A 1153433-nucleotide genomic window follows, 5' to 3' on the forward strand; every position below is an offset into this window, starting at 1 on the left:
TTCCCACAGCTCAGTTCCTTTGTCTCCTCAGGTACTTTCAGCAGTCTTTCTTCTTGGGCAGGAAGGCAGTGGAGAGGAGGGCTGTTTTCCTTACTCCCCAGCCTTAAATAGAATGTGCATAAGGCTTCCCGCTTTTGTTTCCACTGGAAAAGTACCAACAGTGTCCAAGGTGGCACTTTTTACCAGGTGACATTATCACCTGACCTTGTAGTGTTAAAGCAACTATGAAACCAGATTTATTTGCAATGTCCACAGGAAGGAACTCCTGGAAGATGGGCGATCTACATCCTTGACTCATTGTCTTTTTCCTAATGGCCCATTAAGGCTGATTGCTTATTGTCTGGTGGGCATCTCCAAGTATACACACAGTTGTTGTCAAGGCTGATTCACTACTCTGGCACTTTGAGTGCAGAAAGTGGGGGCCCACAAGGACTCTAAAATTAATACCTGCCATTCCAGGCTTGTATTAAACTCCCAAGGTTACAGCTTTTTTTTCTTTTTTTCTTTTTTTTAAACCTTGGATTGGTAGATGCTGCCACCACCCAAGTGCAAAACTCCTTTGAGATCCCAGGAAGGTGCACTTGGGAATTCCTTCCTGTGGGGTACCCTCAAGCTCTTTCACCCCCCTCTGGGGAAGAGCTGAGAAAGAAGAAAAAAAAAAATAGCTGTTGCCACCAGCTAATTAAACAACATGTGCACAAACCTCTTAAGACACAAAAATCCAATTCTGTTCTTTAAAAAGGTAAATTTTATTAATAAAAAAAGAAAATACATCTGGGAATTTAGGCTTTTGCTAGATTTTTAAAAAAGCACCACAAGGATTAAGCATCAAGAATAGCTCTCTTGCAGTCCAGCTTAAAGGTTACAAGCAAAACAAAAGCACTTGGGATTAGCACAGAGGTGTCTACAAGCCATAACGAAATAAAAGGGATAAATCTAATTGTGTCTTCCTAGACATTTCCTGATCTACTTACATATCTGGGGTTTTAGATAAGTAGTTTCTAGGTATGATACCAATGTTTTATCATACCTGGCCCAAGCTTCTCACAGCATAACTGGTCCCTGTCTGCCTCTCCCTGAGAACAGACGGACAAAAGGGGAATCTTGTTTCAATTTTAAAAAGTTATAGCCTTCCCATTGGCTCTTTTGCCCAGGTGCCCACTCACTTCCTCTTACCTATGCATAGCAGTGAGACTTTTTAACCCTTTACAGGTAGAGCAATTAGAGAACAGCTCCTAAGAGGGATTTTATAGCTACTGGTTGGTTGGGCATCTGTGATGTTGTGCAGTCTATATGGTTTTATAAAAACATGATGATAAGTGAATATAATGTAACTGGGATATGCTTCGTGCAAAAGGTCTCTTGTAAGGTATCATTACAAAGCTCATAATCTACTGAGTGTGATCATCCTATTTGTAGAAATGTATCACTCTTGTAACTAAAACTAGAAATATAAAACATAACTCTGAGGGCCTATTGTAATAATGTAAGGTATGGGCCATTAATTATGGTTTGGAATCTTGATGACTCCCATTAACCAGGACCATTGTCTGCAGATGGCTGTGCTTACCTGTTAGTCTTCCTGTACATGTGTGTGCTGGCAAGTGGGCAGTGAAGTTTTGCAGTGACATGTGATCATGTCACCTGAACTGTAATCTATCTTTAACCTGGTGCTTTTCCAGTGAGGAGGGGTGGAAACCCAGAGGGACAAAGGGTTCCCGCCTTATGCAAAAGATATATAAAGGGGTGGAGAGAACAAAGGGGGAGAGGAGCCATCATGAAGAATCCCCTAGCTATCACCTGAGCTGGAACAAGAGCTGTACCAGGGGAAAGAACTGTGCCCAGGCCTGGAAGGTGTCCAGTCTGAGAAAAAAACTTACTGAAGCATCTCTGAGGGTGAGATTATCTGTGTTCAATTTGATTAGGCATAGATTTGTGTATTTTAGTTTATTTTGCTTGGTGACTTACTTTGTTCTGTCTGTTACTACTTGGAACCACTTAAATCCTACTGTCTGTATTTAATAAAATCACTTTTTATTTAGTAATTTACTCAGAGTATGTATTAATACCTGGGGGGAGCAAACAGCTGTGCATATCTCTCTATCAGTGTTATAGAGGGCGAACAATTTATGAGTTTGCCCTGCATAAGCTTTATGCAGGGTAAAACGGATTTATTTGGATTTAGACCCCTTTGGGAATTGGGCATCTGAGTGCTAAAGACAAGCACACTTCTGTGAGCTGTTTTCAGGTAACTTGCAGCTTCAGGGCAAGTGATTCAGACCCTGGGTCTGTGTTGGAGCAGACGGGAGTGTCTGGCTCAGCAAGACAGGGTGCTGGAGTCCTGAGCTGGCAGGGAAAACAGGAGCAGAGGTAGTCTTTGCACATCAGGTGGCAGCTCCCAAGGGGGTTTCTGTGATCCAACCCATCACAGCATCCACAAAAGGAAGCTCTCCCTTCATTTATCACAGTTGTAATTTTACATAGTCAATATTCCTAACTTCAGATACAGAAATGATACATGCATACAAATTGGATAATTACATTCAGTAAATAACCTTTCCGATTATACCGACAAGGCCCATCTTGCATAAAATATCTCAGTTATGCCATATCCATATCATAAGAATATTTCCATAAGGACTATGGGGGGTAATGTCACAGGACCAACTTCTGTTTGTGAAAGAGACAAGCTTTCAAGTTTCACAGAGTTCTCCTTTAGCTCTGTATAGCTTGAAAGCTTGTCTGTTTCATCAACAGAAAGTGGTCTAATAAAAAATACTACCTCAGCTGCTTTGTCTCTAATAGCGTGGGTCCAACACTTTACAACATCACTACAACTAATATAAGTTGTACATAGAGCCCCAAATAATCACACACAATAATCTCTGATTTTTCAGAGAACATAGCATTTTATAACGTCATATGTTCAAGCACAACTCCCGTTGACTTCATTTACAACTGAGAGTGCTCAGTGCTTCTGCAACTTAGATTCCAGGTTTCATGTGAGGCACCCAGAAAATGAGTGCACAATTAGAGACCACCTGTGAAGTAATAAAGTGATCATCAAGGGGTTAACTGCATTACTCAGAGTACTATGGGTTGGAGTCAGACTCCACCATTCTCATACTTCCTGTTTAGTTAGTGGGAGTTTCACCCACCACCACTTTGTTACATAGTTGAATAAAGCAGCATGTTCTTCTCAGCTTGCACTACTGAAAGCAGTGTGCATCTTGTGCACTGAGTGGTCCCTTTACAAAATACAAAAAGTTTGGTTTTAATTAATTCCCAAGCATCACACAGGAACTCTATGGAAAAGTCGGGGAGAGAGTCTAGTTTTCTGAAGGGCATTAAACTGCCTAAGCCACAAGACCATTCTTTTTTCTCTGCGGCTCCTTGCCTTATTAACTACACACCTCCAATGTCTGCAACGAAGGAGGCAGGGGTCCTATAGATCTAGACTCCTTCACTACATAACCCTGGTTCATCCCCAGAGCACCATCCATCCTGTCAGGCAACCTTAATTATAGGCAGCACTACTTGTTCTGCCTATAATAACCATCTGAAGCCAAAGACTCTATAACTTGGATATTTCTAAGGTGCCTATCATATTGGTACCTAAGCACTGCCAACTTTTTTCGCAGCCAGCAGACCAAATTCAGTGATGAATGAAGCCTGGTGTCCACCTGAGGCACATTGCGCATATGCTAATAAGAAGAGTAGGTTTTAACTTTTCACAGTGAGAACCTTTACTACTTAATTCACCTTAATCATAAAGTGCAAATGTTTTTCTGAGCTGTTGTGCTCATCATAGCAAATAAAACTAACCCTTTAAAACAGGTAGGTACCAGGCACCAGTTTCTTATTTTCTGCCCTGATTTACACCCCTGGTTGCCACACATGGCTCAGTGGGCTTGTAATGGGTATAACTCAGCATGCAGTTTCAACAATGCTTCAACAATGGGACTGGAGTCATAAATCAGCCAAGTCTCATTTGAACAGAGGCTCTTGTTTTGGATTATTTAAAGCAGTTTTTAAAGGTCTTTCCCACTGGTGAGAAAGAATGTGCTGCATTCTTGAAGGGACCTTTAAAATCTCACTCAATGCTGCACTGTTTAGAACTCTCCCTCCTTCAAAATGCTACCAGCTTGAGAGACTGCCCTGGAGATACGTGGATACAGAAGAAAAAAAATCATGTCCCTTTTCCCTAAATAAAAGTTTTCAGCTACTCCAGCCTTGCAAGTGCGAGTCCATCTTCCTCCCCAGCTGAGGCTCGCTCCCTCTCTTGCATGCTGCAGCCCTGATTGCTGCTTTCTGCTCCAGGTACCTCCCCCTCCTCCTTTTGTTTTAGTGTCAGGCAGCAGTGGAGTTTCCTGTTGACACCGGAATATTGTGAATGGGCAGGAAAAGCAAACGCCACCTTCTTTCATTTTCCTTTAACTTTCCCTCCCCTCCCCAACCTGGCTGTGTGGGTGCGCCTCTCTCTCCTCCCAACCTGCGTCCGGCTGAGCCTTGCTGGGGAAGGGAGGCGAGGAAAAGGCCCAAAGAGGATCCTCCACGCCTAGGCTTAAACTTCAGAGAAGAGGGAGGCGGAGTGAAAAGGCGAGAGATTTGCAGGGAGTTGCCGGCCGGCTGCCGGGGCAGACGAGAGAAGAGGTGCAGGTGCAGAGTGGGGCGGCTCGAAAGGGCAGCTCTGCCCCGGGGACTACAGCGTGCCCCCCCCCCCCCAGCGCTGGGGCGTTCGCTGCTCACTCACTGAGCGAGACAAAGAACCCCCCGGTCGCGCGCTCTCTGCGCTTGGGCATGGGGGTGCCTGCTTTCTAAATGCCCCCTCCTGCACCCCTCGCTGATGGCTGAAGCCTGGAGGCTGGAGGACGAGGAAGAGGAGCTGAGGGAGTTCAGCAGAAGGCACAGAAGGCGGAACCTGAACTCTGCAGCAGGTAAGCAGGAGGCTTTCAGTTGAATGTGGGGGCAAAGCCATGAACCCCCGGCGTGCAGTTCAGTCTATGTACCACTCTCACTAGCGAGTGGTGCACACGATACGAGTGGGGCTATGTTCGCTAATAACAAGGGGGCGAGGGGTCAGTTTAAGTAGATTAATGTGTTAATCTGTGTTTGACCGTTACTTAACAAATGGGATTTTTTCCTTAAAGTTATGTTTAAAATCCTGCCTGGAAATGGAGGTATTTTTAAAGGGGTGGAGGAGAGCAGGAAGGGGAGTCAGGGCAAGGTACAGTCACTTAACTGTTGTTAACTTGATAGGCTCAACTGAATGCTTATCTCCTTGATGAATCAAAGGATAGTCATTAATATTAAAATAGAAGGTGCAATGTCCAGCTTCCAACAGCTTAACTCCCAGAGTGCTGTTTGCCTAAGTTGGATGGTTAAATATAAATTGTATTGATCAATTCTTAAAATGCCCTAAGGATCACCACCCTAACAAGCAAACCCCACATTGCTTGTTGCCAGTGTGAAGCCCTGGTTTCTGCTGCTTGTTGTGCAGTGGAACTCCCCAGGGGTGCAAGGGTCTGCCAGCCTGGGGTTGGAGGCCTAAGTGTCAACCATGTGTTTAATGCTGTACCAGACACAACATTACAAACAGCCTGTGCCCTGCAGAGTTTACAGTCCCAGAGAAGATGGGGTGCATTGGGAGACTCAGGTGAGGGAACTTTTTTATTGACTCATTTCTTGTAGGCATCACAGGAGAAATGAGTTGTAGGCTTTCTCTATACATAAAAGCTTTATCACTTTAACTAATGTAGATAGTTATACCGGTATAAATGTGTTTATATCAGTATAGTTTATTCCTATATGGGAAGGGGAACAAACTACATCAGCGTAAGGCACCTTTAGGAGGTGATTTAAGAAGATATTTACATGACAACAGGGCTTGGCAAACAGGGATTAGGAGTTGGTGGTGTGGAAGAAAGAGACAAGTGGGATGACATATTTGGAAGGCTGAGGAGAAAGGTTGAGAGAATGTGATGAGACAAGGGGTCAGTGATTAGGCTACAATGGATTTATGTAGATCCTTGAAGACAAGGATAAGTTTTTGTTTCATATGGTGGGCCAAGGGAGCCAACACAGCCCTGTTATAAAGTATCCCTGTAGCTTCTAATTCAATCATTACTTAAAGATCACTTGTGATGAGCAACTTTTGCTAGTCCTTGAGGCGGCTGCTGTATTATTTGTCTCTTCTTTTCATATACAATCCACTTTGTGCTGAAACAACTTCCTAAAAGCCCAGTTCCAGGGGTAATATCACATTAAGAAACATATCTTTAAAAACCAGCTAAACAAAAATGTTACCTTTGTTTCTAATAATTTTTTTTATTAAAATTGAAAGAACTTTTAAAATCAGTGTTTACTTTATTATGTTTGTTTACTTTCTGCATTTCTCTCAATGTAGACAATGGAAACTGTCTAGTCATTTTCACTTGACAAAACCAGCTATAAACAGTTTTTAGGCCTTGATCCAGCAAGTCATTCTTTGTAGAAGGAATAATTATGTATATTTTAAAACTTTCCATTGGATTTTTTTTTTAAACTAGTAGAAAACATTTATGTTGATCTTAGATTTTGTGAAATTGTGTGTGTTTTCTCATTCTGGAGCTAAATTTGATCCCAGAGTTCACTTTAAGGTATAAAATGATTATACAAAAAATAAAGGGCTGAATTCTCTGTTGCCTTGTACTTTGTATAGTTGCTTATACTGGTGCAAAGGGAGTGTAAATTGCTACTGTCTGTTTTTAGTGGTGTGCTGAACCTACATTTTACTAGTGGAAATGACTACATGCATTGACTCAGGCCGTGTCTACACTAGGAGCAGTTTACCGCTACAGAAATACCTTGGATCAGTGATACTCAGACTGTGGCTCTCAAGCCGCAAGTGGCTCTTTAATGTGTCTCCTGCTCTTTGCAGCACATGATATCAAAACACTCTGATTTAATTATTAATAAATCTAAGTTATTAATTAATCAGGATGCTTTTACTGTGTTATCAACCAGTTAAGTTATCAACTTGCACTAAGTTATTAATGTACTTGCTGTGAGAATAATATATAAAAACTAAATATTTCCCCTGTCATTCACACCACTGTAGCTCTTTTGGGTAACGTTGATCGCTAATTTGTCTCCTGAACCCTGAGGTCTGAGTATCACTGCCTTATACTATGCCAGCAAAGTATTCCTAGTGTGGGTGCAGCTATCCTGGCAAAGCTGCAGTTTGTATACTTACAAAACAACAGAAAATATTTCCATCGATAAGACAGCATAGGCAAAGTAAGAAAAATGCCGGCATAGTAAAACCACTGCCTACAAATGAAATAAGTTATATGATAAAAGCACAGCTTTGCCAATATAGCTGTGTTTACACTACGGACTTCTGCTGGTACAGCTGTGTTGGCCAGGGACATAGTTATGCTGGGAGAAGTCTAGACATATCCTGAGGCCCAGTATTTTTAAAGACGTGTTTGAGAAAATCACTTGAGCTGTATGTAGAGAGTTTTCTTCTCCTCCCACCTCCCAATTTTTATATTTTTTTGGATTAAAAAATTAACTGTGCCTTACAGGCAAAAGGTCTAATGATGGAAATAATCATGTAAGTAAGGGTGAAACAAACAATGGGAATATTTTAAATTGAGAAATAGGGTAGTAAGTTATGCTGTATCTATTAATTTGAAACTTTACATTTTGTTGAAAGCAATATAGGCAACTTGTGGTCTGCAACATTAACTGTGATGGATATGCATAGGCCACAGTTATAAAATAAAAATTCAGTTCATACATGGAAATACAGATTTGTGAATGAGCACTACCTCAATCCCAGTGTGGTTCACTTATAAGTAGTGTTGAGAACCTAGAGACGTGGACCACACAATGGAGCCTATATCTCATTGAAATTCAATGGGACTTAAGTGCCTAAGTGCCTGACTCGTTTTTGAAAATGGGACTATGAACTCCTGAAAATCTCTTAGGAACACCTGAAGATCCCTAGTTCTTATTGGAATGAAGCAAATTAGAAGTTTCTAGGCTAAGCCATTTTAGTGATGTGTCACAAAGTAACATTAAAGAATTAAAAATGTAACTTCCCCTCCTCCATTTTTAAACCCATGTCAGAAACTATTTCTCCAATTCACCTAGTGTTTTGCCAAAAAATTATCCTCTCACACACAAGACATATATATGACAAAAGAATTGCACAGGGCCATATTTTGTGAGAAATTTGAAGGGTGGAGGGAGGACAGGAGACAAAAATCAGCAAAACTTGTTAAAACCTGAACTATAGAGGATACCATCTCTGTAAAACACAAGAAGAAATACAGAGAGGGATGAGTTTATTGCACATGCCAGGGATTCCTTGCATCCTTCAGTGCCCCCTCAGGTTCCCATCCCCCACTGGAGTTGCAGCGATCAGAGCCTCATTTGCCCCCAATTGCTTGCCAGGGGTTGTGTGCATACCCCTATTGGCTGCCATTCCCCCCCCCACCCCCCCATTATTATTCATCTTTCTGTCTGGGAAACAAATAATTCAGCATGTGAATATTTTAAACTATTGGGAGGATTAGCAGAGATGAGCAGGGGTATAGTTATGTTGGAAGGTGTTAATGGATGCCATCAACCAGTTCTTTGATCTATAGACAATTGCAGAGGCTGTGCTAAAGAGCTTGAAGCTATGGCTGTGCTAAAAAGCTGGCGTGGGCTTCATGTGTGCCCCATTTTGCCTATTTTAATTTTCTGATTTCCCCAAAAATCAAAAGGATTCTGGCCATAGATGCCTAAAACATTCCCTGAAATTTTGGAATTGATTGGATTGGATGTGGCATTCAATGTTAGCGTGTTACAGACAAACAACAAAGTGTCATCAAGTTGACTGTAAGGCCTTCATGAGATCAGCCAGTAAACTCTGAAGACAAAAAATTTATCAAATGCTTTACTTATGAATCATATATTAGATTTTATTTCTTAAAAAGAGGTAGGGCCAGTTTCTGCACTCATTTGTACTAGTGTAAAACTGGAGTCACTGCTGAGATCACAGTTGATTGGTAGTGCCCACTCAAAGCTTTGTCTACACATACCAACCTAATTTCCTTCTTTGAAGGGATTACTGGCCTAGTGGATAGAGGGGAAGCAGTAGACATGATGCATCTTGATTTTAGTCAAGTTTTTGACATAGTCCCACATGACATTCTCATAAGCAATTAGGGAAATGTGGTCTAGATTAAACTACTATAAGGCAGTGGTTTTCAAACTGCAGGTTGCGACCCAGTACTGGGTCACAGAATGCAAGGCACTGCATCGTGGTGGCTCCGGTCAGTGCCGCTGACCTGGCTGCCAAAAGTCTGTCGGTGGTGCTGCCCGGCTAAAGCAGGCTAGTCCCTACCTCTTCTGACACTGTGCAGCACTCCGGAAATGGCCAGCAGGTCCAGCTGCTACGCGGGGGGCCATGGGGCTGCCCCAGCCCTGAACCCCCTCCTGCACCCCAAGCCCTCATCCCTGGCCCCAGCCCAGAGCCTGCACTTCCAGCCCAGGGCCCTGACCCCCTCCTGCACCCCAACCTCCTGCCCCAGTCCAGAGCCCCCTCCCACATTCTGAAACCCTCATTTCTGGCCCCACCCCACAGCCCTCACCCCAACCCTCTGCCCCAGCCCTTAGCCCCTCCCACACCCTAAACCCCTCATCCCCTGCTCCGTTGGGTTGTGGGCATCAACAATTTTCTTCAACTGGGTTGCCAGAAAAAAAGTCTGAAAACTTGCTATAAGTTGGATGTACAACTGGTTGAAAAATCCTTCTCAAGTAGTAGTTATCAATGCTACACTTGTTAAACTGAGAGGGTGTTTCTATTGAAGTGGGGTTAGTCTAGGGTCAGTACTATTCAGTATTTTCTTTCATGACTTAGAGTGGAGAGTATGCTTATAAAATTTGCAGATGACACCAAGCTGAGAGGGATAGCTAGCACTTTTGGAGGCCAGGATTAGCATTCAAAATGACCTTGACAAAGTGGAGAATTGGTCTGAATGCAACAAGATGAAATTCTATAAAGATAAGTGCTAAGCACTACATCTAAAGAAGGAAAATGAAATGCACAACTGCAAACTGGTGAATAACTGGTTAGGTGGTGGTACTATTGAAAAGGATCTGGGGGATTTTAGTGGATCACAAATTGAATATGAGTCAGTAATGTTAGGGTTACCATATTTTAATTTTTAAAAAGGAGGACACTCCATGGAGCCCTGGCCCTGCCCCAACTCCACCCCTTTCCCGCCCCAGCCCCGCCCCAACTCTGCCCCCTCCCCTGAATGCTCCGCCCCCTGCTCCTCCCCCTCCCCTGCTTCCCGCGAATCAAATGTTTGCGGGAAGCCTGAAACAGGGAGACAGCAGGTAAGCTGGGGCTGGGGCGGGGTGTGGCACGGCCCAGTCCAGCCCACCTGGCCGAGTGGCTCTCTCCGGTGGCCGGCTGGCTGGCCCAGCCCAAGAGGCTCTGGACCCGGCGTCTCCCACCCGGCTCGGCTCGGGGCCTGGGGTGCCGCCCCCGGCCGAGCACCCGCGCCCCCGGCCGAGCACCGCGCCGCCGGCCCCCTGCCGAGCACCGCGCCGGGCCCTCCCTCCCTATTTTCCCGGACATGTCTGGCTTTTTGGGATTTCCCCCCGGACGGGGATTTGAGGCCCAAGAAGCCGGACATGTCAGGGAAAATCCGGACGTATGGTAACCCTAGTAATGTGAGGCAGTTGCAAAAAAGGCTAATAACATTCTGGGGTATATTAACAGGAGTGTTGTATGTAAGGCCCTGGAGGTAGTTGTCACTCTGTATTCAGCATGGATGAAGGCCTCAGCTGAAATACTGTGTCTACTTCGAGTCACTACACTTTAGCAAAGATATGGAGAGAGTCCAGAGAACAATAAAAATGATAAATGATTTAGAAAACTTGACTTATGAGTAAAGTTTAAAAAAACTGGGCATGTTTGGTCTTGAGAAAAGAAGACTGAGGGGGAACCTGATAACAGTCTTCAAATTTGTGAAGGGCTGTTAGAAGGAGGACAGAGATCAATTGTCTCCCTGTCCACTGAAGATAAAACAAGAAGTAATGCGATTAATCTGCAGCAAGGGAGATTTAGGTTAGACATTAAGAAAAACTTTCTATCAGGGTAGTTAAACTCTGGAATAGGCTTCCAAGGGAGGTTGTGAAATCGCCATGACTGAAGGTTTTTAAAAACAGAGTGGACGAACACCTGTCAGGTATGGTCTAAGTTTACCTGGTCCTGCCTTAACATGGGGGGCTGCACTTGATGGCTTCTTGCGGCCTCTTCCAGCCCTACATTTCTATGATTCTATAGTCTTTGTACTGATGTAACTCATAGTAAAACAAAAACGGGCAACAAAAAAAATCATACCACACCAAAAGAGTTACACTAATACTACAAACTCTTTTGGTTAGCACAGTGTGATTCTCTTCCCCCCCCCCCCGGTTTTTGTTTTACCAAAAGAGTTATACTGGTGTAACTCCTAATGTGGACACAGTTATAGCTTATTAGCCTTTCTGTAAGGGAATAAGCTGTACTGGTAAAAATGCATCTGAACTAGGGGTTGTACAACTTTTACTATCCTATTATAGTTAAAGTAGTACAAGTTTTATATGTACATAGATGTTCTTTTTGGAAGGTAATTCCCATTATCACACTTTTTGAATGTAGACTCCATTCTACCTAATTTTCTATTATTTTTTGGCTTCCGGGATTTAGAAACGACTAATAGCTTTCTAACAAGATATAGGGTATCATGTCTCCTAAGCACTATAGGTAGGGCCCTACCAAATTCACCATTCACTTTGGTCAGTTTCATGATTTCAGATGTACATCTGAAATTTCACAGTGTTGTAACCGTGGGGGTCCTGATCCAAAATGGGATGGGGGGGGGGGGTAAGGTCCCAAAGCTGTTGCAGGATTGCCATACTCTGTGCTGCCTTCAAAGCCCAGTTCTGAAAGCAGCAACTGCGGAGTTTCCTGCAACTGGTGAAGGCTTCCAGAGTGGAAATAGGTCCAGTCTCCCCAGTGCTGCTGGGAGCACCCCAAGCGGGGCTCCTAGCTGATAGTCAGGGCCAGTGGTGGATTAATGCATGGGCCCATGGGCATGGGCTCGGGCCCAGGGACCCTGGACAATTTGAAAAATGGGTGCTCAGCCCTGGCAGGAGCCACAGGGTGGAAGCCCTGAGCCCCAGCAGGCGCTGTGGGGGCTGACACCCCGAGCTCAGGTGCCCTGAGCCCCGGCAGGAGCCGCAGGGGCTGAAGCCCCAAACCCGGGCAGGAGCCACAGAGGAGGGGGAGAGATGGTGGCAGAAGCCCCGGAACTTGAGCATCCGGAGTCCGGGCAGGAGTGGGAGTGGGAGGAGGAGGAAGGATCTGTGGGTAGGTGGCAGCAGCCCCCAGCCCAGGCACCGCCAGCCCCAGGAAGAGCCGCGGGGAGTGGCAGCCTGGGTCCCAGCTCTGGGGCTACTGCAGCAAAGAAGCGCAAATGGTACACCCTTACTTCTGCATGAAACGGACCAAAGTGAACGGTGAATTTGGTAGGGCCCTATCTATAGTGCTTTCAGATTAGTTTTACATCTATATCAGAAAATGAATGATTGTTTGGTTATTTCATTTACCAAAGGTAAGTGAAGCAGATATTTGTGAAGTCATTTGGAGGAGAACTATCTCCAATTCAACAGGTTATTAATATTTGGAGGATTTTCTTGCCATGCTGTATTAGGAGAAGAACATCACCAGACAGACGTTTAATTTGTTTTATTTAACTAAAACAACAACGTTATGTATTCTGGATTTTTTTCTTCAACAGTAAACATAATATTTTAACAAAACAAGCATATGAATTTTTGAATTTAGTTAATGACAGGTTTCAGGGTAGCAGCCATGTTAGTCTGTATCCTCAAAAAGAACAGGAGTACTTGTGGCACCTTAGAGACGAACAAATTTATTAGAGCATAAGCTTTCGTGGGCTACAACCCACTTCTTCGGATGCATATAGAGTGAAACATATATTGAGGAGAAATATATACACACATACAGAGAGCATGAACAGGTGGGAGTTGTCTTACCAACTCTGAGAGGCCAATTAAGTAAGTGAAAAAAACTTTTGAAGTGATAATCAAGGTAGCTCAGTACAGACAGTTTGATAAGAAGCAAGTGTGAGAATACTTACAAGGGGAGATAGATTCAATGTTTGTAATGGCTCAGCCATTCCCAGTCCTTATTTAATCCTGAGTTGATTGTGTCTAGTTTGCATATCAATTCCAGCTCAGCAGTCTCTCGTTGGAGTCTGTTTTTGAAGTTTTTCTGTTTTAAGATAGCCACCCGCAGATCTGTCATAGAATGACCAGACAGGTTAAAGTGTTCTCCCACTGGTTTTTGAGTATTATGATTCCTTATGTCAGATTTGTGTCCATTCATTCTTTTGCGTAGAGACTGTCCGGTTTGGTCAATGTACATGGCAGAGGGGCATTGCTGGCACATGATGGCATATATCACATTGGTAGATGTGCAGGTGAACGAGCCCCTGATGGTATGGCTGATGTGATTAGGCCCTATGATGATGTCACTTGAATAGATATGTGGACAGAGTTGACATCGGGCTTTGTTACAAGGATAGGTTCCTGGGTCAGTGTTTTTGTTCAGTGATGTGTGGTTACTGGTGAGAATTTGCTTTAGGTTGGGGGGTTGTCTGTAAGCGAGGACAGGTCTGTCTCCCAAGATCTGTGAGAGTAAAGGATCATCTTTCAGGATAGGTTGTAGATCTCTGATGATGCGCTGGAGAGGTTTTAGTTGGGGGCTGAGGGTGACAGCTAGTGGTGTTCTGTTATTTTCTTTGTTGGCCCTGTCTTGTAGGAGGCGACTTCTGGGTACTCGTCTGGCTCTGTCAATCTGTTTTTTCACTTCAGCAGGTGGGTATTGTAGTTTTAAGAATGCTTGATAGAGATCTTGTAGGTGCTTGTCTCTATCTGAGGGATTAGAGCAAATGCGGTTATATCTTAGAGCTTGGCTGTAGACAATGGACCGTGTGGTGTGTCCTGGATGGAAGCTGGAAGCATGTAGGTAAGTGTAGCGGTCAGTAGGTGTCCGGTATAGGGTGGTATTTATGTGACTATCGTTTATTAGCACAGTAGTGTCCAGGAAATGGACCGCTTGTGTGGATTGATCTAGGCTGAGGTTGATGGTGGGATGGAAATTATTGAAATCATGGTGGAATTCCTCAAGGGCTTCTTTTCCATGGGTCCAGATGATGAAGATGTCATCAATGTAGCGCAAGTAGAGTAGGGGCATTAGGGGACGAGAGCTAAGGAAGCATTGTTCTAAGTCAGCCATAAAAATGTTGGCATATTGTGGGGCCATGCGGGTACCCATAGCAGTGCCGCTGACTTGAAGGTATATATTGTCCCCAAATGTGAAATAGTTGTGGGTGAGGACAAAGTCACAGAGTTCAGCCACCAGGTTAGCTGTGACATTATCGGGGATACTGTTCCTGATAGCTTGTAGTCCATCTTTGTGTGGAATGTTGGTGTAGAGGGCTTCTACGTCCATAGTGGCCAGGATGGTGTTTTCTGGAAGATCACCGATGGATTGTAGTTTCCTCAGGAAGTCAGTGGTGTCTCGAAGATAGCTAGGAGTGCTGGTAGCGTAGGGTCTGAGGAGAGAGTCTACATAACCAGACAAGCCTGATGTTAGGGTGCCCATGCCTGAGATGATGGGGCGTCCAGGATTTCCAGGTTTATGGATCTTGGGTAGCAAATAGAAACAGAAAAACTTCAAAAACAGACTCCAACGAGAGACTGCTGAGCTGGAATTGATATGCAAACTAGACACAATCAACAAAGGATTGAATAAGGACTGGGAATGGCTGAGCCATTACAAACATTGAATCTATCTCCCCTTGTAAGTATTCTCACACTTGCTTCTTATCAAATTGTCTGTACTGAGCTACCTTGATTATCACTTCAAAAGTTTTTTTCTCTTACTTAATTGGCCTCTCAGAGTTGGTAAGACAACTCCCACCTGTTCATGCTCTCTGTATGTGTGTATATATTTCTCCTCAATATATGTTTCACTCTATATGCATCCGAAGAAGTGGGTTGTAGCCCACGAAAGCTTATGCTCTAATAAATTTGTTAGTCTCTAAGGTGCCACAAGTACTCCTGTTCTTTTTGAATTTAGTTAAACATTCAAGTTTTTTAAAATCAGGTTTGTTTTAGTTAAAATTGTTTTTAACTAAAATAGTTAAATGAAATATTGGCAAACAAACAAACAAACGACTGTCATCCAGGTCAACATGAGAAACTTAAAATATTGGTTTCTGCAGCTAACTCAGTTGTCTTCACCTTCATTTTCCTGTTTGTCCATAATCTGGAAAAGAAAAACAAGCTTTCCTGCTTTTTCGGGTCCCAAACTATTTCTCAATTTGGAATGAATTAGTCCAAAGGAAGAAAATATTCATTCTGCACCAGCAGAAGAAGCAACTGCTGTAAAAAGTGAAATTATCACTTCAACAGTCTCTGAATCCAAGTGGTTAAGTTCACTATGTGACTTTTTTTAAAACATCATCAGCAAACATATATTTCTTGAATAGTTCACCCTTAGCTCTAAACTTTATTATAGTTGGCATAATGGAGGGATGATTGCTGGATGTCCATGTCATAGCCAACTCCTCTTCTTCAGCAGTTCAGGTTTGACCCTGGTACCGAGTACTGAGAGTATTTGCAAGAAAATGAACTGGAGATAATACTTGTCCCACTCGTTTTTTTTAATGCTTGTAATTTAACCCTGTCATTGCATATTTCTCTTTTTAAGATCTCACTCAGTTCCTTCCAAATTTCAACAGCATCAGCAATCGAACAGCTATTTCCCTGCATTTTGTTCAAGGCTACAGAAATTGGCTTCAGGGTACTCAGCATGTGTTCAACATTTCTCTTAAGTCCAATGTTGAGAAATTTGGCTGTAGGGTGACCAGATGTCCCGATTTTATAGGGACAGTCCCAATTTTGGGGTCTTTTTCTTATGTAGGCTCCTATTACCCCCCCACCCCCGTCCCGATTTTTCACACTTGCTGTCTGGTGACCCTATCTGGCTGTGACAGTGCCATCTATTTTTTCATGATTTTGTCCACACACTGTCATCAGATTAGGCCAGTTCTTGATATAGTGCTCAAAACAGTCCACTACTGAGTTCCATCGCACGTCTTGTGGGAGAGTTAGCTTGGTTCCTCCCACTTTTTTCAGAGCAGTTGCTGCATAGTGATTGTTACGGAAGTATTTTGCAATTTCAACAACATTTGCCTTTATTTCTGAAACACTGAAGTCTTTGGCTAGGAGGTGCATCAAGAGAGCACTGCAACCGTATGTTATTAGCTTGGGACTCTCTTCTAAATAATTTCTTCTCATCTTGGATACATTTGCAGCATTGTCTGTGACCAAGCTGCGTACTAGATATTTGAATTTTTTTTCACAGTTTGTTATAGCTTTTACTGCTACTTCTTGTAAGCATTCTGTGATGTGTGCATTTCCTGATGTATCAATTGTTTCTGTAAGGAAGACATCCCCTTCTTCTGTTGTCACACAAGCACATACAACAGGATCATTGTGGACATTGCTCCACCCATCAAGTCTCAGGTTAACAATTTCACCCTCTAGACCTTTTGCACACTGCTCAATTTCTCTTTCATACACTTTATCCAGCAATTTGCCTGTGACATCTGCTCTGTTGGATGGACTGAAGTGTGGGTTCTCAATCATGCGGAAAGGAGAGTTTGTTGCATAAACAAACTGGGCAATTTTTTTCATCAAATACCTCTTTTTTGTAATCTGCTGGTTGTTATCACATACTTACCTATAGTTGTTTCTGGATGAAGGAGATTTTTTTTTCCTTTTTGCTAGAGGTGATATACTGTGGCTATATAACATACATGATGTGACTGAAACACTATCATAGGCAGATAGCCATCATTTTCTATAGTTTCAGAGTTATCTTGAAGGTGGTTAGTCTTCAGAATCCTGTATGTTGAGGATGGATTCTCCTAAACAAAATAAGTCGTTGCAGTTATTTAATTATTATTACTATACTGCTCATTTAGTATTACTCATTGCATTCTCTGTATCAGAGGGGTAGCCGTGTTAGTCTGGATCTGTAAAAAAGCAACAACGAGTCCTGTGGCACCTTATAGACTAACAGACATATTGGAGCATAAGCTTTTGTGGGTGAATACCCACTTCGTCAGACGCAGTGGGTATTCACCCGCGAAAGCTTATGCTCCAATACGCCTGTTAGTCTATAAGGTGCCACAGTACTCTTTGTTGCTTATTGCATTCACTGACACTCAGTACTACTTTAAAGGTGAAATTGTAAAAGGAAGATCAGCCTATTTCAGCTATTTATTTTTTTATCACAACTGCATCTAAAATGATAGTACTATAGAGTAACAACTATATTTTTTGCTCAAACATGAGAATTCAAGAATAGTCCAGAAGAAAGATAGGCAGTCCTTAAGAAAGAAGTATGAAATAGAAAAGTTTACTAACCTGAAGATACTGCATGTTCAGACATGTTCCTTTCATCATCTTCAATGCCGCTTCCTCCTGAGAAGGAACACGTCTCATGATGTTGTTTCATCCAGTCAACCAGGCCTTGCATTTCTTTGTTGCACTGTTTGCATTTTGCATGCATGTCTGTCTTACCCACAAGTAGAGGAACTTCATTAAAATATTCCCAAACTGGGTCTCTCTTATGGCCTGCTCCCATTATAGATTTTCCCTTCTAGTGAGAGAATGGTAAGGTAGATCTCAAATCAATGAAGGCTACACTCAGAAAGACCTCAAGACTTCTGGAATATGCTGCTCCAACAGTTTCACTTTTGTTTCTACTGCCTGTCCCTCCCTTCTCACGTTTATCTCCAGATTTCTTCTTGTCCAGATCTATTCCACCCCCAACAATCTTGTATACATTGAACTTTTTGAAACTTTGCACTGTTAGAAAAAGGTAAGGGATTGACTCTGTGTACACAAATCTGCAGCGGGACAATAGGGTTGAAGACTGTTATTTCTCACCTCTATATATCATTTATTTATTTATTTATTTTAAACCATTTTTGCTGTTAACAAGCATGTTATCTCTGGAGACACAAATCCATAGTTTGAGAACTGCAAAACTAAGCATCTATGATGGTCTCTTCTAGACTGAGCACTGAGTCTCATTGGGTAGATAGAAAGATTAACCTAAATAATCTATACAGAAGCCCCTGGAACCCCATAAGATTGGGTCCCTAATTCATAAACTATTGGCACTCATTTACAAATCTTTTCTTAAACATTACATGAATATATTGTCTCATACTATAGAATTAGAATTTATAATCCCTATTCCATGATGAGATATCTTTGAGCTATAATGTATCTTAATTAAAACTATCTTTAGGTTTTTTCCTCAAAAAGCATTTTATCGAAAAAAATCAGATTTAAATAAAAAAAATCCATTTTTAAAAAAATCATTGATTTTTATCCACCCTGCTTAATACACAGGCTTCCCCTTTAAGCCTGGGATCATTCTCCTCAATTCGTGTCTTTTGTCTTCCCAGCATTCTTGTTGCTTATCGCATAGGTGGGGGAGGAGAAAGGCAAAGGTATGATGCCACTACCCTCTATTTTATGTCCACTGAGCACACTCAGTCCATGTGCCTGAAAAACACTAGCCCAGACATAGAATCATAGAATATCAGGGTTGGAAGGGACCTCATGAGGTCATCTAGTCCAACCCCCTTCTCAAAGTAGGACCAATCCCCAACTAAATCATCCCAGACAGGGCTTTGACAAGCCTGACCATAAAAACCTCTAAGGAAGGAGATTTCACCACCTCCCTAGGTAACCTATTCCAGTGCTTCAGCACCCTCCTAGTAAAAAGCAACAGAGGGTCCTTTGGCACCTTTAAGACTAACAGAAGTATTGGGAGGATAAGCTTTCGTGGGTAAGAACCTCACTTCTTGCATCTGAAGAAGTGAGGTTCTTACCCACGAAAGCTTATGCTCCCAATACTTCTGTTAGTCTTAAAGGTGCCACAGGACCCTTTGTTGCTTTTTACAGATTCAGACTAACACGGCTACCCCTCTGATACTTGACACCCTCCTAGTGAAAAAGTTTTCCCTAATATCCAACCTAAACCTCCCCCACTGCAAATTGAGACCATTACTCCTTGTTCTGTCATCTGCTACCACTGAGAACAGTCTAGATCCATCCTCTTTGGAACTCCCTTTCAGGTAGTTGTAAGCAGCTATCAAATCCGCCTTCATTCTTCTCTTCTGCAGACTAAACAATCCTAGTTCCCTCAGCCTCTCCTCATAAGCAGTGGCGTAGCCAGGTTCTAAGAGGAGGGGGAATAAAAAAGGCGCCCCCCCCTTGGCTTCTCCTCCGCCCGCTCCGCGCCCCCCCCCCCCGCCGGCTAGCTCCTTCAGCCGCGCCACACCGCCCCTTCCCACCCCCCCCATTGGCTCCTCTGGCCACGGCTGCGGGCCGCGCTGTCCCCCCCCCGCCCCCCGCTCCTCCGGCCTCTCCCCGTCCCTTCTTCGGGGCCGCACCGGAGCAAGTAAACCCTCCTGGTGCAGACCAGCTGGGGGGCGCATGGCAATGCTGGCTGGCTGCTGAGCGGGCCTGGAGACGGTGGCGCGGGGCCCTTGTTCTGGGGAAACTTGGGGAAAAGTTACCCCACCTGTTCGCCTGCGTCCTGGGAGCTGCTCCGCCACCCCACTCGCTCGTGAGTTACCGCCGGCGCCTGGCACTGCCCGCTGTGGGAGGGGGTAGTCCCCAAGGGCTGAGGCTGCTGGGGGTGGGGATGGGCGCTAGTGACCCCCCTCTGCCTGCCCGGGGTGGGCCTCGCTCAGTGCACACCGTGCTGGTGCTCTAGCTGCCAGGCTGGGTGGCCCCGTCCAGCAGGAGAGCCCGCAGCAGGCTCCGGCCGGGCGATGCCAAGAGGCTGAGGCTGGCCTGGGTGCCCCGCTAGAGGGGGACAGTGGCAGCCGCTTTGCCCCAGGCTGGGGACTGATCCGCTTCTCTGCCCTCCCCGCAGGGAGGTTTCGCCACTGAGTCCCCATTACCTCGCCCAGCAAGGAGAAGCTGGTAGTGCTCACTGCCTGGCTCTGGCAGAGGAGGAAGTGGCTGCGGCCCGCCACCCCCCATGGCTGCTGGCCGCGCTACTGGCTGCCATGCTGCCCCCCTCCCCTCCTCCGGCTGCACCTGCCGGCCATGCTGCAAGCCACCATGCTGTGCCCCCTCTCACTCCTCCGACCGCGGCTGCTGGCCACCATGCTTTGCTCCTCCGGCCGCGCCCACTGCCCCCCCATTGGCTGCCGCTGGCTGTGCTACGGCCTGCCATGCTGAGCCCCCCCAGCTCCTCCGGCTGTGCCGCTCCCTCCCCATGGCTCCTCTGGGCGTGCTGCACCCCTTGCCTGCAGGAGCCCAGCACCGGCCTGGCAAGCCAAGCTTCAGAGCTGAGCTTGGGCCCCACCCGCTGGCGCCATGGTAACCCCTAACTAAGGCGCTGCTTTTAGAAAATGTTCTGAGGGGAAGCGGCTGCTTCCCCTGTACCCCACTAGCTACGGTACTGCTCATAAGTCATGTGCTCCAACCACCTAATCGTTTTTGTTGCCCTCCGCTGGACTCTTTCCAATTTTTCCACATCCTTCTTGTAGTGTGGGGCCCAAAACTGGACACAGTACTCCAGATGAGGCCTCACCAATGTTGAATAGAGGGCAATGATCATATCCCTCGATCTGCTGGCAATGCCCCTACTTATACAGCCCAAAATGCCGTTAGCCTTCTTGGCAACAAGAGCACACTGTCTACTCGTATCCAGCTTCTCGTCCACTGTAACCCCCAGGTCCGTCTCTGCAGAACTGCTGCCTAGCCATTCGATCCCTAGTCTGTAGCAGTGCATGGGATTCTTCCGTCTTAAGTGCAGGACTCTGCATTTGTCCTTATTGAACCTCATCAGATTTCTTTTGGCCCAATTCTTTAATTTGTTTAGGTCCTTCTGTATCCTATCCCTACCCTCCAGCGTATCTACCACTCTTCCCAGTTTAGTGTCGTCTGCAAACTTGTCGATGGTGCAGTCCACACTATCCTCCAGATCATTGATGAAGATATTGAACAAAACCGGCCCCAGGACCGACCCTTGGGGCATGCCACTTGATACATGTCCAGGGGGCTTTGCTGACTCACAATGTAGAGCAATCCCTCATTGTGTTATGCTTGTGTAGCCCTCTTACCGCATTGTAAATCCCCTTGTTTACAACTCCCCAGCTGATTAATGGTCGCTTAACACCCTCTTGGGGTTCATCACCACTCTTGTTGTCACTGGGGAACTAGCAGTAGAGACTCTCAAACTTACAACATATTTCAGTAACAACCATACAGCAAAATCTCATAACTTCATACACACTAATGATCTACATATTTGGACAGAACGATGGGTTTCAGCAAATCATGACTTTTCATATGTTCTCTTACATGACATGTTTTCTATAAAATATATCATATTTTTGGGGCCTCAATCCTGTATGCTGCCCTTTGTGAGCCAGGGATTCACTTGCAGGGGACAGCACAAACATTGGGGCTTCATTTTGTTCAGCATTTTTTAGAATCAGCTTTTTATTCTGTGCTCACAAATCAGATAGCTAGAGATCTAAATGGCATCAGTTGGGCCTGACGTTATTTGTAACAGTAAAATTCTGCCCAGAATTGCAAAATTATAGAAACAAAATTGGAAACTAGGGTAAAGCCGCTTTTGAAATTAAAACCTTTGTGACTGAGTCTCTTGCTGCAAATGATGTTAAACAGAGCTTATTTACTTCTCAATGAGCCTATAACTTCAAGAAGTGTAGTGTTTTTTTTATTTTTATGCTACTTAGAAGTAGTACATTCCCTTGATGGTGTGTGTGTGTTTTATTATTATTTTTATTTTATTTTATTTTATTTTATTTTTAAATAAAGCTCAGTCTAGAAGTATGGTGGATGATGTTCTTTCTCTATTTTAAGCAGTAAATAAAATATGTTTAAAAACAACTGTACCATTTCCTGTTTCAACAAAGAATGAAAGGGAGAAGGGATTTGCATTAACTTCCTGAATGACAGCATTCCAGTTGTGGGGACTGGCCATGGAAAATCTGCCAATCAGAAGTGGGCTCTGGAGGAAAGCTCTGGTGCTGTTGTTTACATGTTCTTTGACTCTTTTTCTCCGCTGTTGCTGGCACATTCATGTTCATGTTGTACCAACTTGGAATGTCCTGTCGGTATATTCCTGTTAAATGGCTGCATAAATGGCAGGGAAACTGGGATCCCAGCAACAGATGGCAAGTAGACTAAGTGGGAACCCCTGCCCCTGAATAGCCACAGGTAAGGTGGTTACCTGGGAAATTTTAAGGATGGAATGAGCAAGTCTTTCTTTGTGTGTATGAGCAACTCCTTTTGTGGCTCCGGTTTGAGACATTACATTTGATTCTAGCTAGCAAACTGAGCAGGGTGGGGTGTGATGAAATGGAGAGCAAAGTATAGCAGAAATTTAACAGATGATGTGCTGCAGGGCTATGAGAATCAGAGCTGAGCACCTGTAAATTGAACATGAGTTGGATGTGGAAATAAGTGTAATATAATCAGTTTTACTGACAAACTTCAGCAAGATAGAATCAAATGCAAACCCATGCAGAAACAGGAGAGGGAAACACTTTTCCACCGTGCATTCATTACGCAAGATAATTGACACAAATATTTTCTGTTTGTCTGTGTTCTACCAGAGAGCAAATTGTTGCTCAAATACAAGATTTTAAATCTCAAAATACATTCCAAAATACATGTCAAATGGACAGGAGGATCTTCACAGATATCTGTGTTTCTTAGGGTTAGACAGGCTTTTTAGTAAACCAACAGTTTACTAATACAAATAAGGGAGCTTTGATCCTAAAGGGCGCACACAGAATGTAAGAGGCAAAATAACTGTGATGAGTAGGGATATAATCCATTAGAACATGCTTCTAATTATAAATTGGATCCCGTATTATAAATAAATCAAGAAAGTTCTAACTTTGGAATATGTGTATCTCAATAGTATGTGACTCTCATTTACTTTTCTTTCAAAGAGTTCAAGTATCTTTAGTATATTCAAGTCTATTAGATAAAATATTTGCCATGCTTGAATGATAATTCTAACTCTTTACTTTAGACAGGATAGCTCTATTTGTTTTTAATGTAATATATTCATTTTTTTGCATCATAAGAATATTTGAAAAGTAAAATAAGTGAAAATTTCGTATTTTAAAATTGCCTGTGGGTCTGTATAAGAAACAAATATATGCACTTTTCAGTACAATTTAGCTAAGTCCTTGACTGCACCTAATAGACTTTATTTAAATTTTGCTGCTCAATTTCATTAGACTTCCTCCGCGAATACTCCTCTGAATAAACAAAGCCCTGACTGAGAACATAAAAGAACTCCCCACCTAAAACTGCAAGGAAAGCAAAGAGTTAATGATAGAGCAGCACTGAATTCAGTGTATTTGCAGATGTTGCAACAACTGACGTTTGATTTTTTTCCCCCTCCATCCTGTCAGGGAACTCTGCCAGCTATGAATCATGGAATGATTTTTTTGCGCTGAGTAATCCGTGGTTTTTCTTTTTCTCTCCTCTCCCCACCCCCCCTTTTCGCTTTTCTTAAACTAAAGTCCTTTTCATTTTAGCAAGGAGCTTGATAAACCATAGATAAAAGAATAAGCATGCAAAAGGATGTGTTTTGAGGAGGGGAATTTAACAAACATTTCCAGTTATTTTATCTTTGCTCTGGCAAACCAATTAAATGCAGTCAAACAGTCCTGTAAAAGAAAGAATCCAGCTTCTATTTTTGAATAGTCCCTTTATAATATTTAATAGTATGGTGTGAAAGTTGTTTCAGATCTTTGTACAAGTGTTGCTACAGAACATTAACATTTTTGTGCTGATAATATGTTTCCTCTCTTCTCAGATCGCTCTGAAAGAAATAAACCAGACTATCGTTCCTCAGGGTAAGAACTCTATTCCTATGTTTATTTCTCAACTCCCTCCCTTTTTTTCCCCCCCTTTGATGGTGTGGGTTAGGGAGTTTAGCTAACCTACTCCTTCAGTAATAGCAAGAAAGCATTAAAATTCACTTTGGAATAAAATTAGCTATTTTATTTTTCTAATGGGCTAAAATCTTGATAGATTTAACAGGTTTTCCCTATTGTCTTTTGTACTTCAAACACAAAATTGCAAATGGCTTGTTTATGAAATACATACTGGGTTGTTTGATAAAACTATGACTTAAAGAAAGAAAGGCCACAGCAATAAATAGTTAATGCTGAAACAGTGACTTCAGCTTCCATAAGTTTCTGAGTGTTTGCTTCTGTGTCAGGAATAAGAACTCTCAGTTCAGACACATGAGCATCCAAATATTACCAGAGCTTAGATGCCAGCACACCTAAAAGTTAGTGAGCTGGAAAAGGATTATGGATATTACAGATTCATAGATTTCAAGGCCAGAAGGGACCATTGTGATCATCTAGTTTGACTTCCTGTATAACACTGGCTATAGAACTTTCCCAAAAATAATTCCTGGAGTATGTCTTTTAGAAAAACATCTAATCTTGATTTAAAAATTGCCAATGATGGAGAATTCACCACAACCCTTGGTCAATTGTTCCAATGGTTAATTACCCTAACTGTTAAATTCAGACTGGAAAGGAGGTGTAATTTTGTATCTGGCTTCAACTTCTAGCCACTGGATCATACTATAACTTTCTCTGCTAGATTGAACAACGCATTACTGCATATTTGCTCCCCATGTAGGTACAACAGACTGTAATCAAGTCACCCTTTAACCTTCTCTTTGTTAATCTAAATAGATTGAGCTCCTTATGACTGTCACTATAAGGCATGTTTTCTAATCCTTTAATCATTTTTGTGGCTCTTCTTAGAACCGTCTACATTTTATCAACATCCTTCTTATACAAAAGAACTCTCATTGATTCAGAATTCCCATTAGTGATAGGCAGGGATATGATTTTGTTATGGAGGTCATGATGGTCACAGAAATCATGATTTTGAATTAGGTCCATCTGTGCAGGGGCAGATGGGCCAAACTGGAGTGGCATTATGACCCTGTGCACTAGGTCACAACGCCAATCAAATTTGGCCTGTCTGACCCTTCATTTCCATCTCTGAAGGGGTGGACAGGCCAAACCTGAGCTGCGCTGCAACCTTGTGCAGTAGGCTGCAATGCCCAGAATGGGAAGCTAGGCCCAGCACTGTGAGACTGGAGCTGTTGTTACGGAGTGAATACAGTGTTGGCTCGCTCTCCAACTCCACCACCTAGGCCTCACCTTTCAGCACCTCCCATTCCAGGATCTGTCTTTCCATCACTTTAACCCACACCTGCTATGAAATTTATTTAAAAAGTTCTGTGCCCAAATTGTAGTCTTAGTGACAGGCCATAAACTCTCAAACCATTAGATTCTGATAAAACCCTGAAAAGTCTGATGCCCCTGAAGTTTATCTGAATCTTCTCTGATCACCATTTTCCTCTTTTCTCCCCCCCATCCATTTTCCATTGTTATCTTTGTCAGCTTTATTTTTTAAATTTCTGCCTACCACCTTATCTCCAACTCCCTCTCCGGAACTCCCTTTTGCTACCAGAGAGTAAATGGAGCAGTTGAGGATAATGACACTTGAAACAAAGCTAAATTCTTTTGAGCCTGTCAGCTACAACTGCTGTCTCGTGTCTCCTTCCTTCAGTTCTATTCTAGACCCTGTCCAATCTGGTGTCTGTCTCCCATGCTCCAATAATACAGTTCTTCCCTAAGTTTCTAATGATCTATTCTTTGCTAAATTTTTGGCAAGTTGTCTGTTCTCATCCTCCTTCACCAGTTGGTTGCTGAGGCCAGGACTTACTCCTAAGGCACGGACATGACACTGAACACAGTTTGTCCCAGTCTGCGTTGACTGTAAAGTTTTAGACGGCACCATGTCACCGAAGTCACTTGTCCACAGCTCTTTTCAAACGTGATAAATAGAACTTGTTGACATTTTTCTGACGGAACAGTTTTCCATCAGAAAATGCTAGTTTGATGGAATCAAAGTGTTTTGCTGTCAGGCAGGCTGGCTGGCTAAGCTTGCCTGCCTGCTTTGCTGATTTCCTGCTAGCCCACCTGCCAGCCAAGTAGGCTGGCAGGAAATCAGACATACTGTCTGTTCTGCCTGCTTCCTGGCTGCATGCCTAGTTGGCAAAAGGGTGGGGTTCCCAGATTGCTGTGGGCACTAAGCCAGGCAGGCTAGAAAGCTTTCCTGCTCCCAGCAGACAGGCAGGTGGGCTCTACAACTGTATGGGTGGCTTACTGACTGCCCACCTCACCAACATGACATATATCATTTGTATATTATACCAATTACAGCAGTAACTTTACCATTACTAATAGTCACTTTTTATTTTATAATTTAAAAATAATTCTTAAACCCTAATATAAAAATAATATAAATACAATATTATATTTTTGTAATATAAAAGCTGAAATATTTTGATTATATTATGACAGACATAGATTGGTATAGAAATTGAAACATTCTGATTTTTATATTCTGTTATAAATTTATAATATAGATAATGACATTAAAAATCATATCAGTAATGTTGGAATGAAATTATTTCAACCTTGTCAAAACAAAAATGTTTCTTTTTTTTCCTCAAATGAAATTTTGGAATTCCAGTTCTGAAGGATATTTTGAAGTTTTGGTTTTCTTGTTCCAATTTGGATTGAAGAAAAATTTGAAATGTTTGAATTTTGAACGGAATGGAAATTCCTAATGACTGGCCCTAATAAGAACATAAGAATGCCCATGTTGTCAGTCCAGTGGTCCATCTAGCCCATATCCTGTCTTCTGACAGTGGCTAATGCCAGGTGCTTCAGAGGGAATGAGTAGAACAGGTAATCATCAAGTGATCTATCCCCATGATATCCATCCATGATATAATCTTGTTTAAACCTGCCCTCATTTTGATGTTAACATCTTCAGAATTTTCACCTGCAAAACACAGATAAATTAACTGTTTTAATTGCCCACCCATCTCCATCTTTCAGTTTTAAATTCTTCTCCCATTTTCTGTGTGGTTATGTGTTTTCCTTTGTATGCATTTTAATTCAGATCTGATGAACAGCAGCCATTTTCCACAATGATCACATAAACATTGATAGAATTAGAGACTTTCCATAAAATTTGCTGTTTTCCCCCAAAACAATATAAGACCTTGAGTGCACTGTGGTTTAAGCTGCTTTAGAAACTACATCTCAGTTTTATGAGAAGTTTCTAATATTGTAAGAAAAACTGCTTTTGCTCGAGCTAGTTGGGAAACTCCTGCTAACCTACTCCTGTCATTCCAGACACAGTCCGATTCCCAATGATATCGACATACCCTCTGACTCCCTCTCCACTTCATTAGTTACCATGCCACTTTTCCTCCTACTCTTCCTTTCGAGATAAGGCCTACAGAAAAAGAGGGACGTTTTTGTAAGGACCGTGTTTTTAGCCAGGCTATTCTGCCTCTTCCTTTGTGCCTGTTTTAGTCCCACTAGTCCAGCTGGCATGCTGTACCAGTTAGTGTAAAGGGCTGGGGAGAATTCTCCTGACCTACAAACTGAGGAAAGCAGACATAGGCTGTCTTCTAAGGACCTCCCTCACAGGCTCTGGTATAAGGGATGAAGCTAGGGATAGGCAGGGCCACAGCACATGGTATTGTGGTGACTCAGGGCAGTAGTGTGGCTATAATATGGACATCTCTTTGGGGCTGTCTGAGTTTTGTGGCCCCCAGAGCCCTTTGGGAGGGCAAAAAGGTGGCTTCTTAGTCACTTATTTCCTTTCCTTCCCTTCCCCTGGGCTGCAAGTTCTGTGATGCATCTCTTAGGACTGCAACACAAAATCTCACCCAGAGAGTCTTTGCTGGTGGACTGAGAATTAAATAGTTTGTTTAAAAAGACAGCAGGGATTGGAAGGGGAAGTGGTCCACAAATGGTTGCCTTTTAGTTCCCCAGAACAAAATGTTTGACAGTAGCTGGTCAAACCAGAATCCATTATAATCCCCAAATTTCAAAACTTGTAAAACTGGTTGTTTTATAAATACCTTGGTTGATGACTTGCTGAAATTTTAATTGCTATAGATAAACTTTTTAAAAAAGATGCTACATGTGCTAGAAAATAAATATGCTATTTTAAAACACTGTTTTGAATACCTCTTCAAGTCCTTAAGGTTCACATTTAATTATTTTCTGCAGCAGAAATAAGGCCCCTAACATGAATCTTGGAGAACACATCAAGATGAGCAAGGAGGGCAGGGACAGACATTTCCTGTCTCCAACCAGAATCATAAGTAACATATTCAAATTTACTTCAGTGTCAGTAGTCAAGTCCACTTTAAAAGCAAACACAAAACACAGTGGAATTGCTCAGGTCTAGTGTAGATTGCCCAAAATGAATAGAGTATGTTGTTCTGTAAAAAAAACTGTGGATAAAAATTAGGCACTTGGACCCAGTCTAATACACACATGTTAAGCATATTAGTTAAAAGCCTGACCTCAATTTTTCCTGGATCAGATTCAGTTATTAATTTTGTGTCCTTGTAAAACTTGCTTTTTTTGTTAATTTTTAGTTTTTAACGTGATTTTTCAGGAACAATTATTGATTAGAGAAAGCACTGAAGACTGAAACTAAGTTTAGATTTAATAGTGAGTATGTTGGATATTTATATAGATTCTTAGAAAGATATATTTACCTGGTCATCAGTGAGCACCCTAGTGCCATTCACTGCCTCTTGGATTCAGCAGTTATCTTACTGTTCTCCTTAAAAGCTGTAATACAAAATGCAAACACACACGTCCTTGATTTTAAGCACATGAGCAGCTTCACTGATGGGACTGCTCATGTATTTCTAGGTAAGTTTGTGTCTAAGTGTTTGTAGGATCAGGGTTTAAGGGCCCATGCACAGTGGACCGGCAACTGAGTAAAGGAACAGTGCCCATACACAGCTCCAGCTAAACCTAGAGTAGAACATAGTTTTAGAACTTCTAACACATCTTGACTGCATTCACAATGGCTGGTGTGTAAGAAACTGGTTTAGATGGAACTGTTTAAACTGCATTTTAATACCATTACCTAAACGCATATGATGAAGCCATAGATTATCCAGGGATGGTTCTTGATTTTGTGGAATCATCCAGTACTAGATGTGATTTGGTATGGATAGGAACAGAATCAGATCTTGGATATGGGGGACGTACTGGCGGAAGTAGTGTTTGGAGGAAATGATATTGGAATCTGGGAGACTGCTAGGAACGCAGTGAAATTGTGGCAAGAATATGGAAAAGACTTTTCAAGGATGAAGATGGATAGCAGGAGGTGGTGCTGAGTATACACAAAATGACCATGTTCATTTATGGCAGTCATTTTTGCAATTCTATATCTAGCTTTTTGAGCTTGAAAACTGGTACACTAGATCTCAAGATCTTATCTATTTTGAAAGACAGTATTGCAGCTGAAACATGAGAGAAATGGTGACATGAAAGGAAATTTGAAGGAGGATACTTGAGAATGTAGGGGCTTTTTTGTCAGACAGTTTTAAAAAACTTTTTAAAAACACATTTAACTCCAATGCCTAATGAACACTTGGGAGAACAGATTTTTGTTAGTTATTCGTTCTCCCCACCATTCCATCCCAATCTCCTCAGTTACAGTCTCAGAGCTCATAGCATACATTACTGAGATATTCAGGAAAACAGGAAAATATGAATTGACATTCTTAATAGTTCTTAGGTAAAAAATGGGAAAATACTCCTTTTTTCCTCCTTTTTGACAAAAACCTTTCATGCCATCTTTATTCATCATAAAGAATTTTTTTAAAAGGAAGAGCTTAAAAAAACAAATCTCTCGTGAGTCATCTTTGAGCTGGAGCAGTTTTAGAAAAATTTACAATGCTATTAGAAAAAGAGGGCTTCCATTCTTCCCTAACCACCATATTTTTCTCTCCATTTTTAAGGAGAGTTTTTCTCGCATATCTTTAATTCTGGATAAAATTGTTCCGAAATATCAAGTCTCTTCTCTAAATCTCTCAGACTGTAGCAGTTAGATAATAGCACATTATCATTCTGCTCTGCATTAATAAGCAACAGATAAAATAGTTAAATCTACAGCATATCAACCGTTCTTATAACAGAAAACCACAGTACTAGAACACTGTTATAAGTCAGTGTCTCCTGCTTTGAAAATAACCATATGCACTTTGCCTTAAAATGGATGTAGTTGCAAGAGATTAAGGATGAGCAAATCAAATAGTAAATTATTTTGTCTGAATTACTGTAAATATTGGACATATTTGGCCAGAAAATGACTTCTTCCTCACTCCCTCCCTATCTCTATCTTTGGAGGATGCCCAGCTGGAGGGCCTATGGCTGATCCCTTGGTCATTCCGGGTGCATTCAATTGGTCACCTCCCCAATCTTGCATGTGGGAGTGGCTAGCAAGGTAGGTCTGCTCATCCCAACAGTGAGGAGCTATCGTATGGGGAAGCAGGTCATTTGCGTGTTCCACTTTCGGCAGAGGATGTACCTGAAAGACTCCATCAGTTACAGAAAGCTGACCCCTCCCACTAAAGATGGCCAGGCTAGGATGAGATCGGGTACCTCAGGGCCTGTGGTTTTACTAATTCAGTTTTCTGCTTTATTTCCTAAATATTAGTATCCTCAAAGATCCTACTATTCATTCTCTGTATCCAAATAATGAGCAGTTTGCCAATTGCTAAAGGAAATCATTATCTTTTGATGACTTTCCACTCCATTGAAATGATCTTTTATTATATTCCTTTAACTGCTAAACTTCAGGAAATATTGAAACAGATGTCTTTTATATTGGTAATGATGATCTGTAATTATTGTGGTATCTTGAGATTAAGGGCCAGTTTGTCACTTGGGTAATTCCATTGACTTTGATGGAATTTTCCCTGATAATATACCATTGTAAGCAATATCAGATTTAGGCCAAAAAGAAACAAACTCCCTATGTTTACTGTCTGTATTATTTTTGCTTTGAAAATGTAAAGCATTTAGATGGTAATTAACAGCTGATTCTGGGCATCCACATATTTATAATTAATCCCTGAACATGGATAAATCTGCTGGAAAAAATGGATTAATTTTCTCTCATTTTCTTGTAGGGCAAGGGATAGGGATTAGAAATTCCTTTAAGTGTAATCTTGTAATATGATATAACTCTTCCTTGTAATTATTTTGCTTTCAGTCTTCACTCCTATGAGAATGAGTTCTAATCAGTTTCATTTGACTCAGGGAGTCAAAGGGAGAACTTTTTAATTAACTGTCCCAGAGGGAAAAACTGGCTGGTCAAATGGTGTGAAGAGATTTTACCATGGAGCAAGGGTTTGATGACCTGCAGCTGCCTCATATAGCATCCAATTTTTAAAGTGAGGGTAACAAACCATTGGAACAACCCACCTAGAGATGTGGCAGATTCTCCATTACTTCTGTTTCTAAATCTAGACAATATCTTTCCAGAAGACAAGCTATAGCTCAAAAAGAAGTTATAGGTTAAATACACAAATTACTGGGTGAGTTGTATGACCTGTGCTATTCAGGAGGTTAGATTAGATTATAATAACTAAAGCTACAATTTTGTCATGAAAAGTTTTAGTTAATTTAATGACCTAGGAATAGGGGAAAAAAACCATTGTCCTAGAAGAATCATGGCCCAGGAAGGGTGGGAGGTCGAAGAGTTCACTCACCCTGCAGTGGTGTCTGCTTCCTGCTGGGTTGGCCCCATTTCCCTGCTCCAGGCATTGTGACCCCATGTACTAGGTCTCAGCACCACTCAAATTGGGCCTTTCTGTCTCTAACTAAGAAGGGATGGACCCACCAAATCTGAGTGGCACTGCAACCTTCTGGGCCAAGTCACAGTGCCAGGGGTAGGGATCCAGGCCCACTTTGTGGGGGTCATGGACTTTGTTAAAATTCATGATTACCATGAAAACCATGACCTCTGCATCAAAGTCATAGTCTTAATCATAATAGTCCCTTTTAGCCTTCACATCCATGGATCTGTTGTGGGAAAATTTGCAAACAAAAAGTTGGGAAACAACTGGACATTCCCACAAGCTAATACTTTACATGTGAACAGTAGGAGGACTATCTGCTGGTACCAAAAACATGTTACAGTGGAGTCGCATCATAGGCGCATTTAACTTACGCGATTTTAACTATATGCGCTTGGCAAAACAAAACACAAAAGAGAAAAATAAAAATTTAAATACTGTACCTGTAGTGCAGGCGATTCCGCCTGCCATTCCACTCAATGAGCGTTTGACTATACGTGATTTTCGCCTTACGCGCTGACTTCAGAACCTAACCCCTGCGTAAGATGCGACTCCCCTGTACAGTCATTATGACCAATTCTAGGCAAACAAAGCTGTGACAGATTTAATTTAAAATGTGCGTGGACGATCAGAAGAGTGAGCACAACCTTCCTCTTGGTCCTTTGGAAAAAGATGCTTGAAGAGGTAAAACAAAGGGGGCCACAAGTTTCTTTTTCTCTCTTTCACAGCTGGTCAGTGAGACCTGAGATGAAAGTTAGGCCATGACTTCTAAGAATTGGTGTTTTGTATAGTGTTGTTTGTTTTAAATCCTGTTTTTATCTTTCCGTGTAACAAAGCTTTCCAGTTGCAATAGCAGCGTTTTATTTGTCTGTTTTAGAAATGTGGCTTTTATGTATGCTCCACTTTTGTTTTCTGTGCTTGTAAAACTGTACAATGAATTTATAATTTTCTGTTTCATATTTAAGGGTGTATTCCTTCAGTGCAGCTCTGAAGCACATTATCCACAAGAATACACATGTCCTTACATCTTTAGCTAGGCAGGCAGGAAACGACTCAAACCACAGGCCTGACAACACAGAGAAACTCTTCTCATTCTGAAGCAAGTTGGGAATACTGTACTTGTTCTTCGAGGGCTTGTTCATGTCCATTCCACATTAGATGTGCATGCGCCACATGCACGGACGTCAGAAACTTTTCCCCATAGTGGCTCCCATCGAGTTGGCAAGGGAGCCTCCCCGGAGTGGCGCCTCCACGCTCGTGCATATATACACCTGCCGACCTGACCCCCTTCAGTTCCTTCTTACTCTCCGTGGCCACTTTGGAACAACTCTTCTTTCGCTTGCGAGTGATCCCTTAGCGCAGTTATCTGTAGTTAATAGTTATCAGTAGTTAGCACTTCTTAATAGTAGATAGTTAAGCTTCCTTTGTTTTAGGTGCTTGGAAGTTTCCAGCACCAGCCCTGGGCTGCGGGGCATGCCTCAGGCCCAAGGGTTTAAAGCTTGTGCCATGGGCTGCAAGCCTATGCCGATGTCTCTGTTATTTGGGGGAAGTGCACCAGACTGAGTGCTGCAAGATCTGTAAGACCTTTAAGCCAAGAACCAAGAAAGAAAGAGACTTTTGTCTCAAGCAGTTGATCATGGAGGCTGTGCTGCAACCTGCGGCCTTGGACCATTCAGCTTCGGTGCCAATGTCCTCTGTGCAAAGTGCCCTGGCATCAGTCCGTGATCCGGTGCTGGTGGGGCACCGCAAGCATGCGGCACCAAGACAACAGGACAAGCCCCAGCACCGCTCGACCTCTCAGTACGGTCGAAGGGGCGGCCGAAAGGCTATAGAGGGCGCTCCCCACATAAGAAGGTGGCGCCTTCCAAGGGACCGAGCACTCAAAGGGGCAGTGCGGCCCCAGGACATACACCGGCACCGGTGGCTCCGGCGCCCCAGGGCCTGTCGAGCCCTGGACTAAGTGGGTTGAGTGCAGAAGAAGGGCTGGAAGACATCCTACAACAGCCCTCCACACCAGATACCTTTGAGAAGGCAAAAGACCTCAACGAGCTGTTGGCGGCAAGCCCCCTCCCTGGCAAGGAGCAGCCTCCGGCACCATCATCAAGGGTGCCATCCAGAGGCAAGCCGGCAATGGTGCGCAGCTCGAGGTCACCACCCCGGCACTGCTCCCGACACCAGTCCCGGTCGAGCTCAGCCTCCGTGGACTCCCAGCTACCTTTGACTCAGCGGGACTTGATGGCACCGGAACCAAACCAGCACACCGCATCGGCTCCTCCGGCGCACCGCTCCCCGGCACCGTCACTAAGCCGGCACCGAGGGGACATAAGGCTGCAATCCCCAGTCCCAGCAGAAGGTAGTGATCCTGGTCTCAAGAGCATCGGTACCGATCCCGGTCCTGGTTGGTGAGGAGCCGCTCTCCAGTTGGCACCGTGCCATGGCACCACCTTGGCCTTCGAAGTCGGCGTCCTCGGAATCCGAGGTCGACTCAGGCCACTCCAGCTATGCCCGCAGGGCCCCGGCTAGCAGGGAGCCCCAGACCGCATGGCATCCCCAATGGGGACCACCAGGACAATGGCCCTTTTGGACACCGTGGGTCTATCATCAGCAGCAAGGGACCTCCTCCAGAGCTTCGAGATCCGGCTATTCGGTGCAGACACTCCTCCGCGCCTGAGGAGGCTACGGTATCCAGGCTGCCAGATGCTTCTCTGGAACGCTGGCGAGCGGAAGCAGTACCGATCCCGGGGCCATCCTGGGACAATCAACCAGGCAGGGCTCGGATGTGCCCCTGGCCTATGATGAGGGGCAGGAAAAGCAGACGGAGGAAGCACAGCATCCTCATCATCCCCAGACAAAGCTGTGGCGGGCACGGCTGTGGTGGGACCTCCCCCGATTGACCACAGGGCACATCAGGAGTTGCTCTGCAGGGTCGCCCAGAACTTTGGCCTATAGGAGGAAGAAGTGGTGGAGCAGGAGGATCTGGACATCCTAAGCCCTGAAGGCCCCTCCAGAATTGCGCTCCTGCTCATAAAGACCATTCAGTCTAACTACAAGACGATCTGGCAAACTCCAGCCTCCAGCCCACCGACGGCAGGGGGGTGGAGAGGAAATACTTCGCTCCTTCCAAGGGATACGACTTCCTTTTTTCTCATCTGGCCCGCTGGTCGTCTCAGCTGTGAATGAATGGGAGCATCATGGCCAGCAAGCCCCGGCCCCAAAGGCCAAGGAGGCTAAACATTTGGACCTCTTCAGCAGGAAGGTCTACTCCTCTGGGGGCCTCCAATTACAGATTGCGAACTAGCAGGCGATCCTAAACAGGCACAATTTTAATGCCTGGGCAGCAGTTTTGAAATTTAAAGACTCATTTCCCCAGGGCTCTCAGCCTGAGTTTATGGCCTTCATAGAGGAGGGAAAAACAATCGCCAAGACCTCTTTACAGGCCTCTCTGGACTTGAAGAAGCAGCAGCCAGAACGGTCGCCTCAGGTGTGGTGATGAGCCGTTCGGCGTGGCTTCAGGCCTTCCGCCAGAGGACCAGAACATCACCCAGGACCTCCCCTTCGAAGCGTCTGGCCTCTTTTCCGACCAGATGGATGCCAGGCTGCATAGCCTTAAAGACTCCTGGGCAACCCTCAAGTCATTAGGCATGCACACCCTGGCAAATCAGAAGTAGGCATTCAAGCCCCAACTGTCACAGCAATGGCAGTACCAGCCTTGCCCTAGGCAGGAGCCTTACCACAGGAAGGGCAGAGACAACAGACGCAGGCGGAATAACGTGCCTAATCAACGCCTCTTGCTGTCTCCTTCACCTTTCTTGGAAGGTGGCAACTGATGTGCCAAAACTACCCCTGCTCCTGTTTCCCCTGTCAGCTCAGGACTCCAGCACCCTGTCTCGCTGAGCCAAACACTCCCGTCTGCTCCAGCACAGACCCAGGGTCTGAATTACTTGCCCCATAGCTGCAGGCTTACCTGAAAACAGCTCACAGAAGTGTGCTTGTCTTTAGCACTCAGATGCCCAATTCCCAAAGGGGTCTAAACCCAAATAAATCCGTTTTACCCTGTATAAAGCTTATACTCATAAATTTTTCGTCCTCTAGAACACTGATAGAGAAATATGCACAGTTGTTTGCTCCCCCAGGTATTAATACATACTCTGAGTTAATTAATAAGGAAAAAAGTGATTTTATTAAATACAGAAAGTAGGATTTAAGTGGTTCCAAGTAGTAACAGGCAGAACAAAGTAAGTCACCAAGCAAAATAAAATAAAATGCGCAAATCTATGTCTAATCAAACACTGAATACAGATAAGATCCTCACCAGTTCCAGAATGCTCCCTTTTACAGGCTAATCTCCTTTTAGCCAGCAATCACTCACACCCCCTGTAGTTACTGTCCTTTGTTCCAGTTTCCTTCTAGTATTCTGAGGGGTGGAGAGGCTCCTTCTTTAGCCAGCTGAAGACAAAATGGAGGGGTCTCTCACCGGTTTAAATAGACTTTCTCTTGTGGGTAGAGACCCCCCTCCTCCCTCCTATGCAAAGTCCAGCTCCAATATGGAGTTCTGGAGTCACCTGGGCAAGTCACATGTCCCTGCATGACTCAGTCTTTACAGGCTGAAGCCATTGCCCACATGGTATCTTGTCTGTCTCCAGGAAAACTTCTTATGTGGATTGGAGCATTCCAAGATGCATTGTTCCCGAAGTGCTTCCTGATTAGGTACTTAACCTTGTGAATTCCTTCCTAAAGAAATTGACCAAATGCCTCACAAAGCTTACTTAGAAACCAAGCAAGAATACAGCCCATATTCTTAACCTCAAGTAGAAAATGATATATGTGTACAAATAGGATGAATAGATATAGTAGACCATAACCTTTACGGAGATATGTTACATGGCACAGGCAGCACAAAACATATTCCAGTTATGTCATACATACATTTATAAGCACCCCCCCATAAAGCCTTATGGGGTACACTATCACAGCAATATGTTCCACTGACATTATGCCTCATTTAGCACAGCAATATTAATTTTCCTTCAATGGTTCTTATCCATCTCAGAGGGGGAAGTAGCTCACACACTTAGGGCAGGTCTACACTACCACCGCTGGTCGATCTAAGCTATACAACTTGACTTGTGTTAGTAGCATAACTCAAGTCGCCGTAGCTTGGATCTACTTACCGCGGGGTCCACACTACACAATGTTGATGGGAGACGCTCTCCCGCCGACATTGCTTCCACCTCTCATTGAAATGGAGTACAGAAATCAAATCTCCCATCATGATTGTGTCTTCACTAGACCCGCTAAATCGATGCTGCTGCATCGATTGCACCAATACCGATTTAGCTTTGGAGTGAAGACAAACCCTTAGTGAATGGCAACATGGTTCATGAGCTACATTCCCTGTAAGCTGCGTGGCCATGCAGCAGCCTATTAAGTGCCATGCAGGCACTCAGGGCTGTTTTGGGGAGAGAGACCTCTCCCTAAGCCTGGACCTGCCATGGATGGGGAAGAGGCACCCCTTTCCTGGCCCCAGCTGGCCCGGCCCAGCCCTGTCACGGTCGGGGGAGAGGCATCCTTCCCTGGCCGCAGTCAGGCCCTGGACCTGCTGTGGCCAGAGAGAGAGGTGTCCAGCTCCGGAACTGCCACGGTGGGGAGATGCGCACCCCTCCCCCAAGCCCAGGTGCTGCTCGGGGGAGTCCTCTCTCCCTGCCGTAGCCCTGGGGCAGCCTGCACCCCAAACTTCTCATCCCTGGCCCCACCCCAGAGCTCGCACCCCCAGCTGGAACCTGCACCCCAACCCTCTGCCCCAGCCCTGAGCCCCCTCCCACACTATGAACCCCTCAGCCCTACCCCTGCCACATGAATGTATTGGTGCACATAGCAAAATTTATTCCGCACATGCTTGGGAAAAATTAGAGCACTGTTCATGAGCCAGCTGGGGTGCCAGTGTTGTTTGATCTTGTGGATTTCGGGCTTATATGATATGATTCTTAAGCTGTGCCTGTTCTGCACTATGATTTTTGTCACACAGTTGGCAGGGAAGAGCTGTTGGAGGTTGATGGGAAAAGAGCAATTGATTTTGCCTGGATTATAATATATATAAAATATATAAAAAGAAACAAGCTACAAGCCAAACAAGCACCAAGATACATATAATAAATATAATCCAGGCAAAATTTTATATTTATACAAATCTGGATTTTTATACTTGTCCTGGGAAGGGACAGGCCCAGCCAGTGTTCCAGCTCTCTCTTTTTCCCCCCTGTACGTAGGAGTTTTGTTTAGAAAACAGTATCAGTCTCCTGCCATTGGCAAGGGGAGGGAAGATCTCTTGTCTGCTAGGTGGGCTTCCTCAATACTCTACACAGCCACTTTTACTGATGGGGCTGCTCTCTGGTCCCTAGCTGCACCTGCAGGCGTCACCAGGAGCAGAGAACAGCCCAGGCAATGAGAGCACCTGGGAGCATGCAGCCCAGCACCAAGCACAGGAGGAACATCAAAACCCCCAATTTCTCCCCAAGATAACAGTGGGAGTAGATGCTTGGAAGGGGTGTCAGGCAGAGGATGAGACACATAAGAGGCGGGAGGGAGCTCAGTGGTTTGAGCATTGGCCTGCTAAACCCAGGGTTGTGAGTTCAATCCTTGAGGGGGCCACTTAGGGATCTGGGACAAAAATCAGTACTTGGTCCTGCTAGTGAAGGCAGGGGGCTGGACTCAATGACCTTTTGGGGTCCCTTCCAGCTCTATGAGATAGGTATATCTCCATATATTATTATTTATTATTATTAAGACACATGGGGACAGAGAAGGAGAGCCATGGAGCTAGAAGGGGGAAATGAGAAATCATGATGGAGAAGAGGAAGAGTTGTGAGGGAACCATGGGGGAACAGGGAAAAGGGGATCACATTTTTTTCCCCAGTGGATGACTTTTGAAATAAGCCAGGATGTTACTGAGGGGATTTACATACACTGGAGTAAATTTTCTGACTTTTGTCCCCCCATCACCTTTCTGAAAGGAAAATCAAATAAAATCTAATAGAATGTGCACAGAACTGTCCAGCAACAGGGGCCTGGCCACCCTCTGGTCCCTGCTTATTAGGAGAATTGTCTGGTGAAAATGTTCATGATGGCAGCTGTAGTTCTAGGCAGGGCTGTTTCCTGGAAGACAGAGACATTTTCAGTCTACTAATGACAGCCCCCCTGCCCTCCCCCCCTTTTTAAATTCAGATTTGAAGGATTTTCATTTTTACTTCTGGAAAACTGCAGTCACTCTTAAAAACAACTGGAAGGATTTTTAGTCCCCACAACAAGCAACTCTGAGGCTGATGGAAGCTGATGTAGAGAATTGGAATGATCTGATTATAAATTGTGTATAATAATGAGCCAAATTAATCATGCCTGGGTGTAACTTCCAGCTGTCTCTTTTTATCTCTTTGTTTTGTGAAAACATTTTGGCAATGGAGAGAAAGTGAAAATCATCCAACAGATGGGGGAGGAGGGATAGAGGAGCATTGTTTCCAAAGATTTTATTTTTAGTGTTCTTATGGAAACAATAAATACCTCCAGAAAGAGCAGGAGGCCACTGTCACCAGCCAAGCAAGGAAGCCTAAGGGCCTAATGATGATTTTAGAACTGAACTGGCAGGTCTAGCTGGTTCTAAATTGCCATAATAAAGGAGGATAGTTCAGGTGATTCTTTGTTTGAAAGACTCTCTTACCAACATTATGGACAATGCCAAACTCCATGTTTGAGCAGGCATTTGATTTATCTTTTGAAGATTTTTATGGTTTGGAGACTTCTGTTCTGTTTCACTTAGGCTAAGGTTAGTCTTTGTATTTATGCTTCTTGTTTGGAATCTCAATTAAAGGGTTAGATTTGCTCTTGCTCTTAGCATATTACATTGCTTTCCATTGCCTCTGGTTTTGTTCTCTATAAGTGGAGGAGAGATTTTTTACTTTTTTTCTATTGTCTCCCCTTTGGTAAAATGCTTATTCAGCGTGCTATTCTATCACCGTGTATTGTCCTTTCTTGTGTTTACTGCAAACACTGTGAAATTAGCTTTTCTCTTTACCTAGCATCTGGTTCTGATAGGCTGAAGCCACTGATACAAGTAGCACCTCCAAGGCAGCTATAATTACCTTACATCCACTTGTATCTTTGGGGTGAATATTTCTATTCAGACCTTTCATAAACTGTCATTTTTCTTCTTTATTGGAATTGTGTATTGCCTTCTGTAAAACTTGTACAGATGTGTGTTCAGCTCTGATCTTGTGGCTCTGTGAGACAAGTTCTTGTTATGTTACATAAGATGGAGAGGGAAAATTGGCTGTCTTCCCATTCAGAGGCATTTTGTATAAAGTATGCCTCGTATTGTTTGGATTTAGGCTTTATCTATGCTGGGGATTTGCCCCAGTTTCAGCCGTCTGTGACAAGACACCGGTGCAGCTGCACCAATGCAAACCCCTAGTGTAGACAATGGTAAACTGCTATAAGATCTGATTTGCTCTGTTTCATCTTATCCTGGTTTCGAGAAGGGATAGGACTGAATTGTGCAAATAGTGGCTTTGCCTATTTACATTAAGGGGTAGCACTGATGCAGCCATACTGGCTGCTTGACACAGATGGCTTAAATTGGGGCAAATAGCAGTAGTTGGGGCAAATTCTCAGCACAGACAAGTCCTTAGTATGTATATGCAACAAGTATAGGATTTGACTCTGTCTACATGCAGGGGTGATGTTAGGCTACTCACAAATTCCCATTGCTAAAAGAGGCTGCCATCTGTTCTGAAATACAGACCTGAATACACCTGTCTCAGACACGAAGAAGAGCTCTGAGTAGCTCAAAAGCTTGTCTCTTTCACCTGCAGAAGTTGGTCCACTAAAATATATTACCCCACCCATCTTGTATCTCTAATATCCTGGGACCAAAACAGCTACAACAACACTGCAAACAAACTGAAATATGCAGGACATTCCTCATTTTCACAGATCTAACCTGCATCCCTCAAGCCTATCCATTAAGGCAGATAATCTCAAATTTTACTTTTATTTCACACCATGAAAGTGCATCAATATGTCAACAGAAATTTAGTGGCTGGAGAGTACCCCCAAAAGAAACTTCACTGAGTGCAGGGAAGGGTCAAGATCCTAAGGAATAAATATTTATTTAGACGTCTGCTATTTTTCTCTGCGTGTTTGTGATTTGAGCATGTTATGATTCTACTTTTCTTTTAAAAGGTAAACTCTGCAAGTTGTTTTTTTGGATTTTATTTTTATTTTATTTATCTAAATAATAAATAAAGCTTCATTGGATACATCATTTCCTATTTTGCCATTCATTATCAATTTGGCACAAAAACATGAAAGGACACAATTGTCATAGATATTGACTGCTAATGTTCAATAATGCACAAAACCCATTAGAAGGGAATAATGTTTTTATGCTTGTACTTTTTAGTGGATGTTTTTCATTGTTAGTAACAAGAAAAATCAATTGTAATGCAAAAAATGTTGTTTCCCCTTCATCTAGCCATTTAATTCTGTTTGAATTGCTAAAGTTTTGCATAAGAAGTATGGTGCAGTAATTGCAAAAATGAAATGGTAGCTATTATGTTGCAGTTGACAAAGAGAGGCACTGGTTTAAGGATGTGTTTTTAGCTCTAAACAGACAGTAAGAATAGTCTGCAGTATTCCCCTTGTTTATGTAGCTGAAGGGGGCTTAGATGACTTCTTGCTTTGTGTCTGTGCATACTGCTCACTGTGCAGAAGCCTGAAGCTCTGAGCAACGTTTTTAAAAACACTGTTTAAGCTATTTTTGATTTCTAAAAATACTATTTATTCACTTTTTAAAGCTGTTCCTGGGAAACTTGCATGTGGAATCTATTCTTTTACTGCTTTTTTCCCATAAGTTTATTGCCTTATTTTAGGGCTGCTCATAAATGCTTTAAAGTCCATGGAACAGTCAGCTGCAATACAAGCTTTCACACCACACCCCTACTGCTTTCAGTAACCGAGAAATTCAATCTTCATATCTCTCTGGTAAAATTGGTAAGAAGGGTACCAGTTCTGTTGGGTGGACACCTGTCCACAGTGAACTGGAGTGAAACCATCAACTACTTTCAAGATGGCTATCCAACACCTTTCAGTAAGTAAAGGTGTTTAGTTATTACTACCTGGGACAGATTTGAATTGGTTACCCAGATCTTTAGACTTCCCTTATCTACCTTTCCACCTTCCCACTTTTTGTGATGTTTGTTTAAAATGTGTCTGCCCTTCAGTGCTGGGACTTGTCTTTTAATATGGGTGTATAGTGTTCAGAATAATATGGGTTCTGATCCTGACTGGGGCTTCTGGAAATTACTGTAAAAGACATAATAATCCTGGAGATTACTAAATTAAAATCAAGAAGAAAATATCTATTAAAAAGCAATTAATATTCTTAAATGTCCTCTCTCTCTCTTTAAGTCCTGAATTTTACAGACTTTTTCTGGCCGACCTCATTCTCCAAACAGCTGAATTTTCATGTATGAGTAGCGAGCAGTGAATATAAACAGTTTTCAGGAATGCATTTCGACTTGGCTTTAAAAGTTTTGCAACTACAGTCGTTCATTTTTCTCCACTATGGAGATCATCTCTGATAATCATTTGGTGCATCTCTTAGGGTAAAGTGTCATTGCCCAATATACTGTGGGAGAAATGGCAGTGATTTGGGGGAATTATTGTAGGCAACTCTGGCATTTCTTTGGCAAAGCTCTGCATACAGTGTTGTCGTATCTGGAAAGATAGGTTTGGTGCAGGGTGGGGGAAATTTAGAATTTCTGTGCAGTGCACATTCTTTAGAGACTACTGTTAAAAGTTTGTGTTTCTCGTGTACTGTAGGGCGTAACTGAATGAGTCAGCAGTTACTTGGAGCAAGCTGTGATCGTATATGAATCATAGAATATCCGGGTTGGAAGGGACCTCAGGAGGTCATCTAGTCTAACCCCCTGCTCAAAGCAGGACCAATCCCCAGACAGATTTTTACCCCAGTTCCCTAAATGGCCCCCTCAAGGATTGAATTCACAGCCCTGGGTTTAGCAGGCCAATGCTCAAACCACTGAGCTATCCAGATAGTTTTGTTTTTGTAAGACTTCAACATGTTGAGAAATACTTTAAAATTAGTATTTCTACTACCTGGAAACTGTTTTTTAAAGCATATAAGCAACTAATTTGAGAGACTGTGTGTGTGTGTGTGTGTGTGTGTGTGTGTCTGTGTATATATATATATGTATATACATACACAACATTTTTGCTTGTTGGCTTACATTTACTATATGATAAGTTTTTTTGGGGGGGAAATGATTAGATAATAGGCTTCACCATATTAGAGTTAAAGGTGCATATGGACTAATAAATCTGCTATTTTACAGACCGTCCCAGTGAATTAATGTGAATGAGCTGAAGGAGAGTAAACATACAATTAAAAAAAATAGGAAACCAAAGTTTGTCTTATAAAGACTCATTTCCCTTTAGGAATACTACTCATTTACCTAAAAGTTAGAAGCTCCAGCTTTTTCATATTGATTTTTTGAGTGACACATTCTGAATATAGATTAAGTAGGTTTAGGGAGAGAGAGTCACTTGGGGTGGGATTTTCTAAAGGACTCTGCATTGGCCTAACTCTGCTGTCATTGAAGTGGATTGATTTTATTGGGAGCAGAGTTAGGCTAACATGCAGCACTTCAGAAAAGCCCACCCTTAAGATCAATTAAATGATAGGTAAGACTCCTTTAGGGCTTGTCTTCACTGCAGTGTTAGCTCAAGGTATAACTTGAGTGTTGTCCTTAACCTGACTCCCAGGCATACACAAAAATCTCTAGCTTGAGTTAAATGGTGCTTTAAACTTGAGCTCGCTGGCCCGTCACTGGTTATGGGTTGAAGCTGATTGCTGCTGATCTTGGAGCTAGTAATGCAGTTCGGACTCGTACTCTGTGCAGTTTGTGTGTTTTATAGTGTGACCAATCTTGTTTGAACTAGGTTAACTTGAGAGGAGCTAACTCAAGTGTAGATATCTTGAGCTAACATTGTAGTGAAGATAAGCCATTAAGCAAAGACTACTCTACAGACTTCTGCAAGCACAGCTGTCAGTGAGGGGTGTGAAGAGGCGTGATCCCTGACAGTCATAGCTGTGTTGGCAGAAGCCCCTAGTGTAGATGCAGTTACAGGAGTAAAAGCACAGTGTTATTGGTGTAAGCTGCATCCACAGCAAGAGTGCTTTACTACTCTAGTATACAATTTCCCATACCAGTAAAGTACATCCAGTATAGACGTGGCTTCTATAGCTCAGTGGTTTGAGCATTGAATGCCTGCTAAACCCAGCGTTGAGTTCAATCCTTGAAGGGGCCACTTAGGGATCTGGGGCAAAAATCTGTCTGGGGATTGGCCCTGCTTTGAGCAGGGGGTTGGACTAGATGGAAGGGACCTCAGGAGATCAACCCAGATATTCTATGATTATGATTACCAGCTTTGCCCATTACTTTGGGTTATGCTCATTTATTAGGGTTACTCCTTGGGGTGGGGGGAGGCAGGGTGTCTGTACTGCTTGTGTCACTTGTGTTCTCATATGGAACTCTACTTTTCCCTGCTGCAAGTTCCCTCCCAATGGAGCTATCCTGCAGGACCTAGGTTCCAGCCCCAGAATCAGACACACACACACATATTAACAGAGCTCCCAAGCTGACCCCTTATATGTCCTTGGACTCAGTAGCCTGGGTCGAGTAGCACTTCTAAGCTCTCACCCTCGTATGCCTTGGGACTCAGCAGGCAGGGTTGAACAGCACCTCCAATATGTCACCCTCATATGTCCCTGGTTCAGCACGTCTCTATCCCCATTTTCACGTTACAATTATTCTGTAGTAACAGAATAATTGATGAGCAAACCCCACAGGCTTTTTGGGCGCTGCAGGGATCTTTTAGCTTAGCTACAAGGAGCGTTGCTGCAGAGTGAATGAGGAAACTCAAAAAAAAAAACCAAAAAAAAAAACCAAAAAAAAAAAAACCACCACCACCCATGGGGAGTGGCGGGAGAGAGAAGCAACCAGCTTAATCATGAAAGTTATTTATTGCCAGGTAATAAGGGGACCCAAACAAACAAAACAGTTCTAATATTAAATCTAACCTAAATTTGATTATAAAAGTCAGGTTTACAAAACTATAACTGATCACATAAGTCAGGGTCAGAAGGCTGTACCTAGTGAGAGAGAGAGGAGGGTTCTCACCACTCCGTGAGGCTTGAATCGATCAGGGGTCCTAGATGGTGGTGGTATCTGAGGGTCTGGAGTGCTGGAAACAGGCAGAGCTCCCCGCATGATCAATCAGGAGAAGATGAAGTCCGAATGGAACTGATGCAGATTTTGGATCCAGATATCAGAACACTTACTTGAGCATGGGTGTGAGTTTTTGTAGACAAACAACAATGGTACAAGGGAGAACACTAGATTTGTTTATGTGTGAACAAGGGAGTATACCAAAGTTGTTTTGTTCAGGCTAGACCATGGGAGCTGATCATTCCTGGCTTTGGGTGGTGGTCCTTGGAGGGAGCTCACAATGCAGTTTGGGAGCTTCACTATTTTGGATACCAGTAAAGGATTTATTACTAGAATTGCTCTGATAACTACTGAGCTGGGTGTGTGAAGGCATGGGTTCATTAACATCTGGAGCATGCTTCCCTGCTTTTCTGGTCCTAGAGTTCCATGCAGTTCTTGCCTTGGAATCTCTGTTCTCCATTCTGTATGCTAATGGCGATGCCTCCTTGTCCCATCTTCAATGCAAATGAGGCTAGGGGAGTTTCCTTAACCCTGTCATCCTTATCCCAGGGGTTTAGGTGTGTCTCCCACTTGCTTTTTGTAAGTCTTTCTTCTGATGCAGATTTGGTTCAAGCAGAGGCTGGGGTGGGGGTAGGGATGGGGGTGGAGGTCTTTTGGGAGTCAGAGAGGCTGAGTACTTGGGTACTGCGCCCTGGTTCCCCAAGAACACAGAGCTGCTAGGTAACACTTGTAGATCCAGACCTATCGACTTTCCTGTGTGGGTCTCTTTGTTTATATCTAATCATAATGATTCAAAGCAAAATCCATTCAGCTTCTTGCCGGATTCCATTCAGCTACTTGTCCCTGGTCTGCACCACAAACTTATGATGGTATAACTACATTGCTCAGGGGTGGAAAATCCACCCCTGCCCCGAGCAACACTCACTATTATACCGATATAACTCCTGGTGGTGCTATGTTAATGGGAGGGCTTCTCCTGTCAACAGAGCTACCACCTCTTAGGAAGGAGGAGTGTCTGTGCCGATGGGAGCTCTCCCATCAGCGTAGGTAAAGTCTTCACTAAGTGCTACAGTGCTGTAAGTATAGACAAACCCGCAGTCTCATCTGAATGCACAGGGAAATATATGTCAAGATGACAGTATAGTGTAGTGGCTTCAAGGTGTTTTAGTTTATCCATGAAAATATTTATGAAAACAGTACTACAAGTAATTGGAGTAATGCACCATGCTGTCAGAAATAAACTTCATTCCATATCTTTTAGCTACATCAGTAGATCTTGCACAGTCATGTTGCCCTGCCTGTAAACAAGAGCCTGTGAATAGTATTAAATGGTAAATATTTCCCATCTGTTTTGCTATCTCAAAAGTGTTGGCTCTTCCCTTAGGATATTTTTTAACCTTTTGTTTCTTGTCATCTTAGCTATCTTGCACAGGCCAAATTTTCCTGTCAGTATCACCAGTCCAACTCAATGAAGTTAATGTGGTTTGTATTTACATGTACACATTTGCACTGTTGTAATTAACTTGACCTAGTATTTTTACACTATCGTCACCATGAATTCATATTTTAAATGATAGATGTGTATTAGGGTTATTAGGAACAGTAATTTTACACCAGTTTCTAAAGCATCTTGGTGTGATTTCAGATTATTCCTGCACAAGAAATGCCCTCTGGAATATCACAGAGAAGAGTGCAGTGTAAATACTTTGATCAGTAGTATAACTGTGCATCCTCTCCTCCTTCTTCGCCTGCTATTAGAAGGGCCAAACTCCAGGAATAACAGAGCCCTGCTTATCCAGTAGGAAAATGGTTGCTGTGTTGGAAGGATCGTTCCCTGATCTGCACTTGAAACTTGATAGGTATCCAATGCAGAGTGAGTAGTACTGGTATAATACTCCCATAGGCAGATTTTGGGGAGGGGTATGAGGGGCATTGCCCCCCGCCCCCAACTGCAAGCCTCAGGCAGGCAGCCTGAGTGTGCAATGTGATGAGTTCTGCAGAGGAGATCTGAGAGTGCAGCTCCCAACTTGCACCCCTGAGGAAGGGGGTCAGAATGTTGTTTATAAACCGAGTGATTAAGATAAGAAAGGGCTGTTAGGATGTTTCCTATAGTTAAATGATCTGTTCCAAGCTTGGTGAACTGCAAAAGGTAAGTAGCTAAATGATAAAAAGTAATTGTAGATTTTTCTACAGTTGTTTCAATTATTGTATTTAAGAGGTAGTAACAAAATTACTAATAGCTTTCTTTGAGAAGAAAACTGATTTTTTTTAGACAAAAGAAATGCAGTAGCTCTAATCTACCTGGATGTCAGTAAGGCCTTTGTTACAGTTACACACGAGAAATTATTAGTTAATTTGGAGAAGATGGGGGTTAATATGAGAACTAAAAGGTGGATAAGGAACTGATTAAAGGGGTGACTGCAACAGGTCATATTGAAACGTGAACTGTCAGGCTGGAGGGAGAATACTAGTGGAATTCCTCAGGGATCAGTCTTGGGCCCAATCTTATTTAACATTTTTATTACTGACCTTGGTACAAAAAGTGGAAGTATGCTAATAAAATTTGCAGATAACATAAAGTTGGGAGGTATTGCCAATATGGAGGAGGACGGGAATAGCATATAAGAAGATCTGGATGACCTTGTAAACTGGAGTAATAGAAATGGGATGAAATTTACCTGTGCAAAGTGCAAGGTCATGCATTTAGGGACTAATAAGAAGAATTTTTGCTATAAGCTGGAGACTTATCAGTTGGAAGTGACAGAGGGGGAGAAAGAGACTGGGGCCTATTGGTTGATCACAGGATGACTATCATGCGGCCATGAAAAAGGCTAATGTCGTCCTGGGGTGCATCAGGCGAGGTATTTCCAGTAGATCCAGGGAAGTGTTAGTACCATTATACAAGGCACTGGTGAGACCTCATCTGGAGTACTGTGTGTAATTCTGGTCTCCCATGTTTAAGAAAGAAGACTTCAAACTGGAACAGCTGCAGAGAAGAGCTACTAGAATGATCTGAGGAATGGAAAACCTACCTTATGAGAGGAGACTCCAAGATCTTGGCTTTTAGCCTAACCAAAAAAAAAAGGCTGAGGGGAGATATGATTGCCCTCTATAAATACATCAGAGGGATAAATAACAGGAAGAGAGAGGAATTATTTAAGTTAAGCACCAATGTGGACCCCAATACAAATGGATATAAACTGGCCATCTACAAGTTTAGGCTTGAAATTAGACAAAGATTTCTAACTATCAGAGGAGTGAAGTTCTGGAGCAGCCTCCCAAGGGAAGCAGTGTGTGTGGTGAGGAACTTCACTGGCTTCAAGACTGAGCTTGATAAGTTTATAGAGGGGATGGTATGACCCGACTGCCGACAGTGGTGTGTGGGTCCATCGCCTGTAGCAAAAATCCCCAACGGCTGGAGATGGGACACTGGATGGGCAGGGCTCTGAGTTGTTACTACAGAGAATTTTTTCCCAGGTATCTGCCTGGTGGGTCTTGCCCACATGCTCAGGGTCTAACTGATTGCCATATTTGGGGATGGAAACGAATTTTCCCCTGGGTCCGATTGGCAGAGACTCTGGGGTTTTTTGCCTTCCTCTGCAGCCTGGGGTATGAGTCACTTGCAGGTTTAAACTAGTGTAAATGGTGAATTTTCTGTAACTTGAAGTCTTTAAACCATGATTTGAGGACTTCAGTAACTTAACCAGAGGTTAGGGTCTGTTACAGGAGTGAGTGGGTGAGGTTCTGTGGCCTGCAAGTGCACGAGGTCAGACTAGATCAGGCCTGCACAACTCGTAAAGTGGCGAGGGCCATATTACTCCAAAGAAAACAGCTGAGGCCCGAACCCCCTTGGCCCCGCCAACCCCCCCCCCCCAGCGCCACCCAGCCACCCCCGAAACACAACACCCCCTCCCAGCGCCGCCCGCCCCACAGAAACAACCCCCCCTGCACTGCTGCCCAGCCCCCCCAAAACAACCCCCCCCAGCTCTGCCTGCCCCGTGGAAAAAAACCCTCCTTCCCCAGCATCACCCTGCTGAAACAGCAGTATTGAACCTTGGTAATATGTTATAGCTGGCCCCTAAGGTAGTATAATCAAGGTAAAAGAAAAATGTCTTTTTGCTAGAAGTAAAATAAGATCTTCCCCCCACTTTGTAATCAATTGCCCTGTTTGAATGAATGAGGTGTGAATGAAGAAGGCGTGGAAGGCAGCACCTCCAGACAGCTGCAACTCTTGGAGAGGGGATGGGAGCCAGACCAGATCAGTAGAACAGGTCAGCCACTGACTTGCTGCTCGCCTCCTCAGCCCCCCACCGCCCCAGCTCACCCACTCAGCCTCCCTCCCCCACCACCGACTCACCTGCCCCCCCGCCACTGCCCGCCCGCTTGTCTCCTCAGCCCCCCACCCCTCCAGCTTGCCTACTCACCCCCCGCGGGCCGCACAGTGAGCCCATGCGGGCCGCATGCGGCCCCCGGGCCGCATGTTGTGCAGGCCTGGACTAGATGATCACAATGGTCCTCTGTGACTTCAGTAAGTGTATCTGAGTAAGAATATGCATAACAATTTTAAACCTAACCAGTGTCCTTTAAGTGACTTGCCACAATATGTCAGACATGTTAGTATTAGAGCTGAGTGGGTCTGTGACGAAGTGGAACTGTTCTTAATGTTTCCTCTGAATACTGTGTGGGTGCCTCAGTTTCCCCTATGCATTTCTTAAGTCTCTAGGTGGTGGGATAAAAGCCACTGTGCATAAATCACTGACACTCTGTCTCCCTGGCAACAAATGGCCAGGGCCCTCCCCCCCGCCCCTGCAAGGAAATAGCTAAAGGTAAACAAAGAGATCAGTTGACCCCCTGGCCGGGAAAGAGACAAAGCCCAGAGAAGGAGGGGCTGGAGGGAGTTTTCTCTTTGGAGCTGGCTGGGGACTAGGAGTGAGGGCAGACGGGGGTGTCTGGCTTGCTGGGCCCCAGAATGGACCCGGCGGAGGGGTCCCGTTCACTGGACCGACAAGCTCTGTTTTAGACCGTGTTCCTGTCATCTAATAAACCTCTGTTTTACTGGCTGGCTGAGAGTCATGTCTGACTGCGAAGTGAGGGTGTGTGCAAAAACCTCTGGCTTCCCCAGGACCCCACCTGGGTGGACTTGCTGTGGGAAGTGCACGGAGGGGCATATGCCGAATGCTCCCAGGAGAAATCCAGGAGGTGAAGCCGTGTGAACTTCTTGCCCTGTAGACAGAATGCTCCATGGGAGAGGAGGCTCCCCAAAGTCCTGACTGGCTTTGTGGGGAGCAGTTCCAGAGCATCGCCTGGGGATTTCGTGACAACTGGTGGCAAAGGTGGGATGTACTGCACCCCGTGAATGGTGCTTCTTGCAGTAAGTGACTGGGGAGCAGTAAAACAAAGTGGGGATACCGAGGTCCAGGCGTGCTGAAGACTCAGAAAGGGATGGTTTCGGGGGCAATTAACTTCGGGGAGTGTGGGACCAGCGAGGAGGACTGTTGGAGTAACGGGGTCCCCCGGAGGACTGCAGCGAGCAATCTCAGGGGTGGAGGAGCTTGCCGCTCGACCCTGGCAGAGAGAAGGACTTTTGCAGTAACAGGGTTCCCCTGGGGATTTCAGCGAGCAGTCCCAGGGGTGGAGGAGTCTGCAGCTCAACCCTGGCAAAAAGGTGGTGACCTCGAAAAGGGCTGGCACACTAGGGGTTCTTCCTGGAAACCGTGGGGGAGCTAAGAGCATATGGGCCTCTTGAGTCCAAAGCAACTTAGGCCATCACTCCGCTGTTCCCATCACCATCTCCTCAAGAAGGACATTGTGATCCTGTGCAAAAAGAGAGGGTTACGCATTGGGAAGTTCATCAAGGCCCAGTTAATCGTGCAGCTGGAGGACAAGGACTGCTCTAAGGAGCAGATTCCTGACCAGATGGGGCTACAAGAGGATCTGGAAGCAGCAGGAGCAGTAGCCAGGCATCCCCAAGAGTCTGGTCCCCAACCAGATGGGGGTCTTCACAATCGGGTTCCCCATGGGGGGTCAGACACAGATGGGACTGGAGCTGAGTCCAAGAGAGTGAGAGGACTGAGAGAGAGCAAGAGCCCGAGAAAAAGCTGCAGGAGAAGCAGCAGCAGCATGGTCTGGCGATGGTGGAGCGGAGAGGCATAGGGGGCTCCTAAGTGTTTGCCTCTGCTGACCAACTTGAGCTCTGTTTTGCCTAGACTGAGCAGCTGGATTCAGCTCCTTTTCATCCAGATAGCTGCTTTGTCCAGACAAGGGGAAATCACAGTTGCTGCCTTTGATGAGAATTCCTAGGTAGCTTTATTACCCCATTTGCACTGGCAGATCCACACAAAAAGGCTGTAGTGTGATGGAGAATCTGAATTGGCATTTCTTATACTCAGCCTCACCTACATGTTGAAAAGAGCACTGGCGGGATTGAGACTAGCAGGACTCTGCTGGTTAGGGTGTTTGAGAAGGATGAAGAGTTGCCCATTACCACATTCTCAGAGACTAGTAGATGTAGCTTAATGCGATTCTGTCACATCACACAGATAAAATGGCAGACTCTTGCTGTCCATAGCATTGAAGACTTGCAATAGATCCAATTTTGATCACTTGGTCTCCAGGGCCGCAAATGTGATATCTTTGACCACCATTTAAATAATTTAAAAATGTTTATTTCAGATCTTCTGCTAACAATTACTACCTTTTTCTACAACTCAGTATGGAATGATGTCATTTTGAAAGTATTTGAAACATGTAAAGGTGGGTTGAAGTCCTCCAAGTATTTTTGAAGTGTTAAGTGAAAAATTATCATACTGCAATGCACAATTTGTTTTAAGTGGTGTGGCTCTTAAAGTAACTAAAAGACCTAATATATCCCTTGTACAATAAGAATGTATTATATCTTCACAGTATTGTCATCCCAAGCATTCAAAAATCATGTCTAAGGCCCCCTCCCCCCCCCCCAAAAATCATAAGATTTTAAAAATAGTAAACATTTAATACCCTTGATTTTTTCTTTCCTTTTTTTTTTTTAAACAACCATTACAGCTAGAAATAATTTGTTATAATGAAAGCTGAGACTTTGACATAATGACATGACTCCAGGAAATCGGGCTTTAAGAAAAACACCAGATAGTGTAAATATAATGATAAAATCATGAGAGTTAGGCTAGCGTCGACTTCCGGAGCATTGCACTGTGGGTAGCTATCCCACAGTTCCCGCAGTCTCCGCCGCTCATTGGAATTCTGGGTTGAGATCCCAATGCCTGATGATGCAAAAACAGTGTCGCGGGGGGTTCTGGGTACATGTCGTCAGACCCCTCCCCCTCCATCAGAGCAACGGCAGACAATCGATTCGTGCCTTTTTACCTGGGTTACCTGTGCAGACAACATACCACGGCAAGCATGGAGCCCGCTCAGCTCAGCTCACCGTCACCCTATGTCATCTGGGTGCCGGCAGACGTGGTACTGTATTGCTACACAGCAACAGCTCCTTACCTTTTGGCAGTGGATGGTGTATTATGACAGGTATTCATTGTCGTCGTACTCTTCAGTGACTTCGGTCAGAGGCACCTGGACAGATGTTTTGTTTCCTGGAGACTCAGTCCTGCCAGCAGTCCTATTGAGCTGTCTTGACGATGATGGCTAGCAGTCAGAATACAGCATTTTCTGCCAAGCACCCAGAAGATGCCGATGGCTATCAGTCATGCTGCACCGTCTGCTGCCAGCTTAAGATGTAAAAAATAGATGGACCAGATTTGTTCTGTATTCATTTGCTTCCCCCTCCCTCCGTGAAATCAACGGCCTGCTAAACCCAGGGTTTTGAGTTCAATGGGGGACCATTCTGTGTGACAGTTGTTTGTGTTTCTCCCTGATGCAAAGCCACCTTTGTTGATTTTAATTCCCTGTACCTGTAAGCCATATCGTCACTCGCCCCTCCCTCCCTCCGTCAGACAATAGTTTCGCGCCTTTTTTCAGCCCAGATGCCATAGCACTGGGATCATGGAGCCCACTCAGATCACCGCGGCAATTATGAGCACTATGAACACCACGCGCATTGTCCTGGAGTATATGCAGAGCCAGAACATGCCAAAGCAAAACCAGGTGAGGAGGCGATTGCAGCGATTGCAGCACGGCGACGAGAGTGATGAGGAAATTGACATGGACATAGACCTCTCACAAAATACAGGCCCCAGCAATGTGCAAATCATGGTGTTACTGGGGCAGGTTCATGCTGTGGAACACAGATTCTGGGCCCGGGAAACAAGCACAGACTGGTGGGACCGCATCGTGTTGCAGGTGTGGGACGATTCCCAGTGGCTGCGAAACTTTCGCATGCATAAGGGCACTTTCATGGAACTTTGTGACTTGCTTTCCCCTTCCCTGAAGCGCCAGTATACCAGGATGAGAGCAGCCCTCACAGTTGAGAAGCGAGTGGCGATAGCCCTGGGAAGCTTGCAACGCCAGACAGCTACCGGTCAGTCGGGAATCAATTTGGAGTGGGCAAATCTACTGTGGGGGCTGCTGTGATCCAAGTAGCCAACGCAATCAAAGACCTGCTGATATCAAGGGTAGTGACTCTGGGAAACGTGCAGGTCATAGTGGATGGTTTTGCTGCAATGGGGTTCCCAAACTGGTGGGGCGATAGACGGAACCCATATCCCTATCTTGTCACAGGAGCACCAAGCCACCGAGTACATAAACTGCAAGGGGTACTTTGCAATGCTGCTGCAAGCCCTGGTGGATCACAAGGGACGTTTCACTAACATCAATGTGGGATGGTCGGGAAAGGTACATGATGCTCGCGTCTTCAGGAACTCTGGTCTGTTTCAAAAGCTGGAGGAAGGGACTTACTTCCCGGACCAGAAAGTAACCATTAGGGATGTTGAAATGCCTATCGTTATCCTTGGGGACCCAGCCTACCCCTTAATGCCATGGCTCATGAAGCCGTACACAGGCAGCCTGGACAGTAGTCAGGACCTGTTCAACTATAGGCTGAGCAAGTGCCGAATGGTAGTGGAATGTGCATTTGGACGTTTAAAAGCGCGCTGGCGCAGTTTACTGACTCAGATAGACCTCAGTGAAGCCAATATTCCAATTGTTATTGCTGCGTGCTGTGCGCTCCACAATATCTGTGAGAGTAAGGGGGAGACATTTATGGCGGGGTGGGAGGTTGAGGAAAATTGCCTGGCTGCTGATTACGCGCAGCCAGACATCAGGGAAGAGTACAGCAGGGCACGGTGCACATCAGAGAAGCTTTGAAAACGAGTTTTGTGACTGGCCAGGCTACGGTGTGAAACTTCTGTTTGTTTCTCCTTGATGAACCCTCCCTCCTCCCCCCCCGGTTCACTCTACTTCCCTGTAAACTAACCATCCTCCCCTCCCCCCTTCGAGCACCGCTTGCAGAGGCAATAAAGTCATTGTTACTTCACATTCATGCATTCTTTATTAATTCATCACATAACTAGGGGGATAACTGCCAAGGTAGCCCGGGAGGGGTGGGGGAGGAGGGAAAGGACACACTGCAGTTTAAAACTTTAACACTTATTGAAGGCCAGCCTTCTGATGCTCGGGCAATCATCTGGGGTGGAGTGACTGGGTGGCTGGAGGCCCCCCCACTGCGTTCTTGGGCGTCTGGGTGAGGAGGCTATGGAACTTGGGGAGGAGGGCTGTTGGTTACACAGGGGCTGTAGCGGCGGTCTCTGCTCCTGTTGCCTTTCCTGCAGCTCAACCATACGCTGGAGCATATCAGTTTGATGCTCCAGCAGCCGGAGCATCGACTCTTGCCTTCTGTCAGCAAGCTGATGCCACCTATCCTCTTCAGCCCGCCACTTGCTCTCTTCAGCCCGCCACCTCTCCTCTCGTTCATATTGTGCTTTTTTGCACTCTGACATTGACTGCCTCCACGCATTCTGCTGTGCTCTGTCAGAGTGGGAGGACATCTGGAGCTCCAAGAACATATCATCCTGAGTCTGCCATTTTCTCCTTCTAATCTTCATTAGCCTCTGTGAAGGAGAAACATTTGCAGCTGGTGGAGGAGAAGGGAGAGGTGGTTAAAAAAGACACATTTCAGAGAACAATGGGTACACTCTTTCACGTTAAATTTTGCTGTTCACATTACACAGCACATGTGCTTTCGTTACAAGGTCGCATTTTTCCTCTTATATTGAGGGCCTGCCGGTTTGGTGTGAGAGATCACTCACGCAGTGCCAGACAACAGATTTCGGCTTGCAGGCAGCCATGGTAAACCACAGTCTTTTGGCTTTTTTAACCTTCTTAACATGTGGGAATGGTTTCAAACAGTAGTGCCCTCATTTCCCATACCAAGCACCCGTTGGGTTGGCCATTTAAAATGGGTTTGCAATGTAAAAGGAGGGGTTGTGGTTTCCGGGTTAACATGCAGCACAAACCCAACTAGCCCCCCCCCCCCACACCCAATTCTCTGGGATGATCACTTCACCCCTCCCTCCTACCGCGTGGCTAACAGCGGGGAACATTTCTGTTCATCGGAGCAGGAACGGGCACCTCTGAATGTCCCCTTAATAAAATCACCCCATTTCAACCAGGTGACCGTGAATGATATGACTCTCCTGAGTATAACAAAGAGAGATAAGGAATGGATGTTGTCTGCATGCCAGCAAACACCGGGACCATATGCTGCCATGCTTTGTTATGCAATGATTCCAGACTACATGCTACTGGCCTGGCGTGGTAAAGTGTCCTACCATGGCAGACGGGATAAGGCAGCCGTCCCCAGAAACCTTTTGCAAAGGCTTTGGGAGTACATGAAGGAGAACTTTCTTGAGATGTCCCTGGAGGATTTCCGCTCCATCTCCATACACGTTAACAGACTTTTCCAGTAGCTGTACTGGCCGCGATTGCCAGGGCAAATTAATCATTAAACACGCTTGCTTTTAAACCATGTGTAATATTTACAAAGGTACACTCACCCGAGGTCCCTTGTGTGCCCTCAGGGTCTGGGAGCACGCCTTGGGTGAGTTCGGGGGTTACTGGTTCCAGGTCCAGGGTGATAAACATATCCTGGCTGTTGGGGAAACCGGTTTCTCCGCTTCCTTGCTGTGAGCTATCTTCATTGTCTTCTTCATCATCTTCCTCGTACCCCGAAACTGCTTCCCTGTTGCGTGATTCTCCATTGATGGAGTCAAAGCACACGGTTGGGGTAGTGGTGGCTGCACCCCCTAGCATGGCATGCAGCTCCGCGTAGAAGCGGCATGTTTGCGGCTCTGCCCTGGACCTTTCGTTTGCCTCTCTGGCTTTGTGGTAGGCTTGCCTTAGCTCCTTAATTTTCACGCGGCACTGCTGTGTGTCCCTGTTATGGCCTCTGTCCTTCATGGCCTTTGAGACTTTTTCTAATATTTTGCCATTTCGTTTACTGCCATGGAGTTCAGCTAGCACTGATTCATCTCCCCATATGGCGAGCAGATCCCGTACCTCCCGTTCTGTCCATGCTGGAGCTCTTTTGCGATCCTGGGACTCCATCATGGTTACCTGTGCTGATGAGCTCTGCGTGGTCACCTGTGCTCTCCACATTGGGCAAACAGGAAATGAAATTCAAAAGTTCGCGGGGCTTTTCCTGTCTACCTGGTCAGTGCATCTGAGTTGAGAGTGCTGTCCAGAGTGGTCACAATGAAGCACTGTGGGATAGCTCCCGGAGGTCAATAATGTCAAATTCCGTCCACGCTACCCCAAATCCGACCTGCAAATGCCGATTTTAGCGCTAATCCCCTCGTCGGAGGTGGAGTAAAGAAGCCGTTTTAAAGGGCCCTTTAAGTCGGGGAAAAAAAGGACTTCATCGTATGGACGTGTCCAGGCTTAATTCAATTTAACGCTGCTAAATTCGACCTAAACTCGTAGTGTAGACCAGGCCTTAGTGACATTGATTTCAGTATATCCTTCAAGATAACGTTTTCTCACTTTTTGGCATGTCCAGAGTGGTCTATTAAGAGGACAATTAATTGGTTTTGTATGTGGAATGTTATTTGACGTGTCATTGTAGATCTGGGGTGAGATCTTCACTCCCACTTCAGTCTTGTGTACTGTGTGAAGAAGAGAGATAAAAAGCTCAGTTCCAATCCAACTCTGAGGACATCCATGCAAGCCCAGCGTAGGTGCTGTGCTAGGAAGGGACTTGTGGTGGGAGATGCCATGTCTGGGCAGGGCTGCAGTGTGCAGTGATGTGGAGTTTCCAGGCAGTGCTGTAGCTCGTAGGGAAGCCCTAGGAGCCTGCCATAACTTAAACAGCCCTGGGAGCCTAAGTTATGCATGGACCTTCTCCAGCACCTGGAATAGCCCAGGAATAGGTTGGTGCAAAGGTGACTTAAAGCAACCATGGAATAACTTTCTTCTATGGCCTTCCTGAATTTCTACCGTAAAATTTCACGGGATCTAGAATCTTAGTGTAGACTATGCTTCTGCTCCAGTAAGTGGCAGGACCATGTTACCAGTCCTCAGCAGTGGCGGATTTACCATGAAACACATTGTGCAGTGGCATGGGGCCCCTAACGATTGGGGGCCCCAAAATGCAGGACAAATCTGACAAATGACCGAATGTAGTAAGTGTTGCAAGTCGCAAAGCAGTCCAGGCTTTCTGCATTCTGCAAACTTATTTTGTGAACAGTGGAAATGTGGTTTTTTGAAGTAGTCTAGCAAAGAATTTTGTTTCACCATTTTTTCGCTGTCTTGGCAACAGCATAACAGCAACTAAGGGAAATCGTCATTTGCCAATGAAAGTCTGTCTGCTTGATCAATTATCCAATTGAACAAAAGCACCCTCCACCGCACTTCGCAACAATGCCTGTAATTTGTCACTAGTTCAAAATCCCATTTTTACAGAGCCCAATAAAAACACGGGATTAACTGTGTTAAACCTAATTGGGCGGTCCACGGCCCACACATGGCTATGCCCCTGCTCTTTCATACATTTATAATCTGCCTAAAATCAAGGTGAGTTTTTTAGCAATAATGAAGTGACACTATGAGTCTGGCAGTCAAAAATGCAAAAAAAGGAAGGCGAGGTAAGAAGACAAAGCTAAGTAAAAAGAGAGTTTATTATCTCATTTTAAAAAGCTTGAAGTATTGAATAGTGGACAGTCATCAAAAAGTATGGGCGCGGAAACATCTGAATTATCTGATCACTTGCCAAGTTGTGGGGATACCACAACTATTGCAAAAGTTGAACAAGTGGACTCTGAAGTGACAATGGAACTACAAAATATTGGTAATTTTGTCAAAGTAAGGGAAGAAACCTTCCCTGAAGACATTGCATTATGGCTAAAATCTGTTTAATTGAATATGATAGAATATTTTTCAGTAAATTAACTGGAAAATTTGAGAAAAGAGTAGAGGTTTGTGACAATGCGGTTCTGGTGGAACCCAACTGAGTGCCAACTCAGGACAAATTGCTCAAACAGGGCAGTTACAGCCCAAGGCTGGGGTTTTTCCACCTCTAAGGCAAACCAAACCAGCCAGACTAGGAGGACTTCGTTCTCACCCCCTGGCTAACCGCAAATCTCACAAGCAATCTCCTTAGACACCCCAGTTTCCCAGTATTACCACCAGTGCCACTCGTTATGGGGACAAATGGTTATGAATACCAATACCCCAGTAAAAGAAAAAGGTTCTCCCGATCCCAAAGGACCAAGCCCCAGACCCAGGTCAATATACAAATCAGATCTTATCCACAAATCACGCTGTTGCCAATCCTTTAGAATCTAAGATCTAAAGGTTTATTCATAAAAGGAAAAGGATAGAGATGAGAGTTAGAATTGGTTAAATGGAATCAATTACATACAGTAATGGCAAAGTTCTTGGTTCAGGCTTGCAGCAGCGATGGAATAAACTGCAGGTTCAAATCAAGTCTCTGGAACATCCCCCGCTGGGATGGGTCCTCAGTCCTTTGTTCAAAGCTTCAGCTTGTAGCAAAGTCCCTCCAGAGGTAAGAAGCAGGATTGAAGACAAGATGGAGATGAGGCATCAGCCTTATATAGTCTTTTCCAGGTGTAAGAACACCTTTGTTCTTACCGTGGAAAATTACAGCAAAATGGAGTCTGGAGTCACATGGGCCAGTCCCTGCATACTTTGCTGAGGTACAAGGCGTATCTGCCTTCTCTCAATGGGTCCATTGTATAGCTGATGGTCCTTTAATGGGCCATCAAGCAGGCTAGGCAGAGCTAACACCATGTTGTCTGGGATGTCACCCAGCAGCATAGCCTAAGTTTGCCATACAGACAGTATAGAGCCAATATTCATAACTTCAACTACAAAACTGATACACACATATAGACAGCATAATCATAACCAGTAAACCATAACCTTGTCTTAGACACCCCATTTGACCCCCTTTATACAAGATCTGGGTGCCACTACAGGACCTTGGTTGCAACAATGATCTATATGGTCCCAGATTATATCAATAACGTCACAAGGTTACAGGACAAAAGCAATTTATAGGTGTTCATGAGTCCCATTTTCTGAACATGAAGAAAAATGGGATGACAGAAATGAGAATTTGGTTGATTGGGGGGGGGGGGGGGGGGGAGAGAGACCGCTAAGGCAGTCAACTGTTTTATATTTGCAAATTATTCCCTGACCATAGTAAAGGAAAACAAACATTATTTGACGGGCACGCTAATTGGAGAAATGTTGCAAGACATATTGTTGATCATGAAACTTTCAAAGCTCACATTAATGCTATTTGTAAGTTCATTCAAAGGTGTAAGAATTGATTTGTGTTATCGGCTCAGTTTGAAAAGGAGTGTTCTTATTGGAGGAAAGTGCTGAGATGTGTTGTTGCCCCAGTCAAACTGCTGTCTTCTTTGGGACTACCTCTAAGAGGACATAATGAGTCGTCATTGTCAAATTGAAAAGGTAATTTTTTTAACCTGCCTTGAATATCTTAGTGATTTTGATGATTTTTCTCAAAAAAAAAATTGAAAAATTATCAGTATTGTGGCTCAGGAAAGAATATCTTTTTAACGCACCAAACCTACGATGAATTCATCACTATAATGACAGAGCGGCTCAGAAACCAATTCACTGATGAAATAAATGATGCCGAGTACTATTCCATAATGGTCGATTCAACACCAGATGCGAGTCATGTAGACCAATTAAGGTTATTTTTAAGATATGTGACTGGCAATGGTGAAGTTGTAGAGCAATTGCTTTGTTTTGTCCTGCTAAAATCCTGCACTTCTGAATGTTTTGGAAATAATTGTAAATTTAGGTTTGGACATCAAAAATTGCCATGGGAGAGCTTTGATAATGCCGCAAATATGGCAGGAAAATATTCAGGTCTACAGGCAAGACTAAACAATACAAGCCCCTCTCCTTTATTCACACCATGTTTCAGCCATTCCTTAAATTTAATCTGCAATGCTGCAGCTGAACCTTGTGAGGGAGCTACTCATTTTTTTAACTTCGTTCAAAATGTGTATGCCTCTTTTTCGGTTTCCATGCATTGGTGGAGTATGCTACAATCATGCTTGGAGCAGGCAAATGAAAAACATTTGACAGTCAAAAGAATTTGTGACACCAGGTGGTCTGCTCATCCAGATGCTGTTTTGGCTTTGAAAATGAGCTGTGATGATATAAAGAAAACCTTATTAGACATAGCCACATCAAATTCTGAAAAATTGCATGCAAAAACTGAAGTAAAATCTTTAACAGAAAAGTTTGAAAAGTACAATATATTGCTGTTTTTACTCTTTTGTGGAACTGTTTATTTCAAAGAATTAATGCCATCAGCAAATTGCTGCAAAAGGTTGATACAAATTTATTGAATGCTGCACAATTGTTAGCCTCAGTTAAAAGTTTTGTCATGGAAGTTCAAAATGGCTATAGCTTGGTGGAAGCAGAGGCACTAACATTAACAGAAAATATAGGTCCCTCTGATATATCTGATGAGAAGTGTAAAAAAATCAGGGAGTTATTTTTTGATTAAACTAGAGAGAATTAAATCAATTTAAAAGGGAAAGAGAAGATTATCGTTGAGATTGTCAGTGTTGTTTTTTGGCACAATAATAGTGCAATTGCAGAGTAGAGGTAAATCTCTAAAGAAAACTGATTTATTTTGTGTGTTTTTTGACAGAAGTATGGACAAAAATGCTAAAAGCCACTACAGTAAGAAATTAAGTAAATTCTACTTAGAGGACATAGAGACAAATCTTTTTGAAGATGAAGCAAAACATTTCATTCATTTTATTGAAAATGATGAGGTTTGTGCTTCAAGATCACCAGTTGATTTGTATAGACTTGTATGCGATGGTTTGCAGGCAACCTTTCCAAATGTAGAAACCATTCTGAAAATATTTTTAACAATACCTGTCACAAATGCTTCTGGTGTATATTCTTTTTCTGTATTGAAACGAGTTAAAAATTATTTGCGAAATACGATGAGTCAGGAACATTTGACAAGTTCGGCAATATTGACAATTGAAAGTGCCTCTTTACAAAATATTACTTATGATGACTTAATTGACGATTTTGTAAAGAAAAAGTGTAGAAAAAAGCTATCTGAATGATTTTTTTTTTTTCCAAATTGAATAAGTTTCTTCAGAGGAAGTTAACTTTTATTTTTCCATTCATGCATCATCTATACTTTTTATTTTTACATATTTTTCATGTTTGCGTAATGCAAATACAAACTTTCATCTAGACCAGAAGTTCTCAAACTGTGGTCCGAGAACTCCATTCAGGGGGACCAAAGAAAGGTTATTAATTTTTTTTTTTTTTTTTTTTTTTTTTTTTTTATATATATAAAGTGTTTTTACCCAAAGCACTTTACAATAGTTAGCTAATGGTACAAACAACATTTGGAAAGATCATTAAGTGGTCCACCGAGACCCTAAGCAATTTTCAAGTGGTCTCTGGGGAAAAAAAGTTAGACTCCAAAACAATCAAGGTATCACACTTTATTTTCATTTACTTCCTATTACTTATAATATAGGAGGAGGATGAAGAACAAAAGAATGAAAAATGGGGAGGAGATAAGGGAGAATGTTCTTTTTCTTGGTTGGGTTCTGGGGTGGGGGAAAAATGAAGCTGCGCACATGGCCCCACTAACTCTAAATCCACCACTGGTCCTCAGTCACCTTCTGGACAACTACTAAAGGTCACTTCCTCCATTTCTGAAACAAAAAATTGTCCCCCATACATTCCAAGAATTGATTGAAAAACTTGTGTTTTGCCAATTACTTTTCCAACAGATGTTTGGGTAGTTAAAATCTCCCATTACTGCCAGGTCTTATGCCAGTGCTCTGTCTACACTCACACCATTGGTATCACTTGTGGAGCTGCGATGGTGGAAAAGTCTTGTGTAAACTCAGCTGTTTGTATTAAAGATACTGTATTGAATATACTGTATTTGGTACAAATTAGTCTTTAGCTTTTAACATTAATATTGGTTTTCCCAGAGAATTCTCACTAAGAAGTTGGGCCTTATTTTTTATCTGTACTGTGTAAAACATTTTTGGCTTCAGAATAGGGTATTTAGTGAGTGATTTCAAGACTTTTGTGGCTTAATGTTTTGCCAGATTCTTAATATTATGTTCTTGAAGTTAATATATTACTTTAAAAACATGAATGTTCTCAAATTCTTCTGGATTGTGGGTGCAGAGTAGGGAACACTGTTATGTCTAGATTAAATAACTATCTCAGAAGGAAAGCATCAATGACCTTAGCCCTAGTAAGAAAACAAATGAGTTGCCAGAAAGAAACGGATTTGTCTGTCCTTGCATATTAACAAATTTCCAGTCATGGTTTTTCCCCTGTAAGCTGTTAATGAAAGCTGCAAACCCAGCTAAATGTGAAGATAAAATCGGTTTTTAAAGTAGCTGTTGAAAATGCTTAGCAAATGAAGTGCGGGATTTTATTGTTTGCATTTTTGCATATTTACAAGAATGTCCAGTTATAAAATGCTAAGTAATCTGATAATATATGAACTGTGATAATCTTCCAAAGTTTTCCAATCTGAGGTGACTAATCTGAACTTCAGCACACTATTCAGAAAACAATAGTTTATGTTCATCTTGCAGTTTTTGCATGACCTTAGATTTAAAATCATATACAATTTTTTTCATTAGAAGGCATTGGATGTGGGTAGATATACACCTCTACCCTGCTATAACATTACCCGCTATAACACGAATTCGGATATAATGCGTAAAGCAGCAGCTCCAGGTGGAGGGCGGGGCTGCACACTCTGGCGGATCAAAGCAAGTTCAATATAACGCGGTTTCACCTATAACACAGTAAGATTTTTTTGGCTCCTGAGGACAGCATTATATCAAGGTAGAGTTGTATTAGCAATTTGAAACAAATTTCTGTAGCCTAACAGATGCGGGGAAACATGAATCTTGTTGTAAGATGCGAAGTTGCCCTTTTTATTTTTGTAAAAGACAACCAGATGCTGTGCTGTGAGTTAGTGTGTGACAATGTACTTTCCACCTGGTATAGAAGCTCTGAATAATGTGAGCTACTTGTCTTTTTTCCCTGTGGATTAGTGATGTACTTAATTTTCTTTCTTCTCTTTATTAAGCCAAGGACCCCTGTCATCCATTAGAGCAGCAATCAAGAGAAGTAAGTCTATTTTGATTCTACTCTTGGGTATCTTAATTTCAAATTGCTGCATCTTCATTTCCAGCAAGTGGCTACTTTTTATGAGAAGATTAAATGACTAAACAAAGGTAAGTTTATAGAATCATTAATCATCTGACAGACTGTAACCGTTTTTTTGCTTTGCCTCATTTTAGACCAGGGGTGGGCAAACTTTTTGGCCTGAGGGCCACATCGGGGAATAGAAATTATATGGCGGGTCATGAATGCTAACAAAATTGGGGTTGGGGGTTCGGGCTATGGGGTGGGGCTGGGGATGAGGAGTTTGGGGTGTAGGAGGGTGCTCTGGGCTGGGATCGAGGGGTTTAGAGGGCGGGAGGGGGATCAGAGCTGGGGCAGGAGGTTGGGGGTGGGGAGAGGCTCAGGGGGTGCAGGGTCTGAGTGGCGCTTACCTCAAGCAGCTCCCAGAAGCAGTGGCATGTCCCTTCTCTGGCTCCTATGCAGAGGCACGGCCAGGTGGCTCTGCACACTACCCCATCCGCAGGCACCACCCCTGCAGCTCCCATCGGAGTGGGGCCGAGATGCGTGGTCCGGCCCCAACCCAGTGCCCTGACTGGGGCTGAGACGCTGGTGCATTCCTGACTCAGCACCCCAGCCGGAATAGAGCAGAGACAAGTGGTGTAGCCCTTGACCGTGTGCCCCGGCCGGAGCGGGGCCGAGCCGCATGGTCTGGTCCCAACCCAGCGCCCCGGTTGGAATGCCGGAGCGAGACCGAGCCGCGTGGTCCATCCCCCAATCCAGTGCCCCGGGTGAAGCGCCGGAGCGGGACTGAGCTGCATGGTCTGGCCCCAACCCAGCTGAAGCGCCGGAGCGGGGCTGAGCCACGTGGTGCGGCTTGCGGACGGCTTAAAATGGCTCGCAGGCCGTAGTTTGCCCACCCCTGTTTTAGACCATGTCTCCCAGTTGCTGCTGAGTTATTTCTTCTTGTAGAACACTAGCATTTCTCTTATCTGTGCATTTGTGCTGTGAACTGTGTATATCTGATTCTGAAGAATCTGGCTGTTAGTTGCCTACTTTAACTTGGTTGATTGGTTCGAGCATCTTCCTGTTTTCATTGAAGTCAGTGGCAAAACTTACATTGACTTTAATGGGAGCTGGGTTTGGACCCATGAATGTGGTTTCATTTTGGGGTAGAGATTTTGTTTTTAAGCCTTGGATGAAAGTCTAGTCTATGCCTCGCCTAACTTCTCTCTTTATCTTCTCTTATCCCACCCATAACGTTCTCAGATATTCACTTCAGTTGGAATCATCCAAAATAATGTTTTCATCCCCGTGTTTCATGTTTGTCTTTTGCCGACAGATTTCTGAAATGCCAGCTAATATCTTCTCTTCAGCTATATGTACACTAGTGTATTTTTTTCCTACCCAACTTCTCCACTGGCGCTATCACTGATCCATCTCCCCCTGTACTAGCCATCGTGGGATCTCTAGTATAGACAAGGCACGAGGTGCTGAGCAGCACTGTAAGCACTGTGTTGCTAACTGCTCAGAACAAGTCTTCATGATACTATGCTTAACACGCAGCACCTTGTATACACTGGTGCTGCCATCGTTATTCCCATTTTACAAATGAGGAATTGAGGGACTGAGATTGTGGATCATCCAAGGTCACGCAGGAAGTCTACTGGAGCCAGGAATTGAATCCAGATTGTCCACGCCCCAGTCCTTTGTTTTAGTTACAAAACCATCCACAAAAGCATTACACAATTATGGAGTAACATTTCACAAATCCTAGACATATAAAGGCAGTTATCCAGAGGTAGCACGTATAAAGGGCTTGGGGAGGTTAAGCCTCCCCCAAAATAAAAAAGGCTAGCCGTGCTGGGGGCAAATGCTGGACACAGCGTGGGTCACATCCTACCTATCTCTCCTGAGCTCTGCCCCTGCTCCGCCCTGAGGCCCCACCCCCAGTCTGCCTCATTGCCCCCTGCCTGCCTCTGGCGTGGTGCTCTGGCACTGCTCACCCACAGGCACATCTCCAGGCTGCCCACATCGCTGCGCTCTGCCAGGTGGGGATCCCAGAGCAGAATGCCAGTGGGGCTGTCTCAATGCGGCTGCCAGCACAGCCCATGGGCCTGTGCCCAGCTCCCCTTGGCAGTGACCTGGGAAGGCAGCACTTCCCTGTGCCCCTTGGTGGTGGGGAACTGAACGAGCCTTGCTGCCCTCCCCGCTGCAAGGGGAAGTGGTGGCAGCCGTGGACCTCCTGCCCCCCTACAAGCTCCCCAGGCAGCCATACACCTGAGCCGCCCTGCCCCCCCCTCCCCCGGCTGCAGCATGGGCTCTCCCCTTCCTCTACCAGGGCCTCACAGGGTGTGAATGGGAGGAAAGGACAGGACTGAGCCCTGGGGGGCATGGTGGAGCAGCAATGAGCCCTGGGTAGGGGGCAATAAGGAGCCTGGGTGGAGCCAGGGTGGTGGTGTTTGGGGCAGTAAGGAACTCAGGGAGTGGGAGGTGAGGGGCAGTGAGGAGCCCATGGGGGGCTAGAGGGTGCAGTGAGGCGCCCAGGGAGGGCAGTGAGGAGCAGGGGGCAGTGAGGAACCCTGCAGCACAGCATAAGGCCCAGCACCAGGCAACGGAGTGAGGATGGGACCTGGGGGAGGGTGGGGGGGGGAGAGAAGAGGCGGAGTGGGGGCAGGGGAAAGAGGCCAAGAAGGGGTGGGGCTTCACAGGAGTGGGGCTGTGGTCCGGGTGCTGGAGTCATCCCCCCCGCCCCTCCCCGCACACACTTCTAGGGAGTTTCTGGCATTCCATAGTCTTCCCTAAAGGAAAGACTTGTGCATCACCTATGGCAATTACATGTATAATTTCTCTCAGTGAGCAATCAAGCAAATACAATACAAATAATAAGTAATGATAATATAGTACTAGTATATGACCAGGTGTGTTAAAATATTCAGAGAGACTTATCCCATGATTTAAAAAGGGGTGAAACAGCCATTATATATTTATGTAGACAGACTATATAAAAACATAGTCACCTGGATGCCAACAATCTTAGTTATTGATAGTCCTGAATCAAAACTCTAGCTCTGACTGCTCCCCAACTCACTCTTACTGTACATTCTTGAGATTAATATTATCTACTGTAACAATATTTCCGTGATCGCATTAGAAACCTCTTTCTTTTAATGAATCTCAACTTCTGTGGTCTCATTAGCTTCCATTTGCAAGGCCTCATGACAGGTGTCAGCAAAGTTTACAACCTGAGGACAGTGGTTAAAATGTATTGAATCTGGGAGTTATCTCTCTCTGCTTTTAGCAGAGGAGTGGGGAGTCCTATTTCTCTCCTGCTGTCCCTGACTGTAGCTCTACCTGGGGAGATAAAAACATATAATTTCAAATGGCTAGGTAGCTCAGCAGAGTCCCTTCTTCCTGAGATTGATTTCCTTAGTAAAGTTAGGATGTCGCAAATTAGAGGACAAAGAGAAATAGTAGTAAGGGGTACAACCCCCAATTTCTTCCTCTCCATTACCACCATTTCCTAGCCTTAATTGCTCTACCAGCCAGGGCTCTATGTATTGTATGCTCAGCACAATAGGGCCCTTATTATGGTAGGGGCCTCCAGACACTATTATAATACAAACAAAAATAATAATAAAGCACATGGACTATGTAGAGAAATTCAGTATTTATATATAAAAATAAACATATGTGATTACCTGAACCGTAAAGAAACATTGGCTAATGAAAAGCCAGTCCAATATGTCCTCCAGTTTAAACAAAACAGATGTCTGAAAATAAGACTTTTGTCAGAGAAGGAAAAAACCAAACAGACTGTAAAAGTTTGTAATAATGAGATGGAGGAGAGTGGGGTTCATGCAAGGATGGGAAAGTGTACAGGTATAGCTGGAGCCAGGTATAGCAGCGGCTGGCACAGGAAGACGTTTTATGACTCATTTCACTGATGTCATCTGTTAGGCAAGAATATGGCTAGAGGTAAGAGGAGCAGTAGTAACTAGCATTGTAGACAGCAGGTTTTATAGCACACCTTTATTAATACCCTTTCGTGGGTGGGGTGAGGAAGCTGAGTGATTGGCAGCAGCTGCTGGTGGAATGTCCCTGTCTGGACAGGCCCTCCCACAATGGTAGGGCTGTAGCTAGATGAGCCAGAAGCTGATAGTTGCCCTTCTCTTTGTGGCAGCAGATGTACAGTTTGTGTTTTAAGCTCCTGGATTCATGCTTTGGCAACTTAGTTTATCCTCTGGCGTGATGTCTGCCATGAAAATTTCTTCATGCTGGTATCTGCAAGCAGTACTTTCCTGGAACACTTCAAGGTTTACCATCTATACCTCAAAAAGAACAGGAGTACTTGTGGCACCTTAGAGACTAACAGATTTATTAGAGCATAAGCTTTCGTGGACTACAGCCCACTTCTTCGGATGCATATAGAATGGAACATATATTGAGGAGATATATATACACACATATAGAGAGCATAAACAGGTGGGAGTTGTCTTACCAACTCTGAGAGGCCAATTAAGTAAGAGAAAAAAAACTTCAAAAGTTTCTATATGCATCCGAAGAAGTGGGCTGTAGTCCACGAAAGCTTATGCTCTAATAAATCTGTTAGTCTCTAAGGTGCCACAAGTACTCCTGTTCTTTTTGCGGATACAGACTAACACGGCTGCTACTCTGAAACCATCTATACCTCTGCATTAATATGACTAGCTGGTAGCTACAAGTGCCTAAGATTTCACTGACTTTCTTTCACAGATGCACTATTATATTCCAACTGCAATTAACTGAAACCCTAGGTTTGACCAAAATGTGGTTATGTTCCCTGGGGCTATTAACTGTCTGACTGGAGCATGCCTCCCATGTGGAGCTTCAGTTCTGCAGAGCAGCTATGTTCCGCATGATAGAGGCTCCTAAACTCTGGATGAGTGAAGTTTAGGAGTTTATTGAGGTGCTAGCTTCAGCACTCTGGTTTTAAAGAGCTTCATAACAACAAAGCTCCCAATTATCTGAACTTCTTGTTTTATTAAAATTATCCAGTAAGACCTTTGTGAAATCAGTTTCTGTCTATTTTTAACTTGTCTCTTCAACTTAGCTTTCCCAATAAGCACTTCTTATGGACACACAACCCTCTCTCTCTCAGAGAGAGAGAGAGTACTAACTATTCCAAATTACTCCTACAGGTAGGGGAAGGAACAGAGAGAGTATGGTTTATTTTTCTGTTTTAATTATCTGGAAGTGTTCAGATATTACAGTGATGGAGGACATATAAGTACCTAGACAGATATATAGTGACAATAATAATTTCTTAGAAATGCCAATGTATTGCATTTTATACTGGGCAGAGGGCAAGAATGTCTGACTCGTGGTGTGAAAGCACTAAGAGAATCTGCAGCTAAAATGATTAGTATATATCCTTACTGTTTAAAACAATTAGCATTATTTTAAAATTCATCATAATCACATTAACTAAGAACAGGAGTACTTGTGGCACCTTAGAGACTAACAAATTTATTAGAGCATAAGCTTTCGTGGACTACAGCCCACTTCTTCGGATGCATACCTATCCGCAAAAAGAACAGGAGTACTTGTGGCACCTTAGAGACTAACAAATTTATTAGAGCATAAGCTTTCGTGGACTAGAGCCCACTTCTTCGGATGCATAGCACGGCTGCTACTCTGAAACCTGACATTAGCTAAGGTTATTGAAAAATGTAATAGACAGAACTCATTTTTTGAAACTATAATTGCTAGGACTAAAATTGACTAAAAGAGTCTAAGCTGCACAGTTTGGACCTGGACTTCCCCCAATGTTTGGGGATGTTCATGTCTGAGGTTTTGGCTTCTCTAATTAAAAATGAAATTAGTTAATTATAATTAAAATTAGAAATTATAAAAATGGTGGAATCTGCCACAATAAAAAACAAATCAGTGTTTCATATATATTTTTAATGAAATAAAAAAAAATGGCCAAAACTGCAATTTCCTGGGAATTGAAAAATATGATTGTGATATTTATATAACAGTGGGGCTCAGTGGCCCAAACAGGATGGCAACTCTGAGCCCAGATTCTGTACAAACATAGACATAGCCTTTCCCCAAAGAGCTTTACATTCTGGCCTCATTTGAAAAAGAAACCTTCTTGTCAGAACAGGCTTATTACTTTTTATCCTATGTTGAAAATTTGCAATGTGATTCCATAGGTCCAATTGTGAAATATGTTTGATAGCCTTTTTAACTTTTCATCACTGAAAACAATAATCCATATGTGTGTCAAATCTAAAAGAAAAACAAACTAGTTAGCAAGAATATTATCTAAAGGGGAAAGGATGAGGGCAAAAACTCCAGTCATAAAGGAGTTAGAGTATATCATAACTCTATACAAAACACACAATGTACTCTCTTACCACTGCACATTCCGTTGGAATGAAAGAAATACAAAAATGCTGGTTGCAAGAAGGAAACTGAATGCAAATTTTGAAATCTAGAACTCTCAGAATTAATATTTATTTAAAATATATTATCATTTATATTGTACCTATTGCTATTGCAGATGAAGCATTAAAGAAAGTTGCATGCAGTACTGGAATAAAAAGCACATTGTGACAACTCATGGACAGTCACAGAAAGGAACAAATCCTCCTAAAGAGAAAGTTATGTCAAATCAGCCATAAAGATGTTTTTTTTCTTGAGAGCCATAAAATGGAAAGGGATAAAGGAGAACTCAGGTTTTTGTTCTGTTTTTCTCCAACCATAGCATATATAGTTATCATTAGTTTTTATTTATCTAATATTACTAATATATACCTGAGAAAGTGTCAGCATTTCTATGGCAATGGATGGCTCTGAGCTGAATTCAAGGTAACAACCATCTTACCCGTGAACATGCACACTGAAATGGAAACAGGTTCCCATTGATTTCCATGAGAAAGGCATTACGCTTTGAACTTAAAGCTGTCAGTATTTGAAATTCATAAATAGGATATTAGGGGACAAAAATAGGGGCATGCTTTTTAACGGTGACCCACAAAGGAAAAACAATTGGACTTATTGTGTCAAGTTATATTTTTCCTGCCCTTCTTTTTTTTTTTTAACATTTAGAAATTCAGGTCTTGTCTATCCTAAAATTTTCTCCAGTTATGCTAGTAGTATTGAAATGATGAGCTCATGAGAATTATAAGACTGGAAGCTGAGCGACTGAGAGGAGAAGGGAAGATGAAAACTTTATTTTTGTTAACATCTATTCAACTCCATCAACTAAAGAACGCTTCGGAGCAAGGATGTAATTGTTTTCACCTCTGCCCCTTCAGTGAAGGTGTGAGAGCTTACAATACAAATTCCTGAGACCAAAAGGTCCTTCTTTAAAAGCACAGAAAACTGTAGTTCTAAGGTTAAAAAATAGGCAGGAAAAACCAGAAACTCTTCCAGCATCATAAAGAAGCAAAAAAGGCCACAAGTCTAGTTGTTAAAAAATCCTTCGCAAGTAATTTAGTTTCACTGAAGTACAGAAGATTTTTTGGAGAGACTGAAAAAAACTCAGGGACTGCTTCTTTTCAAGAGGGACATTCAAGACATGCACCTACTTTTAAATATCTTTTTAATTAACTTATTTGTTAACATAATAGGAAGATGATGTGTAGGATTTGTACATTAAGATAAACAACACACACATCCTCACAATTCCACTCAGAGTAGTTCTCTGCTGGATTATCCCCTGGTCCATGTGCACTGCCACATACGCCCCAACTCCTGCTTCCTCTTTTTTCACCTCTAGGGCAAAAGGTCTTCAAGCCATTTTTTTTTTTTTTTTTTAACTAAAGAGAGGAAATAACATCTGTCTCATTGAACAAAACAACACAACTGGTCATGTAGCCTGGAGGATGCAATGAAACCAAGTTGACACTTTGAGTGGACTAGTCATATTATTCATCCCTCATTAATTTGTTTTCATTCCTAGTTCCCTTGCCTTTTCTATATATCTAAGTGTGAATAGGGCCCTCATCTCTTGAGTAATTAAAGTGAAGTAAACTCTCTGTTCCATCTCTGCTTGTAAGAGTAAATTCAACTAGGTAGAGCTTTTATTTATTGGTTTGGTTAGGTTAACCGTGTGTGTGTGTGTGTGTGTGTGTGTGTGTGTGTGTGTGTGAGAGAGAGAGAGAGAGAAAGAGAGGTCTATTGATAGAAAGCTAAGCTGAAAAAAGAGGGTTTCCATTTGCTTTTGAATGCAGTGTGAGCTGTGACAAGGTGGGTGAGGTACTATCTTTTATTGGACCAACTTCTGTTGGTGAGACAGACAAGCTTTTGAGCTTACACAGAGCTGTTCTATTTATTTGCAGGAGTGAGTTCCATAGTTTAGATCCAAGCCCCATGAAAATTCTTTCTCCTGCACTCATGAACGTCTCCCATTGGTTGAAAGTGTCATTTATTGTTCCAGTGGAATTTAGCTGTCAAGGGAATTCATGGTTATGGAGGGAGAATTGATCTTTTCAATAGTTGGGGCTAATCTTATGGAGGGCTTTGAATATTAGGGCATAGACCTTGAATAAGACTTTGTATCTCATAGGGATAAGGTCAGGCCAGGCATGTAAGGCCTGCTACTGGTTCCATGTAACCCAGTACAACCTTCTGCAGGTCGAGTGACTAAACTGGGAATCCTGATTGATGGGGTAATGCCAGATCCCTGGTGGAATGAAAAACAATATCCATAAAGAATAATTCCATCTGGTGCTACCACTTTGCATCTAGTTTTTGGTTTTACAAACCACCCAGTCCACGGTGGAGAAGATATCAGGTGATTGGCATCCGCTTCTTCAGGTAGTTCCTGCAGCTGTGCTTGCTTCCAAATATGTTGATCTCCAAGCCTTTGTGTCCAGTCAGTCCCACCAAGAGGGGGACTTTTTGTCCTAGGGCAAGCATCTGCTTCTTTATTTTCGCTGAGTATGTGCCAAAGTACAATGATCATCCTCTTCAAACTTGCTTGCTGGAATTTGAGGACAATGTGCCCTGGTATGTTAAATGACCTGGAGGAGGTCAGTGATCCTAGAAAGTATGCTATGATCGATAAAGAGCTGGAGAACGTTGACATTGATCTGACCACTCTCTCTGAAACCAGACTAGCTGACACAGGCTCTCTACGAAAGATTCATTACACCCTCTTCTGGCATAGAAAAAGCAAAGAAGAGTGCTCTGGTTATGGGGTGGTATTTGCAGTCAAAAACTCATTAGCATCCATCCCATTGCAACATCGGGACAAATTATATCACTAAGAATATCTATGACAGGTGGTTTTGCCAATATCATCATATATATGTCCAACGCTTTCTTCCATTTCTGAAGAGAAGGATTTGTTCTATAAGCACCTTGAAAGCATCAGTAAGCTACCATCAGGTAAGTGACTCTATCTGTTGGGATACTTCATTGTTAGGGTCAGCACAGATCATGAGATGTGGCTGCTAGGTTCTTGCCACCATAGAGTGGAAAAAATTAATTACAAATGGTTAGTTCTGTACCAACCAAGGAACATGCATTACCAACACTTACTTTCAATGCAGTCATCATCGAAAGGTCTTGTGGAGACGCTCCAGATCTGGACACTAGCACCAACTGAATTTAATTGTTAGTTGTAGAAAACACTTGCAGGATGTTCTCCATACTCGCGGTTTTCGTAGTGCAGACCATGACGCAGACCATGCACATGTATGCTGCAAAGTCAGGCTTTCACTACAGAAATTCCATCGTTCTAAACAAAGCTGTTGCACACAAATTAACATCAACAACACAAAAGACCAAGGAAGGTGTTTCCAATTCACTATGAATCTCAGGGAAACTATGTAATTGATCACCCCTTCCTGAATGCTGATGGAGTATTGAGCGCATTCTGGATGAATATCTTAGCTTTTGGTAAAAAGACTGCACAAGATAAGGACTGGTTTGCAGCATAATTTGAAGAAATACTCCTAGTCACTGAAATAAAATCCACAGTATACTTTCTCATCTAGCACCGAGAGTACACATCTCTATGCAAGATCAGATGGAAAACTCTTTGACATTGCTTGTCTAAAAGCAGAATTAGAACTTTTTTGCCAACAGCTCAGGGCTTGTTTCACATAGGCACTCCAGAAACTTTGCAATAGCTTTGTGTTAGCTTGTGATAAATTTGGTCTAACCATCAGTGATCAGTCTAAAGAAGACATTGATTATGGCACAAGGTGTGTCCTGAGCATGCTGATGTATAGTGACAAGACCTGGACCATCTACAGAAGGCACGAAAGAAGGCTAAACACTTTCCACACCTGCTATCTTAGTTTGATTTCACATACAAGTCCCTGATACCGAAGTATTTGAGAAAGCAAAATTGCCAAGTCTGATATTTATTCACTATTCTTAAATAGAGACATTTTTGTTGGTTTGGTCATCTATACTGGATGGATGATAGACACATTGCAAAGGACCTCCTGTATGGAGAACTTGTGGATGCTCCAAGGTCACTGGGCCATCGTAGGCTCAAGTTCAAGGAAGTTTGCAAGAGGGAGCTGAAAACTTTCAACATCTGCACTGCAAGCCCAGAAAAGGGAACTAGCAAAAGGCTACATTGGAGGACTGTGCTGCACCAGGAAGTCAGAGGCTGAGAGAGAGAAAAGTGAAGACCGAGCAAAGAGGAAAGTGCAGCAGACCTTAAGTGCCAGTAGTGCACCGGTTTCATCTTCTGGCCTTGCGCATCACTCCTACACAATCTGTTGCTCGAGAATTGGACTTTTTAGCCGTTCACAACACTGCAGTATGATACATAGTAACTGAACAGCTTTGGCACTTACACCATCATTTCTCAAGACAGACAGTTGCCAGCTATCTTCTAGCAAGGCAGTGCAATGAGTAGAACACTTATATTGCTAATACTTTTCACAAAGTGATCCCTCTATATCTGATCTCTTAGTCCTCATCCTCAAAGAAAACCTGCACAACACCTTCAAAAGATGAGCCTGGGAACTTAAATTCATAATTTTTCTAGATACTAAAAATTAAGGGCTGAACAGACACACTGGATTTATGGCTTATTACACCAATCTATAACCCCTTTACAGCCCCTTGCCTTATTTCCCCGCCTATACCCTCATGAGTGGAGAGGTTTAATGTGCCATTTCACCTTGAATGATCCCTTGAAATATGTAACTACTTATCCTAAACAATCTGTTCCACCTTGTATTTAGCTGCGACACTGAATACATTTCACAGACCTGAAGAAGAGCTCGGTGAAAGCTTCTCTCTCTCTCACTAATAGAGGTTGGTCCAATAAAGAGATGACTTTACCCACTTGCTTTCTGTAATATCCTGAGACCAACATGGTTATAACAACACTTATTGCAAATAGGTATCTCATACCAGTTGGAGAGATTTATCTCTTTTCTCTATTCTTAGTGAAAGGGAAAATCTAAGAAGGGAAATGTATATTTATGCATATATGGGGGTTAAAGGATAAGCTGGGAATGGATAGAATGCATATTACTGAAGAATCTGATTCAACTACTTGGGAGTTGGGTCAGACCATCAGTGTATAAAGTATATCCCATCTGTTTATAAAGTAAATAAAACAAGAGAGTTTATATCAAAACAGACACCAATCAATACATACCTAAAAAGAGCATTCAAACTATGAAATCAACAGTACAGAGGTCCTTTCTTTCTCAGTTTTCCTGTTCACAATTAAGATGACATCGCCAGGCAATAAGTAAATCCCCATTAAATTCAGTGTGAAAATAGAAATTTAAAAGTCAATTAAATTGCTTTGGATTTTTTAAAATTTTATTTTGAACTATCAGTTTTTATTTTTTTATTTTTATTTTTTAAACCTGAAATTTAAAATAAATAAATAAATTAAAAATAAATAAAATTTTGCACTATAATAAATTTGCACTATTCTTGTGTGACTAACACATATCCAATTAATCTTGTCTATTGACATATAGGATTGTTTTTTCTTCCTTGAGCCCTCTTTCTCTACTTTAACCCCTTCTTTTTTTCCTCTAGCACTCATGAATAGTGCACATCAAAAATGCCCCGTGGAAGAGGTATGTCTGTGACAAAACTATGCTGGGTTCTTTTCAAGCGGTGCTTTGCTGATTTCAGCTATCAGTCTATGATGGCATAATAATGGTGCAATTGTCAGCTTTTTGCACAATAAACTTTTTCTCCCTAAATCACATTTGCTATGCAAAGATTCAGCTGAGAGTTAATTTTTTTTTTTTTTTTATTTAACCACATTTTAAAAAGTTAGTGTGGCCTTTAAAAAAATATTTGAATGTAAATATTACAAAAATACAGGATTAGAGAGTGAGGATTTAATGAGCTTGTGAAAATCCAAAATGCAGTGGATATCAAAAATAAATGTAGTTAACTATTAGCCCAGAAATGGTCTCATTATTTGTGTGAATTAAATGCCCGAGAATTTAAACTCTGATAAATGGACATTGGATTAAATTTTTTAATAAGCAATGCTAAGTACATTTCTCCTGCACACAATTCTATTATATATTTACCCAGTAGACTGAAATAGTTTTTCAGGTAAATATCTTTTGTATTGGATTAGATTTTTAAAAAATAATTATTAAACCAAACCAAAAGTTTGAACTAACAAACATGTAAGGTGGTTTTTTTTTTTTTTTTTTTTTTTCTTTACACAAAGTCTAGGAAATAAATTGTCAAAAGACAAGGTTAAGGTTTATTACTCTGTTCTTAATTCATGGAGTGGTGAAAAACAAAAAGGCACAAAACTGTGTGTTAGGATGTGGTAGCTTTGCTTTCATTAATTTTCTTGCTTTTGTTAGTTTCTTTCACAGCTTTCATGTGGTTTTAAGCATAATCATATGTATTTAATATTGCGGTAACTGTTTTGGATCTTTTCCTTCTTTTCACTGCAAGTTGTCTGAATCACAAAACATGCCTTAAGGGATTCTTGAACTCCAGTGTATGTGTAAATATGTATATTCTGTGTCAATCTCAAAGTATTGCTAAAGAATAGCTTTAAAAAAAATTCTCTTGTGTTAAATACAAATAATTTTTATTTAACTATGGCCATTCTTAGAAATCTGTAGTTTATGATCAAATGCTATGTACAGTCAGTAATTTATGATAGCTTGGTGAGAATTTTAGTATCACTATCTTTATTTTGTTGCTGTACAAGTCCAGATTAACTTTGTTTTTCTTTCTTTTACTTTAATAGCTTCTCGGACTTCTTCTCATACCGAACATCAGAGAGATAGAAGGTATAACATGGTTATTTATATTTCAACCACATGTCATCCTAATAGTTGGCTTTAGAGTTTATTTTAACGGATCGTGTCAGGATCCTACTTTTGTTCTGTTCTTTTCTTTTCTTTTTTTTTTTCCTTTCTGATTTTTTCAGTGCGAAAACAGTAATGACTGGAACCAAAGAAATAAATACATTTTAAAAATAATGAGATTTTAAGAAGATGGATTTTTAAAAAAACTTATGGCCTCCACTTCTAGGTGATCATTTCAGGTTGAAAATACAAAGTTAAACACAAACACACACCCCTACAGCTGCTCAGAAAGGGAGCCCCAATTAACCTGTCATAACCTCTGGATGCTGACTTTCTATCCCTTCCTATCCTTTTTTAAAAGTACCCTTTAAACATATATTTGTGCATTTTCTGATAGCAAAATGACAGAAGAAGTTACCATAACAAATGGTCCATGTAGTCAGATATCCAGCATACTGCAATGGCCAAGAAAGGCATACAACTCATTAATACAGCAAAGTGTTCGCCAAGCTTTTCATTCTATGGACAGTTTCGCAATAGAGACATGTTCTGGATCCCACCCCCCTCCCAACACTGTTTGGTTCTCAAAATATTTTATTATGCAGACTATCTTGAAAGGTTCCACAGAGCACTGTTGTGCAATACTGAATATCAGTGCTGGGGGATAGGGAATACATCCTTTACTCTTGTAGGCAATTGATTTACAGTCAGAAGCATTATCATTATTTATGCTGTGGTAGCACCTAGAGTTTGGAATCAGGGACTGGGGCCCCATTGTGCTAAGCATTGTTCACAAATATAACAAAAGGGCAGGCTCTGCCCTACAGCGTTTGAGGCTTGATTACCCTTGCTTTAGCACTGGGGGGAGATTTTCCTAAAATTCTCCATGTAGACAAGCCTTTAGGTATCAAAGAATGAAACCAGGTAAGGCTTTCTAAATAAACACATTAAATTCCCCCCACCTTCTGCCACTTGTTAGTAGGTAGCCAGTGCAGTGTGGTAACAGTTAATATTATTATTAATTATGTTGAGAACTGTTCACTGCCAACTAGATATTCTGAAAAGTGTTTAAACTGTTTATTTAGGAGGCGCAGCATAAGTGAGCCTAGAATCACATGTGAACAACGGCATACACAAAAACAGAGAAAACAGCAGTAATTTGATCCATGTCCATAAATTAGAACAAATTAATTGGTTGAAAACTTCAGCTTCTTTTCCTCATGATTTCCTCAGATTTGGTCTTCACTCCAAATTACTTGTAATCTTTGTGAATTTTTAAACTCTGTGGGATTCAATATGAACAATTCTCCATGAATATTCAATATTCTCTATTCAAACTAAGGATAGTTCTAATTGGTCAGATATATCGCATAGTGGTGTTTTTGTTCTCTGATTAGATTAGTACACAAAAACTCCCAGCATGAAAACTCACTTGTGTAGCCTTCAATTAGCTTTCTGTGAGTATTCATGTTAGTTAAAACTCAGTCTTGTAAATGATCAAAGGAAATGAACACAAGTAGCACGGCTGAAGTAAATTCATTTAAAAAAATCAGCCTAAATATTCACAAAAAGTTTGTTGCAGTTTCAACATGTTCTACATGTGATGTTGTACCACAAAATAAAAAAAATCAATAAGTATGAATAAAAAAAATCATGACATGAATGTTGCAATTTGTTTTCTCACTGGGCTGAACAGGTGAAAAGGTACACATTTAGCCCCAATCCTTGCACTATCTTGGCTAAGACATCTTAATTTAAAAAAAATCATCTTAAATTTGTTTTGTTGCCTTGCATTATTTCTACACAGTAGTTAATAATAATGCTTTGCATTTATTAGTGCCTTTCATCAGAAGATTCCCAAACCACTTTATCCCACAAGGACACAGACAGCTTCTAGTAAAGTACTTAAGCACATGCCTACCTTGAAGTACATGAATAGCCTGTTGTAGTCAATAGAATTTCTCTTTTGCTTAGAGGTAGGAATGTACTTAAGTGCTCTGCTGAATGGGGACCCCGAGTGCTTGCTTCACTGGGACCAGAAAGGTTAAGTGACTGTATGAAATCATACAAGGCATCTTTGCAAAACAGAACTGGAACTACTAGGAAAACATATTATTTTAGTATTTATTTAAATCATTATTGTAAAACTTGCTAGCCAGTCGTTCCTTCCCTCTCCTGCAATCACCTTGTTTATGTTTCTTTGCAGACGTCCTGAGATCACAATAGTTGCTGCTGAGCCTCTCAGACCATCCTCCTGGTTTCCAGGTGGAAATGTCACTCCACAAGGATTAGGATTCCCTCCTCCTTCCCAGACTAACTGGAGGACAAATGAGCTTGTTCCAGCTGAGGTGAGCAGATAAGGGACGTATTTAGGTTACATGTGTAATTCATGTTAATTTTAAAGTGCAAAGAGGAACAATAACATCACCAGAACTCATTGTCCTCTTAAAAGAGAACTACTCTGTTTTTTTGTTTGTATTTTTGTTGTACATGTCAGTGTAGCATTTCTGAATTCATGTAAGGTTTTTTGTTTTTTTTTAATTTTCACATATGGACACATTAAATTTTTTACCTTTTTTCTTTTGTAGCTTCCACCATCTTATGAGCAGGTGATAAAAGAAATTAACCAAGTGCAAGTCAATACAACAAATAATAATGCTGCTGCTGCTGCTTCTAGATGCACTGCTACGTCTGCAACACAGACTGACTTTCCAGAGGAAATAATCAGCCATTTGCCAAGAAGTAATGTAAAAAACAACCTACCTACTCTCTGTGAATCTGAAATTGTTCAAGGTAAATGCTCTATGGACTTCATATTATCAAAGATTTTACAGATAGTGTTCTGGGGATGCTTTTAAAAATCAATTTAATCCTTTCTACATCCAATAAAAGTATTTCACTTATGGACTAGGTGCTGCTATGAATTACTGCATTTGCTTCTTACCTCTGATGACCTGATACTCCATTCTGGTCTGTGTCAAAAGTAAAAACGTGTTGTTCTTTAATATCACCCTAGACTATAATGCATTACAAGTATTTTTCCATTTTAGCTGTATTTGCAATCCTTTTTGGTCAGAGAATCTGAAAAAAATGAATGAAAAAACAGGGAGGTTGTAGGTCAGGACTGAGATGTATGCAAAGCTGGTTGGAGAAGCTGCTGTACTATTCCTTGTTCTAGCCACTGCTGGGAAACTCTCAATGTCATGAAACATTTTTTAAAATATTTTTCTTTATTTGATGGTGCTTTGAGTATGTTAAAATGAAAGTGCTGCAAGTCAGCAAAGTAATTTTGGACTCATTACTTGTAAATTCTATGCATTAGTGCAAAGATCAATTCTTTTCTAAAGTGTAATGTATTTTTGCCCCCTTGAAAAAGGGAGAATGACAAATGTAACACAAGAAACAGTGAGTTCTAAGTGGAAATAATTGGTGGATTTCCAGTTAGAATGGTTAGAGAGGCCAAATGACAAAGTAAATTTGTGTTCAAGATGTGTCAGAATACAATTTGAAAGCTTTTCTTTTCTGTCAGCAGTGCAAAGTCCTCTCAAACCTCCCAGACCTCTCTTAAATAGCAATCCTTCAGAAAATGAGGCTCCCTTAGTTGTCTCTGAAGTGTCTGAAGAATGGAAGTGCCAAGAAAATCCCAGTAATGTGACCGGTCCACTGCCAAAACCAAGATCAAAAGGCAATCTCAGACCTGTGGTCAGAGATATTCAAAGCAAATCACAAGACAATCAGGAAGAAGTGAGCCAGCCTCAAGCTGAAAGGGAGCCATCTCCAAGTCAGCCAGTGTCCCTCTTAGATAATAGCTTATTGGACAATCACATGGTGATGAACAGTATGAATACAGAAAAAAGCCAAAATAGTATTGGTTCAAGGATCAAAGCTTTTGAATCCCAAGCAAATTCTGATATCTCAGGATTATCAAAGAAACCAGAAATTGCTCCACGATCATTTGTCCCAAGACCAACTGTTTCTGCAAAGAAGCCAATAATAGCTCCAAAACCAGAGCTAGGGGCCAGGAGAGCTTCAGGAGAGTCGGGTTCATGGACAGAAAACACACAAAAAGATATATCCAGGAAATGGCACCCTCAACCTCAAGAAGCCAGAAGTAATGTCATAACCAAACCTGAATTGCCAAAGAAACCAAAACCTGGCCTTGTAAAAAGTACTAGTAATGATTTGCTTGATGCAAGGAATGGGTCAGCTTCAGAGAACAATGATGAACAGAAGAAATTCCCAGTTCCTGCTCCAAGGCCACTCGTTCCCAAAAAGTCTCTTTCTGTAGAAAGTCCTGCCCCTCATTTGACTTTACTAAAACCAATCATCACTGCTTCCAGTCTCTCGGTAGCTACCCAAGCAACAGCTTTCAAGTCCCTGAGAGAATCATCGGCTCCAACCAACCTCTCAACATGTACTTTGCAAAGTAAACCAGTTGGGGAAGGAGATCTTATCAGTTTTGATGATGACGTTTTGCCCCCTACTTCAGTTAGTGCAGTTCAAGAATGTACCAGTTCTGAAGCAGGTAAGAACAAGTGCAAGGAGATCAATTGTGAACATGGTTACAAATTTGCATGCACATGATATTGTACATATTTACAGTGGTATTGGTATATGTGTATGTAAAATTCTATGCTTGTCATTGTATTAAGCTTCATGTGAAATTACATGGACTCAGAGATCAATATGATTGACCAATAAGGTTCCTAGGCTGTGTAATTCTGAGAACAAGGCAGCTGGATTTATAACTTAATAGCTAAAATAATATACAATAAGCTCAATACTATACTCCAGATGCCACTTCCAGAATGCATCATGATCCTTCTCAGGTGCGGGAGACATCTTGCCTTATGCTACCTAAGCTATCTAGTACTAATATCTGAGCACCTGTGGTTCATAGCATCTAGCTCCTGGGCAGTTAAGTAATACATGTATAGATATTTATTCCCCATTATGTCAGCGAGAGAAGCATCAGTGTGCATTGTGTTTTGGAAAATCATGACCCAGCACACTAAAACACCGTGCACCATGAGTGGAGGAAATGAGTGCCATTATCATAGAATCATAGGAATGGAAGGGACCGTGAGAAGTCATCTAGTCCAGGTCCCTGCACTCATGGCAGGAATAAGTATTCTCTAGACCATCCCTGACAGGTGTTTGTCTAACTTGCTCTTTAAAATCTCCAATGATGGAGATTCCACAACCTCTCTAGGCAATTTATTCCAGTGCTTAACCACCTTGACAGTTAGGAACTTTTTCCTAATGTCCAACCTAAAACTCCCTTGCTGCAATTTAAGCCCATTGCTTCTTGTCCTATCCTAAGAGGTTAACAACAATAATTTTTCTTCTTCCTCCATGTAACAACCTTTTATGTACTTGAAAACTGTTATGTCCCCTCTCAGTCTACTCTTCTCCAGACTAAACAAACCCAATGTTTTCAATCTACTCTCACAGGTCATGTTTTCTAGACCTTTAATCATTTTTGTTGCTCTTCTCTGGACTTTCTCCAGATTGTCTACATCTTTCCTGAAATGTGGCACCCAGAACTAGACACAATACTCCAGTTGAGGCCTAATCAGTGTGGAGTGGAGCAAAGAATTACTTCCTGTGTCTTGCTTACAACACTCCTGCTAAGACATCCCAGAGTGATGTTTGCTTTTTTTACAACAGTATTACACTGTTGACCAATATTTAGATTGTGATCCACTATGACCCCCAGATCCCTTTCTGCAGTACTCCTTTTTAGGCAGTCATTTCCCATTTAGTATGTATGCAATTGATTGTTCCTTCCTAAGTGGAGTACTTTGCATTTGTCCTTTTTGAATTTCATCATTTCAGATCATTTTGAATTTTAATCCTATCCTTCAAAGCACTTGCAACACCTCCCAGATTGGTATCATCTGCAAACTTTATAAGTGTGCTCTCTGTGCCATTATCTAAATCACTTATGAAGAAACTGAACAAAACCAGAACTGATTCCTGCAGGACCCCACTTGATATGCCCTTCCAGCTTGACTGTGAACCACCGACTACTCTCTAGGAACAGTTTTCCAACCAGTTATGCCCCCACCTTATAGTAGCTCCATCTAAGTTCTATTTCCCTAATTTGTTTATGAAAGTCAAGATATGCAACATCTACCACTTCCCCACTATCCACAACATTTTGCCAACGTTAAAACAAAATGTTACATTTCAACCTGACAAATTTTGTTTCAACTTTCAGATGTTTTGAGAAAAGGAAGGAAAAGTAGTTGGACAAAACAGGTTGTGGTGGTGCTGCTGCCTCCCTTATCAGCTTTAAGCCCAGTGGGTAAGCACTTATCTGGGATGTGTGGCTATCCATTGTCATTTATAGTGGCAACTCAGTTAGGCTTGGTAGAATTTGGTGTTTTTTTTTTCCTTTATAATTTTGAGAGATAATATCAATATTTTTAAGCATTTCCCTCCTGATTTTTATTAATTTAAATTTTCACAGCTGTGCCAGATTGTGGGGTTTAAACTTCTTAAAAATGATTATTTATTTAAATGTTCATAACTGTGGGTTTGGCAGTGGGTGGGGTCAGACAATTATTTAAGGACGGTAGACATTGAGATAGACAAAGTTAAAACTGTTATAAAGTTATGACTGTTCAAATGCAAATTTTCAACATCATGTCAAAATATTCAAAATAAATATCCTTAATTTGAACTCCAATAAGTTCACAAGCAGAATTTTTCTAACTTTGCCTATCTGTAAATTTTGATGATTATTGATGGAAATTTTTTTGTCATTTTTTGATTGTGTACAGTGAAGTAGACATTTACCAATAAAAATCTAATCCAAGCCTATTTGTAGTCATTCATGATGACAATGGAGAGTCATTTGGCCAGAGATGGTGCCTGGTAATTAGGGAACTCACCTGGTATGTAGGAGATGCAAGGTCAAATCCCTGCTCTGATGACTATTTTATTTATTTTCAAGAGGAGAGACTAAGAGAGCCCCATGGCGGAATATTCTATAGTCTTTTGGCTAGGGCACTCACCTGCAATGCAGGAAACCCAAAGTCAAATTCCTTCTCCTCATCAGGCAAAGGGAAGAATTGCCCCGGGGTCTCCCACATCCCAGGTGAGTGCCCTAACCACTAGATTAAGGCTTATAAGGGAGGTGGTACCACCACCAGCAGCCACCACAAAAAGTTTTGACTTTTTCAGTTCAGTAGAAACCGTTTGGCAAACTTGACCAAATTTGCAAATAGTTTTGGTTGACCTGAAACTGCATGTTATAGCAAATAATCTATTTGTCAGAAAAATTTGAGGCACTTTTGAAAATCCCATTCGGCCCCTATCTGCATCTTTAGACACCTAACTATCTTTGAAAATATGTCCCTCAGAATTTAGACCATAGGCCCTGTTCCTGCAATAAATGGACCCTGGTGTCCACACAGAGCTCATCACAGAATTGGGAATTTAGATTGTAAATTCCATGCGGTGCAGTGACTGTCTTTCTATGTTTTTGTATAGTTCGTAGCACAATGCACCCTTCAATCCTTATGTGGGGGTTGGGAGGAATATATATATTGAAGGGTGCATTGTGCTAGGAACTATACAGAAACATCTATCAGTTATGTTTATGCACACTAATTAATATTACATTGCTTTTATTGCTAAATTTTTCTTTCTTTCTTGAACTTTGCTAACCTTACAAAAACGGGTTTGATAAGAATTCAAGCATGTGCTGATTTAAGCCTGTTCATGGGCCATATAGTACTGTAATAGCTGTTGCTAACATAAAATAACATATTGGAGACTTTTAAATAACAGTAAACAATTTACTTAACTTGTTTTTGATAAGACTGTACAGATAGCTGTTGCTGGCCTGCCTGCCTAGCTCCAAGTACAAGCCACGTCCTTCTGCTGATAAGGCTCATTACATACAACACTATGGGTAACTTTGGTTCCTACTTCAGAGTTCCAGCTATCATTACAATACCATCAGCTTTTAAGCAGAATTCCCAACTGCAGTGCATAAGGAGTGCCTCTTAAAAACAGATGATACAATAAAACCCATGATGAATGAAAAACATTTTTGAAAATGTGAATTTGGGAATGAGAGAGAGAGAGTGTATGAGAGAGAGAGAGAGAAGGGTCTAACACTTTTTAGCTGTTTGTTTCACTTAGCATTAAAAATGTTCAGCTATTTGGAAACGTATACATAAATAGTACATGGCTGTCACATTAAGTTTATATTTATTAATGGTAATGTGTTCTCATTATAACTTGTGCGTTGCATAATTGGATGGAATTTTGATTTACTACCTCTTCCTTTCTGTATTGACGTAATAACTCCAGGATGGATTTAGGAAGGAAACTGTAGAAATGCCTTGTATATTAAGTTCAGTACTGCTGATAGCAATACATGTATTTTCAGAACTGCTTTGAATCATTTGCTAACAGACTGCTTTTAAAAGAAGTGAAATAAGGCTGACCCAGCATTCTGTTGGCAATGAAATGTGCTGCAGTGTAGGTGATCAGCTCAGGATAGACAGAGCCCTTTTCTTCGTGGACTGATGGGGTCTGGAACACTGCAGAAGCAGTAGCATTCCCTGGGGGAAGAGAGAACTTTTGAATTACTTGAGAATTACTTCCCAGTCCACTCCAGGAAATGTAGTGGGACTGGAAATGACTGGCTCTGAATAGAGTTATGTTTAGCTCTTTTTGTCCGGAGGGATGTTGCTGCAGTGCAGAGCAGAGCATAAGACTTTTTTCCAAACACTCAAAGTAAAACTTGTACTTCAGAATATTTATATTTGTTTGTTTCCTTTAACCACTGGAGTCCAGCTGACAAGCAGTCAGACAGAATTCTTACATTTAAAGGTCCAGTACAAAGAAAACAGAAAAGACCAGTACTCACCTGCTTGTAACTGTTGTTCTTTGAGAGGTGGTGTTCACGTTCATTTCAATCAGGTGTGCACGCACCACGTGCACTGTCGTCGGAAACTTTTTCCCTTAGCAGCTCCTGTCGGGTCAGCCAGGGAGCCACCTGGAGTGGCACCCTCATGGCGCTCAATATGTGACCCTGCCGACCCAACCCCCCTTCAGTTCCTTCTTGCCGGCTACTCTGATAGAGGAGAAGAAGGGTATTGGAATGGACGTGAACAACACATCTTGAAGAACAACAGTTAAAAGAAGGTGAGTAACCATCTTTTCTTCTTCGAGTGCTTGTTCACGTCGATTCCAATCAGGTGACTCCCAAGCCCTCCACGGGGGTAGGGTCAGAGTTAAGGAATCAGTGACTGGAGCACTGCTCTACCGAGAGCTGCATCGTCTCTAGTGTGCTGTGTGATGGCATAGTGGGTGGTAAATGTGTGCACCGAGGACTAGATTGCCGCTCTGCAGATCTCTTGGATGGGCACCTGGGCCAAGAAAGCGGTGGATGAGGTTTGAGCTCGTGTCGAGTGGGCCGTTATAGCCAGGGCTGGGACCTTGGCGAGGTCATAACAGGTACTGATGCAGTCCGTAATCCAGGAAGAAATGCATTGTGAGGAGACCAGAAGCCTTTTCATCCAGTCTGCCACTGCTACAACAGCTGGTTTGACTTCCTGAAAGGTTTTGTGCACTCAGTGTAGAATGCTAGTGCTCTCCACACATGTAATGAGTGGTGGAACCTCTGCTCCTGTGCATTAGCATGTGGCTTGGGATAGAAAGCTGGTAGAAAAATGTCCTGTCTGAGGTGGAATTGGGATACCACCTTGGGCAGGAAAGCTGGGTGCGTTCTGAGCTGTACCTTATCCTTGTGGAGGACTGTGTAGGGGGGGTCGGAAGTTAGTGCTTTTAACTCCGGCACCCTCCTGGCCGATGTAATGGCAACCAGAAAGGCCATCTTCCACGAGAGAGACACAAGGGAACATGTAGCCAGTGGCTCGAATGGGGCTCCCATTAGTCTAGCTAGGACCAGGTTGAGGTCCCAAGTCGGTACCAGTGGGCAAGACTGAGGGTATAGCCATTCCATGCCCTTAAGGAAACGGCCCACCATAGGGTTGGCGAAGACTGAATGCCCCAACTCTCCCGGGTGGAATGCTGAGATGGCCGTGAGGTGCACCATGATGGATGATCCGGCCAGGCCTTGCTGCTTCATGTGCAGTAGATAGTTCAGGATGAATGATATAGATGCCTGAAGTGGGGATACACGACTGCGATCGCACCAGCATGAGAACCATTTCTATTTGGCCAGGTAGGTGGCCCTGGTAGCTTCCAGGCCATGAGATAGAGGGACTTGAGGTCTGGGTGACGGAGGCAACTGTGGTCCTGTGTAATCAGATCGGGAAGGAGCGGCAGCGTGATGGAAGTGCCCACTGACAGCTCCAGAAGCGTGGTATACAAGTGCTGGCATAGCCATGCTGGGGCAAGCAGAATTACCTCCACCTTGTCTCTGTGGATCTTGAGGAGAACCTTGTGAATGAGTGGTATCTGAGGGAAGGCATACATTAGACGGTTCCCCCAGTGCATCATGAACATGTCCGAGATTGATCCTGGGCTGTGTGCTTGGACACTTCCTGTTGCTCCTGGTGGTGAATAGGTCTACTCGGGGAAACCCCCACCTTTGGAAGATTGAATGTATGACGTCTGGACGGATGGACCACTCCTGACTGCGGAATGACCTGCTGAGGTGGTCCGCAAGCTTGTTGCATGCTCCCAGGAGATAGAACATCTCAAGGTGAATGGAGTGGGCTACACAAAAGTCCCAGAGGTGGAGAGCCTCCTGACGGAGAGGGGAGGAGCAGGCTCCGCCCTGCTTGTTTATGTAAAACATGGCAGTGGTGTTGTCGGTCAACACCGCCACACACTGACCTTGCAATATTGTATGGAAGGTCTGGCAGGCTAGTCTCACTGCTCGGAGTTCCTTTATATTGATGTGGAGCAGGATCTCAGATTGTGACCACATGCCCTGAGTCTGTAGGTCTCCTAGGTGAGCCCCCCAACCCTGGTCTGACGCATCTGTTACTAAGGTCATGGATGGTTGAGGGGTGGTGAATGGGATTCCTTTGCAGACCATGCGACGGTCCAACCACCAACCTAGCGTATATAAGACTCATAACAGTACTATTACTACTGAGTCTAAACTGTCTTCATCTGGGTGATAAGTTGAGGGAAGCCACACCTGGAATGGCCTGAGCCTCAGCCTGGTGTGCCTGACCACATAGGCGCATGCCGCCATGTGTCCCAGGAGGTTGAGGCATGTCCTTGCAGTAGTGGTGGGGTATTGTCTGAGAGTCTAAATTATGTATGACAGTGTTTGAAATCTGGACTCTGGTAGTATCGCTCTTGCCTGAACCAAGTCCAGCACCACCTCAATGAATTCTATTAGTTGGGTGGGTGACAATGTCGATTTGTCCACATTGAGGAGGAAACCTAGTCTCTGGAAGGTCTCTCTGACTAACCGGACCTGGGACTCCACCTGCTCCCTGGAGCGCCCTCGCAGCAGCCAGTCATTGAGGTAGGGATACACCTGCACCTGCCTCTTTCGGAGAAAAGCCACGACCATGGACATGCACTTGGTGAATACCTGGGAGGCTGTTAATAAACCGAATGGGAGTACCGTGAACTGATAATGTATGCGGTTGACAACAAACCCTGGAAGAGTCTGTGGGCTGGCCAGATGGCTATATGAAAGTACGCGTATTTTATGTTGAGGGCAGCATACCAATCCCCTGGATCCAGAGAAGGGATAATTGTGCTCAGGGAGACCATGCGGAACTTCAACTTTACCATGAACTGGTTGAGTCCTCGTGGGTCTAAGATGGGTCTGAGACCCCCCTTTGCCTTGGAGATTAGGAAATAACAGGAGTAGAATCCCTGGCCTCTTAGCTCCCGAGGAACTTCCTCCACTGCCCCTATGGTGAGGAGCAATTGCACCTTCTGGATAAGGAGTTGCTCATGAGAGGGGTCCCTGAAGAAGGACAGGGAAGGGGGGTGGGAGGGAGGGGAAGAGCAGAATTGGAGAGAATAGCCCACTTCTACTGTGCGAAAAACCCAGCAGCCTGATGTTATTTGGGACCATGCACAGTAGAAGTGGGATAGACAGTTCAAAAAACAGGGGGGGAATGATCCATGATAGTGGCTGGTACGCTATCCTTGGGCGTCCCTTCAAAACCCTTGCTTGGCTCCCGACGATGGCTTGATTGGGCCCTGCCCTTGGCCTGAGGGAAGGTTGGAGGGTCTTCACCTATTGTTCCTGCCCCTACGGCGGTATGTGTCCTGCCTCGGGTGGGGTTGGTGTTGCCTCTGCTGCTGTAGGGGCTGAGGCTTGAAGGGCTTTCTCTGGGTAGCAGGCATGTGCATCCCCAGAGATTTCATCATTGCCATTGAGTCTTTGAGGCTGTGAAGCCTCGAGTCTGTCTGGTTCAAAAACAGCCCTGTGCCTTCAAAGGGAAGATCCTGCAAGGTCTTCTGAACTTCCGGTGAAAGCCCGGAAGCTTAGAGCCAAGCTGTTCTCCTAATGACCACCCTCTAGGCTATGATACGTTCCGCAGAGTTGGTCGAGTCGACTGAGGCCTGCAGGAATGTCCTGGAGACTGCCTTTCCCTCCTCGATCAGAGCTGAGAACTCAGCCTTTGACTCAGTGGGGAGTAACTCCTTATATTTAGACATGGAGTTCAGCGAATTAAAATTATACCTGCTGAGGATAGCTGCTGGTTAGCTATCTTCAGCTGTAGACCCCCGGGGCATAAATTTTTCTGCCAAAGAGGTCCATCCATTTGGCCTTGGGAGTCGGTTCCTGTTGCCCCTGGCGCTCCTTTTCATTCATCGCTGAGACCACCAGGGAGCAAGGGTGTGGGTGGGAGAACAAGAATTCATAACCCTTGGAGGGAACAAAATATTTCCTTTCCACACCCCTGGCGGTGGGCAGAATGGAGTGTGGAGTCTGCCATAGAGTATTATAATTGTTGCCGATAGTTTTAATAACCAGCAACACCACTCTGGAAGGACCCTCCAGAACAAGACTGTCCACCACCAGGTTCTCTGACTCGATGACTTCCTCTGCCTGTAAGGCCCATATTATGGGCAGTGCAGCGGAGGAGGTCCTCGTAGGCCCTGTGGTCAATGGGCGGAGGACCTGAAGCTCATGCTCCTGCCATTGCCTCATCAGGCGAAGATGGCGAGGAGGCCAGTAGGGGTACTGGATCATCGTGGCCCACCATGTGCTCAGGTTGGTCCTGGGTAGCATTGGTGTCAAGTGGGTCGGCCTGATCAGATGTGACCTAGGTTGTGGGTGGGTCTGGGGACAGTTCCATTGTGACCTCTGTAGTATGAGGGGGCAGTCTGGATAGTGTCACCTCTGTAGTACGAGGGTTGGTTCTATCTGCCGTTGACCGTGCCGGATGATGCCCCAACGTAACATACCTAGAAACCCTGGAAAGGGTTGGTAAGCCTAGGGGGTCCAGAAGGGTCATTGTGCAGTGGGTGGCCATTGTGGTTGCTCAGTCAACCTGGCATGCCTCCAGCGCTTGTCTGACCTGTGCCTACTGTGCCGTGAATAGTAGGAGTCGGCCTCAGAGTCCAAGGATCCTGAGGGCGACGACCATGGCGGTGCTGACAATCCCTGCGCCGGTGGTCGGTGCCGAGAAGAGGAAGTCTGGGATCGGAGCCGTGTAGATGATCGGTGCTGGCTTTCCCACGACTTAGACCCAGTGCCGCGAGTCCGATGCTGGGGAATGGCTCCTGTGTTCCAGTACCATATCTCGGTGTCGGACGATAGAGGGCGACTGCGATCGGTGCCGACTCCTTGGTGCCAGAGACACAGAATGTCACGCTCCCTGCACTGTGCAATCTTGTAGCAGTGCCGGTGCCAGAGGTGTTGTGGTGATGTAGATTGGGAACGGTGCCATGAACAGTGCTGGTCTGGTGAGGAAGAGGGCCTCATCATTGCAGGTTTGTCTCTAGATGGCACCCGTCTAGGTGGTGCCAGAGGCTTATCTCAAACAGCAAGGGCTGAGGCGTAGAACTTTCTATCCGCTCCCTTGCAGCCTCAAAAGTATCTGAGGTGGAGGGGAGTTCCAAATCCTCCACCAAGCAGTGCCCTGCTGGAGAGTCGCTGGGTGCCGGACTCAACGGTGCCAACTGGGTCGCTGGAGTCAACAGCACGGGATCTTGCTGTTTGGAAGTTAAGTCTTTCCTCTGAGGCAGCAAAGTCTACCCAGATGGTCTCGCTCTCTGAAGAGAGTGCCCTCTATCCACCTTCTTATGACACTTACGGGGGACCGGGGATGTTGACCGATGCCAGGGCACCACACCATCCTGCGTCTTCAGTACCAAGGGGCTCTAGCCCCTTCCTCGGTACCGGTTCACCAACCAACACAGGGGCGCTCCACACTGACCTTGAGCCCAGGATTTGGCAGTCAGGTGCCACTGGACGGAGTGCAGCTTCCATTAATAGTTGCCTCAAACAGAAGTTGCATTCCTTTCTCGTCCTGGGTTTGAAAGCCTTCCAGATCTTACAGTGCTTGGACTGATGTGCCTTCCCTAGACACCTCAAGCACGAGTCGTGAGGGTTGCTGTTGGGCACAGGTTTCTTGCATACACCGCAAGATTTAAATCCTTGGCTTGAGGCATGCCCCAGAGCTCAAGGTAGGATGCGGGGAGAACGACCCACTCACCAAGACTATCCTAACTACTAAACAATAAACTAACTACAAAACAAAAGAAAAACTGTGTAGAACTAAGTAATGGCTAAGGGAACACTTGCAATCAAGCAAGCAAAACGCAGTTCCAACACCACCACGGACGGTAAGAAGGAACTGATGGGGGGTCAGGTTGGCAGAGTCATATATTGTGCGCTATGAGGGCGCCACTCCACGTGGCTCCCTGGCCGACCCGACAGGAGCTGCTAAGGGAAGTTTCTGACGACCGTGCATGCAACGCGCACGGACCTGATTGGAATCGACCTGAACAATCACTCAAAGAAGAATCATAGCTACATACATTACAGATTGCCCCACCGATCCAAGAGAAATTAAATAAATATTGAACCAGAAATCCTGTGTTAACACAGAGAATTGCCAGAAAAATTAACTCTCCACCAGAAAAGAAGATTACCACTCTGTTCACCTTTCTGATAGCTTACAGTCATCCTATGGATACATATGAAAAGAATACTAGGTTTAATTTTTCAAGGTGTTTTTTACAAACTCAAAAATTAAGTATAGAAGAACCAGACTTTAGTTGTCTGACTTCTCCCGTAGTCCGATGGTAATGATTTTGTTAATGTAGGAAGTAGGCTTGTTTGCTCACCCTACCTCTTATCTGCAGAAGACAAAAGGATTTGCCTGTGGTCTCACTTAACATCAGTGTAAATCAGGATTACCACCAGTGAAATCAGTAAAGTTGCCTAGGTGTTGGTGAGATCAGAATCATGCCCCTGTCTCTTGTTACTATTGGCAGCACTATGACATGACAAAGGATCCAAGAAAAGCACTTGCGTGGTAAAAAGTATGGTGACATATTGCACTAACATTAGGTGCTTTCCATGTTCCCATAGGAACAGCTTTAGGTTAGCAAGATGAATCCTCAGTAAAATGCTTTGTAAAGGCATGAAGAGCAGCTATAATCTGCTCCCAATTCCCCCGACCTTTGCATTTGTAATGAATAATGACATAGCAAAATGCCAGGGCTCCACACTTGTTGCTATGGCAACCCTAGAACAGAAGAAAGGGCTTTAGTAGGTGGTGCTTGGGACACAGCACTTACCACTTGTTTGTAAAAGAACAGTTTTACATCACAAATGATAATGTACCGAAACTTAATATTTCTGAAATGCAGCTAAAATATGCTTGTCTAGTGCTTAGACCTATGTATTAGCACTGAACAGATACATCACTGCTTTAGTTAGAGCCTGCTGCAAATATAACACAGCAAACTCTTCTACAGAAAGAGAGAGTCAAACACAAATGTAAGCACACATGATGAAACAGATTCTGTGGCATCACAGCAATTCAACTGGCTTGCTAAAAACTAATATAAACATTAATGAATTTATCCTCATAGCACCCCTGTGAGATAGAGGTGTTTAATCCCCATTTTGCCAGTGGGGAATTGAGGTACAGAAAGCTTAAAGCCCTGACTTTTAAGAGTGTTCAACACTTACGAAAAACAAGCCCCAAGCAACTTTCCCAAGGCCATATAGGAGGCAGAGCCTTGATTTCAACCCAAATCTCCTGAGTCCCAGTGCAGCCTAAACCTTCTTTGACCAGGGCCGGCCCACAACATTTTGGCACCTGAGGCGGGGAGCTCAAATGATGCCCTCGCTTGAGCTAAAACTTTGAAAGGTCTCAATTTTGCCTTCTTCCTGTTATACTCCTCTCCTGGTACTGCTCTGCTCTCCTACCCCAGTAAAGGAGAGATAACAACTTAAAATACCTTGTTCAAAAATTGTAAGTAACACTTAACTTTCAAACGCCTGAACAGCAAATGTAACTTTTCTTGTCTGCATAGTAAACACTGGCATTTTTATCTCTTTGAATAATGAAAGTGGTGCTTTCTGTGCCTTCTTGGTTGCAAAGATTTGAACTGCTTCCTGCTGAAGGTCCACAGTCTGGGCTCATGCTCTACTGAGATGGTTGCAAGGCCGATCAGCCTCTCCTGTGTCATTATGGAGCGTAGATGTGTTTTTATTTATCCGTTCTCCACTGGCAACTGTTACAGGAAGTGTTAGAAGTATGCGCAAAGCAACAAAAGCATTTGGAAAGAGGGTGGTCATCTTATTTGTGCACATACCGGTATATTCCAGGACAGCCTTTGGAGTTGATCCTGCTGAAATGTATCTTGAAAGGGCTTTCAGTTCATCACTTAAATCACTCGCATCAATATCGCAGATGTCATCATGTGTCAACACTGTCTCTAGTGTCCTCCATTGCTGGTGTAGGTCTTCTTCAGGTATAGTGAGGAGTTTTGGAATATCATACAACCTCCCAAATATATTGCTGTGTTCCTTGAGCTGCATGAAACGTTCTTCAGCTGACTGTATTGCATAATCTAGCACCTGGTTAAAGAATTCAACTTTTGAATTGTTGTTTGGGGTATCTTATGGGATTATCCTGTGCCTCGTAATCAAAATGTCATCTTCTTCAGTGACTCTTGTATTTTTGAATGGGTGGGAAAATAGCTTCAGTGTGAAGTTCCTCTGCCAACTTCTGTGCACTCTTCAGAACATTTTGAAATCCCTCATCTGACCAGTAAGACTGTAGGAATGACTTTGCTTTGTCCATTTGTTCCACTGCTCCAGATATATCAAGGTCAACACCTTGGAGTCTCTTGCTTACAACATTTATTTCAAACAGTATGTCATGCCACAACACTAAGTTGTGTATGTTTCTGGTGATTCCATTTCCCTCTGCCACTGTTCTTCCACAAACAGTTCCTGTCATAGCATTATCCTCCATAATGGCAACTATGGCATCATCCATCTTCCCAATTTGGTGTTTGATAGGTTTTATCGCCTCCACTCGACTTTCCCATCATGTGGCACTCAGTGGTTTCAGTGTCAGAGTGGATGTTCCCAGATGTTGCTTCAAAATTTGCAATCGATGAGTTGATACAGAGAAAAATACATAAATGCTTTGAATTGCATTAAAAAATTCATCAGTCTCACTAGGAGCTGATGCTGCATCACTAACCACCAAATTCAATGAATGAGAACTGCATGGGACAAAAAAAGCTCGAGGGTTTAACTCTCGGATCCTTGTCTGCACTCCTTTGTTCTTTCCTCTCATGTTGGCACTATTATCGTAGCCCTGACCTCTCATGTCAGCTATCGCAATTCCCGTATCTTCCAGCTTTTTAAGAAGCACATTTGTCATACCAGCTCTTGTAGTATCATCAATGTCAATAAATTCTAGAAAATGCTCTCTGACCATCACCATTGCAGGGACATTTTCACTAGGTTCTGTTGTTGTTACAAAACACACCATTAAAGTAATTTGTTTCATATGGCTGATGTCAGGTGTGCAGTCCAGAATAACAGAGTAATATCTTGCTGACTTCAGATCTGCCACAATCTTCTGTTTTGCCTTTTGTTGCCAGTAACTATGTGATCTCATTTTGAATTGTTTTTCCAAGGTAGTGGTGTGTGTACATTTCTTGGGTGGTGACTCTTCTTAGATGCTCCTGGAGTACAGCATCAAATTCAGCCATTAGCTCCACAATTTTAAGGAAGTTTCCATTGTTTGGCACATACAACTGATCTGAAGTGCCATGCAATGCTAGGTTTTGGGTAGCAAGCATTTTCACAAAGGCAATGAGCTTTTTCAGAACATTTTGCCAGTAAAGAGACTCTGCTGCAGTCTTCTCTTGATGCTGATCATCTATGGTGGCCTTTAACCTTAGTCTCATCTCAAGCTCCTTCCACCTATGGAATGCTCTCTGGTGATTTGCTGCCTTCTCATGGCATGCCAGATTTTCCCAGTCCTTTGTTCCTGTAGAACCCAATGCGGCTGGAACATTAGACTGGATGTGTTTGCAACAAAAACAGTATGCAGCATTCTGAGTTTTTGAGTACATAAGCCATGGCCTCTCCACTTTGTCACCATTGGGGATTTCACGCCAGTAATGTGTTGGATGGAATCTTCTATTTTCATTGTCTTTGGGGGACATGAAGTTTTTCACTTGCTGTGGCCCATGTAGTACAAGGAAGTCCCTCAGGCTTCTGCTCAAGTGGGTCCACAGTCCTGGATCATCTAGACTTAAGGATCTAAACTCAGCAGCAGCTGTTTCTTGTGCCTCCACCACACTCTCTCTGATCTACACTTTTCTTCAGGAATATGCATGGTTACATCCATTTGAGATGGAGATATGGATGCTGCAGTAGCTGCCAGGTCACCTGCACTCTGACTAACTGGAAGATCAGGCATCTCCTCACCACTCTCATCCTCACTGGGGCCGGAAGGCTCACTGTGAACATTTGTGTCTATGTATCTCAGCAGAGCTCCTTCCTGCTTAGATAGAAAAGCTTCCTTTGCTTTCTTTCTTTTTCTGAATGCTGCCCCAGAGGGGTGTTTTCTTCTTTCACTCATGACTGCTGTTCTGTGCCAGCTATAGTGGATCTCAACACTCAGTTGAAGGGGACAAATAAGCAGGCTGGTAGCAGGGCCTGAGTGAGGGAAGATATCAGCATCTTAAGGGCCTAACTGGCTCCTACTACTTCAGTTGACTGCGTGTTCTCCTCAAGTGTGTTCAAGGAAGCAGCAGGAAACAGGAAGCTCCCTGAGAAGCTGGTGTTAATCACTCCATACTCCTGGGGGTGCTAGAGCGGTACATAAGAGGCTCCTCCTCCTCTCTCTCCCTGCAGCTCCTGCTGCTTTCTGTTATTCCCTCTCACCTTTTCTCCTGCCTGCCTGTTATGTCTCTTGTGCCCTCCTTCCTCCAGCACAGCACTCCACCATCTCTGTGCATCTAGAGCAGAGAGAATACATATGCACCAGCAGCAGACACAATTTTCTAAATTCTGGGTCCTAATGGTGCCCTCCCCCCCTCCCCCCCACAGTCTGGCACCTGAGGTGTCCGCCTCAGTTCGCCTCATGGTAAGGCCAGCCCTGTCCTTGACAAGGCCTGTGTTTATATCCTAATGAAATGACTCAAGGTTCAGGAAGAGAGACAGGCCAAAAGTCAACCATTCAAAATGTGCAAGCATCTATTTTGAGTGTAGTTCTTAGTGTTAGTGCTTTAATAAAGGTTTGTGGTGTTTGGGTTTTTTAATGTTTTTCCAAGTTATGACCTGTGCATTTGTGACTTCATATAGTCAGAGGTTTCAGTAATCAGCAAGTTGGATTCTGCATTTCCATGTTTTACAACGACATAGGATGGAAATCCTAGCCCCATTTCACCCATAGCATGTATGTGGTGGTGTTCTCCTTTCTTCATCCTCTTGCACCCTCAGATGCATAAGGTGTCCAAAACTTTCCACCATTTACTTTTGTCTTGTGCTGGTCTTTTTCAGGCTTCTGAGTGTCATGTTGGTGGATTTCGCTTTTTCTCTATTGTTGTGCATAAAGTTTCCCTAGATTGCCCTCTTTTATTTTTCCCAGGTGGAAGTCGTGTTGGTGGCATCCTTAAAGCATGTCCTAAGTACGTCCATCGTCGTCATCTTACCATTTTTAATTATTTAGTTTCGTTTGCTTTAGTCAGAATTTTTGATGTTGCAAGAAACTCTTTCCATTTTATTCTGAAGCTCTTCCCTAAGCATTTACTTTGGAACGAGTTAAGGTTCTTATCAATTTCAGCTGTAGATTTCCATGCTTCTGCTTCATAAAAGAGACACAATGCTGGTATTAAAAATTTGTATTTTGGTATACAGTAGCCAATCATGCTACTTTTCCAAATCTTTTCAAGCTTTTGAAAATTGTGTAGCTTTTGATATTCATTGCTTGTCGTTACTGTACACCTCACTTCCTAGTTAGGTAAAATGATTTTCTTCTTCTAGCATTTCTCCAGCTACTCTGATGGATGCTTTCAGGACATTGATAGCGGTATATTTTGTCTTCCCCTTGTTGATAAACAAATCAGCTTGTTTTGCTGTGCCTACCAAAAGCTGGGACTTTTCTTCAATTACAGGATATGTTAAACTAAACAGAACAATGTCATCAGCAAAAACGAGTGCTTCATCATTTATCCATAAAATTCATTAGTTGTCTTCTCCATGACATAGTCAATGACCAGTGCAAACAATGGGGACATAATGCACCTTTGCCTTACTCCAATTATCACTGCAAACCATTGGTTGATGTTGTCACCATCTCTTACTACACACTTTGGTGTGTGTATGTGTTGCTGGTATAATATGTTTAGAAGGGGTTCTCAGACTTCATTGCACCATGACCCCCTTACTACACGATCCCAGGAGGAGGGACTGAGATCTGAGCCTGCTCAAGCCCACCATCCTAGTGGGAGGCCAATGCCGAAGCCTGAGCCCCACCACCCCAAGTAGGGGGGTCAAAACCGAAGCCCAAGGGCTTGTAACCTGAGCCCTGTCACCCACGGCTGAAGCCCTCGGGCTTCGGCCCCAGGCAGTGGGGCTCAGGCTTTAGCTTCGGCTCTGAGTGGTGGGGCTTGGGTTTGGGCTGGGGCTTCGGCCCTGGGCTGTGGGGCTGAGGTTTCGGCTTCTGCCCTGGGCCCCAGCAAGTCTAATGTCAGCCTTGGTGACCCTATTAAAACAAGGTTGCAACCCACAGTTTGAGAACTGCTGTGTTACAGCATCAGCATTGACACTGAATAGTCAGACAAGGAGACATGCCCCTTGTCTTGAAGGGCGTACAGATGACCAAGTAAAGCCTAATGCAAGTTTGTTTAAGATGGGGAAATAATGGAGTTGAGTTATCTAAAACACTTACTTAAATTAGAGACCTTCAAATGATTTTAGATAGAAATCCTTTATGCTACAGGGGTTTTATATGGAATGGAGTTGCTAATTATTTTATTTTTTGCCTTCCTGATAGGATGGTTAGATTCAGATCTTTTTCAAAAAATGTCTTCCCATTCACTAATTGAGATATTCCTGATACACCAGAGCTATATTTGGCCCATGCATTTTAAGAGGAATTGACTTGATTTGTAGACAGAAATAGCATATTGTACATCTGGAGAGGTTTCCCTTCATGAGCTCCATCACATTAGTGTATTTCCATTTTACAAGCATGGCTATTGCTGCATTTCATATTATGTCTATTTATCTCATAATTATAGTAGGAAAGTTCAATTTTGTCTGCAGGGAAAACAAAGAGCCACCATCTTCTTTCAGTCAGTCAAGCATGGACCCTTCTGTATTTTTGGGATGCGTGGTAACTATATGTGACCTGTGGCTTGGATATGGTCATCAGAGCAAAAGATAATTCAGACGATCTGTTAACAATTACATTTGAGTATTCTCTAAGTTACTGAAAAATATACAGTCTGGGACCTGTCTGCTATGAGACATTGCCTGGCTGCTTATTTTTAGTTGTTTCCTTGTAATAGGAGATTCGGCACTTCTATAAATGCTTCTAGCCTAGTATGGTCCAGACCTAGCCTTAGAAGATTGTAGCTTCCCTTAGTGAGTGTGAAAGTGAGAGTTCTTGTCTATTTCATCCTGCAGTTTATAAGAGGAGATCATCTTGGATCTGATTTTTAAGAAAGCACTGAAGCATGTTTTTAAGTCCCATTCACTTCAATGCTTTACTGAATTGGGGCCATAGGGTGTGTTCCTAGTATGCTTTCCTGAATAACTGGGCTGGCTGCTGGAAGTTTCTGTGTGGGCAGGGAAAGAAGAAATCCTCCTTTCCAGGCCACTGGTCCTGTGCCTACACAGCAACTAGATACCTGTAGCTGGCCTGTGCCAGCCAACTTAGGCTCGTGGGGCTTGGGTTGTGGGGCTGTTTCATTGCTGTGTAGACTTCTGAGCTCAGGCTGGAGTCCTTTGTGCTGGGACTCTCCCATCCCTCAGGGTCCTAGAGCCTGGGCTCCAGCCTGAGCCCAGAAGTCTACACAGCAATGAAACAGACCCACATCCCAAGTCAGCTGGCACGGGCCAGCCGCAGGTTTTTCTTTGTGTAGACATATCCAGAGTGACAGCAGATCAACTTTATAGCTGCCACTCCAGTCTTAGATCTGGAGTAGTCTCTGTAGCCCTACTGTCCCTCCTCTCCAGATCTGCACAGTGATGGATCAGCTGATCACCTCTCCTAACTAATCCCAAAATTCACAGAATGCAGAGCACCACAGGAAATTTTCTTACAGCTGGACTCCAGAGCATGCACATGTTACACACCCCTGTGTGAGCACCTGAAATCCTGCCTCCTGCACAGCTGATCTGCACTGGATTCCACTGTGGTTTTTACCTGCAACCATTGTGGGAAGAGGTGTGGGCAGAACATGCCCATAGCACCTATCATGGAGGATTGCAAAGCACAGTAAGAACAATGTATATTAGGGGTCACTCACCCACCAGTGAAAGGCTAGTGTGGACTATGCAGTCATTAGATGACAGGAATGGTTTTTAAAAACAAAAGCAAATAATTAACGTCTCCAAATCAAAATACAGGGGAAATTTGAGGTAGGCAGAATGTGATTAACCAAGCTGGAATTAGGCAGGACACCTATGTTAATACCTCAAATCTTGCAAATAGGGGGAATTTGTAATGTCTGAGTGGTCAGGCCCTTTTTATTTAACATATCCACCAAGCAGTATTTCCATTAGCACTGTACCACCTATCACCACACTAGCGTTGGTTCAGTATTGGTTCCATTCTGGTTGGAATTCTGTCTATTGAATCTCCAACCATATTTCCAGCAGCACCTAGGTTTATCCTTGAAAGTCTCCATTTAAGTGTGGATAGGCATGATTCTACTCAGGCTGTGAAGTGGTTTCACCGAGATGAGATTTTAATAAATCTCTCTGTGTTTTTGAAGAGGGTGGACTAATTCTAGAAGACCCAGATAGCCATCTTGATTTTTTGTGTCTCTTAGTCTAGTACCTTATTTAATATATAATCAAACATTTCAAGTAGACACAGTGCATACTTCTGTAACGGTAATGCATGTTATGATGCCAATAAATCAGCATTCCTAGGGCTATGATGTCATTCTTGGATGTATTGAGAGCACTATTTGCAGGATTTAGTCAAAACAGGGTGGCTTTTTCAAAATACATAATAAAAATTACATTTGCCACTTTCCTGGACCTACCTGTTTGGGGGTCCCCCCATTTTTGTTGAGATATCTGCCACATCTTTTACTTTTATTAGAAGAAAGGAACATAAAACAGATTGCTCATCTTATTGTCTCCTAGATATAAACTAACAATAACAGCTTCAGAAAGATAGCCACCATCTTCCCCTAAATAAAGGCAAATATCTGCTACATCATCCCTTTATTTTTTGGTGTGGAACAAAGATGGTAAAATGGGGCTGGATGAAATATGTCTGTCTCTTCTAAGCCAGTAGAACCAAGAGAAAATATATGTGGTAGTCAGATGCACACTGCATTTTCCCTAACTTAAGCACACATGTAGGGGAATATGTTATCAAAGGGAGGTTATAAAATAAACTGTTTTATTTGCAGTCACAAAAAAGTCAGACTCAGGAAATACAGGCTGTGAAAATAATATAAAAGGATTATTAAAGAAAAATGATAGTCATCTATTGATATTGATGTTATCTGTTATGAAGAATGCCCTAGAATATTAATTTACTTGAGTTGTTAGTGCATTTTTTATTTTCACACTTTTCTGAATCATGCTCAAACCATGCCCAATTGTTGTTAAATACCTTTTAAAAAAATCCATATGGTGTCAGTCCCATTACACAAAGCAGCATAGTAGTTTACCAGACAATTTTCACTAACACAACTCTGGGGAAAGAAATGACACAAACAAGTTAATGAGGTTTAAACTAATTATGAGGTGACAATAGTATTATTGAACATAAGATAATGAGTGGAAAATTCATGTTCCAATAAATGCTATTCTTAACCTTGTGACGAATACCACACAGATGAAGATTTAATGGTGACTTTTTCTCCAGGGCTACCTGTGTAGAACAGTCTCTCTAGAACAGCACTAAATATTGTTAAAGGGGGTGGAGAGAGAAAAATGGAAACTGTTGACAATAGGGGCTTGTTACAATCTACGTCCCCATCCAATAAAAATGTAGGCATGGGCTTTGCTTTAAGCAGATGAGTAATCCCATTTGACTTAACTCTGCATATATCTTTGCAGGATTGGGGTGTCAATATACAGCTTTTGAAAAATCCTTCTTAGTGACCTCAACAAAATGCCCATTTACAAAGACAGCTCAATGTGTGGATGTAGATATTTGTATGAAATCCACAGTACAAAACAGTATATATTGGGGGGAGGGGAGGGGGTTGAGTGACCTGTTCAGCTCTAATATATAAACTGGTTACACTACCATAGGGATATTCTCTAAGTGAAATTATCTTAATTGGGCCTATTTTTAATGGAATGATGTAGTTAGAATATACCTCCTCTCCCTCCCCATCCATAATCCAAATTTGAAATCATTTAAATGAAAACGTGATTTTTAACCAGACCATTCAGAGGCAAACACTGTATTTTTTTATGTTTAAAAACTCTGATTTAAATCTCCAAGTAGCAAATATTTCAGTTTCTTGGTAAATTGATTCTTTTTTTATAAGAAATGCTGTCCTCCCACAGTCTTTTATTAACGTAAATTCTGAACAGTTAACTTAAAGAAGTGATTTTATATTTTACCCCAGGGAGGTTGTCATTTTGTACAGAGTGCATTTCCTTTAATTCTATTTTGTCCTTTCTTGCCTTCAATGAAAAGAAGAAACTGGAGAATTTAAAGGGACACCCACTGTGATTCCTTATTTAAGTGCATCTGACATTCAATAACATCTTGTATAGCTAGCACATAACTGAAACGGCCACCACATGAGATCAGTGCTGATTTGCAGGGGCTTCTGTGTGAATGGTGGATGGGAGTCATGGTGAATTTATTGGTCAGAATACATCTCCTATTTCCATCTTACACAATTATGGTGCAGTAATTGTTGGCATCTTAATGTATGGGGATAGATACTGCCAGAGGAAGAAATAGTACTTGATAATATGGAGTGGATCTAAAATAGATACTTGTTCCTTGGCATGGAGGCAATAGGAGTCCTGCTGGAATAAGGAGTTATTTGTTTATCCCAATACATTTCTATGACCGCCTTCTGCATGGTATCTGAACAATTCATAAACCATAATCAATTAAGTGTTAACTTCCTATCAAGCATGGAAAGTAATCCCATTTTACAGATGGAGAAACGGGGGCCTAGAGAGGTTGAGTGATTTGCCCAGGGTCACCCAGGAATGTCTGTCACATAGCCAGGAATAGAACCCAGCTCTGACTCTAGTCTTATGTTTTAACCACAAGACAAGCCTTCCCCATTACTTCAGGATTATGATCTGTAAAAAAGCAACACAAATTTTAAGAAAAACCTAACTTAGCCACTTATTAAGAGATAGAGGGGGCACCAAAAGGGCTTTGTAACCAGAGCCTAATATTTGCAATGGAATATGTTGCTTGTTTTCGATAGGTCTTTTATCTTCTGTCTGATGACTTAGCTCTTTTACAGATACATTCACAGCTATGTATGCACATCAGAGCAACTGCTTTGGAACATGTTTCCCTAAAGCTGTACTGACTTCCCAAATCATTGTTATCCAGAGAAGCATATGCTGTTGGACTATGATTTGAATAGTCCTGGAAAGCATCTAGAACATGGTTTAAGTTAACTCATCTTTGAATCTCTTCTCAGTGCACATTTAGAAAAAAGTACATTATTTACTAAGGTCAGAGTAATCTGCTTTCATTAGCTCTGTATTTATTGTCTCTCAATACTGAGATGGTGATTTTTCCCATAGTCATGAAGTACACAAGTTGTTTAATAATGAATGAAGTGTCTGTCAAGGTGTGTGTTTAACAAATACACGCTAAATAAATTGTGTTTTTTCATTAGATCCCTTTCAATTCTCCTCCAAAACCGAGCCTGCAAAGGAACAGACAGTTCAACCAGCTATAGCACGAAAGCCTACTGTGATCAGAATCCCATCTAAACCAGGGAAATGTAAGTCCTTCACACTTTTATTTCTTAGCTGAAGTTTTCAGATAGTGTTCAATAAAGAAATCATTTTATCAGAATTCACGACTGAAATACTGAATTACCTACAGCTAGTTACATTAACAGCTAGAAAAATCTTAGCCAAAATAATTTCACCCCTGTCCGTATTAAACAGTGAAGTCATGTTTACATCTTTCTAGAAAATTGTAATTAAAGAATAGTTTAATACAAAGGTGCTAAATTTGTTTCTCTATCAAATGTAGACACTCCTATGGAAGCTCACAGCTTTTGTATTAAACTCTGTTAGTTTTCTAGAAAGATGTAAACATGACTTCATTGCTTAATATTGACAGGGATGAAATTATTTTGGCTCTAAAATCCACAGCTGTTCAAGTCCTGGCATTTTGCTGGTGTTTTTAGAAATTAAAAAAAAAAATAGCACCATAAACCTTGGATACGAAATGTGGCCTTTTGGTCCCATCTTGACCATTAACCACGTCTTCCATCTCCCAACCCATGCCACCAAGAGCTGACCCTGATTAGCTCTCACAAAGCTGGAAAGCTGCAGAGGAGAAGCATTAGATGTCTTGGTGTTGAAATCGTCTATCTATTGAGTGCTTTATTGCATGTTGCCAAGCTTCAGATTTAGTAAACTACAAATTTTCACCCTGGGTTGCTTCCCAAAACAGAGGAATCATCACATCCCTAGTAGATGCACCCAAAAATACAAGCAAAAGAGAGAAATAACCAAAGAGGCGATTATTAAAAGCATCTAAAAACCCACATACTTTTACACTATGTCAAATTTGTAGTAGCAGAGTGTCCTGCTGGTAGTGTTTTAGCCTCTACTTACATTTACATCACTACTTCTAGAAGAGTGTTTAATTTTCCATAGAAACTGTAGTTTTGTAGGTAAGAAATGCAGTGGAAATAGTTAGAAAAATACAGAGAAAAGTTGTAAAAAAAAAAAAAAAAAATCTATATCAAAATTTGTAAGAACCTTTTTGGTTTGCACAATCACATGTACCCTTGGCTGTAAGAGTCTATCTAATGAAGGCAGATAAGTGTGTTCAACCTTCCCAGTGTAATTCTCAGGTCTCGATTGTTAATATGCATATCCAGACATATTTTTTTTCTTTAGCTGCAAGACAAATAATAGTCTCTTGCTGCTCTCTAGTGGCAACTGAACTGCCCTCAAGGGGCTTCAGTCATGTTCTGTCAGTTGGTAGAGGGGTGTGAAGATCCACTCAGCGAGAGACTGCAACTGGGAAAGAGATGGGGATAAAGGGGTAAAGTGGGGTTCCCAGTAAGCAGAGTGGCCTGTGAAGCTCTTCAGATCCCAGAGTGGAGCCAACTATCCCTATTGTCAAATGTGAGCTGTTGCAAAACCTAAGGCTACATCCACACTGTGAGTTAGGAGTGTGATTTCCCCTGCTCATATACACATGCTCATACTAGCTCTCCTTGAGCTAGCATGAGTATAAGTAGTAGTATAGCCGAGTCTTCATTTAGTCACTCTAATTTAAGATTTCACGTGCCAGTAATACATTTTAACATTTTTAAAAGGTCTCTTTCTCTAAGTCTAGAATATATAACTAAACTATTACTGTATGTAAAGTAAATAAGTTTTTTAAAATGTTTTAAGAAGCTTCATTTAAAATTAAATTAAAATGTAGAGCCCCCCGGACCGGTGGCCAAGACCCAGGCAGTGTGAGTGCCACTGAAAATCGGCTCACGTGCTGCCTTCGGCACATCTGCCATAGGTTGCCTACCCCTGCCGTAGGCTGTCATGGGTTTCAGTCTGACTCAGTTGTAGCTACACAAAGGCCTTGTCGTCATAAGGAGATTGGGCTGGGCTAAACCTCGTTGGAGGGCCCTGCCACCAGAAAAGATCAGGCCACAGTAGTTCAAAGTGACCTCTGCCCCACTTGCTATGGAGGGAGATGGCTCCTGTAGGGAGCCAACACAGCACAACAAATGAATAGCGCTGTCAAAAAAAAGGAAAGGGTCAGGTGCTTAGGAACTTATTGATTCAGCACCTCCCTTCAGCAACTCCCAGTAACTGAGTTTCTGTGGAGGTCCAATTGGGAGTTAAAGCTGCTCCCCTCAAGTGTAAAACCTGAGAAGGAACAGAGATGAAAACTTCACCTGTCTTCTGATTTTTGAACTCTTAGGGTTGGCAATATTGTTTGTGGAAGGGATGTGAGCGGAAAACTAGGCCATCTGTATCTGTATCAGGATTTGAAGGAGGTGTGTAAAAATAAATCTCTAATGCTCTTTTTTAAATCAGTGAGGTATGTTAAGAAGAGATTTCTCTCTTGCAGTTAATCCTTCTTTTAGTCCCCATCACATTGGCTTAGATAAGCAAGAAAGCTTTATTAACTTACCTCTTCTTGGCTCAGTCTCCAAATACTCAGTGTCTAAGGGATGGAATCACCTTTGGGGTTTTTTGTTTGGTTTTTTTAAATTCCAATCCAGACTTTCAGGTCACTGAGATACAATTAAATGTTCTATGCTAAATAAAATAACTCCACATTCTCTCCTGAGAGCTCCCTTCATGCAGTGATCAGCTGATTCATAAGATAAGACTCTAGGCCTTCATTTGGATGGTAACATCTCACTTGGTCTTTTTAAAAATAATTTTGAACAATTTTAAATGTTTAGACTGTCTAGGCTGACAATAAGCATTTTTTACATGATTCTGAGCATGGGTAGAAGCCCAGCGGATTTAAAGAAGTGCCTCAGATTTTGTTAGGTACGTCATTTGAATACACAAATACCCTGTAAAATAGGTTGAAAAATGTCCCAGTCCATATAGACACATTACGGATAAGTATATTGGCAGAATTTATGCAAACGTTTAACAGATTTCAGTCAGAGTGTGCATTTAAAGCCAATGGTGTGGAATCGTTAAATTCTTTTTAGTGGCTTTTATTGATGGACTAGAGATGAACCCCTCCAAGCATACCTGCCTCTCTTCACTCCTGCTCTCTCTCTTCTACCACACTAGACTCTGTCCAGACTGCCCTAACCTCACTGTACTTGAACAACTGAGAGAAAAGCCAGTGTCCTTGGATTTAAAGGAAGATTAGTTACGCAATAAGGAAAGTACTCCTACAATGTTCCTCAAAATGGGGACATGTTCTATGCATCTCCTCAGTATTTTCCAGTACTCCTGCTCATATACTACCAGCACAGGCTAAGGGAGTTGTGTTCACCAAGAGGTGTTGGGGGATCCATTTTGATTGTTAATATCTATCTTTTTTACACTCCCTTTTGGTCCCTACAAAGAACTTACTAGATTTACAATTTAACACTTCTCCAGCTTTAAATGAAGTTCCACATATTCCTCCACCTCTTCCTGCTGAAAAACCAATTGGGAACACCTCTGGGATCGTTGCTGGAAAGCCTAGTAATGCCAAACAAACAAGGAAAGGGGTAAGTTGTATCTGTGTTACATCCTTTGGTTAGCAAAGCAAACGGTCTCTTGTAACAAATTGCTCATTGTGAAATAAGTCATTTGGGGGGTGAGGATGTTACTCACAATTATAAGGCATTTCATATGTTTTTCTTCCATATTTTATTTTTTAATCAGGCTACATCATTTAGGTTATTGTCAGTACTGGAAATCACTTGGTTGATTTAGATTTACACTTTGTTATGCTTTGATCGTGTTTATCTTTTGTTTTCTGTACTTTAGTAGTTGTAGTCATGCTCCCTTGGGTAAACTTTCAAAGCCTTGCAGAGGGCATTAAACTGATAGGACTGACATGGACAAATTTCCACACACCCCTCTGAAAATGCATCCTCTGTCTTCAGAAAGGAGGCACCTCTCTGTCTGTATGCCAGTCTGAGAGGAAAAAAATTGTTTCCGATGATAAAGGGGAACTTGACAGCACCCTTTTCTCACCTCTGGCTGCATTATATAGACAATTTCCACTAATTTATCCAGAGCCTGAGAACAATAGTTTATTCTCAAATGCCTCTCCTCTAATTTTCACTCATGATCAGTGACGTGCTAGTAGCAGGAGATACTAGTACGTCCCACAAAGCTGTGGAAATGGGGATTCTGCACACCCCACCAGCTGCGACCCCTTTCATTCAGATTTATTTGAGAAAAACTTTGAAAATGCAGGGAGAAAAAAGTCTAAATCTAGAGTCTTGATGGCAAAAATGGAAGAGAAATCAGCTAAAACAATGAGCAGAAAAGAGATGAAACCAAAAGGCCCATATCGACACTTTGCCTGAACAAGAAACAGCAGACAGAGCACCATCAGGCATGGAATTCCTGCATCCCTGTGAATGACTGCAAAGCATCATAGGCCATTATAGCAAAGATACAAACCCTCAAATTACAGAGATTTCTTTAGCACTGAGTAATCTGTCACAGGACGTGGCTTAGAAAGGCAAAATAAAAAGCAGTGTCTTGCCTTCTCTTTCCCTTGCTTTGATTCTCTTCTCCATTGTCATTGATTCAGAAATTTCTTATCTGCTCTCCTCCTCTAACCCCTCCACTTGCCTGAGACCCCCCATCCATCTCCTGATCTCCTTCATGCCTACTCTCATCCCCTCCCTTACTCTTCTCCTTAACCTCTCAATCACTTCTGGATGTTTCTCTTCACAATACAAGCATGGTTTAGACTCTCCTCTCTTTAAAAAAAAATAAAACCCCACCCTTGATCCCACTTGCCTCTCCAATTACTGCCCCCATACTCCCTTTCATCTCTAAGATCGTTGACTGCACTACTTACAATCACAGTCTGGAGCTCCTCTCCCCCAGTTCCTGCCTAGACTCTCTCCAATCCAGGTTCCGCGCCTTGCACTCCACTGAAACTGTTCTCACCAAAATTTCTAAACACTTCTTCCTAGCCAAGGCTCAAAACCAGTACTCCATCCTCATCCTTCTTGACCTACCAGCCACCTTCAACCAGGACCGGCTCCAGGGTTTTTGCCGCCCCAAGCGGTGGGGGGGGGGGAGGGGGGAAGAGAGCTGCGATCGCGATCGGCAGCACTTTGGCGGCAGCTCCACCGTGCCACTTTCTTCTTCGGCAGCAATTCGGCGGCAGGTCCTTCCCTCTGAGAGGGACCGAGGGACCCACCTCCGACATGCCGCCCCCTCCCCTTGACCGCCCCAAGCACCTGCTTGCTGAGCTGGTGCCTGGAGCCGGCTCTGCCTTCAACACAGTGAACCAGGTTCTTGATAATTTGTTCTCCCTTGGCTCCTGTGACTTGGTCTTCTCTTAATTGCTCCTTCAATGGATCCCCCCTCTGGCTTTCCATGAGGGCTCCATGGGGCTCTGTTCTTGGTTTCCTTCTCTTCTCTCTTTATACCTTATCTCTGGGTAATCTCCTCCACCAACACAAATTCAACTACCATTTCTATGCTGACAACTCAGAGTTAGCTCTCTACTCCAGATCTGTCTCCTGTCCAAACTAAAATCTTGGCCTGTCTCTCTGACATCTCCTCATGGATGTCTAGCTGCCAAGCTCAATATGGCTAAAACAGAGCTCTTAATCGCCCCCCACCCAGGCCCCCTTTCTTGATCACTGTGGGTAATACTACTATTCCGCCTGTCACTCAGGCCCATAACTTGGGTTGTCATCTTCAACTTGGACCTCTCTTGAGGTGCTCACATCCAGGCTATGTTTAAGTCTTGCAGATTCTTTCTGCATAATGTCTCTAAGATTCGGCCTTTCATATTCATCCACACAGCTAAAACTCTTGTCCAGGCTCTCACCATTTCACATCTCAATTGCTGCAACATCCTTCTTTCTGGCCTTGACAAATACAGTCTTGCACTGCTCATATCCATTCAGAATGCTGCTGCAAAATCACTTTCCTAGCCCATCGCTTTGACTGTGTCGTCCCTCTCTTTGCATCCCTCCTCAGGCACCCCCTTCTCTATCCTATCAAATCTAAGCTACTTGACTTTACTTTCAAGGCCCTTCACCACCTATCCCCACCCTACCTATTATCTCTCATTCAGTATTGAAAAGTCAACTCCTGCCTTCGATCAGGCCATGATGCTAGCCTCCATCACCCATTTGATAAATTTTCAAACAAGTACCTTTGTGCTTCTCTCATGCTGCCCCTCACACTTCGCAGTAGCTCCCCATAAACACCTGAAAAACTAACTCATTATCCTCCTTCAAATCCCTCCTTAAAACTCTCATTTTGCCTTGATATCTACAAAAAACTTTACAACGGTTAGGCTGACCATCATGCTGACCAATATTAATAGACTCATTGTTTCCTTGTATTCCCCATCTGTCTGCATCCCTCTCTTGTCTGTTGTCTTACGCTTAGATTGTAAGCTCTTTGGGGCAGAGACTGTGTCTTTATTATGTGTTTGTAAAACACCTAGCACAATGGGGTCCAGGTCCATGACTAGGGGTCCTACACACTATGGTAATACCAATAATTATTAAGAAGAAGAAATGCTTACCACCATGGATGACATGATCACCCCATTAGCTGCATGGCAAAGAGAGCCATTGTCTGAAAGATAATGTAGAAGAGTAAAGTAACTGCAAGAGACAACACAATTCTGATCTAGTCCATCCCCTGCCAGTGCAGGTTTCTTCCATACAATATTTTTTCTAGTGCATTGTTCAGTCGACTTTTTATATGTCTGCAGTGATGGTGCTCCCACCACATTTTTTGAGAGAGAAATATTATCCCTCAAGCTAAGAGTTACCATATTTACAATTTTCCTGATATTCAGCCTAAATTTTCCCCTTCTTAAATTCATCCCATGACTCCTGTTAATATATTCTTGTACAGCATTGCCCTAAAAAGTTCCTGTTGGTGGACTTCATTTGGCCTCTGATTTGAAGTTCTTCTCTGTTTAGTATAATTTAAATAAGAAAGGCATCTTTTTAACCAATAACCTGTTAATGTTTCTTACATAAACTGAAATCGCATTTTTGTGTTCTTGTAGGAATCTGAACATTCAGATCCAACAGGTACTTCTTGGACAGAGCCTGTGCTGCCCCCTAGGTGAGTAGAATTTCTAAGTAGCAATTTCAGGGGTCTGAGATTAGCTACTGGATTGCTTTGCTTAGTCGGTCTAGTATGCATACTTATCAACTGTATATTATTAAGACAGTAGGCTTGTGTAAGTTTTGCTTTTGATATCACTAATAATTAGGCATGCACCAATAGCCAACTAATGCACACCACATTGTGGCTAATTGGTATGGTGGAGAAGGGAGGCCTTTAGAAAGATTGCAACTCAGCTCTTCTCTTATTGTTTGACTGCCACTCTGTTCTCTCTCTGTTCTGTTCTCTCTCTCCTTCGCCCATAACTGAAAGCAGATAGAGCTGGAGACCATTCTCTGCTCCACAGAAAAGATCATCAACAGCTATCTTCACTTGCTCTTGTGGCTGGGCTTGGGCTGTGGGAGCAAAGAGGGGGCAGTTACCCTTGTTGCTGAAGAGGAAAGGTGCCAAGTCAGCTCTAAAGTTTAAATGCGTTATGTACAGCAGTGATTCTCAAAGCTGGTCTGCCGTTTGTTCAGGGAAAGCCCCTGGCGGGCCGGACTGGTTTGTTTACCTGCTGCGTCCGCAGGTTCGGCCGATTGCCGCTCCCACTGGCCACAATTCGCCACTCCAGGGGAGCACTGCGGGAAGTGGTGTGGGCCAAGGGATGTGCTGGCCACCCTTCCTGCAGCCCCCATTGGCCTGGAGCGGCAAACTGTGGCCAACGGGAGTGATTGGCTGAACCTGCAGACCCAGCAGGAAAACAAACTATCCCAGCCCGCCAGGGGCTTTCCCTGAACAAGCGGTGGACCGGTTTTGAGAACCACTGATGTACAGAACCTCCACTGTTTGCTTACTCTTCAGTCCCGAGACCCTAGTGGAACTGTGGGAGGAATTACAGCCTCCCTATCCCCTTCAGCAACAGGAAGAGGAATAGCACCCACAGGCAAAAGGAAGTAGGTCGGCGCAGGACCAAGGCTCCACTGACTGTCAGGGACAGATTGGTGGGTGGTAGAAAATCTGCTGATAAGCCCATGCCATCTAGGCACTGATATCTATGTATGGATTTTATAGTTGGTTGTGTACCAAAGCACAAAGTTTTACTGTATCACCCTCTCCCTCTTCCTATATCAGGAGGCTTGAGCTGATCGTGGAACTGAATTTACTCTGCTTAGGGTATCATGACAATAAAGCTCTATTTCTGTTATGAAAGTTTAAGTGAATCTCCTAATGTTGGAGTGATTATAAGAAGAGTTGCCTTGAGAGAAAATGAGATGACTCATTGTTTCTCTTTATATGTGTATCACTTTTTGCCTTTATTTAGTTTTAGATAACTCTTGACCTCTCCCTTATGTTCTTTGTGAACCCAGTAGATAGAAATTCTGTCCCCTCCCTTTCTGCTCAAGTTCACAGAAGACCTATGATTAATAACAACCCTGTGATTTTCCAGACATGAGATCTCTTAGGCTAGATATTTGATAATATCTCCTCACAAAAAGTGGACTGAAAATCTGGTTATTTTCGTGGTTCAGTTTTGAAACACTCCTAATTGTGTTTTTGTCATTTTAGATTAAAATGCTTATTTGGAGGGAGGTTAGGGATGGGGGGACAGAACATAGATGAACAGATTTCTCTTTTTCACTTTTGTTTTTAAAAAAAAAAAAAAAAAAAAAAAAAAAAGTGAGTTGAAGGGGGCTGTAGGAACATTAACTGGTGCTGAAATGACAGCTGGGTTTCTGAAGGAAAGGAATAAGGAGGTGAAGGTCCAAGAAGTTCTGAAAAAAGAAAGAAAGGATTAGAATAAATATTCAAAATAGTTGAGAAAAGATGTATATAACCATTTTCCTACTATGTTCACTTACTCTTTTAGAAGGCTTTTTTCATAATGGAATGATATCTGGCATAAATCCTCACAAAACTGTGTATTGACTAGAGCCCATATTGTAATAGCTATAAGGAACATGTGGTGGGTGCATTAATAAGCTTATTAATACTCTTCTCGAGTGGTTGAAGGCACTTGCTGAAAACACCAGATGCACAGGCCAAAAGCCTATTAATACATACCTTGTTGTGACTTATTGTTATTACGACCTTTTGAGAACTCATGCTAGTGAATACTTGTTTGTGTTGAACTAATGAACCTCTTATAAAATGCCAGAGTAAATTGTAGAGGAAACATGTAATATTGTGGTGTTTATAATATCTGGTCACTATATTCAAGGTTGCATAAAGATTATTTAAAAAAAAACACAACACACATCCTGTTTTTGGACAGTGTTTGTACCTATCCAGTTAGGGATACAAAGCTGAAATTTGACAGGAAAGCAGTCCTTATTTAGAAGAGAGGTACCTTTGAGTACACAAGTTATTGATTTGGCCACATTCTTAGCCTTTGAAAATCACACTCCGTGAATACACAGTACAGGCAGCACCATTTTTTAGCTCTTTTTTACCAGTGTTTGTAGTGGTACCTTTTCAAGCGTACAAGTTACTTAGAAGTCTGAGTCCTATAGACAGTCAATGGGACTTAGGGTCCTAAGTCACTTTGGGCACTTTTGAAAATTTATACTTAGAACTTAACCAGGAAGCCTGGACATTCTGAATGTAGCTTTCTGTACAGAATAATCTCATTTCACAAAAGTGGCAAATGGTTCTATTAATCTGATGATGCCTGTTATCCAAAGTAGGGTCTTGTCCCATCAGTTTAGCTGGTGGCATGATTCAGTTCACATGACAGGATGTTTCAGATAAGTGAAATCCCAAGAAATGAGCCAGACTGATTTCCTAAGTCCAGGAGATCCAGCAGGTCTTCAGCTAAAGCACCTCATTCAAAGCACTTCAGCTCTGGACAAAGCTCTTTAATGGTAGGTGGCCTGGCTGAAGTCTTACCTAGTTAGAGGGCCCTAGGGAAGCCAGCCAGCCAGCTCCCTGTAATTGGAACTGGCCAGCAGGATTTGAAATCTGCAGTCAAGGAACCCTACTGAGAAGGCTTCCTTGATTATTTAATTCCCCCAGTTATCCAAAGGTTTCAGGTGTTTCCAGAGAGCTTCAAATAATCCAGATTCTACTGTATTGTTCTTCCTGTTTCAATTAATCGTATTTCCCTATTGAATGCTGTGTGGCTGTCTCAGAGATATGGGGGATATACATGCTTGTTTAAAATGCACACTTCTTTGATCATTCAACCAATCTCTAGGCCTGTGGATGGAAAAATTGTACCAGCTCGACTGCCTCCACCTAAAGGCATTCCTGGAAGGCCACCTCCACCAAAACACTCTGGAACCAAGACCTCTTCCCAAAAGGACCCTGTTTGCCGATCCTCGTCTGACCTGACACTCCATAAAAAACATGACATGTTTGGAATGGGAGTCAAGAGAGCAAAGAGTCAAGTTTTAAAAAATCAAGACCCAGCATTACCGCCTCGACCTAAACCAGGGCACACTTTCTACAATAAATACATGGTGAGAGTAGAGATATTGTGCCTGGCTTTTGCATATAGGATAGAGCTGTTTCCAGTACAGAGTATAAGGTGATTTATTGTGAGGGAGGAGTCTGCTGCTTTTCACCTTCAGCATATTTCCGGGGGGGGAAGGGGGGTGTTTATATATAAAATAGCTCTGCCTCCTCCTTCTCCACAGTCTTTGGGTGTCTTGTGAACAAACCTTGGGTGCTAGGAGGAAATGGAAGCTACGCTGTGGGGTGAGCAAGGACTGAGATAAGGGAAAGGCCTCTTGTCCCCTCTGTGCACCCTTAGCTGGTTTTAAACTCTGACTTGAATTGTATAGGTGATATTTTTCAAAGGCACAAATGACAGTTAAGTGCTAAATACCCATTTCCTTTAATAAAACAACAACAAACCTTTGAAAATCTCTTCCTAAATTGTTTGTCCAGTGGCCAAAACACATAGGAGGGAAAGGTGGATGTATCTATATTGCGTTGCATCACTGTGCAGGCGCTTGTGTTCGTGCAGCATGAATTTCAGGTGTTTAGAGTGTGAGAGTTCATTTGATTTGTGAATAATTTGTCTGGATTTCTGTTTAAGCTGCCTGTGCCTCATGGAATTGCCAAGGAAGATTTCTCTCCTAGAAACCCTGGAGAACTCGGCTGCAAGGTAAAAGAAATTCATTCTCTCTCTCCCCCTCTCCCTCTCTGCAGGTACACACTAAATCATTAGTCTTTTATTATGTTAAAGCATCAACTGCCTTAAGCTTTAAAGGTTACACTCTGAAAAATGTAATATTGGTTTATTAAATCTCTTGGTTTCAAAAAATGTTGCCGTACCTTAAAGCATGGGGATGTTCTTGTGCTGCTGGAGCAGATCGACAGCAATTACTTCAAGTGCCAAAAGGGAGGGGAAACCGGCAAAGTGCACTTGTCTCATATGAAGATAATCACCCGCCTAGATGAGCATCTGACAAGCAAGCAAAAGGTAAACATTAAGAATTAATTAAATCTTTTTAGATGGTAAACTCGTCTGTGCAGGGATTGTGCCTTGCTATGCATTTGTACAGTGCTTAGCACGTTTCAGGGCACAACGGTGGTAATATGATTAATAATAAGAATAGCAACTCCAAGCTCTCAGCAGCACATTGATTTTATCAAACGTGTGCATTTCTTATTTAATACATATTAAGAATACATTTATTTCCAGTACATTGTAATTCACATTGCTCAGTTTTTGCACTGTGTTCATGTTACGTACTCTTTGTATTGCATTGAATTACATTCAAACAAAGCAATTATTCATCAGCCCTCACTTCATCAGCCAAGGTATCGAGTTGAAATCCTTCTACCAGTGGGTGGGAGGTAGATTAATATGCAGTTTTTGTGATATTTCCTCTATAAACTTACCCCAATCTACTCAGAAAAGCCAGTCTCCCAACATTTTTGGATCATCAGCTCAGACTGTGCTCTCTCTCTCTCTGTTGTGATAGCCCATACTATGGAATCTCCCCCCTACCCAGCCATGCTTTTCCAAGGCATGCTCCCCCCCAACTTCTATATATGCACATCCCTCCAGCAATGCACTGCTCCTTAACTAGTGAACCACTGATGGGCTACTAGCTGATGATCTCGCTCTGATGAATCTCAGGTAGGCTGAGGTAGTCTCAGTTTGCAATCCATGGCAAGATCACTATGTGAGGACCTGCACTGTGGAGGTATGACTGAGTAGGCAGGGCTAACATGGGGCTCATTGCTGAAAGGGCAGAATGGGGGCTCTCAGCTGGTGGACTAAGGTTTGCCAGCTTTGAATGCTGGAGGTCAGACTGTCACAATGGCTCCTTCTGGCCTTAAAATCTATGAAATTTATGAATGAATTTTTGATATCCCACTCTAATCGGTTTAGGGCTGATTTAGTGTGGACTTAAGGGCAAACCTTAAAATGGTTGAGAGTGACTAGTATGGAGACACTCAATCACTGGTGCTTCAAGTTGGTGCAATACAAACAACTGAAGCGCAACTAGTTGAATGCTGCACTGTAGACAAGCCCTGAGAAAATAAGTCAGAATGACTTCTGCTGACCCTGATTCAAGCACCTAGGGATGCTTAGCCAATCAGGAAACCAGCAGGAATATCATGACTACAGCTATTTGACTTTAACCATGCAACCAAGCCTAGATCAAAATTCATCAGAGTTTCAAAATGCACGAAAACATTTTGTCTGCCCTAGGGAAACTTCATTTTATATATATCTATATCTATATATTTTTTTCCCCCCACAACAGCTCTGAGCGTAATTGATATGATGTTTAATATGTGGACAGCTGATATCCCATCTATACTAGGGCACACAAAGTTGCTAAAATTTGTTCAGCCAAACTGATGTTTGAAAGAGTGAGAAATTTTTTAGAAAATTTTCCTAGTGTAGAAAAGAAACTAGTTAATGTAAAAATGCACCCCCAACTTAACCAAAATTTCACTGATATAATAATGTTCATGTGAAACCTCACATGTTCACAGAATCTGCAAACTCAAAAAACTGCAAATGTTGAAATTTAATATCTATGTTTAGTTTTACATTGAATATCATGCACAGCCCCAACCAAATCTTATCAGTAGAGTATCTTTATTTGCACTATAATGTAGAAAAACCTCTAGATTAACACTTCATGAGCCAAATATGTTATGGAGATGACATAGCTGATGTCCAAAAACAAAAAGGGGGGAAGATATAAGTGCCATCAACCAGCAAAGTGTGGTGCTCCAGAAGAAGGAAAAGTTACTGTGAGAGTCATTACTATGACAGAAAAGGGCTATAGAGGTTTTAAGGGGTATAAAGGAGGTACCATCAGAATAACATGGCAAAAGTCTTCAGATAGAGTGTGCTGCAAAACTCAAAATTGTTGTAATACAGTTGGATAAGAGGTAGTGAATATGAATAAACTGCATCATTTTTCCTCTCATTTAAATTGGTTCTACACCTGGGTGACTGCATTCAATGGAATTACTTTTGATTTAAACCAGTATAAGTGAGAGAAGAATCAGGCCCATTAATTTATGCGTAATAATAATTCCTTTCTTTAAAGGTGGCAGTTTGGAATCATATATGCATGATGGAATTGTATCCAAAAGCAAAAATATCTTTCAGAATCAATAATAGAATGTTCATGTTAATATCTTTCATAATTTCTAAATTGCTTGTGTTTTTTGTAAGGATTCAAACAATATTCAGAGGGTTTCTGACAAAAGTGCTCCTCATGCTGTAGTGCTGCATGATTTTCCAGCAGGTGAGTGCACATAAATAATACTAATAAGTGTATAGTTTGACTAATAGCGTAAAATGTGCTTCCAAAGCAGGGAAGAAAATAGTTAAAACTTTTCTTCTGTTCTTTGGAACACTGAGGTTTAAAGGGCATGTAGCATTTTGATTTTCACAGGAATTTGAAACGTGGTACAATTGCAGGGCCCAAGTTGCTAAGTTTGGATCCAAACTTACCCCGAATGTGTGCATGTTCTGTTTCATGGTTTTAGCTCAGAACAATTTTGAGTTAAAGCTTACATGTCAAACCGTATACCCATGTTAATAAAGACTTTTTAAAACTGATTCAACTTTTGGGTATGGTGTATATTTAATAAGCTTTTACTTAGAGAAATTCACTGCATTTGACACTGACTGTAACTGAAATGATGCTGTCTTACAGAACATGCTGATGATTTGGACCTCCATTCTGGAGAGACTGTTTATCTTCTGGAGAAAATAGATAATGAGTGGTACAGAGGAAAACTCGGGAATCGCACAGGGATATTTCCTGCCAACTTCATTAAAGTGATTGTATGTAGCCCATTTCCATTGAAATATAGTGTGTTCTACTCATGTTCGTGATCAAGGCCTAATTTACCTTCTCTCCTGTGCATTTTATACTTGTTAACTAGGTAAATTTTGCATCAGTGCACAGAAGAGAGATCAGGTTTTTGTGTGATATTAGAAATCTACTTAATCTTGCAACTCTGCCCAACCATTATTGGTATGATTCTCATGTTAATTTAAAGTCAAGTGAGAGAACTGCAGCTGTTACTTAAGAAATGCTCATAAATCACCCCGACCAGATTCTGTTCTGTTTCATCTGGGCAAATTCCCATGGGAGTTTCCCTGGTGTTACAGAGCATAAACGGCTACACATAAGCAAGAAGCTGCACTTAAGCTACACTTAAGCAAGAAGTTCCATCAAGGATTTGCATTAAATTGTTTGAGAGTATTGGGATGCCTTCAACCCTCCCAAGATGTGCACCCTGACATGGTATGTTGATATTGAAGTATGTTTTAGAAACTGCAGCAGACAATAAAAAAGCTCCCCAAAGAAAACAAATTAGAACTCCTAAAAGGAAGGATCACTTTATACAATAAAGGTAATCAAACCAGTGGTGAGGAAGTATTGAGGAGATAACACCACGGCTGCTAATTTGTACAGGATAGCCTGCTCAATGCAAAGAGACCTGGATAAGGGAATCTGAGACACAGGACATAACAGACACAGTTTTTCTAAGGACTTGTCTACACTTACAGCACTGAAGTGGCTGGGTCACTGTTGCACTTAGTGAAGATGCTACCTATGCCAACAAGAGAGCTTCTTCCATCAGCGTAGGTACTCCACCGCCCTGAGAGGTGGCAGTTATGTTGATGGGAGAAGCCCTTCTGTCGACATAGCGCTGTGTACACTGGGTGTTAGGTGGGTATAACTACGTTGCTCAGGGGATTTTCCATACCACCCAGGCCTGGTCTCCACTGGGGGGGAATCGATCTAAGTTATGCAACTTCAGCTACGTGAATAATGTAGCTGAAGTCTATGTATTTAGATTTACTCACTGCGGTGAGTTGACTGCTGATCCTTTCCGTCGACTCCGCCTGCACCTCTCGCTCCGGTGAAGTACGGGAGTCAACGGGAGAGCGCTCGGCAGTCGATTTATCGCATCTAGACTAGACGTGATAAATCGACCCCCGCTGGATCGATCGCTGCCCACTGATCCAGCGGGTAGTATAGACAAGTCCTCAGAGATGTACTTATACCAACATAGGTTTGTAGTGTAGACCAGGGCCTACTGATAGTAGCATAGAAACTTCCACTTCATTTATGTATCTTTTCAGTCATCCGGTGGATAAGTGTACTGTTCAAAGAAGTCAAGAGATCTGGATTCCATTCCCAGCCCTGCCATTGTCTCAATATGGGACCTAAGGCAAGCAATGTCACATTTCTGTGGGCTTACTTATGTGGATACTTAAGATGTGATTTTAAGCCAGTTTAGTTAAAATGGTGCCAAAGGCTTTGTGGACATGGTGATTTTGGTTTAGCTCAAGTCCATTAGGAATCAACTTTAACTAGTCCAAAATGTTCATACAGTGTTCCACCATGATCATACAGTTTTTTACACTGGTTTAACTAACTGGGGTTAAAATCACACCTCAAGTTACACATGCACAACTTACTTTTGGAACTGCTGCTACATTAATAACTTTAGGTATTTTCTAACCATCGTGAGGGAGTTGTACACAACAGACTCTGATTCCATTTTTTAACGGTTTAGGTCAGTGAGTTTTAATATGCTCAATACCATTACTGAATAATAAATATTGTCATAGTTAGGAATAGTGAGAATGGGTGGGGGTGTTACACCCACACAGGACTAATACTGAGATTTGTTAGGTAAATAGACTGCACCCTTCACCTTCTTCATGTTTCCAAACAAACATTATGTAATTCACAATTTGATTTCTATTGATGGCTAACTTTTAAAACAAAGTTTTATTCTGTTTTAAAACAGTGGAGTGAGCATCCTGGGCCAAATTCAGCACTGGTGTAAACATGCACAATCTTGTTTGAAACAAAATTATGTTAACATGAAATAGGTACCTTTTTAGTTTGTGTCAGTGAGGTCTAGTTGGAGCAGAGCACTCATGCTCCTCTAATTTGCACTGGGGCACTGTATAGACAAGTCCAAAGTCAGTGGAGCTGCGCCAGGCCTGCATTTGGCTCACTCTGTCAGACAATACTGGAATTGTTAGAAAACATACTGTGGGATCCAGTAGCTAATAAATAAGGGGGAAATGAACCTAGGAGCGTGTTCCTGAGCTGCTCTCATTTTAATTTTTTCTGTGTACCCAGGAATGATTCTTACATACTAATATTTAATTTTGAAAGTTTATTTTATTTTTAAAAATGAATTGAACTCTTTTAGCACTAAAATATTTTCTTTACAGATTGGCAATTTTAAAACAATCTGTTGGGAAGAAAGAACACTTTATAAAAAAAACAGTTAACAGAGATAATCAGCTCATTGGGGCCAGAGATTCAGTACTGATCCAAGGGCCAATTCTATCTCTAGCTCATAATGTTAAGCTGGATATCAGCATGAGGTCTAGGCATCAAATAATAATACTTAGCATCTATGGTACACTTCAAACATTAACTAATTAATCCCCGTGATGCCCTTGTCAGGTAGGCATTATCCCAAGGTAAAGCATGGCCCAATCCAGCACCCACAGATGTTCAATGAAAAGACTCCCATTGATTAGTGAGGGACTTGGGTCAGGCCCTCAGTGAGTAGTGACAGAACCAGGACTACAAACAAGGTCTTTTGACTCCCAATCTTATGTTTAGTCCACTAGGCCATGCTGCATATTTTGTAGCTCTCTTGTGTGATAAGAGATGAGATGATGACTGTGATGATATTTTTAAATAAAAACTTAAAACCATACACATGCAGGGTCCCTTAGTGCACAGTCTACAGCTCCAAATGGGATAAGGAAGAGGGCTTTTGGTGACACTTAATCTCTTTTTACATTCTGTCTTTGCATGCAGACTGAAGAACAATTTGAGATGTGTTAGTTTATTTGGGGGTACAGATGGCAAAATCTGGATGATCAAAGCCCGGAATGGATATTTCTAAACAGTAATCTTGACTATTGTGAATTGCACTAGCAGATAATAGATTGCAATATCAATTATGAGCCTGGAGCCAAAAGCAACAGTGTGTAGTAGCATCCAATTCCATTTTCTGTCAGTCAACAAAGAGGATTGTTGCTATTAAAACACACTGTTAGTAATGTAAATTATGAAACGTTGTTGTTTCTTTCCATAATGTTGAATAGCAATGATGATGGGCCCCTGGCATCAAAGAGTTAAGTGATTATGCCAAAACAGCACCCACCCACCCCCAATGTAGCCAATGATCAGAACATTCCAGTGATTATGTAGTGCCATGTGGATAGGGTGACCAGATAGCAAGTGTGAAAAATTGGGACGGGGTGAGAGATAATACATGTCTATATAAGACAAAGCCCCAAATATTGGGACTGTCCCTATAAAATCAGGACATCTGGTCACCCTATGTGTGGCACCTGCAGCTGAAACTGCAATGTAATTAACTAATTTGAATGGAGAATATTCTAATTTTGACATTAAATATGCTAAATTTATGCCACTATAATTTTAAGATTGATTGTGTATTGTTTTTTATTGTGTTTTGTTTTTTGGTCTTCTCATTATTAGATTGATGTTCCAGAGGAAGAGAACAGGAAAAAAGTATTGTTTTCATCACCATGTATTACGTGAGTTTCATACACATTGTTGCTCTCTTTTTCATCTTGACATATATGAAAAACAAATAAGCAGAAAGATTATGTTTACTTCAGATTTACAGAGGCATTAGCGTTAATTTAGTCAAACTCTGATGCACCAATATTTTAGTTTATGCTGTTTAATTTTTGCAAACTAGGAATATTTGAATAAGAATCTTTCCATTTTTAGTCTAATTCATATGAAATTAAGCACTAATTACTGTAAAATAGAACAAATATTCCTGAAAGATGACTAAAAACAATGCAATTTTATTTTTGGCTGGAATATAAACAACAGACTGAACTTCACGGATTTAAGAAATGGCAGCTGATATTGACTTTGAAATAAATCATTTTTGAAATCTGCTTTTTTGAGATACTGAGAAGAGCTGTTTCTAGGGCTTGATGCTGAGAGGGTCTGTGCACCTACCATTCCCATTAATTGTATGTGCTCAGCACCTCACATGATCAATTATTATAGACTTATTTTGATACAGAAAGACTATGAGAGGTAGTATCATTCCTGGTGCAAATGGATACAACTCGATTTCAGTTGCATTCCATAGTATCATTTTTGGACAGTGCTAGTTTGTTGACTTACATGATTGTTCACTTGCAAAGTAAAAAACAAAATGAAGCAGAGGTGGGTTACACAAAACCGTCTGAGCCTTTCCCTTAAAGGTAAAGTTAAAAAAAAAAAAAAATCTCAAATTAATAGTAGAACTATTCAAACTCCACTTTTCTGGTAGCTTTGAAAGTCACTAGAAAAGATCAACAGTAGCAATCTGATTTTAAAAGTCCCTCCATATCACCCTCTTAAAAAAACAACTACTAACTTTTAGCAAAATAAACTGAAAAATTTAGAATTAGGAAGAAGGGTGACCAATATGTGATCAGGGTTCAAATGATGTCACAGAAAGAGATGGGGAGTGGGCAGGGATTCCTTTTTACACCTGTGTGACAATCTGTTGGGGTTCCCAAAACTGTGAGTTTCTGTATTGCCCCTCTCAGACCCAGCGTAGCAGCAGCAAAGTTCCCACTTGCTATGTGTCAGCTCTCCGACACACTGGCTTGTGTGCCTTGCCAGCAAACTTTTTAGGATTCTGCCAGTCCAAACCCTGTCTCGCAGGTAACAATCAGTGAACCCCCTTCCCAAGTTCCTCAGAGACGTCTTTCTGCAACACTCACAAAAACAAGTTTGCTGGTCCTTTAACAAGACAGTACACAGTAGCTTATTACATTCAATGGGGCTAACCAACAGTCTATTTCAATCAAAGCATTGAGTTGGTGTATGGTATAAGCAAAACAGGTTTGTTAACAAAAGGACACAGATTTAAGTGATACCAAATATAAGGAATCAGGGTAGAAATGGTTACAAACAAAATAAAATATGATTCTAAGTCTAAAACTACTTAACATACTAGTGTCTTTTCTTCAAAGCGGTTTTTCTCACCATAGTCTTTCTTCTCGCATGGCTGGCTAGACCTTTAGCCAGGATTCAACACATGGAGCTGAAAGCGCTTGGTTTCTTTCATTCCTAAGGTGAAGGATAACTAAGGGGTTCACTCCCCTCCTTATAGTCCAGTAAACCTTTGAAATGTATTATTTTGAAGTGTATCCTCAGATAAAGTTCCTTTCCTCTGCTGGGTGTGGACACCATGCTGTCTGGTGTAGATTCTGTGCTGGTTCCTCCCTTGCTGGTGATTTTTAAAACGCAAATTATCCCATCCTGCAACCTCTGATACAAGTGACTAGCCCATTGAATTTGGCCACATCTGATCTGAGATGTTGGCCTCTTTCCTTTGTCTGGAGAAAACCTGTTTATGAATTCTCCCTGACATCCCTGGTTTAAACACATTTTAGTCACATATTTCCAGCACATCTTTACAGTTCTTTGTGGGTTAACTATATATTCATTGTGCAAGAATATTAATGATCAGTGAGTTATTAGTTTTCCAGTGATATATTACATGCCACCTTTTGGGAAAATAGCATGACAACAGAATGCAGTTTGGCATGGGGGAGCTCTTAGGGTCACAGCCTCCTTCACCCTGTATTTCTGGGGGTGGTACTAAATGATAAATAATTGGTGCATTCAGTGATTTAAATATTGCTACACAGCAACTTTATGTTCCAGTTAAATGAAAAAAAATGAATTCAGTGTGTAGTATCTTGCTGTAAATTGTAAAGCTGTCAGGGGCATTGATTTCCCCCCCCCCCCCTACATTAAGAGTTTATATTTTCTGAAATCCACCATGGAAAAATAAAGCTTGTCCCAATAGAGGAAAATTGTCTTCTCTGCTACAAAACATCATGCTGCATTTTCAAGGTTTTGGGGGAAGGTGGTGTGTGAATCTTGCTGTACTATTTAAACTAACATTTCACAGTGGCTCATCTGTCAAACAGACTAAATAAAAATGTGATTGCAGCCATTGCTGATGTGTGTCCCCCGCCCCGTCCCCTCCACTGAAGATTGACTACAGGCCGTCCAGCTATAAAAAAATATTTTAAAAGCCTATGTTGCTCAGATTTTTTTTTTTTTATGTGGCTTCAGCAGAATAAGACCGCATTACTTTCCCTTTTTTGTGTATTTCTTAACTTGGAAATATTCTATTGGCCAGCTTCTTAACTGTGCAAAATATGAGTGGGCAGGGTGGCTTCGAGTCAGCTTTCCAAACCTCTGATCCTGGGCAGGCCAGCCAGGAAAAGAGACCTGATGCAATTGAAAGCAGCTCTCCAGGACCAAGGTGCCAGCTAGGGATCAGCCACAGCACTGCCCATGCTGCCTCACTCCCTCCCACTCCTGGCATCCTACAGCCTGCTACTTCCCACTCGACATACACCCTACTGAGAGGCAGGGATTGGATATTGGAGAGCTAGGCCTATGGATAGTTTGTACCCATTTAGGGCAGCTTTCTGCCTGCTTTGTGCTGTCTCAGTACAACCTTTAGGCCCCCATTTTTAACCATCTTGGCCAGAAAGATATAAATATGGTGGATTTTGCTTCATGATCACTATTGTGGGTATCCTATGCAATTTGTTCTGGCTGTGTAATGCCCACAAGAAGTGAAATGACAAAAATATTAAAATTAATATGTAAAGCCAACTTATTCTTTTGTTTATGCAGGGGTCCGAGATGCGTAGCTCGGTTTGAATATATCGGAGATCAGAAAGATGAGCTAAGTTTTTCAGAAGGTGAAATTATTCTTCTTAAGGAATATGTAAATGAAGAATGGGCCAGTGGAGAGCTGAAAGGCACATCTGGAATTTTCCCCTTGAACTTTGTGGAAATTATTGAAGATCTGCCTGGATTAGGTACAATATATCAGCATTCTCTAAGTGTGTAACTGGAATAGAGTCAGTGTATACCATTTAGTATTGCATGTAAGTAGTATGACATAATGTATGAGGAGTTGAAAAGAAAAATGCACTTTATTTAGAAGGACTACTAAAAATGAGGAAAGGGATTAGTGAAGACGAGACAAAAATGAAAGAGGACAAACAAGTGAAAATTGAAAGGAAAATTAGCCTTTTGAAGAGAAGCCAGTTCTTGAATACAGTAAAAGCTGTGTTATCCAGCACTTTACTAGCTGAAACGCTCTATAAACTGGCAGTCCGGCTGGCACAGGACTGGCAGGCTCCCTACCTGGATCCGCATGGCTGCACGGAAGCAGCGACATGTCCCCGCTGCTCCTAGGCGGAGGAATGGTCACGAGGGGTTTGGAGTGCAGGAGGGGGCACGGGCCAAACTCTCTCCCTCTTAGTTAACTAGAATTTTTCACTTACCAGCACCTCGCATACCCCCAACATGCTGGATAAAAAAGTTTTTACTGTAATATGGTATCGCAAAATGCTGTTCTTGATTTTCACTTCCTCTCCAACATGTTGAACTCACATCATTTGAAATTCTGAAGAGCAAGAGCAACTATTTGAACCGTTTATACTTTATTATGTAGGTGTAGGAGCACCACTGAAGAACAAGAGGGAGAGTTCTGCTTGTCTTTCTCAGGTAGGCTATTGGAATTCAATACACTGAAGCCAAATTAACATGAGGTAAATTGCATAAGATACATTTTCATAGTGATGCATAGGGAGGATCAGCTACACAACCTTCATCGAAATTAATAGGCATTATTAAGCATCTTATTCTCAGTGCATTGTGTAAATAATTACTCATAGAAACCTCAATTGCAATTGATGAAATGATTCAGTTAGCAGGAAGTCATCAGACATAGTTCTTACTCTTATTTCCTTTGTTTAGGCAATTTCTATTGTTCAGTCTCTTGTGATTTGTTGAGCTACTGTAGTTTAGTTTAGTCTGCTTTTAATTTGTAATGGGCATTAGATAGTGTCTTTTGTTTCTGTTATCCCGCCACTAAATATGTTAAAAGGGGAGGCAGACAGTATGAGACAGGAGTAACCCACGTGAAAGTTTCTTAAATTGGATGATCATTGAAATGTTATTCTAAGCTACAACTGTATAGAGCACATATGGTATAATGGTTTACACAGGGGTAATTCATTTGTGGGAAGGGATTAATTCTTTGCTTAATTAAGGTCTGTGGCCCTGGTTATACATTCAGCACTCTATGCCCCCACAACTCACAGTGGAATACCTGCTGCTTTCAGCAGTAGTTTGGACAGCGATGGGATATATGGGCTGTATGTAATATCTAAAGTTAGCTCTTACTGGTTCAGTGCCTTCCTGTAACATTCATCATTGAATAAGAAAGTCAGCCACTATTCTCGCCCTTTGTTTATCTTCTTTCCCTCCCTTTGTGAATCTTCTCTGTTCTTTCTTCCACATTTCCTTCCCTATAGCAACTCCTATTTCCCAACCCAGTGGACTCTACTCCCATTTATCCTCTAGATGAAAAAAATGATCAGTGATTACATAGCTAATGGTGGGAGGAAATTTTTGTCATTGGGCTTTGAAGATGACACTTCAGTCAGATTAATAAGGGATAGAGCAATTTGCACTGAATCACTTACATACTGTTCCCATTTGCAAGGTTCTAGCCCTCATAGCTACAGAGAATTTATTTAATTTATGAAAACTTAGATTATGGACAATCTGAATATGCCAGGCAGGTCCTATCAATACATTATACAAGCCATGCATTTCATAGCCCTGGGTTAAAACAAAAGAGTAGGGGTCAGGGAGATCATGACGTTTAAATTCAGTTGAACCAGTTGATTGTGTGGCTTTGGTACGAATTACCCCTTCACTTTCCTGTGTTCCTGTTCATTCAGCAGAGCCTCCTTGAAAACCAGCTTCTGTGGCAGTGTGACACTTTCCTGTGTTGTTAATAAGTGACCAGGGGGACAAAACAACAACATTTTCAAAATCTCCTTTTCAGGCCTCTTGTAATTTCTCCCTTTTAGACATCTCTTAAAGTAAAACATGTGCACACAAAAGATCATATTCAAAATTTGCTTGACTCTCTTCCTTTCAAAGCACAGTGCTAAGAAAAGGATTGTGCACCTCTACAACCATCGTAAACTGTGGATTCACGATCTCCTCTGTACACTTTGCAAGTCAGGATTGTTATAAAACTCTCCCTCTCTTCCCCCCCCCCCCCCCCACCCCACCCCTTAACTTCAATACTCTAATGCAGGGGTTGACAACCTTTCAGAAGTGGTGTGCCTAGTCTTCATTATTTATTCACTCTAATTTAAGGTTTCGCGTGCCAGTAATACATTTTAACATTTTTAGAAGGTCTCTTTCTATAAGTCTATAATATATAAATAAGCTATTGTTGTATGTAAAGTAAATAAGGTTTTTAAAATGTTTAAAATAAAATTAAAATGCAGAGCCCCCCCCGGATGGGTGGCCAGGACCCGGGCGGTGCAAGTGCCACTGAAAATCAGCTCACGTGCTGCCTTTGGCACGCATGCCATAGGTTGCCTACCCCTGCTCTAATGTGTGTTAAACCAATTAAGCAAATATAATATTATGAAAAAAAAATAGATTGTATTCATGTGGGTTACCCTCCCTGTCTAAATCTATGGCTCCACCCAAGTCTCTGTTTTAAAATATACTTGACATTTCCTGCAAACAGGTCTTGTGTTTGTTTACTTTGACAGACTGATAGACAGTCTGGAGAGTGGTGTGAAGCGCTTCATGATTTTACAGCAGAAACCAATGAAGACTTATCCTTTAAAAAGGGAGACTACATCCAGATATTGGAGCATGTGGACTCAGAGTGGTGCAGAGGGAGACTGAATGATAGCGAAGGCATTTTCCCAGCAGTTTTTGTTCAGACCTGCTCCGGTACAGTATTTCTAGTGGAAGATAAATTCTCATTTCTTAACCCAAATCCCTGGTAACAAACACACTTATTTGAAGTGCTCATAATGACGATTGGTGCTCTAGTTCCTAGTGATGTAATTAGCTAGGTATATCTGTAACACTAAGCAATACTACAGTGACATGCCATTGTCTAGAAATCAGACTAGACCTTGAACCAACATTTCCCAAATAATGGCACAGAGCCAATTACTACAGCTGAAAAGATACCATTAGAGATGAGAACTTTGCTCTAATTTAAGTTTGCATTTGAAGCTGATCTTTGTATCAGTAAACAATATCCAGGTTTAATTACTGCTTGGAATGTTTAATGTGCCCTGTACTCTAAAGTAATACTAACATCCGACAGGAAAGCCAGGTTAGTTTTGGCCTGGGCTTTATCACCGAGGTAAAACCATTGTCTTCAAATTAAATCTGCAGTTACAGCTGTCCAATGCTATAGCCTTCAGTGGGGTTTCACAGGTGTAACTGAAGGCACTGAGCCAAGTTGGCAGCTGGTATGAATCAGTGTAGCTCCACTGAAGATTCGGCCCATAATTTGTGGACAGTGGAGTTGCATTGATGGCCCTGTCCAAAAAAACTAACTTACTCTATTCTGTTTAATTGAAGAAACATGAGCATGAAACCAGTCTAGTTCACTCTCTAAGAATGGAATTAGTTCTCTATGGCTAACAGTAGTCAAAAGCAGTACAATTTTAGTTTTTTTCCCACTCAATTAAATACCTGTGATTCAGAATATACAGAAAGTAAGGTGGCTTTATATAGTCAGTTTCAGAGTTTGATACTGTTACCTACTGATCCATTACTATATACATTACATGAGGGTGGTCAATTATTTTTTTGTCAAAGTCCAGGCTCCAGAAAAAATAAAAAATAATAATCATAATAAAAAGATTTCAGGGTCCATTCAAAAGCATCTGGAAGTCCAGATTTGGCCTGCAGTCCTCCTATTGAATATCCCTGCATTACATTTTCCAGTTAGGAAGAGAAAAGACCAGCTCCTCCCTGTAACACTTCAGTTAATGAGAAGGGTTGGGTAGGTAAGCAGTGGGATAAGCTCTTGACTCAATCTCTGAAATCCCCTTCCTATGAAATGAACTCATTTCTACTGCAGAGGAAATAATCTGTCTGTAAGGAATATCAACAGCAGATTTCAAGTGAAAGATGTTGAGTTTTTATAGTGGTAGAAGTTCATTTCTCAGTATGATTATTTTATTATATTATTGTGACCCATGCAACATGTAGGATTTATTGCAGTTGTGTTCCACACTATGAACTAATAATGCACTCTGTGAATGTAGGGAGAGAGAGTCCAAGCACTGAAAACCTCGTCTTGTTGGGGAATTCTCTTTAAAAATTGTTTTTATATTTTAAGCAAATATTTTGTAATCACTTGTGTGTTGTCGATATTCTACAGCTGGAGTAAAGACAGCACAGTCTCCAGGATGCAGGAAAGGAAAAGCCAAGGCTTTGTATGACTTCCAGGGAGAGAATGAGGATGAGCTCTCCTTCAAGGTAAATATCTTAGTCATTGCTGCTAGCTCACAGACCTCGAAAGAGATGGGGCAGCACTCTATTGAGAAGGCAGATTGTATGGAGCAGACCAACTTAGCTGGACCTCATCTACCTTAGAAACACAGCTAGAAAAGGAAAACTTTTACTGCTCTGGAAATAAGGCCAAATCCTTGGACAGAGTGGGGGAGTGAAAGGGGCACAAAGATGGCATAATGCCCACCTTTGAAATCTGCTGCCCTGTGTCAGTCCAGTTCCGTGGCATAAATTAGAGTAGGTTATCAACCAGCCCCAAGGGGTTGAAACAACAGCTCTGTGAATCCATGAAGGATAGGGAAGCCCCATCCATGCCAGAAATGCTTCTACGGTAGCAGTAGGGAGGTTGGCATAGGAGCAATTACAATGAATCTGCACTCCAGGAAGACTCGCTTTGCAGTGGCTGATCCTCCTTTGGCTGGTTATGTTGACCCCAGGCTGCCCAGCAAGAGTTACCACATTCAGATTTGAAAGTTACGAGGTCAATAAAGTAGCAGTTTATAAATGCCTCATATCAAACATCTACTCAGCCTCTGTAGTGCTTAGAGCTAGCATATCCACCTCTGCTAACAGTGCAAATATATAACTGTGCTAGTACTAGGAAAGCCCACATCCAGGTACTCTTCATCAACATTCCAGGAAGATCACTAGAATATTAGATGAACCTGAGACTCAGCAGCCAAGTGGTTATTTACTGAAAATGAATCAGTTGTTTCAGGACACTTGCAATACGTGGACTGACCACAATGTGTCTGTTCCCAAAGGGAAAAGTTGAAAATCTGCATGCTACAAAAGGGCTATTTTACAGTACGTCCTAGCAGGGTACATCATGAGGGTGTATCACTTAGTCAAACTAGGATTTGCTCCTGGATCTTTGTCTGTTTACTGGGGATCTTTCCAAAACGTTAACTTTTTGATGAGTGTGATAAATATAAATAGTAGCAACTATCGAAGTCCCAAGTGTTTGTCTGTACCTCTGTTAATGTGGATGTTTTTGTCTTTTCTATAACTTTACTGTGACTTCAGTCAGGGTACAGCTGTTCGGAAAGGAATGAAATATCTTGAATAAAGTCAGATCGTAGTTTTAGTTTGACAAATTGATCCTGTCACCTTGTCACACTTCTTAGAAAAAAGATAAAATGAAGTTTTCTGATCAAATAAGGCATGATAGAATTTATCCCACTGTGCCTAGGAAACAGAAGACGGGATGAAATATAGGAACGTAACAGTAGTAGGTTTCAGAGTAGCAGCCGTGTTAGTCTGTATCCGCAAAAAGAAGAACAGGAGTACTTGTGGCACCTTAGAGACTAACAAATTTATTAGAGCATAAGCTTTCGTGGACTACAGCCCACTTCTATAGGTTCCATTCTATATGCATCCGAAGAAGTGGGCTGTAGTCCACGAAAGCTTATGCTCTAATAAATTTGTTAGTCTCTAAGGTGCCACAAGTACTCCTGTTCTTCTTTTTGTAACAGTAGTAGTTGCAGCACCTACACCCTATGATGGTGGGCTCTTTAAAATACATTCAGTACAGTGTGTTTGGGTTTCCTGAGACGTTTTCACAGCACAGCATGCAGTTGTGACATAGAAAATCAAATGACATACTGCTTGCTGGGTATTCAGACAGACTATTTGAAGAGGTAAAAGATGTTAGCAAGAAGGAGTGGGTCTATAGTATATCAGAACCAATGACCTAGATACTGAGGGAACTTGAAACTTAAATTGGCAAGACCTGCATAAGACATTCAAAGCAAGATCAGATAAATAGTAATCTCAAAAATATTACCTTTTACTGTGACTAAAGCAGATCCTATATTGAGCACTTAAGTTTTATGTTCTTGGGAGACTACAGGAGCAGAGTATTCTAGAATAAAAGCAGAACCAATACACTGGAAGAAAGGACAGGACTATGAGAGAGAATTTTAGATTAAGCGTGGGGCAAAGCATGATGAAAATAGGAGCAAGGAATAGTAGATCAGACAGATAGTACTAATTTTAGTCCACTTCAGACAACCTGTTAAACTCCTCAGACCATTGTGCCCCACTTTTGGGAACCGTAATATGAAGAAAAGGAGTGAGTGTCAGGGATGGATAACAAGAACAATGGAGGTCAGACACTTAACTTGTAGCAAAGAGCTGAAAAGGAATTGTACTTACTAGGAAAAAAAAAAAACAGTTAAGGGAGAATATACTTCCCTGTTCCATGACATCAAAGAAGTTTAAGTGGCTCATCAGCATATACTCTGTTATATATATATATACACCAAAACTCAAGGGGCTAGATCCAAAAAGAAATGTAGGGACTTAACTGTAACTTTAGGTACCTGCATCAAAAAAATTAGATTTTCAAAATCCCTGCTCAGCTGCTATAACCTTGTTTCCAGGCACTTAAGTTTCCAGTGATAAAGTTCATTAGATGCCTAAAAATCCACTGCTAGCCAGGTACACAGTTGCTTCAGTCCAGGCACCTAGCTCATGCCTAAGCCCTGGTGGGATCTGCCAATTAGGCATTGCCCCACTTATCTTGCCTAAGGGGCCCAATGTGATAGACCTGCTCAGAGGCCTGCCTGATTTGGAGCATGAATTTGAACCTGCATCTCCCATTTCTCAGAACAGAACCCTAACTATGGGATATTTCGAGATAGGACTCGTCTGTGAAGATATTTTACTTCGTATAAATGTAAAGTTAGCAAGAGCTGCCAATATTGTATTTTTATTTTTCTCTATATAAATCAAAGTTTTATGGAGGTGAATTTTTGTTACTGCTTCTCCCTCTAATCCCATATCAAGCTATATTTGAGTAGAAAAGATTCATCATTGCTCATTTTCTTACAGGCAGGTGATATGATAACAGAGTTGGAACCTGTAGATGAAGACTGGATGAGTGGAGAAGTACAAGGCAAATCTGGAATATTTCCCAAGAATTTTGTTCAAGTTCTATAGATATCATAGGGATGGAGCCCAGTTCTGCTCACTAGGCATATGGAAGCAAATGCTTATCTAGCACAAAGGCACATTATACTTCAGCAAACAAAGAACTACCATCTTTGTTGTCACTTGAGTTATTACTTTGACTATCAAATATGATTTGCACTATATTGTCCAGAAAGAGAACCACATCATATATAACATATTAATTCCTGAAACACCAACATTTGCCGTGACAACAAAACTTAGTCATACTTTGTGAATGTTCCACATGAGCTAGCAAACAGAATTTCCACAGGATTTTTAATAGTTTCCAGCTAGGGAAATTAAATGTAGTACAATATCTTACAAATTAAGTGAACTGCATTCTAGTAGTTGACCTGATCTGGTATTTCATTTATCCTGCATACAATTTGCATAAATTAAGATTGTTTAATAGGCTTTTTAGAAATGCATTTATTTTGCAGATTTAAGTATTGTATGTTAAATATGTATACCACATTTTTGATTTTCAGATTTCACTACTGCTTGAGTTAATATCCTCATTAGCAATAAAAAGCAGTTGTTTTAGGATTGAGAGGATAAAGGTACCATTTATTATCTTGCGGAAAAATCAAGCCCTAACGTATGATCGACACCTTGTAGAGTTTGTCATTTCATATATGGGATACCAAAGTCTAACAAGCAGGAGGATCAAAAGGCTAAGAAAACTTCACTCACTTAATAGTTTCTCCATCTTTGAATGTAGGGCTGAGTGAACATGTGAAGTTCAAGGTTTTTGTACTTGTAGAGTTCATAAAACTGGAATGAACTCATCAATCTTTTTTACTGAAGAGTGATTACACCTGTCTGCCCCCCAACACATTTTTCTAGTTAAAGGGAAACCTGCTCTGTGTGCTAAGGAATAGATGAGAAGTCACCAACATTTAAAAACAAAAAAACCCTCACCTTTTGGTTGGTTCAAGCTAGTGCCCCAGGGAGAGTGTTTTCCTATTAGAAATTCTCTCTTTCCCTCTCTGATCCAGTCTCTGGGTTTGTCAATCTTCGTTTCTCTTACACAGAAACAAACCCACTTCCATTTCCATTTCAGTTTAACATTCAAACCTGACAGTGTTTGAAATTAGCAAGAGACGTTTACCTAGCCGTTCTATAAACCCCCAGCACGTTTCACGCCGGCTGCCATTCTTGTGTTTTGTTTTGTTTTTTTCACTGAAATAGTTCATTTTAATAGGAATATTTCACAGCCTTATGTCTATGAGTAAGAACAACTAATTGAGGTATCCACTAAAAGTTATTTTCTATAAATCAGCTAAATAACATATAAGATGTAGCATTGTAAATTATCTGTCAAGGCAGAAAGGTTAATTTCTCTTGGTGGCTGCTGCTAACAGGCACAAAGATTTATATTTTTTTAACAAAAACAATGCAAAATTATATAAGTTAAATTACAGAGACTAAATAAGTCTGATATTAGACATATTTCCAGATAAGAACAGTGCATTCTAAAAACCAACACTTTCCAGAATGTTTGACAATAGCTCCATATTAAACAAGTTAATTGTTAACCCACCTCCCATTCTGGGCCGATGTGTACTGTAAAAAAACAAAATCAAAACATTTAATCTTCATTATGCTGCAGTTTATTCTGTACATGTGCAACTGGCCTCTTTTGTAATCTCTGAAGAACAAGGCAACTGAACAAACTGCGTGTATATTATATCTGAGGATTAATATGTGCAGGTGGCAAATAAGGAAAGCTAGGCTTTTCAGAATCTCTTTCCATCAGAAAAGCATAGCATAGGGTAAAAGTCAGAGCATCAAGGTGTTGGTTCAGCATTGATCATTTAAAGTTTGGAGACCTTTTTATCAAGTTCCATCTTTAATATCTTGATTTAATTTTGAAGTCTAACACAGGCCTCTCTACTGCTATCTCTCATCTTATGATGATGATTTCCCCTGGGCTTATAGAAAGGATGTTCAGATACTATAGCAATGGACTATATAAAAACCCTAGTAAAATACAATAGACGTTAGCACTCAAAACTTGCCTTTTTAATTTTTAGTTCATGGACAAAAAGGAAGTTATTTTTATTTTATGTGCCCAAAAAGTAAATTCTAACTCCACTTAAGAATGATAAACCTATATGTACTCTCTTTTGGAAATGTCTTCTCTCCTTTCACTTGAAGAAAAAAAAACTAGTGTTGCTTTACCATATGGGTACCATGTCAAAGGTTTAAGCAAAATGGACTCCTTTCACCATGGCTCTGTGCCAATGCGATTGGTCAACCGCCTGTAAATATTTTGAATAGTAGAACTAGTAAAAATTTAAGAACTTCATAAAAAAAGACACTTACTCAGCTTGCTTCCTCCAAATGAGATACCTAAATCATTGAGGAGACAGATAAGGTATTAGTGTGCAATGTTTACTTACTTTTGACTTTGGGCTTGTCTACATGGGGGGGTAATGGGCTCCACAGTGCACTTCAGAAATCACATCCCTAATGTGCTGTGCATTAATTGGTCTGTGTAGACATTACTGGTGCTCTTTAATGCAGTGCTGTTTCAAACGGTGCTACATTAAACCATACTAGTGAACCTTTACCGTGCACCAGCAGGGTATACATGGAGACACTGATTTCTAAAGCACATTAACATGGGCATATCTCACACACCCCCACAGCTCACATTACCTTGCTGTGTAGACCCTTTCATTATGTCAGTTCTCTAAAGCTTTGATACAAATATTTTTGAATCAACAGTGCTGAATTTATAAATTTTTCCAAAAGAAAAAGGGTGTGTGAAGTTTTGGCTATATTGGCCTATTAATAATTTTTACCACTTTAATTTAACGCGTAACATCCATTACATTTCAAACTTTTTAAATAAACATCTGTTTAATTGAATAATCCTTGTATTTTATTTTGTAACTCTGAATACTAAATCAGGAAATATAGCAAACATAATACCACTTATGTATTATACTTAATGTTTAAGTCATAAAAGGATAAAATGGCTGGAAGCTGCAAATTCAGAACAATAGTGCCATCTAAGGGCTTTTTATATTATTGTAGCTTTGCCAGTTCAGAAAATCATCGCTTTAAATTTCAGTCCCTTGATCAAATTAATCTGCAAAAAATATCTGCTTTACTGTTAAACCTTTATGGTCACATATATTGTCTACACAGAAAAAACCTAAAATCTCTATTGATTACAAGGATGTAATTCAGCAGAAAGGGAAAATGAAAAGGGAAAATTCCTGTGAAAATCCTAAATTACATTTACAATTAATATGAAAGATTATGCTATCTTGAAATTCAACCAGGGACCTATGATTCATTAATATGATATAGAGTGGTTTTCCTAAGCTTAAGGCTGTTAGTGTTTTGTTAAATCATCCACAGTGAAAGTAGCATCTTTGTAACAGAACACATTTTTCCATGATTTTTATATATAGTACAAAATAAAAACTTTTACATTCTGCAAGTCCAAATTTGTCTCCAGAATTATGGTAACAGTATAAATTAAATTTGTATTTAACGAATAAATTTTTATATGTATGTCTGAGTCACATTTGAGTCTGTATTTACCTTTAACGCTCACTAATTCTGATTTAATGAAAGGACTGATATCTTTAAATACACAGATCTTATATCAATATTTCCATTAGGGATTTAAAAAAATAAATAAAAATAGTACACTGTATAAATGTGCCTTACACCAGTAGTCACCATTTTGGAAATAATTGCACCTTTGTCCTTCCATAGTCTGTTCAATAGACCAGGCCTCTAGCAATCACCTCTCTATTAGAAGTGTCACATGACTAAAGCTACAATTTTGTGTCAGAAGTCACAGAATCCATTACTTCTAAAGACCTCTGTGACTTCAGACCTGGCGGCTGGGACCTACAGGGTCGCACCACCTCCCGCAGCAGCAGGGAACTGTGAGGTATCCCCACCACAGCAGGGCAGGAGAACCCCTCCCCCCCCCCCGCCCCCCCGCAGCTTCTGCCACTGGGGAGGGCACAGGGGGACCCTGGAGCTCTGAGCCACCCCACCCCTTCCCATTTTATCACAGATATTTTTAATAAAAGTCAGGGACAGGTCACAGGCTTCTGTGAATTTTTCTTTATTGCCCATGACTTTTACTAAAAAATATCCATGACAAAACCTTAGCCTTACACGACTCTCTCCATCCAACCCAGGGATTTAAGCTGCAGTTCAAGGGCCTGCCAGCCTTTACATGTATAAGTTCTCTAATGCCTTAGTCCGAAAAACAAAATAATAAATTGTCTAAATGAATGCTAAGCTTACCAAATGTCACCCAGGTTCCACAGGGGAACGCTGATAGGTTCCGAAGTCCTTCAAACTTTTCAGCTGAGTTTGCCCTCTTGGTTAACAGTTTGTGTCAGTTTTTAGATCAAGTACTTCTCAGTCAATTTCAGCTGAGACCTTATATCAAAAGCCTCTCTCTATTTTCTGGGACTCAGCCAGAACCAGTATATGCAGTTCACCCAGCATTCAGTAGTTCTCCAGACTTGCTTACCTGTCCCAGGGTCTGTAATAATTACCCCCATCACACACTGATTTTAGTTCCTGGAGGGAGTTAGCAACCCATGGAGCTAGCATACAATCCCTGGCTCAGAGCTACAGGTAAATTTTATAAAGTTGAAACAATACTCTCAAAGATATTGCATGTGTCTATAGCACCTGTCACACCTGGATGGCTTATCTCCCTACCCGTAGAGGAATAAAGCTATAGTGCTAAAGCACTCTTATAGTGGTTTAACTGCATCTATACTATTGGGGTTGTACAACATTATCTGTACTGGTATAATTAAAACAGTACAACTTGAGACTCAGCAATCTCAGTTGTAGTTGGATTGTTGTAAATAGGTAAGAATAATCACTCTTACGTGCTTGAATACAACAGGTTAAAAAGGCTAATAATAGGAGAACTAGATGGTCCAGGAGATTGGTAACAGGATACAGTGTCTTTCACTAGAAACAACTGGAAATTACTATCACCTGAGAAGCCTATATAGAATGAATGGAGAAGTTTCACTCTAATTCCCAGTAAACAGGCAGCTCTAAAGCCATTACAATTAGCACCCTTGTTAGTAGCGCACATAGCAAGGATGGAAATGGTCAGGGCAATTGAACTAAACTTGAACCCCCACTTTCTGTTCTGTTTAGACAACTTTGGTCCCCAGGACTGCCAATCCAGCACCCTATGAACACTAAATTCATATTAACATTTTTATTTTGGAAAGAAAGGTAATCATTTCTATTTCATATAATTGACAAGACAACATCAAGTTCAGGGCTCTTATTAGATTACCTTGCAACCACTTCTTTGTAGTGGTATCTTTTAGACATTTTACCAGAATAGCCTGACTTTTGGAACACTTCAGATTTACTTTGAAGAGACCAGCCAGCACTCAAAATGTTTTGGTATTCCAGTAACTACATCCGGTATAAAGCCTGCAGAAATTCTGTAACAGTACCATCAGAATTCTCTGAACTTCCACCATGCAGCTGTTACGAATTGAGAACAATTCTTAAGATCTAATTTGGCAAATACCCTTGCTGCTGTCAAATAGTCAAGTACCCTGAACTCTTGCAGTTCCAACTCAATTTAATCCTGTTTCAGACAGACAGGTCTGAAGTCTATCCGTTCTGGTATCTGTAAGGTTACCCACCTACTCAAAAAATTTCGGCTGGCTCTGCTTTGTGCCACACAAAGAAATAAGCTTATTTTAACATTGCTATCATAACTAAAACAATACAGTTGGATGTCTCTTCCTGCTAAATGGCAATCTGGTTTCCCTAGCTTAAATATAATTGTTGCCCAAGTATTTAGTAAGAATGTTTCTACCAAGGATTGCAAATCAATTTACAGAGCAAACTCAACTCAATTATGTCACTTTGTAAGCTTTGTTTTCTCAGTCACAAAAATCATAGAAATGTAGGACTAGAAGGGACCTTGATAAGTCATCTAGTCCATCCCTTGCACTGTGGCAGGACTAAGTATTATCTAAATCATCCCTGGTTTCTCTAACCTGTTCTAAAAAAATCTTTGGTGATGGAAATTCCACAACTTCCTTAGATAGTTTTTTCCAGTGCTTAACTACCCTACCCTTATGTTAGGAGGAAGTTTTTCCTAATGTCTAACCTAAGTCTCCCTTGCTGCAATTTAAGCCCATTACTACTTGTCCTATCCAGAGTGTTAAGAACACTATCACCCGCCCTATTCATAACAACCTTATGTCCCCCCTTAGTCTTCTCATCTCCAGACTGAAAAAAATTGGGTTTGTTTAATCTTCCCTCATAGGTCATGTTTTCCAGACCTTTAATTATTTTTTGTTGCTCTTCTCTGGACTTTCTCCAATTTGTGGACATCTTTCCTGAAATTTGATGCCCAGAACTGGACACTGTACTCCAGGGGTCGGCAACCTTTCAGAAGTGGTGGGCCGAGTCTTCATTTATTCACTCTGATTTAAGGTTTTGCGTGCCAGTAATACATTTTAACATTTTTAGAAGGTCTCTTTCTATAAGTCTATAATATATAACTAAACTATTGTTATGTAAAGCAAATAGATGGTTAAGCTTCATTTAAAATTAAATTAAAACGCAGAGCCCTCCGGACCGGTGTCCAGGACCCGGGCAGTGTGAGTGCCACTGAAAATCAGTTTGCCTACCCCTGCTGTACTCTAATTGAGGTCTTATCAGTGCTCAGTAGAGTGGACGAATTAATTCTTGTGGTTACCTTTCCGCTCCTGCTAATACATCCCAGAATAATGTTCACTTTCTTTACAACAGTATTACATTGTTGTTGACTCATATTTAGTTTGTGATCCATTATAACCCCAGATCCTTTTCTGCAGTATGCATTCCTAGGCAGTCATTTCCCATTTTGTATTTGGCAGTTAATTATTCCTTCCTAAGTGTAGTATCTTGCATTTGTTCTTATGCATTTCATCCTATTTATTTCAGATCATTTCTCCGGTTTGCCAAACTCATTATGAATTCTAATCCTATTCTCCAAAGGGTTTGCAACCCCTTCCATCTTGGTATCATCCGCAAACTTTAAAAGCATACTCTTTGGCCTGGTCTACACTAGGAAATTAGGTCAATATAATTATGTCACTCGGGGGTGTGAAAAAATCCATACCACTGAACAATGCAGTTAAACCGATCTAACCCCCAGAGTAGACCGCACCCATTGACCTAGCTAATGTGACTCGGGAAGGTGGATTATCTATGCTGATGGAAGAAGCCCTCCGTTGGCATAGATAGTTTCTTCACTGAAGCACTACAGTGGTGCAGCTGTACCAGTGTGGCATTTTCAGTGTAGACCAGCCCTCAATGTTATCCAAATCATTTATGAAGATATTGAATAGAACCAGATGCAGGACAGAGCCTAGTAGGACCCCACTCAATATGAGCTTGATTGTGAACCATTGATAACTATTCTCTGAGTATGGTTTTCCAAACAGTTGTGCACCCACCTTATAGTATGTTTGTTGAGGCTTTTTTCCCTAGTTTGCTTATGAGAAGGTCTTGTGAGACAGTATCAAAAGCCTTACTAAAGTTGAGATATATGGCATCTGCTGCTTGCCCCCATCCACACAGCTTGTTACCTGTCAAAGAAGGATATTAGGTTGGTTTGACATATTCATGTTAACTGTTACTTATCACTTATCTTCTAGGTGCTTACAAATTGATTGTATTTGCTTCATTATCTTTCCAGGTATCAAAGTTAAGCTAACTGGTCTATAATTCCATGGGTTGTCTTTATTCCCCTTTTTATAGAGAGAAAGGTGTTCGCCCTTTTCCAGTCTTCTGGCATCTCTCCCATCATCCATGAGTTCTCAAAGATAATTGCTAATGGCTCAGCAATCTCTTCAGTCAGTTCCTTAAGTATTCTAGGATGTATTCAATCAGGCCCTGCCAATTTGAAGACATCTAACCCATCTCAGTAATTCTTAACTTGTTCTTTCCTTATTTTAGCCTCAGATCCTACCCCATTTACTCTGATGTTCACTACTTAGGCTTTCTGCACCTAGTACATGGAAGAGAGCAGAATGGGTCTACTGAGCAGTCGCTAGTTATTTCCTTCCATGCTTACTTTCCTCCATTCCTATTCAGAAATCCATTTTTATTCAGATCTACAGAAAGCCCTCAAAGGGTGGTAATAAAGTACTAGTACTACACTGCCAGAGATTTCAAATGAAGCATGAGTACTAGTGCCCAAGTCTGAAAGATTTATTTTGGAGGTGGGTATCAAAATGAGTATAATACTTGGAATAGTACCTTGATTCTTTTTACATAACTAGAATCAAAACAATACTTATGAAGTGGGGAACATATGCTATAGCCAATTTGGCTAAAGAAAACCTTAACTGGGGGCACTACTACCCATGAGTCTAACTACCAGGCGATTTTAGTAACCCTGCTATTGTAAACACTGAACAAAGACATCTTATACCTAAAAGAGTAATAATGCCACCTAATTCCAGAGCTGACTGTGATGGTCCAGTCGAGGTTGCAATCCAGACCAGTGGTTGTGTGACCACTTGCCCTGCAATCCTGGATGCCTTAGAATGCCTTGCTACTGCAGCTCTAAGCCTAGAATGTTCAGTCAGTAAGGAAGCATGGAGGTCACTTCTGAGCATCTGTGTGCTTAGATAGCTATGGTTCAACAGCTCCGATACCAGCAACCTGTCTTCAGCTGCACAACCTCTGGCTTCCACCAGCATTTATTACAAACAGCAAGATGATCCCTGTATGGGAAAACTGTTATGTTTTCTAACTGTATATTATGTTATGGTATCATTTTAAAAATTTGTTCACAATCGCCATTTTGAATTCTGTAAAGTTGTTGTTTGGGAGCCATGTTGGTCTCTGTTCTTGTTGGGCTTTTGGCGCCCTTTTTCTGTAAGGCAGGAAAAGATTGGTCATGTGATCCATCAATTCTGCCTGCAGACAAGAGAGTATGTAAGCTCCTCTCATAGGCTATAGGGTGCTGTCCATCATGGTGGCAGCCCGCATCTGCATCGGTCATCGTGAGCAGTCTCCGAGAGGCAACACATCAACTCATCCCTACTTACCTGAGATTGAGGGATTCTGGTCCAGCAGCCGATTTGATCCGTGTTCCTCCTGTGAACATTACCAGGCACAGTAGAATGTCCGGGTCGTCCACTGCACCAGAGCTGAGGCAATCAGTCGGACATGACCCTCCCTCCGTGATTGGCGTTTCATCTGTAAAGTATAGATTTCTTGACTGTTAGTCCATAACTTCACGCCCTTGATTACGAACCATTGGGTGTTCTTTACTTACCTGTACCTAATAAACTGTCTTTTCATTCATTCACCTTTAATCTTGTCCTTCTTCAGTTTCACTGAGACCATATCTGACAGACTCTAAATACGGGATAATCCGAACTTCCATCATTAGCAGTGATCCTTTAATACATCCCTTTAATTCCCTTTTTCCCTAACAATCCCCAACACACTCCCAGCCCTGAATTTTTTCCTAAACCGTGTGCCCCGCAGTGTTGAGGCCTCTCCTGGACAGCACAGAGAAATAATAAGGTTTGTTGTTTCTGTAAAAAGACAAAACCCACCAGTTTATCACTAACTGGAGTTAATACTCCAAGTTAAAGACACCACTAGATTGGTTTATAGTAAAATAATAATAAACAATTGTATTAACAAAAGAGCATGAATTAAATGAGTGAACTGAATGAGCTCAAGGAAATAAAGGTAGAACAACAAAACAAAACGTGCTTTCTTATGGCTAAGATTTAACAAACTACTGTCTCGTTTCAATGTAAAAAAATCCTTACCATGTGTTGTCAACAAAGTGACTCAAAATGGCTGACCACACCTTTGGCCAGGATCTCTTCACGGATAAAGAAAGGCTGGCTTCCCTTGTCTTCCCTAGTGAAAGATCTTAGATGCTAGTCGCCCCTTATGCTATAGTCCAGTTCCCAGAGACTCCAACCCCATCCTTGGGATGAAGGACCAATCTCAGCTTCTGAAAGCTCTTCCCTCCTGCATCTGTCCAGTGATGGATGCCTAAAATGGCTTTCTGTCCTTGCTTATTTCTCCCAAAGTTCCATGACCTTGATTCAATAGGCAGGAAGCCCTTGTGTGCGCTCAAGGGCTTAGACTGAGTTCCTTGTGTCTCACTATATTAAGAATAATTTCAATTTATGTCCATACCTTTGCATCAGCTGCTTGCACCTACATTATATAATTATATTAATAATGAGTTATGAGCTTTCTAGGACTGATTACATTATAGCTTTTAGATACAGATTATAAACAATAGTGAATTGGGGTACACTGAGCTGGTCAGGCCAGCTGGAATTCACTGCTAGATATCAGGGTGCCTCTTGCACTATGCCATTGGGCTGTTTCTTAATAACACACTGGACCTAAAATGCTCTTCCAATGGTCCCACTGCAAGTTACTCTTGAGACCATCAACTGAAGCATTCGTAAACAAAACCCCAAAAGAGGGCAAGGTGGAGAGATGGTTTCAGAGGTCAACGGGTCCTAACTTAAGGGCTTTTCTAGAGAATAATCTACACCTTGAATTGAGCCCAAAAATGAACTAGCAGTGACTAAGAAGCTTGTTACACAACTTCAAAACTTTTAATCACTCTGCCTGAAGGACAACTTGGGGAAGCTGCATGCTGTCCTAGATTTAATGAGTAGCCCCAAGTAAAATAAATTAGTTAGGTCTACCTAAAATAATGATAACCAGGGTGAGATTTATATCTGGAAGAAAGACATTAGGGAGAGCCCTGCTGCCCCAGCAATAGATTCTGACTGTTCTCCTGTGGCTCCTTGATTTCCAAATTTACAGTTGCATTTAAGAAACAAACAAACAAACAAACACTTACTATAGGCCACTTGTTAATTTTCAATTCCACTGTAGAATAGAGTTTTCTGAATGCAAAAGGACAAAACTGACAAGGAGATCTTCTAAGCTTCAACAAGGGGATGATGCGTTTCTAGTGGTGTCCTGCAGGGATCTGTTCTTGGCCCTCCACTATTTAACATTTTCATCAATCACCTGGAAGAAGAAAAAATAATTAATAAAGTTTGCAGATTACACAAGAATCGTGGGAGTGGTAAATAATTAAGAGACCAGGTCAGTGACCTGAGTCATTTTATAAGGGCATAAACTTTTTAATGCAGCTAAATGTAACATCTAGGAACAAAGAATGGAGGCCATACTTACAAAATAGGGGACTATCCTGGGAAGCACTGAATCTGAAAAGGACTTCGGGGTCATGCTGGATAGTTAGCTGAAAAGGAGCTCCCAGCGCAACACTGTGGCCAAAAGGGTTAATGTGATCCTTAGATGCATAAACAGGGGAATAGTAGAAGCAAATAGCAACTGTTATTTTACCACTGAACTGTGACCACTGTTGGAATCCTATGGCGAGTGCCTGTGTTCACAATTTAAGAAGGATGTTGATAAATTGGAGAGGGTTCAGAGAAGAGCCAAGGATTAGAAAACATGCCTTAGACTAAGTTCCTTGTGTCTCACTATATTTAGTTTATCAAAGAGAAGGTTAAAGGGGGTTCTGATCACAGTCTGTAAGTACCTACATGGGAAATAAATATTTGATTATAGGCTCTTCCAATTTAGCAGAGAAACGTAACAAATACAATGGCTGGAAATTGAAGCTTAACAAATTCAGTCTGCAAATAAGACAATTTTTTTTTTAAACAGTAAGGGCAGTTAACTGATAATTTTGATCAATTCTCCATCACAGGCAAGGTTTTCAGTCAAACTGGATGATTTTCTGAAAGATAATCTCTAGGCAAATAGGAATTATTTTGGGGAAGTTCTATGGCCTTTGTTAAACCGGTGGTCAGACTAGGTGATCACAGTGGTCACTTGGGGCCTTGAAATCAATGAAAGGGCATTGCAAACAATATCTTAAAATCAGAATTATGAATGACAGTGCCTTATAGAGTTATAGGGAAAGCATTAAACTGCCCACTGAGTTAGAATGTAGAGAAGTTCATATCTGTTGGATAGAGGAGCAACAGAGCAAGTGGAAACCTGTGAGGCGCATAGCAGTATGAGTGCTCATACTTTGCTATTTACATAACATGGAAGAGTTCCTTTGATTGCTTTTCTTGTCACAACACAAGAGCCCAGCAAACGGAAGATCCATCTCTGTTTACTTTCTACCACACAGCAGTGTTTACAAATAATGGGCAAAATTAATTCCTTTGTCAATCCTCCAGTTACTTCCTTAGAATTACAGCAGGAATTAAGTTTGGTCTAATGTTTGTACAGATTTTGGAGATCTAAGAGTGCTAATTTATCAATGACTATATTTAGGTTGTGCAAAAACCTCATGCAGGTCTGAATAACTATTATTAATGTAAAGTGTAGACCTGGCCTTAGATTCTCTGCTCATGTTACTTTGTTTCCATGTTTGGACGTTAACGCCTGTGTAGCATGGCCTCCATAGCACACTAGGTCTTGCATGAGGGAAATCTACATTTCCCCCAAAATCTGCATTTGTTCAGTGTCTGCCAAATCCAGTATTGGGCTTTCTCTAACTGCAATAGCACCTGCAATACTTATTTTTGGACAAACTGATCTTGGACCAGCAGGAATGCCAAAGTAAACAGCAGAAATTCAACAATGTTCATGTACTCAAGTATTTTGTAATTCCTAGAGGTCAGTTAAACTCAAATGTACAGTGTGTGTTATGAATCAGTATTTTTTTTTAAACAATAAAAGACACACCCTACTTTTGAGCCACTTTCATGATTGTTTAATTACACCGACATACCAAATAGGTCAATTGACAAAATGGGAGAATTATGATCAACTGAAAAATCACTCTCAACTCCTATAATGTGCCAACAAGTGATCATTTTATCAACTCAAGCGTAATCAAAATAGGGCACTTCACAGTAAGTATCCACTCATTCTTGAACCAAAACAGGTGAGAATTAGAACAGGTTTGATTATTTTTGGTGTAAGTTTAAGTGTAGACCAGCCTATGTCAAAGTCAGGAACACTCACTCATTGTATGAGACCAGTATAAAAACTGGTCATTAGAAAGGATTTGTACAGAACATCAGAATTAGATGTGAAATATTAGAATAGACAACTGTGGGCTAATAAGAGGGGGATAGTGACTTAGTCCAGTGAATGCAACTCATTTTTTATACTTAATGCAGAATACCACCCAGCTCTTATCTAGCACTTTTCCACATGGCACTTCAAAGGAGTTAAGCATCATTATCCCCATTTTACAGATAGGAAAATGGAAGCACAGGGGTGAAGTGACCAATCCGAGGTCACCTAGCAGCCCAGAGCTGAACGAAGAATAGAATCCAGGTCTCCTGAGTCCCAATCTATTTTTCTGTCTACTAGACCACACTGCCTCCTGAGACAGCTGGCCAGATCAACTGGGATATGAGATTTAGATTTACTATAATCCCAATGGCAAAGTATTTGCAAACCTCTATGCAGGTGTTTAGTTCCCAAGAAAGAGAACTTCTTCTTGGACATTTATGCCTCAGAATCATTTACATAATTATCAGGCTATCACAAGTGGTTGTTCTTGAACTTTCATAGGTGTGACCATATCCTTACAGGGTCTCCAGAGCCACTTTCCTTCCCCTTTGAAAACACAGCATGTCCCTCTGCCAACAAGTGGGCATTCATTTTCCCAGTAAGATCATAAGCAGCTAGGAACAAAAACCAGAAGCACATGCCTCACCACTGAGCCAGAGAGTAGGCTGTTGTCAATTCCACTTGGTTCTTAATGTAACTTTGCAGTATCCAATTGGTGGTAAACATATATGGGTTTGGTTTTAATTTAAAAAAATATATAGAGCTAAATATTAAACCAGATTAACATTTTAATATTACTGTAAAAAGAAGATATATGGCTTATTTGGGGGGGCTCATATGTGGATATTTATATGGTCACACTGAAGGACAATAGTTCAAATTTAGCACCTTGCATATTAAGATTGGTAGTCTAGTCTTCCAAACAGACCTACACGATCTTCAAAAAAATTTTTTTTAATTGGAACACAAGATTTGTAAACCAAACCTAACAACGGTCTGGCCCCCTCACAACTTTCAGTCAAAGCTGCTTGCAGTAGTAATTACGTAACTTGTAGACACATTTCACTAGGGAAAAACCCAGCCTCATTGAAGGAGTTATTTTTGGTGTGCCACTGCTATCAGTCAATTCTACTGTTTAAAACAAAGTACTGGAATTTAGAGCACTGTCCAGATAATAGTATAAGACTGAAGGATTTGGAAGAGCTCTTAAGAAATCATTTCACAGCCTTTACATATACCTAATGATAGAAAAAGCTAAAATAGTATCACTACATCATCCAAAAGAACAACAAAGAGCACAACTAATGAAGGTTTAAGGTTCACTTGTGGAGGTTGGAAGTTACTTTGCATCTTAGCTTTAAAGTATTTCTGCTTCAAATTTATTTCATATAATGGGAACTACACTGTATGGTATTTGTGAACTGACACTGCGACTAGTACAGTTTCTTGTAATAGGATAAAGTGAGAAATCTTTTGTACGCTCTTCCTTTGAAAATAGCTTAAAATTTGATTAAGAGTATGTTTCCACAATAACAGTTGTGTTAACACACATTTTGGGCATCAGACACCAAAACCATCTAGTGGAAAAAGTTACCATAAAGTAAAATATTACTAAAAGGATACATTTAGGATCTAAATAAGACCTTAAACAAGAGTCCCATCTACTCTGTGTAAACTTTTAAAGACTCCATGGAAATTCAAGTCCTCAGACAGCAACATTTCCTCCTTCCTCCCATAGCCACCCCACTGTACACCAGGTGGCTGGATGCTATTTCAGACTGCTTTGAGAAGAAAGGTGCTTTTAAGTGCAAGTTACTGCATGTGACCAATGTTACATATTCTGTATGTAGACACAATATAAGCCTCTTTTACTTCAGGATCTCATTAGAAAAGGTTTGGGTTTTAGATGCTCAATTCTTTGAAACTCAACCTGGTACTTTTAAACAACTTCTAAAAACGACCAGCAACCTATGTTATAAACATACAGCTAAGGGTAGCATAAAATCCCTCCTTACCCTGTAAAGGGTTAATCCCTCCTTTACCTGTAAAGGATTAAGAAGCTCAGATAACCTGGTTGGCACCTGACCAAAAGGACCAATAAGGGAAGGGAAGGGAAAGGAAAGAGTGTGAGTGAATGAGTGTTCTCCTTTGTTCTCTCAGGGTCAGCGAAGAACCAGGGCAGGAAAAAATACATCTTCCTAAGCCATATCTGAACTAAGCATCTAATATTACAGAAATAGTAAGTAATAGCAAGAAAATGCGTTAGATTATCGTTTGGTTTAGCTTGTGAATTTTCCCTGTGCTAAGAGAAGTTTATCCCTGTTTTTGTAACTTTAAAGTTTTGCCTAGAGGGGAAATCCTGTTTTGAATCTTTTTGTTACCCCGTAAAGTTAGTTATCTTCCATCCTGATTTTACAGATTTTATTTTATTTTTTTAAAACCTCATTGTTTTTTCAGTCCCAAAGACCCAGGGGGGTTGATCTGTGTTCACTTTGTAACCAATTGGTTAGGATATTATTCTCAAGCCTCCCCAGGAAAGGGGGTGTACGGACTTGGGGGGATATTTTGGGGGAGGTAGGGCTCCAAGTGGCCCTCCCTGAATGTTTGTTTATATCACTTGGTGGCGGCAGCAATATCAAGGGCAAGGAAGGAATTTGTGCCTTGGGGAAGTTTTTAACCTAAGCTGGTAGAAATAATCTTAGGGGGTCTTTACAGATGTGGGGACCCACATCTGTACCCTAAAGTTTAAAGCGGGAGGGAACTCTGACAACCTGCTTTCTTCTAACCATGATCAGTTAAGAGGCAGACTCCATACCAGCTCACATTTTTAGCATGTGAAACAATAGCAGTAAGTGGCATACCTAATAAGGGCAATAGGTATAAGTGTCCAGTATCTTATACCACATATGGTGTAAGTGTTTAGTATCACTGCATGAAACCAAATACTATTACTGCTGTATATTAAATTTTTTTATTTTTTGCATCCATTTTTGATTCTAGACAGACTCTTGCACAGGGGGCTCATATCCATCGGCTCGCTCTACTTTAGCGCCTGTCTCATCCCCCGAAGGTTTTCCAGTGCCACCACCTTCACCGTGCAGTTCCATCAGCTTGCCCACTAAAAAAAAGCACAATATTGCAATTGTTAAGGATTGAGTATTCTTTGTATTAAATTCCCTGTCATCTATACACTGCAAGTTAAACGTCCAAATCATTTAAATAGGCCTTTTCTATACATCAAAATTGTACCACAGCTAAATCAGTAAGACTTGCCCATTTAAGAGTACCCACACAAGGAGGCTGCACTGATCGTTAATTTTTTTGTATTTAGACAAAGACATGAGAGCAAATAGTGGTGTATGAGAGTTTTGTGTAATTGAATAAATTAAGTCTTTCAAATATGCCATTAATAACTCAGTCCTGCATTACATGGGAATGTCAGAAAGTGGGAAAGAGTATAATCATTCGTTGTCATATGGGACCGAAACATGTTGTCATCATTCATTCCCAAACCAAAACCAAACATTTAGTTGCTTCTTCTCAGCATTTTTATTTGGGTTCTTCAAGCAAAAACAAGAATATTCCAAAATGAAATATCATTTACAGGAATTCAGATTTGTTACTGAAGTCTCAGACTGTTAGGATAAGCCATTTATCAGTTTTAAGCATTCAAACATACAATGCTGCTTTCAGAAGGTTTCCTCAGTTCCACAATCACCAAATACATGCTTTGAAAAATATTGCTTTAACTTAACCTACCACTCAGTTAAATTCCACATTTAAGTAAAAATTAACTTACATTCAAACTTGGGCTTCTTAAGCATCTTCACTTTGCGGACATACACATCATGAAGAGGGTAGATGGATTGACAGGCTTTTTCTATGTCTTTGCCAATGCTGTCTGGGATCCTGAAAATAATCAAAGTTTTTCAGTATTTTTATAAAGTTCAAATTATTCAGTATTTAATATTCTCAACAGCAGTCCATCCCACCTTCCCTCCTGTGAGTTAAGAACTGGAGTCTTTATAAAACTAGACATTGCTGAAGTCTGCAGAAAGATCTGTGTGTCATGCAGTCTCTTCACAAATTCTCTTTTTAGATTTACATAATCAGAACAGTTTGGTGGATCTCAGATATGGTGCAGGTGGCAAAAGAGTATGCGTGGGGGGAACAGTATGTTAAGCTTCCCATAATTTTGTTAAATATTTGGTTCCCCAACAAAAGTAGTTGTTGAGCCCTCAACCAGGAATGAAAATGACTAAGGCTCCTGTTAAATTGTTTTACAAGATAGTAAGTTATTTAATTAGCAAATATTAATTAATTAGTACATCCAGATACTCTAGCAGTCAGATTCTTCATCTTACTGCCCACAGAGGTGCTTTAGAGCAGGGGTCTCAAACACGCTACATGCGGCCCACGAGGTAATTTTCTGCGGCCTGCAAGCTCCTCTCAGCCCCCCCCCAGCGTTTACCTAGAGCAGCTCCGGCCTGTGCAGGGAAGCGGCCGTAATGGGGGGGGGGGGGGGGGGGAGCACACTGGTGTGTTTGTTGATCTTGCATCAGGCACCGCCCCCAGCAGCTCCCATTGGCCGCGGTTCCCCATTCCCTGCCAATGGGAGATGCTGGGGGCGGTGCCTGAGGCAACAGCAATACACACATCCCGGAACAGCGCGGGGGCAGGGCAGGCTCCCTGAACCCCTCCTGCAGCCAAACCCCATGCCCCGAGCCCCTTGCCTCACCCTACACCCCAACCCCCTGCCACACCCCTCCTGCACCCCTCACCCCTCCTGCACCCCACACCCCAACGCACTGCCCTGAGCCCCCTCCTGCACCCCACACCCCTCCTGGGGGCAGGGAGAGGGCAGAGTTGGGGTGAGGATTTCGGGGAAGGGGTGGGAAGAGACAGGGCAGGGGCAGGGCCTCGTGGAAGGATTGGAGTGGGGGCAGGGCCAAGGGCGGCGAGAAGTGTCAGTAATGTGGCCCTCGGGCCAATGTACTAGTCCTCATGTGACCCTCGTGGTCACTTGAGTTTGAGACCCCTGCTTGAGAGTTGAGAGAGAGAAGAAAAAAAGCTAACCACAGAAATTTAAACTAGGGTAATACATGAATTGCTATTAAACCTATCTGACTCTGTAAACCAACACTTAAACTTAATTAAACCAGAGTAGAATGGCAACTGTTTCCTAAGTTAAAGCTTGATTAATAACAACCAAGACGTACAGCTTATTGACAACTTCTTTCAGGTCATTAGTCTGCACCTCCCTTGTCATGATTTCCATCATCTTCTTGCGAATTTGGCGGACCTGCTGGTGCTGGGCATATGAGGTCTTGCGAATCTGGTTATTGCGCTTCTTGGTAAAACCCACGCAAAAGAGGCGCAGTAGATAGCCATCGGTAGTTTTGACATCAACATGGGCTTCAATCATTGTCTAGAAAAGAAGTTATAGAATACATTTGTCCCTTCTAACATCACAGAAAGACACCACAATGCAAGTCACAGCTTCTAAGCATTTCCAGTCAGACCTTCCTTAAACAATACTCTAGTGTTGCTGTCACTTGACCCCAACATCAAGGTCCGAATAATTAGCCCCTAAATTATTATAAATTCTACCTAATATTGAAGTGTCAATAGCAGTTTAATTCCTAAACAGGATTTGGGAGGGCACTAACTGATGACACCAGCAGCATTTCTTACATCTGGCACCCTAATAATGAGCAGATTGAGTGAAGGAGAGAACTCAGTAACACTAGTACTAGCAGGGAGCACAAAGGTGTTGATTCTTATAATGCACCTCCTCCATCCCAGGTTGGGATTTTATATGCCATCCTTGCTATTAATGGTAAGTCTCTCCTTGCCAAGGGGTTTCCAAGTAACTTTCCGTTCCAACCCCCCTTCTCTTGTGTTGGCACTTCTACTGAACATCCCAACTCCCTGCCTCATAAGCAGGGGCAACTTGGAGCCAGTAAAATCCTAGCTTGCTTGTAGTCAACATCCATTAGTTAGTTTTACAAGCACACTAACATCCGCCAATTAGAATAAACACATTCGGTGGTTTCTTAAATTTGGGATAAGGATGATGTCTACATCCTATATATTGAAAGTCTGTATTTAAGTGTAACCTGAAAATAGTAACTATGATACGTGCAGCAAGGTGTTCTGTTCTCTTAAGGTGCCCTCCCAAACTCTGCCCTTCTCACTATAATAGAGGTCTCAGGGATTTGCTTCAAATAACCGTGTTGTAGCTGCCTCAGTGGAGCCAATGACTAACTACAACAAATATAAATAAGGCCTCAAACAGGTTTTGCTTTTTTTTTTTTTTTTTTTTTTTTTTTTAAGGCTAAGCTTGAAGTCCATGTGCTAGAAGTATGGTGTACAATTTCTGCAACTGTGTGGTTTGCAGGCAACAGCAACTGGTGCAGATGCTGGTCTTTAAAAATATGACCTGTAAGCTTTATCTTATTGGTTTTTAAAAAGAAAAAATAAGCAAACACCAACCAATGAACAAATACAATATTGGTTGGCCTGAACAAGGAAAAGATCAGCCAGCAAACAGCATCAAAGATCAAGTTATTTCATCTCAATTTTTAGAGGCAGTTTACTATCAAGGTAGAATTTTTGCAGCTTCACAGATACATATCATTACCACTTACCTGCCATTTTTTGACCATGGAGCACATCTTGTCACGGGTGAGGTCCATTCCATGGAAATTGGTCAGACAGTTTTTGCCCTGAACATCCTCTGTAATCAGCTTGAATTTACGGAAGGCAACTTCATCATTCTGCAGATCAGCAAGACTCACTTCAAACACACGGCCCTTAAGTCCATCAGAAGCAATTTCTATATGCATATGAAATGATATTTTTTTGTTAGAAATTAGGACTAGCTCAAGATTCTGAACCCTCATTTGATATTTATTTATAATATTAGAGCCCACATTAGACTAGACTTGAACACAAATTCATGTAAGTTTAGATCTAGAAAAATTTAGTCGGTTACTTTATTACAAAAAACTTCTCTGCAACAGTTGAAGTTAAAGTTGGTCAATGAACTAGTAAAGCATCAATACAAAGCAATGAAAGACACCATGCTGTGCCCCATATTTAAAATTCGAAAAATAAATTCTATGTTCAGGCCTGAATATTCAGTCTAGATTCAGCCAAACATTTTAAACAGGCATTCAGGTTGTTGGTGCGCTCAGTGCTGCAATACCTTTAGAAATCGGGGTCCAAGGTTTCGGGACAGTATGCATATAAAAACGTAAGAACTAGGTGAACTTCTTTTTTTAAACACATTAAAAAAAAACATATGCACTTGCAAAATAAGAGCTAAAGATATAAATGAGTAAGAACTGAAATTAGGAGCAGAGTACATGACAAGTCTAATTTCGACACTTAACAGCTATACCTCTGCCAATGCATGACTGTCCTTGCAGTAGGTTCTCTATGTCCACAGTTATCATGGGACATTATTCCATGATCTACTAGATTTCGCTTTTATGAATTGTAATAAGACCAAAGTTTCCCTTTCCTTAATTTTACTCCATCGCTCCTAATTATACCTATGCACCATGCTAAATAATTCATGTCCTCCTTTGAAATTTAAACCCTGAAACAAATGTAAAGATAACTCCCTCCTAATCATGTTGGCCAAGCTGCACACCCACCTATGTTTACATAATTGTTGTGCTTATCCAGATTCCATTGTTCACCTCTGAATAGTAGGGGTTCTCGAACTGGGGGTCAGGACTCCTCAGGGGGTCACGAGGTTATTGGGGGGGAGGGGTCATGAGCAGTCAGCCTCCACCCCAAACTCCACTTTGCCTCCAGCATTTATAATGGTATTAAATAGATTAAAAAGTGTTTTTAATTTGGGGGGGGGGGGGGGGGAATCACACTCAAGAGGCATGCTATTTGAAAGAGGTCACCAATACAAAAGTCTGAGAACCACTGCCTTACCTGAATATAGTATTCCAAGTGTGGTCTCACCTGATCATGTGAAAGATAACCACCTCCCTCTACTTCAGTGATTTTCAAACTTCTGTACTGGTGGATCCCTTTCACATAGCAAGCCTCTGTGTGCGACCCCCCTTTTAAATTAAAAACACTTCTTTACATATTTAACACCATTATAAATGCTGGAAGGAAAGTGAGGTTTGGGGTGGAGGCTGACAGCTCGCAACCCCCCATGTAATAATCTTGTGACCCCCTGAGGGGTCCCAACCCAGTTTGAGAACCCCAGTTCTACTCAGGGATGCCTCTAAACAACCAGTGCCCCCCCAAAATAGTGGTTTTGCTACCCTATTACAATGAAACCCCACATATAGAGATCTGTCCACTATGTCCTTCCCAAGATCTTTCTGCATCACTGCTTTACAGATCTTCCTCTCCTATAAAATATATTGATCATTTTTTGTCATTTCCCCCAGATGCTTTTAAATATCTTTAAGTAATTGCCACCCCAGAACTCTAATCTTTATTGGGTCTTCCTTTGCATTTCAGTCCCACAGATTATCCAATAACTTTCAATAGAGATCAGTTACTTCATCTTGCATAGACAAGAACCAAACCATACTCTGTATATGAAACTTGATTCTTTGTCTACTGAGGACAAAAGCCTTAGAGCTACCCAATAAACAGTGAGGTCAAACCACATTTTTTTAAGTTGTTATCCTATAATATTGCAAATCATGTTAGTTTAAGCAGGAACTGCTTACAATGGATACTGCATTACACGGTCATAAAAGACAGGACAAATCAGCAGATATCAATTGTTACCTCAACACATTAGATACTCACTGGTTCCTTGGGTCCTGGTGACGAGTGTCTTCCCAATGTTTCGGATATTAAACATTGCAGGTGCCTTGACATCGTACCAATCCTTCTTTGAGAAGGGATCGACCCTTAGTTTAAAAAAAATATATATATATTTCCACTCATTTTTCAGATTAAAACTGGCCTAAAATTTGGTCTACTTCCTCCATATTTTATCATGTGCAACAGAACTGTTGTAGAGTTACAACATACTTCAATTACCATAGGCTGCTGCAATTTATGCATTTCCAAATGAACTTGTTTTCTTATTATCAGCATAAGTTTGCAAATACCAATAAGTGATACAGACACTGGACCAACAGATAAGTAACTGACCCCTCCCAATGTACTGCTCAGCGTTAGCCCTCTAGGCCCTGCACGTTCACGGACAGAGTCAGAGACCAGGACCCAGCGCACAGTATCTAGCAGTGCGGCTCTGTCCCGGCTGCACTGGGATGGCGCCGGAGCTGGGGGTAAATCGGCAGCCGAGCTGAAGGGGCAACTAGACACAGCTCCGCACAGCACGTGGGGCAGAAGCAGTCCGGCTCCCTAACTCCCGTCTTCCCCTGAGATCCGCAGCCTGGTGCTGGGGGACTCCGTGCGGCCAGGCCCTGGCTCCCCCCCTCGGGCAGGGGGATTCACAGCAGAGCCAACCCCGCCCCTCCCGCAGCGCCCCGTCCCGTGCAGCGGGGGCCCGCGCGCTCTACAGCCCCCGCTCCAACCCCGGGTCTGGCCGCCGCCATGTCAACACCGCCACCACCGCTCCTTGCGCCGGCCGCCCCAATCCGCCCGGCATCCGGCGCATCCTGCGGGGCCGCAGCCCAGCAGCCCTCCTGGCGGGGCCCCCGGCACCCCTCGCCCCTGCCCGGCCTCGCTTACACTTTTTTCTTTGCGCCTTTCTTGCCGCCCTTGGTGAGGCGCTTGTTCTTGCCAACCGCCATGGTGCCGCCCTGGAGCCAAAGAGGCCGAAGCCCGCCAGCAACGCGAGAGTATACGAGAGAATGAGTCTCACGCGAGAACTCCGCCTACCGAACTCTCACGAGAAACCAGAGCGGAAGGGAAGGGGCAACGGGGGCGAGATCAGCTTCCTCAAGTTCCTGGACTGAACCAAATAGCGCGGCGGTGGGGGAGTCCAACGTAGGGAACAGAATGGGCTCACCCTAGTGATTCCTTACGAGTGAGCGCCGGGGCCATCCCCTGGACTCCGCCCCATCGCCCCTGGCGTTGTGGCTGACGCGGGCTGCAGCCCAGCGCGCTGGGGATGCGGCCCGCGTGGACAGCACTGCCAGCCCCGCCTGTGCGTCCCCCCGCACACGTAAAATACAGATCCAGAGAGCGAGGTTCAAGGTGCCTCGATTTTTGCGCTGCGGCTGCCCCGCATCCCCGGCGTGAGCGCTGCCAGTGGTGCTATTTGTTAGGGGGATTCTCCCCCTGCTGGAGCGCTCAGCCACGCGTTGGCCTGGCCCTCGCCCAGGAATTAATTCGGATCCCCACACCCTCCTTCAGCATTTCTCAGTCCACAGCTGCCTCCCGCTTACTTCTGTGCCCCCGCGTCCCTGTTAAAACAGCAAAGATCACAAAAATCATGGGAGGGGGAGGGAAAGGGAGGCGACGGAGGCACACAAGGTACGTATGACTGGCAGAGGTGGGAGGGAGGTTGGATAGAAGCCAGCTATGGTGAATCTGTAATGACTGAATGACAAGACATTCCTGTTTAACACATTATCGGGGCCAGATTAAGACTCCTTGGGCCGCTAGGCACATCCCCATATTGGACCCTGGGCAGGGGCCACCCACACAATAGCCATTCCTGGCAGGGGTCTTTCATGCAGCTGGGGTCAGCCCCAGAAAAGTGGACTCAGATGCCACCAACCTAAATAAAAGATTTGGGGGTCAGGAATGGCAGCATTGGGGCTCCCCACTGCTGCCATTCCTCTGAGGTGGCAGATGAAAACAGCCCCTTGGCCCCCAAATTCTTTATTTAGATTGGTAGGGGTGGGAGCCATGGTGGCCTCCTTGCACATCAGGTTTCAAATAGTTAAGAACCCATGGAAATGCAAAGGGCAGTTCACACCTCCCAAGGCTATTTTATCAGGCTTTCTACAACTGCTGCTATACAGTACACTCAGTTCATACTTCCAAGCTTTTCTTCACAACCATGACAGCTAGAAACATTTTAAAATGAAAGATTGGATCACATGACCCCTGAAGCCTTGGTGCACATATCTATACCTTAGCCTAGGCTGGGTAACACTTCAACATACTTTTTCATAGTATAAAAATTATTGTTGGTGTAATGTAGGACAAAGAAAACCCAATATTGACTTGATACTGATCTTTGGCCACCAAATAAAGGCCAGACTTTTAAATGGCCAGTTGTCATGGTATGTAGTATATAGCATGGTTTCAGAAAAGATAATCTCCATCTATGCTAGCCTAATGAGACCCAAATCAAGCTCCCGGATATGAGCACCACACTACCCCAGTCCACACAGACACAGAAAGCCTTGTTAAATACAGTTGTTGCAAGCAAGTACAGTTTCAACTGCCATGAGAAAGATGTTCAAGCTGTATTTCTCAGTAATTTACTTTCTCATTTACTAATTGTATTAGGACAACAGCATGTTTTTATTGCTTCACCACTTATTTCCACCCCCACCAGGAATCTCACACACACACACACACACACACACCCCTAAAAAAAAAAAAAAAAAAAAGTCAGTGGATTTCACCCCCACCCCACCCAGAAGGCCAGAGAATGTAGTCAGATGAGAGAGAGGCAGGGAGCTCTCATCTTCATTTCCCTTAGGGATCAGTCTAGAATAAGGGAAATCTTCATTCTTCTCCCCTGAAGGACAGGGCACCAGTGTTTAACAAGGGAATCTGCACTCTTCCTCCATGTGAGGGGGGTGGAGGGGAAGAGGAAGGTAGCTGGGAAGCCATACAGCAGAGATCTTTTTTTTTGTTCCCAGCAGAAAAGCTAGCTAGAGCTCCATCTCAGTGGTTCTTTCTTTTCTGTTCATGTGTTACTGATTAAAGTTACCTGAGGCTGCACTAGGGAAGCATCAAACTCCCACTCACACAAATAAAGAACAATGCACAACTCCTAGCCAAAATAAATTTCAGTCTTGGCCACCGTCCTGAGACTGTTGGCAGCTTTCTGCATCAAGTTCCAAAGATTATATTCACCTATCAAAAACTTCCTGCTCTCTCCTGCCTGCCCAGAATCTGTAAGAGGCCAGCATCCAAGTCTTGACAAGACTCCTCCATATATCTTAAGGCTGTCTGCCTTGCAACTCCTTCTCCAAATGGGATTGGAATCAATTTTTAAAGAAGGGGGATCTGCAGAGAAACAAGTGACTCACAGGAATGAAGAGGCAGTGGGAGCCCTGAGCAGGCCATCTGGAAAAGGAAGTCCCAGTCAGCCTCACACTATTGTTAATATAGGTTTGTCTACACTACACTGGTTCAGCTGAACCAGTAGGACTTAGTGAAGAGGTTACCTGCGCCAAGAGGAGAGTTTCTCCCATTGGTGTAGGTTCTCCACCTCCCTGAAAGACAGAAGCTACACCAAGCGACAGCACTATCTACACCTGGGGTTAGGTTGGTATAAATATTCCGCTCAGGGGTGTGGATTTTCCACCCGGAGTGATGTAGATACCAACATAAGTCTGTAGTATAAACCACGACAGGAGTCAGAATTTCAAAGGAGTACTGGTTTAACCCTGAGGCAGGAAGGAAGAATTAGATGGACAACCACAATGTATACCCAGTCTTTGACAGCTAAGAGCCTGCTACCCCCTCCCCCCCCCAAACTTTTTTTGGGAAAGTCCATTTATTTTAATTTAATTACTTTAATATTGGCAAGTAGCTCATCAAAGGGAGCTTTATGGGAACCTAGATGAAACATATCCCATTTGCAGGTGTCAACCAGAAACTGCAGGCAGATAGACAAGTGGGATTTTCTTGGAGCAGAAATTAATACTTATACGGCACTAATTAATAAACTTCTTTAAACTCTAAGTTCTCAACCATTAATGGAAACCAACCAATATAGAATTAAATGATATTTAATAATAGCCACTCTATACAAGAGGTTTACCTCATAACTATTCTCAATATTCCTATCCAGGACTGAATACATTGCCTCCTTGCCAGTATAGTCAACTCATAGGAAATCTATTATTGATGGAGCTTCTATAATTCAAAAACTCTCCCTTCTTTTCTTTATTATACTTTCATCTGATCCATGAAAATTCATGCCCTCAGGTGTTAGCTATCCAGTTGCAGTAAGTCCTGTGTTCTGCTTTAACTTATGCAGCCTACTTAGCACCACAGGGAAGAGTAAGCAAAGTCAGCAATATATAACTTAATATTAAAGGGCCCATGTATGCAAATGGTGATTTGTTGGAATGATTTCATCTGCCCTGCTGTGCTTTGCCCTCCCCCTCATACTAGAGATCTAGAGTGTCTGTGTATTCTTGAATGTTTAGGCATGTCCTGGTTTTGAACACACATCTTGGTGTCAGTTTTACAAAAAAAAAAAGTTTGTTCCCAGGTTTTGCCAACCCACCACCAGACTCTGCCTGAGGGACCCATGCACCAGCAGAGCCACTGAAATTAACAAGTTGGCAGAGCCCATATTTGAATCCAGGACTATTTTTAGTGGACTGTTTACATATTGCCATACTGCCTTTCCTTTTCCAAGATCTTCTAGTGAGCCCTTTCACTCCCGTCAAGCCAACTTCCCAACACCTAGGTCCTGATTCTTGGCTCTGCTATGGCTATGCTGCTAATCGCTCCAGGGAACAAAGCACCTGTAAAGCCAGTGAATCAGGCCCTAAGAAGATTATCCTTGTATAATGAGTGTCCCCAAGTGACAGATCCAGCAAAGCAGTTCAGTGACACTCCCCTCTCAGCATCAAGTGCAAGGAAAATTCCTTGGGAAAGAGAATGTGGCCAGGATAACCCTACATCCTAGCAATGCCCTGATTCTGGAATGGCTTCTTGGGGCCACAGGTTGGCAGGTTTAAATACAATTATTTTAAAACAGTTATACTTTGCTTGCGTTGGCCAGACAAAATATATTTAAACAGTTAGCAGGAGTTACCTTAAAGTGATTCTATTACTATAGTTCAAGTGTTACTGGAGTTGAGGCCTAGTGTTTTGGAAACATAAGCAATTGGTATCCACAGTTCCTCCGGCTGCAATTGAGTTAGTAGGTGACAATGCACCTAGCCAATGAGCTACCATATTAGTCTTTCAAGCAAAATGGTACTATAAAAGTATTACAGGTGAACTCTGCTTCTTTGATTCTCCCCAATCGAAACCTATGGAGAACCTTTCTAAATTAAAGGGCCTGATTCTCTACTGCTTTGCACCTTGGTTAGCTTTTTATTCCCACATTGCACAAGCATAAATAGCTGCACAAGATGCAAGCAGCACGCCATCGGACCCTAAGAGTTCTTATTGGTAAGCAGAGCTCACAGGGTCTTGTTTGGTTGTTGTGGGTTTTTTTGTTAGTATCCCCCTCCCCCCAAAATAATTGTCCATTTCTAGGAAATACCTGATATCAGCTGTATTGCTGTCTGCTTTAGGCATCACACAGTTCTCACATAGTTTCAGGCGCTTGCATAGGCGGTGCGAGTCCTCCATTTGGCGAGACTCACCCGTGAGTGATGGAAGCAACCTAGAAGTATGGGGGGGCACCCTCCAGCATCTGAGCTGTGGCCCTGCCTCCAAGGCCCTACCCCTGCTCTGCCTCTTCTCTCACCCAAGGCCCTTCCCTTGCTCCACCCCTTCCCGAGGGCCCCCCCCCCCACCTGCTGCTTGCTCCTATCCACCCCCTTAATGGAACGGGGAGGGGGGGGAGGAGAGGCACAGTTTCATCACTTATTCCTGTCTTAGGCTAGCGATTGGGGGCCAGGGAGAAGAGCGAACAGCAGGTGGGGGGAGGGAAGACTTGGGGAAGAGGGCAGAGACGAGTGAGTGGTGGGGGGGAGCCCTTGGGGGAAAAGACAGGGTAGGATGGGGCGCAGGCAGGGCCATGAGCCGGGTGCTGGTGCCCCCCCATTCCCCTGACTTCTATGGAGCTTGGCTTCCGGCACTACAAAGGCAGTGGCAGGCTAGCGTGCCTCTGGAGGGGTGACCTGCACCACAGCCGCGGCATTTCCCCCCTGCATGGCCAGACTTTTGGGGGGAGGTTTAGCCTCCCCTGGCCTCTTATATGTGCTGCTCATGGATCCTTGTTCAGTTTCCTGTGAGCTGATTCTGCATTCCACAGACATAACAAATGTGTGGAGGAGGGTAAGAGGTAAGAATAAGCTGAAGAAAACTGCATCCTCTTTGCTCATCCAGATAGTTTGGTATTTCAAAACCGTAAAAAGCCCTTCTAACCATGACTAAGGCCTGATCTACACTACACAGTTGGGTCGACGTAAGGCAGTTTATGTCGACCTAATTATGTCAGTGGACACACTCAGCCTTGCTCCCGCCAATGTAACTACCCTACTACACCACCATCATAGCTCCATCTCCACAAGAGGCATAGGGCTATATAGCTAGAGCGACTCAGCATCTGTGTAGACATGGTGTTACTTACATCAGCCAAGCTGGAGCCGTGAAATTGATAAGAAAGCTTGGCAGCTAGAACCTGGCTGTCCCTGGCTCTCCACTTCCAGCCAGGCTGTGGCCTGCGGGATCCACTCAGGGAGCTGAGAAGCCTGGACGGCTGCGCCCCCATTCCCAGCTGGGAGCTGAGAGCCCGGGGAACAGGTAGGCTCCCGACGGGAATTGCACTGAGTGGAGAGCCCTGGCTCTCAGCCCCCCACGCAGTCCCTCTTCAGTCAGTGGAAGCAACTGCAGTGGCTGTAAGTCAAACTAACATAGGTCAACTTAAGGCTGTAGTGTAGACTTGCCCTAAGTAGCAAATAGAACAATCAGAGACACTTCTAAGCATTACTGCTTATTGTTAAACCAGTATTACAGTAAGGTTTATGATCTCTGTGTATAGGGTGCTCTATTGCAAGTGTCATAAATAAAGTTACTTTCATTAGGAAACTAGCTGCAATCAGCTGGCTGGGTGGAAAAAGTGCCCATGGTAACAACAAAGATCCAGAGCATCTCCTCCCCTAAGGGAAAGGAGGAATGCTGGGGGACACTCTTAATGAATTGCCCTCCATGATGGTGAAGTTTGCCATCCCCACTGTGGAACGAGTTCAGGTATCTCCTCCAGAAAACATTCCACCAAGGTTGTGCAGGCCTTTGGAGAGCTGCAGGAAGTAAGCTCTCTGCCTCCACACTGGTTCTGGGGCATCTCCCCCTCCAGTTTTCTGGCACTACTCTTCCATTGCTCTACAGATCTTCCCCAGGCACTTTGACCCTGATAGTTGGTATCCTTGGGATTCTGTGCTAACCGTTTCTAGTAATTTTCCTGGGGCAGGTGAGAGCATAACACACATACCCCAGACTTACCTACTCCCAACCCAGAGCCACTCAGTCCCTGACCAGAGAATCTTCTGTAGGTTACCAGGAAGGTGGCCCCTCCCTGCATAGCACAGGTGGGTAAGCACAGGGAAGGCCCTTTCCACACAGCGCTCAAGGACACAATATTGCCCTTATGTACAGCATTTAATCAGCAGGTGTTTTCTTTTCAAATACACTTCCACAGTTGGTCATTCTTGTCTTTTTGGACTTCCAGCCTGAATAAAATGGTTGGAATTCTTTTTTAAACATAGTTCTTTCAAATTTAACCTTCCTCCCCTGATAATTTGCCAACATCTCTCTACAGTACAGTACTCTTTTTCTCCATACCCTGATCTCTTCTTGGGCCTAGTATTATTCGTTCTCGAAATCTCATTCTTGCATAGAAATCCTCCTCTCCCATAGTTTGTGTTGACTCCCTAACCTCTGAAGTTCATTCCTGCTACAGCAGTTAAATGTTGCTTTTTTAAAATAAAGTAACATTGTTCAGAAACCTTGTCTAATAAGTTTTAGTCCATGGTGAAATTTTAATTATAGACAAGATATGAATCTGTGAAAATAAGGTTCTTAATGGTAGTGCTTGCAGAACCTGAGCTAGAGTGGTGGGAGTGGTGTATAAATATACAAGAACCTTTTCTAAGGTTTTCTGGTTAGCACACTAACCAGTAGAAACCCTGGTTTGTTTAACATATACTTTTCAGCCCCCTGGATGCAAACCTAACTGCAATGATGGGCCTTCCTTTCTGTCTGTTTGTATTTTGCTTATTCACTGAAAAATAGTAAGATATTTCTTACTAATGTGAACAGGTCAGGATCCCTATCCCTCTCTCAACACAACACATGTAAATATGCATAAACACATACGACTTTCTCTGGTTTCCCTTTATTCTGACCTTAAGAACAGTTGAATATAAATCTTATCTGGTTGTTTCTAAAGCCTCCTGTCTGATAATTCAGCCCCAGTACCTCAGACAAAGGTGCGAATGAGACTCACCTGTCTGACTGACTGCCAGGGTGAGTCAACAGAAATAATAATATATGGAGATATACCTATCTCATAGAACTGGAAGGGACCCTGAAAGGTCATCAAGTCCAGCCCCCTGCCTTCACTAGCAGGACCAAATACTGATTTTGCCCTAGATCCCTAAGTGGCCCCCTCAAGGATTGAGCTCACAAGCCTGGGTTTAGTAGGCCAATGCTCAAACCACTGAGCTATCTAACTAGCTCCAGTGCAGAAGACCTCTGTAGAGGGTTCCAGAACTCAACATTCTGTGTACTTTAAAGAATGGGTACATGGCACATTCACTTGTGTTAGTATTATATGTGGCAGGTATTAATATTGATAGGATTTAGGAGTCAGATATATTGATACTGTGCATCTGTAATCTAGATACGTATTTCTCAACCTTTTTGATACCAGGGACCAGCTTGCTGCCTTCCAAAACTGGGCTAGGGATATCTCAGGGACTGGAGCTGGTTCACGAACTGGTCGTTGAGAAACACTGATCTAGATGGAAAGCAACATCTCAGATATAACTACAACCATCAAAAAATAAATGTTCAGGAAAGCCCCACAAGTAATTTGAGATAATTATAAAGGATCCTTCTGTCACTGCCATAGACTATTTAAGGTTCTCTCATCATAGTCTTCATTCCAAACCCTCATTTATTTAGTTGACTATGAGAATTTACTGTAGTGTGAATTTTGATATAGAAAACCTTCTTTTCTTTCCTCTGGTGAAGTTCTCTCTTAGCTCCGTGGGCTGCTCTGGGAATCTCTCTCAAGTACATCAGAATCTTCACATCTCCTTGTTTGGGGGTATAGTTTATTACTTCCTGCATGAGTCACCACTAAAAAAAAATGCCTTTGAATTCTGCAGTGATAGAATACTAAGAGAATGTAAACACCAAGTATTGGTTCAAGTGCACTGCTATGTCAGGTCTCCTTTTATCCAACATTCCCTGTACTGTTCATACCGATTCCAAATGCAGTGTTTCTTAACTAGTCGTATATGATGATTTTTAATCCATCAGGATTAGGGATGCACAATATCAATAAACATGACTCCTAAATCCCATCAATGAAATACATCCTCTCTACAGTGCTAACCTACATGAATATTTCACATCCCAAGAGCTGTATACGTGTTCTATGTGGTTTCATTTTAAGTATTTTGCATATATGATTCAACTACTTAAACAGGAATCTTCCAATGGAGCAAATGTGTTTGTGATACAGAACACATGTTTTCACATATCTTTTTTTATAGAGTTTCCAAAGATACTTGGGCATGAGTCTGCAGCGATCAGTTGCAGGTCACTTGCCAGTAATATCTGTGTATATCTCACTTAGTCATTTCCCTGCTATTGCAGAGGCCTCAGGCACAGGTGCACTTCAGTCCCTTCTATTCTTTGCCTATGGCATAGAATAGTCTAGTCTCCTGTGTGTTGTAATACTTTGGTTTAATTTCAGTTGTTGGGTTTAGTGTGTGGGTGGTGTTAGTAGCCCATGATATACTGGAGGCCAGACTAGATGATATAACAGCCCCTTCTGGCCTTAAACTCCACAACTTTATTGAGCGTCAGGTGTAAGAAATTGATCTTGCAACTGCCTTTAAATGAGCTTACTCTCTCCATCCAGTTGGAGTCCCACTTACAGCAGTAGGGTAGAGTTGCCAACTTTCTATTGGCACAAAAGCGAACTTTTAGCCCTTCCCTGAGCCCCCTGCTCACTACATTCCCCCTCCCTTGGTGGCTCACTTTCCCCCACCCTCACTCACTGTCACTAGGCTGGGGTGGGGGTGCAGCAGAGGGTGAAGGCTCTAAATGGGGGTGCAGGCTCTGGGGTGGGGTCAGAAATGAGAGGTTCAGGGTGTGGGAGGGGGCTACGGGCTGGGGCAGGGAGTTTGGATGAAGGCTCTGGGCTGGGTGTGCTGGCTCTGGGGTGGGGCCAGGGATGAGGGGTTTGTGGTACAGGAGGGGCTCCAGGCTTGGGCTGAGGGATTTGGAGTGCAGGAGGGGGCAGTGGGTTGAGGCAAGGGGTTGGGGTGCAGAAGGGGGTGAGGGCTCTTGGATGGGGCTGGGGATGAGTGGTTTGGGGTGCAGAAGGGGGCTCCAGGCTGAGGAATAAGGCTGAAGGTTGAGGTACAGGGGGAGTGAGGGCTCTGGTCTGGGGGTGCAGGCAGGGGCTCCAGGTTTGGGGGGCTGGGGTGTAGGAGGGGGTATGGGCTTTGGGCTGCAGGTGCAGGCTCTGGGGTGGGCCCAAGGATGAGGGGTTTGGGGTACAGGAGGGGACTCCACATTTGCAAGGGGGCTCAGGGCACAGACTTACATTGGGTGGCTCCCAGTCAGCAGCGCAGCAGAGCTAAGGCAGGCTGCCTGCCTGACCTGGGGCACTGTGCTGCACCCCGGAAGTGGCCAGCAGGTTCAGCTCCTAGGCAGCGGTGAGGGATGGGACGTGGAAGATTGCTCAGCAGGGCTCGCTGCTCTCACCCATAGACACTACCCCCCCCCCCCCAGCTCCCATTAGCCAGGAACTGGCCAATGGGAGTGCAGAGCCAGTGCTCAGGGCAGGGGCAGCGTGTGGAGCCCTATGGCCCCGCCACCTAGGAGCTGGACTTGCTGGCTGCTTCCGGGGCACAGCACGGTGCCCCGGAACAAATAGGGTCTAGCCTGCCTTGGCTCCACAGCACTGCCAACTGGACTTCTAACAGTCCGGTCGGCGGTGCTGACTGGAGTCACTAGGGTCCCTTTTCGACCAGATATTCTGATAAAAACTGGACACCTGGTCACCCTACAGTAGGGCTCTGAAGTGGTGTAGGTGTCCACCTCACTGAAGCAGTTGTAGGATCAACAAGTTCTCTATATCTTATCGGTATGCAATAGTTACAGCACATACATACATATACATATCTTTGAGAGATTGAGAGGAAGGATTCTTAGGTGGTTAGGCCAGTAGTTTAGGATTTTAAAGGCCTCAGTTCAAGTCACTACTCTGCTCCCGACTTCCTATGTGACCACAGGCAAGCCAGTTAACCTCTCTGTGCTTCAGTCCCCATAGCATTTCCCTACTTCACTGGGTGAGATGAGAATAAATATGTTAAAGATTGTGAGGTGCTCAGGCACTTGGTAATGGGGGACTAAGACATGGATTTATGCCAATTTTGTTAAAGAAAACAGCATTCCCAATTATGCTGGAAAAATACTTTTTGTTTATAATCAATTCTAAAATAAAGTTGGAACTCCACACAATGTTCTGGCATTGTTCTAAATACAGTCAATTTAAATACTCATTCCATTTCTGCTTTTTTGCTGGAGTAGAAGTGTTTTGGTACGTGCTGGCACAGTGTTTATCGCTTTAATTGCAATGCATTGTTTCCTTGCATGTTCTTACTCTAATTTTTAATTGTACTTGGAAAAAAAGTGTTTTAAATAGTGCTCCACAGGGAATGGGTACATGGTGTCTCTTAATTGTTACTTTCAACTTGTTCATTGATATGCAAATTAAACAGGGGGTGGGCATGCTTGGTTCCAGTGGTGGAAAATCTTGTACCAATTATAAATTCTACTTCTGTGCCTGCTAATATGCAGATTTCTCTTTTTTTGTTCCTAGAGGTGTTTTTTTTTTTTTTTTTTTAAATGTACAGTATTTTCCACTGGAAATGTTACCCCCAACCCACACTTTAAAAAAATGCTTGCAGGATTTTGCTTTTGTTTTGACCAAATAATTAACATTTATGTATTTTATCTAGAGATTTCACTGAAGGAAATACAGTGTTTGATTTTCCTCTGTAAGACTACCATTGTGCTGACCAGAACAGGTTTTGCTGATCACATACTTCTTTAAGAGAGCTCTCTTACTTCTGTGAAAGTTATGTTCTACATTTTCCTTAAAGCCTCATATTACTCCAAAGGATGACTATGAAAATGGTACTGTAGTGCACCTGTTTATTATTTCTCACTGATTTCATATCATATGTGTTGACTTTACAAGCTAAGAACCAGGGAGGGGTGTATGTTCGTTTTTCCTAAGGGTATGTCTACACTACGAAATTAGTTCGAATTTATAGAAGCCGGTTTTATAGAAATCGGCTGTATACAGCCGATTGTGTGTGTCCACACATAAAATGCTCTAAGTGCTCTAGTCGGCGGACCGCGTCCACAGTACGAGGCTAGCGTCGACTTCCGGAGCATTGCACTATGGGTAGCTATCCCACAGCTATCCCACAGTTCCCGCAGTCTCCGCCGCCCCTTGGAATTCTGGGTTGAGATCCCAATGCCTGGATGATGCAAAACAGTGTCGCGGGAGGTTCTGGGTACATGTCGTCAGGCCCCTCCCCGCCCCGTCACAGCAACAGCAGACAATAGATTCGCGCCTTTTTACCTGGGTTACCTGTGCAGACAACATACCACGGCAAGCATGGAGCCCGCTCAGCTCAGCTGAGCTCACCGTCACCATATGTCCTCTGGGTGCCGGCAGACGTGGGACTGCACTGCTACACAGCAGCAGCTGCTAACTGCCTTTTGGCGGTAGACGGTGTAGCATGAGTAATAGCCGTGGGGCTGGCAGCCGTAGGGCTGCATTGCACCAGCCCCTTGCCAGGCGATGGTATATTATGACTGGTATCCGTCATCGTCGTACTGTAGTGGCTGTCAATCATGGGCACCTGGGCAGACATGCTACTGTCTCGATGATGATGGCTACCAGTCGTAGTATACTATTTTCTGCCAATTGCCCAGTATTGTCTGCTAAGCACCCAGAAGAGGCCGAGGGCAATGCTGGGTGCTGGCGGACGTGGGGCTGGCAGACGTGGGGCTGTATTGCTACACAGCAGCAGCCCCTTGCCTTTTGGTAGACGATGGTATATTACGATTGGTAACCGTCGTCATCGTACTGCAGAGGCTATCACTCATGCTGCACCGTCGGCTGCCAGCTTAAGATGTAAAAAATAGATTTGTTCTGTATTCATTTGCTTCCCCTTCCTCCGTGAAATCAACGGCCTGCTAAGCCCAGGGTTTTCAGCTTAATCTTTGGGGGGACCATTCTGTGTGACAGTTGTTTGTGTTTCTCCCTGATGCACAGCCACCTTTCTTGATTTTAATTCCCTGTTCCTGTACGCCATGTCGTCACTCGGCCCTCCCTCCCTCCCGCCCTCCCTCTTTCTCCTGGTCCATCAGATACTAGTTTCGCGCCTTTTTTCTGACCAGGCGCCATAGCTAGCACTGGGATCATGGAGCCCGCTCAGATCACCGTGGCAATTATGAGCACTATGAACACCACGCGCATTGTCCTGGAGTATATGCAGAGCCAGGACATGCCAAGGCGAAACCCGGACCAGCCGAGGAGGCGATTGCAGCGCGGCGAAGAGAGTGATGAGGAAATTGACATGGGCATAGACCTCTCACAAGGTACAGGCCCCAGCAATGTGGAAATCATGGTGTCACTGGGGCAGGTTCATGCCGTGGAACGCCGATTCTGGGCCCGGGAAACAAGCACAGACTGGTGGGAACGCATCGTGCTGCAGGTATGGGACGATTCCCAGTGGCTGCAAAACTTTCGCATGCGTAAGGCCACTTTCATGGAACTTTGTGACTTGCTTTCCCCTGCCCTGAAACGCCAGGATACCAAGATGAGATCAGCCCTCACAGTTGAGAAGCGAGTGGCGATAGCCCTGTGGAAGCTTGCAACGCCAGACAGCTACCGGTCAGTCGGGAATCAATTTGGAATGGGCAAATCTACGGTGGGGGCTGCTGTGATCCAATTTGCCAGGGCAATGAAAGAACTGGTGATATCAAGGGTAGTGACTCTGGGCAACGTGCAGTCAATAGTGGATGGTTTTGCTGAAATGGGATTCCCAAACTGTAGCGGGGCCATAGACGGAACCCATATCCCTATCTTGTCACCGGAGCACCAAGCCACCGACTACGTAAACCACAAGGGGTACTTTTCAATGCTGCTGCAAGCCCTGGTGGATCACAAGGGACGTTTCACCAACATCAATGTGGGATGGCTGGGAAAGGTACATGATGCTCACGTCTTCAGGAACTCTGCTCTGTTTCGAAAGCTGGAGGAAGGGACTTTCTTCCCGGACCAGAAAGTAACCGTTGGGGATGTTGAAATGCCTATCATGATCCTTGGGGAACCAGCCTACCCCTTAATGCCATGGCTCATGAAGCCGTACACAGGCAGCCTGGACAGGAGTCAGGACCTGTTCAACTACAGGCTGAGCAAGTGCCGAATAGCGGTGGAATGTGCATTTGGACGTTTAAAAGCGCGCTGGTGCAGTTTACTGACTCGCTCAGACCTCAGCGAAAAGAATATCCCCATTGTTATTGCTGCTTGCTGTGCGCTCCACAATATCTGTGAGAGTAAGGGGGAGACCTTTATGGCGGGGTGGGAGGTTGAGGCAACTCGCCTGGCCGCTGATTACGCGCAGCCAGACACCAGGGCAGTTAGAGGAGCACAGCAGGGCGCGGTGCGCATCAGAGAAGCTTTGAAAACAAGTTTTGTGACTGGCCAGGCTACTGTGTGAAACTTCTGTTTGTTTCTCCTTGATGAACCCTCCAAACCGCCCCCCCGACCCGGTTCACTCTACTTCCCTGTAAACCAACCACCCCACCCCACCCTCCCCTCCCCAATTCGAGCACCGCTTGCAGAGGCAATAAAGTCATTGTTTTTTCACATTCATGAATTCTTTATTAGTTCCTCACAGAAGTAGGGGGATAATTGCCAAGGTAGCCTGGGATGGGTGGGGGAGGAGGGATGGAAAAGGACACACTGCATTTTAAAACTTTAACTCTTACTGAAGGCCAGCCTTTTGATGCTTGGGCGATCATCTGGGGTGGAGTAACTGGGTGGATGGAGGCCCCCCCACCGTGTTCCTGGGCGTCTGGGTGAGGAGGCTATGGAACTTGGGGAGGAGGGCTGTTGGTTAAACAGGGGCTGTAGCGGCGGTCTCTGCTCCTGCTGCCTTTCCTGCAGCTCAACCATACGCTCGAGCGTATCAGTTTGATGCTCCAGCAGACGGAGCATTGACTCTTGCCATCTGTCTGCAAGCTGATGCCACCTATCGTCTTCAGCCCGCCACTTGCTCTTTTCATCCCGCCATTCAGCCCGCCACCTCTCCTCTCGTTCATATTGTGCTTTTCTCATGTCCGACATTGACTGCCTCCACGCATTCTGCTGTGCTCTATCAGCGTGGGAGGACATCTGCAGCTCCGTGAACATATTGTCCCTCGTCCTACGTTTTCTCTTTCTAATGTTCACTAGCCTCTGTGAAGGAGAAACATTTGCAGCTGGTGGAGGAGAAGGGAGAGGTGGTTAAAAAAAGACACATTTTAGAGAACAATGGGTACACTCTTTCATTACAAGGTCGCATATTTCGGCTTGCAGGCAGCCATGGTAGGCCACAGTGTTTTGGCTTTTTTAACCTTCTTAACATGCGGGAAAGGTTTCAAACAGCAGCGCATTTCCCATATCAAGGATGAATTGGGTTGTCCATTTAAAATGGGTTTTCAATGTAAAAGGAGGGGCTGCGGTTTCCCGGTTAACATGCGGCACAAACCCAAGTAAACCCCCCCCCCCACACACACACACACGATTCTCTGGGATGATCACTTCACCCCTCCCCCCCACCGTGTGGTTAACAGCGGGGAACATTTCTGTTCAGAAGAGCAGGAACGGGTGCCTCTGAATGTCCCCTTAATAAAATCACCCCATTTCAACCAGGTGACCGTGAATGATATCACTCTCCTGAGGATAACAAAGAGAGATAAGGAATGGATATTGTCTGCATGCCAGCAAACACCGGGACCATACGCTGCCATGCTTTGTTATGCAATGATTCCAGACTACGTGCTACTGGCCTGGCGTGGTAAAGTGTCCTACCATGGCGGACGGGATAAGGCAGCCCTCCCCAGAAACCTTTTGCAAAGGCTTTGGGAGTACATAAAGGAGAGCTTTCTGGAGATGTCCCTGGAGGATTTCTGCTCCATCCCCATACACGTTAACAGACTTTTCCAGTAGATGTACTGGCCGCGATTGCGAGGGCAAATTAATCATTAAACACGCTTGCTTTTAAACCATGTGTAATGTTTACAAATATTTACAAAGGTACACTCACCAGAGGTCTCCTGTGTGCCCTGAGGGTCTTGGGTGAGTTTGGAGGTTACTGGTTCCAGGTCCAGGGTAACAAACATATCCTGGCTGTTGGGGAAACCGGTTTCTCCGCTTCCTTGCTGCTGTGAGCTACCTACAGTACCTCCATCGTCATCTTCCTCGTTCCCCGAACCGTCTTCCCTGTGTGTTTCTCCATTGACAGAGTCATAGCACACGGTTGGGGTAGTGGTGGCTGCACCCCCTAGAATGGCATGCAGCTCCGCGTAGAAGCGGCAAGTTTGCAGCTCTGCCCCGGACCTTCCGTTTGCTTCTCTGGCTTTGTGGTAAGCTTGCCGTAGCTCCTTAATTTTCACGCGGCACTGCTGTGTGTCCCTGTTATGGCCTTGGTCCTTCATGGCCTTGGAGACCTTTTCTAATACTTTGCCATTTCTTTTACTGCTACGGAGTTCAGCTAGCACTGATTCATCTCCCCATATGGCGAGCAGATCCCGTACCTCCCGTTCGGTCCATGCTGGAGCTCTTTTGCGATCCTGGGACTCCATCACGGTTACCTGTGCTGATGAGCTCTGCGTGGTCACCTGTGCTCTCCACGCTGAGCAAACAGGAAATGAAATTCAAACATTTGCGGGTCTTTTCCTGTCTACCTGGTCAGTGAATCTGAGTTGAGAGTGCTGTCCAGAGCGGTCACAATGAAGCACTGTGGGATAGCTCCCGGAGGCCAATAACGTCGAATTCCGTCCACACTACCCCAATTCCGACCCGCAAAGGCCGGTTTTATCGCTAATCCCCTCGTCGGAGGTGGTGTAAAGAAACCGGTTTAAAGGACCCTTTAAGTCGAAAGAAAGGGCTTCGTCGTGTGGACATGTCCAGGCTTAATTCGATTTAACGCTGCTAAAGTCGACCTAAACCCATAGTGTAGACCAGGCCTAATGGCCTGCCCAGGTGGAGCTAAGGGTACAATTTTGCCTCATAGTGCTTTATTACTGGTAAAGATGCACAAGATTAAAAGAACCCATCTTAACTGTCTGAGCCCAAGGTGAATTTGTGGGGTTGGCAGTTAGTAAAAAGATGTTTTTATTACAAACTGAGCAAATTTGATATGGAAATTACTAAGCCACCATGATATGGAGCCCCCCCAATGCTATTTTTACTGTCACTTTTGACAGTAGAATCACATTTTAAATAACTCTGCAGTAGCATTTATTATTTATTCCATCACTATATGGGAATGGTTTCCAACATACATTGTTTGGCACAAAAAAAATCTGACCCTTTTTATACTTATCCTCCTTCACCCCCTTCAAACTGAGAGGAGGAAATGTGGCATGGGCTGCCTCCCCCTTTTTCATTTTTAAAGAGGCATGTATAGAGGATACCAATTTGCCTAATTGCAGATTGTTCTGTTCAGCTATAATGTAAACACCGGAAAGGAATAGATTAGTCACCACAATTAACATTAACACATTTCAATGACAGTAATTGCTTTTTTCATTTAGGAATAAATATTTCAAAATAAAAGTGCTGTATAAAGGATATTTTTTTCCCAGTGGTCAGTAATGGCACACAGTATCTTTTGCCAATGGAACTAGTTAAGTGAAGGCACAAAGGGTTATTTCCTCAATGAGAGTTCATTCTCAAATAACAGAACCAGGGGTATAACATTACACAAACAGAGTATCTAACACTGGTAATTGTTCCCGGAATCATTATTAAATTTGGGCTTCAAGACCTCTAATAGCACAGGTATATTTATGGAGCAATGGAATGTACAGTTATTTTCTAAGGGCCAAAACCCAAAGTCCTTACTCTGTTTTTACGCATTCCTTACTTAGGCAAGAGTCCCATCTTCAGTATTTAAAAATTGATCAGCAAAATATATGTACAGCTAAATTATAAAATCTGTTAAAATTTTCTGTTTGACTACGTCTTTTGTTAAAAGGATAGACAGTTTCCACCATGCTGAAAATGTAATCCAAACAAAAAGCTGCTGACATTTTCATGTAGGTTCTATTAAAATGATCTGTACAGGTGCGCACCCACCAAGTCAAAGCATTTTCAGGATCTAGCCCTTCATTAGTGCATCTTTTTTATATAAATGGGACCATTGGAATTGCAAGATTCTGTGCATAATAATGTATCAGAGTTCTATAAATGTGCCAAAGTACAGTACTGCCATATCATACTAATATTCTTCTTATAATTCTTCTGGTATGCCATAATCCTTAGGTTTTTCCTTGATTTGGTAATGAATTTACATTTTATATTAGCAATTTGTGTATGTAAATCTCTTTTGCTAATAACACAATTCAATAAGCTAGAAATTGCCTTTATTTTACCCTTTGGATCACGCTAAGCTCCAGGTCTTTTGTTACTGGTGGAACCCACATAGCAGACTCCTTGTTGAAGGTATCAGACCACTGTAAACTGATGCAACTTCAGTGGAATTATGTTCACTTACAGCAGGGCTAATTTTTGACCTTATTATCTTTGGGTAAAAACTAGATTGTAAGGAGGGACAGTGGAAAGATCAGAGGCAGGTATCTGGAATTGCTGGGGGTCGGCAGGGAGATGAGGAGTTCAACACTTCACTTCAAAATTTAAACGCAGCTATGTTCCTGTCAACAACAGTTCTTACAGCACCTTGGGTTCTCTTTGGAGATCCCCCAGCAATAACCAGGTCTGCGGTAGCATGCCTGCAGGTGGTGTTATAACATGTAGAACCACCTGTGACGGTACCTCCCATAAGGCTTTATGGAAATATGCTTAGAATGTGTTTTATGCTACATATGTCATGTAACATCTCTCTGTAAAGGTTATAATTTCCTGAATCTATTAATCCTATTTGTATGCATGTATCATTTTTGTATTTGAAGTTATGAATATTGGCTGTGTGCTGGCTTGATTTCTAAATAACCATAGTAGAGCATTTGGTTAGTTCCTGGACTTATTGGGTTCCAGGAAGTGGGCGAAGCCCGCCCACTGCTAAAGGATCCCCCCCCCCAGCCTAAGGGGAGGACCCACAGGGCCTGAAACCCAAATGATTACGGGGGACAACTAAAGTAATAACAGGGACAGGAGTGCGGTCAAAGGGTCAAAAGAAGGGAACCTGACGGGGACACCGAGCAGAGAACCCCGGACAGCGCCCACTGCTCCTCAAAGGTGTCAAGGGAGCCAGTGGACGCTGTCCAGAGGAACTCTGCCCGGATACGTGAACAGACAGAGGATCGGAAACAGGCCCCACAGTCACAGGAACCTCCATCGGTCAACCTCCTCTCCCTGGTTTTATAGATGGCCAGTTTAGCCAGGGCCAAGAGGAAGTTGACCAGGAGGTTGGTTAGTTCCTGGAGAAAGGAATGTTGAAGTTAGGTACCTAATCAAGAAACACTTAAAGGACAATGAATCTTGGAATGCTCCAATCCACATAAGAAGTCTACTTGAGGATGTTCAAGGTAGCATGTGACCCATGGCTGCTACCTGGTAAGAAACCATGCATGGACATGTGACTTGCCCAGGTGACTCCAAAACTCCATCTTGGAGCTGGGCTTTGCATAGGAAAGAGGAGGGGGTCTCCACCCACAAGATAGTCTATTTAAGCCCAGGGGAGACCCCTCCATTTTGTCTTCAGCTGGCTAAAGAGAGCCTCTCCATCCCCCAGGATATCTGAAAGAACCTGGAACAAAGGACAGTGACTGCAAGGGGTGTGAGTGATTGCTGGACCCAGGCTAAAAGGAGATTAGTTTGTAAAAGGGAGCATTCTGGAACTGGCGAGGATCTTATCTGTATTCAGTTTGATTAGACATAGATTTGCGTGTTTTATTTTATTTTGCTTGGTGACTTACTTTGTTCTGCCGGTTACTACTTGGAACCACTTAAATCCTACTTTCTGTATTTAATAAAATCACTTTTTAATTATTAACACAGCGTATGTATTAATACCTGGGGGAGGCAAACAGCTGTGCATCTCTATCAGTGATCTAGAGGGCAAACAATTTATGAGTTTACCTTGTATAAGCTTTATACAGGGTAAAACAGATTTATTTGAGTTTAGACCCCATTGGCAGTTGGGTATCTGAGTGTTAAAGACAGGAACGCTTCTGTAAGCTGCTTTCAGTCAAGCCTGCAGCTTTGGGGCAAGTAATTCAGACCCTGGGTCTTTGTTGGAGGAGACGGGCGTGTCTGGCTCAGCAAGACAGGGTGCTGGGGTCCTGAGCTGGCCGGGGCAGAAGTAGTCTTGGCACATCAGGTGGCAGCTTCCAAGAGGGTTTCTGTGATCCAACCTGTCACACCACCTTTGTCACACTGGGGGAAAAAAAAAAAAAAAATCTACATTCTTGGAAAAAATGAAAAACCAACCAACCAAAAAAGGAATTGGAGTATTTTTAAGGCAGTCATCAATATAACAATCTATATTAGTCATGATTCCTTGAAAAGAAAATATCAGATTTCATTTTTGCCAGGAGGAAATGAAAATGTCACATATGGTAATATAACAGGGTCATGGATTTTACAGTAGTGATGTCTGTTTATAATCACTTCACCTTTACACGCGTAAATGCACAGAAAGCAGAACACAAGGGAGGAGGTTTTACAACAGATTTAAACAAGAGAACATCTAGGCCTCCCCATAATCTTGCCTAACCAACTTTGAAAGGAGAATGGAGTTGATTAGACAGGTTAATGGAGTGATGTCTTTACATATGACAGATGGCCATGTTAGAACAGAAAGTTGCTTGCCTCATTTTTTAAGGTTTTATTTATAGAAGCATTGCTCATAGTAATTTGATTAGCAGTATTTTACTAAAACATAGAAGCAATATCCACTGAAACTGAAGTTTTAATTGGCTGGATTTTTACATTATGACTAAGTGGAAATAATAATAATTAAAATACAAACTGAAATTTTTGGAACTGGGGCTCCCTTATAAACATCCTGACCTGCTCATGTTGGGATTCAAACTGCACAAAGTGCTTCCTGATTTGCAAGCTCATAAAAACATAAAGAAATTGAAATATACAGAAGGCAACAAGCTTTGTTTTATGATTTAGAGAGCTCTTTATGTTTACATTTGACAGAGGAATTGTCCAGAATATCTGAAGGAATTAAAAAGTTAAGAAAGTGCTAATTAAAACTTTTGCCTAACAAAATCTATTGTTATATTACAATGGTAGCCATGTTTGGAAAAATAACCTCCTTGGTAGATACTTCTCCCCTCTCCCAGATTTACGTAAGTGTAAAATTTGGTATCAATATCATTTATCTGTATCTCACTTATATGAAATCTTGTTATCCGGATCGGAATCATGTCCCTTACTCTAATGGGGATTAAGCTAAATGAGGATTTGATGTGCAAGGACCACTAGTTATCTGGCCCAGAAGACACAAGAGAGTGAAGCTGTAGCTGAAATCATGCTGTGTCCTTTTGAGCCAGACCAGCACCCCAACTATCTGAACCCCTTTATTATGTAAAGATTTCTAGTGCCCACCAAGACCTTTAGATAACCAAAGCTGTACTATATTTGCACTTACTCTCCTCCATTCGAGAAAAAGTGTTACTCCAAGATACTTTATAGGACTAGATTTAAAGAAAAGAATTTGTGCTCTACTAATCCCTGATTTATCTTGTTCTTTTGGAGTGCCCTGATTTCTTATTGTGGTTTACCTTGGCATCTGTCTATCCAATCGTCTGAAGTGCAGTACATCTCTATCTGATACAGACCATTGGCTAAAAGGAAGTCACAGAACACACCACTGGCCCATCAGAGAGCTGGGAACCCAAAAAAATACAACTTAGGACCAGAGTCCACCAGAAACATTTTTTTCTCAAAATCTTTTGTAGGAATGTAGCATTTATGAAGGCTACTAGATTGACAGGCCTGGAGAAACCCTGAACCTGCAAGGTCTTCTTGTAATTATCAGTGTTGAAGTACCAATGAACTAAAAGTATCCAGACCAACCTAACTTACAGTACCTGACAGAGATCCTTGGACCTGGGATTTGTGAAAGAATGTGCAAGATTCTGTGGAAGCAGAAGGATATTTTGGAATAGCAGATGAATAATCTAGCTTCCCCAAAAATATAGGAAATGGCAGAGACTTACCCTTCTGCTCCCTCACAGTCATGCTATTGGGCATGGATGTCTTTTTTAGAGGGGGCACTCCCCCCCCCCAAACTGCAAATCTCAGGCAGGCGTGGAATTTGCCCCCCTACGCATTGGCCTGACTGGTGCTGCCACCCGACATATAAAAGTCAAACTGTGCCTTTGCTATTGGGGGCATCTTTGCTGCCCAAAGTCAATGTTTTGAGGCTGAGAATATGTTCTAGCTCATTAAAGAAGCGGTAGGGTTGTCTGGGGCAGGAGGCAACTTTGCCACCTCTGTGCTAGCAGAGAGTCCCCCTGCAGAAGGTGCCTTCTCCACTGGCCAGCTCTGGCTAGAATAGGGCCATTTTGAGACAGTGCAAAGTGACTGCAGTAGATTGAAGAGTCTGGTTCAATGCGTTTTGCAAGTCTTCCAGGTGTTTACACAGTACTGTAAACACCAAAATTCTCTAGAGTAAACTGGCCTAGGCTCTCAGAAGTCTAATTTTCCTTCCAAGTACATTTTCCAAAAATTCTGTTCAATAGTTCTGATATTCACGAACAGAACTGGTTCAGCTGAACCCATAAGTCTGTAGGTTGGTGAGTGGCAGCCTTACAAATGTCAGTTATTTACTGTTGTTCTAATTTCTGGTAATCACATTATAATTAATTGCTTTGGGTGACAATATGCAACATGGCATTTGAGTCATTGTATGGCATTCAGTCAAATTACCCCAAAGAAATGGGAGACTGGAACATCTCTACTCACATATGTATGACACAAAAAACTATACATACAATATTGACTTTGGTAATTATTGAGAGTGTTTGGCAGTACCAAGAAGGTGTACAAAGGCAATGGCACAACAGAATTTGACACTCCCTCACCTCATGACATTAGGCTCAGCCTTGATCTGCTCCTGGCTCTATTCTAACATCTCTCCAGAGACCTCTCATTTTGTTTCCCATGGGCTCCCTAAATCTTACACCACTTCCATAGTTGGCTAGGCTCCCAGAGCATGCAGTTTTCTTTTTTGTTAATCTCAACTCAATTTACCAGATCAACAGTGGATTTATGATTTCACAACAGGGGTGGAGATAGGTGGGACCAGTATGTAAACAATTATGCAAATTAGTTCCATCTTCATGAAAGACAGTGAATTGCATGATATCTGATGTTTTACACAAGCAACCACCTTTAGAATATTGGCCGCCTTGCAAAGTGGCCAATTGTAATTTTCCTATCTATTTATTAATGGCTTGAGTAAATGCTCAATAAAACAAAACACCAAACCTGCTCAGATGATCCTTAGTCACTTCAGTTTGACTATGGTTTTTCCCACAGGTATAATCATGGAAGTGTGGAAAAAGAATGTTCCTCAGCAGATGTAATCAGAGGCAGAGTAGGAAATACATGTGATGATTATAGTGTCTTTTGTTTGAGTTCTATAATTTGGGCAGAGCCAAGCAACACCTGCTCTTCTCTTGCCTTCTGAATCCTTGGTTCTCATTCCCCGCTGATCCTTTCTTATTTCCTTCAGGTCTTCTCTCTCTCTCTCTCTCTCCCCCCTTCCCCACCCCTTATGTTTCCTTCTTTCTCCTGTCCACTGGTCCTTGTCTCTTTTTACCTCCCTTAATCTGTGTTCCCCTTCCCCTTGGTCCTTACCAGCTAGGTCTGTTTCTTTCCCTATCTGCCTTCACCTCACCCCAGAGGCGCAGTCTCCTCCTTTCTGGAGCCTCCTGATCTCCTCCCCCACAGTACTATTTTTCTTCCAACTCACAGAGCCCTGAAGTCTGTTCTTCTTCAATCATAATCTCTTCCATCTGAATCTTACCCAAGCTTCTCTCTACTGGTAGCTACACTGAGAAGGAGCCGGGTTGCAGAGTAGGAAATAAAAATACTTTATCCCAACAACAATCTCCAAACCTTACCTTTTTCTTATATCTGCTTGCGTGGCTTGTCTGTGCAGGGATTTGCTTGAAGTTACTCAGCTGCTGCTACTCAGTCAAAGGAAGGCTAAGGGGAGATCAAATGGGCTATGTATGCTTTTCAGAGGCACCAATAGTCTCCAGCTGTATCTATACTAACACATTGAACCACTGATAAGTGAATTGATGCAGGAGCACCACAATAAGAGCATTAGTGCAGTGTTTCCACACTAGCCATGCTGTTTCCATTGCATTTTTATCCCATATCCATTTTTTGATGCACTACACTATTATAGTTCCACTGCCCTTTGGATACCTGTCCCACAGACCCAGCACACCCCCCTGAACAGCAACTTGGAGATTTCAAAAGGCTTTCTGTGACCTGTAGTAGAAGATCCTCAAGTCAAACTCCCATAGTTCCTCACAAAATCCCCTAAAAACTTAGAAGCTGGCATCATTTCTAATTCTTGTATTCAGAATGGACTCCAGGATGCATGTTTAATACTTGCTGCTTGTTCAGAAAGACAAGTTTCTACTAGAGCTTTTGACAAGTATTTCAAAATACTTTTCAGCTGCAATATAAATAATAATATTCAGCAAAACAATTAATTAAGCATGTACTTAAGTGCTTTGCTGAATATGGAACTTGAGCACATGCTTAATTAATTGTGTTGCTGAATAGGGATGGACTGCTTAGTGAGGGGATATGCTCTGTATTGTCTTCTGTACTCTGATGTTTTATGTCTCCATTTTGTCCAAACCAACCACATTCAGGGGCCACCAGCATGCTAGAAAAAACAGCTTGAGGGGCCACATGCTGTCTACAGGTTGTGCACTATAGGAAAGCAGATTCTTAGGAAAATTGCTGTAAGAACCAATGGATATGTCAGTACAAGTGAGGGGATAGGGCTGGGTTAATGAGCCACTGGTGTATGACTCAAATGAGGGGAAAATAACTAGAGATAACTGATAATACTGATTAAGACAAAACTGGTTATGCAGTAACTTTACTTAGAATATATTTTGGCAAAATGCAGCTGAAATTTCCTTTATTTCTGATGCAGATGAGGTATCTCCTGACATGCCTTGGAGTTTGCAAGGAATTAGGGGTGACATCTAAAGCTTAAGCTAAAGAAAAGTCGAGCTAAATCAGCTTATTTAGCTTAATATCAGCATAATTTCCTGACAGACTGAAGATTCAAATTCTAGTACCACCAATGAGAGGCTCTCACTGTAAATTCATTTATTAATTCACAGATGTTTAAAAATATATCAATAAGCCACTAATCATAAACAGCAAACGTGTGATGCAGGAACATGAAAAACAAACTCAGATTTCAGTTATAAACAAAAGTAAACAAAATGCTTTAAGTTGATGAAAAATAACTTAAATGCTCATTTAAATGAGATAGTATTAAGAAATATGAACCAAAATCAAACTATTACTATTTAACACATGCTGCAGAAATTTCCTCACCTAATCGAGTCTCCTTCTGACAAAGACAAATCCCTATTTCAAAATTTAAGTTGTTCTCTTGGAGTATTATCTTCTTAGTAAAAACAGAGAGGCACTCTCATATCAGAGTTCAACAATTTTTATAAGCTGCTTTTTTATTTGGATTTTAATTTCTAGCAAAGTGCTTCCACAGCAGTTTCTCATATTGGAGATGTCAAAATATTTTGTGACAACTTTTTTGTTATTGCGATAAATCTTTTTTCTTTGCTTAAAGGGATAATATTCTATAATTATTCATTGAGGTCCAAACCTTTCCCTATCTCTCTGCAGGTACAGTGACCTAAAAAAAACACAATTACTGTAACCGAGGCCCCTTGGTGCCAGCTGGCAAAGGGCTCACTGTTCTTTACAAGCAACACCTGTCTCAGACCTGAAAAACTCACTACACCTAATACACTGCTTTCATGGTATTTATATGTAAAGGCATGTGAGGTTTCTACTGAAAGCTTGTAACTTATCAATACTCCTAATCATTGGAAGATGTGTGTGTAAATAATATATAAGGAATAATATAACTATATTTAAAATTATGCCCTTATGGTCTTGGAATAAAAGTTAGTCACCAGGAAATCATATGTCTCAGTGATTGCCCGTTCAAGGGGGAAGGAGTTGTCACCCACCCTAGCTAGCCGGTTATATAATGCATTGCTTTATTGTCAACCATTTCAACAATCCAGAAAAATCATTGAAGACAAAACTATAAACATCTAAACCACCTGAAAGTGAAAAGGAATGATATGACAGTGAAGGGATCACCCTATCTGTGAAGTAAATGAACACAAGGATAAATCTATGGCCAGCAGAGTTAAGGACAAGAAGGGGTTTTTAAAATATATTAGGAAAAAAGAATCCTGACAATAGTATTGGTCCATTACTAGGTTTGAAATGGTAGAATTATCAATAATAATGCAGAAAAGGCAGCAGTGTAAAATAAATATTTCTGTTGTGTATTTGGGGGAAAACAGATGATGATATAGTCTCATCTTATGGTGATGATAAAACTCTTCCTATTCCACTAGTATATCTGGATGATATTAAACAGAAGCTACTAAAGTTAGACATTTTTAAATGAGCAGGTCCAGATAACTTGCAACCAAGAGTTTTAAAAGAGCTAGCTGCGAAGCTTGCTGGATGATTAACACTGATTTTGAATAAGTCTTGGGGTACTGGGGAAGTTCTAGAAGACTGGAAGAAAGCTACGGTTGGGTCAATTTTTAAAACAGGTAAAGAGAATGACCTGGGTAATTATAGGCCTGTCAGCCTGAGTCCCAGGCACGATAATGGAGAGGTTGATAAGGGACTTGATTAATAAAGAATGAAAGGAGGGTAATATAATTAATGCAAATCAGCCTGGGTTTATGGAAAATAGATCCTGTCAAACTAAATTGATATCTCCTTTTGATGAGATTAGAAGTTTGGTTGACAAAGGTAATAGTGCGGATGTAATATACTTACACTTGTATAAGGTGTCTGACTTGGTACTGCATGGAATTTTGATTAAAAAACTAGAACGATATAAAATTAACGTGTCACACATCAAAGGGATTAAAAACTGGAGAACTGATAAGACTCAATGTAACTGTAAAATGAGGAATCATCAATGAGTAGGTGTATTTAAAGAGAGGTCCCACAGGGATAAGTGTTTGGCCCTACACTATTTAACATTTTTATCAATGACTTGGAAGAAAACATAAAATCATCACTGATAAACTTTGCATATGACACAAAAATTAAGGGAATGGTATATAATGAAGAGAATATATCGCTGGTACAAAGCAATCTGGATAGCTTGGCAAATTGCGTGAAAATGAACAATATGCGTTTTAATATGGCTAAATATAAATGTATGTATGTAGGAACAATTAATTTGGCCATACTTACAGGATGGGGACTCTATCCTAGGAAGCAGTGACTCTGAAAAAGATATGAGGATCACAATGGATAATCAGCTGAACATGAGCTCCCAATGTGACACTGTGGTCAAAAGAACTAATGAAATCCTGGGATGCATAAACAGAGCAATCTCAAGTAGGAGTAGAGAGGTTATTTTACCTATGTATTTGGCACTGGTGTGACCGTTGCTGGAATATTGTATTCAGATCTGATGTCCACAATTCAAGGATACTGATAAATTGGAGAGGGTTCAGAGAAGAGCCACGAGAATGATTAAAGGATTAGAAAACATGCCTTATAGCGAAAGACATAAGGAACTCAATCTATTTAGTTTACCCAACAGAAGGTTAAGGAATGACTTGATTACAGTCTATAAGTACCTACATGGGAGTAAATATTTAATAAAAGGCTCTTCAATCTAGTAGAGAAAGGTATAATATGATCCAAAGGCTGGAAGCTGAAGTTGGGCAAATTCAGACATAAAATAAAGTGTAAATTTTTAATGGTAAGAGTAATTAACCACTGGAACAATTTACCAAGGGTTGTTGTGGATTCTCCATCACTGATAATTTTAAAATCAAGACTGGACATTTTTCTAAAATATATGATCTAGGAATTATTTTGGGGGCAGTTCTATGGCCTGTATCATACAGAATGTCAGAATAGATGATCATAGTGTTCCCTTCTGGCCTTGGAATATATGAATCTATAAATAAAGACAAAAGACTAATTGGCTATATCACAGCGTGGAGAAAAAGATTGCATCCATTCACTGAGGTACCTTGAAAGAGCAGAGTACCTCATGAAAAACTGGCTCCTTAGGGCTAGCAACTCCTGCAAGAGACTGAACTTTGGGGTAAGAATCTACTTTATTATATAGGAAAGGTAACTATTAATCTGTGTAGGCCCTAGTTCATGTTTTGTTATTTTGTTTTGTACATTTTTGTATGTAACCATTTGTTTCCACCACGCTCACTTCTCACTTCCACCTTCAATTTGAATCTCCTTTCTTTCTTATATATATATATTTTTAACTATAATTGAACTCTAGAGTGTAGTGATGTGTAAAGTGAAATCTAGTAAATTGGGGTACGCAGTTCTTTTGAAAATGGAGGATCTGGGATATCTGTGGGTACCCAGTGATCAGGGGCTGGATACCATCCAGGGACACTTTCAAGGGACTCGGGGGTTGGGATGCATCTATTGTCAACTGAGGGGCATAAGCCTCATTTCCATTCCACTTTCCCGATAGTAAGGAGAGGGCAAGAACATTGAAAACCCAAACGTGAAGCTAAGCCCCATACAAGGGTTAGGAACTGGACTGAAAAACTTCCTGCTGGAAGGCAAGGCAGGAAACTGGGTGTGCTACCCACGAGGCCACCTGGCCCTTTGAGGACTCGATTACATCAACCTGCAGGAGCAAAGGCAATGCTGGCATAACCAAGAGGAGAGTGCTTGAGTGCTGGTAGGGTGGTTATGTTAGGGGGCTGACAAGCTAGCTAGCACAGTCAAGACTCATGCTGTAAGCAGGAGGCAACAAAGTGACTCACAGCCCTGGGTGCCTTGAGAAGCGTCACAACCACACACATCCATTTACTTGGACTTTGCCCATGGAAAGAGCATATGATCCAAGGAGGATTATGAACATTTGTTTTCTCAACTCTGTTTGCAGAACAGCATTATTTTATGTGCACTACATTCAGTTTTCTCTAGCTCGTCTTGCAGACTGAGTTTAAATGGAATATTGCACACTGGTTAGTCAGAGATCAGTGAGGACTTGTGTGGTTTCCTATTCCCAGAAGTAGCCACAGAAAGGATGACTGTCTGCTCATTGATTTTAATGGGAACTTCCCATGCTCATATCCAAGGGGTTGAATTTTATCTTGGTGCAATTTTAAGAATCTCAGAGACTACCACAGCTTCAAGTGGCAGCCAAAATCACTTTAGGGAATGGTTGATGAGCTCCTCGTGAACCAAAACATACATGTATTTACATCATTTTCCACACTGCTTATTTATTGGTATATTTCCTTTGCTGTCCCTTTTCTGTTCAATAAGAGAGGAATGATGGACTACAATATGGTCAATTAGGACCTAATCACATCAGCCATACCATCAGGGGCTCGTTCACCTGCACATCTACCAATCTGATATATGCCATCATGTGCCAGCAATGCCCCTCTGCCATGTACATTGGCCAAACCGGACAGTCTCTACGCAAAAGAATTAATGGACACAAATCTGACATCGGGAATCAAAATACTCAAAAACCAGTGGGAGAACACTTTAACCTGTCTGGTCATTCAGTGACAGACCTGCGGGTGGCTATATTACAACAGAAAAACTTCAAAAACAGACTCCAAAGAGAGACTGCTGAGCTAGAATTGATATGCAAACTAGACACAATCAACTCCGGTTTGAATAAGGACTGGGAATGGCTGAGCCATTACAAACATTGAATCTATCTCCCCTTGTAAGTATTCTCACACTTCTTAACTGTCTGTACTGGGCTAGCTTGATTATCATTTCAAAAGTTTTTTTTTTTTCTCTTAATTAATTGGCCTCTCAGAGTTGGTAAGACAACTCCCACCTGTTTATGCTCTCTGTATCTGTGTATATATATCTCCTCAATATATGTTCCATTCTATATGCTGTAGTCCACGAAAGCTTATGCTCTAATAAATTTGTTAGTCTCTAAGGTGCCACAAGTACTCCTGTTCTTCTTTTTAATATGGTCAATGTTACAGACAAAAATTGGGGTAATTTGTGAGATGAGACCTCTTGTATCACTGCTGAGGCCTCTTAAGAAAAGTCTTCAAGAATTCAATAGAGAATTATAACCTTTCTACAGAATTTCTAGGGCCACAGCTTTGAAATAAACTTTATGTCCAGATATCTTCACAGAGGCTGCTGAAGGGCTTGGACCGTGGCAGTGGCTGCTTCTATATGAGCATCCACATCTTCAAAAACTTCATCCACCAACACTGTCTATCGAGCTTCCAAAGTGTTTGACAGTTGCCACCTACTTGATATCCCATCTGGACAGGTTAACGCTGAGCAGTTGTAATCTGGAGCCTGGAGGCTGCTTGATGGTAATGGTAAGGGACTTCATTTTGGCTGCATTAGTAACCAGACCAATTGCATGCTGCTTCTTATCTGTCAAGACTGGCCATCCACTGAAGCAATTCACCAGACTGACCCAACACATCAATCCAGTCAATTGTCCTTGAAGCTAAAATGGCCAAAAGTTTGTGTCTACCATTGAGGTGAAAATGACCAATCAAACCAATGAAATGTCATTTATTTTAAGACCATCTCATTGCTCAGGTAAAACTCTCATTGGCCCCGCTGGAGTTTTGCCTGAGTCAGGACTTCAAGATTGGAAAAATATTTGAACATTTGTTTCCCTGCTTCTCCGAAAAACAAAATAAAATCACTCCCCTCTGAATGGAGGAGATTATGAAACATATTTTGGGATTTTTTAAAAATCTATACAGACAGACCACACCTACATTTCTGAAATGATCTTTCCTTTGGAAGACTTTGATGCTATTATTTTGCTATGTTGCATTGTACACATAAAAAGTAGTAAATACAACATAATTTCAATTAACTTTGGTGTTTGTCATAACTATACCAAGTTAACTTTATACCCTGTGAACTATAATTCAAAACACATTAGTCATGTTCAAAATTGTTTCCTCAAGAAAGCTGCTAATAATGTAATTTTATAATTGCTTTTGAAATATGGTTATGTTTTATCCAGACTGGGATTATAAACTATGTTAACACCATCTAGCAATAGCCATTTATAATCATGGTTCTGGCTGATATTCCATTGCGGAGTCTACACCGGCAGATTTTTTTTTGTGACCAAATCACCCACTATTGAACCAGCGCTGATGCAGCTCCTCTAATGCTACTATTGATGGTAGGACAAGTGCAGACAGGCCATCAGTAGTTTTGGCCACCATGTTCACGAATGCTCCCTGGTCAGGCAAACTCCTACTGAAGTCAATGGTAGTTTTGCCTGTATAGAAAAGGCCTGAAACCTCCAGTCTGTAAACAGATGCTCTCCTCCTGATCTGATCTCGAACATACCACATGATTTGTTAGTTTGCTTAGTTATTATGGGTTTCAATAACACTTAAACAGTGTGTACAAATTTATCTATATATACACATACACATCCTAATAAGTGAGGGTCCAATCCTGTAATAACCTTCATGTTGGAGGACTCCAGCGCAGTGCTCATCATGGGATCAGAGCTTAAAGCTTTACCTTCCCCCCAAAATACAAGTGTATCAGTTTCATCTGTGATGATTTTACTGGCTGCCAACAGTAAGAAAAAACAAACCTGTGGAAAGAACAAACATCATCATCAATCTGCACACAGCTGCTCTGACAAAGAAGAATTATTATTTGTATTGTGGTTGCGCCTGGGGTCCTCAATCAGGGATCAAGGTTCCCCTTGTGTGAGACACTACAAACACATAGCCAGTCCTTACCCTGAAGAGCTTACAATCTAAGTATAAGATGATGGACAACAGGTGAATACAAAAAACAGATGGAAAGCACATGGTAACAATAAGATGATTCTGAACTGTATAAGCAGTGGTCACAGCACATCAGCTGCCTAATCAGTCATGTTTTTGTATGCATCACAGCATAGAGGAGTATAAAGAGGAAACATTACGAATACACTGAACTCATGCATGCTTATTAGGACTCTTCTCACCATACTTTATGCAAAACGGCATGGCAAATCCAAATAGGCAGCTTTTAAAAAATAATAATAAAAAATAATATGATCACGTGTCAAACTACTCCTGGCATATTTCTCTTATGGCTCAGACTGAACATATATTTCCAGACAGAGCTTGAGAACCACAATTTGCTTTTTTCCTCAGCTTTATGAGAACTTCCTCTGCAAATAACAAATCTGTACTTACTACTTCCTAGCTCCATTCACTGCAACACTGCCACATTTCTCAAATATAATTTCTAAAAAGTCTTATAAAAAGTAAAATAACTTTTGCATACTTTATACAGTATGTTTTCTCCATTATTAAAAACATACATCCAAAAGAGAACCTGTGGTCCCAGCAGAACAGGGATGAACAAGAGCAAAAACAACAAGATGAGCAGCATAAACAACTGTCTCATGATAAGAGAATATTGTGTGACTGTGAATGTAACAGTTTCATTATGATTAAGAGTTTATCCTGCTCCCACTGGAGCCAGTTGGAGTTCTGCGACTATCATCAACCAGAGCAGGATTGAGCCCTGTCAAGGCTGCTTCCCCGCTCTGAACTTTAGGGTACAAATGTTGGGGCCTGCATGAAACCTCTAAGCTTAACTACCAGCTTAGATCTGGTCCGCTGCCACCTCTCCCAAAGTGCTAATTCCCTTCCCTGGGTAGCCTTGAGAGACTCTTCACCAATTCCCTGGTGAATACAGATCCAAACCTCTTGGATCTTAAAACAAGGAGAAATTAACCATCCTTTCTCCCACCAACTCCTGGTGGATCAAGATCCAAACCCCTTGGATCTAAAAACAAGGAAAAATCAATCAGGTTCTTAAAAAGAAGGCTTTTAATTAAAGAAAAAGGTAAAAATCATCTCTGTAAAATCAGGATGGGAAATAACTTTACAGGGTAATCAAACTTAAAGAGCCCAGAGGATCCCCCTCTAGCCTTAGGTTCAAAGTTACAGCAAACAGAGGTAAACACCCTAGTAAAAGGTACATTTACAAGTTGAGAAAACAAAGATAAAAACTAACACGCCTTGCCTCATCTCCCAGGGGGAATAGAAACTGTAAAACTTACACCAGCATTCATTTTTGCAGCAGAAATTCACCGGCTGCTCTCCTGTTCTGTCCCACTCCTGTCTTGCTCTTTGCAACCCACAGAGTTGCAACCCCATAGAATGCCCCTGGAAAGGCTCTGTGGGCTCCCAAGGAGAGGAAAGAAACATGTAGGAGCTACTGCTCCACTATTTCTGCATCACAGACAGGTTTCCATTGAGCTTTGCTCACCACCACCGTTGTAAATAGATTGAAGAGCACTAGGTTCTCTGTTTTTTAGGTTAAATCCCTCCTCCTTCCATATTTCAAACTCCAAAATCCATATGGCAACTGTGGAATTACACTGAAAAAGGGATTCTTAAAAATTAGCTGCGTGTCGGTGCCATTGCATCTCAGGCCCGTCAGAAGGACTGGGGTTCACGTTTTTAATGCTAGCTGTCAGACAAATTGCACACTAAAAGGAGTTTCTTTGTTCCTGCCCCAATTGCTAGGGTTCAGTCCTAGTCCTTGTTTTGACACTGACTTCAATGGGAGTGGAACAGAGGGACTGAGCAGTTCTCCTTCTTGCATGTTGCATATAAATAATGTTGCTTAAAAATCACTGTAATCCATAACCTGAACAAAGCAACATGGTGGAACATTCAAATAATGATGCAATCTCAACTTGAAGGTGTTTGAAATGTATCTTTTCAACCTCTATGTAAAATTATCAGATTTTACCTGGAACATCCTAAAACTATTTTATAAAAATAACCTGAAGGAAAAAACAAAACAATAACTATTACATTATTTCATCTAATTTTTTACCTGAATTTAATAAATATACCTGAAAAATCATACAACCTACATATCATACAACCTATATTTTTATTCAGATTACTTGAGGAAGTGCTGCTATGGGAGAGGTGGTGTCGTTCATTTCACACATGACCAAACTAATGATTGGGATGGGATAAGCAGCTCAGGCCCAGATCCTCAAAGATATGTAGGCTCCTAACTTCGATTAATTTCAGTGGAAGTTAGGAGCATACATACTTTTGAGGATCTGGGCTTCAGTCTCTTTCCTGCCCCATATATGATGGAAGCACTGCTACTGGTAGAACCCTGTGTTTTTCACAAATGTGAAACAACACAGAATAAAAAAGAACATTAAAAAAAAGACATAAAATGAAAAATTCACCTAACAGTGATAGCTTCTATCTTGTGGGACTAGGACTGGCTCTCTCTCTGGGCATGGTTATCTGGTGCACAGGGTCACAATGCTCCCTGATGGGAGCAGAGCAGCCAGGCCAAATTTGAGTGCTCAGTGATGCAATCTGGCATAGAGGGTTGCAGTGCTATTCACTCAAATTTGGCCCATCTGCCCCTCATTCATGATGAAGGAGAGGAGCCTGGCCCAAACCTCAACACTACTGCAACTCTATGGATACCTGGAGCTGGGCCCAGTTCCACGGAACAGAAGCTGCTGGAGCCGCTGCTGAAGTGTGAGGTTGCTCTGTGACACCCATGCCCCTTAAAGCTCTGCCCCAGGGCCTCCCACACCAGCACAGAACTTGATGCCAGAGCCTTCCACCCACCCACCTAGGGGCAAGACCCAATCACCTACCCAGGGCCTTCTAGCCCTTAGGGAAAAGGAGCTACTAGGGCATTTGGGTTCGGTGGGGGAATATATAAAGGGGGATAGGGGGAGGTTCCTGGCATGAATGGGGGGCTGAAGATCAATGGGGGAGGAGAAATGTTTAAGGGGATAGGTTTCCGGGTAATAATGTGGGATTGGGGGGTGAGGTTCAGTGGGAGAGGGGGACTGGATAATGGACAAAACAAAATTTTATTTATATATATAACTCCATGAGGCTCTGCTTTTGGAGTACAGATTTAAACTTCAGTCAGGTTGGGGCATGTGTTCACTACACTGAATGCACCCAATCTTGTCTGATGTCAGAAACTAAACAGTCCCAGGCCTAGCTAGTATTTTGGATTCCCAGGTGAATTCCCCTCCAGGTGCTGTAGAAAGCCTTTCTGGGGCATGTGGTTCAACCTGTGTATCCCCTGGTTGCCTTCATCATGTCCTCTCACCAGTCACTCTACTGCATTTGGGACTGCACTGACATGCTGTGGCCATCCTGCTGAAACAGTGGTTGCAGGTGCCTTGTGTCACTGCCCTTCAGGCTGATTTTAAAAACGTTAGAGGTCGATGTAATCCAGAGTTGAATTAAGCCATATACATATTTCTAAATGATATATGCTACTACATTAGGTGATTGAGAGCTGAAATCATTAAAGACAATCTAAATTTATTATTTAATATGCTGCTTACTAGTAGCATTTCTCTCAGGTTGGCTAGAGGATACAGACCAGCTGATTTCACTTTTCTTTCTAGTTAGTTTCAGGCTTTGCACAGAGCAGGCAAATTATTTAGTTTTTTTAATTCTTCAAAAGTGTATCCATTGTTTTAATTCTAATCACAGAAGCAGGGCTAAGATTTTGCAAAAGTTTGTATATCTGACATACACTTGGATCACAAATAACCTGACCCATATGTAGGCCCACGACTTCCCACACATTCAACTTTAAACATATGAGCCCGATTGAAGCTAGGTGATTCTTTTCAGGATTGCAGCCTCAGTCCAGGCGGTAGGAAAGGAAGACAGAGAAGGGAGTTAGGGATGAGGATCGGAAAGAAAAACAGCTGAGAAGAGGGAGCGCATTACAGAAGGAGAGAAAGGGGAAAGGAGCAGCACCCGGGAGCCAGGTTTCACACCTCTCCTGACTCACTGCACCCCTTCCCTTTGCTCTTCAGGACACTGCAGCGGCCTGCTTTCCACAGGTGCGGGCGCCTCCCGGTCCCGTGGGAGCAGCGCAGCATCACCTCTGGAAATCAGGTAAATCAACGCTGCGGGGTCCGTGGGGCGCCTCACACGCGTCTGGGCGACCAAGAAACAAACACTGAAAATGAATCCCCTACGAGGGAGCTTTCCCCGGCCGACTCCGCCAGCCGCTAATCCCGGGCCAGGGCGGGGAGCAGGATTAGGTGGCTGCTGTGCAGCTGCTTCCGGGCAGGCGACCGCCTCCTCCTGCAACCAGAGCTCCTGCCCGGGCGGCGGGCCGCTGCGCGCGCCGCTCACCTGCGCACACCTGGGCTCACCTGCCGTGCGCGGCCTCCGGCCCCTGTGCCCTGCTCTGCGCCCCGCCCGCCTACCAGTGCCTGGCCGCGCAGGCGCACGGCTCCTCGCCCGGCAGCTCTCCAGGGGCTCAGCGCTGTCATGGCGGCAGAGAGCAGCCGCGTTTGCAGCCGAGGCAGGAAGAGATGGGGCTAATTGAGACCGCAGGGTGAAGCAGCGGCGGCTGAAACTTTCAGCTCCTTCCCGCTCCGCGAGCGGCGGGTGCTTCTGCGCTAGGGGGGCTAGCGGCGCAAGGGCTCGCGAGTGGGGCAGCAGAGCAGAGCAGCCCGCTCCCCGCCCCTCAGCCGGGCATTACCCCCCCCCCCCTCCGCGGCGCACGAGACGCGAGGAGGAGAATTGGGTGAGCCTGAACTTCCTTCCTGAGTGGTTTGTCGTTGCACCTGTGCGTGCACAAGCGGGCGAAGGGGCAGCGGGCTCTGCACTCTCAGCTGCGGCGGAGGTCGGAGCCTGGGAGCGGGAGGCACGGAGGGAATAGAGCCGGGCATGGGGCGCGTCGCCTTGACTCCCCTTTAGAAACCCAGCGCTGTCTGGGGGGGCAAGTTCTACGGGTCGGGGGAGAGGCAATTGCTTCTCGGCTACTACCGTCCCTGTTTTGTGGGGCGGGGGAGGAGGTGGGCCATTGGTAACTTGGGGGGACGTCTGCCTTGCAGGGTCTTTCAAACGACTGGACGTGTTGCCTTTCGGGGCTTTACGTACCTGCCTCGGGGCAGTGGGGCAGCTGACCCAACCCTGCTGTTGAGGAAAAGACAAGTTTGGGCGAGCGTTCTCCACACACCCTGTACTTGGGGTGTTTCGCAAGTTGGACCTGAAGAGAGTGTGAGCAAGAGACCCTTTCCCTGCCACTGAAATCACTCCTCATTGGCTGTGGCGGCTGTGCCTCTGGTATCTCAGCTAGTGATAATTTGAATTTAGCTAGCTATGGCTAGTGAAGACAAACAGGTTCTTCAGCCAGCAGGTGATGGTGGAGGAGGAGGGAAAGGAGGAAGTGCTGCTGAAGTGGGGAGTACGCTGCAGCCCTTGAACCCAGGAGTCCCTATCCGAGGCATCAGGATGAAATTTGCAGTGCTGACGGGACTGGTGGAAGTTGGCGAAGTATCCAACAGGGATATTGTAGAAACTGTATTTAACCTGGTAAGCAGATCATCTTTCTAATGCTCTTTCTGGAGGTGGAAGGGAAAGTAACAAAATACACAGGCAAGAGAAGCAAGTAAAAACTCTGGGCATACTTGCATTATTTCCTTTTCTGAATCTCTTCTTTTCACTTATTTACATTCTTATAAAATACTTACTAATATATTCTGTCTAGACTCTCTTTTTTGCTGCTTACAACTTTTGCAGATGTTAAAGGTAATGTGTCTATGCATTATAAATTAAGCTTTTAAAAAAAATCTACACAGGTGTCAATCTCTTTTGCCTTGAGGGAAGCTGTAGCTTTTCCCAGTAGTAATTGAGAAACACATCAAAGTGTAATGTAGTATACATGGTTGTTCAACATGTTCATTTTTAATTGAAAAAGACAGTATGGCAAACCGTGTTAAGTCTTTTTAAAAACTTTTCCATGAAGGTGTAATGTTTATGGGCCTGTCGCTAAAGGCTGTGAGTGAATAATCCTTTTTCTTTCCATTTATGCATGGAATTTTCATATTCTAAGGTGGTTGGAAAGCTATTTTTATTTAAATATAGGTGTCAATCACACTTACTTTGATTATTAGTAAAAGTTGTTGTTCACATGGCCTTTTAATTAACAAAGTAACCAGATGCATGCCGTATTGATTCTGCAGCTCAAAATAGCAGTAGCTTAAACAAAAAACAAAACCTTGTATTCTTTATTCAAGTATTTATTTAGGAAGTTTTAGCAAGTTTACAAATTCTTGCCATGCAAACATTAGAGAGAAAACAATTATGAAAACAGTGAGCATTTGTTTAGAGAAACAATATAATAAAACAGTAATATTAATCATCAGATCTCTCTCTGTTACAGGATGTTACCATCTTAGAGTGAGCATCTTTACACTACCATCACATGTGGTTTTAACATAGACGTTTTTAATAGTTCATAACAAGCAATATTGAAAACTGAATGGATTTCTTGTTCTGAGTAATCTACAGCACAATGTTGTAATGCACTCTCAATACCATATTAAGCAAACGGTTGGACCAGTTTTGCCCGAATGTTTAACTCGCACTATATAGGGTGCCCAAGTGTTGGGTGTGCGTGTAACTGTTTTTCTTATTACATTTTTACAATGGAGCTCTACTTTTGCTTGTGGCCTCTAGGATCTGCTTGAATATGGATCATGAACATATTGGTGGTAGTCTTAGTTTTTTGTGCTTGCTTTAGATAGATGCCTGAGATTGAATGAGGCTTCTGTTCTAACAAACCAGGAAGTGGGAGCACATGCAACAAGTATAAAACTTGTAACAAGAAAAGGTCACTGTTACTGCAGAAAGTATATTAGGTGTTAATTACTATCTGTACTTGAGTTATTTTGTTAGCAATATGCTTTTGCCTGTACTTCAGCGCTAATAATCTTAACATCTACATTTGTTAGGTCGGTTTAATGGCTTTTGACAGTATCTTAATTTGATTAGTTATTCTTTAATGTATAGTTTTCAATAAATTTGTGTCTGGGTTTTCAGATTAATAAAATATTTCCTGTTGACATGCTATTTTAGTATTAAAAAGTTACAGGATCAAGGAGAGAAAACAAATGAGCACCAGAATATTTGTGAGATTGAAGTTTAGGAGGTGTACATTAGAGAGGAGTAGAGGCAAGCCATAATCAGTAAGTTTCCATAAATGTCTCAGCTAGGAGACGCTGAATTCAGTTCTTAAAAGTATACTTTGCAAATGCTTATTCTAAAGTAAACTCAGCTTTAACGCACATGGAGGGGAAGGCTCATAGGGAATGGCTGGTGGAGTCTTCTTTATTTGGGGCTCTAAAGGACAAATCTTACTGTCCAAATGTGAAGTTCCACCGTATTCTGGCACATTGCTTTTCATACTTTGAGGATCCTTAGCCAAAGGTGAGTTGTCAGGGAGTGGCTGGGAGAGTTTGAGCAAAATTGCAGGAATACAGAAGCTACTATTCCCTCCTGCTGCTCCGTTTGAGTTCCTCAGTCCTCCCCTGCCCACTCTACCACAGGGAAGCATCATTTAAAGGTAATGGAGAGCCAGTGGCATTGGAACCCATGGTCCCTACTGTTCACAGAGCTTAGATGGCTTCTAACACTCTTTCATGATCAGAGTGCAGTTCAGGGGAAGCTGAGAAGCTAAACCACTGTTAATCCCCACTGAGAAGCTGCACCCAAGCACCACGCCCTCTTCCCTTTAACAGCTTCACTTGCCCAAAGCCACAATTTCTTAAGAATGTAAGAACAGCCATACTGGGTCAGACCAATGCTCCAACTAGCCCAGTATCCTGCCTTCTGACAGTGGCTGGTGTCAGGTGCTTCAGAGGGAATGAACAGGCCAATTTATCAAGTGATCCATCCTGTATCATCCAGTCCCAGCTTCTAGTGATCAGAGGTTTAGGGACACCCAGAGCATGGGGTTGCGTACATGACCATCTTGGCTAATAGCTGTTGCTGTACCTATTCCCCATGAACTTATCTTGTTCTTTTTTGAACCCAGTTCTACTTTTGGCCTTCACAACATCCACTGGCAATGAGTTCCACAGGATGCATTGTGTGAAGTAGTACTTCCTTTATGTCTGTTTTAAACCTGCTGCCTATTAATTTCATTGGGTGACACCTGGTTCTTGTCTTATATGAAAGGGTAAATAACACTTCCCTATTTGCTTTCTCTACACAAGGGGTAGGCAACCTATGGCACGCGTGCCGAAGTCGGCACGTGAGCTGATTTTCAGTGGCACTCACGCTGCCCGGGTCCTGGCCAACGGTCCAGGGGGCTCTGCATTTTAATTTAATTTTAAATTAAGCTTCTTAAACATTTTAAAATCCTTATTTACTTTACGTACAACAATAGTTTAGTTATATATTATAGACTTATAGAAAGAGACCTTCTAAAAATGTTAAAACGTATTACTGGCATGTGAAACCTTAAATTAGAGTGAATAAATGAAGACTCAGCACACCACTTCCGAAAGGTTGCCGACCCCTGCTCTACACCATTCATGATTTTATAGACCTTTATCGCATCCTTCTCTGTCGTCTCTCTTCCAGCTGAGCAGTCAGTCTTTTTAATCTCTCCTGATATTGAAGTTGTTCCATACCCCTAATCATTTTTATTGCCATTCTCTGTGTTTTTTCCAATTCTAATATCTTTTTTAAGACCGGGCAACCAGAACTGTATGAAATATTCAAGGTATGGACGTACCATGGATTTATATAGTGGCATTATGATATTCCCTTTCCTAATGGTTCCTAACTGTTAGCTTTTTTGACTGCTGCAGCACATTGAGTGGATGTTTTCAGAGACCTATCCACAAGGACTCCAAGATCTCTCTCTTGAGTGGTAACAGCTAATTTAAACCCCATTGTTTTATATGTATAGTTGGGATTATGTTTTTCAACATGCATTACTTCGCATTTATCAATATTGAATTTCCTCTGCCATTTTGTTGCCCAGTCACCCAGTTTTGTGAGATCCCTTTGTAACTCTTAGTTATGTCAAAAGCAGACTGCAATCTTGAGTAATTTTGTATCCTCTGCAAACTTCGCCATCTCACTGTTTATCCCTTTTTCCAGATCATTTATGAATATGTTGAACAGCACTGGTACCACTACAAATCTTTGGGAGACCGTGCTATTTTCTGCTCTCCACTGTAAAAATGGACTGTCTATTCCTACCCTTTGTCTCCTGTCTTGTAACGAGTTACTTATCTGTCACTGTCTTTGCTTAAGAGCCTTGGGCAAAGAACCACGTCAAAGGCTTTCTGAATGTCAAAGTACACTATATTCACTGGATCCCTCTTGTCCACATGCTTGTTGACCCCCTCAAATAATTGTTCCCCAACATACCGTGTTCATCTGTGTGTATGATGATTCTCTTCTTTACTGTAGTTTCAACCTATTTGCCTGTTAGTGAAGTTAGATTTACTGGCCTGTAATTGCCAGGATCACCTCTAGAGGCTTTTTGAAATATCGATGTCACATTAGCTATCTTCCAGTCATTGGAAAACATAATCCCAATTATGCACATAAAATGATGGGGTCTAAATTAGCTGTTACCTCTCAAGAAAGAGATATTGAAGTCACTGTGGATAGTGCTGTGAAAACAGTCACTCAGTGTGCAGCGGCAATCAAAAAAGCCAACAGAATGTTGAGAATCATTAAGAAAGGGATAGATAAGAAGAGAAAATATTGTTGCCTGTATCTAAATCCATATTGAATGCTGTGTGCCATCTCAAAAAAGATATATTGGAATTGGAAAAGGTTCAGAAAAGGGCAACAAAAATGATTAGGGGTATGGAATGGCTGCCATATGAGGAGAGATTAATAAGACTGGGACTTTTCAGCTTGGAAAAGAGAGATGACAAAGGGAGGATATGATAGAGGTCCATAAAATCATAACTGGTGTGGAGAAAGTAAATAAGGAAGTGTTATTTACTCCTTCTCATAACACAAGAACTAGAGATCACCAAATGAAATTAATAGGCAGCAGATTTAAAACAAACAAAAGGAAGTATTTCTTCACACAATGCACAGTCAACCTGTGGAACTCCTTGCCAGAGGATGTTGTGAAGGCCAAGACTATAACAGGGTTCAAAAAAGAACTAGATAAGTTCATGAAGGATTGGTCCATCAATGGCTATTGGCAAGGATGGTGTCCCTAGCCTCTGTTTGCCAGAAGCTGGGAATAGGCGATCACTTGATGATTACCTGTTCTGTTCATTCCCTCTGGGGCACCTGGCATTGGCCACTGTCGGAAGAGAGGGTACTGGGCTAGATGGACCTTTGGTCTGACCCAGTATGGCCATTCTTATGTTCTTATACTTACTCTCTTGTGCTGATCTAATTTGAAAAGTGGCTTTTAAGAATGTTGTTGTGATGTGCTATGTGTCTCAATTACTTTCAGAGCAAATTATCTCATAACTTGCAAAAGGAGAAGTCTGCCCTTCTGTCAATCCTGCAAATTCAGTGTGAGATCTGAAAGTCCTAATGTGTTCTGTAACTAGTAATAGATTCTTCAGGTTAAATTTTAGCCCTCAGTAGGGGGTTGGACGTAAGTAAATGAGGACAAATATTTCCCCCCTGAACTGGGCTTCATTCATTTCACTAACTCATAGCTGTATTAGTTCAGCAGTGATGATAGGAATAAAATGAGGGGAACCATATTTTTGTTACCAAAGCAAGCAGACTTTGAACACGCACAGGGAGCAGAGCTGAATAGGAACGTGTCATTACATAGTCACTGTTCATAGCAGAACTACACTCTAAAGGAATGTCTAAACTAGGATGAAATATGGGTTTTTAAACATGTTCTCAGACTTTCATGTAGACTGGGCAATTTGTATTTTACTAGCTGCTTAAGGGAGAACCCTATGAGGTTCATCTGCCCAGCAAAAATAAAGAGCAGACTTGACATTCCTGATAATTAATGGTTTTAAAGACAACTTTTGAGGATTTCAGTATACATTATAAAGAAGCATAAAAAATTCATAAGCCCAATTTTTAAATATCCTTTGAAGGTCACTTAGAAAATAGAAATCCTGTCAAGTGATAATGCTGGCATAAGTAACAATAGTTCAGTCTAGTTATGCAGTAACTCCAAGTGTGCTGAGAACAAAATCTTTAACCTTTGCACATTAATGTATTGGAAGATTCCAATATCTACTGAGTTATACTTCCAGCATGCTTGTCAAAGGATTTGTTTATCCCTTGACCTCCATTGGGACACTACTACACTCTTAGAAACTTTGAAATAGATCTGTTCAGTTTCAGACAGTACTTTCTGAGAGCCCAGTAGTTCAGCCCATATTGCATGTGGTATTGCCTGTTTCATCATGCCTTAACTGCAAATAGTTTAGTGAAGAAAATGCTGATTATCACGGTGTAACTGACACTTTATCGTGAATTATGACAATAATTGGAAATGTCATTCCAGTTCAAATATTAGTCTTTGAAATCATGGAAACCTCTGAAATCCAATAGGCTGCACTGAGTTTGTATTGCTTATGAAATGCGATAAGGGTCTTTATTTTTTTTAAATTAAGGTTGGACAAAATTGGGCTAATGCAAGACATTTAATTAACATACCAATATCGAGAGGGTGAAGGCCCCCTTGAAGCAAACTTTGAAAACAAAACACAAACAAAAACACCTGTACGTGCTGTACAACTAGGAGGGGGGAAAGAGTAGAGTGGGAGAGAACTAGTTCCTATTGACACTCTTACAGTCAAAAAGAAAAGTGCACAATTATAAAAGACAGTTTATCTTCTTGCCATATATCACAGTCATATACAGGTTTTCTGGCAAGGAAACAGCTTTATGTGAAGCACGGTTTGACTATCTACTTGTCCAGAAACTCTTGAAAGAATAGCAGAAATTATTCTACAGTTGGCAGCATGCAAAATGTAAGATTGGCCAAAATGTGAATTTATAATTTTTGTGCTCAATGGAGGCAGCGGTTTTTAGGACCTGGAAGAATATGAAGTTTTCAAATTCAGAGACTCTACTTTTCTACCTACTGTCCCCAAGTTGCGTAACATTTTGCAGTATTAACTTTTGAGATTAAAATGATACTGGATATGAAACTAATGTACATGCTTAGTCAGAAGCTTGCCCTTGCTTCACCTTCTGCTATATAGATGTGCATCTTGCAATATCAGTCACACTCCTCTGAGTGATGCCTCCTTCTTATCATGGGACAGTATTAGATATAACTGCTATTTTGGGTATCTTTTTCTGCAACTTTAGTAACAGACTGCCTGAAATCTTATTCATTGGCCAGTATTTGTTAATAGTCCCTAGTTATGATATCACTTTTCTTCAGTAGATCTCAAAGCATGTTACAAAGCTATGCTGCATTAACTTGTGTTGAGAAATAGACATCTATATGGCAAGATCCCTGACTGTCTTAAGCAACTGGCATTGCACACTTGCGTTCATCCCTTCTGATAGGATGAATGTGGTGGTATGTGTAACCAAGGACTGGGAATTTGTGCCAGGGTTTTGCTCAGGGTTTAAGTTGACTAAGCATTTCTCCAGCAAACACAAGCAGGTCAAACACTCTGGTCTTTCTTTGTTGTTGTGATCTGCTGCGTCACCTTATCATATGTAAGTTATAAAAAGGAAGAGGACAAGAGCTGGTTTGCCCATGTGTAAAGGAAGAGGGCCACTTTTTGGCACTTCTTAATCACTTGTTAAACATAACACTATCAAAGCTGATAGACTGACAGTTATTTGGCTTGCTTCCCTCCCCTTTTCCCAGTCTATATGCAAAGGTTGTGATCTCTTGTGGGCTTTCTTTTAAAGGCCTGTTTTGTTTTCCAAGAGGCAGATATACTATTGGTCCTAATTCTTTCATACATTTAAAGGTCTGCCCCAAGAGATTGCAGGATCTTGGCCGTAGTTTCTACTGACATTAAGAGCATGCCCATGCAGGCAAGCCAATGGGCAAATGTGATGGCAGAAAAACATTGCTTTTTTTTTTTTTTTTTGGTAAGAAAATGTCAGTATATCATATTCTTGAGATACCGTATATACTTGTTCATTAGCCCATTAGTTTATAAGCTGACCCCCCAAGATGGTTAGGTAAAAATAGCAAAAACTGTATGACCCTTTCATAAGCCGACCCTATATTTCAGGGGTTGGCAAACTTTGGCTCCCGGCCAGTGAGGGTAAGCCGCTGGCGGGTCGGGACCTCTTGTTTAGGGTTACCATACGTCTGGATTTTCCCGGACATGTCCGGCTTTTGGGGGCTCAAATCCCCGTCCAGGGGGAAATCCCCAAAAGCCGGGCATGTCCGGGAAAATCGGGAGGGAGGGAGGGAGGGCTCGGTGGTGCTCGGCTGGGGCCTCTTTGGCTGGGGTCGGTGGTGCGGGGCCGGGGTCGCTGGGCCGGGGGCATGATGCCAGGCTGGGGGCGCGGTGCCGTGCCGGGGTCCAGGAGCCGGGCGCGTGGTGCTGGGCCGGGAACCAGGGGCGCGGTGCCGGGCCGGGGGCCAGGCCGGGCCAGGAGCCGGGATTGCAGTGCCGGGCCGGGGGCGCGGGCCCGCGGGGCCGGGCCGCCGGGGGCCGGCGGTGCTGGGCGGGCCGGGGGCCGAGCCCGGGGTGTTCGGCCGGGGACCGGCAGTGCTGGGTGGGCTGGGGGTGGTCGGCCAGGGGCCGGGCCAGGGGTGCTCGGCCGGGGGCCAGCAGTGCTGGGCGGGCCGGGGTGCTCGGCCGGGGGCCGGGCCCGGGGCCGGCACCCCAGGGCCCGAGCTGACCCAGGCTGGAAACGCCGGGGGGGCTAGCCTGGGCCACGCCTCCTCCCCCCCACTCCCCTTTACCTGCTTCAGGCTTCCCGGGAATCAAATGTTTGCGGGAAGCGGGGAGGGGGCGGAGAATTTGGGGAAGGGGCGGAGTTGGGGCAGGGGGGGCGTGGGCGGGGCTGGGGGCGGGGCCGGGGCCCTGTGGAGTGTCCTCCTTTTGGAGGCACAAAATATGGTAACCCTACTCTTGTTTACCTGGAGCGTCTGCAGGCATGGAGCCCCTCAGTTCCCTGAGGCCAAGGTTTGCCGTTCCCAGCCAATGGGAGCTGTGGGAAAGCTCCCATTGGCTGGGAACAGCGAACCGCAGCCACAGGGAGCTGAGGGGCTCCATGCCTGCAGACGCTCCAGGTAAACAAAAGGACAACGTATTAGATATTCAGTGATTTCATAGAGTTTAAAATCATCACATTTTGGTGTAGACCCGTTTATAAGCTGCCCCCGTTCTTTGATGCGTCATTTTTTTACCAAAAATATTTGGCTTATAATGAGTACATATGGTAATTTATTGGCTTTGTATTGAGGAAGAAGGCTATGGGAAGGCTACTTCCCATAACTTAAAACAAACAAAAAAACCCCACAACGCTTGTCAGACCATCTCCTTCTGAAATTAATTCTGGGGGCTTCTTTTTCTTGTCAAATTCTTACTCCACTGGGACACATGCATAGTGTGATTATGAAGGAAAAATCGGGGTTTTTCCTTATGGAAACTGTTTTTTTTTTTTTTAAACTTGTACCCAATTGTGTAAAAGGAAAAGCTGGAGTAGATTAAAATAAAATTAGCACCTTTACATTTACCACAGCTGTCAAAGTAGATCACTAGTTCCTCAGTAGGTATGCATTGTTTGGCCTAGCTTGATATGAAGTTTTATAGTTTGTTAGTGTTTTACTGTGCTAATCCAGTTTCAAAAGCAGCATTTCAGATTAAACGAAAGCGTGTATTGCAACTAAAGCATAATCTCCTCTGGGTCACTGGTGATTACCCCTCTAGCTATAGTTATCCCTGTTCTGTCACTTCAGCCTACCTACAGTATGCATGATAAAGTAACAGGTTTTAGCCGAGTTAGGTTTGCAGTCTAAAAATCTCAGTAAACTAGTCAACTCACTACATTTATATGGTTATGCATAACTTCAGCTGTATGACTTGCCTTGATTTCCCACCAGTCAGTGTGAGGCATAGAGCTAAAACTCAATTCAATACTTGCAAAATATTTCCCTTAATGTTCTTTCTGTTGAATTTAGCATAATACGAACCCACTAACTCTTAATTATGGTGGATGAATTTGTGCCAAGGATGACCATCTCCTTTTGCTTTCCTTCACCTCTTCTTCCTCAGTTATACCGAAAATGAATTTGAGCATGTTTGTGAAGTGTTGTGCTTCTCCTTTTCACTCCTTAGTTCTGTTCCCCTGTGTACTTGAGTCACCTGTTTACACTCTGAATCCAGTGATGCTGAGAATCCAGTAATAGAACATGATTAGCTCAACTTTAGTTTAACAGTGTCTATCTTGTAGTGTAAATGAGACCTAATTGCACCATGAACCATGGCACAGGCTTGGTCAAAATCATTCATACACATTTGCATAATCGATTTTCAACACTGACATTGAGTCACATACACTACCCCATTGAAATGTACCTTACTTGACTACAAATGCATGCACCATTATGATGGTGTATATCGCTTGTCCAGGTTCTGGGAGAGAGCGTTACACCTCTTTTTCCTTTTAAAGGAAATACCAAAGCTACATGTTGCATGTGCAGGAATTCAGAGAATTTGTCTGTGAAGAAAAGGGCTGGGCCTGGCTCTGATTAATACCCCAGCACACATTAAAAGGGATGTACATATAATCTTTAGCGATCTGGTTTATGGAACTAGCCTTACCTTGTGGGACAGAAGAAATACAGTTGAAGAAAACTTCTTGACCAACTAAAACTTTGGCTTCTAAATTAACTTAAAAGGGATGTTTTTTAGAAATGAGTTTGTTGGAAACCTTTTGAACACATGATTTAAAACTCTGTGGGAAGATTTTTGTTTGTTTGTTTGTTTGTTTCTACAAAACTACTAAACATATTGATAAGTATAATGGAACTTCAAGGAGTGCTGTTTCCATACATGACTGTTATGGCTGATGTGTCACAATCACCTATGTAAATCCCACCTATTTAATCAGAGACTTCCCTAAGTTAACTTCTATTGATCAAGCAGCAAAATCAATTTCTCATCTCTTCTCCTTCAGATATACCACAGTCATATTTAGCTCCAAGTTTACCTCCCTAATATGATTTTCTCATGGCAGTCATTCATTGGAAACTTTACTGGTTTAACCCTTCACTGTCTTCAGAGGTCAGTTCTCTGAAGCTGTTGACACCCTAAACTCTGTATTCATCACCTGTTAAAGTAGTGGTCTGGGTTGAAGACCCATAACATTGATGGTTAAGAAAGTGTTAAAGACCTCTAAGTATCTATAGATTTTTAACATATAAGACAGCTGAGATACTTGATAGATATCTAATTCACAAGGAGGGGTACACAGGTATGCAAGAGCAGAGTTAAGGTTCTTGGGGGGTATTACTTTTCCATACTTTACCATTTTTTTTTTTTTTTTTTTTTTAATCTGAATGTTGAATTCCCTGTTTTTCTGGATTTTCAAAATAGGAACACTAAGCACTCACATAATGCCCTTTATCAAAGGGTCTTGAAGTGCTTAACACCTGCCTTCCAACTCTCCTAATGAGGTAGGTCAGCTTCCTCATTTTGCAAATAGGAATTTGGGCATTGAAAGGTTGTGCCTTGCATGGGAGGCAATGCAATCTAGCAGAGTAGGTACAGAACAAAGAGAAAGTAGAGCTGGCTGCTAATTCTGATTGTGAACAGACTGCTGAGGCTTTGAGAAGGTCATTTAACCTCTCTGTTAGCTTTTCCATCTTTAAAATGTGGATAATGCTTTTCTACCAGACAGATGACTTGTAAGGCATAATTAAGGCATTCTGAGATCCTTGGGTAAAAGGGTGAAACAGGGTAGTCTGCCCCTTTTCACACCATGGGACCTGGTGCCAGTCAACCCTGTTCTGAGGTAGAGCCTGTTAAGAACAGGTTGGGGCCTTGTAGTTTACCTCACAAGCACTTGGTTCCTAATAAAGGCTGAAAGGTCTTTTTGAGGGAGGAAAGCTACAGGAAGCAGGTTGGCTCCTGTGGCCTGCAGCAGAGCAGGGAACCTGTAAGGAATAGATGCAACTGCAGAAGACATCAGGTTACTGGGGAAGGGACTGGGGAAATGCTGAATTTATGGTGTTTGGAAAAAATAAAGCAGAAACCCTGAGGCAAAGGGCTAGGAGTGTGATGTCAATTAGTTCCTGAGCTGGGGAGACAAGCCAGTAGCCTACAATACTGTAGAATGCAAAATGTTAAGCCAACATACTGGAAACAGATTTTGGGAGTTTCTGGTGCTCTGTCCTTCTCTTCAATCTGCTAGACCAAAATTTTCTTGTACTTTTACCTTCTCATAACTGGTCCAAAGCTTCCAATATCTGTATGCATAGCCTGTGGACCTTTGTCTGCACTGTATTATTCATGTAGCTTTTTCTGGTAGCATCCACAATGTGTTGTACAAACCTAAAATAAAGCACATTCAGTGCCAGAATGGACTTTGAGTATAAAAAAGACAGAGAATAGAGGGAAAGGATACATCATGTGTGTGAGGTGAAGATTGTACACAATAAAACAATAATGTGACCTAATAAACTAAAATTGTGACTTACCTAGTTGTTTCTTAGGGCTAGTCTACACTGGCAACGGCCGCAACAGCGCTTTAACGTGGCTTGTGTAGTTGCGGTAGAGCGCTGGGAGAGAGCTCTCGCAGCGCTCTAAAAAACCCACCTCCACGAGGGGCGTAGTTCCCAGCGCTGGTGCACTGTCCACACTGGCACTTTACAGCGCTGAAACTTGCTGTGCTCGGGGGGGGGGGAGGAGGGGTGTTTTTCACACCCCTGAGTAAGAAAGTTGCAGCACTGTAAAGTGCCGGTGTAGACAAGCCCTTAGTCAGCCACTATCAGTCAGCTAGATTCTTGCAGGTTTTGATAGGAGTGGATCTTCAATATGTCTCTCTCACTTTAGGAGTTTTGAAGTTTATATGCTTACTCCTTACTTCTGGGTTAAGTAGCAAGTTTATTACTAGACACCTTTCTCACTGCATAGTACAAAGGAATGTTTTAAGAGACTGTCAGTTGGGGATTTGAATGTGAAGAAAGTAGTGGTTTTGTGGACCAGGAAGGGCATTCCATACTTAAGGGGAGGCATGGAAGAAGGCACAGTGATAACTGTTGAAATGGATGAACAGTGTCAAGATTGGCATCAAGACTGGGAAATATGGGGAGACATGGAAAGAGCTAAAGATTAGGTTATTAGGAAAGGGCAGAATTGTGCAGGGTGTTTGAAGGAGAGAACCAGAAAGTCTCCACTTGGTAAAGTGGAAGTAGGCAGGTTTAAAACCTGTGAGGTCAGATCAGATTGATAGCTAATGAGATTTTTGGTACTTGTCTTATATGGACTGTCAAAGCTGCCAGTTTTTGAAGACTACCAAATATGTTTTGGTGTCTTGATTTGAAGTTATCTCAGATACACTATGGACATTTTGGTTTATCTTGCGCTGTCCCCACATACACTCAATTTTTCCATATTAAAGGTAAATGCAGTAATCCCTTCCTAAATAAATCTCATTTAATATGGTATTCTAACCTGATTGTTAAGAAATACAATTTGGAAATGGCATTTCTAGTTTTTTATTTTTTTTATACAGTCCGAACATTCTTTGATCATTTAGTGGGACAGCTGCATGATATTGTTGCATTAATCAAGCTCTACAGTTTTTGTCATTAGATGTGAAATAGCTACTTGCCACTCTTCAGTGTTTCTGTATATGAGATGATTTAAGATTATATTCTGGCAAATGCATCCTTGCATGCATTGAATTTAATGCATGCATTTTTTTAAAAGTTTCTATTTATTGCAAGTGGGTCAATCTGGGGGAAAAAACACCTTGTTCATAATTCCTAATTACAGGTATACACAAAAAGAAGAACAGGAGTACACGGCTGTTACTCTGAAACTTGTCATTATACAGGTATACAGTTGGCTAACTTTCTACCATTCAAGTATCTCCCTAAAGGCCTTTTTGGCCTGCTCATAATATTTTGTATGAGGGTTTTTGGTATTAACTTGACCTAATTATTAACTTCTTAATTTAGATTTATTTTGCTTTAACTAATTCTTAATTTTATACTGCAGATCCAGCATTGTACTAATGTCTCCAATTACATGACCGTATTGTTGCCTTTTAAAAGCTTGTTCAGTGGTCAGTCTTTTCTATTACGGTAGACATCCAGCTTTCATCTAGCAGAGAATCCTGTAGGAGATTTGCCAGGAGTCTGAGGGTCCTACTTCATGTGCATAAAGCAAAAGACATTTGCTATTTTTTTTTTTTTTTTTTAGTACAAAGTATCCCTAGTGGAGACTATGGTTTTTAACCTGCAGTACTCCATATTTAGGGCAGATAGTTCTCAAACTTCCTCCCTACAACCACCACCATAAGCCCAAACTTGTCAACTGGTGACACCGTATGAACAGTTATAATTACTACTCTTTCCATTTCACTGCAGTTTCAATGCTGGCATCATAATCTTACTAATCTTTCCCAAAAGCTAGCATTTATATAGTGCTGTAAAGTTCCAAACCTTCACAAACAGTTAAGATATTGGCATACAGTTTCAACTGAGAAACAATTTGTGATGGGAAACAGTAATATCTTCCACTCCAATATATTCCAATAAGGTTCTGAGAATGAGGGATGAGTGTTCTTGTAGGCATGGTTTTTCAATATGTACCTGGAGAATTCTACTGTTTGTTTTTAGAACTGTCATAGGTGGTAGGTGATTGGGAACAGCCAGTGGGATCTGGGAGTGCTTGGTCTCTCCCAGGAAGTGCTCAGCCCTTTGGGACTGACAGCTGGAACTCTCTCCTCCCCCCGCAGCTGGCACTGACAGCCTGAGTTGTCAGTGGGGTGCAGACTCATAGAATGATAGAATATCAGGGTTGGAAGGGACCTCAAGAGGTCATCTAGTCCAACCCCCTGCTCAAAGCAGGACCAATTCCCAACTAAATCATTCCAGCCAGGGCTTTGTCAAGCCTGACCTTAAAAACCTCTAAGGAAGGAGATTCCACCACCTCCCTAGGTAACCCATTCCAGTGCTTCACCGCCCTCCCAGTGAAAAAGTTTTTTCCTAATATCCAATCTAAACCTCCCCCACTGCAACTTGAGACACCATTATCCTTGTTCTGTCATCTGCTACCACTGAGAACAGTCTAGATCCATCCTCTTTGGAACCCCCTTTCAGGTAGTTGAAAGCAGCTATCAAATCCCACCTCATTCTTCTCTTCTTCAGACTAAACAATCCCAGTTCTCTCAGCCTCTCCTCAAGTCATATGCTCCAGCCCCCTAATAATTTTTGTTGCCCTCCACTGGACTCTTTCCAATTTTTCCATATCCTCCTTGTAGTGTGGGGCCCAAAACTGGACACAGTACTCCAGATCAGGCCTCACCAATGTCGAATAGAGGGGAATGATCACGTCCCTCGATCTGCTGACAGTGTCCCTACATATGCAGCCCAAAATGCCATTAGCTTTCTTGGCAACAAGGGCACATTGTCTACTCATTTCCAGCTTCTCGTCCACTGTGACCCCTAGGTCCTTTTCTGCAGAACTGCTGCCTAGCCACTCGGTCCCTAGTCTGTAGCAGTGCATGGGATTCTTCCGTCCTAAGTGCAAGACTCTGCACTTGTCCTGTTTGAACCTCATCAGATTTCTTTTGGCCTAATCCTCTAATTTGTCTAGGCCCCTCTGTATCCTATCCCTACCCTTCAGCGTATCTACCAGTTAGTGTCATCTGCAAACTTGCTGAGGGTGCAGTCCATGCCATCCTCCAGATCATTAATGAAGATATTGAACAAAATCGGCCGCAGGACCGACCCTTGGGGCTCTCCGCTTGATACCAGCTGCCAACTAGACATGGAGCCATTGATCACTACCTGTTGAGCCTGACGATCTAGCCAGCTTTCTATCCACCTTATAGTCCACTCATCCATCCCATATCAAAAACTTTGCTAAAGTCAAGGAATAACACGTCCACTGTTTTTCCCCTCCTCCACAGAGCCAGTTCTCATCCATAGAAGGCAATTAGGTTAGTCAGGCATGACTTGCCCTTGGTGAATCCATGCTGACTGTTCCTGATCACTTTCCTCTCCTCTAAGTGCTTCAGAATTGATTCCTTGAGGACCTGCTCCATGATTTTTCCAGGGACTGAGGTGAGGCTGACTTGTCTGTAGTTCCCCGGATCCTCCTCCTTTCCTTTTTTAAAGATGGGCACTAGATTAGCCTTTTTTCAGTCATCCAGGACCTCCCCCAATCGCCATGAGTTTTCAAAGATAATGGCCAATGGCTCTGCAATCGCATCCACCAACTCCTTTAGCACCTTTGGATGCAGTCCATCTGGCCCCCTGGACTTGTGCTCGTCCAGCTTTTCTAAATAGTCCTGAACCACTTCTTTCTTCACGGAGGGCTGGTCACCTCCTCCCCATGCTGTGCTGCCCAGTGCAGTAGTCTGGGAGCTGACCTTGTTCGTGAAGACAGAGGCAAAAAAGCATTGAGTACATTAGCTTTTTCCACATCCTCTGACACTAGGTTGCCTCCCTCATTCAGTAAGGGGCCCACACTTTCCTTGACTTTCTTCTTGTTGCTAACATATCTGAAGAAACCATTCTTGTTACTCTTAACATCTCTTGCTAGCTGCAACTCCAAGTGTGATTTGGCCTTCCTGATTGCACTCCTGCATGCCTGAGCAATATTTTTATACTCCTCCCTGGTCATTTGTCCAATCTTCCACTTCTTATAAGCTTCTTTTTTGTGTTTAAGATCAGCAAGGATTTCACTATTAAGCCAAGCTGGTTGCCTGCCATGTTTACTATTCTTTCTACACATTGGGATAGTTTGTTCCTACAACCTCAATAAGGATTCTTTAAAATACAGCCAGCTCTCCTGTACCCCTTTCCCCCTCATGTTATTCTCCAGGGGATCCTGTCCATCAGTTCCCTGAGGGAGTCAGTCTGCTTTTCTAAAGTCCAGGGTCCGTATTCTGCAGTTCTCCTTTCTTCCTTGTGTCAGGATCCTGAACTTGACCATCTCATGGTTACTGCCTCCCAGGTTCCCATCCACTTTTCCTTCCCCTACTAGTTCTTCCCTGTTTGTGAGCAGCAGGTCAAGATGACCTCTGTCCCTAGTTGGTTCCTCTAGTACTTGCACCAGGAAATTGTCCCCTACACTTTCCAAAAACTTCCTGGATTGTCTATGCACTGCTCTATTGCTCTCCCAGCAGATATCAGGGTGATTGAAGTCTGCTATGAGAACCGGGGCCTATGATCTAGTAACTTCTGCTAGTTGCCAGAAGAAAGCCTTGTCCATCTCACCCCCCTGGTCTGGTGGTCTATAGCAAACTTTGACCATGACATCCCCCTTGTTGCTCGCACTTCTAAACTTAATCCAGAGACTCTCAGGTTTTTCTGCATTTTTATACCGGACTTACATACAATGCAACTCCCCCACCTTTTCTGCCCGGCCTGTCCTTCCTGAACAGTTTATATCCATCCATGACAGTCCTCCAGTCATGTGAGTTATCCCACCAAGTCTCTGTTATTCCAATCACATCATAATTACTTGACTGTGCCAGGACTTCCAGTTCTCCTTGCTTGTTTCCCAGGCTTCTTGCGTTTATGTATAGGCACTTAAGATAACTTGCTGATTGTCCTGCTTTCTCAGTATGAGGCAGGAGTCCTCCCCTCTTGCACTCTCCTGCTCATGCTTCTTCCTGGTATCCCATTTCCCCACTTACCTCAGGGCTTTGGTCTCCTTCCCCTGGTGAACCTAGTTTAAAGCCCTCCTCACTAGGCTAGCCAGCCTGCTTGCGAAGATGCTCTTCCCTCTCCATTAGGTAGAGCCCATCTCTGCCTAGCACTCCTCCTCCTTGGACACCACCCCACGGTGAAAGAATCCAAAGCCTTCTCTCCAACAAATGGCTGTGCAGATGGTGTCGACTTCCATGATTTGACAGTCTCTACCCGGGCCTTTTCCTTCCACAGGGAGGATGGACGAGAACACCACTTGTGCCTCAAACTCCTTTATCCTTCTTCCCAGATCCACATAGTCTGCAGTGATCTGCTCGAGGTCATTCTTAGCAGTATCATTGGTGCCCGCGTGGAGAAGCAGGAAGGGCCCGCGTGGAGAAGCAGGGGGGAGGGATAGCTCAGTGGTTTGAGCATTGGCCTGCTAAACCCAGGGTTGTGAGTTCAATCCTTGAGGGGGCCACTTGGGAATCTGGGGCAAAATCAGTACTTGGTCCTGCTAGTGAAGGCAGGGGGCTGGACTCGATGACCTTTCAAGGTCCCTTCCAGTTCTAGGAGATGGGATATCTCCATTATTATTATTATTATTATTATTATAACCTGAGGGCTTGATGAGTCTCGGCAGTCTCTCTGTCACATCATGAATCCTAGCTCCTGGCAAGCAGCAGACTTCTCGGTTTTCCTCGTCGGGACGGCAGATAGATGACTCAGTCCCTCTGAGGCGGGAGTCCCCGACCACCACCACCCGCCTCCTTCTCTTGGGAGTGGTGGTCGTGGAACCCCCATCCCTAGGACAGTGCATCTCATGCCTTTCAATCAGTGGAATCTCCTTCTGCTCCCTTCACTCAGATGTATCATCTGGTCCACTCTCCGCATTAGTACCTGTGGAGAGAACATGAAAACGGTTGCTCACCTGTATCTGCATTGCTGGTACATGGACGCTCCTCTTTCTTCTTCTGGAGGTCACATGCTGCCAAATTATTTCACCATCCTTCTGTCCCCGCTGTGCAGCCTACTCTGATTCTTCAAAATGTTGTGCCCGTTGAAGCATATCCTGACGTCTGTCCAGGAAATCTTCATTTTCTCTTATGCAACGCAGGGTTGATACTTGTTTGTCCAGATCTTGAACCTTCTCTTTCAATATGGAGACCAGCTTGCACTGTGTACGGACAAAGTTGCTTCTGTCCTGTGGAAGAAAGACAAACATGGCACATCATGTGCAGGTCACAACAACCGATCGCTCACCTTCCATATCACCTTCCTTCTAAGAGCTTCCTCAGCTGTTGTAGGAACTACTCAGAGAAACCTGCAAGATGAAAGACTCAGTGGGCTCTCCCCAGGCGAACTCCCAGTCAAACTCCCCTGTTAGCCTCTCCGCTGTTTGTAGCTGACTACCTTTTTATAACAGTGAGGCCCACTCAAGGCCCACCTGGAACAAAGCACTCCCAATTCACACTTTTCAAACAATCAAGCACACGGTCAAACTGTCCCCGCAACAGACACTCAGATACTCACCAACACAGCCCCCCAAAGCAGCACTTAGCATATCTCTTCTCGGACAGATCCCAGTCAAACTTCCTCTGTTCTCTCCACTGTTCTCCGCTCAGCTGGTTCGCAGCTGTGAGCTGCCCCGGCACTGACATGCCAAAGCCCTGCTGCCGCCTCCTGGTGAGGGATTGGGAGGGGGGGAGAGCAGAGCCCAATCCCAACCAATGCCCGGGCTTGGTCTCCCCCTCTCCCCCAAAATCCGTCACCGGGAAGCGGCAGCAGGGCTCACAGCAGGAGCTCTCCGCCTGCCCTGCCTCAGGACTGACAACCTGAGCTATGAGCCCCCATCTGCTCCGGGGCTGACAGCTCCAGCTGTGAGCCTGCACTGGGCTCAGTTGCACAGCAGGGAGGCTACCAGCAGTGAAACTGAAGTTCTCGTCAGTTTCATAGCTGCTATTATTTTACATTTGGTCTCCAGCTTCTGGCTGTCAGCTCTGGAGCTGGGAGCCCTACATGACAGCTCAGGCTGTCATCCCTGGGGTATGGGGAGGAGCCTCCAGCTGAGACACCCCCCTCCCACCCTCTTTGCAGGCTGACAGTGGAGCTGGAGCCAAAATGTGAAATAATAGCAGCCGTGAAACTGATGAGGACTTCAGTTTCACTGTTGGAAGGCTCCCTGCTGTGAAATTGAGCCCTGCATGGGCTCACAGGTCAGGCTGTCTGTGTGGGAGCTGTGGGGGGTTTCACAGTTGACAGCTCAGGCTGTCAGAGTGGGGGACCCTAGTTGTGAGAGGCATTCACCTGTCAGCTGTGGGGGGCAGCTCTGAGCCCACAACTGAGGTTGTCAGTTGCAGGGCTGTCTGGCTCCAGTTGTTAGTGCCCTACTTCAATTGGTGGAAACACTCTTGGTGAGGATGCACACTGCCAACAGGAGCGTAATGTGGATGTGAACCACTGTTTCAATTACTGCTTTACATCGACTTGATTTAAGTCGACTTAATTTTGTAGTGTAGACAAGCCCTGATTGACCTTCAGCTGTTGTGTAGTTCTCCAGGCAACCCGCTTGCTTGTCTAGGCTTTTTGGGCCTCCCTGGTTCCTGACTGCAAGCTGGACTCTGCTCTGTGAACAGTGACTATAACAGTGAGTAGGGCAGGGGTGCTGAGAGCCATTAAACCAAACTGTAAACCCTGTATGTGATGGAAACTAGTTCAAGCAGGGGGGTGCAGCAGCACCCCCATCACCCCTAGTTCCAGCATGTATGGAGTAGGGCAAGATTGTAACTCAACCGCGTGATGAAAACTGGAGAGCAGGAGGCAAACTGTCAGGCACCTGGCTGCAGCAAAATAACAAATTCCATGTGTGACAAATATTACTGTATGAGGTTGCATCTTTGGGTGCATTGTTTAAATGAATAGCTTATGTATGTAGCTTATGTATGTGTTCTACTGAATGGGGGAGGGCTAGTACAGTTCTTCCAAGAACAACTTCTTAATGTATGTGCAACGTGCCTCAGGTGGCACATGACGAGAACTAATAACTGTGAATGGTGATTAAGGCAGTTCAGCCAGGTTGAAATCCACCCCCGAGAGGTAGCTCCTCCTGGGGGAGGCTAGCATGTGCTAGTTCTGGATCAAAGAGGGATGAACTTGTAACCATGGGGAAAACCTAATTGTGTGTTTTGTAGGACTAAAACCCACCAGGGTCCTAGGTTGCAGTTGGGGGTGATTTCTGCTTTCTAGCATGCATGTGGGTTCTTTTATTCTTTAAATGTTGCTCTGTAATGGTTTTACCTTAAGAATAAATGTGCTTGCTTAGAAGGAACCGTGTGGTAACTTATTACTGCAGGCAGTACCTAGGGTTGCCAGTCATCCAGTCTTTGACCGGAACACCTGGTTGAAAATGGACCCTGTTGGCTCCGGTCAGCACTGCTGACTGCACTGTTAAAAGGGTCCTTGCCTGCCATGGCTCAGCATGGCTCCGGGAAACAGCAGCATGTCCCCACTCCAGCTCCTACACATAGGGGCAGCCAGGGGGCTCCACATGCTGCCCCCACCCCAAGGACAGCTCTGCAGCTCCCATTGTCTGGGAACCACGGCCCATGGGAGCTGCGGGGGTGGCGCCTGCAGACAGGGCAGCACGCAGAGCTGCCTGGCCGTAGCTCTGCATAGGAGCTGGAGGGGGGATGCCACTGCTTCCAGGAGCTGCGTGAGGTAAGTGCTGCCTGGAACAGTGCACTCCTGACCCTCCCACCCCCCCGTGCCCAAACCCCTTTCCCCAGACCTGATCCCGCTCCCACCCTCTGAATCCCTCAATCCCAACCTGGAGCACCCTCCTGCACCCCCAAGCCCTTCATCCCTAGCCCCATCCTAGAGCCCACACCCCCCAGCCAGAGTCCTTACCCTCCCTTGGCGCCCCTGCCCCAGCCCTGATTTTCCCCCTCCCCCGCCCTCCAAACTCCTCAGTCTCAGCTCGGAGCACCCCCCTGCATCCCAAACCCCTGGCCCCACCCCAGTGCCCACACCCCCAGCCAGAGCCCTAACAACCTTCCCCAGCCAGAGTCCTCACACCCCTGCACCCCAACCATTTCCCCCAGCCTGGAGCCCCCTCCTGCACCCTAAATCCCTTTTCCGTGGCCCCATACCAGAGCACACACCCCCAGCCGGAGTCCTCACCCACCTGCACCCCAACTCCCTGCCCCAGTCCAGAGCCCCCTCCTGCACGCTGAACCCCTCATTTCTGGCTCCACCCCAGAATCTAACCCCCCAGCCCGGAGACCCATCCCATATTCCGAACCCCTTGGCTCCACCCCTGGCTGCATTCCAACCTACTGCCTCAGCCTGGAGCCCCCTCCTGCACGCTGAACTCCTCATTTCTGGCCCCACCCCAGAGCCCGCACCCCAACCTCCTGAGCCAGCCCTGTGAAAATGAGAGAGAGTGAGGGAGGGTTGGGAGAGCGAGTGATGGGGGGCCCTCAGAGGAAGGGTGGGACAGGTGGGTGGGGCAAGGGTATTTGGTTTTGTGTGAGTTGAAAGTTGGCAACCCTAGCAGTAACCCAGTCATAGCCTTTGGAGAAAAAGTAAAGCACAGGCACTGGGCAGTCTGACTGGCTGGAGTTATCACAGTGTAAATCCAGGGTGCTGTGTGGCATTAAAACTGCCTGTCAAGAGGGACTAAAATGCAGGTCTTTGCCCAAGAGATGTGAGGGCTGAGAGCTGGAAACCTTTAAATTGGGGGCATTGAGGGAGCATGGAAAGGAATACTGGTGCACTTACCCTGAAACTTTGATCTTTTGGGGTGCTGTAAAAGTAGAGATTTTGCTGCTGCACAATTCCTGGGACCCTGATTGACATGAATGGGGAACCCCTCACCAGCATGAGCTAGCATTTCAGGCCATCTGCAGACTCTCAGGAAACTTTCATGTTTTTTAGGTTGTGACCACAACCGTAAGAGATGGTAGCAAAATTCTGGGAAAAGGGGTGAAATCTATGGTTGCAGAATCACTGAATATTTGGGTGGGCCTTCTTATAATGTGTATTTTCCTCTTTATGCCTTATTTCCAGACTTTTCCATAATCCATTATTGGATAAAAGAGTACAACAAGACGCACATTAAAAGACTACAGTAGCATTTGTAGGTATAAAACTCTACAGTTAAATATAGTGCTTGCTGTTTTCAGCAGGAATATTAATTGGCTCAGTAGGATCCTGTAAGCAAATAATGCTGAAAATGGCCTTTAATTGATGATTAAATAGAAGATGTCAACTGCATTACAGTAGGCTTAAAGAAATAAGTCCCTTGTTCCAAATATGGGCCCTTTTTAACAATGAGGCAGGGTTACAATGGCTGCTGATACAATTCTTAACAAAGCATTCTCAAGAAAAAGATCTAGCCACTAGGAGGCCCATTCTTGGATCAGTATTGGATAAATAAATGGAGAAGTCTAACAATGTCATCTTTTTCACATTCTTGCCAATGCTTCAGCTGACACTAGTGACATGATTGGAAATTTATTTGGAAGATAAATATGTTTAACTGCCATGTACCACTAACTCTCTTAGATAACACTGAGAGTCTGGTACAAATTCTTAGCTAATGTTGGTGCTGTTTTGTATGTTGGTACAAAAGAGCTAATTCCTTGCAATGTGTTCTGCAGTATTTCATTGCAGGCATGTTTTGTTGCATCATCCCTAATACTTTTTAAAGGTTGTTTACTGGGTAGCCTGTAACTTAATGGCTTACATTAGTATGTGGACTCAGCAGAAAACAAAATAGGAGCTTAAAGTTAGATATCCAAGTCTTAGCCATCTAAATACGTTGCCTGACTTTCAGAAGTACTGAGCTCTCACCAGGGTGGATTTGATTTAAATCACTAGTTAGGAGAGACTCGATTTAATCATGGATTTCTACATAAAAGTGCATTCTGGAATATGGTACTCAAACAGTTTCACTTCGTTTCTACTGCCTGTCCCTCCCTGCTCACATTTATCTACAGACTTCTTCTCCTTGTCCAGATCTATTCCGCCCCCACCAATCTTCTATTCATTGAACTTTTTGAAACTTTGCACTTTTAGAGAGAGGTAAGGGATTGACTCTGTGTACACAAATTTGCAGAGGGACAATAGGGTTGAGGTCTGTTATTTCTCATCTCTGTATATTATTTATTTATTTTAAAACATTTTTGCTGTTAACAAGCATGTTATCTCTGGAGACACAAATCCAGAGTTTGAGAACTGCAAAACTAAGCATCTCTGATGGTATCTTCTGGACTGAGCACTGAGTCCCATTGGATAGATAGAAAGATTAATCTAAATAATCTATACCAGAAGCCCCTGGAACTCCATAAGATTGAGTCCCTAATCCATGAACTATTGGAACTCATTTACAAAACTCTTCTTAAACATTACATGGCTATACTGTCTCATACTATAGAATTAGAATTTATAATCCCTATTTCATGATGAGATATCTTTGAGCTATAATGTATCTTAATTAAAACTATCTTTCCTCAAAAAGAATTTTATAAAAAAAAATCCGATTTAAATAAAAAAATCAGTTTTTTTTTTTAAATCTATTTTTATCCACTCTGGCTCTCACTGAAGTAGAGTTCCTAAACCCCACTTGAACAATGCTTGCAGAGCTGTTAGCATCCTTTAATCTAGCTGCTGCCTAAGATGTCAACAGGTGGATGTTAAAAGAAATATTTAATGCAGGTATAATAAGCAGGAGATAGATGGCAGTAGGTGTAGATTCTATCTTCAATGATACTTATTAATAGGGCCGTATCAATTTCACGGACGTGAAAAACATGACATGGATTGTGAAATAAGCCCTTCCCCGTGAAATCTGATTTCCCTGGTTCCTAAGAGTGCCCCAGCAAAGAGGGTTCTAGCTCCAGCTGGGCTGGGGAGGGACAGGAATTGTCTAACCCACTGCACAGCTGCTGGTGGGGGAGAGACCAGACCCACCTCCGGGTGCCTCCCCCTGCAGCAGGACACTCTGGTACTGTGCAGCAACCCCAGAGGTTCCTAGGAGCGCCCAGCAAAGGGGGCTTCCAGCTTGGGCTGGGGTGGGGAGGAACAGGACCTGTCCATCCCCTGCACAGCTGCTCTGGGAACAGGGCAGGGGGAGACCAGACCCACCTCCGGGTGCCTCCCTCTGCTGCAGGACACTCTGGAATGGTGCAGCAGCCCCAGAGGTTCCTGCAGCTGGAGGAGGCTTGTGGAGTTGGATCCGATCTTCCCTGTGCTGCTGGGAGCGCTAGTCTGGGCAGGGCTGGGGCAGGACAGGACTTGCTTTTTCCTTGCAGGGCTGCTCTTGAGTATCTCTCCCGGCTGCAGATAGCGCCGCACCCCTTCCTCCCCACTCTGTTCAGCTCTGAAGGCAGCAGAAAAGTGAGAGTGGCAATCCCATGACCCCCCTACAACAGGTTTTTTACACCCCCCCAACAATCCCCTTTTGGGTCGGGACCCCCGTGGTTACACGCCTGAAATTTCAGATTTAAACATCTGAAAATGTGAAAGTTACCAATTTTCAAATCCTATGGCCATGAAATTGACCATAATAGACCCTGAATTTGGTAGGTCCCTACCTATTAGTGCATAAAAAAAATTAATGAATTTGTCAGACAAATTTATTCAAGTAGCTAAGAGTGTTTTGTCTCTATATTCTACTTAATGAGGTAAAATAAAAAACATGGGGGAAGGGCGCTTGGGTGGAAACACAGACCTCCAGGTATCTTTAACTTAACTGTCTCCCTTACCACCATTTTGTCCATTGTCCATTTAAATTGGATATGTCCATCATAGATTGCATTCTCTAAACTAGCTAGGTAAAAATTCCTGTCAATTTGTCTATTAATATGAAGCCCTAATTGAAAATGTCAGAGTATATGTGTTTAAGTAGCCTGTTCCTGTAGGAGTTAACTATCTGAAAACATGAATGTGATATCCCCAGCGTGGTGGACGGTATTGGAAGTTTTAAGTGGTAACCAAGCAGAAAAGAATAACATCGGTATTTAACCCTTTAAAACATAAGTATTTGAGTCTTAAGTGCTGTATATTGGAGAATGGAGGTAAAGTTGTCTGGGACACCATAACTGGTGCCAAAAAGTTTTACCTTAAATAAAATGTCTATTAATGGCTTTAGAAAAACAAGCAAAGAACATAAGAACGGCCGTACTGGGTCAGACCAAAGGTCCATCTAACCCAGTATCCTGTCTACCGGCAGTGACCAATACCAGGTGCCCCAGAGGGAGTGAACCTAACAGGTAATGATCAAGTGATCTCTCTCCTGCCATCTATCTCCACCCTCTGACAGACAGAGTCCAGGGACACCATTCCTTACCCATTCTGGCTAATAGCCATTAATGGACTTAACCTCCACGAATTTATCCAGTTCTCTTTTAAAAGCCTCTCAATTTTTTCCTCCAAGTAACTTCTGTGCATTTACATCACCACCTTAATGAAGTTCTTGTCTGAAAATTTGAAAAACGCCAACAATTTGTAAACTCTTTAGAACTGTTTTTGAAGATGGAGTAGTTACTCTCTGAGCCTGCAGAAGTTTAAACCATATTGTTGAAGCAATCACTAGTTTTTTTTCCTTTTTGCTTGAATGAGTTCTTGTTTGTGATGTTTGTGTGTGTTTGTTTTATTTATAGTTTAAAAAAACCTTAATTTCTGACCACCTCTGGCTGTCTTACCTTGTGCAGTTTTCCCATTGCCTCTTACGTTTTCTTGTCCCATCACCTGCCCATTGTATTGGCTGTAGCATAACCACACTTACAAGACTTATTATCATCGTTCTATGGCATGCTCTTTAGATTTAAATAGGACCTCTTTGATTTTCATTTCAATGTGAGTTACTGTTCCCTTATTTGAGGTCAGAATAATCTTGGACAGAATGCTTTGACACATCTCAACTTTTGTGACATTGTCATGGCTTAGCTGGCAGTTCAGTACAGAAGCACTGATGAGACATGAGCTTAGTGACATCTTTCTGGCAAACACAACACTTTTCTTTGTGCAGTAGCTCCCATGGTTTGTAAAACACTTGCTAACGAGTCAGTAACATGTTGTTTTGTCCTGCATGGCAAGTGGGTTTGGGACTGACCTTGAGGCTTCAGTTTTCTAGGCATATTAGGAAGGGAGTACGTATCCTTTATTCCTGTTTCCAGGAATCCTCAATCCTCCTGGTTGAGTTCTATACTCTTTTTTTTTTTTTTTGTCCTAATTTTTTATATCTATATATCTATATCTATATTTAAGTTTAAGCTGAAACTTTTGCGTTAGTTTTTTCTGTCATGATTCAGGGCTAGCTGCACTGTTTAACCCCTCCGTGGTCTCTCCAAGTGCTCCCTCACAAGTGATGGACCCTGCACCTTCACCTCCCTTAGAGTGGAATCCTGTGATTCTCCCACTCTTGTACCAGGCTCAGGGCTACAGTACCCTGTGTATCACTCGTAATTACTCAGCCAGTTGACTGGGTTCAGCTACCTGCAAGTCTTCTTTTCATGTGGTGTGACCAGTAGTGAATACAATGATCTGAAATAGCCTTTTCAAAACAAAATATTGTTTAATCACAATAATAGGTACAAAGCATGAGAAGGGGTTTTATACAAAATAAATGATCTACCCCTACATCCCTTACCTGTAGACCTAGCTTATTTCAGACATCCCAACCTTTGGGAATTGAGTTTCTGTTAGCACCCCTTCAGGTTCTGCCTCACTCTTTCCTGGTCTTCAGAAGCTGGGTTTTCATCCACCCCAAAGTTCCTTGTTCCACTTTCCATTGGATTTCCCCCACCCTGTGGTTACCAGCAAGACTGTTGAATTCAGCATGGTGAAAGGCAAAACTTCAAGGCAATGAACACAAGCATTGTCTTCTAAGTATCAGTAGTTCCGTAAGGTTGCCTTTCCTGCCTATGTGGTGTTAACATCTGCTTGAATTAACTCTTGTAATCCTATAGTACATACCAACAGATGGACATATATTATTCATAAATTATTACTGTCCGTTCCCATGTCCTTTATATCCCCAAATAGCATTTTTCTCATGTTACTGCAGTTATCTTACTATAGCTAATGGTGTGACTAGCTTTTAATCTATAAACTTGATTTTGATTTTTAACTCTGCTGCATTCTATTGATCTTCTTAAAATTTCTCATGCCAGAGGAAGAAAATCCTTTTTGAAAGTGTAAGGTAATTCAACCAAATCATTGATCCAATATTCAGCCAAGTCATTCATCTTGGAATGATGGCTTGGAAATTAGGCTTTTTCACTTCTCTAAAATAGAGGTAACATGCTTTCATGTTGTCTCAGTGATTTCCATATCAAAGATCTTTAGTATACAGGTAATCATTTTATCTACCAGCACTGCAAACTCAGTAGGATCTCTGAGAGTCAAGCTAGGTTCTTTCCTTCTCACCATCTTCACCAGGAATAAAGATTCTGCAGACTGAATTAAGCCCTTGTTACACCTGTACACTGTCCTCAGTGATGCTGCACAAGTTGTAACTGGAACTTACTAAATTAGAAAGTAGAGAAGAGATTCTGAGCCTACTCTGTTATGGCAGCATGCAGTGACAGTAAAGGAGCTGCAAGTGGTCACGACAGAATTTTTCACCCAATGTTCAGGGGCTGCTCTCGATGAAACTGTAAATAAACCAAGGAATCCGGAGTTCCAACATTATTCTGCTGTCAACAAATAGCTGTGAAACTCACTGACGAAGTGCCCTAATTTCCCTCCACTCCTTAACGGCTGGTCCTCACAAAGGATAACAGCCTACTATGGCTAGGATTTACTCAAGTAGCACAAGTAATGGTCTGTGATATGGATCTAAAGACTGCAATCCTGCTGATGACGCGTGGGAGTCTGTGGTTCCACATGCTAGAATTTGTTTGCTTTTTAAAAAACTTAAGCAATTTATATAGCAGAAACTAAAAGAATGTTAAGGCTACAAAATCAAGAACTCAGAAGTAAGGAAATACCAGAATTAAAGTTGCTCTTATAACATAGTTTTCCTTGTATGTATGCATGGTATGGAGGTGGTAGCAACCTGCGTAGAAGTCCCTGATACTTTCCATTATAAAGAATATTGGGAGCTTTTCATTTAAGAGGCTCTTAACTCTATTGCATTATTTGTAGCACACTTTTTGATATCTGGGAAAATGCCCTTGAGCAAGACCTCTTCATCAGTTCAGTTCTGTTCAGTTTATGCTGAGATGTGGCCTGTTAAAAATCTTTCCCTTCTCTTGCTTGTGTTCCACAGGAGAGTTTGGCAGTCTACCAACACAATAACTAAACATGAACGTTCTAAGGCTGGGTTCATGCTGCTGCCAAAGCAGCCTCATGACCCCGCTAGGAATTGCCAGAGCAGCTTGGGGAAGTGGGAGAAAAGGGAGAGAGACAGTGTGGGCCGGGCCAGACCAGGCTCCCCACAACCATCCTCAAGACCTAGTCAGTGCATGGTCCTAGTGATTCATCTCCATTCTTTTATCCCCTGACAGGAGCTTCCCCAGCTCCTGAGGTGGGCAGGCAAAGAGGTGCAGTGTGTGCCAGGTTTGGACCTAGGCCCTCTGACCACACCTAAACCCAGCTCCTGGACCGGACAGTCCACTGCCCTTCTAGGATAAGTGCCTTCTCTTTCTGTCAGCTAATGTTCTTAGTCCTGTAGCTCAAGTGGTAGATTGCAGTGCTGAAGGTTCAGGGTTAAAACTCTGATGTATTGTTTCTGTGTGTCATTTTAAATTTGCACACAATGGAACCTTTTACCTTTTTCCTTACCAATACCTAGAAAACTACGGTTGCCAAGTTCTTGCAAATTAGGAAATGCCAGATTTCTCATTGCTTGCTCAACTGTAATTCAATATTTGTGTCTGCGTTATGATACAGGTTTTAACTACATGATTGCAAACTATTTGTCCTCACAGACTCCTGCACCATCCAGTGCACACGAGGGGCAGCTGTAAATTCGGCATTTCCTAACTTTTGAGAGCTTCTTCTAATGAATGTAGATATGAAGATAGCTTAGCCTGGAGATGAAATGTCTTTAGTGCAGCGACCATCACTCAGATGACTGTGGTATTTTTTCTGAGGTTTTAAATAAATATCACTTAAAAGAGGGAAAAACCAAACTTTTTCGAGGAGTATTTTGGCTTCTATTGCTGATTATCATGTCAGTAATGTGTTCTTTTAAGCTTTTACACACTTAAAATGTGATTTACTTGTAGTTTTGTTTAAATTTATTGAAGAAAAAAAAAAAAGAATAGTTGAATCTGCCAATTTGAAGATTTTGAGGGCAGGTCAAGGGGACTTCACTAAATGTTTTTATTTTATTGCCAGATTGGGAGATGTTCATAAGTTTAACTGCATACACAAACATTTTACATATATGTATATAAAATTTGGATATTGTGAATGGGGGTGTGTATCAGTATTCCAAGAACAAAAACCGGTTAGCTCATCTCTCCTGCAACTCCCTGATCAAACAGTAATAGTGTTCGCTCTGTGCTTAAAATAAACATGGATAACTCAGAAGCATCCCATGTTAGTCAAGTTTCATTAAATGTTTTTTCTCAGACATGGAATTAAAATGATCCCCCTGCGAATTTAAATATTTTAGGTGTGCAGATTTCTTACTAGTGTTCCTACATTATACTCAATCTCCCCTATTTTTCTCCCTGCAACAACAACAACAAGAAAAAGCCAAATAGTACAAACATACCCGTTCATTGGGGGAAGTTGTTAATTAACACAAACATCCTCCCCAGACTTTTATACCCTTATCTTTTATTAGTTGTCAACCTGACATAAAACTTCTAAACAAAGCAAAATAAGGCAACTTCCATAGAAGTATGAAGTCCATAGTAAAACTTTTCAAATACAATTATCTAAGGAACAAGGAATCTTAGCCTTTCCAAACTCGAAATTATACAATTATGTATTATTGCCCTGAAATATATTGGAATGTGAACATTACTGATTCCCATACAGACCCTTCTTGGAAGTCCTTTGGACAACATATGATAAATCTTTATAAGGAATCGGCATACACATCATAAAACTTTATCCCTGCACCCCAAATTGTTGGATCAAATCCATTGGTAAACACCTGCACATATGGTATAAAATTAAAACAACATCTAGCCATGGGCTTATCATACACTACCCTTATACATAACTGGACTACTATGTTTCTTGCCTGTTTTGTGAACAGTGACTTCAGTAACTGAATATCCCAAAGATCTCAGTAGTGTTTGTGTTCAAAATGCATACCATTTTTAAATTTAATCAAAATTGATTATCTCCAACTCCAAGACTGCTTATGTAAGAGTTTGACCCTGAAATCAGTAGTCAGAGAAATTTTAATGCTCCCAATATCCAAGCCATTGCCATAATCTTATGGAACCTGTGATCAATATGGTATAATATTCTCCTAATAAGTCGAACAAAGATTTAAGGATGTAAATGCAATGGACAGTCTCGAGCATCATTCTCAATAATGTCCAAAAATTTTCAGTTTGCTGCAAGTATTACTCCTGATGGAATTCTGCACCAAAAAATTAAAAATTCTATATTTTAAAATTCTGCGAAGTTCTGCATATTTTATTTGCCAAAGCAATACATTAACACAACAACAATATAATCACACCATTTTCATTTATTTTGATAACTTATTTCAAAATACTTGTCAGCAAATAATTGAAAATGATTATGTTGTTACTGTGTTATTTTGACAAATGAAGCATGCAGAATTTTTAAAATTTCAATTTTTTGATATAGAATTCCTTCAAGAGTACCAATGTTCTTTGTGGCACAATCTGGGTGCGGCAGCTCTGTGAGGGGTTCTGGGTACAGGGGGAATGGGACTCTACAGGGAAGTCCAGGTGAAGGTAGTTAAGACTCAGTGGGCGGGGGGGGTCTGGGTGTGGTGGGATCGGAGAGTCAGGGAACAGCTGGTTGGGGCTCAGTGGGGTGGGACTCCAAGTGGGTGGGGTCTCCTGATAGGGAAAGATGGGGGGGTTCTGGATGTGGGGGTGTTTAGGTTTTTTTGGGAAGTCTGGCTGTAAAGAGGGTGGGCAGATGGGGAGCAGCTCCCCCTACAGTGACCCCTCCCCACGTGGCTGAGGAGTGATGGGCCCAGGAAGTGGGGGGGAGGGGTCACTGTAGGGGGAGCTACTCCCCTGGTCCACCCAACCCTCCCCTGCATCTGGCCCCCCGCCGAGCCTCATCCCTCTGCACCCGGAACCCCCACTCCACTGAGCCTAATCTCTTGCTCCCAGACCCCTCTGTCAAGTTCCCACCATGGTGCAGAGCTTACTGCAGCCTGGGGGTTGATCTGGCCCAGCCTGGCAGTTGCATGCGGGGGAGGGGGACCTCCTTCTCTTGTTCTCCCCTTCCCCCATACTAACATCCCTGGGGCATCCCCAGACACACTTTCCCTCCTCCCCACCACAGTGACTTACCTCTTCCCCAGCTGCCCGAACAGATGCACCCATGCTGCTGGTTGGGGTGAATGAGTACTAATGCAGCTTCTCTTTGCTTCCCCACAGAAACCATTTTTCTGCGGGAAGCAAAGTGAATCTGCGGGGGAGGGAAGGGGAGGACGCACTGCTGCGCATGTGCAGTGGGGCAGAATTCCCCCAGGGGTAAAGTATGTGAAAATCCCACGCTGTATTTTGCATCATCTTCACTACTCCCCTATTATAACTAACCATCTGGACATAACTGCGTCAGCATTGTCCACAAAGCCATAAGGCATATGGGACTTCCTAATTAATGATTGTTTACAAATTCAGCAAGTCTGTTGTGCAAAGATACAAAGTCAGCAGCAATTTACTTGGAATTCCTGATGACTATGGGAATATTCAACAGTTTTTTCCTAATGGCTAAAAAGATGATTGCCCTCTGGATTTCAATTTCACATCCCCCAGAAACCTGGGGAAAAAATCACTGGTTAGCTACTCTAGTCATTTCCTTACTGTTAGGTTTAGAAGCTTAAACACATTGTGGATTGGGGTTCATATTTGTATCTAGGATACAAGAACCTTTTGATTTGGGTCCTAGAAAAATAAATTTTGTGGTCTTACTATGCCATACTACTTCTTGCAATTCAGTCTTGCTTAGTGTTCCATCTTTACAACTAAAGACTATTCACATTCAAAATTATCTTCAGTAAGTATTTGAGCAATGGAGGTGGATGCTGAATATTGTCATTGATAACCCTTTTTACTTCATAACTTAACATTTATAATTACGCCCCATACAGTTGTTAACTAGTTACCGTGTTTATGCCTGGTTTTATGTAGTTAATGTTAAGTTAGAGATGTATTTTTACTTAATACATTTTTTCTTTAAAAACAATTTTAACAAAAAGACTACACAAACAACTGTCCCTGCCCACCTCCCAAAAAAGAGTACTTAAATTGCAACCTCCTTCTTTCTTCTTGTGTGTGTGTCTGTTCCACAAGTATGAAGACTTTTACCACCACCACAAATTCTGTGGATGGAGTAAGGTTGCTTGTAGGCTGAACCTATTGGCTGAAAATGGCAGAACTGTCTACCTTCTGCAGTAGTATTAGGTCTTCGGAGCTCCTTTCTTACCCCAGGGCTTCTGTGATAATTCACATTTCCTTTTTGTTTTTCTCCTTTGCTATTTTTACGCTTTATCATAAAGATACTGGGATGGAATGTATGGTATATGAGCCTATGTAACTTATTTCTCTGCAAGGATTTGGCTAAGTCTCTTTGCACATTTTAGTTTGGAAAAGAAACAGCTAACAAAAGGCCCAAAGGGTGCTGAAATAGCAGTGCCTGCGCATTATCACTACCTCATACATTTGGGGGAAGTTTCCAGGTCACAGTGGATGAGGGCTGGAGACTAATCTCCATAGGTCCTGGATGGAGATGATCAGCCTGCCTTGTATTTTTGAGGCTTGCAAATTTGTCAGCCTCAAAGTTGAGTGGAAGGTGTTTTTTTTGTTTTTTGTTTTTTTTTTTAAGTAAGCCATGTCAAATTAAAATGAACACAGCATATTATCTTTCACATTAAGGATGGCTTCAGTTTAGAATTCTGTAAAACAGCCTGTGGCAACTCTTAGGTGACCTTCAAGGAAACTGAGTTTGCCCACATGCTAGTTTCCCATTTTTACTTCAGCACAATGGCCTGCTGCACACATGAAGTTTGAAGTCTTGCATGCTGACATGAATAGTCTCCCTCAGTCTACACATCCCACTAAGAGATCAGGACTGCTCTAATATATTCCCTTATGTCCAAGATGCGTGGCCTTCATGCGCCTGGTAAACTGCTCATCTGTGTGTCAGAAGAGTGAAGTTGTGATACTTTCACTGAGTACTCCTAATGGGGACCTAGTTAACTTACTACTAGTACAAGACTCCGAAACTTGTTGCTTCTTGCTCTTATAAATAAATAAAATATTTTCAAAAATATTCAAAACTTTCAGTTGAAAGTTACTAAGATCTAGTTGCATATAACAAAACTGGTCCTTTGTGAAGTGGAGCATATCAAGACTAATAAAAACAAACTATGTGAACAAGAGAATGGACAACAGTTCAAATGGTCTAGTGGTTCTCAAACTAGGGCTGCCGATTGTTCAGGAAAAGCCAGTTTGTTTACCTGCCATGTCTGCAGGTTCGGCCGATCGCGGCTCCCATTGGCCGCGGTTCACCGCTCCAGGCCAATGGGGGCTGCAGGAAGCGGTGCGGGCTGAGGGATGTGCTGGCCGCCCTTCCTGCAGCCCCCATTGGCCTAGAGCGGTGAACCGCGGCCAGTGGGAGCCGTGATCGGCCGAACCTGTGGATGTGGCGGGTAAACAAACTGGCCTGGCCTGCCAGGGGCTTTCCCTGAACAAGCGGCAGCCCTAGTTTGAGAACCACTGGTCTAAACTTTGTTTTCCGAGACACTTCCTCTAACAATACTGTATTCCACAGCTCAATGAGCGATCATAATATGGAACAGTAGGCCTGAAAAATAGATCTAACTAGATCATGCAGAGGGAAAAGCATGTAGCTAGGTTTGTGTATGCCAAGTCATGTCACACCACAAGTGACTAACTTACATAGGGACATTTTTAGCTACTATATATAAGCAATTCAAATTGTGCCTGTGGTCTTGATTTATCATAGAAAAGTAATCAGTTTTTTGAAACTGACAACTGAACATGCAGTGACCTAAAAACTGAAATTAGGTTTCAGAAATTAAAACATAACCTAGGGGAATACAAATTCTTGAGAGATCTAGATTAAGACTTTTCAATAGAGTATGAGCTGTTAGTTTTAACTCTTGTCATGGTTTCCATGCTTACTTGAGGTAAGCTTCATGGCCTGTCTCATAACGGTACTCTATACCGCAGAAATATGCAAATCAGTGAATCTTTTGCACAGCAGGTAGCTCACAGTGTTGAGCTGCTGAGCTTTGTCACTAGAATTGATTTACATTTTGCAAAAGTTCACGGGCTCGGGGAGGAAATGCAGCCATGGTGCTTTAGTTAATTGCAGTTGTTGGATTTAATGTGGAGGTGCTGGTGGTCAGTGATGCACAGGAAGTTGGACTAGATGGTATGATGGCCCCTTCTGGGCTTTATGTTTTGACTCATCACCTGGCTGCTAGGTTGCAGAAGACACCAGAGTAGGTTGATTACAGTTTGGGGTATACTCTAAACTAAAGCCTGATGCTTGCATTATAATGCAACTGATAGTAATGACGTAAATATGTAATGCATACTTGATTTTAAAAAAAAAAGTAATACACAGTAGTGGATGCCAGACAATTTTCTGGTAGGTCTGCTCTTAAGTTTGTGAGACGCTACTCAAGGATTTAGAATGGTAGTGCCAGGGAGACAGTTTGTGGGCAGAAGGCATGTGACATGATAAAAGATGTATCTAAATAGTGAAGTCATTTGATTACATTTAAACAGATATTTTGCCACCCTACATCTGAGGGGTGTGTATATAACATATAAAATTGATATTAATTGCAACAAACTTGTCCTGTGTTTGTAGTAGTAGAAGGCATGAGTGGAGAAATCTACCTGTTTTTTCCCTTCAGAAACGGTTGTATTTAAACTGAAGTATCTCTAAACTTATTAATGAAAACCTTTTCGAGCACTGCTGTCTGGTATGGCATTGAGTTTTCACATGTTCTACAACAGTAATATTTCAGGAATCCAAGAAGTCCTAAGATTTTTCATAAGCATTAGAGGAAACAGCTGAAATTTATATAGAATCATGTCTTTCTGTCATATAAAGATATGCTTCTGTTTTTTTATAGCACTCTTTCCCCCCCTCCTTCCCCCCAGTGTACGGTGATAATGATGGGATCTCTACTATCAATTGCCCTATGACAAGCTAGTCTCCTGTAGAACCTTGTTACTAGTTGCTTTATTCCACAGCTTGTGCTAAGCAGAGAGTTGTGCTGTTTCTTTAATTGTCTTTTGCAGTGGTCCCTTCCTCTTACCTGGTGTGTTCAGATCCTGAAAGAAAGAATTATTCTTTACTCTAGGGGCTCCAAAAGTTATACCACTCTTGAGTAAAACGGCTATATGAGTCCAAAACTTGGCCTTGCATTCAGAATGTTAGCAGACATGCTGTGAAGACAGTATGATTATTTGAGTAACTAAAGGTATGTCTACACTACGAAATTAGGTTGATTTTATAGAAGTCTATCTTTAAAAAGTGATTTTATACAGTCGATTGTATATGTCACCACTAAGCACATTAAGTCGGTGGAGTGCGTCCTCAATACCGTGGCTAGCATCGACTCATGGACCGGTGCAGTGTGGGTAGCTATCCCATGGAATTCTGGATTAAGCTCCCAATGCCTGATGAGGCAAAAACATTGTTGCGGGTGGTTTTGGGTACTTGTCATCAGTCTCCCCTCCCTCCCTCTGTGAAAGCAACGGCAGACAATTGTTTCACGCCTTTTTTCCTGGGTTACCCATGCAGACGCCATAGCACGGCAAGCATGGAGCGCGCTCAGCTCACCGCTGCTGTTGTGACCATTGTAAACACCTCGCGCATTATCCTGCAGTATGTGCAGAGCTTAGAGTTAGGAGCCACCAACACAAGGATGATTGTGAGGAGGACATGGACACAGAGGTTCCTGAAAGCCCGGGATGTGGCAATTGGGACATCATGGCGGCAGTGGGGCAGGTTGATACAGTGGAATGCCGATTCTGGGCCTGGCAAACAAGCACAGACTGGTGGGACTGCATAGTGTTGTAGGTATGGGATGATTCCCAGTGGCTGCAAAACTTTTGCATGCATCAGGCCACTTTCCTGGAACTTTGTGAGTTGCTTTCCCCCGCCCTGAAGCACAGGAATACCAAAATGAGAGCTGCCCTGACAGTTGAGAAGTGAGTGGCAATAGCCCTGTGGAAGCTTGCAACGCCTGACTGCTATCGGTCAGTCAGGAATCAATTTGGACTGAGCAAATCTACTGTGGGGACTGCTGTGATCCAAGTAGCCAATGCAATCACTGACCTTCTGCTATCAAGGGTAGTGACTCTGGGAAATGTGCAGGTCAGAGTGGATGGCTTTGCTGCACTGGGGTTCCCTAACTGTGGTGGGGTGATAGGCGGAACACATATCCCTATCTTGGCACCGGACCATCTTGACAACCAGTACATAAACTGCTAGGGGTACTTCTCAATGGTGCTGCAAGCACTGGTAGATCACAAGGGACATTTCACTGACATCAAAGTGGGATGGCTGGGAAAGGTGCGTGATGCTCGCATCTTTAGGAACTCCGGGCTGTTCGAACAGCTGCAAGAAGGGACTTACTTCCCAGACCAGAAAATTACCATTGGGGATGTTAAAATGCCAATAAAAAGAAGAACAGGAGTACTTGTGGCACCTTAGAGACTAACAAATTTATTAGAGCATAAGCTTTCGTGGACTACAGCCCACTTCTTCGGATGCATATAGAATGGAACATATAATGAGGAGATATATATACACACATACAGAGAGCATAAACAGGTGGGAGTTGTCTTACCAACTCTGAGAGGCCAATTAATTAAGAGAAAAAAAAAAAAAAAAAAAAAAACTTTTGAAGTGATAATCAAGCTAGCCGAGTACAGACAGTGTGATAAGAAGTGTGAGAGTACTTACAAGGGGAGATAGTCAACGTTTGTAATGGCTCAGCCATTCCCAGTCCTTATTCAAACCGGAGTTGATTGTGTCTAGTTTGCATATCAATTCTAGCTCTGCAGTCTCTCTTTGGAGTCTGTTTTTGAAGTTTTTCTGTTGTAATATAGCTACCCGCAGGTCTGTCACTGAATGACCAGACAGGTTAAAGTGTTCTCCCACTGGTTTTTGAGTATTTTGATTCCTGATGTCAGATTTGTGTCCATTAATTCTTTTGCGTAGAGACTGTCCGGTTTGGCCAATGTACATGGCAGAGGGGCATTGCTGGCACATGATGGCATATATCACATTGGTAGATGTGCAGGTGAACGAGCCCCTGATGGTATGGCTGATGTGATTAGGTCCTATGATGATGTCACTTGAATAGATATGTGGACAGAGTTGGCATCGGGGTTTGTTACAAGGATAGGTTCCTGGGTTAGTGGTTTTGTTCAGTGATGTGTGGTTGCTGGTGAGTATTTGCTTTAGGTTGGGGGGTTGTCTGTAAGCGAGGACAGGTCTGTCTCCCAAGATCTGTGAGAGTAAAGGATCATCTTTCAGGATAGGTTGTAGATCTCTGATGATGCGCTGGAGAGGTTTTAGTTGGGGGCTGAAGGTGACAGCTAGTGGTGTTCTGTTATTTTCTTTGTTGGGCCTGTCTTGTAGGAGGTGACTTCTGGGTACTCGCCTGGCTCTGTCAATCTGTTTTTTCACTTCAGCAGGTGGGTATTGTAGTTTTAAGAATGCTTGATAGAGATCTTGTAGGTGCTTGTCTCTATCCGAGGGATTGGAGCAAATGCGGTTATATCTTAGAGCTTGGCTGTAGACAATGGATCGTGTGGTGTGTCCTGGATGGAAGCTGGAGGCATGTAGGTAAGTGTAGCGGTCAGTAGGTTTCCGGTATAGGGTGGTATTGATGTGACCATCGCTTATTAGCACAGTAGTGTCCAGGAAATGGACCGCTTGTGTGGATTGATCTAGGCTGAGGTTGATGGTGGGATGGAAATTATTAAAATCATGGTGAAATTCCTCAAGGGCTTCTTTTCCATGGGTCCAGATGATGAAGATGTCATCAATGTAGCGCAAGTAGAGTAGGGGCGTTAGGGGACGAGAGCTAAGGAAGCGTTGTTCTAAGTCAGCCATAAAAATGTTGGCATATTGTGGGGCCATGCAGGTACCCATAGCAGTGCCGCTGACTTGAAGGTATATATTGTCCCCAAATGTGAAATAGTTGTGGGTGAGGACAAAATCACAAAGTTCAGCCACCAGGTTAGCTGTGACATTATCAGGGATACTGTTCCTGATAGCTTGTAGTCCATCTTTGTGTGGAATATTGGTGTAGAGGGCTTCTACGTCCATAGTGGCCAGGATGGTGTATTCTGGAAGATCACCGATGGATTGTAGTTTCCTCAGGAAGTCAGTGGTGTCTCGAAGATAGCTGGGAGTGCTGGTAGCGTAGGGTCTTAGGACAGAGTCTACATAACCAGACAAGCCTGATGTTAGGGTGCCAATGCCTGAGATGATGGGGCGTCCAGGATATCCAGGTTTATGGATCTTGGGTAGCAAATAGAATACCCCTGGTCAGGGTTCTAGGCATGTGTCTGTACGGATTTGTTCCTGTGCTTTGTCAGGGAGTTTTTTTAGCAGATGGTGTAGTTTCTTTAGGTAATCCTCAGTGGGATCAGAGGATAATGGCCTGTAGAATGTGGTGTTAGAGAGCTGTCTAGCAGCCTCCTGGTCATATTCCAATTTATTCATGATGACGACAGCACCTCCTTTGTCAGCCTTTTTGATTATGATGTCAGGGTTGTTTCTGAGGCTGTAGATGGCGTTGTGTTCAGCATGGCTGAGGTTATGTGGCAAGTGATGTTGCTTTTCCACAATTTCAGCCTTTGCACGTCGACGGAAGCAATCTATGTAGAAATCCAGTCTGTTGTTTCGTCCGTCCGGAGGAGTCCATGCAGAATCCTTTTCTTTGTAGTGCTGGTAGGGAGGATTCTGTTATCCTTGGGGACCCAGCCTACTCCTTGCTCCCATGGCTCATGAAACTGTACACAGACAGCCTGGACAGTAGTAAGGAGCAGTTCAACTATAGACTGAGCAAGTGCAGAATGGTGGTAGAATGTGCCTTTGGACATTTAAAAGCTCGCTGGCACTGTTTGCTGACTAGGTTAGACCTGAGCATAACCAATATTCCCATTGTTATTGCTGCTTGCTGTGTGCTCCAAAATATCTGTGAGTAAGGGGGAGACATTTATGGCGGGGTGGGAGGTTGAGGCAAATTGCCTGGCGGCTGATTTTGAGCAGCCAGATACCAGGGCGATTAGAAGAGCACAGCGCATCCGAGAGGCTTTGAAAACCAGTTTCATGACTGGCCAGGCTACAGTGTGACAGTTGTGTGCGTTTCTCCTTGATGCAAACCTGCCCCCCTTCGTTGATCTTAATTCCCTTTAAGCCAACCACTCTCACTCTCCGATCACAGCTGGCAAAGGATATAAAGTCACTATTGTTTTGAAACTATGCATTCTTCCCTTATTAATTAAAAAAAAAAAGATAACTGACAAGGTAGCCTGGGTGGGGTTGGGTAGGATAAGGCCACGTTGCTTATTGTAGTCATACTACAAATCAAAACTGTTTGAATGACAGCCTTCTGTGGCTTGGGTCATCTTCTGGAGTGGAGTGGTTGGGTGCCCGGAGCTGCCTCCTCTCTCTCCTCCTCCCCCCCCCCCCCCGCATTCTTGGGCGTCTGGGTGAAGAAGATATGGAACTTGGGGAGGAGGGCAGGTGGTTATACAGTGGATGCATCATCAGTCTGTGCTCTTGTTCGCTTTCCTGCAGCTCCACCAGATGCCTCCTCGTGTCCGTTTGCTCTGCCATTAGCCTCAGCATCGCCTCTTGTCATCACGCTCACTTAATACTTTCCTGGCTTCTGCCACTGAATGCCTCCATGCATTCAGCTGTGCCCTATCAGTGCAGGAGGACTGCATGAGCTCGGAAAACATGTCATTGCGAGTGTGGTTTTTTTCGCCTTCTAATCTACGATAACCTCAGGGACGGAGATGATGGGGGAGCGTAGAAAAATTTACACCTGCGGGGGGATAAAAAGGGAGAGTAAAATTTAAGATGATATATTTCTGAGAACAAAAGGGAGACTCTTTCACGGTCAATCAAACAATTCACAGCAGACAGAACATGTGCTTTAGGTACAAGGTCGCATTTTGCCTTTTATATTGAGCGCATGCCGGTATGGTGACACATCACACAAGGCTGGGCTGTTTCCAGGCAGCCATGGTAAGCCAAAGGGTACACGGGGTTGGCTTCTTCCGCCTTCATAATATGTGGGAATGATTTCCCATAGCAAGCAATGCCGGTTGGGTTTGCCATTCAAAAGGATGGGGCTGCAGTTCTTGGGTGGATGTGTGCAGCACACCCCTCCCCCCACCCAACTACGTGGCTATTTTCTGGGATGATCTCTTTTAGCCAAGTGCAAACAGCCCAGCGTGAACGGGGCCCTTTCACTGTTCCCTTACAAAAATTCCCCTGTTTCAACCAGGTGACCATGAATGATATCACTTTCTTGAGGCTAACACAGAAAGATATAGACCGAATGTTGCTTGAATGCGACCAAAACCCAGGACCATTCACTGCCATGCTTTGTGCTGCAATGATTCCAGACTACTTGCTACTGGCTTGGCATGGTAAAGTGTCCTACTGTGGAGGACGAAATAAGGCAGCCTTCCCCAGAAACCTTCTGCAAAGGCTTTCAGAGTACCTCCAGGAGAGCTTCATGGAGATGTCCCTGGAGGATTCCTGCTCCATCCCCAGACGCGTTAACAGACTTTTCCAGTAGCTGTACTGGGTGCGAATGCATCCCTATTCTTCAGAGTAAATCAAACGTTAAACACAATTGCTTTTAAACCCTGTACTGTAGTTACAGATGTGCACTCACTAGAGGTGCCCTCTCCGGCATCAGGGTCCAGGACCTGCCTTGGGAGGGTATTGGCTCCACGGTGATGAAAAGGTCCTGGCTGCCGGGGAGAATGATTCACGGCTTGCTTGCTGCGCATTCTCCTCCTCCTCCACAAAATCCTCCTCCCTGTTGCGTGAGACTCCCCCTTTGCAGGTGTCCACGGACAGTGGTGGGGTAGTGGTAAGGTCCCCCCCTAGAATGCCATGCAGCTGATCATAGAAGTGGCATGAATGGGGCTCTGACCCGGAGCAACCGTTTGCCTCCTTTGTCTTTTGGAAGGCTTGCCTGAGCTACTAAACTTCCACGCGGCACTGCTGTGTGTCCCCGTTGTAGCCTCTGTCCACCATGCCCTGTGCAATTTTGGCATATATATTAGCATTTCTTCTTTTTGATCGGAGTTAGGCCTGCACAGATTCTTCTCCCCATACAGCAATCAGATCCAGTGTCTCCCATTCGGTCCATGCTGGAGCTCATTTGTGATTCTGGGGGTATTGCATGGTCACCTATGTTGCTGAGCTCGCCACGCTGACCAAACAGGAAATGAAATTCAAAATTTCCTGCAGCTTTTCCTGTGTACCTGGCTAGTGCATCGGAGTTGAAAGTGTTGTTCAGAGCGGTCACATTTGGCCTCTGGGAGCCATCCCAGAGTGCTCCATACCATCGAATTGCATCTGCACTACCCCAAATTCGACACGGGAAGGTTGATTTTAGCGCTACTCCCCTCGCCGGGGAGGAGTACAGAAGTTGATTTTAAGAGCCCTTTAGGTCGATGGAACGGGGTTGGTTGTGCTTATAAAATCAACCTAACGCGGCTAAATTCAACCTAACCTCGTAGTGTAGACGGGGGTAAGTGTGAATGCTCACTGCAAAAAAAGGGCGTGTTCTTAACTCAGATTAACTAAAATAGCAATGACTCAGCAATCCGATTTTATAACCTTGAACTTTAGCTGCTAACCCAAGTTAACAGCTGAGTTGCCATGTCTTCACTTCTATTTTAACCTCCTCCTCCTTCGTCGTTGTCTGTCTTTTCTTGTCCTTGTTACAAACTAGATGTTTTTCCATATACAGCAATGGCCCTTTCCGTTGCTGTAGCAAGGTCGTCCTTCGTACAGGTATTCCCACAGAGTCGGAAAATACGCAGGTGCTCCATGGTCTGCACCTCACCACACTCACATATATTTGTCAGAATAGCCCCATTTGATCATATTAGTCTTTGATCTGCCAGTTTGTGTGCGCATCGCCATGTTGACCGGTCTGTATCGTCCGTTTGGGAAGGTCCTCCTCCGGTTCCGGATCTATTTCAGTGCATCCTACTGTGCATAGTCTTTCATTCCATAACCTCGTGCCTTGCCAGCTGTCATATCCAAAGGCACAACACTGGGTATAAAACTCTTTTGCGATGTAAGGTGTTTGATTACTCCTGTGTGACTATATAATGGATGCCTTGGATCTTCCATCTGCCGTGATCTTTCCCTTTGGCTTGCTACCTTCCTCCTCATGTCAAGTGGTGCAATGTCAGCCAGTAAGTACAAGCTATCCTTTGGTGTTGGCTTCAGACATCCTGTTATACCATGACAACTGTTGAGTAGAACCAGGTCTAATTTCTTAGCATGGATGGATCATTCCTACTGGACATGTGTATTCTGCTATGGAGTAGCACAAGGTGATAGTGGTAGTTTGCAAAGTACCTGGATTGGCTCCCCACTTTGGGGTGACCAGCTTTCGGAGGATGTTGTTACGGGTGCTAACTTTCCCTTTTGTCTTCTATTTTAACCTGAGATAGCTAATGCAGGCTACATAACACGAGTTAAGAACACACCTTTTTTAAAAGCAATCTAGACATACCCTAAATGTGGGAGTTAGCTCTCTAGTTCTCCATCTTCATGACAAAGTTAAAGAAACATTGTTCAGTAATACTTAAAGGGGGAAAACCTTTGATGACAGACATCAGTCACTGAATAGGTTTTTGGTAATTAAGCTTGAAGTTACTAAATTTTTGATGGGTTCATCTTATTTTTCATGTATTTAACAAAGTAACTGTGCATGAGTGAACAGTAACGTTACAGCATTTCCTCTTCCCTGTGTTAACAACCGGCTATCACTATTCTTGGAGCTGAAAGCAGTATGTCCTGCTCTGAATTGTATCTATTACTTACTTTTTTTTATATAACTGTGATGGGTTGGGTCACAGAGACCCCCTTGGGACTGTCACCTGATCTGCTGAGACTACCTCTGAGCCCGTTTTCTTTGCCAGCTTGGGCCTCCAGAACCCTGCCTTGTTGAGCCAGACATGCCAGTCTGCTCCAACGCTGACCCAGGGTCTGAACCACGTGCCCCAAAGCTGCAGATTTAACTGAAAACAGCTTAAGAAGTGCTCCTGTCTCCAGATACCCAGTTCCCAATGGAGTCCAAACCCCAAATAAAACCATTTAACTCTGTATAAAGCTTATACAGGGTAAACTCATAAATTGTCCCGTCCTCTATAACACTGATAGAGATGCACAGCTGTTTGCTCCCCCGGGTATTAATTGCTTACTCTGTGTTAATAAACAAAAGTGATTTTATTAAGTATAACAAGTAGGATTTAAGTATCAGAGGGGTAGCCGTGTTAGTCTGAATCTGTAAAAAGCAACAGAGGGTCCTGTGGCACCTTTGAGACTAACAGAAGTACTGGGAGCATAAGCTTTCGTGGGTAAGAACCTCACTTCTTCAGATGCAAGATGAAGTAGGATTTAAGTGGTTCCAAGTAATAACAGACAGAACAAAGTAAGTTATCAAGCAAAATAAAACAAAAACACCCAAGTCTAAGCCTAATAAATTAAGAAACTGATTACAGATAAATCTCACCCTCGGAGATGTTCCAATAAGCTTCTTTCACAGCCTAGACTCCTTTCTAGTCTGGGCCCATTCCTTTCCCTGGTACAGTCCTTGTTCCAGCTCAAGTGATAGGGGATTGCTCATGTCTGTAGCCCCTTTGTTCTATTCCACCCCGTTATATAGCTTTGGCCCAAGGCAGGAATCTTTTGTCTCTCTGGGTCTCCACCCAGAGTGGGTACATGGATTCCAGTACCAGGTGACATGGGCACATGTCCTGCGGGATCCCAAGCCTTCATTCTTCCTGGCCTGACTTACAGGAAGGCTTGCAAGTAAAGAGAGCTACACCTCTACCCTGATATAACGTGACCCAATATAACACGAATTCGGATATAACGCGGTAAAGCAGCGCTCCGGGCGGGCGGGGCTGTGCACTTCGGCGGATCAAAGCAAGTTCAATATAACGCGGTTTCACCTATAACGCGGTAAGATTTTTTGGCTCCCGAGGACAGCATTATATTGGGGTAGAGGTGTATTTACAACCAATTGTCCTAGTTGATGGGAGCCATCAAGATTCCAAACTACCATTAATGACCCACACTTTGCATAATCACAATAGGACCTCAGAGTTATATTTCATATTTCTAGTTTCAGATACAAGAATGATACATTTACACAAATTGGATGACCACATTCAGTAGATTATAAGCTTTGTAATGATACCTTACAAGAGACCTTTTGCATGAAGCATATTCCAGTTACATTATATTCACACTCATTAGCATATTTTTATAAAATCATATGGAGTGCAACGTCACAATAACATTTGCAAAACTTACATGACACCAATTCCCCAGAGTGGAAAATACCCATGCCATTGTATTCCCTGCATTTTGAAGGAATAATGTTAGTTGTGTATTTTTAATTGAGTAATGTCTTTAATTATAACAGTCAGTCAATTCTCTTTCATTTCTTTCTTTGCATTTACCTTTTCTACAGTGTTGCATTTTTCATGAGGACTAGGTGATATTGAAGATAGCCACTGACCTCTTACCATAATCCATAAATCCCAGGAGAATCTTTCCTTTCTTTTTGTCCCAAACCTTTTTCTACCTCCCATGGAAGGTATCATTACATGTTGAAAATGGACTTATGATTTACCTCAAAGGAACCTATAAAAGGTCCACATCTGTCACCCATCAAACAATGTGGGATAAAAAGACTGCCAAATGCACTGTTATACATTGGATAAAATCAGGGTTCAAAGCAAAAGTTCTAGATCCACCTTCAAACATGAACACAGTCTTCAAGAAGCACTGCAGCTTCTGAGGGTTGAGAGTCTGACAACTCACAAACTGAAACAAACAACTTTTCATTTTTGTTTAGATTTTTTTTGCTGAAAAGTGGACAAACGCAATCAAAACTTTCAATTAAAAATTGTTAGTTTGAAAAATCTTTAATTTAAAAAAAAAAAAAAAAAAAAAGAAATCTTGACAGGCCCTAAAACAGTAAATTTGAAGTAGAATAATAGTTTAGGAATAAGTAACAATTTCTCAGTTCCCTGTCTTCAGCCTGTTTGACAATTTAATTAAGCATGACTTGTTAATGGATTTTATTTTATGTATTTTTAGCTCATAAATATTGGGGTGGACAGTCTTCCAGGTAATGGCTTTATGCCACTGACATAAACAAGTAGTATTGCAGTCCCAAGATTAAAATACATTTTCACATTTGTAGGGTTATGTTCCCTGCTGCTCTGCTGACATAATTTACAAAATAAGACTCTAATCCTGAAGTTTGACCTACATAGGCTCACCCTTTCATCTGAGCAGAGCCCCATTGACTTCCATGTGGTTGCCAGGGGCTGCCTCAATGGATCAAGCTCTTAAGGCCTGTTACACACTACAAAGTTAGGTCAATATAAGCTGCATGTGTGTGCATGTGCTGACACTTAAATTGTTTCCCACTGATGCAAGCACCCCATTATGCCAACATAGTAACACCACCTCCCCAAGTGGTGTTGCGCCATGGTTGATGTACTGAGGTTGATACAGCGCATGTATAGATCCTGCGTTACTTATGTCAACCCTAACAGTCCTCCAGCAGCTGTGCCATGATGCCAGACGTTGACTGCTCTGGTCTCAGTTGTGAACTCCACTGCCCAGGGGTCAGGTAGACCGGAAACCTTTCTCTCCCTCCCCGCCCCCCCTCCCCTCAAAGAAAAGGCCCCAACATTTTTGAAATGCCTTTTCCTAATTGTCCATCTTGGTGAGTACACCTTGCAACTCTCCATTGTTTGCAGCTGACCATGCTTGTTACATGCCCAGTTATGCTCTGGTTTGGAGTAGATAGGACATAAGTGGATCTCCTGTGTCTCTAGGGAGAAGAGGCTGGGCCAGCTCTACATATGTTGACATCTACAAGCAGATTGCAGGGAGGATGCTGGAGAAGGTGTATGACAGGGACTAGCAATCTTGTGGGGGACCAGCGATCAAGCAGTGCTGCATGAAAGTGAAGGAGTTGAGGCAGGCATACCAGGGAAGCTAGTGATTGATCTGGTGCCAAGCCACAGATACACTGCTTTTACGAACAGCTGCATGCTGTGCTTGGTGGAAACCCCACCACCATCCTGCATGCCACTGTGGATGCTTCTGAGGTGCCCAAGCTATAGGCTCCTGGTCTGAACAGTGAGAATGAGAAGAAAGGGGTGGAGGATAAATAACTTAGGATATCTCCATTTATTTATTTATTTATTTATCTCCTAGAACTGGAAGGGACCTTGAAAGGTCATCGAGTCCAGCCCCCTGCCTTCACTAGCAGGACCAAGTACTGATTTTGCCCCAGATCCCTAAGTGGCCCCCTCAAGGATTAAACTCTCAACCCTGAGTTTAGCAGGCCAATGCTCAAACCACTGAGCTATCCCTCCCACCCCCCCCAATGGGAGGGATAGGATGGGGGACATATGACTGGGGGATCTGGCTAGAACACGAGCCAGGACCTGTTTGAGACTCCATTGCAGTCTAGTCAGTCCTGGCAGTTGAACACAGAGAAGTCTGATGTAGGGGAAGGATTCTCAAACATGGGTACAGCTATTGACTTTTCATTAATTTACTCATACTAGAAAAGGTAGCGGTACAACAAAGATTATCTGCTTTCCATTCCCCTGTAGTTAGGCAAGGGACATGGAGACAAGTTTATGTAAACGGGGCTGTCCCTTGAATCCGCCTGCAACTTCTCAATGGAACTTTCATGGAGATATTCTGCAGTGCTCTACCAGAGGTTTCTAGAGAGGGCTCCCTTATTTCTTTCTCTCATAGGACAGTTTCTCACAGTCAGTGATAAAGGACAACCACAGCTTCACATAACTGACCTGTGAAAGCCGTGGTAGCTGTGTTGCTAAAATGGACACACATGTTCTTTCCACTTTATAAGTTCTGTTCTGTTAATATATTAAGTTTTTAATGAATTTGCTTTTAAATTGCCCCCTCTTGTTTTCACTAATTTTGGTAATGAATAAAATTCTATTATTTGGAACATAATTCATCTTTATTAGTTCACAAAATATCTGCAGTGTGCCTAGCTGTTCTGAAAACACCCACTTATTTGTTACTGTACAGTTTGACACAATGCAGGATCAGTGACCACACAGACACTGCAGTAATCATAAATGTACAATGACCCCTGCAAAATTAATCGGTGCATTGTCAGTGTTATATTGATAGATGTGCACCAACCACCACACAATTCCTAACAGGCCCCAAGACAGCAGGGCCAGATAGAGCATAGTATACTGCAACACATTACTGTGGCTCACTGTTCAAGTACTCCTTCAAAGCCTGCCTGAGCCATATAGCTCCGTGTTGAGCTCTTCTACTAGGTCTTGTGTCTGGCTGTTCAAACTCAGCAGACAGACACTCTATCTCCACCCTGGTGGCAACTTTTTACCTCTTTGCTTCACAGATATTATGCAGGACACCGCAGCCAGCTATAACCATTGGGATGTTTTCCTCACTGTGATCCAATCTTGTGAGTAAACAAGACCAGTGTCCCCTTCAGTCTACCAAAAGCACATTCAACTGTCATTCTGCACTTGCTGAACTGGTAGTTGAATCATCCCTTGCAGGTATCAGGGTGGCTGGTGTATGACTTAATGAGTAAGGGGTGTAGGCTAGGTCCCCCAGGATCACTGTTGGTGTTTCAACATTGCAAATGGTAATCCTCTGGTTAGGGGGAAAAAGTCCCTGCTTGTAACTGTCACGCTATCTGGTATGGGACACAGCTAAGAGTGCCAATCTCAGGTCAGACTGCCAGAATACAGGTCATACATCACAGACTGGTGGTGTATTCTGTCATAAGACTTCACCAGTCCAGTAACACATTTATGCTTCTAAAATTCTGTATTAGTTACTAAGGAGCCATAGACAGTCTCCTTGAGGCCCTTTAGCCCTTCATGCATCACCCAGACAAATCAGACTTCTGCGATAAATGATTATTTAAACCAGAAGTCACATATATTAGGTTCTTCCAGTTCCAAAGAACCAGACACTCACTGCAGGTAAATATATATGTACTTCAGGATCTTACCAAATATCACCCTGCAGTCAATCTTTAGTTAACTAACTAAAGATTTATTAATAGAAAGGAAGAGTTATTAAATGATTAAAATAGATCATTTACATTACAGTTGATTTCAGAGTTTGTAGATCAGGATAATAGCAGTGATGTTAAATCAGCCAGTTTGTAATAAGTCTCTCTGGTTCATCTCAAATATTGGATCCTCAGTCCATTATTCAAAGCTTCCCTTTGTTCGAAATCATAGTCCAGAGGTGTGGAGCAAGAAAGTCTCCATTTATATTCTCAGCCTATGTCAGGGGTGGGCAAACTTTTTGGCCCGAGGGCCACATCTGGGTGGAGAAATTGTGTGCAGGGCCATGAATGTAGGACTGGGGTAGGGCATTGGGGTGCAGGAGGGAGTGTGGGATGCCAGAAGGGGCTCAGGGCAAGGGATTGGGGCGCAGGAGGTGTGCAGAGTGTATGAAGGGGCTCAGGGCAGGGAGTTGGGGTGCAGGGAGTTGAGGTGCAGGAGGGGTGCAGCAGGGGCTCAGGGCAGGAGGTTGGGGTGCGGTGGAGACTCAGGGCAGGGGGCTGGGGTGCGGGCTCCAGCCCTGTGCTGCTTACTTGCAATGGCTCCGGGGTGGCAGTGGTATGCAGCGGGGCTAGGACAGGCTCCCTGCCTGCCCTGGCCCTGCTCCGTGCTGCTCCCAGAAGCGGCTGGCACCACGTTCCTGCGGCTTCTCGGGTAGAGGGGGTAGAGGGCTCTGCGTGCCGCCTTTGTCTGCGGGTACTTCCCCCGAAATTCCTATTGGCTGCAGTTCCCTGTTCCTGGCTAATGGGAGCTGCGGGGGGCAGTGCCTACAAGTGAAGGCAGTGTGTGGAGCCCTCTGCCCCCCCGTCCTGCCAGGGGCTGCAGGGACGTGGTGCCAGCTGCTTCTGGGGTGGCAATCCCGCGGGCCGGCTCCAAAACTCTGATGGACCTGATCCGGCTGTAGTTTGCCCACCCCTGGCCGATGTGCCTGGAAAGTTACGGTCTCAAACACGGAGTCAGGGATCACATGTTCTTCATTCCCTTGCTGAGTGATGAGGCATCCATTGTCTACATGCTGTCTGAGGCATCTTTAGGAGGGGCCCTTTGGAAGAGTTGATTCTTTTTAATGACCTATCAACCATGGCTGGCTGGCTGGTCTTGATGTAAATCTATCTTGTGGGTGTTACCGAGGAACACAACATACTTGAGATACAAACATATAGCAAAGATTCATAACTTCATATACAATGACAATACACCTATGTAAAGGATAACATTGTTCAACAGATCACAGCTCCTGTAGTGTAAGATTTTAATTCTAGAAAGGGATAGCAATCCTTTGCTGTTTGCAATACTTTGCTTTTGATTTGGTATGTACAAGCCAGGATATTCAAGAGTGAAGCTATGCTGGGCTCTAGTCCGTAATGCTTATTGCCATTGCTTGATTGAGAAAATGCCTATAAATTTTTATACAGAAATTTAATATTTTAAAATACTGTTGTAGTTGTGCTGAGACCATATATCTGTGAGTTTCATGTCTTCTTTCTGCATTTAAAAAATGAAGTGTCCTATAATGAAAGAGAAGTTGTGAGAGTTCAAATGGAATTCAAATGGCAGGCCAAATTTTGGGGGGATTGGTAGAAACACAGGTTGTTTGGAACAAGCCCTGAACAGAAGGGCAGGGTCCCACTGGCCTAGAAAGCCCTGAATGAGCCTTTTAGGTTTATTGGATAGCACTAATAACAATTAGCAGTAAGCAGATTGCTAATTAGATGAGCGGGGTTGGGGAAAGAGACAGCTGTGGTAAGACGTTAAACTGTTGGATGTGGTTGCGTTTAATGGCTGCTGTAATGTTTGGCCATGGCAGTAATTTTCATCACTTTTTATTTAGTACACAATGAGTTCTACTTTTCATTAAAATGCTCAGAGATCAGAGGTAAGAATTGAAAGCAGTTCTGAATGCACCAACTCCTAATTCTGCTTCCTGTAACAAGGTGTCCTGCCTGTGAATTCTTTTACTTTTAAATTCAAATGTGTTTTAAGTGTTAAAAAATGAACAGGAAATTATTAAACAATGAGTGTACAAAGTCCTATTAAAGTGCATATGACTGCTGTATTGTATCATCAGCATCAGCTCTCAATTATCAGTTTCACAGTGGATCTCTCTTAATTACTTTAACGTACCTTCCATGCTATCTGTTTACAGTTTAAGACTACAACAAGACACTTTGTCAAAAAGTTGTAAAGCAAACTATAATGAACAAAGTTGTAGGTATCAAGAACCAATTTAATTATTCATAAATCCATATCTTCTAGGGTCCGTTTACTGAGATGATATGCTGCTGTATAAAATGGCAGGGGTCTTAACTGGATTTCTCATTCTTAGGTTTTCTGATTAGTGCAACCTGCTCTTTCTAAACTGAATCCACAGCTACATATGTATATTCCAGAGTAGTTACTCATCTTCGCTAAATGCATGTTCTTTACCTGCTTCTGTGTTTTTCCACTCTTTGCTCTTAACACAAGTGAAAGTTAGTGACTTCACCACTTGTCCCTCTTATACTCAGTGTTTGGCCTAGTGTTTCTCCTAAGGGTGGAAACCTAGCTGCATAAGTGAGGTAAATGCTCTTATCCTAAATGAATGCTTGCCTTAATGTGCCAGGTCATATCATTTATCAAACCTCTCTTCAAACTTGCAAGATGAAACTGAGACAAAGGTGTTTGGCCCACATGCTCATGAACAGATCATCTTTCTTTCCAGGGATACTGAGAGATAAATGGCATTGTTATTACCCTTGTCAATAGATTCATGGATTGACTTTGTAAAGTGTGTAAACATGGTTCCTTTTTTTAAATGACTAAAGGAATTGCAAAATCTTGTTTCTTCAGGAATTATTGCTTTTTAAATACATTCGCAATTTAAAATCTCCTCTTTGTACTTTGAGAACGTAAGGGTCTACAACAGTGGTTCTCAAACCTTTGTACTGGTGACCCCTTTCACATAACAAGCCTCTGAGACCCCCTTTATAAATTAGATACTTTTTTTATATATTTAACACAATTATAAATGCTGGACGCAAACTGGGGCTTGAGGTGGAAGCTGACAGCTCGTGACCCCCCATGTAATAACCTTGCGATCCCTCTGAGGGGTTCTGACCCCTAGTTTGAGAAACCCTGGTCTACAAGAATTGCTATGCCCTAACGCTCCACTCAGCTCTCAACGCCATCCCACCAAAACAGAGATTAGCATCTCTTCATTTTGGCGGCTCTTCTATGTCATAATAAGTATTACAAACTCTGATGACAGTAGCATGTTGGGTGACTTCCCTTATTCCATCTGCATGGTGTGTTCGTTTTACTTAGCCTACATTTACTACTATTTATGATTACTGAGTTTGTCTTCCTCTTCATTAGAGAAAGACATTTGATTAAAATACTGTGAGCTTCAGCACATGGGTCTTTGTAACCTGAACTGATGGAGAAGCTGACACAGAGGTTCTCTCTGAGGTATTGCTCTTACTGGGTAAAATTTCAGGTGAGAGAATAATTGTATTGTTGGGTATCAAGTACTCAAACTAGTATAGCCGATACTACTGCCTTAAGGAAAGTAACATTTGTAGCCTGCCAGCACTTAAGGGAACTAACCTAAAAGAGCAGTCATTACGGTTTCATTCAGTATTGAAACAAATTATGGTTGACTTTCCTTCACTGAATCGTAAAGGAAAATAAATACACCTCTATCCTGATATAACGCGACCCGATGTAACACGAATTCAGATATAATGCGGTAAAGCAGTGCTCCGGGAGGACGATGGGGAAGTGGGGCTGCGCACTCTGGCAGATCAAAGCAAGTTCGATATAACGCGGTTTCACCTATAACGTGGTAAGATTTTTTTGGCTCCTGAGGACAGTGTTATATCAGGTTAGAGGTGTAGTAACATTTAAAAACTAATTTCAGAATGACTTTTCCGTGTATGTGCCTTGTTCAACTTTATTGTAAACCTCCTTAAATGGATGCTAAAATGTAATATTAACAATTACATCAATGTTGCTGTCCTCACGATGTTCTTCAACACATTATTTTTGCCCTTCATTCTCACGTAATAAATTCTAATTCACGTAGGGCCAGATTTTTAAAGGTATTTAGGTGCTTGAAGATGCAGATAGGTGCTGAGGCACTTGTGAATATCTGATTAAGCATCTCTCTTAATCTTTAGGTGCCTGAATACCTTTAAAAATCTGGTTTCACTGACTAGGGCATTGTGTCTTAACCTGGATTCCAAAGTGTTAGGCGTATCAAATATATTCACAGATTAGCAATAGGAGCAATTTAAGATTAAGTTTCAGATAAAGTTGTGCAATATTTTCAAATATAAGTATCTTTAAATATTTAAACTATATTTTTCTTACCATAGTTCATGTATTACTTCATTTGGATGTGTTTGGGGGGAGGTGGAGAAAACGCTGTGTGGTTATCTTTCACACATCTAAATATTATTAGAGATTTACAGTAATAGTCTCTTGGCCTTCAGAATCTGTTACCTCAAATGCCCATAAGATGGTGCTCATCAGTTGTGTTTTTGTGTACTGGTAGACCTGTTATAATAATCTAAAGATGTATACAATCCTATTATGACTGAGAGCGCAGATGTTTTGCTTTGGATTATTTAAAATTATATATACTCATAGTACTGTGTGCTGATACAGAATATATAAATTAATATGCTATTTTGGAGTGTGCTTTAAGGACAGGCTCCAATCATATGCTACCTTTGCTACTTTTAGGAAAGACTGATGTATAGCATTCAAATTACCTGATGCTGATTGACAAAGATGGTAATTGACCACGTAACCTTTCTGACTTAAAATGAAAAATAAATATTCTATATTAGGTGTAAGACAAGTTACTTTATTTAGTCTGATCTTTGCCTTTTGCTGTTTTCTTTTCCTTTATTGCTATTTGCCTCAAGCAGCTCCTCTGCTGTGCCTACTTCAACGTCAAATTTTTCCTCCTTAGAAAATGGTTCTGGTACTGATCATGTTGTTTTGTTCTGCTCACAAATGTCCATGGACTCAGCCTGATAGTTGTTCTCTGCAGGGTGGATAAAAATCAATGACTTTAAAAAAAATAAATAAATAAATAAAAAAAGCCAGATGTTTTTATTTAAATCAGATTTTTTTGATAAAATGCTTTTTGAGGAAAGATCATTTTAATTAAGATACATTATAGCTCAAAGATATCTCATGGAATAGGGATTATAAATTCTAATTTTATGTATGAGACAATATATTTATGTAATGTTTAAGAAAAGTTTTGTAAATGAGTTCCAATAGTTCATGGATTAGGGACCCAATCTTATGTGGTTCCAGGGGCTTCTGTATAGATTATTTAGGTTAATCTTTCTATCTATCCAATGGGACTCAGTGCTCAGTCTAGAAGATACCATAAGAAATGCTTAGTTTGCAGTTCTCCAACTCCGGATTTGTCTCCAGAGATAACATGCTTGTTAACAGCAAAATTGTTTTTAAATAAATAAATAAATACTATATAGAAGTGAGAAATGACAGACCCCAACCCTGTTGTGTCTCTGCAAATCTGTGTACATAGAGTCAATCCCTTACCTCGCTCTAAATGTGCAAAGTTGACCCAAAACTATTTGCAAATTTGATGCAAATTCACCAAATAGTTTCAACCAAAATGTTTTTCCGCAATTTAGGCACCATTCACAAAATGGGGAGAGGGAGGAAGGGTGGTGTCACTGCCACCCTTCTTGTAATCTTTAGCTGAGTGGTTAGAGCACTGGAATGTGGGAGACCTGGTTCAATTCCCCCGCTGCCATCTCCCATTTGGAGATGGGATTTGAACTTGAGTCTCCTGCGTTGCAGGAGAGTGCCCTATTCACTAGACTGGAATATTCTGCTGTGGGTATCAGTCTCTTCTGTTTACATTGATTTTTTTTTTCCTTTTTTAAATCTACTCTAGGAATTATTTTGGGGAAGTTCTACGATGTGTTGCACAGATGGTCAGAGTAGACGAGCACAATGGTCCCTTCTGGCCTTGGAATCTGAGTATGAATGACAATGAATAATTTGGCCACAGAGAGTGAGATGTGGTTCATACAAGTTCCAGTTCCTGCTCCAATGACTAGTAAAATATTTATACACAATGCAATAGCTTCAACAGAGATTGAGACCCACACCAGAATATTCCATAGTCCAGTGGATTAAGATTCTTTCCTGCAATGAGGGAGACCCAAGTTTAAATCTTGTGTTTACATCAGGTAGTGGGGGAAATGGAAGCTGGGTCTCATGTCCCAGGTGTATGCCGTAAGCACTGGGCTAATGGCTATAAGGGAGGTGATGCTGCTGCCACAACCATCCCTCCTCCTGTTCTATGAAGCTAGCTCTTTAAAAATACCTTAAACAGATTTTTTTTTAATACGCTTAAATTTTTCACAAACTTTGGATTGTTCAAACAAATCAAAATTCTTTTATGCTGCCATTGAACTGAAAAATCGGTCATTAATTCAGCTCTTTTTGTACATGCCTTTTACAGAAATTTGCAAAATACAATGCACCTAGATTTTTGGATCTTAATTGGTAAAATAAAAATAAATCAAGTAAGGCCTTGTCTACATGCACAAATTGCTTTAATCACCGTAGTGTGGATGTAAATATATTGGTATAACAGTGTTGATATTAGTATGGCTTCTTTCTGTATGGGAATGGCAATGTGCTATACTGGTATAACCGCACTAATTGTACCAATATAATTGTTTCAGTAAAAACAAATCACACATCTAACCAAAACAGCTACGCTGGTAAACCAGGTCTAAAATAAAAAATGTTTTTCATACTGTTTTTCTTTAGAAACTAATATTTATGAACCTCAAGATACTCCACTATATGCAATGATCTAATAATGACACTATTTGTGTCATTCTCAGCATTAGACCACTTCGTCATGCCTCATTTTAGTGTTGGTAATTCCAGATTTTTCTTCAACTCTTCCCTTAAAATGTTGGTCTACTGAGGCTAGCATCAATGGCATCTTACTCAGTCTGTTCCCCTTGTAAGCAAGCAGTTACCCATGTGAAAACCAGTTGAAGATAATGATGTTGCCAAGACCCTAATTTGAAAGCGTTAGGGGTTTGCAAAGATGATGATGCACTCAGTTCCGAATTTGGCTTGGAAAATTTTATTGCTGGTGGTGCTATCCCAGAAGGAAAGAACCTAGCTTGACTGTTAGATCCCAGGTTGAATTTTTGGGATGGGCAGTTGAGTGAAACATTGCTTTACTTGTAAACTAAGCATATTTGCTCTGAGTTGATACATTGATATGATAAATATCAAAACCCACTGTCCTTTTTAGTTATTTTTCACAATGCAGCTATACTTTGAGTCCTGATGTCTTGCTTGTAATAGATGATATAAGATGGAGTGATTTTTCTTCTTTGAAATTGACATTCCTTGTGCTATCAGTAAATAAAAGTGTAGAATTTCACTAGGATGGATTAAATGTAAAGTTGCCTGAACGCCCAGAGAGATGAAAGACAATTTGTAGGCATGCAACTTCTGCACAAAATTTTAAAAAGAACTTCCTATCTAAAGCAAAGAATGACATCAGTCTAAATTTATTACTAAGGAGATTGTCCTTTCTTCATTTTGTTTTGGTGGCATTATCCTCTCCCTTTTAAGATGATACTTTCTTAGTGTTCAATTCTAGCAGGTTTTTTTAGGGCCAGATATTTCAGTGAAAGCGTGGATGAGGAAAAAGATTTATTGTCGTCTGTTAATCTCACTTTTCAGAAGAAAAGCATATTCTAAGAAACACCACCTTGCACATTACCATTTTATGTTTGGCTACAGCCTTCTTCAGGATATCTATTGTAGCTTGATCCAGGGGATTATGCTTCATTTTGATTCGAGTGAGAAAGCAAGAGAGTAATGTTAAAACATTCTTCTAAATTCTAGTGCTGGTTGTCATTCCAGAACAAGTTTTTTCTTTGCAAATATAAATAACTAAAATAAAATGGCTTGCAATATTGGGAACCACGTTATTTCCAGGATTATCTGGGTTTGTGTCTGAGTTTTGGAATTAAACCTGCTGATTAAGTTGCATAAAGCTTCAAAAAATGGTCAAGCCTCAGATGCTGCTTTTGGCTGCGGAGATCTGCAGTCTGTTCAGATCAGTTAATTAACCTGATCTCTGCTGTCTTGTTCTTCATAGTACTTCTGTTAGAAGCCCAGAAGTCTATTTTAGTGGCAATTACGGATACAGAAAATGAACATTTTGCTAGCTAATTGTTTGCTTATGTCAGACTTTTATTTCAAACCCCTCTTGTCTAACAGTTGTTGGTTTCCTGATTTTAAAGAATCTAATAGAAAGATTTTAGTTGGACATAAGGGCGCAGACTGAAGAATAGCTCTCTTGTCTGTTGGTGGCACAAGAATAGAGTAAAATTGCCTTTTTCATAATGTACATTATGTGATTCAGGGATTTTTGTATTCTGAGACCTGGTTTTATATCCTGATCAGTTTATAAGTGAGTTTGGTTTCCTTTTAATCCCCATCAGTGCATATTACACATTGTGTAACTACCACGCAATGTGGCACAACTGAGAAATGTCCCTCCCTCGTAGAGAGACTCAGTACTGGAATTACAACTGGATTGGTAGAGCTGTTTGGGAAAATCTAAATTACATCTACCTGAACTAGTTTATAGTCAGTGCTGTTTTGGCTTTACAGAGAAGGGTGTAGGATCATGAAGAACAGAGATAAAAACATCTGGCAACTCATCAAAAGAAACCAGTGGCAACATCTTATTTCAAGATCTAACTTTCTAAGCTTAAGTAAAATTAAGATTTCACTGTTATGAGATCAAAATGAAGGACAGGGAGTCACAGTGGAGAAATGGATTACTGAAATTCTCATTAGCAATGTATTACAAGAGCAGCTGCTTTACAGTTAAAAATTTTTACGTATTTACTTTTTAAGCGTGGATAATGTAATTGGTGCTGTACAATACACAGAAATCCATAATACTAAGTCCCAAAGAGCTTACGATCTAGAAGACAGACATAGAGGCAAGATGCACTGAAAGACTTGTAGGAATATGTTTACCTTAAATAAAAACATTTTGAGTTATCTTAGCCTAAAATTGGAATTCACAGCCAAATGTGACATATTAACATGCTGTGTATGAGTACATCTATCCATATGGACAGAAGTGTGCATACATATAATTCAATATTAGTTACAATGTTGTCAGTGTTTGTATGTATAAAAATTATGGAATCCATTATAGCTACTCCATAGCTAGAAGAATTTTAGTTCTAAGGGCATATCTTCATAAGACAATTCTTAGAAAAATATTTACTAAGTTTTGCAGAGGAAAGATTAAAATTTTTTTTTAAACTTTTTAAATCTGTCCTTTAATATGAGGAAGACAGATTTTTTTTTTTACTTTGTGCTTCTCTAACTAAATAGTCTCCAGCTCTAATATTCATTCATTTTGTTCGTTTGTATGCACACATTCTGATAGCATAAAGATGGGCCACTTGGAAAAAAACCAAACATGCAAAAGTTGGTGTTACCTCACCTTATGTTAACTTATCGCTGCTTATTGTTCAGCAGAACTGGTAGGGTAGACTAGAAAACAGGTGTGATTTTTAATTTTAAAGTTAGCTAATGTATATTAAGTGATATTTAAAAATGTGCTGGCACCTACTATAGTTAGGGTTAACACCTTTAAACACGTGCTGTCTGATCCTATCTGTGCTCCCTAGAAGGATTTAGTCACCTGAATATTAGGTTAGTGCAGGGGTCGGCAACCTTTCAAAGAAGAGCCATTTTTTTTATTTTTGTCTTTGACCAAAATATTTCTAGAGCCACATCACACGCAAAGCTACTTGTAGAGTTAGAATTTATCAACTAATAATAGTTGAACATATTAAAGTTATTACTACTCACCAATACTTTTAATGCGATTAGAATCTAGGTGCTTCAGCAAGGACTGTACCAGACTGCCCACAGCCTGGGTAGGTAGCTGGGTCCATGACGCTGCATCTTCACTGATATCTTTAGCCAGGGTAGGTAGATTAAAGCTAGCAGAGCTGCAGTCATGCTTCTGATTGCAATGTAGGCACCCCACTTGCGTTTGTACAGTACCTAGCACAATGGGGACCTGATCTCAGTTGGGGCCTATTGATGTTACTGACCTACAAATAAGTTTGGACCCATCTCTCCTGCAAATACATGCATTCAGATTTGGGTTTGTTAAAATGCATTTGCTACAGGGCCTGTAATGATGCAACAGTCCTTCAAGTAAGGCTATGAATAAGGCCAGTATCCTGGCAGGGGGTCACAGTAATGCAATGTCACTGTACAACATGTGTGCTGGAGACTGAGTGGTCTCTGCCCTTCTGAATCACAGGGTGCCACGAGCATTGCGTACCCGCAACAACATAATAACTACACCTGTGCTGCAGTGGATTATGTGCTTATGAGACCCTCACCCTGGCGTTGTATCAGACTCCGAATCCCTAGTGGGGAGGAGGTGGCTCCTGCTGGGGTGGCGCTTGTGAGTGCTGGCAGTGCACGAAGACCCGCTGTTCCCCTCCCCCCAATGGGTGCGCAGAGATGTGCCAGCAGCCAGTCGCTTCCGGGAGCGGTGTGGGGCTAGGGGAGGCAGGCAGCCTGCTGACCCCTGCTGTGCTGCTGGCCGGGAGTCACCTGTGGTAACCGTCTCCCAGCCAGAGCCCCCACCTCGCAGCCACTCAAAAAATGGCTGGCCGCAAGGGGGCAGCCAAAGAGCCGCAGATTGCCAACCCCTAGGTTAGTGCAATGCATACCAGAGTGGGGCTACACTCTGTTTGGGGAAACCAAAGAAACTGCAGATTGTGCACTTATTTTTGTAGCATGTTGCAAAACCCATCCTTTTAGCTGTTTTGTGGGGTGAAAAACCAAGGGGGAAGGAGAGGCAGTCTTCTGAGGATTGGTACATGGGGCACTGAGTTTAAGAACCTGCAAAGCTAGAACCTGGGATCATGGGGATTCTGGGCTGCTGACATCTTTGTATCGCCACTGGAGGCTTAGGTTTGGCTCCCACAGGAGAGCCCTATGAGGCAAAACTCAGCAGGAGGTAGTGCCCAGTAGGGCCTGCATGGCGGACCCTCATAGCTCACTGATCGACCAGTACTGATACTTAAATCAGGAAGCCATCATGAGAAGCCAACTGAGCAACAACACAGACCGCCTGCCTGCCTGCTTCTGCTCCAGACCCTGTTTGTGGTGGACCATAATCTCTGGCTTCTGACCCTGGTTTGTCCTTGACTTCACTATTCAATTGCTGTCTGTAACCTGGCACCAAACCTTGACTTCCTGGTATCCTGATCTGTCTCGACTCCAGTGCTGCTATTGCCTGCTGCCTACAACTTGGTACCTGACCCTGACTTTCCAGCATTTTGACCTGGCTTGCTCCTGACCCTGCTACTCATCTCCCGATCGCAACTTAGCAGCTGACCAGGGCTCACCAACCACCCATGGCTGGGCACTGACTGAGGCATTCAAGGAATATCTACGCTACGGAGACTGTACCGTTATAGCAATGTTTCCATAGCTATGCTGGCATAACCCCCTCATATTACAGATGCCGCCTGCGCTAACTGAAGGGGTTTTCCATTGCTGTAGGACAGAGGTTCTCAAACTGTGGTCCATGGACCACCAATGATCTGTGAGCTTCATTCAGGTGGTCCACAGGTCATTCCCTCTAAGGTGTGCACCTGGGCAGCTGCACACGAGAGAATGAAGGGCCACCCACCTAATTAGTGGAACTGCGTAGGAGTGGTTCCACTATTCTAATTAGTGGAACTGCGTAGGAGTGGTTCCACTATTTAGGTGCCTGGACAAGACACACATGTAAGGTGATGTGGTGGCCTGGGGGGGAATAAGGGGTAGGTGGGAGGAGGCAGTGGGATGAGAAGAGAGGGTGATAGGGAGTTTGGCATGTGCAGTACTGCGGTGGCCAGAGAAAGAGGCGACTTTCCCCACCTCCAGGGCTGTGGCTGCCAGGGAGAGACCCCCCTCCTTCCCAGCCCCAGCTCAGGGGCTGTTGTGGCGGGGGAGAGAGGGCACATTCATCGCATTAGAAAGGTAAGACTACTGATATTAAAAGATGAGTTGTGTGCTTTTATTTGTAGAACAAAAAAAGTTTATTATTAAGTTTGTGTTTTATATAACGCTTTTATCCAAAGCACTTTACAATAGCTAATGGTACAAACAACATTTGGGAAGATCATTAAGTGGTTCGCCGAGACCCTCAGCAATTTTCAAGTGGTCCATGAAAAAAAATATTTGAGAACTACTGGTGTAGGATAACTATGTCCTTGAACGAAGGTAGCTATATAGATGGAAGCATTCTTCTGTCAACATAGCTGTGTTGGACAGGGGTGTGGATTTTTGAGACTCCTGACCAACATAGCTATGTCAACCTAACTTTTAAGGGCAGACCACGCTTCAATCTTCTGTTCTAAGGATATGGCTGTTTGTTAGCTGGTGAGTTTGTTTCTGGATTTGTCTTTGTGGGATTAAGTGGTTTTAATAAAACATCAAGGTGCCTAGACCCTGAAATAATCTATTTATAAGAATATTAAAAATTGAAATGAAAATATTTTGTAAAACTTAGAAATATTACAGATAAAGAATTCTGTAAAGTAGGGAGGTAAATAGCGGGGTAACTGAAATAGTAACATGGCATAGTGCTTTTCACATTCTAGTGAGTTTAAATTCAGAGTAATGTAACTTGAACTGACTTTCTACTGGCTGTCATACAATGACGGATTTCTGATTTTTAAAATATGTCACAACCATAAATCACTAGTTTTCCAAGATTGCACTAGCAAGCTATTAAAGAACATGGCAGTATTTACTGTAGATAAATGCAAATTTAAAAAGGTTCTCTGTATCATGGTTTAAATGATTTAGTGGCTTTCAATGCACATATATGAATCTGATGTAATGGATTTACGAAATTTCATCTCCTGTATGGAGGCACAAATCTGCATATTATTAGACCATAACTTGGAGTCATATCTTACTTGTATATATTTAAACAGTGTCTCAGATTAAAATGTGCTGAAATAAATTCATTTTTAAAATAAAGGCCATATTTAAGGCTATTAATGCAGAAACTGGAAAAGGTTTTGGGGGAAAAAGGGCATACATTTTATCTAGATTTAGACTTACAACAAAACGTTACACAACTTTTTAAAACTAGGATAGCATGTCTATTCATGGGTCACTGTTTCTGAGTGCAGTCTAAGTTAGAAGCGACCAGAAGTTGTTTGGTTTATGAGAAAACAATTGGTAGTTTCATTCATTTTCCTAGTTTCAGGTGTGAGGATGACAGCAGTGCAGTCATGACAGAGGAAAATAATTGAATGGGAAAAAGGCTTTGTCTATGTTGGAGAGATCAGTCTGCATAAAATCAATTGATGGAATCATCCTAGTTGAATGCTGGAGTGACTCTAAGATGTCAGTGCTGCACCTGTGTAATTTGACATGCAGTTGTGCTGTGCATGCCCACTGGAGTTGTTGATTTTTGTGTATAGTACCTAGATATGTATGATGGCTCCTGACATTGCTGTCAAGTACAGTGCATTCTGGGCAATTTTTGCTCGTTGTTGTGGCCCAAAATATTATGGGAGAAGGGACTAAACTCCCCTAATACCTGGGAGGCATCCGTGGTCATACTTTTACCCCACAGGGTTTGTCTACAATAGACTTATATTTTTTAACTTTGAATTAAATGATTGCCAGAACTGAAACAGAAATCTTCATTTTCCATGCTGTCAAGCTGGCACCTTTCACAAATGCTAAATTCATCATCAGATGTGGAATGATTTAGTATTTTGAGTTTGAACTGTGTTAGTTTGTTCATGTGCTTTTTTTCATAAGGGCTTTGCTATAATCTTGTGCTTTGAACTAATAAAACTTGTAAAATGATGCTGTTAAAATAGCAAACTGATAACACGAAAACATGTATAGTTACTTTAATTTAAAAACATTTTTTTTCATTGGGTCAGATTTAGCCTTGGGAACCATTTAAATTCAATGGGAGTTGTGACCAATGATAAAAGGCCTCAATTGTCCCTTTCTAGAAGTTTCAGAGTAACAGCCGTGTTAGTCTGTATCCGCAAAAAGAAGAACAGGAGTACTTGTGGCACCTTAGAGACTAACAAATTTATTAGAGCATAAGCTTTCGTGGACTACAGCCCACTGTATGCATCCGAAGAAGTGGGCTGTAGTCCACGAAAGCTTATGCTCTAATAAATTTGTTAGTCTCTAAGGTGCCACAAGTACTCCTGTTCTTCCTTTCTAGAAGAGCATTCTTTGTGCTTTATAAATACATAAGTAAATGTGGATCCAAGTACTAAGCCAGATATTAAAATAAGTCCATGTAAAACCAAAACAATTTTAAGCTGTTTTTAGCTTGCTGTAGAATCAGTTCCTCTTTGCTTTAAAACATGGTAGTTGACTATTTTAAAATGTGCAACATGTAAAAATCGTGCAAGCACTGCTAAAACACAAACTAACCTGATCAGAGTGGATGAGGCACAACTGATACCTGGATAGAGAGGTGGAATCAACAGGGGTAGGATGTTGCTTCTTAATTCTCTTCTCTTGGTATAGGTCATATCACCAGTTTAAGGAGGGTTCTTATCTCTAGGGTCCTGTTTTTACATGGGCAAAAAGGATGCTTTTTTAAAATTGTTAAATTGTCAGTTGAGCTAGCTTAACTCAATTGAAGCATCTTCAATAATATGTAGACAGGTAAACACCATTAAGTGGTTTGAGTTGGCTGTGTTGTACCACAGACTAACAAGACAGGAAAGAATCATCTTTTTTGCCCATGTAGACAGGACACAGATGTGTGCTTTCAGCTTCTGTAGTGGAAACCTAAAACCACAAACTCAAGTCTTAGCATGTAATTTGAGGAAAAACTGGTCTTAAACCACAAAAATGAGTATTGGCTTATACACTTAAACATTCTTATTGATCTGAAATCCTAAAGAATCTTGTTTCTTAGGGTATGTCTACATTACAAAATTAGGTGGATTTTATAGAAGTTGATTTTTAGAAATTGATTTTATACAGTCAATTGCATATGTCCACACTAAGCGCATTGAGTCGGCGGAGTGCGTCCTCACTACTGTGGCAAGCATCGACTTACGGAGTGGTGCTCTGAGTGGTAGCTATCCCGCAGTCTCTGCCACCCATTGTAATTCTGGGTTAAGCTCCCAATGCCTGATGGAGCAAAAACATTGTCACTGGTGGTTTTGGATACATGTCGTCAGTCGCCCCTCCATCCGTGAAAAGCAATGGCAGACAATGGTTTCATGCCAGACACTAGGCGATTAGAAGAGCACAACAAGGCGCGCTCGCATCAGAGAGCTTTGAAAAGCAGTTTCATGATTGGCCAAGCTTCAGTGTGACCGTTGTGTGTGTTTCTCCTTGATGCAAACCCGCCTCCTTTGTTGATTTTAATTCCCTGTAAGTCAACCACCCTCTCCCCTTCGAAATAAAGTAACTATTGTTTTGAAACCATGCATTCTTTCTTTAATTATTAATTAAAAAAAAAAATAACTGACAAGGTAGCCTGGGTGGGGTGGGGAAGGAGGGAAGGACAAGGCCACATTGCTTATTGTAGCCACAGTAAAAATCAAACTGTTTGAATAACAGCCTTCTGTTTCTTGGGCCATCCTCTGTAGTGGAGTGACCAGAGCCCCGTATTCTTGGGCATCTGGGTGAGGAGGCTATGCAACATGGGGAGAAGGGTAGGCGGTTATACAGTGGATGCAGCGGGGGTCTGTGCTCTTGTTGGCTTTCCTGCAGCTCCAACAGATGCTTCATCATGTCCGTTTGCTCCCCCATTAGCCTCAGCATCACGTCCTGCCTCCACTCTTTGCGCTCACTTAATTCTTTCCTGGCCTCTGCCACTGAATGCCTCCATGCATTAAGCTGTGCCCTATCAGTGCAGGAGGACTGCATGAGCTCGGAAAACATGTCATCGCAAGTGCGTTTTTTTCGCTTTCTAATCTACAATAACCTAATAATAATTATATTATTATATTTAACCTCAGGGACGGAGGCGATATGGGGAGCGTAGAAACATTCTACGCTCTATGATTCTGGGGGGACTGCATAGTCACCTGTGCTGCTGAGCTCGCCATGCTGACCAAACAGGAAATGAAATTAAAAAGTTCCCAGGGCTTTTCCTGGGTACCTGGCTAGTGCATCGGAGTTCAAAGTGCTGTCCAGAGCGGTCACACTGGAGCACTCTGGGATAGCTCCGGGAGGCCAATACTGTTGATTTGCATCAGCTCTAACCCAAATTTGACCCAGCAAAGTCGATTTTAGCGCTACTCCCCTTGTTGGGGAGGAGTACAGAAGTTGATTTTAAAAGCCCTTTAGCTCGACGGAATGGGGTTGGTTGTGTGGACGCATTCATTTTTAAATCGACCTAACATGGCTAAATTCGACCTAACCCTGTAGTGTAGGCCAGGCCTTAGAAGCAAAACTTTCCTCTTCCTTTTGACGAGGGGGAGGAGATGATATACAGTGGAGTCGCATCGTAGGCGCATTTAACTTACGCGATTTTAACTATACGCACTCAGCAAAACAAAAAAGAGAAAAATAACCATTTAAATACTGTACCTGTAGTGCGGGCGATCCCACCCACCATTCCACTCGAGCGTTTGACTATACACGATTTTCGCCTTACGCGCTGACTTTAGAACCTAACCCCCGCGTAAGATGTGATTCTCCTCTATTGTCTCTGACAGTACACCTACATTGCAATGTAAGGTATAATTGTAGCGCAGTAGGCATACCTATGTTAGATTGGTCTAGCTCGTGTAGCAGAGAAGATGGCAGCACAGACCCCCAAAAGGGGCTAAGAACTCAAATATATAGCCCGGGTCTCTGGTAGGCAGGTACTTGGGTGGCTGGCCAATGCTGAAGCCTGTGCTGCTGCATCTGGACAGCTGCTGTTACCTATGCAGGCTAGATTAAAGCAGGCATGGGTAGGCATACCTGCACTTCAGTTACACCTTAAATTGTGTTGTAGGCATATGCTTAAGGCTATCGCAAAGAGGGAAATCATAGCTTTGAATTCAGAATATAAAATTATCTGTGCAGTGATCCATACTGTGTTCAAAAATTAAATGTAGTGCCATATTGACCATCACAATGGGGAGCGTCAGTATGAGACTCAAACCCTCTCTCCCGTCAGTGTATGTCCCAAAACCCTTATATTACCAAGACTCCAATGTGAGAGACATCCCCATGTAGCAGCAGAGGAAATTTAAATGTGGGGTTCACTTTTCTTAACCTCTATAAAGGTTTCTACATTACCTTATTTTTCTAATTCAGCACTTCTGATCACACTGTCAATAATAGTAAAATTAATTGGACCATACAAAAGTAGCTTGGTAAACGTGGGTGTGAAATGAGTGGGAGATGCCACTCTTGCTATACCCTGCCCTAAGTTTACAAACCTATGTTGTTTGCTAGGTAAATGATAGGAGCTTGACAGGAAAGCAACAGAAAAAGAGGAAAAAAAGTTACTTTTCTCTTTCAGTTTTCATGTCTATCTCTCATTTTAAACTTTCAGAGGAGAAGATGGAAAAAAAATAGTTAAATTAGTATACTTCAGTGGCTTTCTCAGTGCTGTGGATTTGGACTGTTCCTAAACAAAAGTTAATTGTGGTCTCAGACTTAATTTAGTTACTTTTGCTACACCATGCATGGAAAGGAGTTCCCTATTTACCTGAAGTTTCTTAAATGTTTTCATTAGTGGCATATACAGCTGCCCTGTAATTATAATTCCAGATCCTTAAATCTTGATCTTCCAGTAGGGCAGAGTTTGGTAGCTACTTTATATTCAGAGCAACCTCCTAATTATGTGTTAAGTCTGAAAATTTCTGTATCTAGGGGCAGTAGCTTCACCAAATAAACAAGCCCCAGCAGCTCTTCCTATATCTTGTGAATCCTCCTTCCATCTGAAGTCAGACGGAAAATTCCTAGCAGTCATTTCATTCCCATCTTTAAATTTGTTTTATTGTCTCCTCATCTCTAGGTTTTGCTAACACAGGGAAACCTTAACATGCACAGTTCACTCCTAATCTGCTGATTTCTAGAAAGGTTAGGAAAGAGAGAAACACATTTAAGGCTTGACTGTTTGTGTTGGCTTGGAATTGAAGAGTGCATACATTCTTCCTAGTCTCAAAGTATCAAATGCAGAAATTCCTTGTGCTTACTGAAGAGCTCCAGCTATTGATGTTATGACTTTCTTTTCTGAAAGTAAATATAACTGGCAGATGTTAAAGACATAATGTAAAATTTGTGAAGATGTATTAGAATACTTAGAACACTATGCTTTAAAATCATTGCTGTATGCTTACACATTATACTACACCCTATAGAAAGAAAATGTTATGCCACCCTGTGGGTTGCTATAAAGAATGTTTATGAAGTTCAGTCTAAGACTTAAAATACGTTGAATTGGAGAGTTTTGAAAAATGTACTGTATGACACAGGAGACCAAATCATGCTAAAGTGCAGGGAAAGACTATACATCAGTTCAAAGGCTACATTATTCAAAAAAATACAACCATAAAAAAGTAATAAGATTACATTCTCACACTTCATGGCTAGTAAGGTGCATTAAGCTGCTCAGATATTCATAACTTACTGTGACATTTGGGAAGATTACATTTTGCTGTGCACAGCCATTATTGCAGCTCAGATAATAACTAGCCAGTGCATGAGCCTGGATTATGATCCCTGTCGTTGGAAACAAATTTGTGTTTTGAAGGTTGATCAGTTCCAAATCACCATTAGAAAGGGTTAATATGACATACTGTAGAGTGTGTGTGCTTATGTGTATCTAATGGGTATGCATGCATAGAGTATATCAAATATAGTCCACATTGTGTATACTGCTTTTCCTGTCAATTTTTTTGTCAAAAGATATTACTTAAAACACTTAAAGGAGAAATGTTTAAAATCTAGCGACTGCACTAGATATATACTTTTAATGTAATACCTGCTGAAATATTTGTTTTTACTGGTTAGATTGGAAAATTAATTTGATAGCTTCCTGGATGGGTGATTACTGTTAATGGTGTGTGTAGCCAAAAATGAAGAGTTGATAGTAGAAGTGATAGGGTGAAGGTGAGGTCATCTTATTTGCAACTAAATGTTGACCTGTACAGTTCTGATGTGATAGCTCCTGACTGGTTAGTTAAACAAAATATATAATTAAATTAAAAACTATGGTGTGACTCTTAGCTGACAGCAAACATATAGCCATTGTATTTGCACCAAGTATGACTAAGAAACCAAAAAGTAAAAGTAAAGTTTCATTTGGGAGACTGTCCTTTTGAGGAAGGCTGCAATCAATCTATTAGGGTGGGTGATATGCTTGCATTCAGTGTAAAATAGTAATTTGAAAGTGGCTTCCTTGTTTTTGATCCAATTGTCTTCAGGCTTCATTCTGAGTGGTTTTTTTTTTTAAAGTGTGTTTTGTGATGTTACTACTTTATCCCATTCCACCCAATGATCTCAAGCACTTGGCAACTATGAATGAATTAAGATGGACATGAACTTCATTTTGCTGAAGGGGGAAACTGAGTGACTTGATAAAGATGAGATCAAGTTGGTGGCAAAGCTGGGAATAGAATTCATATCTCCTGACTCCCAGTCCTGTGAATTTACAAGATAATACTCTGTTAGATGTTTCTTTAATTACTTAAATTATTGCAATTCAGGAAAAGTGAAAATGGAAGGGAAATATAAATAACTTTTTTAAATGGTCATTCAGAAACTCTCCTTTTCTTTATACAACCTCAGTCACCTTTGCTAGCTTTCTCAATTTCTTATGGAATTTGACATCACTGCTTTATGTTCAGAATCTTGAAGGGTGCTCCTTCCAACCTGGAAACAAAATTTAGGACCTTTTGGATATTCTACAGTGATTTGAGTGTTTGACTTAGCATATTTAAGGGCAACAATTCTGTTCTGTTAGACATACTTGACCTCAGAACTTGACCAAGTGAATGGAGCTGTAGGGGCTTATGGGAAGGCAAGAGAGAATAAGTATTTTGGGGGGATGACTTCTGTCACAGTATAACTTTAAGAAGGAAATCAACTGAATTTCTAATTGGATCCTGTTAAGCTGTCATTCTAAGTAACTGATCAAACCTGTCCAAATAATATAATTCACATGTTTAGTTAGTTTTGAAAATATCCACATCTAACTCTTCAGATTTACTCACTACCCTTCCACAAACGTATCAAGATATTTGATTTTCTCATGTGTCCCCCAAATTGAAATCATGACATTATTTTCTTAGGAAGGCAGATGAGGGGAGGAGGAAAGAAGGGGAAAAGTGCTTTGTGACATCCACCTAAATACTTGAAAAATCTAAAGAAACGGAATTCACCAAAAATTTAGTTTTTGTTTTTTAGAAAGTCTTTCTGTAAATGGAAGGAAAAATGTAACACAAACTTGAATTTATATCTAAGATGTCACAGTACTGTAGTCATATTAATCTAACTTGCTAGAAAAGTCTAGAAATATGAGGGCCTGGTGAGACTGGTAGGTTAGTACATTAACCTCAAGAGAATTACATTCTAATTCTAGTTCAGGTCACAAGTGAAGATGAGTTTTGATTTCTTTGTAGCTGTTCCCTTGTGCACATCAGAAACCCCCCAATGTGGCAAACGCACCAGTTTCTGCTCAAGAAAGGTCCATGACAAAAAGTTCTGAAGAGTTGCTTTTCTAGATTTAAGTGCATTAGCAAATCTGTAGGAGGAGTCATAATCATTAGTGTTTGGCTCCAAGCAGTGCTGCTGTTCCTTCACTTTTAAAATGATCATTAACATTCATTCAGATACAACTGTTTTGTGCTATAATTTGAAAATGAACAAATAACCCCCCCAAACCTCATAGAACCTTTGCTTACAAAGTAAAATTGCAGTTGATACTGTACTTCAATCCACTTTTCATCTAATATACCCGAAGTGCAGTTTAATGTTTGTAAAGAGCAACACTTTTTGGTGAGGTAGGTCAGCTCTTTGCAGCAGCTGTTCTATTACATATCTGGGAAGTGCTTCTACAGACGGGCAAACAGAAACACAGAAAGGTCAAGTGACTTCATCAAAGCTACACAGTGAATCCATAACAGAAGTAGCAATTGGACTCACGGTCTGCCACCATCCAATCCCTCTTCCCTAATCTAATCCAAATCCAGCCCCACAACCTCTGTAAATGTTTCAACACACAGCCTTGGGAACTTGCACAGCAAGTCCTAAATGTAAAATGATATATGGAAATGATTGTTACTAATGCTTTGCCTTTTTTTCCTTAAAGCTTGTTGGGGGACATTTTGATCTGGAAATGAACTTTATTATCCAAGAAGGAGAGAGTATCATCTGCATGGTAGACTTGCTGGATAAATGTGACATCACTTGCCAGGCTGAGGTATGGAGCATGTTTACAGCAATCCTGAAGAAGAGTATACGGAATCTACAAGTCTGCACAGAAGTGGGGCTTGTTGAACAAGTGCTACAGAGAATTGATAAAGCTGACAATATGATTGCAGGTATGACTTTAGATGGCAACAGAATACGTTTATTTGAGCTAAATATGATTGTCTTTATATAAAACCTTAACACAACACTTTTATTGACAAAATAAAAGAATACGCATTTGGTCATTATGTACAGAGCTGCCTGTATATCATTTTAATATTTTTTCCTTCAGATCTCTTAGTTGATATGTTGGGAGTGCTGGCTAGCTATAATTTGACGGTCCGGGAGCTAAAATTGTTCTTCAGCAAACTCCAAGGAGAAAAAGGAAAATGGGTAAACAACTTTGTTGTCTTAATGTTGGTTATACTGTCTCCTAATCTTTCCAAACAAAAAGGGCTATTTGCAAACATTTTTAATAACCAAATGTGAAAGCTATCAAAGATGTAGGGATCCCCCGAGTAGTATTATCAATAGATGTCTTTTTGCATATTAGTAATAAAATATATGGTGTAGAAGTGTGAGTAAGTTATCCATTAGATTTACGTTTGATCGCTCTAGAAATATTGATACTTAGTGTCTCCAGTTTCCCCCTGACAAAAAGGTCGCACTTGTCTTCTTTATATACCTGCAAATAATTTTATGGGAGTAGGTACCTGCTTTTCTTTTTATAACTAAGTTACATGAAATGAAGGGAAAACAAAAAAGCAGAGGAATAAAAAAAATATGTAGACATTTAAAAAAGGTAGATTAAAAACTACCTCTCACATACACAACCCAAAGAGTGTCTATTCTCACTTCGTTTTTTCTTTCGGGTAAATATTGCAGAAACTGATTCGGTTAGTAAAGTAGGAATTTGTAGAAAGATCTGAATTTAAGGCAGTCTTGTAATATCACTTGCCGCTTGATTCCAAAGCGAACTCCAAGTGAAAAGTCCTAGTATAAATTTTTTACTGTTTACACCTGGAGTGGAATAGGAGAACCGAACACCCCTGACAACCTCCCTCCCTAAAGTTAACTTTTTTTTTCTCATAGGATACTGATGCTATCAAATGTACTTTCTCCTCCAGGTGGAATCTAAACATCAGAATTGCTACTTTGATGGAAGTAGCAATTGCTTTAAGAATTGTTCCAAGCTCTTTGAAAACATATTTGTAATCCTGCTTTGGTGGCCCCTAAAATAACCTGCTCAATATAGAGAAAAGGCTTCTCAGATCTGGTTTCTTGCTGTGTAAAAACAAATACCTATTAAATATAAAAACCTATGCTAATGCTCAATTAAAACTTTACTTTTTAAACAAAACTCCAAATTGCTCACATAGAAAATATTGTGTATCAAGGTTTAGATTTAAGACGAATGTAGTTAAAAATATTGCATATGTTCAGTGTGAGTGAGTTAAGGTTCTCTTTGCAATGTTAATGTTTTTATTTCCTGACTCTCTTGTTTGCATTTAATTTTCTTCTTAAAGAACAAAAACAGAGGAGAAAAGAGGAGAAAAACATAGCTGCATTGCTAGGAAATAGTACAGCTGCCTAAATCTTAAACTTAACTATCTGCAGCAGTAGTTATCCAACTTTTTGTGCTGTGCCACAGTGCTGCAGACAGTCAACTTAAACTGTGATCTCCATCCCCCCCCATTATTTTCTGCACATGTGTGAATCATTTTGATTTGCTTTGAGCATTTATTTTTGAAATACCTTTTTAAGATGGCACAGTGATTAGTCTTCAGTGATTGGCTTCATATGAAGTTTTAAGTTTATTATTTTTTGTTTCCTAGGCTCAAACAGTTTGAAGTTTCTTCTGAAAACAAGAAAAACATGATTTTCATTCTCCCCCCCCTTCCCCCACACTCCCTGTAACTCTGAGGGAGTTTAAAGGAATTTCTTTACTTCTCACCTCAGAGAAAGACCAGTCATTAAAAGTTTCACACCTCTGGAAAGTTATAGGCAAGTGAAAAAACAGTCTTAAAACTGTTGGCCTGCAACCATAACTATAACACTTGATACACCTCTACCCCGTTATAACACGAATTTGGATATAACGCGTTAAAGCAGTACTCTGGGGGGAGGAAGGGGCGGGGGGGGGGGGGGCTGCACACTCCGGCGGATCAAAGCAATATAACGTGGTTTCACCTATAAGGTAGTAAGAATTTTTTTGGCTCCCGAGGACAGCGTTATATCGAAGTAGAGGTGTATATTAAATTGATGTAAGCTCTCAAGTTTTATTTTGAGATTACTGCCACTGAATTCAATAGGAAAAGTTAGCTGAAGCAGAACTGGGCTGTTGGTGTCTAAGATGAATTTTGAGTTGACACACTTCCTTGACTATTACTCTCCTGAGTAATGTGGTGGCATAGTGTTTGTCTGTGGAAGGATAAGAAATGTGTCAAAATGCATTATAATATGTATCAGAATAAAATAGAAATGTTTGATATTTGTGATAATTTCTTTTAATAGCCACCACATGCTGGAAAATTATTGTCTGTGTTAAAACACATGCCTCATAAATATGGTCCTGATGCCTTCTTCAACTTTCCAGGAAAAAGTGCTGCAGTAAGTGGTTATATACATTTTCTATACCTTTATTTGTTATCCTCCTCTTACTACTGGCTCTTTTCTTTCCTATTCTCATTTGGCTCTTTTGTTTCATTTATACAGTTATATTCACTAGTCTGACATTGTTCCTAGAGAGAACTATTTTTCCAGGGTGGTAACTACATTAAGATTAACTGAAATATGTTACTATTAAATATGCACTACCTTTATGGAAGGACAAACCATATTAGCTAAAGAAAGAACGAGTACAAGTAATAGCCCGTATCTTAATAGCCCATAGCCCATTTTGTGAGATTGGTTCAGTTAACTTATTTGTTATTTGTTGCAAGCAGAATCTTTGTCTGCCTTTATTTCTTCTCTCAATATTCTTTAGTGGTGTCTGCCCTAATGTGCAGCATACAACGGAATCCCCAAATATTATACACATTTGAGAGGCACTCCTGAGGAAGCCCCAGAATGCACCAAATTGAAAGTTGGCTCAATTCTGCTCTGTTCTCTTTTATGGCAAGAGACACAGAACCTCCCCAGAGACTTCCCCCCCTCAAATGATCAGACATCATACATGTGAATATAACAGCACATGCTATCTCTATGAGCTGACTTATTTATACCCTGTCCATATGGAAAAAAATCAGCATTTACTGCACTGTTTTACTGCAGTTTCTATTACACATAAGAAATACTACCAAAATATGCTGAGAAACACCAGGATAAAGCTAACACTATGGCTAGGGCCCTACCAAATTCGCAGCCATGAAAAATGCATCAAGGACTGTGAAATCTGGCTTCCCCCTGTGAAATCTAGTCTTTTGTGTGTTTTTACCCTAAGCTATACAGATTTCATGGGGGGAGACCAGAGTTTCTCAAATTGAGGGTCCTGATCCAAAAGGGAGTTGCAGGGGGGCTCTAAGGTTATTTTAGTGGGGTTGCAGTATTGCCACCCTTACCTCTGCTCTGCCTTCAGAGCTGACTGGCCAGAGTGCAGCGGCTGCTGACTGAGGGCCCAGCTCTGCAGGCAGCAGCGCAGACGTAAGCGTGGCAATACATACCGTACCATGCCATCCTTACGTCTGCACTGCAGCTGGTGGCGGCTCTGCCTTCAGAGCCGGTTATCCCGGCCAGCAGCCGCTGCTCTCCAGCTGCCCACCTCTGAAAGTAGCGCCGCCATCAGCAGCAGCACAGAAGAAGGGTTAGCAGTACTGCAACCTGCCTTATAATAACCTTGTGACCCCCCTCCCCTCCCCCAACTGCTTTTTTTGGTCAGGCCCCTTACACAGTGAAATTTCAGATTTAAATAGTTGAAATCATGACATTTACGATTTTTAAAATCCTATGACTGGGAAATGGACCAAAATGGACTGTGAATTTGGTAGGGTCCTAACTATGGCACAGTAAATACTTTAATTCAGTATAAATTTTGTGGCATTCATTGATGGTAAATAATTTGTACACTAAAAACAATTTTTATTTTTAAACCAAATATGTTCAAAAATGTCATGCAGTTGTCCTCACTAAGGACCAAATTCATCAAAATTTTGTCTCATAAATTTGAGTTGTCAAATCTTTTAGTTGTTAAGAGTAAAACGTATGTTTTCACAACCTCACACATAACTCAAAAGATAGTCATCATCACACAATCATCTCACAATCTCTTTCCATATATATTCTCTGCACTCAAGATCACACACAAACCACCTTCTGTCTTGAAATTAAACATAACATACTTAAGCCCAAAATAAATTTATTTTTCAGTACCTTAAATTTTCATTTACATAAAGATAAAAATAGTAATATTTCTGAAACCTTCTCTATATAATAATTATAATGGGTGTATTAACATTATTTTGGTTACTTGTACATTGTTTTATTAGATTCTTATACGGTATATAGTATTTAAGTGTCTCAAGACAATGAGAAACTTAATATTATAGGAATCTTAATATTTTAGATAATTAGCACAAGCCATCCTAAAAAGCTCTGTGAGTTAAACCAATTGTAGTGATATCAGCCCAAAAAAGTTGTCAGTCTCAGACATATAGACTTATTAGTGAATTACAGCTTTACAGAAGGATTTATAGCATTGTGTTTGGACAGGGATAGCTACACAGAGTTGGGGAGCATAATGAAGAGTCTGGCAACACTTATGTTCTTTGATGTTTTTGTTCATTGGTATTGATCATCTGGACAGCATCTTTGATCAGAGGGTTATGGAAATCTGAGTTGAAATTCACCATTTTGCTTCACAGACTTGCAATGTAAAAGGTGAATGGTAATGCTTAAAAACTGTTCAAAACAAAGAATTGAATACTATAAAAATTGTTGAGCATATAGTTAGCAATTTACAGACTTTCTAGTTAATATAGGTACTATGTTTATATGGGAAAATTTTTTGGCTGGAAGGATTGTGTAATGTCTTCTTTTGAAAGCAGGGTTATAAGTCTCACGTTCTCATGTCTATTTTTCTGCAGGACTAAGATAGGCATGAATTTTCTGCAGATAAGACGGTTTCAGGCAAAATCTAGAAACTTCCATTTTTATGCCTAACTTCTTTCCACAGTCAGTTACTTTCCTCCTCTTTGGGATTCAATCTGATGTGCCAGCATTGTAGTGATCATGAGTCTGTAAATTTCACTTTTCTGTTAGTACACAACAGAACAAGATGAGCTTAAGGCAATTTTGGACCAAATATTTCTCCAAAAAAGTTTAGTTTCATTATAAGTTATTTTTATTGCAGTATAAATATTTTTGTCATGAAACTTTAGAATCTAAAGATTCTTTATAAAACAAAAACAAAAACCCCCAAACAAACCAATCTTGGGCCATTTTATTATTGCAGTAAGACATTAGAAGACTGTAACTTGCACCATGTCCTGTCTTAATTCATAAATGATTTTGTTAAATCTTTCTATATTAAATATCTATATTACTTCCTTTAGGCTATTGCCTTACCTCCTATAGCCAAGTGGCCCTACCAGAATGGATTTACCTTTCACACTTGGTTAAGAATGGATCCTGTAAATAATATCAATGTGGATAAGGATAAGCCTTACTTATATTGGTATGTATTATGAAAACCTAGATTTCTAATTTTTTTTCCCATTTATATTCATTTTTCAATGGTCTCTACTTACATTGAAAAAAACAATAACATAATAACTTTTTTGTTTATGTGCAAATTTAGTTTCATTTCTTTAAAAAACTTTTTTGTAGTTTTCGAACAAACAAAGGACTTGGTTATTCTGCTCACTTTGTTGGAGGCTGTTTGATTGTGACATCAATAAAGTCAAAGGGAAAAGGATTCCAGCACTGTGTGAAATTTGATTTCAAGCCACAGAAGGTGGGTTAAGCAAGTAAATAATTCAAATAAGTGCCATAAATTACCACGGTACATGTGTGTAATTAGCCATTAATTGTAGTTATTTTTATTTAGACCAGTGTCCTAGTAAGGTCAGGGGAGTGTTCTGTTTTGTTTGCTAATCACTAACTTCATATGGACCCAGAAAAATATTGTTTGCAAAAATATTACCAATAGTATCAGTTGGCATTATTTAGAGAAGTAAATAATACCAACTTTTCCAAGTAAAACTTAAACAAATGTACATAGTAACACGCCATTTTTTAAGAATGTGATTTAATACATTCCCACGTGTAAAAGAAAAAAATGCAATTTACTAAAGAGTAAATCACACATGTGGCCTAGGTGAATAGTGACTGAAAGTTAGATCTCTACTGGCTGTTGGCTTAATTCTGTGAAATGAGTTGATGGTCTTTGTCTGTTTCTTGCTGGACAAGTGTGTCCACATCAGTTGGTGTTGTGCAGCAGAAATGGTAAAGATTGAATAGATATCAGGATCTGGGAAATTACTGGGAAAGTGTAGGAGAGCTTTCACTGTTACGGCTTATGGAATTCACATCCTGTTTAGTGAATAAATAGAAGACTTCACTTGTTAGGGCTAACTCCTGATATGATTAAACTAAGTAATATAAACCACAATGTTATTGTTTTTAACCCTTTAAAAATTAGCAAAATACGAACTTATAGGTGTACTAAAATGTATTTATTATGGCCAGCTGGGTGATCTTAGGCAAGTCACTTCCCCTCTGTCTCAGTTTCTTCATCTGTGAAATGGAGGAGATGATGATGATGCTTACCTCTTTTGTAAAGCGCTTTGAAAGCTATTGACAGAAGTGCTATATTAGAGCTAGGTATTATCATTATTATACATTTTACATCTTTCCTGATAATTCCTGGGCTGATGGAGTGTTGAAGAATCTACTGGGGACTTCCCAGGAGAAAAGAGTGTGTAGATGAGGACAGACAGGACTCAAAGCAGTCAATACATCAACTTTGACAAAAACCACAGGTTACTCTTCCTCACTCATTACCTGGGATGACCCCCAGGAATAACTGTTTATAACTATTCTACCTAGTGTGATCACAACCAACTAGTATGTTTTTAAACACCACTTAGCACTGGCGATAGACAGATAGTGTTGTTTGTTTAAAAATATATGTATTAACATGTGTTGGCTAACATGGTTATGAAACACACACCTTGTCCTGATATAGTCAAAGGCTTAACGTTTTTCTCAAGCAGTTTCAAGAATACAGACTCATGTGAGAGAGAATACACTAAATGAATCCTACTTTGTAATTATTCTGTGTATCCAGAAGTGTGTTCTTCTCAACTACGATGAGTTATTCCACATTATTGAATAATCATATTTAGCAACATGTTGTGACTTGATTTAAATGGCATTGTTCAAGGCTTCCTTGAATATTTAGTAGACTTGAAAATATGTTTGCTTTCTCAAAGCAAGATACAATATTTCTTTTGTCAGTTATTTTGGCATAAATAGAGCCCTTAGTGTTGTCAGGAAAAAGTTGTGTACTGTGACCATGCATCTCCTTTAAGATTATACACCTATTTTTCAGTACACAGGGTGACTGAACACACTGTTTGGGTACAGTGAATTAGGCTAAGCCATCAATGAACTTTGCATTTCTTCCACGTTAATTTAATTTAAAGAAATCCCTAAGTAATCTTCAAAAAGTTTTCTGCCTTTTCATAACTCATATCAATAGTTTTGATCTTCTTGGACCAGATATTTTGAGTAACTTTTAAAACATACTTACACAGGATTAAAGTATCAATAATTATTCTCTTATTATTCAGTGGTATATGGTTACTATAGTGCATATCTATAACCGCTGGAAGAATAGTGAACTTCGGTGCTATGTGAATGGGGAACTAGCATCGTATGGAGAGATAACGTGGTTTGTCAATACCAGTGATGTAAGTAGCTTTTATTTAATTTTATGTTACTTAATTTCATACTTGGAATGCCTGGAATTTTTTTTGCACTTGATTATATTTTTAGGTTTTGATAACCTGGCTTGAGAGGAAAAAAGTAGGTTTTCCAACAGAATTTTGAATAAATAATTAAAAAAAACTGTACCTGGTGACACACATTGCATTTCAACTAAGAGAATGCAAATGTAGTCAGTGTGCTAGATGGTCAGTAAAAGTTATGGGCCAAGTTCTGCAAACACCTAAGCACATCCATTATATTACTTAAATGAACAGTCCATTGACTAGTCACTGGAGTAAAGTTATGTGTATGCTTAACTGTGTGCAGGATTGGGCCCTATAGAGGAACACTATCATGTCTCTTCAAAAACTTATTTTCCTCTCCTGCAGTTTCACTTTCTGCACTCCTAATATGTGGAAGACAGTCTGATAATACTGATCTCCAACATGGTATTGAGACACCAATACAATTAATGTTACCCTAATACTACAGAAATATCTGACTTTCTGATGATGTATGTTTGACAGTTCTAGAACTTAGCTTCTTAACTCTCTCACCGTGTATATATTTGCAGATATGTCCTATCAGTATTTGAGTAGAGTAAAAATTGCAGAGAACATGGTTTATTTTTAATTAATATTGTATATTATGTATTTTACAAATTCTAGACATTGACAGCTAAATAAAATGAAAAATAATTGTTGGTTTGCTTATAAAACAATTTTTTTTTAAACTGCAGGTTTTGAAAACAATTACTTTATTTATTAATGCAGCCTTTCAAAATTAGAATGAAAGCTTTACCAGCTTGGACACCCAGTTTACTTGCCTTGACTATGATAATTGATTTGAGTTGGGAGAGGGAAATTTTTGCTTTTTGCCTGTCCAAAAATATTTTTTTCACCTTGATCAATTATAATATTGAAAGGTTGTTTTGGGTGTAAAATAAATTTATTGCTTTTCTGAAGAATAACAAATACATAATCCACATGATTAATACTTGTGTGCTTCACATTGAATCCTTTCTTGTCTTTTATTGTGTACAATTGTATCCTGTGTTGTCCTTTTCAGACGTTTGATAAATGTTTCCTGGGTTCTTCAGAAACAGCAGATGCTAATCGAGTGTTTTGTGGGCAGATGACAGCTGTTTACCTTTTTAGTGACGCTCTCAATGCTGCTCAGATTTTTGCCATTTATCAGCTTGGCCTGGGATACAAGGTATTTTGGAATTGAGTCAATAGTACCCAAAAGATTAATTCTAATAAGTCAATTTCTAGAGTATTTTAGGATGTCGGTGATGATGATTTATACAATGTTCTTACCAGCCTATTTTTTATTTACATAGGCTTTTAGAAATAAAGTATCTAATGTCACAAAATTTAAATTAATCTATTCAATTTTATAAAAGTGTAATAAGGAGAGAAATGAACGTATAGATAAAGCTATATGTTTGTCATGGATATGATTTTCTTGAGAAAAATGTGACAGTTGAGGGTTTTTTTGGGCTTTGTAACCCCATCCAGCTGCTACTGAGCATGAACTTTTATAAATATAACTCTCTCTAGTCACCTGGGTTTTTAAATGGTTTTAAACAGTTTTGCATACTTTTATTACAAAAAATAGTTTGCTCAGTAATGTGACCCTGTGACTTTTTCCATTTTTCTATATATTTAATGTTTCCTATTTTTGTCATGATGCATAACCTCCCTTGCATAACTGATTTATAAAAATGCTACAGGCCCATCTGCATGAGAGGAGAGTATTTGATAATATAATTAAAAACCATTTTTTATATAAATTCACTGTCAGAGTGGGAGTTGCAGCTCAGCAGTAGACTTGTTTGCTGGTGTTTTGTTTTCCATCTCTTCTGTTCTATAAAACTCCAGTCCCACTCCATGAAATGAAAGAGATTGTACATGTATTAATCAAAACACAACCCCTCTCCCCCCACCTAATTTGACACATATTTAATACCAAGTTGGTATTAAAACAAGGCTAATGCAAATAATAAACTCTGTTTGCTGTCTTTACTCTCTTGTTCTCTTCTCAGGAGTTCTGCTTTGGATTTTTGGGTGATGGGGAGGGACATGCTGTCTAAGTGGATAGAGCACTAACTATTAACTGTGGCTAGATCATTTTTTTTTCATTGAGGCTTGCTACCAAATTTACTTTCTTCATGCCAGAAAAGTATCTTGATACCTAATTTAATACATTAAAAGTGTTGAGCACTGAGGTTTAGTTCTGTTATGCTATTATTTACTGTTTGTATTGTGCTAACCCTGATGGGCCTCAATTGGGGATTGTGGCCCCTACATGCTGTACCAACACAACATTTTTTTGTCTTTACCTCTGCCCAAAGAGCTTCTAAGTGAACACTGAGTAATAGGCACTATATTTTCTTATGTTTTTCTTAGCTTCCACAATGTCACTGCCTTAGGATACAAAAATGCTATATAATACTAACTGTGCAAAAATTGTCCTGAGCGAACAGTGTTGTAGTGGGACTGTTCTGATGCATTGCTGGAGTAGAGGAGTAATGCTGTTATAATTATTTTGTTTCCTATTGTATTTTCAGTGCAAGTCACCTTAATTTTTTTTCTTCCATCTTTCTAGGGAACGTTTAAATTCAAGACAGAAAGTGATCTCTTCCTTGCTGAGCATCACAAACTGTTACTGTATGATGGCAAATTGTCCAGTGCTATTGCTTTCACGTACAATCCAAGGGCTACTGATGCACAGCTCTGTCTAGAATCATCCCCCAAGGATAACCCTTCTATCTTTGTTCATTCACCACATGCTCTCATGCTTCAGGTACTTTGGCACTTTTAGTAGACTATCTAAGGAGAAAAATGGCTTATACTTGCCTGTAACCAGGATTTTTAGCACCAGGTGAGAGGGCTCCACATAATAGACTAATCAGGAGAAGTTATCAGAACTGCACTGCTCTCCTTCTTCAACCTTTTAGTTGGAGGTGTGGAGAATTGTTCCCAGCTCTTTAAAGTAACTCTCCTCCCTTTGTCATCAAGCCTCCTGACTTCTCCCCACTACTACTGCCTTACATCGGGCTCCCCTTTCCTATCACTTCTGGTCAGGCACCCCAAGAGGGAGGGATTTCCAACCTCTCCTAAACAATTTTGCTGCTTCTCATTGCATCACACCTGTGCCCTGTACATCATACATCACACCTGTGCACTGTACTGCTCATCAGTGTACAGCCATGTCATCCTTCCCTTCCCTAAGTGAACTTGCTCATTTTTCCATTCTTAGATTCCCAATTAAATTCTTCTTCAGGAAGGTTACATCAGAAATTTTTTTAGAAACACAGCAAAAGTTTAGAAAATAACTTTAAAATCAGCCTTCTTCCTCTTTCTCCCTCCCCCCCCCCGCAAAAAAAAATTCCACCCACCCCCCCTGCAATGTTTTTCTTGAGGACATTCTATTGTAACTCTTGCTTCTTCCATCCCAGGGCCTCTAACACCTTGCTCTCCTCCACTTCGGGAGAGCACAGGGGCACTCAAGGAAGGGCCAGCAAGCTATGGAGCTCCTCTGTTACCAGAGACCATGTTTTGCTTTAGATGCTGGCCACAACCTATGTGCCCATCTAAAGCCATCTTTGAGGACCAGCACAGTAGACAGGAATCCCAGACTCTGGGTCAGGCTGGGACTGGGACATCTTTTTTGTGGTTGTCTCTCAACAGTAGCAGCCATTACTTGTAATAATTTCTTTGTGTGGTAATAATCTGATTTTATATTAAAGATACTCTTAAGTATTTAAATCAAATGATAACTGTTTTAAAATGGTTTTAGAAAAGGTTTTAATCTTCTTTTAATTCTTCTTTGTCAGGATGTGAAAGCAGTCCTAACACATTCTATCCAAAGTGCTATGCATTCAATTGGAGGAGTGCAGGTACTTTTCCCTCTGTTTGCACAGTTAGACCATAGGCAATATTCTTTGGACCAAGTTGACATGACTGTTTGGTGAGTACATATGGCTACCTCATTTCATCTTCCATTTTAACTTAAACCCATTTTAATTTGTGAAATGGGTTTTTGCTTAATTTAAATGCCCACAGAGCTAGCTACCTTATGTTGTAAAGAATTCTTGTGGTTTACAATTCTTTTTTTTCACCAGTAAGATATAGCAGCGAGTAAAGGGAAAACTTCTTAAGTCAGGCTTCTCTACATAAACACAATAAATTGAAGATTACATCTGTCTTAAGTGACAGAAATGCACAGCTTCTACTAAATACAGTTAAAATAACTGAAGGTTAAACTGGAAACCATGTCTGTCTGTGTTTAGCTATTAGGCAAAGAATTAACTCCAACTAATGGAATTATTTGGATGCTTTATTTCTGTTCTCAAGGACAGAAGTTGTTAAGCCTCATGTGAACAGGATCTTGAGCTGAGGTGAAGATTATTGGCACCATGTTTTCTATGCAAACTTGCACAAATGAAAACAAATGTGCACATCATGCTATAGTTATGTAATGTATTTATGGTGTACTAGAAATATGAAAAATCTACATGAGCTCTTTCCTGTCAGTGGGGCGGGGGGGGAGGGGGGGACGCTTCTTGAAGCTCCATGGAAGATAAGTTGATGATCCTGATCTATAGTGCATGATGATTGAAAGATGTGTTATGTGCCCAGGCTAACTCAAGCTTTGTATGTGTTGTCAAGGATGTTAAAATTGTAAGGGACTCATAGTACACTCTGTAGTTAACATTTCAAAAAAGTTTCCTTTAGAACTACTTGTTTTACAAACTCAAAACTTTCCAAAACACGTTTATCTTTTTGGCTAATTCATTTTTATGGGATGAGTGTAGGAGAAACTGAAGCAATAGCCTTCCATAGCAGTAGGCATACATGTAGCTTTTACTGAGGGCTAGTACCTTTGCCTGGATTAAAAATGGTTTTCATTTAGTAAAGTTATTACTATTTGTAAATTATCTTCTGGGCATGATCATTAGAAAACTGATAAAGAGATAGACAGACATATATTTGAAGAAAAATCCATATTTGGGGTACGATTTTCAAAAGTGCCTAAAGGATTTAATCCCATTGATTTCTGCTCCTAAATCCTTTAGGCATTTTAAAAATCTCCTTAATTCCTAATTTAAATATGAACTAATAAAGCTGTTTTGTCAGCTTCAAAAGCTGGTAACTTCACAACTGCTAAACTGATTTTTTTCTCCCACTTGACTCTTGTGTTAAGACCTATAAAATCATGTCTAAAAGAAAGAAATTCAGTAGTAATAAGCGATACACTTATAAATGTGCAATTTATAGTACTCTATAACCATGTGTACAATGATAAAGGTTTATACCAATTAATGTATATGTACAAAAATTTGTATGTAAGCCACAGTACTAACAGGCGATAGCCAGTCCTGAACCAGCGAGGGGCTTAAATCTAATGGTGTGTATTCACTGACACCAAAGCACTAATTGGCCTTTATGTGCACTCTGTTAAAGAACTATGGAATTTTTTTCTTTTAAAGAGGCAGAAAAATAATGCTAAAATTATGTACAAAAACCTAATGGAATATTAAGTTTACACAGTTAAGTTCTCTAAAATCAGGAAATACAAAAGCTAAGTTTGACTATATGACCTTCTTGCATTTAGGCCTTAGGATCATTTTTAATTATGTGCACATATACTAATTAATGATAAATGAAGTATAACTTTTTCACCTCTCTAAAGGCATGTGCTGATTCCTAGGTTGTGAGTTAGTGGGAGCAGTGAGAAGGAGAGAATGCATATTGGTTTGCAACCTAACATAATAAAGTTTTTTACCATGGTCTTACAAGAGAAATGAGTGTCTCTGTGATGGCGTGGGGGAAAAACAAGCCAAAATACTTTTTTTGGGGGGTGTGGGGGTAGAGTTGGAGCTCATCTTCACAGTGGAACAGTAAAAAGAAAAGACAAATTTTTTGCTTCTCAGTTCATGATTTTTGAGTGCTTAACTGGACAATCTTAATGTTGCATTAATATTTTTGCATTGAATGCAGAAATCTTTGCTGTTCTAAAATCTTCTTGTGTATTTCTTCCTCCACCCCTCAGTACCTTCAAACCTAAAAAAACTTGCATATCTTCGAGTTTTCCTTTGCTCCAGCTCTGTTTTGCAACCTCTGATCTTCCAGCCACAAAAATTGATGAGACTTCATAGCAGTTAAGGAGTGGCACTGACTACAGAGGGGTTGTTCAAAGCAGTTAGTCCTGCTTTAAACAGAAGTGCTGCCAGCATCATTTGGCCTGTCGGAAAGCAAGAGAATGGCAGTTGGAATGGAACATAGATATATTGCATGGCAGAACTGGTTCAAAATTGGAAGTAATCAGTGAAAAGTTGTTTCAGGAGTGTTTTGCTATTCAAAAAGTATCACAAAGTTCAAAGTTTTGAGGTAGAGAAAATCCAGTTGAAACTAGGAGACTGACCATCTTGTAACTTTGCAGTCTTAAATGTTTTCAAATTCTAAACTTAACTTTATTCCAAATCTTAACTTAGCTATTTAAGTGTTGTATTAAATGTACTTATATACTGGAAGATGAAAGAGCTTAGCTGGGAACATATTCCTGTGAGGGAATTGAATACCTCATTTCTATGACTCTCTGAAACACCTGGTATTTCTTTAAGAAACTGATTTCAATACACTGTATTTTTCAGTTCTACTTTGCTGGCTTTCATCATGGAGTTGCTGAAGAACTCCATTGCTATGCAAGAGCAGATGCTTTCCTGTAAGGGCTTTCTTGTGATAGGACATTGTCTTGAAAAGGTAAAACAAAATCACTACTGAGCTAAGGTTAGCTTATCAGAATCCTTTTGCCAATATTTTTCTGTATTGTCAAAGTTTAAAAACAGTTCTGTAAACATGAGTCTAAAGAAGCCTTTTTTTTTTAAACAGTCTTCCAAAGTCCATGTTACCAGAGTTGTGCTAGAACTATGCCTTGCATTTGCTAAATACCTGAGTAATCTGCACAATGGGATTCCCTTGCTTAAACAGCTGTGTGATCACATTCTCCTTAACCCTGCAATATGGATTCATACACCAGCAAAGGTAAATATTTTGGTTTTGTTAATCATGTATCAGTTCAGGTTAGAACATACATGGTGGTGGTGGTGATGATGATGATACTGTTCTTAATGAAGTGGCATCCAAAGGCCCAATCAGGATCCCTCCTCCTTTTTCCTTTATGCTGCTTTTCCTGGTGAGGATCGCAGCGGCAGCATGGAAAGTAGGGAGGACCAGACCTCCTTTTCCTCAGCTACAGGTTCCAGATCCTCTTGTGGGATTCCTCAGCATTCCCAGGCCAGCCGGGAGCTATAATCCCTCCAGCGTGTCCTGGGTCGGCCTCGGGCCCTCCACCCAGTAGGTCGTGCCTGGTAGAGTTCTAATGGAAGTGTCCCCGGGTCATCCTTATAAGGTGCCCGAACCACCCCAACTGCCTCCTCTCGATCCAGAGGAGTAGCAGCTCTACTCTGAGGCCCTCCTGAATAGCTGAGATCGTCTCCCTATCTCAGAGAGTAAGCCCAGCCACCCTGCAGAGAGAGGTTTCAATCAGGACCCCATTGTTCTAAATGCTGTATGTACATAGGCTGACACGGTCCCTGCCTGGATAGCTAAGGTTCTAATTGAAGATCTGGATAAGTAGCATGAAACTATTTGCATTCCACTGACTAAGCAGCCTTTTAAAATAGTATTGTCCAACTTACGCTTCTGCTGTGGTGTGAATATGGAGTTTAGTGAATTGGTGCCAAATGATTCCAGATTTAACTATAATGTAAACCAAAGATATATCATCTCAGCGATACTATAGAATTACTATATACATAAAGTATATCAAGGCATAAAAATATTTGCCTGTACTAATTTCCAATCCATACTGGTATAACAGTTTGCCAAAATTGAAGCCAGAACACTCTCAAAGATTATTTTGAACTCTTAATAGAACAAAAGACAAGTAATTTAGCACTCAGGGAGAAGTACGGAAATAGTATAGGGTTGTTTAAAGATGCTGCAGGCAGTGCTACACCTGTTTTGTAACTACACAAGGAAAATTTATTTTTCATGGCTTGTAATCTGACATATTTCAAGAGCATGAAATTCACTTAAAAGCTCCTTCATCATCACAAGGCTAAAAAACTTGACATTCTGTCGTGAATTCCGTAAGCTGAGCCAAAGTTAGATACAAATAGGTTTTGAAGCATCATGAAGGAATGATGTAATATGGATACAGCTAAATTAAGCCTTTATAAAAGCATTGGCAGCATCTTTTATGTTTGCAGAAAGGGAAATAAGCAATACAAATCTATAAGACCATAACTTTATAATGAACTGTTTATATGAACTTTACAAACTGTTTCATATTAAGGGCATACTTTCCACTTGAAAATCCCACTTCTAGAAACTCTAGTAACACTCAAGATAACTATAATTGAAAAGCTAGTAGAGAGAATGTTTTTCTTCCTGTTTAGTTTGATTTATGCATTTGACAGCTCTTTGTGTATTGTCATTTTCAGTGTTCACCCTGTATGTCAATTTTTTCTAGCCAAACATAAACAGAAGAACAAGTAAACACTTTCCAAGATGGTGACAGGATTTTGCTGTTGCTTCACTTTGTTTTGATCATGTTGGAACTTGCAGAGCCGCTGATTGATTCCTGATAACTTCTGTTGGAACACATGGTGTTCATTAACCCTATCCTGGATGTAAGGGAGTGGGAGTGGCTATATAGACAGAGTAAGGGCTTGTCTACAAGGAAGTTAGTACAAGATAAGGTGTGAGTTTACAGCACATCCTGCACTAACTCCCCGTGTGGACACTTACTGCACACTGCAAGTGCACTTGGGCACCTTAGCTTAGTACACTTTAAAGCGAACTAAGCTATTAAGCTAAAGCACATGCAGGCATTTTTAGTGCACAATAAGAGTGTCCGAGATTGGTGTGGACTGATCCTCCCTTAGGAAGAAAATATAGGAACAGCCACTATAAGAAACTATAGGAAAAATATTGGGCTGGAATTTGTTACTCTCTTTTGTAAATAGAAACAAACTCCAGTAAGGGGGTGAGTTTTGTACAATGCGTCAGAGGCTGTGTTTTGGAAAGTGAGTTGCTTGGACCCTTACCCATTTTTAAAGACTCTTCTAAAAATAAAAAAATTAGACCATGTTATGTTTTGGATGCTCTGACTGAAATGGGAATTGTTAAAATGTCACTGTAATAAAACAGTAAAAATGTCATTGTCCCTTGTCTGATTTAGACACGCACTAATGTCTATAGCACTATATAACATAGATACTTCACAGAAGAGGAACTTTTCAATTAGGGAACAGTAGCACCTGAAATCTTTTTTATTGCCCTTTCATTGTGATCCAGAGAAGGACAGTGACATAAATTTTTTATTCTGGCAGTTAGATGTAGCTATCAATATTGCCAGCCCTAAGCATTTAAAAAAAAAGCCCCCCAGAAATGATGAGATGGAAGACAAAAAGGGGGGATTCACACATTCAAACTTCTTTTCACAACAACCATGAAAGCCAAAATGTGGTGTTTTAAAATGAGATTCTCTCATATTCACATGACTCCAGAAGCTTGGACATTTAGAATTACACTAAGTATCATGGAACTTGTGGTAAAATCAAGAGTTTTTAGTAACTATTTGGTGAAGCTACCCTAGTGAGTATCTCCATTTACTCTGCTCTTTTTTACATTAGAATTTTTTTAAACTAGATAAAATTAAAAATGTAATTCTCTAATCTACTACCATTTTGACTTACCTCCCTGTTGAGTATGTGAAATCCTAGCTAACATTTTCAATTTGTTCTTAACTGGGTGTTGTAGGTTCAGCTGATCCTGTACACTTACCTGTCTACTGAGTTCATTGGCACTGTTAACATATACAATGCAGTTCGGCGTGTTGGGACAGTTCTTCTGGTAATGCACTCCTTAAAATATTACTACTGGGCCGTGAACCCTCAAGATCGCAGTGGTATTACTCCAAAAGGTGTAGGTATGTATACATTGTTCACCCTTCATCAACACATGAGCATTCTGAACCACTTCACTTGAAGTGCATGGTTTTGTGTGGTGTGTGGAATGGATGGGATCCAGGCAGTATTTCATTTGGTGGAAGGATTCAGCATACCAGTTCAAACAAGCAGCTTTGTCCATCTGGTGCTTTCTTTTTTGCCCCCGTCCCCCCCAGACCCTGAAGAGAATAAATATATGCCCCTAACCCCAAGGATCTATGTACATTATTAGAATATATCATACTGGGGATGATGATAAAAGTGCAGAGTATGGCCATTCTTATGTTCTTATGAGCTCAGAACATAGAGACTTGATGCTTAATACTGGGACCCACGACTGTGGAGTTGGCAGAATGGAAACCTAACTCCTGATGGGCAAGGGGAGCCCCATGCTTTCCCCCCGCCTTTTGTTCCCAATTGGAAGAAGGGGCTCTGGGAGTTCCTATCACCCTTTCTTGGATTAAGGGTTGTAGTGTACTCCCTATGGTGTTGCCTCCAGCTGGTAGTTGTGCTCTTCATAGTTCCTCAGCTACCTTGTTACCAGCCTAGGGTGGGAATGGGGATTGGAGAGATCTGGTAGCTGAAGGGAATATAGGTGTACCCAGGAAGTTCTCTCATGCCAGTCCTCCATCAGGGGCCCCTTAATCCTGTTCCTCTCAGTACCACCAACTTCTCAAACAAGGGAAATTCACTAACAAAATTTGTGGAAGGGAAATTACATTTGCTTGGTAGTGTGTTGAACCCTGGAAGGAATGAAGATTTTTTGTTAGTAAGAACTTGTCTACTCATAAAATTGAACTGGTTTACCTAAAGGTATGTTTCTTTACTGATTTAGTGAAACTAGGGCAAGTTTGTGTAGAATACTTTTATTTCAGTTGAATGGCTTATTTTTGATTTGAGCTAAATTGAACCAAAGCACTCTTAAACTTAACCAAAGTCCATCTACAGAAACTTGCACCAGTTTAACTAAATAGGTTTAAAATCACATCTGTAGTTAAACTTGTGCAACACAAGACCTCATAGAGTTGTTTGAATTTGTATATTCTTCTGTTAAAATTGGGGTTGTATTTGCCCCCTCCCTAGGCGTAGCTAACACAATGAATAGCCTAAGAAGCTATGATATTTGGATCTTTAAAATATTTCAGTGACCGATTATTTGTGGAGGGAAAGGAGAGAGTCTTCTCTGAGAGTCTTGGGTCTCTAAATTGGGTTTCTCTAACTTGCAAGATAGTATTTGTATACAAGAGGTGTAGGAATACCTCACAACATCATGTATTTATCCATAATATGCTAGTAGCAGCCCAAGCAGAAGAAGCCATTTTATATTGATTAATACTATAGTGTAATCATCTCCTGAAAATATTAATGAGCTGAAGTAGAAATTCTATTTAAAAACCAAACATACACAAAATAATTAAATATCAAAGTCTGGAAATACTAATTTAAAGTTATAGTATCAACTTAAACTCATTCTTTTACCCCAATCCATGATGTTTCGTGCTTGATTTAGACACTGCAAAAGTTTTAATTTAAATGAAAAAGCATTAAAAGAAGTTTTAATATAAGGTTTTATAAAACTTTGACATAGCCTTACCTTGTAGACTTAATTAGTGGTCAGTTCACTACACTATTAAATGTTAAAACAACATGTAGTAACATGTTTCCTGTGGGAAGCAAAGCAAATCAGTGCATTTGAAATCGTGCTCTGGCATATAAAAATATAAAGTATCTTACATTTTTTTCAAAACTTTTAAATTAAAAATATATTATATGCTTTAGTAACAAGATAACCATCAGTAATTCACATCCAGTAGATAGATAGTATAATATATCCATCTTTTTGTATGTTTTTAAAGATGGACCACGCCCTAATCAGAAGGAGATTTTATCTCTGCGAGCATTCTTACTGATGTTCATTAAACAACTAGTGATGAAGGTAAGGCGACTATAAATGGAGATTCTATTGTCCATGCTGCCTTTCCCATGAAATGTGTAACACTGACTCCATCTCTGCTGTGTACTACTCAGTATATCACCTTAACAGTCTTTAAAGTATGTTGAAATTTTGGTGATTTTTTGTAAGCAAATAAGATACTTGAAACAACACTGAGGGTGATCCTCCCATTTGGCCTGCTAATGTAAGTAGCATGAATTGATAAATATTTGTTTAAACTATTTCTTGTCAAAAGTAGAGCTGTTGGTACGTAGTTAATTTATGAAGTCCCCTCCACCAAGGGGAACATAAGAACTCTCTATTTGATGAGATTCAATCTCCTAAATCTAATCGTGGCAGAACCAGATGCTTCGGAAGAAGCATTAGTGTGGACAGAATAACTAGCTGTAGAAGGCTGTTATCCTTTATGCAGACAAGCCACTAGAGGATAACACCGTTTGCCAGTCAGCTTCACAAATATTTGTCAGACAACAGAGGACTGTTGAAATTCAGGAATCCTAGGTTCAGTTCTAGGTTCTGGAGGGGAACATTCTCTAGTGGTTATAAATCCTTCTGCTCGTATCTCTGTGCTATGCTTTCCCCTGAACCAGAGGTTCTCTGTCTGTTTCTCTTCACTTTCCACCACACTTGTCACCTCTCTACATTTGAATCATACTTTGTCTTTCTCCTCCATGCTCCTTCCGTACCAGAGGAGAAGTACTGAGAGCCAAGGAGACAGACTCCCTGCTCTCAATTCTGGTCCCCTGGAGCCGGGAGGACCAATTGCAGCAAAAGTCCTGCTCAGCCCCTTAGCTGGAGCATGCTAATAGCAGATGAAACCTCTGCGTGGTTTAGCCACTAAATTCTAAAGAGCCTTTACTGAGCATTTGCAAGCTGCTTTTTTTCAGCTTGCAAATGAAAAACAGGCGGGCGGGCAAACTTTTTGGCCTGAGGGCCACATTGGGTTTCCAAAATTGTATGGTGGGCTGGGTAGGGAAGGCTGTGCCTCCCCAAACAGCCAGGTGTGGCCCAGCCCTGCCTCCTGTCTGACCCCGCCCGCCCCCACACATTTCTTGCCCCCGATGGCTGTCCCGGGACCCCTGCCCCATCCATCCCTCCCTGTCCCCTGACTGCCCCGACTGACTCCCGCTTCCCCTTCCAGCCCCTCCTCTCATTCCTGACTGGCCCCCCCAGAACTCCTGCCCCATCCAACCCCCCCCCCTTCAACTGCCCCCCCGGGACCCCTGCCCCCATTCAACCCCATATTCCCTGCCCTCTGACCGCCCCGACCCCTATTCACAACCCCGCCCCCTGACCACCACCCCGAACTCCCCTGCCCTCTATCCACCCCCCCCCGCTTCTTGCCCCCTTACTGCGCTACCTGGAGCATCGTTGGCTGGTGGTGCTACAGCTGCACCGTCCAGAGCATCAGGACAGGCAGCTGCACCATCCGGCTGGAGCCAGCCATGCCACTGCGCAGCACAGAGCACCGGGTCAGGCTGTGGCTCTGCAACTGCGCTGCCCGGCAAGAGCTCGCAGCCCCACTGCCCAGAGCATTGCGCCGGCGGTGCAGTGAGCTGAGGCTGTGGGGGAGGGGCCTGGGGCTAGCCTCCTGGGCCAGGAGCTGAGGGGCCGGGCAGGAGGATCCCGCGGACTGTAGTTTACCCACTTCTGCCTTAGAAGCTGTCATGGCACCTTAGATAAAGATAAATCTATCTTGTGTAGCTGTTCAGCTTTATGTGATACTGTCTTGTATAGTGCTGTTTAATAATTATTTTGTTATGCCTTGAAAGAAAGCTGCTAGATACAATTTAAATTTTATTTTTTTGAGGATTATGGAGTGAAAGAAGATGAATTGCAGGCTATCCTCAATTATCTGCTCACAATTCATGAGGTAACTTTTTGTATTGTTTTTTGCTATTCTTGGTAAGTCAAGGAAAATTTATTCACAATTTTTTCAAATAAAAATATCCTCTCTTGCCACAAGATGGCTCTGCAGTAAGAAATAACAAATATAGTCCAAACCTAGAGTGCAGTGTGTTGAATTACCAATATCCTGTAGTGATTTAAACACTATATTTAATAGTAGATTGAGGTTCATTAAGGTAGTAAGTCAAAGTAGTTTCCTATGCTGTTCAACAACCTGATCTATCAATCAGAAAAACAGATGGCAAGAGTGACTTAAAAAAATCCTTATTTTATGCTACCTAAGTAATATTTTTGGTTTTATTTTTCACCGTTTTTATTCTGCTTCTTAAATAAAACAATACATTGAAAATGTGAATTAAAAATAAGAATGTTAATGAAGTCTAAGAGAAGCTTGTAAACTTAATTGCGAAAGAATATTGGTTACCATTGATATATCTGCATCTTCATATTTTAGCACCAGGAAAAGGCACTTTATGCCAGATGTAACATCAAAGACAAGGAAAATGGGACCATAAATCTAACTGAACTAATCTCTTTAAGGGTGCTTGAAATGGGTAAAATAAGGAATTAATTGAATTCACTTCAAGCAGTACAGATTTATTTTTTCTTTGTGTTTACACCTATATTTATCCTATAGTCTCTACTCTGGTACTGGATTGAGTGTGCTTGGCTGCAGCATGAAATAAGCAATCCAATCCTTCTCCTTTATGCAGAAATGACAATCTGGGTAGCAGCTAAGGACTTATCTATATGGAGACTTAATGCGTGGCAAGCTGGGATGTGAATCTACACTGTGCAAGTTTGCTATGCAGTAGCTGACCGTGTGGACTCTGCTACCATTCACTAAAAGTTCTGTAGTCAAAGCATGTTATGGAACTTCTGTGCATGACAGTAGAGTCCATATGGCCAATTACTGCAAGTTAGTCTGCTGTACATTCACATCCTGGCTTGCTATGCATGAAGTCTCCATGTAGAAAAACCCTGAAAATGAAACGCATCACAGAGCTTTCATTCAAATTTTGTAAATGGAAAGGAGGAGTTAACCTTCCACTCTTCCTCTTATTTTAACCAGCTGAGCCTGTGTGGCCTAAACTGAGAGCCAGGGTTGTTGAATCCTTAATGAAGCAATCTTTTTTCTGTCAAGCGATTAACATAGGTGTTAAAGAATACAAAGAAAACAAAATGTTCTAAACATGCCATAGGAAAATAGCCCTACCCTCGTCATCATGCTAATCAGCCATGACATCTGTGAGGTCATAATGTTGCCATACCTTAGAAGGGCATAGTCTTTCAGGATATACAAGACCCAAGTGTCTAATGTGTAAAATGAGCAGGACATTTTTGTTGAAAAATTTGTGAAAGTAGCTTTTTATATATCACGAAGAATAAGAAATGGGCACAAAGTTGCATTTTATTTCTTCGTAAGTCACCTTTAAATAAAAGCAATTTACTTGGAACAAATTCGTAAGCTGTGGTTAAATGTATATGCCTCAGACAAACTGCTTAAAAAAAACCTTTGCTAGACAGGTATAAGCCTAAATTATCTACTTTTAGTATTGCCTATGAATTCTCAAAGTTTTTCATAGTATAGGCCACAACTTTAAAAAAAAATCTCATGAACTGCCACCCTTTGGAAAATTTGCTTTGTTCGTTTTTGTTTTGTTTTGTTTTAATTCACTGAATGGGTGAAGTGTGTGTGTGTGTGTGTACTTACATAAATGTGCATGGGAGGTATTGCCGCATAGTTCATTCCCTGTCACACATGCACAAACTTCCCACTATATACAAAACAATGCAACTTCACCACCACTACGCACAGATCAACTAATTCTACCTAATCCATTTTCTCTTTTGTTGACCCTTTAATTTCCCTGTACCTTTCCTGTTCCTTAGTACTCTCTCCTGGCTCCTTTGAGCCTGGCCTAGTTATTTGGATTCTGGTCTGACTCCCTGGCCCTGCTCTACAGTTTACAGCTGCTACCTAAAGAACTTCCTTGGCCCAAAACCAAGGCCTGGATCATACTGAATTATTTGCAATGACTTTTAAAATTTACAGTAATGTTCTAATCTAGCAATTTAGCTACTTAATTTTTAAATTCAAATTCTGTGATTTATTTTTTAATAGGATGACAATCTAATGGATGTCTTGCAGTTGCTTGTTGCTCTGACATCAGAGCATCCCAGTTCTATGATTCCTGCTTTTGATCAGAGGAATGGATTACGGTAAGTTAAATTTAATGCGTAGGCAAAAGAGAACAATATTTTGGCGATACTGCTATTCACTGGAATTCCCACGCCACTTTGAGTCATTTCAGTCCTAGTAATACAGCTGTAAACTCCTTTTGGGTGATTTTTTGTGTCCAGTTGTTCTCTTGGACAGAGTTCACATTGGTTTTATTACTTAGGAATTGTTAATGCCTCCAAGCTGTCAGTCATGCTCTGACAAGTAGTAGTCAGTTTGAGTTAGTCTATACTCCTATGTTAATCATCATCCATTAACATCTAGCCTGAAACCTCCCTTTCCACGTCAATTCATTGAGAATTTAGTAATGGGACAATTGCAGCTAAACTAGCTAACAGATTTCTTCTGATCCTTGTTAGCTTTTTCACTACTGAAAAGTTTTTTTTTTTTCTTTTTCCCCCTTTTCTTCCCCCACCCTATGGTGTGTAACCTACTGTTGGCAACTTCTGTCTACCTGTAGGCCATGCTCAATATGTTGAGAAATGCTGTTTCATGGTATGCTGAGTGGATAGTAGTAGTTGAGGAAAGGAGCTATGACATGCTATTTCTAGTAAAGCCCAGTAGAAGAATTGTTGTTAGGAAAATGGCATTAAATTACAGTTTTGATTTTATTTTGTGCTCTCAATGGGTGGCCTGATAACTGAACTTTTCTAATTTAAAATGAATCCTGTGTGGATATCAGGGGAAAGTGTGAGCATACAACCAAATATAAGAACTGTTCCTAGAAGGGTACTTACAGCAGTAATTCACTTGTTATATAAAGGTGTATTCTCAATTCATACCTTTTGTTGCAACTACTGATTAATCCTGGGTTTTACTTTTTCCCCCCAGTTCCCCTATGTCAAGAATCATGCAGTCATGTTCATAATTGTTTCCACCCTCTTCTCAGTGCTAGTTATTTCATCTGTTTTGTTCAGCTTTGACTTCATTTGTATGGTAATATTATGTTTTGGGAAACGAATAAAAGCTCTAAATAATAAAGTATTTGAATGCCATGTCAGGTCTCTAACGTATTGTATTTGTTTTTACTTCAACTGGCAATAAACTTTTTTCTTTTTATTAAGTAGCATAGGGGCAGCTCAGTATGAATAGTGAGTCGCCTGTGAGAAATCTTTGTTTTTCTGTCTCATTTGTTATATTCCTTACTCCTGTACTGTCTCCAGCCATTTAATTGGCTGATTATATGTCTAGTGCATTTGATCTGAAAATTTAAAAAGCTGAGTTAAATGATACTTTCTCTCCATGTTTAAAATAAAATTAATTTTTTTCCTCACACAGGCTGTATAAATATTTGGGTGTCTTTTCTTAAAATTAAAAAATAACATATATTAGCTCAGAAATAACCTATATGGAAGTTGAATGTTTTCCATGATACTGGATAGTCCTGATAGTGTCTTGTAAGCTGGCATCTTGTAAGGATAGAGAAAATTGGGCTGTGTTATCTTCCTCTATCTTTTGTACTCTGCTGATGATATCCCACCTGCCTAGCTAGTTACATTCACAGCTGCTTCACCCAGGTTAAAATAATTTTTCGTGTTGCTTGGATTTGAATCGCTGCTGACTCTTTACCCTCTGATTCTGGTACTGAAGAGAAGGGGAGACTTTTTTCTTTTGTTTGGGTGTGTTGGGGGCAGCTGAGGTTATGGAATAAATTTATTGGGAGGGTTTGGGTGTGTAAACAAAACAGTCTACTTTGTTCTGTTCTTAAAAGTATCAACAGCCAGGTATTTATATGTTAAATAATATTGTCCTTTTCATTAGTTTTGATACTAGTAGAAATGCTTATGAATTTTTCCCTTAAAGTTCTAAAAATGTATTTTCATAAAAAGAGGCACACGGCCCAAAATGTTCACTGTACAGACTGGGGGACTTTATCATCTGCATTCTCATAATCAATACAATTTCATGGAACATTAAGGAATTACATAATCCATAAAAAACTATTAAGAGCTTATCTCATCTGGACAGAAGCCAAGTGTGGTTGATGCAAATTCAGGAGATCTAGTGAATAACAAAGACAACCAAACTAAAATCACATCGGTTGTAAGTACGTCACGATGGTGATGATGACATTGGAGCAATCTTATATTGATATTAAGTGTACAATCGAGAACAGAATTTATCCTCTCAGGACACAATTTTAATTTATTTATTGTAGTATAGTAGTGTCCAGAGGGCATGGCCACCAGACCAGTCGTCATCAGCTGGCAGAGTGTCTATACTTAACACTTTCTGCTATGAGACTGCTTTCAGTTGCTTATAACATTGCTAAGTTTTAATTATATGGGCTACAGTTTTTTATGTCAGGTGTCTGCCTCAGGCTGAATTGTTTTATTTGGAAAGATTTAGCCATTTCTGAGAAGGTGGCAGGAGCCGCATGCCTACTGATGAGGATAAAAAGAAATAATTAAAATATACCTATCCCTTGAGCCCCCATCCTTATTGTGCACTGAGTGAGGTATAGGTCCTGTAGGGAAAAATAGTAAGTGACCATCTAAAGATCATGGTTGCATGGGCAATCTTAATTCTGGCATTTTCTAGTTCCGGCATTTATTTCTTTGGTATATTTTCGTATAGGTGTTTTTGGTATGTTACTCTCTGTGTGACCTAAAAATTAGACATTGCTTATTCCTTTCTTAATTATTTAAAGAAGTGCTCAGTGTGTCAATTTGTATCTCATATGAAGGATGCAGCATATTGCCCTTTAGCAACATACTGGGGCATTGATTGAGTGCTAGCTGAGATGGAAACGTGAGTGTTGCTTGTTTTCCAGTAAAAATTTTGAATGAGAAGTTCAAATATAGATATATGCTCTGGAGTAAAACTTGGGAAATTTTGCACATAGATTACTCATCAATATATTTGCATGTTGTCACTTTTAATTATGTGAGATTCTAACAACAATGGACTGTTCAGTGCTTTCTTCTCCATTGAGCAGGTATTGTAAGGTTAGGATGAGCAGACGTCCCGTTTTTAAAGGGACAGTCCTGTATTTTAGTCCTCCCGCAGGTGTTCTGACTTTTTCTAAAAAATGGGCAAATTGTCCCATAGTTTCTGCCCCTCCCCCCCTGCCCCAATCAGTACTGGCTGCTGCTAGCCATATGCTGGCGTGAACCCTGCTTGGCTGGATCCCTGCTCGTCAGCCGCCTGCCCACCAGTGATGAGGGACAGGGGTCTAGTGGTTGACGATGAGGGTGGATGTGCAAGGCTCATGGCGGGGTGTAGATGCAGCATGTGGGGCTGGCTGCTCCCCCTGCTGGTCCCTCAGCAAGCCCCACATGCTGTGTGCTGTGAGCTGCGGTGGCTGGTGAGGGTGGGCAGGCGCCAGGCAGCGGCCGGCTACATGTCAGCTCTGCTGCCCACCCATTGGCCCTTTATGTTCTCCCCCTCTCACTGTCCTCTCCCTACTTTGCCCCTTCGCTCCCACAGCCCTGCTGCTCTTTTATATGCCCCCCAGCAGGGTGCATCCCACTCCCAGCGCTGTTCAGAGAACCAGCCCCCTGGTCAGAGTGCTCAGCTCACCAACAGCCTAGCTGGCAGGCTCCTTCCTTCCCCCACTGCCTCTGGCTGGGCTGGCACCCCGGGAAAGCCCAGACCCTCCGGCCCAGGGCGCTGGCCAGGAGGAGCCAAGCTCTGCATGTGCCAAAGCCCTGGCATGGGGAAACCTCTCTGCCCCTCAGCTAAACTCCGGAGTGTTGGGGTGAGGGAGGGAAAGCAATTTCCAGCCTGTTCACACCCCAAACCTGCAGGCTCCACAGCAGCCCCAAGGGCAGGGGCTTAGCACCCTCTTCACCTGCCCCCCCGCCCCTGTGTCCTGACCCCAGGGGGCGCAGGGCTGCTTTGTCCCCTAGGAACCCTCCCCTGCTGAGTCATCTCTCTGGCCAGGTTTGCTGAAGTTCCTGCAGTCAGGTTCCCTGGGCCCTGATGCATAATTATTCTTAGGGCTTAACCCCTTCCTGCCCGTTCTGTAGCCATGGCACAGGGGGCAGCTGGGTTATGTCAGTGGCCAGCAGCAGCCTGGGGGTATTTGCTGCCTTTCGACAGTGTGCGGGCAGGAAGGGACAAGCTGCTTCCAGCCGGGATGGGGTGGGGAAGATGAAGCAAAGACATGGGCTAGGTCATCCTATAGCTCCCCCTCCCCCCAGCATCTGGAAGCAGCTCCCATCCCTTCCCTCCCGCACAGCACCAAAAGGCTGCTGCTTGCCACATTCTGGTGTGAACCCTGGCAGAAATCTGGGGAGGGGGTGCGTGCCCCCTCCCCTCCCACATATTGCCATGGGAAGTTGTGGCACCAGGTATCAGAAGAGGCGGGTCCGTCCCAGGGGCCCAGCCAGGCATGGATGGCAGAGAGCACTGGACAGGGAGGGTCGGGTCAGTTGATCCACCCCCCTGTGTGAGAGGGGTAGGGGTGTGTGTGTGTGTATGGGGGGGGGGAGGTGTGTCACCTCTCCCCCCCCCACACACACACAGCCAGAAGTGACACACACACTTCTCCCTGTGTGAACCCTAAAGCCTTAAAGATAAGAAGGTAAATAAAAATAATCCAGCTACAGTGTTTCTTCTTAACAGGGGCTCAGTCAACTTGATGTTAATTTGAATGTTTGTACTACATAGTTCTGATTGATTGCTGTAGAACTCACTTGAATAAGAGTAATTTTACCAGGTGTCCCATATTCAGCATAGGAAAATATGGTCACCCAACGTAAGGTACAATGCATGTTCCAGAGCTAATAGGGATTTCCTTATGTTAAGTACCAGTATGATCTGAAGAAAGATCAATGACAGAGGAATAATACCTTCTGTCTTCCAGAAAGAAGGGGGAGTATATGTGCATATGCAATTTTGTATGTAAGACAGCTTTGCTAAGATTCTAATGTGTTCTTTCATTAACTGTGTTTTTTTTTATTAAATAATCTAAGGAAACCGGTATAAGTGTAATGAAAAGAATGCCAGCTGACATAGTTTTTTTGCCATCCTTCTGAAAGCTGTCATAAAGGACTAGCAAGGGATACAAATGTCAAATACTAATACTGTTAGCAAATGTCCACCCAATTATGAAACTTAAGCTTTTTGCAGCTATTCTGTAGCTAGCTGTCTTGACGGTACAACAAACATAATTTGTTTGCTTTTCTGTACTGTAGCCTGAGTGAGATATCAGCTAAAGACAGATTTGAGTACTGAAATTACAATGACCTTTTCACAGATACTGTTTTCATATCAATTGACACTTTTAGGGACTCGGACAGAATTTGGATTTCAAAATTCCCAAATATAGCTTTAAAATTTTAGTACAAAGTACTACATAATTTAGGAAAATGTCATACCATATTTGTAAAGCTTATCAATATCTGTCACTTTAATTTGAACCAAGGTACAAACTTGTTTGCAGTGTGCTTCAGTTAATTTGTCAGTGTGGAAACTCTCTCTTAGTTGCTATTTCAGGCAATCTTGGTGTTTTGTTTGTTTTCATTCAGGGTTGTCTACAAACTTCTAGCATCAAAAAGTGAAGGGATCAGGGTACAAGCTCTAAAAGTGATGGGCTACTTCTTAAAACATCTAGCACCTAAGTAAGTACTGGTTTAAATCTGAAGAAAAGGTACTGTTTCTGTATATGTTATACATATTTAAAGTGTTCTGTTGGCATGCATCCAGAATACACACTTCAGCCCATAGTAGGTACTGTTTTCTTCAGTGTCATTCAATTTGTTTTTTATAATCCGTTCCCTATCTAGTGGAATTACTCACAATTGTGTCATAGCATCATAAAAGGCTCTCCCATCAAGCTTGCCTAGTGATTTGTGCCATGTCCGTTTATAGTAGGATGACTAGACAGCAAGTGTGAAAAATCGGGACAGGGAGTGGGGGGGTAATAGGAGCCTATATAAGAAAAAGACCTAAAAATCGGGGCTGTCCCTATAAAATCAGGACATCTGGTCACCCTAGTTTATAGGTTTATATTTTTAACACAACCTGCTTGCATAGTTCCAACTAAATATATAGTAACAATTAGAATAGCGAGATTAGCAACAAATATTACCAACTCTGGACTCAATTTAAGGTATCTTAAGTGTCTTATTTTATCTTTATTTTAAAATTGGCAAAAACATTAATGTGAGTATTTGCAACCCAGCACTTTTGCTATATGCATAACAAAGTACCTCTGACCGGTTATGTGATTTAAAACTTTAAGTTAATGAGTTGATGTTGCCAGAGCTCAGATCCAAAACACATCGGTATTTAGGATTTTTTGTTGGGCATACAGCAGAAACATTTCTGTAAATATTCACTTTGATGTTCTTGCCAACTTTATAGTGAAGATGAATAAAGTAAGAGATTCTTAAGCCACCTAAACTGGGTTGGTAACTCTAGTTTTATCTTTAAAATTAATCCATCCTAATTTATTTTTGCTGCTCCCCTTTTCTTATGCCTCAGCCACCCAGAACACAGATATGTAGCCACCTGGTCTCTGTTAACCTACAGACATCTGTCTGTAATTAGGACATCCACCTTGAGAAGTGGCAAGGAGAATGAACTTTACATAGGTCTTTCAATTTTTGTCTTGAAACACTGGCCCTCAGCATTTAGTGTTGATCTTGGAAGTTCTATAGTTGTCTAATTGCAGCAGAAAGTGCAACACTAGTTTCCACCAATTTATTTAAAGAGTGGACTTTGCTGCAACTGTAGTTAACATAATTACCAGCTAATGCTCATGGTCAAATAATCTTTGTGAGCTGAATCGAGAGGGTTATGCTCTTCCCTATATCATTTTCAAGGGTCCCGCAAGGTCTGGGTCCAGCTTTTTGGGCTGGCGGTAGGATGTTGGCACACAATGTGTAAGTGGCCCCTGTCACAGGCTGTGTCAACATTGCAGTCAGAGGTGTGACTGCAGCATGTGTAGACATACCTGCCCTAGCTTTGGTCTTGCTAGTTTAAATGTCAGTAATAGTGAGAGCACAGCAGCACAGGCTGGATACCCAGGACTCTGGGCATGTATTTGAGTGGCTGACGTGTGCTGCTGTGGCTTCAGTGCGATTGTTTGCGCTAGCTAGCTTGGATAGGTCTGCATGTGCTGCAGCCACAGTTCTGATTGCAGTGTAGAAATACCCAGAGGCTCAGAGACTGAACCATCCAGTAGTCATGCTTTCAGCAGGCCCCAATGGGCGGCTTGATTGTTACCTTTGGCAGATGAGGGTTCCTGTGTCCCAACTTCCCCAGAACCGAGAGGCTACAAAATAAAATGCTGAAACACTTTCACCAATTTAGCACTGCTCTGGTGTACACATACCTAACAAGTTAGAGTAGATAATTTACTTTATCTGCCTTTCTGTGTTATTTTAGGAGAAAAGCTGAAGTCATGCTTGGACATGGATTATTCTCTTTGCTGGCTGAAAGGCTGATGCTTCATACAGGCTTAATCACCATGACCACGTACAATGTCCTGTTTGAGGTAGTAATAGACTGTAGTTAGAATCCAATCTTCCTAATTACTTAGAAGATATTATAAAATTGCTTGCATATTTGTGCTGATATTTTCCAGATGACGCTAGAAACTTAGCTATGGATGCAGTAAAGTTTTCTGAAGCTTACTACTTTGGAAGTTCTGCTTAATTTACTTATAGAAGTAGCTTATTGTGAATCATTTTAAAATAACTGTTAAATTAAATAATTGAAGTACATACTTTTAATCTGAGAGCTTCATTCCACTTGATATCATGGCTTAAGGTTGTTGTAACTTTGATTAAATTTAGGGGAACTCTTCCACTATAATTAAAATACCAATTATGTGTCTCAGAAAATGCGAAAATTGGTGTTAAAAATAAGATTGATTCAATTACTAAAACCTATGACAAGGAAACTTCAGTACAATTTTAGCACTAAGATGATATGATGGGTACTGTAGAAAACCTTATGATAAGCAAGGGGATCAACCATACTCCAGCAAGCTTTTTAGTGAAGATTAAATAGCTGTTCTTACACTGTTTCTTCCTCCTTCCCCCAGATTCTTATTGAACAAATTTGCACTCAAGTAATACATAAACAGCATCCTGACCCAGATTCAACAGTGAAGATACAAAATCCTCGTAAGCATTATATATCTTTTAAATTACATCACTGTTAAGCTAAAAATGTTTGTAATTAAAAAAAAAAACAAAAAAACAGCTTATTAATTATGTTCAGCAGTCTGAATTGTGGTCTGTTAGTTTTACAGAATCATTCATGCAAGAGGGGAGATAATGCATGTTTAGTTGGAGTTAATTGGGAAACATGCCTGTCCCCTGCTTTTTGAAAGATGTTTTGTGTCTAAATGTATACGTAATTTAGTACTGACCCTTTTTTTTATGTGGTGGTGATGGTATGAGATGTTTTTTCAAGATTTTTATGCCCAGAGTATTTTAATTTAATACATTTTCAGGTTTCAGTGCAATTCTGATTGTGTGTTATTTAGTGATGTCAGACTAAATTACATGACGTATGGAAATAACATTCATCTTAAATTACGTTCAGTGCAGAAACTCCAGATTTGGAGTGCAAGAAATGTATCTGCTTACTATATTGTTTAGGGTAACTTTCTGTGTAGGAAGAAAATCCTGATTTGAGACTTTAGATTTCTTAAGAACTTTCATGAAGGACAAATTTCTGTTCTTGAGATATGTGTTTGTGATATATAATGAAGTTATGGTATTCCATTATTCATGGATAAGTTTAAATTTTCACTTTTAAAGTTGCATTGTGATTTAATATATAGTATAAAGATGGTGATATCTTTATCTTCAGAGTCTGGGGAAGGAAAATAAAGTTGGAGGAAAATGACCTGTGTTTAGGGGACATTGACTACATCTTCCAGGAAGCTTACAATGTAGGGAGTGAGAATTAATGGTGTCATCTTGGTGGGATAGAGATGGGTTGAGTTGTCTGTTTCTAAATCCCATATACTCAGTTCATTCAAGTTGACAGAGTCCCTGTTAGATTAACACAGACTTCCTAGAACTGTTACCTAGGAGTCTCAGGCATGTAAGGAATGGTAACTTTTTCCTGAACGCACTCATGAGGTCAGTGCTTATATTTTATTAAATAGGGAAAATGTTTTTGAAACTTTAATTTAGAAGCTGAATTGAAACTGTGAAAGTGACTAGAAATAAATTCTGACCTATTTTGTCTGTTTTCAAAGTTCATTCAGTTTTTTCTTAAAGTAATAAAAACAGTGGTTTTCTTACCAACCCCACTTCCCAAAAATCAGAATGTGTGTCTGTGTTCTGCCCTCCCCCAAAAAGTACTGTACAAACCAATGTGTGTATATAGGGGGTGAAAAATTCACCAGAGACCGTTTTTTTTCAAACTTTCATTGTTTTTACAACTGAAACTATTTTTAAGATTGAAAATAAACCCTTAACATTCTATTGATTCAGTATAATTGATATTCAAAGAGAGAAACTTAGAGTACACCTGGCTTTCATGTTTATTTTATAACATGATTCATCAGCTGGTATTTTCCTAGTCTTCCAGAGAACATATTTCTTAAAGATCGTCAGTAAATACCAATATTTCCTTTTAAACCAGTCATTAGTAGGCATTAGATTATTAAACCCTAATCATCATTAATTCCAACATTTTAGATAATGGCCTAACTCCACTCCCACTGTGAACTAGACCAACACTGAATGCATTTGTAAATAGTGGTGCCGGCAGCCGTGTGCACAGTGCATATCATTGGCAGGGGCAAAAGGGGCAGTTTGCTCCAGGGCCCCCAAACTGAGTGGCACACAACCCCACATGCCAGCTTGCAATGCTACTCTCTGAAATTTGGCCTGTGCACCCCTGCAATCATGATGGAGGGTAAGCTGGGCCAAATATGGGTGGCTAAATTAAATTTGTGTGTACCATGTGAAAAATTTCTGGGAGTGCCCCTGTCTGAAAATCCCACTGAAGAGGAATAGTCATGGAAGTCTTTGGAAGAAGGAAGCAATATATTTCTTCTTTACTTAGATGCATCTTTGACCCTGGCGGAGATGCTTTTCTTCCTTTGTATAAACAAATATATTTTTACAAGTTAGTTTTTCATAAAGTGACTGTTACCAAAATGTTTCCTGTTAGTGAATGTAGTTTAATAAGCTCCAATACTTGATGTGCTTTATTTCTAGTTTTTAAAATGTACTTGTGAACTGTTTTACAGAGGTATTGAAAGTAATTGCGACCCTACTACGTAACTCTCCCCAGTGCCCGGAAGCTCTGGAGGTTCGTCGAGCTTTTCTCTCAGACATGATTAAACTTTTTAATAACAGCAGAGAAAATAGGAGGTAAGAGGGCTCATCATGTGCATACAAAGACCGTATGTAACTAACAATGTCTTACAAATCTGTCCTCTGTTTGGACTAAGCTAAAATAGTTTCATTAGGCTACCATGTCTAGGCCACGTTATTTAACAAATGTTGTATTCTATTAAGCTTATACATGTAATGCTAGAGAAGCTTGCATGCAGTAGTGTTTTCACATATTCTAAATTCATCACCGGCTATATGTGGTCTCAAAGTTTAATGATCTTTGTATGTTTTAATATGCTTGTCCATTTTGAGATGTGATTTAGCAGAAGGGGTATGTGTTTTGCAGGAGCTTGTTGCAGTGCTCAGTGTGGCAGGAGTGGATGCTTTCTCTTTGCTATTTCAACCCCAAGAACTCTGAAGAGCAGAAGATAACTGAAATGGTGTATGCCATTTTTAGAATCTTGCTTTATCATGCAGTCAAATATGAGTGGGGTGGCTGGCGAGTTTGGGTGGATACACTGTCAATCACACATTCAAAGGTGAGTGTTTCTTGGAAAAATATTCTGGAAATTGCAATAATTTTTTTTTGTACTCTCTAATGAAATTTGGAGCCTTTAAGTACTGGGTCAAATAAAAAAGTCTTCTAGTAGAAATAAGCTATTTTAATAAGTAGAAATTTGGTGGCTTGAATAGTCTATAATAGCATATACTTCAAGTTCAGTATATGGCTTGTCACATTTGAAAATTGAATGATTTTTATTGTCAGAATACTTTAATCACAAAATTCTTTCTGTTGCTTATGGCATGATGGTGTTCACTTGTAGTGAAAATGGCATTTAAACATTTCCTAGGGCCAGTTAATCAGCGTTTCAGTGGTGTTTTAGTGCTGGATTTCTGTGCATTAATAACAGAATGAAGTTTTTTAACACAAGGTGGCGCACCTTATCTATTCATAGACAAAAAATACCTTTTAGTAACATCAAAAGGCAGTGAAACAAATCCATGAAATTAAGGAAATCCGAGTAGAGGCTAACATTCCATCTGTAAAGCCATGAAGGGAGACAGGAAGGTAAGGAGGCTGAAGGAGAATCCCAATTTTCCGAATACAGATGCCAGCCTTCCTTCTTTCATGGCTTTTGTTGGCTTGTTACAACCTGAGCAACACTGCAAAACGCATTTTATTAGTAACTCTTCTTTTCAAATTGAGCTATAGAACTAGAAAAAGCCACCACTTCATTTCTCTTTCCCTGCACCAAGAAAAGAAAAAAGTCTAACATAAAAAGCTGTGGAACTTGTGTTCTGGATTTTCAGACAGGTAAATTATAAATTACATACTTTTAAAAGTGTGTGTCTTACCCACGTATAGAGGGCATACAAAACTGCACATCTTAATCCCACGTTACTGTCCTTACATGGATTAACTTCCTCTCAGAAAGTGTCAATCTATTTAGACCACAACAGCACTATTGGTTTATCTTGTAGATCACTGATTATTGATCCAATAAACAGCTCAATCTATTATGTGTGGTTATGTGCGAGAGAGAAGAATAAAAGTCCATATACTAAAAATGCTTACCAATGTTTAGTCAATGAACATTTCATGACATTATAGGTGCAAAGGATCTGGGGCCAGATATTAATCCATGCCAAAATGTGGCTCCAGTGACATAGTGATGCATTAATCCTTTGCTATGCCAGCTCAATATCAAACCTGAAACATTCCCATCAGCATAGCGGTGTGTAGGTGGAGTGGGCTGCAATCTGTGACCAGGGTAAAGGCCACTGAAGTTTTGTTACAAGTTACCATAATTTTAAGCAGCTCTGAGGCTGCTCTAAATTTCTGGGAATTGAACCAGCCATTGGCTGCCCCCAGGATCGGGGTAAGCAGAAATGTGGCATAAAGCCACCCCTTTGCCTGAAGTTTGCCCATGCAGCTTTGGCATACCTGAGGAGTATGCCCCTAGTTTCTAAACAATACCTGTAAAAATTAACTCATGGTTGTTTTGAAGTTTTTGTTTGTGAGATGTGTGTGGAGAAAGAAGCAGTATGCAATGAGAACTAATGGTTGGTAAAGTTAAACATAAAATACAGTGTTAAAATCCAAACACTGAAATGGATTTGTGGTCACTAATATATATTATTTCATACCTATAACTCAAAATGACTAACCCAGCTGTTCCAGAATATGTAGAGAAAACTCAAATGTTTGTAGGAGACCTTATAGGGGCTAAATATTCAAAAAGAAATTCTGGATGAGTTATAAAATTTCTGAAAACAAGAACTTGATGATGCAAATACTGTTACATTCTTAAAATGGATTTGGTTCTAGTTATCTGAAAGGGCCTTAGTTAAGAACATAAGAATGGCCTACTGGGTCAGACCAAAGGTTCATCTAGTCCAGTATCCTGTCTTCTGACAGTGGCCAATGCCAAGTGCCCCTGAGAGAATGAATAGAAAAGGTAATCATCAAGTGATCCATCCCGTCACACATTCAGTTTCTGGCAAACAGAGGTTAGGGACACCATTCCTGCCCAGCCTGTCTAATACCATTGATGGACCCATCCTCCATGAACTTATCTAGTTCTTTTTTGAACCCTATTATAATCTTGGCCTTCACAACATCCTCTGGCAAGGAGTTCCATAGGTTGACTGTGCGTTGTGTGAAAAAATACTTCCTTCTGTTTGTTTTTCAACCTGCTGCCTATTAATTTCATTTGGTGACCCTTAGTTCTTGTGTTGTGAGAAGGAATAAATAACATTTCCTTATTTACTTTCTCCACACCAGTCATGATTTTATAGACTTCTATCATATCCACCTTAGTAGTCTCTTTTCCAAGCTGAAAAGTCCCAGTCTTATTAATCTCTCCTCATTTGGTAGCCATTCCATACCCCTAATCATTTTTGTTGCCTTTTTCTGAACCTTTTCCAATTCTAATGTATCTTTTTTGAGATGGGGCAACCACATGTGCAGGCAGTATTAAAGATGTGAAAGTACCATGGATTTATATAGAGGCAATATGATATTTTCTATCTTACTATCTAACCCTATCTTAATGATGCCAACATTCTGTTTGCTTTTTTGACTGCTGCTGCACATTGAGTGGATGTTTTCAGAGAACTATCCACAATGACTCCAAGATCTCTTTCTTGAGTGGTAACAGCTAATTCAGACCCCATCATTTTATATGTATAGTTGGGATAATGTTTTCCAATGTACATTACTTCGCATTTATTAATGTTGAATTTCGTCTGCCATTTTGTTGCCCAGTCACCCAGTTTTGTGAGATCCTTTTGTAGTCTTCTCAGTCTGCTTGGGACTTAACTATCTTGAGTAGTTTTGTATCAACTACAAATTTTGCCACCTCCCTATTTACCTCTTTTTCCAGATGATTTGTGAATATGTTGAATAGGACCATGCGATACCATACCAAATGGGATCTGAGGTGCTTGAGCCTCCACCCCACCCTCCTGTTGCCCAGTTCCAACATGAAGCAGGCTAGCAGCCAGGAAATTCCTATTGAGGGGTCCTCAGCTGTGGAATAGACTTCTAGCTTCACTTTTCCAAAGCCCAAATCTGTTGTGTTAAGTGTCCAACGTTTGTTCCCCTGGGTTTTTTTGCATTGCAGGGGAGGTCAGTGGTGGGGGTGAAGAGAGATGAGCGGGTGAATGAGTGGGGTGGGTTGCAGAATGTGTTCTGGGTTTGAAACAGTTAAACCAGATCTGGAATAGTTCAGTCTGTTGAATACTGGTCCTAAAAAGTTGTCTTCATAGTCTCCTGCTGCAAGAATTAAGATTTTTTTTTAAATAAGTAGGACTGTTAAAACCTTATTCTGATTAATCATTTATTAATTATTTCAGATTAAATTACCTTTTGGTAAAGGTAATGGTTACATTTTACACTGCAACTAGTGATATAAGGATAGAGATGATGACATGTGTGGGGTGTGTGTGCCTTAAACATTGATATTAATATTCAATTGGTTATGAATTCTTAAAATTGTTTTTCCTAATTAACTTACATTTTGGATACTCTAGTATACACTTATTTTAAAAAAGTTGTAAATTACCTAGACTCTTTATTTTGTATGACTTTATAATACTGTGTAGAAATAATTCAGTTGGTATATTGCTAGATGCTAAGTGCGTCAATGATTTGTTTGATTTCTAGCATGCTTTCAAAGTACTATGGAACCAGCAATCATAGAGACCCAAATATTTTTTTTCTTAATATTGTTGAGGAAATAACCATTTTTTTCTTCATTTAATCTTTAATTGTAGGGAATTAATGCTTATTTTTCCTTTTTACAGCCCTTTAACCCCCAATTTATAATACCATTCTTTGATAAAGAACTAGTGTATAACGGACTAGTGTTGCAGAATTGGATAGATTTTGCAGAGCTACACATCAAGATACATGCAGCTGCTATAAAAAGCCAAAGAAACTCAATTGCAATTTTATTGTCCAGTTTGATAGATTTCCTGCCACCTTTGTAGCAGGGAAGCTGTTTGTCACTGTAACCCTCTCTTCCAACAGCTGCACTATGCCTTATAAGCAGCAATGGTTTTTCTAGCATAATTGCACTACATTGGTTTCTTTGCTTCCAGAATTTAAAAGGTGTGGGTAACCTTTTTAAGGCTAAATTTTTGTGTCTTGCTCATGCACTGCCTTGATTTTCATATTATATCTTTGTGCTATTTCTTCAAAGCTGAACATGATTTACCAAAAATTATGGTTTAAACTGAGTCTTACAGTTTGATGAAAATATTCAGGAAAAATTTAGATCAAAACCCAATTTTGTTTCTTCTCAAAGTACATTGAATGTATGAAACCACCCACCTTCTTTATTTTTTCTAGCATAATAGATATGTTAACTATATCCTAAACTTAAATCTGTCTAGATCTGTTACTTTGCAAAAAGGACCAATGGCTTCATGGTTAATAATAGGAAACAAGTAAATAATAGTGGACAAGTTGCCTTCTTGACCTTTCAATTTCCCCAAGATTTAAAGAAAATAATGATTTATACAATATAATACACCATGTACTTGAATGTTTTAAAACATTGAAAAGTGTGAACATTTAAGTATTTCAGGTCCTTTGAAATATCTTTTAATTAAAAAAAGTTGTCATGTTACCAAGTAACTAAATTAAAGGTAAATCATTTGGATAAGGAAACATCTTGGAATGTTTAATAAAATTAATGAAGTTTGTATTAATGTTATGAATCAATAAGTGTTCAAAAATACTTCCATTTGCAGACTGAAGTTGTATCAGTTTTAATCTGTATGTGGAAATGTTTCAGAATACTGTTTACTAATCTGAATAAAAGGGGATTTGATAATCCTAAACAAAATAAACATGTTTTAAAATACTGTTGTTTTTTTAATATCTAAGTGATTATTCTCCACCCAAATAATTTTAATTGGTATAGATAAGAAGCTGAATAAATAATTTGGATATTTCCTCTTTTTGTGCCCTAAAAAAGGGATAATCCCCTTCAAGAAGAGAAAAAACTGATTGTACCACATAGTGAATTTGATGTACATAGAATTAAGCTGAATTATGTAGCTGGCATGGCAGTGGCAGGTACAGAAAAACTGGAGACACAGATCAGCAGAAATGATTAGGTATTGGAGTAATAGATTTATGTAGGAAGATTAAAAAAGCTCAATATGTAGGGGAGGAAGCATCATCTAGTGGAATGAGCAGGGGGTTGGATGCCAGGACCTCCTAAATTTCAATTCCAGTACTGCCCCTGAGTTACTATGAGGTCTTCGGCTAGTTGCTTAAAATACGAGTTGCTTAATGTTTTCCCATCTCTAAAATGAGAATAATATTTAGCTACCTGACAGAGATGTGCTGAGGAATAGTTAGCTTGTACAATAACTTGATCTAAAATGCCTCTTAACGCCTCAGCAAGGACTCAGTGATTCATAACTGTTTACAAACAATGTAATTGTGTAAAATGGAGGATGAGGATTTTTTTAGGGTAATGCTAAGGGTATATGGGAGGCCAAGTAGGAACAATGGTATGCAGTTAAAAAAAACAGACTGTTTAGGCTGAATATTGGAGTAGGGGAATGAGTGTATAAAGACTCCATAAACATAAGATACTTCAACTTTCCTTAGAAAGGTGTATAAGGATTATCTGATATTTTAATACTATTAATATCTGTTAGATAAATGGTTCTTCAGCTCTTCTATTCATGAGGGAGAACCGCTGCTACCTACCTAGCACCACTGGCATACCTCTCAATCTGCCAGGGCCCACAAATGGGCCACAATGTGTGACAAAGGCCAAACATGAGGGGGGAAGACTAATTCATGCAGCAAATTTAAAATGTGGGATTAATTAATTGAGTGTATCACTTTTTAAAACTTCAGTTTCATGATTCTTCTGATGTAAATAATTTTCAACAACAAAAATTAAGGGGTTGCCAGATTTGTGTGGAATGCAAGTTACTTTTGGGATTAAAATATGGGGCCTCCCTGAAAGTAATGTATGTTCAAAAAGTATGGCTTCTGGCACCTTCCTCCCCCTCTTTCTCAGGTGAGTCCCCTGCTATTCCTGGGTGTGGATGGAGGGGCCCACTTACTATTGACTTCTAAGTGTGATGGGACCTCCAGCCTCAGCAGAAGGGAATGGGAAGCAGGAGTACAAACCACTCAGGAGAGCCCTTTGACAAGCAGCATCCATGGTGGGTGGGGAACGCTGTGCCTCATTGCATATATTCTAATCACTGCATTTGGGGAAAAGGGATGTCATGGTCAAAGTTGCAGGAAAAGATTTTTGGATGTAGAAAGTTAGACTGAAAAGGGCAGGGAGGAGGGCCCCTCTGCTGGGCTGTATTTCTCCAGCTTAGGGCTTTTTCTCCTGTCAACACTGGTTCTCCACTTGTAAGGTAACTCCCTTCTCTTCATGTGTCAGTATATTTATGCTGTATTTTTCACTCCATACATCTGAAGAAATGGATTTTTTACCCATGGAAGCTTATGCCCAAATAAATCTGCTAGTCTTTAAGGTGCCACTGAACTCCTCCTTGTTTTTGTGGATACAGACTAACACAGCTACCCCTCTGATACTCCAGAATCGTAGCATCTCTCTCTCTCTCTCTCTCTCTGATGGGGCAGTCAGTGCCTTTCTGCTCTGGCTGGTCCAGCAGTCAGAAAGGTTTCCACTCACTCTAGAAAACTGACCCTTTTAAGGTCCTCTATATCCCTTCAGCTTCTCAGGGTATGTCTACGCTATGGACACTATACTGATATAGCTATTTTGGTAAAGCCCAATACTGTAGATGCACTATAACTGAGAGCAGTTTTTCCACCACTTCCCCAAATGACATTAGCTACATTGACATAGCTGTGTCTTCAGCTGAAGTTTTGTCAGCCTTGTCTATATGTTGGAAGTGAGGTTTTTTGTACCCCTGACCAACATCATAATGCCAATATAATTTCTGAGTGTAGACGAAGCCTCTTCCTCTTTGTTTGTAAAACCCTGCTTTGTCACTTCTCTCTCTGTTTCCTCCTTTTCACGCATTTAAAACTTATCTGTGTGGAGAAAAGCTGGAGGAGAAACTGGTTTCACCTAGGATGTAGACGTTTTGTTCTGTTCTGGTAAGATCTATTCTGGTGGTGATGATTTTTAATGACCATTCCTGTTCAGAGACAGACTCTCAAGCACCACTCCATCTGCGTAGCACAAGCAGAATGAGACAAAAGAACAGTGAAGATCATCATAAGGATTTAAACATACAATTCCTAATCCAAAACAGAATTCATAAATTGTATGTAGATACATTTCCCAAATCACCAGAATAGCCAACATACAAATTTAACTTCTATTTAAATGAAGACTTTTATTAGTCAATAGTGACTGATATTTGCCATTCAGAATAACTCTGTCTTATAAGTCATTTGCATTTTGATAGTAAACATAAGAGAAAATTAGTTTAGAATATAGTTTTTCCCTTTGTAAGAAGCTTGGTGGGGATATGGCAAAATGTGTTCTTTGGAGGAAGGTTGTGTGGATGTATTAATGTATATACAAAAAAAAGAACAGGAGTACTTGTGGCACTTTAGAGACTAACACATTTATTAGAGCATAAGCTTTCGTGGACTACTGCCCACTTCTTCGGAAAGCTTATGCTCTAATAAATTTTAGTCTCTAAAGTGCCACAAGTACTCCTGTTCTTCTTTTTGCGGATACAGACTAACACGGCTGCTACTCTGAAACCTGTCATTAATGTATATAGTACCTCTGTCCATTTTCTCTGACTGATTCATGAAGTGGGATTGGTATTGGCAGGTATTGGTGCCGCCAGTCAAAGTTGATTTGTTTCTTGCTTGGAGTGGAGAGTTTCCAGGCCTCAGCTGTTAGGAGGGAGAAAAAACAGGTCAATAAAGCTCTGAGTAAAAATGGTAACATATACTGGAATTATGAACAGTTTATTGATGAGGTTAGCAGCATAGGAACTAGTTTACAATTAACCTTGCTATGGACAACAGTACTGTTGCTGGCTGGCTGGCCGGCCAACCAGTTACCCATGCCATCTCCCTCCACTCCACAAAAATGCACATATATATTGTGTGTGTGTGTGTGTGTGGGGGGGGGGGGGCTAGGGGGTGTGGAACCTAGACTAAATCTTCTCACACAGCTAAAATGCCTCTTTTACATGTTAGTCATCTTAACCTTTTTGCATGCTGCATGCTAATCTTCTTGTCTGGCAATTAGTGAATGTTGAATGTCAAATTAAGTTAAAATTAATGGCAGAGGAGAATGTTGTAGTTATTAGCTTACAAGTGTCTTTAACTAGTAGTGCATAGTTGTGGTTTCCAAATGGCTATGGATTAACCATCAAATGATTGTGAAGATTAATGACTGGCCTTTTAGCTCGCTAATTTAGAACAATTTCTGGTAATTAATTGTGAATTATCAGCTTTACAGTTGCAGATGCTTTAAGAAAAATAAAAAAAATGACTGAAGACAGGTGAATTTAAGTTTTTCAGCTGGCATTTAGCTTTCATATTGTTCCAAGTTTACATGAGCTAGTATTTATATCTTAAAGTTAAGTTAGCTCTGTGCTAGTCACATTTGAAAAAGAATCTGGTGGCTTCTATTCGAGTGTACATTTTGTTAATTGTTGCTTTCATTAATCCTAACCCTGGCTTTTTAATGTTATCTTTTACAACACTCACAGTCTGCTTTGTGAAAAGCGTTTAATAAATTCAGTGTCAAGGAATATTTGTTTAGAAAAAAGTTGTTCTTGCCTTTCACATTTAACAGGATTGTGCCATATGTAGAGTCCATGTTAATTAAGCTAATTTGCAAATTAAAGTAGCAAAAACACATATTTAGGTAGGCTTGCTACAATGTTGGTCTTTGCAAAGCAGCATTTTATATTTTTTTAATATATAAAGAAAACCCTTAATTTGAAATGCTGCTTTGTAAAGTCCCACACTGTAGTGAGCTTGCTTAAATTTGTGTTTGTTATTTTAATTTGCAAATTTATTAAAAAAAATTTTTATCTTGATTTGAAATTTTTATGATAGAAAGAAGGCTGCTTAAATTGCATCCATTTATTTTTAAAAAGCCTTCTTTACCCTCCCTGTTACTGTATGTGTATGCTTTCTAGCTTACTTTAATAGTATGACTCGCCTTGCATTTTTCTGTGTCTTGGGTCTGTGTATGTCACCATATTATATCTGGATTTATTTTCCCATAGGATTACATGACCAGCATCTAAAAATGGCAATTGTCTGTATTGACCTTCCCTCCCCCACTTTTTGCAGCACACAATAGCAATCTGGAAAGCAATTTTATTAGTTTAATTTCCAAAATACTTTAGCAAATCACTTTATATTGGCTTCCAAAACCATCGTCTCTTTGCTGTTTTGGATAAGAAAACCACAACTGCTAAACTGTACTGCATTATTTTTACTATAGAGAATATTTTTAAAATATCACCCTTAATGAGGTAACGAATAACATGCAGCTACTGTGCAGTGCCTCTGTAAATCAAACAGCTCAGGAGTTGGTGTCCCTATTTCTCAACAATCTTAGATAAGTGAAGAAATGTACAGTACTTAAGCTTATTCTTACTGATTTTGTAACTGATGTGCGTCAAACACATACAAATTAACACTTGACTTCAGTACAGAACACGTGTATTAATAGGGTTGTTAACTGTCTAATCGCACAAACCCAAACACTTTTGCCCCGCCTCCTTCTGCAAGGCCCTGCCCCCTCTCAAGGCCCCGCCCCTCTGCTGACTCCAGGCCCCCTCCCTCCATCGCTTGCTATCCCCCACCCTCCCTCCCTTTCATCTAAAAAGTCTTTCTTTAAACTTAAGAAGCCGATTTTGTATTACAAATTATTTACGTAAACCACAACCTCCCACAATATCTGTGTACCATTTTGGAGTCAGAGGTATGAAAGAACATCTTAAATTACTGTCATGAATTTTTTTAGATGTTCTTTCATTTTAGGATTTTTTTTTAGCAGTTGTGGATTTTTCCTGGGGGGGCATTGGATCCAAGTTTTAACCTGAAATGAAGTTTTACAGCAGAATTAAACTCTTAAAATAGGAATTGGTAATGGAAATTAGATATTAATAAGTGTTGAAAAGTGATGGAGAGGCTAAAGACGTGAGGTAAAAAATCCATAAGAAAGAGAGACAATAAGAAAGAGTTGAAGTATATTAGGAACAAAAGAAATCCTAGCAATGGAATCGGCCCATTACTAGATGGAGATGGTAAAATTGTTAATGCTGGAGAAAAGAAAAATATTTCTGGTCTGTATTTGCAAAGAAATAAGATGATGTAATCGTATCATATAAGGATGGTGTAATCGTATCATATAGTCCATTAGTAACTAAGGAGGATGTTAAACAACAAGTACTAGGGATGAAATTTTTTAAATAAACATCCAAGAGTCCTTACAGAGCTGCTTTTTTAACTTGTACATTATGGTAGGGTAGTAGCGGCAGCACAGTTAAGGTTGAATTGCAACCTTGCAGTTTGGATACTACTGTTGTTCAGTTGCCTCTGAATCTACTTTGTAGAAGAATCAGTCTTCTAATTTTGAGTTCTAATATTCTTGATAATCCTTTGTTTTTAGGTAACGTTTGAAATGCATAAAGAGAGCCTTTCCCAAATGTACCGGGATTACCAAAGGAAAGGCGGTGAAGGAAGTGGAACAGTTCCTTTCACCCCTGTTAGAACTATCTCAGGAGTTAGCAGAGAAGCTGAATTCGCAAGGAGGCAACAGCAGGTGGAGGTGAAAGAAGCTGCTGCTTCTGCATCTGTTGGGGCTGATAGCATGGAGCACAGTGCTCAGAAAAATGAGATAAAAGCCTCATCTGAAAGTGAGTTACAAAGTCATTCACCATCTAATGAAGGGAAGAAATCTGAGGGAGAAAATGGTCAGAGATCACCTGACTTAAACAGAGCAGCTTGCTTAGAATTTCCTTCACTGACAGAAGCAGTAAAACCAGGGGATTCAGAAATCACTTCTGGAATTGCTGAAGCAATTGCAGATTCTCTGAGTAAAGAACTTGTGGAAGAAACAGCAGCTACTGATCTGGCTTCTCTAACTGCACAAACGGTTTTAGAAGGGGAGACACCTGAAAGCCCAGAAATGCTGGAAGAATTTTCACCAGAGGTGGAAGATGACTTTGTTGATTTAAAAGAGGAAAGCAATCTGCCTTTACCTTCAGAAGAGTTGGTACTAAAACCCAGTGAAGAGAATAGCTCACCTGAAAGTGAAAGCCAAATAACAATAGCAACGAAAGAGGAAACTGTTGTTGAGGAACCTGAGTCAGTACTTTTAGAATCCAAAAGTGCTGAAATCTTGAATGAGACAAGAGAAGAATTGGCTTCCTTATCAGAAACAGTGACTGCTGAAGTCCAAGAGGAGACAAGTCAACTCAATTCAGAAGTGAGTGAGAAGTTAGAGGAATTAAAAACTGATATCAGTGAAACCAAAGCAACTGGAGAAGATGCAAACGCACATACTTCAGAAGCTTCTGTGGCCTCAGAGAAAAGAATTGCCAAGCTTGATGTTTCCAGTGTTGCATCAGACACACAGAGACTGGAACTAAAACCCAGCACAAGCCTGGAAGCAACTCAGCCTCTTAGACCCCTACCTGAGGTAACTTTTATATACCTCCCTTATGCCAAATTAAAACTGTACCTAAAATAATAGGTCAGACTGATTAGTTTGATATTTATAAGAAAAACCAAAACTCTTTTCCAACAGTACAGTTTGAGAAATTAGTGAAATTCTGTAAAGTTCATAGGATTTTTGTAGGCTCCTGAAGAAGCACTTTGCTGACCTCAGGAGTCAAATAGCTAAAACGTTAATTGATTTGTGTCATCTGTAGTCTCTACATTGAAGAATCAAAAGTAGCATTGTAGAGTCTGAGGTTTCACCTTGAATTCCCTCTATTTTTCCACTGAACTTCCTTCTTATTTCCTCCATCCCCTTAAGCCTTTCTATCTCTCTCAATCCTCAGAGATCTCTTGTAGTTACAATCCATCAGTCAGAAAAGAGCTAGCCTGAATTCCCTTCAGAGTCTAATGAAAGTTGTAGAAGCCATTTTTAGCTAACTGCTACTAATGTACATCAGTTGAGAACTCATTCATTATCACTTTAAAGTATCAACATAAGGATGTGTTTTTAGTAAATTTTAACTCAGAATTGGGCTTATGTTTTTGCCCTTACTGCAATGCTTACTGCAATGCTCCTTCAGACTTCTGCTTCCAGTTCAGTGATACTGATCATGGTTAAACATTGATGTAGCTGAGTACTTCCCTCCTGCAGAGACACCTGCCAATCGATGCCCTTCATCCTACAACATTCTTCCTCAAAGGAGGGAGATCACTGTCAGCAGCAACATATTCTCCCCATGTGGTAAGGTCTAGTTGCTGCTTATTTTTGTCTAGACTGGCAGAGATGGTGGTGCAGTTGTATTGTAGTTTGTAGGTTTGGTATAATCCATCAGTAGTGGCCCTGCAATTGTATTGGTTTAATTTTTAAATGTATGTGCATTTGTAAGTTTATGTAATGTCTAAGCTTACAGACCTATTAAATCCAAAGTGAAACTTTTTCAGTAAACACTGCTGAAATTGAATTTTTGTTACTTGGAACCTGCCTATATTTTATGCAAACAGATATCAAGGCAGGAAGATTCATCAGGACAAGACTTGGCTGCTGCATCTGATGGGCAGAGAAGAGATTCCAGGTCGACTATGTTTCGTATTCCTGAATTTAAGTGGTCCCAGATGCATCAACGTTTGCTCACAGATTTACTCTTTTCAATAGAAACAGATATACAGATGTGGAGAAGGTAAATCTGTGCTTTGTAGGAAATCATATTTGCTAGCATTGCACTGTAACAGAAATCTAAGATGTTATTGAAATCTAATGTCACTGGTTAATTTGTTTATATTTGTTTATATATTTCAAATCTATTATTAAAGTATGAATTAGTTATTTTGGGGTCTATAGCAGGGTCTTCTCAGAATTATTGATTACCAGTCTTCAGGAATGTTTAAAGATGTGTGTATGGTTGAAGGGTTACATATACATTCTGGATTAAATGTTGGCCCCATTAAAGTCAATGGGAGTTTTGCTATTTACTTCAATGGAACCATGGTCCCAATCTCTGAATAGACATCTATCAATATACATCATCTTAAGAGCATTCACAATGTGGAAGCCAGAAATATATTATTTCTTTAAAGAAACTTCCCCTAAAATTAAAACAAGCCAGTGCTTTGACATAAGCAAACAGGTGCCGCTCTGTACTTCAGTATGTTTCTATGGAGCTGAAGAAATTATGTTGTCCTACGTGTGTTAAAAACAAAATATTGTAACCAAAATCTGCAAAATATCAATCAGTTGTAGCACTGAAGGAAAAATTGGGGCTAGTTGTGCCACTGGTATTTCAGTGTGTTTATAGTGCTATTTTTTATCAGTATGAGATAGTGAAGGTAAAAATTGATTCTGACTACCACATAGCTATGCTAGCCCGCTAAGAAGATACAAATGACCTATGTAAAAAAAGGAAAAAACCTAAACAAGTTACAGGTGCATAAAATTTACCTTGAGATTTAGATGAAACTTTTGTTTGCCTTTAGAACTGAAGTTTTAAGACATGACTAAAGTATGTATTTAATACAGCACCAGGTTTACTCAAGATATTGTGGATAATTTAGGACTGTGTTGAAAATCTATTTTCTGTGTTTTAACAGTAACTAGGTTTTTGTGGTATTGTATTAATTTCTTTGCTTTAACATTGTAATGTGGTGGACTTGGTTAATATTAACTTTGTTCTTCCAAAGCCTTGAGTTCAAATCTAGTTAATATCCCCAGAGAAACTTTATTTTATTGATTTTATACAGTGCTTTTTGTTGTACCAGATGATCACAGACTTGTCTATAATGAATAATTAATTATTCACATGACTATTCACAACACACTTGGACCCAGTTACTAGGGTATGCTCTGGAGAGGATTAGGAGCAAAAGGAAAGGCAATTTGAGGGCAAGATTTAGGTTCCGTTGATTGAGCCTTGTGAGGATGCTTATATGAAGTTTTTGGCTGCATTGATATCAGTTTATGTGCATTTGAAGGAACTTAATAAACTTGCTAAAAACACAAAAAATAGACTTCTATTCTGAATGCTTTCCCACCCTCTTACTTTTTTTGGACAGCCATTCTACAAAGACTGTGATGGACTTTGTGAACAGCAGTGACAATGTCATCTTTGTACACAACACAATTCACCTCATCTCTCAAGTTATGGACAACATGATCATGGCTTGCGGTGGTATATTGCCATTGCTTTCTGCTGCTACATCTGCTACAGTAAGAAATTCATTTTCTATTGCAAAAATGATTACTTGTGGGAGTGGGCGGGCCTTTCTTCATATAGTACATTAATAGGAATATCTGTCCTCTTGAGAGAGCATGGATCTATATGGGCTGTTCCCTTAAGAGGAATTTAGGCTCCTGCTGTCATTACCTGAAGAGGGGGAAGAGCCATCTAGGACTTGGGGCCCCAGTGTAGCCTGGAATATTATGTGGTTATTCTGTCTGCATTCTTCCAGTTAAATTCTTCAGCCTGAAGTATGACTAATTATTTTGGCAATGAGCAATAATGGACTTTTTACAAACCTGTTTTCTTCATGGAATTTTTAGTTAAGAGTGATCTTTTCTATAGAAATACATGTTTTCAACTTTTCCCTCTCATAGCATGAATTAGAGAATATAGAGCCAACTCAAGGACTTTCAATAGAAGCTTCGGTAACATTTCTTCAGAGATTAATCAGCCTTGTGGATGTGTTAATTTTTGCAAGCTCTCTTGGCTTCACTGAAATTGAGTCTGAGAAAAATATGTCATCTGGAGGAATTCTGAGACAATGCCTTCGACTGGGTAAGCAAGTAAAAGTGCTTAATGAAGGAAAATGGATTTCTTCAAAATAACGTTAACTACCATTTAACTTTGTTTTTATATATTTAAGGAGAATAGTTTGATGTTTATCATCAGGGCCGGCTCTAGGATTTTTGCTGCCCAAAGCAAAAACAATTCCCTCCCCCCCCCCCCCACCCTCCGGTTCTTTAATTACCCGGCCCCGCCTCAACTCCGCTCCTTCCCCAAATCCCCAGCCCTGCCTCCTCCCCCCAGGCTCTCAAGCCTAGGAGGGAGGGAGGGGGAGAAGCGGTGCCTGCGCCGCGGCCACTTGGAGTCTCCCCCACCTCCCAGGTTTGAGAGCCTGGGAGGGAGGGGGAGACTCCGAGTGGCTGCGGCGCGGGCGCAGCTTCTCCCCCCTCCCTCCAAGGCTCTCAAGTCTGGGAGGGAGGGGGAGCAGCGGCACACGAAACAGCTGTTTCGCACGCCGCGGCCGCTTGGGATCTCCTCCTCCCTCCCAGGCTTGAGAGCCTGGGAGGGAGGGGGAGCAGCGGCGCGCGAATCAGCTGTTTCGCGCGCTGTGGCATCAGCAGCGGAGGTGAGCTAGGGCGGCCGGGGCACGTTTTTAGGGACGGCATTCTGGCGCCGGCCATGCCGCCCCTAAAAATGTGCCGCCCCAAGCACCAGCTTGTTTTGCTGGTGCCTAGAGCCGGCCCTGTTTATCATACTTCACTTAACCAAATATGTCTCACTTTCTGGCTATTAGATTTGAAGTTTTCTTACTTTTCAGTGACTTTTTTTCATATGTTGTGTTTATTTACTTGAAGTTTGCCCTATAATAGACTTCTCCTTCCTACTCAAATAATACATACAAGCCTTTATTATTCTGTATTTAAGTAAAATTGCTATGAATGTGATTAAGTATTGGTAGGCACAGTGAGCTGAAATCCATATTTGGTGCATATTTTCATTTTGTCTATAGAGACATCTGTGTATTGAAAATGCACCCCAAATAATTGGGATTAAAAATACAAGGTTTCAGGACAATGTCATCTTTAGCATATATAATGAAAATTCATCTTTAGATAAAATTCTGAGGGGAAGAAAGCTTTAAGAAGGGTTAACATTTTGTTAAAAATGATTCGGGAGATGGTGTAGACTGAGATAACTAGAAATGCAAATTTAAAATGAGTGTAATTCAAACTATTGCATCATTGTATACTAGCCCCAGTGCATCCAGTATTATACATAGAGTCCTGTGCAGATACAAAATTTGCATCCGCATCCGATCTATGATCTCCAATCATGGTTCGTGGATATAAAGCGGATATCCGCAGATTTTCAGGGTTCTAATTATACAGTATTTGTATAGAGTTGAATTGAACAGAAACAGTCTGAATACCCTGATCAGCCAGATGCCCTGATTGCCCCTGAGAGGCATCACCAGACCTGCTCTTAAGCCCAGCAGCAGTACAGGGTCAGTGGCTGCTCAAGGTTTATGCCCTCAGCAATGATCACTCCTGTGCCTGCCTTCTTTCCTGCCTTTTTTTCTGTCCTGTTCCAGCTTTCCTTCTTTGCCTGCTTCCTGACTCCGGCTCTGACCCTTGGCTTTACTGCAGGTTCCTGACTCCGGCTCCAACTGCTAAGCACGATGACTGCCACTGCCCCGACTACTAGGCCTGACTGTCCATGCCGTAGTTCATGACAGCCAGCTTGTTCTTTTCCTAACAATTAAATCATGAGACAAGTGCAACAGGGCAAACCGAGAAGTAAATTATTAGAGTTGTGTACTTTCTTTTTTGAAAATAATGAGAAGATTAAAACAAAAAAATCAGTTAAAAAAAGACTAGAGGAGGAATAGGCTTAGTCTGAGAGCAACAAAATAGTAAATATTAGTTTTTCTCCTTTTTGTACGTCACACCAATGTATCATTTTTATTTTTCTTCAGTGTTAGTATGCAAAAGAAATTTAGCTCATTTGTGTATCCAGTTGTGATAATGAAAATGTTTCAAAGAGAAAATCAGAATGTGAGGACTCAGCAATGCTAACAAATCCTCTTGGATGTATAAATATTTATATGTGAAATATGAATTCTAATAATTTAATTACTCTGATTTTTACTATGATTTATGTATCTCTTAAGCTTTGTTTTTGAGCAATTTAGAAAGTAGAAAATATTTTTCTCTTATTTGTTTACTTAATCTTTTAATTTTTAATGTAAACTCAAGCATGTTGTATTCCTTGCAGTGATGCACCAATAATATAAAATTATTTCCCATTATAACATATAACATATACTTTTCTTTAAGTGTGTGCAGTGGCAGTAAGAAATTGTTTGGAGTGCCAGCAGCATGCACAAATGAAACTTATTGGAGAAACTGTAAGGAGTCAGAAAACAATGCAGAGCCTAATAGGAACAGGGAAGTCTGCAGCAAAGGCAAGTATATGACACCGTTAAGTAAGGCAAACATTAATACTGCAATTAATGTGTATCAATGGCTAAGTCCCTATGTTTTTTGTTCCATTAACATGTAGCAGAAAATAAATGTAGGATCAAATAATGTGAATATTAAATCTTACAGTAATTGTTCCAAACTGTAAATATAACATTTAAATATATAAACATTGGAATCTTCCCCAATTGAAAAAAGTCTGAATCTCTTACTTTCCCAGGTTCCCCTAGCCGTATTTCTTTTAATATGGAATCTGTATTGATCACTGTGCCCTATGTACCATAAGTTTGATGTGTGTTGATGAATAGTCTTCAGGAGAGTCATGTTCATAGAATCTTAGGAACCTCAAGAGGTCATCTAGTCCAGTCCCCTGCACTCATGGCAGGACTAAGTATTATCTAGACCATTCCTGACAAATGTTTGTCTAACCTGCTCTTAAAAATCTCCAATGATGGAGATTCCACAACTTCCCTCAGCAATTTATTCCAGTGCTTAACCACCCTGACAGTTAGGAACTTTTTCCTAATGTTCAACCTAAACCTCCCTTGCTGCAATTTAAGCCCATTGCTTCTTGTCCTATCCTCAGAGGTTAAGAACAATAATTCTTCTCTCTCCTCCTTGTAACAATCTTTTGTGTACTCAAAAACTATTATCATATCCCCTCTGTCTTCTCTTTTCCAGGCTAAACAAACCCAATTTTTTCAATCTTCCCTCATAGTTCATGTTTTCTAGACCTTTAATAATTTTTGTTGCTCTTCTCTGGACTTTCTCCAATTTGTCCACATCTTTCCTAAATGTGGTGCCGAGAACTGGACACACTACTCCAGTTGAGACCTAATCAGTGCGGAGCAGAGAGGAAGAATTACTTCTTGTGTCTTGCTTACAACACTCCTGCTTATACATAACAGAATGATGTTTGCTTTTTTTCCCAACAGTGTTACACTGTTGACTCATATTTAGCTTGTGATCTACTATGACCTCCAGATTCCTTTCCGCAGTACTCCTTCCTAGGCAGTCATTTCCCATTTTGTATGTGTGCAACTGATTGTTCCTTCCTAAATAGAGTACTTTGCATTTGTTCTTATTGAATTTCATCCTATTTAGTTCAGACCATTTCTCCAGTTTGTCCAGATCATTTTGAATTTTAATCCTATCCTCCAAAGCACTTGCAACCTCTCCCAGCTTGGTATCGTCCGCAAACTTTATAAGTGTACTCTCTATGCCATTTATCTAAATCATTGATGAAGATATTAAATAGACCCAGACCCAGAACTGATCCCTGTTATGCCCTTCCAGCATGACTGTGAACCACTGATAACTACTCTCTGGGAACGGTTTTCCAACCAGTTTTGCATCTACCTTATAGTAGCTCCATCTAGGTTACATCTCCCTAGTTTGTATGTTGTTCTTATATTTGTTCTGTTTCTTTAAAATAAAAGCTATGAAACTGGTATTGTAGTACTACATATCCTACAGTTTGTGTTTCCTGGTGTGGTACTTTTATAAACAAGTGACAGAATTGGTTTCTCTTGAATAGAGTCCAGTTGACATTGTGACTGGTGGAATTTCTCCAATACGAGACCTTGACAGACTTCTGCAGGATATGGATATTAACCGGCTTCGAGCAGTAGTGTTCAGAGATATAGTGAGTTGTGAAAAACCTTATAGTTGTTTTGTTGCTAAGTTTTTCTTGGTATTTTTCTGAATGCTGTGCTGCTGCTACGTGCTAGGCAGCTGTCTATTGTTCTGTTATCTAATAGGGTTCATAAATGACTCATGAAATTCTGTGGCCTGTCTGGGAGAAATACAGAACAAGGTTTTGAGGTCAGATGGAGGGGCATGTGCACATGTACGTGCGGTACAATCTCTGTCCCCGTGGGGCATGAACTTGTTGAAATCTTCCGGAGTATGAATCTCTGGAATTCTGCTTTCTTTATAAATGTTGTGTTCACTTACATTAGTGTGTGTGTGTGTGTGTATACACACACACACACACACACACTATATATATGTACACACACACAAACTATGTGTACATGTGTGCACACAGGCAAATATGTTAACACATGCATTTCTTGTAAAGTGTTACTGGAAACTAAAATAAAAACAAATCTCATTTCTTTTTAAAATTGGGCACAATCGAATCTGTATTTCTGTAATGACAATAGGGCTTTAAATTAGAAAGCCATATTCACTTCTGCTGCAGCTCCAGTTGTGGAGTTAAACTGGGATATTTGGCGAGTTTCTTGGAAATAATTCATAAACATTTTCCTCCTTTGCTAAATAAACACAACTTGGCTGCAGTTTACAGTAAGTGGCATTAATATCTTTGAGACAATATCTTTTCCTGGACCAACTTCTGTTGGCGGAACGTCTGGAATTGCAGAAGAGCTCTTTGTAGCTCGAAAGCTTCTCTCTTCCACCAGCAAGCTGGTCCAGTAAAAGATTACCTCACTCAACTTGTATGTCTCATATCCTGGGATCAACATGGCTACAACATAGCAAATACTAATAGCTTTGTAAATATGTGATAAAGTGCTGTGTGTGTCTCTGTGTGTGTGTATAATATATATTTGGTGTAGTAATTTGATATTATCAGCTTGAGCATTTATGCAATATTAGGTCTAGTCAACCTGAGGCTTAAACATTCATAGAAAAAAACAGAGTTTTGGTCACAATTGTATGTCCCCCAATTTTATAAACTGGGTGAATAGTGACTAGAAAACATTGTTCTTCCAGTGCTACACGTTAGTTTAGATAATAAAATATCAAGTAAGATGCAACTTTGTCAAAATTTAGGAAACCTAAACTAGAGCAATAGATTCTTTGAGATGGTTTATATCCTTGGTCTAAGCATGATTAATTAATGGATTGATTCTGCAACAGTGGTTTGTAGGTATAAATTCTTGTAAGTCAATTTAGTCCATGAGGTTTCAGTATAACATTTATTTACTCATTTCTATTTCTGGTAGACCATGGGCTACCATATGAAGGGAATATCGCACTGTTTAAATTGTAATGGAAAAATAAATGTTGTTCTTCACAGGAGGATAGTAAACAGGCTCAGTTCTTGGCCTTGGCTGTAGTATATTTTATCTCAGTCCTTATGGTGTCAAAATACAGAGACATACTGGAACCCCAGAATGAACGGAGGCAACCTCATCATAGCCAGTCATTCAAGGGAACAGAGAATGGAAGTAGTGAGGCAACATCTACAGGTTAGTGACACAAGTGGGTACATGATTACACATCACATGTCACTTCTTATGACTTACAGTGCTTTATAGGAAGATAAATACAACTTTCTTTAAGTATATATAAAATATTTTAGCAGTGTCTTTATCACCTCTTGATAGATCTTAGAAGTAATATGGTTGATGTTGTTCTGTTAACAATGAACTTGAAATAATTTTCCCTTCTTTATTTGGGGGTAACAAGATGTAGAAAACCCATCTGCTACTACTGGTGCTTCAACTCCAGTATCAACAGAAGATTCTGAAAGCTCAGCACCTGTACGAAGAAGAGACTCAGGCATTGGAGAGGAATCAACTTCAGGTCAAGCAAACAATTCAGATGCTGTAGCTGAAGCAGGACCTCAGAGTGCCATTTCAGGTCCAGATGCTATCAGTGAAGTATTATGCACACTTTCTTTAGAAGTCAGTAAACCTCAGGAAAACAGGAGTGAGGCAGGAAATGAGTTGACTGAGAAGACTGTATCTTCTGTACCATCTGCAAAAAATGTCAACGTAAAGGACATTCTCAAAAGCTTGGTTAGCACCCCAGCAGATAGTGCCACAGTGGATCCTACCCTTCTGCCACCAACCTTCCTTGGAACTCTTGGTGATGCTGCTGCTGAGCAGCATGTGCAATTCCGTTCCTTTGACAGGTAATATATTTTATTTATATTTTGTATAAAGAGAACCATTTTGTATTCTTTGCTTAAATGTATAATGTAAGGTACAGAAAAGTTCCGCTGCATAGCAATTTGACACATTCCTGGTTATGTATCTAGTGAACAACCTGCATAATCTCACGTTGTAGTAATATAATGAAATTAAAACCCAGATTTTTAAAGGTATTTAGGTGTTGCTCCACTCAGCATTGGAACGTCTAACTAAGGAGTCTAAGAGTTGGTCTACACTGAAAACATACATTGTCATAGCTGCATCTCTCAGGGGTGTGAAAAATCCACAGCCTGAGCCACATAGCTAGGCTGTCCTGCCCCCTGGTGTAGACAGGGGTAGATCAATGGCAAAATTCTTCCATTGACCTACCTACTGCCTCTTGGGAGGTGGATTAATTACAGCAATGGGAGAACCCCTCCCATCACTATAGTGAGTATCTATGCTGAAGTGCTACAGACATTGTAGCATTTTAAGTGTGGACATAGCCTAAGTCTCATTTTCAAAAGTCAACCTAAATATCTTTTAAAAATCTGGGCCTAATTAACTGATAAGTATTTTATTATTTTATTTGTGTGACTATGGCTGTGACATTGCCATTACCTGAGACGTGTGTTAAAACTGCAGCAAAATGAGGTATTCAGCATGAAGCTATTGGAGTGTGATCTACAAAGCTTTGGTGTAGTTCTGGACTTTGGAAACCCTGTGCAAACACATAATGAGGGAAGTTGAACAATATAATTGACAGCATATTAAATTACTTAAAGTGTCAGACAGGTAAAAGTTGTCTTCAGGCCCATGAGTTACAACTGTCTTTAACAAGGATAGTCAGTTTTTTTTCACTAATAGCACTGGTTGAGATTGTTTGGATTCTCCATTATTGCAAAACCAGATACGATTAGGTAGTCTGAATATAAATTGTGTTGGTAGATATTAAAAATGAAAACAAGATGGAATACTTGCTAGATTTGTTGGCTAAAGGTGTAAAACAAAAATCACTTGGAACTAAAATTAAATATTGAATCATTTGAACTTGAAAGAATCAGCTATTAGCAAAAACTGGGGCTGCTTAACTTATTTTATGTTTGTCAGATTATAGAATTCCTAAAACACTCCAAAACACTGGAGGCCTCTCGTGCATGTTCTTCACTGACATAGCAATAATAAATTATCTGAGTGGGGTATGCCTGCAATAATTTAAGAAGTGATGATTTGTATAAATCAACCAGGATGGTAAATTTGATATTTTCATTATAGACACTGTCAAATCAAATTTTTGAAAACTTTTCAAATATAATATTCACACTTTAAATAGAATGTCCTGATAGGTTTTTTTAAACTGAATAGTTTTAAAGGGGGTTTTCGTGCTTCTGTTGGAAAGGGTTAAAGTGTTGCCAAAAAATTGGCTTACGCCTATTCCTTCTCCCCTTTCTCCTTTTACTCTCGCCTGATTACTGCCTGCTCACTTGCAGTTTCAACCGTGCTGCAGAGTCTGCAGAAAGAGCATGGACCACCAACAAAACAATGCTGGAAAGTTCAGTCTGTACTTTATACCAGTGTTTCTCAACGACGGGTCCATGTACCAGCGCTGGTAACTGATATCTCTGACACAGTTTAGGAACACAGCAAGCTCGTCCTTGGTATCAAAAAAATTGAGAAACAGTGCTCTATACTAAAAGAAAATGTGTTCATTAATGGTGGAAATACAATGCTTACTCAACTAATGATTGCTGGCCTGCCTATCTTTTATTCTGTGCGGCAAATCCCCCTCTCAGAATAACACCCTTACCCTTCATCCACACTTTCACTCACTTGAAATGAAAGTACAGCAGTCCCTTGCTTTTCTCCAAGGTTATTGTTCTCCGTACCTTACTGTTCACAGCCTTGTTTGGTCGGTGACTCGTAAAATGGTTTAAAAAAACACAAATCCTGTGAGACACCAGTCCTCTATGGCTGCAAAGAATTAGGGGATTTAGGTCACAGCAAGAACCCTGCATGGTATTTGGTTGCCAGAGGGGCTGTTGTTGGAGGAATAGATGGTACCAGGGATAGTGATTCTTGGCTTGGTGTCGAGAGCTGTTGATATAATGGAGAGTGGGAAGTGCTGGTGTGAAATGGAGGATTGATTTGGTGCTGGATCTCATATGTGCCAATTAATTTAGTGATGTGCTGTTTCAAGAGGCTATAGAACTGACTTAGCAGCCTAAGGAAGCTGTGCATTTTAGTAGCAAGACAACAGGAGGGCCAAAGAATTGCTGAGATTTGGGGGAGGTGATAGCAAGGGTAACATAAGAACAGGAGGAGAGGAGCAAGTTGCTCCTTTTCCTGCCCTAATTTCCAGTGAGTCTTAATGTGTCCAGGATTTTGTTCCCTTTTTCCCCCTCAGCTGTTGCCAGGCAACCCACCAGATGTCCCCTGATGACCCCCAGGATCATCATGCTGCACTAGTTGAAGTGCTGTTCTGTTCCATTGATACATCTACTGGGTCTTGATGAAGTCTTTCCTTCTCTGAAAGCAATACCAAATTGATAGCTATTTTGCGATACATTGTAAAATTCTAATGCTCTTGTTTTCATTAAATGCTCTAACCTCTTGTTTTCATTAAATTTTTCTGTTATGTTGTCTGGGTGGAAAATTTCTTCTGCTAAATTCCTTGTGGTTATACTGAACCATTCTTTCTTTAACTTTGGCTTTTTCCCTGCCATGACAGGTCTTGCAGACAGGGCCGGCTCCAGGGTTTTGGCCGCCCCAAGCACCCAAAACAAAACAAACAAAAAAAAAGCCGCGATCGCGATCTGTGGCGACAGTTTGGCGGGAGATCCTTCACTCCCAGGCGGAGTGAGGGACCGTCCGCCGTATTGCTGACGAATATCTGGACGTGCCGCCCCTCTCCAGAGCGGCCGCCCCAAGCACCTGCTTGAGAAGCTGGTGCCTGGAGCCGGCCCTGCTTGCAGATTCTGGTCTACTTATCCAAATTATAAATTGGCCAAATCAGTTGAATTACACCCTGCATCAAGAAAGTGGCGATATCTAACATAGGATCAGAGTGTGTTAAGGAGAGGGTTTTCTTTGACAGTTTTAGCCCACGTTTTTAACATTTAACTGAAACCACCAAGCTCAAAGAAAATTATCTTGCCATGACTATATTCATTTTTTCTATCTTGCAAATGGGTTTTACAGCATGCCCAGAATGAAAATTGGTTTGTGCTATTTTAGATCAGGTAAGGGAGACTGAATTACATGTAAGGGAGCTCTTGGGGAATAAGCTCTGTTGGTTTCAAGGGGCTGCCTACCTTTATTTATCTCAGTTGTGGCAGTACAGCGTAGGAGAGAAATAGTGTCTGAGATAGGGATGACCCAGATCCATTATGGGTAAAAATTGCCACTTGGAACTCCTCCTAGCAGTCAATGAGCAAATAAGTCCAATTCCTGAGTCACTGGAGTCATGTGCTCAGGGTGAGGTACTTCTGCCCACTAGTTTCATGACTGGAAGAAAGTGATAACACAATTTAATCTCTCTCTTTCTTAATTTGAAAACTTTTCAAAGTCTGGACCTTATTTTTGTAGGTTGCCTAGCAGAATGAGCACCTGATTGTAACTGGAGCTCTTGGATTATACCATAATCTGAATATTTAATAATTAGCTCTAAGAAATAAAACTGAACAAAAAAATCTGTTTGACAGTAAATTCAGTTAATGTCAAATTGCTTATATGCTAATACATTATCATACAGCTCAGTGAGCAGACCTAACGAGTTATTTATTTCCATAAAAACAAAACAGAACCAACCCAAAATACCGTGGTTAAAAACTCTCACAAACTGATAAAAGCAAGGGAATAATCAATTAAAGCAGTGTTTCTCAAACTTCCCTTCTCTTCAGGAAAACAAAACCAACTGTACCCTGCCATGTGGTGTTAAAGGTTTACACACCTCAGTTTACATCTTGTGTGGCTCTTCACATCCACTTTGGAAAACATTTGCTGTAGGTCTTCATTATATATTTTCTTGCCTTTCCTACATGCTTTGTGCAGTGACACAGATAACAAAGCAGACCTATATATAATCATTGTCATTTGAATTAGCACCTATTGTTTGAGGCTTTGTGTAAACTCAGCAGAAGTCTCTGAAGTTGGTACATTGTTCATATTTTGAAGGTTTTACTCACAACCATAACAGCTAGAGGGTATTTTAAATGAAAATGGTAGCTGCTCAATACTCATAATTGCACTTTAAGATGCTCTTAAAACAGGGCATATGTTCATTTTTTTCCCCCTAAAAGCAAGTGGCTAACTCGTGTGACATTTCACACAGTGTTAGTTTTTATGCCCTTGAATTTTCTGTTTCTTTTTTTTTTCTGTATGCATTTTAATAGGTATATAAACTTGGGCTCTAGCTGAATTTTTTTACTGGGCAGTCTTATTTTTCATTGTTGACTGATATCTCTTGGAAAAAATGGTCCATTGGCACAAAAATTGGTAGATGGCTGGTGCCGCGGGGGTGTGTGTGTGTGTGTGTGTGTGTGTGAGAGCGATGTTAGATTTAGGGTCATTTTTAGCTGTTGCCAACAAACCTGATTATTTGGAAAACTGCTAGGCACATGCAAGCTTGATTGATTGATATATTGGGGATGGACCAGACACGTACAACCTTCTCAGTTAGGAGCTATGCTCTTGTTAGATTTTATCCAACGGAGAAGGGTTTGTGCACAGCTGCTGACAAATAAAATATTTTACATCAGCCGCTGTACTTCTATCCCCTGCAGGTCTGTGCCCTCTATCTTGTACAACTGACATCCAATCAAGTATTTTAAAAAAAAAAGAAAAAAAAAAAAAAAAGAAAATCAATACACAAACTTTTCTGTGAAGCAGTTAGGGTGGTTACATGCACACACGTCTGAGACAAACCCAAAAAAGCAAGACAATGGAGAGAGAAGCCACCTAACAAGACATACTCTCTACTCCTCCACCCATAAGCACACACCTTTACATTTCCCCAATACCACACTCTGTAACCTTAACTGCCGCTCTCTCCTCAAGGAGATGAGCCTTCTTTAACCATTTTTTTTGCACAGACCCCTTTGTTAAATGACTTTGACCTAATACAACTGACTACTGCACTAAAACCTACAAGTGTTAGTGTTGGCGGAGGGAGGGAGAGGGAATATTCCAGTAATAGGGTGTGTGCAGAAGAAAGAAATGGTGGCTGAGTTAAGGTTGTGATGTACGGTCTATGATGTGTAGACATTGTGGTGGTGGCGGCAAGTTGTGTACTGTTGAATGGAAGAGCAGAAGGTGTGTACAACTAGGTGCCACAACTTTTTCCTTTCCTTGCTTTTGTAGATTTGCGTCAGGTGTGTTGTGTGCATAGTGATGCTGACTGCTTCACAATGACATTTCTGGGTGTTGATTTCCTATCCTTTTTTATGCTTAATTGAGGGGGTGCTGGTGTGAGGGAGAGGTCAGGAGCCAGTGGAGGGTTGAAATGTAGCTGCTGATATACCATATTTTATCCATCAGCAGCTGCACATAAGCCCTTGTGTCAGCATCTGTGTACTGCTAGGTTGTGTAAATTTCCATTTCCTTTTGTGGTGTCAGGTAGACAAAAGTGCATAATGTATAAGTGAAAGCTTTACATATGTCAGTCTAGTAGTGACGTGCACAATCTCACATCTAGGGTAAATCTGTTCATTTGTAATGTGACACATAGGTAACTAGCTCATAAATCAAGAGTTTTAAAAACCAATTTTTAACGTAGTAAATAATACGAGATAAAGTATGTAATTTCTACATTAAAAATGTGGAAAGGAGAAAATCGGCAGTTTCGCAAACACTTGAGGATAACTAGTGCAAAACTATTTTAAAAAGTAAGTTTTGGCTCTGAAATGATATCCACGTCTACTGGGATTTTTCTGGTTGGGGTGGGTGGAATAGGTTATGACCTTTTTACAGGAAGCTTGTAGCAGAGTTAGAAGGAATAGCTTTTATCTCTGAGGGATCACCAAAACAGTACAGTGGGAAACTTTGGAAGGGCAGATTTCAGGATGCTCTATGCAACTTACTGGGTCTGGTTTGCATTTAATGTATTGTCTGGTGGCAAACACAAAGCTTGGTAAGTTAACTTTTTTTTTTTTTTTTTTTTGAGACACCTTGTTAAAAGTTGTTCCCATGTAGCAGTTTACCAGCGGAGTATCTCTGGGAATTTCAAAGCATCTCTCTGATCCTGCATTTATCTCAGGAATGCTGTGTCAGAAATCAAAACTCTCCTCATATCTTAAGGATTATCAACTTCCCAGCCATAGCTGGAGAGTATACAGTAACAGCTATGTGAGTGAAACCTTGCTGAAAGGCTGCCAGGTTGCAGGCTTTTGCAAACAACAAGGTGTGTGTGTTCATTCCCATGCCAAAAATCTTCCTCTTATCTTATGTGAAGATCCAATATGGTGATTAGTGGATGCCAGGGTTTTATCTTGATAAAGTTCAAGGCCTGAGCTGACTTTTTCACTAGATCCACAAAGACAGTGAATTAACACAGTCCAATTGCAATATGTCCTGAGACTGTGTTTTTTGTAGACAAGAAAATGTTACTAGTGTCTCAAGAACAGACGACTGATGGAAAAATAAAAGCAACATTTCTGTTCAGAGTGGAAAAAAAAACAAACAAAAAACAAACGGATGAATTCTCTCTCTTGGCTAGTCTAATAACCTGTTACTTGCCACTTTTACTACCTGACTCTCTCCTGACTCCTGCTACTCTTTGTGGACAAATTCAGTGATCGTGGAAGCAGACATTGAGGTTATAAGAGAAACAGATGCTTAAATCACGGTTCTATAGTGTGGCCCTTAAATCTGAGGCTAAGCTTTAACTCGCAGAACAGATATTTTTATAAGCTTGTTTACTTCTTGGAATGTCGCACATGTAAGCTGCTTAGTTTGGGTCAGTCTGTTTGTGCATTTCCCACTGTCATGTGTGCACTTTTTCAGTTGCTGTATTTTAGATAATGAGTTTTATGGATTTAACATAATTTATGTACAAATAAATACATGTAAATATCTCCTGGTAAGGTTTGAAAAGGTTGGAAAAGGTTTAGCTGTAAGACTAAATCTGCTAGTTGGAAGTGGGGACAAAAGATGATCATAGGAGAGCTCTACCAACAAAGGCTAGGAGTAGTTCCCTAGTTAGGAGCTCATCCCTCTTGCCATTCAACTCCTGGCCTAAGAGTGTAGGTTTTCTACCAGTGTGCTGGCAGTGGCTCCTGTGTCGGGGCTCCATCTTTTGTATTATCCCCAGCTAGTTCTGTCAAACATGTGAAACTCCACTCCATTTAGCATCTGTCCATATGAAGGAGACTTTTGTCTTTTCTCCCTCCTCCAGAGTCTTCTGGATGCTGTGAAAATGCACAGATCCATGGCGATGAGTGCAGGCTGGCTGGAGGATGGGATTGCACTGTTTCTCTCCTTCAGCTTCCAATATTCAGGATAATTTTTTCTTGGGACTAATTCCAGAATTTGTCTCTGATCATAGCATTCCTGAGTAGCAGCATGAAATTGATGTGGCTTTGGTTTTTTATTGCAACTTACAGGATTTCTTATAGAGCTGGACAATGTGATGTAATTATTTACAAACCGAAAACTTAAATTCTGCCATAGAAAAAAATTGATGGATCATGACAGGTTCTCTCTCAGCCCATACTCTTTCCCCTTTCCTCCCGACTGTAGTGTTTTGCCCATCTGATCCCTGATGTGGCTGTGAGCAGCTCTCATTTTTTACCTTTCTTCCAGGGTGTGCAGAGAGAGAGAAAGAGGACTATCTTCTATTGATAACAGAGCCAGTAAGGTGACAATGTGGGTATGTCTACACTGCAGTAAAACACCTGCCCATGTCAGCTGACTTAGGCTTGTGAGACTCAGGCTGTGGCTCTCTAAAATTGCAGTGTAGACATTTGTGCTCGGGCTGGGGTCTGGGACCTCAGGACCTTCTGTTTCTTTAGGAGAACAAACAAGCTGCTTCATTGGTATTCCTATCCAATGTGAAAAGTGAGACACTAGAAATCAAATCCTAGTAAATTTCCACATGCCAGTGAGAATTAAAATTAATGTATTGATTTCTAAATTATTAGGAAGCCATCAGGTAGGCTTGATTCACATTTTTTTACTTTGAGTCAAGCCCAAGCAATCTGTGCAACTTACAATACATTTTTAAAATTAAGTGTAAGCGTATCACTTTACTAATAAATAAGCAGGGGAAAAGGTACTTAGAATTTTTTTTATATTTATAGATATTTTGCATCTTATCAAAACAAACAAAAATAAGCATTCTAAAAATTGAGGAATAGATGACTGTTTAAAGAATTTGGCTGAATTGATTATTATTCTGTAAGCCTTTTGTCTCTGATGGAAGCCACTGCTCAGTTTGGTGATCTGTGCTCATTCATCAGTGAATAATTGTCTGCAACACGAAGCCTTCCTACACTTCAGCATAATTGGGACTAATAACACACTGACCTTCTGGGTAAGATGTATTTATGGCGGCTGGTCTACACCGTATCTGACCTACGTTTATCAATTCTTGTGCTATAAATTCTTGCTTTAAACATTAAAGATTTGGTTTTAAATTAAAGAAGAAAAACACCTGAAGTAGTCGTGTTAATGAGACAATCTACTGAAGACCTTTTAATGTTTACAGATGTGCTGAGGCAGAGTTTTGCTCAGAAAATGTGTGAGAATATTTTGTTGTATTTTTCTAATTTTATATTAGCTTTCCCATATCTGAAGCAGTTAGTATTATAATTTGCAAATGTTAGGTGATGAAGAAATATAGAATTAAATGAGGTGGGTGAATGATTTAGATATTAAAGGAATAAAATGAATTGATGGGTAATCTTACATGTGATCAAGGTACTCAAGATGATGGTCATCTTTGAACCTAGGACATGAATTTGGTGTGTGAAAATAACCCAACTTTCCTTATAAACATAGTAAAATGTAAAATAGGAACTATGGAGGCTTATAAATATGTTATTTCTGTAAATCCAAGAGTTTCTCCCTTTTAAAAACATAATTCATCAATCAATTAATTTACTAAATGAAAGGAAAACATCTTGTTTTTGTGGTAACCTACTTAAAGACAAAGCAGGTGCTCCTCAACTTTTAGTGCACTAGAAGGTGTTTTTGAATATTTGGATATTTTTTAAGATTATTTTGTTTAACATTAGACAAATATGATACATATTCCATAGTTTCTATATAATTTCTATTTTATATAGACATTTATCTTAAAATAATGGGTTTTCTAGTGGTTCATGAATTGGTCTGTCAGTTGGCACTTCTTTAATTCCAAGTATTTTAGCTGTGAAATAACCCTTTTTTTGAGACCAACACCAGAACCATTTGTGCTAGTTATGGAGCTGTTAAACAAGTAACATATATTTATTTGAAAGTTGTTATATTTCTACTTAGCTACTGAGGGTGAGAAAATATCAATATCACTTTCTAAGGAACTGTATTAGAATTTATCACAGTATCATAAAGTTTAAACAGAGGACTTTAAGGTACTAGATCTATGATTCAAATGTACTCTTGTGCATCCCAGCTAATAGAAAGCAAACAAATCTATTTATAATAAACATGCCTTGGTAACATGCCTTCAAGAGGCCCTTGAGTTGAACCTCTAAAAAATAAATCCTGTGGCTATAATCTTATTTGATTACTTTCTTTAAACTGTGCATAAAAATTAAGGGAAAGATGCAGAGTATAAATGGATTATATAAAAAATACATTAAATACCAGATTAAAATAAATGGGTAATATGACAAACGTTAGTTGCAAAAGGAAGATGTTAAGGCACTTAAAGATTACAGTTCATTCTTTTTGAGTTCTCATCTAAACTCCAGATTCTGGAGACCATGGCAATTGCAGGTAACCGAGAAGAGAGCAAGTTCAAAGATACATAAAACTTTTGGGCCCATCCCAGATCATCTCAGAGGCTAATGCCTGGCTGATATTTTCTCTGGGTGCCAGAACTTCACTCACTCCTTTATGTGCTGGGTACAGTTTACACTGAAATTACAGCGGGTCAGGGAAAATGTTTTCCCCTTGGATTCCATCTCTCATGATGCACTACAGTCATCCCTCTTGCTACTATGGTGCATTGTGGAAGTCCCTGATTGCGGTGCATCATGGTAGATATAATCTTGCTGGAGAATCGGATTTATAGAGGAGAATGGGGACACTCAAAATACGACTTCCATGAGACACCAACATGCTTCTAAATTGAATTGTTTTGCTTTAACTGAAACATTTTCCTGTTTCAGATATTTGGGGTTTATTTTGACAAAAATTCAAAAATTTCTGTGGAAAGCAGATAGGTCTTATGAAAAACAATTTATTGAAATAACTTTTATGGAAAATTTTTGAACAACCCTAACTGAGAGGCAGTTTTTCTAACATCCTCCAGGATGGATATATATAAATCCTCTTACTGAACTGCAACATAGGCTCTTCTGTACACTCCACTTTGGGATGTTTAATGACTCTGCTTCTTACCACTCGAATTCAAGTAGATCACTTACGGTGCTGAGCCATTATCCCATGGTTAGTTAAAACTTAATTTTCTTTTCTGTTTTCAGTTGCAAGTTTCCATTCTAATAAGGAATAATGAGATTGTAATTCAAAAAAGCCTGTGAAGATACCTAATGGTAATTGTGTGTGTTAGTCAGATTTGTGGTGCAGTTACTCATTGTTTCCTTTGCTATCTGCTGAGCTCTGAGAATGTGTAAGAAAACATTAGGGATGATGTGTGTATATCCCACTATCTTCATATACCTCGTGAATGTGAATAACAACTGTTATAGTTGTCCTAATACTCTCTACAGATGATTTTAGTGGCCAGAGGGCCCATTTTGATCATCTGCTTTGAACTGCTGTATATTACAACGCAGGGAAAAAAGGGATGCCAGATTGCTTTAGCTGAAGCTGCACCTCTCCTCAAATGGCAGTGCAAGCTCTGGAAACTTGGTGTAACTAATCCCTTGATAAGTTCAGCTACACTTAGCACAGTAGTAGCAGTATTAGTATCAGGATACGAAGAACTATGGTGTAACATTGTGTTAGACACAACACAGAAAATGGCAGCTTGTATTTCTGATTGGTCATGCCTGGTTTTGCCCCAGTGCTTACTGCCAGTTCTAGGTTGGGAGAATTGAGGTTGTAGGGTGAGGTTTTGGAGAAATCTTCACATTTCCCCCCTTGGTTTTCAGAGGTTTAAGTATAGGTGGATTTGATGGAAGGGTATTTATCACTGTTGGTCAACCTTAACTTGGCATGATCATAGTTTTGTGCAGTGAATAGTGTCCAATTCTGGTGCTGACACTCATATCAGCACTAGGGTTGCCAACTTTCTAATTGCTAACAACTGACCCCCACTGCCTTGCCCTTGCCCTGCCCCTACCCTGCCTCTTCCCCGAAGCTCTGCCCCCCATTCGCTCCTCTTCCACCCTCCCCGTACTGCTCACTGCCCTCCCTCATCTTCGTAGTTGGATCTTCTCCACCTCCCTGCCCCACCCGCTGGGCTTCCTCTGCTCTGGAGCTGTAGCTTGACATGGAGCCTGCCTGCCTGCCCAAGAGATGCAGGTAGGAGGCAGCCCTTCTCTTCCTGCCCACAGTAACTAAGACTTTTGATGTCTGGTCAGTACATTTGACCGGACACAGTCAGGTCCCTTTTTCGACTGGACTTTATGATCGAAAACTGGGCACCTGGCAACCCTAATGAGCACATTTCTTATAGACAATTATTACAGAAGGTTTATGAAGTCTTCCAAAATTCCTTCGATCTCAAAACTTAGTGGATAGGTTCTTAAGCTAGAGAAGGAAATTCTAAAATTAAAAGATTCTGATCAACCATTTATGTGTAATACTTTCAGAGAATCCAGGGCTTTCCCTACCCGACAGATTTAGAAGCCACAGTGGCTTCATAATTGCTAGGGGCCTATCAGTGTAATTTTCATAGCCCTCTTAAAGGTTACTCCTGGGGGAATTCTGTGCCACTGTGCAATGCAGAATTGTGTAGAAATTAATGTTGTGCACACAGAATTTCCTTTTTTCCCCCCCACAGAAAAGGCTGCAGAGATGTTGGCTGTCACTAGGGGCTGCTGGACCCGGCAGAGTCCAGCTTGCAAATAGAAGACAAGGCCTGGGGGAGGGAAGGGATCTTAGTGTTCCTGGTAGCTACAGTCCCCCACACGCCCTGAAGGAAGAAGGTGGTGGCATGCGGGAAACTCTGTGGAAACCCAGGACCCAGTATCAGGCTGTTTATCACTCCGGATCCCTGGTCTCAGTGGGAGGGGGATAGGGGATGTGGCTGGGCTCTGGAGGGGTAGAGTGTGAGAATGTTTGGGCCGGGAGGGAGAGGGGGCCTGCAGCTGGCCTCTGAAGGGTAGCAGGTGTGAGTGTCTGGGCTAGGGGAGCATGGCTGGGCTCTGGTGGGGAGGGGGTGTGGGTATCTGGCTCCCTGGGTGCGCTCGGGCGGGGGAAGGGGCAGAGAAACAGGAACTGGGTTGTCGTGGGGGTTTCTTTAACTCTACTACTGTGGGAATTTTTGTGTCTCTGTATTATTACAGACATACTTGCTGACAGGTATTTTGAAATGAGTTACCAAAATCATTGAAACTGCTGTGATTATATAGTGTTTTGACAAATTTGCAGAATTTTATGGAATTTTAAAATATTGTGCACAGAATTTTTTATTTTTTGGCACAGAATTCCCCCAGGAGTAAAAGGTGGAGGGCCTCTTGTTTTGATGATTCCTGAGAACTGACTGATATAGAAAAATCCTGAAAACATAAATGAAAAAAGAAAATGTAGCACATGTTTTGTTCTTAAGTTAATTTTGGTACCTTCCAGTATTAAAATAATTGCATTGATGTAGGAGAGAGAGCTATTCAACAACAAGCTATTATGCATACACAATAACAACCTTGTCAAAAGTTTTAGTGGTTCCAGAATTTTATCACCAAACTATTTTCCTGCATTTATATTAGGATCCATTCCAGTTTTCTTGTAATGCATTTTGTGTTTGTTGGTAGGAGCTTGATAAAATGCTACTGTAACTCTTTTGGGGGTAAGGAAACAAATGTCTCCATGTTTTACATTAAGGTCTGATACAGACTATGTGAATACATCTGCATTCATGAAATGTAGATCTCTGGACCCTAGTTAAATGTTTTTATTGAGTATTTTGACAATAAAACAATTTAAATCCAGCAAGGAAATACACATCAAATTTACTAGTGTGGGTCAGATGCTGGAGGCCCATGCTAATGTTAATAGTATGCCCATGTTACTAAAACCCAGTAAATATATATTCTCCCCCCCCCACCTCCTTCCTGTTTTTTGAACTTGTCCTAAAGAAGAGCAATTAATAGTGTCTTGGTATTGCATGTCTAGAGGGAGATCATCTGTTTTATGCTCTGTAATGTAAGGCATGAGGAAATGCAAGGCCCCATTGTATATTAATGGCAATGTATGTGTAATTTAGCAGACAGTGTATATATTTATATGAACTATTTTTCTAATACAATGTACATATTTGCTGGAAACCAACATGTACATATGATAGAAATTCATAGCTCAAGCACAATGTCTTGGCTTGGGGCTCAGGTGGTTGTTACGTCTGTTTTTTAGTATATAGTTAACATTAGCAGTCAACCTTATAATGATGTGACACACACTATCCCCAAGTATAGTGGCTGCCTACTCCTAGCAATAGGAAGGTTGATTTAATCAGTGTAACAGCCTAGTTTATGTGACGTTCATTGGAGTGAAGGAGAAAGACAACTGTGATCCATTTTCCCCTTCTAATTAAAATTATTTTTCAAGTATTTAACAAAAACCTCTTGTTTCCATGGCTGAATTTGGTTCAAGTTTCTAAGTAACTTTATTTAGAAACTGAATTCTTTAAAGTTATTAAGGGAATAATTTCAGTGTGTAGTTATAGTACTGTCAACATAAGATGTGATTAAATAAATTGAATGTTGAAGACTTTCAACTTACAGTTAACACCAGGTAATTAAAAGTAAGCGCTGCTGTGGGAGTGCATTATATATCAGCTGCACTCTTTACCTCATTAGTTGGGTTTTTGCATGTCTATGGAGCTAACTTGCAATTAAAAATGCCTTAAACGTATGCTTAACAAGGTCTTTTAGGTATTTGGAATAAAGTATTACAATTTAATTGAAATTGGTGTATCATAAATAGATTGCTTGGTAACGTACAAGATAAATCTACATGCCTAACTTGACATTTTACATGTTTTCTTCTTCTTTTATGTTTATTGTTGAATGTAATGCCTGAAATTTAGCTTATGTAAAGACTGGTGACACTGTCTTCAGGTCTAAGAATCTTCTGATTTGTTTTAATAAGTATATCTTTAAGTTCAGATATCTCCATAGATTTATTTCCATATAAGATGCATTTGAAATGTAATGAAGACATTAATGTTTGTACTATATATTAGCATTTCAGGATGGGTTTAGTTATTTTTATACTATAGATTTCTCCATTGAGAAGTCTTCCAGTATTGTAAAACAGAATTAAAGGACACTATCACATCTAGACAGTTTTCAAGGTGGATATTGTCAGATCTCAGTATCTTTCATTTTGAGTACTGTATACTGACATCCCAGCCCCTTTCTACCTTTGTGTTCAGCTATGTTAGATCATTAAAGCATGGTGTTGCTCTTATAGCAGTACTCAATATGAGTAATACCAAAGGCAAAAACTGTTTTTACTGGAACTGGGATAGATCTCAAAGTAACCCACCCTAGTAGTTGTATATATCCATACAGTTTTAGCTGACCATGTTTCTAGGAGATTGAAATGAACGTTAAAGCCTTGCTATAAACAATTGGAAGGAAGAGAGGGAGAACATGGATAAAGTGTCAGTGCGTATCTTTAGATAGGCTGGCAAAAGAGGTGACTAAAGAGAATGTGGAAGGAAGTGTTGAACTTGATAGCTAACATGGTTTGCAGAAAACAGAATTCTGTATGTATTGTATTTCTTGCCTTTCAAAGAAGGACCACTGTATGTAAACACTTTTTTTTTTTTTTTTTTTAAAGAGAATGATTTACTAACTTTATGTATTTCTCCATGTAGGAGTGTCGTCGTAGCTCCAAAGAAATCAACAATTTCCCCTTCTACAGCTACCATGAGTGTACCCACAAATGCTGTCAGCGTGGTTTCTTCATTAGATTCAGCGCAGGCCCCAGACCTGACAGGAGAATCTCCTGGTGAGTAAGGGTGAATGGAAGACAGCTTAATAGAAAAAAAAAAAAACAGAAAAATATAATAAAGTGGAATCATCTGTATTGAGATTCCCTATCAAGGGTGGGAGATGCTTTCAAAATTTTAACCATCAAAACATTGCGGAATATTAACAATTACTGATTTTTATTTTCGGTTGGAAAACTTATCTGAATCTATATTAGAAAAAAGCTTTTTTGTAGTTGCTTTTTTCCCCTAACTGGGTGTATGATTTAATATAGAACTTTTTATACCAGATCAGACCGAGGAAACTCTGAGGCCCTGGATCCTGCAAGCTGTTCTGCATATGTCTGCTGATGCACACATGCGACAGCTTGCAGGGTGGGGAGCATGTGCTTGATATCCTATCTCTAACTATGGCCAGTACCAGATACTTCAGAAAAAGGTAAAATACTTGTATGTTAAATCTGGCCAATCATGCAGTGGTGTTACTTGGGTTTCTGACCATGAGAATTCCTTTCTGACCCTCACCAGTGATCAGCTTACACCTTAAAGCACAAGGTTTGACTACTCATATGATTCTTAGCTTGCATGCCATAGCTGGAAATGCTTATAAAGCTAACCTCCTTTTAAACAAAAGAATCCTGCTAAAGTATTTTTATTGACCACCAGTAATGTTGATTTGGGTAAGCTTACTATGTATAGTAATTTCTTTTGTTCTAAGTTTCCTGCTGTTATTTTCATTTTGTTCATTTTTGTCTCATTATAGGACAGAGCAAATATAAGAATTTGGTTGCTTTTAACAATACTTCCCATAATTCCAAAAAAAGATGAGAATATTATTAATAAGCAGAAGTAATACAATAGGAAGTAATTGTAATTAGCATAGGGATATGTTGCAGTTCTTCTACTAATAGGTAATGTTTTTTCTTGAGGGTACTTTTATTTTTAAAAGCCTTCCTCCATTTAAGTATGATCTTGAAACTTGAATATTGCAATGTAGAATATTTATGCTAACAGAAAGTAGGTCTGAATATGTTCCCTACAAAGGCAACAAAGTTTTTTATCCTGACACATTTGCAGTCATGAAATCTGAGTAATTGCTGTGGTACTTTTCACTGAGGACAGACTTAGTATAGGTTGTTCTTAAACACACAGTCATGTGGTACTTTGAGTCCTGAGGCTCTCCTTTCTTTCTGTACAACAGGTCTAACACTCCGATATAATGCGTAAGGCCTGCTCTTTCTGGTCAGCCATTAGTCCCAAGGCTGTGTGTGTTCTCACAAGTATCTGTGCCCAGCAAAACCACCACATTGCATGCTAAAGCTTTGAACTGAATTGAAGCTCTATGTCAGGGAAGCTTCCATCCGTGCCTGTTAACCTGGCATTTCTTTGTACTAGTTGTTGCTAATGATGTATCAGAAACAAGAAGACCTAGAAACAAGTACAGTCCCCTTCCCAGGTGCCCTAGTGGGCACATTTATTGTCATCTTTGTTCTCTCCAGCTCTCTGCAAAAGTACTTGTGGGAGTCGTGCAGATTTAATTGCAACTGTGCTACATGAAAGGAAATGCTTTTGTGATCCAATACTTTCTTACTGCTTGATACAGAAAGGAAAATTGAGTTCATCACTCAAATTTGCAGGAGGTAGTAGTCTACTAGTCTAGGAGGCAGGTCTAGACTAGGAAAATAGGCTGTGTTTTAAAAACATGTCACAGTTCAAGAGGGAGCCTAGGGTTGACCAGGAGCAAGTAGCATATTTTTGAAGGCTTTACACTCTGTATATAATAAAAGCACATTAGGTAAAATCTGTTAGCCAATGTGGTAAATCACACCCTATTTTCCTCATTTCGATAGGGCCTAGATTATTGAGAAATTGCTGCAATGATTTAAATCACTTTGACTAGGAGCACATCAATGGAATTTAGCTTGCAGGTTCTCTAAATGGTATATACTTTTTTTTTTTTGTAGAAATGATTTTGGAATATGTTGAATGCTGCTGTACTGTAAAATGTATAAGAAATCCAGACAACAAACAATAATGATGTAACCGTGTACCAGTATAACCTCCAGAACGTCTGGAAGTGTTGGCAAAAACTGAGACTTCTAATCTAAATCGATATGCATAAAAAGAAACAAAGTAGGATTAAAAACCCAGACTTGTTTGGACTGGCAATCTAATTCATTAAAAGGAAAAACTTAAGGGATACATGAAATCATGCCTAAAACTGATTAAAACATGACTATTGATTGGAAATTATTTTTAATAAAAATAAAGATTAAATGGGAACACTAGTTCCCACTGATATAAAATATTTAAAGTCTAAGTAATTTGTGTTAGTGTTGATTATGTAAATTGCCTACACTTCAATTTTAAATACTCTTGTATGAGGGCTTTAACCTTGTGGTATGAGAGAAAAAAAGTGGCCAAAAATGAGTAATAGTTATATCTTCTACTATTTAAAAAAAAAAGACTGAAATAAAAAAATTGTGATATGACCTCAGAAGACAAACATCAATTTGCTGATCTCCACATAATTTTTTAGGCCCCATTTAGCATAGAAGAGAGTTAGTAGCTGAGAAAAAGGGTTTGGCCTTACATTAATTTCAGACCGTTTACCTGGCTATTAAGAAAAAAGCACATTAAATCCATTAAAAAAAAACTCAACAACTTTCAGACTAGATGTCTATTTAGTGAATATAAATTGCAGTGTTACCACATTTTACATTAGGGCTATATATAGTATTTTAATTTCTTCATGTCATTTTATTTAAAAATAACCTCTAACAAATAATTGCTCTTGCCTGATTAACTAGGCTTTTCTAAGAAAACAGATTGAGCAACAGACACATTCACCTAGGATAGTCACAATCTTAATATCTTGTGTTTAGTCACTTTGTTGCATAGTGGTCATTAATCACTGTTCCTCAGGACTCTTAGTCTCAATTTATTGGTGCTGGTGCGCACACCTGAGGCTGTCAACAGATTTCTTTGATGTGATATGGCTGCTGGAAAAGGTATGAGAAAATAATCACTTTGTGCCTCAGTTTACCTAGCTCTAAAATGTGAATGATGCTGACCTACTTCACCTGTAGGTGAAAGCACCTTAAGGTCTGAAGATGAAAGCATTGACTAAGGGCTTGTCTACACTTATGGTACTGCAATGGTGCAGCTGTGCCACTGTAGTGCTTTGTGAAGAGGTTTTATGCCAACAGGAGAGCTTTTCCCATCAGCATAGGTACTCCACCTCCCTGAGAAGTAAAAGCTATGTTGCCAGAAGAAGCCCTCCTGTCAACATAATGCTGTCTACATCGGGGGCTAAGTAGGTATAACTCCGTTACTCAGGGGCGTGGATTTTCCACACCCCTGAGCGACATAGTTACATTGCCATAAGTTTGAAGTGTAGATCAGGGCTAAGTATTGGAAACAAATAGAACCAGAAACAGTTTTGCTCACTTTACATTGACATCAGTGTAAAAGTCACTCAAGGAGCTACTTGGAGTGTGGCAGCTAAGCTGAGGAGTCATAATCGCAACAGTGGCTGAAGATTAATAACAGAGTAAATATTGTCAGTTTGTTTTACTTCATCTGTCGCTGACCATTATTTTCATAGAAACATCCCCAATAAAAAGTGTTTAAACATATTAATTGGGTCAAAAACCATTCTTAAAAGCAGTTCACATCAGAGTGCACCATTCTCGTGAAATTTGTTTTGGCTTAGGATACAGAAGATATGTTTATGTAACAGATCCTTCTAGCTTGTAAAACCTTTCATTATAGTTTCTTTGTATTCATAGGGAGTTTATTTTTTGCACTGGCTCGTTAGTGATTTAAAATGTTTTGTCTGTTGGGCAAAATTAAGCAGATCTATTCATTCAATTGGCCTCTTCCTATTTCTACCCCTGTCCCGCATCTCACTAAATACTGTACAGCATGCAGTGTGTATTTATTGCTTTTTGTGTATATACAACACAAGGATATAAGGAGTTTTGGTGAAGGAGTTTCTTCAATAACACTATTGCTAGAGACATTATTTGTTTAGACTCTTGGGGACCCTGAATAAACAATAAGCTTTCACTAGAAGGGTGTTAGACAGATGATCTATTTGCATTTTCTTTTATGTTCTTGCAAATGTCTGTAAAACTGTCAGTTTGAAGGAGCCAGTTTATCAGTGAAAGGATAAGGAAGAGATAAGGCAGTTTGGTTCCACATGTTTGAAGTAGCTACTGCACTTACCCACATGTGTGCTGTAGATGAAATCATACTTCTGAAATGCTTCATTTTTGGCTAATTGCACTAAAAGCCATTTTAAAAAAACTGAAAGCCCAATTTGCTTATAAAATTAATAAATTTATCCAAAAAACTTACATGACACAATCATTTGGTGGGAAAAACCACTGTGCACATTCATTTACATCTCACATAAATGGAAATCTGCTCTGACAAATCTAAGCTAGTTCTTATAATGAAACATGTCTGAATTTGGAGTGTGGTCTCTTAAAGATGGAGAAGCTTAGGCCAGACATACCATTACATGGTTAAAATAGATTTTCAGTTTTTACAGTGGCCTCTACCCTACACTATCTCTCAAGCATAAATTGCTTAGTGCTGTTTCCTCATTTTAGGCTGCATTTTAACTTGAATAATGATTTTAGTAATTTAAGAATATATGCAGTATATAGTACAGGTTTCACTAGTATATTTAGTCTGTCTCTATAGTGCACAATTAGTTTTAGTTACTACAGGGAAAAACAGCAATTGTGTCACGAGTAATGGCCTTTCTTCATCCATCAACATTTATACTAATGCTACTGCATGGCAGTATAAAATAGTGAAAGTTAACCAGAACCAAGGGTAGCCTCATGGTATTTTATTACACCATTTCACTAACCTGAAAGACGATTCTTTGGCTTCTTCCATGTTTTCCTCAGAGATTTTTCATTTTGGCTAAAAATAATATTGGAATGTCTCCTATCTCTCATGTTTTTAACATGCATCCCACCTTAGTATTAAATTACTGTATTTTCTGGCGTATAAGACTACTTTTTGACCCAGGAAAATCTTCTCAAAAGTTGGGGGTCGTCTTATACGCCGGGTGTCGTCTTATAGGGCGGGTGCTGAAACTTCCGAGCCGGACTGGAGAATCTGCGGTCGCCGCATATGGTGGGGGGAGCTCAAAAACGGCCGCGGCCGCATCCCCATCCCCACCCGATGACGAGGTGAGGGGGCGCCTCACCGGGAAGGTGTAAGTGAAGGGCGGAGCAAGCTGCAGGCGTCCAGGACGCCCGGGGTATGGAAAAAAGAGAGCGGCGCTGTGCCCAGAAAAACACGCCTCTTTCACCCGTCTGGCCCGCCCTTGTATCCTATTACTGTACCTCCTTCTCTGCCTCTCAGATCTCGCTCCTGAGGACTGCAGTGAAGCGGCGCAGGCGCGCATGTGCGAGATCTGAGAGGCAGAGAAGGATAATAGGATACAAGGGCGGGCCAGACGGGTGAAAGAGGCGTGTTTGCGCTACCGCTCTGATAGTCTTGGAGACAGGGAGGGCTGGGCAGGCAGGGAGAGCTGACCAATCCAAGCAGGCTTTGTATACAACAACCAGCCAATCGCCGGTAAGGTACATCGCTTGCCGTGATTGGCTGGTTGTTGTATACTGGGTACCACATACAGTACAGCACCAGTATCTGTACCTGTTCATACAGTATAGCACCAGTACATACAGTACAGTATACAAATGTCCAACAGTCAAAACCCCATCATGGCTCCACCAGCAAGAAGAAAGAAATATGAAGCCAGTTTCAAACTTAAAGTTGTAAACTTTGCCATGGAACATAATAACTGCGCTGCTGCAAGACAATATGGAGTAACAGAAAAGATGGTTCGGGACTGGAAAGCAAATGAAAAAGCATTAAAGAGTATGCCAAGGGCTAAGTGTGCATTAAGAAGAGGCACTCCACATTGGCCAGAACTCGAAAAACATGTAGCAGACATGGTGAATGAGCATCGCCAAAACGGTTATGTAGTGACACGAAATAAAATACATTTGTTTGCACTTCAGTGGGCCAAATCTAACCCAGATCACAGCAACAGATTTAAGGCCACTGTATCCTGGTGTACTAGATTCATGGGAAGGCATAATATGGTACTGAGGCAAAAGATGAAAATTGCCCCAAAATTACCTGCAGATCTTGATAGCAAAGTAAATAGTTTCCATCGATACGTAATACAACAGCGCACTAAACATGGCTATGCGTTAAGTAGTATTGGAAATATGGATGAAACTCCAATGAATTTTGATATGGTTGGAAATAAAACTGTCCATCAAAAAGGTGAAAAAACAATTTTAATTAAAACAGGACATGAGAAGTCCAGTTTTACAGTGGTACTAGGATGCACAGCTGATGGCGCCAAACTGAGACCAATGATTATTTTTAAAAGAAAAACAATGCCGAAATTCAAGTTCCCTGTTGGTTGTTTTGTACATGTGAATGAGAGAGGCTGGATGGATGAAGAAGGGGTAAAGCTATGGCTTGATAATGTATGGAGCAGGCGACCAGGTGGACTTATTCAAAAATGTAGTCTACTGGTGTGGGATATGTTCAGGGCTCATTTAACTCCCAGCACCAAGCAAATGCTTGCAAGACTAAACACAGATGCGGCAGTTATTCCTGCAGGATTGACATCGTTGGTACAGCCACTGGATGTGTGCCTAAACAAGCCATTTAAAGATCGCATTCAAGAACAGTGGAATGAATGGATGGTTAGCGTCGAAAAGTCATTCACAAAAGGAGGAAACATGCGTGCTCCACAGTTGGATGTTTTGTGCAAGTTTGTCATAAAAGCCTGGAATGATATTGATGCAGAAACAGTAATCAAGTCTTTCAAGAAGTGTGGCATATCAAATTCATTAGATGGTATGGAGGACGACTACTTGTGGCAAGATGAAGAGGAAGCCGAAGCTGAGACCACACCATCTGATACGGAATTCGATCCATACGATGACTGCCTTACAAATGTATCACAAGATGTCATTGATGTACTTATGATATCAGATGACGAACAGGAGGATTTTGAAGGCTTTTAAAGGGAAACTGTCACGCCAGCAAAACCTGTAAAAATACCGTAGCTTGCAGTTATGATGGGCGTTGTTAACTCGCCAGGGACTTGCCCGGCACTTGCTCTCTCTCTCTTGTTCGTTATCTTCCTCCTATCATCATCAGTTCCAGTTTGGTTGACAGCTTAGAAAACAAACAGCATGGCAGCTCCCATGGGTTTATTGTCTTATCCTTCCTTTCAGCTTTAGAGTGAATTAGGAAAAGTTTAATCCACTTGCACTGTTTTATGTTTACATGTTTGATGACAAACAGCCTTATGTTTATAAGTGACAGTTTTCCTGCTAAGTACCTGCATGTCATAAGCATTTGAATTAAAATTACCATATTGAAATCAAATCTGATGTTTTTTTAATTTTTTTTTGGTGTGCGTTGGAAGAGGGGCAGTCTTATACGGCGAGTATATCCCAAACTCTATATTTTAACTGGAAAAGTTGGGGGTCGTCTTATACGCCCAGTCGTCTTATACGCCGGAAAATACGGTATATAAGCCCTTAACTGGGTGCTGCTGTGATACTTGAAACCATCACATCTTTGATAGTAAGGTATTAATGTTATCATCTGAGTCATAATAGCACCTTGTATTTGTGGCAACCTTCTAACAATGACCTCTTTATCATAGATTTTAAATATATTCTGAGGGCTTGTCTGAAGGGAATTTTTTCACTTCAAGGTCCCAGAAACACAGACAAGGTTTTCATCTCGAGGCCAAAAGACCAAATGCATTTTGTATGTCGAGAATACTTTCTATATGTGTGAATCTTACATTTTGAGTTCTTGTGTTCAGCCTAGCATCATAGAGTGGCAAGATTTGGGCATGCTACAGAGAAGGTGTATTCAATCTTGGAGGTGTGAGTAGGAAGGGAGCACTTACGAACTGGTTGAGAGTTTGCTCCATAAGTACTTGGATGGCTATTGCTGGGCTCCAAGGGGAAAATGCAAAGATGGACTGCTTTTCCTGGAAAGGCAAAAAGTTAAGAGGTATTTTATTCTAAAGGATATAATGAAACTGATCAGACGGTCTTTTTTAATCCTGCCACATATTCCAAGAACAGGGGTCATTCAATAAAAGAAAAACCAGTAGATATATAGTCCTTTACAGAGCATTTGAGTCAATCTGTGGAATTCAGTGTCACAAGAAGTTCATCACTGTCTGTGTGTTGCTTCTCTATACAGAAGGTTGTATCTAACAGTTTAGTCTCTTAATTCTTACCCACAGCATCTGACTGATCTTTTTTGTACTTAATGTCTTTTAATTTCTTTTTGAATATGTTAAAAGTAATAGTGTTCAAAGAAACTGGATTTTAAAAAAGATAATTATATGATTATGAACTACTACTTATTCACAAAATAATTTTAAGAAGTGTTTATGTTAAAGACATGTTTCAGTAAAATCCAGCTAACATCCAAAAACATTACTTTTAAAAACAATTCTTAACAACCACTGCCCCCCAGTTTATAGTGGCTGGAAATGAGCAGTTAAGGGATCCAGCATTTTCTTGCTGTCATATAAACCTTCATCACTCACTTCCACATCACCCAATTTATGCTGCCCACCCAACTTTCACTCTGTCCTTAAAAATTTTCAAAATTATGCACAAAAGTGCAAATAATAAATTACACCATAAATTACAGTTAAAGCTTAAATGAATTTCAACCATAAAATTTTGCTCACAAAAAATAGAAGCCCATGTTTGAAAATTAGGCCCTAAATTGGAACTTTTTTTTTTAAGTCACATACTGGTGTTGGTTCTGGCCGCGTTTAAGAACAGTTCCTTCAGACTTGTACTGTCGGTATCTGTGCTCACAGAGCCTGCTCTTTAGGATTTCCATTTTGCATCTGAAGGCAGCATCAACTTTGCTATGTTGAGCCTGATGATATTGAACTGTTGGGTATGTCCGCACTGCTGTTAAACACCTGTGGCTGGCTCAGATCAGCTGACTTGGGCTCATGGAGATTGGGCTACAGGACTGTTTAATTCAATGTAGAAGGACAGGCCTGCGCTGGAGCCTGGTCTCTGGGACTCTCTGAGGGTTTACACCACAGTTAAACAGCTCCATGAGCCTGAGTCAGCTGACATGGGCCAGCTGCAGGTGTTTAATTGCCATGTAGACATAGCCTTTGTGCTGAAATCTGATTTTGTCCCTTAGTTTTTTTTCAGTGTTGCTTTCAGAATGATTACTGTTGGCCCTCTGATTACCTTCCCTATCTTCCCTTTAGTGAACTGGACCTATTACTTACTTTTTGTGTTTTGTATTTTAACAGGACGGTGTTTTATGTTTTTGAGTATAGGTAGGGCTGGTATTATTAAGGTTGCTTGAAGCTTCCTTTTATAAGACCCATTTTCAGCTGCATTTGTCCAATTTGGGCTGAAATTTTCTATGCTGGGCATGAGCATCAGGCAGTTTTTTTGAGACGCTACCAAAAGCAGGATGCTAGACTAAATATGGTAAATTAGATCTGTTATTATATCTCCTATGTTCTTTAACTGTAAGGAAGGTGGCTTTAGTATTATACATTGAGCTGACAGAGAACTTTAAGGGGGAAAATTAGCGGGATTCTCAGTTCAAGGTGCTCAGAGAGGGTGGGAGAGCTCTTTAGCAATCAAAAGAAAAAGTATATGATATACTTAAAACTCTCCTATTTGAAGATTTATGTATATATGAAAATTAGGTAAGATACAAGGACTTAATGAAGTGGGCACTCTAAATAATACTTACCATTTTACTTTTTTCAAACTTTCACAAGCATTCATAGATTATAAGAGAAATGGTCATCTAGTTGTATCTCCTGTGTAACCTGGCCATAGGAATCCTCCAAATTAATTGATGTTTGAACTATAGAATTATTAAAGAATGATTGTTGAAACACACCTATGAAGTAGGAACGTACATTGGTGGTATTCCTTTTTTACAGACAAGAAAACAAAGATGCAAAGAGGTGAAGTGATTTGCCCAAGTAGGGCCAGTTAGGGGAAGGCGAGCAGGGCAGATGTCATGGGTGTCAACTTCAGGGGTGTTTGTGCCCACATTGCTGTGTCATTCCTCCCTACACCCCCTGCTGCTGCCACCTCCGACTCTGTAAAATTCCTAGGGCCAGCCCTGGCCCCAAGGTCACACATGTTTGCAAGTAATTGGTATGCTAGGGTTCAAACTTGAGTGTTTGATTTCTTTTCCTATGGTCTATCCTTCTTGCCCATGCTTCCCATCTGATGAGTTCTCTCTAACTCTCTTTCGTAGGCAGTGGATCATCTAATTCAAAATTGCCACCTGTGCCTACAGTTTCTTCTGTGCCAGAGGATTCTGCTTCAAATATGAGGTAACTACTTTAATTGAATGTTTAGATAACGTTGCTGCTTCTTACTTTTTTGATGATGTAATTTCTTGGTATGTTCCTATAAACTATTTACTAAGACATGGTTAATAATTTAAGGCCTGATTCAGTGAACTTGGGAACTGTTGAACTTGGGAATCTTTCCATTGATTTCAATGGGTACTGTATCGTGTCCTTAAACAGACTATATTAAAATGTAATTTTGTGAAAAAGGCATTGGTTGGGAGCTGATTCCTGTTAATAAATTTTGTATAATGAAAATGATATCATGTCAAAAATAATTCCTCTTCCTATGGAAATTTGACTTCGTTCCTTGTTCTCTCATTAATCTTACACATCTTCTAATTAGCATTACAGAGAGGCTTGAACATGCTTTGGAAAAGGCTGCGCCTCTTCTGAGAGAGATTTTTGTGGATTTTGCTCCCTTTCTTTCTCGCACTCTTTTGGGTAGCCATGGGCAGGAGCTGCTGATAGAAGGTACAAGTAAGTTTCCATTTTTAATTTTTTTTGCCAAACGTGAAGGCTCTAAAGAAAACTCGACTAATTTAAACTGTTAAAATAACCTAGTTTTACAAACTAAACCTCTTCACAATTCAAAACTTAATTTGAAACTGTAGCTACATGCAGTTTTTGTCTATTTATATGTTAGGTCTTATTTTATTTGTATTTCAGCTTGGTGGAAACATTGAAGCAATATGCAGACTGCTATATAGCGTGTCTGCTCTGAAATGCTCCCCCTGCTGAGTTAGTGTGGTGGCGTGTGTACTCTCTGCCTCAGATTTCCTTCTCAGGAAGCCAGTATCTCCACTTCAGGCACTCTTGATGCTTAACTCAATAAAACCCTCTTTGACGCTGATTTATTATAAAAACTGATACAAAAGGGGCCATAACAAAAAAGTCCCAAATACTCAAGTTATCTCTGGCTTTCAGGGTTCCCCTGAAGTCTATTCTTTGAACTCAATTCCCATTCCCCCGGGGTTATCTCTGAATCTGTGTCTTCTCCTTTTGACGGGAGCCAGCTTTTCTACTGGAGCTGGGTTGCAACTCAGCCCGCTGTAGGTCTTAGCTAGCTTCTTGCTCAGTTGGCCCCACCTAGTCCTCAGAGGGTTTGGCAGGCTTCTCCTTCCATTGTCTATCCTGCCATGAGGGGTGATGTAGCATTTATGTTGGTCTGCTTCTCCCAGCTCATCCCCAGTTGGTTCGGTGTGAGGGAAGCCTTGCCTTATCCTCTTTGCACAGGTGCTCTCACATTCCCACGTACTCTTCCTGCCCTCCATATTACCCTGGAAATCACAAAAAGACTTCCCCCTCCAACCCACCATGTTCTCCTGTACTGCATGCTCACCTGCTTTTCACAGTGCCCCTCTCATCAAGGATCTACAGCCTATCCTGAAGGACGATCCATCACTCTCACAGATCTTGGGAGACAGGCCAGTCCTTGTTTACAGACAGCCCCCAAACTTGAAGCAAATACTCACCAGCAACCACACACCAAAACACTAACCCAGGAACCTATCCTTGCAGCAAAGCCCGTTGCCAATTCAGGGGATAGTATCATAGGACCTAATCACATCAGCCACACTATCAGAGGCTCGTTCACCTGCACATCTACCAATGTGATATATGCCATCATGTGCCAGCAATGCCCCTCTGCCATGTACATTGGCCAAACCGGACAGTCTCTATGTAAAAGAATAAATGGACTAATTTTTAATTAATGGAGATATCCCATCTCCTAGAACTGGAAGGGACCTTGAAAGGTCATAGAGTCCAGCCCCCTGCCTTCACTAGCAGGACCAAGTACTGATTTTGCCCCAGATCCCCAATTGGCCCCCTCAAGGATTGAACTCTCAACCCTGGGTTTAGCAGGCCAATGCTCAAACCATTGATCTATCCCTCCCCCCACAAATCAGGCATCAAGAATTATAACATTCAAAAACCAGTTGGAGAACACTTCGATTTCCCTAGTCACTCGATTACAAACCTAAAAGTCGCAATATTACAACAAAAAAACTACAAAAACAGACTCCAACGAGAGACTGCTGAATTGGAATTAATTTGCAACTTGGACACCATTAGATTAGGCTTGAATAAAGACTGGGAATGGATGGGTCATTACACAAAATAAAACTATTTCTCCATGTTTATTTTTCCCCCCTACGGTTCCTCACACATTCTTGTCAACTGCTGGAAATGGGCCATTTTGATTACCACTACAGAAAGTTTTTTTTTTTTTTTTTCCATTCTCCTGCTGGTAATTGCTCATTTGTTAGTCTCTACGGTGCCACAAGTACTCCTGTTCTGTTCCTTTTGCAGATACAGACTAACACGGCTGCTACTCTGAAACCTGACAAGATAGGGAGTGAATTAGCTGTGGTTTTCTTATTCCTGGAGAGAGAGGGTCTATGGCTGTTGGAAGTTAGATAAGAAGGAATGGGTCTCAGAGAGCAGCCTGAGGCCTCAGTTGTATTGGGAACACTGGATACCTGTAGTCATTTAAAAAAAAAAAGGCATTTCTTGAGCTTCTTCAAAGATTTTGTGCTTGGGTCTGGTGATAAACTTTCAGTTCTGAAGTATAACCGCAAACACATGATCCTTAATCTCAAATATCTTCATAAGAACGATCTATTGTATCAGATCTAGATAATTTGCCCCTACCAGTTTTTGTTGTATATGTGTACATAGATAGACAGACAGATCTGACTACCACAAATTAATTTCAAACATTTCCTATTGAGCCTTATTACACAATACAGAGCTACAGGTTGAACCTCTCTAGTCCAGCACTCTCTGGTCCGACAACATCTGTGGTCTGGCATGATTTTATTTTATGTTTTTTATGCTTTATCTACTTATTTTCTTGTGTCAATACAGTAAAATTGTGTAACAACACTAACACTTGTTACGGCTAGGTGGCGTTGCAAGTGTTGTTTCATTTATTCTCCTTGGCGAGATAAAAATAGAGACCCACTCGCTACATATTGACGTCCTGTGATTCGGCAAATTCTCTGGTTTGGCACCGGTCAGGTCCCGAGGGTGCCAAACTAGAGAGGTTCAATCTGTACTAAATAGTCTTTGTCCTTCACGTTTTCTAACATTGACATTTCATACTGAAAAACCATCTACAAGTGGAGAAATGTATGCCCCATTTTAAGCCCAGTTCAGAATGCACCCTTAACTATGGGGTTGCAATCAATGCCTCCATAATACCTAAAAGCATAATAAAAGAGAACATTCTCTACAATAGATGAAAACAAAAGTTGAGAGAGATGTTGAGAGCCCTGTTGAATTTACAGTTACGTATTGTATAAACTTAACTTTGCATACCTATTTCTGCTCTTAAATGCATAACTATGGAAAATTGCTTGAACAGTCACAATGAATGTATCTTCTCTGAAACTGTGCAGAACCAGACTCTGCTTTTGGATATATATGTGTGTCTCACTTAGCACTTGACTCTCAAACAAAATTTGTATCATCACAGTCAGAAGAATAACAAGCAAGCAAAAATTATTTTTAAAACTTTTATTCAGATTGGCAATGGGCTTTTTGTGTACACAAGTGGATAAAAGATGTTCTCCTTTCAAAGTAGTCTGAAGGATTTCAAGTCTGTGGGTTTTTCTTCTTATGTATTTCAGATATTTAATCACCAGGGGATTACAACAAAAACAATCATAGCATGTGCATTGCTTACACAAAAATAAATATAGAAAAACACAACTTTTAGGCCTTAAAAGCAGTTTTGATATTCTATAGACAAGCCAAAATGAAATGTGAATTGTTAATAATAATAATAATAATAATAAAATTAGTTTGATTTTTATATGTGTGTGTGTGTGTGTGTGTATATATATATATATATATAAAAATCAAACTAATTTGATATATATATATAAAAAAATAAAAAATAGGTAACTGTTTGCACTTCTGCTAAGGTTTAGTGTGGGGTCACGGGTCAAAGTACTAATAAGAGTGTTTGGGATGTCTGCTGCCATGAAACAAAATGGAAACTTGATTGATAGCTAGGGGGTTGAAGGGAGAGCGCGCAATGTAGAAAGCAAAGGTCATAGAGCCATTTCCCTTCTCTGCATAGATAATGACCAATCCTCCCCAAAATAGCAAAGCGTAGATACTATGGATCAATATAGCATGTGCTATGCACACTTATTCTAGTATTTTGAAACACAAATATTTATGCAATTGCAGTTAAATAAATCTGAGGTAGCATTTTATAGCACAAGTTAATTTTTCAAAAATGATCTCCAATTTAAGCATACAAATTATAAGCTAATATAGCTTGGAGCTAATATACATTTAAATACAAGTGTAAAAATTCAGCTTTAATTGATTACAAAGATGCTGTTTAAGACATAGTTACTTTTATATATTAAAACAAATGTACTAGATTTTAATAAGTTTAATACCCAATACTATATAAATACAAACCTAAGTATAATTAAATCTCTTTTTTTCCTTTTGTAGGTCTGGTCTGCATGAAATCTAGTAGTTCAGTGGTGGAGTTGGTCATGTTACTTTGCTCTCAGGTGAGTTTTAATTGATAGTATTAATACTGTAGAAAAGTTGTGTGGCTGAAATTGCTGCCTTTGATAAATAGCTGAAGTTATGGTAAACATGCTTACAATTAGAATATATTTTTAACTGTAGTGTAGAAGGACTAAATTTTAGACACTTTGATTGCAAATGGATTATGATGTTATACTAATTGAAATCTCAGGTGAGCGAAGACACTGAGGTTTTTGTGTCCCATTAAAAATGTCTAGCATTTACATAACCTCAGTCTTGAAGTCTAATTCCTTGCTCTGTTTTCATAAGAGAAAATAAAATATTAAGGTTAGGGAAACAGATTGATTTCTGCACCTTGTATAGTGGCACTTGAAATCCTCTGGGATGAGTGAGCGTTTTTCTTTTGTGTAGAGGTTATGAAATGAGTGATAAATACTTTTGAAATCCTTGTTATTGTTAATTGTTTTTGGCATGTACTTTGAATCTGAGGGAAAAAAAGATGTGAAAGTGGCTGTGATGGTCAACACTTCAAGATTTTCCACATTCTTGACAAAATCACCTTAGATGCTCTAAAAATCTTAGAATTGCCCTATCTTTTTGGTTAAGTCTTAATAAGATACTGGATAACCTTCTTACAATTGTAGTTAAAGAATAATATGCACTTCATCAAATGGATGTACTTTTGGTGTCCTCTTGCTTTCTCTGTCGTAATTAAATAGAAGAATGTTTTTATTGAACTTTTTCTTTTTGGTGCTTTAAAAATGATACCTGGTAGTAAATTCCCCTACTTAAAACTTTAAAATAGCCTTTTTTAATGGGAAGGGTATTGGTCTAGAGGTCAAGGGTTCTGACCCATTTAAAAACCTTTGACCTTCATTTACAACCCTTATGGTTTACTTGCCTGATGAATAAGGATAATGCAAAATTAATGTTTCTTCACATCGATTTATTCGTTTTAGTGCCTATATTGCCAAATTTATTTAGACTGTGCTGATGGACATTTCATGAATACAAATGAAAGAATCATAGAAGGTGTGAAAAATCAATAGTCTCCATTGTCAATAAACTGCAATAAGAACAATTACTTCTGGAGATTACACCTAATGGATTTTACAATGAACTAGTGAAGAGTAGTTATGTTTCTAGTGGGCTTATTATTCACGGATGTAATCAGAATTTTATTTACATAGTTTCCCCATCTTCTGCAGAAAATATCAAGGGAATATATTTGTTTTTTGGAAGTTTTACTTAATATCTTTCATGGAACTTGGAAATAATTGCTTATCATAAATGTTGCTGTTATTTTCTGAAAGTGTACCTAACCACTCTACATTCTTAGAATACAAATTTACCATTGATTATTTAAAAAACAAAATAGATGTTACTTGGAAACCTACATAAAACTTGTTATACTCTTCTATTTAAACTTGTTATACTCTATTTTTCTTTTAGAAAACTAGTGATTTGAGATACTAAAAACATTTCTTTTTAAGATGGTCTGATTAGCCTGTTATGTTTGTAATTGCTGTTTACCTTTTTTGATAAGGTAATCTTTTTATTTTTTAAATAATCTCTTTATATTTTATTTTTTGAAAATTGCAAAGAACAATACTGTCCTCTGTACAGTATGTCACATACTTGGTTGTTGGAAGCTGAAAGTATAAGGAATAAATGACCCACTCTAATGCACCTATTTGTCATACATGTCACAGTGCTATTCAATGCTAATCTAATCAAATGGAGGATATGGTGATAGCTTAGTAGCGTTAGTAGCAAAGGATGAGCTTGTTTTGAGTAAGAGTTGAAATAAACCAATAAAGTCACACTTAACTCTTAAAAGTTACATAGCAGTTGTAATATTTGGCAGAATATGAAAAATGATGCGAGAAATGAAGCCAAAATTAGCTCCAGATGTGTACAGATTGTTCTGGGGGTGATAATTACATTTTTCACTTTGAATTTTCCTAATTCAAAGAGGTCAGTGTGGCAATCACAAAAGTGATTTATTTTGTTAAAAAGTGAACTGTCTTTTGCTGCATGAAAGCATGAGAGATATGAAATTGAATTTCAACTAGACATTTTACAGATACCGGGAGGAGAGGGGGTTGAGTTTGATTGATATATATTTATATATATTTTGGCCCAAGACAGGGTGGGAAGTGAAGTGGTATCCTCTTGCTAAAATTATAATTAATTTTTTAAGAGGAGATGGAGAGGATGGAGTGCCAAAGATCGAAAGATCAGGTCAAAAACTAGTTTTTAATCACATAAATAATTCAATAGTTACAAATTAAGCATGTACAATTTTGATTTAAAACTCCAAAAATTTGTCAGACATTTTATGAAAGTGGAGGGCTGTTCTGATTAATATCTTCAGTATTTTGTACCTAATTTCTTTCCCAATATTTGCCCTATTAAAGTATTACGCCAATACCAATTATATACCAATACCTTAAACAAATAAACAAAACTTCAATGTATAAGACTGGGACATTTCTTCTTTTCCAAGAAGCAAACAATACAGTAATAAAATCATATGTCGTTGCAGCAAAAAAGGTTTGAGATTTTATTATTGTTTATCCAGGAAAATGGAGAAAATCAACCATTTCCTAGGTAAAGTAATTTTTAAGAGTAACTACAACTGTCTGAAAAGAAATCTTTTTATGTAGTTATTTCTGCTATTTTTTGTTCAAGTTTTTCAAGTCAACTATTTAGACACCCCCCTTGCTTCTACGTGTAAAAATGTTGTTGTTGTGATCCTTATTTAAATTTACTCATCTCCCTTGGTTTATGAAAAAATTAAATAATTCAGCGTAGTGCAAACCTCTTATTTAAAACCCAGATTGATGTACTAGAGTAAGGCTTATTCTCCATACAATCATCAAAAAGTAGTTTTTTGACTGACACATTAAATTTGAGACTTTGTGAGTGTACTTACATTTATATAAATCTATCAAGACAAAAAGGAATCCTTCATTTAATATTACTGCAAAGTGTTTCTGCTTATTTGACATTAATATCATTTTTGAAAGAATCGACGTTGCATTCAAGGCCACTTTATAAAAGCGTTGCGTTGCTCATCCTAATTCAGTCTGACATACATTCCAATAACACTACCTCCCTTCTAGGGTTTAAAGCTAAATTTATGGCTAAGCATTGTGAAGTGCATCATTTAAAAATGGTTTCAACCCAAAACATCTAATAAATAAATAATGTGTATGGCTACTCAGTAGTAGACTTTCCAGACTAGAAATCATTCCATCGGATACTCAACAGTCCACTATCGGAGAGGGCTGTCAGATAAATCTTATAGTAGCTGCATTCATGTCCTGTAAATCACATGTTATTGTCTGAGCCTTCTGCCAGGTCATCTATTCTTTTCCCATTTATCAGAAATGCATAGAGTACGCTGAAACTAGAAGCACCATGTAGTCTGGCCCGCCATCCTGTCTGAGTAATTAAACCAGCAAAAAGAGTAAAGTCCTAAAATAATCTGATATTCCTTTTAAATGGATGACATCAGAATATATTAGGTGCCTGTATATGCTATTTTGGGACAAAGTTCCTTCATGTTAAAGGTCTGACATAACCATCATTGGATAAACATTTTCCCCTAAAATTGCTCTGAGTGTATCACTAAACCCTTGAAGGCGTCCACATGAATGTGTGTATGTGTATATATACACAAGTAAATATGCCACTGTGTGCCACAACTCTTTTGTCAGATCCAGTAATTCAGTTGTTTCCTTGAAATAACTATACTGATCTGAAAAACCTCCAGTCTTTAATAAAGCTATCTAAAATGTTTATCCTTTTGTCTCTATATGTTTAAGCTTTCTCCTTAGCTACTTTAGCAGTGGGGTGAGAAGTGTACAGTAATCTGGTGTAAAGCAGAGAATTAGGTAGAATATGTTCTATTAATTTTCTGATGCCTCTAAAATGGTAGATTGTTAATATTTGCAATATTTAAAAAAGCTAAAAGTATTCTTTTTGCAGCAAATCAACCAAGTTGTCACAGGATATAAACAACAAAAGTGATTAGCCTCTGTTTGACAGGTTCATCGTTGACTTAGAAGCTTTGTTGTAGTGGATCTAATTTCCCTTGACTTGACTATAGAATTAGTCTATTCTGACAGACTCAAATACTGTGTGCGGGTATTGCATCACTTACCAGAACTGGCCAAGAAAACTACACAAAGCTCCTTCAAATGACTGCAACTCCCATTTAGGAAGAAGACAAAAAAAGTTATAGTATGGTTCATTGTTAATGATTAAATTCTCTAGGTGCTTACTTGTTCCTCTTCCCTCTTGTAACTCTAAGAGTAAAGGACACATCCTTGAGGTATTTTTAAAATAAGACCAATATTTTAAAACATTAGCTCCATTTTGGTATTTTCTTTTTCAGAAAATTAACATAGTTTTCCTTTGCCTCAATATAACTACATATCTATAGCCATTAGATTTTTAGTAAAACATGGATAAAATGCATGTTTCATATGGTAGGTGGGGGAGGGGAATTAACATATCCCATGATCCTTCAAGTTGTCTTGCGTGCAAGCAAGAGCTTTGCCCATGTGGACCAGCTTTCAGAATACGGGCCATAGCTGAGAAGGAAAATGCACTAAATGTCACACACTTTTGACTTACGATACATTTTTAATTTGGTGGTAGTGAGTGAGCTCAGATAGAGCACATATGTTAATGTACGTTGTACATGGAGCAAACGAAAAATAAAATAGAAACCTTAGAAGCATCTAAAGCAGCAACTATTTATATTCAAAAAGTGAACCTTACTATCTGTGGAGGTTAGAATCCAGGTGTCCATCTACTTCCATGATCATGTTATCTTACCATATAATTAAATTCCCATAATCAGGTAAGGTTGCTTGAGGGGGAAACCTTCCAAAGCAAGGGAATGCCTTTCTTTAACTTAACCTATACACCATTTAATCACCACTTTCACTGACAGACTCCATTGCCCTATAAATAAGTCACACATATTTCCAACATGTACAATAACACCATATTCCTTAATATCTATAATCCAAATATTCCTTAATATCTTTAATTATGCACCAGTGAGCAGTATGATGTGGTGTTTTCCCATGAGGAGTTAGTTAGTTTTGCATTATAATTTGACATACACCCCTTCCCCCACAAACTGGAAATTATTTGATCCTGAAGTCTTGTTGCATTTTCAGCTTCTGGATATCCTGTGTCCCAGGCCTTTTCTTTCAGAGGCAAATTTTGCAACAGTGATCCATTTTGCACTTTGATTTCTACAGTGTCCTTTACAGTAGACTAAATCCTCAAATTACTTTGAAACATCAGCTGGTGCAGAATGTGGCTACTTGCTGGTTGGTTGAATGGTGTTTCTTGCAGACAACACACATGATCTGTGATCTGCACTTGTTTCTAATTTACTGTCAAGTGAAATGTAATGTGATGACTAACAATAATGATAACCTAGACCCAATTCAACTAAAACTTTTTAGTTATCTCAAAAGCCATTTTTTTCATGTTCCCTTAGCAGTTGAGATCAACAGAAGCACCCAACCTAACAGCTCTCTGGGTTAGATATTAAAGGATTAGATGCAGAGCAATGTCAGTGTAGGTCTTGGGGGTGGTTTTGGATGTTGCTCCAATTTGTTTTTTTAATTGATGTTAGATGGGCACATTTTAATCCAAGATATTTTCCACGTAATTCCTTTGTGTCTGAATAGTCAAAAAGTTTGAAAATGAGCATCACGGTGCACAAGTCTTGATGTTGAGGACAGATTTTGTAGGATCTTTGCTGTGAAATAGGCAGAAAGTTATTTCAATGCATATCCTAAACTGTTGCTTTTGAAACTATATTAGTAGCTTGTTTTTGTTGAAGCTTGCAGTCTGAAAAGTGTAATCTTGGCAACAATTAACATTTCAAATCGCAAAGCTCCTTATACAGTGGCTCCTCACTTAACCTTGTAGTTATGTTCCTGAAAAATGCAACTTTAAGTGAAACGATGTTAAACGAATCCAATTTCCCCATAAGATTTAATGTAAATGCGAGGGGTTAGATTCCAAGGAAATTTTTTTGGGGCCGACAAAAGGCATTATATACTGTACAGTACTGTACTGTGGTTGGGAAGTGACCCTGGCTTACCCCACACCGGCACAGCCCACTGCAGGCAAGGATGCTAGAAAGCACCTTCGTAGCAGCAGCTTTCATGGAGAAGAACAGGTGCGACTTTGCCGGGAATGCTCCAGGCCCACCTCTTCCTGTCCCTGCTCCATTCCAGGCCCACCTCTTCCCATCCCCACTCCACCTCCTCTCCGGAGCACGCTGCATCCCCGCTTTCCCCCACACCCCCAAATCCCTAAGCGCTGCCAAACAGCTGTTTGGCGACGTGTAGAACTTTCTGGGAGGGAGAGGGAGGAGCAGAGATGCGGTGCTTCCCCGCTTTGCTGGGAGGGAGGGAGGAGGAGGCGGAGTGCTGGGAGGGAGGAGGAGGAGACAGAGAAGAGGAACTTGTGCAATGCTCCCTTGTAAAGTTGCTGCTCTTCCACAGAATCTTACAAGCAGTGGCCAGAGTAGGCAGCCAAACGACGTTATAAGGGAGCCTTGCACAACTTTAAATGAGCATGTTCCCTAATTGAGCAGTGACGTAACTTTGAAACAACATTAAGCAGGAGGATGTAAAGTGAGGAGTTACTGTATATCTAAAAATTCGAGTAATTGGAGGTTTTACCATTTAAATTGTGGTGATCATCTGCCAATAGAAGCTTTGCTTTCATCAGATATAGCTGTTTTGTAGCAGAAAAAGGAAAATTTCTCTAATAAATTGTTTTAATAAAATGGACAGAAGAGAAACACAGCTTTATTGGACAAAAGGGAGGAAAGTTTGAGAGTTTAAGGGACAAATCAAAAGGAAAGTGTATCCTCAAGTCTTGAACTGAATTCTGTCAGAACAAGAAGTGGTATTGGAGAATTTGTGCTTACAGATGTTTCCTACACTGTTCACTTTCTTTTTAGATTATACATATTGAGGCTTCAAGATTGTGCGTCATACCATGAGATTATATTGAGCTAGGCAAAAAAGTACTTTTTGTGATTTACAAATTTCCCAGGGGCCTGTATTATCTGTATATAGTTTTGTACTTTTGTAGAGGTTATTTTAAAAATAGCTTATGAGCTCCTGTTTGTATAGCTGAGAGAAGAAGGCAACCTATTCTGCTGCTGTTCAAGATAGCTAGATGCTTAAGTCACCTCAGGCCTTACTTATATCGACTATGGATGGGCCTATTAGAGGTATTATGTATGCTTTTTTAAAACGTCAGATGGGCACACTACTATTGAGTGCTATATATCTAGTCGCAGAAATGGTATTAATAAAGAATTTATTAAAGCCAATGTAAATCATAGTGTGTGACATGCAGGGTAGAATATGTGTTCCATTAGATGCTAGAAAATAGTGCAATAAGGAAATGTAATCGGGATTAATGTGGAATGCACATCTGACTTGTATATAATTATGTGGAATGAAGGCTTCTCTGATGCTGCTTTCTGATCTACGTGATGCTCCCCATATCTTAAATTCTGAGCTCTTCAGGGCATGGGCAGAATCTTAGTATATTTAGGGAAATTGCTTAGTGTAGAGCACACCATAACCACAGCAATCAAATGGAATTCTGACACGTCCCCCCCTGGGGTGGCTGCCAGCCACTGCTGGCAACTTTACCGGGGCTCCCCCTGCCAGAGTCAGAGGAACTATTATATGGTTATCTGGTAGTAGAAAAAAGTTGTTTTTTCCTTCCCTGTACTCTTTCTCTACTCAGCACTGGAAGATCATGCTGTAGTATTTGTTTTTCGTGGTGAGTTTTCCGTGTAGGGTCTGCTGTTGTTTGAGACCTGAGAGGCAGCTGGTGTTGAGAAACTAACAGTAAGGTTGAAGATCAAAACTGATTCTTTTTCAAAGAAAGTTTTAAAATCTCCTGGAGTTTTGAAGAGGTTAGGCTGTTTTGAGTTGCAAAAGCAGTTACATGAATGAATTGCACTTAAACCCAGTCATTGAGAAGCTAGGACTGTATGTGGGTTAGAAACTGTCCTGATTGATATCTCCTCCCAGCTAAGGAAGAGGCTCAGGTGTCCATGCTAATTCTTTAGAGCACTTTGATAACTACAGGGTGTTTTGAATACATCTGCATTCTGTAGCAGAAGGGGAAGGAGTCACCCTTGAGCAACTTCTTTCTTTGGGATAGGTTTTAGGGGATAATTCTGGACAATTGCTCTTCCATCCTGTGGGCTCTTTCATTGTCACCCATCTTACTCAACAAGTATGTTAAATGGCTGGCAGAGTGTGGAGTCTGTAGGATGCTGACAATACACTGCTTTTTGTCTCACTTGATTCAACTATGTCGGTTACCCAATGTCTGTCTGAGAGTGGAGCTTGGTTAATAGTCAGCTGTCTGAAGCTCTGTTCTGAGAAGATTGAAAACCAATAGAAGCTCTCTGAGTTGTTTCCTATACCTCAGTCTTGGATTGAGGCTTCCAATTGTAATGTCTTCTACCAGATGCTATGGTAGCTATGGAGCTTGTGTTGGCATAACTGTGCCTGCATAGTCCCCTAGTGTAGACACAGACTACACTGACAAAAGGAGATTTTCTGTTGATATAGGAAGAGCACTTACCGGAATGACATACTGTGTATATACTCAGGATTTTATCGACAGGGCTATGTCTGTCTATGATGTGGTTTTTTCCACACCTCTTAACTAATGTCGCTAAGCTGATTTAACTTTTATGTGTAAACCAGGCCTGAGTTTATTTTCTTGTCTGTGACTAAGATGAGATATAGACCTTGCTACAGCAAGTAAATCGTCTGTCACTAAAGTAGGGAGAATTACTGGGGTTTTTTGTTTGTTTGCTGACAGCTTAAAAAAGTGGGGGGAGGGGGAAGAAAAGAGAATTGGTTTGGGTCAGACTGAATCCAAACTTTTTTGGAATTGTCAAATCAAAAAAGTAGAGAAGTTGATTGTAGGTCATATTTAGTATTTTGTTTCCAGGCATTGTTAAAGGGCTAGAGTCATAAAATGGGGAGGGGGCTGAGGTAGTGGGGTGTCGCGTGCCCCATCCCCATAATCTTTAGAGCACCTGGCCAGGGACCTAGCTTCAAATCCTCCTATTCCACAGTGGGGGAGTCTAATCTGGGTCTCTCACATCCCAGTTGAATGCCCAAACCACTGAGCTAAAGATTATAAAGGGGACAAGATGCTACCAGCACCAGCCATTCTGTGAATGGTGCATACATCTGCTTGTGAATGTAGGCCAAAAATTTTATGGGGACTAAAATTTGTCGAATTCTTGTCAAATTCACAAACAAATTCATGTCAACCAAAATTGCATTTTTTCAGTGAATAAACTATTTGAAAAATTTCACCCATTTCTGTCACCTCAAAACTACATTACTGTAATGCATTCTAAGAACACTTGGAAACCAAAGCTAGTGTAAAATGTGTTTTGTCTGCTTTTTGGATGGAGTTTCACTTCTGAATTGGTTTCTTTCTGGTTCTCTCAATGTTTTGGCCCAGTTATCTGAAAAACCACCTTTCTCATGGTGCAATACTTCTGCAGTTGGGCTCAGTGGAGATGCTTGAAATAGAGTTGCCCCCCAGTTGAAATGAAGGGGTTTCTGTCAGGGCATTTTCCATGGAGGGCCCTCAGCTGTAGAACAGTCAGGCTCTCTCTCGCTTTGGTCTGATCAGAGCGAGGATCTGTTCACTCTCTAGTCAATCTGTTTTTCAGGCATTTGTGGAATGGGTGGTTTGAGGAAAATATGGAGTTGTTCACTATCAGTGTGGACATCAAATAATGCACTTAAAACATTGTAGTTTTTCAACATTTTAGCTCTTATTATTCAACGCAATTCAATTAGCGTATAAAGGTATATAGGCACCTAATATGGATGGACATAACTTGTAGCACATGCATTGGATGTGCAGTCACCTTTTCAGCAGAAATTTAGCAAACACAGTTTTGACTTTCTATTTAGAGCCCATGGCATTTGGTCAGAAATCAATGAAGGCATATAGTTTAACCCTTGCTATTACACCACCTGTGGAAATAGGTTAAAATGTGTGGAGATTCATCTGCCAATACTTCATGAAAAGTAATTGCCTAGTTCTTGACTTAGTGATGCATTGAGTCTGTGGCAGTAACATTATGCCCGGTAGTGACCGCTGCAGTGAAAGCTGAATGCAAGTTTTCATTCTACCATTCTGTTTGTAGTTGATTATCTTTCCATAACTATTATCTGTGGGGTGAAATTTTCCAGGCTTACTCTCTCCCCCAATGGGGAATGTATGCAAATTAAAGTTTTAAGATGAACAAAAACTGTGTTTGAATATGAAAATGAAGGAAAAATATTTGTAATATTTTTCATACTCTTGTTGCTTAAATTACTGGGGGTAGATAGTTTAAATTTGACAAGGAAATAGTCCTCAGTGAGGAGAGAACTGGCTTACTAACGAAAATTTGTTGAAATTTGACATAGTTATGACATACCAAAAATCACGCTGTGCATTTTGCATTGAGGTGGTGGTTGGGTGATTGTGCTCAGCTAAGGAAGGCCACTCTGGGTACAGTTACAAACTGAAAAAATAGAGGAGGTACGCAGGGGAAGAGGCAGAGTTCTGTGCTTTATTTGCGATCTCTTTTTCAAAGGTAAAAGCCATACAGCTTCTAATATTAACAGTAAAGAGCCTCTCTCTAAAATGTGCAGGAGAGAGGGGGCTCAGTCATGATGTTCTGATAAGGTGAGTAGTGGGATAGGACATTTCAGATTTTAAGCAAATCGTTCCACAATGGAACTTTTTTCTTCATTCAGTAACTTATGAAACTACTTTTAAAAACTCTATAAGAATGCCATGTTAATGAAAAATCTACCATAAGTTACATTTAAGCATTCAGTCTTTAATGCATTTGCATTTCTCCAACTATAGCCATATATGTGTATTTGACATATCTATTAGTGTCGTATATATGAAATGTACTTACTAAACCATTCTTGTGCAGCATGGGACAGAATGACTATGATGGTAACGAGGAAAACTTGCTGGCACACACAGGTCACCTTAGTTAATTTTGTGGTCTGCTTACATGAATTGTACATTAGGAAAACTGCTGCTGGCTGAAAAGTAATTAACGGCACATTTTTATTAAAAAAAAACCTATTACAAGGAGATACATTCTTAGATATAATTTGTATTTTATTTTTCAGGTCATACATGATTATGTAGTTAAACTGTATCAAAAATGAATAAAATGGAGATACATGTGTAACTGTAGCAAATGCAATTTTAACCAGCATGCACAGTAATGCCAGAAGTGCTCCATTTTTGTTTTGGAATTAGTTTTTATATTTGGAGCTTTGTTTCTGCAAAAGAGACTATATGCTTGAAGAATTGAATAGTGCTTTTGAAATACGGATTATATGCCTAGAATGTCTCAAGTACAGTACCACCCTCCCTCCCCAATCCCCTGCTTGAAATAATTTATCATAGAAATTAGAGATGGATAAGACTTTTATGAGGTCATTTTACCAAAGCACACTTGTTCCCTACAGTACATTTTCAAATGAACATAGTGATTATGATTTGAGTTTTTGTTTAGTTATGATTCTTATTAAATACAGTTTATTTATTTCAGTTTTAGGCTCTCTAGGTATGATAGGTTCATTTAAGAGAGAAGAAAGTTAAGTGAAAATCACATGCATAGATTCAGAAAAAGCTTGTTTATGTTTTGACTTACTTTAAAATGTCTATTCAACTTGAAATTATAGCCCATAAAGTGTAAAATTGTGCTGCTCTGTACATATATGATTCATGAATCAATATACATTTATATGTTTAAGGAGGAGTGTAGACTCTTATATAAATGAGAAGCTTGGGGAAAAACAGCTTAATTTTAAATGAAAGTACATTGCTGCACATGTTCAGAACTAGAGGATCATAATTTAGCTATAGAAGCAAGACTTCTCTGAACTAAAAGGCATCCTGTCGCTTCACCAGCACACTAGGACTTAAAAAAACACCACCATTTAAGGTGAATTTTGTGCAGTGAGAGCACACCCTGTGGCTTGGCAGTCTAGTCAGAAGGATGATATCATGCTGGCTTTCTAACTAGAACTTTGAACAATATTCTCATGGGTGGTAAATGTAAAACAAAGTAATATCAACTGGCACTTAATTCTGTGAGCTCCCTGCTGATTGGGCTATGCAGTGAAATGGAACTCTTCCTGAGAGGAAATCAGCCTATAAGTGTGGAGACCTCTGAAAATAAAGTGTGCTTTAATTTGACACCCTGCTGTTTTACAGATAGTCTGTTATATTTGAGACTATGGAGAGAGAGGCTAGTGAAGGGACAAGTCCAAGATTATGAAAAGTCCAGAGTATAGAAACACTTGTCTCTGGCTTTACACTGATTAAAAGAACTATTTTGCTTACATGTTATCTGACCACATTCATTCTTGATGTTTTCAATACAGTTGTTAAAAAAAAATAAAAAAAAAATTCAAGATTGGATGGAAAATGGTCTGTGGCCTGAATGTTATGCTAGAGGAAGAACTGGTCTAGTGGTTAAACCAGACTTAATGTTTAACCCTTGGTCATGTCACTCAAACCTTCTTTGCCTCAGTTTTCATATCTGTGAAATAGGGATAACATCTAACCCACTCAAGGAATGTTTGTGAGGTTAATTAATTAATCTTCATAAAATGCTTTGAGATCCTTCATGAAAGCAGCATAATCTTATAATTCACAAATGGTGTTGCCACAAGTAGGAAACTGGGGTGCATCTCTGCCACATATCAGATCTCCACTGTTCATAAAAATGATCCAAAATTAGGGAGGGGGAAATCAGTTTTACTTCCTCCAGAGCCCTTTGTTTTTATGTAAGGAATTGCTTATATTCATCTCCTCATATGTAAGGGAAATTTTTGTTTTCTTAAACTTTGTACCAGATAAGTCTAGCAGAGACTAGTTTGCTAGTGCATCCCAGCATGATTGTTTATCATGTTTATTGTGGTAGTGTGTAGATGCTAACCGAGAATGGGTCTCTATTGTGCTAGGCACTGTACAAACATGGAATAAGAGACAATTGTTGTGTGGAAGAGCTTAGTATAAATAGACAAGACAGACAAAGGATAGGGGAAAGGAATAGAACACAGAGGCAGAATCAACAGTGTGATGATGGCAAATTTCATGTTAGTTGTACAACTTTTTTTTGTTTGTGTTTAAATTCTTTTATTGCAGTTTTGTAGATTGAAAGACAAAAGAAAGGGGGAGGGCTGGAGACGATGAGGGTAGTGATCCAGGGAAGGGTTGCATACCTGTGTGTCCTAAAGAGCTATTCATTCAAATATATGGGTAGTACTGATACCTGGTGACAGCCAGTCTTGTGCATGTTTTTTTTTTTTTGTAATGAATTTGTTTATAAGGATTTATATTAAGACAAAAATTTGAGGGGTGGGGAAGGGGTAATAGGGAAGAACTCTTTTATGATTTTTAAGCTATTTACCAGGGACTGTCTTGAATGCTGCCTTACTTAGTTAAACCTTATTTAACATTGGGCAGGACAATTGCTGCTGCTCTGTTGTCTCTGGAAGTTGTTCTGGGCGATATCAGTCTGTCACCATCAATGCAGCTGTACAGCTATAAGTGTGTTATGGTTTGCCAAGCCTTGTAATTAACAATCTGCCATTTGCAAGGCAGACTGGACTAATTTTACAAAATCTCAAGAATTAAAATGGGTTGCCCAGCAAAATGAACACTGATATCAACAAGTAGTAATTGTCTTAACACAATTTAGCCAGCCCTGGATTTGCTTCCCTTTCTAAAAAAATAAAAATTGTGCATTTACTATGTCTCACCCACAACTTCTTTATGTAGAACCATTTCTTTTTTCTTTCCTGGGTTTTTCACTCAACCTGTCCTTTTTCCTCATTGGTTTTCCTAACTACTTTTCCTTCCCTAATTTTTCCCCTTAATTATGTTGCACCTTTATCTCCCGTAGAACTATTTGACACCCGGAGTCCTGCACTGATATTGAGGATTACAGCTCGGTTTAGCTAATAGCCTAGCTATTCTTCTTCTCATGCTCCTGCCTCCTCTCTCAGCATTAACAATAGCTGGTGAAGAAAGAACCTGGGGAGGAACCTCTGCAGTAGGGAAGCTTTGCTGCTAGTTGAACTCAATCCTGACCCCTGATGACATTGCCTGAGGAGTCATGGCAACAGCTAGCTAGAGAGAAAGGGAGACCAGGTAGCTTGCCCACTGCCTCTTCTCTCTCAGGCAATGGATCTAAAACCAGTAATCCATGGATTCAGTTTTATCCAAATCTATAGTCTGTCGCTGGCTCTGGATGGCAGAGGGATTAGTATTTAGCACAGAGCAGTCTGTCACTTCTTAATGTGATCTTGTTTTTATGGATGTAATGATACTTCTCAAGTAATGATTTAGAGTATTGTGTATAAATTAAACTACAAACACCTTTTGTATAAATATTCCACCTTTTAAAATCAGGTTTTAAAATAGCTATAATATAGAGGATTTTATCAGGGAGTTCTGGTGACACAGACCTGGAGCTATAGTGATTGTCACCAGACCCTGCTGAATGAGCAGTAACCTTATATTACATGGTTGCCTTTTTTTGGTAATTTTATATGAACATTCTGTTGGTAAGAGTTAATTAATTTTCTATTCCAAGATCTCTGCTTAGAAATATTGTGCACTACCACAGATTACATTGGCTCAACCTATTGTAAGATCTTGTGGAGGTATGAAATTAATGTCACCACTGTGTGTGTGTGTGTGTGTACATATTTAATGTAGTAAGTGTCTGTCAGGACAAATTTGTGCAGAGCAAGGAAAAAGTCAATTACCTGTTACTCTTTAAAATTCTCATTGTATAACTGATGGGTATTGTTTTGCAGGATGTAATTGTACTTAGTATTTTACTGAATAATCTAGTACTTCAGTAAGCAGGTTAACACAATTTTAAATGCATGAAGTTTGTTTTCAGAATCTATAAAAGCTTGAGAGTTGAACTCTAATTTTAGGTATTGAAATTAAATTCTCATTATAACGTAATCTTAGGTATTTACCACATAACTTAATGCCAGTTTATAGGAAGCACTGTTCACAATGGAATACCCCAAATGGTTAAACAGCAGGGGAGTCTTCTGCTTTTAGTTAAAAACTCCTTATTGTATGGCTTATTTACTACTTGTTTAATTCTTAATGTAGTGTGCTGTGGAATTGAGCATGCAAAAGTCAGCAGAAAGAGTTCTGTTTTCTGTGTCTAAGGCTATTACTTGCTGTACAATAATAAAGGCACTATTTTATTGGGTTAGTTGTAATTAACTTCAGCACTAGGCATTGATATAAATCATTCTTAATCTGTTTTCTTTACATTTTCATTCTCTTTAACTGGTTTAACATAGTTGCTTTCTGTCGTCTTTTTACATAAGGACTAGGGTTGTAATTGCTTTTTTGAATTAGGCTGTCAGAAGCTAATGTGCATGTTGATCCAGGAATTGATTAAGGAACACTAATGAATTTCATATAACACTTTTAAAAGATTTGTTACTGTGTAATAAATATTCTGTAGTAGTGATCTGTTTTTACCTTCTTGGAATTCAATACATACAGTGTTATCAGGGTATATAACTGGCAAATATTTCAGTATACGAAACATTGATTCCATAACATGATTAAAATGTTAAAAAAATACCTTTCTAATGCAAATAAAATATATCTACTTGTCAAAAAAGCACAGAAAGCGAGATGGGACAAGGATAGCTGCTTTCTTAAGATAAACTGTGTTCCACACTTCTACAAATGTTTCATTGTGGTGTTAACATTTTTTTCCTCCTCTTTTCTCTGTCCTTTGCTCAATGTTAATTTGATACTTATTGGGCCAAATACATTTTTTAAAACTGATGTGTTGATATTTTTTTGGATACATCCTTGACATTTCCAACTACTCATATTGCTATTGGTTTAAAAACATCAGCAGAATTGAAAAGAACGTTAGTCAAGTCAGTTCTCAGTACCTTTAATTTTTTTTTCCAGTTCTTGCATTTTTCAGGAGATTATGTACACACACAGACATAATAAATATCTTTGGATGTCATTATTTCACATGTACTTAATAGAATCAACTTAATTTCATACCAAATCCAAATATTTTAAAAATTCTGATTTCATCTATGTTTTAAACAATTTTTTACCCAGTGATATATTCACTTTTCTGCCACCTTATTAAAATTGCTTAATACAAAAGCTTTAGTTGTACACTACCACTAGCTACTTTGCTTTTTGTGTTTAAAAAAAAAAGGTATTTTTAATGGAATGCAAGCAATAAATACTTTTTATTGTATCTGAGTGCATTTGATAGTTTTAAAGTCTTATAAAAATAATTAGCTATTTTATATAGTTCCAATGGCAGCCCTGCAAGTTTCCCCTGGAGCAGTCTCTAATGAACAGGCCTTGCTTTTTCCAGTTGGGCTTTCAGATTCCCTAAAGACTTGACTTCAGACCTTGGAGGGCAACAGCTGCCATTTCTCTTGATGACTGGAGTTGCCAAACAGACGGACTATGTACTAATAGGACACATTTTTAGAGCCTCAGTACGTGGACCCTTGATAGAGGCTTAATGATGATCATCTGTTGAGAGCTTGTAGCTGGGTAGGGTTAGAGCAACTTTTATCACCCTTGTTGAAATCAAATCCTCTTTACTGAGTAGTGAGAGAACTTGACTTGGGTAGATTGACGCTAAGTTAAGGCTGTCATAAAGGGGCCATTGTTTAGTATGGAATGATATCATAATGAGTAAATCTTTAAATTAAAAAAAAACTATTGACATTTTTGGTCAAATTTCTTTTAATAATTCACCAACTTTTTACATGCTTGGAACAGCAGTAAATATTTTTTGCAAGGTACTTTGTGTTGTGTAATTGTCAAAATTCAGATCTATTTCTGTGTTGTCTAATTCCTTTTTTGTTAGTTTGTCAATGCTAGATTTTTTTCTTATCATATGCAGGTCTATGCATGATCTACACAAAGTGAGTGAATCTGAAGATTTATTTCTTCAGTACTTTTGTTTTGAAAGACATCACATGCTTTTGTAGCTTTAGAGTTCTTTTATAGAGCTTAACATCTGCTTACACCAATACATACATTTACTTTTAGTGTAGAAATTCTAAATAGGGTTTGCCTCTTCAGCTTTATTTGACTTAAAACAGGATGAAATCCTGATCCCAACTCCCAATGACTTCAATGAGGCCAGGATTTCACCCTTGGTGGAGTTGCAGCAACATGTGCCAAACAATTTACTATACTTGGACTCTACATAGATTTGTCTAGGTTGACAATTGTTCAGTTTACTGTATAGTTTTCTCTTCTATGCTATGAAGAATCAGCTAAGATAGTCTGCTACTTTTCACTCTGTTCTTTATTGCTGAGTTTACCAAAGCTTGTAGTAGATGTAGTGCTGAGAGAGTGCTGACATCAAGTGCAAACACTGTTGAAAAGTTCTTGATAGTTTACTTTAGGCACTTTAAAGATTACTATATCTCTCCATGAGCAAGTTTTTTGTGCAGATTTGACCTTTAGTCTAGTGTATAATATGTGTCCTAGCCATATGTTAACACATTTTCTCACCCTGTTCCTTTCCTGGCTCATTCACATTTGTCAGGGTTGAAGTCATCCTTCTCACTTTTTTCGTTATTGAAATAAATGATTAAAACTTCCCATAACTTATATAGCAAAGGATGAAGTATCTACTGATTTGCCACCTTTTTTTCCTCACTTCTGGATTTAAATTTCAAACACACTGGAAAATGCTTTGAAAATACAAATATGTAGCAGTGGAGATATTTATATAACTTATTAAAAAAATCTGATGGTGGGAGGGGGGGATTATCCAAAAGCCATTGGTAGTGCATTTTTCAAATTTAAAATAAATCAGTTCCCATTTTATTTATTTATTATATATATCTGGCTGAAGATGTACACATTTGCTTAGTAATGAAATTGTTTAATTAGATGTACAGAATTTTGATATAATTAATAGTATAACATACAAATGTTCTAATTTGAAACATACTTGGAATAACTGCTTCCTAAAGTGTGAAGATGAAAATTGTGGTTACATACAAATGTTCTTTGTCCCCGTTTCAAGTAATATTTAATATTTTTTTAACCTGTTTCATCACTATCATAAAGGAGAGTCCTTGGACTTTGTCAGTGATGATGTTACCAGATTAGAGAGAGATGTCAGATTAAAGAGGGGTCTGTGTATAACACACACACACACACACACACACACACACACACACACACACACACACACACACACACAGTTAAGTGTATTCTTGATATTGACTGAAAAGTGAGGGATGGCAGCATCTCATCTGTGTAAATTTTCCCATATATAAGTATGAAATTGAATCAAAACTTCATTCACTATACTGGAGTGTCAATAAGAAGTGGGATCATATATTTGTGCAGAAGGAAAAGCATGACATTTGTTTCAGTATTATAACCTACTCCTATTTTTGTCCAGTCTGTGGCCTTTGAGGCTGTGGCCCTTGAAAGCCTGTGTTTTAAGAAAATGTGTGCTTGATTATGACTTGAAAATGTGTCCTAAACCATAGCCTCCATCTTTTTAGCTGAACTGTTCAAATCAGCCCCATTATTAGGAGAAGCACTCTAAGCAGTTGCTATCTCCTCTGTACTGTAAGCTGCTTAGCAGCTTCCCTGTTGGCTACCTGTTGCACCAGACAACAGGGAGGAGGAGAGTAGTTGTGCTTGCTCTATTGCCAGTCTGCTGAAGCCCCAGGGAAAGCAGAATGGAGCTTTGCTGGCTGTATCTGAGCCTAGGAGAGCACTTAGCAAAGGATGGCTCCGCTCTCTACACAACTGCTCTGGAGCCTCAGAAAGGTGAAAGAAGAGAAGTTGAGAACCAGCAACTAGTTGTATTTCCCTGATTCTCTGCCTCAGTCCTAGTTTAGATTTCAGCAGCCTAAGGGCTGGCAAAGGTCCTCTAGGGACCACACAACAGCTGGGGATAACCACAGGGCACCGCAGTGCAGCTACTTCCACCTCACCCTTGCCATGTGCGCTACATCATGAGCTGCAGAGAAGGCAGTGTAGGACATAGCAGTGCCAGCTCTGTCTGCTAAAGGGCACCCCATGCCATACGTATCCCCATGCCACGGGCTTATGGGTTCTTTTACTGCCTAAGTAGCAAAAGGGAGCAGAGAATCTGCTTTTGAGTATTGACCATTTAAAAAATATTTCAGCCATCAGGCCAGAAACGTTGGATATCACTAGTCTAAGAGGCATTTTTCTGAATTCTCCTTTTTCTTAGATAGACATCCTTTTATTGTGCTTACTGAAAGTACGGAAATATAAGTGTTAAAGAGTATTCATCTCCTTTACAATGGTATTGATGCTATCAAATGGCTACTGGTGCATCTTTGAAATAAAAGGTTTGTACAGATGTTTAAAGGCGTCTCCTGTTCACCAAGTGGGAGCTTTGGTGGGATTGGCAAAAGGAATGGACCCCATGATGGGGGAAGGTCCCAGAGCTCAGGCTCCTGAGGCTGAATGTTTACATCTCAATTAGGCAGCCCTGTAGCCCAGGCCCGAGTCAGCTGGCACAGGCCTGCTGTGGCTAATTGCAGTGTACACATACACATAGACTAGAGGCCAGCATATGGTACCCACAGAGCCAAGAAGTTTTTGGCCGGGACTTGATGTGCTATGCAGGGTGGACTTGTTAATTTCTATGTCTTGTACAAATTGCGGCCTTTTATTTAAAGCACTGAACTCTTCAGCAAAGAAATGGTGGCACAGGGGGATTCTGACAATTACTTCCACCAGTAACTTGAATTGGTGAGGTTGGAAGAGAAGCTAGGATAGCCTACTTTTAGGCCTTGTCTAAATAGGATAATTTTTGTAAGCATGAGCAAACACATTTAAAAACCTTTGTGTTGGCAGGACAACTTGTATTTTAACAAGTTAGTTGGTCAAGGCTAACACTAGGCTCCACCCATATGTGCTTCTTGTGTTATATGATAGCGTTCAGGACAAGCACGCTTTCTGACGTAAACATCTCTGCAATTTTTGGTATAACTAGTGGGAAGGGCACCAAAACGTTTTCTTTCTTACGCTCTTCTCTGGATAGGATTCATGAGCATGATATGACAGCTAGAATTGGATTCAGAAAAGAGGGTGTGAAAGAAAGTGTTTTGGTGCCCTTCCCATTAGCTGTACCAAAAATTGCAGTGATTTTATTTTATATATATAATATAAAAAAAATTTTTTGATTGCCATTGGGTCACTTATTCTTAGTTACATGTTTGTGGCTTCAATAAATCTGCTTTTTCATGTAGTATATGATACTATCAATATGTGTTTATTATTAGATTGGTCATATTCTAAGTACCTGATTAAATCATGAGATGAAAATATGAAGTTTGCCACCTTTTAGTTAGTGACACATTTAATTTGAGCCAAATAATAAATTGGCGAAGAAATCATAAATTCATTACTCCATTTAATTCTATATGAGAACTTACTTTGCAAGTTTATTTACATCAACTGAGAGGTACAGAGTGGTACTCTTAAATTTGCAAGCCCTTCTGTCTATATTGCATGAGTTACTCACTTATTTGTCTTGCTAGTAAATACTCTGAATTTTGATTTATGAATTTGCCCTTTTTTATTAAAATGGAAAGTTTCATAATGTCATAGACATTAAAATTAAATTCCAATTGTGTAAGTGTACTGTAGTAATGTTATTTTTAAAGTTACTGAAATGTTCTGTTTTCCCTTGTCTTCCTCTTTTTTTTCTTTTTTTTCTGCTTCTAAGATTCCCTCCCTCCCCCCTGATACTTTCCAGGGTTATTTTAACCAAGTTATTACAAGAACTTTTTAATCAATTTGTGCATTGTTTGCTCACAAACACTATGGATGAAACAGGGCCAGGATTTCACCCTATACTTTTGTTCTTCGTTTTGAAGAATAGTACTAAGAAGAATGTGCTGTGAATAAACTCAGTCTTGACCCTTAAACAGTATTTTAGTGAGAACAAAATAATTCAAAGAGCAGTACACTTTTATGTACTTCTGCTGTGCTGTAAAGATTACTTGTCTCTGCACTGCTAGTTTTGAATTAATTTTAGGTATACGTTTTAAAAGATTATTAGTGTAAATACAACTTGCTGCTTATCTAACAGCTGATGATGTTGTTCACTTTGTGAGAGAAATAGTTCCCCTACTGTAATGTTGCTGCTGGAGGTGTACCAATATCCTTAATGAAATTGACATTGTTTGGAGTAGTCATAAAACAGCATTTCAAGAAAAGCGATAGTATTTAAAAAACTACAGTGCATTTGGATCACTTTCAGTATACTTATCAAAGTGCTTAAATATCCCATTAAAAGGCTGGTGAAATATTAATTATAAAGTAAGAAATTCCCTCATTAGTCAGAGCATTTGAATAAAATGTAATTTCAGACCCATGGGCTCTTGCCAATGCTTATTAATATTTTCATTGGAGCCAATGCTTATGATGGTGTTCAATGCTTCTCTTCTTTTCTGCTTCATTGTACACTGACCAAGAGCATTAGAAGTAGCTTATGTCTGCTAGAGAGTAAACATTTATAGCCATAGGAAATGATAGTCAATTAAGTACAGCTTAGAACAAGTATGAAATTATTGACTTTGTTGATCTCTTCTTGTAGTCCTTCCTTTTCAAAGTGCTTAAATGTGTTGTATAGTTATTTAGTTGCATTAGCGGTTGAGTTTGAGCCTTTTAACATGTTTTTCATCAGTACCTTTGGGAGATGAATAACTAAGATCTTGGTATAACAATGCAGGATGCATAGTGAATATAATTGTTGTAGAGGGTGTATATGCTGTGGTGAAATATTGAATTGATCATGAAAGACGATGACCATTAAGCTTCTCTTTCAACTATTAAAGCTTGCTTTAGGGCGTGTTCAGCTGTGGTTTATGAAATTGTTTAGACTAACGCCTCCTTTGATAATTGTTTCTGATGTGGAGAAAAATGCTGAAAGATACAATGATAAATGCACGTTCTCTTCACTTTTGGCAACTTCCATCTTCACCAATTAAGTTTTAAAGCATTGCAGTGCTATTCAAGAAGAAAGCCATTATTAGCATGAAGAAACAGATGGACAATGTCATAAACAGAAAAATAATTCTTTAATTTGCTTTTCCTTCTGTAAAGTTTGTGGAGAACCCTATATACTACATTATCTTTGTTAGACAATGTTAAATATTTACAGCTTGATTTAAGATGAAAAAAGCTTTTGTGTATTAATTCATTATGGTGGGGGGTTTGTTGATAATATTAACAGCACCCAAAAGTGTGCTAGGTGTTTCCTAATAAAGAGGAGTAATACTTAGCTCAAGATGCTTACAAACTATTTTAAAACAATGCAGTGAGGGTAATAAGATACTAGGGAGGCCTAGGGGAAGTAGGACAGGAGCAACATGAGCAGGATTTACATGATAACAATGAAAGCTAGTGCAAACAATGATAGCAAAGTGGAGAAAAAAAAATTCTAATACAGTGAGTAAGTAGAAGATTTAATTGGTAAGATTATAATTAAAATAGCTTGATAATGGATGTAAGGTACCGAGCTATGATAGTAAAAATTCATTGCACTTCATGAGAAATAATATATGCTAATCCCACTCATTTCACTGAAGATCGCTTTATCCTTGAGCTCTTCAAAACTGTAGTATGTTAATACAATTTACAAAAGTATGTAAGAGCACCTAAGATCTTGAGGAATCAGAACTATGAGAGTTCAGATTTCCCATGTTTTCCCTTTCTTTGATAGCTTGAATTTTAAAAAATCTTGAATTTTGTCTTGCTTGGGATTGGAGGCACAAAGAAACAATACTGTGCTATTGACTTTGTTGTGTGATCTAATCTTTGTGCTAATGATTGTGAGAGAGAATTTAAAATTATACGTGCCATTTTAATAAATGAAACGGAGAAGGAATGTGACTTTTTCACTTGACTCAAAATCAGAAAAAAAAAGTCCTATGCTTTGAAATATTCCATTGCTTTCAAGAAACTTTTGTATTTTCATATTTTCTGTCTATCATGGGAGTGCTGATGAGATTAAAAGGACAATGATGACAGTGCTGAAGTGAGTGATGTGTGATTTTTTTTTTTTTAAGAACATTGTGGATATAAAAATCTAACCAGACCAAACTGCAAAAAATCATGGAAGTTAGATATGGAAAAAAACACATGAGGTCAGGCCATCCCACTGCCATTGAAGAATTGTTCCTTTATAGGGCATTGTCAAGAAAGGGGCTTAAGTTATTGCAGGGGAGATGAACTCTTTTGAGCTCCATGAATAGGAGCATGAATTAGCAAATGAGTTACTGGGCTGTGGGACTTTCATAGGAAAACAATGCATTGGGAGGTGTGCTATTACACGATAGGGCCCCATTAAACGTAATGTGAATATATAGTATATGTAACATTCCTGCCACTGCTGCTATTTAGGCTATGTCTACACTACAGTTTACGTTGGCATAATTTATGTCACTTGTGCGGGGGGTGGTGGTGAATAAATCACCCCCCTGAGCGACATAAGTTATGCTGACATAAGCACTGGTGTGCACAGCGCTATGTTGGTGGGAGAGCTTCTCCCGCCAACATAGCTTCTGTCAATTGTGGGGGCTGGAGTAGCTAAGCCAATGGGAGAGATCTCTCCAGTCGGCTTAAAGTGGCTACCTTAGAGAGCTTACAGCGCCGCAGTAAATTCTCTAGTGTAGCCATGCCTTAGAAAAATGTTAATATGTACAAAAATCTGGAAAGATAGCAGGTCTCCATGATCTAATATTTGATAACATGAAAATATAGGACTGATTTTGGAAGAGAGGGAGTTGGTGTTATACCTTTGAGAGAAGATGGCATCAGTGTTGCCAGTATATAACCAATATGTATGTAAAGTAATCCTTTGGACAATAAGGAAAATCATACTATATTTGAAATAATATGGCTTAAAAATGAAACTGAAAGAAATGTAACCAACACATGGACTACATTGCCTAGATTCACTGAAGCAGAGACTAGTACATCAGTGAACTAGAGGAATTAGGAGACCTGTTTGAAATTAGAGTGTGACATCACATGATGTTAAATAGGAAAATAAACTGGAGTGAAAAGAAATATGTAATCTGTTTTTTTCAGGGATCTCGTCTCTTGACTTGATGACATGGCTTTCTCCTCAAATAATTATAGTCGGATAATTCTGCTTAGAATATGTAAGTTGTTGTTTCACCTATATTTATAAAACTAAGTCTTCCGCTTCTTTCTTTTACTTTACAGGAGTGGCAGAACTCAATACAGAAGAATGCAGGCATAGCATTTATTGAACTTGTCAACGAAGGAAGGTAACTTCTGTGTTTTATGTCACAGCATTTGATGGCTCCCTGATCATAGCTTTCAGCACATTGTGAGGTTTGAGACTTTTGATCTGCAAATACTAGTATTTTTCTCTGGTTTATGATGCAAATCAGTAGTTCAGTTCTCCTTTGAATAATCATTTTGAGTTTTACAAACATAACTTTGCATTCCTTAATACTCTTGATAGTTGTAATATTAAAATATGGCACTTTACAGAATCTTAACAGTTTCTTCCTATAGTTTTTTTTTAATAAGGATTCTATCTCATCAGTGTCTTATGGATTTTCTTTCTTCCTCTTTGTGTGGACTCATATCACTGATAATATAATTTTTATTAGCTAATCTTTTGTGTATGGGAGGGTGGGGGAGTTGTAACTGAGAATTGTAACACTAACTTTTGTTTAATTTATTTAGTGCTTATTCCTTTTATAACCCAAGTAGGACAGAAGTGCATAATATAATGTATTACTTTAAATATATATACAAAACCCTCTTAATATTACCGATGATGTTTAATACTCAATCAATATCTATATAATATTGCTGAGATTTATGGAAAATGACAGAGCAGTTGACAGGGGCATGATCTTTGACTTGCAGTGGCACTCATCAGAATTATCAATATTTCCTTCATTAGGAATTGATTGTTAAAGCAGGCCAAAAGCAATATTTACTTTTTGCTAAAAAGCTTTAGCTAGTTAACTGTGGAACAATGTGACAAAGGCAATTTTTATTTAAATAAAAAAGATTCCTGTTACCTGGTAACTAAAGAGAATGAGAATCAGTCATAGTAGAAAATGAACTTTGCAGTAGCAGGGCAGATACTGAGATGCGATGAAACAAACGGAATGAAAAACAGCTGAAAAAATTTTCTTTTAGTATGTCATGTGAAATTTATCAGATGTGTCAAACCTAATACAATAGAAAGTAATCTTTCAACTTCTTAGGAGTAGGGGAAGTGGCTATTTAAGATGTTTCTTTTAAAATTTATAGAGATTCTCAAGAGGTGCAAAAGTAATGACTGTCATAATGAATGAGTTTACTTGGGTTTATGTCAAGAGAAACACCATTCTGAGGTGGATAGGAACACACTACTAGTCTTCATCCCAAGGGCCAAAGAAAAGTAACAAGGGTGTTCAGTTACAGTAGTAAGATCTAGCCTGTAGTTGTTTCTTATTATGCAGCTCTGACCTGCCTTGACCTGATTTATAGAGTGCCTACTATAAATATGGCCCTTGTTTAACGTTTTATTAGTATAGATAACATCTAGATCCTTCACGCCTGTAAGCAACAAGGTAAGGTTCATCTGGGCAGGATGGGTGTCATTAATCAATTACTAAGGCTGTGCACTAAGGAGCATTTACCTAGTAGATAGTCACCTCATCTAAATCAGGTTTTCAGAAGCTCTTCTTGCTGTAAAGGTGTTAATTAGACCATTTTCTTTTTGAAAACTATAAAACCATGTAAATAGATGGACTCTCCCTCCACTCTACCCTCCCAAGTACATTCCCTTAATAATTTATGGCTTAGACTTGGCAAAACAGTTATGTCACACTCAGGGACAAATGATTCTTTGAAGACCAGTAAGTGTGTTTTTGTTTAGCAGAAAATGTCTTATTGTCACTTCGTTCTGTGGCTGACTCAAATGACAGACAACAAGGAGTCTGGTGGCACCTTAAAGACTAAGATTTATTTGGGCATAAGCTTTCGTGGGTAAAAACCTCACTTCTTCAGATGCATAGAGACTGGGAGTGCAACTTTCACGGGGAAGGGAAAGAAATTCCTAAAAATGTCCCCTGGATTCTCCTCTAAATGGGTCTTCTCTCTATTCCTACTTAAAGAATCCTTTAAAGTTATTGCTGAATTGGCCCTTCTTAATGCTTTGTGGCTTTTAAATTATTAAAATGATACTATTATAAACCATATGATTGCATTCTAGAATTCCTCTTTCCTCCCACTACCACTTACAGACTAAATCTCCCCTCTCTAGGTAGATTATGTATTTTTCAAACAACCTTACCTTAATAAAATAAAGGTTTAGATTCTGGACTGTGGTTGTTCAGCTAAATAGAGAAATTATGGGACCAATTATGTGACTGCCTAACTCCACAGAAGACCGTTACCTGTGCAGCTGTCCAGGTGTAGCATAATTTAAGTACTGTGTGGTCTCAGAGATATAGCTAAGGACAGAATTTGGCCAAAAGACCTTTATTACTGGTGATGGGGTGTATTTGAAGAAAAGAATCTAGTTAGTATTGATAGTTAATGAAGAAATGGAGGATAACAGGCACACTTATGCCAGTTTTACCTGAAAAAGTTTAGGAAGAAGAAATTACGCACTCATCATACAGTATAACTAAGTCCACACTAGAACAATTTATCCAGTCTACCACTTTTATCCCAGCCTCCAACCCCAAACTGTGGGAATTCTGATATTATGGGACCTACAGCTGATTCATCCCAGTCTTTCTCTTGCAAAATCAAGACTACCGTGTTTATATGTCTCTGCTTACTATATCTTTCCATTTTAAATTGTAGGTTTGTAATATGCAATTTTTGACCTTTACAGTCAATAAGTTTGATTTTCATACTAGTAGCTGCTTCGTTAAGTGTGAGTTAGAACCACAATAAACCATCAAGGCATAGACACCAAACAATATTGGAGGGGTGTTGAAATTTAAAAATTATAACTTACAATATGTTGGAGGGAGGGATAGAAGAGAATTTGTTTGGAGCTCTGGAGACCATATAGTGAATATTTTAACACTCTCAAAAAACCATGTGCAACACAAATGAGCATTTTACAAACTGTGGCTTTTAGTTCATTGTATTTTGTTTGTCTATGTATAGACTTAAGTTTCATCATATTTACGTAAATTGAAAACATACTAGGTATGCTGCAAGTAAATGAAGAAATAGAAGCTTTTTGCACATAATGGGATATAAATATTTCAAAAAGTTTGAAGTTTTCATAAACCTTTTCAAAAATCATCCTCCTTGGTAGTTGGCTTGGGGAATGCCAGTAACCTTTTTTTTTTAAAAATGTGTATAGGTCAGAGGAGTGAACTTTGGTGGAAGGGATATGCCTTTCATTCACTGGCTTCATGAAAGTGATGTCATAAAACACTTCTTTGAATGTTGGTTGAGAATTCTTAATGTTTTTATGTAAGATGGTTATAGTAATAGCTGCTTTTTAAAAATAAACTAGAACAACATGAAGCTATTTACACCAGACAATAATCATGTAAAGGCTTCTACTCATGTCTTATGTTCTTAAACTTTTTAAAAATCTTCTGACAATCAGGTCTTCCTTACTGGAATGTGAATTTCCCATCTTCTGTCTATTGCGCAAAGTCTTCGTTTGGCTTTCACAAACTACGCTTTCGTCTAGTTTAAATAGTAGCTTATCTATCTATCTATCTATATCAGACAACAAGATTTGGTTTGAAAGCCACCTATTTTTTAGCTGTTTTCTTTTTAGTTAAATGGAGAAAAATGAGGTTCTATTGTGTTCAAGGTACTGTCTTTAGGAATTCAGTGTCTTGTCTTTTATTGGTGAGGGAACAGTGTGTCTGTAAAGTCTTTTTTCCATTGGAATGGTTCTAAAGACTTTTTTGTAGCAGTAATTAAACTTATATCACAGTATATAACCAGACCTCATTAAAGACATAAATACTTCTGACTGTAAAACTTATGCCTCTGCTCAATGAAAAGAGAATAGATATAGATATAGGTATAGGTATAGATATATAATTAATTTTAGGAATATTTGCATTAGCCTCAGATCCCTCATGTTTGCTGAGCCTCTCATGTGGATTGGATCCTTTCTTTGCTATGGCATAGTCTAAGGGTATGTCTACACTACGGGATTAATCCGAATTTATATAATTCGGATTTGAAAAACAGGTTGTATAAAGTCGAAATGTATGCGGCCACACTAAGCACATTAATTCGGTGGTGTGCGTCCAAGTACCGGGGCTAGCGTCGATTTCTGCACCGTTGCACTGTGGGTAGCTATCCCATAGTTCCCGCAGTCTCCCGTGCCCATTGGGATTGTGGGTTAAGATCCCAGTGCCTGATGGGACAAAAAACATTGTCGCAGGTGGTTCTGGGTACAGCCTCACTGTGACGTTATGCAGTCTATATGGTTTTATAAAAACTTGATAATAAGTCAATATAATGTAACTGAGATGGTTTTAGAGAAAATACGGTAATAAATGAATGTAAGTAACTGGGATATGCCTCATGCAAAAGGTCTCTTGTAAGGTATCATTACAAAGCTTATAATCTACTGAGTGTGATCATCTGATTTGTATAAATGTACCACTCTTGTATCTAAAACTAGAAATATAAAATGTAACTCTGAGGGCCTATTGTAATTGTGTAAAGTGTGGACCATTAATGATGGTTTGGAATCTTGATGACTCCCATTGTCTGCAGATGGCTGTATTTACCTGTGAGTCTTCCTGTATATGTGTGTGCTGGCAAGCGAGTAATGAAGTCTTGCAGTGACATGTGATCATGTCACCTGAACTGGAATCCATCTTTAACCTGGTGCTTTTCCAGTGAGGGGGGGTGGAAACCCAGAGAGACAAAGAGTTCCCGCCTTATGCAAAAGATATATAAAGGGGGGAAGAGAACAGAGAGGGAGAGAAGCCATCATGAAGATATCACCTGAGCTGCAACAAGAGCTGCACCAGGGGAAAGAATTGTGCCCAGGCCTGGAAGATGTCCAGTCTGAGAAAAACTTACTGAAGCATCTCTGAGGGTGAGATTATCTGTATTCAGTTTGATTAGGCATAGATTTGCGCATTTTATTTTATTTTGCTTGGTGACTTACTTTGTTCTGTCTGTTACTACTTTGAACCACTTAAATCCTACTGTCTGTATTTAATAAAATCACTTTCTATTTAGTAATTTACTCAGAGTATGTATTAATACCTGGGGGAGCAAACAGCTGTGCATATCTCTCTATCAGTGTTATAGAGGGCGAACAATTTATGAGTTTGCCCTGCATAAGCTTTATGCAGGGTAAAACGGATTTATCTGGGTTTAGACCCCATTGGGAGTTGGGCATCTGAGTGCTAAAGACAAGCACGCTACTGCGAGCTGTTTTCAGGTAAACTTGCAGCTTTGGGACAAGTGATTCAGACCCTGGATCTGTGTCTGGAGCCAGACGGGAGTGTCTGGCTCAGCAAGACAGGGTGCTGGAGTCCTGAGCTGGCAGGGAAAACAGGAGCAGGGGTAGTCTTTGCACATCTGGTGGCAGCTCCCAAGGGGGTTTCTGTGATCCAACCCGTCACACTCACCTCCCTCCCTCCCTCCTCCCTCCCTGCATGAAAGCAACGGACGGCAGACAACCATTTTCGCGCCTTTTTTCCTGGGTGAGTGAACACTGCAGACTCCATACCACGGCAAGCATGGAGCCCGCTGAGCTCAAGACAGCAGTCATGAACATTGTAAACACCTCGCGCGTTCTCGTGGAGTTTATGCTCAGCCAGGACCAGAAAAACGAGGCGAGGAGGCAGCGGGGGCGGCAACGCAGCGACAAGCATGATGAGGACATTGACATGGACATGGACACGGTCACGGATACAGAATTCTGTGAAACCACGGGCCCCGGTGCTTTGGAGATCATGTTGTTAATGGGGCAGATTCTATCCATGGAACGCCGATTCTGGGCAAGGGAAACAAGCACAGACTGGTGGGACCGCATAGTGTTGCAGGTCTGGGACGATTCCCAGTGGCTGCGGAACTTTCGCATGCGTAAGGGCACTTTCATGGAACTTTGTGACTTGCTGTCCCCTGCCCTGAAATGCCAGAATACCAAGATGAGAGCAGCCCTCACAGTTGAGAAGCGCGTGGCGATAGCCCTGTGGAAGCTTGCAACGCCAGACAGCTACCGGTCAGTCGGGAATCAATTTGGAGTGGGCAAATCTACGGTGGGGGCTGCTGTGATGCAAGTAGCCAAAGCAATCACTCAGGTGCTGCTACGAAAGTTAGTGACTCTGGGAAATGTGCAGGCTATAGTGGATGGTTTTGCTGCAATGGGATTCCCTAACTGTGGTGGGGCGATAGATGGAACCCATATCCCTATCTTGGCACCGGAGCACCAAGCCACCGAGTACATAAACCGCAAGGGGTACTTTTCAATGGTGCTGCAAGCACTTGTGGATCACAAGGGACGTTTCACTAACATCAACGCGGGTTGGGCGGGAAGGGTTCATGACGCTCGCGTTTTCAGGAACACTACTCTGTTTAAAGGGCTGCAGCAAGGGACTTAGTTTACGGACCAGAAAATAACCGTTGGGGATGTTGAAATGCCAATAGTTATTCTTGGGGACCCTGCCTACCCCTTAATGCCATGGCTCATGAAGCCGTACACAGGCAGCCTGGACAGGAGTCAGGAGCTGTTTAACTACAGGCTAAGCAAGTGCAGAATGGTGGTAGAACGTGCATTTGGCCGTTTAAAAGGTCGCTGGCGATCATTATTGACTCACTCTGACCTCAGCCAAAGAAATCTCCCCATTGTTATTTCTGCTTGCTGTGTGCTCCACAATCTCTGTGAAAGTAAGGGGGAGACCTTTATGGCGGGGTGGGAGGCTGAGGCAAATCGCCTGGCTGCTGATTACGCGCAGCCAGATACCAGGGCGATTAGAAGAGCACACCAGGAAGCGCTGTGCATCAGAGAAGCTTTAAAAACCAGTTTCATGACTGGCCAGGCTACAGTGTGAAATATCTGTTTGTTTCTCCTTCATGAAAACCCGCCCCCTTTATTGACTCATTTTCTGTAAGGAACCCACCCTCCCCCTTCCCCCAGCTTTCTTTCAAATCAAATAAAGTCACTATCATTTAAAAATCATTTATTCTTTATTAATAGATTAGAAAAAGAGGGAGGGAACCCGGGTGGTATTTGGGAGGAGGATTGCTGGGAAGGAAAAAGCCACAAAGAAAAGGTTAAAAAAATGACAGCCTTTTGCTTGGGCTGTCTACTGGGGTGGAATGGGAAGGTGTACGGAGCCTCCCCTCCCGTGTTCTTACACGTCTGGGTGAGGAGGATACGGAACATGGGGAGGGTGGAGGGTGGAACAGGGGCTGAAGCGGCAGTCTGTTTTCCAGCAGCCGTTCCTGAAGCTCCACCAGACGCCGGAGCACGTCTGTTTGCTCACGCAGCAGCCCCAGCGTTGCATCCTGCCTCCTCTGGTCTTCCTGCCGCCACCTCTCATCTCGAGCGTCCCTCCTGTCCTCACGTTGGTCCCTCCTGTCCTCACGTTCACTGGCTTTTTTCCTATACTTTGAAACTGTTTCCTTCCACTCATTCAGATGAGCTCTGTCACTGCGGCTGGATTCCATAATTTCAGAAAACATCTCGTCTCGCGTTCTCTTCTTATGACGCCTTATCTGTGATAACCTTCGGGATGGAGGAGGGAGGCTTGAGGAATTTGCAGCTGCTGTAGGGAGGGGAAAAAAGAGAGAATTGTTTAAAAAGCTACATTTTGCAGAACAATGCTTATACTCTTTCACGGTGACCAACACTATTCACATTACATAGCACATGTGATTTCTGTGCAAGGTCGCATTTTGCCTCTTAATGCTGAGTGCCTGTGGCTTTGCTGCTAGAGATCACAGGTCTGGGCAACAGAATTCGGCTTGCATGCGGCCATGGTAAGCCATTGTCTTACAGCTTCTGCGCCCTCCTTTCCCACATACCAAGCATAGCCTGTAGAGTGCTGCGGTTTTTCTGTTAACATTCAGCAGCAGCAGCAGAAAACAAACTAACCACCCCCCCTCTCGCCATGAATTCTCTGGGATGATCGCTGTACCCCTCCCCCCCACCACGTGGCTGGTATTAGGGAAGATCCCTGAAGGCACCAAACTAACCACCCCCCCCCCCGCCGCCGCCCCCCTCCTGCCATGAATTCTCTGGGATGATCACGGTACCCCCCCCCCCCCCCACCGCGTGGCTGGTAACAGGGAAGATCCCTGCTAGCCAAACGCGAAAAACTCAGGGCCAATTTCCCATCTGCGCTTGGCTAACTGCAGGGAAGGATTTATTTTCCGCCACAGGCAAACAGCCCAGTAGGAACGGCCACCTCTGTCCCCTTAATTAAGTTCCCGTATTTCAACCAGGTTACCAGGAGTGATATCACTCTCCTGAGGATTACACAACAAGATAAAGAACGGATGTTGCTTGAATGCCAGCAAACACCGGGACCATACGCTGCCAGGCTTTGTCAGGCAATGACACCAGATTACTTGCTGCAAGCATGGCGTGGTCAAGTGTCCTACCATGGAGGAGGGAATAAGAATGCACTGCCCAGAAACCTTCTGGCAAGGCTTTCGGAGTACCTCCAGGAGAGCTTCATGGAGATGTCCCTGTAGGATTTCCGCTCCATCCCCAGACACGTTAACAGACTTTTCCAGTAGCTGAACTGACCGCGAATGCATCCCAAGTCCTCAGGGCAAAGTAATCATTAAAAACCGTTTGCTTTTACAACAAGTTTTATATTTTAAAAGGTAAACTCACCTGAGGTCCCTTCCGTGGGGTCAGAGTCTTGGGTACTGGCTTGGGAGGCTTGGGAGGGTACTTCAGTCAGGGTGAGAAAAAGATCCTGGCTGTTGGGGAGAACGGAGTGCTGTGTGCTCTCTGCAAGCTCATCCTCCTCCTCCTCCTCCTCCTCTCCCCCATCGGCAGAATCCTCAGGCGTCGCTGATGAGACTATCCCCGACCCAGAATCCACGATCACAGGTGGGGTAGTGGTGGCAGCCCCCCCTAGAATTGCATGCAGCTCGGCGTAGAAGCGGCATGTCCACGGCTCTGACCCGGAGCGACCGTTTGCCTCCTTTGTTTTTTGATACGCTTGTCTGAGCTCCTTGACTTTCACGCGGCACTGCTCAGAGTCCCTATTGTGGCCTCTCTCCATCATGCCCTTGGAGATTTTTTCAAAAGTTTTTGCATTTCGTCTTTTAGAACGAAGTTCTGCAAGCACTGAATCCTCTCCCCATACAGCGATCAGATCCAGTACCTCCCTCACGGTCCATGCTGGTGCTCTTTTTCGATTATCAGCCTGCATGGTTACCTGTGCTGATGAGCTATCTGTGGTCACCTGTGCTTTCCACGCTGGGCAAACAGGAAATGAAATTCAAATGTTCGCGGGGCTTTTCCTGTCTACCTGGCCAGTGCATCCGAGTTCGGATTGCTGTCCAGAGCGGTCACAATGATGCACTGTGGGATAGCTCCCAGAGGCCAATACCATCGAATTGCGGCCACACTATCCCTAATTCGAAATGTTAAAATCGATTTTGGCGCTACTCCGCTCGTCGGGGTGGAGTACAGAAATCGATTTAAAGGGCCCTTTACATCGAAATAAATAGCGTCGTTGTGTGGACGGTTACAGGGTAAATTCGAATTAAAGCTGATAAATCCGAATTAAAGTCGTAGTGTAGACCAGGCCTAAGTATTCATAAACCTTTCCCTCTAATACCTCATCAAAAATGCCTGTCCGCACAGTTGCTGTCCATATCACCTTTAGGTCTTACATTGAATTTGGACTAAAGTTAATAATGTGTTGATCTTAAGTTGGCAATATTCTTCTAAAATCTTTCCATCTCTAACTTTTCTACTTGTGCCTAACTCTCTCTCTCTGTCTTGTTCTGCTGTTTCTCTTTTTTTGCTTTTCCTATGTTGGAAAGTGCCTGAACTTGTACCTGATTATCTTTGCAGTCAGCAGCAATGTGCAGAGCAAGGAAATTCCTAGCTCTGCTTCAGATGGCTGGGCACCTTTCACCCTGGCTACAGAAGAATCTAAGTGCCTAACCTGCTCACTTGTGGCTTGATCCTGTGCTGAACAGTCCGACCTTGATCCAGCAGAGCTCTTATGCATGTGATTAATTTTAAGTTCCTGAGTAGTCCCATTGACTTGAATGGGACTTCTCACCTGCTCAAAGTTAAGCACAGGCTCAAGTGCTTTGCTGTATAGTGTGGTCAGCACCTTGCAGGGAAAAGTGCCTGTCTGGGACCTTGAATCTGGCATAGCTGAGGGTAGAAAAGTAGGAAACCCATAATGCCTCAGTCCCCCTCCACTTCCCATATTGGCTGAGCATCTCATGCAGTGGTTGTCAGGGCAATATCTGTCACTGAAACAAATTTAACAGTAAACTTGGAACCAAGAAAAAAAAGCACAATGGCAGCTATGGAGGTAAGCAAACTTAAAAAGAAAAATCCCCCAAGAAAGGGAAGTAATTGAACAAATAGTGTTACCAACTCTTATGATTTTTGCGTTGTTTTTTTAGCCTCAACTATTGGAATCAATGTGTTACCCAAGAATCTGTTTTCATTAAAAAAAAAAAAAAAAGCTAAACCTTATTGTTTCAGAGAGAAACTTGAGAACTCATTGACGTAGCTACCACCTCTTGGGGAGGTGGATTAACTACCCTGATGGGAGCCCTCCCATTGGTGTGGTAGCATCTTCACTAAAGTGCTACAGAGACGCAGTCAGGGGCATGCACAGGAATTTAAATTTTCTGCTTTTGGGGGGGCACTGGTGGGGAAGGCAGAACTCCTCTGGCAGGGGGTGGAGGGGGAGAGCTAACTCCTCTGCAGAACTCCTCCTGCTCCAGGGCTGCAGCAGGGAGAGCGCTTCCTCGCCGCAGCCCCGAGCTGAAGGAGTTCCACTCTCCCTGCTTCAGCCCCGGGGGAGAGGAACGTTCTCGCTCTCCCTGCTGTAGCACAAGAGCAGGAGAAGTACTGTGCCCTCCACTGGTGATTGGGGGGGCCCTATGCCTCTGCTTGCCCCCCATTGCGCACGCCCCTGACTGCAGTTGAAGTCTTTCGACATGATTAGATATCCTTCTAAATGATACGCTATAGCTCAAACAGAAGTTATGGGCTTGATGCAGAAATTACTGGTTGAGGTACTTTGGCCTGTGTTATGCAGAAGGTCAGACTAGATGATCACAATGGTCCTTTTGGTCTTAAAATTTGTTAAATATACTCTCTGTGTCTAGTAAAAAAAAAAAAATCTATTTTCCTATTGATAAATTTACTGTTGACTTAGCTTAGCAGAAAACCTTTGCTCTCATGCAACTACTGGAACGATCTCTCTGCTGTGTGGTTACTTGGTTTTTTTGTAAATTTTCACACTCTGAGATGAAAAAAATATTCTTCTTAGGGGGTTAAACTAATGTTAAAAGAATGAGAGTTGGTGCTTTGGTCTATGTAGCTGACACAGGTAAAGCAGTGATGTTTCTTTTGGAAAGTGGTAGGCTATTCTTGGAGCTAAATGTTGCATTCCAATAATGTTAATACCGTTATATCAAATGGAAAAGAAAAATTAAAGCCAAATTTTTCAACATTAAGTACTGAAAAGTAGATACTTAAATCTTATTTTAGGCATCTAAATAAGTTCCTTGAGTTGCAGAGATGCTATGAACTTGCAGCTGCCTTTGACATTAATGATAGTTGTAGCTCCTCAGCACCTATAGAAAACAATGCCACTTTTATTTCCATGAACAGATATCTATTTAGGTGTCTAGCTTAGATATTTACTTTCTAAAAGTTTAACCTAACCATTTAAAGACTCAGACAGCTGCTTGGCAATACCTTCCTGTCAGAGAATAACCACAGAAAAGATTAGGCCATGATAGTTTTTTATGCTTGTTTTAGAAACAATATGAACATTGTTTTGAGTTTAAAAAAAAAATCTTAGCATATGCAGTGCCAAAAAAAGGCTATTTGAAACTAAAACAAAACTTTAACAATTGATGCCTAGATTTCTTTACCTGGAGAAAATAAAAAATGCAGTTGTCATGTAGTGCATCCCACTATGTTGTTTTGGCCTACTAGAAAACAATTCACTGAAATACAGAGTGTTTGTATAGTCAATTTCTTTAGGACACATTTTAGACTCTGAAATTAGGGAAACTAAAACATTAAGAAATTGTATTGAATAGCTTCTGTATAAACTTTCTATAAGGCTAACTTGACAAACTCAGTTTAAAACCGCTTGAAAATGGCAATGATGACTGTCATGATAAACAGACTGTTCCTAAGTTAACTTTAGACGTTTTCAGTTAATAAAATACCATTTCGTAATAAATGCAATTAAATAAATGCAATATTATGTTATCTATACAATTGTGTTTATTGTCTTAACATGTCGTTTCTTCTTCTCGTCTGTTTGAGGATGTCATTTCTGTATGAAAGTATATGGCTGACGTTTCCTTAGATCAAGTCCATTAACTCTGTAAATGTGGTCAGTGCTTTCTAGTACAGAATCACATACTTGGTCACTTAAGTGTTTCGTTTGGTAACAAAAAAGGAAAATCTATATGGGAAATTGGTAAAACAATTATTCACTGTATAGAGTGCTTTCTGGAACAGAATACAGGTAGGCCTTTTAAAGAATGGCTCACCTTTTCTTAGTCTGATCAGGCTAACAAACTGAAGGGCTAGTGACAAGATAGACAGAGATAATAGTCCAGTGTGCAACTGTGTTATACATAAATTGTTAATATATTGTATAATTATTAAAATGATTATACAATATATAATGTTGGTGTCAAAGGAAACTTTTGGCACCAATCACTGAGGTGCAGGCAGTGCATTCAGCACTAACAGACTCCTTGCAAAAGTCTCACTGGGATTGAGACTGTTCTTGGTACTTGTGGACTTTGCTGTGGGACTGATACCCAGAGTCTCCACTCCTGGGCAGACTGAGAGAGACAATTAATAGACCAGGTCACTCTTATCACCAATTGGTATTAGACATAGACCTTCCTGGGCAAGGAACGCTGGAATGTTATGTCCCACCTATTGAGGAAGATTTTATCTCCTCAAAGAAGTGCAGCAGACCATCCCCACCAGAATATGACCCATCATCTATGTGGACAACTCAGTGGGACACAGTAGAAGGGAGGAATCCCTAAGAGAATCACCTGTAAAACTTCAAAAGCTAGAAGAAAATCATCAAGCTGGTATTCTCCTATGTGTCCTGCTTCCCCAGAGTATGCCTACTGGCCTGGGCCTTATTGGTTCCCTTGGGGTATCAACCCATACATCAGGAAACCAGCTTCATCAACAGTCTCCAGAACAAGATAGTCTTCCCCACAACAGCTATTGCAACTAGTTCCAGCCCAGATCCCAGCACACCAACATCTACTGGAGGTAGAACAAGAGCTTAGTGGGGACACTGTCCCCACCACCAACATTCTTTGGCCATTTCGTCCTCATCTTCTGATGAGATGACTAATCTTCCCTCCACTGCCTCCTTGGTCGAGCTGAAGGTATTTCAAGATCCAATGAGAAGGTTAGTGGGTACATTGAGTATCCTCCTGGAGATAATCCAAGAAAAACCGTATGTGATTGGACATTCTTCAACCCTTACTGTTTGATAGAATGGTCCTATCCATTTAATGAAAGACTCTTAGAACTTTTAAAGCTAATATGACACACTGCTGTGTCTGCCTCTGCGACCTCCAGATGCACAGGCAGGAGACACCAGGTACTGGTGAAAGGATACAGTTTTTTCTTTTAGCATCCCACCCATAGATCCCTGGTCATTCCGGCAGTTCAGGAAAAACAGACTAAGAGTCATTAATTATTGAGTTCTTCTTGCAATGTATGACTTTTTGTTGGGGTATGGACTATCCTCAGTGACACACATGTTCACATCTGAATACCAAGAGGAGCTGAAATCAACCCTTGGGGTGGAGGGACAGCTCATTTATTGAACTGTGCTTCAGGCAGCACTTGATGCCTCAGATATGGCAGCCAGAACCCTAGCTATGGCCATAACAGTGAGGAGATGATCTCAGCTCCAGGTGTCTAGCATCCCTTGAGAGGTCCAAGCAACTATAAAGGACTTACCTTTTCAGGGAAATGAGCTATTCAGTAGTGGCAAGGATAAGGCATTACACTCGTTAAGATTCCAGAGTGATCCTTCGCTTTCTGGAGTTACACATTCCAGCTCTGAGACGGAAACAACCATCATTTGGATATAGACCTCATCTGCAATTTCATCCTGCAGAGCGTCCTTCAGAGTCACAGAGGAAGAGGCTGTGCTTCTACCAAAGATGTTTGTGTACCTCCTCAACAGCCCTGCCAATGGAAAGGGTGCCCAGAAAGCAATGTCCATGAGACCATTGAGCCTGGTTGGACTACCAATTATGAATACAATCCTCTCTATTCAGTTTGGCATCCACGTCTGTATTTTGGAGAAGCTTTGGCTGGACCAGTGGGCCCTTGAGATTGTGAACAAAGGGTTACCTGTCTAGTTACAAACTGTTCCATCACCCTCCAATCCCTGCTCGACTCTCTTTAAGGACTCTTCTTGTGAAACAGTTCTAATACAAGAAGTAGATTCCCTCTTGCAACAGTGGAGTAAATGCCTCAGGAGTTCAGTGGGAAAAGTTTCTACTTCCACTACGCTAAATCCCAAAGAAGGAAAGAGGTTGGAGGCCCATCTTGGGTCTTTGACATCCGATGTCTTCATTTTTTGTTCCAAATTCAAGATGGTTAGCTTCTTTCATCCGTTCCTTGGATCCCATGGATTGGTTGACAGCTCTTGACCTGCAAGACACTTGCTTTCACGTTGATACTTCCAGCCATCAGAAAATACCTATGATTCCTGGTAGGAACATCACACTACCAAATATGGAGTCCAGACTGGAGCCCTCAGTCTGTTTACCAAGGTTCTTGCTGTAGTGGCAGCTCACCTAAGGACACATGAAATCCACATGTACCCTTACGGTAGGTGACTGGCTAATATGGGGCTCATCCCCTCAGCAAGCCACAAACACTCTATGAAAGACTCTAGACCTCTTTGCCTCCCTGGGCCTCAGAAATCCACAGTGACCCCAAAATAAGCATTGAGTTCACAGGTTGGCAAAGACATACCTCCACAGAGATGCCACACGATGACAGATATATGGAAGTTCCAAGAGCAGTTCATACAGGTGAGGACTTGTCTGAATCTTGGGACACATGGTGGGACATAGTGTTGTCTGCGTTGCATCAACAGACAAGGAGGGTTGTAATCATTCCTCCCTTTGTTGGAAACCTTATGCTTGTGGACATGGAATATTTGACATTATATCACCCTGGTGGCTCTCCATCTGCCAGCAAACCAGCTCAGCAGATAACTGAGGGATTAGTGGTCCCTTAAACCTTCTGTCCACACAGTCATCCACAGATGGGACTACCCGAAGACAGACCCCTTTGATGTGCCACAATCTTGGCTAGTCAACCCCTAATAGAGGGTACATGGTACTCTCGCAAATTATGAGTTACTTAAAGGACTGACTCATGTCTTTTAACCAGTCAGAGAACTCCTTTTCTTCTTGGGACATCAATGTACTGTTGTCTGACTTAACCAAGGACTCAAAGGGGGAACCTATTATCTGCTCATTCCAGCACCTCTCCACGAAGGCAGTCTTCCTGTAGGCCATTACATCAGCCAGGACTAGGAAGATCCAGGGTCTAATGGCAGATCCTCCTTACTCTCTTTCACAAGGATGAAGTCCCCCTGAAGCCTCATCCAAAATTGTTGCCAATGTTGTATGAGACTTTCAAAGAGATTAGTTGAATCATCTGCTGATCTTTTTCCTCAAACCTCATTCTTCACCAGCCAAAGCAAAACTTAATATGCTGGATGTGGTTAGAGCATTGTCCTTTTAGAGATAACTAGATTATTCAGAGCCTCACACTATTTGCTGTGTGGTGGAATGGATGAGGGGTCAACAGATTGTCAAGTTGCAACCCTACAAATTTCAGTCATGGGACATTGTTCAAAGAGGTGGTGGAGGCTGCTTGGGCTTTGGTTGAATGGGGCCTGATGTTCCAGGAGATTTTTCTTTGCTAAAACATACCAGGTATGTACACAGTCCAAAACCCACTGGATAATCTCTCCTTGATGCTTTTCCCATCAGTTTCTTTTTCATCTGCCCTTTTATATTAATATTTGTTTTTAGTTTGTCTTCTTTCTAAAATGAAAGAAAAGCTGACAGTGTGCTCATCCTGCACAGGCATTGTTGGTGTGCATGCAGAGCATAAAATGCTTCATCCCTGCTGATGGGCAGTCTCCTCAGTGGCAGTTGAATAAAGTCTGACAATGTGCAAGTCAAGCATTTAGCTTGGACATCAACCCCCAGAGGTCTGGGGGCTGCTTCAGGCCAGTTGAATAAGTTTGACAGAGTGTATGAACACAACATTGGCTTTGAGACTTTGCTGCAGTCTCATCCAGCTAATTGGTCTGACGCCGTTGACCAAACAAAAGGAGATCCCTTCCTGATGTCCAACCAGCTGGAAGTGTCCATGAGATCCTTCCTCTGTCCAGGGACCAACCCTCCAGGAGCAAGATTGACAAACAGTGTGTTAAAAAAATAATTAAAAAAAAATCCCACCCCAAACCCCACTACCTTTTCACCTCTTTCTCCCGAAAAAGAACCCAGTTCACCCTGCTATCATGTCTTCATCTGGCACAGATGTCATCGCATTTGTGTCTGTGTCTAGATGGTGGACTATGGTACAATATACAAGCATCTTATCCTTCACACTTTGTATAACAAGGACACTGGTAACCCTGCACAAAAGTTGTGAGGCTCTTCAAACCCTGTTATACTCCTTAACTGCATTAATGTTCTTTCCAGAGAACAGCAACAGGATGATGTCTTCCATCAGGCTATGTCTGAGTCTTTTATAGGGCTGGTTCTTTTGGGGGCTTTTTCCCCTTGTGACATTATGAACACCTAAGGCATAGTATCTTGGAATATTCAAAATGCTTTAATGCAAAAGGGAGGAGGATCTTCTGAATTCCAGGGGCTGCTGTTGAAAAGCATAAGGCTTTTGACTAGACAACTCTACTTCAATGAATTGGAAAAGATTCCTTATTTCGGCAGCTCAAAAAGAAGTTCCTCTCTTGCTTTTAATGTAGCTGTCTATTACATTTGGAAGAGTTAAAACTACGTGTTTTATTGGGCTGCATAGGGCTGCCATTTCAGTTTCCACTCTCCAATGCACAGCACAGTAGTCTTCCCTCATCCTGCAGCACACTAGTTTATAGAAGAGTTGCTACGTATAGCATTAAAACTGCTTGGGATAATTGTTTTACTATAGCTGTGGCAAAGGATACTGACTTCTCCACTGCAGTGGATTTGGCTGTGCCATAGGTACCACGGAGGGATACATTGATTTGAGCTACCTTGAAGGTATTCTTTCCAGGAATCTCCTTTGCCATAGGATCGCAATCTTGTTCTCATAAAATTCGTAGGACCTCTTGTCTATTATTTTGTACTGTACCTCTGTGAAGAGAGCATTCCTCAAAGCCATAACTACAGTACAGAGAGTCAGTGAGAGACAGGCCATACAGCTAATTTTCCAGAAGAAGTATTAAGAACATAAGAATGGCCGTACTGGGCCAGACCAAATGTCCATCCAGCCCAGTATCCTGTCTACCGACAGTGGCCAATGCCAGGTGCCCCAGAGGGAGTGAACCTAACAGGTAATGATCAAGTGATCTCTCTCCTGCCATCCATCACCACCCTTTAACAAACAGAGGCTAGGGACACCATTCCTTACCTATCCTGGCTAGTAGCCATTAATGGACTTAACCTCCATGAATTTATCCAGTTCTCTTTTAAATCCTGTTATAGTTCTAGCCTTCACAACATCCTCAGGCAAGGAGTTCCACAAGTTGACTGTGTGCTGTGTGAAGAACAACTTCCTTTTATTTGTTTTAAACCTGCTGCCCATTAATTTCATTTGGTGGCCCCTAGTTCTTATATTATGGGAACAAATAAATAACTTTTCCTTATTCACTTTTTCCCCACCACCCCCTTAGTCTCCTCCTTTCCAAGCTGAAAAGTCCTAGCCTCTTCAATCTCTCCTCATATGGGACCCATTCCAAACCCCTAATCATTTTAGTTGCCCTTCTCTGAACCTTTTCTAAGGCCAGTATATCTTTTTTGAGATGAGGCGACCACATCGTACGCAGTATTCAAGATGTGGGTGTACCATGGATTTATATAAGGGCAATAAGATATTCTCTGTCTTATTCTCTATCCCCTTTTTAATGATCCTAACATCCTGTTTGCATTTTTGACTCCACTGCACACTGCGTGGACGTCTTCAGAGAACTATCCACGATGACTCCAAGATCATTTTCCTGATTAGTTATAGCTAAATTAGCCCCCATCATATAGTATGTATAGTTGGGGTTATTTTTTCCAATGTGCATTACTTTACATTTATCCACATCAAATTTCATTTGCCATTTTGTTGCCCAATCGCTTAGTTTTGTGAGATCTTTTTGAAGTTCTTCACAGTCTGCTTTGGTCTTAACTATCTTTAGTAGTTTAGTATCATCTGCAAACTTTGCCACTTCACTTTTTACCCCGTTCTCCAGATCATTTATGAATAAGTTGAATAGGATTGGTCCTAGGACTGACCCTTGGGGAACACCACTAGTTACCCCCTCTCCGTTCTGAAAATGTACCATTTATTCCTACCCGTTGTTCCCTGTCTTTTAACCAGTTCTCAATTCATGAAAGAATCTTCCCTCTTATCCTATGACAACTTAATTTACATAAGGGCCTTTGGTGAGGGACCTTGTCAGAGGCTTTCTGGATATCTAAGTACACTATGTCCACTGGATCCCCCTTGTCCACATGTTTGTTGACCCCTTCAAAGAACTGTAATAGATTAGTAAGACATGATTTCCCTTTACAGAAACCATGTTGACTTTTGCCCAACAATTTGTTCTTCTATGTGTCTGACAATTTTATTCTTTATGATTGTTTCAACTAATTTGCCCAATACAGACGTCAGACTTACCGGTCTGTAATTGCCAGGATCACCTCTAGAGCCCTTTTTAAATATTGGTGTTACATTAGCTATCTTCCAGTCATTGGGTACAGAAGCTGATTTAAAGGACAGGTTACAAACCATAGTTGTTAGTTCTGCAATTTCACATTTGAGTTCTTTCAGAAATCTTGGGTGAATGCCATCTGGTCCCAGTGAGTTGTTACTGTTAAGTTTATCGATTAATTCCAAAATCTCCTCTAGTGACACCTCAATCTGTGACAATTCCTCAGATTTGTCACCTACAAAAGCCGGCTCAGGTTTGGAAATCTCCCGAACCTCCTCAGCCATGAAGACTGAAGCGAAGAATTCATTTAGTTTCTCTGCAGTGACTTTATTGTCTTTAAATGCTCCTTTTCTGTCTCGATCGTCCAGGGGCCCCACTGGTTGTTCAGCAGGCTTCCTGCTTCTGATGTACTTTAAAAACATTTTATTACCTTTTGAGTTTTTGGCTAGCTGTTCTTCAAACTCCTTTTTGGCTTTTCTTATTACCTTTTTACACTTAATTTGGCAGTGTTTATGCTCCTTTCTATTTACCTCACTAGGATTTGACTTCCACTTTTTAAAAGATGCCTTTTTATCTCCCACTGCTTCTTTTACGTGGTTGTTAAGCCATGGTGGCTCTTTTTTAGTTCTTTTACTGTATTTTTTTAATTTGGGGTATACATTTAAGTTGGGCCTCTATTCCATAAAGAAAATGTGGTTTTGTCTATGTCCTCATCCTATTTTCAGTCTAAAGTCCTCTCTGTTTTCAGTCTTTCAGGCCACTAGCCTACCTCTTTCCCCAAGCATTTCTTACAACTTTTTTTATACCAGGTCAGATGTTCAGCCACTTGGAATTATTGAAGTGTACTCAACTAAATCAAAAGCAGCATCCATATGATGCCTTAGTGCTGTCTTAGCCATATAATTGTGCAAAGCTACTACTTGACTCTCTATAGGCACTTTTTAAGCAGTTTTGTCCATCACTGAGGTAAGAGTCAGGATGAAATTGCTGTCACTTCTAATACTTTTTTGACTCTGCATCCGGAATTGATGTTTGTCTTGTTCACCTAGAACTTCTTAGCCTACTTCCTGGGAGTTGTATGGTTTACTGAGCCCCTGTGTAAACGTCCGGTGCGGGGGTCGGGCCCTCTCAGGGGCCGTCGGGGGCCAGGCCGCCTCACTACACGGCCTGGATCGGTCTCAGGGTTCCGCCCCTCTGGCAGGGACTAGGCCAAAGGTACACGGCCTCTGCAATGAGCTCCTGCTCTCCGTCAGGGTCCGGCAGTAACTCAGGCCCGGGCTCCGGTCCTCACTGCCGGAGCTGGGGGATTACAAAGTCAGTCAAGCCCCCGCGCTAGCTCAGGGCGGGGCAATAAACAATAGTTCGGGCGCTCAGCTCCGTGGATCCGGAGCTGAGCCCTGACAAACTCAGGACGTCCCAGGCCCTTATTCAGGGGAGGGCAACCCCCAATAGTCCAGGGCGCTCAGAACCTTCCTTCAGGCTGAGCAGTAAAGTCAGGAGTTCAGGCCCGGCCCTCAATCAGGGCGGGGCAGCACACAATAGTCCAGGGGGCTCAGAACCTTCCTTCAGGCTGAGCAGTAAAGTCAGGGGTTCAGGCCCGGCCCTCAATCAGGGCAGGGCAACAAACAATAGTCCAGGGGGCTCAGGACCTTCCTTCAGGCTGAGCAGTAAAGTCAGGGGTTCAGGCCCGGCCCTCAATCAGGGCGGGGCAGCACACAATAGTCCAGGGGGCTCAGAACCTTCCTTCAGGCTGAGCCCAGGCAGGGTTAGTAGCCCCAGGCCCTCAGTCAGGGCGGGGCAACAAACAATAGTTCAGGGGCTCAGGACCTTCCTTCAGGCTGAGCCCAGACAAAGTTAGTAGGCCCAGGCCCTCAGTCAGGGCGGGGCAACAAACAATAGTTCAGGGGTTCGGGTTCAGGTCTGGGTATCAGGAGCTGAGCACGGACAAACTCGGGACGCCCCAGACCCTCAGTCAGGGTGGGGCAACAAGCACTCGTTCAGGGCAGCAAGCAATAGCTCAGTGGCGGTGCCAGAGCGCTGGCTGGAGGGGGAGACTGCCACCCGTTAAGTGGGGTGGCAGGGGGGACACAGGCCCACCCACTCCACTGTGTCCCAGCCCGGGGCCCTAAGAGCGGCAGTCAGTCTGCCGCTGTGTTGGTGGGGTCCTGACCGCAACACACCAACATGGGTTCGCTCTCTGTTGTAGCTAGACTGGGGTCAGCTACCCCCGGGCTGATTTCCATTTCCTCCTCCATTTGTACCTGCTCCCCGCTGGGCTCGGCAACGGGGTCCCACACCATGGGTTCCTCACTTCGCAGAGGGTCGTCCGGGTCGGGTTGCTCCTCCGGTCTCCGGTCAGGGGGGCGCTCGGGCCCCTCCTCAGGGTACCGTGCTCGGGGCAAGGGTGGCCAGTCTACCTCGGGGTACCTTGCTTGGGGAAGGCTTGGCCAATCCGCGTCGGGGTACCTGGCTCTGGGGAGGTCCGGTCGGTCGGTGTCCGGGTATCTGGCTCTGGGGCAGCTCGGTCCGTCCGTGTCCGGGTACCTGGCTCTGGGAAGCCTTGGTCTCGCCGGAGCTCGCACCGGCACGTCTGGCCTCTCCGGCTGCTGGGGTCTAACTGAGGGCTGGGGCCTGGCTCTTATACTTCCTGTCCCGCCCCTTGACTTCCGGGGGGCGGGAACAGGTGGCGGTGGCTCCGCCCACTTGGGTGCCAATTCAGGCTCCTCTCCCTCAGGGGCCGTCGGGGCCCAGGCCGCCTCACTACACCCTGGTAGTGGGAACATATAGAGATAACTCAAATATGAGAAGTTGCATACCAGTAACTCTTGTCCTTTGAGAGTGTTGCCTCTGCCTATTCATATTCCCTACCTACTTTCTTCATTTATTCAGTCTTAGGTCAAGAATTCCTGAAATAGAGAAGGAATTGAGGGGCATTTCCTTTTATACTCTCTGGGAATCCTCTGTGAGCGGAGAGGGAGGGGGCCCCAAAGGACACTGCATACCAGAAGATTCTTGAGGCTTGTGGGACAGATGCAAATCGGAATATGCAGAGGCAATATTTTTGAACATCGTATTGATGGAAGATAATAGTTTAGGTGTAGTAGGTAAAACTCTGAATCTGGCAGCCTAAAAATATTCCTTCAAATATTTTTAATGTCCATCTCCGTGTGATACTCATGACCAGTATCAATACTTACTGAAATGGGAAAGAGCAAAGTGTTTGTCCCATGTATGCCAATGGTATACATTTTAAAAACCTGTAAGGCTAGTTCCCTGACTGAAGAATAGTTCAAAGGAAAAATTTACAAAATGGATATTTGAAAAACGTTAGCGATGTATTTAACCCTTCTCTGACCCCACAAAAATTCTATAAAATCTTTGCTTTCATATCCCTAGGACAATATTTAATATGCTTAAAGTTCATGTTGATAAGCACTTATTCTAAACTCTGATTTTCTGTTGTTTTTTTACTTTTATGTAAAAGTAAAAACTTACGTTGAAATGTTTCCATTATGGTCTCAGTCCAGAAGTTTTTTAATTCTAAATTTCTTAATCTGTTCAGCCATTTGAGTTAGTGATGAATGAATATTTTTCAGATTGTAAAATGGCTTAGAGTCTAAAATTATTTTTTTAAAGGTCAATATAAAAATAACATTTAAAGTAAATTGTTTGAAATCTTCTGTTAGAAGTGCTATCATACTGGAGAGGTAATTCTAATCCAGCTGCATCCATCAGAGTGGAGTCTGGCTTGACCTCAGTTAGTTCAGCATGTAATACTAGAGAGAGATCCAAACCACAAATCACTATACAATCTTGAGATTCCTTAAGACCAGCTGCTAACAAAGGAAAGAAAAGAATGTACTTAGTGAGAAGTGAAGAAGCAGAGGAGAAAAGATGGATGAACTACTGGCTAAGAATAGATTTCAGAAAATGATATTCCACTGATGCAGGCCAAAAAGGTGTTACAGTGAAGAAAATAAATGTGTATCACTCCTGAGGCCTGGCAATACTTCCTTTCAGCCATTATTATAAGAAACTGCTTTAAAGCCATTAATGTTAAGACTTTAAGTCTGACAAACACTGACATGCTCTTAATGAAAACTGGATGACCAGATTCTGTAATGAAAAACATGGGGGTCCTCCTGGGCAAGGTTGGGAGAATGGATATAGAAAGAAGGGTACTGGAACGACGGGAAAAGGGTGTGCTTTCTCCTACCCACCCCCTTCCTGCCATTCTCCTACTGTGGAAATCAGGACACATTATAGAGAAGAGTGGTAGAAGACTATATTTGCTTATCAATGTCCCCTCTACTGTTTTCTTCCCATCCCAGCTCCTTTACTACTTTTTTTCTGCCCTGTTTTTAATTTAACATTTTCTTCAAGTCCTTCCTTTATTTCCAGTTCTTTTCTCTTTGTACTGTTTTCATTATTTTTCATCTCTTAGCCTCTATTTTCTTCATTTTTCCTTTACTTCTTTTCCCATCTCTCCCCATTTCAGTTATCACTCTTTCACTCACTTTTTTGTTCTTTACCTCATTCTTTCTCCCTCTTTTTCTTTCTTTCTTGCCCTCATCCTTTACTGCATACAACCATTCATTCATTTCCTTACTTTTCTCTTGCCCTGTGGAATTGTGCCTGTAGAAGCTGAAGGATGGTGGGGGGTGGGGAGGAGACATGCGTGTAAAGGAGGAAGGAGAGGGTAACTCAAGTTTTTGAGTAATGCAAGTGCAAAAAAGCCTCAAAATATTGTTTAGTATACAACAGCTGAGAATATCTATAATAATGTTGCCTTTTGCTTTGAGTGGCATGTAATTCTGGATTACTACCAGCCCCATTTCTCACCAGATTAACTAGGCTTCACCTGCCCAGTACATTTCAGTATAATCAGACTTCTTAAGATCAAGCAGCACATTTTCCTGAGATTCCAGTTTTAAATCTCCAGTGTACTCCAGTGTACTTCAGTAACAAAGGTTATTTGACTTGAATGGGGAGACTTGGATATGACAAACACTAGGACCTCAAGCTGATTTTGAATATTATAAAAATATATATACCATGAAAATGTTTTTGTGCTTTATACAGCTTTATCCAATATACCAAATAACTTCAGAATGTAATGTTCTTGTTTGAAAATGAAGTGTGAGTCTACTCTGAAAAATGACTAAAAATTCTGTTCTGTTTGTGCTTCAGTGACTTCTGGAGCAAACTTGCAAAAATAACACTGCGACCAGCAGCTTGATCATAAATGTACAAATGTCTTTCCAACAGCAAATCCTACAGACTTCCATCTTCGATCTAAAAGTCCAGATGAATTATTTCTGGCTATTGCATGACCAATAATAAAGATTTGGGGGGTTGGGGGCAAATTCTGTCACCAGTTAGTAGTTATACTTTTTGTAGCACCATTGTCAAAATAGGGTGTATGTTCCTTCTAAAGCATGAACAGAACTATTTATGCATTTTCAATAGCAGGGCAAAATTATGTGCTTACTTTTACCCCTCTGTAACCTCATTGCCTTGGAATTGGAATTTTGTTAATTTTTTGAAGTATTAAAAGGGATAAAATGTGGATTACATAGCTATGGGTGTATTGACTCTGCAATGCTATTGGGATTAAAAAGCAGTAAAAACTTAATTTTTGTCATTAATATAAGCAGAAGAATTCACACAGTGGCAGATCTGTTGAATAAAAAGCTATTTTTACAGTCATTATTGGGGTAAAATTGATATTCAAAACAAGAGAAGGCAAGAGAAATTGAAATATAGGTCTGATCTTCCCAGCTGGGATATATGTGTGGGGAATCACTACTATACCCAAGCTGGGAAAGTGAAACCATGCTCCAAACAGCTGCACATTTTCAATTTTTTTTCTCAGGGTTTTTTCTATTTAACATGGCAACAGTGATTTTGAACAATTCAAAGCAACCCAGACAGTCTCATTGCCACTTAGGGTCTTGTCTCCGGGACTTCACCATCTTTAGAGTTCTTCTTCCAGGGCTTCTCAGCCCTCTTCATCTGAGACTTTGCCCCAACTGGATCCTGGTGCCTGGTGTCTTTCTCTCAGATCATCCACGTGACAGGTGCAGAGAACCCCTTCCCAGGTCTTTGCCTGCTCCAAGGTTTCTCTCGTCATCTCCACTGGCTCAAGGGCATTAACCAATGCACTGGAGTGTTAAAATAGGCAAAGAAGATTTTTTTTTTTTTTTCTTCAGCTGAGCATACAGATGAGATGAGGCAGAAGCAGAGATATGAGGAAAAGCTTTCCCAATTTCTGGTGTTGCAGAGAGAGCTCCTCAACAACAGGAGAACAATTAGGAAGACACAGAAGAGGCAGCCAGTGTCAGATGACCAGGGATACATCAACTTTTTTTAAAGAATATATCAGCTTCTCTTCCTTGGCTGTTGAAAGACCAAGATGTTTCTCCTTCTTCTTTCTTCTCCTATTCATTCTGATGGTGGTAAGGCAGGGGAAAGTATCTTTAGTTGCTCCAGTCTGTTTGATCAGTGCCCCACCCCTATAGCCTTATATGTATTGAAGAGTATGAGGGCCATTGCTTTGCTCACTTAAAATGTGATCAAGCCATATGCATAGAAATACGTATGCGAGTTCTGAATATTCTGAAGGGGATAGTGAGTTAGAATTTAGATAGAATGTGAACTTGAATAAGTTATTTTCTCTCTCACAAAGGCACCATTTGTCTTACAAGTGTGATATTCCATTGATGTTTTTTTATATTGTAAACAAAAAAGTCACAAAATGTATTTATCATAGTGTACTGTATTTTTGACAGAATTCACCTATATTCTCTGCTGGTTCATATGGTGCATGCTTGAAAGAATTTATAGTAATGTGCATCTTCTGCCCCATTGTACATCATTGTATAGCCGATTTTAACTTGATAAATTCCTCTTAACTAATTTAAAAATAGGATCTGTATGAATGTTTTTTGTAGCAATATATGAACTCCCTGGACAACTGGGCTGTAATTCGACCATGAGCTTTGCTGCCATTCATAAACTGCTGAAGCTGTGCTCTTAAAGTTTATGAAGGCCTCAGAAATGCTAGATTGAATTACAGCTTTATTTGCTATATAAACTACAACGGCTAGATGTCGTAGCATTTAGTTCATGAGTCTGAGGATGTTTTGTAATCCTTAAAATATTACTTATCATTTAATGTAAAACTTCCATTTTATAGACATTCTTTATAGATAGGGCCCTACCAAATTCACGGTCCATTTTGAACAATTTCACGGTCATAGGATTTTTAAAATAATAAATTTCATGATTTCAGTTATTTAAATCTTTATTTTCATGGTTTTGTAATTGTAGGGGTTGTACCCCAAAAAGGAACGGGGGGGTTGCAAGGTTACTGTAAGGGGGTTGCAGTACTGCTACCCTTACTTCTGTGCTGTTGGTGGGGGTGATACTCTCTTCAGAGCTGGGCGGCCAGATAGTGGTGGCTGCTGGACAGGATCCCAGCTCTGAAGGCAGAAGTAAGGATGGCATGGTATGGTATTGCCACCCTTATTTCTGCACTGCTGCCTGCAGAGCTGGGCCCTCGGTCAGAGGGCTGGGCTCTCTGGTCGCCCAGCTCTCAAGGCAGCAGTGGAGAAGTAAGGGTGCTATGGTATGGTATTGCCACCCTTCTGCTCTGCTGCTGGCGGGGCGCTGCCTTCAGAGCTGGCTGCCCAGTCAACAGCTGCTGCTCTCTGGCCGCCCAACTCTGAAGGCAACGCAGAAGTAAGGGTGGCAATACCATGACCACCACCCCAAAATAACCTTGCAACCTCTTTTGGGGTCAGGACCCCCAGTTTGAGAGATACTGGTTTCCCCCATGAAATCTGGTCTTCTGTGTGCTTTTACCCTATACTATACAGATTTCATGGTTCATAACGCGTTTTTCATGGCCGTGTATTTGGTAGGGCCCTATTTATAGACGAGGGAAGAACAGTGCACTTCAAATTACTTTATCTTTTCATGTATTAATTACTTTGGGTATGTATATGTAAATGGAGGTATTTGGATGTTTTCTTACATTGTACATATATATATATATTTTAAACCAAACAAACTGGCACCTTGTATTGTGAATGAAGTGTTTTCCAGTACTGCATGTCGTTAACTTTCTGAAACATGTTTTTAGTAGGCAGCTAGAAAACTGCAGATGAGTTGTTTACAAAATAATTTTGTTAAATGTTTTGTTAAAATAAGATTGGTACTTTGGAACAAAGCTCAAACATTTTGTATATAAATAGCCTCTTCAGATATTAGTTTTTGTAATTCATAATCGCTGGTTAATCTTTTTAAATATTTTATGCCCACAGATTGCTGAGCCAAACGATGAAGGATCATTTAGTGAGAGTGGCAAATGAAGCAGAATTTATCCTGAGTAGACAGAGAGCAGAGGATATTCACAGACATGCTGAATTTGAGGTAAGAAGTAAAAAACCTTGTGTGCCAGCAAATGCTAAGGCAGTTCAGTCCTCCAAGATGTTTGGGAGGTATTACGTGTCCTCAACTCCCACTGGCTTCAGTGGAAGTATTGAATGCTCAGAAACCTGCAGGAGTGCTCAGCATCTTGCAGAATCTACAAATAATATTGTTTTTTGGGAAGAGGAAGGTGGGCAAAAAGGGAGTCTCTAGCATACCAATCCTTTAGTCACTTACATCAAGTAAATAATACTGTAGTGTTTTTTGTTAATGAAGCTTTGTAGCATCAAAGCAATTTTAATGAAGGGTCATAAATCAAGATAAAATTCACATTTAAAAAATTCCTTACTTGTGTTAACTTATATCAGCAAATTATATGGTTTGCTTATTAACTCATCTGGGACAGTTTTAAAACAATTTAACTTTTTCGTGTGTCTCAATACAGTTTTGTTGCATTATATTCGTAGAATTATAACAAAAAATGCAAATCTTATTTGTAACACCTGTTTAACCATATCTGCAGTTTTGGAGCTCCACTACTTAAAAAAAACCACACACAAAATAACTGTTAATTATGCCATTGTTTAAAAAATAAATAAATAAACCAAACAAACCCCAAACTAGTGATATCTCATATATAGTTTCAGTTCTACTTAAAAGGAACTTAGCTTTTCTTCTGGCATACCATATTGCTTGTGGTTTTGTTGTTAAAATGAAACATAAGTGTATGAAGGTATGCTTGTGTTTAATGTATTTCTAAGCTGTTTCTCTCTTAAATCTTTATTTGAACAAAATACTCCCAAAGATTAAAGCATATTTATTTTAGACCGTGCTTACATCTAAAGGTCATCTGTGTTGGCCCTAGGATTCAAGCTGTGCATTGTTTAGTAACGTATCGGCACTTCATCTAGACCTAGATACCTCCTCCTGCAAACAAAGATGATGTAAGATATCTATAGGACCCTTCTGTGGTGGTGAAATAGTAGGCATGTTTCATTTATTACATCAAGGCAATCCAGGGTTTGGTGACAGTCCTGTGGATATGAAAACTGCATCTTTTTAGTTCAGTTACTGATAATCATTGGAGTGGGACATGCTTGACATTTTATGCTCTGGATTTATGCAGAAGCTCCATGCATGACATGGTGTCACTGATTAGAAGAACAGCTCACTTTTTTCTACAGCTGCAAACTGTAAGAAAAGAGTGAGGGTGTGGGGGAAGCTATGTGAAAAGCATTGGGCCTTGTCATGCAAATATGGGATATGAATGAATACACTTATTCAATGGCAACATCACCATTAACATTATTTCTGTCACAAAACACCTTTTTTATGGTGTCTGTCAGGAATGTATGCTGAGCAAGAACTTTATTTTTAGTATAGCTTTGTGTATTGCTTATGTCTGATCTCTCTAGGACAGCAGTTGGCTGACACTTTGTTGATGTTGCTTTAAATCTGTGCTATCTCAGTATGACTGCTTGAGGGGTTTAACTCATATCATCTTGAACTTAACGAGGAATTACATTAAAGCAGTCTTGTTTTGTTTATCCGGGTTAATTTTGTTGCTGTGCATCTGCTGCTGAAAGATGTGTTAGAAAAATCTAACTCTATAGGATCATTTCTGTATATGCATAAAAATAATACAGCTATTAGAACTTTTGGGATTCCATAACACTTAAATGCCAAATTTAACATCAAACATAAATGAATTCTGTGGCACACTTCAATCAGCTTTGCAGGCTTTCTATGGAAGGGAAATTACTAGCCACACACAAATGCACTCCTCTTAGAACACCCATCAAAGTTCGGAAATCCCAGAATGGCTTGTCATATTTGTGTCATGGGTTGATCTTTAGACTTTTTATTTGTGTAGTACACTGTGCTGTTGCTTTAACAGACTAGGAAAATGAGCAGATATGTGTAATAAAAACTCCAAGAAATGGAAAGACTAAGGAATGTTGTGGCAAAGTAGGTTAGTCCAACAGTATTTCCCTTGAAGAAAGACTCAAGCCTGGTTTTAATCACAAGTGAAATTGTTTGGCGAGATTCCACTATAGTCACTTATCACAAAACTGCCACAGAATTTGGTGTGACTGGCAGTCTTTGTTCAGAAAATCTTAGCACTGGAATAGGGCAAGTGTTTCTGGTCAGGACTGAGATGTAGCGGCAGACCTAAATGGGGAAGAATGCCCAATGTATCATAATGAGGGAGAGGAATTCACAAAATGTTGACAACTTTGAAAGGATTTGCTGTCAATTTTTTATTCATTTAGATTGATAAACAATAGAAGGAACATACCTATTTTTGTTCTTAGTGCTTCTGATCACGCTTTGAAACAACTTACAATAACCTTTAGTCGTCAATAGGCCACCACAAAAACAGCTTTTAAGGCTTTCTGCTATGTTCCTCCACTACTCACTCTTAAATCTTTGCCTTCCCAAAGCCAGGAAAAAGAGATGGGCATTGAAATGTGCTCTGAAGGTCATCAGATTTGGGCTTTCCTGTGGAATTATTTTCAGAAATAGAAGGTTTCATTTTAAAAAATGAAGACTTACAGTTTCAATGGAAGCCAAAATATCACTCCCACCATTTAAAACTTTGTGATCTGATTCCTGGAGGGTTTGGTGTCTTGAGGACGGAAAGAGAGGGATTGTGAGAGGGGATTGATAATTAAGTAATGTATATAGTATTAGATAGTCACTGGAGGCAACAGTGAGAAGATGCCAGGCAAGGAGCAGAAGCAGAGGGGAAAGCACAGACACCAGGGTAAGAGAGGAGATATTGTTCTGCTGCATGAGTCCAATAATGGCAGAAATAATTAAGCAATCAATTTGAAAACACGTAGAAGATAATAAGTTGAACAGTCAGCATGGATATGTCAAGAACAAACTGTGTCAAACCAGCATGATAGCTTTATTTGACAGGGTAACAAACCTTGTGGATGTGGGGAAGCGGTAGATGTGGTGTATTTTGACTTTAGTAAGGCTTTTGATACTGTCTTGCATGATCTTCTCATAAACAAACTAGGGAAATACAACCTAAATGGAGCTCCTATAAGGTGGGTGTACAACTGGTTGGAAAACTGTTTCCAGAGAGTAGTGATCAGTGGTTCACAGTCAAGCTGCAAGGGCATATCAAGTGGGATCCTGTAGGGATCAGTTCTGGGTCTTGTTCTGTTCAATATCTTCATCAATGATTTAGATAATGGCATAGAGAGTACACGTATAAAGTTTGCGGACGATACCAAGCTGGGAGGGGTTGCAAGTACTTTGGAGGATAGGATTAAAATTCAAAATGATCTGGACAAACTGGAGAAATGGTCTGAAGTAAACAGGATGAAATTCAACGATAAATGCAAAGAACTCCATGTAGGAAGGAACAATCAGCTGCACACATACAAAATGAGAAACGATTGCCTAGGAAGGAGTACTGCAGAAAGAGATCTGGGGGTCATAGTGGATCACAAGCTAAATGAGTCAACGTGTAACACTGTTGCAAAAAAGCAAACATCATTCTGGGATGTATTAGCAGGAGTGTTGTAAGCGAGACATGAGAAGTACTGTAAATACTAGATCATAAGCCAGTTCGTTTATAAGCCAACCTTCCCCCACCCCCTCCAAGATGGATAAGTAAAAATGGAACATTTTTATGACCCATTCATAAGCCGACCCTATAATTCAGGGGTCAGCAAACTTAGGTTCCCGGGCCATCAGGATAAGCCGCTGCTGGGCCATGATGGTTTGTTTACCTCGAGCGTCTGCAGGCAGGGAGGTAAACCTAAGTAAACAAAGTGTCCTGGCACACCAGCTGCTTATCCTGACGGTCCGGGACAGCAACTGGTGGGGAAATGTTTTGGGGGGAGAGAAGCTGAGTGTCGGGAGTAACCCCTGTGACCATTCCCTACATGACCCCACCCCTAGCCTGGGATCCCCCCACTCTCTCCCCTTCCCACCTTATCTGGGGGGAGGGCCAAGGGAGGATGTCTCTGGTCTGGCTGGAGCTGCTCCGGCGGGCGGGTGGCATGGCCACAACCTGCTCTGGGGGTTGGGGCTGTGCGGCACGGCTGCAGCCTGCCAGCCCCGGAGCTGCCGCTGCTTCGGAGGCTGGGGGGAGAGCAGCGTGGCCAGAAGAGGAGAGACTGGCCCCGCCTCTTCCCTTCTGGCTCTGCTGGCTGTGCTGCCTCTCCTTGCTCCCTCTGTTGGGAGGAGGGGCTGTGTCCCACCTCTCCCTCTTTATATCCATTCATAAGCCAACCCCCTTCGCTGGTGCTTCCCTTTCTTACTAAAAAAAATTTGGCTTATGAACGAGTATATACGATAATTCTTCCGTTCTACTCCGTGCTGATTAGGCCTCAACTAGAGTATTGTATCCAGTTCTGGGCACCACATTTCAGGAAAGATGTGGACATACTGGAGAAAGTCAAAAGAAGATCAACAAAAATGATTAAACGTCTAGTGTGAGGGAAGATTAAAAACATTGGGTTTGTTTAGTCTGGAGAAGAGAAGTTTGAGAGGGGACATAAGTTTTCAAGTACATAAAAGGTTGTTACAAGGAGGATTGAGAAAAATTGTTGTTAACCTCTGAAGATAGGACAAGAAGCAATGGGCTTAAATTGCAGCAAGGGTGGTCTAGGTTCGACCTTAGGAAGTTTTTTCTAACTGTCAGGGTGGTTAAGCACTGGAATAAATTGCCTAGAGAGGTTGTGGAATCTCCATCATTGAAGATTTTTAGGAGCAGGTTAGACAAACACCTATCAGGGATGGTCTAGATGATTAGTTCTGCCGTGAGATGAAGGGACTGGACTAGATGACCTCTCAAGGTCCCTTCCAGTCCTACCAGTCTATTATTCTATGATTCAGAGGTGGAGTGTAATGGAGCATGCATCATCTCTATAGATGTCAAGTTCCAGATGTGTAGAGGGATTGGGATCCTAGTATGTGGTCCTTTCTCCATTACAAGCACAGAAAGACATTTTTTTGCCTATGAAGCAGAAAGTGAACATTGCAGAAAGAAGTGGGGACAGAGGTTATGGAATGAGGCATGTGAACAATTTTGCCCTCAGGATCAGGAGAAGCTAAAGAATCCAACAGTCATTCCTCTCTTTTTGGTGACTGGGATCATTTCCTCTTGGCCATATAAGAATCTGCTCTGGCCTCTCTTAGGTCTGGGTCTGCTTCTAAACAAATGGGAGTTGTGAAGAAGACATAGGGAGAAGGAAGACACTGGAGATGAGGGGGAGTGGGGTGGGATAAGGCTTTCTTTGGCTGTAGGAAGTCAACAGAGACCAGCCCATTTTCCTATGCTCTGTCTGGGTCCTTCTACTTCACCAACTATGTTCTATTGTGCTCTGAGAAGAAGATACATCTATGGCTACGTAGATCTGCATGGGGGTATACAGACTCAGACATGACCAGTGAGGTGAAATTATCATTATCATCATCATTTTGCAAATGAAAGTGGGGCTGGGGCTTGAAGTAGTAATAAAACACCGAATACATGGTTCTTTGAGTGATTGCTCATGTGCATTTCACAATAGATGTGCGTGCTCACCACGTGCACTGGCACCAGAATTTTCTCGCCTAGCAGTATCCGTAGGGGAGCACCCATAGCGACCCCTGGAGTGGCGCCTCCATGGCGCAATATAAGGGGCACTGCACACTCCCCCCCCCACCCTCAGTTCCTTCTTGCCACCAGTGAAGGTGCTTCAGAACTGCTTTGCTCCAGCTTTGCTGCAGGTCTTCCCCAGAACTCTTGTTTGTTCTGTGTATGGTACCTGTAGTTAGTAGCTTGATTAGTTTTAGTTTAGTTTAGTTAGTGCGCCTGGGCCGGGGCATGTCCCACGCCCCGGGTTTTAAGTCGTGCAACACTTGTAGGCAACCGATGCCCGTGAGTGATCCATACATGGACTGTTTACGCTGTTTGGGTGAAACCCATCTCAGCGATCGCTGCAAGATTTGCAAGTTGTTCAAGCCTCGGACTAAAAGAGAGAGACGCGTTAGGCTCCGGGCCATCCTGATGGAGTCGGTGTTGACCCCAATTCTGGAGCGCCGCTCTGAGTTGGCACTGTGTACTGCAGTGTCAGTGCACAGTGACCCCATGGCGCCATCTACCAGTCAGCACTGCTCCCCATCCACGGGGCATGCCTAGGAGGCTAAGAGGAGGTCTTCTCTGCCGTGGCACTGGAACAAGACAGGGGGAGAGGCTAGACCATTTTGGGCAGTCCTTGGTCCCCATCAACCTCTAGGCCTCCAACTCAGGTCGAGCGGAGTAGCCCGGCCCATTCAGAGCAGGCACCCCCAGATACCCGGATGCCCTCCACGCTGGAGGCTCTGCAAGTGGCACGGGACGTTATGTCCATGCCGGTACCAGGAGCACTGCCAGCGTTGGCCTCGCAGTCCAGGGGCAAGCTGCCGCTGGGATCTCCGCAGTCGCCTCCGTCTCGGTACCAGTCACGGTTGAGGGAATGTTCCCAACGCTGTTCACCACTCAGCGACTGTCCCATGCATAGTTCATGCAGGTTGCTGTTGACCCCCATCAAGTTGTCTGGCTGGGTTCTGATTGACAGACTCCAGGCACTGCTCCACCTCGAAGAGCAGACACCGATAGGATCGAAGCAGACCCCGCCAAAGGTCCTCATCTCGGAGGAACCAGTCGTGACACGAACGTCGATGCCGTTCCTGTTTGTCGTCTTGCTCCAGGACCCCACCATGGCACTGCTCTTGCAGCCCTGGGCGTCGATCAGTGTCGCCTCGCCATCGCGGATCTGCCTGCTGGAGCTGATCGCGGAGCAGTTGCTACCGGCTTTACCGTTCCTCCGCGTCGGGATAACGGTCTCGTGGTCGGCACTGCTCCTGGCGCCGCCGCTCCTCCCTGTCCAAGGACAGCGGCAGGTCGTATGTCAGCCTGGCCTCCCTTCATAGTCATCCATTGATGGGTCAGGCCAGCCAGCCTTCTCTGCCGGTGCCACAGCAGGTGCAGTGGCACCGGGCCCCATGGCCAGCACAGTGGTACCACTGGGTACCATGGCCCCTGACGCAGCCCCTGGTGGGGGCTTGCTTGGTGACCGGTGCCTTGGAACGGCCGTCGGCCTCCCTCTCCCGGCCTCCGAGGAAGGAGTCGGTAGGACGTGCATCTTCAGCGCCGTGCCCAGAGAGCGACCAGGTGGTGGATCCTCCGGTGCCGGTGGACATGCAAAGTACTGCACCTGCCTCCTCACCTTCACCAGATGAGGCAATTACGGCACCTCCTCCCTCCGTCCCGCAGGAAGAATCTAAAGCCCACCAGGAGCTATTGAAAAGGGTGGCTTCAAACCTCAACCTTCAGGCTGAGGAGGTGGAGGAGCCCTCGGACTCCCTGTTTAACGTCCTGTCTGCCTCAGTACCGGGCAGGGTGGCCTTGCCACTCCACGAAGGGGTGGCAAAAGTTTCAAATGCCTTGTGGCAAACCTTGGCCTCATTACCCCCCCATCTCTAAGAGAGTGGAACGCAAGTATTTTGTACCTGCCAAGAGGCATGAATACACCCACCCTGCCCCTAACTCCCTAGTGGTCGAGTCGGTCAACCACAGGAAGCGGCATGGCCAACCAGACCCCACTCCGAAAAATAAAGATTCAAGGAGGCTGGATTCATTTGGCAGAAAAATGTATTCATCCTCGAGCTTCCGGTTACAGGTGGCAAACCATCAGGCTCTCCTGGGCCGGTATGAGTTCAGTATGTGGGGCTCTCTGCCCAAGTTCGAGGACTCCCTCCAGCAGCATGATGGAAAGGAGTTCAAAGCTCTGGTGGAGGAGGGCACAGCAGCTGCTAGGGCAACCCTACAGGCAGCATCGGATACGGCAGACACGGCTGTGCGGTCCATCACCTCCGCTGTGTCCATGAGAAGCGTGTTGTGGCTACTGCTGTCTGGGCTGTCCAATTAGATGCAGACCTCCTTGCAGGACCTCCCATTTGACAGCAAGGCTCTGTTTGCAGAACAGACAGACATAAAACTGCATGGCCTGAAAGACTCCCGCACTACGCTTAAGACTCTTGGCCTCTATGTTCCGGCTCCGGCTAGACCTAAGTTTAAGCCGCAGCAGGCTCCCGCCCAGGCCACCCACTCTAAATACGAGTTCCAATGCAAGGGGTACTACTCCTGCTATTTCCTTATCCCGAAGGCCAAATTGGGGCTCAGGCCCATCTTGGACCTGCGAGGCCTGAACCTATACATGGTGATGCTCACATTCCGCATGGTCTCCCTGGCCTCCATAATTCCCTTCCTGGATCCCGGGGACTGGTACGCTGCCCTTGATCTGCAGGATGCATACTTCCACATCCATATATTCGAGGGGCACAGGTGCTTCCTCTGTTTCACGGTTGGACAGAAACACTACCAATTTACGGTCCTCTTGTTTGGCCTGTCCACTGCCCCCAGGGTATTTACAAAGTGTATGTCGGTGGTGGCAGCCTACCTCAGGCGCCGTGGGGTCCAGATTTTCCCCTATGTGGATGACTGACTGGTCAAGGGCAGCTCCCGGTCACAGGTGTGGGATCATGTAGCGCTCCTTCTGTCCACATGTGCCACTCTAGCCTGTTGTTAAACGACACCAAGTCCACATTAGTCCTGGTTCAATGCATAGAGTTTATCGGGGCAGTTCTGGACACCACATCGGCCAGAGCCTCCCTCCCCCCGGACAGGTTCGAGACCCTGAAAGGGCTCATCGACACAGTCACAAGGTTTTAAGTGATAACAGCCAGAGTGTCTCTCTAGCTCTTGGGTCACATGTCAGTGTGCACATATGTGGTTCGTCATACCAGACACAGGATGAGGCCCCTCCAACTCTGGTTGGCCTTGGTGTTCTCCCAGGCCAGTGATAGGATGGACAAGGTTCTCACTGCCCGAACCGGTGATCGCCTCCCTTCGATGATGGTCCTCCCCGAGGAACATGCCTGATCTTCTGCCCTCTGTCTGGAAGCCCTCAATCTGTGGAACTTCTGTATAGCTCACGACATTTGCCTACAGGCCTATCACCTACTAGGCGCCCGTAACTCAAGGGCGGATCGCTTGAGCAGTGACTTCTCCTCTCATCACGAGTGGTCTCTTCACCCAGAGGTGGTGCACAGACTTTTCCAAGAGTGGGAACTCCCCAGGTGGACCTGTTTGTGACTCGACAGCACCATTGCTGTACCCAGTTCTGCTCTGGGGGTGTGTGGAGGGGCTGAGATGGTGCGCTATCTCCAATGCCTTCCCCCTATCCTGGTCAGGCCAGTTGCTCTATGCCTTTCCCCCATTCCCGCTGATTGGCAAGGTCCTGGAAAAGATAAAGACGGACAGGGCTCGGATCCTCCTGATTGCCCCAGTGTGGCCCAGGCAGCATTGGTATGGGACCCTCATGAGCCTGGCGGTCACCCCACCGCGGCAGTTAGCATCCCATCCAGACCTGCTCTCCCAGGACCAGGGCCACCGCCTCCACCCCAACCTAGCAGCACTCCACCTCACAACGTGGCTGCTCAATGGTTAGGCCAGGAGGAAAGGACATGCTTGGAAAGGGTTCAGCGTGTCCTCTTGGAAAGCAGGTGGCCCTCCACGCGCCGAGCCTACTTGGCAAAGTGGTCTGTTTTCCCGAAGAGTGGCTGCGAGGGGCATTTCCCCCCCCCATGGCTGCCCCGATCCAGCTCATTTTGGACTACCTCTTTCACCTTAGAGCCCAAGGCCTGGCGCCCTCGTCCGTCAAGGTGCAATTGGTGGCCGTATCGGCGTTCCACCTGCTGGTGCAGGGGCACACGGTATTCTCCCATGCCATGACTAGCCGATTCCTTAAGGGATTGTATCGTCTCTTCCTGTACGTTAAGCCCCCAGTCCCGCAGTGGGACCTGAACTTGGTGCTGGCCTGGCTGATGGGTGCCCCATTTGAGCCGCTATCTATGTGCTCATGGTCACACCTCTTGTGGAAGGTAGCCTTCCTGGTAGCGATCACATCAGCTAGGCGGGTCTCGGAACTGAATTCCGAGCCCCTGTACACGGTGTTCCATAAGGATAAGGTCCAGCTCCTCCCACATCCTTCGTTCCTCCTGAAGATGGTCTCCGCCTACCACATGGGTCAGGAGATTTTCCTGCTGGTCCTCTGCCCCAAGCCCCATGCGTCCAGTGAGGAGCGCCACCTCCACATGCTGGATGTGAGACAGGCTCTGGCTTTTTACCTGGAACCGACTCAGCTGTTCAGGAAGTCTTCGCAGCTGTTCATCGCCTTGGCCGAATGCATGAGGGGTCGGCTGATCTCCACTCAGCGGCTCTCCAACTGGATCACCTTGTGCATCCATACCTGTTATGACCTGGTGGGAATTCCTCCGCCATCAATTGTGAGGGCGCAGTCGACTAGGGCGCAAGCCTCGTTGGCTTTCTTTTTAGCCCATGTCCCCATTCAGGACATTTGCAGGGCTGACACATGGTCTTCAGTTTACATATTCACCTCACATTATGCGATTGTCTCCCAGACCAGGGATGACACCGGGTTCAGCAGAGCTGTGCTGTGTCCCGAGAGTCTGTGAACTCCATCCCACCTGCAACAGATATAGCTTGGAATCACCTATTGTGGAATACACATGAGAAATCACTCGAAGAAGAAAAGACAGTTACCTTTTCCGTAACTGGTGTTCTTCAAGATGTTTCTCATGTCTATTCCACATCCCGCCATCCTTCCCCTCTGTTGGAGTTGTCTGGCAAGAAGGAACCGAAGGTGTGGGGAGTGCACAGCTCCCCTTACACTGGTCTACAATTTTTGAGAAGTCGTCTGCTTCAGAGATGAAATGTGCTGAGTTCAAATATGACAATTAAAACAACTGGCTACTGTTTCTAAGTTATTTAAGTTTTTACATTTTATGTCTAAGTATATTGTGTAGATAGTAGAGTTTTAATCATAAATTGTAAACCTAGGTCTTTTCATGTGTTTATGGTTGCTTTACATGATAATATTTCACCTGTCCTGTTTATGTAACACTTTAAAAATCAGCAAAAGGGTTATATAAATAAAATTTATTATGAAACAAAAGGCAAAAAACTATTATGTACATAGTTTAGTCCTATTCAGTGTCGGCTCGTCTCTTGTCTTCATTAAATGGAGCATCTCTTGTCACTGTCCAGCAGTCGTCTGCAAGCATTGATGGGCTCCATTTGCCCTGATAGCGTTTCTCCATTGTTGCAATGTCCTGGTGAAATCGCTCGCCGTGCTCGTCGCTCACTGCTCTGCAGTTTGGTGGAAAAAAATCTAGATGAGAGTGCAAAAAATGTATCTTTAGTGACATGTTGCAACCAAGGCTTTTGTATGCCTTGAGGAGGTTTTCCACCAACAACCTGAAGTTGTCTGCCTTGTTGTTTCCGAGAAAATTTATTGCCACTAACTGGAAGGCTTTCCATGCCGTCTTTTCCTTGCCACGCAGTGCATGGTCAAATGCATCATCTCAAAGAAGTTTATGAATCTGAGGACCAACAAGGACACCTTCCTTTATCTTAGCTTGACTTAACCTTGGAAATTTTCCACGGAGGTACTTGAAAGCTGCTTGTGTTTTGTCAATAGCCTTGACAAAGTTCTTCATCAGACCCAGCTTGATGTGTAATCTTCCTTGATTCAACAAGTGGTGGATGCTGAACACTTTTCCTCCCAGGCGCCAATGACTGTCGGAGTGGCCAATCTTTCTTGCTGTAGTGGGAATCTCTTGCACGACTATCCCATTCGCAGAAAAAACAGCAGTACTTTGTGTATCCAGTCTGCAGACCAAGCAAGAGAGCAACAACCTTCAAATTGCCACAAAGCTGCCCCTGATGTTGGTCATAGTTTATGCACCTCAAAAGTTGTTTCATGTTGTCATAGGTTTCCTTCATATGGACTGCATGACCAACTGGAATTGATGGCAAAACATTGCCATTATGCAGTAAAACAGCTTTAAGACTCGTCTTCGATGAATCAATGAACAGTCTCCACTCATCTGGATTGTGAATGATGTTGAGGGCTGCCATCACGCCATCGATGTTGTTGCAGGCTTCCATGAAGAAGAATGGGACAAGATCCTTTTGACGGTCATGGAACATGGAAACCCTAACATCACCTGCCAGGAGATTCCACTGCTGTAGTCTGGAGCCCAACAGCTCTGCCTTACTCTTGGCTAGTTCCAAATCCCTGACAAGGTCATTCAGTTCACCTTGTGTTATGAGGTGTGGTTCAGAGGAGGAGGATGGGAGAAAATGTGGGTCCTGTGACACTGATGGTTCAGGACCAGAAGTTTCATGCTCTTCCTCGTCTGACTCAAGTGAGAATGCTTCTGGTGCATCAGGAACCGGCAGTCCTTCTCCGTGGGGTACTGGGCGTATAGCTGATGGAATGTTTGGATAATGCACAGTCCACTTTTTCTTCTTTGACACACTTTCCCAACTGGAGGCACCATGCAGAAGTAACAATTGCTGGTATGATCTGTTGGCTCTCTCCAAATCATTGGCACTGCAAAAGGCATAGATTTCCTTTTCCTGTTCAACCACTGGCGAAGATTTGTTGCACAAGTGTTGCAGCATATGTGTGGGGCCCATCTCTTGTCCTGATCTCCAATTTTGCAGACAAAATAAAGGTGATAGGCTTTCTTAACCATAGTGGTTAACACTGACAAATAAGAGAGCACGACACTGTATGATTTCTAGAGCTGATGTAGGGCAATTTGTTCAGCAGAGTGATGTAAGCTTCGTTATGATTGCATCATCCATGACTTCTAGGAATAACATGATGCAATTCATATCATGTATGATGCAATACCAGCTTCAGATTGCATCATTCATTGTTTTGCCTAAAAGGCAAGTACTGTCCAAACCCAGTCATAGATTTATTCATAGATCCAGTCAAAGATGTATTTTAGTCATTTCTGGTTTAAATTGAGATCCCTTCCCTTTATAACTCACTTATCCTCCGCCATTCCTAAGTCAAGGGTCGTATATACTGACATATCTTGAAAACTAGAGCCAATCAACAATTTTAAGCATCATTTTCGTTCTCAGTGACCCAGAATTAGTAAAGTTTGACTACATTTATTTCAGAAGCATTTTTGCTGTAGAGCAGTGTTATACTGCGCCGTGGAGGCGCCACTCCAGGGGTCGCTAGGAGCGCTCCTCTACGGGTACTGCTAGGGGAAAAACTTCTGACACTGGTGCACGTGGCGAGCACACACACCTATTGTGGAATAGACATGAGCAACACATCTCGAAGAACACCAGTTACGGAAAAGGTAACTGTCTTTTTCCATTGTTTCCATCATCAGTAACCCGCTATAAAAATTGTTCCAATGCCTCTGGACAGATAGGAAAACTGAAGCACAGAGGGTGTGATTGCCCAGTTTATACAGTGAGAGTAGAAATATTAAAATCACGTGTGGCTTAGGACCACAAGTGCCACTGAATGGCAATGGGTGCTCTGCTCAAAGGTCACAAAGGCATTTTTTGACAATTTCACACTGAGTAAGTGACAGAGCTGGGAATATTACCCAGGTGTCCTGCTTCTCACGCCTGTGCTCTAACAGTTAGTTATATGCTTCCTTCCAGTCCTCCTTGTGTAAGTGAGGAACCACGGGATCAGAAGGGGGCACTTTATAAAACCATTCATAATATTTTTGTCAAAATATTGCAGATTGTGAGGGAGTGCATGGTGTGAGTAGTAGTGTAATACAACCCCCAGATCTCTAAAACACTAATCTGTGGTGTTTTTCATTCAGTCAGTCTGAAGAGTACAGTGACAGTCTTTGACTGGCAAATCATTTTATCGGAGATGCAAACAACTGCCCTTTAAAATATTGTGACAGCACCTCTCCTCGCCCCCTGCCGTGCCCCCTTTTCCCCCTGTACCCTGGTGCTTTTCCTGGTTTTAGTCCTTTTAAAATGTTGAGTGGCATTTTAACTTTTTTCTATTTTTTGCTTTTTTGCTCTCGTGAACTTGGTGTTAGTCTGCATCATAGATGGAACTGCAAAAACTAGTGGTCTGATTATTACTGCATTTCTGTTGATTAGCTGAGAATTTCACCTTCAAATTTTGCATTTCTTATAAATCCTGTTAGGCAGCTAACTTCTCTGCATGATTTCCCTTCAGTAATTAAATGTAGTATTTCTAGCTGCCTTAAAATTTGTTGCCCTTTTCTGTTCAGTTATGTTTCCTCATGCATAAAACGTAGACTTCCTCACAGTTTTTTAATTCTTCTTCAGTACCAATTTATAGGACATAGTTTAGCTGTAATAAACTGTGAATGTTTTACTTTATGGTTCATGCTGAAATACGAACCTTAATGTTAATATGAATAGTATCTTGGCTGAAGTAAGATGCAAAGCTAGCCTGTTTGGCTTTCTTCTGGTAATTTTGATATTTTGTTTTTGTTTTGGCAGAAAACTAAATTTGGTAGTTCTGATGATTCACAATCTTAAGTATGCACCACCCTTTGCCATATTCATGTAGCTAAGCATGAAATGTAATAAAGGATGTTCTTTTGTAACAAGGGAAATAACCAAAGGGAATTGGAAGCCAAGGAGAATAACCTTAATTCAATGGGTATCAAGGAGCCCTAGAAGGATATTTGTGAATCTTTTTCACTTGTTTCAAGTTTCATTTTTTTGTGTCTTGGTACATCTGGCAGGTATTTATAGCAATTGGTGATCTACATACACAACATTCACCTTTTTTGGGTTGGGAGAAGGGGAGTTTATTCTAATTATATAGCTATATTCTCAGTATAATTTCCAAGGTTAATTTTTAAAATGAAAGCTGCTTTATTATAGAATTTTTATATCAAGCTGATACTTTGAAGTGAAGGTTTGCATGTCTTTGCAGCATCATGGAGTGCAAGGGTTTTCAGTGCACTAAATGACAGTGACCAGATTGGTATTAATAAAGTATTTAGTAATACTTTTAACTAACTAGATATTCTGAACAATAGTGTGGGATCTTATCTATTTGCAGGTCCAGTTTGAATAAAGATTTTGTAGTACTTGACACCAAACTGTCATACTCTTTTATGTTGCCACATTGCGTTATTGCAGAATGTAGTTTGCTGGCAATAGGACATGTTGTCACACCCAAAAGTATGACATCACACCTTTCACTGTGAATCAACTTAATTCCATCTCAAATTTACAGCTTTAAATAAATAAATAAATGATATGTTTTGCACTGGGTAGCTTAAGCATTATAGCTCCATCTGTCAGAAGGAGGAAGAAAGTATTTTGACTCTGTTTCTTAATATTTTATTTTAGATGTTACATTAAAATAAAATAGAAACCATTCTGGTGACGTTCTCAGCTTGGGAGCATTTTCTTCTGGAGACTCAACATGCTAAGTATTGTGCTGCTGTAGTATGTTGGAGAGCCCCAGATTGATGATTTGGGTTTGTTTTCTCAAGGTGACAGAGGCTTACTCTAAGTCTCATCTGACAGTAACAAAAAATCCCAAAGTGAGAGATCCTGTTGCACATTGAAAAATGTTTTTAGTTGGTGTTCACAGCTAGAAAAGTGCCATAGCTGTACCTGTGCACTGGGAAGTCATGATGTCAGAGGGATAAAAATAGTATCCTGATATGAAAGAGTGGATTACTCTTTTAATGGCCAGGAAGGTGGGGGGGGGGGAAGCTCTCACAGGGATGCTTCGGTGAGGGGCTTCCCTTCCTCTTTGTTTTTCCCCCCTAATTTTCCTTACTTTGTAAAATTTCTCAGAGCTGCGTTTCTAAGGGTAATCAAAGTTGTGACTTGGCTTCAGGTGCAGCATGATACTACAGCAGGAACTTTTTCTTGTAACCACCTTCTGCTGCTGTATGAGCCCCTTTGGAAAGAACAGTGATGATGATCTCAAATAATTTGTGGTTGCCATTATCTGGCAAACTGTGAAAAAGGGTTATCTGAATTATATGAAAAGATGTTCCTACATTTCTTTTTTTTTGAAAGGTGAAACTTAAACATGATGTTATTGCTTGAAATGAATGCAATCTGCATATTTATTTAGTTAGAAACTTATACAATTCAGACTTGCTTGAGAACTTATTGCAAAACATTTAGGACTGATCGGCCATTGCCAATTAGATTTCAGGAGTGGCAAAATAGTCTTCTAAAATATGGACATTTTCAAAGAACAATTAGATAAACACTTTGAAGAGTGGATGGAAGTGATCACGTAAATAAAATGTAGTTTGTATTTTATGCTTATAAGAAGCACATGAAATCTTTTTCAGGAGAAAAGGCAATATGCCACGTTTATTGAAGATACAATTAGCATATGCATTTAGTCACACAGACACTGTCTCGCCAGTTGATGTTATAGTTACCAGTCCAGAGTCCGGATCAATCTAGTGGCCAGCTAGGTTGATCACGGGTAGGTAGAAGCCGGGTTCTGTCAGTCAAGACACGATCTCTGGGGAAGTCTTGGCAGGCCGAACCCAAATTTTCGTGGCAAGGCACCCTGTTTATATAGTGATTTTTTTTCTTTGGAACCACTGAGTTTTGCACCATCATGCTGTAATTAATTGTTATTTGACGAGTGCTTGGGGTTTTTTTTTTTTTTTTTTAAATTGTGGCAGGATATGGTCTAATCATACATTAATACATTTAATGCATGCTACATTATCTTATTATTTTTTTTATTTTTTATTCTAAATTATACAAAATACAAAACATAAAATCTACTCCTACATGTATGCATTTCCCCTTCCAAAAAGATATGAAAACATACTGTAATACATACCAGCCAAAAACCACCTCCTGCCCCTCCAAATCACATTGCATATGTAAATGAAGCATGCTGTGGATGATAAAAATGTGGCAGGGTGCTGAGTAAAGTCCTGGTAGACATTCAACAGTCATTGTAAAACCCTAAACAAATATTTCTATCAGAATGACTAGGTTTTAGAATGCCTGTGTAAACAGGCAAAAATTATTATATGATTGGAAATAAAACAATGTTTTAAAAAACATCTCTTACAGTATTGGGGAGAATATTTTTTATTTGATTGCTGTATCTTATACACACAGATATGATATGCCTGCATCTCTGTTTGCTCCCAGTCATATGAAGACTCCATGAATAATTACAGTCTACAAAAAGAACAGGAGTACTTGTGGCACCTTAGAGACTAACAAATTTATTTGAGCATAAACTTTCGTGGGCTACAGCCCACTTCTTCGGATTCATAGAATGGAACACACAGAAGATATTTATACATACAGAGAACATGAAAAGGTGGAAGTAGCCATACCAACTGTAAGAGGCCAATCAATTGAGATGAGCTATCATCAGCAGGGGAAGAAAACCCTTTGAAGTGATAATCGAGATGACCTATAGAAGGTGTGAGGATACGTAATGTGGGAAAATAGATTCAATTAGTGTAATAACCCAACCATTCCCAGTCTCTGTTTAGACCTAAATTAATTGTATCTAATTTGCATATTAATTCAAGTTCAGCAGTCTCTCTTTGGAGTCTGTTTTTGAAGTTTTTTTTTGTTGCAAAATTGCCACCTTCAAGCCTCTCACTGTGTGGTTAGAGAGGTTGAAGTGTTCTCCCACTGGTATTTGAATGTTATGATCCCTGATGTCAGATTTGTGTCCATTTATTCTTTTGCGTAGAGACTGTCCAGTTTGGCCAGTGTATATGGCAGAGGGGCATTGCTGGCACATGATGGCATAGATCACATTGGTAGATGTGCAGGTAAACGAGCCCCTGATAGCGTGGCTGATGTGGTTAGGTCTTATGATGGTGTCATTTGAATAGATATGTGAACAGAGTTGGCATCATGCTTTGTTACAAGGATAGGTTCCTGGGTTAGTGTTTATGTTGTATGGTGTGCGGTTGCTGGTGAGTATTTGCTTCAGGTTAGGGGGCTGTCCGTAAGCGAGGACTGGTCTGTCTCCCAAGATCTGTCTACAGTCTACAGTTTTTCTAACCTTTTCCACACTAAGGTATTAACAACTAGTGATTTTCAACAAATATTATTGGTAATCTAAAGAGAGCTCTTTCTACCTTGCTTGATGAGAAGATGGGGACTTGCAGGTTATGCTCAAAGATGTATTCTGCAGTAATTAATGATGGCCCTTTGTCATTTAGGGGATATGATTGCTATCTTCAAATATATCAGAGGGATAAATACAAGGGAGGGAGAGGAATTATTCCAGCTTAGTACTAATGTGGACACGAGAACGAATGGATATAAACTGGCCGTGGGGAAGTTCAGCCTTGAAATTAGACGAAGGTTTCTGACAGTCAGAGGGGTGAAATATTGGAACGGCCTTCCGAGGGAAACGGTGGGGGCGACGGACCTGTCTGGTTTTAAGATTAAGTTAGATAAGTTTATGGAGGGAATGGTTTAGTGGTAAAACATAGTAGCCAAGGAATACCAAGCAATGGTAGGTAAATAGTATAATGGCTAACAGGGGTCAGGCTAGAGACTCTTGCCTACATGCTCGGGGTCTTACTGATCGCCATATTTGGGGTCAGGAAGGAATTTTCCTCCAGGGTAGATTGGCTGAGCCTCTGGAGGTTTTTCGCCTTCCTCCGCAGCATGGGGCAGGGATCACTAGCAGGAGGGTCTCTGCCAATTGAAGTCACTAAAACACAGGATTGGGGACTTCAACAGCAGAGTCCAGGGAAGGGGTAGGGACGGTTTTGTGGCCTGCAGCATGCAGGGGGTCAGACCAGATGATCATAATGGTCCCTTCTGACCTTAAAGTCTATGAGTCTATGAGGACAGTGTGAGCTAGAAGACTTTAAAAATCTGTGCTAGAAGAAGGAAGAAATCCAAATTCTGTAACCCTTAGTCCTTTAAATGTTGTCTCTGTGTTTCAATAACTCTCAAGTTGAGATGATGTTAGATACAGGGACTTTGTAGATAAAGGGATTTTCCTGAGGTTGATATGAGGTACTCACCCAGGAGATGAAAGTGTCCCATCCCTCTTCAGTGCTCTCAGCCTCTCTGCTGGACTAGAGAATAAGCAACAATCTTGGGACTTTGAACTCTGATCTCTCTTGTGCCGGTGCATCCAGAATAGAATCCATAATCAGAAAGCTAATTATTACTTAGCTGTTTTAACCAACAGCAGTGTACTGGCTACTTTACAAGACACAGAATAAGGCTTGATGCTTTTCCAGAAGATTTTACAATATGAATAGGCTAATACAATCTAAATAGTACATTTTATGTACTGATCTAGATTCATCCTGTTATCAGATAGAAAAGCAGCACTGTTGACATTAGTTTTTTTTAATCGTTTCTTTATTTTAATTCCAAATTGTGGTTTGTATACCTTTGTTTCATTGTCACCATTTAAAACCCTCATTCTCATTAGTATTTTCATTAAGTAGTAAATAAAGGGTAAAATGACAAATCAGGTAGCCAATGAATATTGTTCGAAATAATAGTGGGCTTTCCTCACAGATAAAGCAAAAGTTGAATGCCTAAGTTATTTTATTTAACGTCCCTTTAGAGTATCCTGAAGTTCTCTTGCCTTTGGTATCAGTATTGGTTGTGTTGGTAAACGATCAATTTTCAGAGTCCTTTTATTTGGAACGACGTCTTCTGTGTGTTAATGTGAGTTATCTTTGTGAGTGAAAATATTAGGAGTATAACTACTACAAGGATTTAAGAACTGAAAGTTTACTCTTACATTAATGTGTGGAGGATTTAGGTCTTGCTAAAGTCAACAGTCGTTTCTTTTATGAACTCTGATTTTTGTGATGGGGCTAACGTAGACCCTCAAATAGTCAAAATGTGCATCATTTAGCTTGTGGTATCTGAGACAGGGTCTGTTGATTGCTGGATATAGGAAAAGTTTGACTGAACTGTCAATGGTGTGTATACACCTCTACCCCGATATAATGCGACCCGATATAACACGAATTTGGCTATAACGTGGTAAATCAGTGCTCAGGGGGGCAGGGCTGCACACTCCGGCAGATCAAAGCAAGTTCGATATAACGCGGTTTCACCTATAACGCGATAAGATTTTTTGGCTCCCGAGGACAGCGTAATATCAAGAAAGAGGTGAACCTTCATTTTGCCTAGGACAACAGAAACTCTGTCCGTACTGATGGTAACAAAATCCACTCAGAGGATTGAGAGAGCCTCTTAATTTTTCAGTTGATTAATTATTTTCCCCGTCTCACAATGAAACAAGCTGCTGTTATCTTCGATAAATATTTAGAAACCTCATAATATGAAAACTGTCAGTTGCCCCGAAAGAATGCTTGCTTAAAAAATAGATGTTCCCAACAGAAATCTTGGTAATCTTACCCTGTTTATGCAAAACAAATAATTAGCATTTACCTTGTTTATAATGTGTGTATGAGTGTTTGTGGTAATTTATACAGGAAAGGGTCATTTAGGATCATATGTTCTGACTAAAATAACTGGCTTTAATACATATATTGCGTATTTATAGTGTTAATGTATTTAAGATCTTACTGTACTTGATTTGGCGTTTTCAATCTAAAAAACATTTGGACAGTGGTGGGCAGTACTTATTTCCCTCTTTAATGAGGCTTTTTTGGTATATGAGCCTTGAAGACAAGTAAAGAGTAGAAATCCTTCATGGATAGCTAAAGAGTTTAAGTATAGATTGCTTTGACCTGAACAAGGCAGGTACATTAAATTACTTGAATGATAAATAAAAAATCATGACTGGTAGTGGCCAGGCAGTTTAATGACAACAGAAGAGAACTGAATTTGAATCCCTGGGTCCTGCTTGTCTAGGAAAGAAGGAGAAATGTATTATATTTTCCTTGTGCGACTCTCTCTATTGAGGTAGTGGTCATTGTTGCCCATTTGTAGTGGGAGCCATGCCCAGGCTCTTATGATATAAGGATGGATCAGCTAAAACTGGATCAGTTTGGAGGACGGTATTGTGTGGAAGGATAACAAAGAAAAGAAATGGGGGATATAATTCAATCTAATCAACAGTACAACCCTTGTTTGCTTTACAACGGTTAACTGAAACTCCTGGCTAACCAAAGTATGCATCTCAACTGTGGACAGATAACACACACCTGCAGTACTGCCAGCTAACATGGCCTCTCTTAAACTGGCTAGTTGGCAGAGCCAGTGACATAAACTTCATTGTGCAATGGGGATATGGACCTGGGGAGATGTCCTAACCCCTGCTATGAGTCCTTTATGCAGTAGTCTTGGTAGCTTATAATGCTCCCCTGTGCCATTGTAATGATTTAGATTTGATAAACAGGTCCTTACATGCAGAGTCTTGCTCAAAAAGTTGAATTTCTCAACAGGGGCCCACAAGGGTGACACAGGATATTGCAATGTAAAATAAGAAAAAAGTGTCAAAGCATACTGAGAACTTCTTGGGATGAGTACATACATAGGGCTACAGACGTGCATAGTGCTTTACAATGCAGATAAAGATGGATTCCTGCTGCAAAGAGGTTTACAGTTAAGGCTAGAAGAGCAGGAGGAGATTAAAACTGAGTGGGGCAGGAGAAGGGAAAGCCGAGGATGAGGGTAGTATGTATGGGAAGGCAAATGCATATATCCTAAGAACAAGGCTTTTTTAAATGTAGAGGATATTGTTTGTCACATTGAAGAAGTGAGTTTTGAGGTGTTAATAACCCTTACTTCACTTATTGTTTATAATAGGAATTTAAGGTCCCAAAAATGTCTCTTATTATCCACTAAAGTCTAACTATTTGGCACTGCTGTTAATACATTTAAATTTTAACAGTAAATAATAGTCAGATCTAAAGGATTTCATTTTTTTTTCAATTGTATTCTCATTACATTTTGGGGAATGCTTTTCTTCTTTCCATGTTTGATATTGGAGTAGAGTTTTGTAATACAGATGTGTAATTTTAAAAAAATATACAAGCTAGACATCCCTTTCCAAAATGATTAAGTATATTTTTATAAGTCATTTGCTGTTTTAGTTGATCATCAATATATTTTTGTACTCTTAAAAATCACTTTGAGACATAGAGAACTGAAGCAAGGAATAAAGCTAAATAAGAATAGAATTTTTTTCTGTTGACATTAATCTGTATAAATAAGATTTACTTTCTTTGTGAAAGTGTAAACATCAAAACCATTTTGAAACAAAGTTTGGAAATAAAACACGAAAGGACAGTTTAGTTCATGCAAATCTGTAGAACCGTTAAACAGTGCTATGGCAAGATTTTGCCATCAATTTTGCTAAAAATAATATGGTTAATTAAGCATTTTTAATAGCATAGTTTGCAGATGCAACATTTTCAACTGGTCTTCATAATTCCAGAATTAGTGGAAACATATATGTCTTTAGATTCTTCCATCAAAGCATGAGGAAGTGAATTATTGAAAAGATAAAAATAAATTTGTTTGCTTTCTGTCAGAGTTCATATCCACAGCCAACCTTGATAGAAGACCAGAATGATTTAGACAAGTTTGCTTTGGAGATTCATAACATATGCTTGCTGGACAGAATTGAGTTATCTCTGCTCTGGAGAGTAAGTTATTGTAGCAGGAGCTGACAGAGATGAAGATAACTGAGGGAAATTCAATTACCTTTTAGTGTTTTCCTTCTAATAGGATTCTTAATGTGAAAAAGATCCTTAGATGATGCGCCTCTGTTGCTTTGTGAGATCTGCTATGATACCTGCATCCAGAATAAAGTGAACTCTCCTTTCCAGGCCTTCATTAGAGATGAAATATGCAGCTGTTTGTTAAATGTGGTGTTAGATTGAGAGGTTTTGATCCAGCATATTGTCACATCTGGTCCAGATGCATTTGGCAGCCATTGAGGAGCTTTATCTATTTACTGCAATACAGTTTTCTTTTTTGAAAGTGTTATTTTTATATGAGAGGCTTATTAAAGAAAGTTGACACAAAAATATAAAGTATTTTTCAATCCGTAGTTGTATCTTTTCCTCTTTGCTTCCTTCTGTACATTTAATCACTATCTTGTTTGAATTTTCCTAGCTAATTAACACTCTTCAACTGCAAATGCTGCTTATGACAGTGTGATCAGCTGACTTAATGCTACTGGGGCCTGGGCACCCTGTTCAGCTGTAGTTAAATTTCCTATAACACTCAGCAGCTCTGTGGTGTGTATGAACATTCTCCCAAATGTTAAGCTACTTGCTAGCTGGGATTTTAGAATCCTTAACCTCCTTAATTCAGCTTAAGGGTTTTTCAACTCTTCTCCTTTCTGAGGTACAAATAGCTGCTAAATAAACATCTCTGTGTGTGTGTGTGTGTGTTTTAACAGTTGGTCACATGAAGTAGATTATCTTGTTTGAATACTTTCTGCTCCTAACAAGATACACCTCTACCCTGATATAACGCTGTCCAAAAAATCTTACCGCGTTATATCAAACTTGCTTTGATCCACCGGAGTGCACAGCCCCCCTCACCCCCCCCCCCCCCGGAGCGCTGCTTTACCGTGTTATATCAGGTCGCGTTATATCGGGGTAGAGGTGTACTATGTAAAATAAACATATAAGCAAAATATGTGTGGATTTTATTTTTAAAACTTTCAGCCTTGCCAACTTTCCTCTCTATTTTCTCATCCTTTATTTGGCAAACTCATTGCAAGCACTTGAGCACTTATATTCCATGCCCTCTCTGTGACTCACTGGATGGAAGAGGGAGTAAACTCCCTCAAAATTAGAGATTGAACTCCACTCCAAAACCACACTAACATGGCTCCTGTAGCCCTAAAGTGCCTGATTTGTCCAAGATTGCATTGAAAATATGGAATATGGTATGAAAAAGCTGATATTCACTTAGAAATTTTGCCTTGTTCTACTGAGACTTGACTGTATGAAGGAACAGATACTACATTTTTTATCACCTTCACTGTAATCAAATTATCATGAGCATAGATAGTCTGATCTTCCAACTAATGCAGTCTCATTCCAGATGTTACGTTACTTAAGCATAACAAAGCTTGATTCATCCAGGCTATTACCAATGCTTATGAAGGCTGTTTTTGAAAATCAAATTAATTTACATGGAGGCATAGCAGGGAGAACTCAAAAATAAAAATTAGAGTCAGAAAAAGCATAGTTCATGTTAAGACACTGTATCTTAGAACCTATTAAAACAGTACCTGGGCAATGAATACAAAATTAAGGATCACAGAATTTCATCTGCAAAGGACAGGGGTAATGGAGCCTGTCCCTGAAAGCTAAAATTACTCAGGACTCGATTTCATTTGCTTATCAGAAATATGTATAATGGGTTGTGGAGTGTCTTAGTCCTCATGAGGCTGAACAAACTGAAATTCAGGATGGAGATTCAAGCTTCCACTATTGCTTCAACCTCTCTTGGATACTTAAGACTGGTGGACCTGGTAATTGCCTGTGCCAGTACAAAATATTATCTCTTCAATCTTCTTGTTGTCCATCCTTTCTCCCCAGTGTGTTCATAATGCTATATGTTCATAATGTACATTCAAGATGGGCACAAAGCCAGCATCCAGTCAATGCAGAAAAGACTTAGTGAGACCAGGCATTTATTTCCAAGGTGTTTCAGAACCAGAATGTCTTCTGTTTATCGGCGGCTGCTGTGTCCTTTGGTCTCATGCACGGAGATTATGACATAAGGAAGAGCACATGAGAGAGAGTTTTAGGGACTTCTCTTAAAAATCTGTAACTACTCCTCCAAAAATGCAAAGCAATGTGAAGAAATTATCAAGAGTGATTGGGTCTATTCATGAAAATAAGAAGCCGATGTGAGGCCAGGGTTATCTCCTCACCCGGGATACCACAATGCACAAGGAGTGTGGTGTGGGTCAGAGTTTCCGGGTTATATCTCATTTTAGAAGGCACGAACCTTATTTCATGACTTGTACTCCAGAAACATGTTAAAATTATAAACTCTTCCTTCAATACATGATAGAAGACTGTTTGTTTCTTCATTCATTTTGCCCCAAACCCAGGCATTCAGAAAGTGGAGCATGGCACATTCTGGAAGAGAAAAGATCTGCCAAGATTTACTTTAACAGAACCAGCTACTCCAGGAAAACACTCTTGTTTCTTTTCACCCTATGCACCTGGCCTCTGGAAAACCAGGGCAGAGGGAGGATGGGTGGGGATTGTTTTAACAGCCCTAGATTGGTTGTGCAGGGTCGGGTGTCAAGAGCTGCTCCTTTTGTCTAGGAGAGGTCTGTCTGTCTCTTGTTTTAGACAGGTTGTCCCAGGATTCTATTTCTCTTTGATCCCCAGCACAATCTGTGGCTATTTCATGGAAGATAAACATCTGCAGAGACAGTTAGGTAGAAACCTCTTATCGCTACCAAAAAATAAAGCTTTTAATCTGAATTAATTTATTGGGGTAGAGGTAAACACATATATTAGAGAATCCTGCTTCACCCTAATGATACTGGATATTTCCTGCATGGAATTAATAGGGGTGCCACAGTGAGCACTTTCAGAGGGCCAAGCAGTGGTGCTGGGTGTGATCAGGGGTCAGTAAAAGCTCCAGTGGAGTTAATATTAAATTTTTCAAGGTGGTGAAAATATGTAGTGCAGAAGATGGTCTCTGTCACTCTAAAAGTCAGTGGACTCCATATAGAAGTTGGCTACTGCAGTCCAAGGGTCCATCTGGTTAGGTATTCTGTCTCCAATATTGAGTATTACAAGTCCTTTCTTTAGGGAGACAAATTAAAATAATATAGAAAACAAACAATATGCTAGACTGTAGAGGTTACAATATAATATTAGAGATTATATATGACAATGTGCTATAAAGATTTTATTGTCATAAATTTAGGCTGGCCACATTAATCATGCATGACAAGCTATTGGAGAATTACTCAATCATCCCAGATAAATGCCACTAAAATATTCATACCACACCATTGTCCCTGGTACGTACTTTACAGAAATTTTCCAAAATTACTGTTTCTAAAACGTTGTTGTTTATCATATCTATATACCTATGATTTCAGGTTTCCTCAGTAATCTGAGTCCAACTGCAGAGGCATTCAAGAGAGGAAAAATTGAAACTTAATACACTTTAGAAACCTCTAAAAATAGCATTTACATACCTTCTGTAGTCCAGTATCTTGTGATTTGTCAGACTAGCAATGAACCTTTATCGGGGGGAGAGGGAGATCCTGACTTTTTTTTTCTGTTACAAGATACAGGAGTTAAACCAGTTGCAGGGCTGAACATTACTGGGCATTGGACCAACTTAATTTTTCAGAGAAATTCCGTATTTTCAGTGAGATGGAGAGAGGAACATATCTCAGGCAGATTGTTTTTAAATTATAGCTGTTTGGAGCAACTCAAGGTTTGGAATACTAGAAGTAGACAGAGCCTGCTTATTGTGCAGCGTTTAGATGTAACTGTTAAAAGTACCATGATAAATTGCATTATTGTAAAGCAATGTGGTAGATCAGAGATATCACGTGTGTGTGTGTGTGTGTGTGTGAGAGAGAGTATTCATATTCTAAACAAAATATTTTACATCCATTTCCCACATGCATGCCAGAAGATGGTAATCAAGGCTGCTCACGGTACTTTCTAGTAACAATAACCTTAGCCTGAAATCTCAGCTTCTTTGTGAGCTATACAGAGAGTTCCCATCCTGTTTGGCTGTTGATTCTAACACTTGAAAACTGGATCTTAATGATGTTTTAAATTCATTTCTTTTAAATTTAGGGACAATTACTCAAATCTAATTGTGCAGAATTATACAGTTTTATGTAGGTAATTCTTCTTCCCATAGCTTTGTGCAGAAATTCATAAGAGCAGCTGAACACCTGCTAAAAATGAAGGTCCTAGCCAGTGGAAGCGTGAAATAACATTTCCACAAAAAACATTCCACTGACAAGAATCTGAGCTTTAATTTGAATGCAGTTATCAGTAGCTCTGATACTCAGTATTAGCAACTTCCCATTTTAAAGAGCTCATGGAGTGGATTTAATATATGTCTGTTCCCATTCTCATGCAAATGATTACACTTTAAAAGAGTTTACAGATTTTGAAAATAGGTTTTGCAAAGCAATTCTGGTTGCTATACTTATGGCTGCATATAGTGCTACCCATGTCTGAATAAAACATTTAAGGCAGTTAAATAGTTTGATGTAGGAGACTATTACAGTAATGTAGTTATATTGTCTAAACCAGGTGGTTTAAAGCTTAAACTGTTGGACTATTCATGTTCCATCAATGTTTGACCCCTTTTTCCCACATTCCCAGATAAAGGATCCATTTATGGTGGTTTGAAATAGTATTTTAAATCTGAACCATTCTCACTTCATGTACAGAGCCTGTTGCTTTTTGGCCCTTAGAGTAATGAAAATGTTTCACACAATATGTATGTTAAGGTGTGTACTGGCAATATTTATTACATTGATATTTTACATTTAAAAAAACTATCAACACGTTTTAGGCCAAAAAACAGATTTTTAAAGGATTTTAGAAGACCTTATATGAATGCAAATGTGTTAATTTTTTTAAAAATTGCTTAACTATTTCTCTGAAGTCTGAAAAACAAAAACAATATTGTGCAAGTGTATGAGACCCATAAACAAAATTAACTAGAAACAAAAGGGAAACCGAATAGTTAAGATTCACTCTCTAGCTAGAATGAAATGTAAAAGGTAGACTATTACCACAAATAATGAAATGTATATTAGAATGTTCAAGCATTTCACTTTTAATAGTTTGAGGTGATAGCAAATTTAGCTGGAAGGCTTCTACGTTATATTCTAGGTTATGTCTTGATTGTGACATTTAAGTTTTAAAATACATGGCTGGGAACGTCATTGAGGACTCTAACTGAAAACTAACAGTTCTGGCCTTCTGTAACCTTCCTTCCCATTTGCTTCTTGGGTTTTTCCCCTTTTTAGCCATGTTTTCTTCTATCTCTTCTTAAATCAAAACCATTAATTTTTTTAATACTATGTTCATACAAACACTAAATATCTCCAGTACTTCTGTTTATCATAAGACTCCAAGCAAGGAGTGAGAGTCAGACAATTACAGATCAACACAGCTGAGAATCTTAAATTTTAGATGGACCTTTGAATAAAATCCTATATAATCCGTTATCTTTTTCTTATTCCCCTCAGAGGTTCCTGACAGTCATTTGAAAGTCCCTCTGACAGAAAATCAAAGCCCCTAATGCTATTTCAAATATAAAAGTGTTGTAACTAATTGAAACCTTTGCCCAGATGCTGCTAGACACATGGACTCATCATAGTGGAAATTGTGAAGCAATGTTTCTAAATATAGTGATGACAGCAAATACAATGTTTGTCCTGTTTAGCCCTCTGCAACATTAGTAACTTTGCATTGCAAGTACCAGTGAGGGCAGCCAGAGCTTCAAGTTAGAGAGGGCTTAAAAGGCCACAAACTAATTAAGGTAAACCCAACTAAATGAAACCCTTAAGACAATGTAACTGACTGTAACCAACTAGTGAAGGGCAGATGACAGTTATTCCTTGCACCATCTATAACCATTCTGATATTCATAGCATTCAGTTTCCTGGTTTACTCCATTATTAATGTCTGTCCAATCCTAAATAGAATTGTAGTCCCATGCAAAGTACTATGCAGGGATATTCTCAAGTATCACACAGAAATAGAATACTTATATGGCTCCATCTTCCATTGGTTGATTCCTGGGTATACCCAAACTTCATTGAGTTTAAAAGCTTTATCACGTTCCTCATTTATTCCACAGTTTGATGGGCTGTTCAGAACAGGAGTGCTTACAAAAGACCTGATTTACCTTTGATTATACCATCAAAGCACAAAAGAAATTTTTGGAAAGATTACCTCCACAAATACCATCGACTTTGATTTTAGCTGGGGTGCCCCATTTCCGGTACAACCCAGTCAAGCCAAGTCAGTATTAAAGGTACTTGTTTTATAGAGGTACCTGTCATTGGCATAAAACAGGCCAGAATAACCTATTATGCTGAGAGGTACTGGTGACTACATCGATCACAAACCTGTTTGAGATTGGGTGTGTGGACACACCCTTCAGTTAACATAACTGTCAGGATAAATTAATCACAAGTTCCCACCCAAGACAAAAGGTGTGGTGAACCTGCCCTGGAGTTTGGACTGTATGTGTCTGTTTGTTAAGAGAGGGGAAGGCAGAACGCACAGAGTGGGAGAGACTCGGGACCAGATCAAGAAAGCCAAGCAGTGGCCTGTAAGCATAATGTGATGTGGAGAAGCCTAGAGAGACATCGGGGTCAGGATGCTGGCTGAACAAAGCTTAAGCCTATCAGCGGAAAAAGTGTTCCTTTTGGTGTCGGTCGCTTCTGCATTTAGAGAAGCGGGACTTTGTACATTCCTTATAAATACCTTTTCATCAAAGGTACCAGACTCCAATTTTTCCTCTTAACTGGAATAACCTGCAGGACCCTGGAGTTTTGATTAGCTATTCAGGTCAAAAGAGGTCATAATATGAAGTCCTTGTGTATAAGGTGTCTTGCCTCTGAATTAACATGTGACTTCTCCATTCTTGGATATCTGTTCACTACGATAGTTCACCTCCAAATCATTTGTGCTAAATGGTTGGACCACATTAACTTGGCAGTTGGGCATATATGTCTCAACTGTGTTTTTACCAGGAGGGCTATATCAGTGCAGATGCCAGTAATCACGTCTTATCAACTAGGATAAATGAGAGCACTGTGTCAGAGAGAAATAACGAGCATAAATTTAATCCCATTATGCTCCAGTTTCAAAAGCAAGTGAGTGAGCAAACCAGGCTACTATTATTGGAAATGAGGCTTCCAGAGTCTCATTTGTTCACCAAATTGACATTGTGGTCCAAAATTAAGACCATGTCTAGAGAGACCTGAATGCTTTTTAGGGTTTTTGACTGGAACCAGGGCCGGCTCCAGGCACCAGCTTCTCAAGCAGATGCTTGGGGCGGCAGCTCCGGAGAGGGACGGCACGTCCAGGTATTCAGCGGCAATTCAGCGGACGGTCCCTCACTCCGCCTGGGAGTGAAGGACCTCCTGCCGAATTGCCACCGCAGATCGCGATCGTGGCTTTTTTTTGTTTGTTTGTTTCGTTTTAGCTGCTTGGGGCGGCCAAAACCCTGGAGCCGGCCCCGACTGGAACTGTGTAGAAAACAGAGGTAGAAGTAGGTACTTGCGTTTTAGGTTATACTGGGAAGAAAAAAAACAGGATGGGTTATTGAAAAGGGGGGAAGGGGCTAACCTGCCCATCTTTGAGGAGGGAAAGGGTGGAAAGGTTCCTTTGAATTTACTGTAGTCCTGAAAGCAAAATGGAACACCAGGTGCTCAAGGCCAGAACCTCTTGGTCTAGCAGAACAATTAAGGTAGCAGATGTTGCTGTACCTATTTAAAATGAATGGATATGCAAGCTCCAGGATCCTACCCAACATATGCTAGCAGTTGGCTAGGCTAAGTTTCACAGAACAAACTGCAAAGCAATGTCTTTTTTTGTTGTTTTTTTTGAGTGGGATGGTTAGATTAGATAAATGGTTAGCAAGTATTATGTTTGACTTGGTTCTTTGTTCACTGTTAGCTGCATTAGAGAACCTTTGAAAATAATTTTTCATAATTACCTTTTGGAAACTATTTGCATAGATCTCTTAGCAACACATGAATTATTTTTTCACATGGGGGATATAACTGGCTAGGCAGTAATACTACAGAAAAGGATTTGAGGGTTATAATGGATCACAAATTGAATATGAACTAACAATATCATGGAGTTACAAAATAGAAAATATCATTCGAAAAGAGTCTGGATAGCCATCTCTCTTAGACACAACAAACCCTGCATCTTGGCAGGGGGTTACACTAGATGACCCTGCAGACCCTTCTAACCCTATGGTTCTATGCTTCTATGATCTTGGCGTATGTAAGACATGAGGTAATTGTTCCACTCTACTCAGTGAGGCCTCTGCTTGAGTATTGTGTCCAGTTTTGGGTACCATGCTTTAAGAAAGATGTGGGCAAATTGGAGAGAGTGCAGAGAAGAGCAACAAAAATGATAAAACGTGACTTAGGAAAGGTTGAAAAAGCTGGACATTTTTAGTATTGAGAAAAGAAGACTGACGGGGGGAGTGGGAGACCTGATAAGTCTTCAAATAAATTAAGGGCTGTTATAAAGAGGACTGTGGTCAATTGTTCTCCATGTCCACTGAAGGTAGGACAAGAAGTAAAGCGCAAAATCTGCAGCAAAGGATATTTAGGTTAGATATTAGTAAAAGCTTTCTAATTATAAGGATAGTTAGGCACTGGAATGGGCTTCCAAGAGAGGTTGTGGAATCCCTGTCACTGGTGCTTTTTAAGAACAGATGAGAAACACCTGCTGGGAATGGTGTAGGTTTACTTGGTCCTACCTAAGCATTAGGTGACTTCTTAAGATCCTTTGCAATCCTACATTTCTATGATTCTGTGTATTGAAGATTTCTAAGTGAATGTTTACTGAACATGCATGATACACCTACAGTAGCAAATGGTAAGTAGATAAAATATATTCACTGATTTTTTTCATTGTTCCATAGCTATAATATTTAGGTAGATTTCTGCATATATGTAAGATGACTGTTAACCAGAGTTATATAATATTTGGTTTCTTCCATTTTACTGTGGTTAATATAAAACTTTAGTTATTCAGATAATTTCATTTTATTGTAGAGTTTAAAGTATTTGTGGTTGTATATTTATGATTTATGATGTGTACAGAAGCTAAATAAATACTTCTCCTGCAAATACCTTTCAATTAATTATAGGGAGAGCTGATAATGAGACTTATAGTTAAAGTTGCCTAACACTTTTTCCATTATAAGACTCCATTATCACTTGCTTATAAATTTTCCATGTCAGATGTCTGCCTCAGTCTAAATATTTTTTTGAAAGTTTCAGCAAAAACTCTTCGGCTGTTTTGTAGAACAAGATTGTGGAAAATTACGTCCAAGTTTAAGGGGAAAAAACCTTACTACTGTTTACTTGAGAAGCACTAGGTCTTCCATGCTTCCATGTAGGGGTGTTGTCCTGGTACGAGGGCTGTTTTTTCTGCCATCTGTAAAAATCCATCCAAAATTTGGCAGCAATATGAACATTGGAAAAACCGTAGTCTGTGTGTGCTCATGTAAGGCTTGTTAGAATTTGCAGCTGAATTCTCCAAAGAGTCTGACACTGAGCATGATCCCTCCCCACAGAGCTTCTATATGCTGACCAGATTGTACATCCATCATCCCCATAGAGTGAGCATGTCCCATTCCACAGCTCCACAGGGGCAGAGGAAGACTTTCTGTGTACCGGTTCTTCATGGCTGCTGGAGCCACAGTGACACCAGACACTGGAACTGAGAGCAGGGTAACTGCCTCTCGTATACTCTGATGATCCTCCTGCTTGTGCCGAGGCAACATGGAGGAGAAAAACAAAGCATCCTGACTCAAATGCTGAGGAGCGAGGATAGAGGCAGGAACAGAGAGGGCAGGAATGGTTAGGGGACAGGAGAAGGAACTGGGGGTGGGCGGACAGGCATGGATGGAGCACAGCGGGACGGGAGCTGGAGAGTAGGGGGAGGTAGGAGCAGAAGGGTTTCTAACTACTACAGAACACTCCCCTCTAGAGCTAGGAATTGAAGATAGGATTCCTGAATCCCCAAATTCCTGTTCTGTCAGCAAATAACGGTGAAATCCACTGGCAAAGTGCATGTCTCATACACCATTGTTCACATAGCAACAGTAGTCTGTTATTTCCTACCAGCTACTTATGTGATAGAGGTCTGTACTGATATGGGGTCAATAATGAAAGGTATTTTCAATTTGTTATTTCAAAACTCATGAAGAAATGTACAAAAGGCTACATTGAAAGAAAATCATTATGGTTGCAAAGTCAAACACACAAAATTTAGAATATATGAGAAGCAAGATTATCTGTGCAACCCTTGTGCATTATGATACAGTCTTTAATTACATGATCACTGTAACAGGGTGGCCTGGCCATTAGGGTTGTGCATCTACACAGCCAGCGTCAGTGAGGCTCTGAGCCTGGGTCGACAGATTTGGGCTCGCAGGGCTCATGCTACTGTGCTACAAATTGGTGTGTAGACATTGCAGGTTGGGCTGGACCTCGGTCTGAAGCCCACCCCCATTCCCTAGGCTTCAGACCCTGAGATCCAACCTGAGCTGCAGAGTCTACACAGCTATTTTTAGTGCAGTTGCATGAGCCCTGTGAACCTGAATCTGTTGACCTGGGCTCAGAGACTCGCTGCTGCAGTCTGTGTAGACATAACTGTAAGTGCCAGGAGGCCTGGGGCTAGTCAGTCCTATAAGTTAGTCCTCCCCGCTCATCTATGCGTGGGAGTAGGAGTTCAAAAGGGAGGAAGTCCAGGAGAGGGAGTAAGGTGAGGGAAAGAGAGCTACAGGAGTGCAGCTAGTTCCCATAGTAGTCCCATCTCCCATAGGTGAGCCTTGGAAAAAGGGCCAGGCTCCAGGGAGGTGGCTCTGGGGCCAATATTCCTGAGTAGGAATGGGGAGTAGAGGAGAACCACAGTGAGCAACTGGGCTCCTGTGAAAGGTGCTGAAGTAGGTGTGGAAAAAGCAGAGGACTCCAGGGAAGTAGCTGGGAGACAATGTTGTGTCCTGAAGTGGAGAGGCTTAAAGATAGTCCAGAAGGGGTTGTACTGAATGAGGCTGTTGTCTGTATGACCCCGGCCTTGTTTGTTGCAGAAATTTGGCAGGATTTAGTGAATGAGTCAGGAAAGTGGTTGTGGTAATTGAACGCCATCCTGGAGAACTGGATTCTATCCCTGTCTCTACCATAAAGTTACTGTGTGATATTGACACAGCCTCTTAAACCAAACTTTTGACAAGTTGTCACTAATCAGGACTGGCTCTAGGCACCAGCAAACCAAGCACGTGCTTGGGGCGGCACAATTTCAGGGGTGGCATTCCAGGTGCTCTTGGAGGTGTTTTTGTTTTTTTGTTTTTGTTTTTTGCTTGAGGGCTGCAAAAAACCTAGAGCTGGCCTTGTCACTAATTGTGTGTTCCTTATTTTCTGGGTACCTAAACTGCAACACCAGATTTATATAAGTGCTGAGTGCTCACAACTGAAATTAAAATCTATTGGTGCTGTGCTTTCAATATATAAAATGCTAGAAAAATGCTAAGTACTCTGCAAATTCAGATGCAAAGTCTCAAGTTAGATGATTACTGGGGATAATCCTGATCCTGCCTTAACATATGCTGGAGTGCATCTATAGGCCCACTGAGTCAGGATAGTGGCCTATTTTAAGGCAAGAACAACATGAAGAGACATAGTCTTGTAACAGAGAAGTATTGAAGATGATCTACCTGCAAGTGGTTTGAGAATGGATTTAGTGTATAGGCATGGTGTGTGGTGCAGGAGGGAGATTCTATGTGTAAAGGCCAACATGAGAGAGAGTGCAGAGGTGGGCATGGATGGGGGACTACACAAAGGGAATAGTCAGAGAAACAACTTGGGCTGAGGGAAGGTGATTTGGGGCTGGGAACAAAAGGCCTGGTAAATAGGAGCTAACTTGTAGAGGACCTTGAAGGTGAGAACAAGGAATTGAATTGTATTCAGGGAGCCAGTGAAGGGTCTTGAAGTGATCCTACCATTAGCGGCAGAGTTTTGGAAGGATGGATGGAGCAAAACTGTCCTCTTCTTATTACATGGATATATAGGCCTTGAGTTGGTCTGAAGATGCTACTGTAACGAGGTGAGTGTCGGAGAAGACCAGAGGAGGAGGTTGCATATGCCATGATAAATGTGTATTAAGATGTTCACAAAAAATACAAATTTAATCCAGGTCATCACATCACTGCTTCCTACAACCACTACTCATATATTGATTTATTTCTTCCCACTGGGGGCAGCGGAGCCTTCCCAGAATTGGGGGGATGGGCAGGGGCCCCTGCTCCTTCTGTGGGCCCTGCCCCTCCTCTTCCTCTGGAGCCCCCACCCTTGGCCAATCCAAAAGCTGGAGCGGGGCCAGGGAGACTGGGCTCCTCCACCTACATGGGGTGGAGGGGCCTGAGAGTAGCCCCTGGCCTGTATCCTGGGCCCCTCGCCCATGTCCCAGGCCCCCCACAGCTCTTCCCCTGACCCAGATCTGGTAGGGGGGCGGGGTCTCAGCGCTCCAGCCAGGCCATAGTAAGAGCCACCTGGGCAGCTGTGGGGAGCCTCGGACCCTCCACCTGCCCTGGGCAGAGGGCAGGGACATGGGCTGGTGGCTGTTCTCATCCCCCACCTCCCTGACAGGTGGAGGTTCCCCACAGCTTCCCCAGGCTCCCGCTGCCAGCCTGCCTTGGGTGGGGCTAAGGTGGAAGTGGAGGGGCGGGACCGGTGGCAAAAAGTGGGAGGGCAATGGTCCCTTGGCCCCCCCTTGTTCTGGCACCACTACTTGCCTACTCAATATTGGGCTGCCATATTTTAGTATCTGGTTTAACTCATTAGTTTTGGTGATCTTTATTTATTTATTTATTTTTAATTCTAGAACATTCTGTTCATTTGCAGCCATTCATTTTTGGTAAACGCCTACTCTTTGCCCAGATTTTGGTTGGGTTTACTAAAGCAGAATATTGGCTGACTTACCCAAGATCAGAGAAAGCAATTGGCTCAGCCCAGATTAAAATCAGAAATCTCTTGATCACAACTGTTCAGTCTAACAACTCACCCAAATAACTGCCTCTGATAGGGTCTTTTTAGTTTTGACCGTAATTTTACTAATACGCATCTGGCTTGGTATTTTTGACTCTTAGAATTTTGTCATCAATAGACTGCCTTTTTTTCCCTCTTAGAGAAACAAGGTGGGTGAGGTAATTTTTTTTTTTTTTTTTTTTTATTGGACCAGCTTCTGTTGGTGAAAGAGACAAGCTTTCGAGCAACCCAGAGCTCTTCTTCGGGTCTTTCCTTCTTAAAATTCATTTGTTGTTTTCAGAGCAGGTTGGGCATATTTTTCTTCGAGAAATGCATGGATATGAACATGTATTTTGTAATAATTGTGTGACACAGATAATTAAATTACATGCAGATTTTTTTCTTGATCTCGAAATCAATTAAAAGGCTGGATTAAATGAGGTTTGGAAATTGTAGGTTGCAGAGATGAGAAGCCATCACATTGTACCCAGTCGATTAAAACAAGAAGAAATAGAACAGATTCTTTGATAAGCATTCTGCCTGTGTTAACCTTGTTGGCTATTATCGGGGGGATGATGCTATATCTATTTCATTGGCTTAGGCTTTTTTTCCATGCTGAGAGAAATCAATACTTTGAGTTGCTGGATGACAGAGGCATCACTTCAGAATTGAAGGTGGCTGTCAGACATTGTCATTGGTTGACTTTTGTTCACTATTGAGTTTTTAAGCTTTCATTTTTCTAAGTCTTATTCAGGAGTCTTTGTAAGATTTCCCTGGGTAGCATTTTTTTTAGTACAGACTTGAAGCCTGAGGTCAGGGATCAAGTGCAAAGATCTTTGAAAGTGGAAGATTGAGGAGTGCCTTCATTTACTACAATGTCCTTATTTAAGGGGAATTTGCATTGGCAGCAGGACTATCCCTTGTCTTCTGGAGTATTTTTTCTCTCTTAAATGATGTTTTCTAGGACAAGTTGTTCATGATGCTAGTATTTTTTAGCCAAATTAGGTGAAGGAATTGGAATACTTCAAAATGGTTAGTGAGAGCTTTGTGGCCACTTGAAGTACAGAAAATGGACTGTAAGATAATGTAGTCTTTTTAAAAATCTTTGCTGCTATCAAATGCTGTTAAAATTAGATGTAGCTTTTGTAAAACATAACATGGTAATTTTAGGAATTGTAGTGATACATACGCAAATGTTACCATGCATAGGAAATCTTTAACAGTCAGCTTTATTTGATATGTTTTTCTATAAACCAAAAACAAAATTATCTTTAAAATACCAGATAATCCCCTAGATTGAACTAGAGACGGAGGATCTACTAATTCACCATAACATTTGTTTTTAACAGCATATCTGGAATCATCCTGATGACAGAAATACACTATTTGTTTCCCCTCTCCACAGTACCTTTCTACAGCTAGGTACATAGGGTGGTTTTCTCCTTTCATATTTCCTGCTTCACCATGGCTGGGACCAATGGCTGGGAAATCCTCCCCTAATATCTCTAACCATTGCTGTTGTGTTCGTACATTGGACCTGTTCCCAAAACACCATTTAATACATGTTTCAAGCTCCAAAGTGCTCACGGAAGTAGAAATCTTGGTTTAATTTACTCATAGACGTATCGGTCTAATTACATACAATGATGTAGAAGTCTGCAGGACATGTATTGGTAGTATAGTTTGCAACCATAATGGTTATCCAATAGAAAGCAGAGGAAGTAAATGTGTAATAATTTGTAGAACTGTAGAAAAGGTTCCATGCAAACAAAATCTTTAACCAGCTTATTTAAGATGAACATTTGCAAAATGTGCTGGTTTATATAAAAACAAAATATGCATCAAATACCTTTGATGTAACTGATCTTCAGGTAACCTATACTTTTGGTTAGGAGGGGTTCAGGTAATTGAATTGTAACTGTATTGGTACATGTACATAAAAATAATTTATCGAATATCGATATGTGCATGTGATCGACACATGGTTCATGTTGTAACCTGGCAGTTCTTCTAAACCACTCATATCCCTGACCGATCAATTCTCCATTTTCCAGTTGCAAGGTGAATGGGAATAAGAGGTGAGGTACTTAGTACTATTCCTCTACCACCAGAATGGCAATTTCATTGGGTCTCAGAAAGCATGACATACGTGAGCATATGTCCTTTAGATAATTAGAAGGAAGACAGTATTAACCTAACAGGCATTACAACCCTTCAATTTTATTGTGTGCACTAATCATCTGGTAGCTGACTCTGAGACTCATTACCTTCCATGAAAGTAAAGAAGTTTGCATTGGAAAAATAAAACTCCCTTGAGTTAAACTGATGGTGCAAGCCTGCATTGTGGAGTGAGTTTGTTGCATTTACAGTCTCAGTAGGTGGCTTGGCAAGACCTCTCCACACTTTTCACTATAGTATCAGTTTCCCCCATATTTGGATGCTGACATCTGGAGACCTTAGAAAATGCACCCTCCATGATCCAAATGATCCCAGTGAAGTTGCTGATCAATCCAGTACTAATGTTCAACATGAAAATATGGCCATTTGCTTACAGGTCATGTAGATTCTTGTTGAGATTTTCTCTGTGGTACCATGTGCAGGATAATATGAAATTTGAAACTGGCAGAAGCCCTTCAGATGTAAAGCATGAGCAGATGTCAATCTTCAGATTAATGTATCTTCCAGATGCACAATCTTTCATTCAGAATTCAAAACTAACCCAAACTTTGAAACCGCACCAAGTGAATCATTTCCTTAGCCAATTCCTAAGGTTTAAACCATCCCAGATGACACAACTGTTACATTTCACAGATTGGTCTCATAGAATATCAGTCATATACTCTTTGCTACTTCTTTCTATTCTTAAACTCTCTAAATAGGAGTAGAAATTATGTAGCATCTACCTCAGTGAGAATGGTTAGAAGCAAAAATTAAAACTGATTTACTTGTAGAGGTTTAGCTAGTTTGGTGGGACAAACTGCTTCTGGTGGAATTGATGGGAATCAACACTGAGATTTGAAGTGTTGAGCTGTTTTTACTAGACTCTGCAACACATTAGGCTGTTCCAAACTCAGATCCTGATATTGAGTGTAGATACTTGCCAATAGTCATTTTAGCCAGGATACTATCAGGTTTTGAAAATATATTTGTAACTGTGGTCCTGGCTGCTGTCCCAGGGCTGCGTGGTAGTGGAAGAGACTTTTTCTAAAAACTGAGCATCTCTCCCACCTACTTAGCAGACCCGTCACCAAAGCCCCTGCTGTCTGCCTGTGTCTCATGCATGGAGTCAGCTCTCTGCTCTACTGTCTTAAAGCTGCTTCTGTAGAACTTTGCTTAGATTAATAAGGGATAGAGGTATTTGGCAGGCACTGAGGGACTGTGGCCACTAAACAGCTGAGAGAGTAAACCTGCACATGAGCAAAGAGAGAAATCAGTTACAGGGTGGTAGGTAATGAGGGAGAAGCCATTGTGGGACATGAAGGTAGCCATGAAAGTTTGGGGAAATAGGGGTCTGGAAAGCCAGGAGGAGGAGGAGGGGAACCATGGTAGGAAGGATCAGTTCTTTTCCCAATGATAATTTTTCATGTAAGATTTCAGAGGCCAAAGGAGAATTAATGTATATTCTGATGACATTTTATTTTCTTTGTTCTCCCTCTCCTCCCCACGACATTTCTAAAACTAAAATTATCGAACAAACAGTAGAATGTGCATACAAATCTGGCAGCTAAGGACCTGACAGCCCACTAATTTTTGGTTTATTTGGAGAATTTTTCCTGACAAAATTTTTCAGATGTTAACAACTTTGCATGAGCAGGTGCCAAACATCTGAGAAACCTGCAGCAGCTTCTGCATCTTATTGTAATAATGTAAAATGTTAATGAGCTTGTTGCAATTAAGATTCCTGCATAGTGTGATGTTGTAATTGTGATGTTTCTGCATGTTAAAGCCTGTCAATTTTCAAACAGGTTATGGGGGAAATAGTAAACTTTCAATTTAAAAAGATTCATCATGGTGGTTTGCTGAAAGAGAGATCTTACTAATTTTAAGCTAGTGACATACTATTGCTATTTTGTCCTATGTAAATGCAAGTTTTAGGAGGAAGAAATGCCACTTGTCTCTCTTCTTTTGAATGTCATGTCTACACACTTAAATTCATTATTGGTATTTAATAAATAATGTGTTCAAAATTGCATCAGAAAGAGATTTGTTTTAGAGGTACAAGTTCATTATATCTTTTACAAAACGTTCTCGTTTGATTTCCATTTTATCATGTTTTTAAGGTCAAATGTGACTTTAATGTTCCATAAAGAGACAGAGATTGATAATCTGGAAAGTGTAACCCTCTAATGTGATTTATATATATGGATTTTATGTCAGATATGAAAAGTTGCTGTTCAAATTGTAAAGGAGGATCCATTAAAGAGCACTTTAAAACACTTTACTACTTAGCTTACCTTGGACACTTGTTTTTAGAATTCTGCCCTTTCAAGCAACTTAAATATAACAGCTTATCAAACATTTACTAAGTGCCGGTGAAGAGAATTCAAAATTGTCATGGGTGCAGGATAGGTTAATATACTGGAAAAGACAGCAGTGTTTAAAAGGAGCTATAAAAATCTTGTTTAGAGGCGGTCATAACTTAGCCAACTTTTTTTTTTTTGGTGGGGAGGCGTTGGCGGGATGCTGGGTTTAGGCGTACAAAAGACGATTCTTGATAATGTTTAATTGAACTGGAAATTCTACTGCTTATGGTTCACACTTTCTGGATTTCTGTTCATCAGGTGAGCATTGTAAGAGTGATAGGAGAGTTAGGGAACAGGTGAAAGGCAAAATCTAGATGGAGAATTTACAAGTGAATTTGTTATCAGCGTATTTTTACTGTTTTTACCATTTAAGGGTGTCTGTAAAATTAAATGCTTGTTAACCACTGGTTTAGATTTTCATTGACATCTACATTATATATATTGGATGTATTTTAGTCATTTTCTGCATAATTGTTGCAATTAAAGAGAGTGACTGATTAAAAAGCACTTTACTTCATGTGTATCATAAGGCATAACTAACTTATTGTTTTATGTGTATAGGTTTTGTTTATTTTTAATATCTTGGTACCTAAACTTGGAAGAATTGTTCTAAAGTCTGCTCTGGTTGCTCTCCCTTCCTTCCCCTTCCCCTCCGCCCCCCAAAAGGAAATTTTTCTTGTTTGTTTGTTTGTTTGGATAAACATTTGTGTCCTTTCTACTAACTAGATAATAGAATAATCCAATCATTGACAAAGGCTCAAGTGCTTTGTCTACGTAGCATATGAAATCAGTAGAACTGCCAGGTTGAAATCTGAGGAACAGGAAGTCTTAAAGTTGGGGGTGCAGGACTTTCATGACACCACATTAACAGGAAAATAAAGAAAAAAGAAAAAAAAAACACCCAGGAAAGCAAAGGTTTTAGTTTTTGTTTTTAGTTTTTCACCATTCAGTTTTTATGTAGTTAGTCTTTGTTAATGGTGTTACGTTTTGACAGCCTTGAAAAACAGAATATTTTTACCAACAGTTATCGTACATAAAGTTAGTGTTAGCTTTCCACACTGGCCTGCTAATGTATCACAACCTTCTGGTTAGAGGAATCACCCCTACCAGTGAAAAGCTAGTTCAGTCTTCATATCCATTCAGTGTTTTTCCTCTTTGAAACTTCCAGCAAGAAAACTATATGTAATGTACTATCCAAATAGCGTATATAAGGTTTTGATTTTATTTAGGGGAAGGATCTTCAAAGGTACATATAGCAGTTTGGTGCCCAACCTCCATTCACTTAGAATGCAAGTTGCATGTCTAACTGCTATCTGTGTCTTTTGAAGATCTCCCCTTTGAGACTGGCACTATAAAAAGCTACACTCTTGCAGTGTGATAGAATCGGTTATTCTGAAATCATCTACTGTGTTGTCAGGTTAGTAATGTTTTAAAAAGAACATGGTGTAGTGGTTAAAATACATAACTAATCTGAGTTCTGTATTTAGCTCTGCTATAAATGTACTGTAACCATAGGTAACTACTCTGTCCCTCAAGTTTACACATCTGTAAAATGGGGATAATTCTTATTTCTGAAGGCTTAGTAAAACTAATTGTAAAGTACTTCAAGATTCTTGGCTGGAAGGTGTTGAAGTGCAAAGTATTAAAGTATTTATTTATTTTTCTTAGTCGCTGTGTGCCCAGTATTCTGCAGATAAACGAGAGGATGAAAAGATGTGTGATCATTTGATAAGAGCAGCCAAGTTCCGAGATCATGTGACTGCATCCCAACTAATACAGAAAATTATCAACATTCTGACAGACAAGCATGGAGCCTGGGGAAATTCTGCATCAAGGTAAAGATAGATCTTTAAGATTTGGCTTTTGTTCAGATATGATGGGATGATTTGGATTATGTCTTCAGATGAAGTCAAACCTAATGGAAAACTGGCATATTACAATTTTGTTTATGGTAAAACAATAGATATATATTTAAAGAAAAAATTTGGAAGATACAGAGGATTTTACTTCAGCAATGCATTATCTACAATTGGGGATTAATCCATTTTTCTTTTTTCAGCAGTCTTGTTTACTCACAAAGCAATATTTGTAGTTTAGTGACTTCTCTAAATACCATTACTGAGGCATATCTGAAATGGTAAAAATACATTTGCTTTCCTGAATGTAGAGAATCAGTGCAACATATATGTGAAAGCAATAACAAAATTAAAAAAAATTCTTCCCCAGTTGGATTTAAACTTTATCACTGTGTAGAGCTCCAGATTTTTTTCAAATTCCAGTATAACTGCATCATTTATTTAAAAAAAAAACAAAAAACTGAAAATACATGAATACATATGCCCTAAAATATTTTCTGTTATTGAAGCGTGGAATGGAATATTTAACACCTGACCAATGGAAATTTATGAAGAGAGGTAATGTTGCACCCCTCATCTCCAGGAAAGAGGAAAATGGTTTTTTACTATGTTGCGTTGTCTACTCATACATTAGAGCAAAACACAACCAAATGAAAATTACATTGCTTTCATTTGGGAAATTCTACACAGATGGAATAGTTATCGCATTGACATCTGTTTCATTGTTTCTGCGCAAGTCAAGCTGATAGTTTCAGTTGAATATTTAAAATGAAAGTTCAAATCCTAGAATGTCTGATTAGGATTTAAAAATAAACAGAATGTGTCTTGGCTAGAACATACCACGCTGGGTCCATTTGTCTCTTGAAATGCTGTCATTTGTATGCAATGCAATGAAAGGTGGAGGTAGGAAATGAGTGAAAAATTGAATATATTTTTTTGCCAATAATCTCAATTAGCTCTCTTGTATTAAAAACAATTTTTTCACGTTCAACAATTTCTCATTTCATAATAAGTTTTGAAGGATATTCGATATTAAGTACTATTAATATTGAGGTTTTTATTATAGTGTATTAGAATTACAGGTTAGCCACAAACCCAAAATGTGGTGCTCAAACTGTGTTAAATATGGAAAGCCTTTATGAAAATGCTCTGCAAGAAAATAAAAAATAATTACACACTTAAATATTTCCTGCAAAGGTAGGTTAGTTAATCACTTTCTATGAACATATTATTTTAAGATTGTAACAGAGTCTCTTCAAACAACTTTGTAAAGCACTTCATACATCAGTGGCTCTTCAGTTTTCAGAGTATGACCGTAGTGTTTTGTTCAGTTGTTTGTGTTCCTTAGCTTAAAACACTTTCTGTCCTTAATGGCTTTTAAATAAGGAATATGACTAACTCTTTGCCATTTAGATGTGTTTTGCTCATCATGATAATACTGGTATAGCGAGATAGGTGGAGCTGTAATTGATAAAATGTACTGCACTCAGAGAGTGGGTTAACTATTCTCTGATTTTCTTCATGTGAGGCTTGCATAATCAGCTTGTAAATTATGTAGTGTAGAAAATATGGACATGATTATTTCTATTTTATAATAAATAATGATCTACAGTGAAATGGAAATATCACATAATGCACTTTGCAATACACTTAACATAATTCTAAGAAACTTAAATGGCATTAGAGAGGGGAAAAAAAATCTTTATCAGGAAGGCAGAATGCATTTACCCACCATAAACCTGTTTTAAAAAAAAAAAAAAAAAAAAGCACACAATGGTTGTCATCCTAATCAAAAGCTATATTAAAGGGGTTAAATTAATGTTTTACAGCATTATTTTACTTTCCCTTAAAGAATTGTACTAGTTTTTTGTCATGTAAAATCAATCTTAGTAGTACTTTTTAATATTTGGTTTGTGGTATTTTGTTTTTCATCCTCCTTTGGAATCCATATAATTGCTTGTAGCCATGGCTCTGAAGGCCTAATACTTTCCCATTAATGTCATTTATTTTGTTTCAATATTGATGGCTTTTCTAATGCCATACGATCAGTGGGCTGCAGTGCTGGCAGCTGGCCTGGGATCGGCAGTGGTTTTAATAAATCACAATCAGACTCATGCCATTACATCAATATTTTTAGTCAATTATAGAGAAGGTCAGGTGCTACATTCGGTATAGGAGCCCCAGCATGTGGCATTTGAGAAACATCTGGTACTGCAACAAAACTGCAAGCCGGGGAAAAAAGAATCCAATTTATCCCATCTAAAGAGACCAAATGAAATCTGCTGCTTTATGGATAACACAATGATGATTATAGCCATTTTGAACATGTTATACTTGCTAGACTTAATACCCTTTATACAGACATATTCCCTAAAGTTTCCATTCAATAAAAACTGAAAATGAAAATATTATTTCCTCAGAAGCAGATGTGAATTGTTGTTTCCTCACAGCAGGCATCTAATATCTTTTGACACATAGTGACCTGCCTGAATGCAATTTGTGTCTTAATATCCAGATTGTACCAGCTTTTGCCACATGAGAGAGAGTAAGCAAGCTCTTTTTCCTCCACTGGATTTGAAGTTCTGGCTATTGCCTTGGCATGCAAAGAAAGTATTCCTCTCACAGAGCTCTGATATCTGTGTGCCCTTTACTGTCATTGTATTTTTTCAAATGCTTAGAGATTTCAGGAAATAATGGGACAGACAAGTACCTGTTCATCCATACATTACTGTCACCTGGAGTGAGGCTCAGGTGAAAACTGAGAGAGCCTGATAAGAATGGTGGAATAAGCAAGAAAGAGGACACAAATGAACAGACTGGCAGAAGTAATTTTTTTCTGGTGCATAGAGCAGGCATTGTGTTTATTTGGGTCAGGAGACAAATCATCTTTCATGTAGATGACACCTAGTAAAGTGGCTGAATATAAGAAGGATGAGGAGAGATGATGGAGAACACTGGATGAAAGTCTCAGAGGACATACTACCCTTTTCTCATATCGTCCTTCATTGCATTCTAATAGGCTGACTAATGTACCATGGAAATTCATTCTTGGTATTAGAGGGGAAAAGGGTGGTACTCTTCTCAGAAAAATGCAAAGGTAGAACTGCAGACATAAATTATTTTAGAAGCAATAAGGTTTAGGAATTTTTAAGAGAACCTCTGTATATCAAGATCTCTGAATGCTTTTGATTAGTTTAGGAGACCGAGTTTAGGTTCAGGTTTCGGTTGCTTAAGAAACTCTGTTTCAGATTGGTTGAATGTGTTCTAATGGATGCCCTCAAGCAAGAGGCGTCTCTGCCTTAGAGACATTCATCTTTTTTCTGTGTCACAGGCTTGCTGGTAAAAATCTTTGTGATGCTCTCTCCAATTTTTCTTCAGTAAATCAAATCTTCCTTCTTTCAAAAAGATGAATGCTGTAAGGTTGGGGTGTTATAAAAAAAAATCAATGCAGGCAAAATTGAAACAGTATGCCTCTGTATTGATTGGCCTTGTGAAATCGAAACTAACAGCTTTGTAACTGTTCCAGTGGACAGTTAGCTGACCTGTAATGGATAAACTATCAATATTAGCATTACTATTTTATCTTGTAGTATGTCATTTTAGAATCCAGAGTCGAAGGAAAGAGAAGGGTTGAACTGAATTTTTAATGTTACTTGTAAGAAGTAACCACATTCTTTCTCTGTATAGTTGTTGGTAGATAAGTGACATATGTACTTGTTCTGTTTTAAAACACAGTTACTTTAAAGAGAAATTATTATTTTTAACCTGTTCCCTTTGGCATTTGCTATAAAATGCATTTCAAAATATTTGTTTTTTAAATAAAAAAAAAAAGAACAAGAAAAAACTCCAAACAAAATAGCACCAAGAGCTTTGCTTATCAGGGCAAATGTAGTTTTATTAGTCTAAAAATTGAGAATATGATGCACCTTTTCCTCCATCTGTAGTAAATTTTATGACTGAGTTTATTAATAAAAATTACAAAGTTTCAAGATGTTCATCATAGATTTATACAGTGTACTCTTCCTAAATAGGTATCAATGCACAGAATTTTAAAAATGTCCCCATAAAACACGTAGTGATGAAGATGTATAAATTTCCCCCTTTCTTACTGGTTCACATGCTTTTCATTCTGACTCCTACCTGACCCTGAGGATCTTGCACTTGACATCAGTGTAAGGCAACATTCATTGCTTTCTCTGGAGCTTTGATGATGCTAGGAAATTCTTTATAGCCTACAATGACAATAACATAGTGAAATGGCTTAATAAACCTTACATTTTTCCTATTTGTCTCCTGCCCTGTGTCCCCCTCCAAAAAATGCAAATCATTAGCAAATGAAGTGAAGGCCGGGTGGGGGACGACTAATGTAAATGTCAGATAAAAAAATTAGATTTTTTGAAGTGCTTTTATGAAATAAGTAGGTGTATAGAAGTTAGTGTTTAAATGTTGTATTTTTATACATGTACGTCAATACATATGCAGTAACTCCCTGTGAGTTGTGGGGGTGCTATATTTGTAGAGAGGCCTGAGGCCAAGTACCTTCAGCCATTGTAAGTGAAAGTTCCTCTACAATCACACTCTATCATGTTAAAATGCCTTTATAAAATATTTTTTATATAATTTTATAATAATTAGTTCCAAACAATGTTTGGGTTACAGTGGATACCAAGAGATTGGAATTTTTACACAGCCAGTCAGATTTCTCCTTACACAATACCTTTTTGATAAATAAACTAAATGTGTAAGAGGCTGCTGAAAGATCTAATGGACACCTAATCTCTGTCTGTCACCAGAAGGAGAGTGTAAACTGTAGAAGTGTAAATACTCGTTCATAAGCCGAATATTTTTGGTAAAAAAGTGATGCGTCAGAGAGCGGGAGTTGGCTTATAAACGGGTCTACACCATAATTTAATGATTTTAAATTCTATGGAATCATTGAATTGAATATCTAATACATTGTCGTTTTGTTTACCTGTGGTGCCACTTCCCACAGCTCCCATTGGCTGGGAACGGTGAACCACAGCCACAGGGAGCTGAAGTGCTCCAGGTAAACAAAACATCCCGACCTGCCAGTGGCTTACCCTGATGGGCTGGGAGCCAAAATTGTCCAACCCCTGGAATATAGGGTCGGCTTATGAAAGGGTCATACAGTCTTTGCTATTTTTACTTATCCATCTTGGGGGTTTGGCTTATAAACGAACGGGCTAATGAACGAGTATATACGGTAAGTACAATCTCCATGTCATGCTGAGATCTACTGAGACTGTGAAAAGAACAGGAGTACTTGTGGCACCTTAGAGACTAACAAATTTATTAGAGCATAAGCTTTCGTGGGCTACAACCCACTTCTTCGGACTCTAAGGTGCCACAAGTACTCCTGTTCTTTTTGAGGATACAGACTAACACGGCTGCTACCCTGAAACCTGAGACTGTGAAGGGATTCAAGTTTGGAGTTTTCACCATCACCTTCTCAATAACTTTTCCCAAAAAGGGAACAATTCAACTTCAGCCCCATCTCAAGAGTTTTTTAGTGCCAGGAAAAGTTTTCTTAAACAGGGACCTAATTATAACTTGCTTTAGGGCTATTTGCAATTTGCGTTCACAAAGGGGAGACTTTGGCTGTTTCTATAACACAGACCCAGTCCCACCACCTTAGTTTTCACTAGTCATCTGAGAAGTGGTCATTTTAGTGGTGTTTGAGAGGCTGAATAAAGCTTATCTAGCGGATCCAGAGCCACCATATGTGAAACTGAATGAAATACCACTGGAGAAGAGGGGGCTTTCTTTTCCCTTCCTGTTCTGAAACTGTATAGTGAGCTAAACTGTCAGTGAACCAATTCATCTTATCTGAAAAGTAGATGTAGGTGAGGCAGGGAAGAGAATAGTCACTATAAGAGATTCTTTATTCCATTACTCAGAACAGTGTTACTTGTCTAAATCTCGAAGTAGAGGGAAAGGAATAATTTCTTAGCTTCTAAGTTTCCACCTCAGTACAAAATACTGTAAGGAAAAAAAAAATCAGTTGCAATTCACAAATACAAAATGGAGAATAACTGGCTAGGCAGTGGTACTGCTGAAAAGGATCTGGGGATTATAGTGGATCACAAATTGAATATGAGTTAATAGAGTGAGGCTATTACAAAAAAGGCAGATATTTTTCTATGAAGTATTAACAGGGATATCGTACACAAGACATGATGAGAGGTAGTCGTTCCACTCAGCATTCACGAGCTCTCAGTTGGAGTGCTTGTGTCCAGTTTTGGGCACCACACTTTAAGAAAGATGTGGACAAATCAGAGACAGCCCAAAGGAAAGTGACAAAAATAGAGGTTTAAAAAACATGACCTATCAGGCAAGTTTGAAACAGCTGGGTATGTTTAGCGCAGAAAAGAGAAGGGTGATGGGGTGACATAAAACATGTAAAAGGCTATTATAACAAAGACAGTCATCAATCAAAGTAATCAGCTTAGTTTGCAGCAAGGGAGTTTTAGGTTATACATTATGAAAATTTTCTAAGTATAAGAATAGTTAAGCACTGGAACAAGTTACCTACAGAGGTTGTGGAATCCCCATCACTGGAGCTTTAAAAAACAGGTTAGACAACCACCTGTCAGGAATGGTCTAGGTCAGGGGTCAGCAACATTCGGCACGCGGCTCGCTAGGGTAAGCACCCTGGCGGGCCGGGCCAGTTTTATTTACCTGCTGGCGTGGCAGGTTTGGCCGATCGCGGCCCCCACTGGCTGGGGTTCGCCGTCCCGGGCCAATGGGGGCGGCGAGAAGCCGCGGCCAGCACATCGCTCGGTCGCGCCGCTTCTCGCCGCCCCCATTGGCCCAGGACGGCGAACCGCGGCCAGTGGGGGCCGCGATCGGGCGAACCTGCCGCGTCAGCAGGTAAATAAAACTGGCCCGGCCCGCCAGGGTGCTTACCCTGGTGAGCCGCGTGCCGAACGTTGCCGACCCCCGCTCTAGGTGTACGTAATCCTCCCTCAATGGATGGGGATTGACTAGATGACGTTTTGAGGTGTCTTCCTGCCCTATCTGTCTCTGATTGGTTTCAGACTATTTTTTGTTACTGTTTGTCATTCCCTGTTACTCCATCTGTTGCAGATTCACTGTGCACTGTAGTGACTTGCAAAGCCAGTTAAGCAGAGGTGCCTGGGACTGATGGATTGATGGGTGTGGTCACAAGACATCCAACTAGGCCATCAATTCAATGGCCTAATGGTGGACATCGTTATCTTTCAGTTGCATTTAGGACCCATTGAGAGTCCACTGATTTCCAAGAGTGCAGACAATCTGAACAGGCCCATAGTGCTGACAGAAGCTGAAGTCTGACCTCAGGCTAATTGTCTGGGTATGCCGAAAGAATGACAGGACCTTACCGACCACCCCCACTCATAGGAGGGGTTAAGGTGGACTATAATGATGGGGGGTTGGCTCCCTGCTCTACCAATCAGGAGAGCCCCCAACTGCCCCCAGCTTGTTCAATTACCAGCTATGCATGAGGTACATGTACTCTCTTTCACTGTATCATTCTCGGAGAGCCAGTTTGTATAGGATAACAACTGTTTCCTGCTGCCAGCAAATGTAATTAGTTCTGTAGCTCAAGTGGTAGAAGTCTGTGTTGCAGGTTTGGGATTTAAACTGGAGCTGGTTAGAACACTTTGGACTAAAAGAAAGGTTATTGCATCAAAGCCAAAAAAAACATTTTGTGGAGACAATTTGGTTTTAACAAAGACTTTGTTTAAAAGGTTTAGGGGGAGCGGGGAAGTAGGAGAGAAAGAGAGAGAAACTCACACTCTAACATGCTTATTAGGGCACTGGTCTAGGATCTTCAAGTCTCTGTTGCCTGATTTAATGATCTGGGATGAAAAACTCGGAGAGCACTTTATTCAATACACAATATTTTAAATTATTTGTGTATTAATCAGTGGTTTTCCATATGGTGTGTCTCTTTTAATGCAAATTTAATATTTAATTTTGGCTACTAAGCATTTTTATTTATGGTAGCCCTCAGTATATGCTAGGTACTTTCCAGATACCAGTGGATTATGGTGCCTTTTCCAAGAAGTTTACAAAGTAAACAGAGATTAGGGAAAGCAGAACAATTTTAAGTACCTCAGTTTGATTCACTGTAAGCAGCATGGCATAAATGGGCCTTTTGAAAGGAGCGTAAGTATTGGTGGCATAGTGTCCACGTGAATGAACTCATGCAGGCTGTACCAGCCATAGACTCCTTCACGAAAGGAAGCAGTGAGAAGCTGGCAAATAGGTGGATAAGACTGGGAACACTGGGAGCAGAGTGGGAGGGGATGTGACAATGCAAAACTTGGCAAGGGAGGGTAAATAGGGTCTGTTCTGTGTCCAGTACTATTTATAATGTAATGACTTGGATAATAGAGTGGAGAGTATGTCTTTAAATATTTGTGGATGATACCAAGCTGGGGGGAGTGGAGCAGTTTGGAGGGCAAGATTAAAATGCAAAACAACTTTAACAAATTGGAGAATTGGTCTGAAATCAACAAGATGGAATTAAATCAGGGGTCACATCCAGCCCTCCAGACACTTTAATCTAGCCCTCAAGCTCCCACTGGGTCTGGGGCTTTCCCCACTCCAGCTGGGAGTGGGGTTGGGGGGCTTGCCTCGCCCTGCACGGCTCCTGGAAATAGCGGCATATTGCCTCTCCAGCTCCTACACTTAGGGGCAGCCAGGGGGCTCCGCATGCTGTCCCTGCCTCAAGCACCATCCCCACAGCTCCCATTAGCCGGGAACCACGGCCAATGGGAGCTGCAGGGCGCCTGTGGATGGGGCAGTTCACAGAGCTGCCTGGCTGTGCCTTTGTGTAGGAGCCGGAGAGGGGACATGCCGCTGCTACTGGGAGCTGCATGAGGTAAGCGCCACCCAGAGCCTGCACCTCTGACCCCCTCCCACCACCCAACCCCTTGCCCCAGCCCTGATCCCCCTCCCCCCCTCTGAATCTCTTGGTCCCAGCTCGGAGCACCCTGCACCCCTAGCCCCGCATCCCCAGCCCACCCCCAGCTGGACCCTTCACCCCTTCCTGCACCCCAACCCCCAATTTCGTGAGCATCCATGGCCAGCCATACAATTTCATACCCAGATGTGGTCCTCAGGTCAAAAAGTTTACCCACCCTGAATTACATAAAGACAAATGCAAAGTAGTAAACTTAAGAAGAAAAAAAAATCAAATGAACACCTACAAAATGGGGAATTACTGGCTAGACAATAGTACTGCAGAAAATGATCTCGGGGTTATAGTGGATCACAAATTGAATACGAGCCAACAATGAGATGCAGTTGTGTATTAATAGGGATGCCGTGTATATATAAGACATGAGAGTTAATTGTCCATATCTAGTGAGCATTGGTGAGGCCTCAGCTGGAGTACTCTGTCCAATTCTGGGTGCCACACTTTAAGAAAAATGTGAACAAACTGGAAAGCAACAAAAATGAGAAAAGATTTAGAAAACTGGACCTGTGAGGAAAGTATTGAGAAAAGATGACTGAAAGGGAACCTGATAATGAACGCCCTGCATCTTTAAGTGGGCGGGTATTTGGCTGGCTGGCGGAATGAAGGGAAACAGTGCTTTATGGCTGGAGGGAGGTGGCGGGGGGGGAGGGGACTTGCCATGGCTGGGGGAGAGGCGCCCCTCCCCGCCGGTCCCAGCGCAGACCTGCCCTGCACTTGCTGTGGCTGGGTGACAGGAATCCTTCCCTCAGCCCAGCCCAGCCCCGGCCCCAAGCTGCTGCAATGAGAGAGGGCTGGGGGGAGTCCTCTCTCCCCACCGCAGCCCCTGGGCAGCCTGCACCCCCCACCCCAGAGCCTGCACCCTAAGCCAGAGCCCTCACCCCCCCGGACTCCAACCCTCTGCTCCAGCCCTGAGCCCCGTCCCACATTCCGAACCCTTTGGCCCCACCCCCACCACATGAATTTTGTTATGTGCACTAATATGAAGGTGATGTGTCACACATCACCTCCATATTGGTGCACATAACAAAATTTATTCCGCACATGGATGTAAAAAATTAGAGGGAACGCTGAAGCCAACCCCGTATTCTTGTAGCCCACCTTAAATCCTCCTATGAGGTGGGGTGGATGGTGAGGTCCTGGCGATGGATTTGCTGGAGGGACCTGGATGGAAGAAGAGGGAGAGCTGGTAAAAACCCCCTGGGTAATAACCCCATTTTTATTCTGTAATCTGCACTGTACACTGTGGAGTAGTGCCAGACATCTAATAATAAAATGTGGCCCGATTAAACCCATGTCACATGTTTCTTGTCCTCCTTTCGGTATAGCCTAATCGTTTTCAAATATGTAAGGATTGTTTTAAAGAAGATGGCAATTGTTCTCCATGTCCTCCTAAGGTAGGACAAGAAGTAATCTTCAGCAAGGGAGATTTAAGTTAGATATTAGGAAAAACTTTTTAACTATAAGGATAGTTAAATATTGGAATAGGCTTTCAAGGGAGGTTGTAAAATCCCTGTCATTGATTGTTTTTAAGAACAGGTTAGACAAACACCTGTTGTGGATGGTCTAGGTATACTTGGTCCTGTCACAGTGTAGGGGGTTGGATTAGATGATCTCTAGGCATCTCTTGTGGGCCTACGTTTCTGTAATTCTATTATTCTAAATCAGGAGGAGCAGAGTTAAAATAGATTTTTTGAAGTTTGTGATAAGAAATGTAACGTTTATTTGTTAGCAGACAGACACTAGAGACAGTTGGAGAGGAGAGTGACATGGATTAAATAACAAAGTAAGGGGAAGAAAGATTACTTCGATTTAAACAAAATGTAGCCACTAAAGAGGGTCAATGTGTTTTTGGGAGGCCAGAGAGGAGGTTGTTATGACCAATCAGGGTATGTCTACAAAACAATTAAAAACCTAGGTGGCCCCTGCCAGGCTGATGGGCTGTTTAATTGTGATGTAGACCTTCAGACTCAGGCTGCAGCCTAAACTCTGGGACCATCCCACCTTGCAGGATCCTGGAGCCCGGGTTCCAGCCTGCAAGCCAGAGTCAGCTGGCACAGGCCTGCCAAAGGTATCTAACTGCAGTGTAGACATGCCCTAAGATAGGTTACAGCAAAGGCCTGAATGAAAAATATGTCTGTGGGAATGGAAGGATCCTGGATATTGAGAGCCAGATTTAGATACTGCCTGAAGGGTGTATCTGATGGAAATCAAAATTAACCCCAAAGTTGCAACCCTGAGTAATGGGGAGGATGCGGGTATAGGCAGTGGTAGGAATTGAATCCTAGTGTTTGGAATAGAAAATATGTACTTTGGTTTTGGCCACATTCAGTTTAACAAGACCTCCAAGAGTTATCTGAGAGAGAGGGAGGCCGAGATGTGGGATTGAGTGGAAAGGGGAGAGATCGGAAAGTCATCAGCATAGAGACAATAGCTAAAGCTGTGTGAGCAAGTGAGATCCCCCAGACACAAAGTGTGAAGTGAGAGGAGCAAAGAACCATTGACAGAGGTCTGAGGCCACCACAAAGAATGTGAGAGTGAAAGAAGAATACCCACCAAAAGAGATACTGAAGCCTTGTGTAAACTAGAGAATGTTTGCCTCTCTAGCTATACTGGTTCTCCAAATGAAATAAGATGTACTGGCAAATGCACTCTTTTGCTAGTGTAACTGCATCTATACTAGGGCTTTTGCCAGTATAAAGCTGCTGTTAAATAAATAAATAAAAAATCACATCCCTAATTGGCATTATTACTCTGGCAAAAGTTTCCAATGTAGACCTGAAACTGGCATAAGCTATAGTGATATATGGATGTTACACCAGTATAACTGCATCCATATTAGGGTTTATACTGGTATAGCTGTATCAGTAGTAGTAGTAATAATAATAATAATCATAATCACCCCCTTAACTGATATAGCTATACTGCTGTGAGTTTCAAGTGTAGACCAGACTTGAAAGAACGGTCAGATGCAGGAGAGAGAACCAGGGAAGGACTATTGAAAGCTCAGTGAGGATAAGATATCAAGGAGAAAGTGATGAATAAGGTCAAAAGCAGCAGAAGAGGAGGGAGGAGGAGTGGATAGATACTTTAAATTTTTTTGATTCATTTTGCATGGCTTTATGTTCTAGAACGACCATTTAGAAAAAATGATGTTCTGTGATTTACTTGGATTTTTGACCTATGTTTGTCTTAATTTTATAGCCAGTTATTTGTTTAATTTTTAAAAATATAAATATATTTAGTCCTTGAGAAAAATGATAGATTATATCAGAGGTTTTTCTAATCTAGTTTTTCTCTTTCAACATTTTAAAGCTGTAAAATTGCTAAAATGTTCTTTGACTTGTAAGTGGTATCCATACAGGCATATTACTTGCTGTAGAAAGGTTAAGATTAACACTGCAGAGAGGCTGAGAATTGATTAATCTAAAGAAAATGGACATGTTGTACAAAACAGGAGTGGGAGGAATTGTTAGAAAATCATTTTATGATAACATTTACATTTCATAGTATAAACATTGTCGCTGAGATTACCAAGAATAACAATAATATGACAAGCATATGAATAGCTGAATTTACTACAAAGTTTGTAAAGTTTTCCATCTGGTATGTTACTATTTTGCTATAGAACCCTCGTAGTATTGCTAGTGTTGAAGTTGTCAGGGTTTTGCAAAAACTCCTATTTTCAGATATTTGATAACCAATTGAAAAACCCTTGTGGCTGAAATTTGATACAAAGGACTTAAGCCAGAAAATTTTCTTATGGATCTCGAGAAAAATCTGTTCAGTTTCTTTGGCTTAAGCAAGGAAATACACATTACCTACTTTTATGCATTATGCAGTCATAAAAATACTGCTAAAGATATCAAAAGGTATCAGACTATACTAAGAACTAATTTGCCTGAGAAATCTTCATTTTTTTTAAATCAAACTTTTTAGGACGGGGTTTGTGTGAGAGAGAGAGAGTGAGAGCAGGGGAAAAACAGGGCTCTGGAGGGGGAAAAAATTGTGAGGCTACTTTAAAAAAAAACATGATTTTTCACAGTGTCGCTTCTAATAATTAATGCCTAAATAGATATAATAGCAAAAATTTCCCACATCAATCTGCAGCTGGCCAAAAGATTCCATATCAGACCTGACCGTGGTAATCCACACATCTGTGACATCTAGGCTTGATGATTGCAATTAATTATTCTATGAATGAAGCCACACCTTGACAAAAACTCTAGTTGGTATAAAATACACCTTTAAAAAATGCTCATAGGAAAGGAAAATATCTTTAAAGGAAGAGAAAAAAATCCGCATGCATATACTGTTACTCTGCCAAGAGGTGCATAGTACTAAACTGATTAACTACCTGACCTTGTTATAACTCTGTCCTCTCTAATTCCTCCATCCCCTCACATTTTTCACTTGTTGTGTCTAATCTTGTCTTTGTAAACGTTGACTGGAATGCAAACTCTTCATGGCAGGGAAAAAGTATTCCTTATTTGTGAAACATTTAGCATGTTTTTGGGCACTCAAAATTAATTAATATACATGCTGAATCTAAACAATCGTTACTTCCTAACAGGGTGTTAGCTGCCTCTGTTTACTCAAAATGGGAAGGAGGCTATTGACAAGTTATGAATTAAAATGGAACCTCTTATTTTGAACTGGAAATAGGTCCTGATAGCTGTAAGACACCAGATGGATTGGCAGTGGGTTTTGAGGTTTTTGATTGACACATTTATAGTATGACCAGGTTTATGTGCCCAAAACCCTCAGCCCAGAGATAGCACAAAAGAATAAACGGCTTGTAGGTCACATAGCTGTTGAAAAAGCAGAAAAAACTCGATTTGAAGAACTTGAACACGGGGGTGTGAAAATAGGCTACATATGAGCTGTAAGGCAAGCTTTGCTTTTGCCATTTTACCTATATTAAAGAATGCACAGAATTCTAATTAGACTATAGAGTATCGTGTGTCTTGATCAACACATCACTTTTAAAAGAAAGAAATAGACCACTTTTATAGTGCATGAGCCCAATGCTCCACTGCCTTGCATCTTGCACTGGTGCAAAGTAAGGCCAGGTCTACGCTTAAAATGTGTCAGTGCAGCTGCACCACTGTAACACTTTAATGAAGACACTCTTACACTGATGGGAGAGAGCTCTGCTGTCAGCGTAGTTAATCCACACCCCCAAGAGGCGGTAGCTATATCAATGGGAGAAACTCTCCTGCTGACATAGCACTGTCTACACCAGGTGTTAGGGGTGTGAAAAATCCACACACCGGAGCAACCAACCTGAGTGATGTAATTATACTGATGTAAGTCTGTAGTATAGACCAGACCTAAGTGTAAAACATTGATGTGTGTAAGTGGAGAATTCTGGTTGGGAAGCATTTTACATTCACCTTGTGCAGGTGTAAATAACTACTCAGTGCGCTAAGTGGTGAAGAATCAGGCCCCCTATATTTCACACTGTACCAGAGCTGCTATACTATTACTACTTTGCCTAACCTAAAATTTTTGGATTTGTTACTACCCGTAAATTACTGCTAGTACAAATTGCAAAGAGCTGTTGTTAAATCCATGATTTTCAATATGATCACACAAGTCCTATACTAAGTCCCCTATAGGGGTGAGGGATAGCTCAGTGGTTTGAGCATTGGCCTGCTAAACCCAGGATTGTGAGTTCAATCCTTGCGGGGGCCACTTAAGGATCTGGGGCAAAATCAGTACTTGGTCCTGCTAGTGAAGGCAGGAGGCTGGACTCAATGACCTTTCAAGGTCCCTTTCAGTTCTAGGAGATAGGATATCTCCATTAATTTCATTTAAAATACTACTTTTGCTTTCAGTGTATGGCTTTAGATTAAATTTAGCCTACATCTTCCTAATAGAGTGTAGAGGCAGCATAAGAAGAATAGAGGGCCACTTGATCTGTGTAATTCAGTTACTTTTAATGTCATTAAATATACAACAGTGTCTCTGTTAACTGAGTATGCAGAGGTAACATACAGTAACGTTCTCTTTAATCCACGCTCTGATAAATCACATACCTACCCAATTAATTAGAGATGCCTGATGGGGAACATTCAATGTATGCTTTTCAGTGACTGGGTAGTACACTGAGTCTCTTTACACAGCATGTCTGTTGTTGTCTGACAGTTTATTCACTGTAATATACAGGTGTGAATGATATTTATGCTAGTATACATTGACTTCATGCTGCCTCTCAGCTCTCTTGTGTTAGCTAAATCAATCTTATCTTAAAGTATGGTTCTTGCTTTCGATACACACTTTACATTTTAAATGTATCTATAGTAAACACCAATTTAAAAAATACACACACTTCAGTGCCAGCTAAAGTAAAGACTGAATCCCCCTCCTCAGACTGCTGGTTGGATTGTGGTACTGAATGGACTGCTTTGCCATCACATGCAGAAGTCCTTAGAAGTACCAATCAGCCAAGGCAGAGTTCCATCTGCTTATGCATAAGTAATATCCCCACTCTTATCTTCAGAAGTCATTTTGGGAAGGTGGGACAGAGATACAGAGCTATAGTGAAAGGAGGCTCTGGAATTCTGTGTGAAGTGAAAGGAGCTGTAGCTTTTGGCAGAATCATAGAAAGAGGGTACCTGGGCTGCTGACAAACAGTTGCTGTTAAAGAGCTGAGCTGGGGGAAGTGCCTGTCTGATGTGGGGTGTCTCAGGTCAAGTCTTCGCTGCACAGAAAGGTAATGTTTTTTTGTGTTTTGTTTTTTTACTGTAAATTAAGATAAAGTACCAGTAGCTTTTACCACAAGGTATCTAGGTGATGTTAACACTATACCCACTGCTTACGGTTGACCTGATCTAGTTTACCTCATGGTAAAACTAGTGCTTTCTCTCTACTGGGTTTGTTCATTCCACTCTCAGGAGCTACAGCACCATACGGTTTCCCTAGCTACTGTCTAGCAGCTGCTGTAGCTGCAAGGGGTAGAAGCGTTGTCTCATCTGAGGGCAGCCACCAACACCAAAGAAAGGGAGTTGCTGGTGAACAGACACTGCCTCCAACCCTGCAAATGGCTTGTCACAAGCAGCAGCTGCTTTTACGTGCCAGTGATACAGTAGTCTCTCTCCTTCCTGCAGTGTGCCCCTTCCAGCAGACTGCAGTTATGTAGTCTACTAGTAGTTCTCTCCTGAGTCTTCTGCTCCCCCTCGCTTGTCTCCTTTCAGTGTGAATGGATGGACACAAATGTTGCTTCCCCAAAGGTTGAGTCCCTATGCTTTTCCTTTGTATGCCTAGTTAAAGACACCTAAAAATAGGTAGTGTATGTAGTTAAAATTCTGCTGTATAAGCTCTATCCAGTTGTGATGTAACATTCAGGTGCCTTATTTTATAGTCTAGTATTGTTGGAGATGGAATAATATAAACATACATGTTAAGCAATGGGTCATTTGTTTTGTGATCTCCAATAAGACAAGTCTTCTTCTGGGGTATTATGGAGACCAAGTTCTTTAAAGGGTTTCTTACAAACAGACAAAGGGAATGCTATTTTTTCTCTATTCCACTCTGCTTTTTTAGATTAAGGATGTAAATTCTTATCTGGAAAGCAGTAAAGTATGTAAAAATTTAATGATGGTCCTGGATGTTGTCAAGAGTAATCATGTCATCCATCAGAGAAGGGGGATTTGTAGATGGAATACCCAGCAAATGCAATATTCTTTCTTTCCTATTCTGCATTTTAGGATCATGTGGAATTAGAATAGCTGTAACTACACTGGGGCTGTTTTCCCTGTTATTCGTATTCTTCGCCTCTGGAGGTATTTTTAAAATGGGGGGGGGGGGGGAGGGAGCAGAGAATGAGGTAAACTGTACCAAATTGCTCCAAAGACTGATACTTTTATTTTTAACTTAACCTTGGTAAGGCCACTACACTTACTATTCCCATTATTGTATGGGAGGTCTGTGTTCCTATGAAAGTCAGTGCCAAAGCGCCTCTTGATTTCTTTGGGTGCATGATTGCTTTCAGAGTTTACCTGTATGCAATATGATTTAAATCAGTAATAATATAGTTACATAGTACGAAATACTGTGTCTGACTGACACGTCACCTGCGCACACAGCTTCTGAAAGCCTAAGTACTGTTTAGATATACAAATGCTTCATAGTATTTCTTAGTATTCTGATAATTTACCATACAGTAGAACCTCAGAGTTACGAACACCAGAGTTGTGAACTGACTGGTCAACCACAATCTCATTTGAAATTGTAAGTACAGAGACAAAAGACTGGGAAAAAAATACAGTACTGTGTTGAACATAAACTACTAAAAAAAAGGGAAAGTTTAATTTGTTTTTTTGACAAGGCAAGGAAACTATTTCTGTGCTTGTTTCATTTAAATTAAGATGGTTAAAAGCAACATTTTTCTTCTGCATAGCAAAGTTTTCAAACTGTATTAAGATAATGTTCAGTTGTAAACTTTTGAAAGAACAACCATAACATTTTGTTCAGAGTTACGGACATTTCAGAATAACACACAACTTCCATTCCCAAGGCATTTGTAATTCTGAGGTTCTACCATATTTGGAAAAAATACAATTTGGAAAATAAAAACTTTCCTAGTTTCTTTAATTATCTCCCCCCAAAAACTCCAACCTTGTTTTTTTCTTAGAAAATGTCTGACAAGGTATTTTCTAATCTAATTTGGCATGTAGCATGTCAGTATCTTCTTTCTTGCAATATGTTATCAAATAATTTCATTTTATCCATATTTTAAAAGTTTATTCCTTAACTAAAAACAAGAAAATTGTCCTATGTTACAATAAAACTGCAAAATGTGTTCTGAATAAACCTACCATGAAACAATACATTTAGCACAATAAATTATCAAGTAGTATACTTCTTTTGACTCACATTCAGGCTGTATCCCCCCCAAAACATATTTTTATAGACTTTCTACATCACTGTTAATCAGATGAAATGGCAAGGTGTAATGGAGAGAATTTTTGTAGTGAACATTTCAGTAGCTGTTTTTCCTAGATTGAAATAGCATAGAAAATACAAATGAAACAAAAAGCCTCAAAACAATCCTGAGCATGAACAGCTACTCCTCCCTTGTATGAAAGAGCTTTCCAGGATACCAAAGGATTTATGTGTTCCATATATCTTTTAAAGAAAGTATTGCTTTTCCAAAATAAGGTCAAGATGAGTCTCTGATCAGTATCTGGTAAGGAGGGGGGGAATCTATTTTCAAACTTTTTTAGAACTCAATTGTCTTTTGAGAGAACAATATCTGTGGAGTATCGATCGTCTGTGTCCAGTAGTTAGTCAAAGGCTATCTCCTTTGACTAACCCCTTAGCGTGGTGTCATCCTCCTTCATGTGATAGATTGTTACAATCTCAGCCAGTGTAATTACACAGTAGCCAAGTGGGTCATTTATTTCCGTACCTTCACCATTTACCAAAAATCTCCTTTATCTTTGGAAGCCAGCTCTTCCTTTTGCAGTAAAAGCAAAATAAGGCACATAAAACATTAGAATCTAGAACTACGGGCTTGAAAAATCACTAGAAGAATAACTTTAAAAAACCGTTTTACCTTTTAGAACACCTAATATAGTTTTAAATCTATTTTTCCAGTGTCCTAGAGAACAAAACACATAAATGCAGTCCACTGTTTTTCATGTGCCTGATAAATGCTAATTTTTATTTCTGGATGTTTTTAGTTTTATATTTTGTCTGTTAACAGCGGGTGCTTTCATTTACACAATGTCTTTTTTCCCCTTCAGTTCCCCGTCCTACTTAATTTCTCTTCCATGGCGTTGGTTATGTTTAGCAGTGTATTATAGTTAAAAGAATGGATCTAAAACTGGTCATTTGTGGTATTTTAAGAGCAAATGTTATAGAAGGGCTGCTACTTTTCTTTGAAGGCACAATATTGACAATTTAAATGCATCTCTTCTTGAAAATATTTGGAGTTTAAAAGGAAAAAGTGTATAATTTCAACTTATTTGAAATTCTAAGTTTATCTTCCTGATTGTGTAAAAAGTCTCTTAACATGATTTCCAATGCATATTGTTAAATAAGACAAGTTTCAGAGTAACAGCCGTGTTAGTCTGTATCCGCAAAAAGAAGAACAGGAGTACTTGTGGCACCTTAGAGACTAACAAATTTATTAGAGCATAAGCTTTCGTGGACTACAGCCCACTTCTTCGGATGCATATATGGGCTGTAGTCCACGAAAGCTTATGCTCTAATAAATTTGTTAGTCTCTAAGGTGCCACAAGTACTCCTGTTCTTCTTTTTGTTAAATAAGAGTGAAGCTCAATAGATTAGTGTACTAGCACTTTTTCATGTCATCTCATAGTTGAGACATGGATTCCTGTTAAGATTAGGTCCCAAATGAAGGACTTTTGACTTTAGTCATATCGCAAAGTATCTCATAGTTTGGAAGCTTTCTGCTTGGAGGCCTAGGTTCAGAATAGCAGGAAAGTTGCTGGTCAGGATTAAGGAAGCTGCATTTATTCGTTTCCAGTCTCAAACATACCTGTGCACAGCAATTCCCAGTGAAATTAATGTCAGTTTCTTGAGCATCACATTTCACTATGTAACCAAAAATAATTTGCCACTAGCCAGGAAAAAAGAAATTTGTTTTTGTATATTCATTTTTATAAAACTTCTTGTATTTCAACATATTGGAATCTAGATTTTGTATTGAAGAACAAACATATTTGCAGAGTTGAGTTTTTTAATATTAAATTATTGCTACTTTTTGGTTTATATTTATTACTTTACAGTATCCCTACATATTTTTAAGACTGTAGCAGCATGTCAGGATCCTAAATCTTTCTCACTCTGACACATAAGTCAGTTTATGTATGTTTATATTTGAATCCTTGGGCTGAGACAGCTTTGTGACCTACATCCTGATTCTAATTTCAGATGCATGACTCACATCTCAAAATCAAACATATTTGCTGTTTTTTAAGGTACATGATAATTCATGCCATGCATCTGAGATTGGGATCTAGTTTAGGATCACTTTTTGATTAATCACAGAAGAATATTCTGAGAGAGAGCTACATATATTAAATTCCAAATATTGGGTTACTTGATACAGCTCTATATAGTATAGTTGTTACAGGGGTCTCTTCAAGCTTAAAACGTTGGTGTAACTTAATAACCTCGAATTGTTTCTTTGTTTCCTTCCCACTGCTTCCTCTGCCCAAGGCATCTCCAGTAGAACACGTAAATATCACGGGTTTCAATAAAAAAACCAAACAAACATGGTCTTCATAAAAGAACCCAGGTTTGCTAGTCAAGTGATGTACTATTACATATTCCTTCTCTTCTCAGTCCTCCTCTTCCCTGTTCTCAATCTATCTAGCAGCCCCCATATCTGTTCCAGAATTTTGGCCTGAGACACAAGCTGATAGTTTTTGTGGGCCCACAGTACTACTGTGGGGGAGGGATAGCTCAGTGGTTTGAGCATTGGCCTGCTAAACCCAGGGTTGTGAGTTCAATCCTTGAGGGGGCCACTTGGGGATCTAGGGCAAAATCAGTACTTGGTCCTGCTAGTGAAGGCAGGGGGCTGGACTCGATGACCTTTCAAGGTCCCTTCCAGTTCTAGGAGATGGGATATCTCCATTAATTATTTATTATTTTTATTATTATTACATCCAGTATCTCAGTAATTTTGGTGGTGATACTGTAGACGTGGTCCATCAATTCACATGCAGACTGCCCCCAACAAAGGCTGGCCAGTTACAGCTGGCAAATATGAAAATGAATAGTAGATTCGGGGGAGGGATAGCTCAGTGGTTTGAGCATTGGCCTGCTAAACCCAGGGTTGTGAGTTTAATCCTTGAGGGAGCCATTTAGGGATCTGAGGCAAAAATCTGTCTGGAGATTAGTCCTGCCTTAAGCAGGAGGTTGGACTAGATGACCTCCTGAGGTCCCTTCCATTCCTGATATTCTATTGAGGGAAGGAGAAATGGAAAGATAAGTCCTATCTATGAAAACTCCAAAACACAATTTTTGGACCTCATGTTATCGTAACTAATCTAAAGTAAGGCATAATAACCTTGTATTATGCAAACGTTGACAGCCCCTATCTCTTATAGAAATATTTAATATGTCATGAATATTAGGAGAAGTCTTGCAATATGAAGTCAGAATGTTGCATTTTGAGTTGGATTTCAGGTTACAGTATGTGTAATATTTGGTTATTTACTGAGTTTGTAGTCAGGATACACACTAAGCATGTGCATTACAGTGCAATAATTAGCATATAATTTTCAACATTTCACTGAACTTTTGTCATAAAATTTAAGGGGATTTTAATTGCTAGTAATCAGGATTGCATGTTAATAGGCTGTAGATAATTAGGAAACCATTTGCATTTCTCTTCCCATGAATTTTCTTAGTATTCAGCCCTCATTTAATTAATAACTTTTTCTCATGAGGATTGGATAATCCTATTTAGTCACAGTAATAACAGACATGCCATTTTTTCCTTTATCTTTTCCTTCAGTCCTAATGATTTTTTGGAAGGATTATAGTGTTAGCTATATTAGTGTTAGATGTATTTTCCTTTTGGCTTCCAATAAACTAAAATAAACTGCCTTAGAAGCAACAATAGTAGCATTGAGTGTAAATCTTTATTGTTGTGCTTATATCTCAGTTGGGTGTTGATCTGAGTTTGGACAAAACTGTAACAATTAGTAACGTATTTAGCAAGATTCTATTTTCAACATATTCATGAAGCTGAATGCACTGTATACTTTCCTATGCATTCCCAATAAACCAGGCTACCTCATCCATTGTCATGTTTGTGGTAAATAGACATAGGAAATCCTTCTCTTGTTCTGCATAATTTAAATAAAGAATCATTGAAGATATTTGAAATTGCAGAAGGATTCACTAATGGTGTCAGTATGAAAATGTTCCTCGTAAAAATCATATTAATAAAATCTGTCCAAATTCATGGAGCTAGATGAGGGTGTAAAATTACATTCACTGTAGAACGCAAAGTTGGCGCAGTTAATGCAAATAGATGTATGTGTAATAGTTTACTGTGTACTTCAGTAGGGTAAAGATATGTAATGGAACAGGGTAAAGGCTAGTAGTAACCATTAGCTATATAACACGGGGTAGTTCAGAACCCACCTCTTGTCTTGTTTGGTTTTGTTTGTTTATTTTATTAAACATGTAAAGAAATGATGGAAAAGTGATCTTACAGCCAGAATAAGTGAAGCTTGATTATTTCTGAAAATAGGTGCATTTAAAGCAGTAAAAATGCATGAGGATGAGTCCAATGTATACAAGGAACAAGAATATTTGGTACAAATTTTTAGTGTACCTCGTTAATTGTCCTGCATTCAAAGCAGTAAAAATGCATGAGGGCGAGTCCAATGACAGAGGGAGATCAGACTGTGGGTAGCTACTCTGTCTGGTAAAGAGAACAAAACCAAAAGTACACCTACAAACAGAACTGTAAACAAGATAAGAAGGTCAACTGATAGAAAGATAGCTGTTACAGTGAAAAGAAAAATTTAAAAAACTCACAACCTTCTTTATGCTTGATGCCAAGAGCTCTTGAAACCAAGAACAAAGTAATTAAATAAAATGGCAATTAATGCAATAGGCCATATCCTTGTAAGTGTAACATAAGTGAAGTGGGAAAAAAATAAATGGCTGATGGCACTAGATATACTGAAATACTAGATTAGGGCTTCTACAAAAAGCAAATTTGATTTCCATCCCTTTCTCACTAGTCTGTTATGGCTCATGATCTCTTTGAGAAAAAGAATTTGAGTAACTTTTCATAAATGTGTCTACCACTTTGTGGTGGTGATGGTACATAGACAAGTTTATAGTTACAGTAGCTTCAGCAGCACTAAAAACAGTAAGTAAACAAGTGGGTCAGACATGTAACAACCCCTCTCTGCACCCACTACAAATCTGGTAAGGGCTTCCTACATTCTCTTTCTGCCAGTGAAAACAAAAGTCTGTTGTTTTTTCATGAGATATCATCACTCCTGCTATTAGGACAATTATATTTTGAACTGGTATATGTATGCTATGTTTTTAATATTTATAAAGCCAAATTTAGAGGCAGTCTCAAGGAACTCTATAGAAGGTAAAGAAGAATGTGACAAGTGGGGAAATTTTGTGTTTAAAAAAAAAAAAAAATTGTTGAGAACAGTTTGTCCTGACTGGATTAAGACTTTTTCAGGTTTTCTTATGTTCTCCTTCATCTGTCCCCCAATGTCAGTGGAGGAGGTTCTTCTCCTTTTCAGTAATCACTAAGTTCATTTTATTTGTGAGAATTTGTCTGCAGAATTCTATATTGTCTTCACCCTTGAGAGGATAGCAATGGATCTTATAATTAAAATATATGGTGATTGCACTAATCTGGTTACTTAATAATATGTTGCACAAGGGTCCTTAAATTACTACAACAATGTTAAAACTTGCTTCAAAGTGCCCTTCTAGCAACAGAATTTACTACAAAAGGAAAAGAAGAATTATTACCTGATGGAGATCAGCATCATTATACTTTTGAATAGATAATTTAAAGGGTTCAGGATGGAGCAAAGAATTTTAAAAAGATCTAAATTTAACTAGTCAGGTTCAGACATATATGACTTGTGCCTCCCCATACTGGGAGGACACAATCTAAAGGGGAGGACACATGACTGTCCCACGTGTCTCCTCTGCCCTGTGACCCCTCCCTGCCCCATGTTACCTAGCTTCTTTAACAATCCATTTCACCTTGTATTTAGGTGTGACACTCTAAATACCTTTCCCAACCAGAAGAAGAGCTCTGTGTAGCTTGAAAGCTTGTCTTTTTCACTAATAGAAGTTGGTCCAAGGAAAGATCTACCTCATCCATCTTGTCTTGGAAGTCATTAATAGCTTTCTATTTCATAGTCATTTGAGCATATAGAGCATGCAATTATGCTCTACTTGAGAGGCTGCAATGTCAGAATATTTTTCATCTGCAGCTTTTGCAAAGTCTGATGATTTGGAAAGAATCGCTGGACACATGGACTAAACCCCCAAAGTGTGAAGCTTCCTCTGGGGCAATATACTTCCATAGATACCAGAGATGTTTTGCTTCTTTTAACAGTTTGACATCACTCGTATATCTTGGTATGGCAATAAAGTGTTATTGAATTGAACTGAAATTAACTGTAAAGTTTACCTAAATTTGTTTTTTTCAAGACCTATGTTTTAAGAAATCTTAAAAAAACACACACACACACACACACACACACACACACACACCCCACAGAGTGGTATCCAGGGATTCCTCTATGCATAGAATATATCTATTGGGAACCACTGACTTTTGAAATGGAGATCATTGCAAAACGTGGCATATGGTTGAAAACTAGGAATGGCATTTGTCTCAATATTGAGGGTGACAAACTGGGAAATGTGGGGAGGATAAAAATAAGGATTAAGTCATTCATTGAGCAATGATTTTGTCATACAGCTTTTCACATTCATAAAATTCGGAAAGGACATGGTTCCATAGGTGACAAATCTAGCTGCCTCTGGTTAATGCAGATTGTAAGGAACATGACACCTAGATAACTGAACTGGTCAGGCATTTTCTGATGGAACATTTTTCCGTTGGAAACTAAATTTGTTGAAAGCTAATTGTTGTGTGGAAGCATATTGATTTTGACAAATTTTCATTTTGGAAAAAAAGACTGTGTCAATAATAATAAAACATCTTGGTGTGACATTTTTGGAATGTTAATGTTTTGATTTTTCATTTCATTACATTTTCAAATGTACTCCATAGTGGAATACTCTGCACTGGTATTGACCAGAAGTAGCCATACTTGACTTGTTAATGTCCAACTGAACACTGCAATATGGTGCATCATTGGACGCCTCAAGTCAACCCCAACACCTTGGCTGCCAGTGCTGTTGCACATCGTCCCCCCGTCAGTTTGCCACGATGCTGCAATTCTTTGGAAATATCAGAGGATTGTGGAAAATGAATATTTTCCCATTCACTTGGACCTTAATAACCCTCCCTCACCATGGCTTGAAGTCACATAAGCCCTTTTGGACCTGCACATTTAACTTTCAACAATGCAACTTCAACCCTGATGAAACTTGGAGAGACAAATGGTGTTTACAAGAGGTTACAAATAAACACCCCATAAAAGACCTGACATAGATCCCTGGCTTCAATCTCCCACAAAGCTCATGGGCAACCCTAAACTGCATCCGCACAAACTATGGCAGATGCAGATAGTTGCTGCACACACGGAAAATTAAAGACTCTCCGGTGTGTGACTCTGGTCATCCAGAACAGACTATAGAACATGAAACAACTCAATGTCCAATTTACAAATACAGTGGAGGCATCACAGTGATACACTCAGCTACTCCAGACGCAATTATCTGGCTTAGCCATCTGAATGTAAAATTATAGTTGTTGCTCTACATTTACATCAGCTATACAAAGAAGAAGATGATTTCAAAACTTTTTGTTTCAAAATTTATTTCATGTTATATATATTGTATAATATATATAACATGAAATAAATTTTGAAACAAAAAGTTTTATATATTTTATATTTAAAAAATATCAGAACTAAATATTTTGATTAACTTGAAACAAATTTAAGAATTTTGCTTTGTAGGAAATTTGGAAATTTTGGGTTTTGTCGCATTTTGGAATGGAAATTTTTTTGAACTTATGAATTTCCCAAGAAATGGAAAAATCCAGTTCCTGCCCAGCTGTAGTCAATAAATGAATATAAATAAATTAGGGCTGTCATGCGATTAAAAAAATTAATTGTGATTAATTGCGCGATTAAAAGATTAATCACTCAAACAATAATAGAATACCATTTATTTAAATATTTTGGATGTTTTCTACATTTTCAAATATATTGATTTAAATTACAACACAGAATACAAAGTGTACAGTGCTCACTTTATATTTATTTTTTATTACACTGTAAAAAAATACAAAAGAAATAGTATTTTTCAACTCCTCCATTATAAGTACTTTAGTGCAATCTCTTTATCATGAAAGTTGACTTTACAAATGTAGAATTATATACAAAAAATAACTGCGTTCAAAAATAAAACAATGTAAAACTTTAGAGCTTACAAGTCCACTCAGTCCTACTTCAGCCAATCACTCAGACAAACAAGTTTGGTTACATTTGCAGCAGATGATGCTATCCACTTCTTGTTTCAATGTCACCTGAATGTCAGAACAGGCATTCGCATGGCACTGTTGTAGCCAGCGTCGCAAGATATTTACATGCCAGATGCACTAAAGATTCATATGTCCCTTCATGCCTCAACACCATTCCAGAGGTCATGTGTCCATGCTGATGACAGATTCTGCTCGATAATGATGCAAAGCAGAGCGGACCGACGCATGTTCACTTTCATCATAATGAGTCAGATGCCACTATCAGAAGGTTGATTTTTCTTTTTTGGTGTTCCATGTTTTGTAGTTTTCGCATCTGAGTGTTCCTCTTTCAAGACTTCTGAAAGCATGCTTTACACCTCATCCCTCTCAGAATTTGGACAGCACTTCAGATTATTAAACCTTGGGTTGAGTGCTGTAGCTAGTTTTAGAAATTTCACATTGGTACCATCTTTGCGTTTTGTCAAATCTGCTGTGAAAGTGTTCTTAAAACGAACATGTGCTGGGTCATCATCTGAGACTGCTATAACATGAAATATATGGCAGAATATAGATAAAAGAACAGGAGACGTACAATTCTCCCCAAAGGAGGTCAGTCACAAATTTAATTAATGCATTATTTTTTTAACGAGCATCATCAGCATGGTAGCATGTCCTCTGGAATGGTGGCTGAAGCATGAAGCAGCATACGAATGTTTGGCATATCTGGAACATAAATACCTTGGAACACTAGCTACAAAAGTGCCAGTTATTAGAATGGGGAGAAATGTAGAACGTAAACAGTGAAAAATAAATTATCTTTCCAAAATGTGTTAAGGTTTGCAGTATTACCCTCCTAAGGTACATGTTGTAACTATTGTGAAGAATTTTATCAAAAATATGATTTTCAACTTGAACCTTTTATCTCTGAGAAACTCAAACACCTGCATTGTTTGTACACCACCCAGGACCTCTTTGCTGGAAAAGCAGGATCTTCAATTATTTCTTCCTCTTTGAAACTGTACATTGCATATGTTCCAGAGCAAATATTAAGATCTCTGTTACATTTAGCTTGTAGACTGTAGGATTACTACTACTGTAGTTTGCTGTCCTATTAAATGATACCTGCAAAGGTTTTGACATGCATTTTACTTACAGGCCTCTTACTTTTCAGACCAGGCCTCTTGTATCAGTTGAGGTAATGATTAGGAAAGGGAAAATTCAGACTAGCCACTCAGTGGCGATGGCTGTTACTGACACTTGTGTCCTCTCTCCATTTACTGTACCTTTTCCCTGCTACAGTAGTGGTGATCTGCTGCATGCTGAGCAGATGTTTCTCTTTTGCATAGTTATCTTAGAGTGCCTTTATGTACAAAAATCAGATTGTGCTGCTACTGTCACTTTTATCTGATGAGAGGAAATCCCACACGAATGAGGCTGGTTTTCTTTTCAGGCAGCTAAGAAATGATGCTCAGGGCCATGTATTTCTTTCCTTCATTCTGTTGCTGCTCCTTGCAAATGCTTTCTTTCTGGCATGTTTCTTCTTTAATCCCTTCTTCCCTCTTTGACCTGGATCCTTAATCCCATTGGATTTCTTTTGAACTTTGGTTATTTCTGAGTCTTTGGTACATCTGTCTGCTCCAACTCTGAAACTTTTGTCAACACTGCTTTTTATTATATTCCCTTTACAGCCCTTCCTTCCTTCACTGGCTTTGAAGGGCATCGGAAAGCTTTTTGGGACTGACCATTCTCTCCAGGCCCCTCTCTATTTTCTTTTTGACACTTTTTTCAATGTCTAAATCGTTGTCATAGTTCACTTTTGTTTTTGCAGTGGTACCACCATGTTCACTACAAGTACTATTTCTACTGCTCCTCTTTGCAGTCATTTTTTCCTTCTTTGGCATTAATTTCATAGAAATTACTTAAATGAGGAGCGAAGTAAGAATAAAATGGTGAGGGGGAAGTGATATGCTGTTTCTAGTGCCCTGTCTTCTCCAACCTCTTGCATTTGCACAGAAAAACAGCTGCGGACAACTTTGTAATATTTGGTTCTATCCCTTACTTCATTCCTTTTTAAAATTTGTTTCTACCTGTTTTCATTTTGAGTGTTTTTCCTTTTTTATATATTCAGATCTTTTTTTCTGTAGTAAGCCAATTCACTATTACTCTCACTAAGAACAAAACTAAAATAGGATTGTGTGTGTTAATGTAGCCAATATGGGCTCATATAATAAGTTTGAAAAGTATACTTGTTTAAAATGTTAATTTCCACACTTCTATAACATACACAACATTTTTTCTTCCTTTGTCAGAAAGTCTATTAATAGTGACTGTTGCTTATCACAGCTTGTAAAACTGTCATGTGTAAATAGTGATTTTTTTTATTGACAGTAGTTCTTACATTTACTTACAAAGTAATGTGTTCAAATGAAATGAACAGCTATAATTAGAGCAAACAAATGGAATAGGTGAACTTCGAAAAATATTGCTATGTTCATCATTAGGTGTATAATGTAGAATATCCTTCTGATGCGAGAGCATGTCCAACTTTATCATTTGGTGGATGGATCTTCCCCACTGCAGTCTTCAAAGGCAGTTCTGAACTGAATCTAGGGGAAGTTCCAGTTTAGTATGTAGGGACCAACCTTTTGGAAGCAATGCTGAGCTCTTCCTTAGAGTTATCTCTAAAAGACTTCTGGGACTTAGTGTACTTTCTTATTTCTTTCTTTCCTCTTTTCTTCTTCTCTTTCCTGTTCTTGTTTCTTCCCTTCCCTAGCACTCTCCCCTCCCCCCTGCCAACCAGCAAACTAAACAAGGCCACGTGTGCCTAAGCTGTATGGAGATACTCCACTTCTTCCCCCTTACCCCTCAACTGGGCAGTATCGGAAGCTAAGATGTAGAGGAGTAAAAGGCAGATCTAACACACATCTGCTACTCAGTCAAGGACAGGCAGGATCAGGTGAATGGAAAGACTCGTGGGCCAGTTCCTTCCACTCCAATTCCCAGAGCTCTGGCAGACATCCTGGGATATTGTCTCCTCTCCCTACAGCAGGCAAAGACAAGAACCAATGGATTGACTAAGAAGAATAAGAGAAACAAGAATTCACTTCCACCTTGGCGGGAAGAAGGGGGGAGAGAAGTCAAAGCAACCCTGAGTCCTCCCGAGGTAGTCTCCACATAATCCTCCAGGAGATACTGGAATGGTTTATGGTCCCTCTAGGAGAACAATCAAGGATTCTCACCTTCTCATATTCTAAGTAGGCATCTTCAGAAAGAGTTGCTCATTGGGACCTTTAACATTCAAGAGATTATCCCTCTTTTGAAAACTAATGAGTGATCTGGATTGGTGAAAATCCAAAGAACACTTGACAAGGAAACTAGAACTAACCCCGGAGTGGACAGTAGTTGCTACAGAGTATAGCCTGACTGGCTAGGGTGCACAGTTGGCAGGGCCGGCTCCAGACACCAGCTGACCAAGCATGTGCTTGGGGCGGCACCTTGGAGCGGCACGGCGCTCGGGTTTTTATTTATTTTATTTATTGGTTCGTTGGGGCAGCGCTGGAGGGTTTTTTTTTGTTTCCGTGGCGCTTGGAGGGGGCGGGGCTTTGGGTGGCACGGCGCTTGGTGGGGCGGGGGCTTGGCGTGGCACTCAGAGGGGGGGCGGCTGCTTGGCGCTCGGAGGGGGGCTGGCGCGGCACGGCGCTGGGGGTGTCGGGGGCTGGCTTGGTGCTCGGAGGGGAGGCGGGGGCTGGCGCGGCATGGCGCTCGGAGGGGGGGCTTGGTGTGGAGCTCGGAGGGAGGGCGGGCACTGGCACGGAGCTCGGAGGGAGGGTGGGGGCTTGGCGTGGCATGGCGCTGGGAGGGGGCGGGGGCTTGGCACGGCACTCGGAGGGGGGCGGGGGCTTTGGGCCGTGCGGCGCTCGGAGGGGGCGGGGCTTCGGGTGGCGTGGCGCTCGGGGGGGGGCGGGGATTTCGGCAGTGCTCGGGGGAGTTCGGCTGCATGGCACTGGTGGGGGTGTGTGTGTGGCGCTCTTCTTTTTTGTCTGGGGCGGCAAAAAAGTTATAGCCGGCCCTAGCAGTTGGGCAACTCCTGCCAAGTTATCTGATCACAAGTGATATCTAGGAACAGTCACAGCTGTTTTGAGCCCTGAACAGTAATACTTTGGAAATGTCGCCCATGCTGAGCAGGAGGTTTGTGCTGATATAGTTGGCTAAAGTCACCTCAGTAGCACACATCAACACCTAAGGGAAAAAGAAGAGCCGGAAACTAAGGGAGGTTAAACTCTCCTTTGACTAGGCAGAATAAAATCTAAACTCAGCGACTGCATTACACATAAGTGAGGTTCTAATAACTAATATGTACTGACTCAACAGAAAAGGAATGGACTAAAATGTGTGGAGATTTAACAAGGAGGTATGTGACAGGACAGTATGCTCATTTGATTACTGGACATGTTCACCTCAGCAACATGCAGCAAGAGATTTTACTCCAGGAGCCTACACATCAGATACCCTGGACACAGATACCCAGACACAGCAATGGCCCTGTTTGTTCCTGTATATGCTTCCTTCTATTCTGTTACCACAGCTGGAAGGTCAATACTACAGTCTAAAGATGCCCTGAGAGTATGATGATCTTACAACTTTGAGGAAGAGATCAAAGATGAGTTAATAGCTAGATATGGATCCAGAGTAATTGCTGTAAGGGTAGAGGGACTAACCACTAGAAACTGAATTCACCAGTTGCTCCAGTCTCTGCAGAATAATTTAGAAACTGGTGTACCTCTTCTAGCTGAAAGTAAACATCATAGTAGTAAGCCCTACTACACTGTGACCTGGACAGTTAGGTGTTGGACTACCTATATAGTATGTTCTTCATAGCAGCCCCTGGCTAAGTCTTCTCAAGTTCACAGATACCCTACTTGGACCCAGAATCTCATCTTCAAAGCACTAATAGGTTGGCCTTTCAAATCAATGAATTCAGCTTCATTTTTCTCTTTTTATTTTCTCTCCTTTAAATTTACTTTGATTTTTTAATTGCCATAATTTCCACAAGAAGAATGTCCAAACTCTGAGCTCTGCTCATCAAAGAGCAATACTGTATTTTCCACATGGACAAAATGGTACTCAACATTCCACCTTCCCCTGGTCACAATGCATAGCATTGCTGTGTTTTGGCCCCAAACCTGTCCATTCAAAGGAGATAACATGGTATATACTGGATGTACTTGGAGCCTTGATTAAGTATATTGAAAGGACTAAATGGCACAGCCACAATGCTTGTTCAAGGTTTATCACTTCAAGTGTAATTGCAAGAAGCTTACCAGAAATCCTTACAAGTGGACTGTCAATCATTATCTGGAATTGAATGTGTCTAGGAAGAATATGCAGAGATGCATGATAATTACCTGCTAGCTACATCCCACTGTGAAGGATGGCCAAATATGCTATGGTTTGAATGAGAAATTGCTACCTTACTATAAAATACACCTGGAGGCATTCTGCACCAAAAAATAATAAAAATTCTGCACACACTATTTTTAAATTCTGCAAATTTTGTCAAAATAATACTACATAATTATACCAGTTTCAATTATTTTGGTAATTTATTTCAAAATACTTGTCAACAAGTATGTCTGTAACAATACAGAGACACACAAAAATTCCCCCGTGAGTGGAGAGTTAAAGAAATCCCTATGATAACCCAGTTCCTGTTTCTCTGCCGCCTGCCCCTCCCCCTAAGCTCAGCCGGAGGGGAGGGGGGAGAGAGACACCCTCAACCCATCCCCCCCCCCCCCCCACGAGCCCACCTCTGCCCCCCTGCGATATACCCAAACCCCTTTTTCCCCAGAGCCCACCTGCAGGGTTCCCCTTTCCCAGACACCCATCATCCCAAGCTTGCACAGAGTTTCTTGTGTGCCACCCTCTTCTTCCCTCAGGGCATACTGGGAACTGCAGCTGCTGAGAACCCTCTAGCTCCCTCTCCTTCCCCCTTAGCAGTGTCTTCTATGTGCAAGATGGGCTCTACCAAGTCCAGTGGCCCCTAGTGGCAGCTAGTATCACTGCAGCCCATTTTTGTAGGGAAAGGGAAATTCTGCACACAGAATCTTAATTTCTGCAAAATTCTGCATTGCGCAGTGGTGCAGAATTCCCCCAGGAATATGTAAAATCCTGTCCAGTAAGTTTTTCCAGTGCATAGGTCCTAAGAGAAGATGGGTGCCCCTTCCTGGATTCAGTTCAGAACGGTTACCAAAGACTACTGAGAATAGTCCATGAGGGATTGTCAGACACTCTGAAGAAAGTTTTATAGGTGAAAGAGGCAAATTTCTGGTACTGTATCTACTGAGAATTGGGCAAATTGTCAATTTAAAAGATTACCAATCCTATAAAGTCTGAGGTTTATTATGAGTTACTTGTAGAGTGGGTAAAATTATTTGATATTTTTGTCACATTTGACTCTTTCCCATTCAGTACTATCTATGAATCTGAGGATTTTTCAGAAGTTGATCATAATTACTCAAGCATTTTTTGGTGAATACTTTCAATGTATCCACCCCCAACTCTCACAAATATTGTATTAGGCATGCTAGGAATGGACTGGAGTCCACTGGTCCCCATTTTATATCTTGCTCTCTCTAATCATTGTTTGAGCATTGGCCTGCTAAAACCAGGGTTGTGAGTTCAATCTTTGAGGGGGCCATTTGGGGATTTAGGTGGGGGTTGGTCCTGCTTTGAGCAGGGGGTTGGACTAGATGACCTCCTAAGGTCCCTTCCAACCCTGATATTCTATGATTCTACGATCATATTTATGGCATGTGGTCCCAGTTATAGCAAGTGGTTCACTTATTTTTGTTTTGTTTGATTTGCCAGGGCTCTGGTCAGTTGGGAAATTGCTGTGTACCGCTCTTTGCCTCATCATGTATTTGCCTAAACATTATTTTTCATATCTATTCATTGATTGAATTTGCTGGTTGCCATTTTCATCCCCCTGACTACAAATAATTTAAGATAATTTGGTAATCACCTGTACATGCTCAGTCCCATTTATTAAGGGACCTTTTATTATTGGAGTGGTCATATACGCGTATCTACCCTATTTTAGTAATTATGTTTATGCCAGACCTTGAAACTACTGTTTCAATGCTGCTTTGTCTCATCATTCCACATATGTGAAAGAATGATGTATTTTCTAAGGTCTTTGCCCATTAATGAAGCGGTGATGGGGCCCCATCAAAACACTGTGGCAAACTCCTCCTTTTCTGCCCCCCACCTCTAAAAGGGCAGCGAAGAAATGTCCCAGCTGGTGGATTTGAGTATCTTTATTCACCAAGGATCCCTGGTAATGTTGGCAGCAAATGAGTGGGACAGATAGGGCAGTTGAGTGCTATCCTCAAAAATAAAGACACCAAGAGACCTGTTTGAACGGAAGGTTTATTCAACAGGCAGTCAACAGTTACACATCTCCAACCAGCAGGTTCTGCTGGGGAGGTATGATTTTAATCTGTGGGACTCATTCAAATTTAAAGACTCCCTTCTTCAGGAGTCGAGGCAGGAGTTCACAGACATCCTGAAGGGAGGGCAAGACTGTGGCTAGGATCTCCCTCCAGGCGGCTCTGGATGCGGCCAGCTCAGCAGCCAGGACTATGGCATTGTTAGTCACCATGAGGCGCTGTTCATGACTCCAATCATCTGGTCTCCCTCACAAAGTTCAACAGTCCATCCAGGACCTCCCCTTTGAGGACTCCTCCTGTTCTTGGAGCAGACAGTCTCAAGGACACAAGGGTCACCCGTAGTTCCTTAGGCCTTTACATACCACCAACATCCAGGAAGCATTTGAGGCCCCAGCAACTTTCCAGAATCATGGCACCTCCCAGGCAGGACCCCTACAAAAGAAAGAGGAAAGGTTACAAGCAATACCAACGCCTCCCTTCTACGTCAACCTCCCAGTCGGGATCTCAGATATTCTGGCGAGGCCAAGCAGGCCTTCTGAAGGTACGCCCAAAGGCACTATACCAATCTCAACACTAGATCCGTTCCCCATTTTGGTTTGGGACAGTGTGTCGCCCTTCAGCCCAGTGTAGCCATATATAACATCGGACAGATGGGTACTGAGTACAGTAACAGTCGGTTACGTCCTCCAATTTTCATCCACCCTGTCCCACCCCACCACCAGTCCTTCAGGAACCATTCTCATGAGCAACTCCTCACCCAGGAGGTGCAAGCCCTCCTGGGTGTGGGGGCCATAGAGGAAGTTCCTTGAGACTTGAGAGGGAAGAGGGTTTACTCCTGATATTTCCTAATCATGAAGGCCAAAGGGGGCTTATGGACCATCTTGAACCTGTGTCACCTCAACAGATATCTCGAAACTGAGGTTCCGCATGATCTCCATGGCCTCCATCATTCCCTCCCTGGATCCAGGAGACAGTATGCCACCCTTTACTTAAAGCAGTGGTTCTTAACCTGGGGTACATGATGCCCTTTCTGGGGGTGCGAGACATGCCAGATTTTTTTAGAAGGTAAATCATCAAAAACACAAATTAAGCACAGGCACCGTAAGTACAACTACTTTGTTTCATCAAATCTAAGGATAAGATAACACTTGACGTGTGTGGATCAGTTTGCATCGATGGTGCCCCTGCCATGCTAGGAAAAAATTCAGGATTTGTTGCCTGTGTAAAGAAAGAATAATTAATATGTAACTCTAAAAAAAGTGTGTAATTTTTCATGTATTCTTAATTTTACTGTGAAATAAATATATAATTCTATCTCTTTCATTCTATAGTTATGATCAATCTAGGTTTAAAGAAGTGACCTACTTCAATGATTTTTTATAAGGGGTGCAAGAACCTATTTTGAGAACCAAAGCGGTGCAGGCTGTAGTAAAGGTTAAGAACCACTGACTTAAAGGATGCTTATTTTCACATCTGTCTTCCACAGCCACAGAAGATTTCTCTGGTTTGTAGTGGGTCAACACCACTACCAATTCACCACTTTCCCCTTCAGCCTATCGGTAGCCCATGGGTCTACAAGTAGTGTATGGAGGTGGTAGCAGCGTTCCTTAGCATCGAAGCGTGCAAGTCTACCTGTACCTCCACAACTTGCTGATCAAAGGTTGGTCGCAGGCTGAGATTCAGCACAGCATCAGTACAGTCAGGGCCACCTTCCAGGTGCTATGTCTGTTGATAAACGAGAAGAAGTCAACTCTGGTCCCAGTTTAGAGAATAGAGTTTATCGGGGAAGTGCTCGACTCAACCCAGGCCAAAACCTTCCTGCTGGAAGTCTGATTCCGGACTATGTCGGACCTGATATCCAAGGACATGATCCACCCAAAAACGACTGCTTGAGTCTGCCTCAAACTATTGGAATGCATGGTGGCATGTACTTATGTGGTGCAGTACACAAGGCTATGCCTCAGATCCCTCCAGTTGTGGTTGACGTCAGTCTGCTCCCTGAGCAGACACCACCTAAACTCAATACTCAAAGTTCTTCATGCAGTCCTCACTTCCCTGGCCTGGTGGAGAGACCCAGGATCGGTAATGAAAGGGTGGCCTTTGCTGCCCCATAACCGTTGGTAGCCCTAGTCTCCGACACATGAGACCTAGGATGGGGCGCTCACCTTGGCAATCTCAGAGACGCAGGGTCTCTGGTCCCAGGAAGAACTCAGGGCAGTTTGTCTGATTTGCCAGGTGTTGCTTCCCTAGATCTCAGGCAAAGTGGTGCAGGTTCCGATGGAAAACACTGCATCAATGTTTTACATCAACAAGCAGGGAAGGGCTCGATCTTCTTGTGCCAGGAGGCTCTCTGGCTGTGGGACTTGTGTGAAAAAGGCCATTCACCTTAAGGCGACAAGTCTCACAGGAGCCCAAAATGTACTGGCAGATCACCTCAGCCAAGCCTTTTCCATGGTCTCTTCACCCTAGGTCATCAGAGTCATCTTCCAGAGGTGGTGGCCTCCCCAGGTGGACTGTTCACCACCAGGCAGAACAGGAAGTGCCTTCAGTTCTGTTCACTGTGAGGGCACAGCATGGGCTCCCTCTCTGATACCTTCCTGCTCTCATGGGCAGACCATCTACTGTATGCCTTTCCTCTGATTCCCTTAGATCACAAGGTTCCAATAAAAATTTAACGGGACAAAGCAAGGATCATCCGGATAGCACTGGAATGGCTATGTAAGTATTGGTTTGGCATGCTTCTAGAGTCTAGACCTTTTGGTGGCAGCTGCACTCGCACTCCCACTCTTTCCGGGCTTGATTTCACAAGACCACAACTGGTTACTCCACCCAAATCTTGCCTCCCTGCCCCTGATAGCATGGATTCTGCATGGCTAAACCCTGAGGAACAGGCATGCTCGAGCAGGTTAGACAGGTCTTGCTAAGTAGTAGACAGTCTTCCACCCGGGCTACCTACTTGGCTAAGTGGAAACATGTCACTTGTTTGGCCTCTGGATGGAACCTCTCCCCATCTCGGTCTTCTCTGCGATTTACCTTGGAGTATCTACTCCACCTAAAGCAGCAAGGTCTGGCTCTCTTGTCTACTAAAGTTTATCTGGCAGCCATCTCAACCTTCCACCCTTCAGTGAATGGCAGGTCAGTGTTCTCCCACAAGATGATGGTCCAGTTTCTTAAAGGGCTGGAAAGGCTTTATCCTCAGGTTTGGAAACTGACCCCCGCATGGGACTTAAACCTGGTCCTCTCAAGATTCATGCCACCCACCACCCCAATTTGAGCCATTAGCATCTCCTGGTGGTGATCAGTTGAGCCAGTAGGGTCTCTGAGATCAAAGCCCTTATGTTGGAACCACCCTACACAGTATTCAAGGACAAGGTCCAAGTGTGTCTCCATCCAGTCTTCCTACCAGAAGTAGTATGGCAATTTCACAACAACCAGGTCATTTTTCTACCTGTCTTCTTCCCAAAACTCCAGAGACCTCTGAAGAACATCAGCTTCATATGTTGGACGTTAGGCAGGCCCTTGTCTTTTATACTGAAAGAACTAAGCCCTTCTGCAAGTACACGCAACTCTTTGTAGCAGTAGCAGAAAGGATGAAAGGACTACCTATGTCATCACAAAGAATCTTGTCCTGGATAACTGCCTATATCCAAGCTTGCTACGAGCAGACAAATTTTCTGCTTCCAGCCATCGTGACCGCTCACTCCACAAGAGTCCAAGCTTCGTCAGCAGCATTCCTTGTGATGGTACAGATCCAGGACATCTGCAGGCCTGCAACCTGGTCATCTGTGCATGCCTTCATGTCCCACTACGCCATCACCCAACAGGCCCGTGATGACCCCAGTTTTGGAAGAGTAGTTTTGCAGTCAGCACATACATGAACTCCAAGCCTACCTGTAGCAGTTCATGGGAGGGCCCTCTTGGCTCCTGCCCCTGCTGTGCTGATAAAGTCACTTGGAGACCCTGGGGTTCAGTAACCACTGGTGCTTTTTCTTTACAGGTTGTGCTCCCACCACCTTTTCACCATATGCTGCTTGCTTCTAGTGTCTGCTCCCTGGAGGGAAGGGCTTTCACTCTGCTTCCTCTTCTCTCTTCCCCCTCCCCCGCCCCGGTTTCCTTCCCTGCAGCCTTTATATAGCCCCAGGCAGGTGTCTCCCATTCAACAATTAGGTGCAGGATTTTCTATCCAGCTCCAATTTGCTTGCCATAATGGGGGCTGGTGTAACAGAGGGCTGAGTCAGCAGTTCTTTCCCAACACCCTGTCGCACCACATTTGAGGGTACTGCTTGAGAGTCACCTAGCATGGAATGGACATGAGCAAGCACTCGAAGAAGAAAAAATGGCTACCAACCTTTTGTAATTGTTGTTCTTTGAGATGTGTTGCTCATGTCCATTCCATGACCAACCCTCCTACCTCTGTGTTGGAGTTACCAGCAAGAAGGAACTGAGAGGATGCGTGGCTTGCGGCGCCCCTTATACTGGCACATAGGCACGTAACTCCAGAAGGTGCTAGAGCTGGCTGTACGGATACCACTAAGGGAAAAATCTTCAGCAACAGTGCACGCAGCATGCACACACATAGCATGGAATGGACACGAGCAACACATCTCAAAGAACAAGAGTTACGAAAGGTTAATAAACGGTTTTTCTCTTGACCGACTGAGATGGTGTCATCTGATGCCATTTTGATAATGTAGGACTTGATATTTTAAAATAACAATACTAGATTGCTTTAAGATATTATCCTAAAACAACATTGTGCATTAGCTTAGTTCCAGTATTTTAAATGTGACCGTGTCAGGAGGGATTTCTTTAAACGAATGAAGTTTATATAGTACATGCCATGTACTGTATAACTGAATAAACACTGATATTAACCTTTATTCATGAAAGGCAGTAATCTCAGGCTAATGCCGCACTTAACTCTGTACTTTCAAAATGATTTGCCTGATCTGATAAATTATGCAGTCTTTCATTTTGACCTTGTAACCCTGTAGAGTTTACTCTAACTGATTCCATAGTATTTGCCACATTAGGAGTATAATGACTGTAACCAGTTCTTGTGCTATAATTCTTTCCACAGAGAAAGTAAACAGAGGGATGTGAAAATTTATTGATTTAATTATGAGATGTGAAGACAGTACCATTTGAAAAGTGTTTTAGGGATTAGGTTGTTACTCCTATTCTGTTGATCAAAAAAAGGAAAAAATGTAAAATCTATAAAGAAGGGAGTAAGTAAGTAAGTACTGGCAAATAAAAATCCCTCTTCTTATTGTAAGCTAAAATATACCATCAGGTATTAGCCGGGGGGTTGTTTCAGTCAAAAAACCACACATTGAAGCTCAGCAGTTGTACCTAGAGCCCAGACCAAGGTAACTTACACCCTAAAAGGAATCTTGAAAAGTACATTATGACTTATGAAGAGAATAATTTTTGTATTGTGAGAGTGCATCAAAGAGTGTCCAGACTTAGTTTATTACTAAAGATTGTTATTATTGTTAAAGATGAACAGAACTGATGATAGTACAAGTTGCTTTATTACATAAACAGCAAAAGTGAGAGTACCAGGAAAGGGAATGGAACAGAACTGAGACAGTATAAATTACTAGTTGCAGTATATGCAATTACCATTATTAGATTATATCAGTGATTTATTTTTAATCAGTTCATCCCACTTGGTCAATTTTAACTCAGATACTTATGTTTTTAATGTAAAAAACTGCTGTTGTATTGCAATGCCTGAAGGGCTATTCCAGAGTCCCCATTTGAAGAGATGGGGGTATTCAGGTGCACAGTCAAGAGAAATAGAACTGTAAACTAAATTTGGGTGGTTGTGGTGGGGGGTGATGTAAGGTAGTGGTCAAAATGACATCTTCTGTCATTAGTGCCTTTGAATTGATAGAAACAGAGAAATGTAGGGCTTGAAGGGACCTTGGGAGGTCATCAAGTCCAGCTGCCTGTGCTGAGGCAGGACCAAGTAAGCCTAGACCATCTGTGATAGGTGTTAGTCCAACCAATTCTTAAAAACTTCAGGGGATTCCACAGGCCTTGGCTACACTTACCAGCTAGTTCGACGGCTGGAAATCGAAGTTCTGGGTTCGACTTATCGCGTCTAGTCTGGACACGATAAGTCGAACCCGGAAGTGCTTGCCGTCGACTGCGGTACTCCAGCTCGGCGAGAGGAGTACCGCGGAGTCGACGGGGGAGCCTGCCTGCCGCGTGTGGACCAAGGTAAGTTCGAACTAAGGTACTTCGACTTCAGCTACGTTATTCACGTAGCTGAAGTTGCGAACCTTAGTTCGAATTAGGGGGGGTTGTGTAGACCAAGCCACAGCCTCCCTTGGAAACCTGTTCCAGAGTTTAACTACCCTTATAGTTACAAGGCTTTTTGTAATATTTAACCTAAATTGGCCTTGCTGCAGAAATAAGACCATTACTTCTTGTCCTACCTTCAGTGGACATGGAGAACAATTGATCACTGTCCTCTTTATAACAACTATTAACGTATTTGAAGGTTATTATCAGATCCCCGCTCTGCCATCTTTTTTCAAGACTAAACATGCGCAGTTTTTTAACCTTTCCTGATATGACTGGTTTTCTAAACTATTTGTCATTTTTGTTGCTCTACACTGTACTCTTTCCAGTTTGCCCGCATCTTTCCTAAAGTGTGGTGCCCAGAATTGGACAGAGTACTCCAGCTGAAGCCTCACCAGTGCTGAGTAGACAGGGACAATTATTTTCTGTCTTATATAGGACTCTGATGTTAATACATTCCAGAATGATACTAGTCTTTTTTGCAATTGCATCTCACGGTTGAGACATATTCAATTAATAATTCACTATAAGTCCCCCATGTATATATGGCCATGTGCTTCGGATGGAAACTGATTCCATCACCAGAATAGCAATAAGCTGGACACTGGAAGGCAAGTGAAAACGAGGCCACCTGAAAACAGCATGGCGAAAAGCTGTGGAAGCTGAGCTGAAAAACCTGGGGCACCACTGGGGAAACATTGAAAGACTTGCCAGAAACAGACAGGAGTGGAAGAGCTTCATCGCTGCCCTAAACACCCAAGCATAATGGGAAGATGATGATGATAAATCCCCCAGATCCTTTTCAGCAGGCCTACCACCTAGCCAGTTATTCCCCATTTTGTGGCTGTGGATTTGATTTTTCCTTTCTAAATTAAATACTTTGCACTTGTTGTGCTTAAATTTCATGTTGTTTATTTCAGACCAATTCTTCAATTTGTCATGCTCATTCTGAATTTTAACTCATTTTGTGCCTTAGCCTTTCTGATTTTGTCCCTGTGTAGTTGTGCTGCTCTGTTGTACTCCTCCTTAGCAATTCATCAGTGTTTCCATTTTTTTATAGGATTCTTTTTTGATATTCAGATAATTAAAGAGCTTCTGATGGAGCCATTTTGGCCTCTTACTATTCTTCCTATCTTTTCTTTGCATCAGTTGTGCATTTAATATTGTCTGTTTGAGAAGCTGCCAGCTCTCGTGTATTCCTTTTATCCCTTTAGGTTTTCTTCCCATGGGACCTTACCCCCTATTTCTCTAAGGGCTGGTCTACACTGGAAGTGCTACAGCAGCACAGCTGTACCGATGCAGCTGCACCACTGCAGCGCATCTGGTGAAGACACTCTAGGCCAACGGGAGAGAGCTCTCCCATTGGCATAATAAAACCACCTCTGCGAGCGGCTATGTTGGTGGAAGAAGCGCTCCCGCTAACATAGTGTTGTGCATACTGGAGCATAGGTTGGTGAAACTTACGTCGCTTGGGGAGTGGTTGTTACAGTCTGTGTTTAAGTCCATTGTCCTTATTCTGCAGCTTTCACTCCTTCTTTTCCTTAGAATCATGAAATCATAGCCACTGCTTCAAGCATCCCCTGCAATTGTCTATAGAGCAAACCACTGGTTGATGGCACCTGTTAATGCCTTTGAGCATAAAAATATCCCACTGATCTCTGCTCAGCCTTCCAATAGTTTAATATGTTGACACCCTGAATGACTTCTCACCCAGAAGGAAAGAAGAATAATGGTGTTGCAGGGAAGAGGGCACTGGGTGCTGGGAGAAGAAAATGAAGGCATGCACAGAAACCCTGGCATGGGGGAAATGGGGCACACAACTGCTGGTTGGGGAGGAGAAGTGGGGGACTGTGTTATGGGGGGGAAGAGAAGGCATACAGCCCCTATCATGGGAGGGCAGGTGAAAATGGGAGCATGGAGAGGAGACAGAGCACCTGGAATTGGGAGAAGGAGGAAATGGGGAGAAAGGAATAATAGTTCACACAGGCATGAGAATGGAGGAAGTGGGGAATGGAGGGCACATAGAATCCCTGGTGGAGGGAGATTCTGAGATCCAGTAATAGGGAAAGGTGTTTGGGGGAAATAGGGGTGCACACAGAGCCCTGCCATGGGGAGAAAAGAGGGCAAACAAATCCCCTGGCAGGGGGCAGATTGGGAGGAATTAGGAGGAGTCCCTGAAATAGAGGAGGGTGGGAGAGTGTCAGGGAGCTTGTGTGGGGTGGAGGGGGAATGGAGCCCCGTGATGTGCAATAAATTTGGCCTACACAAGCTGTGAAGTATACTGTACTACATTATATTGAATGCTTATCTGTGACTTATTTTATAAGCCTCAATACTCTGATCTGCTTCTTCAGCATTAGTAACTAGATTATAATGAAGTCTTCCACTACGGAGAGTTTTTTGTTTTACATAACTGATAAAAGCTCTTTTGGGGTCTTTGACACTGTTGGAAACAACCTGCTGATTTAACTGTGGATGTGGCAGGAGTGGCCAGAGTTGCTTTGTAGTAGCTTTTCTGTTTTGTCATAGAGCAATTCCAGAAGTTTGTGTTGGGCAATTGCTCTTGTTATGAGGGATCTCGTTTATGGTGTTCCACAGTGCCCGAACTATCCACCTTTGTTTCAGCATATGTGAAATTGCTGTAGGAGATTATGAAGTGGGCTGTTTGTTTCATTGGCTGAGCAAAGCAAGGCTTCATATTCAACTTGATGGCATTTCTCTGTTTGTCTGTAACACAATAACTTTTGAATGTTGTATCTGATCAATTCCAAAATTTCACAGAACTTTGTAGACATCAGTGAGCAGAACCCTGTTGATTTTGGTGAAAATTGGAAAATCAGAAGGTGGGAAATGGGGGACTTATAGAGTCCCACATAAGTTTAACCTGCTCTGTAATTGTCTTTAGATTAAAGAACCAACCACTTGGTACTATTTGGTAGAAAATCGACTCCTAACTAAAATAGTTATACCAGTACAAATTCTGTGTGTTGAACAGCCCTAAAAGCAATATTAACTATGGTGAGAGAAGACTACAGTATTGTTTAATTATGTTAAAGTGTTTGGCAAATTGTTGTTTAAATGTTGACTAAGTACTTCATGACTGTGTACTTGTATTGATGATATTGTAAGAGAGTCCCCCTAGATCAATGTTTCTTAGCCCACGAGGTGTGACTCTCCTCCTGGCTCCCAGTTCAAATCTCCTTGCCCTCCCAGCCCCAGTCTCTAAGGTCTCCAGTGTTGATTGCTTCTTCACCTCCCCTAGAGGTTCCTTGTTCCAGCCTACTCTCCCTCCCCTACAGGTCTGACTCCTGTTCCCTCTTCATTTGAATCAGGCAGCTTCCGCCCCCATGTTGACTGGGCCCAGCGGAAAGCGGAGGAGAGATGACCTCCCTATGTTCAGTTCAGTGTCCAGATCTGGCACAGCCATGAGCAGCTCAGAGTTATAATTGCACTGAAAGTCCTGCTCAGTCCTGAGTTGGAGCATGCTTAGCCAGATGGAATTTTCCCAGAATTCAGCTGCTAAAAATATAAGAAGTCCCTATTGAGTATGTGCACACTGAGATTTTTCAGAGGCTTATGATTTGGCCATATTGGGGCAGATTTTCACAGGAACAGTAAAAGGCACATCCCTGACAAGGGCCACTGCTTGCCAAAGTTCAAGTCCATGAAAGCACTAGAATTTTTCAAATAAAAGGTCTCCAGAATTTTTTTAACATGGGCACAACTGTATTTTTCCCTAGACTTTTTCTCAGAAATAGGCCAGAAAGTTCAGCCTGAGGCAGACACCCCACATGGAAATTTCAGCCCAAATGATTAAAGTAGGGTAGAGTTATAAGCAATTGAAAACAGGTTTTATAAATGGGAAGTGTCATGTAACCTTAACAATATAAAGTGCTACCAACCTGACTTATAATATAGTGCATATAACTAACCTTTGTTTATATATTATATAACAAAACTTTACTAGTTCTTTGTATCTCCATTTCCCACCTTCCATCTGCTTAGCCTGCAAGCCCTTCTGGGCAGGGAATATCTTTTCCCCCCCTGTACAGCACTCATCACAATGGAGCTCCAATCGTGAGTGGGACACTTGGTGCTATCATCATAAAAAAATAAATAACAGGAAGCTGCAAGAACTCAGGACCTTTGAAAATCAAGTTGTTTTTATTTAAATAGTTAAATATGGATTTAGGATCCCACTTCTAATGTAAATCATTTTAATATGAAATAACTCAATTTAACCTGTCACAAATTTCAAGAGTAGACAAGCCAGTAGGCACCCAGCTTTTTAATCTAGTCTTTTTTTTTTTTTTTTTTTTTTAAAGTTGCTAAGTGGGAATGTGTGGCCTGTTTGGGAGGCAGGTAATTGCTAATGGTTCCAAGATTGCTTCAGCAATTCCTTAAGTACCCTAGAATGAACTTCGTCAAGTCCTGCCAATTTGTATACATCTAATCTATCTAAATATTCTTTAATCTGTTCTTGGGGAGTGGGCTGCCAATGGACAGATTTGGAGGCATGACTGGGAGCGGTTCTCGTATATATATGGGAGTATAAAACTTATAGCATTGTCTATGAAGCGATTCCCTTCTTTTCTGATTTGGAGAAGCAGTGGAAGGAGGTTTAATAAACAGCTTTAGAGAGTTAGTGTATCAACTACCAGGCTCAATCTACAACAAAGGAGGAAATGAAAAACTGAAGATGAGTCTGAAATTGGCAAAGCAGAGGAAACCAGATGAACTGAAAGAAATAGACAAGCATGTATCTAAAGGAACTGAAGAAAAAGAGGAAATTTTCTTTGATGGGTGGAGAGCCAATAGTGGCCTTTCAGGACTCTGATAAGGTGGTCATGTTTGTACATGTGTGTGGAAAAAATGGTGTTGAATAGACTCATGTTTGTATAAGAACAATTTTGAGAAGCCTACTATTCAGTGAGCGTTTCAGTGTTTTATTAAGTGGGCAGGGATGTTTTGGTGTTCAGATTTGCACTGTGGTCTCTGACACTTGTCAATGATTTCTGCAGTGTTTTAAATTATATAAGTGCCCCCCAAAACCTTTGTATTGAACTCATTTGATAAATTACAAGTTAATAAACATGGACATGATTTTTCAGAGTGCAGTGACAGTAGGCAGATCTTCAGGTTGCAGCAATGCATGGAGAAAAGAAAAGTTCAGAAGTCAGAGTCCAAGATTCTGGATCTGAAAAGCAGAAGGGAAATGGATGAACTAGAAAAACAACAAAAGGGTACTTCACTATCAAAATAAGTAATATTTCTTGATCAGTGAAAGACAATTAAAACATACCCAGCTATTGATATACTTGAGGCAGGTGGGTGTGGGTGTGCGCGCACAATTATGCAGTATTTAAGAGGTTTGATATAACCGTTGCTACACGAGAAGAAATAAAAGCTGCCAGTAGAAGAATAATTAAACATGACATAATTTTCGTAACTTTACTACATAAGCAATTGCTATTGTTGCACAAAGAGGTTGTGTGATAGTGAACTATGGGAGCCGGGGAGGTGTCCATGTAAATAGGAGAAGAGGCAATAAAGTAAAACAAACCTCTACAACCTGATGTAGTATTTGAAGTGCAGTTGGACCACCAGAGACAGCGTGGCTAAAGAGGGGGTAGCGTTTGGAGGATTGTATGGTCAGTGTCAAATGTTGCAGCAAGGTCAAGTAAGATTAGTAGTTTGGAGAAGCCATGGTCAGTAGAATAGCAGAAGTTATTGAGCCACCATGAGTGGGGAGGTCTGGATGGTATGGCAGCTGGAATGGATAAAGGATTCAGTGAGGTGGTTTTGAGAGCAATTTACTTACCTTTTCTGAGCAACATACTGGGAAAGTTGATTATGGACTGGTTGTTTTCAACCAGTGTTGGTTTTGTCATGTAATAGAGAAAAGTACAATCATTCTTAATTTGATTTCTCACCTTCATGACTTTGTATAAAGTCTTGCAGTTTTGGAACAGGATAGTGTTTTTATGAAGATCTTAATTTTAAACATTTAAATGACGGTCCTTGCATCCTTAAGGGTTGTGTAGTTCTCTAAATTGATTTAAATCAGATTCTTTAATATATTTTTGGTTTTTGTTTCCTTGTTGGTGTAAGTAGGACAAGACTGCAATAATGTTGTTGAGTTGAGCTTGGGTGGGGAGGTCTTTGCTACAGTTTGTCATATATTCCATATAAGCCTACTTTCTATAAAAGTGAGTTAATGACTTGGTGATAGATTTTATCATTATGAAAATCTTTTTGCGGTTTTTAAAATGTGCTTAGAATAGCTATTGTTCAATAATAAGGAATAAAGAAAGGAAGGTAAACTTTTTAAGGTTAGACTTAATAGCTAAAACAAAAAGCTTAAAGAACTACAATGTGTGGTTAAATAATACTGTTCAATGTATTAATATGAATTTTTATGAAAAAAATACTGTGATCACCATCAATTTTAAATGATTAGGGTTAGCATAACCTGAAATCTAGGGACAGAAAATTTTGCTATCAGTAACATTCTATTTTGTGGTGAAATAAAAGCTTATAAATAGTATTTGTTACTTTTAGTATGTTTAGAGGGCATAAGTAACAGGTTAAGGGGGAGGAGAAGTCAAAAATATAACAAGTACTTCATATCATTTTCTTTCAACCTTAATACTTCACCATGAACATTATAAATTACTCTTTCTCCTTTAGGAACTGACTTGCTTTAGAATGATGTATGAAATAATATGTGTTTTGCATGTCCTGTTTGTAATGATAAAGGTCATATAGTATCATTTACATAATCTCCAGCCAGAAATGAACTCTAGCAATATCTTCTGTATAACATATACATTATCTGAGGTTTAAAACTCTCATTATTCATGAAAGTTAATTTTACAGTGGGTGTGAATGATCTATCTTATGGCTGCTTTTTTGATCATTCTATAAAATAATATGGAGCAAAGCCTGCACAAATAGCAGGAAAACCAGTAAAGAGTGATGCATTTGCCTGACTCTCTGTATACTCGATTGGATCTTGATTGATGGCAATCATTTGTCTTTGTCAAAAAAAGGAGAAAAATTCAGACATTGAAATAAGAGTGCTATCAAACTTTCTACAATGGCAGAAAGATTCTATTAATGTGGCCTCAGAGTATTAACTGTCTCTGTTGGGAAATGATAAAGAATGTTAATTTTTTTTCTGGAGCATGTTTAAGTGTAAAATGCATTATTTTGTCTACGTGGTAAGACTAAGAGTGGCATACTTCAGATTTATAACATGCTGGAATTGGAAGTAAAAAAAAAAGAGTAAATTAGAAAAAATAGAAAAGAGAAATAAAAAGCCTAATAGGATAGCTTAATCCTTCTGATTTTGATTTCTCCACAAAACAATAAAAGTTTAAGTAGCATAGTGTCGTAAAATCCTTAATGCTGCATTCCATTTGATATTGGAGCTTTGAAGACTAACTTCAAAGAAGGCTGAACAAGAACCAAAGAAAAAGATATAAAATAAACAAAAATTGGCAAACTTAGTCATGGAAATCTTTTTTATGTCAAACCAAAGAATACTGACCTACTACTTTAAAGGGACTTCAAGTCAACTTCCTCATTAATTAAGCTTAAACATCTAGAAATAAAAAGCATGTGGTTGTGGGTAGTTGTGTTTTTTTTTTTTAAATAAAGTGTGCTATATGACAAAACAGTGCTGGGAGCAGTAGAATATTTTTTCCTACATGTAATGGAAGGAAAGACTTCCAGTAATTACTTGGTTTGCCATATCACATATGTTCTGTGGAATTTTATTATACGGCTGTTATCAGATCTAGCTCTTTTAAAGTAAATAGCAAAGTAGAGGTCTAATTACTAAAATACTAAAATTCCAAAATTATGAACATAGCATACTTGGCTCAATAAATACCGCTACTTCAGTCTAGTAACATTACCACTATGTTGTTTCTAAATTCTTAAGGAGTATAGTTGAAAAACAAATGTTTATTCATTGTTTAGTGTTTAGTATTCCATTGATAAACTTTTAAAATTAAATGGCTGAGAGGTTTTAGTGTAAAAGACAGCTGGAAGAGAGGCAAAGTCTAGTGGGTTCAACAAAATTGGGAATCTGGAAGTAGAGAGTTCTAATACTAGTTATTACACTAATGTCCTCTGTGTCCTTGAGCAAGTCTTTCTACATTCTTGTGACTCTTCTCTGAACCCTCTCTAATTTATCGACATCCTTCTTTATTTGTGGATGCCAGTATTCCAGCAGCAGTCACATACGTGCCACATACAGAGGTAAAGTAACCTCTCTACTCCTCCTTGAGATTCCCCTGCTTATGCATCCTAGCATTACATTAGCCACCTTTTGGCCACAGTGTGACACTGGGAAGGCTCGTGTTCAGCTGATTATCCACCACAAGCCTAGTTTTTTTTTTTCCAGTCACTGCTTCCCAGGGTAGAGTCCTCCATCCTTTAAGTATGGGCTACATTCTTCGTTCCTAGATGTATATGTTTACATTTAGCCATATTAAAAAGCATAATGTTTGCTTGCCCGCTGCTTACCAAGCAATCCATACTGCTCTGTATCAGGACCTGTCCTCATTATTTATGGCTCCCCCAATTTTTGTGTCCTCCAATCAGTGATGATTTTGTTTTCTTCCAAGTCATTGACAAAAAATGTTAGTGTAGGATCAAGAACCAATCCCTGTGGGACCCCACTAGAAACACACCCACTCAATAATGATTCCCCATTTACGGTGCATTTTGAGACCTATCATTTAGACAGCTTTTAATCCATTTACTGTTTGCCATGTTCATTTTATATCATTCCAGTTTTTAATCAAAATATCATGCAGCACCAAGTCAAATTATCTTACATCAAATACGTATGTTAATCAGGGTTTTTTTTTTTGTTTATTTTTTTAAAGCAAAATTTTGTTGGGCAATACCAAATATTTTGGTAAGTTATCCTTATTTATTTGTTGCTGTGATTTGTTGCTTACCCTTACAGATTCACACATGTATTTCATTTCCAAAGTCCAGCAACATGATTCCCTATAAATTGGGTACCAGTTTAGATGAAAGACATCCTTCTTGTGAAAACCATAGTCTCTTATCCCTCTTAGTGACTAGTACAACAAAGAATAAATCTTAGTGGTGCATGGTACTGAAAATTAATACTGATCTTAAAAAATAACAGAATATCCGATTTCATACCAGTAATTTTGTCATTAGTGTTTAAAGTGACTTCTGAATTTTGATTGGGATTTAGTTGGCATAGTACATATATGCAGCCACTAACCGTTCATATTTTAACTAAAGATTAAGAAGAAAATAATTCATGAAAATAAACTACTGAATTAAGTCATGTATCACTCTCTTCTCTTAATGTAAATGTTTACCTGAAAAATAATAAACTCTAAAATTCTGATTTACCAAACTCTGGTTAATCAAAGTCCTCAGGAGTTGTACTCAAAAAGTCTGTGCTTCCACCCTTACGTACTGAAGAAAATGTTGGCCAGCTTTGTAGATTACCTAGCTTTAAAGGGTCAATGCTGATTGGAGAACAGGCTATTCTATAGCCAACCAATCATTATCTCTTCACTATTACCTAGGTCTTGGGAAATCCTCAGTGTAGGCTTTTCAGAATGCATAGGCAACTCCTCTGTCTTACTGAACTCTGTCTTTCTAAAGGTTTCCAGCATCCTCCATCTCTGGGATATTGAACAAACATGTATCAAAATTGTTCATTAGTTTAAAAAAAAAATCAGTTTCTTCTGGGGTATCTCCTCCAGTAATTCTATCTACCAGTCCTCTCTTGTAGGTTCTCACTTTGGTTATCAACTGGCTGTTTATATGGCTATTTATCTAGACAGAAGCACCATTCTCTTCATATTCTACTTCAGTCTTCTCTTCACCTAAACTAAGGTTTATTTCTAAGTCTAGCATATATGCAAGATACTTTTATATATTTGACTATAATTACCTTACTTTCATATGTGTCCATGAAAAAATATTTTCCATATTTAAAGAACTAAATTGAGGATGAAATATGTCTGATCTTATAGCAGTGTTAAGAGCATTAATAAAGCTTCAGCAACTAACTTAGAAATGAGAAAAAAATATTGTTTGTAATTTTTGTATAGTATTGGAGAGTCTAATTAAAGAGCCAGTATTTTATGGTAAAATTGACTTCAGTTCTTCTGCAAAAGTGTTCCTAGCCCTTTTATTTCTTCCAATGGAAGGAGGATTACTAACATGCCATTTGCTTACACTTGTGCCAGCCCCGCTGCGTGGCTCCATCTTGTTTCTTTTAGCCCCCGTGTTTTAGGTGCTGAGCAGGAAAAAGTGTTCCACAGGGCCTCCAGTATCTTGGGGAGGCGGGAACATTCATGGTTATTTCTTCAGCTGAGTAGTTACGGAAGATATGGGGCCTTATATATAATCATAACATATAGATGATTATACACACACATACTAGAGCTGGTTTTATATTTTAAATGTGTTTTTGATTAAAGAATGGGAAATATCCAATTTTCACCAAATTTATCAGGTTTTTCCACAGAAAAAGAAAGCCCAAAATTTTCCATGATTGAAATGCCATCCCCATAAACAATTAGTTTTTTGTTGCAAGCTCATTAACTTTTGAAGAAGAATGTTGACAAAAATGAAAAAAGTTCTCATTTTCATCAAAAATTTTCATGGGAACAAAAAGAGAAGGCAAGATTCCATTCATTTAAAAATATAGCTGTTTTCCTTACGTACTAAGTGTTTTAATTTTCAGCTTGTGAGATTTTGTTTTCCTTACTTAGAGACTGCACTTATGCTGCTCTGTTCAATTTTGTATTAGCTATAGCACTGTGCTGTGTATATGTACAGTGTTGAAGGTTTTCAACCTGTATTGTGCATTTGCTGATAGGTGTGAATGTTCGTAGGTATCAAACATAATCATTTTTATGATAAAATAACTTGGATTATTAAAACTGATTTCCTGCTATAATTAAGATAAATATTAGTGAAGTTGATGCAGTTTAGGGGGACATAATAGCCTGATAAAGTGTGTTATAATAGAGCTTTGAAGTCATTGAGTTACTTTTATGTACCTTATTAACTAGGGTTCAGTTTGTCTCAAAAGACAGGAATTTTGTTCGTTTACATTGGAAAATACACATTTTAAAATCTCATCTGATTTTCAATTTGAATGTGGTAATCTGCAAACAGGTACTTAATGTTATGACCTAACAAGAAAAACATACTGATATTCAGGTCACCATAATGACCCATTTGTGGGTATGACAGTATAGGTTGTGATGTAATATACCTAAATTACTGCATAAAGATGAGCCTAATAAATTACAAGTGACAGTGTCTTCAACAAATGACAGCATCAAGAAATTACATACAGTAAGAACTAATATTGCATATGGGGAAATACAAGGGAGATATAGTTGTTACAGAGAGAATGTTTTGTTCTCTCATTCATGCTTATGGAGTTAAGTGGGTAACCCATATACTAGACGTTTCCTAGGTGAATCCCTAAAGATATCTCCTCTTTCTCCTTTTCTGTGCTCCTATCATTTTGTTTTGTGATGATTAACTGCTACATAATAAATATGCATATATCTGATTTTTGAGCACATAGAAGGAATCCTCCAGTCTGGAGATCAAACTAAGGCTAAACAAGTTGCTGAAACTTTTTATTTTGGCACTTAAAATGCTACTCTCCTATAAACACTGGAATTGCATCACGGTCTAAGGCTTTGTTTACATTACCACTTTTGTCGGTAAAACGTTTGTTAGTCGGATCTGAAACCTCCCCCGCTCACTGGGAGTGGTTTAATTATGCTGGCTGGAGAGCTCTCTGCTGCCGGCAAAGAGTGGCTACACTACAGCAGTGATGCTGTAAGGTCCGTAGAGTAGACATAACCTAAGCCTGCTCCTTCTGGCCACAGAACAGCTCTTCTCAGCAGCTCTGCTCCGAACTTGAGGATTTAGGCCACTGATTTTTGGGTTTTGTCAAACATCTTCCCATCTCTGTTCTTTCCACTCTTCCTGGTTATCTGTACTGGGACTGTGGCCTACGGGGCTTAATGGTGCTGCCACAACCTTGAATTCTGGGTGCAGGCATTGTACACTACCCAATAATGGTGGTGGCTGCCCCATTTTTTGGGGCCCAACTGTATCCTATACAAGCCAGAGGCTTCCTCCCAAGTCACAGATTTTTGGCAGTAGTCAGTCTCATCTCCACCATGAGAACCAACCCACAGATCTGTGCCAGGACATGCCCACAGCTACTTGGTCATTTGGCAGCGGACACATTGGTGGTAAAACATGCCTGATTACACATGCACTGTCTCCAGGCATGGGTACAGATAGTGTACATACTCTACAGACATAGCCTAAACAAACTCTTATTGATATCACTCAAGATCAAGGACTCATTAGACTGATGACCACAACCTCAAAATGTATGCATGGGTTTCCCCTTTCTTCAACCCACGCCACCCTTAATACTGACAACCAATGCCTCCCTAATCAGTTGGGGAGCACATATACAGACCCATACTGTGCAGTGCAGGTGGTCCCCCTTGAAATCCATATTGGAAATCAACTTCCTAGAACTATGTGCAGTCCGCAACACATGCCAACACTTTCTGCCATTGATCAGACAAAGGACCATAACAGTAATGACAGAAAACATCGCCTGCATGTTCTACATCAACAGATAAGAGGGAGCGAAATCACAATGCCTGTGCTCAGAAGCACTAAAATTGTGGAACTGGTGCATCCACCACGACATTAATATCTCTGCCTCTTAAGTACCTGGATGCCAGAACACCATCACAGACTCGCTGAGCAGGACATCCTCAGAAGACCACAAATGGAAGTTAGACACAAGCCCAGCAGCACATATGCAACCACTGGGGATTCCCGAGCATATATCTTTGTCAAAAATGCCAAATGTCCACAATTCTGCTCAAGAGTGGGTCTGGGTTGCTGGTCTCGGGGGCCACCTTCCTCATTACATGGGATGCACGTCTACTCTACGCCTTTCCACCTTTTCCCCTATTATTCAAAGTGCTCCACAAGATACAGGTGGAATAAGCCATAGTTATTCTCATAGCCCCAACATGACCATGACAGATTCGGTATCCTTACCTCATGCGCATGACAGCCTGTCTATCAATCATCCTACAGTTGACTCCACACCTTCTTTCTCAGGATGCAGGCCAAATCCTCCATCCCAGTCTAGAACTCCTCCATCTGAAGGCATGGCTCCTTCATAGTTCCGGGCTTTGGAGATGACCTATTCAGAAGGGGTAAGAGATTCTTTTAAATCACAGATGTGATAGAACTCACCATATTTGTCTATAAAAGACAAAGATTCCGGACTTGATATGACACCAAACATATCCCCGCAATGAATGCTCTTTTGCCATTCATTCTAGACTACATTCTAGAATTTAAAAATCAGGACTGTCCACAAGCTCCATTTGTGTACACCTGGCTGCCATCACTGCATTCCACCCCAAGATTTACCTACACACTTAACAAAAAGATTCCTTAAGGGCCTTCAAAACCTGTACCCTCAAGTATGAGACTCCACCCCATCTTGGGATACCAGACTAGTTTTATGCTTTCTGACTGGCCTCCCATTTGAGCCCAGCCATCCTCTTTTCATCTAAACAAACGTATCTACCTTCCCTACTTCTTCCCAAAGCCACATGGCAACCAACATGAAACCACGCTTCAAACCTTGGATGTCAGACAAACAGCCTTTTATTTTGCCAGAACTAAATCTTTCAGGCACTCATTATGCTTATTCCTCTTTATTGCTGAAAGACCAAAGAGATCAGCTGTATCCAAACAATGTCTTTTCAAATAGATCTTGGAGTGTATCCTCCTTTGCTACCAATGATACAAATTGCAACCCCCACCTGGAACTCAACCACATTCCATTTGCTCGCTGTCCACCTCAATTGCCTTTCTAAACAGCATGACGATTTCTGACCTTTGCAAAGTGGACAATAGGGCAGCCATAGACACTTTTAGCCAATGCTATACCATTACCCATGAGAATAAGATTCCCTATTAGGATGCACTGTCCTAGCATCCTGGTAGATGTAACTTGAAGTCCCAGACTTCTATCTAGGGGCACTGCTCTACAGTCACCTACAGTGGAACACCCATAGGGACGCTACTTGAAGAAGAAGAGAAGGTTACTCATCTGTGCAGTAACTAACGTTCTTTGAGATGTGTGTCCCTATGGGTGCTCCGCTACCCACCCTCCTTCCCTCTCTTCGGAGTTCAAAAGTAGAAGCTGTGGTAGAGAAGAAATTGAGACCAGTTGGACCACACAGCGCTATATAGATGCTGCTCATGGCATGAGACTGGAAACAGGCACTGCTACCAAAGGTCTCTGATCCCAGGCATAGGAGGCGTTATCGCACCTCCAGTGGAGCACCCAGAAGGGGACACATCTTGAAGAACTTCAGTTACTGCAGAGTGAGTAACCTTCCCCGCTTCTGTGTTACATCTGGCTTGAAATAAATGCTGGCCTAGATATAGTCCTAAGACTCTTCTACCCTTTCAATTGGGGGATTACATTCCCCTCCCCCTCCATGAATCCCTTTTCTATTTCCGCAGCTGTAGTCACTGGCCCCTCCCTATGTTTGTACTGGTGCAAGAACAGCTTCAGTTATACCAGGGATAATGAAGCAAGAAGTGGTTCTTCTGCAATAGCATTACATACTCATAGCATTATCCAGTTGTCACTTACATTTTGTTTAATTCCTTCAGGTGTGAGAGTTTCAAGGTAACTCCCAGACCTAGGACTCCAGTTTTGCAGCACTGAAACAAAACCATTAGCCTAGTTAGTATACCTTGTTTTATTTGTAGTTATTTCTTGTAACTAGTTGAGAGCAAATAAATTTTTTTGATATTCTTGTTCTTGAGATGACCATCTGTGGCGTACTGAGCTTGAAGAACATTTCCTATAGACCACAGTGAAGTGAATGCTCCTTTTTAATTTTTCTGGTAATAGTATGTTCATTAACTTGTGCTATATTTTATGTCAGTTGTTGTACATTTCATGTGATCCATGACATGTACATTTCATGTGATCCATGATACAATAACTGTAATTTTCTATTTAGCAGTAGTTGTACAGGAATAGGGGGGACATCTTAAGGAAGAGGGAGACAGGCAGGCAGTCATCTTGAATCTTAGTAATTCTTGGAGAAAAAAATTAATGAAATATTTTTTGAAGGAAATGTTTAATTTGAAGTAGTTTTATATGCTCATTCAATACTGTTATTGAGGAACCACTAATTACTCTGGACCATGTTAGTAGGGTCCCTAGCCAACCTATGTAAATCATATAACTGGCAATTCATAAGCCTTCAGATCCATGAAAAGTAGATAGTCATGCATATGCACATGAATTTTTGCTAACTGACTACTCCAGTCCATACAGCACCTTCACTCCGTATAGCAACCTCTACAGCAGGACCCGAAAGTTTTCCAGTCAGACATCCAGTTATAGAGGTCGTCATCAATTCTCTAGCAATCCAAGATCTTAGCAGTTTACTTCTATAAAGCTTCACTCCTATAAAGCTTCACTCCTTTAGCAGTCTAATTCTATCACTCAGATTCTGGCAAAGTGATATTCTTGTCTTTCTCCTCCTGCCTGCAGTCTCAATTCTAACACAAGGGTATGAAGGTTAGGTGATGTATTGTTGCTTTGGTTTGGATTTTGAACAAATTTCAGTAGTTATTTGATTAATTCTATAACTGTTACCCTATTAAATGTGGCTTAAATTAATATCAGTGTGTATTAATGACCAGGGGATGTACTCTTTTAGAACAGGCTCACAATTAAATATTACCTGAAGGTCTATTGCTATGCAACTGCTCAGTAGATTAGTTTCTATGTGAAAGGGTATAGGTTTTCCATTTGCTTGCCTTGAGGATTAGTCCCAAAATAAACAAACCTAATAGTTTACTTGCTGTTATTTGTGAATAATTGACAAATGCATAAGGGACATGATATTCTATACAAATTTCTTATACTTAATCAAAAATAAGATTAGATGCTAAAGATATATTGAATTATGTTACAGAATGATATGTTGTGCCTGAGCCTACTGTTATATCTAATTTTTCTAATAGTTTTAGTATAGTTGCTTAACATGTCATATTTTAATTGTTATCAATAAGAACAGAATCGCTTAATTCCATCAAAAGTACAGAAAGATAGATGGATGACAAATTAATAATTTACTATATTTGCATAATACGGTGGCACAGAGCATCAGAAGGATTGATGGCAGAAGAGGTTAACAAATTTTAGCAGCTTCCATTAGCTTTTCATTGTCATATGTTTGTGGTACTGACTGAAATAAGCTTTGTAGGAGATCTCAGTCTAGGGAACTAATTACTTGTGCCGATTGCCATACTGATGAATAGACCCTCATTGTATCATTCCCCTGAAGACGAGGAGCAGTCCGTGATTCACGACTGCATCCTGGCTGATATTTGATAATAATTTTAACAGATAAATGTAGGCAGAATGATGAAGTGCCTATCCATGCTCTACGACTATCAAAGGCATACACATAGCCAGCTGTGTTCTGCCTTTTTTTTATAATCACTAATGGAGAATTTTAAGTTATTAATCGAGCTTTGAGTAAATGTAGCTCTTCCCATGTTTTTAACAATTCTGGGCTGTAGTTTCATTTCTCTAAACTCATTTGATTTTATAATAAAATAGTTCAATCTAGACATGATTGAAATGAACTATGATGTAGCTATAGATAGCAAAAATAAGACTTTCTTTCAATAAAAAGAAATGCTAATATATTAGTATATTTTTCAAGAAGTGGCAAGATCTAAAATACCAATGTTCTTATTTTTAAATAATAGAACTAGGTATAATAATTCCATGCAATTAAATATGAGATGTACTTTAGTAGCTGATAATCAAAATCTTGAGTTTTAAAAATTTAAGTTCAAGCGTATCATTGTACAATGGATTGTGGCACTGATTTATTTTTGTTGGAAAGCTGGATTTACCTTTAAGTATTAATCTTTTCTTTGTTCAGATTTAATTTACAAAACTAAGGACATATAGATGTCTTGTATTTTTAACATTTTGATCTGTAAATTAGTCAAGGCTATCCATTTGTCACCTTGACAGGTACACAGTTTCTTATTAGCTTGTGAAACAAAAGTAGGACTTTACTCTGTATTTTTCTATTTATCATTCCATCAGAAGTTATGTTAATAAACAAAATTAGTGTTCTGTAATTGAAGCATACAGGTTTTCTAGCTGAAGACCTTTAATGATTGTGGTGTGCAGTAGACATTTTTTTTTCGGTACCTGAAATAGGTGCTTTTGCACATTCTCATGGTTAAAATATTTTTACAGTGGTTCTCATTCATCTAACAAGATAGTAACTGGCATTTATATATGACCGTATTAAAAAGATCTACGTATATTTGAAGCGTACAATGGAAAATAATTAATTTGATATAACTTCTTCTAGATGGAAATTTTTAAAAGTATGCCTTCAATATAGCAATTATTTCACATCATAACATGTAGTTTTTAATTAAATGTAAAAATACAACTACATAAAACAGAAATCCAATCTGATTTGCTTGAAAATAGATTGCTATTTCACTCTCCTGCAATGGTTTATTTAAAAACAGTAAATGGAAAAGAAATGCATTTTCTTGTGTTGTTCTAAGCCTCAGGGGCTAAATGTAATGAATATTTTAAGAGATTATTTTAATTAAATTCCTGCACATCTAAACAGAGTAATATTTTATTATCACATACATAACCATGTAACTGAGATATTCATTAAAGTTAACACTTTCTGGACCAAGAATTCGTGGTATGATTTACTGACCTTGTGTGAAAAGGCACAAATTAGGAAGAAAAATGAAGGGGGACAGACTTTGATTAATATAGGTAATGCTATACCATATTTATAATAGCCTTTTCCCTATTCTGGTTTATAAATGCAGTCACTGAGAAAGGTGCCCTGCTGAGGCTGAAATGAGGCTGAAATCGGAGCACATGCCACTAGAGTGTGGGGAAACTGATCACACTGTCAGCAATTCATTTCAAAATGATGTATTTAGTGCTCATTTCACCTTCCAAGAAAAAAGGGAAAGGAGTTCCTTAGACTGGAAGGTGATATTGTTATTTTCAAGGACATACCTAAGTAAAAGATTGCAGAAACGGGGGAGGTTTTAAAAAAAAAAAAAAAAAAAAAAAAAAAGGGCAGAGCAAACAAGGAGAGCTTTATGCAGAAATTCAGCGCTACCATGCTGTTTGATAATTGCTAACATATGTGGCTCCTCTGTTTCATTGTAGTCGTCCTCGTGAGTTCTGGCGCCTTGACTACTGGGAAGATGACTTGCGGCGCCGGCGACGATTTGTGCGAAACCCCCTTGGATCGACACATCCTGAAGCGACACTAAAAGCAGCTGTAGAACATGGTCAGTGTAAAAACTGCTTCTTGCCAGTAGTAGCAGGTACAGTACATGGCAATGAAGACTAGACCTTCATTCCTACAAGACATTGTTCCACATTCCGTAGGCTTGTCACTTAATTTCAAACATGTTTAACAAAAAGATAAATTGACCACTATTCATCATAAACAATGTAAATATCTGTTAAACCTCTTCTTAAGTATATCTTCAGAGAATCTGTGTGTGTAAATGTTTTACACATAATGTTTGTACTCACAGTTCTCATTACTTTGAAGCAAATGTGGATACAATTTTCCCACTAATCCCTGGATGTATTATTTGTGTTAAATTACCTATTTATATTTCTGCAAGTTGAATAGTAAATATTTCCCTATGAAAATCCCAACCAATTGTTTGTTAGTTGTAGTGTAAAAAAGGAAAGCAGTTATAAAGCAATATGGATTTCCAGAGATGCTTGTGTATTTCTATCTCTTAAATTTTAGCATGAGAATCCAGCCAGAGAGAAATGATAACAAATACCAGAGTGCAAGGTAAAGTCCAAGCAGTGATTGCTAGGGGGTAACATAGGTACCTGGTGAGTGAGAGGGGAGATAGCATTTTAATGTTTTCATATGTTCATATTTGCATCTTTTTATTGGAGAAAGCTCTACATATGTTTCCATTTCCATTATAATGTGTATCTCTAAAATTTTAATTTTGTAAATGTTTTGAAAGCCCTGATAAACTAAAGGGAATAAATAAGCAGAGCCATTGATTGTTCCTTTGGGTTTAAAATGTATTTAGTTTGATCATGTACTTAAATTATCATTTTATGATGTTGAGAGCTAATTAAGATTCATTAGTGGAAAAAAAATCCCCACATTTAAAATTAATTGGTTATGATTAAAGCTGAATACTGTAAACCTCAAAAGTATATGTTTTCATGAACCAGAATTATTTTTTAAAATATTTAGCAACCTTGTTCTATTTGTTTTCTAATGTATGAATATGTTGTTTCTTGCTCTCAATTAATACCAATTTTAAATCATTAAGACTATTGTATGGCTCCAGAAGAGCATCATCATCTTAAAGGTTGGCCTCGGCCTAGCATCTTAACCTCTTGCACTCAGCCTTAAAGAGCCATTTCTGGAGGAAAATGTCTACAATATGTCAGCAGATATAATGCCAAATGTGACATCAGTCCTTTAAAATAAATGACCATACAGAGAATAGTCAATAAAGTGATCTAAAAGCAATAATGGTCCCAGAGCCCTACATCTTTGACTATAGGAGAAGGAGAAACAAGATGTAGAATTAATTAGGCCACTTCTGCTTTGAGGCTTGTTTTTAATTTTGCGTGTTTTTTCTACACCATGAGTTTCAAGGGCATAAGGTATCTTTTAGCTAATGATCTTACATTAGAAAGAACTGCTTCCTTTAAAACCATGTTCAGCTTCAATAAACTAGATTTGTCATACATTTTGAGTTCATATTTACAATCTTATGGTTTAATATGAATATCTTTCTCCAATCTTTATATTCTGTTGTTTCAGATATATAAAAATACATATACACACACATCTATATTTTCATTGTTAATCCTTTAGAGCATATCTTTATTTAGACAAACAATGTTTTCTATGTAATTAAACACAGACTAATAACATTCCACCAATTGGAGAGATGGGTAACATTTATCAATAACCAAACTCCATTTTTTAATGTCTGTTTCTGCTAGCGGATTCACATAAGAGAGAGACTCTTTTCAATACAAAAGTAAACTAAATCCAAGTAACCCTTTTTCATAATACATTATTGCTTGCTAATGAAAATAAAGCTGATTAAATTTTCCATCAGCTATTCCGTCGGTTTAACATTTTTTAAAATCTTTGACAAACTTCTGTTACGTTTAATTTTTGATGGTGTTTTAATTGTGAAGTTTTAATTTAATGCCATAATTACTTATTGCCATTTTCATTTATTACATAAATTTTTCAGTTTTTTAAGTTAAAATATTCATTGCATAAACATAAACACAAATGCCAGATAGGTGAGTCAACTTAGTAATAATTTAGCTAGAAAGAGGCTAACCAGTCATCTATCAGTATTAATACAAACTTCTGAAGTAATGAAAGAAAACAGCATTATAAATACAGGCATCAAAACCTTTTCATTATTATAATAATAATAATTAATAAACAATAGCAAAGCAGAAAATTCCATCCCTTGGAGATTCTGATAAGACTTTCAGCCTATGCTCTTATGAGTTAGGATGATGCCAGAATTCTCAATGGAATTGTCCTTATGTTCTATAGTTTCTCATTAATAATATGTCATGAATCATTCTATATCAATTAAATATGCACTTCTCTAAAGCAAATAAACTTTTGGTATAATGAACCCCCCCCCCTTAGCCTTTTTTTTAACATCATGAACCTACTCTGAAATCAAATACACCTCTACCCTGATATAACGCGACCCAATATAACATGAATTCGGATATAACACGTTAAAGCAGCGCTTTAGTGGGGCGGGGCTGCACACTCCGGCAGATCAAAGCAAGTTCGATGTAACACGGTTTCACCTATAATGCGGTAAGATTTTTTGGCTCCCGAGGGCAGCATTATTTCGGGGTAGAGGTGTATATGGATTTAGCCAATGGATAGGAAAATTAAGATAAATGTTTAATTATAAACAATGAAAAAAGAAAATGTTGAACTGAACACATTTTTAAAAGCAGTTTATTTTTCAGCTAACTTATCACTGTTAAGATAGGCTGTATCTACTGTTGTTTGCATTACAGTAGTTCTAGGTGTAGTCCCTGCCCCAGAGAGCTCACAGTCAAAGAAAACTCACACTGTGAAATGGCAAAAAAAAAAAGCCAAAAGCAATCAGAGTACAGTAAACATACAAAGAACAACAGCAACAAAAATCAGCCCTGTTGCAGCCTAATTATATGTTTTCGTAGCAAGAACCCATCTTTTCCACGGATTGATTTGATTTGAAGGAAAGCCTCTGGTGTAGAGGTGGCAGAGTAAATACCTGAAGACTAATGTTCTCTGTTCAGGCAATCAATACCAGCCCCATGACTATACTTCTGGCTACCTTCTAGTTAAAAACAAATTTTTAATTCTGACAATTTAATTGCCCTTCCCAAGTTCACATTAACTTGCTTGGGAAAAAGGGCTTCAGGTAATTTTTCAAAGGAGGATGGGGGAATGAACCTCCAAAATGGTTATTTATAAAAGTCAGTCTGGAACTGTGTCCCCGCACATGGGGGGGGAGGGGGAAGGCGGATGTAATTTGTTCTTCCTTTAGAAATTGAACCCTAAGTATTTTAAAATAGAATAACAGACATAGAAATTGAACTTGCTTTATGGAAATTGGCAGCATCAGGCAAAGATGAACATTTTGAAATAAATTAATTTAAGCCAAAAATCATCTGTTAAAGAAGTCTGACAATCTAATTGATGGACAATACTTTTATGAAATTTGTTCGAGTCTGTCAATAAAAAAAAAAAACTTTGTTTGGATTAAAATAGACTGCTGCAGTACTGTTAACTTACACTGGCACAATCTGCAATGTTTATCACACCATAGTTGTGAAATTGACTAGAAACTGACCATGAACTAAAACAAAGCTGACTAGTCAATTTTCATTATCTAAGCTCCAGTGAAAAAGAATCAAAAACATAAAAATAAAATGGTGCAAAAGAGCATTATATTTTCAATATTTCCCTTTAGCTAAGTGGTGGTGGTAGTGAAAGAGGGGGAAATTGTTTTTAAATTATTATTTTTTAAATGAAATTAGTTTAAATGAGTAATACCAGACTAAACTTTTAAAAATTCTTTTTCTTTTCAGTTTGTCAGAAATCAACAACTTGACATTGTTATCTGCTGTATAATACTTTCTGATGGTTTATCAAACTGATTTTTAAATTAAGTAGCTGCTAACCTTAAACCATGAATATAAATGAGTGATAAACAAATAGTTGCACCCACCTCCAAAAAACCCAAGCCTAATTTTATGAAAATTTGGCCAGCAACACAAGATAAATCAAGATTTTAGACCCCTATCCTTTTAGGAGCTCTGCTTCATTGAAGTCAGTAAGGCTCTCTGCTTGCTTCAGAAATCTGCCTCCGTAGAGCTCCTTGCAGGATCAGGGCCATAGTAGGGAGGGTGAGAAGGAAAGAACATGGATTTTAAATAATGGAATAATTACTGTGCCAGATAAGTATTATGCCAGTGGTCTGTTGTTTGCTGTACAAGACATAGAGACTATGCCTCTTGGGGTATGTCTACACTACAAAGAAAAAGCTGTGGCTGGCCCATGCAACTTGGGTTGCAGGGCTGTTTCATTGCAGTGTAGACTTCCAGGCTTGGGCTGCAGCCCAACCTCTGGGACCCTCCTACCTTGCAGGGGTGCCCTCATTCTGAAAAGATGTAAGTATGTGTTTAGATCTGCAGGCCTAAGGCTCAAATTCTGCCAGGGAACTGCCAGAGGGTTACAGGGATTTGCAATAGCAGATACCAAAGCAGGATTGGGGACCTAAATATGAAATCAAATGTAGCATGATACAACTTATTAAATTTTTATTTTGGGGAATGCTTTTCATTCATACTTCTAAAAAGATTTACTGTTAGAGATCACTTCCTCCCCATACACTTTTTTTTGCATGATTGAGAATGTTAGCTGCTGAAGGTAGACCATCATAATACTTTGAAATGTCATTTGTTAGCATTTGACTAAATTGAATACACGAATGTGCATGCACACCCACATATATATATATATATATGCGCGCATATGGACGTGTATGTATGCATAGACAGAATATATATGTATCATGCTCTGTCTTGCACACACAAGTCTCTGATTTATACCTGTAGAGAGAGAACTAGAATGCTGTGTGTATAGATTGCATCTGTGCAATATATCTTATCTGTGCACAATTACATAAATACACACACTTATGTGTACATTGAGTGTGTGTGTGTATTCCTGTGTTCAGGTTAGCAGGGTGCTAACAGACGATGCTTTATTATATTCTGATTTTCTGCCTTCCAGCAACAGGCATTTGTGTGTGTGTGTGTGTGTGTGTGTGTGTGTGTATAGAGAGAGAGAGAGAGAGACACAGGGGTAAGGATAGATGACAAACTTTAAAATGCCCACAAGGACTAAAACAACCAATAGCCTCAAATCTTCAATTAATGCAATTTGCTTCAATAGTTTTCTTTCGGAGTATCCATAGTGATATATTTTAAATAATTATAAGATAATTAGCTTAGGTGGAAAAATTAAATCCAATGATTGGAAAAGAGATGATGGAAGGAAGAGTTAATTTCTACTTATCCAATCTACATTTATAATTCCCCAGTCACCTTGATATGGAAAGTCCCTTGTTTACTTTATTTTTCCTAATGATAGTGAGAAAGAGTGGAGAAAACTTTAGTAACTTGGCCAGAAATTACCTGATTTGTGTCTAAAAGTTGTACATACAGATCTTGAATTTCAGATTAACTCTTAAATGGACAACAGGTACAGTTTTAGTTTGAAATGAAACCTTCAGTGTAATTAAGGCAGAATGTGCCGAAGAGAGTGAAAATATCTGACATTTACGTGTGAATGGCGATTTAAAAAGTAAAATCCAGACATGGTTTATAAAATAACAGATACAATTTAGCAGCATTTAAAAAATGTTTTTTATTTTGTACTTGAGATAATTTTTTTCTAATTAAAAAATAAAATTGTCAACAGAGTACTATTACGCCATTGAGAATTGAATGCAAGTGCATGTGGTGTGCATTAGAATACTGTTGGTAATTTTACTGCTGCTAACTTAAAATCCTCCAGGGGGAGTTAATTACAGGAAAACCTTTCTAAATATCAGCTGCATATTTTCTGTGACAGGACTGTTTTCAACTCAGGTTGAACAATTCCAGAGTCTGAGTTTTCTTTAGTTATATGAACTGATATATTTTAATACAAAATGTTGTTTCATCCGGTGCAATACACTCAGTATTTTCCAAGTAAACTAAATCCTATGCATAATGTGGCAAAGCAATTTGGTCTGGAAGAAATTGTCATACAAAAGAGAAATAATTTATAAATTAAACTTCCATTTGTTTTAAACTGAAGGCCTAAACATAAAGTAGGGCTTTTTACTTTTCACTTAATTGGATAGTTTATTATTTGCAATGTACGTGTATATATTTACTTAAACACTTTAAGCCATGGTATATTGCCACTAGGGATTGCGTTCTTCTGTAAATGTTTGCAGATTAAAGTTTTTTTAAAATAAGCCAGTGGACCCTCAAATCCTCTCTGGCAGTAATCAGAGAACGCAATGAGCAATGTGCTGAAGTAAGTTGATCATGATGTTAGGCATATGTTTCTTAAAAGAAGTTTGGCCAGGTATTCTCTCATTTAATAATTTATTTTTAAGATTACATACAATTATGTGAAATTTCATAGTCAAAAACAATTGTATGATTGCACCACTATTTCCTTCCTTAGTATCTCTGTATCTACAGCACACAATACCTTTGATGTATAATGAACCACTGCCTCCTATCTGTTGCCTCTGTTGAGCTTGAAATGTAAATAAATAGATTTAATCATGGTAGTGTAGAGATAAAAATAGTGCAAATATTTTCCCCATAAAATTGGCATTTCCTTGGTGTATATTCTGTCCATTCCAAATAGAGAGAGGAAAGAAAATTGTTTAAGCCATGTTACAATTACATGTATTGTCACATTAATTTAATGTTTGCTTAACTATGACATAAAATATTTAATTAGAAGGTATAGCATGAAATATGCTTTCTGTTGGTGATGTTAAAGATGAGGATGAATTTTCGTTTTTGTTTTTTATTTGGCATATTTAGTAATCCAGGCACGAACCTATTAACATCCTCTAGACTTCCAGAATTTGCCTGTCTTTTCTTTATAGCCCCTTTTGAAAGCAGGTGGGTGCACACTTCGGTAGAATTCTAAAAGTGATTTTTTTATTAACGTCTCACTCATCTCCATGTCTGTAAGGCTGGGTGTGTGTATCTAGTTAGTAAAATTCGCATATAACTTAGTTTTTCAACTCCTTATTTCCACTCATCCTATTACTAATGGAAAATATAGGAACCTGGCGTCTAGTTCTGCAGTGAATTGGCAAACGATTTGAAATGTAGTATATTAAGTTCGAGTTTAGTCATAAAATATGAAATTATAAGAATACTATTCACAAGGATTAGCTTGCAAGAAAATCTAAAATAAACTCCCCACCACAGTGACCTCTTCGAAGTGAATCTCTGGAATAGCCGTGTGTCTCTTGCTGTTACTAGTTAGATTTGAATATTTTAAACGTTAGTAAGTCGCAGCTGTTTTGGAAGCTAATACCAAGTGTAGAGAAATTATTTCCATTAATTCTTTCTTGGGACGCCATCAGATGTAACCGTGTATTGAAAGCCTCTGGCAACACCGAGAGTTTTCTAAAGTTTATTGACTTGCTGGCCCCAGCATTGTGCACACGCGAAGATCAGATGCATGGCGGGTTAGCAAAAGTGTGTGTGTTGGTTTTGGGGGAAAGAGAAAAGGAGAGATGTAAAGAAATGCAAATAAACAAACAATCCACCCCTATGTAAAGAATACAAGATCACGGAGGCGCTGAATCGGGTTACGTTTAACAGGAAGATAGGGCGAACGTACGATGTAAACTGTGTATTGGCTTTTGTCTTGAGCAAGTTTGTATCTGTAAAATGAACTCGTGTATTGCTGTTGTCACTGTCTAGAATAGATTTGCTGTTGTGTAGTGTGAGCAGACACACACACACACACTCACTCACTCACTCTCTTTAAGAGCCTACTGAAGCCAGTCCCTACTTCAGCTTCCCCCTGCCGGCCTGTCTCCAGGTCTCCCGCTGCCTCTCTTCTCTGCTTCGTTTCTTCGCTTGCTGCTTTTTGCAGCGTGGAGATAGCAAGGCCAACCCTGGTCGGCTCGCGGCACTTTCCCTGTTGCGTTTATCCAAAGCTTTAAGTTCACTGGCCGGAGAAGTTGTCGGGCGGCTGCTGCTCTCGCTTCCAGCCTGCAGCGCTGGGGGGCCTGGGAACAGCCGCGCAGGGCGCAGCAGGCTGGATCGCGGCTCGCGAGTTCACAATTGCGACCTGCTCCCGAAGCAGCCCCTCGAGGAGTTGCTGTTGTCGCCGCGGCACTCTGGGTCAAATCGAGCCCCTGAGCTTTTAACGGAGACTCTCCATTGGTTCCAGTGGGGAATTTTTCTTAAAAATTTGATGGCTCGACGTGGCCCTGTGATTGGCAAGGGAATTGTGCCCCTTTCCTGTTGGCCTTTCCTGAATCGGCGCTTAACAACTCTGCAGAGTCTAGAACCATCTCCAGCAGAGATCATCTTAACTTCTGACGGAATGTCTGGTGGTTTTCTCATCCCAAATTTTGGGAGGACTAAAACAGAGCTCAATACTGCAGAGAGCCCCGTATATTTCAAGGCAGGTTTAATAGAATTAAAACTAGCTCTGCTAGCCACTTGTCCCCCTAATGTTAGAGGTTTAACGAAAGCTTACCTCGCATACTTACTCCCAACCAGTTTTCTCCTCTCTGATCTTCATTGCAAAAGGCTATTTTCCAATCACTGTTGCCTCTGAGAGCTGATAGACAGCAATGTTTCTCTTTCATTTCAGCTCCAGACGAAGACGTGCTTCTTAAAGGAAAGCAGTCCATCAAGAGTCAGGTTTTAGGAAATCAGAACTCGGAGAGTGAGATTCTCTTGGAAGGCGACGATGATACCTTGTCATCCATTGAGGAGAAAGATTTGGAGAACTTAATTGGTAACTTCAACTGTCTATTTGCTCCCCAGCTCCTCAGTTTCCTTACCCATTTAGCTCTATTTTCATGCTTTTCTGCAGTGAGTAATCTTTTGGGATAGACAGTGATAGATTCTTTCCCATAATTGAGTTAATGAAAGATAATTTTTTGTGCACCTCAGGGTTTGAGACTCAGCTTTAGCACACTAGTGAATTTTCCTTCTGCGGCTTTTATAACCCTATTGTTTTCACCCCGGGAGATTTTTTTTTTTTTTTTTTTTTTTTTGCATTTTCATAAGAAAGCATATGTAAAAAAGTAGCCTTTTTCATTAACAAGAGCTCCCTTTTTCTACTTCTGACTAGTCTAAGCGCTCAAAACACTGTGGCTAATGGGCAATTTTATATTATTTATAATTGGAGGCTTTAGATAGTTTTATTTTTGAGTCATAAAAATATATCAGTCACTTCTCTTTTGTTGAAGAGTCTGTTTACTGCACTAAGAGTTCAACTCTTCCAACCTTTCTCCTCAGTCCCTTTCCCCCAAAAGTATCTTCATAGCTGATGTCTTTTTTTCCTCCTGAAAATGGTCAGTTCCACTAACTTGATTACTTTTACTGTGTTGGATGCAAGCCTCTTTGTTAGAGTTTCCAATCAAAATGGCATAAACCTGCTTCTTTTACCTGTCATGTTTAACTGGTAAACAATAGCTCCATATTCAGGGACTATAACTTCTAATTTAGCTCCATTTTTAAAAGAGTAACACAGGCTTACGTGAAAACTCGAAGTCCTTTGCACCATTCCACTTTACATGTGGATTTCTATGTGTGCTCATAATCCACATCCATTAAATTTACAGAAGAATGTCCCCCGGTTAAATTCTGACTCACTAGGAAGCAAATAAGGTTATCAAAATGGAAGAAGATACTATGTGAAGTAATTGGAAATTGTATTTGGCAATTCATTTACCAATTGTCTGAACTACATGCCATTTTTATTTTTTAGAACATTGAAAATATAGCCTAATGTTAAGGCCATATACTAATCGGTGATATAAAATAGAAGTAATTGGAGCATAATGCAGTTTTTTTAATGGAATCTGTTCCTGTCTATTGATGGCCTCCTCCTCAACAGCCTTCTGCCCATTTCCTTCTCTTTTATTATGCATTGGTTGCTTCTAGTAATACATTCATACTGTAATAGAGGTGAAAGGGGAGTTTAATTATTTAATCTTGACAATGGCAATAGGATTAAGAAGTAATCCTCACTAATAAAGTGGTATGGGTTAGAAATGAAGTGGAAATTGTCAGGGGTCTTCTGCGGGACCTGGGTTGCCCCAGCTTCTGCAGCTGTCTGCTCGCCCTGTAATTGAATGTCTGAGAGTGATTGAAAAAATGTTATTTCTCCTCTGGATTACATGCTAATGTACAGAGGGCAAAGGGAGACAGCAAAAGAACACATAGCTGCTTATTTCAACCATTTGTGGGGATGAGCTTTGGGAAATCACGGCAGTTCTGCAACTATCTGATGCCCATCTGCAAACACAATGTATTTGTACATTGGGAATAGAGGGCAAAGCTGCACTGATCTCAGCAGAGCATCTCTGCTATTGTCCTACTGGCACACATTAAGATTGATGCGAAATTAAAGACCATCCTCCTCCTAACAATCGATGGAAATGACAATTCATCTGAGTTTTTTGGCAGTTATTCACCCATTGATTACCTGAACGTGTGTACCTCATTTATAGACACTTTATTAATTCAAAATTGTATGTGTCACTCTCATATTTTCAATTTTTTTCAAAGATTTATGACAATGCTGCCACAAAGTAACTTAATTTCCCTCTCTTTTAATCAATTGGATAACAAATCTAACCTGTTTTCCCCTTGTATGTGTTCTCTTATATAATAGGTTGTGTGTTGTCATATCTGTGCCGAGCCTATTGTTTTACTAGTAGTCTGATTTGTCTCTGTGATAAGCCCTGTGGAGATGTGATTATTCCAGTAAAAATTAATTCAGTTGGAAACCAACCCTCCAGCTGTTTACTCCCACAATCCCCAAGCTACACTAATACTAACTGGAATCCTTGAACAGTATTTAACAATGGAATGGAAAGCATGTTAAAAACATTGTACTTTACAATTCCTAGTATTTACTATTTAATTTTAACAATAGATTTCCAGCATTCATGGGTGGGAGCACATTTACAAGGTTAAGTCAGACAATTTTGAACCCAGACTGCTGTGTTCATCTTCTTAGAATTTTATTGAAACCCATTAAGTTCTTATTGCACACATTTGAAGTTAAGATTTCAAGTCTTCACTTACTGTATTATTTAAACCAGGAGGTATATGGCTATGGTTTCAAAACTGAAATGTGTCAGAATAAAACTAGATCTATACAGATAATACAGCAGGTGTATTATCTGCATAAGCCAGATAGGTGTATTATCTGGCTTATGCATCAATTGCAGCTGTAGCTGCTTTAGTGTTTGGCAATGAAGAGAGGCCGCAAGTCTGCGACATGTACTTTCTGGAGTAACAGTTTGCTTTTTTAAACTAAGATTTCTGGTGCTTTTTACCTTGTATTTTGAGGTTAGAAAACAAATAACCTATGCTTGTTTCTGTGCAAGGTTGTGTAATCTGTTTGGATGTTTTCATTATTGGTGTTTTGCTCCTTTGGCAGGTCCAGTTAGCCTGTGCACACCAGCACAGCTTGTGGCCCCTTCTGTAATAGTGAAGGGCACTCTTTCCATCACCTCTTCTGAACTCTGCTTTGAGGTAGATGAAGAAGATCCCAGTTTTAAGAAAATCGACCCCAAGGTAAGAGATTGTTGACCTTCACCCTCTGGTGACAAATTACATGACCATTAATTCTCCATCCAACCTCCATTACCCCATAGGTCACAAATATTCCTGTTTTTCTAAGTTTGTGACTATGTGCATTAGCAAAGTTCATATAAGTGGAGGGGACAAATCCAGCTCAAATGTTAATTAGCTTGTTGGAATAAAGCTCCAGGGAGGCATCCTAAATAAAGACATCTTGGATCACAAGGCCTGTGTGAACACTAGAAAGTTCAACAAAACTGCTAGCTGAATCCTTTGTTTTACTTTCCTGTTTTTTTAATGTAATGCCAATATAACATAATACTCTGTTCGCTGCCCTCTTCATTTTGCAGTGCTTCTGTTTTCCATTATTATATAGCAGATTTTACAGTGCATTGTATTTATCATAATCAAGAAAATGTTATTTCCCCTTTAAAATGTATTTATGACTAGCCTTGTTAATATAAATAAACTTGAGTTACCTGAGTTAATTACCTGATTAGCAATTTTTTGTTTAAAATTGGATTCACTTTGCAGTAAAATTCAGTTTGAGGGCTTAACTTTCTCACACAGTATGAAATTAGTACTATAAAGATTGCATTTGAATAATCCTCATAATGTTAAAAAATAGTAACAGATGTGTGGGCTTCTTACTACACACATGCTCTTATTGTATTATAAATATGGAAAGAGTTAATGGATTTTACCATATCTATGTATTAAAACATTTACGTGGGGTGGCGTGCAGATAACTGGAACTATGAATTTATATGGGTACAGTAAATTAACTTTTCAGACCTTTGGTTGTGCCAAAATATCTTTGAAACAGTTTACAATATTATGAAGAAATTTGTAAACCTTTGAAATCTTTGCCTATTTGGTGAGTAATTATCTTTTTAAAATAATTTAAACTCTTTTGTTTGGCAAAAAAATGATATCAATATTAAATGCAAAACCACATAGTTAGCATTAACGTGTTAGTGTACTTGCAATGTCATCTAACATCTTCAGAGTCTTAATTCAAAAAATGTACTGATTCCTTCTTTGTATGTGAAAAAAGAAAATCATGTGGCTCCACTGTTTTGCATTGTTCCATATTTAGCATGTAGGATCATTTAATACAGTTTGGAACATTCACCACTGCATCCTGTTTCACTTACAGGGACTACCCTTAGCTTAATCTGCTTTCTCTCTGGATGTGTGGTTGTTCTCACAAAGTGTGAATGGGCATTCTAGACCAATTGTACTTCTAAATCTGTAACAGGGAGACTTGGATTCCTATAAGAAAGGCAGTCTGTTGGTGTTTTGAGTTAGCCTGGGGTTTTTTGGAGGGGGAGGGAGGGGGAGTTAGCGGGTGGAATTCAGTTTTGTTTTTTAAAGACGCTCCTTGATTTCCCATTGTGTAGTGGTCTAAATACTAATCCTATAATGCTTTTGTTTTAAAGACAAACACAGATACAATTTAACTTTCCTTTAATCATTGACATTTTCCCTGCCCCCACCCCATATTACTATAGGTTGATATCTGTAGCCAGAGTTTTGTAGAATATGCCCTTAAAAATCCCAATTCTGCATTTTTTTAGAATGCCTGTTTAATTAACGAGTCTTTATCTGTTTGATACATTCAACTTCCATGTATATTTGTCTGACCTACTGGGAAAGAAAACATTGTGACAAGTTTTTGAAGCAAAACCTGCAGTGGAGATAATACCAGTAGTGATAAGATCAGAGTTTATATTGTTACTCCAGGATTGTTTGTACAAGGACACAGTAGTCCTACAAGCACTGAGTTAAACCCATTTTGTCAGGTGAGCCAGGTTCATGCTCAGAAAAGCTGTCTGCTTCTGTTGAATTAAAAAAAAAAAAAAAAAAAAAAAAAAGCCAGTGAAACATTTTAAGACTTTACAATCCCAGAACCTTTGCTTTTCCATAATTTGATCTGATGAGAGTATACATGAGTAAATTTGCAGGTAGAAATTAAAGACGATTTTATATAAGCATTTTATAGCGTCATTATGTGTATTCCGCTGTGATCACGACGTAAACTAGACAATTGTTTTCGAAGTGGTTTCAGTTTTACTTTATAGTTACCTTTTAAGTTGTTTTAAAATTCTTTTTATTTAAAAACAAAACCAACTCAAACTTTAAAGGCTATTTCTTTCCGGATCGTCCACAGAGAAGCGGAAGTAGTTCTTTGGAACAAGATTTTGCATCGGCCTGAAAGGGTATGAAAAGGAATTTGAAATGCTCCAAACCAGCTTCAAAATATTTCGGGACGTTAAAGCAAATAATAAAAATTAATAATAAAAAAATCTCCCAGTAAAGTTTTAGAAATGTAAACCTTCCTTAGAAAACTTGGAGCAAAACACTATAGCCGAAATTTAGGGGCAAATCAGCTATTATTCGTTTGAAAAAACAAAAACAACCCAAGTATAAAGGATCGATATGTTTGAACATAAAATTGGTTGGTTTCTTTTAAAACAGCATGTTTTCCCCTTTCCGGTGTATGCCCTGTGCGCAGTGCTGCTGTGTTGCAGTTCTATGTTATACTTAAAAACCAGAGAAAACAAATATTTGTTAGAAAAAATTTAATAGTTGCATTTAAGCTTGTTTATTATTCAGAGAAGATTTATACTTTTTTCATTTCAAAGTAAAACTGATCGTTGAATAACCCTTGTTTAATAAAGCAAATATCTATGTATTTTTACAGGACAAAATAGGAACGGATTGTGATGTTTCACCAACTAAATTAAAAACAATAAAGATATTTTAAGGATTATATTATAGAAATACTCCGCCCTAGTTCTGTCAAAACTGTGCCAAAATGCTATGTGATGGTGCATATATTCCTAAAACTTTTAGAGAGTAAGTTTCAAGTGACAGAAAGCAAAACAACCAAAGAATGAATGGGAATTATTTTTTCATTAAGTACAGTCTATTTCTATTTTAATTGAAAAGAATTGAAATAAACTTTAGAAAACTATGATGAATTTATAGATAAAGCACCAGTTCAATATTGTGATTAGTCTGCCATTTATTTTTGTTTTAATCCTTTTTTCTCTGAAAGCGGAGAAAAATCTCTCTACTTGCCTGAATTTAAGAACAATTCACAAAAAAGTCAATGTAAAGTTAAAGTAATATTTTTATTACTGTTTTCAACAATTCAATATGGGGCACAGTCTGACCTTGGCACTGAAATACATTTAACATCAGTAAAACTTTTTTTAAAGAGAATTTTTTACATATAGTTAAATAATTTTTTTCACTTGGTGACAACATTCAGGCAAACAAAAAGAATAAGAAAAGAATGACTATACGTTTATTTGAAAATGTACCTTGCGTTTTGTTTGGATGATGGAAAGTCCGATCGCTTCTTTGTGTGACTTTTAAAAAATTCACATTGGAAGAAAAAAGGGGGAAGGGGAGTCTCTTCTCGTGCAACGAGGTGATCGTTTTGGCTTTGTAAATGTCTGAGAGTTTTTAAATGCTTAACTGCAGGTGGGGTTTTAGAAGTTTGTTTCGCTGCCTCTTTTGTTGTAGCTGCTTTGTTTAAATAAAAGTTTGTAAATGGGTTTATCACTGTGTTGTTAACCCTATAGTTTGTCCAGGCTTTTGGGATTAGTGAGGATCTCCCTGGCTAGCCTCCAGGTCTGTTTGGCAGCGCTTTCCAGGGCTGAGTGCGGTTTGCCCTGAAAGAGGTCTAGGTTGGGCAGGAAGTAGTGGGGGCAGCGCCGGCACTGCAGGCAGGAGATGAGCTGCAGAAGGATCCCGTTCAGCCGGTCCCCCAGGCACGCCTCGTCCCAGTCGGTCTCCCGGGGGTGTTTCTCGCACTCGTACAGCAGCAGAGTCTTCATGTGATAGTTGTTGAGCGGCTGGCCGGGCAGCTCCAGGTGCCTGTCCCGGAGGGTCTTCAGCACCGATAGGCACTTGTTCCTGCAGCCGCCCATCAGCAACCGATTCTCGGCCTCGCCGAACTGCAGCACCCAGGCGTCGCTCTCGGCGGAGCTCTGCTTGCCGGTCAGCGAGTAGCACTCCTTAGAGAGCAGGTTGAAGCCTTCCGCCTTCACCTCGGCCACCCTGTTGGGGCCGGGCCAGGGGATGTGGGGCATGGGCCACTGCGCAGCGCTGCGCGGCCAGATCCCGGTGCACTTGAAGGCGGGCGTGATTTGCACCACGTAGCGCTCCCGGATACGGAGCTTCACCTCGCTGGTGTCCGCGATCATCTTCACCACGTCCCGGTAGCTGCACTTGTCCACGGCTTGGGCCACTAGGGTCTGGAAGCGGGAGCGGATCTTGCGGGCCGACAGGTAGCCCGAGGCGGTGATGAACTCCACCCAGAGCGACATGCTGCGCTTGCGGCCGTCGCTCAGCTTGAGCACCGCGCAGCCGGGCAGGGAGCCGTCGTCCACGAAGTTGAAGACGCCCATCTGGTTGAGGTAGAGCACCACCTCGAACTCGGTGGGCGAGATCACCTCCAGCCCCTCGTAGCGGGCATCGATCTCGCTCAGCGAGCTGATGAAGCGGGGCTCCTGCACCTCCACCTCCTTCAGCACGTCCGACACCACCTTGCACACCTCCCGGATGGTCTTGGCGATGGCCGCCTTGCGGGCCTGGCAGCGCTCCGTGTAGTATTTGTTGAGCTGGTACACCAGCTTGGCCTGGGCGGCGATCATGTTGGGGCACAGGTCCGGGCTATAGACCGGGCTCTCGCAGTACGTTGAGGGATCCAATGCTTTAGCGGTGACTGCAGCTTTGCACAGGGCACCCGCCAAGTTGCAGCCCCCCAACCCCCGCCCCACGCACGCACTCGGCCCCTCCGCCCCAAACACAAGTAAAGAAAATAGTGGGTGATGGTGGTGATTTTAAAAAAACAAAAACCATGCAACTGTCAGCCGATGGGAATGGGGCGATGGGGGTGACGGAGGGGAAATCTCTGAAGTGCAAAGTTTGATGTGCCGCCTTTTCGGTGTGCGGAGGGGGGGCGTGTTGTATGCAGCCTCTGCGCGCTGCCACCCACCCTCCCACACGCAAATAGTTCAACAGTTCATTTAAAAACTTCTCTCCGGGACTCGCAGCGGGTCTCCACAGCACAGCCGAGCAGTGGCGAAGTTGAAAACCGCACGCAATAAAAGAAGAATGCGAGAAATGCCAAGAGCGGAAGAGGGAAAACTCTCTCAGACCATGGCACCACCAGAGATGTGCATGAGTTTGGCTGCGTCTCTCGCCGACTGTCAAGGGATGTTGTTGATTTCTTTCTTCCTGCTGGAGGCGTTGACTGAACCCGGTTCTGGCTTTCTCTGTCTTCAGGCGTAGACTGCTGCCATTGGTCTGTGATCATTCATTCCTGTTCTTTAGTTTTATATATATATATATATCAATATTTTTTTGCATAGACTGTTTGAGCAGGGAGGGGTGCCCAGGATTTCTCCTCCTCCCCCTCAACCCTTGAAATTGCACGTAGAGACTATCACTTTCTGCGCCTCTCCTCCTCGGTATGCGTGTGTGTCTCTGGATTTGCGGGAGTGTTGTTTAGTTTATGAATGGTCCCAGGGCCCTGCCGAAGGGGTGGAGTTCCAGATCCTACAATCGCCTTCTGAGCTGTCAGAGGGGCAGCCAATCACCGAGGCAGGCTATGTGCATGTTGGATGCAGGGAAGCCGCTGCTACTGCATATGGGGAGGGGGGAGGGAAGAGGAGATATTAAGGAACATGCACAGAAGCGCGCGCACAAACAAACACACACCCGCCTCCCCATCAATAGAAGGATAGAGGGAAAAGAGTATGGTCTATATGAGTTACTCGGTGTTGGAGTTGGCGGGAATTAAATACTGGGGGGAAGAGTGGCATTGATTCAGAAAGGTGTGCAGTCTGTGTATGCGTCCTACAACGTCGTGTGAGAAAAAGATGCAACGAACTGCCTATGAGCTGAATAACTTTTACTTGGAAGCCTGATGGGGGGAAATTAAGTTTGCTTTTCCACCCGGTTGTTGCAAGGAGAAGTAGCAGTAATGCTGGTGTCTTTTGAGGAAGGGGCGAGGGCGACTTGTGGTACTTTGCTGCAAACATAAATCTTCCACTAACGCTGGTCTGCAGCAGTGAAAGTGAGACTGTCATTGGAACAGAATAGTACACCCTGTTTTACTACTCCTCGTCAGATTAATTTAGATAAATCTTGTGCAATAAAGCTCTGTCCCCCTTCTAAATAACAGCATTGAACTATCTGAAATTGAAGCTTACTATATTTTTGCGAAAGTTTGTATTTTGTCCAAGTCAAATATACATAAAATTATAGTTACGCAGTTATGTATATGCAGTTTATTTTATATTAGAGTACAGAAACGCCAACTAATACTAATATAATCAACGGAGAAGTAGCTAAAATAAAAATATTTCTATTATTTTAATCTTATTTTTGAAGTACAATAATTCTGTTTAATATTATGCGTTCTTTGGGTGATATTTAGGTATGTTTTCTTAACGAACTCCTACTTTATACACCCTACTTAGTACTGTGCAAATCAAGATCTCTTACGCTACTGAGCTGCAGTTTACATTGAACCTATAAATAATCAGCACGCAAATCGAGTCTTTGCCTTGAACTTTAACGTTTATGTGAGAAAGGGAGATTCTGTTTATCTCCAGACGTTTCTCAAATATTTTAAAGGTTACGTCAAAATTCGTTGCCTTATTCTTCCTATATTTCTGGAAGCCTAGATAGACTATACATATTGAACCTGGTCACTTAGGATTCTCAATTTAAAAATTCTTAAACGTTGAAGTTTTGTCCTTCTTTGGTTCTTTTGGTTTATCTGTTTCTTTGTTGGAATACAGAGACTGAGATTTAATAAATAAAATATATCATCCGTCTGTTTTTCGCGTGTATTTAAATTAGGAACATGTCTGTGAACGATAATAAACCTATTGTATAAAATATGTATAATGTGCCCTGCTCTGGTACTGGCTACAACCTCTTCTCTCGGGATAAATCATCTTTTTATTGCCCAAAAGCAGCAGGATCACACTGCTTGTGGTAGTTGTAGGCACCGTCTCCATCATCACCAATTCCACGTATTTCAGGAAGTTTTTGGGTGCGGAATCTCCGTTCTTCCATGATGGTGACTAGATAAATGGGATTCGGGCACGGAGATGCTTTTTGCTACGGGGGAGTTTACCAGGTGCTTCAATCATGTTTTTTCCCCCCCTTCTCCACCCGATCCTCCTCACACTGTACGGATTAAAGATTTCTTTGGATCTGAAACAAACCCAGTAAAGGCGTCTAGCAGTGTAACTTCCGGGAAAGAAAGAAAGGTTGGGCGGGTTATAGAAAACAAGTCATAGAACTCGGATGAAGAAATTTCTTTGGCGTTTTCAATGACTCCCGGTAGTAGTTGTGTGTTCACATATAAGAAAGTAATTCTCCACTCTGAAGCTTGGGTAGTTGACACCAAAGAGCCAAATCCACGATCTGGAGTCCGTAGTCCTGATGGAAAATGTAGTTTACTAATAAAAAATAATAAAGGACTTTACAAATCAATACATTTTTTTCTTTAACTCATCCTGACGTAAGGCATATCATGTTAATTACCTAGCAGTGAGCAATTGTTGGGCAGGGCGGGGGGTGAGGAGGAGGGAGGGAAGAGTATGAGAGGATGTCGCTTTGTTTCTCAGGTTACCCTGTGGCTTTTTTTTATTAGTGGAGTGAATTTTAGAGGACCCCACACATAGTTCGGCCGCACCCTGTGGGCTTCTGCTCCTATTCCTAATAAATGAAAGGAGTGTTAAGAAATCCATTTAACAAACAAATGTCTTTCCTAAGCAGTTTGTCGATTTCTTAGTTATCACACCGGGTTTTCCAGTAGCCGGTTCTCATGTTCCTTTTCTGCCCCATTCCGTCGCATAGCTTTGCATCCTGATTCCATAAGCTTTGGCTGCTTGGATAGGCGCCTCAGAATTTCAGCTCTGACCTCTTGCAGGGATTTTGTAGCCCAGAAATTAATGGTTCATGTGTCGAGTGTACGGGAGAAGTGACAATGCCATCAGGTCGCCCCGGGGTTGCGGGAGGGAAAGGCACTTCTAGATTTTAAGGTTAAAAGAAGCCAGCGATTTCCCCCGTCTCCCCTTACTTTTTAAGGTGACTGATGATAAAAGGTTACTAGTGTTTTGATTTAAAAACAATTCATTACCAATTTCCCTGTCTGGGGTCGAAGCTCTAGTAAATAATAAATCAGTTAAACAAAAGCCGACTTTAATTTATTGCCCTAGCACTAATTAGAAACATCATTTGAGCAATAAACTTAAACACTTCCAGCAAATAATGCACGTGAAATCCCTTTCTCCTGTGTCTTTGCGTTTGCGGCCGCATTGCATTAAGAGCAGCTTTATCTGTGGCGGAATTTGCTCTTCCCGGGAATGAATAATTGAAGGGGGAAACAGTATCCGAGGAGGCTGTAATTGAAGAGCCCTTGTCACCTCTGCTTTTATGTATGTTAGTATAGAAGTCCATCAGCAGCTCCTTGATGATGTATAAAACGAAGTGGCAGCCCCTTGAAGAGCAGAAGATACTGTATTCTATTAAAAGGACCGAGTGTATGTGCCTGAGAGAGAAACTCTCAAGGCTAAAAGCCACTTGAAGTCTTCAGACGGATTGATCTGTATTCTCTCGTTATAATCCGTCTCATCATACTTGAGTTAATGAGGCAGGGGAGGGGGTGATCTGATGGTCCTTGACAAATTCATTAGGGAGGCTGCGGGACATTTTATTTGACTGTTAAACATCGTGTTTGTTTGGTTTAGGCAGTGCCAACATCAGCATGCTGCTGCCTGGAGCAATAGTGTTTGGCTAGCAGGAGCTTCTGTGAGGGATATTGGAAAGGGGACTTTGTTTGGGGAACGTATGCTCTTTTCTTTGCTCTCCCTCCCTGTAGACATGTAAATGGTATATACAGTTTTAACATATCTAATAACCATGACAATGTTATAATGTGCTTAAACTTAAAAACAAACAAAACCTTTGTGTATTTAAATATATTTGTCTAAACGTATTGTGTGGGAGGATATGCATTATTTACAAATGTGAAGTTGTTTTTTATAGAGCAGAAGAAACCGCGAGATCATTCTTACAGTAGAGAAAAATAACTAGAACGTAGAACTGGTAACCCATCCAATTTTTTATTGGATTATGATTTAATGTGCTTATTTTTGTTTGACTAGTCAGTTTATTAAAATAGCATAGCTTACATATTTCAAAAGGCTTTCTAGTTCTAAACAATTTATTTACAAGTTTACTTAATACAAAACTAATGGAGTGTTTAATTTTAAGTGAAGACATTGACATGGGATTATGAAACTGTTTCTGACGTAAAAAACAAAAAGAGGCAGAAACAGGTGGTCACGAGAGGGATGATAAGTATGTGTTTTGTGTGTGGAGTGTGAAACACACACACACACACACACACACACACACACACACACACACACACACACACACACACCCCATTCTAGACCAACTGGCATTTCACTAGGTGATGCACTGTGAATATATTCCAGTTCTTTAATAGGTAATGGCTTTGGATTTCCTGTCCATCCTTTGGTATAAAGAAACCAGTTTTGAGGCAAATACAATAATTGACTTGCTCGTAGAACTTAATTTTCTGATCATTTTATATTTTGCTGAAGATCTGGCTCCAAACATTCTCTGATTAAAGTGCTTTGCAGAAGAACTCTGTGCTTCCATTTATAGAAGAACAGTATGGGAAAGGAACTAATGCCCTTTGCCTGTCATTTCCATACATTCCTGCACTGCTGATGGAGCCTGAACTGCTGCAGGGAATGTATGGATTTAAAAACAAATGATTCAGTAGTGCATATTGTGTTTCTCAACAGCAAAATCAAGCTAATAGTTATAGTAAATACTTCTGTGGGTCTGACAGTTATAATCCTGTTTACATTCTAGAGAATACAGTGTGCATCTCCCTTTTACAATTGTGGATTGGTTTCATTATCTGCTGATCTTTTGTAAGGACGTGTTTACTAAGTTAACTGTAATGCACTCTTTATGTGGAAGAACAAAAGATGTTTAATTACTGCAGATATCATGTATGCACCTCATCAACCTTTAATGAACATATGTAAATCTTGTTTTGTAAACAGACTGGAAGATATGCTTGTTAAATAATGTATAAATGTCTATAAAACCTTAATTAGGTTACACTTGTGGATGGTGTGACTTCCAAATATTTTTAAAGTAACTTTTTTGAATATATGTTCTTAGCTGTCAAATCTTAAAATGTAAACAGGATGCTTTACATAATCTGGTGTTCATCAAATAATCATACATTGAGTCATACCGCTAATAATTCCCAATAACTTCTGCCTACTTTAAATGTAGCTTATTATTTCTGATGAGTAGCAGTGATGTTTTTGTTTTTTTTTTAAGCTTTAAAAGATTGCTTTGGCTACTAGGTTCTTTTTTGGTTTAAACTTTGGTTTAGCTGGCTATCAGGTAAAATCAAAAGTTTGGTTGCCAGAAGTCAAACAAATTATGCTATAGAATAACATTTCTAATACTTTGATAACATTTTATTATTGTTAGAACATCCTGTGGGCCTTACTTTCTTTGGATGTGTGGGTGTGGTGCGCACACGTATCTGATTGGATTAACCATATTTAGAGTTTTGGCTGTTTTTTTCTTAAAATAACTGATTAATCATAATGTCCACTTATGTATAGAAGTATGAGAGTATGGATAATGCCAAGATTTTGTCAACTTGAACTAGAATTGTATGTAATTTAAAATTAGTTATAAAAAGATTGCTGAAGTACATGGTGTATAGAAATATTCTAGGTCACAGTTCTTAAAATGCCATTAAATGAAAATGAATCCTTTAAAAAAAATTCAACATGGAAGTAACTTGTGGGTTTTCTGAGTAAAATGGGTATGGCACAAGTAGAATGTTGTTTCAACTAGAGTGTATCCTGACTTAGCTTTCCTCATTATCAATTTGTGTATGATGATGATTGCATCCATTATCTTCGATGCATACAGAAATGTACATATGTATGTGCAGATGCTCACACCCACAGACAGTAGCCCAGCTTGGTTTATGGTAGGACATTGATTTATTTCTATGATCAGAACCTTCATGTAGCTGGCTGAGATGCAGCATTCTTTACTTCTGAATCAACCTAGAATTCTGAATCTAAAGCTTTAAATATTTGTCAGCTTCAATTTCCAGATCCTTTTAAAGTAAAAGCTTCTAATTTATGTACATATGTTGAACATTTTGAAAATATTGGGTCAATTAATACAAATAGCATGAAGTACTTCCCTCCCAAACTACTACATAGACTAAAGCTATTCTTGTGATTAAAATAATTAAATAATTTTCCATAATGTAGTTTATATGAGACAGAGTTAGGGGGCACAATTCTTCCCTGTAATACTATTGCCCATTTGTGTTGTGTGCTTAAAATGTACTGTTTTTCACTATTCAACAAGCTATTTTTAAGACCTTGTAAATCAGCATACAATATAGAAGATATATAACTTTGACTAAAAATTCTATTTCTTTATAAGCTTCTGGCTTGAGCAGTCTAACAACTAGAATACTACGAAAGCAAAACAAAACAACCCTGTTCAGATATTATATGGTTTAAATGTTAAAAAGCGAAAAGTTAATTTAGTTTTTGCTTATTTTACCTCAAAATATTGACTTCCCAGCCCTCCCAAAGAATTATTTTCATATAAAATGTTGCTGTTTATAAAATCATCACATCGTTTTTGTTTCATGCTATTTCTAATGAGAGCATTAAGTTGTAGCACTTCCTGTTGAGATACATATTTTGTTTCAAAAGAACTGGAGTATGATAATACAGAGAATGCTCTCTTTATAACTTTATGAATGAGATAAAATTGATATGCAGAGTGTTATGTGCCATTTCTTATAGCGGGGGAAGGGGAAACTATATTGGCTCAAATAATGTATAAAAGCCATCTGCATAGCCTAATTGAAATAATATTTGGTGATCTAAAGGATGGAAACTTTTCCTTTTCTTTAACCATCTGAAGTAAAACTAGGATGTAAAACAGCTGTCTTGGCCTATGGATATCAAGGTTCTGCCCGTCTGTTTCTTTTCTGCATTTTTCACTTCTATCTTCCTTTATTATCTTTGGATCCTAAGGAGCCTTTCTAATTTTCTAACTGGTTTTGTCTGCAGCACAGGGCTGGGATGGTGGGTTTAAATCGACTCTGGATAGAGTGAAAAATCTTTGATCTATGGCTATGACTGCTTTCAAATGATTTGCTTGCTGGGACTGGACACTGTCCATGCCCTTTCACTTCACTATCAGATAGGCACACAAAAAGGACTTGACATGCTACCAGATGCATAGTTAATCATCACATTAAGTCTCTAAAGGGATCCATCCAGACACAATTAGGTTTACCATTTTTAACCAGTGTTTGCTCTGTAGTTCGTTTGGAATGCAGTATTAATTGTAACTGTTTGTTTAACTGTATTTAACAGAACTGTGTACATAGTTACAAAGATCAGTGCTTTCTTTGCTTTATTATGTATTAGAACCATTGAGAATATTAAGCTTTAAAAATATTCATGCATTAAAATTATGTAATTGTTTGGAGGTTATGGACTTAATGAAACATATATTCAGCTGTTTTCCTTTTTATTATAAATTAACCTCAATAAAGCTCATATGATATAACCTACATTTGTTGACTGACCTGTATTAAGATGATCAGAAGAAAATTTACAAAAGTATTTGACTGTTACCAGCTAGCTCTTAACTTCAGAAAGCCAAACAGTCAGCAGGATTTGTAACATTTATTTAAATAAGGAATTATTTCAACTTGTGGTGTTGAATCTTTTATTGGGGGAGAAAAAGGGTGGTGCAGAAGTTACAGGGATTAGAAGCAGCAAGTACGTTATTTCTTGCAATCTTAATGTAGATCTTGGAGATTCAGTTTCGTTTTTACGTTAAAAGGTGTTAGTCATAGCTATTCAGCAGAGTGCATCTTTAAGTTTTAGAATACACAGGAGTTAAATAAAAGTAGCTTGCAGAACTGACTCATCCTTTTGTTGTATGAAGAAGTTCCATTGTTCCACTTCCATAAGTGGACCCTAACATAAATATATGGCCTTCCTGTGGCCTCTTGGTGTTTATATAAAGATGGGTAGTTTCAATGGAAGGAATAAACTGAGAATGAACACACCGTGGCCACCAAATTTTTTTTTTTTTTTTTTTGAAAACTGATAGTCAGTAATCAGGGAACACCTAAGAGAAAATGTTTACAAATATTCTCATTTGCTTTTAATCAATTGTTTTAGCAGGCATTCAGGTATTAACATTTTTCTAATTTACATACAAGCAATTATTAAAGACACTTAATGTAACTTTACTGGAAATAGTTCAGATCGTCATTTCAGATCTAAGATTACATAATTTTTATTTCTCTGCTTCATATTTAATATTCTTTGGAGGAAAAGAGGATGTATTGAAATTTAAACTCTATCCTGTGTTAGTCACATTGGTATGCAAATACCCCTCTACCCCTCTATAATGCGACCCGATATAACATTAATTTGGATATAATGCGGTAAAGCAGCGCTCCTCGGGGATGGGGCTGCGCACTCGGGTGGATCAAAGCAAGTTCGATATAATGCAGTTTTACCTATACCGGTAAGATTTTTTGGCTCCCGAGGACAGCGTTATATTGAGGTAGAGGTGTACCACTAATGATGGACTTCCAACATATGAGTAAAAATTACTCAACCATGACCGTTAAAGAGCTCTTTGGGGATTTTTAAATTATATATGCATATATACTTACGTGTGTAAGTAAAATGTATAGGTGCATATACATATATAATTAAGAAAAACAAAAACCTAAAGGTTTTTAACTGTTGTGGTTGCATAACTTACTTATGTCATTTATGTGGAAGTTCATCATTAGTGGCATTTGAGTATCAATGTGACTATCCAGGGAATTGTTTATATGCACTTGGTGGGTTTCCAAAGTGCTAACTTGAAAGAAAGTGGGACTTGAACTGCATGGTCATTTGTGAATTTATGTTTTATCTCACTTCACTTGAAAATTTATGAGGAGGGTGACTTAGGGGTGCTTGAGTTGTGTGTTCCAGGGCTTGCCCCTACTGATAACACCCTTGTTGGCGTGAAAGTGCAATGCAAATTATGACAGTTACAACCTTCTGTTTTGTTTAACCTGTCAGTGGATTTCCTGGCTCAGTGCTGAGGGCAATGGTGTGTTCAGCTAGTCCATATTCACCTAAACTTAAAAGGTCAGGTTTCTACAGGCAAGCCTAGTCAAAGCCTAATTGATGAGGAGGGCAGGGAGACAGAATTTACTGTTCTGTTGGCTAGTTTCATATCGTTAGGTTGTCCTGAAAGCATCAGGCAGTCACAGCCCCTTTCATGTAAGTGCTGACCCTAGACAGGAGCTGACAATCAAAGGAGGCAGCCACAGGAACCAGTGCAAGTAGGCTATTGATTTTTCAGTTAGGTCTAAGTAGTTTGTAGTATGGGTAATGGGTGACAGAGGCAGGTATGTCATTATCAATGAGCTCCAGAACAGTAGCGACAACCCTCCCTCATATTTCCTTCAGCACTGACAGTATGCATCCAGAGGTGGTCAATAAATCGCTCAACCTTTTACTGACAAGTGACTTGGAGGTGGGAGTCAAAGAACTAAACTTCTGTACTTGAACTTGATATGGATGCTGGGAAAAGATCTCAACATTTGCACCTATGGCTTGTTAGACTAAGCTCTGTGGAGAACACACAGGACAAAACTGGTGGCAAATTTATAGCCTTTCCTGTGTGTGTGTATGGGAGGGGGAATCAAACAGCATTATTTTATGCTTTATAAATTTTCAAAGTTTTTCTTTAAATCAGAAGAATAGCTTAAAAGGGTCAGCGCTTACATAAACACAGTCTGCAAGGACAGTTAGGTTAGGTTACCATGGTATGGTTTTGTTTTTACTTTAGCTTTGCTCTGCATTTAATCAAGGTATACTGCCATAGCAGTACAGCAATCATAGATTGCCATTCACAATCCACTTTTAATTCCTAGTTTCCTTTTCTTACATTTCATATGTGGAGACTATTTAAAGATATCTAAACTTACTTGTAAATCTGAACAGCTAGCAGTAACAACACTTTCTGTTCTGAGCAGCATTGCTGTTCTGGTTCATTATTGTAGTATACTACACAAACAGGAGGGAAGGTTTTACTGTTTGAATTTTGATGGTTGTAGTTTCTGAATTTACTAGAAATGGAAGTGAATTTAGGTTTACACTTAATTAAGATAGAGTAAATGTATTCTGAAAGACATTTGGATAACTGTATATTTGTAATAAAAGGTTTATTTTTTAATGTTTGTAGAAGAAAATCAGATAACCCTTAGATGAAATTGAACATCTTAATCTAATCCTAGTATGTAATTCTCTAATATTGTTGCTTTACTTGAGGGATGTAAATTATCCTGCTTGCTTTCAGAAGTTGGAATTCAGTCAGGTTGTATGCTGTGCACAGATGTTAACAAAATAGCATATGCTTATAATTAAAAAAATCTTTAAACAAACTGAAATAAAACAGAAGAGTAAATGTTTTGAAAATCTTATTTACCATAGCAATGAGTTATTTTATCTTATTCAACAATGTTTGTAATGTTACACAAAGCAGAAGTCTGAGACTATGTATATTGAATAGCTGCTGAGTATCAAATATGAAACTTTTTCATTTGTCTGCAGCTGCTAAAATTATTTTCTTTGGCTTTTAACTACAAAAAGCAATGTTGACATAGATTGAAGAAATGAAGGTAGAAATTTTCAGAGTTATGAAATGTTCTTTTAAAAAAAATGAGTAGAAACTGCAAATTTTTGTAAATACATATTTGTGACTACTAGTGTTGCCTGACAAAGCTTTGGAAGATGCAAAATGTTCACCATCTTCAATGGGGGAAATTTCTTCAGTTAGTTGGAATTACTCAAGGAGAAGATACATGTGGTGTTTGAGGTCTGATTCAAGTATTGCATATGTATTTTTCCTTTTGTCAGCAACTAGTCATTCACTATATCGTTGTAGTTTTCGTCTGTTAAACTAGGTGAAAAGTACAGCTGAATAATATGATTTTTTTAAAATCTTTTGTTATGAACAGGTACAGCATCTTTTGCTGCATTTGCAGTGTCTTGCTGGCATGCTATGTAATTGCAGAAATGTAAAAAAGAGCTGCAGAAAGGCAACAAATTAAATTTTCATGAAAGAAAACTCTAATCAGCAGTGACAGTGTAAGAGAAAGATGATTGCCATTTGGTCATTGTGTAGAGACACTTAGATTTGGTGTCAGTGCTCCTGTTAATGATGACTAATGTCTTTCTTGGAGCCAACGCATGCTCAGACATACTGCTACAGTCGAGAGAAGGATCTGAGGGATAGGCACTAGTAAGTTAAAAGGTTGTGCATCCTAAAACAAAGGCTGTCAAACTGAATTACCCAAGTCTTCTGGTAGAAAAGAGAGAGAGATTTCCTAATGCCATATAACCACAGTTTTTAAAACTGTTCTAGTTCCACTGTTGAAAAAAGGTATTCTGGGAAAATAAAAATAAAAACTCTGTTTACGTAAATGCTCTCTAGTCAACTGCTTTAATTAAAATATATAGATAATGCTGACATATAAGTACACTAATCAGAAGTAAAATGCAGTAAAAAGTCATGTTTTGTTTCTCATGTGAATAAACTAAATATAAATATAAAAACGAGGTAAAGCTGCAGCAATTTGCTTTCAAATCATCATGCTACATTCTGAATAAGTCCCTCATAATCAAATGCAGAATGTCTCAAAAGACCTTTGCAAATTTTGAGGCTTTGGCTGTTAAATATATTGGCGAAAAAGAGGTGGCATGTGTCATTTTTTTTAAGCTTTTCCCAGAGTGAGACCTTTCAGAAGGGCATTTGCAATGCTTGTCATATTTTTTCATATACATCTTATTGGCATGACAAGTCTAGAGGACCATAAGAACACAGATGTCATTGCATTCAGACAACACTAATTACTCTGGGATTTTTGCAGCTTCAGTGCTTGCATGTAACCGTTGATTATGACTGTTTATGTGGTCTATCATGGGTACACATTGCACACTCAAATGGTGCCACTGGCCTTTTTGTTTCCTATTGTCACACAATAGGTTATGAAAAACAGTAGCAAAAAATCCGTGTGTGTCATTTTCCCTTCAGTGTTACACATTTAATGTATGTTTTGGCAAAATATCCTTTGTATTTCTATGCATTCTGCTCTTTTGTTTGATAAAATCTACTGGTATCTGTTTTCCAACCGTTTTGTAGCACTTGGGCTTCCAGTTTTCACAAGGTTCCTTTATATACTACAGTTTACATTTTGTAGTAGTCTTTCGTTTGAAATTTGAAACTCTTAGGATCACTAATTGCCCTAGTTACCTTGAAAAATTACCTATGTCTAAGCTTCAAATGGAACTGATAGATTTTTGCGAACTAGTGTCACAGTTCAGATTGCTTTATAAAACATACTGTTAATACTTTGCATTGCTAAGGAAAATGTAACAATCTTTTCAGAACTTCTTGTTCAGTTACAATTAAAGGTGCATGATTCTAACACAAAGTTCAAATGATTACGCCAGGGCTTTAATTTTGTTTGAGTTTATGTACATATTTTGTAAGAAACACAATGTATGTTAATCACAGATTGGAAAATAAAAGCTCTGTTAATGTAACTTCACATGCTGATGAAGCAGAAATAGAAGCAGCTTTATCAAAGATGTATGATGAGATAAAACTGCAGTCTCTGCTGTACAGTTATAGTAATTATGACTAATGAACCGTCCAGTCTGGATGAAATGGCATGCCCACAGGGACTGTGTCCAATCAGTTGTGACTTATGCAAGCTGAACAAAACATTGATGGTGTTCCAGATTCAATATTATAACAGGAAGTGTACTCTTTGTTTGTAACATCAGTTTTGTCAGGTTATTTTCATGCAATTTAGGAATAACCAGTGTTAGTAAATAATAGTGTCGAGAATTAGGGTTTTTTTAAATGTACATATGGAGTTGCATTTCTTATTGAAGTATATGAAATTGTGTAAAATGTATTATTGGCAAATGCTTCTGGTGGTCTATCACATAAGCTTGCTCATCTGTCATAGAATACACATTATCTTATAAAACCTTTAATATAGTGAAAGCCAAAACAAAACATAAATAAATAAATAAATAAACCTTATCAATCATATCAAATATCCAGTTAAACATGCTGCAGCAATTTATATTTTAACACATTTCCATGAAACCTGGTAGTATGCCACCTCTTGGTTTCATTTTGAAACAACCTGACATTTTGCACATGTAAGAAGACAGGTACTTTATAGCATTAGCACATGTAGAAGAATTTCTTACAGCAGAGGGATTGTTAGATAATTTAGATGTCTGAGTGTGGTGCTGAGTAAAGTGGGAATGAAATGGTATTTGACAATTGATAGGCTTAGCATAGCAATATTTAAACTTTTAATATATTTAAAACTGCACATTTTTATAAGAGAGACAAGCTGCATAGTTTTTACCTTTCTGAGAAATCATTATCTAGACATGGAGATTCATGCTGTTGGTAAATATTAAAAACTGAAGGTGAAATACAGATTGTGTTGAAACTTTCTTGAATCAGTTATGGAGAAATGAAACAGTACAAGAAATGCTACCCTAAAAATAAGCTTGTAATAAGTCATTTAGGCCCAAATCATACAAACTCTTGTGCATTTGTAAATTTGCTCATGTAAATAAAGTTACATGTGCAAATGTTTGCAGGATTGGGGCTAAAGTTTGTAATAAGTTAGCTATACTAATTTAATATCTCTTATGCACTCTTAAATCATTGAATGTGTAAAAGTTATTTAAAAAACCCCCAAGAAACTTTGAATCTTAGTGCATTACAAATAAAAACAAAGAAGAGTTTAAAGTATTTGCTGGAAAGTTAAATGTAACAATTTGATAAGAGTTTTTGGACTGAAATGCTGTTTAAATTTAGGGCAAGCATTTTTGTATTGAGGAAATGCTGTGGTTCCTTAGTATATTGTGATGTTCCAGACAAAGCTGAAATCATTACAGTGCTCTAGAAGAAGCAAAGTGGATAGACTTCAAAACTGAACTTACTACGTATTTGTTTTTCTTCGGTTATATACCTAATTGAAAGTTGTGTACTGCCTTTGATATGTCAACCTGTGCCTTCCCCAAAATTAATATTACATACACTTTTTCAAAAGCAATGCTGTTTTGACTAATGTTTCATAGTAAGATTTTAAAAGCTACCCCTGTTTTTTCCTGTGTGTGTGTGTGTGTGTGTGTGTGTATATATATATATATATTTATTTTTATTTTTTATGGAAGTGAGCAAATCATAGACTAACTCCTCCATTTTTTGCGCATCACATTGGTTCTAAACAGGCCTTCAAGTGCTGTTGGGTACAAGATTGGTTTCAAATAGCTCTTAAATCAAGAATTTCTCTGTAGTTAATCCAACTTCTTTAAGACATCTTGATTCATCAATAAACTGTCATTTGGAAAGCTTAGTATGGAAATCCTCAAAACTGTACAATTATTAGTTTAAATTAGTTCTATTGTTAGTATACAGAAGTCCCATTCAGGATTAAAGCTCCTTTGTGCTAACTCCTATGAAAACATATAAAACATGGTTTCTGTCTAAGATCTTAAAATATTCCATTTTTGGTTTGTGGCTTGGAATATGAGACGTTAGTACGGGAGACTTCACTGTTAAAATTCATTGTAGACTGCTTCCCTTGATAGACTGCAGTACCTCAGCTCCAGATACATAAATACCCATTTAATGATAGCCTCTAGAAAGAATAAGATGAATATAGTAATTTATTTTAATAATTTCATAGTCAGTGTTTCAGACCTATTAGAGTTTATGGCTTCAGTCTGTTTCTTTTCTTTTTCCTTTTCCCTCCTGTCTTACACTAACATAGGATGAAATCTTGACCCCTTGAAATCAATGGGACTTTTGCCATTGACTTCATTAAGACCATGTTTGTATAGGAGTTAGGATGAAATTCAATAAGGACAAATACAAAGTACTCCACTTAGGAAGGAAATATCAGTTGCACACATACAAAATGGGAAATGACTGACTAAAAAGGAGTACCACAGAAAGTTATCTGGGGGTCATAGTGGACCACAAGCTAAATATGCATCAACAGTGTAACACTGTTGCCAAAAAAGCAAACATCATTCTGGGATGTATTAGCAGGAGAGTTGTAAGCAAGACATGAAAAGTATTCTTCCTCTCTACTCCTTGCTGATTAGGCCCAACTGGAGTATTGAATCCAGTTCTGGGTGCCACATTTCAGGAAAGATGTGGACAAATTGGAGAAAGTCCACAGAAGAGCAACAAAAATGAGTAAAGGTCTAGAAAATGTGACCTGAAAAAATTGGGTTTGTTTAGTCTGGAAAAGAGAAGACTGAGAGGGGACATAAGTTTTCAAGTACATAAAAGGTTGTTACAAGGAGGAGGGAGAAGAATTATTGTTCTTAACCTCTGAGGATAGGACAAGAAGCAATGGGCTTAAATTGCAACAAGGGAGGTTTAGGCTGGACATTAGGAAAAATTTCCTAACTATCAGGATGGTTAAGCACTGGAATAAAATGCCTAGGGAGGTTGTGGAATCTCCATCATTGGAGATTTTTAAGGGCAGGTTAGACAAACACCTGTCAGGGATGGTCTAGATAATACCTAGTCTTGACATGAGTGCAGGGGACTGTACTAGATGACCTCTCAAGGTCCCTTCCAGTCCTACAATTCTATGATTTCACCCATAATGAATTATTTGAATAGCACACAGTTAAGAATTAATAGACTGGAATGTGTTATGTATATTATATTACTCTACCAATATAGGAGGCTGTATTAATAATCATAATCAAATTATTTTAGCTTTTTATTTGGGTAGTCTCTAGTGGTCAACTAGGACAAGGCCCCATTTATGGTAGGTGCTATATAAATATACAGAAAATGAGTCCTTCCTCCAGAGAGTTTATCATCTAAAAGTATTGTATTTGGGAAATATTTTTAAGAATTTTGCATCTGCCTGATTCTGTGCTTATTATGTATGTCAAGATGAAGATTATAACTTTTACATTGTTTTTCAAAGCACTCAGCATTGGCCTGACTCTGTTCCTAGTGAAGTCAATAGTATAGCTCCCATTAACTCCAGGCCAGTATAGAACACTTTTTAAAAAATCCCTAACTTTAAAGTACAGTTCTAGTGTCTACAGTGATTTTGTTAAAATGTCAATTGTGGAGTTCCATGTTGCACTTTCATTTCTTCCAGATCAAATACGTTCAATTTTGCAAGGCAAACATTTTTTATTCCCAATTGCCTGACCTAGAAATTCCACTTGGTATCTGGAAGTCAATCTGTGTTGTTTTTTCCTTACATCACAGCACCACTAAGAGAGACTTTTCAGGCCCAATTGTGTCCTAGGTTAAACCTGGACAGTCCCATTGTCTTCAGATTATGTCCTCAGTTACACCTGTAATACCCTTATCCCTTTAGTGGTTAGTACACAAGGCTGGATTTAGGGACAGGCGACTGCCTGTGGTGCTGGGCTTGGGGGGCACTAGGCTTTCAGATTTACAGATTTTAGCATGCAAATTTATATCACAGGGATAAATCATGCATGCAAATCCTGCATCTAAGTCGTGAAATGGGCTACAAATAAAAAATAAGGTATTAAAATGTTCAACAAATGGAGGGGGGAGAAGGAGCGCTGAAGGCACTCCTCGCCTGGGTCGCCATTTGATCTCGGGATGGCTCTGTAGGACAGGTGTAACCAATTGTCCCAGTGGTTGAAATTTAGTAAACACATCCTTGTGAATAAACAGAATTATATCTTTTATCTGTATTGTCTTAGCAGAAATAAAAAGTAGCAAATTCTTACTCTCGTTACTATGGTGAGCAGATCTGATTCTTAATACACCCAGGAAGAAATCACTTTTTACATTTTACAGTCACTTTTTAGAGTGGAGCTGGATTTTCTGTCATAATCCTTTCTCTGATTGTCCTAGTGTGTCCTCATCTTTCTTTTGACTTTTAGACTGTAAATTCATAGGGACCCAGATTGTTTTCATTTTGTTCCCTATACCCAGTGTTGGTACATAAAAAGTAAAATACCACAGGGACTAGCAACTATTCAATAGGTGTGTAATAAATGAAACAAAAGCAGGGAGTGCCGAAAAACGGGAGTTTAACTTTTTATGTCAGAATGTTGAAAATTAAGCAATTTGTACATTACATATATATATAAACTTTTTGCATTTGTTTCTGAGTGGGAGACTTCTATTTACCTTTCTTTATGTGAAGGTGGCTTACACCTCCTTTATGCATGTTTACAACTTTTTACAATTATTTGAAATAGCAGGAAGTTCTTAAAGTGGGTCAAATGATATATTTAGTACTTAGTACCAGAGGATTGTGGGTTGACTTTTAATTTGTGTAATTTGGAGATGAGGAAAAATAATACCACGGGGCAGCAAAACCCAGAGATTAGCCTGGTGTGTGCTCTAATTCTTTACATAAATAGAGCATTTGCTGACTGACAGGCTTACTGGGATCTGTTCAGTTACATTGGATTACATCCACAGTGTGGCCTTTGATATAGGGGGCAACTGTGCTGTTATGAGATTTTAAACTGAATTGAACATATTTCACTGTTGTTTGGTATTCCTTTGCTACTTGTTTGCTACTCTCCTAATGAAAGACACATTCCTAGACTTTTTTTTATCCAAATATATAATAATCCCAGAACTGAGAGGAGATACTGCCTTGGAACTGGTTTAAAGGAGCACTTTTCTAAAGAAGAACCCAGTTGCCAGGCCTCCACTTTCTAGCAGTGCCTCAGCTTAAGAGTATTCTCATTGATCAGAGTATTGCTTTCTCAGTGACTATTTCCTTTCTCTTATCTAGCTCATTCATGGCAAAAGATTAGTTATCTGGCTGGATGCATCTTTCATTGAGATTTATTATAAAGTAAGTAGTATGGAATCTCTTGGCTTCCCCATCCTGTGCTAGGATTGGTCTTTGTCCTGTTTTAGTCTGATTTGGTGTTCCCGCACTGGGACTCAACCTTGAATTGTGATTTCTCTTTGAGCTGCTCTTCTCTATCTCAGTCACTTGTGGGATAAAGAAAGTATGTCAGCCTTTGGCTAGGATTGCTACCAGTTTACAATATCAGATAACTTAGTTTTTTTGCCTTCTGCATGTTAGAGGTACAGTAGAATTTTTTAAACTTTGTTCTGTGTGTTAAATTGCAGATTTTGCCCATATTTTCATATGAAATAAGGAACTGAAGTCAGTAAAGGGCACCAGTGTTTGTACAATGATGAATGGTTCTATCTCCTTCCCTCCATTAGGTGAGGAGTGCTTTTTTAAAGGCTCCTTCTCCATATAGCTGAGGGGTGAGTTAGAAAGATGCCTGGGGGCTAAGTTAGTTTCCAGCACAATCTGTGGAAGCTTCAGGACTGCTCTAACCTGGTCTGGCATTACACCAGCAAATGTCATCAGTACAGTGTGTTCTGTCCCTGTCCCCCCTGCCCCAGTATGCCCCCTTATGAGCCCCTTTGCTGTGGGTAGGCAAGATTAGCTGGTTAGAATTGGGCACAGTAGCTTTATATTAGCTGAGGATTTCCTCGTGCACAAGGAGTCCTCAGTTGCCCAGTTAAGGCATGTAGAGATCTCTTTGCAGAGCTTTGGTGGTTTGAGTATCTGTACTCACATTTCTTTCCCCTCCCGGGTGGTGTCCGCTGCAAACGAGCAGGACAGACAGGGCACTCAAGTGCTACCTCCAAAAATAGAGAGGCTAAGAGACTGGACCTGTTTGGACACAAAGTTTATTTGACAGGCAGCCTCCAATTATGTATTTCTAACCAGCAGGCTCTGCTGGGGAGGTACGATTTTAACCTGTGGGACTCAATGGCCAAATTTAAGGACTCCCTGCCGCAGGAGTCAAGGCAGAAGTTCTCGTTATCCTGGAGGAGGGCAAAATGGTAGCTAGGACCTCCCTCCAGGCAGCTCTGGATGTGGTGGACTCAGTAGCCAGAACAGTGGTTTCAGCGGTCACCATGAGGTGCTATTCATGGCTCCAGTCATTGGGCCTCTCTTGTAAAGTGCAGCAGTCCATGCAGGACCTCCCCTTTGAGAGTATCTACCTGTTCTCTGAACAGATGGACTCCAAGCTTCACAGCCTGAAAGACTCAAGGCCACGCTTCGCTCCCTGGGTGAATATAGATACCCCGGTGGGGCCAGGCAGGCCTTTCTAAGGTACGCCTAAGGGTGGTATACCAATCTCGACTCCAGGTCCATCCTCCCTTTTGTTTTTGGACTGTCGTCGCCCTTCAGCCCAGCATGGCCATATATAACATTGGACACTTGAGTGCTCAGCACTATAACAGTTGGTTACACCCTCCAATTTTCTGTCTGAAACCTCACCAAACTGCTGAGGAGCATTGGCTCCATATATTAGATGTTAGGTGGGCCCTTGCCTTCTATATTGAGAGGACTAAATCTACACAACTCTTTGTAGCAGTAGTGGTAAGGCTGATTGGGCAGCCGGTGTCATCCCAAAGAATCTCGTCCTGGATAACTGCCTGTATCCATGCTTGCTACGAACAGGTGAATGTTCTGCCTGCAGTCATTGTGACTGCTCATTCCATGAGAGCCTCATCAGCAGTGTTTCTCTCACAAGTACCAAGCCAGGACCTCTGCAGAGCCAAAACGTGGTCATCGGTTCATACCTTTGTGTTCTACTATGCCATCACCCAGCAGGCTTGTGATGATGCCAGTTTCAGAATAGCGGTGTTGCAGTCAGCACGTCCATAAACTCTGAGCCCACCTCTGATGGTACTGTTTGAATCACCTAGCTTGGAATGGACATGAGCAAGCACTTGAAAAAATAAAAACAATTACTAACCTTTTGTAATTGTCATTCTTCGAGATGTGTTGCTCATGTCCAGACCCACCCTCCTTACCCCTCTGTCGGAGTTACCAGCAAGAAGGAACTGAGAGGGTGCAGAGCCAGTGGAGCTCCTTATACCGGCGCATATGGCACATGGATCCAGGTGCTGCTAGGGCCAATCCTACGGATACCACTGATGGAAAAATCTCCACACACGCACACACCTAGCATGGGGTGGACATGAGCAACACATCTTGAACAAGAATTATGAAAGGTTACTAACTGGTTTTTTATTACTTGCAAATAAACATTACTGTAATGAATTGTTTTTGGATGAGAAGAGGAAGAATATAACAACTAGATTTCCTGGCAAATAATTTTCAACTTTTCAGGATTTGATGCTACATTCATGAAAATAAATAATTAAAGATTGATGAGGGGTGAATTGATCTGAGTATAAACGTTCTGTAGATTTAAACCTGAAACATTGCTATCAGTAGATCTTTTTCTAGATAGACATGAAAACTTTAAACTGTGCCTCATATTTTTAAGGCCAGTAAGCCTATATGGTTTTATTAGTGTGCTGTAAATCTTATATTCACAAGCAGTGTTTACTACAGGGCAAAATATTTGAAAGAAAATTTACACACCAATGCTGAAGGAGGTAGTCTGAGTAAAAAATACAAGCGTGGATCTTGAACATTTATTCTAATCTGACAATTGTTTGTTTAAAAAAAAAACCACCTCAAAGTGTAAATTTCTGTTGAGACTAAATGAGATGTGTTCTAAGACCAATTCCAACAATTTTCTTTCACTTTTATATACATGTATATAAAATAACTGTTTTTTATTACCATGAGTGTTAGAGTATTGTGCTTCTGCTTATATATAATACATATACGTCTCTGAGGCGTGTTTATACATGCATTTTAAAATGGTGCCTTCCCCAGCATAGGGACAGAGCTTTATTGAAGACTCTGGCCTTCTCCAACTCTGTGCATAAGTGATGATGGGGGTGTGGCAGCATCCCTTGACTTGAAGTGGTTTCCTTTACATACAGGGTTTACAGTTTGATTCAATGACTTTCAGCACCCCCACTATCAGGGCCGGGTCCAGCTTTTTTGCCACCTCAAGCGGTGAAGCGGGGGGGGAGGGGGAAGGGCGAAGAGGCGATAGGCAGCACTTCGGCGGCAGGTGCTGCTTCATTCTTCGGCAACAATTCATCGGCGGGTCCTTCCCTCCGAGAGGGAGTGAGGGACCTGCTGTCGAATTGCTGCTGAAGTCCTGGATGTGCTGCTCCTTTCCATTGGCCGCCCCATGCACCTGCTTCCTTTGCTGGTGCCTGGAGCCAGTCCTGCTCACTATAAACATTGTTCCAGCACCCCTTACCCTGGGCAATTCTTGCTTTGTGCATGGAAGGAGTGTTTTTCTTGAAATCAGGCCCACCTTGTCTTTTCTATCAGCCTTTGGCCTAACTCCAGCTGAATTCCCTTCCAGTGCAGTGGTTTCCACCTTCTTCTAAACATGACAGTGCTAGCATTCATCAAAAACAAATAATGGACAATAATCATGGTCACAGTGTGACCTGGGATGGGTCAAGGAAATTTAAGACAAGTCATCACCTGCTTACAGGGATGGTTTTCCCCTTCCTTGGGAAAGCCTCTCATATTTTCCCTTTTTATACTTCCTAGAAAAAGACTTTACAGTATTCCTACAGAATGCTTGGACAGTGTTGCACTTATGTGATTCCCTTCAGTAGTGGGGCTGTCCATTTAAAATCGACTTCTGTACAATGTTGTTAAGGTGGCAGGTGTTTCTTTGAGAAAATACAATAATTTTTTATTTATGTAGTGCCTCTTTACTGGAGCATTGTAGGCACCTCAAGGAAAAATCATAGTTAATGTACCATGCCTAGTCAGTATTCAGTGGCCCTCAAACTTCTCTTCCACTTTGTGGTCAAAATATTAGGCATCAATATGAAACATAGAGGAATTGTGAATGACTCAAGACCTACTAACAGTTTTCCATACACTGTTTGTGCTTCATCATCTAGTTATTAATTTGTGTTTATATAATGCCCATATTAAAAAGAGTCCATGTCCATTTTACCAGGGAACATTAAGTTCCATCTGTAGAAACAAAAGCATTAACTTCAAAAGCACACGATGAAAGCAATTAAAGATGTAATTGTGAAGGGTGTGAAAGGTCTACATCCATAAAATATTCATTAGATTCACTTTTATATAGTTAGTGCTTTCTTAATCTGTAATCTTAGATAAACATAAGACATGGCACAGGACAAAAATCTCTAAGATAGATAAGTGACCTTAGCAGTAGAATAAAAAAAATTGTTTTGGCAGGTGAGCTGTAGCATGTTCCTTCTTCCCTTCTGTTCACCCCCAAAAACCTGTTATAGGGGAAGTATCACTTTATATTAGCAAGCTAGAGGGGGAAGTAAGCCAGAAGGTAATTTAACATCACATTAATATCTAGACTCCTGAGAAACACAGAGTTGAATCTCGGTAGTATTAACACAGTGCTTTGTTTTTTCTATGGTATATAACTTGAATTCCATGCATTTTACTATGAGTATCTTCCAAAAGAGAAATTTTAAACATGGATCCTATCTTCCCTGTATGTTTAAGAGAGATCCGGTAGCACCTTTCATAAAAGTAATGGATTTCCCTGGAGCACTTATATAACGTTTCCCCTTTCCCAGTGCACTAGTGTCTACCCAGCAGCACCCAACACCTTGAAAGAGGTTCTGTTTTGGTTGCGAAGTGCTGTATGTACATAGACAAGCATTTTCAAATTTTGGTGCCTTAAACAGACTGGTTTTCAGAAGTGCTGATCACTCTCAACTCCCATTGGCTGAAAAGGGAGGTGTAGGTGCTCAGCATTTCTGAAAAATCAGGCCACTGTTTTTAGATATTTTTACAGGTAGCAAAATTAGGGTATCAAACATCAATTAATGTATTTTGTGAATTAGTTGGCCTGGCTTCTGAGACACCTGTGGTATTTCTGTCCATTTGGATCTCTAATACAATATGTGTTTAGTATAATGTCAGTTAGAATTCACATTTCCTGTATATCAAAATCTCTGACAAGTGTTATGTTAAAGAATGATGATGTGATCTACTAACATAATTCGTGTGCTAATATTCTTGGGAATCAAGTGTATGAATATACATCTTGAAAGCAAAGTTGTCTTACTATGTAATAATCTTGTTTGTATCAGATAAGAGGTTAATATCTGATTGCCTGATCACTAATATAATCTTGTGTTCTGTTTGGTTGGTCCCTTGCACAATGCCTGAGTAAACTGGTTGTGCATAGGAATCACTTTCATTTCAGAGTCAAGGGTATTTTCCGTCTCCTTGCTAGGCCACAGGGCAGTAGTGCAGCTGTCCCATACCTACTTAAACCTATAGGCTGTAATATTTAGTATTGACTCCTGCCCTACACTTTGTCATTCCTCGGAGGTGTTGGCTGGTATAGTCAGATACTCAAGAGCCCTTTGTACTTTCCTAAACCACACTTGTCATCTTCTTCCCAAATCCCCATGCACATTGCATGAGCTATGGTGAGGCATTGCAACATGGTATACACGGGTGTGTGGAGTCTGTTTGCATGGCCTCTCTTTGGCACCCTCCTCCACACACACACTGTGTGCACCCATGCACACTGTTGGTGAAACCACCATGGTTTTGCTTCATGGCAGTTTCATCAAGATATTAATTGCTCTGTTCTGAAAAGGATTATCACCTGTTCTTTCTCCTCCTCTGCTCTAAATGCCCAGTGAAAGAGGAACAAAGAAGTTGTTGTCTACCCTTGTGGGGAATGATAAGGAGAAGTACTTGGCTTCTGAACTTTTCGTAGTTGTTTCCAGCATGGAGTAAGGTGGAGTAGGATGTGTTTGCTACAGTTATTCCCTATTGGGAATGAATACATGTCCTTTCTGTGTCCACAGCAGTTGTAGGAGGTAATGAGGCCCTGTCACCACACTTTAAAGTAAAGGGAGATCTGTTTGGCCAGCTATGTCATCTTCTCTTATGGCAGAATGCATTTAATAGTTAGCATTTGCCAACCATTACGAAAGCTTATGCTCTAATAAATTTGTTAGTCTCTAAGGTGCCACAAGTACTCCTGTTCTTTTTGCGGATACAGACTAACATGGCTGCTACTCTGAAAAGGAACACCGACATTTCCTGTTCTAAATATAGGGGGAAATGATAATTTCAGATATAACTGGGTGGCAACTGTCAGGCAACTTCAATGGCAGTCCTACTGTATAGCGAAACTTCATTTTGAAGTACTTCGTTACTTTTTGGAAGGTGAGAAGAGGGAAGGGTGTTTTAGATGAAGGTTCCACTGGATTTGGAAATTATAACTTACTCCAAAGAAATGTAGTGTATAAATTTAGTGTCTTAGTTGAGCATAATGTGTATTTTATCACTTTGCATTATGTTTCCATGATCTTGTGTAACTGTTGTGCAGCTATTTACCTGAAGGTGAGAGAACGTAAATGGTTATTAATGTAAAGGTGCTAAACAGAAGCAGTAACATAATGTGCTTCTTTATTCTCTGCTGACCCAATTTTTATTTTCAATTTACTTTGTGTTTTGAAGGACCAGTTACACTGCAGAGTCTATTTATTTAGAAAGTTACCTGTTTAAGGAAACAATTCATTATGTGTCGTGGAGCTGATGAGTTCAGTAGAGCCACCTCTTAATCCTTGATTCCCTGTGGGTTTTCTTTCACAATACCTTTCTCCTTTAAGTCCCTAAAACTACAGTCTTTCTGACTGAATAGGGGCTATTTTATATACCACCCTGCTCCCAATCCAATTAAAGGCTCAATAATAGATGGATTAGGGAAAGTTTACTTCTTAGCAGAAGAGAAGCTTTGGAAAAATAGTGTGTTGATAGCAAGAGGGAATGTGAGGGAAAGCGGAGAAAATTAAGGAGATAATAGTCAGTAATCTTAACTTGTCTGATGTTTGCGCTGTTCACAATATAGCAAACTCTCAGAATAAGGAGAACAATGAATCAGATTCTTTAACCATTTTGTTGCTGGAGTTTGGCTGTCTCTTCAATTTTCTTCACTCTTGCTTTTGTTATCTGCATTTTGCACAAATGCCACCTAATCCTTTACTTCAAGTCCCAGGCTGGTTTGATTTTTGTGGCATTTTCTTTTTCTGAAGGAGGGAATGAGGGAAAGGGGTGAGGTGATGGAAAAGTTAATCTGGAGCACAATCAACTCATACTATGTTTTAAAAGCAGATAAATATCAAAGTTTGCTACATATATTTCAGTTCTCTTTTTGTCAGAAAAGAAATGTCATTTACGACTCTGAGTGTAGCCAATAATAAGCATGGCTTTGCAATAATAGGTATGAATGAAGTGAACAGACTTTGAAAACAAGAATTAGAATGAAAACAAGAATTAGAATGTTTCTTCTACAGAGATTACTGAATAGAAAACCCATAAAAACTAGTTTGCTGGGTAATAAATAAACTAACTTGGCTAAAATCAAAACAGTATTAGCATACCTTTTGTTTTGTTTGCATCATTACCACACTTCATCTCTGTCACCTTCCTCTACAGGTTGACTGTAGAGCAACAGTAGTATGGTGCAATTCAAAAGATGCAAATACCTCAAAATTAAATTTGAAGTCTGTCCTTTCACTGACTTTAGAAGGAACCTTTGGCCATTTTGATCAGTGTCTCCAGTTAACAAAGTGTTAAAGCTATCCTCCTTTTTCAGTGTACTGAGCTAGGTAGCTGAGCAGGGAATGTTTCTTTGTGCTGTCAAACCTTTTTTTTTTTTTGGCCAGATAAATTAAGCCTTCTCCATTTTGTAAAACAACCAGTAGTCATTATTTTCAGCTACTTTGCTACCTTATTATTGCTCAGGTCTCTACAGAGCCTTTTCCTTTGCCTAGGATAGTGGATTGTAGTGGGCTAAATGTTTAATGAGTCAATGCGTTAAAGGCTTCACTTTTCTTCCAATTAACCCTGAGACCACTCTGGCATTTTTGTAAATCCACAGAAGTATTTTGTGAGGCCTAAAGGGTAAGCTGCAGGCAGGCTGTGAAGAATGTAAAAAGACTAACCTGCTAACAAACTCTGTGCAATAGGACAAAGAGTTTAATCCGTATTATGGTAAATGCAGGCTTAGTGTCCCAAAAGGGCTTTGCAGAGGGGAACAAAACAAAGAGGGCAGCATCAATAAAAATCCAGTGCTTTTATATTTATACACAAAATTGTTTCAGAAGAAAAACTGATAATAGCATTAAGAAAAGGTTTGAATGGTGGTTTTAAATATGATACTAAACATTGTAATTGTTCACGAATTGAATACTGTTTGTTGTACATAAAGAAGCTAAAAGCAACACAGAAGCTTGAATTGGCTTGAATATTCATGGAATTTGGTCAGATGAGTACCAGAATTTAAATCTGAAATATTTGCCAATTGGTAAATAATTCAGAAGAAAAAATGATGTATAACATTAGTGTTAGTTCATTAGTGCTTGTCTCTACATAGATAAACTTAGATATTTATATATATGAGAGAATAGCTTGTAGGGAAGAATTTAGAAAAAACATAATGAAATGCTCAGGGATTACATTTAGCTGCTTCTTACCTAAGAAAATTGATCAAAAACAGGCAATCTCATGTTGCGGAAACTTACTCAGGAAAGAGATATTTATGGACTATATTATTTAAAATCCAAATATAAAATAGTGGAATGGGTTACAAACCCCAAATAATATTTTTAAAACCTTGTAAAGCATACATTAGGTTATGGCAAATTGTAAAATGTGTTTGTACACAGGAAATAAAATTTTAAAAGCCTCAACACTAACTGAGATTTCAGTTCCATAATTATATCAGTAAAAATGATAAATACATATTTAAATGCAAAGGTAAACTGAAAGGATTTTAACTGCCAAAACTAGAGTTCCCATACAAAGTGAATGACATCCCAAGCACCTAAAGAATAATAGAGAGCTACATTCTTGACACTGTTTTAGGTGTTGAAGTCTTCAACTGTAGCAGGTAAAATACAGAATCCTGACCTCTACTTATGGCAGGTAAGAAGAAAAGAGATGTTTTTTTTCAGCTACTTTGCTTCAAGATGTACTTAGTTATTTTAATTATAGCCATGTATTCTCTTAATGCTAGTAAATAGGTGATTTTTGCATTTTTTTTTTTAGAAAAAACATTTCAGTTAACATTTTAATGTGCTTCAGTTATTATAACATTGAAGTATTTCTCTTGAGCATGGTTATTTGTACTTAAATAGCAGCTACGTGTTTTTTTTTTTTTTTTTTTTTTTTTTAATGATTACTGCTCAGTCACAGATAGGAAAGGAGAATGTTTGGGACAGTAATGCAAGCAGAAAGCCAAATATACTTAGATGTAAATATATGCTTGAATATGGAATGTAGATCATTGGACTTCAATTAGAGTTGGATAATTTTGCCAGGAATAGCATATTGGTATCCTTAGACTCCTTGGAAGTATGTTCAAACGAGAGGGAGATCTCTCTTAACTGATGAGTATTTATGCTTGTGATGATATCCCATGTTGTGTACTATATGGAAATCTGTATTAAGATAGACCTGTAGAAATACTGAACTGGCCTTGTGCTGTGCAATATGCATACAGCCTGCTTATTAACAGAATGAAAAAATGGTGTGATAGGGCTCTCTGCACTCATGACATGGAGTGTGTAGTAAACCCTTTTTTGGTGTGAGATGTTGTACTCAGACACTGAACAAATTCATGACAATATTCCCTAGATAGAAAGGGCTGTCTGCTGGCAATAAGATACAGGAGTTCAATGTGTAAACTGTGATAAGGGTGACATGTAATTTGTGTTACAGTTTGACTGTTAATTGTACATAAAGCTTCAGCCTTTACAAATCTTTGGCTGAGAGTAGTTAATTGGGAAAAGAAGTGACCGCATGTAATTAAGAACGCATTCTGTTGGGGGATGGGGTAACACTTTTACCTGAGCTGAGAATGCAAAATAGTTTTTATTTAAATATTTGCCTTAATCCTCATGGAAGTAGACCAGTAGTCTCACTTGTTTAGTCATAGAAGAATCCCCCCACCCCTCCTCAAAAAGGTCAGACATAAAAATATCTGTAATATCGTCTAGATCGGGGGTAGTCAACCTATGGCATGCATGCCGAAGGCAGCACACGAGCTGATTTTCAGTGGCACTCACACTTCCTGGGTCCTGGCCTCTGATCCAGGGGGGCTCTGCATTTTAATTTAATTTTAAATGAAGCTTCTTAAACATTTTAAAAACCTTATTTACTTTACATATAACAATAGTTTAGTTATATATTATAGACTTATAGAAAGAGACCTTCTAAAAACATTACAATTTATTAGTGGCACGCAAAACCTTAAATTAGAGTGAATAAATGAAGACTCGGCACACCACTTCTGAAAGGTTGCCGACCCCTGATCTAGATTATACATAATCTTATATTATTTCAGATAAACTGTAATTAAATTTAGCTTTCATTACAAATTCTGTAACTCTAGTGTGGGATATTAGTAGCTGTATCACTGGAGTCTGAGAACCCATGTCCCTTGGATAGGCTGGTATGAACAAGACCACAGGGTGAACAGGAAATGGCTGGAAGCAACTCAGCCACATGGAAAGAGCAGTGGACAGGATTTAATAAAATTACACTTGTTCAGTTTCATTTGCATTCAGCTTCACTCTTTACTGATGAAACATGGTGGCAGCATCTGAGCTTTCTGCAGTGCAGAAACTGGTAGTGTGAGCCCCTTGGAACTTGGATTTTGCAGATACAAACCTAGCCCAGCGATCGATCTAGGGAGGAGTTCAAGTGTATAGGGGCATGACAATAGCAGGAAAGTTTAACTAGTATTTTACCTTGTTGGAGAGCGTGCCAGAAAGATCTGCAGCACTCTGAAGCTCACCAGTGCCTCAAGCCTCACAGCAGCCTGAGAAGCTTTGGGGATGTATTGCTCCCCAAAGCAGAACAAAATTGTGGCGTGACACAGGTTTTTGACTAGAGACCAGTCTGAAGGGGAGGGAATAGACCTCTGTGTTACTGCCTTATACATACCAGCTGCTACATGCTGGTATGTATAAGGCATTTGGGAGACTTTGCAGACTCCCTGATTCAGGACAGGATAGTCTGCGGCACTTGAAATCACCACCTGTGGGAACGGCTACTCCAGGAAGGCAATCTCACATTAGACATGCTTAGACATAGGGTGTGCAGTAAAAGGCTCAAGAGAAATGATGAAAGCCCTAGAATGGAGAAGGGGCCCTAGCCCCCAGAAGTACATACAGTGAGACAATAACAAAGGAGAGCAGTAGCCAGGGTTCCAGACTCTGAGACAGACATATTTACTATAGGAGACTGCATGAGTGGGTAAAGGAGAAGTGGCCCGCACTAGGACAGCACTGCAAGAAATGTGGCAAGTTTGAACCATTTTAGCAGTGTGTGAGAGATATGGGGAAGGTCCCAGAAAGATTGTCAGCATTGTACAAGAGTGGGAGGACACATCAGACAGCCATGATGATATCATGACTGTCTTATTGAGTCCCAGAGTGTATCAGGTTCAGGCTGTTGGGACAGGAAAGCAACAGGGGACAATATTAAACTTATTAAACTTCATGAATGCAGCAGTGTTAATAGGGAAACACCCAGTGCAATTTCAGCTGGACAGTGGGGCCTCCTGCAATGTGTTGGACTTGAATATTCCCCATTACAAAGAGCTGTATAACACATATATTTGCTATCCTCTAAACTGGGAAATCATGTTAGGGGAAATGTGTTAATGGATTTAAGATTAAATTGTATGTTAGTTTTCCTTAACGAGAGCATCCCTCTTTAAAGCTAATCATACTTTTCTTCAGTCTACAGTGCACACCGACACACCACTTTTCTTTTTTGGTTCTCCACTGGTATCTTTTTTTAATTTTCTGCGGAGTGATCAGTGTTTGTATATGGTATTCATTACAGATAGATTAACTTTTACATAATCAATAAAAACATGTACAGAACACATTGGTACCTAATTATGAAGGAACACATTCAAAATCACTCCAGCACATAGATCTACTGTACACCCATATAAACAATCATAGTGTTTTGAAATATGTACAGGTCTGTGAAATATGGTTGTTAATATAAATCTTTAAATCAGTCTTCAAAATATGTGCAGTCTATTGAAATGAATAAGAATCACGTGAATGAAAAGAAGTACAAGTTTTGCTCTTTCAAGCTTAAGTCACTGAATTATCAAAAACACAATGTACTGCAGGTATATGATACTATGGTTCAGCAAGGGACATTGAAATTACAGTATTTTTGGTTCCGTATTGAAAAAAATATATGTAAAATAGCACTTGTATTCCACCACTACAATTTGGCTGTGATGAGTCTGTCTGCTTCTGGCCACGCTGCTCTCCCCCCAGCCTCCAAAGCAGCTGCAGTTCCGGGGCTGGCAGGCTGCAGCCGTGCCGCTCGGCCCCGCCCCCCAGAGTAGGCTGTGGCTGCGCTGCCCAGCCTGCTGGAGCATGCTGCGGCCGCGCCGCCCAGCCTGGCCTGCTGGAGCACGCTGCGGCCGCGCCGCCCGGTCTGCCAGAGCAGCTCCAGAGACATCTTCCCCTGGCTCCTCCCGAGATAAGGAGGGAAGGGATGGGATGGGGAGAGTGTGGGGGTCCCGGGCTAGGGGTGGGGTCATGTGAGGGCTGGTCACAGGGGTTACTCCCCTGACCCCAAGCTTTCCCCCCCCCCCAAATTTTCCCAACAGTTGCTGTCCCGGTCCATCAGGGTAAGCAGCTGGTGCGCCGGGACACTTTGTTTACTTAGGTTTACCTCCGTGCCTGCGGACGCAAGGTAAACAAACCATCTTGGCCCGCCAGGGCTTATTCTGATTGCCCAGGAGGCAAAGTTTGCTGATCCCTGAATTATAGGGTCATTTTATGAACGGGTCATAAAATTTTCCATTTTTATTTATCCATCTGGGGGGAGGGGTCAGCTTATAAACGAACTGGCTTATGATTGAGTATGTACGGTAATTTTTCTTTGTAACTTGGAAAATATTGTCCATTATAACTAAACAAGTGGTGAGTTACTTGCCTTCTGAATGCTCTCTAGTCTTACCCTCGAACAATCCCTTTACATGATCTCTGGATGTTTTTTTAGGATTACCATTTTAAGGATCCAAGCCTCAAGTTCCCGAGCTTTGATTCACATCCCTGTGCTCAGCAGTTCCATTAATCCCCTGCACAAGAACTAGGATGAGCTCTCAGTGTTGTCTGCCCTTCAGCAGAAGTCAGTATTTTCTACTGTTTCCTAAGTCTGTGTCTGGACCTTGAAGACCTAAGAACTGCTTCTTCCCAAGTACCCAGATGGATACTGCTGATTAATTTCCTAACCATTTGTGCAGTAATACCTGTACAATAGCAATCAGCTATTAAAAGATAGAACTTTTTTATATGAAAAAGAAATATCATTATCATTTAAAGCACAAAACCTCTATAGAATACAAGAAAAAAAGATTGAGATATGCATTCTGGTAAATGAGTTAGTGCCTGGCTGTATGATGTATATGACCATGACACTGTCAATGCGATTTTGGGGTAATTGTGTAATTGGGGATCTGGCAGGTAAAAGACATTGCTGTGCTACCTCTGTGTCACTTATTATTTAAATAACACCCCTGTGCTTAGCACTGTACAAGATGCTCTTGTTGCCCTATGGAATTTAGTCTAAACAGATGATGTAAGTCTGACACAAACCACACTGGGAGACTCAGAGACAGGCTATGTTTTAGTCCTATTTTTTAAAATAAATAATGGCAAGCTCATAGAATTTTTTTACCCCATATGATTTAGCATTTTTAACCCACCAGTTTTTTTAACTCTTCACTCCACTTGTCTAGCCAATCATGGCCCCTGCCCTTTGAAACTAGACAGCACAATAATTGACTAGTCTTGGCCATCAGAAATTCCTCTGAGTGGTTGTGAGCAAAGATTTAAGAATTTATGCATAACAGCAGTGATTGGTAACATACTTGTTAGGTCCATTTCCCCTTTCCTGCCCCCTGTGTTTTTGCTGCTCAGGAACACAGGGTTGAGAAACAAGTGTGGGGCCATTACTCTTCATTTGAAAATTAGAGTTAAATCTTTACTATCTCTTTTTAACAAGAGACCAGTGTTACTTTCCTGACTCACTCCCAAGGCTGAAAAATATTTTAATTTCATAGAATCATAGAATATCAGGGTTGGAAGGGACCTCAAGAGGTCATCTAGTCCAACCCCCTGCTCAAAGCAGGACCAATTCCCAACTAAATCATCCCAGCCAGGGTTTTGTCAAGCCGGGCCTTAAAAACCTCCAAGGAAGGAGACTCCACCACCTCCCTAGGTAACGCATTCCAGTGTTTCACCACCCTCTTAGTGAAATAGTTTTTCCTAATATCCAACCTGAACCTCCCCCACTGCAACTTGAGACCATTGCTCCTTGTTCTGTCATCTGCCACCACTGAGAACAGCCGAGCTCCATTCTCTTTGGAACCCCCCTTCAGGTAGTTGAAGGCTGCTATCAAATCCCCCCTCATTCTTCTCTTCTGGAGACTAAACAATCTCAGTTCCCTCAGCCGCTTCTCATAAGTCATGTGCTCCAGACCCCTAATCATTTTTGTTGCCCTCCGTTGGACTCTTTCCAATTTTTCCACATCCTTCTTGTAGTGTGAGGCCCAAAACTGGACACAGTATTCCGGATGAGGCCTCACCAATGTCGAATAAAGGGGAACGATCACGTTCCTCGATCTGCTGGCAATGCCCCTACTTATACAGCCCAAAATGCCGTTAGCCTTCTTGGCAACAAGTGCACACTGTTGACTCATGTCCAGCGTCTCGTCCACTGTGACCCCTAGGTCCTTTTCTGCAGAACTGCTACCTAGCCATTCGGTCCGTAGTCTGTAGCAGTGCATGGGATTCTTCCGTCCGAAGTGCAGGACTCTGCACTTGTCCTTGTTGAACCTTCTCAGGTTTTTTTTGGCCCAATCCTCTAATTTGTCTAGGTCCCTCTGTATCCGATCCCTACCCTCTAGTGTATCTACCACAACTCCTAGTTTAGTGTCATCTGCAAACTTGCTGAGAGTGCAGTCCACACCATCCTCCAGATCATTAATAAAGATATTAAACAAAACCGGCCCCAGGACTGACCCTTGGGGCACTCCGCTTGAAACCGGCTGCCAACTAGACATGGAGCCATTGATCACTACCCGTTGAACCCGACGATCTAGCCAGCTTTCTATCCACCTTACAGTCCATTCATCCAGCCCATACTTCTTTAACTTGGTGGCAAGAATACTGTGGGAGACCGCATCAAAAGCTTTGCTAAAGTCAAGGAATAACACATCCACTGCTTTCCCGTCATCCACAGAGCCAGTTATCTCATCATAGAAGGCAATTAGGTTAGTCAGGCACGACTTCCCCTTCGTGAATCCATGCTGACTGTTCCTGATCACTTTCCTCTCCTCTAAATGTTTCATAATTGATTCCTTGAGGACCTGCTCCATGATTTTTCCAGGGACTGTGGTGAGGCTGACTGGCCTGTAGTTCCCCGGATCCTCCTTCTTCCCTTTTTTAAAGATGGGCACTACATTAGCCTTTTTCTAGTCATCTGGGACCTCCCCTCATCGTCATGAGTTTTCCAAAATAATGGCTAATGACTCTGCAATCTCACCCGCCAACTCTTTTAGCACCCTCGGATGCAGCGCATCCGGCCCCATGGACTTGTGCACGTCCGGTTTTTCTAAAAAGGAAATAATTTACTTTGTATTTACACTAGAACATGGCATGTTTGTAAAATTGGGAAGCATGGATACCTGTTTTTGGAAATTCTCTTGGCATACTCAAAGTAAATGAATTTAAGACTATTCCCCACTCTCCCCATCCACCCCCAAAATACAGCCTTCTAAAAGAATCCAAGAAAATTGTTTAAAGTTCTAACAAAATGAATTCCAATAATATGCACAGGGTTTCCTGAAAGGGGGTTGGGGGGAAATTGCTGCAAGCAGTAGCACCGAAATGCCAAAAATCGCTGACACAAAAAAGCGTTTCACTATATAGTTTGCAAATACTGATTATCATTTAATGTTGATTAGTTGCAGGTAAATGTGCTTTGGTGCTTTTGTCACAGTTTCATCAAAGTGATTTTGTCAGCACTGGAGCAGAACCCTTGCCACATCAGTTTGAGTGCTCATTAGACAGCCGATTTGTCTGAATCCTCATTAAATTGATGAACTCATTTACTTATGGGTGATGACATGTTATATTGTACAGGGATGTGGTTAGAGATTAGAATCAAGGCTTATGTAGACTTGCTTACTACTCTCTTGTTCATATATTCCTGCAATATATTGTCACATCAGAGTAGTGTATCATCACTAGTTTACTTTGAAAAAGCATAAAATGAGCCAAATGAGTTAAATTTATATAGTATAAACTTAAATTTTTACTAGGAAACTATAGCCAGCAATTTAAAGGATCCCTAAGATTGTATCCTGCTATCTCTTATTCCCAATTTATATCAGATTTGTACAATTTTCACAAAACTAGACTCTGTCATGAGGAATGTAAATGGCCCTTTTATTTACATCTTATTAAGGCAGATGTTCAAAAAATAGAAAGCATCTTGAAGATCTGTTATGTGACTCATTTAAAAAGAGGTATGAAACCTTTCAAAACAGAAGATGCCTAAATGAAGTGACTTAACTTGTACCATTCTAAAACATGAGCAGACTGAAAAAATTATATCATTTCAGGTGATGCTTAGGATCTCTTTTGGTTACCATAATCCTCAGATCACATACTGTGATAATTGGGTCACTTTCACTTAGGTGCCTGAATATGGATTTAGAAACCTAAGCTTAAACGCCTATATTTGAAAATTTTGGCTTTGGTAGTTATTAATGTTCAGTTAAATTCAGGTTTCAGAGTAGCAGCCGTGTTAGTCTGTATCCGCAAAAAGAAGAACAGGAGTACTTGTGGCACCTTAGAGACTAACACATTTATTAGAGCATAAGCTTTCGTGGACTACAGCCCACTTCTTCGGATGCATATAGAATGGAACATATATTGAGGAGATATATATACACACATACAGAGAGCATAAACAGGTGGGAGTTGTCTTACCAACTCTGAGAGGCCAATTAATTAAGAGAAAAAAACTTTTGAAGTGATAATCAAGCTAGCCCAGTACAGACAGTACTTCTTCTTTTTGTTAAATTCAGTAGCTTTGCAATGAATATATGGCAATTGCATGTACTGGGTTTGGAGCTGGTTGGTTTGTTCTTACATCAGGATCTCATATTGCACAGGGTGAACCAAGAAAATGAAAATGTAGCTGTTGATACTTTCAGGTATGTTCATCAAGATGTTGTCCCATAACTCTTGAGTGGCAAAATTATTGACTTCAAAGGGAGTAGAACTTGCTTATGACAGGGCTGAATGTGTTTACATGGAACATACAGAGCAGTGTCAAGATGCTCTATACTCAACATTTATGGGGCAGGTACATTTTTACAAGGAAGATTTACTTAAATTGCATACATACCTGTGTTCAATATGAAAAGTAGGTGGTATTCTATGTCGATGTATAAAATCTACAATAATCATCAGTATTACAAGCATGTATTTAGTACAAGCATTTATTATGGTAGTAAACTATACCTAACTCCCTTCGTCATTGAAGGGAGAATTATGGTCAGAATTTGATTACCCAAAGCCACACAGATGATGTGTAGTTAGAACCCTTAAGATAAGTGAGAAAGGAAAATGATACTGGTGAACATATCTTTATAGAACAGTAGCGGTAATAGCCTTCTTAAATGATTGTGGCTATGTTTGTGAAAAAATACACAAGTTTTCATGACCTTACCTGAAGTCCTATGCTTTTCACAGTTCATTGAGTTAATGGTCAAAGCATGAGTAAATACAGGGTGAAATCCTGCCCCACCGAAGTCAATCGAAGTTTTGCCATTGACTTAAATGGTTCTGGGATTGCGCTCTCATTTTTTTTTGCTGTAAGAAACAATCAGTAATTAACAATGTCTTTCCAGCATGTATCTTTAGAATGTGGATATTTTTGAGGAGCCATAGTCCAGTTTAATTGGATAAAGATGAATCATTATTCATAAAGATGAGGAGAAAAAAAAGTTTATGAACGCTTCCAGACTGTTACTGGAAATTACATAATTGCCAGATCATTTTTAGGATCACAGTTTTTTTTGCAAAGTGGACCTAGCACACTGTTAATTACTTCAAACTACAAACTGGTGATTGAAGTATTAGATTATTGTGCTGCTGAATTTTCCAGTATCCACCTATTCCCCCTTTTCACTTGCTCTGACAGTTATAGACCGCTTCTCTAATGGGGCTTGCATTTGAAGATAAGCCGGCATGTAAACAAATTAACTTTTCTTAAATGGAGAGCAATTTCATCTGCAATAATGTACCAATTCATAAACTACCACAAGCATAATTTAAAAAAAAAAAAAAAGATAAATGACCCATTGTATAACACTTACTATTAGGCAGACTAGATGTCTCCGTGTTCTGGGAGATAAGGCTCTTGTATTATTATACCCTAATAAAATGAGTTAATGTTTTAGTATCCGAGATAAAAGGACAGTTGGATATATTTAATAACCAAACTGAGAAACACTTAATTTTAGTTGTCTGTAGCAATATAACACAAATTCCCTGGTAAAACAAATTGCACTTTTGGAATATACTTTAATGTGCATTCGACAAAGGAGAAAATGAGGTGATTGAAGTTCAATTTGTAGAATGTTATTAACCATTTCTGCATGACTAGATGAGTAAAAGGATAATGGATGAGGGTTTTATTATTGCCTTTCTGCTAAAATGAAGTGGTATAAAAGATAAGGTGATGAGATTAATGAACATAAGGAAAAGGAGTAATCAATCAAACTCCAACAGGGAGCTGAGATGACAGTACTTAAGATTTGCAAACACATGTTTAAAACAAAGTGGACTCTATCAACATGGGCATTCTGTTTGGGTGGAACACTGAAAAGCAGATAGTTGCCATCTTTAGATGTTTTACTGCTGTCAGTGGGTTCCTTAGCTACAACAGTCTATGTCAGTGTTTGAGAGTTCCAAAAGCTAACATTTATACTTTCTGAAATTGTTTTTTCACCATTTCATTATATTGTATTTTAAAATCCATAAATATCATTAAATCAATCAGAAATGCAAAATTTGCCAACCAGAGATAATGTTATATCAATCGGTCAATAAATGGCTACAGAACCTAGAAAGGGGTGCCTGAACACATATTAATGATACTATTTGTGCTAGACACTGAAGTTGTATTACTTTACCACACTGAAAAATCCCAACAATCAAAACAGTCCTTGAATACTGCTGGAAGAAGGGACTAATCTCTTTGTCCCTTAATCTTCATCGAGTCCTCAATAATGAGGGCTTCTGCGACGGCCACCAAACTGACTGCCCTCACAGACATACCTATCCCTTTGTGAGGCCCCATCCCCACTCCACAACATCTTGTGCAGAGATACTGATATCTTCATGGGTGAAGTCCGAAAAGTTTATAGTTGTGAATTTGTTTCTAACCCGTGTGGGGAATGATACACTCCTCTCCCAGAAATGAGGTAGTTTTTCTCTCATCTTCCAGGTGCCATAAATATATAAACTAACTGTATATCCTGTACTTCAAACTTAAGAACACAAGAATGACCATTCTAGGACAGATCATCTAGCCCAGTATCCTGTCTTCTGACAGTTGCCAGTACCAGGTGCTTCAGAGGGAATGAACAGAATAGAACAATTATCAAGTGATCCATCCCCTATCTTCCAGGCCCAGCTTCTGGCAGTCAGAGGCTTAGGGACACCCAGAGCATGGGGTTGCATCCCTGACCATCTTGGCTATCCTTTATGAACTTCTCCTATTTTTTTTTTATCCCAATTATACTTTTGGCCTGGCAACAAGTTCCACAGGTTGACTATGTGCTCCTTGTGTTTGTTTTAAATCTGCTGCCTATTAATTTAATTGAGTGACCCTTGGTTCCTGTATTATGTGAAACACTTTCCTATTCACTTCCTCCACACCAGTCACAATTTTATAGACCTCTCTCTATAAGGGCAAGGCCAAATTAAAGCAATCTTAGGCCCTTGATACACCAGGATATTGTCTATAGCCGATAGCCCCAATCCTGATGCCATGGCCCTGTCCCTTACCTGGAATGGCAGTGGCAGAAAGGTTTCTCCTTTCTCAGAGATGCAGGGGCAACATGAGGCCTCCATGTCTCTCTCAAGAGTTGCAACTGGCCCCACTTTGTTTTGGGGGTTACATTGGTAGCAGCCCCTTCTTACCCTCTAAGAGACAGGAGTGGTAACAAGGAGGCACCTCAGTACTTTCTCTGGCAGCCAGGCTATATCTTTTTGGGTTGGTGGGCTGACCTCACTACCCTCTCTCCTCGTGTCATATAGAATCCTTTGTTGGGGCCATGTAGATGGCTTCTATTGCCCTCCCTCCTTTCAAGCAGTCAGTCGCTAACTTAACCTCCCATTGAGATTCATAGGGCAGTTCATAACTTCATAGTTGTTGTTTAAGGCTGTCTGCAGTCCGAAGCAGACATTGTTACGCTCGAGTCACGTTTTCAGACTCTTTTTTTCCCAATTGCTTGGAAGATTGAAAGATGTGATTATGACCTCACCACGTAACTCCAGAAGCTCTAGTCACAAGCCTATAGCGTCTGGGTATTAAACAGCACTGGGAGAAAGGTGTCTGCATTAGCACATCTGCTTGAAGAATCAAGGCCTATTACATTTATTTTACATCCTACAAAGGTGAAAGCCAGCAGCTGTTATATTAACCCTCTGCTCCATATTGCCCTTAATTCTCCATGACTGTGTGATATGTTTATTTTTAATATATCAAATTATTTAAATGAATGATCCTAAAAGGACAGCTGTTGAGCTCCTATAATGATGGGCCATAGTAAAAACCCTTAAGGTTGATAGATGTGGTCAGTCCTCTTGCTCCAGAAATGTATCTACTCTTGCAGGACGTGATTCTTACTCAATTCATGCATGTTTGATGGCTGTGTTTCTTTAGTGACCGTAGGCACTGTATCTGACCCCTTCTCTGGTCTCTCTATGCTGCTTTGGTGGAGCTATAAATGAGCCACCAGTATTTGGGGAGAACCCCTTCAAATGCCTGAGCAATGTAAGGCAACATAGATAGCATTGTGTTCTCTCCCAGTCTCTACAAGCCCTGGGGAGAGGAGCAGAGTTAGGAGGAATGGAATTAGTTGTAGTTCTTGATGCTACAGAGATTCTGGGCTACGGAGCAGCTCACAGTCAACCCAGACAGGATAAGGCACAGAATCCAAGCAGAGTAATCATGGCATAAGCATTCTTTGTCCCCTGCCCACCACGCCCCACCAACCCCATCCACACAATGAGTGATGAATCATGTATGGTGAGACATCACCTGTACCATCTGCATTGTCCTACTTCTCTGCTTCAAGCATTTGATGCAAAGAACTTAAGGAATTACTACTATCTAGGGATAAACTGGACCTGAAGAGCCTTAACAGATACATCCTGTTTCATAACCCAAGAAAAAGGGGACATTCAGTAGAAATGAAATTTGGCACTTTTAGAACTGATAAACAGAAATACTTTTCCCACACAAAGTATAATTAGCCTGGAACTAATTATCATGTGAAATCACTGAGGCCAAGAACTTAGTAAGATTCAAAAAAGAATTGGACATTTTTATGTATTGCAAGAATATCCAGAGTTGTTATAATCAAATGTAATGATTTTGGAAGGGCTATAATACTTCAGGGCTTAAGCCAGTCTCTAACTGTTACTAGTAGAGAGACCAAGTTGAGATTTAATGTGAGAGGCAGATTATCCCACATTTGCTACTGCAGGGATCTTACACCTTCCTCTGAAGCAACTGGTACTAGCCACGGTTGGAGACAGGATACTGGTCTGGGTGTATTTTGGATCTGGGCCAATAAGGGAATTCCTATGTTCCTCCTACATTAACATAATCTTGTTTGTTTGTTTGCGTGAGCATGCTCTTTCTGTCTTCCCTTTCCCCTCTCTTATGTCTATACAATAAAATTACAGGATTGTCACTCTCTATGCCTCACTTGGAAGCCTAGAATATTTGTTGAGTCAGTGTGAAGCATGGAGACAGCTACAAGCAGGGTTGAGAGCTCTTGTTTCAGCATATCACCAGGTTCAGTCATCACTGGGATTTACAGTCTATTACTGGCAGATTTTTAAGCTCTCAGCCATTTTTGAGTTTTTTTACATTTTATGAATTACACTGGTGCAACAGCATAGGCCTTCAGCTACTGTGTATGTAGATCTATAAACAAACTACTCTTGATCATTCAAGCAAATGTTTTTCTGTATATCTGAATCCATACATGATCATATATTTGTTCAGCTTTGGTTTTAAGCATGTTTTTTCCCTAAAGAAACAATGGTTCACATTTTAATCTGGAAGTTTCAACAGAAATCACCCAATACATTCATTTAAATGCAGTTTATTTCCATTAACTATTGTTTGTGCATTAAGAGACATGTTTTAGTCTTTTTGTAGTCCTTTTAGTTTATTGGATATGTGAAAGTGGTGTAACTAATATTGTGAATGCTGTGACAAGTACTGAAGGGAAACTCTGTCAAAGCTACATATAATCACCATTCTTCTTCCTTGTGTATGTAGGCTGCAGATATAGTCTGAGTGGACAGACAGATGTTTCAGTTGGGAATATCATAGTTGTTGTAGTGTTGTTTTTTTTTTTTTCTGATGACCCAAAAGCATTGCTGCAATTTTTTTGCTGGTTACGTACAGAAATGTGTTGTAGATAAGACAAATATCATTGTGTCTGAGGCAAAGACAGAGGTTGCCTAGAGAACTGTTTGTCCAACAGAACATCCTAGAGAGCAGGCAAGAATTTCTGATTTTATAAAAAAAAAAAAGGGGGGGGGGAATTTTAGTGCTTGTGGTAAATGCTGCATTGACAGCTCTAGAGACTGAAGGCTTCTATCCAGGGGGTGGGTAGCAGCAGCAGCACCTGTTTTTCCACACCTCCTGCTAATATACCTCAGATGTTGAAGAGAGACCACCTTTTAAGGGATGCACTTAATTGTCTCAGTAGTAGTAATTGTTAATTAGTACTTTGTAGCTTCAAAGTTTTTGACCTCTGAGTCTGAGCCAAGTGGTTGTTGTAACTTTCACACATATTCACCGGAAGCAGATTGAGACTACCAATTTGTTTAATGTATGCCACTGAACAGCTGTTGGATAACAGCAAGTTTGGTCACTAACAATCTGGACTGTCTTTGAATTGGTGATGTAGACACTGAGTGGCAGGAAGTGAATGAAAATGGAGACAGAAATGAGTATCTTTTGGCTAAGTAGCTGCAACTGTATTAAGCCTTTTATTTAAAATTTGGTACTGTTAATTCCTAAAGGCAACTTGGTCTGGCAGCAGTGAAAGGTGGAAGGCTGTAGCCATCCCAAGTAGTTATTGACCTTCTCTACCCTTCAATGTGCAGACCCTACTAATGCCTAAGTGCCACTCAGGCACATCCACTGAGGCTTTCTAAACCAAGGCCTCAGGCTGGTCTTATAAAAATTTAGGGCTCCCTGAAAATCCAACTCCCTTTCTTCTTGAAGGAGCCTGATGTCTAATCTACAACAAAGAGGTGTTACTCCAAATCCTGACCTGGCGCAGTTGGGAGAACCAACCAAAACTTTGATTAATTATGTCGTTGCTGAGAGAAATCAAACATGTTTTTCCCAGGACAAATTGTCTTAACTGTTATACACCACTAGCAACCAGACCTCATTCTATATTAAGATATATATGTTGAGCATATTATCTCCCCATATCGAAAAGATGTACACCATCTTGATTAAGATGAAGAGATCATGGCACTCATAGATAATTACCTCGTTCTTCATTCTCTTGTCCCAGCTGAAAAGTAAAGTCTTCATTTATCAGTCTGTATCCTTTGTCTTGGTAACCGCCAGTGCTCTGCTGAGAAAAGTTTGAACTGGTGATGTAGTAACTGAAGGCTCTGTCCCCCATTATCAGTCACATGAAGCAGCCAATCCCTGTTTTGTTTTTTTCATATCAACCTCTTCTACCAATGGTTTTACCCACTGGTCCTGCTCGCTACAGACCAGCTAGGGCATGGGTCACTTCAGCTCAAAGAAATGATTCTTTACACCAGCTACTGGGTGCAGAGGAGGAGATAGAACATGGGATACTGACATCTGTACTAAACTTGCAGGCCCATTGAGGAGCCAATGTGTGTCAGTCCAGGAGCACCCCACTGACTTTAAGAAAAGGTTATGAATAAAATTTTCCTATTCTAATTTAAAAACAAACAAGCAAACCTATGGTTAGGTCCTGTTCATTGGGTTCCTTTCTGCTCTTAATGAATGAACCTCTTTAGACACTTGGGTCTGCATTAATTTTTCTTTTTGAGTAGGATTCAATCTCAGTAAACACAGCTGAGTATTTCTCTACCATTTTTAAAGGCTTAAAGGTGTTTTGCACCTCATCAAGCACATGTCAGCCTCTGGCAACATATGACTTATTTATTTTTAAAGAAAGGTTTTTTTTATTTGTATATCCTTTACTATGCAAATTCTTCTAAATACGAGCAGGATTAGGAATAAAGTCCTAACTAAGGACTCTGAATTAGTTACAGGCCAGGGGCTTTGAGGTGCATCAGGCCAGAACAAATGTATATTATATAGGAATTTCAGTTTGCTGTAAATCTGTAACAGCAGCTTAAAATAAAATAGTTTTACACATCTAAAACAACATCAATTTGCCAGTCAGTGCTTCATGTATCAAAGAGTGTTCTGTGAAAATATCAATATCATTGGTTAATATAAATGAAATTAATTTTTAAAGCTGGGCTAAAGGTTGACATCTGAAAAATTGCATTACTTTGCAGAAGAGAAATTTCTGTCTTCCAGTGAAATTTCAGGTCATAAGGGCAAGTAATTTTCACAATCTTCAATGGGAACCAGTGAAATATGAACTTCATTGTCACCTAGCCCCAAAGCGATAAGATAAAATGAGCTGATACATCATTTGCTGTGGTTTTATCATCTCCTCCAGTAATTGGAAGAGAAAACATAAGAGTTCCCCCCCCCCCCCCCCCCAACCCTCCACCACCCACAACCAGGCTTAAACCATTTTAGTCTGATCAATACAAAGGTCACATAACATTTATTTATTTATTTTTAATTCTTTATACTGGCTAAAACTGCCAAGTGGAACATTAAAGTAATGAATATGTTTAATTGAATTTGTCACCCATGAAAATGTGGAATAGAATGGTATATCAGACTGTAGTGGGGGTGGAGGGGGAGACTGCTAGAATGCAGAATTCAGCAGCTGCTTGAGTAAATATTTGACAATTGAATAAAATCATTTTCTTACTGCTTACCCTCCCCCCCCCATATGATTTGTTTTCTGTTTTGTTCTGGCAGTGTGTTAAATGAAAAATCTAAAATGATGCCAATGAGCCCTGTGATGTTTAAGAGCAGTTATGCATTCTTAAATTATCATTAACATAATTTTTTTGGTACTAGGTCAGTTGTGTTTGGACTTTATTAAGTAAGAAGCACAGTAAGACTTTGTTTTAGTAACAAATCCTATATAATTATAAGCTACAATTATATGGCTTAAATACTGTGATCGAGAGCCAGTTACACAGAAGATCATATGTCACTTTTTGTAAAAAAAAAATCTAGCTCCTTGCAAGCTCATGACTCTCTATACAAACTTGACATAAAAAGATTAAGGTTACTATAACCATCATACTTTGGTTTGTCAGAGCAATAATTTACTATAGGTTGTCTTTTGATTACAAACAAACAAAAACAGAAATGCGAATGTATTATTATTTTGAATGCACACAATATATGGGTATTTTAGGAATGGGTTTCAAACAGACATTTCATTTTGGAGTACAAAATATAAAAATAGGCAGCTATTGAAATCAGTTATTTGGTTTTTATTTTACTTGTGATACTTAAGCTGTCTGGCACATAAAAATGATCTAATTATTCAATTACTGTTCAGTTCTATAACCCATTTGCAGACTTAATTACCTCTAGAGTAGTCACATTTTCAAGATCAATAATACTTTATTCTAAAACTGAGTATACGATAGTTGATTGGTTTGCTTAAAATTTAAAATAAAATGTTGTTGTTTTAACCTTTAATAAAAGATTTTTTTATTATGGAGTATAATAGTACATCTTTAAAACTGTAACAATTTAATTAATATGACCCCATGTTTTAATACAACATGGAGAGATACTGTTGTTGGACTGCTATGATGATGATAATCTATACTATAATGATTGATGTGGAGAAAGTAAATAAGGAAGTGTTATTTACTCCTTCTCATAACACAAGAACTAAGGGTCACCAAATGAAATTAATAGGCAGCAGGTTTAAAACAATCAAAAGGAAGTATTTCTTCACACAATGCACAGTCAACCTGTGGAACTCCTTGCTAGAGGATGTTGTGAAGGCCAAGACTATAACAGGGTTAAAACCCTAGATAAATTCATGGAGGATAGGTCCATCAATGGCTATTCATCAGGATGGGCAGGGATGCTGTCCCTAGCCTCTGTTTGCCAGAAGTGGGAATGGGCGACAGGGGATGGATCACTTGATGATTACCTGTTCTGTTCATTCCTTCTGGGGCACCTGGCATTGGCCACTGTTGGAAGACAGAAGACTGGTCTAGATGGACCTTTGGTCTGACCTAGTATGGCCATTCTTATGTTCTTAATCTTTCAAGCAATTTTTTGAAGAAAAAAAAAAGTTAGTTTTAGGGCTTTTTTTGTTCACGTTGCAAGATGGCAGAACAATGTAAGGGCAGGTACTTTACTGCTGTGAAACTAGCACATATAGATTCATAGTTACCATGCATCATTAAGTGAACTGTTTGTCTATATATAGTCTTAACTGGAGGCCAACTCTGACTGTCCAGGCAACTCTAATTACAAAATCAGAGCCTAAAACGTAAGTTCAAGTCAGGGGCTAATTGCCCCTCATTCTTCTGTCTTCAGTTTCTCTGGTAGTGTCCTGCACCCATGCGGAATATCATTGACTTCAGTAGGGCTGTGCAAAGGTTCACCCAAATTGATATGATTGCAGGATCGGGCCTTAGTCTATATTGTTTGAGATGACTGGAGGGTATTGTACTGAGGTGAACATAAACTGATGGTGTTTATCATTGTCATGCTATTTGTTTACATTGTATCCCTAAAGCCTATATATGTATCAGCTTGCACAGGATGTTTTTGTAACCATGGAATTTTAGAGTAACCCGTCGTTTAGCATAAGCGTTTTGAACTCTTCTATTAAGTTGTGTACTCTTTCTTTAATGTCTGATAAAAATATCTTTATTGCCTATTCAGTCTTGAAACTCTGTGTTAAAGCCATTAAATGGTAAAATCCTAGAAATAGTTCTCCATTTCTTTTCTTGAGATGGGAGGTTATATCATTTGTGAAGATTAAATTAGAATATGCAGTCACATTAGCCTCTCTTTGTTTTAGAAGTGTTACCAAAACGATTGGCAATGAAGGAAAAAGCCTTAGAACCATAATTGTCACCTTTTAAACTTAGGTTATTGTGCAACAATAAAGAAGCTTTCTTTATATTAACAAAATCCTATATTATCTGGCATATGAATGAAAGAGATATGTCGGTTTTTTTAAGGGAAACTATCTTTAATTTTCAAAAGTTGTAATTATAAAATTAAAAATTTCAAAGAAAGTAAAACAGATGAAACATTTTTGCTCCCTTTTTAATAGAATACAAATTCTGACTTTATTTTTTTATATTTGCTTTAATGATTTCTGCAAATACTTCATATTTCTGAAATGTGAGCTATTGGTAAAATCAAATGTTCTGAGTCTGGAAATGATAGAACAAAGGAAGGGTCCAGGTTTTTATAAGAAATATGTAGTAAAAATCATTGAAGAAGAGTGTGTGTTCTGTATCTTTCAAACTACTATAGTTGGTATGATGACTGCAGAGCAATGGTAATGATGCAGTTTCCATAGCAACTGGTTCATTGGAGGGCTAGACCTTTGTCTAGGGTGCTGTCAGTATGTGTGGAGTTTCAGAGAACAGAAAGTCCCAAAGAAGGTCTGCTTCCACCTAATCCAGTTTTAATTGAACTCCAGAGACTTTGAAGTGAAGCTACAGACCAGGCAGATAGTTTTCCAACAAGAAATGAAGGTCTTGCTCAGCTAGGCCTCAGCTGCTTCTCACTCCTGATAACTATTTGTAATGAATAAAGAATTGTTCTAGAGGTGCCTGGTAATGTTTCTGTAGTTGAGTCTGAGTTTTTATTATAAACTTTCTGGCATAGGATTCAATAACTTTGTCATGATTGTGAAAGACATTAATATAAAGTATCTCTGAGGCTTCTAAGTTAGTTTTAAAAATCCATTTGTTTTTCATCATTAGGTGTATTGGAAATTTTCCCATTTGATGGTTTAATTGTACACAAATTGTCATAAGTGACTCCAGTTGGGGGAGAGAAGAGTATTTAGCCTTTTCATGTGAATGAATTGTTTAGGTTTCTGTTTTAACTCATATCTGAGTAATTGATGTTTGACTCTAAAATGTGTGTGCATACAGCAATGCTGCTTGTCATAATTATTTTTACTTTGCTTGCTTAAGAGATTTTGTGAATTGCACACTTTGATCTATCTACCTCCATTGGCCCCTCCAAAATATGATCTCTGAAGACATAGGTCTCTATTTGAAAATCTTATTGGAAGTTTCATCTGAATAAAGTAAATGAGAACTTTGCCTTCACAAGGTTTTCAGGATTGACTGCTTTGTCTCCTCAACCAATGCTACTTTTTTTTGTCATACTTTCTCATTGGTACTTGTTATACATGTAATAGAACAAGCCTTACATGGTGTTTCCTGGATACACAGTATTGTCAGTTAGTTGGGAGAGGTGAAGAAAAGGGTTAACATGGTCCCAAGTCTACTATATCTCCAATTTCAGAAATGGTTTGGAACCATTACTGATCACTGTTACCTTTCATGTGCCTCTCAATAATTTGATTTAAAAATAGCAATTTGGGGGGATTTTTTCATTGTGAGCTGAGGGGAGGCTGGTGGTGTTGAAGAGGAAACATGAGGAGACATTGTACCTTGCAAGTTCTGTGCTTCTGAGCTGTTGCTTGTTTGTTTGTTTGTTTTTTGTTTGCCTGTCTTGTATTTTGTTAGGTTGTAAACTCTTCAGGGCAGATATTGTGTTATATGCTATTTATGTATACAATGGTTGGGGCCTCTAAATACTGCTAGAATATAAATAATAATACTTGCACACATACATATGTATCCAGGTAGGTGGCCAAAATCTGTCCTTACATGCTCATTGAAGACCACTAATTTCATTAGAAGTCTTGCTCATGTTCTTGCATTGAATTTAGCTTAACACTTTTAAATAGTTGCAGAGGATCTTAAGAAGTGATTTTTAACATAATGTATTATATTGCTTAAGCAGAATTGTGGTGGCATCAACTAGCAGCCTTAAATTTACCTTCCTTGCTTTATTGGATTTAAGTCAGACATAATTGTATTAATTGAAATTATGTTGACAAATCTAAGTTCAGTTTTTCTTGTTGCTTATGCTTTGTTAAACTGGGGCAGAGAAGTGCCAGTCTTGTTGTCCCTTAACACCTTCATAATTAAGCTTTGAAATGAAAAGGCAAAACTGGTGCAGCAAAGAAACAAAGTGGTTGAGGACTAAAGATAGGATTAGTTTGAATTGTGAAGGCAGACTAAGCATCTGTGTCTGTCAGCTGGGATGACAGGAATTGTAACAAGTTACTTTGACAACCGCTTACTCCATAGAGAGATTATGCCGAGTTCATTTGCAGGTTTGTGTTTAACCTTAGCTGACAAAATGATACTTAACCTCTTATACAGTCAACCTTTATACTTCCAGAATGAATGAATATTGCCTTAACGATAAACTTAAGGAACAATTTTTAAGGTCATTTAAAAAAAAAAAGGTATTTTTTCTTGTTTATATGTTACAACACTAAAATAAAATGTAGATCAATCCAATGTCAAAAGTGAATGCCCTCCATAAAAATTACTATATTTGTCATTTAATCCTGAAATGTAACATATTTCATGCAGTTTCTAACAATTGCTTGGCTAGGAAATAACACACTAAAAATTTGATCCTGAAAAACAATAAGGGCAGATTTTCAGAAGTGCTCAGCACCAACAATTGATGCCAGACTTTTCAAAGATCATGGCTCCCATTTAGGCCCCTAAATAAAGTGGCCAGATTTTCATTGGGCGCTGTTAGTTGCTGAGCACTTTTAAAAGGATGGCCTCTAAAATACTTACTAGGAAAAGTCTGATTGTGTAGCCTTTGAAATCAGTTGCATAAATATAGTTCTCATATTTTCCAAATTTGAAAGTGCATTATTGATGTAGTGATTGAATTAAGGTTTTGTTTTTGTTTTCTTTTAAATATATTACTGGAGTTGCAGATTTAACTATTTTATTCCACATTTCCTGGATCAAAAGTACTTTTGGAAAAAAAATGTGATGGTGCCTACACTGATAGTTTGTTTATAATGTAATGTCCTGTCTGCTCCTGAATACTTATTGGCCCTTTTTATTTTATTAGATTCTGGCTTATACAGAGGGACTCCATGGAAAATGGCTGTTCACAGAGATTCGGTCAATTTTTTCCCGACGCTATCTCCTGCAAAATACAGCATTAGAGATCTTCATGGCAAACAGAGGTAGCAAGGGATTGGAATGAAGGGATTGAGAATTTTGGTTTGACAATATGGGTTTGCTATTTCACTTTTTGTTGGCTAGAATTTACTGCTGTTTTTGTTTAATGGATATAGGCTGTGTCTTTGATTTAAAAAAATGAAATTATATGTACAAAATACTTCAGATTTCAAGGATAACTTTTTCCTATATAAAGCTTTCCAGAGAGAAGTCTTGTGGGTAAAACATCATAACTCACTTTATTTTCAATTACGTTTTTTGCTTCTATTTACAGTCCAAATGCTGAGTTGGCACTTTCTGTACACTTACTTTGCTTAAAGCATGTCTGTGTTCTCATCTGTCGTATTTATACAGAGTATTATTTTCCTGTGGTAGGAAAACAGTTGCTGGTTATGCAGTATTAAGGACAAGGGAACATAAGAGCTGCAGTACTAAATGAGACCAGTGGCCAATATATTCTGACATCCTGTCTTTGTCAGTGGCCAATTCCAGGTGCTTTCAAAGAAATCCCAGAATAGACAATTATGGAATAATCTACAGGATTTAAATGTCTTAAAGAAAAACAAATAATATGTTCAGTGAAACTCTGGATATTCTTTTCATGTATATAAAAAAGCTAATATCTAATCCTTTGACTAAATCCTATCAAGCTCCTGGCCTCAATGACAGTTGTGTCAATCAGAGTCACAGGTTAATTATTTGTTGTGTAAAAATCCAAATCCTTTTTCAGTTTTAAATTTGTTTTTTGAATGTCTCCTTATTCTTCTATTATGAGGGAGGGTAAACAGGAGTGCTTGATTGAATTTTTCTAAGCTAGTCATTATTTAGTATGCCTCTTTTGTCTGTTTAATTCATCCGCCTTTGTGAAGTCAATAGTTCTAGCTTTTCAGCCTCTTTTCATAAAGAGAACTCTTGATTCTTCTAATCATTTTCATCACCAGTCTCTGACACGCTCTCCCCATTTTCAGCTCCCTTTTTAGAGATTGGGTGAACAGAACTGAATACAGATGAAATATGTAATTGATTCTTCATGTCTTAACATTTTTTTCTCTTGAAACTGTCACTATGCATTGAGCACAGGGTTTCACTGAATAGTCCATAGTGATACCCAGATCTTTATCCTTAGTAATTTTGAATTCAGCAATATTCAACCAAAGAAAAATCACCTCTTAGTGTGTAACCAAACCTAGTCACATGGGTGACCCATTTGATTTTCATATGCTGCGTTTGAATTCTGATTTCAAATCTGGTTTTGCTCTTATAAAGGGATAGTTATACCTACCTGTGTAAAGTGCATGGAAACAGTAGTTTAGTAGACAAGTAAGATTTCCTCAAGACTTCTACCATTTATACTGCCATTTCTGATGACTTATACCAGAAGTACTCAACTTTTTCCATGCCAATACTCCACCTTTCCATTTCCTCTTACTCATCTGTGCTCCTCCCCACCAATCTAGCCATTACTAGAATTGGGTGAAGTTTTTTGTGCAAATCTGTCTTTTGGAGGCGGGGGAGGAAATGCAGATTCAGTTCAACCAAAACAATTTGCTAATTTTGATGTATTTCAATGAATTGCTTAGGTCAAATTTAAAAAAGAAATTGGAAATGTCAGAATGGTTCATTTTGCCTTTCTGACATGAAAATGGTTTGACCCTTTCTGTTTTAGTATTTCATTGTTTTATTTGAAAGCCCTATTTTTGTTTGTGATTAATTTTGTATTTTACATAAACGTAAAAAAAAGTTTAGAAACCCTCAAAAACAAAAGAAAACATTTAGTAAAATGAGAGGTTTTGTTTATCCCAAAGTAAAATTATTTTTAGCTTTTACGTTTTTCTGGGAAAAGGGTGGGTGTTTTTTTTTTTTTTTCCATTTTGGGTCAGCCCACACCAAACTTTTGTTTGTTTGTTTTGGCCACCAAACCAAAAAATTGATTATTCACACAGCCATGATCCTGATCCTGCTTAGCAAAATGGGAAGGGTAAGATAGGTAGTCAGTCACAACCCCAACACCTAATGAGGAGTCACAACCTCCAGGTTGAGAATCCCTTTCTTAAAGCTGTTTCACAATTATTTTTACAGTATCTGTAGTATCAGCTATAAATTATGCATCTGACTTTCAGAAATCTTAACACTTTGTGGGTCCTGCATAGTTCAAGGATTTAGTACTAGAATATGGAGCTTTACATCTCAAAGTGAGCAGTATGAATCCATCCAGTTGCCACACCATATGATGGCGTTTTGATCTATGTGAAATAAGTTGGTCTGTCCAATTCCTAGCAAACTTGCGTTCGCCTCACAAAAATCACCATCTCACAGGTGGAAACATTTTTGGTATTCTAAGCAGACAGTCAAAGAAATAAATTTTGTAGACTGATCTATATTGTCTGCCATCTAGAGGTGTAGTTCCTTAAGGTCAGATAATGAGGATCTAGGACCTATGAGGCACTTTCCTATCCCCTAGCCATGTGGCCTTAGAAAGAAACTGCAGGGAGGAGTCAGCCAGAGACTGAAATTGATAGAACAACTACAGAAACATTTTAAGCAGGGACCATGGGACACTGATGATGTCAATCGACTGCTTTTTGTAGGTTTCACTTTGGACTGGGGTAGGCAACCTATGGCACATGTGCCAAAGGCGGCACACGAGCTGATTTTCAGTGGCACTCACACTGCCTGGGTCCTGGCCACCAGTCTGGAGGGCTCTGCATTTTAATTTAATTTTAAATGAAGCTTCTTAAACATTTTGAAAACCTTATTTACTTTACATACAACAATAGTTTAGTTATATATTATAGACTTGTAAAAAGAGACCTTCAAAAAACGTTAAAATGTATTACTGGCACGCGAAACCTTAAATTAAAGTGAATAAATGAAGACTCGGCACACCACTTCTGAAAGGTTGCCGACCCCTGCTCTAGACATTCTCTCCCCTATGCTGTTTGGCTGTTTACTCCAGCTCCTTCCATCTGCTTACTCCTCATGTCCTCCCTCCCTTCTTTTATCTTTCTGTTTGACTAGTCCCATCCTAACAGAAACCCATCTAAATTATTTAAATAAAAAATATTCGTGCCACTAACATGATGTTTGCAAATCATGCCTCTTTTTCTATGCTATATCATTTCCCCCTAACCTCTATCTGATTTGTTTATTTAGATTAAGATTAGATTAAGTTCTGTGAAACAGGGACTCTTGTCTGATTCAGTGTGTAAAAGGTGCCTAACACAATGGAACCTGCTTTCGCTTGGCTTCTTGGTGCTACCTTAAGATACAATAATACATTAGTATGGATTGCTGCCTTGTTCATGTAGTTGGTTTGGGCCAGAGCTGCTTTTTTTCCTCCAAATCCTTTTTTGAGCATGCATGTAGATCATAATGGACTCAAAATCTCAGTGGTTGAACACTGCTCTTGTATATCTTTAGGAAAGTTCTTTGTTCTGGTATTTTCCCTTCCTAAATTTCAATTTAAACCAACCTGTATGTGAGGTCTTTTGATGAGCAATGAAGGCGTTCTAAATATTTACTTTCTAGAGGTTTTGTATCTATGCCAGTCTTTTGCAAACGGTGCATTGAATATTGTAATTTATACTGAGATATCAAAAAGTACATCTAAAGGGTTACACATTTTCTTAAATAAAACTGATTTTTTTTAAAAAATCATGGAATAAAAAGGTCATGTCAAATATTCTCGAGCTGGTTAACTTTTTGTAGGTGAAATGACTTCTGAAATTTGTATATTATTTAAAAGTGGAAGAGCAGTTGTTAGAATTTTTATCATAGCTTAAAATTGTCCTTAATCTTACCATGGGATCTGTGTGGGTTAAGACCCAAATCCAAGAAAGCATTGAGGCTCATGCTTAAATTTTAAGCACTCAAGTAATCCCTTTGGATCTATATTAAGTATATTCAAAATGCTTTGCTGGATTGGGGCCTTAAATGGAACTCCACATGGGCATAAATGTCCACCTCTTCTGATCTCATTACAAGATCACATAGTTTTTAATTTTTATTTCCATGCGATATCTCAGAATAGAAGAATTCAATTTCCTGATGAAATATGGAGGTTGTGACGGGTTGGATCACAGAAACCCACTTGGGAACTACCACCTGATATGCTTTGATTATCTCTGAGTCTGTTTTCCCTGCCAGCTTAGGACTTCAGTGCCCTGCCTGGTTTGAACCAGACACGCTTGCCTGCTACAAACCCAGACCCAAGTCCGAACTACATCCCCTAAAAGCTGCTGGCTTCACTGAAAACAGCTTAAGAAGTGTTCCTCTCTCCAACACCCAGATGCCCAGTTCCCAGTGGGGTCCAAACCCCAAATAAATCCGTTTTACCCTGTATAAACCTTTATACAGAGTAAACTCATAAATTGTTCGCCCTCTATAACACTGATAGAGAGAGATGCACAGCTGTTTGCCCCCCCCATTAATACATACTCTGGGTTAATTAATAAGTAAAAAGTGATTTTATTAAATATAAAAAGTAGTATTTAAGTGGTTCCAAGTAATAATAGACAGAACAAAGTGAATTACCAAGCAAAATAAAATAAAACACACAAGTCTAAACCTAATACAGTAAGAAAACTGATTACAGATAAAATCTCACCCTCAGATGTTTCAATAAGCTATCACAGACTGGACGCCTTCCTAGTCTGGGCACTAAGGTGGTAGCTAGGGGATTTCTCATGATTGCAGCCCCCTTTGTTCTGTTCCACCCCCTTATTTAGCTTTGCAAAAGCCGGGAGTCCTTTGTCCCTCTCTGGGTTCCCACCCCTCCTTCTAAATGGAAAAGCACCAGGTTAAAGATGGATTCCAATTTAGGTGACATGATCACATGTCATGTAAGACTCCAAGCCTTCATTCCTCCCAGCCTGACTTACAGGAAGCCCTGAAAGCAAACAGCCATCCACAGTCAATTGTCCTGGTTGATGGGAGTCACCAAGATTCCAAACCACCATTAATGGCGCACACTTTGCATAATTACAATAGGCCCGCAGAGTTAAATTTCATATTTCTAGTTTCAGATACAAGAATGAGACAGACAGGCAGACAGGATGACCACACTCAGTAGATTATAAGCTTTGTAATGATACCTTACAAGAGACCTTTTGCATGAAGCATATTCCAGTTGCATTATATTCACACTCATTAGCATATTTTCATAAAATCATAAAAAAAAGAATGAATGCCTGTTGAAAATCTTAAATATTTCTCTGCTAATTCCACTTAAGTGAAAAATAGCTTAAAAAAATAAAAATTCCCAGCAGAAGTCACAGTTGCATATGATGCACTTACTATACAAACTGTGTATGCTTTTTCTTTTGCCAAGCTGAATCTGGAAATAGAGATGAATAAACATAACTTTAATTTTTATTATATTCAAATAAAAATTGCTATAGGTAATGTATGCTGTGTTAATGCTAATAAGACAACATTTGCTGAAACTTCTGCTAGTGTTTACAACTAGAAGTAGCTTTAAAAATGCAGTTTTAAAAAGAAATAACTCATGATGTATAAAAAATTTGACTTACAGTATATTTTGGGAAAATATATTTAATGCTATATCTGATACACCTGAATTCAAGTAGGAAGCCTACTATAAATGACAGGAAATGTTATGTTCTAACTGTTCTATTTGTTCACAGTTGCTATCATGTTCAACTTCCCAGACCCAGCAACAGTAAAAAAAGTGGTTAATTGTCTACCACGTGTTGGCATTGGCACTAGCTTTGGGCTACCACAGACCAGGTATTTTACTATGAAAGATATAAGCTACAGTATGATTTTTCTGAATTATCTTCCTTTTTTAAACTAAATGGTTTAAAAACACAAAACAACCCACCCGCTGTACGAAATTCTTTGTTTAGTTGTACTGCAGAATTTCAAAGGCAGAGCAGAGCTCATCTTTATTACATAATCATATGAACAGAGAGATTGAGTTTTGAGGGTTTTGGATTTCTGTCACGTTATGGAGAAAGTTGCCCTCTTACTGGCTAAGACATAGTCACTTTCCCTGTTTAAGGAGGTTACATTCCTTTATGCTGGTCAGGTCTCTGAAATGTAGGAGTCTGGTTGGAGGATTGATTAGCTTTTGTGGCACTTTTCAATTATATTAGGTTGACTGAGACATCCTTCAACTCTCCACAACACTTCAGCCTAGCTGAAAATAGCAGTTTCTCATCAGTAGGAAACTGTACACCTGTATAGAAGTGTATGAGTTGAAGAAAGACTGAGGTAGTCATTTGATGCATTTGCCTTTCAACTCTGGAGGCCAAAGTTCAAACTTGACCTTGGGTGAAGTGAATTTGGCGATCTCAGGCTATTTGTCTGCATCCTAAAACTGCTCCAGAATTTGTCCCAATTGATTGAGTCTTTTTAGAAGGGGCTAGGCCTGGATTATCAAGAATGTTCTGAATGAAACAAAGGGGCCCAATCCCATGTCCATTCAAGTACATTCACGTACATGGGAATTGGATTAGGTCCCATGTAAGTGGTTCCATTGTCTGCTTACAGGTGTATTTAGTCATAATTATTTTGCTTACTCACTTTCAAAACTTAAAAGAAAAAAAGGATTTCTAAGAATTTTCTTAAGAAATGGCAATATTGAGTTAATTGTATCACTGTTCTTCACATTTGTGAATGCTGTAGTTTTTTGTTTTGTTTCGTGTATGAATGGGAAAAATTAAGTGATGTTAAATATTTTGGACATGGTTTTCACAGTGATCAGAAAAGGTCCTTCATATTTTAAACCTAATCTGTAACAGTAACAACTGTTATACAATCATGATTTAAGGGAAATTAAGAACTAAATTGTGATATTTCATTAAGAATTTGGGTTTTACTGCTTGAAAATTGAATTTAATGTGTACACTTTAAAGGTACAATTAGTGCATATGCAGTTGTAATTTAATTTAATAATTTTATTATAACAATTATTGATAAACTTTTACAATTTATATGTTTTATCAGTAGCACAAACAAATACGTGAGCCACGGTTATTCTGTTTAACAGGTACTGGTAAAGGCTTATTCTAGATTCCTCTTAAATAATGTGCTGCTGGAGTTTACAGATGTTTTTATTATGAATAGAATAGTCTTTTATGAAATTTTGGAATCAACCCTTTTCTGCTTGATTTATAATTTCCAGGGAATAGTTTTATATTCTTTCTCAAACTTCAAGAAATCTGGCATCAAACTCCAATAGTTTAATTGCTTGAGTTATTTATGGCTAAATCCCCAAAGTTGCTCAGCATTTAAATCTCAAGAGAGTGGATTTTATACTAAAAGTCCTTTCTTCATCTGATTGTTATCTTTTATTCTCAAGGGACTTAGAAACAGGCAGCAAAAGATGGCTTTATTCTAAGGTGAAATTTTTAAATGCCATATAATAATTTTCTTATTTAATAATCTACCATCTCTATAAATCATGTAGATGTAACACATTTCAACTTCTTGGATTGGTTGAGCTTGCCCAACTATAGAGGTGTGTGTTTAATGTTCGCAAGAATTCAGATCATGGCACATGAAAATATCCAGCTGTCAAATGATTTTTAGTCCTTTGTTCTCATTAGGTTATAAAACCATGAAAATAAACTTTAGAAATCTCCAAAATAGCAACTGGACCTTCACCAGACAAATCTGGCAGAGCACTTTAACCATTAAGATAAAACATGCCTACAGTTACATGTTATTCCATTTTTCGATGTAAATTACATGTGATTTAAAGTCTAGTTTCATTATAGGGAGAATTGCCTTGCAAAGTGCATTAGAAGGGTCGGATCTGTAAAGTGCTCTAACATGTTGTGCTGTGATTGCCCAGTGTAGAACCTGCTGGCGTACTCCAAAAGGTACCTAGTTCATGTTAACATTAGAACATTTTACAAATCACATCCTTCTGGCGTCCTTTAACATGCCATGTAGACAAGCCCCAAGCCTGTTCTCATTTAGTAATCATAAACTAAAATATTAACAATAGTCTATATGCTATATATGATATAACAATTTATTCTTCCCATAAGAAGATTTTAGGCACTCAAATATTCATATTTGTATATGATCCCTCTCCAAAGTTTCACAGCTATGAAATCCAGAAGTAAAAAGAGTGTTCCTCTGTTTTGCAGTAAAAGTGGATAAGTACAAAAGAAAGGCTTCAAGTCCTTTTAAAAGGTTTCATATTATTTTCTCACTGTAATGATTTTGTTTTCCAGACGCATTTCTTTGGCCAGTCCACGCCAGATTTTCAAAGCTTCCAATATGACCCAGCGGTGGCAGCACCGAGAAATTTCAAACTTTGAATATCTGATGTTTCTAAACACCATAGCAGGTAATGTAAACTCCTTCAATTATCTGCTTCAGAAAGGAAAATATTAGTGGATCAGTTACTGGTAGCACAATCTCTTCAGGACATGAGGATAATGACTCAGTGTTAGATTTACTCCTTTGTGTAAACTTTCTAAAATTAGGCCTTTCCCAAGCAGCTTATATATAATATTTTTTTAAAATTAAAACATTTCAGTGTTAATCCAGGTTCCCCTAAAATGCATTTTCTTTATAATCAGAGGAAGAAAAGTTTACATTGAACTGAACTTGAACAAAGTAGCCCAAAGTGCAGAAGGTCCTGGCAGTAGTGGAAAGGCAGAGAGGAGATAGTGGCCTCTTTGCTGTTACCATTCTCTTTTCAATACTCACAAAACTATCTAGCTCTACCTATGACAAAACAGGCTCACCTAATCCCAAAGTCTAAACATGACTGCAATCTCATGTTTGCTGATGAATCATGAACCTCAGCTGGAGAGACTGAATGTTCCCATGGGCAATAAATGTCATTGTTATATGGAAAGGGTTTGCCAAGTTCACAATCACGGCAGTGTTGGGAGGCCAATCATCTCCTCCCACAGTTGATTTATTCCTCAGTCAGGAAGCTGATCTAACCCCTGCTCTAGTGTCTGAAATCCTGCTTAGCTATGCTTAGTGTATGCTTCATTTAGTATATCCCATTCCAGTAGATTCCAGCGAGGCCTTAATGCAAGACACTATGCTGAAGTAAGTTGTCGGGGATAAAAGAACAGCACATCATTAGAAGAACACAGGCTGGGACAGCTATGTGGAATATTATTTTCCCAAATATCTTGCTCTCAAAGCATTATGAAACCCCTCAATTCCCTCACCATTATATGTGGCTTAGACTACACTGAAAGACCTGCTAGCATAGCTCCAGACCTAGATAATACAGAAATGATGGCTAGGAATAAACACCTCAGCACCTACATTTCATAAATCAATCTGGCCATAATTAATCGTTGCCTCACAGATGCCAAGATGCTGGCAGCTTTTATAAATAAGATGATTGAGGGGATTTAATTGCAAGCTTGCCATCCAAATGAGATGAGTTGAACTCTTTCCTGAGGCAAACTAGCTTGGGATCCATGACACAAATTTTGTGCATCCAGTGAATGATTTCATGGGCCAAAATCCTTACTGCTGAGGAAAGGGTTTGTAATGCAATATCGAGAGAGCAAAGTGAGGTAGTGGTACCTGTTGTTTAAACTAGAAGGAGTAAAAATGATAATGTTATGGAACAAAGGGAAGGCTAAATTATTCATGTTTGGGGTAGCAAGGCTCTCTTTACCTTTATTACACACACACCTACACCCATCAGGCAAGGTGGCATTTCAAAAGGCCTGAATCTGGGGCTTGGCTATGGACTTGGGCTATGCCTGTCGATAAGAATGGGCTCTGGAAGCTCCAGTATCCTGACCAATGTAAACCTACTTCTTCCCGAGGCAGCCAGGAGGTGGTACTGTGTGAAGCATCCCACTCTGCAAGAAAGAGATTAACGAAGTTGAGAGAGTTTATAGAAGAACAAAAATAATTTTCAGGAGACTTTGAAGGGAATGATTAATAAGGAAATAGTAAGAGCTATATAAATATATAAATGTGTAAATTTCATTAGGAAAAATATGTAATGTGGTGTGTTTGTGTTATTGTTAGGGGTAATGGGATAAAACCAAGATAAGAAAATTTAGGCTGAGTATTAGGAACCATTTCCTGGCAATGAGATAGATTAGGCTGTGAAATAGTCACCCTGGGAAAGTGGTGGAAACTGTCACTTGAGACTTTTAAAAGAAAACTGGACGAAACACTAAAAAATGTGTTGTTGGAAATAATCCTGCATTGGCAGGAAGTTGGTTTGAATTATCTAAATTTTAGGATTCAATGAAAAGCAAAGACTATAATTTCATGATATATAAACATAATAACATATCTAAAACTTTGCAATGTATCCATCAAAATGAGAACTAGAAACAATTTTGGTAGCATATTTTGTTTTCACCAGTTTAGTCCAACTGATAAACTAAATTAAGCCCAAATGTAGAAATGAAACGTAAATACTTCAGACCACATTTTCCAGTCTAAGTTTTTAAGTGTTCATATGGTTAGTGGAGAATTCCCTTTATGCATGTGAATTTTCTGATGACAGACAGTTGGTGGATGTGACTTTAACTTGTGCCAGTGTCATGCAGCTCAAAATCTAAGATCTGCACCTCTCCCTTCTCCAGTGTACCCAAGTGTTGCACAGCTGGGATGGAGAATCTGCCACTTTATTTCTATGCACAAAGGTCATTGGCCTTTTCTATTCCTATAGTCAGTTCAGTTTAGAGAGGCCTAGAAGATTAGATTATAGATCTGTACAAAAAATAAAAATATATATAAAACTGAATGCATTTAACTGTCACTTTTTATAGCGTGCAAGAGAGTTGACAATTAAAGTTGAATGGACTGCAATATTTAAAATGGAATACTGGCAATCCAATAAAACTTTTTCATATCCTTTTCCACAAAGAAAATTCAGACATTGCAATTGTAAAAGATTTATAATAAAAAAGCATTTCTTGTGGTGGTTATCAAATGATATAATAAATCATATCTCCAGGGTCAGTATTTTGTTTAACTATTGCCTTTAAATAAAGTGTTGTTTTGGTTTTCACCAGGACGTACTTACAATGACTTAAATCAGTATCCCGTATTCCCCTGGGTTATCACTAACTATGAATCAGAAGAGTTGGACCTTACACTTCCTAGCAACTTCAGGGATTTGTCAAAGGTATTTGTCATCAGAGATATGTTTTCAGTAACTGTCACACTAGCTTAAATTTTTTGTACATATCTTTTTTCATGTTTGTGAGATATATTAGTATTGCTAAATGTGCAACCATTAGCAGAATATCATATTTACACACAGGTACTGCTAATAGGTAGAGGACCAACTGTGTTTTATGGGAGAATGAGTTATTGATATGCATATTATTTCTACTGATGATATTTTAAGACTGTTTTTAATAGAAGATGCCTTCAGTTGTAGAACATACATGCAATTAGTTTGAACATTTTTTAAAGTTAGAAACACCAACAGAGAAAAGCAAGGATGGTAAGGATTAAAGATGAGCCAAGTCGGTTCATTTGGTTTTTGATGAAAATCCCTTCTTCTTAGTAGGTAGATCCTGTGATGGTGTTTTGCCTTAAGTATTTCCTGGGTCATGTCCTTATTCCCAGCATGTAAAAAGACTATTTTCTCTGTCCCTTTGGGTGTCCCGTTTAGGTACCGTAAGTACCTACTATAATGAAGGTACCCTTTTTTTCTCTCCAGAGACTGAATTTTGTCAATTTGATATGCCTTTCTTCATACAACTCTTCCTCCATACCCATAAATTAGTCTTGCTGCTTTTTTTTGTACTTGATTCAAATTGTTAAGGTATTCTTTCTTAAGTGAACAAATGTGGGTATTATATTGCATTTTGCAAATGTGATCTGATTAAGCTTTATACAATGGAGTCATTATCTCTCTTGTTTTATATTTGCTCTCTCCATTTATTCAGCCTCATGGACTATATGATTTATTTGCAACTTCCATACACTAGACCTTAACTTCCATATGGTAGTATAGCATTCTAAACTGGTTTTCTGTGTATCTTGGTTTTATAGGACTGACTCAAAATTCTAATTTTATTTAAATTTCTAGTGCATTAGTTTATTGAATGTCTTGGTGAGATCTAGATAAAAATCATCTCATTATCCACTGCCCTTCATTCAACAAAATTTTATCATGTCATTAAAATAATTCTGTCAGATGATTCTGATCATAACCACTGCTGGATATCACTTAATTTACTTGTAGAACAGTTAGTATGGTTTGCTCTCATTATTACATTCAGAAATTTAAATTAAGAAGTAAGTATTGAGGGATTCTGTGAGGTCTTCCCTTGTGATTTTGTGTGCACATATGAGCATTGCTGGAGTTCTAGCTGGTGAGATGAGTGTGTGTCTAAATTCTAACTTTAGCTTGCTGATGTTTATATTCTGTAACATTTTCCTAAATGTGAAAGTGTATAAATATTTTACAGTAAAACTTATTGGGAAATATTTCTTTTATTACTCCCACCTACAATGCCAAAATCATACACTACTGCCAATTTGGAAAAATACCAACGGGAAAAAATGGTCTTCAATTATGACACTCAGCAGACTCAGGGATGGTTTTAAAATAGTATTCCTCAACTTTATTAACATTTTAACTTTAAGCCAGCTCCTCCCCCACCTTTTCATGATCCTAAATATCAGATATTTACTTGGGTTCAGTGTGCTATTAAAAGCCCATATGTAATACAAATTATTATTATTAATAACAATGCCATATTAGCAGCATTCAGAGTATGCCCCTAACTGCTAGGATTTGCCTATCTCTTAATTCTCTGTCCTTCATATGAGGAATGACAGTACACATAAGAGGTGTACTGCTCCCAATTAAGGTTTCCTTTTTGTTCCTAGAAGCTAATAGGGTCCATGAGTTACCACATAGGTTCTTACTCATGTTTACCCTGGGAGCTGGTGCCTTTGAGCCTCTGACCTGCACTGGATAATAGTCAGAAGTTACTATTATGAACTCAGTTTATTGAACTTAGTACTTTAAAACGGCTATCTTTTTTTATTCTTTATTAGTCTAAAACTGGGCCACCAGGGAACTGCAATGAAGGCAAAGCAACTCACCAGACATTTTGTCAATCTTTCTTGGAGGGAAAAATTGCTTCCAGATCCCCAAAATTGGTGATGTGGAGCAAAAGGCAGCCATTTTGGGTAGAGGAAACTGGTTAACTTAGTGGGAAAGTTGGAGGAAAAAATGGTAGTTAATTGCAACCTGATTTCTTCAAATATATATTCATCACGATGAATTTTAATTATATGGAAAGTGTACAGGAAAAGGAACCAGTCAGCTGATAACAAAAAGAATCTAAAAAAGGTGAGAGACACAGGAGAAAACATTTTTAAACATCTTATTTTTCCTTTTATCCTATGTTGTCCTGTTTTTAGTTGTTTAATTATTAAACAATCTGCTTGAAAATCTCAGAAAAAGTCAGGCTTTGCCCACAGCTTATGTGCTGTAAATTTAGGGAGGATGCACTCTGTTCTTTGTACAAACAAAAAGTTGGGAATCTTTCAAGTGCAAAACTAAAGCATTCTCAATTTAGAGGCAATATTGTGCTATTATAATAATCAATAGAATTGATAAATTTGACTAGCTAACTTGATTTGGCTAACTATATTCTTTCTTGACACGTTTGACACAAATAATCTCACATAGATTTTTATATTTTGACAACTCTTTTGAAGTTAAAGAATCAATATTTTTGAAGGAATTTTAGTTGTGGAAAGAATCCATCTGCAATGTAATAAACACTTTATTGTTGATTTCTAGATGAAAAACTACCTTAAAATGGAATTGATTATGAGTGCATATTAAATGAAGGTTAAAAATATTACAGGGATTTTGCAATTATTTCAGAACCAACCTGCATAAACCCCAAAAATTGAGAGTTAATGGTACAGTTAAAAGAAATCCAAACATATTGAGGTAAGAAATGCAGTTAAAGCACTGAAACAAGCTTAATTCTGCACTGTAGTGATGCCATGCAATAATCATGTGATTACGATTAAGCCATTTTAAATATTTTAGATTCCTGATTAAAATAAATTGACTTTTAAAGATGCATTCAATTTTTATCATATTTTCCCTTAATTATGTCACTGTAGTGCTCCTGCCTCAGTTTTACCTGCCAGTGTTGTGAACCTAAGAGCTACTTATGTCAACTTGCAAAGGGCACACTCAACACACTGTTGTCAAAATATTTAGCCATACAGTGACTTGTAAGGTGTCATGTAAAAACTGGTGGCATCATAAATATCATTGTGTGATGTATGTACATGTTGTGAATAAAGTTATGTATGTTTGCTGGAGATATGTTTTGGAAGCAGTTGATAAACAAGCCTGTCCTTGACAAAGGAATGTAGATTTGTCTGCCTGACTTGATTACAAGCGAAGGACAATGAAAGAACATTTACATCTAGAGTAAACAAAGTAGTTAAGCCAATTGAAAAAAACAAACTGACCTGAGGATGAGAAAGGGACTTGGTGCCTGAACAAGCAGCAGGGGAGTGGAATTTTGTCTAGAGTTACTTTTCAAAGAATACATTTCAAGGGGTTTCTGGACTTTGAAGAAAAGGGACTCTCCTGTTATCCGTTATCCAGAGGACAAAGAAATCAGCACCTGCTGATTCTGTCAATGGTGGATCCTACTGCCTGAAGGGCTGGACATGCTCATAGCTTGATGTAAGTGAGAAGCTGCTTAGGGAAAGATTGCACGTGCTAAAGTTTTAGACACTAGACAATGTGTGAGTGGGTTTTTGTTGTTGTTTGTTTTTTGTTTTTTTTTTGGTAACTATACCTGTCTCTCTTTTTCTCTTGCTTAGTATCACTTAAATCTATGTTCTTTATTAATATACTTATTCTTAATTTTACTATAAAGCATCTCAGTACTGTGTATTAATGCAAAGTGTGTGCCCTCAGCTGGGCTAACAGGCCAGTGTGTGTGTACTGTATTTTTGGATGCAGTGGACTTAATTTCCGTGAGTGTCCAGTGAGAGGGACTGGATATTATAGAGAGATGTCTCAGGGGAGCTTGAGAACTAGAGTTCACTGAATGTTACCTACAAGGTAAAGTTTAGATAGACAGAGTCTTGAGGAGTTTGCTGGTAAGGTAGATGGACTGGTTTATTAGGGAGCTGTCATATAGTTTAAGCTCCAGCAATGCCTTCTCTTGCTAAGGTGGAGAAATGACACAGTGACTTATTCTGGGTTCCATGAAGCAAGTGTTACAAGTGTCACCGCAGTCTGCAGTGGAGCCAAGATAAAAGTGCCATGGGAAACTTTTCAAGCACTGAGAAGTGACAGTTGGACACTAATCTGTCACTCAGAACTCTGGTGCATGCGATCAGTCTCTCCTATACCGCTGAGTTGTTACAACCAACAGATTATTTTCATGCAAATTAATTGCAGAGGAAAGGGTCGTGATTGGTTGAGTTACCTCTGATGCTAGAAAGGCAAATGCAAGAATTACATGAGCCTCTCTGTAGGCTATATAATCGTACAAATTGATACCAGTCATTATTAATTTCTTAATTATAACCTAATTTCTTCAAATATAACATATGCTCAATCTTTCAATTAATTTTAACTATATGGAAAATGTGAAATGTCTGTTTTTCTATTGTTAAGATACTTTGGCCCAAAGAAAAGACTGGCAAAGATACTAAATTTTTTAAATCAGTTTTTAATTCATAAACAGTTTTACTTGTAAATTCTCAGAAAATTCATTTTGTACTTAAAGTACTATAAATTTGGGAAGGATAGAGTGTATTTTTCTTAATAAAATAAAAGTTGAATCTCTGCATTTAAGTGCAAAATGGAACTTATCCTTAAGTATGGTATCATGACCAGTGCTTCTATAACTGTGGTCAGAGAACTGAAAGATATCATTTTATTGTCATGTGTCCATCATGCTTACTTAAATTACAGTGAGTCCATGTTTTCCAAGGTTGTGCTTCTTGAGAAACTTTTTTTTTTACTTTTCCAGCTCAAAAGTATTGTAAAGCTACCCAAACTGGATAGCTAAGGACTTCTCAACTATGGAAAAATCCTTAAGGAGCATAAAGTTAGCACAGTCAGTCACTATACCTCCAATATAGCGGGATTGTATCTGAGGGAAGCGTATTCTGAGAATACACAGCTGTTGTCCCTTTGGAGGCTATTACGTGCCATTGCAGCTTAAAGCAACCCTAAAGCTGCTCTAACTTATGCTGGGCACTATACTAGCCCCCATCACTCTTAGGGATCACTCTTGATTATGCATTGAGTGATGGTATGGTCTGTTTACTTTTGGTGAAAGTGATGTTGAAGATTGCTAAATATTTTTTTAGCCATGGGTAAACCAAAGAATTATCTTCCTGGTTGGATGGCCAAATAATACAAGTCCAAAGGGAATGGTGGTCTTGTGTACTAGACATACCTCTTAACTGTCCTGGCATAAGCATTTGAGAATATTTTAAGAAACAATCCCAAAGGATAATAAAACAGATAGACATGATATCTAGGGAAAATAGTAACATGTTGATTAAAAAAGAAAAAGTAAAAGTAATCTTGTTCATGTTGTAAGCCCACTTTCAGGCAACATATTAAATTCTTAGTAACGTTTTACCCTTGAGTGGTGATTTATTGCCGTTGTTTCCCATTCACTATTTGGATAGTGTGTGTATGTATATACCTAACATGCATCTTCCCTTACCTATCAGTGTTTAACTGCTGTTGATCAGACAACACTTCTTTATCTGTTAAATTTTAAGTGCTGTTTCTGATGAATGCCAGTGCTTTTGATGTGCTCTGCAACAGATACAGCAAGAATGAATATGCCATGTGTATGTTACAGATGCAGTAATTAAGTTCTTGGTTGCTGTATAGATGTTTCTAGCTGCATGGCCCACATATAGGTTATATTTTGAACCTTTTCTTTCTCTCTGGTGGTAGGTTCACAGTAATTGATCGAACAGCATTAACCAGCAGGATATTGTTAATAACCCCTATTGTAATGGAAGATAATATGGGAAGACAGTACCTTATGGATCTTGCACTACATGTCATTCTTTTAATTTTGAGAAGGAAGATTAAAAATCAAAATATAAATTAATTTTTACTATTATGAACTTTTAAGCTGTAAAAGACTTTTGAAAATATTTCAAGTTATGGGGCTCTAGTAACATTTTTCATTTAACATTCACATGGTTTTAACAAATACAACTTCAGAATGTTTGTAGTTATTTTGATACAGAAAAAAAGAACAAAACAAATAAAAATGCAAGCTTTGGTCAAAGGTTACCTGAAGAAGGGATATTTTGGACCTCTTGTACATTGTAAAAAATGTATTGGTCCACAAGAAGTTATTAATTACCTTTTTTTTGTTTTGTTTTGTACATCTACACTATTGAATTTACAGTGTTAGTCTGATGAAGTAATGCATTGAAATAATTGTAATTTAAAATGTGAAATAATATATCGGTCAGTGAATTTATGTTCAAAACAGTTTGATTTTTTGGCACTAAAGTATGTATAGTACACTGTTTATATTTATTACCTATTATATCCATTACCTATTATATCCATGCCTAAATATAACTTTAAATGTTTATCACTTTGATTGACAAACCTAGGTGACGGCCTTGTTTATATATTAACTAGTTCTGCTCAGTTAGTACAGATTTAAATAACTGCAATGTATAGGTTAAACCCACACTTTATATAAGCAGCTTCTGATGACATTGTTTTGAACATCAGTCACACAATGATAAACCAAAGCAACTGAAATGGATTGTGGTTAATATTACTGTCAGTGTTGCAAATACTCCTGACAAATACCAGCAACATACCACTCTTCAGTTATCCCGCTCCAACTTGAGTGTTTATTCCTTAAGATGTGGTTATGGTTAGGAATGAACATTACATATTTTACTTATAAGCAGTACATATTTTATTTATGTAGCATATAGTGTTTTATACCAGAATAATTCCCATCTTCTGTACTACTTCCATCATCCAAAAGTACATTTTTTCCTTTTCCTCATTCAATTCAGGCAATAAATTGTGATGTGCCCCGGGGCTTGGGATAGAGAGAGAATATAGAAATAACTACTACTTGGTAAATTCTGAGATACTAAAGGAGGACTTTTTATGGATGAAAATCCACCCTAAGTGTTTTTAAGATCCTTAATGCACAAGTAAGCTGGGCTGTTGATAACTTCGTTATGTGGTAGACACCACTTTTGTAAGACTATAAATTTACCTCATTAGAGGAGGATTATTAAAACTCTCTTGAATCCTCATCTGTCTTCACTTCAGGTGCATGTGTACATCATAATGTTTTACTCTTTATCATTTTCATGCAGTATGGGATAAATCATTTTATTTAGATATCTGAAATGTTTCTATTTTATAGTGGGTTCAATAACTTCTGTTCTATCCAACTGTACAAAAGCAACAAATAGCTTGCACATTCAGTGAACTGAGGTGTTTAATTGGTATGTGGGAGCCACGGATAGAAAAATATACTTGGGCTAGAAGTAATAGATTTTTTTGGTGAGTTATGCTAGGACAATGTACCTGACCCATTGTCCTAGCATAAACTTCAATAATGGGCATTTCTTCTTTGATGCTATTTTAGGGCACGTCTTCACTACCCGCCAGATCGGCGGGTAGCAATCGATCTATTGGGGATCGACTTATCACGTCTAGTGAAGACGCGATAAAATCAATCCCTGATGGCTCTGCCGTCGACTCCGGAAATCCACCACGGCAAGAGGCGGAAGCGGAGTCGACGGCGGCGCACCTGCGGTCGACTCGCCGCTGTCCTCACAGCCATGTAAGTGGACCTAAAATATGCAACTTCAGCTACGCTATTCACGTAGCTGAAGTTGCGTATCTTAGGTCGACCCCCCTTCCCCCCCCCAAGTGTAGACCTAGCCTTAGTGTCAATCCCACTGTAGGTGTACGTGTGTCTCGTGCATAAGATCGGATTCTTTTGAACATCAGTGTCAGTCAGGGCTGCACATGTGCCCTGTGCCTCCTCATGTTCCTAAGTGAGGGCATAAAGTTTGGAGAAGCTGTGACACTCCCTTCGTTCCCTCTTACAACTAGTGGCTGAGAGATACGACATCTAGCAAATGCCTAACCCACTTCTTTTCTTAGAGACTTGTGAAGAAATCTTCATCTTCACACTCCATTTATTTGGACAAATCCTATCCCCTCACCCCCATCCCCGAAAGAGGAAAGAAAAGTTACCAGAAACTCCTACTCCACTGAACACTTCTGTGTACAGCAGAGCAAGGGGCTCCATGACAACGGCCACATCTAATGGCAAATGCCAAACCCTTAAAGTTCTCTTCTGCCTAGGGGAGAGCTACATCCCAGAAGATGCTCCGTGTGCAAGTCCTTCTCTGTCAGGTTCTGCAAATCCAGGGATGCTTGGCTCAAGCAACATTTGCCAGAGCATTCCATACAGGTCATTTCAGACCCAGAGGTGACTGTCGCTACTTAGGCAAGCCTAATAAACCAATTTCAGCCAGTGCTCCTTTGAGCATACATCACACCCTGGGATTGGGCAGTGAAAAGAAGATGGAGAGCTCACCCTCAGGGACAGAGACTTCAACACTGACCACTTCAACATCTGTGAAGTCTGCAGCATCAGAAACCTTAGTATTGATAGCTTCAGCTCTGGAACCTGCACTGACTACTGTGATGCCAGCATCCCAGGCAGTAAAATCAATACCTGTCCCTATAAATAAAGATTATGCTCACTCATAGAGCCAGATAGAGCCCAAATATAGCTCAAATGTGAAGGGAATCCCAGAAGGAGGGCACACATCATCACTTCTCAAAGGACAGATCATCTGATCAGCCTGGGAATAGCACAGTGAATGAAGGACTTGGTGCTGACCATGATGGACCCCACCAAGGGCCCAAGATACATACAAGAGGAATCAAGAAGAAAAGATACCAGGGACCTCCAGAGTTGTTTCCTGTGCTGAAGAGATGGCCAGCACTGGAACCGGCCCCAGTGTCTCACCATCTGACAGCACCACCATTCAAAAAGGAAAAGTAGCTTTAGTTGCCAGCGTTGAGTAGCGATCCCTTCAGAGAGTAACACCACGGAGGGCACCAGGTAGCTGTCATTCAGAACTCTGTCCCAGATTGGGCATGAGTGCCATTAATCTCAACCAGGCCAACACCCATACATCATGCCACCTTGGACATAAAGGCCTTACTGGGGATGATCATCACGCACATCCAGGAGCAGATCTCCCTCCCACGTTTCCATAAAGAGGAGGAGATCCCATTCCACAGTGGAATTGTTAACCAAGCCACCCACAATTGAGCCAAAGAGGCCCTCTGGGAGCAAGAGAGAGCTGTCTGTCTTCACTCAAGAAATTGTCTTCATCGCCAGATGACACAATGACACCAGTCCCGGCACTGGTGATAAATAGCTTTAAAGCATTTCAGGATTTTCTGTCCCACATTGTGGAGACCTTGAATAGAGAAGTTCAGCCAACTCTTTATCTTGAGCACGACAATGCTGGCTAGTATTGACCTCCCTATTAAAGAGGGGATCCTGGAACTGGCTAAAGGATGTGGCATTCACTGGCCACTCTTCCTCCCACTGTGAAAAGAGCGGAGAAGAGATATCAGGTGTCCCCAAAGGGCTTTGAACACTCTTATGCCAATCCAGACTCAGGATCTCTGGTTGTTTTGGTAATACACGAAAAAGTGAAGTTTATGAAAGATACATGTAGAGATAAAAATAAATTTGGACCCTTTAGGGCACAAAGCATATTTATCAACTTCACTTTATCCTGAGGGCGAACTCCCAGGTCCTGGTTCCCAAATACTGTTTCCTCACTTAATAGATAGACTCATAGAATATCAGGGTTGGAAGGGACCTCAGGAGGTCATCTAGTCCAACCCCCTGCTCAAAGCAAGACCAATCCCCAGACAGATTTTTATCCCAATTCCCTAAATGTGGCAGTCACTGCGACAGGCCTTGTGGTTCCAGGCATCCGGCATACCACACGAGGTACATACCGCCATATATGACCTGCCCTTGGAGGGAATAAAGCTCTCCCACCAGAAAACAAATGAAAGCACTCTATTTCTTTAGGACTCAAGGGAAGTGCTGAAGTCATTAGGGATTTACATCCTGGCCCCTTATAGAAACCCTGACAAGTACCACCTCCAGTAGAGCAGAGACATCATCCTGCTCCTGAGATTGACAACCAGAATACCCACAAAGAAAGAAGCCCAAGTAGTCAAAGGGGTGCCCGTCTTCCACTGCCTCAGCTAATCTGGTTCCTCTAAAGAAGCAGCAGATTTGACTCCAGTTTGATTCAATGCTCCCATCAGTTTGGAGCCTGTGTCCACCTTTAAGAATTACCTTGTCCTTTTCCATCAGGCCTGGGTGGCCTTTACAGCTGACAAATGAGTGATAGATATCATCAACTACAGCTACCCTATCCATTTCAAAATATTATCTCCACCCACTGTCCTTCCCCGTTCTCTTCAGGGACTCACTATTATGAACAGAAATGGCCTGATTGCTTCATCTTGGGGCTGTAGAAGAGGTACCACAGGAGTACTAGGGAAGAGTTTTCTATTTCTATTACTTACACATCCCAGATTAGAAAGGGGATGTTTGTCCTATCCTAGACCTGAGGAAACTGAAAAATATATATGCTACCTCAGATTCAGGCTGCTAATGGTTGCCTCTATCATCCCATCTCTTCAGACTCAAGACTGGTTCATGTCCCTTGACTTGCAGGATGCATATGTCCATTTAGCCATCCATCTGGCCCACAGGAAGTATCTAAGATTCACAACATCTAATCAGTACCCATACAAAGTACTGTCATTCAGACTCTGCACAGCATTGAGAGTCTCCACAAAGTGCCTGGAAGTAGTACTGGCACTCCTCAGAAGGAAGGGCATTCCTGTCTACCCTTACCTTGATGGTTGGCTGATTTAGGGCAGACCCAAACAGGAGACAGTAGCAAGAATCATATAGAATCATAGGATAGGAAAGGGCTTTGAGAGGTCATATAGTCCAGTCCCCTGCACTCATTGCAGGACTAAGTGTTATCTAGACCATCCCTGACAGCTATGCTCTCTTCACTAGAAGGCCCAGCTGAGAGAACAGGAACTACAATCCCATCACGGATGATAGAGTTCACTGACACCATCTCAAAGAAACACAGTTACTAGGTTTATTACTACAAAACTGTTTTTGCTCTTGTTCCTGGATGTTGCTGCTTTTAAAGATGAAAATGTAAATAGATAATTTATCCTTGGGGTATGGACTGGTTTGTGCAAATCATTGAATTTTGTAGATAGCACATCTCTGGTGAACTGGTCACATGCTTTGCTGTTAAGAGAATGATTCCATTTTCATGTTAGGTGATCGGGGTGGAATAGTCTTCTGTGTGTTTCCTAAACTACTTAGTGTGAAGTGTATGTAAATCTTTTACTTTGCTTATTTACCACATGATGTACAGCTGGGGTCCACCAGATTATCAGCCATTAGAATCACTTAAATCAATATTTCAAATTCCAAATAAAAAATTGCTGTTGGCTGAGTGGAAGACTACATTGCTGCTGGCACCAAGTAATTAGGAATAGATTTCAGGCCTCAAACTCCTTTTAAAGAACTTCACTTCATATTTAGGCACCTTTGATTTCATGTATAATAATCAGATTGCATTTAGGTGTTGTGGCTCAGACTGTACTTCATCATTGCCATCTAGAGAGGCCTGTGAGAAATTAAAGCTAATCCCGTCAGTTTTTGATAAAGTATGGTGATTTCTAGGCAAGCCCTTGCACATTATGCTGTGCAAGTGTGGATTAAAAAGAATCTACTATTGATCAGGTCATTTATGAACTTTGTCTATACAAGGTAGTCAGGGTCTTGCTTTCAATAATTTTGTTTAAATATTCAATGAATTACTCTAGAAATAAAGATGTTCCTTAGTTTAATAGTCCTTTTTTTCTTCACATTAATTTACACTCTATTTAAACCGCTGCTTTTCTATGTTGTGGTGCAATGGTTGCTGTACTGTACTTAGGTCTGTGTATGAGTTCAGTTTTAACAGGAGCTTTAAACCTTTATTTTGGAAAAATATCATTAAAATGGCAAAACCATAACACAGAATATAAACTTTGAGTACAGCTTGAATTTTCCATGATGGTTTGATTAAAAAGATGAATTGATACAAAAAAAGAGTTTAAAAATCATCCAGTTTGTCAAATTTTCACTGGATTGTTTCTTTTTTGGTACTCCTTTTGCAATAAATCTAAAATACCTGTGCTCTGGCCACACTGTTGCTCCTCGTGCTGATGGCTAGAATATCAATTATACATTGGTAGTGTTTGTCTATGGAATATTGTATAGCTTTTTAGCCATAATGGAGAATAATGAATCAGGATTTCAAATCTCATATCTTCAAGGTGCTGTTTAAATTTCCATGCAATTCACTATTTTTATTTTTAACTGTGGCCATCAACCCCAACTTAGAAAATAGTTAAGATCAGACCTGCTGAACACGCCCCATCCCACTAAGAAAAAATAATAGACACTGCTCGTACAAGTCTCTGCAGGTGCAGAATCCAGGTCTCTAACACAACAGATGCCATTCTTAGCCACTGCACCACACTGTCTTTTAGAATGACTAAACCAGTTAGGATAATCCAATCTCTAACCACTGTAAACCACACTCCTCTCCCAGAGCCAGGGATAGAATCCAGGATTCTTTGCTGACAATATTCTGCTGCTGACTAGTGAGTAAATACACCTTTACCTCAATATAACGCAGTCCTCAGAAGCCAAAAAATCTTACCGTGTTATAGGTGAAATCGCATTATACTGAGCTTGCTTTGATCCACCGGAGTGCGCAGCCCCAACTCCCCCGGAGTACTGCTTTACCGCATTATATCCGAATTTGTGTTATATCGGGTTGCTTTATATCGAGGTAGCGGTGTAGTTGTGTAATGCCCTGAGAAAGTGTGTATCAAGTCATCCTAGCCAGTCAATTACTACCAATTACTCTTGTAGCTCAATTAGTAATTCTTTAAGCTAGGGATGTGAAGGTTAAGGGGTTCACTTCTTTGCTGAACAATGTAAAGAGATGGTAGGTTTCGATATGATTAGCACAGTGAGAACATCACTTTAAAATAGGTTTTGTACTGAAAAACTGTGATGATCTAAATTATGGTATGAATAACCAAAATACATGTTTCACATTTCAGTCATTTGTCACACATTTTGCTTGTGTAACCCACTGGCCAATGTGTGCTTTGTCCGTCCGTCCCCCCCCCCCCCACCCCACTCTATGCCTAGTCATGCAGAGAGGATGTAAGTCTGTTACAGCTCTCAGCTTGAGAAAATGGGCTTTTTAGCACAAGCTGTAAAAACTCATGCTTGGAGCTCTGGTGGTCAATGGTTCAACTCCTGGTGTTGGCCAAAATGGTAGCTATCACATTTACAGGCACACCACCTTGACATGTTTGAAGGCTGAGAGGTATGTTTCATCCTGGCAAGAAATGGGGAGAGCAATAAGCAGATCTGCTGGTATAATGAAGGTACACATTCCCTGTTCCTGCCACTGCTCCTGGCTCTATCCAATTTCTGGAAGGCCATGAGGGCCTATGGACTGTTTTGGAAAGTGACTGGTAACAAAGGTTGCTTCAGGGAGGTTCCTTCAGGCTGACAGGTTATGTTGTCACTGCTAATCATGGAGGATTACTCTTGGTGTATTTACTTTCAGTAACTTTTAAATAGGGAAAAATGTAATCAAATAATTTATTGAGGCACAGCACAGCCTCTACACACTCTTCCAGCACTTTGACATAGGCAGGATCGGCTTCAACAGCACCATTTCTCCCTCTGATTCCCAGGCACATGCAGCGCCCTTTCTCCCTTTATTCTGAGAGAGATCCACTGAGGTAAACCAAACCTTAGCAGTGACTTCAACAGTATTAAGACTGAGTGACTTCCCAGATGCATGCCATGTGTGACAGTCAGTCATGCTGATTGTTTGATATAAGTTACATAAAAATATATAAGATCACGGCTAACGTTTTATTTTAGAGTCTAAGTTTGAAGTTGGGTTATGCATTACGTTTGGGTATCTGTTGGAGATGGAAGTGAAAGCCTTACAGAATGTTGGAGTGCATTATCGATAGTGTTGTAGGCAATATGAAGATGGAAAGAAATGCACTATCACTAAACATAAGGTTATTTTGCTGTTTTGAGCTAGAGGTTATTGATCAGTGATCATCTTCAGACACATTAAGCTTCTGTATTTTTGCATCATTAAAAACACTTTTATGTGGACACATTCAAGCTTTTTAACCTTGGGACAACCCTTAGAGCATTTTTATTAGTGGATAGTTTTACCTGGCTAAACAACATATGTTAGCTTTTAAGTAAAAATCTCAATTAATATTAGTTTACGTACACAATGTGGGCGAATGATAGTAATGACACTGATATAAGGTTATTTTGCTGTTTTGAGCTAGAGGTTATTGATCAGTGATCATCTTCAGACACATTAAGCTTCTGTATTTTTGCATCATTAAAAACACTTTTATGTGGACACATTCAAGCTTTTTAACCTTGGGACAACCCTTAGAGCATTTTTATTAGTGGATAGTTTTACCTGGCTAAACAACATATGTTAGCTTTTAAGTAAAAATCTCAATTAATATTAGTTTACGTACACAATGTGGGCGAATGATAGTAATGACACTGATATATAAACAATGATAGTTACCTTTTTATTTAGTTGGTCCAGGATAATTTACTTATTTTGCCATTTGAGTTGCTTTTTATGTTCTCAGTGAGCCGTATTGTGCCATAATTGGTTAAACAAATTTTCCCATTGATTTGAAAAGCGAGTTTTGCTTAAATATTGATGGCATAATATGGTCCAATGCATTTTCAGGACTATCTAGGGTCACTTCAAACATGTATTTGTAAGAGATACAAAGCTCATTGAAAAAATCATACTGATAGATCTAAAACTCAGTGGCTTTGGTATTTTTTAGATTATATAACATTTAATTTTAGAATATGTTGAGATAACAGTGCTATGCCATTTAATCCATATGCAGTACATGAAAAAATATCCAAAGAGACTAGATTTGATAAAAATGCTGATCACAGTCTGTTGGTTATTCTTGTCAGTTAGATAAAGGAGCTGATGAGAAATAGTTGTCTGCACCCTAAACAGTGCATACGAGTCTTAAATGAGCCCACTGGAGGCCATTTATCTGTGTCTCTTCACCAGGATAAAATAAAATAAATGTTTGAGTGAAAAATTCATTTGCATCTCAAAGTAACAGCAAGTTTGATGTAGAGGAATACCCTTGACTGGCTTTTATGTCTGGGCATAAACAGGAAGATCCTGTGTGGTTTCAGTGACCATTTGTGATTTTTTTTTTCCATTCTCATGGGGAACTGTTTTAGTATGGTGAGCTTTGGGATATATGTTTTGTAGATGATACTTAATTATTCTCACTTGCATATGAAACCTGTTTATATTTTGGAAATGATTGTAATATCAGCTATACTTAATGTTTAACTGTTCCCTTCAAGAATTACTTTCACTATTGTCCGTTTATGACACGCACACACAGGCACACACACGCACACACACTGTTTGTTGGACTGCAATACTAGATACCAGATAATTCTTTGAGATACCTTTATTCAAAACCATCTGTTATACCGGTGATCATGTGCATAATGATATGCCTGTGTCACGGGGAAAGAAGTTTAAGTAGATGGAATGTGAACAAATGTCAAATGGATACTAACTTGATTAGTGTCAGATGTTAAAGGTACATCATCTCCAGTGATTTGCAAAGGAGGCAGCACAATTGCAAGAGAGCCACACTCTGAGGTAAAATAATTTGAGTACACTCACTTGTTATGCTAATCATGGGACAATTCCAACAGAGAATCCTAGAGTTATTCAAACCCAACATCCCTACTAGCTCCCTAACAGATGATGGAACTAATGTCCTAAGATTGGAGTCCTTTAAACTGATTGTAGTACTATGTAACTAAATTATGATCTGAATATGACCTTTAACAAAACACACCATAATAATGCTATTCAGGTAAAGAGAAGAGGGGAAGAAAAGGTACTATGTCACGTACATGGTCACTGAAATAACCTGTCTTCTTCCTGTGTAAGCAAATTTGTGGATACACCCAGACACAAAAGCTAACCATGTGCAGTTGTCTATAGCAAACTTGCTGTTACTTTTAAATGCCAAGTGTCTTACTCACCTCCCCCAGCCTCAAGACATGGGGTCTTTGTCTGGACTAACAGGAAAAAGGGGTTATGGCTCCTTTAAGGGTCCCTCCACCCTCCGGGTTGGGGAAGAGGTGGTCAGGGGAGGGAGAAACGTCACCTGAGCTGGTGGGCGAGCCGCCGAGACTCAGGTGTGCCACTGGCTTCTGAACATCCTAGGAAAGTATATATGCTATATCCCTCTGGCCTGAACCTGCTCTCATGCCTGGGTTAGCAGCTGTCATCCCTAGGATTAGCATTGGACTGGGTTTTTTTATTTTGCTGTGAGCATTGTGCTAATCAAGTTTTTGATTAGTTATTGACCTACCCAGTGGGGTAGATCAGTAGGTAAGGTTCAAGTTGTCACAATATAGCAAGTTGCTGATGTCCAGAGAAGGTACTGGGGGGCCCGTTCCCCGACAAACCAGAATTGGACATTCATAATGTTGTGGCCTAATGAAACCACACCCATTTTGTCTGTCTTCCTGCAAGTCCAGGACAATGAGGTTTTCATTTCAATTATAGTCCTATTGACCACATTTTAAGTGTCCAGATCCTTTTTTGGTGCTTAGCTTATATTAGTAATAGGGGGAAAAAAACAAAATGTCCTCCGATACTGCAACATGAACCTCATCCAAAGCTTCCCCTGAGCTTGTATGTTCCAAAGGTAGGAACTCATGTGTAATAGTTCCCTAATTTCCTTTGAACGCAAGAAATGCTCCCTCTCAGTTTGCCTTATCAGCATGATTTCAACACTTAATATCTGAGAACTAAGTGCAAGGTTTTCGCACCTGATCCAAAGGTGACTTAACAAATAAAACCCTCAATATCTATACAGGATTTTAATATAGACTGTGTTTTAACTGCTTAAATGCTTTAAGGATTTGCTCTGTACTTATGCCGGTCATTTCAGTGCACCCAAAATCAAGTCAGTGCATTAGAAGACACTGCTATTAAGCCCTGCCAGCCTGCTCTAGGGCTTAAAATATAAATTAGAAGTATTCACAGCCACTGTGACTCAAACCGTATAGAATAATTAGAACTAAATATGAAATCACTGCTGATAAAATTTGTGGATGACAAAGATTGTCAGAATGGTAAATAAGGATGAAAACAGGGCAGTCAGAGACTAGTCTGGAGTGATTGGTAAGCTGGCCCATTCAAACAAAATGCATTTGGCTGTATTAAAACACAAAGTTTTACATGCAGGGGTAAGGAATGTAGGCCATACCTACAGAATGTGGGGGACTGTGTCTTGAAATGCAGTGACTCTGAAAAGGATTTAAGAGTTATAGGAGACAAGCAACTAAAGATGAACTTCCAGTGTGATGCTGTGACAAAAAGGGCTAATGCAATTCTTCAATGTGTAAATAGAGGAATAGTGAATAGGAATAGAGGTGATCTTACCTATGTATACCACATTGGTGAGGCAAATACTAGAATATTTTGCACTGTTCCGGTACATTTAAAAAAAGATGTTGAAAAATTAGGATGAATGCAGAAAAGAACCACAAAAGTGACTCAAGGGCTAGAGAATGTTTCTTACAATGAGAGACTTAAAGAGCTCAATCTGTTTAGTTTATGAAAAAGAAGATTGAGAGGTGACTTGATCACAGTGTATAAATACCATAATGGGAGAAAATACTGGGTACTAAAGGGCTCTTTAATTTAACAGAGAAAGGCAAAACAAGAACGAATGGCTGGAAGCTGAAGCCTGTCAAGTTCAAATGGGAAATGAGGCACACATTTTTAAGAGGGAGGATGATTAACCACTGCAACAAACTACCAAGGGACGTGTGAATTCTCCATTTCTTGCTGCAGATCGAGGGAAGTGATTATTCCCCTCTATTCGGCACTGGGGAGGCCACATCTGGAGTATTGCGTCCAGTTTTGGGCCCCCCACTACAGAAAGGATGTGGACAAATGGAGAGAGTCCAGCGGAGGGCATGAAAACGATCAGGGGGTTGGGGCACATGACTTATGAGGAGAGGCTGAGGGAACTGGGCTTGTTTAGTCTGGAGAAGAGAAAAGTGAGCGGGGATTTGATAGCAGCCTTCAACTATCTTAAGGGGGTTCCAAAGAGGATGGAGCTCTGCTGTTGTCAGTGGTGGCAGATGACAGAACAAGGAGCAATGGTCTCAAGTTGCAGTGGGGGGGAGGACTAAGTTGGATATTAGGAAACACTGTTTCACTAGGAGGGTGGTGAAGCACTGGAATGGGTTACCTAGGGATGTGATGGAATCTCCTTCCTTAGAGGTTTTTAAGGCCTGGCTTGACAAAGCCCTGGCTGGGATGATTTAGTTGGAGTTGGTCCTGCTTTGAGCAGTGGGTTGGACTAGATGACCTCCTGAGGTCTCTTCCAACCCTAATCTTCTATGATTCTATGATGTGTTCAAATCAAGACTGGATACTTTTCCTGAAGATTTGTGTTTGACCAAGCACAAGTTATTGAAAAATCTCAATAATGAAAACCAGATAAGTGGTCTTGAAAATAAATCCTAGGAAGAACAAAGATCATACTTGGCAAATATGCCAAGAAGCATAACTCAACAGTGCAAACAATTAGATGCACAAAACTTCAGATAGTGGGTAGGATCAGACAGAAAAAGATAAAAAATCAAGAGGAGAAGCAAGTTCAGGATCAGATTTTATTTTTTTAAATAATGCTGTTTAATTTTTTATTACTGTATATTTTTTATTTTTAATACTGCCAAAGTATTTCTAGCCAAAGTATGTAATAAGATATCAGTTCTTTAAAAGAACCGTATGTTGTTGTGCTTACTGTCTTCATATTTTTTTCCTGCCACTTCAATTCAGATACAACTTTGACAGCTTATATCCTGAGAAACAATACACTTAGAGACTAAAACATCCTAGCCATTATAGCAGGAGCACATTGTGGGTCAAAGGTTTGAGTAGGTGGAGACAATGATCCTTTAGTAGCGGGGGATGCCCCTTAAGGAAGGGCCATAATTATTTAATCCCCATCACCTATGACAGGTTCTGTGGTGGGTTTGTCTGGGGCCAAAGAGGTCTGCAAAGCAGAAATGAGTCTTTTCCTTTCAAGAATTATCCTTGGTTACATTTTTGAGTATGTTGATAAAGTTATGGCCCTTTCTGTCTCTGTTGTCCTTGCTCCCCTGCCATTCATGATGTTTCATGCCATTTTGCAAACTCAGAATAAGTGTGAAATGGGAGAGAGGCTCAAACTGACCAGTAAGAATATAGGCCAAATATTCTTAGAAAAAGCTTATTCATTAGAAGTTGTCTAATCTGTAGGAGTGATTCTAAAATCTTCAATAAAGAAAACGAAAACCTAATAGGTTATGACATTAAGTACGTGCATGGAACCAATGTAGGAAGTAACAAACAAGTTAGCAGTGACTGAAAATTATTAATGAAAACCAGACGCTGAGATTAAGAAAAACAGGAAGACAAGAAAATGTTCTTCAGAATACTCTTAAGGAAAACAGGAGTTACAAGACTTCGAGGACACAGTTGTAATGGGGTGACAAATGTTTAGCTTCAAGGACAATGATAGTACTTACAGACAGAGAAAGCATTATGAGGGGACCAAAAAGTTTTTCAGCTGGTACTACAGAAACGTATTACAAGAAATAAAATCTTCACAACCATATATAAAATGAGGCAGACAGTTCTTGTTAGAGGGTTCTGACATAACGGATGGAGTCATCAAGAGCAGAAATAAGTGAAAAAGATAGTTTCAACATGAATAACAGGTAGTCGTCAGTCAAATAACAGAAGAGCTAGAGAAACTATTAATGGAATAGATAGAAAAAAAAACTCCAGTTCAGAGGGCCCGCAAGGGGGTGCACCTGATGTGATTCTTGTTCATGATGAAGGAAAGCAGAAATATGTAGTCCTATGAATAAGAACACCTTTTCACTGGTCTAAAAACCCTGTACTACATTACTGACCATTGAATTACTGTTGTCCTCCCTCTTCCTGGGAATTCATGGACCCCATTGGTTTCCAAAAGTCAGTTTCTGGGAATACTTCTCCAAGAACCAGGGAGGTAAAGAGACTGTTAAAACACTATAATCACCTATTATCTACAATAATTAATATTCTTGCCTCTAAATGTCATCTCATTGTCCTTTCAAATCCTTTGTGGATTTTAAGTAACCAAGACAAAAGACCAGATTCATGATCACAAATCCTCCAAATTTTGCCTCTGTAAAAGGTGTACAGTCAGTGAAATAAAAAGTGTGTTATTTCTGTAATAAGGAAAAAGCTTACATTTTGATATACAAAGGAATCCAGTTATAAAAATAATGTAAAGATGACATCAAAAGATGGCATCCTTAAAATAAGGCTAGCTAAAAATCAAAATGAAGTATATAGGGATGAAAGCAACTACATACCTTAACTAGGCATACCACAGTTCTTTCCTTGTAAACCCTAAATCTGTTTAAATAGGACTTCAACAGTTCGTTCTCCAAAGTGAATGTATTCTATTATTTTTCTTTGTTGTACTCTAGAATGTGTGCTTATGTGATAGATACTGTGAAAAGTCTTATATTTGTCTAGACGAGAGAAGTGTGCAAATGGCATTCTGACAGTGGTCTTTGACTCTGAGACAGGGCTTCTGTACCTGAAAATGCAGGCAAGATGTGCAACTGCTCTCATAAGTACAGCATGTAAAGCAGTAAAATCAACAGAATATTCATAACGAATGAATACAGCAACACACCATAGTGCCAAGGCATATTTTAAATTAGCAAAACCACCAAATATCAGCACATTGTAATTGATTGTTTTTCAACAGTCCAAATCTGCTTTAGTCTGTTTTAAAGGAAGGAAATTTAAAGTGGTCCAAAGACTGGGATTTGCTATATTCAATTCTAGACCAAAAAGTATGTTTAAAAAAATACTGCTACACCAAGAACACTTTAAAAGTTTAATATTCCTGGAAAGATTGGAATCTCCATGTTCCTTCATATGTAGCTTTTGTATGTACCTTTGGCTGAGGACAGGATCATTAGCTCTTTTAAAATAAGCAAAACAAAAAGTTACTTACCATATTTTTGCTTCTCCTCATACACTAATAGGAGTATCTGATCATTTAATCTACAGACTAAGATCTACTTCTTCCATTCCATCCATTGCAGCAACAAAGAATGGAATTACTGAGGATGAAGGCTATAGCTTTGAGTTTGTCATTTTTCTCCGATTTGTAGCTGGAGGGAAACCATGTTGGCTAGTGAGCAACTCTGCTCCCATCATTTCTATAAATACATTTACATAGCTTCGGGTGGATTACCTCTCTTTGCCATCAGGTAGAAGAATCAGCCCTCATCCCCAACCTCAGTAGTTAACAACGGTTACCTATTTATTTCCAAATATATGCGTTACTAAGAAATTTGGATTAACATTTTAAATCAAATTCAGCTTTGGGAAGGATTTTTGAATAGCCACTATACAATGATTTCCAGTATGGCTCAAGCTTAGTTAACGGTTTACAGCACTTTATAGCATTGTTGAATCACCTCGTCTGCTAAATCAGTTGTCAGAAAAATATGGGCCAGCATGGTAGAATGTATTAGACCAATACATTGTCTCCATTTTATTATGAAGCTGCTGAGGAAGCTGTGATATACAGCACTGTCATTACAGATCTATTGTTAGAGGGGTTCCACAGTGTTTTGTGCACTGCCATTAATTTATAGCAGTAAACAATATGTAGCTCTCCGACTGCAGCAAAGCAGAATCTTTTAATGAGGTGGATGTTATTACCACAATAAATCAGTGCATTCGTGTAATGTATAATTCAATGTGTGTATTCCCACTGTAACTTCTCTGAGTAAGCTGATAGTGTATCATTGTCAGTGCACAGCTCTGTGGTTCGTTGTTTTTTTTTTTGTTTTGGTTTGGGGTTTTTTTGTTTTTTCCTCCTAAGCTTTCTGTCGTTTGGGGACTTTTTTTTTTTTTTTTATTTGCTTGAAAATAAATGTGGCATGTCTTGATGGTTGTCCTGTTGCAGGCTTAAGAAACCAACTGTAACAATAATAGTGAGAATCAATACTGTGGATTTTAGCTGTATGGATCTCTGCATGATACCATTTTTTCAAAAGAGAATGAAATCAATCCTAATTGGTTTTAGCTTTATATTCAAGGAATGTAATTCTATAACTATTGATTTGGGGCATACTCATTTGCAGGGTAATAAAAATAGGAGCAAATTAAGTGAATACTTAAAATGCTACAGTACTATACAGATACAGCACTGATTCTATTTTTAATTCATACAGGTTTTTTTACAAATGATCTTATTTCTCCTTTTTTCCCCTCCAGCATAGCTAAGTCTTTAGGGAAAATCTGTACAGATGGAGATTCCAAAATGGTTCTGTAACAAAAAAGATAGTTCTTGGAGTCAGTTTCATTCTTCCCTGGAACACATTTGCTAAATCAGATAAAATCCTATTCTACCGCAATCACTCCTTTAAAAGGGTTACATTTCAAATTAGTGAACTGCAAAAATGGTAATCAACCTAAGATGTTTTCTTTATCCAATTGCAAAGTGAAAACTGCTTTAAGTAAGATTAGATCTTAAATCCTTGTTTGATCTGTTATCTAGAAGATACACTATAGCAACTGCAAGTAGTTTATCAGATGCCATCTGCAAGTAAACATACTTTGATAGTAGTAATCAGATAATACAAATATTTCCAAAATTATAAATACAGCAATGGACATTATTTTTTTACTTAGATTCTAAATTATTTTTTACATATGACCAAAGGATACCTCTGTTTTCATTGACTCAGAGCTGGATTATTGATTGTCACTTTGGCTTAGAAGCTTTACCTTGAATGTTTGTCTCATCTCGTATATATTGTTAAGTATATCCGTTAATTTTATTTTAGTAAGATGATAAATGTGAAAATATTTTTTCTGCAGGTGTATTCTTTAGTTATAACCAGGCACTTCTATAATCTGTTTATATTTGCATCATTTAATTTAATGGTATAAGAAAACACTATTCTATATCAATCTCTGTACGTATTACAGAACTGTATCAAATATTGCCCATATGTACCAAAATATTTCAGACCTCTTAAAGTATTATACATATGAAACTATTAAAAGACCACCGAATCCTGACATAGGAATAATACTATTGAAAAAACACATGGCATGTATACCAAAACTTTGTGTTTAGCAATGTTTATAAAAATGTGATAAGTCTTTTTGGTAATTTTGCATATTTAATTAACTCAGTTTGATTTTTGGTATCAATACTTTCTGATATAATTTGTCTGATTCACTAATTTCTCTCATTAATTCTTTCTCATTTTCCTGCATTACATGCAGACATATCTTATTCTTTAGGTATAATTTCTCTTGGGATTGGTTATCATAAAAAAAAAAAAAAAAAAAAAAACCAGCACCAACAGCAAGAAACCAAACAAAAAAATCAAACACTAGTACTAATATCAACATTCCAGCCACACTGTTGACATTCCCTTTCACTGTTGGTCAGCCTGACATCAAGGTCCAAACCCATGTTTTTAACTGTTGCTTACAACTCATTCAATAGTCTACAAAACATCACACAGCCAGGACCCACTTCATGTAATACTGTCTGCTGTGAAATGCTTCTTAGTGATGATCAGTGTTCAATCGAAATTAGACTGTACTGGTGGAATGTAACAGCTTCTTCCATCACCTGTGTGTATATGTTATCCAAGTTTGAGATCCACATCTGTCTTCACCCACATACCAACTCTGTCTGCTTTTGCAAGAAAAAAAACAACCTAGACAACATATTTGCATGTATGCTAATAATTCTGTTTGCAAAAACACTGAAAACTGGTCATGATTATGATGTGGTGATTGTCTCCTTTGTTTTAGCCTATTGGTGCTCTAAACCCAAAGAGAGCAGCATTCTTCGCAGAGCGATATGAATCATGGGAAGATGATCAGGTTCCAAAGTTTCACTATGGCACTCATTACTCAACTGCAAGTTTTGCACTCACTTGGTTGTTGAGAATTGTAAGTACAGTCCTTAAAAATACATTTACTTTTAAATAATAATGAAAGCCACAAATAATCAGAAACCATGAGTAAATTAAAACCCAACAGAATATAAGGCAATTGAGATTTTGAAGTAATTGATTATCAGCAACTTGTTTCAGTTTCCAAGGAGAAAATCTGTTCCAAACTCTGAACATCGTGTTTTAATTTTTATGGGGTAGCCTTCTCAAATCAATATAAAAAGCTCTTTTCCCTTTAAAATAGGCTTTTCAAGTAGACCTCATTGTATTACATTAAATAGGCTTAACTTCTCTTCCTCACATGATTTTTTTCATTTTGTGGTGTACTCTGAAAAATTGTAAATTCTTATGAATGTATTTAATTTTCATCCCTAAAAGTTAAAATAAGATGTCTTAAGATACTCCTAAGATTGTACATTGTCATATTTGTTTTAAATGGTGTTGCAATATATATGTAGGTAATATTGCGGATGCAACGTATTGATAATATATTGGTTAAACAGTGCATGTTTCTGTAAAATTGAAAGGTGATTTATCTTCTAGAAAGTAATTTCTTTGGGAAAGCATTAGCAGCACATCATTAATTAAAGCTTGTTAGAATGGTACAAGCATACATAAATCCTTGAAGTAATTTATAGTGCTTAGCTAATTTCAAGCAATTACCCACTAATATGTGCTTAAGTGTTCTTTAACTAAGAGGAGGCTTTTAAATCTTTCAAACATTTTTCTTTTCTAAATCATAAATTATATATTAAGCCATAACAATGGTAAAGTTACATTAAGTATTAAAATATTTATTTGCATTAATAGATAAACTTGAAGAAAAGAAAAAATCTTAGCTGATTAAGCCATGCAATTATTTAAATAAACAAAAAACCCACACAAACCCTTAGATATAAAATATATTCAGCTTTTTCTTCTTAATGTGTTTAAAAGCAATTCATGTCACAACTGATCTGTAAATATTTCCCTTCCATTTTTACAAGCTTTTATTTGTCTTAATTTACGGTGAGCACAGCAGAGTAGAATTAAGGGTTACTCATACACAAAAACAGCTATGCCTGAATTATTCATCAGGTGGGTAGCAGAAATAGCCTGTCCCAATTAACCACTTATGCACCAGGAAATGAAGTAAGAGTAACCATAAACTTCAGACATGGTAATTGCCATTTTTATCACATTTCTTTCAAAAAGTATTACTTGATTTTTTTTTTCTTTCATAGGAGCCCTTTACAACATTTTTCCTACATGTACAAGGCGGGAAGTTTGACCATGCAGATAGGACTTTTTCATCAATTTCAAGAGCATGGCGCAACAGCCAGCGTGACACGTCTGATATAAAGGTAAAATACTGTTTTTAGCTTTTGTGAAAGCTGTTAACACATACTGCACTGTATTATATATTATAAGAGCAGACTTGAAGAAGAGCTCAGTATAGCCCACAAGCTTGTGTCTCTCACCAACAGAAGTTGGTCCAATAAAATAAATTACCTCACCCACCTTATCTCTCTGATCTCCTGGGACCACCACAGCTACAACAACCCTGCAAACATTTTTTTTTTTTTTTTAATAGGCAAGGCTGGTAGTACCACTTACTAAGTTGCCTCACACTTCCCATTATTAGTCTTTGTTTTCTGTTCCTTATAACTTTGCCAAACTTTAATCCTTTGGGCTGAAATTTTCCATGCTGGGTGTCTGCCTCTGGTTGAATTTTTTTTGAAAAATTGCAGCCAAAATAATTGAGCCATTTCAAAGAACAGGACAAGGAAAAAAATGTTGTTTTGCCCATGTTAAAAAAAATGTGGTGACTTTTTCTTTGAAATGTTTTAATGCCCCTTTCCTTTGGAACAGGGACTTTGTGTCAGGGGCCTTTTGCCATCCCCAGGAAAATCCACCATATTTGGCCTAATTATAAGCCTCTGAAAAATCACCTTTCACATTTTATCATTTAAATTCCCCAAAGATTATGTCTGCACTGAACATGCTCCAGCCTGGGGCTCAGAACCACATTCCCTGAGCTCTGGGCTTCTGTGGGCTCAACTAGGTCCGGATGCCTGAACTGAGAGTAGAATGACTCTCTCCTGTGCTGTCAGTGACACCCTTTCCACTCTCTCTCAGACCAGACAACATGGAGGAGAGTGCTGCCTAATTCAAATGCAGAGGATACAAGAGCTGGACCTGTGCAGGGGAGGGAATAGGAGGGGAAGGGGAAAGGTGGGGGAGGGGCACAGATTGGGACAAGGTGCCTGGTGGTGGTAGTAGTAGTAATAGTGAAGTCTGTACTTTCTGGGTGGAGGAGTAGTGTGTATTGTTAGGTGCAGGGTTGGCTTCAGGCACCAGCATTCCAAGCAGGTGCTTGGGGCGACAATCTGCAAGGGGCGGCAGTCCGTGTGTTTTTGCCACCCCAAGCAGCGTGCCGAATTGCTGCCCTGGACGGCGGGGGCAGTCCGTGTGCCATTAGGGCGGCACGTGCATTTCCGCCCCGGCAGCAATTGGCGGCAGCTTCTATGTTCAGCTGCCCGCAGCGGCAATTCAGCACGCTGCTTGGGGCAGCAAAAACAGTAGAGTCGGCCCTGGTTAGCTGGTTTCACTGTTCACTTTCTTTCTTAGGTAACTCTGTGTGACATATGTTTATATATGTAACAAATCTAACTGCTTCACAGTGACGCTCTTTTTGTGTATTAATTTCTTGGTTTGTTCTACTAAATGGTTAAGTGGAGATGGGTCATGGTGACTGAGGGTGGATGTGTGTGGGATTAGAAATGCAACCAGTTGGAGATTTTATGTGAGGTGCTGTGTATGAACCCTTTGCCATTGTAAGATAGAATCTGTCAGAAAAGTGTAGCTCCTGACACTTTGTGTTTGTGGGTTTTTTTGCCCAGTCAGTCAGGTTTAGGTGCACAATCCATATGTTTTCAATGATAATATGAATAATAGCTAGAACTGATCCTACATCCAATTTTTTTAATTGCCCGCTACACCAGTACTACTCCCAATTCACACGTCTACAAATTTTTGTGTAGATAATGTTTTTAAAATAAATCTTTCAGCATTGCAAAGTAGGACTAACATTGAAATATTTCAGCCAGATCCCAAATTCAAAGACTTCCTATTAAAAACGTATGAAGAGAAAGCAAACAAAAATTACACAGAAAATTCAAAGGGCATAAAACTACCTCATGTGAAATTTCACACCAGTTGGCCATCTGCTTTTAGAGAAAAGCAGGAATTCATGCCCAATTTTAAGCTGATTTTAGGATACAATCCTGACTATTAAGTTGTTTCCAGGCACCTCCATAATTCTCAGGGTTTTCTGAGTGGAGGGTGTCCAACTAATGAGAAGTAGGATATTTTGAAGTTTATATACCTCATCAGTAGGGCCCTACCAAGTTCATGGCCCATTTTGGTCAATTTCACGGTCATAGGATTTTAAAAATAATAAATTTTGTGATTTCAGCTATTTAAATCTGAAATTTCACTGTGTTGTAATTGTAGGGGTCTTGACACAAAAAGGCGTTGTGGGGGGTCACAAGGTTATTATAGGGGGATTTCAGTACTGCTACCCTTACTTATGCGCTGCTGCTGGCGGTGGCGCTGCCTTCAGAGTTGGGCAGCTGGAGAGCAACTGGGCCCTCAGTCAGCAGCCACCACTCTCCAGTCATCCAGCTCTGAAGGCAGCAGCGCAGAAGTAAGGGTGGCATTGTATGGTATTGTCACTCTTCTGTGCTACTGCTGGCAGGGTACTGCCTTCAGAGCTGGATGCCTGACCAACAGTCGCCACTCTCTGGCCACCCAACTTGAAGGTAGAGCAGAAGTAAGGGTCGCAATACTGCGACTCCCCCCCCCCCCCCAAAATAGCCTTGCGACCTCCCTGCAACTCCCTTTTGGATCGGGACCACCAATTTGAGAAATGCTGGTCTTGCCCAAGAAATCTGTATAATATAGGGTAAAAGCACACAAAAGACCAGTTTTCATGGTCAGAGACCAGATTTCATAGTTCATGAGGTGTTTTTCGTGGCCATGAATTTGTTAGGGCCCTTCTCATCAGCTCTGACTGTCTCTGAAAATGTGTTTATTATCTTTAACTTTGTGTAGAAAAAAGGTTGAGAGGTATCTGATTTAAGAACAATGGGAACTGAAGTCATCTCTCCCCAGAAACTGTAGAGATTTCCTCAGATTGTCCAATCAAGTTCCATCCCCATCTTCTTTTGGAGGGATCAGCCCTTGCTGTGTCAAAGGATAAAGTACCTATAGGTGTATATTCAGTTCTTGGCTTTACAGTTCATAGAAATGCAGAAGTTAGAAAAGAAAAAGACTCCTACATGATCTGTTCAAGGTCCAATTATTGAGAAAGTCGTGGCAAGCCAGTTTTAGCAGCTGAACTCCACCAGTATTTTTGGCCTACCCAAATCAGACTTCATATGATGTGGAAATCATGCTGCTCATTAAACTAGACTGTCTCATCCAGACAATGGACAAATATCTATTCTAATACTGTTAAATCTATAAAAAGCCTTAGATAAAGTTTGTCACAGTACACTACAGGCCAATTGGTGTGTGGGGTTGAGCTTGCTCTGTTTCCTTTTTGGCTAGATTCCCACAGAGTTGTGATAGCATCTATCCGTTCACACTTGCAGTCCCATGAGAGTTGAACTTATTCCTCTAGTTTTCAGCATCTATATTAGATCCCTTGGGGAAATCATGAATTTAAATACCATCAATATGTCATGACACCCAGTTTTTATTTTATTCTCTGAAGGAGATAACAATGTCACCATGACACTCAATGAATCTGTGTATGAAAAATAGCTGACCCAATCTTTTATCCAAGAAAGGCAGAGATTATGCTGATTGCAAGAGGGAAGTACTTAGAAGAAGTGGCAGAAACAATGATGGCTTCTCTAGCAAGGGTATCTGGTTTCTCATTTTCTAGATGTTTGTGCAGTCTTAGTTCTGCTAAACTCACTGGTGTGCCCATACAAGTGATGAGAAATGCTTTTTTACATCTTTAGTTAGCTAGGAGACTGCAGTTCTTCCTCTTGGATGAAGACATAGTTAGTTTTCCTAGTCTCTGTCATCTCTGTACTGGACTACTTCAATTCTTTCTACATGATGCTGAATGACGAGGCCACACAAAAGCTCAGACTAGTCCCGCTTGCTGTAGCTTCTTCCTGAGTTGGGTAAATCAAGAAGAGCTCATCATATTGGTACACTGGACTCTATATGTGCTTCCCAACCAACATCAAATGCACATCAGAGTCCTGGGCCTTGCTTTCAGTAATCTCCGTCTTCCTCCCATTAGACGCTACCTTTCCTTTCGCAATCCACTGAGAATGCTTAAGTCATTTGGGGACATTCTGTCTGACAGAGCCCAGGGATAAACTTTCATTTATCAGGACAGGACATTTCCTCAGCTGAAGATGAGGATGTAAATTCCAGTGATGGAAATCCTTTACAAAGAGATGTATTCTTAATAGGGAGGAATGTAAAGTGTGTCTGATTCTTCCTTAGTCTCTCCCTAGACTTCCCCAACACACAAACACACCTAAGATGACCTTTAAAAACATAAAAGTTCTATCCAAGGAAGAACAGTGAAGATGTTCCATGCTGTGACTGCCACGCTGAATCTCTTAAATCATGTATTCAGCATCTATGTATGATGGTGATGGTGCTCAAGATGTATCCAAATTTATCAAGGCAATTTGCTTACCAATGCAGGCAAGTTTCCTGAAGTACATCTTGTTGTATAATGTCCAGTTTAATTTCAAATGTCTCAAGTTGTGGTCTTTCACCACATTCCATGGGACATTATTTCACAGTCTTATGTAGCTCAGTCTGGAAGCTTTTTCTTGTAGGCCGCATGTTCCATTTTTAATATTATCTCCTATTTATATCTCTTTGTACCACAGTAAATATATCTTATTTATATTTGATGCAGTGTGGTCTGGTGGATAGGGCACTGAAATGGAATTCAGAAAACCTGAGTTCTATCCCCATGCTCTGTCACTGACCTACTGCATGACCTTGAGCAAGTCACTTCACTTCTCTGCTTCTGTTTCCCCATCTACTCTTTGTCTTGTCTATTTGGATTGTAAACTCTTTGAGGCAAGGACTGTCTCTTGTAGCCTTCTCTATTGATTATGTTTTAGTTATATTGATTACCTAAAAATTCCCAATTAACAATCTGAGATTTGGTAGGGTCTAGTCCTAAAATCAGGCCCAGTGTTACTAGAATTACTAATAAGTTGGGAACCCCAATGTGCACAGTGGCAACACTCAAACTTAGGAAAAACCTTCTGACTTTGCAATAGTTCTGTTAATGCAATTATTAAAGATACAAACACTCCAACTCAAACAAGTTGGCAGCAATAATGCAGTGTCATAACAACAGTATATGCACACCATCCTTGTGGAGAGCCAAAGATGGTGAGATAGGTGGTGGTCCACCTAGGTTCTGTCCTATCTCTGGCATTCCAAAAGATCTCTACAGTCTAGGCCATGGTTAATCCTGTTCTGTGGTTTGATAGCCACCACAAATATTCTTAAGGACATCTGGCCTCATCTGTCAATATCAAAACTTTGTAACTCTGATAATGTTGGGGCATCCTTATCCTATAGGTTAGTATATTGAAGACCTCAAATTTATCAGTATATACTCGTTCATAAGCCGAATTTTTTTAGTAAAAAAGGGAAGCACCAGAGAAGGGGGTCGGCTTATGAGCGAGTATAGAGAGGGAGAGGTGGGACACAGCTCCTCCCCACAACAAAGGGAGCAAGGAGAGGCAGCAGAGCCAGAAGGAAAGAGGTGGGGCCACAGTCTCTCCATGTCTGGCCACGCTGCTCTCCCCCCAGCCTCTGAAGCAGCTGCAGCTGTGGGGCTGGCAGGCTGCAGCCGAGCCGCCAGGCCCAGCCCGCTGGAACATGCTGCGGCTGCGCCACTCGGTCTGGCCCACTGGAACAGGTTGTGGCCATGCAGCCTAGCCTGCCAGAGCAGCTTCAGCCAGGTCAGAGACATTCTCGCCTGGCCCTCCCCAGATAAGGTGAGAAGGGATGGGATGGGGAGAGTGTGGGGGTCCCGAGCTAGGGGTGGAGTCATGTGGGGGGTGGTCACAAGGGTTACTCCCCTGACTCCCAGCTTCTCCCCCACAAAAAATTTCCCCACCAGTTGCTGTCCTGGCCTGACAGGGTAAGCAGCTGGCATGCTGGGACACTTTGTTTACTTAGGTTTACCTCTGTACCTGCGGATGCTCGAGGTAAACAAACCATCTTGGCCCATCAGCAGCTTATCCTGATGGCCCGGGAGGCAAAGTTTGGTGACCTCTGAATTATAGGGTCTGCTTATGAACAGGTTATAAACATTTTTCCATTTTTACTTATCCATCTTGGGGTGGTCGGCTTATAAACGAACCGGCTTATGATCGAGTATATACGATGTCAGTTGGTTACTATAGCAATCCTGCATTTGAACATCTGCTGATGTTTCTGTCGCAAAATACACAAAATGTAATCAACTAATTTCTTGCAGCTATATGTCAAATTTTAAGCATACTTGTTTATCACAGCATTATATTTTATGATAGCTTTTGACCTAAGCTCACTTCTGGTTAGGGTTGTCAACTCTGACTGAAGCTATTCCAGGAGATTTTTTTCCCCAACATGATGTAATGTCATTGTCTTAAAACATCCTAGTAAAATCTCCTGGATTGCTTTCAATAGTCACCAGAAGATCAATGCCGATTCTGGGAGACTCCAGGCCAATCCTGGAGGGTTGGCAACCCTACTTCTGGTTAACTAACTTACGTTAAGGCGCTTAGGCTTCAGATTCTTATGCTAAATGCCTGTAGGTCCTTTGCATTACTGCCTTATACGTATAGCTTATCTTTATACGTGAAGGAAGCAACTCTGTATACTTACAGGCTACAGTGTCCAGAACAGTGGGGATCTGATCGTGGTTGGGACCCATGGTGCTAATGTAATTCAAATAATAATAATCTTCATATGTTTATAGGTGATCAGGTTCCTCCTTTGTTGTCTTTTAGCCAAGCTGTGCATTTTTAGCGTTCTTAATTTTTCCTCGTAAGTGGGTCTAATGAGTTATTGTTCTCTGAACCCCCTGTGACATCCTTAGCTGCTGGAAGTGTTGAGATTTTTTATTTTTTTTTCTTAAGCTGGTATGTTTAACAAAACAATTTACTTGAAGGATCAGTTCCACCCTTTTTCAGTATTTTTAAAAAGAATCTAGAACTATAGTGTTCTTAGTAAAGAGACATTGTCATGTGCTATAATGTAGGCGCCAAATAATTTTACATCTGTGTTCTTATAACAATCCCATGGTAACATAGTATTTGAGTGCAAATGGCATATTGAAAATGCCATATTCTCTTAGGAACTATTTCCATTATTATACCTGTATGTGCAAATTATACAAAACTGAAGTGATGAATAATTTAAATGTAAATAATTTAAACCAAGAGCAACAAAGTAAATGGTGATATTGCCCTTTCAGAATTTCCCCATATTTCTTCATATAGCAGCCTACATTGTGTTCTAACCTCAGCTCCTGTGGAAAATGTTTTGCAATGTTTAATAAACTTCTGAATAGCTCCAAAATGTTTTTCTCCAGTGTGCTGTGTGCTTTCTGAAGACAGTATACAAAAAACTTTCACAATTTATAAATTGTGTCCCAGGGCACTTAATATGACTGGCTTGTGCACATTTAAATATATTACAGTAATTTAAGTACTCTTCCTTTATGTAGGCCGTTTTACTGTGGGTAAGATTGTTTTGTGAAGCTTGTTTTTTACTGTATTCAGTCCAACAAAAATTCTTCACCCTTTCTGCCTCAGTTTCTACATATATAAAATGGGAATGATACCTCATTCACAAGGTGGATGTAAATTATTTGAAACATATTGAAAAGGAAATACTTGTCTAAGTGTATTAAGTATTATTACTGTGACTGTGATCACAGAAAAGGGTACAGGATTGCGATGGAGCAAAAATGTCTCTACAATTAAGGGGAATATCTCATATCCCTTCATTATTAAAAATATATAATTTTTTTTTCAAGCAGTCATTACTTTCACTACTTTGTGTGTGAGATTCTAACCAAAGTCAAAGGCTAAATCCAGACTTCATCTGGAATATTCATCATATTTCCCCTTCAGATTTAAAAGTTTCTTGTGCACTTGTCACAGCGTATCTGGCCCCTTTATTGTGAGATGGGCACAGTCCCACCTGTGATGGGTAAATTGCCTTTCTTCTGAGGCTGTGGGGCAAGAGATCAGGTGGTAACCTGAAAAGTCCTTACAAAGGCCAGCTAGAGCTCCTTTGAACAGGTGAATTTCAGGAAAGCAGGTAGTCTCTGTAGTAGGTCCTGGTGTGGGAACAGCTGCTAAAGACTGGATCCATAAAAGAGACTTAGACTGAGCATTGCAACGCCAAACTTTTAGGTGACCTGCTGCCTAGTTGAATCCACAATCTGGAGGTAGGCACCCAAGCTCCCTATACAATGCATGGGAAGAGTTAGGTGCCCAAGAATGGGATTCACAAAAGCCAACATGATGAGTGGGGAGCTACCTAACCTAGCCAATAGGTAGGGATGGGGCCTACTGGGAGGAAGTTAGTTGCCGAGGCATTTCCCTCCCCTGGGGACTCCTCTCCTGTAGATAGGCATGTAAACCAGGTCAGTCATTTCACACAAAAAACTGTGGAGGACAAGGAGGTCTCTTAGACAATAGCCCAGTGGTTCGAGCACTCACCCAGGATGTGGGGGAGACAGGTTCAAGTCCCCCCTCTGACTGATATAGAGCATGGACTCAAACCCAGTTCTTTTGCCTTCCAGGACAGTGCCTTAATCATTGGGCAATGAGGTATTCTCAGGCAGGAAGGTGGAGTGTCTCTGTCTTTGCTGTTGAAGCTTTTCCACTTTGAATGAATAATCACTCATTGAGAGAGAGTGAGTGAATGAATGACTGATTCTATAGCCCTCTGGTTGGGAAACTCACATGGGATGTGAGACCCCCCAACTGCAAGACCTTGTTCCATTGAATATGTAAGCATTTATACAAAGTGGAACAGCTACAACAGGAGATATTGAGACAGAGAACAAAAATATAAAAGGGGTTTACTCTTCTTCCTGGTTGAGAAGTTACTGAACATTCAGAGCCATTGAATAGAAAGTTGAGAGGGGGAATTATGTTGGCTTCCTTATAAAAAATAAACACAAATAATTCATTGGAATTGAACTATTTTTATCTGTTGCCCTTATGTAATTTGGTAGCAATAGTATCTTGTTTGGAGGCATTGGAAGTTACACGAAAGAATCACACGGGCTAGTTTTGGTGCAATTTGTGTCAGTTGGTATCACACTTCAATAAAGAAAACTAAAGCATATGTGTGGTCACAACCAATCCTTGTCATTATGCCATGAAAGCCTTGGGATTTGTGATCAAAGCATCAGACTAATCTTGAATTGCAGTATAACCTTTCGTTGAACCTTTCACATTTAAATTTCAAGAGGTGATGCATTGCATTAAACCTTGTTACCTAGCTCTTCCCTACCTATATCTTTAAGCAATGCAAATTAATACTTAGTTGGTAAATTGGAAGAAAGTGCAAATTGCAAATGCCAAGCTGCTCTGTCATTGTTATTTACTTATCAGTTCAGCACTGATGCTTTTAAAAATGCAGAACATATGTTTTTTATCCAGAGCTGAGTATTCTGTTCTGATGAATAAAAAACGTATTTAATTTTATAGAACTACCTTTAAAGTATTGGACAGACATGAACTTTGACTCTGTTAACTACACTTAGACTGTCAGTGCAGATAATTTTGAGCTGCTGTATAAAATAGCAAATAAGGATAGTTCTGCAGTCTTTAGGAAGGAAAATGCTCTTGATCTGGGATTGCATTAAGTTGCACAATGCAATGTCAAATACAGCAGGTTTGTGAATGCTCAGGTTACCTTTTCTGAGGCATGCCTGTAACCATGTTTCTTCTACAAACAAGTGAATGAATACACACCTATGTGTATGAAAAGATTTGTCATCTTTTGTTTCTGTAGCTACCCTATAGTTATAAATCGACATATCTTGAAAATTCATAATATAGCATGACTTCAGTGTGTTTGATAATCAGTGCTTGTTCTGCTGTTACCTGTGAAGAGTGAAAGGGATAATTAGACTGACCAATCTTCCTCAGTTTTATATATTATACAACACTGAATTCTAATAGTTGAAAACTGAAAGATAATATGAATCTTTATTAATTACTTTTTAAACCACATTGCTTTATATGTATTTATAAACCACACCCAAATTTGTTTTACTGGTACACCACAACAGTGATTAGACTGTAAGCTCTTTGGAGCAGGGGAAGTCTTTTTGTTCTGTTTTTGTACAGCACCTGGCAAAATGGAATCCTGATCCATGACTGGGGCTTCTAGTAATTAATTATAACGCACCATAAATACTGCATAGTGCTTTGTGGCATTTCGAAAGAGATACTCTTTTTTGTTTTACCTGATATTTTAAAAATAGTATTTTTCCTGGAGAGTGTGTGTGTGTGTGTGTGAGAGAGAGACAGACTCCAGTGTCACTTGGAAATAACTAGCATCAAGGAGCTTCCACCTTTTTCCCTTTATACCTCTCTCCCACTACTTCCCTGATAAACCAGAAGAAATGTATTTAAAAATATATCTGAAATTTAGCTCTAACAACATCATCTCAAAATGCACTTTCTTTAAATTGGTTTCCTGGATGAGCATTTGATTTACTGCATGGAATCATGGAGTTATGAGACATTCTGTTAGCTGACCCCTAAGCTTTGGTGACAAACATGCATGTTGTGGAGTACTAGGGGAAAAATGTATAAAAACACCATGTATTTTAAATTCATGTATAAAATTTGGGAAACCTAACGTCTCTGTGGGCAGATTGAACTGCCTCTCCTACTCCAATGTCCCTGGGGCGGGTTTGTTTGAAATGGAAGCCAATCTTGTATCCTTTCTGTCATATCACATTAGCATTGTAAGGCAAAGCAAGATTATGATGGCACTGGGTGTCTGGATTCATAACTGGTGTTGGAGTATTTTGTGAATCATATGAAGGAGATTCACTCATCCTTCATCATTATCCTGAATCAGGCTGGTGGCAGCAAACATTTAGTAGCTTAATGCTCATGCACAAAAATGCTTTCTTGGTGAGATAGCTGCAAGGCTAAACTGATGAGCATTGCATAGTTTGGGTCGGTGTTACTATGAACCTGGCTTTCATGGGTAAAGTGCCTCTGTGCTTCAGCAAAATACTACTCATTATCTGCTGTAACTGGTGTGGACTGCCTCAGGCTCTTAAGAATGATCCACACAAGATAAACTGATACTGGAAAATGGATACACTTTTTTGGGGGGGGCACAAGGCCTAATTGACATTTAAAACAGTCGATTTTTCATCTGTTCAGTAGTGTCCCTGGTGGGCAACAGACTATTTCAGTAGGTCAGGAAGCATAGGAGGAGGCTGAAAATTAATATGATTTTACTATAAATAAGATTTTGGCATTAAAAATAAAATTATTTATGGAAATATACAGTATGGCCCCAGGTCTTAGTCCTCCACTCAGTTTTTATCTGTTAAAATTTCTCTTTCTAATACAAAATTTGGGGAAGGAGGAGAAAGAGTGCATACTTGAATCCCCAACTTTGATGTGAGAGTTCAGCATAGTAAAGAAACTTGAACCTCCGCTAAGTTGCTGAAGAATCCTAAGATCCTGCAAGGTTTATTAGCCAAATAGAAAAGGTGCCTAGTTTGCAAAGACATCTTTTTGCTTCTGACGTCCAGTTCATCAGCCTCTCCGCAAGTGAAAGTGTCATGTTTGTTCAAATGACACCATTAAATCTGCAATTTATTGTCACACTGAGTCTGTTGTGGTACCTTATGGCAGGGTTTGTCAAACTTTCAAAGCTGGGGACCCCTGTCCAGACTAAAAAAATATTTTGTGACTCTTTCTCTCAAAACCTCTAACTCTGACCATGAGCAGGTGAAGTTTTATAACTATAGTCATACTTGAAATAATGGAGTGAGAACTTTCAAGGCTCCTGCCAATAAAGACCTCCAGAGCAGGGCTTCTTAAACTGTAGGTCTTTGGAGACCATGAAAAAATGTACATGGGGGGGTGACGGGGGGGGAGAGAAGTCTGTACAGTAGTCCTGTAATGGCACATCCCTTCAGGACAACCATATTGCTGTAACTTGAGGACCACAGCTGGTAGAAGATGTGCGCATGCTCAGCAAGCTGCTAGAACCTCTGCAAATAATAGTATGAAATTGGCAGATGTATCTTTTATGCAAAACAGTACAGGTCAAAAATCATTATTGTGGTAGACAAAGTGCAAGTAGCAAAACACACAGAAAACATGTCACCAAACTAAAATATTGGATGTGTTGGTTATAATAATGAAGCTTCATGGGCACTACCAGGACTTCCATGATGGCAATGCATAAGTAGTTCTGTAATTGCTAGAATTTGTATAACCCTCTGTTCAGTGTGTCAAGTATCAGAGGGATAGCAGTGTTAGTCTGAATCTGTAAAAAGCAACAGAGGGTCCTGTGGCACCTTTGAGACTAACAGAAGTACTGGGAGCATAAGCTTTCGTGGGTAAGAACCTCACTTCTTCAGATGCAAGTCAAGATGTTCAGTGTGTGTTATGCATCTCTCTCTCTCTGTCAGGACCGGCTCCAGCTTATTTGCCATCCCAAGCGGTGGGGGGGGGGGGGGGGGGAAAGAAAGAAAGAAAAGATAAAGCCACAATCTGTGGCACTTCGGTGGCAGCTCTACCATGCCGCTTCATTCTTTGGCAGCAGATCCTTCCCTCCGAGAGGGACTGAGGGACTTGCCGCCGAAGACCTGGACGTGTCACCACTTTCCATTGGCCGCCCCCAGCACCTGCTTCCTGCGCTGGTGCCTGGAGCTGGCCCTGCTCTCTGTGCTTGTTCTACAGAGACTAAGGCTTCGTTTACACTACCAACTGATGTCGGTATAACTGTGTTGCTCAGGGGTTAGAAAATCCTGAGCGACAATAGTTATATTCACCTACCCCACAGTGTAGACATAACTATGTCAATGGGAGAAGCTCTCCCATCAGCATAGGTAGCGTCTTCACTAAATGCTACAGCGGTGCAACTGGGCCACTGCGGTGCTGTAAGTGTAGATAAGCCCTCAGTCCATTACAGTAGCCAACTAGGGGACATAATCCTTTATCTTAAGCTGTAGAGGCTCATGGCTTAGCTTTGGAGGTGATGGGTTCATTCCCTGATAATGACCAAGATAATAGCCGTTATGCTTGGTTCTGCTGGATACTATACAGGAAGTCAGAAGACCAAGGTTTATTATTCACAACTCTGCTATTACTATGTATTGACATCTGTTACCATTGAGCAAACTGCTTTTAACTGCACAGTGCCTCAGTTTCCCCAATTGTACAAAGAGGATAGTGATACTTCCTTTAGAGTGCTTAGCGATTTAGGGGTGAAAAGTGCTATATAAAACTACTGTGTTGTTGTTGTTGGTTTTTTTCATGAAAAGGACAATGGAACGTTTTTCCACTGATGGCTCAGAAAGGAAAAAAAAAGAAAAAGAAAATACAAAATGGTTTTACACAGATTCAAAACCATATTATCTAGTGTGTCTGAAATGCTCTCTGCTGAAGATATGAAGCCTTCCACATCACAATCAAATCTCTACTTGCTGAGACCTTTAATAATTCATCTTGGGTGGCAGGCTTAACCTAATTTACTGACATCTTGGGGCACCTAAATGAGCTGAACTCTTCTCTAGAGGCAGAATAAAATATGTTCTGTTTATGCACAACAGGGAGACACATCCATCAGAAAATGTAGAAGTTGGTCTTCCCATGTGCAGGAAGGAAACTTGGTTTTGTTTGTTCTTGTTTTGTGCTATGAGGGAGCTGAAGAACCATTTGGGAACCATTAGGATTTACCTGGTGTGGGATTATCTTTAGATAACCCACAAAGGGGAAAGAGATGGATTAATAACCCTTTCATCCAACATGCTGTTCACTTGGCAACAGTGACTGGGCGATTGCAAAACAAACCTGTCCTGGAACAAGATCCTGCAACTTAATTTCTTTAGATGGCCAACGTCTGCTTAGTTTCTGTCTCTAAAGGAGTGCCACTCATCTTTAGTTGCAAAAGTCTTTAAAGTTCTTATTCTACCTTTATCATCATATCTTTGTATCACAACCTGCTGCTGATTTAAAAATAATTGTAGGTTGTGTATTTTGTACTTTCAGAATCATGGGGAACATCTTCCAGTAGCAAAACAACCTTATCCATTACAATGAATTGTTTGTATTTTAATAATTTTGGGCTTCCTTTCTCATCAAAATTTACTTTTCAAAACTTCATAATTAGATGCTATTCTGGTATGATTATGATTACAATTTTTTTCTCATTCATGGTTAATCTTGGAGTTCATTTTGTAGCTTGGAAGGAGGTTACTTGCTCTGAAAACTTGGAGAAACCTGTCTAGCCCATAGTATTAGCAGTATTAGCTAATAGTATTAGCAGTACTGAGGTAGCATACTATGCATTCTGAAAATGTAGACCCAGACGAAAGTTAGGTTCTCCCATTGTTTCATCTTGGCTTTTGCTCAGCCCCCAGAAGCTCTGCCAAGGTCTTGGTAGTGCCATTGGTGATATACCTCAGAGGTAAAAACAACCTACAGTCTCAGCCAGAAAAAACTATTTTTTAGGGAGTGGAATTTCAGTCAGGAGGTGTTAAGCATGAACAGTAAATTAATTAGTTTATACTCAGTGCACACAGACACTATCAATGAAGTATCCTTGGTTTAGCACTTGGGTCTTTGACTTCTACATTAATGTGTTGTGTTGGGACTGGATGATGCTCCGAGATCTGCTGCCTCCCTTTGCTTGATCCCACAGGCACATGAAAAATTAGGCTATGCAGAATTTAAGACATCCTTATAGTGCCTCATTGCCCTTATCCTAGATTCCTGGATATGATAGCCTATGTTCATCTGGATTTCCTCATGGAAGTTCCAAGTCCTTTCAACTGTTCTGAGGTTGGTCTGATTGCTGAGACCTCAGAGGATGCATGAGGAAATGGGAGTACCGGGAAATATTGCTTTTAAGTCACTTCTATATGGATAATTGTTGCTAAATGATACTTTCCAAAAGAGATCCTGTCACTCATATTATTTGTAACAGTTCTTTGATTTTTTTATTTAGGTCAGATAAAGCTGTTAGGGTACAACTGACTGCTAGTTATACATTCATATGTGATATCGGCCATACTTCAAGCCACTGGGGGAGGCAACTCCTTTAGCAAGATTCATCATTTAATCTTCCCTCTCCCATATTAAGCACACACAAATCTGATTTCACTTGTAGTTTAATCATCAGTTTAATCATCTTATATGCAGTTTGTCCATGGATACTAACCCCTAAAATTTTCATGTTCATGTAAATTACCCTTTTGGTATTCTTTGGACTCTCTGTGAATAAGAAGCTTCATAGTCTAGAAGTTACAAGGACTACCACATTTTATTTCCCCATCACTAATTATTTTCAAAATGTAATTTAGTCCATTTTTTAAATGACATGGGGGAAAAGGCTGAAATTATATATTCAACCTGTTTTTTTATTTTTGCCTCTCTTTTCTTAGTAAGAGATTAGCATTACAGAATTTCCCCAGGCATCCTCAGTATATCCTACAGAATAGAGTAAAATATTTGCATACACATATAATTGGTGTTGGCTAGCAATTTTAAACTGCTAAGTAATCACCTCTTAAGTACATCAGTGTTGAATGGAAATTTTCATCCAGTTCTTACTAAAAGCATAGCAAGTCATTTATCAAAATACATATAATACCTTTGTATACATTTTGGCTTTGTATAATTTTAATTAATGTAATTAATATGTTAATATGTCATTTGTTTAAACTAACAAATATTCAGAAAAAGAATCACATTACATGAAAGAGAATTTCAACAGGTTGACAATCCAGTGATAAAGGTCATTACTTTGTAAATTAAATTAAGAACTTGAATGGAAACCTGCCAAGACTTGGGGGGAAGGGGAGAGAATTTAATGCAATTTGTTGAGAGAAATAACATATGTTAAGGGAAAAATAGCAAACTATCCCAATGCAAAGGAAAGATAGGAAGAATAGTAAGAGGCCAATATGGCTCCTTCAGGAGCTCTTTAATGGTCTGAAAATCAAAAAAGAATCCTATAGAAAGTGGAAACATGGACAAATAGCTGAAAACAAAAGAATAGCACAACCATATGTGGACAAAACGAAAAAGACTAAGATGCAGAATGAGTCACACCTAGCAAGGGAAATAAAAAGCAATACAAAGAGGTTCTATAAATACATTAGGAGCAAGAGAAAGATGAAGGGAAGTGTAGGTCCACTACTCAGCAGGGGAAGGAGAACTAATAACGGATAGCATCAAGAAGGCTGAGTTATTTTATGCCTGTTTTATGCCTCCAGTCTTCTCTAAAAAGATAAATTATGACCAGATATTTAACACAATATTAATAAAAAGGGGGAAGGAACACAAGCCAGAATAGGGAAAGAAGAGGTTAATTAATATTTAGGTAAGTTAGATATATTCAGGTCATCAGGACCTGATGAAATGCACAATAGGATGCTTAAGGAACTAGCTGAAGCAATATCAAAACCATTAGTGATTATCTTTGAGAAGTCATGGAGGATGGGTAAGGTCCGAGAGTATTGAAGTAGGGCAAACACAATACTTGTTTTAAAAAGGGGAACAAGGAGAATTATAGAACAATCAGCCTAACTTTGATACCTGGAAAGGTACAGGAACAAATTATTTAATAATCAGTTTATAAGCACCTAAGAGATAATAGGATTATAAGTAACAGCCAACATGGATTTGTCAAGAACAAATCATGCCAGACCAACCTAATTTCCTTTATGGACAGGTTTACTGCCTAGGAGATGGGGGAAGATACAATATATCTTGATTTTAGTAAAGCGTTTGACACAGTGAAACACGACAGTCTTATAAGCAAAGTAGGGAAATGTGGTTTAGATTAAATTACAATAACTTCAATGCACAACTGGTTGAAAAACCATACTCAAAAAGTAGTTGTTGTTGGTTTGTTGTTAAACTGGGATGACATACTTAGTTGGATTCTGCAAGAGTCTGTCCTGGGTCTTGTACTAATGAATATTTTCATTAATGACTTGGATAATGGACTAGAGAATGTCTTTAAAAAATTTGAAAATGATACCAAACTTGAGAGGCGTCCCAAATATTTTGAAGGAAAGGATTAGAATTCAAAACAACTTTGGCAAATTGGAGAATTGGTCTAAAATCAACAAAATGAAATTCAATAAAAAGAAGTACAAAGTATTAAGCTTTGGAAGAAAAATATCAAATGCACAACTACAAAATGGGGAATAACTAGGTAGGCAGTAGTACTGCTGAAAAGAATCTGGGGGTTCTACTGGATCACAAACTGAATATGAGTCAATGGCGGGATGCAGTTATGAAAAAGGCTTATATAATTCTGGGGTATATTAACAGAAGTATCGTATGATAGGCCTGGTCCACACTAACCCCCCATTTCGAACTAAGGTACTCAAATTCAGCTACGTTAATAACGTAGCTGAATTCGAAGTACCTTAGTTCGATCTTACCGTGGGTCCAGACGCGGCAGGCAGGCTCCCCCGTCGATGCCGCGTACTCCTCTCGCCGAGCTGGAGTACCGGCGTTGACGGCAAGCACTTCCGGGATCGATTTATCGCGTCTAGACAAGACGCGATAAATCGATCCCAGAAGATCGATTGCTTACCGCCGGACCCGGAGGTAAGTGTAGACCTACCCTAAGATACAGGAGATAATTGTTCCGCTGCACTCAGGACTGGTGAGGCCTCAGCTGGAGTGCTGTGTCCAGGTCTAGGTGCCACACATGAAGAAATTGGAGAGAGTATAGAGGAGAGTCACAATAATGAGAAAAGTTTAGAACACCTGAGCTACAAAGAAAAGGTTTAAAAAAAACCCTTGGTATATTTAGTCCTGAGAAAGGAAGACTAAGGGGTGACCCGATAACAGTGCTCAAATATTTTAAGAGCGTCTGTAAAGAAAAAAGTGATCAATAATTGTTCTCCATATCCAAGAGAAGGTAGTACAAAAAGTAATGGCCTTAATCTGCCGCAAGGGAGAATTAAGTTAGATATTACAAAAAAACTTTCTAACTATAAGGATAGTTAAAGCTCTGGAACAGGCTTCCAATGGAGGTTGTGGAATCCCCATCACTGGAGGATTTTAAGAACAGGTTAGACAAACACCTGTCAGGGATGGTCTAGGCCAGTGGTTCTGAACCAGGGGTATACGCAGATGTCTTCCAGGGAGTACTCAACTCATCTAGATTAGTGTTTTTCAACTAGGGGGTTGCAGCCCCCACGGGCGTCACGGGAGGGGTTTAGGGGGATCGCAAGTGCAGGGCTGGCATTAAGGGGTGGCAAGCAGGGCAACTGCCTGGGGCCCCATACCACAGGGGGCCCCACAAAGCTAAGCTACATGTTTCAATCCTGCCGCCTGGGGCTCAGGCTTCAGACAAAGCTCACAAATGAAAAATAGGCCCAAGTATCACACTGAAATGTAAGTGCAATATTTTCTATTCCAATCGATTTATTTGGCAATTATATGGTAAAAATGAGAAAGTAAGCAATTTTCAGTAATAGTGTGCTGTGACACATTTGTATTTTTAGGTCTGATTTTGTAAGCAAGTAGTTTTTAAGTGAGGTGAAACTTGGGGAAAGCAAGACAAATCAGCCTGGAAAGATTGAGAACCACTCATTTAGGCATACTTGTTCCTGCCTCTGTGTGAAGGGATGAATTAGATGACCTCTCGAGATCTCTTCCAGCTCTACATTTCTATGATATGTAACAGAAAAGAGATGATACTGTGGGTACTTAGAGGCTAGTGTGCCAATTGATATGGAAGAAACAGACATTATATGTAATGCTTCTAAAGTGGTATTTTAACCAATTGTACCAACTGCACCATTTAGGTCTTGTAGCAAAGGAAACAAATCATGGCAATAAGAGTGCCGGACTGGACTTTTATTGTGCGTTTTGTAGCTTTTATTAGTGCATTTTTGGCTGGTGATAGTAAGACCTTTAATATTGCTTCAAGGGACTTTGAAATAGTTTAGGCCCCAAATTTGATCTCTTCTAAAATGTTTTCTGGCTGGGGATTTGACTCACTGATTCTAAATACCTCTACAGTTCATCTGTTTCTCTTTCAAAATATGCTACTTTATCATCTAGAAATCAAGGACAAAATAAAACAGGGCTTCTATAAGATGTAACAGATTGCTTTCTGTGCTCTGTAGCATATGTTAAAAACAATTCCCAGTGCTCAGCTGATAATCCTCATCGATGCTGCTTTGTAATAACAATATTAAAAAAGCAAGTTTCCTTAGAAATCAGTGTTGTCCATTTGGGAAAAGACAGTTGTTAAAATAAGTTGCATTCCAACATATATGGAAATCATTGAAATGAAAATTCCTGACACAGTAAGCCCTAACATCTGAAGTCTATCATGGAAAGGCCTATTAAAATACTATTTGCTAGATTCCATCACCTTACTCATATTGAGTAACACCTGACACTCTCAGTAGTTATGTGATGTCAATAGCACTACAAAAGGAATGAGATACTACAGAATGTAAGAGTGGCAAAATTTACCCTATAGAACTGAATTTCATTAAAAATGATTTCACTATTTTCTTGTTTCTAATCCATGAAAGTATTTTAATAAATAAAATGGTTGAAGTGATTTTCAAGATGAATGTTTAGGACTACCACATGAAAATAACCAGACAATTCGCAGTCCCCTGTGAAATCTTACAAACAAAAGAAGCATCATACAACTCTATAGTAATTTTCATTCAGTAGATAAATAAAATGCTATTACAGTTTAGTGTGGAAGTTGTCCATATGGTATGAAACTTTGGGGGGAGGGGGGAGGTGAACCAAATTTAGGTCCTTATCACACGTAGGTGCATGCTAACTTTGATCCCATGAGTAGTCCCGTTGTTGTCAGTAGAACTACTCACATGAGTAAGTGATTTCAGGATCAGGGCAATACTGTGCACATGCTATGATCCTTTTAAGAAAAAATAAATGTAGCATAAACAATGTTTTTGAACTTACTTGGTCAGAAGTAAACATTTATGGCCAAGTAGGAACTCCCCCAGAATAGGCTTCTAGTAGCAGCACAAACAATGCCATTACTTTAAAATATTGAGCTTGCTAAGGAAGCCATCATCAGAAGTGTAAAGGTTTGTAAGTGTGATAAGGATGTAATCTTTGAGTATTGTCCTTTAACATGACTCAGTTGAAATTATCTTTAGGTGCAAAGATGCCAGATTCTCTGTTGCCCTGCTTTGTGTGTAGTCTTTTTTACACCAGTGCAAAGTGACTCTAAAGTGAGTGTAAAGTACTATCAAATCAGAATGGTAGTTTACAGCTACTTTGCACTCACTTTGCCTCTGTGTAAATGACAACACTAGAGTAACAGAATCAGGCCCCTGATATTTAAGAGAGGCATTTGCTTGTTAGAAAGAAAAACAGCTTTACCATGGTACCAGTAGAGATCTTCCTGAAAACTAGTTATTAAAGTTATGAAATCATTTCTATAAAATGTTTTTTAATTGGGGAAATTAACAGAAGTAATTGATTGTTTTTAAGTTGTTACCTTTCAGCATAGCATTTCTGCATATTCTAATGAAAGCCATGTGTATGCTACAAAGTCAAATGTTTTCTGATCTTGCAGAACCAAATGAGTAGTTGTGTTTTTATATATTTAAAAAGTCATCAGTAACATATGTGATGAGCTGATGTTTAAAATATTCAGCTAGGGTTACCATACATCCGGATTTTCCCGGACATGTCCGGCTTTTGGGGGCTCAAATCCCCGTCCGGGGGGAAATCCCCAAAAGCCGGGCATGTCCGGGAAAATCGGGAGGGCTGGGTGGTGCTCGGCCGGGGCCGGCGGTGCGGGGCCGGTGGCATGGTGCCGGGCCGGGAACTAGGGGCGCAGTGCCAGGCGCGGGGCCGGACGGGGAGCCGGGAGCGCGGTGCCGGGCCGGGGTCCAGGCTGGGAGCCGGTCAGCCGGGCCGGCGGGGAGCCGGGCCCGCGGGGAGCAGGTCAGCCGGGCCCGCGGGGAGCCGGTCAGCCGGGCCCGCGGGGAGCCGGGCCCGCGGGGAGCAGGTCAGCCGGGCCCGCGGGGAGCCGGTCAGCCGGGCCCGCGGGGAGCCCGGGGGTGCGCCGGGCCGCCGGGGGCCGGCAGTGCTGGGCGGGCCGGGGGTGGTCGGCCGGGGCTGGCACCCCAGGGCCCGAGCCGACCCAGGCTGGAGCCGCCGGGGGGCCAGCCTGGGCCGCGCCTCCTCCCCCCCACACCTCCCTTACCTGCTTCAGGCTTCCCGCGAATCAAATGTTCGCGGGAAGCAGGGGAGGGGGCGGAGACTTTGGGGAGGGGGCGGGGTTGGGGCGGGGGTATGGGCGGGGCTGGGGGCGGGGCCGGGGGCTGTGGAGTGTCCTCCATTTGGAGGCACAGAATATGGTAACCCTAATTCAGCATCATACTATGTGCTAATATTTGTAGTGTAAGTTGCTGTATTTCTCTGCTATTGAATTAATAGTAGCCTGCCTTTCTTTATGTGAGATGTAAAATGATGAAATTGCCAAAACTTTGGTATTAGACTTCTTTTATTTAACTTTGCTACAACCCCGTTCCTTATTTGTCCAACTAACTGGTTTCAAACTTCTTATCAGGTACTTGTCAAGCATTTGGTCTAGGAGCTCATTTTTACCCTGCTTAGTTAATTAAGGTGACTGTAAACAAAAAGATGTACAATTCAAAGTCATGCAGTGTTTCACACAAGGATGGAGGTGATAATAGCTTAATTCCTGCTAGATCTTTCCTGTCTTTGCTCTGGCTACTGCAGACTGACCTTGTCCACAATCTGATGACCTGCCTATTGCACTCAGCTGTTTGGAAAGCTGCTCTGCCATAGCTAGCCCCGAGGGGGTATCTGGGAGACCATTGATCCATTGACCCATGTCAAGACTGGATTTCAGATCTGATCTACTTGGGCCTCTGACATAGCTACACACAGGTCCACTGCACATAAAAGCCAACAGAACAGCCTGTATTTTTCTGCTTGTTAAGTGGCATGCAGTCTCCACTTGTTAAACGGAATACCAATTTTACACTAGTTGCTTGCTATTAAATTAATTTCTTGAAGCAATTACAAATATTGATCCATTCCATTCAGAGGAGGGAATTCTCCAATTTAGCAGCATAATTTTTTCTAAATCTACCAAATTATCACCTTTTACTTGCTGTGTTTCCTAAGACTGAATGTTAATGTCCCATTTTAAAAAATGCCTTTAAAATACATCAAAGTAAAAAAAACCCCATAATTTCTACATAAGCGTTTTCTAAATAAATATAATGTTTGGATCGCCCAGTTAAAATTACAAAAAACTGGAAATAAAAAAAGTTATGATTCTAATAGCAACATTAACTAGACCACATTGTATACATCTTACATATTATGTGGTAAATATATATTACAGAATAGACTGCAATATATTAAGTTACACGTTTAATTAAAAAGGGAAAATATATATTACATATATGCAGTAGGTTTGCAGTGTTGTTGTAGCCATGTTACTCCCAGGATATTGGAGAGACAAAGTGGGTGAGGTAATATTTTTTACTGGAGTAAACTCTAACATTTGCAATAAGGTAACTATACTATTGAAACTTTACTTTTCCTGAAATTGTGTGTTTGACTGGGCCCTTAATGTTCCATTGTCTGCTTTAAATTTCCGTTCTCTTTTTTTTTTTAAAAAGAAGTGCCTCTTAATATTTAAATTATTCCAATTAAGCTTAGAAATTCAAACTTCATTAGCTGTGTGTGCATGATTGTTTTTCTGAAAAATTCCTGCTGTTGTAACCACTGTTGCGGCTCTGCTAGTGAGAGCTTTAGTATAGACATAGTATAGTATACTTTCACTCTATGCATCCGAAGAAGTGAGGTTTTTACTCACGAAAGCTTATGCCCAAATAAATCTGTTAGTCTTTAAGGTGCCACCAGACTCCTTGTTGTTTTAGTATAGACAGGCCACTGCTGTGTTAATCACTGGGTCCTAATCTCACTCAGCGCAGATATAGACAATGATAAAACTTCTAGTTTCAATCTTGTAACAAGCTCCATGCAGGTAGACCCCTTCACTCCCACGGGAGACCCTTTGATTTCAGTGGTGCTCCACATGGGTGCAGGGGTCTGCCTGCATGGAGAGCATTGCAGGATCTGTCTTGAAAGTTCCAGATGTTGCCAGCACCAGTTGAGTTGTACTGGAGTGGTGGAATACTTAACAACAATGGACTCTTTGACTTGTCACCTTTGGTTGGTTGGAGACTGTTTTTTGCAGGACTGAGGCTTTTGAAATGGAAAAAAGATAGAGGGCCTGATTCACAACTTCTTTACTCTAGTTTTAATCTGGTATAACTCCATAGATTTCCAACTTTACAGAAAATTTACTTTTGAGCAAGGACCAAACATGGATAATTTCAGTCCAAATGGTGAATGCTTCAGACAGTATGTATGAGTGAATGGGATTATTACCCAGGCTACGATTCTGTCACGGAGGTCACCGATTCCGTGACTTTTTGGGACTTCTTTTGGGGCAGGGCTGGAGCAGCTGTCAGCCTCAGAGCGGTTGCTGCTGGAATAGCTGGCCAGCGGCCAGTCCCAGGGCTGCTGCCAGAGCAGCAGTCAGTGTTGGTTCAGCCCCTCTGGGGCTGGAGGAGTAGTAGTCAGCCCCTGTTGCAGGAGCAGCTGGTGGGGCTGAAGCAGCTGCAAGCCTCAGCAGCACTCTTTGTCCCCCATCTGCCTCCTCCCCAGGGAATTTTTTAGTAAAAGTCAGGTACAGGTCGCAGGCTTCCATGAATTTTTGTTTATTGCCCGCGATCTGTCCATGACTTTTACTAAAAAATACCCAGACAGAATCGTAGCATTAATTATTACTAACTGTTTTGCAACATTATAACAATTATAGCAGGTGTTGCTTGTGTGCAGTGTTATGATTACCCTTTGTACACATAGTAGTTATTCTTTTAAACGTGGGGATTGGTGTGAAACTTGAAAGGAGCAGTTTTGCCTCAGGTTTCAGCCAAAATTTGTTTGCACCATGAGGTCTTAATTTGTTCCTCACCTAAATGGTTTTAAAAGATTGTCTATGAATATTTGTCAGATAAACCTGTAACCAAAAACACTTTACATATGTTTTTTAATCAACAAAATATATTCTGAAATATTTCCTGAAAAATGCTCCCTTCCATTGTGTTAAGAGTATGATCAGGGTTTTCCAAATCCGAAGAGGCTTTAAATGTTTGTGAAGTAATGCGAGAGAATTTCTACCTGTGAGTGTTTAATGTTCCTCTTATTGCACTCTGCCCTCCTCCCCCATCATTAATGCTTTAAGTAACTGTGTTGTATGTTAGAATTTATAACATGATATTGTTTTTCCTTTGCATACAGGAGCTGATTCCTGAATTTTATTATCTCCCAGAGATGTTTGTCAACCTCAACAATTACAATCTTGGTGTGATGGATGATGGAACAGTGGTATCTGATGTTGAACTTCCACCATGGGCCAAAACCCCAGAAGAATTTGTTCGCATAAACAGGCTGGTAAGATGGCTATCATCTTTTGTCAGTTGAGGGCCAGTTCTTGCAACTTCTCTACTAAAATAGCTTATGACCATTTGTCCTGGTCTTCTGTGTATAGCTAGAATTTACATTAAACTATTACTGAAAATGATAATCTGATGCAATCTAAGGGAGTAAAGGTTTCTTACAAAGTGGGGGCGGGGGAGGCTTGTCCCCTCACTCTTTTTGCTTTAAACTTTCTTTGTACATTGTAAAGAAAAGTATTTGCATGGGGGGATATTGTAAAAAAGTAGAATAGGGAGCGCTACATAATTCTTTTTTATATTCAGATCTTGCCTACCTTAAAAAGACTCGATGATTGAAGGACTAATTAAATTATCCTATCACAAGAGACTGAAAATTGATTGATTTTCAGTCAGCCAGGCTGTTTAAAATGTATATTTTTATTTGCTTTTTTTAAACACTTATTTAACTCCAGTGTCTAATGAACATTTGGGAGAAGTGGTGTCTTTCTTAAAGAGTCAGTGTCCCCACCCCTTCCATTAAGGGAGTATTTTTCAGATGTATGAAAGCTGAGCTGCCATTCAGAAAAATAAAAACAATCACCCCCCCTCACCCTCTTGTAATTGTGCCATGTGGTTTTAAAGGCCTACGCATCTTAATTTATACATCATCTATGTCCCACCTCTTCCCCATAATCCCTCCTAAATGTTGGGAAGTCCTGGTGTTGGTCTTCAGAATATAGCATTTCCTCTCTTTCTTATATGCTTGGAACAGTGAAATAAGGAACTGGGCTATTTTGAAAGTAATATCATTGTCATCTGAGTTAGCACCCACTGAAATGAATGGGACAGTTCACACCTCAGAGCTATTGTTTCAGGTTCTCTGCAGACTCAAAGGTCTCTCCATCAGTGACACTCAGGACATACTTTCTTGATAACCATAATTTATAGAGACTTTTAAAAAAATTAAAGCTGAGAATCGAGGTAACAATTGATAGTCTGTCCATGACCCACTCAGCTACTCCTTTGCAACCCTTATAGAAAATATTTAATTAAGATATGAAATCCCACTGCACACTTCAGAGATGCTAAAATGTCTTCCAAGAAGACCAGAAAACACCAGACTTGACCTTCCTAATAATTCTTAGGTTTAAAAAACAAACAAATCAGAAAGAATACATTTATTCTATTGAGGGAAAAACTTAAAACCTTTTTCTCACGAAGAAGCAAAAAGGGCATATACATAATTAAAAACATCTTTTACAGGTTGTCTTAAAGCTTTTTACTCCATTGCAAAAGAACTTACTCAACAGAGGTTCCTCTCTTTAGCAATTGGTCATTAACTGTCTTTTACTAGTAATGCTGTCATGACCTTTGGAAATACTATTGAGTATAGGCTTTGGTCTGTGTATATTAGGGTCATGGAAATCAGAAATATTAATACTTGAAATAGTTATAGGACAAGCTATGAAGATTTTATTATAAAGTATTCTAGAACAATTCGGGTGTATATTGTTTTAAGGGAGAGTACATGTGAAATTGATCTAAATTAAGATTAAAACATGCACAGACTTCAGATAGCAAGGTTTGAGTGCAACTTTGGGTGTTACAGGGCTTGATGAAGTTTGATGTATTATGAATATGATACTCAAACTCTTCGAGTTCAACATGCGTTCATGATTCAACACCATTCTAAGAACAGAAAACACCATTGCAGACTTGTTCAATGTAATTTAGCATCTTGATTTGCTCACAACAGTATTTTTTATCCTTGCATATACTATGTCCATCTTTCTGTCATTGTCCACACTAGGAAAATTAGGGCCATCAGTGGAGGCTGTAGTAGTGACAGGTGTTTTTACCACCCCATAATCTAATCATGCACAATAGAAGCTGTCTCTCCACTGGCAAAATTAAGAACCACAATCCAATACTCCAGCTGCACTTGTGGCAACAGATCTGCCTTGTCCACCGCTAATAGGGTTGCACCAGTGATAATTATAAATCTTAATTTTCCTACTGGGGACATAAACAATGCTCCTCAACATTCCAGTACCCACTCTTTCTTTTTCTCTTCCTTTCTGACCCCAGCGTCCATTTTTTCTCTCTGCCTTCAGGACTGACTTTTCCTCCCTCTCTCATTTCCCAAGGCCTTTGCTAATAATCTCTGCCTTTTTGCAGATCTACTTGATATCTCTCCCTTGTGCTATATTTTCAGATGAAGTGCCTGATCAGTGGGAAGCAGATGCTTTTTAATTATTACGGTTAAATTCTTGGGCACTAAATGTAGTATCCCCTTAGAGCTATATCTTGTATAATAATACACTCCGTTTGTATTTTAGTCTTTTTCTTTATCTACTTAGGATCCATATAGTAAGTGCTGCTTTATTTTGGTACTCTCTGAAAGATCATTTCAGGCTACATCTACACTACGGGGGCGGGGGGTCGATTTAAGATACGCAAATTCAGCTACGCGAATAGCGTAGCTGAATTCGACGTATCGCAGCCGACTTACCCCGCTGTAGGGACGGCGGCGAAATCGACCTCTGCGGCTTCCCGTCGACGGTGGAGTAAGAGCGTCGATTCCCACCTCCGCTGGTGGAGTAAGAGCGTCGATTTGGGAATCAATTGTCGCGTCCCGTTGGGACGCGATAAATCGATCCCCGAGAGGTCGATTTCTACCCGCCGATTCAGGCGGGTAGTGTAGACCCAGCCTCAGAAAAAAGAACTAGAGTGAAAACCATCTTTCTTTTTATGTAACTAACTGTAACATTAGTTGCATTATATGCAGTAACATTATTTCAGGTCTGAAAGGGGCAGGGGCAGCACTTTTCTAACCTTGGATCATTTGCACTTTCAAATTTTAATTTACTTTAACTCACAGTTTAAATATTTTTCAGATCTTAAAAATTACTTAAATATGTTCTTACAACTCTAGATTATTGTTCAGATGTAAATATCTAATTTTTGTTTCTCACTTGGTTTAGTTTTCAAGTAAATGTTCATTAATGAAAGTGACTTATTAAAGTTATTTAGTTTAGAAAGGTTTTATGTTAGTTATTATGCTGTCCATCTTAATATCTGGCATGTAGGCAAAACTTGCAGTATTAATAATGCATTTATTAATAATGAAGGTTTTCATTCCACTTTTTTGTCCTAAAATAGTTTTCATCAAGAGAGAAAATGCAAAATAATTATTAAAAATAAAAATGTTTTGCTCAATAAAATTTTTTTACCTGAAGGTATAATTTTGAAAGTATTTTATAATTTGATGCAGTAGAGCATTTTTGGTGGCATAAACTCATTTTGGGTAGGGAGAAAATAGGAACTTGAAAAGCGGCACCATATAAAATGTCTTTGTTCAGAGCTTTGCTTTTGATAATAGCCCTTCTGGCCATACCACAAATCCCTGCTAATATTAGTGTAATTCTTAAAGAAAGAAAGTTTTGAACAGCCCTGCAGTGTTAAATTAAAGCCTTTAACTAACTAGTTAACAAACTAGTTTAAGCTGGGTGTGTATAACAAGTAAATTTATTCTGCCAGTAAGGCTTGGTTCCATTGTGAATATTTTTATGGGCAGTGCCATTAGTGATCTCCTGTTTTACAATTGAATAAAAATCATCAAATTTTATGCAAAAATACTAATATTAATTTTCTTTTTAATATTTGTGGGGTTAGCATAATGAACAAAATGACGAATAAGTATATTTACTAGCAGTCACCTGAAAGTCAGTGCCTCAGAAATATTATTAAAAACAGTTGTTACAACACAGCACTGATTCATTTAATATTTCCTTACAACTTCCTGTATCAGACTACATTATGATTATAAAAAGTGCTCTTTTTTGTAAACTATCACACACAGATTTTTTCCTCTTGCATTTCCGTTTACCTTTTCAAGACCACAGATTTTATGCAATGATTGGAGCTCATGAAATGCATACTGCTTTGATCTGTGACCTTTTTGTGGTGCTAATCAGGTTCCTGATATCATTATACCTTGCTCATTAATCATATTTCCTGCAGCCCGTCAGCCAGCCAGACAGCCCAGGCCCCTGTTTTCAGCCCTGTGTTGGCAGGTTTCTGCTTTTCCAGATTATTACAGTGTGATACTTTGGCTTCTCATAAGCAGACCCACATCAAGCTGTGTGCTACAATTAAAGTCAGATGGTCCTCAGGTTGAACAGGGATATAGTGTTGCAGCTGTCTGTCTTCCTGGAACAGACCAGTACGAGGAACAGATGATATGTAGGTCAGTGCATAATAACAGATTGTACACTACTGGGTCAATAGCAGGGGTTCAGAACATTAATTGACTGACAAACTTATTTAAAACTGATTCCCAACCTGTTTTTAAAAACCGTATATAGGATGTATTTTAAATAGAGTAGATTGCATATCTGGCTGTCTTTTGTGTGTATTGGCGGGAGAAAGAGGAGAATGGTGGATGGATAATACTACATTTTGATTGATGCAGTGTCATACAGTCAGCTAAATGAGTCTAATAATGTAATATAAACTACATTTTAGAATTGTAAAATACAGTTTTTACTTGCAAATTTATTTCCTCTTCATATCTTGTATAGTTTGACAAGAGAAAGCATGAATCAATATTTTTTTGGTAAAGACTTTATTTGATCAAAGTAATAGTCTTTCATCAAGCTGTAAAATAAATTTTTTGTTCAGTCTTCTCCCCCCATAGATGGAATACAAATGTATTTGGCCAGTATTTTTCAGGGGTTTTAGATCATTTATTGAATTTAACAGTGTTTTAAATGTGTTCTAGTTTTCCTTGATCCTGTGGAGTAGTCACAATTTTGTGTCTGACAACAGTGTGCTACTATTGTAATATTATATCACATCAGAAATTCAGAATTATGACTTCATTGATGCACCATAGATGTGTTAGATGATCTGTGAAGCATCAGGGCCAAAAAAAATTAGGAGACTGTAAGAGGGCCCGGACTCGCCCCTGCGACGCCTCCTGCTGGTCGTCCAGAGAATTAGCTCACCAGTCTCTGGAGCGCCCTCTGCAGGGCGGTGATCCGCCTTTCCTCTTCTCTGGCCCCCGTGTCCCTCCCAGGACCCCGGTGCCCCTTGCTCTGGGTGCTGCCCCCTGGCAATACCCATACATATGCTAGGTCTCCCCTCCCAGGGGAACCCCCACCCACTAACCCCACCTCACCTCAGGATAAGGCCACTGCCAGTCACCAGCTAGCCCCCACTCTCTGGGGCAGACTGCAGTATAGGCCACTCATCAGCAGCAAGGTTGGGTTTGGACCTGCTGGCTTGGCCTAGCCCTGGGCTGCCCTCTGCAACCCCCAGTACCCCTTGGCCTATTACCAGGACGCAGCCTGGGGCTATCCAGGCTGGAGCTCCCCAGCCTTTCCCCAGCCCTGCTCCACTCAGGTACCCTGTCTAGCTCCCTGCAGCCAGGCCCTTCTCTCTCTGAAGGCGGAGAGAGACTTTTGAGCTCCTGGCTCCCAGCCTTCTTATACAGGCCAGCTGGCGCCTGATTGGGGCATGGTCCAGCTGTGGCTACTTCCCCAATCAGCCCAGTAGCTTTTCCCTTTGCCCCAGCCCTCTGCCAGGGCTGTTTTAAACCCCTCAGGCAGGAGCGGGGTAGCCACCCCGCTACAAGACACATCTGAAAGTTAAATGGACTTCAGTTTTAATCAGACATCATTCAAAGTTGTCCCCAGTACTTAAGTCCCTCTGTAAAGCTAAAAGAGTAATCATTAGTAAAGTTATGAACCTAATGTGTACTGTGCAAAATATTATTCAAATATTCAAACTAATTCAAAGCTTGTTGTATATCCTTAGGAATAAAATACTTATAATAGTTAATCAAACATTAGCAGTACTTAAAGCCATACATTAGCATCTAAAATATTTGAAAATGTTTTCTTCAAGGTGGGTGAGGTAATATCTTTTATTAAACCAACTTCTATTGGTGAGAGAGAGAAGCTTTTGAGCTTCATAGAGCTCTTCTTCAGGTCTAAAAAAGGTAACCAGTGTCACAGTTAAATACAAGATGGGACAGATTATTAAGCATGAGGTTTTGCATTTGTTGTCCTGGCAAAACCTGCAGACATATTTCTACTGCTACAATGATCATCACTCCCACAACACACTTTCAAAATATATGGGTTCTACACATTCCTATCACAATAAATCATCCAGTGCATCAATGTCCCAAGAACAACTATGTGGGTGAAACCAGATAATCACTACGATCTAGAATGAACTCACAGAAAAATGATAAAAGACAAAAATAGCCTGTCACTTGTGACAAAGAGGGGTTCTCTCATCAGCATAGGTATTCCATCTCTGCAGGAGAAAGTAGCTAGGTCGATGGAAGAATTTTTCTGTTGACCTAATGCTATCTACACTGGAGGTTAGGTCAGTTTAACTATGCCACTCAAGGGTATGTTTTTTTTCACATCCCTGAGCAGCGTAGCTGGGTCAGCCTAACTTTTAGTGTAGACCTGTCCTAAAAATCATGATCTCAACAGAGACACTGGTTTTATAGCTCATTATAACCATTTGTAACATACTAACCCGCCTTTGTCCTATGACTGCAGAGCTGTTAATTGCCCACTTCATTTTAATTGGTTCCCTGCAACATGTGTTAACCCCTTATGCTTAATCAGTTCCACCTTGTATTTAGCTGACACTCTGGTTACCTCTTTTAGCCTGAAGAAGAGCCCCGTGAGGTTCAAAAGCTTGTCTGAGGGTATGTCTACACTACGGGATTAATCCGAATTTACAGAATTCAAATTTTGGAAACAGATTGTGTAAGTCGAATGTATGTGGCCACACTAAGCACATTAATTCGGCGGTGTGTGTCCATGTACCAGGCTAGCGTCGATTTCTGGAGCACTGCACTGTGGGTAGTTATCCCATAGCTATCCCATAGTTCCCGCAGTCTCCCCCGCCCATTGGAATTCTGGGTAGAGATCCCAGTGCCTGATGGGGCAAAAAACATTGTCGCAGGTGGTTCTGGGTACATCCTCCCCCCTCCCTCCATGAAAGCAATGGCAGACAACCATTTCGTGCCTTTTTTCCTGGGTGAACACTGCAGACTCCATACCACGGCAAGCATGGAGCCCACTCAGCTCAAAACAGCAGTCATGAACATTGTAAACACCTCGCGCATTCTCGTGCAGTTTATGCTGAACCAGGACCAGAAAAACGAAGCGAGGAGGCGACGGCAGCGCAGCGACAACAGTGATGAGGACATGGACATGGACACAGAATTCTCTCAAACTGCGGGCCCCAGTGCTTTGGAAATCATGTTGTTAATGAGGCAGGTTCTATCCGTGGAACGCCGATTCTGGGCCCAGGAAACAAGCACAGACTGGTGGGACCGCATAGTGTTGCAGGTGTGGGACGATTCCCAGTGGCTGCGAAACTTTCGCATGCGTAAGGCCACTTTCTTGGAACTTTGTGACTTGCTTTCCCCTGCCCTGAAGCGCCAGAATACCAAGATGAGAGCAGCCCTCACAGTTGAGAAGTGGGTGGCGATAGCCCTGTGGAAGCTTGCAAAGCCAGACAATTACCAGTCAGTCGGAAATCAATTTGGAGTGGGCAAATCTACTGTGGGGGCTGCTGTGATGCAAGTAGCCAAAGCAATCACTAAGGTGCTGCTACGAAAGGTAGTGACTATGGGAAATGTGCAGATCATAATGGATGGCTTTGCTGCAATGGGATTCCCTAGCTGTGGTGGGGCAATAGATGGAACCCATATCCTTATGTTGGCACCGGAGCACCAGGGTACCCAGTACATAAACCACAAGGGGTACTTTTCAATGGTGCTGCAAGCACTTGTGGATCACAAGGGACGTTTCACCAACATCAACGTGGGCTGGCCGGAAAGGGTTCATGACGCTCGCGTCTTCAAGAACACTACTCTGTTTAAAAGGCTGCAGCAAGGGACTTACTTTCCGGACCAGAAAATAACCGTTGGGAATGTTGAAATGCCAATAGTTATTCTTGGGGACCCAGCCTACCCCTTAATGCCATGGCTCATGAAGCCATACACAGGCAGCCTGGACAGGAGTCAGGAGCTGTTCAACTACAGGCTGAGCAAGGGCAGAATGGTGGTAGAATGTGCATTTGGCCGTTTAAAAGGTTGCTGGCGATCGTTACTGACTCGCTCAGACCTCAGCCAAACCAATATCCCCAGTGTTATTGTTATTTCTGCTTGCTGTGTGCTCCACAATCTCTGTGAAAGTAAGGGGGAGACCTTTATGGCGGGGTGGGAGGCTGAGGCAAATCGCCTAGCTGCTGATTTCGCGCAGCCAGACACTAGGGCGATTAGAAGAGCACACCAGGAAGCGCTGCGCATCAGAGAAGCTTTGAAAACCAGTTTCATGACTGGCCAGGCTACAGTGTGAAATTTCTGTTTGTTTCTCCTTGATGAAAACCCGCCCCCTTTATTGACTCATTCTCTGTAAGGAACCCACCCTCCCCCTTCGATCACAGCTTGCTTTAAAAGGAAATAAATTCACTATCATTTAAAAATCATGTAATCTTTATTAATTGATTATAAAAAGAGGGAGAGAACTGTGAAGGTAGCCTGGGTGGGTTTTGGGAGGAGGATCGGAGGGAAGGAAAAGGCCACTAAAAAAAGGTTAAATTAATGACAGCCTTTTGGTTGGGCTGTCCACTGGGGTGGAATGGGAGGGTGCACAGAGCCTCACCCCCCCTGTGTTCTTACACGTCTGGGTGAGGAGGCTATGGAACATGGTGAGGGGGGAGAGTGGTTCTACAAGGGCTGCAGCGGCAGTCTGTGATCCTGCTGCCATTCCTGAAGCTCCACCAGACGCCGGAGCATGTCTGTCACGCAGCAGACCCAGCATTGCATCCTGCCTCCTCTGATCTTCCTGCCGCCACCTCTCATCTCGAGCATCTCTCCTCTCCTCACATTGGTCCTTCCTGTCCTCATGTTGGGCCCTCATGTCTTCACGTTCACTGGCATCTTTCCTATATTTTGAAACCGTGTCCTTCCACTCATTCAGATGAGCTCTTTCACTGCAGGTGGATTCCATGATTTCCGCGAACATCTCGTCTCGCGTCCTCTTTCTCCGCCGCCTTATCTGAGATAGCCTTCGGGACAGAGGAGGGAGGCTTGAAAAATTTGCAGCTGCTTTAGGAAGGGAAAAAAGGAGAGAATTTTTAACAGAACAATGCTTACACTCTTTTATGGTGTACAACACTATTCTCATTACATAGCACATGTGATTTCTGTGCAAGGTCGCATTTTGCCTCTTAATGTTGAGTGCCTGTGGCTTTGCTGCTAGAGATCACAGGCGCAGGTCCGGGCAACAGAATTCAGCTTGCATGCAGCCATGGTAAGCCATTGTCTTTCGGCTTCTGCGCCCTCCTTTCCCACATACCAAGGAAAGCCCGTTGAGTGCTGCGGTTTTCCTGTTAACCTTCAGCAGCAGAAAACAAACTAACCCCGCCCCCCATCCAATTCTCTGGATGATTGCTTTAACCCTCCCCCCACCGCATGGCTGGTATCAGGGAAGATCCCTGCTAGCCAAACGCGAAAAGCTCAGGGCCAATTCCCCCCTCCTTCCCCACCACGCTTGGCCAATTGCAGGGAAGGATTTCTTTTCAGCCACAGGCAAACAGCCCAGTAGGAACGGCCACCTCTGTCCCTTTAATTAAATTCCCGTATTTCAACCAGGTTACCATGAGCGATATCACTCTCCTGAGGATTACACAGCGAGATAAAGAACGGATGTTGCTTGAATGCCAGCAAACACCGGAACCATACGCTGCCAGGCTTTGTCATGCAGTGATACCAGATTACTTGCTGCAAGCATGGCGTGGTCAAGGGTCCTACCATGGAGGACGGAATAAGGCTGCACTGCCCAGAAACCTTGTGGCAAGGCTTTTGGAGTACCTCCAGGAGAGCTTCATGGAGATGTCCCTAGAGGATTTCCGCTCCATCCCCAGACACGTTAACAGACTTTTCCAGTAGCTGTACTGGCCGCGAATGCATCCCAAGTCCTCAGGGCAAAGTAATCATTAAAAAACGCTTGCTTTTAAAACAAGTTTTATATTTTAAAAGGTAAACTCACCTGAGGTCCCTTTCATGGGGTCATGGTCTTGGATACTGGCTTGGGAGGGTACTTCAGTCAGGCTGAGAAAAAGATCCTGGCTGTTGGAGAGAATGGAGTGCTGGGTGCTCTCCGTAAGCTCGTTGTCCTCCTCCTCCTCCTCTTCCCCGTCCGCAGAATCCTCAGGTGTGGCTGATGAGATTACCCCCACCTTGGAATCCACGGTCAGAGGTGGGTTAGTGGTAGCGGCCCCCCCTAGAATTGCATGCATCTCGGCATAGAAGCGGCATATCCGCGGCTCTGACCCGGAGCGACCGATTGCCTCCTTTGTTTTTTAATAGGCTTGTCTGAGCTCCTTGACTTCCATGCGGCACTGATCTGAGTCCCTATTGTGGCCTCTCTCCATCATGCCCTTGGAGATTTTTTTTCAAAAGTTTTGGCATTTTGTCTTTTCGAATAAAGTTCTGCTAGCACTGAATCCTCTCCCCATATAGTGATCAGATCCAGTACCTCCCGTACAGTCCCTGCTGGTGCTCTTTTTCAATTATCGGCCTGCATGGTTACCTGTGCTTATGAGCTCTCTGTGGTCACCTGTGCTCTCCTGTGCTGGGCAAACAGGAAATAAAATTCAATTGTTCGCGGGGCTTTTCCTGTCTACCTGGCCAGTGCATGTGAGTTCATATTGCTGTCCAGAGCGGTCACAATGGTGCACTGTGGGATAGCTCACGGAGGCCAATACCATCGAATTGCAGCCACGCTAACCCTAATTAGAAATGGCAATATCGATTTCGGCGCTACTCCGCTCATCGGGGAGGAGTACAGAAATTGATTTTAAGAGCCCTTTATTTCGAAAGAAATGGCTTCGTTGTGTGGACGGGTGCAGGGTTAATTCGATTTAACGCTGCTAAATTCGAATTAAACTCATAGTGTAGACCAGGCCTTATTCAACAACAGAAGTTGGTCCAATAAAAGATATTACCTCACTCACCCTTGTCTTTCTCATATCCTGGGACTAACAAAGCTACAACAGCACTCCAAACAACAATGGAAGATAATGAATTTCTTCAAAATACACACATAACTGCCAGATGCAGAGAATGCATCAGTAATAAAAATACCAACAGATTTTTAAACAATACTCAGGGTTATCATTCAAATCAACAAAAGCCAAGAAATACAAAATGAAGGCTGTCATTTCATCATTCACTTAACTCCTTCACAACATTGAAGTATGTGGGCACAACCATACAAGTAAAGGAAATAATGTTCCCTTTCATTAGATTTCAAATTGATGCCTATTTAATGTCAAAAAATAATTTAAGGGTATTTTCATGTATTAAACCTACTCCTGCGTCCCCCTACAGTTTTTTTAAGGTTTTCTGTTTTTCCCACTCCTCTTGTTGAGTGAAAGACTTTTGTAAACAAGAGAAATGCAAAATAATGAGGAAAAAGAGACAAAACTTTTAATATATTTCAGTTATAGTAATCTCCTAGTAATAATAGTGTGTAAATATTCTCAAACAAAACTGTGATATTTAAATTGAAGGTATCTTTTTAACTACCAATTTCCGGGTTTTTGTTTGTTTCAGAGCCTTATAAATATGTAAACAGTCATGTTTCTCTTGTTGAAATAACAGATTACACTACCCCACTAATGTTAATTTTGATAGAAATTTTCAAGGCCCTGCCTACTGATCAGATACCATACTTGATTGTCATGATTTTCATAAGGAAACCATAAACCACTGTAGCAGGGAATTGGTGATTTTATCATTACTGTACATTAAGAGTAACTTAAAACAGGCCAAATGCTTTGCAAATGCCTTCTTCATTAAAATAATATACTTCCCAGTGATACTTTGGGAGCAGTTATAACTACCATTATTATAAAGGTAGGTCACCTTGCTCCAAAATGGAGAGGATGTATGTAATCTTTCAACTAGGAGCTGATGTCCAAAAAGGCAAGATTTAATTTTGGTGTATTTTATAACTTCTGAAGAGTTTAAAAAAACCAAACTGGCTGGCTCCGATAAGTCCAAGTTCAACTTGTACACCTTTGTCTGTTAGCTGAAGTTTAGATCTTGCTGCATTAATAAAACTATTGATCAACTGGTAATATCCATAAATCCAAAAAATTCTATAGCACCATCAGCTTTTTGATAATTAGAATATTTTAGAAATAAAAGTATTATCAGAATCAATCATGACAGCTTTCCATAATATGTCTCAATTTAAGTATTTTTAGTTTATTACAGAATTATCCCTTTCATAAATTAGTAGTTTAACCATCTTGTTCAATTTTGTTAAAATGTCAAGCAAGTTATAAAAATGCTGGTGCAGTAATACAATCATTTGGAGTTAGAAAGCTGGTGAGAAGAACAAAATAGACCTTTCACCTGCCCAAACACAAATCCTAGTGTGTGGGGGAAATCAGTATTATAAAGCACTGTTTGGTAAAAAGAAACCCACAACAAAAATTAGGGAATAATTATTGGTCAATGTGGTGCATTGTTCCTTAGTGCAGGCTACTGTGCCTTATTCCAGAAAACGTTAAACAGGCAACAGTCCTTGCCAACTGCCATGGCAACAATACTCAGTGCTGCCAACCACAAAACCTATTGTTTTTTTGTGTCTTCACTCTCCCTATCCATAGGAAGTCAGTTTGTTAGAGAACTGACAGACATTTTCAAGGCCATTATGCTACTTGCAGCCTATTAAAATCCTTGGTATTTGTCGAGTTATAGAACGGAGATACAGGGTAATCTTAAGGTTAAGGCACAAGACTGGAGGTCTGGGTTCTGTTACTGACCCAATCGCTGTATTCTATTCCTGACTTAGACCAGATCTATGCTACAAACTTTGGTTGATGAAAATTACATCAGTGCACATCCGCCGAAATTAGTATATTGCTCAGCTACTTTCGTCAATGCTTCACATATTACATGGAGTGGTTATGTCAATGCAAAGTGCAGTGCATCCACAGGTAGGTATCCCAATGTACCCTGCAGCACTGTCCAGTGCAGTGCTTTTTGGGAAATGTTCACAATGTGTTGTGGAGTAGAAATGAGTCACTCAGGGATCTCCTGGAGCTAGATGTCAAGTTCCCAGCATGTAACTTTCTCCATCCCTTTTAATGACATCACTATCACACTATTTTCAAGCCTTTAAAAAAAAAAAAAATCCACAAACCCGCTCTGCACTTTTTCGCTGTCCTCGATCTTGGACAGAAGCATGGAGCCTGCGGAGCTCTGCACTAGACACATGAAGACTGCAAATACAGGATGCAAGATCTTCCAGTATTTGCAGCCTGCAGGAGGAAACCCACCAAAGTGGGGACATGATGATTCCTTGGAGTACAGATTACTGAAGGACATAGCAAAAGGCAATTCAAGGTAGTTTTGGTGTTCATAGAGCAGCTGCAGGTGGTGGAACACTGCTTCTGGGCCTAAGAATGAGCACTGATTGATGGGATTGTATCGTAATGGAGGTTTGGGGCGATGAACAGTGGCTGCAGAACTTTCAAATGAGAAAGTCCACTTTCCTGCATCTGTTTGTTGAGCTTGTCCCAGGCATCCAGCACTAAACATCGTTCAGAGAGGTGGTTTTACTGCGTCGCATAACAGGGTCGGTGGGAGACAAATCTGAGGGTAGACATATGTACAAATAAGTCAACGCAAGAATACAGACTTTGTGACTTTTTGTACCTTACCTATTCATCTGTAAATATTTCTGTATCTCACAAATGTACTAAGGTTCTAAAGTGGTGAGTGACACAGAGAAACAATCTGTGCAGAGTATTAATGTTAAGTGCAAATTTGTTAAGGGAATGGATTTTAGTGACAGTGCTATATTTTGTAGCGCGCACAGTTTGAGCTAGTTAAGATTTAGCCTTAAGGAACCAGAGTACACATAATACTGTTTACATTAAGTGGTGGGGGGTGTGCTACTGGTAATTAGGGATGGTCTGAAATTTTTGACAAAAATAGAAATTCAGTGAAAAACAGAAACAACTTTTCTGCACTTATCCACCCCCTCGCTTCCCTCCGCGGCGCGCCCCCCCCCCCCCATCAGTTCTATTGACAATTGAGACAGCTGGTCAGCCAGAAGAAAGGTAACAGACCATGGTGAAAATGGGGTGGAGTTTCATTACCAGTTCTTAAATTTGATTAAATGGAAAGTAGGGATGCATTGTTTAGGTGTTATGTCCATTTGTATTTCTGCAGATAGGTGATTTCATATGCAACATGAGGGCTGAGGGGGGAGAATGTCTGTAAACTCCATAAGTATTTTAATGGTATCAAAAATCACTTTGTGTTTCTAGACAACATATAGTGTGTGTGTGTGTCTGTAAACAAATGAGTATATATAGTGTACACTGTCACAAAACACACATTTAAAGTTTTAGCACAGTGATTGATGAGGTACATTAAAATAGTAAACTACATTTATTTGACTTTGCAGTGAGGCTGTAATTTTAACAAAAATAAATTATACAAGAGCTATGTTCATTAATCCAAGGGAAAAACGCTCTTCTGTGCTCATTGCAGCTGAAGGAAAGTCTTACAGCCCAAACATGCAAGATGCTGAGCATCTTGTGCTCTATGGAAATCAATAAGAGTGGACGGTCTGAGCATCTTTCAGTATTGAGCCCCTACTCTCCGTGAATCTTGTGGTTTTGCATGTTTTTAAATTAATGTATCGATAAAAAGTTCACATTCAAATTTTGCGTACATTCCGTAATCTTTCTCATACAATTTTGTGTACATCTGGGAAATCTTGGCAGTACTGTGAAGAGATTGTACATTCTGAAAGGGAGATTTAGAGAAGATATTAAACATTTTAAACTTCATAGAACTGTGTGTTCTTCCACCTTCCCGGGAGTTAGAGCTTTAAACTGCTATTTAGTCCAAGTCTGATGACCAATTACAGGAAACTATGTCTACACTTAAAATGATAAAGTGGCACAGCTGCAGCAGTGCAGCTATCTCACTATAGCGCTTCAATGTAGACACTACAGAGACGGAAGGGGTACTCCCATTGCTGTAGTTAATCCACCTCCCCAAGAGGCAGTAGCTAGGTTGACAGAAGAATTCTTCCATTGACCTAGCTCTGTCTACACCCGGTTAGGTCAGCATAGCTACATCTCACTGGGGTGTCGATTTTTTGTGCTGGTGTGTGTTTCCAGTGTAGACTAGTCACTTGTATTCTCCCATCCTTATATCTTTGCCAATAGGCTTGTCTATACAAGGAATTCATGGAGAAGTTAGTATGAAATAACAAATTTGGGCATTAGCCTGAAAAAGGAAGGGAAATGCTACCTCATTTAAATACCTTGAGTACATGTTTCATATTTCGCTCTGATATAAATGTAGAGTAATGTTATTGAAGCAGTAGAATTACGTTTGTGTGAAATGTTTACAAGTGAGAGTAGAATCCTGCTGCATAGTTTGTATGTATTTTAACGGCATTGAGGTGCATCAACATAAGCAAAAGAAAAGCAGAGTAGAAATGTTTTCCTGAGTAATTTGATTTACAGCCCATTAGTGAGAAGATCTTTTGGAAGTATAGGTATAAATAAAAGTAGTTTAATTTTTCTGTTTATTTAATGTTTGTATTTTTATATTATATTCTGTGTGCATATGAATTGTTTACTTTTATTTTTCTCTTAACACCATAGCTAAGAAATCAGGCCAGAAGTTTACCTCTGTTCAGATCTCATTCAGTTAAAGATTCCTTTTTTAATGTTCAGATGAAATTATTATTATTTTTTATTATTATTGACTAAATTTAATTGTTTCTGTCCTCTCCCATCAGATTAATGAGGATAGTAATATTGTGTTGGGTCCAGTCCAGTCAGGAATCTGGATAAAATTTACTGTTTCATTTTAATTGTTTTAATCTTTCAAACAAAGTATCATAAGAATATAACTTTTTAAAAAGTGTGTTAAAGCTTCCCCCCCCCTGCCCCCTCCACCCCCCCCCCCGGTTTTCATTTGCAAATACAGACAGAAGCTGAATGAAATTTTAAAACAAAAATGAAATTTTAAAACAAAAAACACTGCAAACCAAAAGTCTGTCATTATATTGCATTTTTTCAGTGGCCTTTTACTTCCCTCCTATCCTCCTACTAAACCTCACCCAGATTACCTTGTCGGTTCTCTCCCTGTGTTTATAATCAATTAATAAAGAATACATGATATTTAAACGATAGTGACTTTATTTCCTTTGAAAGCAAGCTGGGGGAAGTGGGAGGGTGGGTTCCTTGCAGAGAATGAGTCAATAAAGGGAGCGGGTTTTCATCAAGGAGAAACAAACAGAAATTTCACACTGTAGCCTGGCCAGTCATGAAACTGGTTTTCAAAGCTTCTCTGATGCACAGCGCTTCCTGGTGTGCTCTTCCAATCGCCCTGGTGTCTGCCTGTGCGTAATCAGCAACCAGGCGATTTGCCTCAGCCTCCCACCCCGCCATAAAGGTCTCCCCCTTACTTTCACAGAGATTGTGGAGCACACAGCAAGCAGAAATAACACTGGGGATATTGGTTTGGCTGAGGTCTGAGCGAGTCAGTAACGATCGCCAGCAACCTTTTAAACGGCCAAATGCACATTCTACCACCATTCTGCCATTGCTCAGCCTGTAGTTGAACAGCTCCTGACTCCTGTCCAGGCTGCCTGTGTATGGCTTCATGAGCCATGGCATTAAGGGGTAGGCTGGGTCCCCAAGAATAACTATTGGCATTTCAACATCCCCAACGGTTATTTTCTGGTCCGGAAAGTAAGTCCCTTGCTGCAGCCTTTTAAACAGAGTAGTGTTCTTGAAGGCGCGAGCGTCATGAACCCTTTCCGGCCAGCCCGCGTTGATGTTGGTGAAACGTCCCTTGTGATCCACAAGTGCTTGCAGCACCATTGAAAAGTACCCCTTGTGGTTTATGTACTGGGTACCCTGGTGCTCCGGTGCCAACATAAGGATATGGGTTCCATCTATTGCCCCACCACAGCTAGGGAATCCCATTGCAGCAAAGCCATCCATTATGATCTGCACATTTCCCATAGTCACTACCTTTCGTAGCAGCACCTTAGTGATTGCTTTGGCTACTTGCATCACAGCAGCCCCCACAGTAGTTTTGCCCACTCCAAATTGATTCCCGACTGACTGGTAATTGTCTGGCTTTGCAAGCTTCCACAGGGCTATCGCCACCCGCTTCTCAACTGTGAGGGCTGCTCTCATCTTGGTATTCTGGCGCTTCAGGGCAGGGGAAAGCAAGTCACAAAGTTCCAAGAAAGTGGCCTTACGCATGCGAAAGTTTTGTAGCCACTGGGAAACGTCCCACACCTGCAACACTATGCGGTCCCACCAGTCTGTGCTTGTTTCCCGGGCCCAGAATCGGCGTTCCATGGCTATAACCTGCCCCATTAACAGCAGGATCTCCAAAGCACCGGATCCCACGGTTTGATAGAATTCTATGTGCAAATCCTCATCACTCTCGCCGCCGCGCTGCTGTAGCCTACTCCTCGCCGCCTGGTTTTGCAGGTTCTGGTTCAGCATAAACTGCACGATAACACGCGAGGTGTTTACAATGTTCATGACTGCTGTCTTGAGCTGAGCTGGCTCCATGCTTGCCGTGATATGGCGTCTGCACTATTCACCCAGGAAAAAGGCGTGAAACGGTTGTCTGCCGTTGCTTCCCTGGGGAGGGGGGAGGATATACCCAGAACCACCCGCGACAATGTTTTTGGCCCCATCAGGCATTGGGATCTCAACCCAGAATTCCAATGGGTGGAGGAGACTGCGGGAACTATGGGATAGCTGTAGGATAGCTACCCACAGTGCAGTGCTCCAGAAATCGATGCTAGCCCCGGTACATGGACGCACACCACCGAATTAATGTGCTTAGTGTGGCCGCATACATTCGACTTTATACAATCTGTTTCCAAAATTCATATTATATAAATTCGGATTAATCCCGTAGTGTAGAATACCCATAGACTGGAAGATTTTTACTAGCAGTGTCTGTTTGTCTGCACCTAAGCCCTTCTCCTTGCCCTCCAAACTGAGGGTATTAGGGTTTGGACAGACAGCCTCTCTAGTTCCTTTCTATTGCTGCGTAGTCTGAAATGGAACCTCTCAGGTCCACAGAGTTGCTCTTCGGTGTTTTCTGTAAATATAGTTGTTATTAGATAGCTTTTATAGTGTTAGTTCTTAAAGTTTCAGTATCTAGTCAGTTAGTTAGTTAAAATTTGGGATTCCCCCTCCTAACCACGTACCTCTGTTCTTCTCTACTTGAGTGGTGACAGATATATGACTCCAGAGGACCTTATCATCCCTCTGGATCCAGAGTGCCCCATTTTATAGGACTCTGGCCTTACTAGGGAGACCCAAAATCATCATTACAGGTTGGTACAGCAGAGGAAACCATTCTCCTATCCCTTCCACCAGCTGTGATTCAACATCCACAATGAATCAAATGAAGTAAAAATCTTAAATGAATCCACATGTTCCATAGAATCTCTATGGATAGTAATTCCATGCTCTAATAAGAATGTAACACTAGGGATCTATTATCTGTTACACTGGTCTACAATTTTTGAGAAGTCGTCTGCTTCAGAGATAAAATGTGCTATTTATTATGTATTTTGATGTGCTGAATTCAAATATGACAATTAAAACAACTGATTGGCTACTGTTTCTAAGATATTTAAGTTTTTACATTTTATGTCTTTGTATATTGTGTAGATAGTAGAGTTTTAATCATAAATTGTAAACCTAGGTCTTTTCATGTGTTTATGGTTGCTTTACATGATAATATTTCACCTGTCCTGTTTATGTAACAGTTTAAAAATCAGCAAAAGGGTTATATAAATAAAATTGATTATGAAACAAAAGGCAAAAAACTATTATGTACATAGTTTAGTCCTATTCAGTGTCTACTCGGCGCTTCTTGGCTTGTCTCTTGTCTTCATTAAATGGAGCATCTCTTGTCACTGTCCAGCAATAGTCTGCAAGCATTGATGGGCTCCATTTGCCCTGATAGCGTTTCTCCATTGTTGCAATGTCCTGGTGAAATCGCTTGCCGTGCTCGTCGCTCACTGCTCCGCAGTTCGGTGGAAAAAAATCTAGATGAGAGTGCAAAAAATTTATCTTTAGTGACATGTTGCAACCAAGGCTTTTGTATGCCTTGAGGAGGTTTTCCACCAACAACCTGTAGTTGTCTGCCTTGTTGTTGCCGAGAAAATTTATTGCCACTATCTGGAAGGTTTTCCATGCCGTCTTTTCCTTGCCACGCAGTGCATGGTCAAATGCATCATCTCGAAGAAGTTCACGAATCTGAGGACCAACAAAGACACCTTCCTTTATCTTAGCTTGACTTAACCTTGGAAATTTTCCACGGAGGTACTTGAAAGATGCTTGTGTTTTGTCAATAGCCTTGACAAAGTGCTTCATCAGACCCAGCTTGATGTGTAAGGGTGGTAACAAAATCTTCCTTGATTCAACAAGTGGTGGATGCTGAACACTTTTCCTCCCAGGCGCCAATGACTGTCGGAGTGGCCAATCTTTCTTGCTGTAGTGGGAATCTCTTGCACGACTATCCCATTCGCAGAGAAAACAGCAGTACTTTGTGTATCCAGTCTGCAGACCAAGCAAGAGAGCAACAACCTTCAAATCGCCACAAAGCTGCCACTGATGTTGGTCATAGTTTATGCACCACAAAAGTTGTTTCATGTTGTCATAGGTTTCCTTCATATGGACTGCATGACCAACTGGAATTGATGGCAAAACATTGCCATTATGCAGTAAAACAGCTTTAAGACTAGTCTTCGATGAATCAATGAACGGTCTCCACTCATCTGGATCGTGAACGATGTTGTGGGGTGCCATCACGCCATCAATGTTGTTGCAGGCTACAAGATCACCTTCCATGTAGAAGAATGGGACAAGATCCTTTTGACGGTCACGGAACATGGAAACCCTAACATCACCTGCCAGGAGATTCCACTGCTGTAGTCTGGAGCCCAACAGCTCTGCCTTACTCTTGGGTAGTTCCAAATCCCTGACGAGGTCTTTCAGTTCACCTTGTGTTATGAGGTGTGGTTCAGAGGAGGAGGATCAGAGAAAATGTGGGTCCTGTGACATTGATGTTTCAGGACCAGAAGTTTCATCCTCTTCCTCATCTGACTCAAGTGAGAATGATTTTGGTGCATCAGGAACCGGCAGTCCTTCTCCATGGGATACTGAGCGTATAGCTGATGGAATGTTTGGATAATGCACAGTCCACTTTTTCTTCTTTGACACACCTTTCCCAACTGGAGGCACCATGCAGAAGTAACAATTGCTGGTATGATCTGTTGGCTCTCTCCAAATCATTGGCACTGCAAAAGGCATAGATTTCCTTTTCCTGTTCAACCACTGGCGAAGATTTGTTGCACAAGTGTTGCAGCATATTTGTGGGGCCCACCTCTTGTCCTGATCTCCAATTTTGCAGCCAAAATAAAGGTGATAGGCTTTCTTAACCATAGTGGTTATACTGCGCTTTTGTGATGCAAAAGTCACTTCACCACAAACATAGCAGAAGTTATCTGCACTGTTCACACAAGTACGAGGCATCTCTGCTCACTTTGGCTAAACAGAAATGTGTCCCTTTGCAAAATCAAACACTGACAAATAAGAGAGCACGACACTGTATGATTTCTAGAGCTGATATAGGGCAATTTGTTCAGCAGAGTGATGTAAGCTTCATTGTGATTGCATCATCCATGACTTCTAGGAATAACACGATGCAATTCATATCATGTATGACGCAATACCTGCTTCAGATTGCATCATTCATTGTTTTGCCTAAAAAGCAAGTATTGTCCAAACTCAGTCATAGATTTATTCATAGATCCAGTCAAAGATGTATTTTAGTCATTTCTGGTTTAAATTGAGATCCCTTCCCTTTATAACTCACTCATCCTCCGCCATTCCCAAGTCAAGGGTCGTATATACTGACCCAATAGCATATCTTGAAAACTAGAGCCAATCAACAATTTTAAGCATCATTTTTGTTCTCAGTGACCCAGAATTAGTAAAGTTTGACTACGTTTATTTCAGAAGCATTTTGGCTGTAGAGCAGTGTTATCGACTACCTGACCAGGACAGTGATAGTGACTATGAAATGCTAAGGGAGATTAGAGAGGCTATCAAAATAAAGAACTCAGTCATAGTGGGGGATTTCAGTTATCCCCATATTGACTGGGTACATGTCACCTGAGGACGAAATGCAGAGACAAAATTTCTCACTACTTTAAATGACTGTTTCTTGGAGCAGCTGGTACAGGGATCCACAAGGGGAGAGGCAATTCTCGATTTAATCCTGCGTGGAGCGCAGGATCTGGTCCAAGAGGTAACTATAACAAGACCGTTTGGAAATAGTGACCATAATATGATCATGTTTAGCATTCCTGTGGTGGGAAGAACATCTCAGCAGCCCAACACTGTGGCATTTAATTTCAGAAAGGGGAACTATGCAAAGATGAGGAGTTTAGTTAAACAGAAATTAAAAGGTACAGTGACTAGAGTGAAATCCCTGCAAGCTGCATGGACACTTTTCAAAGACACCGTAATAGAGTCCCAACTTAAATGTATACCCCAAATTAGAAAACACAGTAAAAGAATTAAAAAGGAGCCACCATGGCTTAACAACTGTGTAAAAGAAGCAGTGAGTGATAAAAAGGCATCTTTTAAAAAGTGGAAGTCAAATCCTAGTGAGGTAAATAGAAAGGAGCATAAATGCTGCCAAATTAAGCGAAAAATTGTAATAAGAAAAGCCAAAAAGAAGTTTGAAGAACAGCTAGCCAAAAACTCAAAAGGTAATAACAAAATGTTTAAGTACATCAGAAGCAGGAAGCCTGCTAAACAACCAGTGGGGCCTCTGGACAATCGAGATACAAAAGGAGCACTTAAAGATGATAAAGTCATTGCAGAGAAACTAAATTAATTCTTTGCTTCAGTCTTCACGGCTGAGGATATTAGGGAGATTCCAAACCTGAGCCAGCTTTTGTAGGTGACAAATCTGAGGAATTGTCACAGATTGAGGTGTCACTAGAGGAGGTTTTGGAATTAATTGATAAACTTAACAGTAACAAGTCACCGGGACCAGATGGCATTCACCCAAGAGTTTTGAAAGAACTCAAATGTGAAATTGCAGAACTATTAACTATGGTTTGTAACCTGTCCTTTAAAACAGCTTCTGTACCTCATGACTGGAAGATAGCTAATGTAATGCCAATATTTAAAAAGGGCTCTAGAGGTGATCCCGGCAATTACAGACCGGTAAGTCTAATGTCAGTACTGGGCAAATTAGTTGAAACAATCGTAAAAAAATAAAATTGTCAGACATATAGAAGAACATAAATTGTTGGGCAAAAGTCAACATAGTTTCTGTAAAGGGAACTCATGTCTTACTAATCTATTAGAGTTCTTCAAAGGGGTCAACAAACATGTGGACAAGGGGGATCCAGTGGACATAGTGTACTTAGATTTCCAGAAAGCCTTTGACAAGGTCCCTCACCAAATTATATTGTCATGGGATAAGAGGGAAGATCCTTTCATAGATTGAGAGCTGGTTAAAAGACAGGGATCAAAGGGTAGGAATAAATGGTAAATTTTCAGAATGGAGAGGGATAACTAGTGGTGTTCCCCAAGGGTCACTTCTAGGACCAATCCTATTCAACTTATTCATAGATGATCTGCAGAAAGTGGTAAACAGTGAAGTGGTAAAGTCTACAGATGACACTAAACTGCTCAAGATAGTTAAGACCAAAGCAGACTGTGAAGAACTTCAAAAAGATCTCACAAAACTAAGTGATTGGGCAACAAAATGGCAAATGAAATTTGATGTGGATAAATGTAAAGTAGTGCACATTGGAAAAAATAACCCCAACTATACATACAATATGATGGGGACTAATTTAGCTACAACTAATCAGGAAAGAGATCTTGGAGTCATCGTGGATAGTTCTCTGAAGACGGCCACGCAGTGTGCAGCGGCAGTCAAAAAAACAAACAGGATGTTAGGAATCATTAAAAAAGGGATAGAGAATAAGATGGAGAATATCTTATTGCCCTTATAGAAATCCATGGTACGCTCACATCTTGAATCCTCATCTCAAAAAAGATATACTGGCATTAGAAAAGGTTCAGAGAAGGGCAACTAAAATAATTAGGGGTTTGGAATGGGTCCCATATGAGGAGAGATTAAAGAGGCTAGGAGTTTTCAGCTTGGAAAAGAGGAGACCGGGGGGGGATATGATAGAGGTATATAAAATCATGAGAGGTGTGGAGAAAGTGAATAAGGAAAAGTTATTTACTTGTTCCCATAATATAAGAACTAGGGTCCACCAAATGAAATTAATGGGCAGCAGGTTTAAAACAAATAAAAGGAAGTTGTTCTTCACACAGCGCACAGTCAACCTGTGGAACTCCTTGCCTGAGGAGGTTGTGAAGGCTAGGACTACAACAGGATTTAAAAGAGAACTAGATAAATTCATGGAGGTTAAGTCCATTAATGGCTATTAGCCAGGATGGGTAAGGAATGGTGTCCTTAGCCTCTGTTTGTCAGAGAGTGGAGATGGATGGCAGGACAGAGATCACTTGATCATTAGCTGTTAGGTTCACTCCCTCTGGGGCACCTGGCATTGGCCACTGTCAGCAGACAGGATACTGGGCTGGATTGACCTTTGGTCTGACCCAGTATGGCCATTCTTATGTTTTTACAATACTAGTGGGACTCCCTGAAGAATTAGAGCCTATGTTTTACTCCTCAGGGGATTTGGACATTGGTGAGGGACCTCATCACAGAGACAGGATGTTAGTCCAGACTGATTTTCTAGAAACTCCTGGGCCCTCTGGTGATCTTACCAGGCAGGGTACCCTCAGGATCAATAGTACCCTATGCCATTGGAACCACGTCAAACAATGTATGCCTTTCACAGGTTTTATTGGGGGCAGTGGGATCCATACAGATGCTACATCAAATCCGTACATTCCCATCAAAAGTCACAACATCCCTCCCCTCCCAGAGAGGAACCTGAACTCCTCAGGAGACCATGGAGGAGGAGGAAGAAGAACCAGAAGCAACAGTCCCAATGGTCCCAATAGAAATATTTTCATATCATGATGGAGCAGTGCTCTGGAGTCACTTTTTCTGCTTGACAACTACAGACATTTTCAAGACCTGTTAAGGAGGGTTTCTGCCATACTCCAGGTCCCCCTGGAGGAAGTCCAAGAGACATGTCACAAGCTCCTTGACATTGTACAGAGCACTGGGCCTAATAAGGTAACACTTCCTATTAATGAAGCTATTTTGGAGCCCCGAAAACCATCTGGCACATGCCAGCAACATGTGCCCCCATTCTTAAGCGGACAGAAAACAAATACTTCATACCAGCTAAGGAAGAAGAGTTTTTGTTTTCACATCCCGCCCCAAACTGTTAGTTTTGCAAACTGCCATTGAAAGGATAAGGCAACATCAGTCATGGGCCCTCCAGGAAAGAGACCAAACGTTTGAACATCCTCGGGAGGAACGACTTTACTTCAGTATAAGTAGCAGCATATTCATGTGGCTATGATGTAACCATAGTGGTGTATAAAATGGTCTGGCATGTAGAAGTCTATTCTTTACCTCAACCAGCCTGCAATTCCAGGTAGCTGATTACCAGGTGTTAATTTTGTCAGTTACTCAAAATATGCTGAATTTACAGACAGTACCCCTCTCCCCTCCCCCCCCCCCCAGGAGAATAGAGCACAGTTTCAAGCTCTTATTAAGCAGAGTATGTGGTTGTCAGATCCTTCTTCCAAGTTGCAGTTGATGCAGCTGACAGGCTCCCAGTTGATGGTGACAGCTGTTGTCATGTGTTCAGAGTCTTGGCTTCATTCTTCCAGGTTGCCTAGGGAAGTGCAGTCTACAGTGGACAATTTGCCCTTTGACAGGAACAACCTCTTTTGTGGAAAAAATGGATGAGTCATTACACTTTTTGAAAGACTCAAGGGCAACCCTCTGGTCCCTGAGGATAGACTACAAATCCAGACCAGCACAACCTGTTTACCATCAGAGAGAATATTAACCACCACAAAAACAAATGATGCAGCAGGGCAAATATAATGCTCTACCTCCTTCCAGCCATAGCCTCCCAGTATGAAATTCTGAGAGCTGTAAATCATCCCAGATGCCATATCCTTCAACCAAGAAGCCTGATTAAAAAAAAATTGGTGGCCACCTAACCTGTTTCCCCAATACTTGGCAGATGACAGCAGACAAATGGGTTCTTGACATCATCAATTCTGGCTATGTAATAGAATTAGTCTCCCCTACCCCTCCAAAACCTCTTTCCTGTCCCTCTTCAGGGACTGCTCTCATGAGACGATATTCATTCAAGAGGTAAACTCCCTACATCAACAGGAGCCATAGAGCTGGTCCCCCTCAAGATGGGGTGGGAGGAAAGGGTTTTATTCAAGCCCAATCCCAGATGTCTACACTGCAGTTTTATAGCCCCACAGCCCAAACTCCATGAGCCTGAGTCAGCTGACATGGGACAGCTGTGGGTGTTTAATTGCAGTGTAGACATATCCAAGAGAAAGAACTGATTGGTCTGTGCCACCCCTTATACATTCAGCTCAGAGCATGAGGAGGAGAAAGATGTGGCTCAATGGACACTGATACCAAAAATCTTCTAGTTTCACATGCATAGCATACATGCACATCCACAGTGGAATATAGTAGGGATCACACATGTCAAAGAACTCTGGTTACTATATAAGGTAAGTAAATTTCTCTTAATATTTTTTCCCTTTTAAAGAGCATGATAAGTTAATGGATCACTGTACAGATTAGATCACTTACTAGGGAGGATGATTGCTATCTCGATCTTTTTATTGAAATTCTAAGTATAAAAGCAATAAGATTTTTTTTAAAGGATTTTTAAATGTACTCTCTTGATATCTCTCTATTATCATACTCCCAAATATTACCTTCTTCTTAAACCCAGTTAAAAGATTACTTTCTGAAAAGTGTTCAACAAAACTAGGAATGTAAGTGTTTTAAGCAAAATACAACAAAATATGAATGAGTTCAGGTTAATGCCTTTATGAAGCTATGCTAAGTCACAAAATTGCCTGTGCTATGTAAGATTTAATGAAATTTTGGAAGGCAATTTCCTGGGAAGTATCTCTGTCTTCTCTTGGTAGAAGAAGTTAAAGTCATAGTAGTCAGCCTTAAAATGTGAAATTGTAATCGTCATTCTCCAAAACAAAATACCATGAACAAGATTCAACAAAATTAAGTAAGTCTTAGTACATTTTTAAAAACAAACCAATAACGCCTTCAGTAAAAATAATGCTAATGTAAATTAAATAAACCAGTGCTGCCTAGTGATTTACTATATCGATCAATAGTCACTGTGAAGACTGCTGTTTCTGCTGGAGTAGTCAATTTTTTCTCTTTTATGAACTCATCAAATGTATTTCTGTGACTGGCTTATTTTGTTCCAGGTTTAATAGCATTTTCCATGAGAGTGTTCTAATGCATTTCCCTTAGTCCAGGACTATTTTCTATACAACATATTTGTGTTTTTTTTTTCTTTTAAACAAAATCTTTCATTCAGTATACTTGTTCTTAAGTTTACTTGCAGCTGTTCTTTTCATTTTCTTACGCCTTCCTACTCAAGGAAGGGGATGCTGCTGGAGATTAATTTCCTGGAGGACAGCCTCTCCAGGAAATACGCTAATACTTTGTTTTGTTTGTTCCCACTTATTTAAGATCCATTAGATGAGAAGGAGAAATGGGGAATTTTTTTCCTGTGTTGCATTGTTTCTTACGCCTTCTGTTCCATTAGTGCCCTCCTCCCCAAATCTAGTGCATCAGTGCTATGATCCTTAACTATATATTGTAGAATTATATTTTTTCTTTTAACCATAAAATAGTAGAAAAGGTTAAAGAATATAGAAAGTTGTATAACTTTCACTTGTGGGAAGCATACTCCATTGGCATGATCCCAGGACCGTGAGTCAGGAACTACAGAATTCTAACTATGACCATTCTGAAACAGATAGCTTTGTGAGCATGGGTAAATCATTTAACCCCCCTGCTTCCGTTTCTTCCACCTGTAAAAAGAAAATACTTATCCAAAAGGGTGTTGTGAGGATTAATTGGTGATTTGAAATTAAAATCACTTTACCTGTAAGTATAAAACATGGTAGCAATAGTTTAGAATGCATTTTAAAATGTAGGAGTAAAAGCTAGTACAAATTAAAAATTACATTATGTAAAATTGCTTATGTTCTTATTAATTCAGTGTGGCACATATTATTTTGGGTAACGTTTGATCTGAAGTATTTTAACTTATTTAATATCTTTTATTGGAAAACTTAAAAACACTCAATCCTAGGTCCTGATCCTGCACTCATGAAAGTCCTGCTGATGTCACTTGACTACCCACATACATTATGATTTAACTGGGTAGGGGTTACAGGACTGGCCACTGGGGGCAGATTCATCCTGGCACAGGCGCCAGCCCAAGTACAGAGGATAGGCAATCTGTGCCCTCTCTAGTCATTGTGCCTGCAACACAGACCAGGGCAGCCCTGCTAAGTAGTGCCACTGTTGCACTGGCTACTATGGAGCTTTGTGGGGACACAAAACTACTTGGGAGATAAGAAAGCTTGGCCTACTTCCTCTGCTCCTCCCCAGAATATCCCCTGCACTGGGGCTGCTATGAAAGCAGCATGAAGCTATTGGAATTGTCTCTGCACCAGGGCATAGAAGTTTCTTATGTGCAGGGTATTTTCCACTGTGGCCCTTTTGCATCAGCCTAACTGCTGTAAGGAGGTTGCAGAATGATGATGAATCAGGCCCCTGGTTTGGAAAATTCCTGGTAAGCTTGCGGTTAAGCAACATTACTGAAAAATACATGTATTTTACAATCAAAATACACAGATAAGATAGAAAATAGGTCAGTTTTATAAAATTAGCCTGCCCTTAGGTAATACAAAACAAGGTGAACTGGAGGAAAAAAGAGAGAGTAGAACACCAGATGTGGAAGTGTGGGGAAGATGAAACAAAACAAAACAAAAAGTCAGAGTTAAATGGTTAAATGGTGAAAAGAACCAGGTTGCGAATGGAAGAGGTTTAAAAAAAAGAAAAGAAAATCTGCTAGTGGTTCAAAGGGATGAGGAGAGAGCCCGATTCTGAAATGAAGGGTGATTCATTTAATGCAGCCAAGAAGAATATTAGAACGCGGAGGATGATGATATGCAGTTGGGAAAGAATGTTGTAAGAAGTTGAATGACAACAAAGTGTGAGCATATTAATTTTTTTAAAGGACAAATGTTGAAAGGAAAATAAAAGGCAGATAAATGTCCTTTAATCCATATGGTTGATTAGGACCAATCTAGACAACTAAATTTGGTTTCAGCTATTGTGTTATTAGATGTTTTAAAATTGGTGTCTGAGAGCAAAAACAGGGAGGACAAAAAATATTGCTGTGTGAAATGAAATGGGAAACAATGTTATTTGAGCTATTGCCACATTTAATAGGTGTTCACTAAATCTGCCTGTCTCACATTTGCCTGATCCCCTAATGTCTTTACACTGGACACTTCCTGTTAAACAGTGTTGAGTGAGATTGAAAATATATGAAAAATTGCAGTAAGAACTGGGTTCAGGTGATGGAGGAGACCGTTTGAAAATGCTGTCGCAGCTTCTTACTTCATTTAGTGAAAGGTGAGGACTGTGAAGAAAAAGTTGCTTTGCAGAAAGAAGAATACTGAAACTTGGTTTATCCTATAGTATGAAGTGATGGGGCAGCACTTCCAAGTAGTAGAAATATATTAGTGAGAAAGACTTAATCGGGTACGTTTACTGTTGTATTTTTTGCAAGGTTACCTGAATTTATTTATTGGTCAGGAAAAGTATTCTGCCAATTTTGTATTTAAGAGGTGGGTTTTGTTTATAAATGTTATGTTCATAATCTAATAATAGGATACAGATTTATTTATGCCAACTGTTGGTTAAGAAAATGAAACCTTTTTGTAGGGTTTATATATATATATATAGAGAGAGAGAGAGAGAGAGAGCGCGAGCGAGCTATGGAGAAATAAACTGAGAACTCGTGGCCTTCAACTGAACTAGGGGAGGGGAAGCAAAAACATGGCCATCTGTGCCCTATATGGAAAGATAGAAAAAAAAGTCAGCTGAGACTTTGCTTTAAGTGCTTTTCCCTGCAACTTTCTGCTTTGTGAAAGTCCAAGATGAAAAACAGCAGTGTTACTAAAACCATCTGAAGTTCAGAGAAGAATGATGAGAATGACTAAGGGCTTGGGATAACTCTCATATGAAGAGAGATTTGGATTGTTTATCCTAGAAAGAAGAAGAAGGGATGTAGAAAAGGTAGATCAGGAACTTCTGTTCTCCTTTTCTCATAAGAACAAGGGGATTGATTACACATTGTGTGAAACTTTTTTTTTTTTAATTAGAACACATTTCCACAGAATGTCACTGAACCAAGAACTTAACAGGATTCAAAAAGTGATTGGACATTTATATGTATTTTAAGACTATCCAGGGTTGTTATAGCCAATTCTAATACAAGTTTTAGCAGGGATATAAAACTTCATGTTCAGGATTTAAGGCAAGCTCTAAACATTCTCGACTAGGATGAGACTTTTATAAATGACAGACTATTTCACATTTCCTTAGTGCAAGGTTTCTTGCACCTTTCACTGAAATATATGGTGCTCATCCTTGTGAGAGGCAGGATTCTTAACTAGGTAGACCATGATTCTAATCTAGTACAACAATTATTGAAATTTAGTGTGAAGGTCAACTTGTATTCGTAGAACAGGTTCCTTATTTTATTTTGGACTCAATTTTTCCTTTCTCCCATCTAGAAGGGAGAAGTTAGAGGAGGGTTTGCTTTTGGCAAACTGTTTACTTCAGATATACTGACTCTTTTGTAATTGGGGCCACATTAATATTAATTATATTAAATATGTTAATCCTTCTGCATCTTTTTTGTATTTGAATCTTGGTCCCACATTTGGGTCTTTCGTGGCTGGAGTACTCTTGTTGCTTTAAAAAAAAAAAAAATTAAGGCATGGCTAGAGACATGAACAATGGAGGCAGTGTAACCAGTATCTAAATTGGTCATTAATAGATGAAAGGTTGAGCAGAATTTGTGTTCTGTAGATAAGTAGACATAAAATGTATTCTTGTGAGATTCTTCAGGACCCAAGGAAAAGATGTGTTCTGTTTCTCTGAACTAGTGTTTCAGAAGAATATATAGTGCAATCCAACTGCTGTTGTCTTTGATAGGAGTTGGATTAAGCTGACAAAAACTTAAAGGGTTCAGTAGCTTGCAAGTCACTGTATATGAAGGTAATTGAAGAGGAAGTAAGTCATTTAAAATATTAGGCAGTCCCAACTTAAAGATAATGACAAGTTTTTTGGCTTCCCAAATTGTACGTTATTTTCAATGTTGAAATTATGCTTTTAGTATTTTTCTGTGTGATTTTAGAAACAATGTTCTGCGCAATTAAACAAAATCCTTATTTTAATAAACATTTTAGAACATATTTTAAAATGTTCAATATGTTATATATATTGTGTGTGTGTGTGTGTATATATATATATATATATATATATATATATAAAAATATAATATAAAAGAATGAAAACTGGGCAAACCATTCTACTTCTAAATATTTATAGAAAATATTTGAGGTATAAATTAGAAGAGTCCTTAAGGCAGCAGGCAGTAGAGCCTTCTAATCACAACTGACATTATCTCTTACTGTCTGCTTTCCGAGGAGACTAAAAATTTTGTAATGAGGATTAGGAATGGAAGATGGAGTATAATGATGCTCCAAGAGTTATTTGGGTATTCTGTTTTCATTATACTCTGTAGGAACAATTAAAACTTTAAAATAATAGGATGTAAATATATTGAACTGAAAGTGTTAAAATAAAAAGACTAGGAGTTGATTAACTCTGATATACTGATATGGAAAATAATTAGAGTTGTTTTATTAACCCATGTTTTAATGGATTAATCATACAGCATGGACCTGATGTCTGCACTCTCTAAGTCCTCTTTCCAGACAGATGCCAATCACATCACTTGAGGAACATCCTGGGGCCCTGTCTATACGAGAAAGGAGAGAACTGTGTTTAAAATCCATTCCAAAACCATGTTCAAACAAACCTATTTAAATATTTTTCAGCATGCTTTGGCTCCTAGTGTGGCCAGGCTCAATACTTAGCACAAATTGTGTTCAGACCTGGCTTTGACCATGTTTACTGAAATCTTTTCTGAGTAGAGTTTGGCCTGTGTACACTGGCAGCAAAACTATACATGGAGTCAGCTTAGAGGAGAGCTGGGTTTGAATTTATTCATTAAAAATGTTTTAAAATTAATCTCTCACAAGTGTAGATAGGTCTGTGGCCCCAATTTGTGCCTAAGCACTATGGTGTTGGGCACATTAGAAATCCACATACAGTTGAGACAGCAGTTTTTTGGGCAGGCCTACAAAACACAATTTTTGCCACCAAAATGTAACCAGTTTCTGTCTACCAAGATCATAGGATACATCCCACTGACTCATTTTATCCAACAAGTGTGTCTGGTGTAGTGAGGGGGTAGGGAACATTTTTAGTTTTCTTCTCCAGCTGTTTTATCCTTTAAGCCCTAATGAAAGGTTTATGTTTCCAAGACCGTCTTCACAAGGAAAAGATTTAGAAACATTTTTTTTAAAAAGAAAGGTGAGATTCTTCTTTCTGCTTCTAGTTCTTATGGAGCCCAGCTCTACAGACAGAAATTCTTCAGGACCAGTAGTCTGTAGTTTATTTTTGAACTCAGGTTGCTAGCATGGGACTTGGCATCATGGGAACTACATAGTTTAGCCAATAAAATGTTTGCTGACTGTTATTTGCTTTGGACTTAGTATCATGATCAGTGGAACTGGAGTCAGAGGGACCATGTTCCCTAGAGGACACTGTAATCAAGTACTGCTTGTTCCAAATAAGTCCACTCCCACCTTTTCCCAGGGTTGGGTGATCAGCATTGGGCTTCGTGACAAGAAAATTGGTCTAGGTAGGAGGGCTGAAGACAAACATGCAGAGAGGGCTAGTGGTTCAGTGGGGAGCTCCACTGACCTGCCATGGTCATCAGTCCCAAGAGCAACCTCTGTTTCTTCCCATCTATGCCCTCCATTTGGGGGAGGGATAGCTCAGTGGTTTGAGCATTGGCCTGCTAAACCCAGGGTTGTGAGTTCAATCCTTGAGGGGGCCACTTGGGGATCTGGGGCAAAATCAGTACTTGGTCCTGCTAAGGAAGGCAGGGGGCTGGACTCGATGACCTTTCAAGGTCCCTTCCAGTTCTAGGAGATGGGATATCTCCATTATTATTAACAGCGCAGTCCCAGTACAACATAACTGCTAGGGTCCTTCTAAACAGAGATTCCCTCAGGTGAACAAGAAGGGTTTGCCAGAGGACAACTTTGCCCCTTAGGTAATTTTGGCTGAAAGTCTCCTCATTCCCCTACCCCAGTAGTGTATGGTCTCAGACATGGTGATGTGAGAGGGGGCAGGGAGACAGAGAAGGGGAGAACTGCAGACAAAGTATCTTGAAGAACTGAGCTTACAGCTGTGCTATAAAGCCAGCTTCAAACCTCTTGTAGTTAGCCAGAGCACAGTGCTCTACTGGAGCTTTGCAGGTCTTTCATAACGGGACTCCTACTGTCAAAGACCATTTTGTTGAAGGGAGCTTAGAGAGCGTGGCACATGAATGCTGGTGGTGAAAGATATAGTGGTAGGTTGGATAGACGCCTGATGTAAATTGCAGGCATGATCAAAAGAGGGAGATAGTGGCTAATAAGGCAAAGAAGCAACATGGAAGAATATAAATAGCTGCAGAATCTGGACAGTTCTATTGATGCTTTTTGCGTCACTAAATTCAATAAATAAGGAAAATCATTTATTTTTATGTTTAAGTTCAAAAATTGGGAAGTGGCCTGTATCAGTCATTAAGGTGTAAAATAAAGGGATTTTACTACTCTGTGTGTAATCTTCACAATGGAGTTACTATGAGCAGCTACTTAATCTGACATATAGGTATTAAAAGTAGTTTTAAAATATATTATTATGTGGCTAAAAGCTAGACCCACTGCCAAAAAAATGTTGTAAGTTAGCACTGGTAGTTCATGTCGTTTGGGCTAATAATACAATCATGTCACATTTATTAGCAAGAGGATTGTATGTAAATCTTTAATTTCACTCCTTCAGAATTCTGTTTCAGATTTGAAATGTTAGGATCTTTGAAATACAAATGTGTATTTAGAGTTATTGGTGATTTTAGATTACCTTTAATATTTGCTCTGAAATGTAAAAAAAAAAAATAACAAAACAAAACACCCTCAACTGTTTATAAAATGAAATGTTATAAAATGAAAAGGTATTTTGAAAGAGGAGACATTTTCAATAAGCAGTTTGAGAACTGAGAACTGCTTTTTCACTTATCTGATCATTTCATGCATGTTAGTTTTCTATTTTTGAAGCAGTGATGTGTAAACAAATTTCAGGAATTCTGAATGTTTTTGGAGTGGGCTGCACATTTGTGACCCAAGGATTAGTAGATAAAGGGTAATACCTCTTAATTTGGGGTCATGAATGCTTAACAGTCATGTGCTGACCTTACAGTCATTAAATCTCTAATTCATGACATTCAGTTGCTTGTACTGGTGTCTTGAAAGACAATTCAAAAAGTCTGCAATAGAAAAACATGAAACACTTCTCTAACATGGAACACTGTTCTGAGAAGGAGGAGATCTGGTGGTAGCGGCTATGAGTCATTTTAAAACCATAATTATAGTTCATCTTTTGCTTTATATTCTTTTTGATTGCATTTAGAAATCAGTTAAATTTCCTATTTACTCTTCTGGTTATGGACTGAGTAGGGACACACTCGATGATATTGGTGTACTGTGCTTGTCTATTTTTTCTCCTTGTATTACAAAGTATCTCTTTTTAATTTGACTTTGGATAGACCAATCGTTCTCCTCTTTGACAATACTGTGTGTTTTAATTATGTGACTTTTAAATTATTCATTTAATTTTAAAAAAAACTTTTAAAACAATTCCTTGATTTGGGAAAACTGACCTTATATTTCTTCAACATTTTGTTTACAAGGCAATGAGAAAGGTGTATACATAATAGAAATCTGATTATTTGAAATTCACTAAAGAACAAAAACAACTGCTTCCAGAACTGCTGACTCTCCTGCAGTCTCTGTTGTACAGTATGCGTCCATAAAATACATATGCATGTATACCTGTATATGAATGTATTTGTGTACTATGGCCTCACTCAGTAAGTGGTAAGGTTGCAAGGTAATGTATCACAATGCTTTTCAAAATCACTGGATTGTTTTAAAAGTTTTAAAATTAAATAAATAATTTAAAAGTCATGTCAATAACATACACAGTATTGCTAAAGAGCAGACAGTTGGTCTATCCACAGTTTAATTAAAAAAGAAAAATACATCCCAAAACTTTGTAAAATAAGGACTAAGGAGTGGGTTGGAGACAGGGTGGGACAGAGACAGGTTAAGGAAGATGGGATAAAAGTGGATCAAGCTTGGGGGCGAATGGACAGAAGAGTCTGTGCCCATTAGAGCATGATCAAACCTCTCACAGGCTGACCAGACTCTGTGTGCACCAGCTTCTCTTAGTTCTTACATGTGACTGAACTGTGCATGTGCTACTCCCATCGAGAGCCTGGAATGGAACCCAAGATACCTGAGCCTCTCCATTCCCCTGCTGTCAGCAAATATCTGGCAAAACACAGTGGCAAAGTGAGTGTCTCCTCCCTCTCCAAAACTGGTGCACATATGCTATCAGTTACTCAAGTGACAGAGGTCTGTGTGGTGGACAGTTGCTGATGGCCCATGTGTGTCAATATGATGCCACATAATGGAATTTGTTTTTTCAGTGTGGTTTATGAAAAGCCTAGGAAATTAAACACAAAAATAACATTAGAAGAGCATGATTAAGGTTGCGTTCAGAAGTTAGGAAATGCAAGACTTGAGATTGCCTGTTCAACCTTAATTTGGCTCCTTGTCTGTATTCATTATGACAGTCTTTAATTACATGATCACATACAAGTGTTTCTCATTGAATGCGGAGGATGGAGCTGTTCTGGGGATGAACCAGGGTTGTTTAGTAAAGAACATAGGTGTCTTTAGAACCCCTGCTTCATTTGTTGCAGAAGTTGGAAGGAGTGTAGTGGCTAGAACTGGGTAAAATATTTTTGACAAACAGTTCATTTGTTGAAAAATGGAGTTTTGGTCACCCCTAAACTATTTACAAATTTGACACAAATTTGCCAAATTGTTTAATCCAAAACAAAATATTGAGGAGGCAGCCAACTCCCATATAGCCTTTAACCCAGTCATTAGAACACTCCCTCAGGATGTAGGAGACCTGTGTTCAATCCCCCACTCTGCCTGATGTGGAGCAGGAATTTGAACTTCAACCTCCCTCTTTGTAGGAGAGTGTTCTAGTCGCTGGGCTATGCGATGATCTCTCCTGTTGAAACTGTTCCACTGTGTATAATTAAATAGAGAGACAAGGTGAGTGAGGTACCGGTAATATCTTTTATTGGACCAGTAATCTATTCCACCTTGTATTTAGCTGTGACACTGAGTACCTTTCCCAGACCTGAAGAACAGCTCAATGTAAGATCAAAAGCTTGTCTCTTTCACCAACAAAAGTTGGTCTAATAAAAGATATTGCCTCACCCACTTTGTCTCTCCAATATCCTAGGACCAACAGGGCTAAAACACTATAAATAAATACCCATTGGCGCAGGACCTACCAGGCAATAGAGTCATTCTCACTCACTGGCTCTTCATTGCCATTCACAGGGGCAATTAATAGTCATGCACAGAAAAACCCACGAGGAAACTAGCAATTCTGTCTTCAGAGCTGAGTTTGAATATGTAAATATGGTGTAAGCCAGACATTGACCAATAGGGAGAAAAAATACTGAATAGCTGCTCATTAAGTGAGCACCACTACTAGAGGTAGGGCCCTGTGGAAAAAATCAGTGTGTGATCATGTAATTGAAAACTGTATCAGAGTGCATTATCACAAAGGGACCAAATGATGGTTGCACAGGCATCCTTAATTCTGGCATTTCTTAACTCTTGAGTGCTTTAACTTGCAACCATAATAATGTTATTTTAATGTGATGTGTGTGTAAGAGTAATTAAGTCCTCTATTTTCTTTATAACACAGGAGAATCAAAAAAGAGAATATGAAGGAAAAAACTGAAGTGTGGTTTGAGTAAAGATAACTGACTGGATGCTTGCAATTTCCATTTATGCAAGCATTTTCTGTGAATGCTTCCAAAAAGAAATGTGTTGCTGTACTTAAGTGGACAAGTTCAGGAGGCTCTTGAACATTGGTGAGGACCGTCATGTGTGTCCCAGGGAGAATAATTTGGACTCTATTCAAATTCACAGTAAACTAGATGATGTCCTGATAGAGCAGCTAAGACTTTCAAAAGTGGCTTGTGATTTGAGTGCTTCCAAAACTAGGCTGCTTCAAGATGTCTCAAGATGGGCACCCATAGATTGAGGCTATGTCTACACTGCAAACAAAACCCCCTGGTGCGGAGTCTCAGTGCCCAAGTCAGTTGACTTGGACTTGCGGGACTCAGGCTCCAGGGCTAAAAATAACAGTGTAGGATGTTCGGGCTGAGGCTGGAGCCTGGGCTCTGAAACATGGGTCTCAGAACCTGGTTCCAGCCCGGGCCCAAACATCTACACTGCTATTGTTAGCCTGCAACCCAGCACTTAAAGTCACTAGACACTTGAAAATTGTGACATGAGTTTTCACTACAGTATTTTGAATAATCTTGCCATATTCCAAGTGGGTTACACACTGTAGAACAACTACTTTATTGCTAATGTAGATGGTATGTAAATATATATATACACCCTATGCCTGCTATTTCCATTTAGCATTCTGTGAGCCATTAGTTCACAACTTATTCATTTTTGGGGGTTTTAAATATGAACATCAGGTTTTGCATTGTATAGCACCTACATTCAGTTTATACCAGAGGATTTTTCCACAATAGGTAGTACCAGTTGTAAGATGTTTACAGATATATTATTTAGATGAATTCTTCTTTGTATGTCTTGGTTGAAGAGTTTTTGGGAGGAAGTTGTACATTTTCAGAAGGTTGAACAGAAAGCCTAGGATTCCTTTCAGCTGAGAATGATAGCATATCTTTTAGCATATCTTCCTACATCTCTAAATTCTTTGTGTGAAGGAATTTTGGCAGTCCAAGGAAAAACTGGAAAATCTGTCAGACAGGGTAGGAAGTGTGCTATGGAGGTTACTCTGAGGCTTATGCTGTCAACTTATCTGTCTTACTAGATGATAATTGTGTAGACCTGTTTTAGCAGCCACAAACACTTGTCAGAACAAATGAATTAAAAGAAGATAATGAGTATGGTAGACCTTTTCTACAGAGGGGTTCCATCAGAAAGCAACCTGTATTGAAATCTCTTCGGTATATAGTTGTATGACATTTTCAAACTTTTATTTAGCTGAGTTGGGGGAATTGTATATCACCTAGAGTTTGAGTAGCTGTGAGTTGAAAAATTATGTAGAATTCTGAGCTATGGTTTTGTTGGGAGAAAACATACAAATTATCTAGGGAAATGACATATTGAATGGATATGTGTCATTGTAAAAATCAGTATCCCTTCAGTCCTTTTAACTGTTTTCTGATGTGCCTGGTGATTTGTTTTTTGGGGCTCTCCATTAGGGTGGTAATTGCCAGTCTAGTGGAGGTTTACTCAGGTTAACAATATAATTAAATTTTCTGGAATTATTTCGAATCTTGGCTGTGAAGCCATTACTTTAGAGTCAGTTAATTTTTTTTTATCCTGATGACAGAAATGATATATTAAGAAAGCTCAACAAAGCTCAAAATCAATTATGTCCTTAAGGAAGATATTTGAGCTTTGTTAATTAATATGGGACAGATTCCAGGCCAGATATTCCCCAGGTAAAATGAACCATATCTTGTGGGTGAGAATTTGTCAGAAGATTAGGCCATGAATGTTTGTACAGTGTTTGGAACATGTAAGGCACTAAGTATTTGCCATAGTAATTCTATAGGATTTACTTGTTGACACTGAAGTTAGACTTGGATTACATACCCACTCCCCTTTCATTGCAGAATGCTGAAAAGTGTAAACTATGGATAAGTCCATTGACCACAGGACAGTAAGAATATACTGTGTGTGAAAATATTTCAAAAATACGCATGTTGCAGGCAATTACAAGAGTTTTGTGTGTATATATAGGTTTTTCTGTTCTTGATGACTAATTAAATTAGTTTATCATTAATCAAATAGGGAAGAGTTTGTGCAATGTATGATTGGAATCTATTTTGCTGTCCTTCTCCTTCTTTAGCAAATGGTCAGGTTGCCAAAAAAAAGAAAGAAAAAAAAAAAGAAGCAGCAGCCACAGAGCAAGGAAAGGAAGCAGAAGAGCAGATTCATGTAAATTAATAACTACATCCTTATTATGGAATCTCCTGTAGGGCTTGTGGCATATTTGCACAGCTCTTGACAAGACAAATGTTTAGAGCAACTGTTTCTTTGATCCCATTTGGGGCAAAAAAATTGAGTGGATATCAATTAAGTGGATATATTATGGCAAGCTCAGAAACAAAGAGAGACATTTAGATGGCTATCTTACAGAATTACAAAATGGAAAGAGTACGTGAGCTGAAAGAAACCTTATAGTATGGTACACCTCTACCTTGATATAATGCTGTCCTCGGGAGCCAAAAAATCTTACCGCGTTATAGGTGATACTGCATTATATCGAACTTGCTTTGATCCACTGGAGTGTGCAGCTCCCCTCCCCCCCGCCCCAGAGCACTGTTTACCGCGTTATATCGGAATTCGTGTTCTATCGGGTCGTGTTATATCGGGGTAGAGGTGTATCTTTATGCATAGTCAGATTGTCAATCTAAAAGGCACTGACACACTAGGCATTTGGGTATGAAGTCAATTGATCTTGCATGGTATAGCAAAGAAAGGGAATATGCCACATGGCTGATTATACATAGTGATCATGTCAATGTTTGTTGGTATAGAAAGGTTGGGATGTTTATTGGTGACCCAGGAATTAGTTTCCGAGAGTCAGCAAACTGTTGACCAGTCTGATAGTGAAAAGTACTGCCATTTTTAATGCTTCTGGAACACCTCCTTTTCCCTTTATGGAGGGGATGAGGAAGATAGTCAAAACAGTGGTGACCTTGTGGAGGGAATGTAATTTACATGGAGGTATTTCATTACTTAGATGGCTGGGGAGTAACCAGATCCACCTGGTACACGTGTGGGGATCTGGTTGTTTTTTGGAGCAGATAAAGTTTTATAATGCAGGTTTAAATTGGAATAGTAGAATGACTTAAAACAGCTACAACTTTTTTCTAGCCAATATAAACAGGTCATTCGGTTTGCAGTTGTATTCAATTATTTTAAAGCTAGTTACAGCGTATTCTATTGTAAAGCTATGACCTTTGATCTCCAAAATGGGTTGCATGTCTTTTGTGGGAAGCAGGAAGTCTTGGGGCAAGTGACACTTGCAGTGTAGTTTATTTTACTTGAGGAATTTAATTTTTTGTTTTCTCCCTTCTAGAACTGAAGACAAATCTCTGTTTCTATTGGATTATAAATAGGTTCTGGATAGTTTCAGCTGCTGCATAGTGCAGTGATATTTTAATTTGCTGGGTAGACATGTTTACTGTGTACTGTGTAGTTTATGAGTGTTACCATAAATGAGGTAATCTTGCATCTTGGTTTCCATGTGTGAAACATTACATGAGCTAATGCAGCTGCACCACTGCTTGCTGGATGTTAGTAGATTGTATTTGGACATAAACTTTATGCTAAACTGTTTTAAATATTTGTACTAAAATTGGAAATGCTGCTTTTAAAAGTGTTTTATATGACACTAAACACTAAATTTCATTAACTAATATAAAAATTTACAGAAAATATAGTAAACTTCTACTTTGCACCACCAGTGTTCTCAATAGTGGTGGTTCAAGAATGATATAAAATTCATGACAAAAGTGCTAATTTATGTTAAGTTAGTGTTTCATGGAATGGTTCATATTAAGTATAATGTATGAACAGTAGCAAGCATAGCATACTGTAGCTGCCTCTCATTCATGTTTTATACAAAAACTGAATTTAGAATTTGAAGTGACACATGGGGGGATGGGGAGAAAGGGAAGCTAAAGCATTTTGGTTATTTTTTCTGCATATTTAAAATAACCTTGTGACTCCCCCTCCCCCCCCCACAGTCTAGTTACTGCTGAGCAAAAACACTCAGGGCATTGTATCCCCATTTATTCACTGATTTCTGTTTGCATTTTTTCTCTAACTTTAAGTACAGTTCACTCTCATTTTTTTCACAAGCACTTAAAATATGAAACCTGTGATAACTGGTAAACAGCCTAGAATGTCAGTATATTTTTATTAACGCTAGTACTGCTATTTACATATACCTGGTGTTGAACTACATTTATATTGTTTTCAATTGTTCAGAATAATAAATATAATTAGTGTGTGTATATGTTGGATCAAAAATGACACTAAAGACATTGGTTTTACAAGATTAAGCACCCAAAAGTAAGAAAATGCTAAGGAAATAACAAAGTTAAGGTTACACATGCAACCTTAACTCTGCCCCCTTTTTGGATGCATTATTATGCAACAATTTTTTTCTCATCTGGTTTCTCAAAAACTATAATTACAGTTAAGACAAGAAGATTTCATTTAATGTAAGAAATTCTGTGTGTTACTCCATCTATAGAAGGTAGATCTTTAAAAATGTCTGGAAAAAAATAAAAATCAAACAAATGTGGATATTTATTTAAAACCATGGTATTTCCTGCATAAAATGATAGGCCTGTAGCATTAATGTTTAAACTAGTAAATCTCTCTGACAGTCCATGAAGCAAAAATATTCTGGATTACTAACACAACAATCATCCTTAATTTTACCCCTGGGTTTATATTATTATTTAAAGCTTGATCCAAACTTCTATTGTTGTCAGTGGCAGGTTTATTTATTTATTTATTTACTTTAGTGGGAGGTAGACCTTCAACTCCTATGTTTTCTTATTATTATACATTTGGATGTTTGAGTATAAGTTTATTTAATTTGCTGTGTAGTTTCAAGTTTGAGATTTGTTACATGATTAGCTCCTGGTTTCATCTAATAGACGTATTTTTATGATCTGGCATACATTATACTTAGCCCTTGTTCTTATAATAGCTGTGCCACTATTACTCATCTAATTAGGGGTACATGGGATTATTTTGCTCAGTTGGAATAAATTGCTGCCTGAAACTTTTTTATTGGTTTTATGAAATTTTACAAAATTTTACAAGCTATATTTGACTAAGAGAAAAATATTGAAGATTTAGGTACAACACTGACAGAAAGCTATCCTATACAACAAATGGATATGATTAATTTACGCTTTGTGGTTAGTGCTTTTGCTACCTAGGCAGAGTTAAGGTTGTTTTAGTATTGATGATTAACAATGTTATTTAATGTGTCTGTGTGTGAAATGGATGTTAAGATGGCTTTTAGAATTGTTTATGTAACCTTAGCAGCCTGTATCCATACTTTTAATAGAGATGCTTAACGATTCATCTTCCCTTGTATAGCATGTAACAATGATAAATTTCTTTTGTTTTTAGTAAATCTCTGATTTAATATGATGTCAGGCTCCTGCAGCTTTCTGTGAAAAGCTTTTCATGTTGGTTAGTGAAAGTCTGGTCTGATTAGTGAAAGTTTGAATCCACAGCTGCTCTGTGTTTCCAGCTTCCAACAGACTCTCTCCTTGGCTTTTTCCATATTCCAAAGCCAGTGTTGCCTACCTTGCAATATTTACTGCAAGTCTTGCAATATTTAGTGTTTTTCTTAAAGCCCCAGCTTCTGGAGTCATGTGATTCTGGAAGAGACTCCTTTTAAAAAAAATAGTTACTAATCCTTATGATTGCACATAAAAGCATGACAATGTTAATCCCCCTTAGAGGCTCAAAATTCAAAAGGCCAATATAAAGAACCCCAATGTGCTTTTAAAAATATCATGCTTTTAAAGCTATTTAATATTTTTGGGTCTGACTCATGATTTTTTTCTTTTTTTTACTGTTGGGGTTGGCGTAGTCCGCTTTCCTTCTTTGCCTATATCTGGAAGCCCGATACCCTGTATTGTTGGACCCTAGCGTGTCTACTAGCTACTATAGATTCCTGCCTAGCAGAGTTCAGAACCCACTCCCCAGATCCCTTCACAATCAGCTCCATTGTGGAACAGGGTTTAGTGCTTAGGAATAAAATTGTTAAATGCCGACCGGTTAGTAATTTAAAAATTGAATCTTTATAAATTAAACGCTAATACACTAAGAACCTGGTGAAGCACCAGTCCATAACAAAGCTTCCTTAAAAACTTTTTTACATTGGCCTTTTTGCACAAAATTACTGTATGCTTCTCTGCTATACAATGTGAAATTTGTCATGCTTAAATATTTCCTCTGCTCTGAGGTAAAGGTGGTCAGGCAATCATGACACACGTAAAATTTAAGACATAACTAAGTTGTGACTAAGAACTATTTAATTTTTTTTATTCTTTGGTTACCAAATTATAAGGAAAATTATTTTACTAACCTACTTTAACCACACCAATTTTCTGGCAAAAAGCAGACATTGGAGGGGTGTGGAAAACACAACTACTGTATATGCAGTCTTAAGTATGGAGTTACTATCATGTCTCTAAAAACAAACATTTTCATAACCTTAGATTACAGTTTGTAGCATCTTGTAATTTACTTTTATTCTTGTATACTTACACTGGAAGACAATGAAAATTGTGTATCTATAGTGTCTTGCACATTTTATTTTGATAAGTTTTCTTCTCCCAAAAATATGTATTTTAATTTAACCAGCAACGATGTACTACCAAAAAATAATAATACTATTTCAACCACCAACACAACTTCCTTATGTGCAATTTGAGAGATAAGTCAATTGGCCAAATAAATCTAAAGCTAATTAATGCAAGCAAACTTTCAATATTGTCTGTGAAGTTATACTTAATCTTTATTATGTTGTGCAAGAATTGTTCATTGTGTAGTTGAATATAAAATTGACTCTGTTTAGCATGTAGAGAATAGCGCAGAGGCCACACATGTATCCAAAAGTATAAAAAACACTGTGATATTGTATTACATTTTTTAAGAAATATTTTTTAAGATGTAATTAGGGACTATTGTGTAACGTGTATGCACACAAAGGGCAGAGTTAAGGTTATTCATGCCACTTTAGAGTTAAAAGGTTTGTGTTAAAAGTGCTAAAAACACATGGACAAAGTACTGTGCATATAAATTTTGCCTATTTTAAACCATTATAACTGGTCAAATTGACACCAGTTTTCATCAGAGCACTCAAGCCCTCTGCAAGGACATCTGTTTCCCTGACAAATTTAAACATTGTGGACTCTGCCATTTTAGTGCTAATTCTGTATCTCCCCCCCCCCCCTTTTTTTTTTTTTTTATAAGGAAAAAGTGCATTTTTCCTATTCTTCTTATTCAAGAATAGTGGATCTGTTTTTGCACCATTTTTAAAAAATCATCTTTGGGTAGAGGAATCACTATATGTGTCACCTATAACAACCATATTTAAGGATACCTAGGTACTTTCATTATAACACTGTTTTCATTTCCATAGGTGTTTCTCAGGTTCTCTATTTAGCTGAAATTTGGTATGCCTGCTGTCGGTACGGGAACAATTATTTTCTGAACATTTAATCAAAAATAGTTAAGCCATTTTCAACCATGGAAGGAGTGATAGAAAAACTTCCTCTACAAGGAAAAACATTTTTCAGCCTCTTTTGTGAACAATGCTAGCACCTCATGGAAAGGCAATGGAAACTTGAAAATTGGCCTATGTGCCTTTTGTTGGTCCAGTGGAAATCAGGTTTGATTTCAATAAGTGACTAGGATATAAAAAATGACAAAGTATATGCACTGGCCTATGTTTCATAGTAGGACTAGCAAACTTCCAGTTTCTCAGTGGAAACTTCCATTGACTTTACAACGTTTCAAGACTTCATGAGATATGCATAACAAAATGGAGCAGATTTTCAGTTTTTGTATGTTAGGAAAGCGATTCTGGAAAATAGTCTGTGAATCTGGTCTTGTCTCTTTCCATTTATATATTTAAAGAGAGTGTGTATGGAATGAATCATGGGTTACTTTCTTACTGAGTGAACATATTAAGTCATGCAGAGCATTCTGCTTTTGTCTAGTAAATAGCTGAATGTGCTGTAATTTCTCTATGTAGGTCTGTTTATGACTTAGCAGATTGGGGTCCCTGTCCTGAATAGGACCTCTGAGTACTGTTGTAATAGAAATTAATTGTGTGTGTGTTTTGTTTGGAGCAGTCCATAATAGAATTTAAAACAGGTATATATTAGTGTGTGTGTGTGTGTGTGTGTGTGTGTGTGTGTGTGTGTGTGTAAATATATATATATATATATTTACACACACACAGTAGTTGCATGTACAGATGGATCTGGGAATCCAGCATATTTTCCAGATAGTCTCTTGGTGAACCTAGAATACTTAGGCTGAGCGTATTGGCACAGATAGTGGTAAATTTTAAGTGTCATTCACTTAAATTGAAAATGGTTCTACCAAGTATCTTATCCCACTGAGATTCTCTCTCTGTGTATAAGATAATTGGAGATGCTACACTATTTGTAAATATTCAATAATTTCATTGTAAGGTGCTATTTGTATCTCATAAGGTGACAAGATTTCTCTAGCAAGCTTCAATGTTCTTAAATGGTTCCTAACTGCTAAACAGTAAACTAGCTGAAAGTTGACTTTTCAATCTCTTTTTTTTTTTCTTCGATTAAAATTTGTTCAGTTAACTTTTAGGTAGGGAGTGTAAAAAAAAAAAAAAAAAAAAGGGGGGGTGATTTCAACACTTTTTTTTCTTCTTCTTTTGGACCACAGATACATTTTCTTTTAGCTAAAAATCTGCAGATCATAACTCCAAAGTGTGATTTATAGAACCTTGATATATTCTAGAGGCAAAATTCCAGAATGATTTTACTTAATTTCCATACCAAATATTAAAAGAATCGTTATCTTGTAGACTTGCGTGCTATGAGAATTAACATGATAGACCATACTGCTTCTCAAGGATCAATTAGTCTATCTTATAAAAAAAAAAAAATCCACTCGTACAAAAGTGTCTACATACATATTTCCTTTAATGTTGTCTGTTGATGAATTTTTAAAAAATTACAAGTTTCTATGTATTTACATAGACTTAATATTCTTATTAGAGAAAACCTACTGAAAATAAATCTTTTATAACCGAGTAGTTAAAAAAGAGATTTTAGTATTAAAAGGTTGTGACATAAAGTAACAAAAGTCAGAATATTCAAAATTAAGGTTGACACACTAACACCATTTTTTTTTCTACAACCTCATGGGTGAAGTATAGTCTTAACATCAACTTTGGTTTCCTTTAGGCAAAAATAATGTAATTGATTTTTCACTACTTCATTTTCTAATTCACAAACACCCATATCTTCCTGATAAGGGTTCTCCTGTCAGTTTTGTGATGCTTTGGATCACAGAACCCCCTTGGGAGCTGCCACCCGATGTGCAAAGACTACCCCTGTTCCTGTTTTCCCTGCCAGCTCAAGACTCCAGCACCCTGTCTTGCTGAGCCAGACACTCCCATCTGCTCCAACACAAACCCAGGGTCTGAATCACTTGCCCCAAAGCTGCAACCTGAAAACAGCTCACAGATGTGTGCTTGTCTTTAGCACTCAGATGCCCAACTCCCAATGGGGTCTAAACCCAGATAAATCCGTTTTACCCTGCATAAAGCTTATGCAGGGCAAACTCATAAATTGTTCGCCCTCTATAACACTGATAGAGAGATATGCACAGTTGTTTGCTCCCCCAGGTATTAATACATACTCTGAGTAAATTACTAAATAAAAGGTGATGTTATTAAATACAGAAAATAGGATTTAAGTGGTTCCAAGTAGTAACAGACAGAACAAAGTAAGTCACCAAGCAAAACAAAATAAAATGCGCAAATCTATGTCAAATCTAAATACAGATAATCTCACCCTCAGAGATGCTTCAGTAAGTTTTTCTCAGACTGGACACCTTCCAGGCCTGGGCACAATTCTTTCCCCTGGTACAGCTCTTGTTGCAGCTCAGGTGATAGCTAGGGGATTCTTCATGATGGCTCTTCTCTCTCCTTTGTTCTGTTCCACCCCTTTATATATCTTTTGCATAAGGCGAGAATCCTTTGTCCCTCTGGGTTTCCACCCCCCCCCCCCCCCCACTGCAAGACTTCATTGCCCACTTGCCAGCACACACGAATACAGGAAGACTCACAGGTAAACACAGCAATCTGCGGATAATGGTCCTTGTTAATGGGAATCATCAAGATTCCAAACCATCATTAATGGCCCACGCTTTACATAATTACAATAGGCCCTCAGTTATATTTTATATTTCTAGTTTTAGATACAAGAGTGGTACATTTATACAAATCGGATGATCATACTCAGTAGATTATAAGCTTTGTAATGATACCGTACAAGAGACCTTTTTCATGAAGCATATCCCACTTACATTATATTCACTTATTACCATATTTTTCTAAAACTATCCCAGTTACATTATATTCACTTATTATCACGTTTTTATAAAACCATATAGACTGCACAACGTCACATATTTATCACAATAAACTGTCAACTTAAAATCTAGTCAGTTTCACAAAATGTGCTGAAAGTAGCTTTAAGTACTTACAACTGCTTCATGCCCACTCGAAAAATCTGTAGCTTTACAATTACATTCTCCTAATTTTTGAAAATATTTACTCTGCCCATTGTCTGTGTGAGATCTACACAGACAGAAAAAGAAACTGACTATATGCAGAATGATGATGTAGAATTTTTTTATCCAGTCTCTGTTCTAATAATCTTAAATTGTAACAAAAATTAAGTTTAAAAAAAATTCAAACAAGAGTAACTTCTGAATTGGAAGTGCCCCTTTAACTTGATCTTTAAAGCTTCCCTATTTGTTTCCTTCAAAAAACACTGGGAGCGGAAGGTGGAAAAGAGGTACCTAATTGTATCCAGAATGTACACCCAAATCCTTTGATTAACCAAAATGGTAATTTATAGAACCATATTCAGCCTGGGTATAAGCAAAAGCTATTCCACTGAAGTCAGTGATCACATGTATCATTGCAGAAATCAGGATGACATCTGCAATTTGATGTGTAGCTATTTTTCCATTTACTTCAGTGGAGTTGTGCCTGCCTGTACCCAGCCTGAATTTGTCCCATACACTCTGAAACTCATACATTTCTAACAGAACTCAATACACTGAAAAAGATCTCCATATATCGTACTTAAGAAATACATTTAATTAACAGCCTGCTGTAAGCACAGGTCAGTTCTGATCTTTGATTAATAACAATTGCATCAAAATTGCACTTACTGCATATTTTAGCCTTTTTTATTTGGTTTTTGGGTCGTCCTCTCTATCTTATAAGCTAGAAATCCTTGGCATGGTCAAATATACAAAATAAATATAAACTACACTGCAAGTATGAGTTCCTTGGGAGGGAGGGGGGGATGATTTAATGCAATAATGTTTTTAGATGTATACAGGCAACCCCGTTTTTGTCTCAATTTGTTAAATTACCTGATGTCTGCGTGTGTACTTTAAACAAGATTTTGTTCTCTAGTCTTTCTTCCTTTTGAGCTATCTTCTCGAGGAGAAGGATGATAAATGGAAACATAAACATAGCATGAGAATGTGAACTGGTTCCCAAACATTTCAGTAGTTTTATAAACAACTGGTCATTGTTACCTTTAGCTGGATTACAGTTTCCTTCAGAGCAACAGTACTCTTCAGCTGCTTTACAGAGTTGATTCTGAATGTTTTAACATATTTGCTTAAAGGCTTTAATGTTTAAATAATGGTTATATAATTATACATTGTTTAAACAATTAGCTTTTCAGTTCAGCAATAAGCCCACATGTTATACACATACTACCAAAAATAATAACGAAACTGCATTTTGAAGATATAAACTGACCTCACGGTGAAAAATCATAGTTTAAGGACCATTTGTTTTTGTTTTTCTTTATATGAACTATTCTCATTTTAATTTTAATAATGCATGGTGAGTCCCACTTAGATGATCTGTGAGGATACAAATGATAAACTTCAAGTTTTTCTGATTCTAAACTCAGACTTCAACATTCTTAGTGCATTGTGTGCCCCCTTCTCATCCGTAAGAAATGCCAGTTTGAATCTTGCTGGTCCAAATCAGCACAAAGGGTTGTCTGAGACTTGAACCAGGGTCCTTTGGAGAAACAGGATTAACATCATAGTGCATTATTGGTCCGCTAAGCCATCATGACAGCTGTAGATCTCATTTTTAAACAACTGAAATATCAAAAAATTACCTAACAAAATATTACTTATTTTGGGTTTGGGTTTTACTTTGAAAATGTTCTTTTACTGTTTTACGTGTTTCATTTCTATTTAAGTAATAGCAGTGTTCTGATTACTTTTATTGTAACATTATCTTACCTAAAATGATCTTTGAAGGTTTATACCATGATTAAAAGACAATTATTTATATGGAATATTTTAAATACAGTACTAGAAAGGGTGAGAGGAAAAATATTTCAGATATAAAAACTGCATCCAATTTTTATCCATTTTTATTGGGGCATTTAAAAAAATGGTTTAGACTTTATATTGCATTTTCATATTTGATACAGAAGTTTTTTTAACTGCTTTCAAATTTATACAGTTTTTGTTTAGTTGTCAAAACATTTAATTATATCATGGTGTGAAGGTTTAAAGCTGTCAAATAAATCAGAATCTCAGCATAAACATTTGGTGAATTGCTTTTGCTACCATACTGTAGTTGTTACTGGGCAGTTAGTGAAACTTTTTTTTAAAGCATTTACTCAGCAGGTACAGGACAACTCTGGTACAATGAATTGATGATTGCTTGTAAAACAGCAGGTAGTAATGCCCCCACTCTTTGTAATTCTTCTTTGTAAAATAAAGTGGCAAGATACTGTGGTAGATTAAGTGACTGTGTATGCTGCCTAAGAGCTGTTGAAGATTACTTATCCCATTTCAGAAATATGTAGAATTTTTGCTTTTTTTCCCCAGTTCAAAAAAAATAAAGGTCCTACCACTAGAGGGAATAAACCTCATTTACATGGGGGGTAGGGGGGAATGTTGGCAGGACTGACCTGAAAATAGTCCAAGAAAACAAGAGGGCTGAATTTCTTTAAAGCCTTAATATTTTTATGTAAAGAGAATGATAGATATTTTAATTAAAAATTTTAAATTGCTGTTTTCTTAAGAGAATATTATATTTTAAAACATATGTTAGAGAGGGTTTTTTTTTTTTTTCTGGTGTTGATAATGCAAACTGACCAAAGGGGTTTTTGGGTGAAGTAAATTAGTTCTACTTTGAAGCTTTTATTTTCTTCTCCTTTTGAAATGAATGGGGAGGCCCTTGAATGAAAGCTGCTTTTCATTAGTGCCACCAAATACCTATTTGAAAGGAAGAACTCTTCTAACACACACAAACACAAGAGCAAAGGAAAGCTTCCTTTTTTAACCAGAAGACCATCAGCTAAACAGCTCCTAGCGTCTCTTTCCAGTCAGGTGGTTTCAAATCAGAGTTAATTACTCCAGTCATTTATTCTAATCACCTTCCTCTTATGACTAGCCACATTCTGTCATGGGGTGGCATCGTTTGAAGCCAGTTAGGTTTGAAAGCCACTGCAGGGTACTTGAGGCTCATTAGTGAGGCCTATCCATGCCTGGCTCTGGATATGGTCCCTGATTAACTCTCAGTTCTCCCTCCTCCCCCAGCACACACTTTAGTTTCAATTAACTCTTGCCTTGCTGCCCTGCTTGCCTTTTACTCACATAGGAAAAGAGAAGTATGAAGATATGCCTTTAGGGGTCTACTTTTATTTATAAAGAGATGGTAACCTTGTATTTCTGTGCCAGTTATCTTCATTGTTGTTTTTATGTTTTACAAACTGGTTCCTACGTGTGAAAAGGTAATGTTATAGTCTGTACAGGAGAGAGTCAATCACTAGAGCAGAAATTGTCTCCACTCCTCTGCATAACATCAGCCTGTTGTGGGTAGTGTAACAGTTTCCTTTGTTCAGCTAAGCTACTGAGAAGCATACATGGCTAGGCCTCAGTACCAAGTCAGACTGTTCCTCCAAAAGATGACAGGGGAGGTGTGATTTAGTCTGCTGGGGCTGGCAGGTCCTGCCCTTACTTAAACCTGTATAGCTTAAAGTCTGACTGTAAAGGTCAATATAATATTTGTATACACCCCCACATGTTCACTCTCCATATTTGAAGAGGCTCTTTTACTCAAACATACACAAATATTTAATTCAGCTTTTAAACCTGGTTTAACACTACAGCTCTGCTCCAAGATGAAGGGTGGCTAACCATATTAATGTATCAATTTATGCCAGGTTAGAATAAGTAGTTTTTCATTTTGAAAAAAAATTGTGTTAATTTCCTTAATCATTTGAGGATTCTAATTAAATAATTACATTTGAACTTATTTAAGGTTTACTTATAGGAGGTTTTAGAGATTGGCCAGGAATCAATAACACCTACATTAACTATTTTACTCCTTGTTTATTATTGTTGGTTACAATAGTGGGGACCTCCAGCCTTTCAGAGTCAAATATTTCAATTGGTTTGGGTTCTTAATATTACTTAACTTCAGACAGAGAATCCATATTATCCTCATGTTTACCTCCTGAGTTTGGATGTTAAAGCTTCTATGCCAAAGTTGGTACATTTAATTTCAAGGAGTTAGGATGTTGGTATTCCCGGATGCTAATTCAGTTACCATTAATCATAGCAATTGTTGTTTAGCTTTTATTCCAAATTCAGCTAGAAAATGAGATTAAAATCTCGTAATTCTGCTGCTGTCAATTAAAATGGTGTGAAGGAGGGCTTTAAAAGTTTCTTTTTAATGATTTGGATCAGCTGGCTGGTTATTTGCATGGTAAAGATTTGCGTTTTTCATTGGATATTGTCTGAGTTTTTCATTGGATACCATGTTTTTTGGTATCTGTTCTATTGTGGACAGAAGGTTTATATCAGCCTCAGTATTGGTGAAAGCAACTCTATACTGTTCTATTTGTAACTTGGGTGTTTTTTTGGTTTGGGGTTCTTTGTTTTTGCTACAGATACAATTGTAATATATTTATTTAAAAGTATTTTTACCTAGTAGTTTACGCTGTATCTTACATCTGTGTTTATTTTTTGACGCTTTAGTGATCTTTTTTCCATAGCAAATCCCTGCATGGACGTAGTTTTCCTGACATCTCCCCCCACTCCCTCCCGCCCCAGCATAGACAGTGCAAGATCAATGGAAGACTTCTTCCATCGACCTAGCTACTGCGTCTCAGGGAGGTGGGTTACCTACACGGAGAAGAGAACCCCTCCCATCAGCGTAGGTAGGTCTACACTGAAGCAATACAGCAGTGGTTAAGTGTAGACATGCTCTAAGTTTGGCACTCTGCATGCAAGCATGTACTAAGTGCACTGAGAAAACACTGCTGAATCTTAGAGGGGAGGGAGCTCCTTGCCTCTCTCCAATATTTTGTGCATCAGAAATAGAAATAGCAAATGATATGCTTAAAGGGATTTCCATCCAGGCTTCGTTGGCCAAGGATGGCATGTAGTCACCGCCTTTTGAGATCAGAACAGAAGTCCTCTGACAACAAAATGGAAACTGTTTTAAATTAGAGATTTCCAAGTGTTGCACAGAAACCCTTCAATTTTTTGTTCCAGTTTTTCCCAGTTTTAGTTTTAGTTAAGCCAAGCAAGGCCCTGTGCTCAATGAGATTTCTTTGTGGGTATGTCTATGCTACAGCTGGCAACGTGCCTCCTAGCCCTGCTAGACAGACATGTACTAGCTTTGCTGGAGCTAATGTACAAAAAATAGCATGGACGTGACAGCACAGGTGGCGGCATTGGCATACAAGCCCACCTGAACTCTTGAGTCCATACTTGGGAGGCTAGCCCACACTGCCACCTAAGCTGCAAAGTCCACACTGCTATTTTTAGTACATTAGCTCGAGCAGAGCTAGTACATGTCAACCTACTTGGGCTGGGAGGTACGCTGCCAGTTGCAGTGTGGACACATACTCTGAATGTCTGTGGGATGTGTGATTGATGGTGCCAATAACACCTTGCAGTGTTACAACACAAGCTTAATTATTCATACACTGATTTTTTTTTTCCCCTGTCAGGACACTTTCACAAACTCATCCCAATCAATTTTACTCCCACCGTCATCTTCTTGGAGCTTTCCTCTCCCTGCCCAATTTCTATCCAGCCAACTGTATGAGGCCCCTTTCAGGTGGCTGCTGAGGATTTTCTGTTGTTTTTGTGGAAGCTGTTTCCTGGACTTCTTATTCTGTAGGGTTGGCAACTTTTTAGTGGCACAAAACCGAACACCCTAGCCCTTCCCCAACCCCGAGGCCCCGCACCTTCCTTGATGCCCTACTTACTACAGTCTCCTTCCCTCGGTGGCTCGCTCTCACTCACTTTCACTGGGCTGGGACAGGGGGTTGGGGTGCAGGTGAGGGCTCTAACTGGGGGTGTGCGCTCCGGGGGGGGGCAGAAATGGGTTCAGGCTGTGGGAGGGGACTCCAGGCTGGGACAGGGAGTTGGTGTGTAGGAGGGGGTGAGGGTTCTGGCTGGGGGTGCAGCCTCTGGGGTGGGGGTGAGGGGTTTGGGGTGCAGGAGGGGGCTCCAGGCTGGGGGGGTGGGGCCGAGGGATTCGGAGTGCAGGAGTGGACTACGGGTTGAGGCAGGTTTTTGGGGTTTGGAAGGGGTGAGGGCTCTGGGTTGGGGGTGCTGGCTCTGGGGTGGGGCCGGGGATGAGGGGTTTGGAGTGCAAGAGGGGGCTCTGGGTTTTGGGGGGGCTCAGGGCTGGGGCGGGGGTTGGGGCTTGTTTTGGGGCGTGGGCTTACCTCAGGTGGCTCCTGGTCAGTGGTGCAGCACGGGGGCTAAGACAGGCTGCTTGCCTGTCCTGGCACCATGGTGCACATGCCCCTGGGTCCTAGGTGGGGGGGCCAGGAGGCTCCACATGCTGCTCTCGCCTGTGCACAGCCCTTCCCTCACCCCGCTCCCATTGGCCATTTTCCGGCCAATGGGAGTGCTGAGCCAGTGCTCGGGGCAGGGGCAGTGCGCGGAGCCCTGTGGGTGCACATTCCCCCCTACCCCCCGGCCTCCTATTACCCAGACCTGCTGGCCACTTCCAGGGCACAGCGCAGAGCCAGGACAAGTTGGTACTAGTGTGCCTTGGCACCGCAGCACCAGTGGCCGGACTTTTAACAGCCTGTTCGGCGGTGCTGACCGGAGCCGGCAGGGTCACTTTCCAACTGGGTTGAAAGCCAGACACCTGGTCACCGTATTATGCTGTTCCAGCGAGGAATTCATTACTGTCAGAACTCTTCCAGATTCAGCTTCCACAGCTACATTCTCAGTTTCTAGGGGCAGTCAATTTCAGACTCTGTCCCTTGGATAACTTCTCAGATAATCCTTAAACCTGCAAAGCCATTTGCACTGAAAAACTTGGATGACACACAGCACTGCACCTACATGAGTAGCAAGGTGTGTGACCCTCTGGAACACTTGCTATGTGTACTCTTCCAACGGACATCGATGCATTAGGTTTATTTGCATGAATATTCACAGAAATAATTTTAAGGTCACACACTTTGAATATTTGCTGTAGCAAATTTTAAAATTGCTTTCTGGAAATATTTGCATCAGAATTCTGACTGAGTTTCAGTCATCCAATCAAGGAGCAAAAACAGTATCATGTGATGTGTCAAATACAGATAAACGCTGCTCAAATTCTGTATTTTAATTGGCTAACCATAAACAAAATCATGCAAAATTTTTAATAATTTTGAATAACTAACAAAAGAAAGAAAATTGATGTTCCAGAAACTCAGCAGCTACATTCTTCACTCTGTTCTGATTTAATGTTTTATTGGCTATATAGAGTGAAAGGCTCTTCTCTCATATAGAAGAAAATTATCCAAATATTTGGATTTTAGAGTGGGGCCTTCGGTATTTTGTGATTGTATGGGTATGTCTACACTGCAAAGAAAAATTCCTGGTACCAAGTTTCAGAGCCCGGGTCAACTGATTTGGGCTTGTGGGGCTAAAAATAGAAGTGTAGCTTTTTGGGCGTGGGCTGGAGCATAGGCTATGAAATTCTGCAAGGGTGGAGGTCTCAGAGCCCTAGCTCTAGCTGGAGTCCAAACATCTACACTGCTATTTTTAGCCCCTGCAAGTCTGAGTCAATTGATTTGGTGATGCAGGTCTTTTATGCAGCGTAGACATACCCTATGAGGCCAACTACCTGTCTCCCACTAAACCAAAAAGAAATCCAATATCCATGTGCTGTATGTATTCCTATAGCAGCTATCTTAAGTGTATGGCCTTGATCCTGGAAACATAACAGATGTTTTACTTCACTCGTGAGACTTCCCATTGAAGCCAATGAAACTGTCCACATGAGTAAAGTTAAATGTCTGTGTAAATGTTTGCAGAATCAGTGTGTAAGTTTGAACATTATAGACTTCTTGACTTTAGATGCTTAGGTGAAGTGGTGTTAGTTAATTGTTGAAATTTTCCATGTTAAAAAATGTAAAATTGTAACATATGGCTGCATATATGATTGTGTACAGTGCTCATGCTTAAAAAATGCTACTTGTGCCTTAGAAAATATACTTCAATATTTTCAGGATTACCTACTCCTCCCTGTGGTTACTTAGTGTGCTGCCTAAATAGAACCTAGTATACTAGGAAATAATTAAATAAGGCAATTGGCAAGTTTTTGAAGGTGACCACTGTACCTAGTAGTGCAGTCGCTATGAATACAGACTGAAGACAGTTTTGCAAGTTTGCCTAATTCTTTTGATCTTGGCATGTAACAATACAAGCTTCAGTTAATATTAAAACTATGAATTTCAAAGGAAATGCATCATTAAGTGTATAAAATATGTAAAAGCTGGTTGACTAGTCCATTTAAAACTGTAAAATAACAATTGCAGAAAGAGTGTTTGCCTTGACAAAAAGTGCACAAGTCCTTGAGATTTTTATCAAAACTTGGTACTAATTAACATTTGGGTAATAGATTATATAAATTTAGAAAGGATCTTTGAGGTACTAAATTCCGAAGTGTCTTTTCAATGCAGTGCTGCTTGCACCAAAATCTCTTTGCCACGAAATCACTTTTCATTATGTTATGCTATTCCAAAGAACTCTGTGAACCTAGCTTAATGCTTTATAGGTGATTCCAAAAAAAATTCTGTTATAAAGATCTTCTAGTATGATTATTTTCCACAGTCCACAGCATTATATTATTCTTTCTAGAAAAGCTACCATTCTATTTATCTTTTGAGTTAACTTGCATTTTTTTTAGAAAGCCATACATACCCATGTATGTATTCCCTCAGCTGCCCATTTCTTATATCGTTCTTTGTCTTGTTTCCTTGTCTTTTGGTAATAACTACCTCTTTTACAGTGCTTTTCATCAATAGATTTCCAAGTGCTTTACAAAAGAGGTTAGTATCTGTATCTCTGTTTCACACGGGGATACTGAGGCACAGAGAGGCAAAGTGGTAGTGTTTAGAGATGTGAAGTAAAATACAAACTTAGCTAAATAGAAATATGAATAAATTGTCAATGCATTTCTAAACACAATTGCAAAAAATGAGAATTAAAATAGAGTAATCTAATCTGTGTAGTCTGAAAAGTACAATAGTCACTCATAGTGCCTGCAATGTTTGATGTCTATAATAAATGACAAAGTACAATAAATTAATAAAAATCCAAGAATTTACTGGTATAGAAATTAAATTACTTAAGAACAAGTTAGAGACCACCAATTGTATGCAAAATTTTAATGATAGTTTCATATTTGTGAAATTTGTATCACTCCATACGGAATGTTGAGTTTTGTCAATAATAGCAGGTCTGCTGTCTTCTTCCTTCCTGCAATTCCTGCAGGGCAAGCTTTAGCTTGATACATGCCTAATAACAGATTAGATTTTTTTAGATTTCTATTTTCTCTTGTGCTCAGAAGAGTGTATATGGGAAAAGTTACATTTAAAATTGAAATACATTTGGTTACTTATAGGTCAGCATTTAAAGAGTTAATATCTTATTAGAAGGACAGGAAATCTGGCAACTATTGCAAAAACTAGACCTAATGGTGCACACAAACAATTTGTCAGTCTTTGTAAATGTGAGTAGCTTTCCGCAAAGTGGCTGCTCTCGTTTTGTTTGACCAGGCTAAACTTTTCCTTTTTGGACTTTAAATCTTAGAAATGAAATGTGATCCACATATTCAATCAAAATCATTTAATTCAAAGCATATTTTGATTGGAACAAAGTTGACATGGAAAGAAACTCTAGAATAATAATAAAAAAAAAGTTGAAAGGATTTTCTATCATATATTTAGCAGGAAAATTTGAAACAGTTCTAATTAGCCTGAAAAAACCAGCCTTCTTCTTTGTAAATTACAAAGGTCATATATCAATGTTAAGGAAACATTACCACTAGTGTTTGAAATCCGGCACATGCAAACATAACAGACCAGTTGGTTTTTGATTTTTATTTTGTGTGTGTGTGTGTGTAACCTAAAATATGCTTAACATATTTAAATTAGTTGTCTGGCACTTGAGTAGTGTGGCTGTTACCTTTGCAATACTCTGTATGGGTACATTTTTATAAATTATAAATCAAAATATCTTATTATTTGTGCTTCCAGTCTCTAGACCACCTAATTAGAGCTTTCCTATTCATATGTAGACTTTTTCTTTGATTGGGAGTTGGAGATTTATAATGAATTTCATAATGACTCAGTTTTATTTTGACTCATTGTAATGGCATCCCTTGTTTCAAAGTGGTAGCAAAATACGTTAACCCTTTGGAGACTATGGACATTTATTTGCATTTGTACATCTGGCAAATACCAATGTTCTAAGAGGTTTGAAATTATTTAATTTTTTTACGTGCCAAATTAATGTGTTCCTAGAAAAATGTACAGAAGTAAAACATATAGACCCAAGTTCAAGTGCATGTTCAAAAAATAGTTTTACTGTCCATCAGATGTCTTCTTTTATTTTGGTTATATTAAAAGCTACTTAATACTCATTGGGAGAGTAAGGCGAGCAGGAATGTGGCCTTATATTTCTGAATAGTTTCACTGTAAATAAGTTTGTCTAAATAGTGCATATACTGTTGAAATGATGTATACTTAATGTATTTGTCTAAATGAAAAATCAGAATAATCCTAATTGCTAATATTTGTTTTTAAAATATGTACTATTTCACATGTCGTGCACTGTTATCTAGACTAAAATAGAAAAAAAAATATTTTATAGGGGAAAAACCCTTGAGGTGGTTACTTTAAAAGTGTGTCAGAGTCTTAAAATATAATGGTATTTAGTAAATGTGGTATAGTTAGCAACTTAACTATAGAAAGAAAATTGTTTCTAGCCATGTTAATTTAGCATTTTTGTTGCATTTTGACCACATTTTGCCTAATGCTTTTTGTATTGCACCTTTAAGATATATAAAATACAGTCCTCAATACATTTTTCTGTTCATTCTTTTTATAAAATAGGCAATAAAAAGCCACATAGTAAATCACAAATTTCAGAATTATATTTGAAGAGAGTTTAAATTGCATTTTATTTAATAACATTGCATTTTGCATTTGAAATATATTTTTGAATAATTTGAAATTTCCCTTGTAATACCATAGCCTCACTTGGTTAATGTTTCTGACGCATTTCTGCCTTGGGAATGGACAAATGAAAGTTACTAATAGGTGTTTGTGTTTGACATCTGTATACTGTACTTTTTAGCATATCTCAAGTGTTTTAGTCTCTGCCTAATAGATCTCATTAAAAAAACAGCTATCAGCCCCAAGACAGTTTGTCAAAGCTAATATGAGTCCCACTGGACTGAACTGACAATTTGTGTGTAGCTTCACATGACAGTCTTTTCATGATCTTATTTGATCCTTAACAATTGGACATTAATCACTGATTTATTTTATAATAACTCAATAGAGTTGAACATTACTGTATTGTGTTGGACATTGTAGCGGTTTTTCTTTTCTTTTTCTTCTTTTACAAATTTTACTCGGAGCACACATTGGATGTAAATGATGTACTGTATCCATACTGCTATGGGAGTACTAACAATTGATTGGCTAGTTTTAAGAGCAGCATGGGAAGAATGTTAGTATCCCATAGCGGCACACCGTATTTAACTCTGGCCTTAATGAGGACTGTCTGTCCTAGTGGTCTGAGTAATCCTCAATGTTTAGCATTCCATGGCCTTAGTTTTGTTTTTTTAAGTGGGTAAATATTGGGAGAATAATTTAAAAAACACACCAACACCCTTTTAAAAGAAGAGAATTTGTTATGAATATAGTAGATTTATTTTAGGATTATGAATGTTGTACTTTACATTTTTCAGGTTTTGAAAGGGGTTTTGATTTTAGTTATAGTCAAATTGGATTTTTAGTATTATACTCTGGTGTTTTCCTTGAAAATTTAGTTTGTTTTTAATCACTTTGAAGTTCAACCATATTCCACTCTTTTAAGTCTAATTCATAATCACCCAAATACCATAACTGTTAACCTAGAATGACAGAAAACCTTATTTATCTTTTTGAAATTGTATGTTATATTTGGCCTTTCCTGCAGTGTTGTGAATACTGATGTTCATCTTACTCGTTTTTCTTTTATTCCTCATATTTGTGTCCTGAAAAGTGGACAAAGATGTTAAAAATGCCCTAATATAGTGTAAATGATACAACAAATAATCTCCATCGTCTTTCCCTTGTTAATTTCCTGTACTTATAATTCTAAATCTATGTAATTTAAAAGAACATTTTTATCTTAACATTGCAAAAGGGAAGCAAATTCAGGATGTCCACCAGCAGTTCCATGAATAAGTGGTGAGACTGTAATTTTTAAGAGATTGTTAGATTTATATGTTTGGTAACCTGAAGAGATTGCAGAACAATATTACAGTAGTTATCCATGCCCATGTGTTTTATGGGTGTAATATGACCATTATAGTATGTTTCACTTTGCCATTCCCTTTAGGAATTTTTGCTCATGAAAAATAGTGAAACACAGTTTGCATAGTGAACATATAAAATCATATGCCCTTAAAACAAAAATTATCTAAGATGAAATAGATAAAAGAGAAACTAAATATGTTCTAATGTTAAAAGGTTTTGGCAGGATAGCAAGAAAATTAATTCACATCATTGTCATTTGCTGAGCCTTGTAGAATTTTATAGCCTCACATTGTAGCTCTATGGTCACTCATGAGACTCCTGACTATTTTTATCTTATTAAACAATTTTGAAGTCATTAATTTTTAATTTGCTTGGTTGCTGTTTTTTATAGTTTTAATTGGGGAGAGAGAGAGAGTGTGTGTGTGTGTGTGTGTGTGTGTGAGAATGAAAAGTACTTTTATATAAATAAGTCTTGTCAAAGCATATATATTGTAAGGTTTTTTCCATGTGGTCATTTTGGTAGGACATGACATACTATCTGGTAATCCATTTTAGAGGATATTTTCAGCATGTCAATAGCTGAGAATTCAAATAAAAAAAAAAAACTGGAAAATATGTACAAGTCTTTTCTTGATTGAAAGTTCTAATTAAGTGAATCGAGGAAAATTAACTGAAATTAGCTGTCAGAAAGTCGCATTTAAATGAGTGATGAGCTGGTCTGGCAGTAAACATTTAAATGATATAAATTGCCATTTAAGTGTATGGTTTAATGTTTGTCATGCATTAATGTGACATGAGACTGCAGTGACAATCAAGCAGCTTGCTCTAATTTGAACATATTTAGGGCTTTTGTGTGGAGTACACCACACAAATTAAGACAATGGCTGTTTTTATGTGTCAATTTAAATGTTGTTTTCAGACATCGGTTAATGAAACAAACCCATCATTTTTTGTACAAATGCCAGAGCAGTTTCTTAGGTTTTCAGATTAATTTTAACTTCTGCTGTTCAAAATTAGGAATTTCTTTTAAAAGAAAAATGCTTAGTTTCTGTAGGTCCCATAGAATAATATTATACTTCTCTTTATTGTTTTATCTGTACTTATTAAAAATGGAACTGAATTGAATTCTACACAAGATTGATAAAGCAAATCCTGCCAGTAATTTAAAGTAGTTGTATAAAATATTAGAAATATAGTAGATTCATTCTAAATAATACCTTTGAAGATGTATTGAACCTGATTTACTTGGTCAAGGATTCATTTTTGTTAATTTAATTGTGTGCTTTCTGTGCATTGGATTGTGAATTAGCCAAGTATTTTCAGAACAGTGTTTTAATCTTCCAGCATGCTGCAGAAAATGGTTCTGTATGTGTATATACAAAGTGTATGTGTTCAGTGGGCAATGGTAAAATCTTTGTTTGCTGCACTGTAATGTTTTCCTGTATCATGATATTTCAGTATTCCCTAAATTTAGAATAGGGAATATGATGTTAAACTTGACTACCATGAGCAGTAAATGTCCACATTTTAATGGCACGCTGTCTTTTTATAGAAACCAACAAATGTCATTATTTTTAAGTATTGAACTATACTACTACTAAACTTAACTGAATTAGAAGCTGGAAGTCCTGTCAGCTGTGAAGAGGGGTGGAGGGTGGTTCATAGTTTTCTTATACCCAAATCAGGTACCCTTCCACCCACCCAGTTTATGGTCTTATATAGTCCTAGAGCAGAAACAGCAGCCATCTAGTTGGTACTTGCTATTGGTACCATATCTGATCTCCCTTAGAGAAATGCCTGCACCCAACCTTTATAGGCTAGCCTCCATCCCTCAAGCAAAAGTTTCTCTCTGCAGGAGACAGACCTATCTGCCTACATCCCACTTACTGCGAGTTGAGAGCTGCCCATATCCCTGAGTATCCACGTGATGCTACAGTGATAATTCAGCAGCTTGTTCTTTTGAACATATTTAGGGCCTTTGTGTGGTGTGCACCAGATAACCATCAGATGGTCTTTGGGTACAGAATTATGTGTCCACCAAGTGAAAGTCAGAGATGGAGTGAACAAATTTTGTCACCTACAGGCCAAAATGAACTGCTCAATGTATACCAGTGGTATAGGACAGGCAATGGAAAAATTCTCTCTGTCTAGGTGAAATGCCTATAACCCAGAAAACAGCTCTCCAAGTCTACCAACTTAGTCCTGTGTGAGGCAAAAATTTCTGGCCACTCTATCTAGATTATATCCCTTAGTAGGTTATCTAGGTAGGATTTTTTTTAAATTAGCGAGTGAAATTTGGAGGACCTACAGCCCTGAACAAAAACCTTTCAAGTTCTAAGCATTGTTTTGAACCCATTGCCCATTTAAGGAAAGAACTGAATGCTCCGAAGATTGCACACGAAAAAAAGTAGCTCATAGATATGGCCCACTTTGAGTAATATTGGCCTTTGAATGAGAAGCCAAATATCTTGCTGCCAGTGTACCCACATGACTTCAACTAGCAGTAGATTTTTCTGCTTTTGTACTGCCTCCATGTTAATGAGGTCTGGCTTGCCTGTGTATCTGAAAGATGAGTAGTGCATGAAGAAATCTTACAAATTAATTGACTTCTAACTGAGAAATGCTAGTAGTGGGGTGAATAATTATATATTCACCAGGGACTTTATTGGGTATGAGACTGAGGGAGACCAGATGGAGGTTACCCATAGGCAGAAATGTGAAGGAGATGCTAATATAACCAGTCTTGCACATCTGTTGGTGCTTTTTGTGATAAACTTGAGGCACAGAGACCATGGAGTACAGGTTCTCATCCGTAAATATGCAACAGACTGGTTAAGTCTATTACAAATGAATCTTCTGATCAGCATAAGAAATTGTGAAACAGTCCCAAAATCCTTTCAGTAAGCAAAGAAGTGTGATGATAATCTGCTAGTACCACTATGTGAATGGACCTTCCTTAGCTTCTTAGAAGTTGCTGCTTACCTACTCTCCGTGCACTCATGGGTAAATCTGTCCCGAGGTGAAATCACCAGCAGACTTACCTCCCCTTACTTCAAACCCTGGGACCTACATGCCAATTACATGCAGTTACCTTGGTATCTGAACAATTCCAGGCAATCTAGTATCTAGATGCTGTCCCAATGGCAGGTTTCTTTAAGCTGTATTTTAATTATATAATATTTTTTTTCATTTGTGTATGTAATACCTAATATGCATTTTTCTTAATCTTTTAACATTTTTTTTACTATTTTGGCAAAGTATCTTCTGCATGCCACAACTTGAGAAGAGGAAATTCATTTGAACGTTTTCTTTAATTTCTACTTTTTAGAGTTATCTGAATTGCTTTCTCTGTCCTGGGTTTTCAAAATTAACTTGATAACTGATGCCTTAGGGAACATATGGTTCTAGAGTAGTATGTTACATATTAACTGGGTTATATGGAAGAATATTTTGTTATTAATTTGTTTATTATTTGTCTTACTGTAGCTCCGGGAGGCCCCAGTCAAAATTGGGTACCTGTTGTGCCTGGTACCATACATACACATACACATAGTAAAAGACAGTTCCTGGTTCAATAAGGGTATTTCTACACTGCAGTTAAACACCTGTGGCTGGCTTGTGTCAGCTGACTTGAGCTCACGGAGCTCTGGCTTCGGGGCTGTAAAACTGTGCTGTAGACATTTGGGCTTGGGCTGAAGCTCCAGGCTCTGCAACCCTGCAAAGTGTGATGGTCCCAGAGCTTAGGCTCCAACCCAAGCCCAAATGTCTATAGTGCAATTTTATACCCTGCAGCCTGAACCAGCTGACACAAGCCAACCACGGGTTTAATTGCAGCATAAATATACCCTAAAATTACAATCTTGGACAAGCATAAATATACAGACAAAAGTAATAGCAAACTAACATATATGAAAACATGTGTGGTATACAGAACTACTTAGTTGCATTTCACCTGATCACCCCTGGTTACTTTAATATCCCCAAATCTCTCAGCCCTCTGTCCACATGTCACAACTGGTCTAAGATACCATACATTCACCCTCCCCATCCCACAGAAAGCGGGGCAGGCTCATTTTGGTTGTTTGTCTTATCCCTGCCCTCTTCATTGATAGGATGAGGAGCAATTCTCCCATCTGGACTTTGAGGGTGGGGCAGGTGGTCCACATGGCTGGTTCTTTCCACCCTAGTATGCTTTTGTACATGTTAGAAATTTTTGTACACTTTCTAAAATATTAGTAGCATTGATGCAGGGGAACTACTAAAGATGATTTCATGTCCTATTTATGAATATTCAAGTTTCTTAAGGAAGAATAATAGCAGAAGTCAGGATAACATATTTTACATTTTGTTGCAGGCCTTGGAGAGTGAGTTTGTTTCGTGCCAGCTTCACCAATGGATTGATCTAATTTTTGGCTACAAACAGCAAGGGCCAGAGGCTGTCCGATCCCTGAATGTATTCTACTATTTAACCTATGAAGGAGCAGTCAATCTGAGTTCAATAACTGATCCTGTATTGAGAGAGGTAAGCTTGCTTTCAAATATGGAAAGAGAAAACATTTGTTAAACACTGTCATACTCAAAATGTAATGGATTCTGTTCTGCCTAAGTGCAGCAATAAATCTTCATCGCTCTTGCTTTGTGAGTTTGGTTGGCACAGGCCAGTTGGGAACACAGGGAGACTCAAGTCTGATGACTCTGTCACTGAGGCATACAAAATTAGTGGACATTTCTGCAAATGTTGGCCTTAATCTCTCTGTGTCTAAGTTTCACACACATTGAGCGATGAGGTAAAAGTAAATGTTGAACAACTGTTTAATTTGCTGAGTACTGTCCATCCCATTGTCCATTCATTCACTGGGTACTGAGTGAGGCAAGAGTCTTGTGAAAAAAGTAATATGAATAATCTTAATTCTGTCTGTTCCTAACTTTTTAGTGTTCAACTTTGCAACTTTAAAAACTTTCTTTTAGCATATTTGAATGTACTATTGCATATATACAGAATACTGTACAGTTATAGTCACCATTATTTTTATTTGGCCTTGCCAGGATGTCAAATTAAAATGTAGTGCATTTGTTGATAGAAAAAGGCGAAATACTAAATCCTTAAAATCATTGGTAATACTACCATATATCAGTGTAGTAGAAGTCTTGTATCCAGGTACAACAGCTCCATTAGGAAAAAACTATTTTCTAAAATATTCCTTAGAACTCCTGCCAAATATTACTTTGTGGGCTCTCAGGAAACAAAGAGTATGGCTTTTGTTAAAAAGTATAAAGTGGATCATGATAGGTTTTGCTTCCTCTATTCAGAGCTGTAAACTAGAACCAAATTTAGTTATAATTATTTTAATTATAGAATAAATGTGACAGTTCATCATGTTTTAAAATAAAATATTTATCACTGAGAACAGATTATTATCAATATACAGTTAAAATAGTTTTATTTGAAATCGTGGCTTGATATATGCCACAAAGAAGCAAATGAAGAAACATTTAAACAATGGAATTTTCACTTCACAAATGTGAGGTTTGATGTTCACTGTATAATTGTAGACTTACATAGGCTTCCAATTTTTGTCACTTTCTATTTGTTGAAAAAGATACTAGGGTGAAGGCTGGTAGACATTTCAATCAGTAAATATTCTTCCACATAGCCCTGTTGCCCCCTCAAGCTGCACATACAGACAGTCTGAGCTCCAGCATGAATTTGTCTAAGAGGATCATGAAGCTGACTTATATGGGTGTGAAAGCTGATGCAAACATAAAAAGATTTTTCTGTGCTGTGTCTTTGAGCTAAAATCCAGACATCTTAGGGAAAGACATAATATAAAATTAGGGTCTAGTAAAGTAGGGACTGGAGCGTTTGGCCTGTAGGAAAAATTTATTAACACCTGCATTTGAAACAGTTATTCTTCAAGTAGATGCAGCAATTTATTTCATGTAGATGTGTGTGCATCCAGTGTACCAGAGCCAGGGAACTTTGTCTAGTATCTATAGAAGTGGCACTCATGCCCTGTGGCCCCAGTCCCCATCCCTGAGCCAGATAAGGGCATTGTCTCCCTGACCCCCTCAGTTCATTGTCATTGCCAGTGGCTAGAGTCGGAGCTTTTTGTGGTGCCTTCACCTCACACTTTCAGTCTCAGTTTTCTGAGAACTTATCCTGTATATGGTGGTAGTAGTAGTGCCTTAGGTTTAGTTTAGTGTTAGAGTAGCTGGCTGCCCTGTGTGGTGCCTTCACCTGGGTTCAAGTATCAGGGGGTAGCCATGTTAGTCTGTATCTACAAAAACAACAAGGGGTCTGGTGGCACCTTAAAGACTAACAGATTTATTTGGGCATAAGCTTTCGTGGGTAAAAACCTCACTTCTTCAGATGCATAGAGTGAAAGTTACAGATGCAGGCATTATATACTGACACATGGAGAGCAGAGAGTTACTTTGCAAGTGGAGAACCAGTGTTGACAGGGCCAATTCAATCAGGGTGGATGTAGTCCACTCCCAATAATAGATGAGGACGTGTCAATTCCAGGAGAGGAAAAGCTGCTTCTGTAATGAGCCAGCCACTCCCAGTCCCTATTCAAGCCCAGATTAATGGTGTTAAATTTGCAAATGAATTTTAGTTCTGCTGTTTCTCTTTGAAATCTTTTTGAAACTTCTCTTTGAAGTTTTTTGTTCAATGATAGAGAGTTTTAAATTTGTAATAGAATGACCAGGGAGATTGAAGTGTTCACTTACTGGCTTAAGTATGTTACCATTCCTGATGTCAGATTTGTGTCCATTTATTCTTTTGTGGAGGGACTGTCCGGTTTGGCCAATGTACATGGCAGAGGGGCATTCCTGACACATGATGGCATATATAACATTAGTGGATGTGCAGGTGAATGGGTTCAAGCACTGTATGTTGAGGAGGGGCAAAGGTTCTTGTTGTGCCTCAGCAAGTGACACTTCAGCAAGCGACACCTGAGGCATATCAGGACCTTCTGAGGCATATGACTGCTTTTGTAGGTATGCAGGCATAACTCCTACAGGAAAATACACATAGCTGCTAGATATTCTCCAATCGTCAACTCTAGGAAGAGTAGCCCTGCCGATAAATGAGGCTCCGTTGGAGCCTGCAAAGGCCGTCTGGAACACCTTAGCTTCATTGTACCCTATGGCGAAATGTTCAGAGAAATGGTACTTCATTCCCATGCAAGGGTATGAGGGTTTCAACTCCTACCTGGCTCCTAACTTGCTGGTGGTAACTGCAGCAAATGACAGGGCTGGGCAGGGCAGGTGTAAATTCACATCCCAGAACAGAGTCCAAGAGGATGGACTTGGTAGGGAAGAAGATTTATACCTCCTCTTCCCTGCAAATTTACATCAGGAACCAACAGGTGTTGCTCTGTAAATATGACTTTGTCAATTGGACAGTCTTGTCTAAGTTCACAGAGAAGTTGCCAAAACCCTTGAGTTAAGAGTTTACGGCATTCATTGCAGAAGTCTGTGTGATGGCCAAGACTTCCTTGCAGGCAGCTCTGGATGAGGTGGATGCCTCAGGCAGATTTATGGCATAGGCTGTGACCATGAGAAAGGCCTCGTGGCTGCAGGACTCGGGCATGGTGTCCAATGTGCAGCAGATCACTGAGGACTTACTGTTTGATGGTCAGGTTTTGCCATACAGTTCCTCTCTTGTTTCTCACCCCCAGCCCTACCATGTTCCTTTCCAGGGACCTCTCTCACAAGATACTGCTCCTAGAGCAGTTTCAGTCTCTACTGGCGTGGGGGCCATAGAGGAGGTTCCCCTGCAGCATCAGTATTTTCTGGTCCCCAAGCCCAAGGGAGTTATATGACCTGTCCTCCACTTCTGCAGTTTCAAAAAATACATCAGATATGTGAAATTCCATAAGGTTACCCTACCAACTCCCTGCCTTGAATCACAATGAATGGTTTGCTGTCCTGGACCTTCAGGATGCTTATTTCCATGTAGCAATCCTCCTGAGCCACAGGAGGTTCCTCACATTTGTCATAGCTGGCCAGCACTACCAGTATATTGTACTGCCTTTCAGCCTGTCTTCTCCTTCTCGGCTTCTGCTCTGCAGTAACAGTGCACCTCAGAAAGAAGGGAATTTATCTCTTTCCATATCTGGGCTTTGAGTTACTGAGGGTCAAGTCCAGAGACAAAGTCCTACCTCATGTTCACTTCACACTATGCCTACTTAATCATCTAGGTCTCATCATAAATAGCACAAAATCAACATTGATTCCAACTCAAAGAAGCAGTTAATTGGGGCCCAGATAGATTCTGTGAGTTTGAGTGTGTTTCTGTTGACCAAGCGATTCCAGGTGATTCATCACTTATGTCTGGAGCAACAGTCTGAATCCTCAGCCACAGTCCAAGTATGGTTGAGGTTGCTAGGCCAGACGGTTGCATGGACACAGGTATTCCAAAATGCCAGGTTGTGCCTTTGAGTCTGGACTGAGACCCCACTGGGAGCAAAACAACCACCATTTCTTGTTGCCGCTCATGGAGAACAGGTTGATTGTTGGAATGGCCCAAACTCCAAAAATGGACCATAAGACTCTGCACTTCAGAGACTACTTGTGATTCACAGAGAAATTTCTGCTGAGGTGATCTGCCAGGTGATTCTGTATCCCAAGTAAGGGATCTGCCACAGGGGTAACGTTTTCCCTGATGCGAAACTGCCAGAGCCTGATCACATCTTGACTTTGGAGTGTACACACTCCTTGACTGATACTTTTCACCTGAGGTGGGAGTCTGCATTCCTGTATGCTTTTTTTCCAATTCCAATCATCCTGCAGATCATTCTCAAACTGAAATTGGACTATGCCAGCCTCATTCTCATTGCTCCAGCGTGGTCAAGACAGTGTTGGTTTTCCAACCTTCTTGTGTTATCAGTTCAGTCTCTCTTATCCCTTCCTTCATCCCAAACTCCTGACTCAGCATCACAATCTGGTTTTTGCACTCAGCTACCTGCATCTCACAGCGTGAATGCTGCATGGATAGATGAGGAGGAGGAGGAATAATGTTTGGTGGAGGTCCAGCAGGTCTTGCTTAATAGTAGGGACCCCTCCTTACCATACCAAGAACCACCCAAATGAAAGTGGTTCTTGGTATGGTAATTAGCATGAGGAGTTCAACCAACTCTGGCTTGTATCCAGAACATCTTGGAGTACCTGTTACATCTTCAGTCTTCTGATCTTGTACTTAGTTCATTGAGCGTCCACCTGCTGATGATTTCAGCATTTCATCAACCCATGTAAAGGAAATCAGTGTTTTCAAACTCCATGACAGTGAGCTTCTTGAAAGGAGTCACTCATCTGCACCCACTGGTAAAAGAGCCACTTCCTTTAAGGGGTTTTAATAGTGTATTAGCCACTATTATGGGACTTCCATTCGAGCCTCTGGCAACTTCTTCTTTCTCCCTTCTGTGTTAGAAAACTGTCTTTGTTTTGGCGATCATGTCTGCATGGAGAATGTGCAAGTCACAGGCTTGGATGGTGGAGCCTCTTTATGCAATTTTCCAAAGACAAAGTAACTCTGCAGCTGTACCCTAACTGCTTGTTTGAAGTGATTTCACAGTTATATGTCTACCAGTGTCCTTCCCTAAACTGCATTCAATCCCAGAGAAGCAGCATCTTCACACATTTGATGTTAGGCAATGATTAGCTTTTTGTCTGGATAGAAGTAAACTTTTCCATTCTTCACCTCATCTGTTTGTTTCATATGCGAACCAAATGAAGGGTCAAGCAGTCTCTTCACAGACAGTCTCCAAGTGAGCAACTTCCTGACAGCATATAAAGTGGTCTGGGCTATGCCTCCACAATGGGTACGAGCTCATTCCACGACATCAACGGCATTTCTAAGTGACATGCCTATATTGGACATTTGCAAGGATGCCACTTGTTCTTCTCTGCATACTTTTGCAAACCACTATGCCATTACGGCTGTGTCCAGTTCAGATGCAAACTCTGGTAAGGCATTTGTTCTTCCAGATGGCATGCAGACGTGTATTCCATGACCCTTCCTTCATATCATCTGCATTGGAGTCTGTACTTGTGATGTTCTGCTTGAAAGAACTGAGGAGGTCAGGGCACTGCTGAATTTATATGGCTAGGGGAGGACCTGTGGCTCCAGGGCATGAGCGCCACCTCATGGGTATTACTAAGGAAAGTTCTCTGTGTCCAGTGAGCTGAGCGTGCACGCACCTGTATGGAATATATGTCTGCATCACATCTCAAAGAACAACAGTTTCAGGTAAGTAACCATTTTTTTACGTGAGGTAATGGACAGTATTATCTTCTCTCTACATTGTCTAGGAAACACCCCGTGGGAAGACTGTTTATCATACTTGAAGTACTAAAAAGATTTAAATGTGAGGTGGAAAACAACCACAAATGCTTGGAATTATTTGTATTGAATTTTTACTGAGTGTTTATTGTGGCTAGTTTTGTGTTATACTGAATCTGTGCAATATAGCTTCCAGTATAAATGGGTCTTTGGATTTTTTTTATTAAAAGAAGAAAATACCGGTTGTGCTAAGATTTTTGTTTTGGCAGAGAAAGCATAAAAAAATCTCTCTGTAAAAGGACATTAAACGATGGAAATAATAACTGAAGTAGGAGTAATCAGTATAACAGCCTACAACATATTAAACTTTTATGTAGTTTTTAATTTTTCAAGAACAGCTGCATTATCAATATAACCGTGATCTATGTTCGCTTACATTGTGGCCTGGAAAAATCATTTAGGAGTAAAGAAGTGAAAAATGTGGCGTTATCTCAGTTTAAACAGCGACAGCCACTTTACTTAATACATTTCTAAAGATTTTGCTCTTTGATTAACTCTGTTGAATTTGTACTATTCTTATCTGTTCTCATTCTCCTGAGCCTACTCCTCTTGTTTTTGAGTTACTCCATACTGTCTGCAAGATAGAACTGAGCGGTAAAAAAACAAAAGGAAGGAAAAGAAGAATTTGATCAGAACTAGATTGATGAAGAGACTTCTGAGACTTTTTAGCTAGGGGACAGTGCAACGTGAGTATTATCTAGCAGTATCTGTTCCAAGCTTCATTGGTATTTGAGGTTTCCTCCAATGCAGCATTTTCCTTTAATATTTTTCAGCTGAGGACAAGATATCCCTTCTGATATATATTTATTTAGTGTAATATATAATCTCTGTATTATACTATATTATATATAGGTGTGTATTTTATAATAAAAAATAGGTCAAGGTTGATCATTTTTGGTATGTGTTATGAATAGACGTGCAAAGTGAAGTCTAGTGTCATTGCCGATGGTAAGTTATTCTGTCTACTCATGGATGAATATTAAAGTAATGAGAAATCAGATAGTGTATCTATGTGCATAATCATTCTATATCATGTGTTAAATGAATTTATCATGTAACTTTGACAACCACACCTTCTGCCTGTCCAGTAATATATCTCCCCGAGGACTTACACTAACATGCCCAACCTCTGAGCTTCTTCAGTCAGCTGTTTTTTTTTTTTTTCCTTTAATCATCCTGCCTGAGAAACTTTTTTTTCTTTTTTCTCCAAAGTTGCCACAGCCAGATGACTAAGACGGGCAGATATCCAATCTGGACCATTAGTGGAGTTTGTAAATATAAAAAATGCCATAAACGTAATCCAGTTTTTCATTACCCTGCAGATCTAGAATCAAAAGTTTTGTACCATTATAGCAGGGAAATTCCCAGCTTCCTGATGGGCATAGTGCTCCCTTGTAGTTTTGAAAGGGTTCAAGATATTGAACTTTAAATCATGACAAATGTAGGTAGGAAAGGTATTTTAGGTCACAGACTTAAAAGAACTAGAAGCTTATGCATACTCAAAAACGTACAACTTACTAAGAGTTAATGATCTCATGGAAATAGTAGATGGTGTATTTAAACCATGGAAATATCTCTAGATATATTGTGTGTCAGAATATACATACCAACATCTATGCCTCATCAGTTACTAAAATGTAAGCCTTATGGTGTATCCTCACTTGTATGCAGTCTGTGTATTGGTGACCTGGCTCATCATGAGGCGCCACACACAATAATAGTGGGAGGAGAGGAGTTTAGGTTAATACAAAATTGCCTTAAAACTCCTAAGCTGCTCCAACTGACCGTTATTTTACAGCCAGTCAGGTTACATATATTACGAGAAGGAAGCATTGGTCTAGGAGGAAAACCTACCTGATTAAAACCATATTTTAACATTCTTGTTTATAATTAAAAATGTAGTACTTTTACATCTCTTCATACTGCTGTGAACAATTTTTCCTGCCATTCTTTCTGCCTATGGGAATAAGGGAAGTGAAGTATTTTGAAAGGCTCTGACTGCTGTAATAGAAATTCTTAAAATAAAATGCAAACCATGGGCCACATGTTACCTTCTGGCAGATAGACCCAAGGGAATGAAAAACATGCATAATTTCAAGGCAAATCTCTGGTTCGGGTTGGACAAGAGGGAAAATTTGAGCCAGTGCAGGGAGGAAAGGGGCCACAGCCAGGAAAACCAAATGAATCTGTTGGCATATCATTGCACACCCTAACCTGCCCTTCTAGGGGACCATGTTCCACTCACCTAACTCTTTGTACCAACATTGCCATTGACTAATCCCTGTGCTTGCACATCTCTCTTAGAGAGGATACAGGTGCACAGGGAAATTACTGCTCAGTCAACCAGCAGCAACCACCAGATAGATCTTCACTGGGAAATCTATAATCTGCTAGTGGGGGTATGTTGCATTTAGTGCCTGCTGTTGGCCCTGTCTTGAGAACCCTGTGTAGATCTGTGGAGCCCCAGATCCATATATTTGTTGAGAAAGGGCTTGCCTGGATGCAAGAAGCAGTTTGCCGCAGTGGTGCAGTTAGCCTCCTTCCACCGATTTGGTGAGTTTTCTGCACTGTTTCCTTGCTTCCTATCACAAGTGCTATTCTGTGCCCATAATGTTTGTACAAGAATGAAAAATTATAAGTGATTGAGTCCTTGCAATCAGGCAACTGATCAGCGGAGTTTCGATATTTGCTGATTTGTACCAAGAAGTATGAGATGATCATGAAATATTATCTTAGAGGGTATGTTTACACAGCAATTAAAAACCTGTGGTTGGCCCATGCCAGCTGACTCAGGCTCATGGGCTCAGGCTAAGAATCTGTTTAATTGCAGTGCAGGCATTCAGACTTGGGCTCTAGGACCCTGCAAGATGGGAGGGTTCCAGAGCTGAGGCTGTGGCCTGAGTCCAAATGTCTACATCACAATTAAACAGTCCTTTATCCCAATGCCAGGATAGATGGCATGGGCTAGTTACAGGTATCTAATTGCAATGTAGATATACCCTAAGTCACCTTTAAGAGTGTGGCTGAAATAGTGTTACTACATCTGATATTTCTTGGGGGAAATCAGCTAAAAACACCCCAAAAGTTGTGGAGTTGGACTATTAACATCCAAACAAACACCGTCTGTCCAACATAGGTAATATGTTATTTGAGACTGATGCAAGATCAAAGGGGCTTTTATTAAATATGATACAGCAGTTATTAGAAAGGGGAAATAACAAAGATTGCTTCCTTTCCCTTCCGAAGTTAGAGCACTAAAACAAACATTAATGATAACTATACAAATACAATGTAGGACTCTATGACTAATATGATAATGCTAGGTCACACTTTTACTTCAAAACCCCCAATGGCTTAACAAGAAGGGATAATGGTGTGATAGTGTATTATGGAGAGAGGGATGAGAGAGCTAACAGCTTGCAGACACTGAACTAGAGAAATGTGGGCATCATTGTTTTTGATGCCTCTTCTGAAGCGTCAACGGTTTGAGCCCATTTGGACAAGACTAGGCAGTGGCACTGGAACATTTTAAATAGTGGGGGTGCTGAAAGCCAGCCCCCTTTCCCCTGTCCACTCCCCCCCCTCCTGAGCTGAGCTCGGGAGCAAAGTCTCAGGCGCAGGGCCGGCAGCCAGGAACCTGGTGATGCTGCAACACCCTCGCACCCCTAGGTCCTACGCCTATGGGCTAGGGAACTATAGTCCTAGTGTATTGGTACTGTTTCTTTTTGAGTTAATTCCATCTCCTCTTGGTTTTTGAACACACATTGTTTTATTTAAGCTATTTTGGATCTTAGACTGTTTCAGGGATATTCCACTACAATTCATCCCAGGGAGAGAGGTAAAATTATCCTTCTTCTCTGAGGAGATCTAACAGTGTGTGAATCTACCTGTAAGCCACACTCAGGGTTTTTGGTTAAAAGTGCTATTCTATACATAACTAAGACAATATAAATCTTTATCATTATCAAAATGTCACATGTAAATCATAGTAAATACAAGCAAAGTGGACTGAAAAACTGAATCAAAATGATTAAAAACATAAAATCAATAACTCAGATTCTTTTCAGTAAAAAAAAGTTTTCCTCTTTAGACTAAGGTGGCTCTATTGATTGCATTTCCTCCCTTGATTGAGACAACAACACTTTATACATGAAAGGTAATCTGGATAATAATAAGAGGTCCAGCTTTCTCCATTCCATTGAATATTGGTATTGATTTCCTTGCAGACTCAGAAGTTTCAAAAATCATGAATTATAATCATCAGAGGGAATCAATGTGGACAGAGTATTTGACATGTTTTTTGAATGTGCCTATTGTAATTGTACATATAGAGAAAATAATTCTGGTTTTTTTCCATCTTAAAAAGAAAGAAACTTGTGCCACATCCATAATGAGCGGTGGCACTGAAATTTAGTCCTAGATTAGGGTTCAGTATTATCTGTGGGTAGGTTTTATGCATCTTGGATCTTCCCCTCATAAGTGAAATTTTTATTTTTAAATATTTACAGTTTGAGAGCCTTCTGTGCTTTCCAAAAGGAGCAGCAGCAGTGTTTAGTTTACATGACCCCAGTTTCATGACAGCAGTAGCAGATCTTGATATCTTATCCCAGGGAAAGCATTTCTGGCCTCCCTTTTGGTTACATTCATGGTGGGAGTTAATAGCATATTTCAGCTCTAACTCAGCTGGAGAACACAGACAGCAGTGAATCTTTCACAAAGTATAAACACAATTTATATTTATAGCATAGTTAATGTTTGCTAAATAGTTGGGAAAATTATCTGCATGTCTGTTTTCAGCAGGTGGGGCACAATCTTTGTTGTGGCTGCAGTGGGTTTTAAAAAATGGAATAAAGTGATTACACAACATTGTAATGGAATAGTAAATTTAAAAGTGGTGAATACAATAAGTGAAGAATTCATGCAGACACAGTTCAAAGTATTGTAGAAACAATCTTTGAAGCATCACTGGCCAGAAGTGTGCTGCACAGATGGTATATTTGACATAGTGCAGCACAGGAACTGTGTGTGAAAAGCCAAATAAATGTTAAGGATTAGTCTAGTTTTAATTGAAAACCAATATTAAAAAATACCATAAAATGGTGCCAGATTTAAAAAGAATATAATCAAAACCAAACACATTGTTTTCATGACCAGCCAGAGACTGACTTGTCAACAGTGCTGTGTGTTGGACTCTGATCTCTTTCTCTGAAGCCTTGTGGAGAGCAGTCCTGTTGCACAGGTAATGATTTCATGGGGAGGAGGGAGATGAATGATTTGCTGTACAAGTCCCTCCTGCTGGCCAGGCCACAAAGGAAAAGATTATTCGTCATGCTTCGTGGGTAAATGCTATTGTGATATCAAGTCAGGACTGGGAAGTACTAGGGGTGGGGAATCTTCCAGGTCAACTTTCAGTTGTGGCAATTGAAAAACATTTTCTTTGGAGCTTGGGGAAATTTAGTTTTAAATGTAAAACTCGTATATTTAATTGAACTATAAACATTTTTACTCTGGTAAAGGGAGCATTACTAATGTAAGAACATAAGACATGCCCCATGATTTGGACATTTTTCAATGAACTCAAGTATACTGGCTCAGTCCGTGGCCAATATGTGGTGCTTCTGAGTAAGCAGACCTAATGAACTTAGGCGAGAGTGTACACCTGTGTCTGGGAGTTGTGATTCATAGACATAAGGCCAGAAGGGACCATCATGATCATCGAGTGACCTCCTGCACGTCACAGGCCACAGAACCTCACCCACCCAGGTCAGCAGTAGGCCCATAACCACTGGCTGAGGTACTGAAGTCCACAAATGTTGATTTAAAAACTTCAATTTACAGAGAATTCACCATTTACTGTAATTCAAACTAGCAAGTAGCCCATACCCCATGCTGCAGAGGAAGGCGAAAAACCTCCAGGGTTTCTGCCATTTGACCTGGGGAAAATTTCTTCCTGGCCCTGAACATGTCAGCCAGACACCTGGGAAAGAATTCACTGTAGTAACTCAGAGCCCTCCCCATCTAGTGTCTCATCTCTGGCCATTGGAGATGTTTGCTAACAGTAGTTGCAGATGGGCCTGGAAGCAACATCATCATACCACCCCATCCATAAACTTATCAAGCTCAGTCTTGAAACAAGTTAGTTTTTTTGCCCCCACTGCTCCCCTTGAAACCCTGTTCCAGAACTTTATTCCTCTGATGGTTAGAAACCTCCATCTAATTTCAAGCCTAAGCTTGTTGATGGGCAATTTATATCCATTTTTTTTTCTTGTGCCAACATTGGTCCTTAATATTGACTTGCTGTCTGCAGGCAACATTATTATGTCATAAAGAATGAGTTGTAGTTGCCTTTGACTTAACTTTAATAATAAAAACAACCCTTTGGTCTCTGAATATTTGCTTTATTCTTCATTCTGTAGTGCATTTATCTTGGTTTTATTCTTTTATTATTGTCACCATCCAGCAAAAAAGAAGGGTGTCCTTTTAGAGCCAGCCTAAGAGGTCTGGTGTACAAGGAGTTAAAATAATATCCCAACACTACTGCTCTACACTTGGGAGTAGCAAAGCTTTTGGAAAGTATGGAGCTCATGTAAATTAGCTCTTCAACTCTGAGTGCTTGTTTTCTCAGCCCTGTGTAAAATTCAACAGGGGTAGAAATCTTCAGCCCAACCAATTCTCTCACCTCTTTCTGCTTGATCTGTCTTGTGGAGCTATCAGTACAGGAGAGGGCTTCAGACCCCATAGGCTCTTCATTCCTGCCTGGCTGGTGAGTTTTAGATATTCACAATATATTTTTTGCCAGTTTTAAATAAGGCAATAACCCAGAATGTTGCCTGCCTGTCCAAAAATGATGAATATGTTCTAATTTCCCCCACTTTTTTCAACTGGCAGGAGTGATGAATATGGGAATATCATAGCCACATACTGCCTCTATCCCTAAGATCAAACACTCTGGGAGAGTTCTATGTAACATTAGACTGATTTCTTGTTATGTCAGCATTCTGGGGTTATTTTCATTCAGTTTAAAATGTGACCTAATCAAAATTGGTGTAAACTTCAAAAATAATAAATAATATAAACAATAAAATTATATTAAAATAATATAAATAATAAAACTTTAAGAAATAATCACGACATTACATTACCTTTGGTATATTTTCCTTTTAAATTGTTCATTATGAATGAAAAAAACTGACTTATGAAGACTCTGGTTGTATGTGCATACCCAGTATTCATTATTTTGTTTACAAAAGCAATAATATTTTAGTGCATCAGGGAAGAACCTGTTTCTTGAGTGAGGAAGTCACTCATACTGAAGATGTTCATCCCCATGCAGTTTCCATACTGGAAATCATACTGGGCGGAATCATAGTTAGATGTATTTTATCAGATGATAAAAACAGTTAATTCAGGGCAGCTGAAAACTCTGTCCAACATTATAAAATACAAAATTATAGCTATCCAAACGTTTGCAATCAAGATGTTAAACTATCAATGCAGATGCGAGATTAAATAATTGTATTACTCTATTTACCAAAGTGTTTGACTTTTCTTAGTTTGTTGTCTTTAGCTTTCACAGATTCTGAAAAGTCTGAAGCTGCATGTTAATGGCTAGTATTTGTACGTACAGCTGTGTAAGAACTGGAATTTCCAGTTTGTAGAAAATTCTGCTATTTCAAGGTTTGTTTTTGTCCAAATCAGAATAAAAAATGGAACAAGAAACCAAAAGAAGTTCAAATAAAGTAAAATAGTCCATCGATGGGGCAATGGTGACGAGATTTAGTGCACAGAAAATGTAAATATTTGTGGGAATGTTGCAAACTACATTGCGAGATTAATGATCACATTTTGACTTTTTATTTTATACCTTCTAAAATAAAATTTCAGAACAGTCATTTCAAAACACAAAATCAAAATGTTCCATTCTGATAAGGTCAAATGTTTTTGACCTTCTGTTTTTGACAGAATGTTTTGACCTTATTGAAATCCTTCATTTCAGTTTTTTCAAAAGAAAAACAATGTCTCAATTTTAACAAATCATCATCTTCTGATGAAAACATTTTCTCTCGGAAAAATTTCAACCAACTCTAGTTGTAACTAGACTTGGACAGTTCTTGGGATGCCCAGGACTGAGAGTCACCCCTCCCCCTTTCACCCTCAGCCATAGGGAGACTTGCTGGTGCCTAAGTGGGTGTCAGCTCCCTGATACCACCAGACTGATAGCCACAATCTTCTCTGGGCTATGCCAGCCCTTATATTGCCCTTGCAAGTTAACAGTAGGTGTATTGGAGTCCCCAAACCCCTTTGAAACATTCCCCTGTAGTATCCATGCCTTTATCCACTGAACACTCACAGTAATACTAGGTTTGCTGATCCCAAGGGAACAGTGCATTACACCAGTTTGAATGATTCAACTCAGGATCATCTCCTTGTACAGTACCACAGCACTGAGATATATTTACAGTGAAAACAACAATAAGTTTATTGTCAAAGGTTCAAGATTCAAGAAATAGTGATAAAGGATCAGCAGGGTTACCTATAAAACAAAATCATAATACAAAAACTAGAGACTAAACTAAGAGGCTAATCTGTCTGAAGAACTTTATCACAACCCAAATATCCTTTGCAGCATTTCAAACAAGCCTGGTTGAGATTCTGTTTTCATGAATGTAAATGCGCTGTTGGTTTACTACTTAAGTTCAGGATAAAAGTGTGTCGTCTTTGCCTTCACCTTATGTTCTCCAAAGTTCATTGTTCCTAAGAGTCAGTATGGCACTCTCCCAATGCCCCAGATTATTCTCTGGTGTGCTGCCTTCCTAGTGACTTCACAACCCTCCACTGATTTTGTATGTAAATGTTTCCCCATTGTGTTAACTTACAAAGCTTAATTTACATGTGGACCGATGGAGACAGATGATAAACATCTTTTGTATGGCAGAAACCTGTTTGTCAACGCTGCAATGATACAGGTTGTAGGAACATATTTTTGGTATACATACATAACTCCTTACATGCATTTCACGGCAATTTGTACATGCATTTCACGACAATATTTCATGACAACCAGTGAGATCCTGGCTTATATTTAAGACCTCACATAATAATCTTTAGTGAACCAGAATTTACACATCAGGATATTCTTGTGACCCCATTGCTAATTGGCATTGAGGGATTCTTAGGGTCACATAGATGTATTGTATTTAAGAAGCATTTTTTTTTTTTGTATTTTCTTGAACCATGTAAAAGAATGGTTTTCATTAAACTGAGTGATTAATACTAGAAATTAGTAAGGTCTTGGGGTTTCTTACCTGCACCAACTATGTTATGGATGATGATGTACATTTTTTAAGAAGAGCAAAAGGTGTGACTGTTAAATATAGATAGATATGGTGATCACTAATCTCCTGATGCAGTCTGCCTCACTCCCACAAATACTTATATTTTTGTGTGCAGTAAATCTAGTCACTCTTGCCCCATCTATTGTTGTTTTACTTAGTTTCTTTTGGTTTCTTGTGCCATTTTTGTCAGTCTCTTTGAAGTACTACCAGACTCATTTTTCTAGTTTTACTTTTTTATCTGCTTATTTCCAGTAGCCAGAGATTTAGGTGTTTTGAATGAGCACATCAGCGTTCCAGACAGAGATACTGTTTGAAATTATCCATGAACCCAGGGCCTCTGAACATTATTGAGTGACATTTGTTTCTCTTGGTTGTGTCTGCTCTGACTAACTGGTTTCTTTCAGATTGGCAGCTGGGATTACATTGTAGTAGATGGACAGCTGCATGAACTGGAGATTGCAGTGAGGCTGTTCTAGGCCTCAGTTTAATATGCCTGGAATGTATAAGCTCAGATTGGAGCAATTTATGTGACCCTGATGGGGAAATCTATTCATATTTTCACAAACTGTGATTATTTCCCATTTTACCTCAATGACTGCCATGCATTTAGATACAATAGTCTACTAATAATTTGTCTAGCTAAAAATATATAACTTTCTCATATATGGTTGCTTTTTCACAGCAGACTTTTTAATGTATTTTAAAGTATGCTTAGTGTTTTTTACAAACTGCTGAGTACATCATAGTACTTTTCTTTCCATTTCAGTTACAACATACATGCTTATGTACAGCTCTTTGATACTAACAATACCAGGTATAAGAAAAAGCACCCAACAATGCAAAACTTTTTGAAAAAATATTTAGGCCTTAATATTTAAGGGTTGAAAAATAATACACAACTAGTAAAGTTAGTAGTTTCCCAAGAGGCAAATATAGAAACTTTTCTGAGCTAAGAGAAATAATTGGAGTTTCTATAAAATCTTTATCTAAGGCAACACCAAGTATGTGGTGTGATTTGCTTGGGTTTTGATTTAGTTTTGTTTTTGTTTTTAGAATGTAAGGAATTTATGCTACAATCATTGTGGTCCATTTGACATTAGTTAGTTCTCATTTCTGCCTTTTGATAGTGCTTTCGTATGTAATGTGACTTGCTCAGTTGTTTTAAAGCATTTTATCCCCAATGCAGAATGTCAGCCATAGACTTTGGACATTTGTAATATTTTAAATAAGTGTATAGCTGTTTGATGAGAGTGTTGTTACTAATGAACTCTTAGAGGTTATCAGGAGGGTTTGAACATGGTTTCAACATCCAAGCACAGACCTCTATTATTTGAACTAAAATGGTTAACTCAATTACCTGGCATCAGTAGCAGGCTGTTATCCTCTATGTTGACTAGATACTGGAGGGAGGACATAACACATGCTTTATAAGAATGTCACAAAGCTATGGAGAATACAGTGTAGCTCTTGATCTGTCATCATTTCTTTCCCCCACCCCTTTCTTTTTTATGCTTGTTAGAGTTCTACTCAAAAATATGTAAATATGTAAATTCTACATTCTTTTTAAAACAGCAAAATTGGGTGAATAGTTAAGCTGTTCCAGGTAAAGGAATTGTGATTATTAAAATAAAAGGACTGAGTTACTAAAGACCAAGTGTAGTGTATCACCAGGGCCAGTACACAGCAAATATACTGCTTATTTCTGCCAATTATTGACAGTTGTGATCTGGTAGATTTAAGATTTAATAAGGGAGAGGACATTCTCCTCTTTAATCTTCAGCCTGTTTCCAGCACGTTTATCAAATTGTTGTGAACCATGCTTGTTCTCCATGGTTAATGTTATCTAGATTGTAGTACGTGAGGAATTTAACTAAGAACCTTAACTTAGAACCTTTAAGTAACTATCTGTTCAGAATGGTTTTTCAATCACTGTTATCAAAGTTTGATTTTAATCATGATCCCAGCGGGGAGCAAAGCTAGTCAGTCAGCCATTAGGCCACTCAGTTTCACTGTCTGAATGGAAACCTGTCCAATATTCAGTGTTCTCTAGTGCTGTTAAGCAACATTTGGGTGGAAAGAAAGGAAAAGCAAGCAATCATATTGCTCAAGTCAATAGAAATCACTGAGGAACATGTGCATAAACCTTTTTGAATATCCAGTGATGAGGTAAGGGAGGCAAAAAGCCAAAGTAATTACTTTTGCAAGCACTTTTGTATCCTGGGCATAAATGCTGGGTGGAAAGACGAAGGATGAACCCAAAGCCTTTCCTGGACTTAACACATGCTTGATGTTATTTCACCTACTCTTTCAAATGTTCGGCATAGTATCCTACTGGCATAGTAGTAACGGAAAATGCTTGCAGTTAGCTATATAAAAGCACACTTTCAGAAAGTGGTCTCCAATTCTGCCTGTCAGTGCATTATCATATAATAAGACTAATAGGAGTGTAACTATTGTAATTGTGCATGCAAAATGGGGTGCACATTTTCACATGGACATGCTGTGCTGTCGGACTCATAGACAATTTGTTGCTATGTTACTGAGTGTGCACTCTATAACTGATAAAACCCAACTCTTGTTTCCATTAGGGACTTTAAATCTGAAGATAATCTAACGTTATAACTTGCTTTTTCATTTGAAGGGCCTTCGTCATTTTCATGATTTGAGTTTAAAACTTTAGAGCTTCTTGCATTCTTCCTCTTTCTCTGTATTCCTCCATTTCCCCCTCCACCCTCCTCCTCTCATATTCAGTTTTATAGTTTTCAGACATAAACATGAAAAAAGCAATTTTGACTTAGATTCTGAGTGTTTCTGCAAAGAAAAGTAACAAACATCTGTTTTTACCTTAACTATATCCATGTGTTCAACCCCCACCCGCTTCCCAAAATAATTTACAGCCATACTTGGTGGGTACTGCATACTATTAAATTAACTTTTTTCACAGTTAGATTAGGGAATGTGTCCAGAGACTGGAAATATTGGTGTTAAACAGTAGCCAAAAACTACATTTTAACCAAGCTAAATCATCATTTGTTTTTCTCTTCTCTCTTCCTCTCTCTTAATTTTGCCAAAGAAAGAGGTGGGGGAGAAAAGAAAAGACTGGGAATATATAGCAAATGGTTACCATTATAAACAAATGGAATCCGCTGACTGGTGAAATTTTGCTCATAATACTTGTGTTTATAAATTAATTTATAGGTTTTCTAATTAATGTGAAAAATCCTTTGTGATATAAATAAGTGGTTTGAGAGACACATCATGTGGATTGTTGTAAAGGATTTGTATCACTTGTTTCACTTTATTACTACGTTACAGCATCTGGAACAATTATGACCATACCTAAGTTATTTGTTATAGAAGATTAACAGGAAGAAGGCTATTTTACTAAGATATTTGAGAAGCAGTGAAACAGAATGTTGGACAATGCTATCTTTTACTTTGTTGTATGCAACATGTCTTCAGAGATAAAAAATGTGTGGTACTAACAGATATTTTTCAAACAAAGGTTGTTTCTTTCCAGTTACATGACGCCTTGAAGAAAGTTTCACCATGTTAGATACACAAATTTCATCTTACTTAATGAATAAATTATGGGAGCTTGATAACTAATATCTCACAACGAAAGCTTTATCCTAAAATATTCTAAAACTATTACTGTGAAAATATTTTAAATTATCGGTCATCATTTCCTTAAATTCTATTTACAATAGTTAATATCCATAATTGTCCACATTACTGTATGCCATAGAGAGATTTAGCAAGAACACATATCATCCCACTGTCAATGGAGAAGAGGAAGTCATCCATCAGCATGACTAAAGCCATTATCAAAATTGCCCAGGAAAGTGAGGTTATATGCTGAGCTGTAATTTGCTAGATCCAGAAGATCAGGTGATGACTTCTTCATTACTGGCTAAGCAGTTGCATGCTCTAAGATGAGTAGTAAGTTTTCCATTTCAAAAGAGACATTAATTATCTGTCAGTAGAGGCTACATGTGATCCTGGCTGATCTTCCCTTACCATGGGGAGCAGAAGTCTGAGTTGCAACTCATGGCTAAAATGCCCTGTACTACTTCAAGTGTCTCTTTTGCTATGTGAATGGGAAAAGTAAAGACTAATTCCAGTCCTGACATCATACATTTCCTGTTGTTTGGGAAGGTCATCCTGGATTCAGTTGATCTATGCTATGCAATAGCTTACAGTTCTTCAGACCATGTGATGCTGGCTTCTGGAATGATTTTTGGAGGTAACTAGGGATTATGAAGTGACTCACTGTGCTGAAGAGCTCTCCTAGTTGTAGTTAAAAGGCTGCAGGTGTTTGAAAATAAAACATTTCTTTGCCTTCCCTCACAGTTGTGGAAAAGGAATGCAAGCATTTCTTGTGCTGAAGTCTGTCTGCTACTGCCTTCAGTTTACACATCAGTGCCCACATTTTCTTTCCTCCTTTTTCACTTGTCACAGATCTTCAGAGAACATAGAAATAGGAGAAAAGAGGTCATTTGTGGTGTCAGTGTGTCTATGGCTGCTGTGCTGTGTGTATGGTTATAATATTTCAACAGATCTTGTTCTCCTTGGCTATTTGGTAGGGCATGACTTTAATATTAATGGCTCCATAAACTAACTAACAGGGCTGTTGCACTTTTTGGGTATTTGGAATTTTGTCTTTGGTTGGAGGAGGAAATGTGCCTGACTCAGGATAGGGGAGCTATTTTTTTGTGAACTCCTAATCCATAGATCGGGTCTAGTGTGTGCCAGGTTGTATGAATAGTCCAGAAATTGCCTGGAGTTTGATAGGAGATTTTGGGCCATAGCCTCAGGGAAGTGTTTGTGTGGGGCTGCATGTAGTTTGAGGTCTTCCAGGGCAATGATCCTTGGCAAGGTCACCATCATAATGATCAGCATCTCTGTCCATTCCAACAGGAAACCTTTTGTTTGGAGGTCTGTAGATTAGAAGGATGTAAGTCTGACTTTTGTTTGTTGACATGCAGGTTGAGTGGATATATTCAAATAATGTTTGCAGCTCCTGGAGATCCTCTTCTGCATTTTAAGGCTGGATGGGAAGAGGATGGCTGCCCTGCCAGTGCTCTTTTGTATTATAGGAGTGTGATATCTTAAGTATCCTGAGAGGATTGTGTGGGTCAACAGTGGATATACAGTGTTGTCTAACAGAGTTCCTGTGTTGCTGAGTGAAGGTGGGAGTCTTAACTGCTATGTGGTTTTGACTGGAGAATAGGTGCTTGACCACTGATCTTTCATTGATCAGCACATTTTAAAGGTGTGAATTAGTGCAGTTTTGTTCAGTGTGGTCTTGTGTGTGGTGGCTGTAGGTGGAGTGTTCTGCATTTGTAGTAGATATTTTCTTTTCTTACTTGTTAGTTTCTGTTTCCAGTACTTTGTAGGGGGGTTTTGTGAGTCCTGATGCTGTGCAGGGAGGGTGGTATGTAGTGGCGCCATCCTATAATGGGGATAGCTGTTAAAAGAAGCACCTAGAACATTGGGTGTGACAACACTCTTTCATCCTTCCTCTGGGCATTGCATGTTGATTGTGATGTGGGAAAGGGCAGAACTTGTGTAGGTCTGTTGTGAAACAATGTAAGAGGAAAGTGACAGGCCAGAAGCATCTTATCTATTAGGAAGCCTGCACTGTAACTAGTGCTCACTTCTGGCTAAAAGTCAGAGTACAAAGTTTTGGCTCAAGAACAAATTACTTATTTTGCATTATATCTGAGAGCCTTATCTTTTATAAGGAGTTCATTATTCATATAGGTTCTACAGCTTTGTCCTACATAGTTTCATATGCAAATAATAAACTGCAGCCAAGGATTGCTTAGCACTGCTCCTACCACTTCCTTTCTGGCTCACCTAAGAGAGCTGCTATCCATAAAGGTCTAACTTTTCATTGCAGTTGTGAGTACATTCGAACATAGCACGTCCAACCACTAGAGAGTAGGGACTCTAACTGGCTTAGTATGTTGCAGTGTTTGATCACCAGTTGGCAGATATGTCAATTTGGTTTTGGACTGCGATTATGTTGTGGCTTGATAGTGCCCGTTGGGTCTCGGCATAAGAGTGTGTGTGTGTGTGTGTGTTTGTGTGTTTTTAAAAAGTTGGGGTTTTAAGATATTGAGCTTTAATACGCTTAGGATCAGATTCTGAGACACTTACTCCTTGGGCAGTCCCGATGAAATCATTGCAGCGGGAGCACTCAATGAGTAAGAGTATCAGAATCTGTCCCCATCATATTAGCAACATTTGTTTTAGCTTATTCAAATACATAAAAAAAAATGTATCTTATCAGTAAGGTCAAATGTTTTGGAATGGCACATTTCTTATCTATAAGGATGACTGTCTAATTAAACCTCAAATCTTCAGCGAGAACTTCAGATAGCGTTTATTTTTTGCTTTTGTTGTTTCTACACTGAGCAATGTCATCTCTCTGAGTAGTAATTTATTCTTATCTGAAATGAATGAGCTAGTGAAAATTCACTGTAGGTGTTATCACACCACAGAAATATTAACCAGTGGTTAAAAATACAAAGTGCCAGGTAAGCCATAGAAGCATTAAGGGCCTTTTCTGTGGAAGTCAGTCAGGGTTCTTTGTGTGAAGCAACTAGAAAATAGAGGCCTTGAAGTGGATAAACATAATGGCCTAAACATTCAAAGGTGACTATTGTTATGGGTGCTTCGATTTTGGGGCACTCTGTTTGGATCACTGTAAGGGGCCTGATGTTTCAGAGGATGGGTGCGTCTGAAAATCAGGCTTTAAGGTTTTTCAAAATCTCTTAATCTCTTTTAGACCAATAGTGCAAACACAGAAAATCTAGATGGACAGACATAGGCAGGCGGTAAAGGGTTCTTGCATCTCAAAATGTTAACTTAAAAGAATAGCAATAGAATAAGGTTACATTTCCTTTGACTGTTTCAAGTGATTAGGTATCTAGAGAGAGATTCTGGCAATTTAAATAAAATATTTCTTGATGAATGTATATGGTAGAACTTATTTAAAGTTTGTGCTGTTTTTTTGTCTTCCAGTTCTATCTCCTCCTACATTCTTATTGGTTGTTAGTAGTATAATGCACCCTACAATTAATTTGTCTTCCTTTTTTATAAAAATATATTGAAAAAATACATGCTATGTTACCCTTTTTTGTTGTCTTAATTATTGACATGAAACTGGATGCTTGAAGTTAAACAAAAAGTTGGAGGCTTTCTTAGTACCTGTAAAAGATTAGCTTTTGTTCCTGAAGTATGACGTAAGAAGGATAAGCCAGTGTTAGAAAGGAGAAATGGAGCCAATAAGGAGGGTTACTGATTATAATAGCCAGTTTCTGTTTAATATCACTGAGCAGGATGAGATTTTGCAGCATTTCTCATGGAAATAGCATCCACAGTACTAAAATGATTACCTCATTCTCAGTACCAGTGCCAAGCACTTAGCCCCACAGTGAACACACGGGGTTGATTTTCAACATGAAACAAGCCAGAAGTGTGGAATGACATTTTCAGGTGACAGTTATGGTTCTATTGCCTGTAATTAGCACCTCTTAACATGCAAACCTGCCTGTGCCTTTTCCAGGCTGTTGAAGCTCAAATACGAAGTTTTGGACAGACCCCTTCCCAACTACTCATAGAGCCACATCCTCCAAGAAGTTCTGCCATGCAGGTGGTATGTATCATATTAACTCTTTGTGACCCATTCACTTGTATTCTTTTCTGCACTGTTGCTTTAAATGTTCAGATTTTTTTCTTTTTGGGTGTGTGTGGGTGGGGGGAAGGGGGGAATTTAAGATTCTGTGCATTGAATTATAAGCACAACTGTCAGTCATTGCTATTGTACGCAATACTTGACTATTAATTCACTGATTGCTAAGAAGGTTATGCCAATTGACAGTACAGAAACTTATCAGTGTTACCTAAAAACACTTTGTCAGTGTAATTTGCTAAGGTCTTAGAACTCGTAGATCCAAATGTTTCAGCATTTCAAGCCTAATCCTGTGAGATTATACTGAGGTGCCGAGCATCCACAACTCCCTTTGAATATCAGTGGAGATGAGGGGTCTCAGAACCTCTCAGATTGCATTCAGCACCTTATAGGATCTGGCTCTTAGTGTCTGCGGCCCCTATGCTTCTCTTCTTTTCTCTGAATGGAAGGGAGCTTGTACCAGCGGAGTCAGGTTAAATGTTATGGGGATGACAAGAGCCCCCAGAAGTTGAACCCTGTGTAGAAGATTTAGGGGTGGGGAGCGGGAAGGACTGGAAGCCATTATGCTCTATCATGTAGACCAACTCCTGAGGTGGATGCCAGGTGCTGGTACTTGAGGAAGGGGGTACCTGGAAATATACATCTCCTTGGGTATCTGTGCTGGTGGGAGCCAGTTAGACTGGAAACAAGGGAATATACCCAGCCTTAGAAAGATTCCCTAAAAGCTCTGGATTTAGGAGGTGGAGTCCCTAATCTTTCCCCCAGGCATAATCTTTCCCCTTAAAAACTAGTAATTCTTGAGCTGAAACTTGCATAGTGAATAATTTGTTTTAATATGTTTTGCAGTAACACTAGGATGATAACATCCAGGCACTGAGTATTAACATGCTTTCTATTTTACCTCTACTTATTTGTAAATATAATTTTATTAATACAATTATTTTTTATTACTTTCCATTTTATGCCATATGCAGCCCCAGGGTCTAAAATAACTTCATCTGTATCATCATAGAATTCAGAACTAAGTGTGTTAAATTATATTGTGACAGAATGAACCAAACATTCTATTAATTCATGAGTCTCAATATGTTACATTCCCTTAATAGTCAAAGATGGTCGATGGTTTTTAAAAATAAGTGTAAACAAGGAAATTCTATCTTTTAGGGTCTGTGAAACTTATGTTATTAGGGTTAAAAATGTTCCTGAACAGAAAGAGTTTTTGAATGAAATACACAAACCCCCCTAAAATTTATATATCATTACTTACACACCATGTACAAAAGGAGCCTAACAGACCTTAAACTTCTTATTCATGAACTACCAGCCTGTGTCTATTGACTTCCTTGTCACTGACTCACAGGTTTAGCTGAATAAATTTGATGTGGTACCAAGCAGTTTCTGTAATAAGGACTGTACAGTTTCATCAGAGTATAGTATGTGATGTCCCTAGTAAATATTGGGCATTTAATGAAAGGAGTTACATTTAATGAAGTTAATTATATCTAACTTCTGAAGCTTTACATATAGAAACTAAGTTGTGGTTCACATTCTTACCACATTTACCATCTCCTTTGGTTATTAACATATAATTTTACAAACTGTTATTCTAATAATTTAAAAAACAGTGTAAGGCTTCCATGAGGGGAAAAAATTGGGATTACAGTGTATTATATGGGGAGGAGGGGCTTTTTTCCATCACACATAAGAATGCTTTATCATTGTAATCACTGTACTATTCACTAAAGTTTCAGTGTTTTTTTTTCTGTGTGTGAATACAGCAGAAATTAAAGCCACCATGTGCTGTTAAGTGCACAAGCCATAATATACACCAGGTGTAGTAATTAGCAGTCACACGAAGGCTGCCTATATGTCTGGTTTTGCTGCTGTTGCTGTATCCCCCTGTGTTTTCACACCATCAGATAGCTGGATTTAATTGAGGCCACATCAGATGAGGCATTACTGACACCTTTAATTGAATGAGCATCCAGGGAGGATTAACTCATAATATTGATTGGCTTTTAGCCACTTGTTCAGAAGGGTGTCTGGGTAGCTTATTAGTTGCTTTTATTTACACCTTTATGCAAAGACTAAATAGGAATTCAGAGTGCAATATGTTTTTCAAAGTACTCTTAATAACTTTTTTAAAAGGCGTGATAATAAAAATGCAAATATATTTAATTTCTTGTATTAGTTCTGTATAAATATATATTAAATGTATGCACTTACATACACATTTATATATGCATATATGTACTGGAACATTGCAGGTAGAAAACAGCCAAGTGTACTGATCAGTATATTTTTATAAAGATATTAATTTAGTTATTGGGAAGAAATACTAAAGGAATATGGATAAGATTGGACAGTACAATAATAACTCTGTCATCATAGCTTTTACTTATTTTGGTGCACCATATATTAGTGAAAACAAACTTGTTAAGTTCTGTTACTTTCTCAGTTCGATAACTGTTTAACATGCAAATCACATGGATTTACCAAATTTATGAAAATCAATATTTGATTTTAACATTTTCAGTGATCTTGGAGGTCTTAGTTATAAACTTTCTAATTAATTACATTGAAAACAAAACTATTATATTTGGACTAGGGAGAATCTAGATTTATTTCCTCTCTTTGGCTTTTGTAGGAAGCAAAGGTATTTGCAACATAATGGGGTGATGTCTGTGTAATTCTGTCCACTTTATAAATGTTTCCTTTATAATTATGTTTAATTATGTTTTGCTTAAAAACACAGTTATATTGTCTGTGTATTGCTTAAGTCTTATTTCTGTACAACATAAATACACACATTGCATGCATTTACTGTATGCACATATATTTTATTTATGTTTGCTTTTTTTTTTTTTTTTTTTTTTCATTTGGCTTGTCAAAATCTTAGTCTGCCAACTAAATGGAGCCTCTGATAGTCTCTGGGAGCAGGAATTGCTCACTTTCTTGGTTATGGCCTTCTCTGAAATTGCTTTCCTTGATGTGCTACCTTTGTTGATATGGAAGATAATGCATTTGCCAGAGACAGGCAATTGGAAACTTTTTAATGGAACCTGCAGCAAACATTAACTTTAGATCTTTTCCTTTTCTGCAGTGCTGCTACCTTAATAGCATACATGAAGGATGTCCACTCAAAATAGTTGTTTCCACTAGCCTGTTTACTGCTACTTCATTTACTTTTACTTGCAGCTGCTATTGGTTCTTGCTTATTTTAATTCAGTCTTACTTCTCTTGTTCTGTCCTGTCTTTCTTTCCCCCTCCCTATCTTTTCTTTTCCCATGTGTTTGGGTTCTTGTTTGCCCACTCAACAGTATCTCCTCCTGCAGAGTCCATTGATGTTCACAGACCAAGCTCAACAGGATGTTATCATGGTCCTAAAGTTCCCATCCAACTCCCCTGTCGCTCATGTAGCAGCCAACACCCAGTCTGGTCTGGCAACTCCTGCTGTGATCACAGTCACTGCTAACAGGCTATTTGCTGTGAACAAGTGGCATAACCTTCCTGGTAAGTAAAGAAATTTTAGCATTAGAAACTTCCACCACCACCAAGTGGTATTTTTCAGTTGGCTTTGTTTCAAAATCGGCAGTAGAAATATTTTAAATTTCTGTTTGCAAATGCGAATCCAGTCCATTGGTACATTGTACTCATTGCAGTTAGACAAAGATGACCTTTCTAAAGTACAGCTGAACACTACAATTCAAGTTCTGCTAAGCAGCAAGTTATTCAGGAGAAAGAGTTATTTACCAAAGCCATTGGGCAATATCCAAGAAAACATAAGCAACAGGTCACCACTTTATTGTCATCATAAACATTTGCAAGCATCCAGTAGGCTAAATATATTCCTAACAGTTACTCAGCACAAAGGACCTGTAAAGCACAAGGCAGTGCTGTCCAGTACCTAAGGAACATGGCTTCCAGCTCTCATTTGTTCCTGATGAGATTTTTGTCCATCTTGGACCTCCTTTTCAGCCCATATTATGGACAGATTATGGAAGTAGGAACCTCTCTAATGTCTGGGAGGTATTGCTGCCACAGAAGCATTCACAACTTCCTGAGCTGGTTATGAAGACCACAACCAGAAATCAAAACTGAAAATATTTAGAATGCCCACATCCCCTGCAACTTGGACACCCAAAAAATCCAAAATTCTAGACACTTGAAAGTCTTTGTCAATTAAAAAAAGAAACAACATATCCATAAACATAACCACTCATCTTAATGATCCTTTTTGTAGTTTGTTGGACATTAACATATAGCTAGTTTTGTTTTGAATTCCTTTATTTTCTAATCCTTGAGGGGGACCCATCCTCTAGTCCATAATTACAGCAGCCTCAAGCCAGAGCCACAAAAAGCAATTCATTTCTCCTGGCACTGCAGTAAATTATTAGCTGGTCAGAGGGTTTCTATGAAGAAAAATATAGCTTCTTCCCAAATAGTTTAAATAGAGGACAATCTTTTAATGTTTGGACCAGGCTAATGTCTACATCACTGATTTTCTGCAAGGAAATTTGGACCCACATCCCTTTGATTACATTTTGAAAAAAGCCAGATGACCCCAATGCTCTTTTCCAGCTGTTGTAAATCACTGACCAACAATGTCCAAGTGGAAAACTCTTGACCTTATTCCAGCACCATTTCACACACCAAAGAAGCTCTAAAAAAACCTAAAACAAAATATGTTGTCTATATAGCTGACAAAGACGTGACTGAAAACTGTGGATAATACTCTCAGCATTTGGATGGAAAGAATATGACAACCGCCTCCCATACTACTATATGACCTTAAACATACTTTCAATAGTCAATGGATTAAAAATCTCTACAAGAATGCATAAAATTCAACAGTCATGTACAGGAAAAAATATCTGGTGGATGTTCTAAAATTATAGGCGTTGCTTTGGCTTCTCCATAGGCATACTAGTTGGTGATCTATTTACCAGCAACAAATGCCTACAGACAGCTACCTCCATATTCTGTTCTCTAGAAACGGCAGCACAGTAAGACAGGTTTCTGAGCCACCGTCATTGTATACACCGTCGGGCACTTCAAAAGTGTTCTCTCTGTGCAGAGAGCCGGAGAAAAATCTACACTTCAAAAACTCATTTGAGAGCTAGTACACTGACCACTACTGCCAGGTTATTGTGAAATGTCACATTTGAGGGAGCCGGATATGTCTTCCTGGAATGGGAAGGAGCTGAAGTTAGCCTTGGCTGTCGTAACCTTCAAATCCAGTAGTAAAATTGGGCTTTGCATAGGTGTAGGAGGCCAGTACTACAACTATTCCATATCTCCCACTGTGATCATAGCACTGTCCACAGGGAATACTTGCACTATGAGTCGTCATGACAAACCATGTTTAGTTGGCAAGTAATCGCTTGTCACTGACTACTATTTAAGATCCCACACCTGCCTCACTCAACCAATCTGGTGGCTTTATCAACCAGTTTATGACATCAGTGTCCAACAAAGCACATCTATACAGGGCTGGAACTGGCACTGTTTCATAAAATATTAATGTTTCATTGCAGCACTGCTGTTGAGTTTCATTTAAACTATGAAATCAATCTGATGATATTAAGTTTTATAATAAAACTATGCTTTGCAAGGTAATTGGAGAAATGAGAGATGTTACACCTATGATTTATCTATTATATTAGCTTCCTCTTCCAAGAGGGGTTTGGGGTTTTTAACTGAGCTGTGGAAAACTAATGTTGAAGTAAAATCCAGAAGGTAAATATTCCAGAGACATGCCAGGTGCTTGGACATTTAGACAAAATGTTGGTCTGCAGAATTATTTATTTAGTTTTATTAAAACTTGCAAATAAATGTTTTTCAATGATAGATGAAACATTAAATATTATGTCACTTGGAGATTTCTGTCTCCATCACAAACTGAAATTTTCTGAAAGGTCCGTTATGCTTTGCTGTTCAAAGCAACCCTTTGAAAAGGGGGGAAAATAGTATTTGCTACAGTCAGCAGATGGTTGTCACATTTTGTTTTCAGTGCTCTTTACCACTTAATTTTGTTTTGTTGTGACATGAGAGGTTGCCAGTAAAGCATCTGCTATCGCTTATGGCTCGGGATCTGAGCCATTGATGAAGGCACATATTCAGGATAGCACTAATCTAAAATAAATGTTTAATAAGCAGCCCATGAAAGCGCCTGGAATTTTTTTTATTCAATCAAGAAAGAAACTTGAATGGTTAAACAGTTGCATATAGGATTTGATTTATCATTTTTATGTGGCTCAACATATGAAAATAATGCTGACTTTTAAAATCTTCTTTCCTGAATTTCAGCTCATCAAGGTGCTGTACAGGACCAGCCATACCAGCTGCCAGTGGAAATCGATCCTCTCATAGGTCTGTCACTTTCTTCTCTCTTTGCGATTCATTAAGCTCTGTATGGTGGCCCTGAAGTGTAGATTACGGTTGTTTTTCACTTGCTGGTTGCTGGGAATGGAATTTTCCTGATAAACCATTTGCATGCAAATTGGAATGCAATGAGCTGTGGCTATGCTGGTATTTCATCAACTCCCCCTCGTTGGTTTGCCTAATTTGAACAGGCCTAGGACGCGTGTCAGTGAAAATTAATATGGATGCTGTAATAATGTGTGATTGAGAATGTGCATGAAGTACTGTCAGGATAATATTGGATCTTTTCATCACTCAGACTTGTTGATGAGCAGGAGCGAGGCACGTTATGATGAATTGGTGCACTGGTAATGTGATGGAGCTCCTTTGCCGAGGAAATTTTCATAATACCAGTGGGGTTCTTAACAGCACTGTGTTGTAAAAAATAAAACTGTGGTGCCAGGGTTTCATCGTTAAAGGAGATCAATCCTTTCTTCATAGACCTGCTGTTCACGCTGAGGGGATTAATGCGTAATTGCAAAGCGGTTCCAAAGTTGAAATCTATTGCTCCGCCAGTTTTAGTGTTAAGATATTAGTATTCATTTTTCTAGGGCACTACAGTCTTTTGGATCACCATCAGTGGTTAAGTGTGTGTGTCTGTGTTTTTAAGGGGAGAGAAAAGAGTCTCACTTTCATTTAAATGAATCTTTATAATAAATGATTAGTTTATTATAGTCGTGCTTTTCATATTAGCATAGTTGGTTCAGTTGTTCATACTATAAACCCTTATTTTTGGGTGGGAGGATTACAATTTGGCTCTAATTCAGCACGATTTGTAACTTGGCACATGATCACATGATAATTCTGCCTTGGAGGCACTTTAAAAACAAAACAAATTTGAAAAGAAATATTCCCTCATTTTTAATTTGAGAGGTTAATAAATAAATAATTTTTTCTTTTTTTTTTAAGCCTCATAATTTCTCTGTTTTTTAAACTGACAATTTCAGGCTGATAGTTTATTGAATGAAAACGTGAACTGACCAATTATAATTCCATTTAAAAACCAAGACTGTTTACTTATTTTTAAATTATTTTTTTGCCTGACTCTCCGCTATCACGTGCATGGTAGCGTGGTATGATTTGTCTATCAAATAGTTAACTACTTTTAAAAATTAATATGCACAGGAAATGATTCACAGGAAGTGCACATTGACCATTCCCTAATTTTTATTTATGAATTTATAATTTTTATGTATTAATTTATAAATGCCATTGTTTCTCAAAGTAATATAGGTCTTTCCATAGAGCATTTCTAGAGGTTGTTACTTAGTGGACCCAGCTGAGATCAAGGCCCCATTGTGTTAGGTACTGTACAACCAAACAATAAGCAACAGTCCCTGCTCTCAATTGCTTACAATAAGAGCATACAAGACCTCAAAGGTTAGGAAGTGTTATCATCATTTTACAAATGGGGAGCCAAGGCACAAAGAGATTAAAGGCCTGATCCAAATCCTTGTGAAGTCAATGGGAGCCTTTAAATGACTTTCTGTAGTCTGTGGCAGAAATGAACCCAGATCTCCTGAATCTGTTTAGTGCCTAAACTACAAGACCATGCTTTATCTCTTCTCAAACGGATCTTCTACAAATCCTCAGATGTGTGAATTTGTAACACCTGTAGTGTCCTATACTCAAATGTGTAATCTCTTATACCTCACTTTTGGCAGGACTTGTAGTAGTGGTTTATAATTTATAACTTTAATCACTTGGGCTGAAATTTTCTGTCCCAGGTGTCTGTCTAAAGTTGAGTTATTTTAGATGACTTCAGCCTAAACAGTTCAGCAGTTTCCAATGAGGAGGCTAGTGAAAAATATATTGTTTTGCCCAGGTTAAAAAATTCTGATGAGCTTTTCACTGAAAAGCTCTATTACCCCAGTGCTTTGGAGCAAGAGCTTGAAATTTGGCAAGGGGATGGCCTTTTGCCATCCATGTGCCATTTGCTGTCCACATGAATATCTGCACAAATTTGGCCAAGTGAAATGCCTTTGAAAAATCACAGATTGTACATGCTCCTTAGAGACTTCTTAGATTTTAGCAGCTAAATCCCCCCGTCCCAAAATCTGTCTGCAGTGAGCATGCTCCAGCACTAGGATTTTCCCTGCATTCGCAGGTTTGGGCTGCTGCAGGCCAAGCCGAAGTTAGATCCAGGCACCTGAACTGAGAACAGGGAGCCTGTCTTTCTTGTGCTTTCAGTAGCTCCCCTGCTGGGTCCAGGCAACATGAAGGAGGAAGCTGCCAATTCAAATGCAGAGGGAGCAAGAGCCAGACTTGCAGGCGGATGCAGGAGAGGGAGTAGATTGGGATGTGGCATCGGGGGGAGCACTGAGTTTGGACAAAGATCCCATGGAGAGAAACTGGGACTGGGGTCCTGTGTGGATGGGAACGTAGATGAGAGAAAGGGCAGTTGGAGGTCAGGGTGGGGAAGAGACACAGGCAGGATGAGAAGCTGGGACAGAGAGAACTGGGACAGCCTGGGCAAGATGGCTGGGGTTAAGGAGTGTGGGTTTAGGGGAGATTGGGACAGAGAGTCCAGAGAAGTGAGATTTGGACATGCTGGGCAAGGAGACTGAAACTGGGATGAGAGCCTGGGGAGTAGAGACTGGGGTTAGTAGGAGAGGAGAATGAGCCTGGGATAAGGAGCCAGGAGTCAGGAAGAGGCAGGACTGTGTGCTCTGGACTGGAACTCAAGTTCCTGAGTCTCACCATTCCTCTGCTGTCAGCAGGTATCTATGAAACCCACTGGCAAAATGTGTCTCCTCCCCTTCTAGTGCTGGTCCACATAAAGGATCATAACCTATAGTTGCTTTCAGTTACTCAGTTAGCTTAAGTGGCAGAAATCTATGTGGTGGATCTAATGGTTCCAACCCTGCTGATGACCCATGTGGGTGTCAATATGATGCCACAAGATGGAATTTCTGTTTATTCAGTTTGCTTTTTTAAAAACCTAGGAAAATACACACAAACTACATCACAATAACATTATTAAGGTTGCAAAGTCAAACACTCAAAGATTAGAAAATGCCAGAATTCAGGTAACCTGGGCAGCCCTTGTGTATGAGCATTATGATATATGCCTTGAAGGATGTTCTGACGACTAATTAGTTAATATTTGTATAGTGCTCAAAATGTAAAGTTCTATACAAATGCTAGTGATTACTGCCAATGTTTGTTTGTTTATTTTCATTTTAATTGTTGTGTGGAGGTGCAATCGGTGCTTGGGTAGATACAATCAATCTATTTATATGATTTTGAAATCATAGTGTTGGCTTCTACATGGGAGCCACTGTGTAACATTGTGCCACATGTACTGTATTACTATGGCACTACTTTTTTTCTCTGTTAGGCAGACATTTTTGATTAGCCATTATATTTTTCTGTATTCGTACTTCTGTAACTATTTGCTTTTATATTTTCCAGTTGCAGTTTACTTAAAGAAGGGTTTACTTGTATCTTTGATACGTATTACAAGAAATTGCTATTATTGTAATACCTCAAAGTATATTGGGCATTGTACAGTACATCTAGAAAGACATGTTTCCTGCAACAAAGGTCATGGTGGATAATCAGCGAGGCATGCGCTTCCAATGTGACATTGTGGCCAAAAGAGCTAATGGGATCCTGGGATGCATAAATTTGGGAATCTTGAGTAGGAAAAGAGAGGCTATTTTACCTCTATATTTGGCACTGGTGAGACTGCTGCTGGAATGCTGTGTACAGTTCTGGTGCCCACAATTCAAGAAGGATGTTGATAAATTGGAGATGGTTCAGAGAAGAGCCACAAAAGTGATTAAAGGATTAGAAAACATGCCTTATAGTGATAGTCTTAAAGATCTCAGTCTGTTTAGCTTAACAAGGAGAATGTTATGGGGTGACTTAATTACTGTCTATAACTATCTACGTAGGCAACAAATATTTAATAATGGGCTCTTCAGTCTAGCAAAGAAAGATATGATCCAATGACTGTAAACTGAAGCTAAACAAATGCAGATTGGAAATAAGGTATGCATTTATAACAGTGAGAGTAGTTAACCATTGGAACAATTTGTCAGAGGTCATGGTGGATTCTCCATCACTGACAATTTTTAAATCAAGATTGAGTTGTTTTTCTAAAGAAGTGCTCTAGGAATTATTTTGGGGGGCAGTTCTGTGGCCAATATTATACAGGAAGTTGGACTAGATGATTACCTTGGTGCCTTCTGACCTTGTACAATTAGATATCAAACAAGATGCAAGGAGTATGGGTAACAAAAGGAGATGGAGAGAGGTCGGGGAGGGGCAGCAGTAAAATTAGTTTAGATACATGCATATCAATTTGCAAAGGTGTTAGAATTCAACAAACATAGATGCTAACAATGATGCTCCATGTCTCTTCTTGCACATTCTTCTCTTTAGCCAGCAATACAAGTATGCACAGGAGACAAATCACTGACCTGTTAGACCAAAGCATTCAGGTCCATTCCCAGTGTTTTGTCATCACCTCTGACAATCGTTATATCCTGGTTTGTGGCTTTTGGGACAAGAGTTTCCGGGTCTATTCTACTGATACAGGTTAGTGGAATCTTAACTAATGGAAAAACCTAGAAAGTACGCATGTGTTTGAGGTGGAGAGCATGGTACTGTTATCCATTCACTACTACCCTGAAACATATTTGGGGGGATGAGAATATATTTCTTCTTCAAAGAATGGCAGGAATTGTTATTAAATTCCTTCCACTCCATTCTGCATAGAATGCTATCAGGAGCAGAAGTAGCTGACTATTGCTTTGTGCATATTCATTTGTTTCTGAACACCTACAGGAAACACTGAGCTTAATTCTACAGGTTCACAAGAAAACCAAACTACTGAGTTTGTTTAAAGCTTTGCATATTAGGGGAATTAATTGTTTCTTGAGTGCTTACCTGAATGAAATTCTGTTCTGCTTTATATATAATTGAGAAAAATATTTTAAGAAACACAGCAGAGCCCATTTGAAATAATACCGAAGTGTATAAGTGCAGTCACACAGTGAAGCTGTTGGAGAAAAGCAAACCTCTCAAATTCTGAGGGTCTCAAAAGGTGCAATACAAAGATAGAAATGGAGCCATTAAAAAGAATGAAGAATGAATCCTCTCACACAATGTAAATTGGCCAATATGCAGGACCTCAGTTCTGTGGAAATGTGTGATCCCTGCAGACTGACAGTTACATCCATGTCTTGCTATGTTGAAGACAATCATGGAGGATAAGAATCATGGAGGTACAGAAAAAATATGCATGTTTTTCTTCCCATTCATTGCCTTAGAATAGGAATAGCAATCTCACTGAAGGGCACTTCCTTTGGATTAATGACCAGTTGGGTTAATATGTCTGGGACATCAACCCTTCCAGCAGGTTATTATCCTATATGTTCTTCATCGTTACTGAAATAGATTTGTTAATAATGTGTTTCACATTTACCAAACCAAAATATTTTATAAAACAACAGAACAGTTGGACTGGACCCCCAGCATACTTTGGAGGTGGGGCATTCGTCATTTGTGCAATTTAATACACGACTGCTACTGTAAATGAGTAGTTTACTGTATGTTGGCTGACGTCAATCCTTTACAGAGAACCTTCAGTTTAACAGTTCAGTCCTTCTCTTTAGTGAAAGTCAGAAATGTGGTTTTAAAGAGATCTTCAGAGAAAATAACTAGGTATGGTAAATATTCCACACAATTTCTTGCCTTACATTCAAAATATATTGACTAATGTGTTCTTAATTTTTTAATTGTTGAAAAGTGAGCACATGTTTACTTTTAAGGCTAACTGACTTCAGTGTCATGATGAGAAACTAATATTATTTTGGTAACTCATCTCCAAATGGCTTGTTAAATAAGTCGTTGCAACTGTATTTAAGTCATAATCAGAGATTACTAGTTAACTTAATTCTGACATAATTGATTCTGATATGATTAAAAGCAAATTACTTATGCTTGCCAAGAAAGTTGTAAAACACCAGAAAGTTTTATCTATATTTCTTCAATTTGTTAATATCCAGCACACAAACAAAATCTGGCTGTAGTGTAATTTAAATAAATTCAGTTACAAGGTTTTTTTAATATTAAAACAAAAGTATAGCAGTCAAATACCTTTTCTGAGCTTGGCGAAGCAGCAAGGGAAAAAGATGTGATCAGTAATGTATAATGGCAAGCTATCACAAGTGTTGAATTCAATTATATTTTAGCACTTAAATAAAAAAAGAACCTTTTTCTTATTAGATTTCAGGGGGTTTTGTAACAGGAAATACTTTTAACGTAAATCATGCTTTCTGGTTACAGCTAGTATAGCGGAGGTACAATAAAACTTTCCTCCAGTGGTGAGAATTATTTTCAGACAGTCTTTTAGATGCAGTAGTGCAGAGGCTTGAGTCTGAATTTTTTTATTTGTAGCACAGCTGTCAAATAAAACATTAACTAGAAAATTTGTTCTGTCAAAAAAGGGATATCCTAGTGCATATGGTAATATTTGATATTGCTGTGTGGAGAGGAGGATTGGGAAAAAAAGTTGAACTCTTATGAGATTCAGTAAGTAATTTAACCAAGATAAAAAGAAGCAACGAATTTCTGTTTTGATGGTTGGGTTGTATTGAGTGAAGCTTAACCCCCTGAAAAATAACATAGTAAAACTAGTAGGGCAGCACAAACGTATAAGCAGATGTCAAACAAGTCTTGAAGAATGTTTGTTTTCTATAACAGAAACTAAAAATATAGAATATCTTGGGGAAAAAATCTCTTAAACTCATAGCTCTTTAAGAGTAAACTTACTGTTTCAAAAATATAAATCACCCCAAGTAGTTACTAAGGGGATACAACTGGAAAAGAGATGGTATAATTTAATCACAACAAAATTTAAAACAAATAATTGATAAATAAATAGAAGGTTCAGGAAAAACTGTCTATTCTATGAGATTAAATATATTGCCTGAGATAAAGTTGTATGCTCTGAAAGTTTTTCACTGTTGCCTTCCAAGCTCTGCAGATCAATAGCTTTGCTGACTAAAATGGTTGACCATCCAGCAATTTGGCTGAGACAAATACATGACCTGGGAACCTAAGTGAAAAACCCTCAGCACAGGGGTAACTTCTGATGTCGCAGCACATTTAGAGCCAAAAGACAGTTTTAAATGGTATAATAAAACATAATATGGACTGGAGTCACCAAGTTATAGGAAAATTTTTTTTGCTCGGGTAAAACGTATAACCTCCTGTGAGCCTGCAACAGGATTATGTCCCACTATCACGTTCAGTCACTTTTCAACCTCATGAAGAAATAATTTTTCATTATAAACATCAATTCCCCATTCATATATCCATTGTATAACTTTACCTCCTTGATGGAATCATACAGGTTAGAGAGAGAAAGATGTATTAGATCAGAGTTTTTCCTTCTTAAAACAAGATTGTTTCCTATAGAAAGGACACTTTCTAGTGCTTTGTCCATTCTACAGTAGTTTTAAAAGTCTTAAGTTGACAAGGTTTCCTCCCACCACAGTCCATGGGAGATTTTTCCAGCCAAATACATCTTGCTGGCAATTTTTCAATAGCTTAAATTTTCCTTTTCTTAATTTCATCCCATTACACTACCCCATATACCACACTCTCTATATATATATCCTGAGGTGTTTTTTTATATATATATCCCTCCCTTCCAGGTTTTGCACCCTTCTGATTCTTATGTTAGGTTTTCTCCACTGTAGTTATTGCTTCATACCTTTAATCTTTTATTATAAATCTGTCCTTCCAGCCCTTTATCTGAACTCTCTCTCCCTAGTGTGTCATTATTTTTGTTTTAATTTTTTTGTGCAAAACTGAATGCAATAATCCAGGTGCAGTCACAGCAGAAACAGTATAGGTAAGAACTATGACCTGTTATCTTCCACCTTTAATCTTTTATTTATGCAGCCCCAAACTGTACTGTTCTCTCTTTCTTTCTTCCTTCTCTTCCCCCCCTCCCCTCCCCCACACTTTATCATGGTACAAAGTCATGTCTCCCCCCACTATCATCCCTCGGTCAATTCAGTGTTGCAGCTTCCCACATTTCTCCTTATATTGATATAATATGTTTCAGGATAGTTTTGTTTTTTAACTCCTCCCAATTTATCATCATTTGTAAGTTTCATTAATATCCAGTTTCTGCTTGCTCATTAGTCTTTCTACTTTATCATTGATGAGGGTGTTAAATATATCCCATCTCTCTATGGTCTGCTATTAACAGGTTCCAGTAGCCTCAGCAAGATGGATTCTGGTGCCTATGCCCTCACTTTAAAGAGCTTTTTCTCTTACCCAATCTCCCTCCCTCTATGTGGAGGTCTTCAGAGTGCAGTTGTAGTTGGCCTTATAAGTGTTCGCTCACACATGCAAACCCAACCCGCATGAACGTACACATACACACACTTATGAAATGTGGCCCTGCTAAGTTAAGATTAAAAAGTAATAAGCATATTCATATTTTTAAAGATCCATGAATTGCACATTTTTCACTGTCTAAGTAAAGTTGAGTTTATCTAGGTTTTCCTTTCATGTTCGTTTTTATGTAACTATTGATGGCTTGAATACTTACACAACAGACAGAAACTTTGCTTGTCAGGAATGTCTTTTGAGCTTTTATGGGCATTGCAAGTGTTCTCAAAGGTAAGAAAGCTGGTAGAAATGGTTGGCTAGTATATTAAATGTGATGGAGAAACTAAAGCAGAAGTTTAATTTTATAGAGATTTTCTGAATTGTATGCATTTTTTGTAATTAAATAAATGCTCAAAGAGCTGGTTGTTTCATTTTCCATGTCACATTCACCTATGTCTTAACTGTTCTGGAGCCTCTATGCACTGTCATCAGATTTACATTTTTAACTGCTACTTTCACCAGTAAACTGCATTAAAATAAATTCCGTCATTGCAAATTTATGTCATTATGTTTCTTTATTCTATATATTTAAACTCATGACTTCAACATGAGTTTAAATATATAGAATAATGAAACATACTGGCTTGGCAGGATTTAGAGTAAGATACAAATCTGTAATCGATTCTTATTCACTCTATGCCCCTATACAGACTGCTGCGTTCTTAAATAGTTTCCATCCCATCTGGATATAAAAAATTGACACATGAATTTGTCTTTCACAACCAACAGCAACTGAAGTTTTTATCTAGACTTTCTTTTATAAACATTGCTCATGAAAGTACCACTAAAACATTTTGTAATATGTTTAATAAAGTCTACGAAAAATCATTAACAGGATGTTTTAAACTTAGATTTTATATGTTTCAGGTAAACTAATACAAGTAGTGTTTGGGCACTGGGATGTTGTCACCTGTCTTGCCCGCTCTGAATCGTACATTGGAGGAAATTGTTACATTCTCTCAGGATCACGTGATGCAACACTGCTGCTCTGGTACTGGAATGGCAAAACCAATAGTATTGGTGATAACTCAAGTGGTAAGTAAAACCTATATTATGAGTAAACTGCATGTGGCATGAGATAAGTCATTACAGAAGTACTTAGTGCTTTTACGTAAAACTAAAATCAAAGTACAACATTTTTAATATTTATGTGAAGTTTAAATAGTGCTTGCTTTGACCACATAAATATGTTATAGAGCCACAGTACTGACTCCTTACAATAAGCTTGTGAGATACTTAACATTACAAGTACAATTTTGCCTCTCACCCTTTTGACTTGATATTTTGCAGGCTTTACTGTTAGATCTGCAGAGAATTTTTTTTTTTTTTTTTTTTTTAAACAGATCAACTGGACATGCAGTTTTGGAAGGTGTCGTTTTTTTTAAATAAACACTTTAACATTACCCATTCAGTGAAGATTGTTCTTTATAAGATCTTGTATAATAAATTCAAAAATATGCATACATGTGTAGATTCAGACACCCTTACTCCCATTGAGTAGTATCTTACCTTCCAATCAAAATACTCATGGAGTTAGCTACTAGGGCTTGTCTATACTTACGCGCTGGTTCGGCGGCAGGCAATCGAACCCAGAAGTGCTCCCCGTCGACTCCAGTAATCCTGCTCGGCGTGAGGAGTATGCGGAGTCGACGGAGGAGCCTGCCTGCTGCATCTGGACCTCGGTAAGTTCGAACTAAGGTACGATGACTTCAGCTACATTATTCACGTAGCTGAAGTTGCGTACCTTAGTTCGAATTGGGGGATTAGTGTAGACCAGGCCATAGTCAGTGGTAGTAAAGGTGTCAGAATCTGACACACAATGACTTGTGCAAAATAATAATATAATGATAATTACTTGGGGTCCTCAAAAGATAATAGGCTTAAGACACTTAGGTATTTTTTTGTTTTGTTTTTGTTTGTTTGGTTGGTTTTTTTAAGTATTAGGCGCCAAAAAAACTTTTTTCTATCTAGTATAATTTATACTTGTTCACATGGAAACAATATACAATTGGGTTTAAACCATCAATTTGAAGTATAATTAAATAAGAATCACATGTCTTTTTTTCAGTTATTTGCAAGATTTGTGGTTCAACTTACTCTTTTTTTTTTTTTTTTTTTCCTAAGACTGGTTGGTTTTGGAATTATTTACTCTCAGTATTTGACTTTCTGAGAGCTCAATGATGTACACCTCTACTCCTATACAACGCTGTCCTCAGGAGCCAAAAAATCTTACCGCGTTATAGGTGAAACTGCGTTATATCGAACTTGCTTTGATTTGCCAGAGCACGCAACCCCGCCCCCCCGCAGCACTGCTTTACCGCGTTCTATCCGAATTCGTGTTATATCGGGTCGTGTTATATCGGGGTAGAGGTGTATCTGAGTGTTCGTAAGTCCACAAACTGCTTAGATTGTCGCCTAAGTAGATTACAAAATCTGCAGGCATAGCATGAATAGGCTACCAACGTATTTTCAGGAGGCTGATTCAAGGAACAGAAAAGCTTCATGGATGCACCCAGCATAGTTTTATAAGTTCCTTAAAATAAATAGCTTTGGTTGAAGGAGAACAGAATCTTTGTGGGCACAATATGCATAGATTGCAATCTGATGGTCAGGGAAACGGCAAACACTGCCTATTCTTGCAGCGCTTATAAATTTAGGAAGTCCCAAGTAGTCTTGTTCAAGGCACTTAAGTTTTACAGGCCCATCTGGTAGAGCTTTAAATTCTAGGAAGCAAAGCAGTCCTGTTCAGAAACAGGGCCGGCACCAGGCAACCAAGCACGTGCTTGGGGCGGAACCTGGTCAGGGGCGGCCAATCTTGGGCTGGCGGGGGGCAGCGCGGCGCTCGGCGCGGGGAGGGGTTCCGGCGGCGCAGCGCTTGGTGGAGGGGTTCCGGCGGCGCAGCGCTTGGCAGAGGGTGTTTGGCGGCGCGGCACTCCGCGGGGAGGGGTTCGGCGGCGCGGTGCTCCACCAGGGGTGTTTGGTGGTGCTCGAGCGGGGGGGGCTTCAGCAGTGCAGCGTTCCGCGGGGGGGCGGAGGTGTTCGGTGGCGCGGCACTTGGCGGGGGTTTCAGCGGCGCGGCGCTCCACGGGTGGCGGGGGGTGTTTGGTGGCGCTCGGCGCGGGTTTCAGCGACGCGGCACTCTGCAGGGGCGGGAGTGTTCCGACGGCACAGCGCTTGGCGGAAGGTGTTTGGTGGCGCGGTGCTCCGCGGGGAGGGGTTCGGCAGCGCGGCCCTCGCCGGGGATTGTTTGGTGGCACGGTGCTCCACGGGGGGGGACGGGGGTGTTCGGCGGCACGGCGCTCGGGGGGGGGATGTTTGGTGGTGCTTGCGCGGGGGGGCTTCAGCAGTGCAGCACTCCGCGGGGGGGCAGAGGTGTTCGGCGGTGCGGCGCTCGGCGGGGGTTTCGGCGGCGCGGCGCTCCACGGGGGTTTCGGAGGCGGGGGGTGTTCGGCAGCGCTCGGCGGGGGTTTCAGCGGCGCCGGGCTCCGCAAAGGGCGGGGGTGTTAGGCAGCACAGTGCTCGGCGGGGGGCAGGCGTGTTCGGCAGCGCGGCGGGCGGCGGGGGCTGTTCGGCGGCGCGGCGCTCGGCGGGAGGTTCAGAAGCGCGGCGGGAGGCGGGGGGGGTTTCGGTGGGGGGGTGTTACGGAGGGACGGCGCTTTTTTTTGCTGCTTGGGGCGGCAAAAAAGTTAGAGCCGGCCCTGTTCAGAAAACACTTTAGTAATTTACTGCTATGAAGCATTCAAGATTTGCAAGAGTTGCCTACTATGTTTACAGGGTCCACAAGTGCAGCCCATTCTTTACAAATCTACAACCCCATCCTGTGGAATTTATGAACTCTATGCCAATTACTTTGTTTCCATGCACACAGGTCTTGCCTACAGTGTTTTCAAGATCTTCAGGCTGTAAGCTCCATTCTGATAATTACAAACCACTTGCTATAGTGGGATTTAGCACCTCAAATGGCCAGTCTATGTCCATGGATTTTGTAAATCCATTAGATATCTCTTTTAATGTTAAGTACATTCTTAGAGTTCCTTATTTTAGGATTTGTAAAGTTTACATGCTACTCCAGTAAACTGATAGACTTCATACATTTAAAGGCTCGGCGTTTAGAAACTCAGAAGGGAAGCTGATGTAGATAGCAACCTTCATGACCTATTCCTTTTAGTGTTCACAAACCTCATAATCTCTGAAAATAGTTAATTTTAGGACTGAGCATTTACAAGGTCTGCAGGTAAACTGGAAGTGTTTTTACTCACCTGAGGTATTTCTTGTAAATTACAATAAGCTCCTGAGGATCCAACTCCTATTTAGGGCATAAAGCCTCTGTTCACCATTGACCTTAGTCACAAATCAATTCTCAGAGCTGATTTCCAGTAAGGGGCTAAAAATGATTCTCTGAGCAGGATTCCGCTATTCCCCAAAATTCCGGGACACTCCTAGATTGCTCTGTGAGATTAGTAATTGTGTCTCCTCCATCCCAGCTATGTCCAAAAGGGCCAGATGGGTGGGGGAATAGGGAGACACTTGGCACCCCCCTCTAGATCAAATTAAATATAAAATGTACTACATGGCAGGCAGGTATGGAATAAAACTCATCTATATCTTGCTACAGTGCTACCCAGTGTTACACCTGAGAATTGCCTGTTTCATTCAATAGGGGTTACATGGATGTAACTGAGAGCAGAATTTGACCCTATGCAAATAACATTTGAAAAAGATATCAACTATAGTGCTATCAAATGTTGCTAAGAATGAAGTTAAAAGCTGTGTATATCGGCATTTATACTGTGCTCATCATTGTGGTATCTCTTCCATTGACGTAGCCAGAACTGATTTAAACTTTCATGTGACCTCTTAAAAATGAAAAAACCCAAATCATATTCCAGGAGAAAAGATTTGTGCAGCTGAAACAACACCCTCCACATCTGTTAAGATAGAATTAAGAATTAAATATCTCTTAAAGATGTAATTACGGATGTATACTGAGACGCTGGTAATTAGTAACAATGGTCAATGATGGGATATTAAAAGTTACTACAGAGAACTTTTTCCGGAGGGTCTGGGTGGAGAATCTTGCCCGCATGCTCGGGGTTCAGCTGATCGCCATATTTGGGGTCGGGAAGGAATTTTCCTCCAGGGTAGATTGGCAGAGGCCCTGGAGGTTTTTTGCCTTCCTCCGCAGCATGGGGTAGGGGTCGCTTGCTGGGCAGGGGTCGCTTGCTGGAGGATTCTCTGCGACTTGAAGTCTTTAAATCATGATTTGGGGACTTCAACAGCTGAGTCAAGGGAGAGAATTATTCCAGGAGTGGGTGGGTCAGCTTTTGTGGCCTGAATCATGTGGGAGGTCAGACTAGATGATCATAATGGTCCCTTCTGACCTTAAAGTCTATGAGTCTATGAAAACAACAAAAAGTGTATCCATTTCAAATTTTAATTGCTTGAAGGCAAAAAAGGAAGCAATTATCAGAAATTCCAATCCATCCTTGCTTCCAGTCAGATGGATATAGATGAAAGGTGCTTTGTGGTGTTACAAGACCTTGTGGCTCACATGCCCATCCAGGTGGATGACCAGAGCACTCAGCCCTAGTGCATATCTAAACCAAGTGAGTGTGGACCAACAAGAATGTCAGAGGATCAGCCTTAATTAATTCTGGTGGTGGAGAAGGTTTCCTCAATTTCACCTCTCCCAACCAGCTGCATAAGGATGAAGAGGGTTCCCCTCACATTGCTATCAACTTTATCAAGGACCACCTGATGGTGTCTCTTCCTTCCCCTGCCAGTCCTGTCAAAGCTCCACCTGATGGGTGGGCATAATAGCTGCTAGATATTTCTATTTGACACCTCGATCGATTGGTCCTTCTGCCCTCATATAGATTGCACCGATCACAACACGTCTTCCATTCTTCTCATATCCTGGCCTTCCGTCTCCATGTGCGGCCATGTCTTTTCACGATAAAGTCGTCCCGTCTCTTTGGAGGTTGGCCGAGTGGTGATTTCCAACAACAACAATTTCTATTTAGACTTGTTAATGGTTATTTTTTAATATTTATATTGTAGTTGTGCCTGGAAGCCCTATCAGCAATTGGAGTCCCTTGTTGCTAGGCCTATACACTTATATAATGAAAAGACAGCACCAACAAGCTTACAATATAGTGGTCTAAATTCATTGTAGGTGTAACTTTATTGACTTCTGTGTCTAGTCAAAACCATCTATAAGGGAAACCCAAAAGACATGTTTCTGCCCAGTTCTGATTCTGTCAGAAATGTGAGAACTCCAGCCCGGTCACTGAAAGAAAAGAGCAACAAGTATATGACTGTCTATTTTTTTGTGTCAGAGATTTATAGACACTGATCCTGTAAGTGACTCTGCACAGGCAAACGCCTGCATGGTCGTGGAGCACCACTGAAGTAAATGAGTTCCACCCTCATTGTCACATGCAGGATTGGCACTATAGGTATTAATCGTTTCATCCGTTATTCGTTGGTCTTTTGTATTGAAAGTTTCTGATCTGTTACCATGAAGTAGTTTTTAATAATATAAATTGATGTATGATTTTGACAATACATCCATCATTTAATTTAACATTTTTTATCGTTTATTTTTTCTAGTTTTTAAAATGTAAGTGTATTTATTTATTGTGAATTCAATCTTAATAACAGCTACACACCAAAGGGCACTCAAGGGGCCCCCTTTACACACCATAGTATTAAGAGTTGCAACAACAATCATCTAAAACAGAAGCACTGCTTCCATTCCTCCCCACTACCCTACTCCTCCTCTAACCGCCTCTCAGTGGACCAATATGACTTAACTCCCCCTTCACACATTCCCACCAGTGACATGTCACCTAAGTTGCTTGATTTTGTTTCATTACTTCAGGAAGCATTGAGCTCTGGCTGCCTTTGTTAATGTTTTAAAATAGTACTTAACCCAAGCTGACAAGCCATTATGGTTGTGGCATGGTTATCAAATAAATGTTTCATTTGATTATTTATATCAAAATATTTATAAAGAATAACTTTCCATCAGTAACTGCTCAGCCATAAATCTACTGTATGGGAAAATTCTTCATTTTATTGTTTTGCAGAAGAAATGTGTTACCAAAATAAATATTATTTAAACTTATTTATATATTTTCTTTTTTAAATTTTATGTTAAGTCCTGTTCCTGTGTCTGCTTGTTTTGGCTGAATCATCATCTTTCTTTCTTTCTTTCTTTCTTTCTTTCTTTTTGGCTTGTTATACAGCAGTTTGAGAGACATAGGTGAAGATAGATGGATGTTAGTCTGAAACTGTATTTACTTAGGTTTTTTAATGCAAAATTCTGCCTAGCTGTCATATTCCCTATGTTAGTGCTGAAAAAGGTTACTGTATAAAACTTAACTTGAACTAATCACTGATGAAGTGTATTATACTCCTACATTATGAACAGGGCCAGCTCCAGGCACCAGCTTGGCAAGCAGGTGCTTGGGGTGGCCTCTCGGGAGAGGGGCAGCACTTCCACCTATGCGGCGGCAATTCGGCGGACGGTCCCTCACTCCAGCTCGGAGTGAAGGACCTCCCGCCGAATTGCTGCCGCAGATCCCGATCGCGGCTTCTTTTTTTTTTTTGGCTGCTGGGGGCGGCAAAAACTCTGGAGCCGGCCCTGATTATGCATGCAGTACTATAGGAAAAGAGCATAGACAATTGTCAACAACTTAAGTCGTTGGGAAAAGACTACAAGTAACAATATACAGAGGTCTGCAATTCATTCAGACTCTTTATTTGTAGATCATTCAATAAAAATTTAATAAATTAGCCTTTCTTGCTGACTAGTTAATAAACAGCAAGAAAATAATAAAAATGAGCTGGATGGGAACTGGATTTTCTGTTTCATGGGAAATTCTGCAAGTTCACTTTTTTTCCCTGCTCTAAATGGAATGAAAACATTTTTTTTAAATATTTCTGGCAAGTCTGGCAAATTTAAAGAAATTTAAAAATTTCCAAGTCAATCAGAACATTTCATTACAATAAAATAAAAAATGTTTCATTCTGATTTTGACATGTTTTAAACAGAAATATTTTTATAATCTAAAATAAGACATTTGAAAATTAAGTCATTTGTACAAGTGCTTTGTGTCAGGCTATTTTTTAAATGAAATTTTGTCAAAATTGACACGCTTCTGCTAGCTGTCTTGCTTTTGATGAATTGGCATCTTCTAATGGAAAAATTTCCAGCAAGCTCTAAAAATGACTAATAGTAGAAACAGATCTGAAGTAACTATTGCATCTTTTTTTGGAAAGTCCTGAGACTTATCACATTCTCTTGAGTAACTAGTAGATGTGTGACAGAAACAACCGTCACTTACGGCAAAGTTAAGGGGAGGAAAAGACAAGTTATTTACTTGTGTGTGGTTAGCTTTCAATGTATTTAGAGACTCTTATCTAAAAACAAGAAAACATTTAAAGCTTTTTGAAAAATGTCAATGGTGATGTTGATACCATATAGCCATTGCAGTCAGGGCTCCCGTTTTATTTATTTTTTTTACACAACCTGCTAATAGTAGATAGCTATGCAGGTGTTTTTGAAAATTACACCTCATATGGGTGAAATTCATTCTGACATACAGGGCCAGCCAAAGGCCTTCTACACCACTTTAGCCTGGTCTTGGGGCTGTATGGAGTGGCACTGGATGTAGTGATGTTGCAAAGATGCTGGTGAACTCACTGTATCCTGCAGAAAGGGGAGGATGGGGGTGGGATTTCTGTGCACATTAGTTAGTGCAGTGAGTGACAGTTGAGGTGCATCAAAAGAAGGGATGACAGGATTCATTTACAAATGGGGTGCAAAGCTTACACCAAATACTGCTCCAACTTGTAAACTGGAGTGGCAGCAGCCATGGTGTTGGGAAAGGTTGGTTACAGCCCACACCAAGTCTTAGATTGGGGGATTGCCTGTTACCTTTACAAGTCTTCCATCCACCATCCTTGAATGCCCCACATTCTTCACTCATAGAGAGGCCAATTAAGGTAGTGACATGAATTTCACCCTCTGTGCCTTGAACAGTTGTAATTTCTGCATTATAATTATTCTGTCTGAGGTTCCATATGTTTCAGTTAGGTATAGAGTGTGAATTTTATTGCCTTATGTATTTTACATGCTTATAAAAAAATAATGTTTGTATTGTTGAGCTCTCAACAGAGGGCTTTTCTGTCATCCTGTGCAGTCCTCTGGTAGATGGAGAGAACCTTCTACTGTTGCTTTCAAATTTCCTGTGGATATAGTTACAATTATTTTGAAGCTTTTCTATTGTAAAAGACATGAAAGCATGTCTACTTTGGGAATTTGATTTGCTTTAATAAAATTAAAGGTTTACTCACAGAAACATCCAATAGTAATGAAATATATAAAGTTGGTAGCTATATTGCTGCCACTAAACTAACATTTTGTATCCTATGAATTATTGTATCAGTCTTCTACACATATGTGAATAAAGCTAACTACATTACCTTTTTTAATGTTATAACATAAAGTTTGAAAAGGTTACTCCGTATGTATCACAAATATATTGTGAAGATCATCAATACACAGCAGTGCATTTAGTGAATAGTTTTGTATCATAATGTAGTGCCCTTTTAAAACTACAGTTTTCTGAGGCACATTAGAGAAATAAACTCCAGCTCTTTTTCATTGTGACTGGTTGTTGTATCTATATTGCAGGATATAACATTGGAGGTTTAATATTTAAACCAGACAAATGGATTTAACCAAGAGTTTATGTGAACAGTACAACTGCAGCTAACGTGCACAAGCATCATATGGTCTCCTATTCAGATTTACATTTTTAAACTATTTTAATCTCACAAAGGCTATCATGTCTAAAGTTTTGTATCTTGCTATGTAGTTTTTATTATATTAATTACTGTGCTTAGCAAGGTACAAAAATTTTCTGTCACTACTATTATAAATACTCTTCAGTGTGAAAATTAAAACTTTGTAAATGTTTCGTTCAAATATTTTTAAAATTTAGGTATTGCTGTTCTTGCTGATGATTAAAATCCAGAAATATCACCCATTAATATCCTGCTTTTGATTGATTTAAATATAGCATTATAGATCATTTCTTTGCAGTCAGACACCCTAATCTCATACGCCCCAATCCTGCAAAGACTTACATTAATGCGTATTTTTATACACTGTATATTTCTTGATTTAAGTAAATCATATTTCTATGATTTGAAGTCAGTGGAACTGCTCACCATGTGTAAAATTAAGCATGTACCTAAGTCTCTGCAGTTTTGAGAACTATGGCCATTATAAAAAAAATATATCTGATTTTTAAAAAGTCTTTTTGCAACATAAATATTTATTTTGGAATTATAGCTATAATTGTAAGAACAGGACTTTTTAAAAAGTAGTATATAATGTAGCTACACTAAAAGTCATTGTGTACTATGAATTTTTTTAGTCTGTCAACCCACGTTATCCATTGTATGTATATTGTCAGTCACCATGGTATCTAGGCACCCATAAATAATCACGTCAGTAATGCAAAACCTGCTATTGATTTTATTAATATGTGCCCATGTAGAAAATTATAATATCTCAAAATATTTTAAATCGGTTTAGAATGATTGTAGTTGATATCTCTGAGGAGGACTTACGCTATATTCCTTCTGCTAAGAAAACCTAGTGTTGCTGTGAGAGAGGTAGAGTACCATGTTGAGAATTAAAAGCAGTGACTGTGTCTGCATACCTTTATATATTTGCTATAAGCAATACCATGTACTTTATACATAAATTTACTTTGATGCGCACACACACACACACACACACACTCTGAATGATTTGTATTATTTCTTTAAAAAAAAAAACAGTATTATTTTAGCACTGTTTCAATGCAGCCATTAATATATACTCTTTGTCTCTCAAAAATGGCTAGGCAAAGTAGCCTTTCACTGTATATAACCAAGCATTCTGCACTGCCATCTGCTGGTAATGATGTGAAAATGATGTGGGAACTGATCCTCCACAAAATACTATTGCTTAAAATATTAAATACACACAGACGCTTCGACAAATTTGGTGTGAAACTTGTGGATTTTATTTGTATTATAATTTGTCTCCTTCTAAAAAGAAGGCACAAACTGCATGTAATGTTGTTGTACAACCTGAAACTGGAGTGTGTCAGTGTTTTAAGTGTAATTGTAAGAAAAATGGAATATTTTCTTCTTTTTTACTAGAATGTGATCAAGTTCAATAATAAATTGTTCTGTACTTGGAATTCAAGCTCAGGAATGTGTGTTTCACAGAAAAGAAAGAGCAACAGGGTACATAAAAGTAACTACAAAATAATATATTTAAGGGACAGTAACCACTTAAATTTCTATCTGACATTTAGAGTCTGTTCCTGCATTCCTAGTTTACCCCAAATTCCCATGGAAGTTTAAGAAACATAGGCATTGATCATAGGCCTATTGGAGCTACAGGGGTAGGACACCCCCCCCCCCCCGCTCCCCCGCCTTCTCCCCCCCCCTCCCCCCCCACACTTCTCCAAAGCACCATTGAAGTTAGTGGGGTTTTGCAGAGGCTCAGCCTGCATGTATCTGACCTCCAGAATGGGACCCTAACTTATACTGCTGTAAGGGCACAGGGGTATTGGTGGTGGTTTTAAAATGTCATGCATGGAGGCCTAACTTCGGTTAGGGCCCTGTTGTTCTAAGCACTATATAAACACACAGTAAATGACAGCCTCTGCCCCCAAATAACTTTAAGTCATAAAGACAAGACATAATAGATGGATGAACCTTGTGATGTTGTATGTCTAGTAACTCCACTCAAACCTATAATATTTTATAAATAATAAATATTATAATTTTGTGTTTATATAATGCCAATAAAGTATTAGTCTCTCTATGGAGTCTCTAAAGAACCTGCAATCCTAATAGCTGTTTCAGAAATCATTCTCAAATGCAGCAGGTTCTTTTTTAAATTTTGCAGACTAAAAATATGTCCTCCAGTATTAAGTACTTCATCTGTAATATAATTATTTCCAACTGGCTAATAGAGAAGGAATTTCATGTTTTCTTCTTGTATCAAATTGGTGGTGGTATATTTTGGTACCTGTAATGTTCTAGGCACTATACAAACACAAACAAAGGCATTGTCTTTTTCCTGAATGGAAAAATTTAGAGAGAAGGTTTTTGATGCTGGTATGTTGGCAGCATCCAGCTTCAGGTGTCAATAAACTATATACATGAAATTCTCCAGAAGGATCAGGATGTTTAGTGCTCCATGATGTAATGCAGGCCTTCAGGTTCCAGGCAAAACAATGCTATATTTACAACTTGTACCTAATAATAGATGGTGGTAAAAGGAATTATATTCATATGGTAAATGAATACAACCTTAATGTGCACCATATGCATGGTGTTGGGATGATGTACTAATATATCACATTTATTTAAATTGTTTGATTACTGAGAAAAATGACTATACTATTAAATTCTAAGGCTGTACCACATAGATATGAGAGTAGAGTAAAACAGAAGAAGTAATGATTTATGGTCTAGAATTGATACTTTGAGTATCTTCAAAACCAGACTTCACTGCTGTAAAAAAAATGTTTGGTAAGTACCATACTTTAGGATCAGCTAGGAAACATTTCAAAGCGTTTCTGGAATTAATTTCCATAACATAGGAATTGCAGGATGTAAATTCACTATGGTACATACAAGAACACTTTGTATAGTCAGAATTATATACATTAGGAGCTTCACTTAGCTGGAAGACTAAATTTGTTGAAAAATACTGTTTGCTTTTTAAAAGAAGTTTTAAGTTTTAAGTTTTAAGTTTCTTTTAAGGCCTGATCATTCATTGGCTGTTGTTGTTGTTGTTTTTTTTTTAAATGCTACAACGTTCCTAGTCATTGTAATATGAAAGGTCTCAAAACTAAAACACTATCTAATACTATATATAAAACAAGTTGTTTTAAAATTAATTAGCAATATGATCTTATTTTTAAATAGGTACAGTATATGCTCTCATTATTTAATATTGTTGGGCAGTATATTTTTAAAAGTTTTAAATGATTAAAAAGTTTTCTTAATTGGAACAAAATTTTACAAGTTTTTTTTGTAGAATGTATTCTACTAAGCAGAAAATAGTAAAAACAGCAGAAACTGATAGATTTAAAGTGAGCTAAACTATCGTATGAAATTGTTCATCTGAGATTATTTTTTGATTAAGAGAGAAACTCAAAAGTGTTTGTTTTGTGATGGAATTGATCTTTAGGTATAACAACACAAAGAATACTGCTAAAAAATAGACATATGTTAGTACCTTGTCCTACCATTGCTATATTTTTTATTGAAATAGTTGCTTTATAATGTTCCTAGTTCCTTTTTGGATGGATACTTTATACTTGGTCTCAGCAGGAAGTTGGTGAATATATCTATAAGGTGCACTGAAAATCTGTATCCAGTTTTATGGTTTAAAAAAATGTGCTCCTGAATTGTTCAGACTATGGTTTAATTAACTGGGTACAGAACATATGTTAAAATATTATGTACAGTGGGGGTGTGAATGGTCGCACTGCAGATGCCTGCAAGGGATTTCAGAGGAGTTCATATTCAGTGGGAGGAGTAAGAGACTTCCCAGGACTTTCAACTGACAAACTCTGAACGAGGGGGAAGAGATTCCAGAAGACTTCACATTGCATATAGGATGGGAATTGTGAGGCATGGGAGTCCAGACTTTGTGCGTGTAAAGTCTGAATTGTAATATTCCATTAATACAGGTTGTAATTTTTTTTGCTCTCTATATTGTGCCATTTTAGAGATATAAGGAACCCTATCCTGAAGAGAGAGAGTGTCTATAAACACAAGAAAATCATTCAAATTCACGTTTCTAATTAACCACTCTGAAGGGAGATGAACAAACAAATGTTACATTCTAGTAGCATCTGCTTACTCAGTACTCCGTGTCAGTCAAACGTTTGCATGGAGTAACTAAGGGATGGAATGAAATAAGCCCTCTCGGTATCCTCAGTGGTAATAAGCTTATTAGTAATCTAGAGCCACATGATAAAGTAAATTTATGTTTAGCACTTTACTAGCCACAGTTGGAAATGTTACTAGCATCAGTTGCATTTAAATTTCTGGATTTTGTTTCAGGTTTCGAATGTGAGTTTACTCAAAGAAATTGTTTCCTTTGGGCAAACTATAGGCTTTTAAGTAACACATGCAAAGACAAAATTAGCCTCTAGATTTAAGGTTGTGCATTTTGTGAGATTATAAAAAGTTTGAACAAATGACATGCAACAGTAGAAGGAAAAAAGATTAGACTTGGGAGGAAAAACTCCTATGTCTCTGAAGTGGAGAATAACATAAAGGCAGAGTTCTTATGTACCTTGTAACTAAAGTATAGTATAAAAATTGTGTGTTTAAAAAGAAATCAGCCTTCAGACTAAAATTGCAGTGATACTTTCATAACATATGTATAGCTCGTCATTCAGTAAGATTTATTGTACATGAAAGAGCTAGTCTCATTTGTGTAGCAGTGAAATTTTATTATTATATTGGCAGTCACTCTGCAGAATTCCATGAATGTAGTATTTATGTAGATATTTAACAGGAATCAGTTTGAGACAAATAAACTCTGAAATATGTTGTAAAACTAATGTGGAAGTCTAATGGCATATCGGAGTCCTTGAGATTGTTTTGTTATTTTGCTTATTTACGTTCGGATGGAATATGGCTAGTGCTCATAGTTCCTAGATTTCATAATTAGGGTTTTACAGTTATGTAACCTTATTTTAAAGGTTTTATTATTTTTGTCAGTTTTTATTAGAAACACCAATTATAAAAATTTGTGAAATTTGTAGAAAGTGTTTGGTTTTGCCTATCCTTGTGGGAAAGCACTCAGTCAGTTATTTTAGCAAGCAGTAAGTAAAAAGATAGTTGGGTTAATTGATGTTTCATTTAATTATAATTTTATATTAAGACATAAAATTGCTTAATTAATTTGCACTTAAAAAAGTGCCCTACAGCCTCTACAATCATGGAATCATAACTTGAGAATTACTGTTCATCTGTCAGTGACTTATCATAATTAACTGCCTTCTCAGCCTAGAGTATGAAAGGAGCCATAGTCAAAATACTTACATTTTAATATGTTGCATAATATTATCTCATCAATGCTAGTTTTAGGAAAGGGCATGTCACATTTTAATGTGGGATATGTTTTTATTTCTAGATTGAGTACAGGTTAGAGGGAAATGTTCAGAGTTTGCTGTATTTGTCAATTCTTTCAGTCAGTCATTGTAACATAGCAAGCGATTAAACATGGAATTCACTTCTGGATTTAAGATGTCATGATTCTGTTTTGTTTAACAACACCAAAGCCTGGAAAACTAGGAGGAGGAAATCTCAGAAACACTAAACAGTGATTCGTTAGCTGTAAGGAGTGACTTCTTCTGGATGTTGTAAAACTGGAAGAAAGTTTTGACTTTGTTATAATTTCACTATTCCTTTTTAAATGTAGTTTCCAAGCATCTAGCACTTTTTCAGTGAAATATTGCACACGGGATATCATGTGGTGTTCTTTTATCTTCTGAAGTTTGAGTTTTATGATTTAAAGTGTACTTTGGTCACTTAAGCAAGAGTGATATTTTATGCAATTTTCTATGGGAAAACAACTTTGCAGCAATTATTTATTGTAATGCAAGAGAGTTCTCTGACATAATTTGAATAGTTTACATATAGTAATAGTAACATAATAGTTACTTTAAAGGTAAAAGATCCTGCTTATTTTTGGAAAAAGGGTTTTATATATATTATGATTTTAATAAGTCGTAGCTACATTTGTTACAATGTGAATGTGCCATTAAGATTTCTACACCATTCAAATTTAAGTAGTGCTCCAACAGTGGTATTGGTTAAGGATATTATTATATACTATGCTGAGAAAAGCACATCTGTAAGACTGCTGTGTCTTGGTTATTAGTGCCAGGATTTGGGCTATCTTTAATCTCATTTGACTTGTTCATCTTCCTTAAGGATCTCCATAAAGATGCCTGGGTATTCTTTTCACCCCTTAGTTAGGGTTTGCCTCAGTGGTCGTAAACCTGCTTAAGGGACAAAGACTCTTTTTTCCTTTGAAGTAATTTCCACAGCTTTTCAAAGGGGTCTAGAAGCTGGTTCCCCTAAAACAATTTAGAAAAGTTTGAAGAGGTGCCCCTTAAACCAATGACAAAATAAAATTTTCTCTGCATTATTGAAAACCATGACAATCTTCTGAAGCAGTAACAGTTTAAAAGCTTTTAAAGAAATCTGTTCTGCTCAACAATCAGCTTTTAAGTGACCCCATTATTTGGGAAATCAGTGTCTTAAAAACCCCTAAATATTTAACATTTTTATCAAAGGAGCCAGCCTGACTTTACACAGGATACTTGTTTTTCAGTAGTGAGAGAAATAGCCTAACTGGAGGTTTCTTTGTAAATTTACTTTTCTGATTGTTGCTCTCTTTTTTTAATTGATGTGCAATTATTTAATACTAAAGCCATTTGGTAAACAGTTGGATGAATGGATTTGCGAGACACTGTTTATAATCTAGGTAACATGGGTTTATATTCTAGTTTATATAATATATTAATATAATATTACTAAATGAAAAGCAACATAAGTATTATAGATAGAATTTTTACTATGTACTATGATAAACATATATCATCAGTCCATGTTGTGTTGTAGGAGAAACCTAACTCCTAGATACTATTGGGATAGGTACTGTAGACATGCATAACATTTAATCCACAGAGACAACAATAACACTACTACCACAAGCATTTAAAGTAAACATCTTGTGGCAGTTGAATTTTTGCTTCTATCCTCTAATAACTGCATTTAAAACAGTTCCTTAAATGTCCTTTTAAACTCAAACAGCGTAAACCCATTAACACCGAGTCGGTGCTGCTCATTTCAAACTCTCATGATTTCAATGTTTAAACTATTGTTTTATGAAAATATTTAATAACTTAATTAAAGTAAGTTTTTGATTATCTGTGCAGATTTGTGTTAAATGCAAGTTCTGAAGACAGTAGTAAATAATAACTATTATTGACTATTTAATGTTGCTAATGTGTGCATCTCAATTAAAAAATACCGCAAACCAGGAACTGTGCAAAACTGCCTTACATTTCATTTGGGGACAATAGGACAGAGTCGGGTATCTAAAAAGTACAATTTGATACTGGGTAATGAGGCTGTTACGTAGATTCCAGTGTAACCATTAACGTTTATAGAACTTTTTTCAATCTATTTGTGCAAAGTCATGGATTGTCTTCATTGTTTCATTCACTTTTAAAAGTGCTTGTTCCATGTTTAGGTGAGGAAAGTTCAATATATATCCCATCTTTCTGTGAAATAATCAGCTGAGAAGTACCTACTGATCATAAGTCTATCCCTTATGCTTTTAATTTTTTTTCTGAACTGTCTGCCATGCTTCCTGAATTTGAGTGTGTTTTGCCAAACTCCATATGAAACACAAGCTGTAGCATTTCATGGTTATGTATTTGGGGATTAGGGATCACTTACTAAGCTGCTCCAAAGTGTGTGTGTGTGTGTGTGTATGTATATATATATATATATATATATATATATATATATATATATAATATGAGAATGATATTGTCCTGATTTATTAAGAAGAAATACTGTTTACTTTGCAAAATTTGTATGTTACAATAATATAAATTATGTATTGTAGCAGTAATTGCAGAATAAATCATATTTTGAAAGGTAATAATCCCTGGTTTAATACGGGATCATGGATTATGACCTTTTTAAAAAGACCATTTGAACATGACAGCTACATGGACATTTTGGGAATTGTTGCAAATGGTCAGAGTTAAAACGCACACTGGTGAGAGTAAGTTAAGTCTTTTTAACTTTACTTTCACATGTCCAGTCCTGCATCCATGCTGCACACAGAAAACTCATTGTGCCGGTGAAAACATTCTTTGTTTGCAGGGTGTGTTTTAACAATCTGAGTGTCTTATTAGAAGTTATGCAGACACTACTTTGGAGAGTGCAGTATAAATGAATGGACACATTAATAAGATTGTGCTTATTAATATTTGGTTTTAAAAAAAATTTCTACTTCAAAACTTTTTGAATCATGCTATCTAAACAACAAATGTGCTGCTTTATCCTTGCTGGAATCACTTGACACTATTTCTTCTTTCCGTGTCTTTGCAAATCCATATACTATTTTTTAAAATCAAAATAACATTTGATTTTTACCACCATCTTTCTCTATAGCCCTAAAAAACCAACAAGGATCTGGTGGCACCTTAAAGACTAACAGATTTATTTGGGCATAAGCTTTTGTGGGTAAAAAACCTCACTTCTTCAGATGTTCCTGAAGAAGTGAGGTTTTTTTACCCACGAAAGCTTATGCCCAAATAAATCTGTTAGTCTTTAAGGTGCCACCAGACTCCTTGTTGTTTTTATGACTACAGACTAACACGGCTACGCCCGATACTTGACTCTATAGCTCTGGCATTCCACAGAAAAAAAGTCATCATTTAAAGTAAAAATATTTTCTGCTTAAAAAAGCTTATTTGTAGTTCTCTTTTATTAAGCTGTGATAACCTCATTGGAAACATATTACTTAAAACTTTAATGATTTTTACTCTTCATAAAAGGCTTCCAATTGAAATAATTAGACAGTAATTACAAAAATAACATTGTGCTTTTCATGGACTACTGGCATTCTGGGAGAGTGAGCCAGTGAAAATACACGAGATGAGGTCTGAAGTATTTTTAAAGAAGTTTATGATAACACATGCATACACTATTCTCAAAGATCAGACACAGAAAATGTTAATTACCCATATTTGTTGTGACAAAAGGTTTAAGTCTGAACAGTTCATAACAATATGTCAGCTTACAATTTTCCTCTATTGACAACATCCCTAAATGTTTGATTTGATCTCTAAAGACAGATTCTGGAAAAAATAATTGCTTTGGACAAAGCACCAACTGGCTATGAGGAACTAAGTTAAGCCTCATAGTTGTGATTTCAGTACTGGAAATAGATTAAAGTGAAATCAGTCAGTGGACTCCTTCCTTCAACTTGGACATCATAAATGTTTCCCCTTGTTACTTATCATAGTGACACACTTATTTACAGAATATTTATTGGCGTGGTGCTCTTTGTCCACTGAGGGGTAGTAGAATCCTTTATGTTCAAACTAGTTGTTGTCTATATAGAGTTTTGTTGTGTGTATCTTCATTAGTAAATGGCCAGGCTGAATTTCTGAAAGGCAGTACTACTAGTGTACTGTTTATCAGCAGTATGGAAGAAGTCATTCTCAAGTGTAGCAAAAAAAGTATAGTCCATACCATGAGTATCTGTTCTTGAAAGTGTAAACTCCAAGGGTAAAGAAAATAAATATGTGAATTACTGTAAACACTGCTTTTAGAGATGAATCATAACTGAGGATTCCTTTTTTTCTTGTTTCCTTGAAGGTGATTTTGCCACTCCCCGAGCTGTCTTGACAGGACATGACTATGAGATTGTTTGTGCTACAGTTTGTGCTGAACTTGGTCTGGTAATAAGTGGTGCGAAAGGTAAAAGGGTTTCTGTTATCTTTTTAAAACTATATTTTGTCATAAAGTTATTGTCCTAGTTTAAAGATGAATACAGTCTAGGATGATGGAGATCATTTTAATTATGTATGATTCATATAAAAAAACCTTGTTTTAATTGGCACAGGTTTCCCTTTTAAGTCAATTTGAAAAACCTCTTTTGACCATAACATATTAAAATTGAAGCCCATTCATGTGTATCTATAGAAGTCCAGCACAGACAGCTTCCCCATGTTGGTCTTCCAGTTATCTTGTTTTTGTTTATTCAGACTAACTACCTTTAGTTGTTCGACAATACAGAGAGAACTATCCTCTATGTATTCCTGGCTCTCTGCTGAGACTATCAAAAATGCAGTGCAATTATGTGCTTTGTTTTTGTTGTGGATAACTCCCCAGTGGCAACAGCAATGATTTTTGTTGTTGTTGTTGTTGTTTAAAGATATATTTGCATTCCCAACTAAAATTTGCAGTGGTTAGGGTCAGCTTCTCTGAGCTCATCTACAAGGACCCTACTTTAAATCTTTCTTAAAGACCCATTTCTGCTGTGCTGCTTACAATGAATTATGTTCACTTGTACATAAATTGCTTGTAGTTGTCCCCCTTCCCTACCTTTCTCTATTTATCTGTCCTTCTTGGGAGCTCCTTGGAACAGAGACCTTCCTTCTTCAGTGTTTCAAAAGTTCCTATTATAGGCTGCATTTTCAAAGTCTGGCACTCAAAACTGCACACACTTTTTACACAAGGGGAATACCTGATGTGTGTATACTAATAAAGTTTTTGTCCATGTTCATTACCAATGAAGAATGTAGCTAGTCGCATATGGGTACACATCTGATTTGTGAATGCATATCAGGAATTTGTGCACCTAAATTAGGTGCTGCAATTGTAAGCATGTAAATAAGTGAATCTTACTGTGAAAATCTAAAGAGACTGGCGCAGCCACGCTGCTGTAAACTCTCTAGTGGAGCTGCTCTAAACTGACAGGAAAGAGCTCTCCCTTTGACTTAATTAAGCCACCCCCAATGAGTGGTGGCAGCTATGTCAGTGGGAGAAGCTCTGTCCATGTAACACTGTCCACACCAGCGCTTGGGTTATGACATAAGAGGTAGTGTGGACATTGCCTTAAAGTAGGTGATTGCTTTAGTTACCCTAATGCAACTCTAGACTTTTAGGAGATGAGACTACCAATGTGAACAACTTTAGTATTACAAGGTTGTACCTTAAATTTTCCATTTATAACACATTTTGAGTTAATTCAATAAAAGCCATTACTCATTGTCTTTGGATGGATTCGATATGAAAATAACCAGTGCTTTTAATTTTGTTTCATCAGAAGGGCCATGTCTCATACATTCTATGAATGGAGACCTATTGAGGACATTAGAAGGTCCTGAAAACTGCTTGAGACCAAAACTTATCCAGGCTTCAAGAGAGGGCCACTGTATCATATACTATGAAAATGGCCTTTTCTGTGTATTCAGCGTGAATGGGAAACTTCAGGCCACTATGGAAACAGATGACAAAATAAGGGTAAGTGTGCAGAAATATATTGTAAGGGTTGCATATGTCAATATTTAAAATAAACTTAGGAGAATTCTGAGATTTTGGAATTGCTCAGGGTTTCTTTCCATGCAAACGGTGAATGAAATCTGTGCAATTTCACTAATGACATTTAAATTTAGAAGGGCTCCAAGAAATATGAGGGATCAGTTGGGGGCTCAGACATTGCTCATGGAATCATGTTTAACTTTACAGTGGCTCTGCCTAGGTAGCCAGCAATATATTGTGGGTTTTTTCCCTCTGAATAAAAGGACATACAAATAATACCTGGTATGCGCACACAGAAGAATTCAGTATATTACATTTTTGTCAGCCTCTAAAGAGTCAAGATGACCAGTCACTCCAGCAGCAGGAGGGCTGTTGTGTGTTATTAGCCCTGTCCATATTCCTGCATCTCAGTTGAGATATTATTCAAAGGCTGAGTTTCAGGAAGGCTTTTTGCTAATATGCAAAATCGTTGGTTCTAAAATGTGATATGGACAGAACAAAATTTGGCAGCTGTCATAGGGCTAAGCCAAAACAAGAAAAAGGGAAAATATTTTTAATTTAACTACTTAAAAAGAGACTACAAATTAAATAGAAAGTTAAAAGATGAAGCAGAACACTGCTGCCTTAGTTAAATCCAAAATATAGTGGGTTTTTTGTATTAAAAGAAAAATGGGAGTGGAGGCAATGCTTAATAAAATAACTTTATGGACTTATTTTAATGTCAATATAAATATTTTCCTGCAGTTCTAAAATCCAAACACAGCAGCATTATGCTAATACATGAGAACCAGAAAGTGGTTCTCATCTCCCTCCCTAAAATACTCTTCTTCCAAAAGGCCTAAAACCTTGCAACAGCCATCAAAGAACTGTAAACAAAAGAGCTGAAATAAAACAAAAATTAAAAAAAATAAAACCACCGCTGAACAAAACTTGAAGAGCTAGCAAGACAGGTGTTAATTTGCACTGCTCAGTCACGCAACCCATCCTACTATTTAGATTACAAACTCTTTAAAGGAGGAGGAGCCATGTCTTCTTTCTTGTTTGTAGAGCAGTTGGCAGCACTACAATAAGTGAAATTGACCTCGATATAACTGCCCATTGTAGTTTAATTTTCCAAACTGAATGCAATGGAAAAAAGTAACAACCTAAATGGTGAAGAGTTGATTACCAAAATCTGTGGATAATAAAATAACAACAATTCTGAAGTGTTGTTAATGCAGGCAAGGATATATTTTAAAAAATATTATTTTTAGCTGTGCACCGTCCCTTTTCCTTACAAGGTCTGATCACGTGACTTGGGCAATATTTATGATATCCTTCCTGAGCTCTTCTTACCCTCACACACCTGTCCTACAGTCTTACAAGAATTCTTTACCTGTGTTTTTCATCCAACTGTGAGCAGTCTTAAATTTGCACCCCTTGTCCTCACCTGACTCCCACAGATACATAATTTTGTTAAGACTTGTGTTGCAAAAGAGAGCAAAATCAAGGAAATTAGCTTCAAAACAGGTAAAAAATATTGAAATATATTTTAAAAGAATGTTTACTAGCCTTAACTCTTTCCATGAAGGAACTAGCATTTTATGATTTCATATGCAGCTGGTACAAAATGTTTTAATGTTAACACTGGAGCTCCCAATACACACACTTAAATGCTTCAGCTATGCCTTTCTCCTTTTTTTACAAGTTGACATTAAATTCTCTTAATCCACTATCCTCATTTTCTTGAAATGTTGGATATATAGGTTGTTGAGTATGCAATTTAAAAAGGCTATATTATTTGATGTGTTTTCCATAGCCGGTGTCGTTCTGCAGTGGATTAGTAGTCACAAAATGCTGAATTACACACATTTATTACTTAATACACTGTAAATGCAGATTTCTTTGAGTTAGGGGATATGTCATGAGAATTTGCATGCCCCGTCCCAGGCTTTTTTCCAAATTGATATAGATTCTTGCTTCATTTTTAGTCTTTCTTCAATTCGCTGAAGTTTCACCTTTTGCTGTCCTTGCACGCATGCTTGTGAGTTTCCCACCCTAGCCTCTACCCTAATATTTCATTTAAAGCAAGTACACACCAGAGTGTTTTCTTTTGCTTTTCTTTTTACAATAATAATGTTGATAATATGTCACTTTCAGTTGTGATTATATTGTCAACTAGGCTAGTAAATCTGTAAAATATCTAGAAATCCCTTGCTGGGTAAAACAATTTCTGTAGTGTTTCAGTCAGTACCCACGTCTTGGAGAATGTTGCTTGAGGCAGTGAATGTTCTGCTCTCTATAGGCCACTGGTACACACTGTTTTTCCCCCAGCAGTCCCACGAGGATTTTAGGTTTAAATAATCCACAACCTTCTTCCCAGGGCTTCTGCACTTTATCATACTAGAAGGCAAGTGGCAACTGTGTGATTAAAGTAGGACCATTTAAAATGAGTAGGACCTGCCTACAGGCTATGGAGACTGACGATATCACTGTTTGTTGCTGGGAGAAAATGGAGAAATAGTGGATCAGAAATGCAGTTGCTTATGTAAAGTAAAATTCTGATGTGTTTTCCCGTGTCATTGTGGGCTTAGACTGCAAGATGTAGTTGATGAAAATAACAGTTTACAGTTACATTCAGAACAGAATTCTACAACTACCAGAAAAATTTAACTGTCTGGGGAAACTCAGGGTATATCACTTTCCACCGTTTTTTGTTTAAAATACTACTTCATGGAGCTTAGACTAACAGCATATCCCAGCACATCTACCGTGTAAAGTTTAATTGTCTTAATAAATAATTTAAATCTAAGTAGGCAGCCAGTTCAGAGAAGTAAAATTATTTTATCCTAAACAAAGACAGTACACTCATTCACCCAAAGGAACCAATTTATTTTCCTTTCCTGAGTCCTGAAATGTGGAAGTGCCCAACAGCCTCTTGCTGCCGTAAGCCAGTGCTGTCATGGTGACAGCTCTGCTTTTTAAGAAGCACTGCCTTTCAAGAATCTGAGAGGTTAAAGGGTTTGCCCAAATTTTTGAGACTTTTCAAGGAAGTACAAGTCAGAAATGAAGCTTTTAGAACGTTGCTTGAATTGAGTGCTATGGGGATTTGTTTGCATGTCTGAATCTTATGTTGTGAGAAAGATTAGATGGCAGAACTGCTTGAGCTTATTCTTATTAGAATCCTGGATAACTTTCACTGGGAGAAAAACTGAACAGTAAAATTGATTCATGCCTTCCCATAATAGTTGGAGTACTTGAGAGTAAATGCATCCTTTAGTTTGTTAACTCCTATGGGGCATGTCATTAAACTGAAATTTTGACAGGGTGACCTTTGTCATATATATATCAACTACTTGTCTTCTTGAAAAGCAGGTGACTTAGGAAAATGACATAGATATTGGCAAAACCTCAAAGACTGTTCTTTATTTAATCAAGAGATCACAGAAATCACTGAAATTTGCAGGTAGTGGAAGAGTTAAAGATTAATGGCTTTAATTTGCCTTGTAATATAGCATTTCTCCAGTAAAAAGCCTCAAGTATAAAACACAAGTGAACCATGACCATAAGGTTAATGGATTTTCATCAGCTGAATTTTATAAGTGTAGCAAATAATTATTTGTCATGCCTTCATTGCAATTTCAAAATACCCTCAGGAGAGTGCCATTTGTGGAATGAAAAAAATGGATATTGATTTTACTTCTAATGAATAATCTTTTTAATAATTTTATTTGGTTTGCTAGAGCTCATGATGAGCTATCTTGGTATATGCAATTTTCTTTTCTACAGATTTTATTATCTTACCTCATTCTTCCCTCCATCCCTAGCTTATTGCCTTGTTGCACCCTGGGTATATTGTGCGTAATTTAGAATCTAAGCTCCTTGGGCAGCAAACATGTCTTCTTTCTGGTTTGGGAGGTGCGTCACACACCTTTGTGTTCTGAGGGAAATAAGAAATGACACAAATAATAATTGATAGTTGGAACATTTATACCATTCAGAACAAGTTTCAATTCAGAATGTTTGAGCATTTAATTATGCCATATTTATATATGTCTTGGAAATGATTTACCGTGCCCACTACCTTTTTAAAGCGTTAGGTACATTTGTCACAATCCTAGTTCAAAATACAGTTGCCAGGAATGGGTTGATCACCAATTCCTTCATTGCTTGTAAATACAAAATGATTATCTTAAAGCATTAGTCCTGAAACTATTTTGTTAAATAAAATGTTAAACAAAAGGGTTTGTTCCCATAACAACAAGTCATCATAATAAACACTCAGAACTAAGATTATGAAAAGTTAGTTACTTTATAAGAACCCTAACTCAGCCCTGCTGCACTTCCTGACCTTTTTAGAGAGTATTTTTAGCATCATCATAACAGTAATAAGGCACAAAAATGGATAATAATCCATATATTCAATATGGTTGACTAATTATTACTGTGAAGACCATAATACTTTAGTTTCTACACTTGTCAGTGTCCAACATAACCACTTTAATGTTGCATTCATGGTATATTTAGTATTTTAATTTTAATTCCCCCCGTTTTTGTGAGCAAGTGCTGCATATGTTAAAAATTCTGCAAATTAGGAGCGCCTCAGAAACATAGATGATAGTGCACAATACTTGTGATTGCCACAAGATCTTAAAGGCACCATAGCATAAAGCTTTCTGTGTAATAGTTTTTGAAAACTCTTGTGTGTGAAGACCTCACCCATAGTTTTCTATGTTGAAAACTGTGGATGAAATCTTTAAGTGCAAAAGAAACTATTTCTGTTTTCAAAACTGTTTATAAAGAAAATTTTCTAAGATATTGTGATGGAATTGTAGAACTAAACAATAAAGTTATATTATGCATAGTTGTTGTAGCTATGTTGGTCCCAGGATATTAGAGACACAAGATGGGTGAGATAATATCTTTTATTGGACCAACTTCTGTTGGTGAAAGAGATAAGCTCTCGAGATTACACAGACTTGAAGGAGAGCTCTGTGTAAACTGGAAAGCTTGTATCTTTCACCAACAGAAGTTGTTCAAATAAAAGATATTGCCTCACCCACCTTGAATTTCTAATATTATGCATACACATTTTAAAATAGTTAGGACTTCATTGTTATAAGCAGTTGCCTAATATTTTTCATTATAAGACTGTTTTCATTTACTTATAACTTTGCCTCACTGTAACCCTTTGGCTGACATTTCCAATGCTGGGTGTCAGCTTCAGGCTGACTTTTTTTTTTAAAAGTTGCATTTAAAATGATTCAGCTAACTAGAACGCAGAGGAGCAGGGAGGGGATTACACAAGCTGGGGAAAAGCAGAGGGGAAGGGGGACAGATGTAAGGTCAGGAGTGCAGCAATTAGCGATAAAGATCTGTGCTTTAGATCCAAAGGTCCCAAACTTGCTGATGTCCTACCAGTGTGGGGGTCACTATGGAGCCACATGATACAATTACTGATTTTTTCACTTTGCTTTTTAAAAAAGGTAGGAAATTATATTAACCCATCTCTCCCCCCTATATTAAAGAACATTAAGGCTGCCAAGTCAACACTCAAGTTTAGGAAATTCCACAATTAAAGATACCTGTGCACAAACAACCTTCATTCTGTCAATTCCTAATGTTTGAATGCTTCATTTTGCAAACTAAATGTTCTTTTAATGTATTTTTATATGTAATATCAATATATATACTCTGTTATATAAATATGAGTTTGGGATGGCCTATTTCTGACAAGTAGTGAAAGTATGAGTGAATTCCCCAGTTCATCCCAAACGGGGGCCAACCTTTAGAGCACAATATCATTTATTCTGTGTCTGACACATTAGCTAAACATACCTTTTTAGAAGTATTAAAAGAGTATTCAAAAAATTCATTTCATTCAGACTATTTTTTGTATCCCTCCAGTTATAAAGCCAGGCAACTTAGTTCTATGTGTCCAACTGTTGTAATTGACTTTTTTGCTTCTCAAAAGCTGTATCTACTGATATGAAGTATCTTCAGAGATAAAGCTGTGATGGTGCAGAGGGGGTGTTCTGGAGGTGAGAGGGTGGAATAAAAGCAATGCAAATTGTTTTAACAGAAATATTAATGCAATTTCCCTTTAGGCAATCCAGCTGAGCCGTGATGGACAGTATCTGCTTACAGGCGGAGACAATGGGGTCATCATGGTATGGCAAGTGTGTGACCTCAAGCAGCTTTTTGCTTACCCAGGCTGTGATGCTGGAATCCGTTCCATGGCCCTGTCATATGACCAAAGGTGAGATTAAAGTTTGGGGGTCAGAAGTATTTCATAGAATGTACTATTATAAAGAAACAGCAAAAGGGACATCATTATGGTGTAAACAATTTTTTTCCTTTCAATATTGTATTTACTTTGATCTCAGGTGCCAATGACAATATGGAGAATTCTGTGCACTGTTTTAGTGTTGAAAGGTCATGGTTTAGGTCTGATAATCTTTTAAAGAGTTGCAGCTCTTAGTGGGTTAATTAACACTCATTCCAGGAAATCTCACTCTGACAAACTTTTAATATGTACTGTTTTTTTCTTTCCTCAAAGGAAAAAAATATTCCTAACTATAGGTCTTCAAAGCCATTAACAAAAAGAAAATAGACACTCACTAAGATTCCCATCAATCTTTTACATTTTGTTTTCTCTTATAAAGGATAAAACAGTAAACATATTTACTACTGCCTATATTACACCTGCCAATGCGACTATGGTTAAAGGTTTTTGTGCATTTTTGGCACATAGCTTTGTCCAGTTTATAACTTGGATGTTTATAGTTGCATCCAGTTTGTCTTTAGCTTACAGACTACTATCTAGACTTTTGTTTACCCCAGATAAAATTACAAAAGCATCTAAGTCACTAAATCTTATTGAAAGTCATTTAGGATCCAAAGCACTTTTAAAATGGGACTCAGCCCTGGCTACACCTAAAACACAGGTTGACCTAGGTACATTGAGACAGGCTATGAAAAATTTCGCACCTTGTGTAACATAGTTAGGTTGACCCAATCTTCACTGTAGATGAAGGTAGGTTGATGGAAGCATTCTTTCATTGATATAGCTACCACTTCTCAAGGTGCTGGATTTACTACAGTAACAGAAAAAAACCCTTCCATCACTGTGTCAACAGTACAGCAGCGTAGCTATAACACATGTAGTGTAGACATAACCTTAGGCTCCTAAGTCACTTGGTCACCTTTAGATATTTTGACTCCTAATTGTATTTGTCATCAATAATCTTTGGAGCAGAAACTCTCTCATACTATGTGCCTAGCACAGTAGAGCCAGATCCTGACTCAGCCCTCTAGGTGCTACCCTAATAATAATCACAATTACTTAATAAATTATTAACAATAAGGGGCGAAATTCTCTGCTGATGTAAATGCCTCAGCTCCATTATAGTCAATGGAGTTTTACACATTTTCACCAGTAGAGAATTTGGCCAAATGACTAATTATAAAAAAAAAATGAATATTTGTGCTCATCCAACACTCATCCAAATTAGGGCAAAAAAATCTCTGGCTTGTCTGGGATGTTGGGGATAAAAAAAAAGAGATGACTGTTAAATTGAGTGCTCATGAAATGAGGCAAGTCCTCTTAGTCTCCCACTGGGACAAACAAAATTTTTCTAAACAAATGAGCATCCAAGTGGGAAATAAAGAAACTAGACTAAGTGTTTTTAGCTGTCACACAAAATTGGACTGATATCTCAAGCGTGCCAAAGACAGGCAGAGGCCAGCCATGCCCTGTGGCTAGTCAACCATTCACTAGGAACCTCACAAACCAAATGTAAAGCTCAATTTTAAATCTTGATTAAACAGGAAGCAGAGTTTTTTATACTAATGCTAATAATTAAAAATGAAATATGAAATCCCTCAATGCCTTTAAGAATCAGACAGCATATAGAAGTGCCTAAATATGGATGCAAGAGCCAAAATTTAGGCATTCGTTTTATAAAATCTTTGTGTTTCCAGATAGATAGATATTTTCCTGTCATATGTTCATTATGTCAGTCATAACACAATCCACATTTCAGAATGTTACATCAAATACTCTTTAAAACAAAAACGGTGACATCTATGGATTTTAATCAAGATTTTAACCCACTACTTCTTACCAATCTGAAACCCCGCCCATCTCAACTTCTGCAAACCTTCAGTCTCCTTGAATCATGTCCTCTTCATCCTTGTACATGTTCTCACAAGCACTCATTCTCGAAAATGGCAGCTTTCTAGATATTAAAATGACTGGCACCATCATTTTTGGCTGGAGCCAAATTCTACCTTTGAGGCCCTACTCAGATGGCATTCTGATGTACCTGTTGCATCACTTCGATATATGATGAATTAGTGTGCTAATAACTATAATTAGAGCTGGTCAAAATTTTTGACAACAGTTTTTCATCAAAAATGCAGTTTAATCATAACCAAAACGTAGTGGGGACCTATTGATTTTGATGAACATTTTAGACAGGAAAAGGTTGAAATGTGTCATTTCTGTAGTGTCATTGTGATTCATTTTGTTTTGACTTTTATATTATAATCAAATTTAGTTTTACTATTTATATATTTGATTTAATATTATGTATACATTTATAGTATATTTAATATAATATAAACATCTACATGAAATTGAAACACTACTCTCAAAATGTTTTGACACAGACAAAATGTTTTTATTGTCTCAAATTAGAAATTTTGGCTTTTCATAGCAAATCAGAACAATTTTTTTCCTACAAAATGTCAGAATTTCTCACTCAACAGAAAGTTTGATTTCCAACCAGTTCTAACAGTAATGTCACAAGATGAGACAATAGACATGACTGACATAGCAACTCCTGATACATTACAGGCCAAAATGTCACTTCAGCAGCCACGATTGCTCTAAAATGGCCCCAAGTGGGATCATAGCTGTTCAAATGGAGCTAAAACATCTCCAACAGTCAGCTCACTCATAGTAAAGATGTGGAAATACATAATACCTCTGTGGTGGATGGCATGAATAATACTCCTACTTAGTGCTAAATACCAAATAGTAGCACTCTGATTGTTTACATTCACATGAAATAAAGCTGCACATATGTATAAACAATAGAGATGTTGCAGTCCTGTACGCACATCTGGTTCTTTGATGAAGATCCTGTGCTAAATCCCTCTTGAATTGGGGAAGAATGAATTGAAATATACACACCTGTTTTCTCCATTCTGGATCCTCTCCATTTTGCTATTTCATTAGCACTCTCACCAGTAGAGTTAAAGCCATTATGAAAACAAAATCAGAAGTGGTCTGTGTGTAGTAACCCTGGTTTTATGCAAGGTTAATTGTTCTTGTTATCGAAGTCTTGAGCCCCTTTTGGTGCCCAGATGTGCCAGGACAATTCCTTTGAGCTTGATCCTCTCTGATCCATATTTCCATGTAATAGAGCAGTAGCAAAACAACTTGCTCTGCTTTTTCAAATGTGTCCACTAATCTGAGTGCCTCAATTCTCGAGGTCCCAAAATGAGAGTCCCTACGACTTGATTTTCCCTGGCGCTAAGCACCTGCAGCTCCAATTGGCTCCTGCTGGAGTTGTGGGTGTTAAGCATCTCTGGAAATGAGACCATAAGTGTTAGAATTGTACACCCCTACATTAAAAATTTAGACCTTAATTATTATTTTCCCCCATATTACTTCAATCTGGAAAGGAAGGAAGGAATACATTCTTCAAAATGGGTATTAGTCACTCTTTCCCTGAAGTCTGATTCAGTTCATATCAGATTCAGTAGAGGAAAATCATACAGGAAATAAAATGCTTTAAATATACTGCATGATTGCTGTGAGAATTTTAAGACCTAATCCAAAGCCTGTTGAAATCAATGGGAGTCTTTCCATTAACTTCAGTAGGAATCGCATCAGGTCCTTAAAGTTTGAGTTGGTGGCATTCTTAGGCAATATCTACACTATGAGCTAGGGGCATGAATTCTAGCTCGTACAGATGTATGTTAGCTCTCATGGAGCTAGTGCACTAAAAATAGTAGTGTAGCAGTGGTAGCACAGGCAGTGGTGAGTGGTGGCAGGGCTAGCCACCCCAAGTACAAATTCATGGGTGGATGCTCAGGGCAGCTAACCCGTGTCACTGCTCACTGCTGCTCGTGCTAGCACAGCTACGCCACATGCTAAATCGATGAGAGCTAGTGTGAGTATGTCCACGTGAGCTGGGAAGCACAAGTGTAGACGTATCCTTAGACATTTGATTTACAAAGGTGGTGCTGGATATGGTGGAAGAAGTCTGTCCAAGAAAGGTAAGTCAGCTGTGTGTGAATGTAAAGTGACTTACTCTTTAACTGAATTTTGTGCTTTTCATAGGTGTATAATGACTGGCATGGCTTCTGGGAGCATAGTGCTTTTCTACAATGATTTCAACCGATGGCATCATGAATATCAAACCAGATACTGATGTTGCAACAGACCAGAACTAGCACTGACAAGGGCAGCTGCTGTCAGAATGAAACTGAACATAGCAAACCTCTATTCAGTATCCTGCCGCAGCGTTGTTCTGTATAAATAGCTATATTACAGCTGAATGTAACTTAAATTTGCTCGAAGAAGCAAACTATTTTTTAAAATTAATTGCTATTTTTGTAGACTTTGCATGATTTTTTGGGGCAAAGGGCAAAGAAGCAGAAAAATGGCTGCTGGGTTCTGTAGTTAAAAATCTATATTTTTAGTCATAATGAGAAGTCTATTTTGATTCATGTATGGAAAGAAACTTAAAATAAAGATAGTTAAAACTCTTATTCTAGCTATATTATGAAGAAATACATTTCCCATCTAAAGCTTTATCTATAACCTTGAGGAATATATGATTTTAACAAATTGAAAGTGGGTTATAATACTGGGGATTTTAATTTGTGCTACATTTTGTCTTGATGTACTTTTCCAAATGATTGTACTTCTTCAGCACTGAAGTTTCTGGGAATCAATAATAATATTTAAATTATGATAAATGTAATTTTAAACATGACAAGGAATTGTTTCCATCAATATTACTATTCAAGCATGTTTCTAGACCTAGACAATTAGTTCTTTTTTTAGTTATATGTTTTTGTTGTGCAGTTAAGAGGGAGAAATCAGCAACAGAGTCTGTTACATCAAATGTGAATCCTACTAGTTTTTACCTGATATCTCCTTCAGAGCACACCAAAATGTGCATTGTTCCTCAAAATCAAAACTTCAATTTGGGGCGTTTGGACATGTCCTCAAACTAGCAACCTACACAATATTTCTTTTTAATTAGATGCAAGTACCAAAGCACACTTCTGCTGCTTGACTATGAAAGCACTAAGAGGCAGGCATTCAAATGTTCATAGTCTTGACATCTTTGCAGAAGCTCTAGACTTGCAAACTTCTTTCCCATTTACTTTTTTTCTTCAGAGGACTAACCACCATAGTTACGTAGCAGATTCCATATCTTGCGCTGTGTATGACAACAAAACCGTTCAGTTTCTGCTACCAAATCCAATCCAATCTTGTCCAATCATGTTAATAAATTATCTCCTCCCTTAGGAAATGAAAAATAATTTATACTAAGGAACAATAAGTTATTTTGGTGTTGCATAATTCTACTTTTCTACAAGATTGCTGTGCAGAATTCTGTGAAAATATTTGTGAAAAGAACTGTATTGTTTTGTAAGTCTGTATTGCATAAATAACTCTTTGTATGTTGTGATCTATATGAGTTAAAACTTACATTCCATATCTGTATCAATTTCTCTAGCTGCCTACTGGAGCAGTTCCCTTTTTTCTCTTTTAAGCAAAGATTTGGAATGAGAAAACTCAGTTTGAGTGAAGAAATTAAATAAAATGGCATTTGTAATTGAGACCTTCAATGCAGTGCATTGGTCTCTTGTGTTTTCAATATGTACATACAGCCACCATCACCCAATGCATTTGCAATACAAAGAAAACACAGGGTTTTGAGACAATAATGGCCTGCTTTTTCACTGTGTTATACCATTTTTATGCTGGTACAGTGTATCTATATTGATGTCAGTGGAGTTACACACTAAGGTATAACAGAATGGAGAATCTGGTTAATGATATGTGGTAGTCATTATCTCTACCTGATAAAGTGCGGAACAGTCACCCACTAATAAAATGCCTTGAATTGAGAATGAGGTTGTATAAAAATAAATGTACTTTACAAACTTTTGCTATTTGCAAAATTCATATCTCTTTATAAATAGCTTTTAAGTAGACATAGATATGAACTTGAACTTCTTTTATAAGGCAGAATATTCCCTGTATAGGTTTGTAATGAATATATAAATGCTGTGTAATGAGTTTGTTACTAATATTTGCAGTGAGGGTCAGATGAATCTCTATCATCTATCATATTATCCAGGTGCAAAATACAGAATTTAAAATTTTCTACTTTAGTTTTCTTAGTTAATTTAGAACTGAATTCAGTAACATTGAATTACTCACTGAAATAATGTTCTTTGGTCTTAAAGTATTTCATGGGCACTTGAAATGGTAGAGATTTCAGCCTTTATTTTAAAATGGTTGGTGGGGGTTTTTTAAATGGTTTCAGCATAGGCAATAGGCATTGCTGCAGTAGGAGCCCTTACATTGGGATACCATGCTGGAGTTCTGTCCCAACACCTATGCCCTCTCAGACAACACAGTCAGACCTATAGCTGCTGGGGCCTTGTTGGTCAGGAGAGTCCTTCCCCAACTGGAGCATTCATATGATATTTATTGTTTATGTTCCAGTGCCATTTGGGGTTGAGTCCAAGCTGCTGCATGTAGACTGGGTGGTCTGTGGTGGTAACTTGGAGCCTCCTGGGGAATCAGGATGTCTCCCTTTATTACAGCCCTGCTTTGAACACAATACAGGTTTGTCACACCCCACCTATATAAGAAGAAATCTCCACCCACTGTTCTCCTAACTGCTTCCACAAACTTTAATTCTAGATCTGCAGTGTTGTAGCCATGTTACATCAGTTCTAGACACGTCCCCTTTTGCCTCTGGCGTGGGCTTGAACATCCCTTTTGCCAGCTGGCAGAGGAGGCTGTGTCAAAGTTGTGGGGGTACCAGACTACACATTTAATTCTCAGCACTGTGGCCAAACCAAATGCTTTCACTGTGGGGAGGTGGGGGCTAGGGGAGAAAGTTTTATGCGTGGTTGAATTAATCCTGCCTAACACAGGTTCTTGTATGCTCTTCTTTAACCTCCAATATGATATGGAGTGCAAACAAGGAGTTAAATTCCCAAATACTATTTCTCCATTAGTGTAATCAATGAAAAGCCTGTGCTAGCCCTCTTGATTAGACACAATTTAGTAAACAGGTGCCAGAGATTAAATTACAATTAAACAATTCTGAAGTGTGTGTATATATATATATTTTTTTTTCCAGAACACAGTTGAGGGAGAAGGGAGCTGTTGCAAGATGGAAAGTGAGTTTCCATTTTTGCCAAGAGAGACAACTTTTAAATTCAGAAAGATCAAGCATGGTTCACAGACTCTCTCAAACTCTGGTAAGCTCATATTCACATATTTTCTCATAGAAATGGATGTGATCTCTGACTTACCCCAACCAATATCTTATATGAACTGATGATGAAAGTAAGGCCAGTAACACTGAGAATGATTAGAAATAAGTTGGAGATTTTCAGTTTATTTTAGAATTCTCATCTTCAGTAGCTTCATATCAGTTATGTTTCTTATAAGCCCCTGGCCTGAATGTTACAGTATTTGAGTAGCCATTATGTTTTATATAGAATTCTGTTTTCTTTAGAGGAAGTTTGAGTACTGCAGCATTGTACTCTATTCAAAGGTAAATGAATGTAATGTCAGTCTGAGAGCCTTTCTTGAGCAGTCAGCAACTATTACATTATATAATTAGAAGAACCTCTGTCTACAAATTGTACATTCAGCTAGTCTGTGGAAAATATGTTTATATTACTGTTACCCTGTCCCCCATCCCTGCCATTCCTCCAGTTTGTCTGCCTCACCTACCTATAGTGCTTTGTCTTAATCTAAGATTGCAGTCTCTTTGGGGAAGGGAATTTTATTAAGTCTGTATAGCACCCAGTACAATAGATCCCTAACCTGCTTGGGGCCCATCAATGCTATTGTAAAAAAATAATAAATGTTAAGAACAGTGATTTTTATGTTCCACTAAAAGCAGCTATGGTTTACTTTGAAAAGGGAACTTGAAGTTGTCTTAGTAGCATGAAAATTCTTATTAGAGCTCTTCTCAATAGGAAATTAGTATGATTGTTGAGTTCAGCATTCTAATTCTAAAAGTGTTCAGGTTGGTATTTTATTAGGAAACATTCTGGAGATTCCTTCCTGCTGTGTGGTGTAGTGTTCTCAGCACAGCTCAAGCTGAGGGTTTCCAACAAACAAACAAAGAGAGGCTGCTCCATTGCTTCTACATCTGTGCACAAAGCAGGCTGTTCTTCCAAGCACCAGCTGGTGTCAGCAGACTGGTAATCAATTTTTCTTTCTTTCTTAGGAGAAAAAGTAAATTGAGTTATTCCAAAACCACGTGTACAGAAAGGAATGTAGTTCATTGTGACTTTGGCTGGGACATACCTCCTATTAATTTCGGTATTTAGACATATTGTTTTAGAATGAGATAGAAATGGTGAATATCCAGACCAGGGATCTCTAACTCAAATGACCATGAGAACAACATGAGGACTAGTACATTAGCCCAAGGGCTGCATCACTGACACCCTTGCTGCCCCTGCCCCCACTTCACCCCTTCCATGAGGCCCATCCCACCCTCTTCCCCGCCCCTATTCCAACCCCTTCCCCAAATCCCCGCCCCGCCCCACCTCCTCCCCTGAGCGCATAACTCCTCCCTCCTGGAAAGTGCTAAGCACCGCCAAACAGCTGTTTGGTGGCGGAAAGTGCCTGGAGGTAGGCAGGGGAGCGGGGTGTGACGGGTTGGATCACAGAAACCCCCTTGGGAGCTGCCACCCAATGTGCCAAGACTACCCCTGCTTCTGTTTTCCCTGCCAGCTCAGGACTCCAGCACCCTGTCTTGCTGAGCCAGACACTCCCGTCTGGCTCCAGACACAGACCCAGGGTCTGAATCACTTGTCCAGAAGCTGCAAGTTTACCTGAAAACAGCTCACAGAAGTGTGCTTGTCTTTAGCACTCAGATGCCCAACTCCCAATGGGGTCTAAACCCAGATAAATCTGTTTTACCCTGCATAAAGCTTATGCAGGGCAAACTCATAAATTGTTCGCCCTCTATAACACTGATAGAGAGATATGCACAGTTGTTTGCTCCCCCAGGTATTAATACATACTCTGAGTAAATTACTAAATAAAAAGTGATTTTATTAAATACAGACAGTAGGATTTAAGTGGTTCCAAGTAGTAACAGACAGAACAAAGTAAGTCACCAAGCAAAATAAAATAAAATGCGCAAATCTATGTCTAATTAAACTAAATACAGATACTGAAGCATCTCTGAGGGTGAGATTAAGTTTTTCTCAGACTGGACACCTTCCAGGCCTGGGCACAATTCTTTCCCCTGGTACAGCTCTTGTTGCAGCTCAGGTGATAGCTAGGGGATTCTTCATGATGGCTCCTCTCCCCCTTTTGTTCTGTTCCACCCCTTTATATATCTTTTGCATAAGGCGGGAACCCTTTGTCCCTCTGGGTTTTCACCCCTTCCCCCCCCCCCCACTGGAAAAGCACCAGGTTAAGGATGGATTCCTGTTCAGGTGACATGATCACATGTCACTGCAAGACTTCATTGCCCACTTGCCAGCACACACATATACAGGAAGACTTACAGGTAAATACAGCCATCTGCAAACAATGGTCCTTGTTAATGGGAGTCATCAAGATTCCAAACCATCATTAATGGCCCACACTTTACATAATTACAATAGGCCCTCAGAGTTATATTTTATATTTCCAGTTTTAGATACAAGAGTGGTACATTTATACAAATGGGATGATCACACTCAGTAGATTATAAGCTTTGTAATGATACCTTACAAGAGACCTTTTGCATGAAGCATATTCCAGTTACATTATATTCACTTATATTTTTATAAAACCATATAAACTGCACAACGTCACATGGGGATGCGGTGTGCTGGGGGGTAAGGGGAGGCGACAGGTGAGAGGAGCTTGGCAGCCTCAGGAAATAATTCGGGAGCCGTGGGGAGCTTGGCGGGCCACAGCAAACGCGGGCTGCGTGTTTGAGACCCCAATCCAGACAGTGATGATGCCTTGGGTGCTTCTGTTACTGACATATCTGCTTTGCTTTGTTTTACTTTTCTTTTTAAATTTGATAAAAAATAATTTAACACTATGGTTTATTTCAACACCTAGGAAATTGGCTGCATTCTAGGTGAATAAAATCTCACTCATAAAGGGGGTGTATTTAAGATTCCTCGGTGTGCTGTTTCTGTAGGTCAGTGAGGACTTCCCAAGACATGTTAGAACCACAGTTGCCAACTTTCACTGAGTAAATAAGCACCCCAACTTTCACAATAAGACAAAAATCAAGCTAATCCCATTTCAAAACATGGCCAAAACAAGCCAATCGCTAAGAACCCCAACCATCTATGTGACTAGAACCTCCTGGCATGCAGTCTGGGACTGTGGTGGGCCCGCTGTGCACCCCTGACTCCCTCTTCCCCGCCCTGCTTACCCCTGCTTGGTGGGGGCCAATCAAAAAAAAGAAGCAACAAGCTACAAGCCAAAAACTAGCTCACAAGCCAATTAAGCCAAAAAACAAGCCCAATTTCTGCATTTTTTCCCACAGATTTGGCATGTCTGGTTAGAAATCTTTTAAGTCCTCAACTGAATATCCTCATCAATTCCTGTATAGTAATGGTGTTACTATGGAATGCAAAATAGTTTATTTTTGGGTGTACCTAATTTAGTGTGTACTTGGGAAACTGATACAGTTGAAGGTCCAAATCATTATTTGTTTATATGTCATAATCTACGGCTGATCTGTAAAAGCCCTGGATCAAAAACTATAGGAGATTGTTCTTGATTTTTGTTTATGCTGATTGAAATTTAACTGCATATAGCCTAAGGCTCTGAATTTAAGAAGTACAGAAGTACAGCTAGTCCTGTGGGAAAAGCAAGGAGTAGAATATATGAAATTGAAAAGCTGATCCAAAAAGAACAAATTCTCTCTTGTAAGCAGTTTATCTGTAGATGAGACTTATTACTATAAACGTGTGTAAATTTTAGAGAGAGATTTTAATGACACTAATAAACCTTATAAATAAATATAAGTTTATGGGGGAAATTTAGGAATAAAATTTTTTGGTAAAAGGAGTTTATCCAGGTACCAGCCTTTGTACTTAGCATTCTCCACAAGAATTGATGCCCATGGAATACAAAGAAGTTTTTGCATCTTATAAAATTTGCAGTATATGAAAATACATGTTTAATTGATGATGGCATCCCAGGTAACACAGCAGATTAAAAACTTTCCAACATGGTTTTCTCTGGCAACAACACAGCATTATACAGGAATGTAAAAAGAACAGATGTGCTTGTTTCCTGTTATTTTCTGCTTGCCTGAGGGAACAAGTTTTGGGTTAGGTTATTTACCATTTTCTTCTGGATTTTCTGTTTTCCCTCTCCTCCCCATTGTGACTGTTTGCATTGTATATCCTGGACACAGTTCTGCAAGGTGCTGAGCTCTCTGGTCTCATCCTGCAAAACAGTTAACAGACTACTCAAATGTTTAAAGTTGAGCATGTGCTTAAGTCCTTGGCTGGATCAGGGCAGAGGGCTCAGTGCCTTGCAGGATTGAGTGCCATGAGGGCAAAGTTCACTTCAAGGCCAACTTTTGCAAGTTGAATTTGACTTGCACACCTCATGTAGGGTGACCAGACAGCAAATGTGAAAAATCAGGATGGGGTGGGGGGTAATAAGAGCCTATATAAGAAAAAGACCCAAAAATCGGGACTGTTCCTATAAAATTGGGACATCTGGTCACCATAGCCCCACCTAATGTGAAACATACCTTTTGGGGTTATTATGCAAAAGATGTGAGCTAATGAACTGGGATGAGGGGAAGAAAATTAAGGCTTTATTCAGCAAAGTTCTGATCACCTCTTGCAGCTCACATGAAGCCTATGAGAGCAGAAGCCCTAAGGTGAAGTAGTAGTTCTGATAGCTAGAGGCAGGGCCAGCTCCAGCATTTCTGCCGCCCCAAGCGAAAAAAAAAAAAAAAAAAAAAAAAAAAAAAAGCCGCAATCGCGATTGGCGGTGGCAATTGGGGAGGAAAAAAAAAAAAGCCGCCATCGGCGGCGGCAGTTCAGTGGCAGGGAGTGAGGGACCTGCCGCTCCCGAATTGTCGCAGGTGCCACCCCAAGCACCTGCTTGTTAAGCTGGTGCCTGGAGCCGGCCCTGGCTAAAGGGGTAGGGCTATGTGAAAAACAAAGTCTGTGACCTTTCCAAATGGTGTGTAAACCAATCTGCTCTTTTCTCATTCATAATGCCAACTAAAACTCTTGAAAGGGGGAATTATTTGCATTGTTCTGCTTTTTCTGAAGATATCTTACAGGATTCTCACTCCTTTGTCTCAAGTAGAACTCCCAGGTTCTAACAGATTTTTTTAATTAAGAATAGAAACAATAGTGGGTAGAAGCACCACCCTACCCTACTGGTTATTGCATGCCATGTTGGTTTTTAAAGCATCCCTGGCATCGGGCTGCATACATGTCTTTAAAAGCTATATCTTTTGGGGGTGAATGAGAGTGACATTATCACCTACTCTGTATAAAGGACTGGACCCCCATGATTGCCTCCATTCCTTCTGTACCAGCACAGAGAGCAAATGGAACTCACTTTCATGTCTTCAGGCTACATGTTCCATAGTTTACCTTATTATTTTCTTATAAATAGTGTAGAGAGTTAGAAGAGAGCTTAGCATACATAATCTGGCCATATCCCAAAGGCCTTTGAACCCTCAGTTGGACAATATCAGGGCCCAAACCTCGTAAGGGTTTCAAGAGATGCACCTCCTGCCTGTCAGTCATATCAAAGATAGATGCCCCTGTCAAAGCCTTCTGTTTCTGGGTGAGACCCATGCTGTGAGCCTGTGTTGCTCCTGAGGGAATTCTGCACCAAAAAAATTAAAATTATGTGCACAGTATTTTAAAATTGTGCAAATTTTATTTGTCAATAAATGTGGTTCCAGCATGGCAGGGGGAGCACAGGCCACTGGCTTCAATGAGGTGGAAGATCACTCTTAAGGTCCCACGTCCCCCAGTACAGGGACTTGGCAGTGAGGCTGCCCCTACTGACCCTGACACAGTACTAGGGCTGGGCCGGGCCTGGCCCAGAAACACCCTGGGGCCCTGCCCCTCTCTGCCAGGCACACTAGGTGTGGGTGGGCAGGCTCGGACGAGCAGGATCCAAGTATAGAGGGGCTTAGTGTGGGGGGATCCAGAAGTTTCTATGTGGGGCAAACTGGGTGCAGGTGGCTCAGTGGGAGATCTGGATGCACAGGGGCTCAATGGGAGGTTCCCTGTGCAGGGGCAATGGGACTCTGCAGGGGATCCAGGTGAAGATGGTTGGGGGGTCTGGGTGTGGGGAGCTTGCGGGGGATGTCTGGGTGCAGCTGCTTGGGGATGAGTGGGGGGCTAGTCAGGGTGAGGGTTCGATGGGCCTGCTTAATGAGGGAGCCCCAGCTGCTGCTGAGGGGATACCATAGGCCGGGCTCCTGCTCCCTCCCCCCCCTCCATGATTCCCCATCTCCTTTTCTTCTCCATCCCCCTCCGCACATTCCCTCCCGCCCTATTCCACCCCCCTTCCTTCCCCACTGCCTCTTTCCCCCACTCCCTCACCCCCCTTCCCTCATTTCCCCCAACACCCCTTACCCAGTCCCACCGCCGGCACTCACTGTGGCACAGAAAACAGGAAGGCTCCCAGCACACAGAAGGGGAGCACAACTGGCACTAGGACCCAGGAGATGGCGTTCAGCTGCAGAGTCATCAGAGTGGAGACCGCAGCCTCCTTCAACTGGGCAGCTCTGCACTTGATGGGGGTGGGGGGCAGTGGCACGTAACCCATTGTGCCTCCCCATGCCTCACCTCCGTTTGGAGGGGAGCAATCCCCCTCACCCCCCAAACTGTGCTCTTGGTCATCCTCCTGCCCCCTCTCCGGCACAGCTTCCCTGCCATTTTCTGCAGGAATTCTGTCGGAGGGAGGGGCATTTTCTGCAGGCATGCAGTCATGCAGAATCCCCCCAGGAGCACTGTGTGCAGTTTGCATACCCCACTAAAGGAACAGATGCTTAAGGCTCCAGGCTCATCTGGACCAGATCTGAGGAACGGGTTGAGTCTCCATCAGTGGAACCATACGAGCCTCTTTTGGAGGAACATAGAGATGGCACTTTACCAGATGATCAGATGGCTGCTTCATCTGTTTGCTGTCCTGAGAAGAGGAAACCGTTTCAGGAACTCTTGGGGAGAATGGCAGATGCGGGGTCACAGGACTGGAGACACCTGATCCCGTTTGACACATCACAAATGTAGATCACAGAGAAGCTGGCTCTGCCTATTGGCTCTGATGTTCTCACCAGAGCCAAGGAGATCTGACTTGCTCCATTTTCATACCCCATATGTAGCCAAGAGAGCTGACAGGATGTATCTTGTACCAGCTGAAGGGCATCCAATTTTTACTATAGCACCCTTTGGCAAACTCCCTGGTTCCCACACTACAGCAAAGAGTTAGGCTCAACAAGGCTTCTTGCAGCACCCTTTTGACAGGGTCATAAGCTGGATGCTTTTGGCAGGAGAGACTACTCTGGAGCTCACCAGGCTTTCAAGTGGCCAGCTATGAAGCTATGATGTCCCACTATAATTATGCCCTGTGGGATGCCACAAGCCCTGGCCTTGTCCAAGGAACAGGAGAAAGCAGAGTGGGCTCCTGGTCACTGACATGCAATGCCTTGGACACCAGTGGCTGCAGGAGTGGCTCGTAGGAGACACTCCTAACACCTGAATCCCAGGGGGAAAACCAGAGACGTCCCATTTGAGGGCACGGGTTTCTTTAATGACAAAACTGATAAGGCCCCAGAGAAGATCAAGGCCACGGCCTGAGCCCTGGGATTAACAGTCCTCAGAGGAATGGCTTCTACCCAGCATCCTGAATCCAAAGATGGACTCTGGCACAACACCAAGGGTTGTAGTCACAGAGGCAATATCAGTTGTCTCCTAAACCTGCTACTAGCAAATGACCTCAGTGGTACAAGAGCAGGATTTCTTGCTACATGTCCTGAGAGTCCTCAGCATTAGCATCTAAACAGCAGTTCTAATGATGTGGTCAAAGGCCATGTGCTGAGTTACATCACATCTCAGTCCTTTCTCCTTCATCCCAACCCCTCAGATCTCCTCCTCATTCTGTGGCACCTATCTGAGGACTTGCTGTCTCTCTAGCTGGCTCATTGTGGTCCTAGGATACCTTCTACTCCTTACGTCTCTGAGTTTAGCCTTATGGTATGTCTACACTGCAATTAGATGCACACAGCTAGCCTGTGCCACCTGACTCAGGTCCTGGGATAAGGGACTGTTTAATTGCAGTGTGGATGGTTGGGTTTGGACTGCAGCCTGAGCTCTGGGATTCTCCAAACTCACATGGTCCAGGAGCCTTGGCTCTAGCCCAAGCCCGAACAACTACACCATAATTAAACAGCCCCTTAGCCTGAGCCCAAGTCAGCTCGCAGGGGCAAACCCGGGGTGTCTAAATGCAGTGTAGGCATACTCTTATTCTCCCAAAATGTTCCAATGGCAGCAATATCTGCTCATCAGTTATACTGTGGATACAACCATCTTCTCTCACCCTTCAGTCTCCAGGTTGCTTTTGGGCATGTGAATACATTTTCCTCTAATAGGGAGTTGTTGCCTTCATGAGACTTAAATTTTGTCCTAATGAAGCTGATGGGCCCTTCTTATAAGACACTTTCACAAGTTTCTCTTGAACATTTATTGATCAAAATTGTCTTCCTGATAGTAATTATATCTGCTAGGAGGGTGAGTTTAGTGCTTTGATGGCCACACCACCTTATACTGTAGTCCACAAGGATGACATGACCATGAGGCCTTGTATGAGCTTCGTACCTTCGGTGGTCCCAGATTGCCACCTGTATTTCCCTCTCTGATCTTCCCTTAACCACATTCATGCTTAGGGAAATTTATCTCTATACCCTAGAGGTAGAGAAGGTGCTCTGTTTTTTACCTGCATGAAAACAAGCCCTTTAGAAAATCCAGTATGTTGTTTGTAGCAGATGGGGAGATATGCCAGGAAGAACCTAATACAAAGCAGACTCTCTTAGAGGATTAGGAGATGTATAGAACAATGTTACAGTTTAGATAGGAAATCACTATCTCCTAGTTTAAAGACTCATCCCATGAGAACCTCTGAAGTTTCAGCAGTGTGCCCAAGGCAGGTTCCCCTGGTGGAGATATGCAAAGCAGCATCTTGGAGTTTGGTGCATGCTTTCACCAGACATTACTCACTGAATTTATTATTGTGCTCCATTTAGTCTAGTTTGGGAGAGTCGTGCTACTATCCATATTTGACTAAGAACTCATCTACCATCCTCCTAGTGGGGCACTGCTTGCTAATCTCCCACAAGTGTGATGCACAGAGGTCCTCACAGAAGAGAGGTTACTTAGGAGCAACTGTTGTTCTTTGAGAGTTGCCTCTATGCATTCACACTACTGCCTACTTTTCCCTCTTCCATATATCAGGCTCTGTAGTTGCAGAGACTGACTGTTCCTGCTCTCCCCCTCCAGACACAACTTTTCAAGGCAGATCCACAGCATGATGCCAGGGTGCCATATCCCACAATTGTGACTACCCAAAGGCGACTCTTGAATAACAGTCACCTCTCTTTAGTACCTCAATAGGTAGAGCAATGAACATGTAAATATAACCACAATCACAAAAGTTTTCTCCAAACTCTGAAAGAAGGAGGGTGTGTGTGAATGAGTGAGAACCCTAAAGAGATCAGTGACCCTGAATTTCAGGAAAGCAAATCCTCTTCTCTGAAGATACCATCTTCCTTCTGAAGAGTACCCTGTTTGAAGGATGTTGCAAAACAAAATGAGCAACTAACTGAAACCGTAACTGCCAAAGAGCAAAGCCAACAAAAATGGTTTTTGTGGGGTTTTATTGAATATAAGTGTGTGGTAAAACCTCCCAGGTGTGAACAGGTAGGTGAAGAAGCTTGTGCATCCCTGTTGAAAACCACTTTTGCAGAACTGGAAGTAAGATTCCTTCCTAGAGGCAAAATCAAAGCCACAGTGCTTTCTAAATGTATGGAGCAAGAGCTATGTGGCTGCCTTCCTTATGTCTATAATGGAAGCATCCCTGAGACATGCATCTGATGAGGCCGCTCAAAGCACCAAGAGGTGCTAAACAAAAGGTCTGGGGCGCAGAGTCCAAGGTCACCACAGCCTGGACAGTGATGCCCCTTTGGTGGTCCTCAGCAGTCATATGCCAAAGAGCCACATGGTTACTAAAATAATAGAAGACTGGCTCTAACAGGCAGGGGCCATCAAAAAGATGCAAAGGGAGACCAGATGATTCTCTAGAGAGAGCTTTTCACTCACAATAGCCAAGAAGTACCTGACGGGAAGGTTTCAAGGGTGGTGATTAAGGTCTGGTGCCGCATGTGACCACAAAGCAGCGGGCCTACTGCTGCCCTTAATATGCCAAACTTAGGGTGACCAGGTAGCAAGTGTAAAAAAAATCAGGATGGAGGTGGGGGGGAATAGGTGCCTATATAAGTAAAAGCCCCCAAAATTGGAACTGTCCCTGTAAAATCAGGACATCTGGTCACCCTATTCAAACTCCTTTAGAGTTAGGCAGGCAGAACCCCTCTTCTCCCCATCTTATAGTCAAGAGCACAGACCCTGTGCAGTTGGGACCTTTGGAGAGAGGTCTCTCTCTTCCAAATTCTCCATGTCACAAACAATGACTTTCCCCATCTTTCTTACATAACACAAGTCAGCAAGGCTCTTGTTCTATTGACTTTCCTATTTGTTTTGTATCAGTGCTGTTGCTGTTAGGTTATATCAGTGCATAGGAGTAGCTAATGTCTGCTGATTAACAGAAGGGCACAGAGTTTTCACACTCTTACATAAACAGATGGTTGGTTTGTCTAAATTTTGAGACAGTTTTTGTTTAAGTATTTGCACTGTGGATGGCACTCAGTCAGGCCCCAAATATGACCTGTATTCATATTGAAAGGAGCACAAGTAGACAAAAATGTATGATGCAATTTGCTCGTCTCACTTCTTCTACAATGAGTATGTATTAACTTCAGAACTCTGCAACTGTTTTGAGTCCCCAGAGGTCAAGAGAAGTAAATTCCAAGGCTATATGTAAGTTCAGTTTATTCTGCAAAGTACCACAGTGAAATCACAATTAGTCTTCGATAGCAACTTAGGATACGTCCACACTACCCGCCGGGTAGCGATCTATCTATCTATCGGGGATCGATTTATCGCGTCTCATCTAGACGCGATAAATCGATCCCTGAACGCGCTCCTCATCAACTCCGGAACTCCATCAGGGTGAGAGGCGGAAGGCGTGGCCGTCGATCTAAGATAAGTTGACTTCAGCTACGCTATTCTCGTAGCTGAAGTTGCGTAGCTTAGATCAATCCCCCCCCCAGTGTAGACCAGGCCTTAGTATAGAGAAGAAGTTTCCCCCAGTGCTACCTCTAATGATTTTAATGAATGTATTATTTTATAATTAATTCAGAAATGTCTGGGAGCTTCACAATGGCCTCACCATGAGGATACAGTTTAGTCACCAAACAATCTAGAACACTTGCTGTAGAATGTTCTGCAATATGTCAGCTTGGCTTTTATCTCTAGAAGCAGCATGATCATGCTAGTTTCCTCCAATCTCAAGTGTACATCCAGTGAATAACATGAAACCAACGGGGCTGACAGCGTTCACTGCCTTGTATCATCTGAATCTAAATGAGGAACAGGAGTTAAAAAAATAGGTAAGTTGTTACTTTTCTAATGCATATTTTATAACACTAGGGAAGGTGCAAAGGGATAAGCTGCGCTAAACATCTGTTAATTTTGAATACCTAACTTTAGCAATTGCTCTTTCCCATTTTCTGTTTTCCATTTCACTAAACCAGTGATAAAGTATATATCTACATTTAATAAGATAGTCAAAAGTGTGTTTACTAGGCTATTGAAATACTTACTGGATAGTGATAGGCATGAGTCATGGTGACCGGTATATTAAATCATCTTGTATCTTAATGATATATTACCAGTAATTAATTTAATTCATGTTAAAGAATGGGAGCCAGATCCTCAGCAAGTGTAAATCATTGTGGTTCAACTGGAGGCAGAGTGATGATGACTTACACCAGCTGAGAATTTGGCCCTGAATGTTTAGCTTTGGAGGCAGAGAGATTTTACATTTGGGCCAGTGCTTTGGGCCACATATAGATACTCATAGGATATATGTGCACCTGTTCAAGTTTGAAGGGTTGTAGTCCATAGAGCTAGCTAGTTTTAGTATTTATTTTATTCAGCAATAATGTAAGGAACCTACAGACCTGTGAGAGATTCGCTTCAGCAGTTAGCATAAGGCTTGAGGGCTATCAACTTTGGCACAGATAAATGGCCAACTGTCAGTCCTAGGTTTTGGAGAACTGAAAATTTGCGTGCTTAATGACACCAGCTTTTGGTTAGAACATTCTCAGATGTCTAAGCACAAGAGTGCCATGGCAACTAATTGACCTATATGATAATAGGTTGAAATCATTAATATACTAACCTCTAGAAGGAAGACACCCCCATATTAGTAGGGGGAGGAAATTCAAATAAGAAACCCCTACTGAATAGGCACAAGATCTAGATATAAAAGTTGTATCCCAGCCTGTGTGCAGGAGGAGAGAGAGAGGTAGCCATTATCTTCCTCATCACCAGTGACATCATTCTGGCTAACATTTCAGGTTGTTCTGCAAGGGATGGTGAGTATATCAATTTTCAAATGTACATTTTGTATTATTTCTGTCTACCTTATGGGTTAGAATGTTAGACTATTGTATAGTGTGAGTGTTGCAACTGTGCACATCAGGATTCCCAACTACCCAATAGTTTTAAAATCTTGGGACAAGAACCTGTTAAACCTGAGTGACGATTGGGAATTCTTAAGTACTCAGTATAATAATACAGAATCTATAGATCAGCAGAATTAGCATTCCTATTCAAGTACATTTAAAAGCAGGAAAATAACTATCAATTCTAACAACTACCCACAGTTGATAAATTAGGAAATGTCTATTGATCATTAGGAATTACTTCTGTTGAAACCATAAACTCACAAATGTATGCACTTTGTAGATGCTAATACAATACCTTTTTTAAAGGACAAATCAGCATGTAGGCCAGGTTTGTTTTATTAGAGAGACAAGGTCTAGGCCTGAAGAATAGCTCTGTGTAAGCTTAAACTTCTCTCTCACCAACAGAAGCTGGTTCAAAAAAGATATTACCTCAGCCACTTTGTCTCTCGAATATCCTGCGACCGATACATCTATAACACTGCATACAAATTTGTTCTATGAAATTTTATACTTTTGCCGTTTTCCTGCCACTGATATTCTTTTCCTATGTGATTTCTTTGTAGAAATAAGTGTTTAAGGGGGAGAGTTCACCTCAGAGCTATGCTTTCTCATGGTATGTCTTGTTTCAATTTGCATCCTTTAGGAACATCATCTCTTTATTGCCCTTGCCAACACTACAAAACCCACCAATTTTAACCTGGTACCAGCTGTTAGTCTCAATCCTCTTTTCTATTCTTATCCCCCAATACAACAACCATCTTCAAAACAGCTGATTTTCTTCTCCTCTCTGAACTTCAGGCACACTACACATCTGGTCATTGTCTTTCTCTCCAACTACTCTCTCCATCAGACTCTTTCAGGACTCTATCCTTGGCAATGCCATCTAGTTGCATGGCTTCAGCCACTACAATGATGACAGACCGATTTACCTTTCCATATGCCTCCCTGACGTTGGTTTCTGGATGTTTCACTACTGACTGAAGCTCAACCTGATCAAAGTTCAGCTCAATTATCATTCAAAACTTAATCATTACAGTTTTTACCCCTGATCAGCAGTAATGTCATTTTTTATAAAGACAACTTCTGCCACTTCAATACTGTTGCTACCTTCAGAACCCATCTGTAGGTCCTCTCCACAGCTGTGACCTAAAATAATTGGCTACGTCCTTACCACTTTTCAACTTCTTTGGGTCTACCTTGACCGCTACTCCAACTGTCTAGCCCTTTTTTGCTCCCTTTATTGGTTTTCCCTCCTTCACTCTGCACTATCACCCAATTCATTCTCTTTATCCTACTCATCTGTCACTTTCAGCATACTGCCCCCTATGCTAGAGACACCCTACATTGCATTATATCCAGCCCTTCTAAAATCACACTTCTTCCTGTAGGCCCTATCCATGACATGTTAAATGTAAAATTTACAAGATGTATACCAAACATGACTGTCTGCATGTTGTTTGACTAGTTTCTGTACTCTGAGGCTGAGATATTATCTTCAATGAATACTTTTTGTGTAATACAATGGTTTGGACAGGGTCAAACCATGTTAGTAGCAGTGCTTTAATCCAGGCCAAGCCACCTTATCCCAGTAACAAAACTGACTCAAAACAAGTTTAATAGAACTACATTTTAATGAAATATTTTTGCTGCTGATCTACAGCTTAACCAGTCAACACTTTTTCTTAGACCAAATTGCACTAGTCCTTTCCAGCAATAGGCACCCAAATCCCATATTGTGTCCTAAACTCAGTTACCTTGGAAAACAGAGGGCTGACTGGCTCCCAAGGAAACCAGCATATCTTGAGTCAATCAGTAGGCGTGACAACTGTTCTTTTGTGAATGGTTTGAGTTGCTCTCAGGCTAGCTCAGACTAAGGGTACGTCTACACTTACCGGAGGGTCCGGCGGCAGGCAATCAATGTTCTGGGATCAATTTATCGTGTCTGGTTTAGATGCGATAAATCGATCCCAGATCGATGCTGGAAGTGCTCGCCGTCGACGCTGGTACTCCAGCTCGGTGAGAGGAGTACGCGGCATCGACGGGGGAGCCTCCCTGCCGCGTCTGGACCCGCGGTAAGTTCGGACTAAGGTACTTCGAATTCAGCTACATTATTAACGTAGCTGAATTTGCGTACCTTAGTCCGAAGTGGGGGGTTAGTGGGGACCAGGCCTAAGAGACTTAAGGGGGACCGTTGTTCCTCACTGATCCTGCCAGCCTTGTCCGGAAATTGAGTTCACAGGAATAAATGACTAATTATTCTTTTAATGAAGAAAGTTTATTATTGCAGGTCTGTTACAATTCTAGTAGAAAGTAAAAGCTAACAGAAAATGAGCTAGGACCAATTTTTCTCATCAACAAGCAGAGGAAATGAATAAGCAGAGTACATACACTATTGAACTCAGCAGTATGATAAAGATAAAACACCTTCCATCCTTGACTGCAGATCAGTGTCTCCCCCATTATGGTTTCCAGTTCCTGCACTAGATGAAGAGGGGGATGGTAATAAAATATTGGCAGCTATTTACGTGGTTAATGGTAGTTCTTCTATTAGTCAGCTTGTCCTAGAACTGCTCCATCCTAGCTTATGTAGCATGCAGCAAGCTTTCCATTCAAAGAAGTTTTATTGTTTCTAATACATACTGTAGTTGTGAGGGGAGGGTACACAATAGCTAGATTGAAAAAGCTACCTTGACTGCAGTCTTCAGACCAATAAATGCCCAGAGTTCATGTTATTACATCCAAAGTCACTTGAATTTCTTATCTAAACACTATCCTGAAGTCTGGTATTGAAGAAAAAGGACCCCTTCTCTGAGAAGCTTGTCTTTCAATATTGTACAGTTAATCCACTCAAGTTTTTCATGGAAACTTAACTCACTGTAGCCACTAGGACAGGAGAGAAATACAGCTTTTTGTGGGCATACACCTTTTCTGGGAACAAGGTGTTGACTGGGAGAGTCTGTGTATATGTGAGGACTTGTAACTGTTCATCCACATTATGTTCTTGTTTAACTACACGTTAGGTTAAGCTAGTCAGATTCCTAGGGTATGAGAAATGCATTTAATTAAACCAACTCGAATGATAAAAACAAATCTAAACATTCAGAATTTCTTCCCAAAGGCTGGAAGAGCACTCAAAGCTACAGCCCACACTTCACCCACCTGCCTATTGACAGTCTGCCTGGGGCTTGCCACAAGAGATTGGGAGCAAACTGAAAAACCACAACTGTGATGGATGTTTATTAAGTTGAAGGGGTCTACTGGCCTAGAAGTTGGCTTTGGTTTAAGTCACTTCTACAGAGCGAGCTGTTCCCCAGCATTGTCATAACATGCTGAGTCAGGCTGTGTGGGGGATTTGATTGGCTCAGAAGAAGCAGTGGAGAGGTTCTTGGACCCAGCCACATAAGGATCTTGAGCTGCAATAATCACAGAAGTTTTCTGCATACCAGCTCTACTAGAGTCCTGAGAGTGCTTGTTGCAGAAAATCTGACTTTCCTTATCTAGAGCTGTGTTCTAAAAAGGAAGGTAAAAGACAAAAACAGTTACATCAATGACCGATATTACCTACCCCATTAAAACATTGCACAACACACACATTTGGGGCATGCATTAGACTCAGAAAAAGGAGAAATAACATCAGAAATCTTAATGAATTGTAGGGTGTTTTGGTGATCAGAGGGATAACTTATTTCCTATACACACCACAGCATCCAGCAGGTCATTAATAAAACCAAGTTTGATGAAGTACTTACAGAGTTTTAACTTTTTTTTTTTATTATTACAAGTCTGATGTGGATAAGCAGGCAGGCATGGTTACACCACCATATGGGGAGTAAGTTCTAAGGATTCATTTTCACCAAAATTCAGAGTGTGACTGTGCTGCCAATATTTTAACAAGGAGCCCACACATTTAATAAGCCTGTGACATATCCCAGGTAGCCAAAGGAGCTTGCAATGGAGGTTCTCAGGAATTTGTTTTCTCATTTAAACTAGAACACTCTTCCTCTCATGCTTTTATGGGTGTTAAATTTGCATGAAGCTGTATGTTACTGGAAATAGTTGTTGGATAATTAACAACATAGCAGTGGAAGCATGGGGGATTAAGATGCACTAGGGGAATTGTAGAGTATCTGCCCTGAGATTTTTTTTTTTAAAGTACCTGACACCTCTGCAAGATAAATTAAACTAACTAAAAGTTTAATTTACAGAAGTATCTTCAAGTTAACTGGAGGGCCTGTCCCTAAGTTAGGTAACCAAAGGGAGCATCTTCAGTTAGGTAACCAAATACTAAGTCAGTATTGAAGCCTATTTGCAACTGGCTGGGGCCCAGCTCAGCAGGTTTAATGATGTTTTTCCTGAGGGAGATTATTCTACACTGCTGATCACTCCAATGACTGGTTCTGAGCAGCATAGAGGCCATAAGCATCAATGGATCAAACTTACTAGGTGCTGACTCTCATGCTTGCCCACTTCTTTCCTGCCCTACATTCTGCTATATAGTCCCAAAGCTATAATTGGGTGGCTTGGGGAGTTGTTTGGATAACACTGCTCACAAGCCCTCTTGTGAAAGTTAGTCCAGAATAAATCAGGAATAGTTAAAGTTACACTTACCTTATTCTGGACTAGCTTTAATGTGTAGACAAGCTCGAAGGCACACACATTTTTCAAAGATAGCCATTTACTTGGAAGCAGTATGGGCCATCTTGCCTCCAACCTTCCCTTTCACAAAATCTGATGTTTTGCAAGGTGAAAAATAACCACTCTGCCTAGATTTGCAGAAAAGTTTCAGAGATATAAAAGTCACCAAGTAAAATGGCAAATGTTTATCTGGAACATCACTGAAAGATGTTCTTTCACTTTTATGCAGTTCTAAAATTCTGCCCATTTCAGGATAGCTATTATTTCTCCTTTTCTCTTTGTCAAACTCAGAACATGTATTTTGTGCAGCAGAACAAAACATTGCCGTTAGTACATACCATTGCCTTGGACCTACTCAGAGGAAAGCAATGCAGGCATTGGGAAAGGAAGGAAGCAAGGGATAGAAACTACACTTACTTTTAAGCAGAACTATCATCATTGAAACAAATTTAGATTTAAAAATACTGAAATTCTTAAAAAAGGATTTTACAGCAAGACATTCTTAGCAGCAGAAATAGTGCTTTTCCTGTTGAAGGCAGCAGGAACCAGATTTCTTGTGCAGTTCCACTTATCTACCACATGATGGTGTCATCCGTGTTAAATTTGTTCGTCTCTAAGGTGCCACAAGGACTCCTCATTGTATCGTATCTGTACTAACTGCGGCTGAACTTCTTCTCAAAAAGTTTTCAAAGAACCTGTATTAGAACTAAGTGGCTACATCATGCTATAGAGGGTTTTCATTGAACAGTTTCCTCACACATAAAAGAAAAAGCGATATGGCTTTGTGATGCTACATTACGTTTAAGGGACTTGATAACACAAACTCTGAACTGTAGATAAACCAGAAAAAAGGTTTGGGACTAAATTCTTATAAGGTTCTTTTTTCCACTAAGTATCTTAATAGAAAACTCAGACATTATCCCTAGTCTTCCCTGCATATTCAGTTACAGAACTAGGCAGATATGAATTTTCCTTACTACTTGTTAAAGGAAGATAAACAAAAATAAGTTTTCATTGGCTACATAGGTAACAGAAAAAACCCACACCAAGAAGAAGCCAGATGCTGTACTGTGTCAGAGATTTGAGACAAGCTTAAGTGGCATGCAAATTGGAGAGGGGCTGAGTGTTAGAATTAAAATTGCTCTTATTAAATTTTGTACCAGCTTTCAGCTTCAGGCTTATCCAGTCTCAACTGTATAAAGAATGAAGCTCTGAAGTCCCTCTCAAACTGTCAAGTCAAACTGTCAAATGAAATGTAGAGAACAGCATCAACCTGAAATCAATATTGTCTTCACTCTTGTGAGTATTTTGATGTTACTACAATTCCTACTTTTGAACTTGTCACCTATTCAATTCATATATATATGTACATGAACAATGTAAGTGGGCAGATTTAAATAATTTTTCCACATGCAGACAACTACAAATTTTATTAAAGTGGGACAGTGATATTACACTTACTAGGCCATCATATATAATTGATACAGTGGGAAAAAAATCATCTCTGGCTACTAACTAAGTCAACTGCAAGTGCTGTGTTGCCAGAGTGGCATATTCAGTATGGCAAATATATAGCTGTGCAATATAACTTCTTTAAGGTATCTGAAGACACATTTTGTGCCATAGTTTCCAACCCTGGGCTGGGAAAAAGACAACCACTTGCAGGGGTGAGAACTTGTAACTCAGTCTGCATAGTTGTTGGAGCACAGCAGTGATGACTAGTCAGTAACACGTTTACTGGTGAAATGGAGCTGGGCTGAGCTCACCCACACAGCTCACTGTTGTCTGATTTTTTTTTTGGCACAACTTTTGTAAATTCAATTCAGATGAATTTTATAGAGAAGAATCTTAATGCATCCATGTTTCCTACCAAGTCTGGCCTCTGATAACGTTCATTTGCAGAGATTAGATAGGGCCAATCATAACTCTGGGAAACATCCAAAAGATTAAATACACTTTATGATGAGGAAGTGGGTTTTAGATAAAATATTTGCTCCAGAAAATTTAGTCGTGGAGACAAAAGGTGCTACAAGAAAACAACCATTAAAATGAAGTGGAAAAGATTTCAGTGATTTCCAAACTAGCAGGTGAGCTTTAATGAAGTATTTTTTGCATAGAGAGAGAGAGACAGAGAGAGAGAGAGTGTGTTTTTAAAAGAAATATCTACAGCTCAGCTAATGCACCTCAATACAGACCTGGCTGCTCCTGAGCAGTGACCCACTCAGATTGAAATGGGGGACATAATACATGATGTATAGACTAGGATTACACACACACACAAACAATACCATGCTTGTTAGTGCATTTGTACCACTCTGTTCTTTAAATAATTACTCCCGGGTTAAAACGTGTTAGACAAGTATACAAAGTCATATCTACACATAAAAATACTGCATTTGCCTACCATGATGACAGAGACCCCAGCGGTCGTATTGTTCTGCTTGGGTAGCATGTTGTTAAAGTGCTGCTTCAGTTTACCTGTTACTTCAGCTTGCATATTATTCTCCTGCAAGGCATCATCCTGTGTAAACACGATACACACACACACACTACTCCTTAGGTTTGGGATTAAAAAAAGAAAGTGTTTGGAAATAGAAAAATTACAAATAAAATCGACAGAAGTGATTTTCCTTCATCCTGGGATAACTGCTGGGCTGCATAGAGAGTGTGTCAACCTTTTTTCTTTTTAAAGTCTTCTGCTGCTGAGAAACAGTTTACATTGAGCTCAAGTGAGCTGCATATGGCAGCAGAAACTTTGGCTTAAAATGTGGTATTTTGTTTTTCAGGTTAATGGAGGACACTATATTACGAGTGTGCCATGACAAGACACCTGCCAACAACTCCTGGCATTAAATGTAACATGTATGTTTTTACACAAGAGCAACAGCCATTAAAATGCTGATGACCTAAGAGTATTTAAATAAAGCCTAATGATGATCTTTAATTTCCATACATTGTGCATTGACTATTTATATCCATACAATATTTGTTAAGTGGCTAAACAAATGGGGGCAGTTATTCACCAGCAATACTTTTTTTTTTTCTTTTATAATTCTCAGAAAACAAGGATTTAATTTGAGTTCTTCTCTTTCGAGGTAAATTGCACCAATTTTGCTTAGTGCTCCAGCCTGAAAGTTCACAGAATGACACACTGTGAAATGTTTCAGAGTAGCAGCCGTGTTAGTCTGTATCAGCAAAAAGAACAAGAGTACTTATGGCACCTTAGAGATTAACAAATTTACTTGGGCATAAGCTTTCGTAGGGGGAAAATTAGCATGGGGAAATAGTTTTTACTTTGTGTAATGACCCATCCACTCCCAGTCCTTATTGCCAGCAATGCCCCTCTGCCATGTACATTGGCCAAACCGGACAGTGGCTACGCAAAAGAATAAGATAATGGACACAAATCAGACATCAAGAATTAACACATTCAAAAACCAGTCGGAGAACACTTCAACCTCCCTGGTCACTCAATTACAGACCTAAAAGTCGCAATTCTTCAATTCAAAAACAGACTCCAACGAGAAACTGCAGAACTGGAATTAATTTGCAAACTGGACACACCATTAAATTAGGCTTGAATAAGGACTGGGACTGGATAGGTCATTACACAAAGTAAAAACTATTTCCCCATGCTAATTTTCCCCTACTGTTACTCGCACCTTCTTGTCAACTATTTGAAATGGGCCATCCTGATGATCACTACAAAAGTTTTTTTTCTCCTGCTGATAATAGCCCACCTTACTTGATTAGTCTAGTTAGAGTTGGAATGGCAACACCCATTTTTTCATGTTCTCTGTGTATACACATCTTCCTACTGTATTTTCTACTGCATGCATCCATTTAAGTGGCTTTTAGCCCAGGAAAGCTTATAAATTTGTTAGTCTCTAAGGTGCCACAAGTACTCCTCGTTCTTTACACTATGAAATGAATCTGAAAATAAACGTTTGATTATTACTGTTGGTAGGTGAGATCAGTTTATTATTTATTACTAATCTCCTACATTAGGATCACAAAAGATGGACGCCAGGGAAGTCTCTCCCTATGGACACACAAACAGTGTTGTTACATTTTTGAAAATGGGACCCTACATTGTGCCTCTTCATTTTACACACAGATTAACTGTGCATGTAAAGTATGTCACTGACTACACATTATACATCAAAGCAGGTACTGGTGCTGCCATATATGTATTATGTGAGCACCATGTTTTGGGCCAAATTTCAAAAACAGGCACTTGAGTTACCCATAAGGCCTCTCTGCCACAAGCATGCCTGTCTGGGATGGAGGGCATTTTTGGTGCTACAGAGGGGGATCAGAGGGGCTACCCAATGCCTTCTAACCTATTTTCTGTTAGGAAAAAACCCTCACCCTGCTCCACTGGAATATAAAGTTTCCGCCCACCTCCTTATGTAGCAATATAGAATGATAAAATCCTATGCTATTGGGTAAACAGCCAACATATTGGCTATCTACACTAGTTGTGTCTCTAAAGCATCATCATGTTAGCAAAAGAAGTTGTCCAGTTGAATGCTCTCCATCCCTTATTCTTGTGAGCTTTTTTGTAAATTCAGTTTCATTTGCTTCAAAAGACAGCCCACAATAACCTCTGTGCAGCAGAAGGGTAGACTTCAGCGTATAACTGCCTCTGCGGTGTCATTTATAGGCAGTTCATTCTTTGTTGATGTGGGACATAGAACTCAGCTTGCCCAATTCTGTTTATCAAGCAACTTCTGACAGCACTATTACAGTTAGAGCTTAATATTATATATCTAATTAGGGACAAGTACAATGCAGAGTTTACTCACGGACACCCAGGGATGGCCTAGGATCTGTGCTGCTGTATATCGAGCTTCTACGTTTACCTGTAGCATCAGACTAATTAACTCCTGAAAAACAAAAGAGTGAGAAGAGAGGGAATATTAAAATGTGAAGCAGCTTTTGCATTGAATTCTTCCCAGCATTCAAAATGGTGTTTTTCCACTACCTGGGTGAAATCCTGGTCCTGCTGAAGTCAATGGCAAAACTCCTATTTGACTCCCAGGGGGACAGGATTTCACCCTCACACTCTAAATTACAGCTGTAATATAAAATGTATTCTTCTGTACATACATGCAGGCAGCATGGACAGAGTAGTCAGAATGGAACTGCATCCTCCCTAAACCCTCTGGGTACAGCACATATGCAGATACCCTCATGCAAAAAGAAAGTCCCATAATGTTTTGTAACCATCAAGTGACAGGGCACATAGTGTTTGAGTAATTTACAGAGAGAGGATAAAGCTGCTGAAGAGGGCTCAGTGGGGATGAGGAAGATAGCAGAGCAAAAAGCACCTACCAAGAGCACCAGCTTGTACCGAAAGCCAAGTGCATTTATGAGCCTGGAATTTTAAAGCTATTACTAGCAGGGATGATTTAACTGTATAGAGAGTAAACTAATACACAAAGATAATTTTTTTATTTTAAGCGCTATCACTAGAACCATCTGTAAACATTTAAGATGATGATACCATTCCTTTACTGCTGGAAAATGAAAGCTACCCATCAGCACAGAGCACTTAAGAATTCTATTCCAAAGGAATGACTGACAGCACCCACTGTTAGTTAATTTTAATTATCTATACTATGGGCTAGTTTCTTTGCTTTGGTATGGCTACTTTGTGTTGCTCCAGAAGCACAAAGGGGTCATTAGCCAGCCTGACCAATCTTGTAAGGATCCCTCCTACCATGAAAAGGGAATCTCCAGACAGAGTTAGGCCAGGAAAAAGGGGGGCATTGTCTAGAGGGCTGATGTGCTTACTTTTCATGGAAGTCACTGGGATTTCACCATACATTTAACTGTAAGTATATGCTTAACTGCTTTGTTGACTCAAGGCCTTTGAAATGCTCAGAGGCTATACAATAGATGGCCTTAGAAGTGCCATAGAAATATGCAGTTAACCTGTTTAGTACTGTCACAAGTGGGTCTGTAGCCATGGTAAATCTTAAGAGCCTAGTCACACAAACGGCAGCCAATGAAGTTATGAACAGTAGGTAACTTTTCATCTCCAACTTTTATCAAATTTATTAATTCAAGTTCCTCCTTTGCAACTGACAACTAACTTACTGGTGCAGATGCAGGTTCCAGACACAAAAATAACACTCATGAAGAAACTAATTAATGTCAAATAATTCCCATTATTAAAACTCAACTGCCCCATTTTTTTGGAAAGTTTCTGTAGCCTCAGGATTGTCTCTTGCTTTATGTACTAATGAAGAACATTCCAATGAGACTTATTCTAGTAGACAGCAACTTCTCTGGAGAAACAATACATGTGTAATTAGGAGGCTTTTGTTCACCCTCCAGTTCTGGAAAATGACTCTCTCAGCAAATTACGCAGCAAGAATACGAGCCAGGGATAGTGGGCAGGATGCTTCAGGCTAGTCATATTGTACTCAGTTCAAGTTTAGAGCAGAAGGGCCACCCCTGAGGCTGCTTGGTGCTGGTTTGACAGCTGCTCTCTTTTGTGCAAACTGCCAATTGATTTGAGGAAGGAACCATTTTGGCAGCTGAAAACTGGAAACCCCTGGCCACACTTCATATACTAACAGCCAGGAAAGGGGAAAACACGGCTATGAAAACTGTAAGCTGTGTGAATGCGCTCCTAGGCTGGGGCTAGACTTGCTGGCTTTAGGGTTGCTTTGGCTCTCAGAGTAGTGCAAGACAGATTTATCTTAAGGAAGAATTGGGACTATGGTCTTTTATGAGGCTATCATCAATGCCACTCTAGCCAATGGCCATTGAGAGCAATGGAGCCAATTTCTTTCTTTCGATAACTGTGATTTTCATCTGCAATGCACCCATGTGCCCCTAGACTCTGGCTGAATCCTATGAACAATCATGTACACATCACTCACAGAACCACTACTATAGCTAGGACCCTAAAAAATTCATGGCCATGAATATCAAACGCATCATGGACCATGAAATCTGTATACCAGAGGGTAAAAGCACACAAAAGACCATATTTCATGGGGCCAGACCAGCGTTTCTCAAATTGGGGGTCCTGACATCCTTTTGATTTCATAGATTGTCATGTAAAGGCAAGTGGTATCTTACCAATACTTTACTTAACTGGCAAATCAGCTATTTGCCTCTGAATGAGCTCTAGCCAGCTTAATGCTTCTAGTCCAAAGGTGAAATGGGAACAGGTGAAATGAACAGTGTCCAGTCCATGTAGCAAGCAGCCCTCTCTCAAAAGGGTGATGAGGGGGGAAAATTTGGAGAGATACTTATACTGCAGCTGAAGCACTGAACCTAATATAACCCTCATCATTAAATAAACTAAACTACATGCAGTGCTCACTGAATGTAATCAACATTCTGTTACAATCATTCACACAGAAAGTAGGGTTGTGAGACCTGCATTTTCATCACTGCCATGCTCTGAAGAGTACTAGGGTTTGGAATATAGTCAACAATAGTATAGATTCAGTGTAGCCAGGAAGGCACAATGCTCCCACTGGCTTGTCAAACAATTTCACAGCTTGAAGCCCTGGGTTCCTAACTTATTTCAGTACCTTAGCTGAGTCAGTGATGTTATCCCAGTACGGAGAGGGAAACTCTAGTTTTCCAATGAGGATCTGATCAAAGAGATCTTCCTGAAGATTGTTCTCACTGTGGATGAGTAACAATGGAAGAGAACAAGAGAAAGGGGTAATTTTTGTCACACAGGCATTAAAGTTACATTTTTGAGGTGGTGAAGAAGCAAAATTCACATCAACTATTACAGAAGTTTGCCCCAGTTTGACACCTTGTACTCTAGGAGTGTACGTTTGGCAGTATTACAGCATAGTTATCCTGTCAGTAGTGGTGAGGATGGGGAGGCAATATACAGGAGAAAGGCCTCAGTTTGTCTCCCATTCAAATAGAGTTTGCATTGATAACATGAGGACAATCATCTGTGCAGTAACAGACAAGGTACAATCTGCTGCTGGTGCTGGGCAGGAAAAATAAATCAAGTTAGTCTTTTCTTTTGCCTGAGCTCCAGAGGACCAGCCACAATAGGCAAGCGATGTAGGCACACCAGCAGCAATGATGTGATCCTCTCCTGTGAGCCAATCTGACAATTTTTTTTTAAATACACAGAGAGGATTAGGAAAACCTGGGATTAATTCAATCCCATGTTGAATTTAACAACCTGTGCCACTGGCATAATCCATAACAATGAAAGAAATAGTCCCTATAATGCCAAAAAGAGGGGTGGGGCGGGAAGGAACAGAATATACAGCAAATCTGTTGAATAAGATGGGACCAATTTTACAATTGTACTCACTTCTGATTAGTGATTTAAATCTCTAACAATATTGCTCAGATTCTCTTACATTTGTTCACACCTGATTATTGCAGGCAGAATAATTGTAATTATATGGTACATCTTTGAAGCGCAAGCTAAACATTGCTAACCAGTCAACTGTATCTGAAAAACAAATTGTAGAACTAAACAGCAACTTCTTTGCCTTTCCACAATTATTTAAAAATAAGCTGGGAGGAACAACATAGCCACAGAGTGGCGAATTTTAACTTTTAGTAAAGCTAATCTAGATGTGCCCTCTGTTGTGTAATTGTATCCCATGCCCTTGAAAAAACACAGGCAATGATATATAATGGATAACTCTGGTCACCTGATAATAAAAATTAGATACTTCCTGATTTAAAATGTGGTTTCTGGTTCCTTCTCTCCCAAAGTTCCAGTTACTTTACTTTATTTTACTCCCATCCCAAACAATCACAGAAAAGAAAAGTGTGTTGATATTAAATCAAAGTATGGATATTATATGCTGGACATGCAGAGTAACCATAACAAATTTTTGATTCACTGATTACAAACTCTTTCATATGATGGACACCAAGTTTGTAATGAGATTGAAAACAATCATCTACAGAGCTCAACTAATAGAAATAAGATACTTGAATGAATGTTGCTAACTGGAATCATTTACCTGTGACCACTTCTCCAAGATAAAAACAGTAAGTTGAACTTGCCAGCTGCAAACACTAGAGGGTGTACAATACATTCTCACTGCACTGAGCTCTTGCTGGAGTATGGGATTGGAGGACAAAGGGACAAAGAAAGCTGGCTTCTCACAGTAAGACACCCCTACACACCTGACAGCTGGCCACCCACTCCTGTTGTTTATTTATTTTTTTTAAATAGGCAGGAATGCGCTTCTCTCTCTTGTGCACAGAAAAATACTGAAAAAGTGACAGCCGGCAAAAGGGCAGGGTGATATCTAAACTAGGGGCAGCTAAAGCCAGTTAGAAAAGGAGAAAAAAACTTGGGGAAAATAATAGTTTGGAAACAGCTGGAGCCAACTATTGCTGGGGGGGGGGGGCAGGGGGTGCAAGGGGAATCAGATTTCCCCCTTATTTGAACAAATCTTTGGGTAATTAATTCTTTACTATCTTCCCTTTGACCTGGAACTAAACTCACCTGCGAAAAGGTGGGAATCCACAAAGCAGTATGTATGTGATCACACCTGCAGCCCAAATATCCACCTTTAAGCCATATCTGTAAAATAAGAAAACGTGTTACTTGTGCAAGCTTCCAAAATGTGTCACCTCTAGTTAGTTGTTTTTTAAATTAATACATACTGAGAGTCTGCCAAAGGCAGATGTATTAGCATTTCATAGAAGTGGAGTTTGTCCTTCAATTAATACCACGGAGTATAACAAGAGGGGCATCTAGTCAATATTTTTCTGGTTGTCCTCCAGAGTATTGAGAGCCCCGAGGATCCCACATTTTCCTTTGTTTTTAGTTCACAATCCCCCAGTCTCCATGGAACAGTCAATAGCTTTCTGGTCTGATTCAGATTCTTTTCAGCACCAGCCCATAATAATCAAAGGAGGATATTGTTGAGAGAGAGGGGGAAATCCTTTCCCTCTCCTGCCACAGTGGACAAACTGCTTCTGCATCATTCCCAGACACTGCCAAACTGGGGAGCAAGCTTCCAAGTCTTCAGTCTCCTGTATGAATGAGTAACACTAGGATGAAGAACTAGGACTTTTCTTTTTAAACATATGAATACAAATACTGTAGGTCAAAACATGTCACATTTTCTCTGATTTTTCTAGCTCTGCAGGTGGATCAAATACCCTTTGACATCTTGGTCTCTCACCGCTCTCAAAAATACTTTTCAACAATTGTGCAATGCAAGAGCAACAGTGCATCAAACAATCTGATATTAGAAAATCCAAATTATTCATGCCAACTATCACCTACTCCCCAACCAAGAGGTCTGTGATTTACTTCCAGAATCTTTGAGACAGAGTCAGAGCCATCTTCCCAATTAAGCAGTTAGCTGCAGCAGCATCTCTTATCTAAGTTACATGTGCACACACAAATATTTTGCAGAGTGGTATCAGAGGAAATATATATGGAAGAGGCTGATATATTGCACTCATTAGACAAGCAGCTGAAGACCAGTTTAAATGACCCACATCCACAGAGCAGTGAAATCAAATATTTACCAAGGGTCAAAATTTGGCCCTTTTACACACACACACACACACACACACACACACACACACACACACACAGACAGTAATAAACTTTCTTTTACACACCAACTTAGGAGACAAAACTGCTGTATCCTCACCCTGTCTCTGCAATGATTTCTGGAGCCACATATGTAGGGGTGCCACAGACTGTATACAAGGGTCCTTCAACCACTGTGGCCAGTCCAAAGTCCCCTAGCTTCAAGGACTTTGTTCCATCTGAATACTCGCATACCTGGGGTTAGCAAAAACACAACAGGGATTGAAGGATATTTTTCCAATACATGAGGGAGTAAAACAGCAAAGGCTGAACATGATATAATGTGATGAGAAGAGAGATTCTTAAGCTATCCACTTTGGTTTTGCTCCATGATTCTTGAAGGCTTGGACTTCCAGTGCTGTGATTCATCTTTGTGCTTGAGGAGCTTTCTCTCTTGGAAAGTTCTGATGGGGTAAGACTCAATTTGAGAAAGGAAATAAATCTAAAGGATTTTTAAAATAGATTTTGCTCTGTTTCTTGATAGATCTAGTCCCCACCTACTCCTAAAAATCTAGAACCAATTTCCTATTGCTTTTAGTAATACTATTCACTTATATAGTGCTTTCCATCCTGAGCATGCTCTAGAATGATGTATTGCTCATGCTGAAGGACAGGTGTAAAAGACAGGTTCCTGCCTGGAGAAGATTACACTCTAAATGAAGGTTTAAATATTAAATTTTCATAACTCCCTTGCAAGGTGTTTATTGCCAGAGCAATGGTTAGTGTAACGGACAGGACTAGAGTTCTGGAGTTCTTCCTCAGAATACTAGACCACTACGCTCTGCATTTTATAAAATGCCTTTCAAATATCTTCTCTATGGCCTCCCTGCCATCCACATCACCCACTGCATTCAAAATGCAGCTGCTAAAATCTTTGCCTGCTGTTCTGACCATGTTACTGTTAATCTCCCCCCCCAACACACACTGCCCCCTACTTTTCCAACACACCAAGTTCAAGCTTTTTGTCCTCACATTCAAGGCTCTTGACATCTCTGCTCCTTTCTGTCTACTCAACAGATCTAGTATCTTATATCAGCCGCCTCTGCCCTCTACTCAGCCAACACTGCCAACTTTAAATGTCCACTTGTCCCACAAACGTGTCTCTGCTTTTTTCCATGCTGCCACTTACGCACAGAACCTGCCCCACACCAGTCTGATGTGTAAGACTGCCTCCCTCTCCTTCAACCCGCTCAAGACCTATCATCAACCTGTTCGCTTTACTTGTATGCCATCTGTGTTGTCTTGAGATTGTAAACTCTTTGAGCAAGTACTCTATCTTATGTGTACGGACAGTGCCTATCACACTCGGACTCCCAATCCTGAACTGGGCCTCTGAGTTTTCCTTTTGTGTATAATATATTTAAATGTAGGTATTTAAAACTATATTTTTTTCTTTAAAGAGTCCATATCCAACATGGAAACTCTGTGCTTATCTTTCTCAGAAGTCTGTATTCCCTATGTCAAGCAACTCCACATATTTGCCAAAGTACTGAACCCCTCCCTAAAAGAAACCTACCCAAAAAGCAGCCATAAACACAAACAGATACATTTAAGAACAGTGGTTATCAAACGTATTTGATCATGTCCCCCTTCTTTGTGTCTCTAGTAGTTTATGCCTTTCCCCTGCCACACAAGTACCTATACTGATAAAAAACCCAAGATGCGACACTCACTAAACATTAAAAACAGTAATGCAATGATTCAAACAGAGCCATTTAAATATATAGTAATGTAAATTTTAAGTGAGATATTGCTTATTTGCATCATACTGTTGTTACTAGCGTGATGGGTGTGCCTTTTTTGGGAGCAGAGCAATTCCATCCTGGGTTGGATGCTTGAGACAGCTATCCAGAAATCCCTTTCTACCTTCAATTAAGTGTGCACACCACGTCGTAACAAGTGGATTAAACAACAGATGGCAACAACTTTGTATAATGCTATGCAAACTTAACAGAAATCTGCCAAAATTCGCCATCTAAAGTTAAATGCATAGTGCCAGATGAAGACTCGATATGTGGGGGTCTACCAAATTTGTGGCCATGAAAATCATGTAATGTGAAATATGGTTTCCCTTGTGAATCCTGGTCTTTTGGCCCAGCTCTGAAGGCAGAGCGGAGAGCAGTGCCCAGCTACCCGGGTGCCCAGCTCTGAAGACAGCACCTCCCACCAGCAGCAACACAGAAGGGTGGCATGGTATTGCTGCTTTGCCCTCGCAGCTGGGCAGCCGGAAAGCCATGGCTGCTGGCTGGGCACCCAGCTCTGAAGGCAGCACCGCCTGCCAGCAGCAACACAAAAGTAAGGGTGGCAATATCGCAATACCCCAATAGGCTTTTGACCCCCTTTCAAGTCCAGGCCCCTAGTTTGAGAAATTTGGCAGAGATATCACACATTTGTCACGGGTTGGTCATGGCATAAACAGTACATTTCACAGATGTGTAACACATTTGCTAAATTTGCTATTTATGCCATGACTAACCCACAAAAAATTGTGTCATTTCTGTGGGTAAAATGTGTGCAGTACGTTTCTTTTTCCTAAAGCTTCTCACGCCCCGCTACAATACATTCTGTACCTCCCCCGGGGGGCCCGTCCCCCACTTTGGGAACCTCTGATTTAGAGAGCAATGCACTATACTCTCCCCACTCTTTGTTGCTCAAGGGACACCAAAGGTAATTACAAAAGCAATTTAATTGCATTTTCTAAAGGTGGCACTTAGGAATGCAGGCCCTACTGAGGACATAAAGGTCCACAGGTTTGCCCATGACTACTTAAGCATGCAAATGCATGATCTTCATAATTTAGGTACAAAATGCACATTTAAACTTCCATGTTTATGGAATTATTGGATAGATTATCAAGGAATGTATGTTATGTGGAAATGTACACACACACACACACACACACATTTTCATTTGCACTAAATGCTTCAAGGACAGTTCTAAAAATATAAGTCTTTGCATGCACTGAATCCCAATGGGTCACCTGAAGACCGTATCAAAGACATCATTTAGCAACTGTTTTCTGTAATCCACAACACTCAAATCACCATTCAAAATTGAAAGAAAAGCCTATTACCAGACTACTTGAAAAGAGGGGCCCCTAACACATTACACTGTATACAGACACTCTGGAGCATTATTAGAACTGCTCCCTGGATTGCTGACAGTTGATTTATAAAACAGGAATTGTTACTGCTTGTTGTAAATCTTCCAAGTCACCGAGGCAGCAATACACAATAACTTCTCAAAGTGACTGGAATAAATATACAGGCACAACAGTGACACTTTATTATTCTTGCAGATGAGAATAATCTGGGCCAGACTCTGTTTTCACTTACACCAGTGTAAACCTTGAGTAACTACTTTAACTTAAATGGAGTTAGTCTTCAGTACTGTAAATACCAAATTTACCAGAGTAAATTCAAATGAGATTGGCCCATTTACAAATTGCACTTAAATCTGATTTAGAAGTATTGGTGTTTAAAACTACTCATTACATTCAGCCTCTGAGCAAATTCCTGCATGTAGTTCCTCTAATCATTTCTGTACACAGAGATTTCTGGAATGTATAATAAGCCTTATAATGTTGTAAGGGTTCTTTTTGGGATCTGGCTAAAATTATAGCAGTAATAAAGCATTTCTAACTATTGATGCTCATCGTATATATAAAAGCTACTCTGGTTGGGACTAATCAAATACACTGCTGACTTCTATGGCCCCACAACAAGAGCTGAACTTACATTTCTTTATCCCTGCATTATCAAAAATCATAAAAATCTTCTAAAGATTGAAGAATTTAGCCCTATTCTTGATCCGGATAGGACATAAAAGTTTCTACCTAGTAACATGTGCTGCCATTTATAGCACAGATAATATTGTTACAGATGACAGGATGTTAAGAACATAGAGCGCCCATACTGTGTCAGACCAAAGGTCCATCTAGCCCAGTATCCTGTCTTCCGATGGTGGTCAATGCCAGGTGTCCCAGAGGGAATGAACAGAACAGGTAATCAAGTGATCCATCCCGTCGCCCATTCCCAGCTTCTGGCAAACAGAGGCTAGGGACAAGATCCCTCCCCATATTTATGTAGCTGAAGGGCGAACTATTGTTTTACATATTTTAACAAAATGTCTATTGTTTTTTCCTAAAAACTGGGCCTAATTTTTCCCTCTCTTCACTGATGTAAGCAGTAATAATGACTAAAATGAGTAAGTAATGTCTTACAAAAACCCCAATCTTGCAAATACTTACACATGTGCATAGCTTTACTCATGCAACTACTCCTTCTGAAGCCAATGGAACAACTCATGTGGGTAGAGTTACATGAGAGTGTTAGCAGGGCTGGAGCCTCAGTGAGAAATCACACCTATGCAAGAGTGGCCAGAATTGGGCCCATTGTTTGTAAGTGATAACTATGCCCGATCTACTTATTCATGTTTGCTTGCCCTAGTGAATATGATTACAGTAAAAAAAAAAAAAAAAAAAACAACAATTGAGGAAGAGAGCAAGTTAAATTAGCATGCCATAGTCAACCTTTACTTATATAACTATATTTTTATTTGCAAAGTCACAGTGTGTTTTAAAAGCCACTCATTTTCCAATAACCTCACACAATATTTTCCACCTACTAACATACATTACAAATTATTAAATTTCTTAAATAAACTAGTGTTGACTAAATAATAATCTAAGGATTCCAATAATGGCAACTAACGGGTACATATTCCTGCTAGCATCAACAATGACATATGCTATACCTGTGCAAGCAGGAAGGAAACAAACAAAATGAAGACAATTTGTGACATTAAAAAAAAAAGGGGGGGGGGAGTAACAAGAGGACAATTCTGCAAAATTGAGAGAGAGAGATTCATTGGGAGAACATTTTATTTTCAAGTTTTCAGTGAAGAGTTACAAGCAGATCAGTAGGATCCTAACTAAAGTATATTGTCAAGTGATTTTTATATAAAAAAACCCAACTACCCATGATTTGGAATTACTTGTTACAGATTTGAAGTTAAATATTTTCCATTTGGTCCTTTTCAGTTTAACAAGCATGGAGGAGGGTTTTTTCCCACCCGTGTTCAGAACTGAACAAAAGTTTTGCTTCTTTCCAGTTTTGTACAGCTGGATCACCAATTGTCAGCGTAAGTCTGGGAATAGTATTCATTAGTTAATTGTTTTTGCAGAGCCAGCAAAAGGCCCAGAGGGAATTCTCACAAGAGTGGTAGTTTGAAAATTCTCATAGTGATACCTGTTGTTGTTTTTAAATCTATTTAGAATCAAGGCAGAGGGTTAAGGTGTGTGCGGGGATTGGGGGGGGTTGAGGGCTCCGGCTGGGGGTGTGGACTCTGGTGTGGGTCGGGGATGAGGGGTTTGGGGTGCAGGAGGGTGCCCTGGGGCTACTGCAGGGAGAGAGGACTCCCCCGAGCTCTTTCTTCCTGCAGCAGCACCTGGGAGGGAGAGGTGTCTCTCCCTGCCGCAGCAGCTCCGGGGCTGGGGCAGCATGATAGGAGCCCCTCCCCCGGTCACAGCAGTGTATGATTGGTAAAAAGAATGAAAATCAGACATCTGGATGATCTCAGGTTTAAGAATTGAAACACTGGTTAGTATAAAAGCAATTGACACATTTACATTTACATGCACTTCTATTATGTTATCTTAACATGCATGCCAATGTCAATCACAATGAATAAGACTTGCAACTGTTGAGTAATCTCGTTAAGCTTTCTAGGCAAAAAGGGTGTTTGTGCCTATTTATACCCAATTCGATTACTAATGGAGGCTTAAAATGTCAGATTAGCCTCACAACTCCAATCCACCCAAGATCCTGATGTTACCACATTATTATTTTAAAATGAACGAGATCAACTATGGCATGCCACAGGCTGCCACTAAAACTGTGCACACTCTTGTTTGCTTCTGGACCAGCACACTATATTGAAATTAATTCAGCATGAACATGCAATCTTCAGAATGGCTAAGCTTTGAGATACACTTGAAGATAAAACCACCATCTTCTGTTTTTCTCTCCCTTACCTCAAAGTTGCCAAGGGTATTTTTTTGCCAGAAAATTTTCAGGTTCTATTGTTAAAGGGTCACTATTCATTTAGATTGCACAGTGTTTATACAACATTATAGCCACTTCACATAAGGTAACATTTAGTATAATTTTTTTAAATCAGTATCATCCATGAAGAATAGCAATACTTGCACAAAATAAAGAGTACCAAATAAATAATAATAATAAAACCCCCATGTTAGAATCCCTGTGTCCACAGCTCAACAACCCAATGTCCACATACCTTGCAACTAAAAATGTATCAAGTAAGGTCTGAATACATATTTTTTTCCTCAAATTTCACTGCTAAAGGAAGGACCGAGTCCTGGAAATCCTTACTCGCTGTCATCATTGGGACTGCTGGGGTAAGAAAGGACTCTTTAATTTAGTACGGGTTTGTCCACACTGGAACTTTGTCGGCCAAACTTTTGTCATTCAGGGGTGTTAAAAACACACACACACACACACACACACACACACACACACACGAATGACAAAAGTTTTACCAACTAAAAGCGCTTTGTTGGCAGGAGTGCTCTCTCCTGCTGACAAAGAGCAGCTACACTGTGTGGTTTTTAGCGGCAGCGCTGTAGGGGCACAGCCATGTTGCTAAAAGCTGAGTAGTGTAGCCATACCCTAAGAGTTTGCAAGTTCCAGCCCTGTTGTCTGTGCTTGTTCAAATGCCACTGCTAGAGTAAGAGACATAAATCCCTTTTATCAGCTTCCCCTTTGGTGCAATCTCATTATACCATTAACAGGACTGACAAACAGAGCTTAAATAACCCAACACATAAGGCTTCCAGTTACTGATGACACCGTGCCAGTGATGTGGATTCTGGACTTGGTTGTCCAGTGCCTTGCATGGTAGGTAGTTATTTACACCTGTGCAATGTGGGTGTTAAACACTACCTCTGCTGTCAGTGACTTAGTAACCTTTTGCATACTCTGCCTACATAAGCTACAAAGCAGCAGGAAATAAGGCACTCACTCCACTGCCAATTTCCACTTGGAGTTTGTAAAACAGAATCCACAATATTTGTTGCTATCAGGCACAGAGCAGTAGATATTTATGTCCCTGACGGGAACTAATGGAAATGAAATATAGTTCCTTCTGAGGAAATAAGTGTACTCTCAGAGTTTATAGCTATGATACTGAGAAGTCATCAAAAAGATTTTACCAGATGTGGCGATGGGAGAGGAAATATCTTACTTCAAATAACCCTGGGATCTTCAGAAAGGGATTAAAACCCTTGTTTTAAATTGAAACTAGGATTGTAAATAATTCATTAACACATTTTTAAACCCTGTTTTATGCTTATCCAAGTCAGAGCCAGGAATCAAAATGTAAATGATAGGTCTAGTGTCTAGTGCACACATTAAGCACAGATCACTTTCCCTCTCTATTAATATTTAATGGAAAGAGATTTATTTTAAGCATGCAGTCATTCTAAATTCATGTTCTATGTCTGATTGTTCAGCTCCTTGGCATCTTAACATTTACATACAAACATTTACATTTGTGGAGGATGAAGCAATGGAAAGCATGACAAAACAAGTGACATACCAGGAGATTCTCTGGCTTAATGTCTCTGTGCACAATGTTGAGACCATGGAGGTATTTCAGTGCACTGGCTAGATTGTAGACCATTGCGCTACCATCTCTCTCCGTATACTTTGTTGAAGAAGTGATAGCATCAAATAGGTCTCCTCCCTAAAGTAAGGGAAAACATCAAAGGCAATGACAAGAAAAATCATCAGGTGTCAATACTCTAGTCAGACTGCTGAAAAGATGTCAGAGAAAGCCATACTTCAACATCCTTGCACCAAAGGCATGCACAAAAACCCGTCATGTATTATATGGGAAAGATAGGCTGCACCACTCGAGGCTTGTCTACATGGAGAAGTTGGTGCACAGTAAGCTAGGGTGTGAGTTTAAAGCACACTAGCAACTCCTCACTAACTCTCTGTGTGGACCCACTTACAGCGTACTAAGAGTGACCTCATGTGGTTTAGCTTAGTACATTTCCAAAGTGCACCAGCTACTGCAACCTTTTTCCTCATGTAGACAAGCCCTTGGAAACAGCTTTCATGGTAGGGAAGGATGAACTTGTAGACTGAGGCACTGGGACTCAGGTATCTGGGTTCAATACTCAACAGGCTTGTGTGTGTCGTTGGGCAAGTCACTTCACCACTCTGCACCTCAGTTCCCCAACACTAAGAGGAGGATACCACCACTTCCTTTCTCCCTGCTTTTGACTGTCTTGTCTATTTACATTATAAACTCATCAGGGTACTACAGAACTATTTGTTTGTACAGTGCCTAGCAGCTGGAGCCTCTAGATGATGCTGTAAAAAACGGTTACCTACCTTCTGTAACTGTTGTTCTTCGAGAGGTGTTGTTCACGTCCATTACACATTAGGTGTGCGTGCGTTGCGTGCACGGATGTCGGAAACTTTTTCCCTCAGCGGCTCCCATCGGGCTGGCAGGGTCCCCCCTCCCACCAGAGCGGCGCCCCGCGCTAGCGCATATATATCCCTGCGGGCCCGACCCTCCCTCGGTTCCTTCTTGCCGGTGACTCCGACAAAGGGGAAGGAGGGTGGGAAGTGTAATGGACGTGAACAACACATCTCGAAGAACAACAGTTACAGAAGGTAGGTAACCGTTTTTTCTTCTTCGAGTGATTGTTCACGTCCATTACACATTAGGTGACTCACAAGCTTACCATTGGAGGAGGGTAGGAGTCAAGGAACAATTGATTGAAGCTCAGCCCTGCCGACCACCGCGTCCTCTCTGGCCTGATGATGGATTGCGCAGTGGGCTGTGAACGTATGCACCGACGACCAGGTCGCCGCTTTACAGATTTCCTGGAGTGGAACCTGCGCCAAGAAAGCCGCCGAGGACACTTGGGCCCTAGTTGAGTGAGCCCTGATCTCCGGGGCTGGTATATTGGCGAGCTCATAGCATGTGCGTATGCCAAGCACAATCCATGCTGACAAGCGTTGCGCCAAGATAGGCTGGCCTTTCATTCTCTCCGCAGTGGCAATGAACAGTTGCATCGACTTGCGGAATGGCCTGGTCCGTTCCAGATAGAATGCCAAGGCTCTACAGACATCGAGGGTATGCAGGCTGCGGTGGCTTGGGTCCGTATGGGGCTTAGGGAAGAACACCGGTAAACAAACGTCCTGCCCCATATGAAATTGCATGACCACCTAAGGAAGGAATTTGGGGTACGGCCTCAGTTGCACCTTATCCTTATAAAAAACTGTATAAGAGGGTTCCGAAGTGAGGGCTCTCAATTCCGATACCCTCCTAGCCGATGTGATGGCCACTAGAAACGCTACCTTCCATGAAAGGTGCATGACGGAGCAAGAGGCTAGGGGTTCAAAGGGTGGCCCCATGAGTTTAGTTAGTACCAGGTTAAGATTCCATACAGGGATTGGCAGGCGCGAGTAGGGAAAGACTCTCTCCAGCCCCTGGAGGAATCGGACTACTGTGGGTTGGAGAACACCGAAACCCCCAACTCTCCGGGGTGGAACGCTGATATGGCAGCCAGATGCACTTTAATTGAGGCGGGGGCGAGCCCTTGATGCTTGAGGTGCAGCAAGTAGTCCAGTATTGATGGGACGGAGGCCTGCAGAGGCTGTATGTGATGAGACTCACACCAGTGGGAGAACCTCTTCCATTTGGCAAGGTAGGTCGCTCTTGTGGGGGGCTTCCTACTACCAAGAAGAATTTGCTGGACCTGGTGGGAGCACCTGTGCTCCATATCGTTTAGCCAGAGAGAGATACCACGCCGTGAGATGTAGTGACGTTAGGTTCGGGTGGAGTAGACGACCCTGGTCCTGCGTGATGAGGTTGCAATGGAGTGGGAGAGTGATCAGGGAGGTCACGGACAGTTCCAGCAGGGTCGTGAACCAATGCTGGCGTGGCCACGCCGGTGCGATGAGGATGACTGTCGTCTTGTCCCTGCGGGTCTTGAGCAGGACCCTGTGGACGAGCAGGAATGGTGGGAAGGCATACCTCAGGCTCCCGCCCCATGGAATCGCGAAGGCATCTGCCAATGAGCCCGGGCTGAGGTTCTGGAATGAACAAAACTGAGGACATTGGGTTGTTGTCCTTGGCGGCGAAGAGATCCACCTGGGGAAACCCCCACCTCTGGAAGATTGAATGTAGGATGTCCTCTCTCAGAGTCCATTCGTGCATGTGGTAGGACCTGCTGAGGCGGTCCGCTAACCCGTCTTGGACCCCTGGAAGATATGCTGCCAGTAGGTAGACTGAGTGAGCTATACAGAAGTCCCATAGGAGGAGCGCCTCGTGACAGAGGGGAGAGGATCGGGACCCGCCCTGCTTGTTTATGTAGAACATGGCGGTAGCAATGTCCATCAGAACTGACACGCTGTGGCCTTCTATGGTAGCGTGAAAGGTCTGGCAGGTGAGGCGAACTGCCCTTGACTCCTTCAGATTGATGTGAAGCAACTTTTCCTCCCTGGACCATAAACCCTGGGTCTGCAGGTCCCCAAGGTGTGCCCCCCAGCCCAGGTCCGACGTATCTGTTACTAACGTCAGAGCGGGTTGCGGGGTGGCGAAAGGGACCCCTTCGCAAACCTGCTGCTGATCAAGCCACCAGCGGAGGGAGTTCGACACCCGAGTTGGGATTGTCACTACTAGGTCTAAGGGGTCTCTCTTGGGGCGATACGTTTGGGCCAGCCACAACTGTAACGGTCTGAGTCTTAGGCGGGCATGTCTGACTACATGTGTGCAAGCCGCCATGTGCCCCAAGAATTGTATACAGCATCTGGCCATGGTCATGGGGAATTGTTGGATGGAGCTTACGACCCTTTGAATGGTCAGGAACCGTGACACTGGAAGACTTGCCCGTGCCGCCACCGAGTCCAGGACTGCTCCTATGAAATCCAGTCTCTGTGGGGATCAGTGAGGACTTGGGTACACTGACCAGTAGACCGAGCTTGCGGAACATCTGTAACGCCAGTGCCATGTGGGAGCGGACTTTGTCCTCTGACCTGCCCGCGAGGAGCCAGTCGTCCAAGTACAGGTATACCTGCATCTTTCTTTTTCGAAGAAAGGTTGCCACCACGGACATGCATTTCGCGAACACTCGCGGGGCCATTGCTAGGCCGAAGGGCAAGACCATAAATTGGAAATGGTGTTGGTTGATGGTGAAGCGCAGGAACCGCCAGTGGGCCAGGCGGATGGCGATGTGAAAGTACGCATCTTTCATATCGAGGGCAGCGTACCAATCCCCCAGATCCAGGGATGGGATAATAGCGCTAAGGGAGACCATACGAAAACGTGCCTTGACCAAAAATTTGTTTAGTTTGCATAGGTCCAAAATGGGACGGAGGCCCCCTTTTGCTTTGGGAATGAGGAAATATCTGGAGTAAAACCCTTTCCCTCTTAGGTCCAGAGGGACCTCTTCTACTGCTCCTACTTTGAGGAGGGCCCGCACCTCCTGCATAAGGAGTTGCTCGTGAGAGGGGTCCCTGAAGAGGGACAGGGATGGGGGGTGGGAGGGAGGGGGGTGAGGAGAACTGAAGGATGTATCCCGCCTCCACCGTGCGAAGGACCCAGCGGTCCGATGTTATACGGGACCAAGCATGGTAAAAATGGGACAGGCGGTCCCTGAAACATAGAGGAGGATCCGGTATAAGGGTTGGTACTCTGTCCTCAATCGCAGCTTCAAAACCCTTGCTTATTTCCCGGCTGCGGCTTGCCGTGGCTTTGGCCCTGGTTAGGTGTGTTGTTACGTCTATGCCTGTTATCCCTGCCCCTTCTGCGGGCTCGGTGCCGAGTCAGCTCTTTCTTGCTCCGTGGTCTGGAGACCTCCTTGCGCGAGGAGGGGCGCCCCTGCGGGGAGCGGGACCGGTGTCTCGAGGGGCCAGATCTCGAGGTCCTGGACGGGGGGCCTTGCTGGTGGTAGGCCCAAGGGGTCCAGAATGGCCATTGTCCTGGCTGGCCCCACTGTGGGTGCCAAGCGGCTTTGTGTTCCCTACCGGCTGGTGCCCTGTGGGCAAATCTGCTGGACTGGCCCAAGTCTGTCTCCGAAACCACATACTGTGACCAGGATGGCCACGGTGGTGCCGTGGGATGGTGCCGGTCCGGGGTCGGAGAGTAGTGCCTCCGGGACCGGGAGTAACATCTTGCCAACCTGGACCTGGACCGGTACCGGTGACCTCGGGACCGGGAACGACTGCAAGTGGTCGGTCTTGGGGATCGCGTGGCTGACACGTCCCGGTGCCTACTCGAGTAGGGCTGCTGGGTCAGTGCCGGGTGTTTGTTGGGGCCCGACGGCTGTGCGGCCCTCTGCGCCGAGGGTAGCTGGGAGTCCACAGAGGCGGAGCTCGACCGGGTACGGCACCGTGAACAGTGCCGAGATGGTGACCGTGATGTGCGCACCATTGCCGGCTTGCCTCAGGATGGCAGTCTTGGCGGATTATCTTTGACTTGGAGGGGGCCCACAGCGGACAATTCGATGAGGTCCTTTGCTGCCTCAAACGTGTCCAGGGTGGAGGGCTGTTCCAAAAGCTTCTCCAGCCCTTCCTCCTCACTCGATGCACCTATCCCGGGGCTTGACCGACCACTTGCAGTCGTTCCCGGTCCCGAGGTCACCGGTACCAGTCCAGGTCCAGGTTGGCAAGATGTTACTCCCGGTCCCGGAGCCACTGGCACCGGGATCTGTCCTGGGATCGCCACTCCCTTATGCGCATTCGAGGTCTTCGCGGGCGCTGCCCTCTTATGCAGGGAGCGTCCTCGGGCCTTGGGTTGGCCCTTCGATTTTGCTGGCAAAGATGACCGGTGGCGGGGGCGGTCTTGCTGTGTCAGTGCCATCGGCTTATGGTGCCCCACCGGTGCCGGATCACGCACTGATGCCGGGGCACTCCGCACCGAAGTTGACGGTGCCGCGGCCTGTTGCGTCGTAGTGGAGGGCTGTAATACAGCCTCCATGAGCAGCTGCTTAAGGCGAAAGTCCCTCTCTTTCTTAGTCCTGGGCTTGAAGGCCTTACAGATCTTGCAGCGCTCTTTTTGGTGTGCTTCCCCCAGGCAACGGAGGCACGAGTCGTGGGGATCACTTATCGGCATAGGCTTGCGGCACGTGGCACAAGCCTTGAAGCCTTGGGTGTGCGACATGCCCCGCCGCCCAGCGCTGGCGTCGGGATCGACCAAACACGTAACACAAAGGAGCTTAACTACTACTAAAGAACTGTTAACTGCTAAGATTAACACTAACTATTAACGCTAAGGGACACTCTCAAGCGAGAGACAGAGTTGTTCCAACGCCATCACGGACAGTAAGAAGGAACTGAGGGAGGGTTGGGCCCGCAGGGATATATATACGCTAGAGCGGGGTGGGGACCCTGCCGGCCCAACGGGAGCCGCTGAGGGAAAAAGTTTCCGACGTCCGTGCACGCAACGCGCGCACACCTAATGTGTAATGGATATGAACAATCACTCGAAGAAGAATGCAAATACTCAATAATAATTACATAAGTACATGTTAGAAATACTTAGTGCAAACATTATGAAAAGTAAAAATAAATCAGAATGAGGCAGGATGATAACAGTGCTTCATTCCACAGCATATTTGCCCCATGCAATATATGGCAGAGTCTGCCTGGTGTTTTTTGAGCATAGCTGATGTGCAATATCCTACCAGCATCCATTATAGCTCAGGGGTATGTAACAGCATTTTTAAAAACAGTAGTAAAGAAATATTTTAATTTATATGGCTTCCACTTGCTGCAGTTAATTTAAGTTGTGTGCCATCATGATGGTTACCTTGGATACAACCGTGGGAGTGACTTGGCTGGATTGTGGGTGGAATTCCAAGCATTGTAGCACATGTGAAAGCAGTAGCAATTCAGGATATATATTCAAAGATTACCCTGTTTTTTTAAAGTTGCATCTTAAAAACAAAAAAGCCATCTGCCACATAAAAACTGTTTCTAGAGATAGTCAGAAATGAAGCAGTGGTACTGAGCCAGTAGCTACAAACCTTCACCAGGGGGTTTCAAGCAAACAGGTGTTGCGGAAAAATTTCTTGAGTACAGTGACATTTTTAGATAGCAATACCTTCTGAAATGTTGATTTATACTTTTATCCAATATAATGATAAATGATAAAGTCTGGGTTTATTGCTGTTGTTTTAACATATAGACTAGTTTGCATGTTTGCTATTGTTCCTGTACGAGAGATAAGAATGTACATTTGTGTGCAAGCATGTGTGAGAGAAGCCTCAGATTTGATACGGGTTTATAAATCTAACTCAGATGGCCTAGACACTCAAATTATTCATTATCTTGTCACAAAACAAGTGACTAAGAAATATCAGACCTATGCCACATAGAAATTTCTGGATTGTTTCAGTATATTTGTATATTTTCTTATTTTATGATGGGGAAAATATGCTAAGTATTGTAACAGGGGATCTATTTTTCTTCTATATAATATTCTTCAGGTGTTTCCTTTTAAACAATAATTCTGCAAGTCATTCTGCCTTCTTTGCTGCTGCATATGCTATTCCTGAGGGAGTTCTGCACCAAAAAATTAAAAATTCTGCAAAATTGTGCATATTTTGTCAAAACAACATTATAATTACACCATTTTCAATTATTTTGGTGCAGGGGGGTGAGCTTCAGCACAGTGGGGATTCGAGTGCAGGCGACTCGGCAGGGAGTGGTCTGGGTGCGGGGGGAAATTCAGATGCCTCGGGGTTGGGCATTTGGGGGTGCAGCTCGCTGTACAGTGACCCCCACCCCCATAGCTGGAGAGCAATGAGGACAGGAAGCTAGGGAGGAGCTTCCTGAAGCCCAGGGAAGTTCCTGGGGATGGGTCTGACCTGGCCCCGGCCCATGCAGGGATTGGTCCTGCTTTGAGCATTTATATCTTTTGTTACAGACAATAATGAGCAACAGCTGCATTTTGTTTATACATAGGTTATTTTGATATTGGACTAGATGAACTCCTGAGGTCCCTTCCAACCCTGTGATTCTATGATCTGCGCTTTGCACAGTGGCACAAAACTGCCCAGGAGTAACATGCCAAAAACCCCTGGTTTGTGTAACAGGTTCATGCTATGCATTAAAATGTTTCTATGGAGGTGCTTCATCGTGCCTTTGGCTCACAAGAGAGCAGTATCACTCTCCAATGTTAGCAAAGTGGAGCTCACAAGATTTTTCTCTCTGTGACAGCATATCTAGCATTCAGCCCACAGAAGATAAGCAACATTACTACCACCAGCTGTAGATCTGCCAGCAATTGGAGATCTCCTTTAGCTAAAGTGGAGAGATTTGTGCTTCTGGACTGTGTCTGTGAAGAGGAGTGTAACTTATTTAGTAATTGTGTCTGTTGTCTTTAGGATATAGCTTAATTGCAAACCCAGTAATTCACACCGCTCGATGTGAATGATTAAATAAGAAAAGCTGATGGAGAAAAATGTTGCAAGCTGGTGACATGTTTACTGTGTGTTGTGATGATATAACAATGTAATTTAAAAAGTTACAAATAACTTCTTGTTCTATATTTGGATTTCTCTTTAGATTGGGCACTTACCTTACAAAAAGCACCTTGAATCCCTGCTATGTGAATAGTCTAATGCCAGGTGAAAAATGATAACAATTATCAGGGGTAGCTGTGTTAGTCTGTATCCACAAAAACAATGAGGAGTCCGGTGGCACCTTAAAGACTAACAGATTTATTTGGGCATAAGGTTTCGTGGGTAAAAAACCCATTTCTTCAGATTTTTCACTCCATGCATCTGAAGAAGTGGGTTTTTTACCCACGAAAGCTTATGCCCAAATAAATCTGTTAGTCTTCAAGGTGCCACCGGACTCGTTGTTGTTTTTATTATAACAATAGTTCATTTTAATGGAATTTAACAACAGTATTTGCATGATTAATTGGAAGTTCTCATCAAAATGCTTATCTGATTATGTCTCCTGAGAGCTGTGTGATATTGGAATTTTCCTAGACTTCACATTATGTGTAGATAAATGAAAAAGAAAATTCCTTGAAATAGTCTTACCTTAACTAACTCCATTACCAGATAGAGTTCTGTTGGAGTGTCCATCTCCTCTATCAGCATGATAATATTGGGGTGTTTCACTTGGCGCAGTATGGATACCTCATTCTCTATCAGATGCTCCTGTTGAGTCAGGAAAAGGAGGAAAGAAAGTTTATTTTAATTGACAATGAACTCCCAGTAAAACTTCCAGGTGATAGCTTTCCTGTTTTTGTTCTTAATTTTTTACACACACACACACACACACACACACACACACACACACACACAGAGTCAGGTCTTTCACGATATTACTTATATTGCAGAGTTGTGGTGAAATGACACATTTTAACCATCTCTTAATACCACTGTATTTCCTTCCAGACCTGATCTCTTACAAAATAGCTGCCAACTTCATGGGTTTTATTTTTTGTTTGGTTTAATATTTATATTTAGAACCTGAAAACTACTTACCCATTTAAGTTTGGAAATTGTTTTAGCTCCAACAGCTTGATATTGTGCTAGGGTTAGGTTTTATTCCCCCTTCTCCTGCCCCCACCCCATATGAAGGTACAACGGCTTTAAAATAAGTTAATTCTAGGGTTTTTTCCTTTTCTTTTTGTTTTAAATTCAAGACACCCATCCACTAAACTACATGCTGGGGATTAAAGAAAAAGTCACAGATTCCCTTTCATTCATGAATGTTTTTACTCTTTTCCTTTTTAAAATATCTGAAAACATTCCTGTGATGGGTTCGGTCACAGAGACCCTCTTGGGACTGCTACCTGATGTGCTGAGACTACCTCTGAGCCAGTTTTCCCTGCCAGCTTGGGACTTCGGTACCCTGTCTTGTTGAGCCAGACACGCTAGCCTGCTGGAAACACAGATCCATGTCTGAACCACGTCCCCCAAAAGCTGCAGGCTTAACTGAAAACAGCTTAAGAAGTACTCCTGTCTCTAGCAGCCAGATACCCAGCCCCCAATGGGATCCAAACCTCAAATAAATCCATTTTACTCTGTATAAAGCTTATACAGGGTAAACTCATAAATTGTCCGCCCTCTATAACACTGATAGAGAGATATGCACGGCTGTTTGCTCCCCCAGGAATTAATTACTTACCCTGGGTTAATTTATAAGCAAAAGTGATTTTATTAAATATAAAAAGTAGGATTTAAGTGATTCCAAATAATTACAGACAGAACAAAGTAAGTTACCAAACAAAATAAAACAAAAACAAGTAAGTCTAAGCCTAATACATTAAGAAACTGATTACAGATGAAATCTCTCACCCTCAGATGTTCCAATAAGCTTTTTTCACACACTAGAGTCCTTTCTAGTCTGGGCCCAATCCTTTCCCCGGTACAGTCCTTGTCCAGCTCAGGTGGTAGCTAAGGGATTTCTCATGACTGCCGCCCCCTTGTTCTGTTCCACCCCCTTATATAGCTTTGGCATAAGGCAGAAATCTTGTGTCTCTCTGGGTCCCCACCCCTCCTTCTAAATCGAAAAGCACCAGGTTTAAGATGGATTCCAGTACCAGAGGACACCCCAAGCCTTCATTCTTCCTGGCCTGACTCACAGGAAGGCTTGCAAGTAAATAGAGCTATTTACAACCAATTGTCCTAGTTGATGGGAGCCATCAAGATTCCAAACTACCCTTAATGGCCCACACTTTGCATAATTACAATAGGACCTCAGAGTTCTATTTCATATTTCTAGTTTCAGATACACGAATGATACATTTATACAAATTGGATGACCACATTCAGTAGATTATAAGCTTTGTAATGATACCTTACAAGAGACCTTTTGCATGAAGCATATTCCAGTTACATTATATTCACACTCATCATATGATTTTATGAAAATATGCTAGAGTTAAAAAGGCTTTAAAATAAGTTAATTCTAGGGTTTTTTTTTTTCTTTTTGTTTTAAATTCAAGACACCCATCCACTAAACTGCATGCTGGAGATTAAAGAAAGTCACACATTCCCTTTCATTCATGAATATTTTTGCTATTTTTCTTTTTAAAATATCTGAAAACATTCCACAGGGACCTTTCGGTTCATTGTAAATCTAATAACCATCCCTGTGTAAAACAAGAGGTTATTTGCACTTTGGGAAATAAGTCACCTCATTGGGAGTCTGAACTTGCTCACATTAAAAACACTGACTAGTAACATGCACCTCATGCATTTGTGAACAGAATTACTGGAAGTAGATATGTACACATTATGACAGACTGTACATGAGCAGTGACTGAAAACCTCACACTATTTCACCATTTTTCTGCAGGGCTATATAAAGAGGTCTTGTTTTCTGCTCAAAGCTCAGTCACATGGCTGTATAATTCATTAATTTGAATTAACGGGTCTATTTCCCAGAACCCACATACCAGGTATGCATCTCATCCTGTGAGTGGTGCAGCATATATTGATTAAATGGGTTGCACCTTTGAAACCCAATTTGCAAGAACATCAATTGTCGTTCAGCAACCCAACTTAAGTCTGCTCCAAGCAAACGTGCTCTGGAGAAAAGAAAAACAAACGAAACAATTTTGTTTAAAAAGGTTGACCTTTACCCACAGAAAGGAGCCATTGTAAAATGCTGGCTATTGTGATTCATGAAAAAAACCTAAATAAAGCAGGGCCAAGGAACCAAGTGAAATGTGGAATCCTACTATAAACAAGATCTCAGCTTTAGGAGCAAATAGCCAACATAATCAATTCATTACACTATTTAATTCTGACCCTAGCAGCACAGAACCATCTATGCTATCTTGGCCTCATCTGAGCCACTAAATTGTTCTCTTTAGACAGGTTTAAGTAACAATCTATTGTAATTAACCTTTTATACAAAGGTTACAAAATGCTCTTGCACCACTGTCCTGATACATGTCCTGTGAAATGCTGACCTGTTTATGGTTATTAATTTTTAATCATCTTGTCCTTGCTGTATTCCATTAAACTTTTTAAATATGTCAGTTTCCACAGCTGCCTCAACCTCTTCCTCAGGGAAATTGCTGAAATAGATTTTAGTGTAAGTTGAAAAGATTTATTTAAGTAGAAATGATTGTACTATTAACATGTATACTGATGGATGAGAAAAGATCAACTAGTTTGGTTAAAAAGTTGTAACTCCCAAGATACAAATTGCTGGACAGTACATTTGTGCTGGACAGGAGTGACCATCCTCAATGCAAAGGTTGTGCATATTTGGGCCAGATGGTGGTTTTAAGGCTTGTGACATGTGGGAATGGGTGCGGATACACTCAGCACAGAGAAGCAATTTGAGCACTGTTTTCCCCATGGTCATTCATGAAGTCACCTTACTAGATCGTAACTTATCTCATATTCTCTGTGTCTATTTAATGGGGTAGGGGCAAGATTAGACTCCTAGCTCCTGACAGACAGTTTAGGATTAATGCATTAAGCAGGTAATGCACATGGACATGTACACTGTTATAGCTGCTACCTTCCTGCCTAACAGAAGGAATGTTATCTAAACCTCTCGCAGAACACTGTACTATGGGTATGCAGCATTTGCAATTTATAATTATATTGTACTATAGCTCATCTCTTCAAATATCCCTGGATTTTACAGTCTCAGACAAGGTTGCATCAAAAAAGAGTTTTGTGCAACAATCCATAAAAAATGGGCTACCTATGGAAACACTGCAGAAACAGAAAAACTGGCATACCAGAACAGACCATTTTATCTGCCCCAGATCCTGCCTGTGAGAGTGTCCTATACTTCTTACCTTCAGAGAAAGGTAAGTGGCTTCCATCATGCATCTGGTCATTTATCCAAAATACTATGTCTTAAGTGTATTCTTGCCTGACCCCAAGTGATGATCAGTGCCTGTAGCATGAAGACCAACATCTTTATGTGGATAAGAATAGCATCTGCAAGTACACTAGTTGGGATAAAAGTGTCTAAAACTGTCTTGGAACTTGATAGATTTCAACAGCAAGTTCCACTGGTTAATTATATTGCATTAGAAAAAGAACTTATTTACTATTTTATATTTGTTGCTTCTTAATTTTCTAAGTGACTTGCCCAGAGTCACACAGGAAGTCTGTGGTGGAAGTGTGAATTGAACCTGGATCTCCCATATCCCAAGCCAGTGCCCCAACCACTGGGCCAGCCTTGCTCCCCAGAAATGTTTTATTAATAGTTTATTATTATCTATGCTTTCGAAAATTCAGTCCAATAACTTTTTTTAGATCCAGATTCTGTTTCTTTCAGGCCTCCCTGCTTAGGAATTGTCCCACAATCAGTCCAGTAGGCTGGTGTTCATAATGCTTCAGTCTGAAACACCTGTGTACTATTCTTTTTCATCCACTAGACAACCAGACATGGCAAGATCAACAGATCTTGGGTAGCATCAGTATAGCAGCAGAAACTCCCAAGAAAGTCTTCCACCATAGTGGGGATGAGAAAACAGCCAAGAAAATCCTCCCAATTTGTGCCTGCAATGCTCATAAAGACACTGACCTCAATTCTATAACATTTGCTTGTGACACCTGGGAATAAGACAGGAAAGGTGTTTGATGTGTTTCCCAGCTGACAGAATCTGAACTTTTAAATTCACCACTTAAAGCTTAAACAACAATTTTAGAATAAATGTTATTTGTAAGGGATAGGGTGTTGTCACTAGTCAATAGAATGCTGTTTTCGAAAGTCCAGCTGTATATAGGTCAAGGAAGGGGGTGCTGCAACCAAGATGGAAAAATAAGGGACAAGGCAGAAGTTTTAGGTAAAATAGGAATATAAGGAAGATGTCTTATTTATTTGAAAACTTCCATGCTTGCCAAATCACTGGGGGCCCACTCCAATTGTCTTTAGCCCTAAGGAAGAAAAAAAAAAACCCTGTTACCTACCTTTCGTAACTGTTGTTCTTCTAAATGTGTTGCTCATGTTCATTCCATTCTATGTGTGTGCGCACCTACGTACACAGTCAGAGATTTCTACCTTAGCGGTATCCGTAGGGTTGGCTCTGGCGCCCCCTTGTGTGCCGTGCCCATATGGCGGTATATCAGGCGCTGCCGACCCTATGCCCTCTCAGCTCCTTCTTGCCAGCAATTCCGACAGAGGAATAGGAGGGTGGGGAATGCAATAGACATGAGCAACACATACTGAAGAACAGTTATGAAAAGGTAGGTAACCGTTTTTTCTTCGAGTGCTTGCTCATGTTGATTCCATTCTAGGTGACTCACAAGTAGTATCAATGGAGGTGGGCTCAGATTTCATAGTCTAGTGCAGTGGGGTTCTCAAACTTTTGTACTGGTGACTCCTTTCACATAGCAAGCCTAGGAGTGTGACCTCCCCGTTATAAATTAAAAACACTTTTTTATATATGTAACATCATTATAAATGCTGGATGCAAAGTGGGGTTTGGGATGGAGGCTGACAGCTCACGACCCCCCTATGTAATAACCTCGTGACCCCCTGAGGGGTCCTGACCCCCAGTTTGAGAACCCCTGGTAGCAGCTGGCAGTACTGCTCTACTGAAGCCAGCATAGTCCTGGGCCTGCTGGGTAAGTGTGAATGGGACGTGAATGTGTGGATGGACAATCAGGTGGCCGCCCTACAGATGTCCTAGATAGGCACTTGAATAGGAAAGCTGCCGAAGAGGCTTGCTCCCTGGCTGAGTGGGCAGTAAGGATCGCCGGAGGTGGCACCTGTGTCCGATTGTAGCAGCAGCGAATGCATGCAATGATCCAAGAAGAAATTCTTTGAGTGGACACTGGATGATCTTTCATCCTGTCAGCCACCACGATGAACAATTGCGTTGACTTGCCTTTCAATGTAGAAGGCTAGTGCCCTCCTGACATCTAGGGAATGCAATCTATGCTCCTCCTCCAAATTATGCAGCTTTGGAAAAAAGGCAGGTAAGTAAATGTCCTGGCCTGTATGAAACTGAGACCACCCTGGACAGGAGAGCTGGGTGAGGCCGAAGCTGGACCTTGTCTTTGTAAAAGACTATATAGGGCAGCTCTGAGGTAAGTGCCCTAATCTCCAAGACCTGGTGGGCAGATGTTATTGCAACCAAGAATACGACCTTCCAGGGAAGGAGGAAAAGAGAGCAGGGAGCCAGAGGCTTGAAGCGGGGCCCCATGAGCCATGATAGCACAAGATTCAGGTCCCATGGAGGGATGGGTCTCCTGATGTGTGGGTACAGGCGCTCGAGAGCTATGAGGAACCTGGAAGTCATGTCCTGGGCGAAAGCCGACCTACCCTTGAGCGACGGATGGAACACCGAGATAGCAACCAAGTGGACCTTAATAGATGAAAGGGATGGGCTTTGGAGCTTGAGATGCAGAAAGTAGCCCAGGATTAACTGCAGTGAGACCTGCTCGGGCCAAATGCCTTTACCCAGCTCCAACAGGCGAACCACTTCCATTTGTCCAGGTAGGTCGCTCTGGTGAAAGACTTTCTACTGCCCAAGAGGACCTGTTGGACACCAGATGAGCACTCCTGCTCCTCTGCATTTAGCCATACAGCAGCCAAGTCGTCAAATGCAGTGCCACCAGGTTCAGATGCAGAAGATTGCCATAATTTGGGACACTAGGACCAGCCTGAGCAGTACTGTAACGGAGCAGCCACCAAGAGGTCAAGAAGCATGCCGAACCAGGGCTGGTGCAGCCAGGCCGGCGCTATGTTAATCACCTTCACCATGTCCTGCTTGATCTTCATGAAGACCTTGTGAATTAACGACACTGTGCCGGGAAGGGGGTTGGGGGGGGGGAGGAGGGAGGGAGGGAGAAGGCATACAACAGAGCCCCCAACCATGGAAGTAGAAGAGCGTCCAATAGGGAGCCTCTGTCAATCCCCCACATTTAGCAGAAAATGGGGCATGTCCTGTTCTGCCTAGACATGAACAGGTCTACCTGGGGAGTCCCCCACCTCTGGAAGATGATGCTGACCACTTCCGGATGGCAGAACCACTTGTGGCAAGATGAGAGAGCCACGCTGAGGCGATTTGCCAAAGTCTTCCTAGCTCTGGGGAGATGTGTGGCTATGAGATGGATGTCATGTTGTACACAGAAGTCCCAGAGCCTGAGAGCTTCTCGGCAAAGAGCAGATGATCTGGCTCTGCCTTACTTGTTGATACAGAGCATAGTTGTTTTGTTGTCCCTCAGGCCCTGGACCAGCCTGCTTTTTATGAGAGGTAGGAAGGCTTGGCAGGCCAGACGAACTGCTCTGAGCTCCCTGACAACGTGTAGGGAGCAATCATAACTCGACCAACGGCCTTGCGTGCTGAGATCGCTCCGGTGGGCTCCCCACCCCAGGTCCAAACCATCAAAGATGAGGGTCACTGACGGTGATGGAGCCGCAAAGGTAACCCCCTCCAACATCAATGCTGGATTCTGCCACAAGGTGAGTGACAACAGTACATGGTCTGGGACCCTGACCACCCAGTCCATGCTGTGTCTGTTGGGGATGTAGACTGACGCCAGCAAGGGCCTCAGACAGAGTCATGCATGTCAGACCACGTAAATGCAGGCCGCCATGTGGCCCAACAATCACAGGCATGTGTGAGTGGTGGTGAGGGGGTGGGCTTGAATGCACAAGATGAGGTCCACTACGGCTTGGAACCAAGCCTGAGGGAGGAAGGCTTTGGCCTGAGTAGAGTCGAGGACTACTCCAATAAACTCTATGCATTGCACTGGACTTAAGGTCAACTTTTTCTTGTTTATTAACAGCCCCGGGTCACAACAGGTGGAACAAACCAGATCGAGATGCTGCTGCACCTGATCCCAGGACTGACCCTTTATTAGCCAGTAATTGGGGTACGGGTACATTTGAACACCCCAGTACCTCAGATAAGCGGCCACTGGTGCTATGCACTTCGTGAACACTCTCAGAACTGACGAGAGTCTGAATGGCAATGCCATGAATTGGAAATGGCGCTGGCCCAGCGTAAAATGAAGGAAGCGCCTGTGCCCTGGGAAAATGGAAATGTGGAAATATGCACAAGTCGAGGGCGGTGTACCAGTCTCCCCAGTCCAGGGAGAGGATGATGGAGACCAGGGAGACCATGCGAAACTTCAACTTTGAGAGACCTTGTTGAGACAACACAGGTCCAAGATGGGTCTGAGGCCCCCTTTTGCTTTTGGGATCAGGAAGTAATGGGACTAGAACCCCTTTCCTTTCATGTCTCGAGGGAGCTCCTCCACTGACCCCAAGCACAGAAGGTTCTCAACCTTTTGGATGAGGAGCTGCTTTTGAGACAAGTCCCTGAAGGAGAACGGGGAAGGGGGGTGGGAGGAATGGTTGACCACGAACTGCAGAGTGTAACGTGATGATTTTATTTTGAACACCAAACAGTCTGAGGTCAGCTGAGACCAGACTGACTGGAAAGGATGGAGGTGGTTGAGGAAAGAGTGGGAGGGTGGATCCTGGGAAGTGATTGGGGTGTCACCCTTGAGCGCACCCTCAAAATGATTGCTTTTGGCCTCCTTGGCTTCTGGAAGGCCCAGGATGAGCAGATGAATGGAAAGACGACGGGTGTCGCCACTTAGACCCCTGGTCTTTATCCTGTAGGTGCCCACCCGGGGAGTCCCCCGAGACCTGGACTGGGGAAGTGGAGGAGGTGAGGGCATAACAGTTTCCTGGCCTGCAAAGGAGTATGGCTGCCCAAGTAGCAGAGGGTGGCACAGGAGTCTCTAAGGCCAAGGAGTCTCAAGTCCTTGAGCTCGGAGACGAGCCCCATTCCCTCAAAATGGGAGGTCCTGTAGAGTGGCCTGCATCTCCTGGGGTAACCCGGAGGACTGCAAGCAGGAGCTGCGCCTCATGGCCACTGCAGAGGCAACCACCCTGGCTGCTGAGTCAGTAGCATCCCAGCCCATCTGAAGGACCCCCCTTGCCACTGCTGTGTCTTCGTCCACCAAACCAGCGAACCCCTAGGCTCGGTCCGGCAGGAGATCCTCCTTGAATTTATTAAGGGAGTCCCACAGGTTAAAACTGTACCTGCCTAACAGGGCCTGGTGGTGAGATACCCAAAAAATCGCAGTTTTGCCATTGAATAAATCTTTCTGTCAAATAAGTCCAGTCTCCAGGCATCTTTGTTTTTCAATGTGCCAGTGACTTGGCCCTGCCTGTCCCTTTCATTAACAGCGAACATGACCAGTGACACTGCTGAAGGGTGTGCATACAGGTATTTGAACCCTTTTGCAGGGACATAATACTTATTTTCCACCTTCTTAGAAGTCGGCAGAATGGAAGAGGGGGTCTGCCACAGCAATCTTAAGGACCCCTGGGTGGACAGGCAGCGCAATCTGGGCCTTGTTGTTGGAGGAGGATAAGTTAAAGAAGTCAGACTCCTCTGCGACCTCTTCGATTTTTAAGTTCAATTTGGTAGCCACCCTCTTAAGAAGGGCCTGGTGCTCCTTGAAGTCATTTGGGGGAGGGGGGGAAAGAGAGAGTTGCCTGTTTGGGAGGGACCCGCCACCACTTCGTCCGGAGACAACAAGGACAAGTGCACTGATGGGGAAGGGACGGCTCCTTAGGTGCTGGAGTCTGATGCGCTGCCCCGGTGTTGGAATTGGCACCATGCCCCAGGGGGCAGTTTGTCCGAGGCTGCCAGGGAGGACTGGTGGGAATACGGGATTGACATTATGAGCATACCCCACGGGTTCCAGTACGGCCATTGAGCAGGCCACTGTCCCTGCTGCCATGCCGTCGTGGCAGGTGCCGTGCTGGCTTTGCGGGTCGACAGCGAATCACCCCTCCTTGCCGAGGGGCTGAACTTGCAGTCCGAGTCAGACCATTGCCCTTCCAGTGACCAGGGCAGAGCTATTGATGCAGGAGTCTGCCGGCTGACCCTGGGTCAGCGACCGACGAGGCGAGGATCGGTGCCTGCCCAGTGAGCAGAACTGGGGGGATGGAGACTGGTGCCATGACCGAGAGCAATCCTGTCCCAGTGGGAACGGATGTCTGAAAGACCGTCTGGGCAAGGGTGATTTGCGCCGTGGTGATCTTTAATGAGAAGCTCGCTGGTACCGGTGGTACAGGGACCAGTGCCTCAACCTCAGTGTCCCATGTCTCCTAGTGGGAGAACGTGGTGTCGGGGACTTGGGCCTCTTGACCGGAGACCAGGAATGCGGTGCCAGGGTCCTAGGCTGCAGAGACTGGGATCTACATCTGCGGTCCAGGGACCCTATGGGGCAGTCCCATAATCAGCTTGCCCTTAGGCATTGGGGCCTTCACCGGTCGGCCTTCTTGTTCTTTAGCACTTCAGACAATGGTCATGGGGGTCACTAATAGGCATCAGCCTGTTGTATGACGAGCATGGTTTGAATCTGAGAGAACGGGGTGTGCCTCACTCTGGGGCAAAGTCCCAGCCTGGACTAACTACCAAACTAACCTAACTCTTAACTTAAAAGCTAACTAAGTACCTAAACTATATACGAAAATGACAGACAATGGGCTGTTGAAGAACCGCTAACGCTCTTGTGATTGCAAGACAAGGCACTCCAACCAACCGACATGGACAGTAAGAAGGAACTGAGAGGGCATAGGGTTGGCGGTGCCTATATACCAACACATGGACGCAGCACTCAAGGGGGTGCCACAGCCGACCCTACGGATACTGCTAAGGCAAAAATCTCAGACGACTGGGCATGTTGGTACACATACACCTAAAATGCAATCGACATGAGCAAGCACTCGAAAAAGAATAGGGTATTTTGACTGAATAAGGACTGTAGGAATTTATCCCATATTAACTTTGCTTACAATGGTTACTATTGTTGATGTGAGTCATGACATACTTCGGGGCCTTTATAATTTGAATTGCCTTCATAATCAGTATTGGGTTCCATTATGCTAGGTGCTGGACACACACACACACACACACACACACACACACACACACACACACTTCATCCTTCAAAGATTTTACAATCAAAGTCACTATACTGTACTTTCGCATTTCTCTTTTTATTCCATTTTGGCCCAATGAAGGAAGAACAATTGTGGAAATACTGCACATTTTCTTTGTTAGTCCAATAGAATAAATTACAATCTTTGTTTGTTTTTGTTCCATTATCTTCTAGATTAACACAGTTACTACTTCTATTGTTTGCATTTTGGATGGAAAATAATCCTGCTAATGTTAAACACATGTTTCTGAAAGCAGTCACAGTTCTATCAAACCCAACCCCACCCCTCCCAACACACACCACTTTGACTAATGAAGAGCTGTGAACGCTATTTTTACTCCTGTCGCATGTAAATGGGTGTACCCTACCTTTCCACAGCATTTTGCCTTGTCTATAATCTTCAGTGCAAACTCCTTTCCAGTGGCTCTAAGAAAAAAAATTGGAGAAACATTAATTAATGTCAGAAATTCCCTCCCAATTTTTGGTTATCAGTAAGAATACATGTAATCGTAATATAATCTTTTCACCCAGGGGAACAGCCGACAGAAAGATGGCAGAAATGATTTCATTTTGTTTCCCCTCTCTCCAAGTAATAGTCCTGCCTGCTGTTTCCCTGACTACCATTACCTTGCTTATTGTGTGCATTAATCCCAGGACCATAGCAGTGACCCAAATGTGATCTAATATTATACTCTACCACTACTCTACTTCCATATGCAAAATTTGCCCCCAAATCCTTCATGTAGCTCTGTTCAACTGGCAGCCTGTAACCACACTTTGAAGACAGATCAGACTGCAGGTTTGCTTATCAGCTCATGTATAGGATGAGCAGCAAGAAAGCAGCCAGGAATATTGATGGCCTTTTTGGAAAAAGTCCCATAGAAGTTAGTAGGGAAGAAAACTATAGGGTTCTATAGCAATTACTACACAAGAGACATCAGTGGCTATGAAATTCTATAGGATTTTAGAACTACCTGACAGAATTCTACAGGATGGTTCTGCAAAACCTAGAGTAACTGAGAGGATCATTTTCTAGTATATGTGAGAGGACTTTTCCTCCCATAAGGTAGGAGCTTACTCTAGCTTTTACACTTGGTCACCCACATCCAGATCTAAACATGTTCTCCAAAGGAAATAGAAAAAAGCAACAAGAACTGTTTTGGTGTCTATAAAGAAAACATTACTTCCCATTGTTGCAAATGACTTTCAGTTAACATGTTAAAAATAGCAAGGGAAATGCAATGAGCTCATTCCTATTAATTATTATTATTATTTGTATTGCAATTGCACCTGGAAGCCCCAGGCAAGATCCGACCCAATGTAAGGGATGCTATACAAATTCTGCTTTGTAACAAGCTTTTGTAGCTCAATAAGAAATACCAGGTATGTTTTATTAAGTTCATACTTAACTATAGCCAACAAAAAAAAATTGTTTCAGATATAGCTAATAAAGACTAATATCTCACAAAAGGAATTACATTTCATACATTAAACCTGTTCCCGACTAAACACAGCAGTATATTAAGAGCACCTTTGAGTGCAGCTTTGTCTGCTAGGTTGTCATAGTTACAACCTGATTCAGTGTAGCACATAAGAAGAAATTCCATCTGAACAGCATTTGAGATTTAAATACTATCTTCTTATATTCACTATACAGCCATGAAAAACTGCATTATGGGCACTGCATGTAATTCAGAATTGCAATCTATGTATGATGATACATTAAGTAAATTATCCAAAAGCCTGATGATAAACACACTGCAAAATCCAGTTAAGATATGTGCAAAATTTTCAGTTTGTGTCATATAACAGGGAGTAGATCCTTGTAAACATCCACAAAGCTAGCTCATTATCCTTCTTCAAATCCCTCCTTAAAATTGTCCTCTGTCATGATACCTGAAATAACCTTGACAACGGCTAGCCCACTGGTGTGCTCATACCACTGCTTATCATGCTGACCATATTGTTTCCTTGCAGTGCATGCTCTGTATCCATCTGTTGTCTGAGACTGTAAGTTCTTTGGGGGCAAGGACTGTTTTGTTTTGTCTGTACAGCACCTCTTACAGTGGGGTCCTGGTCCATGACTCAGGCTTCTAGGTGCTATGTAGTACAAATAATAAAACAGCAAACAGATGAGTGTTTATAACAAGCATTTCCTTTCCCACTAGTATTATAGATTGGATATTTTTGAACAGCAGATGATTTCAATGATATTTCTGATTACTAGACTGAAGATACTAGATGTGAAAATGGAGTTTTAAAAAAAAAAATACCCACTTTTTTTGTATAACAGTTTATTTCTAGCTATTTCCTTTATAACTAGAGGGCTCTTTCTTTTATCTAAACCTTGCTTTCTAAAGAATTCAGGTAAAATTATCAAAGTGTCTACGTCACTTAGGAGCTTATGTCCCATTTTCAAAAGCACCTAAGTCACTTAGGAGCCCAAGTCCAAGTGACTTGCACCAGGATGTAGGTGATTCTGAAAATGGAATTTAGACACTTGCAAAAAATATTATCAGGCATCTTTATCCTGAGATCTCAAAACATTTTTCAAGTACTGTTGAATCTATGTGCAGCCACTGAAATGTCACATTCAGGGTACATCAAGTACAGCAATTTTGTGCCTTCACACCATAAAAGAGTGTCCAGTTATTATGACCTAAGCCTTTCATGGGTAGTTTCCTGCCAAGTGAGCTGGATGGAAATCTAGTCATTAGAAGACTGGCTATGTCATTTTATAAATTTTAAAAGTTCTTTGGATTGTGTGTTTGCCTCAAGCTTTCTAAGCAGAACCACACAGATTTCCCCATTGAGCTAGAAAAGCTTATTAAAAACCTAGGCTTTTGCAAAAATTGTTCTTCGAGTGTTCAAGAATTGAGATGTTAATGTTGAGAGAGAGCATTAAGCCTAAACCCTAATGTGCTTCAATGTGTGACAAAAAGCTCCTTTAAAGTAGTAACTATACACACTGGGGTCAAATTTAGCTATCTGGCTTGGTTTAGGAAGTAATTCCATCAGAAGTCCTCTAATTCTTATTCTTTAACGCATAAGCCTGGATATTTGTACGACAGATTTCCCTGATGAGTAAAAGCAGAAGACAAAAAGTTAGTTACTTAATACTATGCATTAAAACTAAGCATGAAATTGTCATTCAGGGGAATCACCCCATCACATGACAGAGAAGAAATCCACAGTGGCAAAAGTGTGCTTTTGCTCTGACTTTTTGCTTCATTTGTTATTAGTCTCTGCCAGTTTTTGGTTTTATTTTTGTTGCCTGAGGGGTTTTTGCATTTGTAGAGAAAGTTTTGAGCAGAGAAAAGCCTTGAGACTCCAAATGGATTTACATTTAAAAGCTTTTTGGAAAGTGGAGAAAGCTAACTGGGAAGAGTGTGGAGGATTTGCAAGTAGTCACTGCCTATTTTGGGGGCTAGATCAGGTTGAAAAGGTCCTAAGGGTTTTGGAGTACTAAGCTGCCAGTACTTGTTTGGTTAATGGAGAGGAATTAACAGGATATAGCAACAAGAAACAAGACTCCTGGGAAACCATAATAGTGGCAGCAGAGTTATGAGTCATTTTTTAAGATCAACACACTTAAATCCACGAAGAGGAGAATGCAGGTAATAGTTCAGCAGTGGTAGCCATCATGTTCTGACATTTTCCTACATGAGTCAGACTCAGACTTAGCCAGCAGAAGTATCTTCGAAAGCTCTCTCATTAGCTGATAAGACTACGAAGAGACATTTCACTTCATAATGAAGACTCAGTTGCTCCATGAGCGTCTGAATATAAAGCCTTCCATGAATTCTTAAAAAGAAACCTGCAAATAGTGGTTAAACAATGAAAATTGTTTCTGTGAGCCCCAAGGCTCTCACAGGCATTTGCTGGAACAAAAATCATTGCTATGAACAAAGCTGGAGACTTCAAAATAATACTAATCAAAGAAACCCACATAATTGTTTTATCAGTGGCCAGTGTCAGATAGTTCTAAGAAATATCATTAGCAATTGAAAGAGTGTCCCCTCCACTAGCAATCGTGCATGGATGGATACACACACACTTTTTACACGTGACAAACTTGCTAAATAGTTCTTGCTTACCTAATTTCTTCTAATGTTTTGAATGATATTCTCTCTCATGTTCATAAACTAAAGCTTAGAAATTTTCTTCTAATACATTATATATAGCATAAACATATTTATGTGATTAGTAGACAGACTATTACAGTATATGGATAACTAACAATCTCAGGGCTATATCAGTTTTTTTTTTTTTTATTTGAATTGTTTTCACTCTCCATTTTCTCTCTCCACAAACTTTCTTTGCTGTAGACATTATAAAAGACAGTTACTTTTTTCCGTAACTGTGTTCTTTGAGATGGGTTGCTCATGTCCATTCAACTAAGGTGTGCGTGCTCAACACATGCACTGGGGCCAGAAGTTTTTCCCTCAGCAGTATCCATAAGGGACCAGTTCTGGCACCCCCTGGAGTGGCACGCGTATGCTGCGACATATAGGGCACTGCCGGCCCCTTCCACCCAGAAACTCTGACAGTGGGGAAAGGAGGGCGGGTTGTGGAATGGACATAAGCAACACATCTTGAAGAACACCAGTTACAGAAAAAGGTAATGGCCTTTTCTTCAAGTGATTGCTCATGTCCATTCAACTTAGGTGGCTCCCAGCAGTACTCCTGGAGGTGGGTAAGGAGTTCACAGACATGTAAATTGCAATACAGCTCTGCCAAACCTAGCATTGTCCCTGGCCTGTTGCGTGAAGGCATAGTAGGCTGTGAACGTGCATACTGAGGACCACGTCGTGGCTTTACAGAGATCCTGGATCGGAACTTGTGTCAGGAAGGCCGCCGAGGATGCCTGTGCTCTAGTTGAGTGGGCTCTGACGATCGGCAGTGGAGGGACTCCCGTTAACTTGCAGCAGATCCGAATGCAAGGTGTGACCCAGTTAAAAATCTTTTTCGTGGACACTGGGAGGCCCTTCATCCTATCAGCTGTAGAGATGAAATGCAGAGTCAATCTACAGAAAGGTTTTGTCCAATCTAGGTAGAAAGCCAGGGCCCTTCTTACGTCCAAAGTATGAAGGTGCCTCTCTTCATTAGTCTCATGGGGCTTAGGACAGAAGACTGGAAGAAAGATGTCCTGGCTCATGTGGAAAGCATACATCACCTTGGGAAGGAAGGCCGGGTGGGGCCGGAGCTTGTCCTTATAGAAGACCACGTACAGTAGTTCTGAAGTCAGGGCTCGCAGCTCGGAGACTCGCCTTGCTGACGTCACTGCCACCAGGAAAGCTACCTTCCATGATACATAGGACAGGGAGCATAAGGCCAAAGGCTCAAAGGGCGGACCCGTGAGTCTGGACAGAACCAAGTTGAGATCCCACTGAGGGGTCAGGAACCGAACTTAAGGAAAGAGCCTCTTGAGGCATCTAAGGAACCTGACAGTCACGTCATGGGAGAACACTGTCTGCCCCTGGATTGGCAGATGAAAGGCCGAAATAGCCACCAGTTGCACCCCAATAGAGGAGTGCACCAGGCCCTGGCTCTTAAATGAAGCAGATAGTCTAAGATCGACTACACTGAAGAATGCAAAGGGGAGATGCCCTGTGCGGCCACCCAGCAGGAATACCTCGTCCACTTTGCCAAGTAGGTCTGCCTAGTCGAGGGCTTTCTACTCTGGAGGAGGACCTTCTGGACCCCTTCCGAATAGGCCCATTCATCTGGGTTCAGCCACACAACATCCATGCTGTGAGATGGAGGGACGCAAGTTTGAGGTGCAAGAGTCAGCCGTGATCCTGTGACAGCAGGTCTGGTCGGTTCAGCAGGGGCCAGGGAGGGATTGCAGACAAGCTTGATAGTGTCCCGAACCAACACTGGCGAGGCCACGCCGGGCTGAGCATGATAACTTGAGCCTTGTCTCTCTTGATTTTCGCTAGGACTTTGCTGATGAGCAGAATTGGAGGGAATACATACATCAGGCTTCCTGCCCATGGCAGGAGGAAGGCATCGGAGAGGGAGCCCTTGCCCAGACCCCGTCTGAAGCAAAACCTGTGGCACCTCCTGGTTCTGCCTGGTGGCGAATAAATCCACTTGGGGAGTTCCTCACCTCAGGAAGATCATGCCGGCTACCTCTGGGTGGAGCACCCACTCATGGTGAGAGGAGAAGTCCCTGCTTAGCTGATCTGCTAGCGTGTTCCTGGCACCCGGAGGGTGACACGCTTCTAGATGGATTCCATGGTTGATGCAGAAGTCCCAGAGATGAGTGCCTCCTGGCAAAGGGCCGAGGATCATGCTCTGCCTTGTCTGTTGATGTAGAACTTCGAGGCTGTGCTGTCCGTGAGGACTCTGACCACTCTGCCCGACAGGTGAGGTAGGAAGCCCACACATGCTCTGCACACCGCCCTGAGCTCTTTGATGTTTATGTGTAGCATCGACTCCTCTGGGGACCACATACGTTGGGTCTGGAGGGCGTTGAGGTGCATCCCCCATCTGAGGTCCGAGGCATTCGAAACCAACTCGACTGAGTGAGGAGTGCTGACAAAGGGAACTCTTTCCAGGACTTTCCCAAGGTCGGTCCACCATCGCAGCAAGATAAGTACCGTCACGGGGATGGTGATAACCTTTTCCAGGTGGTCCCTGGACTGGGAGTAGACAGTCGCTAGCCATTGCTACAGGGGTCACATCCTGAGTCTGGCGTGGCGCATCACATACGTACATGCTACTGTGTGACCTAGTATGCGTAGGCAAACCCTGGCCATGGTCAGGGGAAATGCGGGGACTTCCACAATGAGGTCTGTTAGTGCCCTGCACCTCTCCAGCAGCAGGAACACCCTGACGCAGGTTGAGTCGAGCACCGCTCTGATGAATTCTATCCTCTGTACTGGAACTAACGTGGATTTTTTTGTCGTTAGGTGTCGGCACGTGCCTAGCAGCACTGCGATGTCCCCTTGGACCTGGAGTTGCCCTTGACGAGCCAGTCGTTGAGGTACAGATAGATCCTGGATACCCCGACATCTGAGGTAAGCCACCATCACAGACGTGCACTTAGCCAAATGGGAGGACTGTGAACTGATAGTGGTCAGGACCTACTGTTAACCAGAGGAAACGTCTGTGTCCCTCGAAGATGGCAATGTGGAAGTATGCATCTTTCAGATCGAGGGCGGCATACCAGTCTCCCGGATCTAAGGAGGGGATGATGGAAGCCAGGGATACCATGCGGAACTTCAGTTTCGCTAAGTAGTGGTTCAAGCTCCGCAGGTCTAGTATGGGCCGCAGACATCCCTTGGCTTTGAGGATTAAAGAAGTACTGAGAATAGAACCCCTTGTTCCCACAGTGGCAAATAAGCACCCTGACTTTCACAATAAGCCGATACGGCTAATCCCTTTCAAAACAAGGCCAAAAGCAGCCAATCCCCAAGAACCCCAAAACTCTATGTGACTAGATCCTCTCACAGCATGCAGTCTGGGACTGCGGTAGTTCTGCTGTGCACAGTGACTGTCTCCCCCACCCTTGCCTCTGCTTGCCCGGAGCCGATTACAAAAAAGGCAAAAACTAGCCAACAAGCAACCCACAAGCCAATTATGTCAAAAACAAACCTAATTTCTGCAGTTTTTCCACAGGTTTGGCATATCTACTTGTTCTTGTACTCCACAGGAACTACCTCCACCGTGCCCAGCTGTAGTTGACCCTCTACCTTCTGTATGAGAAGAGTCTTATGAGAGGGGTGCCTGAAGAGGAATGGGGAGGGAGGGTGGGTAGAAAGTAACTGAAGACAGTAATCCTGCGCCACCATATTGAGGACCCATCGGTCTGATGTTATAGACACCCACGCAGGGAGGAAGGAAGAAAGGTGGTTGGCAAACAGAGGGGAGGAAGGATCTGGGGAACAGTCCGGTAGGTCGCCCTCTGGCATACCCTCAAAACAAGCGCTAGCCTGTCTGCTTACAGCGTGTTGAGCCCGTCTGAGATGTAGATGGGGGTTGGTGGCCAGGGTGCTTCTTGTAGCCCCTGGATCTTTTGTGGGGAGGCTCCTGGCGAGGGTGGTTCCCCTAGCTCTGAGGCTGCTGCAGCTTAAACCGCTTGCAGGCAGGGCCGGGGGGACGTACAGGCCCAGTGTTTTCAGGCTTGTGAGGGAATCTTTCAGACCACGAAGCTTAATGTCCATCTGTTCTGCGAACAGGGCATGCCCATCGAAAGGGAGGTCTTACATTGACTGCTGAGCCTCTGAGGAAAGACCAGAGAGGAGCAGCCACCTACGCAACAAGATGGCCGATACCCTGGTACAGGCAGCGGTGTGCGCCGTGTCCAGTGCCACCTGGAGAGCTGCTCTGGCTGCAGTTGAGCCCTCATCCAGGATCGCTTGGAACGCCTTCCTACAAGCCTCAGAAAGGGCGCTCTTGAGCTTGGTTATGGCATGTCACATATTAAAATCATAGAGGCCTAGTAAGGCCTGATGGTTGGCCACCCGCAACTATAGACTGGAGGACGAATAAACTTTACGCCCAAACAAGTCCAGTCTCCTTGAGTCTTTATTCTTAGGAGTAGCCCCCGTCTGACCCTGTCTCTCCCTATGGTTGACCACCTCTACCACTAGGGAATTGGGAGCTGGGTGGGTATAAAGATACTCGTGGCAGAGAACATTAAGGAGGGAATCTGTGAGTTCCTCTAACTCCTCCACCTGGAGGCCCAAGTTGGCAGCAACCCTCTTTAACAGCTCCTGATGCGCTTTAGGATCATCCTGGGGCACTGTTGGAGGGAGCCCCACTATGGCCTTGTCTGGTGATGAGGAGGAGGAAGCTGGTTCCAAGGGGTCCTCCACAACCATAGGCGGTCCAGCGGCTTGCTCGCCCACTTCCTCCTGTGCCTGTGGGGTGCCTGCAGTCGAGGCCTCTTGGGCTGGAGTGGGGGAGGTAGCTAGTCTCTCTGAAGCTCTGGACACTGAGCAGGTGGCCTGAGGGGGCTGAGTGAACCCCCATGGGTTCTATGGGTACCACTGTGCTGGCCACAGAGTCTGAGGCCACAGGCCTAGCTGCAATGCAGCCGACGTAGTCTGCACCCTAGGTGCCGGAGCCTGTCCCGCTGCTATGGAACCTTGCTCCAAACCTGAGCCAGAGTTGCTTCTCTGCAACCAAGACGAGGTTGATTGGTGCCTCTGTCCCGATCGGTACCAGTTGCCCCCCTGGAGTTGGATCTGGCTGACCTTGCTGAGTGCCCTTTTTAGGGCCTCAGTGACCAACAGCACTTGGCAGATCCGCGATGGCCCTGGGCCAGCAATCTATGCCTCACGTTTAATGAGCGGTACTGGAACGTGGAGCAGGATCGGAAACTAGAGTGGGCTTGGCATCATGAAGAAGTAGCTGCACGTGGAGACGCCACCCTGGGGGATTGGCACTGTCGGCCCCTCGACCTGTCCCTGGAGCAGCACTGGTGCCACGGAGATTCCGGGCACCGACGCCAAAACTCCTGCTGGGCGGCGCATGCCTCCAAAGGTCTGCGCCCAGTCACCATGAGCTGCGCCTCGAGCCTCTCTGCCCTTATCTGAGGTCCGGAGACTGGAATGGACTGCAAAACTTCTGCCCATCACGGTCAGAAGTGTGTTGGCTGTGAGAGGGGGACCGTAGGTGGAACATCCCCCGCAACAGAGAGCAGTGCCAGAAAGGTGGAGACTGTGGTGGTCCCAATGCCGGCTTACCCTGGCACCGGGAGGGACATAATGTCTTGCGCCGCTTTGAGGGCCTCTGGTGTGGATGGCGCCCGGAGCTGACGAGGACCTCCACCGCTATCCAGCGGGGAGCAGGCTGGGCTACACCGCTCGACCTGAGCTGTGGCCCAGAATCCCCAAGGGTGTGAAGAGGCACCAGAGACAGGGCCTTGGTCCACCCCAGACTCGTCCTTTCCCTTGAGGGAAGCTGGAGACCTTCCTTGCCCCATCATCCTGGGCTTCTTGGCTGGAGCCAAGGAAGGAGACCAGTGCCAGCTCGTAGATGGTACCAGCGGGACACTGTGCACCAAGGTCATAGTGCTCGGTGCTGAATCGGAGCGCTGCTCCAGCATCGGGGTAAGGGCAGACTCCATCAGAAGCGCCTTCAAATGAATGTCATGCTCCTTCTTTGTCCTGGGCTTGAAGGACTTGCAGATTTTGCACTTATCACTAATGTGACCTTCACCCAAGCACTATAAACAACTATTATGTGGATTGCTAATGGGCAGGGGCCTTTTACAGCGATCGCAGGGTTTAAAGCCTGGGGACCGGGGCATACCCCTCCTAAGGCGAAGTCCCTTTAGGGACCTACTAAATCTCTAACTTAACAAATAGGTTGAACTAAACTAGAGGGAAACTATACACAGTAATATCTGCAAGAGGCAAATGAGTTCAAACGAATGAAAAGCAACAGTTCTAGTTGAAGTAGCATGAGTTCCATGCACCGTCACTGGTGGCAAGAAGGAACAGAGTGGAGGGGACTGGTGGTGCCCTATATGCCGCAGCATACGCGCACCACTCCAGGGGGCGCCAGAGCCGGTCCCCTATGTATACTGCTGAGGGAAAAACTTCCGGCACTGGTATATGTCGTGAGCACATACACCTAAATTGAATGGACATGAGCAATCACTCGAAGAAGAATAAGCCATATTTATTTCTCATTTTTGCATGATCATGACTTTTTATGATTTTTTTTGGTTTGGTCATACATACTATTGATAGACATACATTTATACTATGTATACCTGTGTGTATATTTTCTACATATTGTATATACACACACCGTCTCAGACATACACACCGGATTCTGTTTAATTAAATCAACAGAATAAAAGAAATAGGACTGAAAAATAGCTAAACAACTTCCTTGCTTACCGTTCTACGCACTCCTTTACTACAGCAAAATTGCCATCACCAATCACCTTTCCCACTCTGTATTTCTCAAGAATAGTGGATGACCCTGAGCACTTGTTTCCATTCACACCTGCACAAAAAGCAAGGACAATAATGTAAGGTGGAGAGAGACATCAGCAATATGGCATATCCCCACAGAGTTCAAGAGTATAGTGTAGATATTCCTAGATACAAAATAGGAATGTAAAAATAAACTATGTTCAGTACAATTTGTCCCTTTGTTTTTATTTCAAAACAGCAAAAAGAACTGGTAAAGCTTAATCAGAGCTGTGTGACCTTCTTGTCCTTGTTAACATATAGGGAAAACATTAATATATTATTAATCTATGTTGACAAATCCCAAATGTGACAGAAATTCTAGTTAAATATTTAACTCCAGCTAGGTCTTGACACATTTAGCTTTTTATTAAGAGGGCCTTCTTTTTAAAATTTATTTTTCATTGGCGTTTTCCTTGAGCACAAAAAAAGGAAAAAAGGAATGGAATTACAAATTCACGAAAAACAGTAAAAATTTGGTAATGAAAAAAGACAGTTATTTATGCATTTAACTAATGAGGAAAATTTCAGATCACTAATGAAACATATTTTATGTTGTTTGAGGCCCTTCTTATAGCATAAAAATGTAACAACTCTTGACTCCTTCTTGCTTAGCACAGACTGCAGCTATCATACAAGTCTCTTGGCTAAACCACCTATGCAAGACTTTCTCTAAGGTGCAACAACATATCCAACCAAATATTGAAGACTGCAATTACACTTTGCTTGTGTATTACAATTAAACCAAAAACATTCAAGAGACATTACATTTTACTGACAATATTGCCTATAGATCTCATAGTCTTTGATTTGTTTCATTAAAGAGCTAGTCAGGTCCCATTTGTCTAGAAAATTTGGCACTGAACTTCTATGTACCAAATTTCTTGTCATAGTGCCAAACTACAGATAAATTTTATAACTGCTAACGTTACTTTTTTTTATAACATTGTGTCTTTCCTTAAAACCAGTTAATTCTATAGTATCATAGTGTCATCCCATTTTAAAGACTTAATCGCTTTATTAAAGGGGGACAAGAACTAGTTTTAGATCATAGCAACACTTCTATCTACACTGGAAACAGACGTCAAGTAAAGTAGGGACAAAAAAGATCATGGCCTTAAAACCTGTTCTTTATTAAGTTTCTTGTCTTGCTCTCCCACCCTGACTACCACCACTCTTTCACACACATTAAGAGACATCAATTTGCAAGTATTTTTGTAGGAACAAGATCACGAATGCTTTACTAGCCTCCCTATTCTCAAAAGATTGTTTATTTTGTAATGAAAAACAAAAAGATTAACAAAGTTCCCACAATGGTCACAGAGATTTATCCATAAGATGATCTCCTACAGAACTGAAAAGGTAAGTTTAGAATAGGAGGCCTGGCTGGTCTGATGGCTCCACTTGCAGCAAAATGGGCTACCATGAGGAAGACAACAGTTCCAGTCCAACTGCAAACATCTTACTTTTGCGGGGTCACCATAGACACAATGTTCATAATTTCCATGAATGGGCTGACTGAATCACTCTAAAGTGCCCATTGGGATTTGACTGAAGAGCAGGTTTTTTTTTATTCATTTTGCATCCTACAGCTTTTTCCAGAATGACTTGGTGAAGCTGCAGCTGGGGATAATGTTGCTTGGGAGCAAGGAGATGATTATAAATATGGACTAGTATAATGCTATAAAGATGGACTGGGTGAAAAACCTTGAATGCTGGCAGGCTGAATACCTCAGGTCAGATCTTTACAAACAAAGAAATCTTCTTGTAATGGAGGCCTCAGTCCTGAAGCCAATACATAAAGAAAAATTTTAGACCAGAGCTGGCGCTTGTAACATATTAAATCAAGTTATAAGAGGAGTGTATTAATGAAGATATTGCTATGGCATGCATGTGATGAGTTGTTGAGGTTAAGCATTCAGGATGAAACTCTCTCTGCATCCAGGCAGTCGTTAATGGGATTGTGTGGATTAAGCATGTTCTGGACAGTGAAACATTTTCCGAAATTCCTGTGTGTTGGTTGCATAACAGCATAAAAGAAGGGTAAATGGCCAGGCCATATTGCAAGACCATGTGACCTAGCTTTGGGTTAGAGGGTTTCCCAGGTGTAAATTCCAGGGAGCTGAGCCAATGTTTTGAGCAGTGAGATTCCAGGGGAATTCAGAAGAGAAAGAGGCTCAAGACAGCTCTCTCTTTGTAAGAGGACAGTGGTGGCTTCAGCTCACGGTTCTGAAAGAGGGATTTATGCATTTTGTGACATTTTGTTAAAGGAAACAAGGTGTAGGTACATTCTGTGATAATAGCCTGACATTGATTTGTCTTCCAATGGGAAACTGACCTGTAAGGTCTAAAAATCTGCTACCATTTGGTAAAAGGGAAATATTATTTAGAATCTAATTCATCTCTCTCACAGTACAGACTTGATATAGCAAGTGCAGTGACAGTTTATCCAACATTAAGTACTTAGTAAGGTATGCCCAGGATCTAAGATTAAAATCTGATGGATTGCTAGCAGTTGTCTAGTATCACTGAGCTAACAAAGTCACTTAAAGGTGAACAAAGATTTTGTGAAGGTTAGTAGCAAACAGTGGTTTAAGTGCTTACCTTCAGGACTTATGCAATGGAATAGTTCAGGCACACCATTCACATTGGAAGAAGAGCCACAGTGTGGAGGAATCTATGGAAATATGCATAAATCCATTATTTCTGATAATAACATTACTAAAATGAGTAATAAGAAAATGAGTTATCTTTCCCCAATTTAATTTTTATACATATTAATTTTTTATACTTATTCAACATTGTTACCTTGCACTAGGGCTGTCCATAATGACTGGGATCCCAGTCCTGAGGCCCTGTTTATGAGAGGAGTCACACCACTGATTTCACTGGGATTTATCACAGCAAATGTCATTCTCTCTACTTTCTTGAAGTGATACTTGGGCTTTATGGGGTCAGTGTGGGGAAAGGAAATTCCATCCTCCCCCAAACCAAGGGACCAGTAAGGACTACAAAAAAATTTACATCTAAGCCATATTCAAAACCTGTAGTAGCCAAGAGTCATTACTACACACAGTTCAGAGGCCAATACACGACGAGTCAGTGGTCTCAGTCCATAACCTTAAAATCCACCATCACAACTGGTACTGTTTGTAGTTTCATTAATAGAACTTCCCTCTCACCCTGATTCATAGTCTCTTTAGATTAGCACTGTGGCATGCTGGGAGGGTGGTGTAGGGAGGCTTGCATTGCCACCACTAATTTCTATGTCTAAAAGGAGAACTTCAATATCTAGGGCTAGCAGTCTGGCACCTCTACAAGCACTAAAATTAGCTTTAAATTTAGTGTGGGCAAGGCCGTCCCTACCCATACACAAAGTACGCAGCTGCGTAGGGCACCAGAAAATTTGGGGCACCAAATTTCCTGGTGCCCTGCACAGCTACGTGCTGCTCCAGCCCCTGCCTCGCCTCTTCCCACCCCTGCTCCGCCCCAGCCCTGCCGCTTCCCCAAAGCCCCCACCCCAGCCCTGCCCCCACTCCCCCGAGGACTGCAGCAAGGCTGGGTCTGCACTCACCAGCGGCGGGAAGTGCAGCAACCCGGCCCCAGCCATGTCGCCAGTGAGTGCAGGGGGGTGGTTCCTCCCTGCCCCCCAAGCCAGCCTGCCCTCCCCCCATGGGGTGGAGGGGGCTGCATAGGGCCCCAGAATAGCTAGGGTCAGCCCTAAGTGGGTGTTTTTTTTTTAATACTGTTACTGAAGTGAATGCTTAGAACTAAGAGAAACTGAAGTCAAATAACTGTTCTACATCACAGCTGTACAATGCAGATTTTAATAACTATTATATATAAAAATAAAGAGACAGAGTAAACATTTTTTTAAGGAGAAATTCAGACAAGATGACATTTCCCACAGTAATTCCATTTTACAGGTACTACATGTTAACAGGATCTTCACAACTAATTAAGAAAAGTTCTTTCCTCACATCACACATAGTGATATATAAAGCAGTGCAGTGTTATTGTAAAAGGAGGCAGGGACTTGTGCAATTGAAAGCAATCAAACAGTGAAATGATTTATGTACCAGTATGTTAAGTTTTACAAGGCTTCCCATTTCAGTTCAAAACATATGGGTGCTCTATTAAATTAATAGGTATTTAAAAGCACCTTCCTTCCTCCTTTACAAGACACTTCTACCTGTTCCCTGTGGCCCTTTTCCTTGCTTATTTCATGGGTTAATACAGTTCTCACCATTCACCACAAAAGAATTAAAATGCTTCTCTCCCTTAAGCTCAATATCTGCTGAAACAAGGCTTTGCACAGCACCCGGGAATGCAAGTGCAGCATTTTCAATTTCAGCTAACATTGTCTCGTTACATTGCTGAATATTTTAAGTCATTAACACTACTGTCAGTGAAGTAACTGAACTGGCAGAAAGATATTGTTAAAGTCTCACATAATGCTAATGAGTGCTCAAGTTTCCAGTGGCATCTAAAGTGACAAAACAGCTAAAGGTACAGTAACTAGATATGGTGCAACTTAATTTTATGAAGCTGCAGAAACAATGCTGCTTATCAGATAGTGTCAGCAGCAACTGGATAGTTACCACTTCCTATTGACAACTTTTAAACAGCAGAAGTTAATTCATAACGAAAGCAGCATTATCTAGTTGCTATAAAGGAGTTAGGAACTGAATCCAAGTGTCCTGTTTATGACATTAACAGAAGATTGTAATTCAGTCAGTGACTTAACGACTCAGTGCCACGGCTTCTCCAAACGTAAAACGGGGATAATAATGTTGATCCACCTTTGTACAACTGCAAAGTCTGAGTCATCAGCAAAAATATCTACTCTCTCTTTTGGTTATGATTTTAAAATGTCATTGAATAAGTGATAATAGGTGAAGATAGTGCATCATCCAATCCACATTTCTAGACAGCTTCATCCTTGTGAGAGGCAGGATAGTGAAATGTACTAGAATCTTACTCTCTAGTGAGCTGCGATAGAAAGATGCAGGCAAAAATAGCGGAAAAGCAAGAGGAAGGATGGTGGTGTGTGTGATTAAGGCACTAGACTAGGACTCAGGGTTTTAGCCCCAGCTCTGCCACACTTAATGCATGACTTTGGGCAAGTCATAACCTCTTTAGGCCTAATCCAACACCCACTGAAATCAATGGGAGTTAATCGGCTATGGATCAGATCCTCTGTGCCTTAATTCCTCAGCAGTAAAATTGGGGTAATAATCCTTGCAGTGTTCTGGTGAGGTAGGGAAATAATTCCTCAATGCCTGTGAGGGGGTCAGACACTAAACTGATGAGGAAGGAAAGGGACATATAAGCACTACACTATGTCCTGAGAATCCCCCTGTGGGCTTTGTATAGCCCAGTAGACCTACGGATAGGAGTGTTTGTAACGCTCCCACAGTGCTTTATGCTCCTCCAAGCTGCAGGAAGCAGATGATGAGCTGTATCTCTTCAAATAACTGTACAAAAACTCTGGATTAATATACACAGGATTCCCCTCCACCTCCATTCTCCAGCCTGGAAAGGTAGATAAATATTCATATTTATCAAAAGTTAGGGGACAGATCATAATCTGGTATAAACTAACAAAGCTGCATGAAAGTCAATGGAGCTACGACAACTGACACCAACTGAGGGTCTCTCTCAAAATGCTTATCCAAGCTCTCTGTATTTATGGTAGGCTTCATGATGCACATGGCGCTCCCTCCCCATAAAATCTTTCTGCCTCAATCATAGGCACCGACTCCGTGGGTGCTCTGGGGCTGGAGCACCCATGGAAAAAAAAATAGTGGATGCTCAGCGCCCATCAGCAGCCCTGTGGATCAGTTCCTTCCCCTTCCTCCTAGTACCTGCCACCCGGTGACCCCCACCAATCAGCTCCTTCCCCTCCCTCCCAGTGCCTCCCACCCGCCGTGATCAGCTGTTCAGCGGTGTGCAGGAGGCACTGGGGGTATGGGAAGGAGCAGAGGAGAGCAGTAAGAGGCAGGGAAGGGTCAGAACAGGGTGGGAAAGAGGTGGGACGGGGGCAGGAAGAGGCTGGACAGGGGTGAGGGCTTCAGGGTGGAGTGGGGGCAGGGCATGGGGCAGAGCAGGGGTTGGGCCTGGGGCTCCTGCCTGCTCACCCTTATGGGAATGGGATCTTTCAGTGACACATCCCCTCCTTTATACCATAGTATGCCATAGTCTATGTGCATATACTTACAAAGCAGAACAACTACATTTATGTTTTAGGATGACCAGCATTTGCAATATCTCTTGAATTTCTTTTTATCCAACAAAATGATAGAACAGCAGGCAGTCTTGTTAAAGAGATTATTTTCTAAAAACTGCCAAATATTAGAAAGTTATTTTTCTATTCTGTGAAGAGCTAAGGGACAATTCCAGCAGCCAGCTACCCCAATTAAGTTGGCAGGCACAGCTCCATAAGCACTCCCTGCACCACAATGCACATGGAAATTTTGGAGGTGAAATGGGGGAAGAGTCAGGGCACTGGACTTGCAAACAGACTCACCCGTCTACCAGCCATTCCCTATGTAATAAAGGAAAAAACAGGCACAGAAACTCAGACTATATTAGTTAATACAGTGAATATACTATCATTTTGCAGCCTGGAAATGGGAAGAAATCCTCATCTACTCCAGCCCACACAAACTCCCCACTTCCTGTTCCTTACACAGCACAATCACATGGACCATGCTCTGAGGAGAAGGATTTAGCCCAGAGGACTCTATTCTGCTCTCCAATTTCTGCAACACCTGTCAAAGAATTCATACTGAAAGGCAGAATTTGTCCCTACTTTCTAGGGTGACCATGCAGTAGTTTAATCTTGTGCTGCTAACTAAAAGAGTAGAAATATCTTGTCTCTTAAAAATTGTGAATACATCCATCACTTTAGAATCTAGGCTCCATTCCTGTATCTAGCGATGACTTCTGCTATTAGTTAAAAGTACCGTACATTAGTGTGATGCTGTATGATTGAGATATGACCATTTATATAATTGATATTGCCATTTAAACAATTGCAACACATTTTGTGCAAACTATATCCTGTAAGGTGTTAATGGCAAAGTTATGATATCCTAAATATGATTATCCTGTTTATATGCATGAATCATTTTTCTATCTTAAGTTATAAATATTGGCTATGCGCTGGCTAGGGTTGCCAACGTTCTACTTGCACAAAACCGAACAGCCTTGCCCCACACCCTTCTCCGCCCCTCCTCCAAGGCCCCGCCCATGTCCTGCCCCTTCTCACTCCATTCCCCCCCTCTGTCGCTTGCTCTCCCCACTTTCACTCACTCACTCATTTTCACCAGGCTGGCTCAGGGGAGGGGGTGAGGGCTCCAGGGTGGGGCCAGAAATGAGGAGTGCAGGAGGGTGCTCCAGGCTGAGGCCGTGGGTTGGCATGTGAGAGGGGGTGAGGACTCCGGCTGGGGGTAAGAGCTCTGGCATGGGGCCAGGGATGAAGGGGTTGGGGTGCAGGAGGGGCTCCGGGCTGGGGGTGAGTGGAGCCAAGGGGACTATGGGAGGGGACTCTGGGCTGAGGCAGGGGGTTGGGGTGTGGGAGGAGGTACGGGCTCTGGGCTGAGGGTGTGGGTTCGGGGTGGGGCCAGAAATAACAGGTTCAGTGTGCAGGAGAGGGCTCTGGGCTGGGGGGCTCCAGAGTGCAGAAGGGGGCTCCAGGCTGAGGGTTGGAGTGTGGGGGGTTGTGAGGGCTCTGACTGGGGATGCAGGTTCTGGGGTGGGGCTGGAGATGAGGGGTTTGGGGTGCAGGAGGGTGCTCTAGGCTGGTACTGAGGGGTTCGTAGGTCGGGATGGGGTTCAGGGCTGGAGCAGGGGTTGGGGCCAGGAGGAGATCAGGGGCGCAGGCTCCGGGCAGCGCTTACCTCAAGCAGCTCTTGGAAACAGTGGCATGTCCCCCATCCAGCTCCTACACAGAGGCGTGGCCAGGTGGCTCTGTGCACTGCCCTGTTAGCAGGTGCCGCCCCCGCAGCTCCCGGCACTTGGGGCAGGAGCAGCATACAGAGTCCCCTTGCTGCCCCTACACATAGGAGCCGGAGGGGGGACATGCTGGCTGCTTCCTGGGAGCCTGCAAGCCCTGCTGCGCGATGCCACCAACAGGACAGTCAACGGCCCAGCCAGCGGCGCTGACAGGAGCTGCAAGGGTCCCTTTTTGACCGGGTGGTCCAGTCGAAAACCAGACACATGGTCACCCTAGTGCTGGCATCCTACATATGTGCTATATTCCTGAGTAACACCCACAACGTAAAATCATTGTGAATGGACTATTTAATTGATGGCCCATTAAATACCACAGTAAGCCACAGAAGAAGCTCGTCCCCGCCTGGTGAGCCTTCCTGTGAATGCTTTAGCCAGAATATGGGTAATGGCATGTGACTTGCTCATGTGACCCTGCACTCCATCTTGTGCCTGTACTTTTCAACACACTGAGCCAGGGACTTTGTTTGAGACAGTAAAAATTCCATCCACATGGGAGAAGAGCCAACATCTCCATTTTGCCTCTTCAATGCTCTAATCTCTGGACTATGGATTTACACTAGAGGAACATAGTGACTATGGACTGAGGACTTTCCAATCTTCTGGAAGACACCAGAGACTTTACAAGCCAGCAGTCTGTAACATCACTGCTACAAACCTGATACAAGAACTTTGTAATGATTGTATGTATATGAATTCTTCGACCATTTTAACTCTCTCCTCTTTCTTTTTTCTTATAAATAAACCTTTAGATATTTGATATTAAAGGACTGGCAACAGTGATTGAGTAAGATGTGAGTTATATATTGACCTGATCTTTTGAGATTAGAAGAACCCTTTGATTGATTAAATTAGTTCTCAATAACTACTCATCATAAAGTCCAGTGGCTGGGTGGTGAAGCAAGGGCTGGAATGCCTAAGGAAACAGCATTTTTGACTTGCTGTTAACCAGTGTAGTAAGATAGAAGTTTAGAATAACCACCAGATTAGGGGTGAGTCTGCCTTATTTCTCAGCAGTTTGTCCTGAATCTGGTATTCTCAGCTATGTCCCACTGAGGCACACAGTGGCAGTTAGCACTTTTTTTTTTGGCGCAGTTTAATAATCTTCACCTCTGCCTTCCCTCAAGTCGCATCCTCAATTCATGTTTTCACGTAACATCCAGAGCAAAATCAACACTAAACCAAAGTAACACAGCATTCAGTGACACACAGAAGACGCTTTACAACACATACACAATTTACAAAACTAGTCAATATAGTGTTACAAAGCCTCACTTACACTGCCAAAAAACAAACAAAAAATACAAAAGCTGTTCTAAAAATCAAACCTGTCCAACTAACGTTTTAGCTTCCTCGGGCAGAAATGTGCAAAACCAAAACCTCTGTGGAATAGTATTAATTTTCCACCGCTTCACAAACATCCAACATGCTGTTCTGTATATGGCATTATTTTATAGTGGTTGTTTGACAAAGCTGGAGAAGTTGGGTGACATTCTGATATATGGCCTTGCAACAAGGACACTCACAGTAGATCTGCCTGTGAATTTAAAGCATGTATTTTGGTGCTCAGTGTGACAAGATGCAATGAACACATTAATTTAGCCTAAGGGGTATGGCATGACTAACCATTCTCGTCATCAACCCAATTCCCAGTCATTCCATTAATATCAAGAGAGACCTTCATGCCACAGAAACTAGTACTGGGTACAAAGCATGGGAAACCTCATTTTAAAACTAACTTAAAGGAACTAATTTATTTTCTAATACAGCAGCTTCCCAAAAACCGGTCTGTTTTGGTCACATCAGGAAGCTTATCACCTGAAATTTTAAATTAACTGAAGACTCAAAACAATTAAGCTTATAAAAGTAAAATATTATTTATTGGAGAGAGATGGGACCCACAGCATACAGTGCTATTTCTGCACCACTAAGGTTTCTTTAAGTTCATCCCTAAGGAAATCACCTTGTACAGAAAGTATTTAGTAAGCCATTATACTATATAATTACATTATGACTACATCTGCGGTTGAGTTAATACTGACAGTTATAGTCTGTGGCAAATTAATGCTAGTGAAATTATTTGATTACATTCTACATATTATATTACATTGAATGGTTCTACTGTGTAAGTCCATAAGAAGTGACTCTAGGAATTTAAAATAACCATTTGCAGTAGCCAGGAGACAAGTGAGTCATGTGGAATTGGATGTGGTTTGCATCTTTATAGTTTATAATTTGTATTACAATGTCATCATAAATCTGCTAACAGTATTTCATAGGAAATACTGTACAAAGAAGAACATTTAATTTAACATTTAAATGTAAGAAATCCTTTCCCCTTCCCTGGCAGCAGCTATGCCATAAAAATTATGGTGAAATGGTGAATGTTTCCAAAAGACCTAAGAGGAACCCTTTGATTCCCACAAGCTGATATTGTTTTGAGGTTGACTACACAGGTCTTGATATTCTCCAATCTGATTCTTAATGAGTTTAAATATTTATATTATTTCTATAAAGGAAAGGAAGCATCTTTGTGAAGACAAGCTCAGGGCTTTTCCAAAGACGCAAGTGTTCCCCATACACCTTCAAACAGTCAACTGCATGACTACCACAGCAATACAAGGACAGAACACGACGGGAGTGATGAAAAAAGTCAGTGGTATTTCATAAAGCTATTTTAAATCTGGCCAAGGACCATTGAGATAACCCAAAATAAGGCTTACAGAATTACAAGAGGGCCAGACAGCTGCAATAAAATTACCTACTCCCCTAGCCCGCCCCCAACTTTTTCCATATCTAGTTATGAGTAATTATCTAATTCTGGATATAGGTCTCTTATGCAGTCAGTCACTCCAACAAGACAATATGTGGAATAAGATCAACAGATACCTGCTGATGAGACAAAAAAATCCAAACTCTTTCTTTTCTCTCCCCCCGCCCTCACCCAAAAAACATAAAACCAAGCTTAGATTTTCTTGGAAGAGGCTATGAGAAAAGTACTGCAATTCTGTATCAGTGAGACATGTATATAACAACTTTTCTTTAAGGTGTTGCTTGAAGATGACATGTAAATTGGATGCTGTCTTAAATAGAAATGAGAGATAAGGTCTTAACTATGCAGCTGAGAATCTGGAGGGTTATTCATATTCTACATGAAGAGACTAGAAAACGGCTGGAATGCACCTCCAGGTTGGGCAACAAGGCGTTCTCCATGAAGAGCCCTCATCTCTAGAATTTGTTCCCTCCAGGGATGAGTCAGTCTGAATTCAGCAGCTTTTAGGCGAAGATGTATCTGTACAACCTAGATTTTTAATGTCTGTGAGGGTTGCCCACCTAACAGTCAACGGAAAGCATGGTCTAGTTGGTGGCCAACTATTTGTATTTGACTATTTTAACTTTTGGAATATATAGTGTGATAGGTATGAAATAGAATATTGAAATAGATAATACATAGCATGGCACTTTAGAAGGCTCATTTGCTAAAGGCTATGAGGGAGTTTCTGAGTATTACAAGAATGTCTTCATTGCTACAGAAGGTGACAAGATAACCACCATGAGTGAACATATGCATATGGAAGCGCGGTACTAAGAAGGGGCAGTGAAATAGCCACCATAGTGTTATTTTAGGTTTTCCCACTTTAAAAAAAATAATAAAGCCTATTGCACACTTAAGCTCTAATCCATTTTGATTCATGGGACAAAACTGACAAAAGACTGAGGCTCTAAGCCAGGACAGTCCCAGGACAAAATCCTCACTGTCACTGACATATTGCTTTATATTTGCTTGCTCATTGCCGTTCTTGTCCCTGAACCCCATGCTACAGTGAGAGACTCCATTATTTTTGTTTGGTCTTCTGCTTGATTTCAAGTTCTCTTCATTAACTCAATGGGAGAGAGCCTGATATAAATGGGACCCAGCAGTCCCACATTTGGCTGGTGCACTATATATTAAATTCTTCACTTTCCACTGTAATATCAAGTACTTGGCTGGGCTGCATTAGAAATGTTGAAGAACTACGCTGACATTACTGCCATGCAGCTCAAAACCTCTTCAGTAAGAGTGTTCAGAATTCCAAGCCCATCTATGATAGCTGTAAATGGGCTTTACACTAAGTATCATGCTCATGTTTCACTTTCTAGCAGAGACAGTCTAAATCTTCCTATTACATAAACAGTAAAGATATTTAAATATAAATATCTGAAGGCAGTATCTAAAGGATTCCTCTTACAAGCTCTATTATTTTTATTTCACTAGAATAAAATGATCAACTTTGTGGAAATATATATATTTTTAAAATTGAACATGCTAACATGATTAAAGGGACATTTTAATTTTTTTAATCCCACAAGAATATAGGCTCTGATCCAGCAAATCACTTAAGTGCATTCTTAACTTTAAGCATGAGACTAGTCCCACTGATGTTAATGAGTTAAGCATGCACGTAAGAGATTTGCTGAATCAGGGCCATAATCAGGCCCTTTGACCGTAGTCATTTGGTCTCAACACATTGAAAAACACACACACACAGTGCTATTTAGTTGATTAATTGGGTTTCCAAAACTATGCCTCAAAGTTAAAGCCTGTTTATTTACAGAAATTTACAAAGCAATGCTGGGTTTTATGGAACCTAATTTCAGAAGAGACACACAAAACATCAACTGGACACACACGTCTGCTGGATACACCAATCACCTAAACCGGTTTGCTGCTGTGGTTTTCACCACCTGGATTGTAAAAACAGTTTTAAATGTCAGACAGAAAATTAAACATTTTAGCTGAATTAACCAGTCTGAGATGAGTTTCAAAAAACACTTCACAAATCCTGATGTCTATTAATAACCAAACACACACAAGGGAGCATTGGAAAGTCCGAGACCATGCTTAAAAATCTCATAATGTTGAGTACTTTATTCTTCTTTTCCCCTAAATGAATGCTTCTGACAGATTTGATTAACCTTTTTAAATTGGGAGTTTGCTTTTTTTTTTTTTTTTTTAATAAATGGTGCAGTGCTCCCTAGTAGCTGCGGATGTAGTGGATCTGCTGGAGCCAAGGAGAAAACATGCATTTTAAGAGCATTATAGATCTGGGTCACTGGAGATGCCAACCAGAAGGGTTGTACTTTTCAACTGTCAGTCATCAGCTTATAGAAGAGTAAAAAGAACACTGTCCTCCTTGTTAAGTCATCCTGCATTATCCAAGACACTCAAATTTCTGAATGACTCAGCAAATCAGAATCTATGCTGAAAAGTGAAAGTAAGCCTCTCCCCAACACTCACATTATGCACAGTGATCTTCCATTTGGTGGCCACAACTACTACCTTTCATTTCAAAATGCAGGGCCTGCAAGAACACTCCACTAGAAGTTCAGTTTACAAGGGACTGGTAATGTGAAAAAAGTTCAGAGATTTGATTAAAACTAGGGCAGTTAACTCATGCGATTAACTCAAAAAAATTAATCGTGATTTTAAAATTCAACCACTATTAATTGCAGTTTTAATCACACTGAAACAATAGAATACCAATTGAAATTTATTAAATATATTTGGATGTTCTTCTACATTTTCAAATATACTGATTTAAATTACAACACAGAATACAAAGTGTAAATGCTCATTTTATATTATTTTTATTATACATATTTGCTTTGTAAAAATGATAAAAGAAATCTTTTTAAATTCACATCATACAAATACTGTAGTGCAATCTCTTTATCGTGAAAGTGCAACTTATAAATGTAGATTGTTACATAACTACACTCAAAAACAAAACAATGTAAAACTTTAGAGCCTACAAGTCCACTCAGTCTTACTTCTTATTCAGCCAATCGCTAAGACAAACAAGTTTGTTCACATTTACAGGAGATAATACTGCCCTCTTCTTATTTACAATGTCACCTGAAAGTGAGAACAGGCGTTCATATGGCACTTTTGTAGCCAGAATTTATGTGCCAGATATGCTAAACATTCATATGCCCCTTCATACTTTGGCCACCATTCCAGAGGACATGCTTCCATGCTGATGACGCTCATTAAAAAAATAATACATTAATTAAATTTTGACTGAACTCCTTGGGAGAGAATAGTAGGTCTCCTACTCGGTTTTACCCGCATTCTGCCATATATTTCATGTTATAGCAGTCTGTAGCAGGGCAGTCACCCCGCTCCGGTCCTGAAGAGGTTAAAACAGCCCTGGGAAAGGGCTGCCCCGGGGAGCCAATAGAGTAGGCTGATTGGGAAGGCAGCCACAGCTGGGGCCACGCCCAATTAGGAGACAGCTGGCCCTACAGAAGGGCTGTGAGCCAGGAGCTGGGGCAGTCTCTCTCTAGCAGTGGAGGGAGAAGGACCTAGCTGCCTGGGAGCAGGGTACCAGAGGTAGAGCAGTGCTGGGGAAAGGCAAAAGGAGCTTGGGAGCTCCAGCCTGGCAACTCCCCAGGCTGCAGGCTTTGTGCAAGGCCTAAAGAAGGTACTGGGGCTGCAGAAGTGCAGTCTGGGGTTAGGCAGCGGCAGCTGGCCAAACCCCCTTGCCAATGATGAGTGGCCATGACAGACTGCAGTTTGCCCCAGTGAGCAGGGGCTAGATGATGACTGGCTGTAGCCACTGAGGCAAGGTGGGTGAGAGGGTTGGGGGTTCCCCTGGGAGGGAGACCCAGAGTAGTGTGGGGGTACTGCAGTGGGTGAACCCCGAGGTAAAGGCCACCAGGGGCCAGGAGGGAGACGGGGCCAGTGGCAGGTGAGCCACCAGCCAGCAGAGGGTGCTCCAGACTGGAATCGAGCTTATCCCCAGGATCACCAGCAGGAGGCGCCGCACCAGAGAGTCTCACATTGTTACACAGTCCCAGATAATGACCCAGCACATGTTGTTTGTTTTAAGAACACTTTCATTGACAAAACCAATGTGAGATTTCTAACTATAGCTACAGCATTCAACCCAACGTTTAAGAATCTGAAGTGCCTTCCAAAATCTGAGAGGGATGAGGTATGGAGCATGCTTTCAGAAATCTTAAAAGAGCAAACACTCTGATGTGGAAATTACAGAACCCAAACCACCAAAAAAGAAAATCAACCTTCTGCTGGTGTCATCTGACTCGGATGATGAAAGTGAACATGCATCAGTCCGCTCAGCTTTGGATAGTTATTGAACAGAACCCGTCATCAGCATGGATGCATGTCCTCTGGAATCGTGGTTGAAGCATGAAGGGACATATGAATCTTTAGCACATCTGGCACATAAATATCTTGTGACACTGGCTACAACAGGGCCACATGAACACCTGAATTAGCACAATGACATTCTGGATGAAAGTTTATCAGGGCAGAAAAAAGCCCCTCTATAAAACGATAAGCTGTTCTTCTTTCAAGAGTTTGTTTCCTGTGATTGGTTTTCTGTCCCTGAGAGTACCATTTCCATGGATCCAGTACACTGAGAAGGAGAGGGAAATCCTTGGGGAGTGAAACAATTCTTCATTTTGCTTTGAAGGAAAAGTGGTATGAAGAGAATATGATGTAAGGGTCAAGGTCTGTGATCAAGAAAGAAAAATTGCTACTAAAGTCACTATGATTTGCTATTTTACTGCCCTGATGTCTGGAATTATCACTCAAGCTCTGCCCTGGTCTTTAGCATTTATTATCCAACTTCAAGCCTATGGTGAAATACGCCATGTACTTAATTTGCCATATACTTTGCTCTGGAGATCAAGAAGCTATTGGCGTTGCAAGGGTATTGTGTTTGCAGCTGCTATTCCTGCATGATCATTTCAATAAGTTGAAAATCAACCCTGATTTGTTCTCTTCTTCCAGACAAAAAGACCTCATCATAATTGTCCCCAATTATTATGCAACACTAGACACTGTTACCAGAATTGTTATCCACTTTAATCAAAGAAACGACAGTTTATTTTCTATACAGAATATCAATTGCCATTGAAAAGGGGAGCTCAATCAGCAGTACAGCATTCGTAAGTAACCGTAACTTGTCTTTTTTATAAAACTGTGGAGTAGAATGAGCATTTGGGTCTGGGTTTTAAAAACCTTAAAAAAACAAAAACAAGAAGGGAAGTGTCATAGAAGAACCCTGCCCTTTGAATTCCTGAGAGCTACTGCATGAATTGTTGCACGTGCACACACACAAAACCACCAGCAATTTTTTAAATACCTTCTTAATTCTGTCTGTTAATATTCTACATATTAATACACATGCCTACAATGAAATCAGCAGCCAAAACATTAACTTTTCAAACAAACCAACCCTCAGCATATCATCTTGTGCCTTCAATGTGATAAATGTTCTGTCATAGTTTCAACATCTGCATTTTTTCCTCAGCTGCAATCACGGTCACTTCCTGGACAAAAACAACGAGGAGTCCTTGTGGCGCCTTAGAGACTAACAAAATTTATTTATTATTAAGGTGCCACAAGGACTCTTCGTTGTTTTTGCTGATACAGACTAACACGGCTACCACTCTGAAACCTGTCACTTCCTGGACGATTCCTTGCACCTTTAATACAAGTGCAGGAAGCCAGCCTGTGCATGTAAGAGCACAGTGTGCAACAGAGGACATCACCAGTGGGATATAGCAAGGACTGCAAAGGCCCAGCAAAACAATAAAATTGAATTTTTCTTTTTCATGGATGGACAGGTCAAACCAAACACAAATACAATGGCCTCCTAAAAAGCACAGGTATAACTGTGTTACAATATTTCTCTTACTATTTTTATGTCAATTCTTTGACTCTCATGCATGCTTGTTGGAATACTTCCCAGAAACAGATGAGTGTTGGGAATACATCCCAGAAACAGAAACAAGTGTTGTGACAGAATGCATTAACTCCTTTTGGCATTGACCCCAAGATGAACCAGCTAAACATACCCATCTCTCTAGTGACCAAAACACAGCTGGAGTCTACTTCTGAATAGCTGCATACCAGTGGGAAAAATGAGAGGTAGCTACTACTTTGGTAGGTACTTTATGTTTTTTGGATGATTAGTTTGTTTTTGCCATTTTTCAACTCTGATGATGCATGCATGGCTTATTTGACATGAAAATCCATTAGTACCAAGTATCGACTGAATTCAAAAATGGAAAATTACTGCAGAAGCTACTTGAGTGAAACTGACAGTGAAAGGGAGAAAGGACTTTCCACTTGATTAAAAATAGCTTGTTATGATCAGAAATCATCTCTATTAAAAGCAATCAGAATAGTAATTATTTATAATTCTACATTAGTAATTTCATTGAGGTAAATGAGATAAAGCAGAAGAAATTGTTAAAATGTAGAAGCTGAAAAATCTTGTAAATAAGATACCCTCAATTCCACCAATATTGGTGTTTTATACCATAAGCAACTTCAGGATACAATACTGGAGATTTTTTGAGCCAAATTCTGATTTAAGATACAAGTAAAAACTGCTATTGCTCCTACACACACGTGATTTTTTCAAAGACAGAGTGCATAGCAAGAGATCAGTCTAAGCCCGTGTGCGAAGAGAAACTAGTATAGCTCAGCACTGTACACTCAATGCAAGAGAAGCACATCAAAATTACTGCCAAGAACCAAGTAATTTAAGAATATACTGGAACTTATCACGTCAATCAAAATTCCTTTCTAGCAGGCTCACTGGGGAAGCCTGCCAGAAATCAGTGCAATATGCAGTCGAAATAGACAAAGATTCAATAATAATTAGTATGTCAAAAAACCCAAACCTGAGTACCACTCTAATTGTGATCTGTCCTTTCTATGCTCTCTAAATTGAGACAATTATGTTTGATGAAATTATGCATCCTCTTTACAACCATTATGTTAAACAATGGGAGCTGCAACTTAGAATGATCAGGGAGTGAATCCTCTAGTGCACTTGGAGAAATGCTGCAATTTATGTATTCACTAGAAAATTCTCCTACAAAAGACAGTAGCAAAAGTCTCACCACCATTCTAGTCCCACACATAAGGTAACAGGGCCAGAGCCCTGGTAAAGGGAAAGCCATGGTTTCACTAGGGGAGGATTCTCTTGGTGCAGGCACTGTGGAAGCCCGCCAGCTGTAAGGCTGCCCTCAGAGACTCCCCTAATAAGCCCTAATGTAAGGGGCAGGAAGAGTTTGCCAGGGGCGAGAGGGGCATGTTGGGGTGGGGCAGCAGCATGCAGTGTTGCAGCCCATAGAGCAGCCCTGGGAGGTTACTGGAGCTTTAGGCTTTCTAAGTTGCATGGGAAGGGAGGGATCAAGTAGGCACAGAGATGGCTCAAAGCCACCAGTGCCCCCCCATGCCCCCATAGACTCAGAGTTCTGCGCTGCACCTCTGAGAGAGGTACATCACAGAATCTCACCCCAAATCTGCCAAGTAACTTAAATCAATAATTAAACCAGCAAGAATGGCTTATGGTCTAGAAATAGTTTTTGATTTCTTGTAGGTATATACATACTTTTGATTTTTATTCTTGATCACCACGTAGAACTTTGTTCCATTAGTAAGGGGTTGATTATTAGCATGAAAGTTTCAGTTTCTGCTGCAAAAGACCAAGGTGTGCAATACCTACCTTGAGTCCCCGAAAGCTCCCCGGGCTGGTTGGTGAAGAGCTGGAGGACTTAGTAGATTTTGGAGTGGATATCTGGCTGCTGGGTGTTCCATTGACTGACCAGAGCAACAAAGGCAACCAAGAGGAAGAAAAGATTATTAAAAAGATAAAAACACAAATGCCTTTTGCAATATAATGTGCCTCTCTGAGGTATTATCTGAGTTTACTCACATAAAGACCAAATAGGCCCAATCCCAGCATCTCAGAAAGAATCATAAAGTCCAATACAGTATCCTTTGCTCACTCAAACGCCCATTGGCTGGAAATTGGCTGCATCCTTTGCACATACAAAACACTGCATTTCTATTCCGGTTTCACGAGAGCCAGTCTGCCTGTTGCCAATGGAAGGTTTGGGTACACAAAGATAGGAGGATTGGGTCTTTAAGTTGCATAATTTATTGTGGTATCATAACAAAATATTAAAGAGATACAATTCAGGTTGCCAAAATTTGACCTCCCTTTTCCTCTTCCCCATTTGCAAAGTCAACTTAATACTTTATAGGTGATTTGTGTTTTCATTTAAAATAAAATGTGTGTGTTTTGGGGACCAACCCGTACTAGACTACAGGTTCTTAACTGAACCCTTAATAATAGAGCATTGTGTGTAGGAAAAACATTTTCCAAAAAAGTTAACATTTCAATTTTGAACTTTCAAGGAGTTACTATAAAGCATCAATGAGAAAATTCTCAGCTAACAGAAAAATTCTCCCTCCCCACAATCTCTGATGTCAAGAACCTACCCATTTTAACCCCTCTAATTATTCAGGACCTAATAAAAACTCCACTGTACTCCTATTGGCTTGAGGGGCAGTTAGCTCAGGTCCTACATTCTTCCAAAAAAGGGCTAAATCGGTGTCATTCATAATATTGACCAAAGGAGTCTCTATTAAATGATGCAATGTATTGCTTCTGCATCCAATCCTTGTTTGTCCGAGGAGAGGAAAAACTGATCAGGAAACTAAAGAGCAAAAAAAATAACACCACTTCACAGTGGGAGAAAGTTTCTCCTTTAAGAAAAACAAAAACCTGCCAACAAAACATTTTGTTTCCATGGAAACACAAGTAACCACCTACACTTTTTCAGATGTGTGAAGAATTTCTCTAATGGGCTATGCACTACTCTTTTAAGCACCATCATTGTTTTTTGCTGTGCGAATGCCAGCCAACATACAATACTGAACTTCTCTGGGAACTGAGGAGTCTTCCTACACAGCTCTATTTTATTTTGTAATGCTTGAACAGTTGTGATCTCAGTGGTTACTGTGACTACACAGCAGCTCCACAGCCTTAACAAATGATCCTCCCAAATGTGCATGATGCTAGGTTAAAAATTAAGCACCATTTATCTAGGGAATCGGTCTTCTTTGAATCTGATGACCATCCCAGTTTTATTCCTGACTCTGCTATTGAATCACTAAGGGGTTGATCCTACATTACTAACATCAATGAAAGTTTTACCACTGGCTTTAAAGAGAGCAGGACCAAGCACCTTATGACCCCGGACAAGTCACTCTGGAGGAGATTTTCAAAAACATCTAAATGGTGCACAAGTCCCACTGAATGTCCCTTAGAGTCTTGGGAAGATCTCCTCTCTCACTCTTACTCAGACATCCCTTCCACAAAATGGGGATAATAACGCTTCCTTAATTTCATAAATTGCATGAAAAGGCTTAAGTGTTAGTTATTATTTTATACTGTACTTCCTGGAAAGCCATATAAGAACTTCAATTTTAAAATTCTATCAGTAAAACAAAAAACAAAAACAAAAACAGCCTGTGAACATAAAAGAAGGTTGTGTAGAGAATTCTGCCTGAAATCAGTTAAATAGTGCTATAGGAGCAGAAACGGTCACTTTTATTAATAAACTCATTTTACATAGCTTATAGGAAGCTCACAATCTTGTGCCTGCCTTGGTATGTTTGGGCAGCCCTGCCTATGTGATAACTTTTACCTCGGTTTGTAACCAGTTAGTACCATATTTGTCTCTAAACCATTACATGCACAGCATGGTAAACACTTCGTCACTGTGTCAGCTGACCATATTTTGCCATTGTCAGAGGCCTAGGCCGGGACATGGTTGTCTCCCTGTAACTCATTCATAAAACTCAGGTTAGGTGTGGAAAGGACCCCTAACCAGGTCTGTGCAATGGTTTGCCAACTGGTTTTCCTTCCTCCCAGCAATCTGAAGTAAGACATCCCAGAGTACATTGCCCCTTGGGCTGCTGGTGTTGTTCTGCATGCTGCTCTCCCCAGACTCTAATCCCTTGCAGATGCAGTATAGGATAGCTGGCCCAGAGATGTTTAGTAGCTACACAGTATTGTGCTGGAGACAACACAAGAAGAGACTGACCTGTGGATAGATCTCAACCATGTTTTCTGCAACCACTCTGGATGAGTGCTAGAACATAGTTGTAACTCTAGTGAGAACAGATCCGTAGGGCCCAATCCTGGGGAGAGGGGCTGAGCCCCCTCAGCTCCCAAGAAGTGGAGATGTCACATGGACGGACTTTAAGGAAAAGGAGGAAAGCAGCTGCCAATTGAAACTGCAATACCTTCCTTTGACATTCTCAATAAAAAGAGTCAGTCATAGTTTTATGTATTTCTAACTTGTTTGTTGCTGCTGATTGTTGCGCGAGTACACAAAGCTTTTCTTTTCTAAATCAGTTCTCCAGTTGTAGGCACTTTAGGAGCAGGGTTTGTGTCTTTCTATATAATGTGTGGTAGCAGCAAGCACATTTTGAGTATGAGTTATAATACAAATAAATACATTTCCTTTTCCCCAGTTCCTTAAATGGAATATGCAATGCCACAATTAAACAACACTAAAAGATTTTTTAAATTTGTATTTCCAGTGTGGTCCAATTTTGTAAGTCACTTGCCAATTAAGAATATATATATTTATGTGGGAAATGGAGGTGGTTGGGGTTTTTTTTTTGTTTAGGACACGGCTGACCCATTTTTCCACATAAATACATTGTCAGATTGTAGATCTACGACTTAGACTTAAACAGCAGAGATCCAAGAAAAACTATATTTATTTCATTTGCTTCACAAAAAGTTGGAAAACATATAGGGCCTGACTTGTTCTGATGCAAGTTAGTAGCAAATCAGTCCCACATTATTCTGAATTTAGCTACATTTTCAGCAATTCTCTGTCTCAGCTCCAGCTAATCTTGTCTGGTGGTGTTGGTTAAAATTTCTCATTATCACACACTCTGGAATGACTATATACATTCATGGCTTGGAAGGCTGCTTCTCTATATATAGTCAAATTATACCTTAATAAATCTAATTTTACTGCACTGTCTGCAGATGTCTGGCAGTTACAAGCATCACTCACACTCTCAATCTCTTGCCCACTCAAAGACCTACAGCAACAAGTAGGATAGATCCAATGTGCTTTTGTTTTCCAGAGCACAAAATGTGTGTAGCAAACTGTAATACATTCATGGAAATGGAGAGAAGGGTAAATGGAAAGGTAAGAGGCATGATGGTGAGATAAAGCCATAATAATAATGGCTCACCTGGGGATTTTGCTGTAGAATAAGCACTGGAGTAGTGGCCACCCCTCTTTACTGCACTCATTCATTTGACACAAAGGAGAAAGACATTAAGGAGAGAAGTTATTCAGCATACACACAAAGGAAGAAGGGAAATGCACAAGCAACAACCACCACCAAAAACTGAAAGAGAAAGTATGGTAAGTATAAGCATAAATACCAAACAATTGGGGTAAAAACCTCAAATCATCTAAGTGATCAAGGTGCCAAAGTCCCAATCATGATTTCAGAGCCTAGAGTCCCATTAAAAGACATTCAATAGGACTGAGACTCCTAAGTCACTTTTGAAAACAGGACATTTGGCACCTCAACCACTTAAGCACTTTTGAAATTTTTACCCTTTGTTTTTATGTAAAGGTTTGAGCAGAATAAAGTTTTAGACTGAAAACTTTGGTGCACATCCTGTCTACTTGGGTCTGTGGACATTGCTTAGCACATTCTGAGCTTTATTAGAGTATAAATAAATCATAAAATGAAAATATTAGTACTAATCGCTACATTTTGAACTAAATTAATTGAAGAGTTACACCCCATACAATCCCAATGAAGTTAACCAGGCTTGCATGATGTATGTGTACATCAGTTATGAAATCAGCCTTTTATGTACTGCCCTTTCTTTTCTTATGATTATAGTTGTTCTCTGAAACTAAAAAAAATCCTACTTTTACTTGTGATACAAAAGACACAAAATGACAATGAAAATCACTCTACAAGGCAGTAAATATTGATTTGAAAATAATAAAACAGGATCATATTCTGTCTTTGATATGCACACAGGAGCTGCACATATAACCACAATCAGAACATGGCACTATATATTTTAATATTCAATGGCTCAATGCCAGTGTCACTTTTCCCCAGTGGAGAGAAAAAACATTTGAATTTTGCTGTATTTTGGGGTGGGGATGAGGGAAAACCACAACAACTTGTGAGGTAAAAGGTAAAAGCAAATTTTTTCCCATTTTTAAGTAAAAATACCCAATGCTTGGAAATGTGCTATTCAGTCAGACTAGCAACAGGTGAAGAGACAATGTGGACATTACTATAAAATGACAGGAAGTATGAGAAGAAAAGGTGTTTATGCAATTTCACAGGGCAACTTACAACAGCTCAAAGAAGCAAACTGCTATATTTTGACAGTGTTCAATATATGAAAGGGGAAAAACCCTAAATTTGAAACACAGAAGGGTATATTTTTAATGTAATGAATGGTGATTTAACCAGATGATCCCATTTCAGTTAATAGGGGTCTTCTGCAAATCCAACTCCATGCTGAAAATTTATCCTTAAATGTACAATTAGCACAAGCCACTGTAAACATTCACAAATTCAAACCTTTTTGGCTTATAATGAAAAAGAATCTCTTTTCTTTACAGGATGCAGAATAAATGCATTTCAGTGTATAAAATCTATGTGGCATAACTTGGCGTTTCAGGTTCTTCATCATGAAATACATGACATTTCCACTTCATAAAAAGATGGCAATATTTTAAGTCCATTCAACAAATTACAAGTTTCATATGCTCTGAATATTCAGCTATTTTCTTATAATTGTACCTGAAGCAGGTGACTTGCTTCGACGTGAGGGTCCTGGGCTTTTGGATCCAGATTGTCTTGGTGTACCAGGTGAACGGGAATATGACGACTTCATAACACGACATTCTGGAAGGAAACAGATGGAGTTTGGAAAATATTTCAGTGTATGGATTCAATTCTAAATCAGACCACCTACGGTAGTAGTTTATTGCCCATGAAATAAACTTATATTTTCCAAACATTTCTGCCAAATTAAATAAAACTAATTTACAGAAGAATCCAAAAAAAACTAACCCACATACTATATAAATTCTATTTTGAATTGGCCAAATACTGAAATATTCTGAATGCAGTACTTCTCCATGCCTTGAAGTTGAATTCATAGTACAATTCAAATTTGTATCTAGACATATGTGAGACAGTGAAGTGGATGGAGTGGTTCTTCTGATGCCTCATCAACCTCTGTAATGACAGTTCTATATAATACAGCATCACACATGCTGGAACACATGTTGACACACTGGAAATCTTGTTAACTGGACTGAAACCTGCGCCTTCTGCCTCTTCAAGCCAATTTCATTTTAGCCTAACTCTAAGACAGTTGGGTTATTTTTGCCAGAAGTGCAGTGCCATTCCTACCAATTTTCAGAGGAAGTGAGAAATGCCTACGGACACCAAAGGGCAGAGCCAATAAAGTTATCTTCTCCCACCCACCTATCACATACATCTATTAATAAAGGGAAGCCAAGAGACAAAAGGAACCAATATTCTCTCACACACACACACACACACACACACCCCCACCCACCCTTCTTGGGAAGTTTTTCATTCCTGCAGTTAACACCCATTACTAAACTTTCACCATCTCTCTGACCAATTTTCCTCCCCATTTCCCAAATGCCATCAATTCAACCCAACCCACCAACAAATGAATTCACACATGCCACTGGATCAATTTATCAAAATCAAATACAAAATGATTCAAATCCCCACGAAACAAAGTCAACCCTGCTTATGCCAAACAACCTTCCTCCCGTATTACCAAATCAATTCAAACCTTCCTGCCCTCTTCACTTCTCCAGGCCCCTATTTTACCATCCTCAGGCTATTCTGTCCCATGATACATTACTACTTCTCTCCAAACCAATTAAGATTGTCCCAACCCATCTAATTCACAGGGCCTCTCCATGACTTCAGCTGCTTCCATTTACATGTTCCAGGCAAGAGTGGCAGGGCTTAGACTAGGATCCCTATACTCTTTCCACCACTTGCTTCAAGGGAGACACAGCCATTTAGTTCTCACACCAGACCACTAACATTCAGCTTTTGGGTCTATTCTCAGACTCCTGCCTCTCCTGCTGAGTCTCCAGCATTTGACCAGCTACCAAGGGTGGACAGGATTAGTGACTGCTCCCCTCCCAGCCCCCACGCCAGACCATTAAGTTCTATTGCTGACCCTGAGCTACCCTTCTCTTCCACTGAGACCCCCCAGAGTTACTGCAGCTTCTAAGCAAAAAGCCCAACTCAGATAGCCTGGGTGTGAGGTACTGGGGAGAGGGAGAACCGATGGACTGGGGCTGGAAGGTAAACTATGGCCTTGTCTAGACTATGATTTGGAAGATATTAGTTAATATGTCAGCTCTCCTCTCAGGCCTGTGTGAGGTTAAAGCTTCAAACTCGACCTGTCCAATTCATGTTAAAGGCATGCTGCCTTGTCTACACTAGGCTGTTAATACATGCTAGCTAATACTTTCCAAATCCAAGCCCAGACAAGTCCTAATGGATTCAGGGGAGAGGGACCAATGGAAAGCAAGGAAAAATAGAATTAATGCATTAGATGAAACGGAGATAATTAAAGTAAGACTAATAGTTGCGGGGGGGGGGGGGGGGGTAAGGAAACCACTTTTAGATCTCGACATCGTCTTCAGGCTTTTTGCATTACCAGTGCAGGCCGCTCAGTCTCACATAGGCCTGAGAGCAGAGCTGATGGGGAAGGCCACCAGGATTAGAGTTTGTTGCAATTTTTTCCCGCAATAATAAAATTTTCATTTTTGTCAAAAATAATTCAGGTGTTTATAGAAAAAAAACAAATTGAGAGAGAGGAAAAAAGTTTTTTTTCCCCACACAGCCTAAAACAGTCCCTGAATGATCTGTGGGCATTTCATAAGAGACCAATGCCAAGCATCCTCTCTTCATAAGTATTTTCATTCAAGGGAGGGTAATTTGGTTCGGTAGCTGAACCAGTGTCAATACACTGGAAGAACCAAGGAGGCAGATCACTCACAATAAGGAGAAAAAATAATTAGAAACTAAGCTTTGCCAGCCTAACACAGGATCTGGCAACAGTACTCTCCTAGATTCTGATAACCGCATTTCCATGAGACTTGGAATATTTCGAATATTAAAGATGTATAATGAGATGTGCTGGTGAGAGAAACTGTGCAATAAATAGTGTGAATCTGTCTCAAATTTCAGCATAAATAATTTCACATTACTTGAGATTCCAAATTGAATAATCTTTGCAGAAATTCTAAAACTACCTTTGAATTTACATTATAGGGTTTCTCTCTTTATTGGAAAACAACTTTCTAGCAGCTAATACAGAGCCAAGGTATAAATATCTACTGATGTAAAGAAAGCATGCGTGCACCAGCTCATTCTTCTCTATGAGTTTACAATAAAATAATAAATCAGTTATGTTCATATAAACGGGCTAAGATGCAGGTTTTTAATAGACTTTTGGAATGAATGGAATAATTCTTGTAGGTCTGCAAACAGCTACATATGTGATTTTGGGGGGGGGGGGGATCTCAAAACAGGAACATGGGGACCAAGTTAGAACCCATCAAAGTCAGTGGAAATATTCTTATTGACTTCAGTGATCAGGCCTTTGAAGCAGATTAAAAGCACCCTTTTCAAAGTTCACTGCCTTTCACCACATCCTTTTAAGTACAAGGTCCGTTGCCCATGAAGAATAAACCAGGTTTACAAAACGCATGACAAATGGACTGGAGCTAAACTAGTGTTTGGAAAATTATTTTATTAAAGAAACATGTTCAGTAGAAAAAATTATTTCAGTAAGTTTCTCCAAAAACACTTTTGAATCAGGAAGGGGAAAAAGGGGGGGGAGTTCAGGGAGAATTGAACATTTCAATAGGTTTAAACTAGCCTTACCACTATGATCCAGTACAAAGTCATCTTGAGCATAACGATATTTCTCAGGTCCGCAGGCAATGAAAACATCATCATCTCCAAAAAAGTCCTGCAAGCAGGTAACCTAAAAGCCAAAATAAGTAAGAAAGTGTGCAAAATATTTCCAAGATGAAGTTAATAGCTAGACAGCTAACAAACCCCAACAAATCTGTGCTTTCTTTTCACAGTTCTGTGACTCCCTACAACACTGGGTATCATATGTTTTTTTCCACAATGACAGACCCTTACCAGTTTTCAAGTACTATAGAGCAGTGGTTTTCAACTGGGGGTACACAGAGGTCTCCCAGGAGGTACATCCACTCATCTAGATATTTGCCTAGTTTCACAACAGGCTACATAAAAAGCACTAGCGAAGTCAGTACAAACTAAAATTTCATACAGACAATATGAGAAAGTAAGGAATTTTTCAGCAATAGTGTGCTGTGACACTTTTGTATTTTTATGTCAGATTTTGTAAGCAAGTAGTTTTTAAATGTGCTGAAACTTGGGCGTACATAAGCCAAATCTGACTCCTGAAAGAAGTACAGTAGTCTGGAAAGGTTGAGAACCACTGCTGTAGAGTCATTCTTAAAGTAAACAAGCCAGAAAACTTCAATGTCAAAAATGTAAACTACACAATTTTTAAATAAAGTAACCTTCACTGACACTAGTACACATATAATCATTTATAATTGGGTGTAAATATTTATGGCTTTGACAGAAATGACTGCAAGACATTATTGAACTGTCAAAGTTGACATTTATATTTAAAATTTCCAAATTAATTATTCACAGGAAAATCCTTCTTCCAAAATTACTCACATTACTCCCATTATAACCGAAGTGTCCCTACATTTGTGTTTGTTTTCAGAGTGGCATTTTAATAATATAAAAGATTATTAAAGTATGTTTTTACCAAATAGTTATAACAAATTAAAAATTGTTTCCTTTTTACTAAAATCTATTCACTAGTACAATAATATGCAAATATCATAAAATACAAGCTACACTGGGTGAAGCTTTGTACTTAAAAAAAAATTCAATATCAGCGGTGTGATATCTATGGATGAAAAGCACTATAAGAACGAAGTGTTATACATAGGTATTGAGGGAGTTAAGATTTCTCAGCAGTATTCATACTAAACACTTTATTCCTTGTTCAAGTTTCAGATAAATAGCTATTTGTTAAACAACGCAATTTAGTATGAAAAATACCACACAAAAACAAAAACTGTTTGTGTGGAAGGTGTTCTATGAAATAAACTGTATTACAAAACATTCTGTAGAGTACAATAATAGAGGAACAGAGTACAAAAAACCTAATAGTATGTGCATCTGTAAAGTAAATATTGCCAAATCTTCAGCTATGGCCCATTGCATTGAAAATGGCAATATGTATCCAGACAGTGCCCCTTTCAGATCCTGAGAAGCAGAGGGAAAGAAAAAGGACTTTGAGTGCAAGAAATACACGTGGACAAAGTAGGTACAGGACAACAGGCTCTTCTGCAGATGCAGGCGCCTTAGGTCTAATTCTGTTTCTATCAGAGTCAAAGTAAAGTTCCTGTTGATTTCAATGGGGGAAGGATCTGAACCATTATCTGTAGTGGGGAGCAACTCCACGTGAGAGTATTTTCTTTAGAGAATCTTATAATCATTATATAGATGTGTGTCACTGGGACTTTAGAACTTGCTACAGTGCATTTTAAATCCTGTCCTTTCACTCACATCCTGAATCCTAATGTCAAAGGTAAATAATCAGATCTAGTAAACAAGTGAAAATATAGGGAGGGATTTTCAGATGCATTCAGCATTGATCTGTCTCTGCTCCCACTGAAATCAGTGGAATCACTGACTTAAATGGGAGTTGAGTTAGGCCTATCCTGAGCAACCTTAAGTATTACAGTGGTGGGGGGAAAGCCTTTGAAACAGATTTAAGAGCAAACATTCATACAAAATGAAGTTTACATGGCTAGTATTTTTCTGTATTCCTTATGCTGTTATTAAAGCAACACTGTTTAAGTAGGGTTACCATATTTCAACAAGCAAAAAAGAGGACGGGAGGAGCCCCGCCCTAGCCCCGCCCCTGCCCCTCCCACTTCCCGCCCCCCCAGAACCCCCAACCCTCCCCCCGTTCCTTGTCCCCTGACTGCCCCCTCCTGGGACCCCTGCCCCTAACTGCCCCCCGGGACTCCACTCCCTATCTAAGCCTCCTTGCCTCTTGTCCCCTGACTGCCCCAACCCTTATCCACACCCCCACCCCCAGACAGACCCCTGGGACTCCCACGCCCCATCCAACCACTCCCCACCCCCTGACAGCCCCCCCCAGAACTCCCAACCCATCTAAACCCCTCTGCTCCCTGTCCCCTGACTGCTCCGATCCCTCTCCCCACTCCTGCCCCCTGACAGCTCCCCCCCAGAACTCCCAGCCCCCTACCCCCCGCTCCTTGTCCCCTGACTGCCCCCTCCTGGGACCCCTGCTCCTAACTGCCCTCCAGAACCCCACCCCCTACCTAAGACTCCCTGTTCCTTGTCCCCTAACTGCCCCCTCCTAAGACCCCCCCCAACTGCCCCCCAGGACCCTACCCCCTACCTGTACCCTGACTGCCCAAAACTTTCTCCACTCCCCTCCAAAAGCCCCCCCCCCCCGTTTCTTGACTGCCCCCTCCAGAACCTCCCTGTCCCTTCTCCTGCCCCCCCCTTACCCTGCTGCTCAGAACAGGGTGTTGGGCTCTGTGCCAGCCGGACACATGGCTGAGCTCCCCTGCACAACACAAAACCCGGTCCCTGGCCCTGCACAGGGCTGCGGGACCGGGCTGCAGGAGGAGGAGCTGCCGGCCGGCTCAGAATGCAGGGAGGGGGGGTGGGAGGAGGAAGCTGCTCCGGAGTCCAGCCCGGGACTTTCCTGCAGCCCTCCCAGCCGCTCGCTCTGCCGGGGGAGGAGGAAATCCCGGACATTGTGAGTGCTTTACAAATTCCCCCCGGACGCTATTTTTAGCACACAAAAGGAGGACATGTCCGGATAAATCCGGACGAATGGTAACCCTAGTTTAAGAAGTGTCTCCCCATACCTCTCACAGCTTAGCTTCACCCTGATCCTGAAGTCAGGACATAAAATCCTTGCACTAATTGCAACACAATCTATTAGCAGGGAAAGGATTATGGTATTATGAATACAAATATTAGGACTTCATTACACAATCAAATATCAGGAGAGGATGGCTTGACAGAGAATAAGCTCTCTTTTAAAAAAAAAAAAAAACAGCACAGAAGGAAACTCCAAGCAATGTTTATTTGCAAATACAGAAAGGAAAAGTGGGAAGAGCTCTGAAGAGTAAGTCCCTCTAACATTACAAACCCTGCAACAGCTAGGAGAGCTGTAACCATTTAGCAAGACTAAAATAATTTTGTACTGTAATAAAGAGCTCAAAAACTACTGTTTCTAAGGAATGGACTTTTTCCTTCTGGTCCAGCTGCCCAACAATAAAGTTTGCATATATTGGCCACTGTGATAATAGTAAATATTGGCTGATGTACAGGAAGGGTTTCTAGTGCCTGCAGTAGAAAGACACTCAGAATATCAATGACTCAGCTGCCTGCAAGATCATTCAAACAAGGCATTCACAAGCTGTGCAGTTGTCATGGCAGCTAAAACAGTGATAACAGTATGTTGCTCTTACAGTAAGATTCTCAATACACTAAAACATGCAGTCTAGAACATTTGTTTGATTCTATTACAAAGCTCAGTCGTACAACACTCCCTCCACCAAATGACAAAACTTATTTATTTTTACTTTATCACCATAACAATAAATGTCTAGTGTCTTTGACTGGAGACTATTTGACCTATACTTAATATTGATGCTTTTAGTTTAAATGAAAAGGCAATGACACCTGGAATCACAATGACTGAATATTTCAGAAAGTAGTTTTATTAAGATAAGAAAGAAGTGGACTGATTTTCCTATCTTTTTAAATAAATATATATGCCAAAAGGTAGAAGTTGCTTCTTTGCCCAGACTTTTGAAACAAAATATGTTTTTAAGAGACCACCATCTTTAACATAAATCCTTCCCATTGGGGGGAATCATTCCTTCATAGAAAAATATGGAAGTGGCACTGGGTGAGAGGGCAGCTGAGAGAAAAACCTTCAGAGTTTTCAGTTCAGGCCTGGGGGGAAAAGCTGCCCCTCACCCACAATTGGAGGTTGGGGGATCCATTTTCTTATCTGGGAAGGAGGCCTTAAAATGCTGTCATGGTTAACGCTTGTTAAAACAGTATTAATTCCCTCATCTCTGAATGGATTAGGAATTATCAGCAACAGTGGCAGCATGCATGGCACCATAAACCAGCTATACTGCTGGTGGCGTGGTCATACAGGAATTAGGTAGAGAGAGACTCAAACTTCATTGCACCTCAACCCCCTTCTAATAACAAAAATTACTACATGACCCCAGAAGCGGGGACTGAAGCCTGAGCCCCACCACCATGCCAAAGCCCACGGGCTTCATCCCCTGGCAAGGGGCCTATAAACTAGCCCAGCTGCCCAGGGTTGAAGCTCTTGGGCAACTTTAGGTCAGCCCTGGCAACCCCATTAAAATGTGGTCATGACCCACTTTGGGGGGTCCCGACCCACAGTTTGTGAACCGTTGTATTAGCATATGGCTGAGACATCTCTGGAATAACGATTTCCCCTCTTCCCTCATCAAAGGGGCTGGTCTAACCCTACCTTGTTTACAAAATTTAAAAAGTTTGAAAAGACAAAAACCATTTATTTAGCAAGAATTGAAAGTTGTATCACTTGTCCAGTCAAACAATCAAATAGTGAGTTAAAGGCTAAATATTTTAAAATAAAAATTCTGGAATGCTCCTGTTTTCCTGGAAAATTGGGCTAATTTCTTTTCTGTCTACCTAGTTATTTGTATGGCCCTTGTCAGCATAATATCCAAAAAGCGCCCCCCCAAAAATACTAAAATAAACTCATCACCTGCAGAAGAAATTTTTGACTTTTCTAATACAAAGGAGTTTAAATAGGTGATTTTGACTAGGGTTACCATTCGTCCGGATTTACCCGGACATGTCCTCCTTTTGTGTGCTAAAAATAGCGTCCGGGGGGAATTTGTAAAGCACTCACAATGTCCGGGATTTCCCCCCCGCAGAGCAGAGCGAGCGGCTGGGAGGGCTGCAGGGAAGTCCCGGGCTGGACTCCGGAGCAGCTGTAGAGGAGCCTGAGCCGGCAGCTCCCTTGCAGCCCAGTCCGGCAGCACTGTGCAGGGCCAGACCGGGTTTTGTTGTGCAGGGCCAGGGACCGGGTTTTGTTGTGCTGGGGAGCTCAGCCACGTGTCCGGCTCGGCTGCACAGAGCCCAACACTCTGTTCTGAGCAGCAGGGTAAGGAGGTCAGGGGGCAGGAAGGTTCTGGAGGTGGCAGTCAAGAAACGGGGGGGGGGCTTTTTGGGGGGAGTGGAGAAAGTTTTGGGCAGTCAGGGTACAGGTAGGGGGTAGGGTCCTGGGGGGCAGTTAGGGGACAAGGAACAGGGAGTCTTAGGTAGGGGGTGGGGTTCTGGAGGGCAGTTAGGAGCAGGGGTCCCAGGAGGGGGCAGTCAGGGGACAAGGAGAAGGGGGGGAGTGTTTGGGAGTTCTGGGGGGGGCTGTCAGGTGGCAGGGGTGGGGAGATGGATCGGAGCAGTCAGGGGACAGGGAGCAGAGGGGTTTAGATGGGTTGGGAGTTCTGGGGGGGGGCTGTCAGGGGGTGGGGAGTGGTTGGATGGGGCGTGGGAGTCCCAGGGGTCTGTCTGGGGGTGGGGGTGTGGATAAGGGTTGGGGCAGTCAGGGGACAAGAGGCAGGGAGGCTTAGATAGGGAGTGGAGTCCTGGGGGGCAGTTAGGGGCAGGGGTCCCAGGAGGGGGCAGTCAGGGGACAAGAAACGGGGGGAGGGTTGGGGGTTCTGGGGGGGCGGGAAGTGGGAGGGGCAGGGGCGGGGCTAGGGCGGGGCTCCTCCCGTCCTCTTTTTTTCTTGCTGAAATATGGTAACCCTAATTTTGACTAAGAAGTGCTATTGAGGGAAAGATAAGTCAAATAAATGGTTTGTGCTTACTTTGAATGCCGCAAGGTCCAAAAAAGTCAACTATATTGTTTAATTTTTTTTAAATTATATCTCAACCTTTTGCTGTTTTGAAAGAGATTCATCAACCTAGAGATTTTATTAAAAGATACACTTCTCCCCAGTTTCCTCAGCATCTACTAGCAGAAAATCCTTTGAATGAAATGTGTTGGTGGGTAGTCCAATACGAAAAGCATGTCAGTTATTCACGTTATTTAAGCATCAAAATGTGGTCTGTGAAAGTGGTTAAATGCACACCTGTTACTAGGATAACAGTCTGGCTATGGGAGCAAATGCCTGTTATGCAAACCTGGGTGTCACTGAAAACAAGTGTTCAATTAAAAAAAAAATTTTCATAACAGAAGATCAGTCAGTGTGCAGTCATTTAATGCAATAAAGATGGCAACAGCAGTGCTGCACATAAGCAAGTCATAGCAATGCGTGACGTGCTGGCAAACTGTGAAAACTCCCAGGGGTTAAGTAACAATTCTTTCATTAAGCCTGTTATAAAGGATTAGCTTTTTCAAAAGTAATTAGTCGTTTTGGATGCTTAACTTGAGATACCTAAAGAGTAATCAACACTGTCTGAAAATCAGGCCCCCTTTTAAGATATCTTAGATTGGCAGCCAAAAATTGGAGTTTTCAAATCACTAGTCACTTTTGAAAGTCTTGGCCTAGCTGTTTTCCAGTTCACATGCAAGGGCTCTGTGACAGTGTACCTCGTAAGGCTTTTTGGGGGGGGTGCTCATAAGTGTATGTATGATATAACTGGAATAGGGTTTTGCTACATAAGCCATGTAACACATCTATGTAAAGATTATGATCTACGGGTTATGTTCATACTAGCTGTATGCAGGCACCATTTGTGTGTTCAAAGTTATGAACGTTGGCTGCATAAATGCTTAGTAGCCTTAGTTAGAACATTTGGTCACTTCTTGGGAAAGGAATGTGTGAATTAAGTGCTCAATCAGGAAGCACTTAACAGACAAAAGAGCTTGGAAGACTCCAATCCACATAAGAAGTCTACCCGAGGACGTTCAAGGTAGCATGTGGGTAATGGCTGCTACCTGCAAGTCCTGAGTCATGCATGGGCATGTGACTTGCCCATGTGATTCCGAATCTCCATTTTGTGACTGGATTCTATACAGGGTGAGGAGAGGGTCTCCACCCACAAGAGAAAGTCTATTTAAACCCCTGGGAAACCCCTCCATTTTATCTTCAGCTGGCTAAAGAAGGAGCCTCTCCACGCCCCCAGGATACTTGAAGAAAACTGGGACAAAGGACAGTAACTACAGGGGGTGAGAGTGATTGCTGGACCCAGGCTAAAAGGAGATTAGCCTGTAAACGGGAGCATTCTGGAACTGGTGAGGAACTTATCTGTATTTAGTTTGGTTAGACATAGATTTGCGCATTTTATTTTATTTTGCTTGGTGACTCACTTTGTTCTGTCTGTTACTACTTGAAACCACTTAAATCCTACTGTCTGTATTTAATAAAATAAACTTTTTATTTATTAATTAACTCAGAGTATATATTAATACCTGGGGAGCAAACAACTGTGCATATCTCTCTATTAGTGTTATAGAGGGTGAACAATTTATGAGTTTACCCTGCATAAGCTTTATACAGGATAAAACGGATTTATTTGGATTTAGACCTCATTGGGAGTTGGGCATCTGAGTACTAAAGACAAGCATATTTGTGTGAGCTGTTTTCAGGTAAACCTGCAGCTTTGGGGCAAGTGATTCAGACCCTGGGTCTGTGTTGGAGCAGACGGGAGTGGCTGGCTCAGCAAGACAGGGTGCTGGAGTCCTGAGCTGGCAGGGAAAACAGGAACGGGGGTAGTCTTGGCACATCGGGTGGCAGCTCCCAGGGGGGTTTCTGTGATCCAACCTGTCACAGGCGCTATACAAGTATTTGGAATATACATTTCCATTGGGGACCTTGTAGAAAGTAGTCTTAGAAAGTTTCTCCAGCTGCTGTATGGTTGTGACAATAGCAGATAGCCCGCATTTTATTAAAAGAGATGAACTCTCTTTTTGTGTCTACAGAAGTGAGCTTTTACCAAGTTTTTTCTATGTCATGCATAAAACTGCACAGGGGCTTATTATCATAACCAATAATATTGAGATGTGCATCAAAAGGATTTAAACATACACTTTAAAGGTTTCAAGGATGGTCTACTTCACAGGTCAGGCCTAGGCTTAGGAAAATAAATGTTTAAAATGTCTTAGATAACAGGTTTTAAATGCTAGTTTAGACAGCATTTAACATCTTTTAATGCATTAGCTGGTTGGGTCATGTTCACATTTTAACTACCAGTAATACATTTTAAAACCCTGTCTACGTGCTTAAATATAATCAATTTGCCTAGCCTAGACATGCCTGTGCATGTTCTGCCATTGCCTCTGCCATTTTCCCTGAGAATATGCCAGGAGGAAACAGCTGTCTAGTGGTGCCTCTCTGACAACGGCACCAGACCTGTGCTACTGTACTGCCTCTATTCAAAACGTGCATTCCCACAAAGCAGAGTGGATTAGAGGCTGTGTGCTATAGACTGGACTTTTCAGCCTGGTGCCCATAATAGGTCAATGTGGTGGTGTGAAGAAGCAAAAATATCCAGTGCTGGAAACCCTGTTAGAGTAAAAGTCACTTTTTTTTTTTTTTTTAAACCATAAAAATCAGACTCATTTGTTTCAGAGAGCCTTTTCACTTATTTGAACACAGGTGTCTCTGAGCTAGGGCTGTAACTGGTTACCCTTAACCATTAACCCAGCAGCCCCGCACCGGCCGCAGGGACCTCAATCTTGGCCGCATCAGGCAGGCCGGCTGCCCGGAGCGTGCCCCAGCCCCAGCAGCCAGCCAGAGCAACTTCCGCCCCAGCCCCCGCCGTGCCAGGCCTGCTGGAGCTACCTTGGTTAATGGTTAGACGGATAACCAGTTAAACGATTAAAATTATATTGTTTATCTTTTTTAACCAAGATTTATATCCCTATCCTGAGCAGGCTCAAAATGAATCAGCATTTCATCACTTCAAAGTGGGGGGCACCTTTCAGATGATCACAAGAGGTACAACTATGGTCATCTTCAGTCTAGAGGAAAGCATGACCCAACAGCAGCACCCAGAGATTTAACAATTTAACTACAGCTAAACCAAACAAGCCTGCAAGAGGCTCCATGAGCCAACTAACCAAAAACTGACTTGTTTGCTGAACAGATCTGAGAGAACTAATTACAGTATGAGCTAGACATTCTGAAAATTCTCAGGACATGAAAAAGATAACACTATACAGAAAATTCCCTTTTAGCACTAGTAATATGCGCTATGCAGAATAAATAGAAATTGGAAACACTATTAATGGTAATAATAATAATTTGCACTCGCATAACAACTTATATTACTTATCCGCCACTCAAGTTTCTATCGTCATTTTACAGATAGAGAAACAAAAGCACAAAGTCAAGGAACTGGGCAAAAAACATCAGTTAGGCAGTGGCAGAATTGGAAAAACAACAACAGGTCTCCTCCATATCCGCTGCCTGCTCTAGCTCTCAGACACACTGACTCTATTGCCTCTCAAGTCATTTAATACATGTACGTAATATGCTGTAATGTGTAGATTTTAAAAAGGAAAGCAAACATAATGGATTTGCCTAAATAACTAACCAAAATAAATATTTCTGACAAGCGTTTACATTCAAACTAGGGAATTTTGCATCGCCCACAGGGAAGCTTCTTTAGTCAGTATGACAACTCTATCAAGCTAGAGTGCCAGCACATATAACCTGTTGCCCTTAAGTACACCTCTACCTCGATATAACGCGACCCGATATAACACGAATTTAGATAGAACGCAGTAAAGCAGCGCTCCGGGGGTGCGGGGCTGCGGACTCTAGCGGATCAAAGCAAGTTCGATATAGCATGGTTTCACCTATAACACGGTAAGATTTTTTGTCTCCCAAGGACAGCGTTATATCGAGGTAGAGGTGTACATCCCTTCCCCCAGTGTCATCAGGAAGGGAAAAATGTAATTTGTAACTACATCACAGTGTTAGAACTGAACCTGGGACACAAAAAGGACTTGGCCTTTTCTTCTAGAAGATCAAGAAAATGATGTTTAGTCTGTAAAATAGGAGCTGAATAACTATTCTTTGTGATTAACTTAGAGCTGCAGAGAAACATCCAGTGACATCACTACTCACAGGATATTACTTCAGTGTCCCTCTCTCTCTCCTGGGAAAATCCTATAGCATTTAATAGGAATTAAACCAGTAGGGTTCTATAGAAATGGAATGAGGTTTTGTAGAAATTTCTAAAATGATTTCTAAAGAATGTAAACCTCTCTCTAGGTTTTTTGAAGTGTGCTATTAGAATTCTCTATATTCTGTAGGATGCTTCAAAAATTTCTATAGGACTTTTTTCATTAGGGAATGCACTTATGACCACTTACGACACACACTGTATGTGAAGACTATAACAGGGTTCAAAAAAACAAACAAACAAAAAATCTAGATAAGTTCCTGGAGCATAGTGTCCATCAATAGCTATTAGCCAGGATGGGCAGTGATTTTCAAACCATGCTCTGAAGTGTCCCTAGCCTCTGTTTGCCAGAAGCTGAGAATGGGCAACAGGGGATGGATCACTTGATGATGACCTATTCTGTTCATTCCCTTTGAACCACCTGGTACTGGCCACTGTCGGAAGATGGGATACTGGTCAGGATGGACCATTGGCCTCTCTCAGTATGGCTGCTCTTATGTTTGTACCAGAATTTCTCAATGGACTCAAACTTACATATCCAGTGTAGCTCTGTACGTGACACTCAGTGATTTAAGAAAGGAAAAATCACAGGCAGAAAGTGATGACTGAACAAACAAAGCGGGAAGCCAAATGAGCACTCCCCTCTCCCTTTGGCAAATCTGTACATCTAAATCTGTAACACTATTTTATCTCCCACTCCATAGCATTGTAAATGTCAAGGTAATTTTTATCTTAGTCTTATTTATTTTCTGCCAAACAGCTCACACAAGAGAAAAATCGCATGAGAAGCATTGAAATAGTGAATTAACCCCAGAAGTAGCTGTACAGTACACTAAAGCACAGCATGCAAAAATAAATCTTGGAAATTGTGACAACTAGAAACGTTTTATTTATTGGTTTTAAACTACACTAAAGATTTAGAATTCATTTTTCAAATACATTTATGTTTTATTTGGACAAGACACCACAGTCAATCTCATTTCTGACTCAAACTTAAACAGATCAACTATTTTATTCCAGTGAATGCATTCTAAAGCAACTTGTAGGACCATATAAACATCCTGCAGCTGGGACCCAGTGGATAAACTATGTCCATTTCAGCTCTGGAGCCACACTTCTAAAGTGCAGTCTCTCAGATCTGTAAACACAATTTGGTTCAATTCAGCATGGCTGGCCCACTTCAAATAAAGGGCAACAGGACTTCACTGTTTAGAGACAAGCACTGGATAGCAGTTCCTCTTCACTGTGAAAAAAGCTTCTATGGAAAAGAAAACAAAGCCTCTACTTCAGTTGCAAACTGAATTGAAACATCAAAGCTAGAAAGGATATAGCAAAATTCTATTTGCACAGGTTTTAACAATACCAACAAGTTTCAACACTGCCAGCTTAAAACAAAAAACAAAAAAACAGGATATGGTCTAAATATTCTAAAGCGGAAGTATATGACAGAGGAAAAAAGAAAGGAAGCCTGGGTGTATAGCACACCTAGTAATAACTGGAATTGTGTGTGTCTTTTAAACTGAATAGTAATGACAACCAGTTGAAGCAGAAACACTCACAGTGAAGCAGTGTTCATTCTCCGTGCACTGCTGAAAAGAAATGTCAATAACCTGTTGGGGTCAGCATGTTGATTTGGACCATCCTCCTCCCCCCACCCCCTCACCAATATGATGGGTGTCTACAATCCTGCTGGGCAATTCCATTCCATTCTGAACAAGACGCATTGCAGTTACACCGCTGCATTGTTCATAACCCTTCCCCCTACATCGCCCTTCATTTTTGAGAAACACAACAATTCTTTGTCTATTTATCTGGATACATTATATCATTAATCATCATCCTTGGTTTCTTTTTTCATGTAAACTAGTGCATTGCCATCTCCTGCCCACCACAATGCCAACAGTCACATTAAAATTCATGACAGTAGCTGTCAGGTTTACAGTTCAAAGGTTTTCCTGATGCCTGAAAGAGCAAAATGCCAGATAAGCACTCCTACAGAAATAGGTCAGCCTCCTGTTTTCTATTACAGAACTACCACCAATGGGACAGACCTGTCCTTCAAAAAGGAAAATTTCCTCTGGGCAGCCTCTAGCATTAAAAAGTAGGTGAAAAGGACATTTCAACTGTTTCCTGCTGAGCAATGGACTCCCTCACACATGACAGCTTTGCTCACCCGCGAAGCTTTATTCAGTTGCCTCTACTTTCATAAATCGAGCTGACCTGGAAAAGGGGATGGGTGTGTGTTTAATTATTGTTCTTAAACACTAAGCATCCAGACTCTAACGGCTCAAACAGACTACAACAAAGGAGATTCAGTATCAGCTTAAAAGCAACCAACAGGTCTAAGAAGTGGGCTGTAGTCCACGAAAGCTTATGCTCTAATAAATTTGTTAGTCTCTAAGGTGCCACAAGTACTCCTGTTCTTCTTTTTGCGGATACAGACTAACACGGCTGTTACTCTGCAACAGGTCTACAATTACTAAAGAAATATTATCCAGAAATTTGATTCAGTAAGTAATGAGAGACCAGCCAAATGGATAGCCAGGGTATACCAGGAAGTGGCTGAACATTTGCCCTATCCCTATCTGAAGAGGACTATGAAGTTGCTAACATTTCTTTTTCATTAACAATTCATTCATTTAGTAGATTCTGTAGACCATACAGGGTTAAAGTGTTCCATAATATTAAAGTAAAACCATTGCATTTACTAGTAGGTAAAAAAAGAAAGTGTGTAACAGGCAGACAAGTCTGGAAGCCTGCAAAAGAAGGGCACGAGGAGGAATATCTATGCAGTCACCTGCAAACTCATCTTGAGTAAATAGTTTTTTTGATGCTACAGAGAACAGACATTTGACTACAGATACAATCAGCTATAGAATTTTTTGGGGAGGACTGCAAAACTCTGCCTCTTCCAAAAGTAACCAACTTCAACTGACATGATCACTCCATTAAAGAGGGTCAGCCTGAGGATTTGGGGAAATGTTAGCAAAACAGATGTATGCAGTATGAAAACCAGGACTAGATTTTCTGGCCACCAGCTGCTTCAAGTGGCTAGTTGGGAGGGAGCCTGTAAAAGCCCAAACACGAAACTGGTAGCTGACGGGGCAGCAATGCCCACAATTGCCACCATCTAGTTTGGGGACCCCCTAAAAATTGGGGAACCTGTAGCTAAGTATTTCACAGGCATTAAAGCAGGGGTGGGCAAACTTTTTGGCCCGAGGGCCACATCCGGGTATGGAAATTGTATGGTGGGCCATGAATGCTCACGAAGTTGGGGGTTGAAGGGCAGGAGGGGGTGAGGGCTCTGACTGGGTGGTGTGGGCTCTATGGTGGGTCCAGAAATGAGGAGTTCAGTGTGCGAGAGGGGGCTCCTGGCTGGGGCAGGTGGTTGGGGTGCGGGGGTGGTGGTGAGGGCTCTCTGGCTGGGGGTGCGGGCGGGTGCTCAAGGAGTTGGATCAAGGAGTTTGGAGAGAAGGAGGGGGATATGGGCTGGGGCAGGGGGTTTGGGCATGGGAGGGGGTCAGGGGTACAGGCTTCGGGTGGCACTTACCTGAAGCAGCTCCCAGAAGCAGCGGCACGTCCTCCCTCCAACTTCTACACGGAGGCGCAACCAGGCAGCTCTGCACGCTGCCCCATCCGCAGACACCGCCCCTGCAGCTCCCATTGGCCATGGTTCCCACCAATGGGAGCTGCAAGGGCAGCACTTGGAGCGGGGGCAGTGTGCCGAGCCCCTTGGCTGCCCCTATGTTTAGGAGCCGGAGGGGAGTCGTGCCACTGCTTCCAGGAGTCGCATGGAGCCATGGTACGCAAGGAGCGGGGCAAGCCCCCGACCCCGCTCCCCAACTGGAATGCCGGAGCTGGACAAGCCTCAGACCCTGCTCCCTGAATCGACTTACATCTTGTGATCATCGTGGTAAAAGGTGAGTGAGACTTACTGAGGGAACAGTCTTAAGGAGTCTTGTAAATTTTCATGGTCAAAATGGACTTTCATGGACATTGCTATAGAATTTTCAGCAGTTATTTAATTTTGAAAAAAAAGTTATTTCTTAAATAGATATTTTAAAAGTAAAAAAAAAATCAGTAATCATTGACTTCTTGGGATGAATGCAGCCCATTGTCTCATTCTCAAGATTAAAAAAAGCAAAGGAAAGATGAATTCTGGAACAAAGAGTATATTGAGAATAATGCATCCAGGCAAGCCTCCAGAGTGACTATTTAATCAATGGTTGTGTCAGATTATTACAGTCATCATCAGAAAATGAACCTCCTTCCATTAATACCCATGATGAGGAACAGCAGGGGAAGGGAGGAGACAATTCCTGCTGTTCTGCAGGGAATCTAAAATGAGTAAGAAATTAAACAAATGCTGAATCTTTGTTGCCTGCTGTCTAATAATCAGGAAAAGCCTGGCAATGAGCCCAGGAAGTTCCTAATACATTATGACAATGCAGAAGGATTTCTTGAGCAGAACAGAGAGCTACACTGTAATAGGAATACATGCCAAAACACAGTGCATTTCACATTGCAGTATTTCTTTCAAATTTAAAACAGATGATTTTATATATATATTTTGCAAGCATTTTTGAGCTTGCGCCAGACCACAAACACTCATGGGTGGAAATGGGAGGATGTATAGTGGACAAACTATTTCTCACTATAGCTGTGAGTAGCATTAAGAAAAACAAACCCTAATAAAATACACAGATTTTTAATGTGACCCTACGCATATCTAGCTCTCAAATTCTCCAAACATTACAGGAATTTCTGGACAGGTCAATCCACCAATCCTCCTGTGAACAATCCTGATCTGTCTGCATATGCCAAGTTATACAATGCTTATTATATATGAACACACGTGCAGCTGTTTAGAAATTACACCAATTGCAGCTCTATAAGGAAAGACTGCAATTTTTCACATTTTAAAGCAATACTGATCATCTGGGATAAACCCTCCAAATTATCATCATACTCTGGAAAGAATTAAACTCTGGTTATTTTTGAGTAGTGGGTAATATTAATCACCGCTCTAGTCATTAGTTTTAAAAGTTCCAAAAAAAGTTAACACCATGTTTTCCAGTAGCTTTTGTTACATAAAGGAAACAGACAATTACGCCAAAACGTAGGAAGCAAGTGCAGACTGTAGAAGAGGAGAATTAAAATGTAGCTCATGATCATAATCTAATTTGCCATAAAAAAAAAAAAAAGTCACAGAAAACATTATGTTCCCAAGACATTGTGTGTGTCCTTCCCTATAGGTACTTTCAGTCACAGCAGCACATGGGGAGGGAATTCACTGCATAGCACATTCTTTCCGAAAGTGCTGTAAATGCAAAGCCCAAGGCAGAACAAGGAATAGTGTTTGACTTTGCACAGCTACATTTCATCTTACTACAGGAGTGGCTAGTCTAAGAATAAGTTATTTACACTAAAAGAAAATTAAAAGCTGAAGCATGTGTAAATACAGAAAGGTGAATCATACAGTTCAGTGGAGTCATAAATTTAAGATCTCTCTCCCCAAAAAGACAAACTTAAACTACACCATTGTGACATAACACACAGTAGAATGGGGGAGGGAAGGCATACAATCATCCCTATGCCCTTAGCAAGAACAAGGTACTTAAAAAAAAAAAAAAAAACCACACACATCAGCTTTCCCCCTGTGTTCTAAAGAATGTATGCATGAACTTGGCTGACTTGATTTCCTTTCAAAGTTCCTTTAGGTGGCACATATAACAACATCACTACAATCTGCTTCCATACTAAGTACCTGGAGCTTGCAAATGTACTTGGCTCCCTGGAGACAATACACAAACAGTGGTTTTCCAAGCAAAGGCTGTGACTCCATACAGTTATACAGCCTTGAAATGGTTGGTTCAGGTCAGCAGAGAAAGGAGAATAAGCTATGAGACCAGCAACAAAAGAAAAAGAGGTGGAAACCCAGGGAGACCCTTTGTCATTTAAAGGTAGTTAATGTAACATTTTTACAATTAACTGGGAGGTTTTTTGAAGTTTAATTTTTATGGCTTTCAATTTGATCTGCTAAATTCAAATGAGTACAAGAAAATGGATATTCAGATTCCTATAAAAAAATAAAAATTAAGCTACAATTAATTTTTTTAAATCTATCAGGAGGTTCAGGAGCCAAGGTGATTTCATGGTGTTAAGTAATACTTTAAATACTGATATCAGTGTTGCTGTGCCAAAGCTCTGGGAAGCCACCTGATGCACTGAGATACCACTGAGTCTACCTGTTCTGCCAGCATGAGCCCCCTTTAACCTGTCTTGCTGAACCAGGCTCTTAAAACCTCCTCCAACACATGCACAGGTAGGGCCACACTCAGCTGCAGATCAGCTCTGGGAAGACTCCTCTTAAGGAACTTGCTCCAGCACTCAGATGTCCACCTCTCTTTGAGTACAGACCCAAAGATATATTATTAAATTCGCATCTTTCCTCAATGTGGAGGAGGGTGTACACAACTCCTCCCCCACCCCCCAGTTAGAAATCACTGGGTTATATTGTAAACCAGAAATAAATGTATTAACTCTAACAAGTCTATTTTAAGTAGTTAAGGAAGTAGCAGACAGAACAAGGAAGATTACTAAGAAAATAAAACAGAGCACACAAACTAAGCTTAACACACTAAAGAAACCAGTTACATGCAAGTTCTCACCATAAATGTGGTTTTAATAATCTTCTTGCCAGGCCAGACACCCTTGCAGCCTGGGCCGAGTTCTTTCCCCCTGTTTAGTCTTAGTTGTTTCCAGCAGTCATCTTGGGTGAGGTAGCAGGGAGAACTGATTACCTGGATTACCTCTCTCCCCACTCTTAAATAGGATTTGCATAAGGCAGGAGTCCTTTGTTTCCTAGTTTGACCCCCTCCCTTCCCTTACAGTGAAAGTTACAAGTCCTCCTAGGTAATGTTTTAGTATCAGGTGACAAGACCACCTGACCCTGTAAGATCACAGCATCCATGAGTCAGTGGCAGTATGGAGGGTCCACAGGAAGGCCAAGTTTTTCCACAGTCTATTGTCCTTGCTGATGGGCCATCCGCCTTGTCTGGCTTTTCCATTGTTGTACTTGAAATGTTAGCAGTGGGCATCACCCAAAGTAGCACAGTTGAAATACAGATACATACTCAATATTCCTAACTTCAGATACAGAAATGATACAGGCATACACATTGGATAATCACATTCAGTAAGTCATAACCTTTCTAATGATATCTCACATGAGCCATCTTGCATAAAGTATTGCAGTTATGTCATTCATATCATAAGCATATTTTCATAAAGAATATGGAATGACAAGTCACAGCTGTTGTTCTTGTGCTCTCAAGGCTGCCCCTCAAATTCCCCCTGATTGGGAGAGCTGGGTGTGCAAAGGATGCAGGATGTATTTTTTTCCTCCATGTTGTCCCTTAGAATTGCCAACCCTCCAGGATTGTCCTGAAGTCTCCAGGAATTAAAGATTTATCTTTAATTAAAGAAGTCATGTGATGAAACTGCCAGGAATACATCATTTTTAAATTACACTGTGCGTTACATTTTTATTACCATAATATTAACAATAGTTTGCGTATTTGCTGCCAGGGACTTTCATTTGCTTGCTGTGTAACCTGGAACAAAATTCAGGGTTGATTTTTTTAAAACATGTAAAAATACAATTTTGTCACAACTTGCAGCTAATGCAGGTGAGATGTTCAAAGGGACCAGCTCTCAGAGTAAGAAACCAAGGAAATGGTTGGTTGAGCTATTAGGCCATAGGGAAAAGTGGAGACCTTACATCTTTGCAGACTGAAGTACCCTCCACGTGTATCCTCCTTTCCCCTTTCAGGGGGAGGGCAAAAGGATTCAGATGTGGGTTGAATCCTAGGGGTTAAGCTGAAAGGGGCCAACCCTGAATATTGATTATTTGGCAAGGAAGCCAAATAATATAGCATCAGACACAAGTACATACCTGATATTTTGGGGATCAGAGTTAGTCCCCTTCATTAAAGATGATAAAGTTGCAGCTTTCTGCTCTAAAATCCATCCATGCATTTCAATCTTGGGTGGCTAATCTAAGAGTATTCAGCAGGTGTTTTCTAAACGCATCACCTTCCTTGTTTTGCTCATCATGATGCTTTCACCTCAATTTACTCATAAACACAAATATAGTGCTTGTCATTTGATTTAGATAACTCAATAATATAACCTAAGTATTTGTGGTCTATGTAATACACGTATATGGTATGCTGTTATGTATGACCAAGTCATAGCCGGATATCCAGTCATAGCCTTACAAAGGAATTATTGTCCCAGTAATGAATTCTTCCTGAGATGTGGATCCACTGATTTTTGTCTTTCACAAAGTGAGGGTTAGGCAAGAATAGATGATCAAATATGGTCTTTAAAATAACTCGTTTTTAAGATGACAAAAACTTATAAACAGCAATTTTAGGGCCCATCCAACTGATCCTCCTCCTCCTCTTCCTGTGGGTGAGTCTTCCCTTACAGATTTATTCCCCTGCGTGGAAATGACAACAATGCAAGCAGCTCGAATTTTAACTTCCAATACAAAGAAGTGTTCTTAAGCTGTTCAATGCATACTGCAGAACATGCTTTGGGATTCTGGCCTTCTCCAATGAAAAAAGTTAACTCTGGACACAACAGCAACAAGTTTTAGATGCTAACAGTCCAGAGTTGTTAGTTACTCTATGTAATTATTAATACAAAAACACAGTAGGAAGCAAGGATAAGCACAAAAAGATTACTGTTCCAATAAATTGATATAAAGTATTGGTTCAAACATTATTGTTTCCAGGGCACTGTAATGCAATCAGTTTTATTTGTACAGAATATTAATTCAGTGCAGCTTTGAGTTATAACTTCTCATAAAACACACTTCCTTGACTACAGAATAACAAAAAGAAGTTCTTCTGATCTGTTCACTGCAAAAAAATTTAAATCGTCTTTTTGAATAAGATTAAAAAGATAGCTTTCATTAACCAGCATAGTAGACACCAACACATTCACTCTTGATACATGGTTAAAAAAAAGTATTTTAACAAAAATGTATGAATGCATGTTATATAGAGAAGAAAAAAAGCTTAGTGGAAATAGAACACAATCTTAAAGCTCCAGATATGATCACCATAAATGCTTGCCATCTCCTTCTATATTAGGGTGACCAGATGTCCAGATTTAATAGGGACAGTCCCGATATTTGGGGGGGTTCTTACATAGGCGCCTATTCCCGCCGCCCTCTGTCCCGATTTTTCACACTTGCTATCTGGTCACCCTATCTATATACATGTAATAGGAAAACACAACTAACTACCAGCTTATTACCAACAGAAAGCATAGTGAATTAGAAATGAGCTCAAAAGTCAAAGTCTGGAACCAGAGCCAAAACTCACTCAACCCAAAGTTCAGGATTGTTTGGACCATGGCTGCTGGATAGCCTAAAGGGCAAGGGTTATTGTCCGGCTACACCGGAAGATAGACAGGAGGCAATGGATGGGATTTAATGAGGCTGCAAGTTTATTCACTTAACACATCTGGGAATACCCAGCAATAAATCATATAGTGCCTGTCATCATTCTTTCCTTAACCCTCTTCACTTATCTGGGAGGGATGCCGTCAGACCATCCCCTTCCCAAGCTGGTCACAACTAGCTCTTTACTGGGACCCCATCATCCTCCCTTTGTTTGAGGGTTAAGAAGGCTATAAAAGGAAGGAGGTTGGCTCCCTGCTATACTAGATGTTAGGAGCCCAGAACCCCCTTTCCTTCAGGGATGGTTTCCTCTAAATCTCCCTCCAATCCATGTTCTCTGATAACTGTATCCTATCTATAACAAGTGCCTGCACTGGAAATCTGCACCTTTTTATAATTAAGTTACAATGTTTTAACCTAACCTTTCTGACTCCCCCAAGTGTTCTTGATGTGCTGTGGAAAGGCAAAAATCCCCATTCTGCCTCAGCCAGTCTGGCACCAAGGGAAAAATCCTCCCCCCCAGTATAACGGCGACTAGTGTAATGCCCCTAGCACATCATGAAGAAAGCCAGCCCTACTCTGAGTCCAAGGGTGGGAATTGCTAGCCCGACTGCAGCAAGAGAGGGCTTCTCCAGAGCTGTCCACAGTATGTTTCTCCTCATCTTCAGTCACCTAGAAGGTCAGTGCCCTGCCCTCCCCTCCACCCACCCATACCTGGTTCAGCCACTTCCTGCTCTGTCCAGGTAAATTTTCTCCATCCTCCCTCTCTCCCACCAATTGCAGAGGAAGCCCCCTATAGGGCCACAATGCCTCCTTACAGCTAGCTGGATAAAGAACCCAACACATACAGTTGCTGTGAGCACATTCAATATCTGAATCTAAACATCTGTCTGAAGTTCAGAACATATCTGAAGTTCAGAGGCATTTAGATCTGGTACCAGGCTCCAATTACTTTTTTTTTTTTTTTTTTTTTAAACCACTAGTGCCAACTATGTACTAGATGCTTTCCATACACTTAAGAATAATGATCCTTGCTCTGGAGAATTCATTAACCATCAATATCTGAAGATAATAAACCTAGAGAGCTAGCTAACAGTTGATGTATACAAAGTAAATTTTAGAAAATTTCTCTCCACTCCAATATGAAAAGAAAGTTCTTTTCAGATGTTTCTGTGAGGCAGTGAACTAGGGTGTGTCATGCTGGGTTTGCTCAATTTCACATCATTATGTGAACAGAAGTGAAAAAAAATGCTAGCAAATAAGTAGTTTATTTATTGTTCTATACTCTGAACACACAAAAACCAGCACACACTCCAACAGTGATATCAGTAAGGTTTGTTACTGTCTTCCACTATCTTCTATTCAGCAATATCCATTTTTTTTTTTAAGACATACTCCGACTGAAGAGCAAATGGAAAACAGAGTTACTCCTGTCATACAAGGCCCTTCAAACTTAAAAACATTCAAATTCTATGTAATTTTAAAACAATTTACATTTCATGAGGAACAATGTGACACCTACATTTGCCCATTCTTTGGCTGATCCTGTCTTCTCAATGATTGTATTTATTCTACTTTCCCCAAATTCTACTTGAGGCAATAACTGTTACTGACAATCTCCTGAGTTTGTGTGTTTGCTGCAGTGATATCACAATTCACTAAGCATATTTTTCACCCAGTGGTGGCAGTTTCAGATAAACATTTTTCTACACCTAACATATTTTGAGGCTTCTAAATAATTTAAACTTAAAAAAAAAAATTATGAGTGGGGGGGGAAAAGGGGAGCAACCACTTTTCGCACACTAGTTAATTTTTAGGTTAAAATTCACCAGTTCACCAGGCACTTCATCATGCTTAATCTCCATCACACCTGAACTATACGTCAGCTTTTATCAGACATCTACAGTATCTTCAGTGCATTGATAAAACACTTACAGACTGAGAATCAGTAAATCCGGACATAAGAAAAACAAACAAACAAACCAACAAACACCACCACCTTCTGTACTCAATACACAGTGAGCAAAAACCTTACAGATAGAAATTAGAGAATTCTCATCTCTGGCAAGAATTGGAGGCATGAACATTGTTGTCTACCTAAGGCTAAAATAAAGAACAGAACATGGCACTGGAATACCTAAAAATGCTGGTAAAGTCATCATTTTTTGTCACTGCTCACATCTGAACAGTAGCACTCTAGAGTGTGTGTTCGGCCCTATATCTGGATATTAAAATATGAATGGAATTGCAAATTGTTGATTTGAATGAAAAGTTTTTTTGTTTTTTTTTTTAAAGTCAGCTTTCATCTGCAGAATTATAAATACAATCAACAATGTTATTGTGCTAGTGAAGAAGCAGCACAAAAGGAAACTGACTAGCAACAAAACTGGGACTGGACGGTTTATCTTCACTATCCACCTGAAGGAGAGAGAAATGATAAAAGGCAGTTTAAACACAGCTTTAAAAAATAAACTACTCCAAATTCAGGGTCCAAACCAACCAAATATATCAATGGCCTTGACAACCAATCAAAGCCACATTTCTGAACTGAGAGCCAACTGACCTGTCATTTTTCTCGCTTTGTCTGGGGTTTATTTTGGACACCTCCAATAATTTAGTTTCAGAATGTTGACTTTGTATATAATATTTGTGAACCAAAAGAGATAATACTAGAATATCAATCTCAAACCATGCTATGGCTTTTTAAAGTGCTTGATTTTGTTGTAGGGAAATGACATGTTGCTTTCCACTCCAACATACCCACAGAAAGTTTTTGGGTCCTTTTAGAAGACTGTGGGCTTAAATTTGCTTTTTTCAGAAACCCCAAGATTTGGGCAGTTTAGTGTAGTTTAAATCTGAGTAGCCAGAATAAACACTGGATTTTCAAGGTTTTATAGCTTGACTGTTCCAAATCGATGCATTTTGATAAATAAAATTGTCTACCTAAATATTTTATTCTCTATAGAAAAGAGTTTTAAGCTCCTTTTTTTTTCCAATTAGAGTTGCAAAGAAAATATGTGGATGTAGTTTTCAAATGCTTTTGAGAAATAAAATATTGTAGGCAGCTTCCCTTACGAGTTTGTCAATTTTAGTTTTAGTTTTTTGTTTTTGTTTTTTTAAATGTCGTCTACAAAGGTAAGCTAGGGTTTTTAGTATTTTTGGGAAAACAAAAAAACTGCCAACTATTTTGAAGATGCAAGGTATTTAAATAAATAAAAATATTTATTGTCTAGCAAAGGTCCATCATTTCTTTAAGATATTACAATGGGAGTACAGCTAGACCAACACAACCCAAATGAAAATCTATGGAAACAAAACATAAGGAATCCAAAATAAAAGTTAAAAAGAACCAAGCCAACACATTATAGTTGATAACTTCTCCTTCCCCAAATGACTCTTAAAGTGCCTTCATATTTAAGCCCCCATCCAATTTTCCAAGGAAGTCAGTGGGTGTCTTTCTAATGACTTCCATGGATGCTGAAATCAGGCCCTACACCCCTCTCCATGCACTATATTGCAGCACACCCACTCCAGCACAAGCTAAATAAGGTTCCTCAGAGCTTGTTAATACCACTTTGCTTCAACTAGAAAGGGCTGCTATATAACATATTGAAGTTTCTAATCTATTAGGCCAGTATGACCACAAGGGTACCCTAATAACCTTAACACCACATGCGTGTAGCAGAGAGAGAGAGAGAGAGAGAGAGAGAGAGTCTTCCACGACTAAGTCCAAACTCTAGATGATGTTGCAGAACGTTGGGCAAACACACACTTAGCCCTCCACTACAGTGTAAATAAATACTGTACATTGTGAAAATTCATTCATTTGCACTTTGATTATTCATAAACATGACGACATTTTGCAGTGACTTTGGATCAGACATAGAAATCCCAGGACTGTTGTCCTCCTCACTACAAGTATGCAATGTTTTCTGGTAGTAGAAAAAGGATGCTTTTGAGCAACTTACTGTTTTCTTCACAGACACAAGAATACTGCTCAAGATGGGTACCAAAATAATTAGTATATATGGAAAAAAGTGTCAGCAAATGGTCTCAAAAATCTAAGTGCCAACTGTGCCTACAGGTTCTTTCTATATTCTCCCCTCTTCTCAGGTTCTTCCCACAGAGAAAGCCCTTGCCATTTCTTTAAGTTCCAGCAAGTTTTGTATTTGTTTAATACAGTATTAACTTTAATCCGTTTGGTAGCTATCCAAATCAGGGGTATAGTTCCAACAACCATTCCTTCCTTAGACTTTGAAAGTAAAAATAAGTACAGTAGTGACCTCCTAAGGCTACTGTTTATATATGCCCCAGCTCTTAAATGAAGCATTCTAAGCAGCTTTTGAGAACATCTGTTGTTTTTACTAGCTCTAGGTACAGTTTCACTGAGTGAAGTGGATCTCCTTGAGGCCCCATCAGTGACCTACTGACTGGAGTATTTATTTTTTCTACATTTAGAATCCCCAGCCTACCTCTTTTAGATGATCCACTGCAAGTGTCTTAGGTCTTATCCAGATTCAGAGTACAGAACAGTAATTATCTGCTAGTTCTTCTTTTGGAGTATCCTGCACTTACTGTCTGCAGTGTATTAAACTGGTTAGGAATACAATAGTATGACTCCTGAGGATCCCCCACCCCCAAAAGAGGCTATCCCATGAGCAACATTAAAGTAGAAAGCTATGGATCCACATAGATATTGATTTCCATTTTATAAAGCTAATAATAATAGTTTTTCTGAATGCAGTTATATCGGGAAAGCCCCAGAGGCACAGCGCTTTGATGGCCTGTTTATTCACAACTAAAGGAATGATGTCAGCATGTTTTTATAAAAATGTAATTGTATTAGAAAAATATTTGTAAGCTATATAGTATTACAGTAGAAGTTAAGTATGGTTATTTAGGGGCCCCATGCTCCCTTCTGCACCTACTCAGTATTTCCTAGATGTTCCCTACACTAACTGTAGGGAATACCACATTAAGGCAATATTTGAAATTGCTAATGGGTGACCACTGTAATAGTTTTTGTTCTAAAATTATTTAAGTATTTTCAGCAGTGTTGAAAATAAAACTTAAAAGGGACTGTTGTCACCTTGAAATCTGGTTATGAGTTACATTGAGTCAGTTAAAAGGAGCTTCATGTACATACATGAAATCCACTTAGCAATTTTTGTGATTTTATCTTAATCCTGTTGCTGTGTGAAAGACGCAAACAAAACAAAAACCAAGGTCTAGCTCCCACAAGTGACACTGCATGGGCAAATCCCTATGCCAGTGCTGAGCCACAATGAATTCAATAGGGCCGACCTATATAGGTTCCCCTTGCAGGATCAGGGCCCAATTGACTATAAAGGGGAAATGGTGAAAATGATTACACAAAATGCTGGCAAATGCAGGAAGTAAACACACTGAAAACAGAAGGAAAGTTCATGTTTCCCCTGATCTATTTCACTTACCAGTAACACCTCAGATTACTGTAACAGTAGGTGCATTTTTTAAATTTGGCTGTGCACCTTAAAGTTCAGGATTTAAATAAATACAGCAGCCCTGAGTTTTCACATTGCTTTCTGAAAAATCTAAGTCTTGACTTGTGCATCAGTAAAGAAAGTCAGGTTAAAGGGGAGTATGATTAACAATTATTGTATATTATATACCCAGATTTCCAACCTACTTACAGATGCAGTGGTGTAACAAATTTTGGAGTCCCTTGCGGTTATCAAATTGTGCGATTTTAAAAAATAAATCTATTTCATCTTCTCTCTACATGATCTCCCCTTGGAAGCTTGTTTTATTCAAATATTTTTCCTCTTCTCTTTAAAAAAAGTATCCATGACTGTTAGTTATTTCTGTTAGCAGATGATCAACATTATAAATGCAAATTGGACTAATTTTAACATACGATGAGAGCACTCTATTCAAATGCATCTATCCTCAGGCATGCATCACACAGTCCCCTTATCAATATATTTTGTCATTCAGCTCTTCACAAACGAATTCTCACAATCATTTGCCCAAGTCAAGGATTTTACCATGAATCTTGACTTATATCCAACATTAAGTTTTGGAAGCTTCAGACTGTTTGCTTTAAAAGCAAAAATGAAAATACTTCTATTAAAGTAAAAGCTATATGAATATATTGTTTCATGAGGTTTATTAGTGCATCCTCCCTTTGCCCAACCTAACTAAGCACAGAAATTAAACTAAGTGAAGTGCAACCCACCCCCAAAACAAAACTGTGATTTCTGTGGGACCTTATAGTCCCAGGGTCTTCACAGGTCTGATCCAAATTCCACTGAGATCACTGGCCAAACTCATATTGGTTTCAATGGGCTTTGGATCAAGCCCCTTAAAAGCTCCATCACAACCCTCTGGTGGATGGGTTAGTGAGGTGTCCCACAAGAGCTTTGCAGATGGTTGTCTGCCCACTATGGAATTGTCATGCACTTAATTACAACTTCCAGAAACCAAAACTGCTGCCTGTGGCGTGAAAGTGCATTACTTTAAAGAGCATGTTTCAAAACTGGATTACAGAGGAAAACAAGAAAAGTTTATGCTTTGAGAAACTGATGCTGCCTGGTCAATAGCTGAACATAACTGACATGGCAAGAATTTATAACACATCTTGAATGGAGAAACAGAAAGAAGCAAGGTTTCAGAGTAGCAGCCGTGTTAGTCTGTCTGCAAAAAGAACAGGAGTACTTGTGGCAGTTATTATCCAACAACATACATCACACTATACACAAACAGCACCACCTATAATTAAGGTTGGCTGCCCCTTCCCTTTACAAAATCCTGTTTTCACTTTCTAATAAGTTTGCCAAACTTTAAGCATTCAGTCTGAAATTTTCCATGCTGGATGTTTGCCTCCAGTTGATTTTTTTTTAATTTAATTTCTGGACAAAACACTTCATTTGCTTCAGAGAACAAGTCTAATGAAAAACATTGGAAAAACAATGTTAAAAAAAAATTGAGATCTTTTATTTGAAGTGCTCCAGCATCCCCATGCTTTGTAGCAGGGACTTGAAATCTGGCAGAGGGGGTAACCTTATTGTCAGGGATGTGCCTTTTGTCATCCCTGTGAAAATCTGCCCAAATTTGGCTAAATTATAAACTATGGTGGGGGGGAGGGGAGAAATCACAGTTTGCACATGCTCAGCAGAGTTGCTATAGTTATAATCAGTCAAACTCTCTAAAGATTCTGTCTTCATTGAACATCCTCAAGCCTCTCTCAGGCTCAGTTGCAACCTTAATTTGGCCCCTTGCATGTATGTATGACGACAGTCTTTAATTACATAATCACATACTACTTTTTCCAGAACACTCATTTAGTTCAGTACAGGATGGATGGTGCTCACTTATTAAGCATCTATTCAATTTGGAAGCCCAAATTAAGGTTGTACGGGCAACCTTAATCCTGGCATTTCCTAATTTTTGCAACCTTAACTTTCTTGTAATATAGATTTGTATACATTGTTTTATATGAAAAACAAACAGCTATGGTGAACGTTTTCCAAAAAATTCCTGAAAGTCCAGTATCAGTTTGGATGAGGTAACATCTTTTATTGGACCAACTTCTGTTGGTGAGAGAGACAAGCTTTCGAGCCACACAGAGCTCGTTGGCAGGTCTGGGAGAGGTACTCTCAGCATCACAGAAAAATGCAAGGTAAACCATGCTATTTAGAACCAACACAGCTACAACTAAACTGCATAGAGTATCATTTTGCATATTTTATTTTACATAGCCTTAACAGGAAATTATGCAGAACCGAAGAGAAGGGCATATTTTGATTTCGCTGTTCATGGGAAAAACATTTTTGCACACGTGTTCAACCTTATTACACAGGAAAGCCACGTAAACCCAAGCACATATTCTGTGTCATATGTATTTAGATAGAAACAACCTATGTACAGTTTTGTCTATTTAAAAAGAAACAAAGAAATCATTGCTTAAAATGTGTATCAGAATTATAAAAAAATAGGAAGAAACAGTAAAGAACACATAACTAAACTAAAATGATGTAAACATGATGACAAAATACTAATGAATCAGCCATTAGTATATTGTGTTGAAGCAGGTCACAGGCCTTCTGATCTGTAGGCTGTGTACGGCCCGCAGGCCATAGGTTGGCCACCCCCAACTTGACCCCCCCCAAAAAAAATCTGTTTATGGAATTGCAGCAAAGGAAAGAAGAAAGGAAAAAGGGATAAACAGTGAGGTGGCAAAGTTTGTAGATGATACAAAATAAGGACTGGGAATGGCTGAGCCATTACAAACATTGATTCTATCTCCCCTTGTAAGTATGCTCACACTTCTTATCAAACTGCAGTTCTGGTTACCCCATCTCAAAAATGATATATGAGAAATGGAAAAGGTACAGAGAAGGGCAACAAAATGCTTAAGGGTCTGGAACAGCTTCCATATGAGGAGAGATTAAAGAGACTGACTATTCAGCCTGGAAAAGAGATGATTAAGAGGGGTTATGATAGAAGTCTATAAAATCATGGCAAATATGGATAAAGTGAATAAGGAAATGTTATTTCCCCCTTCACATAACACAAGAACCAGGGGTCACCCACTGAAATTAATAGACAGCAGGTTTAAAACAAACTAAAGGAAGTACTTCACACAATGCACAATCAACCTGTGGAATTCGTTCCTAGGGGATGTTGTAAAGATCAAAACTATAATTGGGTTCCTAAGAAGAATTAGATAAATTCATGAAGGATAGGTCCATCAATGGCTATTAGCCAAGATGGTCATGGATGCAACCCCATGCTCTCGGCGGCCCTAAGCCTCTGACTACCAGATACTGGGACTGGACGACAAAGGATGGATCACTTGATGGTTGCCCTGTTCTGTTCATTCCCTCTGAGGCATCATTGGCCACTGTCAGAAAACAAGATCCTGGGCTAGGTAGACTATTGATCTGACCCAGTATGGCCATTATGATGTTCTGAAGGGGCGGGGGGAGAGAAGAAGACACCCACCATTTTGTGTCCAGCCAATTCTAGCATCCAGTCATTCAAATGAACATACCAGTTCCAACCACATGCATACACACTAACAGCTTCTATAGGAGAACATGAATTTTTCCCTTCCAACATCACTGTTGGTAACTAATGAATAAAATGGCGCTAATAAATAACTTTCCATGAGGTGATTCTTTTTTCAGGACTTTTATTGTCCTTTATTATGACAAAAAAATATCAAAAAGAGGGAAAGTGGGGCTGCTGAAATTGTTGCTTCGGGTAATAGGGACTGCTGTACAAATTCTACAATGAACTGAACACCACAAGTTTGGCAACCTCAGCTAGACAGGATGATCACATCTTTTTGATGGCAAAGGTGCCTGTACCAAGACGACAGAGCAAGGATCTTGCAGAGCTGAAACACATTACAAAGGCAGGATTCATCAGGAAGCCGAGCAACATGCTACGCATCACAGAACACTGCAAAAGCTTACTAATGAAGGGTCAAGAGCTGAAGGGGTGAGGGGGAAAGAGGGAAAGTGGTCTCAGAAGTGGCACAGGAAACTGCACTGAATTCAAAAGAAACTAGAAAGTAGGACATGGAGTATTTTACAGTTAATTCATTCAGGGCTTTGCTCACCATTACTCACATAATGGAGAATGCAAATAAAGTCACCAAATGTCACCTAAGGCCTTGGCTACACTCAGGACTTCCCAGCGCTGCCGCGGCAGCCCTGTGAAGTGCAAGTGTAGTCGCGCCGCCAGCGCTGCGAGAGCTGTAAGTACTCCACCTCTCCGAGGGGAATAGCGTGCAGCGCTGTGACCGAGCGTGCAGCGCTGCAGGCTCTGATTACACTCGCGCTTTACAGCGCTGTACTCGCTGCGCTCGGGGGGGGGGGGGGGCGTTTTCACACCCCTGAGCGCAGCAAGTTGCAGCGCTGTACAGCGCCAGTGTAGCCAAGGCCTAAGTACCTTGTAAATCTTGTGGAACCCTTGGGCAGAGTACAGAAACAGATTCGTTTTGTGTGATTTTTGGAAACAGTATAAACACTTTTACCCAAACAATTAGTACAAAACAAGACCCTGGGATTACTCGCAGTCTTTGCAGTAATCCATACAGGAATATACATACTGCATGCCCAAGTATTCAATACCATTCTGTTTTTAAAAATCTGATGATTTTTAGCACTTGAAATAGAAGAATGTCTGTATGAAATACTGTGCTGCTCAATAAACATGGCATGTGATTAAAATGAGATTATTTGACTATCATAATAAACAGAGCAACTAGGTGAAAAATCGAAGAGAGCCCCTGGGAGACACATTCAAGTAGAATCACTGTAGAAAGGAAAAAAATCCTTATTCCCTTTGTCAGTAGCATTTGCCACCCTACAGTCCTTACACAGGAAGATAGGATGATTGCAGTGTAGAAAATCAATCCCCCTATCTACACAATGCCAAAAGTGATTTTTGAGATTTGTTTACCAATATTTGGAGGTGAAGCAGAATATGCTGTACTTGGTGAAACTGTTTCAGCTTTGGATAAAACTGTACAACAGATGTCCTATAAAAGAAACATCCCGACAGTTCATTTAGTCTATTTCATGTTGCCCTTCTCATGTCTCCATTATATCAAGAAAATATGGTTTACAATTACTGGAAATGCAATTACTTCATGCTTTATTAACATTAAACATGATGTGCCAAATTCAGCCCTGGAGCAGGGAAGTACAACTCCCATTGACTCCAGTGGGAAATAAGCCTAAAAGAAGTCTTCCCCATGTAGTATAATGTAATGGTGTGTATTTGCTCTAACTGAAATACAATAGTTTCATAATCTATTGCAATTTAAAAACAAGATATCTTTCCACATTAAAATCACAACTGCAATATTCTCATAATACTGATGTTTTAATCACCCCCAAAAATAAATATTCAAGTATGTGCACATTCATTTATGAATACTGTGTAATACACACTGTATACAAACAGCCCAGTTTAACTTTCTTCCACATTACATCCAAACAAAAGCACACAGTATTTTGAAAAGTATTGTTCACCGTTGCCAGTAAGAGAAATAGGCTCTGACATCAGATGCTTTTACTGATGCATGATAAAACCACCAAGAGCAACAGCTGAGCAACACTGATGCATTGAGATTAAATCAAAACAGGAGGTTTCAACATGTAAGAGGTATACAAAATTGCTATGCTCTACCTTCCAAGATACAAGTAAATTCTGCATAGTCAGTAATTTTATAGCAAACTACAGTATGTTTAATTTTTACCATGGTTTGTATCACTTGACATTGTTATGACTACCTTTCCCTAAACATACCCTGACAAAAATACAGCCCTGCTTGGAGCTCATTTCTTTTAACTCTAACCAGATTAATAACTGCTGATGCTTACAGGTGGGGAATAAGTGAGTAGGAGGAAAAAGATTATTCTTCCCATTTACTGTTGTTTGTAGTAACACACAGGTCCCAATCAGAAACAGGGCACCCTTGTAAAAAGTGCTGAACAAAAAGACTGAAAGCTGCAGTCCCTGCTCCTAAGAGCTTACAATCTAGTTTGCACCTAGTGCATTTTCCCTATTCTTTTGGGTCCTTTCTTCATTCAACAGATTCTTCACTTTTAGGTATTTGGGGTTCCCCCCCCTACACAATTTTTTCAACAAATAAAATAAAATACATCTTGGTTTTCAGAATCCCAATTCTTCCCTTTAGAGAAACAGAGTACCCTTAAAATATTTTAAGGGCACCCTATCTCCTCTGAACATTTCTCCTTTCAGGAGATATACCTGAACAAAGAGATTTTGGAGTTTGGCCATTCTTATGTTGTCATTGTAGGTCTAAGAGTTGTTCTTCTAGTCTGTTCCCTCCTTGCACAAGTGTGTTTTTAAATTTTGTAAGAGGCACCTTAAGAAAAGTCCTTTCCTTGCCTAGCTATCTCCAGTTTTAGCCTGTGGGTAGGCCTACATTGCAGCTGGGAGATGCAATTCCCAATGTGGGTAGACACACTCACATTAGCTCAGCTGAAGCTAGCTTGCTAAAAATATCTGCATGGTTGTTGCAGCACTGGCAGCGACTAATATTTTTAGCTATTCAAACAAACGGTTGGGTTTTTTTGTTTTTGTTTTTTAAAAAACACCAGTTCGAAAGATTTTCAGACACTTAACTTTTTTGTTTTTTACATAATATGACAGAAATTGCTTCTTTAAAACTTCAGAAACTTGCCCTGGACTTATTCCTTAAAAGTACAAGGTAGAACATTTTCAAAGGCACAAGTAAGAGTTGTTCACTGAACTCCCATTGCCTTTTAGTAGGAGTTTGATGCCAAACTCTCAATTTTGCCTTGGAGAATCTCCACCTAATGCTTTTGATATACACGAAGATAAAAAATAGTTAGGAAATCATTTTCCAACTGATTTTCATTACGAATTATTTTTACTGAACATAAATAGAATGGTTGACTGTACAAATTATTCTCTTATATAGGCATTAAAAGAGGGTGGCAAACTTTCTAGCAATTTAAAACACACTGATGCGCAGAGGTCAAGATTCATATTGGCATAATCTATACACCTTGTACCCTCTGTGCAGAATCTAGTGTAGACTGCTGATGTTCTCTTACAAATTGTAAGACTGATGGATGATTCAAGAAGATTTAAAAAAAAAAAAAAAAAACACCCACAAACAAAAAACTCCTCAATGCATCTGATTCTGAGTCTCAACACGTTTCTTTCACTGTATAGCACAATAATTGCAAATTCAAATAAATTAATCTTGCAGATTTGTCCCCCCCCTTCCCTCCTAGGAGAACATCATACACAAAAGTCAGGCTATTCAAAGATACAGTTTCCACAGCAACCATTACACACCCACAGTTCTTATATTATAAATAATATTAATTCATAAAGTTACCAAACACAGACTACTGTAAAACTCACAAACAGGCTACATTACAGTTACTTTGGGAACCCTAACTGAATTTTGAACACTTGTAACTTAAAAACCAATCACAAAAAAATCCCACAAGCACCCACTCACCATAATGTCTCACTAACTTTTTGTTTGTGTGTGTAGCAGTGGTGACAGAAAGGGGGGAGGAAAGAAGTTACTTTACCTTGTAGTAACTGGAGCTTTTTGAGATGTGTGGTCCATATCTGAATGCCTCTGTGGGGTATGCATATGCTTCGTGTGCCCAGAATCAAAGAATTTTGAAAGCAGCATCTGTTTGCCTGCACAAGCCCTGGATCTCCTTGTGCCTCCAAACAAGATGATAAATGACAGTGTGGGCTGACCGCCTCTCCAGTTCCTTCTTTACCGCGAATCCAAGCAAGGTCCGAAGCAGAGAGGAAGGAGGGTGGGTAGCAGAATACAGAGAGGGACCACACTTCTCAAAGAACCTCCACTTACTACAGGGTAAGTAACTTTCTCCTCCTCTTTTGAGTGTTGGTCCTTAGGTGTATTGCACTGTGGGTGCCTAATAAGTAGTACTCAAGTAGCGGAGGGTGCAAGGATGCAGGTAGCAGAGCCAGATAAAGGACTGCTGTCCCAGAGGATGTGTCAGCAGTGGAGTCCAGTTCTAGAGTATAATGTCTCATGAACATATGGATGGAAGTCTACATAGCTGCCTTAGAAATGTCAAACAAAAGCACTTCCTGAAGCGATGCTATCGATGTTGCTTGTGCTCTTGTAGCATGAGCACTTGCTCCTTATTGGGGAGGAATGTGAGACAATTGATAGAAGTAAGATACAACCCATGATCCACTTCAAGATCCTCTCAGAGGAGATAGCACAAAGAGTCTGAGGTCCAGCTATGGCAACAAAGTCTGGGAGATTTTCAAATCAATCTTGTCCTTTGCAGATAGAAGGTGAGAACATGATGTACGTCAAGGGAATGAAGCCTTCTCATCTCTCCAACTCATGCAGTTTGGGAAGGAAGGGGTGAAGAGCAGGTAAGTGCATAGGTTGGTTTATGCAGAACTCTGAAGCCACCTTGGGGATGTAGCTGTAATGAGACTTTTTCCTTCTGGAATATAGTGCATGGGGGATCCACCATTAGGGCTCCCAATTTATCTACTGTCGTGGCGGAGGTGATGGCCACAAGGAATGCAACTTTCATGGACAAGTGATATATGTTCCAAGTAGCTGATAGCTCAAAGGGAGGCTTAGTAAGAGCTGACAGCACAAGGTTCAAGTCCCAGTCAGGGGCAGGCTTCCCCTACTGGTGGAAAGGTTCTAATTAGGGCCCTTTAAGAATCTGACAGTCAGCAGTTGACACCAATCCTAATCTGACATAGGACAGCTGCAGGATAAATTCCAAAGGTTTTACCAGACTAATTATCTGTTAATGGTCAAAGCCAGTGGGACTCAACAAATTCCCAAGGTTTAGATTCCCAGCTCTGTGATTTCATCTTAGAATGGCAGGTGGCAGACCATAATCACATGCCTTTCATTTACCATGCTAGCTACTAAGTCCATTTCTGCAAATCACTACTTAAATTGCTGTCATTAAAGCAATTGTCATTAAGATAGGCTCTGGAACATTAATAAAATTAAACTAAACTAAACATCTCTCCTCAAAAAATTAGCCATAAAATGTCACTGTTTGAAGTACAAACTGAACTGTTTAAATAGCAACTCCATGCTACGTAAGTGGTGGTGCTTTGGTCAGTTTTTGTGAAAGAACAGATTATTTTATCAAATGTGAACAACAAAAAAAGAAAAAAAAGCACTATAGCAGACACTATCGCAAGTTACTGTGGCACAATTTCAATAGCAAGCTTTGGCCCATTATCCTTCAATTTTTAAATGTGTTATTGTAGTAATAAAACACTGACAAAAATGATTAACTTTTTTAATGGAAAACTCTCTCTCCAAGTTTTCTGCTTTTTGAACCAATCAGGCAGAGTGACCAATCACAAGCTCTCAAGATTTTTCTCCTGGTCCAACAGTGTTTCTTCTGCAGGCTGACTCCCACACTACTTAACATACATCTGCTATTGCCCTCTCTTCAGGCAGACACCTTCGTCTCCTCATAGAGCAAACAACCAGCCAGAGAAGCCACAAGTGTGACTGTGTGCCCAGCTTCTCTTGCGGCAGGTTCACGGTGATGAAACTGCATTAAGATTGCTTGGATCATATTCAGACTGGGAGTCTCCCTCGCCACTCAAGCAAGCAGCAGCACCTCTTACATGAAAGCTAAGCTTGCAATCATCTATCTGCAAAATGGATGAGAGATAGTTACCACCACCACAGTAGCCACACGAGGGTCCATCATCACCACACTATTTCTGTGCCCTTCACAACTCTTAGCAATCAGTGAAAGAGCTGGGACTAAAACTTGTGGTCTCTGGGCTTCTAGTTTATTGAAACTGCCCTAGCCTACAGGACAATGTGAGGGGGAGTTTCTCCATCTCTCTTTCTCAGTTCCTCCAAAATTTCATCTTCATGAGTCCGCCTGAAGCAGGGGGCCAAAACTGTACTACAGTATTCACAATAAATCAGAGAGTTGGCAACACTGGCTTAGAGCCTGAAACGTAAGAGGAAAAATAAAGCACCCTTTTTATGGGGGGGCGTTCCAATTTTCAATAGCTTTTGAGTATGTACAATGCCAGCTAATGTGGAGGCAAATCTCTATTATAGTAATTTCTAACACCTGCAGTAAAATGTCTGACAGCAATGTAACAGTGCAATTAAAATATGCTTAAAATACAGAGGGGATGAGAGTCACTACAGCGCTACGCATATTAACTTATGCCTAGTTTCTTCATTGTAAGCATTACTGAGGATTTAAAAGGTTTATTTTTAAACTGAAAAATTAATGTCTTACAGAAACAGCCCTGCACTATCATTGGTTCAGCTCCCACCCCACTCATAGGTAACCAGTATTCGCTGAAATTACATTCGCAAACGTATCATCATAAAATCTCATTTTTTCCCCTCTCATAAAGCACCATTATTTTTATAAAGCTAGAAAATAATCATTTTTCGTTCTGTAAACTGAAAGGTTATTTATTAGGCTTTGTGCCAAAGCATCGATCCCAAGTCAGATGGGAATTATACTGGAGTTCTCAGATTCTCTGGTGAAACCAGATGATGAGAAATGAAGGAACAGATCTTGGATACCAATTGTACTGCTAATCCTACTTCTCTTGCTCTTGCCTATCCATTTCTTGCTGACATCAAGAAAAGCTGCCTAATCTCACACCAACAAGGCCGTTTTAATGGGTATATTTGGCCTTCTTCGTAAATTCCCCAAGACAAGCCTCCCACTAGAAACATTTACTTACATACAGAGCGTCACTTAACACTCGTTTAAAAAATTATGGGACCTTTATGTGGAGCTGGCCTAAAAGAACATTGAAGAGAATTTGTTTCAACTCAGCAGCATGGAGATAACTACCTAGATAACATTGGTTTTCCAGGCCCAAGCGTGAGCTAAGAGCATTACCTATTGTTTGAAGCATGTTCTTTCAGTTAGTACAATTTGTTATACTGTACTGACAACCTTTTGGGGGAGGATCCCAACTTTTTAGTCTTGTTGAATTGTCATGGAAATTCCCAATAATATTGTTAATAAAAACCACCAAGCAGTTGGTATGAAGGAGAAAGAGAGGTGAGTCAAGATGAGGATGGACAAACAATATTTTATGTCCATTATGTGACCAATATGTGCTTTCTATTTCTATACCATGCAGCTGGCAACAGAATGTGCTTTCTTGAACATATAAGGAAACAATTTCAGCAGAAGGTTACTGTCCCCAGTCATCTGAATACATTACTGACCTGTAGGGCAATATCCAGTCTGTGCTGGCAACTACTTTGAGCTCCTTTAACAAGATCCAAACACTCCATCCTTTATTTGCGGCACAGAGGATTAACTTTCTAAACAAAGTTTAGTCTGTCTAGCCTCACTTCAGAGTAGGAAGGAGGGATTCCAGAAACGAATTAAAAAGAAAAAAGACACAGCTCTCACTTTGGTTGTAGGAAGACATCCAGCAAATCCTCCAGAATAGAGGAAAAGAAAGTCTAGGCCAGGGTACTTTTACCAGAGTATTTTGTCTTACGCTGCTGCCCTGTCAGAATCTGGGAAACAGGAACTAGTTGTTCAACTCTCAAGAGAATCTAACAATCTGAAAGTCCAGATCTTATTGTTATAACTACAGGTCATTGGTGTTTAAAGGAATGAAGAACAGTTAATTGGATGTTATAAATTATGGCTTAAAATAGATAACTCTCATAATACACAAATCTCAAGAAAATGCTTTTCTCTATGCATAACTATAGTCATGTTGTTGCTATAATAAAAGAACAGTCTGATGTGTAGATGAAAAATATTAGACAATTATTTTGAGACTTTTCTTTCCAATGTACTGCTTGAAATTAAAAGAAAAAGGAAGGTTTATTCAAAAGATCACTAATTTAATAATCTTTCCCCTTCAGAGTGTAAATCTCTCAACTGAAAATAAAACAAATTAACAAGTGAACTAAGGATTCCTTTTGAAAAGAAGAAGAATGTTGTGGGGAAAATTATTATTTTGCAACTAATATCTGAATGTCTTAACTTAAAACAAACATCCTATATCAATTCCAAATTAGCAGAGCACAATTTATACTTTTCTTAATTGTTGAGAGGCCAGAAAGGTTAGTAGAGTATTTTCTAGCAGATAAGTAAGAAAAAAAACAAAAAACAAAAAACACAACAGCAGTTGCATTTTGTAATTGTAAAATGCCTTTTTTTAAAGTTGCCTTTCAAGTTTTGCCAGCAATAGGACATCAACACAAAAGAATTGCCTTCCTAGCAAATTTGGAAGAATAAGTAATTACCACATTAGGGAAAATGGGCTCAGAAATCTCCATCAACTGCTAATTGGAACCAAAGCGCCTTTCCATCTGCCAAACCATACAAATGCCCTTGGTGCCAACCTCTATGTATACCAGCAAAGGACAAACAAAAAACAAAAACCCATACGCACACAATGTTATATGAGTTTGAGTCAGGCCATTACTGCAGGAAAGGCAGAAGCAAATCTCCCCTCTAGGAAGGTGGAACAGTTACCTGCCAAAGCAAAGGAGTCTTTCTGCTAATCAGTGTGCCTGAAGACAGAGCCACCATAGGGTTACCTGTGCAGCCACCCATCCTATTAGTTAATCACCGAGAATATGTCTAAGGTGGAACTAGAGCTAGGCAACAGTCTACTTCCCTCACTAGAAAGAATAATGAGGCTTGCTGAAACACTGCAACAGCATGAAATGAAGGAATCATTGCCTGTTGGGAAACAGATAGTTACTCTAAACTTACTTCTTCCCCCCTCCTCCCCACCTTCTTCCTCATATGCATGATGGGCCCATCTGATTCAGCACCTGCAAAGAAGTCAGGAATTGGTTAAGTGACATTTGGGCTCAGTGCTGCCTTTGTCCCTATGTACAAGTGGAAAAAACAAAACAAACGCTGCACTGTGAAGGATAGTTCTTTCAATAGAGCAAAGCCTACTCAGATTCAATTATATCAGCCAAGGACCTTACTTTGCTCCATGCTTTATGTATATTGTGGGGGCGGGAACAGGGAAGGAGAAGAGACAGCTTTTATGAGCAGGTTGTGTAGAAATATCTGCTTCCACAGCTTCATTTTGGAAAGGGAGATGCATATAAAGAAGCAGAATTTCAGCATGAAGTTACTGATATCACGGTCCCCAGCCATCTAAATACGTTACTGCCCTGTAGGGCAGTTCTCAGTCTGTGCTGGGGTAATAGTCTGAATCTCCCTCCCTTAACAGAGCAGTTGCCATCTTTACTCTTCTCCACAGTTGAAAAACTGCACAGTAACGAAGAGGTAACCGTGACAGCTCTCCTCTGGTCTGCAGCAGAGGAATAAAGCAGCAGATTAGAAGAGAAAGCTTTTCTAGAAGTTTGCCTACCCTGCCTGAGAACACTTACTGCTTCCTCCTCACTACCACTCCAATCATAGCCTGGCCATACACACTTCCCAGGAGCATGAGGAAGAGTTACTGCAGCAGGCAAATGTGTTTTGCCCTGTTTCAGAGCATTCCCAAGTGCCACAGAGGGTCAAGAACTGAAGATTCTCCTCAGTCCACAATAAGAACATCACTACCCGTAATGTCCCCATCCCTATCGCTAATATGCTGAGGTCATAAATGTGCCCAGGAGTTTTAATAATCTATATTATAGAAATGGCTAACAGCCTGAAATAGATTAGCACAATAGGACTTCAGACACTGTACAAACAAACAAACGAGACCCAAAGACCCTGCAAAGTCAAAGACAAGAGGTAACAGGTAGGTGAAATAAATAAGCAGGGGGAGGAGGTAGCAAGACTACAAGAAGATATTTTAGTTTTCCCTGAGGGCACCCCCCCCACATGCACACACTAGTAACTAGTGAATTTCTACTATAATATCCTGTAGGTGGAAGCAGTCATTTACTGGAGACACAAAACAAGTGAGCTGAGGATGACAGGAAGCATGGATTGGCTGTACTCACCCGAATTTTTCCTTTTCCCCATTCCAGTTTCCCAAATTGTGATTATATCTGCTAGTTGAGGAATAGCAAACCTACTTTTCTTGGATGATAAAGGAGGATTTTGGAAAAATTAATCAGTTACAATATAATATTGATAAGCAGGGTAGAACTTGGATGTTAACAAAAACTGAAAATGATAACAGAATATAAAAAGTAGCAGCAGCTTAATTTGTACCCAATATTCAATACCCAAGACGATTTGTTCTCTTACCTGCTTCCCATCTAGTGTTACAAGTCTCTTGACAATGCCTGAATCTAACTTAATGGCTTCTGTGATGTCAGTCAAAACCTGTTCAAAGGAATGAGCAGTCTTTTTATTCAGCAGAATTCTCACAGCTTTCCGTGGCTTCACTCCACTCCGAATAACAGTCACCAGTTTGGGTTTAATGAAATCTTTACTCTCCTTCACTTCACTTTTCATCGATGTCAGAGATGTCAAGGATCGAGCAGACCCAGTCTTAATATTCACAGACCAGTTTGGATTGACATTCTTGGTATAATCAACTTTGCGATATGGTTCATTGGATGCACATACATAACTTTCACCTGAAGGGGGAGGGTGGGGGCAAAGGGAAGAGAGAGAAAGACATTGTGATTTAGGGTTTTAGGTTAAACAGATTGTTCAACTATTCCATACATTCTCCAAACTGACAATTTCTTGTCTGAAGCAGTGCTAATTGGGTTTCAAATATAATCTACCTGTCTAATTGACTCCAATGTAAACCAGTGATATGCTAGGTAGAGGGCCTCAAGAATCCCTTGTTAAAAATTCTGCTAACCCAAACTGAAGGGAGAGTTGGAGAGATTTCTGTCCCTCTCGGAGCTCCCTTTCTACATACTGCTTATGTATCTCTGCAGAATATTACATTCCTGGGGTTCACAAAAAAAACACACCCACCCCTCACCCCTCCCAATAGGAGGAACTGGGCTTCCCTACAGACACAAATTGTACGCTGTGATATTCTAGTAATATACTCGACTAATTTTCAGGAGACAAAGTCTAAGAATTTGCAGAAAAAGTGTATGTCAATATTAGTTAACTTGCTTTGTGATGTTGCCTCCCTACTACCTCAGATTATTGGAAACATTTTAAATGTTTAAATGGAAAACAAATTAATAGATTATCTAGTCCTTCCTCCCTCTCGAAGCCCAAACACTCTAGGCTTTGTGGTTAGGGAGGAAAATTTTATAAGAGCCTCTTGTTACAATATTGACAGCATATGGCTTGTAGAATACGTATGCCCTACTCTTTAAGATAATAAATGCAAAGAAAGCCCAGCAGTTTCCAGAATTTCAATCATTTTAAATCATTCATGGGAAAAAACCCACTAAAAGTACGTATATGCCATATATGCAACTCTTATGCAAAGTAACAAAAAAGCAGTGTCATGTGGTTGACAGAATTTTGTTGGATCATTTCACACACCAGAGAAATGGAAAAACTGCTGGAGGGAGTTATAAAGGAACAGCAACAGAACTCTAGACTGAATGATGATAATTCTCTGGGGTTGTATTAGTATGCTAAATTAACACTGGATACAGAACAGTCAGTTTTCAGTAGATCTATTCAAAGGTTTCAGAATATTCTGCTGTAACCTAGGTTTTAAATTTGCTCCCAATGGGCCTTTTTCTAATTTGAAATGAACATGCAAGCTATAATAAAATGTTTGTAAATATTTAATCTAGTTTTATTAATAAATCATGACTGATAATCATGATACATGTAGAGAATTCAAAAGTGCAGAAAATTAGATACATGATGTTATACTTTACATAAGTGGGTTAGCATATCCATAGTTAACTAATTTCCATTACAAAACCCTCTTCTTTGCTACCCTACAACTTTGACTCCAAAAAAACTGACCTGGCCTGAAAGTTCCATAGTTTACCCTAATAGCAAAAGAAACTATAAATTTCCTTCACAGGTTGCAGAAACAAATTGCCTTTGAGTTACTATGATTTGAAATTTACTTGTCCATTTTCTTAATCTAGTTGAAGTGACTTTTCCCTTTCTCGTTTACTAGAAAACAAACTCCCAGGAAGCTTATTTAACTTGCTATATTTGAAGAAAATAAGTTGTAATTAAGTTATTAGTTATTTTTGTTCTGCTTAATTTGGAACCCAGTTCTACTCTTTGATGTCATTGGGAATTGATCCCATTGAGGTCAACAGGAACATATCAGACACTATGCACTGGCTTTTTGCAGTTTAGAGTCGTTTTATAGCTGACAGTTTGAAGATCTCTGTTAATACCAAATCTATACCATATCTCATACTAAAAGGATAAGACAGAGTCAAAGTCTGCCATGTATCTATGAAATGTATCAGTTGGAAATATTTAATACGTAGGCTTGGATTTCACTAAACACACACACAAATCAATAAAAAATATTTCCATCGATAATAATGAAAATTTACAGATAGGCAAAGAAAATTGTTCTTTGAGAACTTAGAATTTAAAAAATATTTACTTTGTATATTTTGATAGGTGATGTTGACAATTTGTGTTTTAATGGTTATAAAGCTTTAACGTTTTGAATCTCAACATCTATTGTCATTAAATAATTATTATCTAACCCAGCCCCATTAACCGGCTATAACGAAAGAAGGACAGGAGACCCTTGATATGGATTTAATCAGGCCACAACTTTATTATTAGATGTCTGGGACTACCCAGCAGATAAAAGTCTGCAGTGCAGGCAACACCATGATCATTCAAATAACTACCCGGGGCTTCCACCAACCCCCACTTCATTTTCCATCCAGGTCCTCCAGCCAACCCATTGCTGGGACCTTACCATGCATTCCTCCTCCCAACCCCATAGGAGGGTTACAGTGGGCTATAAGGAAGGGGGGTGGTTCCTTGCCATATCATCCATAGGAGCCCCAATACCTACCCACACATGTGCCACGGACTCTGAAATAAGCCCTTCCCCATGAAATCTGATCTTCCCCTTGCTGTGGGGAGCACCCCAGATGGGGGCTCCTAGCTGCAAGACCCTCCCGGGCTGGGGAGGGACAGGTCTTGTCCTTCTCCTACACGGCCACTCTCAGGGGGAGATCAGACGCACCTCTGAGTGCGTCCCCCTGCTGAAGGAAGTTCCAGTGCTGGGCCCCAAAGGTTCCTGCAGCTAGAGGAGGTTTTTGGATGTGGGTCCAATCTCCCCCTGCTGCTGAGAGTACCCCAGCTGTGAGTCCCAGCTTCCAGAAAAGGGAGCCCCACAGTCACAACACTCAAATTTCAGATGTAAAAGTCTGAACACGTGAAATTGACCAATTTTAAAACCCTCTGGCCGTGAAATTGATCAAAATGGACCATGAATTTGATAGGGCCCTCGCCATTGGTACTTATTCAGACCAGTTATCAGAATATCTTGCAAACATCTCCAATGGCCATAGATGGGACAGGCTCTGAGTTCTACAGTGAATTCTTTCCCCAGTGTTTATTGCAGACATGCTCAGGCCCTAACCGATCACCATATTTGGGGTTGGGAATTTTCCCCCAGGTCAGATTGGCAGATACCATGGGGGTTCTTCATTTTCCTCTGCAGTATGGGACATAGATCACTTGCTGGTTTGAATTAGAGTAAAAGGTGTATTCTCTGAAACTCGAAGTCCTTAAATCATAATTTGAGGGTTTCAGTAATTGAGCCAGAGGTTATAGATCTAACATTGGAGTGAAGTTCTGTGGTCTGCAATGTGCAGGAAGTCAGGCTAGATGATCACAATGATCCCTTCTGGCCTTAAATTCTGTGAGCCTACAAGAATCAGGGAGCCAAAATCAGCTCCCTGAAACCCCATGCCTCTCCGTCCGCCAAGCACAGTGTGGTTGCAGGAAAGAATCTGGCCCATTCTCTTCATTTTTTTGTGTGATTAGTTCATCATTTGAATACTCGCATGCAGCTTCCACTGATTTTAACTAGAACAATGAGTGCATATCAGAGGGCAGATCCAGACTCTGATATAACAAGAGTTCTGATATGTGGTCATATCAATTTTCTGGCAAGATCAGATCACTGTTTTACTCATCATAAAGAAATTTGTGAACTTATTTAAGAATTATCCTTCTCTTCCAGCAATATTTTCACATTAAGTTTGCAGAAACTACAAAGATATCACATTTTGTTAAAAAAAAACAAAGACACAGCAATAATCAAACTATGAAAGATAGTACAGAGTATGGGAAAAGTCCTTACTCTACTAGATTCAGGGGTACATGCTTATTTTCTGCTAGAATCCTATTGAGCTATAAGGCTGCTCTGTCTCTAAATACTGGATTGCCAAATAGAAACACCCAGTGATTTGAGAGATCTTTCTTAACCCTTGCCAACAGGCTTATTAAAATTATAGATGCCAAACAGCTAAAGGAAAACACACTTCTAAATGAGCTGTAAAAACAGATGTTAGCAAATAACTATGGGAGAGATATTTTTTTTTTTTTTAAAGTTAAAGAACTACATTTTTTACAGACCAATTTTTTTTCTTGAAGTTGCTTTAAAACGGAGCAGATTTCTTTGTGAATGCTGAGGAATGGGCAGAGGATAGTGGGACAAAAGAAAATATTTGTATTTTGCGTGAGAGGGAATGTTTTGAATGATTAAAGCAGAACCCAGGAATCCCAATTACCAGTTTTCTACTCTCAGTTCAGCAAAGTGTTTACTATGTGACCTTGGGCAAGTCACTTGGGCCAGCAATTTCAAATTGTAGTCACTCAAATCAATATTTGGGCACTTAAGTGGCTTGTTTTTCAAAAGTGAACTACCTCCAGTTCAGCTTCTGTGGAAGAAGAAAAAATAATCTGCCATTAATTTAGGTGCCTAACTTTAGGCACCCAAGTTTGAAAATATTTTATGAGCCACATTTTGGTTCAGTTCACCTATCTTTTAATATTCTACCAACTTTTTATATGAAGGAACTTATCTACTCTATAATGTTATTCAGTTAAGGATATCTTGTAACAGTTATAAAAATACTAATATTTCCAATATCCCAAAAGAGATCCCAAAATAAGTGATAATGCTGATTTCAATGGTCTAATGTAACCTCTGGATTAGAGTACGTCAGGCAGCTATATAACTCTTGCACTACAGTGCCACAAAGAGAGAAAATTCTTAGAAGTAGCACCATGAGATCTTCACAAACGTACCAAAAGCAGACAGAACTTTAGTGATTACAGTTTCACCCAAAAAGCTTTTATTTTCTAAATCACTTGGAATTTGAGTGACAGATGCTTTGAAGAAAGATATAGGTTTCAATATTAACATGGGTTAAACCAATAGGAAAGGAGGAAGGGCTTTTGGCTACAAAATGCTAATTCAAGTGACATTCACTGCATGTTTGCTTCCTTTCAATAACATTCATGTATCCAATGCTAAAAAATAAACAAAAGTCAGAGTTAAGCCTGATGGCCAAGGCTTAAATTAAAGAGGCTGGAGAAAAGAAAATTAATGTTGGATAGAAACAGGTTCCCCAGCTCAAATACATGCATTAATTTTTATAATGAAATTAAAGGACAACAGAACAGAAAGAGACTTCCTGTTCTTAGAATGCTTACCATTATAGATCTTCCCAATGCTACCTCAACATTGCCATTACAGATGCTCATCATGACAGGATATTTTATTTACACTACACTAGTTAATATGACACACTGTTTATCAGATTAATAATAGAACACCCGTCACAACTGTGGGAGCCTTCCTATAATATTTTAAATCTATATTAATCTACCAGAACAATGAAAACTTTTTTTTAAAATCAGTTCCATTTTCCAAGGTCTGAATAAGGCCAAGTCTCTTAAATATCTGGGGAAGTCATGGGGTCTATTTACTAGGATTTTTTCTGAGAAGGTGGGTCAAGTTGGAGTGTTATGATTTTCTTCCTTTGATAGGAAGGGGCAGGGAGGTTTTTTTAATTAAAATTTTTAAAATTTACAGAATCCATTTCAGACTGTGTAAAATTCAACATTTTAGCTCTACTTTGCCAAACTTCCATTTCAAAACACAGGCTGCACGCAGGTTCATGAATTTGAAAGAATAGCCGATATACACAGGCAAAAACTGGCATAGTTTACGAACACTGATCCAACAAGCAGTTTGATACACCATAGGCTTATTATTTGGTCACCTTAGTGTATTGCAGATATTTGTCAATTGTTTTTCAATTCTATGCCTGCTTTCTTAGACTATTTATGGTAGCATCTCTTTTCACATGAGGCCAGATTGGGCTACCACACATGCATGCCTACACATCAGTAAGTGCAAATTGCAACCCCTCACTCCAGCAATGAGCGCTGCCCTGCCAATAGGATTCACTTCAGTGGGCGGACAGGTGGAGTTTCTAAAAGAAAGCAAATTCTAGGCACTCTTCACCCATTTCCCACATCTGTAAAATGAGAAAGAACACTACCATCCAGACAGGGAAGCATTAATGTTTGAACAACACTCTACAAACACCATGCATTCTATCAAGGTGACTCTCCTGTGTTAAGAATGTTCTTGTCTTTGTATCTTTCTTTTGCAGAAAGAGTGGGACTTAATTGAAAGCATTTTACATTATGTGATCACCGATTATTCTGTATGTATATATCCAGTGAATTTGATATGTTGCTATATTTACCATTACACCAACAGATTTTAAATCCATTTGAACTCAAAGTTTTGATTTCCTGAACAACAAAAAATCCTCTGATGCTGTGATTATTAGCTCCCACTAAGTACTAACATTGATGTGTACAAATATTTCCCCCCAGGGTTACATTCTATATTTAAACCTATATTAATGAAATAGTTTCTAAATATCATTGAATACAATGTAACAAATGCATAAAAGTGCATGCAATTCCAGCCCAACATAACGCAAGTTTAGCTGCTTTTTCAACTTTCCTATTGAAGGTTTTCCCATTTCAGCTGTGTATACATATTATCTAAACTGGAGACTAAGGGCCAGATATGAAGCCCACAGAAATCATGGGAATCCTTTGGATCAGACCCTAAATTTCAAAGTCACTCATAAACGTATCATCCCTAGAGGATTAGCACGATTCCACATACACATAATAGCTATGTTTCCAAGTATGTAAATATGCTGTTGACTTTAATATGCAGTGAACTTTACCTTAATCTACAGTTTGAAATATTTTTAAGCTAACGTATAACAGCCACAAATGGCATATACTTATAGCAATTGCCTTGCTGAAAATACAAAGCCTGAGTCTTTAGTATACGGGAGTGGCTTTCAAACTGTGGGGCATGGGATTAGTTAAGATTTTTCCCTTGTTTCTTCAAAATATTGTTGATAGCAGCGGCAGCTCCAGGCACCAGCACTCCAAGCGTGTGCCTGGGGCGGCAAGCCACGGGGGGCACCCTGCCGGTCCCTGCGAGGGCAGCAGTCAGGCAGCCTTCAGTGGCTTGCCTGCAGGAGGTCCGCCAGTCCCACGGATTCGGCGGCAATTCGGAGGCGGGTACGCCGAAGCCGCGGGACCGGGGACCTCCCGCAGGCATGCTGCCAAAGGCAGCCTGCCTGCTGTGCTTGGGGTGGCAAAAAAGCTAGAGCCGCCCCTGGTTGATAGCATAACAATTTCTCTCACTAGCTGCGTGTCCTACTCCAGCTCCTGCTGCTGCTGCCAGGCTGGAGGAATGAGGAGCAAGGGGACCTTGTGGCCTCTCCCTGTGCCAGAGGTGGAGGGGTAGGATGGCATACCAGGTCACTCACTCTCCAGGGGCAGATACAGATGCACTCCCTTGGCAGGTAGTTCCTGCCTACCCACACAGGCTCTTGCACCTGCGTGCTGGTGATTGAGCCAGGACCAGAGGAGCCTGTGGCCTGTGAATGATTCTGGGGATCCCAGGGACAGTGTAGAACTGATGAATGAAATTGTTTTTAATTGTTCACTTTATTAATGTAACTTCATAAGTAAAATTTTATGAATGAAACAATATTCATTCATAAAACCGGTTACCCCAATAACTGGCTAATTAACCATTAAGATGCTTGTTAAGAGCCATAGCTGTTCAGACAGCTGCCTTTGTAAGTTTCACTCTCAATCCAATTCCTGCTTAAATCACTAAGACTTGCATTGTTTCAGTATTGTAACTTCTGTTCACCATTTATTACACTTGCCTACAGTGTAACTTCTGTGCACTGTTTGCCATATTGTAATTCAAACCCCATTTTAAAACGCTTACTCCATATTGTAAGGGCTTGCTGCAACCTTCATTTTTGCAAACCCTGCTGTAATCTTATTAGTTTAGTTTAGATGTGTGAATGAGGTATCTATGGATGATGGAATCAACCTCCAGCCCCAGCCTGTCCTGATTACATAGAGTTCAAACACCAACGGCTGAAGATGCAGACAAGAGCCCTAACAAAGTAAGAAGAATCCACCCTAAAAAGAAAAGGTACAATAAAAGGAAGATCAAAGCCCGGTCCGAGTCTGAAAGTCATGTCTGCAATTGATGGGTGATCAATCACCAAACCTGGAGGCAGTGTGACACAGCAAGACCTATAGACTCTGGATTCAAACTAAAGCCTACAAAAAGGACGGATGAGATGGAAAACTTTGGAGGAGGGTAACATTCTGCTGCCAACATGGAAGGGCATCAGTGCATGCCCAACAGAGACCCAGCTCGTTCTTGTGCCCGGCTTTCCTGGCCAGTTAGCTGCCACAAGCTACAAACCCAAGCTGCAAACTCAAGCAGGACTGGTAACTATGCAGCAGCTGCAGAACATCTGATGGATGTGTGTGTGTGTGAGAATGTGTGTGAATGTGTGTGTGTGTATAGGTATTAGGTATAATGTGTGTGTATAAGGATTAAGATATTAGTTATTGGTCATAAACCAAATTGTTATCATAATAAGTGTGGCATCTTTATCTTGTCCCCTTTAATAAGATCCCGCTAGTTTTTATTGGTATAACATTTCTGGTGATTGAGCCAGGACCAGAAGAGCCGGTGGCCTGTGAATGATTCTGGGGATCCCAGGGACAGGAGCATGAGGAGAGGTGCACAGCACAGATGTCTGCATCCAGTTGGGGATGCTCACAGGCCAGGGAGCAGTTGAGCACCTAGTCAGGATGGACTCCCTGACCCTAGGCATCCAAGGAAATACTCTCTCTTAGGCCTGGTCTACACTACGGGTTAAGGTAGACTTTAGCAGCGTTAAACCGAATTAAGCCTGGACACGTCCACACAACGAAGCCCTTTCTTTCGACTTAAAGGGTCCTTTAAACCGGTTTCTTTACATCACCTCCGACGAGGGGATTAGTGATAAAACCGGCCTTTGCGGGTCGGAATTGGGGTAGTGTGGACGGAATTCAACATTATTGGCCTCCGGGAGCTATCCCACAGTGCTTCATTGTGACCGCTCTGGACAGCACTCTCAACTCAGATGCACTGACCAGGTAGACAGGAAAAGACCCGCGAACGTTTGAATTTAATTTCCTGTTTGCCCAGCGTGGGGAGCACAGGTGACCACGCAGAGCTCATCAGCACAGGTAACCGTGATGGAGTCCCAGGATCGCAAAAGAGCTCCAGCATGGACCGAACGGGAGGTACGAGATCTGCTCGCCATATGGGGAGATGAAGCAGTGATAGCTGAACTCCGTAGCAGTAAAAGAAATGGAGAAGTATTAGAAAAGATCTCCAAGGCCATGAAGGACAGAGGCCATAACAGGGACACACAGCAGTGCCGCGTGAAAATTAAGGAGCTACGGCAAGCTTACCACAAAGCCAGAGAAGCAAACGGAAGGTCCGGGGCAGAGCCGCAAACTTGCCGCTACTACGCGGAGCTGCATGCGATCCTAGGGGGTGCAGCCACCACTACCCCAACCGTGTGCTATGACTCTCTCACTGGAGAAACACACAGGGAAGACGGTTCGGGGAACGAGGAAGATGACGATGGAGGTACTGTAGGTAGCTCACAGCAGCAAGGAAGCGGAGAAACCGGTTTCCCCAACAGCCAGGATATGTTTGTCACCCTGGACCTGGAACCAGTAACCCCCGAACTCAACCAAGACCCTCAGGGCACACAGGAGACCTCTGGTGAGTGTAACTTTGTAAATATTTGTAAACATTACAAAAAAAAAGCAAGCGTGTTTAATGATTAATTTGCCCTGGCAATCGCGGCCAGTACATCTACTGGAAAAGTCTGTTAACGTGTATGGGGATGGAGCGGAAATCCTCCAGGGACATCTCCAGAAAGCTCTCCTGGTTGAAATGGGGTGATTTTATTAAGGGGACATTCAGAGGCGCCCGTTCCTGCTCTTCTGACCAGAAATGTTCCCCGCTGTTAACCACGCGGTGGGGGGAGGGGTGAAGTGATCATCCCAGAGAATCGTGTGTGTGTGTGGGGGGGGGGGGTGGTTTACTTGTGTTTGTGCCGCATGTTAACCGGGAAACCGCAGCCCCTCCTTTTACATTGAAACCCCATTTTAAATGGACAACCCAATTCATCCTTGATATGGGAAATGCGCTGCTGTTTGCAACCTTTCCCGCATGTTAAGAAGGTTAAAAAAGCCAAAACACTGTGGCCTACCATGGCTGCCTGCAAGCCGAAATATGCGACCTTGTAATGAAAGAGTGTACCCATTGTTCTCTAAAATGTCTTTTTTTAACCACCTCTCCCTTCTCCACCAGCTGCAAATGTTTCTCCTTCGCAGAGGCTCGTGAACATTAGAAAGAGAAAACATAGGACGAGGGACGATATGTTCACGGAGCTGCAGATGTCCTCCCACGCTGATAGAGCACAGCAGAATGCGTGGAGGCAGTCAATGTCGGAGATGAGAAAAGCCCAATATGAACGAGAGGAGAGGTGGCGGGCTGAATCGCGGGATGAACAGAGCAAGTGGCGGGCTGAAGACGATAGGTGGCGTCAGCTTGCAGACAGACGGCAAGAGGCAATGCTCCGTCTGCTGGAGCATCAAACTGATATGCTCGAGCGTATGGTTGAGTTGCAGGAAAGGCAGCAGGAGCAGAGACCACCGCTACAGCCCCTGTGTAACCAACAGCCCTCCTCCCCAAGTTCCATAGCCTCCTCACCAAGACGCCCAAGAACACGGTGGGGGGGGCCTCCGTCCTCCCAGTCACTCCACCCCAGATGATAGCCCAAGCATCAGAAGGCTGGCCTTCAATAAGACTTAAAGTTTTAAAATGCAGTGTGTCCTTTTCCATCCCTCCTCCCCCACCCATCCCAGGCTACCTTGGCAATTATCCCCCTACTTCTGTGAGGAACTAATAAAGAATGCATGAATGTGAAAAAACAATGACTTTATTGCCTCTGCAAGCGGTGCTCGAATTGGGGAGGGGAAGGTGGGGTGGGGTGGTTGGTTTACAGGGAAGTAGAGTGAACTGGGTCGGGGGGGGGGGTTGGAGGGTTCATCAAGGAGAAACAAACAGAAGTTTCACACAGTAGCCTGGCCAGTCACAAAACTCGTTTTCAAAGCTTCTCTGATGCGCACCGCGCCCTGCTGTGCTCCTCTAACCGCCCTGGTGTCTGGCTGCGCGTAATCAGCGGCCAGGCGAGTTGCCTCAACCTCCCACCCCGCCATAAATGTCTCCCCCTTACTCTCACAGATATTGTGGAGCGCACAGCAAGCACCAATAACAATGGGGATATTCTTTTCGCTGAGGTCTGAGCGAGTCAGTAAGCTGCGCCAGCGCGCTTTTAAACGTCCAAATGCACATTCCACCACCATTCGGCACTTGCTCAGCCTGTAGTTGAACAGGTCCTGACTACTGTCCAGGCTGCCTGTGTACGGCTTCATGAGCCATGGCATTAAGGGGTAGGCTGGGTCCCCAAGGATCACGATAGGCATTTCAACATCCCCAATGGTCACTTTCTGATCCGGGAAGAAAGTCCCTTCCTCCAGCTTTCGAAACAGAGCAGAGTTCCTGAAGACGCGAGCATCATGTACCTTTCCCGGCCATCCCACGTTGATGTTGGTGAAACGTCCCTTGTGATCCACCAGGGCTTGCAGCAGCATTGAAAAGTACCCCTTGTGGTTTACGTAGTCGGTGGCTTGGTGCTCCGGTGACAAGATAGGGATATGGGTTCCGTCTATGGCCCCGCCACAGTTTGGGAATCCCATTTCAGCAAAACCATCCACTATTGACTGCACGTTGCCCAGAGTCACTACTCTTGCTATCACCAGGTCTTTCATTGCCCTGGCAAATTGGATCACAGCAGCCCCCACTGTAGATTTGCCCACTCCAAATTGATTCCCGACTGACCGGTAGCTGTCTGGCGTTGCAAGCTTCCACAGGGCTATCGCCACTCGCTTCTCAACTGCGAGGGCTGCTCTCATCCTGGTATTCTGGCGTTTCAGGGCAGGGGAAAGCAAGTCACAAAGTTCCATGAAAGTGCCCTTACGCATGCGAAAGTTCCGCAGCCACTGGGAATCATCCCACACCTGCAACACGATGCGGTCCCACCAGTCTGTGCTTGTTTCCCGGGCCCAGAATCGGCGTTCCACGGCATGAACCTGCCCCAGTGACACCATGATTTCCACATTGCTGGGGCCTGTGCCTTGTGAGAGGTCTATGTCCATGTCAATTTCCTCATCACTCTCGTCGCCGCACTGCAATCGCCTCCTCGCCTGGTCCGGGTTTCGCCTTGGCATGTCCTGGCTCTGCATATACTCCAGGACAATGCGCGTGGTGTTCATAGTGCTCATAATTGCCGCGGTGATCTGAGCGGGCTCCATGATCCCAGTGCTAGCTATGGCGCCTGGTCAGAAAAAAGGCGCGAAAGTAGTATCTGATGGACCAGGAGAAGGAGGGAGGGCGGGCCGAGTGACGACATGGCGTACAGGTACAGGAACAGGGAGAAACACAAACAACTGTCACACAGAATGGTCCCCCCAAAGATTAAACTGAAAACCCTGGGCTTAGCAGGCCATTGATTTCACGGAGGAAGGGGAAGCAAATGAATACAGAACAAATCTATTTTTTACATCTTAAGCTGGCAACCGACGGTGCAGCATGAGTGATAGCCTCTCCAGTACGATGATGACGGTTACCAATCATAAAATACCATCATCCGCCAAAAGGCAAGGGGCTGCTGCTGTGTAGCAATGCAGCCCCACGTCTGCCAGCCCCACGTCCGCCAGCACCCAGCATCGCCCTCGGCCTCTTCTGGGTGCTTAGCAGACAATACTGGGCAATTGGCAGAAAATAGTATATTACGACTGGTAGCCATCATCATCGAAACAGTAGCATGTCTGCCCAGGTGGCCATGATTGACAGCCACTCCAGTACGACGACGATGGGTACCAGTCATAATATACCATCGCCTGGCAAGGGGCTGGTGCAATGCAGCCCTACGGCTGCCAGCCCCACGACTATCACTCATGCTACACCGTCTACCGCCAAAAGGCAGTTAGCAGCTGCTGCTGTGTAGCAATGCAGTCCCACGTCTGCCGGCACCCAGAGGACATATGGTGACGGTGAGCTCAGCTGAGCGGGCTCCATGCTTGCCGTGGTATGTTGTCTGCACAGGTAACCCAGGTAAAAAGGCGCGAATCTATTGTCTGCCGTTGCTGTGACGGGGGAGGGAGGGGCCTGACGACATGTACCCAGGACCGCCCGCGACACTGTTTTGCATCATCCGGGCATTGGGATCTCAACCCAGAATTCAAAGGGGCAGCGGAGACTGCGGGAACTGTGGGATAGCTGTGGGATAGCTACCCATAGTGCAATGCTCCAGAAGTCGACGCTAGCCTTGTACTGTGGACGCGGTCCGCCGACTAGAGCACCTAGAGCATTTTATGTGTGGACACACACAATCGGCTTTATACAACCGATTTCTATAAAACCGGCTTCTATAAATTCGAACTAATTTCGTAGTGTAGACATACCCTTAGAAAAAGTGTGGTGCACATGGCACATGACTCTCCAAGGGGAGGTAGGGGGGAAAGGACACAGCCAAAAAAAAAAAAAGAAGTTGGGAGCCTCTGATGTAAAACATTGGCATTCAACATAAATCCATCAACTCTCCAGTTTTTAGATTGTAATATGAAAATTTGTTACTTACATATTACATGGCTGTTAACAAATATAAAAGCAAACTATACGCTGATGAAAAGGAAATTTTGTTAAGCAATAAGAGGCTTATTAGGCAGAAATAATATGAGCGCTACTGAAGTAGGTTACAGTCTAGCTTCTGTATCCAGCCAAACTATTCTGCAGGAAGCTCAACCAGGCTGCAGAACTATTTTAGAAGTATGAAAGCGCCTCACAAGTTGGCATTTAAATTTCAATGGGGCATATGTAAAATCCAAAGATTTATTACAATACTGTTTGCAGCAATCAAAAAGTGACATCTTTTCTGTGCAGAAAGCCTCCTAGTGATAAGAAAACCCGAAATAAGGCCTATGCTTGTTTAAAAAGATAGAACAACTGTTGACATTTTGGATCATTATACAATCAACAAATAATTTAATTTGTTTTTTACTCTCTACCTCAGAGTTTGGAGTTACACATGAAGAACAAATGTTACCGGCCTGTAAAACCCAAATTCTTAAGTAGTTTGCCCTTGGGTTGGGAAACTAAAAGTTTCCCCAACATTGTATTCTTCACAGAAAAACCTGTCACACCCTAACCCAAGGCTTTTTGGATCCTTTTGAGGAATAGTTTTCAGAACACCCAACAAAAATCTCAGGCTCTTGGCTATGCAGCTGTAAACACTGATATTGCACAGATTAGAGGAAAAATGAGAGAGATGGGTCCTGTCTTTTTATAATTAAGGGAATTCTTGAGATCAATTATTTTCTGGATTCATGTAAAAATTGGGATATACTATTTTCCCTGATTTTAAGCAGATATATTTATTAAATATCCTTATAATTAATAAATATTCTATAATATATTTACATCTGGCTATATAAATATAATATTCTGACTTCATGACATTGAGAAAAAACAATCTTGAACATCACCACAAAATAAAACTGTATGTGACTTGTGATTATACATGGTCATTAGGAAAGTAGTTGCCAAATATCTCAGTGCCTTTCATGGCATGAACATTATACATCACAGCCAACTGGCTACACATTTAAGAAGCAAGCCAGAAGTGTTCGGATGTCTCATGATCAAAAACACAGGTTGCTAAAGGAAGATTTGCAGATATTCCATTTAAACCTCGCCATTCTGAACACTGCCTTACAGTTCTAGATTCCCCCAGACTTCAATACGAGTTTTACTCAAGTATTAACAGCAAAATCTGACCCTCTGTATTCACAAGATATGATGATCCCATTCAGTTATCTCAGTTCAGAATAGGTGTAATGCAGTTCACTGTACTTCCTGGAGTGTCAATGAGTTTGTCTTAGAGATCTCAGTATAAAATGTTTCCAGTAACTGCTTTGCCATATTTTCTATATGTTGGAAGCTGCATAATGATATAATGGGAAACTAAGTATGAACCAGCATCCACTATCACAAGATGCTTCCATCTAGTTCTCCTAGATACCATAAGTGGTCTCCAATTTTATACATACTAATATTTAATACCATTCCTCTTTCCTGCCCCCAAATTTCGGCAAAAACAACAATTATCAAGTAATAAATAAAGTTATGATGGAAATTTTAACTACACAAAGTTTAGGGAATTCAAGAAACGAAAGGGCCAGATTCAGTTCTCATTTACACCGGATTTACATTAAGGTAACAGATCAGAATCTTCTTCATAATTTCCAGAACCCTGGTAGTTCAGTTTCCTTTTTAAATGCAGTTAAAACTTCAACCATAATATTGCAATATGGAGCTTTTCATGCTTCTCTTCCTTGGTTTAAAATAAAATAAGAGATTTTTATAATCATCACATGAGATGCAAGACTGAACTGCTCCAGATACAGAGCAAAGGCTAGTCTATGTACCTAAATATTAGACACAGTCAAATAAACACAGGTGGTAGTGTGTGTGTGTGTATGTATTTTTTTTAAATCAGATATGCGTATCTGAATAGCCATATTTAAATTGATAAGCTACATTGGGCATGTGCACTCTACTATTTTCAAATGCTTATAACATTTTTCAAATACGTATTCTTTTTTCTCAAAGTCAATAAAGTTTACATTCCTGACTGAGGATTGAGTACATACTAATTTTTTTTACAACAAAAGAGCTTGAGTTCTCAGAATGCCAGCACAAGGAGAGAACATTGAGTCCCATATTCACAAAGGGCCTTAGGTGTTTAAACCCCTGACTTAAGCACTTCAGTCCCAGTGTGATCCACAAAACTGCTCAGCTGCCGCTTAATCCTGCGGACACCTAAACTGACTCAGTGCCTAAATTTTCAGGGTAAAAAGTTCCCTGGGCACCTATGGCTATGTCTACACTAGAGACCTTACAGCAGCACTACTGGAACGCAGTAGCTGCGCCACAGTAAATTCTCCCCTGTAGCTGCTCTATGCTAACGGGAGAGAGCTTTCCCGTTGGCATAATAAAACCACCTCCCACAAGCAGTGGTAGCTATGTTGGCAGGAGAGGGTTTCAATCTCTCTTATTTAAATATGTATACACAGTGGAATAGCTTCAAAAGTCATTGGGCCAGAGAGTGAATGACTCTGTAGAGTTCAGTTGTTAGGGTATCCACTTCAGAGGTCCAAGACCCAGGGTCCACTCCCCTTACTCCAATCACTCTTTATTGGTACAAAGTGAGCTAGCTTCAAGAGGAGAAACTAAGGGAGACTCAGAAGGTTCCATAGCTCAGTAGTCAGAGCATTCTTCTGAAAAGTGTGGGAGACCCCTGTTCAAATCGTCTGTCTCAGGCAGAGGGAGGAATTGAACCTAGGTTTCCCACATCCTAGGTGAATTCTCTAATCACTGAGCTAAAAGTTATAACAGCTATATCTGCCACCTCCTCCAACCAGTTTGTGTAGAGCAAGGCAGGCACTTAACTACTATCTGTAGAACTGGAAGGGACCCTGAAAGGTTATTGAGTCCAGCCCCCTGCCTTCACTAGCAGGACCAAGTACTGATTTTGCCCCAGATTCCTAAGTGGCCCTCTCAAGGATTGAGCTCACAACCCTGGGCTTAGCAGGCCAATGCTCAAACCACTGAGCTATCCCTCCCCCACACTACAGGAAAAGGGTTCCCTGGCTGTGGATCAGAGATAGGTGCCTCTCTGCAGCCCAGACTTAGGCACCTAGCACTGTGAGGAGGGGCTTAGGATTCCACCACTCTCCCCCATCTCCCATTCATGAATTTCAGCCATTTCCCACCTACAATGCTGGTTTTGATGCCTGCCACTCTTAGACACCTCTCTCTCTCTCCAAGTTTTGTATAGGCCAGGGAGTCTAGGCACCTAACACAGGCTTTGTGGATCCCAGTTGTTGTTTCAGTGATTTTCCTAGCACTTAGAAGTTAAGTAATGCAGCGCCAAGTCCCTTTGTTGATTCAGGCCTAAATTCAGGTAAAAAAGCAGCTAAACTAAAGTTACTGAAATTTTTAAATAATCTGCCTTTAAGTAGAGTACAAATATGAAAGAGCAGCCCAAAAGGCAATTTTTTCTGCAAATGTACAGACACCTAAGATGTCAACTTAGAGCAGCTTCATAATTATAACTATAGCATTAGGTTAAAAGAACCTATGTGCACTCCTGAGAGACGACAATATGAGGGGGGTATCAAGTGTATTCTACTCAATCTCTGAACAACAGATTTGGAACGAGAGTCTTGGGGTGAGATATGGCCATTGGTCTGCCTTTGTGAGGTGTTAATGGGCTTCTATTATCTCCTGAGGCTGAGATAAAGTGTCCTGCTTCTCAGTGAGAAACTACACAACAGAGTAGAATAGAGGACACAGTTATGAGTGTCCCTAGAGAAAGAGCCATCAGTCCCCATTTTTTACAAGTGCGCTACTTTGAGGCGCATAAGTCAAAGCAGGCATCTGGTTGCCCTTCATCTTTCTGTCTCATAAGCCTCAGCTCATTCTCACAGCATCCGGTACATCTAATAAGGATGCAGACAGGTCCCTGTTCAAACTCTTTCTGCCTGACTCTTTCGTAGTGCCAGATACTACTGATGATTCTTTAAATTGGATGGTCAGAAGGAATAGTCATTAGAGTATCCTTTCTCTACTTCATACCACAAGGAGACCAGATTTCCAGAGCACTGGTAAACTTTATTTTCCTTCCTTCCTGATTTCTTAGGTCCTTGGACAACCTACAAATGATCATGTTCTTGTCCTCAATCTACTTAAACTCCCCAGATACAGACCCTTTGAGAAGCTAGGATGCCACTCTTACTCATTCTCACCTACTCCTTTCTCTGCTTGCCCCTGCTCTCACCTTCCATTTTGTAAGGGGGTACAGATGAGAATTTTCTGAAAGGCATGATTAAGGCCACAGGTTATCAAGCTTGCTGATTCTATCATTTGGCTTACCCACAAGAAGTAGACACCTACCCTGAGAAACACTCCATAAACTTCAATTTTTTCATATTAAGTAGATCCCCAGTGGTGGTTTTGTTCATATCACAACAGTTTATTGCACTAACATTTCCTATGTAAACTGAAAACACTGCATCTCTCCAATACAGTTAACATATATTTGAGAGATGCAAATATTTTAGAAGCATTGTTTAAAAAAAAAGTATCTACCTTCCTGTGTTATACCAGCCAAATCGTCCCTGTCCTTTACATTTTTTTATGATTTCTGAGGTACCCTGGCTTTTGGCTTCAATGCAAGAAGATAATTGTGCCTTCTGCAAGCAGTGAAGATACAAATTGCCAGCTGGTGCTAGCATCTGGTTGTTCTGGCACAAGGAAAGATGTTCTTGACCTACTTGGTAAAAGCATACACCAGTTATAATCTTGAGTACTTTAACAGGATTAACCCGATATTGTGATATGCAGTAATAATACTCAAAAGAGTAAGTACTTGGATCACTCACTAATTGGTTCCCACCAATGCTTTCTTTCTTCTGCTCCCTGCTAACATGAAATAGCCATCTCCTCAGGACAGATAAAACAATATCCTGGGACATTGCTCCCTGCCATGGATAATGACAGCTCTACTGAGAATCTTTCTACGTCCTCCCAAAAGGCTTCTGTACATGTACCTAGCATCCTTGACAACTTTGAGTATGTTGCCAGTGGTGCTGACATACCATAAGAGGTTTAACTATAGCTGTTGAAAGCAAATGCTATTAAGAGTATTTGTGCTATGCAGAGCACTAAAGATGCCCTATCACTTGCCACATCAGAATGCCTGTTTCATCAGTGATGAAGACCACTTTTTCCTAGTTCTTCCAGAAGTCCAAAATAATCTCCTGGTTAAGGCCAAGGAGCCTCAATATTTTCCTAGTTCCAGAAAAATCTAAGTATGAGATGAGAGGCTGCATGACCAGTAAAAAATAAAAAGTAAAACAGAAGATGCTAAAGAAACAGAGAGAGTCATGAGCACCAGCTTCTGCCACTGTGAAGAATTATCGTGTGTTTCCACTCCATTCCTAGTGCCTAGACAACATAGTGGTAATATGAAGTCATTTCAAAAATTAAAAAACTAGACACCTATCTAGACATCTCAGATATACCTCAGTTTCTGCAAACTGATCTTATGTCCCACACTCAACCAATTAATCATTGGGAGTGGGAAGGAAGAGATAGAGAAAGTAAAAATAAATAATAATAATAATAAATAAAGGTTGCTCCACTATGGCTATATAAAGGTGAAATATAAAAATGCACGTGGGAATCCTATTACCCCAAACCAAAAATATTTTGTTGGTGTCACATATAGTAAGTGTGTGCGTCACATCAGCAGAAGGATGGGGAGAAATTACACACACAATATCCCGCTGTGCTCAAACAAGGATATATACTATAGAGGTGAGAAACATGGGTTTAGCAAGAGAGTGTATCCCAAATAAAATCTTATTCTCCCTATTCCCAACAGCTCACACTATTGATGAATTTGCCAAGCACATTTGGGTCCTGTATATTAAAGGACACAGCCCTGCTTCCATGAACTCCAACATAAGCAGAATCCAGAACCTTAGAGATTCCTCTTGTGATGGGTTGGATCACAGAAACCCCCTTGGGAGCTGCCACACGATGTGCAAAGACTACCTCTGCTCCTGTTTTCCCTGCCAGCTCAGGACTCCAGCACCCTGTCTTGCTGAGCCAGCCACTCCTGTCTGGCTCTAACACAGACCCAGGGTCTGAATCACGTGTCCCAAAGCTGCAGGTTTACCTGAAAACAGCTCACAGTAGTGTGCTTGTCTTTAACACTCAGATGCCCAACTCCCAATGGGGTCTAAACCCAGATAAATCTGTTTTACCCTGCATAAAGCTTATGCAGGGCAAACTCATAAATTGTTCGCCCTCTATAACACTGATAGAGAGATATGCACAGTTGTTTGCTCCCCCAGGTATTAATACATACTCTGAGTAAGTTACTAAATAAAAAGTGATTTTATTAAATACAGACAGTAGGATTTAAGTGGTTCCAAGTAGTAACAGACAGAACAAAGTAAGTCACCAATAAAATAAAATGCGCAAATCTATGTCTAATCAAACTAAATACAGATGATTTCCTCACCAGTTCCAGAGCACTCCCTTTTACAGGCTAATCTCCTTTTAGCCTGGGTCCAGCAATCACTCACACCCCCTGTAGTTACTGTCCTTTGTTTCAGTCTCCTTGAAGTATCCTGGTGGGGGTGGAGAGGCTCCTTCTTTAGCCAGCTGAAGACAAAATGGAGAGGTCTCCCACAGGTTTAAATAGACTCTTGTGGGTGGGGACTCTCCTCCTCCCTCCTATGCAAAGTCCAGCTCCAAGGTGGAGTTTTGGAGTCACCTGGGCAAGTCACATGCCCCTGCATGACTCAGTCTTTACAGGCCCATGCCATTGTCCGCATGGTATCTTGCATGTCTCCAGGAAAACTTCTTATGTGGATTGGAGCATTCCAAGATGCATTGTTCTCCAAGTGTTTCCTGATCAGGTACTTAACCTGGCGAATTCCTTCCTAAAGAAGCTGACCAAATGCCTCCCAAAGCTTACTTAGAAACCAAGCAAGCATACAGCCCATATTCTTAACCTCAAGTAGAAAATGATATATATGTACAAATAGGATGAATAGATATAGTAGACCATAACCTTTACGGAGATATGTTACCTGACACAGGCAGCACAAAACATATTCCAGTTATGTCATACATACATTTATAAGCACCCCCTCCCCATAAAGCCTTATGGGGTACACTGTCACACCTCTCTCCTCACGTTCTATGCAGGGACCTGAGTTGTCAAATTGACAATCCAGAGATATTTACATTTACTGGAGCTGGGGACAGACCTGTCTCTGTGGAATGTGCTCAGCATCTCTGGTCCAGCAGAGCACGAATTTGCATGTCCTTCAGAACATGATGCAAAGCATGTTTAACTAGACTTGTTGAAGGATGTGAAATTTTTAAGTGGCAGCTGTTAGGTTACAATTATTGTTGTGATGTGTGTTGTTGAATTTGTTTGTGGCTATACATAAGTTATATACTATATACATTAAACAACAACAGAGTGTCTGATTTTTTTTTAAAATTCTTATTCTATGTGCCCAAGCCCACAACAAAGCATGTAGCATCTCAATTTAGCTGATACAGAATATCATGACACAGGTTTGATCAGCCAGTTCTTATATGCCAAACTGACAAACAGCAAATTTGCCTTAAAGTGCTCATCTGCACTGGATCTGTCTAGAGCTGTAAAGAGCGACTCTGAGCTGAGACAAGCTTAACACAGCACCTACTGGCTTGGTCACAGAGGCTGGAGGCTCTCTTTAGGCTCACATGATACAGCTCAGAACTCTTGGGGCTCCAAGTATCAGCCGCAGAAATGAGCAGAATGTACAAACAGCTTGTCCTGCCAACAGAGATATGAAGGTTTCAGAGTAGCAGCCATGTTAGTCTGTATCCGCAAAAAGAAGAACAGGAGTACTTGTGGCACCTTAGAGACTAACAAATTTATTAGAGCATAAGCTTTCGTGGACTACAGCCCACTTCTTCGGATGCATATAGAATGGATGCATCCGAAGAAGTGGGCTGTAGTCCACGAAAGCTTATGCTCTAATAAATTTGTTAGTCTCTAAGGTGACACAAGTACTCCTGTTCTTTTTTTTAAGAGATATGAAGGACTGAGGTAGGTGGCTACATTGGCTCTGGTACCTGGCCGTCAGTTACCATACACAAGAGCCTTCCACTATATTTACAACATATGCACCTCTACTAATGGTGTGGAGAATTCAAGTCTACTGCTAATGTTCTTTAGAAGCATTAATTCCACTGTGGATTTCCATTCAAGTCTGCTTGGTCAGAAAGGAAGAGCAAGTAAAGAGTAAGTGTTTCTCCACCAAGCTGATGGAGTCCTGACTGCAAAGGAGGGTTTCTATGGGCTCTTATAGATGGTAGAGTCATTTTCTGTACTCTTTTCCCTGCCCCTCCATGCTTCCTGCCTCAGGGTTTTCTCTTCTCTATATGCATGGTAAACAGATCTATAACAAAAACTAATGTTGGTGAAATTTGGTGTGCTAATTGGAGCATATGCTAATCCAATCATGACACTGAAGGACTTTTTGAATATTCCTATAAGCTGTGTTGATCATGGATAAATGAGCAAATTAATGGGAATTTTTTTTCCTTTTATTTTAATTTAGAGAACCATGAAAGTGATGTTTCAATAGCGGTATTATTGTTGTTGCTGTGCATCTGATCAATAAAACAAAAGGGCACACTCAATGAGCATATTACAAAAGAGAAACAAATACTGGCCTCATTTGCACCCTTAAAACCCCACCTAAGTTAATAAGACTGCAGAGTTTGTCCTGATGATTCTAACCAGTACATGAAAAAAACACAAAAAGATACTATGGACGAAAGTTTTAAATGATCAGTTTATAAAACTGATAGGAATCAATCAGTTTTAACAATAACTGTACTAAAAGCCACCTAAAACAGGCAATCCCTCCTTCATGAAACCACTTTAATAAGCATTATTTTTTTGGCATTAAATTTATTTAAACTATTATTTAAAACAGGTGTGGGCAAACTTTTTGGTCCGAGGGCCACATCTGGGTATGGAAATTGTATGGCGGGCCATGAATGCTCACGAAATTGGGGGTTGGGGTGTGGGATGGAGTGAGGGTTCTGGGGTGGGGCCAGAAATGAGGAGTTCAGGGTGTGGGAGGGGGCTCCGGACTGGGGCAGAGGGTTGGGGTGAGGGCTCCACCTGGGGGTGTGGGCTCTGGGCTGGGACCGAGGGGCTCAGAGGGTAGAAGTGGGATCCGGGCTAGGGCAGGGGGTTGGGGTGCAGGAGGGGATCAGGGGTACAGGCTCTGGGAGGCACTTATCTCAAGCAGCTCCCAGAAGCAGCAGCATGTCCCCCACTCTGGCTCCTATGTGGAAGCGTGGCCAGGTGGCTCTGCGCACTGCCCCATCTGCAGGTGCTGCCCCTGCATCTCCCATTGGCCACGGTTCCCAGCCCATGCGAGCTGCAGGGGTGGTGCTTGGGGCGAGGGCGGCATGTGGAGCCCCTTGGCTGCCCCTACGTGTAGGAGCTGGAGGGGGGACATGCTGCTGCTTCTGGGAGCTGCGTGGAGCCACGGCATGTGCAGACTGGGGCAAGCCCCAGACCCTGCTCCCCGGCGGGAGCTCAAGGGCCAGATTAAATCATCTGAAGGGCCGGCCCGGATGTGGCCCCCGGGTTTGCCCACCCCTGACTTAAAAGATCACTTTTACTAGGCACCCATTTTTAGACTAGAGATGGGCAAACTTCTATTGTCTAATTTCATATTCACTTAAACATCTGAGGTGACATTCTGGCCTCATTGACTTAAACAGGGCCAGGATTTCACTCCTGGTATTGGGAAGAGTGACTCAAATGATACTGAAAATTCTGCTTAGGCAAGACCATGAAAGAGAGACCACAGGGGGAATAAAGTCCAATTTAAAAAAAAAATGGAAAAAATAAGTAGAGAGCAAGCAACTAATGAAAACATTGATGGAAACTATCTATACATCATATGCAGAGCACCCACTTATACCAGCCTAGCTATTGCATACCCAAACATGCAGCACAGGTACCTTTTAAGTAGAATTTTTAATTAAATAATCCCTTTTTAAATAAAGGAGATTGGAGGAGGATTATGGGTGTTACCTTATAGAGAAGTTTGCAACAACAAGGATTAGTCTGCAAGAACACCACAAGATTCTCCTTTCCCTGCTTAAGGCAAGTGCCATTGCCGTACAAGTCAGAGAAGGAGTCCTCTTCAATAAGAGCAATTGCCCATATTTTTAAAATGTATTTCGGCACCTAGAATGCAGATGGCTACCTACTGAGATTTTCAAAAGTGCCTCAGCACCTGGCTCCCATAAATTTTAATAGGAATTAGGCACTTTTCAATATTCCACTAGATGCCAAGCTGCATCTTTAAACACCTTTAAAAGTTTGGCCCGTCAGATCCTAAATGTCACTGAAAGTCATTAGGGTCTTAGTCCTAAGTCACTTCTGAAAAAGGGACTTACGCCTCCAGTTTGGTCCATTAAATGCCAAAATATAAATATCAAGGCTCCTATAGGATGACTGTTTTCAGAGTATTTTACAATGCAAGGGCTTTCTCTTGTTCTGAATAAGTCTGAATTGCCATGGGTGAAACAGCAATATTGACATAATGTTATGGGAGTTAAATTAAAACATTTCCTTTCCCAAACAAATAAAAAGATATCTGAAATACATCCAGAAAATGTATTACTAATCCTATAGTTGAAACAAAATATCAGCCAATTAGTTAATCACATCAGATCAAACAAACACACACTACCATAGGGTACCTCTGGGTAAGCTGCAGGGAAACACCAGTGAGAGGGGGCTGGGGATAGATAGGAAGGAGAATGGTGTAGGTAGGGGAATAGGCACAGAACAAAAAATTGAGTTCTAAACATAGCTCTTCCACTGACTAGGCTTGTGGTTCTGGGCAGCTTCTCTGCACCAGTGTCCCTCTAAAACAAAGTTAATACTTACCTACCTCCTAATGAAGATTCATTAGAGGGTTTTTTTTAAAAAAAAAACCTCTACAGATGCAAAGGAGCCAAATTCCACACAGTTACACCCATGTAAATCCAGATTAACTCTGGATTGAAGCCAATGGAGTTACAGAATTCAACCCTAAGTAACTAGTCTTGCTAAGGTGCCTTGTGGGTTTAGACAGAGAAAACACAACGGGAGAACGTGAATGCCTTGTGTAGATGGGGTGGGACTGGGAAGGCACAGCATGCTGGGGGAATAACAAGAGAAGGTACCTTACAGGAATACAAGGTAAGATAAGAGGTCAAACCATCCCGAGCAATGCTCCTCTCAGGAGCCAGCCATCCTGTACAGCCTGGACTTTACTCCTCAGCAGCTGCAGGTGTCTCTCTTACCTTCCACTAGCTCCTCCAAGCTGGTGAGTTTCCTGCTGCCATCAATGGTGTAGATGGTGCGGACCCCCTGGGGCAGGTTCACATTGTCCGACAGCGACCTGGTGAGTTCGATCAGGAGAGCATCGAAGGAGCGAAAGCGGTCGCTGGAAACGGCAAACACCAAGCCCTTGAAGTACCTGTCCCCATTGCGGTAGAAGCGGGCTTTCTTTGCTTTCTTCTCCGAGCTGAGGGCCTGCAGCGTCCGCGTGCGGTAGAAGCTGCAGTGGGCGCTGTGCGCGGGGCTTGGGATGAGCCCGTTCCCCTTGGGCCCGGAGCTGCTGCTGCAACTCGAGCCGGTCCCCGCTCTGCGAGCCCCCGAGCGCTGCTGCCTTTTGTCCCGCTCCTCAAAGTGCTCCAGCTCAATGCTCCTGTTGCTGGCCATTTATTGCTTTATTTATTGCACCTCCCCCTTCCAACAGCTAGTCCCCCTGCTTTTCCCCCGGACTCCACGGGGCCAGAAACCTGCCACTAAGCCTGGCTCAGGGCATGCAGATTCAGCGCGCACCTAATTTAGCATCACGCCGAGCCACCCCGCCTGGAGAGATATGGCGAGAGAGCTGCACCTACCCCACTCAGTATTTACACCCCTGAGCGCCAACGTTGCCCTTGGTACTAGCTGTCCTGCGGTGTGATGATCTTTGCCCCCCTCTTAAGGCACACATGCACCCACTCACAAACGCATCCTGCTGCCTGCCTAAGGAAAGCCTAACTCCGCATCTCGCGGCCAGGCGCAGCAGCAGCTAGGACACAAACTTCGGGAGGCGGAGGAGTTGCTGGCTCCTCGCTGTAGCCACGCAGCCTCACACAATAAAGAGGATGCTGCTAGCCATGATGTCCCCAATCATGCCATTCTCTGCTGTGGGGGTGGGGAAGGCATCTCTCTCCCGCCCGCTCCCAGCGCCTTCCAATCCGGAATGCCCAGCTCCAATTGCCCACCACAGCGCGCCGGGAGCCCGCGGGGCTCGGATCACATGGGCGGATTGCAGGCAGGGGGATGCCTCACGCGGCTGCCGCTCCCCCGCTACCGCATTCGCCGCTCGCCCACAAGGCGCAGAGGAGAGACACAAATCCAGCCTCCTCTGGGAACAGACAGCCCCCTCCCCAGCGCTGCAACAATCAGCCCCCGAGTCCGCGGTCCCGCCCTGCACAGCTCCAGCGGGTAGGAGCAGCAGCTGGGGAAGGCTGTTAGTGGAACTGCCCTGTAAAAAAGCAAACGCCCGGCCCCTAGCTTCCCTCCCCCTACGCCTTTCTATGCCGGCGACTTCTATAGCCGGGCGCAGAGGCTCCAACAGGAGGAGCGAGCTGCGGCTGTAACCCGGCCACTCCGCACTAATGGCAATGCAGCGTGTGAGGCAGGCGAGGGCTTCTCCCGGGTCCTAAACAAACGCCTCTCCCATAGTAATGAGCCCAGCGGGGTTTGAGCACAAGCTGCCTGTTATCAACCCCATTGTAAGCTGCACTCAGGCTCTAGCTTGTATCTAGGGCCCTACCGAATTCATGGCCATGAAAAACGCCTCAGGGATCATGAATTCTGGTCTTTTGTGTGTTTTTACCTTACACTATACAGATTTCACAACGTTTCTCCAACTGCGGGAGACCCAAAAGTTGCAGGTGAGTTGCAAGATTATTTTATGGGGTAAGCACAACCTCACTTCTGTGCTGCCTTCGGAGCTGGGCCGCTGGAGAGCAGCAGCTGTTGGCCAGGCACCCAGCTCTGAAGGTGGTGCCCGGCCAACAGCAGTACAGAAGTAAGGCAATACCATACCACGCCATCTTTACTTCTGTGCTGCTGCTGGCAGCAGCTAGCTGGCCAGCATCCACTGCTCTCCAGCTGCCCAGCTCTGAAGGCAGCATCACCAGCAGCAGCAGTGCAGAAGTAAGGGTAGCAGTACCACAACCCACCCTACAACTGCTGGGGTCAGGGCCCCTACAATTACAACACCCTGAAATTTCAGATTTAAATAGCTGAAATCATGAAAATTACAATTTTAAAAGTCCTATGACCATAAAATTGACCAAAATTAAATTACATAGTTGGAAAATACATTACCTTCTTGTGGTAAAACATCCTCTCAAGTCACAAGAACACTAAGCCAAATTCTGCTCTCACATCTATGTAAGTTAAATTCAGTGGTGGAAGTGAAATCAGAATCAAGATCACAATCTAGATAAAAAGTATATTGTTGCTCAGAACTTATGTCTTAAATATTTATGTCTGAGTTCTCCTTTTAGTTACAATATTGTAACAACATTGACCTCAATGGAATTATTCTGGGGTTTTTTACTACTGTAATTGAGCTTAAAATTTGGCCTTCGTGTTTTAGGTCACCAGCCCAGTTAGCATCAGGTTGCTTGGTTTCTTTACTGTTTTGAAATAAATATTGTCATTGAGGAGGGGATAAAATATTAATATTTTTTAAACATTTCCTTACCTAGGTCACTAATTTTAGTATCAGGTCTGTATTTATGTTATAAACCAGTACCTAGAGCCCCAGTTCCTGGAGTCATGTGACTACATAACAAGCTAAGATTTCATTTAAAAAAGAGTTTTTAATACTTATGGTTGTCAAAAAACAACCTTGAAAAAGTGACATATTTCTTTAAAGTGTGCAGGCTGAAACAGTAGCTTTATGATTTGTGAATTTCTCCATGTATCTCAATGGGGTATTAGAACCCCAAATCCCACCTCTCAGGAAAGCTCCACCAGAGAACTTATGATGTGACAGAGGGGAACAGTGCAGAGGGCTCAACTCACCACCACACAAATAAATATGCCCCAACTTCTGAGGCAAATACTATGGAGCCCTGCTGCTGCTGCCTGCTGGGAGGAAGAGAGGATCCCTGTGCCACTCCTGGAGGGGAAAAAAAAAGTGCTCCCCTCCACTGCTGCTCCTAGCTCTAAGAGCTGAGAGTCTCCCCCACTACCACTATTCCAAGTGTGGGGTGGAGTTACAGGAATATAGTCATGATAGGACTTGTCAGGTGTGTTTAGGGCTGCAGATTGCCTCAATCCAGCCCAGTCCTGCCCTGATCTCCATATATGTGTGGGTATCTGCTCTGCTTATTAATTTCAAATCAGTAAGGAGTATTTTCTAATTTAAGTTGAGTGTTGAATTCATTCCATATTTTTATGGATGAGAAGGATATTCAACAAATGAGAGCAGCCTATTGCTGCGTATACGGAGACAGTCAAATGAATAAAAACTTTTCTTGTTTACATTAGACATTTTGAAGAGAAGCAGGTGTTTTTAATGTTGCTTGGCACTTAGTAAATCATGCCCCAGGTGTTGCATTTGTCAAATTGTTACTTTTAAAGTATATTTTGATCAATTTATGGCAACTTTAAGGTTTCCTGAGTTTTAAAGTTGTTAGAAGGTCATCCAAAACCAGTTAATCTGTTTCTTTCATTTCTGTATTCTCTTGCACCTCTTAGCTGTCTTTGTTAAAGTAGCATTTTCATGTCTGTACAGCAGTATACTCAAAACTATTCCATTAATATTACTTTTTTGGTAAGGCTCACAACTGAAACATTCACTTTGATCTTTCAAAAATTAGGTGTTCTTTGTTATTGAATGCTTGCATTTAAACAATACAAGAAAGTCTCTTAAAGAATACATAAACAGCTGGGGGTTGTTAGTGAGTTATAGATTGTTGTAATAAGCCATAAATCCAGTGTCTCTATTCAGACCATGATTTTTAGTGTCTAACAAAGTTATGAATTTAAGCTTCCAGGCTCATCTTTTGAAAGTGTTGCGCAGGTTTCCTGTGAGGATGTGAACTGATACAGAGTGATCCCTTTGGAAAAAGTATTCATCCACAGTTGATATGGGGTTTTTGTCTTTTATCATTTTCCTGTGTGAGTTCATTCAAGAGTGTCTGGTTTCATCCATATAGTTGTTACTGGGGCATTTAGGGCACTGGATGAGGTACATCACATGTTGTGTTAGGCATGTGTAATACTTATGAATGGACCTTGAAATTAATGTTGGGGTCGGGGGCTCTACAATGTTGCCTACAAACAGAATTCCCCTTTAAGGGGACTTTCTGGGCAGCTAAAGCCAAAGGGTGGCCATGGCAGTGCGAGTCCATTGGTAACTATGAAAATATTCCCAGCCACCTTCTGACCATGTAAAATTCAGAGGTTTAGAGCAGGTCCTGCATGGGGGCAAATCCTATTGCCCAGGAGAACTTGGAATCAACTGTGCAAGGACCTCACCAAGCTGCCCACACCCTCCACTCCTTCTACAGATTTTAATCACCAAAGAGGGCAATCCAGCTCCATGTTTATCAGTTCCCTCTGCTTGTGTTGCTTTCCTTTTACCAGACATTGCTGGGTTCTCTCTCTTCAAGGCAGAGTGGAGTTCCTTTATATCCTCCTATGTCTTTCTTTGATATACAGTACATCAAAGGTAGACCATATGAAACCTGACAGTACATCCTCTTTTACACATTTACATACCAGTCTCTCTTGGTAACAAATCACTGACAGTTTTATTGCTATTTCAAAATATTAGTAAAGGAACAAACAACATATCATGAAAATATGGGAAAAACAATGTTTTTTAAAAAACTGTTGAAACATGAAGATACAGGCACATTCTTGACCCTTGCCAAAATCCCTTCAACTTCCTGATATGTCAAAATAAACTTTGGCACCCTAAATCTGGCGTTTAGGCTTCTAAATACATCTCTGGATCTGGGCTTGGCAGTTTACCAACCTACACATCTCCCACTAGCTTGTTTAGGCAGATGCCTGCCTAGCATACTGGGTTTTGTGGATTTCATTCTAAGGCCCCATCTACATTGGCAAGTTTCTGTGCAGTAAAGCAGCTTTGAGCTCTGTAACTCCCAAGGTGTACACACTGCCAAGCCACTTAGTGTGCAGAAACTGCACAGATGCAGCGCTCTAAAAAAAACACCTTGACAAGAGGCGTAGAGCTTTCTGCACCATGGCTACAGTGCTGCGGTGCCAGTGTAGACACCATGGTGATTACAGCGCTGCGATTGGCCTCTGGGAGGTGTCCCACAATGCCTGTTCTCACCTCTGGCCATTGGTTTGAACTCTACTGCCCTGTCCTCAGGTGACCAACCGTCAGCCCAACCCATACATTCCTTTGCAAATTTGACAGTCCCCTTCCTGTTTGCTCAGTGATGCGTGCAGTGGCCATCCCCTGCTTGGAGCAATGCCAAGCTGCTGGACCTCATGGGCATTTGGGGAGAGGAGGCAATACAGTCATAGCTGTGCTCCAGCCCTCCGAATTATATCTATGGACAGATTTCTAGATGCATGATAGAAAAGGGCCATGACCGGGACACATTGCAGTGCAGGATCGAAGTGAAGGAGCTGCAGAATACCTGCCACAAGATGCGGGAGGCAAACTGCTACTCTGGTGCTGCACCCATGAGCTGCTGGTTCTACAAAGAACTGGACGCGATACTCTGTGGTGACCACACTTCCACTGCGAAGACCACTGTGGATAGTTCATTGGCTTCATTGCCAGTAAAGAGTGGACCGAGCCAGGAGGAGGCAATCTTGGGTGAAGAGGGGGAGGGGGAACCAGAGGCAGAGGATGACTCGGAGGCCAGAGATGTATGCAGTCATGAGCTCTTTTCTATCCCAGAGGAACCTAGCCAGTCACAGCAATCGGATCTTGGTAAAGCACAAACAGAGGAGGCCCCTGGTAAGTGGATCTGATTTTGGGGAATTGTGAAGTGAATTGTTGGGGTCAGGAGGGTTGCAGAAAGCAGGCTTGTTTCCCACCTTGTGCCTAGTTTGAGCAGTGGAACAGGCTGATATACTCCATCACTTCATGGGAATCTCCCTCAGAGATCTCCAGGAAACTCTTGAGGATTGCCCAGTATCTCCACTCCTGCAGGTTCCTCGGCAGAGCTGCTTTGTTTCTTTCCCCATTAACGGTAACTTTCCTGCACCACTGTGCCGTCATGGGGGAGGGGCAGCATCACTGCTGCACACAGGCTAGCCCCATGGGGGGCCAGGGCAGAAACCACAGGCTTGAAGACCCTCTCTTGATTCCCTGCTCACGCTCAGCAGGGAGTTTTTTCCCTAATGATCACCTCCTAGTGAAATTGTGGGGACAGGCATCGTTATCAGGGCCCCCCCTACAGTGCTGGCTCTCCCCAAGAGTCACGTGTACAGCAGGGTCTGGGAATAGTGATTTACCCTGCCTCTGTGGCCAGTCACCATTTTGGGGGTCTTGTGGCTTGTGTGCTTGCCTGGGGTCAGCCAGTTAGTGACAAGTGTGTGAGTACTGGCTGTGTTTTTAAAGCACTGAAACAGTGTCTGTATTGCAAACAATACTGCTTCTGTAAAATGTTGCATTTAAACTTCACAGAGATGACCTTGGGAGCATAGCCTCCCTCTTTGTTATTGGTGGCAGAATGGTTGCGAAGAATTAGAAAGCATTCAAGAAGAACTAAGGAGGACTTTATGCATGAGGTTATGATGCACTCCGCTGCTGAGAAAAAGGAATTGAAGGAGTGGCGGGACAGCGAGAAGAGGGAACGAAAGGAGAACATGGCACACCAAAAAGAAGCCACGGAGCGACTCTTAACAGTTATGGAGCCCCAAGCAGACATGCTCCAGGCAATACTAGCTCTTCAAACCAAGCAGCTCCATGCCTGCCCTCCCCTGCAGCAGCTGTCACAAAACTTTCCCATGCACCCCCTTCCCCCCGCCAACATGCTTATCAACCTCCTGCTCCATTCTCTACCCACAGCATTCCACTCCTCCCTTCTCACAGTCCAGCAGTGTGGACTTCCAATACTCACTGCATCAACACCCATCCCTCTGCAGTTTGGTCCTGCTGAAGTACAGCACTCACTGCATTGTACTCCGAAGAAGGTTGGGTATGATCCCTGGACATACACAAATCTGTAGCTGTCCCAGGACCCCTCCTCCTCTTGAGACCTTCCATTTCCCCCAACCCCCTCCCTGCTGATGAATTTTTTTTATTTGACTCTCTCCTCTGGTTGTTGTCTTTCAATAAAATAATTTTGTCTGAAAACAATCTTTATTCTATTAAATGAAAGCAAAAAGAGCACTGCAAAGCAACATACAGGCCCTTTCTTGCATCATGTGCACCAATCACCTCCTAGCATTACAAGCACTGCAATCCCGAGCATAGCAACAAATATTAGTGGCTTTCAGCTTCAAATTGCTGCCTCAAAGCATCCCTGATCCTTATGGCCCTAAGCTGTGCCCCTCTAATAGCCTTGGTCTCCGGGTGTTCAAACTTAGCCTCCAGGAGCTGAGCCTCTGAGGTCCAGCCCTGAGTGAAGCTTTCACCCTTCCCTTCACAAATATTATGGATCGTACAGCATGCGGCTATAAGCATAGGAATATTGTCATCGGCTATGTCCAGCTTCCCATATAGGCATCGCCAGCAGGCTTTTAAATGGCCAAATGCACACTCAACAGTCATTCTGCACTTGCTCGGCTTGTTTTTGAACCGCTCCTTGCTGCTGTCAAGTTGCCTCCTGTATGGCTTCATGAGCCATGGCATGAAGGGATAGGCAGGGTCACCCAGGATCACAATGGGCATTTCGACTTCCTGTATGGTGATCGTCTGTTCTGGGATGAAAGTCCCTGCTTGCAGCTTCTTGAACAGGCCCATGTTCTGAAAGATGCATGTGTTATGCACCTTTCTGGACCAGCCTGCGTTAATGTCTGTGAAATGCCCATGGTGATCCACAAGCGTCTGGTGAACTATTGAGAAATACCCCTTGCAATTAATGTACTTGGTGGGTAGGTGGTCTGGTGCCAGAATTGGAATGTGCGTGCCATATATCGCCCCTCCGCAGTTAAGGAAGCCCATTTGTACAAAGCCATCCACAATTTCATGCATGTTGCCCAGAGACATGGTCTTTTGGAGCAGGATGCGATTAATGGCCCTGTACACTTCCATCAACACGACTCCAACGGTCGACTTTCCCACTCTGAACTGGTTAGTGACCGATCAGTAGCAATCTGGAGTAGCCAGCTTCCACAGTGCAATCGCCACGTGCTTCTCCAGCGAGAGGGCAGCTCTCATTCTCGTGTCCTTGTGCCGCAGGGCTGGTGCAAGCTCATCACAGTCCCATGAATGTGGCTTTCCTCATGCAAAAGTTCTGCAGCCACTGCTCATCATCCCAGATGTACATCATGATGTGATCCCACCACTCAGTGCTTGTGTCCTGAGCCCAAAAGTGGTGTTCCACTGTGGTCAGCACCTCCATGAATGCCACAAGCATTTTCATGTAATAACTACTACGTGTGACTGCTACTACAGTCAACTTGTGGAACTCCTTAACTGAGGAGGTTGTGAAGGCTAGGACTATAACAGTGTTTAAAAGAGAACTGGATAAATTCATGGAGGTTAAGTCCATTAATGGCTATTAGCCACGATGGGTAAGGAATGGTGTCCCTAGATTCTGTCTGTCAGAGGGTGGAGATGGATGGCAGGAGAAAGATCACGTGATCATTACCTGTTAGGTTCATTCCCTCTGAGGCACCTGGCATTGGCCACTGTCGGTAGACACGATACTGGGCTAGATGGACCTTTGGTCTGACCCAGTATGGCCGTTCTTATGTTCTTATGAGATCAATGTCACACTCCTCTTGTCTTTGTAGTTTAAGGAATAACTCCACTGCCACTCGTGATGTATTGATCAGTGCGACCAGCATTCTTGTCAACAGTTTGGGATCCATTCCTGCAGCCAGAAAGAGGCAGGGCAGGGCGTGCAGTACACAAACTATTGAAAGATGGTGCCAAATGTGGACGGAAGCACAGGGATTGCTGGGATGCAAAGCAATGCACCATGGGGCATTGGGACAGGACCCAGGATGCCCTGCGACCCCTTCCACCTTCCCACAAGTCTTAGCAGCAAAAGAGAAAGAGGTGCTCTATGGGATGGCTGCCCAGAGTGCACCGCTCCAAATAGCGCCGCAAGTGTGAATACACTATTGTGCAGGTAGCTGTTAGTGTGAACACACAACAGCGGTTTTCCTTCGGCAGTCTTTGAGTGGCGCTGTAACTGCTGGTGCTGTAACTTTCCCAGTGTAAATGTGCCCTAGACATCTATCTCTCCTCATGTTTAGGGACACTAGCACTTTGTGGAGTGCCATGTTGTTTCTGTGATTTTGTAGGTGCCTAAAAGTTAGGCATTGTGAACTCAGTGTTGCAATGTCTAACTCTCATTGTGGATCTGGGCCCCATTGACTTCTGCATGACTCCCTCTAGGGGCAGAGGGCTGCCCAGATGCATGCAGTTTGCAGGATTGGAGTTAAAATACAAAAAGGCAGACAAATGGAAGAGTTACAATAAATAAAATGGTCAAGATGGGATTTGACTATTATAATTTTTTATTACTATTGTTTCTAATCATGTCTCCCCACTCCAGTTCCCAGATAATGGAGCACTGGGGTACCCTGCTATAGAAAGGCAAATGCCAAAGTAGTTTAGGGTGCTAATTTGGAATTCTGTAGTTGTATAAGAGGAATCCAACTCCAGTGAAATACACCCCTTTCCCATCTGTGTGTATGTGCTGTATAAGCATGTAGGGGAAGATGTGGTTCCTTCATCAATAGGTTTACTAATTTCTACTGTACAGCCATTACTGTCCAGCCATAAGGGCAAACTTGAACCAAACTTCTATCTTCTTGTACGTAATCCCACTAACTTCAACTGTCTTGATATCACATCCGTTCTTCTATGCTGTTCTTTGAAACATGTGCTGGCAAACTAAGCCTCGGGGTCTGTTAAAGAAAAAATGTGTAGAAATAGCATGTTATGTCTTAAATTTCAACCTGCCCTCCGACTTTTTTTTTTGTTTCATGAATGTTGTGCAAAAATTTAACTTTTTATGGATAACCCAGAACTTTTGCCTGTACTCTGCCTCCTTACTGGAGACCTGGGATTCTTTTAGAGTTCTGCCTGTCCTATTTAAACATTTAGGTAATAATATTTCTGCCTCTTGCTTTTAGAACATCCATCATAAGAATATTTTGCAAGAGAGGCTAAAGGGAATGGGAAATCAAAATACACCTTATGTGTGACCTTTTCCCAGTGACATGGTGACTGACCGTTGAAGGGGAGATGGGTCTAATCCCACCTGTTACACACTTAGCTGGCCTCCTCAGGTGAGAAAATGAGCAAGGTCACATGACAGGCAAACTGCGTAGCTAAATCAGACCATCTGGGTGTAGAGATAAGACAAGCCTGTGGAGAATTGGGGAACAGATACGACAAGCCTTGGGAATTGATATAAATAGAAAGTATGAAGCAACTCAAGGGAGTGTAGGGGTCACTAAGAAGAGAAGCTAGATCTGCAGGAAGGTGGGGCTGGAGAGATATTATTGCTCTTTATAAATATATCAGAGGGATAAATATCAGGGAGGGAGAGGAATTATTTAAGCTTAGTACCAATGTGGACACAAGAACAAATGGATATAAACTGGACATTAGGAAGTTTAGACTTGAAATTAGACGAAGGTTTCTAACCATTAGAGGAATGAAGATCTGGAATAGCCTTCCAAGGGGAGTAGTGGGGGCAAAAGACATATCTGGCTTCAAGACTAAGCTTGATAAGTTTGTGGAGGGGATGGTATGATGGGATAACCTAATTTTGGCAATTAATTGATCTTTGTTTATTAGCAGGTAAATATGCCCAATGGTCTGTGATGGGATGTTAGATGGGGTGGGATCTGAGTTACTACAGAGAATTCTTTCCTGGGTGTTGGCTGGTGTGGGATCTGAGTTACTACAGAGAATTCTTTCCTGGGTGCTGGCTGGTGAGTCTTGCCCACATGCTCAGGGTTTAACTGATCACCATATTTAGGGTCAGGAAGGAATTTTCCTCCAGGGCAGATTGGCAGAGGCCCTGGAGATTTTTCACCTTCCTCTGCAGCGTGGGGCACAGGTCACTTGCTGGAGGATTCTCTGCACCTTGAGGTCTTTAAACCACAATTTGAGGACTTCAATAACTCAGGCATAGGTTAGGGGTTTGTTACAGGAGTGGGTGGGTGAGATTCTGTAGCCTGCATTGTGCAAGAGGTCAGACTAGATGATCATAATGGTCCCTTCTGATCTTAAAATCTATGAGTCTATGAGCTTGAGAATTGGTGGGCGGTTTTGGAGTTACCAAGCATGGGAGGGGTGAACTTTTTGTGTAACTACTTAGCTAGAGGGCCAAGTCACTGCTGAAACCAAGCAGGCTAGGAGGTCTGAGTAAGAAGATATAGAAGAAGGACTGCTTACTTTCTGACCTCTCCTGAGCCAGGAGAGAAAGTATTGAGATGGATTGACCTGACCTCCAAGTGGTGGAGGAAGATTAGAAGGCTGCACTCCAGCAGAGATGCCTGAGAGGAAAGGACTTGGTGATGAAGGTGTTCTGAGTTCTGTTTCTGCTTATTTGAAAGATTTTGCTGCCAACCTGAGAGGAACTAGGTGAAGGTAATTTAAAGGGGCCAGCTGGGAGAAGCCAGTTTAAGGGTCTCAACCTACTACACAGTGTAAGGGTAACAATCTTGCTCTGATTTATCTGAGCCATGAGGGGATAGGAGAAGAGCAGAGTGGTGCCAGCTTTAAATTAGGTAGAAGAGATCAGGGCTGGAGGAACAGGGAGCAGCAGCAGAGCAGTGCCAGTTTGACAATAGGCTCAGAAGTCTCTTCTGTGCTTTGATTTCCCTGTCTGCAAAACATTTATTCACTTTTTAGGGATCAATTGTGGGTAAATATGAATGGTTTAAAAACATTGAGTGCTGAGTATTAGTATTCATCCCCATTCTGGATTAGGTTGCTGAAGTTGGCTCAGGTAGCTAGCCAGCTGGTTGGTGGAGCTGAACTGATCATTTTACCAGTCCTCTAGATTGCTTTGTGTACTGGGGAGGGGATTCAATGAGCAGGAAGCTAGGATAATATATAAAATTTTTAATTCTGTTGCCCAGTATGTTCACAATGCACTCAAATTAGAATCTGCCTCTCCAAGCTCATCAGCTTGGAGTCACTGTGCTGCAAAACTAAAGACTGGTTTACAGCATAGCATGCAAAATTTTAACCAGCCAGTTGCTGAATGGTAGGAGTTTGCATATTGAACAAAATACCATCTTCCAACAGTCATCACTATTGTTCAGGGAGAGAAATTGTAGCAATTTTTATTGAGACTGTTATGTGATGCAAGCACTGCCACCTGGTGGATGGTTATAGAGTTTAGAGATTTTTTTTTTTTTTAAACCATGGTTGTATCTATAACTCAAAAGAGGACAAATTAAAATACAAATCTGTTTAAAAATTGGAATTATAGATGTGATTATACAGCAGAGGGTTTCAGTACCATTGTAAATATGGAGTATTAAAAGTAAAAAGAGAAAATAGCTTATGGCAATGCATAACAACTTAACTATCAAATCACATGAGGTATATCTATACCAGTGGTTCCCAAACTTTAACAACCCGCGAACCCCTTTCACAAAAATGTCAAATCTTGCAAACCCCCTCCTAAAAATGAATATTTCCAAGGATTGTCGCCCTTACCTGAGTATACCTGAGCAGTGATCTTGGAAATACAAAATTTGTTTTTTATGACATGCTTATTATACACCATTTACTATTATTATTTATCATTACAGTATTAATTTTATTACATTATGGAAAACTGCAACACTCTTCCAAGATTTCACTTTCGTAGCTTGTATCACTCTGATTAAGCCTGTTATAGGACAAGGCTCCTATGTTTCATCAAGGAGTATCAGATGTGAAACAGCATGAAGGTATATAAAAAAACAACTCAAATAGAGTTCCTCCTACACAAGCTTTTGGGTCTTGGGCAGTCCAGGCAAACAACGCGTGACTACAACAAAGCTTAAACTTGTTCTTCGTAATAATTTTAAAAACACTAACAGCCTATTTAATTTTAAAAACCGCAAAACTTTCCATTTTTCATAAGGAGTCTTGAAATTTAAATTGCCTCAGTGTGATGAATACGCTTGCTTTGATCTGCATAGCTCTTGGAAGTCTGGAACCACTGGAGAAAGATAAAGTCTCAGGTCTGGTTCAGCATTGAGTCTGCTTCTGTATTTGGTTTTCAGATGTGCATATGAGGAAAATGCTTTCTTGCATAAGTATGTTGTCGAAAACGGAAACAAAACTGTAGTCGTTTTTTCTGGCAGAAGGGGGTATTTGTTTCTTAAACTCAGCCAAAAGTTGATTAATGACAGATTTCTGAAACTCCTTTTCAGTTTGTAATCACAGTAGATTTCAATCAATTTCTTTCTCCTCAGTGCTCAGTATCTGCGTTGAGAAAGGTATTATCAAAGGGCTTGCGAATCCAGTCATTATGGCCTGACATAGCTGGAAAGTATTCCCTGAACATTGTACAAAGTCCTTTTAGGTGTGCAATTATATTGGTTTTAGTGCACTGATCTCACTGAAGTTTATGTTCTGCCAGGAAGTCATGAAGAGTACTGAAACACTCAGTTTGATTGTTTTCCAAATACCTTTCCCAGAACTGCAACTTCTTTATCATGGATTCAGCTTGGTCTTGCACATTGAAAACTGTTATATTGAGGCCTTGAAGAGAGAAATTTAGGTAATTAATCCTCAAGAAAATGTCTGCTAAATAAGCCAGGCTCTGGAACAGGGATCAGCAACCTTTGGCCCGCGGCCCGCCAAACCTGACTCCCACTGGCCGCAGTTTGCCACTCCAGGCCAATGGGGGCTGCAGGAAGCAGCACGGGCTGAGGGATGTGCTGGCCGCCGCTTCCTGAAGCCCCCATAGGCCTGGAGCAGCGAACCACAGCCAGTGGGAGCTGCGATCGGCCGAACCTGCAGACGGTGCAGGTAAACAAACTGGCTCAGCCCGCCAGGGGGCTTACCCTGGCGAGCCACATGCCAAAGGTTGCCGATCCCTGCTCTGGAGCCAGACATGATTTTCCATATAGCTGCCGAGGTAGAAATGGTGGTTGTTGGTGGGGGAGAGGACCTAGGATTTCCATTATAAGCTTAAACAAGCGCACAAGGATTTTGCCCCTTGAGAGCCATCTAACTGCAGTATGGGTCAACAGACAGTTGTGTACACTATCAATTTCTTCACAAAGTATGTGAAATATTGTGCTTTTTGTTGGCTGTGATTTTATGAAATTCACTGTTTTCACTGCATTGTCCAGCACTTCCTTCAGTCCCTCAGGCTTGCATTTTGCTGCGAGGGCTTGTCTATGGATACTGCAATGAGTCCAAGAGATGTTTGATGCAATCTTTTTTGTTTGGGCTACAAATCTGGTATACTTCCCTGACATTTTCCGATCAGTGCAAATGCCTAGGCAACGAGATCAATCTATTTCCTTTTCTTGAAAATATGCATTAGTCAGATTGAAGATATCTTCTCCAGTTGTACAATGGTCGGCAAAACAAGTCCTCTTCAACCATACCTTCATTCACATAAAGTACAGACAGTAGCAACATTAGTTGATTCATCCAACTGTATAGCATAATAAGGACTATTTTTCACTGTGTACAATTGTGGTCTCTACATTACTTGACATGTTGTTAATTCTTCGCAACAACGTATTATTGGACAAAGGTACTATGTCAATCCTTTTTGCAGCCTTTTCTCTGAACATGCAATGAGCTATGCCTTTTATACATGGACCAGTCAAGCTCTCTGCTATGGTATGGGCTTCTGATGCTTTTGCTACTTGGTAGCTTTCTCAATACGATGCTTCAAGTGCATTTTCATTATCACTACTTGCTTTGAATACAAAACTTTTCTACTCAGCTAATTTTTGCTTGAAAAAAACCAACAGGCTTGTCGAGTTGTTGGGATGCCCAGTTTCTAAGTGGTACCGAAGTAGAGGTTTGAGGCTGCTGTTTGCTAGAACGTCACCACAACTTACACACTGTGGTTTTGGACACTCTTGATCACCAATGCATGTAAAGTCATATTTTATATAATCATATTTTTTGTTTCTGAAGCGACTTCCAGGACCATCATGATAATTTAACTTAGATTTTCCACACTTTGGACTTGACGAAACACTAGCTGAAGTCGAACGTTTGTTTTCTTGTGTCTTTACACTTCGCGTTTTTAGCCACTTGTCCATTATTGGGTGTACAACAGTTCAAATAAAAACACACTGAGAACACTAACAAATGCACAAACTAGTAAATGAGAAGATTCCCGCATGTCTCACTGGAGCAAAACAGCACTCCAGAGAATGACTGAGTATCGACTAACTGAGGGACATTACCGCTGCTACATTGGCTACAATGACCTTGGTTCTGGCTGGTTTGGTGTGCAGACTTTTTCTTTTGCCTGCAGGGCCAGGGAAAAATTAGCCTGGATGACCCCCCAGGTACAGCATGGCTCCCCCTCTGCCCCTCATGCTGCCCAGCTTTTCCCACCCACCATGGGCAGGATCCCTGGCTGCTGCCCCCCATGCCCATGGTCCCTAGGGACGGCTCTGTTCACCATTATGAAATTTTTTATGAGAACCCCCTGTAACATTTTGCGAATCCCCAAGGGTTCACAAACCACAGTTTGGGAACCACTGATCTATACCATGCAACAGAGGGTCCTGTGGCACCTTTAAGACTAACAGAAGTATTGGGAGCATAAGCTTTCGTGGGTAAGAACCTCACTTCTTCAGATGCAAGTAATGGAAATCTCCAGAGGCAGGTATAAATCAGTATGGAGATAACGAGGTTAGTTCAATCAGGAAGGGTGAGGTGCTCTGCTAGCAGTTGAGGTGTGAACACCAAGGGAGGAGAAACTGCTTCTGTAGTTGGATAGCCATTCACAGTCTTTGTTTAATCCTGATCTGATGGTGTCAAATTTGCAAATGAACTGGAGCTCAGCAGTTTCTCTTTGGAGTCTGGTCCTGAAGTTTTTTTGCTGTAAGATGGCTACCTTTACATCTGCTATTGTGTGGCCAGGGAGGTTGAAGTGTTCTCCTACAGGTTTTTGTATATTGCCATTCCTGATATCTGACTTGTGTCCATTTATCCTCTTGCGTAGTGACTGTCCAGTCTGGCCAATGTACATAGCAGAGGGGCATTGCTGGCACATGATGGCATATATAACATTGGTGGACGTGCAGGTGAATGAGCCGGTGATGTTGTAGCTGATCTGGTTAGGTCCTGTGATGGTGTTGCTGGTGTAGATATGTGGGCAGAGTTGGCATCGAGGTTTGTTGCATGGGTTGGTTCCTGAGTTAGAGTTGTTATGGTGCGGTGCGTGGTTGCTGGTGATCTATACCATGTTCATACAGAGTTATCTTCCATATATAGCTTCTACATTGTTTCTCCATATTTGCTGTTTCTTTCATTACGGAACTATGGCTTTAACTTGCAGTGTTCTTGGTGCTTTTTTCTCTCATTCATGGGGCGGCCAATTATTTGTCTGGCCATCCACCAAGAAAAAAGCTGGTTCCAGGACTCCTAAAGCCTGTAACACTTATGGCTCATCTGCAAGGAGAGTTTGTGTGGCAAGCTAGAATGCTGTAGAGTTGCACCTTGGCTTGCCACTACACTAACTTCATAGGTTTTGTCAACACCACTATAGGGATATAAAATGTTACTTCCTTCTAGAGTAGAGTGACTGCATGGTGCATTATTCCTCCTTCACTGAGTTGTGTGATCTTTATGCTTTCCCCAGTTCTGGGGCTAACTGGAGACTGGGCCAATGCCCAACATAAGTTACTGCAGCATAGTGATGCCCTGTCCACTCCCACTTCCTGGGAACATCCCCTGTACCGGGGACTAGGTAGAAGGTGGCACAGGAGCCAGTGCAGCAGTTTGGCTCCATCCTTGCACCACAACCTGAGTTGTTCAAAGCAGCTGGAACATAGGGCAAGATCTGGCCAATGTGTTCTAGCATCCATAAAACCTCACCCTGGGCTGTGTGCCAACCTGTACCAACAGAAACAGGCCTTTGTGTTTTTCATTCTCAGTGGCACTGGCCCTGCCTGCCTGTGCTGGTCAAACAAAAGGATGCCATGAAGGTACTTGCTGAGTGCACTGCTAAACATCAGTGTCACTTGCTAATGCTGATTCCTGATTGATTAGGTTTGTGTTGTGCACAACGCAGGAAAATAGCACTCTGAAGATATGAGTGGTTTATTTTTACTCTGAAGATGTCTTTAATTATCTACAATAGCTTTGCATCTTGTGTTATTACTATTTGTATTACAGTAACACTTAGGGTATGTTTACACTGCAAAAAAACAAAACAAAAAACCCAAACCCATGGCAGCAAGTCTCCAAGCTCAGCTGACTTGAACTTGTGCTAAAATAGCAATGAAGATGTTCCCTGCTCAGGCTCTGAGACCATTCCTCTTGCAGGGTTTCAGAACTGGCCCTCCAGCCCAAATGGGAATGTCAACACTGCTATTTTTAGCCCCATAGCATAAGCCCAACTCAGTTGACCCAGGCTCTGAAACTCATTGCAGTGGGTTATTTTTGCAGTGTAGACAAACTAAAGGCCCCAGCTGAGATCGTATGTGTTTGAACAGCAAATAATACAAAAGGAATGGTTTATATAAACTGGGAATTTGATTGAGATTAAGGTGGGGTGTGAATTTAAAGTGGACTAGCTATTCTTGATTAACTCTGTGTGTGGATGCTCTTCTTCTGGAATAAGAGTGCCTTTTTCTGAATTAGTTTAATCTACTAATGGTTTATTCTGGAATAAGATCACGTGGTTTTCATCAGAAATAACTGTCCCCTGTAGACAAGTCTTTACAGTGGGTCTCTGTAAGCAGCCTTGACTAGGCTTGACTAGGAGTTTCTCAGATGAAAAGTACAGGGGCTGAAGGAGAAAAAGGGGGCCAGAGTATGTAAAGTAATTAGACCTAAGTAGGGCCCTGGAGAGAGATGGAGGTACAAGGCAACTGCTCCTGGGGACAGGCCAGAGGTGCCTTACCTGAGAAGGGAGTTGTCTGTCTGTGGGCCTTTTGTTACCACCTCTTTTCAAGAAAACAGGACTGGTATACATTTTGTCTATGAACAAATTATACCAAAATGCCTGGCATTGATTTTTAGATTCAAATGGGGAATTCACCTGCAAGATCCCAAAGGTCTGCTCTTTATCAGCACAGAGGCAATGTTAGGTTTCAGTGAAGTATGATTTTATTTTTGACCCTTTGTTCAACATCTAATAGAAAACATGGCTGGAAGGGGGGGGGGGGGAAACAAACACTTCTGAGGTAGAAGGTCAGACTATAGATCCAAAGAATCTTAGAGACCATTGGAACCTCAGAGGCTTCGAGATGACACTTCAGATGGAATTTTTTTTTTAAAATGATTTTGGGGAAAGGTGGGGACAACTGAAGCAAATAAAGAATTGCTGTAGTTGCAAATATCTTCAAGTATTTAAGATTTGGTAGCAAGTATTACAAAGAAAGCAACTCATGCAGAAGCATGAATGTTGATGCTAGAAGACAGTCAGCAAAAACCCTGAGGTAAAATATTGTCACAAAGTTGTGTCCTTGCTAAAAGGCAAAGAGAAAATTATGAAAATAGAGCCACATCTGCTAGTGTCGGAACAGTTGGAAAGCAGCTGTGCAGAATTAGTGCAAACACATCCAGTTAAAGAACTGGATTGGAAACCACTTAATTGCAGCAATGTTGTGTATCATAATAAGGATGCTAGTGTTGGCCATCCTGTGTGTTGGTCTTCAAAGTCAACTTTTTAAAATCATATTGCATATGAATTAAAAGCACTTTTAAAGAATGTCTCATAGCAAGGCCAAATGCCTACCAAGGTGCTCGGCTGTTTTAGGTGTCTGCCTAATGCAAGGTCATCTGTCTCTTCGGCTTAAAGTATCTGTCATATCCACTCTGGTTTTTATCTAATGGTTTGTTTATATACTTTAGTTTTTCCTCTGAGGAAAGACTATAAACACGTAATGGTAAAAATACAACAGTCAGAAGGCAAAACAAAACTGGAAATGATGCTTTGGAATCCTGATTTTACTGCAGAAGCCTAGATTTTTTTTATATGAAAATTGTTTCTAAATTTAGGTTTGTGATCTTCAACTTCTAAGAAATCTGGGCCTTTATCAAAAAAAATTACCATTTTCATCAAGGGGGAAATCCTGGTCCCATTGAAATGAGTCAGTCTTCTCCCATTTGAGGAACACTGGGGGCTACTCCCCTCAGAATGACTGCTATTGAGGACACTCATGTTTATCATTTGTATAGCACTTTGTATTCAAAGCCTTATATGGACATTAATTAACCCTAACAACACCTGTGAAATAAGTGGTTGTGTTCCCATTTTGTACAGGTTGTGAAGCTGAGGTAGGAAGATGAATTGGTCTTGACCCATGCCACACAGAATCAGGAGTACAGTAAGGATGAGAATTCTATCACTTGTCTGATATTGTGGTACTGAGCAAATCATTCAAACTTGTCTGTGCCTCATTCTCCATATATAAAATATGACTCACGTACCTTTAGTAAAGAACTGTCTAAAAGAACAGGATTCTTACTGGTCCATTTCAGTACTGGGATAAAGTGAGCTCTTCTCTCATGCTGTTTTAAGGTGAGGAGGGAATAGGGTGACCAGATGTCCTGATTTTATAGCGACAGTCCTGATATTCAGGGCTTTGTCTTAGGCTCCTATTACCCCCTACCCCGTGTCCTGATTTTTCACACTTGCTATCTGGCCACCCTAGGAGGGAAGGTAAAGGAGAAATGTTACAATTACATCATTAATATTGAATGGAAATTTAATCTCCAGGATAATTGGTCCTGATGTTCCTTTCAGGGTATGAAATGGCTGGATTCACCTTTCTAGGAGTTTTGTTCTTTGACTGTTGTATTGCCCTCTTTATTTTCTTGTTTTGCCTCTTATGGTAGACAAGACTTACTTGGAGGTTTTGAAAGCTTCTGTTTCAATTTGCTTTCTCGAAACTGTGCAATTAGATCACATCAGGGGAAGCAAGAATATGATGTCATGACTTTATTTACATAAACTAAAACAGTCATATTCTGGTCATGTTGACTTCAGCTTTCTCTTCCCTGGAAACTAATGGCCAAATAAGGAGACATGGATGGTGCACATGAGTGAACATGGCATAATAATAAAGCAAAAGCAATATCCAGTCTTAGTGAAATAGGGCCAACTGAAGTCACTCCAAATTGACATTTGGACTAGCTATATGATTACAATACTCAGCTTTGCAGTGAGTGCTATAGAAATGCAATCATTACATTAATTCCTACAATACATGTAAGCTGTATACAGTATTGCTTTCTTGTTGAAAAGAGGGTAAGTATCTTGTCTAAGAGTCATAAAGTGAATCAGTGACTGTCAAGAATAGAACCCTGATCCTCTCACTCCCAATAGATCAACTAACCTGTAGATCACGTTCCCAAAATGCATTGGCAGAGCTGGGCTTGGGTAGGCACTTGGACTAACAGGGGAAGTTGCAGGGTAGGATTGAGGCCAGGCATTCATTGTGACAGCTGGGAGGAGTGGTGTCAGGGCAAGACTGCACAAGAAGGTTTAGATTGGGAACACCCATAATTGGTACATGTATGTTGAGTTGAAATTGGTGACTCTGTCCATGACATCCCCTGACAATCTATGGCTCTGGGTGACACTGAATCTAATTTTATTTCCTGCTTATTTTTTAACCTTTTGTTGTCCTTTGTGTTACATTTCTGTCCTTATGGGTGTTTCTAACATCTAACTTATTTTCATCTGCTAATTTAATTATCATGCTATTTTGCTTCTTTTCTGGCTCATTAATGAAGATGGATACAGTGGGTCTCTTTCATTTCTAACTCCGATGATCAATCAGATGTTAAAGCTTGGCTCTAACTCCATGGTATCTTCTGAGACACATTCCCAGCTCAATATATGGCAGCTTAATTTATGATTACTCTTTCTGTTTGCTTTCCATCACTGGTTTTCAATCCACAAGGCAGTGTGCATATCCAAGCGAATTTGATTTAATTTTGCAAAGTGTTAGGAGGCACTATCAAGTGCTTTATTAAAATCCAAATATATCTACCACCTATTTCTCCATCAAACCTGTAATAGTCCCTTAAAAAAAAGACAATGAAGATAGTTATAAACCATGCTGTTTGTTGTTCATGCTTCACTTATCCCTATATATATATATGAAGTTCTTCATGTTTGATTCCACTATTTTACTAGGAATCAAAGTTAAATTTACTGTGCAATAAATTCCAGGATTTCTTATCTGTCTCTTTGGAAAATGGTATTACCTTTGCTCCTTTTCCTGTATTTGATATCAGCCCAGTTACCCATAACTATTTCTTTAAAAAAACTCAACCTGTCTGTCATGCTCAGATATTTATATTCACATTTTTCAAGCCTTTCCTTACCTGCAGTCAATACAACTCCTTACAAGGTCTTTGCAACTTCTTAATTTGCCAGTTCTGTAACTTTACTTGCTGAAGTCAGATTTTTTTAAAGAAGTTCAGTATATCACGCATTTGATGTGCCTCATTGACTTCAACACCCTTTTTTTACTAAAAGATGTTCTGTCTCCAGTACTACTTTTCCCCTGATACATTTGTTAAGGCCCAACTCATTCTCTCTAACTGCTTTGGCTGCATTAATTCATTCTAAATTTTTTTCTGCCCTTCTTTCCCCTGCAGTAATAACTGAGACTATATAGGAAGGCAACTAAATAAGACTTTCTCCATTTTTTTTCTCTCTTACACTCAAGTCCCTGAGCAATTCCTTGTTGCTTCTTGTTACTGGCACTCCTTCTTTTTCAGAAGTATGATCTGCAATACTAATAAATAGAGATGGTTGAAAAGCAGGATAAAATTTTGTCAAAACTTCAATGAAAATTTGTGGCGACTTCAAATTTTGAGCTCTATGAATCCGTAAACCCTAATGGCCAGGCAGGGGCCAGTAGGGATTATTGATATCCGTATTTCTTGTTTGTCAGTTTTTGGGTCTAAACTAACGACTTTAAATGGCTTGAAACCAGCTAATTGTGCCATCACTAATCTATGTAACCATGTGCTTTTTTTTTTCTGTCCTCCCTCTACCAACACTATCTGTCTAAATCTACTTGTTGCATCTCATGTTTAAATTAAATTAGGTTGTAAGCTCTTCAAGGTGGGGTGGGGATTGTTTCTTACTACCTGTATCTACAGTCCCTGGCACAATAGGTCTCTGATCTTGATTGGTACCTCTGGATGCTATGGTAATACAAACAATTATAGTGCCAGATTCACTCCTGTGGATGTAGATGGGCAGCCACACTGGAGGGATGGTCAAGGAGCTGGTAGTGCCATCTTCCTCCCACAGATTTCCTACCTTAGGAAAACAGTGTTAACTTTCTTTAAATTTCATTTGGGGCTCTGCTCTCAGCGGCTTTCTGAGAGATGCACTGAACCATTGTATCCTCTGGCCAGCGTGGGTGTGCCATGCTCACTTTTGGAAATGGAACCTGCTGGCTTCAGGTCCCAAGAAGAAAGGGGACTCTGGGTGGCTTCCATTAATGTGCAAGCAAAGCAAACATTCAGATAGAGTGAGGGCTGCCATCTTTCTAATTATTGGTAATTGGACCCCTGAGGACCCGCCCTCTCCACTTCTCTCCCCCCCCCCCCCCACCAAGGTCCTGCCCATGTTGCTGGATCCTCTCCCTCCCTGTCGTGCTGGATCATCTCCACCTCTTTCCCTGCCCCTCCTCCTCTGCCACCAGGCTCCTTCTGCTCTAGGACTTGGATGGGAACTACTGCAGCCTGATAAGGAGCCTGCCTGCAGGTAGGAGGCAGTGCTGGCTGGGTAGGGGCTAGTGTGGATTAATGACCTGGTGCTTCCCTCCGCCCTGAGGTAACCAGACTTTTGTACTGACTGGAAACTGGCAGATCCCCTTTTTTGACCAGACTTTCTGATTTGAAAAGCAGACACCTGGCAACCCTAATCAGGGTCCAGCTTCTACCAGTTGAACTCAAGTGAATCTGGCCCATAGTATTTCTCTGTCCATCTCCACCTTTTCCTGGCTTCCTGCCTTCTACATCTCCTTCCCTCATCTCTCTCTTCTGGCAGCTACAGATAGTAGTAGCATGCTCAGGTAAGGAGATGCTCTCTCTGCAGCTGCATACACACATAACCAGAAGAGAGATTGGAGGATCTAGGTCAATTTCTTTGTGCTACTAACTCCAGTTGTTTTCAGACTGAGCATGGCACTACAATCTGTGGGTGTCACTGGTTGTCCCAACTGCTAAATCTACCACTAGGTGACATATTACTGAGGGCAAGATAGGGGAGAGCACTTGTGTATGGTGATAGGCCAAGAATTATTAAACATGATTACAATTTAAAATATGTAGCACTTATCCCTAGAGCAGAGTGCATGGAAATAGTGCATTTTGCTTTAGGGAAAGTACCGCAAAGCTGGTGGAGGGGTGAAGGCCTGCCCTCAGGCATACAAGGTGCTTCAAAAACAGCTCAGGAAGGCCTGCTGGTGGCTGGGGCATTTATGCCAGTGGTGCAGATGTGGGAATGGGTGCCACACCTGGAGCTCCTCACTGGGATGTGGAGAGTGGGATGCAAGCAAGACCCTAAGCATCTCCAAGAAGATCTTTTGCTTTCTTTTGAGGGTGGCTCTGGAAAGGCATTTATAGTTTATTGAGAGCTATTTTGCTGGAACTGGATAGGCATCTGGGTCTGAGCGGTCAGGCTCAGTGAGGAAGGGGTTGGATTTTGGGGTTAGGGAATTCATTGACGACACTGAATATATTTCCATACATTTTAAGAGTAAATTATTCATGTAAATAGTGTCCAGTGGGAGGGACATCAAAAACACTGAAATAAATCAGCAAAATGGACCAACTGATCATTTCAGATTCCAGCTGAATAACCAGGTTTAAATTTTCTTTGTTTTGTTGCATAAAACCTCTGATTAAAAGGGACCCTGTCAACACAGATTTACTATTTTAAAAACATTGCTGCTCCATAAAGTTTTTCTGCTCACTCTTTCGATTTGGCAATCTGGGGGCTGGAGGAGGCAGTTAACTGTTATGTAACTTTCCCAGGCTGGAGTTAGTGAGTGTGCCCCAAGCAGTTGCTGGAGGCCCGGTAGTCTCTGTGCTGCAGTCAGCTATTATCAGGGCTGCCATCCTTGCTGTTTAAGTTCCATCACATGGGATTTTTCCCTTTACATGTTCAATTATTCACTTACTATCTTACAGATTAGACAACATTGTCCCCACTACTACAGAATTATGAAGAGGCCTTTACCACTCAGAAGTACCAGAAACTTTATGAATGGATGCTTTGAATGACAGGGAGCAGACACATACTTCTATATAACCTATTCTTTTATAACCATCTCTCTCGCTCCTCCATCAAACACAAGACTAAATCAACTGCATACACTGTTTGCTTTTAGTATTTGCTAGGCAGGAAGCCTATAGAATAAATTCTATAGAATCATAAAATATATATTACAATTTAAGAATTTACAGTTTAATAAAAAGATTCTTTCTGTAGGTTTTTTTTTAACCATGCTATAGAGTTCTATAGCAAAAGTATATTTCTCTGTTCAGTTTCCTAGGCATGTCCAAAAAAAGCTGCTAGAAAAGTTTTCTACTTAAACCATGGACAAGTTCCATACAATTTATGTTCCAGGGTAACCTGGTTTAATCAAAGCTCTTTCTAAATTAGTCTTAATCTGATTGATTAGTCTGAATCAAACTAGTTTAACTGTCTAGCTATTTCCTGAATAATCCACAATCATCCTTTCTGTTTTTACTTGTGGCACCTTAGAGACTAACACATTTATTAGAGCATAAGCTTTCGTGGGCTACAGCCCACTTCTTCGGATGCGAAGAAGTGAGCTGTAGCCCACGAAAGTTTATGCTCTAATAAATGTGTTAGTCTCTAAGGTGCCACAAGTACTCCTGTTCTTTTGCGGATACAGACTAACACGGCTGCTACTCTGAAACCTTTCTGTTTTTGTGTATCCTTGCTCTATTTATAGAAGGGTAACCATTTTAGTAATGTTTTTGAGTTTCTAAAACTTGCATGGGCTCTGTCATACCCCCTGCATTGAAAGCTAGCCTATATTAGTACCATGATTTTTAACAAATCTACAAACCCTCTAATATAGCTCTTGTACACACACACACAAATCAGTTTTAAATATCAATATCTTGTAATCAACTAGGGCTGGAAACAAAACAAACACACACAAAAAACCCACCACCACATACACAAACTCTTGGCTGGCAGGTATCGTTCATTCTTGTTTGAGGTGCAGGACTGACAATATGCAGTCCTAGACCAGTAACAGGTTTGAAGTCCAAGATTTTATGATCTTGCAGGCCGGGACAGAAGTGAGAGGCTTATGCAATTAAAAAGCTATGAAATCCCTCTTTTCAAAAATAGTGTAAAGATTTACCTTATGAGATCTGAGCAGCTCAAATCCCAAATTGCTATTATGTAATTTAAAATATAGGTATAACTGGTTTAATATTTTTGCTGGCGTTGATAAAATTCTGGCACTTTGTGGGTTTCTGTATAATGGAATAAATACTACATTCAGAAATGTTGTCTTAGCAATTACTCGATAGCATTAAAGAGCCAAATCTAGCAATCAAGCTGAGATGGTGGTATTCGGTGTTACTGTTATGAGATTGTCATTGTTATGAGATTGTAAATACTACCTTGCTTATGTTCCTTGCATCTTTATAACTGTACATTTTTTCCCTTGCCTCTTAAAGATATAAAGATTACAGGGGAGCTTTTCAAAGGCACAAAGGGGAGATAGGTACCCAATTCCCATTGAAAGTCAATGGCTTTGAAAATGTCCCCTATTTAAAAAATAATCTACATATAAACAGTCCTGTGGCACCTTATAGACTAACAGACGTATTGGAGCATAAGCTTTCGTGGGTGAATACCCACTTCGTCAGATGCATGTAGTGGAAATTTCCAGAGGCAGGTATAAATATGCAGGCAAGAATCAGTCTAGAGATAACGAGGCTAGTTCGATCAGGGAGGATGAGGCCCTTTTCTGGCAGTTGAGGTGTGAACACCAAGGGAGGAGAAACTGCTTTTGCAGTTGGCTAGCCATTCACAGTCTTTGTTTAATCCAGATCCAGGCTAACACGGCTACCCCTCTGATACTTTACATATAAACAGTTAAGAATTAGATCACACACTTCATATTTGGCCAAGTTCGGTAGTTATGTAAAGTCACTAATGTATTATGGCTCTTCAGTTAATTGTGTGAGATGGGTTTGCGGCCTCTGTCCACTTCACAGCAGATAGTACTTTTGATTACTGGGCACCTATTACTGTTGCAGTTAACTGTGATCTTTGGCAATTTCATTCACTGAACCTGTTGAGTGGGACTTTAGTGATGTCAATCAGTCTTATTCACAAGCAGTAGCCTCTCCACCATGTAGCCTTAGGAGAGAACTGCAGACACCAGCCAGGAGTGGGAACAGCACCAGTCAAAGCAGCGAATGCTGCACTAGGGGCAAGGGGGTAAAATAAATCCATCAAGAAAACATGGAACTAATATGTTTGCTGCTATCACATTGTTCACTCTGCTTGTGTCCTGTCCCTTCCCCATCCTGTGTCTGTCATGTCTATTAGCCAATGTTGTCTCATTGTTTCCTTGTTACTCCCCCGTGTCTGTAATAACAAAATGTTTTTTAAGTACATCAGAAGCTAAACAACCAGAGGGGCCCCTGGACGATCGAGATACAAAAGGAGCACCTAAAGATGATAAAGTCATTGCGAAGAAACTAAATGAATACTTTGCTTCAGTCTTCATGGCTGAGGATGTTAGGGAGATTCCCAAACCTGAGCCATCCTTTGTAGGTGACAAATCTTTGGAATCGTCACAGATTGAAGTGTTGTTAGGGGTGGTTTTGGAATTAATTGATAAACTTAACAGTAACAACTCACCAGGACCAGATGGCATTCACCTAAGAGTTCTGAAAGAAATCAAATGTGAAATTGTAGCACTATTAATTATGGTTTGTAACCTGTCCTCTAAATCAGCTTCTTTACCCCATGACTGGAAGATAGCTAATGTAACACCAATATTTAAAAAGGGCTCTAGAGGTGATACCGGTCTGTAATTGCCGGGAAGTCTAATGTCCGTACTGGGCAAATTAGTTGAAACAATAGTAAAGAATAAAATTGTTAGACATATAGAAGAACATAAATTGTTAGGCAAAAGTCAACATGGTTTCTGTAAAGGGAAATCATGTCTTACTAATCTATTAGTAATCTATTGAAGGGGTCAACAAGCATGTGGACAAGGGGGATCCAGTAGACATAGTGTACTTAGATTTCCAGAAAGCCTTTGACAAGGTCCCTCACCAAAGGCTCTTATGTAAATTAAGTTGTCATGGGATAAGAGGGAAGATCCTTTCATGGATTGAGAACTAGTTAAAAGACGGAACAAAGGGTAGGAATAAATGGTAAATTCTCAGAATGGAGAGGGGTAACTAGTGGTGTTCCCCAAGGGTTAGTCCTAGGACCAATCCTATTCAACTTATTCATAAATGATCTGGAGAAAGGGTAAACAGTGAGATGAAAAAGTTTGCAGACGATACTAAACTGCTCAAGATAGTTAAGACCAAAGTAGACTGTGAAGAACTTCAAAAAGATCTCTCAAAACTAAGTGATTGGGCAACAAAATGTCAAATGAAATTTAATATGAATAAATGTAAAGTAATTCACATTGGAAAAAGTAACCCCAACTATACATACAATATGATGGGGGGCTAATTTAGTTACAACTAATCAGGAAAGAGATCTTGGAGTCATCATGGATAGTTCTCTGAAGACGTCCACTCAGTGTGCAGTGGCAGTCAAAAAAACAAACAGGATGTTAGGAATAATTATAAAACGGATAGAGAATAAGATGGAGAATATCTTATTGCCCTTATATAAATCCATGGTATGCCCACATCTTGAATACTGTGTACAGATGTGGTCTCCTAATCTCAAAAAAGATATACTGGCATTAGGAAAGTTTCAGAGAAGGGCAACTAAAATGATTAGGGGTTTGGAATGGGTCCCATATGAAGAGAGATTAAAGAGGCTAGGACTTTACAGCTTGGAAAAGAGGAGACTAGGAGGGATATAATAGAGGTATATAAAATCATGAGTAGTGTGGAGAAAGTGAATAAGGAAAAGTTATTTACTTGTTCCCATAATGTAAGAATTAGGGGCCACCAAATGAAATGAATGGACAGCAGGTTTAAAACAAATAAAAGGAAGTTGTTCTTCACACAGCGCAGTCAACCTGTGGAACTCCTTGCCCGAAGAGGTTGTGAAGGCTAGGACTGTAACAGGGTTTAAAAGAGAACTAGATAAATTCATGGAGGTTAAGTCCATTAATGGCTATTAGCCAGGTGGGGTAAGGAATGGTGTCCCTAGCCTCTGTTTGTCAGAGGGTGGAGATGGATGGCAGGAGAAAGATCACTTGATAATTACCTGTTAGGTTCAGTCCCTCTGGGGCACCTGGAATTGGCCACTGTCTGCAGACAGGGTACTGGGCTGGTTGGACCTTTGGTCTGACCCAGTATGGCCATTCTTATATTCTTATCCATCTGTCTCTTGTCTTATACTTAGACTCTTTGGGACAGGGACTGTCTTTTTGTTCTGTTTATACAGCGCCTAGCACAGTGTGGGCTTGGTCCATGACTAAGTGCTATTTGTGATGTATCTGGACCAGTGATCTGCTAGGTCACTCTAATCCTTGACTCTGGGAGCCAGCCTTACTCTGCTCTGCTGTGAGAAACCCTACTCCTGGGCTGTTCATGCACAGCATCTGGCATGTAAGCTGCTCGTTGGATTGTGCAACCGAATGACACCAGCCAATATCTCTGGTCTCGGACACAACCCTAAGAACCTCCGTCTTGCAGTGTCCGGTTATACCCGTTGGATGCTGCAAGCTTATATGAGTTCATCAATTTAACAAAGAAATTGATATGCACCAGCTTGTTATCCCAAGGGGACTCTCTGACTTGCTTTAAATAAAACATACTGCTTCAGATAGAATAAACAAACAGAATTATTAATAAAAGAAGAACAGGAGTACTTGTGGCACCTTAGAGACTAACAAATTTATTAGAGCATAAGCTTTCGTGGACTACAGCCCACTTCTTCGGATGCATATAGAATGGAACATATATTGAGGAGATATATATACACACATACAGAGAGCATAAACAGGTGGGAGTTGTCTTACTACAATACCCACCTGCTGAAGTGAAAAAACAGATTGACAGAGCCAGACGAGTACCCAGAAGTCACCTCCTACAAGACAGGCCCAACAAAGAAAATAACAGAACACCACTAGCTGTCACCTTCAGCCCCCAACTAAAACCTCTCCAGCGCATCATCAGAGATCTACAACCTATCCTGAAAGATGATCCTTTACTCTCACAGATCTTGGGAGACAGACCTGTCCTCGCTTACAGACAACCCCCCAACCTAAAGCAAATACTCACCAGCAACCACACATCACTGAACAAAACCACTAACCCAGGAACCTATCCTTGTAACAAACCCCGATGCCAACTCTGTCCACATATCTATTCAAGTGACATCATCATAGGACCTAATCACATCAGCCATACCATCAGGGGCTCGTTCACCTGCACATCTACCAATGTGATCTATGCCATCATGTGCCAGCAATGCCCCTCTGCCATGTACATTGGCCAAACCGGACAGTCTCTACGCAAAAGAATTAATGGACACAAATCTGACATCAGGAATCAAAATACTCAAAAACCAGTGGGAGAACACTTTAACCTGTCTGGTCATTCAGTGACAGACCTGCGGGTGGCTATATTACAACAGAAAAACTTCAAAAACAGACTCCAAAGAGAGACTGCAGAGCTAGAATTGATATGCAAACTAGACACAATTAACTCCGGTTTGAATAAGGACTGGGAATGGCTGAGCCATTACAAACGTTGACTATCTCCCCTTGTAAGTATTCTCACACTTCTTATCACACTGTCTGTACTCGGCTAGCTTGATTATCACTTCAAAAGTTTTTTTTTTTTTTTTCTCTTAATTAATTGGCCTCTCAGAGTTAGTAAGACAACTCCCACCTGTTTATGCTCTCTGTATGTGTGTATATATATCTCCTCAATATATGTTCCATTCTATATGCATCCGAAGAAGTGGGCTGTAGTCCACGAAAGCTTATGCTCTAATAAATTTGTTAGTCTCTAAGGTGCCACAAGTACTCCTGTTCTTCTTTTTGCGGATACAGACTAACACGGCTGTTACTCTGAAACTTAGAATTATTAATGACAAAGATAGATTTTAAGTGATTATAAGTCAGAGCATAAGTCAATTTTGGTCAAATGAAATAAAAGCAAAACACATTCTAAGCTGATTTAACGCATTCAATGCCCTTACCAATTTAGATGCTTCTCACCACAGGCTGGCTGGTTGCTCTTCAGCCAGGCTTTCCCCTTTGATCAGTTCTTCAGTCGCTTGGCTTGGTGTCTGTAGATGTAGGTGGGACAGAGAGAGAGCATGGCAAACCTATCTCCCTTTTATCATGTCTTTTCTTCCCTCTTGGCTTTGCACCCACCCCCCTTCAGAGTCAGGTGAACATTACCTCATCGCAGTCCCAAACTGACCAAAGGGATGGGGAGTGAGTCACTTGAGAGTCCAACAGATCCTTCGTTGTTGCCTAGGCCAGTGCCCTTTGTTCCTGTGAGGCTGGTCTGGATTTGTCCCATACATGCCCTGATGAGGTGTGAACTGCCCCTCTGCTTCTGGAGAGTTTTTGCCTGGGCTTGCTTTAAGCCACAAGGACACATTTTCAGCCTCATAACTATATACATGAAATTACAACCTGTAGTAATCATTGTTATAGTAATGTTATAACAACAATGTTCAGTGCATCATGAGCCTTCTGAAGTCACCCAACATGACAAACTTTGCATTAGATACCACACAATCCTATTATAAGGATGAATATAAGGGTGCAGGGTGTTCCCCCGAGGTACAGAACGTCACACTATTGTAATACAAATAATAAAATAATATGACCTATAGGTTCCCTAGAGGGTGAACTGCAAGGATAGATTCAAAGCTGTGATATTTTATAATGGGGAGAAATAAGCAATATAAATAACTATTGCAAGATCACATGGCTATTTTTGCAAGCTGTTAACTTTAGCTTTTGCCACAAATTATAACTTGATTAAGGGGTTCAAAAATGATGCTGTTTGGTGACTGACAAAGTCTAGAGTTACACACCATAACATATGTCACCTGGGACGATTTCTGAAGCAGCATAAGAGAAGCAGACTTTTGATATTTTAAGTTTAATATTCTCTACATTTAAGAAACAAAACATTTCCCCAAACATATTATATTCAGTAGTTTTATTATGTTCTATCAATTTTAGAGCTGTTTATCCCATACATTTTGGGAAAATAAGGTGCATTGCAAATGGCACATTGCAGTTTAAAGTGGTATGAATAAAAGTAAGATTCTAATTGCTCTCTGGCAATTTAGGCCATGGTGATACTAAACCTGTGCGTGTTTGGTTTGTGTGTTTCGTTTGTTTTTTTACCTCCCCTCTCCCCCCTCCAAATATTAGGCCAAGTTCTGCTTGCCATGCTAATGTGAAGTCAGACTCACTACTCATTGAGTATCACCTGTAATCAGGTATGAGTGAAGAAAAAGGGGCAACATATCCTAAACACACAGGCAAGGCATCTTGCTAGATGACCCTCTGAATATCTATTTACCACAAGATAAACAATACTGGTGTCTGTTTTCTTCTTTTCCCTGAACCTCTATGAGACTCAGGGCCGGCTTTAGGGCGATTCACTCGATTCCCCCGAATCGGGCCCTGCGTCCCTAAAAGGGCTCCGCAATGTCCCTAAGGACCCTCTGCCGACATGCTGCCAAAGGCACCGGCAGCCAATAGAGCTGCTGCCGAAGTCCTGCCACTGTCTTCGGCGGCAGCTCTTTCTAATCAGGCCCCACAGTGCCTAAAGCCGGCCCTGATGAGACTTCTCATCTCATTTCTCAAACTGTATCTCTGTGGTGTGGTATTCAAACCACTAAGTTTTGTAATGTTGACTTCAGTGTATAGGTATAAATGATGATCTATAAAAACTCAGAATAAATTACATACAATTGTGATGGGAGTCCTAGAGAGCCAACTGAGGTCACTCAATTAGGGTGAACTGCAAAGAATGGGGCAGACAATCCCCAAAGCTGTTGGATATTCCAATACTTAGATTTACCAAACCAGCACAAAACAGCTTCTGTAATACCTCACTGGTTACCCAGAAGCCAACACTACAGTCCCCTTAAAGTAACCCAGCCTTAGGCCTCCATCCAGACACCAAGTCAAATATGATGAGGATTACTGAAAATCTTATTTGTCATATAAAAAAGTTCTACCAATCCCAAAAGATCAGACACATTACCTCCCAGGTTAATGAATATTTCAGATCTTACCCAAATATACGCTTACAGCCAATTCTTATTAACTAAAGTAAAATTTATTAAAAATACAGACAGTTCTTGAGATAAGATTCATAGTAGAGATGGTGATCTTTGTAGTTGCAAAGAGTTCTTTCCGAAATAGTCCATAAGTTATAATTCAATGTTCATATTCAGGGTGATTCCAGATTAAGACTGTCTTGGGCTTGAGCTTCCCCCCTGCATGAAGCATCAAGCAGATCTGAAATAAAAAGGATTGGGACCCAAGGCATCTTTATACAGTATCAGGCTGCCTTGTGACAGCTCAGAGTTCTTCGGTGAACAATAGGCAATTATGGAGACTTTTGAAGTAGATACATTTCCTAAGCATTGCTGGTAATTATACACACAGATTAAAATAAGGCAGTTGCCCATTTTCCATCATTCTCAGATGATTTGCTGTAAATGTCAAAGAGACAAACATAGTGATGCTACTATGTTTACAGTTCATCTAAATGTTAATATGTCCTTTTGATTCATTAACTATAGTGACAGGAACTGTCTGTTTACATGGTTAACATTTACAAGATATAAGTAAACACATACAATTAGTATCCCCTTTAATTCTCTAACAATGCAGGTTTGCACTTCAAAGTTCTAGCCTATCTACCATGGAATGGCCTTAATTACCATTTACATACTGTTCTAACATCTCTCTAACTGTTGATTCTGGGTCAATTATACTGCAGGATGCTTAACCCTTTCTGGCTTTCTGGCCATACATTACACTTCGTATAAGATTTGTTGCAATTATATAACAGATAACAACAATGAGTTGTATGGTCATAGTTTAATCAGATAATGTCACAACAATGTAGAAGGAAGTATTTTTAAAATGAACAGATTCTGGATATTTACTATCTCCATTAACCTACACCAGAAAGACTCCTGAGATAATGAAAATTTTAAACCTTGCAGATTAAATTGATTCCTGATGTGATCTTCTATAAAGATAACTTCATGCCTGTGTAACTCCATTATGTTGTGTGGTGCGCAAATTGCAGAGTTAGAGGACAGAAGTCTTCACTCCCTCCCTCCCCCACACAACCTCTATTAAATATAATTTGTTCTTTTGACACAAAGCCACTTTGCTATAGCTATGAGACATTCAAAGGCGGGGGGGGGGGGGCGATTGATTCTAGTGATGTGAAAACCTCAGAATTGAGTAATTTTTGAATCTGGATTATTACAACAATTTTTTGGATCTGGACGGGCACCTTCTGAACAACTTTAATCTGCAAAACTGTGCTGAATATTGTGTGAAACTAGAACTTCTGATGAGACTTCTTGCTTCTAGTCCAGCTGGATCTATCATGAGCAGGAGTTCCTGTGGTAGCTTGCCAAAAGTAAAAGTTAAAAAACCAAAAGCAAACAAAACTTCCTCTTTTATTAAGCCTCAAAATGAATTCTGTGTGAGCTTTAGTGAATTCTGAAGGAAGTGAAAGTTGTTTGATCTGATCCAACTGTCCCTACTAAAATATCTGTTGCCACACTTTGGATAATTTCTCACATGACAATGTAAATTATACGTCCCTAAAATTGCTTGGCCAGGTGAACCACAAAGGAAGGCTGCTGGCAGTACTACCGTCTGCTAGGGGGCAACAGTAGGGTTACCATACGTCCGTTTTTTCCCAGACATGTCCAGCTTTTTGGTAATCAAACCTTCGTCTGGGGGGAATTTCCAAAAAGCCGAACATGTCCGGGAAAAATACTCCCTGGCTTACCTTAGAGCGGGCGCCTGGGGCTTCTATACTCCCTGACTCCTGGGCTCTGTAAGAGCCGAGCTGCCCGAGCGCTACCGGCTTCGGGCAGCCCCCATGCCTCTGGACCCTGCACCCCCAGCCGGGCACTTCCCCTCCCGGGCTCCGGGGGCGCAAGGTCCAGAGGCATGGGGGCTACCCGAAGCCAGTAGTGCTCGGGCAGCTCGGCGCTTACAGAGCCCAGGAGTTCAGGGAGCACAGCAGCCACCGGAGCCCGGGAGAGGAAGTGCCCGGCTGGGGGCGCAGAGTCCGGAGGCATGGGGGCTGCCCGAAGCCTGAGCGCTACCAGCTTCACGGTTTGCCGGGCAGCCCCCAGACCCTGCGCCCCCAGCTGGGCGCTTCCCCTCCCGGGCTCCAGCTGCACTGGGGAAGCACCGGCTGGGGGAGCAGGGTCTGGGGGCTGCCCGGCAAACCATGAAGCCGGTAGCACTCGGGCAGCCCTTTTTGCATGGTTGGGAGGGAGGAGGGGGAATGCGAGGCGCTCAGGGGAGGGGGTGGAGTTAGGGCGGGGACATTGGGGCGGGGCCGGGGGTGGGAAAGGGGCGGGGCCAGGGCCCCGTGGAGTGTCCTCTTTTTTTATTTTTTAAATATGGCAACCTTAGGCGACAGTTTTAACAACAGTTGGGGATCCAAAGGAGCTCTGCTGAGAGAAGTTGCTAAAGCAGGGGCGGGCAAACTTTTTGGCCTGAGGGCTGCATCGGGTTTTGGAAATTGTATGGAGGGCCGGTTAGGGGAGGGGTGCATGGCCTGGGTCTCTCCCCCATCCACCCCTCCCCCCGCTTCTCGCCCCCTAATGGCCCACCCCCGGGACTCCTGTCCCATCCAACCTCCCCATTCCCTGACGGCCCCTGGGGACCCCTGCCTGATCCACCTGCCCCGCTCCCTGTCCCCTGACCGCCCCCCGAACTCCCACCCCTGACTGCCCCCCGCCACCCCAGCCAACCCCCCTCTCCTTCCTGACTGCCCTCCCGGACCCCTGCCCCCATTCAACCCCCCCCGTTCCCTGCCCTCTGACCGCCCTGACCCCTATCCACACCCCCGTCCCCTGACCACCATCCCAAACTCCCCTGCCCTCTATCCCATCCCCCTGCTCCCTGCCCCCTTACCACACTTTCTGGAGCATTGGTGGCGCTACAGTCACACCACCGCACAGCACAGAGCACCGGGTCAGGCCAGGCTGTGCAGCGGCACTGCCCCAGGAGCTCTCAGCCCTGCCGCCCAGAGCATTGTGCCGGCGGTGGGGCAAGCTGAGGGTGAACAGCAGGGGAGGGGCCGGGAGCTAGCCTCCTGGGCCAGGAGCTCAGGGGCCGGCAGGAGGGTCCCGTGGGCTGGATGTGGTCTCCGGGGCCGTAGTTTGCCCACCTCTGTGCTAAAGTGATGTGATGAATCAGTGCACCTACCTGGTTGCCCTTTCCATGTCTCCTTGGGTAGCACTGGTTCCCTACAGAACATTCAGTGTTGGGAGGCTGTGGCCAGTTTCTCACAATCTCCACATTGCACATTCTGCCATTGTGGTGTCCCCCAGGTTTGTGCCAGAGCAAGCCTAATTATTCTGGAAGAGAGCACTGAAATATGTCAACACTTGCTCAGAAGTGAGAAAAGTGAGAGTAAAAATACCATCTGAAGCAAGTTTACAGTATGGGCCGTAAAAGCATAACTTTAAACATGTGAGCAAATGAAAGATAAACACAATAAATGAATTGGAATATTCTAGAGGCCCCACTCTTTTTTTTTTTTTTTTTTTAACAATGTGATCTTAGAGCACAGAATTCCAAGCAGGGTTCAGTTTCTATCTTTAATCCAAGTGACCTAGAGTTGTGGGGAAATAAGTAGACCAGACAGGCTAGTGGATTACCCAAGGAAAACTCTGGTATTTTTAGTCAAGCAAATAGCTAGTCATCTGTTGTGAAATAAAGAGGATTACTTTTGCCTGAGAGCTCTGTGTTGTGTTTTTCACTGTGGCCGGAATCTGAACCCTACACGCTCCAAATAAGAAAAAAATTCCCTTCGTTCCTGCCAGAGCTTTAGCTACAGCAAAAAAGGGCTATACTTGGCTATAATGTTTAATTACATTTCTGTCTATCTGGTGTACGCTAAATCACTGACATATAATATATATACAACAAAAAGTGCAATACTGACATCTACATTTTTCTGATAAGGGTTCTTTCTCTTCAGTAGGTAACCCCCAGCATACACCTGCTAAAGATGCTTTATTTAAAAATAACTAAGTAAAAGAGCCAACTGGGTGTCTGCACCTCAGATGGGGTTCATACCCCAAAAGCTGGCAAGGATGTGCATCTAGGAGGAAGGTGAGCACAGCAGTGAATGATTAATTCTTCTTGACTAGCTATGAAAGTAGCTCACTTTAGCCCTTCTAGCAAGAGGATTTTAACTGGATTCCCCTTAAAATTCTAATTTAGGGAACTTGGTGGTTTGGGGGACTGATCATCCTGCCAGTTACATAGGGGAAGGGGGCCAAATTCTACCCCATGGAACAATTTGAAGGAATTGCAGTGTCCTTCCTTCCCCCAGTATGTGGTGGGTGGAGAGGTAGGGACAGAATATGACGGGGCAAACATGGTGTTGCTTTTGGTCAGTATTTGTAGATAGAAGGCCAGCATCACTTTTACCTTGTAGCTGGCCCTCCTTCCATATTTGCACAAGACTTGATGTCAAGGGACAGACTGCAGCCAAGCTTTCAATGTCCTTTTCTGAGGCGATAATCTGTATAGTGTATCTAACAACAAGTGTTCTAGGTTACATGTATTTTAGACCAAGGGAAAACAAAATCCTGTGCTATTTCCACTAGGTAATTGACAAAGTTCAGGAGGATCGGAATGAATCTACATTTCAAGGTACGGTTTCATGTTTAAACCTGATATCAGTCACGTTCTAAGAGGACTCCTAGAACAACCTAAACATTATTGTTGCTGCAGAGCATGGGGCACTGGATTAGTCACTTCAAATCAAAAATAGCTGTAAGCAGGGTCTGAATGAATGCTTCCCTGACTGCTAGCTGGGAGGGGAAGAGACTATGGGTGTGTTTATGTAAATACAGTTTGCTCTTGCTCTGTTTACATATTCATCATTTACAGCTGTGTCAAAGGATCAACTTTGGCCGCTGTTGGGTACAAATGACCTTAGTACTGAATGCATGGGTAATGAAATATGGTTACCAATGTTGTAATTTATTGTAGGAATACAGGAAAGCAGGACTGTACTTAACCTGTCCCAAATGAGGGGGGGGGACCAGCACCCTCAGTTGAAAGAATGTCGTTAAGCAGGGGCTCGAATGTTAGAGCCTTGTGAAAGTAAGAGAGGTGGGGATAGGAGTCCTGGTCAGCAGGGCTGGCTCCAGGGGTTTTGCCACCCCAAGCGGCAAAATATATATATATAAGCTGCGATCTGTGGCACTTTGGTGGTGGCTCTACTGCCGCAGCTTCATTCTTCGGCGGCAGGTCCTTCACTCCGAGAGGGAGTGAGGGACCCGCCGCTGAATTGCCGCCGAAGAGCCAGACGTGCCGCCCTTCTCCGTTGGCCGCACCTGCTTGCTGAGCTGGTGCCTGGAGCCGGCCCTGCTGGTCAGAAGGCTGTACAACCCTCCCCTCTTTGCCCCCTGGGGTCTTCTCTGGACTGGCTTAATCTATTCTTCTCCACTTTTCAAAGAATAAGCTAAATAGGCTTCATTAGGAGCCTCTTTTGTTATTATAATTGCTCAATCAGAGTTGAAACCAGTTTTTGATTTTCCCCTTCTTGGCACCGGTCCTGGAGGCACTGCAATACCAGGTCAATGTAGGTCTGTGTTTCTGCCCTGCCTGCTAAGAGCTGAAATCTCTTGAGATGGGGCAGTGTTTCTGACCAGCCTGCAAAAGAGCTGAAAATCACTGAGACTGATGTGTAGAGGTTACAGCAGAGAGGCAGAAAGTGATTGACAGCTCTCAAGGCAGCCGGCAAAGGCGCAAGGCATGGTTAAGATGCCTCTTTATCCCCCAACCCACGGTTGGAGGTGAACTCTGCAGATGCACCTCTGAACTCTGGGTCTGCACTGACCAAGGACAGCAACTGTGAATAGGGTGCAGAGAAGGGTCAGGCATGTGAAAGGGACTTTTGGGTTGCTGAGGGGAAAAGGGCACTGCCCAATCTACTTGGGGGTGAGTCTTTTACTCATGGTTTATGTTTATGAACCCTGTTTGTGGTGTTTTCCCAAATTAACTCCGAGTTACTTACTTCCTTTTATTAAAAGTTTATTTTCTACACTCGGACTCTGTGCTTGCGTGTGGGGAAGCATTGCCTCTCAGAGGTGCCCAGGGGTGGGGTGTAATTTTCCCAGATTACTGGGTGGGGGCTCGAGACAGTTCTGTGTTCTATCAATGGAAAGGAAACCCTAGATATCGAACCTGGCCCTAGTTGCTGCTGGCTTCACCTAGCAGAAGGGTTACATTGCTATCTAGGTCCATTACAAGTGGAGCAGGTCAGCTGTACTGAATGTGAGTGAAACATTAATTCTTTATAAGAACATACACTAAAGTATCTGCCCTTAGTGAACTGGTGTGCGCTATACACAAATTCTACCCCATCTGCCCATGGGATTTTTCATCCTCTTGTTGAATGTGCATGCATATATTGAAACCTGTGCATCTGTCTTTGGGGTTTCACTTACATATACTTGAAATACATACATTTTTAAAGAGAAGCATGTGGAAGGCATATTTTGAAAATGTTTCTGTTTGTTCTGTTAAGTGCACTTAAGCTTTTTTTTAGCTTGCTCCAATTTTGTTTTTCCAAGTCAGTTGGCACCTACTGTTTTTTTAAGCTTTCCTGAATGTTCTAAAAAAACCACAACTCTGTGAATTGCATACAGATTGGATTTGTTCACCTGAGGTGCTATCTCAAGCATCTGAGCACTTGCTGACTCTTATAAGGACCAGGTGATCTTCAAACCATCACCTAACCCCAACCTCTCAGCTGGAAGGCAGCTGACCAGCCACAGATGAAGCTGGGCCAAATGCCCCCAAAAGGCCAGCTACTTGGGGCATAGTTGCACCATGTTCATCCACATTTGAAATAATTCTAGTAAATATTTGATTTGTTCCTCCCCCCCCCTTTCCCTTCTCAGTGTTGGTCATTAGGAGCAGTGTGAGATTCTCTGTTAATAGGCTTTAAACTATATCTTGTCCCATATTTTTCCCACCAAGCTGACAGCAAAGAGAGTCTTAAACATCTGTTTTTGCTGTTAGATACATGAAATAATTTCATAATGATCTAAGTCAGGTGTCAATTTCAGAAGATGATACCATGGTTCCAAAAAAAAGTGGGCTAAAATATGTCTAGCACCGAGTTCCAGTCCAGCATGACTGCCTTGCTTGTGTGTAGGACTGTATTGCCAAAAAAAAGACACTTTTAAAAAAGCTTGCCTCCAAAAGTAGGGTGACCAGATTACATGAACAAAATATCGGGATACATGGGCGGGGGCCGGTCCGGAGCACCGCCGAAGCAAATATATAAGCCAGAATATCAGGACAAATGGCATCCCAACCATACATCCGTCAGGACGTGGGACAAACGACTGAATATTGGGACGGTCCTGATTTTATCGGGACGTCTGGTCACCCTATCCAAAAGTAAATCACAAAATTGCAGCAACTAAAACCATATTACTTTTAAACTGATTTTGTTCCTCTTTTAAGTCTTAGGACCTCTTTCTCCCTTTTGGCTGGCCAGTTTCTACTCTGTGTGTTTCATGTTCATCTACTGTGGTGCCGATACTAATCATCATGAAATCTCACTAGAGCTTGGATGTGGCAAGTGCCGTTTGCTTTTTTTTTTTTTAAATGCATACTTATTCAAAGTTATTGCATGAGAGAACTTAAGTTCTGATCCTGCTAACCTGTATCCACGTGCAGGATTACTCAGGGTAGTAAAGTTAAGCATGTGCACAGGTGTTTGAAAGGACTGGGGACTTGATGAGTATAAAACAGTAAAAATACTCTCCAAAACCAAGCTATATATTTAAGAAATTACATTTAGTAGGCCCCTGTAGACTTGCTCCATTGGTATGATATAGTAGCTGTGACATCACTGCCATGGTGAAATCACTGATATTTCAAATTAGTGCTATAGATAAAACCATGTTGTAACAGGGTAAAGTCGTGGATGCTTTTGGGACCACTCAGTGCATGTTGTATGGTGAAACTGTCTGGAATTTGTAATTTATCTTTTCAGGTTATCTTAAATGAAGTGCTGGGATTTTAGGAATACATTTTGTCTCAGTTGCAAAAACTAAAATTCTCTCTGGGTTTGTTACTTTAAATAGAGCTCATGTCTGCCATCTGGTGTAACAATGCTAAAACACAGCGCTGTGTACTGAGTCAAAAAAATAAACAGGATTTTTCTGAAATTAAATTGCTCTCGCTACAAAATGTAGGGATACAATAATGTCAGTATCCTTCTGCTGCAAACAAATTCTTGTTCATGGGGTGATGTTTATAAAGTTGCAGTCTAGTTTAAATAATAAAAAAACCCAGACAGTGGGAGGTTTCCCACCCTCCCCTCAAAAAAAAATCCAAACCAAACCAAAGTCTGTAGAAGATCAATGTTTTGGGGCCTTTCTTGCACCTAATGCAGCCATTTCCACCTGTGTGAAAGTGGGTGTAAAACATAAAAGTCTGGAGAATGTTGGCTAGAATGTCTAAATGCCTTAGTCCTGCCTAATGTTTGTTTTAATATAAGATTTAATTTTTATGGAGAGGTAATTTTTTTAAATTCATAATTTGATTTTAAGATGTATGTTAAACATAGAGCACAAGCCTGCTCCCAGCTGAAGTAAATGGGAATCTCATCACTGACTTTAATAGGAACAGGAAAAGGCCTGAAATGAGCTGGCATGTGTTTAATCCCATATACAGTGTTAATAGTTTTTCTTTACTTGTAAAGTAAGTGTGCTGCTTTGTGTGCCATCACAACTGTCGGGGAAATGAGTTTGTTTTTACTTGAGATGCTCCCTACTCTGCCTTACAGTGTATGTTTTACTTTCTAACTTAAATGTATGCTAATATCACCAAAAAAACACCTTCTGTTCATCTTGACTGTACCTCTGCTTCTATGCTTCCACTATCCTAAAATGAGCTCTATTTATCCTGCCTTTGCATACATTTCCTGCCTCTGTTTTTAGAGCCCAACGCTTAACTTAGGTAGTTTGCAAACCACTAGTACTAAACTCCCCTGCCCACCGCCGCCGCCAATATTCAGCTGAGCTCATCTTTACAGTTGGAGCTGGGAGGTGCTGAACACCGTTGGCTCCCACAGAAGTCAATGAGAGGATAGTGTCCAGCACCAGGCAAGATCCACGTGCTAGCTCTCCTTGAGCTAGCATGCTAAAAATAGCAGTGTGGCTGCAAGAAGCACAGGTGGTGGTTCAGGTGATTTGAGTAGCATCCTGGGGGTTAGGCTAGATTGTGCTCGGGTGGCCACCTGGTGCGGTTACACCACTGTTTTTAGCCCATTAGCTCAAGATGAGCTAGCATATGTACGTCTACCTGAGCTGGGAATCACATCTTAGATGGATTCTTCACGCAATAGAGGCACAGCCAAATCCTGCTTATTTACTTCCAGTGAAAGCAGTGGGATTACTTGCATAAATAAGTTTAGCAGGATTTGGCTAGACTGATAATGCACAATTAAACAATGCCCCCCAGTTTTTGTACAAGATTTAGAATCTTCACCAAATTCTAAGCAAAACTTATACATAATTAAATGTAAAATCAATCTATGCAAAATCTAAAAGTAATAAATTCATTGGTGGTACATTCCATGCTTCCTGCTTTTTTTGGGGGGGTGGGGGGGGGAGGGAAAATTCACCACCAAATTGGGAGAATCATGAATATTTCTCTTCTCACTTAACTAATAAATCACGCAAAGATAACTTTGAAAATACTGTGCACTTATTTCTTCATTTTTGAAGATTTTATTCTTTATAATGGCAATACTAATTTACGTTTGATTGAGGCATTGACTTGTCTTTCTTACTAGACAAATAGTTCATATGACTGCGTGAAAACCAATAAACAATATAAAATTCTGACAAAGGAAAAACAAATCACAAGACTTTGGAGTAAGTTCTGTGTGTGGTGGGGGAGAGGTTTGTTTGTTTATTTATTTATTTTACTGAAAATGATTCTTACCCCGGAGATGTCTTTCCAGAAAATAGACTTAGGAAGGTGCCTATCATATTGGACCTGATCCTGAGAGATCCCTTGAGGATCCGCATCTGGTCAACCAAATCAATGGGATTTGACAGTCTTCAGCACCTTGTAGAAGCAATCTCCACATAACGTCATATCTTTTCAGATTTATCCCAGTTCTTCTTTATTGCATTTCTCTTGATTGAAATCTTGTACTTGTTGTACTGCTGCCAGACATTCTGCTCCCCCAGAGTCACTCTATGCCATCATCTTACACGGAGAGTTTACACTGCTTCAGTCTGCTCTAGTTTATATCAGATGGAGATATTAAGTTATATGTAAGAGAACAGGTGGGTGGAGCAGCTGGTATGAGAAATGAGCAGCTGACAACAGGAAAAAAATCAGGGGAGATTGCAATACAAAAATGTGCTTAGGAAATTGCAGATCTCACAATCTGTTCATGAGCGCTGACTGTATAGTAATTCTGCTAGGTAACAAGTCAGGGAGACTCCTGACTTTCCTGAAAATGGACTATTCGAGACATTCAAAGATCTTGTTAGTTTTTGCTTTGACCTGTTACAATATATAATGCACTCCCATTTATTCTCCGAAGTGATTCTTGGTGAATTTCAAAGCTAAATTTAAAAAAGTCACTGTAGTTTTTCAGTTGTATTTAATTAAGTGACTGACTTGATGTGTTCTGAAGTACAGATGGTAGTTACATAAAGTTTAGAAGGTGCTGCAGTCACTGTTTATAGTTACACAAAAGTTTGGGGTTTTGTCTCTAGTTTCATTTATTGACATGAAGTATGCCTCAGTTTGATCTAGTTGTGACAAATGCCTTTTTATAGAAGGATAATTGATTAACTCTGAGCTCTCCTTAATTTGAGGTAGTGGGGGAGCTTGGAGTGGAATCAATGATCTGGAGCAGGTGTAGGAAGACGCAAGGGCGTAATATAAGCAGGGATATCCAGGAAAAATATTTGCAACAATCAAGACAAGGGATTGTGAAAGCACGAACTAATGTCTTGGTAGATAGAGGTGCATTTTGGATATGTAATGAAAGGACCCGGATGTGAGGGGAGGAAACAGAGGTCTCAAAGATGGGAAGGTTGAAATCTAATGGAGTTGGGAAACGTGTTCATGACAATGGAGAAAGAAGATACATTGATTAGGAGGAAACATTAGATTCCTATGTCGTGTCCTATGGCATTTTATTCTGGGAGCCCCTGCCTCCCAAAATACACCTTAGAGACCTGGCTCCTGAATATCTCCATTATGTAGAAGGAAGAGCCACTGTGGTGGCTTTTACACCATCTCCAGTCCTGACTGCTGGCATAGGTGCTGGAACAAAAGGGCATTACTCGGGTATGCCTGCACCCCTACAATTCTGGCTGTTGTACTAGCCCAGGACATGTTGGCAATCAGTGTAAAGGGCAACAGTGTATAACTATAAAGAGATGGGAGGGATAAGAAGAGGTAGAAGGTTCAGGGGAGAAGTCACCAGCAGCAAGGATAAAATAGTGTGAGTGAACGTTAGAGAATAACTGGAGGCTGAAGCTGGAGCAATGCTGGAGGGCATCACAGACTGGTAAAATTTGTGGGAGCAGAGATGGGACAATGGGATACTAGTAGGGAAGGGTAGAAGATGGAATGTGGGAGGAAAGAGAAAATAGGAAGCAGCAGGAAGGATGACAATGTATAAGAAGATCATGATGAAATTTTAGTACTGAGTGATTAGGAGGGGAGGTAATGAGGATACACTGAGGAATACGAGTAAGGAAATTAGTAAGAGACAGCAACCTGAAGACAGGGACAGATCAACCAATACACATACTGTTTAGGTGAGGGACACCTAAACAGTTGGTGTGGAAGTGATTAACACAGGATTCAGAACTGGAACTACTAGCTATTACATTCCCCAGGCATATCTGTACAATGTGTTTGGGAGGGTGAAGCAAGTCTGGCGTGTTGCCTGGTGTCTGGCAAAGAGTGACTGCTGGTGGTGCTCTTAATATCAAAACTTAATCCAAAGGAATGGCTGAGGCAATTCATCATTCATAATAAAAAGTCGAAGGATATATGGGGAGAACTGGAAAGAAAATTTTATTTGCAAACTCTCAGATCTTTAAGAGATTTTATGAGTTTTGCAGAGTTGCATAAGCATGCACAGTCAGAATATTTAAAGCTAAAACTTCTATTATTAAACTCCCTCAGTGAGACACTATTTGTTAAATAAGTATGTATGGAGCTGCAGTCAGTTAAATTATAAACTGATTGGAGAGACAAGGTAAGTGATGTAATGTTGTTTGTTGGACCGACTTCTGTTAGTGAGAGAGAGAAGCTTTCGAGCTCCTCAGAGGAAGAGCTCTATGTAGCTCAAAAGCATCTCTCGCCCTCCAACAGAAGTCGGTTCAATAGATATCATTACATCACTCACCTTATCTCTCTAATATCCTGGGACCAACCCTGCTACAACAACACTGCATCCAAACTGATTGGAGTGATTTGTGATATCTAACTAGGTGCTGCATGTGGAATTAATTGTCAAAGAAAGGCCCCGTACATATATGGTTTCACTTTTTAATCAAATAGAACAATTGATGTGCCAAAAGCAAGAAGCACAGTTTGTAATTGTTCTGTGAATGGATAGTGGAAAAAGCAGAGAAGGACTTGAATGTTTTACAGATTCATAGCTGAAAGGAAGGATGTGGGGAGTTAAAATGATGGTGAAACAACTTGGCTGGTAATGAATAAAACACTTAACAGCAGTTGCCTCTGTTTTAAACCAGGTCAGAGTGATATGTCATGCAAAGCCATACCAGTGTTATGTTGCACAATGGAGTGGAATAGCAAAAGACCACAAATTTAATTTTAGGGCTAGGCTAGCCTATGCCCATAATGTAGCTCATTGGAATCATCCTGTGATTTACTGTAAGGTGCTATTTGTGGTGAGCCTGTATGTGAAGCCATATTTCTACAATTCAGCAATGAGACTGTTTGTTAGTTTTATGTATTTTGTTGTACCTTTCCACTTCCATAGCAACAATTTTGTTATTCTGAGCTCTCACAAATTGTGAGAAAATCAAATTTCCATCTGTTTCTGCCAAAGAAAGGAAACAGACTGAGGCTCTTGATAATATACTTCACTTGCAGGCATCTTTCATTTTTTCTAAGCAAACTGGTGCATCGGAAAGTTGTGCAAAGTAAACAAACAAACTTCCCTTCCGTTGAGCAGTATGTAGGATCATCATCAAGTTACTTGGTTGACTGATTTTGGCAAAATGAGGGCCACTTTAAACATCTATTGATTGTGGCCTTTTGATGGGTTTATGCCACCTTTAAGTTGGTTCAATTGGAAAAATGTGTTGATGGAGAATCAGATTAATAAGAATTTTGTTTTAAGGCTGTAAACCTTAGTGTGTATGCACTAAGCAGCCAATAAATTCAGAGTGTGTGTCATCCACTTTCACAGGAAAAGGCAGTTGTGCCGTCTCATCCTGCAATAGTAGACCTAGGAATGAGTCTTCAGGAAAGCCTCAAATAAAGCATAGAAAATTAGCCTAGAAATCACAAAAGCATAAGTCACCATAGTGAGGTCACTCCAGACAAATAGACAGCAACTGCCAAATGCTTCAGAGGTGAAGTATTTAATCATTGTGGCATTTCTTCCTTTAGTGTAAATAACACTGTGCCTCAGCTTCACAATTCTTTATTTCTGATGTAAATAATTTTCAACAATAGAATGGGGACTAAAATGAGTAACATCCCATGAAATGTGGACTAGTCAGTGTGAGGTCAAAAATGCTTCTCAGGCTGTGAACTCTAGCAAACTGTTTGTCACATCTCATTAACAGAGAAAGCAAAAAGCAGGTAAAATCCACTAGCTTTCCCCTATTCTTCTGAAATATTTTCAATTTTGTATGGTATAAACAAAATGTCTTATAGGAGCAATAAAACATCTTTTTCTCAGTGAGATCAACTTTTCACTTTTGGAAACAGCTCTTTGCTTTCACATAACCCAGAAAAACATTACAGGCAAAGATCTAATTCCAGCATCTGATAACCTTTTTTTATTTGTTCTTGTATGGGATGATGTTATGCAGATAGCTCCTAGGGCTAAAAATTCAGAGAAATCCCAACCCTTTCCATTGTGCAACATATTATTCACCTGAGGTGCTGGCTTCTAAAACTTCTTGGTCTGGGAGCAATGACTCAGTTTACTTTGTGAAATGACTGTCTCCCTGTGAACCTTCCAGGAAGCTGACTTTTGGTATCATCGTAACCAGAGAGGCAACCCCAGGATGTTTGCAGGTATCTTTTCCATAGACTCCTCAGAATCTTAATGGTCCTTGAGACTATATAGAGTCTGTATTCAGTGTAATGTGTTAAGGGCCCTTCTTTTCAAGCAGTATGGTAATGGATATTTCTTGCAATTTTGAATGGTAATTTGAGTGTTGTGGGATTACAGAAAACAGCTGCTAAATGATGTCTTTGCTGTCATCAGGTGACCCATTGGGACTGAACGCATATTTAAGCATGCAAAAACATTGCTATATTTTTAGAACTGTCCTTGAAGTACCTAGAGACTATGAAAACAATTGTGTATGTACATGTATACACTTCCATAGAACATACATTCCTTGATAATCTATCCAACAATTCTTTAAGCATGGAAGTTTTGAAGTGCATTTTTTACCTAAACTATGGAGATAATGTATTTACATTGCTTAAGCAGTCAGGAAAAAATACATGGGCAAACCTGGGAATATGGATATCTTCTTTTGGGTCCTAAGTGCCACCTTTAGAAAATGCAATCAAATTGGTTTTGTAATCACCTTTCATGTCCCTTGAGCAAGAGAGAGTGGGGAGAATCCGGTGCACTGTTCTTTAAATATATCTGTCTGTGTTTATGCCTGGTTGGCCATTTTTTTGGGCTAGATTTCTTTTAGTGAAAGGTTCAGTACTTTGTCAAGTATATGGAGTTGATTTGCTTGACATAGGGACTACAGACTTCTCAGGAACATAAGCACAGAGTTTCCATATTGGACATGGACACTTTTTTTCTTTAAAGTATCGTATATATCTACACTGAAATGTATTCTACACAGAAGGAAAACTGAGGCCTAGTTCAGGATTGGGAGTCCCATTCTGTTAGGTGCTGCTCATACACATAGTAAGAGAGTCCTTGCCAAAAGAGTTTACGATCCAAAGACAACACAGATGACCTACAAGTAGTAATCAGGTTGATGATAGCTCTTGAGCGGATTGAAAGAGAGGGAGGCAGTCTTACAGGTCAGACTGGTGTGGGGCAGGTTCTGTGCATAAGTGGCAGCATGGAAGAAAGCACAGACACGTTTGTGGGACAAGTGGACATTTAAAGCTGGCAGTGTTGGCTGAGCAGAGGGCAGGGGCAGCTGATGTGATTAGATACTAGATCAGTTGAGTAGCCAGGAAGGAGCAGAGATGTCAAGGGCCTTGAACATGAGAACAAGAAGCTTGAACTTGATGTGTTGGTAAAGTAGGAGAGAGAGAGAGAGAGTCTCTGTGTGTGGAGAGATTAAGAGTAATGTAGTCAGAACAGCAGGCAAAGATTTTAGCAGCTGCATTTTGAATGCAGTGGGTGATGTGAATGGCAGGGAAGCCACAGAGAAGATTATTTTAAAGGTGTTTTATAAATTGCAGGGCATAGTGGTCTAGTATTCTGCGCAAAAATTCAAGTCTTATCCCTTACACCAGTGGTCTCCAAACTGTGGGTTTCCTTCTTCCACTCCTCCTTTCCCTCTGTTGCCATGTGTTGTCTGAGGTCAGCAAGTTCCAGAGTCCAGGGGCACATTCAGGTAAGTTCACTTGGATGGGGGTGAGTGGTTCCTCTGCTGTCTCTACTGTTACCCTGTCCTTGGTCTAATGTCCTACAGCACCATGACTACTTAGCCCAGCTATTAGTAATCACAGTTATAGGACTTGATAGGGAGAGGGTGCCTTTGAAGTTGCTCTCTCTCTCACCATGCAATCTTATAGGCACAATGCTGTGTTCAGAGGTTCTACCACTTAGCTCAGTTCTCTGTGATTCCAGCTGTAGTGATTTACCTGGGTAACAGGGAACCTCACTGCTACCACCACTGCCTGTGTCTTGTCTTTCACCATAAACACTGTCTCCAAACAAGGTCTAAGGCTGTCCCCATCGACCAGCTTATCAGTGATTTCAGCTTTATCGATTACCAAGAAGGATAACATTTCATTACCCCTGCAGCCAAGAGATAAGTGAATTTTAACCCAAAATTGATCACCTTGGCAAAAGAGGTGTGTTTATACAAATAAGGTCTTTTCCTCCAGTTCATCAATAGATGGCAGCAGAGAGCTCACTCTGTCCACTGGTTTACTTATATAAGAATTTCTGATTTGCAATAGCAGATTAGATTGTTAATTGCTTCAGTCTGATTATAAAATAACCAACAGTTAAAGCTTCAGAGGAAGGTAACAAACTTCTATGATTTGACTTATAAGAGCCTCCTGGGTTTGGATAAATCACCAAAATTTTGCAGAGGGTTAAATGAGTGAAACTGGGCTGAATTATATGGTTTCTAGTGCAAAGCATCAGAAACTCCAGTGGGTTTGACTGAGGTTTTGTCTTAGAGGATGAAAACCCACATGAAGTGAAATGAGGTCTACACAACCATACCCATCTCCACCCTCATGAACTGGAAGTGTGGAATTTTGCACAGTACAAGTGATCACGTGCATGGTCAATTGAACAATGCGGTATTGGAGCTAAAGAGGAAATTATTCTTCCATGACCCCTGTGGTGATCAGCTTCTATGGCACAGCATGGGATTTGCTTTTACCCTATTTTAGATACCCTTGTTCATTACACACAACCATATAGTTATTCCAATAACCATTTAAAAACATTTCTTCATTCACTTTAATTCTTTAAGCATCCTATTCTTGTCTCCTGCTGTAAACTTTGCTCAGAAATCAGGAGGTTAGAGATGGATTTGAATACTCATTTATAAAGCACCTAGCCCAGTAATAGTGATTGTTGTATTGCTGCCTATGGTAGCTGCAACTGCTGTTCAGTGAACTCCTCCATAGAACAAGAGTAGAAGCAGCAGCAAAGCTGCACCTTGTCAGAACCCAGTATAACAAAGGATGGCTGTTGCCTTGGTAACTGGAAGTGCTGCTTTTCCTCCTCCCAGAGATTTTGCTAGCAGTTGCAGCAGCAATGCTGGGGGCAGTGCAAGTAGCAGTGTCTGAGGAACCAGCTCAGGGAGGTGAGAGGAAGAGTGTACTTAAATACAGCAAGTGCCAACAAAGTGAGAGGGTGAGGTTGGGAAAAGAAAGAGAGGCAGAGATTTCTGCAACTCTAATAGTCCGTGATTCTATGAAAAGGGGAACAAGTGAACTAATATCAAAGTCAATCCCTTAAGGGGCAGGGAGAACGTGGTTTGCAAAAATTCTGTCCAGAAAATAAATCTTTTATTCCATCTACTTACTCCCTTTCCTAGCCACTCATGTTGTATTGCTTTGGTCTCCACCTTTGCTTCCATTGTGTTTTATATTAGGGGGTAGCTGTGTTAGTCTGTATCCACAAAAACAACAAGGAGTCTGGTGGCACCTTAAAGACTAACAGATTTATTTGGGCATAAGATTTTGTGGGTAAAAAACCCCACTGCTTCAGATGCATGGAGTGAAAATTACAGATGCAGGCATTATATACTGACACACGAAGAGAAGGGAGTTACCTCACAAGTGGAGAACCAGTATTGACAGGGCCAATTCGATCGGGGTGGATGTAGTCCACTCCCAATTGTGTTTTGTGTTCTTGATTAACTCTGTAGGCTAACTGGGGCAGAGAGCGAGTTTCTTCTGTGCTTTGCACCAAGCTAGTGCACTACTGCTACATAATAAATGACAACACAACACCCCACTGAAATGAATGAGGCTATAGTTAGCTGAGCCTGTCTGGAGAATCAGGCAGACTGCACTGCATCAGTTCTATATTGGAAAGATTTTCTTAATAATCATAAGGGCTACAAGCATAGGGACAAATGTTCCCCTATTTACATGAGCAGAGGGGAGCCTGAAGTGGTACATCCTTGTCCAGGGAGCACAGAAGAGGGAGTGATATCTCTGTGTCCTACGTCTTGTAGAAGCTGCTCTGTGAGGTTTGTATTTATAGATGCAGTTGGGGAGCTCAGCTACATTCTTCCCATTACCCCCTTCAGTCCATATGGTAAATCAACACAAGTTAATGCTTTATCAAGTCAACGTTAAGTAGTGCTGATTCCCCTTACGTGCTGTGCAATCTTTCTGATGGAGATTCAGAATGCAGCAGTGGAAGGAGATCCCCAAAATGTTCTTCTAAGGGGTCTCTGGGGGACAGTGTAGAGCGCTCTGGCCATTTGCAGATCCAAATTCTGTGGGCCTTTTGGTGAAAGAATTAGAAGGAAACAGAGTACAAACTCTTAGATTTTTCCCCACTTCTTTGATTCTGTCTGTACTGGCAAGTATGGGACCAGGGCCGGCTCTAACTTTTTTGCTGCCCCAAGCAGCAAAAAAAAGCGCTGTCCTGCCGAGCCCACACCCCTCCCCCGCTGAGCGCCGCGCCGCCAGAACCCCCCCCGTGCACCGCGCCGCCCCCCCGCCGAGTGCTGCGCTGCCGGAGCGCCCCTTCCCCCCGCAGAATGCCGCGCTGCTCCGCGCTGCCCCCCGCCACCCCAAGATTGGCCACCCCTTACCAGGTGCCGCCCCAAGCATGTGCTTGGTTGCCTGGTGCCTGGAGCCGGCCCTGTATGGGACAACCAGAGGAGTGCTAGAATCTCATCCGATCCCGTTCTGCCTCCTTTCTCTCACTGAATCATACCATGTATGGGACAGATCGTTCGCTCCAACTTCTCAAGAGTTGAAGTGGTCATGATTACCCTCTGAGTATAATATTAAAAGACACTAGTAACTTCTTTGGTAACAGGCGCAACTTACTGACAATATTTTGATCCTGTGATTGTGTATTTCATGTTCTAAGGGTTCATCTGTTTAGAGAGCCAGGTTATGAAAACTTTAGTTTATTTACACTAGCACTCTCATAGACTCTGATGGGTTTACTTATGGAAGTAACTGATCACCAAAGTGAGTAAGGGGTCCAGTAATCTAGCCCTGAGATTTGACTTAATTTGGGTGTACTGTGAAATTTATATCTTTATTTTCATCACTAGCCCCTCCATTTTCTAGTTCATTCTGTCTCCTTTCCATCTCTGCTAAGCTCATTTTCCCATTCTTCAGTTTTTTTCCAATCTCCCTTTATCGTAAGTGTGGTTTTTTTTACATTTAATCCTGCTTCTGCAGATCCTTCTTCTTTCCACATGTGATTAGTAGTAAAAGGATAAATTGTATGAGTAAGGCTCACAGGCTCAGACTTTAGCCCCTTTTTCTCCAGTAGCAGGATTTACCTTCCTTGCTGGCTATCAATTTTTGTTCATCTCTCTCAAAGCTATCTCAATCTGGTATAATTTTTTGTGTTTCTCAGAGGGATCTTTTGAAAAACAATTTTCCTTGAAGCAAAGAAAATGCAGTGTGCTCCCAAAATGTTGTTTTAAAGGACAAAACAAATTAATGTACATTTCAAAGAAATATTTTAAAAAGCAAATGAAAGTATTTTACTGTTGATTTCACCCATTGCATTATCAAGGCTATTTCCTTTTACTACTAAAGATTTAAATACCCCCATCCCCCAAACAAATAAACTTTAAATAGTTTAGAGGATACCGTCAGTTTCCATTTTGGCCCTGTCACCTATCCTAAAATTACATATATTTAAAACAATCCTTTGAGGATGAGAATTGGCTCTCCAAATTGAGGGCTGCCACACTATACATTTAATATATTTCGGGCATGTAATGAGGCAGCTGGCACAAGTGACATGCCCTACATGTTACGTCATGGCCATTGGTTAAAGTTTCCTGTAAGAACTGATCAGTCAAGTATTCAGCTGTAATCAACTGTGATGATTTGTTGTGTCACAAACCAGTTGGAATATCTGGTAGCAAAGACTTATCGGAGAGATTTTTGGCTTGCTAAACGCTTTGTGAATTTCTGTATGACAGATGTCCTAGTGTATTCAGCATGTTTGACCTTGATGAGCAAGTAACCAGAATATTGCACCCTATTGCTAAACAACTGTGATTTTGCAAGGTGCTCTGAAGCTAATTCAATGCACTACCCTAATGGATCATTTAAAAAATTAATCACAGTAGCAATGATGAACAGGTTATGATCCTATCACATGGTCGTGCATTATAACCACGTACACAAATAATGGAAAATGTGATTCCTAATATACTGGTGAGCCTTTTGGGAACACATCCTTTCAATTTTGTTCCATTTTTATGACCCAACTCTTGGATGGGCACATCTTGTCAGATCTATTGAGTATATTGCGTGTTAATAAGATACCATCCAATTGATAGGTGCACCAGAGCGCCTTTCTTCCATTCCATAGAATTGTCAATGTTACAGTATGTTAACAGCCATAAAAATATCCTAAATTCTCCTAGGCCACATAACTTACACTGGCTGGGCATTACCTGCACAATTTTACAGTGGTCAATGGCGAGAGCCAGGATAATTGATGATGAATGTAAATACCTATGTAAATAGTCTGGGTCAAATCAAGAGTTGCTGGGATTTCCTCCAATGTTCCAAAACTTTTGGTCTGCTCTGTGCTCCTGCTCTGTAGTACATAGTGCTACACCTGAACTCTGTGCTTGGTCCACATGTAGGAATGTGTTCTTTCCGTAAAAGATGGGGGGCTGCTGTACAGGGGTCTCTGTGGTGGATCACTTGGTCCATCAGAACTTATTTGTTAACTTTACGTGCTGGTAAAACCACCTCTTTTCATTCCGTTGAAAAGGTCCGTTGATGTGCAGAATGGGAGGGATCTGACTACTTGAAGTTACTACTATTGTGGTTATCTGTTGGGCTCTTGCTAATGATGGTCTATAGTCAGTGTGATCAATTTCTTAATTTTTGAACTTCATATTATTTTAATTGCCCCCAAATGGGACTACACTGCACACACTAGTTTATAAAGTTCAGATCAAACCATGTTACTGGAACTACATTAAATTGTTAGTGTTGCTTGTTTCGTGCTGAGGACTGTGCCGGTGAATATGCAGAATTACGCCATTTTTGTTGAAGAGCATGGGAGCATCTGAAACTGGCAGGCCTCCCATTAAAGAGAGTCTAGTTCAAGGTCCCTGTCCTGATAGTCTAAGCTCTTCAAGGGATTGGCTCTAACCACCTGAGAGAATTTCTCCCTCTACAACCTTGATCTCACATGATAGATGGAACAATTAAAGAGTTGGCCAAATCAGGAAGGCTCAGGCAACAGGAGCTGTATCTAGACTAAGTAACTAACTCTCACAATAGAGAATAATGACCACAGGTTAAAACTCTTTTCTTCAGTTTAGCCTTGCCTCAGTAAATCCTTCACACAATATAGCCACTCTCACACACACAATTAGCTAAGCCATTTCCCCTATAGCAAGGAAGGAAGAAAGAGCGTTGAAAGATTCTGTTGATGATGTGGGGCCCATTTAAGAACCAAGAAAGATAAACAGATGGCCGTCACTAGATCTAGTTGCTTTGGTCTCCTATAGATATTAAGAACAGGAGTACTTGTGGCACCCTAGAGACTAACAAATTTCATAGGCTGTAGCCTATGGAAACTAACAAATTTATTTGAGCATAAGCTTTCATAGGCTGTAGCCTATGAAAACTTATGCTCAAATAAATTTGTTAGTCTCTAGGGTGCCACAAGTACTCCTGTTCTTTTTGCGGCTACAGACTAACACGGCTGCTATTTTGAAACCTGTCATAGATATTAACTGTTTTCAATGTTAGGAGCTGATCCTGCATGTGAGCAGTCCCACTGAAGTTGATGGGCCTATAGAAGTGAGCAAGGGTTTGTAGGACTGAGCCCTACGACAGTATAATAGTACAATTTTGAGACCATCCAGAGTGATGTAATCTACTTGTATTAGATTGAGAAAGCTGAACTGAATCTCGTGTGGCTGCCAGAAGGTGGCAGCATTGATGAAGAAAACAAGTAGAAAATTAGAATGATAGTAAATATTGATATGAATGTTGTTTTGCTTGGATAAAGTAGTGCTGTAGCAAGTTAATGACAAACCATTAATTAAATATAAAAGAAAACCTTATTTCTACTAAATGTTTTTTTTTCCTTAGGCTGAACAAATCAGTTTGTATAACATTACTTCATTGTGAAGTCAGGCAGACTCTAAAGTAATCACCTAAATCCCACATAAATGTAGCAGTTATGCCAAACTCAGAGCTTATTTTGAATTAAGAATAATTATTAAAGCTACTTGCCCATGGTGAATAGGAATCTTTCCTAGGTGAGTATCAACTTCTGTAAAACTCCAAGCTATTACTTACGGGCTGAAACATTAATTATGTTTTTGTGGTTCTGAGGAAAACCTAAATGGGACCTAAGTGTAAGAAGATGCAATACTATCTTCCACAGTCTGCAAAGAGACATCTCCTGTCCATTTGCTGTTGTACCATAAAAGAAGTCTCTGTGTGGAGTGGATGGATGGACATGAGAAGGTGTGAATGTATGCATGTGTCTGAACAGGGGAGAGACTGATTATTAGTTCTTTTATGGCACCCACAAGTGTACAAAGCACTTTTCAGAAAATGGGACAAGCAGCTTGTTTCCTGGAGCTCTCCAATATGCAGAGGTGTGCACAAGCTGCTATGCTTCAAGGGTACAGCATATTTCTCACAAGTGTAGCTGGCAGGTGTGTGGGGGGGAGGGGCTCCATAGCTCTGCCTATTCTATATTCCTCCCTGCCTCCTTTGGGGTGCCATGAGCCCAGGGAGAGAGCAGTTTGGGGAATGGTCTGTGTGCTTGCCAGAGAGCACTGACTCCGATTGTTCTCTACTCTTACATGGGCTACATAAGATAGGGGAGACTCCTTACTCGATCACCATATCACCATCATGATAAATTCTCTTATGTTCAGGGTGTTGTACCTCAGTCAGATACTCTGGGGTGAGACATTTTGCAAAAATTCATTAGGCAGGTGATTTTCCCCCCCAAAAAAGGTTTGGCAATTCACCATTTTGTGGTTTACCAACATTTGTCATTTTGATGGGAGAAATTGCTGAGATGTTTAGCCTCAAAAAGTGACTGAGAGAGTGCATACTTTTTTTCCCCAAATAGTTTTTCTGATTTTATTTGCTATGGAATGGAAGCGTATATCACCATCTTCTAATCATAGTTTACTCCAGACACCATGTCATGTATTTCTTGTATATAGCTACTAGCAGGTCAGGCTTCTCTGTCAGATATGGACTAACTGCAGAGGTTCCTTCCCAAAGACAGACACCAGATGTCTTTCATAAAATCGTTTAATACTTTCCCAGGTCTGGTTTAGATTAGCTTAAATAAGAGATGTGATGCACAGTGCCACCTAGTGGCTGAATGGTATAACAGAGTCCTCTCCTGGATTTGGACCTCTCTTTGGAACCAGCTTCAGTCTCAAAGGTTACAGACCATATTCTTCTGCTGCTGCATTTCATTGATTTGAAGAGGGGAAAGACCTATTAATATGAGGAGAATTAGATTTCATCTCTATTGTGACACCCAATTGTACTGCCCCTTAACCAAATTACCTGATATCTCTCTTGGTGGCAGGTTTCAGAGTGGTAGCCGTGTTAGTCTGTATCAGCAAAAAGACCAAGGAGTACTTGTGGCACCTTAGAGACTAAAAAATTTATTTGGGCATAAGCTTTCATGGGCTAAAACCTACTTCATCGGGTGCATGCAGTGGAATGCATCCGATGAAGTGGGTTTTAGCCCACGAAAGCTTATGCCCAAATAAATTTGTTAGTCTCTAAGGTGCCACAAGTACTCCTTATTCTTTTTGCTGATATCTCTCTGTTATACCTTGTCTCTTCTCATTGCCAGAACACACCCAAACTTCCTATTAAATTCATATTTAAATATTTTTAAATAATTTAATTATGTCAGAGTTCAGAAGAGTGATAGCAGGATCATTGGCAAGGAGCAGAGAGGACTTTTTACCTAGCAGGACCTCAAACTTTTCAGCCAGGCCAGAAATCATGGTATCACACTTGACCTCAAACATTTTTTCCTCTCACCTCTTTCTTCAGCTCTTCCTATTACTATCAATGGTTGTGGAATGTGGTTAGAACATGTCCTTGCTGTTAGTCTAATTATGCTAAAATTCTTTTTCATGCTTTAATTAGTTCCGTCTTAACAACTCACATTCTCTCAATTGTCTTCCTTTAACCCAGTTCTCTAAATTTAGAAATATTATGGCCAGACTTAGTTTATATCATCAACTTTATTGGCTCTCTTTCAATCTCTGAATCCAATTCAACATTACAATTCTTGTTATCAAAATTCTCCATGGACATGCTCCACCTTTTCTCTACCTCTTATTCCCTCATCTTTGCTTGCTTTTTCCATCCACTGTTCAGATCTTGGCCTCCTCTCTTGAGATTTCCATGTCACTCTTTAATTTCTTATTGTCAGCGACTGTATAGTCTCAAGGCCTTAAAGTATGTTTCTGTATCTCCCATACAGAATAAAGAGGGAATTGGATTTCTTCCAACCTTGTGTCCTGTTTAAATGGAATTGTAGGACCCAATCTTTTCAATGAGAATTTTATCACCAACTCTTCAGGAGGATTGACACCTTAGCATCTGAGGTTAACAAACAAATCTTTCCTGTTAATTGCAATACTTCTTGGAGCGAAGGGATATTTTTTTCTCTTCCCCTGCCATCCTACGCTATCCTATCCTTGCTGCTGCTGGAGTGAGAGAGGATCCAAGTGGCTGGGTTCATAGTCATGACCTAGAGGTCAAAGGCCTGCCCCCATCTCTAATCTCCCTGAGCCATCTAGCTCTTATTTTTAATGTGATATTTTGGTTCCTTCATGTAAAATGAGCTAGATCTCACGGGTATGATGAGTTTTATGATTCTGTCAGCATGATGTGAGGGATTGTGGGCCTAAAACCAGGCTATAGAGCTTCACATAGTGCTCTGGCCATTGCTGCCACCCAGAAACTCATCTGAACTAGTGGAGAAGGGAGCTGATGAAGCTCTAGCTCACAAAGGGTCCCACCCACAAAACTATTGCTTGGAGGAAGTGTCTTGCCCCACTGGTTGGCTGATAAGAACTACTTAAACTATAAAGGGACACAAGAAACTATATCTGAGCAACTAGGTGAATTGTTAGCTGGCTGCTACTATGAATGCTGCCTATTTGCCTGTCTCCTACTCTCCTTACTTCAGACCCCCCCTGTTCCCGGTTCCTGCCTTGTTCCGCGACCCTGATCCTATGCCATACCCCTGGTGCTGACTCTGGCTTTGACCCTTGGCTTTAATTCTGGCTCTGACCTTGGTTCCAGGCTCCTCACTCTAACCATTAGGATTGACCTCTCATGCCCTGGTCCCTCCATGAGTGACAAATCCATTCTATTATCATGTCTTCTGCTGTAAACAATTCAGTTCTGATTGGGAGCTGTATTCTGTGCTTCAACTGTTATGTACTTTTCAGGGGTAGTATCTGTAAGGCTTTTTGCAGACTCAACTCCATATAGTAGTTCATTTTTGTAGCTTTCAATAAGCTCTTAAACATTCTATTTCTGCTAACTTGAGCTAGGCTTGCACTAGACATCTGTATTAAATTCAAGGCAATAATAAAAGCCTCTTGGCCTTGAAGCTCTATTACAATCAGAATGTAGTAGTAAAGTTTTAAAATTAAATTCCTGCAGGAATTAGGTCCACCACTAGTGTTATAAGTTTAAAATTAATTATGATTTTAAACCTTCAGTCTAAATACTTTAGCTTTTTATTTTGTAACCCTGTTGTGTGTTCTTGATTAGATTTGTATGGATTTCCTTCTGATATTGCGTTTATAATTTTATCAGAGCAATATATTGTGTCATTGTAAGTACTTATTATGTACTATAAGTCATGAACAAGGCTTCTTTTGTAATAGACTACTTGCCTGGAGAGTATGTGTAGAAATTGATGCACACTGTACCTAGCTCAAGGCTGCAGTTTTTTCCTTATTAAATTAGCTTTTTTAAATATTGATTGCAGAATAGTAATATCCGAGGAATAATTTTTTTTTACATGAAAAAGCCTATTTTTTTAATTACCTATTTCCTAGTAAAACTATTCACAATCTGTGGTGCTTTGGAAACTATTATCGCAGAAGCAGGAATATGGCCCACAATGTTACACTAAAGCATTGTTTACACTAAGTATCAGAGGGGTGGCTGTGTTAGTCTGTATCCACAAAAACAACGAGGAGTCTGGTGGCACCTAATTTATGCCTGTATCTGTAATTTTCACTCCATGCATCTAAAGAAGTGGGTTTTTTACTCATAAAAGCTTATGCCCAAATAAATCTGTTAGTCTTTAAGGTGCCACTGGACTCCTTGTTGTTTTTGTTTACACTAGCATTTTTCTTAGTATAGCATCATGTATCTCCGCTGGGGAAAGCACTAGTAGTTTTAGATGAGTATGGGTATTTGTTTTTTTACCACTGTGGGCAGGGCTACCTGATATGATCTTAAAAATGCCTCTGCCCAGACTACACTAACAGTGGCACCAAAGCTATTACAATGCTCTGTGGTAGGTGAAAGAACCCAGCTATTAAGTGGCTCTCAAGTAGACAGCCTGGGGAATAAGAAATGCAGGGAGAAGGTGGACTCCTGCAGGAGTCCATGGGTCAAGGCAAGGAACCAGAAGGGCTAAGAGAGGGAAAGAGAAGTCTCTGGGAACTGTAGTCCATGTTGTTTTATTTTGATATTATGCTTACATTTTCGATTAACCCAAAAAATTGTGCCTGGAGGCAATGGCCTGAAACAGACTCTGCCATGGTATCGATCCTTCCTGGGCTGGTCAGACAGAGCACCAGCTTATAGACACTTATGTCAATAAGAAATTAAACAATCAAGGAATTGCTCTGTCTCACATACACCTGTAAACTCCATGATAAGGTTGTATATTTATAAGTAGAAGTTTGCATGCTTTGTTGCTTCTCTAGGCTGAGCTCATTGCTGATACCAGGGCCTCTTTACATTGCTCCATTTCCCCCACCTACAGCTCCCTGTGTGCCATCCTGCCATCCCTCTCTATTTCAGGGACTCCCTGCAACCCCCATACTTGTCCCCCCCCCATTCAAAGGGCTCTATGTGTCCTCTCTTCCCTCCCCATTCCTTCTCCTCTTCCCCCATACCACTGTCCCCCAACTGCTGTGATTGCTCCAGAAACCCTACAACATGCCTTGAGCAGCCTCTTGGAGCTGTGCTGAGACCCTGCATCTCATCACCATCTGGGGAGAAACATAAGTGCAGGAAACTCTTGTGACCAGCAACTGGAATAAAGACCTTTTTGTGGACATTACTAAACAGTTGTCTGTGAGCAGCCATAAACGCTGAACAGTACCAGAGAAAGAGCAAACAGCTCAGGACCACTTACATTAAAGTGAGGGACAACAGGAAAAACACCCAGCAGGGGACATGTAACCTGTCCATTGTTTGTTTATTTTGGGGGGCACTGGACACGATTTTAGATAATGACATGAAAACCCAACCCTTGTGAAGCCTGCTGGCTGCCTTCTCTCTCCCCCACCTCAGCCAAGGATGAGAAGCAAGACTCCTTGGGGGATGAGAACAAGGAGGCCAGTGAAGAGATCTCCGCAGAAAGCCAGAAGCTCTTTTGGTCTCAGCACCCTGATGCCACCCAGGCAGAAGGTGAGCCTCCTTGCTGCCAGGCAGCAACCCGGACTGGGAATGAGGCTGACCCTACGGAGGGAACCTTGGCATGTAAGGTGTTTTTTCTTTGTTTTTGTTTTTTAAATTACTGTAACTTCTTAATTTGTTATGTTATTCTGCCATTCTAGCTTCTGTTCCAGCTGCAGCCATTGCAGGTGAATGTGAGCTAGAAGCCTTTCTGAGACCGAGAACCTTGCCAGCCTCTCTCTCTCCTTTCCTCCCTCCACTGGCCCATGCTGCCCATTTGCTCCCCCACCCTGTACACCTTTCCAAAATGGTGGCTACTCTAGCTGGACAATTGACCGCTGTCTCATGCTAAAGTTCCAGCTGTTGACTGTTTCCAAGCCCATGCTGTGGAAGGCCCATGTACATGTACCTATTTTCCTTTTCCCTTCCCTCAGCTGTTCTGCCCAGCAAATGTCCCCTCCTCCCTATCCCACCTGCTGCCCCAAGCATGGTCTACACCTCAGCTTCTCTAAGGCCAGGTTCAAAAGAGAACATAAGAACAGCCATACTGGGTCAGAGCAAAGGTCCATCTAGCCCAGTATCCTGTCTTCTGACAGTGGCCAATGCCAGGTGCTTCAGAGGGAATGAACAGAACAGGTAATCATCAAGCGATCCATTCCCAGAGGCTAGGGACATCATCCTGGCCCATCCTGGCTAATAGCCATTGATGGACCTAACCTCCATGAATTTATCTAGTTCTTTTTGAAACCCTATTAAAGTCTTGGCCTTCACAACATCCTCTGGCAAGGAGTTCCACATGTTGACTGTGCTGTGTGAAGAAAAACTTCCTTTTGTTTGTTTTAAACCCGCTGCCTATTAATTTCATTTGGTGACCCCTAGTTCTTTTGTTATGTGAAGGAGTAAATGATACTTCCTTATTTACTTTCTCCACACCAGTCATGATTTTATAGACCTCTTTCATATCACCCCTTGTCATCTCTCTTTTCCAAGCTGAAAAGTCCCCGTCTTATTAATCTCTCCTCATATGGAAGCCATTCCATACCCCTAATCATTTCTGTTGCCCTTTTCTGTACCTTTTCCAATTGCATGCAGTATTCAAGATGTGGGTGTAACATGGATTTATATAGCGGCACTGTGATATTTTCTGTTGTCTTATACATCCCTTTTTTAATGATTTCCAACATTGTTAGCTTTTTTGACTGAATAAGGAAAACATTCTTTCATGCAAAATGCGAAGGTCTGAGACAGTGGTTACAGGGAAAGAAGTTTGGTTTGTGCTTTTGCTACGTGAGGTAGATACGGACACTGCCTGCCTGTGAAGCAACAAAAAGTACATCTCCCTGTACATGTCCTGTATCATGCATTCTTATAGACTGGTGATTGTGAATGCTTCAGGCGATCACCCATGTTTAGAAACTTGAAGGTAAATAAAAAGAACCTCCAAGTGATGTGGTGGCTTTTTTTTTTTTTTTTAAATCTCATGATCATCTTAACTCTGGCAGCAAGTGAGAAGCATACCTGGCAACGATAGCAGGACACTGACTGGGACACCAGCTTTTGGATTGGAAGTTCAGAACCCAAGACTGTCCTTGCCGAACTGGACTGTTGTCAGATGAACACATGATAAGCTGTGGAGCCTTGTGGTAAACTGCAGTTATTTGGCACCGCTGATTTCTCTTCTCCACCCCCCACCTCCCCGGCCCCCACCATTCTACCTTTAAATGCTGCTCAGCAAATTTGCTTCTTTTCAGGACAGTTTGTAGTCGTAAAGACAGAACATCATAACTAATTCCCATTTAACTTCAATAAAACAGTTTTTATTTGACATAAAAACAAAGTATCAATGAAAATAAAACTATATTGTAAAGCTACATGAATCCAGCTGGAAATGCTTTTTGTGCATAACATTAAGAAAATCATATTCTGGTTTCAGCTACTTAATGTGTGTAATTTTTGTGGGTTCAGATTGTGCCTGAAAAGAGGCTGATTGCATTTTGAAAATCTGGGCTTTCAGGTCCAAAACAGAATAGCTGAGCAGTGAAATGAAAACACAGGCCAACTGTTCAAATCTGCCTGACCATTAGGCTATTAAATCCACAGTTAGGCACTTAAATATGTGGTGTGATATTTTATTATGCTTAGGTGCTTCTATGCATGATGTCTTCTAATTACTTAGGGTTTGTCTACGCTGTGGGGACTATACTGCCATAGCTATGTTTCAGTAGCTATGCCAGCATAACCTCATAGTGTCGGCACAGCTACACTGGCAGAAGGGGTTTTTCTGTCGATGTAGGAATGCCACCTCCCCGAGTGATGATAGTTGCATTTACAGAAGCATTCTTCCACTGGCAAGCTGCTTCTACACCGGGGGTTAGATCAGCATAGCTACATCTGCCAGGGATATGGATTTCTCAAACCCCTGACTGACACAGCTATTTTGACTTAAAGTTAAGTGTAAATCAGGCATTAGTGGTGTTTAAATACATACACTGAAAGTATTAATCAGACATTTGTGTTCAAGAAACAGAAACATCAGGCTTTGGCAGCAATTGATAAATTGACCCACAAAGAAAGAAATCCAGGTAGGCCATTGAGTATGTAGCTTTGTGTTATGTTTCTAGAGTGGTAGAGAAGATAGTGCTTCAAATGCATGTACTTAGGTTAACTTATGAAATGTTACTAATGATGGCTCCTAGAAGAGACTGCATATTTTGCCCTGCCAAGAAGATGTAGCCTCTCAATCTCCTAGTTTATTCATTTTAAAGGTGTTTCCTGTTGTAATAATTGGGCCAGCAAATTTATCCTAATTGTGAACTCAGTTGTGGGAAAGTGGATAGAAATTCATAAAATGTCACGATAACCTACGACAATATATGTTGATGGGAAAAGGTGCAAAAGTGAGCCAGGCTGTGTTAATCTAAACCAGGGCTATCAAGTGATTAATCAATCATGTTCTTAAACAATAATAGAATACCATTTAAATATTTTTGGATGTTTTCTACATTTTCAAATATATTGATTTCAGTTACAACACAGAATATCAAGTGTGCATTTCTTACTCTCTCTATATTTTTTACAAATATTTGCATTGTAAAATGATAAAAGAAATAGTATTTTTCCATTCACCTCACACAAGTACTGTAGTGCAATCGCTTTATTATGAAAGTTAAACTTACAAATGTAGATTTTTTTTATTACATAACTGCACTCTAAAACTGGTTTCACTTTCAGGTGACATTGTAAATAAGAAGTGGGTAGCATTATCTCCTGTAAAAGTAAACAAACTTGTTCGTCTTTGCAATTAGCTGAACAAGAAGTAGGACTGAGTGGACTTGTAGGCTCTAAAGTTTTACACTGTTTTGTTTTTGAGTGGAGTTATGTAACAGAAATCTACATTTGTAAGTGACACTTTCACGATAAAGAGATTGCACTGCAGTACTTGTATGAGGTAAATTGAAAAATACTATTTCTTTTATAATTTTAGACTGCAAATATTTGCAGTTAAAATAGTGAGCACTGTACAGTTGGTATTCTGTGTTGTAACTGAAATTGATATATTTGAAAATGTAGAAAAATATTCCAAAATATTTAATAAATTTCAATGAGTATTCTATTTCAGTGTGATCAAAACTGCTTAATTTTTTTAATAGCAATTAATTTTTTTGAAAAAAAACAAAAAAAAAACAAACAGGTGTCCTTGTGGCACCTTAGAGACTAACAAATTTATTTGAGCATAAGCTTTCGTGCCCACTTCATCAGCGTTAATCACAGTTAACTCATGTGATTACTTTCCAGCCCTAATCTAAACAAAAAAGCCTACAGATATAACTCAAGGACTGTGGTATGATCATGCCTGGTAAACAAGAGAAGTGTGGGACCAGAAATCAATGGATCAAAATTGGTATGTCAGAAATTAGGCCTAATTTGTGGACAAAATAATGAGGGGATGGGCTATTCCACTCACATTTCCCCTTTTAGGGCTCTCAAAAAGAGCCTTTGGTGGGAAAATTGCCCAATGGAAAGATGGGAGAACAAGAAGAGTGAGCTGCTTTAGCATGTCTGCCACCCTCACCATCTCCTGGGACCCTGGGATCCATCCTAACATCATTATGCCTTTGTTGTTGACCAGACTGGGCCAAAGAGAGGGAGCCAGAAAACATCACACCTCCACCAATGGGGATGTGAGACTTTCTCACACATGTGGCCCCCCCCCCCAAGTTCCATCCCCTGCTTCGGTGCTTTCTTTCTTTTCCATTCCTCTTCTTTTGCCTTGTGGCTTAGCTGGCTAAGACTACTGGTATTGAGGGATTGCAGGTCTCAAACGCAGGTCCTTAGGCAGTCCTCAGACCACAGCCACCATCCAGCAGCTCACTGATACCAGCAGGGAGCATGGGCTGTTGGACCCTAGCTCACCATAGTCACCGCCCATGAAGCTCCCAATTGGAGGAGACATCCAGCCTCTCTCTGTCTGACTCACTATTTAAGCCAGAAGGTGGCAAAAGGAATTGTCCAAGCAACTAAGTGAATCCCTGCCTTCTTGCTTGCCTCCAGAGCCCTGCGTGCCTTCTGATTCCTGCCTTCCTGTCTTGTCCTGTACCTGGTTCCTTCCCTCCTGCCTTGTGCAGATCATAGCTTATATGCCTCACCCCAGATACTGACTCAGCTCTGACCCTGAGCTTGGTGCCTGACTGTGGCTCTGACCCTTAGGGTACGTCTATACTACCCACTGGATCGACGGATAGTGTTCGATGTATCAGGGATCCATTTATCGTGTCTAGAATAGACGCCTGTACTCCACCTCGGCAGGAGGAGTAAGCGGAGTCGACGGGAGAGCCGCGGCGGTCGACTCGCCGCTGTGAGGGCGGCCAGGTAAGTCTAACTAAGATACTTTGACTTCAGCTATGCAAACAGCGTAGCTGAAGTTGCGTATCTTAGGCCTAGTCTTCACTTACCGGCTGGTCCGGCGGCACGCCATCGATGTTCTGGGATCGATTTATCGCGTCTGGTTAAGACGCGATAAATCGATCCCGGATCGATCCCGGAAGTGCTCACAGTCGGCGCCGGTACTCCAGCTCGCCGAGAGGAGTACGCGGCATCGACTGGGGGAGACTTCCTGCCGCGTCTGGACCGCGGTAAGTTCGGACTAAGGTACTTCGAATTCAGCTACGTTATTAACGTAGCTGAATTTGCGTACCTTAGTCTGATTTGGGGACTTAGTGGGGACCAGGCCTTAGTTCGAAACTCCACCGCCAGTGTAAGCCCAGGCCTTAGCTTAAAGCCTGACTCTGTGTCCGTTGCTGACCTCTGGATCCTGGTGCCTGACTACTGCTCTGACCACTAGACATGACCACCACTGCTCTGACTACCTACATCCATGTCCATGGCACTGGTATAAAAAGACAGCTAAAAGCAGTGTTCTAAATTGCCCAATGCTGGTACAAATTATCCCAGTCTCCAAGTGGGTGATAAGACCATGTGCTGTGCCTGTGTTTCTCCTACAGTGAGGTTGCAAGTAAGAGTCAACGCAAGAGATGGAAGTTGCATTTTCTCTCTTTGCTGTTATTTTCTTTCCCCTTTTGTGGGTGTTTTTTCATTTTGACTTTTAGGAAACAGGACTGGACTTTAAAAACAAAAGTGATAACAACTCTAGCCCATCTCAGCTAACTTCTCTTTCCCCCCAAAATGACAGTTTTTACCATTTTTAGTACTATTTAAGAGACCAGCAAATAGGGAGTGGGGTTACTTTTAAAAAACTCTCTCCAGCTAAAAAGAAAGGGAATAAAGGATATTGTTAAAATTAAACCTTTATTTAATATCTTACACTTCAAATGCTTTAACTGTTTCCCCTCCTTTTCTAGATCTTTCATAAAAGGGTAAAATGATGTTTAATTGTGTGTTTGCCATGGTATTAAGCAGGCTGAGGTATTTGTAGAGCAAACCCTGAATCTTGCTTAAAAGTGTTTAATGATAAACAATGACAGGGTCATGTTAACTCCTTTGACTCTTTGGTTCCATGTAGTCCATCAAAATTAAAACAACAAGCCTGTATATGCCTTTGGTAGCCATTTTAAATTAGAATCATTGCATTCTTTAGTAGTGACATTAGTAATCAGCTTCTAAGAAGACTTCCTGTTTCAGTTGTTAAACATGCTCACTTGTGTCAAATTAATATCAATGGGATAGAAAGATGTTACTCCTGCAGTACTAATCAGGCAAGCAGAGAACATCAGAACACAAAAATGTCCATATTGGGTCAGGCCAATGGTCCATCTAGCACAGTATCCTGTCTTCTGACTGTGGTAGGAGCCAGATGCTTTAGAGGGAGAGAACAGAGTAGGGCAATTTATAGACAGATTCATCCCCTGTCATCCAGTCCTAGTTTCTAGAAGTCAGAGATTTAGGGACACCAGAGCATGGGATTGCATCCCTGATCACCTTGGCTAATAGCCACTGATGGACCTATCCTCCATGAAGTTCTTATTCCTTTTTTAGCCCAATTATTCTTTTGACCTTCATTACATCCCTTGGTAATGAGTTCCACAGGTTGACTGTGCATTGTCTGAAGAAATACTTCCTTTTGTTTTAAACCTGCTGCCTAATAATTTAATTGGGTGATCCCTTGTTCTTGTGTTGTGTGAAGGGGTAAATAACACTTTCACTTTCTCCATACCAGTCATGATTTTATAATTCTTTATCATAGCCTCCCTTAGTCGTCTTTTCCAAGCTCGAACAGTCCTAGTCTTATCAAACTCTCCTCATATGGAAGCAGTTCCATACTCCTAATCATGTTTGTTTGCCCCTCTCTGTCCTTTCTTTCTCTAATTCTAATACACCTCTACCTCAATATAACGCTGTCCTTGGGAGCCAAAAAGTCTTACTGCGTTATAGGTGAAACCGTGTTATATCGAACTTGCTTTGATCCACCGGAATGCGCAGCCCTGCCCCCCCGGAGCGCTGCTTTACTGCGTTATATCCGAATTCGTGTTATATTGGGTCGCATTATATCGGGGTAGAGGTATATCTTTTTTGAGGTGGGGAAACCAGAACTTCATGCAGTATTCCAGGTGTGGGCATACCATAGATTTATATTGCAGCATTATCATATTTTCTGTTTTATCATCTATCCCTTTTCTAATGGTTCCTAATATTCTGTTAGCTTTTTTGACTGCCGCTGCACATTTTCAGAGAACTATTCACAACGACTCCAACATCTTTCTTGAGTGGTAACAGCTAATTTAGACCCCATCATTCTGTATATATAATTGGGATTGTGTTTTCCAATGTTCATTACTTTGCATTTATCAACTCTGAATTTCATCTGCTATTTTGTTGCCCAGTCACCCAGTTTTAAGAGATCTCTTTGTAACTCTTCACATTCTGCTTTGGATTTAACAATTGATGGATGTGGGGTTGTTTTTTTTTTTTTTTTTCTTCAAGAAGAGTGCTACATCAGAGATTCTATAATGTCTGCTTGCTTTTCAGGTTTGGTCCCTGTGCTTTACCAGCTTTCAAGACTGGGAATAAGTTTATCAACACCTCCTTCCCCCCCGTCACACTCCCATTCTGTATGGAAATTACCAAGGGACACTTCCTTACCTTCTTTTTCCCATCAGGCATTCACAGACAGGGCCAGCTCCAGCATTTCTGCCGCCCCAACCAAATAAAATAAAATAAAATAAAATCCGCGATCGCGATCAGCGGCGGCAATTGAAAAAAAAAAAGCTGCGATCGGCGGCGGCAGTTCAGCGGCAGGTCCTTCGCTCCTAGAGGAAGTAGGGTGACCAGATGTCCTGATTTTATAGGGACAGTCCTGATTTTTGGGTCTTTTTCTTATATAGGCTCCTATTATCCCCCACCCACTGTCCCGATTTTTCACACTTGCTGTCTGGTCACCCTATAGAGGAAGTGAGGGACCTGCCGCCCCCGAATTGCCGCAGGTGCCGCCCCTCTCCCTTGGCCGCCCCAAGCACCTGCTTGTTAAGCTGGTGCCTGGAGCCGGCCCTGTTCACAGAGGACACTGCTAAGGTTGGCTTTTGAGGAAAATATTTTCACTACAAAGCCTTCCCCCTTAACACTCATTGCCTCTGAGTGTTCCCCAAACATCCAAAACTCCTAGGTTTTCCATAATTCTGTTGGTTAGCTTATGTATTGATGCCACCACCTCATGTAGTCCTCCGCTGCAATAGGGACTGTTTACCTTTTCCACTCTCAGCCAGAGCTACAGAGTTCTCTGCAAGGCTGCCAGCTATACCCATTCTAACAGCTGCTGCTGGGAGAGCTCTATGCTGCACAGGTCCTGGCAAGGGGAAGAAAGGCCAGGTGGTAGCAGCAGCCACCCTGCAATAGGCAGTCTGACGAAACAAAGTGGCACAGCAGTGAATATTTGGGATGAAAGAGGAGCCTAAATCTGAGCCTGAATGCAAAAGCAGGGGAAACTGGGGTCTGAACCTGAGGCTGGGAAAGAAGAAAGATGAGTGAAAGGAAAGATTCTGAGAATGGAGAAAAGCTGGGATGACCAGAAGAATAAGTAAGAAAATGATTAGAGAACAATAGACATCAATAAGAACTTCTTAAAAATACTTAGAAGAAATATTGAACAAAAATGTATATAAGGAAAGAGAAAGGAGTAAAAGAGAACAAAACAGGAGAGATGGGAAGCTGGGTGGCCAAAATTGTTGGGTTTTTTTATCCAGTTGAGTTTCCTCAGTTTATAAAATATAAAATCATTACAGATTAAAAGTTGTATATGAGTGTCTGGATGGTTTTTAGGCATATAAGGCCACACATGTTGGCTAGTTAAGAAACTGAGAAGTATGTGACCAAAGTCCTAATTGCAGCTCAGAGAGCAAGAGAGAGAGGCTTGTGCTCTGACCTTCTTCCAAGAGAACTTTTCATAAGACCAGCAAGTCAAAAGGAGTCTCTTTTGGTTGCTCAGTAGTTTCTGCAAGGCGTTTTATTGTATGCCATTCAAAGATCCAACTCATTTCTTCCCTGAGCTGATAAAATCCTGGTCTTCATTCTTGATTTCCCTAAAAATAGATCCCCCATTAGTTCTTTTCTGACAGGATCAGACTTGCTGAGTTGGAACCTAATATTTTACCTACAGCCAAGAAAACTCCATCTAGCAGTTTGGGAGTTGAGATAGAAATATTAAACAAGAAGTGATACTCCAGTAAGTTATTGAAATAGCTTCATATTTTTCATTTATGTCTCTGTCCCTGTCATGGAAGCTGCTGTTGAAATCTTTCGACATTAACACTCTGCCATTTAAAACTTACCCTGCCAGCATGCCATCTGTTATGATCAGGGAACCACTTTCTACGTGAGTTGACTCCTACGCACATTGCACAATGCATTTGCTGAACAGTTTATAAGTCACCTCTCACGTAAAAAGCACTACTTCTCAACTCAGACAAAACCAAGTCTAGGCTGCTGATCCTCATTCCCTCCCTCTTCTCCCCAGACCCAGCCCATCCAATGCTTCTCAGATCCACAAGGACAATTACAGTACTTAACACTCAGTGGAACTGATCAATGCTGTGTTCTAAGATCAGTGTTGGTCAACTGTTGGTTTTCCATCTTCCCATGTATTGCAGAAGCCGGGAGAGACCCAGGATTTCATGCTTGTGTCAGCTGGGAGGGAGGATTAGGTACAATTCAATTCAGGTACCTAAACTGTTACCACTGAACTCTTACCATAGACAGTGTAGTTCACATAAGTTGTACAAATAAAGACTCTAGCCCATAAAGATTTATGTATAAAATATTTTAAGATTTGTGGAGTTGAGTGATGTCCAGTCCTTCCACCTGTCACTGACTTCCCAGCCCTTACTGCAAGTTCTGCACTTCATACCAGGGACTGGTGCTGATGACCTTCCATACTCCAACCTTGTGTAGCTGCCAAACCTCAGCTGGACTGGTACTTCTGAGAGGCACTGTAGAAAAGAGATCCCTGATTTATTTTATATTGGGGGGGGGGGGTACGAGTGGGAGCTTGGAGTGAGACTCCTCCGTTTATAAAGTTTTATATGCTACACTCCAAAGTTTTCAGGAGTCCATTTAAACTTTGTAAGTTCTGAGGGAATCTAACATATGTTGTTAATGTATCTTATTTATACTTTTTTAAACTAAAATATTTCCCCAAACAAAATCCTTCATTAAAATTAAAGCTGGTACAGTAAATAACTTACATTTGTGAGGGAATTTGGAATCACAGAGATGTAGGGCTGGAAGGGACCCCAAAGTTGTCAAGTTCAGACCACTGTGCTGGGCAGGATCAAGTAAACCTATTCCAGGGGTCGGCAACCTTTCAGAAGTGGTGTGCCGAGTCTTCATTTATTCACTCTCATTTAAGGTTTTGCGTGCCAGTAATACATTTTAACATTTTTAGAAGGTCTCTTTCTATAAGTCTATAATATATAACTAAACTATTGTTATATGTAAAGTAAATAAGGTTTTTTAAATGTTTAAGAAGCTTCATTTAAAATTAAATTAAAATGCAGAGCCCCCCAGACTGGTGGCCAGGACCCAGGCAGTGTGAGTGCCACTGAAAATCAGCTCGTGTGCCACCTTTGGCACATGTGCCATAGGTTGCCTACCCCCCACCTAGACCATTGCTGGCAGGTGTTTGTCCAGTGATGTGGATTTCACAGCCTCCCTTGGAAAGCTATTCCAGAATTTAACTACCTTGATAATTAGAATTTTTTTCCTAATATCCTAAATTAAATCTCTCACTGCAGATTAACCCCATTACTTCTTATCCTATCTTCAGTAGACACTGAGAACAATTGATCACAGTCCTCCTTATAATGGCCCTTAATGTATTTGAAGGCTGCTATCAGGTTCCCCCACCCTTCAGTCTTTTTCTTCCCCTCCAGATTAAACAAGCCCAATTTTTTAAATCTTTTCTCATAGGTCAGGTTTATTAAACCTTTTATCATTGTGTTTTTCTTTTTTTATTATTTTATTTTTTGTAGCTCTCCTCTGGACTCTCTCCAATTTGTCCATATCTTAGCTGAAGTGTGGCATCCAGACTGGACATAGTACTCCAGCTGAGACCTCACTAGTGCTGAGTAGGGTGGGGACAGTTACCTCCCCAGCTTTAATATGACATTCCTGTTGATGCATTATTTTAGCCTTTTTCACAGCTTCATTACATTGATTCATTCAATTTTGGATCCACTATAAACCCACCAGATCCTTTTCTGTAGTACTACCATCTACCCAGTTATTCCCCATTTTGTAGTTGTGGGTTTGGTTTTTCCTTCTTAAGTGAAGTACTTCACACTTATCTTTATTGAATTCAGACCAATTTTCCAATTGTCAAGGTTGTTTTGAATTCTAAGCCATTCCTCCAAAGTGCTTGCAACCACAGCCAGTTTGATGTCATCTTCAAATTTTGTAAGCATACTGTGACAAACTTCCTCCTCTATTTTGGTGGGTCCTGTGCTTACTGGCAGATTTTCTTGCTTCAGATTCACCATGTGGGTTGGGGAACAGCCCAGAGACCTTCCCCTCTGGAAGAACCCACTGTCCAGGTCAATTGGGAGGTTTGGGGGGAACCCAGGCCCACCCTCTACTCTGGGTTCCAGCCCAGGACCCTGTGGACTGCAGCTGTCTATAGTGCCTCCTGTAACAGCTGTATGACAGCTACAACTCCCTGGGCTACTTCCCCATGGCCTCCTCCAAACACCTTCCTTATTCTCACCACAGGACCTTCCTCCTGGTGTCTGATAACACTTGTGCTCCTCAGTCCTCCAGGAGCACACCCTCACCCTCTCAGCTCCTTGCGCCTCTTGCTCCCAGCTCCTCACACTCACACCACAAACTGAAGTGAGCTCCTTTTTAAAACCCAGGTGCCCTGATTAGTCTGCCTTAATTGATTCTAGCAGGTTCCTGATTACTCTAGTGCAGCCCCTGCTCTGGTCACTCAGGGAACAGAAAACTACTCATCCAGTGACCAGTATATTTGCCCTCTACCAGACTCCTGTACCCCACTGGTCTGGGTCTGTCACAATACTCACAGTCTATGATCCAAATCATTAATGAAAATGTGCAGTTTAATAAAACAAACATATGACCAAAATTTTAAGCTGGAAATAAATTAAGGTAATATAGATATGCAATAGATTCTTACAACCTTAATTGTGACCATTTTTCTCTTTCTGTGGTTAATACAGTTGTTAAATTTGGATAATAGCTATAGTTTGGCATAAAAAGTCAGCTGAAAAAGATAAATAATGCAAGTGCACTATGCTGTTCTAAGCATTGCATACGTATCAGAAAGCATACTATAGGAAGATGTCTTAGTTACACATTAATATTACATACAAAAATAATAAATGTGTACATAATTCAGTAAAGAAAATGTCAGTATTGAGCAGTTGTGTGAAATAGCCCTTGAAGGACATTGCCCATGTAGTTTGGTGCAAGAAAACTTGAAGCAATGTTTACTGTATGTATTAAGTATCAGAGGGGTAGCAATGTTAGTCTGTATCCACAAAAACAAGGAGTCCGGTGGCACCTTAAAGACTAACAGATTTATTTGAGCATAAGCTTTCATGGGTAAAAAACCACTTCTTCAGATGCATAGAGTATATGCATCTGAAGAAGTCATTTTTTTACCCACAAAAGCTTATGCCCAAATAAATCTGTTAGTCTTTAAGGCACCACAGGACTCGTTGTTTTTACTGTAGGTATTAACGCTTTGAGTTGAAACAAGGGTTTTTAAATCTTTTTTTTTTTTTCTGTAATTCAAAAACTGAAGTACTATGTTGTTCGAGGTTCAATATGAAGGTCGGTGTTACAGTACCTAATGTGTAAATTATGATAATGAGTGCTTGACCTATAAGGCTATTTGACTCTTTATCTGTAGTACCTTTACTTATAGTACATATAGTACATATATATTTACAAAGATTTGGGGTTTTTTTAAAGTAATGTTCTTGTTTCTTTTAAAGATTTTTTTTTCTTATTGTGGATGCTCACCTTTAAGTTAAAAGTTCTAGCAATGTGAGCATGACCACCCGGTAGGAAAATTCACCAACTGATCATAAACTAGCTTTAAGTTTTGATATAACCGTGATTGAAAGAAAAACATTAGCATCAAATCCTTCACCAGATTCAGGGAACCCTAATAACAGAGGATTGATGTTTGCTTTCAGATATGGAACTACTGATCTTTGCATGCTTTCCTTTCCCGCCTCACTTCCGACCTTTGATTCTTAGGCAACATAAAATCAAAGTAAAGTGGGTCAAGCTTTCCTTTATAGCTCCATTCTAGTCCCCACTACCTTCTCCAAGTAAGTTCTGCAATTTCATTTATTTCCAGATATGTAAGAAAGAGCTGCCTTTTTGGAAAGATCATTCTCTCTATGAAGTCAGAGAAATGCTGTTTTTCTCAGCATGGCTGCTGAAGGGTGCAGGTTCATCTCTATACAGACGCTCTAGTTTTGAAGAAGCAACTGTAACAGCAATAGCTCACTACTACATGTAGGTTATTTTTGATGGTTGGTGCAGCACTCAACAGATTAAATTGGAAACGGTATCCATACCAAAAGTGTGTACTTAGTTTTATCCCACAGGGATTCTATGTTAGCCATATCTCTTAATTTTCCTCCATCTCCACCCCTCCGGCCAACCTCATCTTTTTCTGAGTTCCCTGGTCTTTATCTCCTTCCATATTTCTTCTGTTTTCCCACATTTGCGTCTCTGCCCTGGCTCCCACTTTTCCATATTAGCCTCTAAGTCTTCATTGAGAAATTGTTTGGATTTTTTTTTTCCACTGAGGTAGTTTAGAAAGTGGATTTTCTCCTAGGATTTTCTGACTTCAGGCCTCTGCCCTCTGTTTTTTGGGATTGCTACACATCTAATTTGTTCCCAACTAGTGCCGTGAGGGTACAGAAATAAAAATATTTTCTGTTTATATAAAATATAATATAAATAAAACATATCAACCTAAAACAGTAAATTGGTGATTGCTAAGAAATCAAAACCACAATCCCTAGCCCATGCGGAGATTTTGTTCCCAAAAGGGAAAAGTGCCAGTCTCCATGAAGTCCACTGGGGACTTTGCTATTGCTAGACACTCATAATACAGTGATGGCCAGAAGTATAGAACCCCAAGACAGACAGATCTTTCTGCCTACCTGTATACCAATTTAGAATATGTTATCCTGGAAACAGTTTGAAGACACTTCTTAATGAGTATATTTGGGAGTGATATCTTGGGACTCTGACTCAGAGCTAGGTTCCCTGCTATGATTTGGGAAAGTTTACTTACTTTCTCTGCCTCAGTTCCTGTCTGTAAAAGGAAGGTACTACCTACCTCCTTGTGCCTAAAAGGTGTGAAGATAGGATACACTCTCTAATATTTGTAAGGTGCTGAGGTCTGACATTGATGGGTGTTAATTAAAACCCCTTGTGAATAAGAAGATAGGTCTCTAATTCTAATAGCCTCACCCATGCATCTGAGCCTACTTTTCTTCCATCAAATAGTTAAACTTGTAATTGATGTTATTCAGGTTTGGAAAAATATTTGATTTGTGTGTAACAGATTTGCTAAATGATTATAAACATTTCTGGCCCAGGCACAAAGGATGATGACAAATATATCAATGATCTTACTCAGTTATTTAAAAAAAAAAATCACCCTAGGTGAGTGCAGTTTCACAAAGCTACTATATATATGAGCATATGTTGTAGCAGCATTTATCAACCCTTTGAGCATGCTCCTGAGGTGAGCTGGAAGGGGGGTTACCTACTTGGCTGCACTCCATGATTAGAGTGGGGAGCGAATCTATAAATTTGTGTGGATGCGAGGATCCAGCAGGAGCTAGGGGAGTGCAGGGAAGGCACATCATCCTCTCTGCTTCCGCTGCTGATGTTACTTTTCCCCATTTCAAATACCAAACCTAATCCCAATAGAGCTCTCCCACGCAGTGCTCAGCTCTGGGGGAGGGGGAAGAGCAGCCAATTTCAGTTTTAGGGACAGTGTGGGGGGGTGGGAGGAGAGTAGGAGACAAGGGAGTGAGAGGAGGAGTGCCCTAGCACAAGCATTCCAGCCAGAGCTAACATTCACATTAGCCTTACACCTAGCACCCAAATCCCGTTCCCATTGTTTCTGTCTCTGATGCTAATCCCTAAAGGATTTGGGGATATATATGGTCAATGATTATTTGGTGGTTTGGTGGGGTGGGATTTTGTGTGTGTTGTTTACTGGTCTTGAATTCAGAAAGGTTGCAAACCACTGTGTCATAGGAGTCCACTCTAGAAGTATCAGTTATCAACAGGATGTCCCAAAAAGAGGGATGAATGGAGGGTGCCAGAGATTGTTGGTGATGGTAGTAGTTTCTGCCTTGTAGCTATGAAGAGCTGCTGCCTGCTTATCTGTTCTGTACTGATGTACCAACAAGAAAAGCAATTATTAAGGAAAAATGCCTATTTTAGTGAACAAAAGAAATCTCTTTTCAACCCTGATAAACTCTGAAGAAGCTGGAAATGCACTGCCTTACTCGTTCACCCTCCGTCCTTGATGCGGAAGCTCATGTTGAGGCCACCATTCTTCCAAATGACTATAGCTGGGATTTAGTACAAAATAACACATTTGCAGGGCACTCCCCCTCTTCCAGGGTCAGTGGCAATCGTAACCATTGTCAGACTAGGGAGCAAGAAACCAGTACAATCCAGAACACTATCAAAAGACTGTCAGATCAGTTGTCACCCTTCCTTCTCCACTTTTTTTTTTAAAACCACAAATCCTCTTAAGTAACTTCACAGAATGTTACCCTGAAATATCATTTTGTAAAATTTACTTTAATACTCCGCTGCAAAATCAAATAGAGTACTGATGACACAAATGAAAGTTCACACCTACAGGAATATAAACCCTTTTTAGATCGCATCTGAAGAGAGGCTCAATATTAGAAAAACAGTAAGGCAAGCTGCTAGTGAATTATAGTCAAGGTCAGAGAAAGCACATTTATTTTTCTGGTGGTTATAGCATTATCAGCCCTTTGATAGATCCACTTGTATTGAAAATGCAGCTAACTTACCTTGGTGAATTTGATTTATTAGCATTGCAACTGACAAGGTTGCCCACTTGTTAGTGCTTATTTTATATTTGAATAGCTTTCAGCACATATATTCGAGATATTGCTCAAAGTTACTTTAGCTCTTTCATATTTCATGAAGATAGCTGAACCAGAAGAGTGCTGCTGTTGATATTTCTATTTTGATATTGTCCATTTTTTATAAATGAATATGAAGCCATGAAGATGCCTCTATTTGTACTTCAGGGTGGCTCATGCCCAGATCTTATACCAGGCAGTAGTATCCCAGTGTAAAAATTACTATCTTTATCTTGAATGACATGCTTTATAATATAACTTGTTACCCTCAGGGCACTGTATACATGTATAATAACTCACTAAATTATGGATTAACAAAATAACTAATGAACTAAATTAACCAGATTAATTTTGTTTGAAAGGGGAAAGGAAGCACATGATTAAGTACATGGAGCATGCTGAAAAACTTAAATGGTCCCTATCGGTGGGACAAGTGCCTGCGCTGGCCAAGAAGGGCTTAATGAGCTCCTCCCCAGCCCAGTGCCCCTGGGAAGCCTGCAGTACTAGGGGAGGGCAGCCCCTTAAAAGAGAGGAACAAAGCTCAGTTAGGGATTGTGCTCTGAGAGGAAAAAGAGCCAGAGGTCCCTGAATCCACAGAATGGGGATGCTGACTATAAAGGCTGCTGAAGATGCTCTGCTGCCTTGATCCTCTGGATAAGTAGAGGAACCTTGGGGGGGATAGCTCAATGGTTTGAGCATTGGCCTGCTAAACCCAGGGTTATGAGTTCAATCCTTGAGAGGGCCACTTAGGGATCTGGGGCAAAATCAGTACTTGGTCCTGCTAGTGAAGGCAGGGGACTGGACTGGACTCAATGACCTTCCAGGGTCCCTTCCAGTTCTATGAGATAGGTATATCTCCATATTAAACAAACAAAAAAAAACCCCCTCTATATAAATCCATGGTATACCCAAATTTTGAATACTGGGTGAAGAGCTGGTTGCCCCATCTCAAAAAAAGCTACATGGGAATTGGAAAAGGTACAGAAAAGGGCAACAAAAATGATTAGGGGTATGGAATGGCTTCCATATGAAGACAGAAAAATAAAACTAGGACTTTTCAGGTTGGAAAAGAGACAACTAAGGAGGGGGGATCTAATAGAGGTCTATAAAATCATGACTGGTGGGGAGAAAGTAAATAAGGAAGTGTTATTTACTCCTTCTCATCACACAAGAATTAGGGTCACCTAATGAAATTAATAGGCAGCAGGTTTAAAACAAACAAAAGGAAGTACTTCTTCTCACAACGCACTGTCAACCTGTGGATCTTGTTGCCAGAGGATGTTGTGAAGGCCAAGACATTAACAGGGTTCAAAAAAGAACTAGATATATTCATGGAGGATAGGTCAATCGATGGCTATTAGCCAAGATGGCAGGTATGCAAAACCATGTTCTGAAGTGTCCCTATGTGCTAGGTGCCAGAAGCTGAGAATGGGTGACAGGGGATGGATCACTTGATGATTACTTGTTCTGTTCATTCCCTCCGAAGCACCTGGCATTGGCCACTGTTGGAAGACAGGATACTGGGCTAGATGGACCTTTGATCTGACCCAATATAGCTATTCTTATGCTCTTATGTCTTAATTAAATTGTTTTCCTGTGTTAGATCCCAGGATTGCTAGGCCCCTCAGACTGACCAGGGGTTAGAGAAATCCAGCCCTAACTCAGAGACTACTGGCCTGTTTGTCTTGCAAGGCGAGCTAGGTGGGCCCAGAATGCTTTGGATTTGCAGGATTGTCTACTTTGCTGTGTTACTTGGACTACTGTTGGGGGAGGGCTGAACTATGCCCCTGATATTTGTAGCTGGAAAGACAGAGCACCTCTTCAGACCAACTCTAGAACAACCTCTGTAGCCAAAGGAAGATGTCAGGAAAAAAGTGTGCCCTACCCACTCCCAAAAGGGGGTCATCACACCAAGAATACCACTGCCATCAATTGATTTTGGATCAGGCATAACTTAACTATAGCAGGTGTTGGCTCAGCCCCTTCCCAGAGAGATCTACATCAAAGTAAACATAGTTGTATAAAGAACGAAATAGAGGGGGATAAACCTCAAAAGTAATAACTTTTCCTGAACTTCTTGCAGAGATTCTCTGGCTCCCTCCAGGTCTCTTCTCTGGGAAAGAAACTCGTTATATAACAAACCCATTTCCTGGCAGGCTGTGCCTGAGCCCTGGACTATAGTCCTCGGTGCCTTGGATAGTACAACTCCCAGGCTGTCATGCTCTCCTAGTGCTGCAGAGGGAGGCTGGCCAAAACCACAAGGAGCCAGCTTGGTCTCTCTGCACTGCATAAAGAGGGTAGTTGCAGCTCACTGTGCTCATGGAACTCTGTGCTTGGCCCCTGAAAGTGTTAGCATTATGAGTTTTCCCAAATGGTTTCCTTAAGTCCACTACTTTTTCCACAGTCACTGCATCTCTAGGCTGACTGAAGATGGTTCCCCTCCTGAACCATAAAGAGCCAGTATACCTTGTTACAGGAGCTTTGGTGAAATCATATTATAAACAATTAATAATCTTCCAGTGATTCAATAACTGCTATCAGCCACTGGATGAGGCACAACTGGCTGAAGCTAATCAGGAGCAAGACTGAGGTAATGCTGTCTTAATTCTTCAAAGGACTTGCTGGATCTATACTATCTTTCTCCATTGAAGTCATTTGTCCTCAGATCACTAAGACCTAGCCTTAGTGTTCATCTTCTGGATACCCAGATATCCACAGCTGTTATAAATGCCACATTCTGGGATTGACAAAATGATCCCCTTTGTTGGATTTCCACCGTGATCCACACAGTTGTAATCTACAGGCTTGATTATGTCTGTCTATGTAACTACTGTAGCAATCAAACTCAGACCTAAATAAATAAAAATACTACAATTCATAGCACTGCAGCCCAGCTCATCTGCTTAACAGCGGAGTCCATTGAGAGCACATCATCTGAATGCTCTTGTCTCTTAACTCACGCCCTGTTGAATACTGAGTCAAATTCAAGGTTTTGGTCTTCATATTCAAAGTTCTCCATGGGATTGGCCCAAGCTGCCAGAGGAACTGCTTTATCCTTCATGATCATAATCTCCTATGATCACTATATTCCACTGGAACAGTAGAATTGTCAACCTCAGTAGTGAAGTTCAGATATGCAGGCAGGTTAGAATGAAAGTGATCAAAAAAGCTGAAATGAAACAGCTTATTAAAGCCCCTAGAGACAGCACCATTTCTAGTTTTGTTTTAAGATTTCCCCCCTCCCCCCAGTTTTTCTCTGTTATTTTGGATTTTGGTAACCCTTCGGACCTACTAAGTACTCCTGGGTTTCAGGAAAAAGGAAAATTAAGTTTTATTCTAATTATAGGCTTTCAGGTGAAGTATAAATTCAAGTTTTGACTGGGCAGCTCTCAGTAAGGCATGAAAAGGTCAAAGGGGAAAGCAGAGATCCCTAAATGAAGAGTCAGACTTTTCACATAATTGGCTGCCTGAAAGATTCTTTCTGGGAAAAGAACAACATTTAAGAAGAAAATGCTGTCCCTAAAACCAATAGTAGTGGGTAGATAATTTTTTGTTGTTGCTTTGGTCCATGTATGAAACTGTATGAAAATTACAGTGAAGCAATTTTAATTACAAAGCAGTCACTGTAATTAGCACTGCTTAATACAAAATGTACCCAATACATTTTATATGTAGCTGAAATTCTGTAAAATTACACTGTAATATAGACTTACAGAATCAAAGTAGGTTAAAATAAGCAAATTTCATGTTTTAAACATTAAGATAAATATTCTCTAGTGAATTAAAATATTGTATTTTAGACTGTTAGTCTTTTTATTGAATAACAAATATGAATTTCCATCTTATGTAATTAATGCAACCCATACTATTCAGTAGAGAACTGAAATGTTGAATCATACATAGAAAGTAGCTATGAGTATTTCATTACCAAACTAATTCAGTAATTTCCACAGACTTATGGAAAATGTTATTCACCTCTTGGGGAAAACCTTTGGCAGTGAAACAGTTTTGCTTGGCATCTCATTTGCATCACTTCAATCTCTGGTTAGTCAGCCCCCTTTGGTGGCTATTGAACACACGCTGGTTCAGAAGACTACTTCAAAAGTGCTTTATTAACATTAGCTAACTCATCCTTGATACCCTCCTAGGACAATATAATGGAAGTAAATACATTGTGCTTCAGAGCTTATCTGTATCTTTTGTTCTGATATTTTAGATTTCATTGAATTGTAAAATTTGGAAACCAGTACGAAAGTATAAAATCTTGTGTGCAACAATGACAGTTTCTAAACGTTATCATGGGGATCTTGAGTTTTGCTTCTTATACTTTATAGTATCTTCATCCAGCCACTCCTGTGGTGTAAAATAAGGACATCATCCGAAGTATGACTATATGCTTCTGATGCCCAGTGAAGCTTTTAAAATGATACCTCACATCCAGTAGTACAGCTATAGATAGACATTGATTTTTGTTCTCTTTTCACAAAGAGAGTCTGTTAGAATCAGTGAGAGGGAAATGGAGAAAAACATCTTACTAAAGATAATTATTTATTACACTTCCTTTTTAAACTAATGCCACTTTGTTTTGGCTTGATTTGGTGTTTAAGTCTTAACAATACTTCAGTACTTAACAATACTTCAGATGAGTTAGACACGCTTCTTACTATTAAAATTACTGTTACTTTTTAAAATTAATGGGAACTGGGTGACCAATACCCTTCGGCAGCTTTGAAAATTATAGGCTTTGGGCTGAACCCTGTGTCACTTACTCATAGGAATATGTGACTTTGATGGCAGTAATCACCAGAGTAAGGAGCACTCATGTAAATATGACGGGATCAGGCCATGACTATTTTTTAATTGGCCAGAACCTGCGTTATAATACTTGAATGCCCAGTCTCACGTAAAGTTGTTTAGTGAAACTGTCTTAACTAAACTGCTTCCTTTCCAAGTGGTCTTGGTACTCCCTGATTCTTGGCTTACAGGGATCTCTTTGCAGAGGAACTGTCCAGGGGATTCTGTGCAGGTGAGTTAGCTTCCCTGGTTATCCATATCTCTGTGCTTGACTTGGCTGTTCTATAAAATTTTCAGGCTTCAAGGTCTGCATTATGTTTTGCACTTCTCATCCTAAAAGATCCCAGAGTACTTTATAAACTATACATATAAACAGCAAAACTGAAATAGCCTTTACCACCACTGACAATCAGCTGGTGCTTTGTTCGGAGATTGAAAATTTGGCTAAGAACACCAGTACGGCAAAGCTTCATTCTTTCTGAATACCGTATCCATGCCATGAAGAGAGAATATTTTTTTTAAGTGCCTCTTCTGAAATGAAGGAACCTTTCAAGGTTCCTTTTTCTTAAACAAGTCCAGTACTTGATAAATATTGCCTCTTTAAGGTTTAAGTACATGCAGAATGTAGTGGAGCTGAACTGAAAATAATACAAATTAAATGTTACAAATTATTGCAGTACATTCTCGGTGTGGAATGGGGAAGTCCTGTGCTGAGTTCTTGTAAATTCTTTGATTAGTTCTCACCACTTTGACATTGAATTCCAGCCTAAAATTCAGAACAGTTGGAGAAATAATGGACTTGGAAATCATGGTTCATTTGTGTAGGTCAGTAAAACTGAGTTGGTAGAAGGAAAGGTGAACTAGTAGGCTGCTAATGCTGTGATGCACCAAACCTCTAAAGATACTCAGCAGCACCAGGTATATTATGACTTGAAGCCAAATGCTGAATGTGCTTCATCTGTTAGATCTTAGGCTCTAGCACTCAAACATAAGGCTGAAATATAACGACAGTAGGACTTCTCCCAGCTTAACTCCTCCTCCCTCCCCGACCTCCCCACAAGACAAAGATGGAAAAAAGAAAAATAAGAATTCAGGGGTTTCACAAACTCTCATCTCTTGCAATCTTCTAGACTCTGGACAAGGAGTCAGATGGTGATGTTCTGCTGCCAAAACACTTCTTGCTAGCAGATGTTCAGGTGCAGGAAGATTGGTCAAAGGCTGGTGTAGCCTGTTTGGAATGTCAATCTTTCCTCAGGTGGCTTGCTTATCTGAAAAGTGAGGCTTAGTCTCACCTTTGATTCTTATAGTTTGTGAATTTAGTTTATTCACCTTACAGCATGTCCCTCCAAGGTCTTTGGAGAAATCGGGTGTGAGACCTACCTTGGAGCCAGGCAACATGGTCCAGTCAGGTTTGAATCTGGTCCTTTTTTTACTTAGAATCAGCTTTAAAAATAGTTGGTGTCTTGCATATCTATGAGAGTGACTGCAAGTCTGTGATGCACCTCACAGCCATGTTCTCCCTTCCTTTCTCCCTCCCCCCCCCAATAAAACTGAATACATGATATCACTTTTGAGGAAGCTGGCAGGGTCTTATCTAGTGAAGGGTCTTAAGATGACATTATTACACTAGTTTAGGGAAAGTTGAATATGAAAATGGCTAACTGGAAAAACCCTAACAACAAAACCAGCAACTCAACATTGATTCATCAGAAAAATTAAAAGTAAGTTCAGATTTATGTTCAATTTTATCATCTCCATTTTCTAATTAGAAAGATTACTGTAAAATGCCTCATTTCTGTTTTGGAAGTGGACTAGAGATCAAATCACTTATTTTCTGGAATCTTCATCGTGACAGAGAAAAGTTACTTTAACACTTATCAAGGTGAAATCCACTTAAAACATAGAATGTTAATTCTATAACAGCATGTTCAAAAAGGGGAGGAAATTTATTGTAAAATGTGTGAGCTGATCTTCCTCACGAGCAATCTAACATTCTCAATTATATAGGGTTTATATTGCTGTATAAGTTGTTGCTATACAGCTGCACAGATCTGTATCCTGTTGCAAAGTTTGCCACTCACAGCCTACTCCTCAGGTTCTCTTCCCTTGGTTGGATTCCTGTTCTGTCTGTGATTCCTCACTTGCCCTGCTTCCCTGCTCTGGTTCCAGCTTGCCACCTCTTTTTACAGAGGTGTAATTCTAAATTTTCTTCCATGGGTGTGTGACTTTGTGTGTGACGGTGGAGAAGTCCCTTAATTGCTCTCTGCCTCAGTATCTCATCACTTCCTCTCCTAATTTGCTGTCATATCTATTTAGAATGTGAGCTCTTTGGGGGCAGGGACTCTCTCTTACTATGTGTATGTACAGCACCTAGTACAATGGGCACACATTAATGGGCGGGCATGTAGGCCTTACTATAATAAAAATAAGAAGGGGGGAAAAAAGACTTGCCTTATCTCCAGAGACCACTTGCAGATATTTTTGCAGTCTGGATATTACACACCTAACGCCCTATAAAACAATACGAAGCCAACCTCTGCACTCCTCTACTCATTTGACCCTATAATCTATTGGCGGGTTTAATACAACTCCATATAAAAGCATGTTACAAATTTATTGTAAAATGTGTGAGCTGGTCTTCCTCACGAGCAAGTTAACATTCTCAATGGCTTTTTGTAGGTTATACAGTCATTCTGAAACACAGAAATGTTTTGAAGTCAGACGGCCAGATTGATCCAAAGCAAGGCAGCAGCCTGACCCATCACTAGGGATTATATTCAGGAGCTTTGCAAATAAGATAGATGTGATTCACTTAGTCTTCTATGATGGTGAAAACGTAAGTGACCTTTCTTTCGGAGCTTACCAGTTTGCTGAAATGGGTATAGATTGCAGAATCAGCTTTTCATCTATGCTCCCAGAAAATTTCCAGTTTGGAGTTACAGTAATTTCAAAGGAATAGAGAAATAACTCTTTATTTTAAACAAACTAGCTTCTCATCATTTGTTTATAAATTTATAAATATAGATATTTTGTTCAGGGTAAACCCTGCTCCCCTCTGGTTACTTCCAGAAAAAACTTCCTTTAGCTTGTAACCAGGACAGCCACTTATAATATGTTAAATCTAATAAATAACAAACTCAGACAAATGGTGGCTTGTTTTTTCTGTCCATTTTTCAAAGCTAAATAGGATTGTGCCTGATTAGTACTTAGCTGAATGACCATTTGGGGTTGAATTGATGGTCTAGGTTTGTTTGTGTGATAACAATGGCTGATGACTTTTTAAAAAGGGAAAATAAATAAATGAAACTTCATGAATAAACAGGTCTGTGCAAGCCCAACAGCACATTTTAAAATGCTAATAATATGGTAGTTTTAATCTAAAAAATTACCAGTATATTGGTTCCACATTATGGCGATACAGCTTGCCACATTTTGAAAAAATGTGACATCAGTTATGCATTCAAAAACATTTAAAATACACCTGGATTCTAACAATCTCCTAAAAACAGATTATTTTAAAAATATGTATGATATTTTGTATTATGAATATTTATTTTTCATAAAGTGCATTTCCATTATAAATTAGCTTGTAGTAGAGAAGTGAATTAAATTCCCTCTTACTAAGAAGAAATTTCAGACAATGGTCTGAGAACCATTATTTCCGAGTGTTTTATTTCTAATAGGAATAATGAAGGCAAGCAACCTAACTAGTTTTAAGATAGATTTGATAAGTTTATGAATGGATTATGTAATGTGGTTACCTGAAATAGTAGGGAATGGGATTTAATGATCCCAGAGGTCCCTTCCAGTCTTATACCCTATGTTCCCAAGGTGAGAATCTGTGGGAGCAGTTCCTTAAAAATGGTAATGCTCTCTGTAAGAATTGATTAGTTAGGACATCTTAAAACCAGCAATTAAATTCTAATGTGGTTGTCTTAATGATTACTAGAGAGTACACTAGCTATAGTACTACTCAGGAGAAGTAGTAGTGCAGTAGGCTTCAGTTTGTGCTTATACGAGATATTTCCATTAGCTGAGGATTATTAATATTAATAATTTGCATTCTCTACAGCAAGTGAAAAATAAAAACGAACTGTTGTCTTTTTATTTTGCCTGTTAACTTAAGGCTTGGGACCACAGATTGTGATGAACAGATAACACAGGATATTCTATCATACTGTTTATACCAGAATTTGGATTTTTAGTTTTCAGAACAATTACTTACCTTAATCTGGTTTCTTTCTTCACAGCCATTTGCTGGAGTGATGATGGACTGTTTTATGACATATTTCAAGGCCAGCAGTCCATGAGAGACATTGGGACCTTAAAAAACCCAGGCATACTAGGATCCAGTGGACGTGGAGATGGTATGATGAGATTCTCTTCTGGAGGACACAACTCTTATTTCAGAAGGTTACTGAACAATTTTTTTCTCTTCATAAGTGGCTCCAATCTGTTGTCAAAAAAACTTTTTACAAACACTAGCCACCTCTGGAACTGCAGCAGAAGTTCTCTCTCTCTCTCTCTCTTTTTTTTTTTTAATTGTATCAACTGTACAAGGTACAAAATTTGCCACACTGGTCTCATGGCTGGGCTGCTCCTGGCATTTTGACACACATGTATATTCAAATAGTTTCAAAGCTGCTTAATATGCAATACTGAATGGCATTTGCATCAGCAATGGTGTGGTGCAGGTTGGCTGGGGCACTGTGTTAGTGGAGAAAAGGGAAGATGGTTCAGGGGAAATGTGTTTGTACAGCACCTAGCACTATGGGGCCGCAATCATCATTGAGGCCTTTGGGGGCTAATTCAACAGAAATAATAATAAATAATAAAAGATAATGTAGTAAAGAATATTTTGATTCTACTGATACATAAGAATTCTGTTTTTTAATTCTAATGGTCTTAATAATAGAGATGGCTGAAAATTTTCTGATAGAACAGTTTTGCATTGGAATGTACTGACTCCATGGAGTTGATGTTCCACAGGTATGTCTTTTATGTCAGAAATTTTGGTGGAAAGCAGGCATGCTCACCTGCCTGATTTTCTGCTAACCAGTCCACTAGGCTGCGTGGATCTGTGGCAGCCCACCTGGCAGGCTCTTGGAATCCCTGGGCCACTCACCTGGAGAGTGGGCTGGTTGGCCAACTCCCTCAGCTACCTGCTAAGCAGGTAGGTGGGCTGGCTGGCTCCCAGGCTATCTGTCCAAACAGAAATTTTGCCAGAAATGAAAAAAATCAGAAAAATTCTGTCTCTGTTGTGACTTGGAATAAATTCACTATATTATTTTGGAATGCTAAATTTACTGAAGGATGGAAATTCCTGTTCCCACACAGCTCTACATAAGAACCTATTATAATCTCACATAACTAACTATAAAGAGTGGTATATGCAGACCATTTTAGTTAAGTGGACCACTGGCAAAATATCTGAGTAGGTGACCCAGTATCTTCCACAAAAGTTTTAAAGCTGTTCTTAAGTTTAGATCTAAACTATTGTAGCCTGATCAATTATAAAATTATTTATTGGGGTGCAAAATGCATGAATTAGATTCCTTTTCAGGTGATTACTTAGAGTTAATTTAGAAGATGAAATTGGTGAAGCACACACAAACTTTAAGCTTTAGTTAATATAGACAAATATAATTGAAATCATAGGAAAAATCAATATACATAAGTATAAGAAAAAGACAAGTACAGTAAAGTGGTTTTCTGCATTATTCATACTTAGTCTTACATTGTGCATACTTACAATTTGAAAGAGACCATTAGAAATAAATATGAAAGGAAAAGAAAGTGGAGGTCATCCCTAGAGGAGGGCACTGGGCCAGGCTGCCTACCCAGCTGTCCCATGTCATCTCCCAGTGTCCCAACAATAGGCTGGATAATCACATCTTTTATTCACCTTTTCCTATACCACTCACACACATCTGGGGCCATATTTGATAAGGTTTGGGCCCTTGAATATGTGTGGTATTCTGGCTAACTGTAGTTAAGGTTCTGATTACTGATGCAAACCATTTGTGTCAATTGATGTCCCAATAGTTTCAATATATCAACCTTCATGGTTACCTTATAGCAAATATACCCTAAGATGTCACGATATATTCATTTGTGATTTCCCTATTTATCACACACAATACATCAGCTAAATTATCAAAAGATATATATTGCTAAAATTTATAACCTTAGGTCAAGCACCTAATATTCATATTAGCTTATGCAACTACTAACTTCTACTGGGCCTCACTCTAAGTCCTCAATGTTTAATACTTAAAATCTATAGTCAATTCTATCTGTAATGCATATATTTTGGTTATTCTACTTGCAGTTAAAGCTTCCATAACTTCCATTATTATTTCTAGATGTATGGTTAGCAAAAGATTACATTTTATCAAAAGCCATATATCCTCCCAGACACTGGTTTCCTCAGGAATTGGGGGGGGGGGAGGTGTTCGAATTTACAGGTGGGTGTCAAGGCCGATGAGGGGTGAGACCGTGAGAGTGAAGGGGGGCTGTATGGCACCATAGTAAAAACTGAAAAATGTTTCATGACTATTTTATTAGATTTAACTCATGTTTTAAAATCATCACACAAATTAAAGTTGGCTATTCAAGCCTTCTATGAAGCACTAGGTCTACATCCTTGGTTATAATTTTGCACAAATCTGTTAATGAACTTCTTGAATGCAATGCGTTCATCTTTGGTGGCGTCTCGTGTGTCCGGTACTTCCATTCCTTCAATTGATATGCTCATTAGTTCATTCACATGATCAGGCAGAAGGCAACTTCTTTCAGAACACAAAATTCTATTCAATGATGAAAAAGAATGCTCAACTGTAGCTGTTGTGACTGGGAGTAGCAAGAGATGAATTCCTACTTCTTTCATCCCAGGAAACAGAACACAAAGATCGGGTCGAGCCACTAGTGATGATAAAAAAGAAGTTGAAGTCAAAACTTCGTTCATTTGACGTATGATATTCCACTCTGGGTTCAAATTCTCTATTCTGTCCTGATCACATTGCTGGTAGTGCCTCACTCCACTCAACTGTTGGTGTTTTATAGGATAGGCATCTGTAAAAGCTATGTAGAGGTTGAGTAGAATCTAGAAGTCGCTGTTGTAGATTTTTAAGAATCAAGTCTGTGTACTTTTTCAGTTGTCTTAACAAACACTTCTTGTTGTCTTCACTTGAGGATTCAATATAAATGCCTTCATTAGTCAACTTCTGGACTGAAGTCTTTGCTTCTTCCAGTACTTTTTCAATGGATAGCTCTCCGATTGATCCAAATGTAGCTTCTATTGCTGGACAAAGATCTACTACTGTTGTAGCAGATGCCTGGATGGCATTGTTTAATGACCCAAATGGTTTCAACAGTAGAATTACGAGAGAGAGAATGGCAATAGTCTTCTCTGAACGTAGTAGCAAAAGTAGTAAGCCAGCCTCACTATTTAGATCCATCCCATCTTGGTAGATACGTTCCAAAGCCAGTAATAACGTCTGGAGTAATTTTAAGACAACAGCCAAGGATCGCTCATGAGAAAGCGAGCGGGTTTTCCCAGGTTGGACTAATTTGAACTTCATTCCCAATGTATCTTCTATATTTTCCAAGATATTCAGTCTTTTTGGACTCTTGCTGAAAAAAGAATATAATGAAGACATTAAATTTATAGCTTTTTTAAATGTCTTTTAAAGATTCTGCAGCTTGTACTAGTTCTAGTTGGAGTAGATGGCCTCTGCAGTGTGTATAGGAGAGATTAGGGTTACACTTTTCTCTGAGCAAAGCTGAGAAGTTTGCAGCTCCGTCAAATGCACAAGCAGCCATCCGTTTGGGGTCCAATTGACAACCATTTAACTCTTCTAAGAGGTGGTTTATCACAAATGCAGCCAATGTGTTTTCTATAACTTGAACATCTAGAAATACATCTACTGGCCTACCCCTGACATCAAGGTAACGTACTGTGACAGACCCAGACCAGTGGGGTACAGGAGTCTGGTAGAGGGCAAATATACTGGTCCCTGGATGAGTAGTTTTCTGTTCCCTGAGTGACCAGAGCAGGGGCTGCACTAGAGTAATCAGGAACCTGCTAGAACAAGTTAAGGCAGGCAGGCTAATTAGGACACCTGGAGCCAATTAAGAAGACGCTGCTAGAATCAATTAAGGCAGGCTGATCAGGGCACCTGGGTTTTAAAAAGGAGCTCACTTCAGTTTGTGGTGCGAGTGTGAGGAGCTGGGAGCAAGAGGCGCAAGGAGCTGAGTGGGAGTGGGTGAGGGTGTGCTGCTGGAGGACTGAGGAGCACAAGCGCTATCAGACACCAGGAGGAAGGTCCTGTGGTGAGAATAAGGAAGGTGTTTGGAGGAGGCCATGGGGAAGTAGCCCAGGGAGTTGTAGCTGTCATGCAGCTGTTACAGGAGGCACTATAGACAGCTGCAGTCCACAGGGCCCTGGGCTGGAACCTGGAGTAGAGGGCGGTCTGGGTTCCCCCCAAACCTCCCAATTGACCTGGACTGTGGGTTCTTCCAGAGGGGAAGGTCTCTGGGCTGTTCCCTAACCCACATGGTGAATCTCTGAGGCAAGAAAATCCGCCAATAAGCGTAGGACCCACCAAGATAGAGGAGGAACTTTGTCACAGTACACAATGACTTAATACTTGATGCCTATTTGCATCAGTGCATTCATCAGCCATGTATGCAAATTTTTTGAATGTGGTGAGAGAGTTCTTCACTTTTTCAACTGTTGAGCCTTTCACTGTTGCACCACATGCTTCTAGCCAGTCACTTGAGTTTCTTGCAGAAAGATAGTGAGAATTTGCTGGCCTTGTTCGGAACCAGTGTTCAACTTCAGGATGAACAAGTGACAATGCACTTAACATTGACCTCCAGTTTGTAGTGTGTGGTATCTCTTGCTTAAATAGAAAGTAGAAAGCCATGTTTGATTGCATGAACTGTGTTGTGTCTCCAGCATTCTTAACAGCCTCATTAAGTACTTTTAAAATTGGCTTTGAAAGGGGCTTATAAGGCTTTCTGCGTGTTGATGCACTCCGGAGGCCTGGTGTTTTGCAGCCTTTTCATGTAGTTTGTCAGCATTGGCTTTGCTGATAGGTTTGACAAACCAAGCTTCTCCACTTTTACCAATTATAGCATTCGGAAGCTTTCCTTCTTCGTAAGCTTTTTTGCAGGATGTGCACCAGTAGCCATCTTTTGTAACTTCAATAAATGGGAACACTTTGACCGACAAACATTAGGAACTGCCTTTAGGTTTTGGAGACACTGTTTCTTCAGTAGGTAGCTGTACTTGTGCTTTGGGCTGGTCGGATGTAAATATACCAGTTGAACCTTCAGATGGTCCTGCTTTGAGTAGGGGGTTGGACTAGATGACCTCCTGAGGTCCCTTCCAACCCTGATATCCTATGATTCTATGACATGTTGATATATTCTTGGTTCTTGATGTGTACTTCATCTTAGTTAGTTTTTGCAGCCTTTGAGTGGAAAAATTGTTGTATTGTTTTTTGTCTTTTCATTTTAACTTTGACATGCAACATGTAAAAGAGATATGAATAAAGTAAATGTTTTGTTAGGATAATGCAAATTTAACATAAGGATAATGAAAGTTACACCAAAATACATAACAGGTCTAGATTTCTAAAAAAATATAATTTAAAAAAAATCAATTTAATTTAAATTGACTTTTGAAAAATAAGCCATCATGGGATAAGAGGGAAGTCCTCTCATGGATCAGTAACTGGTTAAAAGATGGGAAACAAAGGGTAGGAATAAATTATCAGCTCTCAGAATGGAGAGAGACAAATAGTAGTATCCCTTAGGGGTCGGTACTGGGACCATTACTGTTCAACATACTCATAAATGATCTGGAAAAATGGGTAAACAGTGAGGTGGCAAAATTTGCGGATGATACAAAACTATTCAAGATAGTTAAGTCCCAGGCAGACTGCGAAGAGTTACAAAGGGATCTTACAAAACTGGGTGACTGGGCAACAAAATGGCAGATGAAATTCAATGTTGATAAATGCAAAATAATCTCAACTATACATACAAAATGATGGAGTCTTAACAGAACAAAAGACTATTTTTAAGCCTAATCAGCTCTTTCTTTAAACAATGGAGAGGGGCAGGTCCCCACCCTCTCTCTTGATGCCCTCAATCAGCACAGGCTAAGTACAGTTCTACTGCCCTTTACTCATACAATAAGAACAACAACATTTCATTACCTCCCACCCCCACATTCAAGTGATTTGTAACCCAACCCCAACCAAAATCTACCACTTGGGCAACACAGCTCTGTTTGCTGGATACCTAGGTAGATTAGGTGTGAATGTAAATACAATCTGGTCCTGAAGCCTTTCCCCCCAGCCCCAGCTCATCACTAGCTATCAGGGACAGCTCATTTACACTTTGCTTACAAATCATCATTTGAAATTATTAGGTTGGCCAACATCACCGAAATGAATGCACTGACATTGTCATAAAAACAACATCTGTATAAGGAAGCTAGTCTATGTTCATACTTTTCAAATCTATTACACTTTTTCAGATACACGTATTTTATCATACACTGTTTTTAAAATGCTTTTAAAGTGTGTATTAATGTTTCTATTTCAATTCAAATTTCCAAGCAGTCACCAAATTGGCATGTAACTAGGTCACAAAACTGGGGGCATGTTGGGGAAATTCATGGGGCATGTAGGGAAATCACTGCTCCCAGGCCAGGTCAGGACTCAACAGTCAATACCATCAACACTTGCTCAGGCAAGTAGATTGATTTCAGTGGGACTGTTTGCTCGAGTAACCTTATGTTTACTCAAGGGTACTTTTAGGAGGTTTAAGCCTCTGTTGGCTTACCTGGCTGGGGGTGTGGGTTAGAACCTTGTGTTGTTTTAACTCAGGCTGGAACCAGCCACTCTTCAATGAGGATAAAGGCTAAATCACTTGAGTATTGACAATCCTCCAGTGCCCTTTTCACAATTTCCCCTGAAGGTGAGACAAATTCTCCTACAATTGACTATGAAAGAATCCCAGAGTGTCTCAGCACAAAGATCCATGGGATATGCTTCCCCTCCCTCCCCCGTCCAGACACACACTGGTGAGTGCAAAAACAATAATGTGCTTAGGGCTTTGCAGTGAGGACACTTGCACCTGCCTTAGGCTAACCTGAATGCTCAGCCCCGGGTGCAAATCACCCAGGTGAACTGTACAATGAAGACACAGTCTTAGAGTGACAAACACTGCTCTGTAAAGATTATATTTCTAGCACGATGCTCAAGGCCACAGCTCCCACTAATTCTACTATCCCATTTGCTGATAGTTTTCCACTCAACTGCTTGTTGCTGTTGTCCATTAATATTTCATTCGCTTCATTGGAGTGCAAGGTTATAATCAGAACATTCAGCAATGCTGCAAGTGTGTTCTCAGTGGATTTACCTGGGACAATGAACAACAGTTAATGTTAATGAGAAATGTGCACATAAGGTCTGATTCAGTCTATTCAGACTCCAGTTGACTTCAGTACACTCAGATCAGGCCTATAATTCTGAAATTTCACCCTGAAAACTGCTTGTCATAGATTTTATTATCTATGACCATCAAATTTTAACTAGATTGAAGATTTTTAAATATAGGCTATGGTGTTACACTATATGATGAAATGTTTAACTCTAATTTTTTATAGTTGTTTGCCATTATATGACAGCAATTTATTGTGCCTTCAGCAATCCGAGGACATGCTGGAAAATGAGATGATTCATTTCAAGTGTTTTATCCTAGTGAGCAAAATTTTAATCAGTTTTCTAATCCCAGCTCTGTTATTGGCACACTCTGTAAACTTGGCAAGGTCACTTCATCTGCTAGTACTGCAGTTATTCCAGTTAGAAAATTAAGGACTCTGTAGTTGTGATATTTCATCTCAGCTAAATCATGATTGTTTATGTTTTAATCTATATGTAGTATAGAGTTATTTTAAAAAGCAAAATATAAATGAGAGACAAATCTCCCTCATAGAACTACACTCTGCTGAACCACTTGTGGTAATTTAATAAAATGAATTATGGTGGGGACTTATTAAAAAAGAACATAAAAACCTATAATTCACTGATCAGCTTCCTTTGGTCATCCTCAGCAGTTTGCATCTGTATTGTGTAGTAGTCCCTTTGAAGAGTAAGACCCAGTGGACAAGAACTTCATCTTCATCTGTATTCGGTGCACCTCTGAGTATGCTATTCTCTCTTAATAGGCACATGGTAAAATTATTATTTGTTAATTTAAATAATTAAAACTACTTAAGTGCCAAGTGTACAGTGCATTAATTAATAGTAATATGGAAAATATTCTCACTACCATAAAGATCAGACTGTAAATATACCAAGAATGATGTAGGAGCCTAAATCCAATTTTCAAAAATGATTTAGACCCCTATGTCTCTTTGAAAGTCAGTGGGATCTACGCTTCCTAAAGCACTTTTGAAAATGGAACTTAGGTGCCTCAGACACTTTTGAGAATTTTACACCTATTCTAAATGTGAAGAAGACCTTGCACAGTTACATTGTTAGAACAAAACTTAGGCTAAAATCAACAGATTGCTGTGGTAATAGGTGATATTACAGCACATATGACTCACTAGCCCTTTTCCAACATTATACTGAAGAGGGGATCACCAATACCTTGTTACTTCTGATTTTTGCCTTTCCTGAAGCCGGAGTTCAGTTTCTTTACAAGGCATCCATTATCAGTTTTCATCCCAACCAATCGGATTCAGAAGGCATTCCAGGCTGTCTTAAATTAAAGCAGATATTGGTGACAAATTATGGAACCATAAAGATGAAGTCATAAAACAAAAAGAGGGAGGAAATATCCTTGCCTAGGCTGTGATCCTGCAAAAACTTGTACAAGTGCTTCACTTTATTTGCAATGCATAAAATTAAGAATGTAGATAAATCTTTGCAGGATCTAGGTTCTACTCAATATATGGGGGGGAGGGAGGATGGTCATCTCTGAACTTAAATCGTACAGTATTGTTTTAAGATACCAGAAATGTCTTTGGTCTGGCTTGACAGCAGCAAACTATATGTCTCTCTCAAATTGGGATATCATGTGTCTCAAGGAAATGACTCTCCCTATGCCACAATGGGTCTCTGCTTTATAGCATTCCTCCTGGCTGTCATATGCAAATCCAGATTAGGGTAATTGCCATAATTATGATGGTCACCATTCAGGGCAACTGCATCTGTTTCTCCCACTCATAGTCCACCAAGGCTTCTGGCTCCCAGATGTCACCTCTTTTGGGAAGAGACTTGTGTCCCTCTCCCTCCTGAACAGGATTGTTTCTGGCTGCACAGTTCCCTACCTACACTGTGATATTACCAGCAATCCAGACTGATGAAATAGGCCAGCATCTGTGCTTTGCTTTCTCTCAGAGGGCTATGAACAACTGTACTTGCCAGCAGTCACAAGTTACCACACAGCTCTTTCTAAGCAAAAATGTTTATTCTTCAGGTGAAAGCAGTACAGAGAAAACAATTTTTTTAAAAAAATAAAAGAACCTACATGCATGTTAATGAGTTCACCAGAGATCATAGCCAACAAGGGCTCTGGTAGGAGTCAGTCCTTCAGTCTCCACCAAGGGGTTTTCCTGGGATTATCAGCTCATAACGTCCTTCACGGGAAAACTCCTTGGTGGGGTTTGAAGGACTTATTCCTACCAGAACTAAGCATAACCAGCCCCACAATAATAGATAACCTTTGCATTTAATATAATGGACCCCAAAGCTTCTTGAACTTAATTAAGTAACATTTTCCAAGGATATTGCTCTATCTGCCACAATAACCACTGAAACCAGACCAGAGTTCATAAAATCTGTTTGAATCCAGTCTGGATGATTCAGTCTTTGTACTGATCCCTCAAAGTGGCTGTTTTCATCATGGAAATTCTACTTATTGATCAACAAGTTGAAACACCTTCAGGTTTAGATGTTACCTGAGGCTAATTTTTTTTCCTGTTCCCAAACTTACATGAACTCAATTAATATTCTCATTAAATAGCCACTTCCTTTATTTCATCATATGTAATCTCATCACAGTTATTTATGCAACAATTTCAGTTCCACACCTTTAAAGACAAACTGTGATTACCCAAGACCAGCAGCACAATGTTATTGATACGAATTAAAGTTGACTATGAACTCTAATATAAAACCATAACTTCTATCCAGATTAAGGTATCACAATCAGCAATATTGATACCTATACTGTCGTTTATTCAAATAATTTGTTCTGAAGGACATTGATTCCGGTAACTAGCTATCGTTAATTTGGCCTAAGTGTCTCCATTTTAATACCCTGTTCATGTAATTCTCACCTGTTTGGAAATGACCATTTACTGTATATTCTAGAACTGGTTGAACAATACATTTGTGGAAAAGATATTGACTAAAGTGAACATTACAGTATAACTGCCTTTCACATCAAGCCTATGTCTCTTAAACACTGTTACTGGGCTTTAAGAGTTGTCAAAATAAAACATCTCTTGGGTCATCTCAGCATCTTAGTAGCTAAAAATACACTGTGATATGGAAGGCTAATGTGAATCCAACAGTATGAGAGTGAATGTATTATTTTCTAATAGAAGCTGCTTCATTCCAAGAGATAACAGACATTGCAAAATGAGAGAGATAAATTCAGACACATATGGAGACATATTGGAGACATATTGGCAGTCAGGAAGAGTGCTAGGGCCCTATCTTTCATCTTTCTGCTTCTTCTCACTGTATTCTTGGTGCTGTGGTTTTCAGAAAGTTAAATACCAGATTTGGGAGAGGTTGGAACCATTGAGATAGCTATTGTTCTCCCTTATCTATTTATAATACTGTAAGATGTGGCAGAGTCTGCTTACCCAGTACAGCAAAAATCTCTACCCAGTCATGCATGTTCACACAGAGAAAGATGAAAACATGGGTTTTAAAGCAAACAAACCTATAAAAGCCTTGATGCTCTGCAGCAAGAACAATAAAATACTTTGCACTTTTAGAAATACTTACTATCAGAGGCTATCGTAGCCCTTTGCAATATTTACTTACTTTCTACTCCTTTGTGGGGCAGCACAGTACCCTTTGCTCCCAATTCTCAAAGGGGGAGAAAGAGGAATGGTGATGTTAAAGGGACATATCTTTTATTTACATATGTCTATTTTCTGAAAACAAACAAGATAATCATTTAAATATTTTTCTAGTGTATAGAAGTACAGTTCACTTAAAAACTTTTTGTGATGGGGTGTCTATTCCACACAGCTGGTCAAAAGGTTAATGTGAGTCTGAGAGGCCAATTTACCCACCTGGTTGTACCTGGCAGGTGGGCCAGAGTCAGACCTAATTAATAATGAAACTCAGCAGGGGAGAAGTTAGGTGGTATAAACAGGGGAAGTTTGGAGCAGAAAGGGACTATAGGGTGAAACTCAGCAGTTGCTCGTCTAATAGAGAATGAAGAGATCTGTAAGGAATCAGATGGCTGTTGTGGGTGAGGTGAAAACCCAGGGAAAGGCTTGGTAGTAAGAAGTCCAGAGAGGTGATATCAAGAAATCTGATGGAGTGAACCTTGACTGCCTGTCTTAGGGTCTCTGGACTGGAGCCCAAGGTAGGGGTGGAACTGAATTTCCCTACCAACCACTGGTAAAATGGTATGAAGCCCTTAAAAAGGGGTACAGATTACTGGAAGCCTGGAGAAAAGTGTATATGAACCTCTGATCCCAGTCATATCTATAGCTATGTGGATACAGGGCTTTTTAGGGGTGATAGAGTGCACTTGTCAGACACTAGGGCTATCATTTGATATGGGACCTGGAGAGAATGGGTCAGGTCGCGAATAGCTATTAAGCACTAGTTGCTGGTGCCTCCAGTAGCCAGTGCAGATAAAGGCTAAAAGGTTTAGCTCCCAGAAGTAAATGAGACCTGGGATTTTGCTGGTGGATCTTGTGCCTACTGGAGAAAGGGGAGACCTGAAGTTGTTGCATACTGAATTCCCCTTTTGATACCCTCTATCTTCCTTGTGAGGGGACGGTAAGAGGATTTGGGAGTGAGCAGGGAGCAAGCTGAGGAGGGTTCATCCTGAGTTATGGGTTATACAACTTCTGCACTGGATCCTGTTAAATGCCTGGTCTGTGCATGGGGATGAGTATATAGCACTCTTACCCAATGTTAGGTTGATAAAAATTGCAGCCTGTCACTGAAATCCATCCTTATATCTGCCTACATATTTCTCTTTGAACTGCCAGTTTTAGTTGTCTTTCACTTTTTGAAACATTTGCTTTTAAAGATAAAATTTCCCAGGTGTGGTATCTGTCCAAAGGTGAAATCTCTCTTTAGTAAGTTGGAGCCAAAGCGGTCAGGCCATTTTGAGTAGAAGAAGAGGTTATTTTCTACTGTTTTTTAAAAATCTTATATTCTAACAGATCAAAGATTCTATCTTGCAGGGTGCTGAGCCATTTTTCTCCAATCTAACAAAGCACTTCAGCCCATGCTTAAATTCAGGCATGTGAACTGTCCCATTGACTTTTAATATAGTAGAGCAGATAATATGGGTTATGGTAAGAACGCCCAGCCGTGTTTTTCAAACTAAATTTGAGCATCTAAAGCCATATTTAGGCACCTTAGTAAAATGGCCTGATTCTTTTTATGGGTGCTGCTCCTCACGCAAGGTCATATTGATTGCAGTCTGCATTGTGACGATCATGCTGAAATACATTCCTTGGCTACAATCACAAGGATTTTAAACATTAGGCTCCTTATGATTGGTTTTAAGCCTACATGCTTAGTGGATCTATATATGGAGGAAGAGCTATATGAACCACACCGTTGTTCTGGTATTTTGTTCATGATGATTTTCTTTTGCAGAAATTCTGCATACAGTATAAAGCAACAGAGGGTCCTGTGGCACCTTTGAGACTAACAGAAGTATAGGGAGCATAAGCTTTCGTGGGTAAGAACCTCACTTCTTCAGATGCAAGTAATGGAAATCTCCCTTACATACAGTATGTGATGCTACCATTTTTTAAATGTATCTTTTATATTGGGTTGCAAAAAATTGTAAACAGTGTAAATTATTTTTATTATTATTTTTATAATTAAACTGGGAGGAGTGGTAGATACGCTGGAGGGTAGGGATAGGATACAGAGGGATCTAGACAAATTAGAGAATTGAGCCAAAAGAAACCTGATGAGGTTCAACAAGGACAAGTGCAGAGTCCTGCACTTAGGACAGAAGAATCCCATTCACTGTTACAGACTAGGGACCGAATGGCTAGGAAGCAGTTCTGCAGAAAAGGACCTAGGGGTTACAGTGGACAAGAAGCTGGATATGAGTCAACAGTGTGCCCTTGTTGCCAAGAAGGCTAACGGCATTTTGGGCTGTATAAGTAGGGGCATTCCCAGCAGATCGAGGGACATGATCATTCCCCTCTATTTGACATTGGTGAGGCCTCATTTGGAGTACTATGTCCAGTTTTGGGCCCCACACTACAAGAAGAATGTGGAAAAATTGGAAAGAGTCCAGCGGCGGGCAACAAAAATGATTAGGGGGCTGGAGCACATGACTTATGAGGAGAGGCTGAGGGAACTGGGATTGTTTAGTCTGCAGAAGAGAAGAATGAGGGGGGATTTGATAGCTGCTTTCAACTACCTGAAAGGGGATTCCAAAGAGGATGGATCTAGACTGTTCTCAGTGGTACCAGATGACAGAACAAGGAGTAATGGTCTCAAGTTGCAGTTGGGGAGGTTTAGGTTGGATATTAGGAAAAACTTTTTCACTAGGAGGGTGGTGAAGCACTGGAATGGGTTACCTAGGGAGGTAGTGGAATCTCCTTCCTTAGAGGTTTTTAAGGTCAGGCTTGACAAAGCCCTGGCTGGGATGATTTAGTTGGGAATTGGTCCTGGTTTGAGCAGGGGATTGGACTAGATGACCTCCTGAGGTCCCTTCCAACCCTGATATTCTATGATTCTATGATGATTCTAACGCTGCAGATGTTGGAGTAGGTTACAAAGTACCAGGAAAGAGACATTTCTTTCCCTAACGAGCTCACACTTTTTTTTTTAAAGAGATTTGTTTTCCTATTGACTGTATAAAAAACAGTGCAGACAGATTAGTGGTAGAGATGAAAGGGAGAGGGGGGAAGAGAGAGACTTCCTGGAAGAAATGGGTTTCAGGAAGGGATTTGAAGTTGGAGAGAAGAGAGTCCCTTAAATTTTGAATGAGCATGCTACAGTCACTCAGGAGGACTACTCCGTTGTGTGAGTGCTCACTAGTGTGTGTAAGGGGCTTCACAATCTGATCCTCTGTCTTAAATTTTTCTTTGTATGAAAAAATAATACTGAGCATAAAGGTTACCTCTGGCTAACTTCAGTATGTGGTCTCATTCCTAGGTTGTGCCTTTGTCTTACTCATCCAAGCAAGGAAGTAAGGGGGAGTAAGCCCAGTCTCTCTGCTTTGTCTACCAAGATTTTGGGTGTGGATCTGTTGTGAGCACAACTCCTGCTCTCAGGATACTTTTTTTTTTCCTGCAAGCGTGTGGGGATCAGGCAGAGCCCCCTTGTCTCTGTTCCTCCCCACTTGCAGTCAGAGTGCCACATGTTAGGGAGGAAGTAAATTACATCCTTTTAAGGGCTTGCAGCAAAATACTTTCCCTGACCTACCCTCAGTGCAGAAGGGGGAGGGATAGCTCAGTGGTTTGAGCATTGGCCTGCTAAACCCAGGATTGTGAGTTTAATCCTTGAGGGGGCCACTTAGGGATCTGGGGCAAAAGTCAATACTTGGTCCTGCTAGTGAAGGCAGGGGGCTGGACTCGTATAATCTTTTGGGATCCCATCCAGCTCTGAGATAGGTATATCTCCATATATTAGAGAGGAATTGTGGCTCAGAGGCATAGTGCCTCCTGGCCTGCTTTGAGAGTAGCATGGTACAGCTTATGCACCAGCAGTACCTCAGGGCTGTGCCTAAAGGCACAACTAGTCGTAAAATGGCACCAAAAATAAATAAGGTATATCACTCCTCAGTGAGTGTTCTATCAATTCCTGCTTGATTATAGTCAAGCTAATCTGTAAGGAACATGGAACCAATAATACTTCAGTGAATTCCACCATGTTATTTCCTCTTCTGAGGATCCAGGGGAGCTAACATTCCACTCATCTTCCAAACATTCTTGAAAATTCTAGACCCCTTTAATTTAATATTCTCAGATGCAGTTCTTTCATGATATACTCACAGACACAAATGCATTTCATTATCTGATGGAATCTTCCTGCTATTTTCTTTAATTTTTAAAATGTTTAGACTTTTCAGACACTCTTTCCCTCCTATTTCTGCTGTGTTGAGGAGTTTCAGTGCTTGAAATAGAGATTGAAACAGGTGGGTATTTAACCAGTTTTCTTCAGACATGTCATCCATCTAAGGAGAGGAATAGGGCAGCCAGTGCATTTAGAAGTTGGTGATAAGTAGATTTTGTGAAAGGTCATTTATTAATTTATTTTTTGTCCTTTTGTCATTTTTGATAGCATAATCACTTGACTTTGTTTTTAGTGAAGATTTAAACTTTTCTAGGGAATTCATAGTTGATTTAAAGATAATGTTGAACCAGTCCTGATAACTTGTGTCTCAGCAACAGAACTTGGTCCAATAAAAGATATTACCTCATCCACCTTGTCTAACTTGTTCCATTATAAAGTTTTTTTAATATTCAACGTGCATTTACCTTGCTACATCTCAGACTCATGAATATTTTTTCCTTATCCTTTTGGACTAGTGAAAGTATTTGGTCCATGTCCTATTTACAGCCTTGTTTTACCTTTAACTTCAAAGCTCATGAATCTGCTTTTCACCTCAGGTCTGACAGAGCCTAGATTTGTTAGCCTTCATTATATATCTTCAAGCGCATCTGTCCTCAAGGCTTTCCTGAAGTGGGAGTTGGGGAGGCTGAATGGTGTAGTGGGGAAAAGGGGTTTTGGGGTGAGAGAGTTTTATGTAGGAATTGGAGTTGAGAGAGATTTTTGAACCCACTGGTAACTTTTCTGGTATGTTTTTAATTTGTGCACATAACCTAGAGCTCTTGATGAACACTTACTCACTTGTTATTTATATTATTTCTTTAGATTATGTAGATAGTCACAATGCCTCACCTCAGTCATACAATCTTGTCTGAATATACTCCGTTCACCCTTTTCATCAGAGGTTTTATTTCTCCAAACTTTTAATTGTCTTGTCTTAATTTTCAGCAATTTGGCTGTTTGTGTTGAAATTGAAATACTCATTCAGTTGGGACTAACTCCAGCTACCAGAGGAGTAATTACTTCTCTTATTTTATACATCCCCTACTTCCTCTACCCCAAAAACACAATGCAATTTAAGATTTCTTTTTCTGGTGATAGTAGACACATTCTCCTCTTTTCTAGTATATTTTACCAGACTCTTTCACTTTTGTCCGGCTATATTAAAAGGAGGGCAGGAGACACTTAATATGGATTTAATGAGGCCGCAACTTTATTATTAGATGTCTGGGACTATCCAGCAGATAAGAGTGTACAGTGCAGGTAACTCCATGTTCATTCAAATAACTTCCCAGGGCTTCCACCAGCCCACCTTCATTTTCCATCCAGGTCCCACCAGCTAATCTATGGCTTGGACCTTACCATCCCCTCTCCCCCATCATAGGAGGGTTAAGATGGGCTATAAGAAAGGGGGATTGGCTCCCTGCCATACTAATAATAGGAGCCCTAAACCCCGCCCTCCTCCATTTTTTTTTCCTTCGGCCCAGTCTTGCACCTTTTAAAACCTTCCACCCCTACGTTCCTGGGGATGAGTCAGCATCACCAAGCTGGCCTCCACCCATCTTTTGTAGCAGTTTCTGACCTCTTCTCCACCCCCTGTAAAGCACTGCTACCCTTCCTCCGGCAAGCATGGACAGCGTTCCTTCCTCCCCACCCCCACTTCAGGTGCGGTGCAGTCATTCTCCTAAATCCTCTCTAGCTCCAAAGAATTCTTCAGAAGTTGATGTGTCTAGGAGCTGAGCTTAAATGACTCACTGGTCTATTTTAATAAATGCTATATTATCATGCATTTGTTATCTAATTTATCTAGTGAGTCATCAACTTTGGATGTACTATACATAATATGGATATGATTTACTAGATGATACATCTGATTCAAAAGATGTATTAGATTTGGTAGGTGTTGACTTGAAGTCATCTTATGTTGAATTGATCTGGCTTACAATGATGTGTGCCATTTTCCAAAAGCAATGTATCTGTTCTGATAAATCGCCTATTATTAAGTGGAAAAAATAATTTATTGCAACAGGTGAAACATTCATTTAAATATTATGTGTATGAAAGATACATAGTATATTTTAGGATTTGATAGCTAAGCAATATACTGTGTTCATGTCTTAACTTTTCATATATTAAAAGTAATGTTGAACAATATATCTGCACTGTATGTATTTCTGAGTTTTGAACTAAATGCTGCTTCACATTGAATAATAGCAATTATACAATAAGCAATTTAGCATAAGGGGATCTTAGGCTTTATTTATACAAGATTACAATTTAGAGGAAGACTGAACTTAATTGTTCTTTTATGAATGTATAGCTCATTATGAGAAATCAAACTGCTGATTAAGCAGCTACAACCATGCCATCTTCCTCAGCTCAAAACTTCCAGCTTTACATAAGTGATGATTCACTGATTTCACTGAGTTCTGATGACATCATAAACCACAAGAGCAAAGCTTTGAATAGTTTACTGAAGTCATACTACCAACATGGACTGATAGATTATCATGTACAGTTAGTATGTTTCAATCTTATTTTAGTATAATGAATGTGAATTGGAAAGGAAACAGTGATTAAAGCTTAAGAAGATGAGTTCTAACAGTTGGGAAAGGAAGTATTTTAATCTGTTTCTCATTTCTAGAACTAGATGAAGGAATATGCTCTGCTGCTGTACGCCATCTTCAGTATAATGCTCTCTGAAGAGGTAATATTTTCATTGTTGTGAAGAGGTTTGATTTTAAACCATTGGGCTGTATCCAGTTGTGGTGGGGAGCAAAATGGGGAGCTAAACCTGCACACTGGGGGAAAAGTATAGGGTCCACAGCCTTCAGCCCCTACTTCCAGACTTTAGGGTAAACCCCTCTATGCAGTAAAGGATCACTCCCTCTGAGTGGTACAGGCCTGGAGGAGAAGCTGGGTAAGCAGCTGAAATCTGCTTAGAAGTTATTTCTAGTTGAACCATTAGTAATTGTCTCTGTGAGGAGAAGTTTTGATTTCTATGGTGGTGTCCTGGAAGGGAGAAGTGGGGCTGTGTCAGTGCAGCTCCAGAGGGAGTTTCACTAACGTAGGAGTTAGGAGCCCAAGGACTGCCTTTGCAGGTGACCTGTGATTCATGCAGATTTTGCAAATCTGTGGGGCTCCAGATCTGCTGCAGCAGTTGAGGGTAGTGGACTCTCTCGTCCCACTAACAAAATTATTAGGGGAAACTCATTTTGTTGCAGGCAGAGTTGCCTATTGCCCAGTAATTGTAAAAATATGTTACTGCTGAGATCTCACTACAGAGAGAGCTGTACACATTTATTGCTTTTTGGAATTATCTCCATATCGTTGTTCCACAGTTCTTAAATCATTTACTGAATTCATAGTTTGATGGTCAGTCAGGCTAGTCAGATAAACAGCTAATTTTAGAGGCTTAAAACGAATTAGGCATAAAAAGGCCCGCCTTTTTCACAACTGGTGCGATGTGCCTTAGTTTTTGTATACCCAAATTGAGATCTGAGATCTCATTCTCATGCTCAGCAACCCAACTCTTCAGATAGTCATGGGTACTCAGCATTTTGGAAAATGGGAATAGGAAGTCTTATGTTGGGCACCTAAATATCAGTGGTAATTTTTGAAAATGTTCACCGTAATATTTCTTTATTAAGGACCCATCTGTCTATCCCTGAATATATATGGATGTGCTCTCTACTTGTTGTAGAATGGAGGTAGTTGAGCTGTATGTGAGTATTGTGCCATTTCAGGTTCACCATCTGGAAAGTCCCAGAAATTCTCTCTGTGGCAGAATAGAGGTAGCTGCACAAAACTCTTGCCAATGTGTTCAGTGGCTTTGATTGTTTGTTTTTATTTGAGGATGCTGGTAGCAGCTTTTTGTTGCTTCGTTGCTCTTTTTCATCTATCTTTATTATATTTGCCATAGTTTCCTCCCTGTTCTTTCACTTTTTGCCTTTTCCCAAATATTCAGTAATCTCTTGTTGCTGACACCTCTCTAGATATGATAGATGTCCGAGAAAAGTCTATAGTATTGAACTCAGATTTTTGTAGATAGCTGTGGCTTGGCACAGTTGAATGGGCATTTGAAAAAGCTTCTGTCCACTTACAAATTAGCAGGTGGTAATTTTTGGTATACTCCTTGATAAGGTGGTCATTCTATCAAACAACAAAGAAATCCTTACCTCCCCAGAAACAGCCAGAGAAAGCTAACATGGGATTATGATGGCATGGATCTTCCTTTGAAGCATATGGTCGTCATCATCATCTAGTTTAGCACTCCCAAACTGAAACCAACACCTGGTGTTTTCATTTACCTCAAATAGTTCCTCGGGGTTGACAGAGGGCATCAGGCAATGTTCAAATATTTATGTAGTCTCTTCATATTTGGGGTCATTGCTCAACTGCCACTTGGTCATATTGTCACCAGTCTTTGCCATCCTAGCGCTCACTGGAATTAAACTACACCAGTATTTCCCATTTGAGGTCAGTGCTGGAGAGTGGAGCTGTGAAGGAGCCAGGTTCTCCAGAATCATTGGCATTTCCCTCCATTTTGTTACTTTGTAGCCTTCTGGTATTTTGGGGTAAGGGATTCTCAGAGGCAAAGATCTTTCTGGACTTCTGCTTCTTGGGTGGTGGTCTGTGTCCATACAATGTGTGTCTTGATCATGCATCAGTTTCTTCCCCTCCTCTCTAGGGAAGGCATCCCACCTCACAGATGATGGTGTAATCCCCATGATACTGCCCCCCTTTCAAAGTCCCTGTCATAATCCTACTGGATTGATTGAGTTCAGTATCAATTCTGTATGCCTGGCTCAAGTGTGTCCGTACTGTGGCACTGTACTTGGCAATTAAGTAAAACAAGACAAGACTGATTGCTCAGAATGTTTTGGTAGTCAAATCTCCATTTTGTATTGGATAATTTCTGGAATACACAGTTCCTGGAGTTCACTTTCAACTTCTTATTTGCTCTTTGTATGTCAGTGTTCAGTTTAACATGACCACCTCCATGGTATGTTGGATGCTCATAGTGCTAAGGACTTTACCATCCCACAGTATCTGGCGTTTTTGCTTGGCTCGATTGTGTTTCATATGGGAGGTGCACACTTGTGTCTCACTAGAATTAGCATTCAGGGACAATAGGTTTAGATAGTCCCTTGGGAAGAATTGGAACCAAGCAACTGGATTTTTTCACTTCAGTCCATTTCATGACTTCAGCTGCTACCTATGCTATTAAATGCTACTAGGGTAGGGAGGAGGTGTTAGTTGTTCCTAAAGAAGGGTACCTGCAGAAGGTATATCCGAGTGTATCTTTTAGACACTCTCTCCAGCTAAAAATATATTTTTCCTTTGCTTACTGCTAGCTATAACCAATAAATGAGGACCAGAGGATAATTTCTCTCTTTGCCAATGAACTATCTTACTAGTTAATTTATATCCTTGGAAAGGAACCATAGTCCAATCTGAGATGGACAATATTTAATATTCACTGGCAGTTTTTGGTCATGCAATATTTTCATGCTGCTTTTTCCCCTCCAGGAGACTAAATATTTGCTGTTGACCCTGTATTTTCCCATATTATTTCTGAACCCTTAATGTTTGTGGTTATGAGTTAATCGGATACCTTTAACTCTCAAATGGCTATTAGAGCTCATACAGTTTTGGAATTGATTGTTCTGGAGCTTTCCAAGGGGTGGCCTTTCCAGATGTCCTCTTCTCTCACAGCTTTGTACAGCTACTTCTTTTCTACAGCAGCCAGAGGGCATTCTCTTCTCCCTCTGTAAATAGCACTTGGAGAATGGATCTCTTCCAAGAACATGAATTAACAGTTAAAATAAATTTGTCTTTCACGTACAAAACTTGTATTTGTGAAGAAAATAACACATGTAAATGTAGTAGACTAACAGCACACTTCATGGAATATAGCAAACTGAAGTGTGTGTGTGTTAGTGAAGTCGTGAGACAATGACACAGTCCCAGAGAGTCATCAGGCTGCTCACTTCACATTTATGGGTCAATTTTGTACATTCACTTACAAGACACAACATTCTCTTTAAATATTTTTATTTAGGGAAACAAATATTTGCCTTGGACTGGAACTGCACATAAAAGAAGACAAACACATTAATAGTTATTGAGCTATCCACTACGGAATTTCATGGACACTACTGAAACAAAATGTAAGTGTGCACATACATAAGCAGTAGTCACACACCTGTATGTTTAAATATAACAAGATAATAAAGGGGAAAATAGAGTTATAGTACTATTACACTGGACTACAATTTTTGAGAAGTCATCTGCCTCAGAGATAAAATGTGCTATTTATTATGTATTTTGATGTGCTGAATTCAAATATGACAATTAAAACAACTGGCTACTGTTTCTAAGATATTTAAGTTTTTACATTTTATGTCTTTGTATATTGTGTAGATAGTAGAGTTTTAATCCTAAATTGTAAACCTAGGTCTTTTCATGTGTTTATGGTTGCTTTACATGATAATATTTCACCTGTCCTGTTTATGTAACACTTTAAAAATCAGCAAAAGGGTTATATAAATAAAATTGATTATGAAACAAAAGGCAAAAAACTATTCTGTACATAGTTTAGTCCTATTCAGTGTCTACTCGGCGCTTCTTGGCTTGTCTCTTGTATTCATTAAATGGAGCATTTCTTGTCACTGCCCAGCAATAGTCTGCAAGCATTGATGGGCTCCATTTGCCCTGATAGCGTTTCTCCATTGTTGCAATGTCCTGGTGAAATCACTCGCCGTGCTCGTCGCTCATTGCTCCGCAGTTCGGTGGAAAAAAATCTAGATGAGTGCCAAAAATGTATCTTTAGTGACATGTTGCAACCAAGGCTTTTGTATGCCTTGAGGAGGTTTTCCACCAACAACCTGTAGTGCCAGTAACTGGAAGGCTTTCCATGCCGTATTTTCCTTGCCACACAGTGCATGGTCAAATGCATCATCTCGAAGTTCACGAATCTGAGGACCAACAAAGACACCTTCCTTTATCTTAGCTTGACTTAACCTTGGAAATTTTCCACAGAGGTACTTGAAAGCTGCTTGCACTTTGTCAAGGCCATTGACAAAACACTTCATCAGACCCAGCTTGATGTGTAAGGGTGGTAACAAAATCTTCCTTGATTCAACAAGTGGTGGATGCTGAACACTTTTCCTCCCAGGCACCAATGACTGTCGGAGTGGCCAATCTTTCTTGATGTAGTGGGAATCTCTTGCACGACTATCCCTTTCGCAGAGAAAACAGCAGCACTTTGTGTATCCAGTCTGCAGGCCAAGCAAGAGAGCAACAACCTTCAAATCACCACAAAGCTGCCACTGATGTTGGTCATAGTTTATGCACCTCAAAAGTTGTTTCATGTTGTCGTAGGTTTCCTTCATATGGACTGCATGACCAACTGGAATTGATGGCAAAACATTGCCATTGTGCAGGAAAACAGCTTTAAGACTCGTCTTCGATGAATCAATGAACAGTCTCCACTCATCTGGATCGTGAATGATGTTGAGGGCTGCCATCATGCCATCGATGTTGTGCAGGCTACAAGATCACCTTCCATGAAGAAGAATGGGACAAGATCCTTTTGACGGTCACGGAACATGGAAACCCTAACATCACCTGCCAGGAGATTCCACTGCTGTAGTATGGAGCCCAACAGCTCTGCCTTACTCTTGGGTAGTTCCAAATCCCTGACAAGGTCATTCAGTTCACCTTGTGTTATGAGGTGTGGTTCAGAGGAGGAGGATGGGAGAAAATGTGGGTCCTGTGACATGGATGGTTCAGGACCAGAAGTTTCATCCTCTTCCTCTTCCTCGTCTGACTCAAGTGAGAATGATTCTGGTGCATCAGGAACCGGCAGTCCCTCTCCATGGGGTACTGGGCGTATAGCTGATGGAATGTTTGGATAATGCACAGTCCACTTTTTCTTCTTTGACACACCTTTCCCAACTGGAGGCACCATGCAGAAGTAACAATTGCTGGTATGATCTGTTGGCTCTCTCCAAATCATTGGCACTGCAAAAGGCATAGATTTCCTTTTCCTGTTCAACCACTGGCGAAGATTTGTTGCACAAGTGTTGCAGCATATGTGTGGGGCCCACCTCTTGTCCTGACCTCCAATTTTGCAGCCAAAATAAAGGTGATAGGCTTTCTTAACCATAGTGGTTATACTGCGCTTTTGTGATGCAAAAGTCACTTCACCACAAACATAGCAGAAGTTATCTGCACTGTTCACACAAGTACGAGGCATCTCTGCTCACTTTGGCTAAACAGAAATGTGTCCCTTTGCAAAATCAAATACTGACAAATAAGAGCACGACACTGTATGATTTCTAGAGCTGATATAGGGCAATTTGTTCAGCAGAGTGATGTAAGCTTCGTTATGATTGTATCATCCATGACTTCTAGGAATAACATGATGCAATTCATATCCTGTATGACGCAATACCTGCTTCAGATTGCATCATTCATTGTTTTGCCTAAAAAGCAAGTACTGTCCAAACCCAGTCATAGGTTTATTCATAGATCCAGTCAAAGATGTATTTTAGTCATTTCTGATTTAAATTGAGATCCTTTCCCTTTATAACTCACTTATCCTCCGCCATTCCCAAGTCAAGGGTCGTATATACTGACCCAATAGCATATCTTGAAAACTAGAGCCAATCAACAATTTTAAGCATCATTTTTGTTCTCAGTGACCCAGAATTAGTAAAGTTTGACTACATTTATTTCAGATGCATTTTGGCTGTAGAGCAGTGTTATCATTGTAGCATCTACAGAGTGCTTTATAGATACTAACTAATTTTGACAACAGCTCTGTATAGTGGATTATTATTCTTAACAACTTCTCAGATGAGAAAACTGAGGCAGGGAGGTTTAGCAATTTGCCAAAGGCAAGGGGAAGCCATGTCAGAATTGAAGTGTGAAATCTAGAAGTTAATTGTTCGTAGTCCTGTGCTCAGACCACACTACTTAATATTATGCAACATAACTTTCACACCACTATTGCATCTTATCAGCCAAAAGTGGCAGAGGAAAATATACCATTTACACCCCAGAAGTTTTTTTTATATATTGTACTGTAACTACTGTATATTTTTATTAAATTTCAAAGTAAAATGAGACTTTTCCAAATGAAAGCTATCTTATGTGAACTGTTATTCAGAGGGAAGGACTCACTCCTCTGCTCAAAGATCTGCTTCTACTTCCATCATGTGTTGTTTATCCTCATAATAGCTGACTTCTGATCATACTCTATGAAGTAATATCCTTAATGTCAACACTGCAAGGTTATTTCTTGCTTTTTAGTAAAAGGTAATGGCACAATAGGAAGCAGTTACCCAAAGGTCATTCTTGGTAGAAACAACAGTTCAGAGAAAGTCTGGTGGATTTTTAAAGAATTACAGAAATACTTTTCATACACTGTCTCTGAAAAATGACTCTATTTTGTGTAGTATGAAAAGAAAATGCTCCCCTGACTGACTGTAACTACTTGAACATAGTCATTTTCAAGAATTGGATTAGGAGCTCCAGTGTCATTTTGATGAGGAAGAAATATTTTCAATGATTAGAATTAAGAGGCTTCTTGCTGAGTATCCTGCTGCTCCACTAGTCATTGTTTCAATCACAAGAAGTAGCCCTGCAGTGATGTATCAAACTTTCCTACTTCCTATGGTGCATTCAGAGGTCAGCTGCAGTGAGAATACAGAAGCCTCTGTGATAGAATAAAAGGAAACCTGCAACCTTATAAATCATCATGAAAGAGGTGAAAAATTGACGTCTTAAGAAAATAGGATTACTTTTTTGTTCAGATAAAGGGATAAGGGAATAAATTATATTTCTGGACATCTTTGAAAAAAGAGAAATAAAGGCTCTGCAGAATTTACCTTGAGATAATGCAGTATTGGTTTTGGCTAGCCTTACATAGTGTGATGAGTTGAAAGTGAACTCTCTAACCCATTTTAATACTCCGCATTGCCCTTTCATGTTTGCATTTGGGCTATAATTCTGAGATGACTTTTAAGGAAAAAAACATTTATGCTTGGGAAGTTTAAGTTTCAGGGGAAAAAAAAGATCAAATCTTGTATTTGAAAAACAAATAGCAGTTCATACTCATAAGGAAGTACTTGCACAGTTCATTTAAGTGTCCTGACAGTTTCTCCTCCAACTTCCTCTTTGACTCCCTTCAGTCTGTCTACCACTGAACCATAAATCACTGTACCCACCCTGATGAAAACATGAAAGACCTCTCCTTTTACAAGGTTGAGGGTTTCTTCTCCATACACATTATTCTGTGCAAAAATTATTGAGAATCCGCTACTGAATTCAGCGGAGCAAGTGTCCTGAACTGTTACAATAAAACTTATACGAAGTAATTTCCACTAATGCACCGTTACACTATTGACAAAACATTGCTTAGAGAAAAATGTGTTTTTTTTTCCAAATAAAAACTCTGCATAATCTTTTATTACAACTTCATATTGTTCCATGTATTGCAATCGCACTTAGTAAATGGAAGAAAATCTTTTGGTTCTCTCTCACACTGTTAAGTAGCAGACTTTTATCTTTTAAAGCTTAAAAAATATTCATGCTTCATAGCCTTCAGAAATGGAGATGATGTTGAAACCCAATCAGATGGGAATTATTTCTAGATTATTACTTAATGTGTGTACAGCACTATGAGCTGCCATATCCCTGTATCGTACATAAATGCAGTTTGTAGAAACATGCAGATATGGAAATGTTTTTCTGATTCTGATCCTCTCTTCGTTCACCCTGTGAGCCTCCCTTTCCCATCTCCTCCCTACTAGTTGTCTTTTTCAGGAGACCCAATAGCCTGCTACCTCCCCAACAGAGCTGAGCAACACACTCCTCTCTGCCAGAATAGGATTAATTCAGACAGCTTGCTCCCTTATGTTGGCATTTGCTCTCTTCTAGCATTTGGTTTTATCATCTGCTGCAGCTTGCTCTTGCCCTGTTGTAATGGGACCCAGTAATACCTCTCATCTCAACAGAGTTGATACTTCATAGTTTCATAGCATTTATGGTCAGCTGGGACTATTATGAATATCTGACCTCCTGCAAAAAATGTAGGCTAGAGAATTTCACCTGGTCATTTTTGAATCCAGCCCAAAATGTTTAGATTAGATAGAACATATATTTTAGAACGACATCCAATCTTAAAGACTTTGCCCCTTCCCTAAGTAAGTTGCTCCAATGATAACTGCCCTCACTGTTAGAAATAATGCTCAATTTATTTATTTTTTTACTTTGAATTGGTCTAACTTCAGCTTCTGTCCACTGGATTTCAGTATACCTCTCTCTGCTACACTAAAAAAACCATTGCTATTTGAAATTTTCTCTCCCTGTAGGTACTTATAGACTGTGATTAAGTCAACTTTAACCTTCTTTTGAATAAATCAAATAGATTGACCTTCTTTGAAAACTACCTTACAGTAAGATACTATTTTCCCAGACCTTGAATCATTCTGTTTGTTCTTCTGAACCCTCTCTTTAGTTCTTTAGCATCATTTATAGTGTTCCAATAATGGTCTCACTGATGTTTTATATGGAGGTAATACAACCTATAATACTTCTATATTCCCTAGCTTATACGTGCAAGGACTGCATTAGTCCTCTTAGCTACAGCTTCACGCTCGGAGCTCATTTACAGGTTGTTATCCAACATGATTCCTCAATTATTTTCAGAATCACTTTAAAGAATACAGTCCTTCATCTTGTGTGACCTACTTTTTGTTTCTAGATTTGACCTTACATTTAGCTGTATTAAAACTCATTTTGTTCAAATGAAGCTACCTTACACATTGCTTTATAGAACCAACATGTCCTTATTATTTGCCACTACACCAATTTTTTTGCTATCTGCAAACTTTGCCAACAATAATTATTTACTTTCTTCCATATCATTGACAAACTTTGAATAGTATTGGGGCACAACAGAGCCTTACATGGCCCTACTAGAAACAATTGTATTGGGTGATATTTCCCAATTTATTAATGGTTTGAGGTCTCTCAGTTAGCTGGCTTTTTAATAAATTTATTACGTGCTACATTTTTAAAAATCAAAATGTCATGGGGTAATGAGTCAAATACTTTACAGACGTGTAAGTATATTATGTCAACATGGTTATCTTAACCAAATTTCTCTTCAAAAAATAACATCTGAAGCTTACATTCAGTGCTCAAAATCCAACCTTCCATTTCCATAAAATCAATTAATCTGATGGGGAAAGTAAGGAAGTTGTATTCCGCAATTCCACCCTGTACTCGGGTTTAAGCTCCAAAGTGCTTTTCAAATTTAAAAATACCACTTCAGCCTGAGCTGGTGGGGTTGAGGGGTGGGAGTTACTGAGTCCTGCTGTCCTCAGTGGGAAGACAGAGACTTGATGCTAGAGGATGGGAATAGTTGTTGCTGTTGCAGGGCTAGCTACTCCTCTGTCCCCAATCTGTTCTCTCTGAAGCCATCAGCTCAGGTGTCAGGCCTTGTGACTTTATCTCTACTGGGTTGGAATCACACAGTTTTCCCACTCTTAAACCAGGCCCTGGCTCACAGTACCCAGTCTAACAACTGTGCTTACCCAGCAGGTCCAATTGGGCTCAGCACCTCCATTTCTTCTCTTCAGGAGTGTGGGATAAGTGTTGAATATAGTGACCAGACAGCCTTCTTAAATCAATGTATTTAATCTTAACAGGTCCCCAATAGTAATTGCCTTGCCTCTGGAGAGAGAGTCTTTTAAACTGTGTATGAATCTTTTACTCTGCTGGCTCCCAGAATTGGCCCCTTGGTGGCAAAATACATTATGTAAGTTGGATGGCACACAGAAATAGAATCTTCACAGTTAATAGCTCAGGCATTGTTTCTTAATAACTCTGAAGTGTTTACTGGGAGGTGGTTTATGTTGAGTCATTCTTCTTGTTCTCCTTACAGCCTGTTATTAAACTAAACCAACATATTCATAGCGTAAACATCCCAATAAACCTGCTCACATATATTATTCATAAATTATTTCGGAGCAGCCCCATGACCGTCACAACAGGTATTTGCAGGTGTCTTCTTTGTGCTCCCTGTATCTTAATACTTGCAAGACTCGGACAGTAATAGTGTTTAGGGGGATTCACCCAGTCTTTCTGGAAGTGGGATTTGGGGTATGTGTTACTTAGCTGAATTTTGCTGACTCTTAAGGCTGGGATCTTCAAAAGTGCTCATCGTTGGCCTAACTCTTTTTCCACTGAAGTCAGCGGGAGTTGTACTCCTGCCAAGGCTGGATTTGGCCCAGTGTGCATTCTCCCAGAAAATGTTTAAAACGCATCAGTTCTACTGAATTATAATGGCCTCTATAGAGCTCCTGTTTAAAAAAATAATTCCAATTGTTCAGTCAAAGGGAGAAAAGATAAATGAATGGCTCTTTCATTACAATATGTTCATTCTTACCATGTAGTACCTGATTAGGTGATGATTCATTTTTTATATATAATTACAAAACTATGTTACATGAATAAAGATATAAAATAAACATGCAGAGAAGTGTAATATATCATTCAGGTATTTATAGAGCATAGAGACAGGTGTTTAGAGAGAATTCTTAATCAAGATAAATGACTGAAACTTAGTTAAGTGCCTGTTTCCCCACGAATAGACTGTGAAAAGGATACTCGGACCAGATCAAACAACTGTGATGTTGTGGGCCCTGTAATTATCTTTACATTACTTTCTCCTGTAGCACGTTCAGATAGTTGTGGGCTATGTGGACATACTGGGGAAGTGAGCCTCCCAGCCTGGATCTATAGACTTGGCGGAGTAAAGTTTGCGTGCTAGCTCTGAAGCCTAGGCTTCAGAGCCCGAGCTGCAGCCTGAGCCGCGATTTCAAAGTGCTGTCTATGCAGCTATTTTTTAGAGCACTAGTGTGAGCCCTGCTGGCTTGGAATGTGAGCTTGCTTCTGCGAGCTGTGTAGACATACCCTCTAAGTCCCCCTCTACTTTCTGCTGCTCTATCTCTTTTTACCTCTAAACTCATGGAATGCAAGATTTGTAAATGTTGCCTTCAGTCCTTCTCCTACAACTCCATCCTGTGTAATCTCTGGTTGGGCTGCCATCATCTGCACTCCACAGAAACTGCTCTCACCTGGCCAAATCTTAGGGCCTCTATTTATTAATCCCTGTCCTTCTTGCTGCTATAGACATCTGCAATCAGACCTCCTTTCTGACACTCTCCTGATTCTCTACCTATTTTTCTGATTATGCCTTCAGCACCTCTTTCAGTGGGCTCTCTTCCACTCCCTTCGGTTTCCCCGAGCACATTGGGCCTCCTTCTTCTCCCCCCACACTTTAAACCCTCTCCCTGAGTGATCTCATCCATTCATATTACTTCAACTATTTACTTTTTAGTGAGACCTGGTAGTGATGCAGGAATTCACCGAGATATCTGTTGGAAAAGTAGTAGGGCAAAATATGTAGTAAGTTCTTAGAATGTGTTGGGGATTGTAACGATGCAGTTCTGGCGGGACCCAACTGAGAGAGCCAATTCAGGACAAATTGCTAAAACAGGGCTGTTACAGCCCTAGGCTGGGGTTTTTCCACCTCTAAGGCAAACCAAACCAGCCAAACTAAGAGGACTTTGGTCTCACCCCACTGGCTAACCACAAGTCACACAAGCAATTCCCTTAGACACTCCAATTTCCCAGTATCACCACCAGTGCCACTCATTATGGGGACAAATGGTTATGAAAACCAATACCCCATTAAAACAAAAAAGGTTCTCTCGATCCCAAAGAACCAAGCCCCAGACCCAGGTCAATATACAAATTAGATCTTACCCATAAATCACGTTGTTGCCAATCCTTTAAAATCTAAAGGTTTATTCATAAAAGGAAAAAGATATAGATGAGAGCTAGAATGGGTTAAATGGAATCAATTACATACAGTAATGGCAAAGTTCTTGGTTCAGGCTTGTAGCGGTGATGGAATAAACTGCAGATTCAAATCAAGTCTCTGGAATACATCCCCACCTGGGATGGGTCCTCAGTCCTTTGTTCAGAGCTTCAGTTAGTAGCAAAGTCCCTCCAGAGGTAAGAAGCAGGATTGAAGACAAGATGGAGACGAGGCATCAGCCTTATATAGTCTTTTCCAGGTGTAAGAACACCTCTTTGTTCTTACAGTGGAAAATTACAGCAAAATGGAGTCTGGAGTCACATGGGCAAGTCCCTGCATACATATTTGCCTTCTCTCCATGGGTCAATTGTATAGCTGATGGTCCTTAATGGGCCATCAAGCAGGCTAGGCAGATCTAACCAACTTGTCTGGGATGTTTCCCAGAAGCATAGCATAAGTTTGAAATACAGACAGTATAGAGCCAATATTTACAACTTTAACTACAAAATTGATACACACATATAGACAGCATAATCATAACCAGCAAACCATAACCTTGTCTTAGACACCTCATTTGACCCCTTTTTACAAGATTTGGTGCCACTACAGGATTTTGGTTGCAACCATGTTCTGTATGGTCCCAGATTACGTCAATAATGTCACAGGGATAACTTCTTGTTTCAGAAGATAAGGAAGTAACCCAAGGGCAGCCAGTTTGGACTTGATTGTGACTAACAGGGAGGAATTGGTTGTGACTGTGAAGGTAGAAGACAACTTGGAAGAAAGTGATGAAGAAATGATGATTTCATGATTCTAAGGAAAGAAAAGAGTGATAGCAAAAGAAGAAGGAAAATGGACTTTAAAAAGCAGACTTTAACAAACTCAGAGAACTGGTCGGAAGAGACTCATGGGAAGAAAATCAAAGGAGAAAGGAGTTTAAGAGAGCTGGCAGTTTCTCAAGAGACAATATTAAAGGCACAAAGCAAACTATCCCAATGCAAAGGAAAGATGGAAAGAATAGTAAAAGGCCATTATGGCTGCAGCAGGCACACTTTAATGACCTGAACATTAAAAAGGAATCTTACAAAAAGTGGAAACATGGACAAATTGCTAAAGACGAATACAAAAGAATAGCACGAGCATGTAGGGACAAGATCAGAATGGCTAAAGCACAAAATTAGTTACAATTAGCAAGGGACATAAAAAGACAATAAAAAGAGGCTATTTAAATATGTTAGGAACAAGAGAAGGATAAAGGAAAGTGACTACTCATCAGAGTAGGAGAGCTAATAACAGATGACACCCAGAGCTGTGAGGTGTTTGATGCCTATTTTGCTTTAATCTTCAAGGGTTTTTTTTTTTTCATTTAAAAAAAAGTGAATTCTGACCAGATACTCAACCAAATTAAATTAACAAGGGGAAAGGAATACAAGCCAGAATAGGGGAAAAAACAGGTTAAAGAATATTTGCATAAATTGGATGTGCTCAAGTTGTCAGGACCTGATGAAATTCATCTTAAGGTACAAAAGGGAACTAGTTAAAGTAATCTCAGAAGCATTATCGATTATCTATGAGAACTAATGGAGGAAGGATGAGATTCCAGAGGATTGGAGAAGGGCAAACACAGTACCTATCTTTAAAAAGGGGAACAATGAGTACCCAGAAATTATAGGCTAGTCTAACTTTGATACCTGAAAAGATACTGGAACAAGTTATTAAACAATCAATTTGTAAACATCTAGAGGATTATAGTGTTTTAAGGAATATCCAGCATGGATTTGTCAAGAAACAATCATGCCAAACCAACCTATTTTCCTTCTTTTACAGGGTTACTAGCCTTAGGAGATGGGGGAGAAACCGTAGATATGATCTTAATTTTAGTAAAGCTTTTGACACAGTCTCATATGAAATATGGTCTAGATGAAATTACTATAAAGTGGCTGCACAGCTGGTTGAAAAACCACATTCAAAGCGTAGTTATCCATGGTTCATTGTCAAAGTGGGAGGGTGTATCTAGAAGGGTCCTCCAGGGTTGTCTGGTTTTGGTACTATACAATATTTTTATTCATGATTTAGCTAATGGGGTGGAAAGTAAGTTTATAAAATTTGTAAAAAGCAACAGAGGGTCCTGTGGCACCTTTGAGACTAACAGAAGTACTGGGAGCATAAGCTTTCGTGGGTCAGAACCTCACTTCTTCAGATGCAAGTAATGGAAATCTCCAGAGGCAGGTATATATCAGTGTGGAGATAACGAGATTAGTTCAATCAGGGAGGGTGAGGTGCTCTGCTAGCAGTTGAGGTGTGAACACCAAGGGAGGAGAAACTGTTTCTGTAGTTGGATAGCCATTCACAGTCTTTGTTTAATCCTGATCTGATGGTGTCAAATTTGCAGATGAACTGAAGCTCAGCAGTTTCTCTTTGGAGTCTGGTCCTGAAGTTTTTTTGCTGTAAGATGGCTACCTTAACATCTGCTATTGTGTGGCCAGGGAGGTTGAAGTGTTCTCCTACAGGTTTTTGTATATTGCCATTCCTGATATCTGACTTGTGTCCATTTATCCTCTTGCGTAGTGACTGTCCAGTTTGGCCAATGTACATAGCAGAGGGGCATTGCTGGCATATGATGGCATATATAACATTGGTGGACGTGCAGGTGAATGAGCCGGTGATGTTGTAGCTGATCTGGTTAGGTCCAGTGATGGTGTTGCTGGTGTAGATATGTGGGCAGAGTTGGCATCGAGGTTTGTTGCATGGGTTGGTTCCTGAGTTAGAGTTGTTATGGTGCGATGCGTGGTTGCTGGTGAGAATATGCTTAAGGTTGGCAGGTTGTCTGTGGGCGAGGACTGGCCTGCCTCCCAAGGTCTGTGAAAGTGAGGGATCATTGTCCAGGATGGGTTGTAGATCACTGATGATGCGTTGGAGAGGTTTAAGCTGAGGACTGTAGGTGATGGCCAGTGGAGTTCTGTTGGTTTCTCTTCTGGGCCTGTCTTGTGTCCAGCTACACACTCAACCCAGCAGAAGAGTCTGTCCTATCTCGGGGACTCTCCTTTTGCCCCAGCACCCCCACGAACATGATACAGTTCTGTGGTGATCTGGAAGCCTACTTTCGCCGCCTCCGACTCAAAGAATACTTTCATGATAACACTGAACAGCGCACTGATACACAGATACCCTCCCACCAACAACACAGGAAGAAGAACTCCACATGGACTCCTCCTGAGGGTCGAAATGACAGTCTGGACCTATACATAGAATGCTTCCGCCGACGTGCACAGGCAGAAATTGTGGAAAAACAAAAATTCTAACTATAAGGATAATTAAATACTGAAATGAGCTTTCAAGGGAAATTATGGAATCCCTGTCATTGAAGGTTTCTCAGAACAGGTTGGACAAACACCTGTCAGGGATGGTCTAGGTATACTTGATCCTGCCTCAATGCTGGAGGATGGACTAGAAGACCTCTCAAGGTCCCTTCCAGCCCTAGGTTTGTGATTCTGTGATGACTCATATCTATTTCTATAGTTGTGCCCTATCTCCCTTGGCCCATGACTTGTTTGCTATCCAGGTTCTTATCTCTCATCTTCATTACTCTAACCACCTCCTCTCTATCTTCCCTGACGTCCACATTGTGTCCCTCTAGTCCATACAAAATGCAGCTGCTAAGATCACCTTTGTTGTTATTCTAGTTGATTGCTTTTACTACACCTCTACCTCGATATAACACTGTCCTCGGGACCAAAAAAATCTTACCGCGTTATAGGTGAAACCGCGTTATATTGAACTTGCTTTGGTCCGCCGGAGCATGCAGTCCCGCCCCCCCAGAGCGCTGCTTTACCACGTTATTTCCGAATTTGTCTTATATTGGGTTGCGTTATATCGGGTTAGAGGTGTATCTTTCACTCTTCTACATAATTAAGCTGCTTCATGTCAATGCCTTCAAGACCTTTCACAATCCTACCTTTGCCTTATCTATTTTTGTCCTCTATTGGATCATCCTCACACCCTTCGCTCCACCAGTGACACAGGATTTGATCCAGAATATTTTTTTTGCTTTCCCACAGCTGGCTTAACCGTTTTCCATGCTATCCCCTTGTGTATCAAGTTGCATGGCATACCCTCCCTGAACCGATCTGTATAGAACAACTAGGCCTTCTTTCAGATCCCTCCTGAAGATCTTCTACCATGATACTTACAATAAATTAATCAATTAATAATGTCTAGTAAGAAGGCAGTTGGATAGTTGATATTTATTACTGGGAGAAAATGTATATATTTTCATCATGTGTTTTTATCCCTCTGTCTGCCTGTATGTTGCTTTTCTTAGACTGGAAGCTCATTGAGGTGGAGTCTGTGTCTGTATATATGTTTGGATAGTGCCTAGCACTTTGTGGGTATTACAGGATACAAATAATACACTGTAAATTATTCTTAGTTTCTAATGAACAAAAATCCCTGTCACTATCATGTGTATTTAAAAATTTACTTTTCACTGTGGGATCCTAGAAACTGCATAACAACTACCATATCAAACCTTTTTTAGCTAATTGCACTGAACAATGGTTTATTGTTGTTGTATCTAAATTACAATTTTAAAACTAATTTTCCCAATTTTTATTCCAAATAGGTAGCGATAGACCAATAAGCTCTTGTGGGGTAAGTATTGTCAGTTGTCTGTAATATAAAAATTTGGGGGATAGTGTTTTCATTTGGGAATTAGTAGAGGGGATAAAGGAGGGGATGTGTCACTGAAAGATCCCATAAGGGTGAGCAGGCAGGAGCCCCAGGCCCGACCCCTGCTCTGCCCCATGCCCTGCCCCCACTCCATCCTTTCCCCGAAGCCCCCACCCCTGTCCAGCCTCTTCCTGCCCCCCGCCCCACCTCTTCCCACCCTGTTCTGCCCCTTCCCTGCCTCTTACTGCCCCCCCCGCTCCTTCCCAGACCCCCAGTACCTCCTGCACACCGCTGAACAGCTGATCACAGCGGGTGGGAGGCACTGGGAGGGAGGGGAAGGAGCTGATTGGCAGGGCTCACCGGGTGGGAGGTACTAGGAGGAAGGGGAAGGAACTGATCCACAGGGCTGCTGATGGGCACTGAGCATCCACTATTTTTTTTCCATGGGTGCTCCAGCCCCAGAGCACCCACAGGGTCAGTGCCTATGATTGAGGCAGAAAGATTTTATGGGGAGGGAGCGCCATGTGCATCATGAAGCCTACCATAAATACAGAAAGCTTGGATAAGCATTTTGAGAGAGACCCTCAGTTGGTGTCAGTTGTCGTAGCTCCATTGACTTTCATGCAGCTTTGCTACTTTATACCAGATTATGATCTGTCCCCTAACTTTTGATAAATATGAATATTTATCTACCTTTCCAGGCTGGAGAATGGAGGTGGAGGGGAATCCTGTGTATATTAATCCAGAGTTTTTGTACAGTTATTTGAAGAGATACAGCTCATCATCTGCTTCCTGCAGCTTGGAGGAGCATAAAGCACTGTGGGAGCGTTACAAACACTCCTATCCATGGGTCTACTGGCCTATACAAAGCCCACAGGGGGATTCTCAGGACATAGTGTAGAGAGGGCATTGGAGTCAGGCATTGTTTGATATGAGTGTTTTTGCAAAGAGAATTTGATTTTAAAGAAAATGAGAGTGAGGTAGTAACACTGGAGTTAGAGAGCTTTGCTAACAGGGATGGGTTATTGTCTAAAGAGGAGTTTGATGTTATTAGCCATGGGTTCAACTCTAGTCAGGCTTGGCTCAAGTTTTCTTCCTCAAGATAGATATAGTGAGTACCATAATGTTTGCTGTGTAGATTATTTTCAGAACAGAATCTAACTCCGGCGCTCTGGTAGTTGTGTGAACACTAAAGAGAACATGATAGACATGTCCTAGTGTCATTTTACAAATGTTTCTTCCCACTATTGTTGTGCACTTTCATCTGTGCTGGTTGGCTGCTGCCTTCCTCCTTAAAGGCTGCTGCAGTTCCATGATGCTGTATTTATTCCATGGGCCAGATTCTGGTTACCTCTGCAGCCCCTTTACACTGCTCTGCTCTTGCAGGGCTAAAGGTCTGTAACAGACTCTTGGGGAATGCCCCCAGTGCTGGAGTAGTTTAGAGCTGGTGTAGCCCTACACTGTTGTTGAGGTAGTGGTGTGCCAGGATAGGAGTGCAGGAATGGATGGGTTGTGGAAGTGGTTGGAGTGCTTTGTTCTCCAGCTGTTATGAGTTGTAGAGCAGCCAATAGACAGCTGTGCAAAGTTGACATTGAGTTGAGCAACCCAGGGGATAGACTTGGCCCAATGTGTAAAGGTGTTTTAAGGATACAATCAAATGATGGATGCTTAGCATAGGGTCAAGGTTCAATAAAATGTGAATTAAATATGGGGGTCAAATCCATTTAAAAAAATATTTTATTACTTAGCGAGGAGTTCGTCTGTAACTTTTCTTAATTTATGGCCCCTGTAATTGGATCTGTGTGGGCATCACAAGCAATACTAATACAGATTCAATTGGTTCTTACAGTTCTTTGGGTAATGGACCTGTCTCTCCTAGGCCAGATGTTAGCCACCTAACAGACTCATGGATGCTATAAAATAGTACATAGTAATAACATATACATTTAAAATATTTTTTATAAAATAATATGCTAAACTGGTTCACAGAATATTGAGAAAGCTATATTAGGATGTCCTGAGGGAACTGAATGAGTCTAATGATGGTAAATGGAAATGACTTTGCTTAACTGGGAAAGTATTAGCATAAAATAGGCTAGTGTAGAATAGTTTACTGGTAATAAGTGTCTGGCTATTAAATATGAAATTCTAAGCTCTGACTGAGACCTTGGTCAAGACTGGCAAGGTTCTGGTGATATCAGGCCAAACAGTTTAATTTTATGGGATTTGCACAACCTATTTGCAAGTTTTTGTAAGCCAGCAGAGTTTTGAAGCCATGAAGATCTTGCTCATCTACTGTTTCCCCACCTCTTATTTTTTAAAAACAAACAGTTTATTGCATGGAGTTTGCTTATCTTAAATGGGCATTAATATTGTGTAGTCAGGTACTCAAAAGTTGGGAAATGCCAAAAGTTTAATCTTATAAAAAGAATAACATTCTTGAGGGTTTCTGGAACTTCTGAAATAACTATGTTACATTCATAGCCATGCAATTATCTCTCAGTAACCCCAGATTCTTATTTTTTAAAATATAGTAGAAGCATGGCAATTAGGTTCAGCTCAGCAGAAACAACAGTTGACAGATTTTAGTTGTGGACAGTTTAATAATGTATTTATTTTGTCAACAGGAATATGATAGATCTGTACCGTCTTCCTCATGGGAACCAACAAAGACTTCTGCTACTGCCCCTCCTATTTTAGAAAAAAATGCCACTACTTATAACTGTATTCCTATTCAGACAACAAATCTTAAAAAGAATTTTCTCAGAATCCCCTTTTTAGAAGAAGGATTAAAACAGCCACCTGAAAGACTTAGCTCTGTAAATGGTTTCACATCCAAGTGCTTCAAAACATATCCTGAGAGATCTAAGATATTAGTCCAACCATCTCCACAATGTATCCTGAAAGAAGAAGGTGAGAAAGATGTTTTTAATTTATTGTTATTTGTATGACCACAGTGCCTAGGGCCCCAGTCACAGACCAGGACCTGATTGTGCTAGGCACTGTAGAAACAGAAGACAAAGATAGTCCCTTCCCCCAATGAGTTTATCATCTAAGTAGAAGATAAAAGATAGATGGATACTGCCACAGGGAAGTACTAGGGAATGAAAAAAATTGTCTAAATCGACAGACAAGACAGAGTGGTAGAAGAGGTATAACACAGAAGCAGAATGAACAATGTGATGTCAGCAAACATGTATGTTCCACAATATTTTTAATGTTTGTTTGTGGGGGTTTGTTTAGAAGTGGATCAGTTGGAAAAAAAAGGGAAGGGACAGGACAGGTGAGGGTTAGGTGTTCAGTATAACTGAAGTAAAGAGACTGCGAGGGACAGTATGGGGAAGGGATGGAGAAAACAGCTGGTCAACACAGGGCAGAGAAAATCAGAACTTTCTATAGTTTTGATTGGATTGTTTGACAGTAAAGAGGTTCCTGCTTGGCTGCTTCTGTTCCTTCTGCCTGGCATCTCTGGCTATCTCTAATTTTCCACCAAGTCCATGTAGTGAGGGATCCCTTCTGGATCATTGTGCCCCCAGTGTGTGTATGGGGGTGAGAGGGAGGGGGTGTCTACCTTGCACAGTTCTGGGTCCAGTGGATGCTGGGAATGGATTACCAAATATTGCTCAGGCATGCAGGAGTGAAATCAGGAAGGCCAAATCACACTTGGAGTTGCAGTTAGCAAGAGATGTTAAGAGTAACAAGAAGGGTTTCTTCAGGTATGTTAGCAACAAGAAGAAAATCAAGGAAAGTGTGGGCCCCTTACTGAGGCAACCTAGTGACTGAGGATGTGGAAAAAGCTAATGTACTCAATGATTTTTTTGCCTCTGTCTTCACGAACAAGGTCAGCTCCCAGATTGCTGCACTGGGCAGTACAGTATGGGGAGAAGGTGACCAGCCCTCTGTGGAGAAAGAAGTGGTTCGGGACTATTTAGAAAAACTGGACGTGCACAAGTCCATGGGGCCGGATGCACTGCATCCGAGGGTGCTAAAGGAGTTGGCGGGTGAGATTGCAGAGCCATTAGCCATTATTTTTGAAAACTCATGGCGATCGGGGGAGGTCCCAGATGACTGGAAAAAGGCTAATGTAGTGCCCATCTTTAAAAAAGGGAAGAAGGAGGATCCGGGGAACTACAGGCCAGTCAGCCTCACCTCAGTCCCTGGAAAAATCATGGAGCAGGTCCTCAAGGAATCAATTATGAAACATTTAGAGGAGAGGAAAGTGATCAGGAACAGTCACATGGATTCACGAAGGGGAAGTCGTGCCTGACTAACCTAATTGCCTTCTATGATGAGATAACTGGCTCTGTGGATGACGGGAAAGCAGTGGATGTGTTATTCCTTGACTTTAGCAAAGCTTTTGATACGGTCTCCCACAGTATTCTTGCCGCCAAGTTAAAGAAGTATGGGCTGGATGAATGGACTGTAAGGTGGATAGAAAGCTGGCTAGATCATCGGGCTCAGAGGGTAGTGATCAATGGCTCCATGTCTAGTTGGCAGCCGGTTTCAAGCGGAGTGCCCCAAGGGTCGGTCCTGGGGCCGGTTTTGTATAATATCTTTATTAATGATCTGGAGGATGGTGTGGACTGCACTCTCAGCAAGTTTGCAGATGACACTAAACTAGGAGGCGTGGTAGATACACTAGAGGGTAGGGATCGGATACAGAGGGACCTAGACAAATTAGAGGATTGGGCCAAAAAAAACCTGAAGAGGTTCAACAAGGACAAGTGCAGAGTCCTGCACTTAGGACAGAAGAATCCCATGCACTGCTACAGATTAGGGACCGAATGGCTAGGTAGCAGTTCTGCAGAAAAGGACCTAGGGGTCACAGTGGACGAGAAGCTGGATATGAGTCAACGGTGTGCTCTTGTTGCCAAGAAGGCTAACAGCATTTTGGGCTGTATAAGTAGGGGCATTGCCAGCAGATTGAGGAACGTGATCGTTCCCCTTTATTCGACATTGATGAGGCCTCATCTGGAATACTGTGTCCAGTTTTGGGCCCCACACTACAAGAAGGATGTGGAAAAATTGGAAAGAGTCCAACGGAGGGCAACAAAAATGATTAGGGGTCTGGAGCACATGACTTATGAGGAGAGGCTGAGGGAACTGGGATTGTTTAGTCTCCAGAAGAGCAGAATGAGGGGGGATTTGATAGCAGCCTTCAACTACCTGAAGGGGGGTTCCAAAGAGGATGGAGCTTGGCTGTTCTCAGTGGTGGCAGATGACAGAACAAGGAGCAATGGTCTCAAGTTGCAGTGGGGGAGGTCCAGGTTGGATATTAGGAAAAACTATTTCACTAGGAGGGTGGTGAAGCACTGGAATGCGTTACCTAGGGAGGTGGTGGAGTCTCCTTCCTTGGAGGTTTTTAAGGCCCGGCTTGACAAAGCCCTGGTTGGGATGATTTAGTTGGGAATTGGTCCTGCTTCGAGCAGGGGGTTGGACTAGATGACCTCTTGAGGTCCCTTCCAACCCTGATATTCTATGATTCTATGAAGGGGCCTTGTATGGGCCCCATTTTACCCCCTCACTTTCTGCTCCTGCTGGCTGGAGTCTTTGGCAGGTTTCTCTGTCCAGTTTTCCCCCAGAGTCACATTCATTTATATATAATTTTTAAAAAGGGGGAAAAAGTAGCTCCTTACTTTGGGCTCAATTCTGCCTTCCTCTCTCATAGTGGCCTGATTCTCAGAGGACATAAATGGGCATAACTCCATGGAGGTCTCATGGCAGATCTGGCTTATTAATTGCAAGGGGAATGATCATGGAGTCAGAGTACGACTCAGTGTGAGCAAGGGTTTCACAATTGGGTTTACGAATAGTAAGGATTACCAAATAGTGAGAAATGTTGTTTGTTTCAAATGTGTCTTCAGTTTTAGATGACAAACTCTTTTGGTTTTTGGGTTTTTGTTTTTTTTTAATAAAAAAATTGAGATTTTTCCACAGAAAGGAGACACCTTCAGGAAATTTGTCTTGTCAAAAACCCAATTTTCCATCAAAAAAAATTTCTGTGGAATTTTTTTGACCAGCCCTAAACAGAACCTCATGTGTGCCTTCATGCTGACTTCTCTGCTCCCTCATGTAATCAAGAAGTAGAAGCTAGATGGAGCTGATGTTGCTTGCATAGCCTTGGCCTGAGCTCATCATATTTCATCCCCTGATGTTCTCACTGTAATCTCAGAAACCACATTTCTTCCTTCCAAAGACCTCCAACCTTGCATCTCAGAAGAGAAATTATATCCTCTATATTATATCCCCTATACCTGATTTCACTTTATCATCTAGCCTGGAGCTTGGCATCTTCTTAGATGGGGTATTTGAATGTTATAGTGTTGTGTGTGAAGTTCTGTTGCAGTCCAAAAAGCCACTACTTCAAAAAGATACATACACTATAATGATGAGCATCCACAGAAATGGTGCCAAACCTAACCACTGTGCATATCATTGCATGGTAAATTACAACTGCTACTAGTGCCACTTGAGTGCCATTATGGGGAGGACTTTTTACCTGTAAGAGAAGGAATCCAGAAGCCTAATTTTTTTCCTTTACTGGGGAAGTGGAGTCAGTGCTATTTCGTGTTGATAGAATTTTGTTGTTTGCATATCTGGGAAAATGCCATGAGGCTTTGCTCTTGTGGTTTGGGTCAAGCATTTGTTCAGACATAAAAGGAACAAAACCACCACAGATTATATGCTATAAACCAAATCCAACTTCCTATAATTTTTTACCCCATTGAACTTTTATTTTTTCTCTGAACAGGTGGCACAAGTCCCACAATGCCAGAGAAAGATCTAAGAGAGATGCAATGATAATCTCCTATGAATTTTGATATTGTACTCTGTAGAAAAGGTCTAACTGGGCTACAAAGGCCCATTTTTACACACAATTGTTTACTGAGAGGAAATTTACTTGTTTCTCAGCCATGAAAGAATTCACCTAGATTTGCCAGATGGAACCTCATTTCAAATACTCTGAATCAAACGGCTCCTGCATAAATATCTAAATAGGCATCCAAAAACTCAAACCACAATTAATATGACTAGGTTCAGTACACTGAAACAAATATATTCACTTACTTACTACATATTACTCTTTGTAACAGGGAAGCAGGATTCTTACATTGACTCATTGCATTAGCAGAAGTTGGAATCCTGAAAAGAGAAGCTGACTGATTCCTGCTGGCTCATTCGGGCATGTCTGCCTTATTAACTCCACCCTGGATATAAGGAAAATGAGAATGTGTTACTGGACAAATGGAACTAGGGTCTAGGACGGAGAGGTCTCTGCAGGGAAACTCTAGGAACAATCAAAATTAAGGAAAAAGCTTAGGCTGAAGTTTACATTTTTGCTGTTGTTCCTTATGTTACCAGTACACCCATAACCTAGGAAGGGAGGGATAAAGTTTGGTCTAACCACAGTGTGGTTCCCAAGTGGTGGGCTGTGCTCCCTAAGAGGGTCATGGAGAACATTTGGGGGAGCATGCGGTGGAGCTCAGGCCAGCCCCTATGGGGGGCAGGGACTGAGTGCCACACTTTGAGCCCCACTCCATCCCCATCCCCAGTTCTGCCCCCTGCTCTGCCTTCAGCCTAATCTCCACTGCTGAGGAAGGCTTGGCTATGCATTAATGGGGAGGGGATGCAGACAGATTCCGTTAATGGTCAGAGTGGGGTGCAACTGGAAAAGTTTGGGCACCACTGGTATAGATTGAGTTCAGAGGGTGGGTGAGGACCCAGAGGACTGGAGAAGAGCAAACATAATACCTATCTTTAAAAAGGGGAACAAAGAGGATGTGGGCAATTATAGACCAGTCAGACTAACTTTGATTACTGGAAAGATACTGGAATAAATTATTAATCAATCAGCTTGTAAGAATCTAGAGAATAATAGGGTTATAAGGAATAGCTAACTTGGATTTGTCAGGAACAAGTCATGCCAAACTAATCCAATTTCCTCTTTTGTCAGGGTTACAGGCCTAGAGGATAGGGTAGACATGATATATCTTGATCTTTAGTAAAGCTTTTGACACAGTCCCACATGACATTCTCGTAAGTAAATGAGGGAAATATGGTCTAGATGAAATTACTGTAAGGTGAGGACACAACTGGTTGAAAGACCATACTCAGAGAGTAGTTACCAATGGTTTGCTTTCATACTTGGAGAGTGTATCTAGTGGGGTGCCATAAGAGTCAGTCCTGGGTCCAGTAAAATTCAATACTTTCATTAATGACTTGGATAATGGGGTGGAGAGTATGCTTATAAAATTTATGGATGACACCAAGATGGGAGGGGTCCCAAGCACTTTGGAGGACAGGATTAGAATTTTAAATGGCCTTGACAAATTAGAGAATTGGTATGAATTCAAAATAAAAGTCAATAAGGACAAGCACAAAGTACTACACCTAGGAAGAAAAATGAAATGCAGAACTACAAACGGCTAGGCAGTAGTACTGCAGAAAAGGATTGGCGGGTGCGGCAGGTATAGTGGATCACAAATTGAATGAGTTAACATGATGCGGTTTTGAAAAAGGCTAAAATTCTGGGATGCACAAACAGAAGTGTTGTATGTAAAACACAGGAGACAATTGTCCCATCTACTGTTGACGTCTCAATTGGAGTGCTGTGCCCAATTCTGGGCATCACACTTAAGGAAAAATCTGCTCTCTCTCCAATTTATCCACAGCAACAAAAATGATAAAAGATTGCAGACTGCTGGGGCGGGGGAGAAAAATAAAAACAGGGTCAGGCTGGCTGGGGCCAGGAATACAAGGAAAGGAAGAGACCGAAACCACCATCAGCTGGGGGTGAGTGGGTGGGACACCCCTAAAGAACTTCCCATTTGTGGAAACGTAAAAAGGCTGGGAAAGGAAAGCTGGAATATAACCCCTAGCTAAGAGGCAACAGCCAGAAGGGGAAAGAAACCTCAGAAGAAGGTCCCAATGGGATCAGAGAGAAGCAACTTGGATGGAGGAGCCTGAGAGAGCCTGCAGTTGGGTGCAGCAGCAACAACCCAACCCTCTGGTCTACAGTTGTTTTAGCAATTTTAAGATGGCATTGGGCTATCATGCTTGCTTGATTGAAAGGGAAAAACAAATGTAGACCAGTAGAAATTTTTATGGATCCGTGTAGTCTTTTATGCATGAACTTCAGAATAGCTGACATCTGAATCAACAATCTGGTGTGCAGGTTGTCAGTGCCTTTCCAAAATATTGCTATCAGGCAGGACTCCTGGTTTTGGTAGTCTAATCAAAGGACAATTATGTTCAATCAGTCCCAGAATCTTTGCAGGATAATCAGCTACGCCTGAACCTACTCAATCAGTGTCACTGAACATCTTTATATAGTGTGTTCAAAATTTGGTGGATGTGAACATAGCAAATAACTGTGCTATCTTTCAAAGCTCAATGTGCCAATAAAATGGTGAAGTATGAATGAAAGTATCAGAATGAGAGAGAGACATTGCAAAGTATTTCAGGCAAAGAGGAATGGCACTACTAATAAAACATCTTCTTTGAAGACTATACCTAACTAGGATCGGGAACAGTAGTGCCTTTCCCTGTGTAAGGTTAAAGGAAACCTGTAAAGCCTTTTTCGGTTCTTTACTATATACAAAAAAGACTTGAAAAGTTTAAGACAAAGAGGCTTTTACTGCTTGTTTTTTACATTAGAAATTCAAATCTTCCTACCCTGGAAAACTCTATAGTGACTGGGGAGGTGGTGAAATGATAACATAAGAATTGAGAGACTGAAAATTGAACAACTGGGAGGGGAAAGGATTTGTGGTCAGACTGTTTAAGATAGTTTGCAAAATACCTGAACCTATTGAATGCAAAATTGAAGAAACCAAAATGCACAGCTGTTCACTCCAAAGCCCTTTGCTGTCTTCCTACCCTATGTACTAAGTGTACAGATTTTTGGAGAAGAGAAGGCTAAAGATCTTTAAACTATCAATGCAGTGAGCGTAAGGCTCTCCCTGTGGAGTGTGATAACTTGCTGATCACAGCAAAACTGAAAATACTGTTGTATTTTGTTAAATCGATTATATACCTTTTTTAAACCTAGTAAAGGTGTGGTCTCTGAAATGCCTGATACTCCTTAATTTATAAAAATGTAAAGTGAAACATTCATGAGGCATATTAAATCTATAAAAAGGGATGGATTAAGGCATAGGCGTGATGGTCCCATGCCTAGGCCCCACTTCCAGGAGTCATATGATGTAATAATAATTTTAGCTTCATTTAAAAATAAATGTTTCTAGCTCTCACAGATATAAAGAAAAGCTTGAATATGTCTCCTGGGTGTAGCTGATTCCTGTCTCAATCTGCAAACAACAAACAGTAGCTCCAAGAAGTATGAACTACCTCATTCATCTTAACAGAAACATGCTGTCACCCCCATGGAAAGGCCAGGATCATGGCATGAGGGCTGTGCCTGAGGGCACCATGTGGGTGGTGCCTACAGCCAGGGAGTATCTTAATTTGTCCTTGCCTATAAATTAGGTAAAGAAACAGAAATAAGAATTACATAGCCACAAAGATACCTTATAGTAAAATAGATTAAATGCAAAAGTCTGGCTTAGGCCTCCTTCATGGTACAAATAAGGACGAATCAGATCTGGCCACACTCCACAGTGTGGAGGGGAGATCTAATATTGGGAGAAAATAACACTCAGTAGTTGCTCTCAATCTCAGCAGCCAGCTCCTCAAGATCCTATAAACCACCGGAGAGACAATTTTCTTCCATCATTAATGGTCTCTCCTCTGCCCCCTGCAACTATTCTCTGGGAATTACTGCAGCTCTAGTGCTGGATATGCAGAAAGCAAGTCAGAGGAGAGGGAGCTCACATATGAGACTCCTGACTCTTGAAGCAGTTCTAGGGATCCAGACCACAGATTTGTTGATGTGTAGCCACTCTACATCTCATCCTCCACTTGCCTGACTATCAGGGCCAGCTCTGCTCTTAGCAAGCAGGTGCTTGGGGCAGCCAATTCAAAGGGGTGGCACTCCGTCCGGTATCGGGGCGGCACGTCTGTGTCTTCGGTGGAAATTTGGCGGCGGGTCCCTCATTCCCTCTCTTCCTCTTTGAGCTGCTGCCGAACTGCTGCCGAAGAGGAAGAAAGAGAGGACCCACCGCCGAACTGCCGCAGAAGAAGCGGCGTGGTTGAGCTGCCGCCGAAGTACTGCCGCTCTTTTTTTTTTTTTCCGCTTGGGGTGGCAGAAAAGCTGGAGCCGGCCCTGCTGACTATCCTCAGAACTAATCAGGCCAGACTAGGTTGTTATAAAGAGGCATAAAGAGCTAATATAACCCATGCTTCCACAGAAGGGAAGATCAGTAGTTGGCCATCCTCTCTGAGGGTGCCAGGGTCCCTCTTATAGGGGTTCTGTTGGGCATGTGAGGGCAAGATAAGCTGTACAAGGGATCTCTACAAGTTAGTTCAGAGAAGGCATTCATAGGCAGCGACAGCCCAGGATATCTGTAGCTACATGCATCCCATGGCTTTTTCTTTGCCTTTGTGCTCGTGTGGGTGAGGGGGAGTAAAAGGCTGGCTGTGAGCAGGGACTATGGAGGCTACTCCATAGCTTGATCCAAACTACACCTCTACCTCGATATAACATGAATTTGGATATAACGTGGTAAAGCAGTGCTCTGGGGGAACGGGGTTGCGCACTCTGGTGGATCAAAGCAAGTTCGATATAACGCGGTTTCACCTATAACACGGTAAGATTTTTTGGCCCCCGATGCGTTATATCGGGGTAGAGGTGTATGTACTGGGCAAAAGATTTTCCCCTTATTGCACAACTATCATGAGTCATACTTATCGTTCCAGGATTACTTTTTTTTTTCTTTTTTTCCCCATATTTGGAGTTGGGGACTGATTTTCCCTGGGCAAACTGCCAGAATGTTTTGGGCCTTCATCTGAAATGCTGATCAGGTTGCATCCACTGGGATCAGAAAAGCATAGCTCATAAGATCACTATGAGTTTGCTAAATCTTCCTGTATTTTTCTACTATTGGGTTAGAACTCTTGCACTTTTAAGATTCCATTGTATATAATATATATATTTAATTATAGAACCTATTTAAAACTTTCTTTCTATGTTTTATTTATCTTTCAAAACTTGTGTGTGTGTGTCTCTCTCTCTCTCTAGGCACTCAAATCAGGTGATTTCCAGAAGTGCTGAATTAGCATCAATGAGAGCAGAAAATATGAAAACCAGGCTACCAAGTCTTAATAGTTTTGTCTTGGTCCATAATATTTTATAATATGTTTACATGGGTATTCAAATAAATAAAAATCATGTGTTTCCAAATGAACGTAGTGTATAACTAAAAGCATAAAATTTATGGTGAGGATGGTATGATGATATTGCTTACAATGGCATGTGACCTATCTGAGACTGTTAGTAGCAACTATCCTCAATGGCTAGAGAATTGACATTAGATATGGAAGATTCTCAGTTACTACAGAGAATTCTTTCCCAGGTGTCTGGGTGGTGGGTCTTACCAACATGCTCTGGATCTAACTGATCACTGTATTTGGGGGTGGGAAGGAGTTTTTCCCCAGGTCGGATTGACAGAGACTATGAGGGCTTCTTGCCTTCCTCTGCAGCATATGGGGCATGTATCACTTGCTGGCCAAAATTAGAGTAAATGGTGGATTCTCTGTAACTTGAATCTTTAAATCATGATTTGAGGACTTCAGTGATTCAGCCAGAGGTTATGGGTCTATTACAGGACTGGGTGGGTGAGGTTCTGTGGCCTGCGATGTGCAGGAGGTCAGACTAGATGATCCCTTCTGGCCTCAAAGTCTGTGAGTCTATGTTAATTTTGGGGAATAGACACAAAGATAGGGATTTCTCTTCCAGAATTCTTTATTTGGGGCGGGTGAGGTAAAGAAGCGGAGAGAATAGGAGTCTTTGCCATTTACCCACCTTGTTGAAATCTGCCAAATATTTTTGCTACCTGTTGTACCTTTGAAATATTGCACTGCATACCTACATTCCTAGCAAGATCTTTTCTGAAGCAGTTTATACAGTTAAAAGTGGTCTGGTTTTCTTTGTGCTCACAAATATAAAACAGAGCTATGCATTGTGTGTGGTCCACTTGCTTAGTGTTTGAGTGAAAATTAATTGTAGAGCAACAGATGAGAAAATGCCTGTGTTGGCACTGTGTGCAAGTATTAATAGTTTCACAAACCCTTTGTTGTAGGAAAGCATCACGTGTCCCATTTAGTTTGTTAAAAGTATATATACAGATATACAGCTAATTATTTTTAAGTATTTTTCTTTTTTGTTTTTAATAGAAACAATTAGCCTAAGTGATCTATTGGCCAGGATTGAATCAGTAAATAGAGCTATGAAGCGTAAGAGAAGTAAAAACTGTGCATCTGTCAGGTAAAACTTCATTATAACTGTCTGAAAGACAATGAATATCTACTACTCCAATTTTGCCATTTATTCCCCATCCCCTCTCAACGCTATATATGAAAGTGACCTTGTTTTCTGATAAGGTATAACTTTGGTTATGTATGTTCACTGTAAATTACTTAAATTTTAGAAACTGATGGGTCTATCAGTGCTTTCGAATTAATTAAATTGTAACAAATCTAGAGGGGAAAAAAGGCTTTGTTTGCCTATAAACAGTGTTACATTTATGGAGTCATCAATACTTCACAAGGACATACTGGTAGTTTATATCCAAGACTAAGATCTCACTGCACATGTAGGATAAACTCTCTTTTCAATGATATATGCTACAGACTTCTTTTAAGAGGGGATTGCGTTTGACTGTTTGTTTATACATTTTAAGGTCCTGATTCATCTCCCATTGAAATCAATGGCAAAACTCCAATTCACTTCAGTGGTGCAGGATCCGAACCTATACAGCAAAACATTATATTGACACCCAGAAACAAGAACTATAAGGAAACATTTTTATTGAGTTCACAGCATATAGCTCAATCTCCTCTTTAAAATGTCAAAGATAGATTTTAATGACGGTGTAGGCTTTCCACTGCTTCATTTTTTTCAGTCCCATTGATTGAATGCTAGGATCCTAGAGCTGACCCAGCATTCTGGTCACTAAAGTACTAGCTATTCCCCACTAGTGGGGCCTTAACTGGGAAATGGGTGCTGAATGGCTTAATGAGGTTGGGGGCTCATGAGCTAGTGAGAGCAATCAATCTAACCCATCAGCTGGGAACAGTTAAAAGACAAGAATGAAGTGCAAGGATGTAGATGGCAGGGGCTAGGGGATACAGGATCTCAGAATGAGGAGAACTTTCCCTCCCTCCCTCCCTCTCTCCCTCTCTCTCCTCAGAGAGTAGGCTAAGGGAGAAGTTTATGTCCATTTGAATGTTGCTGGTCAAGGCTGTACTGATGAACTGGCGAAGGGGACCCAGTATATAACACAATGAAGCTCTGGAAAGCCTGTATAGTCATTAAATCTGCTATAAAACCTGGAAAGCATCTAGCTTGTTTGTGGTGGTCTAAAGGATGGAGAAGGTAGCCTTGTCACAGTCTCACTAAATTTAGATAGTAGAGAGGTTCAGAATACTAATTTTGAGGCAGACAAAAAAAAAGAGAGCACCAAAATGAAGTTAAATATAAAGGAGAAAATAGTTGTTACCAAGTGGATTATTTCACTTTGAGCTTTATAGGCCCAAATTTTCAGACCTCTAGCTTCTCTTGAGGTCACACTCATTCTTGTGCCAGCATTTTGCAGATGAAAATGCGTGAATACCTTCTAACTATGTTTGCCATTTATATACACTACACCTGCAAGTATTTGCATTTGAACCCTTCAATGCTTTTTATTAATAAAAATATGTGCAAATGCTGACACTTGCACATGTGCAATTATTTGGTTATTCAAAGGACATGCATAAGAGCTCATGAAGTAGGTGTATCCACCAACTGTATGTGCACAATTAGAGGACAAATAGAGGCCTGGCTGAAAAACAATCCTATTAGGTACACACAGATTTTGGGATTGATTGTGGTATTTATGCTCTGCAGAACACCATGGATGAGTATCCTAAATTGGAAGATCCCAGGGAAAAACTTTGCCATAATTTCTCTTGCTTCCTAAATATGAATACTCTGATTTTCAGACACTTCTGACATTCCTTGGTAGCCCATTAACATACCCAAAATACGTGCGAATTTGTTTAAGTTCTAATGGGGACACTTTTGGTCAAAACTTTATAATCAAGTTTGACCTCATTTTGTGTTGCTTTCAGTAACCTCTTCACACAATGTGTCTGAACATCAAAATGATCTTGTATAACTTTTACCCACAAGATTTATTTCAGAATTCATAAACAATGCTGTTTAATGCTAAAGCTCATGCTCCCATTGAAGTCCAGTAACATTAGGGATGTAAAAAGAATTGGGTCCTGTTCACAAACATTTTGGGTGAGCTGTAAGGAAAATGAAAGCATGTACAGAATTATAATTTTACTTTTGAAAACTGTATCTAAAATCTAGGCGATAAGACATGCACAGGCAGTGTATTTTGGGTGATAATCCCCATGGTTGACATGGTAATTGTGTCTCCATGCTCATTCACTCCTTGGCTTCTCTATTGACACTCCCCAAAAGGGTGGCAGTTGTGTTGATTTTTGTGATGTGGGAAGCCTGTCCACTAGGAGCTGGAGAGCTTGGACTGAGTCCATCTACTTATTTCACATTGACGCCAAACAGCTGTTGGATGGTAATAACTTTGGGCATAACAGATTGGGAGCAGAACATCTAATCTAGAAATTAAAGACTCCATCCCATTAGCAAGTCCCAAAGCCACCCAGTTCCCTGGATAGTGGATTTTTTAAAAAATGTGATTCCTCTTTAAATAATATTTTAAACATTGAAAAAATGAATATTTATACTGTATAGTAGTAGATCTTGTCATTCAAGTGTGTAATATAGGGAATATATAAAAGCTAAATGATGTGAATTTATCTTGCATTTTCAAGGGGGGCCTTCAATTTACCCAGTGTTTCCACATGCGTGCATGATGAAATTCCTTGGCTTCAGATGCAACACAAAGGTAAATGTTGTTCTTGTTAATGGCATTAGATTTTATTTGAATTATGTTGCATTCATCATAAAAAAAGTTCTTTCTTTTGTTTATATTTTTTAATGTTATGATAAAAATATTTTGAAGCAATATCTCACTTTGAGTTTAGAAGTTCCAGGGAAAGGTAGAAGGAAATAAAGAAATTAATCTTGGCTAGTTAATAATTCACTGTAAACCTAAGAGTTCATGTATTCCAAGGATACCATTGAGCAGATATCCTCTGAAATCCCAGTGGTCAGGCTTTGTGAGCTGGATTGAATTCTGTATGTCTCGTTAGAACTGAAAGAAAGAAGTTACAGGATGGTTTACCTGCACCAATGCTTTGATTCCTATCTTTCTGCTGCAATATACTACATATAGGCTGAACACATATGAAAAATTCTGTCAACCCTTTGGCAAGAAAGCTTTGGTGTCTGCACATGGGTAAGAACTCTTCTTGGCTGATTGACAATACCATTGCAGTTAACAATCCTGTGTACTCAGTGACTATAATAGAGTAATGGGGGGGAGCCAGGATGAATTGCATTCTTGTACCATTTTAGATTCCTGGTTCTACATCAGAATCTGGTAGCAGGCACCCCTGCAACTTTGCAGATACCCAGTGACAACAATGTGACTCTGCATCGCTATAGGGGTCTACACTAATGGATTCTGATATGGGACTGGAGATTTAATCACTGACTCTTTGAATTTTTTTGTCAGTCAGTGTGCACTGAAAACTGGGTAAAATGGCTGGACCTTTCTGCAAATGAGATGTTTGTCTGAATTGAGTTTGTTACTGTTTCTGCTAATCAAGGAAAAATATGTTTGTTATAATTGCCTCATTAGGTATATCTACACTGAAATTAGAAACCTGTGGCTGCCTTGTGCCAGCTGACTCGGGACCACAGAGCTCGGGCTAAGGGGCTGTTTAATTGTGGGATAGACATTCTGGCTGAGGGTGGAGCCCAGGCTCTAGAACCCTGAGAGATGGGAAAGTCCTAGAGCTTGGACTGCAGCCCAAGCCTGAATGTTTACACTACAATTAAGCAGCCCCTTAGCCCGAGCCTCGCAAGCCCAAGTGAGCTTGCATGTGCCAGTCATGGGTGGCTAATTGCAGCGTAGACATACGCTGAGAGCTCTAACAGAGATTACCAGATAGTCACAAAACATTTTGTTACTCTGCTGTACTTAGCAACAGTCAGCCCATGTATATTTAACAGCAAAATGATCTGTCTGTTTTGAACTTATCTTTTTTTTTCTGTGCACCAAACAGTCTTAGCATGAGAAAAGGTAAGACTATTTAAAAAATTAAAAAGGCAACACTGAGCTCTGAAAGCATCAGACATTCAGAATGAGTAGAAATCCATTCTTTCTGTTAATTGTAGTCAAGATAGCTACACGTGCACAATCTTAATTTTTTCATACTGTAGAAAAAAATAGGCTAAAAACAATATTTGCACTGTAAATAAACATCAGGTATATTTTGAGCATATCTATAATGTGCTGATAGTGAAACACTGACAGTTTTATTTTATTGTTCTTTGGGACTAGATTGCAACATAACAATCTGCTCTAGATGTGTATAATCCCTGAAGGTCTGGGAGGGAATTGTGACTCTTGATTCCAAGTCTCTCTCTGGTCCACCCCTTGTTACAGGGAGAAAACAATTTGCTGCAGTCTGTACCAGTTTTGGACCACTTTCCTCTCCAATCTGCTGAGGATCCAATCCAATGAGCTCTGCTGGCCAACATATTGGGGGGGAAGGGGAGAGGTCATAGTCAATGCTCTTACCTGTTCCCTGCTTCTACCACCCATTTTGTCCGCACCTGTGCAGGAGGGGAATAGCAGGCTTTTGGTGCCTTCCCTCCCCCACTTAGTGTGACGTGGGATGTCCGTAGCCCATACAATAGAGTCGGGGGCATAGGACATGAAATAATCTTGCTCTTTATTAGTAGCATAGAAGAATTTATTAAAAATTGTAATATAATTGTAATACAAATAGTAAATTGCAGAGGTTAAAGAAAAATATCCAATCCTTTTGTGAATAAACTTGCAATGCAGTAGTTCGTACTCTGTGGATGCTGTCTTTGTTGGGGACTATTGCTCTGAAATGTAGTGTCTGATCTGTATGGCGGGAGCTTATGTGGTGCTCCAGTGATGTCATTGCTGGGATTCCATGTGGACTTATGTATGGATCTGTGCTGATTGGATTGTAGGACTGGGGCCATGGAAAACAGGAAAGAAGGGAGAGAGTAAAGCAAATAAAGGATTGCTTAAAACTAACTTATTGATCATTTTGTTAGTACTAGCTTTTCTGTACTCATAATTTTATAGAATTGACAGAAAGCTGATGTTAAGCACACTACATGTTATACATAACAAAAACTCTGTCATTTCTTCTCTGCTAATGGATAGACATAAATACATGATTATCTGTATAAACTTTCTTTCAAAAGAAAATGTTTAACAATTCCTGTAAATTTTTACATTTTCATATTTCATTATTTTTTGTACAATGCCGTTTTTGTTCCATTAGTAAAAAAAGCACTGTTATCTACAAGTTGTACAGCAGTTTTGAGCTCATAGGGATTCCATCTTAGATTATGATAGCTTTTATCATTGGTAAATAGGAACTGATAAGAGGTGGTGATGGAAATGGTCAGGAACATATGAGAGAAATATTTTGTCTAATTTAGTGAATTAATATTGCCACTATTAATCAAAGAGCGTTCGAGTCCCTGTTGAACTATCTGACTACATCAGATATTCATTAAATAAATTTATTTGATGAAAAAAAGCTATATTCACCATCTGGCAGGTATCATTTGACTGGCTCTGTTGTAAAGTAAGGGAGGGAAAGATTTTCTAATATCCTCTGGGAGTGGAAATTGCCAAATGTTTGAAGTGTTCTTTCAGATTTCAGATATTTTCCCCTAGTCTAAGCTTTATTTTAAACAATAAATAGTAGTTCCTGTGAAGGTAATTTACTCATTGTTAATTGGAAGAGGCTAATGCATTGTTGTGAAGGACGAATCATTTATATAACTAAGAAAATTGCTTGATATGGATCAGGGATTCCAAAACGGTATATACAAACAGCAGTGCTTGTGCATGTGCCAAGCCGGGCATGCACAAAAAGTGTTGTCCCATTTTGCATATGGACATAACTTAGGTTGACGGTGAAGACTGGGCATGGTCCATTTTATAATTTATAGCAGAAATATCAACCTATCTTTTGCCAAAAATGAATAGAAAGGGATTTGTGTCAGCCCCCCATCCCCATCCCCCCAAATGCTAGCTTGGTAATACAGATCCTGAAAAGATTCTCAAAAAAGAACTAGATAAATTCATGGAGGATAGGTCCATCAATGGCTATGGGCCGGATGGTGTCCCTAGCCTCTGTTTGCCAGAAGCTGGGAATGGGCGAGAGGGGATGAATCACTTGATGATTGTCTGTTATGTTCATTCCCTCTGGGGCACCTGGCATTGGCCACTGTCGGAAGACAGGATACTGGGCTAGATGAACCTTTAGTCTGACCCAGTATGGCTGTTCTTATCAATGTGATCCTATGACCAATACATGGATTACTACCATCCTGCTTGAATGGACCACCCATTCTGTCAGCATTTCCACTCTAGCCTCAAAATCCAAAAGAAGTGTTCTGCAGGTCAAGGGATCTGCAAGTAGGCATAGGGGATGGAGTAGGCTGGTGGGAGGAGCCTGGGTGATATATAATATCTTTAATCTCTCCTTGTGAAGTAAAGATATTACAGATTTAGGTACTTCCTTCCTAGTGAGAATCCCTCTTCAAGGCGGTGCGGGGATCTGGGAGCAGCCACTGGCTAGGATGGGTCTGGTGTCAGAACTCCAATGGAGCACTGCTATCAGAGACAAGGGATTGGGATGGGGAGGGGGAGGGCAGGGCTTTGGAGCAGAGCAGCTCCGGAGCAGTGGAGTTGCAGGTTTTTGCCTGGAGCTGGAGCAGAGCCGGAGCACAGCTCCAAAGCCCTGGGGGACACAACTAGTGGGAGCCACAGAGCATCCCTGAAAGCGGTCCTGGCCTCTTGGATGTCCCCTGGGGTCTGCAAGGATCTGTGGGATTTGTGGGCTGGTCTTCTGGAATGTTTTCCTGGAGTTCAAGCCTCTGTTTTCCCCATTCTTCCTATTCCAATGGTGAAATCTTGTGAGAAGAACCTTAAAAAATTCCTGACCCTTAAATCCTGCTCACGGATATTCCCAAAAGAAGGATGGTTGAACCCAAAATGTTTTATTTGGACAAACTGGAGAATTAAAGATAGCCCTGTATCAGCCAAAAACAATCCAAACCAAAGGAAATAATGACAAATGTATGAAAAGTCAAACACATTTGATCAGGAAGTAATGCCAGAAACTTCCCATTGATTTGGTTCATCCTTATTCATGAACAGTGATGAGTCACAGCTAAGCATTGACTTGAACTTGGTTCAGCTTTCCACTCTAACTGACCTCCACATAGACTTTCCACAGCTAGAGTCCCTCTGCTAGCACAGAACTTACAGTGAGTCAAGTCCAATGTGCATGTGTTTGGAAAAGATTTCTGTCCCTTTTTCATTCCCCTGCCCCCCCGCTCCTTCCATACCTAGGTAGGGTTGCTAACTTTCTAATTGCTGAAAACTGAACACCCTGGCCCCTTCCCCTGCCCTGCCTCTTCCTCCGAGGCCCCATGACTGCTCTGCCTCTTCCCCTGAGACTCAGCTTAGGAACATCCAGAGCATGGGCTTGCAACCCTGACCATCTTAGCTAATAGCCATTGATGGACCTATCTTTCATGAACGTATCTGTTTCTTTTTTGAACCCAGTTCTACCTTTTGGCCTTCATAACATCCTATGACAACGAGTTGTGCATTGTCTAAAGAAGTTTTGTTTGTTTTAACCTTTACCTATTAATTTCATTGGGTGACCCCTGGTTCTTGGGTTATGTGAAGGGGTGAATAACACTTTTTTCCTCCACCATTCATGATTTTATAGGTCTCTATCATATCCCCCACTTAGTCATCTCTTTTCTAAGCTGAACAGTCCCAGTCTCTTCAGTCTCTCCTTGTATGGAAGCTGTTCCATAGCCCTAATCATTTTTTGTTGCTCTTCTCTGTACATTTTCCAATTCTAATATATCATTTTTGAGATGGGGTGACCAGAACTGCATGAGGGATTCAAGGTGTCGGTGTACCATGGATTTATATAGTGGCATTGTGATATTTTCTCTTTCTTATTATCTATCCTTTTCCTAATTATTGCTAACGTTCTTTTAGCTTTTTTGACTGATGCTGCACATTTGAGCTGATGGTTTTTCGGAGAACTATCCACGATGACTCCAAGATCTCTTTGTGTAACAGCTAATTTAGAACCTATCATTTTATGTATTATTTTTATGCATTCTGATCTACGTAGGGAGATAAATTTTAACTACTAATCACAGGAATATTTGTACTTCTCTAGTACCTAACCTCTGAAGGTCTCAAATCCTTTGATATAGATTAATGAGGTAGGTATGTATCATCAGTCCCTTTTATAGATATGAAGACTGAGGCATAGGGAGACTAAGTGACTTGCTTTTTGGAGTTGTGACAGGTCTAGCAATAGACTTTAGACCTTTGACTCCTGATTTTGTGTATTAAGGATATGACCAATTTTTCAAAGGGAAGGGAATAGTATTAGATGAAGATATGCTGTCATCTTTAGTTTCCAATGAAGTTTCCTTTTCAGTCACTTTGTTGTTTTATAAAATGGTGGGGCTATGGTAATTAGCACTAGTTCCACTACATTTTCAAGATATCTTATGCAATTTGTGGGTGTTATGCTTTGTGCTGCTGGTTCATTTCCACTTTATATCAGGAAGCAGATAGAAAAGATTATTTTTCTTGCTGGATTCCCCACAGTTCATGTAAATAGATCTATCATACAAACACACTTGTTTGATAATATGAAAATACTCATCTAATGGGGCTGGTTCATGGGGAAAGGATGCAAAGTGTCACTTCATATTGTAAAGGAGGGTACTGATTGAAATTGTGTCATGCAGCGGGAAAAAGAGAAAAACATAGTGGTGCAAATAAGCAGAGCGCTTACAAGAACTATTTGTAGCATAAAAAGGAAAGAGGCGGAGAGATCTCATCTCATCAGACAGGAAAAGAATCTGACCTTTAATAAAAACATTCACACTACATTGCTCGTGGCATTTAAATATTCTGTTGACAATGAAATCAAGGGTAGTTTAGAGCCCTTACAGCTGGCTTAGTTTCTGAAGTACTTGAGTAAATGAGCTCATTCTGCATATATGATGAAATAGACTTTTGCTGCCGTAGCAAAGGCAGACACATTCTGAACCCCAGGTTTCATTCCTTCCCCTGTTCTTTCTGTCCTGTTTTTTTTTTCTTCTCATTTGCAATAGCCCTTAGCAAAAAAACACCACTGAAGTGAACAGAGCTTGTTTTAGGGTGGCATCTTCAGATGTATTTCTACCAGGATCTAGTAGACAATCTTTATGAGCACTGCTATATTTTTAGAAGTACTCTCACTTCACTATTAAATACAGAACTGAACAATAGTAATTACTGCACAAGTACCAAGGTCCCAAAGTAGCACTGCTCACTTCAGTGAAGAGCTGCTGTGAAAACACATTTAAAAAATAACCCATGGTGACAAGAGTAGGGGAAGGGAAGAGTCTGCAGTTCAAAGTGCTTTTTCTAAGGGAGCATAATGCATTTATATGTATACAGGACTCTTTCCCCATTTTTTCTTTGCATTTTCACTATTATGGAACTTGTCCATGTGAGTCTAGGGGTCAGACTGAGTACTTTAAATCATAGACGTGTATGATCAAGGCAAAGGACATCCATGAAGTAGGGCCTGATTGGGGAGTTAAGAATGGGTTCCCTTTTGTCTGAGTTTACTTGAGGATGAAGGTTGGGATCACAGTGAGCTAGACACACCAGTGCAAGAAAGATCCATCCTGAGGATGGATGGGAAGTGAGACTTGTGGTAAGCAGGAAAAGGTGGGGGGAGAGGGAAAGGAAGAGAGAGCTCTGTGGGAAGAAAAACCTTGGGTTGAGATCCTAAGAGAAAAGGGAAAGAAAAGAGGGAGAGATGGAGAAAGTCCTATGGAGGGTGTGTGAAAAGCTAAGATCTTTGTGCTGAAGATTTTTAGGGAAATCTCCCATCATTGCTCCCGCACTGGTCCAACTCCACTGGTGATAGCCCTAGAAGGAGCCTGGTACATAAAAGCTGCTGGTATTTTTGCCACTGTTTCTGCCTCTGTAGGATTTTGTAGTTCCAATATTACTTCAGTGAGGTTCAGTCCTAGTTACTGTCATAATCTTCATTTCCATACCGTAATTGTGCAGTGATGGGCAATGGAAGGCTCTGTGCATGGTCTAACAATCTTAGTGGATATTTCTAAAACTTCAAAAATGCGGCCCAAATATAGTGGTGCTGGAACATTTTTAATAGTGGGGGTCCTGAAAGCCAGCCTCCTTACCCCATCTGTGCCCCCCCCCAGCTGGGGCCAGGAGCAGGGCAGTGTCTCCGGGAAGGGGGGACCCGGACAGGGGTAAGAGGGCCGAGGCTAGGGCCACAGGTGGGGGCGGGGGTGGGACCGGGAGCAGAATCTGGGCATGGGGCTGGCAGCCAGGACCATGCATGTGGGGCCAGGAGCGGAGACCTGTGTAAAACCTGGAGGTGCTGCAACACCCCCACAATCCCTAGTTCCCACACCTATGCCAAAATAGTAAAGTTGGTCAAAATTTTTTAAAAATGGCCTTTTTCAGGAAATGGAAATTTTAATGAGAAATTCTAGTTTTTTCCAAAATTTTCCATTTTATTTTTGACAAAACCTGACAATGAAATTTTATTTTTCGTTTTCTATTTCCTTTCCCTACCACCTCTTTTTTGGGGGATGCGAGGGGGGCGAGGGAGCGAGTTGCAAAATTAATAAAAGGTGGTGGGGAGAGGAGAAACCGTCCCCTCCTGAAATTTTTCTAAAATGAATTTTTTCAATAATTCTTTTCATGATACATTTCAGATAAAATATAATTCCTTTTTTAAACCTTTAGAATAAAAAAATAATTTTTAATGTAACAAAAGCTGTTGGTTTTTAACCAGCTTTACAAATAGCTTTAAATATCCTATTTTATTCCTGCCTCAAGGACACTCACTCTAATATTATTTACTATCTCTTACCTCTATTATTTAGCTATCTCACAGTTTCTTTCCCTTAGCTTCTATAAGTTTGTGTACTTTAGGTGCAACCATGTCATTTAGCCACAATTCCATAGCAGACACTCTGAGTGAAATCCTGGCCCCACTGAAGTCAATTGGAGTTTTGCGATTGATTACAATGGGGCCAGCATTTCACCCTCTGTCTCCCAAAGCATGCACTTCCTGCCAAAAAATGGTTTACAAGGCCATTTTGTGGGAGCTCAGTTTGTATGCTGCAGTCCAGATTGATGACTCCGCCCTCTCTCCAGTGCTGTCAATTTTTATTGTGCTAGCTGAACAACAGAGTGAGGCAAGTGACAATGAAATTTGTTAGGCTGGTGAAGAGGCTTCAAGATTTCTAATGTACTAAAACAAAGTTGATGAATCCATGATGTAGGTAGGACACTTAACTTTCTCCTTAACATGGTGAAACTTTTAGATCAGCAAAGGCAACCAAATTTCTAATTAATATCCTGGAACACTTAATTTTTTTAATGCACTAAAATATGCTTTATATAAACAAATGTATCTTCAGCACTGGGTAGCGGGGCTCAAGGATAAATCCAGATTGTTCAAAGCAGCTACCATTATTTTCTAATATCCTAACTGGATATTGAGGATTAAAGAAAGTTGTACAAAATGTGATGGCACCATATCTCACTCTTCTTTATTCAGAGAAAAACTAAAGTGTAGACTGAATTGTTTACTGCTTGAATGGTGTTTAGAAAAACTGCATTACATTAAGCAAGGATTAATCTATTTTAACTATAGAATGAGTCCATTCAGTTACAGAATATACTGACTGAATTGGGATATGGAAATATATTTCCCTTTTTATCACAATTCATTTCATCAGGGTTTGTGCTAAGTTGAGAACACTGTAATAGTAAGCTGGATGTATACAAAGGATGTTTATTTCATGCATGTAAATGTTTTAAATATGAGTTGGCAAAAACACTGCATAAAATGTGCTACAATGCAAATGGCTTTTTAAAAACAAAACAAAGCCATTTTATTTGCCTGTTAAGTTAGCTTTAGCAGTTCTTAGAAATGTCATTTATTAAATGTCACGCTAATTACTTGTAATATTAATCCTGAAAAGCAAACCTTTGTAAATGCACTTTCTAAGGCTTTGTTCTTCTCTGTTTGTAGTCTGTCTGGTACATTTCTAGTAAGTAAACAAAATGAGTATTTCACTTGGACACTAAACTAGTAGCTAAAAATTTAAGTCTGGTTGGTCTGTTTGAGGATGTTTTATAAATTCTTTAATTAAAAGAAATGCAGATTCTATTCTAATTCTAAACTAAGTGGCAATATTTTAGAATAGCCGTAAAGTGGATACACTCATTCATCTCTCAGTATCGCTCAACCTTGCTCTGCAGGGACCATCTCTGGGTTGAGAGGATATATTCTACATACCCATTGAATACGTGGGCTCTCTGCTGAGGCTGACAACAAAGGTACAATTAGTGCTGATTCAGTGGCTGTATCTGTAATATGAACCATTTCACATGATGTTGGCCATTAGGCACTGGAAGCATATCACTAACAATAGCGGCAATCTTAGAAACAGTACCTGAGCTGCTGTTCCTAAAAGGGGGAGGCTAAATAAGGGGGTCAGCTTGTGTCTTTATTTCTACCAGTGCTTTATGTATGTGAGCAGCTCAAACAGGCAGGGGAGACCGAGATAGAGTTATGTGTCCTATTGAAAAATTAGGCACCTAAGTCAGTTAGGCATTGTAATGATGAATGCTGCAACACCTAAACATATCTTTAAAAATCTGGGCCTCACTGATTTGCTCAAGGTCACACAGAGCCAGCAATTTAACCCAAATCTCTTGAGCATGGACCCAGTGCTTGAGACACAAGAGTCCTGTTGTGCCTTGAGATTTTTTTAAAAAAAGAAGAAAGCCATATCATATTAACATAGTGTATTAAGATAGCTTTTAAAAGCAGTACATAATAGGATTTCTTATGACACCCTAAATGCTCTTGCACCTTATTTTAACAGAGAACTCTCAATAACATCATAGCCTTGTAAATTAGAGCAATTTATCATCAAAGCAGCTGAGTTTGGCACTGTTCATAACAATATAACAGCCCCCTGCACCATGAAACATATTTGATTGTATTGAATCCCTTGATCACCTGACAAATACAGGAATGTTGGTGTAAAACTTATTTAAGTGTTGGTGTGTTTTTATTATTCTTTTAAATTATAAACATAAAAATATGGACAGTGAGTGAAATCACATAGGCAGGTTCTCTAATAAGCCTGATTCTTATTTACACTGGAGCCTATTTACACCACTCTGGCAGTGTAAAAGGCCTTAAAGTGGGCATAATTACATTCATGCTCACGCTAAGGTCCCTTTACATGGTCAGAATGGTGCAAAGGGGATTCAGTGACAATAACAATCTGGTCCAATGTTTTACCTGTTCAGTTAGACTCTGCAATTTTAAATTGATATAACAGATGAAATCTAACAGTTCAAATCAACCCTCCGACTGTTAATTATTCAAACAATTAGGATTTAAATTGACAAATAGGATCCGCCTCCTCTTTTAATTACGCTGATAATCAACGTATGAAGCGCTAATTCTATCTTTCAGCTATTAATTGTTTGTAAGTACCTGAAGATTAAAACTGAATGTCCAATTAAAAAAGGCATTAAACAGTTGAGAGTTTATAAAAAGATAACACAAGTTTTGAATTAAATGGTCATTAGGGACGAGAGTGCTGCTGAGAACCATGATTGTAAAAATTACTTTTCCCCACCTTTTTATAGCTTCCACAGACATAGCTTCCACAGGATTTCAGCATCAACCTTGCTAGCTCTTAATTTCTTCTTCATTTGGTTTATAAGTAGAAGTCAATGAAACAACTCCTGACTGGCTTCACTGAAAAGTTGTTTATGATAAAGGGCAAGATAAAGATATCTTCCTACCAAGGTGGAGCACAGAACAATGGGAAATAAAAGGGCCAGATGTTTGTTTGTAAGAAGTGGCACAAAAGGTGGGAAGGCAGGGATAGGGAGGAATTCACAAGGGGGACTTAGGCATTGCTACGTTAGTGTGGCATTGCCTAACTTTTAAGTGTCCTGCTGCCAAGTGAAATTCACAGCCTTGGGTTAGGTGGCCAGGCTCCCCATAAATGCATGGGGAGAGTTAGGCACAGAAGAATGGGATTCACAGAAGCCAGCATGCTGAGAGGTGTATCATGATCAGTGGCATTGGAGTCAGAGGGCCCATATTCCCTGGAGTGACCTGTTATTGATGGGACCCCAGGATAACAAGGAACACTGGAGAATTAGACTGGAAGCAACTCAGCTACATGGACAGAGCAGTCATAGAATCATAGAATATCAGGGTTGGAAGAGACTTCAGGAGGTCATCTAGTCTAATCCCCTGCTCAAAGCAGGACCAATCCCCAACTATTTATTTTGCCTAAATGGCCCCCTCAAGGATTGAACTCACAACCCTGGGTTTAGCAGGCCAATGCTCAAACCAGTCCAAAGGACATAAAGTTCCACTTGTTCAACTTAACTTGCATTCAACTTCACTCATTGTGAATGAAACATGGTGGCAGGATCTGAGCTGTGAGTTCTCTGAAGTGCAGCAGCTGGCAGCATGAGCCATGGAAATCAGTGTGAAGCCCCCTGAAGCCCTGAATTTTGCAGACCTAAACTTAACCCAGTGATGAACCCAGTGGAAGGAGATGTTTGAGCTGTACTCAGACCTGGCCAGGCAGGAGGGCTCAACATCAGGAAAGTAAAACTATTATTTTATCTTACTGGGGAACAAGACAGAGAGGGCTGCAGCTCACCACTGCCTCAATCTCCACAGTAACCATTGGAGCCCCAGAGAGGTATTGCTCCCCAAAGCAGAATGCAACTGTGGAGCGACAGGTTTTTCACAAGAGACCTATCCGAAAGGGAGGGGATAACCTTTATGTTACTGCCTTACACACACTGGCTGCTACATGCAATTTTGGGGACCTTGCAGAGTCCCTGATTCAGGACAGATCGTCTCCAGCACTTAGGATCACCATCTTGGGACTGGTTGCTCTAGGAAGCTGATCTTACATTATACAGATGCTTGGTATGCCGCAAAAGCCTCAAGAGAGAGGATGAAAGCCCTAGGAGACACAACACCCTGAGAAGTACATGCAGTGAGAAGGAGAGCAAGTGGCCAGGGTTTCATACTGATAGTGGGATGCATTTTTTGTGGGAGACAGCATGATTGGATAAAAGAGAAGAAGCCCAACGGTGACAGCATTGCAAGAATGTGGTGAGTTGAACCATTTAGCAGTGTATGCAAGAGCAGAGAAAGGTCCCAGGAAGATTTGGTCAGATTTGTACAAGCAGAGGATAGCACATCAAATAACGGCAATGACATTGTTGCTTTCTTTTAGAGTCTGAGATCGTATCAAGTTCAGGCTATTGGGACAGGAAAGCAACAAGGGGCAATGCCAACCTCCATGCATACAACAATTTTAATACGGAAATGCGCTGTGTGATTTCATCTGGATAGTGGGGCCTTCTACAGTGTAATTCCCCAGGTTGAATTTGATGTGAACAGGTTGAGAAAACAGTTTGAGCAGGCTCACTCTAATTATGTACAATGAAAGAATAATGCAGGCCATAAGAAACTGTGACCTCCTGAAAAACAACATACGGTACCAACTGAAGTTTGTGCTGGTGGATGGTAAGTGCCAGAGACCCCTCTTAGGGAATACAGCAATACAAGCCCTGGATCTGATCAGGGTTCGGCATTAGAATTTTATAGCTACAGTGCAAAAAGCAAAAGGGGAAGTCCTCCGGACAATGGAGACAATTTTAAAGCATATGGGATGTTTTCAAAGATGAGGGGTACCTCAAAGGAAAACAGAGACTGGAAGTAGGCCCCACAAAGGAACCTGTGTGCTTACTATGACGGAAATTCCAGTGGCATTATGTAATCCAGGATACAAGGATCTTGAAAGCAGGGGTATTGTAGCACCTGTAGAGGCCAGCACAAGCTGAGTAAGCAGCATGATGGTGGTAAAGAAGACATCAGGCAAATTACACATCCTGCATAGATCTAAAGCCATTGAACTGTTTCCAGTATCCACTGCGCAAAATTGATGACATCTTGCCAGAACTTTCCAAAGCCAGAATTGTAATGTTCTATGATGTGAGGAACGGGTTTTAGCACAGAAGCTTGGATCAAGAGTCCAGCATGCTGACAAACTTTGCAACACCATTTATTCACTACAAATGGCTGAGCTGCCAATGAGCATTAGCCCAGTACCAGAGGTGTTCCAGAGAAGACTCTCCCAAGCTCCGGAAGGAGTGCCTGGGATGCAGATAATTGCAGATATGTTTGTTGCAGGTGAAAGGAGCAATGATTCAGAAGCTCAATGGGACCATGAAAGAAAATAAGCTTTTCTACAGCAATGCAGGGACAAGAACATACCCTGTTTCCCCGAAAATAAGACATCCTCCGAAAATAAGGCCTACTTACAGTTTTGCCTCTCGTTGTAATATAAGGCATCCCCCCGATAATAAGACCTCCCCGATAATAAGGCATCCACCGATAATAAGGCATTTTTCATTTCTGAAAAATAAGACATCCCCTGAAAATAAGACCTAGCGCATCTTTGGGAGCAAAAATTAATATAAGACACTGTCTTATTTTCGGGGAAACAGGGTAGAACTCAATACAGAAAAAATGCAATTCAAACAGTATAAAGTGACATACATTGGCTCACAGCAGAGTCACTGAAAGCAGATCCAAACAACTTCAAGGCCATCAGAAACTTGCCAGCTCCAGTGGATGTGAAAGGGGCACATTGCTTCATAGGAATGATACGTTTTCTGTCAGAGTTCTGTCTGCACTTGGCTGCAGTAGCGAAACCTATAGTCAGCTGAGAAGGCAGGATGTTGAGTGCAACTAGGCAGGTCCCCACCTTCAAGTATTTGACAGGCTTAAACAAACAATAACAGATGCCCTTGTCCTGAAGTACTACCAGCCAGGAGAGTCACTGACACTCCAGCATGATTCATTTGAGAAAGGATTGGTTTAGCTCTTTTGCAGGAGCAGCTGGTCACTTATGCCAGCAGTCTCATGTCAGAAACTGACCAGGGTTACAGCCCAATAGAGAAAGAGCTTCTGGTTGTGTTTTTTGGAGTGGAGTGATTCCATCACTACATCTATCGCCACCCAGTAATAGTGCAATCAGTTTGGGGTCTATCTCAAAGACTACGTAACCAGGTGAGTCTGTAGTAAACATGAAACTCCAAATTGCCTATGTGCTAACATCCTCTGCTGGAAGGGACAGGGGATGGGGGTCTGGATGTCAACCATTTGTTTTAATGTTTATGTTAAAATGTTTATCAAATAGGAAAGATGTATCCTGATCAGTGGAACTGGAATCAGAAGGCCAGTGTTCTCTGGAAGGACTATTATTGATGTGACACCAGGGTAACCAGGAACACTGGGGAGTGAGGCTGGAAGCTTCTTAGCCACATGAACAGAGCAGTCCAATTAATTTAATACATTTTCACTTGTTCAACTTAACCTGCATTCAGCATCTCTTTTGTGAATGAAACAAGATGGGAATCACCTAAACTAGCCAATAGGAAATGCTCAGGAGAGGGGCGTGGCTTATGCCCCACCTCTCAGAAGGTCTTGGGCATCTAAGTCTGGCTCTGAGAGAGATACCTATCTTCACTTGGGATTCACAGCTGTGAAACCTCTCCTGGAATTGTGTGCCTAAGGCCAGGTCAATCCTTTTTCAAGAAAAACTGAGGTGGTAGTAGTGATGCTCCCCATCCCCCACATAGTTTTTAGCCCAGTAGTTGTGGGAGGCCCAGATTCAGTACCCTCCTCTGCCTGATGTGGAGAAAGAATTTGAACCTGGGTTTCCTGTTTGATTATCACTGTAATTAAAAAAAGGAGGAGGATCCTATCTGAGAGTTCCCTGCAGTGGGCTATGGGATATTCTGGGGCAGGTCCCTCTCAATATCGTCTATTGTAATTGTTCCACTGTGTACTAATGATTATATATGCATTCGGCCAAAGATAGAGAGTGAGTCAAAGGCTTACCAAGATCCAATTACTGGAAGTTGAATTTAAATAAATTTAACCTTGAAATAACATGCAGTTTCCTAGTGAGCATAATTAAACATTAGAACATTCGCCATCTCTTGGAGTATTTAAGAACAGATTAGATATCTTTCTAAAAGATATTACTATTGGGATATCCAGGTGAAAAAGAATGGCCTGTGATATATAGGAGGTCAGATGATGTGATGGTTTCTTTTGGCCTTAATTTCTATGAAACTATGAAAAGTGAAGAATTTCAAAATTTCACATACAACAAAATTTTCTAACTTATTTGGTTCAGTTCAGTCAAAGCGTTTCATTTTGTTTTCCACTTTATTATAAAGTTTTGTAAATGAAAAGGCATTTTGAATTGAAAAATTGAAAATGTTGTTTTCCATTATTTTTATATGAGAATTTGTCAAAATCAACATATTCCAGTAAAATGTTTTGACTTTGATTAATTGGTGTTTTTTAGTGTAAAAATATTCCATCAGAAAGTTTTCAGCTAACTTTTTTTTTTTTTTTTTTTAGGGCAGTTACATGACTAATAAGCAAGGAAGTTTCCACTTTGCGTACAAAGTAGTGTTAATAGTTAACAAAGTAGACTTAACAGGCAACAGTAGAATTCACAAGAAGTAAATTGAGTTTAGCGTTAACAGAATATAGTCCCATATTAATCTCCTGATTATAGAGCTAAATAAAAACTACATCAAAATTAAAAGGGAACATACTGGAGTCACGTAGGTAGATTCGTGATGGACTTATGATATACAGTAAATGTATAGTAGTTTTCACTGGAATTAAGCTTTAAGTAACAGGGGCATCATTTCAGTAAAAATTTGTTGTGGGCAAAGTTGTGTCAGTATCCCCGCTTACACCTTCCCACTAAGGCTGCGGCTGCTCATGGAGGTTTAGCAAACTGGTCTAATCCCAGAGAGGGGCAGAAAGGTGTCCCTGGGAGTAGGGATTGGCATTGGGCTGGGGCAGAAGGCTGTGTCTCACCAAAGGCCAGCCTCGAGCAGGGATTGGGGCCTACCTCATTCCATGCTCAGCTCTGGCCCAGGCTTCATCTGCTGCTTCCCGTCCAGCAAACGGAGGAAGGGAAGATGCAGAAATGTGGTGATTAGGAGCCCCAGCCTGGCTTGGCCTGCCCCAGAACTGCCCCCACAGGCCTGGAGGAGACACCGCAGTGACAGCTGCTGGGGAGCTATGAAAAGTCGGGAATACAAACCAAGGTCTGCGGGGACCACTGCCACCCCTGCACCATAGCAAATGATGCCCCTCTTATGTAATAAACTCTGCTACTTTCAAAACTGTGGAGGCTGATAACAGGCAGGTAAAACTGACAGGTAAAGGTTTGCTCAAAGCCGACATAGAGTAGTGGGAAAAATCATATTATATCTAACTCAAAACAAGGTGATGCATAGCTTTTCTTTTGTTTTTAAGACAGAAAACTGTTTATAAAAATAATTGCAACTTTTTAGGGCATTTTAAATATAGTATATGACTATGCTAGATTATGAACTAAATAGAGATCTGGCACAAGGCTCCGGGGTATGTACACTGGAGCTGGCAGTGTGCCTTCCAGCCTGGGTAGATAGACACTGCTCAAGCTAGCATGCTAAAAATAGCACTGTGGACATTTGGCATGGGAAGCCCCAGAGGTGGTCAGACAGACTTGTATTTGGGTAGCTAGCCCATGCCACCGGCCATGCAGCAATGTCTGCGCTGCTATTTTTAGCATGCTAGCTTGAGCAGAGCTCTTGCGAGTCTGTCTACCCAGGCTGGGGGGCGCACTTCCTGCTGCAATATAGACATATCCTGTGTTGATCTAGACAGACACATAGATGTATCACAGAACAAGCTGACATTCTATAATGGATTCCAGGCCTACCCCATCTCTATTTCTGGTTTTTGCCTGGTATAGAGGCATTCTGGCTGGTAATTTCAGGACACATGAGAACCATAAGTCTTGCAGTAATGCATGCTTTGGTCTGGTGGGATATTTGGAGAGCTTCTTGTGGGTCTCTCCATGTAAAACACCTGGAGAGAAAGAGGCTATGGCGGGGGGGTCTCTGTTGGTAGTTTGTGACAGAATGTTGAGCTAAGCCCAAGGAGAAGGCTTGCAGAAATGGAGTTTCCTCTATAATTGTCTGAAAACTATTTGGGAGACTGGATTAAACCAGATCCCATCAGGAGCAATGTTTGAGATTTTACTAGTTTTGTTGTCACTGAACCAGATCCCAGGCAGGGTGAGAATTATCTGAAGTTTGCTGTGGAAGTAGTTCCCACTTACAAGATTGATCCTATAGTAAGCGGGTACCATTCCCATTGATATCTTTGGGAGTTGCGCCTACTAATATGAGGGCTGAATTTGGCCCAGTAGGATTAGTGGACACTTAATCTGGGTAAATAATTTATTATTCTAAACTGTGTTGATCTTTCTATAGGCAAAGTATACCAGGACTGGAGAGGGGTGGTATCACAGAAACCTTTAAATGTGCAAAAACAAGTGAAGCAAAAGAGGCCAATAATAAAAGATTGGGACAAGGAGGTATGTAAAACTGCTCTCAGCTGATAAATGAAGAATCATTTCTAATACAGTATTGCATGAGAAATATGTACACTTTAATGCTAACATTTATTTTTTTTAACTGGGAGTTCATGTAATCTATGCAACAGTATTATCAAACAGTGTTTTTCTTTTGAGGCTTCTCATTAGAAGGCTATACTAGTCATGTCTCTAATTTCAGCAAAATCTTTCATATGCTTCCATGTATCCAGGGAGCCTAGGCTTAAACTTGACCAGTGTAGCATGTGTTAAAGGTCTTTCTACACTAGACATTTAAAGCATGTTAATTTGGATGTGTTTGCTAATACATGCTATCATCACATCTTTAAATCCCCTTTTCTAGAAAATCCAAACTTTCTTTGAGAAAAAGAATTAGATCTATTTCTAGTTTGTTATTCACATCATTCGTTACCACAATCATTTTGATTTGCCAAATTTATTTTATACTGTATTCTTCATCAATATAAATATTTTAGCTCTACTGGGCTAAAAAAAAAAAAAAAACATGTGGAAATTGATTCAGCCCTCTGAAATGCAGTGTAGCAACAGGACCGTAACAATTCAAGTCACAGTGATTTAAAAAAAATTTAGACATTAAATACTGAAAAACATGCAGCACTCCAAAGGGTGATGTTTACTCCAGTCTGTACAGTTACAACTGATGCAAAGTCTGAAATGAAATGAAATCATTTAACAAAAGTTAAATATATTTTATTTCTTAGCAAAAATCGTTAGGAGGTACAGTTTGTTACAGGTTATTTACAGTATTTACGGTAGCAAGTATCTTTAACTTTTAGATCTGAATATATTATTCTACTTCGTAAAATCTTTGTTTTCTTACATATTTCAGCTTATCTGGGAATTCCTGTTAAGGTTGAAAGGCTTGCAGTAAGAAAAGTGGGAGGGTTTCTTTTCTTTAAATATTCCTTTTGTTCTTAAAGGGGGGGGAGGGCTCGATCTGTGAACAAAACAGAGTATGAAAGAAGGGCAGAGGTTTGATAGCTTAAGTTGATTTGGACAGGATTCTGGATAGTCACAGCTGGAACCCTAGCAACTCTGCAATTGCATGATATTGTTGTTAAATGTCTCTTTTGATGATGGTGACTCAAGTAAATGAAACTTTCAGGTAGATATAGTCAATGGTTTTGTGTACCATTTGTAAAATGCTTTGAATCCAGCCTTTTGTGCCATAAGCACTCTCCTTCTTGTCGTCTTTTTTCAGTCAGAATTGTGAATTGCCCTAAGAGTCAGTTAATTCTCAAAGACAATGGAGAGAACCACAACTGGGGAGTGTATTTCATCTGGAGTTAGATAATATTGAATATAGGATTATTGCTAAATAAAATTGTCACAATACTTCAAATAAGACATGGAACATAAAACAAAAGATATAAGACAAAATATCCATGCAGATATGTGTCTTAAGCTATGTCTACACCACTAACCAGGGGTGTGATTCCCTTGCTCATGTAAACACATTCGTGCAAGCTCTTATTGAGCTAGAGCGAATATAAATAGTGTAGCCATGGTAGTGTGGGTAGCAGCAGCAGAGGCAAGGCTTAACCATGCAGAGTACATACCCACTGGTTTCAGGCAGGTTTGTACACAGCATGGCTAAGCCACACCATCACTGCAGGTACCACTGCTACCACAGCTGCATTATTTATACTGTTGCTAGTTTTATTAGAACTAGCATGAGTATGTGTACGTGAGCCAGGAAATCGCATCCCTAGCTTGTAATGTAGATGTAGGCATAAAGTATCAATCTATACATACACATCTGAAGGTATTTTGGATCTCTTGCTCATGCCACTGGTCTTCATTTTTGTATTTTACAAATGGCCTCTCATAGGGAATATAATTGCCTATAAATCTCCAGTATTGTCCTTTACCATGTCAGAAATGGCGATTAAAAAAGCTATCTTGGGAGACCCATAGAAGATGGCATTGACTCTAAACTCTCCTCTTCATTATAGAATTGACCCATTGTGGACAATGATTGTGAGCAAAAGGTCCTCCTGAGCCTGTGGTGAAGACAGTTTATTGACTATCTTGGATGGGACAAAACCATTTCCCATGTTATAGAACATGATTGAGATACTTTCTATAATGGTTCTGAAAATTGTTCTGTCCTTTCTACAGTGCAGTTAAGCAGTTTTCACAATTGGGTTGGGGAACCCATTGCTAACAACTGTTGTGAACACAGGGTTAGTGTTCTACGTAGGACTTAAACAAGCAAGTGTCAGGTGAGTAAGTTAGCTTATAAGCAAGGTGTGTTTACTTTTTGGCATTTGCACTTGCATGGAATTTAGTTACAATAGGTAATCCAGTTAAAAGGAAACAGTCCAAATTAACAGAGGAAAAACTGAAACAAACAAAACAGAAACTAAACCTAAACCATAACCAAAAATAAAGCCATCTGAAAATACAAGCTTTTGGTTGTGAACATGTTTCACATAGAAATAAAACCAGCTTGTAGAATATTTTTGGAGTTCTAATTGCTTTCATTTTATGACAGAAAATGAACCAGATATAGAATACGAATTTTGAGAAAACAAAGAGCAGACCCAGAAAGTGCCTGTAGCCTCTCTTACATCTACACACAAGGGGTATTGTTGTTGTTTGTTTAGAATGGCTTTAATGTACTCTTTGGAAAATTAAGAAACAACAAAGTTAAATGGGTTCATTAAACTTTAAAATGTATTTGACAACATTTTTCACTAAAAGGCATATGGGAAAGTGGATAATGGATAATAGATTGTATAGCAAACTGTAGAATTACTAGAGTGCTATTATTTTGGATTATTGAGTTGTTTTCATTGAGAGAATATGGGATGTAGTTGTGGTTTGCTCACAATTCTTATTTCAATAGGGTTATTTCCATGACCTTCAACAAGAGGAAGAGCATTCTTTAAAATGAATACGCTTTTAGTATGAGCTAGCACTTCGACTCTTGCACTGTGGTTCAAGGGTGGCAAACAATAGTACTTTCTAAGGAAGGTGGCTCCATAGTTTTGAATTTCCCTATACAAACTGACTTATATGATATTCTGAACTGAACAAAGTATGAGACATCTCATGTGAAAAAATGTAGCGGGTGAGAGCACAGTGTCAGCTATACAATAGTTAGTGTTGAATTTCAGCTTTTGTTCTAACCCACTCACCTTTTTTCAGTCTTTCATGACTTTCTCAGTCAAATTCCTGAAATGTTGTTGGTCTTAAAAAAAAATCCCCCCAAATTGTCGTATGTCACACATTTTGGAGCTGTTTAAAGTGACATTTTGAAACCTTTTCATTCCATTTTAGATTAATTTAAAGCTAAAGCTGTAGGTTTTTATTGAGTTACAATAAAAGGACTGAAATTCTTGCTCTGGATAAAGAACCTTAAACTCTTCCCAAATAACCCCTTATGCTTAGTCTACAAGGGAAAATTGGCTGGTGGACACTCTATTTTGGAATAAAAGTGACTTTATTCTGGAATAATTACTCTGCTCACAAAGCATCACTGCCTGTGACACAAAACTGAGACTTATAACACTTAGTAAGCTTCTCTGAATTCCTGCCGTGCAGATGGCACAGTGGGCTGGGGAGCAACAGGATTGGGAAGCAGCAGAGGAGTTGATTGTGCTGGTGAGGAAGATAACAGGTGGCTTATGAAGTGGAAGGAAGGTCTTTATTGCAGAGTGCTCCTGTTTCAGACAGAAGGCTTTGAATTTAGCAGGGGTCAAGCCCAGAAGAGAGCGTGCAAGACTTCCTGAACCTCATGATTGGATCTTTAAGGTAAAATGAGAAGTGGAGGAAAGGAGCTGTGAATGTTGGATAATCATAAGGTTGAAGGACCTTTGGAAGGCTGTAGAGAGGAACTGGCCTTGAAGAGTGGTGGCAGATGGTGATGGGAGAACAATATTATTGGAGGGCTGCAGAAGGGAAACTCAGTATAAGATATTTAGGTGAGACAATTTCTTCTCTAAACAGCACAGTGCATATTGCTATAACAGCCAATTAAATTCCTCTTGTAAGTGAGAGGCAGAATGAACTGAACTGGCAAGTGGATCATCATAGTGCAAAGTGGGAACAGTTCATTCTGAGTCAAACACATGCTTTGCTGCACTGTGAAGGTATTGGGAAGATAAAGCTGACTTTTAAAGCTCTTGCTGTGAGAGTGTAGCAAAGAGCACCATTAGTGCAAACTTTTAACAACAAAACTTTATGATGTGCTCCTCACCCCGCCTCCCCTTTACATTCTAAGGGGTTACTATGACATACAAATTGAGGGAAAGTAGCATAGTTCAGTGAAAAAAGTACCTAAGGGATCAATTCATTCTGAAAGTACAAAATATTTGAGATATTATTAAGTCCCAAGGGTGTTACTGTTTTAGCAGCAGTTCTGTTCATCAAAATGTTATTGTTTGTTAATGTTCAGTTTTGAAATGAATAGTTAGCAATGTGGCAGTTATATATGTTTAGAAAAGTGTCTTTTTTTCAGGAAAAACAAAAACAAATCTATCCTCTACAAATCTTCTACAAATGTGATCGCTCACCTTTGCTCCCTTGACACTGAGTTGTGAACTGGTCTGGTTCTGACAAAGGAGAATCTCTCTCTCTCTCTCACACACATACCAATCTCCAATCCCAAAGATTCAGAGTGTGCTCACCTATATGTGGAGAGCCCAGCATGACAGATATTGCAACTGCATGCAGTAACTTTTTCATGGACGATATTATATTAAAACCTTTCACAAGTAACTTATTCCATTAAAGAAGATGAAAATAACCATGGTGCAACATTAGAGATGGATCATAAATAAAACCATAAAGCCTCATGTCATCCTTCTGTAATATATAACTAACTGGCTTAAAAAATGTGGTGGTCAATTCCTATACTTTTTTTGTCTTGTCTTAATTTATTAAGTATTTGTAGAATTTTATTCAAATGAATTTCCCCTCTGTTCCACTGTTTTGTGGGGGCAAGAAGGAAAAGACTTTTCTGAATTTGCAATATAGAAACAAGGCAGACTGTTGCTGGGCTCATTACTACCGTTCACTGCTATGATTAGACTAGGTTTATGTATTTTAGCAGCATAGGTTCTTTCAACAAAGTGTTATGTAAATTTAAAACTTTTTAATATTTATATTTTTTTGAAATATTTGGCAGTATAAATTGTCATGGATTTCTCCTGTAGAATTCACTAGTTCTATCTCTCTTTCTAGATGACAAAAGATTTACAAGATGACAAATTAAAGAAAGCTGTAACTACTGCTACTAAATCAAAAAGGAAGATTAGCAGGTGTTTCTTTTGTACTAATCTTTCTGGAAAGTCATAGCTAATTGTTATTTTTGTATTGTTTTTCGGGTTATTTTGTAAAGGTGAGATGGAAGAGAGAGCTTTTATTTGCCTTTAATCAGAGGTTAAAAGATTTCCAGAAAAGAAGCAAACATCCTAGATTTTGAATATCATTATGATGTAAAACTCCACCGTTGTGCTACAACAGCATAATCCTTTCAGTTGCTTAGCACCCTCAACTCCTACTAGTACCAGTGGACACTAAGAGCATGAAACTAATTGCAGGATTAGGCCTAGGGGCTCAATCCATTGAATTACTATTACCTTTGGGTTCTAGTGTGAAGTTGGACCTGCTCTTGCCAGTGGTTTCCCCAAGAATTGAAATTAGGGCGGGTGTTCAAATTTACAGGGGGGGGGGGTCAGGGCCGATGAGATATATAAAAGAGATATGAATAAAGTAAATGTTTTGTTAGGATAATGCAAATTTAAGATAAGGATAATACAAGTTACACCAAAACACATAAGTTCTAGATTTCTAAAAATATATAATTTAAAAAAAATTTATTTAATTTAAATTGACTTTTGAAAAATAAGCCATCATGGGATAAGAGGGAAGGTCCTCTCATGGATCAGTAACTGGTTAAAAGATGGGAAACAAAGGGTAGAAATAAATTATCAGTTTTCAGAATGGAGAGAGATAAATAATGGTATCCCTGAGGGGTCGGTACTAGACCATTATTGTTCAACATACTCATAAATGATCTGGAAAAATGGGTAAACAGTGAGGTGGCAAAATTTGCAGATGATACAAAACTATTCAAGATAGGTAAGTCCCAGGCAGACCGTGAAGAGTTACAAAGGGATCTCACAAAGCTGGGTGACTGGGCAACAAAATGGCAGATGAAATTCAATGTTGATAAATGCAAAGTAATGCACATTGGAAAACAATCTCAACTATACATACAAAATGAAGGAGTCTGAATTAGCTGTTAACACTCAAGAAAGAGTTCTTGGAGTCAATGTGGATAGTTCTCTGAAAACATTCACTCAATGTGCAGTGGCAGTCAAAAAGCCAACATAATGTTGGGAATCATTAAGAAAGGGATAGATAATAAGACAGAAAATATCATATTGCCTCTATATAAATCCGTGGTACATGTACACCTTGAATACCATGTGCAGATCTGGTCACCCAGTCCCCAAAAAGATATATGGGAAATGGAAAAGGTACAGAGATGGGCAACTAAAATGATTAGGGGTATGGCATCCAACGAAGTGGGCATTCACCCACGAAGGCGTATGCTCCAATACACCTGTTAGTCTTAAAGGTGCCACAGGACTCTCTGTTGCTTTATATAGATCCAGACTAACATTGTTACCCCTCTGATACTAAAATGACTGAGAATTTTCAGCTTAGAAAAGAGACGACTAAGGAGGGATATGATAGAGGTCTATAAAATCTTGACCGGTGTGAAGAAAGTGAATAAGGAAATGTTATTTAATCCTTCACATAACACAAAATTAGCAGTCACCCAATGAAATTAATAGGCAGCAGGTTTTAAAAAAACAAAAGGAAGTACTTCTTCACACAACATAAAGTCAGCCTGTGGAACTCTTTGCCAGGGGATGCTGTGAAGACCAAAACTATAACAGGATTAAAAAAAGAACTAGATAAATTCCTGGAGAATAGGTCCACCAGGATGGGGAAGGATGCAACACCATGCTCTGAGTGTCCCTAGCCTGTTTGCCAGAAGCTGGGAATGGGCAACAGGGGATGGATCACTTGATGATTACCTGTTCTGTTCAATCCCTCTGAAGCACCTGGCCTTGACCACTGTCGGAAGACAGGATACTGGGCTATATGGACCATTGGTCTGACCCAGTATAACCATTCTTATGTAAAAATTAATTATAATAATAAAAATGTTTAGTACAGAAACTCCCCAACATAATGACCTCTCAAGATAGCAACGATGTGAGATAACAACCTTGGCAAATAATGCATTTTAAAAATCTTGGCCTACTAGGAAACATATTTATATAAGTTTCCATTCCCAGTCACAAATCTAGCATTCTGGAGCAAAGTCACTAAAATATAGTCCAACAAACAAATGTTTATTTAACGTGCCCTTCACTTTTCCCTCCACCGCACCCCACTCACCGGTGTTGTCCTTGGTCAGTGGAGACTCAGAGTTCAGAGGTGCTTTCACGTGAGTACACCTCCCAGGTGGGGGGCAAGAAGGCACCTTGCTTGTTCCTCCAGCTGCTCACTGTTCGCTTTGGCCACTGCTGTTCGTTGTGCCACCGTTCACTCCACCACTCTGTTGCCAGTGGCCCTGCGCTGTCACCTTCTGCTGCCACCTGCCATTGTGACCTCTGCGAGTTGGTCTCTTGAGGTTCCACCCAGCTCTCAGTGATTTCAGCTGAGCTCTCAGTGGGGGAACCTCGCTGCTAGTGCAGTCTGGGCTGTCTCTTCCACAGAAACACTGTCCTACAGCAGATCTAAGCACTTAGACCTGATTATCAGTGATTTCAGCTGCAGTGGTCACTTAACAGAACAAAACACTATCTATGGAGCCTAATCAGCTCTGTCTTTAAACAGTGGAGAGGGACAGGTCCCTACCCTCTCTCGATGCCCTCAGTCAGCACAGGCTAAGTACAGTTCTACTGCTCTTTACTCAGACAATAAGAACAACAACATTTTATTCCCTCCCACCCCCGCATTCAAGTGATTTGTAACCCAACCCCAGCCAAAATCTATCACTTGGGTAACACAGCTCTGTTTGCTGGATACCTAGGTAGATTAGGTGTGAATGTAAATACAATCTGGTCCTGAAGCCTTTCCCACCAACCCCAGCTCATCACTAACTGTCGGGGAGAGCTCATTTAGACTTTGCTTACAAATCATCATTTGAAATTATTAGGTTGGCCAAAATCACTGAACTGAATGCACTGACATTGTCATAAAAAACAACAGATGTATAAGGAGGCTAGTCTATGTTCATACTTTTCAAATCTATTACACTTTTTCTGATACACGTATTTTATCACACACTCTATGCTTTTGAAGTGTGTATTAATGTTTCAATTTCAATTCAAATTTCCAAACAGTCACTAAATTGGCATGTTTCAGAGTAGCAGCTGTGTTAGTCTGTATCCACAAAAAGAACAGGAGTACTTGTGGCACCTTAGAGACTAACAAATTTATTTGAGCATAAGCTTTTGTGGGCTATAGCCCACTTCATCGGATGTATAGAATGGAACATATAGTAAGAAGATGTATATACATACAGAGAACATGAAAATGTGGGAGTTGCCCAACCAACTCTAAGAGGCTAATTAATTAAGATGAGCTATTGTCAGCAGGAGAAAAAAAACTTTTGTAGTGATAATCAAGATAGCCCATTTAAGACAGTTTGACAAGAAGGTGTGAGGATACTTAACATGGGGAAATAGATTCAATGTGTGTAATGGCTCAGCCATTCCCAGTCGCTATTTAAGCCAAAATTGATTGTATCTAGTTTGCATATTAATTCAAATTCAGCAGTTTCTCATTGGAGTCTGTTTTTGAAGCGTTTCTGTTGCAAAATTGCCACCTTTAAATCTGTTATTGAATGGCCAGAGAGGTTGAAGTGTTCTCCTACTGGTTTTTGAATGTTATGATTCCTGATGTCAGATTTGTGTCCATTTATTCTTTTGCGTAGAGACTGTCCAGTTTGGCCAATGTACCTGGCAGAGGGGCATTGCTGGCACATGATGGCATATATCACATTGGTAGATGTGCAGGTGAACGAGCTGCTGATGGCATGGCTGATGTGATTAGGTCCTATTATGGTGTCACTTGAATAGATATGTGGACAGAGTTGGCATCGGGCTTTGTTGCAAGGATAGGTTCCTGGGTTAGTGTTTTTGTTCTGTGGTGTGTGGTTGCTGGTGAGTATTTGCTTCAGGTTGGGGGGGCTGTCTGTAAGTGAGGACAGTTCTGTTTCCCAAGATCTGTGAGAGTAAGGGATCATCTTTCAGGATAGGTTGTAGATCTTTGATGATGCGTTGGAGAGGTTTTAGTTGGGGGCTGAAGGTAACGACTAGTGGCGTTCTGTTATTTTCTGTGTTGGGCCTGTCTTGTAGTAGGTGACTTCTGGGTACTCTTCTGGTTCTGTCAATCTGTTTTTTTTACTTCCCCAGCTGGGTATTGTAGTTTTAAGAATGCTTGATAGAGATCTTGTAGGTGTTTGTCTTTATCTGAGGGATTGGAGCAAATGCGGTTGTATCTTAGAGCTTGGCTGTAGACAATGGATCGTGTGGTGTGTCCTGGATGGAAGCTGGAGGCATGTAGGTAATTATAGTGGTCAGTAGGTTTCCGTTATAGTGTGGTGTTTATGTGACCATCGTTTATTAGCACAGTAGTGTCAAGGAAATGGATCACTTGTGTGGTTTGGTCTAGGCTGAGGCTGATGGTGGGATGGAAATTGTTGAAATCATGGTGGAATTCCTGAAGGGCTTCTTTTCCATGGGTCCAGATAATGAAGCTGTCATCAATGTAGCGCAAGTAGAGTAGGGGCTTTAGGGGACGAGAGCTAAGGAAGCATTGTTCTAAGTCAGCCATAAAAATGTTGGCATACTGTGGTGCCATGCGGGTACCCATAGCAGTGCCGCTGACTTGAAGGTATATATTGTCCCCAAATGTGAAATAGTTGTGGGTGAGGACAAAGTAGCAAAGTTCAGCCACCAGGTTTGGCATGTAACTAGTTCACAAAACTGGGGGTAGGAGGGTGTTGGGGAAATTCAGGGGGGGTGTAGGGAAATCACTGTCTTGAGCCAACTTTAACAGCTGGTCTTAATGGTAGCATTTTCTTTTGCTAGAGTATTATAAGTAGGGCCCTACCAAATTCATGGCCATGAAAAATGTGTCCGGGATGGTGAAATCTGGTCTTCCACTATGAAATCTGGTCTTTTGTGTGCTTTTATGCTATACAGATTTCATAGGGGGAGACCAGAATTTCTCAAACTGGAGGTCCTGACCCAAAAAGAAGTTGAAGAGGAGGTCGCAAGCTTATTTTATGGGGGTCACGCTATTGCTACCATTACTTTTGCACTGCTGCCTTTGGAGCTGGGTGGCCAGAGTGTGGCAGCTGCTGACTGAGGGTCCAGCTCTGCAGGCAGCAGCACAGAAGTAAGGGTGGCAATACAATACCATGTCATTCTTACTTCTGCGCTGCTGCTGACAGTGGCTCTGCCTTCAGAGCTGGGCTCCCGGCCAGCAGCCTCCATTCTCCAGCTACCCAGTTCTGAAGGCAGTGCCATCGCCAACACCAATGCAGAAGTAGGATGGGTTGCGGTACTGCTACCCTTACAAGAACCTGGTGACTGCACTACAATTCCTTTTTTGGGTCAGGACCCCTACAATTACAACACTGTGAAATTTCAGATTTAAATAGCTGAAATCATGAAAATTACAATTTTTAAAATTCTATTACCATGAAATTGACCATAATGAACCATGAATTTGGTAGGGGCCTAATTATAAGTTACAATCAGTGAACACTCAAACAGTGAACAATTTGAGATGGATTTTTGTGTTTAAATATTGTTTTTTTCATATCCATATTTTGTGACAGTTTGAGGGGGGAGGGATAACTCAGTGGTTTGAGCATTGGCCTGCTAAACCCAGGGTTGTGAGTTCAATCCTTGAGGGGGCCACTTAGGGATCTGGGGCAAAATCAGTACTTGGTCCTGCTAGTGAAGGCAGGGGGCTGGACTCAATGACCTTTCAGGGTCCCTTCCAGTTCTATGAGATAGGTGTATCTCCATATATTATTATTTATTAATTATAATAACCTGGTAATCAAAATTCCTCTCCTCTATACATTGTGTGTATGTGTATGCTTTTATTTATGCAATAACTTAGAAGTCCTCAAGGGGTCCTGATTCATTACTGCATCCATATTCAGCAAAACACTTAAGCACTTTTTTTTAAGCACTTGCTTAATTTTAACTTCAAAGCATTTAAGCATGTTCTTAAGTCCCACTGAAGTTAAAGTTAAGCATGTGCTTAAGTGATTAGATGAATAGGCATGGCTACTGAATCTACAGCCCTGATGATTGTCTTGAACAAGTGAACTCAGCTTGTCATTAACTTGAAATGCCTGACCATAAGTTCATTACTGCTGCTACAATCAGGGAAAATATACTGGGAAAATAATTTCCAGTTTTGTGTTGAAATTTTAAAAGCTAAGCTGCACATATCCAAAAATTATGGGCTCTGTATGCAGTAGGGGTCTTTCATATTTGTTAGAGAACACGCAGTATCAGTAGGAAATCAGCACTTCATTCTCAATTCCAATAGGTTCAGAAAGTTCAATAAAATTCAGTTCCTTTTTGTAACATGAGACCTTTCATATAACGTATCTAAAAGTTTAATATTCTAAATTAAAATGAGAACACAACTGGCAAGAACTCAGAGAGAAAATGAGTAAACAATATCTAGGGAGTAAGACTATATAATATGATATATTATACTCCATGGTTACTATATAACCATTTTATTCTCTTCAGTGTGGAGTGTTTTCTTTATATAAACATTCTTTCATAGAGTCCATTTGAACTTTTGCTACTCCAGCTTCTATACTCTCCTTCAGCACAATATATATGAAAAGTTCGTTGCATTTTTGAAATCTCAGATACTGTCCTATTGCAGTTCATGAATAAACCACTTATTTTCTATTGAAGTCTTTCAACAGTATGCTGTTAATCCTTTGTAGATTAATATGATTTCAGTGGTAATCCTTTCATTTGTTGTACTTCTAAGATATATAATCATTAGAAAAAGTGCTTGACAGATTTTCCAGTAAAGTTCATGTTGGTAGCACTCTATATTATTCATTTAAAAATTAAATTTGCAGATGAAGTAAATAGATCCAGGGTTAGTCACTCATCTTTCCCCCTTGATGTCACAGTTTAAATCTAAATCCAACCAAGAAAAAATATTTCATGAGCCAGAGACGCAACAAGTATGGAATATTTTTCGGGTTGTCAAATGATATAAAAAAATTAATCATGAGCTTAAAAAAAAGTTGCAATGAATTGCAATTTTAATTGCACTGTTGAACAACAATAGAATGCCATTTATTTAAATATTTTGGATGTTACTTACTTCTGCGCTGCTGCTACAGCTCATGGTACCTGGCACTCAGCTTGCAGCTCAAGGTGGGCTCTGTGCTGTCGCATGGGGGTTGCATCTTGCCGGAGCCCACTGCCATCTTGCAGACCTCTGGCCACTTCTGGCTCCCAAGGGGCACCATTTTAGATTTTGGTTTGGTGTGAGAGTGTGTGTCTGTGTGTGTGTGTGTGTGTCTGTGCGGGGTGGGGTAGGGTGGGAGAGAGAGTGTTGTCTCTTTAAGCAGAGCACTTAGTAGCCTGAATGCATTTTCAGCCAGCAGCAGTTGCAGGCAGCAGCACTCATTCCTGAGTGGGCATCAGCAACCAGGTACATGAGTGGAGGGATGGGGACAACCCAACATCAGCCCCCACCCCCACCCCCTCTCTTCTCAGGAGGCAGGCTCCCAGTCCAGAGCAGCTTGGCTGGAGTGGCTTCTTGGGGGCAGTGGTGGAGGAGGCAGGAGCAGCAGTGGAGCAGGGTGGCAGAAGGAGGGGCACCCCAGCCCTGAGGCATGCAGCGGCACCGCACTGAGCACAGCGCTCTGGCTGGTGGCCCCCCTCACACAGCCCTAAAGCCAGCCATGTCTCCCTTTCCGCCTGGCCACAGCCAAAGGTGTCCGATTAACACTCATTTTTTAAAAAAAGTGTTAATTTGTTTTGATTGAATTGCATCCATTAACTGTGATTAATTGACAGCCCTAAATATTTTATTGAATGCTTTTTACATATCTCCAAAGAACTCTTCATCTGTGACAACTGAAAGCTTGAGTCATATCTTTCCATCAGCTTTGGCTGCAATGTATGGAATTGTGTATATGAGAAAATGGCAGGATATGATGTAATAGGTGAGGTTCACCAAACGAAGAGGTCCAACAAAGGGCCTATGTATCCCTTAAATCTCACACATAATTGATATTTAAATGGAATATAGACCTTGTTCTGGTCCTTTGCACAGGGATAAATCGTCTAGTTTGTTTGAGAAAAGCTTAGGCTAAAATATTCCTCCTCCTCCAGACAGAATTGAGGACTAAGATTATCTGGTAGTAGGCACTGCATGGAAATTCCTTGTAACTAGGGATTTGGGTTGATGGAGATTTTGTTGTTGTTGATTTCTCCCCCCTCCTCCCTTCTCCATACCGGTACACCTCACTACATTCCCACATTCTTCCTCTGAGGTTTCTCATGGCTCAGTCTTTTTCATAATCTTTCCTCTGTTCCTCTTCCCATGACTTGAACATTTTACCTGCATTCCCCTCTCCTAGAAGTTCTAGACAAATCACTTAAACTCTCTATGCTTCAGTTTCCACACCTGTAAAATGGGGATGATAAGATTTCCCAGATCAAGAAGGACACTGCAAAGAGTGTCTGAAATAGTTGAGGATTATCTGGTGGACAATTCTATAGACTTGCAAAATGCAAACTCTTTAGGACATCTCTTGGCGCTTACATCACGACTATATTTAAATCTTGCTGATTCTTTTTTCATAACATCTTTAAGATATGGCCTTTCCTATGCAACTACACAGCTAAAATTCTCATCTAACTCTAATCATCTTGCATCTTGATTTCTGCAATATTCTTTTCTCTGGGCTTGACAAATGCAATCTTGTCCCTCTCATATCCATTTAGAATGCTGCTGCAAAGTCCATTATCCTAGCCCGTCACTTTGTCACCCCTCTTTTGCATCCCTCCACTAACTCCCCCTTCTTTATTTTATCAAACATAAACCGCTTCTCTTCATTTCCAAGGACTTTCACAGCCTTTTCCCCCTTTATCTCTCATCTCTCATTCACTATTGAAATATCTACTCCCATTTGTGTGGCTCTTTATGCCAGCCTCCATCATGCACTTACTACATTTTCAAACTTTGTACTTTCTGCTATGCTACCCCTCACTCTTGGGTGGAGCTCTACATAAACATCTGCAAAGCCACCTCATTAATCTCCTTCAAAACCCTATTTAAAATTCTCCTTTTCTGTGATGCCTATAATAAAATTTAACAGATCACTACTGTATCAAGACCATTGCCTTGTTATACTGACCAATATTGCCTCATTGTTTGCATGTACTTCCCTTTCTATCTGTTTGTATCCATCTATCTCTTCTCTTATATTTAGACTGTAAGCAATTTGGGGAAGGGACCATCTTTTTGTTCTGTGTCTATACAGCACCTCACACAGTGAGGTGTCCATGACTATGGCACGTAGGGCTATGATAATACAAATAATAAATCATAATTTAGGACAGGAACTGTCATTTACCCTGGGCTACATTGTAAGTTTACAACTTTTCCTGAGAAGATGTCTCATACCAAGACAAAAGCACAGAACAAATTGTGACTCAGAACCACAATTCCTTCCTGAGTTCCTCCCTTGCTCTGTAGAAAGAATAGGTTAAGCTTGACCCCCGGCCAGAGGGAAAAAGAGCCAGTGTTCTCCCACTCTCCACCATTCTTCATGATTGTCCACTTACTCTCCTCACTATAGGTGGATTTGCAATTCAATCCAAGCAGGGATGTCAGAGGGAAAGAGCGTCTTAGTCCATCTTTCTTCCCTGCATAGCCAAGTAAGGGATAGAACTATCTAATTCTACATGTTTCCATAGTGCCTATAACAGTGGGAATCTGGTGGAGGAACCTAGGTGCTATAACAATACAGATATTAAAGAATAATTAATGTTCACTTTTCTTCATCTGCATTGAGTCCTGGAATGATTCTTTTCAGATATTACATGTAGATGATAAACTATGCACACTGACAAGACCAGAATGCTCTCCACTCTAGTGGCAGCCACAGCACCTTGATACAACTCTATTGTAGTGGTGTTGATGCCGAATGCCAGTTCTTGAAATTACTTGGTGAATTTCTAACATGAGTAAAACATCTCCTGGGGACTGAAATGAAACCACAAACTTGTATATCACTAGCTACCCATATATGAGTATCAGGGAACCACAGGTCAATATATGTGAAACAGAAACCTCTTGACTTGGGTTGATAGCAGATCAACCAAATCAAAGTAAATTGCAACTTTGTTCAAATGTAATTTATAATAAAGTAGGTAGGCTGGTCCTGTCAAAGGAGGGTGGATATTTGCTTATACATACTGTAGGGTTGTAGATGATTTGATGGCCCAAAGCAGTAGCAGACATCAAAACTTTTCTGCAAAATCAGGTCCTGAACTTGGCAATCCTGTTAGTTTTTTCTCACGTATTTGCAGCTTGAAAACTATTTGGCCTTTACAACAGCCAAAATAAGTATCCCTTAATCATTTCCAACCTATTAACAGATGGGCCAACAGCTTTTATACATGGGGCATGCAAAATACTTCAGTATCAGCCAAAACTAATTAGTAGCAATATCTGAACCAAAATTTATAACTGGTGTAATATGTATTAATGCTGATAAGATTACAGTTTAATATAAGTTTCCTTTCAAACATCATACCTAATTTTTTTTGATCTGGTGTATTATAAACTTGAAATACTAAAAATCACTCTTGATTTATCCTCCTTCTCTATTAAGAACAAGGAACACATTTTCTCATAAAAAAATAAAAGTATTAGAGGTGGTATAACTAATAGAAATCACATAATCCAGGAATTAACAAAAATATCAAACTTTCATATTAAGCGATGACACACATAAGAAAGAACAGTGTAACATGAAAATAGCATGTTGTTATTTTATTGTAATTTAGGCCAATACAAAATACTGGTATAATCATAATAGGTTGCTTGTATTCCAGTGCCAATTCACAATATTGTACTTTTGTACAGAGCTATAAATAGGCACATGTAAATGGCATAATATTAAATTAAAAGATTATTTTAAAAAATCAGAAACCTTGCGATTCAATTTTCTAATCTCCATTACGAGCCCATGTAAATATCAAACCACTTTAGATGGTGAAAGTTATACAATATATTGCACTGAGATCTGCATTGCAGTCTACTCACATTTGGCTTTTCATAGATGTTTAAGGAGCTGACAGCTGCCCTTGCACCTAACTGAGGATTTGCTTGTTTATTCCCATCTTTCAAATAGGGCTTATCTCCAGGTCCTCATATCTTCCATATTTGTGTTGTAATAGCCCCCAAAAGGATATGAGTTGACGCAGAGTGAATGTTGACCAAATGTGAGGGGAATCAACACAAACAGTATTAAGCTGGAGTTCAGGTTGTAACTTTTATAAGGAAAAGAACCCTCAAAAATCTTACTTTAGGGGGAAGAAACCCAGAAAGTTAGAAAATCTAAAATGTAACCCTAATGTTTGTAAGTCTGAAAGTAGAGGTGAGATAACCCAAGCAACCTTAACTCCATCTCAAGTGATGCCACAGTATGATAAACGTTTCTGACATTTTTCAAAGTTTTGAAAATGATTAACAAGAAAAAGCCCAGTCCATTCTGCTTCTCAATTCTCCTCTGCCTGTAGCATAGGTGAGGCTGTTTCTGTCTAGCGTGTTTGAGAGAATGATGCACTCTGATCCACTGGCCACAAAGTCCAAACATCTTAGGGCTATTGCACCTGGTGGTGAAAAATATGACAAGAGGCCACCCTTAGCCTCTCCTCCATCTGATGTCCCAGAGCAGACCAGAACTGCCTGCAAAATGAGCACCACGGTCTAGGAAAGGGTTGGAGCCAGGATGTCATGGGATTGAACTGATTTGATATATTTCTTAAGAAGCCTTTTATGTTGCAATTGCTGTGGAACCCCAATGGCAAATTAAAGTTGCCATCCCCTAGAAAAATCTGTGGGGAGAACAGCGATGTAAACACTACTTACCCTTTATTTGAGTAAACTGCCCCTGCTGGTGCATGAGTGAATCATGGTCAGTATTGATCAGTATCTACTTATGAAAAATGTTGTATAAGAGCTAAGTATTATTATTATTAATATTATTTGTAGAATGGAAGTGGTCAGAATGTGTATCTGATTGTATGTGAGTGATGGAGTCACAGATTCACTTTGGAAAGGTGAGTAAAATAATCAAAAGTGTTTCTAACCTACAGAGAGAACGGCTGATTGGGTTTTGTGTCATGTAGTTGAATGATGGATAAGGGTGGTTGTGGATTATATGTAGAGAGTATAATGTGAAAATGCTGTAATGACTTGATTATCGGGAGAAGGCCTAACTTCATAGGGCCAAACCCCTCTCCAAAACAAACATACCCCAAAACGGAAGCTGAGGGGCCAAAAACAAACAAACAAAACTGCACACACCTATGGGAAACATTCAAATGGAAGAAGCTCAGTTTTTCAAACTTTCATATCTTATTAGCACCTTGTTTAATACCAAATTTAAAAAAAACAACCATTCTCCTGTGACAGAGGTACTCAATGATATTTTCCATGGAGTAGTTTAGTCTTGGCACAGTCTAGGTGTGGGAAATAGAATCACGGTTGGCTTTATAATACAAAGCTAGTTATGACTTTAACTATGAAATGATTATTTCCACTCATGATTATATCTTTAATACTTGCAGCCTAGTAGGGAATGTGCTGATCTACATGTCTGTAAAACACAGCAAATTTTGGATGCTGATTTAGTAATAGGAGATGGTAAATGACTAAATGCTTCTTTTAAAGCCTGGAATTCATTGTACAATTATTTTAGATTCAAATTGTATCAATTCCTTTGCTAGAATTTTGATTTGATAGTTTGTGTTGCATGCTCTACGCTTTCCAAAAATAAACTAAAAAAACCTTTTATGTTTTAATTTCTAGTGGAAAACATATTGTCTTTAAAACTCTGGAAAAGGTCAAAAGAATTGGACCACACTTAGAAATCTTTGAGGCTTTTCATGCCAGAAAGGACCCTAGCTGCAGAAAAGTAATTAGAGCATCCATTTATATTCAGAAATATGTCAGAGGATGGCTTGAACGTACCAGATTCAACAGAGTAAAGGCCAAGGTAATGCGTCAGATGTTAATTTAACATACTGTAATTCATTTTGCCTGGGTAGTGTTAAAATTCTAGGAAAGTAGCCTAAGCACTACTGCTTTTTATGATTTTAATATGAAGTATTTGTTTTATGTCCACGCCCAGTTAGCTCTCTATTGTAACCGCTATGTTGAACACTGTGGGCCGTTTGGAAATTCAGTGACAGTGAAGATAATATCTGAACCTTCCTGCTCTAAATGGACAGATCTTCATCACTTGAGCTTAATGAGAACCTCCATTAGCTTGTAGGAGTAAAGGGCCTGTGATTCACATTTGATCCCTTTTAATTCTGTCCTGAAGAGAACTATGGCACACTTACATGCTAATCAGTTAATTTCAGGATTTCTTTTTCACATATAAAAACAGCATAGGTTTAACAACCTGTTCATTATCTCTCTTCTTTACTCGCCCCCATTTTAAATATCAAACACGTGAGCTAAGCATGCATAGAGTATGTCATAATATTGTCCTTTTTGAAATTTACTTCTTTTTCAGCCAGTGAGTCAAATATGAACTCCTGCACATAGGGTCAGAAAGCACTAGAATGTTTACTTTTGCCTTCCATTTCAATATGCACAGTAAGTTAAGAGGTCTTGCTTACTGCTGGCTATAGAGATAACACAGCTCCACCTCAGCAGGATTTCAATCTCTCGGTAATATGCAGCCCTCTAATCTAATAATTATTGCATAGCCTAACTTGCACCTGTCTCAAATAGATGGTCTATTATAAACTGGGATCTTCATTAACCTGTTTATTATATGAATTTATAAATCAAACTGAAAACCATATTTAAAGGATTTCCAAGAATCCTTAAATAGATTAATACAAACCAGATAAAAATATTCCATAATCGTCAAACTGTCCTAAAATTCCACTGCGAGTATGCTGCTTTATATACTACAAAAAGTGGCTGCATTGTTTATATGATTAAAGATGAACTGAACTTGCATAGTTTTGAAATCGGTTGTTGGACCAAAGAGAATGGGGCATATTTTCCCTTACATGGCTATGCTTTGGACTGAACACTGATTGTTAGGTTCAGTGGTTGGCATTTAAAAGTCAGCTATTACTGTACCATGGAATCTGAGATACCACATTATTTTTCTATAATTGTATCTGATGATAACTATGGTATCTGATGCAATGCAGTGGCTGCTGTTATCCTGATCACCATTAATGAGTTCACAGGTAAGTTATGCTGATTCAGTCAATGATTAAGGTTTTGTTTGCATTTATTAATCCTTCATGTTTCTGGAAATATATGTAATGATATAAATTATACCATCTATTTTAAATCTTTTTGCAGCATTGATATTTATTAACTATGGCCCCAATCCAATGCCCACTGAAGTCACTGGAAAGGCTTGTATTGATTTCAATGGGTTTGGCTCATGCCCCATATCTATTGTTTCTTGAAATCTCAGCATTACTTCATTGTGCAATTGTGATTATCACATTGCTGATGTAGTATGGTGTCAATCACATGATCCTGCCACACTGATGCTTCTGACAAGTTTCCCCTGTTCCTTGGTAATTGTTCCATCCCACTGTTTCTTTGTCAGATCCCTAATTCTGACAAATAAAAACATCTGCTGCTCTTCATTATTCCAGCTCTGTTCTTGTAGTCTTCATGTACCCCACACATCCCAAAATATTTCCACTTCAACATATTTTGAAAGGACTAGCCCTTATTAGCACTGCAGACTGAAATCAGATCTTGTACACTCATCTTTTATATATCACACGATGCATAACAGTTTTTCAGATCTACAGTTACTTATTTGTGGCAATAGAATTACCTCTCTTCACCCTCTTTTAAGATCTTATTTTACTCTGCACATCTATCAGTTTCACCTCCTCATCTGCTTTCTTTAGTCATCCTTCACTATTTCTAAAAGTAATGAAAATGAAATATATCTGTAATTGCAGGCTGCAAGTCATGGACCATCCCTTTTAGCAGTTGTAAAGGACTACCGTAAAATGATGAATCGCATTCAACGTCGAGCTGGTGTTTTGAATCCATCCACACCACTAAAGTATTCACAACTAGAAGAGTGGTTGGACAAGAAAAAATGTAAGTGCTGTTAACATTTTTGTACAGAGTAATCTTTTATTCTAATTTCAATGGTTGTATCTGTTCTTAAGTAATACTGCTCATTTATCACTTCAGCATTTTAAATTGCTCCTTTGTACAAAGGACATTGCATGTTACTATATGCACAACTGCTTTTGTAAGACGTCATTCTGGCCTTCAGAATTGTGGGATTTATGTCAGTGTGGGTACAACAATTTGTGTGAAATAGCATTGCACTATTGACATTTGATTTTTGCTTTGTAACTTTCTGATGATGGACAGTGTTGTGCACTGTAAGGGAGAAGGAATTCTTAATGAGCTGGCAGGTGGCAAAGGACAAATTTGCAAATCATCTTACTACTTACTATATTCTCTTCACTAACAGTGATTGCATTTAAAAATTCCTACTGGTTTGAGAATTATTACCAGTATGCTCCATTTCAAGTATAGTGAATCTCTTTCAAACTAGTAGTATCTTCCAAAATAGAAGAAATTACTTGTGAATACAAACAGCTTTTTGTGGAAGGATCTCTGCATTTTTGAATGTTTCATTTTTCAGACATTTTATTCATAGAACTATTTTTATACTGCGTGTTGCCTTTCCTACAAGCTCATTTTAGTTCCAGTCTGGTGACTACTCCATAGAAGAGCATAGATTGTGGAATGGCTGTATGTTTGTATTTGAGAGGCACTCCTATATAGCACAATGTGAAGCCATCATAGACCCTATGCATGTACTGGGGTGTGCAGTGGAGAAACTGGGCATGATGATAATAGGTTGAGACTAAAGTCAAACAAGTGGTCCGGTATTTTTAGGGGGTGGGGAGAATTTTACTTCTCTTGATCCACGCCATCACTAAGTGCAGGGGCATACCAACAGGGTGGGATATATTTGATGGGTAGCAGCAGTGCATCCTTGCTGCTTTCTGTTCACTCTCTTCTGCACTGTTTTGCATATCACTACTGGATCAATCCTTGGGACATAACAAAAGAGTACTAGGATGAGTTTAAGAAAAAGAAAATTTTAGACTGGAGAAAAAATCAGCAAAACTTCCTCACAGTGAGATCTATTATACTGCAGAATATTCCCCAAAGGAAGTGATAACAGCCCTATCACAAGTATGTAAAATTAGACTGGCAAAAGCACTGAAGGGCTGACATACTGTAGCGACTGCTGTGGTGGGTGGGAGCAGTACTGTCCTAATAGAACTTTTTAGTATCTGCCCTGTGATATCCAGCCATGTTGGAGGAATATATTGACAGGATGTTTCTTCAAGATGGGTAGCATTGTTAATGTTGATAATTAAATTGCCCTCATCAAGTTTTAGAGTTAACTCACCATTGGGATGAATGAGTGCAGTTTGTGCCTCTGAGTTACTGGTTCATTCTGCCTTTCTGAAGTCTCAAGAAAGAAACAGTATACACTGATTCTATTGTATGAAAACTATCTTCACATTCTAGGGTTAGAAATATGTTTTCAAAGGAACATGTAAATTCTGAGGAAGCTAATAGGTCATCAGATAAAGACAGGAACTAGATTCCAGCCTGCTTGGCTTCCTTTGAGCTTCATGTGTATTAATCAGGTAGATCTTAATTCTCATTTACATTACGTCCCTTTCACTCTGCTTTGGAATATATACCTATTTTAAGGCCCCTTTACACTAAGATTCTTCTCTTCAGTGTCACGTACTATGTAGTATTGCATGGATTTTTGAGTCACTGAGGCATTAATATGAAGACATAAAAATGTACCCTTCAAAGCTTTGTAGACATAAGATGTTACATCCTGATATTATGTTTCCTGTCATCCTCTTATCTTCGTAGTCCTTAAACATTTAGAGGGGAAAGTCCAGCTTAGCAGCCAGATGTTGTTAGTTTTCTTATACATTAAGGTGATAAGTGTATGCTGTGTTTGAAGAAGGGAGAGAAATAGTCCTACTATATGTATTTGTGTTTTTAATATCAATACTTAATCCAGTCAATTTCTATTAACTTTTAGACAAAGTTCAAATTAATGGTTACATTAATAACTAGTAAACCATTCATTCTGATAGCTAGACTGAAATTGTTTGCTTACTGAGGAGGAAGATTGTCTGGCACAGACACTGCAAAAGTCTTTGAGCTATGGTAGATTACCTAAAATGATCTTTAGATTTGCAAATGTAGAAGATTATGCAGACATTTTTATACTTTGCATAATTATTTGCCTTTTTAGCTCGTAGCCTGCTGTGGAGATTTGACCAACATAATCTGGACATGTTAAAAACATGCGATGCTGAACTCATTGGATGGGAATAAGGGTCTTTTAAAAAAGTGACAAATATCTGAATTCAGCTGTCCTGTCTTCCATAATTTTACTTCCACAACTGTCCACCATTTTAGGCAATGAAATCTGACACCCACCCACCCACACGAAAAAGAAAGAATTGAAGATTATGTTCCAGCAACCGTGTTTCATCATTCTGGGTTCCATCCATTACTTTTGTTTTAGGGATCATTTTTGACTAAGAAATGGAAAGGCTGAGAACAATCTACAAATTAAAAACTGTTCACATTTGTAGACAGCTCACAGACAGAAGAAGAAATTAAATTTTTCAAACTACTCACTGCCAAATATTCTCCCTCTTCTACTAAAATCTAAATATTACATCTACCACTTTCCTGCTATACCCTAATTTTTGTAATTCTTTCAAAATAATCCAGTTTGTCTAGAAATATTTGGGTTTTTTTTATAAATCCAACCTATTTACTGCTCTTAGTTCAATTATAATCTAGAGTGATTTTTTTCCTCATAACAATTGTTTCATTATTTTATGATATACTATAATTACACTTTTCAGGATTACTGTTCTTTCCAGTTTGGAAAAAATGTTGTACCAATTTTCAAATCTTCTGGTTCTTTTTTTGGCAGTTATTTTGTTTTGCAAGTCCAAAGGCCTCATTAAGGCCTTTAATAATTTCACTGGTCATTGTACTGTATGTGTGTGTGTATGGTATTTGTACTGTACATGAACCTGGTTCTAAATAAGACACTTCTTAGACAATACAGAACATTCCAACATATATATAATAGACCTAATAAGATTTTTTTAAAAATTTCTGTAAAGGAAACTATGAAACTTTTCTTTTAGTGTATGAAACAATGTTTGCCAAGAGGGAGTTCTGGAAAGAGATGAATAAAAATGATCTGCAGGTATTTTTCAAAGACTGTGGACAATTACCACCCCCGCAGCAAATAGATAAGGTTTTGCATCTGGTCTGTCCAGGTAAGTGTCGTCGTCTTCTTTTTTTTTAAAATGTTTTCAGAATGGTCAGGAAATATCCATTGTAAATTTGCAATGTCTTTGTGTAGAGGCAGTAGTGGAGCTGTTGTTATTATTAAAAATAGATTAGACAAAGCCTGCTCAAATTTTTCCTCATGTAGTGTTTTACAATTTCAAATGAAAATACACTTTGTAGAATTTCTTTGTTTTAATAATGCAAGACACTGATCCTTCACAACCTTGTATGGCATTCACGAGAGTACAGAGAAGCTTAGTGTGCCCTAAGAAGCAACAGAGGGTCCTGTGGCACCTTTGAGACTAACAGAAGTACTGGGAGCATAAGCTTTCGTGGGTAAGAACCTCACTTCTTCAGATGCAAGTAATGGAAATCTCCAGAGGCAGGTATATATCAGTGTGGAGATAACGAGGTTAGTTCAATCAGGGAGGGTGAGGTGCTCTGCTAGCAGTTGAGGTGTGAACACCAAGGGAGGAGAAACTGTTTCTGTAGTTGGATAGCCATTCACAGTCTTTGTTTAATCCTGATCTGATAGTGTCAAATTTGCAAATGAATTGGAGCTCAGCAGTTTCTCTTTGGAGTCTGGTCCTGAAGTTTTTTTGCTGTAAGATGGCTACCTTTACATCTGCTATTGTGTGGCCAGGGAGGTTGAAGTGTTCTCCTACAGGTTTTTGTATATTGCCATTCCTGATATCTGACTTGTGTCCATTTATCCTCTTGCGTAGTGACTGTCCAGTTTGGCCAATGTACATAGCAGAGGGGCATTGCTGGCATATGATGGCATATATAACATTGGTGGATGTGCAGGTGAATGAGCCGGTGATGTTGTAGCTGATCTGGTTAGGTCCAGTGATGGTGTTGCTGGTGTAGATATGTGGGCAGAGTTGGCATCGAGGTTTGTTGCATGGGTTGGTTCCTGAGTTAGAGTTGTTATGGTGCGGTGCGTGGTTGCTGGTGAGAATATGCTTAAGGTTGGCAGGTTGTCTGTGGGCGAGGACTGGCCTGCCTCCCAAGGTCTGTGAAAGTGAGGGATCATTGTCCAGGATGGGTTGTAGATCACTGATGATGCGTTGGAGAGGTTTAAGCTGAGGACTGTAGGTGATGGCCAGTGGAGTTCTGTTGGTTTCTCTTCTGGGCCTGTCTTGTAGCAGGAGGCTTCTGGGTACACGTCTGGCTCTGTTGATTTGTTTCTTTATTTCCTTGTGTGGGTATCGTAGTTTTGAGAATGCTTGGTGAAGACCTTGTAGGTGTTGGTCTCTGTCTGAGGGGTTGGAGCAGATGCGATTGTACCTCAGCGCTTGGCTGTAGACGATGGATCGTGTGGTGTGACCGGGGTGGAAGCTGGAGGCATGAAGGTAGGCGTAGCGGTCGGTGGGTTTTCGGTATAGGGTGGTGTTAATGTGGCCATCACTTATTTGTACGGTGGTGTCCAGGAAGTGGACCTCCCGTGTAGATTGGTCCAGGCTGAGGTTGATGGTGGGGTGGAAGCTGTTGAAAGCATGGTGGAATTCTTCCAGGGCCTCCTTCCCATGGGTCCAGATGACGAAGATGTCATCAATATAGCGTAGGTAGAGAAGGGGCATGAGTGGACGAGAGCCGAGAAAGCGTTGTTCCAGGTCAGCCATAAAAATGTTGGCATATTGTGGGGCCATGCGGGTGCCCATAGCGGTGCCACTGGTCTGGAGGTATATATTGTCACCAAATTTGAAATAATTGTGCGTGAGGATAAAGTCACAGAGCTTAGTAATAAGTTGTGCTGTGTCATCACCAGGGATACTGTTCCTGACAGCTTGTATTCCATCTGTATGTGCCCTAGTTTGCTGCTCAACCATTTCAGATATCTGCATGCAAGGCACTTGCTTCCTTCCCTACTCTGCATCACAGGGGTGCCAGCCTTCCACCATCCCCTTTAAACATTGTTCTGCACACAACTCTTTACAACTCAGTGCAACAATCTATTACACCAAACATCCACAACTACTAGTGTGTGCGTGTGTGTGTCAATATAATCTGGCAAAGGGGTATAGAAGACAAAAGGGGGCAGAGTTAAGTTTGAAGTGCCTGATCTGTGGTGTGTGGTAGTTGTGGAAATGGTAACGTGTGCTTGTGGATGGAGGATCAGAGCAGATGTACTGTTAAATGGTTTAACTTTATCTTGCTTTTTTGGGTTTATGTCAAATGCTGTGTATATAGCAACCCTACTGGTTCACAATTAAGTTTTTTGTGCATCTATATTATTTAAGAGAGCAGGTCAATGGAATAAAATGTTATAAGAGGAGAATAATGTTATGCTGCAGTATAAATAGGTGATCAAAAATGAAGAAAAAGACTTCAAGTAAATCAAAACTCCCCTCTCTCTTTTATCAGAGGGGTAGCCGTGCTAGTCTGGATCTGTAAAAGCAGCAATGAGTCCTGTGGCACCTTATAGACTAACAGACGTATTGGAGCATGAGCTTTCGTGGGTGAATACCCACTTGGTCGGATGCAACCAATGAAGTGGGTATTCACCCATGAAAGCTCATGCTCCAATATGTCTGTTAAAAACAACGAGGAATCTGGTGCCACCTTAAAGACTAACAGATTTATTTGGGCATAAGCTTTCGGGGGTAAAAAACCCACTCTTTCTTTTGCATCTCCCTCTTCTGGGAAAGAGAATGAAGCAGTCTTGGAACAGCTTAATCTCTTCCCTGATCTCCACTTCTGAGCAGTCGCAGAGAATTCTGTGAGTGGAACTCTAGACTCAGCCTCAGACACTGAGAGACAGGGAAAGGACAGGTGACATTTCCAGATTCCATTGTGCAGCAATGCACTTTTGTTTTAAATTCATGGTGTTTGTGGCCATCCTCACCCAGGTTTGCCAGTACAACTGTAGGTAGCTGTGATACCTGGCTATTTCTGATAAAATGGCAGTGAAAGAACTGGTTTCAGAGTAACAGCCGTGTTAGTCTGTATCCGCAAAAAGAAGAACAGGAGTACTTGTGGCACCTTAGAGACTAACAAATTTATTAGAGCATAAGCTTTCGTGGACTACAGCCCACTTCTTCGGATGCATATAGAATGGAACATATATTGAGGAGATATATATACACACATACAGAGAGCATAAACAGGTGGGAGTTGTCTTACCAACTCTGAGAGGCCAATTAAGAGAAAAAAAACTTTTGAAGTGATAATCAAGCTAGCCCAGTACAGACAGTCTGTACTGGGCTAGCTTGATTATCACTTCAAAATTTTTTTTTCTCTTAATTAATAGGCCTCTCAGAGTTGGTAAGACAACTCCCACCTGTTTATGCTCTCTGTATGTGTGTATATATATCTCCTCAATATATGTTCCATTCTATATGCATCCGAAGAAGTGGGCTGTAGTCCACGAAAGCTTATGCTCTAATAAATTTGTTAGTCTCTAAGGTGCCACAAGTACTCCTGTTCTTCTTTTAGTGAAAGAACTGTCGGTGTTTGCAATTAAATTGTTATTAGGCTACAGCACCAACACATTATTGAGATGAATGAGATGTTGGCCACAGATTTTGAGTGCAGCTAAACTGTACTCAGTATTGCACCCAAAAGGAGCCCCTAAGGAGGTTTTATATTATCTTTGTGGCTCCCTAATTTTGGGGTCAGCCAGGGTAGTCAAACATTTGGGAAAAATGACCCTGTTTTGGATAACAATAGATTTGAGATCCATGAAATTCAGGTGGAAACTTCTTTAGGTTTGCCACAGTGTGATAAACTCATGTTCAGTTGTATCACCTTTGGTTTGTTAATGACTTACTATTATCAGTGTGATACTTTGTTGAGATTTTTAGCCTACTGAAGTTGAATCCCTGGGTAGTAGGTTTTCCTCTGAGTATCTGACCCCACATTCCACCTTACACAATAGTATATCTCAATAATGTTTACTTCTAGTAAATTTAATTAATTTCTCATGGAAAATCATGCATTATATGCCATTTAGGTCACATTCCTAAGACAGTCGGAATAAGACCAGGTATTTTTAATCATTTGCTCAGTCCTCATCACTATGGTAACGAGATTTTATAACTGTGAGACATATTTTTAGTCTAATATCCTAGCTTTTTGAAAGTATTGCTACTATTCACTATGCTCACAGACAGGCCAGCAAAGGTTAATGTTCCCCCACTCATTATTTCATTTATTTAGCAACTCAAAGTCATAGCATAATTTCAACCGTGGCTTCACCAGTTTGCTGCCAGGGAATGGACTGGGCAGAGAATGAACTTGTAATGGCAAAGAAGTCTAAAGTTTCTCCAAAGTATAAGCATGTAGATCATGAAATATTTTCTGAGACATGGAGATGTTTCTCTGACAACAGGACACCCACAAAATTATTTCCAACATGCATGTGTTTTAAATAAATGGCACTTATCTGTAAAGTACTCGCTTGTGATGGGTTTGGTCACAGAGACCCACTTGGGACTGTCACCTGACGTGCTGGAATTATCTCTGAGCCCATTTTCCCTGCCAGCTTGGGATTCCAGAACCCTGCCTTGTTGAGCCAAACATTCTAGCCTGCTGCAACACAGACCCAGGTCTGGTCTATGCCCCCAAAGCTGCAGACTTTAACCAAAAACTGCTCAGCAGGTCACCTATCTCCAGCCGCCGACACCCAGCTCCCAATTAGATCCAAACCCCAAATAAATCCATTTTACTTTGTATAAAGCTTATACAGGGTAAACTCATAAATTGTTCGCCCTCTGTATCACTGATCGAGAGAGATGCACAGCTGTTCGCTTCCCCAGGTATTAATCACTTACTCTGGGTTCAATAATAAACAAAAGTGATTTTTGTTTAATAAACAAAACAAGAATAAAAAGTAAGATTTAAGTGGTTTCAAGTAATAACAGACAGAACAAAGTAAGTTACTAAGCAAAATAAAACAAAACACGCAAGTCTAAGCTGAATACATTAAGAAACTGAATACAAGTAAATCTCACCTTCAGAGGTGTTCCAATAAGCTGCTTTCACGGACTAGACTCCTTCCTAGTCTGGGCCCAATCCTTTCCCCTGATACAATCCTTGTTAGTTCCAGCTCAGGTGGTAACTAGGGGATTTCTCATGACTGGTATTCCCCTTCGTTCTCTTCCACCCCCTTTTATAGCTTTGGCACAAGGCGGGAATCTTTTGACTCTCTCTGGGTCTCCACCCCTCCTTCTAGATGGAAAAGCACCAGGTTTAAGATGGATTCCAGTTCAGGTGACATGATCACATGTCACTGTAAGACCTCCTTCTTCATTCTTCTAGGGCTGACCTGCATGTACCCAGGGAAGTTTGCAAGTAAGCAGAGCCATTTACAACCAATTGTCCTAGTCAATGGGAGCCATCAAGCTTCAAAACCACCATTAATGGCCCACACTTTGCATAATTATGATAGGACTTCAGAGTTATACTTCATATTTCTAGTTTCAGATACAAGAATGATACATACATTCAAATAGGATGAACACACTCAGTCAATTTATAAGCTTTGTAATGATACCTTACAAGAGACCTTTTGGATAAAGCATATTCCAGTTACATTACATTCACACTTATAAGCATATTTCCATAAAACATATGGAGTGCAACGTCACACCGCTCTCTCTGATTTATAATACAAATAACATTTATTTCTAAAGATTAGTTATAAACAGAATATAACCTCACCAGATTGCCAGGGAGACACATTGTGAATGACTGAATGTTGTGAATTGCAAAGTAATCCGGCTGTCCTCTGTCAGTGGAAAGACAACCATCCCGCCTGATTGCATGTTCAGAAGAAGAGTGATATGGCAGTGGTGGGATGGCACGATAGACTCTTGTCTTGTGTCATCCTGCTTTTAATATTGCTGTAAATCTATGGGATGGACATTGCATCCTGTATGACTCTGTGATCAAGTGGTCGAATGGTTGGATCATCATGCCTGCCACCCTCAATGAATACAATAAAGAAGAAAGATGTTTCTTCTCTGCTGCTGCCACCTGTCTTCTAGCTGTTCCTGTTTGCTGGGGTTGCAACAGGTGTTGTTCTCCAGCTGCCTTCCTACCAATACATTGCTCAGGTGCCCATTTTGATTCCCATTTCCTGATATTGCAGGAGCTGTACAATGCTGTCTCCCTGCCAGTCAATATGCTGCTATCCAGCCTCCCAGTCATTGCCATTTGCTGTGGCTGTGCCCACCAATTACTGCTTGTCTCTGACTGCTGCCAGAAATGCATGGAATATATGGGGAAAAAACAATAACTTTTTAAAAAAATCTCACTCCTCTCTGCCTGGTCCTGTGACACTGTTTCTTTCACTTCCCTGCTCACACTTCATTTATTATTATTTTACTTTATTTATACAGCAGCCAAAAGTATGCCAGGAGCTTCTGAGAACAAATGCGTAGAAGACATAATGCCTGTCCTAAGCAGCTTGCCATCTAATTTTACCTCTAGTATCTAATTTTGTATTTGTTGTCTGAATCCAAATATCATCAAAGCAATGGGGCCTCTGAAAATAAGTGTCACCGGACTTCAACGGGCCTGGTTCACTAATCTCCAGTAGCAACTTTTTGTCAGTGCCATCTTTGGTGCCATTAAACTAATAATAACCTGGGAGTGAAAGCTTCCATGTCCCATTATTATCCCTGCAGCTGTCTGGTATTCTCATTTAATTACAGCAGTTTTATGTAATTTCAAATCTCGCTTGTAATACTTGGAATGGATCTATTTCTTCTTTAAAATAAGTTATTTCCGTGTAATGAAAGTATGTAAGTGAAATACAAGCCTAGAAATGGGACATATGCAACAAAATGTTAACTAGCTAAAAGTACACCTCTTCCCCGATATAACGCTGTCCTCGGGAGCCAAAAAAATCTTACTGTGTTATAGGTGAAACCATGTATATCGAACTTGCTTTGATCCGCCGGAGCATGCAGCCCCGCCCCCCCAGAGCGCTGCTTTACCACTTATATCCGAATTCTTGTTATATCAGGTCACATTATATCTGGGTAGAGGTGTATGCAGTAGTGAGTTTTATAGCAAATTGGAAGGAAAATTGTAGATTGCAAGATATGAACAACATATGAATAGGAAATATAATATAGAACACTGCATAGCTAGCTCTGCTAATACAAGGATACAGGGCTACTAGAGATGCCACTTTAAAATCACTACTCCTTAAATGATAAATACATTACAGAGAGCAAGACTCCACTGAATGAGTGTCAAAAAACAGATACTGGCACATACAGCGGTACCTACCAAACCATTGGTTTGAACTCAGACACAAAATGAAATGTGTTAACGTGCAAGATTTTCTTCTGAAATCTGGTTTTTATCTTCTGGAGGATCAAGTTTGCTTGGCCACTGACGTCAAATGAGAGCTTGACCTTAAATGGTGCTCAGAAATATCTTGTTTCCTACATCCTAAAGAAAAATAGGTGACAATGGTTTGATAGTAGCTAAATACATTATTTTAAGTTATTGAAAAGTTAAGTAAAAACCCCGAATGGCATATCTATGGCAAGGTCACCCTGGTGGTGTCAAGAAGAAAAGATTAAATTTAAGGGTCTCTGGGACCCATTTCTAGATTTTGTAAACCAATAAATATATTATATCATGACTTTATAGACCAGTACCAGCTGTCACTTCATTCTGCAATATACTGTGGAGTTCATTATGCAGTCAGGAAAAGAGTAAATGCAACAATGTCATATATTTTCTTTGCTAATCCAGTATATTTTTTATTTAAATCAATTTATTTTTATTTATTGGCTGTACATTGGATGCATCCATAGGAATTATAGTTAGCAATTGGTAGCAAAATTACATGTTAAAAACTGTTCAAAGGAGGTCATACAATATATATAGATAGATAGATAGAGAGAGAGAGCAGAAAATCTTCTATTTCACTTCTGTTTTTTCTATAATATGATACAAAGTACATCATCAGGATCTGATTCTGCAAGCACATATGCAGGTGAGTACATTAAGTTCAGTGGAACTATACATGTATCTAAGTTACTTTCATGTGTAAGTGTTTGCAGGGCTGGGGCCTCTAGTTATTTTAGTAATGGTATAATTCCTGAAAGAGAGTTTTATCTTTTAAAATGCAAGACATCTACAGTTGCTTGTAGTGTTTTGTGTGTATGTGTGTGTGTGTGTTCATCAAGAATTGCTTGGAAAAATGTGAAATGAGATTCTAAAGACTCAGTAGCAAAAGTAGTAGAAACTACATCACCACTGAAATACATGCTGATGAAGACACTATATCACACTAGTTTTTAAATATTAGCCGTCTGTAAATTAATTATGAACAGGTACATATGACTTTGTCTCTAACACATTGAGTTTAATGTATATACCAAAAACAAACATGGCTACATTTATACTCTGAGCTAGGGGTGTGATTGTTTAGCTTTGGAAGATTTTCAGCACATCACAATGAACACAGCATTAGGATCATAAAAGAGAAGAAACTGTTTAATCAGACTGTCTCATTAGATTCTGATTTGTCCCATCCCAGAGAGACTAAGTTCACCAAGTCACAGCCAGTTCCATCTGACCGTCTGTGTTTTCAATACCATCACTTCAGGGACTTCAGTTTTTAATTTGTTTTATTAGTGGATCAATTCAATAACATATTTAATGTAATATTTAATTTAATAAAGTACAATTCATTAACTTTATAAAATTCAGTATGCAGTATGAACTTGTTTAAAAGTTATAATGACATTAGTGTGCATGCTGTATTGAATTAATTTAAAAATATCTGCAATTCTGCTTGGTATATTTTGTATTTGCAGACTTTATCTAGGAGATTTTCCAAATCGCCAACTGTTACACGTAGGCTGTCCCCTTTTCATTACTGTGGACAAATATGAAAGTAGTTCAGCAATGCGCACTAGCTGATTTGTCTCCAGCTCATTATCATCTGTCTTTAGTCTCATTTTTTCTCTTTGCTATGGCTAGCACCTCTTCATCTGCTGAAATCTCTTGCATGTCAGTATCCAAGTTAAGTAAACAGTTTAAGTCCTTTTTATTCATAAATGAAATTTGCAAACATCAAGCTCACTTTTTTCTTACAACAATATTTATTATGGGAGGCAGAATTATTTCTTAAACGCTATTCATATAGAATGTAATATTCATATGACAGCTACAAGGCACAAAACAGCAAATGCCAAATATAATGATAAATCCCTCCTCAAGACTTGCTTCTCCAGTGGCACCTACAGAAAACTGGCCAAACAAGAATGGCTAGGCTAAGAGGTGGTTGGCTATAGCTGATGTGTACTTGTACACATTTTTAATTAAATACAAAATTATTTTGGAGCATGTCCCTACACATACTTATAAACATAACTTTATACACTTGTGTGAGTAGTTTCACTAGCTTCACTGGGACTACTCGCATGTATAAAGCTACTCACCCACATGCTTGTTGCATGACAGTACACTCTTTGGAGTAGGCACTGTGTCTTCCTGTATATGGTCCCATGACAGCAAAGCACTTAAGCAGTGAACACACATCTAACTTTTCTTTTTGTACTTACATTCCACTGACCTCAATTGGGCATAAAAAGCAAGTGCAAAATTAAGCACATGATTAGGTGTTTTGCTTAGTTGAGGCTTGTGTGGACACTGCCACAGCATACTGTGGTTGCTGCTGCTATTATTGACTTGCCTCTTCCTTGTCCCCACTTGGTCTAACCTATGCCAACACTTCTGCTCTCTTGTATTCTTCCTTTCTCCTGTGTTTTTCTCCCAATTTTCTACAGTGTCCAGTAGCATAAAACACTTATAAATATATAGATATATGCTTAAAAATAATAGAGGTTTAATAAGAACATCAGAACGGCCATACTGGGTCAGACCAAAGGTCCATGTAGCCCAGTATCCCGTCTTCTGACAGTGGCCAATGCCAGGTACTTCAGAGGGAATGAACAGAACAAGTAATCAAGTAATCCATCCTCTGTCACCCATTCCCAGCTTCTGGCAAACAGAGGCTAGGGACACCACCCCCGCCCATCCTCGCCAATAGAAAAGGGGGAGAAAGGAATTAAATGTTTAAAAAAATTATATAGGACTAAAAATGGGAATTAAGAAAAAGTGTTTTAGTAAGTAGATGGGGCTCCTTATTCCTGATTGAGGCCTCTAGATGCTACAGTAATATACATAATAAACAATAGAATAATGTTAAAAAGATTAGAAACAGGTCAAAGTATAAAAAGGGGAAAAATAATTGAGCAGATGTTTGGAATACCAAATTAATAAAGAATTTTTTATAGCACAAACAGGAAGATATGAAAAAAAAGCCACAAGTGCTGAATATATTCGTCTGTGTAATATAAAAACCTGGGACCCCATCCAGCAAACTAACACATGAGAAGCTTGATACATGTGGAACTGCTCACATATATAAACATACCTGTGTAAGTGTGAAGGATCACATCCATTGTTTTTGAACATTTACACTTCACACAGATGATGTAGTCCTCCATCTTATTTGTTATGCTCACTTGTTATAGCTTGTCTTAAACTAGATTGCAAGCTCTTCAAGGCAGGGCCTGTATCTTTTATGTACTTGCACAGAGCCTAGTACAATGGGGACTTAGGGGAGCGATTGCCATAAGAATAATAATTATAATAAATAAAAAGAATTAATGTAACCATTGAAAATCCAGACTTGGAGATTATGGCAATATTAAAAGGTTCAAGAATTCTGGAATCAAATATCAAGGCGACATAGGGGAGATATATTAAATGTTTACAATTTATTACAGCCACAAAGATGTCTTTTACATGATTTATCTAAGCTTCCTCTGGAGAAGTACAAGAAAAGATTTATCTGTGCAGTACTCTCCATTGCAAGACTATGTATTATGCGTCACAGAAACAAAGAATCATTGCCAACTCCAAAGGAATGGATCAGATCAATTGATATATCTGTAATCTTAGAAAAAATAACAATAATTAGAGACTCCCCTGAGACAGCTGGAAAAAATACAGAAACTATACTTGGTCACTTGCTGTGATTCAAATGCATTCAGTTTGGTATCTGTTTTGAAAGTCACTTTTTGTTCATTATTGCCAGTTCTCAGACCAGTCTGTTGTCTGAGATACAACAGTAAACACAATTTCTGCATCAGAAACTTCTGTCACAATTATCATTATTGGAGCTTTGTCCTCCAGCTGTATGTTCATAAATGTATTTTGTTTTTTTTTATTACTTTGCACTATGTGCTGAGAGTGACATACTTGTGGTAAAATATTTCCTTTTATTGCATGTGTGACCCTGCACTCCTTGCGCTGGATGCCTTCGTATCATGTTGTGATTACCACCAAACTTCTTGTAAACAAATAGTCTTTGACCATAGGTGAAAGATAAGGTCGAAGATGTTACCTCTGCCCTGTAGCTCAAAAGAATGTCTAGCAAATCTCTGGCCTGTGTGTGTGGGTGAAGAGGTAGCCCCAAGTAATTAAATCCAGATATAAATAGAAATAATTGATTAAAATAAAAAAGTGATATAAATACAAAATTGAATTTTATTATTATTTTTCTTAAATCATTGTTTGATCCTCCCTGTTTTGTATAGATGTTTTGAGACCTGGGTGTCCTCCTGAATTAATAGAACATATCGTATTAAGTAGATTGGGTTTTGAAAAATAGATCTAATATTCAATCTTACAGATGGTGGCAAAAAAGTTCCAATTTTTGAATCTGGAATCCAGTCACTTAGAGTTTTCTGAACATGTTCCTCACATAACTGTGCAAATATAGAGAACAGAAAAAGGACATGTTTCATATAGTGCACCTCATTTTTCTCAGGAAATATTATATGATTGATGAGAGAGATTCTGTATCAGAAAGATATTTTAACAAAAAGGGATTTATGTTGAAGCAACGGAAACTATGTGAGGCAAACAGAGCAATCTACATGCACATAGGCTGTTACCGTATATTTTGTCCTTGATATTCTGGTACTGTCCTATCACTGAAATGTACTTTCCAGAAATATACATTTAGTGTAATTATACAGATAATAGAGGAAGAGGAGTGAACCAGAAAATGAAGATCAAATAATTAGAGAGAACCTAACCTGACCTAATCTAATCATAACCTGAACCTCCCCTCCAAACCTCTTTGATTATAAATTCTGAGATCCAACCGCCCTTATGGTTCTAGTTCTAGGTCTAATTCAAAACAAGAAAAAGCTTTCCCACCTCCCCCCCTGGTTCTAGCATACCTGAAATTTCACAAGAACAGTCATCTTCATGAAAATTCAGCCCAATGTGGTGGAAAACGCTCCATAATAGCTGATTTCATGAAATTTCCACTTTTCATGAAGGCAGAAATCTTGTGAGAGCTATTGGTCTTGAAGTTTTTTCCATTTTGGGAAAAACCTTACAGGAACCACTTGCAAGATCTTAGTGCTGTCAAATCGAAACATAGTCTTGATTCAGCTTCAAGCCGAATTCCCAGGCCTAACATATACTATCTCCAAACACTGTCTTCTCACCCCAGCTCTACTTCTAATGACTACACATTAACCTTTTCTGCAATATAATTTTAAATACATTGAATTTTTATAGTGCTTCTGGTTGGCTATAACTCCAGTGCACCATTAACTTAACCTAAAAATACTGTAGATGTTTACATAAGCCTCCACTAGGGACAGTGTGCTGTAGTGAATTGAGCAAAAGAGTTGTGATGGGATTTTCTGAGTATTATCTTCTTCTTTGTGGTCTTTGGAAATTCACCTAACCTCTGAGTCTTTCACTTTCCTTGCCTCTAAAACAAGGCATTTGCTAAAAAGAATTAGCTAATATTTGTGAAGCACTTACAAAACAAAGTGCTATATAAATACTAAGTTGTTGACAAGTTTCAGAGTAACAGCCGTGTTAGTCTGTATCCGCAAAAAGAAGAACAGGAGTACTTGTGGCACCTTAGAGACTAACAGATTTATTAGAGCATAAGCTTTCGTGGACTACAGCCCACTTCTTCGGATGCATATAGAATGGAACATATAATGAGGAGATATATATACACACATACAGAGAGCATAAACAGGTGGGAGTTGTCTTACCAACTCTGAGAGGCCAATTAATTAAGAGAAAAAAAAAAAAAAAAAACTTTTGAAGTGATAATCAAGCTAGCCGAGTACAGACAGTGTGATAAGAAGTGTGAGAGTACTTACAAGGGGAGATAGTCAACGTTTGTAATGGCTCAGCCATTCCCAGTCCTTATTCAAACCGGAGTTGATTGTGTCTAGTTTGCATATCAATTCTAGCTCTGTAGTCTCTCTTTGGAGTCTGTTTTTGAAGTTTTTCTGTTGTAATATAGCCACCCGCAGGTCTGTCACTGAATGACCAGACAGGTTAAAGTGTTCTCCCACTGGTTTTTGAGTATTTTGATTCCTGATGTCAGATTTGTGTCCATTAATTCTTTTGCGTAGAGACTGTCCGGTTTGGCCAATGTACATGGCAGAGGGGCATTGCTGGCACATGATGGCATAGATCACATTGGTAGATGTGCAGGTGAACAATGTGCAAAATACTCAAAAACCAGTGGGAGAACACTTTAACCTGTCTGGTCATTCAGTGACAGACCTGCGGGTGGCTATATTACAACAGAAAAACTTCAAAAACAGACTCCAAAGAGAGACTACAGAGCTAGAATTGATATGCAAACTAGACACAATCAACTCCGGTTTGAATAAGGACTGGGAATGGCTGAGCCATTACAAACGTTGACTATCTCCCCTTGTAAGTACTCTCACACTTCTTATCACACTGTCTGTACTCGGCTAGCTTGATTATCACTTCAAAAGTTTTTTTTTTTTTTTTTTTCTCTTAATTAATTGGCCTCTCAGAGTTGGTAAGACAACTCCCACCTGTTTATGCTCTCTGTATGTGTGTATATATATCTCCTCATTATATGTTCCATTCTATATGCATCCGAAGAAGTGGGCTGTAGTCCACGAAAGCTTATGCTCTAATAAATCTGTTAGTCTCTAAGGTGCCACAAGTACTCCTGTTCTTCTTTTTAAGTTGTTGAGATGATCATATAGAATACTTGAAAGCTATTTAGATTTTTAGGCTAACAATATGAATTCTGCAGAATGCCATGGATTTTGTTTATTTTTAAAAGGAAATTGAAAGTGTATATTTAAATAAAGCTGTAGTATAAACCAGCATAAGGGCTTGATCTTCCTCTCAATAATGTCAATGGCAAGGCTCCTATTGACTTTAATGGTGCAGGATCAAGTGCTAAAACAGGAAATTCACAGTTAATGTTCACCTGCCATCCACAATTCTCTTGTGTGTGCTTAGGTTATTTTTATAGATAGGAGAGCTGGGTTGTATCTCAGTTGTAACTTTTGAATTTCTGATAGTTTTCGTTTTTTGTGTCACAACCTGAATGTTATTTAAACATCTTTTTATTATTATTTAACACTGGATAATTCTCTAGAGGCCTCTTCAAAACAGCTAATGTTCCCTTTGGCACTGAAATCCACTTACCTTAACTGACTTCTGTTATACTTCAACCAGATTCTCAGAGTCACAATGGTAATATTCATTTTAGTGTCCCAATAGGCTCTTAGTATTCATCAAATATTTGATTTACATTTTCTAATAAGGCTTATGGAATGCAGGCACATGAAACCCATACCCTGCCATGATTCTTACTACTGTCTCTTTCATTAACACTGCGGATTATTTCTCTAAAATAATTAAAATCTGTAATTGAATACACTAGAATAATTTTGGAAAATTAGTTTAATTATTCCAATGCTTGTATTTGGAAAGATCACATCATTTATAATCACTGAATGAATAAATGTGATTTTTATCCCCCACCTCATTTGGTTGATATTTATCATTTGAGAAGAAGTATATATTGATGTTTTCAAATGTATGGCTTGGTTGAGCACCACAGACACAGTTTAGGTGTTGCTTAATGTAAGACTCAAATGGTAAGAATTTATGATTAACTTTTCTGTTCAAAATTAGTTTAATAACCAATCACTGTATCCTTTACTTACAAGTACTTACTGATAAACTCTTCTCCCCCCCACCTACTTATCTAAAGCACACAAGTTACTCCTTAACTGATGTACTTGTCATATATTTTTAGCCAAGGTAAAAGTATTTACCCCTTTGGGTAACAAACGAAGCATGTATTCAATATGCAGGATTATCTACAGTTCAGAAATTGCAACAATACCTGGGCAGAAATGAGAGAGTACAAGGGGTAACTGACAGATGGACTGAAAGGGTCCTGGCATTCTGGAGTTGTGGAAGTCCCAAAATACACCAGTTCTGCTGCAGTGTTGCTGTTGAGGAGACTCCACAGCCCAGCAAAGGTTCATTAGTTGGTGCCTCTGCAAGAACACTAAGGAGGTTTATGATTCACTGGCCATAAACCACTGCACAGCAATTTGCAGCTGATACTACAGTAGATTGAGTTGCAGAACTGAGTGACATTTTGACATTATAATATAGGTTGAAAATTTTTTAAACTGTGCAGTAAAACAAGGGAAAGACACTAAATGAGTTCCACCTAGTAAAAGACCTAAAAAGTAATAAGAAGGCGGAGGTTTTTAATGCCTATTATGCTTCAGTGTTCACTACAAAGGTTATATGGGACTAGGGTGACCAGACTACAAGTGTGAAAAATCGGGACGGGGGGAGGGGGGGAGGGCGGTAATAGGCGCCTATATAAGAAAAAGACCCCAAAATCAGGACTGTCCCTATAAAAGCGGGACATCTGGTCACCCTAATTGGGACCAAATACTCAATACAATATTAACAACAAAGGGGAAGGAACAGAAGCCAGACTAGGGAAAGAACAAGTTAAAGAATAGTTAAGTTACAAGTATTTCAAATTGGCAGGGCTTGCTAAAACTCATCCTAGAATACTTAAGAAAGTAACTGAAGCAATCTCGGAACCATTGGAGACAAACTCTGAGATACCTTGGAGAATGGAGGATGTCTGGAAAAGAGCATACATAGAACTTATCTTTAAACAGGGGAAGAAAGAGGACTGGGGAAATTGTAGAGTGTTCAGCCTAACTTTGATAACTGGAAATAATGATTAAACGATTAATTTATAAGTACCTACAGGATAATAGGGTTATATGTAATAGCTAAGGCTTCAATTTTGTCACGGGTATTTTTAGTAAAAGTCATGGACAGGTCACAGGCAATAAACAAAAATTCCTGGCCCATGATCTGTCCATGATTTATAGTATAAATACCCCTGACTAAATCTTCAGGGGAGGGGGGGGAGAAGGGTGCCCCAGAGGGCTGGGACTAGCAGCAGCAGATGTAAGGAGTTGCTGGAGTAGCAGCTGCTCTGGCAGCCCCAGGGACCACAGCTGGGGGCCACCAAGCAGCAGCTGCTCCAGTTGACCCAGGGCCAGCTGTCGGGCTGTCTGAGCAGAGGCCGGTATGGCTGGCTGCATAGCGACTCCAGTAGCCTCTGGCTGCAGGGCCGCCCGAGCAGCTGGTGTGGCTGTCCCCGGGGCCATCTGAGCAGCTGGCCTCAGAGCCAGCTGCTTGGGTGGTCCTGGGGTCAGCCACACTGGCTGCTGCAGAAGTAACGGAGGTCACAGAAGGTCACAGAATCCATGACTGCTGCGACCTCCATGACAGACCAGGAGCCATAGTAATAGCCAACAAAGATTTATCAAGAACAAATCATACCAAACCAACTGAATTTCCTTTACTGACAGGGTAACTGATCTGATGGATTGGGGAGAGGGGAATGACACGATAGGGTAGACATGATATTTCTTGATTTTTAGTAAGGATTTTGACAGTTCCACATGACATTCTCCTAAGTAAACTAGGACAATACTGTTTAGTTGAAATTACTATAATGTGGGTGCATAACTTGTTTGAAATATATTTAAAGAGTAGTTCTCAACGGTTTGCTGTCAAGCTAGGAGGACATATATAGTGGGGTCTTGCAGGGGTCTGTAGTGAGTCTAGTACTAGTCACTATTTTAATTAATGACTTGGATAATGGACTAGAGAGTATGCCTGTAATATTTGCAGATGACACCAAACTAGGAGGAGTTGATGGCACTTTGGAGGACAGGATTAGACCTTGACAAATTGGAGAATTGTTCTGAAATCAACAAGATGCAACTTGATGAAGACAAGTGCAAAGTACTACACTTAGGAAGGAAGAATTCAAATGCACAACTAAAACTGGGGAACAATTGGCTAGGCAGTAGTTCTGCTGAAAAGAATGTCGCATTATAGGGGACCATAAATTGAATGAGTCAACAATGTGATGCAGCTACAAAAAAAGCTAATATTCTGGGGTGTATTCACAGGAGTGTCATATGCAGGATACAGGAGGTAATTGTCCTGCTATGCTCAGCACTTAGCTGGAGTACTGTGCCCCATTCTGAATGCCACATTTTAGAAAAGATGTAGATAAATTGGAGAGAGTTCAGAGGAGAGAAACAAAAATGATAAAAGCTTTAGAAAACCTGACCTATGAAGAAAGGTTGAAAAAACTGGATATATTTAGTCTTGAGAAAAGACTAAAGAGAAACCTGATAATAGTCTTCAAATAAATTGAGGATAGTTATAAAGAGGACAGTGAGCCATTGTTCTCTGTGTCTAGTGAAGGTCGGATGAGAAGTAATGGGCTTAATCTGCAGCAAGGGGAATTTAGGTTAGATATTAGGAAAAACTTTCTAATTATTAAAATAGCATAGAATAAACAGTGTAATCGGTTACCAAGGAAGATTGTGGAGTCCCCATCTTCGGAGGTTTACAAGAACAGATTAGACAAACACCACTCAGTGATAGTCTAGGTATACTTGGTCCTGCCTCAGTACAGGAGGCTGGACTAGAATATTCTCATGGTCCCTGCCAGCCCTACATTTCTATGATTTGATATTCTATGATAATTAGTCTAAGAGAAAAGAGAAATTGGAAAAGGTGGAGGAAAAGACTTCCGATATACTGTTTGGTAGTGGAGGACAAAAACAATGTGGTGAAGGAATGGGGGGGGGGGGAAATCAGTACAAGAACAAAAGGGAAACAAACTAGGTTAATTTTTAAAATTTAATTCACTGAAGGTCAGACCTTCATTAGTGTAAATTGGAGCTACGTCAATTTACACCAGCTGAGGATCTGATCCATAAATCTAATATACCTAAATGTTATCACAGAATACCAAGGACTGCTGTTATACCCACACATGTTATAATTTATACAATTATTTATATTTGTATTTGCACATAAATAAAATAATTATACCTGTGTGCGGTATTCCAAATGACTGGATTCTCATGTGAGGCCCAGGTTCAAGTTTCTGTCCTGCCTGATTCAGAACAGAGTTTTTCATGCCAGGTCACTCTGAATCAAGCAGAGAAAGGACTTGAATTTGGGTCTTTGACATCCCAGGCCAATGCTGTAATCACCAGGCTATAGAGCTTCAGAGAGAGGTGCTATCTCTCAACTGAAAAGTTTTGTCTTTGATGAAATGAAGAAGAGGAAAAAAGTCTTTGCAGGGAGGGTGGGATGGATATTAGGAGATAATCTTGGGCAACTTCACTCTATTCTTCCCTTCAAATGAAGAAAATAAGCAGCCATATTAGCCAATTAAATATTACTGCTTTCACAAGGCCTGATTCTGCAATCTCTTATCAACATTGAAGAGCATTCACATGAGGCCTTATTGAGTTTAATGAAGCTTTTCATGTAAGCAAATACTACCCAATGTAAGGTTTGCAGAACAGGGCACAAAGGCAGTTGAAATAGTCATGTATCACTCTGTTTTTCTCAGAGAACCACTGGAGTTCTGTCAGGTAGAGTTCTGTGTATAGATTCAGAGGAGAATATGACTGTTATTAGGACATGACCTTTAACAGCATCTTCTCTGATTCTGTTCCTTCAAAAAGGAGAGTACCGAGTAGCCTCCTAGAGCTGCTTAGTACTTTCCCTGTTCATGTCCGAGAGAATCATTTCAGTGCTAAAAAGCAGAATGCAGCTATAATAATTTTTCTGAATACTGCTTGCAGAGCCTAATTCTGTTCCCACTGAAATAACTGGGAGGAAAAGACCCCCATATTGGCTTTAATGAGGCAAGATTGGACCCTTAATGGGTATCACAGTCATGTAAGCTTTGTTTTTCTTTTTTAGCATTATGCTTTTTAAATGTTTTTAGTTGCTGCCTGCAGTGTATACAGCTGTGAACTTGGATAATAAATAAGGATCATTTCTATGAAGAAACCTTTGGCAGCGTTTTGTGCTTTGCTGAGGTAAGCTGTTAGTCATCTGCCACCAAAGTGTAATCAACTAGATTTTAAATATTGCTGTGTCTTTCTGGTTTTACTGTATATTTGATTAGTCAATAAATATGTGTTCAGTATATTTCCCAAGCCAAGCAATATTGGTATCATTGCAAGCTGCATTATTAAGAGGAAACTAATGTAAACCAACTAGAGCTACTGTGAAGGGTATTTTTAATTAAAATGTTAAAAATGTTATGGAAAACTGACAAGACAAAGTTTCATTATCAAAATTATTATCAAAACATTATAGTGACATGTAGGTACACAGCATTTCCAAGTCTGTTTATTCTTAGGGCCATATACACTGCTGGTGAAAGTGAAAACAATGGAGCTGAACTCATGGATGCGAAGGATGGATTTGTGCCAAATTCTGGCTTCAGAATCATACAGGCAAACATGGACAAGATTCAGAAGCCAAAAGTTAGACTCCTAACTTCATATTTAAGGACCTGCCTGATTTTCAAAAGTGCTCAGTACCCGATCAAGGCATTTATTTAAATAATAAAATAAATACAAATATAGATGTACAGGATTATTTTTAGGCTTCTATCCTTTGTAGTGAACTATTTCAGGGCAAAAAATACTCATGCCAAGTTTCCTCCCTCAGAAAAGTCCCCCCAAAACAAAAAAGATCTAGAAGAAAGTCATAGCTAAATGTGATGTGTGAATGAAAGCACTAAGCAGTATGAATAGGAGTGGTTTAGATGGATAAAATTTGGCCTGATATGGCTAGAAAACAGCGAAGGTATGTCCTGGCTCACAAACCAGGCAGATAGTAAAGGGTTAAATTAGTTGGTTCTCTTTGACTCATTGATTCAGCCTGAAATATTAAGAGGCTTATGGTGTATCTTAGGTCGGACAGTCACTGGTAAAAGGGCAATGATGCAGCTGCAGCTCAAGAAATACTTTCTGATTACACGGGGAACACAGCAATGGGTATCACCGGGGTAATTATTCTGTAAATTTCTGTAAATTTCCTACTTTTTTTCCTGTAATACATATAAACAGGACTAGGGCATGTGCACTTGGAAATGAGTTTTGTGTTCAGTTCTGGTTTGAAAAACATTTTATTTGTTCTCTGATATTTTAACTCTTGGATACTTCCATTTGGTAACTGGGAAATGTCAGGTCAGACTCTGCTGCATCACTAATGTAGGCCTAAACTTGGCTAGCCTCTAAACAGGCCCATGCAGTCAGACATTATTCCTTGATTGGGTAATTCTGATCATTTTACCATACTTTGTTTCTGCTATATAAGTTAAAAAAACTTCCTTCCACCAACTCCAATATGAGGAACTAGCATTAAAAATATATTTAAACAAGATGTCTGAGCCTAAAATTGCTATTGTTCAAAATAATCAGATTCCACGGTGGGATGATGACAGATGCAACATGTCTCTGAGATCACTTGAAGTTCTGTGGATAGCTGTGTGCATTGTACATGAATTAACTTATTACATCTCAGAAGTGAAATTATGTTATGTGCATAATATGTTATGTTGTGTGTGACTGTTATCTAATTTTTTTAGAGCCATATCTTCATTGATGCATAGCCTTATATACTGCTAAAGGGTTCATATAAGACAATTGCTAGTTTATACCACTTTTTTGAGGTTATGCACCTCTACCCCAATATAACGTGACCCGATATAACACGAATTTGGATATAACGCAGTAAAGCAGTGCTCCGGGGGGCGGGGCTGCACACTCCGGTGAATCAAAGCAAGTTTGCTATAACGCGGTAAGATTTTTTGGCTCCTGAGAACAGCGTTATATCGAGGTAGAGGTGTACTAATTTTCAGTGGAAAATTAATATTGATGATAAAAATACCCTTTTAAATTAAGGTAGTGAATACATTAAAATAAATAACTCTTATGAAAGGCAATAGTCATGGAAAATTAAAGTACTCAGAAAGTAGCAAAATTTGTTATAGACTCTCAGTGCTTAGCAGCCAGGGCTGCCTGAAAGACATGGGTTGGGATATATTCAGTTGAGTGACTGTGTGTGATCCAGGGGATAGGGATATCTGAGTTTTATTTTCAGCTCTGCCAATGCCCTGCAGTATAGCCTTACAAAGTCACTTAATATCTCTGTTTCTCATCCACCCTCTGTCTCCCTGCACCACTGAAGTCAATGGGAGATCAAGATATTATAGGCAGTGACTTCTTTAGCTGTGTGTTTTTACAGTGCCCAACACAATGGGCCACAATCTCAGCTGGGGATTGTAGTCACTACTGTAATATAAATAATAGTGTTTTAATTAACTGCTTTATTTCAGTTCTGTTATCTCAAAATTTTTTGAGTAATATGGACATTTTGTTTCCTTTTCACACTTAAAATGGTGCCAGGAGACTCATTTGGTTTGACGGTCAGCAATTATGTGGTTATTCAAATTCCTTGCACCTGCAGGTCAGATTTTGTTTGTTTATGTTTTGTGTTTCAGACTGTGTGTTCACTAAATACTATGAATTTAAAATATTCAAAAAATGAATTAAATGAAAACATTAGCACTGTTAAGTTTATAATCAGTGTGATGCAGGGGATGAAAAGTAATGTGGAATCCAGCTGTACAGTATGTTGGCATAAGAACTCTTGACTTACAGCTGTTTCTTTATTCTTTTTTGTTAGTTTAACAACATATTTTTTTCCAGAAAACCTTGCTGTGCATGACATATAAATTCAAAAGATAATTTAGTTCTGTGCATCATAATTTAAACTGAGTGAATTCAAATCCTGTTTAAGTCACACAGCTTTTGTATGCGGTGGACAGGCTAACTAATAAGTCTCTCCCTACTGTTCCCTCCCTTATTCACTACATACTTTGCATCTTCTTCAACAGATGAATCACAGGTCTTACAAAAGGGGGCGGGGGCAAGGAAAAATGATAAACGGAAACACTGAAATCTGAAAAAATAACTGTTTTTACTTTCCATTTTTATTGCTAAAATGGAAAATTTTGAAAAAGTAAAAAATGTTCACATAAATTTCCAATTTTAAAAAAAGACATTGCTACAATGAATTATTTTGTTTGGCTTGGTTTGCTGGTTGGTGGTTTGTGGTCCTCCCCCCAAGCTGACATGGATCCCAAATGAACAATTTTTTTATACTATAAATACAAGCAATTCCAGCAGTTTGGTTGTTGGCATACATGTTCTGTTGCATAGTTTTAACAATGTTGAGTTCATAAAAGTCTATTGTGCACTTTACTCTTAGGTTGTAGTAGCTTCAAACATTGATTGATGCCATCAATTCAAGTACCTATTTTAGTTGTTTTAACTCATAGCCCTTTGTTTTATTCTCATCCAGTGTGTGGGGAGACTATCTGAAGGTAATTCTGGTATGTAGCTCTTGTAGAAAATTTCTAATTTACTCCTTTTGCCTCTGCAAACATGGTATTAAGGTCACTACTTTGTCTACAGTGGAATGCACCTGCTTAGGGTGATTTTGCACATCTTGCAAAAGACTAGTTTTTTATAGCTGTTTTTAATTTTGGATAAAAATGATAAGTTGGTTTCATGGTTAAAGAGGTGATTGTAACTGTGGAGAACTGGATTCTATACAACCCTCTGCCACAGGAGGCTAGATTCCTAAGGGGAATTTAGGGTGAGTATTGGAGTGCTTAACTTTTAGGTGCCCTGCTACGAAGTGGAATCCCCAACGCCTTGTCAGGCACCCAGACTCCCTATACATTGTATAGGGAGAGTTAGGCACCTAAAAAAGTGTTTTGCAGAACCCAGCAAGCTGAGTGGGGAGTCACTTAAGCTAGCCAGTAGGAAATGCCAAAACCAGGGGTAGGACTTAAGCCCTGCCCCTCAAAGGGAGTTAGGCACCTAAATCCAGGATGAAGGGAGGTATCGGCCTCTACTCAGGATTCACACTCATGAAACTTCTCCTGGAGTTATGTGCCTAAGCATGGTCAGTCCTTTCTCCAGAAAAGCAGAGGAGGAGCCACCCCCCTGTGACTCAATACAGAACAGGGATTTGAACCCAGGTTTTCCTCCTCCTGGTTGAGTGCTCTCACCACTTTGGTTTGGGTAAAAGGGTGGTGGCAATACCACCACCTCCTGCTGTGTTTTGTGCTGGGCCCAATCTAGGATATATACTCCAAGGCAGCATCTGAGCACATCTACTGGATCATCTATTGGATGAGATGTGTGGGGGTGGGGGAAATCCTACTTTATGAATCCTGCCAGGTCTCAGGTGTGAGTTAGGTGCCGAGCTTCTTGGAAGTGTCAAAACTGAGGCAGCTTTGCTCATGCCCATCAGCAGAAGTTTAGGTACCATGGAGACTTTACCAGTGGAAACTTAAGCCACCTACAGGGTTAGATGGCTGCTGAGCAGGGGTTTTGTTAATGTCAGTGATGCCTATATATTGGACTTAGATGCCTTAAGGGGAAGATAGGTCCCCAAGGCCCCTTGTGAATCTGGCCCAGGGTTCCTAGGGGCAAGTAATTTAAACCAAAATGTAAACAGGTGGCCTGTAATTATGTGTTCCTCATTTTCTGGGTGTCCATTTGCAGATGTGCAGAGTCTCAACTGCAACTGAAGTAAATTGGTGCTGTTCTTTGAACATAAAAAATGCTATAAAATACTAAGTACACCTCTACCTCGATATAATGCTGCCCTCGGGAGCCAATAAATCTTACCGCATTATAGGTGAAACCGTGTTATATCGAACTCGCTTTGATCCACCAGAGTGCACAGCCCCACCCCCCCAGAGCACTGCTTTACCGTGTTATATCAGCATTCGTGTTATATCAGATTGCATTATATCGGGGTAGGTGCTAGGTGTCTCAAGTTAGGCACTCAAAATTAGTGGACGTTTCATTTTGGCTTTAATCTCTCCCTGCCTCAGTAATATCACCTCTTAGGGGTGTTGTGAAGATAAATTCATTAATTTTTGTGAAGCACTCAGATACTATGGTGGGATCACTGCAGAAATCCCACGTAGTAATTAATAATTTTGTATTCAGTGCAGGGTTTTGGTGTTGTGTGGTAAATAAGGCCTGAGATCATACAGTGAATGATGACAATAAAAAGAAATTTTAAATAGCTAACCATTCAGTGAACTTAGTTCATTTTATAAACTGAATGAGTCCTGTGAAATAAATAGTACCTTAATTCTGGTATTTCACAACTTTTGAGTGCTTGAATTTGCAAACTTAATGTTCTTTTAACTTAGTTTTTAAAAAAATATAATACAGAAATATAGTAAAAGACCATTCTTGCATTAGAGATCTCATGGTCTTTAAGACAAGACAGCTGCATGCACCATTTTTTAGGTATAGAGGCTTTGCTGTTGTTAGTAGAGAAAATTGAGCACATCAGTAGTGTCAGATTACTGCCTGCCTAACCAATTGCATGCCCATATTTTCATGCACAGTTGCATACAATTGCATGTGTCAAATGGCACAGTGTCAAACCTCTTTGTAAGAGGAAAAATTAGCTGGAAGATATCGAATGCTGCTGACCACTTCTGGTTGGTCTGCCTACAAGTTGGGAAGTGATTATTCACCTTGAAGGGGAATTAAACTATGTGAGTCAGGTATTTGGGGGCTCATTTTGAAAGCTTTGTGATCAGAGGTACAATCTATATTGCCCTCAACTTACTCTGGCTATCAAAGTTCCCTACAGAGATCACAACATTCTCTGGGATGAAAAGGTAAGGAAAGATATCTTCTGATTCTAACTTCTGCCTGCCAATCACCTGTGCAGAAGGAGGGCCCATTAGTATGGATTACTGGAGCTACACTCATAAAAACCCATTTTACAGGTAGGGGGAAAATTCCCTTTTCATTCAGTACCTTAGTGGATGTAATTAAAATTTTTAGTTCTAATTATAGTTTTTGTATCTCAGCCATTATGCTAATAGCGTTATTCAGTAGTACGTGAAATTGCATTCATTATCACTGGTGAATTAAACCTTTATTAAAGAAAAACTCCCCCAGGTCTCATTCTGGAGTTAAGTAATTATTCATTTGGTTTTATCCTGGCAATTAGTTTATATACTGTAGCTCTCATTACTGAGTTTCTATACTTCCCTGAATGAGATTAACCCACCATGGTAAATAAATGCCTACCAGCTTCCAGTGGGTTGCTTTTTAAGCACATTATGTAATAAAATAAGGACTCATGAAGCCATGAAAAAGCATTCTGGTTTCCAACAAACAATGCAGTAAAAGAGAGGAGATTATGATGGACATTTGGGACTCAAACAGCAGCAACAAAAAAGGGATTATGAAGCCTTCCAACAGAGCAGTTAATTTTTATTATTTTTTTATTTATTCAGTTGACCTCTTTGCTGTGTAGGTTGTGGCAAATATTGCAACTGTATATGGTATCTTCCGGGGAACAATATTGTATTATGTTTATATATCGCTGTGGGCCAGAGATTACATATATCATTGTGTTCTAGTCCGGGGGGGAAGTTATCACAGCTCCTCCAGGGACCAAAAACCATGTGTGTATTTGGGTGTGGTGGTGATTCAGGTGAATCACTTAGGTTGCAAACACATCCAGAGAGGTGCCACCTCTGGGGAGTCTTGCATACACTGGTTCAAACTGGGTTTTCAGAGACAAACAGATAAAGAAAGGGCTTTTATTATAAAAAGACTGTTTAAACTGACTCAGGGCCCTCTTTCTTTGATCCAGCAAACGGACAGGACCTTCTGTCCAAGGGGGGCCCTTAACTCTTGCAGAAGACTTGGAAGGACTTTGACCTAGTAGGGCCCCATACACTGGTGGGTGACCTCTGGTAAGCTTTTAGCATACATACAGGAACTTCTATTGTTTTAATATATTTTTTCTATAATGCTTTTACCTTAAGAATAAATGTGCTTGCTCAGAAACTGCTATGTGATAACTTGTAACTGCTGGCAGTACTCTGTTCATAGCCTTTAGAGAGAGAAAGCAAAGCACGTGGGCTTTATGCAGACTGGGTTGCTGGGGGTTTTGCACAGCAACCTGCCTTACACTGCAGCTTTAAACCCCCTGGTTAGAAGGGAGGGAGATGCCCATCTCCAACAAGAGAGGTGACAGCTGGGGCTGGAAACCTTAAGTGGGTACTGTCAAGGGACCACAGAGGGGGAACACAGATGCAGTTTTCCCTGAAAATATGACATAGGTCAGTATGCTTTAAAACTGAGCTATGCAGTGTGCTAGGCCACATTTGCCCAATGAGAGCTTGTAGGCTTACAGACATTTCTTGGATGATCAGTCATACCTCACATTTGTTCCATTGAAAAACTGTCTATCTAGCTACTTATATACCCATCCTCCATCAATGTAGTTTCTGAACACCTTACAAACACTATTGCATTTAGTGTCACAATGTCCCTCTGAGATAGGGAAGTGTAATTATGCCTGTTTGACAAATGGGAAATTGAAGCACACCAAGACTAGCTTGTTTACCAAAGGTCACACTAGAAAACTGCAATAGAGACTGGAACTGAACTCTTCTGAGTTCCAATCTACGGTCTTAAACACTGAGAGGAAGAATGTTCTTAGATTTGCTATCATTCTTATTTAAAAAACAGTTATATGTTCCAAAATATGAATCAAAGTATTAAGACCTTACTCAATTTAAACTTAGTTTTCACTCTTCTCCCCTTTCCTCGAGATTCATTTCCACATATAGGGACAATCATCAATTTTTCTGTAATTGTAGCAAGAGGTTTTATAACATTTCCAGGCCAAAATATTTTAAAGATCTCTTAAATCAAGCATGTACCTTGTCTACCCAACCTTCACTCATGGATAAGATATAATAATTGCACAAGATCAAAACCTGAAGTACTACCTCACACAAAGCTGTAACTGACTCCATGGGAGTTTTGTCTCAAGAAAGACTTCAGATCTTGATCTTGAACAACTACCTGTATGCAAAGTACAGACATAGCCTCCTTTATGCTATGAATCCAGTCAATTTGCACAGATAGGCAAAGCTGAGTATACATTTATGTTTGATTAGCATCATTTAATATCTCTGTTTCCTATTCTGGCAAGATCTACAATATACCCACAGGATCTAAGAACCATCTCAAACAGCACCACTTTCTGGTCCAAATGCAAGTTGCATTTCGTTGACTTTACCTTCAATAGAAAACACACTGAACACAGCCAATATAAAATAAACAAGTGAAAAATCATTAAAAAAAATATCTCCTTCCCATTGGAGAGAAAAAGACCCAGGGGACAAATGCTAGCCACATCATTTAATGAACTCCTGGAAGGCACCTAGATAGTTTTTTAATAAAGGAAGTCTAAGAAGCTGAATACTTAGAATAGAATTCAATGTCATTAATAAATCTTAGAATAAATTATATGCAGAATTATAGGCCATTAAAATAAAATGGGAAGTACTGCGGGAACTAGGCTACCTTAAAGGGTTAAGAAGATTGCTTAGTCAATATTCATAAAGTGTTTTGAAAAGTACTGTGCTATAGCTCATTATTAGAATGGATTTGGATTGTGTGCAGTAAGACTTGCATAGCATTCATTTCAATACGAATGTGTTTTATAAATTAATACATACATCCAGGTCTCTCTTAGGGTATAAAGTAGACACACAATAGGATCAGTATGGTAGCAGTGTTGAATACTTTGATCTGGAAGACTTGGGTTCAGTTCCAATCTCTCACTTCTTAGGTAGCAAACAGAGCACTATGGAAAGAATATGCTCAGTCCTGGCAAGAGATTAAGGTAATGCTTTTATGATGACCCCTTCTGACCATTGAAGAAGCAGTGTGTATCTGGCCTGAAGGATGACAATGGTAGTTTTAAAGTGGAATTCTTCTCTGAAATATCATTCTATAAAAGTGTATTGAGAGGGCTTCTGTGTTTAAAGAATATCAATTACTTCTTATCAAATAGTCTCAGTTTACCTGTAAAAATAATTTTTTTCTACCAGCACAGCAAATTCTGCCTGGGCTCTTGAAAATCAAGCTGAGTGTTTTCCTTCTCATGCATTATCAGCAATAATAAAGATCCTCCAGGCCAAATTCTTCCCTCAGTAATACTTACACAACTCAGCTACTCTCTGTGGCATGATCACATTGTGGTGCCAGGCTGCCATTGGATGGAGCTTAGTGGAGTATTATTATTATGGCAAAAGTTTAATATCATTCTCACATTTTAAACAGCACACTGGTCTGGGAGCGTAACAACAATATGAAACCTACTAGACTAGTAGCTTGCTGGCAAAAATGTGACTCAAAGCCAGCTAGCTTCTTGATTTGAGATGTGCAAATACTTCACCTTTATGTCCAAGGAAAATGGTCATTACATTAAAGCAAATAAAGCAAAATTCTACTGGAGTTGAGAGCAGCACAGTACTATGCCTTTAGTAGCTCTGCAACCCTACCTTCTACTGTAGATGCTTACAGTCTAATAATATCTATAGTGTCTCATTTAAACAAGCAGGAGGAACAAGCAGCTTTGTTCTCTTAAGGGAGGTAACACCGCAGTTCTGATGAGCAGTAAAGGACATAAAATCTCCAAGGGCAATACACAATAGCAACGATAAATGTAATGACAAACTGGAACAGCAGGCCATATCTTTACCAGAGACATTGGGATCTCTGTTTGGAGGCTCTTCCATTGCAGTGTTGTCTTAAGAGGGACTGTTTGCCTTGAGGAAAGTTTCCACTCTGTTTCTCCATTCAAAAGGAGTATAAGAATTTATCTATAGATGCCCTTTCCAAAAATTATTCATCTCATCTTCTGTATGCCGTTGTCCCACTCCCATTACTCTTGTGTTACGTTCACAAAATAAAGGAAAACACATTAGTCATTTTGATGCCTCCCTGCATTTACTAGTCCTGAAGGTCCTGATGTTCTAAGCTGTTGCAAATGTCAATAATTTCTCCAGACAAGTTTCTGCTTAGACATGGTTACTGAACCAGGGTACCTTCTTTCATCTAGATATTCCAGAATATGCTTACAAGTCAAACACCACAAAGTCCTTAGGATTCCTGTGATTCCCAAGGTTTTTTAGAAATAATCTAGGAAGTTGGTCCTCATCTTGAAGTTACTGGTGGTCACTTTGAATTAGGTTCTAGATTCTTCAGAGTACCAGGCCTCTCTTGTTCTAGTCACAGTTAAGACATTAAATAGTCAGTATTTGCCAACCTTTAACACTGAGACCTTACATATAAATATAGGAGAAATTGTGGTACTCTCAGATACCAGTGTCATAAAAATTGACAAATATTGACTTTTAATGGTGACCATTATCGTACATTTTCTAAAACTAGCAAATCTATTTAATGTCTGTCTTGAGTTTAGAGTTTACTATAGTGCCCATCCCTGTAATCTATGATTCACTATGTTTTAAAAAGTAATATCCTGAATTGCAATAATACCGAAAAGTATCAGATCTTGGAGGGACTTTCAAAAAAATGGTTAGCATTGTACGTTTTATAAAGCTAAAGATATGCTTGGGATTTCAGCAGACATTTGGTGAGATATTAAGATAAAGCTGAGGATTCTTGGTGCAAGGAGTACTCAGTAGGGGGAGGGGATCAGAGAATAGGTGTTTTTGGATGCTATCTATTTTTTTTCCAGATTACTCTAAAAGGGATTGGGATTGGCAGGATACTATACCATTCATGAATATTTTTGAATGATATTTGGATCCAGTTGCAATACCACTATGGGTAGGTCTACACTGCAGCTGGGAGCATACTTCCCAGAGAGAATAGACCGACAGGCTTGAGCTAGCATGCTAAAAATGGCAGTGGAGCTGTGATAGCATGGGCAGCACCTTGGGCTGGACACCTGAGTACATACCTGCCCAGAACCCCTGGGTACATACTCGGGCAGCTAACCTAAGCCACCAGCCCTGCTACTCCACCTACACTGCCATTTTTACCATGTTAGCTAGTATGTGTCTGCCTGCACTGGGAAGCACATTCCCAGCTGCACTGTAGACATACCAACAAATTCTGTTTGCCTTTATATAGAGTCTAGGAATGGATTTCCTGAAGAAGAAGAAGAAAAAATAGCGCCCTCTAGGTAAGATTAGACATACACTTGGTTGATTGATCTACAGATTAAATGAAATTTTGGACCACACAGAACCAGAGATGGAAGAAAAGCTATTAAAAAGACTCCCTACAAACAAATGGAAATTATTTTGAAATGGTTTGTGTCAAGATGTCTACTTTCTGTAGCTCCTACAACTGTCCATAAACATTTTGATTGAAAAAAAGTTTTGGGATTTGGTCAAAAATCAAATTGTCAACAGAAACTCAAAATATGAACTTTTTTTACCTTACACAGAAAAACTACATTAATGTTGATTTGTCATTTTAATGGCTGCTTTTCCATCTTTTGAACATCTCCTCCTGGACCTGATTACAAATGTCCAAGGTCTCATTTTACCTCATTGTGGAGCCAAGATGTAGAGTCAAGAGCCACAGTTGACCAAGAAGCTTCCACTCTTTTTCTCCTTTTTTTTCTGCTGCAGGGATGAGAGTTCTCTTTTCTTCAGTGGTTAGAACTTTTTACCAAAGAAGTCAGATGCTGCAGTCAAGTCTCAGGGGGTAGCCGTGTTAGTCTGTATCTACAAAAACAACAAGGAGTCTGGTGGCACCTTAAAGACTAACAGATTTATTTGGGCATAAGCTGACTTCTTCGGAGTCAAGTCTGAAATTTTAACTATAGAAGAGGTGTCATACTCAACTTTTCTGTTGCTAATGATTTACTGTTTTGATGGACATAGACTCAATTATTATTTTTTTCTCTTTAGGGTTTCGTGTGTTGAATGACTAATATAACTAAAGAAGAAAGGGGAAAAGGTACAGCTCACATATCAATGAGCTTCCCAATTTTATTTTTTGGTTAAAATTCCTAATGCCAGATACTAAGCTACTGTAAATCAGCACAGCTCTATTGAAGTTAATGGAGTGATCTAATTTTACACCAACTGAGGATATGGACTCCGAGTTTCTAATATTATAGAATATTATTTTTACATATTTTAAAAATTATTACTTTATTCTTTTAACAGAAGAGCTTGGTTTCATGTGATATCTTCCATTCTCAAAGTATCCCAAATGCTTTATGAAGCAATGATTATGTGTTAGTTACCAGCAGGGTAAACAAATAGGTGGCAATGAGCAGCCATTATATACTCAGAAATACCTTTAAACAGTAGGGATGAAATCCTGGTTCTATTGAGGCAAATGGCAAAATTCCCATTCCCTTCAATAGGGACATGCTTTCAACTCAGAAGAATCTTTTTCTGAGACAGTTGTTTCGGACACTGAAGTTATCGCCTTTTCTCTTTGACTTGTGTGTGCGTGCCATAAAATGTGTAAATCCTACCAGTGCAATCACTGTCGATTGATGAGAAAACTGAACTGTGATAGCTCATCTGAAGGACTAAACCTTGAAAGGTCTGTCCCAGGTTTTGGGATCCTTGAACTTAATTCATATCCCAAAGACCTGAACCAATATATTTGTAGGCCACAGAAAATAGATCCATACCCTTTTGGCACCAAAATTCTGACAGGTAAAACTCTAGTATTCTTCCTTAAAGATGGACATGAACTAGGAAATTTAACCGTAGATCACTTTTATGAGTTCCTTAACTACGATGAGGTTTATTCTGTATTTTTCACATGATATTTTTAAATATCAGGTTTTTTATTCTATTCAATAGGGAGATTTCCCTTCTAGGACTGGGTTACATAGCTGGAACTACTACAGAAAAATATACTTGGGCTTGGAACTGAGACATTACTTACAATAATTTTATAACTACAGTCTTTATAGTACTTGTGGCCTTGTTATTCAGCCATCACAATTGTATCACCAATTGTTCCCACAACCCTAGGAGATTAAGAGTAAGGTTTCCATGGTAATCTTAGATTTTGTAAATATTACATTTCCCCCCTAAATGGATGGTAAATAGTTTAAATAAATAAATGACCAACTGGCTGCTAGTCAAAAATATACTTGATTGGTAAAAGAAATAGAAATATACCTCTGGTATAAAAATAGATTAGTCTGTTGAGCCATAATAAATTCAAAATCTGCAGAATCATGACCCTACTGATCGTCAGTGTTAACAAAAGCTTGCTCCTTAATTAGCTGATTGCATTCAGCTGCTGTTTCCCTCCTAAACTTAATTATAGTCCTAATAGCAGCTGTGCTGCCATTGTTTGTTGTAATTCATTTTAAAGTAGTTTGATTGGGTGTCATTGGTCTTCTTGACTAAATGTGCAAGGTTCAAAGTATCCACTGCCACTAATAGCCCTCATCTCATCCCAGGATTATACTAATTATTTATATAATTATATGTTATACATTACACATAATTATTATTTCTAAATGATAGTTCTACACCAAAAAAGATGTTAAATAAAAACTATATATAGTTTTTTTTGTCTCTCGCTATATAAAACTTTTCTGATAAACTCCATTTCCATATTAGCCAACAACTACAATATCCTTCCATTACACTAAAAGATTTTCATATTGTTCCCATTCCCAGTTCTGCCTTCCATTGGTATCCTTTTGTCTGTTAATCATTCTGCACATCTGTGGCTGTAACAGGGGCCCTATGCACGTGCCTTTAGAGGAACAAGAATGTCCTTTATGCCCTTCAGGTTTTGTTGTGCCACTAGTAAACCATGTGACAGGCCATACTTTGACGATTTAATGTGGCTGGGAGCTGGGAGGGACCCCTGACCATGGTGCTGGGGAGCTCTGGGGGATCCCCTGCTGCCTTGTAGGGCTGGGAGCTGGGGTGGGATCCCCCCACTGCTGGCAGGGTCTGGGCTACTGCAGAGCCCCAATGTCATGGAGGTTGCAGAAAGTCATGGAATCCGTGACTTCCATGCCCCCTGTGACATACTATATATGATCAGATATTTAAACCCTGCACCATAATTCATATGAACAAGAGGGCCAAATTAAAGTTTCACAGGCAACCTTAATTCTGGATTTTCTTAACCTTTGGGTGTTTGAATTTGCAACTTTAGTAATGTTAGTTTAACCCAGGTTTTTGTGGGTGTGTAATATTTTATAAAGTTTGATGGTCACTAGTTTAGGAAGACAATCCAGGAAGTTTTTGGAAAGTGTAGGGGATAATTTCCTGGTGCAAGTGCTGGAGGAACCAACTAGGGGCAGAGCTCTTCTTGACCTGCTGCTCACAAACAGGGAAGAATTAGTAGGGGAAGCAAAAGTGGATGGGAACCTGGGAGGCAGTGACTAAGAGATGGTCGAGTTCAGGATCCTGACAAAAGGAAGAAAGGAGAGCAGCAGAATATGGACCCTGGACTTCAGAAAAGCAGACTTTGATTCCCTCAGTTAACTGATGGGCAGGATCCCCTAGGAGAATAACATGAGGGGGAAAGGAGTCCAGGAGAGCTGGCTGTATTTTAAAGAATCCTTATTGAGGTTGCAAGAGCAAACCATCCCGATGTGTAGAAAGAATAGTAAATATGGCAGGCGACCACCTTGGTTTAACAGTGAAATCCTTGCTGATCTTAAACACAAAAGAGAAGCTTACAAGAAGTGGAAGCTTAGACAAATGACCAGGGAGGAGTATAAAAATATTGCTCAGGCATGCAGGAGTGAAATCAGGAAGGCCAAAATCACAATTGGCATTGTAGCTAGCAAGGGATGTTAAGAGTAACAAGAAGGGTTTCTACAGGTATATTAGCAACAAGAAGGTGGTCAGGGAAAGTGTGGGCCCCTTACTGAATGGGGGAGGCAACCTAGTGACAGAGGATGTGGAAAAAGCTAATGTACTCAATGCTTTTTTTGCCTGTCTTCACGAACAAGGTCAGTACCCAGACTACTGCACTGGGAAGTACAGTATGGGGAGGAGGTGAACAGCCCTCTGTGGAGAAAGAACGATGTGGAAAAATTGGAAAGAGTCCAGCAGAGGGCAACAAAAATGATTAGAGGGCTGGAGCACATGACTTATAAGGAGAGACTGAGGGAACTGGGATTATTTAGTCTGCAGAAGAGAAGAATGAGGAGGAATTTTATAGCTGCTTTCAACTACCTGAAATGGGGTTTCAAAGAGGATGGATCTAGATTGTTCTTAGTGGTAGCAGTTGACAGAAGAAGGAGTAATGGTCTCAAGGGGGGAGGGATAGCTCAGTGGTTTGAGCATTGGCCTGCTAAACCCAGGGTTGTGAGTTCAATCCTTGAGGGGGCCACTTGGGGATCTGGGGCAAAAATCAGTACTTGGTCCTGCTAGTGAAGGCAGGGGGCTGGACTCAATGACCTTTCAAGGTCCCTTCCAGTTCTAGGAGATAGGATATCTCCATTAATTTAATTTACATTGCAGTGGGGGAAGTTTAGGTTGGATATTAGGAAAAACTTTTTCACTAGGAGGGTGGTGAAGCACTGGAATAGGTTACCTAGGGAGCTGGTGGAATCTTCTTCCTTAGAGATTTTTAAGGCCCAGCTTGACAAAGCCCTGGCTGGGATGATTTAGTTGGGGATTGGTCCTGCTTTGAGCAGGGGGTTGGACTATATGAATCCTGAAGTCCCCTCCAACCCTGATATTCTATGATTCTAAGATACATATATCTCATTTGTGGCTATGCTACTTGTTAGTGTAGTATCAGAGGGGTAGCCGTGTTAGTCTGAATCTGTAAAAAGCAACAGAGGGTCCTGTGGCACCTTTGAGACTAACAGAAGTACTGGGAGCATAAGCTTTCGTGGGTAAGAACCTCACTTCTTCAGATGCAAGTAATGGAAATCTCCAGAGGCAGGTATATATCAGTGTGGAGATAACGAGGTTAGTTCAATCAGGGAGGGTGAGGTGCTCTGCTAGCAGTTGAGGTGTGAACACCAAGGGAGGAGAAACTGTTTCTGTAGTTGGATAGCCATTCACAGTCTTTGTTTAATCCTGATCTGATGGTGTCAAATTTGCAAATGAACTGGAGCTCAGCAGTTTCTCTTCGGAGTCTGGTCCTGAAGTTTTTTTGCTGTAAGATGGCTACCTTTACATCTGCTACTACACTTCAACCTCCCTGGCCACACAATAGCAGAAAGGACCATTGTGATCATCTAGCCTGACCTCCTGTATAACAGAGGCCATAGGACTTACCTGAATTAATTCCTGTTTGAATTAGACCATATTCACAAAATAAATAAATAAAATCCAATCTTGATTTAAAATTGCCAGTGATGTAGAATTCACAAATACTCCTTGGTTCCAATGGTCAATTATCCTCACTATGAAAAATTTGAACCTTATTTCTAGTCTGAATTTGTCTAGCTTCAACTTTCAGTCATTGGATTTTGTTATACTTTTGTGTGCTAGATTAAGAGACCATTATTAGATTTTTGTTTCCGTGTAGGTAGTTACAGACTGTGGCCCTTTAACCTTCTCTTTGTTAAATTAAACAGATTGAATCTCTCACTAAAAAGCATGTTTTCTAATCCTTTAATCATTCTTGTGGCTCTTCTCTAAACGCTCTCTATTTTTGTTAATACCCTTCTTGAATTGTGAACACCTGAATTGTGAACTGAATTGTGAACTCAACATTGTATTCCGTAGCTGTTGCGCCAGTTCCAAATAGATAATATAAACTCTTTACTCATATTCAAGATTCCTGTTTATACTTGCAAGGATTGCATTAGTCCTTTTGACCAGAGCCTTGCACTGGGAGCTGCTGTTCATCTGATTATCCACCATGATCCCTATGTCCTTTACGGAGTCACTGCTTTCCAGGATAGAATCCCCCATCCTGGAAGTATGTCCTATGTTCTTTGTTCCTAGATGTATAACTTTACATTTGGCTGCATTAAAGCACATATTGTTTGATTGCACGCAGCTTACCAGGAGTTCCTGATCACTCTGTGTCTAGTTGTCTCCCTTTATCATATCTATGATTGTTATTATCTTGGCTTCCCCATGCTCCTGGTGTTTGCCCTTCTTTTGGAGTCTAACTTTTAAGAGATGTACTGAGTACATGCCCCTTCCATTGACTAGTATCCTGTAAAACAGTCATTGCGGTGGTCTATGTTTAATGCATCAGAACAGCCATAGTGGGCAGACCAATGGTACATGTATCCCAGTATCTGTCTCTGACAGTGACCAGTGCCAGATGCTTCAGAGGGAATGAACAGAACAGGACAATTATCAAACGATCCATCCCCTGTCGTCCAGTCCCAGCTTCTGGCAATTGGAGGCTTAGAAACACCCAGAGCTTGGGGTTAGATCCCTGACCATCTTGAATAAGAACTGTTGATAGATTAGTTCATGGAGGATAGGTCTAGTTCTTTTTTGAACCCAGTTATACTTTTGGTCTTCACAACATCCAATGGCAATGAGTTCCACGGATTGACTGTGCATTGTGTGAAGTGCTTCCTTACGTTTCTTTAAAACCTGCTGTCTCTTAATTGCATTGGGTGACGCCTAGTTTAAGTTATATGAAAGGGTAAATAACACTTCCCTATTCACTTTCTTCATGATTTGATAGACCTCTATCATATCCCCAATTAGTCATCTCTTTTCTAAGATGAATGGTCCCAGTCTTTTTAATTTCTCTGCAGATGGAAGCTGTTCCAGACCACTAATAATTTTTGTTGCCCTTTTCTGTACTTTTTCCCATTCTAATATCTCTTTCTTGAGATGGGGTGACCAGAACTGAGTGCAGCATTCCAGGTGTGGACATACCATGGATTTATATAGTGGCATTATTATATTTTCTTTTTATTATCTATCACTTTCTCAATGGTTCCTAACATTCTGTTAGCTTTTCTGATTGCTGCTATGCATTGAAAAGAAGTTTTCTGGGAAGTATCGACGATGACTCCAAGTTCTCTTTCTTGAGTGATAACAGCTAATTTAGATCCCATGATTTTGTTTGTATAGTTGGGATTATGTTTTCCAAAGTGCATTACTTTGCACTCATCAAAATTGAATTTAATCTGTCATTGTGTTACCCAGTCACCCAGTTTAGTGAGATTCATAGACTCACAGACTTTAAGGTCAGAACGGACCATTATGATCATCTAGTCTGACCTCCTGCACAAGGCAGGCCACAGAATCTCACCCACCCACTCCTGTAACAAACCCCTAACCTATGCCTGAGTTATTGAAGTCCTCAAACCATGGTTTAAAGATCTCAAGGTGCAGAGAATCCTCCAGCAAGTGACCCGTGCCCCACACTGCAGAGGAAGGCGAAAAACCTCCAGGGCTTTTGCCAATCCGCCCTGGAGGAAAATTCCTTCCCAACCCCAAATATGGCGATCAGTTAAAACCTGATCATGTGGGCAAGGCTCACCAGCCAGCACCCAGGAAAGAATTCTCTGTAGTAACTCAGATCCCACCCCATCTAACATCCCATCACAGACCATTGGGCATATTTACCTGCTAATAATCAAAGATCAATTCATTGCCAAAATTAGGCTATCCCATCATACCATCCCCTCCATAAACTTATCAAGCTTAGTCTTGAAGCCAAGTATGTCTTTTGCCCCCACTACTCCCCTTGGAAGGCTGTTCCAGAACTTCACTCCTCTAATGGTTAGAAACCTTCATCTAATTTCAAGTCTAAACTTCCTAATGTCCAGTTTATATCCATTTGTTCTTGTGTCCATATTGGTACTAAGCTTAAATAATTCCTCTCCCTCCCTGTTATTGATCTCTCTGATATATTTATAAAGAGCAAAGATCCCTTTGCAACTCTTCACAATAAGCTTTGGACTTGTATATCTTGAGTAATTTTGTATCATCTGCAAGTTTTTCCACCGCATTGTTCACCTCTTTTTCCAGATCATTTATGAATATGTTGAACAGCAATGGTCCCAGTACAGATCGTTGGGGGACCCTGCTATTTACCTCACTCCATTGTGAAAACTGACCATTTATTCCTCCCCTTTGTTTCTTATCTTTTTAACCAGTTATTGATCCATGAGAGGCCCTTCCTCTTATGCCAGAACTGCTTACTTTGCTTAAGAGCCCTTGGTTTAGGACCTTGTCAAAGCTTTCTGAAAGACGAAGCAGCTATATCAACTGGATCACCCTTGTGCACATGGACCCTCAAAGAATTCTAATAGATTAGTGAGGCATGACTTCTCTTAACACAAGTCTTGACTCTTCCCCAACATATTGTGTTTATCCATGTGTCTGATAATTTTGTTCTTAATTCAACCAATTTCCTGGTACTGAAGTTAGTACTTCTGGCCTGTAATTGCCAGAATCATCTGTGGAGCCTTTTTTAAAAATTGACATTACATTAGGTACCCTCCAATAGGTTACATATCCCAGTTAGTAGCTCTTCAGTTTTATATTTGAGTTCCTTCAGAACTCTTGGGTGAATACCATATACTCCTAGTGCTTATTACGATTTAATTTATCAATTGTTCCAAAACCTCCTCTACTGACATATCAAACTGGAACAGTTCCTCAGATTTGTCACCTAAAAAGAATGACCCCAGGTTTGGGGATCTTCCTCATATCCTCTGCAATGAAGACTGATGCAAAGAATTTATGTAGCTTCTCTGTAAGAGCCTTGTCTTCCTTGAGTGCTCCTTTAGCACCTCAATCATCCAGGGACCCCACTGATTGCTTGGCAGGCTTCCTGCCTCCGATGTACTTAAAATATTTTTTTGCTGTTAGTTTTTGTATTCTTAGCTAATTGCTCTTCAAATTCTTCTTGGCCTGCCTTATTTTACTTGCCAGCGTTTATGCTTCTTTCTAATTTTCTTCACTAGGATTTGACTTCCAGGTTTTACAGGATGCCTTTTGGCTCTGTCTCTTTTACTCTGCTGTTTAGACATGGTGGAATTTTTTGGTCCTCTTACTGTTTTTTTTTTTTTAATTTATTTGAGGCATTCATTTAGTTTGAGCCTCTATTATGGTGTTTTTAAATAGTTTCCATGCAGTTTACAGTACTGTCACTCTTGTGACTGTTCCTTTTAATTTCCGTTTAACTGGCTTCCTCATTTCTGTGTAGTTCCTCTTTTTGAAGTTAAATGCAACTGTGGTGGGTTATTTTGGCATTTCCCCCCTTCAAATATGTTAAATTTAATTACATTGTGGTTGCTCTTACCAAGTGGTTCAGCTATATTCACCTCTTGCACTGAATCCTGTGTGCCACTTAGGACTAAATCAAAAATTGCCTCTCACTTGTGGGTTCCAACACAAGTTACTCCAAGAAGCAGTCATTTAATGTGTCTAGAAATGTTATCTATGCATCCATTCCTGAGGTGACATACCCAGTCAATATGAGGATAGTTGAAATCCCCCAGTATTATTCCTTTTTTATGGCCTTTGTAGTTTCTCTACAAGTTGGTGGGTTGTATTTTCCTACTACTGTTCTCCTATTGATCAAGAATGGAATTTCTATCCCGAGATATTCTATGGTACAGTTTGATTCATTTAAGACTTTTACTTTATTTGACTCTCTGCTTGCTTTCACATATAGTGCCACTCCCACACCAGTGCAACCTACTCGGACATTCCTAGTACTTCTCTCTGATTCCATATAATGTTGGCTCTGTTTATAAATATAATATGTGAGTAAATGAGAGCAGAATTTGTCCCAGACTATGCAGTACTGTGGAGATGATGATTGTGAAACAAAAAATACATTGAATAAACACAACCGACAGAAAATACACAATAATATATGGTATATTGCTGCAGAAGTCCAAAACACACTAATACACATAGAAAAACAAGTTTCTAAACCGTTTTACAAAGCAAAAACATGAAATTATGTACATAATAGTAATTTAGCTATAGGAGGAATATGAACAACTTAGTATTTTATTCAATATTGAGAACAATTAACATTGTTTTTGTCTCCTTTGAAAAATCTGATATTAACAATAATTACCTACATTTGATATTATCTTAATTGTATTATTAGTAATAAACATTTGGAATTAAGTTGGCTTGATTTTCTCTGTCCCAGTTTGTTTCCAGTAGAAGCTAACCATGAATGCTCTGTGAACAATTTTAAGATAATTTCATTGACTACAGAACAGCAGGGATAGATAAACTCTTTAGACTAAATTACAGCAACTAGTTAATTTCACAGTAGCATAAATTTGAGTCTTTACTAGAAAAAAATCTAAATCTTTGGTTTACAAAGATGTTTTGAACATGAACAAACATCTTTTGATTCCAACGCCGTTTTGAAAGATAATTTACAAAAATACAGATATTAATAAAAAGCAAAACAAAATGATACCTCTATTCTGATGAATCCTCTTCAGATGCCTGTTATGTTCATATTAGGTCTTAACAGAAAAGGATAGGTCACAAATTTAAATACGATTTTTATTTGATCAGAAACCAACAGTATAAATTAAGGAAGAGATTTAAAAAAAAAAAACACCTATGGGGTTTAGGAGCACCTTTTCAATGAGGCTTGCACTTCTAAATCCTTAGGTGCTTTGAAAATCGCCTCTTAAGGTTCTTTTGAGTGTGATCTGTTCTCCTTCTAGACCACAATCCTGCAAAGATTTACACAGGTGCCACAAGATATACGTTGTAAGTAGTTCCATTGACTTTAATGGGCCTACTTGCAAGCCCCAATTCAACAATCCATTTTAGCACATGCTATTCAGCAAAACACCTAAGTATGTGCTTAAGTCCCACCAAGGTTAATGGCCTACAGCATATAGTTAAAGTTAAGCATGTGCTTAAGTGTTGTGCTGAATAGAATGGTTTTGTTTAACTAAAGCCACCACATATAAAACAAAGTACATGTGCAGATCGTTTGCAGGATCAAGACTATTGTGTGTTTGTAATTTCCACAAAAAAGAGACTAGCCCCCTTCTCCATAATTCAGTAATAATAAAAATAATACTTATTATGCATTTAAATGTTTGTACAAATTTCCTACCAAATCTAAGGGTATGTCTACACTACGAAATTAGGTCGAATTAATAGAAGCCGGTTTTATAGAAATCGGTTGTATACAGTCGATTGTGTATGTCCCCACATTAAATGCTCTAAGTGCTCTAGTCAGCGGACCGCGTCCACAGTACCGAGGCTAGCGTCGACTTCCGGAGCATTGCACTATGGGTAGCTATCCCACAGTTCCCGCAGTCTCCGCCGCCCATTGGAATTCTGGGTTGAGATCCCAATGCCCGAATGATGCAAAACAGTGTCGCGGGAGGTTCTGGGTACATGTCATCAGGCCCCTCCCCCTCCGTCAGAGCAACAGCAGACAATAGATTCGCGCCTTTTTACCTGGGTTACCTGTGCAGACAACATACCACGGCAAGCATGGAGCCCGCTCAGTTCAGCTCACCGTCACCATATGTCCTCTGGGTGCCGGCAGACGTGGGACTGCATTGCTACACAGCAGCAGTAGCTTTTGGTGGTAGACGGTGCAGCATGACTGGTAGCCTTCATCGGCGATCTGGGTGCTGGCAGCTGTGGGGCTGGCAGCCATAGGGCTGCATTGCACCAGCCCCTTGCCTTTTTGGCAGTAGATGGTGTATTAAGATTGGTAACCGTCCTATTACAAGTTGGATCATCGCACATTAGCAGAGTCTTCCCTGAGCAGCAGATCGTGCAATAGCCCTGAAGGCCATCATCATCATACAGGAAAAATGTGTCTATCAGTCTTAGTACACTAACTGCCAAGCGCCCAGTATTTGCTGCCAAGCACCCAGAAGATGCCGAGGGCTATCAGTCATGCTGCACCGTCGTCTTCAGATGTAAAAAATAGATTTGTTCTGTATTCATTTGCTTCCCCCTCCCTCCGTCAAATCAACGGCCTGCTAAACCCAGGGTTTTCAGTTTAATCTTTGGGGGGACCATTCTGTGTGACAGTTGTTTGTGTTTCTCCCTGATGCACAGCCACCTTTCTTGATTTTAATTCCCTGTTCCTGTACGTCATGTCGTCACTCGGCCCGCCCTCCCTCCCTCCTTCCCCTGGTCCGTCAGATACTAGTTTCGCGCCTTTTTTCAGACCAGGCGCCATAGCTAGCACTGGGATCATGGAGCCCGCTCAGATCACCGTGGCAATTATGAGCACTATGAACACCACGCACATTGTCCTGGAGTATATGCAGAGCCAGGACATGCCAAGACGAAACCCGGACCAGCCAAAGAGGCGATTGCAGCACGGCGAAGAGAGTGATGAGGAAATTGACATGGACATAGACCTCTCACAAGGCACAGGCCCCAGCAATGTGGAAATCATGGTGTTACTGGGGCAGGTTCATGCCGTGAAACTCCGATTCTGGGCCCGGGAAACAAGCACAGACTGGTGGGACCGCATCGTGCTGCAGGTGTGGGACGATTCCCAGTGGCTGCAAAACTTTCGCATGCGTAAGGGCACTTTCATGGAACTTTGTGACTTGCTTTCCCCTCCCCTGAAGCGCCATAATACCAGGATGAGAGCAGCCCTCACAGTTGAGAAGCGAGTGGCGATAGCCCTGTGGAAGCTTGCAACGCCAGACAGCTACCGGTCAGTCGGGAATCAATTTGGAGTGGGCAAATCTACTGTGGGGGCTGCTGTGATCCAAGTTGCCAGGGCAATGAAAGACCTGGTGATATCAAGGGTAGTGACTCTGGGCAACGTGCAGGCAATAGTGGATGGTTTTGCTGAAATGGGATTCCCAAACTGTGGTGGGGCCATAGACGGAACCCATATCCCTGTCTTGGCACCGGAGCACCAAGCCACCGAGTACATAAACCACAAGGGGTACTTTTCAATGCTGCTGCAAGCCCTGGTGGATCACAAGGGATGTTTCACCAACATCAACGTGGGATGGCCAGGAAAGGTACATGATGCTCGCATCTTCAGGCACTCTGGTCTGTTTCGAAAGCTGGAGGAAGGGACTTTCTTCCCGGACCAGAAAGTAACCGTTGGGGATGTTGAAATGCCTATCGTGATCCTTGGGGACCCAGCCTACCCCTTAATGCCATGGCTCATGAAGCCGTACACAGGCAGCCTGGACAGTAGTCAGGACCTGTTCAACTACAGGCTGAGCAAGTGCCGAATGGTGGGTGGAATGTGCATTTGGACGTTTAAAAGCGCGCTAGCGCAGCTTACTGACTCGCTCAGACCTCAGCGAAAAGAATATCCCCATTGTTATTGCTGCTTGCTGTGCGCTCCACAATATCTGTGAGAGTAAGGGGGAGACATTTATGGCGGGGTGGGAGGTTGAGGCAACTCGCCTGGCCGCTGATTACGTGCAGCCAGACACCAGGACGGTTAGAGGAGCACAGCAGGGCGCGGTGCACATCAGAGAAGCTTTGAAAATGAGTTTTGTGACTGGCCAGGCTATGGTGTGAAACTTCTGTTTGTTTCTCCTTGATGAACCCTCTGCCCCCCCCCCACCCAGTTCACTCTACTTCCCTGTAAACCAACCACCCCACCCTCCCCTCCCCACTTCGAGCACCACTTGCAGAGGCAATAAAGTCATTGTTATTTCACATTCATGAATTCTTTATTAATTCCTCACACAAGTAGGGGGATAATTGCCAAGGTAGCCTGGGATGGGTGGAGGAGGAGGGATGGAAAAGGACACACTGCATTTTAAAACTTATTTTTAACTCTTATTGAAGGCCAGCCTTCTGATGCTTGGGCAATCATCTGGGGTGGAGTGACTTGGTGGCCGGAGGCCCCCCCACCGTGTTCTTGAGCGTCTGGGTGAGGAGGCTATGGAACTTGGGGAGGAGGGCTGTTGGTTAAACAGGGGCTGTAGCGGCGGTCTCTGCTCCTGCTGCCTTTCCTGCAGCTCAACCATACGCTGGAGCATATCAGTTTGATGCTCCAGCAGACGGAGCATTGACTCTTGCCTTCTGTCTGCAAGCTGACGCCACCTATCATCTTCATCCCGCCACTTGCTCTTTTCATCCTTCGATTCAGCCCGCCACCTCTCCTCTCGTTCATATTGTGCTTTTCTCATGTCTGACATTGACTGCCTCCACGCATTCTGCTGTGCTCTATCAGCATGGGAGGACATCTGGAGCTCTGTGAACATATCGTCCCGCGTCCTCCGTTTTCTCTTTCTAATGTTCACTAGCCTCTGTGAAGGAGAAACATTTGCAGCTGGTGGAGGAGAAGGGAGAGGTGGTTAAAAAAGACACATTTTAGAGAACAATGGGTACACTCTTTCGTTACAAGGTCGCATTTTTCCTCTTATAGTGAGGGCCTGCCCTTTTGGTATGAGAGATCACTCACGCAGTGCCAGGCAACAGATTTCGGCTTGCAGGCAGTCATGGTAACATGTGGGAATGGTTTGAAACAGCAGCGCCCTCATTTCCCATATCAAGGATGAATTGGGTTGGCCATTTAAAATGGGTTTTCAGTGTAAAAGGAGGGGCTGCAGTTTCCGGGTTAACATGCAGCACAAACCCAACTAAACCACCCCCCCACACACACACACCCAATTCTCTGGGATGATCACTTCACCCCTCCCCCCACCGCATGGCTAACAGCGGGGAACATTTCTGTTCAGAAGAGCAGGAACGGGCACCTCCGAATGTCCCCTTAATAAAATCACCCCATTTCAACCAGGTGACCGTGAATGATACCACTCTCCTGAGGATAACAAAGAGAGATAAGGAATGGATGTTGTTTGCATGCCAGCAAACACCAGGTCCATACGCTGCCATGCTTTGTTATGCAATGATTCCAGACTACGTGCTACTGGCTTGGCGTGGTAAAGTGTCCTACCATGACGGACGGGATAAGGCAGCCCTCCCCAGAAACCTTTTGCAAAGGCTTTGGGAGTACATCAAGAAGAGCTTTCTGGAGATGTCCCTGGAGGATTTCCGCTCCATCCCCATACACGTTAACAGACTTTTCCAGTAGCTGTACTGGCCGCGATTGCCAGGGCAAATTAATCATTAATCATTAAACATGCTTGCTTTTAAACCATGTGTAATATTTACAAAGGTACACTCACCAGAGGTCGCCTGTGTGCCCTCAGGATCTTGGGTGAGTTCGGGGGTTACTGGGTCCAGGTCCAGGGTGACAAACATATCCTGGCTGTTGGGGAAACCGGTTTCTCCGCTTCCTTGCTGCTGTGAGCTACCTACGTTACCTCCATCCTCATCTTCCTCGTTCCCCGAACCCTCTTCCCTGTGTGTTTCTCCATTGACAGAGTCATAGCACACGGTTGGGGTAGTGGTGGCTGCACCCCTAGAATGGCATGCAGCTCTGCGTAGAAGTGGCAAGTTTGCGGCTCTGCCCCGGACCTTCCATTTTCTTCTCTGGCTTTGTGGTAGGCTTGTTGTAGCTCCTTAATTTTCACGCGGCACTGCTGTGTGTCCCTGTTATGGCCTCGGTCCTTCATGGCCTTGGAGACCTTTTCTAATACTTTGCCATTTCTTTTACTGCTACGGAGTTCAGCTAGCACTGATTCATCTCCCCATATGGCGAGCAGATCCCGTACCTCCCGTTCGGTCCATGCTGGAGCTCTTTTGCGATCCTGGGACTCCATCACGGTTACCTGTGCTGATGAGCTCTGCGTGGTTACCTGTGCTCTCCACGCTGGGCAAACAGGAAATGAAATTCAAACGTTCGCGGGTCTTTTCCTGTCTACCTGGTCAGTGCATCTGAGTTGAGAGTGCTGTCCAAAGCGGTCACAATGAAGCACTGTGGGATAGCTCCAGGAGGCCAATAACGTCGAATTCCGTCCACACTACCCCAATTCCGACCCGCAAAGGCCGATTTTATCGCTAATCCCCTCGTCGAAGGTGGTGTAAAGAAACCGGTTTAAAGGGCCCTTTAAGTCGAAAGAAAGGGCTTCGTCGTGTGAACGTGTCCAGGCTTAATTCGATTTAACGCTGCTAAAGTCGACCTAAACTCGTAGTGTAGACCAGGCCTAAGACTGTAGCCCTCATTTTCGAGCTTCTCTGTAACAAGAAGTGCAGATATTGACTTATGTTGAGACCATAAAGATTTATTGTTTTTAGAGGCAAATTGTGACCAAGGCAATGCAAAGATCAGTATTTATTTCAAGGGATAATAACTCTGGATGTTCACCATTACTTGATGTCACTCTGTATACTATTACATACCTTCTCGATCACCTCATAAACATCTGGAACTCTTTTTTATAGCTATTCCTTTATTAACTGTAACATTTTCATTGGACAGAGTGAAAGATAGAAGTCCAATCCAGCTCTTATTTAAGTCAATGGAAAGAACCTGAGTCATCTTTTCTCTGAAGTGAACATATCCAGTTCTCTTTATCGTTTTCCCCATCATTTTAATTTTTTAGATGTTTTATAATTTGTGTGGCTATCTGAATTCTGTCCAGTTTGTCTTTTGTAATCAAAATTGATTATAGTACTTAATTTGTGGCCAAACCAACTGGAGTGGCTAATATTCCTATAAAATGGGTAATTCCTATGTCTGATTATAGTATATTTGGCACTTCCTGCATTTCAGAAAAAGTAGCTCAAATTAAATTTTTCTTACCCATCCCAGCTAGTAGCACACCATTAAACTGAATTAAATATAGGTAATTACTGTCAAAATATTTTTCCTCTGATTGTACAATGCCTGAATATAATGAAAGTGTTTTTAAAGCAATTATAACCCATTTTATGGTAATTTCTTCTCTTAATTTACATGTAATATTTTTATTATATTAACAGAACCTAACTCAACATTTTGGGGTTTGGCGATAGCTTTGCGTTGTTGACTCACATTCAATTTGTCTTCCATTCTATACTTGTGAATTTGAGTATCCCTTCCCATGTGAACCACATTATATTTGTCTTTAATGAATCTTATTTTATTGATCTTTTTGTCCATGATTCAAAATAGCTTATAATGCTGTTTGGCCTTATTCAGCAAGGTTGCTACATTCCAGTGCAAGTGTGAGTTGAGCGTATGAATGATCCTGCTCCCATTATAGTGAAAAGCAAAACTCCCATTGACTTCACTCAGCAAAAATTAATCTCCAGCTCCCTGTAACTATGATACCCTATTCTCAGGAATGTAGGGTATAAAAGGGGCAGAGGATGGGTGTCTGTAGAGACATTGATTTAAGTCTTATCTTACATCACGCAACTGAATTGTTTAGCTATTCACTCTTTTCTCACTGGCACTAGGCAGGAGTAATTTGATGGGTATACTCTAATGCCTTCATTAACATAGGATTGTGTTCTCCTGAACTCTTTGACCCAGTCATCTCTTTTACCTAATGTTTGCAAATGCAATTCCACATCTGTGCTGTGCATTATCAAGCCCTTTGTGATTCTTCATGGCTTCATGCAATACATAGATATGAACAATGTATTCCCCACTGTATCCTCCAAGCTATTAAGAAAATATATTGAATTATATTGAACCCCAAATGGTCCAACTGTCCTCTCCTCTCACCTTGACATGAGCCGTTAATAAAATATGTTCATTTTTTTAGCAAAATGGTGATCTACGTTTTGAGATTGTTGTGTGGAACAGTATCTCTTGCCTTACTACAGTAAATAAAGGGGCCACATTTTGTTCACAGTTACCCTTGCAGGTCCCACTGAGTTCAAATGGGGTTTTCAGGGTTGAACTAGAGGCTGTAACTGAAGCAGAATTAAGCCCTGTAATAACAATATCTAGCTCTTAAATAGCACTTTTCATCAGTAGATCTCAAAGCACTTCACAAAGGCCGCAAGTATCATTACCCTCATTTACAGATGGGGAATCAGGCACAGAGAGGGTAAGTGACCCTCCTGAAATCACCCACTATATATATATAACCCAGGTGTTCCAATATAACCCAGGTGTCCCACCCCATCATCCAGTGTTCCATCCACTAAGCGACACTGCCTCCACTGTACAAAATGTCATGTCCTCCTTTCTCCACTAAACATGTTTTCTTGTCAACAGATGAAGTAAAAGATTGTATTGTGGATTTTACAGTCAAGGCCAGAGTAATGGAGATACAGCGGCAGTAGCTGGAGGCACTCTAGAGTGCTGGAGCAGGCGAAGTAGGAGAGAACTCAGAAGCTGGTCTTACCCCTTTTTAGAGGTGTAGCATTTCCCCTAGCACCAGCCTCCAACCACCAACTGGTGGGCACCGGCAGTGATCACTAACCTCCCAACCTAGTCACGTTCCCTCTGGAATGTGGGGTGCTTGTGACTGGACTAGCCTGTGTCCACTGCACATAAGAAGCACAAGCACCAACACTGACTGCTTCCTCCATAAGTATGCAAGAGATCAGGAGGGGTTCCCTGTTCCCTCTTTTCCTCCCTTATGTATATCAGCAAAGAGGCAGGCAGATTCGCATCCAAAGTGTGCTGATATTGTAATTCACATACACATGTATTTGCCTATAGGTTTTGTTTGTTCTATATTGATATGCTACATACAGCTTTTCCTTATGCCATATACAATTATTTTCCTGCCATGACAGAAAACAAAACATGGGCGACTAACAAGAAGAGTAATTTAGTTTGCTTGGCCTTTTCAAAGAAAGAAATGGAAGACTGGAAGACTACCTATCTGGGCTCAAATTAAAAAATGGCTCTCAAAACAAAAGACAATTTAGCTGTTGGGCTTCCTGAAAGCGCAATCTTTATTTATAAAGACCTAGAAAGTGTGTTGTTTCATTGAACATCAAAATAATGGAAATTTATTACCAGTATTGTGAGAATAATTTAATTTAATTAACCCATTCTTTATCAAAGAGTTTTAGGAACAGAATGGTCAGGGAATCCAATTATAAATTTCCTACTGAACCCATCTGTGCCAAGCATTTAGATGTTTGATTAGAGAAAAATATGGTTTCCTGGTCTCCACATCCTGGAGGGAACAAAGGGAATGTTATTTTATAATCTGATGAGCCTGAGCGTGGTACCAGTGTTGCTTTCAACATGGAGAACTTCCTGATAGGGAAAGGATCTTTCTAGCGGTCTGAACCAATAGAAATCAGAATGTTTGGTGTAATAAACTGGAAATTGGTGCTTAAATTATTTGTATAACTGCTACAATTATAAGCAAGAAATATTCTCATACACATGCATAAATCTATTTTTGTCTTCTTCTGTATGTTGTAAACTTTCTTAGTGTGCTGTGCCTTCAATTTAAAGTCTAATATTTAACAGATGCAGAGAGATGGATCTAATGTTGTTTACTGTATGTATGGTGTGAAGGGGCATTACAAAAATTAAGTTTGCCACCCCGAGAGCTGGGAGGTAATGAGCAAATGGAAGAGTGGATCATTCATCTTGAAGTCTGATAACCGCTGGGTATTGTATTTTCCAATACAAATTGAGAGTGCCTGTGGGGAAGTTGCATTGTGTTAAGGTGGTTAATGGTAGTGATGGCACTGAGCAGGAGGCTCATGCAAGTTAATATATGTAATAGACATGTTTTGTCTCTGCCAATCCAAATTTTTACTATTTATCACCCTTGCCGAAGGTTTGGGAGCTGCTTACAAATTGACTGTTTTGCTAGCTAGCAATATGAATTTGAATTTTCTGTTCTGCAGTTCCCCTGGTATTAGTTTTTCTTCTCCTTTAAAATAGGTAATATGTTTTGTCATTTTTCCAGTTCTGGGATCCTGGCTGTACTTTGTTAGTTTTCAGTAATAATACACAGTCACTTTCATGCTACTGCTGCTAGTTTCATTAGCTCTCTGAGATGAATTTCATCTGATTTTAGTGAACTTTCTTCTGTTACAATGAATCTGGTGTATATTACAAGATCAGCTATTGTACTCCTTATTCAGTTTAGCCTGTATAATTCTGTTCTCCCATACTTTTTAGAAAGGTGTGTATGAGTTTGGGTGAAGTAGGTGTTGTTAGTCTGGATAGGAACTGATAGTCTCCCTGGATCACTTTATATACTGCAATATTTTAAAATGTTTATACTGGAACGTGATGAGGACTACCAAAATGGCCTTAAATTTTAACATTTTGTTGTCTCTATATTAAAAATGAGTAAACATCCCAGAACTCAAGTTATCTATATTTTTAATATGTTGCCATTCACTGGAGTGAAAAAAATAAGACCTGGAAGTGCTAGAAGATCCTCAGCTGGTATAAATTGTGGTAGCTCTATTTAAATCACTGGAGTTGTGACAGTTTACACCAGCTGATGATCTGATGCTGGGTTTAAAATTTTGGATTGTTATGTACAAAGGAGTTTGTAAATAGTAACCAGGAAGCTTTATTAAATGTTGTTTCTTAAGTTATAAAACCATTTTAAAATACAGGGTTATTGACTGTAACCCTTTGCATGGCCTCTCAGTATATCTGCTTGATTAGTCCTGCAGGTCATGTTCTTTGTCAAGTTTTAATAAATGTTTTTGTCATGTACTTTTTCCTTGTCATGTACTATAGGCATTTAATTATGATATCAATGATCAATGAGCCTTACATTTATTTTCCTAGATCGTATCACTCAGTGACATCCCTCTGAAATGCTTTCTTAGCAGTTTTGCCCTTCAACTGTAACTCCTGTTCCTCTACCTCTTCATTAATGATCATGGAGTGCTTACATTAACGCTTAAAAGAAAATATTACATGTAAGATAGTTCCATTAATTTAGGAACAGGGACAGTCTATTTAGAATCCCCTTTCCTTGTTCAAGGAGTAGAACATTTTTCATTTTGATAAATGAGCTGCCTTGTTTATAATTTTTTTTACTAATGAATAGAAAATAATTTGTTAAATAAAAATGGTATGACAAAAAAGTGTGACATTCACTTATTTCATACTGAAGAAAATGAATGCAACATGAAGTGATTTTACTGAACTGTGACAAGAAATTTTAGAAGTTCAGATTTGAGAGCTGTGGAGTTTAATTGTTAACCGGATACAGATCCTTTTGCCTCTGATATTGGTTTCAATATAGCTCAGATGGCTAACAACCAAAAGTTATCAATGATGGATGGCTGTGCAGTGGCATGAGATGATTTCTAGTGGATGCCAAAGTTGTTCACACCTAGTAGCCTGATGTTACTACAATTGATAGTCCTGAAGGTGGGTTGTGTCTGGAGACTAATTGGTATGGAGAGTGAAATATCCCTTGCAGTACTTAGATGTGTTTCCTCCTGGCCAATACTGCCAATATAATATAGAGAAACGTACACCACTTGCCTGTACTGTATGCAAAGATAGGATTTTAGTTTCCTGAACTGTCAGTCTAATGCTTTCAACAAGCATCAAGTTCACTTAAAAAATAAGCTGGTAGGAAATAGTTCCCAATGTATTTTAATATTGTATAATTCTGTGAATTATTGTGTCTTAAACCATTGAGTTATCATTTTAGGATTTATTAATTTCCTTTCTCTAGAATTTACACAATACACTTAATATTGTAAAAAACAAAGTGCATTCACAGTATCTGAAACATCTGCCCCATTGTTTCTCTAACTTTAAACACAAATACAAAATAAATCTTTCTCCTCAAACTGAATACCAACCCAATGTTGCCAACTCCAATGATTTTACCATGAGTGGCATGATGTTCTGTGTGTTTCATAAAGGTATCATTAAGAGATTACATGAGAATCTCAGCTTTTATTGAAAAAGAAAGTAAGTATCTAGCCCTCATGGTTGAAGAAAAAAGCTGGAAAACAAGCAAATGCACTCTAAAGAGTAAAACAAACAAACAGAAGTCAAATAAGAAGAAACCAATATTAATAAATCTCATGGTATTTAAGCCAATATTGTGATTTGGGGGGGAGGAAGGGCTTACTTATGGTGTTTGAATGTTCAGAGACTGGCATTCCACAATGAGGATAGAAGAGAGCCCTTGCACCCTGCTATAATGATCAGTGAACTGAAGCACTGTCAATTCAGCCACATGAGTTGTGATGCCCTCAGCCCTCTTCTGGAGATGTTTTGTCTACTGTATGGTTAGCATTTTTTGACAACATTCATTAACCACCATGGACTTGATTCTGCACTGTGCCAAGGCTTGGGTGAAGCGTGGGGTAGGGTGTGTCAGAGAGCTGGTCACAGCTCCTTCATTCTCAGCTGCCATGCCCAGTATAAGTTAAAGCTACAAGGTACAAATCAATGTACACCATTGATTTAAGGTTCCTCAAGTACCTTACATCAGTGGAGAATTGGGTGTATTGGAACTTCATTCTATCACACCTACTCCCCGGATGACATCCCTTCTGAACCCCCAGAACACCCCTGACCTCCCTTACACCAAATTCAATGGGCCCAGTTAGACTGTTAAAGGACTGAGCCTGGGGAGGGCTGCAGGACATTCTGGACTTATACACCAGAACGGGTTTGTTTATTTGCACATGGACTGAGAGAGACTCGGCCAGAGGACTGAGTCCCCAAAGACCTGCCTGACAAGTGCAGTGGCTGACGAGGCACCAGGAGCCTAGAAATTGAGGAAAAACTGCAAGCATGCACACACTCAACCAGGGGCACTTGAAAGAGTTGGGTGCCACCCCATTAAAAGTGCCCATTCCTATCTTGTCAGCAACTGCTCATTTTAAATCATTATTGAAGAGACTGACTGCTTGCTTGAAGTTCAGGAGTACTTGTGGCATCTTAGAGACTAACAAATTTATTAGAGCATAAGCTTTCGTGGACTACAGCCCACTTCTTCGGATGCATCCGAAGAAGTGGGCTGTAGTCCACGAAAGCTTATGCTCTAATAAATTTGTTAGTCTCTAAGGTGCCACAAGTACTCCTGTTCTTCTTTTTGCGGATACAGACTAACACGGCTGTTACTCTGAAACTTGCTTGAAGTTGTAGCTCATCTTTCATTTTCTGAAATAATTTACAGGCTGAAGCTTGAGGTTGTGCTGTTCATGACTAATTCACAGAAAGCATCTAGCCTGGGACTTTCAAAGGGGCCAAAGGGAGTTATGCACCCAACCCTTAGAGATTTTCAACCTCTTTGAAAATCTCAGTCCTGAAAATTAGTGTTGTGTGAGGAAACATATTAAATCATACTATCTGCTAGTGAGCATCATTATTGAATAAGCTTCTGTACATAATACCAGTTTAATTATTAGAATACTACTAATAAAATATCCCTATGAAGAATCCTAACATTGTGCTATATAATGCTTAATGGCCGAGATCATCATAAGGTGAATCTATCCAAATTATTACCATGATTGTGAAATCACATGCATTAACCCCATAGCCTATGGTGCTTCAATGATTCAGCCTGCACAAGCTCAGGAGTCCAATTTAGGGTATGAAACACTTCTGAAGTATGGGGTGCTGAAGCCAAATATCCATGTGCAACTACCATTAATGTTAATGTGAATTGCATGCATGTATCAAAAGAAAGGATATGCCTCAGTATTTGAAGTGTATTTGTAGGGCACTATATAAATGCTGTTTATTTGTTCCCAGGTCGCACTTCTGAAGTAACAACCATCAAGCAGCATCAAGTGCTCGAAATGGCTTTCACACTGTATCCTCCTGCTGGTGCAAAGCAGAATACTGTAGTTCAAGTAAAGTCAACCTGGGTGCAACCTATAGTGGATGGAAAAGATGGATACAAATATTTAGGTAAAATTTTAAAAGCTATATTAGCCTATGAATTTAGTCAGGTGGCTGAAGGTATTTTGCTTTAGCAATGTGTAGTATAAGTTGTGTGTAGACTATATCTCTATAGAAATGCTGAATAATAGATATAAACTTTCTAAATAAACCGAATATTTGATAGAAGTGATGTCAACATCTTGAGTTAAAAGCACTGGCTTATAGGAGATATAATATTTCCACAGGAGATGAGTAAAGGAAGATTCCTCCTTCCCAGGCTGCAGAGCACCAGCAAAAATTCTCTGAAACTGCTACTACACTCCATAGTCAGTAAAAAAGGTTGCTCTTTTTGCCTTTGCACTTCCTTTTCCCCTGCTAGGGGTTTCAGCCAATGCATTCGCATACCCACAGATCCACC

At 40.6% G+C, this 1153433-nt stretch overlaps 6 protein-coding genes and 1 non-coding gene across 16 annotated transcripts; 2 read left to right on the forward strand and 5 right to left on the reverse strand.

Moving 5' to 3' along the window:
- Positions 1–4393: 4393 nt before the first annotated feature.
- On the forward strand, positions 4394–141881 carry SH3D19 (SH3 domain containing 19). 2 transcript variants are annotated; one of them, XM_054031006.1, is made up of 21 exons: positions 4394–4937; positions 24032–24071; positions 63794–63834; positions 77042–77084; positions 79309–79450; positions 79691–79895; positions 80632–81627; positions 103590–103697; positions 107017–107129; positions 110633–110691; positions 113870–114134; positions 114716–114784; positions 114962–115102; positions 117329–117401; positions 117816–117946; positions 121659–121717; positions 124854–125041; positions 125683–125735; positions 127814–128000; positions 129454–129551; positions 132420–141881. In XM_054031006.1, exons 1-21 carry the CDS (start codon positions 4847–4849, stop codon positions 132525–132527), a joined length of 3210 nt encoding a protein of 1069 aa, XP_053886981.1. In that variant the 5' UTR covers positions 4394–4846; the 3' UTR covers positions 132528–141881. The 2 variants fall into 2 exon arrangements, with proteins under 2 accessions (XP_053886981.1, XP_053886982.1); XM_054031007.1 differs by having other exon boundaries at positions 80635–81627.
- Positions 141882–148589: 6708 nt separating this feature from the next.
- Positions 148590–155439, reverse strand: RPS3A (ribosomal protein S3A). The gene is made up of 6 exons (XM_054029508.1): positions 155328–155439; positions 154434–154537; positions 152288–152475; positions 150857–151065; positions 149437–149546; positions 148590–148755 (listed from the first exon to the last, which is right to left on the reverse strand). Exons 1-6 carry the CDS (start codon positions 155387–155389, stop codon positions 148634–148636), a joined length of 795 nt encoding a protein of 264 aa, XP_053885483.1. The 5' UTR covers positions 155390–155439; the 3' UTR covers positions 148590–148633.
- Positions 149072–149143, reverse strand: LOC128838760 (small nucleolar RNA SNORD73). The gene has a single exon (XR_008445264.1). It is a non-coding gene; the product is annotated as a small nucleolar RNA SNORD73 (small nucleolar RNA).
- A 36048-nt stretch (positions 155440–191487) lies between the features above and the next one.
- Positions 191488–762925, forward strand: LRBA (LPS responsive beige-like anchor protein). 4 transcript variants are annotated; one of them, XM_054029329.1, is made up of 57 exons: positions 191488–191790; positions 192101–192581; positions 262771–263002; positions 263164–263264; positions 265386–265481; positions 268421–268542; positions 268695–268821; positions 270662–270781; positions 271866–272012; positions 273408–273605; positions 274639–274772; positions 277459–277567; positions 277697–277849; positions 280634–280802; positions 282678–282757; positions 284586–284648; positions 286809–286906; positions 292400–292492; positions 294264–294372; positions 294925–295006; positions 297097–297220; positions 297531–297723; positions 308302–309333; positions 310356–310531; positions 311901–312054; positions 312442–312622; positions 314908–315035; positions 316589–316696; positions 318098–318269; positions 318490–318937; positions 334102–334235; positions 344560–344638; positions 345003–345136; positions 349136–349197; positions 373601–373665; positions 400869–400977; positions 442745–442911; positions 501177–501301; positions 509965–510111; positions 512773–512909; positions 566752–566869; positions 572510–572612; positions 575072–575187; positions 577856–577968; positions 602016–602156; positions 603382–603501; positions 627799–627951; positions 691692–691859; positions 714597–714686; positions 718043–718235; positions 721032–721094; positions 725535–725690; positions 730431–730598; positions 749079–749180; positions 750532–750728; positions 756833–756984; positions 761080–762925. In XM_054029329.1, the coding sequence occupies exons 2-57, from the start codon at positions 192369–192371 to the stop codon at positions 761168–761170; spliced, it is 8565 nt and encodes a 2854-aa protein (XP_053885304.1). In that variant the 5' UTR covers positions 191488–191790; positions 192101–192368; the 3' UTR covers positions 761171–762925. The 4 variants fall into 4 exon arrangements, with proteins under 4 accessions (XP_053885304.1, XP_053885307.1, XP_053885306.1 ...); XM_054029332.1 differs by having other exon boundaries at positions 718058–718235; XM_054029331.1 differs by having other exon boundaries at positions 345003–345130.
- LOC128837794 (uncharacterized) lies at positions 380613–382819 on the reverse strand. The gene is made up of 2 exons (XM_054029334.1): positions 382206–382819; positions 380613–381129 (listed from the first exon to the last, which is right to left on the reverse strand). Exons 1-2 carry the CDS (start codon positions 382750–382752, stop codon positions 380636–380638), a joined length of 1041 nt encoding a protein of 346 aa, XP_053885309.1. The 5' UTR covers positions 382753–382819; the 3' UTR covers positions 380613–380635.
- Positions 514811–518651, reverse strand: MAB21L2 (mab-21 like 2). The gene has a single exon (XM_054029333.1). It carries the CDS (start codon positions 517583–517585, stop codon positions 516506–516508), a length of 1080 nt encoding a protein of 359 aa, XP_053885308.1. The 5' UTR covers positions 517586–518651; the 3' UTR covers positions 514811–516505.
- A 15939-nt stretch (positions 762926–778864) lies between the features above and the next one.
- DCLK2 (doublecortin like kinase 2) lies at positions 778865–922870 on the reverse strand. 6 transcript variants are annotated; one of them, XM_054030855.1, is made up of 18 exons: positions 921569–922868; positions 896374–896708; positions 856795–856897; positions 853642–853746; positions 852049–852099; positions 848486–848580; positions 832542–832614; positions 829863–829971; positions 819369–819426; positions 808138–808257; positions 799662–799808; positions 792103–792236; positions 790938–791015; positions 789025–789121; positions 786274–786354; positions 783870–783986; positions 781804–781842; positions 778865–780340 (listed from the first exon to the last, which is right to left on the reverse strand). In XM_054030855.1, exons 1-18 carry the CDS (start codon positions 921987–921989, stop codon positions 780122–780124), a joined length of 2382 nt encoding a protein of 793 aa, XP_053886830.1. In that variant the 5' UTR covers positions 921990–922868; the 3' UTR covers positions 778865–780121. The 6 variants fall into 6 exon arrangements, 3 of the variants coding, with proteins under 3 accessions (XP_053886830.1, XP_053886828.1, XP_053886829.1); XR_008445203.1 differs by lacking the exon at positions 781804–781842 and adding an exon at positions 782626–782706 and having other exon boundaries at positions 780251–780340; positions 921569–922870; XR_008445202.1 differs by lacking the exon at positions 781804–781842 and adding an exon at positions 781439–781593 and having other exon boundaries at positions 780296–780340; positions 921569–922870.
- Positions 922871–1153433: the final 230563 nt, after the last annotated feature.

This window comes from Malaclemys terrapin, chromosome 5, assembly GCF_027887155.1.
Source record: "Malaclemys terrapin pileata isolate rMalTer1 chromosome 5, rMalTer1.hap1, whole genome shotgun sequence".
Taxonomy (NCBI): domain Eukaryota; kingdom Metazoa; phylum Chordata; order Testudines; family Emydidae; genus Malaclemys; species Malaclemys terrapin.

Excerpts from the sequence above, each read along its gene's own strand:
- DCLK2 (XM_054030855.1), bottom strand. The coding sequence starts at position 921,989 with ATGGCCAGCAACAGGAGCATTGAGCTGGAGCACTTTGAGGAGCGGGAC. Across the intron at positions 808,258-819,368 it reads AGGCAAAATGCTGTGGAAAG|GAGCATCTGATAGAGAATGA; the intron begins GTAGGGTACACC and ends CTGACTCAACAG. Across the intron at positions 780,341-781,803 it reads TGAGTAGGTCCAAGGCAATG|AACACAGCTCTAGATAAGGA; the intron begins GTATGTACTAAC and ends CTTCCTTTTTAG.
- LRBA (XM_054029329.1), top strand. The coding sequence starts at position 192,369 with ATGGCTAGTGAAGACAAACAGGTTCTTCAGCCAGCAGGTGATGGTGGA. Across the intron at positions 575,188-577,855 it reads GTTTCTAAACACCATAGCAG|GACGTACTTACAATGACTTA; the intron begins GTAATGTAAACT and ends GGTTTTCACCAG. Across the intron at positions 725,691-730,430 it reads GGTCTATTCTACTGATACAG|GTAAACTAATACAAGTAGTG; the intron begins GTTAGTGGAATC and ends TATATGTTTCAG.
- LOC128837794 (XM_054029334.1), bottom strand. The coding sequence starts at position 382,752 with ATGCAGGCTGATAATCGAAAAAGAGCACCAGCATGGACCGTGAGGGAG. Across the intron at positions 381,130-382,205 it reads CCCCACGGAAGGGACCTCAG|CAGCTGCAAATTCCTCAAGC; the intron begins GTGAGTTTACCT and ends CCCTCCCTACAG.
- SH3D19 (XM_054031006.1), top strand. The coding sequence starts at position 4,847 with ATGGCTGAAGCCTGGAGGCTGGAGGACGAGGAAGAGGAGCTGAGGGAG. Across the intron at positions 117,402-117,815 it reads GCTGCATGATTTTCCAGCAG|AACATGCTGATGATTTGGAC; the intron begins GTGAGTGCACAT and ends GCTGTCTTACAG. Across the intron at positions 125,736-127,813 it reads GTTCTGCTTGTCTTTCTCAG|ACTGATAGACAGTCTGGAGA; the intron begins GTAGGCTATTGG and ends TTACTTTGACAG.
- MAB21L2 (XM_054029333.1), bottom strand. The coding sequence starts at position 517,585 with ATGATCGCCGCCCAGGCCAAGCTGGTGTACCAGCTCAACAAATACTAC.
- RPS3A (XM_054029508.1), bottom strand. The coding sequence starts at position 155,389 with ATGGCGGTTGGCAAGAACAAGCGCCTCACCAAGGGCGGCAAGAAAGGC. Across the intron at positions 149,547-150,856 it reads AAAGAAGTTGTCAATAAGCT|GATCCCAGACAGCATTGGCA; the intron begins GTACGTCTTGGT and ends GATTATTTTCAG. Across the intron at positions 148,756-149,436 it reads TAAGAAGCCCAAGTTTGAAT|TGGGCAAGCTGATGGAACTG; the intron begins GTAAGTTAATTT and ends GCTTTTTTTTAG.